At 43.7% G+C, this 1,153,433-nt stretch overlaps 8 protein-coding genes, 9 non-coding genes and 1 gene segment (V, D, J or C); 9 read left to right on the top strand and 9 right to left on the bottom strand.

The window, feature by feature from the left end:
• The first annotated feature begins 11,764 nt into the window (after nucleotides 1-11,764).
• On the top strand, nucleotides 11,765-11,902 carry LOC119927785. Its single transcript, XR_005450756.1, has one exon. It is a non-coding gene; the product is annotated as a small nucleolar RNA SNORA7 (small nucleolar RNA).
• Nucleotides 11,903-139,214: 127,312 nt separating this feature from the next.
• GIPC2 (GIPC PDZ domain containing family member 2) lies at nucleotides 139,215-236,109 on the bottom strand. Its single transcript, XM_038745611.1, has 9 exons — nucleotides 236,046-236,109; nucleotides 235,668-235,693; nucleotides 233,141-233,250; nucleotides 219,790-220,084; nucleotides 193,420-193,605; nucleotides 174,698-174,878; nucleotides 152,460-152,566; nucleotides 151,370-151,451; nucleotides 139,215-139,640 (listed from the first exon to the last, which is right to left on the bottom strand). The coding sequence occupies exons 1-9, from the start codon at nucleotides 236,107-236,109 to the stop codon at nucleotides 139,486-139,488; spliced, it is 1,206 nt and encodes a 401-aa protein (XP_038601539.1). The 3' UTR covers nucleotides 139,215-139,485.
• On the top strand, nucleotides 200,731-200,868 carry LOC119927865. Its single transcript, XR_005450831.1, has one exon. It is a non-coding gene; the product is annotated as a small nucleolar RNA SNORA7 (small nucleolar RNA).
• LOC119927654 lies at nucleotides 234,473-234,610 on the bottom strand. Its single transcript, XR_005450636.1, has one exon. It is a non-coding gene; the product is annotated as a small nucleolar RNA SNORA7 (small nucleolar RNA).
• An 8,687-nt stretch (nucleotides 236,110-244,796) lies between the features above and the next one.
• DNAJB4 (DnaJ heat shock protein family (Hsp40) member B4) lies at nucleotides 244,797-305,355 on the bottom strand. Of its 6 annotated transcripts, XM_038744711.1 has the most exons (7): nucleotides 305,268-305,355; nucleotides 301,026-301,128; nucleotides 274,571-274,690; nucleotides 253,891-254,040; nucleotides 253,157-253,398; nucleotides 247,276-247,847; nucleotides 244,797-246,120 (listed from the first exon to the last, which is right to left on the bottom strand). In XM_038744711.1, the coding sequence occupies exons 5-7, from the start codon at nucleotides 253,365-253,367 to the stop codon at nucleotides 245,887-245,889; spliced, it is 1,017 nt and encodes a 338-aa protein (XP_038600639.1). In that variant the 5' UTR covers nucleotides 253,368-253,398; nucleotides 253,891-254,040; nucleotides 274,571-274,690; nucleotides 301,026-301,128; nucleotides 305,268-305,355; the 3' UTR covers nucleotides 244,797-245,886. The 6 variants fall into 6 exon arrangements, with proteins under 6 accessions (XP_038600639.1, XP_038600638.1, XP_038600640.1 ...); XM_038744710.1 differs by lacking the exon at nucleotides 253,891-254,040; XM_038744712.1 differs by lacking the exons at nucleotides 253,891-254,040; nucleotides 274,571-274,690.
• Nucleotides 299,022-299,392, top strand: LOC119927068. The segment is given in 1 exon segment: nucleotides 299,022-299,392. A coding segment is annotated over 1 exon segment (366 nt).
• On the top strand, nucleotides 305,254-343,871 carry FUBP1 (far upstream element binding protein 1). 6 transcript variants are annotated; one of them, XM_038744709.1, is made up of 23 exons: nucleotides 305,254-305,308; nucleotides 305,515-305,680; nucleotides 322,536-322,626; nucleotides 324,400-324,438; nucleotides 325,425-325,467; nucleotides 326,011-326,060; nucleotides 326,143-326,214; nucleotides 326,751-326,808; nucleotides 327,133-327,295; nucleotides 327,378-327,476; nucleotides 327,779-327,880; nucleotides 328,659-328,761; nucleotides 328,857-328,957; nucleotides 330,253-330,394; nucleotides 332,459-332,619; nucleotides 332,916-333,067; nucleotides 333,163-333,242; nucleotides 334,626-334,754; nucleotides 335,280-335,354; nucleotides 338,612-338,671; nucleotides 338,757-338,902; nucleotides 341,477-341,523; nucleotides 342,433-343,871. In XM_038744709.1, the coding sequence occupies exons 2-23, from the start codon at nucleotides 305,552-305,554 to the stop codon at nucleotides 342,461-342,463; spliced, it is 2,073 nt and encodes a 690-aa protein (XP_038600637.1). In that variant the 5' UTR covers nucleotides 305,254-305,308; nucleotides 305,515-305,551; the 3' UTR covers nucleotides 342,464-343,871. The 6 variants fall into 6 exon arrangements, with proteins under 6 accessions (XP_038600637.1, XP_038600631.1, XP_038600634.1 ...); XM_038744703.1 differs by lacking the exons at nucleotides 341,477-341,523; nucleotides 342,433-343,871 and adding exons at nucleotides 323,493-323,555; nucleotides 339,285-339,400 and having other exon boundaries at nucleotides 305,256-305,308; nucleotides 332,459-332,634; XM_038744704.1 differs by lacking the exons at nucleotides 341,477-341,523; nucleotides 342,433-343,871 and adding exons at nucleotides 323,493-323,555; nucleotides 339,285-339,400 and having other exon boundaries at nucleotides 305,257-305,308.
• Nucleotides 343,872-344,173: 302 nt separating this feature from the next.
• Nucleotides 344,174-418,019, bottom strand: NEXN (nexilin F-actin binding protein). 5 transcript variants are annotated; one of them, XM_038745517.1, is made up of 14 exons: nucleotides 417,935-418,019; nucleotides 375,809-375,878; nucleotides 371,683-371,874; nucleotides 371,395-371,473; nucleotides 371,164-371,312; nucleotides 366,575-366,616; nucleotides 365,145-365,339; nucleotides 364,866-365,042; nucleotides 358,103-358,291; nucleotides 353,961-354,158; nucleotides 351,176-351,397; nucleotides 346,441-346,626; nucleotides 345,297-345,654; nucleotides 344,174-345,205 (listed from the first exon to the last, which is right to left on the bottom strand). In XM_038745517.1, the coding sequence occupies exons 2-14, from the start codon at nucleotides 375,833-375,835 to the stop codon at nucleotides 345,192-345,194; spliced, it is 2,028 nt and encodes a 675-aa protein (XP_038601445.1). In that variant the 5' UTR covers nucleotides 375,836-375,878; nucleotides 417,935-418,019; the 3' UTR covers nucleotides 344,174-345,191. The 5 variants fall into 5 exon arrangements, with proteins under 5 accessions (XP_038601445.1, XP_038601447.1, XP_038601448.1 ...); XM_038745519.1 differs by lacking the exon at nucleotides 366,575-366,616; XM_038745520.1 differs by lacking the exon at nucleotides 371,683-371,874.
• Nucleotides 418,020-424,728: 6,709 nt separating this feature from the next.
• On the bottom strand, nucleotides 424,729-511,105 carry MIGA1 (mitoguardin 1). Of its 3 annotated transcripts, none has more exons than XM_038745512.1 (16): nucleotides 511,048-511,105; nucleotides 496,712-496,835; nucleotides 496,065-496,242; nucleotides 495,367-495,503; nucleotides 490,364-490,490; nucleotides 484,114-484,250; nucleotides 482,948-483,071; nucleotides 447,888-447,988; nucleotides 440,320-440,438; nucleotides 439,998-440,070; nucleotides 438,931-439,017; nucleotides 436,698-436,796; nucleotides 436,219-436,353; nucleotides 433,975-434,028; nucleotides 428,080-428,196; nucleotides 424,729-426,283 (listed from the first exon to the last, which is right to left on the bottom strand). In XM_038745512.1, the coding sequence occupies exons 2-16, from the start codon at nucleotides 496,808-496,810 to the stop codon at nucleotides 426,065-426,067; spliced, it is 1,806 nt and encodes a 601-aa protein (XP_038601440.1). In that variant the 5' UTR covers nucleotides 496,811-496,835; nucleotides 511,048-511,105; the 3' UTR covers nucleotides 424,729-426,064. The 3 variants fall into 3 exon arrangements, with proteins under 3 accessions (XP_038601440.1, XP_038601441.1, XP_038601442.1); XM_038745513.1 differs by lacking the exon at nucleotides 511,048-511,105 and adding an exon at nucleotides 499,036-499,123; XM_038745514.1 differs by lacking the exon at nucleotides 511,048-511,105 and having other exon boundaries at nucleotides 496,731-496,836.
• Nucleotides 511,106-525,904: 14,799 nt separating this feature from the next.
• USP33 (ubiquitin specific peptidase 33) lies at nucleotides 525,905-623,381 on the top strand. Of its 2 annotated transcripts, none has more exons than XM_038745200.1 (24): nucleotides 525,905-526,056; nucleotides 556,603-556,734; nucleotides 557,725-557,778; nucleotides 560,635-560,697; nucleotides 561,967-562,116; nucleotides 568,210-568,312; nucleotides 572,689-572,758; nucleotides 578,273-578,386; nucleotides 582,823-582,901; nucleotides 586,721-587,141; nucleotides 588,182-588,322; nucleotides 589,424-589,536; nucleotides 593,915-594,087; nucleotides 594,184-594,278; nucleotides 594,848-594,881; nucleotides 598,852-598,897; nucleotides 600,268-600,448; nucleotides 607,364-607,490; nucleotides 609,792-609,961; nucleotides 610,726-610,807; nucleotides 614,130-614,238; nucleotides 616,629-616,731; nucleotides 619,831-619,899; nucleotides 623,037-623,381. In XM_038745200.1, the coding sequence occupies exons 2-24, from the start codon at nucleotides 556,654-556,656 to the stop codon at nucleotides 623,192-623,194; spliced, it is 2,736 nt and encodes a 911-aa protein (XP_038601128.1). In that variant the 5' UTR covers nucleotides 525,905-526,056; nucleotides 556,603-556,653; the 3' UTR covers nucleotides 623,195-623,381. The 2 variants fall into 2 exon arrangements, with proteins under 2 accessions (XP_038601128.1, XP_038601129.1); XM_038745201.1 differs by having other exon boundaries at nucleotides 525,906-526,056; nucleotides 594,208-594,278.
• Nucleotides 623,382-633,811: 10,430 nt separating this feature from the next.
• Nucleotides 633,812-759,773, top strand: ZZZ3 (zinc finger ZZ-type containing 3). Its single transcript, XM_038744960.1, is given in 13 exon segments — nucleotides 633,812-633,889; nucleotides 702,348-703,562; nucleotides 703,564-703,916; nucleotides 728,841-728,979; nucleotides 735,495-735,642; nucleotides 735,736-735,848; nucleotides 736,899-736,970; nucleotides 737,813-737,914; nucleotides 739,821-739,916; nucleotides 745,577-745,729; nucleotides 752,455-752,589; nucleotides 756,277-756,377; nucleotides 758,473-759,773. Coding segments are annotated over 12 exon segments (2,721 nt in total). The 5' UTR covers nucleotides 633,812-633,889; nucleotides 702,348-702,398; the 3' UTR covers nucleotides 758,618-759,773.
• A 5,764-nt stretch (nucleotides 759,774-765,537) lies between these two features.
• On the bottom strand, nucleotides 765,538-1,101,890 carry AK5 (adenylate kinase 5). The gene is made up of 14 exons (XM_038745100.1): nucleotides 1,101,729-1,101,890; nucleotides 1,095,626-1,095,812; nucleotides 1,086,012-1,086,179; nucleotides 1,066,410-1,066,579; nucleotides 1,066,193-1,066,306; nucleotides 1,021,552-1,021,743; nucleotides 905,218-905,308; nucleotides 880,660-880,736; nucleotides 825,662-825,704; nucleotides 822,358-822,402; nucleotides 799,358-799,515; nucleotides 790,466-790,582; nucleotides 779,786-779,977; nucleotides 765,538-766,867 (listed from the first exon to the last, which is right to left on the bottom strand). Exons 1-14 carry the CDS (start codon nucleotides 1,101,786-1,101,788, stop codon nucleotides 766,799-766,801), a joined length of 1,683 nt encoding a protein of 560 aa, XP_038601028.1. The 5' UTR covers nucleotides 1,101,789-1,101,890; the 3' UTR covers nucleotides 765,538-766,798.
• On the top strand, nucleotides 774,771-774,908 carry LOC119927782. The gene has a single exon (XR_005450753.1). It is a non-coding gene; the product is annotated as a small nucleolar RNA SNORA7 (small nucleolar RNA).
• LOC119927650 lies at nucleotides 902,235-902,372 on the bottom strand. Its single transcript, XR_005450632.1, has one exon. It is a non-coding gene; the product is annotated as a small nucleolar RNA SNORA7 (small nucleolar RNA).
• LOC119927851 lies at nucleotides 914,628-914,761 on the top strand. Its single transcript, XR_005450818.1, has one exon. It is a non-coding gene; the product is annotated as a small nucleolar RNA SNORA7 (small nucleolar RNA).
• Nucleotides 1,014,956-1,015,092, bottom strand: LOC119927681. The gene has a single exon (XR_005450661.1). It is a non-coding gene; the product is annotated as a small nucleolar RNA SNORA7 (small nucleolar RNA).
• Nucleotides 1,051,027-1,051,164, top strand: LOC119927732. Its single transcript, XR_005450708.1, has one exon. It is a non-coding gene; the product is annotated as a small nucleolar RNA SNORA7 (small nucleolar RNA).
• Nucleotides 1,101,891-1,130,649: 28,759 nt separating the features above from the next.
• Nucleotides 1,130,650-1,130,787, bottom strand: LOC119927607. The gene has a single exon (XR_005450594.1). It is a non-coding gene; the product is annotated as a small nucleolar RNA SNORA7 (small nucleolar RNA).
• Between the last annotated feature and the right edge of the window lie 22,646 nt (nucleotides 1,130,788-1,153,433).

Genomic DNA, 1,153,433 nt, shown 5'->3' with positions numbered 1-1,153,433 from the left:
ATAATAATAATAATAATAATAATAATAATAATAATAATAATAATAATAATAATAGCATTTGTTAAGTGCTTACTATGTGTGAAGCACTGTTCTAAGCACTGGGTGGATACAGGTGATCAGGTTGTCCCACATGGGGCTCACAGTCTTAATCCCCATTTTACAGATGAGGCAAAAAGGCCCAGAGAAGTTAAGTGACTTGACCAAAGTAACACAGCTGACAAATGGCAGAGCCGGGATTAGAAACCATGACCTCTGGCTCCCAAGCCCGTGCTCTTTCCACTGACCCATACTGCTTAAATCTAAGTAGGAGGGAGAACAGGTATTTAACCCCATTTTACAGATGAGGAAATTGAGGCCCAGAGAAGTTAAGTGACTTGCCCAAGGTCACACAGTGAGGAAGTGGCAGACCCAGGATAAGAACCAGGTCTTCTGACTCTGAGGTCTGTGCTCTTCAATTAATCCATGCTGCTTCAATTAATCCACAATATCCCAGTCATGTCAACTCAACACCCACACTAGTACTGATTCACTCCATTGAATCCCGCAGTTAGAAAAGAAGAAAAAGAGGAGGAGGAAGAGGATCCGAGTCACTCAGCTCTCTCCCCATTACTTATCTTCTCTCCTTTCCCACTACGAGCCAGATTTTGCTCCTCTATTTCCCACCTACACATTGTCCTTTGATCTATCATCACCCACTATTGACCCCTTACTCACACCCTCCCACCTGCCTGGACTCTCTAATAATAATAATAATTGTAGTATTTGTTAAGTGCTTACTTTGTGCCAGGCACAGTACTAAGCACTGTGGCGGATACAACCACATCAGGTTGGACACAGTCCCTGTCCCACATGGGGCTCACAGTCACAATCCACATTTCACAAATGAGGTAAGTAAAGCACAGAGAAGTGAAATGACTTTCCCAAGGTCACACAGTAGCCAAGTGGCAGAGCTGGGATTAGAACCCATGACCTTCTGACTCCCAGGCCAGGGGGAGTCCATTAGACGACACTGCTTCTCTCTCCTCCTAGACATCCGAAAGACCAGGATTCTTCCTATCTTCTAAGCCTGACCATAAAATGATACCTTCCATGATTAGGCTTTCATCCTCCTACCCTGTTTCACCTCCCTATGGCCTCAACATTGCACTTAGTCCCACCCCAACCTCTTAGGTACTCATCAAACCTCCAAGGCACTTCTGTGTAAGTATCCTTATTATCAGTTGCTTCCCCAACCTGCGATTTCTTTTAATGTCTGTCTCCCCATTTAGACTGTAAACTCCTTGAGGGCAGAGATCGTGTCTACCATCCATATTGCACTCTCCTAAGAGTTTAGCACAGCGCTCTGCAGAAAGTAATCAATAAATACCACTGATTATTTGTAAACTCAGTTATTTATTTAGCTCTCCTGATATATCTGCCCTACTCCCTGCTACAATTTTGTTCTTCCTCCTGCTCCTTTTTGAAAATACTGTTTTGCTTTTGACACCCTATTATACTGTCAGCTCCTTGCGGAGAGCAAACTGTATGTCCGCCTAACGAATTGTCCCAAATGCTGAGTATTTTTTAATAGTATTTATTAAGCACTTAGTATGTTCCAGGCACTGTACTAAGCACTGGGGAGATTCAAGGTAATCAAGTTGGACATACTCCCTGTCCCACATGGGTCTCATGGTCTTAATCCCCATTTGACAGATCGGGTAACTGAGGCCACAGAGAAGTGAAATGACTTGCACAAGGTCATACAACAGACAAGTGGCAGAGCTGGGATTAGAACCCAGGTCCTTCTGACTCTCAGGCCTGTGCTGTATCCACTAGGCCGAGCTGAGTAACCATAGAGAAACCATGTACCCTTCCCATCATGACATTTCAGGATTGGGAGCAGGATTAGAGGGATGTGGGGGTGAAGGTGGGGGGCTGACACTCCAGAGTGGTTAGTCCTTTAGTATGTAAGATCACTGTGGGCAGGGAACCTGTCATCAACCTTTTTCAATTTGTCCTCTCCAAGCACTTAGCGTAGTGCTGTGCAGCAGTAGTGCTCAATAAATACAACTGAAATGTTTAGTCTAGCTTTATTTCTATTTATTCTGATGACTTGACACCTGTCCACATGTTTTGTTTTGTTGTCTGTCTCCCCCTTCTAGATTGTGAGCCTGTTGTTGGGTAGGGACCGTCTCTATATGTTGCCGACTTGTACTTCCCAAGTGCTTAGTACAGTTCTCTGCACACAGTAAGCGCTCAATACGATTGAATGAATGAATGAATATGGTGCTCTGCAAACAGTAAGAGCACAATAAATGCAATTGAGTGATTGACCAGATTTGTTCTAGTGTACTCTCCCAAGCGCTTAGTACAGTGCTCTGCACATAGTAAGCACTCAATAACTACCACTGATTAATGGATTGTTAGATTGTGCTCTCCCAAATGGTTAGTTCAGGGCTCCGCACACAGTAAGTGCATAATAAATATCATTCATCAACATTCAGGCCCCCTGCTCATGACATGCTCTGTCCGGGGGGCCTCAAGGCACTTCAACTCCAAAAGCGTCCAGCCTGGCATATTTGAGAAGAACCCTATGGTCCCTTTGACCACTGGACTTGTTGGATTCAGTGGGAGGCAGAGGAAGATCCCAAAAAAGAGTCTGAGAATGAGAAGCCACAGAGATTGCAGGAGAACCAGGAGTCAGTGAAGCTGAGGTTGGATAGTGTTTCCAGGAGAAGGGGGTGGTAGGGGCCTCCTCCAGGAGGCCTTCCCAGATTGAGCCCCCTCCTTCCTCTCCCCCTCGTCCCCCTCTCCATCCCCCCGTCTTACCTCCTTCCCTTCCCCACAGCACCTTTATATATGTATATATGTTTGTACATATTTATTACTCTATTTATTTATTTATTTTACTTGTACCTATCTATTCTATTTATTTTATTTTGTTAATATGTTTGGCTTTGTTCTCTGTCTCCCCCTTCTAGACTGTGAGCCCACCGTTGGGTAGGGACTGTCTCTATATGTTGCCAACTTGTACTTCCCAAGCGCTTGGTACAGTGCTCTGCACACAGTAAGCGCTCAATAAATACGATTGATTGATTGGTAGACAGTATCGAAGGCAGCTGAGAGATCGAGGAGGGTTAGGATGGAGTAGAGGCAGTTGGATTTGGCAAAAAAGAGATCATTTGTGACATTTGAGAGGGTGGTTTCTGTGAAGTAAAGGGGACAGGATGGAAATCTGATTGGAGGGAGTCAAGGAGAGAATTGGAGGAGAGGCATCTCAAAAACATTTGGTACAGTGCTCTGCACATTGTAAATGCCTAATAAATGCTATTGATGATGATGATGAAGATGTAGTTTTGTATCAGTACAATTTCATCTTCCCTACCCAGTCTAACTCTTGTGTTCTTTTTTACCAAATGCTTAGTGCATTGCTCAGTGCACAGTAAAGTGTTTAATAAATCCTACTATTACCATTACAGTGATTACTCAAAAGATTAGGGCTCAAAAGACTCCCAATATACCCCATTGCTTGATTGTGCCAAAAGTGTTTGTAGGGGAAAAGAAAAGGGAGTGAGGGGAGAGAAGTGAATTATTTCTCCTAGATAAAAAAATGAAGCTTACTTAGTTTCTGGGCAATAATGATCACTATAGTGGCCCCTGATATTCTCTCCCCAGTAAATATCTACCCTCAAATAAAATTAGTAAAATTGTCCCTAGTAATCTTCAATAGGAATAAAAACGAGATTTATATTTATGCACCATTTCTGAACTCCACAGTGCAATTTTCATGCACTCACCTTCGTTGCTGCCTAGGATGGCATAAAGAGTCTGAAAGATAGCATGTTCTGTTGAGTCACTCTTACTCCAGATGTCTTTCTCCCTCACTAGCTCCATAGTGCTACTCTGTGACAACAGAAGGCTGTGCTTGCCCAGCAGTAATAAATACTCTGAAACAGAGTGGGCAGGATGAGCATTGGGACCGTAGAATGTTTTCAATTATTGTTCATTCCATTTGAATGTGCTTAACTCCTGGACTACGTTAAAACGTTTATATATAGACATATACTATGGGAACACACCTATTCAGTTTTTCCTGTACAGTACATCAGTGTGCAGGAAATGAGACTTACTGTAACAGTCTCCTGCAGCCCCAGCCCACTCCCCTTTCCCTGATTTTGATAGGTACCTCCTCTCCCCGGTCAACGGAAATGTGGGGGAAGACGGAAAGCCACCTCCACTCCTCCATCTCAGATTATCTCACAGTCAAGGTGTTAATAATCTGATTTACAACCTCTCCTGCTGTTTGTCTGTAATAATAATAATAATCATGTTATTTGTGAACAGATTTAGATTTTTGGAACAGTGCTAGGGTAGATACCAGTAAATCATGTTGGAGTGCTCTGCACACAGTAAGCGCTCAATAAATACAATTGATGATGATGATGATGAAGATAAGTGACTTATCCAAGGTGCCGCAGCAAGCAAGTGACAGAGCCTGGATTAGAGCTCCAGGTTATGAGATCCCCATCGCTGCAATAATTATAGAAGTGTGGAACCTAGAAGGATCTCAGAGAAGACCATAGAAGCCAATATTCCTTTTGAAGCAGAGGCCGATGAGGGAGTTTTTAGGGAATTAGAGAAAAAGGTGAGGAAAAGAGAGAGACTGCCAGAGGGGGAAAGCCACAAATTGCAGAGGGGCAGACAGGAGGGACTGTCAGTTTAACCTTCACAGCATTGCTTAAATCTGCCCTTTCTTCAAGAAGCAGCGTGGCTCAGTGGAAAGAGCACGGGCTTTGGAGTCAGAGATCATGGGCTCAAATCCCAGCTTGGCCAATTGTCAGATGTGTGACTTTGGGCAAGTCACTTAATAATAATAATGATGATGATGGTATTTGTTAAGCGCTTACTACATGACAAGTACTGTTCTGAGCCTCATCTGGAAAATGGGGATGAAGACTGTGAGCCCCCCGTGGGACAACCTGATCACCTTGTAACCTCCCCAGCGCTTAGAACAGTGCTTTGCACGTAGTAAGCACTTAATAAATGACATCATCATCATCATCACCCAGTTAATTCCATTGACTGATGGATTGATTGAATTTATTTTCCCTTTTAAACTGCGAGCCCACTGTTGGGTAGGGACTGTCTCTATATGTTGTCAACTTGTACTTCCCAAGCACTTAGTACAATGCTCTGCACACAGTATGCGCTCAATAAATACGATTGATTGATTGATTGATTGATTGGGGCTCACAATCTTAATCCTCATTTTGCAGATGAAGTGACTGAAGTACAGAGAAGTGACTGAGGTCCAGAGAAGTGAAGTGACTTGTTCAGGGTCCCAGAACAGACAAGTGGTGGAGCTAGGATTAGAACCTAGGTCCTCTGGCTCCCAGACCAGTGCTCTATCAACCAGGCAATGCCGCTTAAGAATTAGAAATTCAACTTCTAACTGCTGTTGCTTCATCAGTCAGTAAATGGCATTCATTCAGTGCTTACTGTGTGCAGAGCACTGCACTAAGCACATGGGACAGCACAATACAATAACATTGTAGACACTATACATACCCCAAGGAGAGACAGTCAAGAGGAGTAGCTTACATAATTTAACTGACCAATTAATCAATCAGTCAACAGTATCTAAGTGCTTACTCTATGCAGAGCAGCATGACCAACTAGAAAGAGCACAGACCTGGTAATAAGAGGACCTGTGCTCTAATCCTGACTCCACCAATTTTCTGCTGTGTGTTCTTGGGCAAGTTACTTAACTTCTCTGTGTCTTAGTTTCCTCTTCTGTAAAATGGGCATCAAATCCTTGTTCTCCCCTCTACGAGCCCCATCAATCAATCAATCATATTTATTGAGCACTTACTGTGTGCAGAGCACTGTACTAAGCGCTTGGGAAGTACAAGTTGGCAACATATAGAGACGGTCACTACCCAACAGTGGGCTCACAGTCTAGAAGGGGGAGACAGAGAACAAAACCAAACATATTAACAAAATAAAATAAATAGAATAGATATGTACAAGTAAAATCAATAAATAAATAAATAAATAGAGTAATAAATATGTTCAAACATATATACATATATACAGGTGCTCTGGGGAAGGGAAGGAGGTAAGATGGGGGCATGGAGGGGGCAAGGGGGAGAGAAAGGAGGGGGCTCAGTCTGGGAAGGCCTCCTGGAGGAGGTGAGCTCTCAGTAGGGCCTTGAAGGGAGGAAGAGAGCTAACTTGGCCGATGTGCGGAGGGAGGGCATTCCAGGCCAGGGGGATGACGTGGGCCGGGGGTCAACGGCGGGACAGGCGAGAACGAGGGACGGTGAGGAGTTTAGCAGCAGAGGAGGGGAGGGTGCGGGCTGGGCTGTAGAAGGAGAGAAGGGAGGTGAGGTAGGAGGGGGAGAGGTGATGGACAGCCTTGAAGCCCAGGGTGAGAAGTTTCTGCCTGATGCACAGATTGATTGGTAGCCACTGGAGAGTTTTGAGGAGGGGAGTAACATGCCCAGAGCGTTTCTGGACAAAGACAATCCGGGCAGCAGCATGAAGTATGGATTGAAGTGGGGAGAGACACGAGGATGGGAGATCAGAGAGAAGGCTGATGCAGTAGTCCAAACGGGATAGGATGAGAGCTTGAACGAGCAGGGTAGTGGTTTGCATGGAGAGGAAAGGGCGGATCTTGGCAGTGTTGTGGAGCTGAGACCGGCAGGTTTTGGTGACGGCTTGGATGTGAGGGGTGAATGAGAGACTGTGTTCAACATGATTGTCTTGTAGCTACCCCAGTGTTTTGCATAGTACTTGTTGCATAGTAAGTGCTTAATAAATACCATTCATTCATTCAATCGTATTTATTGAGCACTTACTGTGTGCAGAGCACTAATTATTATTATTATTATTATCACTTCTACTAGCACAGTGTTAAGCATTTTGGGAACTCCAAATTAAAAATCACCCATGCCCTTAAGCAGCTTACAGTCTAGTTCTTTACAGTCTATACAGATTCTAAAATAAATTACAAGTAGGCAGAAGCTTCTGAGTTAAAGATACCTAAGTTTGTTGCGGTCAGGGAATGTGTCTACCAATTCTGTTGTATTGTACCCTCCCAAGTCCTCGGTACAGTGCTCTGCACACAGTAAGTGTTCATCGATTGACTGATGTACAGATGTTGCAGGGATGGGGTGGAATGAGTATCTAAGTATTTAGGGATGGGGCCTCAAGTGCAGAGATAGAGAATGTATTGAGTATTTTCAATAACTTATCTGAACTTATCTGGGCGTATTCTGTCATTCATAGTACCAAAGGATTTATACTTGCTTTGGATACTACATCAGGACCCTCAGAGAGAAGCCTTTATATAAACTAAATCGATTGTGGGTGTGGGTGTGTATAGCAATCAACCAATCAGTGGGGGGTTTTTGAACTACTGAATGCAAAATGTGATACAAATGCTCAGTAGAGGACAGCAGAACCAAGATACCCATTCTATGCCCCTTCCAGTCTGTAAGCTCCTTGTGAGCAGGGATCATGTCTACCTACTCTAACGCATTGTATTTGCTCTTCTCAGCACTTACTACAGCATTCTGAACTCAGTAAGTGCTCAAGAAATTCCACTGATTAATTGACTGATTGTCCTCAAAAGGTTTACAATTTAATTGGAGAGACAGGGAAGAAGAATTTACAAAAGCTGAGAGCAGAACAAAGAATAAGGACAACAGAAAGCAGAATAACTACATCAGGTTGAAATACCTGAATAAATAATTGGGTATACAATTAAGTATTTGCATAAAAGTTGAGGATGGGAATACATTACACATGTGCCAAAGATGCCTGTTGAGTTAATGAACTAACGGAATATGAATTAATTTGGAGTGACTCTTTTGGAAGAGGTAGGATTTTATCAATCCCTCGATGATATTTATTGAGTCTGTGTTGAACACTGTACTGGATGGTTAGGAGGGCTTTAAGATGAGGAGAGCTCAGCATGTGTAACGAAGACATAAGTATTAAAAATTAACCAGCCTAAGGAGTTCTGGGGATTTTTTTAAAGTCATTCATTGCTGAATTTTCCAAGTAATGCAGTCAACACTGTTAACTACTACTCTTCTCAGGTACAGTCAGGTGAATTTCTGCAAACATATGCAGTATCATGTGTTCACATATGGCTAGTCTGCCCACAAAATATTGCTTAAAGCCCATCCCAGTAGCTTTCAAATGTTCATGGAGTCTACACGGGGTTTGCCTCATAACTCAAAAGTGAATATATGTTCTTCCCAAAAACAATCAGAAAATGCCATGACTCATCCATCTACATGAAAATACTGGAAATATAAAAATTAAAAAACACCCTGCATCACTGATGAAATAGTCATACTAAGAGGAAAAGAAGGAGTGCACCGCTCTTAAAAACATTAGCCAACTAAACGGTTTCAATTTCTCCCCAACATCGGAAAGTTATAATGCTTTTAAAATTGTGAAATTGTACTAGCAAACACACTGGGCGTTGTTCTTCACTTTTAAAGAGTTAGGGTTCACAAGAGTTTTCACCGGAAGGAAATGATTAAGGATTTAATCCAATTTCAGTGCTTACACATCACTCATGGAACTTAGATTTACAAGAATAGGCTATTCCCTCTCACTGCTTTTGTTCTATTAAAAAGAGCCTGCAATTGTCACCTTTTAGGCCTGAGCCTGGTGGTTAGCCCAGATGTGAAGGAAGGGCTGTACTATGATCCTCAACAATGATGGGACCATACTAAGATGTGAAGCAGTATGCCCTAGTGGATAGACCATAAGCCTGAGAGTCAGAAGAACCTGGGTTCTAATACTGGCTCCACTCCTTGTTTGCTGTGTGGCCTTGGGCAAGTCACTTTACTGCTCAGTGCCTCATCTGCAAAAAAAAGATTAATACTGTGGGCCCCATATGGGACATAAACTGTGTCCAACATGATAAGCTTGCATTCATTCAGTCAGTCATTCATTCAATCGCATTTATTGAGCGCTTACTGTGTGCAGAGCACTGTACTAAGCATTTGGGAAGTACAAGTCGGCAACATATAGAGACGGTCCCTACCCAACAACGGGCTCACAGTCTAGATGGGGGAGACAGACAAGAAAACAAAACATGTAGGCAGGTGTCAAAATCGTCAGACCAAATAGAATTAGACTGTGAGCCCGCTGTTGGGTAGGGCCCGTCTCTACATGTTGCCAACTTGTACTTCCCAAGCGCTTCGTACAGTGCTCTGCATACAGTAAGTGCTCAATAAATATGATTGAATTAAAGCTATATGCACATCATTAACAAAATAAATAGAACAGTAAATATGTGCAAGTAAAATAGAGTAATAAATCTGTACAAATATATATACAGGTGCTGTAGGGAGGGGAAGGAGGTAGGGAAGGGGGGATGGAGAGGAGGATTGGAAAAAGGGGGCTCAGTCTGGGAAGGCCTCCTGGAGGAGGTGAGCTCTCAGTAGGGCCTCAGCGCTTAGTACAGTGGCTGGCATACAGTAAGGGCTTACCAAATACCATAAAAAAAAGTGATCAGAAGTTTCAAAAGTGGTAGGTGGTCACACTTTTGGGAGAGTGCTGGCTGATATCTGAGAAACCAGTTCTTTCTTTGGGCTAGGGGTGACACAGCAGAAAAAATGGGGAAGAAATGGAGAAGAACATCTGTCCTCCTTTTCAGGGTCCCGTACAGGCGATGTCATCATCACTGCTGCTGCTTCTGCTGCTGTTGGTCCAATTACCTGCATCAACACAGGGGCAGCACTGGTCCATGACCGTGTAAGATGAGCTTCCTAGCTCCCGAATCCCCCGGGTGCTTAGTGGCAAAAGCAAGGCCTTGGGAGACAGAGGATATAGGTTCAAATCCCGAATCCTCACTTGTCTGCTGTGTGAGCTTGGGCAAGTCACCTAACTTCTCTGTGCCTCAGTTCCCTCATCTGTAAAATTGGACGTTAAGACTGTGAGCCCCATGTGGAACAACCTGATTACCTTGTATCTACCCCAGCGCTTAGAACAGTGGTTCATTCATTCATTCATTCAATCGCATTTACTGAGCGCTTACTGTGTGCAGAGCACTGTACTAAGCGCTTGGGATGTACAAGTTGGCAACATTTAGAGACGGTCCCTACCCAACAGTGGGCTCACAGTCTAGAACGGGGAGACAGAGAACAAAACATATTAACAGAATAAAATAAATAGAATAAATATGTACAAGTAAAATAAATAAATAAATAGAGTAACAAATACATACAAACATATATACATATACACAGGTGCTGTGGGGAAGGGAAGGAGGTAAGGCGGGGGGGAAGGAGAGGGGGAGGAGGGGGATAGGAAGGAGGGGGCTCAGTCTGGGAAAGCCTCCTGGAGGAGGTGTGCTCTCAGTAGGGTCTTGAAGGGAGGAAGAGAGCTAGCTTGGCGGATGTGGGGAGGGAGGGCATTCCAGGCCAGGGGGATGATGTGGGCTGGGGGTCGACAGCGGGAAAGGCGAGAACGAGGCACGGTGAGGAGATTATCATCATCATCAATCGTATTTATTGAGCGCTTACTATGTGCAGAGCACTGTACTAAGCGCTTGGGAAGTACAAATTGGCAACATATAGAGACAGTCCCTACCCAACAGTGGGCTCACAGTCTAAAAGTCTAAAAGATTAGCGGCAGAGGAGCAGAGGGTACAGGCTGGGCTGGAGAAAGAGAGAAGGGAGGTGAGATAGGAGAGGGCGAGGTGATGGACAGCCTTGAAGCCGAGGGTGAGGAGTTTCTGCCTGATGCGTAGGTTGATTGGTAGCCACTGGAGATTTTTGAGGAGGGGAGTAACATGCCCAGAGCATTTCTGGACAAAGACAATCCGGGCAGCGGCCTGAAGTATGGATTGAAGTTGATAGAGACAGGAGGATGGGAGATCAGAGAGGAGGCTGATACAGTAGTTCGCTGATAGTGAATAATAATAATAATAATTGCATTTATTAAGCACTTACTATGTGCAAAGCACTGTTCTAAGCACTGGGGAGGTTACAAGGTGATCAGGTTGTCCCACGGGGGGCTCACAGTCTTAATCCCCATTTTACAGATGAGGTAACTGAGGCCCAGAGAAGTTAAGTGACTTGCCCAAAGTCACGCAGCTGACAGTTGGTGGAGTCAGAATTTGAACCCATGACCTCTGACTCCAAAGCCCATGCTCATTCCACTGAGCGATGCTGCTTCAGAACTACTAACATTAGACAGCCAGCACGGACCATGGTGGTTGGTAACTGCTGTCTCCCCGGACCCTCCATAATCTATACCCTGGCCCCATCTGCCAGCAATCTGATTGTTCTATTTGTCTTTGCTCAAAAAATACCTTATGCTCTACCCCCACCCACTCTGGAAGAACTACTACTGAGAATGGCCCACGGTTCAATAATTACAATGGACATCAGGGAGGGTTGGAAAATGATGGTTTGCTTCGCTCTACCCCCATTGCCCTTCTCCTTCCTCATCCCTATCTTTCCCCTTTCCTCTTTTTCCTTCTCCCTCTTCTTCATTTTCCCTTCCTCTCCCTTTCTTTCCCATTCTTCTCTCTCTCTTCCTCTTTATTTCCCTCTCTCCAAGCTTCCCTTTCTGCAACTTTCCCTGTTGTTTCCTCCTTCCAACCCTCCAACAGCACACATGTCTCTCTTTCTCTCTGTGTCTTTCTGTACTATACAGCTCTTTTCTTTTGTCCTGGTCCTTTAGAGGCCAGGCCTCCATCCCTCTGGAACGCCCGAGAATCCAATCATCATATTCTGGAGAGTAGAAGTAGGAGCTCCTCTCAGGGTCACATTTGGGGAGTTTCCAGTACTCTACCAGTCTCAGCTATGGGAGGGAGAGTCAAGCAGAGGCATACCCATTCCATTCCTAGCTTGGGAAGTGGCTAGAGAGTGGAAGGAAATCTGCTACAAGTCAAAACTCACCCATGCTGGGCAGCAGCGGCATGGGAGAGAATTGAAGGCGGAGACTCGAGTTTACTGTGCAGAAGGTGGCAATGGTAAACAACTGCTGCATTTTTACCAAGAAAACTCTATGGATACACTACCAGAATGATTGAAGATGGAAAGCGAGGCATTCTAGGAGAGATGTGTCTGTGTTGTCTCCATGGGTCAGAGACAACTCGACGGCATAAGACAAGACAAGAATTAGGAACAGCATTGCCTGCTAGTTAAAGGACAGGCCTGGGAGTCAGAGGACCTGGGATCTAATTCATTCATTCAATCGTATTTATTGAGCGCTTACTGTGTGCAGAGCACTGTACTAAGCACTTGGGAAGTACAAGTTGGCAACATATAGAGACGGTCCCTACCCAACAGCGGGCTCACAGTCTAGAAGGGGGAGACAGACAACAAAACAAAACATATTAACAAAATAAAATCAATAGAATAGTAAATATGTACAAGTAGAATAAATAGAGTAATAAATATGTACAAACATATACAGGTGCTGTGGGGAGGGGAAGGAGGTAAGGCGGGAGGGATGGGGAGGGGGAGGAGGGGGAGAGGAAGAAGGGGGCTAATCTACTTGTCCGCTGTGTCTGCACCACTTGTCTGCAAGCAAGTCACTTAACTTCTCTGCACCTCAATTACTTCATCTATAAAATAGTGATTAAGATTGTTGTGAGCCCCATGTGGGACATGGGCTGTCCCCAACCGGATTATTTTGTATCTACCCCAGCACTCAGTACAGTGTCTGGCACATAGAAAGCACTCAACGAATATCATTTTTTTTTTAAAAAAAGGAGCGAGTGAACAGCCCTGAAGCAGAATGGTTGTTTACAAAACCTTTTCCCTTGGCTTATCTCTACCCAGACTAGGTGTCAGGACTGTTAATATTTTGAGCATCTCTTACTTTCATTTTTTATCCTCAAATGACAGAGATTTGGGATTCTTATGGAATGAAATACTCTTGTTGTTGTTGCACATGTGATTTAGACTCTATGTCTATGTCTGTTTGTATCTACCCCAGGACTTAGTACAGTGCCTTGCACATAGTAAGCTCTTTAATACCATAATAATAATCATAACAATGTCCTCCAGGCTGTAAACTCACTGTGGGCAGGGAACAGGTCTATCAACTCTGGTATGCTGTACTCTCCCAAGCGCTTAATATAGTGCTCTGCACACAGTAAGCACTCAATAAATACTGCTGAATGAGTGATCTATGTGTCCCTTTCCTCACTCATAGTTACTGCCATCAGATTCCTATTTCATCATCCACATATTCTCAATGAGGAGAAAAGGAAACTTGAAATCACTTGGAGATTATTAGATTGCTTATCTGAGCAAATGTAGAACAAGTCAATTTTAAAATGAGGACAAAGTACTTTCAGACTTTCCCCAAGTTTTTAAAAAACGTTTTCACATAATTAACAATAGCCACTCTCCTTACGTGTTAAAGAGGCAATGGGATCCATTGGCACTCATGACATGACATCTTTACATTAGAAAAAAGGATTTTGTTGCATATACACATTCAAAAACGAAATCCAATTTTTAGGAATGACTTTAGAGACAGCTGAACATTTTGATTCAAGAAGTCCCACTCACTAAATACCTTTAGCGTCTGTTAGGGTCACTAATGCCAAAAACCTTTCAACCAAGATCACCAAGACCTAACAGCCATCACAGACTCTTGAAGAATCTCGGCTTATCCCTGAAGCATAGATAGTGTTGATACAATTATAACTACTCAACCGAATAATACTCTTAGGAGCACCTAGGCCTCCTGCATCCTGCGTTAACCACTGCATCAGCTTCCTTGATGATCTCGCTACCCACTGCTTCTCCTCTTTCCAGTGCATTCTTCATTCTGCTGCCCATATTATTTTTCTGAAAAGAACCCTCAGTTCATGTCTCCTCTCTCCTCAAAAGCCTCCAGTGGTCACTCATCTCCATAAATAGACACTCCTTGGCATCAGCTTTAAGGCCCAAAATCAGCTTTCATCACCCTATCTCACCTCATTGATTTCTTACTACAAGTGCAGTCCACAAACTCCACTCCTCTAACATTGAGCTACTCGTTGTAATTCGATCTCAAATAGCTTGCCGCCGACCCCTTTCCCACATCCTCCTTCAGGCCTGAAACTCCCTCCCTGTTCACAGCTGACCATCCGTCACTCTCCCCATCTTCACAGCCAATCAGTTGTACCTATAGAGCACTTCCTGTGTGCAGAGCACTGTACTAAGGGCTTGGGACTATACGATATAACAGAGTTGATAGACACTTTCCCTGCCCATGATGAGACTTACTAAAATCACAACTTCTCCAAAGAGATCTTCTCCAAATAACACCTCACTTCCCCTATTTACCCTGCCCACTGAGTAACCCTTGCCCTTGGATTTGTACACTTAAAGCACTTGATATTCACCCACTCCCAGCACCTCAACACTTAAGTACAAATCCTTATTCTCTCCCATTTCTCCTGTCTGAACATTTTTTTAATGTCTCTCTCCCCATCTTTACTGTAATCACCTTCTGGATAGGGTTCATATTTATCAACTCTATTGGATTGTATTCTCCCAAGCACTTAGTAGAGTGGTCTGCACACAGCGAGAGCTCAATAAAGACCACTGACAGATTGATCAATTGATTGACTAAATCTAAATTCAGGGAAGTCTCCTATATTGTCAGGAGTTGCATTTAAGAAGGAACTCATGTTATGAGAAATCACATAATAGTAACCATTGATCCAATGGGAACGTATAGCTTCTGGGGCAGATGGTTTGGAAAGATGACCATGACTGACATTTTTCAATATAAACTTCTATATTATTGTAATGTCCACCACTATTACAGTGTTTGCATCCATTGTTGCTTTACTGTATTAGATACTGTAAAGTTGCAAACATGATGAAACATGGATTATAAGCAGCGTAATCTAGTGGAAAGAGCACAGGCCTGAGAGGCGGAAGGATCTGGGTTCTAATACTGGCTCTGCCATGGGCCTGTTGACTTGGGCAAGTCACTTCACTTCTCTGTGCCTCGTTACCTCATCTGTAAAATGGGAATTAAGTCTGTGGGCCCAATGTGGGACAGGGACTGTGTCCAATCCAATTACCTTGGATCTACCCCCAGAGCTTAGTACAGTGCCTGGCATACAGCAAGCACTTAAATACCACAATTATTATTATAAATTCCTTATTATGGTACTTGTTAAGCATTTACTCTGTGCCAAGTACTGTACTAAATTGTGGGGTAGATATAAGATATTTAGATTGAACACAGCCTGTGTCCCACTTAGGGGTTGGAGGTCACGTCTACCAACCATATTGCATTGTACTCACCCGAGCATTTTGTACAACACTTTGCACACAGTAAGCACTCAATAAACACCATTAATTTATTGAATGATTGCTGCAGTGCCGGCCTAGGAGTCAGGAGAGCTGGGTTCTAATCCTGGCTCAACCCCTCCTCTGCTGTGTGACCTTGAGCAAGTCATTTGACTTTTCTAAGCCTCAGGAACTCCATCTATAAAATGGGGATTAAGACTGTGAATCCTATGTGGGACAGGGACTGTGTCCAAGCCATTTATCTTTAATCTACCTCAGCCCTTAATAGAGTGCTTGGCACATAGTAAGTACTTAATAAGTGCCATTAAAAAAAGAAGTTGAGGCAGAGGCATCACACCTTGGCTGATGCCATGAGTGAAGCAACATGGCTCAGTGGAAAAAGCCCAGGCTTGGGAGTCAGAGGTCATGGGTTCAAATCCTGGCTCCACCACTTGTCAGCTGTGTGACCTAGGGCAAGCCACTTAACTTCTCCGTGCCTCAGTTACCTCATCTGTAAAATGGGGATTAAGGCTGTGAGCCCTACGTGGGACAAACTGATCACCTTGTATCCCCCCAGTGCTTAGAACAGTGCTTCACACGTAGTAAGCGCTTAACAAATAGCATTATTATTATTATTATTATTATTATTATTATTATTATGAGTGTGCACTGTTTCTTCCTACACTGCTGTATGTGCACCAACTTGTTGGTCATGTAATACCAGACTCGTGTTGTGGGAAGAATGCACTTTGATACTTCCATTGCATTACATCCAAATTGTGTAATGAGTGTATTATCCACTACATAACCTCTCCTGGTAATCAGGAGAGTAAATTCCAACACCTTTGAAACCCAGATTAAAAAAAAACTCCAACTTAAGAAAATTTAGGCTTCACTACTACTGCCCATCAATAGAGAATAAAATCAATATTTAAAAGAATTTTCCAAAGACTGTAAAGTAAACCAGCAGCTGCTCTATTGCATAACAAGACAATGTTCATGTGGAAAACACAGGTGAAAGTTCACAAAGCAACCAGAATGATTGTCCTTGTGAAGCAAACATCTGTGTTGATGGAAAATAAAGACATGCACAAAAAAACTTCATTTAATCCAGAATTCAAAAATAGTTCCCAAGACAAGATTTTTTTCCCCTGAAGGAGAGCTCTGAGGCTTTCCGTAAATTACTTTTGCATGACAACTGCCAACTGCAACAGTGGAATGAAACATCATTTCATAGATCCAGGGACTGTTGAGAAAATAAAAATTGAACTTTCCTTGGCTTTTATGATTAACTCAAGCATTTTCAAAAGTTGCAAAGGAGCCTAATTCACAAAGCCCATGACCTTTGTCTCCAACCAATGCCAATAATCAGTTGTTTTTATTGCCATAGTTTTGGAAGATGATAATGGCTTCATTCCCAGTACAGTCACTGGTTTTTCCATCAACTACTGAATGCCATGCTTAGCTGAGAATGAAATGTCCACCTGCTCCATAATAAGACATTACTTCTACACAATGCAGGGGCAGAGTTGCTGTACCTCTCTTCCCAATATGTCTGCACTCCCTACTCCTCCTCCCTTCTCTCCCACTACAAACTTTTCTCCTCTGATAACAACCTTCTCACTGTGCTTCATTCACATCTCTCTTGCCCTCAACCTCTTGCTCAAAACTTTTCTCCTGCCTGGAACTCCCTCCCCAGTCACATAATAATAATAATAATATTTGTTAACCACTTTCTATGTGTCAGGCACTGTACCAAGCGCTAATAATAATGGTATTTGTTAAGCACTTACTATGTATCAGGTACTGTACATAAGCAACGGGGTGGATACAAGCAAATCGAGTTGGACACAGTCATTGTCCCACTTTGGGCTCACACTCTTAATCCCCATTGTACAGATGAGGTAACCGAGGCAAAGAGAAGTTAAGTGACTTGCCCAAGGTCACAGAGTAGACAAGTGGCAGAGCTGGAATTAGAATCCATGACCTTCTGACTCCCAGGACCATGCTCTATCCACTATGCCATACTGTTTCTCATCTGACAGACCTCTATTCTCCCCATCTTTAAAGCCCTTCCTTAACTAATCTCTCATTTTCCCAACCTATTTTCCCACCTATGCACATTAAGTCAGTATCCCTTAATAATAACAATGAATCAATCAATCGTATTTATTGAGTGCTTACTGTGTGCAGAGCATTGTACTAAGCGCTTGGCAAGTACAAGTTGGCAACATATAGAGACAGTCCCTACCCAACAGTGGGCTCACAGTCTAAAAGAAATGAAGGCATTTGTTAATTATAATAATAATAATAATAATGGCATTTATTAAGCACTTACTATGTGCAAAGCACTGTTATAAGCGCTGGGGAGGTTACAAGCTGATCAGGTCGTCCCACGTGGGGAATCACAGTTTTAATCCCCATTTGACAGATGAGGTAACTGAGGTCCAGAGAAGTTAAGTGACTTGCCCAAAGTCACTCAGCAGACAAGTGGAGGAGCTGGGATTTGAACCCATGACCTCTGACTCCAAAGCCCGTGCTCTTTCCAGTGAGCCACGCTGCTTCTCTATCATCTACCCAGCTCCACTGCCAGGGAGGCAGGGGCAGGATATCCTCCCCCAACACCACCAACCTCCCCACTCTATCCACTACACCATGCTGTGCCTCATGTGCCAAGAACTATTCTAAGCACTGGGGGTAGAAAGAAGTTAAACAGGTTGGGCACAGTCCTTGTTCCACATGGGCTTCACAGTATTAATCCTCATTTTACAGATGATGTAACTGAGGCACAGAGAAGTAAAAAAAAAAGAATTATGGTATTTGTTAAGCACTTACTATGTTCCAAGCACTGTGCTAAGCTCTGGGGCAGAAATAAATTGATCAGGTTATACCCACTCCCTGTCCCCCATGGGGCTCACAATCTACATAGAAGGGCGTAGGACTTCTTTTTAGGATATTTGTTATGTGCTTACTATGTGCCAGACACTTTACTAAGCACTGGGGTAGATCCAAGTCAATAAGGTTAAGCACTTAATATGTGCCAGGCACTGTACTAAGAGCTTGGGTGGATACAAGCAAATCAAATAGGGCACAATCCTTGTCCCATGTGAGACCTGAAGTTTCAATTTCCATTTTACAGATGAGGTAACTGAGGCATAGAGAAGCAAAATGACTTGCTCAAGGTCACACAGCAGACAAGTGGAGGAGCCAGGATTAGAACCCATGACCTTCTGACTCCCAGGACCATGCTCTATCTCCTACACCATTAAGTACTTAGGTAGTCACTCCACCTCCCCTGCCCCAACAACACTTATATTCATACCTTTATAATAATAATGATGCTATTTGTTAAGTGCTTACTTGTGCAAAGCACTGTTCTAAGCACTGGGAAGATACAAGGTGATCAGGTTGTCCCATGTGGGGCTCACAGTTTTAATCCCCATTTTACAGATGAGGGAACTGAGGCCCAGAGAAGTTAAGTTACTTGCCCAAAGTCACACAGCTGACATTTGGCAGAGCCAGGATTTGAACCCATGACCTCAGACTCCAAAGCCCGTACTCTTTCCACTGAGCCACACTGCTTCTCAAAATAATGGCATTTGTTAAGCACTTACTGTGTGCAAAGCACTGTTCTAAGCGCTGGGGGAGATACAAGGTGATCAGGTTGTCCCATGTGGGGCTCACAGTCAATCCTCATTTTACAGATGAGGTAACTGAGGCACAGAGAAGTTAAGTGACTTGCCCAAAGTCACACAGCTGACCAGTGGCAGGGTCAGGATTAGAACCCATGGCCTCTGACTCCAAAGCCCAGGCTCTTTCCACTGAGCCACACTGCTTATCTATTATTTACGCTCAATTGCTTCTCCTACCTGAAACTTCTTTCAATATTATCCCCCCGGCCAGGTTGTAAACCCCTTTAGGGGCAGGGATCATGCCTATTTATTTACTCTGTTGTGTTATTATTATTTTATTATTAAGCAATACTGTATTATGATAACATAATAATAATATTGTTCTGTGCAGTGGGAGATATACAGCTAAATCTACTTCCTCAAGGACCTTATAATAATAATAATAATAATGGTTTTTGTTAAGCACTTACTATGTGCCAAGCACTGTTCTAATCTCTGGGGTAGATACAAGGTAATCAGGTACAAGGTAATCAGGTTGTCCCACATGGGACTCACAGTCTTCATCCCCATTTTACAGATGAGGGAACTGAGGCACAGAAAAGTGAAGTGACTTGCCCAAAGTCACACAGCTGACAAGTGGCAGAGCCGGGATTAGAACCCACGACCTCTGACCCCAAAGCCCGTGCTCTTTCCATTAAGCCACGTTGCTATACTCTGGGGTAGATACAAGTTAAGTTGTACACAGCGGCTGTTCCAAATGGGGCTTATAGCCTAAGTGCTTAGTACAGTGATCTGCACACAGCAAATCCTCAATAAATACCTCTGATTGATTGATGTCTCATTACAACAGGACCCTCTCACTAAGCCCCATTCATCAGAGTTCCTAATAAGAACTTCCAACCACATCCTGATGGTTTTCTGTGAAAACTCTGTGGGAATATAACATGTTAGATTTTAGGTTCATATGTCTGTACTCTCCCTTGTTATGTCTCTATGATTGTATCACTGTGTTTTATATCTAGCTGGATGTTCATGAATTTGTGTTTAGCCTTTTCCCCTTCCCTCAAGGGATGAGATTTCTTTTTGTCTCTCTGAGCACAAAGAACACTTCTCTGACCAGAGTGGATTTTTTTTCTAAAAACCATTAAATGATTTAATGAAAAAGAGGAAAAATTAAAACTTCCATGACCACATATTGATATCATTGTACAATTACCTTCCACCAAAATATCTAAAGCAGATTGAATCTTTTCCACCAAAAGATGAAGGGGAGTTCAAAATAGAATAAATCTCTCTCAGCCCCACCTTGGGTCTCCTTCCTAGAAAATCAGTTCCTCTGCTCAGCACTCAGCTCACCTTCTCAAACCTTTCCAGGGTCTTCTATTAATCTCCACATGAATTGGCTACGAGCAACACAAGCTTTTGCTTGCAACAGATCGATGGCAACTCAAACCACTCAGGCAGAGTAAAGAAGAATATTATCCTCTTTGGGCCTGAATCCAAAAATGGAATACAATAATTATTTTCACTTCAGTTTATGTGGTTTCAAATACATAACAGAGTGTTACAAACACAGGGTTTCCTCATGGCAATTCCTTTTCCTTTCTCTCACCATGCTTGGGTCTTCTACTGACTTCCAAGCTAAAAAATAAAGAAATAGAATTTTTTCACAATTTCTCTGCTCCATTGTCTAAATCCACAGAGCCTTCTTGGAGGCAGAAAGTGATTCTGAAGAAATGGTGTGATCAAATGTACCTCGGGGCATTCTCAGTCCTGCTTTAGATTGCTCATCTAAGGATTGTACATTATTCAGCCATCAGGCTATTTATCCATCTCCTCTACTCACAGTGCCTGTTTTGAATTCCATACCAAGGCACAGTCAAAATTCACTGTCCCTGAGGTAGCCTCAAGCCAACAATCAGTTTTCCACTTAATTTTCTTGAAAATACAGGGGAGACACTGCTCTGTACTGAGAAAACTCACTCACCTTCATAGCTGTGTTGTGAAGCACAGACAACCCCAATGAGCCCAAAGGAGATAAAACACACAGCTAAGAGGGCATTCCCCCACTCTGATCCTGCATTGATTGGGAACTAATACACATGCAATGCATCACTTTTTCTCTATGTTTCCCCACTCCTCAAGTACCTCAGCATCAAACAGGAACTCCTTACCATATACTTTAAAACACTCAGTTACCCTGCCCCTTCCTACCTTTACCTCCCTGATTTCCTTCTACAATCCAGCACACACATTTCACTCCTTTAATGCCAACTTGTGAGCCTGTTGTTGGGTGGGGATTATCTCTATCTGTTGCCGAAGTGTACTTTCCAAGCCCTTAGCACAGTGCTCTGCACACAGTAAGCTCTCAATAAATATGACTGAATGAATGAAACTATTCACCTCAATCTTGCCGATCTTGCTGCCAGCCTCTCACCCACATCCTACTTCTGGTCTGTAATGTCCTCCCTCTTCATAATAATAATAATAATAATGATGGTATTCATTAATCGCTTACTATGTGCCAAGCACTGTTCTAAGCACTGGGGTAGATACAAGGTAATCACGTTGTCCCACATGGGGCTCACAAACTGAATCCCCATTTTACAGATGAGGTAACTGAAGCACAGAGACGTTAAGTGACTGGCCCAAAGTCACACAGCTGATAAGTGGTGCAGCTGAGATTAGAACCCATGACCTCTGACTCCCAAATCCATGCTCTTTCCACTAAGCCACGCTGCTTTTTGTCTCTTACAGATGATCATTCTCCCCACTTTCAAAATCTTATTGAAAGCACATCTCCTCCAAGAGACCTCCCTCAACTAAACCCTCATTTCTTCTTCTCCCACTTCCTTCTTCATCCCTCATGTACTTGGATTTTCACTCTTCATTCACCCATCCCTCAGCACCTCTGTACATATCTGTATTTTATTTATTTATATTAATGCCTCTCTCCCCCTCTAGAATGTAAGCTCACTGTGGGCAAGGAATGTGCCTACCAACTCAGTTATATTGTATTCCACAAGTGCTTAGTAGAGTGCTCTGCACACAGTGATCACTAAATAAATGCAATCGATTGATTGATCTACACTCCACAAGCAACTCAGATGGAAACAGAATCACTCACTCCAAATGGTTGCTGAATGATGATAGAGTCTCTCCTCAGGAACAACTTCATCCTCCCCACTTCTGTGTCTCCCTGACTTGCTTCCTTTATTCATCTTCCTTTATTCATCCCCTTCCCCAGCCCCACAGCACTTATGTACCCATCTGTAATTTATTTATATGAATGTCTGCCTCCCCTTCTAGACTGTAAGCTCACTGTGGGCAGGGAACGTGCCTGTTAAATCATTACAATGTACTCTCCTAGGCACTTAGTACAGTGCTCTCTGCATACAGTAAATGCTCAATAAATAAGACTGACTGACATGAACAGGAACAGTAGAAGAGGAACAGGAAAGAGTTCTGGCTACAGGGAGCCAAAGCCCTTTAGAAATGGACAAGTGTCTTAAAGAGATGTGTCTCAATAACTATAGTGCAGCCGTAGAGAGTCTGGAAAAATACAGAACGTGATCCTTCTGCCTGGGATGGCTCTCAGCTCTGTACGTCTGGTCTCAATACCAGCCAACTGGTTTGCTCCTCTGCTGCTACTCTTCTGGGTGAAAGTCAGTTGAACTGCCAAAATAATGGCAAAAGAACCAAATGATTCAATAGGGTTTAGCAGGCTACTGGATGACAAGAGAGATAAAAAAAAAAAAAGGAAATGTTGTTTTCTGAATAACCCCTGTAATTTACTTCCTCTGGATGACAACCTTACTCCTCTGTTCATCTTAACTCAACGTGTAATACCACTGCAAGGAAAAGGACTCGGATGAAAGCTAAAAAATTTTAATGCTCCCCAAACTGATTGCATTTGATTAAAAAACTGAATTTTATTGTCATTAAGGAGGTTAGCAGAAAAGAAGGATGAAATCGATCAATCAGTGGTATGTATTACTGCCTGCAGAGCACTGTACTATGTGCTTGGAAGAGCATAAATCAACAGTGTTAGTACATATGTTCCCTGCCCACAGTGCCTTAACTCTCAATATTTTAGCAAAATATTTTTGCACAAATCACATCCAATGGACCCTATTTTTATTTCTTCTCCTGTTTTGGGAAGTGAAACTTTTTGAAATTGTTCTCAGGGAGAAAGGACAAGTGATAATTGGAGCCAACTTCTATTAATTTAATAACTATTTAGGGGTGGGAGATCATTTAAGAGCCTCATTTGAAGGGATTTCTTTTTTCACTCCTACCTAATTAGGAGCTTAGAACATTGCTAAGAGGATTAAGTTGCAATTTCTGGTTCTTTGAAAAACTCCTCCCAAGCCTCATAGGGTTAGCACCAGCTATCTGAAACTAAAAATTATTTTGGGGAGCCCTTCTGGTTCCTTCCAGCATTGTTAGTGCTGGGAGCAATCCTTTAATTAATGCAGCCTGGTTGGTTTACACCTCCTGGAGGAAAATATTTGACATTTCTCATTTCGTAATCTTCCCCTCATCATCTACCATTCTAAAGAAATCATGTGATTTTCATTTTAGAAAGCTTCTAAGCCATAAGTTTGAAAACTGGGGAAGCACTGACCTAGTGGAAAGAGCACAGGCTTGGGAGTCAGAGGTCAGGGGTTCAAATCCCGGCTCTGCCAATTGTCAGCTGTGTGACCCTGGGCAAGTTACTTAAGTTCTCTGTGCTTCAGTTACCTCATCTGTAAAATGGGGATTAAGACTGTGAGCCCCACGTGGGACAACCTGATCACCGTGTATCTGCCCCAGCGCTTAGAACAGTGTTTTGCACATAGTAAGCACTTAAATTCATTCATTCATTCAATCATATTTATTGAGTGCTTACTGTGTGCAGAGCACTGTACCAAGTGCTTGGGAAGTTCAAGTTGGCAACATATAGAGATGGTCCCTACCCAACAACAGACTCATCATTATTATTATTATCTGGATTCTAATCTTGATTCCGCCACATACTTGCTGTGTCACCTTGGACAAGTCACTTAATTTCTCTGTACCTCAGTTACCTGAGTTGTAAAATGAGGTTTAAATCCTCCTCCCTCCTAGTTAGACTGAGAGCCCCAAGAGGGACTGATGGAATCCAAATCAGAGCGCCTGGTACATGGTGAACACTTAAAGAGCACCATAAATTAAAATTAAAATCATTGCTCAAGGACGAGAAGAGAAGCAACTTAGTTATGGTGCTTACTGAGTACTTACTAAGTCCTCTAGACTGTGAGCTCACTGTGGGCAGGGAATGTGTCTATTCTATTGTTGTGTTGTATACTCTCAAGTGCTTAGTTAAGTGTTCTGCACACAGTAAGTGTTCAATAAATAGGATTGATTGATCAGTTACTGAGCACAGAAATGAATACAAAATAAAAAATTGAGAAATACAGTCCTTGAAACCCACAAGGGGTTTACTGTCTAGATGGGAGAAGACAGACATTAAAATTGAATAAATGATAAGTCTCATATGATCGTTGGGAGAGCCGACTGATGAAACACAATTCATTCAATCACATATGGTAGAGTTGAGGATTTCTGGGGATGTATTGAATGCAAGAAAGTATTCCTACATTTCTAGATTCTAGGATCCTGATCCTTTGATCAGTAAACTGTTCCATGGAAAGCACTCTCTCATCAACGTGAGCCAAATTAACTTTTCAGTAGAATAAATTACAGATAAGTAATGACAGAAATGGGAGCATTCAAATTATGAAATAATTTGAACACCAAGGGCAAAAGTAGGTGAGTGGAACAAAAATGCCTAGAGGTGGGGAATACACACTACCACCCTTGGTCCCAGGCTGCTGCAGTTTCCCCACTGTTCTAGCAGTTGTCAGAGCCTGCTGCCGACTCCCAGATTCTGGCAGGGGCCAGGCCTGCATTTCCCAAGTGTCAGGTGGAATTGGGGAGGTTGCTGAGGAGAACACGCATTCCCATGAGACAACAGAGACCAGTCACTCTAAGGGATTCTCCTTAGAGACTGGAAAGCAATGGAGGCAAGCAGTTTCCTCCGATGAAACAAGGCAAGCCCAGCCTGACAGTCCATGTGGAAAGAAATCATTTTGACACAGCAGGTGGCTGGCAGGTGGAAGCATTTCCCCCAGGAAGTTGCACGGCAGAAAACATCAGCAAGTTCAACAGGGATCTGCATCCATTTATGGCAAGACCTCTCAGAATGGATAGCTGGAGCAAGAGTTGGGGATGATAAATGGCTCATTCAACCCTAGCCACTAGATGAGGGTAACCATCACATGGTTCATCTCCACATCCTATTCCCACTGTCAGAGACAAGCTAAAGACAGGATCATTGTTGGCATTTTTCATGAGAAGCAGTGTGGCCTAGTGGAAAGAGTACAGGACAGAGTCTGGATACCTGTGCCCTAATCCTGACTCACCACCTGCCCGCATGGCCTTGGACAAGTCACCTAATTTCTCCTTGCATCCGTTTCTTCATCTGTAAAATGGGGATTCAATACCTGTTCCTCCTATTATTTAGATGGAGAGCCCTCTGTGGAGCAGGTACTAAGTCTGATCTGATTATATATTGTTACCTATCCCAGTGCTTAGTGTAAATTGCTTAAAAATATCACTATTGTTACTATTATTTCTTAGGTACATGGTATAAGTAAAATCTAACCGGGGGGAATTTTCAGAATAATTCAGAAGCTCTAGACAAAGCTCTTTAGAAGTAATCTTTGCAGGTTACTAATTAGTTCTATTGGTGTATACTTAGTACAGTCATTTTGCTTTGTTCGAACATGGTTCCATTTTTTAGAGAAAAAGATGACTAATTGAAAAAAACTGACTTTCATACACAGATCTGTTGTTTCTATTAAGAACTGAACATGTTTACTCTTAGTGTAGCTTTCTTTTATATAACTCCTCCGTTTTCTTGTCTTTTGAGTAGACATGCCACAACTGCCTCCTCAGCGAGGATCATCATCATCAATCGTATTTATTGAGCGCTTACTATGTGCAGAGCACTGTACTAAGCGCTTGGGAAGTACAAATTGGCAACATATAGAGACAGTCCCTACCCAACAGTGGGCTCACAGTCTAAAAGGGGGAGACAGAGAACAAAACCAAACATACTAACAAAATAAAATAGGATAGCTATGTACAAGTAAAATAAATAAATAAATAAACAAATAGAGTAATAAATATGTACAAACAGTGGACAGAGCACGGGCTTTGGAGTCAGAGGTCATGGGTTCAAATCCCAGCTCTGCCAACTGTCAGCTGTGTGACTTTGGGCAAGTCACTTAACTTCTCTCGGCCTCAGGATCAGAGACAAAACAGAAAGAGCAGCAAAACGGGTTTGGCTGGGACAGGTTATTTTCCTGTTGTTGCTTTTGTATGTCTGTGTCAAAAAGCTGGCACATGTGGAGAAGAGGAAAGCAAGAACTGTTAATTGACTAAATGAGTTCAGGACGGATACAATAGCCACCATTTTAAAAGGTTGTTGTTTTTTTCTGGCCCAGATTTTTATCCCATTTCATGGGTCTGGCTGATATTTTCACATTTTGTTTCTTTCCGTAGCAGAACTCTTTAAAGTTATGGGAAGTTAAAACAGAGAGTGAGCGTCATCTTTCACAAAATGTAAGCTCTTGGTGGGCTGACACCCTGTCCACTCTGTTTATTCTAATATTATTCCAAGATAACACATGAATGAACAGAACACAGCTTGATGGGCAGAAATTTTCTGATCCGCCCTCACGTAAGAACACACAGAACTAGAAATACTGTGTGCAAAGCTGGGGAAAAAAAAACATGAAAGAGAATTAAACAGGATTCTGGCTCTTCAGGGCCTCACAATCTGGGAATAAACATCTGGACTCTTCTCCCACTCCAGAGGTATTTTCTAACCTAAAATTTTAGAAGAACCTATGAAGGAATTATTTGTGAAGGACTGATTAAAATGAGCAGCTAGTTAGGAACAAAACTGCAGTATAATTTGGCAGCAAAGAGCGACATGGAAAGGATCTAGCACCTGTAAGCAAAGACAAGGAGTAATCGTCTGTCGGGATGACAGGCAAATCTATAGTTGATTTGTAAACTGGTCAGAGGTAGAAGTGAGGAAGAAAAAGAATAAGACAAGGAAGGAATCAATTTAATGGGAAAAGCAGAGTTATTGGGCTAAGCTGAAGCACCATCACCAACCAGTATTTTCACATTTAAGAATAAACAGACTAGGTTGCAAAGACTCCTTGTAGGCAAGGAGTGTGTCTCCTAAGTTTATTTCATTGTACTCTATTCCAAGTGGTTAGTACAGGTCTCTGAACACAGTAAGGGCTCAATAAATACCACTAGTTGATTGATTATTTGGCTTACCAGGCCACTCAGAGTTGGAGAAAAGGGATGAAAAGATCAGGAGGAAACTGGAGAGAAACTCCTCGACCCCCTCCAGTCTGGCTTCCGTCCCCTTCATTCCACGGAAACTGCGCTCTCAAAGGTCACCAATGACCTCCTGCTTGCCAAATCCAACGGCTCATACTCTGTCCTAATCCTCCTCGACCTCTCAGCTGCCTTTGACACTGTGGACCACCCCCTTCTCCTCAACACGCTATCTGACCTTGGCTTCACAGACTCCGTCCTCTCCTGGTTCTCCTCTTATCTCTCCGGTCGTTCTTTCTCAGTCTCTTTTGCAGGCTCCTCCTCCCCCTCCCATCCTCTTACTGTGGGAGTTCCCCAAGGTTCAGTGCTTGGTCCCCTTCTGTTCTCAATCTACACTCACTCCCTTGGTGACCTCATTCGCTCCCACGGCTTCAACTATCACCTCTACGCTGATGACACCCAGATCTACATCTCTGCCCCTGCTCTCTCCCCCTCCCTCCAGGCTCGCATCTCCTCCTGCCTTCAGGACATCTCCATCTGGATGTCCGCCCGCCACCTAAAGCTCAACATGTCGAAGACTGAGCTCCTTGTCTTCCCTCCCAAACCTTGTCCTCTCCCTGACTTTCCCATCTCTGTTGACGGCACTACCATCCTTCCCGTCTCACAAGCCCGCAACCTTGGTGTCATCCTCGACTCCGCTCTCTCATTCACCCCTCACATCCAAGCCGTCACCAAAACCTGCCGGTCTCAGCTCCACAACATTGCCAAGATCCGCCCTTTCCTCTCCATCCAAACCGCTACCCTGCTAATTCAAGCTCTCATCCTATCCCGTCTGGACTACTGCACTAGCCTTCTCTCTGATCTCCCATCCTCGTGTCTCTCTCCACTTCAATCCATACTTCATGCTGCTGCCCGGATTATCTTTGTCCAGAAACGCTCTGGACATATCACTCCCCTCCTCAAAAACCTCCAATGGCTACCGATCAATCTGCGCATCAGGCAGAAACTCCTCACCCTGGGCTTCAAGGCTCTCCATCACCTCGCCCCCTCCTACCTCACCTCCCTTCTCTCCTTCTACTGCCCAGCCCGCACCCTCCGCTCCTCCACCACTAATCTCCTCACTGTACCTCGCTCTCGCCTGTCCCGCCATCGACCCCCGGCCCACGTCCTCCCCCGGGCCTGGAATGCCCTCCCTCTGCCCATCCGCCAAGCTAGCTCTCTTCCTCCCTTCAAGGCCCTGCTGAGAGCTCACCTCCTCCAGGAGGCCTTCCCAGACTGAGCCCCTTCTTTCCTCTCCCCCTCGTCCCCCTCTCCATCCCCGTCTTACCTCCTTCCCTTCCCCACAGCACCTGTATATATGTATATATGGTTGTACATATTTATTACTCTGTTTATTTATTTATTTATTTATTTTACTTGTACATTTCTATCCTACTTATTTTATTTTGTTGGTATGTTTGGTTCTGTTCTCTGTCTCCCCCTTTTAGACTGTGAGCCCACTATCGGGTAGGGACTGTCTCTATGTGATGCCAATTTGTACTTCCCAAGCGCTTAGTACAGTGCTCTGCACATAGTAAGCGCTCAATAAATACGATTGATTGATTGATTGATTGATTGATTGAAAAGAGGGCTTGGGAGAAAAGGAACAAGGGCTGAAGATTTTCTGTAAATTAAGATGGCCAATGAATAAAGGGCAAGAAATGCAAAATGGCATGAAAGTTCACATGTATTATTTTGGAAAGAGTAGCTCAAGCACTTTAATAAGAATGCATCATTGAACAGGATTATAGACAACAAAATTAAAATGCCAAAAGAAGGGGAGAGATTTATTAGTCTAATTACTCAGGGACACATATTGCAAATTGGATTAAATAAAAATAAAGGTGAATATCAAGAAAACTTTCTCAACTGTAAGACTGAACAGAATACAAACTACTGGGGTCTCATCATTCGTATTTATTGAGCACTTAGTATGTGCAGAGCACTGTACTAAGCACTTGGGAGAGTATGATACAACAGAATTAGAGGACATGATCCCAGCCCATAACAAGCTTACAGTCTAGAGGACACGATCCCAGCCCATAACAAGCTTACAGTCTAGAGGGGGAGACAGATGTTAATACGAATTAACAATAAGCCTCATATGATCGTTGGGAGAGCCAATCAATGGAACACAATTCATTTAATCATGTATGGTAGAGTTGAGGATCTCTGGGGATATGCACTGAGTGCAAGAAAGCATTCCTACATTTCTAGATTCTAGGATCCTGATCCTTGGATCAGCAAGCTGTTCCATGGAAAGCACTTGCTCAATGTGAGCCAAATTAATTTTTCAATCAATCAATTGCATTTATTGAGCACTTACTATGTGCAGAGCACTGTACTAAACACTTCAGAGAGTACAACAGAATTAGCAGACACAGTCCCTGCCCATAATGTCCTTATAGTCTAGAGGGGAAGACAGACATTTTCCAGGACAGCAGGGTGTCTTCTGGCAAGTAATGTCTTTTCGTGGACTAAATGTTGCTCGGAAGAGTTCATTCACCACACACAGGGAAGCAAGCCTCTCCCAGAAAATGCCTTACTCACCCAAGCAAATGATTCAAATGATTCATTTCATTTCTATCATTTTCCATGCTTCACTGGTGGTGGGGGGCAGGGGGGTGGGGGGATTCCAAATGAAGAAAGAAGATGCAATTGGAAAACTAGGAGGTAGGAAGCTTTTTAGAGTTTTTATTAAACCTTAGACTCAGGGTTATGGTACTTAGACCTGGAGAAAGATGATACTGCTCCAGGCTTTGTCAGTTACCATTTATTCTGGACAACAAGCTATTAAACCTAGTATATCTGCATAATTCTATAATGGACTGAAATGAAACAGGAATGGTTTTCAAAGAAATGAAATACAAGATGAGGCAAATGACCTCTTTCAGAGTGGTTTTAGCTTAAAAACTTAATGTATTAGATTATTCTTTTTTTCACCAATTAGTTTTCTTTTCTCCCCTTATTATTAACTTTGCAGATTCATCATTCCTTGCTTCTGTTCCAGTAAGCTGCTATGCTTCCTTATCTATACATCAGCAGTGTATAGATGTATCCGAGTATCTCTGTAGAGGAAAAATGAAACTTATCTGGGTTATTCTGCAAAATTAGTGTGTACCTGTGCAGATTCCATTGTTATGAGTAATTTATATAAATGTCCATCTCCCTTGGTAGACTTTAAACTCACTGCGGGCAGGGAATATGTCTACCAACTCTGTTGTGTTGTACTCTCCCAAGCCCTTAGTAAACTACTCTGCAGAGTAAGAACTCAATAAATATCACTGATTGATTGAGGGAGCTGGGATGAGTGCAGTAATAATAATAATAATAATAATTGTGGTATTTTTTAAGCACTATGTACCAGGCACTGTACCAAACACTGGGGTAGATACAAGAAAATTGTGTTGGACTCAGTCTCTGTCCCACATAGGGCTCACGGTCTTAATTTTACAAATGAGGAAGCTGAGGCACAGAGAAGTTAAGTGACTTGCCCAAGGTCACACGACAGACAAGTGGCAGAGCCAGGATTAGAACCCACATACTCTGACTCCCAAGCCCAGGCTCTTTCCACTGGGCCATGCTGCTGGAATCAATCTCCATGATCACTGCCTTCAAAGACCTTAAAATCTAGCAGGAGAGACACAAACATATTACATAATAGAAGTTATAGAGTTCTTGAGATATATACATACAAACTAAAAGGGTTAGGAGTATGTCAGAGGCTGCCTCCTGTCGGAAAGCGTGATTTTGTAAGAGCTCTGAAATTGGGGAGAGCTGCGGTCTGTTAAATATGGAGGGAGGAAGTTCTAGAGAGAAAAAGGGTCATGAAGAATGAATAAATGAGAAAGTGATCAACTGCAGGACAGGTGAGCATGAGACTCAGGGATTAGGATAGTTTGACAGGGATGAAGTGAGAGAGCTGAGGTGACGTGGGAGAAGGAAGAAGATAAACATAAGGGAAAGAACAGTTGAGTGCTTTAAAGCTAGTAGTCAAGAGATTCTACTTGGAATGGAGAGTAATTAGCAACCATTGTAGATGCGAGTAGAGAGAGATCTGTCTACTCAAGCATTAGTCACCTAAAACAAGTGTACTGTCAAATTACACGCATACTTCAAGTTACAATCACCCCACAGTGCTGAAAAAAGTCTTGCATTATTTGATGATTTATCCCAGCATATACTAAGCCCTGCCCCTAACATTATCAAATTCACTGTACGTTGTGAAATCTCCCTCTCTTCCCTGATCTCCCCTATCCCCTGCTCCCTCCCCAACTACCACCACGATTTTCTCAGGTACCCTGCCTCACTTCAACATTTTTTTTTCCAAAAAGTAACCATGCCTCCCAGCCCCACCAAAGCCGAAAGAGACAGGGATGGACCAGTCTAGAATAGGACAGAGCTGCCCCCTCCCACTCTGTTGCTACCAGTCCCTCCTCTCTTTGCCACCCCTTTCCCTTTTCCCACCTAACCACCCCAGGCCAAGCCACAGGAATGGGAACATGAGTTGAAACCGAACAGGGTGGGGTGGAATGGGATTGAGAGGGGGAGGGGGAAAGAGTCTGTCTCTTCCCAAATCATGGCTGCCACCCCTGCCATCCCCACCATCAGTTCCACTGCCATCGTCCCCATCCCCAGGGCTCTGGCATCAAGCAAGAAAGAATTAGGGAAGGTGTGGGAGTAGTGACTGTGTTCATAGCACCAATGGACACTATTAGTGTAAGGAGGGCTACTTTCAAAAAATAAAATAAATGCATACTGAAACTCAAGGGGAATGAGAATCCCTGGGAGACAGGAGAAAGGGGGCCAAGTTTGGGGGAGTAGGGAGAGAGGGCAGACAAGCCACTGTGAACTGGAAAGGGAGGGAAGGGGAGTGATAAAGGGAGGAATATATAAGGAAGGATTCAGAATGCATTTTTACCTCTCTGTTGGGATGGTTCTCAAATGGAACATATGTGCACATAAGTCTACGGACATACAACAGCCACATTTTCAAGGACCATAATCTCTATCTTACTGAGTGTGTTCACTGGTTTTCACACATGTGATATAAATGAGATCAATTCAAATATTTTGATGTGTTTCCACCTCTTTGGAGAATTTGAGTTCAGTTTTTAAAATAGATCAATGGAGTAATGTAAGCATTTACCGCAAGGCAGTGGTTTGGGGTTTTAAATTTTGTAGGCTTAGCATTTTCAGCCTGAAGACTCTATTGCCAACACTCCTGGAAGAGTTCTCAGGGTAACTTCTTAGAGTCCACTCACATAACTTTCCTGGATAACAAGGATGAATTAACTGACGTCACTGAGAGTTAAATGTCTGATTTGAGCAGCAAGGGATGGATGGAGTCTCCATTCAAGAATAAGTGAGTGTTAGCTTTAAAAAAAAATGGTACCACACAAATGGTACTTATGTGCCATGCATCATAGTAAGTGCTGGGGTAAATATAAATTAATCAGGTTGGACACAGTCCATTTCCTACATGGGGGTCACAGTCTTCATCTCCATTTGACAGGTAGGCTGTAAGCTCATTGTGAGCAGGGAACGTGTATACCAACTCTATTATACTATACTTTCCCAAACACTTAGTATAGTACTCTGCACCCAGTAAGTGCTCAATAAATGCAACTGATGAAGTCACTGAGGCACAGAAAAATCAAGTGGCTTGCCCAAGGTTACACAGCAGACAAATGGAGGAGACAGAATTAGAATTTAGGTCCTTCTGACTTCCAGGCACTTGATCTATCCAATAGGCCGTGCTGTTTCTCAAGCTTGTAATTACTGAATTCAGACCCTGCATGAAGGAGTTGATTCTCGTGCTAGTGATTCACTCATTGCCAATCACACCCTCCCGACCCGGGCATATTACCACTGGGATACAGAGAGCAATGACCAAGGAAGTCAGTAGGACTACAGGAAAATATGAAGTGAACACAGAGGTCTTTTATAGGCAGGATCTGTTGATAACAAAACCGATCAAGTCATCGTGCCAAAGCTGTGCCCCAATGCTGTAATCCAGCAGATAACTGCTGCCGTCTTTGTTAGTCATCTATTTTTCAGGATTAATGCTTGTGCACCTTCCAGAATGTTTTAGGTAATTGTTCGATCAGAGGCTTTCAACATTGATAGAATAGCCCCAGAAAGCATTCTCCTATTTTCAGGACTGGGACTAGAACCCAGGTAATAATAAAAATTATAATAATAACAATTGTGGCATTTGTTAAATGCTTACTGTGTGCCCAGCACTGTGGCTCAGTGGAAAGAGCATGGGCTTTGGAGTCAGAGGTCATGGGTTCAAATCCCGGCTCTGCCAATTGTCAGCTGTGTGACTCTGGGCAAGTCACTTAACTTCTCTGGGCCTCAGTTACCTCATCTATAAAATGGGGATGAAGACTGTGAGCCCCCTGTGGGACAACCTGATCACCGTGTAACCCCCCCCAGTGCTTAAAACAGTGCTTCGCACATAGTAAGCACTTAACAAATGTCATCATTATTATTATTATTATTACTAAGCACTGGGGTTGACACAAGATAATCGGTTTTCCTCATTCCAAGAATTATGGGGCTTCCATTGAACCAATATCAGGGCTGAAGCAATAAATACATTAAATGCAATCATAAAAAATAAAGATCCAAGTTAATTAAATTATCATGCTGATGTATATATTTAAGTCTAACGACACCTGATTACTATGCTACTGATTTATTTTATATCTAGTGTTTTATACCTGGAACTTAAACTCAATTACTTCGTCCATCTTTTCAAAATCAATCTCTATTATACTTTCCAAACCCTGCAGTCAGTCAATAGGTGTGCAATTAAATGTAAAATAATAATAATAATAATGGCATTTCTTAAGCACTTACTATGTACAAAGCACTGTTCTAAGCGCTGGGGAGGTTACAAGGTGATGAGGTTGTCCAACGAGGGGCTCACAGTCTTCATCCCCATTTTGTAGATGAAGTAACTGAGGTCCAGAGAAGTTAAGTGACTTGTCCAAAGTCACACAGCTGACAAGTAGAGGAGCTGGGATTTGAACCCATGACCTCTGACTCCAAAGCCCAGGTTCTTTCCACTGAGCCACGCTGCTTCTCCACTAGAAAACTGGTAGAAAAATGGTAAAACTGCCATCATGTTTTTGTAAATCTAAAAGACAAATTTGTAATTGCTTAAAGGTTGTCCAATACCTTTGTCCAATACCTCCCATGGAAACAAACTGATGAGTGTCAGATCTGCAGAAAGTAAAAGCCTTGTTATCTGGCATGCCTGGGGCTATGTGAGGTACCTAGTAAAAAATGCTGCTTATTTAAACATCAGGCTTGGTCAGCAGAAGCTTGACATTACTACAAAGAGGCTAAAGTAAAACCTTCCAGACATCCCAGAAACGTCTAGGGCAATGTATTCTAATGGAAAGAGTTTGGGTCTGGGATTTGGGCCAATTTGGGTTGTAATTGCCCCCAGCTCTACCCCAGGCTGCTTCATGCCCTTTGAAAAGTCAATTAGCCTGTCTTTGCCTCAGTTTCCTCACCTGTAAAATGGAGATACCTGCTCTCTCCAAGTCTGCAAACCCAAGGTGGGATAAGGTCTGTGTCTAATCTGATTATCTTGTATCTACTCATCTATCTATGTATCTATCTTCTCTACTTGTATCTACTCATCTATCTGTGTATCTATCTTCTCTACTCTAGAGAAGCAGCGTGGCTCAGTGGAAACAGCATGGGCTTTGGAGTCAGAGGTTATGGGTTCAAATCCTGGCTCCACCAATTGTCAGCTGTGTGACTTTGGGCAAGTCACTTAACTTCTTTGGGCCTCAGTTCCCTCATCTGTAAAATGGGGATGAAGACTGTGAGCCCCTTGTGGGACAACCTGATCACCTTGTATCCTCCCAGAACATAGAACAGTGCTTCACACATAGTAAGCACTTAACAAATGCCATCATTATTATTATTATTACTCCAGAACTTACAGCAGTACTTGGCACCTGGCAAGGACTGAAATAATATTTTTATCTCAGAGGGAAAGAGAGAGAGAGAGAGAGAGAGAGAGAGAGAGAGAGAGAGAGAGGAGATAGATTACTTGTTAATCACATTAGCAGAAAAGCAAAGCTTGCAAAGACTTAGGGGACTCTGCTATCTCACAAAGAGAGCTCAAACCCCAGGAAAGGGCATCACTAAACATCGCCAAGATCTGCCCTTTCCTCTCCATCCAAACCACTACCTTGTTAATACAATCACTCACCCTATCCTGACTGGATTACTGCATCAGCATCCTTTCTGATCTCCCAACCTCCTGTCTCTCCCCACTTCAGTCTATACTTCACTCTGCTGCCCAGATAATATTTCTACAGAAATGATCTGGGCACATCACCCCCCTTCTCAGAAATCTCCAGTGATTGCCTATCAACCTTTGTATCAAGCAAAAACTTCTCATTATTGGCTTCAGAGCTCTCCATCACCTTGCCCCCTCCTACCTCACCTCCCTTCTCTCCTTCTCCAGCCCAGCCCGCACACTCCACTTCTCTGCTGCTAACCTCCTCACTGTGTCTCCATCTCACCTGTCCCGCCATCGACCCCTGGCCCACGTCCTACCTCTGGCCTGAAATGCCCTCCTTCTTCACATATGCCAAACTAGCACACTTCCCCCCCTCAAAACACTACTGAAAGCTCACCTCCTCCAGGAGGCCTTCCCAGATTAAGCCCCCCTTTTCCTCTCATCCTCCTCCCCATCGCCCCGACTCCCTCCTTCTGCTCTACCCGCGTCCCGGCCCCACAGCACTTGTGTATATATGTGCATATTTATTGTTCTATCTATTTTATTACTGATGTGTATATATCTATAATTCTATTTGTATTGATGCTATTGATGCCTGTCTACCTTTTTTGTTTTGTTTTGTTGTCTGTCTCCCCCTTTCTAGATTGTGAGCCCATTGTTGGATAGGGATTGTCTCTGCTTGGAAAGTTCAATTCAGGAACAAATACTTAGCACAGTGGTCTGCACATATTAAGTGCTCAAAAAATGTGATTGAATGAATGAATGAACTAAACCCCTGGCCATGCTTCCATTCAGATCCCCTCAACTCAGTTACAACAGCTCTACAATGTTTGTTCTATTCGTTTTGGGAGTAATTGAAGAACTAGAGAAAGTTCATCCACGCCTGCTTGGATAGATCATAACAAGGAGTCAGAAGAAATTTTCTTTTCTGTAAGGGGAGTGGCCAGGTAGACACCTGCACATATGCACATACACAAGGCAACAAATACATGGGAAGTACTACAAAGTGATCATTCCTACACATGGAAGTAGTTCAAGAACAAAACCCCATATTATAGGAGAGCTGGATGTATTATGCTAGAAATATTTATTGATCATTTATAATTGCTGAAACTCTTATAGAGAAAGCCCTACCTGCTAGTTCACAGAACTGTAATCCCAGGATCACAAAAATGGATGCCAGAGAAACAAACATCTGCTAGGAGAAGGAGCTCACTGACTGAGTAAACTAAAGCGGATTGCTAATTAGATTAAGGGAGAGTTTATGCAAGAGCAAAGAGAACTGTATACCTGCAGGGAGGACTTAGACAAAGTGACTTCCTTCTCCAAAACTGACCAATTAGCCAGGTATGCCCTGATAGGGGAATGTTGCTCTTCAAAGAGTCAATAGAGCTATTCTCTGGTAAGACTTACAACATTCTCAGAACCCAACAAAGAAGTTAGACCTAAAGCAGGGAATTCTGTAAGAAATGTCATCTTTTATAGCTACACCAAGTTGCTTCCTGTAAAGACCAATAGAACAGGATATTCAGAAGGAACTAAGGATTGTCCCTACCAACTCTAGTGTACTGTACTTTCCCACATGTTTAGTACAGTGCTCTGCATACAGTATGCACTCAATAAATACCATTGATTAATTGAAGGAAGCACAGTTTGCTACTTAAGGCTCTGCTTCCAGTATCTCAGAAGTTAAAGTGGGTCTCAGGGAAAAGCAAGAAGTCACCATCACTGACACTCCACCCCTCACTGCTTCATCCTAATGAGACTATGTGACATGAAGATGAGATCAGAAGGAGGGAGGTGGGGAATTCATTGTGTCTTGAGCACAAAAATAATTCAGAAGTTTTAAAACTACTTCTGCTACTGAAAAGCACAACACCACCTACACAATGGCATCAGCTGTTAACATAAGGAAATCATTTATCCATGTTCCACTTTGCCAATTCCAAGAGATTTGATGCTTTATTGGAAAAACAGCTACTAAAAAATGGAGGGGTAATTTAACTTAGAAGAAGGCTAAATTGAAAGGAGAAACAAGGAAGTGCTTCATTCAGTCATATTTACTGAGTACTTTTTGTGTGGTAAGTGCTTGGGAAAGTACAATATGACAGTAACATTCCCTGCCCACAACGAGCTTACACTGCCTAACAATCCACATTAATCACTCAGTTGACTAAACATTATCATCACTATCCCCAATAAAAAAAATTTGTTGACATCCAGAGCAAAGTACTAGGAGTTTTAGGAGATATACAGAAGAATTTTAAGACCCAGACTTTGCTGCCAAGGGCCTCCCAAGGTAGTAATTCTGAGGTTTAACACCAAGATAGGCAGATGACTACAAAACATACAGGAACATCATTGGAAGAGTAGGCAGCAGGGAGGAAGCAGAGAAGGAAACATAAGGAGAATTTAACTAATGGGAAAAAGAGAAAACAGCTCATTTTATGTCGAAGATTGAACACACTTCAGAGAAAGGAAGTTCTGTTCCTTTTGTGTGTTTTCATTTTTAGTTGAAACAAATGTCTCACTATGGGAATAAATTGGATGCATGTTACAATATTTACAAAATCAACAGTGACATTAGCCATACTGATAATAAAAATTATCCCAACTGACTCAGACAATTAGCTCAGATTTTGACTCTACATGAACACTTGGCTGGAAGCTTTTGTAATTTTTGAGAAATTAATTACTACGGTCTGGCTTCCTCCTGAGGGAGGTGACTTCATCATCACCAACAGGACGGATTGACTTGCCCGCTTTCTGCAGAGCACTGTACTAGGGGCTCTGGGCAACTACAAGATGAAAAGAACCCAAGGTGCCTGTCCTACAGCCTACTAAGGGATACACAACAAATACACAAACCAACCATTAGAATCCAAGTGCTAGAGGCTAAAACCATCCACCCTTGTCACTGCCAGTGTGTAACCCAGCCCAATAATAATCCCTGTTGTTGCTGGCCCAATCTGTGACAGATGTGCTTTGGAAACAAGGGCTGCTGCTGAACCATCGTTCTACTACCCAGAAGCATTCGGGACGACTACTACAGAGTAGACGTAAATTTCAGGCCTCTCATTTTGGGGACACCCGCTTCCTGTTCAATGACTTCTGCATGGCCTGAACTCAGTCAAGTTGGGCTCTGTGTCCCTGACCCAGACACAGAGCTTGGGTCAACCCAAGCCTAAATACAAATAGGTGTGTATGCCCCAGTTCATATAAGTGATGCTCAAATGATTGAGTTGAAAGAGTTTTCCAATGGAGCAGAGTGTATTCTGACATGAAATTCCAAGTCACTTGGCAAATCCACCAGCATGGTAGCATAGAAGAGATCAAATTGTACTGGGCCTAATTTATAGCCCTCTTAATCAGCAGAGTCTTCTTTGATTACAAATAGTGATGGACAGATTGATTGATTTACACACACACACAAATTTGGATCATATAGCTAATGAGTAGTCAATGTATTTATTCACTTGTGTTTCATTTTATGTCTATTAGTCTTCTCCATTACCTTATAAACATCATGTGGGCAGGAAATCCCATCTTATTCTTCTGTCTGTACCTTAAACTCATAGTTCAGTGTAATGGACATGCAGGTGCTCACTTAATACTGTTGACACTCGGCACCTCATGTGGATTCAATGATTTTTACATTTTTCAGTTCCTACAGCCAGACAGTGATATAATCAGTCAGGTACCACTGTTAACAGTCTGGGTCCATTTGTGATGTCTTTCTCTTCTTACAGGGGAAATGGGAGATAAAAGTTTGGTACATTCACTGAGCTGGGGATCAGTTTGGTTGATAAATTCCATATACTTCATGTTTTCCAAATTAACTTCTATCCATCAATTTATACAAACACTCCAGGTTGACAAACAATAGAATTGGGTCCGGCTAAAACAAAACTGTCTAGATCCCTCTAGAGCCTCATAGATCTAGCTCCACCTTGAGCCTGTCTAGAAACTCCTTTATCTATGTCAGCATTTGTCACAATTTGGAGCATTTGCTCTGTTGATGATGCTCAAGTCCTTTCATTCTTGAGACAGCAGAGGGTCATTAATCAATCACTGAGGCCTCTCGAAAATCTAGGAGGCCCAAAGGCACAAGCTCTCTAATTTCAAATCTAATGTCCAAAAGATGACACAATGAAGCAGGATTGGCTTCAGACATTTTGCCCCTCCCATTCGAACTTCCAAACCCAGATCCCCTCTCTGGAAAAAACCCACTCTGCCCCCACATTAAAGAATCACTGCAGGCACTTTAAATCAATCAACCCTATTTACTGATCACTTACGGTGTGCAGAGCACTGTATTAAGCTCTTGGGAGAGAATAACACAAACAATATAGCAGATGCATTCCCTGCCCATAACAAGCTTATCATGTAGGGGGGGAGACAGACATTAATATAAATAAATTACAGAGCTGTACATAAGTGCTGTTTATCTGGCACCACTGACCACTACCCAACTTGACAATGCATCCTCAGGCACTTACTATCGGCACTGGAGCGGAGAAACTTCTTTAGAAGAAGAAGATATATGAGTTCTCATCTCCCAAGTTATCCATCTGGGAGTCTGGTTTCATTCAAGACACATTCTGTCCATTCCTGTCAAACAAGTGCATTTGTACAACTGCTGTTCTCATCATCACATAGCTTCCTAATGTTCCCCAGTACAGTATTTCTTTTGTTCGTAATTGTTTTCTCTTGACTATGATGGTTCAGGGTGGAAGTCCAGCTGATTCAGTTTTGAATATCAATTGTATGCAAAGTAATTCATTCGTTCAATCGTATTTATTGAGCGCTTACTGTGTGCAGTGCACTGTACTAAGAGCTTGGGAAGTACAAGCTGGCAACATATACAGTCCCTACCCAACAACAGGCTTACAGTCTAGAAGGGGGAGACAGACAACAAAACAAAACATGTGGACAGGTGTCAAGTCATCAGAACAAATAGAAATAAAGCTAGATGCATATCATCAACAAAATAAATAGAATAGTAAATATGTACAGCTAAAATAAATAGAGTAATAAATCTGTACAAACTTATACACAAGTGCCTTGAGGAGGGGAATGAAAACTGCGAAAGAAAAAAAGAATCAGGGAAAGAGAGTTGCACCAAAACAATTTGGTGCAGCAGGCTGCCCAGTCTACTAACAATTCTATGCATTTGACCACTTTGAAATTCAAGGAAGAATTGCTTTAGTTCTAAATTTCGGGCAGAGTTTAACTCTAGCCCCCACCTCCCCAATTACCAGATTCTTCTGCCCTTGGTCATCTTTGAATAGTTTTCTACCCCTTCTACATATACCCAGCAAGATCCCTGGTTAAAACCAAACCAAGATAGATCGATTTCAAAATACCTTTTGATAAAATAGTACTACATTTTTTATTTCAACTGAATATCAGCTTTTAGTGTTCTCAACAGAAGGGTCTGGAATGTGTTTCACTTCCAACTGTCTGGAAAATCAACTTTAGAGTCTACTGGGAGAATTTAAGAACAATTGATTTTTTTTTCCTTAAGAGTCTCCCAGGATTTGGGTTTAGTGCTTTTTCCTAATTTATTTATGTGCTGCCACTGGGTTTTATTTTTCACAACTAAGACTCAAAATTTCCAGATTAGGCAGTAATACATTGATGTATTGAAGATTTTCCTAGTGTGCCTCCAATGGTACAAGAGTGATTGATTGCTTATGTGATATTCAGACCTATGGGGATTTGATGAAATTATCTTAATACAGCTGAAATGCTGGTGAACACTGACTTTTTTGGATACGGTGTCATTTTACCATCTGATTTTGATTAGAGCTGGGCTCAGACATCCATAAGTTTAAAAGCTGCATTGGCTCTAACTCCATGTCCCTTGAAAATGTGTTTAATTTGAAACAGAAATAATATTTTCTTTTCTTTATAATACTGTCAAACTAAACCTTCATCATAGCAAGTGGAAACTAAATGAATGGTTTTGTCATTTCTAGGGTTATTTTAATTTGCTTCTCCCTTGTGTGTCTACTTTGAGCAGAAAGATACCCAAAAGCAAAAATGCTGAGGATAATATTAGCGTATTAGAAATAAATTCACAAAAAGTTCAAAGAATTCTCAGACCTCGCTTTATGTCATAGTAGTATACCTGCAGTTTTCTAATTATCTTACACTTGTTTAAATATAGATGGTATTTACCTTCAATCGTACCTCAAAACTTTTCAGAAGCCCAGTGACTCAGAGTGTTTTCAGGGACCAGATCGGGGGCAGTTGGAGCCAGTTTACTTCTATTAACATAGACACCACTGCTCTCTTTACTAGTATTCACTGATGATGATGATGATGGTATTTAAGTGTTTACTATGTGCAAAGCACTGTTCTAAGCACTGAGAGGTTACAAGGTGATCAGGTTGTCCCATGTGAGGCTCACAGTCTTCATCCCCATTTTACAGATGAGGGAACTGAGGCACAGAGAAGTTAAGTGATTCGCCCAAAGTCACATAGCTGACAATTGGCAGAGTCGGGATTTGAACCCATGACCTCTGACTCCAAAGCCCGTACTCTTTCCACTGAGCCATGCTGCTTCTCAAAAAATGGTATTTTTTGCTTACTAAGTGCAAAGCACTGTTCTAAGCACTGGGGTGGATACAAGGTGATCAGGTTGCCCCACGTGGGGCTCACAGTCTTCATCCCCATTTTACAGATGAGGGAACTGAGGCACAGAGAAGTTAAGTGACTTGCCGAAAGTCACACAGCTGACAATTGATGGAGTCAGGATTCGAACCTGTGACCTCTGACTCCCAAGCCCGAACTCTTTCCACTGAGCCACAGTGTGTGACTAGTACTATACTATAAACACTGTGACATTAGAGAAGCAGCATGGCTCAGTGGAAAGAGCCCGGGCTTTGGAATCAGAGGTCATAGGTTCGAATCCCTGCTCTGCCAATTGTCAGCTGGGTGACTTTGGGCAAGTCATTTAACTTCTCTGTGCCTCAGTTACCTCACCTGTAAAATGGGGATTAAGACCGTGGGGCCCCCACGGGATAACCTGATCACCTTGTAACCTCCCCAGCACTTAGAACAGTGCTTTGCACATAGTAAGCGCTTAATAAATGTCATTATTATTATTATTGTTATTGTTATTATCTCCTCAGAACAGCATGTAGAACCACAATAGAGAGTAGGAGAGTATGACAGCACTTCCTGCTTGAAATAGGTGCCTCTTGAAATAGCTGTGTACACACCAGCTTCAAACTCAGCATGAGAGTGAGCTCAGGGAGGATTTCCATTTTTTCCCCCTGCAAATCCAACTGTGATTGGCTGCACCCTCTGGAGTTCCTGCTGAGAGAAAAGCTCAGTAGCCCAAATAATAATAATAATTAGGGTATTTGTTAAGTGCTTACTATGTGCCAGGCACTCTTCTAAGCACTAGAGTAGGTACAAGATAATTGGGTTGGACACAGTCCCTGTCCCACATTGGGCTCACAGTCTTAATCCCCATTTTACAGATGAGGGAATTGAGCCACAGAGAAGTTAAGTGACTTGCCCAAGGTCACACAACAGACAAGTGGTGCAGTGGGGATTAGAACCCTTGACCTTGGTTCAAGTCCCTGTTTTCATCTTGAACTGTTTTTCCCTTATACTTACCTTCTTTCATGAGATAATATGCCTCTTTCTGATCAGAGCCTTGCTTCATGAGGAAAAAAAAAAAGGGGGGCTTTCCATATTGTCACTCTGGCTGCAATTTTTTTATTAGATTTATTCTACTAAATCTTAAAATTGGGCAACATACTTATATCCACAACTTATTAACCTTCTTTAGAGAAGCAGCATGGCCTAGTGGATAGAGTATGGCCTTGGGAGACAGAAGGACCTGGGTTCTAATCCCAACTCCGCCACTTGTCTGTTGCGGGATCTTGTAGGTTCATCTTCCAGACTGAAGCTTGTTTTGGGCAGAGAATGTGTCTGTTTATTGTTGTATAATAATGATGGCATTTATTAAGTGTTTACTATGTGCAAAGCACTGTTCTAAGCACTGGGGAAGTTACAAGGTGATCAGGTTGTCCCATGGGGAGCTCACAGTCTTAATCCCCATTTTACAGATGAGGTAACTGAGGCCCAGAGAAGTAAAGTGACTTGCCCAAAGTCACACAGCTGACAATTGGTGGAGCTGGGATTTGAACTCAAGACCTCTGAATCTTTCCACTGAGCCACATATACTCTCCCATGCACTTAGTACAGTTCCTGCACACAGTAAGCTCTCAAAAAATATGATTTTATTTTTTTTTAATTTTATTTTTGTTTTTATTTTATTTATTTTATTTTGTTAGTATGTTTGGTTTTGTTCTCTGTCTCCCCCTTTTAGACTGTGAGCCCACTGTTGGGTAGGGACTGTCTCTATATGCTGCCAATTTGTACTTCCCAAGCGCTTAGTACAGTGCTCTGCACATAGTAAGCGCTCAATAAATATGATTGATGATGATGATGATGATGATTGAATGAATCTTGGCAAGTCACTTCATTTCTCTGTGCCTCAGTTACCTCAGCTGTAAAATGGGGATAAAGACTGTGAGCCCCATGGGTTCAGGGATTGTATCCAACTCCATTAGCTTGTAACAGCGCCCGTGCTTAGTACAGTGCCTGGCACATCCTAAGTGCCATAATGCCATTAAAAATGTTTAAGAATAATTAATGTATTAAGAATAATAATGTTTAAGAATTATTATTAGCTCTAAGTAGAGTAAAAACCAATTAATTCAAACCAAAAGGAAGGAAAGTCAGACTGAATTAGTAAAACATTTGTCTGATAAAAGTGGTTTGTAAAAAAGCTCTCTTACACTGATCTTATTGAGTCATTTCTCTTTCCCTACTAGTCAGGGTATTTCTGTAGTCTGAAAGAAAGGCTTAATCACTAAAGTCCTTCATTTCAAACCAGTTCTGACATTCAAGGAATAGTGCAATTAATATTGCTTTAGCCGAGTGTGTCTTCTTTCCTACTCTGGGACCAGCTGTTGGCATTTAGGTGATTTATCAGTTTGCCACTGGGCATTCCTCTGGAAGAAAGGAGAGGCCAGGATAACTCCAACAGCTAAGGGTTTTCAGCAGGAGGAAGTAATAAGTCAGTGACAATAAGAGTTCCCCTGTGACTATGGGGGAGGAAGGGAAAGGTGTTATCTCCCCCCATCCCATTCCAATACAAAAAGTGTTTCTAAATCCCAACAGGATCAATCTCGGTCACCATCTGGGCAAGAAAAAAAAGAATCCAGGTGGAGTGGAAAGGGAAACTGACAGCAGGAGAACCTTTCTCATCCTCCTCTTCCCCTTGCTCCAGATTATAAGATCTATGTGGTCAGGGAACGTATCTGCCAACTCTGTCACTTTGCACTCTCCAAGGATTTAGTACAGTTCTCTGCACACAGTGAGTGCTCAGTAAAATCAGCATGGCTCAGTGGAAAGATCACAGGCTTGGGAGTCAGAGGTTGTGGGTTCTAAACCTGGCTCTGCCACTTATCAGCTGTGTGACTCTGGACAAGTCACTTAACTTCTCTGTGCTTCAGTTATCTTATCTGGAAAATGGAGATTAAGACTGTGAGCCCCACATGGGACAAGCTGATTACCTTGTATCTCCCCCAGCGCTTAGAACAGTGCTTGGCACATAGTAAGTGTTTCACAAATACCATAATTATGATTATTAAACATGATTGATTGGATTTGGAGGAGGAAAAGTTGTTGTTCTAAACTTTACCTACTACTGCCAGAATCGTCCCTCCGAGGCAAACACACCATCTGCAATCTTCCCCACATCTCCCCACCCCCTACCTCAGAGCTGATTGATGAAAATTTGAAAATTCCGAATACGAGCATCTGATTAAGGGTTGCGGATGATCAGAATGAAACCACTGCTTTTTCTTCCTCCTTTTCTTCCTCTCCGTCTCCCCTCTTGCAGACTTTTCCTCCATAGTGATCCTGCCTCCACCACCTGTCTGCTGTGTGACCTTAGGTAAGTCACTTCACTTCTCCATGCCTCAGTGACCTCATCTGTAAAATGGGGATTGAAACAGTGAGCTCCACATGGGACAGGGACTGTGTCCAACTCGATTTGCTCGTATCCATCCCAGCACTCAGTACAATGCCTGCACATAGTAAATGCATAACACGTACCAAAGTTACTATTATTATTATTATTACATGAGCATCCATGACATTGTATCAAAAGTAGTTCTAGACTCTCTCTCCCAGAACCAAATGATGAAAAGTCCACCTGCCGCCTTCTGCCTTTCTTTCTGATTTGTTGATTCATCTAAAACTACTCCCTGGCTCTTTCCCCTTGGCTGCCATTTTCTCTGACCTCCCTGTAAATATATTTATAGTAGTGTAGAACGCTACATAGAACTGCCTCAAATCAGCAGTTATGATCTGTTTTTCATTAATACTCCATTCATTTCAGATTTTCATAGAAATATAATCACAGGCATAGTAGTGAAAAGCCAGAATGACACAATAAACTAGATCTATAAATCATGGCAAATTATGACACTTCATCTGTACATGGAAATCTAAAGCAAGAGAGTCATGATTGGAAGAGAGAGCAGAGTTGAAGGCATGTTTTTTCACCTTTAGGAAGGGGTGGGGCAGGGAATTCATAGTAATAATAATAACAACAGTAATAATAACTATAATAGCAATAATGCTATTCGTAAGAGGTTACTAATTTTTAATATTTGTTAAGGGCTTACTATGTTCCAGGCACCGTACTAAGCACTGGGGTAGACACACGATAATCAGGTTGGACACCGTCCATGTTCCACAAGGGGCTCACAGTCTTAATCTCCATTTTACAGATAAGGTAACTAAGGCACAGAGAAATTAAGTGACTTGTCCAAGGTCCCACACAGATAAGTGCCAGAGCAGTATTAGAATCCAGGTCCTCTGATTCCCAGGCATGTTATCTTTCGACTAGATAACCCATGTCTTCTTTCCACTTCAATCCATACTTCATGCTGCTGCCCGGATTATCTTTGTCCAGAAACGCTCTGGACATATTACTCCCCTCCTCAAAAACCTCCAATGGCTACCGATCAATCTGCGCATCAGGCAGAAACTCCTCACCCTGGGCTTCAAGGCTGTCCATCACCTCGCCCCCTCCTACCTCACCTCCCTTCTCTCCTTCTACTGCCCAGCCCGCACCCTCCGCTCCTCCACCACTAATCTCCTCACTGTACCTCGCTCTCGCCTGTCCCGCCATCGACCCCCGGCCCACGTCATCCCCCGGGCCTGGAATGCCCTCCCTCTGCCCATCCGCCAAGCTAGCTCTCTTCCTCCCTTCAAGGCCCTGCTGAGAGCTCACCTCCTCCAGGAGGCCTTCCCAGACTGAGCCCCTTCTTTCCTCTCCCCCCTCGTCCCCCCTCTCCATCCCCCCGTCTTACCTCCTTCCCTTCCCCACAGCACCTGTATATATGTATATATGGTTGTACATATTTATTACTCTATTTATTTATTTATTTTACTTGTACATTTCTATCCTACTTATTTTATTTTGTTGGTATGTTTGGTTCTGTTCTCTGTCTCCCCCTTTTAGACTGTGAGCCCACTGTTGGGTAGGGACTGTCTCTATGTGATGCCAATTTGTACTTCCCAAGCGCTTAGTACAGTGCTCTGCACATAGTAAGCGCTCAATAAATACGATTGATTGATTGATTGATTTCCACTAGAACCCATGTTTTCTCCCACAAAGCAGAATCTTGTATCTTGTATCTTTCCTACACAACTCTATTATATTGCACTCCCCCAAGCATTTTGTAAAATGCTTTGTACACAGGAAGTTACTTAGATTGTGAAAACTGTGTGGAGTAGGGACTGTATCCAACCTGAACAGTGCCCAGCATTTAGAACAGTGCTTTGCACATCATAAGTGCTTCATAAATGCCATCATTATTATCATTACCCCAATGCTTAGAAAAGTGCTTGATATATAGTAAGTGTTAACCAAATATAGTAATAATAATGATATTATCTCCCTCCCCCATTGACTTGTACATTTCTTGAGAGTAAGGAATGAGTTTTTTGCTTCTGTTGTACTCCCCAAGTCCTCAATGCAATGCTTTGCACTTAATCGGCACTCAGTAAATACAATTGATTGACTGACCAATTCCTTTCCCTTGGTGGTGCATGTTTTGAAGCTGGAGTCAATCAATATTTTAGGTGATCCGGGGTCCCCACTTTATGCAGGGGGTTATCCTCTCTCATCTCTCACTGAGATTATTTGGGATGCTTCTGTGTGCAAGAAATAAAGAAAAAAACACATACTAAGACGCATGCATATCTCAAGAAATAGGAAGGAAGGAGAAGCCTGTGATGGAGGTGAAGGAGCGTGGCCCTGACCAGACTGCAGCCTGCCCTGCACCTGCCCACCGCCCACCAGAGAGACAGCGTCACCGACAGGCCAGTTCATCCAGATCCAACACTACCACTACTCAGGTAAAAGCAGTGAACTGGAACCACTGGAATCACTGGGTGGAGTCAGAACGAGAAGCAGCATGGCTTAGTGGATAGAGCATGGGCCTAAGAGTCAGAAGGACCTGGGTTCTAATCCTGGATCCGCCACATATCTGCTGTGTGACCTTCACGACTTGGGGGCCTCAGTTACCTCATTGGTAAAATGGGGATAAGAGGATGAGCCCCTCATGGGACGGACTGTGTCCAACTTAGAACAGTGCTTGGCACATAGTAAGCACTTAGGAAGAAGAGCCAACCATAGTGGTGGAAGCGAATGAGTGCTTCCCTTACCCACTGCCCCTTGCTTCCCTCTTCCTTTTTCTATTCTTTGCCATCTCTATCCACTTGTTTTCCTCCTCCTCTCCTTCCCTCTGACCCATGCCCTTCTAGCCCTGTTTCCCTCTCACCAAAATAACGAGGTTTCAGGCCTCCTTACACTGTTTGCAAAACCTAAACATGCACAGTCTGTGAGTCTCCATTTCCTTCCTTAGATTATTTTGACTTTAAAAAAATTATTCTGTTCCAGAGGAAGTGAGTACAACAATTCCTATAAGGTAACTTACTTAGTAGTCTTCTGCTGTTGAGTCGTCTCTGACCCCTAGTTACACCATTGACACATCTCTCCCAGAACACCCCACCTCCATCTGCAATCATTCCAGTAGTGTGTCCATAGTTTTCTTGGTAAAAATACAGAAGTGGTTTGCCATTGTCTTCTTCCACACAGTAAACATGAGCCTCCATCCTCGACATTTTCTTATGCTGCTGTTGCCCAGCACAGTTGAGTTTTGAGTTGTCGCAGATTGCCTTCCACCAACTAGACACTGGCCAAGCTAGGAATGGAGTGGGTATGCCTCTGCATGACTCTCCCTCCCGTTGCCGAGAATCAATCAGTCAATCAATCGTATTTATTGAGCGCTTACTGTGTGCAGAGCACTGTACTAAGCGCTTGGGAAGTACAAGTTGGCAACATATAGAGACAGTCCTTACCCAACAGTGGGCTCACAGTCTAAAAGGGGGAGACAGGGAACAAAACCAAACATACTAACAAAATAAAATAAATAGAATAGATATGTACAAGTAAAATAAATAAATAAATAAATAAATAAACAGAATAATAAATATGTACATACATATATACAGGTGCTGTGGGGAAGGGAAGGAGGTAAGATGGGGGATGGAGGGCGGACGAGGGGGAGGAGAGGGGAACGGAGGGGACAAGTATGTTAGAATATTGGAAACTCTCCAGGTGCGATCCTGGGAGGGCTATTTATTAGTGGTAATAATGTTTATTAAGTGCTTCCTGTGTACAGAGAACTGTGGGAGAGAATACACAGATGGGCAGTCGACATGATCCCTGCCCCTTGAGGGACATACAATCTAATAGCTAGCTCCTCCCTTTGTCTTTCCCATCACTGTGGACAACACCACTATCCTACCTCCTCACAGGCCTCTAACCTTGGTGCTATCCTTGACTCATCTCTCTCATTCAACCCACATATTAAAGCTGCCAACAAATCCTGTGAATTCTACCTTTACAACATCACTAAATCCACCCTTTCCTCTCCATTTATACTGCTATCATATCCTGCTTTGATCTGTGCATCAGCCTCTTCCCTGACCTCCTGGACTCCTGTCTCTCCCCACACGAGTCCTTACGTCTCTCTGATGCTTGGATCATTTTTCTAAAAACACAATGAATCTGTCTTGTCACTCCTCAAGGACCCTGTTATTGCCCAAACCACCTCCTCATCAAACAGAAACCCCTTACTATTGGTTTTAAATAATTCAGTGTGGGCAGGGGATGTGTTTACCAACTCTGTTGTACTGTACTCTTCCTAGAGCTTAATATATGAAATATTTAATAAATGCCATTGTTTTCAATAAATGGCAGTATTTAGCAGCTACTTAAATGTGAGCGCTGAAAGGTTAAGTACTACAATCAGCACTGTGGCTCAGTGGAAAGAACATGGGTTTTGGAGTCAGAGGTCATGGGTTCGAATCCCAGCCCCGCCACATGTCTGCTGTGTGACCTTGGGTTAGTCATTTAACTTCTCTGAGCCTCCGTTACCTCATCTGTAAAATGGGGATTAAGACCGTGAGCCCCATGTGGGACAACCTGAGCACCTTGTATCCCACCAGTGCTTATAACAGTGCTTTGCACATAGTGAGTGCTTAACAAATGCCATCATTATTATTTTACAATCCAGCCTGTACACTTCTACTCACTGTAATTTGATGCTGTCTGTATCACCTTCGAACCATTTGCCTACATCCTCCCTTTAGTATGGAACTCCTTCACCCTACATATATGGCAGACCACTACTCTGCACACCTTCAAAGCCTTATTAAAATTACATCTCACCCAAGAAGCCTTCCCCACTAACCTCTCATTTGCCCTACTCCCTTCTCCATCAACCTTGCACTTGTATTTGTACCCCTTAAGCACTGGATATAATAATAATAATAATAATAATTTTGGTATTTGTTAAGTGTTTACTATGTGCCAAGCACTGTTCTTATTGTTGGGGGTGATACAAGGTAATCAGGTTGTCCCATGTGGGGCTCACAGTTTTCATTTCTGTTTTACAGATGAGGTAACTGAAGCACAGAGAAGTTAAGTGGCTTGCCCATGGTCACACAGCTGATCAGTGGTGGAGCCGGGATTAGAACCCGTGTCCTCTGACTCCCAAGTCCGCGCTTTTTCCATTGAGCCAGAATCCCACAGCATTTGCTGTTGAGAGGAGCCTATAAATGATGCTGATGGAACTGCTCAAAGAGTTAGATGTGGCCTCTGTTTGGGATTCAGATTTTAGTCATTGGAGAGGTTGGACAGCACTAGTTCAGTCTGGGACGGAGAATTCATTCATTCATTAATTCAATCATATTTACTGAGCACTTACTGTGTGCAGAGCACTGTACTGAGCGCTTGGGAAGTACACATTGACAACATATAGAGACGATTCCTACCCAACAGCGGACTCACAGTCTAGAAGGGGGAGACAGACAACAAAACATATTAACAAAATAAAATAGAGTATGTAAATATGTACAAGTAAAATAGAGTAATAAATCTGTACAAGCATATATACAGGTGCTGTGGGGAGGGGAAGGAGGTAGGGTGGGGGGGGATGGGGAGGGGGAGAGGAAGGAGGGGGCTCAGTCTGGGAAGGCCTCCTGGAGGAAGTGAGCTCTCAGTAGGACTGTGAAGAGAGGAAGAGAGCTAACTTGGCAGATGAGCAGAGGGAGGGCATTCAAGGCCAGGGGGAGGATATGGGCCGGGGGTCGACAGCGGGACAGGCGAGAACGAGGCACAGTGAGGAGGTTAGCGGCAGAGGAGCGGAGGGTGCAGGCTGGGCTGTAGAAGAAAAGAAGGGAGGTGAAGTAGGAGGGGACTAGGTGATGGACAGCCTTGAAGCCGAGAGTGAGGAGTTTTTGCCTGATGCGTAGGTTGGCTGGTAGCCACTGGAGATTTTTGAGGAGGGGAGTAACATGCCCAGAGCATTTCAGCACAAAGATGCTCCCGCAGCAGCATGAAGTATAGATTGAAGTGGGGAGAGACAGGAGGATGGGAGATCAGAGAGGAGGCTGAAGCAGTAATCCAGTAGGGATAGGATGAGAGATTGAACCAGCAGGGTAGCAGTTTGGATGGAGAGGAAAGGGAGGATCTTGGGAATGTTGCGGAGGTGAGACTGGCAGGTTTTGGTGACGGATTGGATGTGAGGGGTGAACGAGAGTAGAGTCGAGGATGACACAAAGGTTGCAGGCTTGTGAGATGGGAAGGATGGTAGTGCCATCAACAGTGATGGGAAAGTCAGGGAGAGGGCAGGGTTTGGGAGAGAAGATAAGGAGTTCAGTCTTGGACATCTTGTGACACCCTAGAAACATGGAATGAAAAACATTTTTACCAACAAATTATCGGTTAATCAATAGTACTTATCGAGCACCTACTATATGCAAAGCACTGTGCTAAGCAGTCATATGAGCATATTGTTAGAAGACCCATACCTGTCCTCAAGGAGCATACAGTTTAGTTGGGAAGATGAACACAAAACACTTTCAAGACTGGAAGAGAAAAGGAAAAGGGATATGTATTTGAATAAATACTTAATAGTTTAGATATGTTGATAATGAACAAAAATGCTACAGGTGGGTGTGAGTGCATAAGAGCATAGTAGATAAAAAGTGGTGAGGTGATGACTGTGGGAATATGACCTAGAAAGAAGAAAAATTCGTTGGGGCAGGCTTCCTGAGTAGAGAAAATTTCAGGTGGGATTTCAGAAGGGTTTTGAAGATGGGGTAGGAATTCCAGCAGGGAGAAGGCCATGGGAAGGTGTTGGAGGACTGACTATTCTTCCCAGGAGGAATAGGTGGAGGACTATTTCTTCCTAGCAGTGACAGACTGCTGTTCTCCTTGCTGTTGCTTTTGCTTAATTCACTCTTCTATTCAATCCTTAGGGCCTTTCCTTCCTCTCCACTAGATTTATTAAGGTATTTGTTAAACACTTACTATGTGTCAAGCCCCTGAAGCCACTTGGCTCAGTGGAAAGAGCATGGGCTTTGGAGTTAGTGGTTATGGGTTCAAATCCCGGCTCCACCAATTGTCAGCTGTGTGACTTTGGGCTGGTCACTTAACTCCTCGGGGCCTCAGTTACCCCATCTGTAAAATTGGGATGAAGACTGTGAGCCCCCCGGGGGACAACCTGATCACCTTGTAACCTCCCCAGCGCTTAGAACAGTGCTTTGCACATAGTAAGAGCTTAACAAATGCCATCATTATTATTATTTAGAGAAGCAACGTGGCTTATTGGAAAGAGCACGGGCTTGGGAGTCAGAGGTCATGGGTTCTAATCCCGACTCCCCCACTTGACACCTGTGTGACGCTGGGCAAGTCACTTAACTTCTCTGTGCCTCAGTTACCTCATTTGTAAAATGGGGATTAAAACTGTGAGCCCCATGTGGGACAACCTGATTACCTTGTATCTACCCCAGCACTTAGAACAGTGCTTTGCACATAGTAAGTGCTTAACAAATACAACCATCATTATTATTATTACTGTTCTAAGCACTGGGATAGATTCAAGTCAATCAGGTTGGACACAGTCTGTCTCCTAAATTAGACTCCCAGTCTAGGGTATTGAATTACAGTTGAGGAATATGAGGCACAGAGAAGTGAAGCAACTTGCCTAAGGTCACATAGCATACAACTGGAAGATCTGGGATTAGAACCCAGGTTCCTTGATACCCAGCCCCAGGCTTTTTCCACTAGGACAAGTTGCTTCCCCACGTGGGCTCTCTGTGGGTCAAGAATGTGTCAGTGTCCTGGTAGTAACCCCAGGGCTAGTACAGTGTCCTGTACATTGTCTGTGCTTAATAAATGTCAGCATCACTCTTGGCATCTGGGGGAAACTAAACAGATTCTTGGACCAGGAGAATTTGGCGGTGGGGAAGGACTAAGAGAGGGACAAGGATAGGTTTCTCTGTTCCATAAAGATAAACTGTAAGAATATGAGTGAATTAAGGGATTATGTCCAGCCTGATTATCTTGTATCTTGCCCAGTGTTTAGTACAGTGCTTGGCTTAACAAATACCATTATTATTATAACTAATAATAATAATGATGATAAGGTGAGAATGTCAAACAAAAGAGGAATCAAGGCAGCCCTAGACAAGGGTCACTGTAAGAGGCTACCTTCCCACCATTCATTCATTCAGTCGTATTTATTGAGCACTTACTGTGTGCAGAGCACTGTACTAAGTGCTTGAGAAGTACAAGTTGGCAACATATAGAGACGGTCCCTACCCAACAACGGGCTCACAGTCTAGAAGGGGGAGACAGACAACAAAACAAAACATGTGAACAGGTGTCAAGTCATCAGAACAAATAGAAATAAAGCTAGATGCACATCATTAACAAAATAAATAGAATAGTAAATATGTACAAGTAAAATAAATAGAGTAATAAATCTGTACAAACATATATACAGGTGCTGTGGGGAGGGGAAGGAGGTAGGGTGGGGGGGTGGGGAAAAGGAGAGAAAAAAAGAGGGTTCAGTCTGGGAAGGCCTCCTGGAGGAGGTGAGCTCTCAGTAGGGCTTTGAAGGGAGGAAGAGAGCTAGCTTGGCGGATGTGCGGAGGGAGGGCATTCCAGGCCAGGGGGAGGACGTGGGCCAGGGGTTGACGGCGGGATAGGCAAGAATGAGGGACAGGGAGGAGGTTAGCGGCAGAGGAGAGGAGGGTACGGGCTGGGCTGGAGAAGGAGAGAAGGGAGGTGAGGTAAAAGGGGGCGAGGTGATGGACAGCCTTGAAGCCAAGAGTGAGGTTGCTTGACTGGCAGCCACTGGAGATTTTTGAGAAGGGGAGTAACATGCCCAGAGCGTTTCTGCACAAACATGATCCGGGCAGCAGCGTGAAGTATAGACTGAAGTGGGGAGAGACAGGAGGATAGGAGATCAGAGAGGAGGCTGATGCAGTAAACCATTTGGGATAGGATGAGAGATTGAACCAGCACACAGAGGGAGGGAGAATAATAATAATAGTTATGGTATTTGTTAAGCACTTACTACGTGCCAAGCATTGTTCTAGGAGAACTCAGGAGGTGACCGGAGGGTTTCCTGGAGAAAGGAGTCTAGGTGCTAAGGCTAAGGAGTCTAGAGAAGCAACATGGCCTGGAGGATAGAGCATTGACCTGGCAGTTAGAAGGACATGCATTCTAATCCTGACTCCTCCACTTGTCTGCTGTGCAACCTTGAACAAGTCACTTCACTTCTCTATGCCTCTGTTACCTCATTTGCAAAATGGAGATTAAGCTTGTGAGCCCCATGCGGGACATGGATTGTGTCCAACCTCACAACCTCGTGTCTACTCCAGTGTTTAGTGCAGTGCTTGGCACATAGTAAGCGCTTAACAAATACCATAAAAAATGGCCAGCAGGAGAGATGGAGTAGACGTGGTTGAAGGATGGTGATTGGCCCAGATCTGAAGGAATAAGCGTGCTGGGTTTTTGCTGGTTTTGAAGAGTCACTCTAGGGTAGGGCAGTTTTTCTCCATGCTTTTTAGAAAACTATAACCAACAGAGAACTTAACACATGAGGCTAGCCCCTTCCCTGGGACACTGAACAAGTTGCAGGTCTGCTGGGGCTGGCACCCAAAACCTTGCACAGAGTTCCTTCCTGCACCCCTATCCTAAGCCTGATTTGCTAATTCCCCATGGTTTTCCCTTTCCAATCTGAGAATACCATGTTGGAAAAGAGTCAGTTAAATTAAGGATTTATGGATTAAGGATTTAAGGATTTATATTTGCTAGGGGGCAGACATGGAACTTTAGCCCTCCTAAAAACACATCTCATTATTATTATTAATAATAATAATGGCATTTATTAAGCACTTACTATATGCAAAGCACTGTTCTATGCGTTGGGGAGTTACAAGGTTATCAAGTTGTCCCACAGGGGGCTCACATTCTTCATCCCCGTTTTCCAGATGAGGGAACTGAGGCACAGAGAAGTCAAGGGACTTGCCAAAAGTCACACAGCTGACAATTGGTGGAGCCAGGATTTGAACCCATGACCTCTGACTCCAAAGCCCAGGCTCTTTCCACTGAGCCATGCTGCTTCTCTGATATCCTTCTAACTAAGCCCTCAGTTTCCCTACTCCCTCTTGTGGAAAGAGCCTGGTCTTTGGAGTCAGAGATCATGGGTTCAAATTCCAGGTCCGCCAACTGTCAGCTGTGTGACTTTGGGCAAGTGACTTCACTTATCTGTGCCTCAGTTACCTCATCTGGAAAATGGGGATTGATACTGTGAGCCCTCCGTGGGACAACCTGATCACCTTGTAACCTCCCCAGCATTTAGAACAGTGCTTTGCACATAGTAAGTGCTTAATAAATGCCATTATTATTATTATTCTCTCTGCATCGTCTAGCCACTTGGATCTGTACCCTTTTTTCACCCCAACTTCAAAGCCCTATTAAAAGTACATCTAATACTAATAATAATGATAGTATTTGTTAAGCGCTCACTTTTAGACTGTGAGCCCGCGGTTGGGTAGGGACCGTCTCTATATGTTGCCAACTTGTACTTCCCAAGTGCTTAGTACAGTGCTCTGCACACAGTAAGCGCTCAATAAATACGATTGAATGAATGAATTTGGATTTGCACCCTTTATTCATTCCTCCCTCAGCTCCAAAGCATTTACGTACATATCCGTAATTTATTTATATCAATGTCTGCCTCCCCCTCTACTAGATGGTAAACTCTTGTGAGCAGAGAATATGTCTGTCAACTCCATTATATTTAATTACTATTCACCCCACTTTTAATGGCAGAACAGAGCAATCACTCAATAAAGAGCACTGATTGATTAATAATAATAATAATAATAATAATAATGGCATTTGTTAAGTGCTTACTATGTCCAAAGCACTGTTCTAAGTGCTGGGGAGGATACAAGGTGATCTGGTTTTCCCATGTGGGGCTCACAGTCTTAACACCTATTTTACAGAGGAGGGAACTGAGGCTCAGAGAAGTTAAGTGACTTGCCCAAAGTCACACAGCTGACAAGTGGTGAAGCTGGGATTTGAACCCATGACCTCTGACTCCCAAGCCTGTGCTCCTTCCACTGAGCCACGCTGCTTGCTACTCACCCCACCCTTGACCGCACAATACTTATATAATAATAATAACTGTGGTATTTGTTAAGTGCTTACTATATGTCCAACACTATACTAAGAGCTGTGGTAGATACAAGATAATCAGGTCCCACATGGAGCTCACATTCCCATTTTGCAGATGACAGACCTGAGGCACAGAAAAGTGAAGTGACTTGCCCAAGGTCACACAGCAGGTAGGTAGCACATCTGGGATTAGAACCAGGTCCTCTGACTCTCAAACCAGTTCTCTTTCCACTAGGCCACACTAATTCTCTGCTTCACTTGACTATACAACCTTATTGTCTCCCATTATCCCCTATCCGCAGTTTATTTTAATGTCTGTCTCCCTCTTTAGACTGTGGCAGAGATCACGTATACTAATTCTATTGTAGTGTACTCTCCTAGGTGCTTAGTATAGTGCACTGCCCACAGTAAGCATTCAACAAATACCACTGATTGATTGATTGACTGAAAACCTAAATGAGCCCAGAACACCCTCTTCCCAGTGAAAAGTTCCACAGCAAGGGCAAGAGGGGATTGTACATTCAAATCCGAATTAGCGACCACTATGTAAACCAATCAGTGGTATTCAAGCACTTACTACAGCACTCTGCACACTCTAAGTGCTCAATAAACACCATTTATTAAGCCAGAAAAATGCAAAATGTGAACAGAAGTATTAGTCTGTGCTAAATCAATGTCAAATATTGACATCATATTTGAGTGTTTATCATATGCAGAGCACTGTACTAAGCACTTGGGAGTACAATAAATCCATAATACTTATTGAGCACTTACTGTATGCAAAACACTGGCTTAAGTGATTGGGAGAGTGCAAAACAGGTAGAAGACTCGATCCCTGCCATGAAGGAGCTTAATAGTTAATCACGAAGACTTTATTCCTGCCTTGCTTGGTTAATCATACAAACTATCTCGCGATGTTGGAAATAGTCAATGTTTGAAGACAGAAATGACAAGCTGTGCAAATAAATGTGCAACACAAAATGTCCTTCTGGAGTTGGATAGGCGAGCAAAGTTAATCAGAGGAGGCATTTTGTTTTAAAATAATTATTCCAGTGATTGTCTAGAGGAAAGTATTCCTGTGATTTCTTGAGTAAATGAGGACTGTGAGTTTGAACAGTTACACAATGAAAACTGCAATTTAAGTACAGCGTTTCAACCATCAGAGCTGAAATTTCCTAACAAGTTATCAATCGAATGTGAAATGAAATTACCCGGAGTAAGCAAGCTTAAGTTTCATCAGTACAGTCCAAAAGTACATTACTGACTAGTCAACAACAACTTCAGGGTTTAAGGATTCTGAACTAAAGTGCTGAAGCAACAAATTTGAAAGACAAATAAAATAACCTTAAATTACCAATCTGCGCAGGGATCTCGTCCAAGACACAACATAATTGAAGCCTCTTTGTGTTACAGAAAGAAAACACAGTCATTGTAGTATCATATTCCAAACTTCTTCCCAATAGAAACCTCTATTTAAGAGAAAAATAAATGAGAAGATGGAAAATTCTTCTACTTGGAGAGTGCAGAATAAAATCTTGACCATCGCTTTGGGACTCTTTGCCAATTGGCTCCTCCTTTCTATCTGCTCTCTTCTCGCTCTAAACCTCAGCTCATACTCTTCACTCCTCCTAGCAAGTCTCCTAACCCTCCATCTCAACTCTTCCACTTATGACCCATTGATAGCTGGAGCTCCTGTTCCCGAACATGCCTCCTTCCCTTCCTTCAAAGCATTCCTCCAGAAGCCTTTCCTGAGTAACCTCCCTTCTTCCTAGTCGTGAAATCAGTCAATATATCAATGGCATTTATTGAGCACTTTCTGTGTGAAGAGCACTGGCATGGTGTAGTGGATAGAGCCTGGGTCTGGGAACCAGAAGTTCATGGGTTCTAATTCCAGCTCCATCCCTTGTCTGCTGTGTGACCTTGGGCAAGTCATTTCACTTCTCTGTGCCTCAGTGACCTCATCTGTAAAATGGGGACTGAGACTGTGAGCACCACATGGGACAGTGACTGTTTCTATCTCGATTTGCTTGCATTCATTCAATCGTATTTATTGAGCACTTACTGTGTGCAGAGCACTGTACTAAGCGCTTGGAAAGTACAAGTAGGCAACATATAGAGATGGTCCTTACCCAACAACGGGCTCACAGTCTAGAAGGGGGATTTGCTTGTATCCATCCCAGAGCTTAGTACAGTGCTTGGCACATAGTAAGCATTTAAGACTGTGAGCCCACTGTTGGGTAGGGACTGTCTCTATGTGATGCCAATTTGTACTTCCCAAGCGCTTAGTACAGTGCTCTGCACATAGTAAGCGCTCAATAAATACGATTGATTGATTGATTGATTTAACAAATATCATCATCATTATTAGTAAGTGCTTGGGAGAGTACTATACAATGGAGCTGGGAGATGTGTGCCCTGCCCCCAAGGAGCTTACAGTCTATAGGAGGAGATATACATTAATACAAATTACAGTATTGGAAAATGGCCAACTGTAAGGATACATACGTAAGTGCTGTTGGTCTGGGGATGGAGTGACTAGCCCACTGTTGGGTAGGGACTGTATCTATATGTTGCCGACTTGTACTTCCCAAGTGCTTAGTACAGTGCTCTGCACACAGTAAGCACTCAATAAATACGATTGAATGAATGAATGGTACATATTTATTACTCTATTTATTTTACTTGTACATATTTATTTTATTTATTTTATTTTGTTAATATGTTTTGTTTTGTTGTCTGTCACCCCCTTCTAGACTGTGAGCCCGCTGTTGAGTAGGGACCGTCTCTATATGTTGCCAACTTGTACTTCCCAAGCGCTTAGTACAGTGCTCTGCACACAGTAAGCGCTCAATAAATACGATTGAATGAATGAATGAATGACTATCACGTGTTTAAGGAGTACAGATCCAAGTGCAGAGTTGACACACACAGGAATGAGAATATGGGAAATGAAGACTGAGCCCGTGAAGTCCTCTTGGAGGAGATATGCATCCCATCAGCCACCTGAGCACTGATTTATTTTATTTGTGTTTTATTCACTGTCTTGCCTCTTCCCCCACGGTTTCCCAACCCTCCACTGTGACTCTATGTCTTGAATGTGGTGGCCAGCACTCTGAGTGCCCTGTCCTTATTAGATAGTGAGCTTCCCAAGGGGCAGCGTACATGTCAAATTCCCACCTGTGGATTCTTTTCCAGACATTAGTACAATGCTCTGTATAAAGTGCTTAGTAAATATTATTTTAACTACTACTCCTTCACTCATCCATCTACCTGCCATCCTCTTTCTCACAGCACAGCCCTTTGCTCCCACATAATTTTCATCTAAGCCTATTTGGGGAAGCCAGTCTGCCCAATTTCCATCAGTAACAAAAGTCAACATTTTGACTTGAGCAACGATCGCATTTCTCACCCATTTGACTCTCTGCCTGCAGAAAAAATCTTCACCAATAATCCCGTATTTTCAAATGAAGTACAATGTATCTTTCCAGTCAAGATCTACTCGAAAACTCAAAATGAATTCAGGCTGCTTTTCACCTGGCATACCCATTACCCACAGGAGACTTTGTTTTGCTCGCATCCCAAGTGTGATGAGCACATGATTTTCCCAGAAATGAGCAGAAAGGTTCCTTGTGGTCCCCCACTTAGGACTGGGTTCCCTCCCAGTATTGTCCTGTCCAGCTGTGGTAAGCCCAGCTGGCCACAGGCCAAACACCAGCCCGGAAATCTGCCTTCCAGAACTGTTGCGCAGAAAATTTACGAAAAAGAGAATCGACCCAAAGCCAGAACAGACAGTTCTTGCCATTCACAGCTCTCCTGGGTGTTGAAAACGGAGTGAAGTGTGACGCTCCGCTGCTTCAGATAGTTTCACAAAACATTTCTAATTCAAAATTCCCCTCCCAGGCCAAAACAGAATCCACTTGAGTTTCAACGTGTATGTTTCATAGTGTCTTAGCTTGTGTTAGACTTACTTACAGGTTCTGCTTGAGAAAATGACCTTTAGCAAATTTCCAGAGAAATTCCTTTATTTTGATTATAGCGAATCTTTTTTTTTACATTGTATTTGTTCAAGTACTTACTATGTGCCAGGCACTGTATTAAGCACTGGGGTAGATGCAAGATAGCAGGTTGGACACAGTCCATGTCACACATGGGGCTCACAGTCTTAATCCTCATTTTACAGATGAGATAACTGAGGCTCAGAGAAGTGACATGACTTGCCCACTTAACGTTGGATCCTACATCCTCTGAATCCCAGGCCTGTGCTCTTTCCATTAGGTGACACTGCTCCTCTGCACTTGGAAGAGTACAATACAACAGAGTTGATGGACACATTCCCTGTCCAAAATGAGCTTACAGTCTAGAGGATACGTATATAACTGTTATGGAGCTGAGGATGGGGTGAAATAAGGGGACAAATCCAAGTGCAAGGGCAACACAGAAGGTAGAGGGAATAGGGGAAATGAGGGCTTAGGCAGGGAAGGCCTCTAGGAGGAGATGTGATTTAAATAAGGTTTTGAAAGTGGACAGAGCGATGGTCTGTTGCATATCAAGGTGGAAGGAGTTCCAAGCCTGAGTTACTCCATCCTAATCCTCCTCAACCTCTCAGCTGCCTTCGACACTGTCAATGATCCCCTTCTCCTGGAAACAGTATCCAACTTCGGCTTCGCTGACACTGTCCTCTCCTGATTCTCCTCCTATCTCTCTGGCCACTTATTCTCAGTCTCGTTCACAGGCTCCTCCTCTGCCTCCCAACCGCTAACTGTGAGTGTCCCTCAAGGTTCAGTTCTAGGTCCCCTTCTATTCTCCATCTACACCCACTCTCTTGGAGAACTCATTCACTTATGTGGCTTCAACTACCACCTTCATGCAGATGACACCCAAATCTACATTTCCAGCCCTGCTCGCTCTCTCTCTCTCTCTCTCTCTCTCTCTCTCTCTCATCTCACATTTCCTCCTCCTTCAAGACATCTCTACTTGGATGTCTTACCAACACCTCAAATTTAACATTCAAAAACAGAAGTCTTTATCTTCCCACCCAAACCCTGTCCTTACTCTGATTTTCCCTTCACTGTAGACAGCACCACCATCCCTTCCTATCTCACAAGTCCATAACCTTGGTGTTATCCTTGACTCCTCTCTCTCATTCAACCCATATATTCAATCCATCACTAAATCCTGTCAGTTCAACTTTCACAACATCACTAAAATCTGTCCTTCCCTCTCTGTCCAAACTGCTATCATGTTAATCCAAGCATTTATCCTATCCTGCCTTGATTACTGTATCAGCTTCCTTGCTGACCTCCCTGCCTTCTCTCTCCCCCAACTCCAGTCCATACTTCACACTGCTGCCCAGATCCTTTTTCTACAAAAACGTTCAGTCCATGTTTCCCTACTCCTCAAGAACTTCCAATGGTTGCCCATCCACTTCTGCATCAAATAATTCCTTATCATTGGCTTTAAAGGACTCAATAACCTTGCCCCTTCCTTCCTCACCTCCTACTCTCCTACTAAAATCCAGCCCACATATTTTGCTCCTCTAACACTAACCTGCTCACTGTACCTCAATCTCATCTATCTCATTGCTGACCTCTCTCCCACATCCCATCTCTGGCCTGGGACACCCTTCCTCCTCATATCCGAAAGACAATTACTCTCCCTCACTTCAAAGACTTAGTAAAGGCACATCTCCTCCAAGAAGCCTTCCCTGACTAATCCCTTCCTTCCTCTTCTTCCACTCCCTTCTGCATCATCCTGAATGCTCCTTTTATTCATCCACCCTCCTTAGTCCCACAGCACTTATGTACATATCCTGAATTTATTTATATTACTGTCTGGGTCCCTTTCTAGACTGTAAGCTCATTGTGGGCAGGGAATGTGTTACATTACCAAGCATTTAGTTCAGTGCTCTATACACAGTAATCACTCAATAAATACAATTGATTGACAAGGACAAGGGGTGTCTCTCATGAGACACATGAGACTGAGGTACAGTGAGTAGGTTAGTGTTAAAGGAGGGAAGTGAATGTGTTCAATTGTATATTAGGAAATCAGCAAGGTATTATAGGTGTGGGGACAAGGTGATTGAGTTCTTTAAAGTCAATAGTAATGAGTTTGATGTGGAGGTGGATGGGCATTCATTCATTTATTCAATCATATTTATTGAGCACTTACTGTTTGCAGAGCACTGTACTAAGCACTTGGAAATAGAAATAGAAACAATCCCTACCCATAATGGGCTCTCAGTCTAGAAAGGGGGAGACAGACATCAAAACAAGAAAACAGGCATCAATATAAATAGGATTATAGCTATATACATATCATTAATAAAATTAATAGAATTATAAATATGTACATATATACAAACAAGTGCCATGGTGTTGGGGGTGGAGCAGAGGAAGGAAGTGGGATCGATGGGGAGGGAAGGGGGAGCAGAGGAAAAAGGGGGCTTAGTCTGGGAAGGCCTCCTGGAGGAAGTGAGCTTTTAGTAATAATAACAATGATGGTATTTGTTAAGGGCTTACTATGTGCAAAGCACTGTTCTAAGCACTGGGGAGGTTACAAGGTGATCAGGTTGTCCCACGGGGGGCTCACAGTTTAAATCCCCATTTTACAGATGAGGTAACTGAGGCACGGAGAACTTAAGTGACCTGCCCAAAATCACAGAGCTGACATTTGGCAGAGTCAGGATTTGAACCCATGACCTCTGACTCCAAAGCCCATGCTCTTTCCACTGAGCCATGCTGCTTCTCATAGTAGGGCTTGGAAGGGGGGGGGAAAGTGGGGTAGTTTGGCAGATTTGAGGAGGACAGGGATTCCAGGGCATCCACTGGAGGTTCTTGAGGAGTGGGGAAACATGAACTGAACTTTTTTTTTTAGAAAAGTTACCGAGGTGGCAGACAGAAATATGGACTGGAATGGGGAAGAGAAAAGAGACATGTAGGTCAGCAAAGAGGCTGATGTAGTAGTCAAAGTGGGATAGGATGAGTGCTTGGATTTGGATGGAGACGCTGAACTAGGAGCTCAGGAAAGTCCAATACAATATAGTTGGTACACAGTACCTGCCCATAAGGAGCTTCATTAAGGGCTAATAATTGAATGACAACAAAAAAATGGGACCTTTCATCTTTTGTCCCTCTGCACCTTCTTCCATCCACTGAATGCCTACTGAATGTGATGCACTGTAATAAACACAACAGAAACAAAAGACACACATTTGCCCATGATCAATCCTCCAACTTGGACCCCAGTCGGTTCCTGAAATCTGCCAGAACCAATTTTCCTCACAGAAAAATGTTATCAATGGTAATATTTTTCCTAAATAAAATAATAATCATGATGATAATGAAAATAAATACTTGTGGTATTTAAGCTCTGTTTTAAAAAATTGTCCTTGTTCAGCACTTCCTATGTGCCAAACACTGTACTAAGTGCTGGGAAAGATATAAGGCAATCAGGTTGGACATAGGCCCTGCCCCACCCATTTTCACAGTCTAAGTAGAAGGGAGTAGGATTTAATTAGTTCTCTTACTATGTGCCTAGCACTGTGCTGAGTGCTGGGATAGATACAACTTAGGTTGGACACAGTCACATGGGACTCACATTCTAAATAAAAAGGTGAACGGGGATTGAATTCCCATTTTACAAATGCAGAAACTGAGACTCTGAGAAGTTAAATGATTTGACCAAGGCTTGCTGTGTGATGTGTGGCAGAACCAGGATTAGAACCCAGACCCTCTGACTCCCAGGCCTATATTCTTTTCACTAGGAGATGCTGATTGTCAAGGTAAAATACCATATTTTTTACCAAAAGTAGTCAGAATTGTGTGTACTGTGCTACATACAAAATAAGCAAGAGACACCTTCCTGTCCAAAAGGAGTTACACTCTATTGGAAAAGAGAGGCATAAAAGTATTTTAAAGGTAACCAAAATAAAGAATTGAATGTGCAATCATATGCAGTGCTGAGGAAAAGTAGTAGGCCACTTATCTATAAGAAACAGGGATAGGAATAAACTACTCACCACCCTGTGTTCCATGAGATCCAGGGAAGAGCCAGGATTAAAATCTCTAGCCAGGATCCAGCTGAGAGCTTTGTGAAGGCCCCAGTATTCACAGCCTAACAAGATTCTTAAACCAGATAATTAGCAAAGTGAGGATTTAATCAGCCCTAAGAACTGGAAAGAATAGCCACAGGAAGTGCCAGTTGAGATTGAAAAGATAATATTTACAGCCACTGAGGTTCAAAGCTGCAAGGACCAAACTTGATGATTTGATTACCTGAAATCAATTACCAAATGACTTGCCAAATGGCTTTGCTTGGGGAAGAGACTGGACAAAAGAGTTAAGTCTAAAAATGCATCCAAATTAACTCACTTCAGCTTCCACCTCAGGTATAGCTCAAGTAGAAATATTTTACCACAAATAAATTTTTCTGGCTTGGTCTCACTCTCAGCTTCAAGGCTGCCCATCCCCTCGCCCCCTCTTATCTCACCTCCCTTCTTTCCTTCTACAGCCCAGCCCGCACCCTCCGCTCCTCTGCCGCTAACCTCCTCAGTGGGCCTCGTTCTTGCCTGTCCCACCGTCGACCCCCAGCCCAAGTCCTCTCCCTGGCCTGGAATGCCCTCCCTCCAAACATCCACCAAGTTAGCTCTCTTCCTCCCTTCACAGCCCTACTGAGAGCTCACCTCCTCCAGGAGGCCTAACCAGACTGAGTCCCCTCCTTCCTTTCCCCCTCCTCCCCCTCCCCATCCCTCCCGCCTTACCTCCTTCCCCTCCCCACAGCACCTGCATATGTTTGTACATATTTATTACTCTATTTTACTTGTACGACTTTACTATTCTATTTATTTTGTTAATGTTTTGTTTTGTTGTCTGTCTCCCCCTTCTAGACTGTGAGCCCACTGTTGGGTAGGGACCGTCTCTATATGTTGCCAACTTGTACTTCCCAAGTGCTTAGTACAGTGCTCTGCACACAGTAAGCGCTCAATAAATATGATTGAATGAATGAATGAAAACAGTCACCCCATTTCCAAAGGAAGTTCAAACATGAATTTCTAGACTAGACTGTGAGCCCGTTGTTGGGTAGGGACCGTCTCTGTATGTTGCCAACTTGTACTTCCCAAGTGCTTAGTACAGTGCTCTGCACACAGTAAGCGTTCAATAAATACAATTGAATGAATGAATGAAAACAGACAGTCACCCCATTTCCAAAGGAAGTTCAAATATGAATTTCTAGACTAGACTGTGAGCCCACTGTTGGGTAGGGACTGTCTCTATATGTTGCCAATTTGTACTTCCCAAGCGCTTAGTACAGTGCTCTGCACACAGTAAGCACTCAATAAATACGATTGATGATGATGATGATGATGGAGTGGACTTTTCCCACTGCTAGCAGAGGAGTCAGTCTCCTCCCAGAGAATGCCCCAAGAGCTTCTGGGAAGTATATGTCAGTCAGTCAGTTGTATTTATTGAGCGTTTACTATGTGCACAACACTGTACCAAGCACTTGGGAGAATACAATATAACAATATAACAGACACATTTATTGCCCAGAATGAGTTTACAGTCTAGAGGGGAAGATGGACATTAATATAAATAAATAAAATTACAGATATTCAATCAGTTGCATTTATTTAGCGCTGACTGTGTGCAAAGCACCATACTAAGCACTTGGGAGAGTACATATACGTAAGTGCTGTGGGGCTGGGAGGGGGAATGAATAAAGGGAGCAAGTCAAGGTGATACAGAAGAGAGCAGGAGAAGAGGAAAGGAGGGCTTAGTCAAGGAAGGCCCCCTGGAAGAGATGTGCCTTCAGTAAGACTTTGAAGCCAGTCCCTCTACATTGTGGGATTTATAATTAATGCTCCCTTCCCTACATTATTCCTCCCCACCCAACTTGGAAAGGATTTTAAAGCCCCCTGCTCTGGTTGTGGTTTTACATATTCAATTATTGCGTCCTCATAACCCTTGTACTACTTTTTGTTATACCCTTGTTCTTCCTCCTCTTTCCACCCTCCTCTAGACTGTACAGTCCTTGCCAGAAGGGTTCATGTCTACAACTCTATTGTATTATACCCCCTCAAGTACTTTCTACTGCATTATTCCCTCTCAAGTGCTTCATTACAGTGCTCTGCACAGAGTAGTTGCTCAATAATACTATTGTTTGAATGATTCATTGATCCTGCTCCCACTATCAATCAATAGCTTCTGCTGAGTGCTACTATGCATAGAGCACTGTATTGTTTAGGAGAATATAAATAGGAAAACAGGATCCCTGCCCTCATGTACCTTAGTGAGGGAGAGAGACACTAAAATAAATTACAGACAAGAGAAAGCAATAGAATGTGTAAGATATGTAGACAAGTGATATGGGACTTCTGGTAGCTCACATTCTTAAATAGCACAGAAAGGTTCAAGGGGTAGTCTGGAAATATAAATTGGTGAGATTAGAGATTATTTAGGGAAAATATGGTCCCAGAGGGTTTTGAAGCCAGGAAGAGCTATGGTCAATCAGATTTGAAGCAGGAGGAATTTCCAGGTAGGGGAAGGAGGTGAGCAACAGTTCAGCAGTGGGAAAGATGGGAACAAGGTACAGTGAGTAGGTTAGTGTAAGAGGAACAATGATTTCAAGCTGGGACGCAGTGGGGGAAGAGAGAGGCACAATAGGCGAGAGAAAGCCGAGTACTTTCAACTCAGTAATCAAAAGTTTCTACTTGCTGTGACAAAGAATGGGCAATCATTGGATGTTTTTGAGGAGGCATGCAGTATGAGCTTCAGAAAACTGACCTGGGCAGCAGAGTGAAGTATACTGGAGAGGGGAGAGGTTGGAGGAAGGAAGATCAGCAGGAAGCCGATGCAAGTAGTCAAGTGCCTGGCCATTTAGTTGGAGAGAAAGGGATGGATCCTAGAAATGTCATGGAGGGAAAGCTGACAGGATTTGTAAACAGACAATGTGGGAGTTGGAAGCAAGGAAGATGTTTTGGATTTTGCCCAAGTTTGGATTTTGGATTTTTCCCTCTGAGATAGGGTAGGTAGTGGTGTTGTCAACTGAGATGGGGAAGTGAACGGAGGAGTGGAGTTGACCTGGATTCAGGTGCAAATATGAGATTAAAGATGAGGAGAGAAGCCAGGGCTAGGCTTCAAGGCATCAAGGTAATAATCGAAGCTGTGGCAGCGGATGAGATCCCCAAAGGGAGTGAGCAAAAATTGAGAAGAGATGGAAACCCAAATCAGAAGCTTGAAGGACATCCACTGATAGGGGCTGGGTTGAAAAGAAAGATCTGGTGAAGGAGATTTATAATTGATAATTACAGAACTTGTTAAGTGCTTACTATGTGCCAAGCACTCTTCTAGACACTGAGGTAGATACAAGTTAATCAGGTTGGACATAGTTCCTATCTCACATTGGGAACACACTCTTAATCCCCATTTTATAGGTGAGAGAAATGAGGCCCAGAGACGTGAAATGACTTACCCAAGGTCACGCAGTGTACAAGTTGCAGAGCTGGTATTAGACGGTAGGTTCTTCTAAGTCCCAGGCTCATACTCTAGCCATTAGACCATGCTGCTTTTCATTAAGAAGGATCACCAGAAACATAAGAGAACCAAGCGCTTAGTACAGTGCTCTGCATACAGAAAGCGCTCAATAAATACAATTGATTGATTGATTGAGAAAACTGTCTCAGACAAATCAAGGTTAGATAAAGTTTCCAGAAGAAGAAGGTGATCCACAGTCTTGAAAGCAGCTGTGAGATTAAGGAGGAGTAGGTAGAATAAAGTAGATTCTGTTAGTTTTGGCAAGAAGGAGGTTATTGGAGACCTGGGAAAGAGGATTCTCTGTGCTATAAAGATTCTCTGTGCCATGAAAGGGAAACCAGATTGTAGAGGGTCAAGCAGCATGGCATTCATTCAATCATATTTATTGAGCGCTTACTGTGTGCAGAGCACTGTACTAAGCGCTTGGGAAGTACAAGCTGGCAACATATAGAGATGGTCCCTACCCAACAGTGGGCTCACAGTCTAGAAGGGGGAGACAGAGAACAAAACAAAACATATCAACAAAATAAAATAAATAGAATAAATATGTACAAATAAAATAGAGTAATAAATATGTACAAACATATATACATATATACAGTTTTGAGCATGGGCCTGGGAGTCAGAAGGTCATGGATTCTAATCCTGCCTCCATCACTTGTCTTCTGAGGGACCTTGTGCAAGTCACTTCCCTTCTCTGTGCCTCCGTTTCCTCATCTGTAAAATGGGGATTGATACTGTGAGCTCCACCAGTCCAATCCGATTTGCTTGTATCCACCCTAGTACTTAGTAAAGTGCCTGACACATAGTAAACTCTTAACAAATACCACAAATATTAATTATTATTAAGGAGGGAGCTTGAGGAGTAAAGTGGAAGCTCACGTCTCATTGCAGATAAGAACAGAATCAAAAAAGATGAAGGAAGAAGGAAGACAGCCAACACTTCCTTTGGAAACTTGCCAGAGTGTGGCATCAGTAAGGCATTAAACCTCAGACAAAACAAAGCTCAGTCAGACAATCATATTCATTGAGCACTTACTCTGTGCAGAGCACTGTATTAAGCACTGGAGTGAGTACAATATAACAATATAATAATTATAATAATTATAATAATGGCATTTATTAAGTGTTTACTATGTGCAAAGCACTGTTCCAAGAGCTGGGGAGGTTACAAGGTGATTAGGTTGTCCCACGGGGGGCTCACTGTCTTAATCACCATTTTACAGATGAGGTAACAGGCCCAGAGAAGTTAAGTGACTTGCCCAAAGTCACACAGCTGACAACTGGTGGAGCCAGGATTTGAACCCCTGACCTCTGACTCCAAAGCCCGGGCTCTTTCCACTGAACCACGCGGATGCTTTCTCTGCCCAATATTCATTCATTCATTCAATCATATTTATTGAGCGCTTACTGTGTGCAGAGCACTGTACTAAGCGCTTGGGAAGTACAAGTTGGCAACATATAGAGACAGTCCCTACCCAACAGTGGGCTCACAGTCTAGAATGGGGAGACAAACAAAACAAAACATATTAACAAAATAAAATAAATAGAATAGTAAATATGTACAAGTAAAATAGAGTAATAAATATGTACAAACATATATACACATGTATATGTGTATAGAGAGAGAGAGAATAGAGAAGAGAGAAGCAGCACGGCTCAGTAGGAAAGAGCCCGGGCTTTGGAGTCAGAGGTCGTGGATTCAAATCCCGGCTCCGCCAATTGTCAGCTGTGTGACTTTGGGCAAGTCACTTCACTTCTCTGTGCCTCAGTTACCTCATCTGTAAAATGGGGACTGAGACTGTGAGCCCCATGAGGGACAACCTGATAATCTTGTAGCCTCTCCAGCGCTTAGAACAGTGCTTTGCACATAGTAAGCGCTTAATAAATGCCATTATTATTATTATTATATATAGGTGCTGTGGGGAGGGGAAGGAGGTAAGGCGGGGGGGATGGGGAGGGGGATGAGAGGGAGAGGAAGGAGGGGGCTCAGTCTGGAAAGGCCTCCTGGAGGAGGTGAGCTCTCAGTAGGGCTTTGAAGGGAGGAAGAGAGCTAGGTTGGCAGATGTGCGGAGGGAGGGCATCCCAGGCCAGGGGGAGGACGTGGTCCGGGGGCCAACAGTGGAACAGGCGAGAACGAGGCACAGTGAGGAGCTTAGCGGCAGAGGAGCGGAGGGTGCAGGCTGGGCTGGAGAAAGAAAGAAGGGAGGTGAGGTAGGAGGGGTCGAGGTGATGGACAGCCTTGAAGCCGAGAGTGAGGATTTTTTGCCTGATGCCTAGGTTGATTGGTAGCCACTGGAGTTTATGGTCTAGAGGGGGAGACAGATGTTAATATAAATAACAAATAACGAATAAATAATAAATGTCTCTCCCATCCTAAAAAAACCCTCTCTTGACCCCACCTCACCTTCTAGTTATCGCCCCATATCCCTCCTACCATTCCTTTCCAAACTCCTTGAACGAGTTGTCTACACGCGCTGCCCCGAATTCCTCAACACCAACTCTCTCCTCTACCCCCTCCAATCTGGCTTCCGTCCCCTACATTCCATGGAAACTGCCCTCTCAAAGGTCACCAATAACCTCCTGCTTGCCTAATCCAACAGCTCCTACTCTATCCTAATCCTCCTCGACCTCTCAGCTGCCTTCGACACTGTGGACCACCCCCTTCTCCTCAACACGCTATCCAACCTCGGCTTCACAGACTCCGTCCTCTCCTGGTTCTCCTCTCATCTCTCCGGTCGTTCATTCTCAGTCTCTTTTGCAGGCTCCTCCTCCCCCTCCCATCCCCTTACTGTGGGGGTTCTCCAAGGTTCAGTTCTTGGTCCCCTTCTGTTCTCAATCTACACTCACTCCCTTGGTGACCACGGCTTCAACTATCATCTCTATGCTGATGACACCCAAATCTGCGTATCTCTGCCCCTGCTCTCTCCCCCTCCCTCCAGGCTCGCATCTCCTCCTGCCTTCAGGACATCTCCATCTGGATGTCTGCCCGCCACCTAAAACTCAACATGTCCAAGACTGAACTCCTTGTCTTCCCTCCCAAACCCTGCCCTCTCCCTGACTTTCCCATCACTGTTGACGGCACTACCATTCTTCCCGTCTCACAAGCCTGCAACCTTGGTGTCATCCTCGACTCCGCTCTCTCATTCACCCCTCACATCCAAGCCGTCACCAAAACCTGCCGGTCTCAGCTCCGCAACATTGCCAAGATCTGCCCTTTCCTCTCCATCCAAACCGCTACCCTGCTCGTTCAAGCTCTCATCCTATCCTGTCTGGACTACTGCATCAGCCTTTTCTCTCATCTCCCATCCTCGTGTCTCTCCCCACTTCAATCCATACTTCATGCTGCTGCCCGGATTGTCTTCGTCCAGAAATGCTCTGGGCATGTTACTCCCCTCCTCAAAAACCTCCAGTGGCTACCAATCAATCTGCGCATCAGGCAGAAACTCCTCACCCTTGGCTTCAAGGCTGTCCATCACCTCGCCCCCTCCTACCTTACCTCCCTTCTCTCCTTCTCCAGCCCAGCCCGCACCCTCCCCTCCTCTGCCGCTAAACTCCTCACCGTGCCTCGTTCTCACCTGTCCCGGCATTGACCCCTGGCCCATGTCATCCCCCTGGCCTGGAATGCCCTCCCTCCCAACATCTGCCAAGCTAGCTCTCTTCCTCCCTTCAAGGCCCCACTGAGAGCTCACCTCCTCCAGGAGGGCTTCCCAGACTGAGCCCCCTCCTTCCTCTCCCCCTCGCCCCCCCTCTACGTCCCCCATCTTACCTCCTTCCCTTCCCCACAGCACCTGTATATATGTACATATGTTTGAACATATTTATTACTCTATTTATTCATTTATTTTACTTGTACATATCTATTCTATTTATTTTATTTTGTTAATATGTTTGGTTTTGTTCTCTGTCTCCCCCTTCTAGACTGTGAGCCCACTGTTGGGTAGGGACTGTCTCTATATGTTGCCAACTTGTACTTCCCAAGCGCTTGGTACAGTGCTCTGCACACAGTAAGTGCTCAATAAATATGATTGATTGATAAATAAAATTTCAGATATTATAATAATCATAATAGTATTTGTTAAATGCTTACTATGTGCCAAGCACTGTTCTGAACACTGGGGTCTTGTCTTATACTGTCGAGTCGTCTCCAACCCATAGCGACACCATGGACACATCTCTCCCAGAACGCCCCACCTCCATCTGCAATCATTCTGGTAGCATATCCCATAGCATTTTCTTGGTAAAAATATGGAAGTGGTTTACCATTGCCTCCTTTAGCTCAATAAACTTGAATGGCTTCCCTCGACTCTCTCCCATGCCACTGCTGCCCAGCACAGGTGGGTTTTGACTTGTAGCAGATTGCCTGCCACTCATTAACCACTGCCCAAGCTAGTAATGGAATAGGCATGCCTCTGCTTGATTCTCCATCCCATAGTTGAGATTGGGAGAGTACCGACAACTCTCCACATGCAACCCTAAGAGGGGAAGCACTGGGGTAGATATAAGGTAACCAGGTTGGGCACAGTCACTGGCCCACAGTGACAGAAGATGGAACAGCTCTTTTTAAGCAAAAGCTTGGTAAGGTACAGAAGACAAGGAAACAAAAGAGGAGAACAGTGTCAGGTACTGCAAATATCAAACATGACAACACAATAAGGGACAGCCTTTTCAGGCACATTTGCACTCACTGATAAATTTCACCATCAATGGTGCTTGAATAGCAATCAATCAGTAGTATTTACTGAGCCCTCACTGTATGCAGAGCACTGTACTAAGGGCGTGGGAGAGCAAAATACAATAGAGATGATAGACATATTCACTGCCCACTATGCCCTTTCAGACTATAGGATAACTATAAGAATAATAATAATGGCATTTATTAGGTGCTTACTATGTGCAAAGCACTGTTCTTAGCGCTGGGTATGTTACAAGGTGATCAGGTTACCACGGGGGGCTCATAGTCTTAATCCCCATTTTACAGATGAGGGAACTGAGGCACAGAGAAGTTGAGTGACTTGACATAGTCACACAGTTGACAGTTGGCAGAGCGGGGATTTGAACCCATGACCTCTGACTTCAAAGCCCGTGCTCTTTCCATTGAGCCACGGTATCTTTACTTAATACCAAGAAATGTTGAACAGCCAATTCAATCAGTAGTTTCTGCATTCAAAACACTCTCTGAATTAACTATTTCTATCAATCAACTGATTTTATTGAGTACTTAACTGTGCAGAGTACTGTACTTAAGTGCTTGGGAAAATACTATACAGTGGAGTTGGTGGACATGTTCCCTGCCAAAATACAAACTTACAGTCTAGAGGATTAATTTTACTGAATGCCAAGGAATACTAAACATAATTATAATGATAATTATCATTATTATTCATTCATTCATATGTATTGATGGCATTTATTAAGCACTTACTATGTGCCAAGCACTGTTCTTAATGCTGGGGTAGATACAAGGTAATCAGGTTGTCCCATGTGGGGCTCGCAGTCTTAAGCCCCATTTTACATATGAGGTAACTGAGGCACAGAGAAGTTAAATGACTTGCCCAAGGTCACAGCAGACAAGTGGCAGAGCTGGGATTACAGCCCATGACTTTCTTAATCCCAGTCCCATGCTGCTTCTCAAGCCAAATCTATCAGTTTTATTAAACAAGCTCTATAGGATTTTATTTTTGCATCCATCATATTTATTAAGTACTTATTGTCTGCAGGGCACTGCACTAAGCGCTTGGGAGAGTACAGTAGACATGTTCCCTGCCCACAGTAAATTTGCAGTCAAGAGGATTACAGAATGTGTCTTTACTGAATGCCAAGAAACACTACACATGCTAAATCCATCAACAGCTTCTATGCTCAAAATACTCTCTGCAAGCATCCAGCCCAGTTTAATAAAACAAGTTCAACAAGATTTTATTTTCCCATGAAATTGGAGAAGCCCAAATCCTGACCAGATTGTACAAGTTATTTGTCCTGCGTGCCATTCTAGTCACACTGAGGTACAATGAGCCTGGAAAGTTTATTTTTTTTAAAAAAGGTCCCACCCAACCCTAGGATCAAGAAGCAGAAATGATAAAATATAAAACTGCTATGTCATGACTCTCCCCATTATTTTTAATCCTAAAGTCCTGGAGACAATAAACATTCTAGAGTAGCAATCTCAAATTATGCTGGAGGGTCAGTCAATTGTATTTACTGAGTGCTTACCATGTGCAGACAACCATACTAAGCCCTTGGGAGAGTTCAATAAAACAATAAACAGACACACTGCCTGCCCACAATGAGCCTACAGTCTAGAGGGACAGACATTAATATAAATAAATAAATTAAAGCTATGTACATCAGTGTTTTGGGGCTGGGAGGTGGGAATAAATGAAGGGAGCAGGTCAGGGTGATGCAGAAGGGAGTGGAAGAAGAGGGAAAGAAGGTTTAGTCAGGGAAGGCCTCTTGGAGGAGAAGTATCTTCAATAAAGCTTTGAAGAGGGGGAGAGTAATTGTCTGTCAGATGTGAAAAGGATGGGTGGGCTTTCCAGTGAATACCCAAAGGGATTAATCACCCCATGGGGAGGCATTGCCTTTACAAAGCTCTGACTTTGGAGAGAGAATCCCACCCTCAACAAAACTGCCCAAGGCTGAGTACTGGTCCTGTATGATGGCAAAGTCATATTGTGAGCCACTTGGTTGCTACTGATTCTGTGTAATTCTTTCACTATCAATTTAACCCAAAATTCAAAAAAATATATCTATTATATTCTCAAATTCAATACAGCCTCCAGTTAATAAGGTACAAGCTATTTGACCTATATTAGCAAATGAAGTAGAATTGGTTAATTGGCTTGGCTACAGTCCCCCAGTCTCATTAGGAACGTTCATTAAAATAGCTGAATGCATTTTATCATAGTTAATACATCATTGCACATAATCTAGTAGAATGCTAGGAGAATTAAATGAAAGCAAGACTTCCTTATTTCAAGAAAGTTAAAACTGATCTGGGTTTTCAACATAATTGGCTTAAAGGAACCCTAGGAGGAAATGGAGAATGAAGTTTGTACTCTTTCCTGACTTCAAAGCCTTATTGAAGGCACATCTCCTCCAAGAAGCCTGACTAAGTCCTCCTCTCCTTTTTTCCCTCTCCCTTCTGCATCATCCTGACTTGCTCCCTTCATTCATCCTTCCTCCCATTCCCATAGCACATATGTATATATGTATATTTATGTATGTATGTATATATGTATGTATCTGGATATATCTACAATTGATGTATATCAATGTCTGGCTCCCCCTCTAGACTGTAAGCTCATTGTATGTGTTTGTTGTTATATTGTACTCTCCCAAGCACTTAGTACAGTGCTTTGCACACAGAAAGTACTCAATATATATGATTGAATGAATGAGCTCTGATAAAAGCTGTTGATTGATATCATGCCTTTATACAGGGGATTTAAAATTCAGCTCTTCCACATACTTTTATCATAAGGTTATCATGTACCAGTTATCACCTGATGCAAGCCCTGAACCAGGGCTGCATCAACTGAAGTCCAGGCCCAGATTTGAACTGTCCAGTGGGGCCCCTCACCTGACATGAGATTTCAATGATGTCAGGTGAATCATGATGACATTGAAGCCCCAACCACCAGAATGGCAGCTGAGTCGGAAGGTCACTGTGGGAGGCCTGGTGGCTGTCCAGCCAGGATGACAGGGTTGGACAGATAAAGCTGGGGGCAGGAAGGCCTCCATTGGGAGCGGATGGCATTTATTAACACGCCTCACCTGACCGTTCCTTAGCCTTCTGTCACCTGGTGGCTTGCCCCCCAAAAGCAAAACTGACTGTGGGTTGTGGGAGTCAGGGAGTAAGAGGGGCAACAGAGAGACCCTCCCATTTCTCCCAAGTCATACTGTCACCCTGCAACCTAGTGGGAGTGCACTCCAATTCATTCATTCATTCATTCAACTGTATTTATTGAGAGCTTACTGTGTGCAGAGCACTGCACTAAGCACTTGGGAAGTACAAGTTGACAACATATAGAGACAGTCCCTACCCAACAACGGGCTCACAGTCTAGAAGGGGGAGACAGACAACAAAACAAAACATGTGGACAGGTGTCAAGTCTCAGAACAAATAGAATTAAAGCTAAATGCACATCATTAGTAAAATAAATAGAATAGTAAATATGTACAAGTAAAATAGAGTAATAAATCTGTGCAAACATATACACAGGTGTTGTGGGGAGGGGAAGGAGGTAGGGTGGGGGGATGGGGAGGAGGACAGGAAAAAGGGGGCTCAGTCTGGGAAGGCCTCTTGGAGGAGGTGGGCTCTCAGTAGGGCTTTGAAGGGAGGAAGAGAGCTAGCTGAGGAAACACACAAACACACACAGATACAGGCACATAAAATATCTCTCCCAGCAGAGACACAAACCTCTGCTCCATGAAGTTTTCTGACTTTCCATTTCACCTAATCCCCAAACTGTCTCTTTTCTCCTCTATTATTGTCTGCTTAAAGACTACCACCAACCAAGCAATCAACAAGATTCCTCCTGGGGGCTCTGAGATTAAAAAGGTAGCGAATGGAGGCAGTGATTAACATCTATTTGTGTTAGCCGCTCTCTGTCCACCCACAGGGAGTCTAACTGAGAAGGAAGAGGAGGCTGAGGCAGAAGCAGCTGATACTTATTACATAACTCCAGAACATCCAGGCTTCTCTCTTGTACTGCCCATTCCCTGCAATCTGTAAAATGGGGGTTAGGATTGTGAGCCATATGTGAGACAGGGACTGTTTTCAAGCAGATTAATTTTGATTTACCTCAGCGCTTAGTACAGTGCCTGGGTACTATGGGGCCCTATCTTCAAAACTGCATTTATGTTGATAAGGTCCAAAGGGGGCCTGATTATGGAGGTTGTCAGAGAGCCTCTCACCACCAGTATCACCTAAGCCAAGTACCTTGGGTTGAAGCCCTGCATAACCCTTGTATTCATTCGATGCTACCCTACAAAGAACCAAGGATCTCCATAAGTAACATAGCCTCTCTGAATTGTGCGACCCCTGCACCACAATGCCCATTGGTGCAAGGAGAAATCCGGAAATCCTTTAGGCATTTAGGGAAGACTGACAACAGGTTTCACACTAAACTCAAGGAATCCAGGATTTCTTTGGAAAATACATTCTACTTTCTCCAGACCTCCACAAAGATTTTTTTGTGGGTTCTTACGACCATGTATTATGTGATCATTACATTATGTAATGTGCTTCTGTTGCTTCTGGGTTGGCAAAGGGGTGTTTTGATATTTTGCAAGTGCTGTCAGTGTCCACCCTACTCTAAGCCCCTAATCTTTTTATCTTTGATGCATAGACTTTGCTTTAAAATCAAATTTCTACGGTTTCTCAGTTACCTCTTCCTGTTGGTATCTGGTTTTCAGAAGGTTTACAAAGGCGAGAAGGGTGTGGACCTTATTTTGTCTGGCATTTGGTTTGAGATTTATATGTAAAAGATGTTAGCACTTGGGGTTTTCTGACCGCTCCTTTCACTAGGCACGATAGAGGAAAGATGTCTGCAGAAACTCAAACAGGATCGGGGACAACCAATCAGTGAACTCCAGAATGGACTGGTTTCCTGCATGAAGAGGGACAGGGATAACCTGCCATTGTCATAAAAGAAGGGGGAGTAAAAATAAATAGGGGAGGATTGTTCATTCGGGAGGATCAAGAGTGGAGTTAAGGTGAATGGTTGGAGAAATCGTACCATGGTTCCCCTAAGCATCACCCTATTGCCGCTACCAGAAGTAGGATACTAAGTCTGAAGTCCCTATAATAATAATTATGGTATTTGTTAAGCACTATGTGCCAGGAACTGAACTAAGCACTGGGGTAGATACAAACTAATCAGATTGGACAGAGTCCATGTCTCCCTTGGGGTCACAGTCTTAATTCCCATTTTAAAGATGAAGTAATTGAGGCACAGAGAAGTGAAATGACTTGCCCAAGGTCACACAGCAGACAAGTGGCGGAGGTGGGATTAGAACCCATGCCCTTCTAATGATAATAAGCAGAAAAAGAATTATGGTATTTGTTAAGCACTTACTATGTGCCAAGCCCTGTTGTAAGTGCTGGGGCAGATATATGGTAATCAGATTGTCCCACGTAGGGCTCACAGTCTTTATCCCCATTTTACAGGTGAGATAAATGAGGCAAAAGGAAGTTAAGTGGCTTACCCAAGATCACACAGCAGACAAGTGGCAAAGCCAGGATTAGAACCCACAACCTCTGACCTCCAGGGCTATGCTCTGTCCACTAGGCCATACTGCTTCTCTTAGTTGTTGTCTTGTCTTATGCTGTCGATCCATAACAACACCATGGACACATCTCTTCCAGAATGCCCCACCTCCATCTGCAATCGTTCTGGTTGTTTATCAATGGAGTTTACTTGATAAAAATAAGGAAGTGGTTTACCATTGCCTCCTTCCGCGCAGTAAATTTGAATCTCTGCTCGACTGTCTCCCATGCCACTGCTGCCCAGCACAGGCGAGTTTTGCCTTGTAGCAGATTGCTTTCCACTCTCTAGCCACTGGCCAAGCTAGGAATGGAATGGGTATTATAATAATTATAATAATAATAATAATGGCATTTAAGCGCTTACTATGTGCAAAGCACTGTTCTAAGCGCTGGGGAGGTTACAAGGTGATCAGGTTGTATCACGGGGGGCTCACAGCCTTAATACCCATTTTACAGATGAGGTAACTGAGGCACAGAGAAGTTAAGTGACTTGCCCAAAGTCACACAGCTGACAACTGGCGGAGCAGGGATTTGAACCCGTGACCTCTCTGCTTGACTCTCCCTTCCATAGTTGTGACTGGTAGAGTACTAGAAATTCTCCAGGTGCAGCCCTGAGAAGGGACTCTTAGGTGTTATGAAATGGAAATCGGTTGAAAAAGTATGCTTATTTCAGACTGAATGAGAAATGGAATTATGTTTGGCCTCAGCGATGGCAAGTAATCCATCACACTAGATGGGAGACATGAAACAAACCATCAGCTTGTGATGGACAAATGAGAGAGATGTCAGCACCACCTGAGTTCTTTGCAATTAGGAAAGATGCCCCCGTTACTTTGTCCTTCTGGCACAAAGCCAAAATTGGCTTCAGATGCTGGCCTCCCCGCCACATGTGACACCATGCTGACTATTCAGCCTGATGCTTAGTACAGTGCTCTGCACATAGTAAGCGCTCAATAAATACGATTGATTGATTGACATAATGAGGTCCCACAGAAGATTGTACCAAAATCTGCCCAAGTCAACCCAAACCTACATCAAAGTCCAACCCACACTTCACACATCCCTATGCAGAGGTAAAACAGCCAGAAGTAGGGGAATGCCTCCGGAAACTCTGCCATCAATCAATCAGTGCTATTTACTGAGCATAGAAGAGTAGGAAAACTCAATCTCTGCCCTCCAGGAGTTTACAGTCTAGCAGGAGTGGTGAAGTTTTCTGAAGAAAGAACCACCTGGGATGTCTCACAGACTCAGCAGGAATCCTGAAAATAACTGGCTAATGTGGACTTCAAAGACCCCATGGGCTACCAAGGCAATCACCTGATGATCTTTGTTGCTACTGTACAGGTAGGGGTATTATTCTGGGGTCAATTTGCAGTTAAGGGGGTTTTGTGTGTAAAATTCTTGGAAGTGCTTTTGCAAGGTGCTGCACTCCTTCCTTTTCATTTATTTTTTTGCATTCATTACCTCAAAAGGAGCATGACTGGAAGAGATGAGAGTGTGCAAGGGGCACCAACACGCAGCACTCTAACCAATGATTTTATTAATCAATCAATCAGTGGTGTTCATTGAGCACTTACCATGTGCAGAGTACTATACTATGAACTTAGAAAAGTACAGTATAATAGCTGGTAGATATGATCCCTGCCCTCAAGGAGCCTGTATTCTACAAGGGTCAGGGAGAGACAGACATTAAAATTAAGGACAGACAGGGGAAATAGAGTATGAGGGTGTGAAGAAAAGATTGGTGGGCCTGGGGTGAGTATCAAAGTGCTTAAAGTGTACACAGCCCTGATGGTGACTGAAGGGCAGCTAGGGTAATTGAGGCTTAATCAGGGAAGACCTCTTGGAGGAGACATGAGTTTTAGGAGAGCATTGAAAATTCACAGGAAATCTTGGACAGAGACTCTTCCATTGTTTATATTAGGACACTCTATTATCACAATCAATTGCATTCATTGAGCATTTACTGTGTGCAGAGCACTGTACTAAGCACTTGGAAGAATCATCATCATCATCAATCGTATTTATTGAGCACTTACTATGTGCAGAGCACTGTACTAAGCGCTTGGGAAGTACAAATTGGCAACATATAGAGACAGTCCCTACCCAACAGTGGGCTCACAGTCTAAAAGGAGGAGACAGAGAACAAAACCAAACATATTAACAAAATAAAATAAATAGAATAGATATGTACAAATAAAATAAATAAATAGAGTAATAAATATGTACAAACATATATACATATATACAGGTGCTGTGGGGAAGGGAAGGAGGTAAGATGGGGGGATGGAGAGGGGGACGAGGGGGAGAGGAAGGAAGGGGCTCAGTCTGGGAAGGCCTCCTGGAGGAGGTGAGCTCTCAGCAGGGCCTTGAAGGGAGGAAGAGAGCTAGCTTGGCGGATGGGCAGAGGGAGGGCATTCCAGGCCCGGGGGAGGACGTGGGCCGGGGGTCAATGGCGGGACAAGCGAGAGCGAGGTACGGTGAGGAAATCAGCGGTGGAGGAGCGGAGGGTGCGGACTGGGCAGTAGAAGGAGAGAAGGGAGGTGAGGTAGGAGGGGGCGAGGGGATGGACAGCCTTGAAGCCCAGGGTGAGGAGTTTCTGCCTGATGCGCAGATTGATTGGTAGCCACTGGAGATTTTTGAGGAGGGGAGTGATATGGCCAGAGCATTTCTGGACAAAGATAATCCGGGCAGCAGCATGAAGTATGGATTGAAGTGGAGAGAGACACGAGGATGGGAGATCAGAGAGAAGGCTGATGCAGTAGTCCAGACGGGATAGGATGAGAGCTTGAATGAGCAGGGTAGCGGTTGGGATGGAGAGGAAAGGGCGGATCTTGGCAATGTTGTGGAGCTGAGACTGGCAGGTTTTGGTGACGGCTTGGATGGGAGGGGTGAATGAGAGAGCGGAGTCGAGGATGACACCAAGGTTGCAGGCTTGTGAGACGGGAAGGATGGTAGTGCCGTCAACAGAGATGGGAAAGTCAGGGAGAGGACAAGGTTTGGGAGGGAAGACAAGGAGTTCAGTCTTCGACATGTTGAGCTTTAGGTGGCGGGCAGACATCCAAATGGAGATGTCCTGAAGGCAGGAGGAGATGCGAGCCTGGAGAGAGGGGGAGAGAGCAGGGGCAGAGATGTAGATCTGGGTGTCATCAGCGTAGAGATGATAGTGGAAGCCGTGGGAGCGAATGAGGTCACCAAGGGAGTGCGTGTAGATCGAGAACAGAAGGGGACCAAGCACTGAACCTTGGGGAACCCCCACAGTGAGAGAATGGGAGGGGGAGGAGGAGCCTGCAAAAGAGACTGAGAAAGAACGACCGGAGAGGTAAGAGGAGAACCAGGAAAGGACGGAGTCTGTGAAGCCAAGGTCAGATAGTGTGTTGAGGAGAAGGGGGTGGTCCGCAGTGTCAAAGGCAGCTGAGAGGTCGAGGAGGATTAGGACAGAGTAGGAGCCGTTGTATTTGGCAAGCAGGAGGTCATTGGTGACCTTTGAGAGGGCAGTTTCCGTGGAATGTAGGGGACGGAAGCCAGACTGGAGGGTGTCGAGGAGAGAGTTGTTGTTGAGGAATTCTAGGCAGCGAGTGTAGACAACTCGTTCAAGGAGTTTGGAAAGGAATGGTAAGAGGGATATGGGACGATAACTAGAAGGTGAGGTGGGGTCAAGAGAGGGGTTTTTTAGGATGGGAGAGACATGGGCATGTTTGAAGGCAGAGGGGAAGGAACCAGTGGAGAGTGAGCGGTTGAAGATGGAAGTTAAGGAGGGGAGAAGGGATGGAACGAGAGATTTCATGAGATGAGAGGGAATGGGGTCAGAAGCACAGGTGGCCGGAGTGGCACTTGAGAGGAGGGAGGAGAGCTCCTCTGAGGACACTGCTGGGAAGGATGGGAGAGTAGCAGAGAGTGTTGAGAGCCGGGGGGATGGAGAAAGCGGGGAAGAGACTTTGGGGAGGTTGGACCTGATGGATTGAATCTTGTTAATGAAGTAGGAGGCCAGATCGGAGGAAGAATATACTATAGCAATATAACAGACACATTCTCTGTCCACAATGAGGTTACAGTATAGAGGGGCAGAAAGATTAATATAAATAAATTACAGGTGTTTACATAAGTGCTGTGGGAATGGGAAGGGGGTTGAATAAAGGGAGCAGGTCAGGGTGATACAGAAGGGAGTGGAAGAAAAGGAAAAGAGGGCTTTTAGTCAGGGAAGGCCTAATGGAGGAGATGTTGCCTTCACTAAGGTTTTAAAGGCGGGGAGGGTAATTGTCTGTCATATATGAAGAGGGAGAGCTTTCCAGGCCAGAGGCAGGACATGGGCAAGAGGCTGGTGGTGAGAGTGATGAGACTGAGGTTGAGTAGGTTAGCATTAGAGGAATAAAGTATGTGGGCTAAACTGTAATAGGAAAGTAGCGAAGTGAGGTAGGAGGGGGCAAGGTGATTGAGTGCTTTAGAGCCCAATGGTAAGGAGTTTCTGTTGAAGTGGAGGTGGATGGGCCACTACTGGAGGTGTTTGAGGAGTGGGGAAACATGGCCTGAATGAGTTTTTGTAGAAAAATGATCCGGTCATCTGAGTGAAGTATGGACTGGAGTGGGGAGAGATAGAAGACAGGGAGGTCAGCAAGGAGGCTGATACAGTAATCCAGGTGGGATAGGATAAATTGCTTAATTAACTTGGTAGCAGTTTACAGGGAGGGGAAAGGACGGAGTTTAGCAATGTTGTGAAGGTTGAACAGATAGGATTTAGTGATAGAAAGCACCTTAGCCTAGTGGATAAAGACTGAGCCTGGCAGTCTGCTGAGTGACCTTGGGTAAGTAACTTCTCTGTGCCTCAGTTACCTCAGATGTAAAATGAGGATTAAGATTGAGAGCTCTGTATGGGAAAGGGACTGTGTCCAACCCAATTTGCTTGTATCCACACAAGCACTTAGAACAGTACCTGGCACATTCTAAGAGCTTAATAAATGCCACAATTATTATTATTATCATTGTGTTTATATGTGGGTTAAGTGAGAAGGATGATTGAAGCTTAATGCCAAGGTAATGGGCCTGTGAGATAGGAAGGTTGGTGGTGCTGTCTTCAGTGATGGGGAAAGTCAGGGGAAGGACAGGGTTTGGGTCAGAAGATAAGGAGTTCTGTTTTGGACACGTTAAGTTTGAGGTGATGGGAGGACATCCAAGTAGAGATTTCTTGAAGGCAAGAGGAAATGCTAAAGTGCAGATAGGGAAAGAGATCAGGGTTGGAGATATAGATTTGGGAATCATCCACATAGAGATGGTAGTTGAAGCCATGGGAGCGAATGAATTCTCCTAGGGAGTGGCTGTAGATGGAAAATAGAAGGGGACCCAGAACTGAATCTTGAGGGACATCCACAGTTAGGGGGTGGGAGGCAGAGGAGGAGGCTTGGAAAGGAGTCCAGCATGAGTGGACAGAGTGATAGGAGGAGAAACAAGAGAAGATAGTGTTTGTGAAGCTGAGGTTGGATGATTTTCCAGAAGGGAATGGCCGACAGTGTTGAAGGCAGCTGAGAGCTTGAGGAGGATTAGAATGGAGTAGAGGCCATTGGATTTGGCAGGAAGGAGGTCATTTGTGACTTTTGAGAGGGCAGTTTCTGTGGAATGAAGGGGACAGAAGCTATATTGGAGGAGGTCAAGGAGAGAATTATAGGAGAGGAAACAGACAACAGATGTAGACAACTCGCTTAAAAGGTTTGGAGGGAAATGGTAGGACAGAGATGGGGTGATAACTGGAGAGCGTTATGGGGTCGAAGAAAGGTTTTTCTAGGATAGGGTAGGCATGGGCAAATTTTAAAACAGTGGGAAAGAAGCCATTGGAGAGCAAACAGTTGAAGACAGCGGTTAAGGAGGGCAGAAGGGAGGGGGCAAGCATTTTGATAAGGTGCAAAGGGATGCGGTTGGATGCACAGGTGTCGGGGGGTGGATTTTCAGAGAAGGCAGGAGATCTCCTCTTGAGATGCTGCTGGGAATGATGGGAAAGTTGAGAAGGGGCATGAGGTGGGTGGGAGGGGAGGGAAGATTTTAGGGAGATTTGAGAAACAGCATAATCTAGTGGATAGAGTCAGAAGGACTTGGGTTCTAATCCTGACTCCATCACATCTGCTGAGGGACCTTGGGCAAGTAACTTCACTTCTCTGTGCCTCACCTCATCTGTAAGATGGGGATTGAGACTGAGAGACCCATGTGGGACAGTGACTGTGTCCAACACTATATGCTTGTATCCACCCCAGTGCTTAGGAAAGTGCCTGGCACAAAGTAAGTGCTTAACAAATACCACTATTATTATCACCACACCTGATAGTTTTAATTTTCTCAATAAAGTAGGTGACCGGGTCATTAGGGGCAAGAAATGGAGGAGGGGGGAAACGGGGTTCAAGGAGGGAGTTAAACATCTGGAACAAAGGATGAGGCCAATGGGCATGGGTGTCAATAAGGATGGAGAAATAATTTTATCAGGAGAAGGAGAGAGCAGAGTTAAAGCCCGTAATCAACACTGCCACATCATCTATCATCCTCATCATCATGTCATTTATTCCTTTTGTGTTTATTTTTGTTTAAAGCAGCGTGGCCTAATGGAAAGAGAGTGGGCCAGGGAGTCAGAGGGCCTGGTTTCTAATCTCTGCTCTGCCCTGCCAACTGCTTGCTGTGTGACCTTGGGCAAGGCACTTAACTTCTCTGTGCCTCAGTTCTCCTTTTCTCCCTCCTACTGAGACAATGAGCCCCATGGGACAGGGACTATGTCCAACCTAATTAATTTGTATCTACCCCAGCACTTAGAACAGTGTTTGCACAGAATAAGTGCTTAACAAATACCCTTAATAAAAAATCCGTATGTCATCTGCCTATTTTATGGTTGCTTCTGCATGTTAATTGTTAACTGCCCTCTATGATGTCATCATCCGCTTATTTTATTATTGCTATCGCATGTTAATTGTTAATTTCTCTATGTGATGTCATAATAATAATAATAGCACTTATTAAGTGCTTACTATGTGCAAAGCACTGTTCTAAGTGCTGGGGAGGTTACAAGGTGATCAGTCTTAATCCCCATTTTACAGATGAGGTAACTGAGGCCTAGAGAAGTTAAGTGACTTGCCCAAAGTCACACACACAGCTGACAACTGGCCAAACCATGACCCCTGACTCCAAAGCCCGTGCTGTTTCCACTGAGCCATGCTGCTTCTCCAAATAAGTCATCATCTGCTTATTTTATTATTGTCATTGCATGTTTGGGCAAGTCACAACTTCTCTGAGCCTCAGTTACCTCATCTGTAAAAATGGGGATTAAGACTGAGCCCCACGTGGGACAACTTGATCACATTGTATCCCCCCCAGCACTTAGAACAGTGCTTTTTGTACTTCCCAAGTGCTTAGTACAGTGCTCTGCACACAGTAAGCACTCAATAAATACGATTGATTATGTTAACTGTTAACTGCTCTCTGTGGTGTCATCATCTGCTTGTTTTATTATTGCTGCTGCAAGTTGTTAACTGCTCGCTGTGCTGTCCTTGCTGACCTCACCAACATCTGCTCCCATCTGCACAAAGTAAATGCTTAACAACTACTATGGAAATAGCAGTGGTAGCAACTGAATGTTCCCAATTGTCTGATACAGTGTTCTGCACACAACCTGAGTTCAGTAAGTCCTGATGGGAGAGCTGTGACCTCATTATCAGCTTCAAAGCCCTGGTGCAATCACATCTCCTTCAGGAGGCCTTCCCTAATGAATTCCTCATTTCCCACTTTATCTCCCCCCACATCTCCCCCAACTGCCACTTTGGATTTTTGTGCCACCCAACCACTCACAACCCTCGCCACCCACCAGCCCCCAAGAACGCATTTGTAGATCTGATAATTCAATCGTATTTATTGAGCGCTTACTGTGTGCAGAGCACTGTACTAAGCACTTGATCTATTACTTCCTCCTGGCTGTAATTTACTTTACTGTCTCTCTCCTTCACTAGACTTCAAACTCCTCGAAGGCAGAGATCATGTCAACTTGTGCTTAGTATAGTGCTAGAGAATATTGTGGGCACTCAATAAATAATTTGATTGATTGCTCTTTGGAGGTGGCGGGGCAGAACTACTGCACCCATTTGCGAAGCAGCGTGGCCTAGTGAACAGAGCACAGGCCTGGGAGTCAGATGACGTGGATTCTAATCCTGCTCTGTCACATATTCATTCAATAGTATTCATTGAGCGCTTACTGTATGCAGAGCACTGTACTAAGCGCTTGGGAAGTAAAAGTTGGCAACATATAGAGATGGTCCCTACCCAACAATGGGCTCACAGTCTAGAAGGGGGAGACAGACAACAAAACATATCTGCTCTGTGACCTGGGCAAGTCATTTAATAAATAATATTGATGATGGTATTTGTTAAGTGCTTACTATGTGCCAGGCACTGTACTAACTGGGGTGGATACAAGCAAATCAAGTTGGCCACAGTCCCTGTCCCATGTGGGGATCACAATCTCGATCCCCATTTTACAGATGAGGTAACTGAGGCACAGAGAAATGAAGTGACTTGCCCAAGGTCACAGGGCAGACGAGTGGCAGAGTCAGCATTAGAACCCATGATCTTCTGACTCCCAAGCCAGTGCTCTGGCCACTATTCATTCATTCAATTGTATTTATTGAGCGCTTACTGTGTGCCGAGCACTGTACTAAGCGCTTGGGAAGTACAAGTTGGAAACATATAGAGACAGTCCCTACCCAACAGCGGGCTCACAGTCTAGAAAGGGGAGACAGATACAAAACAAAATATACTAACAAAATAAAATAGAATAGTAAATATGTACAAGTAAAATAAATAGAGTAATAAATCTGTACAAACATATATACAGGTGCTGTGGGAAGGGGAAGGAGGTAGGGCAGGGGGGATGGGGAGGCAGAGAGGAAAGAGGGGGCTCAATCTGGGAAGGCTTCCTGGAGGAGGTGAGCTCTCAGTGGGGCTTTGAATGGAGGAAGAGAGCTAGCTTGGCGGATGGGTAGAGGGAGGGCATTCCAGGCCAGGGGGAGGACGTGGGCCGGGGGTCGACGGCGGGACGGGCGAGAACGAGGCCTAACGGTGAGGAGATTAGTGGCAGAGGAGTGGAGGGTGCGGGCTGGGCACTACACCATGCCACTTCACTTCTCTAGACTGCAGCTAACAATCTGTAAAATGGGAATTAAGACTGTGAGCCCTATGTGGGACAGGGACTCTGTCTGACCCAAATACCTTGTATCTACCCCAGTGCTTAGAACCGAGCTATGCACGTAGTCAAGCACTCAATACAGTGCTTTGCTCCACAGTGAGCGCTCAATAAATATGACAGTGAATAATAAGCACTTACAACACCAAATTATTATTATTGTCATTATTATTATTACATTGCTGCCTGATTAATAAATCCCCTTAACAGCGGGTGTTAAAGTAGATGAGATTAGGATATAATGCATAACATATGCATCAATTTTCTTGCAAAAGAAGGAAATGTTCCAGCCTCCCTCAGGCTTAAACTTGAGTGGTAAATCAGGCACTTTTGGATGTTGCAAAATCATTTCTAGCCAAGAAGATAACCATCAGGAGGTGATTGTGTCAGATACTAAATGGAATCCTGGGGCCTGACAGAAGTTATGGGTCTTCCAAGAGGGTTTGCTTTACAACCAGAAAATAGCATAGGCATCAACAGATTCTGGCTCCTTATTATTATTTTCCCAGTATTATTGCTCCCACCCCAGTAATCCACCTAACAAATATCCCCTGGTAGTCGTTCAGCTTGAACCAGGGCATGACCATTTTATTCTACTTTCAGGAATATGAAAAAATGACTAAATTAAAGAGTAAATCAGTTTATGGTCTCTGCTGCTATACATTACAAAGATCTCTGTCTTTCCACAGTTACTCACCACTCAGGAAGCTCATTTGTTGCTTTCCTAGAAAACGCCTCCATGAAAATTTCAAATCAAAATCCCTCTTACGGGTAGGAATTACGCTCTACAGGTTTGTATGCTGTTCTTTATTAGACTGAATTTTTTTCCCTACACAACTAGATTTTGTTCACAAACCTACCTCATCCCTAATTGCACCCTTGTTATAGCCTCCTCCATCAAATAGGCTTTGCACAGAAAAATGCGGGCTTCTAATACTACGAATTATGTATGAGACATCTGTGGCAGCAGTGCCAGGGGTCTAAGGTGGGGCAGCCCACCAATGCTCCCAACCCCGTCCCCACACCAAGGGACTGGAACTGTGCCAGGAGAAGGAACACCGACACCCACAGCTCCCCACCCCTCTGCACCCAAGAGGCCGGAGACCATGCCAGGGGAACTCCCAACTCCCTCTCCATGCACCAGGGGCTTGAGACTGTGCAGGAGGAATAATAATAATAATAATAATTGCGGTATCTGTTAAGTGCTTACTAGGTACCAGGCACTGTACTAAGCGCTGGGGTAGATACAAGCAAATAGGGTTGGACACAGTCCCTGTTCCATGTGGGGATCACAGTCTCTATCCCCATTTAACAGATGTGGTAACTGAGGCACAGAGAAGTGAAATGACTTGCCCAGGATCAAGCAACAGATAAGTGGCAGAGTGGGGATTAGAACCCATGACCTTCTGACACCCAGGCCCATGCTCTATCCACCATGCCATGTTGCTTCTCCCCCACAGCCAACCCCCGCAGCCCCTCCTCAACAAACTAGGGACTTGGGACTGTGCCAGGGGGAATAATGATGATAATAATAATGGCATTTAATAATAATAATGATGGCACTTATTAAGCACTTACTATGTGCAAAGCACTGTTCTAAGCGCTGAGGAGGTTACAAGGTGATCAGGTTGTCCCACGGGGGGCTCACAGTCTTAATCCCCATTTTACAGATGAGGGAACTGAGGCCCAGAGAAGTGAAGTGACTTGCCCAAAGTCACACAGCTGACAATTGGTGGAGTCGGGATTTGAACTCATGACCTCTGACTCCAAAGACCATGCTCTTTCCACTGAGCCACGCTGCTTCTCTTATTAAGTGCTTACTGTGTGCAAGCACTGTTCTAAGCGCTGGGGAGGTTACAAGGTGATCGAGTTGGCCCTCAGGGGGCTCACAGTCTTCATCCCCATTTTACAGATGAGGTAACTGAGGCACAGAGAAGTTAAGTGACTTTGGGTTTGGTTTGAACCCATGACCTCTGACTCCAAAGCCCGTGCTTTTTCCACTGAGCCACGACGTTTCTCTTAAGGGGAAGGAACGACAACCTTGCCGCCGCCCCCCCCTCCCCACCCCCAATCAATCAATCGTATTTATTGAGCGCTTACTGTGTGCAGAGCACTGTACTAAGTGCTTGGGAAGTACAAGTTGGCAACATATAGAGACAGTCCCTACCCAACAATGGGCTCACAGTCACCCCCAACCCAGCCCCTCCTCCACACAATGGGAGCCTGAGTTTTGTTGTTGTTTTTTTATATTTTTTTATGGTATTTGTTAAGTGCTTCCTATGTGTCAGGCACTGCTCTAAGCGCTGGGGTAGATACAAGGTAATCCGGTTAGGAACAGTCCCTGTTCTACATGGGGCTACAGTCTCAATCCCCATTTTACAGATGAGGTAAGTGAGGCCCAGAAAAGTGAAGATTTGTCCAAGGTTCCACAGCAGATTAGTGACAAAGCTGGGATCAGAACCCAAATCCTTCTGACTCCCAGTCCATAGGGCTAAGTACCTTTTTTGAGGTCACACCATAGGGAGGGGATGCCAGACCTCGCCACCCTGCCTCCAGTCCTTCCTCCGCAACTGAGAGCCTGGGATGCAGACCCCACAGCCCCCCTCCCACAAGTTGGGGGCCTGGAACCCACCCAAAGGGCAGGATGATGAGCCCCCTCCCTCCTTCCGACACACATACACCCTGGTGGTGGGGGGGGGGGGTGGGGGGTCTGGGACCATGCCAAGAGGATAAAGACACCAACCCTCCCTCCGCTGTTGGGTGGGGACCGTCTCTATATGTTGCCAACTTGTACTTCCCAAGCGCTTAGTCCAGTGCTCTGCACACAGTAAGCGCTCAATAAATACGAATGAATGAATGAATGAACGAGTCCCCTCCTTCCTCTCCCCCTCCTCCCCCTTCCCATCCCCCGCCTTACCTCCTTCCCCTCCCCACAGCACCTGTATATATGTATATATGTTTGTACGTATTTATTACTCTATTTTATTTGTACATATTTGTTCTATTTATTTTATTTTGTTAATATGTTTTGTTTTGTTGTCTGTCTCCCCCTTCTAGACTGTGAGCCCCCTGTTGGGCAGGGACCGTCTCTATATGTTGCCAATTTGTACTTCCCAAGCACTTAGTCCAGTGCTCTGCACACAGTAAGCGCTCAATAAATACGATTGAATGAATGAATGAATGCCCAGCCCAGCCCTCTTCCCCACACTCAGGATAGAGAAGCAGCATGGCCTAGTGGCAAGAGCACAGACTTGGGGGGTCAGAGAACATAGGTTCTAATCCTGCCTCTGCCTCTTGCCTCCTGTGTGACCTTGGGCAAGTCACTTAACTTCTCTGTGCCTCGGTTACCTCATCCGTAAAATGGGGATTAAGACTGTGAGCCTCAAGTGGGACAACCTAATAATAATAATAATGGTGCTTGTTAAGTGCTTACTATGTGCCAGGCACTGTACTAAGCACTGGGGTGGAACCAGCAAATAGGGTTGGACACAGTCCCTGTCCCGCATGGGGCTCACAATCTTAATCCTGATTACTTTGTATCTACCCAAGTACTTAGAACAGTGCTTAGCACATAGTTAACACTTACGTGGCACAGTGGAATGAACACTGGACTTTGGAGTCAGAGGTCATGGGTTCAAATCCCGATTCTGCCAATTGTCAGCTCTGTGACTTTGGGCAAGTCACTTAATTTCTCTGTACCTCTGTTACCTCATCTGTAAAATGGGGATTAAGACTGTGAGCCGCCCGCGGGACAACCCGACCACCTTGTATCCTCCCCAGCACTTAGAACAATGCTTTGCCCATAGTAAGCGCTTAATAAATGCCATTATTATTAACAAATACCATTATTATTATTATTATTGTCATTATTATTATTCTGGAACAGTCCGGGGGGAAGGAGATGTTGACCTCCCCACCCCTGACCCCAGCCTCCCCCTCTCCACACGCCCAGAGCCTGAGAGCTTGCCAAGAGGAAGAAGCAGTGTGGCTTAGTGGAAAGAGCCCGGGCTTGGGTGTCAGAGGTCGTGGGTTCTAATCCCGGCTCTGCCACTTATCAACTGTGTGACTTGGGGCAAGTCACTTAACTTTTCTGGGCCTCAGGTACCTCATCTGTAAAATGCGGATTATGACTGTGAGCCCTATGTAGGACACCCTGATTACCTTGTACCTACCCCAGCGCTTAGAACAGTGCTTGGCACATAGTAAGCACTTAATACCACCATTTTTATTATTAATGTAAGCTTCCTCAATCAATCAGTGGTATTTTTTGAACATTTACTATTTGCAGAGCTCTGTTCTAAATGCTTGGGAGGGTACAATAGAACAGAATTAGCAGACACGCTACCTGCCCATAATGAGCTGACATTCTGGAGGGGGTGACAGACATTAATATGAAGAGAGTATCACCATAAATCAAGTACAAAAGAGCATGATTTGCCTTGGGATTTATTTTCCTGCGTTAGAAGGATTCTATGGGAAAGCAAGTTTCTTTACTATCTGAATGAGGTCAGATCATTGATAATTAGAGGAAAAAGAATGTCATAGAAAAGGATGATTTGGTAAGACTTGCTTTCCTGCTAATTCTCCTTTAAGGCATACCAGGAAGAAAAATGTATTTGAGAACTGTGATTCATAACTTATTTAGAATTTCAGCACAAGTTGACTAACTCTCCCATACCAATTAAAGAGAAATCCTGTTTCTTGCCTATTCCCCTTCTTGTTTTTTTTGTCACAGATTTATGACAACTGTACCTACCCTGATATCTTTAAGTAGGATTCAAGAGATAATTTGAGTGAATTCAAAAAAGATTGCAAAGTAAGTTACCTTACCCAACATACGAGGAGTTGCATTTTCAAGATAATGCCAGTTCTTTTGTGGTTAATCATCTTTAAAATTCTTTTTTTTGAAAGAAAAAAGAACCATTCCATCATCTTCAGCTCCAAATGAACACAGGATCGGGATTGCTCTTGTGTAACATTATGGGAATTCTGTGCAATGAAAACTGAGAGTTTCTCCAAAGCCAAGAGATGTCTCCCAGAGGGCCAATATTTTGACTTTTTCCAACGTCTGGAGAGAACCATAATTACTTCACCAATTAACGAAGTTCACTTCCTCAGGGAGTTTCAAGGAGAGGACAAATTTTGGTCAAGGACAAAGGCTGAGGCCTTAGAATTTATGAAAGGATCGTTAGGGTCGTCTTTATCTAAGTATAAGATGGTAGTTCTAAGATCTCATCTGAATAAATGCAGCATAACTAATTGCATAATACTCCAGCTAACAGACTAAATATGAAAGATTTCATTAGGCTTCTTTGGATCTGAAGTAGTTCTTTTCCAGCAAGTTTAGTGAATCAAACCCCTTGACCAAGTCCTTCCAATCTCCACCAGGCAACAGTAGCAACAAGTTATTTGTCAGGCTAGTCCTACTTAAAGTGAAACACGGAACAAGCAAGTCCTAGAGTAAAGAGATTCATTACAGCAAGAGGCCATGACGGCACCACTGGAACAAAACACAAGGTCATTCTGATGATTCTCAGGTAGATCAAGCATATAAGGAGTATTTCTTTAACTCTCATTACCTTGATCAGTCATATTTATTGAGTGCTTACTATGTGCAGAACACTGTACTAAGTGCTTGGGAGAGTACAATACAACATTCATTCATTCAATAGTATTTATTGATCCTTTACTGTGTGCACAGCACTGTACTAAGCACTTGGGAGAGAACAACATAACAGTAAGCAGATACATTCCCTGCCCACAACGAGCTTACAGCCTAGAGGGGAGACAGACATTAGTATAAATAATTACAGATATGTACATGAGTGCTGTGTGGCTGGGAGGGGGTGGTGAATAAAGGGAGCAAGTCAGGGCGACCCAGAAGAGAGTGGGAGATGAGGAAAGGGGTTTAGTCAGGGAAGGCCTGTTGGAGGAGATGTGCCTTCAAAAAGACTTTGACGGGGAGGAGAGTAATTGTCTGCCAGATTTGAGAAGGAAGGGTAATCCAGACCAGAGAGAACATGGGCAAGGGGTCGACGGAGAATTAGCAGTCATGTTCCCTGCCCATAATGACCTGCCTTGTGCTGATTTATTATTTAAGGAAAGTACATTTACAGTTTTCATTACTGAGATTGGAAGATTTTCCTTTCCCGCTGGGAGTTGAAATTGGTCAAATTTCTGTGAAGTTACATAGGAACCATAGAGAGTAAGGGAAAGGGTCAGGAATCCTGTGTCATGATAGGTGGGTCCTTGTAGCAGCTGAGATCACCAGTAGCACAAGAGATGCTGTTTCATTATAAGATAATTATTTGATTATAATATAATAGTGATTATAATAATTGTACTTAATAAGCACCTACTACTATCTTCTCCTCCTCCCCATCCCCCCGCCTACCTCCTTCCCCTCCCCACAGCACTTGTATATATGCTTGTACAGATTTATTACTCTATTTTACTTGTACGTATTTACTATTCTATTTTATTAATGATGTGCATCTAGCTTTATTTCTATTTATTCTGAAGACTTGACACCTGTCCACATGTTTTGTTTTGTTGTCTGTCTCCCCCTTCTAGACTCTGAGCCCGTTGTTGGATAGGGACCGTCTCTATACGTTGCCGACTTGTACTTCCCAAGCACTTAGTACAGTGCTCTGCACACAGTAAGTGCTCAATAAATGCAATTGAATGAATGAATGAATGAATGTTCCATGCACTGAAGTAACAGCTGGGGGAGATTCCAGATACTCAGGTTGGACGCAGTCCACATAGGACTCACAGTCATAAAGTAGAAGGGAGAACAGGAATTGAATCCCCATTTTAGAGATGAAGGAATTGAGGCACAGAGAACTCAAGTGATTTGCCCAAGGGCACACAGCAGACAAGTGGTAGAGTCAGGATTAGAACCCAGGTCCTCTGACTCCTAGGCCCAAGCTCTTTCCACTAGACCACACATGGGACTGTCCCACATGGGGCTCGCAGTCTAAGTAGGAGAGAGGACAGCTATTGAATCCCCGTTTTGCAAATGAGGAAACAGGCACAGAGAAGTTATGGGATTTTCCTAAGGTCACACAGCAGAGAATTGGCAGAGATGGGATTAGAACCCAGATCCTCTGACTCCCAGGCCTGCATGCTTTCCACCAGGTGAAGCCACTTCTCTGTTGAACAATATTCATGTATATATGCTTCCTTGGTTGGGTTAGTTGGGGAATTTTTTTGAGGATTGCTATGAAACCCGATTGTAGGAGTGGAGTACCTATGAGGAATGAATGGCAGGTGGGTGTGAAGGTGGCGGGAAACGGGATGAAGATTAGGGCTTTTCAGTAAAGTGCTGCCCACCTGCCACCTAGAGAGGCCTAAAATGGCACCTGGTTCTAAGTGAGTTGGGTGGGAAAATATGTGGGAGAGAATTAAGAAGTTCATCTCTGGAATAAAGGCACAAGATCCAGATCCAGTTAAGAAATTATGGTGTTTATTAACCTCTATGAATTAGCAGAAAGCAGTGTGGCTCAGTGGAAAGAGCAAGGGCTGGGGAATCAGAGGTCATGGGTTCAAATTCCAGCTCCACCGCTTGCCAGCCATGTGACTTTGGGCAAGTCACTTAACTTCTCTGGGCCTCAGTTACCTCATCTGTAAAATGTGGATTAAGACTGTGAGCCCCACGTGGGACAACCTGATCACCTTGTATCCTCTCCAGTGCTTAGAACAGTGCTTTTCACATAGTAAGCGCTTAACAAATGCCATCAATATTATTATTAGGAAGAGCATGGGCCTGGGTGTCGGAGGACCTGGCTTCTGATTCCAGCTCTGCCTTGTACTTGCTGTGTGAACTTGGACAAGTCTCATAACTCCTCTTTGCCTCAGTTCCCTCATCTGTAAAATGGGGATTCAGTAGCTGTTTTCCCTCCTACTTGGACAGTGAACCTCATTTGGGGCCTGATTATCTTGTCTCTATCCCAGTGCTTTCCCCATAGTAAGCACCTCCTTGAGGGCAGGGAACACATCTGTCAACCCTGTCGCATTCTCCCAAGTGCTTAGTACAGTGATCAGCACTGAGTAGACTCTCAATAAATACCTGTGACAATGAACGATTACTGTGCTAAGCACTTCCCTTCCTATCCTACTGCCTCCTTCCTGGTTTTCATTGCCTTTGTCCCCTCAATTTCCCCTTAAGAACCAAATCCAGCACCCTATTATGTGTTCCCAGCTTGTTACCCTCCTCATTCCTTGCCATCTTTTCTCTATCAGGCCTGATTATAATTATTTTAATCATCGTACTTGTTATAAACCTATAACAAGGTTTCTATCAGGGGGCTGCCACCCCCCTACTCATTCCATGTTCTTGCCCAGTCCCTGCCAACCTGCCTCCCCCCAGGCAACACCAGACCTAAAATTCCCCTACCCCTCCAACCCCATTCTCCTTCACCTCCTCAACCAGCTTTACTCTGGCCCTCTTTCTTGCTTGCTTCTCTTCTCTCCTGTTGCCCCTACTTCCTGCTTACACTCCTCTCCTGTCGGATGAATCCACCATTCATGGCTCCCCCTCTACTTTCCTCACTAACTCAGCTACAACAGATCATCCAAACTGCAGGCTAGTTAATGAACTAAGCAAGTGCCTTGGAGTTGGTGATGCTGTATGGCAGCTAATGGGTCAGGCTGCGACAAAGAACTTTTTCTTCAAGAGGGCTCTTGCTTCTGGCAAAATGGCTGGCTCTACATTTTATTTAGAACAGCAGCCAGACAGGACTGCCAATCTAGAGGGATGTCTAGCCCAAATTAATAATAACCATTATAGTATTTGTTAAGTGCTTACTATGTGTAAGCACTGTTCTAAGAACTGTATCCACATTGGACACAGTCCCTGTCCCACATGGGGCTCACAGTCTTAATCCCTATTTTACAGATGAAGTAACTGAGGTGCAGGGAAGTTAAAGATTTGTCCAAGGTCACACAGCAGACAAGTGGCGGAGCCAGGATTAAAACTCACGTCCTCTGACTCCCAAAACTGTGCTCTTGCCACTAGGACACCTGTTTGCACAAGGTGGCTCTCTTCAATCAGAGATATTTATGGAGCCCCACTTGGACACTTGGGTGCTTTCATACAACAGAATCAAGACCCATGAACCCCACTGACCAGAATCTTACAGTCTAATGACTTTTCATCAGGCAGTATGAGGCTGTAACCTACAGGAAGGGATGGAGGAGGGGAAGGGTCATGTGTAATGCTCGTCCAATCAGGCTGCTCTCCCGAGGAAGCAGCTTCCGCACTTCCACCTGGACAATTTGGGGTTTTCCAGTCCTGCCTTCCTGAATTGGGCAACCACTACTCTGTCACAACTGCCTCTTGTTTCCTGGCAAGCAAGTTGGGTCCTATGAGGGCCATTAAGGGGCTGGTGGAATGGATGAACTTTTTCCATTTACCCCAAGATTTCCGTGATTAACTGCTCTTCTCCCCAGACCAAAGCTTCCCAGATATGACCACATAATTAATGTCTCCACAGCTATCCTTGGCACATCAGTTTAGGTTCTGTGTAAGCCCTATTTCTTCACCTCTCCATTTTACCATTCTCTTTTTTTGATAATCTGTAAATCTTGTGAATAGACTCCCTCAAGCCCAATTGTAAGCTTCTTGAGCTGAGGGAGCATGTCTACTAACTTTACTGTAACTCAGTACAGCCTCTGCACATGGTAGGTGTTCAATGAGGGCCCATTAATTGATTGAACAGGCCTCTCCTGACATACATGCCTCTGGTTCTGAGTAAAGCCAAAGTGATGTCAGTCCTCAGAATTCTATAGAAGCAGAGGCTGGCCACATCCCTGTTGACTGCCTAACCAGAAATAACAAAGGTTCATTGGAATTAATTAAATGTAATTTGCTATACCTGGCAAAGAGCAAGGGTCTCAGAGTTGAAATGCTGAAAGCTAAAACAGGGACAAGTGACCTGGCCAAAAATCATGTTGGAGCAATCCAGATTATTTATCATTTTCTAACAAGTCCTGAGTGAAGCTGCTTCAGAAGGTGGGGAGAGTCACATCTACTCAATAGCCACGCTTGGAACTTAGGTATTTTATTCCTATCCTCATCACCCTTCTCTCCTTCCACATCCCAGCCTGCACACTCCACTCCTGTGGTGCTAACCTTCTCACTGTGCTTCCAACTCTTCTGTCTCGCCGCCAACCTCTGGCCAACATCCTACCTCTGACCTGGAACGCCTTCCCTCCTTAAATCTGCCAAGCAATTACTCTTCCCCCCTTCAAAGTCCTACTGAAGGCACACCTCCTCCAAGAGGCCTTCCCAGACTAAGACCTCTTTTCCTCCTCTTTTCCCCCTTCTAGACTGTGAGCCCACTGTATATGTATAACTCTATATGTTGCCAACTTGTACTTCCCAAGCACTTAGCACAGTGCTCTGCACACAGTAAGTGCTCAATAAATACGACTGATTGATTGATTCCTCACCTCCCCCTCCCTCATGTATCACCTCGACTCACTCCCTTTGCTGTTCCCCCCACTGTCCCACAGCCCAGATATATATGTTTTTATATAAATAATTCTATTTATTTATACTGATGCCTGTTTACTTGTTTTGAAATCTGTCTCCCCCATCAGACTGTAAGCCCACTGTGGGCAAGGATTGTCTCTATTGTTGATTTGTACTTTCCAAGCACTTGGTACAATGTTCTGCACACAGTAAGTGCTCAATACGATTGAATGAATGTATGTATGTTTTTAGGTTTATAACAAGTACGATGATTAAAATAATTATAATCAGCTAATTCATTCTGATATAGTTGTACTACTTCCTGTTTCTTTCTTATGCTCCCTCTATTTGCAAAAATCACTTTGCAAGCCTGTCTCTCCCAGTAGATTATAAGAGCCTTTACGAAAAGCTTCTGTTATACTCTCCCAAGTGCTTAGTAAAGTGGTTTGCACTCAATAAACAACGGATAAATATCATTAATTGATTGACTGATTGGGAGGTGTGGTTCTCCAAGTAAAAAAGTTACAGGAAGACAAAACTGCAAACACCACCATACACTGTAAGAAACAATCACAACAGTGCCACAAAAGCTAATCTTGTTGTGTGTTAGGGACTGTCCATCATCCACCTGTGTACAGAATGAAGTTTATCTCCAAAATCCTGTCACCTGTGTATTCTTTGGCATAGCTGAGTACAATGTTCCACACATAGTAAGGACATAAATATTATTACTACTACACCTACTCAGTGCTCATTAGATCATTTCATCTCTGATTATTTGGCCATTATTTTTGTAACCAGCAAACATGTCAAAACAGGTAAGAAAGAAATTTTGAGAAACAGCATGGCCTAGTGGAAACAACAAAGGGCTGGGAGCCAGAGGACCCGGGTTCTAGTCCCAGCTCTTCTACTTGTCTGCTACGTGACGTTGGGCAAGTCGCTTAACTTATCTGAGAAGCAGCGTGGCTCAGTGAAAAAAGCCCGGGCTTGGGAGTCAGAGGTCATGGGTTCGAATCCCAGCTCTGCCACTTGTCAGCTGTGTGACCTTGGGCAAGCCACTTAACTTCTCTGTGCCTCAGTGACCTCATCTGTAAAATGGGGATTAAGACTGTGAGCCCCCCGAGGGACAACCTGATCATCTTGTAACCTCCCCAGCGCTTACAACAGTGCTTTGCACATAGTAAGCACTTAATAAATGCCATCATTATTATTATTATCTGTGCCTCAGTTCCCTCCTCTATAAAATGGGGACAGGGGCTGTGTCATCATCATCATCAATCGTATTTATTGAGCGCTTACTGTGTGCAGAGCATTGTACTAAGCGCTCTGTGTCCATCCTCATTACCCTGTTTCTAACTCAGACCTTAGTAGAGTGCCTGGCACATAGTAAGCACCTAAAGAATATCATTTTTTAAAAATTCATCTGAAATTAGCAAGAGTTTCAAGTTTTTAACAAGACTGAACAATATAGGAAACCAAGTCATCCGCTGAAAATAAAGAGGAAATCTTCACCAGATCCGTAGAGACCAATCACTATCAAAACATGGAAAGTATGGGCTAGTGTAGCCCAAAGAAAAGGAAAGAAACTAAAGGGAAGCTAGGAAAATTTTGAAATAAACTGGAATTTTAAGGGACAGGCTCACGTATGAAATGTGTAAAATGAGCTAGTAAAGGGAGTTTCTTCTGCCGCCCAGTGGAGGACGTAGAGAAAGCAAATAAGGTGACCCGCTGGAACCAAGAGAACTTGCCTTGCACATAGTAAGCGCTTAACAAATGCCATCATCATCAAATTGTTTCATACAACCACCACGAAGTCTTGGGAGGGAAACTGGAAGAGCCACCTGCTCCCTCTGGGATGGCCAAGCACGGCTAGAATAGGTTAGCTCTCCCTCCTCCTCAATTCCTGCCAGTATGAAGAGCTAAAGGGTGATGGTCCCAGAAGGCTGTGAGAAAGTTAACCCAAACAAATAATAATAATAGTAGTAATAATAATGGCATTTATTAATCAATCAATAATATTTATTGAGTGCTTACTGTGTGCAGAGCACTGTACTAAGCGCTTGGGAAGTACAAGTTGGCAACACATAGAGACGGTCCCTACCCAACAGTGGGACAGTCTAGAAGGGGGAGAAAGAGAACAAAACAAAACATATTAACAAAATAAAATAGAATAGATATGTACAAGTAAAATAAATAAAAAGAGTAATAAATACGTACAAACATATATACAGGTGCTGTGGGGAAGGGAAGGAGGTAAGACAGGGGATGGAGAGGGGGAGGAAGGGGAGAGGAAGGAGGGGACTCAGTCTGGGAAGGCCTCCTGGAGGAGGTGAGCTCTCAGTAGGGCCTTGAAGGGAGGAAGAGAGCTAGCTTGGCGGATGGGCAGAGGGAGGGCATTCCAGGCCCGGGGGATGACATGGGCCGGGGGTCGATGGCGGGACAGGCGAGAACGAGGCCTAACGGTGAGGAGATTAGCGGCAGAGGAACGGAGGGTGCGGGCTGGGCTGGAGAAGGAGAGAAGGGAGGTGAGGTAGGAGGGGATGAGGTGATGGACAGCCTTGAAGCCCGGGGTGAGGAGTTTCTGCCTGATGCACTTATGTGCAAAGCACTATTCTAAGTGCTGGGGGATGCAAGGTGATCAGGTTGTCCTACGTGGGGCTCACAGTCTTAATCCTCGTTTTACAGATGAGGTAACTGAGGCACAGAGAAGTGACTTCCCCAAGGTCACAGCTGACAAGTATCAGAGCCGGGATTAGAACCCATGACCCCTGGCTCCAAAGCCCGGGTGAAGAGCTGGCTTGAAGGGACCTACATGAAAAACCAAGGACTTGCACCTGAGGCAGCAGTGACTACTCTAGAAAAGCAACATGGCCTAGAGGATTCTTTCATTCAAACGTATTGAGCGCTTACTGTGTGCAGAGCACTCTACTAAGCGCTTGGGAAGTATAAATCAGCAACATATAGAGGTGATCCTTACCCAACAATGGCCTTACAGTCTAGAAGCAGCATGGCTCAGTGGAGAAGCAGCGTGGCTCAGTGGAAGGAGCACGGGCTTTGGAGTCAGAGGTCACAGGTTCAAATCCCAGCTCCACCAATTGTCAGCTGTGTGACTTTGGGCAAGTCCCTTAACTTCTCTGTGTCTCAGTACCCTCATCTGTAAAATGGGGATTAAGACTGTGAGCCCCACGTGGGACAACCTGATCACCTTGTATTCCCCCCAGCGCTTAGAACAGTGCTTTGCACATACTAAGCACTTAACAAATATCATCATCATTATTATTATTATTAGAAGGATAGAGGATAGACTTAAGTCTAGAGGATAGAGTACAGGCCTGGGAGTCAGAAGGACCTGGGTTCTAATCCCTCCTCTGCTACTTGTCTGTGTGACCTTGGGCAAGTCACTTCACTCTTCTATGCCTCAGTTAACTCATCTGTAAAATGGGAACTAAGACTGTGAGCCCCAAGGGGGGCAGGCCTGTGCCCCACCCAATTTGCTTGTTATCAATCCCAGTGCTGGACATTTAGTAAGCACTTCAATTCCAGAATTATTTTATTTTTTTTCTTTTAAGGCAGTAGGGACAGTTTTCAGACCTAGCAAGGGCTAGCCAGGACCTGGCTAAGCAGAATGAGTAAATACAAGAGGAACAGCTTCTGGCCCCTCATTTCAGTAAAGTCACTGAGCCCTGGGGGGAGAAATCCTTGCGGTCCTCAAAGAGCTTTCAGAGATACCTTGTCCCAGTATGTGCCAGTGTCACTACAGCCTTTCTGGAACTGTCAGAAGCCACAGAAGAACCAGTGATCAATGGCACCAGGTACTAGGCCAGCTAGAACATAGGGCAACAGTTTTCAATCAATCAATGGAATTTATTGATCAGTACCTGTGTCCAGAGCACTGTATTAAGTGCTTGGGAGAAGATAATACATCAGAGCTGGTAGAAAAATTCCCTAACCACCATAAGCTTACAGTCTAGGGGGCAGATAGACATTAATATAAATAAATTAATTGCAGGTATCTACATAAGTGCCATGGGGCTGAGGGTGGAGTGAATATCAAATATCCAAATGGTGCAGATCCGTTCCTCTGCCGCTAACCTCCTCACTGTGCCTCGTTCTCGCCTGTCCTGCCGTCGACCCCCAGCCCACATCCTCCCCCAGGCCTGGAATGCCCTCCTTCTGCACATCCACCAAGCTAGCTCTCTTCCTCTCTTCACAGCCCTACTAAGAGCTCACCTCCTCCAGGAGGCCTTCCCAGACTGAGCCCCCTCCTTCCTCTCCCCCTCCTCCCCCTCCCCATCCCCCTGCCTTACCTTCTTCCCCTCCCCACAGTACCTGTATATATGTTTGTACAGATTTATTACTCTATTTCACTTGTACATATTTACTATTCTATTTATTTTATTTTGTTAATATGTTTTGTTTTGATGTCTGTCTCACCCTTCTAGACTGTGAGCCCATTGCTGGGTAGGAGACTGTCCCTATATGGTGCCAACTTGTACTTCCCAAGCGCTTAGTACAGTGCTCTGCTGCACACAGTAAGCGCTCAATAAATACAATTGAATGAATGAATGAATGCAGATACAATGCATAAGGAAGAGAGAGTTGCCGGGGAGGGGGGAAGTACTTAATCAAGAAGACCTCTTGGAGGAGATGTGACTTTTCACTGGCCGAGTGTGGGGAACAGATTTACAGAGGAGCCAGGCATATCTCAGCCCCTGGTTGACAGAGCTCTATTATCTTTTCTGGGTGAGAGACTGAAGGAATGTGCAATTCTTCCAACATCTGTTGCAGATTATTGTCTTTATTGGGATTTCTTCATCTCTGCATTGCAGATGTAACATGTCAGAAAAATTACAGAATATAATATTATTATATCCAACTGGGAAGATCCTTTCCCTATCTTCTCCTACAGCTGATGTTTCAAAATTTTCAGCCACCAGTCCCCTGTACTTCCTGCTTTCTGAAAATTAAAGTCTACATCAGTAAATCTGTAAAACTCTTCGGGTTTATCAGTCCCAAATGTGCCTCTCCCCAGCCCAGGCCTGACTTTAAGGCATTTACACTAGTAGGAGAACTGGATGTTAAAATAAATTACAGATAGAAGAAGTAGCAGAGTATAAGCATATTTACATAAGTGCTACGGGAGTACAGAACCAAGTTTTTAGGAGATGCGAAAGGGAGGGAGAATATGGGGTGGGGGGAAGATGAGAGGTTAGCCAGGAAGACTTCTTGGAGGGGATGTAGTCTTAGTAGTAATAATAATGGCATTTATTAAGCACTTACTATGTGCAAAGCACTATTCTAAGCACTGGGGAAGCTACAAAGTGATCAAGTTGTCCCACTCAATCCCCATTTTACAGATGAGGTAACAGGCACAGAGAAGTTAAGTGACTTGCCCAAAATCACACAGCTGACAAGCAGCAGAGCCAGGATTAGAACCTATGAGCTTACAGTCTAAAGGGGGATTTAGACATTAAAACAAATAAACATTTTACAGATATGTAGATATGTGCTGTGGGTCTGAAGATGAAATACTGACTCAAGAATTACTTTATCAGTCTCATTCTATTGTCTAAGGACAATTTTCACCACACCATTCTTTGACCTCTTTTTCTTCTCCTAGTTTTGATCTCCAAATCTCCAAACTCCTTCCTATGTCCAAATGGTCATCACCTGCTCTAGGGACTTTTCATCTCAAGGCTTGACTACTGCAATATGCCTTTTCACTGACATGTCTGCCTTCTCCAGTCCATACTTCACTCTTCATTTTGCTAAAACATCCTAGGCATGTCTCTCCACTCCTCCCGCACTTTTAATGTTTACCCATTCCTCCCTGAGTCAAGCACAAACTCTTCCCTTATTTACTTAGTCACCTTAGACACTTTTGTACATATCTTACAAACCTGATTATTGAAGTACTTATCTGCTTATCCACTTTTCGTTCTTCCTCTCCATTAATTTTATGTCTCTCCTGCTAAATTGTAAACTCCTTCAAGGCAGGGATTATCTTCTAACTATTATGTACCAGAGGTTAGTATATAGCCTATAAGCAGCCCTCAAATACTTTTGATTGATTGCCCCCCCCCAATGAAAGCCCTAATAATTTGATTTGTTCTTGTTTCTATTCCAATAGTTTCTTTTTTCACCTCCCTTGACTGACTCTCCTACACACCGTGAGCTCATTGTGGGCAGGGACAGTGTCTGTTTATTGTTGTATTATACTCTCCCAAGTGCTTAGTAAAGTGTTTTGCACAAAGTGCTCAATAAATATGATTGAATGAATTTCTTCAATAATCTCTGCATCTACTATAAATGTATATGTACAGTCTGTAGGTTGTAAGCTTCTTTGTAAACTGTGGGCAGGGATCACATCTACCAACTCTATTATACTGTACTTTCCCAAGCATTAATACAGTGCTCTGCTTACAGTAAGTACTCAAATATCACTGATTGATGGATTGAGATGTTTCCCTAATATCTGAAAGCAAATTCAACTTCTTCCTCTTCAGCCAGTAGTGTGAAGTCATTTTACCTAAACCACAACTGGCTCCAAATTCCACTTTGCCTTCCCACCCCTGCCCAGGAATGTCACTGGGCATAGGGGGAACCCATTTTCCAAGCAAGTGTAGAGGGCTATAGAAACTCTAGATAGGCTTGGCACACCCTACCAAGAAGTCTTCTCCCAATCCCCTTTTCACTGCATGTGAGTTTTCAGTAAATGACTTCATGTGCTTTAGCATCCCATCAAAGATTCTGTTCACTTCCAGCAACTTCATCAAAAAGTCAAGGCTCACCCTATCAGAGACCTTCTCCAGTTTATTATCATTATTATTATTCATTCAATCGTATTTATTGACTGCTTACTGTGTGCAGAGCACTGTACTAAGCACTTGGGAAGTACAAGTTGGCAACATATAGAGACGGTCCCTACCCAACAACGGGCTCACAGTCTAGAAGAGGGAGACAGACAACAAAACAAGACATATTAACAAAATAAAATAAAATAAATAGAATAGTCAATATGTACAAGTAAAATAAATAGAGTAATAAATCTGTACAAACATATATACAGGTGCTGTGGGGAGGGGAAGGAGGTAGGGCGGGGAGATGGGAAGGGGGAGAGGAAGGAGGGGGCTCAGTGTGGGAAGGTCTCCAGGAGGAGGTGAGCTCTCAGTAGGGCTTTGAAGTGAGGAAGAGAGCTAGCTTGGCAGATGTGTAGAGGGAGGGCATTCCAGGCCAGGGGAAGGATGTGGGCCGGGGGTCGATGGCAGGACAGGTGAGAACGAGGTACAGTAAGGAGGTTAGCAGCAGATGAGCAGAGGGTGCGGGCTGGGCCATTGAAGGAAAGAAGGGAGGTGAGGTAAGAGGGGGTGAGGTGATGGAGAGCCTTGAAGCCAAGAGTGAGGAGTTTTTGCCTGATGCATAGGTTGACTGGTGGCCACTGGAGATTTTTGAGGAGAGGAGTAACATGCCCTGAATGTTTCTGCACAGAGATGATCCAGGCAGCAGTGTGAAGTATAGACTGAAGTGGGGAGAGACAGGAGGATGGGAGGTCAGAGAGGAGGCCGATGCAGTAATTCAGTAGGGATAGGATGAGAGCTTGAACCGGAAAGGGAGCAGTTTGGATGGAGAAAAAAGGGTGGATCTTGGTGATGTTGCAGAGGTGAGACCGGCAGGTTTTGGTGACAGATTGGATACGAGGGGTGAACGAGAGAGCAGAGTCAAGGATGACACCAAGGTTGCGGGCTTGTGAGACGGGAAGGATGGTAGTGCCATCTACAGTGATGGGAAAGTCAGGGAGAGGGCGGGGTTTGGGAGGGAAGATAAGGAGTTCGGTCTTGGACATATTGAGTTTTAGAAGGCAGGCAGACATCCAGATGGAGATGTCTTGAAGGCAGGAGGACTTCCCAAGTACTTTCCAAGCGCTTAGTACAGTGCTCTGCACACAGTAAGTGCTCAATAAATATGACTGATGATGATGAGGAAACATGAGCCTGAAGGGAGGGAGAGAGAGCAGGGGCAGAAATGTAGATTTGAGTGTCATCAGCGTAGAGATGATAGTTTATATTTATTTATTTCTTACTAAACACCCACTCCTCCATTCTTAAGCATTCTTAAAATGCTTACTATTTGCCAAACACTGTACTAAGCACTAGGATAAACACAAGATAGTTAATTTATATTTATTTATTTCTTACTAAATATCCACTCCTCCATTCTTTCTTCCCCTGGATATAAAAGTCTCTTAAAAGTTCTTAGTAGGCCACAATACTTCTACCCTTTAATAACTCTGCATTCTATAAATTTCAACTATATTCCTGCAGGAGTATCCCTCAAGTCTACATGTCTTCCATTATTCTTTATTCATAATGTCTGTGGATAGGCTTGGGATTCATTAACTTTTCCACCCAGCCCTATCTCTCTCTTCATCGCAAACTTTAAATTGTAAGAGCTCACTAAGCACATCTGTGAATCCTTGGAAACTTCCACTCTCACTTCATCTGGACCTGGGGCATTCCATTTATTTAAAGAATTTATAATGGTATCCACCTCTTCCTCCATAATGTCTCCTAAGTCCTCCATCTGTTCATCCATCATTCTTATTTTAGGCCCATGTCTTCCCACAGATCACCCCCTGGCACTTCTCCTTCCTAAATAACAATCTGGTTCATTTCTTTCCCTTCAGACTTGCACATCCTTGCCCTTTAGCACCAACTCCACCTTCTCCTCTTTCCTCCTCCCTGCACAATCTAAAATGGCTATGGGCAAGTCTTTAACCTCACCTGCCCTGTTCTCTATGTTCTTAACCTCCTCTTTCTCCCCTTCTTTTCTCATTTGTCTCCCAAATCCTCCATTCATTATTATCTGAAACTTTCTTCAACAAGTCATATTTGTTCTGTCCCCTGAAATTATTTGCTTCATTCCTCTCCCTCCTTATCTTGCTAATATCTTTCTTTAGAATCTTCCTCTGCTCTGCAGTCTTCTGCTACTTAACAAAAATCTCCTGCCCTCTTATCAAGTCCTTTATCTTACCTTTTTTCCAGCAGGCGGTCCTCTCACACCCCCTCTCCCAAATATTTCCACCCAGGCTGACGTTCAAGGCTGCTTTCATCAATCAATGGTCTAAGAAGCACATTCTATTCAAGTGACATTGCCACCTCCCCAGTCTCCTGCACCTCTTCTCTATTTCTTGTTAATTTCAGCCTCTTAAAATGCGCTCATTGTTTTTCTGACCAACTTCTTTAAAAACATCCTCCAGATCAGAGGATTTTTTTCCCCCAGGCACTTGGAGAGGTTTTATTTTGCTTTTACAAAATATGCCTAGGTGTTTCTTTACATACCATCCTACCTTCAGTAACCACAACAGTTAAAAAATTCCCACGAAGATGACTTGTTATCATCAGTTTATTATTATTAATAGTAGCAATAATAATAGTGATATTTGTTAAATGCTTACTATTTACCAAACACTGTACTAAGTGCTAGGATAAACACAAGATCATTCATTCATTCATTCATTGAATAGTATTTATTGAGCACTCACTGTGTGCAGAGCACTGTACTAAGCGCTTGGGAAGTACAACATAATCAGATTGGACACAATCTATGTCTCTCATGGGGCTCATAGCCCTGCTCTTACTCTCATTCTGAGTTTGTGAGGTTTTCATGTTTATTATTATGACCACCACCTTTCTCTAGACTATATCCACCTTCCTATCTCCAACCACACCGCGATCTTATTCTGTATTTCCTAGTGACTCTGACTCAACCCCTATCTTCTTCTCCACAAGACCCTCACCCAATCCACTTTGACTTCTCGCAGCTTTAGTTCCCCATTTGGTTTCTTGTGTCTACATTATGTACTGATCACTTGTAAATTTAGGCTCTGGATTTTTTCCTCACCCAGTAATTCAGCCTGCAGCAAGGGGGAAAATACAGCATTATTACCATTATATGATTATCATTATTATTTTTATTATATTTGTTAAGCATTTACTGTGTGTCAAGCATGGTTCAAAGTGCTGGGGTAGATACAAGTTAGGCTGGACAGAGTCCCTGTCCCACAAAGGGCTAACAATCTGAGTAGGAGCAAGAACAGGTATTTCATCCCCATTTTACAGATGAGGAATTTGAGGTTCAGAGAAGTGTCCTTTTCCCTCTACAGAGTGTAAACTCCTTGTGGGCAAGGATTGCATCTATGAACTCTATCATATTGTATTTTCTCAAGCACTTAACACAGTGCACTGAACACAATATCATTGACTGAGGTCCCCATCGTGGACTATTGTGTGTATGTGTATTGTGTTCATTTGAATGAACTATGGATGATCAATATATAAAATATGTAGTGGTAACTATTTTCTCACTGCCAGGTAAGAGATATTTCCTAATTTAAAATGCTCAGTGAATTAATATGTATGACTTTTTCATTTGAAAAATCACCAAGGTGGTAACAAAAGATGACCTGCAAATTTAAATATGATCAAAATTACATATCATCTGAAGAGTTTGTTTCCTATTCCCTTTTCTGTCCTTAAAATTTTTCAAATAAAAAACCCTTATCTTACCAAACTTGGTCCAATATTTTTTATTTGCCTGAACCAAGACATTTTACCTCCTTCTTACCAACAGCACGGTTGTTTTCCCAAATGGGAAGTGGGCTGCATAGACATAAAGCAGATTCAGTAATGTGCAGAAAACAATGAAAACTGCTTCCTGATAAACTCAAGGAATGACTGTGCCTCGAAGCAGCTAGCAGCTTACTGAGATGGGAACAAGTTCAAAGGGAGATAAGTATGATCACCACAAACCTCCTCAGGCTTTCAATCAAGATTTAGGAGAAGAAACCTAACTTCCAAACAGAACAAGTCAAAGGAATGGCATAATCAACTGAAGTATGCACAGGATTGCATCTCCATTGTGCAAAGGTTTTTCTGTTTTGTTTTTCTTCCTCCCAAGGTGTACCATTCCCACATAGAACTGGAAGTAAAATATAAAGAAGAGTAGCATTAAATGTAAAATAACTGGCATTAAATAATTGCAAAATAAGTGGCCTGAAATGTAAAATAAGCTAAAGTCACAGGAATGTACTCAATTCTAGGAGAGCAAGTAGTTCCAATTAAGTATTTGGCACAAGCCTTCTCTGATTAAGCCCTCCTCTCCTCTTCTCCCACTCCTTTCTGTACTGCCCTGACTTGCTCCCTTCATTCATCCTCCCTCCCATCCCCACAACACACATGTATACCTGTAATTTATTTATGCATATTAATGTCTGTTCCCCCAGACTGCAAGCTTGTAATATTGTACTCTCCCAAGCACTTAGTACAGTGCTTTGCACACAGCAAAGTGCTCAATAAATATGATTGAGTAATGAATGAAGACTCACTTAATGACTTTCAAATCAGATACAAGATTTTTTAAAGATTTTTAAACCTTGGTGTCATCCTTGACTCAGCTCTCTCATTCACCTCACACATCCAATCCATCACCAAAACCTGCCAGTCTCACCTTCACAACATCACCAAGATCCGCCCTTGAACCTTACTGGTTCAATCTCTCATCCTATCCCAACTGAATTACTGCATCAGCCTCCTCTCTGATCTCCCATCCTCCTTTCTCTCCCTGTTTCAGTCTATACTTCACTCTGCTGCCCGGATTATCTTTGTACAAAAATGCTCTGGGCATGTCACTCCCCTCCTCAAAAATCTCCAGCGGTTGCCTGTCAACCTTTGAATCAAGTAAAAACTCCACACTCAGCTTCAAGGCTCTCCCTCACCTCCCCCACTCCTACCTCATCTCCCTTCTCTTCTTCTACAGCCCAGCCCGCACCCTCCACTCTTCTGCCACTAGCTTCCTCATGGGGCCTCATTCTCACCTGTCCCGCCATCGACTTAGACTGTGAGCCCACTGTTGGGTAGGGACTGTCTCTATACGTTGCCAATTTGTACTTCCCAAGCGCTTAGTACAGTGCTCTGCACATAGTAAGTGCTCAATAAATACGATTGATGATGATGACACCTGGCCCACATCCTTCCTCTGACCTGGAATGCCCTCCCTTCACACAACCGCCAAACTAGCTCTCTACCTCCCTTCAAAGAGCTCACCTCCCTCAGAAGGCCTTCCCAGACTGAGCCCCGTCTTCTCACCTCTCCATCGTCCCCCCCACCCTATCCCTTTCCCCTCCCCAAAGCACTCGTATATATTTCTACATATTTATTACTCTTATTTGTACATATTTACTATAATTAATGATGTGTATATGGATGCAATTCTATTTATTCTGATAGTATTGACACCTGTCTACTTGTTTTGTTCTGTTGTCTGTCTCCCCCTTCTAGACTGTGAGCCCGTTGTTGGGTAGGGACCGTTTCTATATGCTGCCAATTTGTACTTCCCAAGAGCTTAGTACAGTGCTCTGCATACAGTAAGCACTCAAATATGATTGAATGAATAAATACAATTGAATGAGTGACTGAATAAAGGGATTTCATCTAGTTATTCAATTTCATGCCTATAGCTTTCTCAGGATATTAACTACAATCATGTCAGAAGCACCTCTGTGACTCAATTCCTCTCTAGAAGACCTTTAGATTTGTTCTAACTGGAGTCCTTTAAGATCACAGAATTTGTTCCCAAGGCTGTTTTCAGTGGTGACTGGGGGAGTATTGTCTAGCAGGATATTATAGCTTAGTGGATAGAGCACAGGCCTAGGACTCAGAAGGTCATGGGTTCTAATCCCAGCTCTGCCACTTATCTGCTGTGTGACCTTGGGCAAGTCACTTCTCTGGGTCTCAGTTACCTCATCTGTAAAATGGGGATTAAGACTGAACCCCATGTGGGACAGTGTCCAACCTGATTACTTTGTAGCTACCTCCATGCCTAAAACAGTGCTTAGCACATAGTAGGTGCTTAATACCATTATTTTTATATAATTAAACCACAATTTTACAGCCAAGAGACACCCATCCACTGCACACTAGTGGCACCAGTACACTCACTAAGGATATATTAAAGTGAGGAATATGAATGAGAATGAAATGTTTGCAGATCTATTTGGTTCCAAAAAAAAAATTGGAATGTTAAAATGGCTTCCCAACCATCTCTACCCTAGGTTCCCCATGCCCTCTCGTCACCCCACACATACCCCTCTTGTCCAGCAGCCCCCTCCCAAATCAGCTAGCTCCTATCCAAACCCTCCCCATCCTTCACACCATCCCCTACTCCACAATCTTCAGCCACAAGCGTGGCCTGAGGAACCCCCACTCCATTATGGGAAAACTTCCCTTCATCCTTGATCTGTTCGTGACCCACTCACTGCTCTTCTTCACCATTACTGAAACGTGGCTCACCCCAGATGACAAAGTCTCATCTGCTGCTCTCTACAGAGGGGGCCTTTTCTTCCACTCCCCAAGACTCACTGGGAAAGGGGGAGGTATCAATTTTCTTCTTGCTCCCCAAGGCCCCTTTTGCACCAACCAAACCCTCTCTTTCCCTTCCCTTGAAACCCATATTATTCACCTCCACCTATTCCAGTTACTAGTCATCTACCACCCCCAAACCTCTTTCTCCATCCCCACGTGGATCCTTGGGAACTTTAATATCCATGTGGATGTCCCTAACAACTCTTCCACTAACTCCTTCCTTTCATTCCTCAACTCCACTGACCATTTTAGTCCCTCCTCAAGCCCCTTCTCTCTCCTGCCTCGCCCATATCTCTCCCCTAATGAAATGGCCACTGACTTGATTTTAATTGAAGCCATCAGGAATGATCTCCCTAAAAATCTCACCTGCTTCTCTCTAGTCATTCCTTCCTAGGCTCTGACATGAGCTGGTGGTATAAACATTGAAGGCTCACTTTTTATACCATATCATTACACAAAAACAGGAAATGTCAGATGCAACAGGTAAATAATTGTTCAGTCATTGATCTCTGCAAAAGTGAATGAAGTACTTAGATGGTGCTCTAGAACATTTGTGAGTTTATTAATTTCATGGAAGACAGTTTATTTTGTTTGTTTTATGGTACTTCAAATGCTTTTTATATGTCAAACACTGTTCCAAGCACTGAAGTAGGTACATACAAATCAATTTACGTCAGATGCAGTCCCTGTCCCACATGGAGGCTCACAGACTTAAGTAGGAGGTGTTGAATCCCCATTTTTCAGTTGAGGAAACTGAGGCACAGAGAAGTTAAGTGACTTGCCCAGGGTCACAGAGCAGATAAGTGGCAGAGTCAGGATTAGAACCCAGGTCCTCGGACTCCCAGGCCTGTGCTCTTTCCACTAGACCATGCTGCATTATATAAAGGGGTCCATTAAGGAAATAATAGTAGCCTAAGGCGAATAACAGCCTCAAGTGAAGCAGAGTGGCTTAATGGAAAAAGCATGGGCCTGGAAATCAGAAGACCTGGATTCTAATCCCAGTTCTGCCAGTTGCCTGCTTTGTGATCTTGGGCAAGTCACTTCACTTCTCTGTGTCTCCATTACCTCATCTGTAAAATAGGGATTGAGATTTGAGGCCCATATGGGAAGGGACTGTGTTGAAAACAATTTGCTTGTACCTACCCCAGCGCTTAGTACAATGCCTGGCACATAGTAAGCAGTTAATGAATACCATAATTATTATTTTCTGTGCCTCAGTATCCTCAACAGCAAAATGGAGATTCAATACCTGTTTTCCCTCCTAGACTGTGTCTGACCTATTTTATTATTATCTACCCCTGCACTTAGAGCAGTGCTTTACACATAGTAAGTGCTTAAAAAAATACCATTAAAAAACTTTATACCTTGGTAATTAAGGAGAATGTTGCCACTTGGTCATCTGAAGAAAAACAGGCTGGTTAAAAACAAATGTGGACTGTTTACATTTAAGGCAGAACTAAATTCAGATCAAAATTCCAGAAAAATTGAGAGAACGTCTAAAAAAATCTTAAAATTCTGCTTCAAGAGCTGAAGACTCAAAGACACCTGATCTTTCTCCATGGAATAGATCTTTTGAATAATGGCACTTGATGGTAGTGTTCCTCAAAATGAAAGTTGGGATACTTGTGGAGGGGGCGGGGCGGGGGGGGTCTTGAGAGTTGTAAGGAGATAGTATTTGCAGGGACACTCAGTAGTATCAATCGATTAATGGTATTCATTGAATTCTTACTGTGTGCAGAGCACTGAACTTGGGACAGTACAACAGAGCTGGTAGACACACTCCCTCACCATGAAAAGCTTATAGTCTAGAGGGACATTTATATTGGCAGGACGGCTTCCCTACCTAAATTCTCATTCCTCCCACCCTTCTTCTTTCTCCTCCCTTTTCCTTACCCCACACACTTAGTCTTACCCTCTAAACACTTATGTAATCTCCCCCCACCACCCCACACACAGCATATATGGATGTATCCTTATCCTGGTTGCTTCCTTTATTCTATTGTCTGTCTCCCTCACTAGACTGTAAGCTCCTTCAGGGCAGAAATTGTGTCCAACTACACTGTACCCTCTCAAGCACTTAGTTCAGTGCTCTGCACAAAGTAAACACTCAAATACCACTGACTGATTTTTGCTGTGAAATGTTTAATCAAAGTACAAAAAGTGAAGAAAAACAATCAGCCAATATACGGGTTTGGGCAGAAAGCCAAAAGGTACAATTTTTCAAGAGCGATCTCATAGTTACAAAGAGCTCTCCCAAGAAATATACCCAGTTCACATTTCATACAGGACTAATTTATCCCCATCCACATTACTCTAGATTTAATACTGGGTCTAGTCAGAGATTTTTTTCATGGTGTTAAGTACTTAATATGTGCCAGGCACTGTACTAAACACTGGAGTAGATACAAAAGTTGTTGGGTTGGACAGTCCCTGTCCCATATGGAGCTCACAGCCTTAATCCCCATTTTACAGATAAGGTAACTGAGGCAGAGAGAAGTGACTTGCCCAAGATCATACAGCAGGCAAGTGGCAGAAAAGAATTAGAACCCAGGTCCTTCTGACCCCCAGCCCTGAGCTCTATCCTCCAGGCCATGCTGCTAACTGGATTTAACCCATTTCCTCATGATTAACACATGAACATTTTACCCCTCTGCAAGAAAACTTGATTGATTCCATTTTCAGTGCCACTCTGGTTAGAAATGAGGCACAGTAATCATGCATTTAGTATTAGAGAAGCTCTCCACTGGCACAAATATTCCCTCTTCATTCCCTCACAAGTTAATCTATTGAAATCGATCATCTTTATGAGTAGGAATAGAATGGGAAATAATCATTTCAAATCAACACACTCCATGGGTGTGCAAGCAGAGCTTTAGCCCTGAGAGGTCTTTCTGAGCCATATAATTTTACAATTAAAGTTTCTTGGAAACTCAAGCATCTTATTTTTTTAAAGGAGTTCATTATTGCAAACCATGCTACACACAATCTCTATATTAATATAATTTTCAACCATGGCTTGCTGTCACAAGAAGACTGCATGCCAATAAGACCCACTGTACTTAACTGCAAAAAGAAAATAATTCATTTCAAATGCAAGAATTAAAATAGCAGGCCTATTGAAAAGAGCACAAGCCTGGGAGTCAGAGACCTAGGTGCTAACCCTAGCTTTAGTACTTGCCTTCTCTGTAACCTTGGGGAAGTCATTAAACTTCTCTGTTCCTCAGTTTCCCCATTTATAAAATGGGAATTCAATACCTCCCTCTCCTCAGTACTTCTCCTCCAAGAAGTCTTCCCTGACTAAGCCCTCCTCTCCTCCCACTCCCCTCTCTGCCACTCTTACTTGCTCCTTCATTCATCCTCCCTCCGATCCCCATAGTACATATGTATATATCTGTAATTTATTTGTATTAATATCTATCTCCCCTGTAGACAGTGAGCTCATTGTGGGGAGGATTGTGTCAGTTTGTTATATTGCATTCTCCCAAGTGCTTAGTGTAGTGCTCTGCACACAGTCAGTGCTTAATAAATACGCTTGAATGACCTCCCACTTCGACTGTGATTACCACGTGGGACAGGAATTGTTATCCAGCCTGATAACCTTGCAGCTCCCCAGTACTTAGTGTATAGTAGGTGTGTGCCACTTATTATAAAAATGAACACAAACTCCAGAAGACCTGGAACTCCCTCTGTTAAAATTCAGGCACTTTTTTTAAATAACAATCACTAAAGAAAACCCAAAGAAAATACCCAACCTTTGATTCACTGTACAGTTTAAAGTTTTAACTTCAGTTTGTTCCATCATGAATAGATTCTAAATGACTTCACCAGCATCGAGTCCCAAATTATGAGCCTAGAAGGACTCCAGAGTCCATCCACACATATGGCTTTTACAGAGGGCCAAATTTACCTAATCCAAAACAGGTGAGGAAGCATATTTTGCTGGTTAATTGATCTGGGAGTCAGAAGGACCTGGGTTCTAATCCCAGCTTTGCCACTTGTCTGCTATGTGAGTTTGGTCAAGTCACTTCACTGGGTGTCAGTTACCTCATATGTAAAATGGGGATTGAGTGGGAGCCCCATTTGGGACAGGGACCATAACCAACCTGATTAGCTTGTTTCTACCCCAGCATTTAGAACATTGCTTGGCATATAGTAAACACTTAAGTACAATTATTACTGTCCAATCAGCAAAGTCCTAACTTGTCAATGTTATAACTCTATCCAGTCACTCTAAGGCAGGTTGAAGGTCATTTTTGTGGCTTCAGTCGAGGAGGGGAACCAGCCACTAAGCCACCTGCCCCAACTCTAGCCCCTGGTTTCCTAGCTCCTCATTTTGGGCAACCAGAGAAGTGAGTTCCCTGATCAAAGAAGGTGTCTGGAGCCTCAATAATCTGTTTCCTCCCCTGACTGTTCCTGAACCCAACATGTGCTGGGGGTGGGAGGGAGATAGGAGGGGGGTGGGAGGAACCCTCATACATGGGCTGGACATTTGTTCAGCCCCTTTGGGGTTTGGCAGTAAGGAGATTACAGGAGGGATCAGAGTCCTGGTTCCTTCCCCTGAGCCTGGTTCCATTTCTTCTTCCAAAACCCAGATGGAGAATGGGTCTGGGCTGCCAGAATAGGACAGCTTGGCCTATTGGATAGAGAATGAAGCAGTGTGGCTCAGTGGAAAGAACACAGGCTTTGGAATCAGAGGTCATGGGTTCAAATCCCAGCTCTGCCAATTGTCAGCTGTGTGACTTTGATCAAGTCACTTCACTTCTCTGGGCCTAAGTTACCTCATCTGTAAAATGGGGATGAAGAGTGTAAGTCCCCCATGGGACAACCTGATCACCTTGTAACCTCCCCAGTGCTTAGAACAGTGCTTTGCACATAGTAAGTGCTTAATAAGTGTCATTATTCTTATTATTGTTATTATTATTAGAATGGGTCTGGAAGTCAGAAGGACCTGTGTTCTAATGCCAGTTCCATCACATGTCTGCTGTGTGACCTTGGGCAAATCACTTCACTTCTCTGTGCCTCAGTTCCCCCATCTGTAAAATGGGGATTAAGACTGTAAGTCTCATGTGGAACAGAGACTGTGTCCCGACTGATTAGCTTTACCTACCCCAGAGTTTAGAACAGCATTCAACACACAGTAAACACTTAAATGCCATCAGTGCCTCAAGCCCCCGGTTCATATCAACCAGGACTCTCCTGGACCAGGGGAGCCTCGGTGACATGTAGTAGAAGTCAAACCACACTTCTGATCACCAAGGTTACTGTGGGAAGTTTTTTACTTAGTTTTAGCAATGCACAAGATAGTGACACATAAACATACTCACTCTATCACCCAAAGGTCCACCAGTTTGTGGTCAAAAGAGCCTGCTCTGCCAATGTTTCTTCTTTCTGCTTCCAAGTACTGCTCTTCTACTACTTCTGCTGCCCTTTCCGTGCCTCTGTGGGTATTTCTTACATTCTGCTTACCCTCGGTGTACTTTCTTCTTGCTTCCCTGGATCAATCAATCAAATTTATTGAGCACTTACTGTGTGCAGAGCACTGTACTAAGCGCTTGGGAAGTACAAGTTGGCAACATATAGAGATGGTCCCTACCCAACAGTGGGCTCACAGTCTAGAATGTTTCTACTCCTCTTCTGCATACCTCCTTGAGGTTCAAAACAAACGCATTTTATCTGCTTAGGCATGGCAACTGTGGCCCTACTTGGCAATCACTGACTGGTCCAGGACTGTTACTAGGTAGAACAAGGAGAGAATGCCGTCCTTTCCTTTATGCTCCACCCCCACAGGGAAGCAATCACCTGTCTCAGGTAGAAGCCCATCAGTGGCTTCGCAAAATCTGTTCCTTGTTGTTTTTTTTACTGGATCACAAACAGTCTCGAACAAGGCAGCTTTTTGTGGGCTCACCACAATCAGCATTATTATTCTTATTAGGAACATTCTGTTCTCTGCCTGCTGATTTTCCTTGCAGCTGAGGAGGTTCCGAGGGGTAAAGGAAGTTCGTCCAGTAGCATTAGGGATGGGAGAAAACCTAAATCCTCAGCTTTCCCCTACTCCCTGTGGAGCCTGTGGGGAGTTGAATGGAGTCAACATGGAGTTATGTTGCCAACTTGTACTTTCCAAGCGATTAGTATAGTGCTCTGCACACAGTAACCACTCAATAAATATGATTGAATGAATGAATGTCTAAAATCCAGCAGCACCAGGATCAAGAAACTGCATGGAGTTCAGGTTACTTCTTCCCATACCCCATTGTTAGAAGATTTAGTTCCTGGCAGGAAGGCACCTAAGGAGGAGAAGTGGAAGGCCGGATCCAATGCTCCATGCCCAGCCCTCTATCTCAGACCCAATCGGTAACCCCCCGCCCCAACTTGAGGGACTCCTCCTCAGGGAAACTGGGAACGATAAATTCAAACCGGGGTGGGGAGTAAAGAAAAGTTTCAGGGAGAGGGGCCGGGGAAGAGGGAGGGGGGAGGCCTAGCCTGTGTCCTGCCTCGCTATTCCTCTCCACCCCTCATCTGTACAACTACCCACATACAGCTCCTGCCATTCAATCAATCAGTCATTTATTTTATGGTCTTGGTTAAGCACTTTTTGTGTGCCAGACACTGTACTACGCTCTGGGATAGATACAAGCTAATCAGGTTGAACACAGTCCCTTTCCCACATGGGGTTCAGAGTCCTGATCCTCATTTTACAGATCAAGTAACTGAGGTACAGAGAAAGGAAGTGACTTGCCCAGGATCACACAGCAGACAAGTGGTGGAGTAGGGATTGGAGCCCAGGTCTTTCTCATTAGCCAGGCCCATGCTCTGTCTGCTGGGCCACGCAGCTTCTCACATTTATTAGGGGACATGTGCTCCCAAAGGGTCTTCACTATTGGAGGCTCCTCAATCTATTTCTGTAACACTGACGGAAATCCCTTTCATACCTAACCTCCATCCCTTCTACTGCAATTTAAAACCTCTTCCCTTTTTTCTGGTTTCTTGAAGAAGGAGTTCAACTGGTCATCACCTATTATGCAATAACTTTTCCTTTGAGTCAAAGACGAAAATGCTGACCATCACACCTCATCACTGACTGTGAGAGTCATTAACAATCAATCATTTATTGAGCACTTACTGTGTGCAGAGCACTGTGCCAAGCACTAGGGAGCATGCAATATATCAGCGCTGATAGACATGTCAAGAGAAGAAGCGTGGCTCAGTGGAAAATGCACGGGCTTGGGAGTCAGAGGTCATGGGTTCTAATCCCAGCTCCGCCACTTATCAGCTGTATGACTTTGGGCAAGTCACTTAACTTCTCTGTGCCTCATTTCCCTCATCTGTAAAATGGGGATTAAGACTGTGAGCCCCATGTGGGACAATCTGATTACCTTGTTTCTCCCTCAGCATTTAGAACAGTGCTTGGCACATAGTAAGTGCTTAACAAATATCAAAATTATTAATTATTATTATTATGTTCTCCACCTACAATAAATTTTCAGTTTAGAGGGGGAGACTGACATTAATATAAATTACAGACAAGTGCATAAATGCCATGGGGCTGAGGGTGAGGTGAATAAAGGGTATAAATCCCAGTGCAAGGGTGAGAGAGAAGGGAGAGGGAGAAGGGGAAATGAGGGCTTAGTCGGGAAGAGCCTCTTGGGGGAGATGTGTTTTTAACAAGGCTTTGAATGTGGAGAGAGTGTGGGTTAGTGGAAGGAGTACAAGCTTGGGAATCAGAGGATGTGGGTTCTAATCCTGGCTCAACCACTTGTCTGCTGTGTGACCTTGGGCAAGTCATTTCACTTCTCTGTGTCTGTTACCTCATCTGTAAAATAGGGATTAATAATAATAATAATAATGAGGGCATTTATTAAGCGCTTACTATGTGCAAAGCACTGTTCTAAGCACTGGGGAGATACAAGGTGATGAGGTTGTCCCCCAGTCTTAATCCCCATTTTGTAGATGAGGTAACTGAGGCCCAGAGAAGTTAAGTGACTTGCCCAAATTAACACAGCTGACAAGTGGTGGAGCTGAGATTTGAACCCATGACCTCTGACTCCAAAGCCTGTGCTCTTTCCACTGAGCCACGCTGATTAAGACTGTGAGCCCCATGTGGGACAACCTGATTACCCTGTTATCTACCTCAGAACTTAGAACAGTGCTTGGCACATAGTAAGCATTGAACAAATACCATAATTATTATTACTATCATCTATCAGATGGGATCAAAATGAGAGGGAGTTCCAGGCCAGAGGCAGGATGTGGGCGAGGGGTCAGCAGTGAGATAGACGAGATCGAGGTACATTGAGTAAGTTGATGTTGAGGAGCAAAGTGAGTATGCTGGGCTGTAGAAGGAAATCAGTGAAGAAAGGTTGGAGGAGGGAAACTGATCGAGTGCTTTAAAGCCATTGGTAAGGAGTTTCTCTTTGATGCGGAGGTGAATGGGCAAACACTGGAGGTTTTTGAGGAGTGAGGAGGCAAGGGACCATCTCTATATGTTGAATGAATGAACTAGTATTTCCCAAGTGCTCAGTACAATGCTCTGCACAAAGTAAGCGCTCAATAAATACGATTGAATGAATGAATGAATGAATGTGGTAGCTGGTAAAATTGCTCCTCGGTCTTCTCTAGCCAAGTTTGTACAGTCCCTCTTCCTTCAAACTACTTCCCAATCTTTGGGTCAGATTTTTGCTGTGTCATGAACCTACCCAAGTTTTTTACATTCTTTGCTAGTTGTAGACCCCAGATTTAGAATAATAATAGTGTTAAGCACTTATTATGTGCAAAGCACTGTACTAAGCACTGGAGCAGATACAGTATAAGAAAATCAGATTCAGTCCCTGTCCCATATGAGGCTCTCAGTGTAAAAGGAAGGGAAAACAGGTACATAATCCCCATTTGATGAAGAAACTGAGGCACAGAGAAGTGAAATGACTTGCCCAAGGTCACCCAGCAGGCAAGTAGCGGAGCCAGAATTAGAACTCAGGTCTCCTGACTCTCAGCCCTGTGTTTCTTCCACTAGATCATGCTGTTTCTCAGAATCACACGCTGCAACCTGAAGAAAACATTAAAAAGACCACTTTCTTGTAAATATCCCACACCACATTTCTCCCTCTTTGATTTGTATTCAGAGGGTTTTTCACCAAAAAATTCAGATACTTTAAAAATGCTGCAAGAGTGCAGTGAACCTTCAAATAAAGGTATGGATTCCCTCAAGAAACTGGCAGATTAAGGAATTATCACCCAGATGCCAGAGAAACTGTATGACCGAGTGGATAGAGCATGAGACTGGGAGTCCGAAGGATTTAGGTTCTAATCCCAGCTCTGCCACTTGTCTCCTGTGTGACCAAGAGCAAGTCACCTAACTTCTCTGTGCTTCAGTTACCTCATCTGTAAAATGGCTATTCAATATCAGTCCTCTTTTAGGAGTGCTTTTAGGGGAAAAGAGTGCGGCCTAGTTAAAAGACCTCTGACCTGGGAGTCAAAGGACCTGGATGCTAATCCTGGATGTGCTATTTACTGCTGTGTGACCTTAGGCAAGTCACTTCACTTCTCTGTACCTCAGTCATCTCATCTGTTAGAAAAGCAGTGTGGCTTAGTGGGAAAGTTCACGGTCTTGGGAGCCAGAGGTCCTTAGGAGCCAGAGGGGTTCTAATTCTGGCTCCGCCACTTGCCAGCTGTGTGACTTTGGGCAAGTCATTTAACTTCTCTGTGCCTTAGTGACCTCATCTGTAAAATGGGGGTGAAGACTGTGCACCCCATGTGGAACAACCTGAATACCTTGTATCTACCCCAGTGCTTAGAACAGTACTTGGCACATAGTAAGCGCTTAACAAAACCATCATTATTATTATCCGTAAAATGGAGATTAAGACTGTGAAGCAGATGAGGAACATGGACTATGTCCATCCTGATTAGCTTGTATCTTCCCCAGCACTTAATACAGGACCTGGCACATAGTAGGCACTTATCAAATACCACAAAAAAGTATAAATCCCCCAGAAATTATCCCACACCTTCACCCCCACAAAGTTCAGTGCAGTAGGTGGCTTCCTGTTTGAAGTAGAAAAGCAGGAGGGGGATGGTGAAACTATGTCGGTCATCCAGGATTCCAAATCAATCAATCAGTGGTTTGTATGGAGTGCTTACTGCTTGCCGAGCACTGTCCTAAGTGCTTGGGAGAATACAGTACAACAGAGGTGGTAGACACATTCCCTTAAATCAGTAGAAGGATAGCAACATCACCACAGATAATGGTGTAAAATACTGTACCCAGAAGATCATTGAGATTGTGATTGAAACTTGTGGGATGTGGATTTGAAATTTAGTAGTAGTAGTAATAGTAATAGTACTTATTAAGGACTTACTGTGTGAAGAACATTATATTAAGCACTGGTAAAGAGTAGGAATTAAACACTAACCCTGCCCCTCAAGGGACTCATAATTTAATATAGGTGGTTGGTGGAGAGAGGACTGGAGATATATATATATATATAGCTGGAGCTATGAAATAATAAAACACTAAAACAGCCTAAGGGACATTGCCTTTAGTATAGAGATCCAAGATGAATTATATTCAGAAATACAGATATACCACATTTAATTCTCTGCTATTTAAGCAGTTACTCACATGTGAGCTGCCGCAGAAACTGACTAAAAGGAATTCAAAGGATCAATAACCCAACCATTTGTTGTTACATAAAATCTGCAATGCCGGCTAAGTAATAATAATAATATGGCATTTATTAAGTGCTTACTATGTGCAAAACACTGTTCTAAGTGCTGGGGAGGTTACAAGGTGATCAGGTTGTCCCACAGGGGGCTCACAGTCTAATTCTCATTTTACAGATGAGGGAACTGAGGCACAAAGAAGTTAAGTGACTTGCCCAAAGTCACACAGCTGACAATTGTCAGAGCCAGGATTTGAACCCATGACCTCTGACTCCAAAGCCCGTGCTCTTTCCACCGAGCCACGTAAATGCAATAGCTATTTCCCCAAGTTAGTATTTTTTAAAGAGCTATCATTTACTTATCTGACAGTTCAAACATGCTAAATTAATTTTTATTCCAATACTTAACAATTATGGTACTTGTTAAGCACTTAGTAGTTAAGCACTTAGTATGTGCCAAGCACTGTTCTAAACACTGGGGGTAGATACAAATTGATCAGGTTAGATACAGTCCCTGTCCCACTTGGGACTCAATGTGTTAATAATCCCCATGAGGTAAATGAGGCAGAGAAATGAAGTGACTTATCCAAGATCACCCAGCAGACATGTGGCAGAGTTGCGATTAGAACTCAGGCACCCAAGCCTGTGTCCTATTTTCAATCAATCAATGGCATTTACTGAATGCTTATTACTTACAGAGCTCTATATTAAGGCTGGCTAGGGAGAATAACAATAATAGTAATAATAATAATGGCATTTGTCAAGCATTTACTATGTGCAAAGCACTGTTCTAAGCGCTGGGGTGGATACAAGGTGATCAGGTTGTCCCACGTGGGGCTCACAGTCTTAATCCGCATTTTACAGATCATTCATTCAATTGTATTTATTGAGCGCTTACTGTGTGCAGAGCACTGTACTAAGCGCTTGGGAAGTACAAGTCGGCAACATACATAGAGACGGTCCCTACCCAACAACGGGCTCACAGTCTAGAAGGAAGAGACGGACCACAAAACAAAACATGTCAGAACAAAAAATCGTCAGAACAAATAAAATTAAAGCTATTTGCACGTAATTAACAAAATAAATAGAATAGTAAATATGTACAATTAAAATAAGTAGAGTAATAAATCGGTACAAATATATACAAGTGCTGTGGGGAGGGGAAGAGGATAAAGGGGGCTCAGTCTGGGAAGGCCTTCTGGAGGAGGTGAGCTCTCAGTAAGGCTTTGAAGGGAAGATTAGGTAACTGAGGCACAGAGAAGTTAAGTGATGTGCCCAAAGTCACACAGCTGACAAACGGCGGAGCTGGGGTTAGAACCCATGACCTCTGATCCCAAGCCCATGCTCTTTCCACTGAGCCACACTGTTTGTAGAAGACAACAGAGTTGGTAGTCACATTCCTTGCCCACAACAAACTTGTCATTCTACTTAGACTGTAAGCCCTGGGTGGGACAGGGGCTGTGTCCAACCTGATTAACTCATATGTACCCCAGCACTTAGAACAGTGCTTGGCACATAGTAAGTGCTTAATAAGTACCAAAATATTATTATTTTTGAATTTTAAACCGGAATTCTGCAAAGTGTTCAACAACCTGGTTAGATAGAAAATAATGACGAATGACACAGCACGGCCTAGTGTCTCTACAGCAGGGTCTGGGAGTTAGGGGAAATGGGTTCTAACGCCAGCTCATTGTGGGCAGGGAATGTGTCTGTTGCTTAATAAATGCCATCATTTTTATTATTGTTATTATTACAGAGCACTGTACTAAGCACTTGGCAGAGTACGGTAGAGTTAATAGAGATGGTATCTGCCCTTCGGGATCTCACTGCCTAGGGGAGAGTCTACAGTAGAGCGAATGTAGTTACAAGTCTTCAAACGAACAAATACAGGTTTAGAATGTGATGAGGGGAGGGCTACCCCAGATTCGGGGACGGGTTACTTATTGCACTTAGTACAGTGTTCTACACGCGGTAAACATTCGACTGAGCCCCCTCTTTCCCAGACTGAGCCCCCTCCTTCCTCTCCCCCTCCTCTCCCTCTCCATCCCCCCACCTTACCTCCTTCAATCAATCAATCAATCAATCAATCGTATTTATTGAGTGCTTACTGTGTGCAGAGCACTGTACTAAGCGCTTGGGAAGTACAAGTTGGGAACATATAGAGACAGTCCCTACCCAACAGTGGGCTCACAGTCTAAAAGGGGGAGATATCCCTTCACCTTCCTATCCCTTCCCCACAGCACCCGTATATATGTATGTATGTTTGTACATATTTATTACTCTATTTATTTACTTTACTTTTACATATTTATTCAACTTATTTTATTTTGTTAATATGTTTTGTTGTCTGTCTCCCTCTTCTAGACTGTGAACCCGCTGTGGGGTAGGGATCGTCTCTAGATGTTGCCAACTTGTACTTCCCAAGAGCTTAGTACAGTGCTCTGCATACAGTAAGTGCTCAATAAATACGATTGGATGAATGAATGTTGCTGTATTGTACTCTCCCAAGCACTTAGTTCAGTTCTCTGCACACGGTAAGCACTCAATAAATACAACTGACTGACAAGTTCCGCCATTTGCCTGTAGCGTAACCTAATTAACCTCTCTGGGCCTCAGCTTTCTCGTTGGCTCATTCCTGACAGGGAACATGTCTGCTAATCCTGTTATCTTGTACTCTCCCCAGCATTTAGTACAGTGCTGTGCACATAGTAAGTGCTCAATAAGTGTCGTTGATTCATTGATTGTAAAATGGGGATTGAATACCTGTTCTCCCTTCATCTTATATCATTCATTCAATCGTATTTATTGAGTACCTACTGTGTGCAGAGCCCTGTACTAAGCACTTGGGAAGTACAAATTGACAACATATAGAGATGGTCCCTACCCAACAATGGGCTCACAGTCTGGAACGGGGAGAATACTACGAGACCCATATGGAAAAGGGACAATTCACCTATTTTGTATGTACCTCGGCATTAAATACAGTGCTTGGCACATAGTAGGTGCTTTTGCTTTGCACACAGTATGCACTTAATAAATGCCATTATTAATAATAATAATAATAATAATAATAATAATAATAATAATTACCACAATTGTTATTATTATCATTATTATTAAAGAAAACATCAATAAATTGTTATTTAAAATTAGCATCCAAGTACTGTAGAGACAGCATAGCCTAATGGAAAGAGCGTGGGACTGAGGATCACAAAAACCAGGTTCTAATGCTGGCTCTCACACTTGCCGGCCATGTGAATTTGGACAAATCACTTAGTTTCTCTGTTCCCCAGCTTCCTCGTCTGTTCAATTAAGACAAGGTGCCTGTTCTCCTTTCCTCTTGAACTGTAAGTCCCATGATCCATATTAATGATCTTCTGTCTCCCCCAGCCCTGATCAGAGTGTTTCACTAGTAGTAGTAATAATAATAATAACAATGGCATTTATTAAGCGCTTACTATGTGCAAAGCACTGTTCTAAGTGCTGGGGAGGTTACGAGGTGATCAGGTTGTCCCACGGGGGGCTCACAGTCTTAATCCCCATTTTACAGATGAGGTAACTGAGACCCAGAGAAGTTAAGTGACTTGCCCAAAGTCACACAGCTGACAATTGGCAGAGTCAGGATTTGAACCCATGATCTCTGACTCCAAAGCCCGTGCTCTTTCCGTTCATTCATTTATTCAATCGTATTTATTGAGCGCTTACTGTGTGCAGAGCACTGTACTAAGCACTTGGGAAGTACAAGTTGGCAACATATAGAGATGGTCCCTACCCAACAGTGGGTTCACAGTCTAGAAGGGGGAGACGGACAACAAAACAAAACATATTAACAAAATAAAATAAATAGAATAAATAGAGTATTACTACTACTAATAATGGTAAAGGTATTTGTTTAGCACTTATGTGCCAAGCACTATTTACCATGTGCCAAGCACTATACTAAGCACTGGGGTTGATACAATATAAGCAGATTGGACTAGGCCTTGACACACAATGCTTCTCACATGATGAGCACTTAAGAAATATTAACATTATTTTTCCTTCCCTTTTGGCTTCATGTTTGCTCTGGAGCCAATCAATCAGTTAATCAATAATATTTGTTGACCCTCTCTACTGTGTAGAGGTACAAAGCACTCAGAAGACTGCAAGACCGGTGTGGGAAGAAACTGTCTCTCTTTATTGCTGAATTGTACTTTCTAAGTGCTTAGTACAGTGCTCTGCACACAGTAAGCGCTCAGTAAATATGATTGAATGAATGAATGAAGAGTACGACTGAGGTAAAATTCACAATCTCTTTCCTCAAGGAGTTTACAATCTAACAGATTTGAAGGGAAATGGCATATATTAGAGTCAACAACTTGGATTAAAAATATATAATTGTTGGCTCCCTCGAATTAAAGCTCCAACTCTTTTGCAACCAAAGTCCAATATAACTTAATTAGCCTTATTCAAGAAATTATTTCACTCTGGAAACCTTTAAAAAGCTATTTTAACTCTAAAATGCATATTTGAAATTCTTAAATCTGCTTTCATAGTAAACATATTTCATGCAATCAGGAGCCCTCAACCTTCATAATTTTTGATATGCTTTCACCTGCATACATTTGCAAGGGGGAACTTGAGTGTACATTGAATTGCAAGAAATTCACAAGGGTTAAGACATTGAATTTTCTGTCTGCCTTTAGAGGTACATTAGAAGAATGAACATAAATAAGCTATTTGGGCAACACGATAAAAACTATGCTTTTCGATGCATATAATGCTGTCAATTTGAAGATCATATATAAAGTCAAACACCAAATTGATATTGCCTATTTGCCAAGCCATAACGCACTTGTTTTTCAGCTCATGATATTTTAAAATTGGAAAGATTCAGGGAGAATGGTTCTAGGGTATGTATATTTAGAGAAACAGTTAATTCAGCACTTTTCCTATCTACCCTGAGTTCCTCAATCATTTTTATTGATGTTTACTCTTTATATTTTCACATGACAATGGATTGCTTTCAGAAATTGGCTCCCGACTCCCAAATAATAAATCCTCATATGCTTACCGAATGATAAATTTCATAAAATCACCATGTTGGCTCTTGAAATGATTGTGGAATATTAAAAATGCAGTTCAAATGTCCAAATCATTCTAGCTAGTTCTTTAATGCAAATTAAGCATTTTTAAATGGGAAAACATATTTTGTCTTGCTGGGTTTTACATGGCATATAAAATCAGGAAGAATTTATCATTTTAGTAGTAGAGAAATTCAAAGGCCACACTATCAATCAATCAATCAATCAATCGTATTTATTGAGCGCTTACTATGTGCAGAGCACTGTACTAAGCGCTTGGGAAGTACAAATTGGCATCACATAGAGACAGTCCCTACTCAACAGTGGGCTCACAGTCTAAAAGGGGGAGACAGAGAACAGAACCAAACATACCAACAAAATAAAATAAGTACGATAGAAATGTACAAGTAAAATAAATAAATAAATAAATAAATAAATAGAGTAATAAATATGTACAACCATATATACATATATACAGGTGCTGTGGGGAAGGGAAGGAGGTAAGACGGGGGGATGGAGAGGGGGACGAGGGGGAGAGGAAAGAAGGGGCTCAGTCTGGGAAGGCCTCCTGGAGGAGGTGATTTAGTAATACTAAATGTTAATAGACATTTTCTTTTGGAATAAACACTTTCCTAGTGGCCTAGTGACCAGGACTTTCATTGCCTGAGTAGTTAAGCCATTTCTAGGCCTGGATTCAGGGTTAGCTCAGCCATGGTGGTGGGTGGAAGGGAGGTTATGAAAGTGTGTATTGGTCTCTCCAGGTACTGCTTCAGATGAAGTACTAGTAATATCATTCATTTTTAATGGTATTTATTAAGTGTTTATTATGTGCCAGGCATTATACTAAGCACTGAGGGAAATTCAAGTTAATCAGGTTAGACAAGTCCACGTCCCACATGGGGCTCACAGTCTTAATCCCCATTTTACAGACGAGGTAACTGAGGAACAGAAAAGTGAAGTGATTTGTCCAAGATCACACAGCAGACGTGATGGAGTCGAGATTGGAATCCAGGTCCTTCAGACTGCCGGGCCCATCTCTATCCCCTAGGCTATGCTGCTTATCCATTCATGTATACTTCAATTTCTTCAGTCGTCGGAAATTGGGCTAAAAGAAAAAAGGAGGTCCTTCCTTTGCTTGAAGGAGTCCAGAGCAGTGTGGTCTAATGGAAAGAGCACATGCCTGGGAGTCAAAGGACCTGTGTTCTAATCCTGGCTCTGCCACTCGCCTGCTGTGGGACTTGGGCAAATCTCTTAACTATTTTTTGCCTCAGTTTCCTCATCTGAATAATGGGGATTCACTCCTTACTCTCCCTACTATTTAGACTCTGAGTTCACTGTGGAGTAGGGACTGAGTCTGACTTGATGATCTTATATCTACCCCAGTGCTTTGTAAAGTGCTTGGCACATAGAAAGTGCTTAACAAATCTCACAATTATTATTATTATCTTACTGTCCTGGAACCAGCATCCCCTGCTCTCTGTACCACAACACAGAAAGGCTGTTGCTTTAAAGTAAAATGCTGTAAAATGACTAAGCCCTCATTTTATTTCATTACAGATGTTACCTCATCTGTAAAATGAGGATTAAAACTGTGAGCCCCATGTGGGACAACCTAATTGCCTTGTACCTACCTCAGCACTTAGAACAGTGCTTGGCACATAGTAAGCGCTTAACAAATACCATTATCATTATTATTTCATTTTCCTAAAACCACTCCCTTCTGTGTTGCCCTGATTTGCTTGCTTTACTCACTCTGCCTGACCCACCGACTCAGCCCTGCAGCATTTATGTATATATCCATAAGTTATTTATTTATATTAATGTCTACCTCCCCCTCTAGACTGTAAGTTCATTGTGGGCAGGGAATGTGTCCATTATATTGGCATATTGTGCTCTCCCAAGCACTTAATACAGTGTTCTGTACACAGAAAGTGCTCAACAAATGTGATTGATTGCTGTTATATCGCCCCATGAGGGTCAGGGATATGTTTGGTCAGATTCAGAGCTTAGAACAGTGCTTTGCACATAGTAAGCGCTTAATAAATGCCATTATTATTATTATCATTACTATATAGAATCCCCTAGCTGATCATCAGGTTTTAACTGCAAAACCTATTATTTCAAGTTAACAAACCCAGAGGCAGAAAAATCAAATTTACTTACCTCGGTAAGGAGTTGTTGTTTTTTTTCCCTAAATCTGAAGCAAAGAATATCTCCCAAGCTCCCTTCATGGTTGTGGAGAATTGTGGCCATTTAAGCCAATGGCTACAGAAAGGGTGTGGGAACGCTACAACTAGGGCTACCTTTGGTCCAGTTTTAGATCAGTCAGTCCAGTTTTCAGTTGGCCTGTCCCTCAGTAAAGAGCTTCAACTCGGGATCCATCCCTTAATTCCTAAGGGATCATGAGGTAGTGATTTATTGCCTGGAATTTTTCAGGGAATTTCCAGGTAGGAAATCCCTCAGGTCAGGCTGGGACAATTACACACCAAGTAGAACCAGGACCCAGAGAACCACCCTAAACTCACCCCAGAAATGGAAGGACTAGCTGTAGCTGGGGGTCATTTGACAGTTTGCCCAGTGAGGCGAATAAATATGATTAATTGATTGATTGAGGGGCAGGCAGATTGAATTAATATATGCCCTCAACTTCTCAAGAGGGGACAGGCCACCCCAAATGAGACTACCAACCTATGAAATTGGCACAATGCCCCAGTGACCAACAGGCCAACAGCATGCAGTGGTCCAGTAATTATCACTGTGGTACTTGTTCAGTGCTTACTGTGACATTTTGGGGGACTTTCAACCCTAAATCCCAACTGAAATAGCCCTGGAGTCCCGGCTGAAATAGTCCAGGAGCCACTTTAGGATCACCTGAGCTCCTGCTAGCTTCTGCTGATTCTAAAGCCCTTCAGTTCTTCCCTTCTCTGGACTGCTGGATTTCGGGATCTCTGCCTAATGAACCCCAAATCCCTGCATCGCCATCATTCATTCATTCATTCATTCAATTGTATTTATTGAGCGCTTACTGTGTGCAGAGCACTGTACTAAGCACTTGGGGAGTACAAGTCGGCAACATATAGAGACGGTCCCTACCCAACAATGGGCTCACAGTCTAGAAGAGGGAGACAGACAACAAAACAAAACATGTAGACAGATGTCAAAACTGTCAGAATAAATAGAATTATAGCTATATGCACATCATTAACAAAATAAGTAGAGTAGTAAGTACAAGTAAAATAGAGTACTAAATCTGTATAAATATATTCAAGTGCTGTGGAGAGGGGAAGGGAGGAGGAGAGGAAAAAGGGGGCTTAGTCTGGGAAGGCCTCCTGGAGGAGGTGAGCTCTCAGTAGGGCTTTGAAGAGAGGAAGAGAGCTAGTTTGGCAGATGTGTAGAGGGAGGGCATTCCAGGCCAAGGGAAGGATGTGGGCCGGGGGTCGACGGTGGGACAGGCGAGAACAAGGCACAGTGAGGAGGTTAGTGGCAGAAGAGCGGAGGGTGCGGGCTGGGCTGTAGAAGGAGGGTTATCATTGCGAGTCTAGCCTACCATTCGGAGGCTGGCTACAGGAAACTCACAGAAAGGTTTCAAATTTCCTGCTTCCAAAATGGTAAAAGATCTTCTTCCTCCCACGTCGACTACCTGGCCCTGCTGTGCTTTTCCCAATCCTTCCCCAAGGTCGGCTTGTTTACAAGGTAATGTCATATAAGGCACTAAATAGAATTCTCTTGGGGAGGAAGCACTTGAGTGAATCAGCGAAAGAAGCAGTGTGGAAATGAGAGAAGCAGTTTGGCCTAGAGAATGGGCCTGGAAGTCAGAGGATCCGGGTCCTAATCCTGGCTCTGCCACTTACCTAGAGTGTGACCTTGGTCAAGTCACCTCACTTCTCTGTGCCTCAGTTTCCTCATCTGTAAAATGGGGAATCAATACCTGTTCTCCCTCCTACTTCGACTGTGAGCCCCACATCTGACCTGATTATCTTCTGCCTACCACAGTGCTTGGCAGATACCATAATTATTATTCTTTCCTGTGTTCCTTTCCCTCTTCTGAGTGTGAGGGCTAGTAGGAGTGACTCTGGCACTTAATAAGCGCTGGGGTAAATACAATATAACCATGTCAGATACAGTTTCTGCCCCACATGGGGTTTACAGGTTAACCATCAGTTAGTCATTCATATTTATTAAGTGCTTACTGTGTGCAGAGCACAGTAACAAGCACTTGGGAGAGTACAATACAACAATAAACAGACCCATTCCCTGCCTACAACAAGCTTACAGTCTACAGGAAGGAGAACAACTATCTTAACTCTACTTTAAGGGTGGGTGGAAGCAATGAAACCAGGGAGGGGACCCAAATCCCCACATACACTGTGCATACACTGTTGCGCTGTCATGACCATACTATAACACAGAAATTATGGAGCCATACTTGCTTTAAATGCTGTATATATTTGTAAAGATTTATTACTCCATTTTACTTGTACATATTTACTATTCTATTTGTTAATGACGTGCATGTAGCTATAATTCTAATTATTCTAATGATTTTGACACCTGTCTACATGTTTTGTTTTGTTGTGTGTCACCCCTTCTAGACTGTGAGCCCGTTGTTGGGTAGGGACTGCCTCTATATGTCGCCAACTTGTACTTCCCAAGCGCTTAATACAGTGCTCTACACACAGTAAGTGCTCAATAAATACAACTGAATGAATGAAAAGGCTCAAAAATAAATGAAGCAGGTTTGTATTCTGACCCAACAGGCAAACAGAGCTCTCTCACTGGCTAGATCAGCCTGCTAAGAGGAATAAATGCCTTCACTGCAAGAAATCATGTTCAATAATCACTACCTATCTTAGGTAACCCATAGATAATAAAGCTTGAATTACAGGATGATATACCCCTAAAGATGCTAGAAGAAGAACAAATAGAGTAAATAGGAATATCTTACAAAGAAAACTCAAAAGGAGCAGGTGGCTAAAATATGATTTCTTTTCAGTAGATACAGTTAGAGTATTTTAACTTTCTTATTCCCAAAGCAAACAATTATATCTGCAGAAAAACAGTTAGAAGCCAATTTCCCTGCAAGCCTGTCAATTTTGCCCTAAGACAGAATATGCCTTTGAAGGATACTGTTCCTGAGAATTATTGTCTGTAAATGCAGGATAAATACTCAGGAATGAGCTGCTGGAGAACACAAAACCTGTGTCCATTTGTTGTCAGGCACTGCCTTCACTTCAATGCGAAATCTACGGGCAATAAAGTTCTCCGTAGGAAAATGAAATCTCCCTTGGGGCCAGTCAATTCATAATATCACAATGCACTTCTCTTAAGTAAACTATCACCTCTCTGAGGGAATAATCACCCCCTAGAGCCACTAGAGTACTTTTTTTCATTTTGAAAAGGTGAATGATAATAATAGTAACGATGGCATTTGTTAAGCGCTTACTATGTGCAAAGCACTGTTCTAAGCGTTGGGAAGGATACAAGGTGATGAGGTGAGGTTGTCCCATGTGGGATTCACAGTCTTAATCCCCATTTTACAGATGAGGGAACTGAGGCACAGAGAAGTGAAGTGACTTGGCCAAAGTCACACAGCTGACAAGTGGCGGAGCCGGGATTTGAACCCATGACCTTTGACTCCCAAGCCCGGGCTCTTTTCCATTGAGCCACGCTGCTTCTCATCGCTTGAACTCTCCAGAGATCCAGCAATGCCTCTCAGTTCAGAGCCTGAAAGCAGCAGGAAGAGCAGAACAGAAGATGGGTGAGTGTTACCTAACGCTCACCCAGTGATGCCCAGGAAACTCAATCTATTGGCCCCATCATCATCATCATCAATCGCATTTATTGAGCGCTTACTATGTGCAGAGTACTGTACTAAGCGCTTGGGAGGTACAAATTGGCAACATATACAGTCCCTACCCAACAGTGGGCTCACAGTCTAAAACGGGGAGACAGAGAACAAAACCAAACATACTAAGAAAATAAAATAAATAGAATAGATATGTACAAGTAAAATAGAGTAATAAATATGTACAAACATATATGCATATATACAGGTGCTGTGGGGAAGGGGCAATGGAGCAGAGCCTCTCATAATTGCCTCACCTTGCTTTGTAGTAAAACCTACTTTATTTTCTGGCTCATTTTTGTAAACAAAACCAAATGTACTCAAATCCAAGATCATATTTATAAAAAGATGTTGAGACATAATTATGGAATTTATTAAGTGCCTACTACACCCAGCGCTTAGAACAGTAAGCACTTAATAAATGCCATCATCATTATTATTATTACATTTTTTTATAATAATGGCATTTATTAAGCGCTATGTGCAAAGCACTGTTCTAAGCTCTGGGGAGGTTACAAGGTGATCAGGTTGTCCCACGGGGGGCTCACAATCACATGCTAGATCCGGGGTTAGACATAAGTTTAGGAGAACGGAGATAGTCCGTCTCACACAGGACTCACAATCTAAGACTTAGGCATCTACCTATATTTATTTTCAATTGTGTATTCAATTGTTTATCTTGATTAGTCAGAAAATACTTTTATGTCTTCTCCCTTATTAAAGTACAATCTCCTTGTGGGCACGGAATGTGTCATTTGCGTTTTTTGAACTTCCCAAGAGCTCAGAATGGTACATTACACCCAGTGGATGTTCAGCGAATATGACCATCAAATTCACCAAGGAATTCACGAACATAAAATATCTCATTTTAATCATTTCCTTTAATTTTGAGAAAAGTTAAAGAAACACCAAGTTCAAAAATTGAAAGTACTTCCACGCAATTTCAAATACACTTTACAGGTGTGATTTTGCCATTTAAAGAACATACATTTCCATATTATTTTCTCTGAATGCATTTAAACATGGCACAAAATAGAGTACCTCTATTTAGACAGATAGAAAGATCATCATCAATCGTATTTATTGAGCGCTTACTATGTGCAGAGCACTGTACTAAGCGCTTAATACAGTACTGATTTTAGCTTATAATAAAATTAACCACTTTAAAAATATTTAAGCAAATACATTTTCTAAAATATATATATTTAAAATATATTCAAAATAAGGTTTCCTTCTTTAACAGCAAGGTGGAATGTGTTCATTCAAGGTCTCAAGTCATCTGAACAGTGGTTTCTGTGGATAAAAAAAGTACTTTTTTTCCTTACATAGTATTCTTCAAGTCTGTGTGTGTGTGTGTGTGTGTGTACACATATATATATACACACCCCACCCCCAACCAGTAACACACACACAAGGGCCCAGTCACTCCTTCTGTAGAAGTAAAATTGAAAGTACAAAAATTCAACCTAAAACTACATTTAGGAACATTTATTTCCTCCACCTTTAAAAAGCTTTTGGCTTACTACAGATCGCTTCTGATTCAGAGTCTAGCTATGGAAAGGAAATGTAGCTTTCACTGAAAACCCAAATACAACCCTGCACACACACTTCTTCAACTTTCTTCTTCTTAACAAATGAGCCACAGATGATTTCCCAGAATTAGATTTTCAGTGTCTAGAACAGGCTGTACCGCTTGGTACCCTTCAGATTTTTAGACACATTTTGTTAAGATGATATGAAGAAGGACTTGTGAAACTTCGGACAACTTTCGACCTGTGTCAAGCTTATAATGAAGCTACATTTTTCACAGGGTTTTAACTTGATGCTTAGCACTCTGAGTGGGGAATGAAGAACCTTGGTTTTTGCCTTCCCTCATTTGGGACAAGTCAGGGAATAATCTTAATAAACCAGCAACGCCAGAGGTGTATCACAAAGGGTAGACAATATAGGTGTGAACTGCCTAAACTACATCTGATGGGATAACAGCATCCCTAGGGACCCCATTTGACCTTCCTTCACTCAGTTGAAAGGGTTAATTTATGACATCCTCTGATTGTTTCCTGCCGACATGAGCTGCATCCTCGGATTTTTTTTTATGGTACTTGTTAAGTGCTTACTATGTGCCAGGCACTGTGCGAAGCACTGAGGAAGATACCAGGTTGGACCCAGTCTCTGTCCCACATGCGGCTTCCAGTCTAAATAGGAGGGAGGACAATTTAATCTCCATTTTATAGATGACATTACTGAGGCACAGAAAAGGTAAGTGACTTGCTCAAGGCCAAACAGTACACCAAGGCATAGGTGAGATTAGAACCCAGGTCGTCTCACTCCCACACCCATGCTCTTCCCACTAGGCCACACAGATAGTTTCTGTTGACAAGATAATAATAATAAATAAAAATAATGGCATTTATTAAGTGCTTACTATGTGCAAAGCACTGTTCTAAGCGCTGGGGAGGTTACAAGGTGATCAGGTTGTCCCTCTTGGGGCTCACAGTCTTAATCCCCATTTTACAATGAGGTAACTGAGGCACAGAGAAGTGAAGTGACTTGCCCAAACTCATACGGCTGACAATTGGCAGAGCCGGCATTTGAACCTCTGAATCCAAAGCCCGTGCTCTTTTCCACTGAGCCACACTGCTTCTCTAATTGATTGGAAGATGGTGGGTGGGGGTGGGGGGTGGGGGGGGGGAAATGATGCTGAAGCTTGATTACAATCCATCCAAGAGACGGAGAGAATGTTTCTGGGAAATCCAAGTACCCTTCCTTCTCCCCAGCCTCACTGCCCCTTGCTGCGGGATGGGTTTGGAGCCACGACAGCAGCATTTCAGCAGATGGTGCAGAGGGGCTCTGATGCTTTATTAAAATCCCCTCATTCCCAGGTAATAGTGAGATAATAGTGAGCCCGTTGTGGGCAGGGACTGTCTCTCTTTGTTGTTGAATTGTACTTTCCAAGCGCTTAGTACAGTGCTCTGCATACAGTAAGCGCTCAATAAATATGACTGAATGAATAATAATGAATAAATGCCAAGATCCGCCCTTTCCTCTCCATCCAAACCGCTACCCTGCTAATTCAAGCTCTCATCCTATCCCGTCTGGACTACTGCACTAGCCTTCTCTCTGATCTCCCATCCTCGTGTCTCTCTCCACTTCAATCCATACTTCATGCTGCTGCCCGGATTATCTTTGTCCAGAAACGCTCTGGACATATCACTCCCCTCCTCAAAAACCTCCAATGGCTACCGATCAATCTGCGCATCAGGCAGAAACTCCTCACCCTGGGCTTCAAGGCTGTCCATCACCTCGCCCCCTCCTACCTCACCTCCCTTCTCTCCTTCTACTGCCCAGCCCGCACCCTCCGCTCCTCCACCACTAATCTCCTCACTGTACCTCGCTCTCGCCTGTCCCGCCATCGACCCCCGGCCCACGTCATCCCCCGGGCCTGGAATGCCCTCCCTCTGCCCATCCGCCAAGCTAGCTCTCTTCCTCCCTTCAAGGCCCTGCTGAGAGCTCACCTCCTCCAGGAGGCCTTCCCAGATTGAGCCCCTTCTTTCCTCTCCCCCTCGTCCCCCTCTCCATCCCCCCGCCTTACCGCCTTCCCCTCCCCACAGCACCTGTATATATGTATATATGGTTGTACATATTTATTACTCTGTTTATTTATTTATTTATTTATTTTACTTGTACATTTCTATCCTACTTATTTTATTTTGTTGGTATGTTTGGTTCTGTTCTCTGTCTCCCCCTTTTAGACTGTGAGCCCACTATCGGGTAGGGACTGTCTCTATGTGATGCCAATTTGTACTTCCCAAGCGCTTAGTACAGTGCTCTGCACATAGTAAGCGCTCAATAAATACGATTGATTGATTGATTGATTGATAGTACGACACAATGTGGCCTAGTGGATAAACCACTGGCCTGGGAGTCATTAGGACCTGGGTAATAAACGTGGCTCTGCCTCTTGTCTGCCGTGTAGGCTTGGGCAAGCCACTTCACTATGTGCCTCAGTTACCTCATCTATAAAATGAGGATTGAACCCCCTCCTTCCTCTCCGCCTCCTCCCCCTCCCCGTCCCCCTGCCTTACCTCCTTCCCCTCCCCACAGCACCTGTATATATGTTTGCACGTATTTATTACTCTATCTTATTTGTACATATTTATTCTATTTACTTTATTTTGTTAATATGTTCTGTTTTGTTGTCTGTCTCCCCCTTCTAGACTATGAGCCCACCGTTGGGTAGGGACCATCTCTATATGTTGCCAACTTGCACTTCCCAAGTGCTTAGTACAGTGCTCTGCACACAGTAAGCACTCAATAAATACGATTGAATAATTAAGACCGTGAGCCCCATGTGGGACAGGGACTGTACCCAACCCGATTAGCTTGTATCTACTCCAGCGCTTATACAATGCCTAGCATAATAGTAAGTGCTTAACAAATACTATTTTTTAAAAAAAGGACAAAGAGACTGAGAGAGTGTTTCTGAAAAATTGAAATCAGTATCCTTGCCCATCCCCAGCCCCACTGCCTCTGCTGTGGGAGGGGAGGGAACTGAGGCTGCTGCACCTCTGTGCCCCTGGCCACCCTGGCTCTTTGGGGTGCAGTCATGGAGGGGGACAGAGAGTGGGTAGAGGAGGGGGCCAGAAAGAGCATAGAGCCACAGAGGGGGACAGAGGAAGGCCCCAGGAAGGGCACATAACCATGAAGGAGAAAAGAGAGAGGGTGGAGGGGGTTCCCAGAGTCACAGAGGGGGACAGGGAGGGAGTAGAGTTGGGGGGCCAGAAAGGGCACAGAGCCATGGACGGGGATAGAGAAGGGGTAGAGTGGGAAGCCAGAAGTGATAAAAGCCAGGCTCATCAAATGTCCCACCACCCTCTTTCCTGCTTCTGCCCCCTTGTCGCTAGGCCAGGGACTAAGATCATTTAAACCACAACTGCAAAGCTTATCCAATCACCAAGCAGGACTTAGCCAGATTTGGGTCATAGTTCAAAAGGATGATAATCCTTCATGGAACCAATCACATTCTGAAGTTCCGAAAGTAAATTAATTACCACTTACATGATGCGTTGCAAGTTTTCCTTTTGCAGGTATGCTCAAGAAATAAAACGTAAGTGTGATGATACCACTTTTAATTATCATCATGACTGTATGATTTATTGAGTATGGAGTCTACCACCCTGGAAGTCTGGAAGATATCAAATTAATTACCAAGCATCACTTCCATTCCTTGCGAAAGGGGAAGGAAAGTAACTTTTTTATTTCCAGATATCAATCCAAGAGTTATAAGGCAGACCCCACTGTCAATACTGGCCATAAACAAAAGGAAACTAAAATTTTCTTGCTGCATCAACTGTTGGCTAAGTTTTAAATAGGGAGATGATTCAAAACACACAAAAATCATGACTGTTCTTTGAGAATGCTGCCCACAGGCTTCAAGGAAGTTTAAGGATGAATAATTAAATAATAATAATAAAAATAATAGTAGTAATGATAATTATGGTCATTGATAATCGCTTACTACATACCAAACATACTAATTGCTGGGTTTAGTCAAGCCTGGCACAGTTCCTCATTCACGTAGGGCTCACAGACTAAGACAGACGGAGAACAGGAACTGAATCCCTATTTGGCAGATGAGAAAACTGAGGCACAGAGCAGTTAAGTGACTTGCCCAAGGTCATACAGCAGGAAAGTGGCAGAGTCAGGATTAGAACCCAGGACCTCAGACTCCCAGACCCATACTCTTCAATGCTGGAAAAGTTCGTATTTATTCAACTTTGTCAGAGAAATATGGCTACTGTGATAAGGCAGGGAACTGAATGTAGACATTTTAAAATGAGAGGGCTCTCCTCCCTGCCCATTCAAACACCAAGATAATTAGTTTGAAGCTGCAATCTTCACATATTCCCAGATAACCCAATCACATAAGAAGCAGTTTTTGTAAGCAATAAAAAAGTGCTAAACAAGTGTAAACTAACAGTCAAAATGTATTCACAAAGTTGTAATCTGCCTAAAATGCTCCCTAATGTTTACAACAATCAATGACTTTTTGGAAGAGATTTGTGCTTGATTTTCAGCTCCACTGTGCAACTTAAACAAGGTCTTTAGAAAATTTTCCCAGAACAATTGAGGGGCACATTTTCAACGGGAAATTTTTTTGCACATTATCAAAAGCAAACCAGATTTCAGACCTAATGGCAATTAAAATCTGATGCCATAGCTTGAAAAACAAAAGACGGTGTTTCCTCCAACATCCATTACCCATAGTGCTACCATTCGTCACTGCAATCGTCCTTGCTTGGCATCCCCTATCACTCCCCACACATCAAAGACAAATTCATCAGGGAATGCGAAGTCCCCAACGACTTCATCAAGTGCTACTGCAAACTCATCTGGATTTTTTTTGCCTTTTCCAGCTTCAAACATTGTAGCAGCTACAAAGAAGTAAAAAAAGAAAAAAGAAAATTAGTGATCTGCAAGAAAATTTGCATATATGATTAAAAGTGAAAAATAAATCCATTCAAATAAAGAGGTTACAAAAAACAAGAAGAAACTAAGCAGAATGATGAATATTTATAAGTACAGAACCGTTCATTGGCAGACTGTAGCCCTCCTATTACGTGCACATTTGATGGCTCAATAAGTCTTAGCAGCATTAGAAAGGGTACCTCACTAACTGCTTTCAAGTGTATAAAGAGTTTTGTAGCATCATCATGATCATCAATGGTATTTACTGATCGCTTCATTCATTCACTCAATCGTATTTATTGAGTGCTTACTGTGTGCAGAGCACTGTACTAAGCGCTTGGGAAGTACAAGTTGGCAACATACAGGGAAGGTCCCTACCCAACAGCGGGTTCACAGTCTAGAAGGGGCAGACAACAAAACAAAACATATTAACAAAATAAAGTAAATAGGATAAATAAGTACAAGTAAAATAAATAGAGTAATAAATATGTACAAACATATATACATATATACAGGTGCTGTGGGGAGGAGAAGGAGGTAAGGCGGTGGGATGGGGAGGGGGGAAGAGGGAGAGGAAGGAGGGGGCTCAGTCTGGGAAGGCCTCCTGGAGGAGGTGAGCTCTCACTAGGGCTTTGAAGGGAGGAAGAGAGCTAGCTTGGCGGATGTGTGAAGTGAGGGCATTCCAGGCCAGGGGGAGGACATGGGCTGGGGGTTGACGGCGGGACAGGCGAGAATGAGGCAGAGTGAGGAGGTTAGTGGCAGAGGAGTGGAGGGTGCAGGCTGGGCTGTAGAAGGAAAGAAGGGAGGTGAGGTAGGAGGGGGCGAGGTGATGGACAGCCTTGAAGTCGAGAGTGAGGAGTTTTCGCCTGATGCATAGGTTGATTGGTAACCACTGGGGATTTTTGAGGCGAGGAGAAACATGCCCAGAGCATTTCTGCACAAAGACGACCCAGGCAGCAGCGTGAAGTATAGATTGAAGTGGGGAGAGGCAGGAGGATGGGAGATCAGAGAGGAGGCTGATGCAGGAGGCTGTGTGCAGAGCACCGTACTAAGTGCTTGGGAGAGTACAATACAACAGAGTTGGTAATCATGTTGCCTGCTCACAACAAGCTTACATCTAGAAGGGGAGACAGACATTAATAAAATCTATAATATATAATTTATAGGTATGTACATAATTGCTGTGGGGCTGAGGATGGGGTGAATATCAAATATCAAATCTCAAATATCAAACAAAAACTCCTCACTTTTGGCTTTAAAGCTCCCCATCACCTTGCCCCTGCCTACCTCACCTCCCTTCTCTCTTTCTACATCTCAGCCCCACACACTCCTCTCCTCTGGTGCTAACCTTCTCACTGTGCCTCAATCTTGTCTGTCTCGCCACTGACCCTTGGACCACACCCTCCCTCCTCAAATCCACCAAACCATCACTCTTCCCCCTTTCAAAGCCCTACTGAAGGCACATCTTCTCCAAGAGGCCTTCCCAGACTAAGCCCCCTTTTCCTCAGCTCGCCTTCCCTTCCGCGTCACTTCGACTCACTCTCCCGCTCCCCGCCCTACACTACTTAGGTATATATGTATACATCTATACTTCTATTTATTTATATTGATACCTGATTACCTGTTTTGATGTTTGTCTCCCCACCCAGACTGTAAACCTGTTATGGGCAGGGATTGTCCCTACCACTGTACTGTACTTTCCAAGCACTTGGTACAGTGCTCTGCACATAGCAAGTACGACTGATTGAATGAATGAATGAAACGCCCAAGAGTCACAGATCCAAGGGCCTATAGATGATGCAGCAGGGAAAAGGAGCCAAGGGAAAGAGAGCTTAATCAGGGAAGGCTTCGTGAAGGAGATTTGACCTCAATAAGGCTTTGAAGGTGGGGAGAGTGGTGGTCTGGAGAGAGTTACAGGCCAAAAGGAGAATGTGGGAAAGAGGTTGCTGGTGAGACAGATGAGATAGAGGCACAGTAAGTAAGGTGGTATAGGGAAGAAGAATGTGTGGGATGGGTTGTAATAGGAGATCAGCAAGGTAAGTTAGGAGGGGGCGGGCTGATTGAGTGCTTTAAAATTGGTGGTAAGGTGTTTCTGTTCAATGCGGAGGTGGATGGGCAACCACTGGAGATTTCTGAAGAGTGGGGAGACACAGACTGAACGGTTTTTTAGAAAAATGATCCAGACAGCATAATGAAGTATGGACTGGAGTGGGAAGAGATAAGAAGGAGGGATGTCAGTGAGGAGGCTGATGTAGTAATCAAGACAGGATAGGATAATTGCTTGGATCAACATAATAGCAGATCGAATGGATAGGAAAGGACAGATTTTAGCCAATATTGTGAAGGTAGAATTAACAGGACTTGGTGACTGATGAACATTACTGCCAATTACTGGTCCTCCCTGTCCACCGAGAACTGAATCTAAATAAATTTCTTTAAATTAAAGTGCAACATATTTCAGTTGGATTTCAAGGAAGAACTTCTTAACTGGGGGCAATGAGACATTAGAATGGGCTATATACATAGTTGTTCTTCGTATTTGAATTATTATTATGGTATTTGTTAAGTGCTTACTATGTGCCAAGCCCTGTTCTAAGCACTGGGGTAGATACATGGGATTCAGATTGTCCCACGTGGGGCTCACAGTCCTAATCCCCATTTTATAGATAAGGTAGCTGAGAGCACAGAGAAGTTAAGTGGCTTGCCCAGGATCAAACAGAAGGCAAGTGGCAGAGCCAGGATGAGGAAGATTCACCTGTGAGTGTTAGGTGGCCAAAAAGGCTAATGGATCCATAAGCCAGGCTGTGCATCACTATGCACACTAGCTCTCACTGTGTCTCATTTACCATTTGCAGAACCTGGCTCTGTTTTCTCTTTAGCCTCCTTGTCCCTCTTTCCTTAAAAAGAAACTAACAAGGGAGGTTCAATCCATGGTACTTCCTGAGCTCAAAGCACTGTACAAAACTCCTGGGAAAGTAAAACAAAAGCAAAACATGCATTCACTACCCAGAAGGAACTTCAATCAATTCATTCATTCATTCATTCATTCAATCGTATTTATTAAGCGCTTACTGTGTGCAGAGCAAAACTTACTAAGCGCTTGGGAAGTACAAGTTGGCAACATACAGAAACAGTCCCTACCCAACAGGGCAGCTCACAGTCTAAAAGGGGGAGACAGACAACAAAACATATTAACAAAATAAAGTAAACAGGATAAATAAGTACAAGTAAAATAGAGTAATAAATATGTACAAACATATATACATATATACAGGTGCTGTGGGGAGGGGAAGGAGGTAAGGTTGGGGGGATGGGGAGCCGGAGGAGGGGGAGAGGAAGGATGGAGCTCAGTCTGGGAAGGCCTACTGGAGGAGGTGAGCTCTCAGTAGGGCTTTGAATCAATCAATCAATTCGTATTTATTGAGCGCTTACTGTGTGCAGAGCACTGTACTAAGCGTTTGGGAAGTACAAGTTGGCAACAAATAGAGACAGTCCCTACCCAACAGTGGGCTCACAGTCTTAAAGGAGGAGACACAGAACAAAACCAAACATACTAACAAAATAAAATAAATAGAATAGATATGTACAAGTAAAATAAATAAATAAATAGAGTAATAAATATGTACAAACATATATACATATATACAGGTGCTGTGGGGAAGGGAAGGGAGGAAGAGAGCTAGCTTGGTGGATGTGCGGAGGGAGGGCATTCCAGGCCAGGGGAAGGATGTGGGCCGGGGGTCGACGGCGGGACAGGAGAGAACAAGGCACAGTGAGGAGGTTAGCAGCACAGGAGCAGAGGGTGCAGGCTGGGCTGTAGAAGGAGAGAAGGGAGGTGAGGTAGGAGGGGCGAAGTGGTGGAGAGCCTTGAAGCTGAGGGTGAGGAGTTTTTGCCTGATATGTACGTTGGCTGGTAGCCACTGGAGATTTTTGAGGAGGGGAGTAACATGCCCAGAGCATTTCTGCACAAAGATGATCCTGCAGCAGCATGAAGTATAGGTTGATTGGTAGCTACTGGAGATTTTCGAGGAGGGGAGTAACATGCCCAGAGCGTTTCTGCACAAAGACGAGCCGGGCAGTGGCATGAAGTAAGGATTGAAGAGGGGGAGAGAGAGGAGGATGGGAGATCGGAGAGGAGGCTGATGCAGTAATCCAGTCGGGATAGGATGAGAGATTGAATGAGCAGGGTAGCAGTTTGGATGGAGAGGAAAGGGCAGATCTTGGCGATGTTGCAGAGGTGATACCGGCAGGTTTTGGTGACGGCTTGGATGTGAGGGGTGAACGAGAGAGCGGAGTCGAGGATGACACCAAGGTTGCGGGCCTGTGAGACGGGAAGGATGGTAGTGCCGTCTACAGTGATGGGAAAGTCAGGGAGAGGGCAGGGTTTGGGAGGGAAGATGAGGAGTTCAGTCTTGGACATGTTGAGTTTTAGATGGTGGGCAGACAACCAGATGGAGATGTCCTGAAGGCAGGAGGAGATACGAGCCTGGAGGGAGGGAGAGAGAGCAGGGGCAGAGATGTAGATTTGGGTATCATCAGCGTAGAGATGATAGTTGAAGCCATGGGAGCAAATGAGTTCACCAAGGGAGTGAGTGTAGATAGAGAACAGAAGGGGACCAAGAATTGACCCTTGAGGAACCCCTACAGTAAGGGGATGGGAGGAGGAGGAGAAGCCTGCAAAAGAGATTGAGAATGAACGGCCGGAGAGATAAGAGGAGGACCAGGGGAGAACAGTCTGTGAAGCCAAGGTTGGATCTCTACTGGGTTGTTCATTCATTAATTTATTCAATCATATTTATTGAGCGCTTACTGTGTGCAGAGCACTGTATGAAGCTCTTGGGAAAGTACAACAGTAAAACAGTTAATCACATTTATTGAGTATTTACTGTGTGCAGAGTACAATATAACAAAGTTGGTAGACACAATCCCAGCCCACAGCAAGCTTACACTTCACAATCTAATCAGTTGTGGAGTCTCCACAGCAGGAGATCTTTAGGATCCCAGATTGTTCGGCTACTGTCCTGCTTGAAGGCAGCAGACTAATAATAATAGTAATAATAATAATAGTAATGGCATTTGTTCATTCATTCATTCATTCATTCAATCATATTTATTGAGCGCTTACTGTGTGCAGAGCACTGTACTAAGCACTTTCAGCACTTACTATGTGCCAGGCACTGTACTAAGCGCTGGGGTGGATACAGGCAAATTGAGTTGGACACTGTCCCTATCCTACTTGGGGCTCACAGCCTCAATCCCCATTTTACAGATGAGGTAACTGAGGCACAGAGCAGTGAAGTGACTTGTCCAAGATCACACAGCAGACAAGTGGTGGAGTGCGATTAGAACCCATGACCTTCTGACTCCCAGTCCCATGCTTTATCCACTATACCAGTCAAACAGTCAATCATTTTCTGAGTGCCTATTGTGTGTAGAGCACTGACCTAAGTGTTTGGAAGAATAAAATAATGTTAGAATACATAATCCATGTCAGATGCTCTCTAGGTCCCTTCCAATGTTGAGATTCCATGATTAAAGTTGAAATACAATATTTAATCAACTATAGCAGAAGGTTTCACCACATGAAATATACATTTTTTTCTGGCTTCAAAGCTCGCTGTGGGCAGGGAATAAATCTGTTATATTGCTATGCTGTACTCTCCCCAAGTGCTTTTTACAGTGCTCTGCACACAGCAAGCACTCAATAAATACGATTGACTGACTGACTGACTTGGCAATGTAAGAGAACGTGTCTGCTAATTCTGTTACATTGTACTCACCCAAGTGCTTAGTACAGTGTTCTGCACCTTGTAAGCGCTCAATAAATACCACTGATTGATTGATTCAAGTGATTTCAAATGAAGATATTAATTTTTATTATAACAAACAAGCAAAATTGTTAAGTGCTGACCTCTACTGGTTATTTAGGTGAATTTGTTTTTGTGTAACATTTCTAGTTCTGCTAATCATAATTACAGTATTACCTCAAATCTGGATTTTAAAAATTCCGGAGTCCTCAAGTCCAGAAGTATTACATTACTATACATGTTTTAGACAATAGTAGAGAAAATAAAAATACGATTTACACTAAAATCACCTCTGATTTCAAATAAATGAAGCACTGTCATGGCACAAACACAATGTGTACACTGATACCACATTAACTAGCACTTGAATGAGCCGGCACCTGTTAGGACTGGTTCGGTCAATCAATTGTATTTATTGAGCATTTATTGTGTGCAGAGCACTGTACTAAGCATTTGGGAGAGTACAATATAACAGATGCATTCCCTACTCATTCATTCATTCATTCAATTGCATTTACTGAGAGCTTTCTGTGTGCAGAGCACTGTACTTAAGAACTTAGGAGAGTGCAACACAACAATAAACAGACACTTCCTTGTCCAGAATAAGCTTACAGTCTAGAGGGGGGTAGAGAAACATTAATATGATAAAATAAATTACAAGTTGTACATCAGTGATGTGGGGCTGGAATGAGGATGAATAAAGGGAGAAAGTCAGAGCGACACACAAGGGAGTGGAAGAAAAGGAAAAGAGGGTTTAGTCGAGGGTTTAGTCAGGGAAGGCCTCTTGGAGGAGATGTGCCTCTTGGAGGAGTCAATAAGACTTTGAAGGCGGGGAGAGTAAGTGTCTGTCATATTTGAGGACGGAGGGCATTCCAAGACAGAGGCAGGACATGGACAAGGTGTAGGCGGCAAGTTAGATGAGATCAAGCCACAGTGAGAAGGTTAGCATTAGAGGGAGGGAAATGTACAGGTTGGGTTGTAGTAGGAAAGTAGTGAAGTGAGGTAGAAAGAGACAAGGTGACTGAGTGTTCTAAAGCCAATGATAAGGAATTTTTGTTTGATGTGAAGGTGGATGGGCAACCACTGGAGTTTTGTGAGGACTAGGGAAATATGTCTAGAATGTTTTTGTAGAAAAATGATCCAGGCAGAAGAGTGAAGTATGGACTGGAATAGGGAGAGACAGGAGGCTGGGAGGTTAGCAAGGAGGCTGATACAGTAATCAGGGCAGGGTAAGCGCTTGCTTGGATTAACAAGTTATCAGTTCAGATGAAGAGGAAAGGGCAGATTTTAGTGATGTCATGAAGGTCAAATTGACAGGATTTAATGACGGATTGAATATGTGGGTTGAATGAGAGAGAGGATCAAGGATAACGCCAAGGTTATGAGCCTGTGAGACAGAAAGGATGGTGGTGCCATCTACAGTGTTAGGAAAGTCAGGGAAAGGGCAGGGTTTGGGTGGAAAGATAAGGAGTTCTGTTTTAGACATGTTAAATTTGAGGTGATGGCAGGACATCCAAGTAGAGCTGTCTTGAAGGCAGGAGGAAATGTGAAACTGCAGAGAGGGAGAGAGTTCAAGGCTGGAAATTTAGATTTGGGAATCATCTGCATAGAGGAGGAAGTTGAAGCCGTAATAATAAGAGCATTTGTTAAGCGCTTACTATGTGCGAAGCCATGTGAGCAAATGAATTCTCCAAGAGAGTGGGTGTAGATGGAGAATAGAAGGGTGCCCAGAATTGAACTTTGAGGGACCCCCACAGTTAGGGGATGGGAGGCAGAGAAGGAACCCACAAAAGAGACTGAGACTGAGGGGCAAGAAAGATAAGAGGAGAACCAGGAGAGGACAGTATCATTGAAGACAAAGTTGGATGGTGTTTCCAGAAGAAGGGGATAGTCAACAGTGCTGATGGCAGCTCAGAGGTCGAGGAAGATTAGGATGGAGTAGAGGCCATTGGATTTTGAAAGAAGGAGATCATTGGTGACCTTCGAGAAAGTGGTTTCTGTGGAGTGAAGGGGATAGAAACCAGACTGGAGAGAGCTGGAGGAGAGAAATTCGAGACAGTGGGGGTAGAACACTCGCTCAAGGAGTTTAGAGAGGAATGGTGGCAGTGAGATGGGGCGATAACTGGAGGGAGCCGTGGGGTCAAGAAAGGACTTTCTTTAGGATAGAGGAGACACAGTTTTAAAGCGGGGGGAAGAAGTCACTGGAGAGCGAAGAGTTGAAGATGGCGGTTAAGTCCAGAAAACGTGGGAGGCTAAATGGGGCATGATGACTTGAGAAAATTGGATGGCACCAAAAGATTGGAGGTCTCTGTGGGGAAACAGCATAGATTTGTGAGGCGAAGGTGTGTGAGAGAGAAGGCAGGTGAGAAGGTTGTGGTCAGATAGAGGGATCTTAGAGTTGGTGAGTGTAGAGACTGTGCAGTGGCTAGAGATGATAAGATTGAGTAGGTGTCCAATTTGGTGAGTGGGCAATCTGGGGTGGAACTGGGGGTCAGTGGAATTGAGGAATGATAGAAGGCAGGCAGCGGAAGGGTCATCAGGAAAATCCTTGTGAATACTGAAGTCCCTAAGGACCAATGAAAGGATGGAGAAAGATAGAAAAAATGTGAGAAAGGGATAAAAATAGTTAAAAATAGTTAGAAGTGGAGATTAGGGGGGAGGTAGATGACCATTACTAGAATCTTGAGTGGGTGGTAGAGGAGGATGACATGGGTTTTGAAAGAAGGGAAAGAAAGGGATGGGGTACATGGGGGACATGTGAAAGCAGCACTGGGGCAAGAGAAGAAAGCCAACACCTCCCCCTTTCCCAGTGAGTCTTGGGGAGTGGAAAAAGATGAGGCCCCCTCTGGAGAGAGCAGCAGGGGAGAACGTGTCATCTGGGGAAACCCAGGTTACAGTGATGGTGAGGAGGAGCAGTGATTGGGTCAGGAACAGTTCAGGGATGAAGGGAAGCTTCTCCATGATGGAGGGGGTATTCCACTGGTCACACTTTGCTGAAGCTATGGCAGGGAGGGAGAGTTTTGGAGGAGGTAGGCCTGGGATGGGCTGGCCTGTTTGGGGTTGAGGGACAGGCTAGGGTTAGGTCATTTGAGGCCAGGGATAATAATGATAGTATTTATTAAGCGCTTACTATGTGCAAAGCACTGTTCTAAGCGCTGGGGATGTTACAAGGTGATCAGGTTGTCCCACAGGGGGCTCACAGTTTTAATCCTCATTTTCCAGATGAGGGAACTGAGGCCCAGAGAAGTTAAATGACTTGCCCAAAGTCACACAGCTGACAAGTGGCAGAGCCGGTATTTGAACCCATGACCTCTGACTCCAAAGCCCAGGCTCTTTCCACTGAGCCACGCTGCTTCTCTGATGAGGGAGGTGGGAGGACAGAATCCACATACTGTAAACTCTTTTCAAGATGAAGCATTCAAGAGAAACTTGCAATACCCACAAGAGTGCCATTGGGGAAATGGTCCCTCTAACAATGTCCACCATAAATCAATCAACCAATCAGTGGTATTTATTGAGTGCTTACTGTGTGCAGAGCACTGTACCAAGCGCCAAAAGAGTTGGTAGACACATTCCCTGCCCACAACTACCTTTCAGTCTAGAGGGCGAGACAGACATTAATGTAAATAACATAATGTATAATTTAAAGATATGCATATAATCAACAAACATCCAGGAACTCCCAGAGCCCGACCTCTTTCCAGTGAAACTTGTAAGTCCATCCAGGGAAAGTCTCTGCAATCACCTTCATGCAGTGATAAAGTGTTCAGGAATAATTTTTAATGGAGCAACCCATAATAAGCATAGGTTTAATCCAGAATCACAACTCAAAAATGTTCCATCATGTAGAATAATTAGTTATACATACCCTAAATTCTCCAGGATGATTGAAGTATTTTCAAAATATGCCCAAAACACATAAGACTGACAACTAATTGATTAAATTGATTAAATTGTGTAGTTAAGACTTACTTAACTAATTGAATGAATGAGTAGTAAAGAACAATCATATATTTTCACAGTTTGATGACCTATTGTAAAAATGCTTAGGAGAAAATTGTGTTTCCATACTTGGACATAGTAGCATAATAATAATTAGAACCTCTGAAAGTCCAGAATGGTTACCAGTACTGCAAAAGCGTGTATATATAATAATAGCATTTATTAAGCACTATGTGCAAAGCACTGTTCTAAGCACTGGAGAAGTTACAAGGTGATCAGATTGTCCCACGGGGGGCTCACAGTCTTAATCACCATTTTACAGATGCTGTAACTGAGGCACAGAGAAGTTAAGTGACTTACCCAAAGTCACACAGCTGAAAATTGGCAGAGCCGGGATTTGAACCCATGACCTCTGACTCCAAAGCCCGTGCTATTTCCACTGAGCCACGCTGCTTCTCTACATGTGTCCTTTACTATACTGCACTGGTCTTGATATATTGTTCTCACAAACCTGTTATGAATACTACGACAAAATTCTTAATTTTATGATGTCTGACATTTTTAAAGATAATTACTTCCCTACAATTTACCTCCAAGGATGGCTGGTCATATTTCTAATTGGTGTGAAATGATAATTGGCATTTCACATCAGCAGGAGCGATTGACTAGGGATGATGAATTCACTTGACAAGGACATTTTTAATTTACAAGAAGAGTCCTGTGAGAATTGTTTTGTGTCATAAACGTGCTAGACAGAATGAAGACATCAGGTCAATTCACTGCACCGATAACTACTCTCCCACACTTCTTAAATGTCTTATGCTTGTCAGAATGGATGATATTGCCCAGGCTCCTGCCGAAAGGAATGAAGGTGAAGGCAGCAGGGGCCAAGTTAATATTTTCATTCGTCTTTTCACAGGATCCAATTTAATATTTTCATCAATCTCTTGAATTAAAACAGCAGATTCCTTCAAGAACAGATATACTGGAAGCAGTGTGACCTAATGGAGACAGCACTGGCTTGGGAGTCAGAGGACTCCAATTCTGGATCTGCCTCTTGTCTGCTGTGTGACCTTGGGTAAGTCACTTCACTTCTCTGTACCTCAGTTGCCTCATCTGTAAAATTGGGATTAAGATTGTGAGGGCAATGTGGGACAGAGACTGCATCCAAACTGATTACTCTGTATCTACCTCAGTACTCCAGTGGCACATACTAAGCGCTTGACAAATATTACTATTATTATTATTACTGTTGTTGTTATTAACTAGGGACAGTGATGATGGTAATAATAATAATAAAAATTGTGGTATTTGTTAAGCGCTTACAGTGTTCCAGGCACTGTTCTAAATGCTGGGGTAGGTACAAGATAATTGGGTTGGAGATAGTCCCTGTCCCACTTAGGGCTCACTGTCTTAATCCCCATTTTATGTATGAGGGAACTGAGGCACAGAGAAGTTAAGTAACTTGCCCAAGATCACACAGCACAAAAGCGGCTGAGCCGAGATTTGAATCCAGGTCCTTCTGACGTCTAGGCCCATGCTTTATCAATCAATCAATCAATCAATCAATCGTATTTACTGAGCACTTACTGTGTGCAGAGCACTGTACTAAGCGCTTGGGGAGTACAAGTTGGCAACATATAGAGACAGTCCCTACCCAACAGTGGGCTCACAGTCCAGAAGACTCTATCCACTAGGCCATGCTGCTTCTCTTTCTCAATTTTATTTTTCATTATTTTGGGAAAATATTTTAATACATTCCGTAAATTTGTATAAAAATTGCAGTTTCTGAATGAGTTGTGTTTTGCTAAATTAACAAGGCTTTCCTCTTTACCTTGAATACCAGAATTGCCTGAACAGTATTATGAGGAAGAGAAAAATAGAGAAAAAGAAGAAATGTAACCCCATGTGTTAAACATCCCCTCCCAGAAGTAGTCAATTCTTACCTAGTTCAATATCCCTGATCCCCAAGTAGATTTCAAGAAGATCATCTAGTTTCTTAATTGCTTTTTCTTCAGTTTCAGAGAGCTTTAAACAGAAATAAGAACAAAACGAGATGTTACTTAGAGTGTGACAGTGCAAGTGCCTTGGTTTTCTTTCCTCTTAGACTCAAATTTGTGGGAGACTAACTTTCTTCTAGCACACAAATGCCCAAATCACCTTATACCTTGGAGAGTGCTTAGTGATACACCCTGGCTTGGAAACAAACAAATATAAGTCTCTTCTAACCCTTTCCTAATTCTCCAAATGAATCCGACACGGGAGCTGGCCACCGCCTCACTGTGTGGTAAAAATCAGATGAGGAGTCAGCTCTGCACACAAATGAAGGGAAGGGCTGGATTGGCAGAGGAAAATGTGCAGGACACTGGATACATATGCATCTTTCAACGCCACTCTGACCTCTTTCCAGCTGAGGTTCATTCTTCTTCCTCTGCCCCATCTCTCATCACAATAAGCACTCATAAAAACACCAACCATAAAAGCCAGGAACATTCCGGCACTCTATTATCCAGCAACTTCTGGGAATCAGTGAGGAGTTATCCCAAAGGATATATGGGTTTACCTGTCTGAGACAGCCTGTATTAGTTCCTTTTTGATCTACAGTTGAAAGCAAACCATAATGTATTATTTCGGAGCACCCTCATTTGCTTGTTAATCACCTTTCTGCCTCTTCTGAAGGACATACTAGCAATTATTCATTCATTCAATCATATTTATTGAGCACTTACTGTGTGCAAAGCACTGTACGAAGCACTTGGAAGAGTACACTATAACAACAGACACATTCCCTGCCCACAGTGAGCTCACAGTTAGCGAATTTAAACTAAATCTAAAATAACAATTTCTCCATCTCATGGAATGGGTCATATTTTTGAGAAAGCACTTCAGTGTTGCCAAAAGACCGTATACATTCCCACTTCACTAGATAGACACCGACATCTGCCCATTTTTCCTAGACCATATACATTCCCACTTCACTAGATAGACACCGACATCTGCCCATTTTTCCTAACCACCCCACCAGCATGAACATACCAGTTCTTCCACCGTGGCAGGTCCTTTAGATCTCAGGCGAAGAGTTCCCCTTCCATTAGAAATTTTTCCTCCTGAAGAATTTCCATCCATTGCTCTTGGTTCTATTTCTAGAAACAAGGATACAGAGAATAGTACATGCAATATGCTTTCAGCCTACAGTTTCCTGAAATTGGCACCTGCTGGAAAAAGATGTTCCTACAAGAAATTTGCATAGAAAGTGCCCCAAATTAATGCATAATTCTAAAGAGTTGTATTCTTCTGCACTGTTTTCCATGGCTCTCAAGAGTGGGCCGCACTGTGGTTGTGAGGTGAAAGGAAGCTGGCAGGGAGATGTGAAGAATGAAGGGGGATATTCAGAAAAACCCCTCATCTCTCTTCTTCTGGAGCAGGTCTACCAACTCTGTTTCTTTGTGGCATTTTTTAAGAGCTCACTGTGTGCCAGGCACTGTTGTAAACACTGGGGTAGATACAAAGTAATCACGTTGGGCACAGTCCATGTCTCTCATGGGGCTCACAGTCTTAATCCCCATTTTACAGATGAAGTAACTGGGACACAGAGAAGTGAAGTGACTTGCCCAAGGTCACACAGAAGACAAGTGGCGAGGCTAGGATTAGAGCCAGGTCCTTCTGAATCCCAAGCCTGTGCTCTATCCACTAGGTTATGCTGCTTCTAAATCTTCTAATTCTGTTGTACTGGAATCATTGTACTGGGATATATATGAGATAATCAGGTCTCAGACACAGTCCAGTCCCACATGGGACAGTTCACAGTTTAAAAGGGAGAGCGACAAAGTATTTAATTCTCATTTTACAATCAGTAAATCAATCCCTGTGGCCTTCTTCCCATGTCACCCAGGACCTTCACCCTAAAATTCCCTGTGAAGTCCAGCCCACGAGGGATCTAAGCAGCAGCAGCAGAGCACAGCCTTGGGAGAATACAATGTAAGAGTTGGCAGACATGTTCCCTGCCCAAAAAGGACTAGATGAGGACACGGAGGCACCAAGGACCTGTGACTTGTCCAAGGTCACACAGTGGGCAAGTGGTGGCACCAGGATTAGAACCCAGGTCCTCTGACTCCCAAGCCCAAGCTCTTTCCACTAGGCCACACTGCTTTCATATACTTTCCCAAGCACTTAGTACAGTGCATATATTAAGCATTCAATAAATATCACTGATTGATTGATAGGACAGCTAGTAGATAATAATGATAATAATAATTGTGGCATTTGTTAAGCACTTACTATATACTAAGTGCAATGCTAAACATTAGGTGAGGCACAAATTAATCAGGGAAGACACAGTCCCTGCATGACTCAATGGAAAGAGCACGGGCTTTGGAGTCAAAGGTCGTGGGTTCAAATCCCGGCTCTGCCAGTTGTCAGCTGTGTGACTTTGGGCAAGTCACTTAACTTCTCTGGGCCTCAGTTCCCTCATCTGTAAAATGGGAATTAAGACTGTGAGCCCCCTGTGGGACAACCTGATCACCTTGTTACCTCCCCAGTGCTTAGAACAGTGCTGCGCTTAACAAATGCCATCATTATTACTATTTACATGGGGTTTCCAGTCTAAGTGGGAGAGAAAATGGATATTGAATCCATCCTTTACAGATGAGGCAACTGAGGAAGAGAGAAATTTAGTGATCGCCTAAGGTCAAACAGCAGGGAAGTGGCAGAGCCTAAGTCCTCTGGCCCTAGCCCCATTCTCTTTCCACTAGGCCACAAGACCCTGAAACCATTATAATGGTCATAAAGCACAGATGGGAAAGGACATTCTCAAGCCAGTTAAAGGAGGAAGGATTTAGCATCCCTGAGGCAAAACAACCTTCAAATAAAATGTTCAGAGTCAATATTTACTAACTAAGCAGCAGCGGTGAATTCTCTCCCTTTTTTTTCATTTAAATATTATTTGTTAAGCAATTACTGTGTGCCAGGCATTGTACTAAACTCTGAGGTAGATACAAGCTAATTCAGTTGGACACTTCCCTGTCCCACCTTGGGCTCATAACTTTAATCTCCATTTTACACATGAGATATCTGAGGCCCAGAGAAGTGAAGTGTGAGATAACTGAGGCCCAGAGAAGTGAAGTGACTTGCCCAAGGTCACACAGCAGACAAACGCTGGAACCGGGAATAGAACCCAGGGCCTTCTGACTCCCAAGCCCATGCTCTTTCCCTAGGCCACGCTGCTTCTCTCTGGTTTTCCCACTAGTCTTCCGAGAGAAACCCCCAGGAATCCCAGCGGCCTTCTTCCCAAGTCATCCAAGGTCCCGGCTCCAATATTAGGGGTCTAAACAACAGCAGCAGCAGCGCGCAGCCTCTACACACTTTACAACTTGGAAAAGCTTCGGCTGGGACTGGACTGTGTGGGTGGTCGTGGTAGCAGCAGAGCAGGCAAGTAGCAGAGCCGGGACTAGAACCAAATTTCTAATAATAATAATTGTAGAATTTGTTAAGTGCTTACTATATGCCAAGCACAGTGCTAAGCGCTGGGTTAGTAGATACAAGATAACCAGATTTCACATAGGGTTCGCAGCCTAAGGGGGAGGGAAAATGAGTAATTAATCCCCATTTTACAGTTGAGGAAACTGAGGCACAGTATATTCATTCTTTCATTCAATTGTATTTACTGAGTGCTTACTGGGTGCAGAGCACTATACTAAGTGCTTAGAATAATTAATTAAGTTGCCCAAGGTCACACAGCAGCCAAGATTGACTCCACGGCGTTTGACTCCCCAGCCTGTGCTCCTTCGGTGAGATTTTAGGAGAAGCAGTGTGGCTCAGTGGAAAGAACACGGGCTTTGGAGTCAGTGGTCATGGGTTCAAATCCCGGCTCCGCCACTTGTCAGCTGTGTGACTTTGGGGAAGTCACAACTTCTCTGTGCTTCAGTTACCTCATCTGTCATATGGGGATGAAGACTGTGTGCCCCCCGTGGGACAAGCTGATCACGTTGTAACCTCCCCAGCGCTTAGAACAGTACTTTGCACATAGTAAGTGCTTAATAAATGCCATCATTATTATTCTTATTATTACTTTACATCCCTAACCGGTAAGATGGATGCTACATGGTTTCTCAAAGTACTGGTCAAAGCTCAAAGCGCTTAGTACAGTGCTCTGCACACAGTAAGCACTCAATAAATACGATTGATTGATTGATTGGTCTGAATATGGACATGGTCAGAATATTGGGCTGGATGGCCCTGATATGATCTAGCAATGATGTTTCTTAGGTCCTTAGAACCTTTTGCTTTTTATTCCACACCCACTCTTAAATCTCTTGTTCCTTTCTGCCTCCTGATTCTCTGATGCCTCCTCTCCTCAACCTTTCTTTAATCAGTTGATCAATCATTGATGTTTATTGGAGACTTAGCGCAGAGCACTGTACTAAGAGCTCGGGCGAGAGCAATACAACAGAGTTGGTAGACATGTTCCCTGCCCACAGGGAGTTTACAGTCTAGAGGGGGAGTTAGACACTAAAATAAATTATGGATATGTACATAAGTGCTTTGGGTCTGAGGGTGGGGTAAATATCAAGTGCATAAAAGGTAGAAATCCAATCGCATAGGTGATGCAGATGGAAGAGGGAGTAGAGGAAATGAGGAAATGAGGGTTTAGTCGGGGAGGGCCTAGTCAGTTCCCAGGTCCCAGAACCCAGGTGGGTCCCAGAGGAACAGTGTGGCCTAGTGGAAAGAGCACGGGATCGAGAGAGCCAGAGGACGTGGGCTCTAGTCCTGGCTCAGCCAGTTGCCTGCTATGTGACCTTGGGCAAGTCACTTAACTTCTCCTTTGCCTCTGTTTCCTCATCTGTAAAATAGAGATTCAGTGTCAGTTCTCCCTCCCATGTGAGTCCCATGCGAAAGAGGGACTGTGTCCCCCCGATAAGGCCTCTTGGAGGGGAGATGTGATTTTAGTAAGGCTTTGGAGGTGGGGAGAGTAGTGGTCTGTGGAATATGAAGGAGGAGGGAGTTTTGAGGCAGAGAGAGGACATGGGAAAGCGGTCTGCAGCAAGATAGTTGAGATTGAAGCAAGGTTAGCAAGCAAGCACTGTAAGAGCTAAGTGTGCAGGTTGGGTTGTAGTAGGAAATTAGTAAAGTAAGTTAGGAGAAGGTGAGCTTATTGAGTCCTTTAAATCCAATGGTAAGGAGTTTGTATTCAGTGGAGACTATTGGATTTTAAGCCCCATGTGGGACTGGGCTGTGTCCAACTCAGTTAATTTGTATCTGTAAAGTGCTTAATTCATTCAATCGTATTTATTGAGTGCCTACTGTGTGCAGAGCACTGTACTAAGTGCTTAATATAACAATAATGACACAGAGGTGGGTGGGAAACCACTAGAGGTTCTTGAAGAGTGGAGGGACACAGACTGAACTTTTTTAGACAAAAGATTCAGGCAGCAGAATGAATTAAGGACTAGAATCTATCAACTCTGCAGTATTGTACTCTCCCAAGCACTTAGTACCGTGCTCCACACACAGTAAGCACTCAATAAATATGACTGAATGAATGAACAAATGATCCAAGATTGGATCCTGGGAACTAGGCTTATATGGGAATCAGCAGTACTTGGAGATTGCCTACAGGTGACTTTTACAGGTGGACTGTACCCAAATTGTTCTAGTCCTTCTCAAAAGTCAGACCAGATGTGAACCTGATATGAGGGAGCCTGAACACAAGAATTCCATTCCCTTTATGTCCTCACTGAATCTCAATGCAGGATACATCCTTAGTCTCTAGGGGACTTGGGGGAGTGATTTATTTCCCGGATTTTTTCAAGAAATTTCCAAGAAGGAAATCTCTCTGGACAGGATGGGGCAGGGATTACAACCCCTAATTAATTACTAATTATTATGGTACTTGTGAAGCGCTTACTATGTGCCAAGCAGTGTTCTAAGCGCTGGCGTAGGTACAAAGTAAGCAAGTTGTCCCATGTGGGGCTCACAGTCTTCATTCCCATTTGACAGATGAGGGAACTGAGGCCCAGAGAAATGAAGTGGCTTGCCCAAAGTCACATAGCTGACAAGTGGTGAGGCTTGGATTAGAACCCATGACTTCTGACTCCCAAGCCTAGGCTCTTTCCACTGAGCCACGCTGCTTCTCACCCGTAAGGGGTTGTACTCATCCTAGATATCTAATCCAAGGACCAGCCTTGTCTGGGGACCATTTCCCATCCCTGTGAGTGACAGTCAGACAGACTGAATTGTTACTAGTCATAGTAGTAACAGTGATAATAGTAAAGATTATGATAATAATATTAATAATTGTGGTAGTTTTTAACCGCTTACTTCCTATTTCCCAAGCACTGTACTAAGCACTGAGGTAGATACAAGATAATCAAGTCCCACACGGGACTCAAAGTCTGAGGAGGAAAACGTACTTTATCCAGGAAGAACAGTTACTGAATCTCGATTTTGCAGATGAGGGAATGAGGCACAGAGAAGCGAAGCGACTTGCCCAAGGTCACAGAGCCGGGCTTAGAGCCCCAGGTCCTCCGATTCCCAGGCCCATGCTCTTTCAGTTAGGCCACACTGCTTTTCAATTAATATTCATGAATATTCATTAATATTAGCCTCTCTACTCCTCTTTTAAGGAGTGAACCTATCAACCTACCAGAATGTCAGGGTTTCCTTGACCAACTGGCCAACACGAGGCAGTCGGCCAAAGCCAACGGAAGGCAATTCATAGGATGTGGAGTACTTACGTTCCAGGCCCTAACCTTCTGTTTGATAAGGCAGGTCTTTTAACTTTAATAAAAACCCGGGGAAAATCTGCAGTCCTGGACTGTGACTAGAAGCAGTGACGTGGAGAAAGATTTTTCATGACTTACTAACCACTTGGTGGCACCAACATGACAATAAAACCCTTTTAAATTCAGTGCAGTAGAATCAGCCGAAGTATTGCAACTCGGGGTTCACAATGTGAGACTGGGGTAAGAATAACTACGAAAATAAAATTATATGAGCTGGTCGATGGCTACACTTCGTTTACCCTGATGGGAAGTGCTTACGTATTTTTTTTTTTCCAAAATGACAGTTTTTGAGTACTCCGATCAATCATTCCCTCTATACTGTAAGCTCGTTGGGGGCAGAGAATATGTCTGTTTATTGTTACAATAATAATAATAGTATTTGTTAAGCACTTACTATGTGCCAAGCACCATTCTAAGCACTGGGGTAGAAACAAGGTAATCAGGTTGTCCCACATGGGGCTCACTGACTTAATCACCCTTTTACAGATGAGGGAATTGAGGCACAGAGAAATTAAGTGATTTGCCCAAAGTCACACAGCTGATACGTGGCAGAGCAGGATTAGAACCCAGGATCTCTGACTCCCAAGCCCGTGCTCTTTCCACTAAGCCACAACGTTTCTCTATACTGTATTCTCCCAAGCACTTAGTACAGTACTTTGCACACGGTAAGCACTCAATAAATACAACTGAACGAATGAATCATTCATTCAATCATATTTATTGAGCACTTACTGTGTGCAATCAATCAGCGGTATTTATTGAGCGTTTAATGTGTCCTATAGGGTCATGTTATGAAAGCGAAGCAACAAATGTAATTGTTACGTGGAAGTTTGCCTTTCTTATCTGCTTCTTTTAGATCAATTAGTCTCTAGAACAAAGTCTAATTCCTGCAGCACTGTCCAACCTACTTCTTACTGTACTATGAATGCTTCATTATCCAGCATGCATGCAGGAATGGGAGGGGCTGGGCAGTTAGGCAGAAAGTTTACACTCCATGATAGCAGCACTTTACCTAAAGAGGACTCCCTTTCTCCAAGGACTCCAAGATTGTCTTCATATGGAGGATAAAAGCGCCAAATAAAGCGTTTACTATATTATACTTTTCTCCTTAAGATGTTGAAAGATGTAGGGAAGGTGTATGGAAGCAGTGTGGCCTAGTGGAACGAGCACGGGCCTGAAAATTCAAGGCCCTGGGTTCTAATCACTCATTCAGTTGTATTTATTGAGTGCTTACTGTGTGCCCAGCACTGTACTAGGAGCTTGGGAAGTACAAATCGGTTCTAATCCCAGCTCTACCACTTGTCAGCTGTGTGATCGGGGGCACACCACTTCACTTCTAGGTGCCTCAGTTTTCTCATTTGTAAAGTGGGGATTTCTAATTAGGCTGTGAGCCCCAGGTAGGACAGGGACTGCGCCCAATGTGACTATCTTGTATCTCCCCCAGTGCTTAGTGCAGTGTTTGACACATAGCGCTTTACAAGTACCATAATTATAATGCTGAAGCCATCCTTTTTTAAAAAATACACTTCACTTGAAACATTCAATATAATCAGATTTTACTTTCAAACTAATTTTATTTAAAGTTTTATGTACATTGCCCTTTTCAGTTAAATAGGGTCAAAAATTATTTTCAAAACCTAAGATTTCTTCTCTATTCAAGTAAACATAAATTTTAAAATTTCATCAGAGTGAAAAAAATCATGGGGCTAAAATTTGCCAATGGACTTTTTCCAAACTCGATTTCTAAAATGTTTTCGTATAACATTTAGCCCACTGTCCACAAATGTGCCTGCAAAGCAGAAACAAATGAAAGATTAACATTATGAAATTAAAATTCCTGTTGCTAGAACATTCAAACAACTCTCGTGTAAGTTGATTTATCAGATGAGAAGGCAAAATATTTAAATTACAGACAGACAAAAAGTTTCTACTTCTGTTTTCTTGTTTGCTACATTCACCATCTATGGCCCCTGCAGGGACCTCACCTCGCAACTCTCCTACTACAACCCTGCCCACAATCTTCAGTCCTCTAATGCTAGCTTTTTCACTGTACCTCGATCTCGTCTATATCGCCGCCAACCTCTCGCCCACATTCTCCCTCTGGCCTGGAACGCCCTCCTTCCTCATATCATCATCAATCGTATTTATTGAGCGCTTACTGTGTGCAGAGCACTGTACTAGGCGCTTGGGAAGTACAAGTTGGCAACATATAGAGACAGTCCCTACCCAACAGTGGGCTCACAGTCTAAAAGGGGGAGACAGAGAACAAAACCAAACATACTAACAAAATAAAATAAATATCATATCCAACAGGCAATGACTCTCCCCAGATTCAAAACCTTACTGAAGGCACATCTCCCCCAAGAGGCCTTCCCAGACTAAGCCCTCTTTTCCTTTTCTTCAACTCCCTTCTGTGTCGCCCTGATTTGTTCCCTTTATTCATCCCCTCCCTAGCCCCACAGCACTTATGTAAATATCTGAAATTGTATTTATTTAACATCTGTCTCCCCCCTGGACGGTAAGCTCACTGTGGTCAGGGGATGTGTCTGTTTATTGTTATATTGTACTCTCCCAAGAGCTTAGTACAGTGATCTGCACACAGTAAATGCTCAACAGAGTTGGCTGACATATATAAATATTTGATGAGGACCAGGACTTGACTGACTAATAAAATACCTGGGGTGCAGCCCATGGTTTATAATCTCCCCGGGGTAGACCACCACTGACTTAATAAGTAATGGTCTTGTGGTATTGGTTAAATACTTACTATATACCATGCGCTGTACTCAACTCAGGGATAGATACTGATAATCAGAATAAACACAGACCCTAGGATTCACAGTCTCTGGGGAATGGAGAACTGCCATTTAATCCTCATTTACAATCTGTAAATTCATTGATGATGATGATGATGATGATGATGATGGCATTTATTAAGCGCTTACTATGTGCAAAGCACTGTTCTAAGCGCTGGGGAGGTTACAAGGTGATCAGGTTGTCCCACGGGGGGCTCACAGTCTTAATCCCCATTTTAAAGATGAGGCAACTGAGGCCCAGAGAAGTTAAGTGATTTGCCCAAAGTCACACAGCTGACATTTGGCGGAGCCGGAATTTGAACCCATGACCTCTGACTCCAAAGCCCGACCTCTTTCCACTGAACCACGGCTGCTTCTCTTCACTGTGGGCAGGGACCATACCTACCAATTCCGTGATGTTGTACTCTCCCAAGTGCCTGGTACAGTACTCTGCACACAGCAAGCACTCAATAAATATAATTGATTGATTGATAGATGAGGAAAATGAGGCACACAGAAGTTACGTGATTTACCCAAGGTCGCACAGCAGACAAGTGGCAGAGTTGTCTCCTGATTCCTACACCCATGCTCCTTCTGCTAGGCCATGGTGCCACTCCAACAGATTTCTTCCCAACTAACCCTATTCTCCCCGCTTCCAGAGCCACTACTCTGACGCTTCCTCAGTTCCTCAATATCCATTTTCTCTCCCACTTAGACTGGAAACCCCATGTAAATAATAATAATGATGGCATTTGTTAAGCACAGCACTGTTCTAAGCGCTGGGGAGGTAACAAGGTGATCAGGTTGTCCCACATGGGGCTCACAGTCTTAATCCTCATTTTCCAGATGAGGGAACTGAGGCCCAGAGAAGTGAAGTGACTTGCCCAAAGTCACACAGCTGACAAGTGGCGGAGCTGGGATTTGAACCCATGACCTGGCACATATAAAGAACACAGGCCTGGGAATCAAGGCACCTGGGTTCTAGTCTCAGCCTCTCCATTTGTCTGTTGCCTGAGCAGCCCTTGCCTGGGCACTGTAGAGCACTGTACTAAGCGCTTGGGAGAGTACAATACAACAGAGTTTGTGGACACGTTCTCTGCCCACAAGGAGCTTAAATGATTGTACTTCTCTGTGCCTCAGTTTCCTCATCTGTAAAATGGGGAGGAAATACTTATTCTCCTTCCCCCTTAGACTGTGTGGTACAGGGACTATGCCTGATCTGCTTATCTTGTATCTTTCCCAGAGTCTGACATGTAGCAGGTGATTAATAAATATCATCTTCCTTAACTTCTCTGGGCCTCAGTTACCTCATCTGTAAAATAGGGGTGAAGACTGTGACCCCCACGTGAGACAATCTGACCACCTTGTATCCTCCCCAGCGCTTAGAACAGTGCATATAGAAAGCACTTAACAAATGCCATTATTATTATGATGATTATTATTACTTTGGCCTAGGAAGCGGAATCAACTGGCCTAGTGGAAAGAAGGCCTCGAAGTCAGAGGGCTTGGGTTCTAATCCTGACTCCATCACTTTATCATCATCAATGGTATTTATTGAGTGCTTACTATGTGCCCAGCACTATACTAGGCACTGGAGTGTACTAAGCACTTGGGAGTTGGCAGGCAAGTTCCATGTCCACAATGAGCTTACAGTCTAGAGGAGAAGACATACATTAGTATAAATAAATAATTTATAATACATCATTTAAAAATATGTGCATAGGTACTGAAGGTTTGAGGGTGGGGTCACTTAACTGCTGTGCGATCTTGGGCAAGTCACTTTACTTCTCTATGCCTCAGTTCCCTCATCCAAGCGCTTAGTACAGTGCTCTGCACACAGTAAGCGCTCAATAAATACGATTGATTGATTGATTGACCTACAAAATAGGGATTCAAACTTATTCTCCCTCCTACTTAAACTGTGAGCTCCATGTGTGACCTGATTATCTTGTATCTACCCCAGTAATTACTACATAACTTGGAACATAGTAAGTGCTTAACAAATACTATTATTAGTAGTAATAACAGTCATAATAATCAATCTATATGTATTAAGCACTTACCGGGGCAGAGCACTGTACTAAGTGTTTGAGAGAGTACAGTACAGCAGAGTTGGTAGACATGTTCCCTGCCCACAACTTCTCTTCCCAATAATGGCCCCAGAAAGGCCAAAGGAGCCACTGCAATTGCATAACAACAACAGTAATAATAATAATAATAATGATAATAATAACTTTAAGCACTATGAGCCAAGTACTTTTTAATGGTATTTGTTAAGTGCTTACTTTATGTCTGGTTGGACACAGTCCCTGTCCCACACGAGGCTCACAGTCTTAATTCCCACTTTACAGATGAAGTAACTGAAGAACAGAGAAGTAAAGTGACTTGCTCAAGGTCACGCAGCAGACAAGTGGCGGAGCTGGGATTCTATCTACTGCTGGAGTAAGTACAAGATAAACAGTTCGGACAGAGTCCTTCTCCCACATGGAACTCACAATCTAAGGGGAATAATAATAACAATAATAATAATAATAACAGTAATAATAACAATAATAATAATGGTATTTGTTTAGCAGCTACTGTGTGCCAGGCACTGTAATAAGCACTGGGGTGGATACAAGGAAACCGGGTTGGACACAGTCCCTATCCCACATGGGGCTCACAGTCTCAATCCCCATTTCAAAGATGAGGTAACTGAGGCTCAGAGAAGTGAAGTGACCTACCCAAGGTCACGCAGCAGACAAGTGGCGGAGCTGGGATTCTATCTACTGCTGGAGTAAGATAAACAGTTCGGACAGAGTCCTTCTCCCACATGGAACTCACAATCTAAGGGGAATAATAATAACAATAATAATAATAATAATAGTAATAATAATAATAATGGTATTTGTTTAGCAGCTACTGTGTGCCAGGCACTGTAATAAGCACTGGGGTGGATACAAGCAAACCGGGTTGGACACACTCCCTATCCCACATGGGGCTCACAGTCTCAATCCCCATTTCAAAGATGAGGTAACTGAGGCTCAGAGAAGTGAAGTGACCTACCCAAGGTCGCGCAGGAGACAGGTGGCTGAGCCGGAATTAGAACCCATGACCTTTTCACTCCCAGGCTCATGCTCTAACCAGCAGCATATTAGGCCAAGGGAGAAGAGGTATTGAATCCCCATTTTCCAGATGAGGAAACTGAGGAACAGAGTAGTGAAGTGATTTGCCCAAGGTTACCCAACAAGCAATTGGTGAAGTGGGGATTAGAACCCAGGTCTTCTGACTCCCAAGGCCAGGTTGTTTTCACTCAATCACACTGCTTCTCAGTCTCAGAAAGGCCCCACACAGATTTCCATGTCCCTTTCCCTTCCTAAGATAGCCCCTGATTGCAACTGTCTCTTCTACTGTGGCCCCAAAGCACCTCTACTCCCCCCTTTAAACACAGAAGTTACTCTGAGGACTTTTTCCCCTTAAGATGTATTAGGCTCTCAGTAAACCTGTCAAAATTAAAACACTATTTAAATTATAGAGCTTCCAGCACTTTTCCAGAGCTGATCAATTTAAATATTTATACGCAAAAAGAATCCAAAATAATATACTTCTTACTGAATTCCAACTCCCGTTGATTACATTTTTTTTAGGCAGAAAAAGATAATCATGTTTTGGAATTGGAAATCTAAAAATAGTATAATTTAAAAACTTAGAAGGGTTGGCTCAATCCTTGCACTACGATTCCCGGCAAAACAAATTCCTCAGCTAAACTATATACTGGCCAAGCCTTCTCTGAGCCCCAAGAGAAACTGCCTGCTCCTCTCTAGTTTATCATAAAGTCTTTATAATAAATTCAAAAACAATGCATTTGAAAGGCATAGCAGCACTAAAATGAATGACATTACATTCAGGATGAGCAATTTATCCTACCCAATATACTCCTAAATTTGACCCAAATTTGGCACAAGTGATCACTCTTCATCCTCCCTGGGAGCACGGTGAAATCCACCAAAGCATTATATGTTACATAGTATTATGTGTAATATGGAGGTTTTTCCGTGTGTGTGTGTGTGTGTGTGTGTGTGCGCGCGTGCGTATGTGATATATGTATAGTTTTTTTAATTCAGAAAAATAATTGGATTTTTTAATATTTTGAATAACTCCCCTCAGCATCAACTATGCACTTGGCTGTCTACCCCTTAAGCAATTTGATAGTCACTCTAGCCTCACAGTACTTATGCAGGCATTCTTATACTCTACTATTTCCCCTACCCCTAATCTACTTTAATGTATGTCTCCCCCTTTAGACTGTAAACTCCCTGAGGGCCAGGATTGTGCCTACCACTGGTTGCTTGGCCTTAGAATCTGAAATTAGTAGGCTAGGTTCCTAAGGAAAGCTCCAGGGTTTCCCAGCTGTGATTGGCTGAAACAACCAAGTTGTTAACATGCTTGGGATTCTGCTTCTAGGATTTCAATGCTACAGCAGAGTCATGTATTGTTGAGATAAAAATCTCGTGGTTATGAAGCAGGTATTCAGCATTCGGTGAATTAAAGCCAGAATACCATGAATTCCCAAGTCACAGGCTTACCTAGTGATTTGGGATTTTGGCACCACCCTATTGGTTGAGATAGTAATTGGCTTTACTTCACCATACTTCACTCTCCACATTTATTTCAGACTTTCTACTGCACTCATGGGTTTCCTAATCTTCTGGTTACAAAATATAACAAGAGTATATGCAGGGAAAAATTTATCAAATTTACTTAAAGCAAAAAGGTTGGCCTATTGGCCAACGAATGTGCAACTCCACCCCAAGACTGTCTTGTGTTATTCTGTCGAGTCATTTCCGACCCATAGTGACTCCATGGACACAGCTCTCCTAGAATGCCCCACCTCCATCTGCAATCGTTCTGGTAGTGTATCCATAGAGTTTTCTTGGTAACTATAAAGAAGTGGTTTTCCATTGCCTTCTTCCACGCAGTAAAATTGAGACACCACCTTCGACTCTCTCCCTTTTCACTACTGCCCAGCATGGGTGAGTTTTAACTTGCAGCAGATTGCCTTCCAATCCCTAGCCACTGCCCAATCTAGGAATGGAATGGGTATGTCTCTGCTTGACTCTCCCTCCCTTAACCGAGACTGTTAGATTACTGGATACTCCCCAAGTGTGATCCTAAGAGGGGCCCTCAGGATTAAAGTAGCTATTTTCCAGTACATTCTAAAGTTCATTCTTCCCACATGGAGTTATTCATTTACTACCTTATGATCAAAGATTAGCTGGGTGGAGGGGGGGAAGTGTTGAATTTTTAACAACACTACTGTGTTCGTCAGCAGCATCCTGCAACTGCAATAGTAATAATAATCATAGAGAAGGAGCGTGGCTTAGCGGGAAGAGCACGGGCTTGGGAGTCAGAGGTCGTGGGTTCTAATCCCGACTCTGCCACTTGTCAGCTGTATGACCTTGGGCAAGTTACTTAACTTCTCTGTGCCTTGGTTACCTCATCTGTAAAATGGGGATGAAGACTGTGAGCCCTACGTGGGACAACTGATTACCTTGTATGTACCCCAGCGCTTAGAACAGTGCTTGGCACACAGTAAGCGCTTAGCAAATACCAACATTATTATTATTATTAATAACAATCTTCCTTATCCTCTTTTTCCTTCATTCATTCAATCATTTATTGAACATTTACTGTGTGCAGAGCACTGTAGTAAGTGCTTGGGAGAGTACAATACAACAATAAACTGACACATCTACAGTTTCTGCCCATGAAAAGCAGCGTGGCTCAGTGGAAAGAGCCCAGGCTTTGGAGTCAGAGGTCAGGGGTTCAAATCCCGGCTCTGCCAACTGTCAGCTGTGTGACTTTCGGGAAATCACTTAACTTCTTTGTGTCTCAGTGACCTCATCTGTAAAATGGGGATTAAGACTGTAAGCCCCCCGTGGGATAACCTGATCACCTTGTAACCTCCCTAGTGCTTAGAACAGTGCTTTGCACATAGTAAGCGCTTAATAAATGCTATCATCATCATCATCATCATCATCACAATGAGCTTACAGTCTAGATAGGGAGAGACAGACATTAATACAAATTACATTTGTGTACATAAGTGCTGGGGTGCTGGGAGCAAGAGGAAAGGGGGGCTTAGTCAGGGAAGGCCTCTTGGAGGAGATGTGACTTCAATAATACTTTGAAGGTGGGAAGAATAAGTTTCTATTGGATTCGAGGAGGGAGAGGCAGGATGCGGGTGAGGGGTTGGCGGCAAGATAGATGAGATCAAGGCACAGTGAGAAGGTTAGCATTAGAGGAGGGAAGTGTTCAGGCTGGGCTGTAGTAGGAGAGTAGTGAGGTGAGGTAGGAAGGGACAAGGTGATTGAATGCTTTAAATCCAATGATAAGGAGTCTTTTGTTTGATGTAAAGGTGGATGGGCAACCACTAGAGTTTTTGAGAACTGGGGAAACATGTCCTGAATGTTTTTGTAGAAAAATAATAATAATAATAATGATGATGGAATTTATTAAGTGCTTACTATGTGCAAAGCACTGTTCTAAAAATGAACCGAGAAGCAGAGTACTGGAGTGGGGAGAGACTGGAGGCTCGGAGGTCAGCAAGGAAGTTGATGCAGTAGTCCAAGCGGGATAGGATGAGTGATTGTATTAACATGGTAGCAGTTTGGATGGAGAGGAAAGGGAGGATTTTATCGATGTTTTGAAGGAGGAACTGATGGGATTTAAAAACAATAATAATAATAATAGTAATAATAATGGTATTTGTTAAGCACTTACTATGTGCAAGGCACTGTTCTAAGCGCTGGCATTGTTAGTGATGGATTGAATATGTGGGTTGAGTGAGAGAGATGAGTCAAGGATAACATCAAGGTTACAGGATTGTGAGACAGGAAGGATGGTGGTGCCTTCTACGGTGATGGGAGAGTAAGGGGAGGACAGGGTGTGGGACAGAAGATAAGGAGTTCTGTTTTGGACACGTTAATCTTGATGTGATGGAAGGGCATCCAAGAAGAGATGTCTTGAAGGCAGGAGGAAATTCGAGACTGCGGAGAGGGAGAGAGATCAGGAGTGGAGATGTAGATTTGGGCGTTATATGTATCGAGGTGGTAGTTGAAGCCCTGGGAGCAAATGAATTCTCCAAAGGAGTGAGTGTAGATGGAGAATAGAAGGGGACCCAGAAATGAACCTTGAGGAGCCCCCACAGTTAGGGGGTGGGAAGCAGAGGAGGAGCCCATGAAAGAGACTGAGAATGTGAGGTCAGAGAGATAAGAGGAGAACCAGGAGAGGACTGTGTCAGTGAAGCCAGGGTGGGATAATGTTTCCAGGAGAAGGGGGTGGTCCACAGTGTCAAAGGCAGCTGAGAGGTCAAGGGGGATTAGGATGGAGTAGAGGCCATTTGATTTGGCAAGAAGGAGATCATTGGTGACCTTCGAGAGGGTGGTTTCTGTGCAGTGAAGGGGACAGAAACCAGATTGAAGGGGGTCAAGGAAAAAATTGGAGGAGAGGAATTTGAGACAGCAGGTGTAGACAACTCGCTCAAGGAGTTTGGAGAGGAATGGTATGGTAGGAAGCAGATGGAGCGATTAACTCAAGGGAGCTGTGGGGTCAAGGGAGGGGTTCTTTTAGGATACAAAAGACATGGACATGTTTGAAGGCAGTGGAAAAGAAGACACTGGAGAGTGAACAGTTGAAGATGGCTTTTAGGTAGGGAAGAAGGAAGGGAGCAAGTGTTTTGTTAAGGTGCGAAGGAATGGAGTCAGATGTGCGCAGGTGCTGGGGGTGGATTTTGAGAGGAATCAGGAAAGATGGGAGAATTGAATCAATCAATCATATTTATTGAGCGCTTACTGTATGCAGAGCCCTGTACTAAGCGCTTGGGAAGTACAAATTGACAACACATAGAGAGGGAACAGGACGGGGGGAAGGACTGAGATGGGGCCGGGGAGCTTTTAGGGAGCTCACATCTGATAATGTCAATTCTGTTGATGAAATAGGTGGCCAGGTCACTGGGGGCAAGAGATTGGGGAGGCAGGGGGACAGGGGGTCTGAGGAGGGAGTTAAATATCTGGAACAACTGGCGAGGGCAATGGGCATTTGTGTCAATAAGGGTGGAGAAATAATTTTGCCGGGAAGACGAGAGGGCAGAGTTAAAGCACTCAAGGATAAACTTCCAGTGGATGAAGTTGGCCTGGTAGACATAAAGAAAAGAAATGGGGAAAACAAATTCCCAGTCTATTCTAAATCTTCAGAGTCCATTTTGAAAATCAATCTTTCCTTTCTGTGGCTTGCCTGACTTTTGAAAAGTAAACATATCTGGCTTGCACCTTTACTTCTTAAAACCTGGGTGGGTTTAATGATATTTCAAAAATGAAAACAGGAGCCTATAACTTGAAAGCATTCAGGAAAGAATAAGTATCTAGGCTCCTTATAGAAGCTTTACCAAATCCTTAAGGATCTCAAGCTGAGTTAATGGTTTTCTGCTAACAAATGGCCTGCTGGGAAACCAAGCCATTAAAGCCAGCATAGTAAGAGACCTTAAAAAAGGGTGCAATAGGCAGGATTAATACACCAGCTTTGCAGAACTTATCTAGCAACCTTCGCATGAAGCAAAAACTCCTATCAGCTTCAGAGCTCTCCATCACCTGGCCCCCTTTTACCTCACCTCCCTTCTCTCCTTCTACAGCCCAGCCCGCACACTCCATTACTCTGCCGCTAACCTCCTCCTTGTGCCTCATTCTCGCCTATCCCACCGTCAACCCCTGGCCCATGTCCTACCCCTGGCCTGGAATGCCCTCCCTCCACACATCTGGCAAACTAACTCTCTTACTCCCCTCAAAGCCCTACTAAGAGCTCTCTTCCAGGAGACCTTCCCAGACTAGCCCCCCCTTTTCTTCTGCTCCTCCTCCCCTCCCCATTGCCTCTACTCCCTCCCTCTGCTCTACCTCCTTCCCCTGCCCACAGCACTTGTACATACTTGTACATATTTATTACTCTATTTTATGAATGATGTGTATATAGCTATAATTCTATTTATCTATTCTGATGGTATTGACGCCTGTCTTCTTGTTTTGTTTCATTGTCTGTCTCCCCCTTCTAGACTGTGAGCCCATTGTTGGGTAGGGACTGCCTCTATACGTTGCCGATTTGTACTTCCCAAGCGCTTAGTACAGTGATCTGCACACAGTAAGCGTTCGATAAATATGATTGATTGATTGAATGAATGAATGTTTCAAGAAGTGGCCTCACTTATCAGCAACGGCAGGAGGGAGAAAGGAAGTGTGCTATACCCTTCAGAATAATCTCAGAGAAATTCCACTGCTAATTTGATAAGGACTGGGAAGTTGGCCATTTGCTCATGGCTAGGAGTAGGAAAATATCACATCAGAATGCAGCTGACTAGAACTGACCCAGATGGAGAATAAGCCATTTAAAACATGCATAAAATAATCCATTAAGTGGAAATGTTTCCCACAAAAAGTGTCAGTAGAATTTCAGCCAACACAGGATATCCTGAGAACATGTTTGGCAGGACCCTTTTCCCGCCTGCCTGAAATGAACTGTGGCCACCCAGATGCGACACCGATAAAACACGGTCTGGGGACCTCGAACAGATTCCCGCCTCCACTCTCATCAGCCATGCTGCCCTCACCATTGGCCTTCAACCGGTGCGAGTCATGAGTGTGGTCACTCCAAGCTCTGCTCACCTTTCCATCTGATTTCGATCCCTCAGAATCAAATCAGTCAGCACATAAACCCCAGAAACAAGCAGTGCTGCATCACCTTACTGGAGACACAATAGCAACGCTGAGTCCAGGTTAGGATTGTTCCACAGGTGGAGGAGGGAGCAATGAATCTAGTCAATCTCTCAGTGCTGTCTTAGAACAGATCTTCCAGGACTGGTTCTTTTTATAGTATTTGTTAAGTGCTTACTATGTGCCAGTCACTGTTCTAATTGCTGGGGTAGATACCTTGGGTAAGCCACTTAACTTCTCTGTGCCTTAGTTCCCTCATCTGTAAAATGGGGATTAAGACTGTGAGCCCCACGTGGGACAGGGACTATGTCCAACCTGATTATCTATCCCAGCACTAAGAATAGTGCCTGACACATAGAAAGCGCTTAACAAATACTATTGTTATTCTTATTGTTATATTATATTATATTATTATATTATTATTATGGACACAGTCCATGTCCCACAGATGGCTCACAATTGTTAATCCCCATTTTACAGATGAGGTGACTGAAGCACAAAGATGTTAAGTGACTTGCCCAAGGTCACACGCCAGACAAGTGGCAGAGCCAGAACTAGAACCTACATCCTCCCAGGCCTGTGCTCTATTCACTAGGCCATACTGCTCCCCAACCACCCCAACACTTGGCCATCTTCAGGTCCCACAACATCAGCCATCAAAGGTCATAAAGAAACACAATGTCTTTACCACTATCCCCCTGGAACCCATGGAGAAAATGACCTGAACAAGCTAGAGAGAAGAGAGAATCATCATCCGGCCTTGTGATAAGCTGACATCATGGAAAGTATTTGCCTTATAAGGTCAGGTTGACAGCAACTTTCCTTTAAACAAGAGGGTCCATGAGGAATCAGGGGGATGGGGGGGGGGGGGGGGAGGAAACAGACATAATAAAGGTATAAAAAAAATTTTAAATGAAAGCATGGGAAACAGCAGTGGTTGAGGCAAGTGAAGGAAACACAGAAATGGCTCGCTATTGGTTTTGCTGAGATTATGTACAAAACAGAGGCGACTAAAAGGACAATAGATCACCCTAGCTCTCTGACCCTATCCTCATCCCTACTTATCCAATCTACAGTGATAATTACACCTTGCTATTTCATAAAGAGGCACTGAGACAGACACCTGTGCTGTCTGTCTCCCTGGGGGCTCTCTAAGGGACTTGATCCTCTGCACAACTACTAAGCTAGCAGCCCCAGCTCCTTTCAGAGACAAATTTAACCAGGTTCAAGTTCTGTGCTACGCAATAGCAGCTGGAGTATCTCCAACAGCAGCCCCTGTTGTGATGTACGGTACAGTGCTCTGCACATACTAAGCACTCAATAAATACAATTGATTGATTGATTGATCCGGTCTTCACAAAGCTCTCCCTCCCACAGGCTACCCACATTGACTGCGGTATTTCTGCCCAATAGCAGAAAATCTGGAATAGCAGGTAAAAAGTTTTCAGGCCAGAAAAATGTTGATCTTTCCAATGTCTCTAAACCCGGCTAACATTCCAGGGTAGAATGGTCAAACCTCCGACCTTCTCAGCGATGAGGAACCAGGCTGAAAGATGGCACACAAATAAAGTATTTTTAACCGGTGATCGGTGGTGGGGAGGGAGGGAGAGTTAGGAATATAAGCCATAGGGATCCCTCCCTGATGGGCTACCATTGGCCATGATGTCCACCCTAAGAAAATACAGGCCAAAATCAGTGTCCTTCCACACAAACACTGTTGGGGAGAGAGGGGACGGGGAGGGGGCAGCTGTCAAAGCTCGGCTAGAAAGTTTCCCTTCATGAGGAGGCCTCTCGGGGTTTGAAAAACAGATGGATTCCAACTGCCCTGCCAAGCAGAGTAAGCACAGCTGCCGTCCCAAAGTGGAAGCTCTCATTTTCCCTCATTCCACACTACTGTATTCTAACTGCCAGTCCGAGCTCCAGTCAGACTGGAGCCAGCATTTAGGACCAGGAAAAATAAGCAGTTACCTAGGACCAGTACATTTTTTAAAGGGACTCAAATTTGCGGGGAGGGCGATCATTTATCCTCTTAAAACCATGTGTCACCACCCTATCCAGGGGCTGCCTCTAAAATAGTTGTGGGCAGGGAGTGTGTCTGTTTAATGTTATAGTGCATTCTCCCAAGCACTTGGTACAGTGCTCTGCACACAGTAAGGGCTTGCTCAATAAGTACGACTGAATGAATAAAATTGCCTCAGCGTGGCAGGGGCTAACAAAGCAGCACCAGGCAAACACCATTTCCCAGCCCCAGGCTGTCAGAGTGGGTAAGAAGCAGCATGGCTCAGTGGAAAGAGCAAGGGCTTGGGAGTCAGAGGTCATGGGTTCTAATCCCAGCTCTGCCACTTATCTGTTGTGTGACTTTGGGCAAGTCACTTAACTTCTCTGTGCCTCAGTTACCTCCTCTGTAAAATGAGGATGAAGACTGTGAGCTCCACGTGGGACAACCTGATTACCTTGTATCTCCCCCAGTGCTTAGAAGAGTGCTTTGCACATAGCGCTTAACGGATACCATCATTATTATTATTTTAATTGTTAATGACAAATAATTGATTTGTAAGTGCTTATTTTGTGTCAAAACACTGGCCTTAGACTAGTGTAGTTTGTGAGCCTCTCAGAGTGTTCACAATAATAATAATAATAACGGTGGTTTTTGTTAAGCAATTACTATGTGCCCAGCACTGTTCTAAGTGCTGGGTAAATACAAGGTTATCGGGTTGTCCCACATGGGGCACACAGTCTTAATCCCCATTTTACAGATGAGGTAATTGAAGGACAGAGAAGTTAAGTGACTTCTTGGAGAAGCAGCGTGGCTCAGTGGAAAGAGCACGGGCTTTGGAGTCAGAGGTCAGGGGTTCGAATCCCGGCTCTGCCAAATGTCTGCTGTGTGACCTTGGGCAAGTCACTTAACTTCTCTGAGCTTCAGTTACCTCATCTGTAAAATGGGGATTGACTGTGAGCCCCACATGGGACAACTTAATCACCTTGTATCCTCCCCAGCGCTTAGAACTGTGCTTTGCACATAGTAAGCACTTAACAAATGCCATAAAAAAGTGACTTGTCCAAGGTCACACAGCAGACAATGGCAGAGCCAGGATTAGAACCCATGACCTCTGACTTCCAAACCAGTGCACTCTCCGCTAGGCCACGCTGCTTCTCAACCTAATAAGGGAGAGCACATATATTATGTTCATTTTACAAATATGTAAACTGAGACCCAGAGACGTTAAGTGACTTGGCCATGGTCACCCAGCAGGCCAGTGACTGAACTGGGACCTGAGCCAAGATGTCCCAGCCAGCACCCTGTGTTCTTTCCATTGGGCCACACCACGGAGTAGGGAGGAGGGAGAAGAGATACTCTTTTTTGGTACACTCCCAACAGCCTAGTACAGTGCTCTGCACAAAGTAAATGGTCAATAAGCACTATTCATTGTCTGATACAGTAGAACTACTAGTTATGTCAGTTTACACTACTTTACACCACTTTACACCAATTCCTCTCCCCAGAGAAATGCAGGTTTAACTAGCTCCACTTCTGATGCCAGGGCAGAAACAGGCATGAAGAAGGACAAACAATAATTACCATATTGGGAGCTATCTGCAACTGGGTTGGGAGTTTGTTTGCAATGGAATATTCACACTTATCCAGGTCCTTGGAAGTTATTAGAAAAGAGTCAAGTCCAATCAAAAACATTCCTTCTCAGGGGAACAAAAATGAATGGCATATTCCCTTTTTGGGCTGAATCAATTTATCATATTTAGAACAATGTGAACTCCTCAATTCCCTGATCCCTTTCAGCAGTATAATTTTTATAGGGGACATCTACCACACCTCTTTTCATTCCGCTGAGTCTTCTACCACCTATGTGGAATTTGGTTGACTATGGCTGATTTATTTGATAAAAAAGTTCATAATACTATCAAACTTATTTGAATAATTATTGTTAATAAGGTAAGAAACTTACCAAATGCCTTCTTTGGTTCTATCAGCTTCAGGGTAAACGTCTGATCCTTTTCCAGTTCCTTTAAAATCTTAGCAACTTCAAAATGCCGAAGCCCCACAATACTTTTTCCATTAATCGAATCTATGTGATCCCCCTCACAGATTGTTTTGGTAGCATCAACAAGGCTACCCTCTCTAATTCTCTGTCAAAAAAAAAAAGTAACAGAATTGGATAATATGATTTCTCATACATATGTGCCACAATACACAAGCAAAAAGTCAAGGTAGTCAAAGATGCATTTGTTCATCTACTGTAATTAAAAATAGGACTTATAATAATAATAATGGCATTTATTAAGTGCTTACTATGTGCAAAGCACTGTTCTAAGCGCTGGGGAAGCTACAAGGTGATCAGTTTGTCTCACGTGGGGCTCACAGTCTTAATCCCCATTTTACAGATGAGGTAACTGAGGCTCAGAGAAGTGAAGTGACTTGCCCAAGGTCACACAGCAGACATGTGGTGGAGTCGGGATTCAAACCCATGACCTCTGACTCCAAAGCCCGTGCTCTTTCCACTGAGCCATGCTGCTTTTCATTCAGCAAGGGAGTAACTGAAATCCTAAAGTGCTATTGTCTTACTAATCTAAAAAGTATCTAAACCATTATACTTCATGCTAAATGATAAGAAGCAAATAGTCTAAAACTATGCATTCAAATATGGGTTAATTTATGCATGTACACACACACACACACACACACACACATATTTCTTATCCTCCTTCCTCTCCTACTTACTGCAGAATGAGTTTAGGAGGGTAACATCAAGATGACGGCTTCAACTATCACCTCTATGCAGAAGATACCCAAATCTACACCTCCTCCCCTGTTCTCTCTCCCGCCCTCCAGGCTCGTTATCTCCTCCTGCCTTCAGGACATCTCCACCTGGATGTCCTCCCACCACCTAAAACTCAACATGTCCAAGACTGAGCTCCTTATCCTCCCTCCCAAACCCTGTCCTCTCCCTGACTTTCCCGTCACTGTGGTCGACACTACCACCCTTCCTGTCTCAAAAACCCACAACCTTGGTGTAACCCTTGACTCCATTTTTCATTCACCCCACTTCTTCAATCCGTCACCAAAACCTGCCGGTCTCACCTTCACAACATCACCAAAATCTGCCCTTTCCTCTCCATCCAAACCGCTACCTTGTTAGTACAATCACTTGACCTATCCCGTCTGGATTACTGTGTCAGCATCCTTTCTGATCTCCCAACCTCCCGTCTCTCCCCGCTTCAGTGTATACTTCACCCTGCTGCTCGAATTATCTTTCTACAGAACCGCTGTGGGCAAGTCACCCCCTCCTCAAAAATCTCCAGTGGGCCTATCAACCTTCGTATCAAGCAAAAATTCCTCACTATTGGCTTCAAAGCTCCCCATCACTTTGCCCCCTCATACCTCACCTCCCTTCTCTCCTCCTACAGCCCGGCCCACACACTCCACTCCTCTGGTGCTAACCTCCTCACTGTGCCTCCTTCTCGCCTGTCCTGCTGTCGACCCCTGGCCCACGTCCTACCTCTGGCCTGGAATGCCCTCCCTCCTCACATCCACCAAACTAGCACACTTCCCCCCTTCAAAGCCTTACTGAAAGCTCACCACCTCCAAGAATCCTTTCCAGACTGAGTCCCCCATTTCCTCTGCTCCTCCTCTCCTCCCCATCACCCCTACTCCCTCCCTCTACTCTACCCCCCACCCCACAACACTTGTGTGTATATGTACATATTCATTATTCTATTTATTTTATTAATGATGTGTATATAACTATAATTCTATTTATTTATATTGATGCTATTGATGCCTTTCTACTTGTTTTGTTGCCTGCCTCCCCACTTCTAGACTGTGAGCCCGTTGTTACAGTGCTCTGCACACAGTAAGCGCTCAATAAATACGATTGAATGAATGAATAAATGTTGGGTAAGGATTGTCTCTGTTGCTGAACTGTACTTTTCAAGCGCTTAGTACAGTGCTCTGCACACAGTACATGGTCAATAAATCTGACTGACTGAATGAATGAATAATCTGATTCAATTCATTCATTTATTCAATCGTATTTGTTGAGAGCTTACTGTGTGCAGAGCACTGTACTAAGCGCTTGGGAAGTACAAGTTGGCAACATATAGAGATGGTCCTCGTATTTGGTGAATTCTCCAAGATTGATCATTTAGAGATGGCTTTACAAAGCAATTATTCCCTTCTCAAGTCTACAAAGGCTTGATTTCAGCATTCTTAATGAAGGGGGGAAGAAAAGGTGGGAGAGGGTTCTGCTCCCTCCATCCCAGGGCCCTCTCCCATCACCTGGCCTCCTCAAAGACCAACCATTTGCCCGCAATTTTCCTGGAGCTGGAAGCCCCCCACCTACCCACCATGCCCACAGCAAGGAAGAGGCCCATGGGGTTTTGCAGGAAAGCGAGGGAAAAGACACCAAGCAGACTCTCCCAACTCCCCCACACCCACTACCACCACTACCTCCCTGGAGACCACTCACTTATCTCCAATTTTCCTGAAGCTGGAAGCTTGGGTCCTGAACGAGTGGGACTCAGCTCAAACTCAACCATCATTACTATTATTATTATTATATATCAGAAATTACTTAACTCTTGGCTTCAGTGCTTTCCATCAGTTGACTCCCTCTTTCCTGTTTGCCCTCTTCTCTGCCCAACTGGTATTCTTTGCTCTTCTAACAACAATAATAATAATAATAATAATAATGGTATTTGTTAAGTGCTTACTATGTGCCAAGCACTATTCTATGCGCTGAGGTAGATCCAAAGTAATCAGGTTGGACACAGCCCCTGTCCCACATGGGGCTCACAGTCGCAATTCCCGTTTTACAGATAAGGTAACTGAGGCACAGAGGAGTTAAGTGACTTGCCCAAGGTCACACAGCAGACAAGTTGTAGAGTCTGCATTAGAACCCACAACCTCTGACTCCCTCTTGTCACACAACCTTTTGTCACTAGGAGATGTAGCTCTTCTCAAGCTAACCAGCTAATTTTACCTTGCTCTAGACTCTCCTGCCTCTGACTCACTGATCTGATTTTTTCCATCTTCCTCAGCTTAACCAGACCACATTTTTCTCCTCTTTCTCCCCTCTCCTAAAATGTCACCACCTCCAGGAGACATTTCTGATTAGTCACCCATTAGCCTCCTCAGCACTCACAGTAGTTTTCTATCTCTTCACTCTTAATTATGGTATTTTTGCCACTTTCTTTCCACTGTCTCCCTCATTAGATTTTAAGGTCCTTGAGAACAGGGATTCATATGTTTTGCTTTTTTTGTAGGTTCTCCATGAGACTAGAAAAATGCTCTGCCTACAGTAAGTCCTCAGCAACTATTAAAGAGGCCCTTCAGATTGTCAAGAAGAGACACAATTACATGGGCCTAGAGTATAACAGTGCTTACTTGGGAAACTAACTAGCTAGAGTAGCCTTGCGCCTAACAGGCTGGATTAGATGATAACAGACTACCCCCATTTTGCTGTTGAGGAAGCTGAGGTGCAGAAAGGTCAAGTGACTTGTCCAAGGTCACACAGCAGGCTGGTGGCCGACCTCAGACTTGAGCCTAGGTTCTCTGGCATCCAGACCAACACTCTTCCACTATATCAGACGTTCCACAATTGTAAATACTCCAAGACAAAAATGTGTGAACTTTACTTACTATTCTTTAATGTACTTTACAGTTGTAGAAAGTTTAGAGGACCTAGCTGAAATCAACATTACACCTGAGCCGTACTGTTTTCTTATCTTTCCTAGAGGGGTTTGTATGATGTCATGTACCAGCAAGGTACATTTTACATATGTCCTCCATGTTACTGTCCCCAAAATGCTCTTTGAACAAAAACCTATCCTTTAAATACTGTAAAAATGTTTTTTCCGTCAGTCATTCTTTCCAAATCCCTAATCATTATAGCATTTTTCCATGACACTATTAAAATCTTGGAAATGGAGCTTTGTAATGACTGTGAAAACAGCTTGATGGGTATTTATTATTTACACTGGTTCTAAAGCTAAGAAAACCAGAACAATGCCTAGAACACTAAAATCAAATTATAAACCTAGAGAAGCCCTATTTAATAAATCATAACATGGGCTATGTGCCTCTGTCAACAGGCTCTTGAGTTACATTTGGTTACTAATAACAATAATAATAATAATGGCATTTGTTAAGCACTTATGTGCAAAGTACTCTTCTAAGTGCTGGGGGGACACAAGGTGATCAGGCTGTCCCACATGGTGCTCACAGTCTTAATCGCCATTTTACAGATGAGGTAACTGAGGCCCAGAGAAGTTAAGTGACATGCCCAAAGTCACACAGCTGACAATTGGCGGAGCCGGCATTTGAACCCATGACCTCTGACTACCAATCCCGTGCTCTTTCCACTGAGTCATGCTACTTAATGACTCATAGAAAAATAAACAAAGCCAAATGATGCAAAGGTTCAGACAGAAGGAAAAATGACTGATGAAATATAAGTTTTATCCAAATTACCACTTGGTTGCTGAGATAATGCCTTATTTTTTAAAAAATTGGCTTTAGGGTACTATAGGTAAATGGAAAAACGGCAGAAAACTAAGTCAAAATTAGTGGCACCTGCCTACCAAAGTGGTCATTCATCTTAAGCTTTGAAAAAGATGTTTTCTTCTTCCTTCAAGCCTTCAAGTGTGATGCTCGAAAGGGAGATGGTAATGAGAGAAAGGAGAATAAACCTTCTCTCTCCATGTCTTGGACTGTGAGCACCATGTGGGACAGGAACTGTGTTCGTTGGGATTATTTAGTATACACCCCAGTGCTTAACACAATGCTTGGCAAACAGTAGGCATAATTTCTGTAATTCAGCTAAACAGTATTCACTCACATGCACAAGAACAAACTGGAAGGAATATTTGTATTCATGAAATGAGCGGTGTGTAATCAAAGAAATGAACCACGTATAATCAATTGGTCAATGGTATTTAATGAGCGCTTGTGTACGTATATGTATTCATGAAATGAGTGGTGTGTAAATCAAAGAAATGAGCCAAGTATAATCAATTGGTCAATGGTATTTAATGAGCGTTTGTGTACAAAGCACTGTACTAAGTGCTTGGAAAAGCACAATACAATTGGGCTGGTAGACATGATCCATACCCATAAGGATTTTACAGTCTAGAGGGGGAGTCAGAAATGAAAATAAATTACTGATATGGGAAATGGCAGAGTGTAGGAATATGTACACAAGGGCTGTGGGACTGAGGGTGGGATGTTTAGTGGGTGGCATTCATTCATTCATTCAATCATATTTATTGAGCACTTACTGTGTGCAGAGCACTGTATGAACCGCTTGGGAGGTACAAGTTGACAACATATAGAGATGGTCCCTACCCAACAGTGGGCTCACAGTCTAAAAGGGGGAGACAGACAACAAAACAAAACATGTGGACAGGTGTCAAGTTGTCAGAACAAATAGAAATAAAGCTAGCTGCACATCATTAACAAAATAAATAGAATAGTAAATATGTACATGTAAAATTAGCTAATAAATCTGTACAAACATATAAACAGGTGCTATGGGCAGGGGAAGGAGGTAGGGCAGGGGGATGGGGAGGAGGAGAGGAAAAAGGGGGCTCAGTCTGGGAAGGCCTCTTGGAGGAGGTGAGCTCTCAGGAGGGCTTTGAAGGGAAGAAGATGTGTGGAGGGAGGGTCAGGGGGAGGACGTGGGCCGGGGGTCGATGTGAGATGAATATCGAGTGCTTACATGGCCAAGTGCATAGGCAATGCAGAGAGAAGGGTGAAGAGGGGAAATGAGGGCTTAGTCAGGAGACGTGACTTTATGAAGGCCTTGAAAATGGGAAGAGTACTGGTCTGTTGTATATAATAATTTTGGTATTTGTTAAGCACTTACTATGTGCCAAGCACTGTTCTAAGCGCTGGGGTAGATACAAGGTAATCACGTTGTCCCACGTGGGGCTCACAGTCTTAATCCCCATTTTACAGATAACTGAGGCCCAGAGAAGTGAAGTGATTTGCCCAAGGTAACACAGCAGAGAAGTGGCGGAGTTGGGATTAGAACCCATGACCATCAGAACTCCTCACCCTGGGCTTCAAGGCTGTCCATCACCTCGCCCCCTCCTACCTCACCTCCCTTCTCTCCTTCTCCAGCCCACCCCGCACCCTCAGCTCCTCCACCGCTAATCTCCTCACCGTACCTCGTTCTTGCCTGTCCCGCCATCGACCCCCGGCCCACGTCATCCCCCGGGCCTGGAATGCCCTCCCTCTGCCCATCTGCCAAGCTAGATCTCTTCCTCCCTTCAAGGCCCTACTGAGAGCTCACCTCCTCCAGGAGGCCTTCCCAGACTGAGCCCCTTCCTTCCCCTCCCCCTCGTCCCCCTCTCCCTTCCCCACAGCACCTGTATATATGTATAAATGTTTGTACATATTTATTACTCTATTTATTTTACTTGTACATATCTATTCTATTTATTTTATTTTGTTAATATGTTTGGTTTTGTTCTCTGTCTCCCCCTTTTAGACTGTGAGCCCACTGCTGGGTAGGGACTGTCTCTATATGTTACCAACTTGTACTTCCCAAGCGCTTAGTACAGTGCTCTGCACACAGTAAGTGCTCAATAAATACAATTGACGATGATGATGATCAGATTCCCAGGCCCGTGCTCTATCCACTACACCGAAGCGGGAAAGAGTTTTAGGACCGAGCGGGGAACATAGGCAAAGCATCGATGGCAAGAAAGACAAGATCAGTGAGTAGATGGCACATTGCTATTCAAACTGGTGCAGCTACACTGGCCCAGCAGAGGCTCCTGGAGTCATGCAGTCGACCAAGGACTTGGGACAGTGAGTACAAAAGTGTGACTCAATCAATCAATTGTATTTATTGAGCGCTTAGAGAGTACGATATAAGCAGTGTGGCCTTGAGGATAGAGCACGGGCCTAGGAGCCAGAAAGATCTGGGTCCTAATCCCGGCTCCACCCTTGTCTTCTGTGTGACCTTGGGCAAGTCACTTAACTCCTCTGTGCCTCAGTTCCCTCATCTGTAAAATGGGGATTAGAACTGTAAGCCCTATGTGGGACAGGGAATATGTCCAACCTGATTAGTTTAGTGCTTAGAAGAATTCCTGGCACATAGAAAGTGCTTAACAAAGACCATAATTATCATTATTATTATTATTGACATATTCCCTTCCCACAACAGTTTATGGACACGATCACTTCCCTCAAGCAACATCCTGACATGCAGGAGAGACTCAAAAAGAATTTATGGTTAGGAGGGAGGAAAAGAGAAATGCACATGACCAAATGCTAAAATAATGGCGTGGGTAAGATATGGACAGAAATGCCAAGGAAGGTTGAGGGTATTTAAGTGCTGTGGGATGCTAAAGTGCTGAAGTGACAGTTGGTATATTAACTGGGGCCTCCTGAAAGAGTTTTGAAGATGGGGACTGCAGTGGGCGGGACGAGAACAAGGGGTTGGTGGTGGGAATCACCCGAACAAGCTACAATCAGTAGTTATCTTGAGTGTTGTTGTATTCATTCATTCATTCAATCATAATTACTGAGCACTTATTCATTTGTTCATTCAATCGTATTTACTGAGTGCTTACTGTGTGCAGAGCACTGTATTAACCACTTGGGAAGTACAAGTTGGCAACATATAGAGACAGTCCCTATCCAACAACAGGCTCACTTATTATGTGCACAGCACTATACTAAGCCCTTGGGAGAGTACAATATAACAACAAATAGATTCATTCATTCAGTTGTATTTATGGAGCACTTACTGTGTGCAGAGCACTGTACTAAGCGCTTGGGAAGTACAAATTGGCAACATAAAGATATGGTCCCTGCCCAACAATGGGCTCACAGTCTAGAAGGGGGAGACAGACAACAAAACAAAACAAGTAGACAGGTAAATAGATACATTCCTGCCCAAAACAAGTTTACAATCTAGAGACTGTCTAAAGTTGTACTGTACTCTCTCAAGTGCTTAGTACAGTGCTCTGCATACAGTAATACAATCACTCATCCTAACCCACCTGGATTACTGGATCAGCCTCCTTGCTGACCTCGCAGCCTACTCCAGTCCATGCGTCACTCTGCTGCCCAGATCATTTTTTACAAAAACATTCAGAACATGTCACTCCACTCCTCAAAAAACTCCAGTGGTTACCCATCCACTTCATCATCATCAATCGTATTTATTGAGCGCTTACTGTGTGCAGAGCACTGTACTAAGCGCTTGGAAAGTACAAGTTGGCAACATTATAGAGACAGTCCCTACCCAACAGTGGGCTCACAGTCTAAAAGGGGGAGACAGAGAACAAAACCAAACATACTAACAAAATAAAATAAATAGAATAGATATGTACAAGTAAAATAAATAAATAAATAAATAAATAAATAAATAGAGTAACAAATACGTACAAACATATGTACATATATACAGGTGCTGTGGGGAAGGGAAGGAGGTAAGATGGGGGGGATGGGGGGGTTGGAGAGGGGGACAAGGGGGAGAGGAAGGAAGGGGCTCAGTCTGGGAAGGCCTCCTGCATCAAACAAAAATTCTTCACCATTGGCTGTAAAGCACTCCACCACCATGCCCCCTCCTACCTCACCTCACTACTCTCCTTCTACAACCCAGCTGCATACACTTTGCTCCTCTAATACTAATCTTCTCATTGTGCCTCATTCTCCCTTAATTAGCTACAGACCCTTAGCCCACGACCTGCCTTTGGCTTGGAACGCCCTCCCTCCTCAAATGTGACAGACAAATATTCTCCCCACCTTCAAAGCCTTATTGAAGACATATCTCCTCCAAGATGCCTTCCCAGGCTAAGGCCCACCTGCCTTTCCTCTTCTCCCACTCCCCTCTGTGTCGCCCTGATTTGCTCTTTTTGCTCTTTCCACCCCTCACCCCCAGCCCCATAGCACTTTCGCACATATCTGTAATATATTTAATTGTATTCATGTCTGTCTCCCCACTCTAGACTGTAAACTCGTTGTGGGCAGGGAATGTGTACATTTATTGTTGTATTATACTCTCCCGAGCACTTAGTACAATGTTCTGCACACAGTAAGCACTCAGTACCTATAACTGAATGAATTAAAAACCACAGTAGCAAGCTAGGATGTAGTGGAAAAAGAGGGGGGATAAGTAGGAGACAGTTGATTGAGTGTTTTAAAGTCAGTTGTCAAGAGTTTCTGCTTTATGCAGAGGAAGGGGACCCACTGGCGATTTTTGAGGAGTGGGGAGATGAATGCAGAAGCAGATTTTAGAAAAACGATCCTGAAAATGGAGGGAAGTATGGAATGGAAGAGGATGGGACTGGAAAGGAGTGAGACTGGAAACAGGGAGAGCAGTGAGAAGGCTGATGGAGCAAGTACCTGCATTAATGGGAATGTGTCTGTTTATTGTCATATTATACTCTCCCAAGCACTTAGTACAGTGATCTGTACGTGGAAAGCCCTCAGTAAATACTAATGAATTGAAGTGAACTAATGTGGTGGGCGTTTGGCTGGAAAGGAAGAGGAGACTCTTGGAAATGAATTACAGGACAAAAAGACAGGATTTTTTAAATGGTATTTGTTAAGTGCTTAACATGTGACAGTCACTGTACTAAGCACTGGGATAGATACAAGCTAATTAGGTTGGACTCAGTCCATGTCCTGTATTATTACTATTATTATTATTATTATTATTGGGCCTCCAGTCTTAATCCCCATTTTACAGATGAAGTAACTGAGGCACAAAGAAGTTAAGTGACTTGCCCAAGGTCGCACAACAGAAAAGTGTCAGAGAGGGGATTGGAACACAAGTCCTCTCACTCCCAGGCGTATACTCTATCCACTAGGCCACACTGCTTCTCTATTTGGCATTTGGCAACAGACAGAATAGAGAGATTGAAAGAGAGGAAGGAGACAATCAATCAATGGTATTTATTGAGTGTTTACTGTGTGCAGAGCACTGTACTAAATGCTTGGGAGAGTACAATACAACACAGTTGGTAGAAATGTTCCCTGCCCAGAATAAGTTTATATTCTAGAGGACAAGCTTATAGCCCAGAGGATAATAAAGATAAGGAAAATAACCATGTTGTGGGTTTGAGAGGTTGTGGGGGGATCGTGATGTGCCAACTGTGATATAGGCAAATTAGTTGGAGAAAAGGATTTGGGAGCAGAGTTCATTCATCCATTCATTCAATCGTATTTATTGAGCGCTTACTGTGTGCAGAGCACTGTACTAAGTGCTTGGGAAGTACAAGTTGGCAACATATAGAGACGGTCCCTACCCAAAATCGGGCTCACAGTCTAGAATGGGGAGACAGACAACAAAACAAAACATATTAATAAAATAGAGTAAATATGTACAAATAAAATAGAGTAATCTATACATACAAACATATATACATATATACAGGTGTTGTGGGGAGGGGAAGGAGGTAAGGCGAGTGGGATGGGGAGGGGGAGGTGGGGGAGAGGAAGGAGGGGGCTCAGTCTGGGAAGGCCTCCTGGAGGAGGTGAGCTCTCAGTAGGGCTTTGAAGGGAGGAAGAGAGCTAGCTTGGTGGATGTGCAGAGGGAGGGCATTCCAGGCCAGGGGGAGAAAGTGGGCAGGGGGTTGATGGGGGGACGGGCAAGAACGAGGCACAGTGAGGAGATTAGCGGCAGAGGAGCGGAGGGTGCAGGCTGGGCTGAGTTGAGAAGGAGTCTGAGAAAGATTGGCCACAGAGTGAGAGAAGCAAAGGTAATTTTGCCTGTAAAATCAAGGGTATATAGAACTTCCAGGAGAAGAGAATGATTTACAGTGTCAAAGGCAGCTGAGAGGAGAATTAGGGCACAGTTAAGTTCATTAGGTGATCTTGGGGACTGAATTCTCAATGGCGAGCAAGGGGGAGGAATTCAAATGGTAGAGGGTCAAAAAGGTAGTTAGAAGAGAGTAAGTGAAGGTACGCAACTCTTTAAAGGAGTCTGGACAGGAATGGAAAAAAAGAGGGTGGGCCAAAATGTGGATAGGCTGTGGGATCCAGAGAAAATAATTTTAGGAAAGTGAGATGTGGGAAAGTTTGAAAAGAGCCTTTGCAAGGGGAAGGAACTGTGAGCTCATCAGGGGCAGGGGATGTGTCTACCAACTCTGTTGTATTGTATTCGGTCAGTCAGTCAGTCAGTCATATTTACTGAGCCCTTACTATGTGTGGAGCACTGTACTAAGTGCTTGGGCGAGTACAATATAACAATATAACAGAAACATTCCCTGCCCACGAGTTTACAGTCTAGAGGGGGAGCAGACATTAGTATAAATAAATAAAATTGCAAATACGTACTCTCCCAAGCGTTTCGTAGAATGCTCTGCACACAACAAATAGCTCTGCACACAGTAAGCGCTCCATAAATATGATTGACTGACTGACTCAGCCATTCCCAGGCAGGCCACGTAATGCCTCTTTGACTATGTTCCTTCTCAATTGTGCAGTGACATTTTGGGAGTAGCAGAGCAGCTACTGGGAAAGTACAGCAATCCTCCTCCTCAGCCTACCCTAGTCCCAGCAGCAATAAGGCTTCCATGAGAGTGTATGCTTCTTACAAACAGTGAACATATCCCGTACTTCTATTACACTTCCCAAACATTTAGTTCAGTGCATTCAATTCAAAGAACTAATGGCTTTTGTTGAGCAACTGTTGTGTGCAGCATACTATTCTAGCACTTAGGAGAGTACAATAGAGTTGGAAGACATGATTCTTGCCTTCGAGGAGCTGACAATCCCTGCTCGGCTACTTGTCTGCTGTGTAACCTTGGGCAAGTCACTTCACTTCTCTGGGCCTCAGTTAGCTTATCTGGAAAATGGGGACTGTGAGCCCCATGTGGGACAGGGACTGTGTCCACCCTGATTAGCTTGTCTCTACCCCATCGTTTAAAACAGTGCTTGACAGCGCTTCACAAATACCGTTATTATCAGGGGCTCACTGACAATAACACCATTATTTTGGTGTTTCCTGTTTCCTGTTTCAGCAACCCAGCAGGGGGTTGGAGACAGCACTGCAGCACCAGGCCTCCAAAGCAGTGAACCTATTATACCGGTTAGACCCCCGACCTTCCCACTCCCAAAGCCACCACAAAGGTCAACAGACTCAGGATACCCAAGTTAGGGTGGGCTGCTGAGTCAGTCAGTTAATCGTCAGTTGCATTTATTGGGCGTTTCCTGTGTGCTTGAATGATTCTGTTCAGCCACTGACCAGGCTGTACAATGAATGATCTCAGGACACTGGACACCCTTAGCTGGAGGAATAGAAATGGAGAGGCAACATGGCATAGTGCATAGAGCATGGGCCTGGGAGTTCAAAGGTCATGACTTGTCTGCTGTGTGACCTTGGGCAAGTCACCTCACTTCTCTGGGCCTCAGTTCCCTCATCTATAAAATGGGGATTAAGACTGTGAGTCCCATGTGGGACAGGGACTGTCCAACCAAAGTTTGCCTGTCTCCACCCCAACGCTTAGTATGGTGCCTGGCATGTAAGCATGTAACAAATTATTATTAGTAGTAGTATATTTAAATTAGTAAAAAAAGTAAATTTTAATTTAATTAGTAAATTAGTAAGTTTTCTGCCAGATTTGAGATCCTCTTAGAGAAATGAAAAGGGGACACTGCCAAGTTGCACATCTCCATGTGAACTGGTTAACCATGAACTCAGGGAATTCCAGAGAATCATACCCACCGTTCCCCTGAATCACAACATCTGTGCCTAACCTCACACTCTTGAGTACGGTAAAATGTCATTTTTTTTCCCTTATTCTTATGGAACTTGTTCGAGGGCTGTACTAAGGGGTGGGTTATCTAGTAGATCATTAAATTGGACACAGTCCCTGTCCCACATGGGGCTCACAGTCTAAGTAGCCTAAGTAGAAGAGAGTAGGAGTTAATCCCCATTTTGCAGATGAAGGATCTCAGCCAGAGAGAAGTTAAGTGGTCTGCCCAAGGTCACACAGCTGACAAGTGGCAGAGCCGGAATTAGAACCCAGGTCCTCTGACTCCTGGGCCTGTACTCTTTCCACTAGGCCTCGCTGCTTCTCCTAGCAAGAAGACAAAGCATTAGGGAGGTTAATACACAGACTGAAATCCAAGAGGGCAACCACCCCTGTTTCTTCCAAACAATGTCATCTCTGCCAAGGGATAAAATCCTGGCACGGTTGGACTACTGATGTGATTCACTAAAGCCATTTTTTATGTTCTGGCAATGAGTTCTCTAAATCTTTGTTTTCATTTGTCAGCTCCCAAAAATGACTGTCTCTTCTTATTCTTGGAATTTGCAGATTCCCTTTCAGGGATTTGAATTTGCTGTCTGGGCTCTTTACACTGCCCACTTTGTTCCAGAGAGGCAGGAAAGATATTGTTATTTTACTGAGATCATTCCATTTTTTTAAAGTTCACATTTCTTTGTTCTCGCATGTGAAAGCTCGTCGACTTGGGTGAACCAAATCAGTTGCAGTGCTTTCCCCTTTGCTGGGCCAGGCTTCCTTCCCTCCCCCAGTCTATTTAGAGCTCAACTATTGAACTGCTCTCTGCCCTCATGAGTGGCTCCTTTCTTCCCTTTCCTCCAGTCTTTGCTTCACTTCTCCGCCTCTCCCTATAGCTCTGCCAAGCAAATTTAAAGGCAAATAACCTCTGAGCCTACTGTGTGTTCCCAGGCAACTTTGAGCCTGGTTTTCACTCAATCCTACCCACAGGTGGAAAAAAAATCACAACTCATGCTCCCCTTTCCTCCTCCACTGCGACTTCCTCCTAGCTGCACGGGAGAGAATCCAAGGAGGGAAAGATGAGATACTTCTGGGACGGGGCTTTGAGACAGGCACATACTTTACAGGGCATAAAAAAAATCAAGAATGAAGCATTCACTTCCGGCAGCTCCCCAAGCCCTTTAAAGGCAACGTCCACAAACGTTAATGAATGTTTGCATCCATGACACCATTTTCAAGCCCCCTCCTTCTGGCACTTTTAAGGAGACATTGCTGCTTGACTCGTGTCCTGCCCTGGATTATCCCACATGACTTTCGGACCACAAGGATTTTCCATTTGATCAACAACTCTTAATTCAGCCAACAGTCATCTCTGCTTTTGTGTGTGCTATCAATAGGAATTATGCCAGCTGGAAGCTTTTTGATAAAAATTTAGCTCTCATAGTCAATTAGTCTATTATTACTTTTGTTGCACTTAGGTATTGGTATGCTGGGGCCTTATTTAAAAAAAAACTAGTTTCCAACTATAACAGGACTACAAAATTGAGCAAAATTCCACATGACACAACAAAAACACAAGCCAGGAACGTGGTCAATGCATGGTCATCGCACACTACTTCACTTCACCATCCATACAATATGAAGTTCTTATTCAAGACCTTTCTCCTTTGCTCCAGGAACAGAGACTCATCCATGAAAGTGAGACTCATCCATGAAAGTTTTCACGGAAGAGGAGATCTTTGCAGACAGATAAAAAAAAAAACAAAGGAAAGAAAGGCTCTGCTAAACAGATGACAGACAACAGGGAAAAAATCCAACAAGAATAAAGCAGAAAGATATGAAGTGAGCAGCTAGAGATACAGGAAAAGCAATAAGGCAAATGGAAGAAATTACTGGAAGAATAATCGAGAGTTGGAATGGAACTTGGGTAAGCTCCTTATGGGCAGGAAATGTGTCTGTTATACTGTTATACTCTACTCTCCCAAGTGCTTTGTATAGTGCTCTGCACTCAGTAAGTGCTCAATAAATTTGATTGATTGATTATTCAAGTGGTCCAACCCCCTGCTTCCAGAAAGGTAAACCATCTAAAACAGAAGGATATTTGTTATTTTCTTAAATATCCCCAGGGTATCTGTCTGCTCCATAGTCTCCCAATGGAATATCAATAAACTCAAAAAGGGTTGGATAAATTAATGGATAAGAAGTTCCTCTAGACTGTAAACTCCTTGTGGGGAGGGACTGTATCTAATCTTCTCTAGGCTAAACAGCCCTAATTCCCCCTTTTCATAGGGCCTATTTTCCACCCTTAGATTATTTTAGTCTCTCTTTCCTGAGCCTTCAGCTTTTTAAATATCTGCCTTGTATTAAACTCCCTTATGTCATATTGCCAACTTCAATTTCAATCTTTTCTTATCTTGTTTTTGTAGAGGGCTTTAAATGTATTGTTTGCATCTGCCCCTATTCAATTTTATGGTATCTTTGAAGGATTGGTTTTTGGAAAATTTGTCTAATTTTTTTTAAATTCAACTCCTGCTTTCCAAAGTTTTAGGTACCCCATCCAATTCAGTGGCAACTGCATATCTGTTGAGCATCATCTTGCATTCTTCATCTATGGCATCAATTCAGTTTTGAATAAAATCCTGTAAACCAACACTAAATACACGTCTCCAGTTTGATATCAGTCCACTTAAGGCTTCACTTTGCTTGTGACCTTCAAGCCAGCTATGCATCTAATAGTAACATGGTCAAAGTCACCCTTTGTTAATTTGTAAATGAAACTATCATTACTATCAGGATGTAAGGTTATCATGATAGCCTTTCAAAGTTGTAGGCTGATTGAACTATTTCTTTTTCTTGGTCTATATGATCTGCCACTTCCAGAAGGAGACCAGAAGTTTGACCTGCAAAATTTAACCTGGTGGTTTCTTTCTGGTGTTCACCCCACCCTCCGCCCCAAAGCACTTACACACATACCCATAATTTATTGTACTATCAGCCTCCTCCTGTAGACTGTAAGCTCCTTGCGGACAGGGAACTCTGTTGTATTGCACTCTCCCAAGCACACAGTAGGAACTCAGTAAATTCCACTGATTGATTTATTGATTGATAGTATTTGACATTCTTCAAGGTAACCTCAAACTTCATCCTTTTTTAAGATATTTGTTATGCCTTTACTCTGTGCCAGGCACTGTACTAAGTGCTGGGGTAGATACAAGCTAATCAGGTTGGACACAGTCCATCCCCATTTTACAGATGAGGTAACTGAGGCACAGAAAAGTTAAGTTCATTCATTCATTCATTCAAATAATCGCATTTACTGAGAACTTACTATGTGCAGAGTATTGTACTAAGCGCTTGGAAAGTACAATGCAGCAACAGAGACAATCCCTACCCAACAACGGGCTCACATTCTAGAAGGGGGAGACAACAAAACAAAACAAGTAGACAGACATCAATAGCATCAGAATAGATAAATAGTATTATAGATATATAAGCATCATTAATAAAATAAATCGAATAATAATTATGTACAAATATACACAAGTGCTGTGAGGCAGAGAAGGGGGTAGAGCAGAGGGAAGGGGTAGGGGCGATGGGAGGGGAGGAAGAGCAGAGGAAAAGGGGGGCTCAGTCTGGGAAGGCCTCCTGGAGGAGGAGGTCTCTGAGAAGGGCTTTGAAGCGGGGAAGAGAGATGGTTTGGTAGATGTGAGGAGGAAGGGAATTCCAGGCCAGAGGTAGGATGTGGGCCAGGGTTCAACGGCGGGACAGACGAGACAGTGAGGAGGTTAGCAGCAGAGGAGCAGAGTGTGTAGGCTGGGCTGTAGAGGGAGAGAAGGGAGGTGAGGTAGGAGGGGGCAAGGTGATGGAGAGTTGAAGCCAATAGTGAGGAGTTTTTGCTTCATGAGAAGGCTGATTGGCAACCATTGGAGACTTTTGAGGAGGGGGGTGACATGCCCAGAGCGTTTCTATAGAAAGATAATCTGGGCAGCAGAATGAAATATAGACTGAAGCGGGGAGAGACAGGAGGATGGGAGATCAGAAAGAAAGTTGATGCAGTAATCCAGTCGGGATATGATGAGAGATTTTACCAACAAGGTAGCAGTTTGGATGGAGAGGAAAGGGCGGATCTTGGTGATGTTGTGAAGGCGAGACCACCAGGTTTTGGTGACGGACTGGACAGTGGGGTGAATGAGAGAGCGGAGTCAAGGATGACACCAAGATTGCAGGCCTGTGAGATGGGAAGGATGGTAGTTCCATCCACAGTGATGGGAAAGTCAGGGAGAGGACAAGGTTTGGGAGGGAAGATAAGGAGCTCAGTCTTGGACATGTTGAGTTTTAGGTGGAGGGCGGACAACCAGGTGGAGATGTCCTGAAGGCAGGAGGAAATACGAGCCTGGAGGGAGGGAGAGAGAACAGGGGTGGAGATGTAGATTTGGGTGTCATCTGCGTAGAGATGAAATCTGAAGCCATGGAAGCGAATGAGTTCACCAAGGGAGTTAGTGTAGATGGAGAACAGAAGGGAACCAAGAACTGACCCCTGAGGGACCCCTGAGGAACCCCTACAGTTATGGGATGGGAGGGGGAGGAGAAGCCCACGAAGGAGACTGAGAATGAATGGCCAGAGGGATAAGAGGAGAACCAGGAGAGCATGGAGTCCGTGAAGCCAAGGTTGGATCACGTAATGAGGAGAAGAGGATGGTCGACAGTGTCAGAGGCAGCTGAGAGGTTGAGGAGGATTAGGATAGAGTAGGAGCCATTGGATTTGGCAAGAAGGAGGTCACTGGTGACCTTGGAGAGGGCAGTTTCAGTGGAGTGGAGGAGACAGAAGCCAGATTGGAGGGTGTCCAGGAGAGAGTTGGAGGTGAGGAATTCAAGGCAGTGAGTGCAGACGACTTGCTCTAGGAGTTTGTAAAGGAAAGGTAGGAGGGAGAGAGGGCAATAACTGGAGGGGACAGTGGGGTCAAGGTAGAGTGTTTTTTAGGATGGGGGAGACGTGTGACTTGTCCAAGGTCACAGAACAGACAAGTGGTGGAGCTGGAATTAGAACCCAGATCCTTCTGACTCCCAGACTGTGCTCTTTCCACTAGGCCATGCTGCTTCTCTTTCTTCTAATATCTTCCATGAAATCTGTGTTTAACTGCCTAGTCAGTAACCCTAGGGCTTTCCTTTTTCTACTTTTTAAATATATGACCAGAATTTGCCCTTTTCCTTTCAGAGACTTCTCCCACCTTTCAGGAGTGATCAAAAATGAATAGGCAGTCATCCTGCAGTAGCCATCGCTAATACCGTAAAAAATCCTTGAACTTCTGATTTAAATATATCTGGATTTAGACATCTGGAAAGAAGGCCCTTTTTAGGCCTTCCCAACTTGGCCTGATCACCTGTTCATCTTCGATCTTTCTTGTACAGTCAGAAGTTTAAAAAAGTAGAGTCATCAGCTTTCCCTTTCTGAATTTCAGAGGGGGTGACATTTTCCCCTGATCTTTCAATATTGGAAAAAAAATGCTGTCATCCTGTATGATTTGTGTTAGCTATACCTCCTTTAAGGAGCTTCCTTTTCTCATCTCATCCCCATATAATTGGGCTATTTTTCTACACTCTGCTTTAATGACCCGACCCAATTTCCCCTTTTTGTCATTTTTCCCTTTGCCCTTCAGGTCCCTCAAGAGTTCTTGTTTTCACCATCTAGCTACTTCATTACCTTCCCGATCCCAGAGAACTGTCCTTTTGATCAAGAGAGTTAAGACTTGATGAGATTCGAATGGGGGAGTTAGAAAAGAAAGAGTTTCAACCATGTTTCTAAAAAGAAGAAATATTACCCATCTAGCCACTGCTCTTGAGTTTTAATGTTTTTTTTTAATGTCCCACTTTTCATTTTAGAGGTAATTGTCAAGGAGCTACAGGTTTCAAAGCACTCTTTGCTAAAGCATCAAACTGTATTTTGAAAGCATAGTTGAAAACTCACCTTTATGAAAGCGCAGCCAACTCCGTTGTCTGTAATGGTGCAACCAAGTGAACCTTCACTTTTATAAATGCTTACTTCTTTCTTTAGTCCTTTCACATGGGCAAATATGAAATCTTCAAGACCAATTTGACTTCCCAGTAGCTTTTCCATATTAATTTTGGGAGTATTTAAAGTGCAAAACAAGATCTACACGGGAGGGGGAAAAAAAAGACAAACATTCTGTAAGAGAAAACAAATCTAGGTCAAGGATTAAAGGAAAAAATGGAAAAACACAGAAATTATTTGAAACAGTTATAAAATTTATTATCTATTGTTCTTTAAATATTTTCACATTTCAATTTTAAATAAAGATTCAGCTTGGAAGTTATTCATGCAGGACAGTATACTGCGCTACCAAAGGAAAAGAAAACCAAAAAACAAATTTCACACCAGCAGTTGGCTCATCAACATTAACAAAAATTCATGAAAAAGGAAAGGAAGCAGCAGTTAAGTGCATTTATGTCTTATGATGATGGCATCACCCATAGTAAATGCACAAAGACATCAGGACCAGAATTTGCTCCAAGTCGTATTAAAATCACATCTCCATTAAAACCACAGTCCATTTCTCCCCACTCCGCAAAATCCCCCAGTGGCTTCCCATCCACCTCCTCATCAGATACTCCTTACCAACAAACGGCTTTAAAGCATCATTCAGCTCTGCCCCTCCTACCTTTCATTCATTCATTCATTCGTATTTATTGAGCGCTACTGTGTGCAGAGCACTGTACTAAGCACTTGGAAATTACAATTCGGCAACAGATAGAGACAGTCCCTATCCAAAAATGGGCTCACAGTCTAGAAGGGGGAGACAGACAACAAAACAAAACAAGTAGACAGGTGTCAATACCATCAGAACAGATAAATAGAATTATAGCTGCCTTACCTCACTGATCTCCTACTACAACCTAGGCTGAACACTTCACTCTTCTAATGACATCCTACTTACCATACCTCAATCAATCAATCAATCAATCATATTTCTTGAGCGCTTACTCTGTGCAGAGCACTGTACTAAGCGCTTTGGAAGTACAAGTTGGCAACATATAGAGACGGTCCCTACTCAATCTCACCTATCTTACCGTAAACCCCTTGCCCTATGTCCTCCCTCTGGCCTGGAATTTCCTCCCCCTTCATATACCACAGACCACTACTCTCCCCACCTTCAAAGTCGTATTAGAGAAGCAGCGTGGCTCAGTGGAAAAGAGTACGGCTTTGGAGTCAGAGGTCATGGGTTCAAATCCCGCTCTGCCAACTGTCAGCTGCGTGACTTTGGGCAAGTCACTTCACTTTTCTGGGCCTCAGTTACCTCATCTGTAAAATGGGGATTAAGACTGAGAGCCCCCCATGGGACAACCTGATCACCTTGTAACGTCCCCAGCGCTTAGAACAGTGCTTTGCACATAGTAAGCGCTTAATAAATATCATCATTATTATTTAAATCACATTTCCTCCAAGAGGCCTCCCCCAACTAAGCCCACATTTCCCTTATTTGCTTTCCTTTCTGCAATTGATAGTCACCCCATTCTTAGCTCCACAGCTCCAAAATGTCTGTCTCCCTCTCTAGACTATAAGCTCTTTGTGAGTAGGGAACTGTCTACTAACTCTGCTTGTTGTATTGGACTCTCCCGCATGCTTATTAAGGTTCTCTAGACTGTCAGCTCCTTGGGTGCAGGGAATATGCCTGCCACCTCTGTTATATTGTACTCTCCCGAGCACTCAGTACAGTGCTCTGCACACAGTTAGTGCTCAATAAATACCATTGATTGATTGACTGATGGACTGATTGATCTCTCCCAGAAGTCCTTCCCCGACTATTCTCTCATCCCTCCCATCATCACCGCTGTGGTGGCACTAATGCACATGAGTCCTCAAACCCTCAGCACGTAGAGAAGCAGCGTGGCCTAGTAGGATAGACCACAGACCTGGGAGTCGGAAGGACCCGGGTTCTAATCGCAGCTCTGCCACTTGACTGCTGTGTAACCCTGGGCAAGTCACTTCACTTCTCTCTTCCTCAGCTACCACATTTGTAAAATAATAATGATGACATTTATTAAGCCCTTACTATGCGCAGAGCACTGTTCTAAGCGCTGGGGAGGTACAAGGTGATCAGGTTGTCCCACGTGGGGCTCACAGTCATAATCCCCATTTTACAAATGAGGTAACTGAGACACAGAGAAGTTAAGTGACTTGCCCAAAGTCACACAGTTGACAATTGGTAGAGCTGGGATTTGAACCCATGACCTCTGACTCCAAAGCCCGGGCTCTTTCCATTGAGCCACGCTGCTTCTCTATGAGGATTAAGACTGTGAGCCCCATGTGGGACAGGGACTCCCTCCAACTGGCTTAGCTTGTATCTACCCCAGTGCTTACAACAGTGCTGGACACATAGTAAGCACCTAACAAATGCCATCATTATTATTATTATTAGTCCCTCCCCGCCACAGCACGCACGGATATATCCTTAAACTCACTGCATCCCCCAACCAGTGATTTATTTTGTGTCTGTCTCCCCTTTTAGATTGTAAGATCCTTGAGGGCAGGGATCAAGTCCACTAAGCAATCAATCACTGGTATTTACTGAGCACCTACTATGTGCAGAGCACTGCACTAAGTGTTTGGAAGAGTACAATACAACAGAATCAGCAGACACGTTCCCTGACCATAATGAGCTTACAGTCTAGAGGACTAACTCTAATGTACTTTCCAAAGCGCTTAGTATTCATTTGATTCAATCATATTTATGGAATGCTCACTGAGTGCAGAGTACTGTAATAATAATAATAATAATAATGCTGGTATTTGTTAAGCACTTACCATGTGCCGAGCACGTCCTAAGCGCTGGGTTAGATACAAGGTTATCAGATTGTCCCACGTGGGGCTCACAGTCGTAATCCCCATTTGACAGACGAGGGAACTGAGGCACAGAGAAGTGAAGTGACTTGTCCAAATTCACACAGCTGACAGTGGCAGAGCCAGGATTAGAACCCACGACCTCTGACTCCCAGGACCGTGGTCTACCCACTACGCCACGCCTCTTCTCCATGTACTAAGCGTTGGGGAGAAAAAATAGATAAACCCATTCCCTGCCCACAATGAGCTCACAATCTAGTGTCCTGCATAGAAGCACTCAATAAATACTATTTTTTGATTGACTGATTGAACATAATCGAATTAGAAATTGCCTTTTGTATACCCTGTGTATCAAAGTAGGGGAAAAAATAAAATAGAGCTCAAAAGACAGAAATTAAAAATAGCCACCTTAATCCCACGTAAGTACTCATGGAAGTAGATGCCGCTCAGCTGCTTTGAGTGCTTGGAAGAAGTGGCAGGGAGAAGTGGTCAGCAGGGTAAGAGTTGGCTACAATTTCAGATGATTCAGAACTTGGTCTGACACACAGATGTGGGCATTTGGGGTGGGGTTTTTGGAGAGATACAAGTACAACTACCCCTACCTTCCAAGGTTCACAGACAGCTTCCACAGGCTTCTCAGCTCTAATCAATGTATCACTACCAAGATGACTCCTTGGGGCGTGAGCATTTGGCTAATGCCACTTCCAGTTACTAGGGTTACACAGCAGAGGCATGAAAATGTAGACTGTCTCCAAGGTGAGAAGTCCTTGGGGTGGTCTCAGCAAGAAGAAGCGTGGCCTAGTGAAAAGAACACCATCTCTCTGGACTGTAAACTCACTGGGGGCAGAGATCGTTTCTACCAACTCTCCCCCAGTGCTCTACACACAGCAAATGCTCAATGTTCCTGCCTTAACTCTGCCCTCTCCTCTGCCAGGCAAAACTATTTCTCCTCCCTTACTGACACCCATGCCCATCATCTCCGTCAGCTCTTCTGTACGTTTAACTCCCTTCTCAGGCCCCCTGTTCCTCCCCCTCCTCCTTCCCTCACCCCAAATGATCAGGCCTCCTACTTCCTTAGTAAAATTAACTCCATCAGGTCTGAGCTCCCCAAAGTCACTCCCCCACTTCTCCAACCCCCCTCCACTCTCAACCCTCTCCGCTACTCTCCCATCCTTCCCAGCAGTATCTTCAGATGAGATCTCCTCCCTCCTCTCAAGTGCTATTCCATCCACCTATGTTTCAGACCCCATTCCCTCTCATCTTATGAAATCTCTCACCACTTCCCTCCTCCCCTCCTTAACCTCCATCGTCAACCGCTCACTCTCCACTGGCTACTTTCCCTCTGCCTTCAAACATGCCCATGTCTCCCCCATCCTAAAAAAACCCTCCCTTGACCCCACCTCCCCTTCTAGTTATTGCCCTATCTCCCTCCTACCCTTCCTTTCCAAACTCCTAGAACGAGTCATCTACACCCGCTGCCTCGATTTCCTCAACGCCAACTCTCTCCTTGAACCCCTCCAATCTGGCTTCCGTCCCCTACACTTCACCAAAATGCCCTCTCAAAGGTCACCAATGACCTCCTTCTTGCCAAATCCAATGGCTGCTACCCTATCCTAATCCTCCTCGACCGCTCAGCTGCCTTCGACACTGTGGACCAGCCCCTTCTCCTCAACACACTATCCAACCTTGGCTTCACAAACTCCGTCCTCTCCTGGTTCTCCTCGTATCTCTCCAGCCGGTCATTCTCAGTCTCCTTTGTGGACTCCTTCTCCCTCTCCCATCCCCTTACTGTAGGGGTTCCTCAAAGGTCAGTTCTTGGTCCCCTTCTGTTCTCTATCTACACTCACTCCCTTGGTGAACTCATTCGCTTCCACCGCTTCAATTATCATCTCTGGCTGATGACACTCAAATCTGCATCTCTGCCCCACCCGCTCTCTCTCCCTCCAGGCTTGTATTTCCTCCTGCCTTCAGGACATCTCCATCTGGATGTCTGCCCGCCACCTAAAACTTAACATGTCCAAGACTGAACTCCTTATCTTCCCTCCCAAACCCTGCCCTCTCCCGGACTTTCCCGTCACTGTAGACGGCACTACCATCCTTCCCATCTCACAAGCCCACAACCTTGGTGTCATTCTCAAACCGCTCTCTCGTTCACCCCACATATCCAATCCGTCACCAAAACCTGCTTGTCTCACCTCCACAACATCACCAAGATCCGCCCTTTCCTCTCCATCCAAATCGCTACCTTGCTGGTTCAATCTCTCATCTTATCCCGACTGGATTACTGCATCAGGCCCCTCTCTGATCTCCCATCCTCCTGTCTCTCCCTGCTTCAGTCTATACTTCACTCTGCTGCCCATACTATCTTTGTACAGAAACGCTCTGGGCATGTTACTCCCCTCCTCAAAAATCTCCAGTGGCTGCCTGTCAACCTATGAATCAAGCAAAACTCCTCAATCTCAGCTTCAAGACTCTCCATCACCTCTCCCCCTCCTACCTCACCTCCCTTCTCTCCTTCTACAGCCCAGCCCGCACTCTCCACTCCTCTGACGCTAACTTCTTCACTGTACCTCGTTCTCACCTGTCCCACAGTCGACCTCCGGCCCACGTCCATCCCCTGGCCTGGAATGCCCTCCCTCCACACATCCGCTAGCTCTCTTCCTCCCTTCAAAGCCCTACTGAGAGCTCACCTCCTCCAAGAGGCCTTCCCAGACTGAGCCCCCTTTTTCCTCTCCTCCTCCACACAGGACTTGTACATATATTTGTGCAGGTTTATTACTCTATTTATTTCACTTGTACATATTTACTATTCTATTTATTTTGTTAATGATGTGCATATAGCTTTAATTCTATTTGTTCTGACGACTTTGCCACCTGTCTATATGTTTTGTTTTGTTGTCTGTCTCCCCCTTCTAGACTGTGAGCCTGTTTTCGGGTAGGGACCGTCTTTATATGTTGCCAACTTGTACTACCCAAGCGCTTAGTACAGTGCTCTGCACACAGTAAGTGCTCAATAAATACGATTGAATGAATGAATGGGAGTCAGGGGGCCTGGATTCTAAACCCAGCTCCTCCTCTTTCCTGCTGTGTGACATGGGGCAAGTCGCTAAACTTCTGTGCTCCTCATTGATAAAAGAGGGATTATCTGCTCTCCCTCCTTAGACTGTGGTGACTCAAGAGGGGCAGGGTTGGTTTCTGACCCTTATTTGTTTTCTTCTTAAAAAAAACAACACTTCTTACTATGTGCCAATTACTTAACTATGCGCTGAGGTAGAGATAAAACAATAGGATTGGGCACAGTCTCTATCCCTCTTAGGGCTCACAGTCCTAATCCCCATTTTACAGATAACTAAGGCACAGAGAAGTGAAGTGACTAGTAAGTTACTAAGAAACTACAGAAATTTCATATATATTTAAGTAGTTTTCTCATTTTTATAGCTGAATAATAATTCAGACGTTTGCAAATGAATGCCTACTACTTTTTCAGGGCAATTTAATAACAAAGCTATTTAAAAAAATAACTGTCTTTGCCTTCACCTTCAGCTTCCTATTGTTAGTTGTTGACAAGTTTAACACCTTTGAAAAAAATTAAGTTGGCAACAGGTCAGAAATGTGATATTTAGAAATATGATGCACCACTACTTCATTTAGACCTTTGTGAGGATAGTGTACAAACTCCAGTCCATATCTACATAGAACTTTCTACAAATGAATCACTTCTAAATTAGCTATCCTGGGTCAGAGTTGGTGAGCCAGAAATAAAATATGACTCACCCTTTGTACTTTTTCTTTTCCTGGGGAACAACTGTTTTGATTCAGCACTTTGGAATAGAGCGAAATAACCAAGACAAATACACAAATTTGCCTCTTTATAAATTCATTCATTCATTCATATTTATTGAGCGCTTACTGTGTGCAGAGCACTGTACTAAGTGCTTGGGAAGTACAAGTTGGCAACATATAGAGACGGTCCCTACGCAACAGTGGGCTCACAGTCTAAAAGTCTAAAGTAGTCTAAAGAAGTATAAATCTCAGGTGACTGTGCAACATAATCAAATGTGAAAGTGAACTAAATTTGCTCCCAAAATACATTTCAGGATTCTAATCAAAATTCAACTTCTTGCAACAAGAAAAGCAAATCAAAGAAATACAATGTTGAACTATTAGCTCGGAGGAAAAGAGTGGTGGTGTTTCAACAACAAATGAGGACTAAAACACCCAGTACAATAAATTAAAAGGGCATATTTCTAGCATCCCTCCCCCTCCCAGACTCTTTCTCTCAGCCAAAGAGAAGCCATCTGAACCTTATCCCAGTCTAATAATACTGTAAGCTTATGTGCCAACTCTCCAGGCTGTTTAAATCACTGCCACTTCTCGGGTGAGGCACAGTCCTGAATTTTCCAGCAGTATAAAGCACTATCCCTCTCAGGATCGCACCTGGAGAGTTTCTAGTACTCTACCAATATCGGCTAAGGCAGGGAGAGTCAAGCAGAGGCCTACCCATTCCATTCCTAGCTTAGCCAGTGGCTACCGAGTGGAAGGCAATCTGCTACAAGTCATAACTCACCTGTGCTGGGCAGCAAACAGTGGCGTGGGTGAGAGTCAAGGGTGGAGACTCAAGTTGACTGTGCAGAAGAAGGCAGTGGTAACCACTTCTGTATTTTTACCAATAAAACTCCATGGATACACTACCAGAACGATCGCAGATGGAGGTAGGGTATTCTGGGAAAGATGTGTCCATGGAGTTGTTACAGGTCGGAAACAGCCCGAAAGCATAGGATGAGATAAAGCATTATCCTGCTCAAAGCACAGAACATCTTCTTGTTCATGTTTGAAGGGGAAACTAATAATAGTGGTTGGATTTGTTAAGCACTTACTATAATAATAATAATAATGGCATTTTATAAAGTGCTTACTATGTGCAAAGCACTATTCTAAGCACTGGGGAGGTTACAAGGTGAACAGGTTGTCCCACGGGGGGCTCACAGTCTTCATCCCCATTTTACAGATGAGGTCACTGAGGCACAGAGAAATGAAGTGACTTGCCCAAAGTCACACAGCTGACAAGTGGCGGAGCTGGGATTTGAACCCATGACCTCTAACTCCAAAGCCCGGGCTCTTTCCACTAGGCCATGCTGATTCTACTTGACTGGTTCTTGTGTAAAACAAACTAGGTTCCACTATGAATATGGGCATAATTTGTCTACAGCGCGACAAATGTTACAATCACTTAAAAAGATGCAGAACAATTAGAAAATGAGAGATTACAAACAATAAATGTACAACCATATCATGCATAAAAATGTGGAGCCGCATGAAATTGAGTTCCACTGTAAGGCTGCAGTTCTAACCCAAGGCATCTCTTGGCAGATCGAGAGTGGTCATGAGGATGCTAAATTCCCCAAAGGTGCAGGGTCCCTGCAGCCCCCTCCCTTGCTTGAAGGGGAAGCAACAGGGCTGGATCGGATCGGGGAGCTTAGCTGCTCCTTTCCACATTGCTGGCCTCTGGGATGTCAGGCAGAAGGCCCTCCCAGAAGTAAACCAGAAGCGGAGATGCACGACTTTCAAGTAATCAGTTCTCTCCCTCCTACTCTTCTCCCACTCCAATCCGGCTAGCACTCCTCATTCCTCTCCATTCCTCCTCACACCTCCTCCTCCTCTTTATGACAAACTCGCTGCCTGATTGCTTCTAGGAGAAGTGGCATGGTCCAGTGGAAAGAACACAGGCCTGGAAGACATAGGATTTGGGTTCCAATACTGGCTCTGACGTTTGTCTTCTGTGTGACTTTGAGCAAATAACTTCATTTCTCTGGGCCTGTTTCCTCATGTGCAAAATGGGGATATAATGCTTGTTCTCCCTCCTACTTAGACTACTGGGTAGGACCCCTGTGGAACAGGGACTGCATCTGACCTGATTAGCTTGTATCTACCCCACTGCTTAGAAAGTGCTTGACATATAATAATAATAATAATTATGGTATTTGTTAAGCACTTACTATGTGCCAAGCACTGTTCAAAGTGTTGGGGTAGATACAAGGTAATCAGGTTGTCCCACGTGGGGCTCACAGTCTTAATCCCCATTTTACAGATGAGGTAACTGAGGCACAGAGAAGTTAAGTGGCTTGCCCAAGGTCACACAGCAGACAAGTGGGAACCCGTGTCCTCTGACTCCCAAACCCATGCTCTTTCCACTAAGCCACACTGCTTCTCTAGTAAGTGCTTAACAAATACCACAATTATTTTTCCCTCCACCCAGAATTTATTTTAATGTCTGCCTTCCCATGGAGGTTGGAAACTCAATGAGTACTGTGATTGTGTCAACCTGCTCTATGGTACTTTCTCAAAGTGCTCAGTACAGTGTTCTACACAGTCTGTGCTCAAAAAATACCAATGATTGAAGCTCGTAAGAACAATAACATGATCATTTTTTATACTTTGCAACCCTCCAAAGGTTCATTCTCTAAGTTTTCAACAGTGGAAAAGTATATTTAAAGTTGATAGCAAAATGAAAGGTAGGACTTCATTCATTGGAATTTTTTGTCTACTTGGGGCAATGCATACTAAGCAATGGGAAGAATACAATAAAGGATAACTAAAATTCAGTCCAGTTCTCAATGGGCTCATAATCTAAAGGCCACTTAACTCTAAACAGTTCTGTCTTAGAACAGAATATGAAAAGGTGAATCATGTTACATAGTGTTTGAGCAGCATATATTTGTTCTGGAGTTTTATAATTATGGATGAAGAGCTGCATATTTGAAATATCTGCTATTTTCATATTATAAGTTTTATCTTTACTGCAGATCATTAATAATAATTATATTAATGACAATTGTGGTATTTAATCAATTAATCAATGGCATTTAATGAGCACTTACATTGTGCAAAGCACTGTACTAAGCACTTGGGAGAATACAGTACAATAATACAATATGTTCCCTACCCACAACGAGCTTACAATGCTTAGTAATAATAATTAATTACAGTATTTATTAAGCGCTTACTATGTGTCAAGCACTGTTCAGAAATAAGATAATCAGGTCTCTCGCGGGGCTCACAGCCTAAGTAGAAAGGAGAACAGGTACTGAATCCCCATTTTGTAGATGAGGGAACTGAGACACAGAGAAGTTATGTGACTTGCCCGAAGTTAAACAGCAGGTAAGTGGTGGACCCAGGAATAGAACCCAGGTCCTCTGACTCTCAGGTCTGTGCTCTTTTCATCTTTTCACTAGGCCACACTACTTTTCATTGCCTGTTCATCTTTGTCCTCCTGCACCACAAGACTAGAGGAAAAAAAGGAAAAAAAATATACAAAAGGAAATTTGTAGGTTTGAGGGTTTTTTTTTTTTTCTTGACAACACCAATAGAAACTGAGGGGAAACTCAAGGAGTGTGCTACTCAGGGAAAGGGCACAGGACTGGTAGTCAAAAAAACCCAGGTTCAAGTCCCAGCTCTGCCACTGGTCTGACATGTGACCTTGGGCAAGTCACTTAAACTCTCTGGGCCCCGGTTTCCTCATCACTAAAATGGGGAATACCTCATCTCCCTCCCCATTAGGTTGTGGGCACGAAATGTGTCTGTTTACTGTTATATTGTACTCTCCCAAGCGCTTAGTACAGTGCTCTTCACTCAGTAACTGCTCAATAAATGTGACTGAATGATTGAATGAAAGGCCTCCTCCAGGAGGCCTTTCCAGACTGAGCCCCTTCCTTCCTCGCCCCCTCGTCCCCCTCTCCATCCCCCCATCTTGCCTCCTTCCCTTCCCCAAAGCACCTGTATATATGTACATATGTTTGTACATATTTATTACTCTATTTATTTATTTATTTATTTATCTTACTTGTACATATCTGTTCTATTTATTTTATTTTGTTAGTATGTTTGGTTTTGTTGTCTGTCTCCCCCTTCTAGACTGTGAGCCCGCTGTTGGGTAGGGACTGTCTCTATATGTTGCCGACTTGTACTTTCCAAGCGCTTAGTACAGTGCTAGGCACACAGTCAGCGCTCAATAAATACAATTGAATGAATGAATAATTATTATTATTAGTGAAGCCACTTGCCAGGAAAACATGCAGGGAGAGTGAAACTCCCCTTTAAAGAAGGGGAAGGAATGGAAACTGCATTAGCTCACAACAGAGCAGAAAGCCCAAGGCAGGCAGGGTCTGGAGTTACACCTGCAGTGCAAATCCTGTTTGGTGGCTGTATTTCACCCAGGGAACAGTCAGTCACATGGCATAGGGGATACAGCAGGGTCAGAAGGCCGTAGGGAAGCAGCATGGTGTAACGGGTAGACCACAACCCTGGGAGTCAGAAGGACCTGGGTTCTAGTCCCAGCTCTGCCACTTGTTTGCTCTATGACCTTAGGCAAGTCACTTCACTTCTCTGTGCCTCAGTTACCTCAGCTGCTAAATGGGGAATAAGACTGCAAGACCCACACATGTGGCAGGGATTGCATCTAACCCAATTTGCTTGTATAATGATAATAATGACAGAATTTGTTAAACGCTTTCTATGTGCCAGGCACTGTACTAAGCGCTGGGACAGATACAAGATAATCAGGTTGGTCACAGTGGGGCTCACAGTCTTAATCCCCATTTTACAAATGAGGCATTTGAGGCCCAGAGAAGTGAAGTGGCTTGCCCAAGGTCACACAGCAGACAAGTGGCAGACCCGGAATTAGAACCCACGACCTTCTGACTTGGCCCATGCTCTATCCACTATGCCATGTTGCTTCTCACCCCAGCGCTTAGTACAGTGCCTGGCACAAAGTAAGTACTTAATACCATCCTTATTATTATTATTTTCCATAAGGGTCTAGATAGGACTGAAGGGAGGGCAAAAGAGGGCCTACCCAGAGGCTATTCAGGGGAGAAACTGCAGGGCCATGGAGGTTTTGACAACTTACGGAAGCAGCATGGCTCAGTGGAAAGAGCACTGGCTTTGGAACCAGAGGTCATGGGTTCAAATCCCGGCTCCGCCACTTGTCACCTGTGTGACTTTGGGCAAGTCACTTAACTTCTCTGGACCTCAGTTCCCTCATCTGTAACATGGAGATTAAGACTGTGAGCCCCCCGTGGGACAACCTGATCACCTTGTAAACTTCCCAGCGCTTAGAACAGTGCTTTGCACATAGTAAGCGCTTAATAAATGCCATTATTATTAACTTGCTAGGGTCAACTGCCACTGTTTGCAACCTGAGAGCAGGAGACTAAACAAGCAAAGACCAAAGAGTGTTGGAGCCCGGGACTCCAGAGACATGGCCCAGTTCAAAAAGTGGTACAGAATCCAGGCAACCCAAGGCCGCACCAGGCTACAGGCTGGCCTGTTTCATCAGCGACTGCACCCTAGGGCACCCATGTTGGTGACTGCGGACTTCTGGAATAGTTTAACTGGGAGCACTTGAAAGTCACTGAAAAACTCACCAAAGGATTATACAGGTCAGAAGTTTCAAAGGCCCCCAAGTAGAGGAAAAATCAAGGGTACTGGATTATGTCTTTCTAGGCAGTTGATATACATTTTTTATGCTATTTGTTAAATGCTTACTATATGCCAGGCATTTTACTAAGTGCTGGCATAGATACAAGCTAATCAGGTTGGAAACAATCCACGTCCCACATGGGGCTCACGGCCTTAATCCCCATTTAACAGGTGAGGTAACTGAGGCACAGAAAAGCTAAGTGACTTGCCCAAGATCATACAGCAGAAAAGTGTTGGAGTTGGGATTAGAACCCAGGTCCTTCAGACTCCCCTGTCCATTCTCCATTCACTAGCCCAAGTTGCTTCTCTTTCAGAGAGCCCAAAAGATATTTTCGCCCACTCTGGCAGACTAATACACTGGGACAAAGTAATACCACAGGTCAATTTCATTCCGTGCACAGATATAGAACTGAACATTGAGTCACTGTTCTTGGACATAGCCGGAAATTGCATCCCTAATGTCTCCTAAGCAGCAGTGATTCCAAGTATAACGGCTGTCATTAAGCAACTAAAATTTTCATCAGTAGTAGCAATCCAACGGCCTCGGGGGAACACACTTCCTGGTTTTCCCAGAACAATCCCAGGTTCTGTATCTTTGTCCCAGAATCCTAAGAAAACTGAGTAGCAGAGCCAAGCAACAAATAATCTTTTTGTTTGTTTGTTTAATCAGAGTGTTCAGGAAGGAGAAGCACTTCTGAGGGGCATTGTCATGGTGTGCGTGTTTGTGTGGGGTGGAATGTATCACTGATCACAAGTCCTCATTTCCTGCTCCCTGTCTCCAGCTCTTCCTTCCAGCCGTGATTGCTGCCCCAAATCCACAATACTGCAAAGGGGAGAGAGTGGGGAGGGGAAGGGAATCCCGACTGAAGAAGCCAGGTGGAAGCTTGGCCAAGAGGAAGCACAACTGAGAATCTCTGGGGCTTACAACTGCTGCTGCAGGAGTCCAAAGGCCTAACCCCAAACTTACCCCCAGGGGATCGCCCACGACGAGGGGGGTGAGGTGCGTGAGCGGCTCATCATCATCAATCGTATTTATTGAGTGCTTACTGTGTGCAGAGCACTGTACTAAGCGCTTGGGAAGTACAAGTTGGTAACATATAGAGACAGTCCATACCCAAGCAGTGGGCTCACAGTCTAAATCCTCATGGGCCTCCAGGTTGGAGGTGAGAGAAGCCTCCACATGGTCCTGAACCCTGGTGAGGGCAGGAGAAACCCCTTCAACAGCTCTGGCAGCAACAGAGATGATAAAGCAGGGAGAGTAAAAGCCTCTTCATTCCTTTTCTTCCTCTTTCCCCCCATCTTCTCCTCCCCACCTCATCCCTCTGCTAGTTCTGCTCCTTTTTCTCCATTTTCCTCCATCTTGCTCCCTTCCAGGGCTCAAAGTGACCAAGAATAGGATGGACTCCTATTTTACTATTAACTATTTCTGTTGAAAATAGAAGTCTCATAAGGGCCACTGTGGCATGAAAATGATTGTACCATAGTGGCAGCAGCATGGGTGGTGGCCAAGGACATAATAATGATGGCATTTGTTAAGTGCTTACTATGTGCAAAGCACTGTTCTAGGGGCAGCAGTACCAGGACTCACCCCCAGACCCTGCTGTAAAGACCAAATTCCCACAGCCTGGAGGCACTGGGCTATATGCCCAGTATGCCCTCTTCCCCCACGCCACCCACTAAACACCCACTCCCCCCTCCTTTCCTCTTCTCCCACTCCCTTCTGAGTCACCGAGATTTGCTCCCTTTGTTCACGCCCCTCCGAGCCCCACAGCACTCATGTATATATCTGTAATTTCTTGATTTATATTAATGTCTGTGTCCCCCTCTAGACTGTAAACTCTTTGTGAGCCGGGAATGTGTCTGTTTATTGTTATATTGTACTCTTCCAAGTGCTTACTACAGTGCTCTGCACACAGTAAGTGTTCAATAAATACAACTGAATGAATGAATGAACAGTGGAGCATTGGGGTTAGATATTTTTACTTCCACCCCTACTCCCTTTCCTTGTCTTTTCCTTTCCCTTTTACCTTCCTTCCCCCATTTTTTCCTCCTTCTCCCAGTCAGAGTCCCACCACCATGTCCCCTCCTAAAGCCAAGCCCACCCCAAGTTTTCCGTGGTGTTCAAAAACAAAAAAGTCAGCACCTCTGTTATGAAGACATTCATGTACCAAAAGTTTGGTTCTGACACTGAGTGACAAGGATTTATACCTCCACTCCTCGGGACTGTCTCCTGAAGTTAAAAATCAAAGGGGTCCACACCACATCCCAGTAATAGAAAAGCAGCGTGGCTCAGTTGAAAGAGCACGGGCTTTGGAGTCAGAGATCATGGGTTCAAATCCCGGCTCCGCCACTTGCCAGATGTGTGACTTTGGGCAAGTCACTTAATTTCTCTGTGCCTCAGTTACTTCATCTGTAAAATGGGGATTGAGACTGTGAGCCCCACGTGGGACAACCTCATCAACTTGTAACCTTCCCAGCGCTTAGAACAGTGTTTTCAACATAGTAAGCGCTCAATAAATTCCATTATTAAATTCCATTATTAATAGAAATGGAGTGTGCAAATCCAGAAGATCTTGTGCCGAACAGGCATTTCCTGTTGAATTTCCTCCTTGTGTCTGTTTCAGGACAATTGAAAACTGTAACCCTAGAACTTCAGGCAGTAGCACATAGACTTTTACAGGACAAACCACAGATTACTGTATTTATGCCACATACCCCAAAAGAAGTTGGAACTGCTTCTATGCATGTGTCTTGATTTATCTCTTGAAACGGTGGGTTTTTGTTTTGTTGGTTATTTTGCTTACCACATAGCAAATATATTCTCGGGCTGCTCGACCTCTTCCATCCACTTTTTATCCTTCCCAGTACAGCTCAGGTCTCTTTCCAGGTTTTCTAAATGATTTTATCAATGATCACCAGTTCTAAAACACCTTCCCAGATTTTTGATCCATGATAAATCAGTGGCAGATCCTCCTTTAATCATTAGCAGTCCTACCTCTTTACTTTCCAAAATACCACATCCACAAGAATGTAACAACCATGTCAACCGGATTAAAAGTAAGCAAGCAATGCTTGGCAGTGCAGAGTTCCTTACCACGATGCTAATGGCAACAGTAACAGGTATCAAGACCTATCAACAAATGATACTTATTGAGAGCTTACTGTGTGCACAGAACTTACTAAATTGACCATCACTCAACAGTATTTATTGAGGGCTACACTGTGCAGAATGCTGTACTAAAAGCTTGAGAACCTACAAAAATGTTATTAGGGATCATGTCTACTAACTTTATTAACTTTAACTTAAAAGTTTATTAACTTGAAGAAGCAGTATGGTCTAGTGGACAGAGCACGGGCTTGGGAGTCAAAAGGACCTGGGTTCTAATCCCAGCTCTGCCACTTTTCAACTGTGTGACCTTGGGCTCTTTACTTTGTACCTCAATTCCCTCATCTGGAAAATAGGGATTAAGACTGAGCCCCATGTGAGACAGGGACTCTGTACAACCTGATTACCTTGTATCAATCCCAGATCTTAGAACAGTGCCTGACACGTAGTAAGCGCCTAAGAAATACCGCCATATTATTATTTATTGTACTTTCCCATGTTTTCAGACATGATCCCTGCCTTCAGGGAGCCTACAAACTAGTGGGGGACACAGACTCTAAAATAATTACAGGTAGGGCAAAGCAATAGAGTATAAGGATTCTTTATGTGACATAAATGCTGTAGGGTGTTGGGGGGAGGTGGTGAGTTCCCAAGTGCTTAGGTGACGCAAAAGTGGTTAAGTAGCAAAAGAAGGGAAATAGGGTGGAAAAAGAGAGCTCAATCATGGGAGGCTTCCTGAAAGAGATGTGATTTCAGAAGGGCCTCGATGATAAAGAGAGCAGTCACCTGCTGGAAGTGAAGCGGAAAGGAACTACGGCCAGACTGGAGGATGGGAGCCAGAGGTCGCGGGGAGACATGAAAATAAGGCACAGTGTGTAGAGTGGCTTGACAGGGCAAAGGGTGAGAACTGGGATGTAGTGCTAGAGAAGAGAGAAAGCTCGTTAAGGTGGAGGAGAAATGAGTGTGCCACCATGACCTTTATGGTCACCAGAGAGTTTCTATTTGGGCATGAGGGCCGCCCATATGGCTGAAGGGAGGAAGAGAAGAGGGGTACCAAGAGGGGGAAAGGAGGGAAGAACAACCAAAGAAAGGGCGTGATTGCTGCCAAGCTCCTCCTGTTTGGACATCCAGTTAGCACGACTGAAAGAGGAGTTTGGGGGAAGTGCATCAAAGACAGCAGTGTTGCTACTGCCTTCCGGAAACGATTTTCCACTTGAATCAGGCAGATACTTCAAGAGGAGAAAAAGGAAAGATTCAGAGAAAAGCTGTTCTCCTCTCTGCAGCTCCCACACTGTCTTATAGCCTCCTCAAGATTCTAGGCAAGAATGCTGGGCTCAGGGCAACACATTTTAAATAAATCTGATTGTTAAAGGTTCATGTAGAAACAAGATTTATGATTGCTTACATGCATTTTCAAGAACATGAAAATACCAAAATTATATCCAAAATTATTACTTTAAAAATTGAGACATGATAAAGTCCATATTCTGAGATTGATGAGAAGTTTCCTCAACTTTTGGATCTGCCTTACTTCAACATAAGAAATTAAGGCGATTTATAGTTCTACTGAGTCAAAATCATTCTCATGCACTGGACTGCATGCTCCTTATGGGTGGGACAGGATCTTCCACTTTTATTGCACTCCCCAAACACTTTGCACATAGTAGGAACTTAATGAAAGAGAAAAAAATATATAGTAAAAATATAGTTCCCTCATATCCAGGCCAAATAACAAAATCAATTTCAATTTAATAAAGTTTAAGAAAACAGTTTTTAAATTTTCCCCCCAAAGAGAATTGAACTGGGTTTTCCATTTATGAAAACAGAAGACTTCCAAAAAAAAATGATAAAAAATGAAAAAAAAAACCCTTTTTTCAACCCACCCAATTCACTCTTCAGGATCTGAAATTCAAACAATGCTTTACACGAAAAAAATGTTCAGGCACCTGCATTTTGCAATTGTCCCACATGAAAAGGGGGAAGCTTTGGTTTCCCAGTCAAAGCCTGCACTGATCACCGCGGGTGTGATTGTGGACCCTGAAATGGTCCCAGTGCTCAGCTTAATCTCAGGAATGCCAGCCTACGTGGCTTAATGGAAAGAGCACAAGTATATGAGTCAGAGGTCATGGGTTCTAATTCTGGCTCCATCACTTAGCTGTGTGACTGAGAGTGGCAAGTCACTTACTTCTCTGTGCTTCAGTTACCTCATCTGTAAAATGGGGATTAAGGCTGTGAGCCCCATATGGGACAACCTGATTACTTTGTATCTACCCCAGTGCTTAGAACAGCGCTTGGCACATAGTAAGTGCTTAACAAATACCATCATCATTATTATTATTAAACCTAGTAGCAACTCTCACAGGTAGGGGTGAGTGAGAGGGTTAAGGGTCAAAAAATGGGAGGAGAAAAGTGTCTTGAACCTAAATAAAGCTTTCATCTTCCAAAACACATTCTCATCAATTTTCATTCTCCTCATTTTGGCCTAAAATTTCTGTGAAGTAGAGACCAGCAGGTATTATATTCCAGTATTTATTAATCACCTACTTTAGGTTAAGGGCTGAGGAAGATAAAAGATTTAGAGTCTAGGTAGGTGGGAGAACAGATATTTTATTCCCATTTTACAGAGGAGGAAACTGAGGCATTTAAAGGTTAGAGTAAGTTGCCCAAATTCATACAACAGGCAGGTGAAATGGCAGAAACAGGATTAGAACCCAGGTCCCCTAACTCCTAAACTCATACTCTCTCCACTAAGCCACACTGCAGAAGCATCTTTTTGAAAAAAAAAAAGTTTTGCCCTTACCATGTCTTCTTGAAAGACACAAGAATGTTTACCAGTAGGGCTTTGGAGTCAGAGGTCATGGGTTCAAATCCCAGCTCTGCCAATTGTCAGCTGTGTGACTTTGGGCAAGTCACTTAACTACTCTGTGCCTCAGTTACCTCATCTGTAAAATGGGGATTAAGATTGTGAGCCCCCAGGGGACAACTTGATCACCTTGTAACCTCCCCAGCGCTTAGAACAGTGCTTAGCACATAGTAAGCACTTACTAAATGCCATGATTATTATTATTATTATTATTATTACAGATGATATCAAGATTCTGACTCTATAGAGTTGGATTACCTATAGCCCCCATGTGCTGGCATACTTCCTTTCAAACTGTATATGCCAGCATAAACACTGAGCAAAACTAGCATGGGGTAAGGAGGAAAATCGGGAGGAAATTAGGAGAAAAAGATGGGTATGATTTTCCAGTTCCCTTCCTTGCTATGTTGGCTTAATGTAAATACCAGGTGCGACAGAAAGGAAGTTAATAAGCTTAGTGCCTTCAGGTGGCACAAGAATAATTCCATCCCTAGGACTAAAAGAAGAATTTAAACTGAATGTTACTGGTAAACTTCATTAATTTTACCCCCCATGTCACCTCCCTCACTAGCATGTCCCCCCCATGTGACACCCCCCCCCCCCCCCGCCCCATGTCAGAGAAGCAGCATGGCTCAGTGGAAAGATCCCGGGCTTTGAAGTCTGAAGTCATGGGTTCAAATCCCAGCTCTGCCAATTGTCAGCTGTGTGACTTTGGGCAAGTCACTTCACTTCTCTGGGCCTCAGTGACCTCATCTGTAAAATGGGGATTAAGACTGTGAGCCCCCCGTGGGACAACCTGATCACCTTGTAACGTCCCCAGCGCTTAGAACAGTGCTTTGCACATACTAAGCACTTAATAAATGTCATTATTAGTATTACTACTAGCATTTCACCCCCCCCCAAAAAAATCTTCAGTGGTTGCCTATCAACCTCCATATCAAGCAAAAACTCACTATTGGCTTCAAAGCTCTCCATCACCTTTCCCCTTCTTATCTCACCTCCCTTCTCTCCTACATCCAGGCCGCACACTCCGCTCCTCTCCTGCTAACCTTCTCACTGTGCCTCGTTCTCACCTGTCCCGCCATCGACCCCTGCCCTACGTCCTACCTCTGGCCTGGAATGCCCTCCCTCTTCAAATCCGCCAAATAATCATACTTCCTCCCTTCAAAGCCCTACTGAAGGCTTACCTCCTCCAGTAGGCCTTCCCAGACTAAGTCCCCATTTTCCTCTGCTTCCCCCTCCCCTCCCTATCGCCCCTACTCCTTCCCTCTGCTCTACCCTCCACCCCACAGCACTTGTGTATATTTGTACATATTTATAATTCTATTTATGTATATTAATGATGTGCATATATCTACATTTCTGTTTACTTATAATGATGCTACTGCTGCCTGTTTACTTGTTTTGATGTCTGCCTCCCCCCTTCTAGACTGTGAGCCCGTTGTGGGCAGGGATTATCTCTATTTGTTGCTGAATTGTACTTCCCAAGCACTCAGTGCAGTGCTCTGCATACAGTAAGCGCTCAATAAATATGATTGAATGAATGTATTAAAAGCCAGAAGAACAGAGAAGCAGTGTGGCTCAGTGGTAAGAGCACAGGCTTGGGAGTCAGAGGTCGTGGGTTCTAATCCCATCCACCACTTATCAGCTGTGTGACTTTGGGCAAGTCACTTCACTTCTCTGTGCCTCAGTTACCTCATCTGGAAAATGGGGATTAAGACTGTGAGCCCCATGTGGGACAACCTGATTACCTTGTACCTACACAGTGCTTGGCACATAGTAAGCGTTTAACAAATACCAAAATTATTATTATTATTATTAAGAACATGGGCCCAAGTCAAAAAAGGACAAGTGTGCAAAGCACAGAGGATATGGGGAGAGGTATCGATCAATCAGTCATATTTATGGAGCACTTATTGTGTGCAGAGCACTATACTGAGTGCTTGGGAGAGTACAACACAACAAGAGAATAGACACATTCCCTGTCCACAAGGAACTTACACTCTAAAGGTAAAAGAGGATGGGAAAATAGCAGGCACAGGGGACACCAGGAGACAGGGCTGGTCGGTTCAGTGGGAAGAGGGTGCAGTTTGTATCAAGAGAACTGGCCAACTGTGTTACTTCACGAAGGTCACATCTTTTCTGGACCTCGATTTCTTGATCTGTAAAATGGGGACCAATGGAATATGAACTAGTGATTTATCTTGTATCTACCCCAGCGTTTAGTACGGTGCTTGGCATACGGTAAGCACTTCAGAAATGTCATCATCATTATTATTATGTTCCCATTTTAAATATTCCTTACAAGGGAAAATTTGGTAAAAGGTCTAAACTATAATATTAAATCACTGATGGATTCATTCATTCAATCATATGTACTGAGTGCTTATTGTGTATGAAGTATTCATTCATTCAATCATATTTATGGAGCGCTTACTGTGTGCAGAGCACTGTACTAAGCGCTTGGGAAGTACAAGTTGGCAACATGTAGGGTAGGGACTGTCTCTGTATGTTGCCAATTAGTACTTCCCAAGCGCTTAGTACAGTGCTCTGCACATAGTAAGCGCTCAATAAATACGATTGATGATGATGATGATGATGTAGAGACAGTCCCTACCCAACAACGGGCTTTCAGTCTAGAAGGGGGAAACAGACAACAAAACAAAACAAATGTACTATACTAAGTGCTTGGGAGAGTACAATATAACAATAAACAGACACACTCCCTGCCCACAGAGAGCTTACAATCGAGATAGATTTATTTGCACTTAGAGACAAACACCCTGGGGAGAAAAGCTAGGCCTCCTCTTGAACAACTGATTGTATAATCCCAAGACTAAGGCTTCATCTCCAGTGCAATTCCTGAATTCTCTCAGGGGAGGAAGATGAGAGGCGGGACCCTGCGCATTCCTTAAATAAATGAGAATTTGAGAAGCAGCATGGCCAACGAGAAGCAGAAGGGCCTGGCAGAAAGAGCTCTGCCAGTTGCTTGCTGTGTGACCTTGGGCAAGTCACTTTATGTGCCTCAGTTCTCCTGTTTATTCATTCAATCATATAGATTGAGCGCTTACTGTGTGCAGAGCACTGTACTAAGCACTTGCGAAAGTAAAATACAATAATAACAGTGACATTCCCAGCCCTCAGGGAGATTACAGTTCTCCCTCCTTCTTAGACTGTGAGCCCCATGTGGGACAGGGACTGTGACCACCTGAGTCGCATCTACCCCAGAGCTTAAGGGCATTTATTAAGCGCTTACTATGTGCAAAGCACTGTTCTAAGTGCTGAGAAGGTTACAAGGTGATCAGGTTGTCCCACATGGGGTTCACAGTCTTCATCCCCATTTTACAGATGAGGGAACTGAGGCCCAGAGAAGTGAAGTGACTTGCCCAAAGTCACCCAGCTGACAATTGGCGGAGCTGGGATTTGAACCCATGACCTCAGACTCCAAAGTCCGCGCTCTTTCCACTGAGCCACGCTGATGAAGACAGTGTTGGACACATAATAAGCCCTTAACAAATGCCATAAAACAAGCACAACAAATACCCCATGTTTTTAAATTATGCAGTTACTTATTAAGCACTAAAATTTCCAGCTGCTTCCTTAAACATAAAGTATCTTTGTTTTAGAAAAAATAGAAATTACATCCATTAAAGTTACTTTACAACGGACGGCTAAACAAAACCGGAGGGATACCAGTTTATGTCGATAACGTAATTACAAAACTATGGTGCTGCACTCAATCAGATCGTAGAGTTAGCAATTCGGAATATATAAACTTAAAAATTATTTTTTAAAACAAACCCTGAGGCTTGTCGTTCTTTGATTCCTTCTTTTTGGTTGACCTTGGTTGAACAAAAGTATTAAACAAAGGGACAGAAGGGATGTGGGTATTAGAGTTGTGACCTAGATCTCTCCTACCCTGGTTCAATGAAACTTGGAATACGGGCAAACTTTCTTTCAGTAGGTCTCCTATTTTCCGAAAGAACCAGGAGCTGGGTTTCTAAGTCAATGTTAAAGCCTCTCTGATTTTTCAAGTAATGGACTGGTGATTCGATTTCCAGTTGGCCTGTTCTGTACTCCAACAAATGCATCGACCACTCTGTCGTGGCACTGAAGCTAAGCACTCTACCCAAACAAGTGTGTCAACCTCAATGCCAAGGACTCATTTTGCCAACCTAATTACTGCCACTTTTCGCTGAAAATATCGGCCTCCTTTCCTTCAATACTCCACAATTTGGAGCAAGCTGTCCCTGTGCATCTATACGTTGCTAATAACCGGGACACTTGCTGCTAACTTTCACTTCCCTGAGTTCCCACTCCCTGGGCATCAGGAACTTCCTGGAACCACTCGGGCTGCCCAGTGCGCGGGCACGGGGGACAGGGGAAGAGGGACATGGAGGGAAGAGGGGTGCGGGGAGAGGGGAGGGACGTGCAAGGAGCTGGTGGGGGGAGACTCCTCTCCACAGGCCCCGGCCCGAACCCACGGAGGAGCTAGAAAGCGCTTAGTACAGTGCCTCAGCGCTTAGTGCAGTGCCTGGCACATGCGCTGAGAACAGTGCTCAGCGCTTAGAACAGTGGTTGGCACATAGTAAGCGCTTAACCAATCAATCAATCATATTTATTGAGCGCTTACTGAGTGCAGAGCACTGTATTAAGCGCTTGGGAAGTACAAGTTGGCAACATATAGAGACAGTCCCTACCCAACAGTGGGCTCACAGTCTAGAAGGGGGTTATGGTTAACCAATACCATCCTCACATATCCCTCAGACACCCACTGTCTACTTGTTTTGTTGTCTGTCTCCCCCCCTACTTCTAGACTGGAGCCCGCTGTTGGGTAGGGACCGTCTCTATATGCTGCCGACTTGTACTTCCCAAGCTCTTAGTCCAGTGCTCTGCACACAGTAAGCGCTCAATAAATACGATTGAATGAATGAATGAATGAATGAGGCCTTCCCAGACTGAGCCCCCTCCTTCCTCTCTCCCTCCTTCCCCTCCCCATCCCCCAGCCTTACCTCCTTCCCCTCCCCACAGCACCTGTATATATGTATATATGTTTGTACGTTATTTATCACTCTATTTATTTTACTTGGACATATTCATTCTATTTATTTTTTGTTAATGTGTTTTGTTTTGTTGTCTGTCTCCCCCTTTTAGACTGTGAGCCCGCTGTTGGGTAGGGACCGTCTCTATATGTTGCCAACTTGTACTTCCCAAGTGCTTAGTACAGTGCTCTGCACACAGTAAGCGCTCAATAAATATGAATGAATGAATGTTGCCAACTTGTACTTCCCAAGCGCTTAGTACAGTGCTCTGCACACAGTAAGCGCTCAATAAATACGACTGAATGAATGAATGAATGTTGCCAGCTTGTACTTCCCAAGCGCTTAGTCCAGCGCTCTGCACACAGTAAGCACTCAATAAATACAATTGAATGAATGAATGTTGCCAACTTAATAATAATAATAATAATGATGATGGCATTTGTTAAGCACTTACTATATGCAAAGCACTGTTCTAAGTGCTGGGGAGGATACAAGGTGATCAGGTTGTCCCACTTGGGGCTCACAGTCTTAATCCCCATTTTACAGATGAGGTCACGGAGGCCCAGAGAAGTGAAGTGACTTGCCCAAAGTCACCCAGCTGACAATTGGCGGAGCCGGAATTTGAACCCATGACGTCTGACTCCAAAGCCCATGCTCCTTCCAGTGAGCCACGCAACTTGTCCTTCCCAAGCGCTTAGTCCAGCGCTCTGCACACAGTAAGCACTCAATAAATACGATTGAATGAATGAATGTTGCCAACTTGTACTTCCCAAGTGCTTAGTACAGCACTCTGCACACGGTAAGTGCTCAATAAATACGACTGAATGAATGACTGTTGCCAACTTAATAATAATAATAATAATAATGATGATGGCACTTCTAGACCATGAGCCCACTGTTGGGTAGGGACCGTCTCTATATGTTGCCAACTTGTACTTCCCAAGCACTTAATACAGTGCTCTGCACACAGTAAGCGCTCAATAAATACGATTGATTGGTTGATTGATTAAGCACTTACTATATGCAAAGCACTGTTCTAAGCGCTGGGAAGAATACAAGGTGATCAGGTTGTCCCACTTGGGGCTCACAGTCCCAATCCCCATTTTACAGATGAGGTCACTGAGGCCCAGAGAAGTGAAGTGGCTTGCCCAAAGTCACCTAGCTGACCGCTGGTGGGCCAGGATTTGAACCCATGACATCTGACTCCAACTTGTCAATCAATCAATCAATTGTATTTATTGAGCGCTTACTGTGTGCAGAGTACTGTACTAAGTGCTTGGGAAGTACAAGTTGGCAACATATAGAGACGGTCCCTACCCAACAGTGGGCTCACAGTCTGAAAGGGGGAGACAGAGAACAAAACCAAACATACTAACAAAATAAAATGAATAGAATAGATATGCACAAGTAAAATAAAGAGTAATAAATATGTAATAATAATAATAATACTGGCATTTGTTAAGTGCTTACTATGTGCAAAGCACTGTTCTAAGCGCTGGGGAGGGGAAACAAGGTAATGAGGTTGTCCCATGTGGGGCTCACAGTCTTAATCCCCATTTTACAGATGAGGGAACAGAGGCTCAGAGAAGTGAAGTGACTTACCCAAGGTCACACAGCAGACATGTACAAACATATGCATCTATACAGGAGCTGTGGGGAAGGGATGGAGAGGGGGACGAGGGGGAGAGGAAGGAAGGGGCTCAGTCTGGGAAGGCCTCGAGCTCTCAGTAGGGCCTTGAAGGGAGGAAGAGAGTCCTTCCCAAGCGCTTAGTCCAGCACCCTGCACACAGGGTGGGCGCTGAAGAAATAGGATGGAGTGAATGACTGAATCCTCAAAAATCTCCAGTGGCTACCAATCAATCTGCGCATCAGGCAGAAATTCCTCACCCTGGGCTTCAAGGCTGTCCATCACCTTGCCCCCTTTTGCCTCACCTCCCTTCTCTCCTTCTCCAGCCCAGCCCGCACCCTCCACTCCTCTGCCGCTAATCTCCTCACCGTTAGGCCTCGTTCTCGCCTGTCCCGCCATCGACCCCCAGCCCACGTCCTCCCCCTGGCCTGGAATGCCCTCCCTCTGCCCCTCCGCCAAGCTAGCTCTCTTCCTCCCATCAAGGCCCTACTGAGAGCTCACCTCCTCCAGGAGGCCTTCCCACACTGAGCCCCTTCCTTCCTCTCCCGCTCGCCCCCCTCTCCATCCCCCCATCAATCAATCAATCAATCCATCAATCGTATTTATTGAGCGCTTACTATGTGCAGAGCACTGTACTGAGCGCTTGGGAAGTACAAATTGGCAACACATAGAGACAGCCCCTACCCAACAGTGGGCTCACAGTCTAAAAGGGGGAGACAGAGAACAGAACCAAACATACCAACAAAATACAATAAATAGGATAGAAATGTACAAGTAAAATAAATAAATAAATAAATAGAGTAATAAATATGTACAAACATATATACATATATACAGGTGCTGTGGGGAGGGGAAGGAGGTAGGATGGGGGGGATGGAGACGGGGACGAGTCTTCCTCAGCCCTTAACCTAAAGTAGGTGATTAATAAATATTGGAATATAATGCCTGCTGGTCTCTACTTCACAGAAATTTTAGGCCAAAATGAGGAGAATGAAAATAAATAAATAAATAGAGTAATAAATATGTACAACCATATATACATATATACAGGTGCTGTGGGGAAGGGCACATATGTATATATGTATATATGTCTGTACATATTTATTACTCTATTTTATTTGTACACATCTATTCTATTTTATTTTGTTAGTATGTTTGGTTTTGTTGTCTGTCTCCCGCTTTTAGACTGCGAGCCCACTGTCGGGTAGGGACCGTCTCTGTACGTTGCCAACTTGGACTTCCCAAGCGCTCAGTCCAGTGCTCTGCACGCAGTAAGCGCTCAATAAATACGATTGATGATGATGATGAATGAAGGGGCAAGGGGGGCGCTGGGCTTGGTCGCCCTTGGGTGCTCGGGTCTTACCTGGGAGGGGTGGATGTGGAAGGCCCGGGCGATGTTGGCATAGAGCTGCTGGATGGTGGCGAAGGGGTCGAGGCGGGCGGTGGCACTGCCGTGGGCCAGCTGGGCCTGAAACACCAAAGGGCGACGGAGGGCCGGGCTCGGTGCGCAACCCTGTGCGGTGCCCTCCTCTGCAGACCCCGCCAACAGCCGCGACAAGGCCCCGGCCTTGCCCTTCTTCTTGGCCGCCAGCAGCCCCCCCCAGCGGCATCCTGCCTGCCAACGGCCCCCGGGCACGCCGCCACCGGCCCACCGCTCCCTCCACGCTCAGTACACTCCCTGCCCTGACCCAGAGGAGGAGCGGGAAGGGGAGGGGGAGGGAAGCGAGTAGTACGGTGCCAGGCGCACAGTAAGCGCCCAATACAGGGACTCGATTGATCAGGAGGGGGAGGAGGAGGGGAAGAAAGAGGGAAGCGCTTAGTACGGTGCCAGGCGCACACCAAGCGCTCAATACATACACCCGATTGATCAGGAGGGGAAGAAGGAGGGAAGCTCTTAGTACGGTGCCAGGCGCACACTAAGCGCTCAATACATGCACTCGATTGATCAGGAGGAGGAGGAGGAGGAGGGAAGCGCTTAGTACGGTGCCAGGCGCACACTAAGCGCTCAATACATGCACGCGATTGATCAGGAGGAGGACGAGGGGGGAGAAGGGGAGGAGGAGGGAAGCGCTTAGTACGGTGCCAGGCGCACAGTAAGCGCTCACTACATGCACTCGATTGACCAGGAGGAGGAGGGAAGCGCTTAGTACGGTGCCAGGCGCACAGTAAGCGCCCAATACATGCACTCGATTGATCAGGAGGGGGAGGAGGAGGGGAAGGAAGAGGGAAGCGCTTTGTACGGTGCCAGGCGCACACCAAGCGCTCAATACATGCACTCGATTGATCAGGAGGAGGAGGAGGGGGAGAGGAGGGGGAAAGCGCTTAGTACGGTGCCAGGCGCACAGTAAGCGCTCAATACATACACCCGATTGATCAAGAGGAGGAGGAGGGGAAGAAGGGGAGGAGGAGGGAAGCGCTTAGTACGGTGTCAGGCGCACAGTAAGCGCTCAATACATACACCCGATTGATCAAGAGGAGGAGGAGGGGAAAAAGGGGAGGAGGAGGGAAGCGCTTAGTACGGTGCCAGGCGCACAGTAAGCGCTCAATACATGCACTCGATCAGGAGGAGGAGGGGAGAAGAAGGGGAGGAGGAGGGAAGCGCTTAGTACGGTGCCAGGCGCACAGTAAGCGCTCAATACATACACCCGATTGATCAAGAGGAGGAGGAGGAAGGGGAGAGGAGGAAGCGACAAAGGAGAGGAGGGGGAGGAGGAAAGCGCTTAATACGGTGCCAGGCGCCCACTAAACGCTCAATACAGACACTCGATTGATCAAGAGGAGGAGGAAGGGGGGAGGAGGAGGAAAGCGCTTAGTACGGTGCCAGGCGCACACGAAACGCTCAATACGTACACTCGATTGATCAAGAGGAGGAAGAAGGGGGGAGGAGGAGGGGGAGGAGGAAAGCGCTTAGTACGGTGCCAGGCGCACACTAAACGCTCAATACATACACTCGATTGATCAAGAGGAAGAAGGGGGGAGGAGGAGGAAGCGACGAAGGGGGGGAGGGGAGGAGGAAAGCGCTTAGTACGGTGCCAGGCGCACACTAAACGCTCAATACATGCACTCGATTGATCAAGAGGAGGAGGAGGAAGGGGGAGGAGGAGGAAGTGATGAAGGGGAGGAGGGGGAGAAGGGGAGGGCGAGGAGGAGGGAAGAGCTTAGTAAGGTGCCAGGCGCACAGTAAGCGCTCAGTACATGCACTCGATTGATCAAGAGGAGGAGGAGGAGGAGGAGGGCGACGAAGAGGAGGGAGGAAGAAGTGGAGGGGGTGGTTGAGGACGACGAGGAGGGAAGCGCTTAATACAGTATTTTGCGCACAGTAAACGCTCAATAAATACAGTTGACTGAGAGGAGCGGGTGGAGGACGAGGAGGAGACAAGCGCCTAATACTGTGCTCTGCGCACAGTAAGCGCTCAGTACATACACTTGATTGAGAGGAGGAAGACGACGAGGAGAAGGGGGAGAAGTGGAGGAGGTGGAGGACGAGGAAAAGGGAAGCGCTTAGTACGGTGCTCTGCGCACAGTAAGCGCTCAGTACATACACTTGAGAAGAGGAGGAGGAGGGAAGCGCTTACTACGGTATCTGCGCACAGTACAAGCTCAAGAAGTACAGTTGATTGACAGGAGGAGGGGGAGGACAAGGAGGAGGAAAGCGCTTAGTACGGTGCTCTGCGCACAGTAAGCGCTCAGTACATACACTTGATTGAGAGGAGGAGGAGGAGGAGGAGGGAAGCGCTTAGTACGCTACTCTGCGCACAGTACAGCTTCAAGAAGTACAGTTGATTGAGAGGAGGAGGGGGAGGACAAGGAGGAGGAAAGCGCTTAGTACGGCGCTCTACGCACAGTGACCGCTCTCTACATAGTTGACTGAGAGGAAGACGACGAAGAGGAGGAGGGAAGCGGTTAGTACGGCGCTCTGCGCACAGTAAGCGCTCACTACATAGAGTTGATCGATTGAGAGGAGGGGGGGAAAGGGAGAAGTGGGGGAGGAGGAGGCGGTGGCTGAGTAGAGGAGAAACCTTTGCTCCCCACCAGGTTCCGGCCCGACCGGCTGGCTGCTCTCCTGGGGCCCCACAGACCGACCGACAGGCCGCCCCGCCCCGCCGGACTCTCTTCCCCCTTCCTGATCCCTGCCCCTGGCCTCCTGCTCCTGACCTCCAGCTCCCTGCCCCTACTCCTGCTCCCTTACCTTGCTTCCGCCTTCCTGATCCCTGCCCCTGTCCTCCTGCTCCTGCTTCCCCGTCCTCCTGCCCCCTGCTCCTGGCCTCCTGCTCCCTGCCCTTGCTTCCCCCTTCCTGCTCCCTACTCCTGTCCTCCTGCTCCTGCTTCCCTGTCCTCCTGCTCCCTGCTCCTGGCCTCCTGCTCCCTGCCCCTGCCCCTGCCCTCCTGCTCCTGTCCTCCAGCTCCCTGCCCCTGCCCCTGCTCCGTGCTCCCGCTTCCCCCTTCCTGCTCCCTACTCCTGTCCTCCTGCTCCTGCTTCCCCATCCTCCTGCTCCCTGCTCCTGTCCTCCTGCTCCCTGCCCCTGCTCCTGCTCCTTGTTCCTGCTTCCTCTTCCTGCTCCCTGCTCCTGCTTCCCCCTTCCTGATCCCTGCCCCTGTCCTCCTGCTCCTGTCTTCCAGCTCCCTGCCCCTGCCTCCTGCCCCAGTTCCTGCTCCCTGCCCCTGTCCTCCTGCTCCTGTCCTCCAGCTCCCTGCCCCTGCTTCCCCCTTCCTGATCCCTGCCCCTGTCCTCCTGCTCCTGTCCTCCAGCTCCCTGCCCTGTCCCCCTGCCCCAGTTCCTGCTCCCTGCTCCTGCTTCCCCCTTCCTGATCCCTGCCCCTGTCCTCCTGCTCCTGTCCTCCAGCTCCCTGCCCCTGCCCCTGCTCCCTGCTCCTGCTTCCCCCCTTCCTGATCCCTGCCCCTGTCCTCCTGCTCCTGTCTTCCAGCTCCCTGCCCCTGCCCCCTGCCCCAGTTCCTGCTCCCTGCTCCTGCTTCCCCCTTCCTGATCCCTGCCCCTGTCCTCCTGCTCCTGTCCTCCAGCTCCCTGCCCCTGCCCCTGCTCCCTGCTCCCGCTTCCCCCTTCCTGCTCCCTACTCCTGTCCTCCTGCTCCTGCTTCCCCATCCTCCTGCTACCTGCCCCTGCCCCTGCCCCTGCCCCTGCTCCTGCTCCTTGTTCCTGCTTCCCCCTTCCTGCTCTCTGCTCCTGCTTCCCCCTTCCTGCTCCTGCTTCCCCCTTCCTGCTCCCTGCTCTTGTCTTCCTGCTCCCTGCTCCTGCTCCTGCTTCCCCCTTTCTGCTCCCTACTCCTTATCCCCTGCTCCTGTCCTCCTGCTCCTGTCCTCCTGCTCCCTGCTCCTGATCCCTGCTCCTGATCTCTACATCTGTCCTCCTGCTCCTGTCCCCTGCTTCCCTGTCCTGCCCCCTGCTTCCCTGTTCCTGCTCCCTGCTCCTGCTCCTTGCTCCCTGCACCCCCCCCCCCCCCCATTAATGGGATGTGTGGAGCATTTACTCTGGACAGAGCAGTGTACTAAGTGATCAGCAAGAACAATAGAGTAGAGGACCAAAGAAGCAGCATGGTCTAGTGGCTAGTGCAGTGTGGCTTAGTGGCAGGAGCCCAGGCTTGGGAGTCAGAAGGTCATGGGTTCTGATCCTGGCTCCACCACTTGTCAGCTGTGCAACCGTGGGCAAGTCACTTAACTTCTCTGTGCCTCAGTTACCTCATCTGTAAAATAGGGATTAAGACCGTGAACCCCATGTGGGGCAATCTGATTACCTTGTATCTACCCCAGAGCTTAGAACAGAGCTTGGCACATAGTAAGCACTCAACAAATACCATCATCATCATTATTATTATTAGAACACAGGCCTGGGAGTCAGAAGGCCATGGGTTCTAATTCCAACTCTTGCCACATGACTGCTGTGTGACCTTGGGCAAGTCACTTCACTTTTCTGGCCCTCAGTTCCCTCATCTGTCAAATGGGATTGAGACTGTGAGCCTTGCATGGGACAAGGACTGTGTCCAACCCGATTTGCTTGTATCCACCCCAGCTCTTAGAACAGTGCTTGGCACATAGTAAGCGCTTAACAAGTACTATTATTATTATTATTATTATTATTATTATTATTATTAGGAGGTAGACACGATCCCTGCTCTTGTGGAGTTGACAATCTAGCCGAGACAAATATTAAAATAAATTACAGGTCAAGAAAATCACCAAGCAAAAGCATGTGTATATAAGTGCTGTGCCCCCTTATTATTATTATTATTATATTATTATTAGGAGGTAGACACGATCCCTGCTCTTGTGGAGTTGACAATCTAGCCGAGACAAATATTAAAATAAATTACAGGTCAAGAAAATCACCAAGCAAAAGCATGTGTATATAAGTGCTGTGCCCCCTCCCCCACACCGCCCCTCTTCCTCCTCCCTTCCCCTCAAGACTGTAAGCTTGTTGTGGGTAAGGAATATGTCTACCAACTCTGTTGCATTGTACTCTCCCAATCGCTTAGTATAGTATACAGCACAGGGTAAGTGATCAGTAAATGTCCTTGCTTGATTGATTACTTGATTGTTTGAGTGGTGGGAAGAGTGGCACCAAAGGGCTGGAAAGGGCCAAGAAGGAGGGTTTGAGCGGAGGGGCCACAGAATGGCCAGGAGAGACCGGGTTCAGCGAAAGATGGAAGTTTAGGGGAAGAGGAGGGGTATGGGAGGAAGAAAGGCGAAGTTCTCCAGTTTCCCAGACTAGCAGAAGTTAGGGGCCCTAAGGCCGGAAATGTCTGACATTTTTCTCTTCATTTAACGGTTTCCATGCCAGAAAAGTCAATTAGCTGTTAAGGAGTCCCTGGCGTTGGAGTCCTCTACTCTAGTTAGAATGAATAGTTTGCGGCTTCACTTGCCTGGAGCATTAGGGATGGAGACAGGATCAGGACTTTGGCTAGGAATGTCTGTTTTGAAGTATGGAGCCCCACCCCATCAAGATAATATCACAATGACGACTTTTTCCCCCACAGCTTTCTAACTTGCTCATGTCTCCCCTATCCTAAAAAAAAAAACCTTCCGTTGACCCCACGGCTCCCTCCAGTTATTGCCCATCTCCCTTCTACCATCCCTCTCCAAACTCCTTGAGTGTGTCATCTAATCCCATTGCCTCTGGTTCCTCTCCTCAAATTCTTTCCTTGACCCCTTCCCATCTGGCTTCCACCCCCTTCATTCCACAGAAACTGACCTCTCCAAGATCACAAATGGTCTCCTTTTTGCAAATCCAAAGGCCTCCACTCCATTCTAATCCTCCTTGACTTCTCAGCTACTCCCTCCTGATCCTCCTTGATCTCTCAGCTGCCTTTGACACTGTCGCCACCCCCTTCTCCTGGAAAAATTATCCAATTTTGGCTTCACTGACACTGTCTTCTCCTGGTTCTCCTCCTGCCTCTCTGGTCACTCATTCTCCATCTCTTTCAAGGGCTCCTTCTCTGCCTCCAGCCCCCTAACTGTGGGTGTCCCTCAAGGTTTAGTTTTGGGTCTTCTTCTATTCTCCACACCCACTCCTTTGGAGAATTCCTTCACTCCTATGGCTTCAACTACCAAGCAGCATGGCTCAGTGGAAAGAGCATGGGCTTGGGAGACAGAGGTCATGACTTCTAATTCCAACTCCACCACATGTCTGCTGTGTGACCTTGGGCAAGTCACTTAACTTATCTGAGCTTCAGTTACCTCATTTGTAAACTGGGGATTAAGACTGTGAGCCCACATGGGACAACCTGATCACCTTGTATCCCCCCATTGCTTAGAAAAGTGCTTTGCACATAGTAAGCGCTTAATAAATGCCATCATTATTACTATTATTTATGCAGATGATCCTCAAATCTACATTTCCAGCCCTGATTTCTCTCCTTCTTTGCAGTCTCACATTTTCTCCTGCCTTCAAGACATCTCTACTTGGACGTCCTGCTGACACCTCAAACTTAACAAAATTCATTCATTTAAATGCATTTATTGAGTGCTTACTGTGTGCAGAGCACTGTACTAAGCACTTGAGAAAGTATAATACAACAATAAACGGTGGCATTCTCTGCCCAAAACAAGCTCACAGTCTACAGTGGAGTAGACAGAAATCTAAACAAGTAAATAAAATTACAGATATGTACATAAGTACTTTGGGGCTGGGAGGGGGGAAAGAGCAAAGGGAACAAGTCAGGGTGACGCAGAAGGGAGTGGGAGATGAGGAATAGCGGGGCTTAATCTGGGAAGGCCTCTTGGAAGTGATGTGCCTTCAATTAGGCTTTGAAACTGAGCAAGAGTGGTTGTCTGTTGGATTAGAGGAGGCAGGGTGTTTCAGGCCAGAGGAAGGATGTGGGCTAGGGGTCAGCCACAAGACAGGCAAATTCGAGGCACAGTAAGAAGGGTAGTATTAGAGGAGCACAGTGTGTTTAGGCTGGTTTGTAGAAGGAGAGACGTGTGGTGAGGTAGGAGGGGACAAAGTGATGGAGTGCTCTAAAAGCCAATGGAGAGGAGTTTTTGTCTGATACAGAGGTAGATGAGTAACCACTGGAGTTTTCTGAGGAGTGGGGTGACACGTCCAGAACATTTTTGCAGAAAAGTTATCCGGGCAGCATAGTGAAGTATGGACTGGTGTGGGGAGAGACAGGAGGCTGGGATGTCAGGAAGGTGACTGATACAGTAATCAAGGCAGGATAGGATAAGTGATTGGTTTAATGTAGGCCCTTCAAATTTCCATTCTCCAAGCCTCTCACTCTCTTCCCCTTCTCATTTCTGAGAAAATATTCCTCAATTATATTTATTGAGTGCTTAGTGCATGCAGAGCACTTCATTAAGTGCTTAGAAGAGTACAATGAAATAGTTACAATTCTAATATATTAGAATTCATAATAATTAATAATAGTAACAATGATAAAATGGTATTCCTTAATGTACTATGTATGAAGCACTGTTCTAAGTGCTGGGGTAGATACAAGTTATTCAGGTTAGACACAGTCCCTGTCCCACCCAGGGCTCATAGTAGAAGCAGCATTGCTTAATGGAAAGAGCATGGGCTTGTGAGTCAGAGGTCGTGGGTTCTAATGCCGGCTCTGCCACTTATCAGCTGTGTGGCTTTGGGCAAGATGCTTAGCTTAACTGTGCCTCAGTTACCTCATCTGCAAATGGGAATTAAGACTGTAAGCCCCATGTGGGACAATCTGATTACCTTGTATCTACCCTAGTGCTTAGAACAGTGCTTGGCACATAGTAAGCATTTAACAAAAACCATCATTATCAGCACTTAGTACAGTGCCTGGCACATAGTAAGCACTTTTTTATGGCATTTATTAAGCACTTACTATGTGCAAAGCACTGTTCTAAGTGCTGGGGAGGTTACAAGGTGATCAGGTTGTTCCACGGGGGGCTCACAGTCTTAATCCCCATTTTACAGATGAGGTAACTGAGGCACAGAGGAGTTAAGTAACTTGCCCAAAGTCACACAGCTGACAATTGGCAGAGCCAGGATTTGAACCCCTGACCTCTGACTCCAAAGCCCGTGCTCTTTCCACTGAGCCACGCTGCTTCCCCAAGCGCTTAACAAATACTACAATAATAATAATACTAAGTAGGTGGGAAAACAGTATTAAATCCCCATTTTACAGTTGAGGAACCTGAGGCACAGAAAAGTTAAATGACTTGTCCAAGGTCACAGCAGGCAAGTGGCAGAGCCAGAATTAGAAGCCAGGTCCTCTCAGAGGCCTGTGTTCTTTCCAGTAGGCCATGCTCTTCTTTTGGTAGACTCGATCCCTTCTTTAATGAAGTGATTACTGTAGAAGTTTTATATAACTTTTCCAAAGTGGTTAGCTCATTTGACTTTTTTTTGTCCCAAGGTTTTTAATAGTATTTGAATATTTCCATCACAGTACACCTCTTATGAGAGGAATAGAGATTGTATTCAGTTAATAATAAAAGTGTCATCATTTTCAAGGATTCCTTCACATGAATTGGCAGTTTAAAGTTTTCTTCAACAACGAAAACCACAGACCTCACACAACCCAGGGTCTAGTTCACAGGTACAGTCCCTCTAGACTGTAAGCTCATTGCGGGCAGAGAATGTGTCTGTTTATTGTTATATTGTACTCTCCCAAGTACTTAATACGGTGCTCTGCATACAGTAAGTGTTCAATAAATACAACTGAAGGAATGAGATCCCAGTTTCTATTTTGAAACTTTTTTTATGATATTTGTTAAGAGCTTACTATGTGTCCAACACTGTTCTAAGTGCCAGGGTAGATACAAGTTAATTAAATTGAACATAGTTCCTGTCCCAGTGGGGCTCACAGTCTAAGTAGGAGGGAGAATCGGAGAACTGAGGCACAGAGAAGTTAAGTGACTTGCCCAAAGTCATACAGCAAGCAATTGGCAGAGCTAGAAGCAGATGTTCCTTCCATTAGGCTACGCTGCTTTTCTGTGGCTACTTTTGATTGTATGTCCTTTGAGATGCTGCCCCTCAGATTTTGTTACCAATGTTGAACAAAGTGCCCTGGCTCTTTCCATCCAGTGCTCCTTCCGTCCAATTTTATTCTTTTCACCTTCTTGGCCCTTGGTTTCCTAATCATCCTTGCCTGCTCCTGTCCGCGTGTCACCACAGTGCAGGATTACCCTTGCCATTACTCTAGAAGAGTGTCATCCCACCCGCCAAAGCTGGCCACTTTTAAAAAGTACAGTATAAGGAACCTAAAGGACTTATAGACATGGCCATACTATTGAAAAGTATATGCTCTCATTTCACTGGAAGGAAGTTGGCACCAGAAACAGAAACACACTCAATTTTTCCTTAATGTGTTTTTTAACTATGTCTTTTGGGCAGAATGCTACTAGGGAATTAATTAATCAGTAGTATTTATTGAACTCTTTGTTCAGAGGGTCCCACGATGGGTTGCCACATTTTTGCATTGTGAAACGTTGATCAGACTAAATCCTTCAAGATGACGTGACCAGCAAGCGGTTTCTAATGGCCAAATCAATCAATCATCTCATAGTTTCAATTACTAGTTTGAGCAATTTTCCGAGCAGGGGACAGTTCCGAGGAAAAGGGGGATGGGATTTTCCATGAAGCTTTGTAGGAGGAAGGACTCGTGAATGGTGTCGTGATTTTGAAACCTGTCTACATGTTTTGTTTTGTTGTCTGTCTCCCCCTTCTAGACTGTGAGCCCGTTGTTGGGTAGGGACCGTCTCTACATGTTGCCAACTTGTACTTCCCAAGTGCTTAGTACAGTGCTCTGCACACAGTAAGAGTGCTCAATAAATACGATTGAATGAATGAATGAATGAATGAATGGGGAGCAAATTGTCCACCAGGGCCACGCGCAAGGGCTCAGTTTCCACTGCAGCAGCCGCTGGAGTGGAGAAAGCAAGAAAGCACCATGCAAGTCCTTGCCAAACCTTGGGCCTTTTTTTTTTTATGCCAGTGAAAAATAAATTTGGAGTTGACTTTTCTTTCCTTTTCCCGAATGGGCCCACGACTAACCACCCCACTTCCCGATACCACACTAGACTTGTGCCAGGGCAGGTGCCAAGCCTGGGTCAGATTGCACCATGTTACTGGATGGTGGAGGTGGCACCATGTGGATCATAGTTCAACCCCGTCACTTCAGGATTGGTAAAACTGACAGGACTCCCAGACAAATTAGTAAGCCAACCAAATGCCTCATGCAAATCGTACCCCTATCGTGGACCCTATACACAATTAGACTTATAGAACTTTCTTTTTTTATTCTGTGGTGTTTGTTAAGCACTTCTTATTCTGTGCCAAGCACTGTTCTAAGAGCTGGGGTAGATACAAGTGAATTAGGTTGGACACAGTCTCTGTCCCACATAGGGCTCACAGGGATGACAGGTATTGAATCCCCAATTTAAAGATGAGGGAATTGAGGCACAGAGAAGTTGTGAGGCACAGGGAAATTCAGTGACTTGCCCAAGTTTACACAGCAGACAAGTGGCAAAACCAGGATTAGAACCCAGGTCCTCTGACTATCAGACTAGTGGTCTTTCCACTAAACCATGCGGCTTCTCTGGCATCTGGGTATCTAGATAGAATGTGAGGCCATGCTGGAATGTTTGGTTGTGTGCATGCAGTCGGTCAAGGTTTATGAACATAGTGCAGGATTTATCAACCCTTTCCCTAGTGGAAAGATAACTGGAAAACCACGAGCATAAGATACAGTTTCTTCCAATACGTTCTCAGTCCTGATGATGATGATGATGATGATGGTATTTGTTAAGCGCTTACTATGTGCCAAACACTGTTCTAAGTGCTGGGGAGGATACAAAGTAATCAGGGTGTCCCATGTAGGGCTCAGTCTTAATTCCCATTTTACAGATGAGGCAACTGAGGCACAGAGAAGTTAAGTGACTTGCCCAAAGTCACACAGCTGACAAGTGGCAAAGCCAGGATTAGAACCCATGACCTCTGACTCCCAAGCCCATGCTCTTTCCACTGAGCCATGCTGCATGGCTCATCTGTCATTTTTGCTGGCAGACTCTATCCACTGTAAACATTACCTCTGTGTTATAGAACTGGCTCAAAACAGTAGGTTCTCCTGGTTCTCGTCTTATTTCTCTGGCCATTCATTCTCAGTCTCCTTTGTGGGAGACTCCTCCTCCCCTTCCCATCCCCTTACTGGAGGGGTTCCTCAAGAGTCAGTTCTTGGTCCCCTTCTGTTCTCTATCTACACTCACTCCCTTTGTGAACTCATTCGCTCCCACGGCTTCAACTATCATCTCTACACTGATGACATCCAAATCTACATCTCCACTCCTGCTCTCTCTCCCTCCCTTCAGGCTCGTATCTCCTCCTGCCTTCAGGACATCTCCATCTGGATGTCTGCTCACCATCTAAAACTCAATATGTCCAAAACTGAACTCCTTATCTTCCCTCCCAAACCCTGTCCTCTCTCTGACTTTCCTGTCACTGTAGATGGCACTACCATCCTTCCCGTCTCACAAGCCCGCAACCTTGGTGTCATCCTCGACTCTGCTCTCTTGTTCACCCCACACATCCAATCCACACCAAACCTACCGGTCTCACCTCCACAACATCTCCAAGATCCGCCCTTTCCTCTCCATCCAAATTGCTACCTTGCTGGTTCAATCTCTCATCCTATCCTGACTGGATTACTGCATCAGCCTTTAATATGTGTTGTTTTGTTGTCTGTCTCCCCCTTCTAGACTGTGAGCTCGCTATTGGGTATGGACCGTCTCTATATGTTACCAACTTGTACTTCCCAATGCTTAGTACAGTGCTCTGCACACAGTAAGCGCTCAATAAATACGATTGAATGAATGAATGAATGAATGATCTCCCATCCTCCTGTCTCTCCCCACTTTAGTCTATACTTCACTCTGCTGCCTGGATCATCTTTGTGCAGAAACGCTCTGGGCATGTTACTCCCCTCCTCTAAAATCTCCAGTGGCTGCCTGTCAACCTGCGAATCAAGCAAAATGCCTCACTCTCGGCTTCAAGGCTGTCCATCACCTCACCCCCTCCTACCTCACCTCCCTTCTCTCATTCTCCAGCCCAGCCCACACTCTCCGCTCCTCTGCCACTAACCTCCTCAGTGGGCCTCGTTCTCATCTGTCCCGCCATCGACCTCCGGCCCACGTCCTTCCCCTGGCCCGGAATGCCCTCTCTCCACACATCCACCAAGCTAGCTCTCTTCCTCCCTTCAAAGCCCTACTGAGAGCTCACCTCCTCTAGGAGGTCTTCCCAGACTGTGCCCCCATTTTCCTCTCCTCCTCCCATCCCCCTGCCCTACTTCCTTGCCCACCCCACAGCACTTGTATATATTTGTACAGATTTATTACTCTATTTATTTTACTTGTACATATTTGAGAAGCAGCGTGGCTCAGTAGAAAGAGCCCGGGTTTTGGAGTCAGAGGTCATGGGTTCAAATCCCTGCTCTGCCAACTGTCAGTTGTGTGACTTTGGGCAAGTCACTTCTCTGTGCCTCAGTTACCCCATCTGTGAAATGGGGACTAAGACTGGGAGCCCCAAGTGGGACAACATGCTCACCTTGTAACCTCCCCAGTGCTTAGAACAGTGCTTTGCACATATTAAGCGCTTAATAAATACCATCATTATTATTATTATATTTACTATTCTATTTATTTTGTTAATGATGTGCATGTAGCTATCATTCTATTTGTTCTGATTATTTTGACACCTGTCTACATGTTTTGTTTTGTTGTCTGTCTCCCCCTTCTAGACTGTGAGCCCGTTGTTGGGTAGGGACCGTCTCTATATGTTGCTGACTTGTACTTCCCAAGCACTTAGTACAGTGCTCTACACACAGTAAGCGCTCAATAAATACGATTGAATGAATGAATAGGCATACAAATACAGAGGCTCTTTCATATGGCCAAACTAGACAATCACCTTGGAAGTTGTTTGACGAGGGATGCCTCTTTATTCTTTCCGATGTGCACTTCTCACTCTGTGGTTCACCTGCCTTGGGCATTATTTGGTTTAGTCTTGGAGTCCAAAATGTCTTGAGCCCGTCATTCATATAAATAAAATAACACCTATTCGGAAGTGGACTCTTAATTCTGTCAGTTGCTAAATGCTGTCAGGTTTTCATCTTAATACTTCCTGGATCCACCACACCTTCTTCGACATCCAAAGAGCCACCATGCTAGGCCACTGAATCGGCCTCCTCACTGTCTCCCTTCCTCCAGTGTCTCCCCTCTCCCGTTCATACTGCACTGTGTCATCCAAAGCATCGCTGTTTCTCCGCTTCTCAGAAACCTCCAATGGTTTTCCATTTTGGTAAAAGTCAGAAAAAATATTTGACCATTCCGGCAAGCGGCACTGTGGTGGGGAGTGGGGAAGCATTGAAAACCGTTCCTGCAGCAATGGCAGCTTTGATGTGTTGCCGACTTGTACTTTCCAAGCGCTTAGTACAGTGCTCTGCACACAGTAAGCGCTCAATAAATACGATTGATTGATTGACTGGCATGAACAGGTGTTGTGTTGAGGGAAGGGGAAGAGCTGAAATATTTCAAACCACAGTGGGGAGCAGATGGTCCAACCTTGCTTGCATGGGGGGCAGAGGGAGGAAAGCACTGTCCTGACTCATCCTGCAGCCTGGTAAGAACAAAGGCAATTAAGCTGGGCCAGTGGATAGAGTATGCATCTGGGAGTCTGAAGGACCTGGGTTCTCATCCCAGATCTTCCATTGTCTGCTGTGTGACCTTGGGCAACTCACTTAACTTCTATCTGCCTCAGTTTCCTCATCTGTAAAATGAGGACTGAGACTGGGAGCCCTATGTGGGACGAGGACTGTGTACAACCCCATTATCTTGTATCTACCCCAGCACTTATTATTATTAATAATAATAATGGTATTTGTTAAGCATTTACTCTGTGCCAAGCACTGTTCAAAGCTCTGGGGTAGATACTTAGTACAGCTCTTATGTATATACCTGTAATTTTGTATTGATGTCTGTCTCCCTCATCTAGACTGTGAGTTTGTTGTGGGGATTGTCACTGTTTAGTGTTGCATTGTTCTTTCCCAAGACCTTAGTACAATGCTCTGAATACAGTCAGTGCTTAATAAATACGATTGAATGAATGAATGCCTCTGTGCCTCAGTTGTCCTCATCTGTAAATCAGTCATTTAAATTCCTGTTCTTCCTCCCCCTTAGACTGTGAACCCCATGTGGAACAGGAACTGTGTCCAAACTATCTTGCATCTACCCCAGCACTTAGTAGAGAATTTGGCAAATAACAAATACTTTGGCATGTAACAAATACCACAACTACCAACAAAGATTGCAGTGTTTTGTGTTTTCCAGCAACATCACATTGTATTGTCATGACGTTGATCATTTCCAACCCATAGCGACACCACAGACAGATCTCTCCCAGAATGCCCAACTCTCCATCTGCAATCGTTTTGGTAGTGTATCCCTAGAGCTTTCTAGGTAAAGATATGGAAGTGGTTTACCATTGCCTCCTTCCACGCAGTAAACTTGAGTCTCCGCCCTTGATTCTCTCCCGTGCTGCTGCTGCCTAGGACATGTGAGTTTTGACTTGTAGCAGATTGTCTTCCACTCACTAGCCACTACCCAAGCTAGGAATGGAATGGGTATGCCTCCGCTTGATTCTCCCTCCCATAGCTGAGACTGGTAGAGTACTGGAAACTCTTCAGGTGCAACCCTGAGAGGGGTAACATCACATTACTTCACATAATTTCATCTTAGAGATACCTAAAACAAAACCAAGGATCTGGTTCCCAACTAGAGGGATTTTTTTTTGGACCAATTTGCAAATTGCAGTGGTTTTGCCACATGTGGCGATTAAAAATGTGATTATAACTGGAACTCCAATGTTGAAACATTATAAATGGAGGTAGAAAATGAGTACTCTATTATAGTCAAATATTGCAGAAACATTTTTCATATATAAATTCTTGAGAATTGAGTATCTACCTTTTTTAATGGCTAGACAGTCTGAATAATTGCATAGACAAAGTATACTGCAGTTAAACTTCAATTAAACACAGCCACTGGCTATTAAAAAAACCCATAGGGATTTCATATCCCCATTCTCTCCTATCTTCCCATCATGTCTCTCCCATCTTTCCCTTCCTTTCCCTTAACCCACTCTTCATTACTTGTCCTCTCCTTCCCCTACCATCTCCTAATTGTTTTCTTGTCTTGTCTACCACTGCTCATATACTCCATCACCCCTGCCTCCCACCAAATCTAATCTCTCTCTCTCTCTGTCTCTCTCTGTCTCTCTCTCTCTCTCTGCCTCTCTCTCTGTCTCTCTCTCTCTCTGTCTCTCTCTCTCTCTCTGTCTCTCTCTCTCTCTCTCTCTCTCTCTCTCTCTCTTCAGTTAAAACTAGAGCCGGACTTTTAAAATTTTCTTTGGAAGGGACACTCCTATTGGGTAGTTGGCATTCCAGCAGTATGGATTCTCAAGTTTTCTTTTTTAGGAATTAAAGTAATGACAATAGCCCCCATTTCTTCTCAATCCACTTCATCCTCGACCATTTAAGCTCCAATCTATCAATTGATCAATGATATTAATTGAGAGCTTACTATGTGCAGAGCACTGAACTAAGCACTTGGGTGAGTACAATACAACACAGTTAGCACCTAATGGGCAGGAAACATGTCTACCAAATCTGTTATATTGTACTCTTCCAAGTGCTTAGTACAGTGCTCTGCACACAGTGAGTGCTCAATAAATATGACTGATTGATTTATTCACTGACTGACCTTCTCCCTTCCCTTGGCCTGATGCCCTAGAAAGCAGAGCTGCGAGACCAGTCAGCACAAAAGCACAGAAACTGAAGCTTAGTCTGCACACAGTAAGTGCTCAATAAATACAATTGAATAAATAATCTCTCTCTTGGAAATCAAAAGAAAACTACTAAAAGTAGTTAGTGATGTTTGTTCCTTACACTGTGTAAGCCTTAAGTGTATGGACTAGAGTTCTTTTCCTGATATCTGGGAGGAAGACTGGACTCCTCTGCTCCCAATTTATGAAACTAGCATAAGTTTCTCCCCTTCTATCATCTTGGCTCTGATGTCTATCATGACCCTTACTCCAAAACACACTTTCCTTCCTTTACTCCCCCACATTCCTGTACTGACCCTCAGAGGTGTCCGGGGAAATGAAGGCTCTGAGATCAGCCAACTTTTCAGCTGGGACCGTCATGCTACCAATCATGTTATACGTTGCCAACTTGTACTTCCCAAGCGCTTAGTACAGTGCTCTGCACACAGTAAGCGCTCAATAAATACGATTGATGATGATGATGATGATGAATCACACCAGCAGCTCACACACAAGTCAAGGGTCAAGATGGTTATTGATACATATTGCTATTAGAATATAGATTCTTCAACTTAGAAAAAAATGGAACTATTCCTATTCCCTCTCAATTAGAATAGTAATCTTGAGTCTAGCAGATGTAATGTTCAGGCAAGAAATCAATGGCATTTACTGAGCACTTATGGGGTGCAGAACACTGTACTAAGCACTTGGGAGAGTACAATAAAGTTGATAGACATGATCACTGCCCACAAGGAGCTTACAATCTAGTTTCAAAGATATATATTTTTTATTTTGGAAGAAATCTAATGGATAACTTACTCATGGGTAGGGACCGTCTCTATATGTTGCCGACTTATACTTTCCAAGCACTTAGTACAGTGCTCTGCACACTGTAAGCGCTCAACAAATATGATTGAATGAATGAATGAATAAAAAGAAGAAATTCCACCCATTACCAATATCAATCACTAAAGAAAAAAAAAAAGAAACTCTCAACTCCCAGGGATAAAATGGTACTATGCTAGGTATGTTTTCTTGATCCCAAGACAAAGAAAATCCAATTTATCATGACTTATGAAGTTGTTGGAAGGACTAAGGTTTACACAAAAAAAACATAAGATTTTTAAACAAAATAAACGTTTCATTCTAGAGCTTGGGTTTGTGCTTAACCTGAGAGGAAAAACTTACTGCAATTTTTTCATTCTGGCTCTAGCAGTTCTCTAGCATCTTGGCCCTATATCCCTGAGCTTATTGCAGGAAAAGGAGGTTTTAAAATTCAGTCTGAACCTGGGGGATGGCCAGGGATCAATATGGCTCTTCCTAGAGTGGAAGCCATGCTGGTCAGAGGGTCATTCCCCTTCACAGTGTATCTAGATTTCACTACAGAGTCTAATATTTCACAAACACACAATCACAGAGTTAGTCAAAGACAGCTCCTGACCCTTTCCTATAGTGAAAGATAGTTCTGTTCAGTTTGTAAATACATACACTATACATTATTCTTTCATTTACTGTTCTCAGTGCTAGCCGTACTTGGCCAAACAATACATTTTCATTTCTATTGACTTCAGACTGTTTTTTCTTTGTCATTTATATCTTTTTGATCATTTTATAGATTGTGCTAAAATTTTTCAGCTCCTGAAGTACTGATCCTCTAGGGCTAAATGTACGTGGCCCATTTTCTTATCCCAAAATTGTACCTCAGGCTGAAAATAGCACGAATAAAAGAGAACACTAATCTAAAAGTCTATGAATTCCACCAGGACACACCCACACAAATGCACTATTCAGTTACAATACCATTGAAAAATTAAATTGCTTCAGCAATAGAAAAGTTTCATACACAATCCAAAATCATACTTTCCTAGTTCATTCACCATTGATTTTGTTTGGCAGTTTATACTTTCCTCAAGAAGCCTTGGAAAAGGAAACAATGGATGAGAATCGGCAAATAGCTGCATAGGTAGGTGTACATTTAGCTGCATAGTCAATGTGTTCATCCTTACTATTATTATTATTGTTATTGCCAACAGCAATATTGCTAATAACAATAATAATATTTGTTAAGTGTTTGCTATGTGTCCAACACTGTTCCAAATTCTGGGGTAGATACAAGTTAATCAGGGTAGATGCAGTCCCTGTCCCACGGTCTAAGCAGAAGGGAGAAGAACAGGCTCACAGTCTTAATACCCATTTTACAGATGAGGAAACAGGCACAGAGAAGTCAAGTTACTTGCCCAAAGTCAAGCAGCAGGTGAGGGGTAGAGAAAATTGAATAAAAAATTTTTCTATTGTAGGTGATTTAATATCTTCGGACAGTAAGCGGCAAGGCACGGTGACTAGAAGACGGTCCTGGGAGTCAGAAGGTAACGGGTTCTAATTCTAGCTCTGCTGCTTGTCTTCTTTGTGGCCTTGGGCAAGTCACTTCACTTCTCTTGCCTCAGTTATCTTATCTGTAAAATGGGGATTAAGACTGTGAGCCCCATGTGAGACAGGGACTATGTCCAGCCTGATCTCCTTGTATCCAGCCAGTGCTTAGTGCCTGGCATATAAAAAGCACTTAACAAATACCAGGATTATTATTATTATTGTTCACATTAGGCATTTCTGTGGCTCCAAAATAAATAAGTGGAATGTGCTGATCTGTTTTTCCAAGGTAAATATAAGTTGGCCCATTTAAAAGTCAAGCTATAACAGGTCTTGTTAAAAATGGGCCACTTTTTAAGTAGGTTACCCTTTATTATTGAACTTTTATACTTTGCATAACTACTTCTCCTCAGTAGAACCCCCATAGAAGGCTCACACAAATATGGGAGAGAAGAGTAGTAACAGTTCTATTTCTCGGGGAAATGCGAGATATCATCTGATGGCTTTTCAGCTGCAGCATACCACTACCAGCTTAGGGCATCTAACTGCTGCATGGTATGCGAACAACCAAAAAAGCCAGCACGTGACATGCCTTCCATGTCTCTGAGAAGCATATGACCCACCACAAAATACTTCAGTCCTTATTCATGATTCGTACTGAGCCCAATTTACTAAGTGTATTACTGATTGGTAGTTTGTGATTTTTGTTTTAAATAAGACGGATTGGTGAGAAATCATTAAATTGCACTTCTTTGGTCGGGGAGGGAGAAATTCATCTCTAAATCATATAATCAAGATTGTGAAAGCAGTGTGGCCTAGTGGAAAAAGTACAGTGGAAAGAGCTTGGGCTTTGGAGTCAGAGGCCATAGGTTCAAATCGCGACTCTGACACGTCAGCTGTGTGACTTTGGGCAAGTCACTTAACATCTCTGTACCTCAGTTACCTCATCTGTAAAATGGGGATTTAGACTGTGAGTCCCCCATGGGACAACCTGATTGCCTTGTACCTCCCCAGCACTGAGAACAGTGCTTTGCACATAGTAAGCGCTTAATAAATGCCATCATTATTATTATTATTACAAGCCTGGGAGTCAGAGGACCGGGTTCTAATCCTAGCTCCACCACGTGTCCGCTCTGTGACCTTGGGCAAGTCACCTCAGCTGAAAAATGAGGATTAAATCCTCCTTCCTCCGACTTAGACTGTGAGCCGCATATGGAGCAGAAATTTTGTCCACCCTGATTATCTTTTATCCTCTGCACTCTAAGCTCATTGTGGGCAGGGAACATGTCTACTAACTCTTGTATTGTATTCTCCCAAGCACTTAGTGCAGTGCTCTGCACACAGTCAGCACTCAATAAATATGATTGATTCATCTACTCCAGTGCTTAGTAGAGTGCCAAGCACATAGTGAGCCCTTAACAAGTACCATATATTAAAAAAAATGGACATAAATTCTAAGCCTAGCTCTGATTTCATATAGTCTCTAGGGCAGGGTATGTCGATTGGCAGAAAATTGTGTTTTAGTATTGCAGGGACCACCAGAGGAAGCCCCAAGTCTTGGTATTCCTAGGTTCCCAGTATCCAGATGTATTAAAGGTGAGACGGGCAGACCAATGCAATAATATCATGAGCACCACATCAATGTCAACCTTCAGCTCTATGCTGTTCTTCTTCCAACTCAGATCTGCCCAGGCAGGACTTAATTTGTGCCCCTAATCTAAGCAAGTCACAATATCGTTACTTAGTTTCTCTACCTGGAATAAACAAGTGGATATGATAATTCTCCACCTCATTGGAGTACTGTGATGACTAGCTGGTTAATTTTGTGAAAGCACTTTAAAAATAAATGCACTGAAGCCTTAGATAGCCTTTGCAGCCAATGAGACCACTGCGCTAGAAACAAATATCAGGTAGCATTAATTTCTGATTAAAATGGTCATATTTGTTAAGCACTGTCTTTGAGCCAAGCATTGTACTAAGCACTGGAATAGATTTGAGATAATCAGGTCAGACACAGTCCCTGTCCCAAATGGGACAGGTCTAGAGAAGAGGAAGAACATGTATTTCATCACCATTTTACAGATGAGGAAACTGTCACAGAGAGGGTAAGTGACTTGCACAAGGTAAGTGACACAGCCAGAATTAGGAGCCAGGCCTGTGCTCTTCCTAGTAGGCATGGTGCTTGCCTAATTTTCTGTTTCTTGGCTTCAGTGTCACCAAAGCCCCTCCAAGCATTCCTTGGGGCCTCTACGGGAGACAGAATATTGGACTGGGTGAACCACTGAAACAGTGACCATTAGATTCCTATGCTGTATTATATCCTCAACTATTTTTGAGTAGTAATACTATAAAAAATGTCGACAATACCACACTATAAAAATAAGGATATATTTATACTAATCTTTAGTTGACAAGATCACTTTTTCACAGCACCAAGACTACGTTTACCAAATTCTTCTGTGTTAAAAATATTAAATCTACTTTATTTGTATTGTTTCAGTATAATATCAGATTTATGTTCACAATTTGCCTATTCTTTTCTCCTAGAAACCACAAACCCTAACACAGTGTTAACCATTGTTGGGTAGGGATTGTCTCTGTTGCAGAATTGTACTTTCCAAGCACTTATTAATCAATCAATCAATCAATCGTATTTATTGAGCACTTACTGTGTGCAGAGCGCTGTACTAAGCGCTTGGGAAGTACAAGTTGGCAACATATAGAGACAGTCCCTACCCAACAGTGGGCTCACAGTCTAAAAGGGGGAGATGGAGAACAAAACCAAACGTACCAACAAAATGAAATAAATAGAATAGATACGTACAAGTAAAATAGAGTAATAAATATGTACAAACATATATACATATATACAATGCTCTGGCACACAGTAAGCGCTCAATAAATATGAGTGAATGAATGAATGAACAAAAAATGACATATTTGTATGCCTTTTTGGAAAACCAGCTAGAGCTTAACAAATTCTGAAAACAATGACGTCCATTCCAATCCCTGAGGCTCATTTGAAGTCGGAAGATCACCAATAGGGCCCAATTCTCCAGGACGCCACCCCTGAAGTACAGAATCTCACCCTGTGGCTGGCAATCCTGAGGCACATTTATAACAACTTAGTTCATCAAAAATAAAAAAAGAAGAAGAGCAGCCTTGCTGTACCATTTCCTCAATTTTCCAAACTAAGCAGCCTTATTTGGGCAGTGTCCTCTCTAGAGACAAGCAGTGCTGACCTCCTTTGCCACGGTTAAAAACGCAGCTGCCCGGGCTGCATTTCTAACAACTACAGTGATTCAGCTGGAGTCTCCATGCCTTGGTGGCAGAGAGGAGCCTTGTAGCGCTCTGAGTGACCTCTGCTGTTGGTGTGGACTTGGGAAAATCATCATCATCATCATCAATCGTATTTATTGAGCGCTTACTATGTGCAGAGCACTGTACTAAGCGCTTGGGAAGTACAAATTGGCAACATATAGAGACAGTCCCTACCCAACAGTGGGCTCACAGTCTAAAAGGGGGAGACAGAGAACAAAACCAAACATACTAACAAAATAAAATAAATAGAATAGATATGTACAAATAAATTAAATAAATAGAGTAAAAAAAAAAAGAATGCTCTCCCCCGGCCCCTGGCAGATACGATTGAATGAATGAATGAAAATACACCCCTAAAAAGATCGTAAGGTGGCCTAATGGATAGAGCACAGAACTGGGAATGAGGATCCCAACCCCACCACTAGTCTTTTAGACTGTGAGCCCACTGTTGGGTAGGGACTGTCTCTATATGTTGCCAACTTGTACTTCCCAAGTGCTTAGTACAGTGCTCTGCACACAGTAAGTGCTCAATAAATACAATTGATTGATTGATTGATTGACCTTGGGCAAATCACTTCACGTCTCTGTGCCTCAGTTACCTCATCTGTACCATGAGGATTAAGACTGTGAGACCCAAGTGGCACATGAACTGTGTCCAACCTGATTAGGTTGTATCTACCCCAGTGCTTAGTACAGTGCCTGGTACATAGTAAGTGCTTAACAAATACCGTAAAAAATAAGAACCACGCCAGTGTAGTGGTGAGGGTGTGAGTTGTTTGGGGGAATCATTCTGCAACCTAGACTTATGCTCCTCAGCGCAGCCTCCCCACATGCACTGTCACGGCCTGGGATACTCCAAGCCAACTTGAGATTTGGGGGTTCCACCCTGGGCAGCTTTCTAGCGTGCTTTGGCAAGTCATGCTGGAAGGAGCACCTGTATATATGTATATATGTTTGTACGTATTTATTACTCTATTTTTTATTTTACTTGTACATATTTATTCTATTTTATTTTGTTAATATGTTTTGTTTTGTTGCCTGTCTCCCCCTTCTAAACTGTGAGCCTGTTGTTGGGTAGGGACCGTCTCTATGTGTTGCCAACTTGTACTTCCCAAGTGCTTAGTACAGTGCTTTGCACACAGTGAGCACTCAATTAATACGATTGAATGAATGAATGAATGAATGAATGAATGAATGAATCTAGGGTCTTCCCCTGACTCTGGCTACTGCAGCACGGTCTGACCTCAAAATGGAGATGTGTAGTGGCCAGGCACTAAGTCTCTTCTCCCAGTCACTCCCTATGTAAGGGGTAAGAGTACAATTTGTCAGTATTCATATATACAAATCACTATCAAAGGGTGTAAAAAAAAAGTAGCAGGCATAACTCTTCCCTTTGCCCCACAAAGACTCTAGTGACCTCATTCCTCAATTTAGAGGAAGAAAATATTTTCCACAGAAGCAATGTATATTAATAAAAAGAGCACGGGGGTTTGAGTCAGAAGACCCAGGCTCTGCCATAGACCGGCTGGGTGGCCTTGGGTGAGTCATTTCATCTATTTGGCCCTCTGTTTTCTTATCTGTAAAATGGGGATAAAACAGTTGTTCTTACATCTCGGATTGGGTACCTTCCGTGGGTTAGGGATTGGGTCTACCACGTTTTATCCTGTATATTTTCCCATGCAAGGACCATCTTCGGAAGACATTAAATGTTTAAAATAAATGGCATTATTATTATTTTTACTACATTGGACTCATGCACTTTGGCCTAGCTGTTTCCTAGCTGAAGATAAGTACCATTCCCTAGTCCCTGGCAGTCTACCTATATGATGGCTGAGCAGCAATGTTATACTGGTTATAAGTGAAATAACTAATCCCCATCTGAGGAACAGGGCAGCAGGTGCTCACAAGTCAGTCAGTCAATAGTATTTATTGAGCACATACTGAGTGCAGAGCACTGTACTAAGCGCAGAGCACTGTACTAAGCTCATGGGAAAGTACAATATAACAACAAACAGACTGTAACTGGCAAGCCTGCAGCTGTCAACTCTACTACCTTAAGCAATCTCCAACAATACTTGCGCGTGGCTCAGGGTGGTGGAATAAAATTTCTGCCCCCTTGCCTTAAGCTTTGTTACAGCTTTCTTTACTTTTCCAAGAGGAGAGTTTGATGTCAAGGAGGGGACGCATCAATCAGTTCCTCCAAACAGCATGAGGCTTCAGTCAGGGATGCAACACTGCACTGGAAAGTGATTGTGAGCCCCTCGAAGGACAGGGCCTGTGTCTAATTCCCACCTGTATCCTCTTTCCCAGCACTTAGTACAGTGGTCTGCCCAAAGTAAGTGCTTAATAAATACTGGGTGGACTATTAGTCTGACCCAGTAAGGTTCTGTGTAATATAGTGTGAGCCCGTTGTTGGGTAGGCACCGTCTCTAAATGTTGCCAACTTGTACTTCCCAAGCACTTAGTACAGTGCTCTGCACACACTAAGTGCTCAATAAATACGATTGAATGAATGAATAATTATTAGCATATTACCAGCACAGTCTGGCAAAGATTGGACGTTCTGGAGAAAATATGTCCATAAAGTCGCTATGAATCACAAACAACTCAATGGCATTTGGTAATAATTAGCACGTTATTTCAGCTACTAATCAGAAGTCTATTTTACCACATTAACATTACATTAAATTAGAGAAGCAGCAGCATGGCTCAGTGGATAGACCTTGGGCCTTAAAGTAAGAAGGACTTGGGTTCTAATCCCCTCTCTGCTACTTGTCTCCTGTGTGACTTTGGGCAAGTCACTTCACTTTTCTGTGCCTCAGTTACCTCATCTGTAAAATGGGGATTAGGACAGTGAGCCCCATGTGAGACAGGGACTGCGTCCAACACAATTTGCTTGTGTACCCCAGTACATAGTGCAATGCCTGGCACATAGCACTTAACAAATATCATTATTATTATTATTGTTATTAAATGATAAGGCCTACAAATAATCAGGTAGAGAACTGCTTTAGTTCAAAAGCCTGTTTACATTTACCCCTTGAAACCAAGGTGGGCCAACAACGACACTGGGGGAGGGCAGGGGGAAGTTTTCATAGGAAGTCTGCTAACATGAGTCAGTTGAAGGATTGTTCTGCGGCTGGGTCATAATTAATATTTTTAAAATTATCTTCCTGCTGCCTGCCATAAAATATTGACTTTGATAATACTGAAAACTGAGTTCTCATAAATGCTAAAAGAATAAGAATTTTTACATCTTGTATTTTATTACTAAAATCTTTCACAGGGAATATCAGAGTCTACATTACCTCTGTATTTTCAAATACCTAAGGACGCTGATTTCAAAGAACAGCCACTCCACAATAAAAGAACAGAAAAGGTTAAAAACAATTTTATATTTTTAATTAAAAACACAGAATACAACAATGTACTTAGGGAAACAAAATATTTTAAATGAATAAACAATATATAGCAGAACAATATCCATAAGCAGCAGTTAGTTTTTCTCCTTTCCTGTATTTTGGTTGTAATACAATAGCAGTTACTGTTCATTCTCCTTTTTGGAACTACATAAGAAGACATACAGTATGTGATGGATACATAATAACAAAGATTATGTGATTAGAAAATGGACTCCATATAACAGCATCTTCTAAGAACACCTTTGTTGAAAGATGTTATTATTTAATGTTCTGTCAAGTGAGGCTATCATTCAGTAAGACCTATATATAGGAATCCATTTTCACATATAAAACCAAACATAAAATTACTTTAAACAGCCTGACATTTCTAAAATACCCAGTAATTCAGGCAACTGAAAGTCCCACAGGTGAAAGAGTGGCATGAAACCAGATTCACATTTTCTTCTTATAAAGAAAAAAAAACTTACCTTAAGAATGTTATTACTGTTTGTTGTTAATAAAGCGCCATAGCACGATTTAAAACCAAAGCAATGGAAATATATCTGCCAGGCATTTACCAGGGTACCAGCCCTACAGCGGTGTTATAGAAGCAGATTTAAATTTAGTTACTGTATTTCTACATAGTTTACTCTTTAGTCTCTTAAAATGCATAACACAGGTATATTTCTGCTATGACCTCTGATTTCAATATCAGTGGCAACATCTTATATTGCTAATCCAGAGACATAAGAAGTACTTAGATATTTGAGTACCTTATTAGCAATATATACAATCACTTGGCAAAACAACTACATTTTACATGTAAGCAAAATGCTGGATGAAATTTCTGTTCAGGAAGAAATGAAATACAGTGAATGGTTTACTCTTCATTTTTTAATGGCACAAGTCCCTTTTGCTCATTTATTTGCTCTTTCTATAGTCATGCAGTAATACTAAACCCTTCAAAAACTTTACACAGCTTAGAATAGATTTTGTTTCCACATCAGGACTCGTCAGTCTTCTGTATTTTCAGTGCCTTGCTAAAACATTGCTAAGAAAGTTTTTCAGTCTATGAGATGGGAAGGTGTCTCTTGAGTACTTCTTTTGATGCTGGAGGTATACTATCTGGAAAATTCACCTCAAACTCAATAATGAGGTCACCACGTTGGTCGGGGTTTTTTGGAAAGGGCAACCCATAACCTATAATTCTTCTTCTCATTCCTGGTTTCACCACTTCATTTATTGTCATAGGTATGTTTCTTCCTTCTATTGTTGGCACATTGATTGAGCAGCCACACAAAGCCTAAGAGAAGATCAATAACTTAATATCAAACAGTTGCAACGTTGTTTAGCTATCAGTTTAAAGAAAAACATTACATTGCCAACGGTGATGCAATGACAAAAGCAGCAAATTTGTTTAAGCTAAGAAATAGCCAAACCTAGAATTTGGTTCATCCTAAGGTACAACTATTGTTAACCATGTGAATGCATCCATTTACTAATGCCTGAATTGCCTTGCAAGCTCACGGTTAAAAAAGGGGCCTATTCCCACAGACTTGTAGTTTGTCTGGGGTGTACAGGTTTTCTCTGTGCTCTAGGTGTCTAGCACAGTAAGGCTTGTGTTTCATCCATAAAAATAATTCTTGAAAAACCATCTGGACACTGCTTTCAGGAACATGTACTATAAGTTTGTTTGGACCCTTTGTGACAGGAGAAAGGGGCACTCCAACAAAGTAACACTTGAAAAATATATTTCAGATCCCTGGAATCTTTAAAATACAAGAATTTCTTAAAATGTCTTCTTATTTATACTAGGGAAATGATTCAATTAGGGATACCAGATAAGGGAACAATTAAAATATGAATTTTCTAAACTATACCTTGCAAACACTGACATTAGTGTATAAAATACTCTTTCAGGGTACTAGCATACATTTATTACAATACAGACAATGTTCAGTGGCACCCTTGAGAATGGAAAGAGTCAAACTGACCACCACACTGCATAGCTTACTCCCATGGAATACTTTACACATTGGCAGGCTCAGGCTGAGTACAAACTGAGCCCAGTTAAAACTTCATCTTAAATGGATTTAAACAGAAATGCCCCAAATTCCCAAAGGTTCAAAAATCCAGGCACCCCAAATATGCATAATCCATGGGTAGGCAAAGCCCACCATTAGCCATATCTGGAAAAGATAAATTTTGTGCATCCCGAACGCATGGACTTTGACCCCAAGAAATGCAGGTTTCTGTGCACACTGTTACAAAAACAACAGAATAATATATATCAAAATACTTAATCAACTACCTCTGAGATTGCATTTATATAGATGCATTAGTGGTATCCTATAATTGATTAAAGGAACATATATTTTGAAATATAATGCCTCAAAAAGACACCACATGATTCTAGTTATCAAATAACAGTTCTTCGAACTGCATATTAGAAACTTACCTCCCGCAGACTGATCTGCACAGCATAGATGATATTTGACCCATCCCTCTTGAATTGTGTATGAGCTTTATCTTTAATGATAAAAACAATGTCTGCTGGGATGGTATTAGGTGTTTCATCTCCTTCTCTCGGAAAAGTGATTTTGGTGCCTTCCTTCCACCCTTTCTTGATCTCGATGGTGAGAATCTTATCCTCCGTTCTCACACTTCTTCCATCAGGATTCAGCCTTTTTCGGGAAATTTTCATCCGTTTGGTACAACCGGTATAAATTTCTTCAAGTGATACTTTGAGTTCATGGATAACTGGAGGGTCTTGCTTGCAGCGGGGCTGACTCACTGAATTCCTTTCCCGTGGAAATCCATTCATGCTGAAACCAGGAAAGGAGCCAAAAGGGTCCCCGTCTACTTCCATGTCTTCATTATCTCTACCCGTAGGCATTCTTCTACCAAAGAAAATCTCAAATGGATTGGCACCTCCAAAAAACGCTGCAAATGTGGCATGAGGATCACCATGGAAGGAATATCGGAAAGTGCCTCCTTGTCCATCAGAGCCACCAGCTCCTCCTTTCAGCCCTGAAAGGAAGTGATCAGATGGATTAGTAAAGTACTAATCAATTCCCCAAATCCTTATATTCTGATACTAATAACCTGGGATTCATTTCTATCTTCTTGAACTGGAGCTCAAAAATCCAAAGTGATTAAAATATGAAAAATGTTCACAGACTAAAATGTCCATTTTTAAAACCTCTCTCCAAAGACTAGTTTTTGGATATTTAACTAACCACCCCTAAAAAGGGAAGAAGAGGAAATGATTCCAAGATCCTCTCACTTTTAGACTCTCTATCAACCCACCAAAAACCCCTAAAAATAAGATACCATTTTTATTGCTTATGTCCTTGAACCCTTAGAAAATACCAGTGGATCTACCAATCTTCAACCAAGGCACAGATACAAGGACGTTCTCAGTCTCTCTTATTTCCTCTGCTCTTGTTTTCCTTCTAGCTTTCCTTTTCTACTATTTTCTCTCCCTTTAGCCTTGTATAGCTTTGCAACTCTATCACCTGCTCTTTGTCTACGTACACGTGTGCTTCCCTACTTACATACTTCAGATTGAGTCTCTACTAGTGTTCAAATAAATGGGTGACTCTGTGTATGTGGGGCTGCGTATGTCTCCATATAAATTTACGCGGGTGCGGACGGAGAGGAACATAGATTGGTGAGTGTTATTCAGAGTGAATATGGGTATTTGAGGATAATAATAATGGCATTTATTAAGCGCTTACTATGTGCAAAGCACTGTTCTAAGCGCTGGGGAGGTTACAAGGTGATCAGGTTGTCCCACGGGGGGCTCACAGTCTTCATCCCCATTTTACAGATGAGGTAACTGAGGCACAGAGAAGTTAAGTGACTTGCCCAAAGTCACACAGCTGACAATTGGCGGAGCCGGGATTTGAACCCATGGCCTCTGACTCCAAAGCCCGGGCTCTTTCCACTGAGCCACGCTGAGAAAGTGTTTCTCCATCTCTGCAAGCCAGCCAGAAGGATCGAGTGGCACAATGGATTTTAGAGAAGCAGCGTGGCTCAGTGGCAAGAGCACAGGCTTGGGAGTCAGAGGTCATGGGTTCTAATCCCGGCTCTGCCACTTCTCAGCTGTGTGACTTTGGGCAAATCACTTCACTTCTCTGTTGCCACGCTTGTAAAATGGGGATTAAGACTGAGCCCCGCGTGGGACAATCTGATTACCTTGTATCTCCTCCAGCACTTAGAGGAGTGCTTGGCACATAGTAAGCGCTTAACAAATACCATCAGCATTATTATTACTATCATTTTAGGAAGGCAGAGGTTGAAGGAGGCAGTAAGAACTCAACTTTGGCAATGAAATTTGGGCAGTCATGGTGTCATGACTTGCCATGAGAAGAACCAAGGACTGGCAGAACACTTGAGTCCAGCTAATTCTCCAGTGCCTGGGTTCTCTTCTCCAAGCCACCTCCCTGCAGAATCCAGATGGCTCCTGTGACAGGTGAGCACTTGGAATCACTACTTACACCCTTTCCTTAAGCAGTCCCTAGCATACTTCTTCACTGCTCCAGGATCCTGGGGCAGGCAGGTCCTGGCCTGTAGCAGAGATGAAACGAGGTTCTAACTGTGGCTACCAGGGCTTCTTCTGACAGGGTGGGGAAATGGCAGGTATGATAGGGACAGGGAAAGGAAGAGGGAGAGAGGGAGAAAGAGAGAGAGGGAGAAAGAGAGAGAGAGAGAAGATTCCCTAGCCATGGCTTGAGCCACAGTTCTGGTTGATTGGAACAATGGCACTCTGGAGTAGTAGGTGGCAAAGTTCACATGGGATGGATGTGGGGCGACAGAGAGGAACTGAGTCTTGGGACAAATCAAGGTGACTGGCTGACTAACTTGGCTCGATGTCTAGCTGAGTACAGCCTCCACTGTAGTGAGGAAGAAGAAGGGGAAATGAGCTATTAGATCCTCCCCAACACCGTCTAGCCAGGGTAATGAAACACCGAGATGGGATCCCGCTTCTTCCCTTTGCCTGCTACTGACCTTGGGCAGGACTTCCAAGCAGTGAGGATGGAGAGGATAATGGGGGCGGGGGGTAGAGGAAGTATTTTAAGAAAAAAATACTTGTTATGGCAATCGGCCCCTGAGATTTTCTACCCGAGTTGTCAGTTACCATATCATAAGCCCCCGTTACCTATAGAAATGGAAAGCATACTCCAAAGCTTCACAGAACATCTGAGAAACTTGGAGCAAAGAGATACTGGCAAAGCTCCATGGAAAATGTTTATTGGAAAAACACAAACTTAGCATTTCACTAGAAGAGACTGGAATAAGAGTTATTTCATCTCTATACATTCCCTAACAGCATCCCCGCCAGCTTGTATGAGTTACCTATGTCTAGATCTGCACTTATAGCCATGATTCGAAATGCTCCCTTGTCAGAATGAGAAGAGCAAGAGATCCAAAACTCTTAAGAGAATTGACTGAATTGCATTTGCCAGTACAGTATAAGGTCATGTCTATACTAGGAACTTGTATTGTTTCCAACTGGGATTTACCAAGAGACTTTTTCATTTGAGCAACTAGCCCCCTCGGGGCAACAACGACTTTGAGATACAAACTCCAAACCTCAGTCTTTGGGTTGTGCAATAACAGTTATCTGATGGGGAGAGGCTTATGCCCCTTGTCCCACCTCCCAGCCAGCTTCAGGAACCTTGGCCGACATGCTGCCCTACGTGATAGAACATTTTGGTTTTTAGGCTCTTCTCCCGCCACCCAAACTCCACATTCAATTCCTGGTCTCCCACCCCTCACCCTGTTGCCTGGATTACCGCAGAAATCAAACAATCATATTTATTGAGTGCTCACTGTGTGCAGAGCACTGCACTAAACACTTCAAGGCAAGCAATAGGATGCGGGGGGGGGGAAATGAAGAGAAAGAGAAGAAACTGGATTTCCTAATGTTCTGTCAGAAACTGAAAAAGTACAAGTTGCCAGTTATTCTCCTACACAAGTTAACCCAGCCAACGTTTGCCACAGGAAAAACTGTGGCAACAACTCCAGGCTTCAAAGCAAGAGAAAAAAAATCTAAATAAATAAGGGGAGATATTTACCAACTTTTAGAGAACTATCACTACCCAAACTGTATACTTTAAAAAGCTCAACTACTTTGATCTGTTTAGGAAGAGAAATTCTAGGAGCCAGAACTGATTCTTAGTAACATCCACCATTTTCTTCTCTTAAAATAGAGGCTTCAGTCAGGTAGAGTTAGAAAAGAAAGTTTTGTCAAATATAATTCAGGAGAAGTTTGACCATCTGATTCTTGCAAAGAGAGGGACTAACTGTTGATCAATTAGGGCCTTCAAAGTAATACACGGAAAGCTTAATAATCAATTGGAAGCAGAATGGCCTAGTGGAAAGACCTTGGGCCTGGGAGTCAGAGGACCTGGGTTCTAATCCTGGCTCTGCCAACTGCTTGCTGTGTAACCTTGGGAAATTCACTTAACTTCTCTGTGCCTCAATTTCATCAACTGTAAAATGGGGATTAAATACCTGTTCTCTCTCTTAGACTGTGAGCCCCATGTGGGACAGGGACTTTGTCATACCAATCAACTTGTACCTACCCCAGCACTTATAACAGTGTTTGACACATAGTAAGCACTTAACAAATTCCATAAAAATGGTATTTATAGAGCGCTTACTATGTGCAGAGCATAGTACTAAGTGCTTAATATACCAAAACTCATTAAAAGGTGAACTATATATGCCCACCATGCTTCTCTAAACCCTAATTATCACCCCTAAACAATTTTGTTTAGTGTTTCTCAGTGCCAAAAATGGAGATGAACTAGAAGGATTTTGTTGGTATGATGAGTTTTCATTAAAAGAACAAAAAACAGGAGTACTTAAGGGGGAAAAGGTGAACTAAACATTTATCTCCCTAATGGAACCTACAATCATTTCTTAAGTATTTGGGTGGATACCATCAAGACAAGGATTAAATTATTTAGAATAATATGAAGGCTGAAGGTTAAAATATGATGAACAAAATTAAGAACGTATTAGATGAATAGCAGTAAAAATACTTAGTATAAAAATATAATATTTACTTTAATTATAAGTGTTGTCTCTTGTCAAATACCTTCTTTAGAAAGTCAATTTGACATGATCAAAGACTAAAGAATAAAGTATATTCACTTTTGCCTTAAGTCCTTTCTAGGAAAACAACAAAAATAGCTTATGACCACAGAATCAAAAATGAAAATAATACTCAAGTGAAACGTAATGAATGACAGAAAGTGTTACATGTTGGGGGAAAAAGCTGTAGCTGAGGAAAAAAACCTTATAATGCCTAATGATGCAAACTAATCTCTGATTCATGAAGAAAAACAAAGTCAAGTTAAAGTTCTTGTAAAAGTACCTCAACCTGTAGAAACCACAGTAAAACCATCTGAGCAGTGTCAAATATTCCTCCTTTCATAGTTCAACAAGAGAGCTCTCTGGAGAATTTTCCTCTCCAAAATTATTAAGAAAAAAGAACAATCTTGAAGCAAATTCGAGAATGGTAAAAGAAGGCCCCCAGATCATCTTAGCCTAATGTCAGTGCTTGTATATCGTATATATATATAAACAAGATAACTTTCCCCTATAGTTCAACCTTAAAAATTCCAGAGAATACTTTCAATTATAAGTAAAACAATGCTGCTTTATGCAAGTAACCATTTTAGGTTAAAAATTACATTTCGGAAGCCTCACTCCTTTGGCACGTTATTACTGTTTACAATTAAGCTAAAAACTTGCCCTGGTATTTTATGACATCAGGCAAATTCTTTCCTTTCCAGGCAAAAAGCCAAAAACAACTAGAGACTAAATGCCTGGACTCCTAGGGACTGTCCTGTCTTGTTCAGTCTAAACTGGCTTTTCATAGGAAAACAGTTACTTTGTTTCTTTAAATAGAAGTTGAACAACTCCTTGTTCTAATAGTGAATACCCAGGCAAAACGTACCAAGAGATACTAATCGACTCTGTGGTAAAACCAAATTGAAAGTAAAACAGAAAGGATTTTGTTTCTGGAACTTGTTTTCTTAATGCGTCAACTATACTTTTAAAAACAGGACTTACAGCATTAACTTATTACAATGTACTATTAAAACTGAACTACTAGGAAGCAGTAAAATCCAAAGTAAACCAAATAAGTGCCCCTAATTAAAATACTCCTACAAAACCCAGCAGGAATTTCCTATAATAAAATTTTCCCGGTAACGTGCATGCAGTATATTAAAAAGGGCCCAACTTAGGACAATGATAGAGAAAAGGAAGGCGGAGAGAGTGACAGAGAAATAGTGAAACTGTAATAGGAAAATACATACCTTCCTCTCCAAACTGATCATAAATTTCTCTTTTTTTAGGGTCACTCAACACTTCATAGGCTTCCGCTATCTCTTTAAATTTTTCCTCGGCATGAGGAGATTTGTTCTTGTCGGGATGAAATTTAAGGGCTTGTTTTCTGTATGCTTTCTTAATATCTTCATCAGATGCTCCTTTTTCAATTCCCAAAATTGAATAATAGTCTTTCCCCATTCCGAATGCCTTGGAATGAATTTAAAGTCCCCTTGGAAAGAAAAAACAGCGACTAAAGTCTCAGCAAAGCAGTTATTCCAAATAAAGACAGCCAAGTGTGATATTTTAAAAGTTACCACACACCAGAAAGCAGCTAATCCTCCGGGCAGTGAGTAGGCAGCTTTCCCGATTTCATTCGCCCACTCCTGCTGCTCATTTATAGATAAATATACACACTGGTAGAAACATAGCCACCTCCTAGGTCCTCCCATTTACACTACGTGTCTCTGTTCTTTCTAGAACAGCAAATGCTTCAGGACGTCACTTCCCAAGCTGCCTTCAGCCAAGGTTCTGTGCCTGCTTTCCTCTTTCCTTCCCAATTAACTGTTCCCTTTCCTTCTCATTTCACCAGTCCTTTCCTTGTCGAAGAGAGGCACAGTTTAGGAAACCCACAGTAATCCCGAGGTTTTTGCCACTACTTTACAAGCTTGAAATTCATTACAGACTATCGCCGAGGAGGCCGAGGACAAGCTGATGATTCTACCTTAGGTGCAGGCGTTCGGGTCGTTTCCAGAAATGGCAAAAGCAGTCAAGTTCATTTGAGGAAATTTACACTAATGCTTCTTAATTTAGTTGCAGTTCTCTCACGGTGGTTCTGAGTACTATGTAATGTTTTAGAACTAGTTTTTGGTTCCTACCAAAGAAATGGTAAGATAGTTATACGGGGCACATTTAGACAAATAAAACATTTCATCTATTCATTCACAAATGCCAAAAGCAATCACTGCAACTAAAAATATAGACATGCTGAAAGCTACAGTAGAGAATGTAACATAGATTTTTAGATTGTGAGCCCTTCAAGGGACAGGTACGATGCTTAATTCCTACCCGTGTATTTTCTCCCAGCACTTAGTTCAGTGCTTTGCACACAGACAGTGTTTAATACTATTACTGTTATGTATATTAGTTTTATATACATAATTCAAATATGCAAGCACTGTGCAGTGATATTCAGATCTAAAAAAGCAAATGTTTGATTTTGAGTAGGAATTTTGAACTTGGTTATTAACTAAATTATTATGCTATCTCCTCAAATGTCCACTGGGTAATGCTTTAAACAATAAAATTCTCTGGTCTGAATCAATGTTCACAGAATATGGGGTATCAAATTAGTCCCAATTCCATTCTATGAAGCTTTAGTACATCATTGAAACTTGTGTTTGTCAAAGAGGTACACAAAGGGGAACTATGGAAAATAATTCTAAAGTACATAATATAAACTGATATTTACCTTGCACTATAATCTCCTCTTCTTACCCACCTCTCTTCCCCACACCCCCACAAAAAAAATTATTATTAGAGGTAAGAGGAGAGTGGAGCAGGATAAAAAGGGAAGGATGAAGAAACTCTGAGTTTCATAGAGACCTTCATTTTAGTAATAATAGTGGTGTTTGTTAAGTGCTTACTATGTACACCAAGCATTGTCCTAAGCTCTCGGGTACCTAAAATTGGCCTTCAGGAGCATCATATTTACTTAGGAGCAATCTTGCTTTTGAAAATTCCTTTAGCTTTAAAAACCTCACAGATGAAGCATAACATTATAATTCTTCCCATGCTACTTCCAATATGCTTACCAGGATTCAATTCCAAGGATTCCACCCTCTGATAGGGCTACAATATGCCCACTGTACCCAATGCCAGGTGTGGGAGGAAAAAGGCCCTCTCTCCTCCCCCCCGGCTTCTTTCTGTATTTTTCCTTTAAATTAGGTCTTCTCCATTAGGCTCTGCTAACATGCCCTGGTCATGTCCCCTTTTTTAGGGCTATAGAAATGGAACTTTATACCTGCTATCAACTATTAATATGCTGAGCACTTACTGTGTGCAGAGCATTTGGGAAAGTACAATTCGGTATGCGACCTTGGGCAAGTCACTTAATTTCTAAACAACGGGAATGAAATCCCTATCCTCCTTCCCCTTCATACTGTGAGTCCCACATAGGAGTAGGATGCATCTGACCTGACTGTGTTGTTTCTACCCCAGCCCTCAGCACAGTGCTGTGCACAGAGTAAACAATCAACTCATTCATGGTGAAAGGGAGTGTGATACTACCCTTTCCTGTAAACTGAAAGAAGCCCAGGTAACCTTCCAAGGGTTCCAAGTAGCCCGCTGAGTGCTTCTTCAACCTTTAGGGATGAGGGTGGAAAGGCAAGAAGTAAAGTTTAGAGGGTTTTTCTATTTTGTCTTATCTCATGCTATCGAGTTGTTCCTGACCTTAAGTACTTTACTATTCTCTAAAGAATACTTTTTAAGAAATTTGAGAAAGACCATTTTTTTCTTTCCTCTATCTATGCAAGGAAGTGAAATTAGCTTCCCTTTGCCTCTAATTTTCCTTCATAATGAAAATTGTCTATTTCTTTTAAGTACCAGGCTGGGTGAACTGTTTCTTTATAGTTTGTCAGTGCAGTATTTGCTGTGAAATATATAATCCTCCAGCACCAAGGTATATATAGAAGCAGCGTGAGAAGCAGCGTGGCTCAGTGGAAAGAGTACAGGCTTTGGAGTCTGAGGTCATGGGTTCATATTCCGGCTCCGCACTTGTCAGCTGTGTGACTTCGGGCAAGTCACTTAACTTCTCTGTGCCCCAGTTACCTCTTCTGTAAAATGGGGAGTAAGACTGTGAGCCCCCCGTGGGACAACCTGATCACCTTGTATCCCCCCCTCAGCGCTTAGAACAGTGCTTTGCACATAGTAAGCGCTTAATAAATGCCATTATTATTATTATATACACAATGTATACAGGTATATATTCTAGGATAAATTACAAGAAAGCTAGTCAAAAAGAAGCAGTTGGTTCTTAGTTACTGAACTCCTTAGGTGAAATAATAATTTCACAAAAGCACTGTTATAAGTGCTTTTTATATGTCGAGCATTGTTCTAAGGGCGTAAGCCTCCTCACTGGCGTTTGGCAGATGGACAGGAGGAGGAATTTCCAGACAGGAGGGAGGGCATGAGCCCGGGGGTGGGAGAGACTTGAGAACAAGGCAGAGTGAAAATGTGAAGTAGAGAAGAATGGAGAATGAGCTCAAGTCCATTCATTGATAGCAAACTGGCCATTCTCCCAGACTAAGCACCCCTTTTCCTCAGCTCCCTCCCCGGCATTGTCCCGACTCGCTCCCTTTGCTCCCCTTTTCCCTGCCCCACATCACTTGTGTATGTACATATCTATAATTCTATTTATTTATATTGATGCCTTTTTACTTGTTTTGATGTGTATATATCTATAAGTCTATTTATTTATTCTAATGCCTATTTACTTGTTTTGATGTCTGTCTCTCCCCTTCTAGACTGTAAGCCCGGTGTGGGCAAGGATTGTCTCTCTGAACTGTACTATGTACAATTGTACTGAATTGAGAAGCAGCGTGGTTCAGTGGAAAGAGGCTGGGCTTTGGAGTCAGAGGTCATGGGTTCAAACCCCGGCTCCGCCAATTGTCAGCTGTGTGACTTTGGGCAAGTCATTTCACTTCTCTGTGCCTCAGTTCCCTCATCTGTAAAATGGGGATTAAGACTGTGAGCCCCCCGAGGGACAACCTGATCACCTTGTAACCTCCCCTGCACTTAGAACAGTGCTTTGCACATAGTAAGTGCTTAATAAATGCCATTATTATTATTATTATTTTCCAAGTGCTTAGTACAGTGCTCTGCACACAGTAAGCGCTCAATAAATACGACTGAATGAATGAATCAGTGAATCAACATAATAACAGTAACAATAATAATATTCGTCATATTTGTTAAATGCTTACTATGTGCCAGGCACTGCACTAAGCACGGGGCGAATATGAGTAAATTGGGTTGGACACAATCCCTGTCCCACATGGGGCTCACAGTCTTAATTCCCATTTTACAGATGAGGTAACTGAAGCACAGAGAAGTTAAGTGATTCGTCTAAAGGTCACTCAGCAGGCAAGTGGCGGAGCCAGGATTAGAACCCAGGGCCTTCTGACTCCCAGATCTGTGCTCTATCCACTAGGCTGAGCTGCTTCTCGGTTAACTGAATTTACTACACAGTAATTATGTTAAAGATAAATGTTTTCTACAGTCAGAACCCAGAGCTTTCTCCTGGAGAGTCAAAGTTCAAAAACATCCAGTCCCATGAACCTGCACTGGGTTGGATCAGCTTGGCTCTGGAATAACAGGGCCATTTTCTAAGAGGCTAGTGCCATGTGACCTCACACCGAACCCAAATATCTCATCAAGGAACATTTCGGAGGCCTAGGCTGCAGCTTCTCTGGCTCCGGGCAAGGACAGATGACACTAGCAGAAACGGTGAGAAGATAAAGCAGCAGCCATATAAACAATGTAGATGGAGGACAGTTAATATTTACCGCACGACAGAATTCTGGGCACTGTAAAGAACACATATATAGCATTACTGATTGTGTTACCAAGAACTAGACAGTGGTTGTAATAAATTAAAAATGTGGTACTTACTAGGTGCTTATTACGTGCCAAGTACCGCACTAAGCATGGGGAAAGATACAAGATTTTTTAAATGATACTTGTTAAGCATTTACTATGTGTCACAAACTGTACTAAGCACTGGGGTCGATACAAGCTAATAATAATAATAATAGTAATAATAATGGCATTTGTTAAGCGCTTACTATGTGCAAAGCAGTATTCTAAGCACTGGGGAGGATACAAGGTGATCAGGTTGTCCCACGTGGGGCTCACAATCCCAATTCCCATCTTCCAGATGAGGCAACTGAGGCACAGAGAAGGTAAGTGACTTGCCCAAGGTCACACAGCTGACAATTGGCGGGGATGGGATTTAAACCCCAAGCCCGTGCTCTTTCCATTGTGCCACACTGCTTCTTGTACTTCCCAAGGGCTTAGTCCAGTGTTCTGCACACAGCAAGTGCTCAATCAATACAACTGAATCATGCTGGACACAGTCCATGTCCCATATGGTACTCACAGTCTTAATCCCCATTTCGCAGATGGGGTCCCGGAGGCACAGAGAAGTTAAGTGACTTGCCCAAAGTCACAAAGCAGACAAGTGATGGAGTTGGGATTAGAACCCAGGTCCTCTTACTCCCAGGCCCAGGATCTTTCCACTAGGCCACACAAATTAGATCAGACACTGTCCCTTTCCCACATGGGGACTCACAGTGTAACTGGGAGGGAGAACAGGTAATTTATGAGGAAATTAAGACATGGAAAAGTTAAGTGACTTGACCTAGGTTACATAGCGGGTAAGTGACAAACCTGGGATTAGAATACAGGTTGATACTTGTTCCACTAGGCCCTTCTGCTTCGTAATCAATCAATCACATTTATTGAGCATTTACTGTGTGCAGAGCACTGTAGTAAGCACTTGGGAGAAATACTTTGTTATTTATACTAACGTCTCTCCAGAAACATCAAGTATCTCCACATTCTCAGACCTAGATGGTGCAGAAATTCAATAGATCCTAAATTAGGGACTCAGATAGAGTCAATCCAGGTGACTTGAATATCTTTTGCTATGAAATAGCACGTCATAGGTAGTAGAACTGTCTATAAACCGTGAAATACCAGGCTGTTCTTACCATTGCCCAGGCCCCGAATGGCATTTCTTATATTCTTAAAGCATGGAAACAGACACAGGCTGAGAGAGACAGGAGGGAAGTATACCAAATCATGAAGTGGATGGGTGATGAGGCCAAAGAATCAGAATTCATCAAATTCTAGAACAGGTTGAGGGATGTCCATTGACACTTGCAAGTGGTAGGTTCAAAACATCAGGTAATGATCAAATTTGTTGCCACAAGTTGTACATGTAGAAATGAGATTTAGATAAATTGATGGATGAGAAATCCATAATAGATCACTGTAGGGAAAACTAGGGCCTTTGAGAGGAAAAGTCAGGACTGCAAGATGACATTACCTACATATTAGGTACATGTCAAGGATAGCATCTCAAGCATCTTGTGACCACTATTGATACAGGTTACTGCACTGGAAAGATGCCCCAAAATGGCACGTCTCATCCTCCAGAATAACTATTTTAAGACAGTTTCACTGTAATCGATTCGACGGTTGGCAACAATTGGGAAAGTGACCCACCAAAACACTATCAGGAGAAAACTCATACCCCATCACTACTGGATAATAGTGATAGTAGTAATAATAGTAGCTTGGCTTAGTGAAAAGCAGCGTGATTTAGTGAGAAGCAGCATGGCTTAGTGGATAGAGCACAGGCCTCGGAGTCAGAAGGACCTGGGTTCTAATCCCGCTGTGCCACCTATCTGCTGTGTGACCTTGGGCAAGTCACTTCACTTCTTTGTGCCTCAGTTCCCTCATCTATAAAAATGGGGATTAAGAGTGTGAGCTCCATGTGGGACAGGGACTGTGTCCCACCTGATTAACTTGTATCTACCCCAGAGATTAGAACAGTGCTTGGCACATAGTGAGTGCTTAACAAGTATCATAATTATTATTATTCAGCATGGTCAATTTAGCAAATCCTTTGGTAACGAAGTCACTTGAGATAAAGATCATATCAATCAATGGTATTTACTGAGCGCTTACTGTGTGCACAGCACTGTACTAAGCGCTTGGGAGAGTACAGGACAACAGAGTTGGTAAACACATTCCTGGCTTACAAGGAGCTTAGCATATAGAAGGGGAGATAGGCAAAATAAATTATGGCTAGGTACACAAATGCTGCGGGGCTAAGGGTGGGGTGGATATCTAGTGCTTAAAGCGTACAGATTCAAATGTGTACGCAACACAGAGGAAAGAGGGAATTGGGTAGAAAAGGACTTAACAGGAGAGGTCTCTTGGAGAAGATGTGACCTTAACAGGGCTTTGAAGTGGGGAGAGTTGTGGTCTAGCGAATACACATTGGAAGGAAGTCCCAGGAAAGAGGGAGGACGAGGAAAGGGGTTGGCGGTGAGATCATATTTGACATTTTCCTTAGAAAACATTTTCCCCCACAAAGTAACTACTGGTCATATTGGATATGCTTACTGTCTTGCTGGGATTAAGAGTGAAATGACAACTAAATCACATGCAGTTATTCCGAGAAAATGTGACAGACCACACCTCTACAGCCGAGAGGTAGTGAATTCGGTCAGTTTGTTGCGGGAAAATCCATCTAGATTTCCTAACACTAACAAAAACTCTAGGTGCAAGTACACTGAGGATTAAGATATTGCACAGGAACTTTAGGTAAATGAAGATGTCGGGGTCAGATTATATCATGATGATTAGCGTACACAATAGAATAATGATAAATTAGGTGTCAAATAACATATCGATTAATCAATGGTATTTAAGATGTTAGAAAAAACACAATATCAATCAATCAATCAATCGTATTTATTGAGCGCTTACTATGTGCAGAGCACTGTACTAAGCGCTTGGGAAGTACAAATTGGCAACACATAGAGACAGTCCCTACCCAACAGTGGGCTCACAGTCTAAAAGGGGGAGACAGAGAACAGAACCAAACATACCAACAAAATAAAATAAATAGGATAGAAATGTACAAGTAAAATAAATAAATAAATAAATAGAGTAAAAAATATGTACAACCATATATACATATATACAGGTGCTGTGGGGAAGGGAAGGAGGTAAGACGGGGGGATGGAGGGGGGACGAGGGGGAGAGGAAAGAAGGGGCTCAGTCTGGGAAGGCCTCCTGGAGGAGGTGAGCTCTCAGTAGGGCCTTGAAGGGAGGAAGACAGCTAGCTTGGCGGAGGGGCAGAGGCAGGGCATTCTAGGCCCGGGGGATGACGTGGGCCGGGGGTCGATGGCGGGACAGGCGAGAACGAGGTACGGTGAGGAGATTAGCGGTGGAGGAGCGGAGGGTGAGGGCTGGGCAGTAGAAGGAGAGAAGGGAGGTGAGGTAGGAGGGGGCGAGGTGATGGACAGCCTTGAAGCCCAGGGTGAGGAGTTTCTGCCTGATGCGCAGATTGATCGGTAGCCATTGGAGGTTTTTGAGGAGGGGAGTAATATGCCCAGAGCGTTTCTGGACAAAGATAATCCGGGCAGCAGCATGAAGTATGGATTGAAGTGGAGAGAGACACGAGGATGGGAGATCAGAGAGAAGGCTGGTGCAGTAGTCCAGACGGGATAGGATGAGAGCTTGAATGAGCAGGGTAGCAGTTTGGATGGAGAGGAAAGGGCGGATCTTGGCAATGTTGCGGAGCTGAGACCGGCAGGTTTTGGTGACGGCTTGGATGTGAGGGGTGAATGAGAGAGCGGAGTCGAGGATGACACCAAGGTTGCGGGCTTGTGAGACGGGAAGGATGGTAGTGCCGTCAACAGAGATGGGAAAGTCAGGAAACTCCAGCTGTAAATCTGAGATTCAACAAATATGATTCCTGTCTGTCATAATAATAAAATCTCACAATCACTCTCCCCTGCCTCAAAGCCTTACTGCAGGTGCAACTCCTCTCAGAGGCCTTCCCTAAGCCCTCCTTTTCCGCTTCTCCCACTCCCTTGTGCATCCCTTTATTCATCTCCCTCCCAGCCCCACAGCACTTATGTACATATCTGTATTTTCTTGATTTATATTGTCTTTCTTCTTCTCTAGACTGTAAGCTCGTTGTGGATGGGGAATGTGTCTATTTAGTGTTATACTGTACTCTCCCCAAGCACTTAGTCCAGTGCTCTGCACAAGGTAAGCACTCAATCTATATGACTGGGGAAGCAGCATGGCTCAGTGGAAAGAGCCTGGGCTTTGGAGTCAGAGGTCATGGATTCGAATACTTGCTCCGCCACATGTCTGCTGGGTGACCTTGGGCAAGTCATTTAACTTCTCTGAGCCTCAGTTACCTCATCTGTAAAATGGGGATTAAGACTGTGAGTCCCACGTGGGACAACTTGATCACCTTGTATCTCCCCCAGCGCTTAGAACAGTGCTCTGCATATAGTAAGCGCTTAACAAATGCCATCATTATTATTATTATTACTATGACTGACCGAATGACTGAATGAATGAATGAACGAATGAATGAATAGTGGAAGGAGTACAGGCCTGGGAGACAGGAGACCTGGGTTCTAATTCCAGTTCCACCACTTACCTGCTGTGACCTTGAACAATCTGTTACCTTCTCTGTGCCCCAGTTTCTTCATTTATTAAATGGGAATTCAGTATCTGTTCTCTTTCCCTACTTAGACTGTGAGCTTCATGTGGGACAGAGATTGTGTCCAACCCGATTTTCTTGCATCCACCCTGGTGCTTAGTACAGTGTTTGGCACATAGTGCTTAAATGCCACAGTTACTAATCATTTAGCAATTAATGGGTACAGAGCACTGTACTTGAGAAGCAGCATGGCTCAGTGGAAAGAGCACGGGCTTTGGAGTCAGTGGTCATGGGTTCAAATCCCAGCTCTTCCAATTGTCAGCTGTGTGACTTTGGGCAAGTCACTTAACTTCTCTGGGCCTCAGTTACCTCTTCTGTAAAATGGGGATGAAGACTGTAAGCCCCCTGTGGGACAACCTGATCACTTTGTAACCTCCCCAGCGCTTAGAACAGTGCTTGGCACATAGTAAGCGCTTAATAAATGCCATTATTATTATTATTATTATTATTATTATTAACAGCTCTAATACAATTTTCTAAGACTGGAATAGATTTCTTAAACATGATCCTTGCTCTCAAGAAGCTTACAGTCTAGCACAGGAGACAGGCATTAAAATATATTACAGATAGGAGAAATGGCAGAGTATAAAGATATGAACATGAGTGACATGGAGCTGGAGTTGGGTATCAGAGTGCTCAGGGAGTACAGTCCTAAGTGCATAGGTAATGCAGAAGGGAGGGTAAATAGCGTGGGGAGATGAGGGGTGAGTCAAGGAAGGCCTCTTGGAGGAGACGTGATTTTAACAGGGCTTGGACGATGAGGAGAGTGGTGGTTTGTCGGACAAGAAAAGGGAGGGAGTTCCAGACCAGAGAGATGTGGGCAAGGTGTCATCGGGGAGACAGATGAGACTGAGATATGGAGAGTAGGTTGGTGTTAGAGGAGTGAAATGTGCAAGGTAGTTTATTGTGGGAGTTTAGCATGGTTAAACAGGGAGCAGAGAGCTGACTGAGTGCCATAAAGGCAATGGCAGTGAGTTTCTGTTTGATGTGGAGATTCATTTAATCGTATTTATTGAGCACTTACTGTGTGCAGAGCACTGTACTAAGTGCTTGGAAGTACAAGTCCGCAACATATAGAGAAGGTCCCTACCCAACAACGGGCGAGATGGATGGGCAACCACTGAATTTTTTGAGTGGGGAGATGTGGACTGAAGAGTTTTACGGAAAAATGATCCCGGCAGCAGAGTGAACTATGAACTGGAGCAGAGAGGCCCATGAGAAGGCTGATGCAGTAGCAGTAATAGAGATAGGATATTGGCGTTTGGACCAGTGTAGATGCAGTTTGAATGGAGAGGAAGGAGCAGATTCTATAGATGTGGAGAAAAAAATTTACAGATTTGGTGATGGACTGAATACGGGAGTTGAAGGACAGAGATGAGTCAAGGATAAAGCCAAGGTGGTGGGCTTGTAAAACTGGGAGGATGGTAGTGATGTCTACAGTGATGGAAAAGTCAGTAGGACTTTCTGTGGCATCATGCTGATTAAATAAAATTCCACATGGTGCCTGTTCAGCACGACAGGATAAGCTTACTTACCCTGAGGGGCCAACTGTTTTCTCAGGCAACTGAAAAGAAGGAAAGCGGCAAAATTCCTCACTTGACACAGAGCTGGGGGCCTGCCAAATGGTTAAGTCATCTATTTAGATTAAAACCTCATGCTATTGAGTTGCTGGCACCTTCCCTATCATTTAAGGACAAATTCTACTGATTATTTTAGTCTGGAAGTAAAATTTTCCCAACGGTTTTTTATGGGAGCTAGCTTAATTTTCTAAGGCACTATCAAAGGGATGTTTAGGGTCAGTAATGGAGATGACAACTATCTTGAGTTTGTGAAGTGATCCCTTGAATGCAATGATCAAGTCTTTTTGGAATCTGAGTAATGTCTAGCACTAGTACAAAAGTTTTTATCTAGTGAATTGTGTGATGCATTCCCAAGGTCTATTTTATGAACACTCAGTGAGACCACTGTTGGGTAGGGACTGTCTCTATATGTTGCCAACTTGTACTTCCCAAGCGCTTAGTACAGTGCTCTGCACACAGTAAGTGCTCAATAAATACGATTGATTGATCATCTGACCATAATGGGCTCATATCAATCACTGACTTGGGTAACTTTCACTAGTTCTCCAAACCCATAAATATCACTTCTCTGCATCTCTCACAGAGACTTCTGGAATGGTTCATTCATTCAATCGTATTTATTGAGTGCTTACTCTGTGCAAAGCACTGTACTAAGCACCTAGGAGAGTACAATATAGCAAGAGACAGATATATTCCCTGCCCACAATGAGCTTACAGTCTAGACAGGGAGACAAAATCGTCTATCGGGAAGGAGTATCAGGGAAGAGGGACACCCTAGGTATTCCACTTGGGGGAAGCAGGGGTGCAGGAAAATGGTCCTGAAGAAGACCAATAGGTGGGATGAAGAACATTGAGTCAGTCGTCCAATGGTATTTACTGGGTGCTTACTGCGTACAGAGCACTGTACTAAGCACTTGGGAGAGTACAATACAACAATATAACAGATACATTCCCTGCCCAAAAAGAACTTACAGTCTAGACTGAGGTGAGCTAAACCAACTTTTGGAAGATGCCAAGGAAGCATGGTGGCCATATCAATTTGGAGTCCTGCACAAGTACACTATACCTTCGGTTTCCACAGCAATTAATGTGTGCACAGCATTGTACCATGTCTTTGGGAGACTTCAAAAGAGGCAGAAAGCACAATCCCTGACAAAAAGAGGCATAAATCAAGAGGGAATAGCCATCCCCAACCCTCTCCTGTCCCAATCTTGAAAAACACTTTTTAAAAAAAAATATGGTATCTGTTAAGCGCTTATGATGTGTAAAGCACTGTACTAAGCACTGGGACAGATACAAGCTAGTCAGATTGAACACGGTATATGTCCCACATGGGGCTCACAGTCTTAATCCCCATTTTACAGATGAGGTAACTGAGGCATGGAAAAATGAAGTGATTTGTCCTTGGTCACACAGCAGACAAGTGTCAGAGCTGGAATTAGAACCCAGATCCTTCTGACTCCCAGGTTTGCATTCTGTCCCGCTTAGGGAAGCAGCATGGTTTAGTGGAAAGAGCACGGGCTTGGGAGTCAGAGGACGAGGGTTCTAATCCCGGCTTTGTGACCCCGGACAAGTCACTTAACTTCTCTGTGCCTCAGTTACCTCATCTGGAAAATGGGGATTAAGACTGTGGGCCCCACATGGGGCAATCTGAGTACCTCGTAACTACCCCAGGGCTGAGAACAGTGCTAGGCACATAGTAAGCGCTTAACTAATATCATAACAATCATCATTATGATCACTAGGCCACTCTGCTTCTCCCCACAGTTGAAGACGACAATCAGTGGTTTTTATTTAGTGCCTTCTGTGTACAGAGCATTGTTCTAAGCACTTGGGAGAGTAAAATATGATAGAGTTGGTAGACATGATCCCTGACCACAAAGAGCTTAAAGGCTACCAGGAGAACAGGAGAAAAAATTTTCCTTGAATTAGTTTGTACACTATGAACTCATCCCTTAGTACAGTGCTCTGCACATAGTAAGCGCTCAATAAATACAATTGATGATGATCCCTTTAGACTAATAGCTCCTTGTGGGCAGGGAACATGTCTACCAACTCTGTTATATTATATGCTCCCAAACAGTACTGTGTTCTGCAAACAATAAGTGCTCAATAAATATGATTGATTGATTGATATGAGGGATTTGAACATTTGACACTTCAGGACCGCAAGTATCTTCCTTCCTATTTAGAAGGCTAGTGAGGACTGTTAGGGTGTGGGAAAACACCTGGAAGCTTCTTCTCTTGTTACTGTACTCTTTTGGGCTTTTCCACAACTATTTCCTCCCATAGCCCCATAATATTTATGTACGTATCCATAATTTACTTATATTAATGCCTGTCTCTTCCTCTAGACTGTAAGCTCATTGTGGGCAGCAAACATGCCTACCAACTCTGTTATACTGTGCTTTGCACATAGTAAGCGCTTAATACATGCCATTATTGTTATTATTATTATTACTCTCCCAAGCACTTAGTACAGTGACTTGCACACAGTAAGCAGCTTAATAAGTACAGTTGATTTGATTGACTGAACTTTTTCCAGGCATTTTCTATGAGAAATGATACTCTGACCCCTGGGCTGGGATCCATGGAGAACGGTAGCCCAGACACTCTCTCTATCCCACCCCAGTGATGGGTTAAATAGACTTGCGAATGGACCTGGTGCCAAAGGCTAGACAGGAATAAATCCCCAAGGCAGGGTTGGCCTCCTCTCATGGCAGGGTATTGTGCCCGACGGAAATAGTACGACAATGATGGAAACTATGAGCTCAGTTCTGCGAGAGCATTTTTCACTATAATCTACATGCGGGAAGATTGGGTTCAACAATCTTGTGATCTACCATATGTGCAGTCACCAGAGATGAATCATTCAGTGGGAGAGGGAGCTCAACTTTGGAATAAAGTGCCAAGGATGAGGTAATAATAATAATGTTGGTATTTGTTATGCACTTACTATGTACAAAGCACTGCTCTAAGGCGCTGGGGAGGTTACAAGGTGATCAGGTTGTCCCACGGGGGGGCTTACAGTTCTAATCCCCATTTTACAGATGAGGTAACAGGCACAGAGAAGTTAAGTGATTGGCCCAAAGTCACACAGCTGACAGTTAGCGGAGCCGGGATTTGAACCCATGACCTCTGACTCCAAAGCCTGTGCTCTTTCCACTGAGCCACACAATATTAAGATTAATGCTCAATCACTAGCATTTATTGAGCATTTGTTCTGTGCAGAGTATTGTGCTAAGTGTTTAGGGGAGTACAACAGACTGCGTTAATACAATCCCTGCCCTAAAGAAGCTTTCAATCTACAAGGGGAGACAGACATTAACATGAATTACTATGCAGGGGAAAGCAAGAGTTTACAGGTCTGTCCCTAAGTGCAATGGGGGGGAATCCCCAAGACCCAGCTCTGCCAACTGACAGGAGCAGCTTTGCCCAGGGTGAGGGAGGAGAGGCTAAATCCTGGCATTAAAACTCTTACCTGGCAGGTGAGTAGCAGGGGAGGGGTGGAGGAGGAGCCAACGAAGAATTTGCCCATGACAAATCCCAGTCAGTCAACTTCATTTATTGAATAGTTACTGCTTGCAGAGCACCGTACTAAGTACTTGGGAAGCAGCATGTCTTAGTGGAGAGTGCACAGGCCTGGGAGCCAGAAGGACCTGAGTTCTAATCCCAGCTCCACCACGTCATCTACACCCACTGCCTCAAATTCCTCAATGCCAACTCTCTCCTTGACCCCCTCCAATCTGGCTTCCGTCCCCTACGCTCAACCAAAACTGCCCTTTCAAAGGTCACCAATGACCTCCTGCTTGCCAAATCCAACGGCTCCTACTCTATCCTAATTCTCCTCGACCTCTCAGCTGCCTTCGACACGGTGGACCACCCCCTTCTCCTCAACATGCTATCCAACCTTGGCTTCACAGACTCTGTCCACTCCTGGTTCTCCTCATCTCTCCGGTTGCTCATTCTCAGTGTCCTTTGCGGGCTCCTCTTCCCCCTCCCATCCCCTTACTGTAGGGGTTCCTCAAGGGTCAGTTCTTGGTCCCCTTCTGTTCTTTATCTACACTCACTCCCTTGGTGAACTCATTCGCTCCCACGGCTTCAACTATCATCTCTATGCTGATGACACCCAAATCTACATCTCCGCCCCTGCTCTCTCTCCCTCCCTTCAGGCTCAGGTCTCCTCCTGCCTTCAGGACATCTCCATCTGGATGTCTGCCCGCCATCTAAAACTCAATATGTCCAAGACTGAACCCCTTATCTTCCCTCCCAAACCCTGCCCTCTCCTTGACTTTCTTGTCACTGTAGTCGGCACTACCAACTTTCCCATCTCACAAGCCCACAACCTTGGTGTCATCCTGGACTCTGCTCCCTCGTTCACCCCTCACATCCAATCCGTCACCAAAACTTGCCGGTCTCACCTCCACAACATCACCAAGATCCGCCCTTTCCTCTCCATCCAAACTGCTATCTTGCTGGTTCAATCTCTCATCCTATCCCAACTGGATTACTGCATCAGCCTCCTCTCTGATCTCCCATCCTCCTGTCTCTCCCCACTTCAGTCTATACTTCACGCTGCTGCCCAGATCATCTCTGTGCAGAAACGCTCTGGGCATGCTACTCCCCTCCTCAAAAATCTCCAGTGGCTACCAGTCAACCTACACATCAAGGAAAAACTCCTCACTCTCGGCTTCAAGGCTGTCCATCACCTCACCCCCTCCTACCTCACCTCCCTTCTCTCCTTCTACAGCCCAGCCCGCACCCTCCGTTCCTCTGCCGCTAACCTCCTCACCGTACCTCGTTCTCGCCTGTCCCGCCATCGACCCCCGGCCCACATCCTCCCCCTGTCCTGGAATGCCCTCCCTCCGCACACCCACCAAGCTAGCTCTCTTCCTCCCTTCAAAGTCCTACTGAGAGCTCACCTCCTCCTGGAGGCCTTCCCAGACTGAGCCCCCTTTTTCCTCTCCTCCTCCCCATCCCCCACACCCTACCACCTTCCCCTTCCCACAGCACCTGTACATATGTTTGTACAGATTTATTACTCTATTTTACTTATACATATTTGCTATTCTATTTATTTTGTTAATGATGTGCATCTAGCTTTATTTCTATTTATTCTGATGACATCTGTCCACATGCTTTGTTTTGTTGTCCGTCTCCCCCTTCTAATAATAATAATAATAATGTTGGCATTTGTTAAGCGCTTACTATGTGCAGAGCACTGTTCTAAGCACTGGGGGGGGGGGGGATACAAGCTGATCAAGTTGTCCCATGTGGGGCTCACAGTCTTAATTCCCATTTTACAGATGAGGGAACTGAGGCACAGAGAAGTGAAGTGACTTGCCCAAGGTCACACAGCAGACAGGTGGTGGAGCCGGGATTCAAACCCACGACCTCTGACTCCAAAGCCCGGGCTCTTTCCACTGAGCCACGCTGCTTCTAGATTGTAAGCCCGTTGTTGGGTGGTGACCGTCTCTATATGTTGCCGACTTGTACTTCCCAAGCACTTAGTACATTGCACTGCACACAGTAAGCACTCAATACATACGACTGAATGAATGAATGAATGTCTGCTGTTTGACCTTGGGCAAGTCACTTAACTTCTCTGGGCCTCAGTTACCTTATCTGTAAAAGGGGGATTAAAAGTGTGAGCCCCATGGGGGATATGGACTTTGTCCAATCTGAATAACTTGTATCTACCCCAGCTCTTAGCACATAGTAAGTGCTTAAGAAGTACCATCGTTATTACAATATAAAAGACACATTCCCTGCCCACGTTTCTCCCCACTCTTCCACTGGTCTCTCCATTATTCATTCATTTGTATTTACTGAGTGCTTACTGTGTGCAAAGCACTGTACTAGGCGCTTGGGAGAGTACAATATAACGACAAACAGACACATTCCCTGCCCACAAGGAGCTCACAAGTCAAGAGGGGGAGACATTAAATTGAGGACTAGAGATTGTGTCTAATTCCCTTCTGTGTATTGCCGCTCATTGGAAACTACAGAGAAGCAGCGTGGCTCAGTGGAAAGAGCCCGGGCTTTGGAGTCGGAGGTCATGGGTTCAAATCCTGGCTCCGCCAACTGTCAGCTGTGTGACTTTGGGCAAGTCACTTAACTTCTCTGGGCCTCAGTTACCTCATCTGTAAAATGGGGATGAAGACTGTGAGCCCCCCGTGGGACAACGTGATCACCTTGTAACCTCCCCAATGCTTAGAACAGTTTTTGGCACACAGTAAGTGCTTAATAAACGACATTATTATTATTATTATTATTATTATTATTATTATTATTATTACAGCAGTGGCTTGGTCACAGGGAGTACATGTACAAGGGGAAAGTTGCAAAAATGGACACTCCCATTTGCATTCTCCTAACCAGTTTATTTGCTCGCAGGGAGTAGCTCAGGAAGAGCGGTGAGATCGAGTTCAAAAGGTGGAAAGGGGATTTTACAAAACAGATATGGCCTGAACATGTTCTGCTAAAACCTTTTCTGTTTGTTCTTTAAAAGTCAATAATTCACTGGATTATCTTTAAAGAGGAAGGGACAGTATTTTCCCTGGATTAAAAATCCTCCTTAATTCTCTAAAACACACCTTATAACTTGACCACCGTAACAGATTTAAAGGGTTGGGCCATTCCCTTCCCAGAGTGCATGTGGTTGGCAGTTGTGTTCACAGTCACAGCTGGAGAGACACAAATTTAATCTTGGTAACAGTTTCTAATTGCTTTCAAGCAGTTTGCTCAACCCCACTAGTAGAGGCAATAGTTTACATAGCATGCTAAAATGGGGTTAATTTCATGCCTGGCATTTTGGAAACACCCCAAACTTCTAGCAATGCACAGTACCCACTTTAAAGTGTGTTACTTTTCTGGAGTGAATGCGAGGCATGGATAAAAGGGCATAATTCCTGCACATGCCCTCTCTGGATTCCTTGCACTCTCTATCTGCAGCACCCTGTAGAAGGTACTTTCTTTCTATTTATTACATTTCTCTTTACTTCTATCTATTAATTTATATTAATATCTGTCTTCCCCGCTACACTGTAAGCTCGTTGTGAGCCGAGGAATGTGTTTGTTATATTGTTGTGTTGTACTCTCCCAACTGCTTACTAGAGTAAGCACGCTAGAAGCAGCGTGGCTCAGTGGAAAGAGCCCGGGCTTTGGAGTCAGAGGTCATGGGTTCGAATCCCGGCTCCACCACAAGTCTGCTGTGTGACCTTGGGCAAGTCACTTAACCTCTCTGAGCCTCAGTTACCTCATCTGTAAAAATGGGGATTAAGACTGTGAGCCCCACGTGGGACAACTTGATCACATTGTATCCCCCCAGCACTTAGAACAGTGCTTTGCACATAGTAAGCGCTTAACAAATGCCATTATTATTATTATTAGAGTGCTCTTCACATACTAAGCGCTAAGTTCATTCAATCTTATTTATTGAGCGCTTACTGTGTGCAGAGCACTGTACTAAGCGCTTGATAATTATGGTATTTGTTAAGCACTTACTACATGCCAAACACTGTTCTAAGCATTGGGGTAGATACAAAGTAATCAGGTTGTCCCACGCGCAGGGGTGGATTACGAAGGTAATCAGGCTGTCCCATGTGGGGCTCACAGTCGTAATCCCCATTTTACAGATGAGGAAACTGAGGCACAGAGAAGTGAAGTGACTTCCCCAAAGTCATACAGCAGACAAGTGGCAGAGCCGGGATTAGAACCCATTACCATCTGACACCCAGGCCCGTGCTCTATCCACTATGCAATGCTGCTAAATAAATATGATTGAATGAATGAGAGAACACACAGGGGGTTATTTTGTATCTACCCCAGTACTTGGCACATAGTAAGCATTTAACAAATACCACCATTATTACATATAATGGTCATTGGCTCTTACCTCAAAGGTGTTTGGTGAGCTTATTTGACTGTAAGCTTTTGTAGTAGAAATAGTATTTAAATGCTAGCTGTGTGCCACGCACTGGTCTAAGCACTGGGAGAGAATACACAGAAGGGAATTTGACACAGTTTCTATCCCTCGGTGGACTCACGATCTAATGGATTAAGGGTTGGTGAGCAAGTCACTTCCTTATTCTGTACTACTTCAGTGCCCGGTATTGTGAGCTGCATGAAGTGGGCACTGAGTAAATAATAATAATAATAATAATAATAATAATAATAATGGCATGTATATATGTTTGTACATATTTATTACTGTATTTGTTTATTTATTTTACTTGTACATATTTATTCTATTTATTTTATTTTGTTGTCTGTCTCCCCCTTCGAGACTGTGAGACTGCTGTTGGGTGGGGACCATCTCTATATGTTGCTAACTTGTACTTCCCAAGCGCTTACTACAGTGCTCTGCACACAGTAAGCGCTCAATAAATACGATTGAATGAATGAATGAATGAAGCGCTTTCTATGTGCAAAGCACTGTTCTAAGCACTGGGAAGGTTACAGGTGATGAGGTTGTCCCACTTGGGGCTCATAGTCTTAATCCCCATTTTACAGATGAGATAACTGAAGCACAGAGAAGTTAAGTGACTTGCCCAAAGTCACTCAGCTGACAAGTGGCAGAGCCGGGATTTGAACCCATGACCTCTGACTCCAAAGCCCGGGCTCTTTCCACTGATACCATTACAGCATCATGCCAGCCCGATTCAGTTTCCTTGTGATACTGTGACAGGTGATACTGATGAATGATAAGTAACAGACGTAACATCAAAAATAAGCTTTTGCTTCAGACCATGTGGAATTCTTGTGACCAATCTGGGAAGATATGTCTAATAGAGCACTTCACACTATTTTTTTTCTCTATCCCAGGACATCCCTGAATACAGGAAGTGTGGTCTGTGAGGACACAATAATAATAATAATAATGGCATTTATTAAGTGCTTACTAAGTGCTGGGGAGGTTACAAGGTGATCAGGTTGTCCCACGGGGGGGCTCACAGTCTTAATCCCCATTTTACAGATGAGGTAACTGAGGCACAGAGAAGTGAAGTGACTTGCCCAAAGTCACACAGCTGACAATTAGCGGAGCCGGGATTTGAACCCATGACCTCTGACTCCAAAGCCCGGGCTCTTTTCCAGTGAGCCACGCTGCTTCTCTTCTCTTGGGCCCGCCGCTAGCTCACAGGCTAATGAGCACAGGGGAGTTCAGGAAACTTGGAAAATTGTTCCTTAGGGTCTCTGGGGACCTTAGAACTAACAGGTCTCAGCTTCCACTGCAGCTGTGAATAGCCAAAGTTGGTAAGAAAGCAGGGCACATTGGAGAGCTTAGTACGTTTAAGCGCTTAGTACAGTGCTCTCCACACAGTAAGCGCTCAATAAATACGATTGATTGATTGATTGAGAGGGGTTCACCCTGGCACAATGAATGGAAGCTGTGGTTTGATCAGTGGCGTGGTTGGTGGGGAGGGAGGGACAGGGGCAAGGTTTCACTCAAGAAGGGCCATTTAATGGATAAAACACGGAGGGACATGGGAAGCCAGGTGGGTATAAAATTCACCTTTGATAAGACAGCAGTGAATACTAAATAAAATTCACCTCTAATAAGACAGTGCTGAATACTAAAATGCATCTCCTTCTATACTCTCAAAACACTGCAACTGCCAAAATTTCACCTCTAATAAAGTAGCAGTAAGCAATAAATGGTAAATACCTTTGTATATACTTCCCAAACACTTCAACCTACTTTCAAGGTTGAATTAATATTATTATTGATAACATTATGTGAATGGCACTAATTATAAATGGCAATTTATGTGGTGGTATGTGCATATTTAATTCATCCTTCAAATTCATTATAAAATGACATTTGGGCTTCTGAATTAATTACAAAACCCCAATGCCAAATAATAAAATAACGTTTGTGATGCTCCCATCTTTAATCTGGTAAAAAGGCACTTGATTAATTTTAAGCCTGTAGTGAGAATTGTTACGCTTGATCTCTGTGACTGCTTTCATGCCGTGGTCTTCAATAAACTTGCTCTGATTAAACAATTCCATGAGCCAAGATGCAACTATTCAATTTGGACATTTCATTTGTTCAAACAACCTTCTTGGAAACAAAATGAAGAAGTGCAAGGTCTTTGCAGAGCAGGGTTTTTGTTTTCAATGATAACCATAACTTGCATGGGGTTATGTTTCATCATAATATTTGATGGGGGACACTTCATTCATTCATTCAATTGTATTTATTGAGCACTTACTATATGCAAAGCACTGTACTAAGCGCTTGGGAAAATATAATACAGCAATAAACAGTCACATTCCCTGCCCACAATGAGCTTACAGTCTAGAGGATGTTCTAGACTGTGAACCCACTGGGTAGGGACCGTCTCTAAATGTTACCGAACTTGTACTTCCCAAGCGCTTAGTACTCACAGTAAGCACTCAAAAAATATGATTGAATGAATGAATAGAGGAGCTTACAGTATCTACATCAAGCATATGACTTTTTCATCATTTTGGAAATGATACAGAATCATCCCACTTACCTTGAAATGTCCTTGTAACAATCAAGAAAGCAATGCTTTTCCTTTGCAGAGTCCATGAGTAAGCACAAGTAAAATTTGGGATGAAGAGGGGTGATAATAGCTGAGATTGTTGTTCTGAGGCTGCAAAATAGGCAGTCTTTTTTTAAAAAAAACATACAGATCTTCATGTCAAGGCATAAGAAATTAATAAGAATGCGCGGGTGTAAAACTGAATATATCTAACAACAGCAGGGATTCAACTGTTGCCACACCTCCTCGTTTTCAAAGGCCTTGTGCCTTAAAAATTTCAGCAGCATCTCGTTCAGTCTTTTCTGCTCTGAGTGTTTCCATTACAAGTAGCAGAGTAAGAGTATTTATTATTGAGCATCCATTAGATGCAAGGCATTGTGCTAAGTGCTCAGGATGGGACGTGTTTCTAAGCTCGTTGTGGGCAGGGAATGTGTCTGTTTATTGTTATATTGTACTCTCCCAAGGGTTTAGTACATTGCTCTGCACACAGTAAGCAATCAATAAATACAACTGACTGATTGCCCACAAGGAGCATACACTTTAATGGGGGAGACATATAAAATTATTTGCAAATTGAGAAGTCAAAATAATTGAATTTATGACTGAATAAACATATCTACAAAATTGCTGACGATGGGAATGCCGAGAAGTCCAGAAGGATGGAGGCAGTTGAAGGGTTTATGCAATTTAGAGTATATTTAGACTGTGAGCCCACTGTTGGGTAGGGACTGTCTCTATATGTTGCCAACTTGTACTTCCCAAGCGCTTAGTACAGTGCTCTGCACACAGTAAGCACTCAATAAATACGATTGATTGATTGATTGATTGGGAACAAACCAAGGGAAGGCTCGCTGGAGGAGGTGGGTTTCCAGGAGGAATTTAAATATGAAAGGAGTTGAGGTTTAGCGAAGCAGTGGGGCATAGTGGAAAGAGCGCATGGGTTTGGGACTCAGAGGTCGTGGGTTCTAATCCCAGCTCCTCCATTAATAAGCTGTGTGACTTTGGGCAAGTCAATTCACTTTTCTGTGCCTCAGTTTCCTCATCTATAAAATGGGGATTAAGTCTGTGCGCCCCATGTGGGACAACCTGATTACCTTGTATCTGCCCCATCACTTAGAACAGTGCTTGACACATAGTAAGTGCTTAACAAATACCATCATCATTATTATTATTATTTCCCCCAAGCAACAGGGACAGCATGAGTGACGGGCTGGAGACAAGAGAGGTGTCTAGACATTATGCTCTTTGTGGGCAGGGAGAGCATCAGAGGAGCAGCATGGCCTAGTGGATAGAGCACGGGAGTCAGAAGGTCACGGGTTCTAATCCTGGCTCTGCTACTTGCCTGCTGTGTGACCTTGGGCAAGTCACTTAACTTCTCTTGACCTCAGTTATCTCATCTGTAAAATGGGGATTAAGACTGTGAGCCCTATGTGGGACAGGGACTGTGTCCAACCCGATTACCTTGTATCCACCACAACGCTTAGACAGTGCCTGGAACATAGTAAATGCTTAACAAATACCAAATAATATTAACGAATAATTATTATTATTATTATCTGCCAACTCTATTGCATTCTCCTCTCCCAAGTGCCCGGTACAGTGCTCAGCAAACAGTAAGCAGTCGATAAATGCCATTGCTTGACTGAGTGAAGAGAGGTATAGCTAGTAGGTTGGCTTGGGAGGAAAGAAGAGAGAAAGTTGGGTGAGGCAAGTAAAGAAGGGAAGTAGGGTACGTTGGTGAGCACCCTTGAAGCCAAAGAAGAAGAATTTTTGTTCAGTGTGGAGGGACGTCAGAAGCCAATGGGGAGTTTTTGAGAGGAGGAGCTTTGTGTCCAGTGATGCTTCAAGAAAATAACCTGTGCAACAGTGTGTAGTCTAGATTGTGGGGGGAGAGAGGGGCTGGAGAGAGGAAACTGGGGAGGAGGTTAAGAAAATAATTTAGCCACACTATGACAAAGAGAGTTTAGCAAGTCATAGCAATACTTCATCAAATACAGAATGAAAGACAGTACTTGGGTAAGACAGTACACTTAAGAATGGAAAAAAAACCAAATGCAACTACAGGATGGGTAAAGTCTAGATAGAGCATGTTGAGAAAAAACGAGTAGGGCAGAGTGGAACCCAAGCTTAATACCAGCAATGCAGTGCTGTTAGTAAAAATCTTAACACGATATGGAGCTGTGTTAACAGCAGTAAGACAAAAGGGAGGAAAAGACATATAAGGATCTTCTGCTATACTCTGTTGTACTAGCTCCTATTAAATAATGGTACTGTTTTGCTCTCCCAGAAACTAGGGATTCCAGAAAATAATAAGATTTTTGAAAGACGGAAAACAATAACTATAAGGAAATGTTCCAGGCGTGGGAGTTGTTTAGTATGACAGGTTAAAGCCAGGGTTGGCTATCTATGGCTCACCAACCGCTGCTGGCTCTTCTTGGATCTAAATGTGGCTCTTGAGCCAACACACCGCGAAAAGCTACACCGCGAAAGGCTGTGCAGGGAGATAGGTGGGAAGAAGCTGGGCCAGAAAGGGGCTGACGGACAACCAAGACGGTGACGCCGTGTCTCACCGAAAGGTAGGGTGAGCTCCAACTACTTCTTCTAGCCACCTTCCCTATCCTTCCCCAAAGCCCCCCATCCACAACAAGCAGCAGTGGAGCTGAGACAGGACAGCCACGCTAGGCAGGAAAGGAGAAGGCCCACCCCCAGGATTGTCGGGGGCAGGAGCAGTCCCTGGGCTGGGTTCCACTAAAACTATTTCTGGGCCCCCATATGGGCCAGATTCCAGAGCAGCCAAGTGAAGCAGCGGCATCAATGTCGGCAGCGACTGGAGTAGGGGAGCGGGAAGAAAATAACCGAGGCAAGTTTGGTTCTCTTTCCTCTCATTCATTCAACTGTATTTATTGAGCACTTACCGTGTGCAGAGAAGTGTACTAAGCACTTAGAAGTACAATTCGGCAACAGGTAGAGACAATCCCCACCCAACAATCCTCTCCTTCTCTCCCCACTTCTCCTCTGCCCCATCATTACCAGAATAAGACAATGGCGGGTTTACCTGGTCTTCCGTGGCTCAGCAATTTTTTTTGGAGCCAGCGGAGCAGATGGGAATGAGGAGGGGGAAACCAGGGGTCTGCGGAGTGGAGGGATAGGAGCAAGGCAGGCTCCAAAAACTGATCAAGAGCAGCATGAGAAGCAGCGTGGCTCAGTGGAAAAGAGCATGGGTTTTGGAGTCAGAGGACACGGGTTCAAATTCCGGCTCTGCCGATTGTCAGCTGTGTGACTTAGGGCAAGTCGCTTCACTTCTCTGTGCCTCAGCTCCCTCATCTGTAAAATGGGGATGAAGACTGTGAGCCCCCCGTGGGACAACCTGATCACCTTGTAACCTCCCCAGCGCTTAGAACAGTGCTTTGCACATAGTAAGCGCTTAATAAATGCCATTATTATTATTATTAAGAGCATGGGACCACCCAGGGTCAGAAGGGGTGGGGAAAGGAGTGATTCCCTCCCTCCGGCTGATGTGAGGAGTAGAAACTGCCTCCTTGGGAGGATTTGGGTAACAGGATTCTCTGGTTACAGTGGTGTGAGTCTGGGCCCCAGGACTCCCCGAAGTCGCACCTCTCCACCCCAAAAGAGGGACCACCCCCACGGCCTTCTGGGGGTCAGCGCCCACCCATGCTACCTTGTGGAGGCTCTTCTTTTAGACTGTGAGCCCACTGTTGGGTAGGGACTGTCTCTATATGTTGCCAACTTGTACTTCCCAAGCGCTTAATATAGTGCTCTGCACACAGTAAGCGCTCAATAAATACGATTGATGATGACATTCTCTCCCTCTGTCCCACCTTTCTCTGCCCCTCTTCCCTTTGCCTTCTCTCTCCTGTCCCTAACCATGTCTAATAGGGGACTAGAAATCTTATGGCTCCTTGCACACTGACTGCTCCAAGGTTCCATTTTCATACATATTTTTATTAAGCGCTATGTGCAAAACACTGTTCTAAGCGCTGGGAAGGCTACAAGGTGATCAGGTTGTCCCATGGGGGGCTAACAGTCTTAATCCCCATTGTACAAGTGAGGTAACTGAGGCACAGAGAAGTTAAGTGACTTGCCCAAAGTCACACAGCTGACAAGTGGGCAGAGACAGGATTTGAACCCATGACCTCTGACTCCAAAGCCCGTGCCCCTTCCACTGAGCCACGCTGCTTCTTCATTTTGTTTTGACCTGCCAAATGGAGAAAAAAAAAGGATTCCCAACCCCTAGGCTACTGGATAATTACTGTCTCCAATAAAGCATTATTACAAAGAGGAGGCTGGAGGCAGTTGCCCTTTTTTTATGGTATTTGTTAAGCGCTTACTATGTGCCAGGCACTGTTCTAAACACTGAGGTAGACACAAGGTAATCAGGTTGGACACAGTCCCTGTCTCACATGGGGTTCACACTCTAAATCCCCATTTTACAGATGAGGTAACTGAGGCGCAGAGAAGTTAAGTGACTTGCCCAAGGTCACAGAGTAGACAAGTGGTGGAGCTGGGGTTGGAACCCAAGTCTTTCTGGGCTTTCTGGGCTATAGAGGCAGCGTGGTTCAGTGGAAAGGGCCCAGGCTTTGGAGTCAGAGGTCATGGGTTCAAATCCCGGTTCTGCTAATCATCAGCTGTGTGACTTTGGGCAAGTCACTTAACTTCTCTGTGCCTTAGTTACCTCATCTGAAATGGGGGATTAAGACTGTGAGCCCCCCGTGGGACAACTTAATCACCTTTTAACCTCCCCAGAACTTAGAACAGTGCTTTGCACATAGTAAGCGCTTAATAAAGGCTATTATTATTATTATTATTATTATTATTATTATTTCTGTCTCCCAGGCCCATACTCTAACCACTAGGCCATGCTGCTTCTCAGCTCCTGCCTACACAGAGGAAAAAACCAGATTAAATAGTCTTAAAAAGAGAGTTCAGTTAGACAGAAAGAACTTCATAATCACAGGTGATTCAAAGCTGGAACAGGCAAAGGAGAGAAGTTATGGGAACATCAAGAACTACAATTATTTATCTTGACTTGCTAGGTAGGGAACTGGTCCTCATTAATTCAATGTTTTATCTGTTTTTTGTATCTTTTCCTTCTCTTTTCCATTCTTTCTATAATCTAGACAGATGAACCGTGAATTTAGCGCTGGAAGGGACTTCATGAAATAAATACAAACATTGAACCTGGGGAAGGAAGGATGAAACACAAACATAGTACTGCAAATTTAGGCAGATAATTGACTACACCTATCTGGTATTATTTACATATCTCATTGGGACTTTTCAGGTTCAGTTTCTGGTTAGAACTAAACATTTTGACTGCCTGATCTCGCCTTCTGCTAACAGAGAAAATATCCATTTCAGAAGGCATAACAAATGTTACCCTTTAAATTAATTCATTCTGTATCATATAATGGGTAACTACAGACTTGTTCTTTGATTTTGAAGAACACGTCACCGATAGTGAGAATCATCAACCTGAAAAGAATTACTTAGTAACAAATGTTACTCTCTGAGGCACAATTATTACCCAAATATTGACTGCCCAAACTGACATCTATAATAATAATAATAATAACAATAATAATAATAATAATAATGGCATTTATTAAGCGCTTACTATGTGCAAAGCACTGTTCTAAGCAGTGGGGAGGTTACAAGGTTATCAGGTTGTCCCACGGGGGGCTCACAGTCTTAATCCCCATTTTACAGATGAGGTAACTGAGACACACAGAGTAGTTAAGTGACTTGCCCAAAGTCACACAGCTGACAGTTGGCAGAGCCGGGATTTGAACCCATGATCTCTGACTCCAAAGCCCGGGCTCTTTCCACTGAGCCATGCTGCTTCTCTATCACAATTCAATTTCACTCTGTTATTATTTCAATTACCAACACAAGCCACAGTTCCACTTAGTTTGGATGATCACCATTTTTACTGAAGTTGTTTCTGATTTTTTTTGCTTGAGTAACTTTGAAACAAGCATGCTTTTGTACTTTCAAATTATAAACAAGAAAAACACCTTCTAATAACTAAGACATTGCTCTTTTTAAGTTTAGAATAATTTTAAATTCTTACATTCATTCAATGGTATTTATTGAGCGCTTACTGCGTGAAGAGCACTGGACTAAGCGCTTGGGAAGTACAAGTCGGCAACATATAATGTCCCTACCCAACAACGGGCTCACTGGGAGGTTCCTTATTTGCTATTAATAGATGTATTTTAAAACCACAAACAGTTGTACATTTAGACATGGTCATTGCAAATGTTTCTAGCTCTAGACTGTGAGCCCATTGTTGGGTAGGCACCGTCTCTATATGTTGCCAACTTGTACTTCCCAAGTGCTTAGTACAGTGCTCTGCACACATTAAGCGCTCAATAAATACGATTGAATGAATGAATGTTTATTTCTCTTATAATTAGAAACAAATGTTTTTATCATGAAAATGCTTGAGAAATCCAGAAAACTCTGTCCATTCCTCCTCCAAAAATCCCCCGTAGATGCATCAAAATGAAGTGAGAATAGACTTTAACACAGTGAAAGACAAGAGCACAAAACCACAAGGCAAATTCCAAAGAGATCACTACTATAAATATACAGAGGCATGGAAATGTCAAGGCAGAGAAGCCAAATTCCTATTCCAAAAAAGAACTATATCCCAACTGAGTTGTTTGGTTTAACAAGTTTGAAGAAAGGGCCTCCAAGAATGGTAAAATCCCCAAAGTATCCAATTCCAGGTGCCAAAGATCCTATTCCAGAGGAATAGTTGTTGAAAAAAGGTGGGTTTACAGGGTCAATGACTCCTTTAAGGTAGCAAAATAGAGCATACCAGGAAACAAATTCCTCCTCCTCTTCATCATCATCATAATAATTATGGCATTTATTACACGCTTACTATGTGCCAAACAGTATTCTAAGTGCTGAAGTAGATACAAAGCAGTCGGGTTCATTCACTCAATCGTATTTATTGAGCGCTTACTGTGTGCCGAGCACTGTACTAAGCGCTTGGGAAGTACAAGTTGGCAACATATAGAGACGGTCCGTACCCAACAACAGGCGGGTTGGTTATAGTCCCTGTTCCATAGCCTAGTGGAAAGAGCACGGGCTCGGGAGTCAGAGGGTGTGGGGTCTAATTTGGACTCTGCCTCATGTTTGCTGTGTGACACTGGGCAGGTCATTTCGCTTCTCTGGGCCTCAGTTACCGCACCTGTAAAACGTGGATTAAGACTGTGAGTCCCAACTGGGACATCAATGATATATATCGAGTGCTTGCCATGTAGAGAGCACTGTACTAACCATTTGGGAGCGTACAAAACAAAAGAGTTGGCAGGAATGTTCCATGCCCCAACGAGCTCACCGTCTAGACGGGGAGACCCACAATCCTGGGATTAATACTCGCTCTACCAACTGAGCTAGCCGGGCAATTCCTCTGAGAGGAACTTTCTCTCTCAAACATTAAGATCCATGGAAAGAATTCAGTATTTAGACAGAAATTTCAGCAGTCAAACCACCAGAAAATGACATTCAGGCATCTAAATATGAGCCCTCAATGTAATCATGTATTTCTCCAGGGCATTTAAGACTCACTACATACCAATCATCCCCATTCTCCGACTAGGCGCAAGTAGTGGGGGTATGGATTCATTCAATCGTATGTATTGAGCGCTTACTGTGTGCAGAGCACTGTACTAAGCGCTTGGGAAGTACAAGTTGGCAACTAGTTGGTATGGACGTAGGAAGAATACATCTGTTCCATAAAAGGCATTTTTGTCAGGAATTCCAGAGTAGAAAACCTTCATCCAGCACACTCCACTACAACACAGACATGCGGAGGATGTTGTTTTGCAGAGTGGGGTGAGAGGGTTCTACTACCATTTAATAATAATAATAATGGCATTTATTAAGCGCTTACTATGTGCAAAGCACTGTTCTAAGCGCTGGGGAGGTTACAAGGTGATCAGGTTATCCCACGGGGGACTCACAGTCTTAACCCCCATTTTACAGATGAAGGAACTGAGGCACAGAGAAGTTAAGTGGCTTGCCCAAGGTCACACAGCAGGCAACTGGCGGAGCCAGGATTTGAACCCATGACCTCTGACTACAAAGCCTGGACTCTTTCCACTGAGCCATGCTGCTTCACTGAGCCACGCTGCAATACTGAGTTAACCCTCCCTAACATCTTCATAAATTTGGATGATCCCTACTGAAAACTCACCTCCTCCAGGAGGCCTTCCCAGACTGAGCCCCCCTTTTCCTCTGCTCCTCCTCCCCTCCCCATTGCCCCGACTCCCTCCCTCTGCTCTACCCCCACGCCCCGCTCCACAGCACTCAAGTATATATGTACATATTTATTATTCTATTTATTTTATTAATGATATGTATATATCTGTAATTCTCTTTATTTATATTGATGCTATTGATGCCTGTCTACTTGTTTTGTTTTGTTGTCTGTCTCCCCACTTCTAGACTGTGAGCCCGTTGTTGGGTCTGGATTATCTCTATCTGTTGCCGAATTGTACTTTCCAAGTGCTTAGTACAGTGCTCAGCACACAATAAGTGCTCAATAAGTACGATTGAATGAATGAATTAATGATCCAGAAGTGGGAAAAATGCTTCTGTAACAACTACTCCTCTTCTTCCCTTTTCCAGGTTCAGGATATATCTTCAGAACCAAAGTTAAATGGGATATAATTTAGTTAGAACAAAGAGCTGCAGGCATTCCACTGCTTGATCACAAATATATCATGACTGCACCTAGCAGTGGCTTGCCACACCACTATATGGCATTATTTCCAGGAGTCAAAAACTGTCAAAGAACCACATAAAAAATACTTGTCCTATCTTCTTAACTCATCACAAAGCATGTGACCAAGTAAACTAATAATAATGATAATAATAATGGCATTTATTAAGCTCTTACTATGTGCAAAGCACTGTTCTAAGCACTGGGGAGGTTACAAGGTGATCAGGCTGTCCCACGGGGGGCTCACGGTCTTAATCCCCACTTTACAGATGAGGTAACTGAGGCCCAGGGAAGTGAAGTGACTTGCCCAAAGTCACATAGCAGACAATTGGCGGAGCCGGGATTCAAACCCATAGCCTCTGACTCCAAAACCTGTGCTCTTTCCACTGAGCCATGCTGCTTCACCACCTCTAATCAGAAGCTGTCTTTGCCAGTCAGTCATTATTACTTATTGAGTACCTAATCGCCCCATTTTGCATTACTACCTGTACGTGCACAGTCTTTAGCTCATCTTTTTGTTCATTTCATGTCTTATATTACATCTTCTCAGCCTCTCCTGATGTTCTTACAAATTACCCATAGAATTACTCACTTATCAACTTTGCTTTTTTTCATTCATCACTGGGAGTGTATTTGTTGAGCTATGCAAATAGCATGTATACGTTTATAAATAAGTATACTGGAGGTCAAGGGAAGGTTGAGAGTTATGTTTAGATAATTCATGGAGTTTAGATTATTGAAATGCTGGGCACAATTGGCCAACGGCACAGCTGGGCTTAGAGCAGACTAGGCCTTTGGCAGTTTCCTCAGACACGTTTCGTTGAGAGGGAGAAAAGGAGTTGTTAGGAGAGTTCAGCATTGGACATGTGGACTCACTGTTTAGTAAAAGCAAAATGGGGGAGTCTGCATATAAAAATTTGTACATTTTCTTCACAGGAAATTACCCAGCCGCATGTTCTTCTCCTTATGACTCATGCATCACTGGAAATCTGTGTCCATACAGAGCCAGATGCCTGTGACGTACACTCTAACCAAGTAAATTGCATAATGCTTTATACGTGATAATAAGAACAACAATAATAATAATTGTGGTATTTGTTAAGCACTTTCTATGTGCCATGCACTGAACTAAGCGCTGGGGTAGATGCAAGATAATCAGGTCCCACATGGGGCTCACAGTCTAAGTAGGAGACAGACGAGGTTCTGAATCCCCATTTTGCAGAAGAGACCAAGGCATCGAGAAGTGACTTACCCAAGATCACAGAGCAGACAAGTGGCAGAGTCAGGATTAGAACCCAGTTCTCTGATTCTCAGGCCCATGTTCCTTCCACTATGTACAGTGCTTCAGTGCAAATAGAGGCTTTCAGCATTTTGATTTTCTTTGGAGATTCTCTAAATTTTAACCTTGATCAGAGGTAGATTGTTCCCTCCTCAGGTCAAGTGTCCACGAAGGAAAACCCGTAGTTTTAAATAGTCCTATCACTCTTATTAGTTGGTTTACTGTTATTGGTCCTTTCTAAAAATAACCGAAGTATACGGACACATTACTCTGTGAGAACTAATTTGAAAAAACAAATTCATGTTTTTCTCCTTTTAATAGGACTGGAATCCTTACTGGAACCAATGACTTACATCTTTTTATCACATTTAGGCTGAAGAGTTCGTGACTAAAAAGTTTACACATGCTGGTTTGGATTTACATAGACATTTATGCAATTTGCATTATTGACTCTCACTATAATTTCAGTTTTGAAATTTCATAAATTTAGAGAAGGCCTGAACCTTTAGTCTAGGATTTGTATGCTTCAAAGGCTAACTGAACACACTGTCAGATATATTTTTCTCTGGACTAAGCAGTCAAACCCTGAAAAGCTGTGAGTTCTAACACCTTTAGAAGTTATTTAACTTGCTACGTAATCTCGGCAAAATTACTCATCACTCTGGCCATATCTGTATAGGGCAGGCAGCTTTTGAAAATACTTTTCCCAAAGAAAGCTCATTTGGGCCTAAATCTGTACAACTTGCTGAAGGGAGGCCTGTTGAGACCATTAGACAGGAGCATTTTGAAGTAGGCCAGCCCCATTCATCAGTAAAAGGACTTTTCACTGGAGTGGTAGTGGTAAGGAGAGAGAGAGGAGAAATTTGGGTTTAAACATATGATCTTGAATTTAAACCTAATTGTTATGCTCATTGTAATTTCTCACGAAGGCAAAAGAAACATAAAATATAAAATACAAACATAACCAGTTTGTAATTCTGAAATTACTCACATGCTATTTAACATACGCTCCCCAAATTCTCTGCCTCTAAGGAAAACTATGGCTGATCCTTTAGATTGGGGTTTCTGAGATAATTCCCAGTGAGTACAGCAACTGGGCCATTCTTCAAGACCCTTTCTCTTGGGCACCATGAACAGCACGGGCACCAGGAGCCAAATCAGTGGGTCTGGTTTCAGAAGAGCTCATTCATTACGGATGCCTGTGGTTTCACCAGATCCCGGCCCCTAAAGAGGTCCAGGCAAAAAGAAGACTGTGTGCAGAGCACTGTACTAGGCGCTTGGGAAGTACAGGTTGGCAACATATAGAGACAGTCCCTACCCAACTGATTGACTGACTGACTAGGATGCACTTGGGTAAGTTCAATACAAGTTAAAAATACCCAATCCTGCCTTCAAGGACTCGACAATCAAATGAAGATAGGGTGCAAATACTGCAGATGTGATGTGGTAGCAGTCCCACAATTTTCCTCAATACATTTCCACCATCATGAAGGAGGTAATACTATGAGAAGCAGCGTGGCTCAGTGGAAAGAGCACAGGCTTTGGAGTCAGAGGTCAGGGGTTCAAATCCTGGCTCCGCCAATTGTCAGCTGTGTGACTCTGGGCAAGTCTTTTAACTTCTCTGTGCCTCAGTTACCTCATCTGTAAAATGGGGATTAAGATTACGAGCCCCCTGTGGGACAACCTGATCACCTTGTAACGTCCCCAGCGCTTAGAACAGTGCTTTGCACATAGTAAGCGCTTTATAAAATGCCATCATTATTATTATTATGATGATCAATAAAATGGGTGTGAGTCTTGAAACAGTTTGGTGTCTGATGTGAGCCAAGACATGAGTACTTTAACATGTGTTTCCTAGAACATGAGGTGTTTCCTAGAACTAAAAGCAGTGTGGCCTAGTGGAAAGAGAAGGAGCCTGAGAGTTCCACTGGCCCGCTAGGTGACCAAAGATAAGTCACTGAGCCTAACTGGGCCTTATTCTGTAAAATGGAAATAAGATAACTGTTCTCCCTTTTAAATCTTAGCCCAGTGAGAAAGAGGGACTGTGTCAAATCTTTTTTTATGGCATTTGTTAAGCGCTTTCTAGTGCCGGGCACTGTTCTAAGTGCTGGGGTAAATACAAGGTAATCAGATTGGACACGATTCATGTCCCACATGGGGCTCAGAGTCTTCATCCCCATTTTACAGATGAGGGAAGTGAAGTGACTTAGACTTAGCTCTCTTCCTCCCTTCAAGGCCCTACTGAGAGCTCACCTACTCCAGGAGGCCTTCCCAGACTGAGCCCCTTCCTTCCTCTCCCCCTCGCCCCCCCTCCATCCCCCCCATCTTACCTCCTTCCCTTCCCCACAGCACCTGTATATATGTATACATGTTTGTACATATTTGTTACTCTATTTATTTGACTTGTACATATCTATTCTATTTATTTTATTTTGTTAGTATGTTTGGTTTTGTTCTCTGTCTCCCCCTTTTAAACTGTGAGCCCACTGCTGGGTAGGGACTGTCTCTATATGTTGCCAACTTGTACTTCCCAAGCACTTAGTACAGTGCTCTGCACACAGTAAGCGCTCAATAAATACGATTGATGATGATGATGATGATGATGACTTGCCCCAGGTCACACAGCAGACAAATGGCAGAGTCAGGATTAAAGCCCAAGTCCTCTAACTCCCATGCTCATGCTCTATCCAGCAGGCCATGCAAATGGGGGTGAAGACTGTGAGCCCCCCGTGGGACAACCTGATCACCTTGTAAACCCCCCAGTGCTTAGAACAGTGCTTTGCACACAGTAAGAGCTTAATAAATGCTATCATTATTATTCTGTGACTCTTTATTGTTATATTGTACTCTCCTATGCGCTTGATACAGTGCCCTGCACACGGTAAGTGCTCAATAAATACAATTGAATGAACTTCCCTATCTTTTTTACCCAGCGCTTAGCACATTGATTAATTGATTGATTCATTCAATCAATCATATTTATTGAGTGCTTACTGTGTGCAGAGCACTGTGCTAAGCGCTTGGGAGAGTACAATATCACAATAAGCACTCAATGAATACCATAATTACAGTACATTTTACCAGAGCTATTATATTCTCAAAAGTCTTCCTCTATGAAATCTTAACATATAGTGCCATCAACAAGAAGCACACAAGATGACTGGAAGCTGCACCCACGTATTTTAAAAATACATAAGTGCTGGGGCAATCCAAGGTTATGAGATTGGACACAGTCCCTGGCCCACACAGCCCATGATCTAGCTTAGCCCTATTTTAAAGATGAGGAAACTGAGGCCAAAGAGGTTAAGTGACATGCCCAAGCTCACACAGTAAGCCAGTGGTAGAGCTAGGACTCAAAACCAGATCTCCTATCCCTAAGTCTTATACTTTTTCCATGAAGCTACACTACTTCCCCTGAATTCCGAAGTGAAAGGCTGCGACTGGAAGCTCGCTGTGGGCAGGGAACATGTCTACCAACTCTGTTATACTGTATTCATTCATTCAATTGTATTTATTGAGTGCTTACTTGTGCAGAGCACTGTACTAAGCGCTTGGGAAGTTCAAGTTGGCAACATTATAGAGACGGTCCCTACCCAACAGTGGGCTCACAGTCTAGAAGGTGGGCTCACAGTGTACTCTCCCAAGCACTTCTGCATACAGGAAGTGCTCAATAAATACGATTGATTGATAAAAAAGATTTTTCCTTTTGCAATGGGGTTCATCTCCTTTCTCCAATCAATCAATGGTATTTATTGAGTGCGTACTATGAGTGGTGCACTGTACTAAACACATGGGAGAGTTCAACAGAATTGGCAGATGTTCCCTGCCAATAACGAGCTTACAGTCTAGAGGGGGAGATGAACATTAATATGAATAATTTTATAATATAAAATTTAAAGTTATGTACATAAGTGCTGTGGGATTGGGAGTGGGGAAAATATCAAGTGTCCAAAGGTCACAAATCCAAGTGTATAGATGACACTCGTCCCCCTTCTAGCCTGTGAGCCCATTGTTGGGCAGGAACTGTCTTTATATGTTGCTGAATTGTACTTTCCAAGTGCATAGTACAGTGCTCTGCACACAATAAGCACTCAATAAATACAATTTAATGAATGAATGAATGAGAACGAGTGGGAAAATGGAGGCTTAATAGGGGAAGGCCTCTTGGAGGAGGTGGGACCTTAATAATGCTTTGAAGGTGGAGAAAGTGGTAGCCTGGGACATATGAAGATTAAAAATATCATCATCATGTCGCTTGTTGAGAAAAGCAATTCCCATTCTGGAAGCATCAAATTCTGGTTCTTTGACCAATCAGCAAACCAGGCATTTCCTTTAAATTCAGGAGGGAAAGGAGTTTGTTTTTTCTCTCTCCTCTCCCTCTCCTGTTTTTCCTCCATATTCCGCAGGACTGCTCCTGTCATGAACTCAACTCTGAATCATATTTCAGGGCCAAGAAATCTTGGCGTTTCTGGAACTCTGCATATTTATGGAAGTTTATGTGTGCGTTTACACTTTCCCTCTTTTCTCTACCAATGCTTTAATACTAAATTCTTGTATCTGAGACTGTGAGACACGCCACCCCTTCTCCCTGGCCTCATTTGGGTCCTGCAGAACTGGTGCTTCCCAAGCGCTTAGTACAGTGCTCAATAAATACGATTAAATGAATGAATGGTGGCCTCCAGGCACTTCATTCATTCATTCATTCAATCGTATTTATTGAGCGCTTACTGTGTGCAGAGCACTGTACTAAGCACTTGGGAAGTACAAGTCAGCAGCATATAGAGACGGTCCCTACTCAACAACGGGCTCAGGAAACCTGGGTTCTAATCCTAGTTCTGCCACTTATCTGCTGTGTGACCATGGACAATTAATTTACCTTCTCTGTGTCTCAGTTTCCTCAACTGTAAAATGAGGACTCATTACCTATTCTCTTCTGCAAAGCCTTTTCTGGGGACCACTGTCTTGCCCCCTTTCCTCCTGGGAGTTGGGGAGGAGAGTGGGAGAGAGTATCTGCAGTTCAACCATGGCACGATTCCCTAGAGCCTCTGCAAATAATAATGGTATTCATTCATTCATTCAATCGTATTTATTAAGCGCTTACTGTGTGCACAGCACTGTACTAAGCGCTTGGGAAGTACAAGTTGGCAACATATAGAGATGGTCCCTACCTAACAACAGGCTCACAGTCTAGAAGGGGGAGACAGACAACAAAACAAAACATGTGGACAGGTGTCAAGTTATCAGAATAAATAGAAGTAAAGCTTGTTAAGTGTTATCATAAGCGGAGCACTGTTCTAAGCATTGGTACTGGGATGGATACAAGATAACAGGTAGGACGGTCTTTGTCCCACATGGGACTCACAGTCTAAGTAGGAAAGAGAATAGGTAATGAATCCTCATTTTACAGTTGAGGAAACTGAGACACTGAGAGGGTAAATGAATTGTCCATGGTCACACAGCAGGTAAGTGGCAGAAGTAGGATTAAAACCTAGGTTTCCTGACTCCGAGGCCCATGCTCCTTCCTCTGGACCACAGTGCTTCTCCACCACAGAGGCGGTTGCGGTAAGGAAGTGGGTTGCGGAGGCCTGAAGCAGATAATAATAATAATAATAATAATAATAATAATAATAATAATAATAATAATAATGGTATTTATTAAGCGCTTACTATGTGCAGAGCACTGTTCTAAGCGCTGGGGATATACAAGGTGATCAAGTTGTCCCACGTGGGGCTCACAGTCTTAATCCCCATTTTACAGATGAGGTAACTGAGGCTCAGAGAAGTTAAGTGACTTGCCCAAGGTCACACAGCAGACATGTGGTGGAGTCGGGATTCGAACCCGATAAGTTACAGAGACCCAAAGGCAATAAATACGATTGAATGAATGAATGAATGAATGACTCTACTTTTTTATTTTACTTGTCCATATTTATTCTGTTCATTTTATTTTGTTAATATGTTTTGTTTTGTTGCCTGTCTCCCCCTTTTAAACTGTGAGCCCGCTGTTGGGTAGGACCATCTCTATACGTTGCCAACTTGTACTTCCCAAGTGCTTAGTACAATGCTCTGCACACAGTAAGTGCTCAATAAATATGATTGAATGAATGAATGAATTACTCTATTTTTTATTTTACTTGTACATATTTATTCTGTTTATTTTATTTTGTTAATATGTTTTGTTTTGTTGCCTGTCTCCCACTTCTAAACTGTGAGCCTGCTGTTGGGTAGGGACCGTCACTAAGTGTTGCCAACTTGTACTTCCCAAGCGCTTAGTACAGTGCTCTGCACACAGTAAGCGCTCAATAAATATGATTGATTGAATGAATGAATGACTCCCACCCCATTCTAGACACTGCCCCCTTAGCATTCACTCCTGCCTATGCCACCAGGATAAATTTCCTGCAAAAGTTTGGAGTGGATTATAACAGAGAGGAATCACGTTTGCTGAATCTCAAAGTTACAACTGGAGTTTACATGTGGTTTTCCCAAACATCTTAGCCAAAAAGTCAAAAGGTGTTTTCATATTTTAAAAAGACCCCATCATATAGGTAGCACACAATCCCCAAATCCAATTTTTAAATCCAGAGCATAGGATTACTTCTACATTGGCATGGCGGAATTTTTTGGAACACATATAAAATGCTGCATTTGTCATTTATTTTGGGAAACAGTGAATCACATCAATCAATTAAATTAGAGCAGCAGTGTGGCTCAGTGGAAAGAGCACGGGTTTGGGAGTCAGAGGTCGTGGGTTCAAATCTCTGCTCTGCCAATTGTCTGCCCTGTGACTTTGGGCAAGTCACTTAACTTCTCTGTACCTCAGTTACCTCATCTGTCAAATGGGGACTAAGGCTGTGAGCCCCACGTGGGACAACCTGATCACCTTGTATCCCCCCCAGCGCTTAGAACAGTGTTTTGCACATAGTAAGCACTTAATAAATACTATTATGGAAGCAGCGTGGCTCAATGGAAAGAGTGTGGGCTTGGGAGTCAGAGGTCATGGGTTTGAATCTCGGCTCAGCCACTTGTCAGCTGTGTGACCTTGGGCAAGTCACTTAGCTTCTCTGTGCCTCAGTTCCCTCATCTGTAAAAGGGGGATTAATACTGTGAGCCCCACGTGGGACAAGCTGATCACCTTGTATCCCCACAGTGCTTAGAACAGCGCTTTGCACATAGTAAGCGCTTAACAAACACCACCATTATTATTATTATTATGAGCACCTGAGTGCCAGACAGTATACTAATCACTTGGAAAGGTGTGATAGTAACAAGATACATGCTACTTACCCTTAAGGAGCTCACAGTTTAATTGGGAGCATGGGGTGGGGGGGCGGTGGTGGCGGGAAAAGATGAACAAAGAATGTCTACAGAAACTGAGAGTGAGAGGAAGTATAAAGTTGGAATCAAATCAAGCATATCACAATGGAAAAGCCAAACAAACAATCGCACTTGGACCAGTAACCTCTGTGCACTTGGTATTCACTCCACCCTCAGTCCCACAGCACTTATGTACAAATCCATAATTATTTATATTAACTAACGTCTGTCTCGCCCTCTGGCCATTCATTCATTACGGGCAGGGAATGTGTCTACCAGTTCTTATATTGTACTCTCCCAAGTGTTTAGTACAGTGTTCTGGACACGGCAAGTACTCAATACCACCGTCTAACTGAATGTACATATAGAAGTGTAAAACTAGACATAATTAAGCTTTGTCAAAATGGCGTTGAAACAACTCAAGTGAGAATCCATAGTGTTTTGGGAACCAGTGAATCAGAATGTAAAGGGAAGAAAGTAGTCACCACAACATTTGGAAAGGTGAGCATACATTTACCCTTTAACTCGATACCCCTTCTTTTATTACTGCTATAGGAGGCTCGAGATCATCCTACTCCTATGCCGTTTGGCAAGCTTTCAAAATTGCTTTTTTCTGTGACTCCGCTTTGGTTCAGAAATTCCTGCTTCATAAACTTCATCCTCATCAAAATCATCATCGGAAGCCAATACAGAAATTCTCTGTAGAAAAGCTGGACTGCACTGTTTTGAAAACCAATGATTTAAAGAACAATTAGAGTAAGGCCTAATTGTAGTTGTAGCAGGAGCAGTAGTAGCAGCGACATTCACTGTGTGCCAGTTTGGCTCAATGCCACTGTATCAGGTGCTTGGGAAGTGCAGAAGAACATGGTGGCACGTTCTTTGCCCCAGACCAGCTGATATTCTTACAGGGGACACAACATAAAAATATTTACAGCTAGAGTGATCAAAATAAATAAACTGTGCAGATATAAAGATATGTGCAAAAGGGGTGATATGGCTCAGGGGTCTGGGAAATTAATCAGAGAAAACATGTTGGAGGTGGTGACATTTTAGGAGGCATCGGAAAGTGAGGAAAAGCTGTGGTCTGACGTGTGGAGGGAGAGAGGGATTAGAACAAAAACCTCATAATATGGGAAGAAAACAAAAGCACTAGTATACACTCATTCAATTGATCGGTAGTATTTACTGAATGCTTACTGTGTGCAGAGCACTGTACTAAGCGCTTGGGAAAGTACAACAGCAAATTATCACTGCAGGGAGAGAAAAATTGTGGTTACAGTGACACTGTTTAGAGAAGCAGTGTGGCTCAGTGGAAAGAGCACGGGCTTGGGAGTCAGAGGTCATGGGTTCTAATCCCGACTCCGCCACTGGTCAACTGTGTGACTTTGGGCAAGTCACTTCACTTCTCTGGGCCTCAGTTACCACATCTGTAAAATGGGGATGAAGACCGTGAGCCCCATGTGGGACAACTTGGTTACCCTGAATCTACCCCAGAGCTTAGAACAGTGCTTGGCACATAGTTAGCGCTTAACAAATGCCATCATTATTATTAAAATTCACTATAACACAACAATCACCTCCTACCTCCTGTTATCGTCTAGTTTGCTGCTACCAATCAATTGTATTTACTGAGCACTTACTGGGTGTCAAGCACTGTACTAAGCACTTGGGAGAGTATAACACATTATAACAGATACATTCCCTTCCCATAATAAGTTTATAATCTAGAGGGGGAGATAGATATTAATACAAATAAATTACGGATAGATACATAAGTGCTGTGGGGCTGAGCAAGGGGTGAATAAGGGGAACAAATCCAAATGCAAATAAGGGGGTTGGAGAAGATGAAATGAGGGTTGGGTTGGGGAAGGACTTTTGGAGGTGTGCTCTTAAAAAGGCTTTGAAGATGGAGAGGGTGATCGCCTGTCAGATGTGAAAAGGAAGGGCATTCCATTCATTCATTCATTCAATCGTATTTATTGAGTGTTTACTGTGTGCAGAGCACTGTACTAAGCGCTTGGGAAGTACAAGTTGGCAACATATAGAGACGGTCCCTACCCAACAGTGGGCTCACAGTCCAGATGGCACTGGAGGAGCACAGGGTGAGGGCAGGCTTGTGGTAGGAGAGTGGCACGGTGAAGAAGGAGGGGACGAGGTGACTGACTGCTTCAAAGCCGAGGGTAAGGAGTTTCTGTTTGATGCGTAGGTGGACGGGCACCTCCACCTCACTTCTTGAGGAGTGGGGAAACATAGACGGAACATTTCTGTAGAAAAATGATCCAGGCAACAGAGTGACGTATGGACTGGAATGGGGAGAGACAGAAGGCAGGGAGGTCAGCAAGAAGGCTAATACGGTAATCAAAGCAGGACAGGATAAGCATTTGGATTAATATGGTAGCAGTTTGGATGGAGAGGAAAAGGTGGATTTTAGCAATGTTGTGAGGGTTGAACTGACAGGATCCCTGGGACACTATTCCTGCAATTGCCATTTCCCCTCTACTCCCAAAGAAGCTTTGTCTGTCCTAGTTACCATATAGAGGCACACATCTGATACCACTTATTATGAATATTTTTATTGTTTGCAATGATTTCCTAATTTTTCGGCTCTCTGCCTTGAGAAGTAAAATCCCTCTCACAAACAGGTCTGGACTCAGAGTTGGAATTATTTCCTGCCTTTGTCCTTTTATGTTACTTTTCTGTTTTTTCTTGTTTCACCTTTTCGTGTGTACCTGTGGCCAACCTCTTCCTTTCCACTTATTGTGGGCCCCTTGAGGGTCAGGGCAAGACCATGCACTTTTTCCCCAAGTAATAATAATAATTATTATTATGACATTTACTAAATGCTTACTATGTGCAAAGCACTGTTCTAAGTGCTGGGGAGGTGACTAGGTGATGAGGTTGCCCCACGGGGGGCTCACAGTCTTCATCCCCATTTTACAGATGAGGGAACTGAGAGGCACAGAGAAGTTAAGTGACTTGCCCAAAGTCACACAGCTGACAATTGGCAGAGCCGGGGTTTGAACCCATGACCTCTGACTCCATAGCCCGTGCTCTTTCCACTGAGCCACGCTGCTTCTCAAGTGTAAGTGCTCTGCACATAATGGACATGTAATAAATGCTATTACTACTACTACTACTACTACTACTACTACTACTACAATTACTAGGAGGAATAGCTAAAAATAGCTTAGTGCTCCTGTAAGAGAGGAGAGTCTTAGGTTCCTCTTTCTGGCCCCAGGGAGTGTCTAGAGAATCTCTCCAAATCCCCTCCTGGCTCAGAAAGCTTTTCTTGCTCTCACTATCAACTCCAGATTTAGTCACGAGCAAGCTTGAAATACACCCGGCTATTTACCTAAAAGGATCACAGAGCTCTTTGCCACTGATTTTCATGCATTTTTATTGTAGTAGGATGTAGAAAATAAAGGACTCTAGGCATGGTCCATAATGAGAGTGTTAATTTAAGTGCCAATCATGATTGCTTCAGGGCAAAGAGGTAATAATTACTGCAAAGTAACAAATTATTAGTCTGCCAGAGACACTTTACTATCACAGTCACCCTCCCAAAATCTTGTGGGTTCATCGATCGGTACAGTGGTAAGGAAAAATAATAAATAATAACTGTGGTATTTGTTAAGTGATTACTATGAGCCAGGTACTGTAATAATAATAATAATGGTGGCATTTGTTAAGCGCTTACTATGTGCAAAGCACTGTTCTAAGTGCTGGGGGGGATACAAGGTGATCAGGTTGTCCTGTGTGGGGCTCACAGTCATCATCCCCATTTTACAGATGAGGGAACTGAGGCTCCGAGAAGTGAAGTGGCTTGCCCAAGGTCACACAGCAGACATGTGGGGGAGTCGGGATTCGAACCCATGACCTCTGACTCCAAAGCCCGGGCTCTTTCCACTGAGCCACGCTGCTTCTATGTACTATGCACTGGCACAGATACAAAGAAATCGGGTCTCAATCCTCATTTTACAGAAGAGGTAACTGAGGCCCAGAGAAGTTAAGTGACTTGCCCAAGGTCATACTGCAGCCAGTGCAGAGCCAGGATTAGAACCCATTACCTTTTGAGTCCCAGGCCTATGCGCTACCCATTACACCATCCTGCTAGGCAGAAACAGAAAAAGCAGTTAAGTGGAAAACACACAGTTGAGAAGCAGCGTGGCTCAGTGGGAAGAGCACGGGCTTTGGAGTCAGAGGTCATGGGTTCAAATCCCGGCTCTGCCAATTGTCAGCTGTGTGACTTTGGGCAAGTCACTTAACTTCTCTGGCCCTCAGTTCCCTCATCTGTAAAATGGGGATTAAGACTGTGAGCCCCCCGTGGGACAACCTGATCACCTTGTAACCTCCCCAGCGCTTAGAACAGTGCTTTGCATATAGTAAGCGCTTAACAAATGTCATTATTATTATTATTGTTATTATTATAGAGAGTGAGACAAGTCCCAAGTGGCAAAGAGAAGCAGAGGTCCTGAACATCCCAAAAATGTTGGGTCTACTGGAGATTAAGGACCGTCACTTATACAACATCACTTGGACCCTCTCTTTGCCACCCTCTTTTAAAATACAATGTTGCTTGTTTGTTTCTTTTGGAACCACTTCCATGTGACTACGAGGAAGAAGCTAACCAGGAAATCTAGAAGTACAATAGAGGACTTGGTACAGCAGGAATATCATGATCTCTTTGAGCGGAAGACCTAAGCATTCAAGTTCCCAGAATTATAAGAAGTCTAAAATAATGGTCATCCAGTAAGCTGTGGTAGATTTCACTGCTCAAATGGAGGGGTGCCTTACCTTACCTTTCCTTACCACTCCTTATCAGCCTGTGATAATTTCCAGGCACAGAGGTATTATAAGGCATCATGTGGAGAATCTCGATAGAGAAGGAGACTAGAGGGAGGGGTGAGAAGAGGGAGAGAGTGCCCAGGGGGTGATGTATGAAACTGTTGCTCCGTCAGGAGTCTCTAGAAAATAAGTAGCTCCTTCAAACAAGGATTACAACCTATAACCAGCTCAACCATGGTCCCTTAAGTTATAAGCAAGTCACTGAGGCTTGAGAACAGGTCTCTGATATCTCTTTGGGAAATAGCACATTTAATTGACCAAATTACCCCAAACTGCATCTTTTATGGAACACTAAAACGGGGTGGGGATACTACACAGGTACATAAGAAGTCTGTCTTGCAATAAAGGTAGATTTAAAAAGTGAAGGAAAAAGAGGAAGAAAGGAGGAGAGAATAATAATGATGGCATTTGTTAAGCGCTTAACTCTATACAAAACACTGTTCAAAGCGCTGGGGGGAATACGAGGTGATCACGTTGACACATGTGGGGCTCACAGTCTTAATCCCCATTTTACAGATGAGGTAACTGAGGCTCAGAGAAGTTAAGTGACTTGCCCAAGGTCACACGGCAGACATGTGACAGAGCCAGGATTAGAACCCATGACCTCTGACTCCCAAGCCTGTGCTCTTTCCACTGAGCCACGCTGCTTCTCTTGGCAGGAAGGAAGAGAAAGGTAGGAGGGCACTAAAGGCTGTTTCTCTCACTTCCATTGCACTCTCCCAAGTGCTTCTAGACTGTGAGCCCACTGTTGGGTAGGGACTGTCTCTATGTGTTGCCAACTTGTGCTTCCCAAGCGCTTAGTACAGTGCTCTGCACACAGTAAGCGCTCAATAAATACGATTGATTGATTGATTGATTGCTGCATACAAGGGACACACAACGAATTCATTCCCTCTCCCTTCTCCTCTTCCTCCTCTGGAACCCTCCCAACTCCCCTCTCCTAGCACCACCCACCTTCTGCTGCTGTCAAATTCTGGCCCTTCAACTCTTCCTGCCTGGGTGTCACTGCTTAGAATTAAGCAGTACAGGAAATCATCTTTTATCTCCTCAAAAAGCATGTCGGTGATATTATGTGGTGATGGCAATTACATGAGTAAACATGGTAGACGATTTGCACGAAGCCCACCCGAGGACATAACTGATGCCTCCGAGTCTCCAGTTGGAAAGGATGGGGGACGATTGTAAAAATTAATACACAGATCCTCGAAAAGTGATGGTCCCTGTGACTCTACAAGTGACATCTGAAGCAAGCCCCCCCCCGCCCCTTCCTCTTCTCCCTCTCCCTATGCATCACCTTAACTTGCTCCCTTTGTTCTTCCCCTTTCCCAGCCCCACAGCACTTCTGTACATATCTGTAATTTATTTATTTATTTATAGTAATGTCTGTCTCCCTCCCCTCTAGACTGTAAGCTTGTTGTGGGCAGGGAACTTGTCTACCGACTCTGTGGTATTGTATTCCCCCAAGAGCTTATTTCAGTGCTCTGCGCGTAGTAAGCACTCAATAATTATAACCGAAGGAATATATAAGTACTGTGGAGGTGAGGTTGGGGTGAATAAAGGGTACAAATCCTTTCAGTCAATCACAGGAGTCACCCCTTCCTGTCCATCCACGCTAGGCCACAAACTTGTCATATTCTGGCCAGGCTCCCCACCCCTCCATAAACACCCCGTCCACACATCTGCCAAGCTAGCTCTCTTCCTCCCTTCAAAGCCCTACTGAGAGCTCACCTCCTCCAAGAGGCCTTCCCTGAGCCCCCATTTTTCTTCTCCTCCTCTCCTCAATCAATCAATCAATAGTATTTATTGAGCACTTACTGTGTGCAGAGCACTGTACTAAGCGCTTGGGAAGTACAAGTTGGCAACACATAGAGACAGTCCCTACCCAACAGTGGGCTCACAGTCTAAAAGGATCCTCCTCCCGGTCCCCTCCACCCCCCCACCCTACCTCCTTCCCATCCCCACAGCACCTGTACATATGTTTGTACGGATTTATTACTCTATTTATTTTCCTTGTACATATTTACTAATCTATTTATTTTGTTAATGATGTGCATTTAGCTTTAATTCTATTCGTTCTGACGACTTGACACCTAACCTGCCCACGTGTTTTGTTTTGTTGTCTGTCTCCCCCTTCTAGACTGGGAGCCCGTTGTTGGGTAGGGACCGTTTCTATATGTTGCCAGCTTGTACTTCCCAAGCGCTCAGTACAATGCTCTGCACACAGTAAGCGCTCAATAAATACGAACGAATGAACGATCTCTGGATCCCAGACGACAGTGGAGAGAAGGTGCTGACTCAGACTCCAGAATTCCTGTCCAAGTCTCCAGGAGAGAAAGCCATCATCAACTGCAAAGCCAGTAGTAGTACGGCTTTACAGTGGCACCAGCAGAAACCCGGACAAGCCCCTAAGCTGATCATTAAGCAGGCCACCACCCTGAAGCCCGGGGTCCCAGCCCGGTTCAGCGGCAGTGGGTCTGGGACAGATTTCACCCCGACCATCGGCGGTGCGGAAACTATCGATGCTGCGGACTATTACCGCCAGCCAGCAGAGCTACACCCCTCCCACAGTGATTCAGCCCCACACCAAAACCTCCCCAGGCTGGCGGATCGGTGACAGCTCGGCTGTCCCAGCTGCTCTCCCTCCCCACTCAGTCTGTGGAAGGGAATGGTGTGCATCCTTATGGGGAATCCTCTTCATGGCAGGATAGCACACTCAGCCCTGCCCTGGAGGGACCAGCCATTTCTAGACTGTGAACCCGTTGCTGGGTAGGGACCGTCTCTATATGTTGCCGATTTGTAATAATAATAATAACGATGGCATTTATGATGGCACTGTTCTAAGCGCTGGGGAGATTACAAGGTGATCAGGTTGTCCCACCAGGGGCTCACAGTCTTCATCTTCATCATGTATATATTGTTGTACATATTTATTACTCTATTTATTTATTTATTTTACTTGTACATTTCTATCCTATTTATTTTATTTTGTTGGTATGTTTGGTTCTGCTCTCTGTCTCCCCCTTTTAGACTGTGAGCCCACTGTTGGGTAGGGACTGTCTCTATGTGTTGCCAATTTGTACTTCCCAAGCGCTTAGTACAGTGCTCTGCACATAGTAAGCGCTCAATAAATACGATTGATTGATTGATTGATCTCCTTGTAACCTCCCCAGCGTTTAGAACAGTGCTTTGCACATTGTAAGTGCTTAATAAATGCCATTATTATTATTATTAATCCCAGTTCCACCACTTATAGGCTGTGTGACCGTGGGCAAGTCACTTCCCTTCTCTGGGCCTCAGTTCCCTCATCTGTCAAATGGGGATGAAGACTGTGAGCCCCCCCGTGGGACAACCTGATCTCCTTGTAACCTCCCCAGCGCTTAGAACAGTGCTTTGCACATAGTAAGCACTTAATAAATGCCATCAATATTATTATATAATTATTCTCTGGGCCTCAGTTCCCTCATCTGTCAAATGGGGATGAAGACTGTGAGCCCCCCGTGGGACAACCTGATCTCCTTGTAACCTCCCCAGCGCTTAGAACCGTGCTTTGCACATAGTAAGCGCTTAATAAATGCCATTATTATTATTATTATTATTATTATCCCCATTTTACAGATGACGGAACTGAGGCCCAGAGAAGTTAAGTGACTTGCTCAAAGTCACACAGCTGACAATTGGCGGAGCCGGGATTTGAACCCATGACCTCTGACTCCAAAGCCCGTGCTTTTTCCACTGAGCCACGCTGCTTCTCTGCTTGTACTTCCCAAGCGCTTAGTCCAGTGCTCTGCACACAGTATGTGCTCAATAAATACGATTGAATGAATGAATGAGTCTCTCTGCCCCCTCTTCTATCTCCCCTCTCAAGTGCATACTTAACTATCCTGCCTGGATGATTTTTCTAAAATGCCATTCTGTATGTCTCCCCGCAATGCAGAAGGAAGAGCAGGGAGGAGAGTTGAGGGCTTAGGCAGGGCTGGCCAACTTGTACTTCCCAAGCGCTTAGTACAGTGCTCTGCACACAGTAAGCGCTCAATAAATGCGATTGATTGATTGATTGATTGATTGAGGAGAGGAGGAGAGGAAAAATGGGGGCTCAGTCAGGGAAGGCCTCTTGGAGGAGGTGAGCTCTCAGTAGGGCTTTGAAGGGAGGAAGAGAGCTATATGTACGGAAGTGATGCGAGAGGGGTTGAGTACCTGCTCAGGGGGTGCAGAAGGACTAAAGGGTCAATTGATGGGTAAAAGCTTACTCGGGGAAGGTGTCCTGGAAAAGATGTGATTTCAGGAAGGCTCGGGGATGAGATCAGTAGTCTTCCAGGAATAAAAGAGGGAGTTCCAGGTAGGGCGTCAGGCCTGAGCGAGATGTCAGAGGTGGGAGAGAAAAGGCCAAGTAAGTAGGTTTATTTAATAATAATAATAATAATAATAATAATGGTATTTGTTAAGTGCTTACTATGTGCAAAGCACCGTTCTAAGCTCTGGGGGGGATACAAGGTGATCAGGTTGTCCCACGTGGGGCTCACAGGGTTAATCCCCATTTTACAGATGAGGGAACTGAGGCACAGAGAAGTGAAGTGACTTGCCCAAAGTCACACAGCTGACAATTGGCGGAGTCGGCATTTGAACCCATGACCTCTGACTCCAAAGCCCGGGCTCTTTCCACTGAGCCACGCTGCTTGGGGTTTAATGATAAAGGACTGTAAATTAAGTAGAGGAGAGAGAGCTTTAAATTGAATTGAATGCCTTAAAGCCAATGGTTAGGAGGAAACAAGAACAACCTTTTGAAAATTTTGAGGCCTTTCCTGATTACGTCCTCTTTTCTCTGCCTCCTGCTCACCTCTGCATATCTATGCACTTGGATAATAATAATAATAATAATTTTGGTATTTGTTAAGTGCTTACTATGTGCCAAGCACTGTTCTAAGCACTGGGGAGGATACAGGGTGATCAGGTTGTCCCATGTGGGGCTCACAAACTTAATCCCCATTTTACAGATGAGGTAACTGAGGCCCAGAGAAGTTAAGTGACTTGCCCAAAGTCAAACAGCAGACAAGCGGTGGAGCCGGGATTTGAACCCATGACCTCTGACTCCCAAGCCCAGGCTCTTTCCACTGAGCCACGCTGGATCTGTACCCTTCGGTCATTTAGTATTCACCCCATCCTCAGTCCCACAGAACATATGTACAAATCTACAAATTATTGATTTATATTAATGTCTGTCTCCACCTCTAGACTGTAAGTTCATTATGGACATGGAATTTGTCTACCAACTCTGTGGTACTGTATTCCCCGAAGAGCTTAGTACGGTGTTCTGCACATATTAAATTAATCAGAGATACCACTGATCGATTGAATTTTGATTAGTGGGGAGACATACAGAATGACACGGTAGAAAAATCACCTGGACAGGAGAGTTAACTATAGGCTGGAGAGGGGAAATGAAGTGTGGCCTATCAGATAGAAAATGGATCTAGGAGTCAGAAGGACCTGGGTTCTAATCCCAGCGCTGCCACTTGCCTGCTGTACGTGGGCAAGTCGTTCACTGTGCCTCAGTTACCTCATCTGTAAAATGGGGATTAAGATGGTGAGTCCCACTTGTCCACCTCTTTAGCTTGTATCAACCCCCAGCGCTTAGTACAGTGCCTGGCACATACATAGTAAGTGCTATCGAGAGAGGGAGAGAGATCAGTGAAGAGCCTGGACAGGATATGACAAGTAGAGAAGCAGTGTGGCTCAGTGGGAAGAGCCCGGGCTTGGGAGTCAGAGGTCATGGGTTCTAATCCCGGCTCCGCCACTTGTCAGCTGTGTGTGACTTTGGGTAAGTCACTTCACTGGGCCTCAGTTTCCTCATCTGTAAACGGGGACTAAGACTGTGAGCCCCACGTGGGACAACCTTGATTACCTTGTATCCCCCCCAGCGCTTAGAACATAGTAAGCGCTTAACAAATACCAACATTATTAAGTACCTGGGCCAGCCTGGCTGGAAAGGAAGGAGCAAACCCCTTGGCAGCCTTAACATAGGGGTTGGACGAGATAGTAGATGGTGAGGCCAGGCAACCTCCCTCGACAAACGCTGGCTTTGGGTAGGGAGCGTCTCTATATTCATTCATTCAGTCACATTTATTGAGCGCTTACTGTGTGCAGAGCGCTGTACTAAGCGCTTGGGAAGTACAAGTCGGCAACATGTAGAAGCAGTCCCTACCCAGCAATGGGCTCACAGTCTAGAAGGGGGGAGGCAGACAACAAAACAAAACATGTGGTCAGGTGTCATCAGAATAAATAGAAGTAAAGCTAAATGCACATCACTGACAAAATAAACAGTAAATATGTACAAGTAGAATAAATGAGGTAAAAAATCTGTACAAACATATATACAGGTGCTGTGGGGAGGGGAAGGAGGTAGGGCGGGGGGATGGGGAGGGGGAGAGGAAAAAGGGGGCTCAGTCTGGGAAGACCTCCTGGAGGAGGTGGGCTCTCACTACATGTCGCCGACTTGCACTTCCCGAGCGGTCAGGACAGTGCTCTGCACACAGGAAGCGCTCAATAAATACGACTGAATGAATGAATGAGTGGCGGGGCTAGACCTGACCCAAAACTCGTCCCCCATCCCCACTTACCTGAGTGTCTCAAGCGGGCTCCCACCACCCGACAAAACTCCAAATGGGGTAGGAGGTTAAATGGGCGACATTTAAATGGGCAGCCGAGGACAACATGTTGAGGCCTCCCAGGCCGCGCCCCTCCAACCGCTGGGACAGTGCTTTGCACACAGTAAGTGCTCAATAAATACGATTGAATACGATTGAACTCAATAAATACGACTGGCGGGCGGGCGCGAGGACATAACCTCCTTCCCCTCCCCACAGCACTTATATATATATATATATTTGTACAGATTTATCACTCTTACTTGTACATATTTACTATCCTATTTATTTTGTTAATGATGTGCATATAGCTCTAACTCTATTTGTCCTGACGATTTTAACACCTGTCTCCCTGTTTGGTTTTGTTGTCTGTCTCCCCCTTCTAGACTGTGAGCCCGTTGTTGGGTAGGGACCGTCTCTACCTGTTGCCGACTTGTACTTGCCAAACGCTTAGTCCAGTGCTCTGCACACAGTAAGCGCTCAATAAATACGATTGAATGAATGAATGAGCCCATTGTTGGGTAGGGACCGTCTCTATCTGTTGCCGACTTGTACTTCCCAAGCGTTTAGTACAGTGCTCTGCACACAGTAAGCCCTCAATAAATACGATTGAATGAATGGATGAATGAATGACTTGGCCTTCCCAAGCGCTCAGGCCAGCGCTCTGCACCCGGTAAGCGCTCAATGAATGAATGAATCAATCAATCAATACGATTGAATGAATGAATGACTTGGCCTTCCCAAGCGCTCAGGCCAGTGCTCTGCACCCGGTAAGCGCTCAATGAATGAATGAATCATCATCATCAATCGTATTTATTGAGCGCTTACTGTGTGCAGAGCACCGTACTGAGCGCTTGGGAAGTACAAGTCGGCAACATATAGAGACGGTCCCTACCCAACAGTGGGCTCACAGTCTAAAAGGGGGAGACAGAGAACAAAAGCAAACATACTAACAAAATAAAATAAATAGAATAGATATGTACAAGTCAAATAAATAGAGTAACAAATATGGCTCAGTGGAAAGAGCTTTGGAGTCAGAGGTCATGGGTTCGAATCCCGGCTACACCACAAGTCTGCTGTGTGACCTTGGGCAAGTCACTTCACTTCTCTGAGCCTCAGTTCCCTTATCTGTAAAAATGGGGATTAAGACTGTGAGCCCCACGTGGGACAACTTGATCACACTGTATCCCCCCCCAAGCGCTTAGAACAGTGCTTTGCACATAGCGCTTAACAAATGCCATCATTATTATTATTATTATATACACATTTATGTACACACTATGTGTACACATTATGTACACATTATATACATTTTAGACTGTGAGCCCACTGTTGGGTAGGGACTGTCTCTATATGTTGCCAATTTGTACTTCCCAAGCGCTTACTACAGTGCTCTGCACATAGTAAGCGCTCAATAAATACGATTGATTGATTGGGTAGGGACTGTCTCTATATGTTGCCAATTTGTGCTTCCCAAGCGCTTAGTACAGTGCTCTGCACATAGTAGGCGCTCAATAAATACGATTGATGATGATATACACATATACAGGTGCTGTGGGGAAGGGAAGGAGGTAAGAAGGGGGGGATGGAGAGGGGGACGAGGGGGAGAGGAATGAATGAATGCGGTTGAATGAATGAATGAATCAATAAATACTAATGAATGAATGAATCCATCCATACGAGTGGATGAATGAATGAGTAACGGCCCCCTCGGGGGCGGGGCCGCCTCTCCCGTTATGACGTCACCGATCCGGGTGACGTCATCGGCGGCCCCCGGCGCTTTAGCGCTCCTGGCGGCCGGCGCCGGCCCCTGCACCCCCCCTCCCTCCCCCGCTCGGGAAGACTTACCGGTGCCGTTTCCAAGGGAGCCCCGCGCGCCGGGAAAAGAGGCACGGGAAAAAGGGAAAGGGAAAGGGAAAAGGATGGGATGGGACGGGGACGGCCGGGGAGGGGAGGGGCTGGAGGGCGCCCGCTCTCGCGAGAAGACCCGAGAGGCCGGGCCGGGCCGACGTCTCGCGAGACCCGTCCCCGCACGCTGGTCGCGCAAGAATGTGAGCGGGCCGCGGCGGCCGCCATTTTCTCCCTTTCTTCATAGCGGCGGCGGCGGCGGCGGCGGGCTGGGCACCGTGGCCATGGCGGACTATTCCACCGTTCCCCCTCCCTCCTCGGGCCCGGCCGGCGGCGGAGGAGGCGGAGGAGGAGGAGGAGGAGGCGGCGGGGTCAACGACGCCTTCAAAGACGCGCTGCAGAGAGCACGACAGGTAGGGAGGGCCCCGCGCCGACACCACACGGCCCGGCCCGGCCCCGGCGCCTCACAGCCCGGGGAGGGCCGCCTCACGCAGTAATCACGACAGTCGTGACATTGAGTAGGCGCTTACTATGTGCACAGCACCGTGCTAAACCTTCATTCGTTCATTCGGCCCCATTTACTGAGCGCTTACTGTGTGCGGAGCACTGGACTAAGCGCTTCAACGCTGAGGAGGTTGCACGGTAATAATGGCATTTATTAAGCGCTTACTATGCGCACGGCGCCGTTCTAAACGCTGAGGAGGTTCTGAGGTAATAATAGCATTTACTCCATTCAATCGTATTTATTTATTAAGCGCTCACTATGTGCGAAGCACATACATTACAATAATAATAATGGCATTTATTAAGCGCTCACTATGTGCAAAGCACCGTTCTAAACGCTGAGGAGGTTTCATGGTAATAATACCATTTACTTCATTTAGTCGTATTTATTAAGCGCTCACTATGTGCGAAGCACATACATTACAGTAATAATAATGGCATTATTAAGCGCTTACTGTGTGCACAGCACCGTGCTAAACCATTCATTCATTCGGCCCTATTTACTGAGCGCTTACTGTGTGCGGAGCACTGGACTAAGCGCTTCAACGCTGAGGAGGTTGCGAGGTAATAATGGCATTTATTAAGCGCTTACTATGCGCACGGCGCCGTTCTAAACGCTGAGGAGGTTCTGAGGTAATAATAGCATTTACTCCATTCAATCGTATTTATTTATGAAGCGCTCACTATGTGCGAAGCACATACATTACAATAATAATAATGGCATTGATTAAGCGCTTACTATGCGCACGGCGCCGTTCTAAACGCTGAGGAGGTTCTGAGGTAATAATAGCATTTACTCCATTCCATCGTATTTATTTATTTGTTAAACGCTCACTATGCAAAGCACCGTTCTAAACGCTGAGGAGGTTTCATGGTAATAATACCATTTACTTCATTTAGTCGTATTTATTAAGCGCTTACTATGTGCACAGCACCGTGCTAAACCTTCATTCGTTCATTCGGCCCTATTTACTGAGCGCTTACTGTGTGCGGAGCACTGGACTAAGCGCTTCAACGCTGAGGAGGTCGCGAGGTAATAATGGCATTTATTAAGCGCTTACTATGCGCACGGCGCCGTTCTAAACGCTGAGGAGGTTCTGAGGTAATAATAGCATTTACTCCATTCAATCGTATTTATTTATGAAGCGCTCACTATGTGCGAAGCACATACATTACAATAATAATAATGGCATTGATTAAGCGCTTACTATGCGCACGGCGCCGTTCTAAACGCTGAGGAGGTTACGAGGCAATAATAATATTTACTCCAATCGTATTTATTTATTAAGCGCTCACTATGTGCGAAGCACGTACATTGCAATAATAATAATGGCATTAAGTGCTCACTATGTGCAAAGCACCGTTCTAAACGCTGAGGAGGTTTCATGGTAATATTACCATTTACTTCATTCAGTCGTATTTATTAAGCGCTCACTATGTGCGAAGCACATACATTACAATAGTAATAATGGCATTTATTAAGCGCTTACTATGTGCACAGCACCGTGCTAAACCTTCATTCATTCATTCGGCCCTATTTACTGAGCGCTTACTGTGTGCGGAGCACTGGACTAAGCGCTTCAACGCTGAGGAGGTCGCGAGGTAATAATGGCATTTATTAAGCGCTTACTATGCGCACGGCGCCGTTCTAAACGCTGAGGAGGTTCTGAGGTAATAATAGCATTTACTCCATTCAATCGTATTTATTTATTAAGCGCTCACTATGTGCGAAGCACATACATTACAATAATAATAATGGCATTTATTAAGCGCTCACTATGTGCAAAGCACCGTTCTAAACGCTGAGGAGGTTTCATGGTAATAATACCATTTACTTCATTTAGTCGTATTTATTAAGCGCTCACTATGTGCGAAGCACATACATTACAGTAATAATAATGGCATTATTAAGCGCTTACTGTGTGCACAGCACCGTGCTAAACCATTCATTCATTCGGCCCTATTTACTGAGCGCTTACTGTGTGCGGAGCACTGGACTAAGCGCTTCAACGCTGAGGAGGTTGCGAGGTAATAATGGCATTTATTAAGCGCTTACTATGCGCACGGCGCCGTTCTAAACGCTGAGGAGGTTCTGAGGTAATAATAGCATTTACTCCATTCAATCGTATTTATTTATGAAGCGCTCACTATGTGCGAAGCACATACATTACAATAATAATAATGGCATTGATTAAGCGCTTACTATGCGCACGGCGCCGTTCTAAACGCTGAGGAGGTTCTGAGGTAATAATAGCATTTACTCCATTCCATCGTATTTATTTATTTGTTAAACGCTCACTATGCAAAGCACCGTTCTAAACGCTGAGGAGGTTTCATGGTAATAATACCATTTACTTCATTTAGTCGTATTTATTAAGCGCTTACTATGTGCACAGCACCGTGCTAAACCTTCATTCGTTCATTCGGCCCTATTTACTGAGCGCTTACTGTGTGCGGAGCACTGGACTAAGCGCTTCAACGCTGAGGAGGTCGCGAGGTAATAATGGCATTTATTAAGCGCTTACTATGCGCACGGCGCCGTTCTAAACGCTGAGGAGGTTCTGAGGTAATAATAGCATTTACTCCATTCAATCGTATTTATTTATTAAGCGCTCACTATGTGCGAAGCACATACATTACAATAATAATAATGGCATTGATTAAGCGCTTACTATGTGCAAAGCACCGTTCTAAACGCTGAGGAGGTTTCATGGTAATATTACCATTTACTTCATTCAGTCGTATTTATTAAGCGCTCACTATGTGCGAAGCACATACATTACAATAGTAATAATGGCATTTATTAAGCGCTTACTATGTGCACAGCACCGTGCTAAACCTTCATTCATTCATTCGGCCCTATTTACTGAGCGCTTACTGTGTGCGGAGCACTGGACTAAGCGCTTCAACGCTGAGGAGGTCGCGAGGTAATAATGGCATTTATTAAGCGCTTACTATGCGCACGGCGCCGTTCTAAACGCTGAGGAGGTTCTGAGGTAATAATAGCATTTACTCCATTCAATCGTATTTATTTATTAAGCGCTCACTATGTGCGAAGCACATACATTACAATAATAATAATGGCATTTATTAAGCGCTTACTATGCGCACAGCGCCGTTCTAAACGCTGAGGAGGTTACGAGGCAATAATAATATTTACTCCAATCGTATTTATTAAGCGCTCACTATGTGCGAAGCACATACATTGCAATAATAATAATGGCATTTATTAAGTGCTCACTATGTGCAAAGCACCGTTCTAAACGCTGAGGAGGTTTCATGGTAATAATACCATTTACTTCATTTAGTCGTATTTATTAAGCGCTCACTATGTGCAAAGCACATACATTACAATAATAATAATGGCATTTATTAAGCGCTATGTGCACAGCACCGTTCTAAACCTTCACTCATTCATTCAGTCGTATTTGTTGAGCGCTTACTGTGTGTGGAGCACTGGACTAAGCGCTTGAACCCTGAGGAGGTCGTGGGGTAATAATAATAATGGCATTTATTAAGCGCTTACTATGCGCACAGCGCCGTTCTAAACGCTGAGGAGGTTACGAGGCAATAATAATACTTACTCCATTCAATCGTATTTATTTATTAAGCGCTCACTATGTGCGAAGCACATACATTACAATAATAATGGCATTGAATAAGCGCTTACTATGTGCACAGCGCCGTTCTAAACCTTCATTCATTCATTCGGCCCTATTTACTGGGTGCTTACTGTGTGCAGAGCACTGGACTAACCTTTGAACCCTGAGGAGGTCGCGAGGTAATAATAATGCATTTATTAAGCGCTTACCATGCGCACAGCGCTGTTCTAAACGCTGAGGAGGTTACGAGGTAATAATAATAGTAATGACGTTGATTAAGCGCTTGCTGTGTGCACAGCACCGTTCTAAACCTCCATTCATTCAGTCGTATTTACTGAGCGCTTACTGTGTGCAGAGCACTGGACTAAGCGCTTGAACCCTGAGGAGGTCGCGGGGTAATAATAATAATAATGGCATTTATTAAGTGCTTACTATGCGCACAGCGCCGTTCTAAACGCTGAGGAGGTTATGAGGTAATAATAATAGTAATGGCATTGATTAAGCGCTTCCTATATGCACAACACCGTTCTAAACGTTCATTCATTCATTCGGCCAGATTTACTGAGCGCTTACTGTGTGCAGAGCACTGGACTAACCTTTGAACCCTGAGGAGGTCACAAGGTAATAATAATAATAATGGCATTTATTAAGCGCTTACTCTGCACACAGCGCCATTCTAAACGCTGAGGAGGTTGCAAGGTAATAATAATAGTAATGGCATTGATTAAGCGCTTACTATGTGCACAGCGCCGTTCTAAACCTTCATTCATTCGGTCCGATTTACTGGGCGCTTACTGTGTGCAGAGCACTGGACTAACCTTTGAACCCTGAGTAGGTCGCAAGGTAATAATAATGGCATTGATTAAGCGCTTACTATGCGCACAGCTATAACGCTGGGGAGGTTACAAGGTAATAATAATAGCATCTACTCCATTCAATCGTGTTTATTTATTAAGCGCTCACTATGTGCAAAGCACCGTTCTAAATGCTGAGGAGGTTACAAGGTAATAATACCATTTACTCCATTCAATCGTATTTATTTATTTAACTACCCACTATGTGCAAAGCACATACATTACAATAATAATATTGGCATTTATTAAGCGCTTACTATGTGCACAGCACCATTCTAAACCTTCATTCATTCATTCAGTCGTATTTACTGAGCGCTTACTGTGTGCAGAGCACTGGACTAACCTTTGAACCCTGAGGAGGTCGCAAGGTAATAATAATGGCATTTATTAAGTGCTTACTATGTGCACAGCACCGTTCTAAACCTTCTTCCATTCATTCGGCCGTATTTACTGAGCGCTTACTGTGTGCAGAGCAGCGCTTACTGTGTGCAGAGCACTGGACTAAGCGCTTGAACGCTGAGGAGGTTGCAAGGTAATAATGGCATTTATTAAGCGCTTACTATGCGCACAGCGCCGTTCTAAACGCTGAGGAGGTTACAAGGTAATAATAGCATTTACTCCATCCAATCTTATTTATTTATGTATTAAACGCTTACTGTGTGCAAAGCACCGTTCCAAATGCTGAGGAGGTTACAAGGTAATAATAATAGTAATGGCATTGGTTAAGCGCTTACTGTGTGCACAGCGCCGTTCTAAACCTTCATTCATTCATTCGGCCCTATTTACTGAGCGCTTACTGTGTGCAGAGCACTGGACTAAGCACTTGAACGCTGAGGAGGTTGCAAGGTAATAATAATGGCATTTATTAAGCGCTTACTATGCGCACGGCGCCATTCTAAACGCTGAGGAGGTTACGAGATAATAAAAATAGCATTTACTCCATTCAATCGTATTTATTTATTTATTAAGCACTTACTATGTGCAAAGCGCCGTTCTAAACGCTGAGGAGGTTACAAGGTAATAATAGTAATGGCATTGATTAAGCACTTACTATGTGCACAGCACCGTTCTAAACTTTCATTCGGCCGTATTTACTGAGCGCTTACTGTGTGCAGAGCACTGGACTAACTATTGAACCCTGAGGAGGTTGCAAGGTAATAATAATGGCATTTATTAAGCACTTACTATGCGCACAGCGCCGTTCTAAATGCTGAGGAGGTTACAAGGTAATAATAATAGCATTTACTCCATTCAATCGTATTTACTTATTTGTTAAGCGCTTACTATGTGCAAAGCACCGTTCTAAATGCTGAGGAGGTTATAAGGTTAAAATACTAATAATAATGGCATTTATTAAGCGCTTACTATGTGCAGAACACCGTTCTAAACGCTGAGGAGGTTACAAGGTAATAATAATCATAATGGCATTTATTAAGTGCTTACTATGTACAAGGCACCATTCTAAGCGCTGGGGAGGATACAAGGTGATCAGATTGTCCCACGTGGGGCTCAGTCTTCATCCCCATTTTCCAGATGAGGGAACTGAGGCCCAGAGAAGTGACTTGCCCAAAGTCCCCCAGCTGACAGTTGGCGGAGCCGGGGTTTGAACCGATGACCTCTGACTCCAAAGCCCGGGCTCTTTCCACTGAGCCACGCTGCTTCTCAGGTGATCCTAAGCATTGTGGCTTCAGTGGAAAGAGTCAGAGGTCGTGAGTTCAAATCCCGGCCCCGCCAATTGTCGGCTGGGTGACTTTGGGCAAGTCACTTAACTTCTCTTGGCCTCAGTTCCCTCATCTGTAAAATGGGACAACCTGATCACCTTGTAATCTCCCCTAGCGCTTAGAACGGTGCTTTGCACATAGTAAGCGCTTAATGAATGCCATTATTATTATTATTATTACTATTATGGCTCTACCAATTGCCAGCTGTATGACTTTGAGGAAGTCACTTCTCTAGGCCTCAGTTCCCTCATCTGGAAAATGGGGATGAAGACTGGGAGCCCCCCGGGGGACAACCTGATCACCTTGTAACCTCCCCAGTGCTTAGAACAGTGCTTGGCATATAGTAAGCGCTTAATGAATGCCATCATTATTATTAGAGAAGCAGCGTGGCTCAGTGGAAAGAGCCCGGGCTTGGGAGCCAGAGGTCATGGGTTCTAATCCCAGCTCTGCCACATGTCTGCTGTGTGACCTTGGGCAAGCACTTAACTTCTCTGAGCCTCAGTTACCTCATCTGTAAAACGGGGATGAAGACTGTGACACCTCCCCCCCCGGGGGGGGGGGAGAACCTGATCACCTTGTATTTGAACCCACGACCTCTGACTCCAAAGCCCGGTCATTTTACACTAAGCCACGCTGCTTCGTTCTTAAGCGCTCAGAACAGTTCTTGGCGTGTATTAGGCGCTTAACAAATAGTCATTATCATTCTTCCTCATTCGATCGTGTCCTCATCAGGTCGTTGCCCTCACTGTATTAATGATGTGCATAGAGCTCTAATTCTATTTATTCTGAGGGTTTTGACACCTGTCTGTTTTGTTTTGTTGTCTGTCTCTCCCTTCTAGACTGTGAGCCCCTTGTTGGGTAGGGACCGTCACTAGACTTGTACTCTCCCAAGCGCTTAGCACAGGGCTCCGTGCACTGTAAGTGCTCAATAAATACGAATGAATGGAAATTGGACACCCCCCTCCCCCCCAGTCTATTTCCCGAGGACGGATGCCTTCTTTTTACCTCAGCGCGGAGATTCTTTGGAGAATTATTCATTCATTCAGTCGTATTTATTGAGCGCTTACTGTGTGCAGAGCACTGGAATCCCGGCTCCACCACATGTCTGACACAACTTCTCTGAGCCTCAGTTCCCTCATCTGTAAAATGGGGATTACGACTGTGAGCCCCACGTGGGACAACCTGATCACCTTGTATTTCCCCCCCCCAGCACTTAGAACAGTGCTTTGCACATAGTAAGGGCCTAACAAATGCCATCATTATTCTGTGTATATATGCTTGTACGTATTTATTACCCTATTTCACTTGCACATATTCTGTTTATTTTATTTTGTTAATATGTTTTGTTGTCTGTCTCCCCCTTCTACACTGTGAGCCTGTTGATGGTGGGTAGGGACCTTCTCTATATGTTGCCGACTTGTACTTCCCAAGCGCTTAGTGCTTTGCACATAGTAAGCGCTTAACAAATGCCATCATTATTCTGTGTATATGCGTTTGTACGTATTTATTACTCTATTTCACTTGTACATATTTACTCTATTTTCTTTTGTTAATGTTTTGTTGTCTGTCTCCCCCTTCTAGACTGTGAGCCCGCTGTCGGTGGGTAGGGACTGTCTCTATATGTGCCGACTTAGAAGCGCTTAGTACAGTGCTCTGCACACAGTAAGCGCTCAGTAAATACGATTGATTGATGACTTGTACTTCCCAAGCGCTTAGTCCAGTGCTCTGCACACAGTAAGCGCTCAATAAATACGATTGAATGAATGAATGAATGACTAAGCGCTTGGGAAGTCCAAGTCAGCAACAGATAGAGACGGTCCCTACCCAACGACGGGCCCACAGCCTAGAAGGGGGAGACAGACAACAAAACAGGGAGGCACCCCCCGAAGTCCCCCGGAGGGGTCTGCTGCCGGCAGGCAGGCGGCCCCCCCCCCCCAATAGTCCAACTCCGTCCCTGCCCCCCCCCCCCCCCCCCCAAATCCCGGTTTGGGGGCTCCCCGGGGACGAGGCAGGCCGCAGCACTTGTTGGGGCGGGGGGCTTTTCCCGCGCCGGCACTTAGACAAAGGTTCCTATATATATATATATATATATATATATATATATATATATATACATAAAGGTTCCTATATATATATATATATGTGTGTGTGTGTGTGTCCTCTCTCTCTCTCTCTCTCTCTCTCTCTCTCTCTCTCTCTCTCACACAATCACAATGGGAGGTTCGCCTCCTGCTGTGTGTCGAGGCAGTAGCCAACCAAGCGGCACTTGGACAAAAGGGGTGTGTGTGTGTGTGTGTCTCTGTCTCTCTCTGTCTCTCTCTTTCTGTCTCTCTCTCTCTCTCTCACACACACACACACAAAATCACAATGGGAGGTTCGCCTCCTGCTGTGTGTCGAGGCAGTAGCCAACCAAGCGGCACTTGGACAAAAGGGGTGTGTGTGTGTGTGTGTGTCTCTGTCTCTCTCTCTCTCACACACACACACACACTCACAATGCGAGGTTCACCTCCTGCTGTGTGTCGAGGCAGTAGCCCTTCAGTCGTCCCCCAACCACCGTGCATCCCGCTAAATCCACAAAATGGCCTCAGCCCTCCCCACCCACGGTCCCATTCGAGCCTGCCTTTTCTTTCGCCACCGTAAGCCACCCGTAAACCGCCGACATTCCCCCCCCAGGCCCCATCTGGACGCCACCTTTCCCCTTCAGGGCACCTATTTCCCCACTAAACGGAGCAGCTGAGATTACGTGTCTCCTTGTCTGCAGGCGACTGTTGTTTGGGGGGGGGGGGGGGGTGTTTAGTGATGCTACGAATTCATTCATTCATCCAATCGTATTCATTCATTCAATCGTATTTATTGAGCGCTTACTGTGTGCAGAGCACTGGACTAAGCGCTTGGGAAGTACAAGTCGGCAACATATAGAGACGGTCCCTACCCAACAGCGGGCTCACAGTCTAGAAGAGACAGAACAAAACATATTAACAATATGTACAAGTAAAGTAGAGTAATAAATACATGCAAACATAAAGGTGCTGTGGGGAAGGGAAGGAGGTAAGGCGGGGGGATGGAGAGGGGAAGGAAGGGGAGAGGAAGGAGGGGGCTCAGTCTGGGAAGGCCTCCTGGAGGAGGTGAGCTCTCAGTATGATCTCGAAGCCCTTTCAGAACCTCGTGGAGCGCTTCGAACAATGCTTGGCACGTGGGAAGCGCTTAACAAATGCCATCATTAGGATTACTTATTATTTCACTGTTTGGTGAATGTAGTTTTAATGCGATAGCCCTACAGTCTAGAGTTTTGACATTACAATCGATCTGAAAAGAGTGGGGAACTTCCCAGACTGTGCTTTTTATTTTATTTTATTTTGTTAATATGTTTTGTTTTGTTGCCTGTGTTCCCCCTCCTAAACTGTGAACCCGCTGTTGGGTAGGGACCATCTCTATGTGTTGCCAACTTGTACTTCCCAAGTGCTTAGTACAGTGCTCTGCACACAGTAAGCGCTCAATAAATACGATTGAATGAATGAATGAATTACTCTATTTTTTATTTTACTTGTACATATTCTGCTTATTTTATTTTAATATGTTTTGTTTTGTTGCCTGTCTCCCCCTTCTAAACTGTGAGCCCGCTGTTGGGTAGGGACCATCTCTATGTGTTGCCAACTTGTACTTCCCAAGTGCTTAGGTACAGTGCTTTGCACACAGCGCTCAATAAATACATTTGAATGAATGAGCTCCCTCCTTCCTCTCCCCCCGCCTTACCTCCTTCCCCTCCCCACAGCACCTGTATATATGTATATATGTTTGTATGTATTTATTACTCTATTTTTTATTTTACTTGTGCATATTTATTCTATTTATTTTATTTTGTTAATATGTTTTGTTTTGTTGCTGGTCTCCCCCTTCTAAACTGTGAGCCTGTTGTTGGGTAGGGACCATCTCTATGTGTTGCCAGCTTGTACTTCCCAAGCGCTTAGTCCAGTGCTCTGCACACAGTAAATGCTCTGCACATAGTAAGCGCTCAATAAATACGATTGATGATGAATAAATACGATTGAATGAATAATACTGGACAGACAGAACTTGGCTGAGTGTTTTGTGTCGTACCAAGATTAATTTTTTGTACTAATTCTTATTACTCCCATCCTCAAAGTTAGGAAAATTGGCACAGCCTCAGCCATCCATCACCAGCTAAAAGTTATCAGAAATACCGAAGGGGAAGAAAGAGCAGTAAGGTGGCTACTGTGTTGTATTCAAGCAATTCTTTTGCTTTCATAAGTTTAATGTATCTGCGGTCCGAAGTATCCTGTGAGGGAATGGGACTTGAGTCTTAAGGCTAATTCCCCGGACCCCAATAAATTACATTTTTATAACACTGACCCGTTAAACAAATGTTACTTAAACTAGGTGAAATCTTGTTACAGTGACTAGATTTCTCCTGCTAAATTAGTATCAGAGAGTTGATGATAGTTATTGTATTTTCTAAACTCTCACTATGTGCCAAGCACCACTCTAAGCATTGGGGTAGATACAAAGTAATCAGGTTGGACACAGTCCCTATCCCATATGGGGCTCTCAGTCTTAATCCCCCTTTTTACAGTTGAGGGAACTGAGACAGAGAGAAGCAAAGTGACTTGCCCAGGGTCACACAACAGACAAGTGACAGAGCGGGAATTAAAATCCATGTCCTCTGACTCCCAAGCCTGTGCTTTGGTCACTAGGTCAAGCCGCCTTACGAGTTGGATCTGACATCAACCCGTTCCCATCAAAGTGCATTAGTGTTTCATTTTAGGAGTGGGTCATTTAGGATATCTGTGATATTTGGCTTTGACTTGTTCTTCCAAGTGTGGGAATAATCTCCATTATCTAGGTATATGGAGATTTTGGGGAAAGTTACTGGCTAAATTTTGATATCCTGGCATCCTAAAAAGAATATCGTTAATTATAAGGATTCAGCCCTCATTTTTTTTTTCAGTCTTAAGTTTGGCACTAGGTAAATTGCTACACTAGCCTTAAATAATAATAATTATGGTATTAAGCACTTACTATGTGCCAAGTACTGTTCTAAGCACTGGGGCACATAAAAGGAAATCAGGTTATCCCACATGGGGCTCACAATTTGGTTTTATAAATAAGCCTCGAACTGAAAGTTTTTGCCTTTTGTGACTTCAAGTTTAATTATTGTTGTTTTTTGAACTTGGAAATGCAATTTAACCAGGTTTCTTAGCAGTCCTTCCACTATTCAACCAAGGATGTTATTCTGAAAAGCCTCAGAGCCAGGAATACAACCCAGATCCTCGGACTTCATTAAGAGAAGTAACACTCTCTGCCCTCAGAACAGGTACATATAATCACATTCAGAACAGATTAGAGGGCCAGGAATTTCTCCTCACCAAGCAAAATAAATCAGAGTCATTCTGTTTCCCTATGCCCTGCTGCAGTAATGAAGCTGAAGATTGCATCCTGCCTTATGCTGCCTTCGTGGCCTAGGAAAAATGATAATTGGATTCATTTCGGTAATGGTATAAGCCCATCATCAACTCCAAACGGCTGAAGGATGTATTCATTTAGTAGCCAATTTGGATTATTGGCAGTATTTTGTTTCTAAATATTTCTGTGTTTTTGAAACTGTGTTAAAAGCCCCATATTCCTGAGACTAAAAGCATAGTTTCTTTAGCAAAGCAAAATGTGCTTTTAGTACTGTTTTCCTTTTGTTCAGCAGATGGACTGTTTTCCTATAATTCTTTGAAAGGACCCTGCCATGAAAATTTCATCTAGCTAGAGCACACCAGAAGCAGCGTGGCTTAGTGGAAGGAGCACAGGCTTGGGAGTCAGAGGTCATGGGTCCAAATCCCTGCTCCACCAGTTGTCAGCTGTGTGACTTTGGGCAAGTCACATCACTTCTCTGTGCCTCAGTTACCTCATCTGTAAAATGGGGATTAAGACTGTGAGCCCCAGGTGGGACAACTTGATTGCCTTGTATTCCCCCCCTCCCCGCCCCCAGCGCTTAGAACACTGCTTTGTCATCATCATCATTATTATTTCCAAGTTATAGGTGTCATGATATTTAAGTTCCTTTAGCACTAATAAGCACAAATGTTGAATACTGTAACAAGTCATAATTCCAAAAAGCTTGATCACAGTGTGACACTGGATAAACTGGCATTCCATACACTGCGTTCTTTTTTTTAAAAAAAAGTAGTATATGATAAACAATAATATAGAAGGATTTGGAATTCCGTGGATTATTTAGTTTTTCAAAATACTTCCAACACTGAATTCTTCTAACAGTTGGGGATTGGTTTGGAAAACTGAATAACTAAGAACGTATGAGCTGTGCACCAATGGAACTAAATACAATCAACTTATCAATAGTATCTGTTGAGGTCTTAAGGTGTGCAGAGCACTGTACTAAGTACTTGGGGTGTATGGTAAAACAAGGGTAATCCTTAAACTCAACGAGCTTAGTGGGAGAGAGATATTTTAAAATATAGGTGAGGTGAGCAACCCAGTATAAGGCCGTGTACATTAGTGCATTGTAGGTGGAGTGAGTGTCTAAAATGCTTGAGGGATTTGATGATTATGATGATGGGGTCAAGTGCCTTGGTGACAGTAGGGAAAGAAAATGGGGTGGGAAATGAGTGGTTAGTCAGGAAAGGATTCTTGGAGATGTGATTTTAGTGTGGCTTTGAAGATAATGGTGGGGCGTGAATTCCATGTCGACAGTGAGAGGGGCACAGTTAGTAGGTTGGTATTAAAGGAGCGAAGTGAAGGGGCTGGTTTGTAGTTAAAAAAAAAGAAAAGAGGATAAGTAAGGGAGAAGAAGCTGGTTGAGTACCTGGAAGGCGATGATCAAGAAGTTTTTGCTCAATGTGGAGACAAATAGGCAGCTACTAAAGGTTTTTGAGGAGTGGGGACATAGGCACAGAATAATGTTTTAGAAAATCTTTACGAGCAGAAAAATCAAGTGTGGACTCCAGCCTGTAAGCTCACTGTGGGCAGAGAATGTGACTGTCCTATTGTATTCTCTCAAGCACTTAGTAAGTGCTCTATAAATATCAGAAGCAGCTTGCGTAGTGGCTAGAGCACAGGCGTGGAATTCAGAAGGTCATGAGTTTTGATCCCGGCTCTGCCACTTGTCTGCTGTGTGACCTTGGGCAAATCACTTCGCTTCTGTGCCTCAGTTCCCTCATCTGTAAAACAGGGGTGGGGACTGAGGCCACATGTGGGACAGGGACTGTGTCCAACCCGATTTGCTTGTATCCACCCCAGCACTTAGTACAGTGCCTGACACGCAGTAAGCATGGAACAAATGCCACTATTATTATGGTTATTAGTATGATTGATTGAAGAGGCTTGGAGGCAGGGTGTAGTCAGCAAAGAGATTGATGCACTGGTGGGGTTGGGGTAAGACAAATGCTTTGATCAGTATGGAAGCAGCCTGGATAGAGAGGAAGAGACAGATTGTGGAGATATTGCAGATAAAGAACCAACATCGAATATGAGAGTTGAAAGAGAGGGAGAAGTCGAGGATAGTCCCAGGATTGTGGGCTTGTGATGCGGAGAGAGTGGTGGCGATGTCAATAGATGGAAAAGTTGTCGGAAAGAGAAGCATGGCCTCCAGGACAGAACATGGGCCTGGGGTTCAGAGGGTCTGCTTGCGATCTTGGGCAAGTCACTTAACTTCTCTATGCCTGTTACCTCATATGTAAAATTGGGAATAAGAATGTGAATCTCATGTGGGACATGGACTGTGTCCAACCCGATTAGCTTGTATCTACCTCCAGTCCTTAGAACAGTGCCTGGCACGTACTAAGCACTTAACTAACAAGTATGCTTTGGGTGAGAAAATTAGCTTTTGAAATGCTGAGTTTGCAGTGTTGGTGGGACATCCAAGTAGAGATGCCCTGAAGGCATTAGGACTAGCCAGATTTGCAGTGGAGATTTGGGAGTCATCCCTGTTGGATGGTAGTTGAAACTCTGGGAGGGGAGGAGCTCCTTGAGAGAGTGAGTGTAAATAGAGAGTAAAAAGGGACAGGAGTGAGCCTTGAGGAGCTGATAAGGAATCAGAGAGAGACCCAGGAGTGGCCAGACTGGTAGGAGGAGAGGATTGGTGTAGGACTGTGTTAGTGAAGGTATGGCTTATGCGCTTTGAAGTGTATCCCATTAAAGCCCTTGATATTCAGTCGACCCTCAGTTCTGCTGCGCTGGGCTATAATCCATAATTTATTTCAATATGTTTCCTCCTACAGACTGTAGGCTTCTTGTGGGCAAGCAGTGTGTTAGGAGATGGGAGTGGTCCAGCATGTCAAAGTCAGCTGAGAGGGGTAGGAAAAGAGTCCATTAGGTTTGGCAAGGTGAAGTCACCTTTGTGAGTGTAGTTTCAGTGGAGTAGAAGGAGCAGGAGCTGGATTGTGTGGGGTTGAAGAGAGGAAGTGGGGCATCAGTTTTAAACTCAGTTCGAGTTTAGAAAGGAATGGAAGAGAGGTGGGGCAGTAGCTGGAGGGTGCGATGGAATTGAGGGAAGGTTTTATTAGGGTAGAAGATATGTGAGTGAAAGCAGAGGCAAGCTGCCATTGGCCGAGTGGATGATTAAAAATAGCAATTGAGGGAAGAAAGGAGGGGGGACATGTTTTAAATTGTGGGTTGGGGTCCCTTGCGGTAAGCGCATTTTAGCATAAATGTTAGCCTCTATTCCTGAAGAGACCTCAGTAAAAATAGCTCGGTTGGATAGTTTGTGTGCATGTGAAGTATTTCTTGACCGGTTGCTGTTTTATGATAGCCGCTCCTTATCTCTGCATCCTTTTCAGCTAATTCATGTCCTTCTATAGAAAATTCTTTATTGTTTTGATGCTGTGTCGTGATGCCTAATCTCACGTTTGTATTAAGGGCTTTACCTCGAATTACTGATTTGATGCTACATTTAGAAAGCCAAATGTACCTGAGGAATGGACAAAATCCTTGCTTGGGCCTGCTCCCTACCCATCTGCCCGGTTGTTGCAATGATGATGTTGCAGGAACGGGGGTTGGGTGGGATGCGGGGGCTGGAAAGAGTTGGGACAGGAGGAATTCTTAAACATCAGTAACAAGTGTGGTAGAAGCAAAATCTTCAATCGGATCTGTCCTCTGATTCCAAGAAAGGAGACTTGAATATGTTGTGGTAAGTCTGTTGGAGCACTGTTTGAAATAGGGCTAGAGGTTTGGAGTCAGTAAAGATGCTTTTAATGTTAATTGTCACATAAATGAGTGATTTCGGCACTAGGCAAAGTATTTTAGGCAATTGGAAATGACAACCCAAAATAGGCACATTCCTAGGCTCCTTGTGGCAGTCATGCATCAATACTGTAACAACACCATGTGTTAGGGATACTAATTAAAATGATCTGAAAGGTGGCATTGTCCAACAGTGAAACAGCTTAGTTCCTGTTTCCCTCTCAAGTCACTGTTTGCCAGCCAATTTGGAGTTACCTGGATGTAGCATTCTGGTGTCATTTCTCCTTCTCTGGTTGTGGGATCACAAACTTGCCCAAGGGAAATTATTATAGGTGGAAGAAGTGATTTCAGAGGCCCTACAGCTTCATTTAAAGTAATTCCTGACAGAAAGCATACAAGAAACTGGAAGAAACATTTCGCACTCCTATCTACAGTTTAGTGCAGAATTTGAGTTCGATCTCTCATATGACGTGTAACAAATTCACTACTGCCAGAACATGGGAGAATTCTTCTGATTATGCAAGATATGTATACAGCATGATATGCAGTGTCAGAAGAACTGGTAGTGTATATTTGGAAAACTTTGGACTTAAAGAACTAAGTTTTCTTTATGAGGGATTCTGAAAAAACTAAGTCATTATAGGAAATCAAAGTATCTTCTAATGTACAGGAACCAAAAAATGCATCAGCCAGGGGCTCATGAGCTATCCTGAAGATGAACAAAATAAAGTTATTGGGCTGCCTGGATAGAAATAGGCAAGAACATTTCTTTATTGAAGGTCCCCCCGCCCCCAATTACTGAATCCAGCATATCCAACCTGGCCAGGAGGAGGGAATCCGATTTGAATTGTGTTCTGAGAAACACCAATTTTTGCATGGGGGGGGAGGTCTTTGAGCTTTAAAAATGGAAAATGATTTTTTATGTAATAGATTCAATTTCAAGCACATAGCCGCCTTTGCATTTCCCATTTGGATTGGGGTTAGGAAACACCGTAGTAGTAGTGTTTACTGAGTGCCCATGGGGTACAGCGTCTTGTACTAAGCACTAAAAAGTGGGTATGCTGGCTTCAGAAGGTACATAGATAAGAACTTTGCTCCGTGCAGCCGGGCTGTCTCATTGTCACTGCCTTAACCTGTTCATGCTACTTTGATCATGAAATACGGATTGCATCAAAACAGGTAGTTATTTTAATTCTGTTTTTGGAAACTTTTGTGTTATGGTTTTTAACTTGACAGTACACTCTCACTCAATACAAGCACTTACATTTTTGTTGTAGAAAAAGATAAATTGTCAAGCCTAATAATGACTACCTTCTGTAATAATTTCATTATCTGTAGTTAGACTGTTTTCTTGAATCAAAATTTTTTTTCTCTCCCCTGTAGATTGCAGCCAAAATTGGTGGTGATGCAGGGACATCACTGAATTCAAATGACTATGGTTATGGAGGACAAAAGAGACCTTTAGAGGATGGAGGTACGCTGTCATCTTAAAACATTTGTGCATTTTGTCTAGTGTTCCAGTGGTATGCTTCAGAACTGCAGCACAAACATGTGTTCATAAATTCAAAGAAGTCCTGAAAAAAATTTAGGTTTACATTAGCCTCCTGGGAGAAAAGAATCATAACTCTTTTGTACTGAGTTGTACGCCTAGGCAAGGTAGGTGGAACGAACATGTCAACTAGAAAGTTCACCATCATACATGAATAATAGTTGTCCATAAATCAGCGATCCCCTATCACACTACAGTAGTATGTTCATTTTGCAGCACTGATTATCGCTTTAGTGTGCCTTTGAAACAAATGTTAAAAGGTAACATTTCTTTCTAGAAATCTAGAGAAAGCTTTTACTAATTTTGCCCATTGTGATAAATAAAACCAAATGAGCATGTTACCATTCATTATCTCCTTGCTGTTGAATATTCCAGTTTAAAACTTGATGTTGCTGTAGTTTGCTGCAGCAGTGTGTAGCAGGATGTGCAATTTTTTTTGGTGTCTTTTTGGTTTGTTTAATTAGTGTGGACTCACAGGCTTTTGTACTTTACAGAGTCTTTACTAAATTGGCAAGAAACTTCTAAACTTAGAGGTGCGGGAATGTTTTTTTTTCTGCTAGGTTTGTTGTGTGAGGTTGACACTTTTTTCTTTTTGCATTTTTCTTTTTTTTTCTTTTTTTAAAGAGGATTATGACAGCCTTCAAAATGTAACGCTAGCCTTGACCAGGATACTGTTTCCTATTAATAAAAGTGTTTTTTTCCTATTTAATAGTGAGGTTTTTAATATACAGAAATGAGCTAATGATGCTTCAGATGATGTATGTAATGTATTCTTTTTATTTTATGTGTAGATGGCTCTTGGACAAGTCCGAGCAGTACAACACACTGGGAGGGAATGCCCTCTCCTTTTAAAGGCAGGAATTTTTATTTATTACCTGTGTTTAGTATGTAAACGTGAAATAAACTAGTGGATCCTTGAAATGGACACAGATATTTCTTGGATTATGTGTCTGAATTTTTGCTGCACATCATTATGGTGTTTCATCCTATGAACTTGAATTTGGGGTGGGAAAGAAGCATCTGAAGTATTCTTTTTGTCTCTTCTAAAGTATGCATTGCATTCATTCATTTGTATAAAGATTTGGATGAAGTTAGCAATAGTTGTTTTTGCTGAAGTTTATGCTGTGAAATGTTTTAATAGTTGATTAGGAGCATTCTAACAGTTTAGGTTGAGATTGCATTGCAATATGATTATTCTTGCAGTTTTGTGGTTACTGTCAGATTCATTCAACTATTGGTATGTCCATTTTTCATATTGATAGTCTTTTTTATCTTCGGTTCCTACAATGGAAGCATCATTAGCCATTAGCACCTGATATTTTGCTAGCTGTGGAGTTAAATACTTCGTCTTTTATCATTCTTAAAGCACTTAGCGTACTTTAAGGTCAGTGATTGAATATCCATCAATAAAAGTGATTTTAAAAAATGTCTGTGCCTCTTTAAAAACATGACCAGATAATAAAAATATCGAATTTTTCTTTCTAGAATAAATGGCAGGTTTTGGGGTTTTTTTTGTTGTTGTTGTTGTTGGTTTTGGTTTTCGAATGACAAACTAAACTACATCCCCTGAAATTTCAATAAAAGGCATACATTGGGTTTCATTGAGAAAAAATTGCTACAGTTCACACCCGGGACAGCCATTAGTTTAAAAAGTCATGTCCTTTCTGGCAAAAAATTAAACAGCTCTTAATTTTGCAGATCAACCAGATGCTAAGAAAGTTGCACCTCAGAATGACTGTAAGTATACTTTATTAATTTGGCAATCTTAATTAACCAGGTGCTAATAGTCACATCAAGAATCTGGCACTGACACTTGGTGGGTATTATTTAGATTGCTATAATCAATGTTAGGTTCCCCCTCTTTTCTTCCCTATGCCCAAGTGAGGAGTTCAATTGCTTTCTTCACATGATAGAATATGAATTTTTTTTGCAAATTTTTCTCTTGAAACCTTGATTTTTGCATCAGTGGTATTTAGTCATTTTAATTAATTGGGAGCCTTAAAACATCCCTATTTTTGTGAAAAGCAATATGTGGACTGGCTATTTTAGCCAAATGAATTATCTGATGGAAACAGCTATTGCTTCTACATTGATTTTTGTGCACACCTTGAAAAATTTCTACCATTGTATACATGCCAAATTTCACTGCTTTTAAGTCTCTAAAACCACCAATATTGAGAGAATCCCAGGGAAGAGAACTGAAGATGATTAATCTTGAATTTTTCTTCCTCCCCACACCATTCCAGCCATGACTCCTGGCTGCTCCTTTCAGACACCCAACACCTGTCCTTAATTACATTGTAGTTTCATTCACCTATTGATTATTATAAATCTTAGTTCATTTTAGGAATAGAGTAAGAGAGTGTAATAATAATTATAATAATAATGGTACTTGTTAAGCACTTACTCTGTGCCAAGCACTGTCCTAAGCACTGGGGTTGATACAGCTTAATTAGGTCGGACACAGTCCCTGTCCCACATTAGAGCTCACACTCTTAATCCCCATTTTACAGATGAGGGAACTGAGGCCCAGAGAAGTGAAGTGACTTGCCCAAGGTCACACAGCCGACATGTGGCGGAGCCGGGATTAGAACCATGACCTTATGACTCCCAAACCCGCACTCTATCCATTAAGCCACACTGCCTCTCAACCCTGCAGACACAAAAAATAAAAACCTTAAATAGTGAACTCAATTTTTAAAATATTCCTTGGTTCTTTGTAGCCTTTGGATCACAGCTACCACCACCAATGCACCAGCAACAAAGGTAGAGTTACATTGTGTTTTTTTTTTTTAAATTTTGTCTGTCATCAGTAGAAATGTGTATAGATACGAGGGACTAAAGTTTGGTTGAATGTTGTTTCATTTTCCTTTTCATAGCTAGTTTGGAGATCTCGTTTGCTGAAAAACTGAGGCAAACTTTAGCAAATTTTGTAACTTTATGTGATCATTTAGCAGGTGTGAATATGAAGTGTGTTTCCTGTGTTTTCTTAGGTTAAGTGGGCAGCAGAGAAATTGGGCATAGTGTGAGTTTTATAAAATTGGAAAGATAAAGCCCATTAACCTTATTAGGATTCACATTTGTTTGTGCCTTACAAGATTTTTCTGTGAGCTGAAATAAAGTTCTAGAATCTTAATTTTGTCACAGTGTATGGAATCAGTAAAACATGGCACCGATATTAAGGCTCCCTCCTGTAGAAGTACGGAAGGGTTTGACTAAGCTTTATTTTACCTTTCTTTAAAAAAAATTGTATTAAAGTTTCCATTTAGGGAAATATTGGCTCATTTGTTGTATTTCACTCCTTTTTAGATCAGTAATGACAGAAGAGTATAAAGTTCCAGATGGAATGGTGGGATTTAGTAAGTAATATAGGAAATATACTTTAATGCATTTATCAACCTTTTCATGCCATTAGTTCAATTATTATTTTCTTTTTAATAGTAATTGGCAGAGGAGGTGAACAGATCTCACGTATACAGCAAGAATCTGGATGCAAAATACAGATAGCTCCTGGTAACAGATTGTTCTCTGATATTTTACTTTGTGGTCATTGTATTTGTAGTTCAGAAATACAGTGCACTTTGAGTGTGTCGTGGTTTTTTGTGATGTAATTTTCTCTGCATTGTCATATAATTTAGGATTCTATTTCCTACCCAAACAGTGTAGCTGTTGAAGGCTAGCACTTGCAGCCTTTTCTCGGTAAAGATAGTTTTCTAAGCTGTATAGGGGCTGGAATAAAAGTGCGCTCTTAGAGCAAGTTCAGTCAGATGTGCTGGGGAAGGAGGTGTTGGTTTCAAGGGGCTTTGTTCACCTTTCTGACCCAGCTGAGGGGTCCAGGACACAGGCATACATCACTCCTACGTTTATACCTCCACTCTCCTGAATTGTGGGAGGGTTCTCATTTCCTAAAATCACTCTGCTTAAACTGTTTTCTAATGTTACTAGTTAGCACAAAGCATTTCATCTTGGAAATTGTAGTAAATTGGCATAACAATTGTCCTGTGCCATTTTTCTTGTCCTAACTTCCACCTGCACTTTTTGTGTTTTAGATAGTGGAGGACTACCTGAAAGATCTTGCATGTTAACTGGAACACCTGAATCTGTACAGTAAGTAGAAAGCCCAAATCAGTGTATTTATATGAAAGTGCATATCAGTTTGAATTTTAGGGCCTAGTCGCCTACAATTTTAATTCTACCAGGCTGCTGTACAAACTATATATGTTATTCAGGTTTATTAAAGTAGTGAATCGAGAGCTAAGAAATCTGGTTTCTAATCCTAGCTCTACCCTAAGTAGGGAATAAAGAAGCTTGTGTCTTGAAGACAAGAACAGAAATAGCATTTTATGAGGGGCGAGCGGGGGAGGGGGGTATTTTGAGTTCTTTGTGTTGTTTTTGTTTCGTGAGGGCCAACTCATGTTTTACTTTTAATAGATCGGCAAAACGGTTACTCGACCAGATTGTTGAAAAAGGAAGACCTGCGCCTGGTTTTCATCATGGAGATGGACCGGGAAATTCAGTCCAAGAAATCATGATTCCTGCTAGTAAGGCTGGATTAGTTATTGGAAAGGGTGGCGAGACTATTAAACAACTTCAGGTACAAGCCCATTTTCATAGGCCATCTGTATTTCCGTGTCAGAGTACGGTTTGTGGTGTATATGATTACATTTTTCAAACAGGAACGAGCCGGAGTCAAGATGGTCATGATTCAGGATGGACCACAGAACACTGGTGCAGACAAGCCTCTTCGGATTACAGGAGACCCTTATAAAGTTCAGGTAAAGTTTGCTGTACTTCAGAGAGTTGTGGAGCGTGTTTTGTTGTTTTAATGCTTTTTAAATTGGTGGTTTAGTAGTTTTGGAGGCTGGGGGCGGGATGGAGGCCTTGAAGGGCTTTGGTGTTCTCTTATGATATAATTGATGTGCAGGTTCCAGCCATTTCAACAAGAGTATTAACTGTTATGGTCCATTTTAAAGAACGTCTCGGAGGAGAAAAGCGTTGTCTGTCACTTTCTCGTGGTTATTTTAAAGTCAATTATAATTCTGCTCTAAACCTAAACTAGTGTTTAATATCCCAACAGCAAGCCAAGGAAATGGTATTGGAGTTAATCCGTGATCAAGGTGGTTTTAGGGAAGTGCGAAATGAATATGGATCAAGAATAGGAGGAAACGAAGGCATAGATGTAAGTATTACAATAGCAATATTTTTCCTAGCGATAACTTGTCACTTCTCATTTGTGTGGGGGGGTGTTATTTGCCAATTAAAAAGATAGAACTTGGAATTCATTTCATCCAAAGTCACCTATTTAAAGACATTCATAACGGTTGCTTTTTTTCAATACCGTGACTTTGTGTATAATGCAGAACTCAACCCCGTTCCCTGAAGGTGAAAGGGGCTCCCTAAAGTGCACATTTCCCTACCTGCTCTCTCTCGTAGTGCTTGTTTCTGATGCTCCATTTGTTAATCCCAACCTGAAATTAAACTGGGAGCTAAAGTGACATTGCCAGTATTCTTGGTACCACTTTGGTTTCTCTCAGGGCAGGCAGCACACTTTTGCAATCCTGCTATTGTGGGTTTCTCCACTTCCCGTGATACCATGGAGGTAGCATGAAATGAAGAAGGGAGAGCACTTCTGGGTCCTTACCTATTTTAATATGAATGTCGATAGGTTAACCCTTGTCCATTCTTTGTGTTAGAATAACACGAATTTCCTGGATTTTTATGAGTCATCTTTTTATTCAGATTCTGTTCTCCTGTTTCACAAATAGGATGATAAAATACACTTTGGCCCCATGCTATTGTTCATTAATATGCTATCCTGTCTTCTTTTGAGTTTGGCTCCTTTTAACTTTGGAGAGTCATACTGTGGAAGTTAGCATGTACTCTTACTATTCTAAATGTCCCCTGTGGGGTCTGGATATCAGGGCTCTGTAACATTTCTTTTTCATTTATTGTTTAAGGTCCCCATTCCACGATTTGCTGTTGGCATTGTAATAGGAAGAAATGGGGAGATGATCAAGAAAATACAGAATGATGCTGGTGTAAGAATTCAGTTTAAGCCAGGTGTGTAATTATATATGTAATATGTGGAGTAAATATTGTATTGTACACTCCTAAATTCTGAGTGTATTTAAATTACCATTCTCAATTTATTTCAGATGATGGAACAACTCCAGATAGAATAGCACAAATTACAGGACCGCCAGACAGATGTCAACATGCCGCAGAGATTATCACAGACCTGCTTCGAAGTGTTCAGGTTCGATAATACTCCTTCGGTTATTTTATTTGAAGCTTGAGTTCCCCATTTCATAGTACCGGTATTTATCAATCATATTGAGTGCTTACTGTGTGCTCCGTACTAAGCGCTTGGGAGAGTACAGTGTAACAGAGGGGATAGACACCTTCCTTGACCACGATGATATTTATTGAGGACAATCTGTGTAGAGCACTATACTCTGTCACCCTCGGGGCTCACAATCTAAAACGAGAGAGAGAGAGGTGGGAGATTGGTGACAGAAACCTGAAACTGAACAAAATGCTGAAACAACGGTGAAGACGAAGAACAACAGATCTGTAGGAAACTTTGTGGTTAGAGGAGCGGGATTTTAAGTCTCGTTCTAGCTCGGAATCCTCAACAACTGCTCTAAAGCTTGCTCCTCGTGGCTTGCTTTCCCCAGTGCCGCCAGGGTGGTGCCGGGTGGGTGGAGGTGATGAGGAGAACTGGTGTGGGTTTCTAGAGGAAAAAGCCTGGCAGTTGGAGGAAGATGCCAAGGGCCCTGGGTGTCACGGTGGGAGCGGATTTACTTACCTTGTCTGGTAGAGACCTCTGCAGCACCTTAAGTTTCCACATTCTGTTGTGCATAGGGCATGATGGGAGCGGGGACTCGAGTGGTGATGAGAGGGTGGCAGGCTTTTGGACAACACCCTTGGACATCTGGTGGAGATAAATCTTCCCTCTTAAAAGTTTGCATTGAGGTTTTGGCTTGAAATTATGTACTAAGCAGGAAAGTGTAAAGTGTAATATACTCTGTGGTCCTGAAACAAAATAAAAAGCTTTGTTAGACATAGTGGGGGAATAGGGTGGGCTTTTAACTACACGTCAAAGTTGTCCAGGGTGGACTTGAGATAGTTCAAATGGAGATCTAGTGAGAATTGCATAATTAAGAATGAAGTCCCTACAACAGTCACATTCATTAATTAGTTGAGTCCTACCTGTGCTTAATTCCATTCCACCTGTGGGCCGTATAATCACACTTCAGATAGGGTGGCTTGTGCTGTAGTTAGGCAGTTTAGAACAAAAAAAATCAGTACTGAATGTTATAAAATCAGTTTGTTCCACAGATTAGTTACCTGCCTCAAGTTGTGTAGGCAGTACCCTCGCCACTCTGTTCCTAGCTGTGCAGATAGTAACTGTCAAGAGGGCTTTTATGTAAGCAGTCGTTGGAAATTCACTCAGTACCAGCGATTAGGCCCTTCTTATTTACAGGGAAGTGGGTAAATCGGATCTTCCATTCAATTCTGCTACCGTTTCTCTGTTCTTCCTCCTTGCAGGCTGGTAATCCTGGTGGACCAGGACCCGGTGGTCGAGGACGAGGTAGAGGTCAAGGCAACTGGAACATGGGACCACCTGGTGGACTACAGGAATTTAATTTTATTGTACCAACTGGAAAAACTGGATTGATAATAGGAAAAGGTAATACATTTTTAAACTGACTATTGTAGCAAATTTGTATTGAGCCTCTCCCCAACCTTTCTATTTCTTCCATCTCCACACTTCACTGTACCAAGAGAATATGGGCATCTAACCACAGCAGAAAGGTGGGTTCTAATAAAATCATAGCACAAATCTTGAGTAGAGTCTAGTCAGTACTTTGATTTCTTTTGGCTCTGAGTACTTATTCCTGGAGGTAAAATGAAGGTGAAAAATGAAATGCTATAAGCATGTTATTGTGTTTTCATATTTTGTCTTCAATCCATGGTGCTTATGCTCCGGTTTCAGCTCCGCAACATTGCCAAGATCCGCCCTTTCCTCTCCATCCATACCGCTACCCTGCTCATTCAAGCTCTCATCCTATCCCGTCTGGACTACTGCATCAGCCTTCTCTCTGATCTCCCATCCTCGTGTCTCTCCCCACTTCAATCCCTACTTCATGCTGCTGCCCGGATTATCTTTGTCCAGAAATGCTCTGGGCATATTACTCCCCTCCTCAAAAATCTCCAGTGGCTACCAATCAATCTGCGCATCAGGCAGAAACTCCTCACCCTGGGCTTCAAGGCTGTCCATCACCTTGCCCCCTCCTACCTCACCTCCCTTCTCTCCTTCTACAGCCCACCCTACACCCTCCGCTCCTCTGCCGCTAATCTCCTCACCGTACCTCGTTCTCGCCTGTCCCGCCATCGACCCCCGGCCCACGTCATCCCTCGGGCCTGGAATGCCCTCCCACTGCCCATCCGCCAAGCTAGCTCTCTTCCTCCCTTCAAGGCCCTACTGAGAGCTCATCTCCTCCAGGAGGCCTTCCCAGACTGAGCCCCTTCCTTCCTCTCCCCCTCGACCCCCTCTCTATCCCCCCATCTTACCTCCTTCCCATCCCCACAGCACCTGTATATATGTATATATGCTTGTACATATTTATTACTCTATTTATTTATTTATTTTATTTGTACATATTTATTTTATTTTGTTAGTATGTTTGGTTTTGTTCTCTGTCTCCACCTTTTAGACTGTGAGCCCACTGTTGGGTAGGGACTGTCTCTCTATGTTGCCAACTTGTACTTCCCAAGTGCTTAGTACAGTGCTCTGCACACAGTAAACGCTCAATAAATTCGATTGATGATGATGGTTATGAAGCCCTTTTCGTGTGCTAAGCGCTTGGGTAAGCACAATACAGCGGTATTGGTAGACAGACATTAAAATAAATGACTGATCTGTACGCGCAAGTGCTATGGGGCTGGGGTTGGGTGAATAAATAACTCTTAAAGGGTACATATCCAAGTGCATAGTTGATTTGGATTGAGCCACTGTAGCCTGCATTCCTCTCGCCTTCACTGCACTGAGCCTGCCCTCTCCGACTTCCCCAGTGATCACAACCTGGATTCTAATCCTGGGCCTTGCCACTTGTCTGCTGTTTGGCCATGGGCAAGTCACTTAACTGCCCTGTCCCTCAGTTACCTCATCTGTAAAATGGGGGTTAAGACTATGTGAGACAGGGGCTTTGTCCAACCCGATTGTCCTCTCTACCTCAGTACTTAGAACAGTTTTTGATACATAGTAAACACTTACCAAATGCCATTAAAACATGGGCACTTAGTCGGGGAGGCCTCTTGGAGGAGATGTGATTTTATTAAGACTTTAAGGGCAAGGTGTTAGCAGACACAGATGAGAGCATTCCTGGCCAAAAAAGCGGACAACTCTGGTTCTATTTTCGGCTCCCCTTAGCGCTCTTTCCATGGAGGAATAGATTGTGTCTTGTACTTGGGGGGCCTTTTCTTATTCTACGGTGGTGCTGTAAAGCAGCACTTTTCTGTCCCTGAAATGGGAGAGTTAATTCTACTGCAGGGCTTTGGAGGTAGGAAGGAAGGCTTAAACTTTACTCACGAATATTTTTTCATTAGGTTATGAACTAGTGGGCTGGACATGCGTTTGCTACTGCTGTACTGCCCCAAGCACTTAGCTTCTGAGTCCAGTCTTGAGACCTTTCATTTGGTACCACTTTTCAGTCTTTTCAACCTTTAGATCAAACACTTTTCTGTTTTTCAGGTGGTGAAACTATAAAGAGCATAAGCCAACAGTCTGGTGCTCGAATAGAGCTACAGAGAAATCCTCCTCCAAATGCAGATCCTAATATGAAGCTATTTACCATCCGCGGAACACCCCAACAGATTGACTATGCTCGGCAGCTCATAGAAGAAAAGATTGGTGTGAGTATACAAAAGGTGCACTTTGAATTTTTAATTCCAATTAGATGATTTTTAAAATGCCATTGCGGACATATTGAGGGTGAATTGTCACAATTAGAAGACCTTGCTTTTTCCATGTATTCATTTCCTCTAGAGGATTTATGTGTGATTGGGAGGTTGGGTTTGAAATATTTCTGGTGGTGTTTTTGCTTTATCTAAAATTTCTCTTTGGTGTACAATTATATTGATTCGGTACTGCCTTCTGTGACATTAAGAACCTGTGATGAACATCCTCTCCATTGTTCTGTTGTTTTCAGGGTCCAGTCAACCCTCTGGGCCCACCTGTTCCCCATGGACCCCATGGTGTTCCAGGACCTCATGGACCCCCAGGCCCCCCTGGCCCGGGAAATCCAATGGGCCCCTACAATCCTGCTCCTTACAACCCCGGCCCTCCTGGGCCTGCTCCTCAGTAAGTAGTATCATTGAAGCGTTTAGTGGGACTTTTTTAATTTTGTGTCTTGGACGAGATTCTCATTTTTGTCCCACTTCACTTTTTCGGCACAGTGGTCCTCCAGCTCCCTATGCCCCACAAGGGTGGGGAAATGCTTATCCACACTGGCAGCAGCAGAATCCTCCTGATCCAGGTAAGCTGTGTGCCTGTCTTCTACAGCCACCACCAGGTGAATGGAAGGGTAAGAGGGATAGAAGCAACATGAAGGAGGGGGGAAAAATAAGAGAAAGAAATGTTTAGAGTAGCTTCTACTCTGAAGAATAGTGAAATGGCATTGGTTGATCTTGTATAAGACGGGTTATTCTGACATTGTCTAGCAGCATCCCTCTTCATTGTTGAACCATTCTCACTGTCAGAAAAGTATATTTTTAGGTAGGGACAATAATCCCGGACTCTTCTGTTTAAGTTTTTTTCCTTTCATCTTATCCTCAGTGACCATGGGGAAGAGCTGATCACCATCAGCCATAAAATAACCTTCATATATGTCATAGATCAGGAAGGGACCTGAAAATACTCTGGTCCGACCCCTAAGCATGTGCATGATTAAAACACCCAAGGATGCCGGTTGAATATGATTATGAAGTCTTCCCTTCGAAATAACTTAATTTACTTAGACTACTCTTAGCCTTCTTTTTTCCTTTCCTTGAAATCACTTTGGCACCCTCTATGAGGTTCCAGAACCTGGAATATTGGAATCTGAAACTATGAGGAAAAATATCTACCAGAATTTGTAATTTTCAGGGTGCCCTTTGTTTTCAATCTGGTCATTATATTTGCTTCTTCATCAATTTTGTCAATTCTCAAAAAAAAAAAAAAAAGCTAGGATGCAGCTCAAGCGTTACTGTAGTCCAGATTAAGCTAGTGAGACGCTTTTCACCTTTTACTGTAATTTGACTCCTTCCTCCTTTCAGTGTGTTCCCCATTTAAGTTTTTAGTATACAGTTGACTTGGACAGTAAAAGGGGGAAGAGAAAATCTCATCCCTCTGCAATTTGGGGATCCTACACTAGTTTTCACATGCCGTCTACAAAAGCGGGTAGCATTTTACATGATATTTTCCTAATTCTTGTTTAAACGTATTGCAAGGTGACCCTCATTTGTTGCTTTGGCTAATTCTTGATTATTTCCCGGAAGATTAACCATTTGGCTGTTATCCGTACTTGAGCTCCTTTCCCCCTACTGCCGCCTCCCTTTTGAGGCCCACTCATCTTAATGGAGGGGAGGTTCCATGCAAAGCCTGGTGAGTTATATGAATACTTTTAGAATAGGCTTTGGAAACCTTATACTTTGAATAGGCTGCCAAATGAAGTATTCAGCACTGTTATACCTCCGAATCTTTAGTGCCTGGTATCAAACGTTTTCAGAAGTGAGTCAAGCTTTAAAGGTTTAGAGGATATTGATCATTCTTTTTGTCATTTTTTTTTGTTTCCTCAAATGACTTTACGTCTATCGATCTGTTGGTCAAAATGCTGTTTTGTGATAGTCTTCTTATGCTGTGAATCTGGTTTAATTTCTAGCAAAACCAGGAACCGACCCAAATTCAGCAGCATGGGCAGCTTATTATGCTCACTATTATCAGCAGCAAGCACAGCCACCACCTGCAGCACCAACTGGTGCCCCAAATACAGCTCAAACTAATGGACAAGGTAACTAAATATGTACTAAAAGGTGGCTGTAGTCTCATTGTGAACTGAACCCAACCGTAACACAAGTTTAATATTTCCTACTGTTTGTGGAAATATAAAATGGTATCATCAGTCTGATGCTGGTACAGAATTTCTATCCATGGAGTAATACTCCTTCTGTCTTTGGGCCTTTTTGGGGGAGTGTCATATGCCAATTGGTAGCTTGGTTGCCACTTCTTTTGTAAGCTGTCCTCTACTTCATGTTGCAAAGCTGATGTTTTATGTGATTAGAAATAATGCCATTTCCCCTCATTTGTACTGTATCTGAAGTGGGCCATGAATCTATATCAAGTTTTTTTTGTAATGTTTAGTTTATTCATTCATTCAGTTGTATTTATTGAGTGCTTACTATGTGCAGAGCACTGTACTAAGCACTTAGGAAGTACAAATCGGCAACATAAAGAGACGGTCACTACCCAACAACGGGCTCACAGTCTAGAAAGTGTAGTTATTTTGAGAGATTTCATGTTTGTTTTTTATATAAAGGAGACCAGCAAAATCCCGCTCCAACTGGACAGGTTGATTATACCAAGGCTTGGGAAGAATACTACAAAAAAATGGGTATGTTACATGTTCCATTATTAAAATGCTTCTATTCATGTCTACATTACATTGGCAACTCGAAACTGAAAGAAAAGTTTTGCCCAATGGTGATAGTTATGCCATAAATGACAGCAACACATGTATAGTGTACACTTGGAAGTAAAAGAGTATTACCCAGGTCTTATTCAGTTTACAGTTACTAACCCCTGGTCCAGTCTAGTTTTTGAGTCCTTGATTTAAAAAGAAAAACAATCTCTTGAAAATCCTTAAACTCTGTAAAGTCTTGGTAGGTGGTTTCAAACAGTTCTAGAGTGAGTGTCCTGAAAGCAAAAGGAAGTATTGGTAAACAGTGCAGGGAAGAGTATTCTGAAATGGGGTCATGAAAATGGTGTAATTTGCTAGTTGGTAACTGTTGACTTCACAGTTCTGTATTAGAGCATTGTAATCTAAAAATAATTGAATAGCTTGGCCAATGAGCCCCACCAGTCGTCTTGTTAAACGGGTGATGGACCAATTCATTTCATCTTTTTCTTTCAGCACTATCTGAAAACATTTTCTATGACCATTGTCTCTCTCATAGAGCTGTTTTATGCCCCCTCAATCTGCCTTGTCCAGCTCTCTGTCCATCAATGAATGCTCGGTTGAGTATATTGGGACCTCTGTTTAAGGCAGGATTCCTAGCCAGGATTGTATTCCAAAGAAAATACATATCTTCCTACCTGATAAGAATGTTGCTGTGGCAGCACTTAACCTAAATTCTGAAAACATCGGTTAAAACATTTTTTGTCTTATATTTTACACCTTCATCAGAGCTATTTCTGTAAACCATTTTCTTGCTGGAATTTTTTTAATCTGAAACTGCTATGTAATTAATCTGGATTTAGATTAACTTGCCTCCCTGTTCCTGAACTGTTTCCTGAAGAGTATTAACATGCCCTGTTAGAATTGCAGTGCAGTTTCAGACAGTACAAGGGCAGTATTGCACTAGTGTTGTCATAGACCTGAACTCTGGCAGAAATTAAAGTGCAATTCACTACTTTGAGTTGCTTATCTGCAAAACAGTGGGTCGTGCCCCACATTAAAATCACTAGAGGCAGAATTTACTTTTATATTCACCCAAAAAGTGGTAGCTCATTCAACTGTCAAATGCTAGTGTCAGGTGCTCTCTGCCTTTGTGTGGGCCCTCTTTTGACTTAATCATATAGAGATACTTGCCCATCCTTGATTTTGTTTGTTTTTTGGGTTTTTTCTAGAGTATTCCTTAAACCATATATGTAGACCATGGAGTTTGGTGTTTCAGGATTACAGCTCAGTAATGTGCTTGAAAACATAAAAATGAACAAAAAGTTGCTCCCTGACTTGCACTTTCTCTGCCCCTGCTAAACCCAATATCCAGGCTTTTGTTCAAGTCAGTGCCCCGGCTGTCCCCTTCCCTCAATCACCTATAAACTAGATGGAGTAGCATATGTTTCAGTATTGGTAAAGCTGGGCCTGTGGAGTGGTTCCGTGACCATATTTAAAGCAGCGGCTGTTTACCTGCACCTCCAGTCTCTGAACCACAAAACTGAACTCATAGGACAATAAGGATCAAGCAACCAAAGGTATTGACTATTCTCATTAGTTCGCAGCCTTAATCACAAACCTAAAGGTATGCCAAGAAACATAACTTCCCATTAAGCTGATTGGTTCGTGGCAAGCCATTTTTAACCATATTTCCAAATTTTATGGAAAAGCAAACAATGAGTCAAAATGCATACACCATTATTTGGTTGGATGGGTAGGTGCCGTGAGAACAGCAGGATCTAGCAGCCTGGCTGACTGTCAGTTCATCAGTTATTTAAGAAGGGATTTCTGTTGGATTGGCCATTCGCCTGAGAGGTTGAGATTTTTCAATTTACATTCAGGCTCTGCTTACCATTGCAGCTGAAAACCGTGCAGCAGAGAAAGGCCTAATCCTTATGGAAAATTATTTGGCAGTTGGGAGGGTGATCATCATATTCACTCGAGCACTTCTGTGCTTCCCTGTGCACTAGTAAGCTCTGTTTCTCAGAGCACTTGTGTAACACTTGTCTGCTGTGTGACCTTGGACAAGTCATTTCACTTTGTGCCTCATGGCATAATGGGTAGAGCATGGGCCTGGGAGCCAGCAGGTCATGGGTTCTAATCCCGGCTCCACCACTCGCCTGATGTGTGACCTTGGGCATGTCACTTCAATTCTCTGGGCCACAGTTCTCTGGTCCCACACAGGTTGCTTGTATTCATCCCTTAGTGCAGTGCCTGGCACACGTTAAGTTCTTACCAGATACCACAATTATTTTTATTATCTGTAAAGTAGGGGTTGAGGCTGAGCCCCACAGGGGATAGGGACTGTGCCCAACCCAATTTGCTTGTATCTATCCCAGCGCTTAGTAGAGTGCCCAGCACATAGTAGGTGCTTAGCAAATACCGACATTGTTACATATCCTACATACCCTGTTATTTAAAGCACAACTCAAGTACGTATTACCATTTTCTGCTTCCTTCTTTCAGCAAATGACTTTGGTGTCTTGTCTTCCTTACTAGATTTTTTAACTCCCTGAAGATAGGAATCGTGTCTACTGACTTTATTGTACCTCTTGTACCTATTGTACTGAACACAGTAGATGCTTAAATACAGTTGACTCAACATTTCTCAACTCCAGTGTACTTTGTCATTTGGGGTTTTTCTTTCCTTTTGTAACCTGGATTGTCTAATAATAAGTATCTTTGACCTTGAGGTGTTTCTCTGCATTAAACTTGGCTGTTAATATTAGAAAGTGTTGGAAAAGGTAGGGGATCTTTCTTCTTCTTTTGGCTCCACCCCATCACCCCCCAGCACATACATATAAATAGGTTTGTGGAGCCCTTAATTGAAGCATTGCCCCTTCTTTTTGGAAGGTCATCTTTCTATATACGGTTCCTTGAAATTTAGGTGGCAAAAATGTAGCCAGCCCTATTTTCTCAGAATTGTGAAATGGATGTGCCCAAATTGTCCTTGTTGCCTACCAATTTGTAAAAATCATTCATCTGAGTTCTTCTTTTATTGGTGGCATTCCAGAACTAAAATGTGGTATCGTAGTGCATAAAGAAAATAGCATTGTATAAATAACCGTATATTTGCTTGCAAGCTAGTTTTTCAGCACTAATGAGCATTTTAAAGTAAACCAGGAGTATTTCCCCGTGTGGTTTTTGTCTTGCAGTGGGTACAATTTTGCATTAAGATGTAGGGTTTTTTTGCTTTGTTTCTGTTTTTTTAGGTCAACAGGGGCAAACACAGGATTATTCAAAGGCTTGGGAGGAATATTACAAGAAGCAAGGTATTGGTTTTTATGAGAAATTAGATTGTTTGGAGCTCTCAGTTTTGGTTAGAGCAACAGAGTGGTCCTTTTTGTTTCCTCCCAGGGCAAGCAGTTCCGGCTCCCGCCGGGGCACCTCCGGGAGGCCAGCCAGATTACAGTGCGGCCTGGGCCGAGTACTATCGACAGCAGGCAGCCTACTATGCCCAGACAAGTCCACAAGGAATGCCACAGCACCCTCCGGCACCCCAGGTATAAAGTCACTCTGGTTTCTTGTCACTTCGGTCATAATATCTGCATGTCCGTTTACTGTCACTATGGGAGTGTGTGCCTTTCTTCCCTTTTTCTTTCTTTTTTTTTTTTTTCCTTTCCTTCTCCTGACAAGACATTACTATTTTAAAATAGTACCGTGATGTTTTTGAGTGCTCTGTGGAAATCTGCTGAATCTCTCCGTGGTGCTTTTGATTAAAAAAAAACAAATTTCTCCCCCCAGGGTTTTGAAAATCATGCCAGAAGCCACCACCATTTGTATTAACCAGTTTTTCTTCCTTAAAAGGATTCACTCCTGAGTTAGATCAGTTTAAAGGATTTTCTTTAACTTTCTGTGTATCTCTTATGTATTTCTTCTGCACAGGGCCAATAATAAGAAGTGGACAATACAGTATTTGCTTCATTGTGTGGGGGAAAAAAACCTTTGTTAAATGTATGGATGCAGACGCCTTGATGAAGATCTTAATTTTTGTTTTGGTTTAAAAAAAAAATAGTGGTTTTTTTTTTTTTGAAAATGTACAAAATATCTATCACTACTGATAGGAGGTAATATTTCTGTGTAGAAATGAAAATTGGTTTGTTTTTAGTATCTTAGTGTAGATGTACACATTCCAGCAAATGTATTTGCAACTATTATGTGGTCAATGCTTTGTGATATAAATGTACTTTTTCAATGTATACTTTATCACTTTTAAAATGCCTGTTTTGTGCTTTACAATAAATAATATGAAACCTCCTGTGTCGGTAAGTTGGATATGTGGGTATTTAAAGGAATCAAAAATGTATTAGCCGTAATGAGTTATGGTACATATACACAAGTAGATTTCCCCTTGAAATAATAATCTTTTAAAACTTAAAATCACTGGCATGTTTTTTCCCCCCTTGCAGTATAGTGGTAGATGGCGAGGATCTTTTCCATTTATTGTTTTTGGCTGACCAGCACAAGTAATCTTGATATCTTTATTTTCCTTCAGTTTGATTAAAAAGCTGCATGTGTGTACGGTGAACTTTTGGCATACTTCCATTTGCATTAACAGTGAAATTTCCTTTTGAACATGACCACTGTTTCAGACCTGTACAGCTGCTATAACAGTTAACCTTTCTGTTCTTAATTTGATCATTACTTGACTTCCAAGACTGTTTCAGCATAACTGACTTGAAAGATTTTTCAGATAGTACAATCTGAGTAGCTAATCAGAACAGCTTTCAGTTTTTTAAAGCAAAGCTTTTAAGTCTGCCATGTGCAAGTAGAGTGTTTCCGAATTGAGTGTAGGCAGGTGAGTGGTGTGCTTTTTAGTTAGAAAAATTGCATCTGTCATTGAAACATTTTGTTGGGATATCGGGATGGGTTGGAGCAAAGTTTTTTTTTTGCAGTACAGTTAAGCTGTGTCTTGAAAATGCACAAGTCCAAGCATTGATTCAGTTACTTTTTTGATGTACTTGAAGTCATTTTATTATTCTAACACTTCATGCTGAAATTCTGGTATTTTGTTGAAATCCATTGTTCTTTGCATATTTGTTGGCTTTTTGCATATATTCTAGTAGATCACATGCAAATACAGTCTGTCTTGCCATTGTCTGTTGGAGTGCAGGTTTGATCCAGCCAGTATAGAACTAGCTCTGTAGGGGTGAGGAGGACTGTGCTGTGTATCATCCTTGAATGTGTTCCTTCAAGGAGCATTGCACTGTAAGTACATCAGAATGACAAATTGATGAACTGCAACAGTATCTTTTTGTCAATGTTCCACATAATGCAAATGCCATACCTTGTGTGAATATTATGTTGGAATACAGTGCTGATAACTTTGGGAAATTATAACTGCTTCTTAATTTAACATAGGTAACGTAGGTGTGACTATCTAAAATATGTGAGCTTTACTGGGTAAGTATTTTTGAAATGCTTAGCTATAGCTAAAGAAAACATATCTTTTCAAAAGCTATGTAGTATGTGCATTGGTGCTCCTAGGAAAGGTCATGTCTTTTTCAGTGTGAAGTATGATATCTTGTGTTAACATGAAAGTCTTGGGAACTGTTTTGTCAGACAGTTGTTTTCTGCTTGCAGACCTTATGCAATGTAGGTATTTCATTTTTCAAACCTGTATTAGCCCTTCTGGCGGGAAAGCGCCCTTTGAGCGTATTAAGGAGTTTAGACAGGGAAACGATGTTTTAAGAGGGTCCCCTTCAGGCTGGAAGATAGTATAGTGGATTTCTTGGTATATTAGAAATGTATCTATCCGATTGTATAGTAGAAGAGTAAATTCACTCCCTTTAGTCTGGGATCTAGAATGCTAGTTTGAAACTGAAGTAGCTAGGAGGATACTTAATTTCGTTAGGGTAGGCTATTAAGGTAAACAGTTCAGATATTTTGCATGACACTGTTTTATAGATAATCTTATAGAAAATCTTTTAGGAGAGTGCTGCATTTAATTACTCTGAAAAACATAAATTCAGTTGAATTCTCTTTCATAATTCACAAAATGGAGGCTGTTGATTTTATTCGTTTGAAGTTTAAAATCTTTATTAATTGCAAACAGTGCAATTATTTATACTTCACAGTGCCTTCCCAGATCTTCCACCTTAGGTTCTGCTGCAAAAAGCAACAGGTAAGCACAACCTAAGGAAGTATATAAATACATATTTCAGTACATTAATGTTGTCCCTGTGAGGTTTCTGTGGTTGTGTATTCAAGAGCAATCTGCTTACTGCTTCCCAAAATGTATTGTTCTCTTATGGTTCCATTTCAGTGGAAAGTTTGTAAGTTGTTTATACAACTGTTTACATTTCTGGGTAAATGTTTTCATTTATTTTTTTTATTTAAAAAAAAAAGATGAGTGGATTGTTGCAGTAAGTGAATTCTGTCCAAATCTTTTTTGTTAGATTTTTCTCAAAATGGCAGAATTGTTACATTTAAGAATGGACAATTAAAATTTTTCAGCTGCAGGAAATACTTGTTTAGAAACTTCAACAGCCTTCACAAAACGTTTTTATAATAGGACATTTCTCCTCTCCTTTCCCCCAAGAACTATTATGGATTCTGCATATTGCTTATTCTTGAACTATAGTAATTCAGTAAGAAGTTAATTAACAGTTTTAGTATGGTTTATAAGTTTAGCATGCATATCCATTTGATATGGCAGGGGAAAAACTTCAGCTACAGGCTATTGGTAGTATGGTTTTAATGGAAAGCATGTGTACCAGCGAAATGTTAACTGTATAGCAATCAGTGGGGTTTTGGGGTGTTGTTTTTTTTTTTTTTTTTTGGTTTTTGGGTGTTTTTTTTTTATCTGTGATATTTTAACTGACTTGCTGCATTTAAATTTTTTGGTTTTGGATTTTTGCTAGTTTATAATGTTTGTGTGTTTTAGTTTTTTAACTGATATAGCCTTTCAATTAAGTACTAAAGCAGCATCAATATCAGTTTCTGTTTATTCAGTTTATATATGTGCTGATCCTTTTCAAAAGTTCTGCTTAAAGAAAAAATTCAAAAATACTGCCTTCATTTTCATACACAGTGCTGAAGATGCTGCAAGCACCAAATCATAGCTCATAGAATCAGGTCCTGAGATAGTTACTGCCCATAAAGAGGAATCCTTTGAGTGTATGCCATTGGTGAGCCGATGAGCATGGACCATAGAAGGGCTCCATGTAGAAGGTAAAATTGGCAAAACGTAATGGAGAAATGAAATGTATTCCCATACGTAATGAACATAATGATATAGGGTATATGTTCCTGTCTGATCACTTTTCATTTTTAAAGTGCTATTCACTTGATCATAAATGTTCTGTGAACTGTTCAATTTCTTAAGTTATGTAGCTGCTACTCCACCACCTGTCTTCACCTCTATTTTCTAAAAGACAAGCATAGATATACGCTTACATGTTTTTTAAAGCTACGAAGCTCTTTAAAATCCTTGAGCCAAAATATTTTGATGAGTTGTAGTTTGTCTTTTTTTAAACAGAAGAAAATATAGATATGTGCTCGTAGGTATGACATTCAAAAGCTTGTTTTGGGGGGGTTGGGATTGTTTCTCTCTTTCTTGTTTTTTTTGTGTTTTTTAAAAATCATAAGCATAAACTGATACCGGCATTTTTGGCACTGACTTTACAGTGAAATAAATGGAAAACAGAAAAGGTGAGCCAGTTCATTTGACTGCAATGGATGCTAGGAGTGTTGGGAAGAGATGCTTAGACTAGTTTGTGACATTACATTGATTTATGCAGTCTTGAAAGAATTCAGGGAATGCTTGTTTTTCTCTCAGCCCTCTTCGGTATAGATGACGGCAGTAAATCCCTTGGTTCTTAATTTTTAATTAAAATAGTACTTGTGACTTGTGAACCTCTGTCTTTTGAATTGGTGGGTTAAGTAGAAAATGTTCAGACAGAACTCTAGTTGAAGCATATAGAACTTTTCATTTATGTAGGGTATGGGAGATGTCTAACCTAGAATGACTGTAGAATTTGAAGTTTAGGGAGTAATTTCATGACTAGGTAGGTACACATCCGTGGAAAAGATAAAAATTTTGCTTTTCCAAGTCAAGTGGCTTTTATTGTCGCACTAATTTGAGGGAGGGTGGAGAGAAGAGGTTTTATAAATCGGAACTTGGCAAAAGCAACACTAGCTAGGGTTTGACTTGCTTTAGTGATACACCTATAAAACTCTTAAATGTGTTTGCACATATATATATATATTTTTCTTATGTGTGCTCGATGCATTTTCGTCCTGAGAAAAGTGTTCTCTACAGAAACTACCCGTGTGTAAAAAGAAGATTGGCTTTAAAAGGCTACTGTGATGGAAACAGTGTCTTAGGGAGATGCAGCTTGGACTTGAGGTAAATTGAATGTTTTACAAACCGTGGCTTAGAGCTTGCTAAAGTGACATTATAATAAGGGTACCCATTACTGTAGTTTTGTATTGTTCATGGTTTTCTCAATAAATGTAAGCTAATGCATACCATATTTGTTTTGTCTTTTCTTTTCGTGCACCCATTACTTGAAATTTTGAGGCGACAGTCATTCTAGGGCATAAAATAATCATTTTCATTTCCCACCTCTGGGGATAGAAAATTTTAGGAAAAAAACTTCCAAAATTATTGCCCATTGCTATGAATATATATATATATATGCCCTTTGTTATGAACACCGATAGACAGCGCTTAGAACAGTGCTTTGCACATAAGTGCTTAATGCCATCATTATTATTGTAGTTAAAATCATATGAAGTTATATAAATTTAAATGAAACCAGGAGCCATGCTTCCAGTCATTTCCCTTTATTAAAAAAACCCTTTAAGAAGGATGACAGAAGAAATTTTGTAACAGAATGCAGTTATTTATTATACTCATTAAAAATAAAGTCCTGCGCCAGCATCTTGAGAAAACAGACAACGACTTTAGGTTGAACATGGGAGTCAAATGTCTATCAGCTCATTTCAGAAGAGCTACAGTCTGAGGAAAATTGTCTTAGTGTTTCCTTCCCAATCCACCCTTCTGTTTTTATCAGACCAGAAGACTTGGACTACATTTGTCTGTTCTAATCAATCATTACTATTCAAGCCCCTTCTGCGTGACAAACTCCTTACTGTTTAAAGTGAGCCTTGAACATAGAAAATTATAAATCTTTTAAAATCATTTTGCATCAGTGAAAATGGTCAGAAATGATAGAAAATTGTAGAGGAGTGCACTCTTCATATCCACTCATCGCACTGTAACTACTCAAGCTTTTAAAATGAGTTTTTAAAGTCTGGTAAGACTCTGGCGACTTATTCACCAGTGGTTTCAAAATAGCCACTTTCCAGCCAACATTTTATTTCAATCATATTCAATCTATTGAGTGCTGACTGTGTTCAGAACACTATAACTAAGCACTTGGGAGAGTATAGTATAACAATAACCATTTTCATTTTAAAGCGTTTGCCATAATGTAACAGGTGTAGTCTTGGTTAGAAGAAAGCTATTGTGCAATTGCAGGATTTGGCTTAATCTGCTACCTTATGAAAAATGGTTTCGGGAACATGGGAATATAGGAATTGGAACCTCCAATTAGATGGACTTTATTTTCCATGTATTTTGGTGCTAAACTAATCACCACAGCAGGCGAGGAGGCATTGAAAACAAGAAGGCTCATGCAACTTGAGGTGACTTTCAACATCTAGTGTAGGAATGGCAAGTCGCCGTGGCCCAGCTTCTGGTTTCCTTTGTGACCCCCGTCAGAAAGATGGATGCCGAGAGAAAGTTGAGAAGGAAGGCGGGGTGCCAGCATAAAAAATAGCACATTAGTAGTCATCAGCTAGAAAAGAAAAGCAAGAAGGAAATAGTTTAAAAGAGGTGGTGAATTAAGTAGAGGAGTTAAGGAGAAAGGATGAGTAACTAACTCTTACTTTCAATGGTGAGAATACAGGTGCTAGCGGCCGTGCCTCTACTGTTGACTGCTTTGCACATATACTCCCCTTCATCTTCTGGGAAAGTTTCTGGTAAATAGAGGCAGTAAGTTTCTCCTCTCTCGATATACTGGTAGTCTTCTCCGTCTTGCAACATTTCTCCCTCAAACCACCATGTAACTTCGGGTTTGGGCTCTCCTGTAACTCTAACAGTGAACCGGACCGGCTCACTGTCTACAACAGATGTATTTTTTAGAGGTTTCTTGAACCAGGGAGCCCCTGATCGAGCTTGTTCCTCTTCGTCTTCTCTAGTTGACCCGTTAATGACCCCCTCTTCTTCCTCCTCTGCTTCTCTTTTCTGCAAGGACAGATTCAGGTAGGCCTATTAAATTTCCAACAAGGGACATTTTTTTTTTCTAATTTGCCGGGGAAACGAAAAAATGTTACACAATTTGAAAGAAAAACCAGCAACGGATTATCCCTAGGTACTTTAAAGCACTCAATCTTCTTGCCCTCCTACTTCATCTCACTACTACAATCCAGCTGTCACTTTGTTCCTCTACTGCCAACCTACTCACTACCTTGAGCTCATCTATCTTGCCGTCGACCTCGCCCAAATCCTGTATCTGGCTTGGAACGACCAACAGTCCAAATCCAACATCTCCAAGAGGCCTTCCTTGATTAAGCCTTCATTTCCTCTTTTTCCACTCACTTTACTCACCCACACCACTTATGTACATACCCGTGATTTATTTATATTGTCTGTGTCCCCCTCTAGACTAAGCTTGTTGTGGACAGGAAATGTGTCTGTTAAGATGATGTACTCTCCCAAGCGCTCAGTACAGTGCCCTGCACACAGTAAGCCCTCAAATTGACAAATTAAGGCAAGATCCTGAGGTAAGGAGTTGAAGTAAAAAGAACTAGAAGTCAAAGTATGCCTATTTGAGTGGTTTTGTTCACTATTTGTCTTGAAGATTCTTACTTTGTAAGTACGATGCATACAAAAGTTTGCACTTTGTGAAATCTTCCCCATATATATCTTGCTCTCCTCGCTTCTGGTTGTAGTTACTGCCTTCGTAAAACAATTGCAAGCATTCTCACCTGATACAAAATGGCCATAAGAAGAAAAGGGACCCTTTAATACCTTTTGTAATGCAGCATCAATTTCCTTCTGTTCAAACTGCATGCGTAGTAATTTTTGTTCCTCAATTCTTCTTTGTTCTTCTTCTGCCCTGGCTCTTGCCATTTGTTCAAACCTCGCCTTCATATTCATCTTGTGCGTAAAAGGAGCTTCACATCTTTTGGCAGGTTTCACGTCAACATCATCGTCCTTTAAGGTTCGATGTTTTTGGTTGTATAAAGAGGGGGGAGAAAGTAGAAATAACCCTAAACTGATGCATTTATTTTAAGATTTCTAGAAAAGCAAATCTACGGACTTGAGATTGACAAATTTATTAGTTATGGCTCAAAGAAGGATGGTGAATTCTGCTGACCAAGGCAAGGATATAGGAGTTAATTGTAGTCATGCACTTCTACAATTATTCTGCCCCTGTATGGAGAACAGCTGCGCCTGGACCCGAGCTGGAGGCAGTTGGTCCCTTCAATTCCACCAACTTCGTACTCCCCAGCCAGAGTTAGGCATTTATCCTTTTGGCCAGCTGCAGCACCCAGAAGCATCTCCAGAACAATTTTTACAGCCATCGAGAGACTAAATTTGATCAAATGGTGACTTGTGGGAGCATGTACTCCCAGCTCTGATGTTTATCTGCTCTGACCTTGGACGAGTCACTTCACTTCTCTGTGCCTGAGTACTTCACCTGTAAAATGAGGATGTGAGAGCCCCATGTGGGTCTTGGACTGTGTCTAACCTGATTAGCTTGTAATAATAATAATAGTGTTTAAGTGCTTATTACGTGCCTAACACTGTCCTGTTAAGCGCTTATTATGTGCCTAGCGCTGTTTTAAGTGCTGGAGTAGATACAATAATAATAATAATGGCATTTGTTAAGCGCTTACTATGTGCAGAGCGCTGTTCTAAGCGCTGGGGGGGGATACAAGGTGATCAAGTTGCCCTACGTGGGGCTCACAATCTTAATCCCCATTTTGCAGATGAGGTAACTGAGGCTCAGAGAAGTAAAGTGACTTGCCCAAGGCCACACAGCAGACATGTTACAAGGTAATCAGGTTGTCCCAAGTGAGGCTCACAGTCTTAATCCACATTTTTACAGATGAGGTAACTGAGGCACGAAGAAAAGTGACTTGCCCAAGATCCCACAGCAGACAAGTGGCGGAGCCGGGATTAGAATCCACATCTTCTGACTCCCAAACTCTTTCCACTGAGCCACACTGCATTTCCTCCAGTGCTTAGTGCTGTGTCTGACACATTAAGTGCTTAAATACCATAAAAAAAAGTGTGCCACAGGCTGCATAGACCAGTGTCATCGAGGGTACATGAGAATAACAGGAATCTTCCAGTTTTATAATGACACTTTGCTGGTGGGAGGCCATATATATAAAAGATTGTATTTACTGTTCTGTGTTCCAATAAAGATTTGATTCATCACACAAACCTCTTGATTTTATTTACGAGTTTTCCATCCTAGACAAATCCCTAGTCCAGGCCTCTCCTTTTCAACATATTCTTGTAATTACTGTTCTTGTACATCTGAAGTTGTATATAAATATACACATGCTACCAAAATGTTTTTAATTGATGGAGCCATTTTTATAAGCACTTGGCTATATGGAAATTACATGGTAATCTAATAAGAGTGGGTTGCCAGGAAAATTTGGTTATTCAGAAATTTAGTATTTAAGCACCTGTGTATGAAGCATATTACTTATGTGCTTATTACACATTATTACTATTCATTATATGATTATTAAATATATTATCTAAGTATAATGATGTGCAATAAGCACATATGTATTTAAAATAATATGATTATAATATAAAAAATACATTGTTAGTATTACACATACATCTGTGTATATAGAAACCTGTGTATGAAGCACATTACTATTCATTATATGATTATTAAATATATTATCTAAGTATAATAATGATGTGTAATAAGCACATATGTATTTAAAATAATATGATTATAATATAAAAAAATACATTGTTAATATTACACATACATACATCTGTGTATATAGATATACTATTCTGATGGTATTGACGCCTGTACTTGTTTTGTTGTCTATCTCCCCCTTCTAGACTGAGCCCGTTGTTGGGTAGGGACTGTCTCTATGTTGCCGATTTGTACTTCCCAAGCTCTTAGTACAGTGCTCAGCATTCAGTAAGTGCTCAATAAATATGAGTGAATAAATGAAACACTGGGAAAAATATATAGGTGAGGATGACACAGTCCTGGGGTTCACAGACACATAATGAAAGAAGAAACAGACAAGATGAATGGTAAATAAAAGAGCAGTAAAAGGAGGAGGGATAAAGGAGCAGGGTTTCAGGTTCTTCGCAACTCAGTACAATAATCACAGCAATAACCTTTCCCTTAGTTATAAGGGAATTTGTCATATTTAACCAAGAAGCAGTGTGGCTTAGTGGAAAGAGCTTGGGGGTCAAGAGGTCATGGGTTCTAATCCCAGCTCTGCCACTTAGCTGTGTGACCTTGGGTAAGTCACTTAACTTCTCTGTGCCTTACCTCATCTGGAAAATGGGGATTAAGACAGCCCCATTTGGGACAGCCTGATTACTTCGTATCTACCCCAGCACTTAGAACAGTGCTTGGCACATAGTAAGTGCTTAACAAATGCCATCATTATTAATGTTTATTAATAGCTTCCTAAAATCAAACAATCGTATTTATTGAGCGCTTACTATGTACAGAGTACTGTACTAAGCGCTTGGGAAGTACAAATTGGCAACATATAGAGACAGTCCCTACCCAACAGTGGGCTCACAGTCTAAAAGGGGGAGACAGAGAACAAAACCAAACATACTAACAAAATAAAATAAATAGAATAGATATGTACTAGTGAAATAGAGTAATATGTACAAACATATATACAGGTGCTGTGGGGAAGGGAAGGAGGTGGGATGGAGAGGGGGAGAGGAAGGAAGGGGCTCAGTCTGGGAAGGCCTGGAGGAGGTGAGCTCTCAGTAGGGCCTTGAAGGGAAAAACTTACTGAAAGTAAAATTAATATACACACAGTGGGTGCTTGTGTCACTTGAATTTGGTGAAGTGTGATGGAATGAATGGCTGTTCAAGTGCTTGCTATGTGCTACCCTCTGGGGTAGATTTAGTACAGTCAGACCTGACAAACCACACCCACATTCTTTGGAATTTGTTGGGAAATTTTTTTAACATAGGTGTCAGAATGGCTGACAATTTAATCCTCGTCTATTTTCCTCTTCCCTAAAGTTAAAGAAAAAAGCTACAGCGTTCCACATCCTTAGCTATTTAGCATTTGTCAAGGCACCCAATGTGTCCAGAAAGAGGAAGCAATTGTTTTTTCTCCCTCCGACCCCCCCCCCCCCGAAATTCAGACATCTGGTTTAGGTTCTGAAACTAGAAAAACGGAAAATCCAGATTTGATCGAGAAGGCCCCAACAGCCGGAATGTTGGTATTGTGTGCCAACCTGTTTTATAAGGAGCTTCCCTGCGTCTTCCCCTCTGAATCACCCTGCTGCATTCTCTCTGACTTCTTGAAGAAGCATTAGTGCAGCCCTGCTGAATGTGCATTATATACTGTATTTATACACATATATGTATGTATGGATTTTGACCCCAGAAGTTTGCTTGGCTTCAGACAGCTGTATTCCTGGCAGCACAGGGTTAATGGAATCGTTCCCAATCCAAAATTTACATTCTCATTACAATACAAAGGTTCAGCTGTAGTCAGAACTGATCACAAGTCTCAATAGTATGGCATTCTCCTTTCTCAATTCCACCTGAGAACTAAGGACAGGAGTGGAAAATATCCCCAAAGAGGGGTTGGGAAGGGAGCATTAGCTCCCAGACTTTACCCAATCTCCCAAAAAGGAGAAAATGGGTTTAGTTTGTGTTCTTGACTATCAATCAATCAATCGTATTTATTGAGCGCTTACTGTGTGCAGGGCACTGGACTAAGCGCTTGGGAAGTACAAGTTGGCAACATACAGAGACAGTCCCTACCCAACAGTGGGCTCACAGTATAAAAGACTTCCCAGGTAATGACTCATTTGTGAATTATCCGGGGATTTTTGCATTTTCTGTGTGGCAGTTTACCTTCTATTTCACGTTAGGTTTTCCAACAGTAGGGGGGAAAGAACATAAGGCATAGTCATTCCAAGAGTTTGCCTTGCTAAAGTGATCCTATTCAGAGGGTTAGTAGTAGTCTTTAAATGTAGGTTAAAATGACCTGTCGTGAGATACAAGTGTATGAATTTGTTGTGCTTTTCTTGCCCTCCCGTTTTCCTCTAGACTAAGCTCATTGTGGACAGGGAATGTGTCTACCAACTCTGTTATATTGGTGCATTATACTCTCCCAAGTGCATTGCACAGTACTCTGCACACAGTAAGCACTCAGTAAATCAATCAATCAATCAATTGTATTTATTGAGCGCTTACTGTGTGCAGAGCACTGGACTAAGTGCTTGGGAAGTACATGTTGGCAACATATAGAGACAGTCCCTACCCAATAGTGGGCTCACAGTCTAAAAGGGGGAGACAGAGAACAAAACCAAACATAATATGATTGATAACCGAGAATTGGTTGAAATGTGCATTTGCGGAGATGTATTCTAGAGGGTACCGTGAAGACTTAATAAACTGAAATCCAACAAACCAATCTCATGATTAGAAAGCTAACTGGGAACAAAGTGCTGCGTGCTTAAGGGTAAATATATTTTAATATTAAATAGGAAATGAACTCACCTCATGAAAATGTTCTGCCTCTCGTTCCTTGATTTCGAGATCAACTGCCCTTCTCCGAGCTCGTTCTTCTTCAATCTTTTTCTGAATTTCTTCTTCAGAGAGTTGACCGATTTTTTCAAATTTGCTTTTTAAGTTCTTAGCTTGAATGGAGCCGCTTCTTTTTAATTTGATTAATTCTTCGTACTCCCTGCTTAGTTCATACGTTTCACTCTCTTCCTTCTCCTTCAAAAATTAAGATCTTGTGTAAAAACACCTGGAGACTGATTTGTGCAATATTACAACTTTAAATGCCACTCGGCAAAGAAAGAGTACTAGTTATGAATCAATGACATTTGTCAAGTGGTTAGTATGATCAGAGCACAGTACTAAGCACTAACAAGACAAAGGCTGCTTATTTTCATAAAATTGAAAGTTTTCCGTGGGACTCCGGTGCTTGAAGCTACGTAGTTGATCGCGAAAATGTATATTCAGTCAAGCAAGCAGCATGGCTCAGGGGAAAGAGCCCGGGCTTGGGAGTCAGAGGTCGTGGGTTCAAATCCCGCTTCCGCCACATGTCAGCTGTGTGACCATGGGCAAGTCACTTAACTTCTCTGTGCTTCAGTTACCTCATCTGTATAATGGGGATAAAGACTGAGAGCCCCCCTGGGGACAACCTGATCACCTTGTATCCTCCCCAGCGCTTAGAACAGTGCTTTGCACATAGTAAGCGCTTAACAAATACCAAAATTATTATTATTATTTATTGAATCCTACAGCCTGGATTGCAACAGAGTCAACAGACACATTCCCCGATTTTCTGTTGGAACCAGGGAGAGTGTTTTTAAGTGAACCCTATTTCTATCCTGTTCTATCCCAATTTCTATCCCAAATTGATCTACTCCATTTGGCGTTTTTCCCCACACCATTCTTAAGAATTTTACTGAAATTAACTTGGCTCTAATTGCTAAAGGGAATGAGCTAAGTTTAAAAGTTTTCTAGACTGTGAGCCCACTGTTGGGTAGGGACCGTCTCTATATGTTGCCAACTTGTACTTCCCAAGTGCTTAGTACAGTGCTCTGCACGCAGTAAGCGCTCAATAAATATGATTGATTGATTTAAAAATACATCATCATCATCATCATCATCAATCATATTTATTGAGTGCTTACTATGTGCAGAGCATTGTACTAAGCGCTTGGGAAGTACAAATTGGCAACATATAGAGACAGTCCCTACCCAACAGCGGGCTCACAGTCTAAAAGGGGGAGACAGAGAACAAAACCAAACATACTAACAAAATAAAATAAATAGAATAAATATGTACAAGTAAAATAAATAAATAAATGAATGAATAAATAAATAAATAAATAAATGAATAAATAGAGTAATAATACATCCTACATCCTAATGGTAATCCCATGTGTGGTCTATGCTTGTGTAAATGCTCGGAGAATAAAGGCCTGGTAACCATTCAAGGTTAGATCCCATCAGACAGAGTTTGGGGTCTCTTCACCTTCTGCTCCCATTCTGCTGCCAACTTCATTTGCTATCAGCGTGGGTCAGTGGAAAGAGCCCGGGCTTTGGAGTCAGAGGTCATGGGTTCAAATCCTGCCTCTGCCACTTGTCAGCTGTGTGACTTTGGGCAAGTCACTTAACTACTGTGGGCCTCAGTTCCCTTACCTGTAAAATGGGGATTAAGACTGTGAGCCCCACGTGGGACAGCCTGATCACCTTGTAACCTCCCCAGCGCTTAGAACAGTGATTTGCACATAGCGCTTAATAAATGCCATCATTATTATTATTATTATCACATGGGAGAAGCAGCAGGTATTTTGCTAGTTTACTACCACTACTAGTCGATCAACTGATCTTTATTAAGCCTTGCGTGAAAGGTATGAATGGATCCTAGAATATAATAATAATAATGATGGTATTTGTTAAGCGCTTACTATGTGCCAAGCGCTGTTCTAAGCGCTGAATATCAAGATGTGATTGTATTTTGTGGTACAATAGTTTTTCTGGACAATTTTAAATACAGAGTTCAAAAGAAATTAGGGGGAGTATGTATGAAATGGAAAATCTATAAAGCATTTGCCATTACTATAAGTTTCACTTTTTCTACATTTTTCAAACTTCCTCTAAAGAGCAGTGTTATTGAAAATTTATAAAGTAGTTTAGCAAAGAATAAAAAAAACGTTCAGAAGCTGTGTGGTCTAGTGGAAAGACACAGGACTGGAATTCAGAATACCTCAGTTCTGATTCCAACTCTGTCTCTTGCCTTTTGTGCCTCAGTGTCCTCATCTATAAAATGGAGATGAACTATTTGTTCTCCCTCCCCCTTGGACTGTGAATCCTTCCTGGAACAGAGACTGTGCGGGGCCTGATTATTTTGCATCTATAGCAGTGCTTAGTGCTGTGCTTCTCACCCTGTAAGTACTTCATAAATCCCTGGGTGCACAGTACTATTCTAAAGTGCTTGGGAAATACAAAAACAACAGCCTTTCCACATGACTGTCAATCAGTGGTATTTAAAGGGCTCTGTTTTTCACTTTAAAGTAACAGATAAAGTTCTTTTACTATTCAGTGGAATAAAGGAAAATGAAACTAAAAATATGTCGAGTTTGGTCACTTCCAGTGTTCCAGTTAGCTAGCATGTAATTAACCTTATGTACTTCAAAGCCCTATTAGTTTGTAGTATTTTTCATTGTTACTACAACTCTCATCAGGAACCAGAAAATGAAACTGAGAAATTTGGCTATCCAGGTTTCAGAATGACAACTTTTTCTTTCAACATTAACTCCCTTACCTCTCCCATTTCTTTTCTCTGCTGTTCAAATTCCTGTTTTTCCATTTCTAGTTTTTGCTTCCGTTCCTCTTCAGTTCGTTTCCTTTCTTCTTCCATTTTTTGTTTCAGTAAAGCCTCAAAATTAATTTCTAGCTTTCCTGGAGTTAGGGACTCTTGCGAGACTGTTTTATACATCTCTGGCACATCATCCTCCAAAACCTGTTGAAAGTAATCCTCATCACTTTTGTAGCAAAGTTCAAATTCTACTGTTTATTCAGTGATGACATCTTGCATTCTAAAGTAGATAAACGTTCATTAAAGGAGCTGAGGTGGTTTTGCCCAGAAAAGATAAGGAGAGATTTCAATAATAATTTTCAACGATCATAAAGGATTTTATTTAATAGAGGACTTCATTCATTCATTCATTCATTCAATCATATTTCTTAGAACAGTGCTGTGCACATAGTAAGCGCTTAATAAATGCCATCATATATATATTGAGCGCTTACTGTGTGCAGAGCACTGTACTAAGCACTTGGGAAGTACAAGTTGGCAACACATAGAGACGGTCCCTACCCAACAACAGGCTCACAGTTTAGAAGGGGGAGACGGGCAACAAAACAAAACATATTAACAAAATAAAATAAACAGAATAAATATGTACAAGTAAAATAAAAAATAGAGTCATTCATTCATTCATTCAATCGTATTCTAGCTCTGTTCCCAATGCAGTGGGACGGGGGTTCAGTGGCTCAGTGGAAAGAGCGAGGGCTTTGGAGTCAGAGGTCATGGGTTCAAATCCCGGCTCCGCCAATTGTCAGCTGTGTGACTTTGGGCAAGTCACTTAACTTCTCTGGGCCTCAGTTCCCTCATCTGTAAAATGGGGATTAAGACTGTGAGCCCCCCGTGGGACAACCGGATCACTTTGTAACCTCCCCAGCACATAGAACAGTGCTTTGTACATAGTAAGCGCTTAATAAGTGCCATTATTATTATTATTATCATCTAAGTATGAGCTTCCTGATGGGGTGATGCATTAAAATAAATTACCAAGGAAGGGTTACCATTGAATAGGTTTCCCATCATTCTGGGGTGGCTTGAGTGTGGTTCTGTTTGAAGGCTGAAGGGTTAAAAAAATAAAATAGATCAATTGCTCCCAGCTAAAAGCTGCTGTACTATGGCATGCTCTGTGATTCGGTGACCTCCTAGGTTGCCCTGTAGTTTTATGCTTTTTCATGATCGGATTGGTATCAATCAATCAGTCATATTTATTGAGCACTTACTGGGTAAGTACAATATAATGGTACAGTATTCAGTTGGTAAACATGTTCTCTGCCCACAATGAGCTTACAGTGGTGGGGGTGGGATTGGGGGGGCAGAGTGGAGAGCAATTCATATAAATCGATGAATAAATTACAGATATGTACCTAAATGCTATGGGGCTGAGGAAGTGAGGGTGGAAATCCTAGTGCCAGAGAATAGGAGAGGAGGAAATGAAAGCTTAGTTGGGGAAGGCCTTTTGGAGATGTGCTTCTAATCAATCAATCAATCGTATTTATTGAGCGCTTACTGTGTGCAGAGCACTGTACTAAGCGCTTGGGAAGTACAAGTTGGCAACATATAGACAGTCCCTACCCAACAGTGGGCTCACAGTCTAAAAGACTATTATTCTAATAAATATTAGTACCTCAGGATGGGTTCCACGGCATGTGGATAGTCTAGCAACTTGTCCCCGCAGTTTGGTGACAGATGAAGTGAGTTAGACACCCGCCCCAACCATTGCATACTGTGAAAAGCACTCTATTAAATGATCTCTCAAGTTCCCTCTTAGACATGGAACATATTCTTCAACATCAGAAAATTAAATGACAGTAGATTAACAGGTAGCCTAACAAACATTTGTACTGATCTGGCTGAGGGAACTTGGCAAACAAGGGTAAACTGTAGAAGATACACTAGCCGGGCAGCAGATAATTTAAGGGACAGGGTGCTACTTTTCCAACTTTTGGTGTTGGGCTTGGTGAAGAACTCATTTGTCTCTGAAGTTCCTAGTCTGGGGACTGTGAGCCCACTGTTGTGTAGGGACCGTCTCTATATGTTGCCAACTTGTACTTCCCAAGCGCTTAGTACAGTGCTCTGCACACAGTAAGCGCTCAATAAATACGAATGATTGATTGATTGGGGACTTCTTCCCATGGAGCTGCTGCCTCCCTGCTGGAGGGAGCAACTCCATTACATGGAGGGGGAGGAGGGTGTCTGAAAACCAATTTTAAATTTCAGAGAACATAGCAAAGAACTCCTAACGAAGTGTACTATCCTGTAGGCATGGAGAACAATAAGCTACTGCTTCCAATTAGCACATATAACAATGTTTTCCTGGTATCGGTCTTTCAGAATTGAAGTGAGGTTTTGGAACAAACTTTACTCCCCAAGGCAGTCCCTAGGTTTAGTGGTGGAGAGAAATCCGCTTGCTGGCTTAGTGGAAGAGCACAGGCCGTGGGTTGTAATCCTGGCTCTGCCCCTAATCAGCTGTGTGACTTGGGGCAAGTCACTTAACTTCTCTGTGCCTGTTACCTCATCTGTAAAATGGGGATTAAGACTGGGAGCCCCACATGGGACAATCTGATTACCTTGTATCTACCCCAGTGTGTAGAACAGTGCTTGGCACCTAGTAAGCGCTTAACAAATACCATCATTATTATTTTATTTCCCTATTCTTTTGGATGGGTGCCACCTGCTCTAGATTGTCATTCACCTGTTTTTGCTGGTGCTATTCTCCGGCACGTGAGCAAAAAGTCCAAGGTAGGTTTTGAAAGCCAGGACGATGAGAGGTGTGTGGACAAAAACTGCCCCAGAGTTTGAAGATGGCTATTGGCACGCAGCATTCCCGACCTGCCGAAGGGGTAATTTTGGCCCTACTTATTCCATGATGCTGTGGTGTTCAAAACGCAACCCCAAGGTTTTCACTTCCTGGGCTGTTGCTACATTAGTAGTTGTAGTAGTAGTAATAATAATAATGATGGCATTTATTAAGCGCTTAGTATGTGCAAAGCACTGCTCTAAGCGCTAGGGAGGTTACAAGGTGATCAGGTTGTCCCACTGGGGGTTCACCGTCTTCATCCCTATTTTACAGATGAGGTAACTGAGGCACAGAGAAGTTAAATGACTTGCCCAAAGCCACCCAGCTGACAATTGGCCGAGCCGGGATTAGAACCCATGACCTCTGACTCCAAAGCCCGTGCTCTTTCCACTGGGCCACGCTGTACTACTACTATTAGAGAAGCAGCGTGGCTCAGTGGAAAGAGCCCGGGCTTGGGAGTCAGAGGTCATGGGTTCTAATCCCGGCTCTGCCACTTGTCTGCTGGGTGACTTTGGGCAAGTCACTTCACTTCTCTGGGTCTCAGTTCCCTCATCTGTAAAATGGGGATGAAGACTGTGAGCCCCATGTGGGACAAGCTGATGGCCTTGTATCCCCCCAGCACTTAGAACAGCGCTTGGCACATAGTAAGCACTTAACAAATGCCGCCATTAGTCATAGTAATAACAGCATTTTAAGCAAATCCACTTAAATAATGATGGCATTTATTAAGCGCTTACTATGTGCAAAGCTCTGTTCTAAGCACTGGGGAGGTTACAAGGTGATCAGGTAGTCCCACAGGGGGCTCACAGTCTTAATCCCCATTTTATAGATGAGGGAACTGAGGCACAGAGAAGTTAAGTGACTTGCCCAAAGTCACACGGCTGACAATTGGCGGAGCCGGGATTTGAACCCATGACCTCTGACTCCAAAGCCCGGGCTCTTTCCACTGAGCCACGCTGCTTCTCACTTAAAGCAGTCAATACGCTGAACTAGGTGTTTGGAACAGGCAGAATAACAAAGATATTACAGCAACCATTAGCCAGTCAGCAAACAAAGGACATGTGGATTCCAGATAAAGAGAAGCAAGAAAAATAGGTTAGGTACTGGGAGGGTGGTGTGTGGGGTTGTGGGGAGGGGAGAGATGTTTGCAAGAACAAGAGTGAGTGACCAGGAGTGGGGAAAAGAGGAAGCATTTACTGTGAAATTCAGTAATTTCAATCAACATTGCTACTTTTCCAATAGGTGGACCCCGAGGCTAAAGTCAGCAACTAACCCCTTGATATTTTTAAGAGATTTCTCTCACCATGCTCTTCCTGGCTTCAGCAAAAGCCTTCTTTTCTTCTTCTATTCGCCTCCTGGCTTCTTCCTCTGCTTTTCTTTTTTCTTCTTCTCTCCGTTGTCTTTCTATTTCTTCAAAGCTGAGTTTGAGTTTCCCTGGGCGGTATTCTTTAAAAGAATATTCCGTTTCTTGGTTTTCTTCCTCTTCATTGGCCTAGCAAAAATAACCACTTTAAAGTACGTCCCTCTGGATTGAATTAAGATCCGTGGACGCCAGGAAAAAAATGAAATCAAAAGGCTGAAACCTCTCTTTGGCCAACCAATTTGTCCATGAAATTTTAGGCACAATCGATTTTACTTTGCAATCCCTGAAGAATATTATTCATTTTGAGGCTGAAAGCTGTCCTTCCAAACCTTTCTACGCTAACACTGTGTTAATAGAGATCAAAGTGAAAAACCCAGCTGATTTGCTGTGACTATCCACAGTTACCCACCAGGGCAACTGTGCACAAAGTGTTTTTCATTACTCATAGAGATTGTAAATGTAGCCGGGCAGTACTTTCATATCCTGATAAAATTACTTTCCCTGAAAATAAAGCCCCAAAGACATTTAAAATTAAATCAAATGGATCATTTGGGAGCTGCTCTGCTAACATTAATGAAAGGAGGAAAAGTCAACCAGTCATTTTTGGGGGGAGAACTTTACAAACACAAATAGTAAATATTCAGGAAAACTGGAGACAGTTTTAGAACTATGACTACAGTAAACTACATTGAGTATTATCCTTTGATTAAAATCAATCTTTTATTCAATAACAGCATATGGTAAGTGTCTATGTATATCTAGGTTCTCAGATTCCATTTCCACGCATGAAGTAGAGCAGACTTTCACCAGGTCTGCAATTTCAGTCGGCACAGAGAGCCGCGGGTATTGACTTGATCAGAACGGTCACCTGAACGGATGGAATGGGGGACGTGCTCATGATCAATCAATCAATCAATCGTATTTATTGAGCGCTTACTGTGTGCAGAGCACTGTACTAAGCACTTGAAGTACAAGTTGGCAACAGATAGAGACAGTCCCTACCCAACAGTGGGCTCACAGTGGGCTCATGATACATAGATGTTACTGTGGACACTGCACGCTGCCATGTAACTCTTTCTATATTTAGATGGCAATGTTCACTTTTATTCAGCGCACAATTCTGGGCACTTGGGAAAGTATATTAAAAGACAAAGTCCCCATCTTCATGAAGTTTACAGTCTACCAGGAGAAACGCAGAACAGGAGAAACATTGGTAACAGCCCGAGGCGAGCCAAAATAAACCAGTGTAAATATGGATGCTACGGGTGGTCAATGGGTTGGTATGATGAGGAAAGGTTAGGGAATGCCTCCGGAGAGTACAACGGATTTAGCAGACACAGTGCCTGCCCACAATGAGCTAGAAGGGGGTGGGATAAGCCACTAGTGGAGCGGCCAGCAAGATGTCAGCTACGACGGTGGACCCTGGACGGGATTGGGTCCTCCCTTCAAAGCCCTACTGAGAAATCACCTCCTCCAAGAGGCCTTCCTAGACTGAGCCCCCTTTTTCCTCTCCTCCTCCCCATCCCCCCCGCCTTACCTCCTTCCCCTCCCCACAGCACTTGTATCTATATTTGTACAGATTTATTACACTGTTTTACTAGTACATATTTACTATTTAATTAATGACGTGCATAGAGCTTTAATTCTATTTGTTCTGATGACTCTGACACCTGTCTCCATGTTCTGTTTTGTTGTCTGTCTCCCCCTTCTAGACTGTGGGCCCGTTTTTGGGTAGGGGCCATCTTTCTATGTTGCCAACTTGTACTTCCCAAGTGCTCTGCACACAGTTAAGCGCTCAATACAATTGAATAAAAGAAAGAAAAGAAAGAAAAAGAAAGAAAGAAAGAAAGAAAGAAAGAAAGAAAGAAAGAAAGGAAGGAAGAAAGAAAGAAAGAAAGAAAAAGAAAAGAGAAAGAAGAGAAAGAAAGAAAAAGGAAGGAAAGAAAGGAAGAAAGAAAGAAAGAAAGAAAGAAAGAAAGAAAGAAAGAAAGAAAGAAAGAAAGGAAGGAAGAAAAAGAAAAGAAAGAGAGAAAGAAAGAAAAAGAAAGAAAAAGAAAGAAAGAAAGGAAAGAAAGAAAGAAAAGAAAGAGAAAGAAAGAAAGAGAGAAAGAAAGAAAGAAAGAAAGAAAAAGAAAGAAAGAGAAGGAAGGAAGGAAGGAAGGAAGGAAGGAAAGAAAAGAAAGAAAGACAGAGAAATAAAGAGAAAGTAAAGAAAGAAAGAAAGGAAAGAAAGAAAAAGGAAGGAAGGAAAGAAACAAAACAAAGAAAAGAAAGAGAAAGAAAGAAAGAAAGAGAAAGAGAGAAAGAAAGAAAGAAAAGGAAAGAAAGAAAAGAGAAAGAAAGAAAGAGAGAAAGAAGAAAGAAAGAAAGAAAGAAAGAAAAGAAAGAGAAGGAAGGAAGGAAGGAAGGAAGGAAGGAAAGAAAGAAAGAGAAAGAAAGAAAGAGAAAGAAAGAAAGAGAGGGAGGGAGGGAGGGAGGGAGAGAGAAAGAGAGAGAGAGGGAGGGAGGGAGAGAGAGAGAGAGAGAGAGAGAAAGAAAAGAAAGAAAGAAAGAAAGGGAGGGAGAGAGGGAGGAAGAAAGGAAGAGAGAGAGAGAGAGAGAGAGGGAGGGAAGGAGGGAAGGAAGGAAGGAAGAAAAGAAAAGAAAGAGACACCCCAGCCGGCCCCAGAGGGCAGGCAGGGAGAGTAAGTGCCAGTGAGGCCGGTGGCCCAGGAACTAGCCCCCTGAGGGCCACCGGGGAGGGCCACGGCGAGCCGGCCGGGTGGAGCGTCCCCGCGGAGTGGGATGCCAGCGGGCAGCGCCAAGGCTGCCAGGAGGAGTCGGCAGGCGCTAGTGCTGGAGCTTGGCCCCCACCCCTTGGGCACGATGACCATCGCCAACAGCCTCAGCATCACCGTCTTTGATGCTCCTTATACCATCTTATCCCAGACTATCCCGTCCCTTATCCCAGACTATCACGTCCCATCTGGCCTAACTACCTAAAACGTCCTCTCTCTGGTGAGCCCACTGTTGGGTAGGGACCGTCTCTATATGTTGCCAACTTGTACTTCCAAAGCGCTTAGTACAGTGCTCTGCACACAGTAAGCGCTCAATAAATACGATTGATTGATTGATTGCACAAAAATCTACATCCTCCACTCTGCCCTCTCTACTGAAGTCCACCCTAAGGTGTCCCTCCATCCATCTTGCAGCACCAACCCCCGGCCCTGGTCACTCCCACAGTACAGCTCCTTCACAAGGGCTTAGAAGCAGCGTGGCTTCATGGAAAGAGCATGGGCTCGGGAGTCAGAGGATGTGGGTTCTAATCCTGACTCGGCCACTTGTCTCCTTCCTCTCCCCCTCATCCCCCTCTCCATCCCCCCCATCTAACCTCCTTCCCTTCCCCACAGCACCTGTATATATGTATATATGTTTGTACATATTTATTACTCTATTTATTTATTTATCTTACTTGTACATATCTATTCTATTTATTTTATTTTGTTAGTATGTTTGGTTTTGTTCTCTGTCTCCCCCTTCCAGACAGGGATCCCACTGTTGGGTAGGGACTGTCTCTATATGTTGCCAACTTGTACTTCTCAAGCGCTTAGTACAGTGCTCTGCACACAGTAAGTGCTCAATAAATACAATTGATTGATTGATTGCCGTGAGACCTTGGGCAAGCCACTTACTTCTCTGTGCTTCAGTTACCTCATCTGTAAAATGAGAATTGAGACTGTGAGCTCCACATGGGACAACCTGATTACCTTGTATCTACCCCAGCGCTTAGAACAGTGCTTTGCACATTGTAAGCACTTAACACAAACCATAATTAATTATTAATGGATTAATTAGCCATAATTATTATCATTACAATGCTGTGCACACAGTAAGCACTCAATAAATATGACTAACTGGCACTCACTTGTGTGCAAGGTGAACTGTTGCGGGTAAGTCATGCACCAGGCCAGCAAATTCATCTTCACCTACTCTAGCTCTGCCCTCTCATTCATTCATTTATTCATTCAAAAGTATTTATTGAGCGCTTACTGTGTGCAGAGCACTGTACTAAGCGCTTGGGAAGTACAAGTCGGCAACATATAGAGACGATCCCTACCCAACAACGGGCTCACAGTCTAGAAGGGGGAGACAGACGACAAAACAAAACATGTAGACAGGTGTCAAAATTGTCAGAACAAATAGAATTAAAGCTATATGCACATCATTAACAAAATTAATAGAATAGTAAATATGTACAAATATAATGAATAGAGTAATAAATCTGTACAAATATATACAAGTGCTGTGGGAGGGGAAGGAGGTAGGGCGGGGCTGATGGGGAGGAGAAGAGGAAAAGGGGGGCTCAGTCTGGGAAGGCCTCCTGGAGGAGGTGAGCTCTCAGTAGGGCTTTGAAGGGAAGAAGAGAGCTAGCTTGGCGGATGGGCAGAGGGAGGGCATTCCAGGCCCGGGGATGGATGTGGGCCAGGGGTCAATCAATCAATCAATCAATCGTATTTATTGAGCGCTTACTGTGTGCACAGCACTGTACTAAGCGCTTGGGAAGTACAAGCTGGCAACATATAGAGACAGTCCCTACCCAACAGTGGGCTCACAGTCTAAAAGGGGGAGACAGAGAACAAAACCAAACATACTAACAAAATAAAATAAATAGAATCGATATGTACAAGTAAAATAAATAAATAGAGTAATAAATATGTACAAACATATATACATATATACAGGTGCTGTGGGGAAGGGAAGGAGGTAAGATGAGGGTCGACCTCAGGTCAGGCGAGAACGAGGCACGATGAGGAGATTAGCGGCAGAGGAGCGGAGGGTGCGGGCTGGGCTGGAGAAGGAGAGAAGGGAGGTGAGGTAGGAGGGGGTGAGGTGATGGACAGCCTTGAAGCCCAGAGTAAGGAGTTTTTGCTTGATTTGTAGGTTGACAGGCAGCCACGAGATTTTTGAGGAGGGGAGTAACATGCCCAGCAACACTATGATTCCTCCATCCCACTGTCCCCACCCAGTCTTCCAGATTTGTAGACTATAAGCACACTGTGGGCAGGGAATATGTCTAGCAGCTTTCGAGAAGTAGCAGAACGTTGTGAATAGAGCACAGGCCTGGTTGTCAGGAGATCAATCAATCGTGTTTATTGAGCGCTTATTGTGTGCACAGCACTGTACTAAGCGCTTGGGAAGTACAAGTTGGCAACATATAGAGACGGTCCCTACCCAACAGTGGGCTCACAGTCTGGGTTTTAAGCCCGGCTCTGCTACTTGTCTGCTTTGTGACCTTGGGCAAGTCACCTCCGCCTTCTCTTGCTCCTGATGATCTTGCCAATTACTTTGTTGACAAAATTGGAACCATCGGGGGGTGAACTCTTCTAAACCTTCCCCTCCCATCACCAGTTCCCTCCTACCCCCACGTCGACTCATGCATCTCAGCTATTTCTTCAGAGAGCTCCTGCCTTTTTTCTAAATAGACCTGCATCTCCAGCCCCATCCCTTCTTAGCTCCTACTGACCACACCTTTCAACCACTCCTTCCCTCTGCCTTCAAATATGCCTTCATTTCCCACTCCTAAAATAATCCTTCTCGTGATTTAGTTTGTGTACACCAGTGTTTTCAGGAGAAGGAAAGAGGTGTTTCCATCTCTTCGTGCCTCCCATTTCATTCTCCTCTACCCTTCACCCACCACCATTGCAGTTTCTTGAAAGATTGTGATTACCGGCCCCCGCCCAACACACACACTCTCTCTCTCTCTCTTTCTCTCTCTCTCTCTCTCCCCCCACCCCCAAGGGTTCAGAATCATCAGTGATTCCTTTTTTCCTTTGGAAGGGAATTCCAAAGTGGGCTCCCTGGGCTCCCTGGGGCCCAGTGACTTTTGGTGTCTCTCAGCTTTAGAGCTTTTATAATAATAATAATAATAATAATAATAATAATGACATTTGTTAAGCACTTACTATGTGCAGAGCACTGTTCTAAGCACGGGAGGGGATACAGTATAATAATAATAATATGATGGTATTTGTTAAGCGCGTACTATGTGCAAAGCACTGTTCTAAGCGCTGGGGGGATACAAGGTGATCAAGTTATCCCACGTGGGGCTCACAGTCTTAGTCCCCATTTTACAGATGAGGTAACTGAGGCTCAGAGAAGTTAAGTGACTTGCCCAAGGTCACACAGCAGACATGTGGCAGAGTTGGGATAATACTATTAATAATAATGGTATTTGTTAAGCACTTACTAGGTGCCAGGCACTGTACTAAATGCTGGGGTGGATCCAAGAAAATTGAGTTGGGGACAGTCCCTCTTCCACTTGGGGCTCACAGTCTCAACCCCCACTTTACAGATGAGGTAACTGAAGCCCAGAGAAGTGAAGTGACATGTCCAAGGGTGCACAGCAGACAAGTAGCCGAGCTAGGATTAGAACCCGTGATCTTCTGAGTCTCAGGCCCGTGCTCTATCCACCAGGCCGTGTTTCCTGCCCTCACCACGAATATTGTAAGACTTTTACAACAGGGCTGCCGATTCGGCTCTAAAATGGTAGGCTCAGAAGCGGAGGGGGCCCCCTCCTCTTCCATTGCCTTTCTGGAGTGATGCTCAGGAGCTTATTCATTCATGCTACTGCTCCAGGGGTCTTCTGAAAAGGTGGGAGAAGATGGTCATAAGCACTGCGATCCCTTCATCGAAGGACCAAAGCCCGGCTGGGATCCTTACTTACCATCTGCTGCCTTGCTTCCTCAAAGGCCCGTTTCTCCTCTTCCAGACGTTGCCTTGCTTCCTCCTCAGCTTGCTTCTTGCGATTTTCTTGTCTTTGTTTTTCCAGTTCTTCGAAAGTTAATTTCAGCTTTCCAGGAGAAAGAGATTCCTTTGTTCCCTGGTTCTCCATTTCATCATCCTAAAAAAAAAAAAAGTTATGGTGAAAACTGCTAATTGGATAAAGAAAAACAACACGGTTATTTTAAAATAATTTTTCCTCTTTCTTTCCATGATCATTTACCATGAGAAATGAAAGGCATTTGGCTTCCTTTAGGGAACATCTTTGTTCTTCATTTCTTCCTCTTTCTTCTTCATACATGCGAATTTTCTGTTCCTCTCGTTCATTTTCCAGGTCCTCAAAACTCTTTCTCATTTTTCCAGATGTTTTGGATGATTTTACAGGCACTACTGTTACAAGCAATGAATCATCACCTTCCTGTTTTTTAAAAATAGATCATTAGTAAATTTCTAGCAACTCTGAGGATTATGCCCTGGAACATGGATTTCAAGGGGTTTACCACTATTGCTGCGTATCCCATCATAGTGCTATCAAACAGTTAGTTGAATGAAGAGAAAAAAATGTATTTTTTCAAAGGAATTAATGGCAAACAGTAAGGGAGGATGGGAGGAGAGAGAGAGAGAAAGAGAGAATATGAATATATGGTTGAAATCGAATTGCTGGCAATTGTTCCCCAAACTCATACTTGTTCCTGGAATACTGTTTTAAATCCAGCTGTTCAGAAGAAGGTGGTCGAAGCAGTAAAATCAGAATAATTACACGTGCATTAATCCCACAAAATATTACGTGCTTTGTAGAGTATGTGTTTTAAATGTTATGGTGAACTGAGTATGGCTTAAAGAAAAGTTTCTCCATTAAAAACATATATATACATATACCATTGTCCGGAAGGCAAGAACTTGCAAATATTTTGCAAACTAAGTCATTTTAACTAGGAAAAACATGTTTAATTCCCAAATGATTGCTTATCAATATATGCTTGACATTTTTGAATGCATGTGGGTTTTTTCATTTTAAAAACCCTTTAGTGTTCTTTTTTGATTCATTATGTTAGTTTCTCAAAATCCATTTGTCACTTTAGTACAGAATATACAATTCTGATAATATGCTTTCTTCCTTCTTCGGTTCTTTTAGAAAAACATTGCCAAGTCACTAAGTCCACAGTCTGTGTCTTGACAAATTTTGTATGAGAAGAAATGGTTCGGTTGGTACTAGGCATATGAGAATGAACATGTTTAAATAACTTAATTTCTCTGTCAAAGGAATCAAATTGTGATAGGCAGGTTGCTTTTTTAAAATGTTACCTTTGAATAATCTAATCATCGGTTTAGGCCAAGGCTTTGTATGCTGGCACAATCCCTCTAAATTTGAAATGTGTATCAGTCCCAATGTCTGTCATTTGCATCAATGTATTTTATAACTTCAGCCAGGAAATGGCATATACTTTATTTTTCCCAATTAGTATCATTTTTGGTTGTAGATTCAAGTGAGAAAATATGATCTTGTTTGCAAAATATTTTAGGGGTTTTTTTTAGCTCTTGCTGACAAAAAAAAAAATTCCCTCCTTACCCAATGTCTTATTTAAGAAAGAAAGAAAATTTGTGAATAAAATAAATTTAGGTGAATGCTTCATTGAAAGAAAGGTCTTTTACCTCTGATGCTGATTCAGTTCCCGAATTGTTTATGTCCTCAATCTAGTGAATGAGAATTTCATATGGTTACATTTCATTAGCTCTTTGCCTTCTATTGTCAGACATAAAATTGAAAAGAAACTATTCACAGTGGTCATGAATTGTGACAAATATAGATTTTGGTATTGTTTTTGGTCACCTGATAGTTGTTAGTTTGAAAAGGCAATTTGAACATTGTGTTACACTTTTGTATTGAAATCAGGAACATTATTCTTTTATTTTGTTTTGCATCAAATTCTAAAACTCAAGATGATCTTTATAATTCTGGAAATAGAATTCCCAACACTGGATGAAAACCAGGCATGGGAAGAAGCTGGAACGATCGTAAGTGGGACACCAGTAAAACAGTAAGTACTGATGAAGCAGTTCCTGGTTGAATTATTTCACAACAGACACGTTTTATTTTTTCGGTGCTGAGCCGAGACTCAGACCAGGGGTTCCACAGCGGTGCCCTTCTGCTGTTCTGACAAAAGTAATCTTTTCTTTACTTTCACCCCTCGGTAAAATAGTAGTTTATGTAAAAGGCATGTTCAGAATTTTATATTCTGTGGGACTCATGTTGGTATCTTCAGTCCTACAGGTGGGGATTTAAGGGAAATTGAATTACGAGAAATTTGGGGGGAATATCTTATAGTTTTATGGGTGGAGGCAAAGAGCTGATGGGATTTAACATTCGGCGAGGTCAGAATGGGAAACCTAGAATGAAGCCGCCGTCTTCGAGTTTAGGTATTCTCTCTCAGGACCAAATACTCCAGGTGTTCAGAAAGCACCTTCCCTGGCTGACACCAAAGCTCACAGAGGAGCAGTTGTGGTGGCAACCGGTAAGGGAGGAGGTTTCATGTTGCTATGGATGCCAGTCCCACGGGCGACGATGAGTGCATTCTGCTATCAGTGGCCATGCCCATGAAGATGCAGGGGGAGGCTGCCTTTCAAAATCCTGGGAAGTGGACACACCAGGCACGGCCCCTAATTTCATCCTCCTGGATCTTAGGAAGCTCAGCTTAAAAAATTCTCTATCATGGAGTGGGCAGCAGGATGGCCTAATAGATAAAGTATGGGCCTGGGAGCCAGAGGATCTGGGTTCTAGTCCCAGCCCACCACTTGCCTGTTGGCATGTCCCAACTTCTCTGTCTCAGTTTCCTCAACTGCAAAATGGGGATTCAATATCCATTCTCCCTCCTACTTGACTGTGAACCCCATGTGGGACGGGGACTGTATCTGTCCTGACTAACTTGCATTTACCTTAGCACACAGAACAGGGCTGGATACATAGTAAGCTCTTAACGAATACCATTGGAAAAAAAAAATCACAGTTTCAAAAACTTAATTGCCACAAAGCTGCCTTTGTGGTGATTTCAAATTTGAATGCTTCTGCAACCCTGCTTAGCCACTGAAACCTGACTTGGGGTGCGGGGAGGGGCAGGGCAGCCTGAGATTTTTTTTGACAGTGAAATGGGGCAGTCAGTCAGGCCTAGGCACTGCCATCAGGCAGCCACAGGACCCCAGATAGCCGACAAGACACATTTAGACCACCTGCTGAAGGAGATTATCCTTGACTCTTCTCTCCTTCCACCACATGTTTACTCATTTCATAAATCCTGGTGGTTCTACCTTCACCACATCTCTAGAATCCCCCCCTTTCTCTCCATTAAAACTCCCACCATATTGGTTCAAGCACTTGAAGACCCACTGCATCAACCTCCTCATGAACCTTCTTCCTACCTCCAGTCTCTCTCCATTCCAAACCATTCACTCTGCTGCCTGGATCATTTTTCTAAAACATAATGGTTCTGCACACATCTCCCCAGTGGTTGCTCATCCCTCTCCACATCGAACAGAAACTCCTTACCATCAGCTTTAAGACACTTAATAGGCTCTCCCCACTCCTATCCATCCTTGCTCCTCTCCCATTTCAACTCAGCCCACACACTTCATGCTCTAATACCAATCTACTTAATATTGCCTCCAACTCATCTCTCTCATCATTCACACCCTTCCACCTGCCTGGAACTCACTTCCCTTTCATATTTCACAGATCAGTCTTCTTTCCGTCTTCAAAACCTTACTAAAACATACCTTCAGGACTGACTAACCTCTATATCCCCACCTTTTTCCCTCCCTTCTGTGTTACCTCTGCACTTTGGTCCATTCCCCCTTAACACTTTGATATGCATCCCCACTTCCATCTCCAACCCCTATGTATATTCCCTTTATACTCTGTTGCTTCCTCAACCCGTAATTTATTTTAAGATTTGCCTCTAAACTATCAACTCCTTGTGAACAGGGAACCTGTCTACCAAGTCTTACTGTACTGTCCCAAGAATTTAGGGCTTACAGTGCTCACAGTAAGCACTGTAAATACTATTGATTGATGGAGACTCCCAACCCAATTAGCATATGAGGGGTCATCGTCAAGGTGACTTGAGGGGATGAGACCCAATTACTCATGTCATAGGACAAAGTTACTCAGTCTTGAGAAGGAAGAGCTGGATTAAGGAGAATGAAGTCCAGAAAATAGAACGCACAGTTAAGCTCTTCATCACCTTGCCCCGCTCCTACCTCACCTCCCTTCTCTCCTTCTACAGCCCAGCCCACACCCTCCGCTCCTCTGCTGCTAATTCTATATATAATTCTATTTATTTTGATGGTTATTGACACCTATCTACTTGTTCTGTTTTGCTGCCTGTCTCCCCCTTCTACAATGAGCCCATTGTAGGAACTATCTCTCTATGTTGCCTAATTGTACTTTCCAAGCGCCTAGTACAGTGCTCTGCACACAGTAAGCACTCAATAAATATGACTGACTGAATGAATGACTAAATCTCTGGGAAATCGAGTACTTGAAATGAAAGGAGGGATACGATTAGACCAAGCTTATTGTGGGCAGGGAACAGCTCTGTTATACACTAACAAGGGCTTAGTACAGTGCTCTACACTTAGGGAGCGCTCAATAAATTCCATTGAGTGACTGATACAGATTAAAGGGGCTTTCCAGGATCTGGTGGTGGAGCAGCACGAACTCTTTCTTTGTGTGTGGATAGTAAATCAGGTACCCGGGGAAGAACATAAATTCTTTTACACTATTAGGGTTCTGCTAGGTCTTCTTGCACAATGGTTCCCTTGTGAAAATAACCTTACACGTTTAGCCAGTGAAAGAATTGGACTCATTTTCTACAGTCTTTAGGGCTACTGCTTTCAGTTGTTTAAATTTCTGTGAAGCCAATTATTTTATTTGTATAAAAATAATCGGCGGTCACCTAATTTTGAATCTTGCGGAATCAGTAGGAGCAAAAAGAAATATGGCGTTGCTTGCTATTTTCTTTTTTTAAAAATCAGATTTTGCAGAGAGTTTGCCCAATCGCGAGCGTATTTAGAAGTCAGCAGGGCTGTCCTCCTTGGACTGCCTGAGAGGAAAGCCACGATGGAGAAGTTTCAGCTCTCTGGGCTGAGTGGAGTGTTGGGGCAGCTCCTGCAGCTCCAAATGCTACCTCCAAGGGGTATCACAGGGTGTGCAGGATGCTTTTAGTGGCAGGGGGAGGCTGCTGCTATTAATAATAATAATAATAATAATAATAATAACAATAATAATGGCATTTGTTAAGTGCTTACTATGTGCAAAGCACTGTTCTAAGCCCTGGTGAGGATACAAGGTGATCAGGTTGTCCCACGTGGGGCTCACAGTCTTAATCCCCACTTTACAGATGAGGTAACTGAGGCACAGAGTTGAGAAGTTAAGAGAAGCAGCGTGGCTTAGTGGAAAGAGCATGGGCTTTGGAGTCAGAGGTCGTGGGTTCAAATTCCGGCTCCGCCACTTGTCAGCTGTGTGACTTTGGGCAAGCCACTTCACTTCTCTGGGCCTCAGTTACCTCATCTGTAAAATGGGGATTAAGACTGTGAGCCCCCCATGGGACAACCTGATCACCTTGTAACCTCCCCAGTGCTTAGAGCAGTGTTTTGCACATAGTAAGCGCTTAATAAATGCCATTATTATTATTATTAAGTGACTTGCCCAAAGTCACACAGCTGACAAGCGGCGGAGCCAGGATTTGAACCCATGTCCTCTGACTCCCAAGCCCGTGCTCTTTCCACTGAGCCACGCTGCTTCCCCTGCTGGTGCAGACTCTCGACCCCTACCACTATCAATGAAGGCAGAGCATGGAGAGGGGAAGGAGCACTTGGCGGTTTGGGTGAATTCCTCCTCAGCATCCTCTCCTTTCTCTCCAAGGTTATTTTACTTGTACATATCTATTCTATTTATTCTATTTTGTTAGTATGTTTGGTTTTGCTCTCTGTCTCCCCCTTTTAGACTGTGAGCCCACTGTTGGGCAGGGACTGTCTCTATATGTTGCCAATTTGTACTTCCCAAGCGCTTAGTACAGTGCTCTGCACACAGTAAGCGCTCAATAAATATGATTGATGATGATGATGATGCTCCCTCTCTGAGCTTGCCCCGGTGCTCAAAAGGACAAGACATCCCCCACGCCCCCATCATCCAGGAATGCCAGGGGGGAAGCCAACGCCAGTCATCCGATGAAATGTTTAAAACATACCTGCTCTGCTTTCTTGGCCAGCTCACGCTGAATTTTCCTCTTTTCTAACATGTCTTGCTCAATTCTGCGCTTTCTTTCCTCCTCGGTTCTTTTCCTTTGTTCCTCTTCTCTTTGTTTTTCCATCTCAGCAAATTTGCCCTTAACAGTTCCTGGGAAGAAATTGAGTTCATCAATCTGAGCTACTTCCTTCCTTTACAGTTTCATTGATGGTTTCATCTTTAAGCCTCATACCTGTTAGTTTAGGGACATAAGCCTTTTCTATTTTAGATGTCGTCTCCTCCTCATCGTCGGAAGCAAGCATTTCTTTCATCTAGATGATAAAATGCACAGTTTGAACTATTCACCTTTCAACATTCGACAGCTACAAAGGTAAAGAGAAGCTAATAAAGCAAAGGAGTGAGAAATTTTAGTACAGTAGTTGCAGTTAATATAATTACATAATTCAAATATGAGTGGTGTTGAGTGAAAATATGTAGTAAGTTGGTTAAGATCATTCATAAGCATGGCAAAGAAAATAACCTCCTGCTTTCTCCTGTTCCATTCTTTCTCTCTAATATATTGTTCTTTTCTTCTTTGCTTTTCATCTCTAGATCGCCTTTGGTTTCTTTCTTCCCTTGCTTTCTGCATGGCTTCAAATTTATCCTTTACATCGCCCTTGCCAAGTTTTGGCACATAGGATTTTGGGACAGGTTTAGATGAAGAAAGTAGAATCTTTGTTAGGTAAAGATAAAGAAAAGAAGGTTGAAAAAAAAGAAATAATTTGGATAAGAAGAGATTGAATAGACAGGATGTACTAAACAAAAGAAGTACGATGGGACTTTATGAGTTGACAAGAATATTTCTAAAAATATATATTTCTACGAAGAACAGTAGCACAAAATAACTAAATTCTCATAAGTGCATAACGTTGTAGGAATTCCATTTACTCCAGTCGAATCTGTCCAAGTGAAACGCAGTAGCAGGTAGAAATTAAACACTCTAAGAAACTAATGGAAGTACATGACATGTTGTACTAGGAGTAAGCAATATAACCCTTTACCATAGAAGCCCATAATGTTTAAAATGCGTTTTTTGTTTTATTTTGTTTTTAATGGTATCTCTTAAGTGCTTACTATGGGCCAGGCAGTGTATTAATCAATCAATCAATCGTATTTATTGAGCGCTTACTGTGTGCAGAGCACTGTACTAAGCTCTTGGGAAGCACAAGTTGGAAACATATAGAGACAGTCCCTACCCAACAGTGGGCTCACAGTCTAAAACTGCTGGAGATTAATATAGTAGGTGGAAGAAACGCAGAAAGCATCATTACTAGACTGTTCGAGATGGAGAATAAAGTTTCATTAAACCCTCTCAAAATAATTTATAAATGTGTTTAAAATAATGTGTACCTACAAAGAGCCTCCATTCCATACTGTGTGCCTCCGGCCAACGCCATGGGAGATTTAAGAAAGGAGTGCTCAGCTTTCTGTGCCTCAGGACATTCCTCAGGATGGTCTCTAGATCATTTTCTGCCACTCTATGTATAACTTGTACTTCAATAGTTAGTTTTTCCTGAGAATACCACCCTACGTTTGTTTTATTTAAATTAAGACAATTTATTTAAATTGTTTCTGATCTCTTCAATTGGAAAACGTCCACTGTAATTTTTTTTAATATGGTATTTGTTAAGTGCTTACTGTGTGCCAGGTGCTGTTCTAAGCACTGGGGTAGTTACAAGCAAATCAGGTTGGACAATAGTCCCTTTCCTACATGAATAGTTATCTCATTCCTACAGATGAGATAACTGAGGCACAGAGAAGGGAAGTGACTTGCCTGAGGTCACACAGCAAACAAGGGGTGGAGCCAGGATTAGAACCCAGGTCCTTCTGACTCCCAAGCCGTTGCTGTATCCACTAACCATGCCCACGAATCCCTGCCACCCTATAACCTAGCATTTATGTATCTGTTTTAAATTATTTTGCTTCCCTATCCCTAGGTATTGTAAATTCCTTGAAGGCAGGGATCCTGTCTATTAACTCTGTTGTACGCTTCTGTAGAGCCTGGCACAGAGTAAGCCTTCAATAAATGCTACTGACTGAATGATTGATAGATAAACTAGCCCGTTTCCAAGGCACTAGCCACACTACCCATTTGGTGAGCAGTTTTGCTAGTCCCTCCTCCCAAACACAGATGAAGATGTGAGCAAGGAGAGACTGTGAGCCCCCCATGGGACAACCTGATCACCTTGTATCCCCCCCAGCGCTTAGAACAGTGCTTTGCACATAGTAAGCACTTAATAAATGCCATTATTATTATTATTATTGTTATTATTATTATTATTATTGCAGGGAGCAGGGCCATGATTTTCCAGGATGTGGCTGGGGGTTTTGACCCGGCAGGCCAGGAAAGGCCTCCCATCACCTCCCAGCCCCAGCTGGGCCTCTCCCTGTCAACACCTGAGCCCACTGTTGGGTAGGGACTGTCTCTATATGTTGCCAACTTGTACTTCCCAAGTGTTTAGTACAGTGCTCTGCACACAGTAAGTGCTCAATAAATACGATTGATTGATTGATTAAAACTTTAGAATTGAGGGAAGTTTCCTCTTCCTGGAATGAGATAGGGCAGGGGGTGAGGCAGAGAGAAGCAGTGTAACCCCCTTCTAGACTGTGAGCCCGCTGTTGGGTAGGGACCGTCTCTATATGTTGCCAACTTGTACTTCCCAAGCGCTTAGTACAGTACTCTGCACACAGTAAGGGCTCAATAAATACGATTGAATGAATGAACACCTGACCCTTAAAACTTTAGAATTGAGGGAAGTTTCCTCTTCCTGGAATGAGATAGGGAGGGGGTGAGGCAGAGAGAAGCAATGTAACCCCCTCCTAGACTGTGAGCCCACTGTTGGGTAGGGACCGTCTCTATATGTTGCCAACTTGTACTTCCCAAGCGCTTAGTACAGTGCTCTGCACACAGTAAGCGCTCAATAAATACGATTGAATGAATGAATGAATGAATGAGTGGCTAGAACACAGGCCCGGAAGTAAGAAGGATCTGCATTCTAATGCTGGCTCTGTCACTCGTCTGCTGTGCAAGCTCAGGCACGTCACTTCACTTCTCTGTGCCTCAGTTACCTCATCTGTAAAATGGGGATTGAGACCGTGAGCCCCATGTGAGATAATAATATAATTATAATGATAGAATTTATTAAGCGCTTACTATGTGCAAAGCACTGTTCTAAGCGCTGGGGAGGTTACAAAGGTGATCAGGTTGTCCCACGGGGGGCTCGCAGTCTTCATCCCCATTTTACAGATGAGGTCACTGAGGCACAGAGAAGTGAAGTGACTTGCCCAAAGTCACACAGCTGGCAGTTGGCGGAGCCAGGATTTGAACCCGTGACCTCTGACTCCGAAGCCCAGGCTCCTTCCACTGAGCCACGCTGCACAGTGTCCAACAATAATAATGATGATGTTGGTATTTGTTAAGCACTTACTATGTGGTAGGCACTGTTCCAAGCGCTGAGGTGGATAGAAGCAAATCGGGTTGGACACAGTCCCTGTCCCACATGGGACTCACAGTCTCAATCCCCATTTTACAGATGAGGTAACTGAGGCCTAGAGAAGTGAAGTGACTTGTCTAAGGTCACAGAGCAGACAAGTGGCGGAGTTGGGATTAGAACCCAGGACCTTCTGACCTCCATGCCCGTGCTCTAGCCACTATGCCATGCTACTTCTAAAATAAAGATATCAGGGATCAAACCTGGGTCCTCAGGCATACAAAGCACGAACTTTCCCACTGAGCCATATCCCAGCTTGTATCTACCCTAGTGTTTAGTCCAATGCCTGGCACAAAATAAATGCCATACTGTGAGAGAGAAGGAAAAAAATCATCAAGATGCTGTCCTGGTACATTTATCTTGATATTTAGGTAGTGGTTTGTGTCTTCTTCCCCACTCCCCAATCTGTTTCAAGAGGACTGTAAACTTCCTGTGGTCAGAGACTCACCAGTGTTTACTAATAATAAGGATAACTGTGGTATTTGTACTTACTACGTGTCTAGCACTGTGACTCTGACCACTAAGCACTGTGGTAAGTTCAAAATAATCACATCCCACATGGTGCCCACAGTCTAAGTAGGAGGAAGGACAGGTATTGTATCCCCATTCTGTAGATGAGGGAACCGAGACACAAAGGAGTTAAGTGACTCGCCCAAGGTCACACAGCAGATAAGTGGCAGAGGTCCTCTAACTCCCAGGTCTGTGCTCTTTCCACTAGGCCATGCTACTTCTACTGCTACTACTGCACTAAACTCACTAAATTACAAGTAATAAATGAACAGTACTAGGTCCCGGATCAATCTCTGCATAGAATATCATCAAATATTGGCAGTTGATATCATTATGCTGATAATTACTTTTCAAACAGGATCATCCAACCATGTAAGCACCCACCTACCAGTATTACAGTCCCTTTTTCTGACTTGTTGATAAATCATATCATTGACTACTGCATTTGGTTTTGGGGTCAGTGACTTATTTCCCTGTGGAATATTGTATCCTCCTTACCTGTATTACAACTTGACTTGTTTTCTTAAACATCCCCAAGATGCGATGTATCACTAACGCCATTTTAAAATGGTAATTTAGTAACAAATTTTCAGACTTGGGACTTACCTCCGCCTTTTGGGAAACGTCATTCATGATTGCTTTGGTTGGATCTAGCAGTTATTCTCCTATGTTGCACCTGAAAAAAAATTTCAAGGATTTTTAGGATCAACTCCTCAAAACTTCTAATCTCTGATAGCAATTCATAATTCAGTACCTAGTGTTTCATTAATCAGTGATATTTATTGAGCACTTACTGTGTGCAGCGCATTGTACTAAGCGCTTGGGAGAATATAAGAGTTGGTAGACATGATCCATGCCCAGAGGGGGTTTACAGACTATAGGGATGCATACAAATATCGTATAGTAAGTGCTCAATAAATACGATTGAATGAATGAATATAATTTCACACACATAGTCATTCATACACCACCTAAAGTGAGTAGTAATTTATGTTGAGAAGAAAAGAATAATTGACTTTATTATATTTCTTCTTCAAATGCTGTCAAGTCATTTCGGACCCAAAGCGACTCCATGGACGTAACCTCTTCAGAACGTCCCATAGTTACTCCCTGCATAAACTTTGCAGGGAGTCCAGCGAGTTTAAAAATTTTTTCACAGGTTTGTGTATTGGTGGTCCTTATTCAACCCACTCTCTGTCTCTCTCACAATTTGGGGAAGATGTGGGGTTTTCCTCAAAGTGTGGTTCACCAGCCATAAGAGACCTGCAGAGGGTCCTTGCGCCACTGAGTCTTGGAAACAAAAAACCCATGGAAAAAAACCCAAGGAATATAATGTTGCTAGTATAGCAGGGAAGCAGAATGGCCTGATTCAAATCCCGGTTCAGCCACTTGTCTGCTGTGTGACCTTGGGCAAGTCACTTAACTTCTCTATGCCTCAGTTCCCTCTTCTGTAAAATGGGGATTAAGACTGTGAGCCCCATAAGGGACAAGGACCATGTCCAACCTGATTAGGTTGTATCTACCCCAGCACTTAGAATGGTGCTTGACGCATAGTAAGTGCTTAACAAATACCATTGTTATTATTATAGCATCTATAAACTCTTTATTAAAGATCAAGCTGGGATCCTAGGCAGGAATTTGGCCCTGCCAATCAAGCAGTCAATCAATAATATTTACTGAGCACTTACTGTGTGCAGAGCACCGTACTAAGCGCTTGGGAGAGCAAAGTACAAAAAATAGGTAAAAGTAATCCCTGCCCATAAGAAGTTACCGACCAGAAGACGAGACAGATATTGAAATCTTAGACTGTGAGCCCACTGTCTTTTAGACTGTGAGCCCACTGTTGGGTAGGGACTGTCTCTATATGTTGCCAACTTGTACTTCCCAAGCGCTTAGTACAGTGCTCTGCACACAGTAAGCCCTCAATAAATAAGATTGATGATGATGATGATTAAAATAGATTACCGATATGAGACATCATAAAACAGTGATAATCTAAAAATATATCAAGTATGAGTAATAACATGAGCCCCTTTCGGATTAAAATGCAAACTTGATATGATCATAGAGCAAGGTGAGTATTAACCAGGATGAGGTCATTTTTTTTATAAATTTATTTATTTATTTATTTATTATTTTTATTTTTTAAATTTATTTATATTTTTTAATTTATTTTATTATAATTTATTAAATTATAAGTTCATTTATTTATTTTACTTGTACATATCTATTCTATTTATTTTATTTTGTTAGTATGTTTGGTTTTGTTCTCTGTCTACCCCTTTTAGACTGTGAGCCCACTGTTGGGTAGAGACTGTCTCTATATGTTGCCAACTTGTACTTCCCAAGCGCTTAGTACAGTGCTCTGCGCACAGTAAGTGCTGAATAAATACGATTGATTGATTGATTGAGGAAAATTTTCGGGAAATGTTAAATAAGATTGGGTGGGGTGGGCGGTTCTGTAAAACCAAAACTGAGAGAGACCTGTTTTTTGGATAATTGACTTTTTGAAAACAACCAGTCCTGCAATCTCTAAAGATAGCTAAGACACCCAGTTCTCTTATAACATGAGGGGCATCAAAGTCCACTTTAAGGAAAACTCATAATCCACTGCCACCCTGCACACTGTATCCACCCAGACTTTTGTCAGAAGAATGTTTCCTCATTCCCTAATGGGGTCCGGACACACATAAGTAGCGAAAACAACACCTTATGGCAGAACAGAGAGTGGACTGCATGAATAGTGGATGAGGCCTAGATTGGGAGAGTTTCTCCTCCCCAAAAATCCGGTCACCTCAGGAAACAGGGATCGGCTTAATCAGATCCAATCATCATCATCATCATCAATCGTATTTATTGAGCACTTACTATGTGCAGAGCACTGTACTAAGTGCTTGGGAAGTACAAATTGGCAACATATAGAGACAGTCCCTACCCAACAGTGGGCTCACAGTCTAAAAGGGGGAGACAGAGAACAAAACCAAACATACTAACAAAATAAAATAAATAGAATAGATATATACAAGTAAAATAAATAAATAAATAAATAGAGTAATAAATATGTGCAAACATATATACATATATACAGGTGCTGTGGGGAAGAGAAGGAGGTAAGAAGGGGGGGATGGAGAGGGGAATGAGGGGGAGAGGAAGGAAGGGGCTCAGTCTGGGAAGGCCTCCTGGAGGAGGTGAGCTCTCAATAGGGCCTTGAAGGGAGGAAGAGAGCTAGCTTGGCGGATGGGCAGAGGGAGGGCATTCCAGGCCCGGGGGAGGACATGGGCCGGGGGTCGACGGCGGGACAGGCGAGAACGAGGCCTAACGGTGAGGAGATTAGCGGCAGAGGAGCGGAGGGTGCGGGCTGGGCTGGAGAAGGAGAGAAGGGAGGTGAGGTGGGAGGGGGCGAGGTGATGGACAGCCTTGAAGCCCAGGGTGAGGAGTTTCTGCCTGATGCGCAGATTGATTGGTAGCCACTGGAGACTTTTGAGGAGGGGAGTAATATGCCCAGAGCGTTTCTGGACAAAGATAATCCGGACAGCAGCATGAAGTACGGATTGAAGTGGAGAGAGACATGAGGATGGGACATCAGAGAGAAGGCTGATGCAGTAGTCCAGACGGGATAGGATGAGAGCTTGAATGAGCAGGGTAGCGGTATGGATGGAGAGGAAAGGGCAGATCTTGGCAATACCCAATCCAATGATTGGGTAACAGTGGTACGCTACCCATCCAACCACTACCTCCTCCCACATCATCTCAGCAAAGAGAATTGGTTCTTTGCAATGTGGCAGATGAAGCTCTCAGAATAACAACACAGAGAGGATTCCACCTGCCTCACTTTCTAGAGAGGATACCGCTGCCCCAAATCTTCCATCTGCCTCTGCCAGCTAGATTATAAAACAGTTCGACTGCATTTGTTCACTGTTCTAATCGCTGGGGTGGATACAGAGTGATCAGGTTGTCTCACGTGGGGCTCACACTTTTAATCCCCATTTTACAGGTGAGGTAACTGAGGCCCAGAGAAGTGAAGCAACTTGCCCAGGGTCACACAGCAGACAAGTGACAGAGCCGGGATTGGAACCCATGTTTCTGACTCCCAAGCCCAGACTCTTTCCACTAAGCCACGCTGATTAAGAGTGTGAGCCCCATCCTGGACAAAGACTGGGTCCAACGCGATTACTTTGTATGTACCCTAGCTCTTAGAACAGTGCCTAGCACATAGTAAATACTTAACAAACACCATGATGATGACGATGAAACCCATCCCTAGGGTCCTGGCCCAAGTGGCTGAGAGGCTCCGCCGGGAAGCAGGGGAGGGTCGAAGGTGGGTCTGGAGGGCTGCAGGGTGGAGGCAGTCATCGACGGGAGAGCGCGCTGCCGTCTGGGGCCCGTTTTCATTCATTCATTCACTTGTATTTATTGAGCGCTTACTGTGTGCAGAGCACTGTACTAAGCGCTTGGAAAGTACAATTCGTCAACAGATAGAGACAGTCCCTACCCAACAATGGGCTCACAGTCTAGAAGGGGGAGCGAAGCCTGGGGCCTTAAGGGCCTTAGGGGCAAGAGAACGGAGGGCGGGGTGGAAAGAGCCTGGGTTCGAATCCCGGCTCCACCACTTGTCAGCGCTGTGACCTTGGGCAAGTCACTTAACTTCTCTGAGCCTCAGTTCCCTCATCTGTAAAATGGGGATTAAGACTGTGAGCCCCACGTGGGACATCCTGATCACCTTGTATCCCCCTCAGCGCTTAGAACAGTGTTTTGCACATAGTAAACGCTTAACAAATGCCATCATTTGTTATATGTTATATGCCATGCCATCATACACATATATATATATATATATATGTATATAGGTTTGTACATATTTATTACTCTATTTTACTTGTACATATCTATTCTATTTATTTTATTTTTGTTAATATGTTTTGTTTTGTTCTCTGTCTCCCCCTTCTAGACTGTGAGCCCACTGTTGGGTAGGGACTGTCTCTATGTGTTGCCAACTTGTACTTCCCAAGCGCTTAGTACAGTGCTCTGCACACAGTAAGCACTCAATAAATACGACTGATTGATTGATTGATTTGTATCTTAGATGGAGATCCCCTTGTGGGTAGGGACTGTGTCTCATCTGATTCTCTTTTATCTACCCCAGTACTTTTTTTTATGGCATTTATTAAGTGCTTACTATGTGAAAGCACTGTTCTAAGTGCTGGGGAGGTTAGAAGGCAATCAGATTGTCCCACAAGGGGCTCACAATCTTAATCCCCATTTCACAGATGAGGTAACTGAGGCACAGAGAAGTTAAGTGACTTGCCCAAAGTCACACAGCTGACAATTGGCAGAGCCAATTAGCACAGGGCTTCCCAAATAATAAGCCTTTAATAAATACCATCGTTATTGTTTTTCAGTGTTGGAAATTTGGATGGGTATGCAGTATTTCAGGGAAATAAAAACATTTTTCTTTAAACTTGAAATCTCAGAAATTACTGGTGAGAAGTGGTCATCTTTCAATATGTGAAACCACCCTCTTCATTCTTCTGTTAGCACTTTAAGCCACTTAGAGCTGATGCAATAGATGGTGATGTGTGTGCATGCGTGTGTGTGTGTTTGTGTATATATGCACATGCACACACACTTCCCCAGAACTCTTTCCATTTCCCACTCCGCTCTCTGCCTACAGGCTTCACTCTAACTTGTGTTCCCATTTTCAGCTTTGGCAGGTAAAAATGGCTTGATCCCTGTAGAGCTGCCTTAAACAAAAAGGGGTGTATGGGGTTCCTGCTTTTAGATAGGGAGTTTTTGAACACACACCGTTCTGTGCCTGGGAAACAGACAGCAAACACCCAGGAAAGAAGCAAAAAAAATATATATATAAGGATGGGATTCCAGTAACCAACACGTTCAGTTCACTTTAAATGCAGAAAAGCCAGTGCTGTTCCATTTTCAATGCTGCAGATTCTAAAAATTGGTATTAAGTCTCCTAATCAATCAATCAATCATATTTATTGAACACTTCCTGTGTGCAGAGCACTGTACTAAGCGCTTGAGAAGAACAAGTCGGCAATACATAGGGACAGTCCCTACCCAACAGCGGGCTCACAGTCTAGAAGGGGGAGACAGAGAAAAAAACCAAACATACTAACAAAATAAAATAAATAGAATAGATATGTACAAGTAAGATAAATAGAGTAATAAATATGTACAAACATATATACATATATACAGGTGCTGTGGGGAAGGGAAGGAGGTAAGATGAGGGGGATGGAGAGGGGGACGAGGGGGAGAGGAAGGAAGGGGCTCAGTCTGGAAAGGCTAATCAATCAATCAGTGATATTTATTGAATGCGGGCAGAATGTTCAATCCAGATCCACATCCAGATCCAGATCCAAAACTAAATAATTGGTTACAAAAGGCCAGATCAGCCCCCTGGATATCAGGATCATGAGGTGAAAGGGAAGGGGTTGTTGATCCCCGCTCCACCTTCAATGTAAGACCACCCAAGCCAAACTACCCTCAGGAAAATGAGTGTCTGGATTTTTTTTCAAAATCAACAGAGATAGAGGTCCCCAAACTTCACTCAGTAGCGCATTCCAATGTCAAGCAACCCACTCTGTCACACGGATTCTGTTCCAACGTAGATTTCCTTCAGCCACTAAAATGTTCCAGTTGTGGCTGCTAGGATTTCAGTTAGAATATGGCAAGGCTTGATGTTTATGCGATGGTCTCAGCCTGGCCTCATTTCAACAAGGATAGTGTTCTGGAGACTTTTTAAACACTACCCTCCACCACCTTCCAAAGGAACACACAAGAGGAGCTGTTGCTACTAGGCCTGAAAAATTCATCTGTATAGTGGGAATAAAATACCTGTTCTTCCTCCCACTTAGATTGGGTGCCCCATGAGGGACAGGGACTGTGTCTGACCTGCTTATTTGTATCTACCTCAGGGCTTAGTACAGTGCTCGGTGAATAGTAAGTACTTAACAAATACCATTATCATTATATTATATATAATATATATTATAATATATAATTATCTATTATTATTATGGAGAAGCAGTGTGGCTCAGTGGAAAGAGCACGGGCTTTGGAGTCAGAGGTCATGGGTTCAAATCCCGGCTCCGCCAATTGTCAGCTGTGTGACTTTGGGCAAGTCACTTAACTTCTCTGTGCCTCAGTCACCTCATCTGTAAAATGGGGATTAAGACTGTGAGCCCCCAGTGGGACAACCTGATCATCTTGTAACCTCCCCAGCACTTAGAACAGTGCTTTGCACATAGTAAGCACTTAATAAATGCCATCATTATTATTATTATTATCAGGCCTGATGTGATGCTACAATACAGTAGCATGCAGTACAACAGAGTAAAATAGAGTTGGTAGACCTGATTCCTGCTTTCAAGTATCTCACAATCTTACAATTCTACTCATGCTAGCTAGGGATTCCTTAATCATTAAGCCTTAGTGAAACCAGAACCTTGCCCCAGTTTCTGGATGGGACAAGTGTACCTGTAGAGAACACTGCAGAATTGAAGCTTGTTTAATAATAATAATAAATATAATTATCCTAATTATGCTACTCTATCCTAATCCTCCTCAACCTCTCAGCTGCCTTCGTCACCACCCCGTGGACCACCCTGTTCTCAACACACTATCCAACCTTGGCTTCACAGACTCTGTCCTCTCCTGGTTCTCATCTCTCTGGCCATTCATTCTCAGTCTCTTTTGTGGGCTCCTCCTCCCCCTCCTATTCCCTTACTGTAGGGGTTCCTCAAGGGTCAGTTCTTGGTCCCCTTCTGCTCTCTATCTACACTCACTCCCTTGGTGAACTCATTCGCTCTCACGGCTTCAACTATCATCTCTATGCTGATGACACCAAATCTACATCTCTGCCCCTGCTCTCTCTCCCTCCCTTCAGGCTCGTGTCTCCTCCTGCCTTCAAGACATCTCCATCTGGATGTCTGCCCGCCATCTAAAACTCAATATGTCCAAGACTGAACTCCTTATCTTCCCTCCCAAACCCTGCCTCTCCCTGACTTTCCCATCACGGTTGACAGCACTACCATCCTTTCCGTCTCACAAGCCCGCAACCTTGGTGTCATCCTCGACTCTGCTCTCTCGTTCACCCCTCACATCCAATCCGTCACCAAAACTGCCAGTCTCACCTCTGCAACATCACCAAGATCCGCCCTTTCCTCTCCATCCAAACTGTTACCCTGCTGGTTCAATCATCCCATCCCGACTGGATTACTGCATCAGCCTCCTCTCTGATCTCCCATCCTCCTGTCTCTCCCCACTTCAATCTATACTTCACACTGCTGCCCGGATCATCTTTGTGCAGAAACACTCTGGGCATGTTACTCCCCTCCTCAAAAATCTCCAGTGGCTACAAATAAACCTACAAATCGGGCAAAAACTCCTCACTCTCGGCTTCAAGGCTGTCCATCACCTTGCCCCCTCCTACCTCACCTCCCTTCTCTCCTTCTCCAGCCCAGCCCGCACCCTCCGCTCCTCTGCTGCTAACCTCCTCACTGTGTCTTGTTCTCGCCTGTCCCGCCATCGACCCCCGGCCCACGTCCTCCCCCTGGCCTGGAATGCCCTCCCACCGCACATCCACAAAGCTAGCTCTCTCCTCCCTTCAAAGCCCTATGGAGAGCTCACCTCCTCCAGGAGGCCTTCCCAGACTGAGCCCCCTCCTTCTTTTCCCCCTCCTCCTCCCTCCATCGCCCCCGCCCTACCTCCTTCCCCTCCCTACAGCACCTGTATATATGTTTGTACAGATTTATTGCTCTATTTATTTTACTTGTACATATTTACTATTCTATTTATTTTGTTGATATGTTTTGTTTTGTTGTCCGTCTCCCCATTCTAGACTGTGACCCCGCTGTTGGGTAGGGACCGTCTCTATATGATGCCAACTTGTACTTCCCAAGCGCTCAGTACAGTGCTCTGCACACAGTAAGCGCTCAATAAATATGATTGAATGAATGAATGAATATAAGCCATTTTTGCCTCAATCTCTACTACAAGATGTTTATTAGAAAATAGGTTCCACTGGATAACTACTACTAGGTTTCTCCATTTTCCTCCAATGCACCAACATCCCCATGGTGGTTCTTGTTGGTTTAAATGTAAGTTGCCATACTGGCCCTATTTACTATAAAGCAATTAATGGAAAGTGAGTTATCTCTTTTAGGCTGTTAATTCCTGAGCTGGAATCTGTAGAGAGCCACAGTCTGCCAAAGTAGCATCCTGTTTAGATGTGACAATGACCAGGGCTACAGCAGTGTCTGAATAAGGTGAGGTACAGCTCTCCTGCTCTGGGATCAAGCAGTTGGTTTTCAAATTCCTTTATCTCAGGCTGTTAACCTAGAGACTGCTGCTTGCTCTTCTCAGCCTCCCTTCTCGCCCTGCCTAGGTGACGGCCTCCTACCCACCCAGATAAGGCTTTCTGTTTTTAGCTTCTGTCTTGCTTCTGGAAGTGTTCACCCTCAGTTGACAGCAGTTGGGATACTCTCCCTCCCCCTCTCAGCTGAAAATGGTGATTAAGACTGTGAGCTCTACGTGGGGCAGGACCGTGTCCAACCCGATTAGCTTGTATCTACCTCAGTGCTGTGTGTAGTGCCTGGCACACAGTAAGCACTTCACAAAATACAAAAGTATTCCATTCATTAGATGAAAAATTAGGGGAAGGGGAGGAAAAGTGGGAAAAGAGGGGAAGGAATGAAGGACAAAATAAAAAGAAGTATTCAACTCATTAGATGAAAGATTAGGGGAAGGGGAGGAAAAGTGGGAAAAGAGGTGAAGGAATGAAGGACAAAATAAAAAATATTCAACTCATTAGATGAAAGATTAGGGGAAGGGAAGGAAAAGTGGGAAAAGAGGTGAAGGAATGAAGGAGTAAGAGAGGGGAATTCACTCCCCTGGCCCCTCACCAGCTTTGGTCCCTGAAACCCAGCTTACTCTACCCTGGCTAAGGACTCAGGTTAACAAAGGTCAATCTGCCTGTCCCTCGCCTGCTTCTTCTCCCATTCGTTAACTTCCCTCTTCCATCTTGAGAGAGAGGGTCTAGAGTTGGGATAATTGAGGCTCAGAGAAGTGAAGTGACTTGCCCAAGGTCACACACCAGACAAGTGGCGGAGCTGGAATTAGAACCCAGGTCCTTCTGATACTCAGGCCCAATCTCTATCCACTGGGCCTCACTGCTTCTCTTCTTTGTTGCCCAAACCTACTTCCTCCCTCCACTGTTGCTGTATCTTCTCTAGAGCATCCTCATCCCCAAGAATTCTGCCAATTGAGCCTAAATTGTCGCTTTTGACAAGGAGGTGACATCAAAATGAATCACTCTGGGATGTGCAGACGTTCCCTGGGCCAAACAATTCTGCCGCTTCTAGACTGTGAGTCCACTGTTGGGTAGGGACCGTCTCTATATGTTGCCAACTTGTACTTACCAAGCGCTTAGTACAGTGCTCTGCACACAGTAAACGCTCAATAAATACGATTGATTGCCGCAACCCAAACTGTCGAGATCAGATTCTGTTGTCCTTATCTCCCTCATGGTCTTATGAACTGTAAGCCTGCTGTGGGCAGGGATTGTCTCTATTGCTGAACTGTACTTTCCAAGCTCTTAGTACACAGTTTTGCACACAGTAAGCACTCAATAAATACGATTGAATGAATGAATGAATGAATGCTCCACCTGTCAATAGCTCTGCTGTTTGTTCAGTGGAAAGGCCGCTTCTCTGGGACTCAGGAGACCTGTGTTCTAGTTACCTACTCGGTGAAGTCTTCTGACCAAAGAATCACTTAGAGCCTTCCGCGAGGTGGACGGGCCCAGTAGAAATCCTGAAAAGTTGCTGGCATCGGTCAATCAACAGTATTTACTGAAAGCTTACTGTGTGCAGAGCACTGTACTAAGTGCTTATCATGGGAAACAGAGGCTGCAGTTACTGTCAAAGCAGTGTGGACTGAGGGAAAGAACATGGGCCCAGGAATCAGGGAATCTGGGTTCTGATCCTGGCTCCGTCACTCGTCTGCTGTGTGACCTCGGGCAAGTCACTTAACTTCTCTGGGTCTTAGTTACCTCATCTGTAAAATGGGGATAAAGACTGTGGCTCCCATGTGGGTCGTGAACTGTGTCCAACCTGATTAGCTTGTATCTATCCCAGTGCTTAGGACAGTACCTGGCACATAGTAAGTGCTCAACAAATACAATTTTAAGAAAAAAAAAAAGAAAAAGAAGGCCACTGCCTTCTGATCACGCCTCCCAAATCCAGGACCAGCACGATTCTGCAGTCACTTCAGCCATAAATGAGTCCTGCATGTAAAATGAAACCAAAAAATCAAAAACTAACTTTCGTGTTGTCAGTAATATGCCGCACCCCTGGGTTTCTACTCAGAATGGTATTTGTTAATAATAATAATAATTATGGTGGTATTTGTTAAGTGCTTACTATGTGCAAAGCACTGTTCTAAGCGCTGGATAAGCGCTTACTATGTGCCAGGCACTGTACTAAGCGCTGGGGCGGATCACAGCCAATCGGGTTGGACACAGTCCCCGTCTCGTGTGGGGCTCACGGTCCCCATTTTACAGACGAGATAACTGAGTGCCAGAGAAGTGAAGAAGAATGGTATTTGTTAAGCGCTTAGTATGTGCCAGGCACCGTACTAAGCGCTGGGGCGGATCCCAGCCAAGCCAGCTGGACACAGTCCCCGTCCCGTGTGGGGCTCACGGTCTCGCTCCCCATTTTGCAGACGAGATAACTGAGGCCCAGAGAAGTGAAGAAGAAGAATAACGGTATTTGCTAAGCGCTTACTAGGTGCCAAGCACTCTTCTAAGCGCTGGGATAGACACGAGGTAATCGGGTTGTCCCACGCGTTACTCTATTTATTTTACTTGTACATGTCTATTCTATTTATTTTATTTTGTTAGTACGTTTGGTTTTGTTCTCTGTCTCCCCCTTTTAGACTGTGAGCCCACTGTTGGGTAGGGACTGTCTCTATATGTTGCCAACTTGGACTTCCCAAGCGCTTAGTACAGTGCTCTGCACACAGTAAGCGCTCAATAAATACGATTGATTGATTGATTGATTGGTTGCCCTCCATACCCCAGAGGGAACCTGAGTTCTTTCGTGCAGGTGTTTGATTCTGAAGTCTCAGGGCGGGACATCATCCGTCTTTCTCGATGGAAGACTCCACCATATATACCGGCTTTTAGCGGGCCAGTCAATACGAATGGCTGACTTGAGAGACGCTCCAAGGATCATGGAAGTGGAAATATTTTCCACTTCCTCGATTTTCCGTTACAGCCCCCAAACCAGCCGGGCAAAAGAGATAAGGAAAAGCTCTGGACGTGATCCACAGCCCTTCATTCGGCTCAGCTGGGAATGGATCAGACGGAACTGTCTGCGCTTAATACAAACAGGCCGTGACAGAATGATCTGGGTAAACCTCTCTGGGCAGCCAAATCTTCTGAATAATAGCAAAAATCCAAGTCTTTCAAGGATGGGGATTGGGGAAATTCTGTGATATCTTGAGGTTGGGGGTTAGGAATGGGGTGCATGGTCCAACTGTGGTGTTTCTTAAACTCTTACTATGTGCCAGGCACTGTACTAAACGCTGGGGTGGATTCAAGCGAATTGGGTTGGACACAGTCCCTGTCCTACATGGGGCTCACAGTCTTAATCCCCATTTTACAGATGAGGGAACTGAGGCCCAGAGAAGTAAATGGACTTGCCCAAGGACACACAGCAGATCAGTGGTGGAATGGGGATGTTTAGAACAGTGCTTTGCACATAGTAAGCGCTTAATACACAGCACCTGTATATATGTATATGTTTGTACATATTTATTACTCTATTTATTTTACTTGTACATATCTATCCTATTTATTTTATTTTGTTAATATGTTTGGTTTTGTTCTCTCTCTCCCCCTTCTAGACTGTGAGCCCACTGTTGGGTAGGGACTGTCTCTATATGTTGCCAACTTGTACTTCCCAAGCGCTTAGTACAGTGCTCTGCACACAGTAAGTGCTCAATAAATACGATTGATCGATTGATTGATAATAAATGCCATTTTTTAAAAAAAACCCAGGTCCTTCTGATTCCCAGGCCCGAATTCTGTCCAGTAATAATAATAATAATAATAATAATAATAATAATAATAATAATAATAATAATAATGGCATTTGTTAAGCGCTTACTATGTGCAAAGCACTGTTCTAAGCGCTGGGGGGGATACAAGGTGATCAGGTTGTCCCACGTGGGGCTCACAGCCTTCATCCCCATTTTCCAGATGAGGTAACTGAGGCTCCGAGAAGTTAAGTGACTTGCCCAAGGTGACACAGCAGACGTGTGGTGGAGCCGGGATTCGAAGCCATGACCTCTGACTCCAAAGCCCGGGCTCTTTCCACTAGGCCATGCACTGCTTCCCTTCCAAGAAGGCCCCACCCCTGTCTGGCTTTTAGCGTGGTCCCTTCATTTCTCCTGGATCCATCACGTGTGCTGTCACTCAAAGACCCCCATGGCACCTCAAAATGGTAGCCTCTCAAAGTGACCTCTGATGAAGACCTGTTTCTTCCCCAGCAATTCATTCATTCCTTCATATTTACTGAGCGCTTACTGTGTGCAGAGCACTGTACTAAGCGCTTGGGAAGTACAAGTTGGCAACATATAGAGACGGGCCCTACCCAACAGCAGGATCTGCTTTAGCCACCTAACCTTGCAGCTGGCAATTTCAACTCTCCCCCACCGTCCTTTCCCAGTTGCTCCTCACTGCTTCTGCCAAATTTGTCATCTTTCTGGTTGAGTAACTATGGAACCATGCCGCCACTTTCCCCGCCTCGCCTCTTCTCCAGGGCATCTGTAGTAGCACTGTTGTGCCCAGTTACATTAAAACCACCCTCACACTCGTGGAATTCCTGATTCTTCAGGACCACTCAAGAGCAAACCCACTGGGTCTTAGGGGGGTTCCAGAAGCCGTGTTTCAGGATGGAGAGGCTTGGTCCCTCACATAAATGTGAAGTCAATCAATCAATCGTATTTATTGAGCGCTTACATTGTGCAGAGCACTGTACTAAGCGCTTGGGAGGTACAAGTTGGCAACATATAGAGACGGTCCCTACCCAACAGCGGGGTCACAGTCTAGAAGGGGGAGACGGACAACAAAACAAAGCATATTAGCAAAATAAATAGAATGGTAAATATGTACAAGTAAAATAGAGTAATAAATCTGTACAAACATATATACAGGTGCTGTAGGGAGGGGAAGGCGGTAGGGCGGGGGCGATGGAGGGAGGAGGAGGGGGAAAAGAAGGAGGGGGCTCAGTCTGGGAAGGCCTCCTGGAGGAGATGAGCTCTCAGTAGGGCTTTGAAGGGAGGAGAGCTCTCAGGATTTTACTTCCTAATCCTTTATTAACTGCTTCCCCTTCCCCTAAAGACATTGAGCCCACTGTTGGGTAGGGACCGTCTCTATATGTTGCCAACTTGTACTTCCCAAGCACTTAGTACAGTGCTCTGCACACAGTAAGTGCTCAATAAATACGATTGATTGATTAGCTCATTTGTTTAATGGTACTTGTTAAGCGCTAAATCAGATAAAGGTAATGGTTAGACACAGTTCCAGGCTCACATGGAGTGCACAGTCTTAAGTAGGAAGGAGTAGGATTTAATCCCCATTTTACAGATGAGGTAACAAGCATAGGGACGTTAAGTGACACGCCCACAGTCACAGAGCAGATAAGTGGAAAAGCCAGGATTAGAACCCAGGTCTTCTGACTCCCAGGACTGTGTTCTTTCTACTAAGCCACTGGGCTTCCTTCTCACATGCTTCTCATTATGTTAAAAAATAATCACTGTGTAATTTGCCACGGATTAAGTGGCTGCAACTGTGAGCCCACTGTTGGGTAGGGACTGTCTCTATATGTTGCCAACTTGTACTTCCCAGGTGCTCTGCACACAGTAAGTGCTCAATAAATACTATTGATTGATTGATTGATTGCAACATTACTACGGGGTATCTTTTTAGATACATAGTCTTCAACTAAAGCTCTCCCAAGTGGATTTCACTCTTGTTGAACATTTTTTCCTAAAAAAGCAATTGACAAAAAGGGAAACAGGTAAAAGCATTAAAGAGAAAAGAGCTTCCACGCATTGAAAGTTTTCCCCTGAGTAGTTGGATTTAATTAAAACAAATTTGATGTTTGAGATCGGTATCCTGGTGGTACGGCTTGGGGAGGGCTAGCCGTTTAGGAACTGTCTAATCTGTTCCCAACGTTAAAATGCTGCTTGACACAGAAAGACGTAAATTCAGAGCTGGGACGAGAGGGATCAAACAGATCACTGGTGGAATTCACTTTCTATCATTTATTTCCAGCATAAGGAAAACACCCCCTTCTTCACTACTAATTCCATTTCCTCAGCCCCTAACAGTACACTTTCTTAGTGAAAACAGGATGAAAAGTTCAGGTCATTAATTTGTCTAAAGAAAATTAAGGGGGGAAAAAGTCCATGCACCCAGTTCTAACTATTATACTGGGGCTCCGTGTTTGCAGAACCCGCCATTATGGAAAACTGGTGTTCTAACAATCAATCAATGATATTGAGTGCTTAGTGAGTGTAGAGTACTGTACTAAGCGCTTGGGAGAGTACAGTGTACCCCAGCACTTAGAACAACAGTGCTTGACACATAGTAAGCACTGAAAAATTCCCGTAATTATTAATTATCATAATACAATGGAGTTGTATATGTTCGCTTACAGTCTAGAGTCCTCACTCTGTGGCTGACAACTGTGCACAGCTACACACTGGTTTCTTCCAAACCCACATCCCAAACCACAGACACACGCTGTCAGAACATTTCCTAACCTACCATCATTTTCTGTCCCAAAAGCACAGGGCAAACACGAACTGAGTGCATTTATTTTTTGCACTGCTGTTAGAGTCAAACGTACTGGATTCCACTGTAAGCTACACAACAAGACACAACAGCACCAAACAAAAACGCCCGGCATGAGAGCCTCTTCAGCCAAGTAAAGTTGAACCTAAGCAATGGCTTTATTGGGTAAGACCAATTTTGGGTCCATCCAACTCAGGGCCCTTTCTCTGATCGAGCAACAAAGATGCTCCATTTCCCCATCAAAAAAGATACACTGGAAGGCATTAGATAAGGGTTTGTGATCATTTTAGTCAGAGGGGCAGCGCTTAGAACAGTGCTTAGCACTTAGTAAGCACTTAAATACCATAATTATTATTACCACGGCATATGTGGCTCAGTGGGAAGAGCCCGGGCTTTGGAGTCAGAGGTCATGGGTTCAAATCCCGGCTCCGCCATCTGTCAGCTGTGTGACTTTGGGCAAGTCACTTAACTTCTCTGGGCCTCAGTTCCCTCATCTGTAAAACGGGGATGCGGACTGTGAGCCCCCCGTGGGACAACCTGATCAACTTGTAACCTCCCCTGCGCTTAGAACAGTGCTTTGCACATAGTAAGCGCTTAATAAATGTCATTATTATTATGTCATTGGGCTCTTTTAGACTGTGAGCCCGCTGTTGGGTAGGGACTGTCTCTATATGTTGCCAGTTTGTACTTCCCAAGCGCTTCGTACAGTGCTCTGCACATAGTAAGCGCTCAATAAATACGATTGATGATGATTATTATTATATACCAAGGAAAAGGGCAAGAGCAGAGGGGAGAGGGTGTTTAAATGGCAAAAGGGCAGCATTCACACCCAAGACAGCTCTGGGCCTGGACCCTGGAACCCCGCAGTGCAGATGAGAAGCGACTTCGACTTCATCCACAGCTGAGCTGGAAGTGTGTAAGAGTACAGAAGGGACTGTGCTTTCCTGAATAGCTGATGGTGACAATCTGAATCCGGGAGCCATGGAGCGGGCCGTTTCAGTGGGTTGGCTGATGGGCGATAACCAATCTTCGGGAAGAATTGTACCCACCCCTGTGCATCAGGAGCCCTGGGTTCGAATTCCAGCTTAACCACTGGCTTGCTGTCAAGTCCAGACCCAGGGAATGTGGCTCAATGGAAAGAGCGTGGGCTTTGAAGTCAGAGGTCATGGGTTCAAATCCCGACTTTGCCAATTGTGAGCTGTGTGACTTTGGGCAAGTCACTTAACTTCTCTGGGCCTCAGTTACCTCATCTGAAAAATGGGGATTAAGACTGTGAGTCCCATGCCTGATTACCTTGTATCTATCCCAGCACTCAGATCAGTGTTTGGCACATAGTAAGTGCTTAACAAATACCATTATTCACCTCCTCCAGGAGGCCTTCCCAGACTGAGCCCCCTCCTTCCTCTCCCCCTCCTCCCCATCTCCATCCCCCCCGCCTTACCTCCTTCCCTTCCCCACAGCACCTGTATATATGTATATATGTTTGTACGTATTTATTACTCTAATCATTTTACTTGTACATATCTATTCTATTTATTTTATTTTGTTAATATGTTTTGTTTTGTTCCCTTCTAGACTGTGAGCCCACTGTTGGGTAGGGACCATCTCTATATGTTGCCAACTTGTACTTCCCAAGTGCTTAGTACAGTGCTTAGTGCTTAGTACAGCACACAGTAAGCGCTCAATAAATACGATTGAATAAATGAATGAAGTCACAACCTCTAGGTTTCAGTTTTTTCCTCTGTAAAAGGGAAATCAAATATCTGCCTTCCCTACTGCATTATTTTGAGCCTCATGTGAGAGATACATTGATCCTGTATCTACTCCAAGCACTAGCCACAGTGCTCAGCACAGTGCTCAGTAAATTATCATTATTAGTTACATGCTCAAGTTCCATTGACCTAGTTACTAGGAAAATAAGTAGCACAAACTTTAAAAAAAATATCAGGGATGTAGGCTAGCATAAATTACCCTTGTGATAACTTCTTATGAGCTAGTTTCTTGACTAGGTAGAGATCAAAAAGATGAAAGTTCTTTTTGAAAAGGAGAAACTATTAAAGAAGTTTCTAGTCCTGGCACAGTCGCCCTGGTCTTTGATGGACCATTCCCACGTGGGATGAGGTTGGAAAAAGCTGGGCAAATTTGAGTTATGGGGCACAGGACCAAACCAGGGACAGGAGAGACAGGAGGATTAGGAGTTGTGAAGTACAGGGAAGGGAGTAGTGGGTAGGCAAGTTTTAAAAATGAAAGGGGTGAAGTGAGCAGGGAAAGGAAGTAAAGAAAATGAAAGCCTGAGCTAGGTGAGAGATGGGACTTTATAAAAATAAAAATACGTCTTAAAAATGTATTTTCAAATAATACTTTTCAATTACTTAATTTCGAAGCTTATAAAGCCCCAGAAATTTTTCAATTTTCAAAGGATCAGAGGTGGTCATTCTTAACCCGGTCCAGGAAATGCTTTAATTACTCTATTGAAGACTTGATGTGCTTGTATCTGTCACCCCACGCCCAACCTTACAGCACTTACCGATAATAATAATAATAATAGCATTTATTAAGTGCTTACTATATGCAAAGCACGGTTCTAAGCGCTGGGGAGGTTACAAGGTGATCAGGTTGTCTCACGGGGGACTCACAGTCTTAATCCCCATTTTACAGATGAGGTAACTGAGGCCCAGAGAAGTGAAGTGACTTGCCCAAAGTCAAACAGCTGACAAGTGGTGGAGCCGGGATTTGAACCCATGATCTCTGACTCCAAAGCCCGTGCTCTTTCCACTGAGCCATGCTTACATATTTTTAAATTATGTATTATAAATTATTTATTCATATGAATTCCTGTTTCCCCCTCTAGACTGTAAACTCCTTGTGGGCAGGGAGTATGTCTACCAACACTGTTGTATTGTACTCTCTGCACATAGTATTCACTCAATAAATACTATTGATTCATTGATTGATGCGGACGCTAAAGGAACTCATGACTGCCGAATTTTAAATCGCAATCATAAAATCTGGGTTGTGCTTGTATTTGCTAGTTGTGGGGTGCCAGGCACTGTACTAAGTGCTGGGGTAAGATACAAGCTAATCAGACTGGAGAGACTTTGTGTCGCATGTGGAGCTCACAGTCTTAATTCCCATTTTACAGATGAGGTAACTGAGGCACAAAGAAGTGAAGTGACTTCCCCAGGGTCACATACAGTAGACGTGCGCTCTGCACATAGTAAATGCTCAATAAATACAATTGATTGATTGATGTGGTGGAGCTGGAACTAGAACCCAGGTTCTCCGACTCCCAAGCCCGTGCTCTTTCCACTAGGCCACCCTGCCTCCCCAGTTCTTCCACACTTCCTGTTTTCACTGGGTGTGTTCGATAGGATGCTATTAGGAAACGGGAAGACGTTCTCCTGATGATGTAAGAATATCTAGATAGAATGCGATGCAATATCGGAAGAAAGGTTGTGTGGCTGTGCAATGGTACCGGTCGATACGCATCTTTGATAATAGGGGTTTTCCTTGGTTGGGGGCGTTCAATCAATCAATCAATCATATTTATTGAGCGCTTACTGTGTGCAGAGCACTGTACTAAGCACTTGGGAAGTACAAATTGGCAACATATAGAGACGGTCCCCACCTAACAGTGGGCTTACAGTCTAAAAGGGGGAGACAGAGAACAAAACATATTAACAAAACAAAATAAATAGAATAGATATGCACAAGTAAAATAAATAGAGTAATAAATACATACAAACATTCCAGTCATTCATTCAGTGGTATTTATTGAGTGCTTACTGTGTGCAGACCACTGTACTAAGCGCTTGGGAAGTACAAGTTGGCAACATATACAGACGGTCCCTACCCAACAAAGGGTTCACAGTCTAGAATATATATATGTGTATGTATATATGTATGTACAGAGAAGCAGCGTGGCTCAGTGGAAAGAGCCTGGGCTTTGGAGTCAGAGGTCATGGGTTCAAATCCCCACTCCACCAATTGTCAGCTGTGTGACCTTGGGAAAGTCACTTAACTTCTCTGTGCCTCAGTTCCCTCATGAGGAAAATGGGGATTAAGACTGTGAGCCCCCCGTGGGACAATCTGATCACCTTGTAACCTCCCCAGTGCCTAGAACAGTGGTTTGCACATAGTAAGTGCCTAACAAATGCCATCATTATTATTATTATTATATGTATATATATACATATATACAGGTGCTGTGGGGAAGGGAAGGAGGTAAGGCGGGGGGGGATGGAGAGTGGGAGGAGGGGGAGAACTCATGACCTCTGACTCCCAAGCCCAGGCTCTGTCCACTAAACCACGCTCATAATAAGTGCTTAACAGATACCGCAGTTATTACACGGTCTTGACTGCTAAAGAGACGAACTAGCAATCAAGAGGCTCAGAATAAATAAATTAAAAAAAAAATCCATACTGACTGGGAAGTCGGGTGTTCCCACCCATCTGAACAATGTCCCTGAAATTCTGCTGATTCACTGAATGTTATTTAAAATGAGGAAAGAGAAACTGCGGGGGCTGCATGGCCAAATCTTCTTCCCCAACTGTGCCCGGGCTAGAATCAGCACTGACATCCATAAAGTAACTCCTACATTATTGGAGAACTGAGTGTATTGGAGAATTGAGTGCGTATTCCCACTGGATTGTCTTTTTTGTTAACTATTCAACTGATTCCCTCCCAGTCCATTATCCATCAGGGAGCTTACAGGTGTTTGCCAGTGGTGGCATTCAGCTTCCAGGCAACATTTTTCATCTCCAGCTGAGTTTATGCCTAGATAACATTATTATTATCATCATCATCATCATCATCATCCTTATTATTATGGTGCTAAGCGCTAAGAGAGCTACAAGATAATCAGATTGGTTACAGTCACCATTCCACATGGGCTCACAATCTACTTTATTCTTTCCGCTCGAAGCCTTGCCCAATGTCACACATAATAATTATGGTATTTGTTAAGCGCTTACTATGTGCAAGACACCTTAAAAGTAGTGGCAAAGCCAAGACTAGAGTCTCCTGACTTCCCTTCCCAGGCTCTTTCCATGCAGGGTAGCGAATGGAGCAAGGGTCTGAGAAAGCTTGTATCCTTTAAAATGGAAAGGAGCAAATTCAGCTCGGTGTCTGTTTACCATTTATTTTAATATTCCATGGTGAAGATGACCATTGTGATTCACCGGGACTTTCCTTAAGTTATTCTATTCCTGAGGTCCTTCTCCAGCTGCGTCTCATATTATTATCAATCAATCATATTTACTGAGCGCTTACTGTGTGCAGAGCACTGAACCAAGAGCTTGAGAGAGCGTACGGCATAACAATATAGCAGGCGCATTCCTGCCCACAGCGAGTTTACAGTCTAGAGGACTTCTTATAACTTCTTGTTCTTATGTTCAGCGCTTAGAACAGTGCTTGGCACATAGTAAGCGCTTAACAAATACCATCACTAGTATTATATTCAGGGCTCTGCATCTGTCACCCTGCATTTGTTTTGTTCTCCTCAGCTTCTGTTGGGCAGGGAACGTGTCTACCAACTTTGTTGCATTACACTTTCCCAAGAGCTTAGTACTGTCATCTGCACATAGTAGGCACTCAATAAATACCACTGATTGATTGATATTGATTCCCTACTGCTGCACCAAGTTCCATCCATGCTCGTTTTTCCTTCTGTGAAACTGGTCTTTCGTCCTGGGATGATGCTCCCTTCTCTCAGAGCCCTCTAAAATGACTTTGAGATTTCCCAGCTATCACATTAATGAAGTCATGTGTATTTAAATAAAACTAGACTATAAGCTCACTATGGGGCAGGGAACGTTTCTACCAACTTTGTTGTATTGGACTTTCCCAAGTGCTTAGTAGAGTGCTCTGTGCACAGTAAGTGCTCAATAAATGCCATTGATTGATTGATTCATAATGATCGATTGCTTAAAAAAGGCCATTGTTTCCAGCCCAAGAGACTCCTCACTGAAATAATCTACATGCCTCAAATGGAAATCTAAATACAAGAGCTTTCTTTTTTTATTAACATCCAAAATAAACAGTGTTCAAAGATGAAAGATAAAGGTGCTCTATTTGGTCCAGTATTTTAGAGCATTTACTTTTTCACATGGTCCTAGAAGACCTGCATTAATGACTGCAACCTTTAGTTTAACTGAAGCTTGTAGTTATACCCCTGTACGGACTCTCTGGTCCGGTTACAAGATTAACGTGAATAAAGTAATCTTTCATTTTAGAAAACTATGTCCCACTGCCATTTGGAGAGTCCTGTGTGCCACAGTTAAAAATAGCAGGCATCCAAGCCTGGTATGTAGTTTAGGCGGGGACATGTCTGCCCAATTCGATTATCTTGTATCTGCCCCAGGGATTAATATTAGGGCTTTAAAAAGTCAAAATTAGTGTTATTATTTATGCTATTATTTGCCATTTCCCCAAATATAAGGGATATTTCTCAGGAAAAATGAAAAAAAAAGTTTGCAAGAAGGGAATGAAAGAGGCTTCCTTCCTCTCCCCCTCTTCCCCATCTCCATCCCCCCCATCTTACCTCCTTCCCTTCCCCACAGCACCTGTATATATGTTTGTACATATTTATTACTCTATTTATTTATTTTATTTGTACATATCTATTCTATTTATTTTATTTTGTTAGTATGTTTGGTTTTGTTCTCTGTCTCCCCCTTTTAGACTGTGAGCCCACTGTTGGGTAGGGACTGTCTCTATGTGTTGCCAATTTGTACTTCCCAAGTGCTTAGTACAGTGCTCTGCACATAGTAAGCGCTCAATAAATACGATTGATGATGATGATGATCACCCAGCAGGTAAAGTGGCAGAGCCGAAATTAGAACCCAGGGCCTTTTACTTCCAGGCCCGTGCTTCATCCATTAGGCCACGCTGCTTCCCTATTATATCCGTAGCCCTGTTTCACTGCAGTTTAACTTGGTAATTTACCCACGACTCTGCATGTCGGTAATGGGTAGTTTAACGGATGTTTCAGCAATTAAATTCCAAACTACATTCATTCTGATGGTGGTTTAAAGCGTGGTTGATTTGCCAGATTAGGCTTGCTTGTGCAATAGGACATCTGCTCCAGGAATAGAGCTACTCCACAGAAGAGAAGTGTGGCTAGTGGAAAGAGTCTGGGTCAAGAATTCATAACACCCACATTCTAGCAATCAGTGGCATTTATTGAGCACTTACTATGTGTAGAGAGAGCAATCGGTACGATTGATTCCCTTGGGAAAGTACAATACAGTAGAGTTAGTAGATGTGATCCAAGTCCACAAGTATTCAGATAGTCCCAGTTTTGCCACTGTCCTGCTGTGTGACTTCAAGCAAGTCAAAACCTCTCCGTGCCCCCAGTTTCCTCTTCTGGAAAATATGGATTCATTCATTCATTCAATCAATCATATTTATTGAGCGCTACTGTGTGCAGAGCACTGTACTAAGTGCTTGGAAAGTACAATTTGGTAACAAATAGAGACAATCCCTACCCAAAAACAGGTTCACATCTGCCAAGCTAGCTCTCTTCCTCCCTTCATAGCCCTACTGAGAGCTCACCTCCTCCAGGAGGCCTTCCCAGACTGAGCCCCCTTTTTCCTCTCCTCCTCCCCATCCCCCTGGCCCTACCTCCTTCCCCTCCCCACAGCACCTATACATATGTTTGTACAGACTTATTACTCTATTTATCTTACTTGTACATATTTACTATTCTATTTTGTTAATGATGTGCATCCAGCTTTATTTCTATTTATTCTGATGACTTGACACCTGTCCACATGTTTTGTTTTGTTGCCTGTCTCCCCCTTCGAGACTTTGAGCCCGCTGTTGGGTAGGGACAACATGTTATATGTTGCCAACTTGTACTTCCCAAGCGCTTAGTACAGTGGTCTGCACACAGTAAGCGCTCAATAAATACGATTGAATGAATGAATGAATAACATCAACCACGCAGAGCAAATGAAATTGCTGGGGTGAAAGTCTTTGGAATAAAAAGGTACTTTACAAGTTGAAGGTATTATTATTGGGAAGCAGTATGGCCTAGAAGAAAAAGTGTAGTCCTGGAAGTCAGAGGACCAGAGTTCTAAACCCAGCTCTGAACCTTCCCCTGCTGCAAGACTTGGGCAAGTCATTAATGTCTCTGTGGCTCCATTTCCTCAACGGTAAAATAGCTGCCTGAAACTCATTCAAATGCTGCTGACAGTAAAAGAGGCTGAATTCAACGAACAGGGTTTTAAAGGCTTGTAGATATGTGTCTTTAGTCACCTTGGTGCTCTGGGCACAATCAATCAACTGTATTTTTTTGAGAGTTTTCTGTGTGCTGAACACTGCACCAAAAGCTTGGGCAAGCTCATCCCTAAGACTTGTGGATGGATTCTGGTAAAGTTAATCAATCAGTTGTATTTTATCTAGTGCTTCCTGTGGGCAGAGCACTGTACTAAGTGCTTGGGAGAGTACAATACAACAATTTAACAGGCACATTCCCTGCCCACAATGAGTTTATAATCTAAAGGAGGAGATAGACATTAATATGAATAAATTACAGATGTGTACAAAAGTGCTGTGGGGCTGGGAAGGGGGGATGAATAAAGGGAGCAAGTCTGGGCGAAGCAGAAGGAAGTGGGAGAAAAGGAAATGAGGGCTTAGTCAGGGAAGACCACTTGGAGGAGATGTGTCTTCAATAAGGCTTTGAAGGTAGGGAGACTAATCACCTGTTAGATATAGAAAGGGAGGGCATTCCAGGCCAGATGCAGGATTTGGGCAAGTTAAGTTAATAAGTGGATCATAGATCCCTCTTAAAATTTTCAAAATTGCCTTACTGCTTAATACACAAGATGCCAACCCTGGAAAGTCTCAGATGAAGGAAAAATATCCTGAAATATCTGGGTGCTAGTGAGTTTTAGTGCACATGAGTTAATAATGCCTGTATATTAGGTTTTTGACCTTTATGCCAAAATCTACCTGTCCTCCCTCCTACTTAGACTGTGAGCCCTATTTGGGACAAGTACCGTGTCCAAACCGATTAACTTGTATCTCCACCAGTGCTTAGAACAGTGCTTGACACATGGTAAGCACTTAGCAAACATGATTACTGTAATTATTATTATAATCTTCAGGAAATGGCCCTAGAAATGTGCATTTTCCCTCAAAATAAGGGAAACGGAAGATGACAGAAACCCATTCAGAGGATTCCACAGAAAGGAGAATATGACGGAGGTAGGGAGAGTGGAAAAAACCCACGGGAGGGAAAAGAAAGGAAAAATCAATCAATGAAATTAACTAAGCGCTTACTCTATGTGGCGCACCATACTAAGTGCTTGGGAGAGTACAGTTGGTAGATATGATCCCTGCTCTTAAGGAGCCTACAAGAGAAGGAGAAAACATTTGACACTCTGAGGTTGTCTGTGAGCCCTTGTGACTGGGTTAGCCCAGGGGCTTTAGAGGTTGCAACGTTGGTCTGAGGGGAGGTGATGGAGGGAAGGTCCAAAACAGGTGACTCAAGCCAACACCACTTCAGACGGCGATTAGGGGGCTTCCTGCCCCTACTAATATGGTCACCTCTTGGGTTATCATGAAAGTGGCTCCCAAACCAGGCCTGGCCACACTGGCTGCCTCACGTGTGCCATATTGGGGGAGCGGAGTGGTGAAAGAGCCGACCTGCCGTCCTCAGTGCTGGACCCCCAGCTCCCTCTGACTTTCCCGTTAAATATCTCTGTGAAGGGAAGGGCAGCTGATGGGATAACGGAGGGGAGATCGCATTGGGCCACCAGCTCACCGGTCCTGGTGTGGCTCTGGCTTGACTGACGCCTCCCACAACCGACCACAGTCTCCAGGAACAAGGCAGCCTGGGGGGGTCTGAGCAGGAGGCCTGTGTCGTTGCCGCATAAAGAGAGGCTCCAGCTTCTAAGGGGCTCAGCTGGGGCTGGGGGCAGGCCGTTGGGGCAGAGAAGAGACCCCAGATGTCTAACCTGGATCCAGCCAACAATTATGGTGGAGGGGCTCCCTGTTCCTCACTTCACACCCTGGTATGATGGTACCAGGTGTGTGGGGGTGAGAGATAAAGGGGGAAGGGATCCTGGATGGATGAAGAGTGGGGCAGTGCTTAGTATAGTGTTTTGCACACAGTAAGAGCTCAATAAATATGATTGAATGAATGAATGGGGCACCCAGGGTGGTTTTGGCTTCTTCCAATAGGGCTCACCACTTGATGGGGGGCAGGCCAGAGGTATGGAGTGGGGGACAATGTCTGGCCCATTTCCTGGAGGTGGTGGGAGTTCAGTTGAGTCCATGGGAGTGAGGTAGGGCTTTCATATGGCAAATATGAAGAAGTCTATGGCCTATGGTGGGGGGTAGGAGGGGGGTCTTAATCCCTTCCCATTCAGCAGTAAAAGGAATCCATCACAGTTATTTTTTAATGGCATTTGTTAAGCACTCACTATGTGCCAGGCACCCTACTAAGCTCTGCGGTAGATATAAGCTAATCAGGTTGGACACAGTCCATGTCCCACACGGGGCTCACAGCCTTAATTCCCATTTTATGGATGAGGAAACAAGCACAGAGATGTGAAGTGACTTGTCCAAGGTCACACAGAAGGCAAGTGGTGGTGCCGGGATTAGAACCCAGCTCCTTCTGACTACCAGGACAGTGCTCTACCCGCTAGACTACACTGCTTCTTAATGCGTGGTAAAAACTATCCCAAAGGCTGAGCATGATTGGGCAAGGAAAACAGCCCCATAGAACTATTTCATTTCAGGCTTCATGTCGAAAATGTGATTAAAGAAAATCATAATAAGGCTAGGACACAGACAGTGCATCTACCAATGACTGTCAGTTAATAAGTGACCCCAGAGGTTTTGAAAATTATTTGAAATATTGGAAAAGTCATGTGAACTTTACAATTGTTAACCTTAATACTGTGAAGACATTCCCAAGTTGAGGTTTAAGCTGCCAGGAAACATTAGATTCAGAATAAAATACTGTGCAAATGACGTAGATATTTTGCCCAGGAACAGTTTTAAAACACTCATGCCAGGTCTCTATAATGGAAAACAGACCTGGATTATGTCTCTAGTACAAATTCTATTTTAATTTTCCCCAAAGTTACTCTATGACTTATCTGTCATATGATTAAACTGTACCAATGTAGCGAACGCAGGAAATACTAAAAGTTGGCTCTCCAATTCACAGCTCAAACCCAACATTTTGTTCTGCACTCTCCACGGAGTGTTGCTGATTTTGCAAGAGCCTCTTGGGGGAACAGAATGCCCAAGTCACTGCTAGCTTTAAGTCGGCATTCCACTAAATTGAAGTGAATCCTTTGTTGCTGAGTTTTCAAGTTCTATTTGGACTATTTGACCTAGCCGTTTTTTATTTCCCGCTATAAATTCTACCCGGAGAAAGCTACCTGGATTCCTGCGTCAGAACCCAGTTTGTATGGACTCGCCCCAAGTGGTCTGCGCCTCCCCTTCCCCCCACCAAGGGCTGTTCTTTGTCATATTATTGGGAAAGAGATGGAAGGGGGAGAGAAGAGGGTGGAGAGGGAGGGACGGAGGGATGGATGATGACTATGAGGGGCCACCACAGGGAGGGAAACGGTAGCCATGAGTAGAGAGAGGGAACAGGAGAAGTGACAGGCAGAAGGGTGTGAGACAGTGAACAGAACAAAAGGCTAGTCACTGCGGATTAACAGGGGAGTAGCAGGGAGAAGAGCCGTCTTTCCATCTGTAGATTATTGCAGCGTCCGTCTCCCCCACTAGATTGTCAGCTTCTCGAGGGCAGGGGCAGCACTCCTAACTCCATGATATTTTCCCAAGTACTTGGTAGAGAGCTCTGCACACAGTAAAGAATAAACAATTACGGTGTTTCTTAAGCGCTTGCTATGTGCCAGGCATTGTGAAGCAGCGTGGCTCAGTGGAAAGAGCCCGGGGTTTGGAGTCAGAGGTCATGGTTCAAATCCCAGCTCTGCCAATTGCCAGCTTTGTAACTTTGGGCAAGTCGCTTAACTTCTCTGTGCCTCAGTTACATCAACTGTAAAATGGGGATTAACACCGGGGACAACCTGATCACCTTGTAACCTCCCCAGCGCTTAGAACAGTGCTTTGTGCATAGTAAGCACTTAATAAATGCCTTCATTATTATTATTATTACTAAGCGCTGGGGTGGATGCCAGCAAATCGGGTTGGACACAGTCCCTGTCCCACATAGGGCTCACAGTCTTCATCCCCATTTTAGAGATGAGGGAACAGGCACAGAGAAGTGAAGTGACCTGCCCAAGGCCACACAGCAGACAAGCGGCGGAGATGGAATTAGAACCCATGACCTTCTGACTCTAGGCCCGTGCTCTATCCACTACGCCGTGCTGCTCCTCTACAGTTGGCACCCAGTAAATTCTACTGATTGATTGACAGGGTTCGGAAAAAAGTGGAGAAAAGGAAATAAGGAAGGGAAAAGGAGGAAAAGTTTAACAGCAATCTGGCCTGGTTAAAAAAGCCCCACTAAATCTAAAATTCAGTGAGAAATAACTTATTGGGGACCCACTGTTTGTTATACTTTTCATTCAGCACTGAGAAGGGTTGACTTTTCAAAATGAGTAAAAGACTTTTTCCTAAGATACAAACTTGAACCCTTAACAATCTGTTCCAGCAATGCAATAGACATCTCTACTTTGGAGACCATTTCCTTCTGCAGGCTCTTCAGATAGTGCCAAAAGGTGGCCTCCTGCAACACTCCAGGGTAAGCAGACCCCCTTCCTGCCCCCTCATTTTGCCATTAAATAAGGGACCTCAATCAATCAGTCTTATTTATTGAGCACTTTTGTGTGCAGAGCACTGTACTAAGCGCTTGGGAGAGAACAGAGCCCATGGAAAATGCACAGGCTTTGGAGTCAGAGGTCATGGATTCAAATCTCTGCTCCGCCAATTGTCAGCTGTGTGACTTTGGGCAAGTCACTTAACTTCTCTGTGCCTGTTACCTCATCTGTAAAATGGGGATTAAGACTGTGAGCCCCCTGTGGGACAACCTGATCACCTTGTAACCTTCCCAGGGCTTAGAACAGTGCTTTGCACATAGTAAGCGCTTAATAAATGCCATCATTATTATTATTATTATTATTCACAGCATAACACATTCGCCTCTTGCTTAGCACACTCTGTCCACGAGAAGGCTACTCATAGTTCAATCCCTTGATTATAATTGCGACATATTACGCATTTACTATGTGCTAACTGCTGAGATCAATGGAAGGTTATGAGATTGGACCCAGTCCTTGTCCCATCTGGGACTATCATCCCCACTTTGCAGATAAGAAAGTAGAGGTCCAGAGAGGTAAAAAATAAATAACGGTATTTGTTAAACACTATCAAGCACTGTTCTAAGCACTAGGGAAGATACATGATAATCGGATCGGACAGTCTCTGTTCCACATGGGGTTTACAGTGAAAGTTGGAGGGAGAACAGGTATTGAATCCCCATTTTACAGTTGAGGAAACCGAAGCACAGAGAAGGGAAGCAACTTGACCCAGGTCACACAGCAGGCAAGTGGCAGGGCTGGAATTAGAACTCAGGTCCTTAGAGTCTCAGGCTTGTGCTTCTTCCTCGAGGCCACGTTGCTTCCCATATTTGCCCACAGTCTCACTCCGGTCAGTAGCAGTAGGACTAGGACATGGGTCTTGGGACTCACAGAATGGCTACAGGGGAGAGTGGGATTCCTCCCCCACGTTTACAACTGTTGGGGACAGCCTCTGTAGCTTTCAGGTGCCTTCCACTGCCCTTTACACAGGGGCTCATAGCATCTCCCTGTTGAAGTAACAGAAGAGTCCCCAAAATCTCAAGAATCACATACAAGCTGACTTTTATCATCTAATGAGAAGCTAATTGAATTTTTAAATTTTACGCAGATTTCTTCTTTCTCATCATTGCCAAATACATCTGCAACCAATAAAACCCCTATCCTAAAAAAACCCTCCCTTGACCCACAGTTCCCTCTCTCCAGTTATCACCACATCTCCCTCCTACCATTCCTCTCCAAACTACTTGTGTGAGTTGTTTATACCCTCTGCCTCCACTTCCTCCCCCCTCAAGTCTCTCCTTGACCCCCTCCAATCTGGCTTCCATCTCCTTCACTCCAATAAAACTGCCTCTCAAAGGTCACCGATGATCTCCTTCTGGCAAATACAATGGCCTCTATACCATCCTTATCCTCTTCGACCTCTCAGCTGCCTTTGACACTTCTTTTTTCTGGAAACATTATGCGGCCTTGGCTTCACTGACTCTGTCCTCCCCTAAATCTCCTCCTACCTCTCTGATCGCTCATTTTCAGCCTCTTTCACAGGCTCCTCCACTGCCTCTGACCCCTAACTGTGGGAGACCCTCAAGACTCAGTTCTGGGTCCCCTTCTACTCTACATCTACACCAAATCTCCTGGAGAACTCATCTTTTAGACTGTGAGCCCACTGTTGGGTAGGGACTGTCTCTATCTGTTGCCAACTTGTACTTCCCAAGTGCTTAGTACAGTGCTCTGCACACAGTAAGCGCTCAATAAATACGATTGATGATGATGATGATTCGCTCCCATGGCTTCAACTGCCATGTGCTTTGCAGTCTCACTTTTCCTTCTGCCTTCAGAACATCTCTACTTGGATGTCCCATGGTCACCTCAAACTTAACATGTCCAAAACTGAACTCCTTATCTTCCCACCCAAACCCTGTCCTCCCCCTGACTTTCCCATCACTGTAAACAGCACCACCATCTTCTTGGCCTCACAAGCCCATAACCTTGATGGTATCCTTGACCTGTCTCTCTCATTCAACCCACATATTCAATCTGTCACCTAATCCTTTCATTTCAACCTTCAAAACATCACTAAATTCCACCCTTTCCTCTCTATCCAAACTGCTACACATGTTAATCAATCAATCATATTTATGGAGGGCTTACTGTGTGCAGGGCACTGTACTAACTGCTTGGGAGAGTACAACACAACAATATAACGGATACATTAATTCAAGTACTTATCCTATCCCTCCTTGATTACTGTACCAGCTTCCTTGCTGACCTCCTTGCCTCCTGTCTCTTCCCCATTTCAGTCCATACTTCACTTTGCTGATCAGATCATTTTTCTACAAAACCATTCTGTCCATGTTCCCCACTCCTCAAAGACCTCCAGTGGTTGTCCATCCACCTCGGCTTCAAACAGAAACTACTTCCCAGTCACCTTGCTCCCTCCTACCTTACCTCCCTGATTTCCTTCTACAACCCAGCCCGCTCACATTGCTCCTCCAATGCCACCCTACTCACTGTAACTCAATCTCATCTATCTCATCGCCAACCTCTCACTCATGTCCTGCCTCTGGTCTGGAACGCCCTCCTCTTCATACCTGACAATTACTCTCCTAACCTTCAAAGCCTTATTGACAGCGCATTTCCTCCAAGAGGCCTTCCTTGACTAATCCCTCTCTTCCTTTTTTCCATCCCCTTCTGTGTCACTCTGATTTCCTCCCATTATTCATTCATCCCTCATCCCCCTAGCGCTTATGTACATATCTGTAATTTACTTATTTACTTTAACGTCCATCTCCCCCCTAAACTGTAAGGTTGTTGTGGAAGGGATTGCTTTGCACAAAGTAAGCGCTTAATAAATGCCAGTATTATTATTATTATGTCCGTTTTATTGTACTCTCCCAAGCACTTAATACAGTGCTCTGCAAATGATAAGTGCTCAATAAATAAAATTTATTGATTAAGAGTTAGCATGGATGGCAGCTTTCAGTCCAACAGGTCTGTGAGATTAATTTCCCTCAGGGTATCTGTATAACCTTAACACCCAGAGAAAGCTGAATGAACGAAACGACAGAACATTTCTGCCCCTAATCCCACATTTCCCTTATTTCTCTGTGGGTAACGCCATCCTTTTTGCACAGCAGCTGTAACCATGGCTGCAATGGATAAACCAAATTGCCGTTGGAGTGATTTCCCCGGTTCTACTCTTGCCTTAATGGTTGACGCCAACAGCAGCTGACTAATTAGCCCTCTGGAAGTGAGGGCCGATTTGCTAACTGTTCTCTTTTTTTCCACCTATTAAGCACAGGAAGACTAAAAAGCAGCAAGTCATTCTCCAATGCTAACAGGACATTTTTTCCGCATCCCCGTGTAGGCCGCCAAATTCACCTGGGAATCTGCCCATTTGACCACCACTGCCTGGCTGCCAGTCATCCTGAAGCTCCCTTTCTCTCCCCTCCCTCTCCCTAACCTGCTTAGACTCTCGCAGTGAAAAGGAAGTGAGTTAAAGTCTGAGATATCTCCACTGCTGGGATATTGGCCCGTAAAACTGTTGCTCCTGTCTGCAACGTGGCCTTGTGAAAAGAGCACACGACTGGGACTTAGTCAGTCATTCCTGTTAATTGAGTGCTTACTATGCGCAGAGCACTGTACTAAGCACTTGGGAGAGTACAATACAACAATAAGCAGACACATTCCCTGCCCACAACAAGCTTATGGTCTAGAGGAGAGACATGGTATCTGCCACTTGCTGGGTGACTTTGGGCTGCTCATTTAATTTCTGTGACTCAGTTCCCTCACCTGTAAAATACGAGTTAAATAACTGCTCTCCCTGTCCCCTAGACTGTCAGCTCATGTGGGGCAGGTGCTGTGTCTGATCTGACTGCATGTACTCCAGCATTTAGCACAGTGCTTGTTTCATAATAAGCAAGGCAAGCCCTGGGGAGGGAGGTAATCTAGGAAGGCTTCCTACAAGAAACGAGTTTTAAACCTTTCAGTGGTTTGAAGGGAGGGTGGTTGGCCGGGCAGGCGAGGCGGGGTGGTGGATAGCATATTCCAGAAGGACAAAGTAGCACATCCAGGGGCTTGCAAACTGTTGAGCAGTTTCCTTGGGCGGGCTGTGCTTCAGCCACCCCGCCATCTCCTCCCATCACGCGTGTCATGAAGCAGCATGGCCTAGTGGTTAGAGCCCAGGACCGGGAGTCAGAAGGACCTGGGTTCTAATCCTGCCTGTTGTGTGACCTTGGGCAAGTCACTTCATTTCTCTGTACTTCAGTTACCTCAGCTGTAAAATGGGGATTAAAGAATGTGAGCCCCAAGTGGGACATAGACTGTGTCCAACCCCATTTGCTTGTATCTACCCCAATGCTTAGTAAAGTGCCTGGCACATAGCAAGTGTTTAACAAATACCACAGTTATTATTGTTATTATTATTATGTCATCTCACTGCCCCATGCGCACACTTAGCACAACCTCGTGTCATCCAACAGAAATCCATTCGTACCCCGGAACGTCCAGGAGAAGCTCTCACAGCCAGGTGGGGAGAGGATAGAGTGGGAGGTCCCAGACAGGAGGGAGGAATGAGCCAGGGGTCACAGGCAGGACCAGAGGGCAAAGATGAGATGCAGTGAGGAGGTAAATTAGGGAGGAATGGCAAGTTTAAGCTGCTGAGCAGGTGAATAGGTAAGAAGGAGAAAGATGTTAGAGTGATTTAAAGTCGTTGGTCAGGAATTTCCATTGGATGTGAAGACGAATGGAAAACTATTGGCGGCTTCTGAGTGGCAGAAAGAGATTTTAGAAACACGGTCCAAACAGCAGATTGGGACCATGTGAGTAGATGTGACAAAATACAGAGCACAACGAGAGCAAAGTTTCCAGAACTGAGCCTTGAGGATATCCACAGTTTGCAGGGAAGAAGAAGAAGAGGGAGGAGGTGGAGGAGGAGGAGGAGGACATATACTAGAGCAATCAGCAGGCCTCTGGCTGGTTCCCAGGGCCGGTCCCTCACACACCTTAGCCGCAGAGCCAGGCCCCGGAGCCTACCCTGTCCAGCTCCTGGTCTGAGGGAAGGAAGAAGGAAGGGGAAGTGGAGAGGGAGTGAGGAAGAGCAGAGATAGGGAAGTTCCTTCTTGGGCTGGTATCCCTAACCCTGATTCCTGATCTTCCCAGGCTGCATTCAGAAGGCAAATTCCTCAAGGCCAGGGACCAGGGATTTGACTTTTACTGGGTACTCTCAAGGGGCCTGTTTAGGTCTCTGCTCACAGTTAGGGCTCTAATTTAACGTAGAATGACTGAATGGGTGAATGAACGGTTTGAGGGTGGAAATGAGGGAGAGTGCCTCTTCCCACGCCCAGTCCATACATCACTCTGCTTCCTGGATCATTTTTCTACAGAAACGTTCAGGACACGTCACCCCCTCTTCAAAAAAACTCCAGTGGGTGCCCATTCACCTCCTCATAGTATAAAAACCCCTCACCATTGGCTTTAAGGCACTCCACCACCTTGCCCCCTCTTTCTTCATCTCGCTTCTCTCCTATTACCACCCAGCCCACACACTTCGCTCCTCTAATGCTAACCTCGATCTCACCTATCTCGCCGCCGACCTCTGGCCCAAGTCCTGCCTGGCCTGGAATGACCTCTCTCTTCAAATCCGAAAGACAATTACCCTCCCTCCCCTTCAAAGCCTTACTGAAGGCACATCTCCTCCAGGAGGCCTTCCCAGACTAAGCCCCACCTTTCCTCTTCTCCCACTTCCTTCTGGGTCACCCTGATTTTCTCCCTTTGTTCTTCCCCTCTTCCAGCCCCAGAGCACTTATGTACATATCTGTAACTTACTTCTTTATATTAATGTCTGTCTCCCCCACCTCTAGACTCTGAGCTCATTGTGGGCAGGGAATGTGGCTGTTAATTTTTGTATTGTACTCTCCCACGCACTTAGTACAGTGCTCTGCACACAGTAAGCACTTAATACAGTTGAATTAATGAATGAAAGAAAGGGAGGGAGGGAGAAGCCAGAAAAGAACCTTCCCCACAAGTGCCCAGAGCTTAGAACAGTGCTTTGCACATAGTAAGCACTTAATAAATACCATTATTAAAAAAAAAAGTGGGCAACCATGAGTGGAGGGCTCTCCAGGGGCCACTCCTGGATCCAAGGTTCTCTTGCCTCACTTGAGCATTGGCCTGATACTGAGATAGCAGGCCAAGGAAGTAGCCTGCTCCGGACAGCCCATAGCCAAGGAGGATAGGAAGAGGAAAGTCAAGGGTGTGCAGGGTGGTGGCAGGGAGCCCAGAGGCTTTGAGAAACATTAGAAAAAGGTGTCAGTACCTTTTTCCTCCCATCAGTCAATTGTATTTACTCAGTGCCTATTCTGTGCAGACCATTCATTCAATCATATTTATTGAGCGCTTAACTGTGCAGAGCACTGAACTAAGCACTTGGGAAAGTACTACAGCAATAGAGACAATCCTTGCCCATGATGAGCTCAGAGTCTAGACGGGACGAGCGTAGTATTAAGCGCCTAGGACAGCACAATACAACAGAGTTGGTAAACACGCTCTCTGCCCTCGGAAGCTTACAGTTTAGTGGGGGATACAGAAATTAAAATAAATTACTGATAGGGGAAATGTACGGTCCTTTATTCACCCCCCAGATGCATCTGTATTTTAATAATATTGTAAAACCTCATGAATTTGGACCCCATTCATTCAAAAGTTCCCGTTGATTTGGATTAAGGCGGTACTGCCTCTCGATACTGAATTTACTATGAACGTCAGCCAGAGAAAATGACTGCCACAGGGAGAGATTTCCTGGCACAAAAGGGGAGGCGAAGTGGCATAAGGAAAGAGTGGGTGGAAAGCAAGGTAAGAATTGTGGAGCAGAGCAAATCCTGACTGGGAGCCGTCAGCTCTCAGGCAACTCCTGGCAGGCTCAGATCTAGTCTAAAAATAAAGCCAGGAATGCCATGATAGGGTTTGCACCCTCTCCTCTCTTCCTGCCCTGGGGAGGAGGGGCTGTCAACCCAAGAGTTATGCAGGGAACGTGTCTACCAACACTGTTACAGTGTACTCTCCCAAGTGCTTAGTACAGTGCTCTGCACACAGTAAGCGCTCAATAAATCCAATAAATTGATTCATTTCATTCCCTCCCTCTCAGGAGCATTTCCTTCCCACCTCAAAGAGGAATCCTGCTTCTCCTCTCCACTGCAGTGGGAAAGATGCCCTTGGAGGCTCCCGTGGGCTGGCACCATGTCCACTCCAAATGACTTAGGTGCAATGATCTCAGACTGACTGAGGATGTGGATAGAAAGTGTCCTTGAAATCGAGGCAGGAGAGAGTGGCCATCGGTGGAAAGGGCAACAGAGAAAGATCACAACACAGAAGAGGCCATTGGATGTGAAATCTGGACATCACTGGTCACCTAGCTTCAGCAGCTTCAACACAGGAAAAAAAGAGGGAAAGGTACGTGTTACAGGCCAAGTTGATGGATCGGGGAAAGATAGACAGTGGTTAGAAATTGTTCTTTTGAGATATTTGGTCATGGAAGGATAATAGGATGATTATTTTATTTTCCAAACCAGGGGGAGACTTGAAAATGTTTAACTACAGAAGGAATCTGTTGCTTTTTTCCATGAATTCTCTTAGTAGTTTCAAACGGGAGAAGTGGGAATAAACTGGGAAGGATGGGAATTCGGTTGTTGCAGAAAAAAAGTTTGCGGGCCACAACTCCAGCCTTCTCTATCTGGGGCAGAGACGGCTGCCCTGCCCAAGGCAGAGGGGATGGCTGGGGTGAGGGGGCTGTGGCGCCCATCCCCACCCTCAGCTCCTGCCTCAGCTGTCTCTAAATGTCCACTTGCTACCTCCTCCCCCACCCCCCTCCAGCCCTCAGGGAGGCCTGCTCTCCATCTCCCCCCTCCCTCAGGGACACCTGCTCTCTACCCTTCCCCCTGCTCTCCATCTCCTCCCCACCCCCGGAGACACCTGTTCTCCACCCCCAACTAGATCTCTCTGCCCCTCAAGCACCCCCGCCCCCCCATCACACACACCCAACTTCTGCCCGGCATTCCAGTGAAAGGAATTTTTAACATTTTTTATCCTTGATTTTAAGGGAAGTGTAAGTCAAAAAAATTGATTTCCCCAAAATAGAAATACTTCTTTCTCATCTGTGCACCAGGGAAAGTTTTCAGAGGACCCTCACCAAGCCACTCTCTTTAATTTCCCTTCTTAAGAGTATAGATGTGTCTGTGCTCAAGAAGACCATTATGCGAGTGGGGTGACAATACTATACTACTAATAATAATAGCATTTGTTAAGCTCTTACTATGAACTGAGCACGGTACTAAGTGTTGGGGTAGAGACAAGATAATCAGGTCCCACATGGGACTCACAAGCTAAGTAGGGGGGAGAATAAGTATTGGCTCCCCATTTTGCAAATGAGGGAATTGAGGTACAGGGAAGTTAAGTGACTTGCCCAAGTTCAAGCAACGCGTAAGTGACGAGCTGGGATTAGAACCCAGGACTTCTGGCTGCCAGGCCGATGTGAAATCAAAGATGACGGCAAGTCTAATTGAGCCTGTTGAAGTAAGGCTCCTTGCTGGTGAAAGAAAGGATATATGTGCCTGTCTACAGTCTGCTGACCTTGCCTTGCCTGTGCTTCACTAATAGTGTCTGAGCAACACAGTCCTCTATTTGCCATCTCTCTAAGTGCCTCTGGGGTGACCTCATGAAAACCAACTGCTTCCAAGCTTCAAAAAACTCAAATCATATGCTAGAAATCATGTTATTTTCCTCTTTTCTAGCTGGGAGGATGGAGGGGTGGGGAAGATGCAATTCATTTGTTATTTAAATATCTATTAAAATTTTTAATTGGTGCATACCTAAAAGGATTTTTACTATTAAATATTTACTATCCGAATTCTGCTCAACCCCAAGGTGTCTGTTTAGCCAAATGGAAACCAAACTCACTAGCACCTCAAAATGCATTTCTAGTGAAAACTGCTGCGAGCACTTCCTTCAATTCATTCAATTATATTTATTGAGCGCTTACTGTGTCCAGAGCACTGTACTAAGCACTTTGCACCGTTCACTTGGACAGTGAATGGGTTATGAAACAACTCGGATGACTTACACTGTTGATATGAAGGAAGACCCTCCACAAGTAGCTTTCTGAGGGTTGAAATTAGTATTTAGAGATACAGGAATTAATCATTTTTGAAGGATCAGAATCACGTGATCCTGATGAACAGGATCATCATAGGTATTTAATAGAGATACCTATTTCAGTATCCAAAATTCTTTTTAAAAATTCAAAATTGAAATAGATCTATTTTAGACTATTGAATTCCCACTCTGATGAAATACAATTAGGTTTAAAAATGAATGACTCAAACAGGATGTAAAAACAAATCATGGGTTTTGATATGAACCAAAACATTGAAGTCCATGTAGTTTGGGATTCTTTTTAAGCTATGTGAAATAAAAAAGAATATTAAAATGTTATTTCAAGAAACAGATATATAATAATAATAATAATGGCATTTATTAGGCGCTTACTACATGAAAAGCACTATGGCTCAGAGGATGGGATTCTCCTGGGGCTCCTACCGAATTGGCTTTCAGGACACACTTCCCCTTTTAATAAACATTCAGCCATCCTACAATTAGGGAAACGTACCACAACGGATTAAGTCAGAGGAGCAGTGCATTTGATATTCAAATGGAAAAGAAAGGTTTCTTTCAACTATATATATAAGCAGGACCTAATGTTCCTCCTGTCCAATAGGTTTTCAATAGTATGCATTAAAAACAAGAGGAAAAAAAGCATCAGTGATATTATAGAGATTGTCCCAAAGGAGATTGGCTAAAGACAAAGCTTTGTATTTTTTTCATTTCAATTAATAAAGCTGATCCAGGGGGGTCTGCTTTGTAGTGGTTGATGTTCCATAACTTTTCCAAAGTCTGTCCCATCCCTCACTGCAAAAAGTGTTTGCACCACCTGCGCTTCTCGAAATTCACTGCTCTATCGCTAAGTTTCCGGATATGGTATTTTAATGTAATGCACTGAGACTCGTTTGGTCACTTGCCTCATTTAGGTTGGCCCTTAGTCGTAAATGGATGCTAAACTTCTGGAACAGTCTTTAAGGCCATTTGGTTTTTAAGGCCTCTCTATATTCTAAACGTTTATGTTACTTCACTATTTTAAAAGTAATACTGCCAAATGTACTGTGTATTCAACTTCCATTCTGTGAGCATATTAAAGCCCAAAGCATATACTTTAAGTACAATTTCAAGAAAGGTTGGTCTTGCAAAATCTACACAGTACCTTCTTGAACTACAGCTGATATATCTCTAGATGACATACATTTTTTACTGTGCTCAGCTTTAGATATCACACACATTTTCAAAAGCACATGTTCCATTTAAAGAAAAGCCCAAAAGAATGCTCCCCATTCATTAAATTAAACTGAACTTTGGAACAAAATTGATCAGCTGTTTGGGGTGGGGAGGTATCCTGCTCCCTTCAGCAATATAAGACTAAACTCAAATGATATAAACACCTGAGAAGGAAAAGAAAATTTTTCTTTTTTTTCTGGAAAACAAAACAAAATAAAACTTTCATTCATTCAGTCGTACTTGTCGAGCACTTAACTTTGTGTACAGCACTGTACTAAATGCTTGGGAGAGAACAGTACCACTTTCTTTAAAGTTATTCCTGGCCAATATAGTATCTTAATTAAAATTTAGCGTATTTTGAATGGACAGAACTATCAAAGGGAACCAGGTGTAAATAGACACCAATCTGATTTCATTCAGGTGAGTCCCAGTTTGGCCATTTTTCGTCCCTCATCTGAAAAATTGTTTTCTCTACTATATTAAGTCTGTAGGTGAACTGTGAAATCTCTTGTTTACTGATTTTCCTATAGCAACAGATAATCCGATTAACAAGCAAAAAGAAATAGAAAAGAAAGGTGTTTAATGCTGTGCAAAGAGAAAGAGGAAGCAGCGTGGCTCAGTGGAAAGAGCACGGGCTTGGGAGTCAGAGATCATGGGTTCTAATCCTGACTCTGCCGCTTGTCAGCTGTGACTTTGGGCAAGTCACTTAACTTCTTTGTGCCTCAGTTATAAAATGGGGATTAAGACTGTGAGCCCCCCATGGGACAACCTGATCACCTTGTATTTTCCCCAGTGCTTAGAACAGTGCCTTGCACATAGTAAATGCTTAACAAATGTCATTATTATTATTAGAAATTGTGACTAAAGCGATGAGAAGATTTCAGCTGAGGAGTTCAGGACAGCACTCTGCCCAGGACATGCTTTTGTTATGACTGTAGCCAACCATTCCACCTTGGCTGGCTCCATTAAATTTAGGAAGGACATTGCGCGGGGAAGTCAGCCAAAGTCTTTGGTTCAGACAGAGTGAGAGGAGAGGGAGCCCACTTTGATAGAACTGCTTGGCCTTTAGAATTAATTTCTTAATTGCAGCCATCTCTTCTTTCTCCCCTCATTTCTTCCCCAAGGCATTTAGTCTGGCCGGAACCTGAAGCTGTTTTTAACCCCTTATCTTCCTCAGGCTAACTCCTTTCTCCACAAGACTGCAGTAGTTGCTCCCCGCACCCCCCACACCCACTCTTTGGTTCTTTCTACAAAAGGATCAAAAAGAAGCAGTGTGACCTTGTGGAAAGAGCCCAGGCCCTAGAGTCATAAAACCTAGGTTCTAATCCCGGCTCTTCTAAGTCTACTGTGTGACCTTGGACAAGTCGCTTCACTTTTCGGTGCCCCAATCACTTCATCTGAAAATGGGGATTAAGACTGAGAGCCCTATGTGGGGCAGGGGTTATGTCCAACCCGATTATTGTGTATTTATCCCAGTGCTTCGTACAATGCCTGGCACGTAGAAAGCGCTTAAATAACATAAAAAAAGATGGGGCTCAAAATATCCAAAGTCTCAGGTCCCAAGGGGTTCCGGCCTCCGAGCCCCCCACCCCAACCCCTCTTAATAATGATGGTATTTGTTTAGAGCTTACTATGTGCTGTTCTAAGCACTGGGGTAGATACAAGGTGATCAGGTTGCCCCACGTGGGGCTCACATTTTACAGATGAGGTCACTGAGGTACAGAGAAGTTAAGAGGCTTGTCCAAAGTCACAGAGCAGACAAGTGGCAGAGGCAGGATTAGAACCCAGGTCCTCTAACTCCGAGGCCCAGGCTCTTGCCACTAAGCCACACTGCTTTCTCTTGGGGTTCCAGGCCCAAATGCCAGGCCCCAGGCTCATCCTCTCTCAAAGAACTCCACCCAAAAGAAGGGTAGGAGGGGGAAGAAGCAAAAGAGCCAGAGATGAAGACAATACTACCACTACTACTACTACTAATAATAATGGCATTTGTTAAGTACTCACTATGTGCAAAGTGCTGTTCTAAGCGCTGAGGGGGATACCAGGTAATCAGGTTGTCCCACGTGGGGCTCACAGTCGTAATCCCCATTTTACAGATGATGTAACTGAGGCTCAGAGAAGTTAAGTGACTTGCCCAAGGTCACACGGCAGACAGGTGGCAGAGCTGGGGTTCGAACCCTTGACTTCTGACTCCAAACCCCTTGCTCTTTCCACTGAGCCACGCTGTTTCTACAATAACAATCACCATGATAATACCTTGGGGTTTTTTCTTTAATAGCGCTTTTATTCCCACAGCGCCCTCGCCTTACGTATTTCATTTTTGCCCTCGAGAAAACTCTCAGTTCGGGAGGATGGAAAGGGAGACATTATTATGCCCACTTTGCAGCCGAGGAAACGGAGGTGCAGAGAGGCCGAGCGGCTTGGCCAAGGTCACGCAGCGGGCTGAGGGCGGGGCTGGGGCTAAAGCCGGGGTCAATCAATCAATCAATCGCATTTATTGAGCGCTTACTGCGTGCAGGGCACTGTACTAAGCGCTTGGGAAGTCCAAGTTGGCAACATACAGAGACGGTCCCTACCCAACAGTGGGCTCCCGGACAGGCCTCTTCTCCGGAGTCCCCCGCCCCCCCAAAACACAGACACACCCACACACAGACACACACACACCCGTCCCCGGAGCCGTGTGTGTGTGTGTGTGTGTGTGTGTGTGTGTGTGTGTGTTGGGGGGGAGGGGAGGGGAATGTGACGGGGCCAGGGACAGACACTGCTGAGCGCTGGGGCTGAAGCTGGGGGGCCAGGGAAGGGGCTGGGGGGCTATGGATGGGGAGCTCTGGGAGGGGAGGCTATAGGAGGGAGAACTATGGGAGGGGAGCTCTTGATGGGGGGGCTCTGGGCGAGGGGCTATGGATGGGGGGCTCTGGGGTGGGGGGTTATGGATGGGGGGCTCTGGGCTAGAGGCTATGGATGGGGGCTCTGGGCGGGGGGCTCTGGGCGAGGGGCTATGGATGGGGAGCTCTGGGCGAGGGGCTATGGATGGGGGCTCTGTGCGGGGGGCTATGGGAGGGGGGCTCTGGGCGAGGGGCTATGGATGGGGAGCTCTGGACAGGGGGGCTCTGGGCGGGGAGGCTATAGGAGGCAGAGCTATTGGAGGGGAGCTCTGGGCGAGGGGCTATGGCTGGGGAGCTCCGGGCTAGAGGCTATGGATGGGGGCTCTGGGCGGGGGGCTATGGATGGGGAGCTCTGAGCGGGGGGTTATAGATGGGGGGCTCTGGGCGAGGGGCTATGGATGGGGGGCTCTGGGCGAGGGGCTATGGATGGGGGCTCTGGGCAGGGGGGCTCTGGGAGGGGGGCTCTGGGCTAGAGGCTATGGATGGGGCTCTGGGCGGGGGCTATGGATGGGGGCTCTGGGCGGGGGGGCTCTGGGAGGGGGGCTCTGGGCTAGAGGCTATGGATGGGGGCTCTGGATGGGGAGCTCTGGTCAGGGGGGCTCTGGATGGGGAGCTGTGGCTGGGCCTCTGGGCGGGGAGGCTATAGGAGGGAGAGCTATGGGAGGGGAGGGCCGGGCGAGGGGCTCTGGGAGGGGGGTGAGGGGCTGGGGGGGTCCCGCGCCCCTAACCCCGCGCCCATGGCCAGGGGAGGGGATGGGAGGGTCTGGGGGCGCCCACCCCCGGCCGGGCATCCCGGTGGCCGTGTACCTGTGGGGTCCGTCCGGCTCCGGGGGCCGGGCGCAGGGGAGGGCCGCACCGCACAGCCTGCAGCACAGCACCGCACAGCACCGCACCGCACAGAACAGCCCAGCCCCGCCTGCAGCCCGAGCTCTCCGGCTCCTCCCGCTCCCCCCGCTCCCCGCCTGCAACTTTCCATAAAAGTCCGGCTCGGAGGGCCGGCCCTGCCCGCGTTCCGGGCGGGACCCCCGACTCACTCAGTCCCGCCCCCCGAGTCCTCAGTCCCGCCCCCGCTCCCCCCTCCAGCTTGATCTATTCGATTTATTTCATTTGGTGAACATGTTTGGTTGTTGTCTCCCCCTTCTAGCCTGTGAGCCCGTTGTTGGGTAGGGACCGTCTCTACAGGTTGCCAACTTGGACTTCCCAAGCGCTTGGTCCAGTGCTCTGCACACAGTAAGCGCTCAATAAATACGATTGAATGAATGAACCGCTTTGGTAGCCTAGGCACTCATCTGTTCATTCATTCAATCGTATTTATTGAGCGCTTACTGTGTTCAGAGCACTGGACTAGCCACTTGGAAAGTGCAATTTGGCGACAGACAGAGACAATCCTTACCCGACAACAGACTCCTTCCCAGACTGAGCCCCTTCCTTCCTCTCCCCCTCGTCCCCCTCTCCATCCCCCGTCTTACCTCATTCCCTTCCCCACAGCACCTGTATATATGTATATATGTTTGTACGTATTTATTACTCTATTTTATTTGTACATATTTATTCTATTTATTTTATTAATATGTTTTGTTCTGTTGTCTGTCTCCCCCTTCTAGACTGTGAGCCCACTGTTGGGTAGGGACTGTCTCTATATGTTGCCAACTTATACTTCCCAAACGCTTAGGACAGTGCTCCGCACACAGTAAGTGCTCAATAAATACGATTGATTGACTGATTGATTCTGTGCACCTCAGTTCCCTCATCTGCAAAATCTGCAATGCCTGTTTTCCATTCCACTTACTCTGTGCCCCATGTGCGACCTGATTATCCTTGTACCTTCCCCAGGTCTTAGTATTGTGCTTGGCATATAGTAAGTGATTAACAAGTACTACCACTGTTGTTAAGTGGTGGAGACAGGATTGGAACCCAGGTCCTTCTGATTCCCAGGCCCGTGCTCTATCCACCAGGCCACACTGCTTCTCACTGTTGTTAATGTCGAGTAACCAAAATTGCCTATTTTAATATGTAGACTGCTATGAAGTTAGCATAAATTAGGCAAATAATTTGCAAGTTTACTTCTTTGACAAAAAAGGCAAATTTAAGCAGAGCAAATAGCCTAGTTATTGCACCGTACTCAAATATTGCAAAGCGTGCTTTTAATATGCTGCCTCGTGTTCAAATGGACTATACAGAACTGAATTGCCCAGTGGACTATGTTTCTTGAAAAGGCATGATTACTGCTATTCCTTCGTTAGCCCTTTTGGCTGCACAGACTGTCATAAGGCTGTATCCTGAGGGCACAGTGGAGAACGCAGAGCAGGTGTGGCTGTCTGACACCCTGCTGACAAAGGCTAGGTTTTATGCACATCGACAGCTGCCTTGCCTTCACATCACCTCAGCCTCCGGTTTATTCCTGAGCATCCGCCCCTTTGCTCTCAGGGAGCCAGGGACCTGCACTCAATTCAGCCAACGGAACCACCATATGGGGCGGTTATTGGGTGGTTATTGGTGCCGACAACCTCTAGTATAACCCTCAACTGCTCTGACCTCATCACATCCCCTCAGGTCCCTCCCGCAAGCCATCCCTGTTCTGCCCCAGTGCTGCTCCTCAACCCCCTTCCCCCAATTCCCTCCCCCCACCTCAGGTAATTCCCATCCAACCCCTCCCCACCACCTGCACCCCCTCCACCCTGCGTCCTCCACACAGCCTCGGTCCTGGGGAACCCCGGCTCCATCATGGGGAAGCTTCCCTGCGCCTTGACGTGTTCCTGACCCAGTCACTGCTCCTCCTCATCACTTCTGTAACCTGGTTCACCCAGATGACATTGTCTCCCCTGCCGCTGTCTCCAGAGAGGGCCTAATCCCCCAGTCTCACTGGTAAAGGGGAAGGAATGCGCTTCCTTCTTGTTCCCCCATGCTGATTTCACACCATGCCACCTCCCCATCACCCCCTTTCCCTTCATTTGAAGCCCATATCCTTCACCTCTATCACCCAGCTCCAGTTACTAGCCATGGTCATCTACTGCCTCCGAGGCCCCTCCTCCAACTTTCTGAACCATTTTGATTCCTTTTTCACATTCCTTCTTTCTCCATCCCTACATTGATTCCTGAGGACTTCAATAGCCACACGGAAATTCCCAAACACCCTTCCACTACCCGCTACCTCTTGTCCCTCAACTCCAGTGACCTCCTGCCCCATCCCATCTCATGGCCCTCTCTCTCCTCAACTCCAGTAACCTCTTGCTCCATCTTTCACCCACTCACCAACCTGCCCGCAGGCTATATCTCATCATCTCTAGTTACTGTACCATCTCTACCCTCACCAACTCTAAAATTCCTCTATCTGATCAATCTCATGCTTGCTGGGAGCTCCAGTCTCTCGACTCCCATTTTAGTTTCTGCGGTAATCCCGAGCCTTAGCCTGAGGCCCCATCCCCATCCTCCAGTCCAGAGCCCCCAGTCCCACAACTCCTGGGCCAGACTTGCCAGCTACCCTGAGCTGGGGTGCCCAACGTTCAATCCATCACCAAAACCTGCCGGTCTCACCTTCACAACATCTCCGAGATCCACCCTTTCCTATTGCTCTGCACAAATTAAGTGCTCAATAAATACGATTGAATGAATGAATGAATGAACACCAAGACAGGTGTTCATTTTCAAATAATTCACAGCGACCATTCTGATACTCACCGCTTTACCAGAACTGCACTCTGGACGGTTGCTATTTACTTAGAGTTCTGAGTTTTCTCTAGGAAATCATGTAAAGCGCATTCACGTGTTCTTACATTCCAAAATATCGACTGAAACAAAATATATTTAAAAACAGATAGAGAAAAAACTGTAAGTGCTTAGTACGTACTATTACTACTAGGCAGGGATAAAAATTTCTGAATTGAATGTTTTTTTTTTAACGTGCACACATGTCAATATTTAATTTTCAAAGTGCTGCCAGACTGCTGGGGATAGTTGCACGGGAGAGGCTGCCGGCCTTCCCCGCATGCCATCGGCGGGCCCGTTGGCCCCTGCCCCAGCCTGGGAAATACTCAAGTGCCCACGGCATAAGCCCTTAGCAACTTTTAAAACACTTGGGAAAGCCACAGTCATGGCTGCAACTGTGACTTTGTTGACCGCTGGACATTAAAACCCTGCCCTGCTGTTCTTGTCATATTTATTGACCTTGATGTCTTATCATTTCCCCTTTCTGTAATCTATTTGAATGTCTGTTCCACCCCCTGCCCCGATGAAGTACTGTGAGATCCTTGTGGGTAGGGGGTTCACACCTACCAATTCTCTTGAACTTTTCCAAGAGCTTAGTATAGTACTCTTCAGACAGTAAACTCTGGAATAGCAGCGAGGTTATCGCACAAAGGGTTAGGGGTCAGGGTCACCTGGGTTCTCAAAGGAAGATAACATCAAGTTATTTGGAGGTGAGCGAGCTATAAATAATAGCGGCATAAAAATGCAATAGCCTAATCCTAAAGAGCACAAAGAGGTTTTTCACCTTGGATGGATGAGAAGCAGCATGGCGTAGTGGACAGAACATGGGCTTGGAAGTCCGCCACTTGTGTGCTGTGTGACCTTGGGCAAGTCACTTCACTTCTCTGGGCCTCAGTTACCTCATCTGTAAAACGGGGACTGAGACTGTGAGCCCCAAATGGGAAAGGGACTGTGTCCAATCCAGTTTGCTTATATCCACCCAAGCGCTTAGTATCGTGCCTGGAACATAGTAAGCACTTAACAAATATCGTCATTATTACTATTATTCCTGGAATTAATGGTTAGACTATCTCTACTAAGGATGTTAAACTACTGTTAGAGGTTACAAAGACTTTGAAGCAATTGTTTTTAAAGATACTGGTATCACTATTATCAGAAAAGGCAAAGTAAAGCACACCTACATAAGTCATTATTATGTTGCTGACTGTAAATAACATATGTTATTTATAAATTAATTTCCAGAGTATTTTTCCTTTATAGAAGTACATTCACTATTACATAAAATATATTAATGGTCTATTGCTGAGAGGTATTCATGTACACTGTACTTCCCAAGCGCTTAGTACAGTACTCTGCACACAGTAAGTGCTCAATAAATACAATCAAATGACTGAATGAATATGAAATATGATTATTAAAAATGACATTTATCAAGCACCTACCCTGAGATAGATACATGATCAGATCAGACTGTGACCCTGACCCCCATGGGGTTTACCGTCTAATAGGAAGGGCAATACGGGTACAGTGCTCTGCACACAGTAAGCGCTCAATAAATACGACTAAATGAATATGGTTAGCACAGATTTGACATTGAAACATTTCTTTCAAAATTCAAAAACACTTGCATTATAAAAGTGACAGTCTTTTATTTGGCAATAATAGAAATACATCCAAGTCTATTACAGTGCCTTTAGGGCATACCAGCCAATATTATTTTTCTCACACTGTAAGTTTCATTTAATAGTGTTTTAACATTAAACACAATCAATGATTGCAGTACTGCACATTTAGGCAATAGCAAGAATGATTGTCAACCAAATATAACAAATATATAAAGGTCCCATCAAATGAAATCAAAATGATGCGTAGAATAATTACTGAGTAATTCACACCATCAATAGAACCCAATCCTCTCATACAAGGAGTTTCTAAATGTTATTGCCTAAAGCAATACATGAAAAACCTGGATTTTCTGAATACAACAATCTTGACCAGTATACAGTCTGATTCCAAACCATTTTCTGACAGGCTTACCTAATTAAAGCAGCTAAAGACCGAATGGACACTGCTTTGATGCTTCAATTTCCCCGGCTTGAAGACCTGTTCTTCGAAAGGGCTCTTAAAGGAAGTTCACTAGTGCCATTGTGTGCTTTCTTTCCTCCGAGACCCTGACCAAGCAAAATTAGTTATCTAGATGAAAAGAAACAGTTGGCTTCTCAAGCTTGTGTACATAATTACACTTGTAGACAATGGGAAAACATTTTGATTTGAATTCAAGTTTTGAAGTGGATTAAAAATCGGTCTGTAGCATTCCCAAATCACACCAGTCACTTTCCCAGAATAAGATTCCTCCCAACAGAAGGCTCTTATTTTCCAAACCCAGAAAAGTGGCAGCGGATTTTATTTCTACTTTCATCCCTGAAATTTGTTTTGGTATCATTAGCCCTTTTTCTTCGAGGCTCAAGCAAAACTGGAGAAGCAGCTCATGAACGGATGGTTCTCTTCGACATTCGCAAGAACTAATCTAAAGCAACACATCTCACTATTTTAAATGGTGCATTTTTCCAGCACGTTCATGGAATTAGAATTTTTGGTTCAACATACTGAGAGGAATGGGTGCACTTCCTTTTAAGTGAAAAGTAGGTGTGGGAAAATAATTTGACACCAAGAATGTCTCCTGGCATAAGAGTGGAGAGACTAAGATATTTTCTAAAAATAGTAGCAGCTTAACGTTAAATAGTGCAATTCTTCAAAATGTGCCATTTCAGACACCACCACTCACAACTAACACAGTGCAATAATCTTACTCCCAAAATATGTGTTTACAAAGTGCTTAGGACATGCAATAACAGTTCAAAATGTTTGGGCTGACAACAGAGAAAAAACTTCAGCTACAATGATAGTAATTTACCAAACAGAAAATAAAAACGTTCATGTATAAATAGGGCAGGAACTGATTCAGAGGCTCCCCAAATGGAGATATAACAAAAAAAAAGAAAAAAGTCACTGTTAACTGTCATTTACAGTTAATGCGAGGGGTGACAGGGAGGGAGACAGTACGTCAAGGAGTTAATACCTAATTTCCAGGAGAGTTCCTCTGCCTTACATGATAAATGGCTTGTGAATATGCACAAGAATAAATAGTTCTAAATACTCGATATTTTGTCACCAACTCAAGCTACTTTGGGCTTCAAAAATCCAAAACCAGACCCTACAATTGAACACGTTTTTTTTTTAAACGCTATTTGATTAGATCCTGCTGGGTGAGTAAATGACTTCTGAGGTGTACATAAGGCACTTTTAGAGGAGAATTAACTCATTCACTCAGGTAAAACTACCCCCGTGCCCCAGGATATGGCACCACACACAAGTCTGAGAGATGGTGCTAGTTGGTCCTTCTCTGAAAGTAGTGTGAAGTAGTGAGAAGGAGCATAGCTTAAAGGATAGAGCAGGAGCCTGAAAGTCAGAAAAACCCCAGTTCTAATCCCTGGTCTGTCACTTGTCTGCTGTGACCTTGGGCAAGTCACTTGACTTTTCCGTGCCTCATCCATAAAATGGGGAATTAAGATTGTGAGCCCCATGTGGGACATGGACTGTGTCCAACCTGATTAATAATAATAATAATGATGGCATTTGTTAAGCGCTTATTATGTGCAAAGCACTATTCTAAGCGCTGGGGGGGGGGGGGGATACAAGGTGATCAGGTTGTCCCACGTGGGGCTCACAGTCTTAGTCCCCATTTTACAGATGAGGTAACTGAGGTTCAGAGAAGTGATGTGACTTGCCCAAGGTCACTCAGCAGACGTGTGGCTGCGCTGGGATTAGAACCCGTGACCTCTGACTCCCAAGCCCGTGCTCTTTCCACTGAGCCACGCTGCTTTGTATGTACCTCAGTGCCTAGTAATTGTGCCCGGCACATAGTCAGCTCTTAAGAAATACCATATTGAAAAAAAAAAAGGGTTTGCATATGTGAAAAAAGTAGTTTGCCAAATCTGGCATATTTGATCTAACCTATATGGTTATATTCTTGTGATCGAGGGCTGGAATGATCTCTTTAGGAAAACTTTCCCGGCTTAATTACAAGATCCAAGGTGGGGGGAAAAAACACCACACCAAATACAATATAGAAATGACGACTACTAAAACTATTTTTCAAGTGAACTAGCTTATCCCTTGAGGCAACTGGAAGCTGACTTTGTGGGAGATGAAATGGGAGGAGTGAGTCTCACTGGGGGTAAGGGCACATCTTTAGATGCTGAGTAATTTCAACGCTACTTTGGGTAACTACATACAGTTCACCATTGTCATCATCAACAATATTTACTGAGCGCTTTCTGTGTGCAGAGCACTGTACTAAGCGCTTGGTTAAACTGTCTTTATAGCTAATTTGCGCTGTACCCTCAAACCAATTTGAAATTCAGTAGTTTAAAAGACGGTGTGCTCTAAAGCCCTCAGAAGATAAACAGTCTCTACAGTGCTAGGAAAAAAGAGCAGGGCTGGAACTGGAATGTCTTCAATTGTAAAACCCTCCATGGTGAGTCATTTAGGCGGTTTAAAATTACCACCCGCTAGCCTTTATAATTTTCTAAATTAAGTTACAAAAGCAATTACTTCAGCAATGATATAAATAGAATATTAAAAGTAATTATTGCCTAAATGATCGTGTCTACTGCATCATTTAAATTGTGCTTTCGTACAAAAACAGCTACACATACAAATGCAAGTTCAAGGCAAAGGTAAATACATTATCATTACAGGAGTAACATTGGATTGTACAAGGGTGCCTTAGAGTACATCAAGTGTGTCGAGACGGTATATAACCTTGGCTGAAGCATCAAATTTCTAGGCACAAAGCATAAAGTCAAATGAGACGTTACATTCACATTTCATACAACAGCCTTCAAGAAGACAAATCAGTTGACTTCACTGATCCAGTACTGACTTCAATCACAAGCAGTATTGTGGAAAATGAAAAACATTTCAAAGTGGATTTTGGTTTGCTCTGTTGTTGTTTTTTTTAAACACAATGACTACGGAAATCGCTTTGGATTCATTATTTATCAGTGATAGAGTGACAGCTTTTTTTTGGACATGTATATACAGTGTGATCACGTGTTCTTTCCCTTGATGTTTTCTTAAAACCTCCCTGAGTCCACATTCACCAACATAGATGGTTTAATGATCCTTTTTCAAAAATGTGTGATTTTCGTTACATATACTTCATGGTACTTATTGAGCTTTTGCTTCCAGGAGTCCGCTAGACACCACAGGCCTGTGGCCACTGACACAGCTGCTAGCATGTCTCAGTGAATCTGCACCAAGGTAGGCTGTTAAAAGTTCAGTGCGACGAATGAGCAGTTGCATAAGATCTTCAGCCAAAGTCTCCATACTGGAATAGCGGACCTTCTCGAAGTCAAAAATATCTTTGAGAAAGTAAAGGACTTGATCCTGGTACAGAAGCATAAGATGCATTTATTTGTGAGACCACAGTGAAGCAAGAGATTTCATATTTGACAAGAGGCTAACAGACACAACAGTGATCTTTATTTGGGGTGTGAATTCGGCCCCAAACAGTAGTACCACCCCAAAACTGAAATGTAAACTCCAGCCCAACAATCTGACAGACACTGAATGAAGGCTTAAATAAAATGGCAAGCTTTGTGAAACAGAGATTGCTAACATTCATTCATTCATTCAGTCGTATTTATTGAGTGCTTACTGTGTGCAGAGCACTGTACTAAGCACTTGGGAAGTACAAATCGGCAACATATAGAGGAGCCCAACAATGGGCTCACAGTCTGGAAGGGGGAACAACAGATTTGAGCTCCACCTTTGCTGTGAACTGAAATTTGAGGAACCTCTAAAAATGAATATTTTAATAGGTCGAGTATGTCAGACCACAAACAAAAGTGCTTTGAATGACACCAAATGACCGGCATCTAAGTTTTACTTCAATGTTTTACGGACAACTATGGAACAAATAAGGTATTTGAACACTGAACATACTAGATGCTGCTAATATAAAGGATCTATTTATAACTTCTTTTAATTCAAAATGTGATTTTCTTTCATTAACTCAGCATCTTTGAACAACTTGTTAGTGAAATGATTCTCTCCATGTTGTCAAATTCATATAATCCCAAACTATTCAGTCTAATAGTTTCTGGCTAACTCAAAATGGGATACGCCTAACAGACAGAGCACAGGCCTGAGATTTAGAAGGATCTGGGTTCTAGTCCTGGCTCCACCACTTGACTGCTGTGTGACCTTGGGCAAGTCACTTAACTTCTCTGTGCCTCAATTACCATCTGTGAAATGGGGATTAAGACTGTGATCCCACGTAGGACTGGGACTGTGTCCAACCTGATTATCTTGTCTCTACCCCAGTGTTTAATACCTAGTACATAGTAAAGAGAAGCAGCGTGGCTCACTGGAAAGAGCATGGGCTTTGGAGTCAGAATTCATGGGTTCAAATCCCGGCTCCGCCGGTTGTCAGCTGTGTGACTTTGGGCAAGTCACTTAACTTCTCTGTGCCTCAGTTACCTCATCTGTAAAATGGGGATTAGGACTGTGAGCCCCACATGGGACAACCTGATCACCTTGTAACCTTCCCAGTGCTTAGAACCGTGCTTTGCACATAGTAAGTGCTTAATAAATGCCATCATTATTATTATTATTATTATTAAACATTTAACAAATACCATTAAAAAACAAAAAACAAAACACCATCCCACCCACTGAGCTTTGAGGAGGCCAATATTCCAGCTTGATAATAAATGGTGCAACCACCTATACCAACTTGAGATACAAGGTCTGTTTCAATACTTTACTCTCTATTTGAAGCTGAAAGCACTTTAGTTTACAACTTGCAACAATGTACTACTGTGAAGACAAAATCTATCTAATGCTTATGGCCACCGGCTTTCTCACTTAGGAAAGAAATGCAAGAATGCATTAAAATTACAAAAGAAGTGGAAAAAACAAACAACAACAACAACAACCCCCCACCCCCCAAAAAAACCTAAGCAGCTACAGTCAAACTATGTGAAAAACTAACAGTATTCAAATAGAACCAGTGATTTCTATGTTGGTTAAATTTTCAAAATCTCATCTCAAGTAGGTTCTTTCCCCTCTCAAAATTTACCTGGACTATGCTGCCTTAAAAATTAAAGTTTTCATTAAAACAAGTTTCATATGCTTCCCAGGTTGCAAGGGTTCTAGTACAAAGATTACTAAAAACCTACCTTGAAGAAACAACATAAATCATAGAGAGAGTTTCTAGGACCTAAAAATCCCCAGGCCAGAACAGGGCTGATGTGCTCGCAAATAGCGTAAAAGTGAGCAAAAAATCCATCCGGCACCTATTGAGAAACACAGGACAGTTACTTTTAAAAAACAAACTGAAATTGCCAGCCCCAATCATGAAGAGTGAAATTTTATCCATCAGATAGCCCTCGCTGACTGACTGAGGAAAAACAAAAAGTCAATGATAGTGGCTCAGTCTTAACAATAATAATTGTGGCATTGTCTGCTGTGTGACCTTGGCCAAGTCACTTCTCTGTGCCTCATTTACTTCATCTGTAAAAAGTGATTAAGACTGTGAGCCCTATCTGGGGCAGAGATTGTGTCTTTTTTTTTATGGCATTTATTAAGCGCTTACTATGTGCAAGCACTGTTCTAAGAGCTGGGGAGGTTACAAGGTGATCAGGTTGTCCCACGGGGGGCTCCCAGTCTTAATCCCCATTTTACAGGTGAGATAACTGAGGTACAGAGAAGTTAAGTGACTTGCCCAAAGTCACACAGCTGACAATTGGCAGAGCAGGGATTTGAACCCATGACCTCTGACTCCAAAGCCTGTGCTCTTTCCACTGAGCCACGCTGCTTCTCTACCCCAGCACTATATGCAGTGCCTAATACATATTAAGCACTTACCACATACCACAAGTATTATTAATAGTAGGAAACGCTGACTACACATATTTAATGCTGGGGTAGGTAGAAGTTTATGAATGGCTACAGTCAGAGTCTCACATGGGCTCACGATGTATTTTACCTCCATTTTACAGATGAGAAAACTGAGATCAAGTACTTTATTCAGAAATCATGAGACCTCCCTACTGCCTACTGTGTACAGTTACAAGGGAGAGTGGAATTCCTCCCCTCTGTTTAGAACTGCTGGGGACGGCCTCTGTGGTTTTTAGGTGCTTTCACTGCCCTTTATCCAGCGCTCAGCAACCTTAAATGGCTAAGTTAGTGTACCTGCTAAAGTGCAGTGCACAAAGACCTAAATACTGCATGCAGGTGGCCTTTTTTAGTCTAACAAGCAGAAAATTCTAACCAATTCCACTTCAGATTTTGAAAGATTTTATTTTCTCTCTCTTCCAGTCCCATGCTCATTTTACTAGACCACCAAAAACCATGACAACCTGAAAAACAGGCCACCAAATATTTATGGACGTCAATTTCAACCCTGCTTCCTGAGCACTGTTGTTTCTAAAAAGGAAGTTTTTGCTTTGCCAAGGAATGTATAAAACAGACACCGTAAGATTATAAAAGTGAAAAATCCTTGGGGTCAGGGAATATGTCTTCCCTGTCTTCTAGACTGTGGGCCCGCTGTTGGGTAGGGACCGTCTCTATAGGTTGCCAACTTGTACTTCCCAAGTGCTTAGTACAGTGCTCTGCACATAGTAAGTGCTCAATAAATACGATTGAATGAATGTCACGCCTTTCGACTATACTTTTCCAGGTATTTAGTAAAGTGTGTTGCACCAACTGGATGCTCAATAAATACTATTATTATCACTAGGAAGTTAATGAGTTATTTTATGAAAGAAAGTTTAGGCACAAAGTTTTAAAATCTTCCCATTTCCCTCCCATCCTCATATCCACTCTCTTATCCTTTTTGTCAGGCTCTCAAGAGGAGATCGCCCACCTGCTTAAAAAACTCACCCTTATCACCCGTGCCTCCGATCCTATAAAAACACTTGCTCCTACTCTTCTTCCCTCCTTGACAGATGTATTTTCAGCCACTCACTCTCTGAAGGCTCATTTCCCTCTTCCTTCAAACACACTCATGTCTCTCCTATCCTAAAAAACAACCACCAAAAAAACCCAAACCCACCCTCTCTGGATCTCTTTACTATCGCCCCTGTCTCCCAACTCCCATTCCTATCCAAAATGCTTGAACAACCGCTGTCTCCACTTCCTCTCCTCCAACCCCCTTTCTAATCCCTACGATCTAGCTTCTGCCCCCTTCAATCCTCTGAGACTGTTCTCTCTCGGAGTCCAACAATGACTAGGCACAGATCCACCTCTCAGGGTCACACCTGAAGAGTTGAGTTTCCAGTACTCTACCAGTCTCAACTATGGGAGGGAGAGTCAAGCAGGGGCATATCCATTCCATTCTCTGCTTGGGCAGTGGCTAGCGAGTGGCAGGCAATCTGCTACAAGTCAAAACTCACCTGTACTGGGCAGCAGCGGCATGGGAGAGAGTTGAGGGAGGAGACACAGGTTTACTTTGCGGAAGGAGGCAATGGTAAACTGCTTCAGTATTTTTACCCAGAAAATTCCATGGATACACTGCCAGAACGATTGCAGATGGAGGTGGGGCGTCCATGCCAAGGACATGACTTGATGGCATAAGATAACAACAAGGCAAGACCCCCAAATCCTGCCTGTGTCAGGAAGAGAAGGCCCAGAAGGCTTTAGAACCTAGTGGAGGCTAACCGGGGTCACAGGGTGCTCCTAAAGTGACACTGGGGGATCTTTTGGCCAGGATTTTAGGGTAGAGAACGTCCCAAAATAATCCTCTCTTCCCTGCCAATTTCTCTCCTCCACCTATCCTTCCCAACACAGTTGACACCACCACCATTCTCCCCATGTCTAAAGCCCACAGCCCGTACATTATGCTCAACTTCTACTCTTTCAATCCCCATATTTTGTCTGTTGCTAAATCCAACTGGTTTTTCTTTGACAATATTTCCCCTTTCTCTTCATCCGAATGGTCACCATGTTGCTCCTGGCACTTGCTGTTTCCCAGCTTGCCTCAGCTTCCTTGCTAATTTTCCTGCTCCGTTCTCTCCATTCTTCAGTTCTTACTTCACTTTACTGCCGAGACCATTATTAATAATAATAATAATAATAATGGCACTTGTTAAGCACTTACTATGTGCAAAGCACTGTTCTAAGCGCTGGGGGGGGATACAAGGTGATCAGGTTGTCCCATATGGGGCTCACAGGCTTCATCCCCATTTTACAGATGAGGTAACTGAAGCTCCGAGAAGTTAAGTGACTTGCCCAAGGTCACACAGCAGACACGTGGTGGAGCCGGGGTTCGAACCCATGACCTCTGACTCCAAAGCCCGGGCTCTTTCCACTGAGCCACGCTGCTTCCATATTATACTATTAATATAATAGTGATGGCATTTGTTAAATGCATATTCTCCACTCTTCAGTTCATACCCCACTTTACAGTAAATGTCTCTATGTGTCTTCCCACTCAAATTGTTTTTTTATTCCTCCCCTCAGCACACAGAAATTTTTGACCATCATTTTACGGCACTGAAATAATAATAAATAATAATGATGACATTTATTATGTGCTTACTATGTGCAAAGCACTGTTCTAAGTGCTGGGGAGGTTACGAGGTGATCAGGTTGTCCCATGGGGGGCTCACAGTCTTAATCCCCATTTAAGAGATGAGGTAACTGAGGTCCAGAGAAGTGAAGTGACTTGCCCAAAGTCACACAGCTGAGAATTGGTGGAGCCAGGATTTGAACCCATGACCTCTGACTCCAAAGCCCATGCTCTTTCCACTAAGCCACACTGCTTCTCTCCACTGAAGCAATTCTTCCTCTTCTCCTTATCCACTCTTTTCTCCCTCTAAACCCAGCCCACACTTTTCACTCCTCTCAAGCAAACCTATTTATTAGTTAATAAATCAATAAACTATTTATTTTTTATTTATTCATTCTCATTTCTCCCACTGCAGACCTTTTGCCCAGACCTTCCTCCTTGTCAGAAACATCCTCCCTTGTCATACTGGACAGTCCTCAGCAGTCCCCAGCTTCAAAGTCCTTCTAAAATCACATCTTCTCCAGAGGCCTCCCCTGGTTAATTTCTAATCTCCCCATCTTTTATTCCCTTCAAATGCCGCTTAATCATTCATTCATTCATTCATTCAATCGTATTTATTGAGCGCTTACTGTGTGCAGAGCACTGTACTAAGCGCTTGGGAAGTACAAGTTGGCAACACACAGAGACGGTCCCTACCCAACAACAGGCTCACAGTTTAGAAGGGGGAGACAGGCAACAAAACAAAACATATTAACAAAATAAAATAATAGAATAATCCCTTCTGTGAACCTCATCACTTAAGTACTTTCAGCTTCAGGTAGAATTTATTTTGTATACCCTGTTACTCCTTTTACTGTGGTATGTTCTGTGCTTACTACGTGCCAGGTGCTGCAGTAAGCGCTGGGGTAGAGACGAGCTATTCAGGTCGGACACAGTCCATGTCCCACGTGGGGCTCACAGTCTTAGTTCCCCACTTTACAGATGAGGTAACTGAGCCACAGAGAAGTGAAGCGACTTGCCCAAGGTCACAAAGCAGACAAGCAGTGGCGCTGGGATTAGAACACAGAGTCTTTTAACTCCCAGGCCCATGCTCTATCCACTAGGCCATACTGCTTCTCCCATTAAGCAGTAACTCATGAAATAGTAACAATAATAATGATAATAATAATAGCATTTATTAAGCGCTTACTGTGTGCAAAGCACTGTTCTAAGCGCTGGGGAAGTTACAAGGTGATCAGGTTGGCCCATGGGGGGCTCACAGTCTTAATCCCCATTTTACAGATGAGGTAACTGAGGCCCAGAGAAGTCAAGTGATTTGCCCAAAGTCACACAGCTGGCAATTGGCAGAACCGGGATTTGAACCCATGACCTCTGACTCCAAAGCCCGGGCTCTTTCCACTGAGCCATGCTGCTTCTCTGATAACAGTAATGATAACAGTAATGATAACAGTGCTTCTCTAATAACAGTAGTGATACTTAAGTGCTTATGTCCTGAGCACTGTAATAAGTGCCGGAGCAGATACAAAATAAGTAGGTGGGACATAGTTCCTGACCCATGTACATAATCCTCCTTTTTTCTCTTCCCTGATCTATAATTTATTTAAATGCCTGTCTCCACTTCTGGACTCCTCTAAGATTCTTGGTGGCAGTGATCATATCTACTAATTCTATTGTACTCACCTAAGTGCTCAATACAGTGCTTTGTGTACATTAGGCACTCAAATACTATTGACTGGGGACAATTAAAAGTCAGCATGCTACACAGTCAATTAATTATATTTATTAATTAATTAATTCATTCAATCGTATTTATTGAGCGCTTACTGTGTGCAGAGCACTGTACTAAGCGCTTGGGAAGTACAAGTTGGCAACATAGAGAGACGGTCCCTACCCAACAGCGGGCTCACAGTCTAGACGGATGAGACATCATTCTAACTTCTAAAAAGTGGATGCATCAAATACGAATATGATCTCAGTAAGTCTTATGAAAGGCTCACCTAAACACTTGGGATAGTACAACAGAGACTAGTCAAAAAGTCAGAAGCGGGATTTTTCAAAAAGAACATTTCTAGAATATAATAATGATGGTATTTATTAAGTGCTTACTACATGCCAAGCACTGTACTAAGCACTGGGGCACATACAGGCAAATCAAAATGGACACAGTCTGTGTCCCTCCATGGGGCTCACGGTCTCAATCCCAATTTTACAGATGAGGTAACCGAGGCCCAGAGAAGTGAAGTTCCTTGCCCAAGGTCACACAGCAGACAACTGGTGGAGCCGGGATTAGAACCCATGACCTTCTGATGCCCAGGCCAGTGTTCTATCCACTAAGCCATGTTGCTTCTCACTCTGCCATGCTACTTCATACCAAAATGCTATGCCATCCCAAAATGTTTAATGACACCAATAATAAGAACTGAAAAGATTTTCTTTCCTCTGGTAAATGGCACAGCCCTTCGAACTCTTACTGCACTGACTGAGCCCTGAGGTTTTTGCTTCCAGTTGGTGACTCATACGACATAACGACGTCCAAAACATTTCAGAGTTTCATGAAGTTTACCTTCATCTGCTGTCTTTTCTGTTTCAGCACTGACCAGCAGCTTGATGCTACTGCCTAAAGACACACGGGAGTTGGGGGAGAGGGAGGGAAGTAAGATTTAAATCAAGTTATCTTAAAATCACTTTTAAACACCGACTTTTCCACTTAGAAAATACCCTAAGAAGCTTATATGAGGATCATTGCTTTCCTTCTTTTAGTATTAAGGCTAGGTAATCAAAAGGTATTAGTTGCTAATAAGAAATAGCTTATGCTCCTACAAGTTCTTTCTAAATAATATTGAAAATGGCATTTTATTACATTTTAGAAGGTCAAGTCACCGAGGCAGAATGAATTGATACTGACCCTCAACTTGTTTCCGAGATTCAACTGTTAACAGCTCTCAAATTCAGCTCTTCATGCCAGGAATAAATTTTAGCATTCCAAAACCAGAATTTTTTTTTTTATTATTGTTATTACAAAGTGAATACAATGTAATGGTGGGACTTTTACCCGACAACCAGCATACTTGAAATAACTTTGGGCAGAGCTGAGTAGTTTCATCCAAATAAGGATGAAAAAAATACAGCAGAAAAAGAAAAACAGACTGTCGGCGGGGCAAGCTTCAATATCACATAACTTTCACCAGGGTCCCTTTGCCATTTTGGCTACAAAAATGACTAGTACCTCATAGTAATAATAATAATAATAATGATAATAATAGAATTTTTTAAGCACTTACTACGTGCCAGGCGCTGTATTAAGCGCTGGGGTAGATACAAGATGTTTGGACTGGACACAGTCTGTCCCACATAGGGCTCCCAGTCTTAATCCCCGTTTTACAGATGAGGTGACTGAGGAACAGAAAAGTGAAGTGACTTGCCCAAGGCCACTTCACAGACAAGTGGCGGAGCCAGAATCAGAACCGCCCATGCTCTACCCACTAGGCCACAATGCTTTTTGGTGTGTTGATTTTAAAAAGTTAAAATGCAATATTCCAAAACTATATTTTTGAAGTGCCCATTTGTAAAACTTGTAAAACAGCACTCCTTTGGGCCTAAAAACATCTACGCTTGGGCATGAAAATAAGAAGTTGTGACACTGGAACCTCGATTAAAAAATACAGAGTACAGAATTTGATTTCAATCGTCTTGTTTTGCACACGTGAGCGCTTTTCACATGTTCCCATCACACCGACTAGTATCTCAGGCCTTGAGCAGGCATCTTCTTTTTGGAAATGTAGCACTCCATAAAAGGACAATTTGTTGGCATCGGATATTGGACTGGAGACCGAATTTCTGCTACACACAGACAGTACACAATCTCCCCAGGTCAGGATTGAGGCTCCTGACAGAATAATATGGGGAATCTCCCATTTTGGTTGCTTACATCTTAGGGACCTAGCCCCTAGATAAAAATATTAATTCTGCTTCCAGCTAGTCCTTAAGTTTTATAGAGGAGATGCATGGCATAGTGGATAGAGCCTGGGCCTGGGAGCTGGGTTCTAATCCTGACTCCACCACTTGTCTGCTGTCTGATCTTGGTCAAGTCACTTCACTTCAAGGCCCTACTGAGAGCTCACCTCCTCCCGGAGGCCTTCCCAGACTGAGCCCCCTCCTTCCTCTCCCCCTTGTCCACCTCTCCATTCCCCCGTCTTACCTCCTTCCCTTCCCCACAGCACATGTATATATGTTTGTACATATTTATTACTCTATATTTATTTATTTTACTTGTACATATCTATTCTATTTATTTTATTTTGTTAATATGTTCGGTTTTGTTCTCTGTCTCCCCCTTCTAGACTGTGAGCCCACTGTTGGGTAGGGACTGTCTCTATATGTTGCCAACTTGTACTTCCCAAGTGCTTAGTACAGTGCTCTGCACACAGTAAGCGCTCAATAAATACGATTGATTGATTCACTTCACTGTGCCTCAGTTACCTCATTTGTAAAATGGGGACTAAGACTGTGAGCCTCTTGTGGGACAGGGACTGTGTACAACCTATTACCTTGTACCTACCCCAGAACTTAGTACAGTGCCTGGCACATAGTAAGTGCTTAACAAGTATTATAAAAAAAACAAACATATTCACCCACCAAACCATGTTCTTTTGAAATAAAATTTTCTTTAAAGAGGAGTTGAAAAGGAGACCTCACTTTCTGACACATTCCCAAGTGCTCAGTGCAGTGCTTTGCACACAGAAAGCGCTCAGTAAATACCACTGATTGATCTACAAGTACATAAAAATAAAAGGGAATGACCACTTACCGTCTCTTTAAAGGAAGAGTTTAGCCAACGGTTGTTTACCACATTCTGTATAGATGTGGGTGGATTTTCTAAATCTTCAAAGGAATCCATTAAAATAAAGTCCAGGACAATGTCATAAAAATTCAGATTTTTCACCTGTAGTAGGAGAGATCCATGTACCTGTCTAAATGAGCTGACAAAATACTTATCTTTAGGGAACTATAAATTATGAGCTAAGACTCCACTCATTATAAGGGTGGGGGTCTTTAGGTGAGTGAGGAAATTAAATGAAACCACTGGTGAAAATATAGGCCAACATGGTGTACAACAATTCATCCACTAAGGAGAAAATATTGAAGCAATGCACTAGTTCTCACACCAAACTATCAATGCCTGAGACACTCTGCACGCAGCGGCAAAGAAAAATGAATTCCAACATCCCCAGCTTTTTGAGAGCGAGAGGAGAAAGAATGGGAACTCCTATAAAACTTTGAACTCACTCCTCTAGCCGCAAGTTCCATTTCAGTACAATCCCAATGGTCTGTTTCCTCTAGAAAATAGATCATTTCATCGAAGACATCTTCAAATTTCTTTGGATTCTGTGGGGTGAAAAATTAGCAAAGCAGAAGTAAACTTAAGAAAATGGGGACAGGCTTTTAATTCCTGGCCAGGCCACTTGAACAAATACAAAGCCAGATTCCGTCAAATGAATAAACCGCTCTGCAGGGACCTATTAAATCGGATCACAATGTTTTGATCGGTTCAGCTTGCCAGGTTGCATGCTGTTTATTTCATCTACTGTTCTGGAGGATCCTGAAGAAGAACGGCAGAAATGTCAAGGAAGCAACTCACCTCTTCTAGTCAGATCACTCAGACCTCTGAAGATGAAAAATGGGAAAACAATTAATATGACAATATTGCTGGGGCTGGGGAGGAAGGGAGAATCGTAGTCCAGAATTCCACGCTGCCCTTTGGGTTTTAGGTTTGGGTTTTAGCAGGGCATTGACTCTTGCAGAGCACACAACTCTTCTGGAATTGCAAAATGGTCAGAAGCAGTAATTTGCTACGGGCGAAAGGGAGCATTTCTAGTGTTTCAACCATCTAGCACACCTTCATTCATTCATTCAATTATATTTATTGAGCACTGACTGGGTACAGAGCACTGTACTATGCGCTTGAGAGAGGACGATGTAACAATAAAGAGACACATTCCCTGCCCACAACATGGTGCTTCTGCCAGGTTCTTGTGGCTCTTGTGCCACACAGCAATCAATCAATCAATCAATCAATCAATCGTATTTATTGAGCGCTTACTATGTGCAGAGCACTGTACTAAGCTCTTGGGAAGTACAAATTGGCATCACATAGAGACAGTCCCTACCCAACAGTGGGCTCACAGTCTAAAAGGGGGAGACAGAGAACAGAACCAAACATACCAACAAAATAAAATAAGTAGGATAGAAATGTACAAGTAAAATAAATAAATAAATAAATGAACAGAGTAATAAATATGCAATAAACTCACAGCAATGCCCCTGTGAGTTGCCCAGAATCTGGAGGGACAATGGAGGAGGTGTCAAAGTGGTTCTGATTTGGGCAGTATTTCCAAATCATTGGTATTTACTGAGCGATGTGTTCAGAGCACTGAATTAAAGCACTTGGGAGAGTACAATAAAAGCAGCGTGGCTTAGTGGAAAGAGCACGGGCTTGGGAGTCAGATGTCGAGGGTTCTAATCCCGGCTCCATGATTTATCAGCTGTGTGACTTTGGGCAGGTCACTTAACTTCTCTGTGCCTCACTTACCTCATCTGTAAATTCTGATGGTATTTGTTAAGTGCTTACTACATGCCAAGCACTGTTCTAAGCGCTGGGGTAGAAACAAGGTAATCGGGCTGTCCCAAGTGGGCCTCACAGTCTTAATCCCCATTTTAGAGATGAGGTAACTGAGGTACAGAGAAGTTAAGTGGCTTGCCCACGGTCACAGGGCAGACAGGTGGTGGAGCAGGGATTAGAACTCATGTTTTCTGACTCCCAAGCCCGTGCTATTTCCACTAATATACACATAGATTTTATAATGCATAATTAGAAATTATAATGTATAATTCATAGATGTGCTATGCTGTGGGGCTAATCCCAAATGCCCAAAGGTCACAGATGTAAGTGCAAAGTGTATGTAGCGTGGCTCAGTGGAAAGAGCATGGGCTTTGGAGTCAGAGGTCATGGGTTCAAATCCCACCTCTGTCAACTGTGTGACTCTGGGCAAGTCACTTACCTTCTCTGGGCCTCAGTTACCTCATCTGTAAAATGGGGATTAAAATTTGTGAGCCCCCCATGGGACAACCTGATCACCTTGTAGCCTCCCCAGCGCTTAGAACAGTGCTTTGTACATAGTAAGTGCTTAACAAATACCATCATTATTATTATTATTATTATTATTATTATTGTCTTTAGTACCCAGTCTTGTCTTAGCAACTGGAAAAGGTCAATGCCCCAGCTTGGACATGACCAAACAATAACCTGATAAACACCTGATAAATTAGACCTAGGGCAGTCTAATTTGCAGATGGGGAATAAATAGTCCCTGTACAAGAAGCTTGCCCTTAAGTAATTCTGTTAGGAATCTGTGAGTTACTGTAACCCACCAGGCAACTTCTACCTCATTCAAATCAAAATTTTACGGTTGTTGAATCTGTATTCGAACAAAGTGCCTCGCTGAGAAAAAGAGAGCCTTACCTTTCGTGCCTTCACAATTATAGCTGACAAAATTTTCCTTCCACTTTCAGCAAGAAATATCCTGTTCTCTGTTTCTGAAAGAATTACCTGTAACAGAATACCAAAATGAAATCCAAATAATTTGCTCCCTAAAAAATAACATAAACTCTTCTGAGACACAGCCAAGATCCCTGAGTTTAATTCTAACTACAGATCTCCCTGCAGAAGTGGCTGGTGCTACTACCAGAACATCTTAAACTAATTTATTTGGTGGTTAAGCAGGAAAACTGGAAAAAAAAATAGCATTCATAAATCTCAAGTATACTGCAAAAAGTCTTAAACTTTTAGAAGCTCAAAACATAGGAAAACAAAGAATAGCAGCCATTAAACCATCTGAAGTAAACTGGACAATTCAAAAATGTTTTGTAACTTGGGGGTAAATTTCAGAAAAGACTGCACCAATTAATTTTAAAAAAAAGAAACAAGAAATTAATCGACAGTATTTATTAGGCGCTTTACCCTTCACACTCGTTGTGAGCTCACTGTAGGCTCGTTGTGGGCAGGGAATATATCTGTTTATTGTTATACAGTACTCTCCCAAGGGCTTAGTACAGTGCTCTGCACACGTAAGCGCTCAATAATAATAAATAATAATAATATTGGCATTTGTTCAGCACTTACTATGTGCCAAGCACTGTTCTAAGCACTGGGGTAGATACAAGGTCATCAGGTTGTCCCACGTGGGGCTCACAGTCTTCATTCATGAGGCATAGCGAAGTTAAGTGACTTGCCCAAGGTCACACAGCCGGCAATTGGCAGAGGCGGGATTTGAACCCATGTCGTATGACTCCCATTCCATTAGCCACGCTCCTTCAATAAAGATGACTGAATGAAGTAAGCACTTGAACCAAGCAAATCCTCAAAGTAAGAATCCTCACCCGAGGCATCATTAAGAATATTTTTATGGGGATTTTTCTTTAAAGGTATCAGGTTCAGGAAACTGTATGTAATGTGGATGTAATGTTAAAGCAAGCCAAGAGTCTGAGTATTAGACTCAAAGCTAAGACAAAGCTGGTAAAGCAATTTACCTGAAAAGCCAGTCGAATACAATGAAGTTTAGCAAGGAAATCACTGTCTCCCAGGCATTCCAACATCTCAGTCCTTTGGAAATGAAGAGAGGACAATTTAAACTCTTTTAACAAATGTGTTCACTACACATTTACAATGAAACAACATCCCGGTTAGTTCCTTAATGAGAAACCCATGTCTCCTCCTTACTGGCAGAGGTCAGAAAATTAGGTTTGGCAAAACATCAGTCTTCTCGTGCTTTTTATACATCTGTTTCTGAGGACTTACATAAGCAGTACATTAATATTTGTAGTAAACAACCCATGAAAATGAAAATATTACCTAAGTACTCTCGAGTAGATCTTTCCCTCTTCAACTAGATGCATGGCTTCTTCATAGAATGGACAGTGGCAAAGAGAATCTAGACTGAATGTATGCCGCACCACTCTGTGTTCTGTAAGCTAAGCAGACGTACTCCATGAGTTCAAAACCTAGTTACTGATGAAAAGAGGCAGAATTTGCAAATGTTTGGAGGAGGTGTCAAAATATCTGTTGCAGCCATCTACATACTTTGAACATTCAGGATTGCTCCTGGTTTTAGAATAACTGAAACAACCTATGACTTTCACACCACGTTTCCAAGATGGCTTCGGAGGAGTTAAATTTTACGCAGACTTTTGGTTGGCATACCTTAAATCTGAGTTCTTAAATCCACAGAGTACACGGAAAGAAAATGTCAGTTTTCCACAAAGAATACTGAATTGGGAATGAGGCCCTAGAGAGGGTAATAAACATTATGAGAGCTTTAAATTGCTCCTTTTCTAACCAGACATCTATGTTAATTAAACCACACTCCCTACTAAGACATCTCTACTTAATTTGAATGTGGCCTTCGAAAGGTAGTTTTGGTTACCTCTGTTTAATTCCCTTGCAAATATAACTACAGGAACACACTTTGGGTCTTATCTTAAGGCAACTTATTTTAAAACTACTTGAAAACAGGAGTAGAGCAGCCAGGACTAAAACTAAACATGAAAGAAAGAGTAGTTCCACTTTATCTTGCAGTTCCATATGGCCCAGGAATACAGAGCCCATTTAAGAGGCCCCTCTAGTTCCAAACTTTTCCCTTGCCCTGTTTCTAAAGTTGCCAAAATTGTTCCTAAGCGTTCAGTCAGTCTCATTATCTAACAGCTCACCAAACAACCTGTTTTGATTCTAATGGACAAAAAGCTTAAATATCAAAATGCTACACATTGTATTTGTTTTCTTGAATAGGTACATTCAATGCGGGTCAAAAATAAAATGAATCAGATGATGGCAATGGTCCAAGGTACTGCTTTTTCAGCAGGCAGGAATTGTTCTTCAATAAAAATATCACGGTATGCAAAGTTGCATCAGAATATTCCTTTTAAAATTTACAAATTTTATAGCTGAATGACGTTTTCCTTAAGGAATTAAAAGCTTCTCCTGCCCTTTCCCCAGGTCAGGCAATGTGAACACGGTGAAAAGGCTACTTGTTTATAGACATTAGTTACCATCCCCACCAACTAGACTTAGAAAGGCCTACGAACAGGGGAAAATGATGATGATGGCATTTGTTAAGTGCTTACTATGTGCAAAGCCCTGTTCTAAGCGCTGGGGAGGAAACAAGGTGATCAGGTTGTCCCATGAGGGGCTCACAGTCTTAATCCCCATTTTGCAGATGGGGTAACTGAGGCCCAGAGAAGTGAAGTGACTTTACCAAGGTCACACAGCTGACAACTGGCAGAGCTGGGATGTGAACCCATGACCTCTGACTCCCAAGCCCGTGCTCTTTCCATTGAGCCACGCTGCTTCACTATGACGGCAACCAATTTCAGTTTGGCTAGAAATGGGAATAGGGAGAAAGAGCTTTTTTGGGAAGGGGGACAAAGAATAAAAGTACTGGAGCCGCAGTCTTATGATGTGTGCTCCCCTTAGTTCTGGCTCACTTTAAAAATGAATTTCACGGTGGAAGACAGACTACAGATGGCCATGGTTGATCAGATGCTTCCCAAACAGTAGGAAGAGTTTGGATCTAGAAATTATGAAACACCGAAACCCAGAAGTCAGGCTACTTTAAAATACTCCAGAAAACTCCTGCAAATGCCCTGTGATCAAACCCTGGTTTAGGATCTTAGACTGTGAGCCCACTATCGGGTAGGGACTGTCTCTACATGTTGCCAACTTGTACTTCCCAAGCGCTTAGTACAGTGCTCTGCACACAGTAAGCGCTCAATAAATACGATTGATGATGATGATGATTTACTGATCTGTCTTTCTTAATTGATGTGGTTTGGTTGAAACGATTTGGTTAAACAGGACCCTGAAAAGGAGCCCGAGGCTGTGAAACAGTGTTTGGGGGACAGAGAAAATTTGAAATTCATCTGTTTTAGCTACAACTTTTCTTAGTAAAACAAAACAAAAACATGTTACTGAAAATATTTTTCAATGTTTAGTTCATTTAAAAAAATGAATCCACTTTATTTAGCTTTGATTAGGATTTTGGTAATAATACTTATGGTATTTGTTAAGTGCTTACTATGTGCTTGGCACTGTACTAAGTGCTGAAGAGTGGTAGTTCAGCATCCACTGGATGCAAACCCCTGAACCAAGCCCTTGGAAAACAGAAAAGAATGACATGCTCCCTGCCCACAAACAGCATACATCCTAATGGGGGAGACAAATAAAAATATTTACAGAAAGAGCAAGCATAATAAGTTCAATGTACAAATAAAGAAATACACAAATTCTGAGTTTGGGTAAAATAAACACTTAAGGCTGGTGGGCTGATACTGTTTGGGTGTTGGGAATTAGTTGGAGATGGTCTGTTGGAGTACTGGGGATTTCGAGAGGCTTTGAGGCTGTTTCTGCTGAATTTGGGGAGAGTGGAAATTACAAAGTAGAACAGCGTGCGTGAGGCAATGTGAGCCCTCTGTTGGGTAGGGACCATCTCTATTTGTTGCCAACTTGTACTTCCCAAGAGCTTAGTACGGTGCTCTGCACACAGTAAGCGCTCAATAAATACGATTGATTGAATGAATGAATGAAAGACGGGGGCAGGGGAGTCATAAAGCGAGGTACAGTTTGAAGGCTGCTTAGAAGGAAGGGAGAGAGAGAGCTGGGGAGTATTAAGTGAGGACAGCGGATATTGGAATGAGAGTTGGTCCGGCGCCGTGAAGCTGACTTGAGTTCGCCCTTGATGAGGAGAAAAATGGGAATCCAATGGAGGTTTCTGAGGAGTGGAGAGATGAGTGCCAACTAATGCCTCAGGAAAATTCATTCATTCATTCAATCGTATTTATTGAGCGCTTACTGTGTGCAGAGCACTGGACTAAGCGCTTGGGAAGTACAAGTTGGCAACATATAGAGACGGTCCCTACCCAACAGTGGGCTCACAGTCTAGAAGGGGGAGACAGACAACAAAACAAAACATATTAACAAAGTAAAATAAATAGATTAAGTATGTACAAATAAAATAAATAAATAGAGTAATAAATACATACAGACATATATACATATATACAGGTGCTGTGGGGAGGGGAAGGAGGTAAGGCGGCGGGGGTAGAGAGGGGGAGGAGGGGGCTCAGTCTGGGAAGGCCTCCTGGAGGAGGTGAGCTCTCAGTAGGGCCTTGAAGGGAGGAAGAGAGAAAATGAGCCATGCAGTGGTGTCTAGTACAGATTTGAGGGGAGAGTGGAGAGAGGGACACCAATGAAGAAGGTGATAAAACAGTCTATAATAATAATAATAGCATTTATTAAGTGCTTACTGTGTGCAAAGCACTGTTCTAAGCGCTGAGGTAGATACAAGGTAATCAAGTTGTCCCAAGTGGGGCTCACAGACTTAATCCCCATTTTAGTGATGAGGTAACTGAGGCCCAGAGAAGTGAAGTGACTTGCCCAAAGTCACACAGCTGACAAGCAGCGGAGCTGGGATTCGAACCCGTGACCTCTGACTCCAAAGCCCGGGCTCTTTCCACTGAGCCACGACCAGCTCTGGACCAGGGTGATGGCTGTTTGGGTGGAGAGAAAGGAGTGGATCAAAGAAATGACTTTAGGGAAATCTGGTAGGATTCAACAGGAGATAAGCATGAAATACAGTGCTCTGCACACAGTGAGCGCGCAATAAATATGATTGATTGATTGATTGATTGAGACTGAAGGTGAGAGTTGAAAGAGAGCAAGGAGCTGAGGATGACCCATGGTTGTGGGCTTTTGGAACGGGGACTGTAATGGTATTATCAAAGAGATGGGAAAATTCGGAGGAATAAAAATGGGTGGAAGAGAGAGGAGGAGGAGTTCTATTTTGGACATGTTGAGTTTGAGGTACCAGTAGAACATTCAAGTGGGGATGGAGGCTTGGAGGTCAGATGAGAAGCCAAGGCGCGTGGCTCAGAAGCAGCGTGGCTCAGTGGAAAGAGCACGGGCTCTGGAGTCAGAGGTCATGGGTTCAAATCCCGGCTCCGTCAATTGTCAGCTGTGTGACTTTGGGCAAGTCACTTAACTTCTCTGGGCTTCAGTTACCTCATCTGTAAAATGGGGATGAAGACTGTGAGGCCCCGCCCCGCCACTGTGGGACAACCTGATCACCCTGTAACCTCCCCAGTGCTTAGAATAGTGCTTTGCACATAGTAAGTGCTTAATAAATGCCATTATTATTATTATTATTATTAATCAATCAATCAATCGTATTTATTGAGCGCTTACTGTGTGCAGAGCACTGTACTAAGCGCTTGGGAAGTACAAGTTGGCAACATATAGAGACAGTCCCTACCCAACAGTGGGCTCACAGTCTAAAAGACTAGAGAGCACAGGCTAGGGATCCAGTGATCCAGGTTCTAAAACAGTTCCAGCTCTGCTACAGGTCTGCAGTGTGACTCTAAGCAAGTCACTTCACCTCTCTCGGCCTCAGTTTCCTCATCTTTAAAATGGGGATAAGACACCTGCTTTTCTCAACCCCTAGATTGCGGGACAGGGACCATGTGTCTGGATCAGATTATCTGTATCTACCTTAGTGTAGTGTTCGTCAGATATGAGACGTTTAATAAATACCGCTCCATCGTCCGCGTAGAGATGGTGGTGGCTGAAGCTGAAGCCGGGAGCACCCCAGAAAGTGAGTGCAGAGCACAAAAAGTAGGGGTCCCAAAACTGAGTCATGCAGGACGCCCAAAGTTAGGAGAAGACACAGAAAGGGAACGAGCAAACTAAACTGAGAAGAAGTGGTCCAAGAGGCAAGGAGAACCAGGCGAGTACTGGGCCAGGAAAACAGGGGCCTGATAATGTTATAAGGAGGAGGGCACGGTCTACAGTGCCAAACTTCAAGGAGAGGCCGAGGAGGATTACAATAGTGGAGCTCCTGGGACCTGGTTTATAAGGAGATCATCGCTGACTTTAGAAAGTGCAGTCTTAGTAGTGTGAAGGGTGGAAAGCCTGACTGCAGTGGGTCAAAAGAGAGCTGGTGAAAAGGAAATGGTGACAGCTGATGATGATGACATTTGTTAAGCGCTTACTATGTGCAAAGCACTGTTCTAAGCATTGGGGAGGAAACAAGGTGATCAGGTTGTCCCACGGGGGGCTCACAGTCTTAATCCCCGTTTTACAGATGGGGTAACTGAGGCCTAGAGAAGCCTGAGGCCTCACCGTACCTCGTTCTCGCCTGTCCCGCCATCGACCCCCGGCCCACGTCATCCCCCGGGCCTGGAATGCCCTCCCTCTGCCCATCCGCCAAGCTCGCTCTTTTCCTCTCTTCAAGGCCCTATTGAGAGCTCACTTCCTCCAGGAGGCCTTCCCAGACTGAGCCCCTTCCTTCCTCTCCCCCTCGTCCCCCTCTCCATCCCCCCATCTTACCTCCTTCCCTTCCCCACAGCACCTGTATACCTGTATATATGTTTGTACATATTTATTACTCTATTTATTTATTTATTTATTTTACCTGTACATATCTATTTTATTTATTTTATTCTGTTAGTATGTTTGGTTTTGTTCTCTGTCTCCCCCTTTTAGACTGTGAGCCCACTGTTGGGTAGGGACTGTCTCTATATGTTGCCAACTTGAACTTCCCAAGCGCTTAGTACAGTGCTCTGCACACAGTAAGCGCTCAATAAATATGATTGATTGATTAAGTGACTTGCCCAAGGTCACACAGCTGACAATTGGCAGAGCTGGGATTTGAACCCATGACCTCTGACTCCAAAGCCCGTGCTCTTTCCATTGAGCCACGCTGCTTCACTATGACGGCAACCCGTTTCAGTTTGGCTAGAAATGGGAATAGGGAGAAGGAGCTTTTTCGGGAAGGGGGATAAAGAATAAAAGAACTGGAGCCACATTCTTATGATGTGTGCTCCCCTTAGTTCTGGCTCACTTCAAAAATGAGTTTCAGGGCGGAAGATGGACTACAGATGGCCGTGGTTGATCAGATGCTTCCCAAAGAGTAGGAAGGGTTTTCTGTGCCAGACTGTAATCTTGAAACAAAGTCTCTTCTAAAATAGTTTGAGCTTTCTAAAAAGATGTCACTCTTTTTAAACCTAATCCTCCAAAGGAATGTGACAATGAATTGGAAAAGAAAGACACAGTAAAAACTTGGATCAGTAGGTTAGACCTCATCCAACAGGAGTTTACTTAATCGCCAATTTGCTTTTATATAGAACCTTCCATGCGTACCCACCCATGATTCACGGCACAGTGCCTTGCTCGCATTTAGCTCTGCAAAAACACCATTTTCTCCAGGGTTGCTCATAACATCAGTATTCCACTACAGCACTAGTCTATCACAAAGCCAATTTTTCCAAACAACATCACTCAAAACGCTAGTTTGCAAAAATCCGTTCCTCCATACAAAACCAGTTCTTTAACCGCAAGACAACTCTAGTTCCACAAAGAAGTTATTTCTGTACATATTAATTCCTGCATGATTTTTCACTGGTGTGAGAACACACCTTATTATTTCCAATTACGCTGATTGCCAACCACAAATTCACAATACCCCCCACAATTAATGAGGTCTGATCGTATTGTTAAAGAGAAAAATAAAGGGGTATGCTGAATTACACATTACCGGCATCTCATAAAAACCAAAAAGGAGTTGTTCGGGAGCACCTTGTGAACAGGGATCATGTCTACCATTGCCTTGTACTTTCCCAAGTGCTTAATGCAGTGCTCTGCACACAGTAAGCACTCAATACCATTGATTGATTGACGGTACTAAGTGCATTACAACTGACTTCCATAACAAAGGTAAATGTTTTTCTCTACATTTCAGCAGAGTCAAAGCAGGTGGGTAAAGGTGACACCACTAATATCCATGAACTGAGGAATAGGGATAATGTCTATAACTGAAACCAACAGATTTCTACAAATCCCATTTTAGCCTTTGTCTCGCTCTTCTCCTGAACCAAAACTCTGAGCTGCTTTTCCATCCCCCACCCTAAACCCCACCCAGGTAGTGAAACTGGTGTTATTTTGTAGGCAAGTAGGAGAAGGTGGCATCATGGAATAAAACACTTGTCTGGCGACTTGCACCAGATGAAGCACTCAATAAGGACTTGCCACTAGTGGTGACTAAAAGGGAAGGAATCCATAATTTGTCCCATTCCGAATGCAATCCTCTAGATTTAGTCCACAATACCTCCTGGTCCGTGAAGTAGGAAACTGCATAAGAGGAAAAGACAAAACACCTTATGCAGTTTAGTATTCAAGACATAAGCTGGGAATTACGGCAAATCATTTTCAAAGGATGCGGGAGTTGTCCCTAATTGAGAAAAGATAACTTTGTACAAAACTAGAACAGGGGAGGCGTGATTCTAATACAGTTGACACGGACTGCCAGTCACAGACTGGACTCTGAAGTTGAAAAGAATAAATCATTTTTTTGTTAAGAACAAAAACTTTCTTACCTCAGCTGTTGAAACAAAGGAATCCGTTGATGTGACGCTCAATGTGTCTCGCGGGAGAAAATCATCAGCATTCCCCTTGACGGTTATATCCGTGTCTTTATCTTAAGAGTGTGGAAAAGAGAGCTTAATGATTAATATGCTTTCTTCAATCTCAAAATTCATCTACGTTGATTGTACAAGAGTCTTTAACAGCTTTGCTACTGGCAGCACTTACTATGTGCCACACATTATGCTAAACATGGAAATAGATAAAGGTTAATCAGACTGGACACCGTCCACACGGACTCCCACAGTCCAAGGTGAAGGGAGAATAAGTACTCAATCCCCATTTTACAGATGAAGAAACTGAGGCACGGAGAAGTTTAGTGACTTGGCCAAGGTCACCAGCAGGCCAGGTGGGGCCAGGATTAGAACCCAGGTTTCTTGACTCCAAGTTCCGTGCTCTATTAGGCCACTAGCATTTAAGAGTCTCTTTAATTTCAACGAGAACATAATTGAAATTCAACATAAACATGCCCTTCCAAGCTAAAAAAAAGGACCAGTTATACATTAAAAATCCCTATAGTTTCAAAGACAAAAATGATCACTTTAGTTATGATTATTAAAAAACAGTTAACCTTTTTGGGGTTTGTTTCTAGTTTGATGAAACTTTTTCATCTTAAAAAAAACCCATACATTATTTAAGGCTTTCATTCATCCAATTTTCCAATTTTCCCAATATTTAACTTTACAAACATCACAAATATTCTCTGGTACCAGAAAACTTGTACTTTTGGCACTCTCACTGTGGCTATGGGTGGTTTTTGAACAGAACAACTCACTGAAACTCTGCATTTTTAATATACTTTCCTTAGAGGTCTTTTACAGTATAAGAACTTGGTTCAGTTAGGATAGAATTTTCTGTAAATTAATAAATAACCACACAAGATGCATGCTTATGAAACTTTTGGTTGTTTAGCAGTCCAGTTTTCAAGTTGAGCTTTTACGTTTAGGTGGCTTTTGCATGATTTCAAAATGAAACACCCGATCCACGATCCAAGTGATCATTGATCAGGACCAAAGTGATAACCTGATCACTGCACCAATTGAGCTAATTGAAAAAAAAATCTTACTCGGAAGGCATCTATCCAGTACTCATATGCCTAGTAGGAGGAACAGAGGACTCGCTCGTATCCTTCCTTAGGTCTGAAACTCCCTCCTGCTTCATATCTGACAGTCTACCCTTCTCTTCATCTTCAAAGTCCTACGGAAATCACACATTTTCCAGAAAGTCTTCCCTGACTAACGTCTCATCTCCCCATCCTGTTCTCTCTCCCTATGTTGCCTATGCACTTGGGTCCCTACTCGCTGAGCATTTTGATATCCTATTCCAGCCCCTCAGCACTTATTCACATATCATCATCATCATCAATCGTATTTATTGAGCGCTTACTATGTGCAGAGCACTGTACTAAGCGCTTGGGAAGTACAAATTGGCAACATATAGAGACAGTCCCTACCCAACAGTGAGCTCACAGTCTAAAAGGGGGAGACAGAGAACAAAACCAAACATATTAACAAAATAAAATAAATAGAATAGATATGTACAAATAAAATAAATAGAGTAAAAAATATGTACAAACATATATACATATATACAGGTGCTGTGGGGAAGGGAAGGAGGTAAGATGGGGGGGATGGAGAGGGGGACTAGGGGGAGAGGAAGGAAGGGGCTTCCTATTCAGATAAATATCTGGATCTATTTTAAAATCTGTTTACCCCCCTTTTGATTGTTAGCTCCTTGAGGGCACGGATTAGTGTTTGGCACAAAATAAGTGCTCAACAGATACTACTGACTGAGTCAGGAGACCCCGACTCAAGACCTAGCTCTTCTTTCAGCCTACTGTGTGATCTTGGGCAAGTCACAACCTCTCTGGGCCTCAGTTTCCTCATTCATCCGTATAACGAGAAAGATAGACTGTGAACCCAGGATAGGACTGGCATTCTGGGATAGATTATAGAGTTATGAGATGGAACTGAGTTTAGTCATAGAGAGTGAATAATAATAATAATAACGCCATGCAATCTGAACAGTGAAATTAAAGTCATTACTTCTTCTTCCTAGTTTTCACTGCTGCTGTGTTTGGATGGTAGCAATTCATGTATACCACAAGCCTATTTTAATGGCAGTTTTAATCCTGTAAGAAGCAGCATGGCCCGGGAGTCAGAGGATCTGAATTCTAATCCCAGCTTTGCCACCTGCTTGCTGAGTGGCCTTGAGCGAGTCACTTAACTTCTCTATGCCTCAGTTTCCTCATCTGTAAAATGGGGGTTCAATTCTTATTATCCCTCAGTCAACTGTACTTATTGAGCACTTCCTATGCTTTAAGTGCTTGGGAGGTTACAATACAACAGAATTAGCAAACACATCCCCTACCCATAACGAACTTATAGTCTAGAGGACTATCAATATAAACAAATAAGTAATTTTTACCATAAAATTTAAAGATATGTACCTAAGTGTTGTAGGTCACAGATCCAAGTGCACAGTCGACTCCAAAAGGAGAGCGAACTGGGGAAAAGAGGACTTAATCAGGGAAGGCCTCTTGGAGGAGATGTGACCTTAAGCTTTGAAGGTGGGGAGAGTGGTGGTCTGGCATATATGGAGCGGGAGGGAGTTCCACGCTAAGGGGAGGATGTGGGAAAGGGGTCCACGGCATTATAAATGAGCTCGTGGCACAGTGAGTTAATTGGGGCTAGAAGAGCTCAATGGACTAGTTGGGCCTTAATAGGAGATTGGTGAGGGGGAGGTAGAATAGGGTGAGCTGGTTGAGAGCTTTAAAGCTGATGGTAAGGAGTTCCCACAGCCATCGGAGGTTCTTGAGGAGTAGCGAGACATGGACTGAACATTTTTGTTGAAAAATGATCTGTACAGTAGAGGGATGTATGGACTGGAGTGGAGAGAGACAGAAGTAACAGGAGGTCAGCGAGGAGACAGATGCACTAGTTGAGATGGGACAGGATAAGTGACTGGTTTATTATAGTAGCAGTTTGGATGAAGAGGAAAGGGGGGATTTCAGCAATGTTGTGAAGGTAGAACTGACAGGATTTGGAGACAGACTGAATATGTGGGTGGAATGAGAGAAATGAGTCGAGGACAACACCAAGGTTATGGCTTGTGAGACAGGGAGGATGGTGGCATTGACCACAGTGATGGGAAAGGCAAGGGGAGGACAAGTTTGGGCGGGAAGATAAGGAGAGTTCAGATTTGGATGTTTTTAGTTTGAAGTGTCGGCAGGACACCCAGGTAGAGATGTCTTGAAGGCAGGAGGAAATATGAGATTACAGAGGAGACAGGTTGGGGCTGGAGATTTAGATTTGGGAATCACCTGAATAGAGATGGTAGCCAAAGCCATAGAAGCAAGTGAGTTCTCCAAGGGAGTGGGGGTAGATGGAGAATAGAAGTGGACCCGAAACTGAGCTTTCAGGGGCTCCCACTGTCAGAGAGTGTGAGACAGAGGAGGAGTCGGCAAAAAAAACCAAAACTGAGAAGGAGCAGTTAGAAAGGAAGATAGAGGTACTTCTGCTTAGACTGTGAGCCCCACATGGGACGGGGACTGTGTCCTACCTGATTAACTTGTATCTACCCTAGTGCTTAGAACAGTGCTTGACACATATCGTAATTATTTTTACTAAGCACTTGGGAAGTACAATATTCATTCATTCATTCAATTGTATTTATTGAGCACTTACTGTGTGCAGAGCACTGTACTAAGCGCTTGGGAAGTACAAGTCGGCAACATATAGAGACGGTTCCTACCCAACAACGGGCTCACAGTCTAGAAGGGGGAGATAGACAACAAAACAAAACATGTAGACAGGTGTCAAAATTGTCAGAACAAACAGAATTATAGCTATATGCACATCATTAACAAAATAAATAGACTAGTAAATATGTACAAGTAAAATAAATAGGGTAGTAAGTCTGTACAAATACATACAAGTGCTGTGGGGAGGGGAAGGAGGTAGGGCCGGGGTGGGGGGACAGGGAGGAGGACAGGAAAAAGGGGGCTTTTAGAAGCACAAGGAACTTACACTCCACAGGAATATCATGCACAGAAATATTCACAATCCATGGAATCAGAATAAATAAAAAGAAATGTTGCATCGCACATTCAATCAACTACCCTCCAGGAATTTTTTAATGGTATTTGTTAGGCGCTAACTAAGAGGTGCTAACCATGAGAAGCGGCGTGGTTCAGTGGAAAGAGCCCGGGCTTTGGAGTCAGAGATCATGGGTTCAAATCCCAGCTCCGCCAATTGTCAGCTGTGTGACTTTGGGCAAGTTCACTTAACTTCTCTGTGCCTCAATTACCTCATCTGTAAAATGAAGATTAAGACTGTGAGCCCCCCGTGGGACAACCTGATCACCTTGGAACCTCCCCAGCGCTTAGAACAGTGCTTTGCACATAGTAAGCACTTAATAAATTCCATCATCATCATGTGCCAGGCATTTTACTAAGCACTGGGGTAGACACAAGCTAATCGAGTTGGACACAGTTCATCGCCATAATGGGGCTCAGAGTCTTAATCCCCATTTTACAGATGAGGTAACTGAAGCCCAGATAAGTGAAGTGATTTTCCCAAGGTCACACAGCAGACCGGTGGCAGAGCTGGGATTAGAACCCAGAGCCTTCGGATTGCCAGGCCTGTGCTCTATCCACTAGGCCAGACTGCTTCAATAGATGAATTTGAAAGAGGAAAGTTACATTACCCCAAATTTCAGAACTGTCTCTCAGGAAGGTTTAGACAGATCAATTTTTTTTTGAGGGGGGGGGGTTTATAATATTTGTTTAGCACTTACTACGTATCAAGCACTGTTCTAAGAGCTAGGGAAGACACAAGTTAATCAGGTCAGATATAGTCCCTGTCCTACATGAAGCTCACAGTCTAAGTAGGAGGGAGAACAGGTATTGAATCTCCATTTTGCAGTCAAGGAAACTGAGGCACAGAGAGGGGAAGTGACATGCCCAAAGTCACACAGCAGGCACAGCAGGATTAGAACCCAGGTCCTCTGGCTCCCAGGCCCATGCTTGTAGACTGTAGACTTTTATCCTCTAGACTGCAAGCTTGTTGTTGGCAGGGAATCTGTCTGTTTATGGTTGCACTGTACTCTCCCAAGTACTCAGTACAGTGCTCTGCATGTGGTAAGTGCTCAACAAATACGACTGAATGAATAGGCCACCCCTAAATGAGCAGCATATTAGTTGTTGCCTGGGTTCAAAACAAAACATATTTTAGGGTTGCTTTCCAAGCCTCATAAACTTCACTCTCGACAGCCCAATCTTATTTGGAACTGAAAACTATAAACACCACAAATTACTTTAAGCCCCCAAATGAACTGCTGTCTGACAGGAGCCTTCTGAGTTCCTGAAGGAAGTTTTCCATGATGCCGGCTGACGTGAAAGCAGGCAATGCACCATAAATTAATTTAGTCATCTAAACAAGACAACTCGTATTTTTCTCTTTGCTGCCTTTAAATGGCATTTTGTGTGTGTGTGTGTGTGCGCGCACGCGCACGTGTACGCACACGCACAGCTTCAAGGAAGTCAGTGAAAAAATTTTCTAGTTCATCAGTACCAATTACCTAGGCTTGTAAAACATTTATTTATGCCTTAGGGTAAATGATCTTAATCCCTGAAGACATAGTGAAACCTTCCATGTCTGTTTTTATACCAGCATTCTTACACCCGAAGTCAAAATCTTGACTGGGTTTTCGACTATTTAAACTTCTGACTTATCTCACAGCCCAGAATTCATAATTTGTTCTTTCCTCAGTTGGAGAGCCGAAAGAGCAGGGGATAGACCCATTTTATATACTCTGAATTTGTTTTTCCAGGTCAATTTAAGTAGGTTTTCGGCACCACAGTGTCTCACTTCAGTCTCCTTTAGGCACATTCTGTTTCCATTCCTGTCACAGAAGAAGAGATCATGTCTATTTTAGCCTTAGCAGCGTCTAGTTGAGATTCCAGGGATGCCACTTAAAAGGGGAAAAAAAAAAAGTCAAGTGGATTTTGTAACAGCAGCAAAATAGGAAGCCCTGCCAAATGTTTCAGTGTCATCTGACGGCAATGTCGGGGAGAGCTACCCAAATAATTTTTAGCAGTTTGAGTACAATTTGAGGCCTTGTTCTTCTTTCCCTAGTCTAATAACAAATGGCTAGAAACTCCTGCTGATTACAGAGCAAGCTAAAGTTTGTAGAATCCCATTTTATCACTGGGAAACTGCTGTGTTCCCCAAAGTTATTTTACCCAAGTGCCTGTCCCCTGTGTCATCATTATTAAGTGAAAAGAGGCATATAAATTCATTATTCAAAATGGTTTCACCTTGAAATTTTTCATTAGAAATGTTATGGCTTAGTGTGGGAGGAGAATGTAAATTCTCATCAGAGTAAGCGGTGGTTTTACCTTACAAAATGGAAAACCCAGATTACAAACCTCCTGGAAGGCTGAACCAGAATCTATTTTTAGATTGTCTCCTTTTTTAGATCAACATCAATTGTGAGAACAGGGGTAATGACTCCGCTTGAATAAGGGAAAGGTTCACCGGTCATATTTACCAATCAATCAATCACATTTTTTGAATACCTACTGTGCACAGAGCACTGTACTAAGCACTTGGGAGAAAATAATAGAGTTAGTAGATGTGATCCCTGCCCTTGTGGATCTTACAATCCGGAGGGGGAGAGGAGCAAGAAATAAATAACAGCTAGGAGGGAAACAACTGAACTGGGGCAGGGAACCATGTAAAATGGGGATGAAACACCTGCTTGCCCCATTACTTACACTACGAGCTCCACGTGGGACAAGGACTGCGTCAAAGCTTATCTTGTAGCGCTTAGTACATCAGAAAGTCATGGGCTCTAATCCCGTTTCTGCCACTTGTTTGCTGTGTGATCTTGGGCAAGTCACTTCTCTTCTCTGTGCCTCAGTTACCTCATCCGAAAAATGGGGATTGAGACTGTGAGCCCCACGTAGGACAGGGACTGTGTCCAACCCGATTTGTAATAATGATGGTATCTGTTAAGCGCTTTTATCCACCCCAACGCTTAGTACAGTGCCTGCCATATAGTAAGTGCTTAAGAAATACCATTATTTATTATTACATAATAATAATGATTGTATTTGCTAAGCGCATACTATGTGCCAAGCACTGTCCTAAGCGCTGGGGTAGAAACAGGGTAAGCAGGTTGTCCCATGTGGGGCTCACAATCTTCATCCTCATTTTACAGATGAGGTAACTGAGGTACAGATCATTTAAGTGGCTTGCCCAAGGTCACACAGCAGATAAGTGGCAGGGCTGAGATTAGAACCCATGTCTTCAGCCTCTCAAGCCCAGGCTCTTTCCACTAAGTCATACAGTAAATCAATCAATCAATCAATCGTATTTATTGAGCGCTTACTATGTGCAGAGCACTGTACTAAGCGCTTGGGAAGTACAAATTGGCATCACATAGAGACAGTCCCTACCCGATAGTGGGCTCACAGTCTAAAAGGGGGAGACAGAGAACAGAACCAAACATACCAACAAAATAAAATAAGTAGGATAGAAATGTACAAGTAAAATAAATAAATAAATAAATAAACAGAGTAATAAATATGTACAATAAATACTTGCCAAGGAGAAGGAAGAAGGAAGAAGAAGGAAGGAGGAAGAAGACTGTGAGCCCGTTGTGAGGTAGGGATTGTCTCTGTTGCTGAATTGTACATTCCAAGTGCTTAGTACAGTGCTCTGCACACAGTAAGCGCTCAATAAATATTGAATGAATGAAAGAAGGAAGAAGAAGGAAGGAGGAAGAAGACTGTGAGCCTGTTGTGAGGTGGGGATTGTCTCTGTTGCTGAATTGTACATTCCAAGTGCTTAGTACGGTGTTCTGCGCACAGTAAGAGCTCAATAAATATTGAATGAATGAAAGAAGGAAGAAGAAGGAAGAAGAAGAACCACCTATGACTCATGAGCCACATAGGGCTTCCCTCGGCATCAAAAAAGGGCTCTCTACCATAAGGGGCCTTGCACAGACATGGCATAGTGACTGTGAGCCCACTGTTGGGTAGGGACTGTCTCTATATGTTGACAATTTGTACTTCCCAAGCGCTTAGTACAGTGCTCTGCACATAGTAAGCGCTCAATAAATACGATTGATGATGATAGTGACAGTGATGCCATTATTTTAGCCTCCAGAGCGAAACATTACACAGGAAATTGGGCAGGAAATAGCTGTGTTGTCCAGCCCCTTTGAGTCAGGAAAGGACCTGGAACTGGAGGCCGGGGGGAAACAAGTGAGTGGCTCCATGTCTCACCAGACGGCAAGGTGAATTTCAGGTCTTCTCATCCTCCCACCAGCTCTATTCCAGTGCTTGGCATATAGTAAGAGCTTAACAAATATTATTATCATTGTTCTTAATTCCCTAGGGTAGTAGGAGTCAGGGCCCTAAGAACGCTGGGCCTCTCCAGGCTCCTGGGAACTTTTTTTTTTTTTAATGGTATTTCATTCATTCATTCAATCGTATTTACTGAGTGCTTACTGAGTGCAGAGCACTGTACTAAGTGCTTGGGAAGTCCAAGTTGGCAACGTATAGAGACGGTCCCCACCCAACAGCAGGCTCACAGTCTAGAAGGGGGAGACAGACAATAAAACAAAACATGTGGATGGGTGTCAAGTCATCAGAACAAATAAAATTAAAGCTAAATGCACATCATTAACAAAATAAATAGAATAGTAAATACGGACAAGTAAAATAGAGTAATAAATCTGTACAAACATATATATAGGTGCTGTGGGGAGGGGAAGGAGGTAGGGCGGGGGGATGGGGAGGAGGAGAGGAAAAAGGGGGCTCAGTCTGGGAAGGCCTCTTGGAGGAGGTGAGCTCTCAGTAGGGCTTTGAAGGGGGGAAGAGAGCGAGCTTGGCGGATGTATTTGTTAAGTGCTTACTATGTGCCAGGCACCTTTCTGAGCACTGGGGTAGATACAAGGCAATCATGTTGGACACAGCCATATCCCACATGGGGCTTATGGTCTTCGCCCCCATTTTACAGAGGAGGTCACTGAGGCACAGAGAAGTCAAGTGACCTGCCCAAGGTCACACAGCCGACAAGTGGGATAGCTGGGACTAAAACCCAGGTCCTTCTGAGTACCAGGCCCACCAAGGGAGAGGACCAGGAATGTGGCTCTTTAGGAGTCAGGGTTCACTGGCCAGTGTGGCTCAATGGAAAGAGCACGGGCTTGGGAGTCAGAGGTCATGGGTTCAAATCCCGGTTCCGCCAACTGTCAGCTGTGTGACTTTGGACAAGTCACTTAAATCTCTGGGCCCCAGTTACCTCATCTGTAAAATGGGGATTAAGACTGTGAGCCCCATGTGGGACAACCTGGTCAAGCGCTTAGTACAGTTCTCTGCACACAGTAAGCGCTCAATAAATATGATTGAATGAATGAATGAATCACCTTGTATCCTCCCCAGTGCTTAGAACAGTGCTTTGCACACAGGAAGCGCTTAACAAATGCCATCATCATCATCATCATTATCACTGGCCCTTCCTGGTAGAGTTTCCCAAGTGAGCTGCCTGTTGCCAATTTGTACTTCCCAAGCGCTTAGTACAGTGCTCTGCACATAGTAAGCGCTCAATAAATACGATTGATGATGATGATGACGAATTACTGATTCCATGCCCCCACCCTTCTCTTCCTCTTTTCCATTCCCCTTCTCCCCACTTCACCTTCTCTTTCCTATCCTGTCCTCACTAGCAGCACCCGTGTTTCCATGAAGCCATTCATTCATTCAATCGTATTTATTGAGCACTTACACAGCTTGGCTCAGTGGAAAGAGCCCAGGCTTGGGAGTCACAGGTCATGGGTTCTAATCCCGACTCCACCACTTGTCAGCTGTATGCCTTTGGGCAAGTCACTTTACCTCTCTGTGCCTCAGTTACCTCATCCGTCAAACAGGGATTAAGACTGTGAGCCCCACGTGGGACAACCTGATTACCTTGTATCTCCCCCAGTGCTTAGAACAGTGCTTGGCACATAGTAAGCGCTCAACAAATACCATCATTATTATTGTTACATTATTACTTACAGTGTGCAGAGCCGCTGCCTAACACAATGACATCACACTGTGCTTGCATGATGTCACATGGGGGGAAAGATATACAATGGATGGCTCTATACACACCAAATTTCATTCTGTTTCTTCTGCAAAAAAAGATGGTTGGCCTTCGGACAGTACGATAACACACTTCAGTGCTTCGGAAGGTGATGAGTACATAAGTGCAGGTGGTGCAGAAGGGCTTAAGTGGCAGTTGGGGGATAGGGAAGAATCAGGGAAGGCCTCCTTGAGATGTGATTTCAGCAGGGTTTGGAAGATGGAGAGAGCTGCGGTCTGTCAGGGATGAAGGTAGGGAGCTCCGCACAGCACGGGCGCCGGGGAGTCAGAAGGACCCGGGTTCTAGTCCCGGCTCTGCCACTCGTCTGTTGTGTGACCTTGTCCAAGTCACTTCACTTCTCTGGGCCTCCGTTCCCTCATCTGTAAAATGGGGATGAAGACTGTGAGCCCATGTGGGATAAACTGATCGTCTTGTATCCCCCCGTGCTTAACAAATGCCATTATTATTATTATTATTATTATTATTATTATTATTATTATTATTAATTGGAGCCAGTGTCTTCAAGTATTTTTAGATGGTTCAAAGCCCTTCAAAGCCCTACTGAGGGCTCACCTCCTCCAGGAGGCCTTCCCAGACTGAGCCCCCTCCTTCTTCTCCCCCTCCTTGCCTCCCCACAGCACCTGTAATAATACTAATCATAATTGGCATTTGTTAAGCGCTTACCATGTACAAAGCACTGTTCTAAGCACTGGGGAGGATACAGGGTGATCAGGTTGTCCCACGTGGGGCTCACAGTCTTAATCCCCATTTTACAGATGAGGGAACTGAGGCCCAGAGAAGTTAAGTGACTTGCCCAAGATCACCCAGCAGACATGTGGCGGAGGCGGGATTCAAACCCATGACCTCTGGCTCCCAAGCCCGTGCTCTTTCCACTGAGCCACGCTGCTTCTCCGTATATATGTATATATGTTTGTACATATTTATTACTCTATTTATTTATTTTATCTGTACATATTTATTCTATTTATTTTATTTTGTTAGTATGTTTGGTTTTGTTCTCTGTCTCCCCTTCTAGACTGTGAGCCCACTGTTGGGTACGGACCGTCTCTATATGTTGCCAACTTGTACTTCCCAAGCGCTTAGTCCAGTGCTCTGCACACAGTAAGCGCTCAATAAATATGACAATGAAAGAATGGTGAGAAGGGATGGGATCTTAGAGGCAGGTGGAGGGGGTTGATTTGGAAAACAGGTGGGAGAACTCCTGAGAGATGGCCCAGAAGGGTGCGAGGGTGGCTATGGGAAGCGGGAGGGAGCTGGAGAGGGTGGGATGGCCACATACTAGAAAGGAGCCACAAACCCGGCCAGGGAGAAAAATTTAATCTCGGAGCCAGGTTTTCCGGAACAATGTCAATATTATTATGTTTATGGGCCTTGGCTACACTGCACCGCGACAAGGATTCCCATCTAGGGACCACAACCACAAACCCCAGGGACGGGACCTCTGCCTGACTGCAAATCGGCCATGAGGTGGAATGTGGTGAGGGAAAAGAGACTGGAAAAATCCAACTCCCTTTGGGAGAAATAAGAGAAAGCTGGGCTGAACCAAGTTGGAACCAACCGGAGTTGTGCTGCCAGGTTCGAAGCTGCAGTTAGAACCTGAGGGTCCTGGACGGTAGGTTTAAGTTCTGTGAGTGATCCTCTAAGAACTTTCTACTATACAGGCTATCGCAGCCACCGTATCCTTTTTGTAGCTGCACTTTTTTAATATCAGACTAATAACGATACTTGATTCAAATCGACAGTTTCTACAAAGTCTGAATTGTCCGCTGTGTGACTTTGGGCCAGTCACTTCACTTCTCTGGGCCTCAGTTACCTCATCTGTAAAATGAGGATTAAGATGGTGAGCCCCCTGTGGGACAACCTGATCACCTTGCAACCTTCCCAGCGCTCAGAACAGTGCTTTGCACATAGTAAGCGCTTAATAAATGCCATCATTATTATTTTTAAAAACCATGGAAACGCACATTTTCAATGAGAACCTTTATTTTGATTGCTGAGTCTGTTGGCGCCCTAACTTGGCTTTTTTGTGGGGACTGCACGTAGTGCCATGGCTTGGGAATTACTGTCTTTGGTCGTATAAATAAAGAATAACAGATGTTCCAACAACAAAAGAATCTCTCTTGCTGCTAGGGGCCCCCGGCATGCTTTGGTCTCCCTGCTGCCATACCCAGTGCACATTTACTGAACATATATCAAATTTTTCCTCACGATTTATGTCTCTATCCCATAGAGTTGGCAGCCACCAGGGACTGCCAACAATTCAAGGCCCTATTGAGAGCTCACCTCCTCCAGGAGGCCTTCCCAGACTGAGCCCCTTCCTTCCTCTCCCCCTCGTCCCCCTCTCCATCCCCCCTTCTTACCTCCTTCCCTTCCCCACAGCACCTGTATATATGTATATATGTTTGTGCATATTTATTACTCTATTTATTTATTTATTTTACTTGTACATATCTATTCTATTTTATTTTGTTAGTATGTTTGGTTTTGTTCTCTGTCGTCCCCTTTTAGACTGTGAGCCCACTGTTGGGTAGGGACTGTCTCTATATGTTGCCAATTTGTACTTCCCAAGCGCTTAGTACAGTGTTCTGCACATAGTAAGCGCTCAATAAATACGATTGATGATGATGATGAATTCAACGGGAATTGCCAGAGAAACTCGCCATTTCGGTCGACGCTTTGTCTTTCCGTCCCCATCTCTGGCCATCGTTTATCGCCTCGCCCCTGGCACTGGTGGGAAAAACCAGAAGAGGGCTGCTCTGGCCCTCCCCATCATCACCCTGAGAGAGTACTTTGGGGCAGCATTGATTCATTCACCACAGCTGAAATGATTTGAGCCACAAACTGAGGAAGATGCAAACGGCTGGTTTGGGCAGACACAGCCGTCTCCCCAACCAAATCCTTATAGTCCAGGAGGGCCAAGTTCTCTGGCCTAGGATCCCTGCCAGGATGCAGGCTTCAGGACTGCGCCCAGAGATGAGGGGTTTGGGGGAGCCCACCGGTCCCTACTCCATACAACTCTGAGAGCGTGCCTTTGAGCTGGGGTCACCGGGGCAAGAGAGATATGGAGGCAAAGAAATCCAGCGTTTAAAACAGTGATGAACCCATTCTTAAACTCTATAATCATCAGTCTTGCCACCACTTTGAATCCTTGATCATGGCATGCATAACAGGTATAGCAAGCCCTTCCAACTTAATTCATATTAACCCTAGGCAAGTGAGCTAGTGATTATTTTTATGGCCAGAATAGTCTAAAAGCCTTGAAGCCTCCCTTGGTTGGTTCCTCCATTCTTTAAGTTCGTTATGGGCAGGGAACGTGTCTGCTAATTCTGTTGTACTGTAATCTCCGAAATGCACAGTACAGTGCACTACCAATAGGAAGAACTCAATAAATACCACTGATTGATTGATTATTTCTTAACAGACAGTATATTCCAACAGAGAACCAGCTTTGATCTCGCTCCTTCTCTGCAATCGCACATTTCCTCCTGCCTTCAAGGACATCTCTACTTGAATGTCCAAACCAGAACTCCTCATCTTCTCACCCAAACCCTGTCCTCTCTGTGACTCTCCCATCGCTCAAATAGCACCATCATCCTTCCTGTCTCAAAAGCCCGTAACTTTGGCATTACCCTCAGCTCATCTCTTTCGTTCCACCCACATATTCACTGTCACCAAATCCTGCCAGTTCAACCTTCACAACATCACTAAAATCTGCCCTTTCCTTGCCATCTAAACTGCTATTACGCTCATCCAAGTACTTATTCTACCCAGCCTTGATTATTGCATCACCCTCCTCGCTGACCTCCCTGCCTCCTGACTCTCCCCACTTCAGTTCGTAATCCACTATGCTGCTGGGATTATTTTTCTTAAAAACAAAACACACACACACACACACACACAAAAAAAAAAAAACCATTCAGTTCACATCTTTCCATTCTTCAGAAACCTTCAAAGTTGCCCATCCACCTCTGAATCATCCTTATCAATGGTTTTAAAGCACTCAACTTGTCCGTTTCCATCTTACCTCACCTATTTCTTACTACAACCCAGCCCACAGGCTTCACTCCCCTAACACCAACCAATTCGCTGTACCTCGAGCTCATCTGTCTCACTGTCGATCCCCTGCCCAAGTCCTCCCTCTGGCCTGAACTTCCTCTTCCTCCATATCTGACAGACCACCCGCTCCCCACCTTCAAAGCCTCATTAGAATCAACTTGTACTTCCCAAGCGCTTAGTACAGTGCTCTGCACACAGTAAGCGCTCAATAAATACGTTTGAATGAATTAGAATCCCATCTCCTCCAAGAGGCCTTCCCCGACTCTCTCTTCTCTGTTGCCTGTGCACCTGGATCTGTAATCTATAAGCACTTGATATTCACCCTACTCTCTGCCCCAAAGCACTAACGTACACATAATAATAATTACAATAATAATAATAATAATTGTGGCATTTGCTAAGCTTGTACTATGTGCAAAGCACTGTTTTAAGCACTGGGGAGGATACAAGGTGATCAGATTGTCTCACGTGGGGCCCACAGTCTTCATTTCCATTTTACAGATGAGGTAACTGAGGCACAGAGAAGTTAAGTGACTTGTCCAAAGTCACACAGCTGACAAGCGGCTGAGCCGGGATTAGAACCCATGACCTTTGACTCCCAAGCCCAGGCTCTTTCCACTGAGCTACGCTGCTACACTTAATGTCTCTCTCCCGTGTCTACAGCCTCTGTTGCATTGTGCTCTCCCAAGCACTTAGTACAATGCTCTGCACTCGACAAGTGCTCAAAAATTACCACTGATTGACTGAGTGAAGTACCCTTTTTTATGAATTTACAGCATGGCCTAGTGGAAAGAGCCAGTTCTGGAAGTCAGAGGACCTCGGTCCTACTCTGTGCCTCAGTTCCCTCTATAAAATGGGCATTTGATACCTTTTCTTCCTTCTATTGAGACAGTGACCCTCGTGTGCAACAGGAACTGTGTCCAATCTGTTTATTTGTAGCTCCTGCAGTGCTTTGGATTTTTTCTTTTCACGGCACTTGTTAAGCGCTTACCCTAGTAAGCCAGGCACTGTACTAGGCGCGGGGGTAGAAACAAGCTATTCAGGTTGGACGCAGTCCGTGTCCCACATGCAGCTCACACCCTCAATCCCCATTTTACAGATGAATTAACTGAGGCACAGAGAAGCGAAGTGACTTGCCCAAGGTCACAATGCAGACAAATGGCAGAGCCGGTATCAGAACCCAGGTCTTTCTGACTCCCAGGACCATTTATTTATGGTATTTATTACTCTATTTATGTATTTATTTTACTTGTACATATTCTATTTATTTTATTAATATGTTTTGTTTTGTTCTCTGTCAATCAACCAATCGTATTTATTGAGCGCTACTGTGTGCAGAGCACTGTACTAAGCGCTTGGGAAGTACAAGTTGTCTCCCCCTTCTAGACTGTGAGCCCACTGTTGGGTAGGGACCGTCTCTATATGTTGCCAACTCGTACTTCCCAAGCGCTTAGTACAGTGCTCTGCCCACAGTAAGCACTCAGTAAATACGATTGAATGAACGAATGAATGAATGAAAGCTCTATCCACTAGGCCATGTTACTCGCTCTAGTGCTTAGTACAGTGCTTGACACATGGTAAGTGCTTAGAACAGTGCTTTGCACATAGTAAGCGCTTAATAAATAGAGAAGCAGCGTGGCTCAGTGGAAAAGAGTGCGGGCTTTGGAGTCAGAGGTCATTGGTTCAAATCCCGGCTCCGCCAATTGTCAGCTGTGTGACTTTGGGCAAGTCACTTAACTTCTCTGTGCCTCAGTTACCTCATCTGTAAAATGGGGATGAAGACTGTGAGCCCCCTGTGGGACAACCTGATTACCTTGTAACCCCCTCAGCGCTTAGAACAGTGCTTTGCACATAGTAAGTGCTTAATAAATACCAAAAAAAATAATAAATGCCATCATTATTATAAGTGCTTAACAAATACTGCTTTTTAAAAATTATTATTATTACTATCACAGCAAATGAATACCCTGAGGACAAAGATGAGATGAGGAATGGGAACACCGAGAGGTACAACAGGAAAAAAGAGATGGAGAGATAGAAACAGAAGCAATCTAAGGTGGGACTACCAGATCAAAGGATTGAAGACTTTGCCTCCCAAAGTCACTGCAGAAAACAAAAGCCCTCCATCCAGCTTCCGACCCACAGCTCCTCCGGAGGGGTGAGATCACTGCAGGGCGACGAGGAGCGGATTTTTGAGGCTTCAACCCACGACGGATTTTTGTGGCTCAAAATCTAGGCAGTTCAAGCCAATGACTGATTTATCGGTAGTCCGTCTGACCTCAATCCTCGGAAATGAAAAAGCACATTCCCAGCGGTCGAGAGGTCCCTCAGCAGCGTCTGTCGCTCTTCTCTTCTCTTCTGATCACCTTGTATCTACCCCAGCGCTTAGAACAGTGCTTTGCACATAGTAAGCGCTTAACAAATGCCATTATTATTATTATTATTATTATTATTATTATTATTATTCTCGGAGCCGAGGTCAGACCTGGTGCCATGAGAGCTGTCTGGGTGGTGAGTGGAGCGGGGAAAAGGACATGGAAGCAGAATGGCCATTTCAAATTCTACCAAACCTAGAAAGCTTGGCCAAAACTGAAGTAAAATATGGTGTGAACTAAGCCTTATTAAAATCCCATCTCCTCCAAGGGGTTTTCCGCGACAAAGTCCTCATTTCCCCTACTCCCTCTCCCTTCTCCATCGTCCCTACACTTAGATCTGCGCCCCTTAAGAACTTGATATTCACTTCACCCTCATATGTGCACATCTGTAATTTACTTTAATATCTGTCACTCCTCTCGAACCTAAGCCCCTTGTTGGCAGGGAACATCTACCAACTCTTATACTGCGCTTTTCCAAGTGCTTAGTTCAGTGCTCTGCACATTGTAAGCACCCAAAACGATTATTTTTTTTAAGAAGGTCTTTGTACAGCACTGCAATAAATTAACCGAGACCCAAAATTACCAATCTCTTCCAAGGTGAATTTTGCTTTTTAGCTAATGTTCTGTTGGCATGAGAGAGGACAACTTTTGAAAAGGTTTCCTAAAACACATCCACAGAATGGACGATGCTGCTCTCTGGAAAAGTCCAGGTTTGTCTTCATTGACTACATTTATTTTGAGCGTCAGCATTAAAGAATCTCAGATTGAGCAGTCCAGCCAAGACCCGACATTTATCACCCTGCAGTGACTTAAGCCGTCTGCTATTACTGCTGCAGTCTCCGCTGACACAGTTATGTTGCAACACTGGGCGTAAAACATGACGCACAATTAATAAAGGAAACAGCGAGGCTTGTGGAATAAGTTTAACTTCACTGATTAAAATTGGCCACATTGTCAATAATGCCCTTATGAAACCTGATGGTCATTTATTCTTCAATCTTCCTGATCGTTTACATTTTAAAACGGCCTTTAAATTTACTTTTTGGTCCTGGGGAAAATATGGTAACTGACATACTTTGAAGAATTTTTGCTTCCTTCACCTCTCTTTTACAGCTATCAATTACTACAAGGCTTACAAAGAATAGATTCCATGGGCATTAGAAATATTCAATTGAGAAGCAATCTAGTGGATAGAGCACGGGTCTGGGATTCAGAAGGACCTGAGTTCAAATTTTGGCTGTACAATTTGTCTGCTCTGTGACCTCGGGCAAGTCACTTCACTTCACTGTGCCTCAGTTACCTCATCTGTAAAATTGAGTTTAAGACTGTGAACCCCATTTGGGACACGGACTGTGAATAACCTGATTAGTTTGTATTTAACCCAGCACTTAATATAGTGCCTGGCACGTAGTAGGCACCCCTCTTCCAAGCCTTATTGAAGGCATACTTCCTCCAAGAAGCCTTCCCTGACTTAAGCCCTCCTTTCCTCTTCTCTCACTCCCTTCCGCGTTACCCTGACTTGTTACCTTTATCATCCTCTCCCAGTCCCACAGCACTTATGTACATATCTGTCACATTTATTATATTAATGTCTGTCTCCCTTTCTAGGCTGTAAGCTCACTGTGGGCAGGAAATGTGTCTGTTTTTGCATTGTATCTCCCAAGTACTTAGTACAGTGTTCTGTACACAGTAAGCACTCAAAAAATATGACTGAATGAATGAACTTAAATACTACCAAAAAAATGAAAATAAGTGTCAGTATCAAGAGTCAGTATTTACTGAGCACCTACTGTGTGCAGAACACTATACTCTGAGTGTGGTAGAATTAGTCGGTGTGATCCTTAGCCCAGGGAATCTTAGTATGGAGATAAATTACAGATAGGAAGGGGAAGGAAAAAGGGATACGAATATGAGTTGGTATTTAAATTTAGGATATGGTATATACACATACGTGCTATAGGAGGTTATGAGTACATAATTGCTGACCAGGAAGAAGGGGGAAGAAGAGATATAAACTGGAGAGTTGAGAACAGAACTATGTGCTTAATACAATGCTTGGCACTCAGTATAGCATGGTCTAGTGGATAAAGCACATGTCTGAGAGTCAGAAGGATCTGGGTTCTAATTCTGACTCTGCCACGGTACTGCTGTGTGACCTTCAGCAAGTCACTTCTCTTCTCTGTGCCTTAGTTACCTCATCTATAAAATGGGGATTAAGATTATGAGCCCCATTTGGGACATGGACAGTGTCCAACCTAATTTGCTCGTAACCACCCCAGTGCTTACAACAGTGCCTGGCACATACTAAGTGCTTAACAAATACCACAATTTTACTATTATTATCATGCATATAGTTAGTGATTAATATGTCCCATTGATTGAGCGATTAGAGATTACTTGAGGAAGGCTTCCAGTGGGCGGGGAACATTTCTACCACCTCTGTTGTACTTTACTCCCCCAAGAGCTTAGTACAGTAAACAAATGCACTCAATAAATGCCACTGACATTGATTAAAAGTGATGTGATTTCAAAAGGGCTTCCCTAATACGTTCAGTTTAATAGGAGAAGGAAGGTCAGCAGTAGGAGAGATGAGAAAAAGGCACAGTAAGTAGGTTAACTTAAAAGGGATGAAGAGGGTAAGCTGGGATGTAGTGGGAGAAGAGAGTGGATAAACAGGAGTTGAACGAGTGCCTTAAAGCCAACTGATTGCCATTTGAGGTTTTTGAGGAGTGGCCAGAAGTTTGGAGAATAAAGTTTAGAAACTGGATCTGATTACTGGATGAGGCATGGACTGGAAAAGGAAGAGGTTGGAGGCAAGGAGACCAGGGAGGAGGAGGATGAAGTCGTGAAACACTTATACTTATAGGGGGAAAAAAATGGAGCTACAATATGTAGTCATTTGTGTCAAATATTTTAATGGTCAAAGTTCCAAAGAAGAAAGATTTGTTCTTTGGAAAAATGACACCTTGGCAGAAAAGGAATGGGAGTATAAAGATTTCGATGGAGGATTCATAACATACAGTCTCATTTTATACAATCTGAGTACAGAGAATTAGTCTGTGTTAAATTTCTCTTGAATGCAATTATCTGCAAAAACTAAGCTAACAAGAAACCCCAGCCCGATTCATGTAATACTAGGTTATTCTAATAATAACTTGCTGCCTGCCAACATTCTCAGAGATGGATGGCCAAGTGAAAGTTCCCCATGAGAGTCCAGCAAATCACATCTCTTCCATACCACCGGTCTCAGATTTACCAATTTTTTTATGGTATTAGTTAAGTGCTTACTATGTTCTGTGACTTTAGGCAAGTCACTTGACTTCTCTGTGCCTCAGTTACCTCATCTGTAAAATGGGGATTGTGAGCCCCACATGGGACAACCTGATTGCCTTGTATCTACCCCAGTGCTTCAAACAGTGCTTGGCACATAGTAAGCGCTTAACAAATACCACTATTATTATTATTTACTACTCTAAGCACCGGGGTGGATACAACCAAATTGGGTTGGACACAGTCCCGGTCCCACTTGGTGCTCACAATCGTAATCCCCATTTTACAGATGAGGTAACTGAGGCCCAGAGAAGTGAAGTGACTTGCCCAAGGTCACCCGGCAGGCAAGTGGTAGAGCTGGGATTAGAACCCAGGTCCTTCTGGCTCCCAGGCTTGTGTTCTATCCACTGGGCCACCCTGCTTCTAATTTCTCTTTATTCTCCCAATTCTACGTATGGGGAGACTCACTGTGTTGTCTGGTTTCTATTAAGACGGCACATCCCCTCGCAGTGGGTCCCACCAGAAACCATCTCAACCAGCCCTGGAATATATGATTCTGCAATCCCTTTCAGGCAACATTTTGTCTTTTGTTATTCCATTAGAGAGTTTTTCAAACATTTAATACTCTGGGCAAATAAACCATCTTAACAGTCCGATTTACTGGGCTTTGTCTCCGCCAAAATAAAAACCTATTTAATAATTTGACTCACACGAATCTGACATATCCCCAGAGAAAGGGTGAACAATGTCCAGAAACCACGTTCAGGAAAGGAATGTAAGCTGCTTGGATTACAATCACGCTAAACAATTCAAGAGAAGCAGCGTGGCTCGGTGGAAAAGAGCCCGGGCTTTGGAGTCAGAGGTCATGGGTTCAAATCCCGGCTCTGCCAATTGTCAGCTGTGTGACTCTGGGCAAGTCACTTCACTTCTCTGGGCCTCAGTTCCCTCATTTGTAAAACGGGGATGAAGACTGTGAGCCCCCCGCGGGATAACCTGATCACCTTGTAACCTCCCCAGTGCTTAGAACAGTGCTTTGCACATAGTAAGCGCTTAATAAATGCCATTATTATTACTAGTATTATTATTAAGAGTATTCGGTATCCACTGTATATGTAGCAGTTTAAAACGTATATGTTTCATGATCACTTTAACGTTGAAGTAGCTGAATACGATTAGCCTTATGAGACTTGGGGAAATGTCAGCTAGCGTAAAAATGCCACTAACTCTTTTGATTAAAAAAAGTACTTATACAACAAAATGACCGTCATCCACTAACACCTACGGTGAATCTCTTACATTAAGGGAAATTTCAAGTTTCAGAGTACGTCCCAAGCGCTTAGTACAGTGATCTGCACACAGTAAGCGCTCAATAAATACGATTGAATGAATGAATGGATACCCAAGCCCTTTTCACTCTCTGAGTTAATAGGGCAGGTGTATGAAAACCACACCAGAAAACAAATGCGGACCTAAAATTAACTCCCTTTTACTATTAACAACAGGCATACAGTATTTGAGTCTCAGTCTAAGACAGCGGGGATAAATTATACTGCTCTCTAGTGACTTCTGTGCTTCACACTAGACATACTATCTGGTTTCTCCATCCTTGTCTATCAATCAGTCAATCAATCGTATTTATTGAGCGCTTACTGTGTGCAGAGTACTGTACTAAGCGCTTGGGAAATCCAAGTTGGCAACATATAGAGACGGTCCCTACCCAACAGTGGGCTCACAGTCTAGAAGGGGGAGACAGAGAACAAAACAAAACATATTAACAAAATAAAATAAATAGAATAGATATGTACATATAAAATAGAGTAATAAATGTGTAAAAACATATATACAGGATTGGTTCTATCAATCAATCATATTTGTTGAGTGCTTACAGAGTGCAGGGCATTGTACTAAGCACTTGGGAAAGTACGACACAAACACAACAATGTAATAGACATATTCCCTGCCCAAAATGAGATTACAATCTTGAGGGGGAGACAGGCATAATAATAATAAAAATGATGATGATGGTATTTGTTAAGCGCTTACTATGTGCAAAGCACTGTTCTAAGCACTGGGGGGATACAAGGTGATCAGGTTGTCCCATGTGGGGCTCACAGTCTTAATCCCCATTTTCCAGATGAGGTAACTGAGGCACAGAGAAGTTAAGGGACTTGCCCAAAGTCACACACCTAATTGGTGGAGCCGGAATTTGAACCCATGACCTCTGACTCCCAAGCCTGGGCTCTTGCCACTGAGCCACGCTGCTTCTCTAACATACTTAACATAATTAATATGTTATGTTATTGTTACGTTATTGATATGTTGTTACATTAATATGTTAACGTAGCATAATTATGCTAATTAGGCATTAACATAATTAAGTAAATTACAGATCCGGACATAAGTGTTGTGGGACCGGGCCACGCAGAAGGGAGTGGGGGAAAAAGGAAATGAGGGCTTAGTAGGGGAAGGCCTCTTGGAGGGGATGGGCCTTCAATAAGGCTTTGAAGGAGGGGAGAGTATTTGTCTGTCAGATAACAATAATTGTGGTATTTGTTAAGCGCTTACTATGTGCCAAGCACTGGGAAAGATACAAGCTAATCGGGTTGGACACAGTCCAAATCCCAAACAGGGCTCACAGTCTTAAATTCCGTTTTACAGATAATAATAATAATAATGGCATTTATTAAGCGCTTACTATGTGCAAAGCACTGTTCTAAGCGCTGAATAATGGTATTTGTTAAGCGCTTACTATGTGCAAAGCACTGTTCTAAGCGCTGGGGTGGCTAGAAGGTGATCAGGTTGTCCCACCGGGGAACTGAAGCTTGGAGAAGTGAAGGCACTTGCCCAAGCTCACACAGCAGATAAATTCTGACTGTGAGCCCGCTGTTGGGTAGGGACCGTTTCTCTATGTTGCCAACTTGGGGACTTCCCAAGCGCTTAGTACAGTGTTCTGCGCACAGTAAGCCCTCAATAAATGCGACTGAATGAAAGTGGTGGACCCGGGATTAGAACCCAGGTCCTTCTGACTCCCAGACTCAAGCTCTATCCACTAGGCCACGCTGAGGGAGGGCATTCCAAGCCAGAGGCAGGTTATGGGTGGGAGGTACCAGCGGCGAGATGGGTGAGATCGAGATACAATAAGTAGGTTGGCATTTGAGGAGCGAAATGTGCGGGCTGCGTTGTAGAAGGAGAAGAGTAAGGTGAGGTAGAAGGGGACGAGATGATTAAGTGCTTTAAAGCCAACGGTAACGAGTTTCTGTTTGATGCAGAGGTGGATGGGCAACCAACGGAGGACCTCGAGGAGTCGGGAAACCAGGACTGAACATTTTCGTAGAAAAATAATAATAATAATAATAATAATGGCATTTTATTAAGCGCTTACTATGTGCAAAGCACTGTTCTAAGAGCTGGGGAGGTTACAAGGTGATCTCACGGGGGACTCACAGTCTTAACCCCCATTTTACAGATGAAGGAACTGAGGCCCAGAGCAGTTAAGTGACTTGCCCAAGGTCACACAGCAGGCAACTGGCGGAGCCAGGATTTGAACCCGTGACCTCTGACTCCAAAGCCCGGGCTCTTTCCACTGAGCCGCGCTGCTTCTCAGGGCAGCAGAGTGAAGTATCGTCTGGAGTGGGGAAAGACAGGAGGTAGGAAGGTCAACAAGGAGACTGATACAGTAATCAAGGCAGGGTAGGATAACCAATCAATCATTTATTGAGCGCTTACTGTGTGCAGAGCACAGTACTAAGCGCTTGGGAAGTACAAGTTGGCAACATATCAATCAATCGTATTTATTGAGCGCTTACTGTGTGCAGAGCACTGTACTAAGCCCTTGGGAAGTACAAGTTGGCAACATATAGAGACAGTCCCTACCCAACAGCGGGCTCACAGTCTAAACGGGGGAGACAGAGAACAAAACCAAACATATTAACAAAATAAAATAGAATAGATATGTACAAGTAAAATAAATAGAGTAATAAATCTGTACAAACATATATACAGGTGCTGTGGGGAAGGGAAGGAGGTAAGGCTGGGGGGATGGAGAGGGAGAGGAAGGAGGGGGCTCAGTCTGGGAAGGCTAGACTGAGGATAGATGAGTGCTTGGATTAACGTGATCGTAGTTTAGCGATGTCATGGCGGTTGAGCCAACAGGATTCAGTAATAGATCGACTATGAAGGTTAAATGAGAGAGAGGAGTCAAGGATAACCTCAGGCTACGGGCTTGTGAGATAGGAAGAATGGTGGTGCTGTCTACAGTGATGGGAAAGTCAGGGTGTGGACAGGGTTTGGGTGGGAAGATAAGGTGTTCTGTTTGGGACATGTTAAGTTTGAGATGACGGCAGGACATCCAAGTAGAGATGTGTTGCAGGCAGGAGGAAATGTGAGACGGCAGAGAGGAAGAGAGATCTGGGCTGGAGATGCAGATTTGAGTTTCATCCACATAGACTTGGTCGTTGAAGCCACGGGAGTGAATGAGTTCTCCAAGGGGGTGGCTGTACATCATCATCATCATCATCATCAATCGTATTTACTGAGCGCTATGTGCAGAGCACTGTACCAAGCGCTTGGGAAGTACAAATTGGCAACATATAGAGACAGTCCCTACCCAACAGTGGGCTCACAGTCTAAAAGGGGGAGACAGAGAACAAAACCAAACATACTAACAAAATAAAATAAATAGAATAGATATGTACAAATAAAATAAATATATAAATAGAGTAAAAAAAATATGTACCAACATATATACATATATACAGGTGCTGTGGGGAAGGGAAGGAGGTAAGATGGGGGGGATGGAGAGGGGGATGAGGGGGAGAGGAAGGAAGGGGCTCAGTCTGGGAAGGCCTCCTGGAGGAGGTACATGAGAATAGAAGGGGACTCAGAACTGAAACGTGAGGGACCCCCACAGTTAGGGGGTGGGAGGCAATGGAGGAGCTCGTCAGAGACTGAGAAGGAGTGGCCAGCGAGATAGGAGAACTAGGAGAGGGCAGTGTCCGTGAACCCGAGACAGAATAACGTTTTCAGAAGGGGGTGGTCGACAGTATCGAGGGCAGCTGAGAGGTCAAGGAGGATTAAGATGGAGTAGAGGTCACTGGATATGGCAAGAAGGAGATCAATTGTGACCTCTGAGAAGGCGGGTCCTGTGGAGTGCAAGGGATGGAAACCACATTGGAGGGGGTCAAAGAAAGAATTCTAGTGGTCTGTTAGGGATTCTAATAGTGACCACTAATTCTAGTGGTCTGAAGCAGCGTGGCTCAGTGGAAAGAGTACAGGCTTTGGAATCAGTGTTCATGGGTTCAAATCCCAGCTCTGCCAATTGTCAGCTGTGTGACTTTGGGCAAGTCACTTCACTTCTCTGCGCCTCAGTTCCCTCGTCTGTAAAATGGGGATTAAGACTGTGAGCCCCCCGTGGGACAACCTGATCACCTTGTAACCTCCCCAGTGCTTAGAACAGTGCTTTGCAGATAGTAAGTGCTTAATAAATGCCATTATTATTATTAATAAGGATAAACTTTTTTTTTTTAGAAGAGCCACATTTGACTCTAAGAAGAACCACATGGTTCTGACCTCTGGTCTGTTATTTCCTCTTATGTGTAAATGTCTGTCTCCCCCTATGGACTGTGAGCTCCTTCAGAGCCAGAATCACACCACCTGATTTTATGTTAGCCTCCCAAGCACTTAGTACAGTGCTCTGCACACAGAAGGCACTCAGTAAATACAAGGGAAGGGATGTGTCTTTCACACTTTTTTTCCAATTGCAACTGTTCCCACCCTCTTGCAAAAAGAGTAGAGCTGCTTGCTTTCCCACTACAGGGAACAGTAAGAGTTTAGCAGCAAGTCCTCAGCAAGAGAAGCACTGCGGCCTAATGGAAAGAGCATGGGCCTTGGAATCAGAGGTTCTAGGTTCTAATCCTGACTCTGTGCTCTGCTGTGTGACCTTAGACAACTCACTTAACTCCTCTGTGCCACAGTTATCTCATCTGTAAAATGGGGACTGAGACAGCGAGCCCCACGTGGGACATGGACTGTGTCTGACCTGATTAGCTTGGCTGTACAACAGCACTTAGTACAGTGTCTGGCACACAGTAAGTGCTTAATAAATACCATTAAAAAAAAAAAACAACTAAAAACTTGAAGCCAATTTTATTGTAGCTTGGCCTAGTAGAAAGAGCACAGGACTGGGAGTCAGATGGCTCAGGGTTCTAGTCCTAGCTCTGTCACTGATTTGCTGTGTGATCTTGAAAAAATGATTTAACATCTCTGAGCCTCTGTTTCCTCACGTGTAAGATAATCAATCAATTGTATTTATTGAGCACTTACTGCATTCAGTAAGATAAGATGGGTAAGATAATCAATAATAATAATATTCATAACAATAATGGTATTTGTTAAGCACTTACTATGTGCCAAGCACTGTTCTAAGTGCTGGGGTAATAATAATAATGACATTTGTTAAGCGCTTACTATATGCCAAGAACTGTTCTAAGCACTGGGAGGGATACAAGGTAATCAGGTTGTCCCATGTGGGGCTCACAGTCTTAATCCCCATTTGAAAGATGAGGTAACTGAGGCACAGAGAAGTGAAGTGACTTGCCCCAAGTCACACAGCAGACAAGTGGTGGAGCCGGGATTAGAACCCACGACCTCTGACTCCCAAGCCCGTGCTCTTTCCACTGAGCCACGCTGCTTCTCTCATACAAGGTAATCAGGTTGTCCCACAAGGGGTTCACAGTCTTAATCCCCATTTTACAGATGAGGGAACTGAGGCACAGAGAAGTTAAGTGACTTGCCCCAAGTCACACAGTTGATAAGTGGTGGAGCCAGGATTAGAACCCACGACCTCTGACTCCCAAGCCCGGGCTCTTTCCACTAAGCCACGCTGCTTCTCAATCAATCAATTATATTTATTGAGCACTTACTGCATTCAGAGCACTGTACTGAGTGCTTGGAAGAGTACACTATAACAGAGTTGGTAGACATGTTCCCTGCTCACAGGGGGCTTACAGTCTAGCGGGGGAGGCAGAAATGAAAATAAATTTCAGAGATGTATCCCCAAGTGCTTTGAAGCTGATGGTAGGGTAAATAAAGGCTACAAATCTAAGTACAAGGACAATGCAGAAGGGAGAAGGAGAAGGGGAAATGATGGCTCAGTCAGGGAAGGCCTCTGGGAGGACAAGTAATTTTAATAAGCCTTTGAAGGTGAGGAGAGCGGTGGTCTGTCAGATCTGAAAGAGGAGGGAGTTTCAGGCCAGAAAAAGATGGGTAAGAGGTTGGTGGCAAGATAAATGAGCTTGAGGTACAGTGTGTAGGTAGGTAGGTGTTCGGGGAGTGAAGTGAGCATGCTAGGATGTAGAAGGAAATTAGAGAGGTAAGATAAGAGGGGGCAAGGTGATTGAATCCTTTAAAGTCAATGGTAAGGAGTAGCTATTTGATGTGGAGGTAACTGGGCCACCACTGTTCATTCATTCATTCAATCGTATTTATTGAGCGCTTAGCACTAGAGGTTCCTGAGTGGGGAAAAATGGACTGAGCAGCTTTGTAGAAAAATAATCCTGGTGGCAGAGTGACGTGTGAAATGGAGTGGGGAGAGATGGGAGGCCTCTGGGAGGACAAGTAATTTTAATAAGCCTTTGAAGGTGAGGAGAGCGGTGGTCTGTCAGATCTGAAAGAGGAGGGAGTTTCAGGCCAGAAAAAGGAGATGGGTAAGAGGTTGGTGGCAAGATAAATGAGCTTGAGGTACAGTGTGTAGGGAGGGTTAGGGGAGTGAAGTGAGCATGCTAGGATGTAGAAGGAAATCAGAGAGGTAAGATAAGAAGGGGCAAGGTGATTGAATGCTTTAAAGTCAATGGTAAGGAGTAGCTATTTGATGTGGAGGTAATTGGGCCACCGCTATTCATTCACTCATTCAATCGTATTTATTGAACGCTTAGCACTAGAGGTTCCTGAGTGGGGAAAAATGGACTGAGCAGCTTTGTAGAAAAATAATCCTGGCAGCAGAGTGACGTGTGAAATGAAGTGGGGAGAGACGGGAGGCGGGGAGGTCAGCAAGGAGGCTGATGCAGTAATCAAGGAGGGGTAGGATAAGTGCTCGGATTAATGTGGCAGTAGTTTGGATTTAGAGGAAAGGATGGATTTTAGCAACGCTGTCAAGCTTAAACCATCAAGATGTGGTGACAGATTGAATATTTGGGTTCAAAGAGAGACAAGTTCAAGGTTATGGATTTGGGGGACAGGGAAGATGGAGGTGCTGTCTATATGTTGCCAACTTGTACTTCCCAAGCACTTAGTACAGCGCTCTGCACACAATTGAATGAATGAATGAATGATGGAAAAATCGGGGGAGGACAGGGTTCGGGTGGGAAGAGGAGGCATTCTGTTTTGGACACGTTATGTTAAGCTTGAGGTACTGGCAGGATGTTCATTCATTCATTCATTCAATCGTATTTATTGAGCGCTTACTGTGTGCAGAGCACTGTACTAAGCGCTTGGGAAGTACAAGTTGGCAACATATAGAGACGGTCCCTACCCAACAGTGAGCTCACAGTCTAGAAGGGGGAGACAGAATACAGAACAGGTAAGATGCCCAACCTCAGATGTCCTGGAGGCAGAAGGAAATATGAGACTGCAGAGAAGATGAAAGATCGTGGCTGGAGATGTAGACTGGGGAATCACCTGCACAGAGATGGTAGCTGAAACCATGGGAGTTAATAAGTTTTCCAAGGGAGTGGGTGTCGATAGAGAATAATTAATAATAATAATTATGGCATTTGTTAAGTGCTTACTATGTGCCAGAGAAGTCACAGACTTCTATGTGCCAGACTCGCCCGAGGTCACAGAGCGGAAAAGTGGGGGAGGCGGGATTAGAACCCGTGCCCTTCTGATTCCCAGGCCGGTGCTCTATCCACTACACCAAGCTGCTTCTCACTTAAATATCACAATTATTCTGATGAAGGAAGTGAAGCCGGGCCAGCAGGGCCAAGCAGCACTAGTCAGAAGTGGAGAAGCAGCGTGGCTCAGTGGCAGGAGCCGGGGCTTGGGAGTCAGAGGTCGTGAGTTCTAATCCCGACTCCGCCACTTGTCAGCTTTGTGACTTTGGGCAAGTCACTTCACTTCTCTGGGCCTCAGTTCCCTCATCTTTAAAATGGGGATGAAGACTGTGAGCCCCATGTGGGACAACCTGATGACCTTGTATCCCCCTCCCCCAGCACTCAGAACATAGTAAGCACTTAACAAATGCTATCATTATTATTATTATTATTATTATTATTAGTCATGGGCTGATCAGCCTAGAGAAGCACTACTCCAGCCAACAGACCCAGTACGGAGTCTTGAGGGTTCCCCACTGTCAGAGGGAGGGAGAGAGACTGAGGAGGAATCTGTGAAAGAGAGTGAGAATGAGCAGCGATAGGATATGATACCCATTCTCTCTACCTCTTAAGATAGTGCATCTTGTGTGGGATGGAGGCTGTGGCTGATATGATTACCTTTATCCTACGTCAGTGCTTAGCACAGTGCTCTGGAATGCAGTGTTTAAAACGTAGCAAAATAAAGTGATGCCCATTAGAGCGCAAATCCCGATCCTGCCTCCCTGCCATTTCCCTTATCTGTACTTTATTTAATGTCTGTCTCCCCCTCTAGACTATAACTCCTTGAGGGCAAGAATCATCTTCCGACCTTATTTTATTACACTCTCACAAGCGCTTACAACTGTGCTCAATCAATAGCACGCTGACTGACTTGAACAAACTGCAAATCTCAACTCTACAGGTATGCTAGGTTGACAGCTTTTAATCATTTATAAACAAAACTAAGCACTACAGAGTAAAGATGACCCTTATACAGTGTAAGCTCATTGTGTCTACCAACTCTGTTGTACCGTACTCTCCCTGGAGCTTAGTACAGTGCTCTGTGCACAGTAAATGCTACATACATACATAAATAAATAAATGATGGAGTCACAATTTCAAGTAACATTATGTCCCCAACATGGCTTGGCTTACTCTTTACCATGGCAGGTAAAGATCAGGGTAGAACTTCTGACTGATTGTGAAGGGCCCCCAGAACTAATCTTAAAACATCAGATCTAACATCCTGGGGAGAGACTGGGTCAGCACAGTGATGTCTACAAGCCTTCAGCCACTTAGACATAGACTAACTACTTTTCGGAGCCACTTTCTCCCACTAGCTGCTTTCTTCTGCCAATTCCTCTACCTCTTTCACTTCCCCTCCACCCACCTCTCCATGTCCCCTAATCTTGATTTCACCCCCGATTCCCAAAGCCAGTTTTAGGTACAGGTAAAGTGGGTGATCATTTGTGGTGCCAACGTCAAGAGACCACCAGTCAGGGAAAAAAAATCCAGTACAAGACCCCAGGAAACAAGAGAGCCCAGGGTCAGACAGGGAGAAGGGGGAGGACAGTTTAAGGAGCAGAAATAGCATAAATACAAATTTCTACCTAATATGGTATTTGTTAAGCAATTACTATGTGCCAGGCATTGTATTAAGCGCTAGGGTGGATACAAGCAAATCAGATTGGATACAGTCCTTGCCCGTGTGGGGCTCACAGTCTTAATCCCCATTTTACAGATGAATTATCTGAAGCACAGAGAAGTGAAGTGACTTGCCCAAGGTCACCCAGCTCCCCAGCCCGTGGGAGTGAGTTCATCCGATCCTGGGACTGTGGACATGATCCCAGGTGATCTTTCTAGAGCTACCAAATGTCTCACTGCCACATAATAATAATAATTGTGGTATTTGTTAAGCGCTTACTATGTGCCAAGCACTGTACTAAGCGCTGGGGTGGATATCTTCTGCGCTCTTAGTGTTTCTCCAAGTTTTCACTCTTCTCCAATTTCTAATGCTCTCTTCTCTTCAAATGCTAGTATTATAAGACACATAAAAAACCCACGATTAGCAGATATTTTATCCTTTTCTTTACAAGGCCAGTTTCTACGAGGCTGTTAGCCATCTTAAACATCTCAACCTAACGTTGGACTTGAAATAAACACTTTTTGGTGTCGACGATGACATTAAAGGATGAAATAAGGGTACGTAAAATAGGACTCATCTATGGCTACCAGACATGGCATTTGACCCACAATCTATGCCCAAAATATAAATATTTAGCCACATCCCACAGTGAGACCAGGTCCACGGTGAGCAATCGAAGTCAGCGCTTAGAACAGTGCTTTGCACATAGTAAGCGCTTAACAAATGGCATTATTATTATTAAGAAGCCTAAGAATGACAGAGAGACTCCGCATAACCTGTTTGCAAAGGCATTTGGAAATGTATTCACCACTTGAAAGAAACTTTGCCTCCCTCTGAAAGGGCACGCATCGCTTTCATCCAAGGGAATATAATTGAGCTCAATTTACCCTTTGGCTACCAGAGTTCCATACAGACATCCATAAAGATGATGCAATCCAAAGTATGTCCTGCTCATCCACCACTCCCAAGGCATGAATGTAACACCTACAGGCATTCTTTCTCCGTGCTCCTCCGTCATAAATAGGAAACCAATGAACTGGAATGAAATCACGGTGTCATGTACATATTCTGGTGCAAGCCAGCAATTAGCATTAAGGTAGAGTGAAGGAGGGGAGTGTAGCTATTGTGAAAAAGAAAGGCACACAAATTAGTGCCAGTCTCACCCTCAAACTACCCCCATTCCTTCTTTCACACTGGCTTTTGTGGGCAGACTGCAAATGCCCTGGGCAGTGTTGCCCCGTCGCCTGGGCCACTCATGTTCTGGGTCCCGGGGGCGAGGACCGTGACCGTCTTGGGACAGAAGAATGAGGAGCACTGCACAAACCTGCCATCAGCTTGAAAGAACTCAATCACCTTGCCCCCTCCTGCCTCACCTCACTACTCTCCTACCACAACCCAGCCCAATCAATCAATCAATCGTATTTATTGAGTGCTTACTGTGTGCAGAGCACTGTACTAAGCGCTTGGGAAGTACAAGTTGGCAACATATAGAGACAGTCCCTACCCAACAGTGGGCTCACAGTCTAAAAGGGGGAGCCCACACACTTCACTCCTCTAATTCTCTAACCTACTCACTGTACCCTGATCTCGTCTATCTCATCTCCGACCTCTCACCCATGTCATTCATTCAATCGTATTAATTGAGCACTGTGTGCAGAGCACTGTACTAAGCACTTGGGAAGTGCAAGTCGGCAACATATAGAGACGGCCCCTACCCAACAACGGGCTCACACCTGCTTCTGCTGTGGAACACCCTCCCTCTTCATATCTGACCGGCAATTACTCCCCTTACCTTAAAAGCCTTATTGAAGGCACATCTTCTTCAAGAGGCCTTCCCTGACTAAGCCCACCTTTCTTCTTCTAATGACAATAATAATAATTATGGTATTTGTTAAGCGCTTACTGTGTGCCAGGCACTGTACTAAGCACTGGGGTGGATGCAAGGTAACCAGGTTGGACACAGTCCCTGTCCCATGTGGGGCTCACAGTCTCAATCCTCATTTTACAGATGAGGTAACTGAGGCACAGAGAACTTAAGTGACTTGTCCAAGGTCAGACAGCGGACAGCGGTGGAGCTGGGATTAGAACCCATGACCTCCTGACTCCCACCCTGTGCTCTATCCACTATGCTATGCTGCTTCTCCCACTCCTGTCTTGCTCCCTTTATTTAACCCTGCTCCCAGCCCCACAGTACTTATGCACATATCTCTAATTTATTTATATTAATGTCTCTCTCCCTTTAGACTGTAAATTCACTGTGGGCAGGGAACGTGTCTGTTATATTATATTCTCCCAAGCACTCAGTACAGTGCTCTGCACACAGTAAGCAGTCAATAAATACAACTGACTGACTGACAAGCCACTAGCCCTAAAACCAATCTTTCTGTGCACATTCTCAGACCTGAGGTCTCCATAGCTCGGACCTTTATACCTCAGGACCAAGGCTCAGTCATCATCCCTGATGGGGAACTATCATCCAATTCTTCACCATCATGACTACGCTTCAGATTTTGATTTCCATCTGGTAGCACTTTGGACTGCAAGCTGGTACTCATCTCACTTCTGCTGAGCAGTGGAAGTATGCTGGGATGGATCGGAACTCGGATCCATTTTTAAATTTTAATTTAATTTTCATTAAGTTAATTCAATTTTAATTAAATTTTAAATTTTAAAATTTTAGGTGGGAGATCATTGTTGACTAATTTTAAACAGAAATTAGAGATTAGAATTTAGAAATTAGAAATTAAAAGAGCTGGAATCCAATCGGAGAACTGTTCCCCTTTGGCAGCGGCCCGGGGACGGACAGATCCACGCTTTGAGTCAGTGCTGCTACGAGTGCGGTCTCCCCGGCATGGCCCAGTCCGGCCAGCATGGTCTACCCGAAGTCAGTCAGTCAACCTTAATTATTGAGCGCTCACTATGTGCAGAGCACTGTACTAAGCACTTGAGAGAGCACGATACAACAATCAACGGACACATTTCCTGCCCACAGTGATCTTACAGTCTAAGCAGCGTGGCTCATTGGAAAGAGCACGGGCTTTGGAGTCAGAGGTCATGGGTTCAAATCCCAGCTCCGCCAATTGTCAGCTGTGTGACTTTGGGCAGGTCACTTAACTTCTCTGGGCCTCAGTTACCTCATCTGTAAAATGGGGATTAAGACTGTGAGCCCCAAGTGGGATAACCTGATCACCTTGTATCCTCCCCAGCGCTTAGAACAGTGCTTTGCACATAGTAAGCGCTTAACAAATGCCATCATTATTATTATTATAGAGACTGTAAGATCCGCTTTCCGCTCCTCTGCCGCTAATCTCCTCACCATGCCTCATTCTCACCTGTCCCACCGTCGACCCCCGGCAACCCCCTGGCCTGGAATGCCCTCCCTCTGCCCACCCGCCAAGCTAGCTCTCTTCCTCCCTTCAAGGCCCTACTGAGAGCTCACCTCCTCCAGGAGGCCTTCCCAGCCTGAGCCCCCTCCTTCCTCTTCCTCTCCTCCCCATCCTCCCCGCCTTACCTCCTTCCCCTCCCTACAGCACCTGTATACATGTATATGTTTGTATCAATTTATTACTCTATTTTATTTGTGCATATTTATTCTGTTTATTTTATTTTGTTAATATGTTTTGTTTTGTTCTCTGTCTCCCCTTTCTAGACTGTGAGCCCACTGCTGGATAGGGACTGTCTCTATATGTTGCCAACTTGTACTTCCCAAGCGCTTAGTACAGGGCTCTGCACACAGTAAGCGAATACGACTGAATGAATGAATGGAGGGAGAGACAGACATTAACATAAATAAATTACTTATGGCTTCCTCTCCATCATTCACAGCCGCTCCTTGACCTCTAACCTTAATCCGAGCCCGGTTTCTGAGCAGAAGAGATGGCAGTGGCCCACTCGCTCCCACTGAGATCCCTGGGAGGCTTGGGGCCAGAGCCTGGGGTGGAAGGTGGTTCCAGAGAGGAGGAGGATGGGGACCGCAAGTCCAAATGGAAGGGGCCAGTCCGGCCCCTCGGTGGCCCCACCGGGCTATGGGGTGAACGCTTCTAGGTACGGGGGGCCAGGGGAGGGAAGAGGAGGCAAGGGGGAGAAGGATAACGGCCATTCCTAGGGGTTTCTGTCCCCCTTCATGACAGGTGGAGGTGTTGTCTGTCTCCCCCTTCTAGACTGTGAGCCCACTGTTGGGTAGAGACCGTCTCTATACGTTGCCAACTTGTACTTCCCAAGCGCTTAGTACAGTGGTTTGCACACAGTAAGCGCTCAATAAATACAATTGAATGAATGAATGAATGAATGAAGGGTAGGGGGTAAGGTAGAAGAAGGCTGGGGTGCCCCTGCTGAGGCTCTGACATCATCACGTTCTGCTGCGGGCCTGGCATAACGTGTGTGACATCACGAGGGTTTCAGTGAGATTTTTAAAATTCCTCTCCTGAATACACTTCATATATTTATCCTAATGACTAATTTTAAACAGAAATTAGAGATAAAAGATACCTCGTCTCGTGTTGCTTGTGTGATATTTTCCCCCCTACCATTTTGCCCTTCCAATTTATTATGTCTTCTATTAATTGACACACGGGTTGCTCCTGATAATCAACATAAAATCCTTCCCCGTGAAGTTTTTCAAGAGCACGCTTTTTTCCCTTGGAAAAAACCTGTAAATGAGCACTTTACCAATGTCGTTAGCCAAGGAATTAGGATCGGATGCCCCTAGTGTGACTTCAAACTCCTCCTGGAGGCAATAAGCTCGCTGCAGGAGAGCTTCGAGCTTACGGATGAATTCAGCACTAATGATGTCCTGCAGTGGGATAGAAAAAGGGATAGCAAATATCAGACTTTAACTTTTAGTTAAGGGAATACTTTGTGTTCAAATGAATTACAAGTCTGCCCCGCTTACCGCGAGTATCGTATATAGCGGCATTCTTTAAAATACAACTGGAATTGGTTAGGCCTACTCTAGATTCCCAAATACACACTATTGGAAAGCATCAGGGCATCTTTCCCACTATCAAACCTCGTCTCCAAAACTTTAGGGACCAGATTTCAGCCCCTCAAAATAAGTGTGTGATCTGTCCCAGGGATATAAACCAGCAGTGTGAAAACAGCACAGCCGAGTGGAAACAGCACAGGCCTGGCAGAGAACCCTCTAACTGTAAGCTCCTTAAGGGCAGGGAATGTGTCTGTTTTCTTGTTATATTGTACTCTCCCAAGAGCTTAGTACAGTGCTCTGCCCACAGTAAGCCCTAAATAAATTCGATTGACTATGTTCTCCTCATCCCGGCTGCGCCACTTGTCTGCTGTGTGATCTTGGGCAAGTCCCTTAACATTTCTGTGCCTTGGCTGCTTCATCTGTAGTAAAATGGGGACTAAGACTGTGAGTTCGATGAAGGACGTGGACTGGGTCCAACCTGACTGTCTCGTATTATAATAATAATAATATTTTTTAAGCTCTTACTCTGTGCCAAGCACTGTTCTAAGCACCGGGGTAGATACAAGGTGATCAGGTTGTCCCACTTGAGGCTCACAGCCTTAATCCTCATTTTACAGATGAGGTAACTGAGGCACAGAGAAGTTAAGTGACTTGCACAAAGTCACAGAGCTGAAAAGTGGCAGATTAGAACCCACGGCCTCTGAGTCCCAAGCCCATGCTCTTTCCACTAAGCCACGCTGCTTTTGTATCTACCCCAGTGCTTAGTACAGCACCTGGTGCAGTGTGAGCACTTAACAAATACTATTTCAAGAAAAGTTTTCAGAAGTGTCGGAAGCCCCCAGGAGTCTCCCCCTCAAAATCATTTGTCCCTGCGGCTAAGCCAAATACACGACTTCGAGATCTGGCTCACCTCTACGCTCTCCTCGGCAATGGCATCTCCCGCCCCTAGCTTAATAGAACTGCAGCTCGCTTCATCTTCGGCTTGTCTGCTCCGAAACGTCAATGCCTGCTCCCATCGACGCAATGCTTCCTCAAATAGCTCCATACCTATAAATCGAAACAGAACAGTTCTAGATAAAATCACTCCACTAGCACGAGAAACGCGTTAACCGCTTGAAAGTTCAGGCGGTGATTGCCCCCGAAGCAGCCCGCAGCATGGTAACAAATGACCTGATTGTTTTATGCCCGGGTGGCATTACTATTCTATTTATTTTGTTAAGGATGTGCATCTAGCTTTACTTCTATTTATTCTGATGACTTGACACCTGTCCACATGTTTTGTTTCGTTGTCTGTCTGCCCCTTCTAGACTGTGAGCCCGCTGTTGGGTAGGGACCGTCTCTATATGTTGCCAACTTGTACTTCCCAAGCCTTTAATACAGTGCTCTGCACACAGTAAGTGCTCAATAAATACGATTAAGTGAATGAATGAATGCATATATTGTATTCTCCCAAGTGCTTAGTACAGTGCTCTGCACATAGCAAGTGCTCAATAAATACCCGATGATTACTGAAGATTTCCTCTACAGTCGCTGGGTCTCTACATACATGGCACTGTCAGCTCCTCAGGGGTTCCACCAGACTGTAAGCTCCGAGGGTAGGGATCGTGTCTATCGATTCTTAGACTTTACTTTCCCAAGTGCTTAGTACAATGCTCTGCACCCCGAAAGCCCTCAGTAAATACCACTGATTGATTTTCACTTGTGAGGAATGCTTCCAAGTGATAAGAACTGTTGGAGGGTAAACTTCATTTGTTCAGCCATCTTGTGCTTCTCTTTTACCTTCCTGTGTGCTTAGCACAGTGTACTGCACCCAGTAGGTGCTCAATAAAACCATTACTATTGCAGTCAACTAAAAGCTAGAGTCTAGTATGTATTAAACCAGTGTTTTCTCCAAGTTGCTCTAGTGCATACACATTTGACTAGATTGTACTCCAAAAGGTCTAAAGCAAGGTGAGGGGAGGGCCAATCGCACCAACTAGCCCTTTAGAAGCAGCCTGGCGTACTGGATAGAGCAAGGGCCTGGGACTCAGATGGTCATCATCATCATCAATTGTATTTATTGAGCGCTTACTGTGTGCAGAGCACCGTACTAAGCGCTTGGGAAGTACAAATTGGCAACATATAGAGACAGTCCCTACCCAACAGTGGGCTCACAGACTAAAAGGGGGAGACAAAACCATACTACAAAATAAAATAGAATAGATATGTACAAGTAAAATAAATAGAGTAATAAATATGTACAAACATATATACATATGTCATGGGTTCTAATTCCAGCTATGCCACTTGTCTGTCGTGTCGCCTTGGGCAAGTCATTTTACTTCTCTGGGCTTCAGTTACCTCATGTGTAAAATGGGGATTAAAACTGTGAGCCTTATGTGGGAGGGGGACTGTGTCCAACCTGATTTGCTTGTATCCACCCCAGTGCTTCGTACAATGCCTGGCACACAGTAAGTGCTTAACAAATACTATAATTATTATTATTGTTATTAAGGGGCTTCACCCCCAAGTGGGTCTCCAGAGAGCTGCTGCCACAGAGGAGGGAGAGTTGCCTGGCGAGTGGCTGGCTCCCCTCTGCTTCTGTACAACAGTGACCCAAGGGTCGGAGTGCACACAGCCTAATGAAGAGAGCGTGGATCTGGCAATCAGAAGGTCCAGGGTTTGATCCTACCTCTGCCACTGGTCTGCGGTGTGACCTCTGAACCTCAGTTTCATTTCCTGGCAAATAGGGATAAGACAGCGGCTTTCCCCGCCTCTTAAAAATAATGATAATGATGGCATTTATTAAGCGCTTACTATGTGCAAAGCACTGCTCTAAGCGCTGGGGAGGTTACAAGGTGATCGGGTTGCCCCACAGGGAGCTCACAGCCTTAATCTCCATTTTACATATGAGGTGACTGAGGCACAGAGAAGTTAAGTGACTCGCCCGAAGTCAACACAGCTGACAATTGGCAGAGCCGGGATTTGAACCCCTGACCTCTGACTCCAAAGCCCGGGCTCTTTCCACTGAGGCCTCTTGGATTGTGGACCCCATGTGGGATAAGGACAGTGCCAATACAACTGTCCCTGTATCTATTCCAGAGCTTAGCACAGTGCTTGGCACACAGGCAGCAATTCATAAATAACAGAACATAAATAACAGAACAGCAATTCAGAGAAGCAGCATGGCTCGGTGGAAAGAGCACGGGCTTTGGAGTCAGTGGTCCTGGGTACAAACCCCGGCTCCGCCAGTTGTCAGCTGTGAGACTTTGGGCAAGTCACTTAACTTCTCTATGTCTCAGTTACCTCATCTGTAAAATGGATGGACTTTGAGCCCCCCGTGGGACAACCTGATCACTATGTAGCCTCCCCAGCACTTAGAACACGTCCAAGACTGAACTCCTTGTCTTCCCACCCAAACCCTGCCCTCTCCCTGACTTTCCCATCTCTGTTGACGGCACTACCATCCTTCCCGTCTCACAGGCCCGCAATCTTGGTGCCATCCTCGACTCCGCTCTCTCATTCACCCCTCACATCCAAGCCGTCACCAAAACCTGCCGGTCTCAGCTCGCAACATTTCCAAGATCCGCCCTTTCCCCTCCATCCATACCGCTCCCCTGCTCATTCAAGCTCTCATCCTCTCCGGTCTGGACTACTGCATCAGCCTTCTCTCTGATCTTCCATCCTCTTGTCTCTCCCCACTTCAATCCATACTTCATGCTGCTGCCCGGATTGTCTTTGTCCAGAAACGCTCTGGGCATGTTACTCCCCTCCTCAAAAATCTCCAGTGACTACCAGTCAATCTGCGCATCAGGCAGAAACTCCTCACCCTGGGCTTCAAGGCTGTCCATCCCCTCGCCCCCTCCTACCTCACCTCCCTTCTCTCCTTCTGCAGCCCACCCCGCACCCTCTGCTCCTCTGCCGCTAATCTCCTCACCGTACCTCGTTCTCGCCTGTCCCGCCAACGACCCCCGGCCCACATCATCCCCCGGGCCTGGAATGCCCTCCTTCTGCCCATCCGCCAAGCTAGCTCTCGTCCTCCCTTCAAGGCCCTACTGAGAGCTCACCTCCTCCAGGAGGCCTTCCCAGACTGAGCCCCTTCCTTCCTCTCCCCCTCGTCCCCCTCTCCATCCCCCACATCTTACCACCTTCCCTTCCCACAACACCTGTATATATGTTTATATGTTTGTACATGTTTATTACTCTATTTACTTATTTATTTTACTTGTACATATCTATTCTATTTATTTTATTTTGTTAGTATGTTTGGTTTCGTTCTCTGTCTCCCCCTTTTAGACTGTAAGCCCACTGTTGGGTAGGGACTGTCCCTATATGTTGCCAACTTGTACTTCCCAAGCGCTTAGTACACTGCTCTGCACACAGTAAGCGCTCAATAAATACGATTGATTGATCGATTAGAACAGTGCTTTGAACTTAGTAAGCACTTAATAAATGCCATCATTAACATTGTTATTGTTGTTGTGTACAGGAGCAAGACGGTGTGCATAAGTGAAGCTCTTCCCTTCTCCCCAGTCAGTGGGGCAGAGATCCCTCTAGGGCAGGGTCTGGGAAGAAAGGGGAAAGATGATCAAAGGATGGAGCTTCTACCTTTTAAATATTGCCCAACTCCACTGCCCCTGCTCAGATTCCCCTTTCCCTAGAGGATCCCTGCAATAAGTACATGCTCAGCTGCCTTCGACCCTCTTCTCCCGGAAACGTTATCCAACCTTGGCTTTGCTGACACTCTCCTCTCCTGGGCCTTCTCCTATCCCTCCGGCTCCTCCTCTACCTCCCACCCTCTAACTGTGGGAATCCCTCAATGATCCCCTTCTATTGTACCCCTCCACCTCCCTGGCCTGGATGGCCTTAGAGGAAGAAAGCACCAGGCAGTGAGCACCCTGCAAAATAGCTGTCCATTAGGCAGCTCTGTGAGAAGCTGCATGATAGAGCACAGGCCTGGGGATCAGAAGAATCTGCATTTTAATCCCAGTTCTGCCACTTAATAATAATAATAATAATGGCATTTGTTAAGCGCTTACTATGTGCAAAGCACTGTTCTAAGCGCTGGGGGGGATACAAGGTGATCAGGTTGTCCCACGTGGGGCTCACAGTCTTAACCCCCATTTGACAGATGAGGTAACTGAGGCTCAGAGAAGTGAAGTGACTTGCCCAAGGTCACACAGCAGACACGTGGTGGAGCCGGGATTAGAACCTATGACCTCTGACTCCCAAGCCCGGGCTCTTTCCACTGAGCCACGCTGCTTCACTTGTCTGCTGTGTGTCCTTGGGCACGTCATTTCACTTCTCTGGGCCTCAGTTACCTCATTTGTAAAATGGGGATTAATACTGTAAGCCCCATGTGGGACAGGGACTGAGTCCCAGACTGAGCCCCTTTTTTCCTCTCCTCCTCCCCATCCCCCCCGTCCTACTTCCTTCCCCTTCCCACAGCACCTGTATATATGTTTGTACAGATCTCTTACTCTATTTATTTTACTTGTACATATTAACTATGCTATTTATTTGGTTAATGATGTGCATTTAGCTTTAATTCTATTTGTTCTGACGATTCGACACCTGTCCACATGTTTTGTTTTGTTCTCTGTCTCCCCCTTCTAGACTGTGAGCCCATTGTTGGGTAGGGACTGTCTCTATATGTTGCCAACTTGTGCTTCCCAAGTGCATAGTACAGTGCTCTGCACACAGTAAGCACTCAATAAATACGATTGAATGAATGAATGAATGAGTCCAATCTGATTAGTTTGTATTCATTCATTCAATCATATTTATTGAGCACTTAGTGTGTGCACAGCACTGTACTAAGCACTTGGGAGAGTACAATACAACAATAAACAGACACGGTCCCTGCCCGCAACGAGCTTACTGTCTTGGAGAAGGGGGAGAGGCAGACACTAATATAAATGTACATAAGTGCTGTGGGGCTGGGATGGGATGGGGACGGGATGGGATTCTGTATCTGTTCCACGCTTAGTACAGTGCTTGGCACAAAGGAACTACTTAATACCAGAAAAAAAAATATTGGATGGACTTGGGTAAGTCAGAAAGCACACTTAGGATAAAGTCCAATGACAAACAGAGTTTTCTGGACTGATCTGCAATAAAAAGTGTACTTATGAGTAGATTTTCTTTTGGGTCAGTAAACACTTCAGGTCCTTTTCACGGCATTTGTTAAGTGCTTTCTACGTATCAAACACTGTTCTAAGCGCTGGGAGAGATACAAGTTAATTAGGTTGGACACAGTCGCTGTCCCACATGGGCCTCACAGTCTAAAAAAGAGGGAAAAGAAGAGAACTGAGGCACAGAGTTGTTAAGTGACTTGCCCAAAGTCACACAGCAAGGAACTGGGAGAGCCTGGATTTCAACCCAGGTCCTCTGATTCCCAGGCACATGCTCTTTCCACTAGACCAAGCTGCTTCTCGACAGCATACAATTAAGAACTGGTAGATTTCACAAACTTTTTTTATCAACCATGACATCAGTTTCACCCAGTGGGTACACAAGCATGAACTAAAATCTAGAAGGCAAATGGCTTGAATTCTGAACAATAATATTACGTTGACTCCAGATGCTTTCCTGCCATCCAGTCTTTTGTCTATCATCTTTCCCATCTTGCTGTGGCTTTATATTCCAAATGAACATATATTTTGTTTTGTAGTATATTATTTCCACAATGTGTACTTCACTTTGAACTTTCTTCCTATCATCAGTACATCCAATCAACTTGATTTGATATGCTAATATAGGGAACATGCTCCCCAATTCCTTCATTCAGGTCAGACTGAAAAATATTTTATAATTTAGCCCCCCTGCACTGACACTGAACTCCTGATAACACACTTTTTTGTGTAATCCTTCCTTCCTTTTAAGGTGCCGTCCACCTTAAAAGACGCTACTGCCCTTCTGAATTTCAAAGGGAGAATCAAGCATGGTTTTCATGTGAAATAAGATCAAATGCTTTGTGCTAAAATCGGGGTTTTTCCTAAAACTCTTCTAAGGATTAAAAAACGTAAAGCCAAATTTACCAAAAGTCTAACCGCAGTCCAGTAGATTGTAAATTCCTTGTTAGCAGGATATGTATTTTACTCTCCCAAGTGCTTAGTAGAGTACACACAGTACTATAGTCCACTGATTGACTGATTGATATCATATTGTCTATTTCTTACCCATCAGATACAAGTTCTCAGGAGTGGTCACAGGAATATTGACGAGTTTGACATCATCTTCGTCTGTTTTGCCCCAAGAACTAGAATTGGCACAGGCACAACTGTGGCAAGAATTAGCGCTCTGGACCTAAAATTGGGATCAGGAAAAAAAAAACTGGCTCAAAATATTTTCTGGGAGGCAAAGTTTTGTTACTTTTTTTACTGGCTCTTTTGCAGAAATTGTAATTCTGGAAGAGTCAATCAATTGCTTTCGGTTGAAAAAATAATTCAGATTATGTTTAGGCAAATCTATCAAGCAGTTGTAGTTCTTTCGGTAAAGTCTCACACTCACTGGTTGCTCAACATAGAAATCAATACTAAATTATTCTAACCAGCACTTTCCAATGTGCCCTTGCCAGCCTACCTGTTATTTGCAACCACTGCTCTAGCAGGAAAGACTGGCAGGATAAGTGGCACTGAACAAACCACCAACTGTAGAACCAATTGCTTCATGCAAGTTTTTGGTCCCACAGTTTCATAACTGGATTAAGGCTCATCTATTGTTCTTGACCAGACTTTACCTTCATCCTGAACAAAAGCCTGGGGCTTCCGATGAAAGAAAAATTCCTAAAACGGCCCATACTGAGTCAAGTTCCTGTGGATGTCATTTCCGGCCATAAACGCAAACTGTCAGTCGGCATGGGTGCTGGAAAAATACTCTTTTGAATGAAAATTCAAATGCAACTATGGAACAAATCTTTCAGTATTTCAATTATCATACTGAGTCTTTTTCAATGGGATCGTAATGAGAGTAAATGAACGGGACATTGACAATTTCTGAGAAAATCGGACCGTAGATTCAGCATCACTTTATGATATTAGTACAAGTATTTAGCATTCATCTCTTCATTATAAACCACACAGAGTGAAAACAAAAAATTAAAATACAAAGTACACTTAATTATATTTCATTCAGTAAGAAAGAGTTGGAATTATGTAACTGTCTGCATTGAAAATAAAATTTAATTAATTAAAAAGAAGAATGAAAAACCCTACCACTCTTAACTATGGGGTGAGTTTCCAGGTGGTACTTTGTTCTTCCCTGGAGTTTACTCTACTAGTTGTTTATACCTTTTTTTGTTTTGCCTTTGTTTATGGCTTGTAATTTAAGACATTCAAAGGGAACTAAGAATCAAAAGAAATTCTGACAGGATGTTCTCCCTCCCTCCTAAGCTACGAGTCCTATGTAGGACAGAACTGTGTCCAATCTGATTATCTTGCCTCTCCTTTCAGCGCTTTGCACAGTGCTAGGGACAGAGTTAACACTGGAGTCACGTCACCATCACTTTATACTGTTTAATAGACTTGAAACATATTTCCTAATGCCACTTATAGACTATTATAGATATATATAGGTATATATTATATTATTCATTCATTCATTCATTCAATCGTATTTATTGAGCACTTATTGTGTACAGAGCACTGTTCTAGGCGCTTGGGAAGTACAAGTTGGCAACATATAGAGACGGTCCCTACCCAACAGCGGGCTCACAGTCTAGAAGTGGGAGACAGAGAACAAAACAAAACATATTAACAAAGTAAAATAAATAGAATAAGTATGTACAAATAAAATAAATAAATAAATAGAATAATAAATACATACAGACATATATACATATATACAGGTGCTGTGGGGAGGGGAAGGAGGTAAGGCGGTGGGGGTAGAGGGGGGAGGAGGGGGAGAGGAAGGAGGGGGCTCAGTCTGGGAAGGCCTCCTGGAGGAGGTGAGCTCTCAGTAGGGCCTTGAAGGGAGGAAGAGGGCTAGCTTGGCAGATGTGCGGAGGGAGGGCATTCCAATCAATCAATTAATCAATTGTATTTATTGAGCGCTTACTGTGTGCAGAGCACTGTACTAACAAGTTGGGAAGTACAAGCTGGCAACATATAGAGACGGCCCCTACCCAACTGTGGGCTCACAGTCTAGAAGGGGGAGACAAAGAACAAAACCAAACATACTAACAAAATAAAATAAATAGAATAGATAGGTACAAGTAAAATAAATAAATAAATAGAGTAATAAATATGTACAAACGTATATACATATATACAGGTGCTGTGGGGAAGGGAAGGAGGTAAGATGGGGGGGATGGAGAGGGGGACGAGGGGGAGAGGAAGGAAGGGGCTCAGTCTGGGAAGGCCTCCGGGAGGAGGTGAGCTCTCAGTAGGGCCTTGAAGGGAGGAAGAGAACTAGCTTGGCAGAGGGACAGAGGGAGGGCATTCCAGGCCCGGGGGATGACGTGGGCCAGGGGTCGATGGCGGGACAGGCGAGAACGAGGCCTAACGGTGAGGAGATTAGCAGCGGAGGAGTGGAGGGTGCGGGCTGGGCTGGAGAAGGAGAGAAGGGAGGTGAGGTAGGAGGGGGCGAGGTGATGGACAGCCTTGAAGCCCAGGGTGAGGAGTTTCTGCCTGATGCGTAGGTTGATTGGTAGCCACTGGAGATTTTTGAGGCATATATATAGGCATATATATCTATAAAGTCATAATAAATATCTAAAATAGTCTATAAATATATATACATATATGTTTAAAAACCAGGCCTAATTCAAATCATTTTATTATTATTGTCCTTACTGACAATGTTAGAAATGTTATCTAATACTTGTCATCTGAGATACTGACGGGACTTGAAAAAGCATCTCATTGGATTCAGTGCTTTGCACACAATAAGCACTCAGTAAATACGACTGATTGAATTCAACCTTTTAGACTGTGAGCCCACTGTTGGGTAGGGACTGTCTCTATGTGATGCCAATTTGTACTTCCCAAGCGCTTAGTACAGTGCTCTGCACATAGTAAGCGCTCAATAAATACGATTGATTGATTGATTGATTGAAGAAGGCAACATTATCACTACCATGTTACCAGTGCATAGGCAAGGAGAACTCTTCTATAGACTGTGAGCTCCCTGTGGGTGGAGATTGTGTTTACCGACTCCGTAAGTATTGTACTTCCCCAACCACGTAGTACAGTGCACTGTACATAGTAAGCGCTCAATAATTACCCCTGATTGAGAAGTAAAGTGCAGTCACTTCTCCTATAACATGGGGGTCATATTCTTGACAAACTCTATGGAAAACTCACATTACACTTATGCCTTGGCCAACACTGCAAGCACGAATATAATGTTTCTTCTTCCGACATCATCCGGCATCATACAGGGAAGCAGCGTGGCTCAGTGGAAAGAGCCCGGGCTTTGGAGTCACAGGTCATGGGTTCAAATCCCGGCTCTGCCAACTGTCAGCTGTGTGACTTTGGGCAAGTCACTTAACTTTTCTGGGCCTCAGTTACCTCATCTGTAAAATGGGGATTAAGACCGTGAGCCCCCGTGGGACAACCTGATCACCTTGTAACCTCCCCAGCGCTTAGAACAGTGCTTTGCACATAGTAAGCACTTAATAAATGCCATTATTATTATTATTATTATACCATTTCTATCCATATTCATTTATTCAATTCGTATTTATTGAGTGCTTACTGTGTTTAGAGTACACAGTATATACGTAGATGCGCAGCGTTCTGTGGACAGCCCAACACAAACCATCACCACCGCGGCAAAAAAAGAAGCTCAGGTGCATGTCCACTGGTGATTGAGTAGTGGTCACTTGAATGGTGAGAGTTCAGCACAGCATTTTCATGGGCAGAGTGTGCAAGAGTGTAAGCTCATTATGGGCAGAGAATGTGTCTGCTAATTCTGTTGTATTGTACTCTCCTAAGAGCTCAGTAGAGAGCTCTGCACATAGAAAGTGCTCAATAAATACCATTGATTGATTGATTATCGTGCAGGAGATTGTCTCTCGCACTCAGGGATCCAGTCTGTCGGTAACATCATCTTTGTACTGAAGGAGAACTCTATTATTACTGCACCTTTCTTTTTAAATTCAGATAAATCAAGGACATGCTTGTCTGAGACTACTGGACCTAATTACGTGTGTATATCCAAAATTTTGATTAGCTTTAGTCCCAATTGAGTCACTTTTCTATTATGATGTGGCAAATTCCTGATTTATATTTGTGTGTGTGTGTGTCTGTGTGTGTGTGTGTGTGTGTGTACATGCGCACATGCATGCATAGAGGAAGAAAAACCAAGAGGAAGACAGGACTTTAATCGAAGCTTAGACTTTCTATTTTCTGGCCTTTAAATATAATTTATTATTATTATTACTACTAATAATAATTGCGGTATTTAAGTGCTTACTATGTGCTACGCAGGACTTTAATCGAAGATTAGACTATTTTCTGGCCTTTAAATATAATTTATTATTATTATTACTAATAATAATAATTGTGGTATTTAAGTGCTTACTATGTGCTAAGCAGGACTTTAATCGAAGATCAGACTTTCTATTTTCTGGCCTTTAAATATAATTTATTATTATTATTACTACTAATAATAATTGCGGTATTTAAGTGCTTACTATGTACTGAGCACTGTTCTAAGCGCTGGGGAAGATACAAGGTAATCAGGCTGGACACAATCCCTTTCCCACATGGGGCTCACAGTCTTAATCCCCATTTTACAGATGAGGTAACTGAGGCTCAGAGATGCTAAGTGACTTGCCCAAGGTCACACAGCTGACAAGGGGCAGAGCTACGACCTCTGATTCCCAAGCCCGTGCCGGTGCCACTATGCCATGCTGCTTACCTTAATGAAGTTTTCTATAATCCGTTCACTTCTTGGAACTCATTTTATAATGACACTGCTGAGAAAACTCTCACTTGCACTCTCACATCATCAGAAGTAGAGTATAAGCAAAATTTCAGGCAACTATTTTACACAACATACTACTTTATTATCAAAACACCCCCCAAAATCCTAAAAGTGGCACAGTAATCACAGGAAAGAGAGAACGTGAGCATTTTCTACCAGATAGAGCCAAAAATTCAAGCCAGGGTGTCGGATACCTTTTCCCAGAAGATTCCACAACAATCGCGTGAAATATGGAACCATTAGCTTTACTTACGGAGCCCAAACTTTGTGCTGAACCAGAGTATTTACTGAAAAGTCCTCCGTTTGCATAGACACAAGATTGCGATCCTTTATCTTTGGCTGAACTCAAAGAAAGTGTTAAATTTTGTCTGCTACTTGAACAACTGGAACCTATAAAATAAAATGAGTATTCTGCATCAGGTGAAACCTATGCAGCCATAAACATCACAGAGTCTTTCAGAATACGTATGAAATCATTCCCAAAAAGTTCTGATATTTTTACTCACTTCATAACACTGAAAAGCTACACATATTCCACAGAAAATTACATGTAAATGTTTTAATACATTAGATTCTAAAATTAAAAGACATTTCATTATCAATTCAATTCTCAAATTGTGAATTTAGCAAAAAGGTATCATAAAAAATATTTCAAAATGTGTTTCATCCAAACGTAGTGCAATCTGTCAAAATGATTAAGAAACAAATCCAGCATGTTACTCCCTCTAGACTGTAAACTCATTGTGGGCAGGGTATATGTCTGTTTACCGTTATATTGAATTCTCCCAAGCACTTAGTACAGTGCTCTGAACACAATAAGCACTCAGCAAATATAACTGAATGAATGAATGAGAAATTATTTTCCTGCACAGCACTAAAATTTATGCTCCTTATTTTTGGTTTCTTTATGGCAACATCACCTCGTATTTTAATTCAACGTTCTTTACACACCTTTTTCAGACACCGCTGTTTTCATGCATCCTAATGCAAGATGCCCCGGTTCCCACGGTAATGTTTTCTTATTTTTCTTTTTACGTTTTCTTTTAAAGTGACGGGCTAGAAAAATTACAGACACAACACTAACTGCAGTGACTGCAAACAGCTTTTTAAAACCAGGAGACAATTTTATCTGAAAGAAAACAAATGACAACATGAGAAAGGTATTTTGCTTCTTGCCCACACACAGTAATTGAGTTCATTTATCAGTAGCTCTATAATCACCGTCCCCAAAACTAAGATTCCGGCCCCTTAAATTGCAACATCTAGATCAATCATCATCATCATCAATTGTATTCATTGAGCGCTTACTGTGTGCAGAGCAATGAGTATTAATAGTAAAAATAAAAAGAATTTGTACAGCATACTTTTGATGCATATCATTACATACTGTTTTCTCCAATGAAGTAAAATAGAAGAGGAGATAGGGAAGCTGCATAACACAGAAAAGCAGATGATGAAACTGAGGCCCAGAGAGGTTAAGCGAGTTGCCTGAAGTCACCCAGCGGGCCATTAACTGAGCTGGGATGAGAATCGCTGACTGCTGACGAGATCTCAGTTTAAAACACACGACTTTGATTATTGAAAGGTTTGGCATTTACCCGGGTAAGAGAATAGTACCAAGATAGAGGCAGATCAAAGACACGTAGCGTAGCAGACTTCAAAGAAAACTGGGGCTCGTTAATTGTTTTCTCTGCCATGGCTTCTCAGGCAGAACCTCATTAACTGAAACACAAAAGAAATAAGCGGCAAATGTTGCTGACAGACCTTGTCATACAAAAACACATATGCAAATCTTTTGTTGTAAGCATGCGGTTACTTATTCAGGAATTCAAGAGCTAAATCTCAACTCGATAGGACATCTTATGCTTTTCATGAAATGAAATTCATCATCACCAAACCACCTAACTGAAGCTGAACAATAAGTTTCGTCAACCAGAGGAAAATCGTTTCTCTTGGCCTTGAAGTTCTCCTTTTCGGGTTCATCTGGAGGCAAGTTTATCGAGAATTTTCATGGCAAACGCATACTGCAAGACTACCTCTTTTCCGTTCACCTCTTTAGGATAAATGGAATAAAGGGGTCAGGGAACCTCAAGAGATCCTCTAGTCATCTACTGTCATTATCATTGGTATTTACTGAGCACTTACTCTATGCAGAGCACCGTACTAAGCGCTTGGAAGAGTACACTACAGCAGAATTGGCAGGCAAGGTCCCTACCCACAACAAACTAATCAGTGAAAGATTGTTGTAGGAGTCGATCGATGATACCTATTGAGTGCCTACTGGGTGCAGCGCACTGTACTAAGCAGTTGGAAGAATACAACAGAGTTGTTGGGCACATTCCTTGTCTTCAACGAGCTTACAGTCTAGAGATGAGATTTTAAGAAGGCTTTGAATCTAGGGAAAGCTGAGGTCCATGGGAATAAGAGAGGATAAATGCCATCATCATCATTATTATTATTATTATTAATAAGGGAGCTCTAGGACAGGGGAACAGTGTGAGAGGATGAAGATGAGACAGGTGAGGATAATAATAATAATAAGTAGGGCATTTATTAAGCGCTTACTATGTGCAAAGAGTTACAAGGTGATCAGGTTGTCCCATGGGGGGCTCACAGTCTTCATCCCCATTTTACAGATGAGGTAACTGAGGCCCAGAGAAGTGAAGTGACTTGCCCAAAGTCACACAGCTGACAATCGGCAGAGCTGGGATTTGAACCCATGACCTCTGACTCCAAAGCCCGGGCTCCTTCCACTGAGCCACGCTGCTTCTCAAGGATGAGGTGGGGTTGGAAGGTGAGCTTGAAAGGAACTAAGAAAACAAGCTGGGAAGTAATGAGTGAAGAGAACAGATGTGTAAGATGGAGGGAGTTGGAGTAGAGCCTTGAAGCCAGATGGAGTAGAGAAGCAGCGTGGCTCAAGGGAAAGAGCAGAGGCTGGGGAGCCAGAGATCATGGGTTCTAATCCCGACTCCTCCACTTGTCAGCTGTGTGACCTTGGGCAAGTCACTTCACTTCTCTGGGCCTCAGTTCTCTCATCTGTAAAATGGGGATGAAGACTGTTAGCCCCAGGTGGGACAACTTGATCAATCATATTTATTGAGCGCTTACTGTGTGCAGAGCACTGTACTAAGCACTTGGGAAGTACAAGTTGGCAACATATACAGTCCCTACCCAACAGTGGGATCACAGTCTAGAAGAGGGAGACAGAGAACAAAACCAAACACATTAACAAAATAAAATAGACTAGATATGTACAAGTAAAATAAATAGAGTAATAAATATGTACAAACATATATACATATATACAGGTGCTGTGGGGAAGAGAAGGAGGTTAGATGGGGGGATGGGGGGGTGAGGGGGAGAGGAAGGAGGGGGCTCAGTCTGGGAAGGCCTCCTGGAGGAGGTGAGGTCTCAGTAGGGCCTTGAAGGGAGGCTTGATAACCTTGTATCTACCCCAGCGCTTCGAACAGTGCTTTGCACATAGTAAGCGCTTAATAAATGTCATTATTATTACTATTATTGTTATGTGAGGAACTTCACTTTGATTCAGAGGGCTACGGTTAGAGTGTGAAGGGCTTTGGGAGGTGGAGAGCTATGGAAGCCAAGCAATGCTCCAGGAAGATGATCCATCATCATCAATCGTATTTATTGAGCGCTCACTATGTGCAGAGCACTGTACTAAGCGCTTGGGAAGTACAACTTGGCAATGATCCACACAGCAGGGTGACTACCACAGAGGTTGGAAGGGAAAGGGGGTAGAGATAGGGAGACTAGAAGCATTCAGACATTCTGCAGCCCTCAGGTGGGGCCAAACCATTGCCCCTCACTCACTTTCTGCCGTGCATGCACACAATGTAACAATGTCATACGCAACATTTTGCGAGATGGCGTTTCATTGCCACCCCTCAACCATCCTGAGCACCTCGGTTCTGACTTTCAGCTTGCCAACAGGTCACCTCGGCCCCACCAGCAGCTTGGAGAAGGACGGAAGGGCAGCCACCTTTGAGGGAAGATGTGCACTGGCCATAATAATTGTGGTACTTGCTACGCGCTTACGATGTGCCAAGAGCTCTACTAAGCATTGGGGGGTATATGCAAGAAGATCAGATCCCACATGGGGCTCCCACTCTAAGTAGAATGGAGAGGAGGCATTCATTCATTCATTCAATCGTATTTACTGAGCGTCTACTGTGTGCAGAGCACTGTACTAAGCGCTTGGAAAGTACAATTTAGCAACAGATAGAGACAATCCCTACTCAAAAACAGGCTCACAGTCTCGAAGCGGGAGACTATATGTATATATGTTTGTACATATTTATTACTCCATTTATTTATTTTACTTGTACATATCTATTCTATTTATTTTATTTTGTTAGTATGTTTGGTTTTGTTCTCTGTCTCCCCCTTTTAGACTGTGAGCCCACTGTTGGGTAGGGACTGTCTCTATATGTTGCCAATTTGTACTTCCCAAGCGCTTAGTACAGTGCTCTGCACACAGTAAGCGCTCAATAAATACGATTGATGATGATGATGATGATGATGAGGGAACTGAGGGATCGACTTGCCCAGTCACCCAGTGAGTCCTTAGAATCAGAAAGACGTGGGTTGTAATCCAAGCCCCGCCACTTGTCTGCTGTGTGAACTTGGGCAAATCACTTAACTTTTCTGTGCCTCTGTTACCTCATCTGGAAACTGGGGATGAAGACCGTGAGCCCCACGTGGGACATGGACTGTGTCCAACCTGATTACCTTGGATCTGCTCCAGCATTCAGACACTACCGGGCACACAGTAAGCCCTTAACTACCATTAAATAAATAAAAAAAATAACCCAGGCCCTCTGACTCTCAGGGCTGTGCTCTTTCCACAAGGCCACACTGCTTTTCGCATCAGCATGGGCACTGCTGTTGTCATCGCTGGCAACCACTTTGTAATGCCACACAGTGCCCATCTTTGAAAAGGGCAGTGACACAGCCACTTTTCAGAGAAGCCGTCACACCTCTTTCATAATAATGGCATTTATTAAGCACTTATTATGTGCAAAGCACCGTAGTCCCACTGGCTACCCTCAGCCCCGCAGTTCCCTGAGGCCATGGCTCACCTCACAGACTGTCTGAAGCCAATCCTGCTCCAGTGCTCACACTGTTGTAGACTGTGAGCCCACTGCTGGGTAGGGACTGTCTCCATATGTTGCCAATTTGTACTTCCCAAGCGCTTAGTACAGTGCTCTGCACACAGTAAGCGCTCAATAAATACGATTGATGATGATGATCACGAATGGCCAGGGTCACTTGGGTGACTGCTGCTGAGGCCCGCTGGTTTGCCACAAACACAAGATGGAAACCGCCAATCGAGCCCCACTGTCTTCATGAAAAACTCGACTGTGTTTGATCTGATTATCTTGGATCTAGCCCAGTGGTCAGCAGAGTGCTTGGCACCCAGTGAGGGCTTAATAAACACCGTAACTCATCAAGAACTCCACCTTTTTTGGAACCTAAAGAATAAAATAACCACTGAAACTCACGGTCACGGCATCTCTGCGAGGAAAATTACACCCTGAAGTTCATTTCTGGGATTTTGTTTTTACACGGCAATGACTTTCTGTTCCTCTCTTATTAGAAGATTGCTATGAATTGGAAATGTGATTTTGAAAGCAAAAGAGACCGTATGTAAAAATAACTTCAGCCACCTATTCAATCCAACTCTTTTCATCTAGGGCTGCTTACGACAGTAAATGGAAAAATCAAATTTGATTACTTCTTGAAAGAAAGCTAACAACTGCATCTTCCCCACCCTCAAAAACCCCCATTGGCATTCCATTTCCCTCTGCATCAAGCAAAAACCCCTCCCAATCAGCTTCAAGGCTCTCCACCAACTTTTCCCATTTTATATACGTGCTCCTCGCCAGCTCAGTTCCTTCCAAGCAAACTCTAAACCTGCTTTGCTTCTGGCTCCCACCCCCATCTCAGCATTCTCGTTAATCCTCTGGTCCAGCACTCTTTCCCATCTCCCCACTAATTCTGACAGATCATAGCCCTCCCTACGATCAAAGCTCTCCTTAAGTCCCACTTCCTCCCAAAAGCCTTCCCCGATTAATTCCCCAAACACCAAGATGTTTACTTTATTTATTTATTTATTCATTTATTTTATTTATACATATCTATTCTATTTATTTTATTTTGTTAGTATGTTTGGTTTTGTTCTCTGTCTCCCCCTTTTAGACTGTGTGCCCACTGTTGGGTAGGGACTGTCTCTATATGTTGCCAATTTGTACTTCCCAAGCGCTTAGTACAGTGCTCTGCACATAGTAAGCGCTCAATAAATACGATTGATGATGATGATGATGATGATGTATCATCTCACCAGCCTTTGCTAGCATTTTTGTATTTATGCTCATCATCAGCACTCGTGCTATTCAATTGTACATTCAGTTATTTATACAGATACGTTTATGTCTATCTCTGCTTTGGAATATGAACTCCTTGAGCGGTAGGGATCATGTCTCTTCTTCTGTTGCACCTTCCTAGTAGTACTGTACACTGTATCAAGTGAGCACTCAATAAGTATCATTATTACTTCTAGTAAAAAAAAAATCCTTTGAACAATGTTGGAAAACATGATTGACTCCCACATTTAAATGGCAGGTTTCGGCTTAAAAGCTATACAGTATAAGGTCTATAAATGAATCTACAAGGGCATTGCTGAGATTTTCTGAGATTTCAGAGAATTGCAAGAGGTTGGTTCACCCTCTAAAAAGGATTGGCAAGTTTCTAAATTTAGGCTATCCGGAAGACAGTGAACTATTACCAACTAGACCAGAGATGGATGATGATTTGGGCTAGAGGGCTGCTTACTGAGTTTGAGTAAATTATTGAGAACACTCAGATAAACATAATATTGGGTGTTCACAATAATAATAATGTTGGTATTTGTTAAGCGCTTACCATGTGCAAAGCACTGTTCTAAGTGCTGGGGTAGATACAAGGTAATCAGGTTGTCCCATGAGGGGCTCACAGTCTTCATCCCCATTTTTTACAGATGAGGGAACTGAGGCCCAGAGAAGTGAAGTGACTTGCCCAAAGTCACACAGCTGACAAGTGGCAGAGCCAGGATTTGAACCCATGACCTCTGACTCCAAAGCCTGTGCTCTTTCCACTGAGCCACATTGCTTCCCCTAACGCTGTGACATATACTGGGTGAAGAATACTTTCTGTAATTTATACAAATTTACAACACATAAATATATAACAAGTAAACAGTAGTCACTACAGTGTGAGCTCCCTATGAGCATTCATTCATTCATCTTTATTGAGCGCTTACTGTGCACAGAGTATTGATTGATTGATTGCCAACTTGTACTTCCCAAGCGCTTAGTACAGTGCTCTGCACACAGTAAGCGCTCAATAAATATGATTGATTGATTGATACTGTACTAAGTGCTTAAGCAGGAACTGTGCCCTGTACTTCTGTTTTACAGTACGGTGCATTGCTCTCTGTAGGTGCTCAATATATACCATTACTACTACTACTGTAGTTACAGGGTGAATCAACTCAATAAAATATTCTCATTGGCAACTACAGTACGAAAAACATTTTTTCTTTGGCTGGAGAGTAGCGGTACATCACCCTCAGCTGTAACTCTGACCACCCCTGAATCCGCCCATGCCTGACAAAATTATCTGGCTTTATTTTATGATCCTCTCAGGCAGCCCTTTCCAATTGAAATCCTGCATATATTTAAGAACCATCAACTAATTCTGCACTGGGCACATTCTGACTCCACCAACACTCAAGGATTTCAATCATTCAGTCGTATTTATTGAGCGCTTACTGTGTGCAGAGCACTGTACTGGGCGCTTGGGAAGTACAAGCTGGCAACAAAAGGATGCTTTTCATTATGTCCTTGAGGGCAGGAATCATGTCTACTCACTCTACCGTATTCTTCCAAGCATTTAGTACAGTTCCCTGAGCTCAGAAAGCACTCAATAATCAATCAATCAATCGTATTTATTGAGCGCTTACTATGTGCAGAGCACTGTACTAAGCGCTTGGGAAGTACAAATTGGCATCACATAGAGACAGTCCCTACCCAACAGTGGGCTCACAGTCTAAAAGGGGGAGACAGAGAACAGAACCAAACACACCAACAAAATAAAATAAGTAGGATAGAAATGTACAGGTAAAATAAATAAATAAATAAATAGAGTAATAAATATGTACAACCATATATACATATATACAGGTGCTGTGGGGAAGGGAAGGAGGTAAGACGGGGGGATGGAGAGGGGGACGAGGGGGAGAGTCAATAAGTACCAGTGAATTGGTACTTATACTGGTACTGGTACTCAATAAGTACCAGTGAATTGCTGTGAACCGCCACCCCAAACCCCACAGACTGAGGGGTGTGTGTGTGAGCCCGCTGTTGGGTAGGGATTGTCTCTATATGTTGCCAACTTGTACTTCCCAAGCGCTTAGTACAGTGCTCTGCACACAGTAAGCGTTCAATAAATATGAATGATGATGATGATGATGATGAGGGTTCCCGGATCAGTCGTGACATCCTCTTCCAGTCAACCAAAAGAAACCTCCACCGGAGAGAGCCCCTAATCAATGGTGTTTACTGAGCGCCTATTTTTATTTTCCATGGTTATGTGTTAAGCACTTTATATGTTCCAAGCGCTCTACTAGGCCCTGGGGTAGTTACAAGCTAATCAGGTTGGACACAGTCCAGATCTCACATTTGGGTTCACAATCCCCATTTTCCGGATGAGGTGCAGGGAAATCACTTGCCCAAGGTCACACAGGAGAGACACACGGGCTCTTTCCACTGAGCCACGCCATATATCGTCATCAATCGTATTTACTGAGCGCTTACTGTGTGCAGAGCACTGTACTAAGCGCTTGGGAAGTACAAATTGGCAACATATAGAGACAGTCCCTACCCAACAGTGGGCTCACAGTCTAAAAGATATATCTACGCCATATATCTAACTTATTCCCTTCCCCACAGCACCTGTATATATGTATATATGCTTGTACGCATTTATTACTCTATTTATTTATTTTACTTGTACATATCTATTCTATTTATTTTATTTTGTTAATTTGTTTTGTTTTGTTCCCTGTCTCCCCCTTCTAGACGGCGAGCCCACTGTTGGGTAGGGACCGTCTCTATATGTTGCCAACTTGGACTTCCCAAGCGCTTAGTACAGTGCTCTGCACACAGTAAGCGCTCAATAAATAAATACGATTGATTGATTGACTGAGTACAAGGCGACAGAGTTGGTAGAAAAGTTCTCTGCCCACAGTGAGTTTACAGTCTATTGGGGAACCACCCGCCTCCCCACCCTCCGGCTGCACCTTCATGGCTAGAGCACAGGCCTGGGAGTTGGAAGGTCATGGGTTCTAATTCCGGCCCCGCTACCTGTCTGCCGTGTGACCTTGGGTAAGTCACTTCTCTTCTCTGTGCCTCAGTTCCTTCATCCGTAAAGTGGAGGTTAAGACCGTGTGCCCCTTCTACAACATGGGCAATGTCCAACCTGATTACCTTGCATCTACCCCCAGTTCTTGGTACAAGGCCTGCAGGAAATGTGTCTGAATACTGTACTCTCCCAGGCGTTTACTACAGCGCTCGCACACGGTAAGTGCTCAACATGGACAGTGTCCAAACGTTATCTTGCACCTACCCTCAGTGCTTAGGACAGCGCCTGCAGGAAATGTGTGCACTGTTGGGTAGGGACCGTCTCTATATGTTGCCAACTTGTACTTCCCAAGCGCTTAGTACAGTGCTCTGCACACAGTAAGCGCTCAATAAATACGACTGATGATGATGACTCCCAAGCGTTTAGCACAGTGCACTGCACACAGAAAGTGCTCAACAGAGACAGTGTCCAACCTGATTATCTTGTCAGCTGTGTGACCTTGGGCAAGTCACTTCACTTCTCTGGGCCTCAGTTCCCTCATCTGTAAAATGGGGATGAAGACTGTGAGCCCCACGTGGGACAACCTGATTACCTTGTCTCTACCCCAGTGCTTAGAAAAGTGTCTGGCACATAGTAAGCGCTTAACAAATACCAACATTATTATTATTATTATTATCTACCCCCAATGCTTAGTACAATGCCAGCAGGAAATGTGTCTATTCAGTGTACTCTCCCGAGCGCTTAGTACAGTGCACCGCTCACAGTAAGCACTCAATCAAGACGACAGTTTGACTGACATAGTAAGTGCTTAATCTGGAGAAAGAAGAGAGGAAAGACAGTATTCCCGACAATAATAATAATGATGATGGCACTGTTCTAAGCGCTGGGGGGGATACAAGGTGATCAGCTTGTCATCATCAATCGTATTTATTGAGCACTTACTGTGTGCAGAGCACTGTACTAAGCGCTTGGGAAGTACAAGTTGGCAACATATAGAGACAGTCCCTACCCAACAGTGGGCTCACAGTCTAAAAGGGGGAGACAGAGAACAAAACCAAACATACTAACAAAACAAAATAAATAGAATAGATATGGACAAGTAAAATGAATAAATAAATAGAGTAATAATAGGTACAAACAAATATACATATATACAGGTGCTGTGGGGAAGGGAAAGAGGTAAGGGGGGGGATGGAAAGGGGGACGAGGGGGAGAGGAAGGAAGGGGCTCAGTCTGGGAAGGCCTCCTGGAGGAGGTGTCCCACGTGGGGCTCACAGTCTTAATCCCCATTTTACAGATGCGGTAACTGAGGCACAGAGAAGTGAAGTGACTTGCCCAAGGTCACGCAGCAGACATGCAACGGAGCCGGAATTAGAACCCATGACCTCTGATTCCCAAGCCTGTGGTCTCTCCACTGAGCCACGCTGCTCCTATCCACTCAGCCCTCAGTCTTCACACCTCCTTGTGTACATATGTACAAATTTATAATTCTATTTATTTTATTAATGATGTTGATATTGATATTGACGCTACCGATGCCTGTTTACTTGTTTTGATGTCTGTTTCCCTCCCTTCTGGTCTGTGAGCCCATTGTGGGCAGGGACTGTCTCTACATGTTGCCAAACTGTACTTTCCAAGCGCTTAGTCCAGTGCTCTGCACAAAGAAAGCGGCTGGACATAGGAGTCGGAGGTCATAGGCTCTAATCCCAGCTTCGCCACGTGTCAGCTGTGTGACTTTGGGCAAGCCACTTCACTTCTCTGGGCCTCAGTTCCCTCATCTGTAAAATGGGGATAAAGACTGAGAGTCCCACATGGAAAAACCTTGTATCTCCCCCAGAGCTTAGAACAGTGCTTGGCACATAGTAAGCGCTTAACCAATACCAACATTATTATTATTAATAAAGAGGACTGGGAGTCAGAGGTCATGGGTTCTAATCCCGGCTCCGCTATGTGTCAGCTGTGTGACTTTGGGCAAGTCACTTGACTTCTCTGGGCCTCAGTTCCCTCATCTGGAAAATGGGGATGAAGACTGTGAGCTCCTTGTGGATCTCCTGATCACCTTGTATCTCCCCCAGCGCTTAGAACAGTGCTTGGCACATAGTAAGCGCTTAACAAATACCAACATTATTATTATTAATAAAGATGATTGGGAGTCAGAGGTCATAGGTTCTAATCCCAGCTCTGCCACTTGTCAGCTGTGTGACTTTGGGAAAGTCACTTCACTTCTCTGGGCCTCAGTGACTTTCTCTGTAAAATGAGAATGAAGACTGTGAGCCCCATGCAGGACAACCTGATCACCTTGTAATAATAATAATAATGATTGGCATTTATTAAGTGCTTACTATGTGCAAAGCACTGTCCTAAGTGATGTGGGGGATACAGGTGATCAGGCTGTCCCACCTGGGGCTCACAGTCTTCATCCCCATTTGACAGATGAGGGAACTGAGGCCCAGAGAAGTGAAGTGACTTGCCCAAAGTCACACAGCTGGCAAGTGGCGGAGCCGGGTTTAGAACCCAGGACCTCTGGCTCCCAAGCCCGGGCTCTTTCCACTGAGCCATGCTGCTTCTCTTGTATCTCCCCTAGCGCTCAGAACAGTGCTTGGCACATAGTAAGCACTTAACAAATGCCATCGTTATTACCATTATTCAGTGGAAAGAGCCCGGGCTTTGGAGTCAGAGGTCATGGGTTCAAATTCCGACTCCGCCAATTATCAGCTGGGTGACTTTGGACAAGTCACTTTACTTCTCTGGGCCTCAGTTTCCTCATCTGTGAAATGGGGATTATGACTGTGAGCCCCCTGTGGGACAACCTGATCACCTTGTAACCTCCCCAGCGCTTAGAACAGTGCTTGGCACACAGTAAGCGCTTAACAAATGCCATCATCATCATTATTATTATTATGAATGACTGACTGACTGAAGCGAACCCAAGGATGTCGCCAGCCACACCCTCCCCCTCCCCCTCCCATTCATTCATTCAACTGTATTTATGTACAGTGCTCTGCACACAGTAAGCGCTCAATAAATACGATTGATGATGATTGAGCACTTACTGTGTGCACAACACTGTACTAAGCACTTGGAAACTACAATTCAGCAATTGAGAGAGACAATCTCTGCCCACACAGGGCTTACAGTCTAGAAGCGGGAAGACAGACATAAAACAAGTAAACAGGCATCAATATAGATCAATAAAATTATAGATACATACACATCAAAACACATACACAGGCATCATGTAGACTGCGCCTTAGTTCCCTCATCTGTAAAATGGGGATGAAGACTGTGAGCCCTCCGGGGGACAACCAGATCACCCTGTAACCTCCCCATTGCTTAGAACAGTACTTTGTACATCATCATCATCATCATCATAATAATAATAATAACAATGGCATTTATTAAGTGCTTACTATGTGCAAAGCACTGTTCTAAGTGCTGAATAGTAAGTGCTTAACAAATTTGTTTTGTTTTGTTGTCCCCCTTCTAGACTGTGAGCCTGCTGTTGGGTACGGACCGTCTCTGGATGTTGCCGACTTGTGCTTCCCAAGCGCTTAGTCCAGTGCTCTGCACACAGCAAGCGCTCAATCAATACGATTGCATGAATGAAATGCCATGATTATTATGATTATTATCGATATAAATAGAATTATAAATATATAAATACATAAGTGCTGTGTGGTGGGGGGGGGGGAGAGCAAAGGGAAGGGAAGCTGAGGAAAAGGGGGGCTGAGTCTGGGAAGGAAGGCCTCTTCTGTGAGCCCGCTGTTGGGTAGGGACCGTCTCTAGATGTTGCCGACTTGTACTTCCCAAGTGCTTAGTACAGTGCTCGGCACGCAGTAAGCGCTCAATCAATACGATTGAATGAATGAAATGCCATGAGGATGATTATTATCGATATAAACAAATAGAATTATACATATATAGATAAATACATAAGTGCTGTGTGGTAGGGAGAGAGTGGGGAAGAGCAGAGGGAAGGGGAGCTGAGGAAAAGGGGGGCTGAGTCTGGGCAGGAAGGCCTCTTCTGTGAGCCTGCTGTTGGGTAGGGACCGTCCCTCCATGTTGCCGACTTGGACTTCCCAAGCGCTTAGTCCAGTGCTCTGCACACAGTAAGCGCTCAATCAATACGACGGAATGAACAAAATACCATCATTATCATTATTATCGATATAAATACATGGAATTATACACATATACATAAATACATAAGTGCTGTGTGGTAGGGAGAGGGGGGAAGAGCAAAGGGAAGGGGAGCTGAGGAAAAGGGGGGCTGAGTCTGGGCAGGAAGGCCTCTTGTGTGAGCCCGCTGTTGGGTAGGGACCGTCTCTAGATGTTGCCGACTTGTCCTTCCCAAGTGCTTTAGTCCAGTGCTCTGCACACAGTAAGCGCTCAATCAATACGACTGAATGAATGAATGAAATGCCATGATGATGATGATGATTATTATCGATATAAACAAACAGAATTATACATGTATAGATAAGTACATAAGTGCTGTGTGGGAGGGAGAGGGGGGAAGAGCAAAGGGAAGGGGAGCTGAGGAAAAGGGGGGCTGAGTCTGGGCAGGAAGGCCTGTTCTGTGAGCCCGCTGTTGGGTAGGGACCGTCCCTCTATGTTGCCGACTTGTGCTTCCCAAGCGCTTAGTCCAGTGCTCGGCACACAGTAAGCGCTCAATCAATAGGACTGAATGAGTGAAATGCCATTATTATTATTATCGATATAAATAGAATTATACATAAATACATAAGTGCTGTGTGGAAGGGAGAGAGGGGGAAGAGCAGAGGGAAGGGGAGCTGAGGAAAAGGGGGGCTGAGTCTGGGAAGGAAGGCCTCTTCTGGGAGCCCGCTGTTGGGTAGGGGCCGTCTCTAGATGTTGCCGACTTGGACTTCCCAAGCGCTTAGTCCAGTGCTCTGCACACAGTAAGCGCTCAATAAATACGACTGAAAGAACGAAGTAGCATCATCATTATTATTATTATCGATATAAATACATAGAATTATACGTATATAGCTAAATACATAAGTGCTGTGTGGTAGGGAGAGGGGGGAAGAGAAAAGGGAAGGGGAGCTGAGGAAAAGGGGGGCTGAGTCTGGGAAGGAAGGCCTCTTCTGGGAGCCCGCTGTTGGGTAGGGACCGTCTCTAGATGTTGCCGACTTGGACTTCCCAAGCGCTTAGTACAGTGCTCGGCATGCAGTAAGCGCTCAATCAATACGATTGAATGAATGAAATGCCATGATGATGACTATTATCGATATAAACAAATAGAATTATACATAGATATATAAATACATAAGTGCTGTGTGGTAGGGAGAGAGGGGGAAGAGCAAAGGGAAGGGGAGCTGAGGAAAACGGGGGGCTGAGTCTGGGAAGGAAGGCCTCTTGTGTGAGCCCGCTGTTGGGTAGGGACCGTCTCTAGATGTTGCCGACTTGTACTTCCCAAGCGCTTAGCCCAGTGCTCTGCACACAGTAAGCGCTCAATAAATACGACTGAAAGAACGAAGTACCATCATCATTATTATTATTATCGATATAAATACATAGAATTATACATATATAGCTAAATACATAAGTGCTGTGTGGTAGGGAGAGGGGGGAAGAGAAAAGGGAAGGGGAGCTGAGGAAAAGGGGGGCTGAGTCTGGGAAGGAAGGCCTCTTCTGGGAGCCCGCTGTTGGGTAGGGACCGTCTCTAGATGTTGCCAACTTGGACTTCCCAAGCGCTTAGTACAGTGCTCGGCCCACAGTAAGCGCTCAATAAATACGACTGAATGAACGAAATGCCATCATCATTATGATTATCAATATAAATAAATAAAATTATAGATAAATACATAAGTGCTGTGTGGCAGAGGGAAGGGGAGCTGAGGAAAAGGGGGGCTGAGTCTGGGCAGGAAGGCCTCTTCTGTGGGCCCGCTGTCGGGTAGGGGCCGTCCCTCTATCATCAATCATCAATCGTATTTATTGAGCGCTTACTATGTGCAGAGCACTGTACTAAGCGCTTGGGAACTTACAGTCTTGAGGGGGAGACAGACATCAAAACAAGTTTTGATGTCTGTCTCCCCCTTTTAGACTGTGAGTTCCCAAGCGCTTAGTACAGTGCTCGGCCCACAGTAAGAGCTCAATAAATACGACTAAATGAACGAAATGCCATCATCATTATTATTATTATCAATATAAATAAATAAAATTATAGCTAAATACATAAGTGCTGTGTGGTAGGGAGAGAGGGGGGAAGAGCAGAGGGAAGGGGAGCTGAGGAAAACGGGGGGCTGAGTCTGGGCAGGAAGGCCTCTTCTGGGAGCCCGCTGTTGGGTAGGGGCCGTCCCTCCATGTTGCCGACTTGTCCTTCCCAAGCGCTTAGTCCAGTGCTGTGCACACAGTAAGCGCTCAATCAATACGATCGAATGAATGAATGAAAGGAGGTGAGCCTCTAGTAGGCCGGTGAGGCAGGCGGCCCCCCCCCCCCCCCGTGGTCCGTCCCCCCCTGCCCCCCCGTCCCCCTCCCCCCCGTCCTTACGGTCCCCGGGGTGGCGGCGGCGGAGGGTCGGCGTGTCCGCGTGTCCGCGCGCCCGCTGTCGGTGGGGGGCGGTGAGGGGAGAGGGCCGCCTCCTCAGGCCGCCGCCTCCTCAGGCCGCCGCCTCCTCAGGCCGCCGCCTCCTCAGGCCGCCGCCACCGCCCCGTCCGCCCAGGCGCACAGCGCGCGGGGCGGGGCCGCCGCCGCCGCCGCCGCCGCCTCCTGACGGGCCGGGCGGGGCCGCGGGGCCTTGCCGTTGCCCGGCTACGGGAGGCGGGCCCCCGCCGCGCCGCGCCGCGCCGTCCGAGGAGGAGGAGGAGGAGGAAGGGAGAGGGGCGGGGCGGGGCCGGGCCGGGCCGGGCCGGGTGAGGTGAGCGGAGCGGACGGAGGCCTGGCTTGCGGGGTCAGGCCGGCGAGGCCCCCGCCGGCCCAGCCGCTGCCCTCGGCCCGCACGGCTCACCAGGTCCTCTGACGGCCTCCAGCCTGACCCCCCCCCGTCCTCCTCCCTCCTTCCCCTCCTTCCTCCTCCCCGCCCTCCTCCTCCTGCTTCCCCCTCAGCCCTCCTTCCTTCCTCCGACCTGCTGCATCCTCCTCCCTCCTCTCCCGTCTTCCTTCCTCAGCCCTCCTTCCTCCCTCCCTCTTTCCTCCGCAGTCCTCCTCCCCTTCCCCCTCAGCCCTCCTTCCCCCTCAGCTCTCCTTCCTCCCTCTTCCGACCTCCTCAGCCCTCCTCCCTTCCTCCCCCCTCCCTCTTCCCTCCCTCCTCCCTTCCTCCCCCCTCCCTCTTCCCTCCCTCCTCCCTCCCTCCCTCCTCCCTCCCTCCCCCCTCCCTCTTCCCTCCCTCCTCCCTTCCTCCCCCCTCCCGCTTCCCTCCCCCCTCCCGCTTCCCTCCCCCCTCCCTCCCTCTTCCCTCCCCCCTCCCTCCCTCTTCCCTCCCCCTCCTCCCTCCCTCTTCCCTCCCCCTCCTCCCTCCCTCTTCCCTCCCCCTCCCTCCTCCCTCCCTCCCTCTTCCCTCCCCGTCTTCCTCCCCCCTCCTCAGCCCTCCTTCCCCCTCACCCCTCCTACTTCCTCCCTCCCTCTTCCCTCCTCCGTCCCCCTCCTTCCCCCGTCCTCCTCCTCCCTCCTCAGCCCTCCTTCCCGCTCAGCCCTCTTCCCTCCTCCGCCCTCCTCCTTCCCCCTCAGCCCTCCTTCCTTCCTCCCTCTTCAGTCCTCCTCCCGCCGTTCTCCTTCCCCATCCTCCGCCTCCTCTCTCATTCATTCATTCCTTCATTCAATCGTATCTATTGAGCGCTTACTATGTGCAAAGCGCTGTTCTAAGAGTTGGGGAGGATACAAGGTGATCAGGTTGTCCCACGTGGGGCTCACCGTCTTAATCCCCATTTTACAGATGAGGAAACTGAGGCACAGTGAAGTGACTTGCCCAAAGTCACCCAACTGACAATTGGCAGAGCAGGGATTTGAACCCATGACCTCTGACCCCAAAGCCCGGGCTCTTTCCACTGAGCCACGCTGCTTCCTTCGGTCCGCAGGGCTGCCCAGACTCTGCGTCGGCCTCCCGCCCGCCCTCTTCCCTCCTCCTCAGTCCTCCTCCCTTCCTTCTCAGCCCTCCTCCTTCCTCCCTCCTACTCCTTCCCTCTCTTCCGCCCTCATTCATTCATTCATTCATTCCTTCCTTCAATTGTATTTATTGAGCACTTACTGTGTGCAGAGCACTGGACTAAGCGCTTGGGAAGTACAAGTCGGCAACAGAGACGGTCCCTACCCAACAACGGGCTCACCCTCCTCTTCAGTCCTCAGCCCTCCTTCCTCCCTCCTCCTCAGTCTTTATCTCTCTTCCCTCCCTTCTTCCTCAGTCTTTATCCCTCCTCCCTATCCTCCCCCTTCCTCCCTACCTCTCCTCCCTCCTCAGTCCTCATCCTTCCTCCCCCCTCCTCAGCCTTAATAATAATAATAATAATAATAATGGTATTAAGCTCTTACTATGTGCCGAGCACTGTTTTAAGCGCTGGGATAGATACAAGGTTAACAGTTTGTCCCACGTGGGGCTCACGGTCTTAATCCCCATTTTACAGATGAGGGAACTGAGGCCCAGAGAAATGACGTGACTTGCCCAAAGTCACACAGCTGACAAGTGGCGGAGTCGGCATTCGAACCCATGACCTCTGACTCCCAAGCCCTTGCTCTTTCCACTAAGCCACAATGCCTTCATCCCTCCTTCCCCTCCTTCCTCCTCCCCCTTTTCCCCCTCCTCTACTCCCCTTTCCTTCCTCCCCCTGCTCCTCCCTCCTCAGTCCTCATCCTTCCTTCCTCATCCGCCCTCCTCCTCAGTCTTCATCCCTCCCTCCGCCCCGTCGCCCTTGTGGCCCGGATGTTGACTCCATTGTGGCTAAAAAGGTGACCCCGATCCTTGCCCCTGAGCCCCTTGCCTTAATATATATTTACCGGGCCGACGCTTCACACTCTACCCAGTTTAGCTTCTTAGTTTCCCGGACCAGGCCGTGTGACCTTGGGTGAGTCACAATCTCTGTTTCCCCATCTGTAAAATGGGCATCAGCTCTCTCCCCCTTAGACTGCAAACCCTCCGTGAGACACCAATCGCGGCCAAATTATCTTGCCTGCTGGAGGCATATAGTAATTTAAATATATGCCACGGTTATTATTATTATTATTATTATAGCCTCCCGTTTCCTGATTGCAACATTCCCAGTTAGGCTACTTGCTCTCGCCACATTATCCTACGTTTAGTCACTCATTTCTCTTCATCATACAGCAATGTTCCGGGTATCCTGGAGCCATCAAGATTGAGATGTGGGACATTCCTTGAGTAAGACATTACTAAGACTCTTTGGAATCCTGTGCTACCCAATTATAGAACAATAATAATTATGGTTTTTGGTAAGGGCTTGATATGTGTGGGGTGCTGTACTAAGCCCTGGGGTGGAAACAAGCAAACCAGGATGGACACAGTCACTGCCCCACATAGAGTTCAAAGTCTCAGTCCCCATTTTACGGATGAGATAATTGAAGCACAGAGAGGTGAAATGACTTGCCCAAGGACAAACAGCAGACAGTGGCAGAGCCTAAATTCGAACCACGACCTTCTGACTCCCAGGCTTTTGCCCCCTCCAATCTGGCTTCCATCCCCTATACTCCACTGAAACTGCCCTCTCAAAGGTCACCGACGACCTCCTTCTTGCCAAATCCAATGGCACCTACTCTATCCTAATCCTTCTCGACCTCTTAACTGACTTTGACACTGTGGACCATCCCCTTCTCCTCAACACGCTATCCAACCTTGGCTTCACAGTTTCCGTCCTCTCTTGGCTCTCCAGCCGTTCATTCTCAGTCTCCTTTGTGGGCTCCTCCTCCCCCTCCCATCCCCTTACTGTAGGGGTGCCTCAAGGGTCAGTTCTTGGTCCCTTTCTGTCCTCTATCTACACTCACTTCCTTGGTGAACTCATTCGCTCCCACGGCTTCAACTACCATCTCTATGTTGATGACACCCAAATCTACATCTCTACCCAAGCGCTTAGTACAGTGCTCTGCACACAGTAAGTGCTCAATAAATACGATTGATTGATTGATTCCACCTCCCTCCCTCCTGGCTCGTATCTCCTCCTGCCTTCAGGGCACCACCACCTGGGTGTCTGCCCGCCATCTAAAACTCAACATGTCCAAGACTGAGCTCCTTATCTTTGCTCCCAAACCCTGTCCTCTCCCCGATTTTCCCATCACCGTGGACCATCCTTCCCGTTTCACAAGCCTGCAACCTTGGTGTCATCCTTGACTCTGCTCTCTGATTCACCCCACACATCCAGTCCATCACCAGAACCTGCCGGTCTCACCTCCACAACATCGCCAAGATCCGCCCTTTCCTCTCCATCCAAACTGCTACCTTGCTGGTTCAATCTCCCATCCAATCCCAACTGGATTACTGCATCAGACTCCTTTCTGATCTCCCATCTTCCTGTCTCTCCCCGCTTCGGTCTATACTTCAGTCTGCTGCCCCGATTATCTTTCCACAGAAACGTTCTGGGCATGTCACTCAAAAATCCCCAGTGGTTGCCCATCAACCTTCGCATGAAGCAAAGACTCACTTTTGGCTTCAAAGCTCTCCATCACCTTGCCTCCTCCTACCTCACCTCCCTTCTCCAGCCCATCCTGCACACTCTGCTCCTCTGCCGCTAACCTCCTCACTGGGCCTCATTCTCACCTGTCCCACCATCGACCCCCCTGGCCCACATCCTACCTCTTGCCTGGAATGCCCTCCCTCCACACATCCACCAAATTAGCTCTCTTCCTCCCTTCAAAGCCCTACTGAGAGCTCACCTACACCAGGAGGCCTTCCCAGACTGAGCCCCCCATCCTCCTCCCCTCCCCATCGCCCCCACTCTCTCCCTTTGCCCTACCCCCTTCCCCTCCCCAAAGCACTTGTATATATTTGTACATATTTATTACTCTATTTTATTAATGATGTGTATATATCTATAATTCTATTTATTTTGATGGTATCGACACTTGTCTACTTGTTCTGTTTTGCTGTCTGTCTCCCCCTTCTAGATTGTGAGCCCGTCGTTGGGTCGGGACCATCTCTATATGTTGCCGAATTGTACTTTCCAAGTGCTGAGTCCAGTGCTCTGCTCACAGTAAGTGCTCAAGAAATATGATTGAATGAATGAATGAATGAACTACACCCTGCTGCTTCTCAGTTTTACATGTTTACATGCTACCAATGCTAGCACCAAAATATTGAATAACATCAGGTCTACAGATGTTGTTCTCTCTGCTATGGGTCCAGTCAGATCTTTGTTAATGTTTTCAATGTCTAAATCAAATCATTCTTGTGGGGGCATATGTGTTTGTTTATCATATTTAATGAGTTGCTACGGTGTACAGAGCACTACACTAAGTATTTAGGAAAGTACAGTAGAATTATTAGACATGATCCCAGTCCTTAAGGACTTTTCAGTCTAGTGGAAGCAGAGAAGCAGCATGGCATAGTGGTTAGAGCACAGGCCTGGAAATCAAAAAGTCATGGGTTCTAATCCCAGCTCTGCCACTTGTTTGCTGTGTGATCTTGGGCAAGTCACTTAATTTCTCTTGGCGTCAGTTACCTTGATCTGTAAAATGGGGATCAAGACTGAGCCCCATGCGGGACAGGGACTGTGTTCAACCTGATTAACTTGTATCTACTCCAGCACTTAGAACAGTGCTTGGCACATAGTAAGCACTTAACAAGTACCATAATTATTTCTTATGAAATCTCTCGCTCCGTCCCTTCTCCCCTCCTTAACTTCCATCTTCAACCGCTCACTCTCCACTGGTTCCTTCCCCTCTGCCTTCAAACATGCCCATGTCTCTCCCATCCAAAAAAAACCCCTCTCTTGACCCCACCTCACCTTCTGGTTATCGCCCTATCTCCCTCCTACCGATCCTTTCCAGACTCCTTGAACGAGTCGTCTACACGCGCTGCCTCGAATTCCTCAACGCCAACTCTCTCCTCGACCCCCTCCAATCTGGCTTCCAACCCCTACATTCCACGGAAACTGCCCTCTCAAAGTTCACCAGTGACCTCCTGCTTGCCAAATCCAATGGCTCCTACTCTATCCTAATCCTCCTTGACCTCCCAGCTGCCTTCAAAACTGTGGACCACCCCCTTCTCCTCAACACACTATCCAACCTTGGCTTCACAGACTCTGTCCTCTCCTGGTTCTCCTCTTATCTCTCCGGCCATTCATTCTCAGTCTCTTTTGCGGGCTCCTCCTCCCCTCCCATCCCCTTACTGTAGGGGTTCCTCAAGGGTCAGTTCTTGGTCCCCTTCTGTTCTCTATCTACACTCACTCCCTTGGTGAACTCATTCACTCCCACGGCTTCAACCATCATCTCTATGCTGATGACACCCAAATCTACATCTCTGCCCCTGCTCTCTCTCCATCCCTCCAGGCTCGTATCTCCTGCTGCCTTCAGGACATCTCCATCTGGATGTCTGCCCGCCATCTAAAACTCAACATGTCCAAGACTGAACTCCTTATCTTCCCTCCCAAACCCTGCCCTCTCTCTGACTTTCCCATCACTGTTGACAGCACTACCATCCTTCCCGTCTCACAAGCCCGCAACCTCAGTGTCATCCTCGACTCCGCTCTCTCGTTCACCCCTCACATCCAATCCGTCACCAAAACCAGCCGGTCTCACCTCCGCAATGTCGCCAAGATCCGCCTTTTCCTCTCCATCCAAACCGCTACCCTGCTGGTTCAGTCTCTCATCCTGTCCCGACTGGATTACTGCATCAGCCTCATTTCTGATCTCCCATCCTCCTGTCTCTCCCCACTTCAATCCATACTTCATGCTGCTGCCCGGATCGTCTTTGTGCAGAAACGCTCTGGGCATGTTACTCCCCTCCTCAAAAATCTCCAGTGCTACCAATCAATCTACACATTAGGCAAAAACTCCTCACCCTGGGCTTCAAGGCTGTCCATCACCTCGCCCCCTCCTACCTCACCTCCCTTCTCTCCTTCTCCAGCCCAGCCCGCACCCTCCGCTCCTCTGCCGCTAACCTCCTCACCGTGCCTCGTTCTCGCCTATCCCGCCGTCGACCCCTGGCCCACATCATCCCCCGGGCCTGGAATGCCCTCCCTCCGCACATCCGCCAAGCTAGCTCTCTTTCTCCCTTCAAGGCCCTACTGAGAGCTCACCTCCTCCAGGAGGCCTTCCCAGACTGAGCCCCCTCCTTCCTTTCCCCCTCCTCCCCCTCTCTACCCCCGCCGCCTTACCTCCTTCCCCTCCCCACAACACCTGTATATATGTATATATGTCTGTACATATTTATTACTCTATTTATTTTACTTGTACTTATTTATCCTATTTGTTTTATTTTGTTAATATGTTTTGTTTTGTTGTCTGTCTCCCCCTTCTGGACTGTGAGCCCGCTGTTGGATAGGGACCGTCTGTATATGTTGCCAACTTGTACTTCCCAAGAGTTTAGTCCAGTGCTCTGCACACAGTAAGCGCTCAATAAGTACGATTGAATGAATGAATAAATGAATTAGTGGAGGAGACAGGCCTAAAATCATTTACAAATAGGAGGAAGAAAAAAGACAGGTGTACAAGCATTTTTGCTTAGTAGGAAATTAATCATATTTATTGAATGCTTACTTGGTGCCAAGCACTTTATTAAGTGCTTGGGAAAGTACAATACAACAGAATTAGCATTAATTCTAGCATTAATTAATCAATTAGCATTAATTAATAACAGAATTAGGATGATATTTAAGCATTTCCTACGTGTCAAGCACTGTTCTGAGCAGTGCAGTAGATACAAGTTTCTCAGGTTGGACACAGTCCCTGTTCCACAAGGGGCTTTGTCTAAATCAGAGGGAGGAGGATTTCAGTCCAGTTTTAAAGATGAGGTAGCCGGGGCACAGAGAAAATATGAGTTGCCCAAGGTCACATACCCCAGGTCCTCTGTCTCCCAGACTCACGCTCTTTCCACTAGGCCATGCTGCTTTACTGACTTACTTGTCAGCCTATTGACAGGGAACAAGATGCAGATTCAGTATTCACTTGGTTAAAATGTTGGTTTTGGTTTGCCTATTAGGCTGTATGATTTGGGAGAGATAACAGGTGCTACAGCACAGATATCACAGAGTTGCAAAAGACAGCTACTGCAGCTGAAGGAATGGTCTTTCGAGTCCTGAAGTTAAAGAATAACTGGTACTTTCTTTCCCCTTCCATGAAGCTTCATCTCTCATTTTCTTTCTCTCCTCTTCTCCCTCCACTTTCTCAGAAGCAGCAGGATTTGTGCTAATCTCCCCAGTTCACCATATGGTGTTGAATATAAAGCCCGATGTGGGCAGGGATTGTGTTTATTGCTGAATTGTACTTTCCACGTACAGTGCTCTGCACACAGTAAGAGCTCAATAAATGCGATTGAATTAGCAGACTCATTCCCTGACCATAATGAGCTTACAGTCTAGAGCTGGGGAGATGTAAGGTATGGACAAAAGTATCGCAGATGTGAGTTCCCAGTGTTCAGGTGGCTCAGATGATGGTGGCCAAACATTTTTGCTTCATCAGTCAAGTCACCTGCCTCTGCTCAAACTTGATGGCCAATTTGATAACTAAAGTCCCTCTAAACTGTAATCTCCTTGTGGGTAGGGAATCAATCAATCATATTTGTTGAGTACATACCGTATGCAGAACACTGTACTGGGCACTTGGGAGAGTACACTATAACAAAGGTGTTAGACACCTTCCCAGCCCACAGTGTGTCTCCTAATTCTGTTGTACTCTCCCAAATGCTTAGTGCAATGCTTTGCACTTAGTAAGTGCTCAGTAAATAGCAGTGATTGTCTTGAAGAAGGAAGATCAATTGATCAGTAATATGTATTGAAATCCACCTGTGGGCAGAGCACATTACCAAATGCTTGAGAGAGTCCTAGTTTGTAACTAGCACCTGTGGTGGTGAGTGAAACTTCTGTGAGTGCTGTGAAGCTAACATCGCATGCAGTAAAGAGCATTTCTCTTTCTGGCAACTGTCAGACTCTGCTATGGATCCCCTCTCTCTATCTGGGAAAATGTACATTGGAGAAAGAAGTGTAGACATGGCCAGTTACTTTTTCTGGAAGTAGCTGCTAGCCCCAACAAACAAAAAGTGCCACAGGCCCTGTGACAGGTGGGAGGAGTATTGGGCAAGAAGTCTGGATTTATGTCTTGGCTCTTCCCTGAACTGTGTGAACGAGCCATGTGAGTTTAGTAGGCTAAAAGTTCCCTGAGAGCAAGGATTGTGTCTACCAACCCATAGTAATGTGTTCTCCCAAGCACTTAATACAATGCTCTGCACACAGAAAGTGCTCAGTAAATACCACTGATTAACTGTCGTAATTCTTTTATGGTAGCGTTTCCCCATATATAAAGAGTGTATCAAGTCTCATACCCTACCTAGCCTGTATGAATGGATTATGTTTGTGATTATGTCAGATTATGTACTAAGTAAATCATACCTGAATAAACATAGCCCATTTTGATTTCGGACAGGTTCATTAGAAGAAGATATCCCTCCCTTCAAGGATCTTACAGTTTAGTTAAGGAAACAGACACAAAATAGTTTACAGAGAGGTGGAAGAAGTGTCCGAAAGAGCACTCTTGTGCATATTGTCTTACATGCTACTCAATGTGGAATGAGAAGTAGTAAATGCAAAAGTGCTGAGATTATAGGAGTCATCTCTCCTGGGATGAGGCAAAATGGTTCCGGAAAAGTCTCTTGACGGTGGGATTTCAGAAGAGTTTTTGAAGATGAGCAGAGCTGTGGTCCGGCAAGGCCGAGGCGGTGCCCGGCAAGAGGAAGGATTTACGCCAGGGGTCACAGATGGGAGAATTGAGAACAGGGAGCAAGGAGAATTTGGATAGGGATGTTGGATGCAAGGAGCTGAGCAGAATAATAATAATAATGTTGGTATTTGTTAAGCGCTTACTATGTGCAAAGCACTGTTCTAAGCGCTGGGGTAGATACAAGGTAATCTGGTTGTCCCATGAGGGGCTCACAGTCTTCATCCCCATTTTACAGATGAGGGAACTGAGGCCAGCAGAAGCAACCCGAGGAGGAAGTTGCCGCCGAAGGTCAACTCTGGATCGTAGCTGCCGGCTCCCTGGAGTTTCTGTCGTCCTCGGCTGTCTTTGGCCCCAGAGATCAGCTCGCCCAGAGACTGCATCAGGCAACCGTGTGAAGCAGTATGGTCTCGTGGACAGAACACATGGCTAGGAGCCAGAGGACCTTTGTTTTAAATTTGTTTGCTGTGTGACCTTGGGCAAGTCAATTCATTTCTCTGTGTGTCAGTTTCCTCAACTGTAAAATGGGGATTCAGTACTCTTTCTTGCTCCTACTTAGACTGAGCCCCATTTGGGACAACCCCAGTGCTTGGAACTTTGCTTGATGCAAAATAAGTGCTTTACAAATACTATAATAATAATAGTGGTGATGGAAATTCTGGGAAATTTGTAGCTGGGGCAGCTGTGTGCACCTGCTGCTGTTTATGGCTTCCATCTGCACTTCTGCTCAGCTGTGCATCTAACATATCTGTAAATAGAACTGTAGGATTGCACATTTGTGTATACATCTGAATAGGTGCAAATGTGTTTCTATGTTCCCCTGTGCATACATCTACCATTCATGCCTGTGCCAGCATCTATCTCCATGTCTCTCTCTCTCTCCAAGTGTCTTATCCACTTTTTCTTTTGTCTCCTTATTTTCCTTTCCACACTTGCTTGGATCACTGACTTCTTCCAGTGGCACCGGGCTCCCTGAGCTGCTTCTATAAAGGCCAGTCGAGTCCCCACCCATTGTCCCACCCCAATCCTGCTTGCCTCCAAACACCAGAAGTAGGGAGCACGTGAGAGCCATATGTACCCCTCTGGAGCCTCTCGTTGGGTTGCTGAGGGAATAGAGTGCAATAATCGAAAATCATCAGTCCTGTCCCTCAGTAATATGAAATAAAAATACTAATTATGAAAGGTAAATATGAACATAAATGAGCTGATCATCCGCTTGTGACTTTCTCATCTATGTGCTTACACAGTGCCTATGTCTCAACCCTTCGTTAGGGTTATAAAATCACAGGCTTTGTTTGAAGGCACTCCATTGCTCAGAATAGGTGAAGGAAATAAATGTTCATTATAAAAATTTGGAGTAAAAGGGATCATATTTTTATAGGTCTCAGGGGGATGCCTTATTTCTAAGGGGTTGGGAGTTTCAAGGAATGGAGCGAATAGTCCTAAAATGGGGAAGAAGGAGAAAAAAATAAGGAAGAGTTGGAAAGACAATGATTAAAGAAGAAGGGAAGGGTGACAGATGTAGAGGGAGACAAAAAATACAGAATGTGGGGAAGATGGAGGATGAAGGGCAGACAGAGACTGTTGGGGGATGGGGAAGAGCACCGCAATCACGGTCTCCACGATGGATCCTGAAGGGGAAAAGTGGCTGGAAGGAATCATCTACACTGAAGTTCCTGGGTGAGTGCAACCAAGAGGCTGCCTCTGGAAGTGTGCATTTTACAAGTCAGCTGCCTTCTTTCCTATCCTCCTTTTTCCACTGCAACATCCCAGTTCCACGCTTACTTTCCAAGTATACCTCCTTCATGACCCTCCTGACTCTGACTTATTGCTCAGATATTTCTCCCTGGCTGGACAGGGACCCATGCACTCTCAGAGGGGAGCTTCACGGTCAGTGGGATCTTTCATTCATTCAGTTCATTCAGTCGTATTTATTGAGCCCTTACTGTGTACAGAGAGTACAACAATAAACACACATTCCCTGCCCACAACGAGCTTAGGGTCTAGAGAGGGGGAGACACAGACATCGATACAAATAAATGTTACAGATCTGTACTTAAGTGCTGTGGGGCTGGGAGGGGAAGGAAGAACTTGCACATAGTAAGTGCTCAGTAAATACCTCTGATTGGTACAAGAGACAACTAGATGTAGACGGCTCTGTGCATATTAGGTGTCTAATAAGCACTATTGATTGATTGATTAATGCCTTACAGTGTAGCCCAGCCTGGCCCCAGTGGATTCAGTTCTTTGCTAATCTGATCTAGACAGCAGGGCACAAAGGGATGTGCTAGCCCGGCCATGCTGGGCCAGGCCAATGCAAGGCAATTCTCCAATTCATTCATTCAATCGTATTTATTGAGCGCTTACTGTGTGCAGAGCACTGTACTAAGCGCTTGGGAAGTACAAGTTGGCAACATATAGAGACGGTCCCTACCCAACAGTGGGCTCACAGTCTGGAAGGGGGAGACAGAGAACAAAACAAAACATATTAACAAAATAAAATAAATAGAATAAATATGTACAAATAAATAAATAGAGTAATAAATATGTACAAACATATATACATATATACAGGTGCTGTGGGGAGGGGAAGGAGGTAAGGCTGGGGCGATGGGGAGGGGGACAAGGGGGAGAGGAAGGAGGGGGCTCAATCTGGGTGGTATTTGTTAAGCGCTTATTTTACAGATGAGGTAACTGAGGCTCAGACAAGTGAAGTGACTTGCCCAAGGTCACACAGCAGACATGTGGCGGAGCTGGGATTAGAACCCATGACCTCTGACCCCCAAGCCCGGGCTCTTTCCATTGAGCCATGCTGGTTTTCTAACCAGCTTCCAAGTGATAAGAACTGTTGGATGGTAAACTTCATTTGTTCAGCCATCTTGTGCTTCTCTTTTACCTTCCTGTGTGCTTAGCACAGTGTACTGCGCCCAGTAGGTGCTCAATAAAGCCGTCGCTGAATGAATGACTCGGGACTGGTTCCGAGGGTAGGGATCGTGTCTATCGACTCTTAAACTTTACTCTCCCAAGTGCTTAGTACAATGCTCTGCACCCCGAAAGCCCTCAGTAAATACCAGTGATGGATTTTCACTTGTGAGGAATGCTTCCAAGTGGTAAGAACTGTTGGAGGGTAAACTTCATTTGTTCAGCCGTCTTGTGCTTCTCTTTTACCTTCCTGTGTGCTTAGCACAATAGGTGATCAGTGAAACCGTTACTGAATGAAGGAATGACTCGGGACCGGTTCCGAGGGTAGGGATCCTGTCTATGGACTCTTAGACTTTACTCTCCCAAGTGCTTAGTACAATGCTCTGCACCCCGAAAGCCCTCAGTAAATACCAGTGATTGATTTTCACTTTTGAGGAATGCTTCCAAGTGATAAGAACTGTTGGAGGGTAAACTTCATTTGTTCAGCCGTCTTCAAGGCCTTCCGAAACTGAGCCCCCTCCTTCCTCTCCCCCTCCTCCCCCTCTTCACCCCCTGCCTTACCTCCTTCCCTTCCCCACAGCACCTGTATACATGTTTGTACGTATTTATTACTCTATTTTACTTGTACATATCTATTCTATTTGTTTTATTTTGTTAATATGTTTGGTTTTGTTCTCTGCCTCCCCCTTCTAGATTGTGAGCCCGCTGTTGGGTAGGGACCGTCTCTCTATGTTGCCAACTTGTACTTCCCAAGCGCTTAGTACAGGGCTCTGCACACAGTAAGTGCTCAATAAATACGATTGAATGATTCATTGACTGGTTCTGAGGGTAGGGATCGTGTCTATGGACTCTTAGAACAGCGCTTAGAACAGTGCTTGGCACATAGTAAGCCCTTAGCAAATATCTTACTATTATTAATATTGTATCTCGATCTCATCCATCTCACCACTGAGCCCTCGCCCACGTCCTGCCTCTGGCCTAGAATGCCCCCCACCCCACTCTTCATATCTGACAGACTACCCCTGTTGGTTGGTAAACTTCATTTGTTCAGCCATCTTGTGCTTCTCTTTTTACCTTCCTGTGTGCCTAGCACAGTGTACTGCGACCAGTAGATGCTCAATAAAACCATTGCTGAATGAAGGAATGACTCGGGACCGGTTCCGAGGGTAGGGATCGTGTCTATCGACTCCTAGACTTCACTCTCCCAAGTGCTTAGTACAGTGCTCTGCCCCCCCGAAAGCCCTCAGTAAATACCAGTGATTGATTTTCACTTGTGAGGAATGCTTCCAAGTGATAAGAACTGTTGGAGGGTAAACTTCATTTATTCAGCCGTCTTCAAGGCCCTACTGAGAGCTCACCTCTTCCAGGAGGCCTACCCAGACTGAGCCCCCTCCTTCCTCTCCCCCTCCTCCCCCTCTCCATCCCCCCCTTACCTCCTTCCCTTCCCCACAACACCTGTATATATGTTTGTACGTATTTATTACTCTATTTATTTTACTTGTACATGTCTATTCTATTTATTTTATTCTGTTAATAAGTTTGGTTTTGTTCTCTGCCTCCCCCTTCTAGATTGTGAGCCCGCTGTTGGGTAGGGACTGTCTCTACATGTTGCCGACTTGTACTTCCCAAGCGCTTACTACAGTGCTCTGCACACAGTAAGCGCTCAATAAATACGATTGATTGATTCATTGGTTCTGAGGGTAGGGATCGTGTCTATCGACTCTTAGGCTTCACTCTCCCAAGTGCTTAGCACAATGCTCTGCCCCCCGAAACCCCTCAGTAAATACCAGTGATTGATTCTCACTTTTAGACTGTGAGCCCACTGTTGGGTAGGGACTGTCTCTATATGTTGCCAACTTGTACTTCCCAAGCGCTTAGGACAGTGCTCTGCACATAGTAAGCGCTCAATAAATACGATTGATGATGATGATTCTCACTCGTGAGGAATGCTTCCAAGTGATAAGAACTGCTGGAGGGTGAACTTCATTCGTTCAGCAGTCTTGAGGGTCTCTTTCACCTTCTTGTGTGCTTCCAAGTGATAACTGTCTCCCCCTTTTAGACTGTGTTGGGTAGGGACTGTCTCTCTGTGTTGCCAACTTGTACTTCCCAAGCGCTTAGTCCAGTGCTCTGCACACAGTAAGCGCTCAATAAATACGATTGATTGATTGATTGATTGATTGGTTAGCGCAGTAGGTGCCCAATGAAACCGTTAGTGAATGAAGGAATGGCTCGGGACCGGTTCGCTTCGGGGCGGGTCTCCGGGCGCTCCGCCCCAAGCAGGGCACAAAGGCCCGGAGCTCGGCTCGGCTCTGTACAGGACTCCTCCCTCCCCTCGTCCGTCCATCGGTCCGTCGGTCCCCGCCTCCGTTGCCCCGGAAGAACAGCGGTTTCCCCCGCAGGCCGCAGCCGGAGGAGGCGGAGCCGGACGAAGACAAGAGAAGAGAAGACAAGGGCAGGACCAGTCCCAGTCCCCTCCTTCTAGACTGTGAGCCTGCTGTTGGGTAGGGACCGCCTCTCTACGTTGCCGACTTGGCCTTCCCAAGCGCTCAGCACAGTGCTCTGCACACAGTCAGCGCCCAATCAACAGGATTGAATGAATGAACGACGGCGCCCAGGCCTCTGCTCCTCTGGGCCCGTGTGGAGCCCGCTGTTGGGTAGGGACCGGCTCTATCCGCCGACACCTCGTCCTTCCCATGCCCTGCACGCAGTAAGCGCTCAATAAATAGGCCTGGATGAATACGACTGGTGCCTCCTGGATGAATAAGACCGGTGAGAACGGGCGGGGCGCGGGGTTGGACTTCTAGACAGCAGGGCCCGTCTCTCTGTGTTGCCAATTTGGACTTCCCAAGCGCTTAGTACACACGGTGAGCGCTCAATAAATACGATTGAATGGGTGGATGAATGTTGTCTGCCTCCTCCATGCATTCATTCAATCGTATTTATTGAGCGCTTACTGTGTGCAGAGCACTGGACTAAGCGCTTGGGAAGTACAAGTCGGCAACATGTAGAGGCGGTTCCTACCCGACAGTGGGCTCATAGTCTAGGAGGGGGAGACAGAGAACAAAACTAAAATAAAATAAATGAATAGGTACAAGTAAAATAAATAGAGTGATAAATATGTATAAACATATACACAGGTACTGTTTTTGGTAGTATGTTTGGTTTTGTTCTCTGTCTCCCCCTTTTAGACTGTGAGCCCACTGTTGGGTAGGGACTGGCTCTATATGTTGCCAACTTGTACTTCCCAAGCGCTTAGTACAGTGCTCTGCACACAGTAAGCGCTCAATAAATACGATTGATTGATTGATTGAATGGAAGGAGGTAAGGTGGGGGGGATGGAGGGGGGGAGGGAGGGAGGCTAGTGGCTAGTTGACTACTTTCCCAGGAATGGCATTAAATTGGCCTTTTAAGAAGGGCTTTGAAGATGAGTCGGGCTCCCCTTCTAGACTGTGAGCCCGCTGTTGGGTAGGGACCGTCTCTATATGTTGCCAACTTGGACTTCCCAAGCGCCTAGTACACACGGTAAGCGCTCAGTAAATACAATTGAATGAATGAATGAATGTTGTCTGTCTCCCCCTTCTAGACTGTGAGCCCACTGTTGGGTAGGGACCGTCTCTATATGTTGCCAACTTGGACTTCCCAATCGCTTAGTACACACAGTAAGCGCTCAGTAAATACAATTGAATGAATGAATGAATGCTTTGTTAATATGTTTTGTTGTGTCATCTGTCTCCCCCTTCTAGACGGTGAGCCCGCTGTTGGGTAGGGAGCTTCCCAGACTGAGCCTCCTCCTTCCTCTCATTCATTCATTCAATCGTATTTATTGAGCGCTTACTGTGTGCAGAGCACTGTACTAAGCACTTGGGAAGTACAAGTTGGCAACATGCTCTGCACACAGTAAGTGTTCAATAAATACAATTGATTGATATAGAGACGGTCCCTACTCAACAGTGGGCTCACAGTCTAGAAGGGGGGATGCTCCCCCTCCTCCCCCTCCCCATCCCCCCCGGCTTTACCTCCTTATCCTCCCCACAGCACCTGTATATATGTATATGTTTGTACGTATTTATTACTCTATTTTATTTGTACATATTTATTCTATTTATTTTATTTTGATAATATGTTTTGTCCTCTGTCTCCCCCTTCTAGACTGTGAGCCCGCTGTTGGGTAGGGCCTGTCTCTATATGTTGCCAGCTTGTACTTCCCAAGCGCTTAGTACAGTGCTCTGCACACAGTAAGCGCTTAAGAAATACGATTGAATGAATGAATGACCGTCTCTATATGTTGCCAACTTGTACTTCCCAAGTGCTTAGTACAGTGCTCTGCACACAGTAAGCGCTCAATAAATACGATTGAATGAATGAATTAAATGCCATCATTATTATTATCGATATAAATAAATAGAATTATACACATGCATAAATACATAAGTGCTGTGTGGTAGGGAGATGGGGGAAGAGCAAAGGGAAGGGGAGCTGAGGAAAAGGGGGGCTGAGTCTGGGAAGGAAGGCCTCTTCTGTGAGCCCGCTGTTGGGTAGGGACCGTCCCTCTATGTTGCCGACTTGTACTTCCCAAGCGCTTAGTACAGTGCTCTGCACACAGTAAGCGCTCAATCAATACGATTGAATGAATGAATGAAATGCCATGATTATTATTATTATCGATATAAACAAATAGAATTATGCATAGATGCATAAATACATAAGTGCTATGTGGTAGGGAGAGAGGGGGAAGAACAAAGGGAAGGGGAGCTGAGGAAAAGGGGGGCTGAGTCTGGGAAGGAAGGCCTCTTCCATGAGCCCGCTTTTGTGTAGGGACTGTCTCTATCTGGTGCCGACTTGGACTTCCCAAGTGTTTAGTACAGTGCTCTGCACACAGTAAACGCTCAATAAATATGATTGAATGAATGAAATGCCTGTCTGCGTGTGTGTATGTGTGTGTGTGTGTGTTTGTGTGGGTAGGGGTGTGTGGGGGGAGGCTCTGCCTGCCCTGCTGGGGAAGGCAGCCCGACCGGTCCTGTCCAGTCATTCATTCATTCAGTCGTATTTATTGAGCGCTTACTGTGTGCAGAGCACTGGACTAAGCGCTTGGGAAGTACAAGTTGGCAGCGTATAGAGACGGTCCCTACCCAACAGTGGGCTCACAGTCTAGAAGGGGGAAACAGACAAAAAAAACCATATTAACAAAATAAATAGAATAAATACGTACAAGTAAAATAAGTAAATAGAGAAATATGTACAAACATATATCCATATAGACAGGTGCTGTGGGGAGGGGAAGGAGGTAAGGCGGGGGGATGGGGAGGAAGGGGGAGAGGAAGGAGGGGGCTCAGTCTGGGAAGGCCTGTAATAATAATAATGATGACATTTGTTAAGCACTGTTCTAAGCACTGGGGAGGTTACAAGGTGATCAGGCTGTCCCATGGGGGGCTCACAGTTTTAATCCCCATTTTACAGATGAGGGAACTGAGGCCCAGAGAAGTGAAGTGACTTGCCCAAAGTCACCCAGCTGACGGTTGGCGGAGCTGGGATGAACCCATGACCTCTGACTCCTAAGCCCGGGCTCTTTCCACTGAGTCATACTGCTTCTCATACCCCTTCTAGACTGTGAGCCCATTGTTGGGTAGGGACTGTCTATCTGGTGCCGACTTGGCCTTCCCAATCGTTTAGCACAGTGCTCCGCACACAGTAAGCGCTCAATAAATACGATTGAATGAATGAAATGCCTCTGTGTGTGTGTGTGTGTGTGTGTGCGTGTGTGTGTGTGTGCAGGGGGGGTCCTGCCCGATCATTCATTCATTCATTCAATCGTATTTATTGAGTGCTTACTGTGTGCAGAGCACTGTACTAAGCGCTTGGGAAGTACAAGTTGGCAACATATAGAGACAGTCCCTACCCAACAGCGGGCTCATTCATTCATTCAATCGTATTTAGTGAGCGCTTACTGTGTGCAGAGCACTGTACTAAACACTTGGGTAGGCCAAGTCGGCAACAGATAGAGACGGTCCCTACCCAACAACGGGCTCATTTATTCATTCAATCGTATTCATTCATTCATTCAATCGTATTTCTTGAGCGCTTACTGTGTGCAGAGCACTGTACTAAGCGCTTGGGAAATACAAGTTGGCAACATATAGAGACGGTCCCTACCCAACAGCGGGCTCATTCATTCATTCAATTGTATTTAGTGAGCACTTACTGTGTGCAGAGCACTGTACTAAGCGCTTGGGAAGGCCAAGTCGGCAACATATAGAGACAGTCCCTACCCAACAGCGGGCTCACAGTCTAGAAGGTCCTATGCGGCCTGGGCCCAGGGGAAGCCGGGAGGTGCCTGTGGTGGGCAGGGATCGTCTCTATTTGGTGCCGAATTGTCCTCTCCTAACCGCTTAGTCTGGTGCTGTGCACACGGTAAGCGCTCAGTAAGTACGACCGAATGGAGGAATGAAGGCGGGACGGGCCTGCTGCTTGGTCGCCGCTTCCTGCGTGCCAAGCGCTGCCCTAAGCGCGGGAGGCAGGGGATGGTCGGTCCTTTCTCCCAGATGGCTGTCCTCCCCCGAGCGGAGAGCCTCTCCCAAAGGGTGGGAAGCAGGCCAGGCCGCAGCGGGCAGGGGGGCCACGGCTTCTCCAGAAGCAGCGTGGCTCAGTGGAAAGAGCCCGGGCTTTGGAGTCAGAGGTCATGGGTTCAAATCCCGGCTCTACCACTCGTCAGCTGTGTGACTTTGGACAAGTCACTTCTATGGGCCTCAGTTCCCTCATCTGTAAAATGGGGATGAAGACTGTGAGCCCCACGTGGGACTACCTCATCACCTTGTAACCTCCGCAGCGCTTAGAACGGTGCTTTACACATAGTAAGCGCTTAATAAATGTCATTATTGTTATTATTATTATTCTCCACGGTGCCAGTCGCAGCGTGGGCCCGACCCACAGACAGGGCACGGCATGCCCCACCTCACCCCCCCTCTGCAGGGCAAGGGGCACACCGGGACCGGGGGTAAGGCCAAGGGGACGGCCGGAGGGACGAAGTGGGCACACAATCACCTTGTAACCTCCCCAGCGCTTAGAACAGTGCTTTGCACATAGTAAGTGCTTAATAAATGCCATCATATATGATATTATTGTAACCTCCCCAGCGCTTAGAACAGTGCTTTGCACGTAGTAATTGATCCTCCAGGAGGCCTTCCCAGACTGCCCTCCTCCCCCTCCCCATCCCCCCGCCTTACCTCCTTCCCCTCCCCACAGCACCTGTATATATGTATATGTTTGTGCGTATTTATTACTCTATTATTTTACTTGTCCATATTTATTCTATTCATTTTATTTTATTAATACATTTTGTTTTGTTGCCTGTCTCCCCCTTCTAGACTGTGAGCCTGCTGTTGGGTAGGGACCGTCTCTATATGTTGCCAACTTGGACTTCCCAAGCGCTTAGCACAGTGCTCTGCACAAAGTAAGCGCTCAATAAATATGATTGAATGAATGAGTGAATATACTGTAATATATATGCTATATATGTAGTCTGTATATATATATATATACTGTATATATATACTCTATAGTACACGTGTGTGTGTGTTTGTGTGTATATATATGTTCTATATATATTCTCTCTCTATATATATTCTATATATATATACACACAAGCACACGCACACACGTATATTATAGAGTATATAGTATATACCTACAGTATAGGTAGAGGTATAGTCTATACGAGAGAGGGACCCTTGGAAAACCGGAATGGAATGAGGACGAAGGAGAAATTGGGCTGTTTTGTTTTCCCTGGCCCCAGAATGCTAGCGAGTTGTAGAAACGTGTGGGTAAATGTGAAAACTCAGATGTACCTGTCAGTGTGTGAGGAGAAAGCCGCTGATGTAGGAACCCATCTGTGTTTGGCGAAGGGTGGTCTGTGTGCACATAAAATCTAGTAGGGCGCATCTTCCGGCATCCTACGTTGCATCCCTTCCCTGGGCTGCTCAGACACCAAGGGTGTGGATGATCCGTGTGCACAAAAATCTAGTAGGGTGCCTCTTCCGTCATCCTACACTGCGTCCCTTCCCTGGGCTGCTCAGACACCAGGGTGTCGAATGTCTGCGAACAGAAAATGCCTAAATCAATCCAAGCTTCAGAAAAGCTAATACAGCCGTAACATGATTGGCTTCACAGACTCCGTCTTCTCCTGGTTCTCCTCTTATCTCTCCGGTCGTTCTTTCTCAGTCTCTTTTGCAGGCTCCTCCTCCCCCTCCCATCCTCTTACTGTGGGGGTTCCCCAAGGTTCAGTGCTTGGTCCCCTTCTGTTCTCAATCTACACTCACTCCCTTGGTGACCTCATTCGCTCCCACGGCTTCAACTATCATCTCTACGCTGATGACACCCAGATCTACATCTCTGCCCCTGCTCTCTCCCCCTCCCTCCAGGCTCGCATCTCCTCCTGCCTTCAGGACATCTCCATCTGGATGTCCGCCCGCCACCTAAAGCTCAACATGTCGAAGACTGAGCTCCTTGTCTTCCTTCCCAAACCTTGTCCTCTCCCTGACTTTCCCATCTCTGTTGACGGCACTACCATCCTTCCCGTCTCACAAGCCCGCAACCTTGGTGTCATCCTCGACCCCGCTCTCTCATTCACCCCTCACATCCAAGCCGTCACCAAAACCTGCCGGTCTCAGCCCCGCAACATTGCCAAGATCCGCCCTTTCCTCTCCATCCAAACCGCTACCCTGCTCATTCAAGCTCTCATCCTATCCCGTCTGGACTACTGCACTAGCCTTCTCTCTGATCTCCCATCCTCGTGTCTCTCTCCACTTCAATCCATACTTCATGCTGCTGCCCGGATTATCTTTGTCCAGAAACGCTCTGGACATATTACTCCCCTCCTCAAAAACCTCCAATGGCTACCGATCAATCTGCGCATCAGGCAGAAACTCCTCACCCTGGGCTTCAAGGCTGTCCATCCCCTCGCCCCCTCCTACCTCACCTCCCTTCTCTCCTTCTCCAGCCCAGCCCAAACCTTCCACTCCTCTGCCGCTAATCTCCTCACTGTGCCTCGTTCTCGCCTGTCCCGCCGTCGACCCCCGGGCCTGGAATACCCTCCCTCTGCCTATCCGCCAAGCTGGCTCTCTTCCTCCCTTCAAGGCCCTGCTGAGAGCTCACCTCCTCCAGGAGGCCTTCCCAGACTGAGCCCCTTCTTTCCTCTCCCCCTTGTCCCCCTCTCCATCCCCCGTCTTACCTCCTTCCCTTCCCCACAGCACCTGTATATATGTATATACGGTTGCACATATTTATTACTCTATTTATTTATTTATTTATTTATTTATTTTACTTGTACATTTCTATCCTACTTATTTTATTTTGTTGGTATGTTTGGTTCTGTTCTCTGTCTCCCCCTTTTAGACTGTGAGCCCACTGTTGGGTAGGGACTGTCTCTATGTGATGCCAATTTGTACTTCCCAAGCGCTTAGTACAGTGCTCTGCACATAGTAAGCGCTCAATAAATGCGATTGATTGATTGATTGATTGGGGCAGAGCCCAGGGCAGGTTTAAAAGCTATTTGCAGAATTTACAGGACACCTGGTAATTCACAAAAACAAAAAACCCTGACATTATAGTGCTGTACGTTAGACCCCATCGGTGGCATTTTTTGGGTATTCATTCATTCATTCAATCAATCATATTGAGCACTTACTGTGTGCAGAGCACTGTACTAAGAGCTTGGGAAGTACAAGTTGGCAACATATAGAGACGGTCCCTATCCAACAATGGGCTCCCAGTCTAGAAGGGAGAGACAGGCAACAAAACAAAACATATTAACAAAGTAAAATAAATAGAATAGTAAATATGTACAAGTAAAAGAGTAATAAATCTGTACAAACGTATGTACAGGTGCTGTGGGGCGGGGAAGGAGGTAGGGCGGGGGGATGGGGAGGGGAAGGGGAAGGAAGGGGCTCAGTCTGGGAAGGCCTCCTGGAGGAGGTGAGCTCTCAGTAGGGCCTTGAAAGGAGGAAGAGAGCTAGCTTGGCGGATGTGTGGAGGGAGGGCATTCCAGGCCAGGGGGAGGACGTGGGCCGGGGGTCGACGGCGAGACAGGCGAGAACGGGACACAGTGAGGAGGTTAGCGGCAGAGGAGCGGAGAGTGCGGGCTGGGCTGGAGAAGGAAAGGCGGGAGGTGAGGTAGGAGGGGGCGAGGTGATGGACAGCCTTGAAGCCGACAGTGAGGAGTTTTTGCCTGACGCGTAGGTTGACTGGAAGCCACTGGAGATTTTTGAGGAGTGAAGTAACATGCCCAGAGCGTTTGTGCACAAAGATGATCCGGGCAGCTGCGTGAAGTATAGACTGAAGTGGGGAGAGACAGGAGGATGGGAGATCAGAGGGGAGGCTGATGCATTAATCCAGTCGGGATAGGATTAGGGATTGAGCCAGCAGGGTAGCAGTTTGGATGGAGAGGAAAGGACGGATCTTGGCGATGTTGCGGAGGTGAGACTTGCATTTTTTGGTGATGGATTGGATGTGAGGGGTGAATGAGAGAGCAGAGTCGAGGATGACACCAAGGTTGCGGGCTTGTGAGACGGGAGGATGGTAGTGCTGTGTACAGTGATGGGAAAGGCAGGGAGAGGGCAGGGTTTTGGAGGGAAGATAAGGAGTACAGTGTTGGATATATTGAGTTTTAGATGGCGGGCGGACGACATCCAGATGAAGATGTCTTGAAAGCAGGAGGAGACAAGAGGCCTGAAGGGATGGAGAGAGAGCAGGGGCAGAGATGTAGATTTAGGTGTCATCGGCGTAGATAATTTACTGTACTGAGCACTTGGAAGAGTCCAGTACCATAGAATTGGTAGATACGATCCCTGCCCACTAGGAGAGCCAAGATCCAGATTACAGATGCAGGTGATAGCTTCACTTCTTGGCAGTCTATCAGTGGTACTTATGGGGTGCTTACTTTGTGCAGGGGAATGTAAGCAGAGCATATCCTGTTCATCTTCTGTTAAGGCGTTATTGGGTGGGGGCAGGGAAAAGGTTGGGGGAGGGGGAGCACCGCAGGACTGAAAAAAGAGGCAGTCTGCTCCCAACAGTTCCCAAGTGCTGGTTATCCATCCCCTGAGACTGACTCTTTACCAATATATTCTGGAGTCTAGGTGCCACTTCCTTCCACTCTCTAGCCGAGAAGGCCTCAAGGTGTAAGCTCCTTGTGGGCAGGGATTTTGCCTACCACCTCTGTCATACTGTACATTCACCAGTGCACTTAAAAATTGCTCTAGTAAACCCTCAGATACTATTGAATGATTGCTAATAGTCTTTGAGCCCCGCCTTCCTCTCATCATCCCTCTTACCCTTCCCCGCACCCAAGATATTATTAAACCCTTGCCTCCTTTTTGTCCCTATACTGAAATTGAAAAGTTAGCACCTCTGGCAAGAAATTGAGGTACGAAGCTCATATATGGTCAAAGTGCAGCGGCTGTGTGTGTGTGTGTGTGTGTGTGTGTGTGTGTGTGTGTGTGTGTGTGTGTGTGTTAGCAGGCTGTGTTCGGAATTCCTCCCTAGGCGATTCTTTGGTCAAAGTGAGCCCACTGTTTGGTAGGGACTGTCTGTATATGTTGCCAACTTGTACTTCCCAAGCGCTTAGTACAGTGCTCTGCACACAGTAAGCACTCAATAAATACGATTGACGATGATGATGAAAAACCCCAGCACTGATGCACGGCCCCAGCAGACCGTCTGCTCTCGAGCCACTTCTCACCCTACTCCCAACTGCCCTGAGGTGTGAGGCAGATTTTTGCGGGGAGGAATTAGATCCCGAACGCCGTCCAGAAAGGGTAGGCTTGGTTTGGATCATCTCCCAGGGGAAAGAGCTTGGGCCTGGGAATCAGAGGACCTGGTTTCTAATCCTGACATTGCCGCTTGTCTGCCGTGTGACTTTGGGCAAGTCACTTCATTTCCCTGCGCCTCAGTTTCCTCATCTGCAAAATGGGGATTCGATACCTGCTTTCACTCCTACTTAAACTGCGAGCTCCAAGTAGGACCTTATTCTCTTGTATTGACCCTAGTGCATGATACAGTACTTGGCACATAGTAAGCGCTTAGCAAAAACCTTAATTATTTTAAGAGTGATGCCGAAGAGGTTTCTCTTGAAGTGGGCAGGCATCGGGGCAGACTGAGATTCATCACTGATCAGTCAGTTCCCTGGCTGGCTCGTCTTCTCCCACCTCCGGTTCACTTGGGTTCCAGGATCTCCGGCCCTCTTACCTCTCACCTGCGTTAAGGTAGGCCTGTCTTTTGAGGATGTGGGTTCTAATCCCGGCCACTTGTCTGCTGTGTGACCTTGGGCAAGTCACTTCTCTGTGCCTCAGTTACCTCAGCTGTAAAATGGGGATTAAGACTGTGAGCCCCACGTGGGACAACCTGAGTAACTTATATCTACCACAGTGCTTAGAACAGTGCTTGGCACATAGTAAGCCCTTAACAAATACCATCATCATCAACTTTTCTATTCTCTCTTGTTCTTCCCTTACTACTTGTACTTCTCAAGCGCTTAGTACAGTGCTCTGCACACAGTAAGCGCTCAATAAATAAGATTGAATGAATGAATAGGAGGAAAGGTTATTGTACTTGAAAGTTTTTTCACTTCTTTCTGACAACTTGGTTTCTGTTTCTTGTCCAGACAATGGAGAGCAATTTTCAGCTGAGCACTTAACTGGTAGAACTGCACTTTGCTGTACAGTGTGCCCCTGTGATTCTCTATCTCTCTAAAAGGTTCACCTCCATATAATTTTAGACATAATTGTGAGCTCCCTCTAGACTGTAAGCTTTTCATAGGCAGGGAATGTATCTGCTAATTCTTTTGTATTGTACTCTTCCAAGCGCTTAATACAGAGCTGTGCAAAAAGTAAGCACTCAGTGTATACCAACGGATTGATTGATAACTGTTAAATCAACGCTCTATCTCTTTGTCTTCTCCTATTCCCTTGGAGGCCTGCAAAATTGGAAGTACTCTACAGCACTGCTTATTTACAGAATTACTCTACTAGCCTAGGAATATGTAAGGAAGTTGTCTCCCTTTCCCATTTCAGGGGAAGTTTAGTCTGTATCTTATCTAATAAATATGCTGACAACTCTCAGCAAACTGAATGAGAATACAGTTCAGAAATCCATGGACAAAGAAGAACTCATCAGACTTGCCAGAAAGGAAATGAGCAAGGATTTCTGGGTTTGATTAAAGTGAAATAGCACAGAATGACAAATATCTCTCCCAATCCATGTTGGCCGTAGGTAAAGAAGCAGACTTTCCACATCTCTGGTGGTTTGCTGCCTTCCTGCCCTGAGAGGCGTCTATTTTGCCTGCCCCTGGGCCTGCCACTCCCTATGCGAGCTGAGTGAGAATTCTTTACCATGTAGTTGGCAGATAGGATTAGTTGCTATACAGCTGGATTCAAGTATATATGTTTGTACATATTTTTTCTTTTACTTGTACATATCTATTCTATTTATTTTATTTTGTTAGTATGTTTGGTTTTGTTCTCTGTCTCCCCCTTTTAGACTGTGAGCCCACTGTTGGGTAGGGACTGTCTCTATATGTTGCCAACTTGTGCTTCCCAAGCGCTTAGTACAGTGCTCTGCACACAGTAAGGGCTCAATAAATGCGATTGATGATGATGATGTCCTTTTTGGCCTAAATTATGGCGGTAGACCTCACTCTACCCGAGCCCAAATGGATTGAGGCCTGCAATATATTGTTTTACTTGTGGCTGAGCTTCAAACTGACACCCAGAGGTTAGAGGCCTAAGGAGGGAGTCCTTGAAGGTATGTTGGGGGGTGGGGGGGACCGGGGAGGGCCTGTACACAGCTGGGTTGGTAACCCCAGTGCTCACACAGAAATTGAATGTGTGCCTGAGGAATGTGGCCCTTGCTTAACTTCAGTTCAGCACTCAGAGGTCCAGACAAGAGAATACAATATAATCGACACTTTAGTACAGTGCTCTGCATACAGTAAGCTCATAATCGTTTTGGGGTGGGGAACTGATCTGCTAGTTCTGTTGTATTGTCCTCTCCTAAGCACTTAGTTCAGTGCTCTGCACGTAGTAAGTGCTCAGTAAATACGATTGATTGAGTGGCAAGCTGGTGACAATGCCATATTTTTCAGGCTCCGTGGGCCACCAAGTTTTAGCCTTGTAGGACAGCTCTAGCTGGAGAAGTGAGAAGCTTGAGGACGCTCCGGTTTGGGTTGTGCACCCCCTGGGAAGCTACTGGGAGTCAGAAGGTCATGGGTTCTAATCTCTGTGCCGCCACTTGTCTGCTGTGTGACCTTGGGCAACTCACTTCACTTCTCCTTGTGTTCATTACCTCGTCTGTAAAATGGGGTTTAAGAACGTGAGCCCCACATGAGACAGGGACTGTGTCCAACTCGATTTGCTGGTATCCACCCCTGCACTTAGTACAGTGCCCGGCACATAGTAAGCACTTAACAAATACCACCATTATTATTATTATTGGAGTCAGTTTCCTTTTTCTCTCCCCAATGCTTAGCTGAGAGCTCTACACAACATAAGAGCTGAACCAGTGACAGAATAGTAGTAGTAATAGTTTATGGGATATAAGTGCCCTCTGGGTGTGGTGCACTGTATTAGTAGTAATAGTATTTGTTAAGCACTTAGCTTAGTACAGTGCTGTGTACACAGTATTTAGGAGTGCAGAGGTGGCAATTAGACATGGTCCCTATTCATTCATTTCATTCATCCAGTGGCATTTATTGAACGCTGACTGTGCAGAGCACGGTACTGAACGATTGAAAAATACAATTCGCGATTCCTTCTGGGGCTCACAATCCAAGAGGCACTGAAGCACTTTTCAGACAAAGTGATACGTGCTCTGACACAGGCTTGCAGTATAATGAAGGAGAAAAACATAAAAATGTAAAACTATAGAGTGTTCAAAATAAATAACTGAATACACACAGTCCTCGTAAACAAGTGCATTAGTGCTAGAGTTGGCTGAAAGGATGGTAATAGTGGCATTAAGGGCTTATTATGTACTAAGCACTGAGTTAGATAGAATATAATCAATATATATAATCTTAGGGCTCACAGTGTAGGAGGGAGTACAGGTATTGAATTCCCAATTTGCAGATGACGCAGAGAGGATAAGCGGCTTGCCCAAGGTCACACTGCAGGTACTTGGTGGAGCCGGGATTAGATCCCAGGTCCTCTCACTCCCAACCTGTGCTCTTTGCGCTAGGCCACACTGCTCAGGGTGCTGGGAAGTTAATTAGGGAAAGCTTGTTGGAGGAAAGGGATTTTAGGAGGGCTTTGGATATGGGGGCAGCTCTGGTCCGCCTAGTGTGGGGAGGGAGGGAGTTCCCAGCGGGGGGAACAGTGTGAGTGAGGAGATGGAAGTGGGAGAGTCAAGTGAGGTTCCGTAATAACACATGATCAATTTAAAGATTATTGTTCACTAGTTTTAATTACATGTTTACCTCTGAGACAGGGATAGTGGTTGACCTTCCACTCCCCCACTCTTTCCCATCCTCTTACTTGTACTTCCCAAGCGCTTAGTACAGTGCTCTGCACACAGTAAGTGCTCAATAAATACGATTGAGCCCACTGTTGGGTAGGGACTGTCTCTATATGTTGCCAACTTGTACTTCCCAAGCGCTTAGTACAGTGTTCTGCACACAGTAAGCGCTCAATAAACACGATTGATTGATTGATTATGTTTCCGCCTAGAAACTGCAGTCACTCAGTCGATGGTATTTGAGTGCTTGTTGTGGGCAGAGCATTGTACTAAGTGCTCAAGAAAGAAAGTACTAGAGCTGGTAGACATGATCCCTACCCACCAGGAGCTTACAGCCTAGAGGCTTTCTCTGCTAGAGGGTGGAAGGAAATGGCAGTGAGACTGCAGATATCCGGTAGAGTGTCAGCCTGGGTCTTAGGGGATGGATATACAGCATGGTTAGGAACTCTGTCAGAACAGCCAGCCCCTTTAGCAGTCCTGGGGTGGCCCCTGACTCCAAAACCTTTTCATTCATTCAGTCGTATTTACTGAGCGCTTACTGTGTGCAGAGCACTGTACTAATCACTTGGGAAGTACAAGTTGGCAACATATAACCTTGGCCTTCATACTGCCTTAGTGGAAGATGAGGCATTTATTTATTTATATTAATGTCTGTCTCCCCCTCTAGACTCTAGTTCATTGTGGGCAGGGAATGTGTCCACTGGTTAGTGTACTCTCCCAAGCGCTTAGTACAGCACACAGTAAGCGCTCAGTAAAAGCGATTGAATGAATGAATGAAAAAGATGATGAAAAGTGGGAGTACCAACTGCACCTTAAATTTGGAGGAGGATCTTCTGTCCAGACTCTAGTTGTCCCTGCAAAGCAGGGAGTAGGAGGTGGCAGAAAACAATGGGAACATCTTTAGCCAAAAGATGACGGGGCTCTGAATTCTGTTCATCCATTCACACATTCATTCAGTCGTTCTATTGGGTTTCTATTGGGCAAGCTGCTTTGTAATAATAATAATAATAATGATAATAATAATAATGGTATTTGTTAAGCTCTTACAATGTGCCAGGCACTGTTCTAAGTTCTGGGGTAGGTACAAGGTAATTGGGTTGGACATAGTCCTTGTTCCACATAGGGCTCACAGTCTTAATCCCCATTTTACAGATGAGGGAACTGAGGCACAGAGAATTTGTGAAGTGCCCAAGGTCACACAGCAGACAAGTGGCCGAGCCGGGATTGGAACCCATGGCCTTCTGACTCCCAGGCTGATGCTCTATCCACTAGGCCATGCTGCTTTTCTTGTAGCCTCATGAAAGCTCTCCGTTGTTCACTCATTGTACCTGGCACCATTTAAGAGAAGTCACCGAACAGGGGACACGATTTCTGTTCGTAGTAGGTTACCTGCACAGCGTGTCTGTTAATGTAGAAGGCGAACGTTCAGTTTACCGTCACCTTCAACAATGAATCTCTGAGTGCCTTTGCAGTAGCTCTAGAGTGGGTAATATGGTACAGTGGAGGCAGTTGGAAATTGAACACTAACAAAATACAGTAGAAACTAAATTATCTAAATCAACTGGGACTAAAGTTAGTTAATATAAAGGAAAGAGGAACAATTACATTTGTCATTTTGGATAGATGAAGATCCCATTGGGTTGATATCTGAAATTGGCATAATCTTCTCTCCCACACCCCCCACAATCTAGAAGAAGGGAAGACAGACACTTGAAGAAATGTGTGTGGATAAAAAACAGTGTAATTATCAACCACATTTCTAAGGCAAAAATATGTCAAAATAGGCATTACCGAAAACATTGATTTTCTTTAGATACTGATTTTTTTTATTCAAGCCCTTTAAAATGTGCTTTAGTAAATTGATGACTTGTTTCCCTGATTAACTGAAAAACCTTCAATAGCTAACTTTTCTCCACTAGAAAAGGTACTAAACGTTGCTTTTCCAGTATACTGTGGAAGAAGGGCAGGGTGCTGAGGTTCATGTCTTGTTAAAGAATTTTTTTTTTAATCTCCTTTGTTTTATTTGGGCAAAGAAGAGTATGAACTAAAGTGATATAACTGTCATTTAAGGTACTTTAAATATGAAGTAGTTGAAATGGCCATGGTTATGCATATTGATCACTGTAATCATTAGTGAACAAAGTTCATTATAGTTATTCTAGTTTACTAGAAAATGTTAATGATTAACATTCTTTGAACACAGTATCCAATTGAATTATCCTGACCAAGGTACTTAAAAACAATCACCAGTGAGTGAAAATTTGCATGTATGTAAAGCAGTGATGGTTTTCCCTGTTTGATTTCATCATCACCAGTGGTATTTATTGAGTGTTTACTATGTGCGGAGCACTGTAATAATAATAATGATGGCTTTTTTAAAGCGCTTACTATGTGCAAAGCAGTCTTTTTAGCTCTGGGGTGGATACAAGGTGATCAGGTTGTCCCACATGGGGCTCACAGTCTTAATCCCCATTTTCCAGATGAGGTAACTGAGGCACTGAAAAGTTAAGGGACTTGCCCAAAGTCACACATCTGACAAGTGGCGGAGCAGGATTAGAACCCATTCATTGATTCATTCAATCATGACCTCTGACTCCCAAGCCCGTGCTCTTTCCACTGGGCCACACTGCTTCTCTACCAAACACTTGGGAGAGTACAGTTCAGCACAGTTGGTAGGCACGTTCCCTGCCCCCAGTGAGTTTACAGTCTTGCCCCTGTCTAATTCTGTTGTATTGTACTCTCCCAAGAGCTTAGTACAGTGTTCTGCACATATTATTATTATTATCAGATGCAATCGAGTTGTTTCTGATTCATAGCGACTCTATGGATATATTTTCTCCAGAACGTCTTATTTTCTGCCATAATCCATATTCGTGCTTACGGTTCTTCTGTTGTTGTTGTTGTGGTTTCTGTCCATCCAGCTGCTGCTCTGCCTCTTCCGTGTTTTCCTTAGACTTTTCCTAGCATTAGTGTCTTCCCCAGAGAATTAGTCACCCTGATGCACATAGTGATCTCTCAATAAATACCAATAAATTGGTAGAAGGGGAGGCAGACATCACCTTGCCCCTTCCTACCTCACCTCCCTTCTCTCCTTCTATATCCCAGCCTGCACACTTCACTCCTCTGGTGCTAACCTTCTCACTATGCCTTGATCTCATCTGTCTCCCTGCCTACCCCTGGCCCACATCCTACCTCTGGTCTGGAGTGCCCTCCCTCCTCAAGTTGGCCAGACAATCATTCTCTCCCCATGCCTTTCAAAGCACTGTTGAAGGCTCACCTCCCCCAAGAGGCCTTCCCAGACTAAGCCCCGCTTTTCCTCTGCTCCTCCTCCCTTCCGCATCACCACGACTCGCTTCCCTTTGCTCTCCCCCTCTCCCTCCCCACAGCACTTCTATAATTCTATTTATTTATATTGATGCCTGTTTACTTGTATTTATGTCTGTCTCCCTCCCACTCTAGACTGTGAGCCTGTTGTGGGCAGGGATTGTCTCTATTTCTGTATTGTATTTTCCAAGCACTTAGTACTGTGCTCTGCACACAATAAGGCACGATAAATACGATTGAATGAATGAATGAATGCAATTAAAGTATCAGAGTAGTTGACTTAGGTTATTATAATAACCTTTGTAACTATTTCACATACCAAACTGGGCGGATGGGCTCTTTATTATGCTTTTTGAAGCCAGAGTTGTTTGGCCAAGTGAAACAGCTGACAAAATGTGCTTTTGGTAGTTGAATAGAGCTAACTGTGTTTATTCATATTAATATCTGTCTCCCCTTCTAGACTGTAAGCTTGCTATGGGCAGGGAACATGTCTGCTTATTCTGTAGTGTTGTACTCTCCCAGACATTTAATATAATAATGATGATGGTATTTGTTAAGCACTTACTATGTGCCAAGTGCTCTGCGTATAGTAAGTGCTCAATAGATACCATTGATGGATTGATTAAGGAGAGAACTGTTCAGTGGTATCCGTTATTGAAAGGAGATGTGTGAAAATGAGAAAAATAAACAACATTAGTCTTCTGCTATGTTAATGTGGTCTTAGGCTAGTGGAATGGTAGTACGTAAATGTTTTCTGTTAGTAGTTATTACCGGTGAGTCGTTTAAGACTGGTTATACGAGTTTGTGTTGGAAGATTTTGTACTTGCCACTGAGCCTCTTGCCTCCTGTTTTCGGTAGAGAAAAGGAAAAAGTTCACGTGGTTCTTTAAACTGCTTTGTCAGCAGGTTTCACAGCTTCAGAAATTGCCACAGACCACTCAGTGGGGACTGTTCTGAAATAATACAAAATGTTCTAAGCTTGTTTATGCACTCTGCACAGAGTTTCAGTAGTCACTTAGATTACAAGGATTTTATGATTTGTGGGATTTTTTTTTTTTTGTCCTTTTTGTGAGGGAGTAAGGGAGTAGCTTTCCTTTCTTCCATTGTATTCGTTAAGTGCTTACTAGGTGCCAGGCACTGTACTAAGCACTGGGGTAGATCCAAGCAAATCAGGTAGGACACAGTCCATATCCCAGATGGGGCCCACAGTCTTAGTCCCCATTTTACAGATGAGCTATCTGAGGCACAGAGTAGTGAAGTGACTTGCCCAAGGTCACACAGCAGACAAATGGCAAAGCTGGGATTAAGACCTAAATTCTTCTGACTCCCATGCCCCTGCTCTAGTCTATAGACTGTAAGCTTGTCGTGGGCGGGCATTTTGTCCATTTACTGGTATATTATACAGGGCTCTGCCCACAGTAAGAGCTGAATAAATTCATCTGACTCTATTCACTAAGCCACGTTGCTTCTCTGATAAAGACAGGTCTTTAGTTGATCACAATATATTTTGTCCATTTATTGGGGAAAAAGGTTCAGTATTTAAAATGTCTGTGGGGATGGGAGATAGGCATTCGTCTGTTTTCTGAACCATGAAACTAGTATCAGCACACCTCCTTTAGTGGGAGATGTATTTTCTCTCCTTTTGTTCTTTCCTGTAAAAGAAGATGGAAATCAGACAATTACTGAGGCTCTTCAACATGAGAGTAATGTATCCTCAGGAGTCCACCAGCTGCACACTGGAGCAGATGTTCGCACTTAATCACATACCTAATGAACTGAGCTGTCCACTATTATGAGCGCCTGCTTTCTTAGGCAAGACCAGAATCAGAATTTTTATAGAACCTATCCCGAAGATGGTGCCACATGAAGTCCACGGAGGAAATTACTTCTTAGAGGTAGAGTTCAACAGAAAAAAAAATTCAGCGGGCATAGTCGATAACAACTTTGTATCATTAGTTAGGGCTGTTATTAAAAAGCCTAGGACTGGATCGTATGGTGGGTGTTAACAGGCGTGACATCTGCAAGAGCTAGTGAGTTACCCTTTTCATTGTTTGCGTCCTTATTAGGCTGTGAAAAGACTGGCAAGAGTCCAGAGAAATGATAAAATTAAGGATGGAAAATAGGTTCTTTGGAGGAAAGTTAAAGCCGGCTTGTTTAGTTTGCAAAAAGTTAATGTCATCCTATAGCTATTGTCAAGAACATCACAGGTTCCTTAACCCTTTGTACCCACAGAAAACTGAGAGAAAAGATGATAAAACACAAGAGAGGTTCCTACACTCTTACAATGTGGATTAAAAAATCAGGATATTATAAAGGATAAAAACACCCAAGCTAAATTTAAGAGAACTCAAAAGAGGCCAGGAAAAAATGACTTTAAGAATGAATGTGCCACTAGTGGAAGGGTGAGTGTTTTGGGACTGTTGTATGTTCTTCCAAAAAAGATAAATGCAACATTTGTTAAGCACTTATTTGCCAAGCATTGCACTGAGCGCTGAGGTAGGTACAAAATAATTAGGTTGGGGACTATTTCTGTCTTGTATCGAACTCACGTGTAAAGGAGAGGGAGAAAAAGGTATTAAATCCCCATTGTGCAGGTGAGGAAATTGAAGCACAGAGAAGTGATCTGCCAGTCATACAGCAGACAAATGGCAGAGCTGGGATTAGAACCCAGATCCCTACTCCCAGGTATGTGCTCTTTTCGCTGGGCCAGATATATTTCTGAGATAGCCTTAGAAGTGTCTGGAGTCTTCAGAGTGCATCATGAGATTTAAAAGATCAGTCTTCCCTGTAAGCAAATGACTGTTTTAAATAAAATGATCAGCTAGGTTGCCCCATTGTGAAAGCCAGTACGAAAGCAAAGAAAGGTAGCCGTGAGAAAGCGATTTCATACGTGTCAAAAGTTATCCTAAATGCAATTGTCATCAGGACAAGGTATGTGTAACCATATATTCTATTGTGTTCTAAAGGTACTGAATCAAGCATTACTTGGGAAGAATAAGGAAAATGTGTTACTCTAGGAATCAAAATAAGAATATCCAAAAGTAAAACTAGCCCCCAAATTAGGTAAATATTTTGAAACGGGGTACCTCTGGATAAAGGTGGGAAGATTTGAAAAAGGGGAAAAGTAATGGTTTTCGTTTGTTATAAAAGAATCTTAGAAATCTTGTGGGAAAAGTTATTTAAAAATCAGATTCAATCGGAGGACAAAAATACATTTTAAAGCTTTGGATTTTTACTGGCTTAATTTTTAGGGATGACAGAGTAAAGTCTTATCTGAGGTTTTTGGGGAACAGTGTGACCCGGATTGAACTCTCCAGCTATTGCCCCATCTCCCTCCTACCATTCTTCTCCAAACTCCTTGAGCAAGTTTTCTACAACCGCTGCCTTCGCTTTCTCTTCTCCAATTCTCTTCCTGACCCCCTGCAATGTGGCTTCCATTGCCTTTACTCCAGCAAAACTGCCCTCTCAGAGGTCACCAATAATCTCTTGACAGATCCAGCGGCCTCAATTTCATTGTAATCCTCCTCAGCCTCTCGGCTGCCTTTGACACTGTCAACCACCTGTTTCTCCTGGAAATATTATCCAAACTTGGCTTCACTGACACTGTCCTCTCCTAGTTATCCTCCTATCTCTCTGACCACTCATTTCCAGTCTCTTTCGCAGGCTTCCTCCTCTGCCTCTTACCTCCTAACTGTGGGAGTCCCTCGAGGCCCATTCTGGGTCTACTTTTATTTTCCATCTACACTCCCTTGGAGAACTTATTTGCTTTCATTGCTTCAACTACCATCTCTATGCAGGTGATTCCCAAATCTACATCTTTACCCTGGATCTTTCTCCTTCTCTGCAGTCTCATATTTCCTCCTACCTTCAGGACTTCTCTACTTGGATGTCCTGCTGCCATCTCAAACTTAATATGTCCAAAACAGAACTCCTCATCTTCCCGCCCAAATTCTTTCCCTCCCTCCGACTTTCCCATCCCATCCGACAGCACCATCAGCCTCCCAACCTCACAAGCCAATAACCTTGGCATTATCCTCGACTCATCTTACTCATTTGACCAAATATTCAAAATCACCAAATCCTGTCAGTTCTACCTTTCACAGCTTCGCTAAGATCCACCCTTTCTTCTGCTTCTAAACTGCTACCATGTTGATCCAAGCACTTATCCTCTCTCGCCTTAACTACTGCATCAGCTTCCTTGCTACTCTTCCTGCCTCCCATCTCTCCCCACTCTGGCCCAAACCTCCCTCTGCTGCCTGGATCATTTTTGTAAAAAAAAAAGTTCAATCCAATCAATCAAGGGCATTTATTGAGTGCTTACTATGTTCAGAGCACTGAACTAGGCATTTGGGAGAGTACGGTACAACAGTAGATAGGATTCCTGCCTTCAAGGAATTTACAGTCTACCGGGGGATTAGTCTGTGGCCTCCACTAGATTGTAATCTTGAAGGTGGGAATTACATATACTAATTCTCTTTTGTTCCCTCAATCTCTCACAGTAGGCCCTCAATAAATGCTGTTGATTGAATGAAATGGATAGATGTAAAAAAAAAAAAATTCCCTAAGGACCATGGTTGGTCAGTCACTGTTAGTCCTTTCATTGATGGGCTTCGGGCTTTTGGTAGGGTTGCCAGAATTCTGCCCTGATCAGTAATTTTCAAAACGTCCTAACTGTATCTTGGTCCAGTTCTCTCTCTTCACCTTGCTCTGTTCTATAGGCTCCAGGCATTTGTAAAATCTACTTGGCCATTTCTCTATCTAGAATTGTTTCAGGTCTCTGAAATTTTGTTGTCGACAGCCCCTCTCCTCCAACTGACTGTAGATCCCTTTCAAACACACAAGCCCACTCTCTTACGTATGCGTCTTTGTTTTTCATCTTCAGAGTGGCACTGTGGTCTCCTGTACCAGATAGGTGCTACTGCATTGGCCTCATCCATAACACAGATGATTCTCTTCTACATGGTAGTTGTTGATACTATTCAGTGCACTGCATATTTAAGTATTTCTCATTTGGAACAGTTGGGAATGTTCGATCTCATCTATCTTGGCACCAACCTCTCATCCACGTCCTGACTTTGGCATGGTACACCCTCCTTCTTCATATTGATGGACAGTTAGTTTTCCCCCACCTTCAGAGCCTTATTGAAGGCACATCTCCTCCAAGAAGCCTTCCCTGTCTAAGCCCGCACTTCCTTTTTTCCGCACTCCCTTCTGCCTCACCCTGATCTGCTCCCTTTATTCATCCCCCCCAGCATCTGCCCCACAGCACTCATGTATGCACTTGTAACTTCTTTATATTAATGTCTGCCTCCCATTCTAGACTGTAAGCTCACTGTGGGCAGGGAATGTGTCTGTTATATCGCTCCCTTCCAAGCACTTAGTACAATGTTCTGCACACAGTATGCGCTGAATAAATATGATTGATTGAGAGGTCAGCGGCGAGTCAGACAAGATCAGTGCTCTGCACACAGTAAGCGCTCAATAAATACGATTGATGATGATGATGATTGATGATCAAGGTACAGTGAGAAGGTGAGCAGTGAAGTGTGTGGCCTGGGTGGCAGTAGGAGAGTGTCGAAGTGACATAAGAGGGGGCAAGGTGATTGAGTACTTTAAAGCCAATGGTAAAGAGTTTCTGTTTGATGCAGAGGTGGATGGGCAACCACTGGAGGATCTTGAGGAGTGGGGAAACATGGCCTGAATGCGTTTTTGTTAAAAAAAAAAAAATGATCCGGTCAATAGAGTGAAGTATGGATTGGAGTCGGGAGAGACAGGAGGCTGGGAGGTCAGCAAGGTGGCTGATATAATAACCAAAATGAGATACGATAAGTGCTTGAATCAGCATGGGTAATCACTAGAACCCAGGTCTCCTGCTTCCCAGTCCCTCCCCTTTCTACTAGACCATACTGCCTCTCATCTGAGCCAAAACCCCACTTTTTCTCCCTTGCACACGTTGATAACAATTATAATAATAATTATGGTATAGAAGTGCTTACTATGCGTCAAGCAGTATACTAAGTGCTGGGATCGATAGAAGATTATCAAGTCGGACACAGTCCCTGTCCTATGGGGGTTCATGGTGTAAGTAGGTGAGCGTAGTACTTAATCCCCATTTTACACTTGAGGGAACTGAGGCTCAGAGAAATTAGGTGACTTGCCCAAAGTCATACAGCAGGCGTGTAGCAGAACTGGAATTCGAACCCACATCCTCTGACTCCCAGGCCTGTGCGTTTCACTAGGGCACACTGCTTCCTGGCAGTTGACGTCTGACTCCAAATTGTTGTAAACAATCTTAGTGCCAATCCCTTCTTTTTAGTTCACCTAAGACACTGTAGTTATCGCCCTTGGACGTGATAGTTGGTTTGCCGAGCTTTAGATGAAAATACTCGTCATCACACATTCAGAACCTGTCTTCTTGTCCCAGAATGTCTGCTGTGTGACCTTGGGCAAGTCACTTAACTTCTCTGAACCTCAGTTACCTCATCTGTAAAATGGAGATTAAGACTGTGAACCCCACATGGGACAACCTGATCACTTTGTATCCCCCCTAGCACTTAGAACAGTGCTTTGCACATAGTAAGCGCTTAACAAATGCCAACATTATTATTATTATTATTAGAACACCCATCAGTTCTGATAGATCACATCGTTCTGGTATACTGTACCTTCCGTAGTGCTTGAACTCCATACATATGGAGCAGTTACTAATTTGGAGAAAAAGAAAAGTAGCAGCCTAATGAAATCATTCAGCTAGCAGAATATCTCTGAGTTTTCAAAGCAGATAAAAATTTTGAAATTTCGAATTCATATGTTTTAACTTCATATTGATGCTTTGCTTTCTTTCTCTCCCATTTTCTTCAATATGTTAATTACATTTATTAAACACTTGTAGTATGCTAAACTATGGAGTAAGTCCAAGTTCATGAGATTAGACACAGTTCCTCTCAAAACCCATCTCATCCCCACTTTCCAGGTGAGGAAACTGAGCCCCAGCGAGGTTAAGGGACTTGGCCAGGGTCAGGCAGTGAGTCAGTGGCAGACTGGTACTAGCTTATATTGCAAGGCTTGTGCTGGGGACTGAAAATAATATGAAACATTATTGTCTGTACATACTTAGGGGCGACTAGCTTGCCAACCATTACTCTGTTGTTGAGAGTTCTCCACAGACTTTCTAAAACTCTGAAGAAACTCGGGAAAAAGCATAGCATGGTGGATAGAGCACTTGCCTGGGAGTCGGAAGGTCATGAGTTCTAATCCGTCATGGGTTCTTATCCTGGCTCTGCTACTTGTCTGCTGTGTGACCTAGGGCAAGTCACTTCACTTCTCTGGTCCTCAGTTACCTCATCTGTAAAAGGGATTGAGACTGTGAGCCCCATGTGGGACAGGGACTGTGTCCAACCCGATTTGCTTGTGCACTCCCCAGCACTTAGTACAGTGCCTGGCACTTAGTAAGCGCTTTACAAATACCATTATTATAACTATTATATTTTCAAAATATAGTATTGTAAAGCTTGGTCAGAAGCAAGACTAACAGGAAGTTAGTTTCTGGAAGTCCTGGTAGAATGGGGGCAGCAGTACTAGTGGAAAATAAAAATTCAAAAAGCTCTTCACAGGAAAGCAAGCAATGGATCACCAACTCCTGCAGTTTCTTGTAATTATTACTAAAAGGAGGGGGTCAGAAGCCTGCCCCATGATATCTAGGTCAAGTTAAAGGAAAATGCACTACTAGATTCTAGACTGAGAAGGAGCATGGCATAGTGGATAGAGCCCCGGCTCTGGAGTCAGAAGGTCATGAGTTCTAATCCCCCCTTTGCCACTTGTCTGCTGTGTGACCTTGGGTAGTCAATTAACTTCTCTATTCCTCAATTACCTCATCTGTATAATGGGGATTAAGACTGCGACCCCTACATAGGACAACCTGATTACCTTGTATCTTCCCCAGCGCTTAGAACATGGTTGGCACATAGTAAGTGCTTAACAAATACCATTATTATTACTGCTGTAAATTCACTGGGGGCAGGGAACATGTCTACCAACTCTTATTTTGTACTCTCTATGTTGTAGCATTTAGTACAGTGCACTATACACAGTAAGCACTCAGGATGGTTGCTTGATTGGTAGAGGGGTTACTACAGTTGAAGAGCTAACTGCCCCCAAATAATAATAATAATGATGGCATTTATTAAGTGCTTACTATGTGCAAATCTCTGTTCTAAGTGCTGGGGAGGTTACAAGGCTATCAGGTTGTCCCATGGGGGGCTCACAGTCTTCATCCCCATTTTACAGATGAGGTAACTGAGTCCCAGAGAAGTGAAGTGACTTGCCCAAAGTCACACAGCTGACAATTGGGGGAGCCGGGATTTGAACCCATGACCTCTGCCTCCAAAGCCCGGGCTCTTTCCACTGAGCCACGCTGCTTCTCTGCTTCTCCCAAATCAAAGACCCATCATTAAAGCAACATATGGCTAAAGCAAATCATAGGTCTGCTGGAGACTGCAGATGGTTTCATCCCCATCACAGCCAAAAAGGGAACCAGCAGAGGGGCCGGAGGGAAATAGTGATCATCTAAGCATTCTTTTACCAATGAGGATGAGACTCTCGGAAGCCGAAGAAACTTAAACCAAAATGGATAGGTGTGGTCTTAGTCCCACCTTTTGAGGCAGTCAAATCTCAATCCCTTGCAGTCATCCACAAAAAAGGACCCAGTGAAGTTCCTGTAAATATTTAGGTACAAAAGAGCAGTGCGGCCTAATGGAACGAGCCCGGGCCTGGGAGTTAAAATCCCAGCTCCACCACTAGCCTGCTGTGTGACTTTGGGCAAGTCACTTCACTTCTCTGTGCCTCAGATTCCTCATCTACAAAATGGGAGTTAAGACTGTGAGCCCTATATGGGGCTGGGACTGATTATCTTGTATCTACCCCAGCACTAAATACAGGGCCTGGCATAGAATAAACAATAGATACCATTGATTGGTGCCAAATGCCAATTAAAAAAAAAAAGGAAAAATTTAAGCTTGGATTTCTCTTAAGGGATTTTCCTTAACAAATGGAACCTTGAGAAGATGCTACGGACACCACCCATAACCAGCTTCTTGAGGAAAAAAGGCAAAAAGGGAGAGGGAGAACTTTACCGCTTTCTACTGCTGGCAGTATCCTAGCCAAGCTCCTGAAGAATTGTGTTAATCACGCAATCCCTAAATCGAAACTTGGATTTGAACCAGGCCCAGGAGAGCCAGTATGATTTCTAAGGAGACAAGGAACACTGACCTTTATACAATACTGTATTTGTACCAAGTGCTTAATAAATACTATTATTTCACGAAAACATGTGGCACCATCATCAGACCAGAACTCTGGCAACAAAGGAAGTTTTGCTTCTCAGAAAAAACCAAATCCCAAAGCTACTCTCCAGTAACTGGTTGTCAGTTGAATGTACTCTTCCTGTACCTCTTCTGTCAGTGTCAAAGTAGCTCTCTGTACTTTGATTTTCCTCTAGGCCACCTACTTGATATGGGGTGTGGCGACTTAAATGCTGCTCTCAGAATGTTTGCGGTTCATGAGGAAACCTAAAATTCAACAGGCCGTAACTACCACTAAAAGTCTTTGACACAGTCTTCCAAGAGCAGCTGGGTACTTTGAAAGTATCTGCCTCCATATTTACCAGAAAAGCTGCAGGTGATTGCTAACAGATATGTTAATACAAATGTTTATTCCATTTGGAGGCATAAGTCTCCAGGTGGGCGTGGCCCAACGTGCTTCTTATTTTTGGATTGCAAGAGTGAACCAGAATTTTAACTTCGAGAAAAAAATTAAAAAAAAATTAATTGAGAAAAGTAAAAATAAATCTGCTGTCATTATTTGTCCTAATTAAGGGAAGATCTTGCATGAAACAAAAACATCAGGAAAACTCCATTGCCACACTATAGCCATTTATTTAAAGGAACTGCTGGGTTGTTTTTGGTCTGCGCTGCATTTAGTCTGAAATTTTATTCCGTTCTTATTCCTGTTCTGTCTTGCTGCCTAGGGGAGTTTGTGTATTGACAGACCTTCAATTCAGAGGAGTCCAGTGAGGAAAAGAGGCAGCAGAAATGTACGGATAAGGAGAAATCAATAGACCCTTGTTCTTTGACTTGTCTCGTTTCTATGCCGCCTACTTCTGCCTGATATCTGACCCGGAAAACTCTTATGTAACTTGGCCCAACAGCTACTTTGTGGGGAAGAGGGAGAAAGAGCCCCTGGTTCTGAGATGGCAGTCTCCAGGGCGACCTGTTGGCCCTTCCTCTCCTGGGGGTAAGGTAAACTGATCCTGGTGAGGGCGGAGGAGCCGAGCTGCAGCTACAACGGTGGCATAATGGATTTGAATTTTCTGTCTGTTTTCTTTATGCAACACTACTCCCCTCCTGCCTTTTGCCTAACTTTTCTCAGGGTCAGTAATAATAATGGCATTTATTAAGCGCTTACTATGTGCAAAGCACTGTTCTAAGCACTGGGGAGGTTACAAGGTGATCAGGTTGACCCACGGGGGGGCTCACAGTCTTCATCCCCATTTTACAGATGAGGAAACTGAGGCACAGAGAAGTCAAGTGACTTGCCCAAAGTCACACAGCTGACAATTGGCAGAGCCGGGATTTGAACCCATGACCTCTGACTCCAAAGCCCAGGCTCTTTTCCATTGAGCCACACTGTAATAATGAGCTCAACTCCCTCCGCCGATCTCGTACCACCAATGTTACCTAGTGGAAAAGCATGGGCCAGGGAATCAGAGGACCTGGTTCTAATTCTGACTCTGCCACTCTTCTGCTATTGACCTTGGACAAGTCACTTCACTTCTCTGTGCCTCAGTTGCGTGATGTTCATTCATTCATTCATTCATTCATTCAATCATATTTACTGAGCACTTAGTATGAGTAGAGCACTGTACTAAGCGCTCGACTAAGGTCCATTGAGTGGTCACCCCATCTCTAAGGCCCCTGGAAGGCAATTTCTATCAAGCCCAGCCTCCTTTAATGATCAGGGCCTCAGGGATCCATCAAAGAACTTATTGCCTTCGCTCCACCTTTTCTGCAACAGGGCAGTTTTTTGTTTTTAAAATAAGGTTATTTGTTAAGCGCTTACAGCATGGCTCAGTGGGAAGAGACTGGGCTTTGGAGTCAGAGGTCATGGGTTCAAATCCCGGCTCTGACAATTGTCAGCTGTGTGACTTTGAGCAAGTCACTTAACTTCTCTGTGCCTGTTACCTCATCTGTAAAAATGGGGATGAAGACTGTGAGCCCCCCCGTGGGACAACCTGATCACCTTGTAACCTCCCCAGTGCTTAGAACAGTGCTTTGCACATAGTAAGCGCTTAATAAATGCCATTATTATTATTATCTTTAAAAGGGGGATTAAATCCTCCTCCCTCCAGGGTAGACTGGGAGCCCTGGGAACAGTGACTGTGTTCAAACTGGTTATCTGGTATCTATCCAAGCACTTCATTCATTCATTCATCACTTATTGAGCACTTAGTGTGTGCAGAGCACTGTACTAAGCGCTTGGGAGAGTACAGTACAACGATAAACAGGCACATTCCCTGCCCATGATGAGCTTACAGTCTAGAGGACGATCTTACAGTCTTAGTACAGAACACTCAATAAATAACAATTGATTGTCCCAGCACTTTGTATAGTGTCCGGTGCATAGTAAGGGCTTAACAAGTAACCATTTTTAAAAAAGAAAACCCAAACCACGGATCACCTCCTCAGTATGCTTCCTCTACTATTGCACACGAGCTGCAGAGCATTGCTGGCAGGAATCCAGACACCAGGCTGACCTCATTCATCTAAAATTCATCCTTACCTGCTCTCCATCCTTAACTCTCAAGTTAATTGCCAGCAATAGACATTTCAGACTTAACTCCCTCCTTAAACCCAGTCACCCCACTCCCCCACTCCCTAGTAACCTGGCCATATACTTTGTTAGTAAAATTGAAACTACTAGATGTGGTCTCCCTAAAATCTCCCTTGACCTTCTACTGTCATTTCCTCCTCCATCCCCCTCAGACTCGTCCACCATTTCCAACGGTATCTCGAGATCTGCCTCCTCTCAAATGGTACCCCATCCCTTCCCCCCTCAACAAACCATTGGCCCTTTCCCTGACCTACATCTTCAACCTCTCTCTTTCCAATGGCTCCTTCTCCACTGACTTCGAGCATGCCCCCGTATATCCTCTATCCTACAGCACCTTCCAGTTGTTGCCCCATTTCTCTCCTCCATTCCTCTCAAAATTTCTTGAGCGAGTTGTTTACACTAGCTGCCTGCACTTCCTCTCATCCAACTCTGCCCTTGACCCTCTGCAGTTTGGCTTCTGCCTGTACCACTCCATGGAAAGGGCCTTCTTCAAGGTCACCAGTGACCTCCTTCTTGCTAAATCCAGTAGCCACTACTCCATCCTAATCCTCTATCCTTTTTGCTGCCTTTGGCTCTGTGAACCACCCCCTTCTCCTAGAAACATTATCTGACCTTGGCTTCACCGACACCGTCGTTTCCTAGTTTTTCTCTATTTTCTCTCACTGCTCCTCTGTCTGTTTCACTGGCTCTTCCTCTCGCCCTTCTACTTTCTTACTGTGGTGGTGTCTCACGGTTCAGTTCTAGGTCCCTTTCTATTCTCCACCTACACCCACTCCCTTGGAAAACTCATTCGTTCCCACAGCTTCAACTAACATCCCTACGTCGATGCTTCCTTAATGGAGTCTCCTGTCCTGACCTCTCTCCTCCTCGGCAGTCTCACATTTTCTCCTGCCTTCAGGACCTCTCTACTTGGATGTCCTGGCGACACCTCTAACTAAACATGTCCATAGCAGAACTCCCCCCACCTGGGAGTTAGAAGGTCATGGGTTCTAATTCCGGCTCCTCCATTTGTCTGCTGTGTGACCTTGGCACTTCTCTGTGCCAGTTACCTCATCCGTAAAATGGGGATCGAAGCAACCTACCTCAGTGGAAAGAGCATGGGCTTTGGAGTCAGAGGTCACGGGTTCAAATCCCAACTGTCAGCTCTGTGACTTTGGACAAGTCACTTCACTTCTCTGGGCCTCAGTTACCTCATCCGTAAAATGGGAATTAAAACTGTGAACCCCCCGTGGGACAACCTCATCACCTTGTAACCTCCCCAGCGTTTAGAACAGTGCTTTGCACACAGTAAGCGCTGTACAAATACCATCGTTATAGAGAAGCAGCGTGGCTCAGTGGAAAGAGCATGGGCTTTGGAGTCAGAGGTCATGGGTTTAAATCCCGGCTCCGCCAATTGTCAGCTGTGTGACTTTGGGCAAGTCACTTAACTTCTCTGGGCCTCAGTTCCCTCATCTGTAAAATGGGGATTAAGACTGTGAACCTCCCGTAGGACAATCTGATCACCTTGTAACCTCCCCAGCGCTTAGAACAGTGCTTTGCACATAGTAAGCGCTTAATAAATGCCATCATTATGATTATTATGAGCCCCACGTTGAACAATGACTGCATCCCACCCGATTGATTGGTTTTTTAGCTCTGAAAGGTGAAATGATTGAGAGTTGGTAATAGAATTATTTTGCTTGTGTTTTTATTTGCAGTAGTCAGTCTAGTCTTTCTAAGTGGGACATGTCTAGGTATACTGAGTTTTTATTCTTATGGCCACGCTGAGAAGCACCATGGCCAAGTGGAAAGAGAATGGGCTTGGGAGTCGGAGGACCTGGGTTCTAATCCTAGCTCTACCACTTGCCTGTTGTTTGACCTTGGGCAAGTTACCTAACTTCTCTAGGCCTCAGTTTCCTTATCCACACAATGGGGATTAAATCCTTCTCCCCCTCTTTAGACCGAGTGTCCCTTGTCGGGCATGGATTGTGTCCAATCTACTTAATCTACATCTACCCTAGTGGGCTTAACACTACTTGATGGCTAAATGGATAGAGTACATCCTGGGAGTCAGAGGGACCTGAGTTCTAATCCCAGCTCTGTCATATGTCTTCACTTCCATGTGCCTTGGTTACCTTATTTATAAAATGGGGATGAGTGTGAACCTCATTTAAGGTAGGGACTGTGTCCAACCTGATTAACTTGTATCTACCCCAGCACTTAGAAAAGTGCTTGGCGCGTAGTAAGCGTTTTTACTTGTAAATGTTTACTATTCTATTTATTTTATTTTGTTAATATGTTTTGTTTTGTTGTCTGTCTCCCCCTTCTAGACTGTGAGCCCACTGTTGGGTAGGGACCGTCTCTATATGTTGGCAACGTGTACTTCCAAGTGCTTAGTCCTGTGCTCTGCACACTGTAAGCGCTCAATAAATACAATTGAATGAATGAATGAACAAGTACCATAATTATTATTCTAATGCTAGATAATGAGCACTTAACGACTACAGTTGTTATTAAGGGGTATACACAGCTAAATTTTGGTTGTTTGGTAAATAGCGTTTAAAATTGCCAACTTTGGCAGCTAGCTAATTCCTCATTTCTGTATTTGATATGTATTTTTTTTGTCATGTAGATAACTCCTGATCTTGAAAGCCTCGAGACCTAGGAAACTACTGCTGTTAAGATGTCTGCCCTCAGCAGTTACTGTCCTCATTTGGAATCGGTTGGCGAAATAACAAAGGAAGAGTTGATACAGAAATCTCACGTGAGCACTCTAGTTTTTTTTCCTTTCTGCCATAAAATAAGCTGTTTATTTTCTTGAAAGGGTTTTTAATCAATGACCAGATATTTAGATTGAAAGTCACCTACACAAATTATTCAGCTGACTAGACAAATATAATTCTTAAGCAAGACAGAAATTAATCTAAATGTATAAAATTTGTGATTTATTGTATACATTTGTCAGATTTATTTCAACATCTGACTGGCTGTCTTTAGTCAAATAAAATTTTCAGTGTTAACTTTAGTGAACCAATTTGTTTTAATTAGCTCTCTGAAGTGATCATTTTTGAAAAGGCCCCCAAGTCCTTTCAAGAAAACATCTGATCTTAATTAGCAGCTTGGATTAAGATAATCATTAGTAGGATTAAAGTTCATGCTTTTCAAAGAGTAATTTTATTTAAAACACAAATGAAAAATATAGGGTTGGTTTCCATGAATCCCTTGAAAAGTTGTCACAGTACATTGGAGAGGTTCCAACTTCCAGGAGGCTAAAGGTTAATTCATACATTTTCAAGGTTAAAAAACCACAACTTCTGTTCTTGTTCCGTTCACGACTCCCATACTGCTCTGTGTTTTATATTGCAATCTGTTTTTGGTAATCTGCTGCTGAATTAAACATCTGGAGGAATAAAACACCAAGCCCTTAGGCGGTATTAGGCTGCCAGTTTCTATATTCTCTGTCTTTTAAACCCCAAACTAACACTGTGACAGTTTTGTCCTTGTTTCCTTGGATTTACTCTATTGTAATGTAATTAAGAGATTTAGAACATGTGAAATTTCAAAGGAGACCACATAAACAGGAAACAAAATATGAGGGAAATCTTAAATCCACATTGTATTAGCCCTATCCACCCTGTAACCTAATTAGGCTTAATTTTGACATTTTATTTCTTGTGTTTTGTGAGGTAGTGTCCCTCTACCTTCATGAAGGAATTTCTTAAATTTCCAATCAACTTGATATATTCTATTCCAGGGTACTTGCCAGGACTGTAAAGTCAGAGGACCAAATCTTTGGGCTTGTCTGGAGGTACGTGAATGACATCGCACTGTCATGGTGGTTTTTAAAGTCTATGGCTCCTGGAATAGTTTTTAATTTTTAAAATAATATAATTCTATTTATTTGTATTGATATCTATTTACTTGTTTTGATGTGTATATATCTACAATTCTATTGCTTTATATTAATGCCTGTTTACTTGTTTTGATGTTTGTCTCCCCCCTGCTAGACTGTAAGCCCAGTGTGGGCAGGGATTGTCTCTATTATTGAATTGTACTTTCCAAGTGCTTAGTACAGTGCTCTGCACACAGTAAGCGCTCAGTAAATACGGTTGAATGAATGGACTATTTCTAATGTTACTTGTTTTCAGTGGTTTTAAAACCTAGCAAAGTAAATCACTGGAGAGTAAAATTTGACAAACGAGATTATGACCAGGAGGTACTTTTCTTCTACCCTGCCTGAAATTTCTGAATCTAGGTGAATGATGCTACACATTATGAGCTCTGCTACCTCAGTGCTCTAGTTTACTTCCTGATGATGTTAGTCCCTTTGGGAATAGCAATAACCCTTTCATACCATGGACCATTGAGTACATTGCAGATATACGTATGTGTGTGTATGTGTATATGAATATATACGTGTGTGTCTGTGTGTGTATAGATTTGTGCCATTGAGGACTTATCATGGCATTCAAGTGTGACTGGTAATACCTTCCACTCTGAGTGACTTTAAAGAATATCCCTTGAAGCGCTCTTCCCCTAGGGTGTCAAGATCTCTTGAAGCCTTTACTTTGAGAGTCACCCCACTTCTAGTTGCTGAATGTTGCCAACTTGTACTTCCCAAGCGCTTAGTACAGTGCTCTGCACACAGCAAGCGCTCAATAAATACGATTGAATGAATGAATGAATGAATGTCAGGTTGCTCCTCTTGGGCCTCTCCCTGTTCGCTCCTTCACAATCTGTGCTCAGACGTAGGCCAGTCTGTTCCCAATTTGGTTTGGGTCCTCCTAATTTAGGGACAGGATTAGGAAAGGTAATTTAAAATGAGTTTAAATAATATTAGTTTAAATAACGGCTATTTTAAAAAAGTGATACTTTATCATGGATCTGGATGGTATAATAGAATGTTCATAAAGTTTGCAGATGACTACTGTGGATATCACCAGAATTCAAAATAACCCCTGTAAATGGAAAATGGTGGGAAACAGAGAATGAAGTTCAATGTAAGTGCAACTGGAGAGAAAGAACTAACTGATCAAATAAGTGATAGATGTGTAGAAAAACTATAAAAACAAATTAGAGGCTGGAGTAGATGAGTATTTTGTATATTAAGTAAAAAAAAAAATCCACAAGCAACTTGATGCTGCAGAAAGGTGTCAAAAGTGGTATTCATTCATTCAATCATATTTATTGTGTGCAGAGCACTATACTAAGTGCTTGGAAAGTACAAATTGGCACAATATAGAGATGGTCCCGCTCCCGCTGATGGCAATCCCTTAATGGCTTGGAGCCTATTGTAGATAGTCAGAAATCATAGAAAGCTGTAGTCCCCCCGAGTTTCTGGACATCCTGGGGGAGCGGTGGGAGAGGGATGGGTCTTGAAATGCAGTGATTGTGAATTGTGTCTTTGGTCAACTTGGAATGGATTAGGAACCACCATTGGTGGAAATGTAGCCGTTTTTGCCGAGCGCTTCTCCGGTTCTTCCCACTCCCCTGCTGTTTCTTGCCATTCCCCAAGGCAGCTGGGAGAAGGGCAGTCTGACAAGATTTATAAATCTTGGGAAGTGGTGCAGCAGGCACAGTAACAGAGATAGGGCATATCTGACACCTTCTAAAGGATGCCCTGTCTATTTATGGACTCTGAAACTATAACAGGAAAGGGTTCAGGGAAGAGCCAGAAAGATGAGTAAAAGAAAATAATATGAATTTAGAAAGGTGTCAAATGCAAGCATTACACATTTATCTTAAGAGAACAGTAAGGGGCGGAATGATGAGGCTGAAAGAAGGACCTTTACAAAGTGTATTAAATTGCTGCATGAGAGATTTTAATTAAATCTGAGCAGCTTTCCTGAGCATGAGCGTTGTTGGTCACTTTCAGGACTCACCCTAGCCTGACAACCCCAACGGGCATTCAGTTTTGAGGTTTGGGACCTCCTGAACCCATGTTACCTGCATGGCAGAGCTGACTTGTCAAAGGGGATGACAAAAGCCTTTTAAAGAGCTACTTTGGGGGCTAATCCTCAGGACCAGCCCATGCAGGGCTCTACACTGAAAGTATTTAAGCGGATTAGATTCTCATAAATCGAGGCTATTTTGGGTCTGGTCCTGCCTGAAGGTAGGCAGACTATCTGAGTAACATGTCAGTGTTTCTTCATTATACCTTGCCATGGGTACAGGAGTGCCTTTAGATCAGGATGCTTTATCTTTTTTCATAGCTTTGACTGCAGTAGTGACCCAAAATATGCCCTAGTTGATGAAATACAAACCCTAAAAAGTGACATTGCTGCTGCTGAATTACTTGGTTCCTGAATACTGCATGCAATGGCAAGATTTCTTAAAGTTGACTCATTGATAGAGGTGTTTAGGGTATGGTGGATAAACTCTTTTGATTATTTTGCCTAAAATGTCAATTATTCTTATTCTAAATAGTATCTGCAAAATGAAATAATTTCTCCATTAAAGTAATCTTAAAAGATGCTTCATTTGTTCAATGTTCCTGTTTTTTGAAGTGCTCATCATACCTTTTAAGTCTAGTGAGGTAAGTGAACAGTGGATTTGAAAAACTGATTAAGTTCTGAATCACTTTCTGTCCCGTAAAATAAGTGGGCATTTAAGATTGTGAAATGTCCTCTACTTGAAATTTGCCTGTCTGTGTTCTTACTTACAGGATGGGTGTTCATATGTTGGCTGTGGAGAATCATATGTAGATCACAGTACCATACATTCTCAGGTATGAGTGCACATTTTTTAGTGTTGTGTTTGGATTTTTCAATGAGGGAAGGTGGCAAGGTAGGGATCGTGTCACTTATAAGCTTCTTGATGGCAGGGATCAAGTTTTCTTACTATACCTCAGCCTCCCAAGCGCTTAATACAGGGGTCTGCAATCAGTCAGTCAATTAGTAGTACTTATTGAGTGCTTACTGTGTACAGGGCACTGTACTAAGCGCTTGGGAAAGTACCACACAACGGTAAAACAGACGTATTATCTGCCTACAACAATTGTACAGTCTAGAGGTGGACAGACATTAATATAAGTAAACAAATTATGGATATGTACATAAGTCCTGTTGGGTTTTGGTAGTGAATAAAGGGAGCAAATCAGGGTGACACAGAAGATAGTGGGAAAAGAGGAAATGAGGGCTTAATCAGGGAAGACCTCTTGGAGGAGATGTGCCTTTAATAAGGCGTTGAAGGTGGGGAGAGTAGTTGTCTGTCGGTTATGAGGAAGGAAGGCATTCCAGGCCAGAAGCAGGATGTGAGAGATGGTCTGTGGCAAGATAGATGAGATCAAGGTAAAGTGAGTAGGTTGGCATTAGAGGAGTGAAGTGTGAAAGCTTGATTGCTTTCAAGCTGGTGGTAAGGCGTTTCCGCTTGATAAAGAGGTGGATGGGCAACCACTGGAGGTTCTTGAGGAGTGGGGAAACATGGATTGAATGTTTTTGTAGGAAAATTATCTGGGCATCAGAATGAAGTATGAGACAGGTGGAAGGGAGGTCATCAAGGAGGCTGGGTAATCAAGGCAGGATTAAGTGCTTGGATTAACCTGGTGGCAGTTTGGATGGAGAGGAAAGGGCAGATTTTAATGATGCTGTGAAGGTTGAACCAACAGGATTTAATGATGGATTGAACATGTGGGTTGAATGCTAAAGAGGGATCAAGGATAATGCCAAAGTTATGGGCTTCCTTGTGAGGAAGGATGGTAGTGCCATCTACAGTGATGGGAAAGTCATGGGGAGGACAGGGTTTGGTTGGGAAGATAAGGAGTTCTGTTTTGGACATGTTTGGGGTGATCTACTGCCTTCTCTCAAAATCCACTCCCTCCACTTGCACATCTGACCCCATTCTTTCACACCTTATCAAAACACTTCCCTTTCCCCCTCCCCAACTGCCATCTTCAACTATATCCAAAGCAGTCATTTTTTTTTTCCAAAAATTTGGTGTTTTTGAATAAAGTATTTTAAGTCTGAGGGTTTTTTTTTTTCATTTTGCAACTCTTTAGGACACAAAGCACTGTCTAACTGTGAACCTTACCACTCTACGTGTTTGGTGTTATGCTTGCAGCAAAGAAGTGTTTTTAGATAGAAAATTGGGAACTCAGTCTCCATTACCAAGTGCAAGACAACTTCAGCAAGTACAAGAAAATGTGCAGGTAATTGGAGTAATCATTCCAACATTGGTCTTTTCAGGCTTATCCATATCATTTTCAGGAAATGAATTATCAATATAAATATATGCTAATGAGTGACTATGTAGATGTTTGGTAATTTTGGTTTGCTTTGATAATCTGGTGATTGCATATACAAGAATGTTTTGCTCTTAGTTTCTCCACTCTAAATGTTATTTCACATATATGCTCTAGTCCTGTTGGAATGGCGAACTGCTGAACCTTTTGTCTCATGACTGGTGGACAAGGGACCCTTCCCCCTTTATTAGCAGTAAAAAACAAACAGGATTTTGCCACGAAAGGCTTCCAAATGAAAATCCTCCCAGATGATATTGCAACTAGCTGGTCAGTAAAACAGCCAGTTAGACCAAAAAAAGCTGGGTGGGGGGAAGTGACCTGGTGTGGGCAGGTGGACAGCCACTCAACAAGTGAGCATGGCTCAGTGAAAAGAGCACGGGCTTTGGAGTTAGAGGTCATGGGTTCAAATCCTGACTCTGCCACTTGCCAGCTGTGTGACTTTGGGCAAGTCACTTAACTTCTCTGTGCTTGTTACCTCATCTGTAAAATGGGGATTAAGACTGTGAGCCCCCCGTGGGACAATCTGATCACCTTGTAACCTCCCCAGCACTTTGAAGAGTGCTTTGCACATAGTAAGCACTTAATGAATGCTATCATTATTGTTATTATTAGTCATCCAAAATAGGAGACCAGTTAGTGGCGCAAGTAGCAGATGATCTTAGGTTATGATTGGCACCCAAAAAATGCTCCTACAGTCTGTGTGTTCTCCATCATGAAAGACAGTTGTTTGTCCATTGTTGAGAAATCTGGAGTGGTTATCTAATGAATCTGGAGGAAATTCATTTAGACTATCATCTTTAACACTTTTGAAGAATAATAATAATGGTGGTATTTAAGTGCTTACTGTGTGCCAAGCATTGTACTGCTAAGTGCTGGGGTCATAGTAGGTACAAGATAATCAGGTTGGATACAGTCTCTTATGGGTCTTATTCATCTCTAATTTATAGCATGAATTTGGGTGTGTGTGCTCATGAGTATCTGCATATGGTGTAATTATGCTTTGCATTGTCTGAACAACCATAAACTTGTTAATTGTCTTTTCTTTATTTTTAAATTTTCATGTTGCTGCTGAACCTTTTGTCTCACGACTGGTGGACAAGGGACCCTTCCCCCTTTATTAACAGTAAAAAACAAACAGGATTTTTTGGGGAGTTGGGGGATGTGGAAAGAATGCTGGCCACTTTCCTTGGAAGATACATGTCTTCATTTGCTTTGCAGTTGATATGAAGTTTTTAAGCTTCTTAAGAAAATTCACATAAAAATATATTTTCAAGAGCCCAAAATGCTTTCACATTATTACCATTTGTCATGATATCCTGGTGAAGTAGGAGAAAATGAGGTACCGAGGAGGTAAATGACTTCTAAAGGTCACACGGTTGCAGAGATGGGACGCAAAATGAAATTTGATTTGCAGGTTAATAGTCATTCATTTGAACTGTGCTTCCCTACCTCCCCCTCTCCGCAGAACCCTACGATGGGGCTGCTGTTTCAATTGAAAGTTACATCTTAAAAGGGAAATCAGTGGATCAGTCCATTAGTTTCAGTAGCATTTAACAGCGTGAGATTTAAGCATTCATAGGAGATGAAATTGAAGTGAATAGTAGAATAGTAGAATAGAGCAGGTTCCTAAAATAATCACCTTCTAAACCTAAGGGGGTAATTTATAATCCCATACATTGAAATACTTTCTCTAAGAACCTGTTATTCTTATAACAAAATGAATTTAAGTATTCCCTGATGGAGAAAAGAACATGCATTTGGATTTATGAAAAAAAAATTGCTTAGTAGGAGATTGTTAGGCCCAGAATTCAAGTTATAGAAGCTGCTCACCCTGGAAGAAATTCTTGCTGGCACTGAAGCCTAGAGCAAAGATTATTAACTAAAATGATAGATAATCAAGCAGTGTTGATTATGATGGTAATAACCAATCATTGTAGATGTTTAAGTATTCCTGAAACTAAATCCTTCAACTTTAAAAGGTGCTATTTTGATTGAGAACACTTTATTTTTTATTTTTTCCCGAAATATAGAAAAATTATTTCAGGTGCATATTTGAGGTTTACTTAATGAGCACCATAGAAATAGTTCCTGCCATGTGTTTTTTTTTAATTTTGAGAATTTAAAGAGGATTTTTGTGCTAAAAGACCAGAACTGTCAACATGATCATGGCACTTTGCTAATTATTTATGCTCATTCATTCATTCATTCAATCGTATTTATTGAGCGCTTACTGTGTGCAGAGCACTGTACTAAGCGCTTGGGAAGTGCAAGTTGGCAACATATAAAGACGGTCTCTACCCAACAGTGGGCTCACAGTCTAGAAGGGGGAGACAGAACAAAACAAAACATTAATAAAATAAAGTAAATAGAATAAATATGTACAAATACAATAGAGTAATAAATACATACAGACATATATACATATATACAGGTGCTGTGGGGAGGGGAAGGAGGTAAGGCAGAGGGGATGAAGAGGGGGAGGAGGGGGAAAGGAAGGAGGGGAGTTATGTCTTACGAAGTGTGCTAGGTTGCTTTTCAGGGAGTAGACAAGCAAAGGAAACAGTCGGTACACAATGCTTCTCCATTTGAGATTCATTCATTCATTCATTCATTCATTCAATCGTATTTATTGAGCTCATACATACTGTGTGCATAGCACTGGACTAAGCGCTTGGGAAGTACACGTTGGCAACATATAGAGATGGTCCCTACCCAGCAGTGGGCTCCCAGTCTAGAAGGGGGAGACAGACAACAAAACAAAACACATTAACAAAGTAAAATATATAGAATAGTAAACATTTACAAGTAAAAGTAAAAACACTTACTATGTGTCAAACACTCTTCTTAGTGCTGGGGTAGATACACGTTAATCAGGTTGGACACAGTCCCTACCTCAAATGAGGTTCGCACTCATCCCCATTTTATAGATAAGGTAACCGAGGCACATGGAAGTGAAGACATACGACAGAGCTTGGATTAGGACCCAGGTCCCTCTGACTCCCAGTGGGCCTTAACTCTAGAGAAAGAAAAAAAAAATATTTTCTGTCATTTCAAAATTCCTGTAGTTTGTGTTCTGGATATGAATGCCTTCATCTTCGGTGAAAAACTGTACAGATTTTGTCTCAATCTGAGACTCCTACACAAAGCATATGTAAGCTTGCAAAGATTGATTGATAAAATTACACCATTCTTTCCTTGCATGGAAAAAGTAATAAAAGAGAAATGAAGGAATCATTAAGGGGAAATGCTTGTGGCATGTTAAGAGTACCACATAGAGTTAATTCTCCTCGAATGCATGAGTTGCACAAAGAAGCAGTGTGACCTAATGGGAAGCGCCTGGGCATCCACACCTGGGTTCTAATCCTGGCTCTGCCATGTGTGTCATGTATCCTTGAAGTCATTTAACTTCTCTGTGCCTCAGTTATCTCATCTGTAAAATGGGGGTTCAGTTCTATTCCCTCCCACTTAGCCTGTGAGCCCCTTGTAGAATCGGAACTGTGTCCAACTTGATGAACTTGTGTCTACCCCCATGCTTAGAACAGTGCTTGACATATAGTAAGTGCTTAAAATGTACCATAGTAACAATAACTGTAATAATAACCTCGTGTTAAGGAGAAATTGCACTGTAGCACAGGCACATCCCTGGTTCTGTACCATAGTTACAATAACTGTAATAATAACCTCGTGTTAAGGAGAAATTGCACTGTAGCACAGGCACATCCCCGGTTCTGTACCATAGTTACAATAACTGTAATAATAACCTCGTGTTAAGGAGCAATTGCACTGTAGCACAGGCACATCCCCGGTTCTGTACCATAGTTACAATAACTGTAATAATAACCTCGTGTTAAGGAGAAATTGCACTGTAGCACAGGCACATCCCCGGTTCTGTACCATAGTTACAATAACTGTAATAATAACCTCGTGTTAAGGAGAAATTGCTCTGTAGCACAGGCACATCCCCGGTTCTGACCACAGTGTGTAAAATCCAGGGTTATGCCCTGCACTGATTGCTAACATAGCCCAGAATCCCAAAGCGCTATCGGAATGTACATCCAAGTACTGCAAGGAATTCAATCAATCAATCAATCGTATTTATTGAGCGCTTACTGTGTGCAGAGCACTTTACTAAGCGCTTGGGAAATACAAGTTGGCAACGTATAGAGACAGTCCCTACCCAACAGTGGGCTCACAGTCTAAAAGGGGGAGACAGAGAACAAAACCAAACATACTAACAAAATAAAATAGATAGAATAGATATGTACAAGTAAAATAAATAAATAAATAGAGTTCAGTCCCCTTTCTCACCCTTCTGTGCTTCTTCCGACCTTCTCCAAACACAGGCTGACCCAGCTTCTGTGCTTTGACCACGGGGCTTAGGAGCATGGTAAAAGTCGGGGTTGGGTAGAAGGTGACCCCGCCTCTCCTGCCCCAAATCTGTGCTGCTTGTAGCTGAAATAAAGTTTCGTCCCATCTTCCTTCCTACCCCTGAACCCAAACTGGACTTGGCTTCTCTGCTTCATCTGGAAATAGCACGGAATCACAGTGAGGCAGAAGAGGCTAGCTGAAACTACCTACATTTCTTCCCCTCGACCGTGCCATGATTCTGTGCTGCTTTGGGGTGAAGTTGAGAAACTTTCACTTCCCAGATGTAGAGAAGGATGTTGTCTGTCATGACTGTCGCTGATTTTTTAGATTAAAAAAGTCTTGCTGCATCAGTTTTCAAGAAAACGGATGAACATTTACAAAAGGATTGAAAACCATGATTTGGAAAGTAGTTTAAAATTATGCAGAAATTCATTGTGTATCCAGATAGGAAATAAAGTAACTTGTTTGTGGTTCTCTCCGATTCTCCCTTTTCTTTTCACTTACTCTTTTAAGCACTTAGCGTTTTACCCAGTGCACCATCATGAAATAACACTATTACCTCTTACCGTCAATGGAGAGGGCAATTACAAATTTCATGCTTTGTCCATCAAATGATCAAATGAATACCTACATGTCGTCTATCTTGCCGCCTACCCCTCATTCATATTCTGCCTCTGGTCTAGAATACCCTCCCCCTTCATATTTAACAGATGGTCACTCTCCTCACCTTCAAAGCCTTATTAAAATCACATCTCACCTTATTAAAGTCTAATCTCCTTCAAGAGACCTTCCCTAACTAAACCCTCTTTTCCCCTTCTCCCTCTCGCTTCTGCATTGCCCTTGCACTTGGTGTTGAACCTTTATTTGCCCCACAACAGTTAGGATGTACATAGCTGTAATTTTTATTAATGTCTGTCTCGCCCTGTAGACTGTAAGCTCCTTGTGGGCAAGGAACGTGCCTATCAGATCTCTCCCAAGAGCTTAGTACAATGCTCTTTACACAGTAATTGCTCTGTAAATATGATTGGGTTATTAACATAAAAGAACAAGTACGTTTTAGCCTCCCATTTTCCAGTTCCTTGAAACAACAATAGTGATACGTCCTTGGCCTCATCAGTTTTGTCTTGATTTAACTTTTATCAAACCATTAGCTGTATAACCTGATGGAAAAGAGCATTGGCTTGAGAATCAGTTAAACTTAGCTTGTACTCCTGGGTCTTCCAGTGACTTGACTGTGTAATTTCAGCCTTTAAATAAGCATAATAATCTTTTAAGAATAAATATTCCTTTGGTAAATAAGGTAAGATGGATGTTAAAATTGTAATCATAGTTGCCATGAATTTGGATTTAATGATTACACATTATTCAATCTGAACCGAACTGGTGGATGCCATGAAATGTTTACAAGCCTTACTCTAGGCAGATAGCCAAGGTACTGGCCTTAGGAAGATATCTTCTCAGGAAGATATTTAGCTCTGGCCTTAGCCAAGCACCCATAAGCTACATCTTTTAACTTGAATATGCTTTATCTTCATCCCAACAACACGTGTTCTTCACTTCAGCAAAAATTATCCTTTTTTTTTTGACTCATGATTTGCTTGACGACTTTGACTTTTGGTTTTCTTGATCTAGGATTTTAAAATATCTGGGACCCCAACTCTAAAGATGCCACTTGCAGCTGTATTTGATGATCTGGATATAGAAGTGGAAGAAGAAGATGAACTTAAAACAAGAGGTAGGGAAAGCCTATATTATGTCAATGGAATTTCTGCCTAGAAATTTAGTAATTCGTCTCATTCTGTATAAAAGTGGTTCTCGCTTTTGAGATTTACCACCCAGGGTTGCCATGATTCAGGCATTCTTTAGGCCCCTTTGCCACACTAATATAGATTTGAGGAGATGCTATAATTTAGATTGCGGTTGTATCCAGGATGTGTGGCTTGAAGCAGCATGGCTTTGTGGATAGGGCATTGACCTGGGAATCAGAAAAACCTGAGTTCTAAATCTCGGCTCTGAGACTTGTCTGCTGTGTGACCTTGAACAAGGCACTTAACTTCTCTGTGCCTGTTACCTCATCAGTGAAATGGGAATTGAGATTGTGAGCCCCATGTGGGACAGGGACTGTCCCACCCTATTTTCTATAGTGCCGGGTATGTAGTAAGTGCTTAACAAATACCATCATCATCATCATTATTCAATAATCACAAGGCAATGTTTGCATATTTCCCGTCTAAAAGTAGATCTTTGTTGTCTTGTTTACCAGTCCAGTGTGGTCGTAGCAGCAATTTGAAGGCTCGAGTTGGTGGCTGTCCCTGGTCAGCATGCTGGATGTTTGTATTGTTATGATCTGTCCATCCAAATCTAGACAGAAGCCTCTTTTTTTTAAAAAAAATCCTATTCATGGTGGCAAAGAATTTTAGTTTCATTCATTAATCATATTTATTGAGTGCTTACTGTGTGCAGAGCACTGTGCTAAGTGCTTGGGAAGTACAAGTTGGAGGCACAGATATGACAGAAGATTTAAGTATTGGGAATATCAGTGAATTAATGGTACTTATTGAGAGCTTATTGGGTGCATATCACTGTGCTAAGTGCTTGGGAGAGTACAATACCGAGGAGTTGGTAGTGCTTACCGGGAGTTTACAGTCGAAAAGGGGAGACATATTAAAACAAATCACAGATAGGGGAAGAGGCAGAGAAGCAGTAGAGAAGCAGCATGGTGTAGTGGATGCTACACGCCCGGGAGTCAGAAGGTCATGGGTTCTTATCCCAGTTCCACCACATGCCTACTCTGTGACCTTGGGCAAGTCACTTCACTTCTCTGTGCCTCAGTTACCTCATCTGTAAAATGAGGATTGAGACTGTGAGCCCCATGTAGACTGTGTCTGACCTGATTTGCTTGTACCCAGCCCAGTGCTTAATACAGTGCCTGGCATATAGTAAGTGCTTAATAAATATCACAGTTATTATTATTAGCATAGAAGGATATCTATATGCATGCACTGGGGTTGGGAGTGGGTTGAGTATGAAAGTGCTTAAAAAATATAAACCCAAAAGCATTAGGTGAATGGGGTGGAGAAATGAGAGGTCAGTCATGGCCTCTTGGAGGAGATATGGGTTTACTAGGGCTTAAGGTTACTCGAGGTCTCTTGGAGGAGTTGTGGGTTTACTAGGGCTTTGAAGGTGGGAAGAGTGATGATTTGTTGGCTGTGAATCGGGAGGGAGAATGTGGGCAAGGGGTCAGCAGTGAGACAGACAATTTGAGGTACAGCAAGTAGGTTGGCATAAAAGGGGCAAAGTGTGCCAACTGGATTATATTAGGAGATTAGTGAAGTAAAGTAGGAATTGAGGGGATCACTGAGGGCCTTAAAATGTATGATGTGGAGATGGATGGGAAACTATTTGAGGCTTTTGAGGAGTAAGAGATATGGGCTCAACAGTTTTCTTTAGAAAAATGATCTGGAGAGCAATGTGAAGTGTGGATTGGAGAGGGGAGAGACAGGAGGCAGGGAGGTCAGGGAGGAGGCCTGAGATTAGCAATTGCTCTATCACAAATCCAACCCTTGATAGTCCCCCTCTGAAGAGGTAATTCCTATTCGGAAGGTGAGCCCAGGCCCTGTCCCTGAGCTGACCTTCTTTAGGAAGTTGTGAGAATTGATTCCTTAGTTGACCAAATCCCATGTGTCGAATGGGGTGTGTCTTTCTGGATGATAATGTGATTTTCCTTAGAGTCACATTACAGTACACTGGTCTGGGTGAGATGGGCATTTTTCTAGTTTACTTGCCTACTCAAGGTGAGAGTGTGGTTTCAAAGATAATTCAGTCACACAGGTTGCTGGCAAACCTAGAAGCTGCTGTTCACACAGATATCCTGAGCCATCTACATATATAAGATTTTTGTGTGGGATTCTGGTGATTTTCCCCCTTCATGGTGCACTCTAGAATTTGGTCTAGTGACCAAAGCATGGGCTTGGGAGTCAGAGGACGTGGATTCTAATTGGTTCTGCCACTTGTCTTCTGTTACCTTGGGCAAGTCACTTAACTTCTCTGTTCCTCAGTTTCCTCATCTGTAAAATGGGGATTAAGACTGTGAGCCCCATGTGGGACAGGGACTGTGTCCAACCTAATTTGCACATAATAAGCACATAAAAATACAATTATTATTATTATTATTATGTTATTTTGTAGTAGTGAGGATGTATTGCACTTAGCCATTCACACTTCTTTTTTTTTCCTCTTAATGGTATTTAAGTGCTTACTATTTGCTAGGCACTGTACTAAGCGCTGGGGTAGCTAATCAGGTTGGACACAGTCCCTGTCCCATAAGGGGCTCACAGTATTAACCCCCACTTTACTGGTGAGGTAACTGAGGCACAGAGAAGTGAAGTGACTTGCCCAAGGTCATGCAGCAGAAAAGGAGCAGAGCTGGGATTAGCACCCAGGTCTTTCCAACTCCCAGGCCCATGCTTTATCCATTAGGCGATGCTGCTTCCTTTTCCAAAGCCCCTGTGATCAGCAACATGCTGGGAGCTGGTTGGTTGGGGTGAGGGGTCAGTCTCTGTTCACGAAACCCCAGTCTCCACAGTAGCAGATGTTGCTGGTCCCTCATCTGTATATATGGCATTGTCGAGTGAGACGCAACAACTTTTTTTTTATAGTATTTGTTGAGAGCTTACTAAATGCCAGGCACTGTCCTAAGCACTGGGGTAGGTACAAGCTAATTAGCATGGACAAGGGGCTCACAGTCTTAATCTCCATTTTTGCAGATGAGGTAACAGTCTTCTAGACTGTGAGCCCACTGTTGGGTAGGGACTGTCTCTGTATGTTGCCAATTTGTACTTCCCAAGCGCTTAGTACAGTGCTCTGCACACAGTAAGTGCTCAATAAATACGATTGATGATGATGATGACCGTCTGTATATGTTGCCAACTTGTACTTCCCAAGCACTTAGTACAGTGCTCTGCACACAGCAAGCGCTCAATAAATATGATTGAACGAATGCCATAACTATTTGTTATTTTCATCCACTCACTCTTCATTTCTCCTGTGGTAACCTTCTAATGGTATCTCACTCTCAGCTCTTCCGTTTCCATCCTTTCATTCACACTGTTCCTGCTGACCTTCTTCCCTAGATCCAGCAGACCTTCCCATAGTCAAAGCCCTCCTGAAATTCTACCTCCTTCAAGAAGCCTGCCCGGATTCATTCCCAGTATCCTAAGTCTTATAAACCCAGCAGCTATCCGTAGCACTTATGAACTTATAAAAAATGTTTATTCTATAATTTACTTTGATTAGTTTAGGAATATTTTTATACTTGTCTACCCTTTTAGAGTGGGCAGGAAATATGACCCTTCGTTGTGGGTTTTCCAAGTGCTAAGTTAAGTGCATGGTATCCATTGGGGATTCAATAAATGCTCTTACTGCTGGACCCTGAAAAATTCCCAATGGGCCCGTGCTTCCCATCTTGGCCACACAGAAATCAGCCTATTATCATCCTTACTGCTAGCCATTCTCCTTCCTCCTTTCTGATGTCCTCTGCCCTCCATCCCCTGAGAGTCCAACGTCTTTTGTACTTGAGATACCTGCTGGACTGCTAGGCCTTCCACTCTTCTGGGAGCAAGAAGTGACTGGTGGATAGCTTTGGGTTCAGATAGGAGAAAAATTCATCTTTAAAAAAAACAAACTTTCAGTGAGTGGGTTTTCTTGAGGAACTGTACTTTTGAAAAACCTGTTTCCTTCCATTATGAGAGTGATACTATTTATATTATAAAATTGATGAAAAATAACATATATTTGGAACTTTCACTCTCTCTCATGCATTTATTCCTTATTAACTTGATTGTGGGAGTAGTTTTTGCGAATATCCGGTTTCCTTATGAAATCTCCTGCCACTTAAAATCGATCCAACTGCCTTAAACTATAAATAATTTTGGGCAAAACTGGATCAGCGCTAGTTCACAATGATGAGTGAAGTATGGCCCTGCTGACAAGGGACATTCTCATTTGCCTATTGAATTCAATCAATTATGCTGCAAGGTTATTCAGACAACCTTTTGTAAATCAGAAAATGTATATTCAGCCTTTGTTAAATCTGCTGCTGTTTTTCAACAGGCCTTACAGGTTTGAAAAACATTGGCAACACATGCTACATGAATGCAGCTTTGCAAGCTCTTTCCAATTGGTGAGTACAATGATTGAAAACTGTAATTGCAGAAATGTGTAGGGGTTGCCACATATCTCACCACCTGAAAAGACCATAGTATAGACAGGAAGATTACTTTTATTATTAGCAGTAATTTATATGGCACACTCAAAAAAGCATAAAGTACTTGCTTAGAACAGTGCCCAGCACTTAGAACAGTGCTTTGCACATAGTAAGCACTTAACAAATACCATCATTGTTATTATATTAAATTTACTCTTGTGACACAGCCCGACCTAAGGTGGATAGATATTATTTGTGGTTTGTAGTTGGGAACTGGGAAGGGCCAAAGGAAGAAATGATTTGCTCAAGATCATTCAGTTTGTGGTCTGGCCCAGCCTGGTGGCCAGATTCTTAGTGCAGTATTTTTTCCACCCATAGGATATGCTTCATTAAATTGCAAAAATCCTCCTTCACATTGAAAGGGAGGTGAGGTCTCATGGTTGTAGAGAATTGAGCCCAGGCTAAAAGGGAAAAAGGGGCCAAGTCGAAAGAGTTGGGAGACAATAGGAGGAAAGGGGCTAGAACTGGATTTTGGATTGTACTTTATTGACAAATAAGTCAGAGATGTTGATGGAGACGTGTGTGTATTGTAGGTATAAAGATATTCATTCAGTCGTATTTATTGAGTGCTTACTGTGTGCAGAGCAATGTAGTTCTGGTGATGGTCGGAGATTAAATGTCTACTTTGTACACATTAGGGTCAGTCTGTCTATTATCTCAGGAGCCCACTCTAATCATCGGTTACATTTATTAAGACTTTGAGGCACTTAGTACTGTATGGGGAATAGGGGCCCCAATTCCAAGGGGTCAGTGGCCCCCTTCAACCTCAATCCAAATCAATATGGGCAGAGCCATTAGTTTGGACAGGGTGGGCAGCCAGACTTTTTTTTTGCCAGTTGGAATAATAATATTAAAAATTATGGTGTTTGTAAAGTGCTTACTACGTGCCAGGCACTCTACTAAACGCTGGTGTGGTTACAAGCAAATTGGGTTGGATACAGTCCCTGTCCCACGTGGGGCTCAGTCTCAATCCCCATTTAACAAATGAGGTAACTGAGGCACTGAGAAGTGAAGTGACTTGCCCAAGGTCACAAAGCAGGCAAGTGATGGAGTCGGAATTAGAACCCATGACCTTCTGATTGCCAGGCCAGAGCTCTAACCACTGCACCACGAAATAGGATGGGGACCATCAGGAAGTTAGAATCCATCCCCAGGGAAAGAACTCGTACCTCAACTGGGAATAGGGACTTTGGCTTGGGATTAATAATAATGGCATTTATTATTAACTATCGCTCTGGTCCTGGCTCATCAGGGAAAGGGAGTTTCCAGTTCCAGGCTGCATCCAGAAATGGGTGTTTGGCACCCCACCCAATCTTAGCCATGAATTGGCCCTCTGCCCTGTCCCATCCCATCCTCTTCCTGTGTTTGTCTCCCAGTCCAGCCTGTGTGGGACACACACCCTCCCCCCCAACCCCACCAAGTCTGCACCTGCACTTAAAAGGTGGCACCCTCTTAGGAGGTAGATTCATTCATTCATTGTCATATTTATTGAGCGCTTACTGTGTGCAGAGCACTGTACTAAGCGCTTGGGAAGTACAAGTCGGCAACATATAGAGATGGTCCCTACCCAACAACCGGCTCATAGTCTAGAAGGGGGAGACAGACAACAAAACATGTAGACAGATGTCAAAACTGTCAGAATAAATAGAATTATAGCTATATGCACATCATTAACAAAATAGAGTAGTAAATATGTACAAATAAAATAGAGTAATAAATCTGTACAAATATATACAAGTGCTGTGGGGAGGGGAAGGAGGTAGGGTGGGGGGGCTGGGGAGGAGGAGAGGAAAAAGGGGGCTCAGTCTGGGAAGGCCTACTGGAGGAGGTGAGCTCTCAGTAGGGTTTTGAAGGGAGGAAGAAAGCTAGTTTGGCAGATGTGTGGAGGGAGTGCATTCCAGGCCAGGGGAAAGACGTGGGCCAGGGGTCAAAAGGAACAGTAGGGTCGGCCCTCAGACAGAGGCTTGTAGTCTTTATTTATTTTTAAGAATGCTGTGCCGCACAATCTCTTGGTTTCAGACACAAACCGGAGTGTCCACCACAACTGTCCCTCTGGGGAAGGAAAGAGCAGCAGGAGCAGACTGCCTTGCTTAAATAGCTTAGGGCTCTACCACCTGTGCCTGCTGCTGAGCCCTGAATTCCCTGTCTCTTTTGTTTGCTATAATCACTCTACCCTCTCCAGTGGTTTGAAGTGCCCTTAAGGGGTACATGGAAATCTCTTGATAACCTTTCTTCAAAAAGAAAACAGACCTGGGTTGGCAGGAATCAAAATTAACCACGGTTTTGAAAAGTGTCCTTTGAATTGTGGCTTGTTTTTTGGTGTTTTTTTTATAATGCCTTTTCCATTGTTTTTTTTTTTTTTTTTAATGGCATTTATTAAGCGCTTACTATGTGCAAAGCACTGTTCTAAGCGCTGGGGGGATACAAGGTCAGGAGGTTGTCCCACGTGGGGCTCACAATCTTCATCCCCATTTTACAGATGAGGGAACTGAGGCCCAGAGAAGTGAAGTGACTTGCCCAAAGTCACACAGCTGACAAGTGGCGGAGCCGGGATTTGAACCCATGACCTCTGACTCCAAAGCCCGGGCTCTTTTCCACTGAGCCACGCTGCTTCTCCATTTATTAACTGTGATGCAATTTGGAGGTGAAAGGGGAGTGGAGAAGGCCTGCCAAAGCAGAAAGGGGGAAACGGGGGAAAATAAAGAGTAAGGGTGCTGAAAAAGAAGGGTCGGTGGAAAGAACAATTAAGGGGTAAGAAAGGAAGAAATCCCCTACTGAGTCAGTGACCAATTCTGGAACACCGTAGTGCCAAGAAACAGATTGTTCCCATTGAAATTGATTGAATAGACCAGGTGACTACAATTGGGAGTCCAAGGCATAGCTCAGCCCAGTTCTCAGGGATGGAGGCATCTGAAGTCCTATTCTCAAGGGGAGGGGCACCCGAAGAAGTGAGGCAGGAGAACCGGTGAGAAGCAACATGGCTTAGGAATCAGAAGATTCGAATTCAGGTTCTGCTACATGTCTGACGTTATGACCTTGGTCAAGTCACTTAACTTCTCTGTGCCTGTTACCTCATTTGGAAAATGGGGATTAAGACTGTGAGCCCATGTGGGACATGGACTGTGTCCAACCTGATTAGCTTGTATCTACCACAGCAGTTAGAACAGTGCCTGGCAAATAGTAATAACAATAATAATAATGGTATTTGTTAAGCGCTTACTATGTACAAAGCACTGTTCTAAGCGCTGGGGGGATACAAGATGATCAGATTGTCCCACGGGGGGCTCACAGTCTTAATCCCCATTTTACAGATGAGGGAATTGAGGCCTAGAGAAGTAAAGTGACTTGCCCCAAGTCACACAGCTGACAATTGGCAGAGCCAGGATTTGAACCCCTGACCTCTGACTCTAAAGCCTGTGCTCTTTCCACCGAGCCACGCTCCTTCTCAGTGACTCTGCCATTTCTATGTGATCTTGGACAAATCACTTTTATTATTATTATTATTATTATTATTATCATCATCATAACAAATACTTTAAAAATCCAGGACATTCCAAACAGGAAAGTGCTGCTTCCAGGTGTTACACCGGTTCTAGGCTTTGGCAACTTTACGACGCATTCTGAGATGCAGCGTGGCTTGGTGCTTTCCAGAGCACAAGCGTGGGAGTCAGAGGACCTGGATTCTAATCTACCACTTGCCTGCTGTGTGACCCTGGGCAAATCACTTAATTTATCTGGGCCTCAGTTTCCTCACCTATAAGATGGGGATTAACTAACTTGTCCCTCCCCACTCCAGACTGTGAACGCTATATGGGACAAAGGACTGTGTCAGACCTGATTATGTTGTATCTACCTCTCTGCTTAGCACATAGTAAGCACTTGGCAAATATCAAAAGTAATATTATTCTGAAGTTTCAGATAAGGCAGGTTTGCCTTTTCCAAGCACTGGGGTAGATAGAAGGTTGAAGCTAATCCCTCTTCTGAAGCAGTGTGGCCTAATGGAAAGATCATGGCCTTGAAAGTCAGAGGACCTGACTCTGCCAATTACCTGCTATGTGATTTTTGGGGAAGTCACTTTTCTGTGCCTCAGTTCCCTCATCTGCATAATGGGGGGTCAGTACCTCCTCTCCCTCCTACTTAGACTTTGAGCCCCATGTGGGACTTAATGATCTTGTATCTACCCCAGTGCTTAGTACAGTGCTTGGCACATAGTAAGCGCTTAACAAGCACCACAATTATTATTATTATTTTTGTAAGTGCTCCCCTTCTCTCTCCCGCCCCACCTTAGCTGAGGTGAATGAGGAAGAGAGAAACTCAGAAGTTTCTGGGAAAGAAAGCCATCAGTTTATTAGAATATTAATCTTAAATTAGTCCCACGAACACAATAGTCAGGAAGCTACTTGTTTACTCGGCCAATCCCTCCCAGAGGGAAACCTCACTAACCAAGGAAGCCGCTTAATCCTGAGCAACCTGATTCCTAAGGGAAAGTTAATCTGCATAAAAGTGCCAGGCATTGATTCCGAGTAGATCATGGGACTGGGGAAGGAGAGGGGATTGAGGAAAACGGGAGCGTAAGCAGAAAGTACAGTGCTAAGCGCTTAGTACAGTGCTCTGCACATAGTAAGCGCTCAATAAATATGATTGAATGAATGAATGAATGAATGAAAGGAGAATAGCCTTGCTTTAAAATGGAAGAGGAGCCTTTTGGGGAGGGAGTGGTGTGTAGAGGAAATGGATGCATGGAGAATTTGTCCTCCCTATGGGGATCCTGAGGGAAGGCCCTAAAGAACTGGCGAGAAAAGCGGAAAGTCACCAGGGCAGCAATAAACAGCTGGTGAACTAACTACCCTGCTAGGTTTTAGGATGTGGCAGACGCCAGGATAGCTGCTTTCAGGGAGGTGCAGGGATTTTCTGGGGTGTGGATAATTATCCTAAGTGGAAATAATTATTTCAGGGATCAGTGGTTAGGATTCTGGATTTTGTTTCTTTTGCTACCTGATTGTGAACTCTTATCAGCTAGGTGCATCCCCTTATTAAAACTGACTTAATGTTTCTAATCTTGGTGTCTGGGGTGAGCAGAGAGGGTGCATGTCTTGTACTTGCTGGAGAAGGTGCAAGTCAGCCTCTTGAAACAGGATGGGCTTGTTGTTTTGTGGTGCGTAACTAGTGGCAGTGAGTAGAGGCATGCATTTTTAGGAGGACTCTTTTGGAGACTTTAATAAAACATCAGTATACTAAAAAGAAAACCTGAAGTGGGTTAGGACCCTGGGGATACCTTTCAGTGATTTAAATTAATGAATTGTGGAATAATTAGTATTAGTAGTTGTATTCTGAACTTTCACATCCTACACAGTGTGATGATCAGTCTTATTCGGTGATTACACTCCATTACTTTTCAAAACAATTTTTTATTTTATTTCCTCAAATTAGCCCGCCTCTGACACAGTTTTTCCTTGACTGTGGAGGTTTAGTCCGAACAGATAAGAAGCCAGCAATTTGCAAAAGTTATCTGAAACTCATGACAGAAGTTTGGCATAAGAGCAGGTATGTACTTCATGTTTATTCAGAGTTTGCTTAATTTAATGCATCGTTTGGACCAAGCATATACATTTATCTACTCTGGGTTTGGGGCGGGGAGGGATGTGGGGGCTTAGTCCTAAAGGTACTTTGCCCCTTTAAATTCAGAAACGGCTGATTTGCTGCTTTTACTGGAATTGATTAGTTCCCTGAAGGTCACATCAAGCGAAAACACTAAATGAAGTTGTTTCCCAAAGGAAATGTGAAGTGCCTTAAAGTGTTTCCAGGATGCTAAACAAGGCAAATATACTGTAAAAGAGTGATGATGAAATGCAGTGTAGTTACATAATGAAACAGCAGTGTAAACACTCACCAACGATAGATTTAGAAGTTTCATTTGTATGTGAATGTAATAATTTTGAGTGTCATCTGTCACCTATTAGCAAGAGCATTGGTGTTTAACACACTAGATGTCTATTCTGATCTATGCTAAATATATCTGCCATTACCTAATGCTAAATTGAAATGGAGGCCCATTGATTGACTTGAAGGTACTCTTCATGTCAATCAGAATTCTTTGAGGTCCCCTTTATAATGTAAGCTCATTGTAGGCAGGGAACATGACTGCCAACTTGGTTATATTGTACTCTCCCAAGCGCTTAGTACAGTGCTCTTCACACAGTAGATACAATACAATTGTATTTCAATAAATACAATTGAAAGAAATATGATTTATTGATAGGAGAACAGGGGACTGTTCATTCAGTTGTATTGAGCGCTTACTGTGTGCAAAGCACTGTACTAAGCACTTGGGAGAATACATTACGATAAACACATTCCCCACCCATGAGTTTACATTCTAGAGGGGGAGACAGACATTAATATGAACAAATAAAGAAATACATTAATACTCTGTTTAAGTCAGAGTAATGTTTTGGTGTTATCTAAAAGTGAGAGCTCTGTGTAGTACTATCTTGAAAGAGCTCTAAAGGATTGGTATTATGAATTAGCTGTAATTAGAAGTTACAGTTTTCAAAGAATAAATGTGATACTTTAATATACCTGTTTTAATTGACAATACTAGGCTCAACAGGAAGACTCTTCCTCATGCGAAAAATGTTAGTCCTTCAGAAAGCTCAGAACCAGGGTTATTCTGAGTAGGCATGTTCTCACTTCTCTCAAAATATAGTAGGCTGGATTTATTGTATATATATCACCTATAAATTAGAAGCTAACATTCCAAATTAGGACTAGGAAGGACCATGTATGGGATTCAATAACTTGTGCACTTCATTTCCAAGTGAAGTAATTGTATATTCAGTAGTGTTCATTTTGTGTCTTTACTGAACTCCACAGTGGAGTGTTAGTACTCTACACTGTCTTTTATGTTTTCTGCTAGGATGTGAGTTACCTAAGGGCAGGTATCATATGCTCTAACTCTACGATACTTTCCCAAGCACTCAGTAAATACAGTTGATCCTCTCTGTGTTACCCTGATGGACTTATTAAATCATGTTTGCCCTCTAGAGTATATTTCCTTCCATTAGATTGTATGTTCCTTTTTGGAAGGGAGTGTATGTTTGGCTTCTGTTGTACTTTCCCAAGGACTTAGAATAGTACATTACTTACAATAAGAGCTCAGTAAATACCATTATGAATCCCTTTACTTTATATAGCGATCACGGGTCAATGCTAAGTCAGCTCCACCAACTAAGGACATACATCCTACAAAGCCTGGATAACTTTGTTTTCCAGATTTGAGCAATTTTACTGCAGTTAAATGTGGTCTCATGTGCCATGAAAGAAACTTTTTCCAAAAACTCTTAATGTCAGACCTAGATTCATATGATATCCGTGGATGGGGATGTTCCTCAAGTTAGGAAGCAGTGTGGGGGGATTAGAATTGTGTCCTTAGTAGTGATTACAGTTGATAACATAATCCAGTTTTCCTTCTTCATTACTATCTTTTTCCCAGATCAAACTGAATTTTTTCGTGACTTCCAGTTTATCGTATTGGTGGTTGAAAGTTTATCTCTCTTGTCAGCTCAAACTGGGAAAGAAAGTAGAAACTTTCAAGTGTCGCACCGAATGGGATTCTAAATTCAAGCTATTGCTTCAGTGAACTGAGTGCTGTCTTCCTGTACAATCCCAGAAAGGAAGATTGGAGAGAGCACCTAGGGATAGATATGACACAAAGTTCTCCCTGAAAGAACACTTCATTTATTTCATTGAGAGTCCCCACTTAACAATCTCCTCAGTACATCCACCTCCTCATTCGTTCTCCCCTCTCCTCTTTCATTATGTGTAAAGATAAAATCAAAAAGCATTCTGGATCACACAGTGAATATTTGCCACCTTGTACATTCTGTTCAGTATAATTTCTCTTCATCCTAAATTCATTCAGTTGTATTTATTAAGCACTTACCACGTGCAGAGCACTGTACTAAACACTAAGCACTGCTCTAGGTAGAACTTCAGTTAACTTTGGATGCCATTTAATATTTTATGTATACATTTTTAACTATATTGTGCTGACAGTATTAGAGCTGTATTTACAATTAGTTCCGAGAAATTGGCCTTTGTGCGTACTCTTAAAACAAAAAATCTCTTAGCCCTTTCGAGCTTAAAAAATGGACCACACTGTTGACCTTTATTTAAATCCTTAGACATGTAATCCTAGCATGAGTTACTGCTTATCTGGATTTGGTTCAGATTTAGGACACAGTCAGTTGCTAAAGTTTACATTGTTTTTAGCATTACTCAAATGGCTTAGAAACATTCTTTCAAAGATTTTATTTCTCCAGTGCTCTGAGCAAAAGAAAATTTCAGATGCTCAAATGTTAGTAAAATCACTTGACCCCTTTGAAGACGTTGGAAATCAAGAATATAATGTAAATATTTTTCTTGCCCTTGGGAGCGGCAGTATTTTGTGTTGAAATGGTTTTTCAGTTCTATTTGGGGGTATGAGAAGGATTGCCATTCATGCCCTTAAACATGTAGGGTTGGATGATGCAGAAGGGAAGGGAAAGGAGCAGGAGTTGCCCTTGACGGGCTTTCACGGCTGCCCAGCGACCTCGACTTGAGCATTTTTAACAGGCCTAGGAGTACTCGACCTGGTCTCCATGAATGTTCGCCCTATAGGACTGAGCTTGCCATTATTTCCAGGCCTCCTTTGAAAATCTCAGCTAAGGAGATTTTTTTTCACTTCATAACTACTCTGAATAGCACAGAATTCTTTCCACAGGTGTAGTGGCTAGAAGCTGTTTTGCAAGGCTGGTTGAGCATCTGCATATTTGTTTTGTTAAGTAAGCTTTTGTTCATGGGCGTTTCAGGAAACAGTCTTCCCTAGAGTGTAGGTACAAAGTAAAAGTATTACCCCATTGTGGACTGGGAAAGTGTCTGTTCTGTTGTTATATTGTTCTCTCCCAAGCAACTAGTACAGTGCTCTGCACCAAGTAAGTGCTCAATAAATACAATTGACTTACTGACTATTTTGTGGATAGAAGTTTACTTCTGTGTCAGTGTGTGACCTTGAGGTAGGAAACTCTCCCAGAGTAAGAAACCAATCCAGGTGCATCCATTGTCTCAGGCAGCTCTGTCCCCTGAATGGGAAGGGACTATTTTTAACCTGCCTTCCACCCTATGCCTGGGGATGCAGAGGGAAGAGAGGATGATGCTTTGGTCCTTAATGACTCTGGAGCTATCCTGAAGGTAGCCTGGTTTCTGAGATTGTGGCAGTTCAAAATATCTCCATCCAGCTTGGATATGGAGCTCCTGTGAAGGGAGGTGTGCCTGGGACACATGATCTTATCCATGGCATATCTAAATCATCAGTCATCATCAGTGGTATTTATTGACCACTCACGCTGTGCAGAGCACTATACTAACAAGTTGGAAGAGGGCAATATAACTGAGTTGGCAGAGGCATTCTTACAGTCTAGAGGGGGAGACAGACATTGCTATAAGTAATTTATAATATATAATTATAGCTGTGTACATAAGTGTCGTGGGGGGGAGGGTGGAGCAAATTTCAAATGCCCAAAGGGGAGCCAGGGAAAAGAGGACTTGATTAGGGAAGGCCTCTTGGAGGAGATGGGGCCTTAATAAGCAGCATTTTTGAGATTGAGATGATGGAAGTTTTCTAATGCCATTTTGAAGTCTTCATTAATATTCAGAACCATTGTTTGAATTTTAGAAAGATTTTCACATTAGGACATTGTTACCATTTAAAAAATAAAGTGGGAAAATTAGTTTATTCGCAGTAGATTTAGGGTACATGGATAGGAGTCTCTGAGCCCAGGTAAGGCAAATTGAGGCAGAATCTGTAACAAATTTCAGATATGCACATAGATTTCAGATGTGCACCACATGTTTCTCTGTAATGCTTTCAATGTTCAATAACATGGACTGTCAAAAACTGCAACTTAAATCCATTTTTAAAAAAAAAATATTTTTTCCCCTAGGCCAGGATCTGTTGTTCCTACTAATCTGTTTCAGGGAATTAAAACCGTAAATCCAGCATTCCGGGGCTATTCCCAGCAGGTAAGCCTTTGTTACTGCTTTTATATTGTATTAGAGCAGTATTGTTTTTCATTATACTCATCTCCTTAAATCCTTCACTTTCCAAGGAGTGTTTAGCAATGAATTTCTGAAGTCGTCTTTGATTTGACTAAACCAATTCTGTTGTGACCCTAGTTCTTCTAGCACTGTGCCCAGGAGTTACCAAAACGGAATCAGTTTAGCAGTACACAGGCGACCATAAAATTCCATTTTGCTCTATATTTTTCTCCTGACACACATTTTGTCAGACAGGGGTAGTATGTGCTGAAAACATTGGAGAGCTACTCCGAGGCAGGGACCTGGTGACAGGTACACAGAATTTTTCTTGACTCCTCCAGCCTTGTTCTTCCCTTCCCCACAGTACCTGTATATATGTCTATATGTTTGTACATATTTATTACTCTATTTTACTTGTACATATCTATTCTATTTATTTTATTTTGTTAGTATGTTTGGTTTTGTTCTCCGTCTCCCCCTTTTAGACTGTGAGCCCACAGTTGGGTAGGGACTGTCTCTATATGTTGCCAACTTGTACTTCCCAATTGCTTAGTACAGTGCTCTGCACACAGTAAGCGCTCAATAAATACGATTGATTGATTAATAAGTGTTCTGCAGAATTTGGTAGTAGTAATTGTATTTATTAAGTGCTCACCATGTGCAGAGCACTGTACTAAGTGCTGGGAAAGAGTATACAGGTGGGAATTAGACAGGAGCCCTGTCCCTCAAGGGGCCCACCATCTATAACTGTAGATGGCGGGGTGGGCAGAGGACTGGAGACAGACACTTTGGGAGGAAGGAAGCACTAAAACACAAACAGCAAAAGGGTCGAGGACAAATGAAGAATGCACACAAAAGAAAATATGTCCCATCCCTAGTGAGCTGGATAGGGATAGAGGGGCAGAATTTCTTTTTGTGACAGGGTTTGCAGCAGTGGTTACTGCAGCCATTGGCTTTCTGTGAGGCTTCACTCTACCAGGGTGGTGGAATGGGCAGGATGGGATGGGGTCTTCTCAGTGATGCACTAGGGAGCTTGTGGGGAGAGAAGCGGTGAGAGAAGGCTGCAGTGAGAGGGGCAGACAGCACGCAAGGAGACAAAGCTACGAATTCTGGCTGTTGTGTTTGACGCTGGAGGTGAAGAGGGCTGAGGAGGCGCAGCAGTGGCTCTTACGCCCGGCCCGGCTCCACCCGAGCGTTTGCTCGGCTGCGTCGTCGTAGGAGGCCGAGAGCCAGATGTTTTGTTAGGCACCAGGGTGAAGAGGAATGAATAATTCCACCTTGTATTTCTTTATCAGCGAACTCTAGGTCACCGCATGTATCCTTCAGGGGTATCAAACCCTAAAAATAGTCTTGGACCGAGTTTCTTCCCCTTACTAGTGAGTATTGGAAGAGAAGAAAGTTTTGTTCCTCTAGGACTAACCTTCTCTTTTGCTCTTCCCCACTCCCAACCCCTCAGTACTTATGTACATATCTGTAATTTTATTTAATTTATTTGTATTGATGACTGTCTGTCCCTCGACTCCCCCCAGCCCCCTAGACTATAACTGTAAGTTCATTGTAGGCAGGGAATGTGACTGTTGATTGTTGTATTGTACTCTCCCAAGCACTTAGTAATAATAATAATAATAATGGCATTTATTAAGCTCTTACTATGTGCAAAGCACTGTTCTAAGCACTGGAGAGGCTACAAGATGATCAGGTTGTCCCAAGGGGGCTCACAGTCTTAATCCCCATTTTACAGATGAGGTAACTGAGGCCCAGAGAAGTTAAGTGACTTGGCCAAAGTCACACAGCTGACAAGTGGTGGAGCCGGGATTTGAACCCATGACCTCTGACTCCAAAGCCCGTGCTCTTTCCATTGAGCCACGCTGCTCCCCAGTGCTTTGCAGACAGTAAGCCCTCAATAAATACGATTGAATGAATGAATGGTCTTGATGTACTGTCGAGATATTGGCAGTGATAGAACTGCAACTTGGAGCTTTTTAACTTCAAAATATGTGAACCCGAGGCTTTTGACACTCTTTGTTCCCATCTATACGTAGGGGAAAAAAGAGTGCCAAAAGCATGTGTGTGTGTGTGTGTGTCTTCCCCCCTGTGTCTCAGTCTCAAACACACAACACACATACACACACACTCCTCCCCCGTATTTTTAAAGTACTGGAAGTATCTGAGATAATGGCTAATGGCTCGTGAAATCAATGACACATGGGCTCGGGACAAGAAGTTTAAAAATCACCTTAAATTGCCTGATAAAACAATTTGTGGGTTGCCTAGCAACTCTCCTTAAGCCCTATGAAGACATTGCCCCCTGGGTGTTTGTCATTAATTAAAATTTACATTGCAAAGACAATTTCCATTGAAACATTTTCTCTATCTATTTCCTTTAAGTAGTACAGCTACCAGTTTTAGTTCAACCGCCAGTTTTAGTACAACAGTGAGCTAATTTTATTCCTTTATACCCCTTGACTTTGGTTGCCGAAAGCGATGCTTTCTCCTAACCGTATCTTTCAGAACTGCCCTTGTCTTTTTGTGAACCCACCCATAGCTCTGCTCCACATCCTGTCTCCAGAACCTGCTCATTTCTCCTTTACATCACTTATCCTTCTGCCTCCCACCGCTTCTTTACTTCCAACTTTTCTCTCCTTCCATCTGCTTTAAAGGGGCCACCAGCCATCTCATTTTCAGGACTTTGACCACCTTGTTCCACTTCTAAGATCTCCCCAGGGATTTCACTTCAAACTTGTCACGCCTTATCTAGCCATCTCATTCCTCTACTTTGCTGCATAACCTTCTCAACCACTCCATTCTTCTCTGAGTTTGCTCTTCTGTCAAATCTTTAAATTGTCACCGCATTTGGAGCATCTTTCTCCTTTAGCACCAGCATGCAATCTATGCCCCTTAGAAGGAAATTCTAGAATAGGATGTTCTGAACCATTTTATACCCACAGCCCTGCTCCAAATCCTCTTCTTTGTTAAAAGCAAAGACATTTTAGGGTAAAACAGAAAGCTTTCTCCTCTCACTGTGGTTAACAAGCCCTCAGTTCTCCTGCACGGGTAGCAGGACAATATATGGATACGGGAAGAAAAAAACATACCGGGGTACTTGCTGTTCCTGTGTACTTTAGATACCCAGAAAGAACAGAGAAATTTTCTCAGATCTACAGATACATGCTTATTAAAGGCCCAATACCAAATAGAGATGATAATCTACCAATCATACTTACTGGTCAAAATCATTTTTAATGGTGAAAAATGAGATGTTGAGGACCAAACCACCTATTTCCTATGGACTCCTGAACTAATTTCAGGGAGACAGTTATAATATTGAATCTAATTTCAACAGTAAGTCCCAAGTACAGGGGTAGGCACTCAACTATTATTCATTTATAGAATAATAAGAATATATATATATATAAATATATTTATTCATATATATAGATAAATATAGAATTTATAGAATGAGAAGCAGCATGGATCAGTGGAAAGAGCCCGGGCTTTAGAGTCAGAGGTCATGGGTTCAAATCCTGGCTCCCTACTTGTCAGCTGTGTGACTTTGGACAAGTCACTTCACTTCTCTGGGCCTCAGTTACCTCATCTGTAAAATGGGGGTTAAGACTGTGAGCCCCCCCCAGTGGGACAACCTGATCACTTTGTAACCTCCCCAGCGCTTAGAACAGTGCTTTGCACATAGTGAGCACTCAATAAATGCCATTATTATTATTATTATTTATGAAAATTAGTATGAGATAAATTCACTACTTAAATGTGTGTTCTGAGTGGAGCATCGTTGCACTGCCCCTCCAGGATGCCCAAGAATTTTTGCGCTGTCTAATGGATCTGCTTCATGAAGAACTGAAAGAACAGGTCATGGAGTTGGAGGAAAATGTTCCAACTGTCACTCCAGAAGAGAGCATGGAGGAAGACAAGAGCCAGTCAGATGCGGATTTCCAGTCCTGCGAGTCATGTAGTAGCAGTGACAAAGCGGAAAATGAAACCGGTTCCAGAGGCTTTACCGAAGACCATGCTGAAACCACGATGTTAATACAGGATGAGGAAAATAACCCAGTACTTTCCAAAGATTGGCAGAAAGAAAAGATATGCAATAAGCTGAACCAAATTAATTCTGAAGAGGATATGGAGAAAGATATAGACACTATGTCAGACCCAGCTGAATTTTCAAATAACCAGGAGACTGTCAAGGTGCAAATACACAGTAGATTTTCAGGTAAGATATTGCACGGTAAATTTTCTTGTGCAGTTATACCAGGTCTTTCTTTAGTATTCTTAAGTGGACAACATTATATTGTTCATAAGATATGTAATTGGTTATTTTCTTTAAGATCAGAGGATAGTAAAATTTATCATGGTGTTTGGTCATGATTGCAGTATTTGAAACCCTTACTATGTGCTCAGCTCTGGGGTAAGTACAAGGTAATCATGTCGGATACAGTCCCTGTCCCTCGTAGGGCTTACGATATAAATAGGAGGAAGAACAGGCCTTGCACCCTCATTTTGCAGATGAATCAATCAGTCAATCAGTCGTATTTATTGAGCGCTTACTGTGTGCAGAGCACTGTACTAAGCGCTTGGGAAGTACAAGTTGGCAACATATGGAGACAGTCCCTACCCAACAGTGGGCTCACAGTCTAAAAGGGGGAGACAGGGAACAAAACCAAACATACCAACAAAATAAAATAAATAGAACAGATATGTACAAGTAAAATAATAGAGTAATAAATATGTACAAACATATATACATATATACAGGTGCTGTGGGGAAGGGAAGGAGGTAAGATGGGGGGGATGGAGAGGGGGGTGAGGGGGAGAGGAAGGAAGGGGCTCAGTCTGGGAAGGCCTCCTGGAGGAGGTGAGCTCTCAGTAGGGCCCTGAAGGGAGGAAGAGAGCTAGCTTGGCAGATGGACAGAGAAGTACCTGAGGCGCAGAGAAGTGGAGTGACTTACCTAAGGTCACACTGCAGGCAAGTGGCAGAGCTAGGATTAGAACCCGGGACCTTCTGATTCCCAGGTCTGTGGTCTTTCCATTAGGCCATGCTGTTTCTCTGGTAAAACCAGATATTTAAAACTTTTAACACAGGTATATGAACTGTGGAATGTTTGGATTTTGAGTACAGCTAATACAGGGATGAATACTTTGATAAAATTAATAAAAAGTTATCTTATTCTTGGTGAATTGGAAAAGCAGCTTGAATCAGAGATTTGTATTGCTGTGTACTAAACTTTAACACCTAAATACTTTCTATCGTAGAATATATCACTGATGCCCATTTGAATGAGCCATCAACCCCACAAGCCCCTCCATCAAATGAAGGTGTCAATCTCCGTTTGTCAACTAGCCCCCCCAAATCGGGCTCTTTGTGGTCAGGATTGGCACCTTCACACAAAAAAGGTAAAGTTGTGCCCCTTTATTTTCTCTTTTTTCTCTCCACGTTTCAGATATTAATTATTTAAATAATGCACCAATATAGTTCAGGCTACTGTTGCCATCGGTCCCTATCTCAAAAAAATAAACTATTTTTCCTATATTCATTCATTCATTCAATCGTATTTATTGAGCACTTACTGTGTGCAGAGCACTGTACTAAGCACTTGGGAAGTACAAGTTGGCAACATAAAGAGACAGTCCCTACCCAACAACGGGCTCACATTCTAGAAGGGGGAGACAGACAACAAAACAAAACATGTGAACAGGTGTCAAGTCATCAGAATAAATAGAAGTAAAACTAGATGCACATCAATAAGAAAATAAATAGAATAGTAAATATGTTCAAGTAAAATAAATAGAGTAATAAATCTGTACAAACATATATACAAGTGCTGTGGGGAGGAGAAGGAGGTACGGCGGGGGAGAGGAAGGGGGGGGCTCAGTCTGGGAAGGCCTCCTGGAGGAGGTGAGCTCTCAGTAGGGCTTTGAAGGGAGGAAGAGAGCGAGCTTGGTGGATGGGCAGAGGGAGGGCATTCCAGGACAGGGGGAGGACGTGGGCCGGGGGTCAACGGCGGGACAGGGGAGAACGAGGCACGGTGAGGAGATTAGCGGCAGAGGAGCGGAGGGTGCGGGCTGGGCTGGAGAAGGAGAGAAGGGAGGTGAGGTAGGAGGGGGCGAGGTGAGGGAGAGCCTTGAAGCAGAGAATGAGGAGTTTTTGCTTGATTCGTAGGTTAACAGGCAGCCGCTGGAGATTTTTGAGGAGGGGAGTAACATCCCCAAAGCGTTTCTGCACAAAGATGATCCGTGCAGCAGTGTGAAGTATAGACTGAAGTGGCTGATGTGGGCCAATGAAATAGACGGTCGCAAAGACTTAGCTTATTTTCGCATTTCCAGCTTGTCCAATTATCTCACAAAATTTGAAGATTTAGTTGTTATCAGCCCTGATACTGTACTGTACACACTGTACATACAATTTCATGAGGCGTTGGTCATAATTAGACGTAAATGAAATTTTTGAAACAGGACTGCAATGAATGATTTGTTTACTTTGCCTTTACATACTAGCTCCACCTGCACCCTCTCCAAAGAAAAAGAAGCACAAGAAATATAGGAGTGTCATATCGGATGTATTTGATGGGACAATCGTTAGCTCAGTGCAGTGTTTGACTTGTGACAGGGTAAGTATTGGGAAAAAAAAGTCTTCAAAATGTTGATAGTGCCATTCGGTGGGCAGCGTAAAGTCACTCTGTCACCCTCTCTTTCCTGTGGGTTTTCACCTAAAAATTATTTCATATTCAACTGATATGTTTGGATTGAGGAAGTAGAATTTTTTTATTCCTTGTTAGCAGTGTTATGATTCATCGAACATTGTGTTAGATAAAAGCACTTATCACAATAATTTTTCCTCAGTTCAGCCTTTATTAAATCACTGAACTGGACAAAGAACATGTTTTTTTATTTCCTTCTAAAATATTGAATGTTATGCTCTATGCTCTTCATAAAACCTGCTTTGAAAACAAGTAAATTTGTTTTTGAACGTGGTGTAATAGAAAAAACCAACATTAGGCCTGCAAATTGTTGACCCTCAAGACCGTTCTCCAGAATCCTGTGGCACTTTCAGGATTCATTCTCCAGGATCATTTCAGGGGTACAGGGTATTACATGGGTGATGATAATAATAATAATAGCAATAATAATAATGATAATGGCATTTATTAAGCGCCCACGATGTGCAAAGCACTGTTCTAAACGCTGGGGAGGCTACAAGGTGATCAGGTTGTCCCATGGGGGGGCTCACAGTCTTAATCTCAATTTTACAGATTGAGGTGACTGAGGCACAGAGAAGTTAAGTGACTTGCCCAAAGTCACACAGCTGACAGTTGGCGGAGCGGGGATTTGAACCCATGACCTCTTACTCCAAAGCCCCTGCTCTTTTCCACTGAGCCATGCTGCTTCCTGAGCCGGGACAATATTTAGGCTTGAAAACGTTTTGATTCATGAAATTGAGTGTGAGACCAATTTCTGGATTGCTGGATAACACCAAACTAAGACTCTTGGGGCAGATTCCGTGAAAGCCCTATTAATCATGACCAAACAAGATTCCCAAACAGAATAGTAGCCAGAGTCAAAGTGGAAAAAATACAACAGAGGGTACCAAAACTGAGGTTTACAGAATGATACTTAAAGCAGTGGAGGTTTAAGGCTTCAATTACCAGTCTTGATTGTCTGATCAGAAATCACTCCTCAAATGTTTAGTCACTTGGGCACCCAAGAGCTTTGCTTTGGGGAAGTGCATTGAAAATATTTAAACTAAACCCCAAATCATTTCATCCTAGCTTTCTTTATGCCCCAGGTTTAGTTTAGGTAGGAAAGAAATATGCTACCATTTGGAACTCTTTAAAAAAATAAAGGCATTTAAGTGCATACTGCATGCCAAGCACTGTACTAAGTACCAGGGTGAAAAGCAGCATGGCTCAGTGAAAAGAGCACGGGCTTGGGAGTCAGGAGTTGTGGGTTCTAATCCTGACTCCGCCACTTGTCTGCTGTGTGACCTTGGGCAAGTCACTTAACTTCTCTGTGCCTCAGTTCCCTCATCTGTAAAATGGTGATTGACTGTGAGCCCCACGTGGGACAAACTGATTACCTTGTATCTACCCCAGTGCTTAGAACAGTGCTTGGCACATAGTAAGCGCTTAACAAATACCACCATTATTATTATATACAGATTAATCAGGGTAGGCACAGTCCCTGTCCCACTGAGAACTCACCATCCTAATCCCCATTTTATAGATGAGGTAACTGAAGCCCAGAGAAGTGAAGCGACTTGCCCAAGGTCGCACAGCAGACAAGAGGTGGAGCTGGGATTAGAACCCAGGTCCTTCTGACTCTCCTGCCAGTGCTGTATCCACCAGGCTATGCTGCTTCTCTTCTGGCTGGGCCCCAGGACAGGTGCTCATTCAAAATACCACATTAAGCAAGGTTTGGCATTCTTTCCAAGCTCCATCTAAGGAAAACGCAACCCGGCTCAAGGGAGATTGTAGGTTTTCCATCATTGAGTGACAAACTCAATTCCTCCCCTAATTCCCCCAGCCCCTTCCAGGTAGTGTAGGTGAAACCAGCCCTTGCACAACATGAGTATTGTAGTTTTACTGGTCTTTCCTTCCCTGCAATTCTCCTACCAGCCTTTTGACCCGATCTGTTGGGAGGACTTTCAAGACGATTGTCTTGGCTATGGCCACACTGCCTAACAGATGGGAACTTTTGGAGGGGATTCTCTGGGAGTTAAAGTAATTGTGCAACGTCTCTGGGGGCCTAAAGGAGTTCCACCTACGAGTCTTCAAGATCTCCTATTGAGACCCCCTCCATAGTCTCCTCAAGTTCTGAGTCCAACCCAAGACTCCTTTTCCCTCTCCCCTAACGGTCAATGGGACTCTGAAACCCTCAAGAAAGGGGGAAGTACTCTTTTGGTGTCTTGGTAAGCAGCAGTCCACACATCCACCAACCTAGCTCTCTTCCTCCCTTCAAAGCCCTACTTAGAGCTCACCTCCTCCAGGAGGCCTTCCCAGACTGAGCCCCCTTTTTCCTCTCCTCCTCCCCATCCCCCCCACCGTACCTCTTTCCCCTCCCCACAGCACTTGTATATATTCATACAGATTTTTACTCTATTTATTTTACTTGTCCGTATTTACTATTCTATTTATTTTGTTAATGATGTGCATCTAGCTATAATTCTATTCTGACTATTTTGACACCTGTCTACATGTTTTGTTGTCTGTCTCCCCCTTCTAGACTGTGAGCCCGTTGTTGGATAGGGACCGTCTCTATATATGCTCTGCACACAATAAGCGCTCAATAAATACAATTGATGATGTTACCGACTTATTCTTCCCAAGCACTTAGTACAGTGCTCTGCACACAGTAAGGGCTCAATAAATGCGATTGAATGAATGACCAGTCGGTTAGCTGTATTAATAGTAGTGCTTTCTTTGTGCAGAGCCCTGCACCAAGTGCTTAGGAGAGTATAGTAGAGTATAATTGGTAGACAGTTGGTGTCCTCAAAGAGTTTACAAGGTAGAATGACATTCATTCATTCAATCGTATTTATTGAGCGCTTACTGTGTGCAGAGCACTGTACTAAGCGCTTGGGAAGTACAAGTTGGCAACATATAGAGATGGTCCCTACCCAACAGTGGGTAGACAGTTGGTGTCCTCAAAGAGTTTACAAGGTAGAATGACATTCATTCATTCATTCATTCATTCATTCATTCATTAAATAGTATTTATTGAGCACTTACTGTGTGCAGAGAATGTCGAAAATGTGCTGCCATTTCCTTCAGGGTTGTAGCAGCCACAACTATTGCAGGCCCCCTTGGTGTGATGGCCTTTATTAGACACTTTTATGGCTTAGTTGAAAGAACACAGGCCTCAGAGTCAGAGGAGCTGGGTTCTAATCCCGGCTCTACCAGTTGCATGCTGTGTGACCTTGGGCAAATCTCTTAACTTCTTTGTGCAAGTCTCTTAACTTCTTTGTGCCTCAGTTCCCTCAATTCTTCTCCCTTCCACTTAGATTGTGAGCCCCATCTGGGACAGGTGCTGTGTCCGATCTGATGAACTTGTACCTACCCCAGAGCTGAGAACAGTGCTTGGCACATAGTAAGGCCTTTAACAAATACTGTAATTATTAAGGAGCTTACCCTGTAATGGAGGAAATAAAAATATTTACAACTAGAGTGGTCAAAATAAATAATTTAGAACACATGTGTCATGAGTGCTGAGGGTAGTATAAGTCCAAATGTTCTAGAGTTGGCTGAAGGGATTATAGGGCTCAGGTGCTGGTCAACTAATTTTGGGAAGGCTTGTTGTAAGAGGAGGACTTTGAGTTCATTCATTCAATTGTATGTATTGAGCGCTTACTGTGTGCAGAGCACTGTACTAAGCGCTTGGGAAGTACAAGTTGGCAACATATAGAGACGGTCCCTACCCAACAACGGGCTCACAGTCTAGAAGGGGAGGGCTGTGGTCTGAACCTGACTCTCTGTACCTAATCTGTTTTTCTGAAGACAAAGTAAATGATCTACCCGCTGGTGATGCTTTAAGTAGAATATTCCTACCTCTTGAATACAGGTTTTTCATTTTACGGTATTGGAGTGCACCATTTAAATTGGGTTGTACTTTGGCTTTATGGTAGTATCTCTATATGTCAGCACAAAAATATATCAAACTCTACGGCCATACTACTTGATGAGCATAAAACCAATTACATTTCAAGGCAGCTGAAAATGGTTTACCACGTTTTCTCTGAGAATATTGTTTTGAAGCCTTAAAACCATATTGAAGCTTAGAAAGATATTGATGTCTCTGCCCCACTCCAAAAAAAAAACCCATCTATTGTAATTAAGGTTTGACATTCTTGTCTGATATTCTGCTTTTGCCTTGTTAGCACTGGGTCTCCTTTTTTAGTGTAGTTTGGAAACTCTTCAGTCACTTCTCTCGGCATTGAAAATTTACGAGTGAAGATTATTTCCCTTTCAAAGCTTTCGGTTTAAATTGTTTAAGGTGTCTGTAACCTTGGAGACTTTTCAAGATCTATCTTTACCAATTCCCGGGAAGGAAGACCTGGCTAAGCTACATTCTTCGAGTCACCCGACTTCCATAGTCAAGGCAGGATCATGTGGAGAAGCCTATGCCCCCCAAGGGTGGATTGCATTTTTCATGGAGTACTTTAAAAGGTAGGCATATTTCTTCAGGTTGCGTTGGAATTGATGTTTCTGCTTTTCTGGCAGAGCACTTGCTGTTTTTTTTTTTCTTTGTCGATGACATTTCAGGTTTGTTGTCTCATGTGTTCCTAGCTGGTTTTGGGGTCCAGTAGTAACCTTGCAAGATTGTCTTGCTGCCTTTTTCGCCAGAGACGAACTCAAAGGTAAGAGAAAACGTCCAGTATTTTACTGTACAGGGAAAATGACCAAAGAATCAAAAGTAAACATAACTACTATAGGTGGATCCTTGTTAACGTTCATTGGTACCAGTAAATATCTACCAATGTGATTAGTCTGACTTGAAAGTTCAATTGAAGAAATAATCCCATAAGAGAATACATGAATGGTGTCCGAATTTTAAGTGAAAAGAATTTGTATTTTTTTCCAACTTCCATGTTCTCCCTCCCATTTGTTAGAACAGTGCCCAGTGCTTAGAACAGTGCTTTGCACATAGTAAGCACTTAACAAATACCAAAATTATTATTATTATTATTATTATTTGTTCCAGAGTATTTTTGTGTGGTTTATTGACTCAGTGTTTAAAGAGTGAAAATCAAGTAATTAAATTAATTGCTACGTTGGATAATTAACAGATAGAAAAGGATACCTTTCAGGATCTTACAAATTTAAATACAGATTTCCTTTATGAAGTTGATTCTTAACCCAGCAGAAGTTAGGTATTAAGTGTATCTGCTTTAGTTTAGGAATAATAAATGTTCTCTGATGTCTACAGGTGACAATATGTACAGTTGTGAAAAGTGCAAAAAGTAAGTGAAAATCAGCCTTAATGTTTTTCCTCCTGTAAGCATTATTGCCCTGAGAACTGTAGTTCATTCACTGGAAAGGCTATGCCTATCAGTTTTCAAGAAAATTAGAATTAAAAATTGGGGCTAATTTGTCAATTAAATTGTGAGAGAAAATTTGGGTCATAATATAAGCTTAAACTTTATATAAAAGATAAAAAACAAAGTGATTTTTGGCAAGTCTGGCTAATGAATTTGGGTTAAAGGAGATGTGTATCATTTGACTTGACGAAGACTTGAATAAGACTTGTAAGTGGAGTATCCTGCTCTGCCAGCTGTCAGCTGTGTGACTTTGGGAAAGTCACTTAACTTCTCTGTGCCCCGGTTACCTCATCTTTAAAATGGGGATTAAGGCTGTGAGCCCCACAAGGGAGAACCTGATCACCTTGTAACCTCCCCAGCGCTTAGAACAGTGCTTTGCACATAGTAAGCGGTTAATAAATGCCTTTATTATTATTATTAATGAACATTTTGTTATACAATTGGAAAATCTAAAGACCTGATCCTAATAGAGCATAGGTATACATCTGTATGTGTGCAAGTGTGTGTATATACATACGTGCAGATACACATACACACACACACAATTTTTGTGGTGCAGCGTGACGTGATTAATATGATTGAATGAATGAATGAATGAATGCTCCACACGGTCAATAAAGATGTCTCTGTCTCTTTTGCCGAATTGTACTTTCCAAGCGCTTAGTACAGTGCCCTGCACACAGTAAGCGCTCAATAAATACAATTGAATGAATGAAATACAATTGAATGAATGAAATACAATTGAATGAATGATTCTTATTTATTTTTGAAGGTTTCAGAATACCTTAAATCTCATTTGGTGTGAAGTGAGCCTGTCTGTGTAAAACTGGACAGGCTAGTGCCAGTCCCAGACCTCATGGAAAGCACGCGGGAGTCCCCTGCACCCAACACACGCCCTGCTCCTTCCCTGCCCCTGCAGTGGTAGAATTAAAAACCAATCGATGGAATTTATCGAGCACTGGAATGGCAACGGCTTTGAGGGTGAGCCAAAGAGCAGCCACCGCCACAGCCTCGCTTCCCTCAGGGCTGGCTCGGCAGGCTCGGTCCCAGGGCAAGGGAATGCCGAACAACCACCTTCCCGCCGTCCTTCTTTCCACTCTATCCCCGCTGCAGCTGCCCTGGTCCCACATTGATAACACCAAAGTGTCAGCCAAAGTTTGAGGAAACGGTCCAGCGATGCTCTCTGACCACGCAGCACAGCAGCCGTGGCGGCCTCCAGCCACTCAGAAGGCGCCGGCCTTCGTGGGCTTTAACTCCAAACGGCCACGGGAGAAACACCGGGTAGCTAGCAACTGAGGCAGCTCTGGTTTCTTGTACCCCCTGCCACTGCCCATTCCACTCTGCACAGGAGGCACAATAGCAACAAGTAGAGCGTGAACTAGAGAAGCAGCGTGGCTCAGTGGAAATAGCCCGGGCTTCATCATCATCATCATCATCAATCGTATTCATTGAGCGTTTACTGTGTGTAGAGCACTGTACTAAGCGCTTGGGAAGTTACAAATTGGCAACATATAGAGACAGTCCCTACCCAACAGTGGGCTCACAGTCTAAAATGGGGAGACAAAACCAAACATACTAACAAAATAAAATAAATAGAATAGATATGTACAGGTAAAATAAATAAATAAATAGAGTAATAAATATGTACAAACATATATACATATATACAGGTGCTGTGGGGAAGGGAAGGAGGTAAGGTGGGGGGGATGGAGAGGGGGACGAGGGGGAGAGGAAGGAAGGGGCTCAGTCTGGGAAGGCCTCCTGGAGGAGGTGAGCTCTCAGCAGGGCCTTGAAGGGAGGAAGAGAGCGAGCTTGGCGGATGGGCAGAGGGAGGGCATTCCAGGCCCGGGGGATGACGTGGGCCGGGGGTCGATGGCGGGACAGGTGAGAATGAGGTACGGTGAGGAGATTAGCGGCGGAGGAGCGGAGGGTGTGGGGTGGGCTGTAGAAGGAGAGAAAGGAGGTGAGGTAGGAGGGGGCGAGGTGATGGGCAGCCTTGAAGCCCAGGGTGAGGAGTCAGAGGTCATGGGTTCTAATCCCGGCTCCACCACACGCCTGCTGTGTGCCCTTGGGCAAGTCGCTTAACTTCCCTGAGCCTCAGTTACCTCATCTGTAAAATGGAGATTAAGACTATGAGCCCCACGTGGGACAACCTGATCACCTTGTATCTCCCCCAGCGCTTAGAACAGTGCTTCGCACATAGTAAGTGCTTAACAAATGCCATCATTATTATTATTATTATTATTAACTAAAATGTTATGCTAATTGGCAGGCTAGGAGACAGGATAACCTTGAATAGTCATTCTCATCTTCCCTCCTTTCCCTTTCCTTCCCCTCCCTCTCCAAGAGAAATAAAAAGAAGGAAAAAGATTAATCCTTATCTCCAGCCAGGTCTCCCCTACACATGCACACACATGTCCCTGTGCGGACATACAGCATGCACACACATGTCCCTGTGTGGACATACAGCATGCACACACATGCTTTACCTCAAAGCCTTGTGAATATCCTCAATCTGCCTCCCAGTAGTTTAGCTAAGTTAACATGTCATTTTTCTCAAGTCATTCAGCTTCTAATTGCCGCTGTTCTTACCCTGATTCAGAAGCTGAGTTGAAAAATAAATGTTAAACTGGCTGAATGTTAAAATTGATTTAGAGAAGCGGCGTGGCTCAGTGGAAAGAGCCCGGGCTTTGGAGTCAGAGGTCATGGGTTCAAATCCCAGCTCCACCAATTGTCAGCTGGGTGACGTTGGGCAAGTCACTTAACTTCTCTGAGCCTCAGTTACCTCATCTGTAAAATGGGGATTAAGACTGTGAGCCCCATGTGGGACAACCCGATCACCTCGTAACCCCCTCCCCAGCGCTTAGTGCTTTGCACATAGTAAGCTCTTAATAAAAACCATCATTATTATTATTATTATTTACTGAATTTACCCAGACCTTGCCCACCGTTAGGAAGAAATATGCAGGGGGAGGGGTATGTATAGGCCAGTGGAGCTGATCCCCTGTCCTTAGCCAGTCCTGTGGGACCCTGGCTCAGCTGCTGCAAATGGAAGCAGAGGCCCCTTACCCAGCCACACCCCCACCGACCTCTCGTTGGAGCTGAAGCTTTCTCCGAGAGTGAAGTTGCAATGGTAGAATAAAAAACCAATCGATGGTATTTATTAAACAGGTTGTCCTGAGAAATAAATAAAATTAGAGCCATGATAGCCACCACTGTTGCAGCTGCTGCTTCCTGCCCTGATTGCCAGGGAGGTTGAACCCAGGAGTCGGTGGAGGCAAGAAATCCTGGGAGCTGGGGGCTGAAGGGGGAAGGCAGGGGGTTTGATTTCCCTTCTTTACTTTCTTGCATGGTTATGCATCTCTTTGGGCTGCCTACATGTCACCACACCACCATGGCTACTGCCGCTAAGAGTGGTGCTGGAGCGCAGACGTGGGATGGCCCATAGTCGGCTTTATGCCTGGGATGTGGACGGGCTTTTTGCCAAAGAGGTATTCTATTCCGAGAGCAAGAGCCGAAGTTGCCCTTCCGTGTCCGGCCCTTCCAGAGCGTATACATCACTCCACTGAGGGGGAGTCCGGAGAGTCAGCAACGCCCTTTCTGAAGGTGTAGATTTTAGGACTTCAAGCAGGAGGCTTTTGTCAGAAAGTCTCCAGGAAGAACCTAGCATGTTAAAGACCTCAGGGTCTCACTCTAGATGGGTTCTACTGTATTGGTTAATTGTGCTGCCTTTGTCTGTTTTGACTCATCTTGGGAACTTCGCAAGGCCATTGTTCTCTCTCAATGCTTAGTACAGTGCTCTGCACATAGTTGTCACCCGGTAAAAATTATTTTTTGTGGTGTTACATGTCAAGCAACCTGTTTAGAACTAAATTGTTTCTTTTTTGCTTAGGTTGAGGAATGGAGTTAAATTCTGTAAAGTGCAAAAGTTTCCTGAGGTATTGACTTTATTACTCAATTTATTTTTATAGGGCTGGTCAATTGTGGTATTACGGAAAGGAGCATTTGGACCTCTTGATGTGGGCCTTCTCTCCTTTAATGGGTTTGTGGGGAACAGTTGGTCGTTGGCAATGTCACTTGTACTCATCCAGGAGACTGTGAACCCCCAATCCTCTTTCCTGCTCTCCCACCCTAATACAGCTGGGGCTTTATCTCTCGTCACCCCAAGTCAGCGGGGAGGGAGAGAGCTCCAAACATTGACCACCTCATGCCACCATTTCCCCATAGGACTTGGAGAAATACAGTGAAAATTAACAGGGCATGGGGCTCTAAAATCTAAGGTTGAGGGAAGACAGCACATACTTTGCGGAAGTTAGTCTTTCTCTAATTCAGAGTCTGAAATAGCTCAGTAAGGGCGCATATGGCAGGCACGCTAAAAGCTATGCTGTCCACCCTGTTCCATCATTGTAAACTAATATGAAGAGTGTGAGACCGGCTCCTCTTCTCATTCCGCGCAAGTGTGAGGCTCCCTTCTCCTCTCCCAAGTGGTACTGAGCGGGTTGGAGTGGGAGGGTCTGAAGTTCGCTTCACTCTTCACATGGCCCAGAGCCTCAGGTGTCAGAGTTAGCAGTAAGGTGTTATGAATGGTGGACCGAGTCTCTGGTCGGCTCTTCATTCTCTCTGGCCAATGTGTGTTATTTTGTGAAGATAGGTGTCAGTAGGCCAGGCTTCCGTTGGGTGTTACCAGTTCCTGGGACTCCTTTCCTGGAGGTTAGTGACTGTTAATGGAAAGTTATTCATTCATTCAGTCGTATTTATTGAGCACTAACTGTGTGCAGAGCACTGTTATGCACTGAAACTAGGGTTTTCCTAGATTTGGGTGGACCAAGTGAAATGAGTTGTATTCCCCATTGTAAAACCAAAAAAAAAAAAGGATAGAAGCATGTGATCTAGGGAACTAATTGAAGCTTGAATAGTTAATGGACTCTTGGAACAAAAAAGAGAGATCTTGCCCATCAAAGCAATGAACTAAACTGGAAATCTGGATGTTAATCCTCCTCGCTCAGTTGACTTTTGAAAAACTCTGCTTCAGATTTCCTGTAGAGAAATAAAGAGCTTTTGTTAGGGATACCTTTAGAGTCTTTGTAGCAAGTGGCTTATGAAAGTGAGTTCCAATTGTGGTTAACCTGTAAAACTCATTGTTGTAGGAGAAGACAGTGCAGCACTTTAACCAGCCTTTTAAAACAAGGGTAATTTTAAAGGAACCAAAATATGCACGTTTTATTAGGATTCAGCACATTGGCTAACCCCAAGTTTCTCACTGCAGAATAAGTTGATTTTTCTTTCATTTTTTTTGTTTGCTTTTAAGATTCTATGCATTCATCTAAAAAGATTCAGACACGAACTGATGTTTTCCACCAAAATCAGTACCCATGTATCTTTTCCACTGGAAGGCCTGGATCTTCAATCGTTTCTTGCTAAGGACAGCCCGGCGCAAATTGTGACATATGATCTTTTGTCTGTCATTTGTCATCATGGGACTGCAAGTAGTAAGTACCAATTTAACCAGTCAGTGTATAGACATGACATTTGTTCTCAGCATCTTTTAAATGTTCAGACTAACTAAGGTGTATTCTAACAAAAAATGAATATCACATATATTTATGATGTGAATGGATCACCTCTACATTCAGCCTCCTTCACTCCTGTCATGAGCCACAGAGCATTGCTGGCAGAAATCTAGATATCAGGCCGATTTTGTCCACTTCAGGTTTGTCCTTGAATGCTTCAACTCTGCCCTCTCCTCTCCCTGGCAAAACTATCTCTCCACCGTTATTGACACCATGCCCATCGCTCTCGCCAGTTGTTCCAGACATTTAACTCCCTCTTCAGGCCCCCTGTCTCCCCGCCTTCCCCATCTCTTGCCCCCAGTGACCTGATCACCAACTTCATTAACAAAATTCACACTATCGGGTGTGATCTCCTGAAAATCTCCCCCTGCCCCTCTCCAGGCCTTCCCCTTTCCTTCCCCTTCTTCAACTCTACCATTTTTCCCATCACTATTTCTAGAGGAAATCTCCTGTCTTCTCTCAAAACCCACCCCCTCCACCTGTGCATCCGATCCATTCCTTCTCACCTCATCAAAATATTTTCCCCCTCCCTTCTTCCCTCACTAACTGCCATCTTCAACTGGTCACTCTTCAGTGGCTTCTTCCCCGCTGCTTTTAAACATGCCCATATCTCCTCTATCCTAAAAAAAAAAATTACTTGACCATACGGCTTCCTCCAATTACTGCCTCATCTCCCTCCTGCCATTCCTCTCCAAAGTCCTTGAGTATTCATTCATTCATTCAGTCTTATTTATTGAACACTTACTGTGCAGAGCACTGTACTGAGCACTTGGAAAGTACAAGTCGGCAACATAATAATAATAATGATGGCATATGTTAAGTGCTTACTGTGTGCGAAGCACTGTTCTAAGCACTGGGGGAATACAAGGTGATTACTTTGTCCCACATGAGGCTCACAGTCTTAATCCCCATTTTACAGATGAGGTAACTGAGGCTCAGAGGAGTTAAGTGACTTGCCCAAGGTCACACAGCAGACGTGGGGGAGCCAGGATTAGAACCCATGACCTCTGACTCCCAAGCCTGTGCTTTTTCCACTGAGCCACGCTGCTTCTCTAGACATATAGAGACAGTCCCTACCCAACAACTGGCTTACAGTCTAGAAGGTGGAGACAGACAAAAAAAACCCCCAAAAAACAAGTAGACAGGTGTCAATGCCAACAGAATAAATAGAATTATAGCTATATACACATCATTAATAAAATAGAATAATAAATATATACAAATATACACAAGTGCTGTGGGGAGGGGAAGGGAAAAGGGCAGCAAGGGAAGGGAGATGAACTCTCAGTAGGGCTTTGAAGGGAGGAACAGAGCTAGTTTGGCGGATGTGTAGAAGGAGGGCATTCCAGGCCAGAGGTAGGACATGAGCCAGGGGTTGATGGCAGGACAGGCAAGAACGAGGCCCAGTGAGGAGGTTAGCGGCAAAGGAGCGGAGTGTGCGGGCTGGGCTGGAGAAGGAGAGAAGGGAGGTGAGGTAGGAGGGGGCAAAGTGATGGAGAGCCAGCCTTGAAGCAGAGAGTGAGGAGTTTTTGCTTGATTCGAAGGTTGATAGGCAACCACTGGAGATTTTTGAGAAGGGGAGTAACATGCCCAGAAAGTTTCTCTACAAAGATAATCCAGGCAGCAGAGTGAAGTATAGACTGGAGCTATAGACTGGAGCTGGGAGAGACAGGAGGATGGAAGAGCAGAAAGGAGGCTGATGCAGTAATCCAGTCGGGATAGGATGAGAGATTGAACCAGCGAGGTCGTGGTTTGGATGGAGAGGAAAGGATGGATCTTGGTGATGCTGTGGAGGTGAGACTCGCAGGTTTTGGTGATTGGATTGGTTGTGTGGGATGAATGAGAGAGTGGAGAGAAGGGTGACACCCTTCTCCTGTTTGTGAGACAGGAAGGATGGTAGTGCTGTCTACAGTGACGGGAAAGTCAGAGAGAGGACAGGTTTTGGGAGGGATGATAAGGAGCTCAGTCTTGGACATGTTGAGTGTTAGATAGCAGGCAGACATCCAGATGGGGATGTCCTGAAGGCAGGAGAAGATACGAGCCTGGAGGGAGGGAGAGAGAACAGGGGTGGAGATGTAGATTTGGGTGTCATCAGTGTAGAGATGATAGTTGAATCCGTGGGAGTGATATTTAGATCCAGGGAAGTGGTCTCAAATAACTCTACTCTAATTCTCTTCTTGTTCCCCTCCAATCTGGCTCTGTCCCCTTCACTCCACAGAAACTACCCTCTCAGAGGTCACCAGTGATCTCCCTTCCAAATCCAACGGCCTCTACTCCATCCTAATCCTCTTCGACCTTTCTGCTGCCTTTGACAGTATTGATCACTCCCTTCTCCTGGAAACGTTATACAAACTCAGCTTCACTGACACTGTCCTCTCCTGGTTCCCCTCCTGTGTCTCTGGATGCTCATTCTCAGTCTCTTTTGTGGGCTCCTCCTCTGCTTCCTATTCCTTAACTGTGGGTGTCCCTCAAGGTTCAGTTCTGGGTCCCTTCTTTTCTCCATCTACACCCACTCCCTTGGAAAACTCATTAACTCACACGGCTTCAACTCTCACCTGTATGCTGATGACACCCAAATCCATATCTCCAGCCCTCATCTCTTGCCCTCTCTGCAGTCTTGCATTGCCTCCTTCCTTCAAGACATCTCTACTTGGATGTCCTCCCATCACCTCAAACTTAATATGGCTAAAGTTGAACTTCTTATCTTTCTACCCAAATCCTATCCTCCCCTTCACTTTCCCATCACTGTTGACGGTACTACCACCTTTCTTGTCTCACAAGCTCGTAACCTTGGCATTATCCTTGACTCCTCTCTCGTTCCACGCACATATTCAACCCATCACTAAATCCTGTCAGTTCTACCTTCAAAACATTGCCAAAATCCATGCCTTCCTCACCTTTCAAACTGCTGCCACATTAATTTGAAGCACTTGTCCTATGCCGCCTTGATTATTGTATCTTCCTCCTTGCTGGCCTCCCTGCCTCTTGTTTCTCCCCAGTCTATACCCCATTCTGCTGCCCTAATCATTTTCCTTCAAAAACGCTCAGACCATGTTTCCCCACTCCTCAGGATACACCAGTGGTTGTCCGTCCACCTCCACATCAGACTAAAACTCCTCACCATTGACTTTAAACCACTAAATCACCTTGCCTCTTCTTATCTCACCTCACATCTCTTCTGTTACAACCCAGCCTGCACATTTCGTTCCTCTAACGTTAACCTTCTCACTGTACCTCAGTCTCGTCGATCTTGCCACCAGCCTCTTGCCCACATCCTCCCTCTGGCCTGGAATTCCCTCCCTCCTCATATCAGACCGATAATTGTTCTTCCCGACTTCAAAGCCTTATTGAAGGCACATCTCCAAGAAACATTCCCTGACTAAGCCCTCCTCTCCTTCCACTCCCTTCTGTGTCGCCCTTACTTGCTCCTTCATTCATCCTCCCTCTAATCCTCACAGCACATATGTATATATCTGTAATTTGTCTATTTATTTATGTATATTAATGTCTGTCTCTCCTTCTAGACTGTGAGTTCATTGTGGGCAGGGAATGTGTCTGTTGTTATATTGTACTCCCCCAAGCACTTAGTACAGTAAGGAGCAGTATGGCCTAATGGATAGAGCACAGGCCTGGGAGTTAGAAGGTCATGGGTTCTAATCCCAGCTCCACCATTTGTCTGCTCTGTGACTTTGGGCAAGTCACTTAACTTCTCTGTGCCTCAGTTCCTTCATCTGTAAAATAGGGATTAAGACTGTGAACCCTATGTAGGACAGGGACTGTGTCCAACCCGAATATCTTGTATCTACCCCAGCGCTTAGAACAATGCCTGGCACATAGTAAGTACTTAACAAATGCCATAATTATCATTGTTATTTGTAAACGCTCAATAAATACTATTGAATGAATGAATGAATTGTGGCAAACAGGCCCAAAACTGAGTTTCAGGCTGAGAGGAAGGAGTGTGATTTTTTTTTTTTTTTAGTTTAGTTTTTTCCATCACTCTTTAAAGTTGAACACCCAGTTTCTAGCACCAGGGTCCTAGCACCCGTGGCAATTTACAGCCAGGATAGGAACTCAAATGGGGCTCCTCTCTAGTGTGCCCCAAACTTACCTTAATAGTTTGCTTCTGCCATCATTTAAATGTAGAATCCTCAAAAGGCAGGGAAGCATTTTGACTAACCAGTCCTGCACCTTAAAGGCAGTCTGAGGTTTGGAGGAATACCAAATGCCCCACTCTTTCCCCCAGCAGAAAGCAGTTTCTCTTATTGCAGGCTCCATACACTCAGACACATATTTTGAGTGTAACAGTTTTACGTTGTTCAAGCTTGTAGCAGCAAAGTCAAGTAGATAGATCCAGAAGTTATCTGGTTGGAAGTTGTTACTAATTTAAATTCAGCGATTACCAGCTCCATTGCTATAATTCCCTGAGTTGCTCTTTTGTTGGCCTCATGCCCACCCAGACTTCCCGGCTAATTCATCCTGCTGGCCCTCAGCCTTACTAGTGAGCCCCAGTTCCTTATGCCTTTTCCCTCCAGTCTTCTACAATGATCTCTCACCTTTCTCCTTGTGACTTTCCTTGCTTCCTCCTAAGTTGCCTAAATCCTCCCATGAAATTGACTGAGCTCTTGCTGATGTCACCAGGTGAGAAATTGTTATCCTATGCGAAATAACTTTTCTTCAGGGCAGGGTCTGAGTGAGCAGATGCCCTGTTCAAGGAATTGCTGTGCTTCTCCCCCAGCCCATTTTTTTTAATGGTATTTAAGTGCTTACTATGTGCCAGGCACTGTACTAAGCAGTGGGGTAGATCAAGCTAATCAGGTTGGACACAGGCCATGGTCCCCCATGGGGCTCCCAATCGTAATCCCCATTTACACAGATGAGGTAACTGAGGCACAGAGAAGTAAAGTACCCTGCCCAAAGTCACAGAGCAGACAAGTGGCGGAGCAGGGATTAGAACCCAGGTTCTTTCGACTCCGAGGCCCGTGCTCTATCCACTCATGCTGCTTCCTATGTGGGCTTCATGCTTTTCTGTGTGTAGGCTAAACTGTTGAAGAAAGGAGGTGTCAACAATTTGGTGTATTTTAAACTTTTTAAAAATTGACGTAATTGCACACCCACCCAAAATTCACAAAAGGGCGAGGCCTGCATTGGCTTAAGTTTTAATAACATTAGCCATTTGGTTTATTAACCAGATAGACACAGGAAAATTGGTTAGTATTTTTTGTCACAATTCAGAACAGTAGGCCTAAGAACTAGAACAGTTTTGGTAGCGAGTGTTCTGGTCACACCTTCTAATTTTCTAATCTGCCCATTTTCCAGCTGCTGCGTGGTGTCCCCGATTGAGTTCCCCCTTGTGCCCCTGCAAACCTGCTAGACACTGGGACTACATTGGAGGCCTTCAAACTGGCAGCCCCATGTGGGAACAGGGTTGAAGGTGGTGTAAGATCCTGAGATTCAGTCTGTCAGGTGTTGCTGGGAGACGTGCGGGCGGGAGAGTATCCATAGATGCTGATGGACGTGGACCTGAAGGGAGCTCTGAATACGTAGCTCTAAAAACACTGATCTTAAAGGTGCTCCTTGGTCTGCTAATGTTAGGTTATCGCTTAGCGTAAAGTGTGCTCCAGGTAGAGTAAAACAAAAGCACATTTTCTTCCAAATTCACCCTGAGCAGACTCAACTTCAGCTTCTGTCACTGGCACGAAAACCCCATTTACTTTTGCAAAAATTGGATTTGTAGCTGTAGTGGGAGACGCTGTAACTTGCCTCCTACACATTTTAAATGTGGGGCCACCATTAGAGAGGGCCACCTGACATGTGAGGTGCTTGTACTTCCCAAGTGCTTAGTACAGTGCTCTGCACACAGTAAGCGCTCAATAAATACGACTGATTGATTGATTGTATCCACCCCGGAGCTTAGAACAGAGCCTGGCACATAGCAAGCGCTTAACAAATACCATATTATACCAAGTTACTATAATTATTACTACTCCTTATCCAGTCTTTTCCAGATGGAGTTGGAATGGGTCCTCTGATCAGAAGTTTTAGAATGAAAGTAGTGTTTGGTACAGTATGGCCTCGTGGCCGACTTTGTGTTCTTAGTAGGTTCAAGAAAAGAGAGTGTAGCACCTCTTGCTAGAGTCCTTTTAAGTACCTTCTTGTCCATTGTGAGGGTAAGGGGAGTGGGGAATCAAGGCTCGGTCCCTGCTACCCAGAAGCTTGAGGGCTCTTGAAGTCGTAAGTGCATCTCTGCTTGCCCTTGATCTGGGCCTGATTTCTGCTGCCACGACACAACTGTAGTGGGTTGGCTGAAGTGTAGGAGCAAATGGAAAACTCTTCTGCTCCGGAACAGCTGCCTGGACACTCTCTACACTCCATTCCCCAGGTCAGATGTGGCTCAGCCCTGATCAATAGCAAGAGATCCTCTGTAAAATGCCCTGGCTCCCTTTCAGGCAGTCGTTCTTGTTGCCTGAGGGAGTCCATTGTCAAGGTCTGTGGGAAGAATAGAACCTTTGTCTGTTGAAATAGAGTAGAACGACATAATAAACATGTTCAAGGGACCAAGAAATGAATGGTGCTGAAGCTGATTAATAGTGCTCCATAGCTTCTTTCCCGAGGGTAATTCTCCGATGCCAAATTTTCCATGCCATAAGAGTGTTTTAACAGGTGACATTAAACCGGGTTCTACTGAAATGTTTCTCCACCATTCACCCGGGGGGAGATTTAATATATGACTTGAAAACGGCTCATGTTCTTTGAAGATTTATCCATTTTTCTTCGTCCTGCATTTATTTGTTACCGTCCTTGTACGATACCAATTTTTTTTTCCAAACTCAGGTGGACACTACATAGCCTACTGCCGAAATAATTTAAATAATCTGTGGTATGAATTTGATGACCAGAGTGTCACAGAAGTATCTGAATCTACTGTACAGAATGCAGAAGCTTATGTACTCTTTTACAGGTGAGGAAATACTTTGAGTCAAAATTATATGATGGTAACGGATTAGTTTGCAGGTTCCTCATGACTCTGAAGCTTTCGAAATAACTACTCTCATTAGAGGTAACAATAATGATGACTTGTTTTTCTTTCTAATGTAATGACTTCGTGGCTTAGTGGAAGGGTCACGGGCTTGGGATTCAGGATGTGGGTTCTAACCCCGGCTCCGCCACTTGTCTGCTGTGTGACCTTGGGCAAGCCACTTCTTTGTGCTTCAGTTGCTTCATCTGTAAAGTGGGGATTGACTGTGAGTCCCATGTGGGACCACCTGATTACCTTGTATCTACTCCAGTGCTTAGATCAGTGCTTGGCACATAGTAAGCGCTTAAAACCATAAATAATATTATTATTAAAAGAAGATGAGTAAGAGGGTTAGATTTTTATCGTGTTGCTTATGGATATTTTGATTAAGAGCTCTTGTGCACATATATTGTTTTAGCTTCTGAGCATTCATCACAGACACTTCAGCAGTTATATGTATTCATTAGTTTTTTTTACCGTATTTAAGTGCTTACTTTGTGCTAGACAGTGTATTAAGTGCTGGGGTAGCTACAAGGTAATCAGGTTGTACACAGTCCCTGTCCCACATATGGCTCACAGTCTTACTCTACATTTTACAGATGAGGTAACTGAAGCCCAGAAAAGTGACTTTCCCAAGGTCACACGGCAGACAAGTGGTAGAGTCATGATTAGAACCCAAGTCCTCTTGCTCCCAGGCCTGAGCTCTTTCCACTAGGCCACGCTGCTTTTATTGAGCCTTTTCTCTGTGCAGAGTGCCAAACTGAGCACTTGGGAGAGTTCAGTAGAGCTGGTGGACATGATTTCCTTCCTGCAAGGAGTTTACAAACTAGCAGGGGCACTTCTGCACCACTGAAACTTGAGCACTCACCACTGATGATGATAATAATAACAATAATGACAGTAATTGTGGTATTTAAGGGCTTACTATGTGCCAAGCTCAGTATTAAGCCCTGGGCTAGATGCAGGATAATCAAGTTGGGACCCAGTCTCCATCTCACGTGGGGCTCACAGTAGGAGAAAGAACAAGCATTGAGTCCCCATTTTACAGATGAGAAAATAAGCAGAGAGAATTTGTGAGTTACCCAAGATCAAAAAGCAGGAAAGTGGAAAAGCCGGGATTAAAACTCAGGATGATGACGATGACATTTGTTAAGCGTTTACTATGTGAAAAGCACTGTTCTAAGTGCCAGGGGGGATACAAGGTGATCAGGTTGTCCCTCGTGGGGCTCACAGTCTTAATCCCCATTTTATAGATGAGGTAACTGAGGCCCAGAGAAGTGAAGTGACTTGCCTAAAGTCACACAGCTGACAAGTGGCAGAGCCGGGATTAGAACCCACGACCTCTGGCTCCCAGGCCCCTGCTCTTTCCACTGGGCTATGCTGCTTCTTTAATTCTCCCCATTATTCTCCCCTTCCTCCTCCTATCTGTAACTTATTTTAGTGTCTGTTTTTCCCACTAAAGTGTAAGCTTTTTGAGGGCAGAGAATCATGCCTATAATTCTGTTGTACACTCCCAAGCACTTAGCACCCAGTAGGTGCACAATACATACTGATGATTGATAGCCAATATGTCTAAAGAGACATAAAACACAATAAGTATTTTAAGTACAATAACTACAATACCATAATAGAAAGGGATTTTAGAAGACTAAAGATGAAAGCAGCAGAGTAATAATAATAATAATAATTGTGGTATTTAAGCACATACTATGTGCCAAGCACTGTACTAAGCACTGGGATAGAGGCAGATAATCACCTGGAGCATATAGTTCAAGTAGGATGGAGAAGAGAAATATTCAACTAGTGAAAGAACTGGTGTATGTTTTGATCTTTCCAAGTATCAAACTGAGAATGGTTTCTTTTTTCAGCAGCTCTCATCTGGTAATTGGGCACAATTCACCTTTCTAGAATAGGGCTTAATTTTTGTGCAGCTCTGAAACAGAGAAATTGAATTATTATGTGATGCATTTGTGTAGCTTAAAATGTCTTCACATAGAGCTGTCTCTTCATTTTCTAAAGTGATGTGACTAGCTGTGAGGTAGCCACGGAAACAACCAGAATTCAGTAGGCTACTGATCTAGCCAACTGGACTCATTTTAGGGCTAAATGGATAGTGGGTCAGAATTTGCAAGCTAAAATCAGACCAGCCATTTATCTTTCCAAAATTGCATTATTTGAGAACGATTTAAACTGCTTTAATGTCTCTGGTACCTTCTGTTCAACGAGACCCTTGATTTTTAACAGAAAAAGTTCTGAGGATGCACAGAAAGAGAGACGACGGGTGTCCAATTTGTTGAATATGATGGAACCAAGTCTTCTCCAGTTTTATATTTCTCGACAGTGGCTGAATAAATTCAAGACTTTTGCTGAGCCAGGTCCAATTTCAAATAATGACTTCCTTTGTGTTCATGGAGGTAAGAAATCCCATGATGGGGAACGATGGGAGGAATGGAAATCCATTACTATAATAGCTGTTAAGTCTCGTGTGATTTGCATATTGTGACTTGACGGTCTAGTTGCAGATCAGTCAATCAATCAATCGTATTTATTGAGCGCTTACTGTCTGCAGAGCACTGTACTAAGCGCTTGGGAAGTACAAGTTGGCAACATATAGAGACAGGCCCTACCCAACAGTGGGCTCACAGTCTAAAAGGGAACAAGGAACAGATGATGTTCCTTGTCCCATAGTTTCTCCCGCCGGCAGAGACACTGTTGTGAACAAGATGTTCTAAAGTCCTGCAGTGACTCTGGAGGGCTCGAGGCTTGATTTTAGTTATAAATTTCCAATTTATTCCTCTCCTCTCCCTCCCCCCCATCCTTTTTCCTAATTCACCCGTTTTCTCAACTTCATTGGAATTAGAAAATACCATTGATTTCCCCTAATAATCAGTTATTTAATCATGCATTTGCCAAAATTGCTCACGTTCATAACATTGGACGTGTATCTAAGGGAAACAAATGGTAAACACCAAAAGTTTTTTAAAAAATCATTTTATATCACCTGTAGAATTTTTTTTAATTTTGTACATTCTGGAAATAGTTAAATGAGAGTTTCATGCGACCTTTTTAGTTGGGGAAGCTGTTGCAAAAGAAACAGCGAAGTGAGTTGAGAAACTTGAGAATGAAGGAATATTTTTGTGACCCCAAAAAAAATTTCTTCCAAATTAATTTTTCTTAGGTGTTCCTCCATGCAAAGCTGGGTATATAGAAGACCTTGTTGTAATGCTGCCTCAGAACATTTGGGATAACTTATATAGCAGGTATAATTTTAAATACTACTATTTCTACAACTGTCTGTAAATAATTCTATGTCTGTCTCATCCATTAGACTATAAACCCTTTTTAGGGGGGTATGTGTCACTTGATGATTTTATGCATCCCAAATACGTGGTACAGTGCATTATACCGTGGGCACCCAATAAATGCTGCTGCAATGATCTCATCCTATTAAAAATCAATGATTCATTTTCCCTCTTATTAGTTTTAGGGGAAGAAAAACAGGTGTACTAGAAGTCAGAATTTAAAATATGCATAAACGAGGCCATCCTGTCTTACGGATTTTCCCAGACAGTACTAAAAGTTGGCATTAAGCCTTGAAGGCTTGGTGTGGGAAAGGGTCCCCTGAGGTTTCTGAAATGGAGATGGGAAAGTCTTTGGCCCATGAGCATTTCTTCCTCTTCCTCTGTCATCTCCCAACCTCCTTAAAAGCAAGCAATCAGTGGTAGTTACTGAAAACATACCGTCTGCAGAGCGCATGACAAAGTTCTTGAAACAGTGAGAACAGCATGAGCAAAAAGAAAAGTTCCTTGCCCTCAAGAAACATATTCCGTTGTTGATAGGATGGGAAATGGGCACCTCTCCTTCCCACCCTGGCCAAGAGGTCTTGGAGGCTGAGGACAGGGGAGGATTGGGAGAGAAAAAAGTGTTGGAGGGAACTATTTTGATTCTGAACATGTTAGTTTTCCCTACTGGAACCTTGAGTCAGAGAGGAGAAGCCTCTACCTAGAAAAAAAAAAATCTTTTCATGGAGTTCCTGCCAGCAGAAAGACTGGTACTGATCCACAGGTGTAATTTTTTCCACGATCAGGTCCAGTGGCTATGCTCTTTTAGAGAACTTGACATTAATTAGTTCCATTTTTCATGCATAGTACTCACATGATTGAGGCCCTCACGTGGTCTGTGAGGACCATTAATAATGTATTGCAGATAGCAGTTAAATTCCTTTTATTATGTAGGTAACTTTGTGTTCAGGTAGGACGCTGATGACTTTATGTATTTGCAGAACTGAAATACATTTTGATAAAATCTTATTACCCTTTTTCACTCTTAACATTAGCCTTATGTGGTATTTAACATATAAATTTATGTACCACATATAGGAAACACCAAAGATTTGTGTGTCTGTCAGGACCATTAATAATGTATTCCAGATAGCAGTTAAATTCCTTTTATTATGTGGGTAAATTTATGTTCAGATAGGGTGCTGATGACTTTATGTATTTGCAGAACTGAAATACATTTTGATAAAATCTTATTACCCTTTTTCGCTCTTAACATTAACCATATGTGGTTTTTAACATATAAATTTATGTACCACATATAGGAAACACCAAAGATTTGTGTGTCCAAAAAAAAAACCTGAAAAAAACTAATTTTGTGTTTTGCCTCTTGAAATGGAAAAGGTTAAGGGTTTTTGCCGTATGCAAAGAAGATTTGAGGGTGGGAATTTGAGTCTTTTTCTAAAACAAAGTTCCACAGATCTAGAATCGATTAGCGTCTTCAAGGAAGCTTGGGCATGGAGGGTTAAGGCAAGAAGAACCAAATAGGAGAGGCTCTGACCTACAGAAGGAAAGCTTGAGGTAGTACTGAGTTGGTAAAGAGTGTCTACCAGTGTGTAATAGAGGGCTACTATCTGAGTGTCAGTGAAGGAGATTTTGAAGGAAAGTGTGTCTTGAACCTGGGTCAGAAAGGGCAGTAAAGGGGTGCTGCGGACTAGGAATTGTGAAATGGATACATCTTCGGCTCTCTAAATTCCATGAGTGCAAAAAAAAATTGAATGTATAGGAATTGATACATTTTTTTTCCCCACATTTTACCTATACAGCCTGCTACACTAATAGGGTGGCATGTTCTATAACATGCTACACTAACAGGGTGGCATGTTTTATAAGCTGGTCTGTGTTCAAACTGATCCTCATCGTTGTAGATAAATTCCAAATTAGGTGGTTGAAACTGATCTTTTGTTAACATTCTGTTGACCAGGTAGACTTCAGTATCTGTATGTGATGTACTGAGCAGTATACTTTTCCATTTGTTACATTCTTTTCTGGCTTTGATTCAGAAGGTAAGTTAACTAGCAGAAAGGGAATAGTTGTCATTGCGTTCAAAGCACTCAGTTGGCTTCAAAGCACTCTCACCTTGCCCCCTCCTACCTCGCCTCCCCACTCTCCTACTCCAACCCAGCCCATTTTGCTCCTCTAATGCCATCCTTCTCACTGTGCCTCTGTCTCATCTGTCTAGCTGCTGACCCCTTGCCCATGTCCTGCCTCTAGCCTGGAATGTCCTCCATCCTCAAATCTGACAGACAATTGCTCTTCCCCACTTGAAAACCCTCTTGAAGGCGCATCTCCTTCAGGAGACCTTCCCTGATTAAGCAAGCCCCCTTTCCTCTTCTCCCACTCCCCTCTGCATCACCCTGACTTGCTCCCTTTGTTCTTCCTCCCTCCCAGCTCCACAGCACTTATGTACCTATCTGTAATTTCTCGATTTATATTAATGTTTGTCTCCCCCCACCCTCTAGACTGTAAACTCGTTGTGGGCAGGGAATGTCAGTTTATTTTTGTACTGTACTCTCCCAAGAATGCAACAAATGGAAAAGTAGTCTACCCTGCACATCCCATACAGATACTGAAGTCTATCTGGTCAACAGAATTTTAACAAAAGATCAGTTTCAACCACCTAATTCGGAATTTATCTACAACAATGAGGGTCAGTTTGTACACAGACCAGCTTATAAAACATGCCACCCTGTTAATGTAACATCTTATAAAACATGCCACCCTATTAGTGTAGCAGGCTGTAAAGGTAAAATGTGGGAAAAAAATGTATCAATTCCTATACATTCAATTTTTTTTTTACAGTGCTCTGCAAATAGTAAGCACTCAATAAGTACTATTGACTGATTGAGGTGTGGTTAGTAATTAAGAAATAAAGGACAGAAATAATTCTGATGCTTTTTTTTTCTTTGTAAAACAAATTGTGGTTCATTGGTAAGAGCTAATGCTGAGGTAAACCGTAGCTAGAGTGGAACAAATCTCTTAGCCCCTGAGGGACTTTTGTTTACCTGCAGAAATAACTCTGTGGCCATGACCAGATCTGGTCTTGAATGTGCATGAAAAAATTTAGGAAAGGATAATAGTATCTGGTGACACTAAGCATAGAATTTGACATGTAATTAAAATGTAAGAAATGTGCAAGAGCATAGTAGAGTGATTTGAAGGTGGAAAGCTTGCCAGTAAGAATATCAGTGCCAATTCTAAGTGATGTTTAATGTGATTTTAATGAAATTTACTCAATTTGTAGGTATGGAGGAGGACCAGCTGTCAACCATCTGTATGTTTGCCATACCTGCCAAATAGAGGTGGAAAAAATTGAAAAAAGAAGAAAAACGGAATTGGAAATGTTTATTCGGGTAAAAAAAAGTTGTGTAGTGTTCGTTTTCCAATCAAAATGATTTTTCCTATAGAAACTGTGCCTTCCTAGCTTGTATCCAGATGTAGGGATGTTTTCGTTTTTCCAGTGACCATTCACTTATGTGAGATTAATTTTGAAAGAAATATATGCCTGAGCCCAAGGTAATTGAAAAAGTGAAAACGAGTACATCTGAAATTTCTAAATTAATGGACAAAAGAGCAGTTCCTTAGCAAAATGAACTGCAGGGGCTTAAAACGCTCCAGTTAGAGGCTGCCATAGGCCAAAACGCTAGGGCTCAAACAGATGGTGTGGTGACCGTAAAACTGGCCTGGCATCTGTGGGAAGAAGGGACTTAGAGGACTTATGTGACTTTACTCATCCTTCCACCGTAAAGAAGCTTCAGAGCAGGGGTGCACATTTGGTCTTGGAACTATGTATCTATTACAAATTCCATGGAATTCTTTTCCCTTGCACAAAGCCTTTAAAGAGCCCCTTACCTCACCAAGACTGGCCAGTAGACAGATGTAGTATTTCCTTCTCTGTCATATTTACCTTTATAGGTCAGTGTCAATGAAACATATCATCAACTTCCCTTTGCAGTTTGAGATGTAAGTTTCCGTAGAAGGAGTTGCTGGGGCAGTCCATTCCTGTACGCGTGTGCTGGCTTATTCCTTCTCTAAATGGAAGGTTGCCTCAATAATGATGGCATTTGTTAAGCGCTTACTATGTGCACAGCACTGTTCTAAGCCCTGGGGAGGATACAAGGTGATCAGGTTGTCCCACAGGGGGCTCACAGTGTTAATCCCCATTTTACAGATGAGGTAACTGAGGTGCAGAGAAGTGAAGTGACTTGCCCAAAGTCACACAGCTGACAAGTGGTGGAGCCGGGATTTGAACCCATTACCTCCGACTCCAAAGCCTGGGCTCTTTGCACTGAGCCACGCTGCTTCCCTTTGAATAGTCATCAGCTTACGTTTCCTGTGAATACATATACATCACAGCATACTTTGAGTGCCACAAATAACTCAAACCATCTTTAATGCAGAATGCATTTAATGCAGAATCTCTGACCTAATGCAAAAGATTTGCCTTTGCTATCATATTCTTTCCTTGTATTTAATTTCTTTGGCACAGCATGCTTGAATCCCAGCTTATTTTTGGAGTGCATCTTTAGCTCTCCATTCAATCAACAGAATCTTACTGTAATTTCAATGTAGACTACAATAGTCTACGACTGCTCTCCTGCAACATGTAACCAACTGTATGTCATTGATATTTACAAGAAAAGCAACAGCTCAGAAACATGAAGCATATGGTATTATAAGAGGCCTCCCCTCCCCTAGTTTCTAAAGACCAATGAAAAACCTAATTTTTTTTCCCCCAGGGGTCAGGATTTCTTAACCCAAATCATGTTATATCATTGTGAAATGGTAGAAGAAAAGGGAGTATTTATACTTTTTCAATATCGGGAAATGGAATAAGGATTTTTGCTTGTCCTTAGAAGAAATTGACTGGAAAGATTCATAGCTTGGGAAGTGGAGTGGGATGATTGTCCTTTCCAGTTATTCAATTTACGTATAAGGGTAATGAAGAAATAAGAGAAAACTTCCAAAGGACTTAAAATCCTAAGCTAGTAATAGGCAATAACTGCCATGTAATAGGCAGTTTTTTTCTCCAAAGTGCATACACACTGTCAGAGTAGGTGGACAGTTGGCTTCAAGGCACCTAAAGGCAGGCGGGAAAAAATTTGGCTTTCACCTGTCTTAACTGTATTGATATGTGACTTATTAGATAGCTAATGGAAGTGGGAGTTGCTAGAAATATCTTCATATCAATAAGCTCTGAAGCATTGAAAAGTGATCGGTTGTATGTGTGTGGACAGCACCTTAACCAAGAGATTGCATGTTTATTGGTCCAGGATTCCCCCAAATTGACAGTTGCTTCTCACTCCCCTATGATCCCTTCTCTTTTTCCCACTCTGCCACTAGCCTGTTTGTTGGTGGGGAAAGTCTGAAATTCTATTAATCACATAGGCCTGGAACTCAGGATTTCCAGGGCAACATGGGGGAGGATGTTAATCTTGTCCATTGGTCCCTGTTAATGTTAGGTTGGTGCTTAATGTTCAATATTGGGAGATTCTGCCTCAGAAAGAGTTGAACCAAAAACTTTTAAAACAAACAGTGATCTTCCTTCTTGTAGATGCTGTGACTATCTCAGATAGATTAATATTGACTCAATTCAGCATCCATATTCTTTGAGATTTTCAGTCATACCATTCTTCGAGCATTGAGAGTATTTAAAATTAGCCTCAGTAGAAGCCGGGGAAAAGAATAGAAAATTCAGAGTAGAGAACCTCGTGAGGTGCATACTAATTCCTTTTTTCCTCAGCTCAACAGGGCATTCCAAGAAGAGGAATCGCCAGCCATTTTTTATTGCATCAGTATGCAGTGGTTTAGAGAGTGGGAAGGTTTTGTGAAGGGCAAAGATGGAGGTAAGTGACTCTTGGGTGGGGAATAGAATAATTATTTTACCTTCATTTTTGAAGACAGTCGGTCATGACGTCTTTCCTGAATTGTCCCGCGCTCCCTTCTGATATTACATTGTAGAGATAAAGAAGCTGTTGAAGAACATATTAGAGTTAAATATTGAAAAGAGTCAATATTTGTAAATCCAACAATGATCTGCTCTTATTAATAATAATAATAATAATAATGATGGCATTTATTAAGTGCTTACTATGTGCAAAGTACTGTTCTAAGCGCTGGGGAGGTTACAAGGTAAAAAAGTCAATATTTGTATATCCAACAATTATCTGCTCTTATTATTAATAACTGTTGTATTTAAGCACTTGCTATGTGCCAAGTACCATACTAAGCACTGGTGTACTTAGATAATCAGGTCAGACAAAGTCCCTGTCCCGCCTGTGGCTCCCAGTAGTGAGACCAGGGAATTAATCCCCATTATACAGGTGAAGAAACTGAGGTGCAGAGAAGTTGTGACTTGCCCTAGCAGGTAGCGCAGCTGGGTTTAGAATCAAGGTTCCCTGACTCATTCATTCATTCATTCATTCAATCATATTTATTGAGTGCTTACTGTGTGCAGAGCACTGTACTAAGCGCTTGGGAAGTACAAGTTGGCAACTTATAGAGATGGTTCCTACCCAACAGTGGGCTCACAGTCTAGAAGGGGGAGACAGCCAGGCTCTTGCTCTTTGCACTAGGCCACACTGCTTCTAGAGTCCCAGAATCCTAATGAGTCACAAGGAGAAGGCTTTCACATTCCCGGCCCACGTCATCCCCTGGGCCTGGAATGCCCTCCCTCTGCCCATCCGCCAAGCTAGCTCTCTTCCTCCCTTCAAGGCCTTACTGAGAGCTCACCTCCTCCAGGAGGCCTTCCCAGACTGAGCCCCCTCCTTCCTCTCCCCCTCGTCCCCCTCTCCATCCGGCCCCATCTTACCTCCTTCCCTTCCCCACAGCACATGTATATATGTTTGTACATATTTGTTACTCTATTTTACTTGTACATATCTATTCTATTTATTTTATTTTGTTAGTATGGTTTTGTTCTCTGTCTCCCCCTTTTAGACTGTGAGCCCGCTGTTGGGTAGGGACTGTCTCTATATGTTGCCAACTTGTACTTCCCAAGCACTTAGTACAGTGCTCTGCACACAGTAAGCGCTCAATAAATACGATTGATGATGATGATGATTCCTTTGGCACCTCCCTGCTCACCCTCTCCTCTCCCCACTACCCTCCAACAGAGTCCCAGAGGGAAGAAGATGAACCACTAATCCGAAATTCAGTCAATCAGTAGTCTTTATTGAGTGCTTACTGTGTACAGAGCACTGTACTAAGCGCTTGGGAGAGTACAGTACAACAGAGTTGGTAGACATTCATTCATTCATTCAATCGTATGTATTGAGTGCTTACTGTGTGCAGAGCACTGTACTAAGCGCCTGGGAAGTACAAGTTGGCAACGTATAGAGACAGTCCCTACCCAACAGCGGGCTCACAGTCTAGAAGAAAAGTGGACTCTTCTTTTGAAAAACCCTCTTTAAAACGTACTGGCCACTGACGTAGAATAACTTTGCCTGCAACTGTTCCCTCTTAAACCATCTATCAAGAATGGTATTTATTGAGTGCTTACTGTGTACAGAGCAGTGTACTAAGCGCTTGGGAGAGTACAGTACAGCGGAGTTGGTAGACATTCATTCATTCATTCAATCGTATTTATTGAGCGCTTACTGTGTGCAGAGCACTGTACTAAGCGCTTGGGAAGTACAAGTTGGCAACATATAGAGACGGTCCCTACCCAACAGCGGGCTCACAGTCTAGAAGAAAAGTGGATTCTTCTTTTGAAAAACCCTCTTTAAAACGTACTGGCCTCTGACATGAAATAACTGCCTGCAACTGTTCCCTCTTAAACCATCTATCAAGAATGGTATTTATTGAGTGCTTACTGTGTGCAGAGCACTGTACTAAGCGCTTAGGAGATACAATACAACAGAGTTGGGTAGACACATTTCCATTTCCTATGTTCCTGGCCCAGAACGAGCTTACAGTCTGGAGGTCTGTCCGCAAAAGAAACTGTGAAATGACCGAGTATCTCCTTTAGAGTGATCATATTTTAGGGTTCCATCCTGCTTATGTAAACTTTCCACTCTGTCCCGCTTTCAGCGTTTTGGCAGACGGGACCCATCATCCATAGTGCCCTCCAATTCCCTATTGCTTTTGATCTCAGATGCTTAGTACAGTGCTCTGTACCAGTGAGCGCTCAATCTGATTGATAGATCCGCTTCTTCTTCGCTAGTTCCTGCTTAAATGGCCACTTCTGAGGCAACCAGTAAGAGGTGGCGGTGTCACCCCAGAAATCTCCAAGACAGTCGTGGTATTAACTGAACAACTGCTAGGTGCTAGGCATTGGAGGAGATCACGGGATAATGGGATCAGACACAGTCTGATAGTAGCTGCGTCTGAGGGCTCAGCGAGCGGGCCCGTGGACTTGTGCTGCCCAGACAGCAATGAAGGGTGATGGTGACAACTAGCAGCAAGAGCTATTACCTCTCTCTTCCCCACTCCTGTCACCTGTCTCCCCTTAAGACACCACTTCCATCCCTGGACTTCCCCCTGACACCATGTCTGGCCCCGGTATCCCCCACCCTCTCCCCCCACCCACACCACTGGTCATCACGTCCGTTCCTGGTCTCCTGTCTTCTCTGACACCACTCTTGTCCTCCCCCCATTCTTCTTTACTTTCTAGTTTTGTCCCTTCCTCAGCCTCATCACACCTAAGAGTGACCAGATTTTCCTTACAAGCTGTCACTGTCTCCCTTTGTTGGGAGAGGGAGAGTAGGGAAACCATTGAGCTATTCCAATCCATTTAGCTTCCTGGAGTGTGCTGTGTGAGCATCAGCCGCTTCCACTCGCTTCTTCCTCCTATCTTGTTTGGGGCTGGAGTGAAAGTGAGCATTAGGCTGACTTGGTGCCTAAGTTGAGACATTTTGAGCTCAAAACTCAATTTCATAAATTCGTTTAAAAACGTGTACTTTTCAAAAGTCATGCTATCCTTTTTGTTTCCCTTGTTGCCCCAGATCCTCCGGGCCCTATCGATAATTCCAAGATTGCAGCCACAAAATGTGGGAGCGTTGTACTCAAACAAGGTAAGTGTCTAGACTGGGTATTAAAAATGCATTTGAATTTGCGTGTTTTAAAAATGCACAGTGTGTAAAAAAATTTGTCAGTGGTGAAGCTAATGCGAATCCTCTTTGACCTCTCAGTCGCCTTTGACAGGGTGGACCACCCCTTAATGCCATCTGATCTCGGTTTCGCTGGCAGAGTTTGTTTCTGGTTTTCCTCCTACCTCACTAGGTGCTCTTTCCTCATCTCCTTCGCTGAGTCTATTTTCTTTCCTCTCACTTTCTTCCTGTGGCTGTCCCTCAAGGGTCTATTCTGGGTCCCCTACTCTTCTCACTCTATAGAGTAATAATAATAATAATAATAATAATGGCATTTATTAAGCGCTTACTATGTGCAAAGCACTCTTCTAAGCTCTGGGGGGATACAAGGTGATGAGGTTGTCCCACTTGGGGCTCATAGTCTTAATCCCCATTTTACAGATGAGATTAACTGAAGCACAGAGAAGTGAAGTGACTTGCCCAAAGTCACACAGCTGACAAGTGGCGGAGCCGGGATTTGAACCCATGACCTCTGACTCCAAAGCCCGTGCTGTTTCCCACTGAGCCACGCTGCTTCAGAGTAGTCAATCAAATGGTATTTATTAAGTGTTTACTATGTGCAGAGCACTGTACCAAGCACTTGGGAGAGGACAATAGGTAGCAGATACATTCCCTGCCTATGACAAGCTTACAGTTTAGATGGGTAGTCAGCCATTAATATGAATAAATATAATTTAAAGATTATATGTCTGTATTGGTATTCACTGCGGATTGGTTAAAGGAAACCCTCGGGAATGAAGTGAAACAACAAAGACCGTCTGCGTCTGGCAGCTACACTTAAAGCATTAGAAAATTTATCCAACATGGTGTCTTTTAGACTGTGAGCCCACTGTTGGGTAGGAACTGTCTCTATATGTTGCCAACTTGTACTTCCCAAGCGCTTAGTACAGTGCTCTGCACACAGTAAGCGCTCAATAAATACGATTGATTGATTGATTAGGCTTTCGGGAGAGAGTCGGGGTGGCCCGTCAGCTCTGAAAAGGCTGCTAGTGGTCAAAGTGGCTGCTAGTGGACAGCCACCACTGTCGTCTTGAGGCTCTAGTATAAATCCCACCAACCGAGAACAAAAAACATGCAAATGTCAAGGGATTATTGCCCTACTCTGTTGGGTAGCACATCCCCTCCCATAGTTTACGCTACCCCTTCATGTGTTGTCGAGATCAAGACCCCCAAACTGACCTTGCTAGTCCCAACCTCTCTCCCTACCTGGAATCTTGCATTTCCCCTTGCCCGCAGGACATCCAACTTGTACTTCCCAAGCGCTTAGTACAGTGCTCTGCACACAGTAAGTGCTCAATAAATACGATTGTGTGTCTAGACTGTGAGCCCACTGTTGGGTAGGGACCGTCCCTGTATGTTGCCAACTTGTACTTCCCAAGCGCTTAGTACAGTGCTCTACACACAGTAAGTGCTCAATAAATATGATTGAGTTTCTAAACTGTGAGCCCACTGTTGGGTAGGGACCGTCTCTATATGTTGCCAACTTGTACTTCCCAAGCGCTTAGTACAGTGCTCTGCACACAGTAAGTGCTCAATAAATATGATTGAATGAATGAATCTCCCCATGGATGTCCCACAGGCACTTCCAGCTCAGTAATGTCGGACCGAACTCCTCCCCTTCCCTCTTAAACCTTTTCCTCATAGTTCCTCATATGACTTTCCCCTCATAGTTGACATTACCAGTTTTCTGTGTCCCTGAAGGCTAAAACATTGCATTGTCCTTGACTTCTTACTCGTTCAAACTCATATTCATTCATTCCTTGAGTGCTTACTTTGTGCAGAGCACTGTAATAAGTGCTTGGAAGAGAACAGTATAACAGTAAACCGACACATTCCCTGCCTATAACGAGCTTACACAAGTCCCTTTTAGACTGTGAGCCCACTGTTGGGTAGGGACTGTCTCTATATGTTGCCAACTTGTACTTCCCAAGCGCTTAGTACAGTGCTCTGCACACAGTAAGCGCTCAATAAATACGATTGATGATGATGATGATGAGCTTACATTCTATTCACTGTGGTTTTTGTAGCGTGTTTTTATTTTCCAAGGGCTCGCCTTTGTTTTTTTCCCTCACAATAACCGTATGAGGGAAGAAGGTAGAAGGGCAGGTGTTATCATCCCCATTTTAGAGTTGAGGAGACTGAGGTACAGAGAAGGTAAGTGACTTACCCACACACACAACAGGCCAATGGTAGAGCTGGGATTCAAACCCTGGTCTTGCAGCTTCCAGACTGGTGCTGTTCCACTACATCATACAACTCAAGGTGTTTTAATAATAATAATGGCATTTATTAAGCGCTTACTATGTGCAAAGCACTGTTCTAAGCACTGGGGAGGTTACAAGGTGATCAGGTTGTCCCACAGGGGGCTCACAGTCTTAATCCCCATTTTACAGATGAGGTAACTGAGGCCCAGAGAAGTGAAGTGACTTGCCCAAAGTCACACAGCTGACAATTGGCAGAGTCGGGATTTGAACCCATGACCTCTGACTCCAAAGCCCATGCTCTTTCCACTGAGCCACACTGCTTCTCTAAGGATGATGATGTCTCTAAGGAGGGATGAAGGGGCAGGAGTGGTGAGAGGGTGGGGTGTGGGCTGCAGAGGAAGAGAAAACCTCTCCTACTATCAGCTGTTGCCAACTTGTACTTCCCAAGCACTTAGTACAGTGCTCTGCACATAGTAAGCGCTCAATAAATACGATTGATGATGATGAAGTGGCGGAGCCGGGATTTGAACCCATGACCTCTGACTCCAAAGTCCGTGCTCTTTCCATTGAGCCACGCGGCTTCCCAGATGGAGAGCCATGAAACAGTCCTATTTATTGAGCACCTACTGTGTGCAGAACCCTTTACTAAGTGGGCAGTAGAGTTCACCGGAGGAAGAAGACACGATCCCTTCCCACCAGGGAACATTGTTCAGGGCTGGTTCCTCAATAACAGATGATAGAAGCATCAGGCTCCCACGGCTTGAGATCGTCTGCAAAGATCGTCATAACGCACTTTATTACACCAGATATTCCCAAGCCGGCAGTCAACCACCTCTTTGGTTTATTTTCCCCCGTCAGGAGCTGATTCTGGGCAGATTTCCGAAGAAACGTGGAATTTTCTGCAGTCCATATACGGAGGAGGACCAGAAGTGATCCTACGGCCTCCCGTTGCCCCCGTAGAAGCAGAAATGCTCCAGACAGAGGAGAAGATTGAAGTAGAAACTCGGGCTCTATAGGGATCAAGACAAAGTCCAAATGGGAACTTCTTTCCTCTTGCACAAAGAAAAACATTCCTGGATGCATGTTTTTTGTCTTTTTTGTTGTTGTTGCTGCCCCGCTTTCTTCTCTTCCCCTCCTCAATATGCACGCATGCACATGTGTGCACGCATACACGTGCATCATCATCAATCGTATTTATTGAGCGCTTACTGTGTGCAGAGCACTGTACTAAGCGCTTGGGAAGTACAAGTTGGCAACATATAGAGACAGTCCCTACCCAATAGCGGGCTCACAGTCTAAAAGGGGGAGACAGAGAAAAAAACCAAACCTACTAACAAAATAAAATAAATAGAATAGTAAAATAAATGCACACACATGGACCCCCCCACCCCTTGCTCCCTTTTGATCTTTTTTCCTCCCTCCCTGGGCATTATGGTTACAGAAGAATGTGATACCATGTAATATAAGCTGTTATGTTAAACTAAATAAGCCACAAAATATTTCAAACTTAATATTTTTCAAAAGGACATGGTCTATATTATATATCTTGGATAGCCCAATACGTGGACCCCGTGTCGGCGTCGATCTTTTTACTATACGTAAACCCGTGTAGCCTTTGTAGAACTGTAAGATGAACTGAGTGACTTTAAATTACTTTTACAAATCTCCGCTCGCTACCTGACAATTTCTTCTCTACAAACTGCAGCCTATTTTAATTGTACAGTTTTGACGAGTCTAAGTGTAAAAGGAGCCTATTTTAAATTGCTGAAAGTGATAGAAAATTGATACTGATTTCCTACAACTCAGGAAAAGTTAGGGTGTCACTTTTTTGCACTGCAATGTAAAAAGCTAGCCTATTAAAAACGTCCTAGACGTTTTTTTAATTCGAAGGTTTCATGTGTGTAATTAGTCTCGGTGGAACGCATCAGCAAATGTCAGTAATTTATTGCCTTCTAAACTGTAAATCTTAAACTTCAATTCCTATAGTCCTCGATAGTGTTTATTAGTGTCAGTGGCTAAGAAACCCGTTATCTTTAGGTACTTTTTATTTTGAGAGCATGAAGTGTGGAATGTGCTAATAAATGACTTGGTGAAACTGAAGAGCACTTGAGAAATGAAATTGTCTAGCCTCTAATGAAATGCGTAAAGAATTTCTTTTGAATGATCTTAGTTTTGCAGAACTCATTGGCATGATTGTATGATATCAAATGTTGTCAGATGTATTACAGTGCAGATTGCTAATTTGGGAATGTTGAATGGTATTATGCAATTTGGGGGCCGTTATTGTTATCAGCTGAAGCAACAGCTCAAGGCTATTTCAATAAAAATGATCGTAAACTCACTTGAATTTGTGCAGTTTACTCTTGCTATAAATGAAAGATGAAGGATTTTAAATTGCGATCAATTTTCTCAGGACTCAATCTTCTACAATATTAATCAATCAATCAATCAATCGTATTTATTGAGCACTTACTGTGTGCAGAGCACTGTACTAAGCGCTTGGGAAGTACAAGTTGGCAACATATAGAGACGGTCCCTACCCAACAGTGGGCTCACAGTCTAAAAGGGGGAGACAGAGAACAAAACCAAACATACTAACAAAATAAAATAAATAGAACAGATATGCACAATTAAGATAAATAGAGTAATAAATACGTATAAACATATATACATATATACAGGTGCTGTAGGGAAGGGAAGGAGGTAAGATGGGGGGATGGAGAGGGGGACGAGGGGGAGAGGAAGGAAGGGGCTCAGTCTGGGAAGGCCTCCTGGAGGAGGTGAGCTCTCATCATCATCATCAATCATATTTATTGAGCACTTACTGTGTGCAGAGCACTGTACTAAGCACTTGGGAAGTATAAATTGGCAATATATAGAGACAGTCCCTGCCCAACATTGGGCTCACAGTCTAAAAGGGGGAGACAGAGAACAAAACCAAACATACCAACAAAATAAAATAAATAGAATAGATAGGTACAAGTAAAATAAATAATAGAGTAATAAATATGTACAAACATATATACGTATATACAGGTGTTGTGGGGAAGGGAAGGAGGTAAGATGTGGGGGATGGAGAGGGGGATGAGGGGGAGAGGAAGGAAGGGGCTCAGTCTGGGAAGGCCTCCTGGAGGAGGTGAGCTCTCAGCAGGGCCTTGAAGGGAGGAAGAGAGCGAGCTTGGCGGATGGGCAGAGGGAGGGCATTCCAGGCCCGGGGGAGGACGTGGGCCGGGGGTCGATGGTGGGACAGGCGAGAGCAAGGTACGGTGAGGAGATCAGCGGCAGAGGAGCGGCGGGTGCGGGCTATTTGGGCTGGAGAAGGAGAGAAGGGAGGTGAGGTAGGAGGGGGCGAGGGGATGGACAGCCTTGGAGCCCAGGGTGAGGAGTTTCTGCCTGATGCGCAGATTGACTGGTAGCCACTGGAGATTTTTGAGGAGGGGAGTAATATGCTCAGAGCGTTTCTGGACAAAGATAATCCGGGCAGCAGCATGAAGTATGGGGCAGCAGCATGAAGTATGGATTTGATCAAATATTAGATTTGACTTTCATTATTAGGCACGTTTTGTATCATTCATTCACTCAATCGTATTTATTGAGCACTTACTGTGTGCAGAGCACTGTACTAAGCGCTTGGGAAGTACAAGTTGGCAACATACAGAGACAGTACCTACCCCCCAGCGGGCTTACAGTCTAGAAGGGGGAGACAGATAACAAAACATTAATAAAGTAAGTAGAATATCGTTCAGAAACCCAGAGAATGAGTTTTAAACGAAACTGTAACCGGCAATATTACTCTTGCTTTCCATCACCGCTTAGCGTTTCATTTTAGCAAGCAATGTCCATACTGGTACTCTCTTAATTGATGAGCATTTTAGGATATTCATAAAGGATGCAACAAACTGCACAAGGAGTTACTAGGTGCAGTCACTGCCTTCAAGGAGTTTACAATCCAGAAAGGGTTATATGACACATCCATAAATGAGCAATTAAATGTAAAACAAAATTAGTTTCGGTCTCCGCCTTCTAGACCGTGAGCCCACTGTTGGGTAGGGACTGTCTCTATATGTTGCTAAATTGTACTTTCCAAGTGCTTAGTTCAGTGCTCTGCACACAGTAAGCGCTCAATAAATACGATTTGATTGATTGGGAGGAAGCCATCCCTTCTATTTGGAGTTGTGTGCATCAGGACCTTATGTTTGGGCAGGAAAAGTTTCATCTAAGACAATATTTCCTTGACTGGTGTGTGCCCTGAAGTTTTCCCGTCCAACCGTCTTGAACTTTTAGCCCAGTATGTGGTGAAAATCCAAAATGGTGACACCCACAACTAGCCTGCTCCCCACCTAAAAAGAATATGTGTTCTGGATTAGGCAGAGGGTTTAAAACTAACTTTGAGGCAGAGAATAATAAATTGGGAAGGGCAAGGGAGGTGTATATATGTATATATGTTTGTACATATTAATTACTCTTATTTGTACATGTTTATTCTATTTATTTTGTTAATATGTTCTGTTTCGTTCTCTGTCTCCCCCTTCTAGACTGTGAGCCCACTGTTGGGTAGGGACTGTCTGTATATGTTGCCAACTTGTACTTCCCAAGCGCTTAGTACAGTGCTCTGCGCACAGTAAGCGCTCAATAAATACGATTGAATGAATGGCCTCATCGCTGTGCTAGCTTAAGTGGAGTCGAAAAGCGAGGTAAGGTGGGCCATTTGACTCCGTGAGGGGGGTGAGATGGAGGATGATGATGCTGGAGTCTCTCATCAGGAATCATCATCAATCGTATTTATTGAGCGCTGACTATGTGCAGAGCACTGTACTAAGCGCTTGGGAAGTACAAATTGGCAACATATAGAGACGGTCCCTACCCAACAGTGGGGTGGATGAGCCTCAATTCTGATCCTCCAGGACCACAAAAACACCCACCTTTTAGACTGTGAGCCCGCTGTTGGGTAGGGACCGTCTCTATATGTTGCCAACTTGTACTTCCCAAGCGCTTAGTCCAGTGCTCTGCACCCAGTAAGCACTCAAATACGATTGAATGAATGAATGAACAGCAGGTCTCACCTTCTCATCTCTGGCTGCCGTGTTCCCACTGGGCACGGAGTTCAAATAGCAAGTAATAATAACAATAATAATAATTGGCATTTGTTAATAATAATAATAATAATAATGGCATTTGTTAAGCGCTTACTATGTGCAAAGCACTGTTCTAAGCACTGGGGGGGGGGAGACAAGGTGATCAGGTTGTCCCACGTGGGGCTCACAGTCTTAATCCCCATTTTACAGATGAGGGAACTGAGGCTCAGAGAAGTGACTTGCCCAAGGTCACACAGCTGACAAGTGGCGGAGGCGGGATTCGAACCCATGACCTCTGGCTCCCAAGCCCGGGCTCTTTCCACTGAGCCACGCTGCTTCTCTAAGTGCTTACTATGTGCAAAGCACCATTCTAAGCGCTGGGGAGGATACAGGGTGATCAGGTTGTCCCCTGTGGGGCTCACAGTCTTAATCCCCGTTTTACAGATGAGGTAACTGAGGCCCAGGGAAGTTAAGGGACTTGCCCAAGATCACACAGCAGACATGTGGCAGAGTCGGGATTCGAACCCATGACCTCTGACTCCAAAGCCCGGGCTCTTTCCACTGAGCCACGCTGCTTCTCTGGAGGCAGGAATACGGCACGTTGCGAAGCGCATATGCAGTCTGGACCCCCATTGTTAGCCAGCTACGGGCAGAACTGGGACGCGGACCCACCGGTTCTCCTGATTCTAGCTCTCTTCCTCCCTTCAAGGCCCTACTGAGAGCTCACCTCTTCCAGGAGGCCTTCCCAGACTGAGCCCCTTCCTTCCTCTCCCCCTCGTCCCCCTCTCCATCCCCCCATCTTACCTCCTTCCCTTCCCCACAGCACCTGTATATATGTATATATGGTTGTACATATTTATTACTCTATTTTACATGTACATATCTATTCTATTTTATTTTGTTAGTATGTTTGGTTTTGTTCTCTGTCTCCCCCTTTTAGACTGTGAGCCCACTGTTGGGTAGGGACTGTCTCTATATGTTGCCAACTTGTACTTCCCAAGCGCTTAGTACAGTGCTCTACACATAGTAAGTGCTCAATAAATACAATTGATGATGATGATGATGATGATTACTCTATTTTACTTGTACATATCTATTCTATTTATTTTATTTTGTTAGTATGTTTGGTTTTGTTCTCTGTCTCCCCCCTTTTAGACTGTGAGCCCACTGTTGGGTAGGGACTGTCTCTATATGTTGCCAGCTTGTACTTCCCAAGCGCTTAGTACAGTGCTCTGCACACAGTAAGCGCTCAATAAATACGATTGGTGATGATGATGATGATTCCCGGAATGGTATTTCCGCTACACCGGCAGTGGGGCCAACTTGGAGAGAAGTGAATTGGAGAAGACAGTCGGAAGACTGAAAGAGAACCTAGAAGGCTCTGAAAATTTGGATCGGCGTTCTCATGCAGTGAAGGGATCACGGTGGCAAGAGGGAACGGTGGTTTTAACGGTTAAATTCGATGGGCAAAAGACAGGGAAGCCAACAGAAGGGACCGAATGGGAACAGCGAATTCAGGGAATGTTGGATCTATGATCAATCAATCAATCGTATTTATTGAGTGCTTACTGTGTGCAGAGCACTGTGCTAAGCGCTTGGGAAGTACAAGTTGGCAACATATAGAGACAGTCCCTACCCAACAGTAATGGCCTTTAGTAGATGACTAGACTAGTAGTCTAGATGACTAGTAGAGCTTACTCTCTGGGGGCAGGGAATGTGTCTACCAACTTAATCTTGTACTCCCAAGTGCTTAGTACAGTGCTCTGCCCACAGCACTCAATAAATGCGATTGAATGAGGGGACGAGTGTAAATGGTACTTGAGTGAAATAGTGGTATTTGAGCACCCCCTACACCCCCTCTAGACTAAGCTCATTGTGGGCAGGGAATGTCTTTATTGTTATAGTGTACTCTCCCAGGTGCCCAACAGTGGGCTCACGGTCTAAAAGGGGGAGACAGAAAACAAAACCGAACGTATTAACAAAATAAAATAAATAGAATAGATATGTACAAGTAAAATAAATAAATAAATAAAATCAATAGAATCAACTGGGTACTGTTGGATATCCTAGGCTGGATAATGTTTTCAGGAGAAAGGGGTTGTCCATAGTGTGGAAGGCAGCTAAGAGGTCTAGGAAGGTTAGGATGGAATAGGGGCCATTGGATTTGTCAAAAAAAAAAAAGGTTATCAGTGACCTTAGGGCGGTTTCTGTGGAACAATAGTGGTGGGAAGAAAGGAAAGAAAATACCTTTTAAAGTTTGATACTATTGCTTTTTCTTAAGATATTTTATTGTCATTAAGATACTTGTATTGAAAATGAAAGTGTACCTAGAACAGATTAGCGTGTTCAAAGAAAAGAACCGAGCATCAGATACAGAGCTCAGAATGCTTTTTTGTAATAGATTTTTTTAAAGAATCCGAATTACACAGCTATTAGCAGAATTTAGAGTCCCTACCTATAATAATTCTTGGAACTTCATCAGAAATCTATTCATTGTTTTTAGAAAACAGGTACCAGGGTAACTTTCTAAAATACGTTAACCCTGATTCCAATCAATCAATCAGTCAATCAGAGCACTGTACTAAGCGCTTGGGAAGTACAAGTTGGCAACATATAGAGACGGTCCCTACCCAACAGTGGGCTCACAGTGTAGAAGGGGGAGACAGAGAACAAAACAAAACATATTAACAAAATAAAATAAATAGAATAGATATGTACAAGTAAAATAAATAGAGTAATAAATACATACAAACATGTATACATATATACAGGTGCTGTGGGGAAGGGAAGGAGGTAAGGCGGGGGGATGGACAGGGGGAGGAGATATGAGTCCAGATATGAGAAATAAAAATATCTGAGAAAAGTTCAATCCAAAACAGTTTCTTTTTCACCTTCCTATGTGGCTCAGGAGGCATTTAAAGTTGGCAACATATAGAGACGGTCCCTACCCAACAGTGGGCTCACAGTCTAGAAGGGGGAGACAGAGAACAAAACAAAACATATTAACAAAATAAAATAAATACAATAGATATGTACAAGTAAAATAAATAGAGTAATAAATACGTACAAACATATATACATATATACAGGTGCTGTGAGGAAGGGAAGGTGGGGGGGGATGGAGAGGGGGAGGAGATATGATTCCAATCAATCAATCGTATTTATTGAGCACTTACTGTGTGCAGAGCACACAGTATTTTGTTACCGTGTGCTGCCACTTGTCAGCTGTGTGACTTTGGGCAAATCACTTCTCTGTGGGGAAGAAAGGAAGAAAGAGAAAAAAGACAGAAAGAGAGAAAGGGAGTGAAAAAGAGAAAAAGAAAGAGAGAAAAAAGAGAAAAAGGAGAGAGAAAAAAGAGAGAGAAAAAGAAAAGAGAAAGAAAAAGAGAGAAAAAAAGAAAAAAGAAAGAGAAAGAAATAAAGAGAAAGAGCAAAACAGAGAGAGAAATGAGAAAGAGAAAAAGGGAAAGAAAAAGAGAAATAAAGAGAAGAGAGCAAGAGAGAAAGAGAAATAAAGAGAGAAACAGAAAGAGAGAAATAGAGAAGAGAAAAAAGAGAGAAAAAGAAAGAGAAAAAGGTGATAGAGAGAAAGGAAAAGGGAGACAGAAATAATAATAATAATAATGGCATTTATTGAGCGCTTACTATGTGCAAAGCACTGTTCTGAGTGCTGAAAGAGAGAGTGAGAAAGAGAAATAAAGAGAAAAAGAGAAAGAGAAATAAAGAGAGAAAGAAAAAGCAGCGTGAAGCAGCGTGGCTCAGTGGAAAGAGCCCGGGCTTTGGAGTCAGAGGTCACGGGTTCAAATCCCCGCTCCACCACTTGTCAGCTGTGTGACTTTGGGCAAGTCACTTCACTTCTCTGGGCCTCAGTTCCCTCATCTGTAAAATGGGGATGAAGACTGTGAGCCCCATGTGGGACAACCCGATCACCTTGTATCTCCCCAGCGCTTAGAACAGTGCTTTGCACATAGTAAGCGCTTAACAAATGCCATCCAAAAAAAAGAGAAATAAAGAGAAAAAGAGAGCAAGAGAAAGAGAAATAAAAAGAAAAAGAGAGAAACAGAGAGAGAGAGAAGTAGAGGGAGAAAGAGAAGAGAAAAAAGAAAAAGAGAAAAAGGAGATAGAGAAAGAAAAAGAAGAGGGAGACAGAAATAATAATAATAATGGCATTTATTGAGTGCTTACTATGTGCCCAGCACTGTTCTAAGCGCTGAACGAGCGAGAAAGAGAAATAAAGAGAAAAAGAGAAAGAGAAGGAAAGAGAAAGAGAAATAAAGAGAGAAAGAAAAAGCAGCGTGAAGCAGCATGGCTCAGTGGAAAGAGCCCGGGCTTTGGAGTCAGAGGTCACGGGTTCAAATCCCCGCTCCGCCACTTGTCAGCTGTGTGACTTTGGGCAAGTCACTTCACTTCTCTGGGCCTCAGTTCCCTCATCTGTAAAATGGGGATTAAGACTATGAGCCCCCCGTGGGACAACCTGATCACCTTGTATCTCCCCAGTGCTTAGAACAGTGCTTTGCACATAGTAAGCGCTTAACAAATGCCATAAAAAAAAGAGAAATAAAGAGAAAAAGAGAGGAAGAGAAAGAGAAATAAAAAGAAAAAGAGAGAAACAGAGAGAGAGAGAAGTAGAGGGAGAAAGAGAAGAGAAAAAGGAAAAAGAAAAAGGAGAAAGAGAAGAGAAAAAAGAAAAAGGAGAAAGATAAAAAGATTAAGAAAAAGAGGGAGAGACAGAAAAAATAATAATAATGGTATTTATTGAGTGCTTACTATGTGCAAAGCACTGTTCTAAGCGCTGAGAGCGAGAAAGAGAAATAAAGAGAAAAAGAGAAAGAGAAAGAAAGAGAAGGAAAGAGAAAGAGAAATAAAGAGAGAAAGAAAAAGCAGTGTGAAGTGGCGTGGCTCGGTGGAAAGAGCCTGGGCTTTGGAGTCAGAGAAAAAGAGTAAAAGGAGAAAGAGAAGAGAAAAAAGAAAAAGAAAGAGAAAAAGGAGAAAGATAAAAAGAGAAAGAAAAAGAGGGAGAGAGACAGAAATAATAATAATAATGGCATTTATTGAGCGCTTACTATGCGCCAAGCACTGTTCTAAGCGCTGAGAGAAAGCGAGAAAGAGAAAGAGAAAAAGAGAAAGAGAAAGAGAAATAAAGAAAGAAAAAGCAGCGTGAAGCAGTGTGGTCCAGTGGAAAGAGCCCGGGCTTTGGAGTCAGAGGAAAAGGAGAAAGAGAAGAGAAAAAAGAAAAAGAAAGAGGAAAAAGGAGAAAGATAAAAAGAGAAAGAAAAAGAGGGAGACAGAAATAATAATAATAATGGCATTTATTGAGCACTTACTATGTGCAAAACACTGTTCTAAGCGCTGAAAGAGCGAGAAAGAAATAAAGAGAGAAAGAGAAAGAGAAGGAAAGAGAAATAAAGAGAGAAACAGCAGCGTGAAGTGGCGTGGCTCAGTGGAAAGAGCCCGGGTTTTGGAGTCAGAGAAAAAGAGAAAAAGGAGACAGAGAAGAGAAAAAAGAAAAAGACAGAGAAAAAAGGAGAAAGATAAAAAGAGAAAGAAAAAGAGGGAGAGAGACAGAAATAATAATAATAATAATGGCATTTATTGAAGGTTTACTATGTGCCAAGCACTGTTCTAAGCGCTGAAAGAGAGCGAGAAAGAGAAATAAAGAGAAAAAGAGAAAGAGAAGGAAAGAGAGACAGAAAAAGCAGTGTGAAGCAGCGTGGCTCAGTGGAAAGAGCCCGGGCTTTGGAGTCAGAGAAAAGGGGAAAAAGGAGAAAGAGAAGAGAAAAAAGAAAAAGAAAGAGAAAAAGAGAAAGAAAAAGAGGGAGAGAGACAGAAATAATAATAATAATGGCATTTATTGAAGGTTTACTATGTGCCAAGCACTGTTCTAAGCGCTGAAAGAGAGAGCGAGAAAGAGAAATAAAGAGAAAAAGAGAAAGAGAAAGAGAGACAGAAAAAGCAGTGTGAAGCAGCGTGGCTCAGTGGAAAGAGCCCGGGCTTTGGAGTCAGAGAAAAGGGGAAAAAGGAGAAAGAGAAGAGAAAAAAGAAAAAGAAAGAGAAAAAGAGAAAGAAAGATAAAGAAAAAGAGGGAGGGAGGCAGATATAATAATAATAGTGGCATTTATTGAGCGCTTACTACGTGCCAAGCACTGTTCTGAGCGCTGAAAGAGCGAGCGAGAAAGAGAAATAGAGACAGAGGGCGAGAGAGCGTGTGCGCAGGCGCACTGTCCGCCGGCGGCCCGGGCTGCTGGGCGCCGCCGCCGGGGGGCGCTGTCCCCGCCGCCGCCCCGGGCCCGTTGGCCAAGGGCGCCCCTGCCGGCCGGCCGGCACACTGCGCGGGAAGCCGCCGCCACCGCCCCGTCGGACGGCCGCCCGGCCGGCAGGCTGCAGCGCCCCCCGCTGCCCAGTAGGCGGTGTAGTGAGCGGGGCCCGGCCGGGCGCGGGAGGGGAGGGGAGGGGAGGGGAGGGGAGGGGAAGGGAAAGGAAGGGAGGAGAAGGGAGGGGAGGGAGCGACACGACCGGAAGGAGCCGCCGGGGCTGCGGGAAGTGTCGGCGGCAGCGGCAGGAGCGGGAGGAGGCGGGGACCCCGCTGGAACCGACGCCGACCCGCTCTGGGGCCGCCTGACGCCGCCGGATCACCAAGTACGGGGCGCGGGGGTTGGGGGGCGGACGGACGGACGGACGGCGCGGGAGGTGCGGGGGATTGAGCGGCGAGACGAGACCCCCGGGCCGGGGGGAAGGAGGGGGGGGGCGCGGAGGGGCCCCACGTGGGGGGGGGGGAGGCTGCGTGCGCGCGGGAAGGGGAGTTCCAGACACGTGACGGGCGCGCGCGCGCGCGCTCCGGAACGGCGCACGTGACGGGCAGGGGGCGCCCCGGGGGCCACGTGACAGCCGGGGGGACAACGGCGGCCGGGGCGGGGGGCGGGGGGGGGGCGCCGTGCGCCAATGGACCAATGGGGAGCGCCCGGGCTCGGGGGTCAGAGGTCAGCGCTTCGAGCCCCGGCCCGCCCCACTCGCCTCCTCCAGGCGGCCTTCCCTCTCCTCCTCCTCCTCCCCACACCACTTAATAAACGACGATGGCGTTCGTGAAGCGCTTGCTATGCGCAAAGCACCCTTCTAAACGCCGGGGTAGGGGGGCTCACGGTATTAATTAATCCCCGTTTTACAGAGGAGGGAACTGAGGCCTAGAGAATAATCATAATAATAATGATAGCATGTGTTAATCCCCGTTTTACAGATGAGGGGGCCGAGGCCTAGAGAGTAATGATAATAATAATGATAGCATGTAGTAAGCGCTTGCTATGTGCAAAGCACTGCTCTAAACGCCGGGGAAGTGACCCTCCCCCACCACCCCCGGGGGGGCTCACAGTATTAATCCCCGTTTTACAGATGAGGGAACTTAGGCCTAGAGAATAACAACAATAATAATAATAATTATTATAGCATGTATTGAGCTCTTACTATGGGCAAAGCACTGTTCCAAACGCCGGGGAAGTTTATCCCCCCCCCCGGGGGGGGGCTCAGTATTAATCCCCGTTTTACAGATGAGGGAACCGAGGCCTAGAGAATAATGATAATAATAATAATAATAGCATGTGTTAAGCTCTTGCTATGGGCAAAGCACTGTTCTAAACGCCGGGGAAGTTTACTCCCCCCCCGGGGGAGGGGGGGCTCAGTATTAATCCCCGTTTTACAGATGAGGGAACTGAGGCCTAGAGAATAATAATAATAATGGTAGCATTCATTAATCCCCGTTTTACAGATGAGGGAACTGAGGCCTAGAGAATAGTAATAATAATAGTGATAGCATGCATTAAACGCTTACCATGTGCAAAGCACTGTTCTAAACGCCGGGGAAGTTACCCTCCCCCACCACCCCCGGGGGGCTCACAGTATTAATCCCCGTTTTACAGATGAGGGAACTGAGGCCAAGAGAATAATAATGATAATAATAATGATAGCATTCATTAATCCCCGTTTTACAGATGAGGGAACTGAGGCCTAGAGAATAAATAGTAATAATAATGATAGCATGTATTAAGCACTTACTATGCGCAAAGCACTGTTCTAAACGCCAGGGAAGTGACCCTCCCCCACCACCCCCGGGGGGCTCACAGTATTAATCCCCGTTTTACAGATGAGGGAACTGAGGTCTAGAGAATGATGATAATGATAGCATGTATTGAGCGCTTGCTATGTGCAAAGCACCGTTCTAAACGCCGGGGAAGTTACCCCCACAGGGTGGGCTCACAGTATTAATCCCCGTTTTACAGATGAGGGAACTGAGGCCTAGAGAATAACAATAATAATAATAATAATAATGATAGCATTCATTAATCCCCGTTTTACAGATGAGGGAACTAAGGACTAGAGAATAATAATAATAATAATAATGATAGCATGTATTAAACGCTTACTATGTGCAAAGCACCGTTCTAAACGCCGGGTAAGTTACCCCCCCCTGGGTGCTCACAGTATTAATCTCCATTTTACAGATGAGGGAACTGAGGCCTAGAGAATAGTAATAATAGTAATGATAGCATTTATCAAGCGCTTGCTATGTACAAGCACCGTTCTAAACGTCGGGGAAGTTACCCCCCCCCCCCCCCCCCCCCCGGGGGGCTCACAGTATTAATCCCCATTTTACAGATGAGGGTACTGAGGCCTAGATAATAATAATAATGATAGCATTTATTAAGCACTAACTATGTGCAAAGTACTGTTCTAAGCGTTGAGGAGGATACAAGGTGATCAGGTTGTCCCACGGGGGGCTCACAGTCAATCCCCATTTTACAGATGAGGGAACTGAGGCACAGAGATTGGCCAGAGTCACCCAGCTGACAGTTGGCGGAGCAGGGATTTGAGCCCATGACCTCTGACTCCAAAGCCCGGGCTCTTTCCAGTGAGCCACGCTGCTTCAGAGAAGTGAAGGGACTTGACCAAAGTCACCCAGTTGACAAGTGGCGGAGCAGGGATTTGAACCCACGACCTCTGACTGCAAAGCCCGGGCTCTTTGCCCTGAACTACGCTGCTTCTCTATTTGTACAGATTTATTACCCCATTTTACTTGTACATATTTACTATTCTATTTGTTCATTCATTCAATCGTATTTATTGAGCACTTACTGTGTGCAGAGCACTGTACTAAGTGCTTGTTAATGATGTGCATATAGCTCTAATTCTATTGGTTCTGACGATTTTGACACCCGTCTCCATGTTTTGTTTTGTTGTCTGTCTCCCCCTTCTAGACTGTGAGCCCATTGTTGGGTAGGGACCGTCTCTATCTGTACTTCCCAAGCGCTTAGTCGAGTGCTCTGCACACAGTAAGGGCTCAATAAATAATAGTAATAATAATAATGGTATTTGTTAAGCGCTTACTCTGTGCAAAGCACTGTTAAATACGATTGAATGAATTGAATGAATGAATTAACTGTGTGACCTTGGGTAAGTCACTTCACTTCTCTGTGCCCCATCTGTCAAATGGGGATGAAGACTGTGAACCCCATTTGGGACAACCTGATCACCTTGTATCCTTCCCAGCGCTTAGAACAGTGCTTTGCACATAGTAAGTGCTTTAACAAATGCCATCATCATCATTATTATTATTCTCTGGGCCTCAGTTCCCTCGTCTGTAAAATGGGGATTAAGACTGTGAGCCCGTTGTTGGGTGGGGACCGTCTCTATATGTTGCCGACTTGTACTTTCCAAGCGCTTAGTCCAGTGCTCTGCACACAGTAAGCACTCAATAAATACAACTGAATGAATGGATTGTTTGCTGTGTGACCTTGGGCAAGTCACTTCACTTCTCTGTGCCCCATTTGTCAAATGGGGATGAAGACTGTGAGCCCCATAAGGGACAACCTGGTCACCTTGTATCCTTCGCAGCGCTTAGAACAGTCTTTGCACGTAGTGCTTTAACAAATGCCATCATCATCATCATTATTATTATTATTATTCTCTGGGCCTCAGTTCCCTCGTCCGTAAAATGGGGATTAAGACCGTGAGCCCCATGTGGGACAACCTGATCACCTTGTCGTCTAGACTGTGAGCCCGTTGTTGGGTAGGGACCGTCTCTATATGTTGCCAACTTGTACTTCCCAAGCGCTTAGTACAGTGCTCTGCACACAGTAAGCGCTCAGTAAATATGATTGAATGAATGAATGAATCCTCCCCAGCGCTTAGAACAGTGCTTTGCACAAAGTAAGTGCTTAACAAATGCCATCATTATTATTATTCTCTGGGCCTCAGTTCCCTTGTCCGTCAAATGAGGATGAAGACTGTGAGCCCCATGTGGGACAACCTGATCACCCTGTATCCTCCCCAGCGCTTAGAACGGTGCTTTGCCCATAGGAAGCGCTTAACAAATGCCATCATTACTATTATTAATCTCTGGGCCTCAGTCCCCTCGCCTGTCAAATGGGGATGGAGACTGTGAGCCCCATGTGCGACAACCTGATCACCCTGTATCCTCCCCAGCGCTTAGAACGGTGCCTTGTCCGTAGGAAGTGCTTAACAAATGCCATCATTACTATTATTATTCTCTGGGCCTCAGTTCCCTCGTCTGTCAGATGGGGAGGAAGACTGTGAGCCCCATGTGGGACAACCTGATCACCCTGTATCCTCCCCAGCGCTTAGAACGGTGCTTTGCCCGTAGGAAGCGCTTACCAAATGCCATCATTACTATTATTAATCTCTGGGCCTCAGTTCCCTCGTCTGTCAAATGGGGATGAAGAGTGTGAGCCCCATGTGGGACAGCCTGATCACCCTGTATCCTCCCCAGCGCTTAGAACGGTGCTTTGCCCGTAGGAAGCGCTTAACAAATGCCATCGTTACTATTATTATTCTCTGGGCCTCAGTTCCCTCGCCTGTCAAATGGGGAGGAAGACTGTGAGCCCCATGTGGGACAACCTGATCACCCTGTATCCTCCCCAGCGCTTAGAACGGTGCTTTGCCCATAAGAAGCGCTTAACAAATGCTATCATTATTATTCTTCTCTGGGCCTCAGTTCCCTCGTCTGTCAAATGGGGGTGAAGACTGTGAGCCCCCCGTGGGACAACCTGATCACCCTGTATCCTCCCCAGCGCTTAGAACAGGGCTTTGCCCGTAGGAAGCGCTTAACAAATGCCATCGTTACTATTATTAATCTCTGGGCCTCAGTTCCCTCGTCTGTCAAATGGGGGTGAAGACTGTGAGCCCCATGTGGGACAGCCTGATCCCCCTGTATCCTCCCCAGCGCTTTGAACGGTGCTTTGACCGTAGTAAGCGTTTAATTATTATTATGATTATTATGATTATTATGATTCTAGAGTGCGCCCTTAGGCCTGTGAAGGGAGTGGGCCTGAGGCGCCCGAGCGCGTGGCCGTTGGCCCGGCCGTTTGGAGAGGCCCAACTGGGGCTCGAGCGGCCATCTTGGCGTCGCGCGGCGGCGCGATGGGAGAGTCTCGCGAGAGCGGGGGCGCGCGCGTGCGCACACCGTCGCGCGGCCGTGCGCGCGGGCGTCTCGGGGCCCAGTGGGCTCCCGCCCTCCCTCTCTCTCCCCTCAGACTCGCAGCCCCCGTCCCCCCTTCTCCTGCCCTCCCCCAAAAATAACAATAATCATAATCAATCAATCAATCGCCTACTGTGTGCAGAGCAATCAATCAATCGTATTTATTGAGCGCTTACTGTGTGCAGAGCACTGTATTAAGCGCTTGGGAAGTACAAATTGGCAACATCTAGAGCCCAACAGTGGGCTCACAGTCTAAAAGGGGGAGACAAGAGAACAAAACCAAACATACTAACAAAATAAAATAAATAGATATGGACAAGTAAAATAAATAAATAAAGGAATAGAGTAATAAATATGTACAAACATAGATACAGGTGCTGTGGGGAAGGGAAGGAGGGAAGATGGGGGGATGGAGAGGGGGACGAGGGGGAGAGGAAGGAAGGGGCTCAGTCTGGGAAGGCCTCTTGGAGGAGCACTGGACTAAGCGCTTGGGAAGTCCAAGTTGGCAACATCTAGAGACAGTCCCTACCCAACAGTGGGCTCACAGTCTTAAAGATATAATAATCTAAAAGATTATAATGATAATGCCGTTTATTAAGCGCTTACGATGCACAAAGCACTGAGGCGGTGTTGGTTACAAGGTGACCAGGTTGTCCCCCAGGGGGGTCACTGTCTTCATCCCCGTTTTACAGAGGAGGGAACTGAGGCCCAGAGAATAATAATAAGGATGGCATTAGCGCTTAACATGTGCAAAGTGCTGTTCCTAGCGCTGGGGAGGTTACAAGGTGACCACGTTGTCAATCAATCAATCAGTCATATTTATTGAGCTCGTGCTGTGTGCAGAGCACTGGACTAAGTGCTTGGGAAGTCCAAGTTGGCAACATCTAGAGACAGTTCCTACCCAACAGTGGGCTCACAGTCTAAAAGATATAATAATCTAAAAGATTATAAAGATAATGCCATTTATTAAGCACTTACAATGTGCAAAGCACTGAGGCGGTGTTGGTTACAAGGTGATCAGGTTGTCCCCCGGGGGGGGGTCACTGTCTTCACCCCCGTTTTACAGAGGAGGGAAATGAGGCCCAGAGAATAGTAATAATAATGATGGCATTTGTTTAGCGCTTACCAGGTGCAAAGCGCTGTTCCTAGCGCTGGGGAGGTTACAAGGTGACCAGGTTGTCAATCAATCAATCAGTCGTATATATTGAGCGCTTGCTGTGTGCAGAGCACTGGACTAAGCGCTTGGGAAGTCCAAGTTGGCAACATCTAGAGACGGTCCCTACCCAACAGCGGGCTCACAGTCTAGAAGATGTAATAATAATCTAAAAGATTATAATGATAATGCCGTTTATTAAGCGCTTACGATGTGCAAAGCACTGAGGCGGTGTTGGTTACAAGGTGATCAGGTTGTCCCCCAGGGGGGTCACTGTCTTCACCCCCGTTTGACAGAGGAGGGAACTGAGGCCCAGAGAATAATAATAATGATGGCATTTATTTAGCGCTTACCATGTGCAAAGCGCTGTTCTAAGCGCTGGGGAGGTTACAAGGTGACCAGGTTGTCAATCAATCAATCAGTCGTATTTATTGAGCGCTTACTGTGTGCAGAGCACTGGACTAAGCGCTTGGGAAGTCCAAGTTGGCAACATCTAGAGACAGTTCCTACCCAACAGTGGGCTCACAGTCTAAAAGATATAATAATCTAAAAGATTATAATGATAATGCCATTTATTAAGCGCTTACAATGTACAAAGCACTGAGGCGGTGTTGGTTACAAGGTGATCAGGTTGTCCCCCAGGGGGGTCACTGTCTTCACCCCCGTTTGACAGAGGAGGGAACTGAGGCCCAGAGAATAATAATAATGATGGCATTTGTTTAGCGCTTAACATGTGCAAAGCGCTGTTCCTAGCGCTGGGGAGGTTACAAGGTGACCACGTTGTCAATCAATCAATCAATCGTATATATTGAGCGCTTGCTGTGTGCAGAGCACTGGACTAAGCGCTTGGGAAGTCCAAGTTGGCAACATCTAGAGACAGTCCCTACCCAACAGTGGGCTCACAGTCTAAAAGATATAATAATCTAAAAGATTATAATGATAATGCATTTATTAATCAATCAATCAATCAATCAATCGTATTTATTGAGCGCTTACTATGTGCAGAGCACTGTACTAAGCGCTTGGGAAGTACAAATTGGCATCACATAGAGACAGTCCCTACCCGATAGTGGGCTCACAGTCTAAAAGGGGGAGACAGAGAACAGAACCAAACATACCAACAAAATAAAATAAGTAGGATAGAAATGTACAAGTAAAATAAATAAATAAATAAATAAACAGAGTAATAAATATGTACAACCATATATACATATATACAGGTGCTGTGGGGAAGGGAAGGAGGTAAGACAGGGGGATGGAGAGGGGGACGAGGGGGAGAGGAAAGAAGGGGCTCAGTCTGGGAAGGCCTCCTGGAGGAGGTGAGCTCTCAGCAGGGCCTTGAAGGGAGGAAGAGAGCTAGCTTGGCGGAGGGGCAGAGGGAGGCCATTCCAGGCCAGGGAGAGGACGTGGGCCGGGGGTCGATGGCGGGACAGGCGAGAGCGAGGTACGGTGAGGAGATTAGTGGTGGAGGAGCGGAGGGTGCGGGCTGGGCTGGAGAAGGAGAGAAGGGAGGTGAGGTAGGAGGGGGCGAGGGGATGGACAGCCTTGAAGCCGACAGTGAGGAGTTTTTGCCTGATGCGCAGATTGATCGGTAGCCATTGGAGGTTTTTGAGGAGGGGAGTGATATGCCCAGAGCGTTTCTGGACAAAGATAATCTGGGCAGCAGCATGAAGTATGGATTGTAGTGGAGAGAGACACGAGGATGGGAGATCAGAGAGATGGGTGATGCAGTAGTCCAGACGGGATAGGATGAGAGCTTGAATGAGCAGGGTAGCAGTTTGGATGGAGAGGAAAGGGCGGATCTTGGCAATGTTGCGGAGCTGAGACCGGCAGGTTTTGGTGACGGCTCTTACAATGTGCAAAGCACTGAGGCGGTGTTGGTTACGAGGTGATCAGGTTGTCCCCCAGGGGGGTCACTGTCTTCACCCCCGTTTGACAGAGGAGGGAACTGAGGCCCAGAGAATAATAATAAGGATGGCATTTGTTTAGCGCTTACCATGTGCAAAGCGCTGTTCTAAGCGCTGGGGAGGTTACAAGGTGACCAGGTTGTCAATCAATCAATCAGTCGTATTTATTGAGCGCTTACTGTGTGCAGAGCACTGTACTAAGCGCTTGGGAAGTCCAAGTTGGCAACATCTAGAGACAGTTCCTACCCAACAGTGGGCTTACAGTCTAAAAGATATAATAATCTAAAAGATTATAATGATGATGCCATTTATTAAGCGCTTACAATGTACAAAGCACTGAGGCGGTGTTGGTTACAAGGTGACCAGGTTGTCCCCCGGGGGGGGTCACTGTCTTTACCCCCCTTTGACAGAGGAGGGAACTGAGGCCCAGAGAATAATAATAAGGATGGCATTTGTTTAGCGCTTACCAGGTGTAAAGCACTGTTCTAAGTGCTGGGGAGGTTACAAGGTGACCAGGTTGTCAATCAATCAATCAGTCGTATTTATTGAGCGCTTGCTGTGTGCAGAGCACTGGACTAAGCGCTTGGGAAGTCCAGGTTGGCAACATCTAGAGACAGTCCCTACCCAACAGTGGGCTCACAGTCTAGAAGATGTAATAATAATCTAAAAGATTATAATGATAATGCCATTTATTAAGCGCTTACAATGTGCAAAGCACTGAGGCGGTGTTGGTTACAAGGTGATCAGGTTGTCCCCCAGGGGGGTCACTGTCTTCACCCCCGTTTGACAGAGGAGGGAACTGAGGCCCAGAGAATAGTAATAATAAGGATGGCATTTGTTTAGCGCTTACCAGGTGCAAAGCACTGTTCCTAGCGCTGGGGAGGTTACAAGGTGACCAGGTTGTCCCCCGGGGGGCTCACAGTCTTCACCCCCATTTTATAGAGGAGGGTACTGAGGCCCAGAGAATAATAATGATGGCATTTGTTTAGCGCTTACCATGTGCAAAGCACTGTTCTAAGCGCTGGGGAGGTTACAAGGTGATCAGGTTGTCCCCCAAGGGGCTCACAGTCTTCATCCCCATTTTACAGAGGAGGGAACTGAGGCCCAGAGATTAATCATAAGGATGGTATTTATTAAGCACTCACTATGGGCAAAGCACTGTTCTAAGCACTGGGGAGGTTACAAGGTGATCAGGTTGTCCCCCAGGGGGGTCACAGTCTTCATCCCCATTTTACAGAGGAGAGAACTGAGGCCCAGAGAATAATAATAATGATGGCATTTGTTTAGCGCTTACCATGTGCAAAGCACTGTTCTAAGCACTGGGGAGGTTACAAGGTGATCAGGTTGTCCCCCAAGGGGCTCACAGTCTTCATCCCCATTTTACAGAGGAGGGAACTGAGGCCCAGAGAATAATCATAAGGATGGTATTTATTAAGCGCACACTATGGGCAAAGCACTGTTCTAAGCACTGGGGAGGTTACAAGGTGATCAGGTTGTCCCCCAGGGGGGTCACAGTCTTCATCCCCATTTTACAGAGGAGGGAACTGAGGCCCAGAGAATAATAATAACAATAATAATGGCATTTGTTTAGTGCTTAACCATGTGCAAAGCACTGTTCTAAGCACTGGGGAGGTTACAAGATGACCAGGTTGTCCCCCGGGGGGGGGGTGGTGTCACAGTCTTCATCCCCATTTTACAGAGGAAGGAACGGAGGCCCAGAGAATAATAATAATAATAATGATGGCATTTGTTTAGCACTTACCATGTGCAAAGCACTGTTCTAAGCGCTGGGGAGGTTACAAGGTGATCAGGTTGTCCCCCGGTGGGGGGCTCACAGTCCTCATTTGACAGAGGAGGGAACTGAGGCCCATAGAATAATAATAATAATAATGATGGCATTTGTTTAGCACTTACCATGTGCAAAGCACTGTTCTAAGCACTGGGGAGGTTACAAGGTGACCAGGTTGTCCCCCGGCGGGGGTGGGGGGGGCTCACAGTCTTCATCCCCATTTTACAGAGGAGGGAACTGAGGCCCAGAGAAGAAGAATAATGATGGCATTTGTTGAGTGCTTACTATGTGCAAAGCACTGGTCTAAGTGCTAATAATAATAATAACAATAATGGCATTTGTTTAGCGCTTACCATGTGCAAAGCAACTGTTCTGAGCACTGGGGAGGTTACAAGGTGATCAGGTTGTCCCTCGGGATGGGGGGGGGGGGGGCGGTCACAGTCTTCTCCCCCATTTTATAGGGGAGGGAACTGAGGCCCAGAGAATAATAATAATAATGATGGCATTTGTTAAGCGCTTACTATGTGCGAAGCACTGCTCTAAGCGCTGGGGAGGTTACAAGGTGATCAGGTTGTCCCCTGGGGGGGGGGGTGGGGGGGCTCACAGTCTTCATTTGACAGACAAGGGAATTGAGGCCCAGAGAATAATAATAATGATGGCATTTGTTAAGCACTGACTATGGGCAAAGCCCTGTTCTAAGCGCTGGGGAGGATACAAGGTGTTCAGGTTGTCCCACATGGGGCTCACAGTCTTCATCCCCATTTTACAGAAGAGGGAACTAAAGCCCAGAGAATAATAATAATAATAGTAATAATAATAATAGCATTTGTTTAGTGCTTACTATGTGCAAAGCACTGTTCTAAGCACTGGGGAGGTTTCAAGGTGATCAGGTTGTCCCCCGGGGGGTCACAGTCTTCATCCCCATTTTACAGAGGAGGGAATTGAGGCCCAGAGAATAATAATAATATTCATTCCTTCATTCAATCTTATTTATTAAGCGCTTACTGTGTGCAGAGCACTGTACTAAGCGCTTGGGAGGTACAAGTTGGCAACGTAATAATAATAACGGCATTTGTTTAGCGCTTACTATGTGCAAAGCACTGTTCTAAGTGCTGGAGAGGTTACAAGGTGACCAGGTTGTCCCCCGGGGGGGGCTCACAGTCTTCATCCCCATTTTACAGAGGAAGGAACTGAGGCCCAGAGAATAGTAATAATAATGATGGCATTTGTTAAGCGCTTGCTATGTGCAAAGCACTGTTCTAAGCGCTGGGGAGATTACAAGGTGATCAGGTTGTCCCCCAGGAGGGGTCACAGTCTTCATCCTCATTTGACAGAGGAGGGAACTGAGGCCCAGAGAATAATAATAATAATAATGACGGCATTTGTTTAGCGCTTACCATGTGCAAAGCACAGTTCTAAGCGCTGGGGAGGTTACAAGGTGATCAGGTTGTCCCCCGGGGGGGACTCCCAGTCTCACCCCCATTTTACAGAGGAGAGAACTGAGGCCCAGAGAGTAGTAATAATAATAATAATGGCATTTGTTTAGCGCTTACTGTGTGCAAAGCACTGTTCTAAGCGCTGGGGAGGTTACAAGGTGATCAGGTTGTCCCCCTGGGGGCTCACAGTCTTCATCCCCATTTTCCAGATGAGGTCACTGAGGCACAGAGAAGTGAAGTGAGTTGCCCAAAGTCACCCAGATGACAAGTGGCGGACCTCTGATTCCAAAGCCCGGGCTCCTTCCACTGAGCCACGCTGCTTCTCTGTATGCTTGTGGGTTTGGGTTTGTTTTAAAAAAAACAAACAAAAAAACTAAATTAGACTTCGGGTAAACCCAAAAGCTTTCCACCAAGTATTTCAATCATAGAATTCCAGAAGTAGCTTTAGTCAGGATTAGTTTAACAGAGGACTGGAATAACTTCACCTCATTTCAAAAAGTGCATATATCAAAATTCCCTAATTCCCCCACTTTGGGCGTAATTTTCGCAACCCCCAAAGAAGGGAGAAGCTGTTATGTGAGGAATTGTGTGTAGCAGTAAGGGGAGCCGGAGCAAAAAGGAGATGTAAAGGAGGGGAGAAGGAAGAGAAAGGTAAGAGGGCACCAGGGGCTGCCTCTTACTTCACTTGTGCCTTCCCAAGTAGGGCATGCAAGGAAATCCTGCACTCGAGGAGGAATTATGCTAACCTCTCCTTCCTTCTTCCTAATCCTGGCTCCCCCACTTGTCTTCTCTGTGACCTTGGGCAAGTCACTTCACTTCTTTGCCTCAGTTCCCTCATCTTAAAATGGGGATGGACTGAAACCTACGTGGGACAGTGCCTGTGTCCAACCTGATTAGCATGTGTCTACCCGAGCGCTTGGAACAGTGGTTGACCCATAGTAAAATCTTAACAAACATCATCATTTTTACTATCGTGTTCTCCTCTTCCTATCCCGGAGTGTTTCCCAAACTCCCATGGCATGAACCTTTCTTCTTGGCCTGATGAAAAGTTGGGAGCCGCGAGTCAGAGACAGAATATGAAATTGAGAGCCTAATGGAAAGAACACAGAACCCATGTCCGAATCCCAGCTCTTCCACTTGCTTTGTGACCTTGGGCAAGTCACCTAAGTTCTCTTTGCCTGTTTCCCCATCTGTAAAATTTGTCTTCCAGACAGACCATCTGTCTTCCCAGGTGGAACAGGGAATGTGTCTGACCTGATTACCGCGTGTCTTCCCCGGCACTTAGTATAACGCTTAGCAAAGAGGAAGCGTTTAAACAAAAGCCACAGGTATTATTTGGGGCTACCCACCCATCTCCTCTACCTACCCCAGAGCGTGCTGGTATCACCACTTAAAATTACTGGTTCACCCCCACTCACATCTTTTATTTCAAAAAGTCACTCTCGGGGGTTGGGATTATTTGGAGGCAGTTCCGAAAGGAATACCTGAATGCAGATTGGATTGACGTCCTAGTAAGAGGCAGTGTGGCGTACTGGGTGGCGCACGGGCCTGGAGTCAGAAGGTCATGGGTTCTAATCCCAGCTCTGCCACTTGGCTGCTGTGTGACCTTGGACGAGTCACTTCACTTCTGTGGGCCTCAGTTACCTCATCTGTAAAATGGGGGTTGAGACCGTTGAGACCGTGAGCCCCATGTGGGACAGGGGCTATGTCTGACCTGATGAACTTCTTATCTGCCGTGGTTCTTAGAACGGAGCTTGGGACGTAGTAAGCGCTTAACAAGTTCCATAATTATTGTTGTTATTTTATTATCATTATTAAAGAGTTATTGTTTCACTATAAAAGTGTGATTAGACTAAGCTAGTTATGGGCAAGTGCTTAGTAAAGTGCTCGGCACATAGTAAGCATTCGGTAAATACGATTGATGGACTATATCTGACAGTGTTCAAATGGCAGCTCTTGTCTCAATCCTCTCTAGATTAGTAATCACTAGTTATTGCTAGGACAGCTTTCTAGAAATGAAAATTTAAACAGTGCAGTTTGACCTTGCATTTTTCCTTCTGATTTACACATGGTTTTCGATCCATGGTCGCTGGTTGCAGTGTAGAGCAATTCTTATGTGTAATATTAGGCTAGTAAACTGAACGATACCTGCAGAAAGCGTCATTCCGTGACTTAAGTCTGTGAGCCTCAAATTTCATCAAGCAATTTAGCAAGAGTATAGAAGTCAGGCAATTATTTAGAATAGTTGTCTTTGAGTACTGTGTTCACCTGTGTAAAATGAGGAGTGTCACAGGAGCATTGTGGGGAAAAAGGTCACGTGTCGGGTGTTTTTTTTCTCCCAACTTGTGCTTTCTTTGACTTTTTTCTTCTTTCGTCATCATCTTTCCCATTCCTCCCATTATTATTTCCCCGTGGGAGGGGCACATGTCTATTAGGGGAGGAATTTGGAAAAGTGGGGAGGGCATGGCGCAAGCCTCGGCAGGACGGTGGGTGATGGTGTGAACTGGAGAAAGGGATGTGGTGGGACTGTGGAGGAAGAAGGGGGAGCGGAAGCGAGAAAGGAGGGAAATGAGCCCGAGCAACGGAAAAAAACGTAGAAAGGTAATCCTGGGTGGGTGCTGAGTTGGGCCCCGGGAGAGGAGGTTCAGAATAATCAGAAGGCGTAGCCACGGCGAAGCAGGTGATTTTGAAGGACCACTTCCAGAATCACCCGGTCTCCAAAGGCCACTTTCTGATAAAGAATCAGGCCCAAAGAACACTGTTGCAAATCTGTGGCACGATGTACTGTGTTTGTCTTGCCGCAACCTCGTTAAATAGCTGTTCGATATAATGTTGCAAACTCCTTTTGGACGGATGATGGGGAACGCAAGTAGGGCTTGAAATTCAGTGTACGGTTTCCAGGTTACTGCCGAGGGCGACAAGATTTGGGCCGGCAGTTGGGCTGTTTTGGCAGCCCGGCCGTGTATTTGGGCAGGCCTCAAACCCCTAATCTGATGTGTGCATGGAAATGTATCCCCCCCGTCCTTGTTCCTTTGAAGGACGCCGGCATCCTGCCGGCTGATGGTTGGACTCTGCTAGTGGAGTTGGGGAAGGGGATTAGGAAAGGAAATTCCTCTGCAAGGGATGAGAAAATGTGGGGAAGGCGGTGTGTTCCAGAGGCCTGCAGAAATATACTCCCAGTGCTGTTGTTTACTTTCATGTACGTTTTCTCCTCCCTCTAGCCTAATAATAATAATAATGTTGGTATTGGTTAAGCGCTTACTATGTGCAAAGCACTGTTCTAAGCGCTGGGGGGAATACAAGGAGATGAGGTGGTCCCATGTGGGGCTCACAGTCTCAATCCCCATTTTACAGATGAGGGAACTGAGGCACAGAGAAGTGAAGCGACTTGCCCAAGGTCACACAGCAGACATGTGGGGGAGGCGGGACTCGAACCCATGGCCTGTGACTCCCAAGCCCGCGCTCTTTCCACTGAGCCACGCTGCTTAGAACCCTGAACCTCAGTGCCTGTGTTAATGTTTGTTGCTTGTAACTTTTTTGGTCCTAGAGATCTTATTGCTTTATATATATATGTGTATATATATATATATATATATATATATATATATATATATATATATAATCAGCTACTTTATAGCTGATTCTTATCAAAAATTTTTAAGTCATCGTTAGGTATTTTTTCAAATGTTGAGTGTATTCATGAGTCTGAGTTTAGTTATTACTGATTACTTAGAAAAATATCTCCTCCTTCTCCCCCCTCAGAGCCCCACAGCAATTATGGATGTATCCATAGTTTATTTATATTCGTGTCTGTCTAGACTGTAGACTGTAAACTCCTTATGGGCAGGGAATGTGTTTGTTTTATTGTTGTATTCTCCCAAGCACTTATTTCGGTGCTCTGCATACAGTGAGGGCCCAAAAGTTATAATTGATTCAGTTTTAACCAGTTGCTTGAAGTGGTTTGTTTTTTAAAACTTAACTCTCAGAGATGTTACCAGTCACCTGAAAATTAAATTCTACAGCATCTGCTTTAAATTACTGTAGGATCTACTAATTCTCTCTTGAAAGATATGAAGTATTTTGTGTAAGAATGAAAAATCCTACAGAGAATACATGTTAAATAAAACTATTAAATTTAATACGAGTCTAGGTAGAAAATCTGCTAGGAAGCCATCTCATCTACTAATGAAAAGATTCAGATTAGGTTTATCTAGAGGAATTCCAGATTTTATTGAACTTTTGGGGAGGTTCTTAAGATTTTTTTAAAAGGTGATAGCTTTTTTTTGTCAGTTGCATAAGCTTTTAGTGAAGTTCTGAGAAATCACCATTTTTGTTGAACGCATCACAAATCTGGCATGTTTCCCACCACATTAGGTTCATAAAATTGGCATGTGTTTTCTTCCAGAGTTAAATGAATTCATGACTGAACTTGGATTGTTTGGTAACCCATCATTTGGCTGGAACCTGCCCATCTGCGTGGGTTTTCCTGTTCCTCCCGACTTTTCTTTTAACACTTTCTGCCATCTCTAAGTGTTGTGAACCAGTCATTTGTTGAACTATCAAATTTATTATTTTTGAACTTTCGTGAGTAAAAATTCATTTAAATTCAGCTTTTGAATTTTTTTTTTGGTCACCTGAATTAATATGTAGAAAACCCTTTTTTTTACTTGTTACTCTGTATCCCATAAAACACAGACTAAACTACTGAACTGGGTCAGATCAAGGGTATATCCAGCCCACACATATCCAGCCTATGCCGCCCTGGACAGTCCCTCCAAAGGATGCACAAAGGAACAGTGTGTTTGCCTCTAGACTGGAAGTTCCCTGTGGACAAGGGAACAGGGCTATCGACTCTATTGTATCGTATTTTTCCAGTTGCTTAGTTCAGCACCCTGCACAAAGTGAGCACTCGATCAGTACTGTCGACTGATTGGTGAATCGCCCTCTCTATTAACCATCCTCATGTTTAGGGATGTTATTTTCAACATTCCTGACTTTTTCCGTGCTAACATCTCATTTATGGTTCTATTTTCCTTGACTTTGTCATCTTCTCTGTGAACTGTTGCTACTTCTCCAAACGTGACTAGCCACCCAGCTCTTGCTGTCGGTTTCAGAGCCAACTGAACCCTGCTCGGGATCATTCAATCAATCAATCAATCAAGTTTATTGAGCACTTACTGTGTGCAGAGCACTGTACTAAGCGCTTGGGAAGTACAAGTTGGCAACATATAGAGATGGTCCCTACCCAACAGTGGGCTCACAGTCTAGAAGGGAGAGACAGAGAACAAAACCAAACATATTAACAAAATAAAATAAATAGAATAGATATGTACAAGTAAAATGAATAGAGTAATAAATACGTACAAACATATATACATATATACAGGTGCTGTGGGGAAGGGAAGGAGGTAAGGCGGGGGGGGGTGGAGAGGGGAAGGAGGGGGAGAGGAAGGAGGGGGCTCAGTCTGGGAAGGCCTCCTGGAGGAGGTGAGCTCTCAGTAGGGCCTTGAAGGGAGGAAGCGAGCCAGCTTGGCGGATAGGCAGAGGGAGGGCATTCCAGGCCCGGGGGTCGACGGCGGGACAGGCGAGAACGAGGCACAGTGAGGAGATTAGCGGCAGAGGAGTGGAAGGTTTGGGCTGGGCTGGAGAAGGAGAGAAGGGAGGTGAGGTAGGAGGGGGCGAGGGGATGGACAGCCTTGAAGCCCAGGGTGAGGAGTTTCTGCCTGATGCGCAGATTGATTGGTAGCCACTGGAGATTTTTGAGGAGGGGAGTAACATGCCCAGAGCGTTTCTGGACAAAGACAATCCGGGCAGCAGCGTGAAGTATGGATTGAAGTGGGGAGAGACAAGAGGATGGGAGATCGGAGAGGAGGTTGATACAGTAATCCAGATGGGATAGGATGAGAGCTTGAACGAGCAGGGTAGCAGTTTGGATGGAGAGGAAAGGACAGATCTTGGCAATGTTGCGGAGCTGAGACCGGCAGGTTTTGGTGACGGCTTGGATGTGAGGGGTGAACGAGAGAGCGGAGTTGCGGATGACACCAAGGTTGCGGGCTTGTGAGACGGGAAGGATGGTAGTGCCGTCAACAGTGATGGGAAAGTCAGGGAGAGGGCAGGGTTTGGGAGGGAAGACAGGGAGTTCAGTCTTGGACATGTTAAGTTTTAGGTGGCGGGCAGACCTCCAGATGGAGATGTCCTGAAGGCAGGAGGAGATGCGAGCCTGGAGGGAGGGGGAGAGCAGGGGCAGAGATGTAGATCTGGCTGTCATCCGCATAGAGATGATAGTTGAAGCTGTGGGAGCGAATGAGGTCACCAACCCTACTTGCAGGGATCGTGCCTATCAACTACCTTGAATATACCCCGGCCCTTAGAAAAGTGCTTGATACATGGTAAGTGCTTAACAAATGTGATGATGATTATTATTGTATTGTACTCTCCCAAGCACTTAATACGGTGCCCTGTGTAAAAGGATGCGCTCAGTAAATGCCAGTCAATCAATGGTAGTTAATAATAATAAAAATAATAATTGTAGTATTTAAGCAAATCAGGTTGGACACAGTCCCTGTCCCCTATTGGGCTCACAGTCTTCATCATCATCATCATCATCAATCGTATTTATTGAGCGCTTACTGTGTGCAGAGCACTGTGCTAAGCGCTTGGAAAGTACAAGTTGGCAACATAATCCCCAAGATGAGGTAACTGAGGCACAGAGTAGTGAAGTGACTTGCCCAAGGTCACACAAGCAGACAAGTGGCAGAGTCAGGATTAAAACCAATGACCTGATTCCCAGCCCCGTGCCCTAGCCACTAAACCGTGGTGCAGTGACTGCAGAGCACTGTAGTAAATGCTTGGGAGAGTACAATACAAGAGAGCTGGTGGGCACATTCCCTGCCTGTAAGGAGCTTTCAGTCTAAAAGGGGAGGCAGACATAGAAATTAGTTACGGACATGTCCTTAAGTGCTGTGGGACTGATGGTGTGATGACTGCCAAGTGCTGAAAGGGTACAGATCTGAGTGCAGAGGCAATTTTAGAAAGGTGAGGGAGGAGGGGGAAATGAGGGCTTAGCTGGGGAAGGCTTCTTGGGGGAAGTGTGATTTTTTTTGGGGGGGGGTAAGGCTTTAAAGATGGGGAGAGTGTTGAACTGTTGGATATGAATGAGGAGGACGTTGACAAGGAGTTGGCATAGAGGCTGATGAGATTGAAGTATAGTGAGTAGGTGGGGTTAGAGGAGCAAAGTGTGCAGTCTGGGCTGTAGTGGAAGTCAGTGAGGTGAAGCAGAGGGGAAGAGCCGATTGAGTACTTTAAAGCAGGTAAAGAATTTGTATTTGACACCATTGATTCATTGACCCCACTTTCACTGCACTCTCTCTTCTAGACTGTTGATAAATATGCTAAATAAAACCTGTCTTTGCACCAGTTCCTGGATGACCCCCATCTTTTGGAATTTTCCAACCCGGAAAGTTGGCCACTATCTCTACCCTCTGTTGCCATTATTTTATCTAATCTTCATGCTAGAATGGTCCTTCTGAGTCCTTGATAATATAAACTTTATAGTAAATTTAATCTTTCCGCCAAGAATAGAAGTGACCCTGGTGATAGCTTGCAGGCGGGGATGCATTTGCTGAAGTTTGGGCCCAGAGTTGAATCAGGTGGTCGGAGGGTGGGGGCGAAGGGGGCCTGCCATTGGACTCTCGTGGTGTCATTACAGTACCACCAGTCTGAATGGTGGCAGATATCGGGGACCCATGGGTGGCCTTGACCTTTGGTGGGGGGGTGAGGGGGTGCGGGAACGGGGAGCAGGAGCCAGCAGGACTTCTGCTGTAACCAAGTGGCATTTCCTGAAGTGCTTTACCTTCCCCCGTGCTTACCACACTTAGCCCTTGGCCTGCTCTTCTGACAGACAGCAAAGGTGGTGTTGGGTGAGGGTGGAGGGCAGGGAACATGTCTGGGTTTTTTTTTTTTTTTTTAAAAGAAACCTTTTTCCCTTTTTCCCTTATGACCCTTTCCCCCAAAATGCTCCTGTGACACTCCTCATTTTACGCAGATGAACATAGTAGTCAAAGACAACTATTCTAAATAATTGCCTGACTTCTGTACTCTTGTTAAATTACTTGATGGAAGGTCCGTCTGTAGTGACACCCTGGATTATGGGACACCCCATGAGTAAACATACACACGCGCACAAGGGCTGCTTCCCTCACCGATCCTTGGCGGCTTTGACTCCACCATTGTCTGCCGTGTGACCTTGGGCAGGTTACTTCACTTCTCTGGGCCTGTTAGCTCATCTGGAAAATGGGAATTGAGACCGTGAGCCCCACTGTGTCCAACCCGATTTGCTTGTATCCACCCCAGTGCTTAGTACAGTGCCCGGCATATAATAAGCACTTAACAAGTACCACAGTTATTATCATTGTTATTACAGGGTCTGGCACATAGGGCTGAGCAAATGCCTTTATTATTATTATTATTATTCACTTAGTCTCATCTCCAAATAGCCTTTTAAACCCCAAGCGTGTTGCCCATTCTCATTCAGTCATTCAGTTGTCTCTATTGAGTGCTTACTATGTGTGAAGCACTGTACTCCACAGTGTAAAGGGGAGTGACCCCTTAAGAGCCAGACACGCTGGCACAGGCTCCCTTCCATGAGAAGCAGTGTGGCTCAGGGGGAAGAGCACGGGCTTGGGAGTCAGGGGTCATGGGTTCTAATCCTGGCTCCTCCACTTGTCAGCTGTGTGACTTTGGGCAAGTCGCTTAACTTCTCTGGGCCTCAGTTACCTTGGGGACTAAGACTGTGAGCCCCATGTGGGACAACCTGATTACCTTGTATCCCCTCCAGTGCTTAGAACAGTGCTGGGCACATAGTAAGCGCTTACCAAATACCATCATCATCATTATTATTATTCCAATGACTGTTTTGGGAAGAGTACCCTTTTTTTCCACAATGCCTTAAGCAGTGACTAGGGAGCTAAGGTCAAGAGGGGGTGTGATTTTGGGAATCAGTCGATGCTCTCCTATTGCCCTGGATTGAAGCCTTGGGAGCCCCTGCGTTAAGCTGGCCCGGTTTCCAGTGTAACTTTGGGGGGCACGTCTTTTAGATGGGCCTTTACATTGGCAAATGCCAATTCTGCAGAGCAGTGCCTATTTGAAATAATTTCACCTCCTTTCTAGCATTTATGCAGCTTCCCCATTGATATACCACCCAATCCTCGTGATCTGTTCACCTAGGTCATCCATTTGTTCTTGAATATCCTGTGGATTTGCATCAGTTTAATAATAATAATAATAATAATAATAGTGATGGCATTTGTTAAGTGCTTACTATGTGCAAAGCAATGTTCTAAGCGCTGGGGGGGATACAAGATGATCAGGTTGCCCCACACGGGGCTCACAGTCTTAATCCCCATTTTACTGACGAGGGAACTGAGGCTCAGAGAAGTTAAGTGACTTGCCCAAGGTCACACAGTAGACATGTGGCAGAGCTGGGTTTATTCGTTCATTCAATCGTATTTATTGAGCGCTTACTGTGTGCAGAGCTTGGGAAGTACAAGTTGGCAACATATAGAGGTGGTCCCTACCCAACAGTGGGCTCACAGTCTAGAAGGGAGAGACAGACAACAAAACAAAACATATTAACAAAATAAAATAAATAGAATAGTAAATATGTACAAGTAAAATAGAGTAATAAATATGTACAAACATATATACAGGTGCCGTGGGGAGGGGAAGGAGGTAAGGCGGGGGGGGAAGGGGGAGCTCAGTCTGGGAAGGCCTCCTGGAGGAGGTGAGCTCTCAGCAGGGCCTTGAAGGGAGGAAGAGAGCTAGCTTGGTGGATGTGTGGAGGGAGGACATTCCAGGCCAGGGGGAGGACGTGGGCCAGGGGTCGACGGCGGGACAGGCGAGAACGAGGCACAGTGAGGAGGTTAGTGGCAGAGGAGCGGAGGGTGCGGGCTGGGCTGTAAGGGAGGCTGTAAAGAAGGGAGGTGAGGTTGGAGCGGGTGAGGTGATGGAGAGCCTTGAAGCCGAGAGTGAGGAGTTTTTGCCGATGCGGAGGTTGATTGGTAGCCACTGGAGATTTTTGAGGAGGGGAGTAACATGCCCAGAGCGTTTCTGCACAAAGATGATCTGGGCAGCAGCTTGAAGTGTAGATTGAAGTGGGGTGATACAGGAGGATGGGAAATCAGAGAGGAGGCTGATGCAGTAATCCAGTTGGGATAGGATGAGAGATTGAACCAGCAGGGTAGCGGTTTGGATAGAGAGGAAAGGGTGGATCTTGGCGATGTTGTGGAGGTGAGACCGGCAGGTTTTGGTGACGGATTGGATTTGAGGGGTGAGCGAGAGAGCGGAGTCAAGGATGACACCAAGGTCACGGGCTTGTGTGGTGGGAAGGATGGTAGTGCCATCAACAGTGCTGGGAAAGTCAGGGAGAGGGTAGGATTTGGGAGGGAAGATAAGGAGTTCAGTCTTGGACATATTGAGTTTTAGATGGCGGGCAGACATCCAGATGGAGATGTCTGAAGGCAGAAGGAGACCTGAGCCTGAAGGGAGGGGGAGAGAGCAGGGGCAGAGATGTAGATTTGGGTGTCATCAGTGTAGAGATGAAAGTTGAAGCCGTGGGAGCGAATGAGTTCCCCAAGGGAGTGAGTGTAGCTAGGGAACAGAAGGGGACCAAGAACCGACCCTTGAGGAACCCTTATAGTAGGGATGGGAGGGGGAGGAGGAGCCCGCAAAAGAGACTGAGAATGAACGGCCGGAGAGATAAGAGGAGAACCAGGAGAGGACGGAGTCTGTGAAGCCAAGGTTGGATAGCGTGTTGAGGAGAAGGGGGTGGTCCACAGTGTCGAAGGCAGCTGGGAGGTCGAGGAGGATTAGGATAGAGTAGGAGTCGTTTGATTTGGCAAGCAGGAGCTTATTGGTGACCTTTGAGAGGGCAGTTTCTGTGGAATGTAGGGGACAGAAGCCAGATTGGAGGGGGTCGAGGAGAGAGTTGGCGTTGAGGAATTCGAGGCAGCGCGTGTAGACGACTCGTTCAAGGAGTTTGGAAAGGAATGGTAGGAGGGAGATGGGGCGATAACTAGAAGGTGAGGTGGGGTCAAGAGAGGGTTTTTTTAGGATGGGAGAGACGTGGGCATGTTTGAAGGCAGAGGGGAAGGAACCAGTGGAGAGTGAACGGTTGAAGATGGAAGTTAAGGGGAGGAGGGACAGAGCGAGAGATTTCATAAGATGAGAGGGAATGGGGTCAGAAGCACAGGTGACCTCTGATTCCCAAGCCTGGGCTCTTTCCACTGAGCCATGCTTTCTGACTTGTCTGCTACAGAAAGCAATTTGGGTCTGGGGACTTAATTTTCCTTAGTAAGAGTTGAGTTAAGAAATTAATCAAGCCTCTTGGTTATCCTTTTCATTTTTGAATTAACTTTTAACATCATAGTCATGTGGCTTGACTGTTTTCCTGGCTGTATTTCAGCTTTTGATATTTAACAAAATCTTTTTAATAGTTTTTTTATGTGGGAGTAGCTTAACCACAGTGCAAGGCTGACACACTCATTAATTACTGATAGTCGTAAGCTCATAACTTGTTTAAATTAGTTAAGCCCAGAGCACTAATAGGACAAAGTAGGGGACGCAGATTCTTTTTTTTTAATCTTTTAAAATCCATAGGTGCTGATTTTAAAAGAAATACTCCGTTCATTGTGTCTTAAAGCAGGTGATTTCTGAGTCATGGATCCAAAGTTATTTCAGGGTGTTTCAGCAGCTGAGTCCCTCCTGAAGTTGGATCGCTGATTTTCCTGGTTGATTTTATTTCCTTTTTTCTTTTCTTTGACCCAACCGCCATTCACTCAGTTTGTTCGTCTATGAGGTTTCGAAGAGAAAGGAAGAGTAGGCTGCCATACTAATCATCCTTACTAAAATTTTTCCCACAGTAATAATTATGGCATTTGTTAAGCACTTAACAAGTTCAAAGCACTGTCCTAAGCGCTCTGACCAATCCTCTATTTCCATTTGGGATAATGGGACTTATAAAATCGAAGTCTTTTTAAAATTATTGCCTTTGAGAAATGGATGATGTTTCCTAGTTTTGAAACAGTTTTTTCACTCTTTCCAGACACACATTGCAGTGGTAGCTAGCTTCTTTGGACTCCGAGGAACAGAGTGCTTGGCTGTTCATCAGACATTTTTAGATGGGGCCAGGGGGTTGTTGTAAGAGGGGAAAATAGCAGAATTAAGTCCTTTAGCTATCTTAAGGGGAAAAACATTCAGAAAATCGAAATGATTTTGTTTTTATAGTAGAAGAGCAGAACTGTTGAGGTGCAGCTCCAGCCGAGAAGGTGGTGAGGCCGGGAGTAAGATTTGACCCAATAGATAATGGCCTTCAAAATCATTTTTGGGGTTGGTGTAAAGAAATTAAAAAAACAGAAAATATGAAACGGAGTCCTGGCCCTCTGCAGCCTGCAAATAGCACTCTTTCCCTCAACCTCTCCGTTCTGAAGGAGAGGCTTCCTGCAGAGTTTGTCTAGCCAAATGCGGCCCAGGTGTTTAGCTGTTCTGCGGCCTGTTTTGGTATTCCGTAGCATGAACCAGACTGAACAAGTTGTTGGTAATTCATTTGGTGCCACCTCCTTACCTCCCTGGAATGCCTGCTCGCCTATCAGGTCAAAGGAATTTTTTTTTTCCTCTGCGATCCGTGGACGTTGGACATATTCTCTTCTCGATTTGCTCCTCCTCGGTCAGTGGGGCTTGGCCACCCTTATTCTAGGAGGGAGGGCCCTGGGAAAAGTACAGTGAAAGTGTAAAACACAGCCCCCTGCCCTTGATAATTTGTATTCAAATGGCAGAGCCCAGGAGACCCAGATTGAATTCTAAGAGCAGGGAGAAAAACCTAGGCGCAGCTGGTATGGCAAAAGAATGGAAAAATGGAATAAATGCAGTAAATTAATGTAAGTGCTGAGTGGGAGAAAAGCCAGTTGCCGGGTAGGGATGTCAGTTGTGGCCCCTTGATTAAATTGTTATAGGATCAAGTGGATTGTTACGGCATTTTGCATCTCCTCGGCGTCTTACCCTCTGTCTTGGTCATTAGCACCTGGAAGCTCGGCAGAGAACCGGAAAAGTGACGGTACAGTCGATTAGCGTTGCTGTTTGTTAGCCGTTCTGGTATGAAGGTTAGGTGGAACTGGAGAAAGAGGTCGAATTGGCCGAAATGGGATTATGGTTTTTGATTTCGATGAACCTGGCTCTTGCTGCCTCCTGTAGCTTTGGGTAATTGAGCATGGACGGCGATAATGACCATAGATTTAGTTGAAATTTGAAATTAGAAATTGAGTTGCCCTATGACGGTCCGAGGAGGAGGAGGGAGGCGGGAGATGAGAGAGATTGTCCCCGGCTCTGGCGGCTCTAGCTCTCAACTGCGGAGGGCTGATGGAATGATTCATTCACTCATTCAGTCGTATTTATTGAGCACTTACTGTGTGCAGAGCACTGTACTAAGCGCTTGGGAAGTACAAGTTGGCAACATATAGAGACGGTCCCTACCCAACAGTGGGCTCAGTCTAGAAGGGGGAGGCGGACAACAAAACAAAACATATTAACAAAATAAAATAAATAAAGACTAATAAATACATACAAACATATATACAGGTAAATGAATCCGTCGGCCCCAGAGGTGGGGGACGGGACCTGGGATTATCTAGCGAAGGGGGGGGGACCAGAGGGGAATCAACTGCTGGCCATCACAATGATGCTACCTCGTTGACAGTTGATATGGTTGTAACTAATCTGTGCCAACTGAAAATGTGGAGACTACTGAGCACTTGGGATGTACTTTAAATTATGGAATTTTTTAACCTTGATGAGTAGAGTGAATAGCCTGCAGTTAGAAACAGGGAGTGGCCGAAGCAAGGTGGGGCACACCCCTTATTCCCGACCCAGTGAGGGGCTGGTTTAGACCCGTTTACACTCCCCCCTCCCACCCACCCCCATGCCTCCAATTGCAGTAATTTAAGCATCGTTGGGATTTGAAATGACACCTCTCTCGTTAAATTATGTGACTACAGTGGTAACAGTAACTATGGTATTTGTTAAGCACTTCTTATGTGCCAGGCACTGTATTAAGCGCTGAGGTGGATGCAAGCAAATTGGATTGGATACAGTCCTTGTCCCACGAGGGGCTCCGGGCTGGATTCCCTCATTTTACAGATGAGGTAACTGAGGCATAGAGAAGTTAAGTGACCTGCCCAAGGTCACACAGCAGTGACAGCGACAGTCAGTCATTGGTATTTATTGAGTGCCTACTGCGTGCAGAGTACCATACTATGTGCTTGGCAGAAACATTCCCTGCCCCCAACGGCCTTACAGTCTAGAGTGGGAGACGGACGTTAATTAAAAAATATAAAAGCGTTATACAGTTACTAGCCTAAAGCTCCCATCAAGGTTCCTGGAAGTGCAGCAGCCTGTCCATGGTCCTCCCATCCTCTTCCTGATTTTTCCCTTGGAAATCTGGTCAGTCTGCTGCAGAGGATTGCTGGAACGGGCACCCTCCCAAGGAGATGAAGGGGGCTGGCAGCTAGTCCTCCTACCCCAGTCACCCCACCGTGATCCTGTTCTGGCCACGTCTCCAATCAATCAATCAATCAATCAATCATATTTATTGAGCGCTAGACTTGGGGTCTCTTCCCATTGCTGCCATCAGCCTGCTGGGTTCACTTGAGCAAGCCACTGAACCTCTCTGGGCCTGTTCCCTCCTCAGTTGATGATTTTGTATTTGCCCCAGTGCTTGACACGGTGTCTGGGGCATCGTAGCTGCTGAATAAATGTGGAACTAAACGTGGATGTGAGTGGGCATCCTGGCCAGGGGGAGTGGTAATCAGTAAGCAGCCGTGGGAGACCTGGCCCTTGGAGGAGGGGGGATGAGGAAGGGTTGTGCCCTTGCATGCTGAAAAGGAGGGGAGCTTTAGCCCCCTCCCTGGACTCTCGTTTGTTTACGTCCCTTCTATTTGAATTAAGTCAAATAAATAAAACACACCAATTATAGGACCCCCGGTACAGACTTTGCCGGGTAGCAAGAAAGAATTCTAGTTCTTAATCAACTTATAATTTTATTGAATAAAAGCATTGCTACATAATAGCTTAAAAGCCTATGAAAGAGAATGCAAGCCAAGGGGAAAGCTTTCCCATTCCACATATTAAATTCCGATATAAGGAAAACTGTGTTCCTCTTCGCTGTACAGAATAATATATTAGAAGAGAAGCAGCGTGAGCTAGTGGAAAGAGCGCGGGCCTGAATGTCAGAGGACCTGGGTTTTAATCCTGGTCCTGCCATGTGACCGTGGGCAAGTCACTTCTCTCTGCCTCATCCATCAAATGGGGATTAAATCCTACTCCTTCCTAACTAGACTGTGAGCCCCATGCGGGACAGGGACTGTGTCCAGCCTGATTAACTTGTTCCTACCCCAGGGCTGAGAACAGTGCTTAGAACAGTGCTTGGCACATAGCTTGACCAGTTCCCTAATTGAAGGTACATCCTAAGTGCTCAAGAGCCTTCCCACTTGTAGGTTTGCATAGGCTAGTTATAGCTATGTCAATTCTGGAAATGAGGTAGCTTCCTAAACATTTCAGTTCCTTTTTAAGAGTAGTCTTGGTATGAAAGCAGCTGAGACCAGGGATTTGATCCTCAGCCTTTTCCCTTTTCTAACGTGGAATTTGGAGTGGGAACTAATTGCTGGCTATGATGTCCCCAGCTCCCTATCGGTCCACTTGATGCCAGTGTCCTACCCCATCATCAGTCGTATTTATTGAGCGCTTACTGTGTGCAGGGCACTGTACTAAGCGCTGGTACTGCACTGCCACTGGACACCACTGCTCCAGGGAGAGGGCAGTGACAGGGTGAGAAGCAGCATGGACTAGTGGATAGAGCACAGGCCTGGGAATGAGAAGGACCTGGGTTCTAATCCCAGTTTCGCCACTTTTCTGGTCAGTGACCTTGGTCAAGTCACTTCATTTCTCTCTGCCTCAGTTACCTCATCTGTAAAATGGGGATTAAGACTCTGAGCCTCCTGCGAGCCAGGGACTATGTCCTACCTGATTAGCCTGTGTCTACCCCAGTGCTTGACCGCACAGTAAGCACTTAACAAATACCATTAAAAAAACAAATGAAAAATGGCAAGGAGGGCGGTGCAAAGGGAGTGGGAGAAGCTTTATGTAACATGGTGTCACTTGACACTCGCTGCCACCACACTTCTGTACCGATCCATAATTTATTCAAGGTTTTATCTTCCCTCTAGACTAAGCTTCGTGTGGGCAGGGAATGTCCATCCATGCTGTTGTAGTGTATTTTCCCAAGCACTTAGTACAGTGTGCTTTACACAGTAAGCACTCAAAAAATCCCCCTGATTGATTGATTCTCCACATGCCTGCAGTGGGTTTCTGTTCAATCGGGTTTACGTGGCTTTCTGTTTTTTTTTTTTCCCCTTTGACCGGATTTAAGTCTAGTATTCCCAGCACCAGCCCTTTCTCGGCAGTTTCCCCAGGACGAGAACTCAGATGCTTATTTCAGACACGGAGCGCGGTTCGTTGTCGGCGAGACTTGCCAACTTGAGGCAGTGCGCTCGATGTGTCTAGTCAGCAGAGACAGACAAGGGTGGAAGAGGAAGTAATTCACTAGATGGGGATGAAACTGCAGAATAAGTCATTGGGTATGCAAATGCAAATTCAGATGAAAATATATGTATGCGCATAAGTGCCGAGTCTAGGAATAAAACGCAGAAGTTCTAAGGGTGCCAGCTGCTGGGTTGTCGCACGACCAGAGTGGTATGAATTATTCGGGAAGGCTTCCTGAAAGAGGAGGGATTCTAGGAGGGCTTTGAAGATGGGAAAAGGGGTGTGGGTCTCTGTCCCTGTAGACGGTAAGCTCACTGTGGGCAGGAAATGTGACTCTTTTTATTGTTGTATTGTACTCTCCCAAGTTCTTAGTACAGTGCTCTGCACACAGTAAGCACTCAATAAATGATAATAATAATTATGGTATTAAGCGCTTACTATGTGCAGGCACTGTACTAAGTGCCGGGATCGATCCATGAAGCAGCGTGGTTCAGTGGAAAGAGCACCGCTTTCGAGTCAGAGGTCATAGGTTCGAATTCCGCTCCACCACGTGTGTGCTGTGGTCAAGTCACTTAACTTCTCTGAGCCTCAGTTCCCTCATCTGTCAAATGGGGATTAAGACTGTGAGCCCCATGTGGGACAACCTGATCAACTTGTATCCCCCCAGTGCTTAGAACAGTGCTTTGCACATAGTAAGCGCTTAACAAATGCCATCATTATTATTGTTATTATACAAGGTAATCAGGTTGGACACGGTCCCTGTTTCACGTGGGGCTCACGGTCTCAGTCCCCATTTTGCAGATGCCGCCGTAACTGAGGGCCAGAGAAGTGAAATGACTTGCCCGAGGTCACAGCGGACAAGTGGCGGAGCTGGGATGAGAACCCATGACCTTCAGTCCCAGGCCCGTGCTCTAGCCACTACGCCATGCTGCTTCTCAAAGAAATACGATGGAATGAACGAATGCAACGCCTTACTCTTTCATGCACTCAATCAGCTGACTCCCTTCTATTAGACTGTGAGCCCACTGTTGGGTAGGGACTGTCTCTATATGTTGCCAACTTGTACTTTCCAAGTGCTTAGTACAGTGCTCTGCACACAGTAAGCGCTCAATAAATACGATTGATGATGATGATGATCTTCCTTCACTGTTCTCCCGTTTCTCCCGCTACAGCCCAGTGTGCACACTGCTCCTCTACTGCCATCCTACTCTCTGTACCTCAGTCTCATCTCTCCTGCCTCCGTCCCCTTGCCCACTCATTCAGTCGTATTTATTGAGCGCTTACTGTGAGCAGAGCACTGTACTAAGCGCTGGGGAAGTACAAGTCGGCGACATATAGAGACGGTCCCTACCCAACAGCGGGCTCACAGTCTAGAAGGGGGAGACAGACGACAAAACAGAACTGTGAGCCCACTGTTGGGTAGGGACTGTCTCTATATGTTGCCAATTTGTACTTCCCAAGCACTTAGTACAGTGCTCTGCACATAGTAAGCGCTCAATAAATGCGATTGATGATGATGATGATGATGATGTGGACAGGTGCCCAAGTCCTCCCTTGTGCTTGGACCTCTGGCCCCCTTCATATCCGACAGCCCACCGCTCTCCCCGTCTTCAAAACCCTCCTCCAGTCCCATCTTCAAGAGGCCTTCTCCGACTAAGCCCTCATTTCCCCTACCCGCCCTTCCGTTTGTGTTGATTGTGCACTTGGTTTTTGGACCATCCCAGCCCCACAACACTTACATACACATCCTTATACTCCACTATTTCCCCATCTGAATCGCACTTTACTATCTGTGTCTCCCTGTAGCCTGGAAGCTCCCTGTGAGCAGGGATTGTTTCTACCAACTTGATTGTACTTTCCCAAGCACTTTAGTCCAGTGATCTGCACACAGAGAGAGCTCGGTAAATATCATCGATTGATTGCGATCTTCACCCCTCCGGCTGGAATGAACCCGTGACTCATTAATTTTGGAATGGTTTCTGTCTCCCCAAATTTGGGAAAACTTTTTTCACATTATTAAAACTCTTTCCCCCAAGTTCCTCTCTTAATCATACTTAGAAATCCCCGGATTTTGGATCTGAACTTATTTGAACTCTCATGAAAACAGCCTTTTATAACACAAAGAGAAAGTAGCAGAGAGATTAGCTTGTTAGGGACAGGGAATGTGTCCACTAATTGTTTTGTACTCTCCCAAGCGCCTAGGATAGTGCTCTGCACAAAGTAAGTGCTCAATATATATCAGAATGACATCCACTTTCAAAACTACCCACACCCTGTGGTGTTGAAATAGAAGCCCAAGAAAAGCTGTTAATTGCTGCATGTTTGTCATCCGGGATAAGCGGATAACAGCTCTGCTGTGCTCAGTGGCTTTTACTGCTGCCTCTCTTAAATCCTGATAATGGTCTTTATTGAGCACTAATGTACTAATCGCTTGGGAGAATACAGTACAACAGAGTTGGCAGATGCATTCCCCGCCCACAACGAGCTTACAGTCCAAAGGGGGAGGCAGGCATTAATATAAATAAATGATTGGTAATATGTAATTTAAAGATCTGTGCATAAGGGCTGTGGAGTTGAGTATCAAATGCCCAAAAGTCACAGTTCCAAGCTCATAGAGGATGCAGAAGGGAAAGGGAGCTGGGGAAAAGAGGGCTTAATTAGGGAAGGCCTCTTGGAGAAGATGTGACTGTAAGGCTTTGAAGGTGGAGAGAGTGGTGGTCCAGCATACATGGAGAGGGAGGGCAGTCCAGGCTAGGGAACTTACACTTATGTTGTCGATTTGTACTTCCCAAGTGCTTAGTACAGTGCTCTGCACACAGTAAGCGCTCAAAAGTCACAGTTCCAAGCTCATAGAGGACGCAGAAGGGAGAGGGAGCTGGGGAAAAGGGGGCTTAATTAGGGAAGGCCTCTTGGAGAAGCTGTGACCATAAGGCTTTGAAGGTGGAGAGAGTGGTGGTCCAGCATATATGGAGAGGGAGGGCATTCCAGCCCAGGGAACTTAGTTATGCTGCCGATTTGTACTTCCCAAGTGCTTAGTACAGTGCTCTGCACACAGTAAGCACTCAAAAGTCACAGTTCCAAGCTCATAGAGGATGCAGAAGGGAGAGGGCGCTGGGGAAAAGAGGGCTTAATTAGGGAAGGCCTCTTGGAGAAGATGTGACCGTAAGAATTTGAAGGTGGAGAGAGTGGTGGTCCGGCATATGTGGAGAGGGAGGGCATTCCAGCCTAGGGAACTTAGGTTGCCGATTTGTACTTCCCAAGTGCTTAGTACAGTGCTGTACACACAGAAAGTGCTCAATAAATACGATGGAATGAATGAATGAATACACCAAGTACCTGTTTGATATATTGGATTGATATTTGCTTCCAGCTTTACAAAGTTTCTTGTTTCTTTTATATCACTACCGCTTTTATATCACTTTTTTTTTTTTACTACTGAGTGATCTTTATTCCTGTGGAACATGTTCTTGTTGCAGAACCCTTTTTCAAGTGCATACAGTTCTGTCTATAAGTGACTGACGAATGGGTTTTAAATGGTATGAAGCTCAGGATTCATTCTATTTTCCAAGTCCTGGAAATATTATATGGTAGAGATATTGGCTCTGAAAAGTTAAGCCAACAAAGACATTAAAATTACAGTATCGAGTGAGCCGTGGCTGTTGTAAAATTAGGATCTTAGTTGCTGAAGAAAAAACTTTTAAAATAACACTGACACAGCTGGGGTGGCAGTTTCATTTGCCGAGCACTTAGGGAAAATTTAATGATTGCAAACTCTTTTGTCTGGTTTCTAAGAAACATTGCCTGTACTGTTTTAAAATTTAATGTATACCAATGGGGAACATCTGACTGTACAAGACCATTAGTCTTGATGGTAATATTTTAAAAGTAACCTGTTTTTGTAGGAGGAGGACCATTTTCCAATGTATTTCTAATGATCTACTTTATTTTAGAGTTTTGTCGTATTTTTTCCAGGTGATATTTTGTTATAGTGGTATAAGTTTTGGGAAGTAGTATGATCTAGTGGGAAAACAGAGGACCTGGGCTCTAAACCTGGCTTTGCCATTGGCCTGCTTGATTGCACAGGGCATGTCACTAACTTCTCCGTCTCCGTTGCCTCATTTGTAAAATAAGGATTCAGTTCCTTTTGTTCCCCTTCCTTAGACCGAGCCTCATGGGGGACAGGGACTGTCTGTCCCAAATATCTTGTATTGGCCCTAGCGCTTAGTACAGTGCTTGGTACACAATAAGTGCATACTGAATAGCCCAACTGGGTTGTTGTTGATGATGATGATGATGAAAATTAAAATATTTCCTGTTGAATAGCCCTAACTTGACAAGCTGTTCAGTTTTCACATTGCTCAAAGGAAACTTGTCCCACTTAATTGTGGCATAGAGGAAAAGGGAGCATTCCAGGTGCAGTTTTTTTTTCCCTTCCCTCCCCCCACCTTTCTTACACAGATCTTGGGAAAGAGGAGAAGAAAGGATTGGCTTCTCTGGGCCAAGGAGGAATCTTGGATAAGATTAGGGTTTCCCGAATCGTGGGGAAACACATAAATAGGGAGACCATGGCCTAGTGACTAGAGAACGGGACTGGGAGTCAGAAAGACCTGGGGTCAAATCCCGGCTCTGCCACTTGTCTGCTGCTTGGGCAAGTCACTTCACTTCTCTGTGCCTCAATTACCCCACCTCTTAAGTGGGTATTAAGACTGTGAGCCCCATGTGGGACAGAGACTGTGTCCAACCCGATTAGCTTGTTTCTGCCCCAGCACTTAGAACAGTGTCTGGCACATAGCACTTAAAAATCAAAGGGAAAAAAAAAGCTGTCCATGGAGACAAGTATTCGATAAAACCTGGTGGCAGAGTCCTGGTCAGGAGACCAGCCACCTCACTCTTCATGCAGCCTATCATACTGGTCCACCTTGACAAAAACAAGGTCATATACTAGCTCACACTAGCTCACACGGTTCAAGAAAATGCACAGACAGAAAAGGGCTCGGGGCAGCACAAACCCAACCAAGCATCCTGGACCTCTTTTCCCATTCATTTCCCCTCTGCTGGCAGTTGGGGCACCAGGTGCAAGGACAGTGGTGTGGGTGCCTGGGTCAGCGGGTCTCTGGAGCCCCCTTGGCCTTGAAAGAAATCAACTAATCAGTGGTTTTATTTTGTTAGTATGTTTGGTTTTGTTCTCTGTCTCCCCCTTTTAGACTGTGAGCCCACTGTTGGGTAGGGACTGTCTCTATATGTTGCCAATTTGTACTTCCCAAGTGCTTAGTACAGTGCTCTGCACATAGTAAGCGCTCAATAAATATGATTGATGATGATGATGGTATTGAGTGCTTAAGCAGAGCACTGGGAGAGTACAATACAAGAATTGGTAGGCACGTTCCTTGTTGAGGGGAATCAGTAGGCCCTAAAACAGTGCTTCAGAAGCTCCCAGTGTCTCCCTCCTCCCCAGCAATCGATTACTGAACTAGCACTGTACTACAAAAGAGTGTCCTCAAAAGCCCCCAGTCTCACTTTTCACTTCCAGTTGTAGAAGTCAAGGCTTTCTGTGTCTCTGCCATTCTAGTTTCTCTGCCTGCAAAACTCCAGTGTCCACTCCTGTCACCCAACTTCTTAACTCATCTCCTTCCAACCGATTGCTCACGCTCTTGCCCCAGATGAAAACTTTTCCATCCTAAAACCTGCTAATCCAGGCCATTCCCACCTTCCAAGCCCTCCCTTCCCCCAAACCCTCTAGGATATATTATTTTGCCAGGTCCGCCTTCCTGATCAGGTCGTTCCCAGCAGACACCCCCAGCCCTTGTGGAGCTACAGAGATTGAATTATTATGCATTTTTACTTCCGTGGTTTTCTGTAGTCATTGTTTCCATTCTGTCTTTAGGCTTCTTGACGTGTAGGACGGGATGCAGATCAAGGAGGGCAGCCATCAGTTGGTTCCTCATATCGTAGCACCATTGGGGTCAGACAACGAGGCTAGAAGGATTCTTGGCAGGGCTGCCAACTTCTCATTTTGGGTATGGGCTTGGAGCTCTGAGGTGGAGAGATTAAAAGGAGGGGAAGAGTGGTGGGCTGAAGGGGGAGAGGTGGAGTGGGGGGCGAAAGGAGAGTGGGAGAGGAAGGGAGGGGGGTACAAGCCCTCCGCCTTCTCCAAGCGCGAGCCCAGCTTGCCCCTGACTGGGGGCCGAAGAGTGAGGTGACCATCCCTCTGGTTGGGGCTGATCTAGGGCAAGCTGTGGGCGGTGGTGGGCCAGCAGAACACAAGAGGCAGCTGGCATCTTGGCTCAACTTCCAGCTCTTTTCTGGTCCCAAGGGGCAGGGCAATTAGTTACGGCTGCCCACCCTGCCCAAAAGCTGTGGAGGTAAATCGTGTTGACGGTGTTATGGAGTGTATAGCCCCCACTTCAGCTCCACATATAGGTAGTGCCCCTTTTAGACTGTGAGCCCACTGTTGGGTAGGGACTGTCTCTATGTGTTGCCAATTTGTACTTCCCAAGTGCTTAGTACAGTGCTCTGCACATAGTAAGCGCTCAATAAATACGATTGATGATGATGATGATGATGATGATAGTGCCCCAATCACTGGTCTGACCCCTAGAGATGGCGATGGTATTTGTTAAGCGCTTACTATGTGCCAAGCACTGTTCTAAGCACTGGGATAGATACAAGGTTATCAGGCTGTCCCACGTGGGGCTCACAGTCTTAGCCTCCATTTTACAGATGAGGTAACTGAGGCCCAGGGAATTTAAGTGCTATGCTCAAAGTCACACAGCTGACAGGTGGTGGGACCTGGATTAGGACCCACAACCTCCGACTCCCAAGCCCACGCTCTTTCCACTAAGCCACCGGAAATATGGTAGGTTCTCTGGCCGTTGACAACTTGACATGGTTTGTCCAGTCATCCGTCAGTTCTGAAGTTAGTTCTTCCTGAGCCTGAATCTCCCAGAACATAGACATCCTTAGTAAAAGCATGCTTCACAGCTGCCTCTGCCTTCTCTGAAGGTCACTATGGACTTTCAACTTCAACCAAAAAAGGCTTTTCTGAGCCTGAAGCCAGTAGAAAAATGAATCTCCACACCCAGAACATCAAGAAAACTATTTGGAAAGATTAAAGGGCCTGTGGTCTTCTAAGCAATATGAAATTGTGTTTCTGTGAATAAATCATAACGAAGCCCAGCTTTGTATTTAAGAATGACTCTGACCTACTTTTAGCTTATGCAGTTACTTCTCCTGTGACAATGACTTACACTAAGCAGAAAGATAGGTGGGGTAAAGAAGTGAGCCCAAGCCTCAGTTATAGAAGGGAATGTCATTTAGATACCTCAGTCTTATTTCTATGTAAGAACTGATATATAAACCAAAATGCAGTTATTTCTTTTAGCAGATGTGCCTCCGTGGTAAAATATTCTGCTGAGCATATTTTTCCAAGTTGGAAATTATTTTTTTCTGTTTTAGCATTTGAATGGTTCTTTCCAGGTTAGCAAAATTTGGAAGGTTATAATAATAATAATAATGATGGCATTTATTAAGCACTTACTATGTGCAAAGCATTGTTCTAAGAGCTGGGGAGGTTACAAGGTGATCAGGTTGTCCCACGGGGGTGCTCACAGTCTTAATCCCCATTTTACAGATGAGGTCACTGAGGCACAGAGAAATTAAGTGATTTGCCCAAAGTCACATCTGACAAGTGGCGGAGCCATGACCTCTGACTCTTTCCACTGAGCCACGCTGCTTCTCTAAGCAGCGATGGGAGCAGTTATAGGAGTGATCTCTAAGCAGTTATGAGAGATTGGGCTTAGATCAGAAACATCTGATTCAATTGATGTTTAGGTAAGTGTCCAAAGTTTAATTAGAGAAGCAATTTATCACAAAGAAAACCAAATTTGGCAGTCATTTTAAAGTGACGTAGTCTGCCTCTCTAGCCCCAGTCCCTCCCCTGTTATTCAGTCTCACATTTCCTGTTGCCTCTAGGACATGTCCACCTGGGTGGCCTGCCAGAACCACAAACTCAACGGCTAGAAAACTGACCTTCTTGCTTTCCCTCTGAACACTGCCCTCTTCCCAGCTTTCCCATCTGCTTCGATAACAGCACCATCCTTCCGTTGCAGAAGCCTGAAACCTTGGTGCTGTCCTTGATTCTAACGGTCCTTTTGCGCTCTCCCCCTGCCAACTTTGAAATCCTGTTAGTTCTGCCTCCACAACATTTCCCACATCCCTTTATCTTCACCCAGCCAACAGCCTGGTACAAACTTTTGTCATTATCTTGGTTAGACAGTGAATGGGCCCGCCTGTTGGCCTCCCAGCCCCCACCTCCCCCTCCTTCAGTCCGTAGACCTCTCTGCAGCCCTGATCGTCTTCCTGGAGGTTCACTTGGACATTCATCTCTCCACTCCAGCAATCCCCAGTGGCTACTTTCCTTTCTCTTTGTCAAAATTCCTCATTTGGCTTCAAGGCCCTCTGCTACCTCTCTCATTACATTTCAGTTCTTTTCTACTTGCCAGTGCATTTTTCTCCACTGCTCACTGTCTACTCTTCCCTTCATTCAGGCTGTTTCTCCCCCTCTTCAAATCCCTCCTAAAATTCCACCTCATTCAGGACACCTTTTCCTGTTGATTCACAGCACCCCAGGTTAAACCAGCACAACAGCCACCGGTAGTGCCCATGTATGCCTACACATCCAATTATTTTGATATTTCATCCTGATACAACCACTCTCCTTCCTTTCTCATCCTTTTTCCTACCCCTCCCACTATTTGTAAATCATTTTAGAAGTCTGTCTCCCTCAGTTATAATTTAATTTGCTTCTGTTGTTCTTTCCCAACCATTTGTAGGGCATTGTGTTTAATAAATAGTACTACAGTCAATCGTATTTATTGAGTGCATACTGTGTGCAGAGCACCGTACTAAGCTCTTGGGAGAGTACAGTAAAACAGAGTTGGGAGACATGTTCCCTGCCCACAAGGAGCTTGTCGTCTGAAGGGGGAGATGGGCATTAAAATCAATTATGAATATCAATCAGTCAGTCGTATTGAGCACTTATTACTATGTGCAGAACACTGTACCGAGCACTTGAGTGAGTACAATACAATAGAATTAGTGGACATATTCCCTGCCCACAGTGCACTTACGGTCTAGAGGGGATATGTTCATGGATGTTATAGGGTTGAGGGTGTGATGAATGAGTACAAATCCAAAGGGCAAGGGCAACACAGAAGGGAGAGGGAGAAGACAAAATGAGGGTTTAGTTGGGGAAGGCGTCTTAATGACTCAGTCACTCATAAATGAACACTCATGAAAGGAAAAGTCTTCAGAAAACATATGAACTTCAGTCAAAAAGAAGCAGTTGGGGTTGCTAGTTCTTAATTACTGAATTCCTTAGGTGAAATAAAAATTTTACAAAAGCATTGTTATAAGAAGTGCTTTCTGTATGTCGAGCACTGTTCTAAGGGCATAAGTCTCCTCACTGGTGTCTGGCGGATGGGCAGGAGGAGGAATTTCCAAGCAGGGGGCATGAGCCCAGGGGTGGGAGAGTTGAGAACAAGAGTGAAAAGGTGAAGTAGGGAGGAATGAAGAATGAGCTCTGAGTCCATTCATTGATAGCAAAGTATCTATTCTAAAAGGGGCTTTGTCATTCTAGTTTGGTCCATTTGGTCTTTTCATACTTGCCTACTATCTCCATTTAGGCACAGCTTCGAAGTTCAAATATATTTAGACCTTTCCCACTTTAGCATTCTTTCCTAAAAATCCTGAGTAGCTTCTATTAACTCCAGCACTTAGTATTGTTCCTGGCACGGAGTAAATGCTTAAGTAATACCATAAAAAAAAAAAAGACCGGGATTCAATCTTTTAGGTTAGTTAGTTTTAGGTTGGTCTTTTAGTTGGACACAGTCAGATGAGGTAACTGAGGCCCAGAGAAGTGAAGTTACTTGCCCATGGACAGACATCTGGAGGAGCCAGAATTAGAACTCAGGTCCTGCCAACTCCTAGGCTCCCTCATCGGTCTACTAGACCACACTGCCTATTACGGTTGCTATCACAGGTACATGGTTTGCTCACAATGCATGATTGAGCTTGATATTTATATTTTGAGGCGCACAAGTGACTCACCTATAATAAATGTTCTTCCAAGGAGTGTAGCCATTTATTTAGATAATGACTTACTACCCAGCTACCCCATAGCTCTGAGGGAACTGGCATGGTTATGTATTACTCTTGAGTTGGTTCCCCTGGGATGTTTCCTTGGTGAATTGGACATTATGTACCGGATCAAGGGCCGGGAAACAGGAAAGGACCTGAACAGTAGAGCTGTCCTGTCTTTTGAGCATTATCTAGCTAAAGTGTCCTAGAAAACTCCCATCTAGAAGTTGACTCGAAGGTTAGTCCACTTTCCGGTTCGTTAACTTTGTCGGATTTTCTTTACTGTGGGTGAGTAACCTGTGCCTTACCCAATCTGGTTAATCTTTGCCGAGTTAAATTCCATTAATACAAGAGCAAACTCTTATAACCATACCAAAATGAGAGAAGTAAAAATTGTTGCAGTGCTAGACTGTTCCATCACACTTGTGATAACCTTAGACGGGAGCTGCCATTATTAGAATCATTCTTTATCTACTCCAGTTCTCTTTTTCAACCCTTTAAGTATCCCAGCCCATTTTGGCTTATACTTCTATTTTCACCATTTCTCCTTTTGATTGTCTTTCTATCTCTTTGATTGTTTATCTCCTCTCACTTTATAATTAGAATCCAGCAAGCTATTTCATCAACATTTGAGCCTCTACTCATTGGGCAGCCCCAGATGACTGTTATGCTCCACAGTTTGAAGTTTGAGTGCTGCCCTCCTCCCCGCCCATCACCCGCTTGCCAATAAGTCCAGCCTAGTTTCTTGACTTGTTAAAAGACAATGACTGGTTGTTTCTGGTCAGAGTCCCATGCCTGGGGAGAGGGCAGGCCCTTCGAGTATCTTATTAAAGTAAGTGAAATCTGATCTGTCTTCAAGAGGGCTTCAGGGGCTGGGAAGAAATGAGAGGCAGGGATCCATTATAGAAGGGGCGTCTACTTCAGAGGAGGCCGAGGAGGGTCAGGTGAAAGCCAGCTCCTTCAGCAGGAATTCTGGTTTACCGTGGTCTTTGCAGTGTGACTCTCTGGGTCTCTCTAGACTGGAAGCTCATTATGGGCAGGGAATGTGTCTGCTTATTCTCTCTCAAGTGCTTAGTTCAGTGTTTGCACATAGCACTCAATACATGCCCCTGAATGACGGAAGACAGGGCAGCTGGGTGAGAGTCTTGTGGGCGGGCTGTGGGGGGAAGGCTTGAAGTCCAATAGTGCTACAGAGTTATTCTTGGTTGTTGGAGGGAGGGCATACATATTTTAGTTTAGAGTCGACTGAATTCAAGTGCAGAAAGATGGTTTGTAGCAAGTAGCAAAATTTGGCTACTGTCCAGATGAGAGTATCAGGGCTTCTGTGAACTATTTAGTAAAGGATCTTGAATTCTTTTAATGTGTTCATTTTCACCATTTGTCTCAAGTGCCTTCATACAGGTTTATTTTTCTTATAAGGCATGCTGTTAGGAGTCACTGGGGAGTACTGGGGCCATAGATTGAAATGGTGTCCGACCTTTAGGAAGTTTGCAATCTATAGGTGTGCAGTGTGGGATTGGGATAGTGCCACAGGCAAAGGATAACAGTCACCAGTATCATCGTCATCATCAATCGTATTTATTGAGCGCTTACTGTGTGCAGAGCACTGTACTAAGCGCTTGGGAAGTAAAAGTTGGCAACATATAGAGAGAGACAGTCCCTACCCAACAGTGGGCTCACAGTCTAAAAGGGGGAGACAGAGAACAAAACCAAACATACTAACAAAATAAAATAAATAGAACGGATATGTACAAGTAAAATAAATAGAGTAACAAATATGTACAAACATATATACATATATACAGGTGCTGTGGGGAAGGGAAGGAGGTAAGATGCGGGGGATGGAGAGAGGGACAAGGGGGAGAGGAAGGAAGGGGCTCAGTCTGGAAAGGCCTCCTGGAGGAGGTGAGCTCTCAGTAGGGCCTTGAAGGGAGGAAGAGAGCTAGCTTGGCGGATGGGCAGAGGGAGGGCATTCCAGGCCTGGGGGATGACGTGGGCCGGGGGTCGATGGCGGGACAGGCGAGAACGAGGTACGGTGAGGAGATTAGCGGCAGAGGAGTGGAGGGTGCGGGCTGGGCTGTAGAAAGAGAGAAGGGAGGTGAGGTAGGAGTAGGCGAGGTGATGGACAGCCTTGAAGCTCAGGGTGAGGAGTTTCTGCCTGATGCGCAGATTGATTGGTAGCCACTGGAGATTTTTGAGGAGGGGAGTAACATGCCCAGAGCGTTTCTGGACAAAGACAATCTGGGCAGCAGCATGAAGTATGGATTGAAGTGGGGAGAGACACGAGGATGGGAGATCAGAGAGAAGGCTGATGCAGTAGTCCGGACGGGATAGGATGAGAGCTTGAATGAGCAGGGTAGCGGTGTGGATGGAGAGGAAAGGGCGGATCTTGGGAATGTTGCAGAGCTGATACCGGCAGGTTTTGGTGATGGCTTGGATGTGAGGGGTGAACGAGAGAGCGGAGTCGAGGATGACACCAAGGTTGCGGGCTTGTGAGACGGGAAGGATGGTAGTGCCGTCAACAGAGATGGGAAAGTCAGGGCAATACATGACAAGACAATACATTGCTCCGTGCTCCGGCCAGTGCCATACTGCCACAGTCTTCCCAACATTGGAAAACTGTACACAAACTGTAATAGATTGGAAGAAGACACCATCGCTGGGTACCTATCAGTCAGTCAGTGGTATTTATTGAGCGCTTACTGTGTGCAAGGCACTGTACTAAGTCTTGGGAGAGTCGAGTATAATAGAATTGGTAGGCCAGTTTCCTGCCCACAAGGAGCCGACAGCCTGGAGGGTAAAGCAGTTTAATTTCTGAGGGAGGGCATGTGTGGGGGTGAAAAGGCCACTGGGGGATTCACAATCCTGGCTGCATTGGGCACGCACAAATTTGGTCTGGTGTTACGGTGGTATCCTTAATGCGTGTCGTGTCTGGTGCTGTTTTCTGTCTTCATCATCATCAATCGTATTTATTGAGCACTTACTATGTGCAGAGTCTTGCCTCCTTTTCTTTCTTTCCATACAAACTTTAGCTCAGTGAGCCACTCCCTTCTTCGAAGTACTTGACTCTCCCAACAGCTGTTGTCATGCCTTCTCCCATCTCCCTTCTCTCCATCCCTATGTTGCTCGCTCATAGTTCACCGGAAAGCCATAATCAATCAATCAATCAATCAATCGTATTTATTGAGCGCTTACTGTGTGCAGAGCACTGTACTAAGCGCTTGGGCAGTACAAGTTGGCAACATATAGAGACAGTCCCTACCCAACAGTGGGCTCACAGTCTAGAAGGGGGAGGCAGAGAACAAAACCAAACATTAACAAAATAAAATAAATAGAATAGATATGTACAAGTAAAATAAATAGAGTAATAAATATATACAAACATATATACATATATACGTGAGGGTGCTTGGCCCGTGTATTTTCCAAAGTGCTTTCATATCGGCTAGTTTTTATCCTCAGGGCAGCTCTTTAAGGTAAATGTGGTATTATTATTCCCATTTTACAGATGAGGAAGCTGAGGCACAAGAGAGTTTAAATGACTTGCCCAAGGCACACAAGCCAGTGGGAGAGACAGGACTAAAACCCAGATCTCTGCTCTTTCCGGTAAATCAGTTGATCAGTCCAGTAGTGCTACAAGTAGTGTTTATTGTGCTTCCACCTAGTAAGGTGCACCATACCATGTGGTTAGGAAGAACAGATTAAGTGGCATATGTTCCCTGCCCACATGAAGCTTACACTCTAATGGAGGAGACAGGCACAGAAATATTTACCACTGTAAATCAGTTCATAAGTGCTAGAGTTGGCTGAGGGGATGATATGGCTCAGGGTGTAGGGAAATTGATTGAGGGAAGCTTGTTGGAGATGGAGTGATTTTAAACGTGGGAGAGCCGTGGTCTGTCTTATGTGGGGAAGGAATTCCAGATTGGAACAGTGTATAGTGAGAGGATGGAGGGGAAGAGGAGAGTGAGGTATAGCTAGAAACTTGGCTTGGAAGGAAGGGAGCTATTTGGGGAATAATAGTTTTGGTGTTAAGCACTTGCTGTGCGCCATGCACTGTTCTAAGGCTCCAGGGTAGATACAAGATGATGAGATCAGAACCGGTCCCTGTCCCACATGAGGCTCACAGTCTAGGAAACTGCTCATCCATTTAATTAGGTTCCAAGGAGCGAGAAGCAGTGTGGCTCAGTGGAAAGAGCACGGGTTTGGGAGTCGGAGGTCATGGGTTCTAATCCCGGCTCCGCCACTTGTCAGCTGTGTGACTTTGGGCAAGTCACTTAACGTTTCTGGGCCTCAGATCCCTCATCTGTAAAATGGGGATTAAGACTGTGAGCCACATGTGGGGCAACCTGATGACCTTGTCTTCCCCCAGTGCTTAGAACAGTGCTTGGCATATAGTAAGCGCTTAACAAATGCCATCAGTATTATTATCATAATACTCAAAAATCCTCAAAAATCTCCAGTGGCTACCAATCAATCTGCGCATCAGGCAGAAACTCCTTACCCTCGGCTTCAAGGCTGTCCATCACCTTGCCCCCTCCTACCTCACCTCCCTTCTCTCCTTCTCCAGCCCAGCCCGCACCCTCCGCTCCTCCGCCGCTAATCTCCTCACCGTGCCTCGTTCTCGCCTGTCCCACCGTCGACCCCCGGCCCATGTCCTCCCCCTGGCCTGGAATGCCCTCCCTCCGCACAGCCACCAAGCTAGCTCTCTTCCTCCCTTCAAGGCCCTACTGAGAGCTCACCTCCTCCAGGAGGCCTTCCCAAACTAAGCCCCCTCCTTCCTCTCCCCCTCGTCCCCCTCTCCATCCCCTGGTCTTACCTCCTTCCCTTCCCCACATCACCTGTATATATGTATATATGTTTGTACATATTTATTACTCTATTTATTTATTTATTTTACTTGTACATATCTATTCTATTTATTTTATTTTGTTAATATGTTTGGTTTTGTTCTCTGTCTCCCCCTTCTAGACTGTGAGCCCACTGTTGGGTAGGGACTGTCTCTATATGTTGCCAACGTGTACTTCCCAAGCACTTAGTACAGTGCTGTGCACACAGTAAGCGCTCAATAAATACGATTGATTGATTTATTATTATTATTGAGTGCCAAATGAATGTCAGTCAGTCGTATTAGTGAGCGCTTACTATGTGCAGAGCACTGTGCTAAGCGCTTGGGAGAGTACAGTACAGGAGAAGTAGCACACCCCTTTCCTACCCATAATGAGCTCCGATCATGGTAATAGTGGTATTTATGTGCTTACTATATGCCTGGTGCTTACACCTATTCACTTGGGCAGCAAAATTATCTCAATTGGTAACTATTACCCAAGCGGCCACACACAAGGATCATAATAATGATGGTATTTGTTAAGTGCTTACTATGTGCAAAGCACTGTTCTAAGTGCTCGGGAGGATACAAAATGATCAGGTTGTCCCAGGTGGGGCTCACAGTCTTAATCCCCATTTTACAGATGAGATCACTGAGGCACAGAGAAGTTAAGTGACTTGCCCAAAGTCACACAGCTGACAAGTGGCGGAGCCAGGATTTGAAGCCACGACCTCCAACTCCCGAGCCCGGGCTCTTTCCACTGAGCCACGCTGCTTCAGGATCATGGCTTACGACAGATCCTGTGTCTACATTTAAGTGCCTATATTCAGCTGCCTTATGTCCTGATTATCATTTTGTATTGTTCTGTCTAATTTGGGATGATTTACCACATGAAAGCCCTCTTCCCTTTAACTCAGTTTAGTTTATGCCTAAATGTAATGGAGCACAAATATTTCACTTCCGTAGGACTTAGACTTTGCGTTTTGCACCTCCGTTTAGACAAGCAGAAATATTTCACTTTTTCCTGTCTTAGCTGGCATATCCTTTTACGTCAGTTTGTAGTCCAAATCCATTCATTTTCTTGCCTATAAATGAAAATCTCATTTTGGCTATATATCCGTCCCCAAATTTAGTGCTGTTCAAACATTTCCAGTGAAATATGCTTTGTGATTGGTCTGCGTGTTCTTTCTAGATGTTACCAGGCAATCAAGTGCTCTGTACTTTTTTACTAGCCCCTCATGTCCATAGTACTGAGAAACCTCTTCCTGGGGTTTTCCCACTTGGTCGTTTCCCCGATCCAGCAGGATAATTTTCCACCCATCATCCCAGGAACAGTAAACAGAGGTCGGCTTTGGGTCGAACCGTTTCTATTTTGGGACTCTTGTCTGTGTCCCCGTAGGCCTAAAGCAAAATTAATTGAGCTGTATCGTGCCTTGAGTCAGAATAATGGACCTGTGCCTTTACTGCTGCCCCGATTGCCGCTCTGGGAAAATTGGCATTCACGGGCGTGACTCAGGCGCTCAGGAGCAGCCAGATGATTTACAGTCACTTCCGCCAGAACACATGTTTTCACTTTTCATATGCCAGAATTCGGGCAGTTTCATCCAAAAAGTTGCCTATCTAGACACGGGGCACACAGTATCAGAAGAAACATAGCATGGTCGAACAAGGGAAGCAGCGTGGCTCAGTGGAAAGAGCCCGGGCTTTGGAGTCAGAGGCCATGGGTCAAATCCCTGCTCCGCCAATTGTCAGCTGTGTGGCTTCGGGCAAGTCACTTAACTTCTCTGCGCCTCAGTGACCTCATCTGTAAAATGGGGATTAAGACTGTGAGCCCCCCATGGGACAACCTGATCACCTTGTAGCCTCCTCAGTGCTTAGAACAGTGCTTTGCACATAGTAAGTGCTTAATAAATGCCGTTATTACTATTACTGTTACCACGTCCCAGGTCTTTTCACGACGCAGGGTTCTGCAAGGACGTTTATTTCCAAGCAAAACTCCTGTTCACAGCCCTGAGGGCTACTACTACACTAGTAGTACTCACCTCCTCCAGGAGGCCTTCCCAGACTGAGCCCCCTCCTTCCCTCTCCCCCTCCCCCGCCTTACCTCCTTCCCCTCCCCACAGCACCTGTATACATGTATATATGTTTGTACGTATTTATTACTCTATTTTATTTGTACATATTTATTCCATTTTATTTTGTTAATATGTTTTGTTGTCTGTCTCCCCGTTCTAGACTGTGAGCCCGCTGTTGGGTAGGGACCGTCTCTATATGTTGCCGACTTGTACTTCCCAAGCGTTTAGTACAGTGCCCTGCACACAGTAAGCACTTAATAAATACAATTGAATGAATGAATGACTTGGGAGTTCCAAGTGGCTGTGATTACGAACAGTCCCATGGCACCCCTGCCCCCAACCCTGCTTCAGCCCCACTTGCTGCCTTTGTCAGTCCGATAAGATAAGCCAAGGAATCATCATCATCATCATCAATCGTATTTATTGAGCGCTTACTATGTGCAGAGCACTGTACTAAGCGCTTGGGAAGTACAAATTGGCAACATATAGAGACGGTCCCTACCCAACAGTGGGCTCAGTCTAAAAGGGGGGAGGTGGGCAGAGCCAACCGATTGACTTTCCCACCTCTTCCCTTGGTCCCAGCTTTCCCTTCTCTCCACCCCTCTCCTTTTCCTTCCTCCCATTCCACTTTGAGAACTCACTCCTGGTGGGCCATCCCGTTGCATTTTTCAAATGTGATTTGCATCGCCGTTTAATGGGAGCACCTGAGGCACTAAGCATCTCTACCACAAAGAACCTTGGAATTGGAGCAATTAGGTTAGGAGAAGGTTTCAATCGTCAAGCTCATTTTCTAGTTTCAAGCCCGTTTGGTTCTTAGTTTCTCTATTGAAGAATCAACTGATTTTTTTTTCATTTTTGAAATATTTGTTCCAATGTGTTTTCAGTGCCTTGTTAATCCCATTCTTTTAAGCAGTTAATACAGGATTACGTTACCTAAGAAAATTAGTGAAATTTTTTTCCTCGGTTATTATGTTAATGTGGGTGCAGTTCTGTACATTAAAATACAGAATGAATCAGAACGTAAAACCTCTTTAAAATGTCTTTAATGTTTGAAGGCTTTATCCATCTGGACTTTTAGTTGAGGCTTTTGAAGAGTCTTGATTTTACTGAAATGTCAACGCGTTTGGATGACCGTGAGTCTTAGTGTTTTTCTTCGTGTTTTTAAGGTGGTGATTTCTACCATTATTGGTTCCCTTTAATGTTAGACTGATGTGAAGCGGGGATTGAAGCTCTTGCAGTCTTCTTAACCCAGCAGTGCCAGTACTAGAATGCAAGTCATAAGAAAAGTGATTCTTTCAGTGTAGAATGGCTCTTGGATTAGCCTCTGGAATGTTTGAATAGTCAATGACTTATATTAGTACTTGGAAACAAGCAAAGCTCTGTGGCAGAAACAAGCAGGAAAGCTACTAGGGGCAGAATTTTTATGGCTTGGCTTTTTCAGTTTATCCAATACCAGAAAACAGTAAAAAGTAATTTTGAAACATTTTTAGAAAGGTAGTCAATTTTTAGAAGTAAAGTCCTTAATATTAAAGTCACATCTCTTGTCAAACCACATCTGAATATCTTTTATGGGCTTGAATGCTTTATATTTGAGACGCACAGTGAATGGATTCCGATCCAATCTCGGACTTTTGAGAATTTTGGCTTCTTGGGCTGTGCTGCTGTTGGAGGAACCAGGGTAGCCCTCCTTATTAATTTAGGTATATCTAAAATGATGTAAAACAGTGGTTTTAGGACTTTTTTTGTGTTCATGCTTTGTAGATACCGTAGAGGTACAGAAAGTTTCGAAATACACTGGCCATGAAATGGGGTCCGTGTATCAATGTGTAAATCAGTTAAAAAATATAGACTGTTCATAGGCTTTCAATCAGGGTGTGGTACTCTGAAAATCTACATAATCAGGTCTCCTCAGTTGTACAAACAAATGTGGTTAACCCATTTAAGGTTAATTGAAGAAACGCTCAGATTATTGAACAGAATTGGGGACCTGGTTGTCCGAGACGGCTTAGACCCAATTATGTTTTGTTTCCCCAATTTCTGATTATTTGAATTTTTGAATTAGTAACTTCACTTCCAACTTAACTTTCTGTTAATCTAAGGTTACCTGCCTGTCTCTCTGACAGCCACCTTAAACCTTAATCTTTGTAACTGCAGCACTTGAAGCAGTGTTGCCTGGTAGATAGAGCATGGCCCTGGGAGTGAGAAGACTTGACTACTTACCTGTTGTGTGACCCTGAGCAAATCACTTTACTTTCTGTGCCTCAAATGACCTCATCTGTAAAATGGGGATTAAAGACTATGGACTATATCCAACTTGATTAGCTTGTATCTACCCCAGCGCTTAGTACAGTCCCTGGCACATAGTAAGTGCATAACAAGCGTCATAAAAAACACACATGCGCGCGCACACACACAAACCTATTCTTAAAAATATATTGCCTTACAATTATTTATCAATTTCTCCTTTCATATCGTTTTGTGAATGGCGTTTACCGGTCATCTTGTTTAGATTGCAAGCTTTTTGAGGGTAGGGACTGTGTCATCTTCAGTGTTTAGTACAAGTGCTCTGTACAAATACAGTCAGTACTCTGGAGTAAATACAATAGCTGTGTTTGTTTTCTTTTCGTTTTTACATATGATGGCTTCAATATTTCTGTTAAATGGGTGTGGGAGCAGCCGGGGAAGAGCTATGGGGGTTTGGGATTGCAACAGAAGCTTTGAGTTATAATGTAGGCGGCAGCAAAGTGATTCAGGAGTCTGGAATGGTGTTGGGGTGTATAAACTATGCTCAGGGGCTGGCATTCCAGTCAAGGACGCCCTGGCATGCCCCTTTGAGTAAGAATGTTGCCAGTTCTCTACTTTTGCATCGGGCACAAAAAGTGGACAGTTTGAGAGATTGAGGTTTGGTCAAACAAGTGTCTTGACAACTTTTCACCCCCTTTCTTGGAAGTTCTGAAGGCTTCAGTATAACCTAAGCTACGTGGTTTGTAACTTTTAACTGATAATGTTCAGAATATTGACAGTCCTGTTGGTTCCTCCTCCACAACATTTCCAGAACTCATCGCTTCCTTTCCATCCGATTGGCCACCATGGGAATCTTGGCACTTGTCTGTTCTCATCCGCTGGCCTCCTTGCCTCCAGTTTCTCCTCCCTCCAGTCCACACTTAACTCTGCTGCCAGGACCATTTCTGAAAAATGTTGCTATACGCACCCATCCCCGCTCTTCAGAAACCTCCAGTGGTTGTCTCTCCCTCCCCACATGAAGCAGAAACTATTGACCATCAGCTTTAAGGACTCAATCAGCTCTTCCTCTCCCACTTCAATCAATCAGTCGTATTTATTGAGCGCTTACTGTGTGCAGAGCACTGTACTAAGCGCTTGGGAAGTACAAGTTGGCAACATATAGAGACGGTCCCTACCCAACAGAGGGCTTACAGTCTAGAAGACTTATCCGTTCTTATCCGTTATTACTTATCTGTTCTCTTTGCCTACTCTACTCCAGTTCACAAGGTTCATTCTTATCAAACCAACCCACTCATTATGTCTTGTCCTCCAATCTCCAGACTCTGGTTTTTTCATTCACACCCTCCCCCTTGCCTGGGATTTCTTCCCTCTTCAACTAATTCATTCATTCAGATGTACTTATTGAGCACCTACTGTGTGCAGAGCACTGTACTAAGCGCTTGGAAAGTACAGTTCGGCAACATATATAGTCCCTACCCAACAACGGGCTCACAGTTTACAAGGGGAGACAGACAGAAATACAGATATGTACATCAGTGCTGTGGGGCTGGGAGGGAGGAAGAACAAAGGGAGCAAGTCAGGGTGATGCAGAAGGGAGTTGAAGAAGAGGAAAGGAGGGGATTGGCCTGGGAAGGCCTCTTGGAGGAGGTGTGCCCTCAATAAGGCTTTGAAGTGGGGGAGACTAATTGTCTGTCAGATTTGAGGAGCGGGGGGCGTTCCAGGCCAGAGGTGGGATCATCATCATCATCATCAATCGTATTTATTGAGCGCTTACTATGTGCAGAGCACTGTACTAAGCGCTTGGGAAGTACAAATTGGCTACATATAGAGACAGTCCCTACCCAACATTGGGCTCACAGTCTAAAAGGGGGAGACAGAGAACAAAACCAAACATACTAACAAAATAAAATAAATAGAATAGATATATACAAGTAAAATAAATAAATAAATAAATAGAGTAATAAATATGTACAAACATATATACATATATACAGGTGGGATGTGGACTAGAGGTCAGCAGGGAGATAGGTGAGATGGAGGCACAGTGAGAAGGTTAGCATCATCATCATCATCAATCGTATTTATTGAGCGCTTACTATGTGCAGAGCACTGTACTAAGCGCTTGGGAAGTACAAATTGGCAACATATACAGTCCCTACCCAACAGTGGGTTCACAGTCTAAAAGGGGGAGACAGAGAACAAAACCAAACATACTAACAAAATAAAATAAATAGAATAAATATGTACAAATAAAATAAATAAATAAATAAATAGAGTAATAAATATGTACAAACATATATACATATATACAGGTGCTGTGGGGAAGGGAAGGGAAGGAGGTAAGATGGGGCGGTTGGAGAGGGGGACGATAGGAGTGAAGTGTGCGGGCTGGGTTGTAGAAGGAGAGTAGTGAGGTGAAGTAGGAGGAGGCAAGGTGGTAGAGTGCTTTGTATTAATGCCTGTCTCCCCCTCTATGCTGTAAGCTCGTTGTGGACAGGGAATGTGCCTGTTTATTGTCATACTCTCCCAAGCGCTTAGTACAGTGCTTCACACACAGTAAGTGCTCAGTAAATATTGATTGAATGAATTAGTGACTCTAGACTGTAAGCTCCGAACAGGCAGGTACTCTCCCAAGCGCTTAGTTTTTTTTTATGGCATTTATTAAGCGCTTACCATGTGCAAAGCACTGTTCTAAGCTCTGGGGAGGTTACAAGGAGATCAGGTTGTCCCACGTTGGGCTGACAGTCTTAATTGCCATTTTACAGATGAGGGAACTGAGGCTCAGAGAAGTTAAGTGACTTGCCCAAGGTCACACAGCAGACACGTGGCGGAGCCGGGATTCGAACCCATGACCTGACTCCAAAGCCCAGGCTCTTCTCCACTGAGCCACGCTGCTCCTCTATAATAATGTTGGTATTTGTTAAGCACTTACTATGTGCCAAGCACTGTTCTAAGCGCTGGAGGGGATACAAGGTAATCAAGTTTGTCCCACGTGGGGCTCACAGTCTTCATCCCCATTTTACAGATGAGGAAACTGAGACACAGAGAAGTTAAGTGACTTGTCCAAAGTCACACAGCTGACAAGTGGAGGAGCTGGGATTTGAACCCATGATCTCTTACTCCCAAGCCCGGGCTCTTTCCACTGAGCCACGCTGCTTCCCTCCTTTTTTGCTTCCCACGCTGCTGCTTTTTTGTTTTTTTAAAATTTTTTACGGTATTTATAAAGCACTTACTGTGTGCCAGACACTATTCTAAGCACTGAGGTGGACACAAGGCAATCAGGTTGGACCCAGTCCTTGTCCCCCCATGGGACTCAAAGTCTTAATTCCCATTTTGCAGGTGAGGTAACTGAGGCACAGAGAAGTGAAGTGACACGCTCAAGGTCGCGCCACTCACAAGTGGCGGAGCTGGAATTAGAATTTAGGTCCTACTGATTCCCAGGCCTTTGTTCTAGCCATTAGGCCGCACTGCAGTAAACGCTCAATAAATACCATTGATTGATTGATTTTAGAGTCCAGCAAGTCACTGCTGTCCCCATGTTCACAGCCCTTCAGAAATCACATCTTGTCCTGGAGGCTTTCCTCTATCAATCAATCAATCAATCGTATTTATTGAGCACTTACTGTGTGCAGAGCACTGTACTAAGCGCTTGGGAAGTACAAATTGGCAACATATAGAGACGGTCCCTACCCAACAGTGGGCTTACAGTCTAGAAGGGGGAGACAGAACAAAACCAAACATATTAACAAAATAAAATAAATAGAAATGGAGAGAGAGAAACAGAGAGGGAGCAGAGAAACAGAGACAGAGAAAGAGAGGAAGAAATAGAGAAATGGAGAGAGAGAGAGAAATAGAGAGGGGGCAGAGAAACAGAGGCATAGAAAGAGAGAAAGAAATAGAGAAATGGAGAGAGGGCAGAGAAGCAGACAGAGAGAGACAAACAGGCAGAGACAGAAAGAGAAACAGAGATAAACAGGGAAACAGAGACAGAGAAACAGAGAGAGAGAGGCAGAGACAGAGAGAGAGAGTTAATACAAGTTAATCAGGTTGGACACAGTCCCATAATCCCCATTTTACAGATGAGGTAACCGGGTCACGGAGAAGTTAAGGGACTTGCCCAAGGTCACATAGAGACAGGATCTGTTCAGGCTCAGATCCTTCTGATTTCCAGGCCCGTGTTCTTTCCAGTAATTCAATCAATCGTATTTATTGAGTGCTTACTGTGTGCAGAGCATTGTACTCAAGAGTCTTTCCTCTCTCCACCCTGTATTTCACTTCAGCACTTCCATGCCACCTAGGCACTTGGGGAGGCCCCCTCTTCCCCGCCCCCTCCCAACATTCATGTCCTTATTTTTAAACTCCATTACCACCTCCTCTCTCTAATTTATTTTAGTGTCTGTGTCCTCTGCTAAATTGTAAACGCCTTAAGGTCAGGGATCCTGTCTGTTCATTCCATTATACTCTCCCAAGAGCTTAGTATGCTGTTGTGCCTGCAGTTGACACTCAGTGACTACAACCGTACCTGAGATTTTAGTATTTCTGCAGTCCTCTGTGTGGTATTTTATTTTATTTTGCTGTCGCCTATTCTGGGTAGGGTGAGGGCAACTTGTACTTCCCAAGCCAACTTGTACTTCCCAAGTGCTTAGTACAGTGCTCTGCACACAATAAGCACTCAATAAATACGATTGATGATGATGAGGAGGAGGGGAAGGTGAGGACAGGGCTTCCTCCCCTCCAGTAGGCAGACGGGTTCTCAAAGATTTGTTTCTTCACCTTTTCCACCACCCACTGTTGGCAGATCCCTCGGTCAACCGTTTTCCTTGAGTATAGACCCCGTGAGCAGCCAGGGCTGTCTTGTGTATATGTTCTATTTGACTAAAAGTAGAAAGTTCGCCCATTTAGTCCATACTGATTAAAATTCCTGCGTAACGTGTAGAATTTTCAAACCAGTTCCGTATATTATCTATAGAACTGTGCAGCTGGTCTTTTCTATGCAGTAATGCGATGCCCAATACTGGATTCTCCATTGGCAAATCAAGAAGCGTGTATTTATATAATCCACTGTGACAATATCCCTAGTCTTGAAAAACCCGTGACTGGGTGTCTCAAAGGTCTCTGCCCAGAACGAGCTTACAGTCTATAGGTGAATTATCTAGAGGTGAATAGCCTATAGTGCTCTCTACATGGGCCATTCTAATACCGAGTGATGATACCGATGCCGAACGGAATATCAGTCAATCAGTGGTATTTATTGAGGGCTTACTTTGTGAAGAGCACTGCACTAAGTGCTTGGGAGACACATTCCCTGCCCATAATGAGCTTACAGTCTAGAGGCAATTTGTGCTTGTTCCAAGTGAGTAGGCTTCATTCGTTACCTCTTCTCCAGGCTTTGCTGTGGAGGGGTTAAAATACAGTGAAACAGATTTGCATTTAGGAGGAAGGGGAAGCAAATTGAATGATTTTCTCCTGAATATTGAGAGGCTATTTACAGGGAGAGTTATTGTTGAGAAAACAAGGTTTAGAGGATTGTGGCTTCTAATCGACCATGAGCCTGTGACCTTGGTTATGTAGCCCCGCTGTGCTCATTTTTCTCATCGTTCAAGTGAGATTTTGCCTTTAAAAATAGTGCCCACTTTATATATGGGGCTGTAGTAAGAGCTAACGAAAAATGTTACTTGTCATATTTCAACGAGCTGGTCTTCTAAAATGGGATGTGCTAATTTGGATCTACAGTTGAAAGAAAATGAGAATTTTTTTCTATCCTGCTATCGCCGCCCCTTGCGTAAGTTGTGTTGCATTTAATGCAGAAGGAGAAAAGGATACTTTAAGGGTTTAAGTACTTGTTAGTGGATAAATGTGTTGTTGATAATGTTTTTTCTAAGACCGGCCACTTCAGACCTGCCTCTTGCATCATTTTGGGCCACACTATGGTAGACCTTTTGGCTGTCCCATGTGCCTAGAGCACTGTGGATAGTTAGTATGCCTGCTGATTAATCAGCTCCACTGCTACTGCCCAGCACCTGATTGATCAATCAATCATATTTATAAAGAGCTTACTCTGTGTAGAACACTATACAAAGCGCCTGGAAGAGTACAGTGCAATAGAATTGGTATGATCATCATCAGTGGTATTCATTGAGTGCTTATGTACAGAGCACTGTCATATGCGATTGGGAGAGTACTGTACAACAGAGTTGGCAGACATGTTCCCTCCCCACAATGAGCTTACAGTCTAGAGGTGGTGACAGACATTAATATAAATACATTGTGGTTATGTACCTAAATGCTGGGGGGACTCAGGGTGGGGCGAATAGAGGGTACAAATCCAAATGCTTCGTTTCTGTTTGTGTCTCTCCCTTTCTCTATCCCCTCTGTCCCTCGCTGGCCAATCTCATTCTTTCGGTTTCCTGTTTCGGTGTTTCTCTGAGTCTATGTCTTTATGTCTCTGTGTATCTGAGCCTTTGACTGTGTTCCCCTTTCCATCTTTGTGGCTCTGCTTGTTCATATTAACGTAAGAACATCAGTTGCTGAAATGTTGAAAATCAATCAGTCAGTGGTATTTATTAAGGGCGTACTGTGTTCAGAGAACTACTGAATGCTTGGGAAAGTTCAACAGAGTTGTCGGACGCTATCCGTGCCCCTGAGGAGCTTACAGTCTACAGGGGAGACAGATATTGAAATAAGAATAGGGGAAATAGTTGAATATAAGAATATTTGCGTAAGTATTGTGGGGCTGGGTTGAGTTATCTAAGTGAGGAAGTCAAGTTCATAATTGATACAGAGGAGCGGGCAGATAGATGTGATTTATAGGAGGATTTTGAAAGTGGGAGAGTGGTGATTGTTGGATGTGGAGGGGGATGGAGTTCCAGGTTTGAGGTAGAACAAGGGCTTGGGGTCGGAGTTAGGAAAGGCAAAATTGAGGTATAGTGAGTATATTGGTTTAGGGGCGCAGAGTATGTTAGTTCAGAGGCGCAGAGTGTGCAGGTTGGGTTTTAGTAGATCAGCAAGGTTAGGTAAGAGGGAAGAGCTGATCAAGTACTTTAAACCCGATGGGGAGGAGTTTCTGTTTAATGTGGAGGCAGTTGGGCAACCATTGGAGGTATTTGAGGAGTGGGAAGATGTGGGCTGAGTAGTTTTTCAGAAAAATGATCTGGAAAGCAAGATGAATTGTTGCCTGGAGCGGGCAGAGAGGGGGCAGGGAGGTCAGTCAAGAGGCTGATGTGATAGTCACGATGGGAAATGAGTGCTCAGATCAACATGGGAGCAGTTTGGGTGAAGAGAAATGGGCAGGTTACAGAGCTGTTGTAAAGGTAGTACAAATAGAATTTTGTGACCGATTAATTGTGGGCTGAATGAGAGAGATGAGTTGAGGATAATGCAAAGTTACTGGCTTGTGAGGTGGGAAGGATGTTAAAGGTGGCTACAATGGTTGGAAAGTTAGGAGTTGGAAAGGATTTGGGTGGGAAGATGAGTTCTGTTTTGGATGTGTTTGAGATGTGAGCCTGACATCCTAGTAGAGATGCCCTGGAGTCAAGAGGAAATGCAAGACCGTAGAGAAGGAGAGAGGTCAGGGCTGGAGAGGTATAGGTGGGAATCGTCTGAGTAGCGATGGTAGTTGAAGCCACGTGAGGCTGGGAGTGAGAATAGAAGACGACCCAGAACCCGGTCCTGAGGCTCCCCCGCGGTTAGAAGGTGGGAGGCAGAGGAGAACCCTGCAATAGGCAGAGAAGGAGAGGTGAGAGAGGAGAGAACGAGGAGAGGACAGTTTTGGTGAAGCTAAATTTAGATGATGTTTCCAGGAGAAGGGGGGTCCACAGGCTTAAGGCTGAGGAGGGTTGGCTGGAGTAGTGGCATTGGGGAAGCAGCCTTTGAAAAGTGAGTGGTTGAAGATAGGAAGGGAAGAAGCAAGAGGACACGTGGTTTGCGGTCAGAACCATAGGTGGAGGGGGTAAGATTTGTGAGAAGGCAGGAGGTCTCTTTGTGATGCCACTGGGAAGGATGGGAGAGTCCAGTAGGGGACACTGGAGAAGAATGGGATTGTAGAGCAGCAGGGAAGATTGTAGGGGGACCACGTCTAATTTTATGGACAAAGTATAGGGCCAGGTCATTAGGCACAAGAGATATGTGGGGAGGAGGAGAGGCCGGGCATGCCAGTGACAAGGGGTTTGCAGAGGGAGTAAAAACTCTGAAGCAGTTGTGGACAGGAGTATGGAGGTGAATAAGGATGGAGAAGTATTGTTGCTGGGTGGATGGCAGAACAGAATTAAAGCAGATGAAGATGAACTTGAGATCGAGGTCGGCCTGGTGTCCAGATTTCCACCAGTAGCGCACTGCAGCTTGGGCGCACGAGCAGAGGATTCAAACTTTGGAGGGGATCCATGGCTGTATGTTTGTGGTATGAGATTGGCATAGGTACAGGGGAGCGAGACAATTAAATTCAGTTAAGAGGGTGGTGTTGAGGGGGGAGGGAGTTCCAGCTCAGAGGCAGGATGTGGGTGAAAGGTCGACGGGAAGAAAGGTGAAATTGAGGTACAGGAAGGAGGTTGGCATTACAGGAGCTGAGTGAGTATGCTGGGTTGTGAGAAATCTGTGAGATAAGGTAGGAGCAGGCAAAGTGATGGAGTACTTTGAGGTCTGTGGTAAGGAGTTTCTGTTTTGGAGGTGGATGGAGAACCACTGGTGGTTCTTGAGGAGTGGGGAAACCTGGACTGAATCGCTCTTTAGTAAAATTATTCAGGCAGCAGGGTGAAGTATGGACTGGATTAGGGAGAGACAGGTAGGGAGTTCAGCAAGGAGGCTGATGCAGTAATCAAGGCGGGGTACGATATGTGTGTGGAACAATATAGAAGCAATTTGGGTGACGAGAAATGGAGGGTTTTAGTGCTGTTGTGAAGGTAGAACCGACAGGATTTGGTGACAGGTTGAATATGTGGGTTGATGAGAGAGATGAGTCGAGGATAATGCCAAGGTTATGGGTTTGTGAGACAGGGAGGATAGCAGTGCTGTCTACAATCTCCGGGGTTGTCTATCAACCTTCGTATGAAGCAAAAAAACTCCTCACTGTTGGCTTCAAAGCTGTCCATCACCTTGCCCCCTCCTATCTCACCTCCCTTCTGTCCTTTTCATTCAGTGGTATTTATTGAGCACTTACTGTGTGCAGAGTACTGTACTAATCCTTGTACAGCCCAGCCCGCACACTCCGCTCCTCTGCCGCTAACGTCCTCACTGTGCCTCATTCTCATCTGTCCCACTGTCAACCCCTGGCCCACGTCCTACCTCTGGCCTGGAGTGCCCTCCCTCCTCACATCCACCAAACTAGTACAGTTCCCCCCCACTTCAAAGCCCTACTGAAAGCTCACCTCCTCCAAGAGGCCTTCCCAGACTGAGCCCCCCTTTTCCTCTGTTCCTTTTCCCCGCCCATCACCCCTGCTCCCTCCCTCTTCCCTGCCCCACAGCACTTGTGTATAGTTGTACATATTTATTATTCTATTTATTTTATTAGTGATGTGTATATAATCTATAATTCTGTTTATTTACTTTAATGCTATGGATGCCTGTCTACTTGTTTTGTTTTATCGTGTGTCTCCCTCTTCTAGACTGTGAGCCCGTTGTTGAGTAGGGATTGTCTCTGTTGCCAAATTGTACTTTCCAAGCACTTAGCACGGTGCTCTTCACACAGTAAGCGCTCAGTAAATACGATTGAATGAATGACTACAATGATGGGAAAGCTGGGCAAGGACAGATTTTGGGTGGGAAGATGAGTTCTTTTTTGGATACATTAAGTTTAAGGTATCAGCTTGTCATCCAAGTAGAGATGTCCTGAAGGCGGGAGGAAATTCGAAACTGCAGAGAAGGAGAGAGATCAGGGCTGGTGATGTAGATTTGGGAGTCATCCACATAAAAATGATGTTGAAACAGAGCGAGTGATTTCTCCAAAGGGGCGAGCTCTCCAGAGGAATGCGTATCGATGGGGAATAGAAGGGGCTCCAGAACCAAGCCTCGAGGGTCTCCCATAGTTCAGGAATTTCGTCACCCACGAAAGAGAATGAGCAGCCAGAGAGATAGGAGAACCAGGAGAGGACCGTGTCATTGAAGCCAAGGTTGGGTAACCTTTCCAGGAGGAGATGGTCCACAGGGCCAGAGGCAGCTGAGAGGTTGAGGAGGATTAGGTTGGAGTAGAGGTTGTTGGATTTGCCAAGAAGGAGATCATTGGTGACCTCTGGAGTGACTGGAGCCGAAGCCAGATTGGAGGGGGCCAAGGAAAGAATTGGAGAGGGTGTAAACAAATCTTTCAACTGTCTTTTGATCTCGCCTCCCACACCGCAGACCCGTCACCCACATCCTGACTCCATCCTGGAATACCCTCCCCCTTCATTTCTGACACAATGACTTGGAACGCCCTGCCTCTTCATGTCCAACAGACGAATACTCTCCCCACCGTCAAACCTTTGTTAAAATGGCACATCTCTTCTAAGAGACCTTCCCCTACTCTGTGCCCTCATTTCCCCTGCTCCTTCTCCCTTCTGCATTGCCCTTGTTTTTTTTGATAGCATTTACTAAGCGCTTACTATGTGCAAAGCACTGTTCTAAGCACTGGGGAGGTTACAAGGTGATCAGTTTGTCCCACAGGGAACTCACAGTCAATCCCCATTTTCCAGATGAGGGAACTGAGGCGCAGAGAAGTGAAGTGACTTGCCCAAAGTCACACAGCTGACAGTCGGCGGAGGTGGGATTTGAACCCATGACCTCTGACTCCAAAGCCCGGGCTCTTTCCAGTGAGCCTTGATATTCATCCCATCCTCAGCCCAAAAGTACTCATATACCTATCTGTAATTTATTTTAATGTCCGTTTCCTCCCTCTAGACTAGACCGTGTGGCCAGGGAACTAGTCTACCAGCTCTGTTACATTGTGCTCTCCCAAGTGCTTAGTACAGTGCTCTGCACACAGTAGGAACTCAGTAAATGAGAAGCAGCGTGGCTTAGTGGAAAGAGCCCGGGCTTGGGAGTCAGAGGTCATGGGTTCTAATCCCAGCTCCGCTACTTGTCCCTTGTGTGACTTTGGGCAAGTCACTTCACTTCTCTGTGCCTGTTACCTCATCTGTAAAATGGGGATTAAAGCTGTGATTTCCACGTGGGACAACCTGATCACCTTGTATCTACCCCAGCACTTAGAACAGTGCTTAGAACATAATAAGCACTTAACAGATATTATTATTAATAAATGTAATTGAGCGATTGAGTTTGGAGAGGAGTGGGAGGTGGGGCAATAACCAGAGGTCAAGGGAAGATAGGGGATACAACAGTATGTTTGACGGCAGTGGGTAAGAAGTCATTGGAAAGTGAACTATTGAAGTAGTCAGAGATGGGACAAGTGTTTTGATCAGGTGTGAAGGGATGGTTTAGAGGTGCAGGTGAAGGCGGTAGATTTTTGAAGGGAAGCAGGAGATCCCTTGATGTTCCTTGGAAAGATGGGAGAGTTGAAGAAGGGGCAGGATGAAAGAGGAACAGGAGAGATTTTAGGGAAATCATGCCTGATGTTTTCAGTTTCATCAAAGTGTATGTACTCACCTTGCCCTCAGCACCACAACATTTCCGAATGTATTTTTATACTCTGCCATTTCCCTTACCTATAACTTATTTTGATGCCTGGCTCCTTCTTTAGATCACTTGCGGACAGGGATCCTGTCTAACAAACGTATTGTATTCTCAGTAAGCACTCAGTGCCTACCATTGATTGATATAGCCCGTCCTGATTACTGCGTAATGATTGTGATATTTGTTAAGCCTTTACTAGGTGCCAGGTGAACTAAGCGCTGGGGTGGGTACAAGGTAATTGAGATGATCACAGGCCCTGTCCCACATTGGGCTCCCAGTCTCGATCACCATTTTACCGATGAGGCAGCTGAGGCAGAGAAGCTAAGTGACTTGCCTAAGGTCGTGCAGCAGACAATTGGCAGAGCTGGAATTAGAACCCACGTCCTTCTGACTCCTATGCCTGTGCTCTATTCACTAGGCTACATTGCTTCTTGCTGTAGCTTTTTATCTTACATGTGTAATCCAGATGAGGAGGTACCATATGCCTTCTATAAGGGCAAACTTGGTGTCTTGCTTTGCTTTTGTGTTTCTGGCTCTGCCACCTTTGCCATTCAGGTGCCTTCCTTTCAGGCCTATTTTATAGCATTTGTTCTTTGTTTTTGCTTGCTTATGCATGCCTCTTTTGCTGACCTTTTGTTTTGCTTCAGCCTCCTGCTTTTACTGTCATATAGTTAGTTGGATACTTGGCTTCCCCATTTCTATCTCTGTCCACATTTCTACCCCCCCACCCCCCCTGCTATTTTTATTTTCTTGCTTTGTTATTGTAACACGTGGAAAATGCTTGCAAATCTATTGAGACTTCGTGGGAAATTATGCAAGACGAAGCACTTTTACACACAGCACATTGCATACTAATAATTGATTGAACTTTGCTGAGAAAGACATCAGAGGGCTGAGTCACTGATCTGCCTGCCAGATAATTTGGAAATTGTTTTATAACATCTCTACGGTGGTGAGAAAAAAAGAAAACCAACTGGTGGAACTGAAATCATGCTAGGTAGTGTAAGTGTGAAATTGATTTTTTATGGGTTCTTATTTCTACATCCTTTTCATCACTTTTGGTCATGTCACGACCAAAACACGTGCTGGTTTCTCCCTTTGGGAATAATAGATGAGCCTCAGTTTTGAGACTTTCTGAGAACCCATATGAAGGAATTGATTATAGTGATATTGGGAAACAGTGTGGCCAAGTAGAGATTGCAGAGGTCTGGGGGTCAGTGGACTTGGCTTCTTAAGCCCAGCTATGCCACTTGCCCGCTCTGTGACCTTGGGTAAGTCACTTACATTTTCAGGGCCTCAGTTTCCTCATCTGTATAATGGCGATTAAGATTAAGACTAAGTCTTCCTCCGACTTAGACGGTGAGCCTCATCCGTGGCTCAGTGGAAAGAGCACGGGCTTTGGAGTCACAGGTCATGGGTTCAAGTCCCGGCTCCACCGCTTGTCAGCTGTGTGATTTTGGGCAAGTCACTTAACTTCTCTGTGCCTCAGTTCCCTCATCTGTAAAATGGGGATTAAGACTGTGAGCCCCCCGTGGGACAACCTGATCACCTTGTAACCTCTTCAGCATTTAGAACAGTGCTTTGCACATAGTAAACACTTAATAAATGCCATCATCATCATCATATGGGACAAGGACTAGATCTGACCCAATTGTTTTGTATCTACCCCAGTGTTTAGTTCAGTGCTTGCCACATACTAAGCATTTAACAGATAGAATAATGAATAGTTATGCACATAGACTGTGAGCCTGATGTTGGGTAGGGACTGTCTCTGTTGCCGAATTGTACTTTCCAAGTGCTTAGTACAGTGCTCTGCACGCTGTAAGTGCTCAATAAATGTGATTGAATGAATGAATGAATAATTATTGTTTATTCATGGCTTATGCAAATTACTTAAACTGTCTTATCCCTGCCAGTCATATTTCTTCTGGGGCACAGAGGGCAACAAATGTGAGTCGTTGGACATGGGTCCAGCACATTGCAAAGTACCCCCACAGTAGGTGTTTTGTTTGTTTTAGAAAACATTGTTTGTTTTAGAAAACACACGCAGGACCCATTTGTGGCCCAAGTAACCACAGCGTGGTGACTTGACTTGGCAAGTGGTTGGCACAGTGCCTGGGCATTGTAAGTGCTTAACAAATACCATCATTATTATTATTATTATTACCGTAGAAGGGATGATAGTCTTGGTTTTCTCTGCCCACGCTAGCCAGCTCTTTGTCCGGATTCTGCAGGGCCTGCCCATCTCGTGGTGTGCCCAACAAGGTTCTTTGGTCAGAAGACTTCACCACTGATAATAGCTCAGCTCTGGAGGCAGAACTAGGTCTCCAGCTCAGGTCTCTTTATTCCCCAGAGCAGTGCTCGTTCTACAGGACCAGTAGCAGGATTTCCAAAACTCAGTCCAGCACATTTATGTACACAGGTCAAATCAGGTTGTGATGTGACGTGACAGCCTCTTGCGGAACCTGGTGTTGTTTTCAGCAGTTTTTGAGCAAAGGTTTCAGCTGAAAACAGAACTAAATCGAGAAGCAGCAGCAACCAAAGGGGCAGTGTTTTCTGAAGAGCAGTGTGTGGAAGTCACTTATTTGTCACTCAGTTTTCACTTCTTTCATATCAGAGCACAAAAGTAATTATCAACTAAGCAGCAGCGTCTTTTGAAATAGGACAATTACAGTGGAAGGAACACAGGACCGGGAGTCAAGAAGCCTGGGCTCTAATCCCAGCTCTGCTACTGGCCATGTAACCTTGGACAAGTAGTTTCCTCCTGTGTAAGATGGGGATAAGGTACCTCGCTCTCCCACCCTCTTAGATTGTGATCCCAGAGTGGGACAGGGCTGGGCCTGATCGTCTTGTGTCTACCTTAGGGCTTAGGACGTAGTAATAAATACCTTAAAAAAGTCTATGTTCTGTACTACAAGTTCATATAAATTATATAAACCTCATTCTCTTTCTGGAATTGCTGTTATTAGGGATAACGTAAAATGACTTGAGCTTGTATGTCAGTCATTTTTATGTTGGAAATATTGTTCTCATGAAATATGAATTAATATCTGGTGTTGAAGCACTGATACATTGTGGCGCGATTTGATTATCGGGGGGCTGAAGTGTTGCATTTGAGAAACCTTCAAACAGCACTGATCTTCAAAAATAGGCTTTTTTTGTTGTTTTTTGTATAGATATTTGCAGTGAGAAAACTTGGGTGTGGGTTACATGGGCTTGAAATTTTTGCCTTTTCAAACCACTCTTACTCTTTTGGACCAATCCTAACCGAAAATGACACCCTTTGCATTGTATTTTAGGGTAAAATTTTAATTACCAGATTTTAATTAATTACAAGAGGGTGGATGTTCCCCTCCCCCAGGATCTGAATTATATTATCTAATTCATTAGTATGGGCACTTACTAGTTAGAGCCCTAAGATGGGAAAGTTAACCCAGTCTGTGTTAACTAGCGCGGTGCTTCTCTCTTACCTAGTAAAGTCTTGCCTAGGCTGGGGACTTTGAGATCCCAACGAGGCTCAGCAGGTCAGCGCCTGTGGCCGGCTAAGCCCGGGACTCAGTAGCTCCTTGGCAGCGCCTGGTAACTCGGAAGCTGTCGGAGGGCACCTAGTAGACCCAGCCATCAGGGACCAAGAGCCCATTCCCTTGTGTGGGCATCGTTGCTGATTCACAGGTGCCCCAAGGGACTCCTAGGGAGGGATGGAGGATTTGTCCCAGATATCAGCTGGCTCAGCAACAACATTGTGAGGCCCCAAGGGGTAATGATAATAATAATAATAATAATAATGATAGCATTGATTAAGCGCTTACTATGTGCAAAGCACTGTTCTAAGCTCTGGGGCTGTTACAAGGTGATCAGGTTGTCCCACGGGGGGCTCACAGTCTTCATCCCCATTTTACAGATGAGGTCACTGAGGCCCAGAGAAGTTAAGTGACTTGCCCAAGGTCACGCAGCAGACATGTGGCGGAGCCGGGATTCGAACCCACGACCTCCGACTCCAAAGCCCGTGCTCTTTCCACTTGAGCCACGCTGCTTCTCAGGAGCCTGCCGCCCGCCCATCACCTTCAGGGGGCTTTGGCTTTGTACTGACCCAGGCTGGGGTATTCTGGCCCCTTGGGACTAGCAGTTGCCCCCCCAGCCCGTGGGGAGCTCCATTCCCTAGTGTCAGGAGGGTGGTGGTGTTAGAGAGATGCTTGAGTAGAAGAAGAAGAAGCAGCGTGGCTCAGTGGAAAGAGCCCGGGCTTTGGAGTCAGAGGTCATGGATTCAAATCCCAGCTCCTCCAATTGTCAGCTGTGTGACTTGGGGTAAGTCACGTCTCTGTGCCTCAATTCCCTCATCTGTAAAAATGGGGATTAAAACTGTGAGCCCCCCGTGGGGGCAACCTGATCACCTTGTAACCTCCCCAGCACTTAGAACAGTGCTTTGCACATAGTAAGTGCTTAATAAATGTCATTATTATTATTGTTGTTGTTATTATTATTATTATTATTATTGTTATGTGTTCTGAGTAATGTATAAAAGGAGCTTTAACTGAGGGGAGGAGGGCGGGTGAGGGGCAAGTTCCAAAGGACCAGGCTTTCTGTAATCCTGTTGCAAGAGGTTCGTTTAGTTGGAAAAATTGTTTTTCAGGATTAGCCCATTTTCCTGATAGTGTTTTTAGCATTCTGCTCACAGTTAGTCGTAAGTGTCTTAGGTTTATTTATCTATGTTCTTCTTTGGCCTGCCATCGTGGGTACGCATGGTGGGCCAGTTTAGAGGTTTGTAGGAGGTTAGAACCAAAGGTTCCAGTCCTCATTTATTTCTGGAAGTGAAAGCACCAAGAGTCAAGAGAATCGGAGTCCTTACCTGGCTCACTGCCACCTATTATTCCGGGTATATATGTTGTTTGGCATAGAAAAGAGAACGGGATTTGGCAAAGCCATGCATTATGGTAAGGTAAGCACTGGAAAGTGAAGTGCCAGCTCAGAGGGAGGAGAAGGTCAATCCATGGTTAGTCTAATGGTATTTGAGTGCCATATATTATAACCTCATAAATCTCTTTTAGAATTCTAGAATTATACAAAGTATTCAATAAAAAATAGTCTTCCCATCTAAAATTTCAATGTCAAAGGTGGTTAGTCACTTTACTCGCATGTTGCATCTTAGTGATGGGTTATAATTTTTAGTTTTGCAATGATAGAGGATGGAATCCGATGAGAAAATAATTTGGTTCATGGAACTACCATTTTCATTGAAAGTTAATAGGTTAAATTATAATATTTGTGAAGCACTTATACATGCCAAACACTGTTCTAAGCTTTGGGGTAGATAGACTATAATGCTCTTTGTGGGCCAGGAATGTGCCTACCAACTCTGTTGGATTGTATTCTTCCAAGTGCGGTGCTCTGCACACTCAGTGCTCAATAAATGCCACTGATTGATTGATACAAGTTAATCAAGTTGGACACTGTCCCTGTCCCATATTGGGCTCCAGTTCTAAGTAGGAGGGAGAATGGGTATTGAATCCCCATTTTAGGAATGAAGAAATTGAGGCATTGAGGAATGGTTCCAAAGGTAGATTTCTTGGGTGATCTTAACCTTTGGCTTTATTAAATTAAAGGTAGACCAGCGCTTAGAACAGTGCTTTGCACATAGTAAGCACTTAACAAATGCCATCATTATTATTATTGAGGAACAGCATGGCCTAGAAGAAAGAACACAGGCTTGGGAGTCCGAGGACCTGGATTCTAATTCTTGCTCTGCCACTTAACTGCTCTGTGACTGTGAGCAAGTCACTTAACTTCTCTGTGCCTCATTTTCCTCACCTGTAAAATGGGGACTCAATACCTGTTCTCCCTCCTACCTAGATTTTGAGCCTGAGGTCTTAGTAAGTACTTAAACACTATTATCATATCATCATCATTACTATAATTATTTTGGCTCTGATGTAGAAAATATTTTTGCCCTCGAGAATTAACATCTTTAAAAAGGCAAAAAAAGCCCTCCTTGTTTGGGGTTAAGACGGTTCTAGATAGTGTCTTAAGCAGCCTGCTCTTTGCTGATTCTCCCCTCTCTATTTCTCGGTTATAAAGACTGCCGTTGGAGTCATGTTTCCATAGATAAGCATTCCTAGTGGCCTAAGAGTTATTTTTGGCCTTGTTCCTATTCCCTGGACTAATACCTACCAGCTTAGTGTTTGCAGAGCTTGCTGAAATGCCTGCATTAAGGATGGAAACATGTAATCAGTTCTGCTGTCCCCCCATCTCTCTAGAATATTGTCCCAGTCTGGAAAGAGGTAGAGATAAAATTGGGAAAGAAGAAATTAGAGGCAGTTAGATGATTTTCAAGGAATTATGGGGGTGAGATATAAAGTAGAGGTGAAAGGCATTGGAGGAGCAAATAGAAGGATGTGGTGAGTAGCACAGGGGGGAATGAAGAAAGTTGAGCTTAAAATTGAGGTCAGTTGGGGTAAGGTTCCAACTTGTTTGACTGAGCTAAACTTCCAGTTTTCCTCCCCTCCGTGGGCAGCTAATGGATGCCTCATGGGGAGAGTGCATCCCTCAGGAGCCCTCCCAACGGGCTCCACATGAAGCCATGGAATCGGTGAGCACTTTTGGGCCTGGCTCGACTTCTCTGTTCATGCCTCCCATCAGCTGATATGGAGAGGTGTGGCTGAAAAGAGTTGGAGGACTATCTTCTGTGCGCTGGCAGACACTCTTACACCAGCAAATCAGAAACTTCATTGGAAAGTAGGCAGAAACTTTTCCATGCCCCCTCCACGTCCCTTCTCTCCGCTGGAATCCCAGAACCTTCTTTAAGGTGTCCGAAAATGTTTTCTGTCTTTCATCCCAGGTGTTGGGCAGTTGACACCATTATCCTCAGAACCATAAAATAGAATATTGGGCAAAGGCATGTGAATATGTTTCCATTTTTGAATTTTGCCTTCTGTTACACCAAGAATACAGGATGACAGGCAGCAAAGCTCACATCCACTTAGGTAATTTGGTAATTGAGTTGGTAAGAAGTCATTGGTATTTTGGATATTATAGTGGATATTATATGTCTGTGTATTCTTTTCCATCCCCCCCCAAGTCTATGGGATTTAAAGAAAATTATCAAGCACTGATTGCTTGATCACTTACTGTGCGCAGAGTACTGTGCTGTGGCTTGGGAGAGTACAAAACAGAATCGGTAGACGCATTCCCTGCCCACAATGAGGTTACAGTCTCGGGGGGCATAGACAACATAAAAAATAAATTAGATATGTACATAAGTGCCATGGGGCTGAGGGTTGGGTGAATATCAAGTGATTAAAAGGAAAAGATCCAAGTTCAAAGGTGTTGCAGCAGGCAGAGGGAATTGGGGAAAAGAGGGCTTAATCAGGGAAGGCCTTTTGGAGGTGATATGACCTTAATAAGGCTTTGAAGGTGAGGAGAGTGGTGGTCTGGCATATACGGAGCGGGACGGAGTTCCAGGCTAGAAGTAGGACATGGGAAAGTGGTCAGGGGGTGAGAAAGATTGAGAAACAGCATGGTCTAGTGGGAGCAAGATAACCTGGGTTCTAATCCTGGCTCTGCCACTTGCCTGCTTGTGGGATGTTGGCCAAAATGAGAATTCAGTATCTGTTCTCCCTCCTACATAGAATGTGAGCAGCCCCATATAGGACAGGCACTGAATCCGGCCTAGTCTACCCTAATGTGTAGAAAAGTGCTTGACACATAGTAAGCACTTAATAAATACCGTAAAAAATTTTTTTAAAATTGAGTCATAGTAAGCTGACTCTTGAGCAAAGTATGAGGGCTGGGCACTAATAGACTAGTGAGGTAAGGTGGGAGTGAGTGAGTTGATTGAGCGTTTTAAAGCTGATGGTAAGGAGTTTTTGTTTGCTGCGGGGGTGGATGGGCAACACACTGGAGATTCTTGAGGAGCGGGGAGACATGGACCGAACGGTTTCTTGGAAAAATTATTTGAACAGCAGAATGAAGTATGGCCTCTAAGACTAAGCTTGTCATAAGCAGGGAATATGTCTGTTATATTGTTCTAGTATATTCTCCCAAATGCTTAGTACAGTGCTCTGCACACAGAAAGCACTCAGATACGATTCTTGGATTGATTGGCCTGGAATGGGGAGAAACGGGGGGCAGAGTGGTCAGCAAGGAGGCAGATGCAGTGATTAAGGTGGGATAGGAATAAGTGCTTGGATTAATGTGGTAGTAATTTGGATGGAGAGGAAAGAGTGGATCTTAGTGATGCTGTGAAGGTAGAACCACTAAGGTTTGCAGACAGATTGACTGTGGGTTTTCCAGAGATGAGTTGAGGATAATCCAAGGTTATGGGTTTGTGAGTTAAGGAGGAGAGTGAAGACAGGGGTAAGACAGGATTTGAGTGGGAAGATAAGGAGTTCTGTTTTGGACACGTTTAGTTTGAGCATTATGAAAGCTTCAGGTCATAACTTCCTTCATAGCCTTAAACATGAAAAGAAATAAATATGTATTTAAGGTAGGCCATTAAGTCTGTGTTTAATAGGCCCTTGCCCAGTTGTGGGGTGTCATTACTCCTTAGCCGTTCAGAGAACAGAAGCAGAATGCACTATTTGATTTAATCACACCTTCCTGTCTAGTAGCATCATTTCATAGTTATTGATCATTGTCAAAGCTTGGGAAAGGGATCTGTGGAGAATACTTCGTGCACTGTTTTGATCCTGCCATTTCTAGAGTGGAATTTAGCTGTTTTAATGTTTGCCGTGAGTGGTACGCAGACTGTCAGAGATGGTTGGGGAATGTAAGGGATCCTACACCGAGTGGAGTGGAATATTTGAATAATTTATATAGAATTGCTTTAGTAGCATAACTTTGGAGGGATCTGCTGGCTTTTGGTACATAAGTGTATTTCTCCTGATTTTACCTTTTATATAAAGATTGCGAGTCCAGGAGCCTAATACCCCATTGAAAACGTGGGCAGAATTTTGGTTCCCTTCGACGAAGACTGGGAGGGGACAGTGGGGAGGAATGCCAACGGCCAAATTCTACAGCCCGCTTTGGAGCTGAGATAATCGACTATTGATGAGTCCTTCATTAGTCTTGATATTTAAAATTCGTCCTCGGTGGAGCTAATACCTTGTTAATTTGATGAGAAATGATTGAATTACAAACCTTAGTGGTACATAATCAGATTGCCATGAGTATGATCTCGATGTGCATTTACGCATATTTGCTTTTGGTAGTGCAGATTCCATGAGCAAAACCTTGCCCAAATGCAACTTGGTTTCCTTGAACATTTGCCCTTTTTATATTTTTCTGTTCTTATGGAATTCAGATTTTAAAGTCGAACCAAGGGGCGCATGAAGACTTTTATTTTAATTATTGTTACTGTGTTTCAGTGCTTGCTTTATGTCAAGCACTGTTCCAAGTGTTGAGGTAGATGCAAATTAATCAGGTTGGACATGGTCCCTGTCCCACTTGGGGTTCACGTCTAAGCTGTTTTCCTGCCTAGGTTTGTGGGTTTTTTAATTAAAAAGTTTTAACTCTATTTGGTCCCTTGCTCATTGAATTGTGCATACCTTAAGGCTGGGTTGCAAAACAGTTTTGATTATAATCTTGTCTTTATATAATGTATTTTGTAAAAACAAACCCAGAGGAAATGATACGGAGGAGTGTTTTATTAACCTTGATTGGTATGTGAAATTCTGCCGTAGAGATAAAGAAAAGGGGAAGAGAAAGTACATTTTTGGTGGTTGGAATCCATTTAGTTATGCCTAGTTGGAAACATGAATAATTAAAACTAGTATCCTGTAGCCTCTGGCTTTGTGTTAAAGTTATACCTATAATTTTTGTTGCAGGTATATTAACTATTACTTTTTCTCATTGTTTACATTTTTGAAGGTTTCCCAATGAGTGGATCATGATGAACATATTTTAGGGACTTGCCATAGTATGGCTGCTTCTCGATCTACTCGTGTTACAAGATCAACAGTGGGGTTAAATGGCTTGGATGAAAACTTTTGTGGTAGAACCTTAAGGAATCGTAGCATTGCTCATCCCGAAGAAGTCTCTCCGCATTCTCAAGTGCGATCAAGATCACCAAAGAAGAGACCGGAGTCTGTGCAAGCGCCGAAAGGAAATAACAGCGGACGGACCACCGAGCTCAAACAGCAGGGTACTCGGGAATCGTGGGTAAGCCCTAGGAAAAGAGGACTGTCCTCTTCCGAGAAGGATAACGCGGAAAAGCAGAGCGTAGAGTGTTGTGACAAGAGGCCAACGGAACCCGTCTCCCCAGTCTTCAAGCGCATCAAGCGCTGCCTACGTTCTGAGCCGCCCAACAGCTCCGAAGAAGAGTCGCCTGTGAAGGCAGACAGAGAGTCAGAGCAGAAAAGCTCAGGATTGGACAATGATGCCGAACCCCGGGGGACTAAAAGAGCTTGCCGATGTCTTATACTGGATGATTGTGACAAAAGGGAAATTAAAAAGACCGACACCTGTGAGGAAGGGCTGCCCAACTCGGCCAGAGTGGTGGAAGACGTCGCCGGCCGCCCGGCTGTCAACGGCGTCGAGGACGACGGTTCCGCCGTCCTGAACCGCGACGGCGGTCAGCCGGAGGGGAACGCCGATCGAGATCACGCCGACCCCCGTGTCCCGCAGGGCAAGCCGGTGGCGGAAAATGGGGATCCGGGTGGCCGTTCCTCACCGTTGCCCGAAAACAGGAAGGAGGACGGTGTCGTAGACCACAGTGTGCCTTGCACGGATTCACAAGTGCAGGTCAAGTTAGAGGACCATAAAGTAGTAGTAGTAGCTGACTGCCTGCCCGAGGAAGCTTCCAGTCTGCCGGCAGCCGTGCCGGCAGCAGTGCCCCTGGCTGAAACTCAGTCAGCCGTACGGGATTCTGAGGAGGAAGTAGACGTGGTGGGAGACAGCGGTGCCTCCAAGGACCCGTGTGCTGGAAACCCCAGCAGCACCCCGAACGCCAGCCACCGCGCTAGTAGTAGCAGCCCCATCTCAGGAGAACCGGAATCCCCTTGTGTCCTGGACGGCGGCGGTTCGGCTCCCGTGGCGTCTCTGGCAGAACCTCCAGAGCCCCACCGCTACACCCTGAGAACTTCCCCCCCGCAGGGCCGCCCCGACCAGGGGCAGCCCCACGAAAACCAACTCTCCCTGTAGAGAAAATGGACAGATCGAGGAGGCGCCCCCTCCTCCCACTGAAAAGAACGTAAGTGTTACTGTCAATGGGTCTCCTTTAGGCTCTGCGGAAGTGCGGACTGAAAAGGGGATGTGTTGTGACTCTGGAAATTATGCAAGCGATGGACTTACTAAGCCACCCTCGGAGGCAAGGCTCAATACTGGATATTTGCCATCTGCCAAAGAGAGTGCCAACCTGCAAATTGCAGAAGAGGAGGATGATGATCCTGATGTGTATTACTTTGAATCAGATCATGTGGCATTGAAACACAACAAAGAGTATGTGTAACCATGGTAACCATGAATTCTGCTTTTGATTTCTTTTCGCGCAGTGAGTTTTCAGAAGTTTAGCTGTGTTCTGTTAAAGCCCAAGGCAGTGGCACCATAATCCAAATTAAGATTTAACTCTAAGTCCTCAGAGTGTAGCAGTAACCTCAAGTTTCTCAATTCTAAACTCCCGGAAAATAAATCTCGTCTACACATGAGCAATGTTGTAAAGTAATGTGGTTTATCTAGTCCTGCCAATATAATTCAGTTTAAAGTAGAAAGTTATTTAAACACACTCTAGGGTGTGCGTGTGTGTGTGGGTGTGTGCATGCATGTGTTTGGAGCATATTTGTTAAATCGCATTCTTCATTTTTTTTTTCAAGACCTGCTGGCTCGGCAGTTAGTAACTCCCCGCTAGTTAAAATTTCTGGAGTTTTCTGAATTGTCCATGCCCATAGAGAATGCACAAAGAATGCAAGGTGCTTTGTTCATCAGTTTTGGAGGGTTTCCAAAAGGCATACCGTGATTTAGGTTCGTTAACCCCATTGGGCTCATTATTCAGAGCCCGTATCCAGTTTGTGGATTACTAAACGTTGGGTTTCTCCTCTTCCTCCCTTATTGGTGCCAGGCATTTGCCTATTTTCCTTCCTCCGAAAGGCAGAAAGAAGAAGAAAGGAGGAAAGGGAAATCTGAGATTTCTCCAGTGTTGCTAATTAGCAGGCAGAATTAAAGTTTTGATGGAGTAGGAGGTTGAAATTTTGATAAAACAAAGCTGTTGATTGTATTAATCAGAAGTGGAAGATTAACCAGAAGAGACTTTTAACCCAGCTACTTGGAATTTAACTCTTAGATAAAATGTTCCTGTTAACTCTGTAATGGATGGCAGTGGGAGGTAAAAGTAGCGTAAAATCAGAAATAATCCAAAAGATGTTTTTCACGTAATTAGCTGTATTTACACATTTCGTGACTTTGTATATTAGATTTCCACATGTCTTCATAACTAATATCCAGATTTCCCCTAAGCTAAAATACCCCAGATATTACCCAATTGAGTTTTGAATTTGTAAATGGTACAAGCAGCGGTTGTAGATAATCATGCCCAAGATCAGTATAATATAACTAAATTTAGGTAATTGCTTCTAATCCCTCATATTCTGACTGTTTTTTATGTCTTTCAAGTTAATGTCACAGCGAAATTTTCCTCAGGGTTGTGTAGTTTAGTTTTTATATCTAGATTTGTAGACATTACAAATTGCCCAAATTTGTATTTATGGAAAGATGATCTTAAAATTGATACTTTTTTTTTTTTAAAGAAACCTCTTTTTGGTTATTTCAGTATTGGGTTAAAAGTGAAAGATGACTTTGTTTTTCCTTACCGTAAATTGTATCTTGAGAAGTGGAAATATTTGTTTTTCTTCATGTTTGTTTTGTGTATGATTGAATTTTTAAATCCCAGGTTGGGATGGCAACAGCAAGGAAGCATTTCAATTTAGTTTCTTTTGTTGAATGAGAAGGTTATCACACAATACTTTATAGGGAAAAGGAACCACCCCTTTAGAATCCTTTGGGTTTCAAGAAAATAATCTCCACTTGCTTTTCAGAGGAGCAAGTTTCCCACTGAAATCCTCTCTTTCAGTAGGTATGTTCACCGTATCTAGAAGAGTTGCTTGTTTTGGAGGCCAGAAATTTGGGGGAGTTAGTGTAGTCTGTAGGAGTGATATCATTTAATAAGAATTTGCGCCTCATATTGCTCCCTCGGATTTCGATTTACCCAGGGTGTTGTGTTGGCCGTATCTGTGGTGTCCTGTTCACTCTTAGAGGATTGGGACTAGAGCACAGAGGCTACTCAGGCTAGAGAGACCGTAAGAATTTGAACCCTCAGGACTCCTGCTTCTTCACCCTTTAGTGATTTAACCCTGTAGTCCCAGCAGCCCAGCCTCAGTTCCCTCCAATCCCTGGAGTTACTGGTGCTGAAGAGAGATTCACCACTACTCCATGCTGGTCGCCAGACCAACTGCAGGCCTTTTCCACTGCCTCTCTGGACCCAAGACAGTCGTTCTGGAGCTTCCCTTCGAGAGGCAGGGGTAAGTACCATCCTTTCCAAAATGTATACTAGGAGCAGTGCAGCTGGGGAAGAAAGAGAATTGACTCCCTCATTTTAGGGCGTGTTTAGCAAGGGAGGAATCTCCCCGCGCTCCTCTTGAGGAAAATTGTTGCAGGTCCTAAGAGAGGTTGAAGTTTTTATGGAGACAGAAACTGGAAAGCCAGCTCCTATTTATTAGCTCAACCTCCTCTATCGCCTTGTGCTTTCTTCTTCCATCTGCTTCCTTGGAAATCCTCGTTTCCTTCTTTCACCACTTCACCTTATTGTTGTAATTAATATTATCGTTTCATCATTAATACCTCCCTGGCTTTTTGCTTTCTTTGTAGCCCCAACTCTAGATTCAGAGACGGTAGCTCAGGTGGGACCCATCCCCCTTCCTTTCTCAATTTATGCCTGTGTGTCAGCTCTTGAAATGCTTTTTTTTTTTGTTTTCTCTGGAGGAGCAACGTTTCCCAGGGTCATCGCCAGAGTCTTTAAGTAGATTATGGAATTGTGGGGGATGGGGGAGAGGAGGGTGATGGAGGGAAGAATTGCTTTAGGGAACACCCTTCCCTCTTTTCCATCCTCCTGGACCCCTTGGCTGCTATGGGGTTATTTTTACACAGGGTATAATCACTATAGTACGATTAGGCAAGACATGAGTAGTTATGGTACTTTAGTTCTTCCTACCATGTCAAGGCAATGTAGCTTAGTTTAAAAAAACATAAGGGCGGGAATCTGGAGGCCCAGGTTCTGCCGCTGGCCTGCCATGTGACCATATGCTATTCACAACCTCTCTGCATCACAGAATTGTCTTATGCCGTCGAGTCGTTTCCGACCCATAGCGACTCCATGGCCACATCTCCCCCAGAACGCCCCCCCTTCCTTCTGAGATTGTTCCGGTAGGGTATCAGTAGAGTTTTCTTCATGAGAATATGGAAATGGTTTACAGTTGCCTCCTTCCGTGCACTTAACTTGAGTCTCCGCCCTCTACTCTCTCCCACGCTGCTGCTGCCCAGCACAGGTGAGTTTTTGACTTGTAGCGGATTGCCTTCCGCTCACTGGCCACTGGCCAAGCTGGGAATGGAATGGGTATGCCTCTCTTGACTTTCCCTCCAGTAGCCGAGACTGGTAGAATACTGGAAGGTGAGGTGTCATAGTATATTCATCTGTGAAAAGGGGATTAAATTTCTGCTTTCCCTTGCCCATATACCGTGAGCCTCATATGGGACAGGGCCTATGTCTGATAAACTTGTGTTTGCATGAGCACTTAACATGGAAGACTTCAGATATACGGTGGTGATTTTACTATCTGTTTTGGTAGGGTGATGGTTAGGGAATGTGAAGGATGGTCCTTGGGACAGCACGTGTGTAGTACTGGATAGCCTGTGATGTGATGGCAGAAGAAACCGATCGGCGTGGCACCGGTTTGAAGGCGCTCGGTAGTGCAAGTCCTCCCTAATACGGGGTTGGTTTGGGATGTCAGTCCTGCACTGTAAGCTGTGTGACTTTGGGCAAGTCACTTCTCTGGGCCTCAGTGACCTCATCTGTAAAATGGGGATGAAGACTGTGAGCCCCCCGTGGGACAACCTGATCACCTTGTAACCTCCTAAGCGCTTAGAACAGTGCTTTGCACGTAGTAAGCACTTAATAAATGCCATCATCATTATTATTATTATTAGAAAAGCTGAGCTTACTTATTGAGTGCTTACTCCGTGCTGAACATTGTGCTAAGTGATGAGGTGAGTTTGAAAAAAAAAAAGGCAATTTACACACAGTCTGTCCCACAAGGGGATCATAACCTAGGTAATTCATGGGCCCAGCTGGAAAAAATTCAAATAGCGTAATTTGTTCCTTTGTGGTGCTGGGGAATTTCCAAGAAAAATAGCTTAGACATAAATGGCCCCGTCCCATTTGAGGGTCAAGAGCTAAAAGGCGACCTATATCCATATATAGAGATGTAGATATTTTGAAAATATTGGTAATTTTTCTGTTTTCTGTTTCTGTTTCTGTATCGCTGTACAGAAACGCTGCAGAGAAGCAGCGTGGCTCAGTGGAAAGAGCATGGGCTTGGGAGTCAGAGGTCATGGGTTCAAATCCCAGCCCCGCCACTTGTCAGCTGTGTGACTTTGGGCAAGTCACTTCACTTCTCTGGGCCTCAGTTACCTCACCTGTCAAATGGGGATGAAGGCTGTGAGCCCCCCGAGGGACAACCTGATCACCTTGTAACCTCCCCAGCGCTTAGAACAGTGCTTTGCACATAGTAAGCGCTTAATAAATGCCATCATTATACAAAATGAATACCAGTAGGGGACAATGATCTACTCCTAGTCCCTCCTACTCTTTTTTTTTCCTGTGATATTTGTTGAGTGCTTACGATGTGCCAGGCACTGTTGTAAGCGCTTGGGTTAGACACAGAGTAATCAGGTTGGATCCAATCCATGTCCCCCATGGGGTTCACAGTCTCAGTCCCCATTTTACAGATGAGGGAACTGAGGCCCAGAGAAGTGACTTGCCCAAGTCATACAGCAGATAAGTGGTAGAGCTGGATTAGAACCCAAGCCCTTCTGGCTCCCAGGCCTGTGCTCTGTCCGCTAAGCCCCGCTGCTTCGACTGTGAGCCCCCTGTAAGATAAGGGACGGTGTCCAACCCGATTAACTTGAATTTTCCCCAGGGCTTAAAACAGTGTTTGGCACATAGAAAAGCGCTTAACAAGTACCATCATAATAACTTTCATTATGAGGGCATATATGACCGTAAAGATCAGTGTAGGCTCCACTGGCCACATTGTGTGTACAAAAGGGCTGTCTCTTGTGGTTGTCGTGTTTGGCTGTTCTCATAATAATAGTAATACTAATAATAATGATAATTTATTGCTCCCCATGTCACTTGTTCTTTATGAAGTTTTTGCTCAAAAAGAACCTCTCCTTTGTTGATAGCAGTTTGCTATGCTGCTGTATCCTCGGTAACCGACTCCCAGAGTCGTTAGGACTTGGTTTTATTGTGTCCGTGAAGTGTTGCCTTTGTCTCCCTTGCTTTTTGTTAACCAAGTTTAGCTTTCCATACAGCAATTGTTTGGGTATCCTGCTGCCATTCATTCTTCTCATTATACCCCACCCACTGTGGCTCTGTTGAGGTGAGCATAACTCCTTAGTGCGAGGAGCCTGACTTAACAGCACAGTAACAGTGAGAAACAATGCAACAGTAAGTTACAAAACCAACAATGTATGATCACAGTGTAAATCCAAGTTGCTTGACACAGTTCTTGGAAAGGGAAGTCCGCCCACTCAAGCTCTAGGCACCGTCTTGGCTGAACAGATCTGTCATCATCTACTGCTAAATCGAAATCCCAAATCATATTATTCCAGTCGAATGCCACAAAGGGTTTGAGAGTTTCCAAGAGTGTGAGAGAAGCAGTGTGGCTCGGTGGAAAGAGCCCGGGCTTGGGAGTCAGAGGTCATGGGTTCTAATCCCAGATCTGCCACTTGTCAGCTGTGTGACTTTGGGCAAGTCACTTGACTTGTCTGTGCCAGTTACCTCATCTGTAAATTGGGGATAAAGAGTGTGATCCCCATGTGGGACAACCTCATTGCGTTGTATCCCCCCAGGCATTTAGAACAGGCTTGGCGCATAGTAAGTGCTTAACAAACGCCATCATTATCGTCAATATTATTATTATTTTCAGACTCACATAGCTCATCATGAAGACTGTGCCCATTTTTTGTGCCCCAGACCTGGCCCTACAGAGTCTAACGTCCCGTATGGTGGATCAGAACCTGTGAAATGTCAATTTCTGCATCATAATGATCTCCCAAGCAGGATGGCTACCATTGAAAAATTTACTGGAAGGTCTGTGGGCAAGCTCAGGGAGATCCACCTAAGACAGTTTTGGAAATCTCCTGTCAGAATAATAATAATAATAACAATAATAATAATAATAATAATAATAATAATAAGAAGAATAATAATAACAACAGCATTTCTTAAGCGCTTACTATGTGCAAAGCACTGTTCTAAGTGCCGGGGAGGATGATCAGGTTGTCCCACATGGGGCTCACAGTCTTAGTACCCATTTTAGAGATGAGGTAACTGAGGCACAGAGAAGTCAAGTGACTTGCCCAAAGTCACACAGCTGACAATTGGCAGAACCGGAATTTGAACCCATGACCTCCGACCACCAAGCCAGAATGACTACAGAGACACTGCAAGACTTAAACAGGACCAGATGCAGAAACCAGCTTTTAATCCCAGCTCTGCCACTTGTCTACCACGTGACCTTGGGCATGTCACTTACCTTTTCTGTGCCCTAGTTTCCTGATCTGTAAAATGGGGATTAAGACTGAGCCCCTTGTGGGAAAGGGACTGTGTCCAACCTAATTAGCTTAGTACAGTGCCTAGCACATAGTAAGCGCTAAACAAATGCCATTAAAAAAAAAACCCAACCGAAGGACCCTGCTCTGGATTTATCCACCACTTCAGTCTTAGGACCCCTCCAATTTAACAAGAAAGAACCCAGACAGACTCCAACTAATTCCTCGCTATCTGTAACAACAGTTGGCACTTCCCCCCCCAACCCATCCTCAAATGGATTTCCTTCGATCCTGAATCCCCGGCGGTGCGTGATCCTGGGTCCACAGAATCCAGAAGGTACAAATTGGGTTTTTGGAAGAATGAAGTGGATAGCCACATTACGCAACCTGATCAAGGACCTGGTAGGGGGAAGGCTATAGGGCCTGTGTTCACAGCTGGCCCTGACTGCTCATGTCAAGGTGAAGGAGTGTGTTTTGTGGGGAAATCCAGTAGCCTTAGAGATATTGAGAAATCCTTCTGCAAGGAGCCTTAGTGTAGAATATTACCTGGGCCAAAATTTAGTCCAGACCTGACTCAGTCTAGGCTGGGCCAACAGATAAGGTAGCCTGAACTCTGCTGGGCCCTGGCTGACTTCTGAATTTAAGATTGTATCCATATGGGTGATTGCCCCATTAGTTAGGTTTTATAGTCCCAGAAGCCATGCATGCCCTCCTGCATAAGCAGTGGTCATTGCATTCGTGCGGGAGTGCCCGGTTACTGCACTTGGCAAAGGACTTGCTCATCCCCGGCTTGTGGAGGCAGGATTTAAGGATATTCACCTTGCCTTCCAATTGATCTGAATTGGTCCAAGCCCACTGGAGAAAAGAATTCTACTCATATGAATTTGTAACTAGAGAAATTTTGAAGACTGTTGTGACTTTATGGTCAAGATTTGGAAGACGCCTGTTTGAACACACTGTCCACTTCGTAACACTGGGCTTATGGCAGAGGAACTGGCCAGCTTTCAGAACTGTGGTTTTTCTCAAAATATTTAGTTGCACCAGCTGGGTTTGGATGAAGGGACTGCCGAAGCTTCTTTACCTGGACAACTGCCTCATAAAGAACAACTTGCAGGTAAGGGTCAGAGTTGGAGAAAATGATGGTGAGACCAAAGCCATATCCCAGTTTCAAGACACCCCCTCAAAAGTCCAAACAAACCTAAACACAGCAGATGGCTTGAATGCTATCCCCTTCCCTGATGGATGTTGGGCCAACTGTCTTCTATTTTCCACGAAGAAAACCCACCAGTCTGGTAATTAGGAAAATCAGGAGTGGGACTATCCACCATAATCATCGTAATAAGAACTATATTCCAGATAGGGAGCCTAATGGAGATAAACGTTATTTTACATAAACCCATGGAAGCTTGATGCCTGTTCAAAAGACCCTGGAGGATAATTCATGGACCTAACTCGCAACAACTTCTTGAGCCGGGAAAATTTGTAGATGGCCTCAGATACTTCATTTCTTGACTTTCACGAATGGACCCATAATCCAGTTTCCAGACAGCCTCTTTGTCCAGTGGGGCCCTCTCACATGACAGGACTGTCTGCTTCCACCGAGTATCATGCTGTTCTGATTTGGGATTTGATATAAGTTCCTCCCCTCTCCTCCCTTTATGGCTTTCTCCTCCGTGGTGGGGGGAATGGCGATTCCTCCTGATGCTGTCTTGTCTCGTCTTATTGCTGACGAGTCATCACTGACCCATAGCGAATCCCTGGACGCATCTCCCACTCTCCGTCTGTAACCATTCTGATAGTGCATCCATAGAATTTTCTTGGTAAAAATACAGAAGTGGTTTACCGTCACCCTCTTCCGCGCAGTCGGTTTGAGTCTCCGCCCTCAACTCTCTCCATGCCACTGCTACCCAGCACAGGTGAGCATTGACTTGTAGCAAATTGCCTTTCACTCACTGGCCAAGCTAGGAATGGGTATGCCTCTGCTCGACTCTCCCTCCCGTAGCCGGTACTGGAAACCCTCCAGGTGCGATCCCGAGGGGGGCCTGATGCTGCAGATCTCCAGAATAATCGCAGTGAAGCACAGAGAGAGCATGCAATCCTGCTGGCCCCTACTGTGGGCCCAGGCATTGGTGGCTTCCTCCTCTTAAACATGGATTCTATGGATCTTCCAGGGAGCTAATCTCTCCTTGCCCATTTAGGACCTAGTGTACCTGCTCTCTCCTTATCTTGAACCCTCTTTTGGAGAGGGCAAAAATGGATGGGTAAAGGGTTCCCTTTTTTTCCAAAATCATCTTGGCAAGGGGGGGGTTGGACTGCATTAGAGAAGTAGCATGGTCTAGCAGAAAGAGCACAGGCCAGCAAGTCAGAGGATGTACATTTAAGTCCTCTGCCACGTATGCTGGGTGACCGTGGGCAAGTCATTTCACTTCTGTGCCTCAGTTACCTCATCTGTTAATGAGCTTTAAGACTGTGAGCCCCATGTGGGGCATAGAGTGTGTCCAGCCCGATTCCCTAGTATCTACCCCAGTGCTAAGAGCAGTGTTTGGCACATAAAAAGCACTCAATAAATACCACAATTACTCAGTACTGTTTAGATACCAAGACTGGGAATCTATTTGATATGGGCCCCAGATTGGCATTAACTGAATTATGGCCCTGGCTGCAGGGAAGGATTGCCCACTCCCTCACTTCCGTGGTTTCCTTCCATTAGATTCCCAATTGTTGGACCAGATATACAATTGCCATCTGATCTCCCTCCTACTTAAATAGTTATCCACCCTGGACCTAGTTCACTTGTATCTGCCATTATGTAAATACTGATTTTTGTTAAGCACTCACTATGTGAAAGGTACTGTGCTAAGTGCCGCGGTAGGTACAAGCCAATCAGGTTGGACACGGTCCATGTCTCATATGGGGCTCGCAGTCTTAATCCTGTGCGTCTGTCTGCCTCACATTTTAGGAATCCAGCTGTTATGCAGTAATCTCAACAAAGCCTCCACCTCTTAGTTTCTTTTTTCTTGCATCTACTGGGGGCCTCACTTTGCTACCCCATCTCACTTTTAAATCCTGCAGGGTGGTGGCACTTCAAATATTTTGGTCTATGGACCAAAGAACTAGTAGGTCATTTGGCCCCATCTCCAGATTAGGGGATTCCATCTCCCCTCCCCATGAAACCCCTTTCCTACCTATCCTTCTCCTTTCCTTCCCATCACCATCCCTTAAATCGTCCTCTCCGGGAGAAATGAAAGGGGCCAAGCTGCCCGGGAGCTGACTAGAATGCCTTGGGGGAGGGAAGGGTGAATCACCATACAGTGACAGATGCAGAAGTCAATCTCCTGGGGTTGTTAGCTCCTTGTGGGCAGGGGATGTATGATGTACTTCCCCAAGCGCTCAGTACAATGCTTTGCGAACAGTAAGAGCTTAATACATACCACTGATTATTGGTTGATTGGGTGGTGGAGATGTGGCCACGGATCATCCGGAGGTTCCGTCTTGGAGTACGCCTCGTGAAACCCTGCTCTAAGGAGTGATAGGACACCACACAAAAACGATGACCATCCACGTACACCTTTGGAGGAGCGCAGCCAAGGTAAACCATCCCTCTTTTTCGGTTCAGGTTATCCATAAGACTCGCCAGAAAACCACATCCTGGAGTAGCGACTCTTCCATATGGTAAAACACAGTACTGAAAACTGTCTAGCTTTGCTTCTAACCAGACCATTCAGATCATTTTTAACATTTGATCTCACCCCGAGGCGCTGGACTGAAATTGTGGGAGTTTTAAGTGTAAGGGAGAAAACAGTGCTGTTCTGGATCTGCTCCAACTTCTTGGAATCAGTGGAAGTGTTAGCAATGACACTGGCCTCTCAGAGATGTGAGGACAAATGAGGTAGTGGATGGGAAAATGCCCTAAGCTTTTAGGGAGGAAGTTATTCTAGAAATCCAAGATAGAACTATCATTTTATTTTAACACAATGGTAAGTTTTTCAGAGTAATTATACGTTCTGCGAAATTCCCACCCCACTGTTCTATTTTTCTCTCCCTTTCCCTTCCCACCCCCATATAAATGATATACACATTTGAGAACTTAGTGATGAGGGCGCGGGAGAGGCAGATTGATGATCATCTTGTGAGTTGTTATAAGAGCAATCTCTACTACTACTAAAAATCAGTCTGAATAAGGTCAATACCTTATCTTGTATTAAAAGACTCACTGTATATGATTTTCTTTTTACAGGCTTAAACATTTAACCCCATTTCCCCTTACTGTGGGATTTTTTTGGCGAGGCGGGGAATGTTCCTGCTTTGCCTTTTCCCTTAATTAAGAATGACATTTTGAAGTCCTGCTTTCTCCAGTTTTGTAATTTTTACCCTTTAGAAGTTACTGTCTCAGCCCTTTGGTTTTCTTTCTGTTGTAAAAGTCACATTTAACAGAAACTTAAAAAACTGTACTTCCATATTTTCTTATTGTTTTTTTTTTTTTCCTATTTCAATGTCCCTTCAGTTTGGGCTTATTACGGTAGAATCTTTAGTTGGAGAAGTTTAATACCTTTCCTAGTTGAAACTCTTTCGGTTCATAACCACTGTTGAAAAACCATGGCTAGAGTGGTTCGTTCAGAAATAATGAAGCAGTTCGGTACTTCGTGCATCATTTCATCATTGTTTATGAATCTTTAATATAACGAGTAATTTTTTTCAGTGGCAGCTCGTTTTAGTTATGAGATATATTTTCTGTGACTTTCGAATTAAAGAGTATTGCATCTAAATAGCCTCTGAGGATTCTGGTCAAAGTGTTAGAATCTATATAAAGCAGTATTGTGTGTACTTAATTTTTTTTTTTTTTTTAGCAAATGATGCAATAGGCTTATTGTAGCCTATAAGCCAACAAAGAATCCATGATTTTGATACACATGCTTGTCCCTGTGATTTGGTTTCCATTTAATTGTCCGTGATCTTTCACAGCTATTCATGGAAATCCTACTGTTTTCATGTCAGCACATAACTTCAGGAGGAAATTCAACCCAATTAAAGTTGCTTTCTTGAAAACTTTGGACAAGTTAGCCTACAACACAGCTGTCTTTTCAGGAGTTGTCAATTCGTTGAATCAGGAAGTCATTGAATATATGATTAGAGAAGTTACAAGTGACCTCCTGAGGAGGTCATCTGTTTTCACCTCCCTAGAGATGATTTTGGCAATTTTTACTGATACACTCTTTGTTCTTAGGCATACAGTTTGTTTGACAGCTGCATTTAACATAATGTTGTGTTTGTGGTGCATTGAGGGAGAACATTTAACTCTCAGGGTACAAATGGGGTTTAAATGTGTACGTTTTTAGACTCACTAAGATGGTGACCTTGCGTGTCAGGTTATAAAGCAAGTTTTTTTTTTCTGTCTTGTTTACAATTCCCTTTCTCCCTGAGAACACCTAACAACCCCTCTTCATGTTCTTTTTCTCCGTCATGGGCTATTGCGATTAAGCAGGTAAGCTCCTGCTGCTAAATCTAGCTTTCACATAAGAAAGCTCGTACTGCATATTGCCAGATGGGCAGTCTCCCTCGGCACTGAGCTGGCGTTACCAGTGAATCCTAATTACTGAGACATACTCTCACCATCCAAACCAATTGCCACCTCTGTTCAAACTCATGCTTCTTGAAGTATAAATTGGGGGAAGGTCGGCTTAATGTAGAAAATATAGACATGAGAGCTACTCTTCCACAAATCACTTTTTTGAAGTCCATATTTTTCTCATGTGCTTTAAAGCCAAAGCTTACTTGCTGATCAGTTTTAAAAATTTGAGTATCAAAAGCAATGGCATTTTTGGGGTAATTTTTTATGTTTTCTAGAACTCTGGGTCCTAATTGCTTTCCAAATCAATAATTATTAATATAGCAGAATTTGTCAGGAGTTATAAGGTCACCTGAGAGACTGAATTTTTACACAGTCAGTGGTATTTATTGAGCACTTACTGTGTGCATAGCCTTGTACTGTTTGGAAGAGTACAGTGTAACAGTTGGAAGACATGCCCTATGCCCACAGTGAGCTTACAGTCTAGAGGGGGAGAACATGGCTAACAAGAAGTAGGATGGACTAGTGAATAGAACATGGGCTCGGGAGTCAGAAGGACCTGGGTTCTAATCCTGACTCCACCACTTGTCTGCTGTGTGATCGTGGGCAAGTCACTTAAATGTGTCTGTTACCTAATTTGCAAAGTGTGAGACCGGGCCTGAGAAGCAGCTTGGCTCAGTGCAAAGAGCATGGGCTTTGGAGTCTGAGGTCATGGGTTCAAACCCCATGAGACACAAAGTAAGCGTTTAACAAATGCCATAAAAACAAATTACCAGAGGTTTGGGAGTCACAGCCCCTGGTTTGGTACTTTTAAATTCAACATTTAATCATAACCAAAGCAAATTAACCAAGTGTGCTTGGGCATTTGGGAAGGCTGGGGTATGCATATGGAGGAAGAGGAAAAAAAGAGGGGATTTATTTTGTTTTGCCTTAATTTCACATGTATGTAAAAAACACAGGGGCTACGGTGATTTTGATATGACGAAAGAAAAGAGCGCAGTACACATTTCGAAAGTTTGTACAGAATATCTATCTGAATGTGCCAAAATGAAGGGCTGGGGGTCAGGCACCACAGAAAAAATCTAAGCAATTTAAGTTCAGTGGACATATGTCTTACTTTTAGATGGTCTTTTGAAGTCTATGCTAAAAATCTGAATGTGCTTTATTTAACTGAAATCTTATTAGTGAGCAGTTTGGAAGTACCTTGTCTAATCTTAATTTTTTTGGCAGTGTAGATTTCAGCTGTATTTTGTTATCATTTCGACTGAGATCAGAGGCTGTGGAAAACATAGAGGAGATTTTATATCCCCTTGGTGCCAAGCCTGGTCGCCTCTTTGTGGCTCGTCTACCAAAAGAGGAGGAGATGTTTTATCAATAATGGAATGATTATTGGTAAATGATGAATGATAGCCCAGGTGGGAGCGGAGCTGCACCCAACCCATCCTAGGTGTGTGGCTTTTTACCAGTGTCCCTTAAAAATTCCAGGTAAAAGGGATTCTGTGGCTTCCCCAGTTCAGGCAAGCGTGGAAGTTGTCCGTGAAGAAGTGGTTTGCTTTTAATCATACATTTAAGCAACCATAGGTATTACTAAATAAGACATTGAGCTCGTCTCAAGAGTTGAAAGCCCTAATTGTTCGGGTTGGATTACGGATAAAATGGTTGACAGTAGCAGGTCAAAGACTTTTACCTCTGCTGTAGGTAAAAGTAAAAAGGATTGGTTAAATAATAACACACTTATCTGCTTTGTGACCTTGGGCAAGTCGCTTCACTTCCCTGTGCCTCAGTTACCACATCTATAAAATGGGAATTGACTATGAGCCTCATGTGGGAGACTCATATAGTGAGTTCTACTGTAAAACCATGTTCTTTTTGCCTGTGTTACGGGAGAGCCTACTCTTTGATTTTTGGACCAGTAGATCTTTACTGTTGACTCATTGTAGTATTTTTACTAGACTAGTGGAAATTTTCATCCGTATGATTTATGGCTTTGTTTCTTTAGCATTCCCCAGCTACCAGCACAGTCATTAGAACTTAGTTCTATGGCAACATGGAATTTATAAGCAAACAAGATATTGTAATTGGATCTCTTACGTGAGGCAATAGGCACATTTCATAAAAATAAGCAGGCAAATAACCACCTGCAAGTGGAAAATAGGGCAACAGCAATGGATGGTGTATTTTTATGTAAGAAAGCAGGTCGCTATGGAATCTTGAATAACTGAGGACAGAATAATGTTGTCAGCTTCCCCTCGCCCTCATAGAAGTGCCGGTCCTCAGAAACTAGACTCTGTTTCTCACTGACAGTGATTCAGAAGAAGTCTTTTGGAAGGGATGGCACTTTCCAAAAGCACAACAGTAGCGCTGCATTTATTGTACAACTGTTCCGTTGCATTTCTCTTTCAGGCCTTAAATAGCCTGCTGCCAGCCAAATATCGCTCAGCTGAAAATAGCACAACTACTATGATGGAAGGGTGTTCAGATTGATAATTCTGTTTACAGTGTCTTTTGGAGTCACATTTTTATCAAGTACCTAAAAGGCAAGCATTGAATTTGGCCTGCATTGCTTTTCACATGTATTAATTTACAACCACATTAATGGAATAATTCTGTTCACTAATCCTTGAAATTTAATGAGGCTTCTACTTAATCCTTTTCCTAAACAAGTGAAAATATAATAATTCACAATAATGGATGATTCTTCCTGTGATACTTGCGAGCCATTAGATGGCAGTCAAGCAAAAGTTTAAAAGATTAGTTTCAAAATGTGGCTTTGGAGGCAGTTTCAAAAATTATTATACTTTTTAAGATAATTTAAGCAGTATGCTCAATAAATCAATTATCAAAATTTTTCTTCATATTAAATTTGAAGTGGTAGGACCCAGAAACTATTATTCATTTCAATTCTTCTTCCACAAAGTATACCATTTCACCGGTGCCTTAAATAATCTTGAAATTTCTAACGATTCCATACCTCCTGAAGCCCTCAGTACCCCTACCGCTCTGCTTCCATTCCTCCTGGTGCGCTATTGCCGGCTACTTCGTTGGGAAAGCAGAAATACTCAGGTATGGATTTCCTGTCCTTTCCTCATTTTCTTTCTCACTGCTCTACTCTGCTCTTCTTTTTTTTTCTTTTCAGCTTTTTCTCAGATCACTGTCCCATCCTAACCCAATCTCAAACTCTACTCCCTTAGCCTGGGCTTCTGATCCCATTCATGCTCATCTCTTAAAACATTTACTCCCTCTCTTCCTTTAGCACTTCCTTTCTCTCTCTCACTCTCTCTCATCCTCGCCCTCCCTCCCCACCTCTTTCTGTCTTCCAACATACTCAAGTCTCCCAACTACTAGAAAACATTTCCCTGGATTCCACAGCCTCCTCTAGCTATCACTTCCTCCCCCTCCTTCCTTTCCTGCCCAAACTCTGAAAAGGTATTGTACCCCTGTTGTCTTCTCTCCCTTTCCACCTCCCTTTTGGGCTCAGTTAATAATAATAATGATGGCATTTGTTAAGCACTTACTATGTGCCAAGCACCGTTCTAAGCGCTGGGGGAGATACAAGGTAATCAGGTTGTCCCATGTGGGGCTCATAGTCTTAATCCCCACTTTACAGATGAGGGAACTGAGGCCCAGAGAAGTCAAGTGACTTGCCCAAAGTCACAGAGCTGACAAGTGACGGAGCCGGGATTATAACCAACGACCTCTGACTCCCAAGGCCAGGCTCTTTCCACTGAGCCGTGCTGCTTTTCTAATAATAATAATGATGATGGTATTTAAGCGCTTAATATGTGCCAAGCATTGTTCTAAACACTGGGGTAGATACAAGGTTATCAGGTTGTCCCACATGGGGCTCCCAGTCTTAATCCCCATTTTACAGATGAGATAACTGAGGCACAGAGAAATTAAGTGACTTGCCTAAAGTCACACAGCTGACGAGTGGAAAAGCCAGGAAATGAGTCAGATTTTTTTTGCCCCTTTTACTCCACTGAGGTCATACTTTTCAGACTAATCAAAGATTGGTTCATAACCAAGCTTATTGTTTTCATAGGTTTTTAAAAATATATTTTCTGCCCTCCTTGTTTTTGCTTCCCAGTTCCAACTTTCTGTTCAGCAGTTAAGGAATCCTGCTGTCTTTCATTCTCCACAACACATAAAACACAGAAGCTGAGTGTGGGCATTGTATACATGACCACATAGAATGTTCTAAAATCTAGCTAACATTTACTCATTGGGAATATACGTTTGCATCTTCAGAGACATCATAAATTTGAAATGAGATCAACTGAAACATATGTAGCTAAAGTGTAGAAATCACCTGGAGTTCAAAGATTATGAAATAAATGTATATTTGGACTTTTATAATGCTTGCCATTTTAGTGCCCATCGACTCAAAAGTTGAAAACAAAATCTGTAATCCGGGTATGTTGCAACCAAACATTTTTGGTTCATCCGTGATCTTAAAGCTTAGCATTTGGAAAAATAATTTTAGCAGAACATAAAATATTTTCCAGCCCACTTCTTCATTGCCTTGGAGACGTATATTTGCAAGCAAGTATTACTGCTATTACTGTTACAGGTGTCTTCGTTTTGTGATTTGGATTGAATGTGATAGAAGGGAAGGCAAGTGAGATTCCATGATGCTCCCTGTGGGCAGGGATTGTGTCTACCCACTCTTTTTTGTATTGTACTCTCCCAAGGGCTTAGTGCAGTGCTCTGCCCATAGTAAAGTGCTCAATAAATGCCATTGATTGAATTGGCCATAATGCCGATGAAGCCCTGTCTAGGATGCCACAAGCCCAATTGTGGTTCATTTCCAATGTGTAGGGAATTCATTATGTGGCAATTCCCTACTACCTTTGATTTATTTGACCTTTAAACAGTTACATCTTTGATAGCTCAATGAACTGATACGGCGTTCTAGACTCAGAAACACAATGCAGGCTGCTCCAATTAGCCTTATTATTAATATTGGGATTTTCACAAATACAACTACTGTGTTCTAGCAGGAATCACTTGATCATTTGAGAGCTGTTACCTGGGATCTTCAGCTAATTTTAATAATTGGTGGATTTTTTTAAGCAGGTTACTTTAGTCTCCCAAGGGCTCACTAGCGTGCTCTGCCCACCCTAGGTTATTCATAGACACCGGACCCGGAGGGTTGAAGGGTGGAGGGTGATGGTGATGTGAAACTCTGTCCTTAACCCTTGCCCTTCTAGCTCCCGCCCCCCCTGATTAATCAATCAATCAATCGTATTTATTCAGCACTTACTGTGTGCAGAGCACTGTACTAAGCGCGTGATCCTTGCTGGCTCACAGCCTTTCCTGCTGCTGGATTGTTTCAGAGTTTCGTTGGGCAGATTCCTCTCCAGTCTTCCTGTTCTGCTTCAGAAACTACCAGAGGGATGGGATACTTTGTACAGCGTGATGTGAATTTCATCAGTGGCCAAATGGGAGTTCTGAGGAATGACTGGTTCTGAGTCAGCAGCTGGATTCAAAAAACGGTTTCCACAGGGCGCCAAGCGAGTGCAATGGCTGCACTTTGCTAGGCATTCAACCAAACCGTAGTTCATACTTGTGTGTGTGTCAGTGTCAACTGGAGTCAATATAAGTTAATTCCAAGATGTGATTTAAAAAAAAAATGTATCAATAAATCATATGCACATATAAATCATATCTTGATGTTGAAATATGAGCAGTGAAAGGACCCCAAAAGTGATGGCAGGAAAGTGGTGCAGAAAATGTAGAAGGGGCAGGTACAACAGCAGTAGAGGAGTTTAGGGAAGGGGAAGAAGGAAGTGCTAACGGCCCTTAAGGCGTTAGGAGGCTTTAGGAGCTTCTCTCTGCTTTCCCCAGCTGGGCCTCTCCCAGGCCACTTCCCTGCTACTATTCCCCCAAAGCTACTCCAGGCGGGCTCTTTCCATGGTCCTTCTGTTGGCTCCTTCGGGATGGGAGCAGGACGAATGTCTGTAGTTAAAATATCCTGGCTCACATTGGTCCGGTTTCTGAGAAGCCACTGAAGTTGTTAACACAGAAGGTGAATTTAGCAGATATAGGAGTTTAAATGCCACACTAATTGCCCCAGTTTTGGCCCATCTTTCCAGGCTGATAGCCATTTGAGAAGAGAACGCATAAGGGCCCGGGGAAATTCAGTTCTGGCCAATATGTCTTCAAGCCAGCAGCAGAAGGAGAGGCATTCTGTACCCAGGCCTACACCTAGTCCAGGATTGCTTTTCCCTCCCAGCCCTGACTTCATCTGGACAGAGATACCAGATGGTGGTTGTTGAGAGGCAAGAAGAAAACAGGTCTCCTCTTGGAACCAATGGACACAATTTCCAATCGACAGAAATTGCCATTTGGAACAAACTATCAAACATACCACTTTGAGCGGAGCATCTGTAGAAAATATGTAATATCCCGTAGAAAATAGGAAAATAATTCATATATAAGCATTTCGAGATGTAAAATGCTTATTTTATACCCAATTTTAAAATTGACGTAACCTGCATTCCCCCCCAGACATCTCAGTGGGACATTACAATTAGGTCAATTGTAATGGGCTGTAGCATGCTCTAATTTAATTAATTTTTGTCTACATAAGGCAGCTTCAGGAAAGTCTTTCCAGTGCAGGATAAAGAGAGGGATAGCATCATTCCCTCAACCCTTCCTAAGCAGCATTACCTGGGTTACCTCCACCTCATCCTCCCTAAGTGGGCCTCGCCAGCCCTGTAAGAGCGTGACTCTAATGGAGAGAGCTGAGTTCCAATCCCAGCTCTGCTGCTCGGCAGCATCCAACCCTATTTTCCAGCGCCCGGCACTGGTTCAACAAATACCAATTATTGTTTGCTGTGTGTCCTTGGGCAAGTCACTTCTCTGTTCCTTGGTTACCTCATCTGTGAAATGGGGATTAAGACTGTGAGCCCCATGTGGCACGTGGACTGTGTCCAACCTGATTAGCTTGTATCTACCCTAGCAGTTAGAACAGTGCCTGGCACATAGTAGGCACTTAAAAATGCTATTAAAAAAAAAGGGGGGGGTGAGAGAATGTGGGTGTTCTAATAGAATCAAAATAGGCTCCAAAAGAATGGATAAGGTCTACATTCCTTCTAATGGTCAGATTCCTCAAACCCAGTTAAACTAATGCAGAATGCAGGATGGAGGGCATTACCACCCTTTCCAACTAAGGCCTTGTGGTCGTAACTCAGTGCTTAGAACAGTACTTAGCACATAAGTGCTTAATAAATACCATTGCTATTATTATTATTAACATCATCATCATCATCAACAAAATATGAGCCTGAGAGAGTAGCCTGTTCCCAAATAGGGTAGGCCATCTCTTGGGAAGCAGCCTCAATGGCAAGAGCCAGAGGTCATTGGTTCTAATCCCGGCTCCACCACTTGTCAACTGTGTGACTTCAGTCAAGTCACTTAACTTCTCTGTGCCTGTTACCTCATCTGTAAAATGGGGATGAAGACTGTGAGCCCCACATGGGACAACCTGATCACCATGTATCCCCCCACCCCGGTGCTTAGAACAGTGCTTTTCACATAGTAAGCGCTTAACAAATGCCATTATTATTATTATTATCTCTTTGGAGAACCGTTTTCCCTAATAACACGGAACACGGGTGCTCCCCCGCAAAGTTGGGTAGCCCATGCCATTAGCGGAGGAAAAAAGTCACAGGTGCTTTTGTCTCAGAAAGAAACCAAGATTCACATGAAAGCCTTCTGGAAAGCAGGGCTATTTCCATTCCTCTTGGAACCTCCGGGCATTTTAAAAGCAAATGCATCCAAATGCATACAGTCAACTCCTTCACTCATGCTCCATCCCATTTCTGAGCACTTTGGAGATAACTCCAAACAAACTGAACAAGCCAAAATGAGAATTGGAATCTTTAACTCGAGGTCCAGGATCGGTAAGTGCATCGGCTCCACCAAGTGCACTTAAAATGACAATTTGGCTTCTGAGAAAGAAGACGTTGCCAGATATGAAGCTTTTTCTCATCTAGAAAGCAGTCAACCAGAAGCAAGGAAACACAAATGGAATCAATTCTTCACATGCGCTCCAGGTCAGATCAATTTATCTCTGGGCCGGGACACGTCCTTGACAAAGTCTTCATCTGAGGTAGGCAGACTTGAAGACGTGACTGGAATACATTTTGCAGCCATCACAACCTTTCACGCCCCAGGGAATGTGACTCAATACGCTGACTGCAGACTTGTTTCCAGACCCCCCAAAGGTAGATCTCTTTGACTAAGCCCTGTCTGAAGCCTACTTTATGGACATTGCTCTGTTCACAGTGAGCAGTCAAATGTGATTGATTGATTGATATGGCCCCCCAAATGGTGGTGATAGAATTAATTTGAGAAGACTTCTAGCTAGTGGCAATCCTCTCATAACTTTCTCATCAGGTTGACACCACTATTACCTTCCCATCAGGCCCAAAACCATGACATTAACCTGGGTTGCTTTCTCTATTGCAACCCTTGTTTTCCATCAATCTTCAGATCTTGTTGACTCTTCCCAGCACCTTTAGAATTTTCCGCTTTCTTTCCATCCAAAGTGCCACCCGGCTCGTACTTGCGCTCGTCTGTCAACTGCTGCATCAGCCTCCACGTTCCTCAGGTTCTTCTGGTACTCATCTGTCCCTCTCCGTCTCACTCAGAAACTCCCGACGGTCGGCCATAAGGCACTCGAGCCACTCCGTCCTACCTGACGTTGCTCCTCTCCCACTAAAACCTGGACCGCACATTTAGCCTTTGGAAAACCAGCATCCCCCTTGTTCTTATTCAATCAATCAATCAATCATATTTATTGAGCACTAACTGTGTGCAGAGCACTGTACTAAGCACTTGGGAAGTACAAGTTGGCAACATATAATATATTCAGCACTTGGGAAGTACAAGTTGGCAGCATATAAAGTCGGTCCCTACCCAACAACGGGCTCACCTCATCTCCCCGCTCCCCACAACCTCCCGAGGCAGCGCGCAGGAAGGGTGGGAAGGGGGAATTAGAGAAATGGAGATGATGGGGTACAGGTAGAGGGGCTTGAGGACGAATAAAGGGAAACAATTGGCAGGAGAATGGGAGAGCCGGGGGTCAGGGAGAGGATGGGGTTACCTGGTGGCCGGATGGAGGCCCAAGGGAATTGTCTCGTTCGTCTTCCCTCTGATGAGACTTCGGTCCCGTAGGACGTAACTGTGTCTAGCGTTGTAGGTCGACACCGATGTTTTGTAAAGTTGAAGTGGTGTAAATTTAGAAACGTCCCAAGTGCCAACCTCATCATTTGAAATGTCAGAAGTCAGACTACCTTAAATGGTTTGTCACTTTTCTTGCAGTTCACAGTTGCATGAAAATCCTGGTAAGTAATGAAAGCTCTGAACGGTGGCCGTGGGACTTATTAAATCACCGTTTTAGGATTGTCTGCAGAAACATTACATCATGATAAAAAAGAATTAGTAGTTGAAAGGAACAACTACTAATGCACTTAAAAGAATGTTATTTGATTGTAGAATGGGTTAAGTTTTCTAATAAAAACTTATTTCCTTTATTGAACCCAATCAACCGTATTTGTGGTTTCAGTGGTAGAGTACTGATTTAAGGGTATAGTGAATGAATATAAGGTTTTGCTTCTTGAATTTAGATTGGCAAATTAGAGGTGTTCATATTTGAAAACACTGTATAGGCTTCCATTTTATCCTGCAAACATCAGGGTGAAGGTTGATTTAGATCCAGGGGAAAGAGACAATGAGTCTATGTTTGACATCTTAATTCTTTGGATCTGCAGTTTTCATTCAAGGACAAAATTAAAACCGTGGCACAGGTTGGACTATTTTGGAAACAGTTGCCTTTATTTGTCAATGTGGATCCTGAAAACCTAGAATAATCCAGGTTTATAAAGTATAATATCTGTTTATAAAAACAGGGAAATGACCTTAATTAACATATGGAACTTTGAATTTAGGAATTTGGAGCTTTGGGATTCTTTGTGGCCAAATTCACCACTGGTCCATAGATTTTGTGATTATTTTAAATCCTAGCTGTATGCATATTGCTCATCTTTTGCCTGTCCTGTGTTTTCAAAATCATAAAGCAGTAATAATTGCAGAAAAATGTCAGTTAAGTCGGAAGATCATCTATGGGCTGCTTAGCTTCCAGTTCCTTCTTATTTGCTTTTTCTTAAAATGGGGTAAATGACAAACCTTTGACCTCCCCAATTTTTTTTATGGTATTTGTTAAGCTCTTACAGTATGTTAAATATTGCTGTAAGCACTGGGGTAGATTCAAGTTAATCAGACTGGATGTAGTACCTCTCCCACATGGGACCCTGAGTCTAAGTAGAAGGGAGAGCACGTGTTGAATCCCCATTTTACCCAGCGCTTAGAACAGTGCTTTGCACACAGTAAGTGCTTAATAAATGCCCTCATTATTATTTTGCAGTTGAGGAAAACTGAGGCACAGTGAAGTGACTTCCCTAAGGTAACTAGTGGAGCCAGGATTAGGCCCCAGGTCTTCTGGCTCCTAGGGCCGTGATTTATCCACTAGGCCACCCTGATTCCCATGATTATGTTATTTGATTCCCATTGAGTACATATTTTCTCCAACTTTCATTTTGTAATACAAGTAATGATATTTCATTTGTTGGGTCCAAAATAAAGCAGACACTTTTCTGTAATTTATGCCTTTACTCAATCTTCTTTAACTTCTTATGGGGGTGAAATGTCAGTTTTATTGGTCCACTCAATTCTCCTAAAATGCGAGGAACATTGACAAATCCCACATTAATCCCATATATATGTATATATGTTTGTACATATTTATTACTCTATTTATTTATTTATTTTACTTGTACATATCTATTCTATTTATTTTATTTTGTTAGTATGTTTGGTTTTGTTCTCTGTCTCCCCCTTTTAGACTGTAAGCCCACTGTTGGGTAGGGACTGTCTCTATATGTTGCCAATCTGTACTTCCCAAGCGCTTAGTACAGTGATCTGCACACAGTAAGCGCTCAATAAATACGATTGATGATGATGATTAAGGCGGGCTTGTGTTATGGTATGTGAGCCTGGATGGAAGCTGTTCGGATGCAAGCAAGCACGCTTCTGTCACATCATATTCGGGCCAGACAGACAGTCTGTGTTCTTAATAACTTAAAAATACTCTTTGAAGTAATTTTAAAAACTGTTCATTTCTGCCATGTTAGCTCATCTTGAAAACCTGATATTCGGAGTTTGTAATTCATGTTTTAAGGTGTATTCTTCTAATGAAACCTCTTTTTTTTTTTAAAGTATTGTCATCAAACTGAAGGCTTTGGTAGTGATAAGAGAGGTAGGTAGATAGGTGGATAGCTGATTTGATCAGTCTGAGCACCTCTTCTGAGTACTCTAGCCCGGAGAATATGTACTATGATGGGAGTTGGACAAGTTATATTGGGTTTCAGTTTAATTGAATGACATTTTCTTTGAACCACTAATCAGGAAGACTCAGTGGAATCCTCATCTTGGACAAGATGCGTTTTTCTAGTTGGACAAAGCACATATTGACAAATGAATGTTAAGTGTAGGTTTCATCTGAAGAAGGTTTTTAAAGAGCACGGTCTGGGGTGGACTGCGCTTGAACCTGCAAGCTTCTCTCAAGTTGACAGATCCCGGAGCTGGGGGTGCCTGGGCTATGGGAGAGGAGTAACAAAGCTGTCTTTCCTGTAGCTGCCCCTAACTGTGTCATCCGTGGCATTTCAAGGGGCACCCAGAGTTGTGGCACCGTCTGATTCCAGTTACTCTGTTCCCAGGACCCCAGAAAAGCCAGCCATCAATCCCTAAGTGGTATTTATTGAGTGCTTACCATGTGCAGAGCACTATGCAAAGTACTTGGGAGAGAACATTCCAACAAAGTTGGTAGACTTGGTTGCAGACTGTAAGCTTGTAGTGGGCAGGGAATGTGACTGTTATATTGTACTCTCCCAAGTGCTTAGTACAGTGCTCTGCACACAGCAAGCACTCAATAAATACGATTGATTGATTGATTGATTGATTGATTAGGCATGTCCTTTGCCCTTAAGGAATTTGAAGACTTTCCCTGTGTGGAGAGGAACTTTCCATGTGTGGTGAGGCGCTTAGGACGGTGGTCTGCCCACGGTGAGCGCTCAGTGAATATAATTAATTGGAGAGGCGCTTTCCGTGTGTGGAGGACATAAAGTGCAGATACCATGATCTTTTTTCCATCAAAAACCATACTTCTATCTTAATAACAGCAGCCCTCAGAACCATTAGGGTTAGCATCGTGTTTCCCTTGACTTTTCCTATTTATTCCTTGTACATGCATACTCGCATTTCCTTTTTGATTGCCCTGTGTCTGTGTATCATTAGCAGCGAATCCAAGAGGGAAAAAGAGAACAGATTAACAGTAGGTAGGAGTTAGGGAGGGATGGTGCAAGAAAGCATAAAGCAGCAGATGTGAGTGGGTGAAGAGGGCTTTTACTCTGCAGCTGAAATATTGTAAAGCCCAAATGGCCCAGAAAAAAGGTACTTCTGTGTTCATCAGTCTAGGCAAGCAGATGCATGAAAATGTGCTAGGGAGATCTGGCCACAAGAATTTTAAGCATCTATTCTGTTGGAAATAATTTACCTGATGTGGAAAATAGTTTATAAGGCATGTAATCCATTCTTTTGGTCAATTTTCCTTTTCTCGGTGGTTTCAGGTGTTGGAAATCGAAGATGCTCTCCTTGCCATGTGTATCTGACTTATTAAAACGAAAAAGCTGTTGGAATTTAAAAGCGGGGAAAGAATGTTCCCTAACTGGTGTTTCTGGAGTACAAACGCCACATATCCGTGAATAACTCCTTCATTTCCAGTGAATTGTTTTGCTAAAGTTTCAAGGAGCTTTTAAGAGGCTGTGGCTTTATTGTAGGTTCTGGCTTGATTCAGTTCTTGTTTGTGGTCGTTACTAGAAAATTTAGTGAGCTATTTCCCTTTGTCTCTGTAGTTACCAGAGACTGTTACAGACGATCGCTGTACTCGAGGCTCAGCGTACTCAAGCAGTCCAAGACCTTGAAAGCTTAGGCAGACACCAGAGAGAAGCACTGAAAAACCCCATTGGATTTGTGGAAAAACTCCAAAAGAAGGTATGCGGTGAGCCTTTCATAAGACTTACTGAGATGGTATTCGTATTTGACGCATCCACTTTTTAGAAGTTAGAATGATGTCTCATCCGTCTAGGCTGTGAGCCCGCTGTTGGGTAGGGACCGTCTCTATCTGTTGCCAACTTGTACTTCCCAAGCGCTCAGTACAGTGCTCTGCACACAGTAAGCGCTCAATAAATACGATTGAATGAATGAATGAATGAATGTACAGCTGTCTACTGTTCAGCAATCGCCGGTAGTCAATAGGTATAAGAAGAAATGTGCAAAAGAGGATTTTTTCAGCAGCTATTGTTGGGGATTGACTTTGGATAGGAGTGTCAGATCTATTTTCCAGTGACCTTTTTCCTGTCGTTAGTATATCCCTTTCTGTCTTCAGTATTTTCCCTCTTTTGCTCTCAGGACTACTGAATGAGACAGAAGTAGTTGTACGTTAGTATCCTAACAAGAAGTCCAGACTCTCGTCACCAGAGAGCTTAAATGTTGTGTTGTGGTGGTCACTGTGCAAGTACGGGATCTTTCTACCTTTGTGTGTCCTTGGGCAAGTCACTTTACTTCTGTGCCTCAGTTTCCTCATCTGTAAAATGGGGATTAAGACTGTCAGCCCCATGGACTGGGTCCTATATGATTATCTTGAATGCACCCCTGCGCTTAGAACAGTGTCTGGCACATAGTAAATGCTTAACAAATACCATAAATAAAAGAGAGACTGCCATTAATAAATGTAGTTTATAATGCTGAAAGGGGAAGGTGCCTTAGGGGGATACAGGTTCTTGCTTTTGTAGCTGTGTTTTTTTAAGCAATGTGAAGAGACCAGAAACCAATTAAAAAAAGCAGGCAGAAATCTGTGTCAGGTTTCTTAAAGATAGTAACAGAGCATCTAGAGGAAATGTAATTTTATTTTAATGCCATAGAAGGTCTCTTCCATTCGTGGAGTTTTAGTGGATTTTTTGTTTTGCTTTTTAGGGGTGTTTTCCATTTTAAAAAAAGCTTCTGGCGCTGAGCCTGGACATGAAAGAATGTAGTGCTTCTCTGAAGACTTTCCACCTGCTTATATCCTAAGTGGTTTCTGTGGGCAGATAAAAGGGGGGGAAAAAAATAGATGGTAACTTTTGGCATCTAGATGAGGAGATGGCTGCCAAACAGACATCTGCTCTCAAATCCATGCAAGACCAGAGGCAGATCAGTGCTGCAGCCATGGGACACTCTGGGCTTTTCTTCCTGAGGCCAGGATACGGCGCTTCGTAGTAGACAGGAGTTTGGGTCAGAGCACCGATCCCCGATTAAGGTGCCGAGCACTTGCTGGGACTTGAGTTCTGATGAAGCAAGCTGCAGGGAAGAACTGGCCTTAGTCTCTGCTCTGCCTCGGACTGTGTGCGCTCAAACCAAATCTTTCACCTTTCGGCTCTCCCGTCTTTAAATGAGAAGAACAGTCCTAACCTTTCCTAGCTAAGAAAGTCAACGGGAGGATGAAAATGAGGCCCGAAAGGGCTTTGGGATCTTTGCTGGCAAGATGCTCTAGAAATGCAGGGTGGTGCTCTGCTAGTAAATCTGGCTCCTTACTTCAAATGGACAAGGAAATTCCTGACAGGAGTTGGTGTTATTCGGTGACAACGAGGGCCGTGCTGGCGCCTCTACTATCATCAGCTGCCTCGGGTTTTGCCTTGCTCCCATTTGAGGATGCAGTGCTGTAGATTTTGCCTAACGGGGCGATTTGAGGCTGCAGTGTGATAGCTGTCTATACAATTGGCAGTAAGATTCAACACTGGCTCTGTCTGATGCTCAGATCCTATATTATAGGCACCTAGCCATTTGTGTGCCCTGGATTTCTACAGTTTTGGAATTGGCCGTCCGGAGAGCAGCATGGCAGCAACCTGAGAAGGAGCGTGGCAGAGTGGGTAGATAACAGGCCCGGGAGTCGGGAAGACTTGGGTTCTAATTCCGGCTCTGCCACTTGTCAATTTGTACTTCCCAAGCGCTTAGTACAGTACTCTGCACACAGTAAACACTCAAATACGATTGATTGATTGATTGTCTGCTTTGTGATCATGGGCAAGTCACTTCACTTCTCTGGGCTTCCCTCACCTGTAAAATGGGATTGAGACTATCAGTCCCATGTGCGACAAGGGACTGTGTCCATCCCGATTAGCTTGTATCCACCCCAGCACTTAGTACAGTGCCTGGCACATAGTAAGCACTTAACAAATACCACAATTATTATTATTGGAAGGAGCCGGAAAGAGAGAGCTAGCCTTAATCTGGTGCTTGTATTTTTGTCAGCATTCGCACTCCGCATAGGGAGCAGACAGGTTTATTTCTTTGTCTAGAGCTAGGATGTTTGCCGTTTCCCCCTTTTCAGATTGAGTTTCTGGATTGAGCCGGATGGTAGTCTCGTGACTACTCCTTGAGTTTCCCTTCCCCAAAACATGGGTAAACATGAGAAGCAGCGTGGCTCAGTGGAAAAAGCATGGGCTTTGGAGTCAGAGGTCATGGGTTCAAATCCGAGCTCCGCTAATTGTCACCTGTGTGACTTTGGGCAAGTCACTTCACTTCTCTGGGCCTCAGTTCCCTCATCTGTAAAATGGGGATTAAGACTGTGAGCCCCCCATGGGACAACCTTATCACCTTGTAACCTCCCCAGCGCTTAGAACAGTGCTTTGCACATAGTAAGCACTTAATAAATGCCATTATTATTATTATTATAAAGTGGAATTTTCATGTTGAACATACAGACCGTTTTCAAACACTTGACTACCAAACTGGATACTTGCCGCAGTATGGGGCAAGAGACCGGACGACTGTCCGCAGCAATGGGAGATATGATTCATGGGAAGGAAGTGATTTTCCTGAAAGTTCACTTATATGTACACAGTGGGATTATTTCCTTGAGTTGTGCTTTGTTGGTTATGAGACTGGAACAGGTAATCCATTCCTTGCAAAGTCTAAGATGTGGTAGTGACTGACCAGAGAGTTATTGAGGAGGTCTACAGCACTTATGTATATGTCTGTAATTACATATTTATTTATATTAATGTCTGTCTCTCCCACTAGACTGTAAGCTCACTGTGGGCAGGGAATGTGGCTGTTCATTGTTTTATCGCACTCTCCCAAACGCTTAGTATAGTGCTTTGCACACAGTAAGTGCTCAATAAATATGGTTGAGTGAATGACCAAAAGGAATTTTTTATATGGCATTAAATGCTTACTATGCTCCAGGCATTTGTACTAACCTCTGGGGTAGATAGAAGCTAATCAGGTTGGATGTAGTCCATATCCCACATGGAATTCAGAGTCTTAACCCCCATTTTGCAGATGAAGTAACTGAGGCTCAGAGAAGTTAAGTGACCTGTCCATGAATTTTATGGGTTAGCCAGGACCTTAACATTGGGTGCATTTGTGAATAGGATACAAGGAATACTTATTCTCTGAAATGTCAATAATAATAATAATAATAATAATGGCATGTATTAAGCACTTACTATGTGCAAAGCACTATGCTAAGCACTGGGGAGGTTACATGGTGATCAGGTTGCCCTACAGGGGGCTCACAGTCTTAATCCCCATTTTACGGATGAGGTAACTGAGGCACAGAGAAGTTAAGTGACTTGCCCAGCGTCACACAGCTGACAATTTGCGGAGCCAAGATTTGAACCCATGACCTCTGACTCCAAAGCCCATGCTCTTCCCACTGAGCCACGAAGACCTAAGCATTTAATTGATTTCTAGATATCAAGGTTAGGTGTAAACACCAAAAGAAAAAGAATTGAGAATCTGAGACTCTAAAATGCACCATTCTAATTTGTATGAAATCATCCTATAGCATGATTTAATATTTGATTGCAACAGAAACTTCATAGGAGTTTTTCCTTGTGGGGTCTGTTTCTCTGTCATCAATAATAGTAATAATAATGATTATGGTATTTACTGTGTACCAGATACTGTACTAAAAGCTGGGGTAGATACAAGATAATCAGGTTGGGCTCAGTCCCTGTCTCATGTGGGGCTCCCACTCCTAATCCCCATTTTACAGATGAGGAAACTGGGGCACAGAGAAGTTAAGTGACTTGCTCCGGATCACACAGCAGATAAGTGGCCGAGCCAGGGTTACATCCCAGGTCCTCTGCCTCGCAGGCCTGTGCTGTTTCCACTAGGCCTCGCTGCTTCTTGTATTTCTCTCATTATCCAGCATTCTTTCCCTTCTCCTACTTTTCTCCTTTGCCTCTGTCTTAAGTATTTCTCATCGTCCTCTTTGCCTGTCGAGCACTTCGCCTGCACTTTGTCACCTGTGCACAATAATTAGTCACATGCATGCCGACTTTTGGACTCACACCCACTCACAGACATTACCCATCCACATGTGCCCCATGTGTATGTTGTCTGCTGAAGACTGGACTTGGGGGGTGGGGGGGGTGAGCATGTATGCGTGATGCGTGTCATGTGTCTGGGTTTGTGGACACACCATGGGCTTTTTATATGTTTATTTGCACCCAGTTCCCTTCAGCCCTTTCCCCACAATGTCCCCAATGCGGCTGTCACCCTCAGAGGGGAGCCAGGGGTGATGTTCGCTTAGATCCGAGGAGGGAAGAAGGTGATTTAAAAACCACAGACACCCAAGTCACTAGCAGCAGCATTGTTCCAGACCAGGCACTCTAATCATTACTCAGGTTAGTTTCATTAGCGTAACTGCTCACACGCCTAAGGGAAAGTGGTCACTTAAGTCCGATTCTAGTGGGCCCTGGTTCATTTCCCCTGAGAGTCATGGTGCAGGAGTCCCCATCACACCCGAAGGACTTCTCTGCCATGTGACCTTGGGCGAGTCACTTAAAAGCTGTGTCTCAGTCACCTCATCTGTAACATGGGGATTCCCCCTTTTAGACTGTGAGCCCACTGCTGGGTAGGGACTGTCTCTATATGTTACCAACTTGTACTTCCCAAGCGCTTAGTACAGTGCTCTGCACACAGTAAGCGCTCAATAAATACGATTGATGATGATGATTAACACTGGGTGCCCCATGTGGGACATGGACTATGTCCAACTTGAGGAACTTTTATCTATTATCTATCCCAGTGCTTAGTACAGTTAAGTCCATAGTAAGTGCTTAACAAATAGCACGAAAAATTCAATAAAATAATGTGCAGGTCCAGACCAATGGGTGTTGGGCACAAACTGCCCCAAGCCATTTTTAACCTGGCCTTTTTGTTCATTCAGTCAGTCATATTTATTGAGCTCTTACTGTGTGCAGAGCACTATATTAAGCGCTTGGGAGAGTACCATACAACAACAAACATAGACCCTGCCTCTAACGAGCTCTCAGTCTAGAGGGGGAGACAGATATTAATATACATAAATAAATAACAGTATATATACGTATGCGCTGGGGGAGAATGAATGGAGTAAATTAGGGTGATCAAAAGGGAGTGGGAGGAGAGGAGGGCTTAGAGAAGGCCTCTTGGAGCAGGTGTGCCTTCAGTAAAGGCTTTGAAGTGGGGGAGAGCATTTATTTGTTTGATATGAGGAGGGAGGGCATTCCAGGCTCTCCCTAGTATTGATTGTTAATGGGCTGAGCCCTCCTTTCCTGCTTTAGTGTGCTTGACTGTTGACTGGTCGGGGCTTTTCTGTCCACAAGGAGAGAGCACAGGCCTAGGCACAAAGGTGGGGAGAACATACACTTTCATCATCATCATCAATCGTATTTATTGAGCGCTTACTGTGTGCAGAGCACTGTACTAAGCGCTTGGGAAGTACAGATTGGCAACATATAGAGACAGTCCCTACCCAACAGTGGGCTCACAGTCTAAAAGGGGGAGACAGAGAACAAAACCAAACATACTAACAAAATAAAATGAATAGAATAGATATGTACAAGTAAAATAAATAGAGTAATAAATATGTACAAACATATATACATATATACAGGTGCTGTGGGGAAGGGAAGGAGGTAAGATGGGGGGATGGAGAGGGGGACGAGGGGGAGAGGAAGGAAGGGGCTCAGTCTGGGAAGGCCTCCTGGAGGAGGTGAGCTCTCAGTAGGGCCTTGAAGGGAGGAAGAGAGCTAGCTTGGCGGATGGGCAGAGGGAGGGCATTCCAGGCCCGGGGGAGGACGTGGGCCGGGGGTCACCCTTCCTCCATGCCCCCTGCCCATATGTCTACCGCATCAAAACACCTCGCTTGTTCATCTTGGTCCCGGACAAAGTGGTTCCTCTCTTATCCAGGGTCAAGGAGCTTTTATCAGCTCAGGGGAGGGGCTGAGGGTTGGCTGTCACAGGGGCTCACTGAGGGAGGGATGATAGATACTGAATCCCCATTTTGCAGATAAGGAAACTGAAGCACAAAGAAGTTAAGTGCCCTGCCCAAGGTCATATAGGCATGTGGCGAAGCCAGGATTAGAATCCAGGTCCCTGGTTTGTGCTCTTTCCATAAGGCCAATCACTGGCTGGTTTTCAGGAATGTATCATATTAAAATGTACCTGTTGTGTTTTTTTTTTTTTTAACCTTCCAGGCCGACGTAGGGCTTCCATATCCGCAGAGAGTTGTCCAGTTGCCCGAAATTACATGGGACCAGTATACGAGCAGCCTGGGAAACTTTGAAAGAGAATTTAGAAACCGGAAACGAAATACGAGGAGGTTGAAGCTGATTTTTGATAAAGGTAAGGATTAGTGGCGTTTTAAACCTTGAGATGGAAAAACTGTAGTGCAGTGCTTTGATTTACTAACATTGTATGTGCTGTTGTTTTTAGTAGGTTTACCTGCCAGACCAAAAAGTCCTTTAGATCCTAAAAAGGATGGGGAATCCCTTTCATACTCTGTGTTGCCTTTAAGTGATGGTCCAGAAGGTTCAAGCAGTCGCCCTCAGGTAAGTAACTGCACCTGGAAATTTAGGAAGTACGATAGAGAATCAGTGATGTCCAGATTCATAACTGTTTTGTTGACTTTAATTCATTCATTCATTCAGTCGTATTTATTGAGCGCTTACTGTGTGCAGAGCACTGTACTAAGCGCTTGGGAAGTCCAAGTTGGCAACATATATAGACGGTCCCTACCCAACAGTGGGCTCACAGTCTAGAAGGGGGAGACAGAGAACAAAACAAAGCATACTAACAAAATAAAATAAATAAATACGTACAAATAAAATAAATAATAAATAAGTAATAAAAAATTAAAAATAAAATAATAAAAATAATTAATAGAGTAATAAATCTGTACAAACATATATACATATACACAGGTGCTGTGGGGAGGGGAAGGAGGTAAGGCGGGGGGGATGGGGAGGGGCCACTTATCAGCTGTGTGACTTTGGGCAAGTCACTCCACTTCTCTGTGCCTCAGTGACCCCATCTGGTGCTTAGTAGAGTGCTCGGCACACAGTAAGCGCTCAATAAATACGATTGTAATGTCTGTCTTGCCCTCTCTAGACTGTAAGCTCCTTGTAGGCAGGGAATGTATCTACCAACTCGGTTGTATTGGGCTCTCCCAAGCTCTAAATACGGGGCTCTGCACACAGTAAACACTCAGTAAGTACGAGCGATTGATGGATTGAAAGACATTTTTCCTTTCTAGATTTTTGTTTTTAAAATTTGGGTACTTCTTTATTTGGTCCCCGTCTCCAGGTTCACTCACTTGAATCTCTAACATTCATTCAATTCATTCATTCAATCAATCGTATTTATTGATCACTTACTGTGTGCAGAGCACTGTACTGAGTGCTTGGGAAGTACAAGTTGGCAACATATAGAGACGGTCCCTACCCAACAGCGGGCTCACAGTCTAGAAGACCTTTTTAACACCTTTTTAACTTGACCAATTCCACCCTGAAAAGGTTAATGTTAAATGTTTTGTCTACGTTGGATTAAAGTTTTTGATACCATTATTTTTCAAATCTTGTTTTAATGTTGCTTTTAAGCAGATGATAAGAGGGCGACTTTGTGATGAGACCAAGCCTGAGACTTTCAACCAGCTGTGGACTGTAGATGAGCAGGTAATTATGCTTCCTGTCATAACTGTGGTCTGTTTTAAGTCCTTCAATTTTAAGAAATTACGTAACTGTGAAAGTAAACACCGGTTTTATGCTTCTATTTCTTTTGAGGATGTGGATTTCGGATTTTTTTTCCCCATCTCAGAATGCCAGCATTTTGGATGGTTTTATCTGCCGAAAGCCTATAAAGAGGACAGTCCCACAGAGTCCTATCCAGACCCACGCAGCACTTTGGGCTTCCTCTCACTTTCCTGCAGAATTATCCCTGTAGCCCCCAACCACCAAAGAGGTTTTAACCATGAGGGCAGCATGCTGAAGAATAAAGAGCAAAGCTGCCGGGGCCCCCAAACTTTTCTTCCCCAACTTAGTGATGGATGTGGCTTCTCTCCAGCCAGCCAGAGGATCTGCAGGGTTCACTAGGCTCATCCTCCTTTGTCTGCCACCTCTCCAAGTGCTCTGGTGGCTCAGTGGAAAGAAAAAAGAGCGGACGCTGTCAGGTGGCAGGTTACATTGGGGTTATGCATTCTCTCTCGCACAGACAACCCCATTTTACTTTGCCCCCAGTGACCTTAATGGGGTTAAGATCACTAGAATCGAGGGAAACGGAGTAGCATCCGCTGTAGTCAGAGATCTTAGATCTCAATTCTGCCTTTGGAGTTCGGGGGGTGGGGTTTAAAAGGTTTTCAGCCTTGCAACAGCAAGACTTTTTTAGGAATAATTCTTGCTCTAAAATCTTTGATGTGGTCAGGTGAGTGATGCCTTGGTTTGCACTCACTGTCCTTGTTGGGGTTTCGCCTGGCTCCATTGTGGCATAGCTTGTATTTTTGTCTTGTGTTTGGATTTAGAAAAAGCTGGAGCAGTTACTCTTAAAGTACCCTCCCGAGGAGGTTGAATCTCGGCGTTGGCAGAAGATAGCAGACGAACTGGGCAATAGGACTGCAAAGCAGGTAATTTAGAAGATTGCCTTGGCTTCCTCTTCTCTGTCTTTTTTTCCCTGGAAGGAGGTGGAGGCTCATGTCAGCCCCTCTCCCGTATTGAGCTTTGCCTTATTAACAGAACTCAGTATCTGCTTCAGGTTTTCCCCGCCCCAGAAATGAATAGGAGTCTTCTTGCTCTGAACCATTAGCTGACACTGTAATAAAAATAACAGGCTCAAGAGCTGTTGCATGAACAAGTCTGTATTTCCAATGCCTATCTGTTCATTCATTCAGTTGTATTTCTCGAGCACTTACTGTGTGCAAAGCACTGCGGGAGAAGCAGCGTGGATATAGCACGGGCCTGGGAGTTGGAAGGATCTGGTTCTAATCCCGCCTCTGCCACTTTTCGCTGTGTGACATTGGGAAAGTCACTCTATGTCTCTGCACCTCAGTTACCTCATCTGTAAAATGGGGATTAAGACTGTGAGCCCCATGTGGGGCAGGGACTGTGGACAACCTGATTTATTTGTATCTGCTCCAGCACGAAGTAATAATAATAATAATAATAATGGTGATGGTATTTGTTAAGTGCTTACTATGTGCAAAGCACTGTTCTAAGCACTGGGGGGATACACGGTGATCAGGTTGTCCCACGTGGGGCTCACAGTCTTAATCCCCATTTTACAGATTAGGGAATTGAGGCACAGAGAAGTTAAGTGACTTGTGCAAAGTCACACAGCTGACAATTGGCGGAGTCAGGATTTGAACCCATGACCTCTGACTCCAAAGCCCGTGCTCTTTCCACTGAGCCACGCTGCTTCTCTAGTATTTATTTACTAGTATTCATTAGTACAGAATACTAGTATTCATTAGTATTCATTTCCAATTTAGTATTCATTCACTCAATTACATTGAGCACTTATTGTGTGCAGAGCACTGTACTAAGCGCTTGGAAAGTACAATTCAGCAACAGAGAGAGACAATCCCTGCCCAAAACGGGTTCACAGTCTAGAAGAGGGGAGACAGACATCAAAACAAGTTAACAGGAATCAATAGCATCAATATATAAAATTATAGCTATGTGCATATATACACAATTGCCTGGCATGTAGTAAGTGCTTAACAAATACCGCAGTTATTCCTATTAGCACTGTACTGAGTGCTTGGGAGAGTACAATATAACAAACACACAATCCCTGCCCACATGAGCTTATAGTCTAGAGGTCGAGTTTACTTGTAGCATAAAACAGGAGTTTGTAATGCTGCGAGCTGTAGCATTTGGGTCTGTACTCCCTAAGTCCACTGATACCCCATCAATCAATCAATCAATTGTATTTATTGAACGCTTACTGTGTGCAGAGCACTGTACTAAGCGCTTGGGAAGTACAAGTTCCCCACAGCACTTATTTACCTAGCCTGATAATCCGTTGCTTCCCCTGTCTGTATCCCCGACTTGACTGTAAGCTCTTCGAATGTAGAGATTGTAGCTGCCAACCCTATTGTATTGTCCTCTCCCAAGCACTTAGTACAGTGCTCTGTTAGCAGTGAGTGCTCAGACAGTACCATTTGATTGATTAATTGATTCCTGCATTTCACATCCTTCTAACTGAAAATATGAGTGGAGGAAGGTTTCCCTATTTCAGTTCCGTAGCCAGTACTAAAAGATGAGCTTCTTGGAAGTGCTGGTCATGGGTTCAACAGTCCAGTCAGACTAAGAAATGCAATTTTAAAAAATTCTATTTGGCCGAGTTTTTACCTGTAATCGTCACAGATGTCATTTTATGTCCACTTCCAGCATTGTTTGTAGTTAAGGCAATTGTAACATTCCTAAGGGCTCTCCAGCTGTGTTAGTCGTGGAACTTTTTACATCTAAAAGCCATCCAGTACATACGGGTCACTTGTAATATTTTACCATCTCTTCTCTTGTTTCCTTCAGGTTGCTAGCCGGGTGCAGAAATATTTTATTAAGCTAACTAAAGCTGGCATTCCAGTCCCAGGCAGGACGCCAAACCTGTATATGTACTCCAAAAAGGTAAAAATGAGTAGATCCACTTGAACACTGCTATCCTAATTGAAATGTACAAATGTGGACATGGATAATAATATAATAATAATTGTTGTTATAATGCATTTATTAAGCACTTACTGTGTGCAAAGCACTGTTCTTAGTGCTGGGGAGGATACAGAGTGATCAGGTTTTCCCACGTGGGGCTCACAGTCGTAATTTCCATTTTACAGATGAGGTAACTGAGGCACAGAGAGGTGAAGTGCCTTGCCCAAGGTCACACAGCTGACAAGTGGCAGAGCCGGTATTAGAACCCATGACCTCTGACTCCCAACCCGGGCTCTCTCCACTAAGCCACACTGCTTCTGTAAATCCACAATTTACTTTGGAGACCCTGGGCAAGCCACTTAACTTCTCTGTGCCTCAGTTACCTCATCTGTATAATGAGGATTAAGACTGTGAGCCCCATGTGGGACAACCTGATTACCTTGTATCTACCTTGTTTCTACCTTGTATTACCTTGTATCGGAGAAGTAGCGTGGCTCAGTGGAAAGAGCCCGGGCTTTGGAGTCAGAGGTAATGGGTTCAAATCCCGGCTCTACCGCTTATCAGTTGTGTGACTCTGGGCAAGTCACTTAACTTCTCTGGGCCTCAGTTACCTCAGCTGTAAAATGGGGATGAAGACTGTGAGCCCCCCGTGGGACAACCTGATCACCTTGTTAACCTCCCCAGCGCTTAGAACAGTGCTATCATTCTAGACTGTGAGCCCGCTGTTGGGTAGGGACCGTCTCTATATGTTGCAAACTTGTACTTCCCAAGCGCGTAGTACAGTGCTCTGCACACAGTAAGCACTCAATAAATATGATTGAATGAATGAATGAATTATTATTATTACCCTAGCACTTAGAACAATGCTTGGCACATAGTGATTGCATAACAAATACCATCATCATTATCATCCTGTGACCCTGACTTAGCACTTGGGGGGGATTTAGTAGGTAGACACGTGGTTAAAAGAAAGACCCATGGGAGGGTTTTGGAGGAAGAAAATGAGTTGGTTCAGTTCAATTCAATTCAGTAGTATTTATTGAGTGCTTACTGTGTGCAGAGCACTGTACTAAGCGCTTGGAAAGTACAGTCCAGCAACAAATAGAGACAATCTGTGCCCAACAGTGGGCTCAGCAGGAGGGGGGCTGCCAGCATGGTAACCAGCACGCTCTGACTCTGAGGACCGTTGTCACCTGCAGAGATTGAGTGCTGGACGGGGCTGACCCAACAATTTCCTCTGTTTCACAAATTCAGTGTGTCATCATTCCCCAGGTTGTCACTGGAAAGAAAAATGTAATTCTCCTTTTTAGAATGTATGCTTGCTCTTGAGCCCTATTATCACGTGAGAATGTAGCAGCAGTGTTTTTAAAGTTGAGAGAATTACTTTGCACTGGATATTTGTGACCGGGTCTTTGGTAAATTAGTACCTGCATAACCAGGGAGTAACCGGAACACGCGATACAAAGTTAACCCCTGTATGTAACCCCTGTTTTATATGCCTTATAATCCCCTTGTATCCCGAAATGTCCTTTGTCTTATCTCCTGATGGATCAGATGAATCCCAGTCTGTGGAAGGCTGGGCCCTTTCCCTGAAGAGAAGGGAGGCTCATTGCTTCCTTCAGGCTGGTGGCTTCTGCTGTAGCGCCAGAATTAGCTAAGAAGCGAGAAATCAAGTCCTGTATTTGCATTTCTCACAAAAGTCACCAGAGGAGTTATTCACAGTGCAGTGCAATCTCTTGCCTTATGGTTGGCATGGGGTTAGCTCTAATGCTAATACATTGCACATTAACAGGGTGTTAATTATTAAGTAGCTGCAGTTGTAAATTTAGTAATAGTAATATAGAATCTGTTCCTTTTGAGCATTTGATATTCAACCCACCCTCAGATCCACAGCACTTTGTTACATACTAAGCACAAAGCTCTGCACACAGGAAACACTTATTAAGTACCATTGTTTGACTGAGAACAATATAGTTTTTCCTGCAAGCATCAAACCTTCCTCATTTGGCTTTCCTTTCTGAATTGGTGCTGCCTTCATTACGTGGCTGCAGTTTTTCCTGCAGCTTTGTCATTTGGTAGCTTATGTACTTCACTCCAATACCAGCCTGTTAAATGAAAAGCAGCATGGCCTAGGGGATAGAGCAAGGGCATGTGAGTCAGAAGGACCACAGAAGGCCACACAGTAGAACTCCACCACATGGCTTCTGTGTGACCTTGGACAAGTCACTTCACTTCTCTGTGCCTGTTACCTCATCTGTAAAATGGGGATTTTAAACTGTTTCCCCCACATGGGACAGGGACTTTGTCCAACCCGATTGGCTAGTATCCACCCCAGCGCTTAGTACAGTGCCTGACACTAAAATACCATCAAGAATATCATCATCATTACAGACAGTAAATCCATCCAGTTGATCTCGCTGCCGACCCCTTGCCCATGTCCTCTCTCTGGCCTGGAACTCCCTCTGCTTCATATTTTCTACTTCATATCTACTTAATATAGAGAAGCAGCGTGGCTCAGTGGAAAGAGCACGGGCTTTGGAGTCAGGGGTCATGGGTTCGAATCCCACTCTGTCAATTGTCAGCTGTGTGACTTTGGGCAGGTCACTTCACTTCCCTGGGCCTCAGTTCCCTCATCTGTGAAATGGGGATTAAGATTGTGAGCACCCCATGGGACAACCTGATCTCCTTGTAACCTCCCCAGCGCTTAGAACAGTGCTTTGCACATAGTAAGCGTTAAATAAATGCCATCATTGTTGTTGTTATATCCAACAGACCACAGCTCTCCTCATCTTCAAAGTCTTCCTAAAATCACATCTCCTTCCATGAGTCTCTCCCGACTAGCTCTCATTTCCGCTACCTACCCCATCTCCCTTCTGCATCAACTATTCACTTGAATCTGTTCCCTTTCAACACTTAATATTCATCCCTCCCTCAGTCCCGCAGCCCAAACGTACACAACCGTAATTCCATGTCTGTCTCCGTCTCTAGATTGTAAGCTCAGTGTGGGCAGAGAACATGTCTACACGTGCTCTGAACACAGTAAATGCTAAAATCCTATTGATTTCGCACAGCCATTAATAATCAGCCTTCAAGTAGATCATTTTTTCCTGTTTAGAATTTTTTTCTGGTGGACTCAGATCTACCAAATTCCTGGGTAATAGGTCATACTGTTGAAGCCAACCCCCAAGGATGAAACGGCACTATAGCCCAGGTTCCTGAGCAGAGTTGGACACACCACGGCAGTACTCTGGATTCTGTCTTTAGGGTGCAAGTAGGGAAGTGTGTATGGATTCCGTGTTGTCGTGACCGTGATGATGAGAATAACCATTAAGGTATTTGTTAAGCACTTTCTGTGTGTCAAGCACTGTACTAAGTGCTGGGGTAAGTTCAAGTTAATCATGTCCCACATGGGGCTCACACTAAGTAGAAGGGAGAACAAGTATTGAATCCCCATTTTGCAGATGAGGGAACTGAGGCCCACAGAAGTTAAGTGACCTGCCTAAGGTCACACAGCAGGTACGTTGCCGAGGCAGATTAGAATTCAGATCCTTTGGCTCCCAGACCTACTGTCTTTCTTCTGGGCCGCACGGCTTCTCATACAGGCAGCGTGAAACCCTCTCACCTTAATGGCCATAAATGTTCAGCTCCACACAGCCAGTTTGAATGGTAAAGTTGGCTATTAACGCTAAAAGGAAAACCAATAAAAAACGGCAGGGTGAACAAGAAGAAATACATTTATGTTGTCGGACATTTTTGGTTTAGTAGACTGTTAATGGTGCCTCCAGTCAGTTGAACTTTATACCTCCCTATAAATTTCTCTAAAGTCAGAGTGCGAGACAAACTTATCTTAGGTAACCAATAGTATTTCTATAATGCTCTCCAATATTGTCAAGGATCATGGCCTTTCATACGTTTATCCCTCTCGCAACAGACGAAATGAGTTGTCTGCAACATCGTTCATAGCCATGAATGTGATATCTTCAATTGCAAAAGAATTACCGTTAACAATTTTTTTAACCGTTTCTTTTGAGGAAACTTCTTTCCTTTTGCTCCGGCCTGCTTTGTGTGACTTCAGGCTAATGAAAGCCTCTATTCTAATTCTGGAAATTTTATTGATCACAGTATTTATCAAGTGCTTAAGTAGGGGCTAAGCGGTGGAGTAGTTACAACATAATCCTCTGTAGCAGAGTCCTGTCTGGGAGAAAAGGAAAATGGGAGAAAAGACTTCATTCATTCATTCAGTCGTATTTATAGAGTGCTTACTGTGTGCAGGGCACTGTACTAATTTGTTTGGTCATAGCCACATGTAATAAGATTGAGTGGTTGGAACATCAATAATATCTTGGATCTAGTTAGTATCTTTTCTCCTGCAAGCTCAACATGATTTCAGATGGTGGTGGTGATGATGATGGCATTTGTTAAGCGCTTGCTATGTGCAAAGTACTGTTCTAAGCGCTAGAGAGAATATAAGGTGATCAGGTTGTCCCACGTGGGGCTCACAGTCTTAATCCCCATTTTACAGATGAGGGAACTGAGGCACAGAGAAGTTAACTGACTTGCTCAAAGTCACACAGCTGACAGTTGGCGGAGCCGGGATTTGAACCCATGACCCCCGACTCCCAAGCCCCTGCTCTTTCCACTGAGCCATGCTGCTTCATTAGCTCAGTTATTATCTCTGTCAATCAGTCATATGTATTGAGCATTTATCGTGTGCAGAGCACTGTACTAAGCATCTGGGAGGGTACAGTATAGCAGAGTTGGCAGTCATGTTCGCTGCCTACAGTGAGCTTACAGCCTAGAGGGATAGACAGACATTTCTGATGAAAGAGAACTTATTAGGTAGACAAAAGTTATGAAAGTACGTACTGTCTTGAGCCCTGAGATGAACTAATGACCCGAAGAAAGGAGCTGTACCTCTGACTTTTTTTAGGGCGCTGTGTGTGCCAACAGGGATATGTCCTCACTAGTAGTAATAATAATAATAATGGTGGTATTTGTAACATGCTTACTATGTGCTAGGTACTATACTAAGCGCTGGGGTGGATATAAGCCAATTGGGTTGGACAGAGTCCCTGTCCCAGCTCGGGTTCAGTCTCAATCCCCATTTTATAATTATAATAATAATTATGTTACTTGTTGAGCACTTACTATGTGCTAAGCATAATAAGATATGCTGGGGTAGATACAAGGTAATTGTTTCTGTTGCCAAATTGTACTTTCCAAGCACTTAGTACAGTGCTCTGCACACAGTAAGTGCTCAGTAAAAACAGTTGAATGACTGAATGATCAGATTGCCCCATGTGGGGCTCACAGTCATAATCCCCATTTTACAGATGAGGTAACTGAGGTGCAGAGAAGTGAAGTGACTTGCCCAGGGCCAACCAGCCAAGTGGCGGGATTAGTACCCAGGTCCTTCTGACTCCCAGGTTCATGGTCCATCCACTTCACGATACTGCTTCTCACTAATAGGAATCATTCACTTGGAGGATGAGTTGAGAGTAAACGAAGAGGGGGACGTGGGAAAGCACGATACTCTGGAATCCAGACCAACAATTTTGAGTAGTTTTCAAGCATAATCCTTAGTTTAAAGGCTTGGTTACTTCATTGTCTGATTTTGAAAATGTACTCTCTCCTTCCAGTCTTCAACAAGCAGGCGGCAACATCCCTTAAACAAACATCTCTTTAAGCCTTCCACTTTCATGACGTCCCACGAGCCTCCGGTGTATATGGATGAGGACGACGACAGATCGAGTTTTCATAGCCACATGGATGCCACTGCGGAGGAAGCGTCGGTATGTCGCTTACACTAGTCCCAGCACAAGTACCCTGCTCTCAAATCTGGTAGCCACCCACCTCTTATGTTCAAAAACTCTTCCCCTCTCAAATTGCTGAGGTTTTCTTCTCTCGAAACCGTCAAGTCTGTTTCAGAAATTTCTCATTAAGTGTCTTCTGCCTTTACTATTTTGGAGATTAGAGCTTGCTTGCTTTTTCTCATTCATTCCTTAAAATGCACATTTGCACAGCTTTGAGGGGTTCACTCGGGAGGTGGGTTTAAAGAATTAGGGGATAGGCCAAGGATCCTCATTGCCTCAAAAGGCAGAACGTAAAAGGATCATCGAGAAGCAGAAAGTATCAGAAGGGAAGTTCCCTTGTGGCAGGGGAATGTGCCTACCAATTCCGCTATATAGTAATAATAATAATAACGGTAGTTGTTAAGTGCTTACTGTGTGCCAAGCACTGTTCTTAGTGCTGGGTAGATGCAAGTTAATGAAGTTGAACACAGTCCCAGTCCCACAAGGGGCTCACAGTCTTAATCCCCATTTTACAGGTGAGGGAACTGAGGCACAGAGAAGTTAAGTGACTTGCCCAAGGTCACACAGCAGATGTGGTGGAGCCAGAATTAGAACCCAGGTCCTTCTGGCTCTCAGGCCCGTGCTCTATCCACTAAGCCATGTTCCCAAGCATTTAGTACAGTGTTTTGCACACTGTAGGGGCTCAATAATACCACTGATTGAGAACCATGAGGGCTCCAAGCAGCAAACTGGCACTCAGAGATCAGAACCTGAACTTCTTCCCCTTCCTCCCCACCTGGGACCATGTCTTAAAATTGCTCTTCATCCTCCCCTTCTAGACTGTAAGCTCGTTGTGGGCAGGGAATGCCTCTACCAACTGTGTTATAGTTAATTCTCCCAAATGCCCGGTATATGACTCTGCACACAGTAAGTACTCAATAAATACGAATGACTGATTGATTGATTCATAGCACTAAGTGCTGTGTGGCCCTGTGCACAGGAGGGTCCCAGTACTGTCGGTGACAAATTTCTTCTTCCCGTTAAAATTTAAAGGTGTTTCTCCAAAGGCAGTGGTTGCCTAAATCAGCCCCTTGGTGGGCTCTTGGGGAGGTCTTTCCACTATGTCACTTGCAAGTTTTGCACTTGTCGGATCCGTAGGGCAACGATTTAGGGCTAAAGATGATTCCTGCATCAGCTTTGTTGCTGACATCCTTGCCTCCTGGCTCTCCCCACTCCAGTCCATACTTCCCTCGGCTGCCGACTCCTCAAGGACCTCCGGTCGTTGCTCACCCACCTTCCCACCAAACAGAAACTCCTTACCATCGGCTTTAAAGCACTCAGTCACCTTGCCCCCCCTCCTATCTCACCGTGCTTCTCTCCTACTGAAACACTTCACTCTTCTAATTCATTCATTCAGTCGTATTTACTGAGCACTTCCTATGTGCAGAGCATCATCATCATCAATCGTATTTATTGAGCGCTTACTGTGTGCAGAGCATTGTACCAAGTGCTTGGGAGAGTGCACTACAGCAATAAACAGCCACTTTCCCTGCCCATAACGGTCTAGAGTAGGGGTGACAGACACCAATACAAATAAATAAAGTTACAGATATGTACATAAGTGCTGTGGGCCTGGGAGTGGGAGGGAGGGATGAGAAGAGCAAAGGGAGCAAGTCTAATGCCAACGAACTCCCTGCACCTTGGTCTCTTATATCTCGCCTCCAACCTCTCACCTACGTTCTGCCTTTGGCCTGGAACCCCCTGCCTCTTCACATCCGACAGACGATCCGAGAGACGATCCGACAGAGGATCACTCTCCCCACCTTCAAAGCCTTATTAAAAGCGCATTTCCTCCAAGAGGCCTTCCCCCCTAAGCCATCACTGCCCCTTCTCCCACTCCCTTCTATGTCACACTTGCAACTTCTATCCACCCCCTCCCTCAGGCTTACAACACTTAGGTACATATCTGTAACTTATTTGTGTATATTAATATTTGTCTTCCGCTTTAATCAATCAATCAATCAATCAGTCGTATTTATTGAGCGCTTACTGTGTGCAGAGCACTGTACTAAGCGCTTGGGAAGTACAAGTTGGCAACATATAGAGACAGTCCCTACCCAACAGTGGGCTCACAGTCTAAAAGGGGGAGACAGAGAACAAAACCAAACATACTAACAAAATAAAATAAATAGAATAGATATGTACAAGCAAAATAAATAAATAGAGTAATAAATAAATAAATAGAGAAATAAATAAATAAATAGAGTAGTAGACTGCTTTAGACTGTAAGTTCATTGTGGGCAGTCATTGTATGTGCCTACTCTATTATACTGTACTCTCCCAAGCCCTTAGTACAGTGCTCTGTCCACAGTAAGCACTCAATAAATACTCTTGATTGATTAAGTGGGCATTAATTGCCCCACTTTCTGTGGTGCAATAAATGTTGCATTTTCAGGCCCTAGTTTGACTTGCACATACCTACAGGGTTATCTGAGCATCTCTTAAGAGTTGCTACCTTGAGCCCAGCCTTTATACAGCCCGGATGTTTCCCTAATCAACTTCATGTCATTTTATTGAGAGGCAGTGTGGTCTAATGTAAAGAGCATGGGACTAGGTGGTAGGGAAGCAGCGTGGTGTAGTGGCTAGAGCACAGGCTTTGGGGTCAGAAGGTCATGGGTTCTAATCCCAGCTCCGCCACTTGTCTGCTGTGAGACCTTGGGCAAGTCACTTCACTTCACTGTGGCTGTTACCTCATCCGTAAAATGGGGATTGAGACTGCGCCCCACTTGGGGCAGGGACTGTGTCAAACCCAATTTGCTTGTATCCACCCCAGCGCTTAGTACAGTACTTGGCACATAGTAAGCACTCAACAAATACCATAATTAGTATTATTAGGGGAGCGGGTTCTAAAACCAGCTTTCGCCTGCTGTGGGTCCATAGGCAAGAAGCAGCATGGTGTAGTGGCTAGAGCAAGGGCCTGGGAATCAGAATCATGTGTTCTAATCCCGTCTCCTCCACTTGTCTTCTGTGTGTCCTTGGGCAAGACACTTTATTTCTCTATGGCTCAGTTACCTCATCTGCAAAATGGGGGTTGAGATTGTGAGCCCCACTTGGGACGGGGACTGTGTCCAACCCAATTTGCTTGTATTCACCCCAGTGCCCAATACAATACTTGACACATAGCGCTTAATAAATATCACAATTATGATCATTTTTATTATTATTAAGTCACTCAATTTCTCTGGGCCTCAATTTCCTCATCTGCAAATGGGAATATGATATCTCCCTCCCTCTTAGACTGTGTCTAATCTGCTTATCCTCTGTTTATACAAGCATTCAGCAAAGTGCTTGGCACCTAGTGTTTAATAAACACCATCAAAAAATCCTTTCATGGCCTTACAAAAGCTGTTTAGAATCGTTTTTGAGGGACAACTCTGGAAGTGCCCTGTAGATTACTTTCCAGATCACTTGGCTCCACTCTGTGTTTCACTGATAAAACATAGGCAGCCATTGTAGTGTCCGCGACTCCCCAGTGTTGCCCAGTGAATACTGTGGAAAGTATCTATGACAGATGAGCAGCATTCCTGGAGCATCCGAAGCTGGAAAGCCCAGCTTCCTGGGGGATTGGGACCTGGTGGGGTGACGAAGGGAATAGGAGTGTTTGAGGGAACAGCATCACTGCTGAGAACACTCCCCCTCTTTTAGGTGTAGAAGCCAAGGCTTTGTCTTATTGTGCACCCAGGCACGAAAACTGTCACACCTCCACACAGCACCCCCTCCCCAACCAGGGTCCCTCATCTTGGGACGATGATATGTCACGTCATCCTGCTGTTTGGGCATGTTCTGAAGTAAAGAAACGGGTCCTTCAGGCTGCTTCTGCTTGCCATTTTTACTTCGCTTTATAGCAATGGCAATGTTTCTCCTGCCCATACTGGATTTTCGAAGCCATGTATCTCAGGACCTAAGAATCCGTTAGGGAGGAACATGTTTTAGCCTGTCCTCCGGTTATTAGATGTTGCTCTGTTGAGAGGGAGTTGAACACCCACCTTTTAAAAAACTGCTTTGAAATAGGTCATAGCACTTGGTGCTTAGGTAAGTGCATAATGAGGCGTAGGCATCTATTACTTTGAACAAGGAAATCCAAGCTTTTGTCTAAAAAGAAAATAAATATGTAACCTAAGTTGTTTTCTATTCCCTTCTGCAGTGTAACCATGTCTCCCCTTTCTGGGCTAGTGGATTAGCTTCACTGCATCAGTAAATGCAAACCAGAAATAATCCAAAATGTCATTTCCACAATTGGTGCCAATCTAATTCCTCAAAGCCCCGCCCAAACTCTCAGTACTGTCTAGCAGCAGCACTGCCTAGCTGTTTATACCTCTCTCTTTTTTTCTCATTTGCTCTTTGGGACAACCAATAAGTAGTCAGGTGACCATAACACTTGCAAACAGAGAGAAAAAATAAGAGGTATGGGTAACAGTTATGATTGCTACTTATTAAGTGCTTACTTTGTGCCAGAGCATTGTGCTGAGCGCTGGGGTAGATACAAGATAATCAGATCGGCATAATCCTTAACCCACACAGAAGGGAGAGCAGGGGTCATCACCCCGTTTCATGGCTGAGGATGCGGAAGTGACTCGCCCATGGTCATGCTGCGGGCCAGTATCAGAAATGGGCTTAGATTTGGGTCAGCTGGCTCACAGACCTCCCCCCTGCTCCTTCCACTAGGCCACCCTACCTTCCCCAAGCAGGGTAACCCACCCCATGGATGACTGGAAAACAGCTGGATATAAAATGACAAGTTTTCACATCAGAGATTGTGAACATGAGTCAGGCCGGAATTGAAGGAGCATTTTGGCCTGGAGCCTTAGGCTGCTTGGCCCTTTTTGATGGAAAATGGCTGGTTAGGCTGGTTTGGACAGTACCCTGGGATTGAGAGAAAATTCAATTTTCCATCTTCTCATGGCCTAGCCTGTGAATCTGTAGGAAGTAGACGTGGGCCGATTTTTCGGCAGAAGCACGTTTGTCTTAACTGAAGCAACTATTTGATCATTTTTGTCAAAATGATTTTGTCATCCAAGTATTCTTTAGAGCTATGGCCGCGCTTTATAGACATTTCCTCTTAAGCCATGAATAATTTTCCCCTCCTTGAATCGCAGGAGGAGCAGTATTGATTTTGGCTGCTTGGAGATGCTTTTTCTTTATTGTTACTGGAAGCTCAAGGGTGGAGGGGAGCAAAGATTTAGAATTTCGACTGACTGTTGTGGAGTATTCTGCCATGCTTCCAGCCATATACTTGCTCCCTCCCAACACTTATTCTTGTTTTTTACAGCATGGAGTTCTGTGTCCTAACACCCGCTGTGAGGTGGCTGATGGATAACAGGCATCTTCCTTTGGGAACAAATAGGCCACAGTGTGCACTGTGGCTCCCAGCCTATCAATCAGTCGTATTTAATGAGTGCCTACTATAATAATAATGATGGTATTTGCTAAGCGCTATGTGCAGAGCACTGTATTAAGCGCTTGGAAGAGTAGCTTAGTGGATAGACCAAGGGCCTGTGAATCAGAAGGAGCTGGCTTCTGATCCCGGCTCCTCCACGTGTCCGCTTTGTGACCTTGGACAAGTCACTTAACTTTTCTGTGCCTGTTACCTGGGCAGAAGTGGGTTTGCCTTAACTGAATTTTTTCGCAATGATTTTGTCATCCAAGTATTCTTTAGAGCTATGGCCACATTTTATAGACATTTCCTTTTAAGGCATGAATAATTTTCCCGCCTCGAATTGCTGGAGGAGAAGGAGGAGGGAGAACCTCAGTTACCTCATTTGGAAAATGGGGATTAAGGCTGTAAACCCCATGTGGGATAGGGACAGTGTCCAACCCAGTTACCTTGTATTTATACCAGTGCTTAGTACAGTGCCTGGCACAAAGTAAGCGCTTAATAAATGCCATTGTTTTGATTATTATTATTATTACATAGCAGAAATTGCAGATACGGTCCCTGTCCCTAATGCAATTACAGACTAGAGGAGGAGGCAGGCAGGCCTAAAATCAATCAGTGGTATTTATTGAGCACTTACTGGGGACAGAGCACTGTACTAAGCTTTCGGGAGAGTGCAGTACTATTGAGTTGGTAGACCTGAACCCTGCCCTCAAGGAGCTTACTGTCCGAAGGAGGAGTTTCCAGGCTAGAGTCAAATGCCCCTTAGCATTTGGAGTCCGATCATCTTCTTAAAAACAGACCTTGGGCTTCTGAATGTAGAATGATTTTTTTTTGTTTTTGTTTTTTTATTTGAACATGAATGAACTACTTCACCTTAAGGCACTCACACAGATCGCCAGTGTACCTTTCTTTATTCAGGGGTATTCCCATAATTTCCTGTCTGTGCTACACAAAGGTTATATTGAAATTGAACCAAATTGGAATGTTATGCGGCCCTTGCCAGGCTTTATGTAATTCTTCAGTTTTCTTTGGTAAATGAAATGGAAATCATTGTAGTATCAACAATAAGTTGGATATTTCTAAAGGTGATAAAGTAGAACTCTTAATTCATGTGAATTTATATCACAATTTTTTTGTGGTATTTTTTAAGTGCTTACGATATACCAAGTACTGTTTTGAGCGATGAAAATGAAAATTTCTTCTACAATAATAACCTACCTAAGCATTTTCTTGAAGGTGTTACTGTTGAGCAGGCAGTTTTTAGTTTTGCCTCTGAATTTCTGAGCAGGATGAAGAAAGTATTCCAATAGTCTATCGGGATTTGCCTGAATACAAAGAGCTGCTAGAATTAAAGAAGTTGAAGAAGCAGAAACTCCAAAAAATGCATGCCGAAAGTGGATTTGTGCAGCACGTGGGCTTCAAGGTAACTCTCTCTTTGGTGCTTTATTTCATTTTCATTTTAAAAGAGAAATGAAGAAGATTTTGGAGGTACCTACTTGAAGGACATTTAATTCTACAACTTTAATGGGTGAGACACTCCTCTCTCTTATGCACAAATATACCCACCTAGTTTTATAAGAAACAGAGTGTGATTAACATAGTTATTTTGGTTCAAGAAACTCAGCTCCTGGTGTCTATCGAGAGGACATCTTCACTCGTCAGGGTTAGCATGAGACCTTCAAGTGAACTTGAGTAACAGAGTTTTCATAGCATTGTGTTAATGACCGGCTCTGTCTGATCTGAGGGGATAGTGGTTTCGTATCAGGAGAAAAGCTTGAATCATTGAGTCAAAAACTTAGAGTCCAGCAGCTAAATTGGCAACTGTACAGACTGTACAGATTTATTGCTCTATTTATTTTACTTGTACATATTTACTATTCTATTTATTTTGCTAATGATGTGCATCTAGCTTTATTTCTAGATTTTTATTCTGGTGACTTGACACCTGTCCACATGTTCTGTTTTGTTGTCTGTCTTCCTCCTTCTAGACTGTGAGCCCGTTGTTGGGTAGGGACCGTCTCTATATGTTGCCAACTTGTACTTCCCAAGCGCTTAGTACAGTGCTCTGCACACAGTAAGCGCTCAATAAATACGATTGAATGAATAAATGAATGAATGAACTGAGGAATGAGAAAAGTCAACTCTCTGGTGATTGTCTTGAAGTGTCTTGGAAGAGTCTTCCACACAACTTTAAGAAGGGTGCTGGGGAAATGGACTCCCATCTAGCCCTTCCTCTCCATCCAAGTGTCCCCCAACTTGGTCCAAACACTCTTTACAGCCTAATTAGGCTGCTGTAATTAATCAGCCTTCTTACTGGTCTCCCGCTTCCTGAATCAGGTTTTAAAGCACCATTTTCCACAGGTCTCCATTAGCTCTCCTCTCCTACCACACCCCCGGCTCACAGACTTGATTCTTTCCCCAATAATCTTCCCTCTCTGACTTGTTCTTGTCTCTCCCACCTCTGACCCCTCAATCTTTGCTCTTCCCCATACCTGGATGCTCTTTCCCCTTCAACTCTACTCGGACCACATCTTTCTCCATTTTCAAAGTCCTCTTCCCACCTCCTCCAGGGATTTTTCCATAAATATCTTCGTTCTCCCAGGGCATATTCTCTCAATTACCACCTTAGGACTTTTGGTTTCACAGCCACCTATAGCAAAATTTATGGTTTCTACTGTGTAAGTATTCTTTTACTCACATAGCCATTTTCCTGCTCACTTTCTTTTTCCCTGTGAGAGTGTAAACTCCTTGTGAACCAAGAGCATGTCATTTTTTTCAATCAATTGTATTTGAGCGCTTACTGTGTGCAGAGCACTGTACTAAGCGCTTGGGACGTACAAGTCGGCAACACATAGAGACGGTCCCTACCCACCAATGGGCTCACATTTTGCACTTCCCAAGTGCTTAGTGTAGTGCATTGCACCCAGTGAGCACTCAATAAATATAATTACCTCTGTTCATCCGTAAATGATTTTATAACTTTTGCCCACCCCCATTAGACTTTAAACTTCTTGAAGACAGGCTTTGTCTTCTGGTGTTTTCTTTTAAAGGCGTAGTTCAGTGCTCCGCATGCCCTAGTTGCTCAGAAAACACTATTAATTCAGTAAACAAAGGGGTTGAGGACGTCATTTTCTAATGGGAACATGGGTTTCAGGTTTGGAAGAATAACTGTTTGCAAGTGCTAAATGTAAATATATAAAGGGACGTATTTAGAGGGAGTGGTTTTGAAAGCACTGTATTCTATATCATTTCAAAGAGCTGTCATTTCAAAGAGCCACGTAGCCATTAGTTAGACTCTGTCAAGTCCATCCCAGGTGGTGGAGTGGGGAGAGTTTTTCATTTCCCCCCCCTCCCTCCCCCGCATCTTACCTCCTTCCCTTCCCCACAGCACCTGTATATATGTATTTATGTGTGTACATATTTATTACTCTATTTATTTATTTATTTATTTTACTTGTACATATCTATTCTATTTATTTTATTTTGTTAGTATGTTTGGTTTTGTTCTCTGCCTCCCCCTTTAAGACTGTGAGCCCACTGTTGGGTAGGGACTGTATATGTTGCCAACTTGTACTTCCCAAGTGCTTAGTACAGTGCTCTGCACACAGTAAGCGCTCAATAAATACGATTGATTGATTTTCCCCATGACTGATCTGCAGAGGTTTCCTTGGGGCTCTTTATTTTATTTTGGCGATCGGGGTGACACCTAGAAAATGTGCTTTTGGTAATGATTTCAGGGTGAGAAATATCCATTTTTAACAAGAGGCTGCAAGTCTAACCCTAGCAGATACACTTGTAATTTTGGAAACGATTCCATGGTGGGGATTGACCATCTCCGACGAGAGTCTCTGAGCCGAACCCCGAAGGCCAGGTGCACACACAAGCACCCTCCCTGCCTCCCTCCTTTCCTCCCTCCCTCTAAAGGCACCCTGAGGGAGCAGGACTCTGCGGAGGAGCCAGCCACCCTTGGGGTGCCCCAGAGGCCAGTCTCTCTGATGTACTGACAGACGGCCGTTGGGCTTCTTGGGCTCAAACCCTATCCCCCACGCTGGTCTGCCAGCCCGGGTGGAGGGGGAGAGCCCAGCGAGGTTGGCAGGGGATGGGTTCCCATGGCTCCCATTCATCAGAATGGCCCTCCCATCAGGTAGGGGCTCCCACCGTCACGCCGTCTTTCGGCCAGGAGCGCCAGCTCGGCCCAGCCAGACCAGCTGTCAGAGGTCCTGAATTATTCTAACGACGATCTTTGCCAGTAGAGTGAAAATAGAGTGAAAGGTTCCCCCAAGCGCTTAGTACAGTGCTCTGCACCTAGTAAGCGTTCAGTAAGTACGATTGATTGATGGAGTGGAAAGGGAGCCAGTTGCATTTCTTTGGTTAATGCACGAGACTGTTGTGCGAACTGAGCATTGTTTTTTCTCTGGAAAGGACTCAGCCAGGACTACCCTGGTTTTGAGGAGGTCCGTAGTGTCCAACATTTCGGAGGAGCCCACCTCGAGGCTTCAGCTTTGTCCTTTGCGGTGTGAGAGCTTTCCCAGGAGAAAGGAGGAGATAAATAGGCAAGGTGGGGCCGGGCCTGCTCTGCAGGGTGCCCTCGGCCAAGCTGGAAGGGGTGGGTGGACTGAGAAAGGGGATTCAAATTTAGATATCAAATTGGTCCACGACCTGGTTGAGATGTATTCTCTCGCTCCTATTTTTCGTACACTCCCTTCTGCTGTAACACTGAAATAAGTTCTCTTATTCTCCCCCTCTCGATGTGCCTGTTCTCCTGGGCTGAAACCTGGGGTGGCCTCTGTATCCTTCGGTCGTAGGAGAGCCGGGCTCTTGTTAAAGGATTCAGCCTGTGACGGGAGTGTGTCCGTTCAAGAGTCCTGGGGATTTATAGGCTAGCTCTGGAAAGAGGTGGAGAAACGAGGAAACCAAGGAGAAACGAGAAGCCAAGGAGATCATTGGCTTGTCGGGGAGGTTGGTAGTGAACTTTGGGGTGGATTTGAATGTTAAAGAAGCTCGTTTTTTTCTGGACATAAATTTAATTGCTAGACCAGGTGAAACCAACTTTAATCTCTCTCTGTCTCTGTCTCTCTCTCTCCTCCCATCCCCCCCGCCCGAATTCCAGTGTGACAACTGTGGCACGGAACCCATTCAGGGCATTCGGTGGCATTGCCAGGATTGTCCACCAGAAATGTCTTTGGATTTCTGTGATTCCTGTTCGGACTGGTAAGTGACAGCGCGCGGAACCCTTTCTCAGTTTCAAGCCGCGCATCTCTTTCGCTCTCCACATGTGACCGACCCCAAAGCGGGAATTAGGGCACCTGAAGAGTGCACTGGGAATAGCGGAAATGTGCAGAAGCAACCTCCCCTCCCCAGCACAGCTCAGGTGCATATCCCCTTTACTTTCTGTCTCCTCCCTGTTAGTTATTTTAGCATTTGCCCCTGCCGCTAGATTGTAAGCTCCAGAAGACAAGGACCCTGAGTACATACTCGATTGTACTGTCCCCAAGTGTTTTTTGTACAGTGTTGTATACACACTAGGTGCTCTCTAAATACCACTGATTGAGTATGCATCGAGTTGTCAGCTCTGCTGTAATGGGCAAATTTAGATGTCAAATTGGTCCAAGACCTGGTTGAGATGTCTTCTCTCGCTCCTATTTTTCGTACACTCCCTTCTGCTGTAACGCTGGAATTCACTGTGTGCTTTAGCTAGAAATGTGCTGGAGAATTGCAAGGTTTTGTCAGCAGAGTCAGCCTCATTTGATCTCAATATGCCACAGTATCTTATGTCGACTCAGAACGGGCGGGTCCCGCGGCGTGACTTAACACGGTCTTGAACGAAAACACAATCCCCGGTGTTCAGTATGGGCCTCTGCACACAGTAAGCACTCTGTTGACGGATTGATTGGTTATAGAAGGATTGGGTGTACTAAGAAACAAAGCCGTTTTGGTTTCTACAAACCTTTTTTAACAACTAGTCCTGGGAAGTGGGGGATTTCACTGTCTTCTCCTCCTTGCCCATCTCTGGTTTTGTGTCAGGGGCGGAGGTGGAGCTAAGCATTGGGAGGTATTTTCATGCCAAAAAGAGACAACATTAGGGGTTTTCTTTCCCTTCGTGCAGAGGAATATGTGGTTCTGCCGCCCACATCTCTTAGTTCTCTTATTTTCCCTGTCTCGATGTGCCTGTTCTCCTGGGCTGACGCTGGGGTGGCCTCTGTATCCTTCAGAGTTGGATCACTCGTGACAAATCTCTGGCAGCCCAGTCCCAACCGTGGGGCAACCACCCCAGAGGAAACAGGCGGGCTGGGGAGGATGAAAAGAACAGAGGAATAACAGATAGAGGGGTGATTTAAAAGCCCCGAGGCAAGTGGCAGTCACATCCAAGGTGGGGCAAAGGTGAATGGATGGTTGGGTTATTTGAAGGGTCGGATTTAAGACTGCCATAAAATCCAGGAGCGATCTGTCTTGGGAGCCGTAGACAGGTGTTCCTGGCGTCAGTGGGCATTCTTTATCCAGTCCCAGTTTTTCTTATTGAAGGTACATTTCCATTCATTCATTCATTCATTCAATCGTATTTATTGAGCGCTTACTGTGTGCAGAGCACTGTACTAAGCGCTTGGGAAGTACAAGTCGGCAACATATAGAGACGGTCCCTACGCAACAGCGGGCTCACAGTGTAGAAGGGGGAGACAGACAACAAAACATATTAACAAAATAAAATGAATAGAATAAATATGTACAAATAAAATAGAGTAATGAATACGTACAAACAAAAATACATATATATAGGTGCTGTGAGGAGGGGAAGGAGGTAAGGCGGGGGGGATGGGGAGGGGGAGGAGGGGAAGAGGAAGGAGGGGGCTCAGTCTGGGAAGACTTCCTGGAGGAGGTGAGCTCTCAGTAAGGCTTTGATGGGAGGAAGAGAGCTAGCTTGGCGGATGTGCAGAGGGAGGACATTCCAGGCCAGGGGGATGACTAAACCTTCCTTTACTCTTCTCTCACTCCTTCTGCATTGCCCTGATTTGCTCCCTTTATTCATCCCATCCCAGCCCCACAGCACCTGTGTACATACCTGTAATTTATTGATTTATTTACGTTAATGTCTGTCTCCCTCTCTAGACTGTAAGCTCATTGTGGGCAGGGAATGTGCCTGTCTATTGTACTGTATGCTCCCAAGTGCTTAGTACAGTGCTCTGCAGACCGCAAGCTCTCAAACGCGATTGAACGAATGTACGAACTCGACACGCTGAATGAAGAGCTAGCGAGGGAGTCGTCACGTAACTCGTTTCCTTTTTTTTTTTCTGTCTGTTCACTTGTGCAGTCTGCATGAAACGGAACTTCACAAGGAGGATCATCAATTAGAGCCTATTTACAGAGCAGAGACCTTCTTAGACAGAGACTACTGTGTGTCCCAAGGCACCAGTTACAATTACCTTGACCCTAACTACTTTCCAGCGAACAGATGACATGGGAGAGACCCCGGGCTACCGACCTTTGACCCACAGCCATGGTACCATTGTCCATCCTGTGCCCAGCGTGGAAAGATCCTCTGCTTTCCCTGAAATGACAGACCCAGGGTGACAGCTCTCCGAGCGTCCTCGTCCCAACCACAACCCCGTACCGTTGTGGTTCCTGATCCCCGGCCGCGGCCCGGCATTCCCGGGCCACGGCAGGGTTCACCGTCGGATTCTCCTTTCACCACACGGGTGGCATTTTAGGTGGTGAATGGAAGCGGGCGAACCGGAGAATAAGAGCACACACTGAAGAGAGAGTAAATTCCAAAGGCTTCGAGGGAACTCGGTCGCAGATGCGGTATCGAGAAGACAGAGTATTTATATCCAAAACGAAACAAAAGAACAAGTTTAGTAGCTCGCGGTTTGTTGTGAAATAGAGTTCAGCACAGAAACTGACTTCTTTAGACAAGGTTTAACCAATCATGGTGTTTGCTTCTAGGAGCTCCCCTTTAAGACAACTTCCCCAGCGGTTGGTCCGCTGAAGGCCTTTACTAGATTGGAGCTGCTTAACTCTTATTGACTTCTAATTTTTTTTTCTACCACAATGAACTATCCCTAATTACCAACAGTGAAGCACTACAGGAGGCAAACTGTGGCATTGCTTCTTAACCAGCTCATGGTGTGTGAATGCTATCAAATTGTCACTCAAGATATATTTTTTAAATGTAATGTTATATAAGATGATCATGTGATGTGTACAAAATATGGTGAAAAGTGCCAGTGGTAGTAACTGTGTAAAGTCTCTAATACTCAACATTAACTCCTTTAAAATACACAGCCTTCTGCCTCTGTATTTGGAGTTGTCAGTGCAACTCATCAAAGAAAACTGCCTAATATAAAAAAATAAAATCATATATATGGTAATAATTTCCCTCTTTTGTAGTCTGCACAAGATCCATGAAAGATTGTATTTTTATTACTATTTAAACAAGTGATTAAATTTAGTCTGCGCGGTGAGCAAGGGTTCACATGCATTCTTTTATACTGCTGGATTTTGTCGTGCATCATTTAAAACATTTTGTATGTTTCTTCTTATCTGTGTATACAGTATGTTCTTAAATAATGTTCATTTGTCAGGAGAACTGTGAGAAATAAACTATGTGGATACTGTCTGTTTATATATAGAATGTTTTTCGTGACTTCCTTTCTGTGTTGCCCTCAAATTTCTTTCTGTGCTGCTCTCAAACTCCTGTACCAGCATTAGAGAGAGACATTGGGTTTCCTTATAGTCCGGTGAACATAGTACAGTGCTCTGCACACAGTAAGCGCTCAATAAATACGATTGATGATGATGATGATGAACACCTCCGCCGCTCCTCGAAAAGCAGCGTGGTTTAGCGGGAAGAGCACAGACTTGGGAGTCAGAGGTCATGGGTTCTAATCCTGACTCCGCCACTTGTCAGCTGGGTGACTTTGGACAGATCACTTAACTTCTCTGTGCCCTCAGTTACCTCATCTGTAGAATGGGGACTAAGACTTGGAGCCCCACGTGGAACAACCTGATAACCGTGTACTTTAGCGCTTAGGACAGTGCCTGGCACATAGCGCTTAACAAATATCATAATCATCACCATCAAAAGGATACACTTCTTTATGGGGCCCAAGGAATGACTTTCAGAAGCTGGGCGCGAGCAACTCTTTTAAGCATCAGCTTATCGCGAGGTGATGAAGTCAGCATTTGATCGGCCACTGAATTCGAATAGCTGGCGACGCAGATTCCAATATGCTCTTTTCATCATCAATTGTATTTATTGAGCGCTTACTGTGTGCAGAGCACTGTACTAAGCGCTTGGGAAGTACAAGTTGGCAACATATAGAGACAGTCCCTACCCAATAGTGGGCTTACAGTCTAAAAGAGTGGGCTCACAGTCTCTTTTCAGAATTTTCTAAAGTATCATTGCTGAAATTCTTCTAAATATCCCTTGACTGTTTGGCAGCAACCGAGTTTTATCCCAATCTGAGGGAGATAAAACTTGTTTTTACCCTGAGGAAATGCCGAGTCAGTGCTTTAGCCGATTTGTTTTATGATAATAATAATAATAATGGCATTTATTAAGTGCTTACTATGTGCAAAGCACTGTTCTAAGCGCTGGAGAGGTTACAAGGTGATTCAGAGGTGATCGGGTATATATACGGGTGATCGGGTAAATAAACGATATTTGTCTGCCATATGTCAAACACTATTCTTAGATCTGGGACAGGTACAAGTGAATTAGGTCGGACGCAGTTCCTGCCACGCGTGGAGCTCACGAAGTAGGTGGGAGAACAGATATTTAATCCCCATTTTACAGCTGAGGAAACAAGTGACTTGCCCAAGGTCACACAGCCAGCAATTGGCAGAGCCGGGATTATAACCCGGGTCCTTTCGACTTCCAGGCCTGGTCTCTTTCCACTAGGCCAAGCTGCTTCTCTCACAAACTATTCCACTTAGAAATTGATTTGGGTGGTGCAGCCATTCCGGTGTTAGATGGATCGCTTTCCTCTGAGAAATCAAAAGCTAAACAAACAGTGCCCTCATTATAATTATCATTATTACAACACATGCCTATCTGGAGACGGCATACAGCGGGGTCAGAAAAAAGGGCATCAGAACAGGTGATTATTTCAGTGCTTGCAAGAAGACAGCCCCCATGTTAGAGAACTGGATAAATACACTGCACCCCTCATTTTTAAAATTATATTTTAGCACTTTTTATGTGCCAGGCACTGTACTAAGCGCTGGGGTAGATACAAACTAATCAGGTTGGACACAGTCCATGTCCCACGTGGGCTCAGTCTGACTTTCCATTTCACAGATGAGGTAGCTTAAGGCACGGTGAAGTGACTTGCCCAAGATCACACAGCAGGCACATGGCAGAGCCAATGTGGAAGCCAGGCCCATGCTCTTTCCACAAGGCCACGCTGCTTCTTTAATTGAGATTGTCGGCCCCGAGTGACAAGTAACTGTTGCTATTGAAAATTAAAGTGATTCCATTGTAATGAAATAATATTTAATATGTTGATGGAGGACTTGCCAAAAAAGGGAGTAGAAGCAGCTGGACTTTAACCGTCATTCAGTGCAGTTGTATTTTGGGGGGTTAATGAGCTCATTAGATCTTAAGTGGGAAACAACAACCCATGAGGCCCAGTTAGGTGGACTAAAGGAGACATCTGATGACAGATGTCTACACTGTGAGCCCACTGTTGGGTAGGGACCGCCTCTATATGTTGCCAACTTGTACTGCCCAAGTGCTTAGTACAGTGCTCTGCACACAGTAATAATAATAATAATGATGGCATTTATTAAGCACTTACTATGTGCAAAGCACTGTTCTAAGCGCTGGGGAGGTTACAAGGTGATCAGGTTGTCCCACGGGGGGCTCACAGTCTCAATCCCCATTCTACAGATGAGGTAACTGAGGCCCAGAGAAGTTAAGTGACTTGCCCAAAGTCACACAGCTGACAATTGGCGGAGCCGGGGTTTGAACCCATGACCTCTGACTCCAAAGCCCGTACTCTTCTCCACTGAGCCACGCTGCTTCTCTAATTTTCTAATTCTCATTTTCTAATTCTCATTTTCCAGATGAGGTAACTGAGGCCCAGAGAAGTTAAGTGACTTGGCCAAAGTCACACAGCTGACAATTGGCGGAGCCGGGGTTTGAACCCATGACCTCTGACTCCAAAGCCCGTGCTCTTCTCCACTGAGCCACGCTGCTTCTCTAATTTTCCAATTCTCATTTTCTAATTCTCATTTTCCAGATGAGGTAACTGAGGCCCAGAGAAGTTAAGTGACTTGGCCAAAGCCACACAGCTGACAGTTGGTGGAGCTGGGATTTGAACCCATGACCTCAGACTCCACAAAGCCCGGGCTCTTTCCACAGATACGATTGAACGAATGAAATGAATGAATGACAGTGTGTAATAACGTGTTTTTTTTTCTTTTGCAAAGCAAACAGCGCATATAAGCAGTGTGGCTCAGTGGAAAGAGCACAGGCTTCGGAGTCAGAAGTCGGGTTCAAATCCCGGCTCCACCAATTGTCAGCTGTGTGACTGGCAAGTCACTTAATAATAATGATGGCATTTATTTAGCGCTTACTATGTGCAAAGCACTGTTCTAAGCGCTGGGGAGGTAACTTCTCTGGGCCTCAGTTACCTCATCTGTAAAATGGGGATTAAGACTGTGAGCCCCCCGTGGGACAACCTGATCACCTTGTAACCTCCCCAACGCTTAGAACAGTGCTTTGCACGTAGTAAGTGCTTAATAAATGCCATCATTATTATTATAAGTAATCTGGGAGGTTTTTTAAAGGGATTATTATTATTATTATTGTATTAGACACTTACTAAATAGGTCAAGCACTGTTGCCTAGTGGTTAGAGCCATAGGCCTGGAGGTCAGAAGGACCTGGGTTCTAATCCTGGCTCTGCCACTTGTCTCTTATCTGCTGTGTGATCCAGGCACTGGGGTTGATATAAACTAATCAGGTTAAACACAGTAAACGTCCCACATGGGGCTCACAGACTTAATCCCCATTTTAGAGATGAGGTAACTGCGTCTGTAAAATGCAAACGGTGAAGAGTTGCATCCATCTACCTCCAAACTGGTTCTGAGTAGTAATAATAGAAGCGGCAGCAGTAGCAGTTGTTGGTCACCCACTTGGTGCAATGTGTTGTATTAGGCATTTATTTGTTCAGTCGTATTTATTAGGCGCTTACTGTGTGCAGAGCACTGTACTAAGCGCTTGGGAAGTACAAGCCGGCAACATATAGAGACGGTCCCTACCCAACAACGGGCTCAGTCGGAAATAGAGTATAAAGAAGGGAAGTAGTGTAGCCTAGTGGAAAGAGCTTGGACCTGGGAACTGGGTTTATTACTCTATTTATTTATTTATTTATTTACTTTACTTGTACATTTCTATCCTATTTATTTTATTTTGTTGGTATGTTTGGTTCTGTTCTCTGTCTCCCCCTTTTAGACTATGACCCCACTGTTGGGTAGGGACTGTCTCTATGTGTTGCCAATTTGTACTTCCCAAGCGCTTAGTACAGTGCTCTGCACATAGTAAGTGCTCAATAAATACAATTGATTGATTGATTGATTGATTAATCCTGGCTCCATTACTTGCCTGCTGAGTGTCTTTGGGCAAGTCACACAGTTACTCTGTGTCTCCATCTGTATATGTTCTCCCTCCTACTTTTACCGTGTGCCTCATGTGGGGCAGAGACCGTGTCCAACCTGCTTACCTTATATCTACCTCAGTGCTTAAAACATCCATTCACTCATTCATTCAATCGTATTTATTGAATGCTTACTGTGTGCAGAGCACTGTACTAAGCGCTTGGGAAGTACAAGTTGGCAACATGTAGAGACAGTCCCTACCCAACAGCGGCTCACAGTCTAGAAGGATAATGGTATTTGTTTAGTACTTACTATTCATTCATTCAATCGTATTTATTGTGTGCTTACTGTGTGCAGAGCACTGTACTAAGCGCTTGGGAAGTACAAGTTGCCAACATATAGAGATGGTCCCTACCCAACAGCAGGCTCACGGTCTAGAAGGGGGAGACAGAACAAAATAAAACGTATTAACAAAATAAAATAGAATAAATATGTACAAATAAAATAGAGTAATAAGTACATACCAACATATATACATATATACAGGTGCTGTGGGGAGGGGAAGGAGGTAAGGCGGGGGAATGGGGAGAGGGAGTAGGAGAGGAAGGAGGGGGCTCAGTGTGGGAAGGCCTCCTGGAGTGGGTGAGCTCTCAGTAGGGCCTTGAAGGGATGAAGAGAGCTAGCTTGGCGGATGGGCGGAGGGAGGGCCTTCCAGGCCAGGGGGGGGACGTGGGCCGGGGGTCAACGGCGGGACAGGCGAGAAATGAGGTACGGTGAGGAGATTAGCAGCAGAGGAGCGGAGGGTGCGGGCTGGGCTGGAGAAGGAGAGAAGGGAGGTGAGGTGGGAGGGGGCGAGGTGATGGACAGCCTTGAAGCCCAGGGTGAGGAGTTTCTGCCTGATGCGTAGGTTGATTGGTAGCCACTGGAGATTTTTGAGGAGGGGAGTAACATGCCCAGAGCGTTTCTGCACAAAGACGATCCAGGCAGCAGCGTGAAGTATAGATTGAAGTGGGGAGAGTCAGGAGGATGGGAGATCAGGGAGGAGGCTGATGCAGTAATCCAGTCAGGGTAGGAAGAGCAATTGAATGAGCAGGGTAGCGGTTTGGATGGAGAGGAAAGGGCGGATTTTGACAATGTTGCGGAGGTGAGACTAGCAGGTTTTGGTGACGGCTTGGATGTGAGGGGTGAAGGAGAGAGCGGAGTCGAGGATGACACCAAGTTTGCAGGCTTGTGAGATGGGAAGGATGGTAGTGCCGTCAACACTATGCGCAAAGCACTGTTCTAAGCCGGGGGGGATACAAGGTGATTAGGTTGTCCCACGTGGGGCTCACAGTTTCAATCCCTCTTCTATAGATGAGGTAACAGGCCCAGAGAAGTGAAGTGACCTGCCCAAAGTCACACAGCTGACAAGTAGCGGAGTCGGGATTAGAACCCACAGCCTCCGCCTCCCAAGCCCGGCCTCTTGCCACTGAGTCACACTGAGTGCTTGACACATGGGTAAACACAACAAATATCCTTAAAAAAAATGGCCCATTCTTTGCCCACAAGGAGCTTACACTCTTAGGGGGGAGACAAATATAAACCTAGTTACAACTAGAGTGGTCAGAGTAAATTAAGTGAGGTAAATTTTGGATCACTTTTAATGGAGCATAAATCCTCCAGGACAAGTAAATGTAGATGACACATCATACCTCTTTGTGAGCATGAAGCGTTTGTCTAGTGGCTGAACTTCTGGTGTCCATTAGACCCACGTAATGCAAATTAAAATAAATGGATAACATGTAGTAAGAGTTTTATTAGTCGAATATAGTCATTACAAGAAAGGTAAATTTAAAAATACAAATCTTAGTTCAACTTGATCCTTATTAGTTCAACTTTGGACAAAAAGATAAATCATGCAAAAAGAAATGCTGGACTTTTGGGGTCTGGGAGAAGTTGCAGTTGGATGTCAAGCTTTATTCAACTACAAGTAAACACACAAGAAAGAAGAGTTCTGGCCACCAATGCAAGGAAAACGTGTTTTTACATATTTGTGTGCAAGCACTTGGAAAGGGGGTCGTTAAGTACAACTCAGTTAAGCTCTTTTCCCTCTTCCCCCTCTCTTTTGCTTCATAAATTTTGGTATCTAAGTGTTTCCTTGTGATAGAACATAATGATTTAAATTTCAGATGATAAATTGAAGTATGGCCAATGTACTTTGCTGCTTCCTCATTTTTATAGTCTGTATTCTTTTCTAACGGGCAAACAGTTATCTCCAAGAGAGAGAAATTGCGGTATGAGTCTAACCCCATTCATCTCTTCGTAGGCAGCAGGACCGAACGAAACCCCATGCCAATTCCCGACAAATGCACTGGTAGGCATATTCACGAAAGCAGTGGAAAAGGACGTCTTCCACAATTACCATGTTCTCTCTCTGCAAAAACTGGATCACCCTTTCCATTCCTCTGTGTATTTGCATTTGTGTTTCTGTCAGGCCTTGTGGTTGTGTTCTGCTGCTTCCCGGAGGTACAGAAGTTCAAGGGTGGGATCTGACCCGAAACCAAAGGCCGCAGAACGGGTCCGGCCATTCTAAAGGATGGCTAAAGATTTGCCCGCAAATGACCGGTAGAAACTAATGAAAGCTTAAGTGAGACTTGAGTTTGCAGCCTCAGTGGATACAGTGTCAACGAGGAAGTCCCTTAGTGCATTCTGTGCTCTGTGACTACAGTTCACTTGAATAAGCTGAAGGAGGTGACGGCTGACTGTGACACATCTGAAAACAAGGGCTGGAATTGCTGCTCGGCATGCTGGCTTTAAATCTCTGACGTGAAAACTAAGTGATCAACGAGATACGATTGTATTTCTGTGTGAGTGTGCGGGTGAAGAAAGTTTTAGAACACCAAATTCAACATGCACAAATTCCTTTCAATACAGCACTGTTATCAGGACAGTCATGGCCACGTGAATGATTTAACTTCTTAATACATACATTATTTTCATAGAAGGCTGAATAAAATCCAGAGTCTCCCATCTTCCTTTAGCCCCCCTTTTTTTCCTTCAGAAAACGGAGTCGATAGCTGAACAGACTTGAAGAAAGATATCTTCTGGAGTTCCTTCTGTATTTATCTAGGAAATAGAAAAGGAGGAATTTTATGCGGTGCAGAAATACAGGCCCTCGAGCGAGTGACGGAAATGGATTAGCTCCAGGAGCGGGGCTGGCCGTGGCCACGCCAGCTGTTGCGGACTTGTGCTCCCTTGGTTTCCGCAGCAAACCATGCCGGCCTTCTCACCCGACTTTCACTGGTTTCTACTGGTCATGCTGGAATGGTTTGGGATTGGGAATCGGGAGACCAAGGATGCTACTAAAAAGTATGTGCAGAGGGCTCAAGAGAAACCCAAGGTAAAAGTAGGCATTGAGGTGCTGTTGGAAGGGTGTAGGGGAAAGAAGTAAAAATGAGAATTATTATTCTCATGTATATATATATATTATTATACAAGGTAATCAGGTTGGGCACACTCCCTGTCCCACATGGGGCTTACAGTCTTGATCTTCATTTTAAAGATGAGGTCACAGGCACATATAAGTGACTTTCCCAAGGTCACGCAGCAGACGTGTGGCAGAGCTGGGATTAGAACCCAAGTCTTCTGACTCAGGCCCACTGTCTTTCATGGGAGTAGTTTGGGAACTGTATATATAAAAGGGAGATCGTTTTGAAAGGAATCAGGGTGAGGATGCATTTTGAAATAATCACAGTGCAATTTTGAACTCTAGGGTATCAATCAGAAAAAGATTTTCAGCAAAAGACTAGAAAGGATAAATGAGATAACTGCTTTCAGCTCTAAAAGCAAGTATTTTATCAAGGAGTGCCATAAAAGGTTTGCATTTTATGTCAGGGCTCCTGGGATGCTCACATTTTGAACTCCAAGGGCTGGTACAGGATGAGGCAGTTCCATTATTGCAGCCCAAAAAGTCACATTGGATGCTGAACAATACGAAGTCACACCACTGGGTTCTCTGCCCTTCGTTAAGGAGAGAAGTGCTTCACTTTATCCAACAGTCTCAGGATAAAAGACCTCTCCGTTTAACTCTTCTGAGTTCCATTTTCCTATTTCTAGCCTTACTAATGTGTCCCAATCCTCTTAGGATTGCTAGATGGAGTGTCACCTGTAGTTTCTGCTTTCCTTCACTTATTTTAGAAGTATTGGTAGGAAAGCTGGGTTTATTCCTGTCAGATTTCCTGCTCCCCTGATACTCCTTTAGCTAATCAATCAATCAGCGGTATTTATGGAGTGCTTACTGTGTATGGAGCACCTGTCCTAAGCGCTTGAGAAAGAACAATATAATAGAGTTGGAAGGCATAATCCTGCCATTCATTCATTCAATTGTATTTATTGAGCGCTTACTGTGTGCAGAGCACTGTACTAAGCGCTTGGGTAGTATGAGTCGGCAACATATAGAGACGGTTCCTACCCAACAACGGGCTCACAGTCTAGAAGGGGGAGACAGACAACAAAAACAAAACATGTAGACAGGCGTCAAAATCGTCAGAACAAGTAGAATTAAAGCTAGATGCACATCATTAACAAAATAAAAAGAATAGTGAATATGTACTAAACGTTTTCCGATCGCTGTTAACACTGTCCAAATATTTCCTAACATAGTGTTGTGATGACCCAGCCAAGAGGAAAAAGTCTCAATGGTATTTTCAACACAGCCTTATAGATGGCTCTTAAATATCTGATGCAGAAAGAAATATTTGATACCACCAGCATCTTCCTTGTCCCATAGCAGGGCATTGGAGAATTTCATTGTTTGGAGAAAGTCTTGTAGACAGATAACCTCTACCTAGTCAATGGGTAACAAATATTCTATGAATTGTCCATACCAGTGTAAAAAAACAAACAAGCAAACAAACACTCCAGGGGGAGGGGCAGGGGGTTGATAGATCAGACTCAAACCTCCCCATTAATCGAAACTTCCCGATTGCTGCTCCTGCATATTCCCCTCGGAGCCAGGATGCCAGCAATCCCCGCTACAGTCTTCCCCTGCCAAGAGCTGATAAGTCTACATAGGGAGACAGATATTAAAATAAATGATGGATAGGCAAAATAATAGATATAAGGATATGCGCACAAGGTCTATGGGGCTCAGGACATCAAAATTAAGGGGTAGTCAGTCAGGCAATCTTGTTTATTGAGCACTTCCTGTGTGCACAGCATTGTACTAAGCACTTGGGAGAGTACAGTACAACAGTATAATAGACACATTCCCTGCCCACAGTGAATTTACAGTCTAGCGGGGGAGACAGACATTAATATAAATAAATAAATTACAGATATGAGCATAAGTTCTGTGGGGCAGGGAGGGGAAGAATAAAGGGAGCAAGTCAGGGTGATGCAAAGAGAGTGGGGGAAGAGGAAAGGAAGGTTTAGTTAGGGATGGCCTCTTGCAGAAGATGTGCCTTCAATACAGCTTTGAAGGCAGGGAGAGTAATTGTCTGTCAGCCAAGTTCAAAGGGTGATGGGAGGGTGGATGGGGAAATGAGGAATTAGGGAAGGCCCTTTAGAGGAGGTGTGATTTTAGGAAGGCTTTGAAGCTGGGGAGAGTGGCAGGGAGGGAGTGGGTGGCAAGATAGATGAGATAGAGGTGCAGAGAGTAGGTTGGAGTTAGAGGAGCTAGAGGAGCGGAGTGTGCTGATTAGGTTGAAGTTGGAGATTGGGAAGGTAAAGTTAATCCAAGGCTTCCCAACAGTCTTCAAGGGGGGCCACGGCCTTGAGCCCGAATTCCAGGGGTCTGTTGTGTCTACAAAATATGTAGCCTGCTTTTTGTGAAGTTTCTCTTCCTTTGGTGTAGTGGATAGAGCACGGGCCTAGGAGACCGAAGGTCATGGGCTTTAATCCCGGCTCCGCCACTTGTCTGCTGTGTGACCTTGGGCAAGTCACTTCACTTCTCTGGGCCTCAGTTACCTCATCTGTAAAGTGGGATTGAGACTGTGAGCCCCACATGGGACCAACCCAATTTGCTTGTATCCACCCTAGCACTGAATCCAGTGCCTGGCATAAAGTAAATGCTTAACAAATACCATAGTTATCATTATTACTCTTCTTATTCCCCTTTGTTGCCCTAATTATTCGAGGTCAGACATTCTTGGTTTCGCTTTCCAAACAGACAGATCTACAATGTGGGCGACTGAGTTTCCTTTCGAGCTCTGGTCCTGATTCATCACTAAAAATTGTTGTATCTGTTCAGCCCTTACTATGTGCCAATCAGTGTGTACTAAATGCTGGGGTAGATACAAGACAATCTAGTCAGCCACGGTTCCTGTCTCAAATGGGGGTCAACATTGTAAGTAGGAGGGAGAACAGGTATTGAATCCCCATTTTACTGATGGAGAAACTGAGGCACAGAGAAGTTAAGTGACTTGTCCAAGGTCGCACAGTAGACAAGTGATAGAGTCCGAGGCCCGTGCCATTTCCACAAGGCCACACTCCTTCTCTGTGTTGCCTTTACTAAGCGATGAGCCCTGGGTCTGTGTCAGGCACTGACACCCAATCTCTAAAGGTCTTCCATGTTCGAGTTGGCTGTTGACAGCGTGGCTCAGTGGAAAGAGCACGGGCTTTGGAGTCAAGGGTCATGGGTTCAAATCCCGGCTCCTCCAACTGTCAGCTGTGTGACTTTGCGCAAGTCACTTAACTTCTCTGTGCTTCAGTTCCCTCATCTGTAAAATGGGGATTAAAACTGTGAGCCCCCTGTGGGACAACCTGATCACCTTGTAACCTCCCCAGCGCTTAGAACAGTGCTTTGCACATAGTAAGCGCTTATTATTATTATTATTATTATTATCTCCAAAGAGACTGCTGGCATTTTGATTTAAGCTTGAGATGCCCCCGTGATTGCCAATCATGCCATATACTGATATAACCTGGTTAGCACTCTGATTTGGTTCCAGAAATCAATTGTTAGTATTTACTGAGGGCTTACTGAGGGCAGAACAGCGTAACAAGCAATCAGTCAGGGGTATTTATTGAGCACTACCGTGTGCAGGAGGGAGGAGACTCAAGTTTATTGCGTGGAAGAAGGCAGTGAAAACCACTGCCGTAGTTTTACCAAGAAAACTCCGTGGCTACACTACCAGAAAGATTGCAGATGGAGAGCGGCGCGTTCTGGGAGAGATGTATCCCTGGTGTCACTATGAGTTGGAGATGATGGACTGTGTGTAGAGTCCTGTATTTGAAAAGCAGCATGGCCTAGTGGTAAGAGCATGGGTTTGGGAGTCAGAAGACGTGGGTTCTAATCTCGTCTCAACTGCATGTCTGCTGTGTGACCTTGGGCAAGTCACTTCACTTCTCTGTGCCACAGTCATCTCATCTGTAAAATGGGAATTAAGACTGTGAGCCCCATGTGGGACAACCTGATTACCTTGTATCTGCCCCAGTGCTTAGAACATCATCAATCGTATTTATTGAGCGCTTACTATGTGCAGAGCACTGTACTAAGCGCTTGGGAAGTACAAATTGGCAACATATAGAGACAGTCCCTACCCAACAGTGAGCTCACAGTCTAAAAGGGGGAGACAGAGAACAAAACCAAACGTACTAACAAAATAAAATAAATAGGATAGATATGTACAAGTAAAATAAATAAATAAATAAATAGAGTAATAGAGTAATAAATATGTACAACCATATATACATATATAGAACAGTGCTTAGCACATAGTAAGCACTAAAAAAATACCATTATTATTATCATTTATTACTTATTATTATTACTTATTATTATTAATTATTTATTACTAAGTGCACAGTATAACAGAGTTGATGGATACAGTTCCTACCCACAAGGAGCTTGTAGCCTAGAGCACATGGGAAGAATATCGTAGAGCTAGTAGACAAAATCTCTGACCTCAAGGAGCTCACACTCATGTAAAGTGCATCCGTATTTTACCAAGATCCAAAAGTGATTACGAATGATAATGATGGATGGTGAATTCAATTTTCTAGGTTATCGTTCCATAAAAATGCAACTGGTGCTAACACAGGGGATATCTGCCATTATCTAATGATAAATGGAAATGGATGCTCCCTTTGTTCTTCCCCTCCCACCCCCCATCAGCCCCACAGCACTTCTGTATCTACCTGTTATTTTATTTATTTGTATTGATGTCTCTTTCCTCCCCCTCTAGACTGTGAGCCTGTGGTGGGCAGGGAATGTCACTGTTTATTTTTGTATTGTACTTTCCCAAGCCCTTGGTAAAGTGCTCTGCACACAGTAAGTGCTTAATAAACACGATTAAATGAATGAATGAATGAATAAAGCCAGGCAAAATTCATTCATTCATTCAATCGTATTTATTGAGTGCTTACTGTGTGCAGAGCACTGTACTAAGTGCTTGGGAAGTACAAGTTGGCAACATATAGAGACGGTCCCTACCCAACAACAGGCTCACAGTCTAGAAGGGGGAGACAGACAACAAAACAAAACATGTGAACAGGTGTCGAGTCATCAGAATAAATAGAAGTAAAGCTGGATGCAAATCATTAACAAACTAAAATAGAATAGAAAATATGTACAAGTAAAATAAATAGAGTAATAAATCTGTACAAACATATATACAGGTGCTGTGGGGAGGGGAAGGAGGTAGGGCAGGGGGATGGGGAGGGGGAGAGGAAGGAGGGGGGTCAGTTTGGGAAGGCCTCCTGGAAGAGGTGAGCTCTCAGTAGGCCTTTGAAGGGAGGAAGAGAGCTAGCTTGGCGGATGTGCGGAGGGAGGGAATTCCAGGCCAGGGGGAGGAGGTGGGCTGGGGGTCGATGGCGGGACAGGTGAGAAGGAGGCACAGTGAGGAGGTTAGCGGCAGAGGAGCGGAGGGTGCGGGCTGGGCTGGTGAAGGAGAGAAGGGAGGTGAGGTAGGAGGGGGCGAGTTGATGGACAGCCTGGAAGCCGAGTGAGGAGTTTTTGCCTGATGCGTATGTTGACTGGTAGCCACTGGAGATTTTTGAGGAGGGGAGTAACATGCCCAGAGTGATAAGGTTGAGAAGAAGAGGAAATGAGGTGTTGCATTTAAGCTAAACTCAATTTTGCAGCCTTACCTCTAAAGAAGAGTGCTATAGGAAATACTGGCATTAAAGTACAATACTGCTCTGTAAAAGAGTGCTAATAAAAGAGCTGAATTACTGTATGCACCAAATTGGTTTTGGTGGCTGTTTAAGGGTGAGGAGGAGGAATAGAGGAAGGTGTAGCAAAGTCATTAAGTATGCAACTTGTCGAACATATTTTCTATTACAGCTTCGGGGTTTTTCCAAGACCTCTCTGCTCTAATCCCTTTTTTAAAAAATGGTATTTGTTCAGCGCTTACTATGAGCCAGGCACTGTACAAAATAATCAAGTTGTATACAGTCCATGTCCCATATGGGGCTCACAATCTTACTCCCCATTTTACAGATAACTGAGGCACAGAGAAGTTAAGTACTCTCCCTGCCTTCAAAGCCTTATTGAAGGCACATCCCTTCCAAGAGGCCTTCCCTGACTAAGCCCTCCTTTCCTCTTCTCCCACTCCCTTCTGTGTTGCCCCAACTTGCTCCCTTTCTTCATCCCTCTGTCCCAGCCCCTCCGCACTTATGCACATATCTCTAATTTATTTATTTATATTAATGTCTGTCTCCCTCTCTAGACTATAAGCTAATCTTGGGCAGGGAATGTTAATTCTTACATTGTACTCGCCCAAGCGCTTAATACAGTGCTTTGCACACAGTAAGCACTCAATAAATGCAACTGAATGAATGAATGAAAGTAACTTGCCCAAAGTCACCTGAGAATCCATTCTTCTATTTAGCTGCCTAATGGAACATGAAGTTTCCTATTAGCCCACCTGTTCCTTTGATATAGACATGTCAGAATCCCCGTTAACTTGGTTCTTTGCCTCTGTGTTTGTGATGAATATTATTCATTCATTCACTCGTATTTATTGAGCGCTTACTGGGTGCAGAGCACTGTACTAAGCGCTTGGGAAGTACAAGTCAGCAACATATAGTGATGGTCCCTACCCAACTAACCACACTCCTATCAGCTGTCGGCCAAGACGTTTAAGATGTGAGTCATTAACCAAGACCAGTCGGGACTAGGGGGAACTCCCAATCGATCAGTCATAGTTATTGAGTATTTACTGTGTGCAGAGCACTGTACTAAGTGCTTGGGAGAGTACAACACAACAATATAAGGGCCACATTCCCTGGCCACAATTTACAGTCTAGAGCTCACCCCCGAGCGAAACCTCCCAATGACATGGCCAGCATTCAGCGTCCCGTCTCCTGGCCGGGTGAGTCATCAGCTTGGGGACGATGTAAACAGCAGAAGATTGAACACTGTGGTCTCTCGGAGAGAGTGGAGGCCATGTTCATGTTCTGGCTTCTTTCTTTTGCTTTGGTACCCTGATCCACTTATTGACTTATGAGTAATTGTATTTAGAAATGTGTTTGGATATTTGAGCGTTTTTTTGGACCTTGAAGGTAGTTTGTGTGTGAATACCAGCCTACGTATTTAGATAGGTGCAAACATACTTTGCACATAGTAAGTGCTTAACAAATGCCATCATTATTATTTGTGTTTGCTAATCCCTTTATCCTCTCTCTGTGTATATTACTGAGACTGACCCAGACTGAGCCCCCTTTTTCCTCTCCTCCTCCCCATCCCCCCTGCCCTACCTCCTTCCCCTCCCCACAACACCTGTATATATGTTTGTACAGATTTATTACTCTATTTATTTTACTTGTACATATTTACTATTCTATTTATTTTGTTAATGATGTGTATCTAGCTTTATTCTTATTTATTCTGGTGACCTGACACCTGTCCACATGTTTTGTTTTGTTGTCTGTCTCCCCCTTCTAGACTGTGAGCCCGTTGTTGGGTAGGGACCGTCTCTATATGTTGCCAACTTGTACTTCCCAAGCACTTAGTACAGTGCTCTGCGCACAGTAAGCGTTTAATAAATACGATTGAATGAATGAATTAGACGAAATCCCTGTGTCTTCCCTCTTATGATGACATCTGGAGAGTTTCCAGTACTCTACCAGTCTCGACTATGGGAGGGAGAGTCAAGCAGAGGCCTACCCATTCCATTCCTAGCTTGGCCAGTGGTTAGCAGGTGGAAGGCAATCTGCTACAAGTCAAAACTCACCTATCCTGGGCAGCAGCAGCATGGGAGGGAGTCAGGGTTAGAGACTCAAATTTATTGCACGGAAGAAGGCGATGGTAAACCAATTCCAAATTTTTACCAAGAAAGCTCTAAAGATACACGACCCGAATGATTACAGAAGGATGTGGGGCATTCTGGAAGAGCTGTGTCAATGGAGTCAATACAGGTAAGATACATGGTGACTCAACAGTATAAAAAAGACCAGACCCCAGTGCTTAATAGAGTTCCTGGCACATAGTAAGTGCTTATAAAATGCCATTAAAAAAACAAAGCAAAACAAAAAACTGGTACTCATACAGTGTGAGAAGTGGGTAGAACAAGGACCTGGGAATCAGAAGGATTTTGGTTCTAATTCCAGCTATGCCACTTCCCTGCTTTCTGACCTTGGGCAAGTCACTTCATTTTTCTGTGCCTCAGATACCTCGTCTGCATAATAGGGATTAAAACTGTGAGCCCCGTGTGGGACATCGACTGTGTTCAACCTGATTGTCTTATGTATACCCCAGAGCTTCGTACAGTGCCTGGCACATAGTTAGTGCTTAGCAAATACCATGAAGAAAGCAAGCTGCTAAATTTAAAGGGAGGCTCTTTTGCCCAGAAATTCAGAAGAATATTGAAAAGTTGGTGAAGCGCTGTGCAGAAAACCTTAGAGGATCACAGAACCATTAAGAAAACCATGGTAGAGAAGCAGCGTGGCCTAGCAGAGGGAGGAGAGGCCTGGGAATCAGAAGACCTGGGTTTTAATGCCGGTCCTACCACTTGACTGCTGTGTGACCTTGGGCAAGTCTCGTCACTTCTCCATGCTACTCATCTGTAAAATGGGGATTCAATACCTGCTCTCCCATCTACTTAAAAACGTAAGCCCCATGAGGGACAGGGACTGTGTCCGATCTGATTACCTGGCTTCCATTCTGATGTTTTGTAGTGTGTTTCACAGATAGTAAGTCTTAACAAATGCTACGATTATCATTATTATCATGGCAAAATACACTTTTGAGGCCCACCGCCCTGATAGGTCTAGGAAAAGGGGTAAGCTGGATTATTGTATCTGGGTGACGTCAATCACTCAATAGTATTTATTGAACACTTACTCTAGGCAGAACATTGTAATAAGTGCTGGGGAGAGTTTAAAAGAGTTAGTATACATGCTTCCTGCCTTTGAGGATCTTACAGTCCAGCAAACATCCAGATAAAGAAGCCTGCTATGGATAGCTATTCCTGTTCACAAGACAGTTCATCCTTTCACATCAATCAACCAATTGTATTTTTTGAGAGTTTACGGTATGCAGAGCACTGTACTAATTACTTGGGAGAGTACAATATAACATGAGGACTAATATCAAAGAGGAAATAGCTTACTATTCTTCCTTGCCTCAATGAGTGCCAATGCTAGGTGCCATTTTAGGGCATTTACTATGATCTTAAAGCGAGTAGAGGAGACATAGAGCACGAGCCTGGGAGGTAGAAAGACCTGGGTTCTAATCCCGGCTCCACCACTTGTCTGCTATGTGACCCTGGGCAATGCCCTGGAAGCCTGCACCCAAGACTATCAACCCACCAATTAGTACTATTCACTGCCCACTTCCTGAGGGCTTGGGAGAGTACAATACAGTAGAATTGATAGTCAAGGTCCCTGTTCACGAGGAGCTTACAGGCTAGTAGGGAGACAGTAAAATAAATTACAAGTAAATGGGAATAATGTTGTTTGAAGATAGGTAAGAGTGCTACCATGGTAGGGATGGGGAGGGGAGAGGAGAGGGAGGAGCAAATAGCCAAGTGTTTAGGTGATGGGGATGGGTAAAGTGGTAATAGGAGGGAGTATAGGACAGGGCATTGTTCAGTTAATCAGAAAGGTCTTCCTTGAGGAGATGTGAATTCAGAAGGGTTTTGAAGTTGGGGAGAGTAGTGGTTTGCCACTTGAGAAGGGAAGAGGATTCCAGACAGGAGGAAGGGAGTTAGCAAGAGGTCAGCTGAGAGAGAGGTGAAAATGAAGCAGAGATCTTTAGAGGCTCTGACGTGATTCCAGGAGCCTTGAGGAAGGGAGAAATGGCTGCTAATCCAAATCTGAAGCCAGAGCTGCTTCAGAGAAACCTGTGGTGATAAATCCTTTCAAGGAGTTCAGGTGAATGGTATTAAACCTAACAGGGAAAGCCACTTCTCTCAACTAAAATCAACCACATTTATTCTCTTTGCCCCTGTACAGAAAGTAGATTAAACCAACTGCAGATACAGGAGGGGTCCCAGTAAATAATTCTCTCCTTCCTACTGGTCTCATCCTGCAATCTCTCTGGTACATTGGGGAGGAAAGTTGTTTATCTTGTTGACTACTATTTCTGGCTTGCAGCTTTCCTCCCAGCTGCTTGGGCAGGAGGATTATGTTCATGGAGATGAGGCTTCTCTAAGCCAGCTGCAGTGAGCTCCGTGTACTGCAGCGTGAACAAAAAGCACAACTTCATTACTCACGCTTGTCTGTTGGCAAACATTTAAAAAATACTTAGACTGTGAACCCCAAGTGGGGCACGGACTGTACCCAACCTGATGATCTTCTATCTACCCAGCACTTACTACAGTGCCTGGCACATAGTAAGCACTTAACAGGTACCATTTTAAAAAATGGGACAACCTCTAGGTTTTGAAGCAAATTAGTTTTCTGAATGGACAAGGAGAAAGAATTTTAGATAAGCAAAATTTGGATGTTCTATTTTGGAAAGGTATCATGTAATCGGGAGGATTTTTAGTAGTGTATTTCAGGGACAGAAAATTGTGGATTGATGAGAAGGATGTGAGAAAGAGCATTCCAGGTAGGCTGAATGGGATTGGTGTCTATGTCAGTGCTCTGCACACAATAAGGCACTCAATCGATAGTATTTATTGAGTGCCTTCTTGGTGATAAACACTGTTCTAAGCACTTGGAAGAGTATAATGGAGTACATAGATGTGATCCCAACCCTCAAGGAGCTTACAATCTAGCAGGGGAGGTAAGACACATGCAAAATTAGCAGGAGAAAGAAGGGTATACATCTGTTGTACTCTTTCAAGTGCTTAATACAGTGCTCAGCTCAGTAAAACCTTTGATGATGATAATGGTACATGACTGAATGCACAAGTGATAGGATATGTAAGATACTTATATAAGTGAAATCACCAGGGGTTAGGTGGTACAGAAGAAATGAAGAAATACACTTAGTACAGTGCTCTGAACAAAGTAAACACTAAATATCACCGATTGATTGATGTGGAGAGATATAGCCTGGAGAGATTAGCTATTGATTGGGGAAGTAATTAATTGGATTGGATGTGATTTCAGAAGGACTTTGAAGATGAACTTAAAATGAGAAAAGGACCCAGACTTGAACCTTAATGTACCTCGGTGGTGTCTAAAGCAACAGAGAAAACAAGAAAGGTCAGGCCAGAGAAACATGACCATTGAATTGGGCCAGAACCAGGTCAAAGGAAACTATAGCAAGAGTAGTTTCAAGGGGAAAAGAATGTAAAGTTCAGATTTGATGAAGTTGAGGAAAGTCTGGAGGAAGCAACTGAAGATGAGGAACAGAGGAGCATGTTAAAATTAAGACATGAAAAGGAGAAGGAATTGACCAGTGAGTGTCTTGAAGGGGATGGAGCCAAGAGAGGTATTTCAGAAAGGAAGGATTTTTATCTCAATCAATGATTCAGGAGATGGAGAAGAGGGCAGGGGCGAAGACGTTCTTCTGATAAATGGTGATTCAGTCGATTCTGAAATCCAAGTAGAAGGGTTAGCCTTCTGAAGCAGAAGGGATACTGGGAAGGAAGCAGTATGTGGAAGAAAGAAGAATAAAATGGGAAGAGGACACTTTGGGGAGTTAGTACCTGAGGGTTTTGATCTTCTTAGAAAAATAGGTTGCTGGATCTTGGATGGAATGGGAGGAAATCATCGGGGAGACAGCAGGATTTAGGAGCGGGGCTAATGGTTTCAAAACAGGGAATGAGGATTCTAGAAAAGCTTATCAAGGGCAGGGGATTTCTGAAGTCTTAAATATTGGACAAAAGGCCATCGATGGAGGGGCGAGGGCTAGACAACCTCTCTAACCTCTCCATCTTCTCTGTAACCTTCCCCATCTAGACTGTAAGCTTATAGTGGGCAGGCAGTGTGTCTGTTATATTGTTATATTGTACTTTCCCAAGTGCATAGTACAGTGCTCTGCATACAAGTGCTCGATAAGTACAAATGACTAACTAATGTATGCTATACTCCAGTCACGAGTCCCATATTTTCTCCAGGAACAACGAGAGCAGACATTAAGGGGCAATCTCACCAGAGTGCTCTGTTTTTAAAGGTTTGGGCAGACTGAAAGAGGACTAGAGATCTATTTTTACCATTGAACTCAGCCTGGTCACCCGGCACCAACTTGAGCAGTTAATTGTTGAGGTTTCAATTTACTCTTTGGCAGAAGAGGCATCAAAAGTCGCTAATGCAGAGTGATAAGTGTGACCCCCCAATGACAGAGCGGGGGGCTGCCACTCGTAGGCCCTCTGAGCCAAGCCACTCTCCCTGGGAAAGTAGCTTCTCTCCTCTGTCTTTTTGCTAGGTAAGCTTGCCTCTGGGGAAACTGAGGAAAGGAGGCCAAATATCACTAACACCTCCTTGGAGTTAGAAGGAGCGGTTTCCAGTAGACCCATGAACAGTCACTTTGGAAAAGGTAAAGAGAAAGAAAGGAGAGAGAGGGGATCTAATTTAGATTTGACTCAGTGGCAGTCTGCAGTTTTGTCCCAGAGTCTCTTGCTGGACTTTGTTAGAATGTCCTTTCCCCACTTGGGAAGAAACAACTTATAGCATATTCAAAGGAAAGAAAGAAGGCGAGCCATTTACCTTGCATAATTGTGTTTTCTTTTCATAATAAGCAAGCAAAGGTTCTGACACTTGGTAGGAAGTTTCTATTTGCTCGGCAGTAGTCTCACTGGGGTCATCGTCATGGTGGCCGCTTTGACTCTTCTGGAAAAAGTGACCGGTGATGGTGTCTACAGAACAGTCCATGCAGATCACGAGGTGTGGCTCTCCAATCTAAGCAAACAGAAACCGGACACTCATCAATATACTGTCCAAGGCAAAACCATCAGCTGTTTGGAGGATTTTATGGGCGGAGCCCGAGTATGGGTAGCCCCAGTGGGGACATGTGTTTGGACTAGAGCTCATTTCACTTTGCAAAACAGATACCCACTGATTTGAAACTCTGAAGCTTTGTTTAGGCTCATGAACAAGGAAGTTTCTAGGGGTAAGCAACCTGATTTATTTTTGTTTCTTGAGCACCAGAGCGCTCCACCTAAAATTTCTGCTCAGATTAGTCAGTCAATTGTATTTATAGAGCACTCACTGTATGCAGAGCACTGTACTAAGAGCTTGGGAGAGTATAATCTAACAATCAATCGTATTTATAGAGTACTCACTGTATGCAGAGCACTGTACTAAGAACTTGGGAGAGTATGATCTAACAATAACCTGACACATTCCCTGCCCACAACAGAGGGAGAGGGCATAGGGAGAGAAGAAGCATGGCTCAGTGGAAAGAGCACGGGCTTGAGAGTCAGAAGTTGTGGGTTCTAATCCCGGCTCCACCACTTATCAACTGTGTGACTTTGGGCAAGTCACTTAACGTCTCTGTGCTTCAGTTACCTCATCTGTGAAATGGGGATTAAGTCTGTGAGCCCCATGTGGGACAACCTGATTACCTCGGCTCTACCCCAGTGCCTAGAACAGTGCTTGGCACATAGTAAGCACTTAACAAACACCATCGTTATTATTATTATTATTATCATTATTATTATTATTATTATTATTACTATTCTTAGAAGAAAGGAGAGAGTGAATGAGAGAGAATGGAGAGAGAGGATGGATGTCCCTCTGGTACCTCTAGATTAACACCCATTTTCTCTCCCAAATGTCCTCCTCCACCTGACTTCCCATTACAGTTGATAATGTTACCATCCTCCAGGCCCCTGAAGCCAAAACCCTGACATTTTCCTTGACTTCTCTTTCCATTTCAATACCCGTATTCAGTCTATTGCCAAATCTTGTCTGCAATCTCACATTTCCTCCTCCCTCTAGAACTACTCTCTCTCTCCTCTCTCTCTCTCTCCCTATTTATATATCTGTATATCTCATCTTTCAAGTCCGCAACATAAGCATTATCCTTGACTCTTCCATCTGGTTCACATCCCTGTTGCCAAATCCTGTTGGTTTTTCCTCCACAATATTTCTAGGATTTTGCTCTTCCTCTTTATCCAAATGGCCACCTCTATGATCCAGGCACTTGTCATATGCCGGCTTGACTACTGCATCTGCTCATAGGTCTCCGAGACTCTATGAAGTATGAACCCTCCTGCAGTTCGTACTTCAATCTGCTGGCAGATCATTTCTCTAAAAAGTTGTTCTGCTCATTCCTCAAAAACCTCTCTGCATCAAGCAGAAACTTCTGACCATTGGCTTTAAGGAAAACAATCAGGTCTCTACCCTCTAGTTATTCAATCTCTTTCCCCACTGCAACTTAACTTACAATCTTCTCTACTGCTAAATGTGCACATTCTCATCTCTCCAGCCGCCAACTCCTAGCCCATGCCCTTCCTTTTGACTTTTTTTATGGTGTATGTTAATTGCTTACTATGTGCCAGGCACCGTACTAAGCCCTGGGCTAGACAGAAGATAGTCAGATTGGATACAGTCCATGTTCCACGTGAGGCATGCAGTCTTAATCCTCATTTTACAGTTGAGGTAACTGAGGCACAAAGAAGTTAAGTGATTAGCTCACAGTCCCATAGCGGACAAGGGGCAGAACCTGGATTCATATTTTGGTGTCTTTTTCTTATGGCCCTTATTTCTTATTCTCCTGAAGGGTTCACTGCCAGGACACCTGGTTCTTCTATAACCTGAGTTTCACTCTGTGTTTTGTTGAAAGTTGACAGGGAAATAGGGAGTGTACATCTGACAGCATGGATCTCTCTGGGCGGAAGAAAAATGGTTGTGTGTGTGCGGCAGACACTAATCAAGGAACACATACTGCAAGACAAATTTTCCTTAATGAGGGGTTCCTCAGGAACATAACCCCCCGGGTCTGGGTGTCACAGGACCTGTGTTCTAATCTTAGCTCTGCCACCTGCCTGCAGTGTCACCTTGGGTGGGATATTGAACTATTCTGAGCCTCAATTACCTTATCTGTAAAGTGGGGATTCAATACCTGTTAATAATAATAATAAATAATGATGGCGTTTGTTAAGCGCTTACTATGTGCAGAGCACTGTTTTAAGCACTGGGGGGAGATACAAGGTGATCAAGTTGTCCCACGTGGGGCTCACAGTCTTAACCCCCATTTTACAGATGAGGTAACTGAGTCTCAGAGAAGTTAAGTGACTTGCCCAAGGTCACACAGCAGACATGTGGCGAAGCCGGGATTCGAACCCATGACTGTTTTCCCCTCCTACTTCAGACTGAGTCCTTTGCAAGATAGGGACTGTGTCCAACCTAATTATTTTATATGTAGCCCAGCATTTAGTACAGGGCTTGGCACATAGTAAAGCACTTAAATACTACAGTTATTTTTTATTGTTGCTATCATTATTACTATTACAGTTATTATTAAGAGCACAGGGTGTGGACTTGAAGAGAATAATCCTCATGGTGTACTGTAGATATTAGTCTGTGGCCAGTATATAATTCTCCTCCTCCCTGCCACAGCATGATTTCTCTTTATCTGGGGGTGCTTTTTGCTACTATCTGAGAGAAGATCTGGTGATACCACCCTGGAAAATTGCTCTGGAACTAGAACATACTTGAAGGAACAGGATCTCTTTTACACCAATGCAACCTATAGACTCAAAAATTTTCATCATTCTTTATATTCGCATAGCACTCAACTCCGCAGAGCTCTAAATCTGTAATGGGCATCTGCTCATTAACTTTACACCCCAGCAGGTAACTGATCTGCTCAGAAAGAAACTGTACCACTGCGAAGAAAAGTGCCTGTCAAAGCAAACCCTAGGATGCAGTGACGGGGCCAAAGTTAGAAGGCGTTTTCTGAGCAGCAGCATGGAGTAGTGGATAGAGCATGGGTCTGGGATTCAGAAGGTCATGGGTTCTAATCTCCTCCACTTGTCTTCTGTGTGACCTTGGGCAAGTCACTTCACTTCTCTGTGGCTCAGTTACCTCATCTGTAAAATGGGGATTGAGACCGTAAGACTCAGTGCTCTGCACACAGTAAGTAAATACGATTGAATGAATGAATGAATGATAGGGACTGTTTCTAATCCAATTTGCTTGTATCCACCCCAGTGCTTAGTACAGTGCCTGGCACATAGCAAGCACTTAACAAATATCACAATTATTATTATTATTACTGATGGCTCAGTCTTCAGGATCCATTTTTTTTTTTTGCCAGGTTGTGAGGATTTGGGGGATTCAGGAGAGAGCAGACCATTTCTTTACCCAGAGAAATTGAATCGACAGCCTTTATCCTCCTTTTCTTCTCTCATAGAAGATGCTTCTGGTTTTCAGTTAAAGTGCAGGAATTTCTGTTCCTGCCTCCAAACTATTCCTGACTCTACACCATCTGTCTGTCTCTGGCAGTCTAAGCTAGCTAAGTAAGCCACACGCATCAGACCCATGATTTCTTTCTGCTGCATGGGTTCACTGGACTATAGATCTTAGGCTTGTTCCCAAATGCATTCATTTAGAAGAGGGTGGAAAGGTACCAGGAACTTGTCTGAATGAGACTGGTTCACCTGAGTCACGAATGTTGGTGATTTTAGCTTAAATATTTCTGTGGAAAAATACATCTTTATGGGTTTTTTTAGCAGTAAGAAGGCTATGGTTATGCAGAAGGCTGTCAATTTTATGAGTTTACACATAACAACCTTTGGAAGGCATGGAAACTGTGGGCAAAGGACTACCTTAGAGGTGTACAGAAAGCTGGCGGAGTCAGATTTAGGACTCTTGAGCTTCCTGTGAATGATACAACCCCCTGTTCGCCACAGAAGGAAGCCTACCAGTTGGACCACATTACTCTCTAAAGTCCCAGGGTCAAATGCCCAAAGAAATCCAAAGAACATGGAATCTATCCTGATTGATAGTCTATCCTGATAGTCTGGGAGTCAGAAGGACCTGGGTTCTAATTCGGGTTCTGCCACCTGTCTGCTGTGTGACCTTGGACAAGTCACTTCACTTCTCCTCAGTTACTTCATCCGTAAAATGGATATTAAGTCCGTGAGCCCCATGTGGGAAGGGAACTGTGTCCAACCTGAATAACTTGTATCTTCCCCCATGCTTAGAACAGTGCCTGACACACAGTAGTTGCTTAACAAATGCAATTAAAGCAAACAAACAAAAAAACCTTGCCACCTCCCTGTTGTGTGATCTTGGGTAAGTCACTTCCCTGTGTTTCAGTTTTCTCATATGAAAATGGGGGTTAAATCCTGTTCTCCCTCCACCTTATATTATCCCCCATAGGGGACAGGGACTGATACACTGCATCTAATCCAGTTCTTAGTACAGTGCTTGGCACATAGTACATAATAAGTTCCACTGTTCTTCTTCAACTTCTTCTTCTTCTTGTTCTTCTTGGTAGTAGGAGGATTATCTGCTCCTTCCCAGCTCTGGAACTTGCAGCTGCCCAGCTGAAAGGTCCATGAGGACTGTTCCATCTCTCTTGGCATTTCATAGTTGCACCACTGACTTTTAGCTAGCAAAGGCCGTAGGAGATCGTATATTCTATCCAATGATGCCCAGCCTCTCCCTCTACAGAGGCAGAGTCTCTGACCCTCCCAACATCCCTTCCACCCTCAATCTCTTGGGCAGCGTTGAGTTCTGAGAAAGCAATGCAACTGGGCCAAGGCCATGCCTGAGGATGTACATAATAATAATAATAATAATAATAATAATAGCAATAGTTGTTAAGCCAGTCAGTCAATTGTATTTATTGAGCACTTTCTGTGTGCAGGGCACTGTAATAATAATAATGATAATAATATTGAGGGCATTTATTAAGCACTTACTATGTGCAAAGCACTGTTCTAAACACTGGGGAGGTTACAAGGTGATCAGGTTGTCCCATGGGGGGCTCACAGTCTTCATCTCCATTTTACAGATGAGGTAACTGAGGCCCAGAGAAGTGAAGTGACTTGCCCAAAGTCACACAGCTGATAACTGGCAGAGCCGGAATTTGAATCCATGACCTCTGACTCCAAAGCCTGTGCTCTTTCCACTGAGCCATGTTGCTTCTCTTGGGAGAGTACAATAAACAGATATATTCCCTCCCACAGTGAGCTTACAGTCTACAGTCTATTATGTTTCAAGCACTACACTAAATGTTGGGGTAGGTACCATAATAATAATAATTGTGGTACTTGCTAAGTACTTACTGTGTTCCAAGCTTTGTATTAAGTTCTAGACTGTGAGCCCACTGTTGGGTAGGGACTGTCTCTATGTGTTGCCGACTTGTACTTCCCAAGTGCTTAGTACAGTGCTCTGCATACAGTAAGTGCTCAATAAATACGATTGATTGATTGATTAGGTTCTGAGGTGGATACAAGCAAATCAAGTTGGACACAGTCCCGGTCCCATATGGGGCTCACAGTCTCAATCCCTGTTTTACAGATGAGGGTACTGAGGCACAGAGAAGTGAAGTGATTTGCCCAAGGTCACACAGCAGTCAAGTAGCAGTGCTGGGATTAGAACCCATGACCTTCTGACTCCTGGGTATGTGTGCTATCCCCTACTGCATGCTGCTTCTCAAAGATAACTAGGTCAGGCCCAGTCCCTGTTCCTCACTGGACTTTCAGTCTAAGTAGGAGGGCTAAGATATTGTTGGTGACCTCCTCTCTGGGTGACAGTCAACTGAGGAAATGCCCTACTTAGTGAAGAAGCAGCATGGCTCTGTGGAAAGAGCATGGGCTTTGGAGTCAGAGGTCATGGATTCTAATCCCGGCTCCACCAACTGTCAGCTGTGTGACTGTGGGCAAGCCACTTCACTTCTCTGTGCCTCAGTTACCTCATATGAAAAATGGGGATTAAAAAAAAAACTGTGAGCCCCCCGTGGGACAAACTGATCACCTTGTAACCTCCTCAGCACTTAGAACAGTGCTTTGCACATAGTAAGCACTTAACAAATGCCATCATTATTATTTTTATTAGTGACCTGTGGGGAGCTGAATATTTCAGTTTTCAAAGGAAGAGGATTTTCCAGACTGAGAGATGGGCTGACATCAAGAGGCACCTGGCAGTAGTTCCTTCATTAGGGCTGGCTTTGGGGTGGACCAGACCTGCAGCCAGGCCCTGGACAGGATGGCTGCCCTGGACAGGGTGGCATGAAGCAAAGACCATCTTGACCATTGACCATTTGCCCGGCCATCATTTCTTTACCCTCTGCATTAATGGAGCTGGGCAAGCAAGCTGCATCCTTGACCATATTGACGGTCACTAAAGGTGGCAGTCATGGCTTTTGAAGTAAAGGTCATTCCAGGGCAAAGATCACGTGGATCACATTCGCATGAGCAGCAGCACACTGTGCTCAGCCACTGAGACAAAGGAATACCATCGTAATAGTACAGAAGCAGCACGGTCTTGTGGAAAGAGCATGGACCTGGGAATCAGAGGACCTGAGTTCTAATCCTCACTCTGCAAATTGGTTGCTGTTTGACCTTTCGACAAGACTCTTAATTTTTCTGTGCTTCAGTTCCCTCAGTTATAAAATGGGGACTAAATACCTGTTCTCCCTCCTGTTTAGACTGCCAACCCCCTGAGGGACAGGGACTACGTCTGACCTAGTAAACTTACACCTACCCCAGTGCTTCGATCAGTGTTTGACACATAGTAAGTGTTTAATAAATATCACAAAAAAATTAATAGTAATTTTACAATAGTAATTGTCTTTACTGAGAGCCCACTGGGTGCTAGACAGTGTACTAAACACTTGAAAACTGCAAAACAAAGCAGGAGCAGGTTTCCTGTCCACAAGAAGCTTGCATTCTAACAGGAGAGTCAGGTAGTTTCCCTTGGGCCAAGCGTTTGCAGAATGGAGGAACAAATCCTGGGAACCATCACTCCCTTCCTGGCAGAAACCCCACAGTGAGGTCTAAGAGGAATTAGGTGTAGCTTGAAAAAGCAAACAGTTAAATAAAAACAGAAAACACGAGCATCGTATCTCTTAGTTCCCTGGCAGCAGAGACATCGTCTCTACAACCCTGGTGAAAGAATAGTTGGCGAAAGCCTGGCAGGCCAGAAAAAACTGGTGGTCTGAGAATTGCTTTAAGACAAGCAGCGTGGCCTAGTGGGCCTGGAGTCAGAGGACTTGGGTTTTAATCCTGGCTCCGTCTCTTGCCTGCCGTGTGACCTAGAACGAGTCACTTTACTTCTCTGCCTCAGTTCCCTCCTCTGTAAAATGGGGATTAAGACTGTGAACCCCATGTGGGACAGAGACTGTGTCTGGATCTAATTATCTTCTATCTACCCCAGGGCTTAGTACAGTGTCTGGCATGTAGAAAGTGCTTAACAAATGCCATTAAGAATAGCTTCAAGTGATCTTCAGTATCATGTGGTTGGGGTTGCCAGCAGCACAGTCTCTCAGATACAGGTGAAAATGCAGCTACTCTAAGGAGCCAGCTAGCTCCATAGGTCTTTGTGGCATTTCTTGTTGGTCACTGGCTAGATCTTGGTGGATGGTGTGATGGAAAGAAGGAGATTTCAGTATATTGAAAATGAGTCTAATAATAATAATAGTAGTATTTGTTAAGTGCTTACTATGTGCAAGACACTGTACTAAGTGCTGGGATGAATAGAAGCAAATCAGGTTGGACAGAGTCCCTGTCCTGCATGGGGCTCGGTCTCGTTCTTCATTTTACTGTAAGGTAACTGAGACACAGAGAAGTGAAGTGACTTACCCAAGGTCACACAGCAGACAAGTGGAGGAGCCGGGGTGGTTTGTTCTACTTCTGCAACCTCTTGTCATCCTGGCCAGAGTTCATGCACTCATTTTAGAGTGAATGGAAAAAATCAGTAATTGAACATTTGGAGGCAAAATTGCCACATAATAGTGTGTAAAATACCCTTTTGTGGGTATTTTAATTTGTTCACCTCCTACAAATTTGGGTCTTGCTGTTGGGGAATTGAAGCAGGGACTGTGTGTATTCTGATTTTCTCATTAATAAACTGGGTGTTCTGGGAAATGAGCACTTCCAGGTGATAGCGGCCCACTCTGTCCATACTTTGCCTCCTTCTTCCTTCTTACCATCTGTCCAAAGGGCTCCATTCCCCACCATCCACCAGTTCACGATGGCCTTTGTGTAGGCAGGAGGGTATATTGAATGTAGCACTAGGCACTGTGAACCCAAGCACGGCAGCCCAGCAAGGGACAACCTCCGTGGGGGCACCGTGGTTGTCTGCTGTGTGACCTTGGGCAAGTCACTTAACTTCTCTGTGCCTCAGTTCCCTCACCTGTAAAATGGGGATTAAGAATGTGAGCCCCATGTGGGACAGGGACTGTGTCCAACTTCATTAACTTGTATCTGCCCTAGCACTTAGAAAAGTGTTCTGCACATCCTAAGTGCTTAACAAGTCCAATTATTATTATTATTATTATTTTTAGGACAATTTATTGGTCCTCCTGCATTGGCCTTTACAGTCATACACAAACTCGTAGGTGAAATTTCACTGTCAGTTGTGTCTCCTTCCAGCCCAAAATACAAATACGTAGATTCAGGTGAGGTGGGAACATCATTGATTGTTTCCCAAATAGGCAGCATTCTCTCTGGGGTAGTTTGACTTCAAGCCCATTTAGAGACATGGAGATTAGAAGATCTTTGGAAGTCATCCATCTCTCTGATTCTAGGATACCAACGGGAGTAGAGAAGACCCAGGCTTATGGTGGTTCTTAATCTCTGACAGAAACTCTTCATCTCTTCCTTGAAACTGCTTAGAGCCTATTCCAAGGCACAAATGCTCATGACAGCAGCTGGGATCCCTGCCCTCACACTGGGGCGGGATTTTTAAAGTAAAAAAAAATAGCCATAGGGCTATTTCTAAAAATCAAAGAAATGGCTTGGGTAGGGGACTCAAGAATCCATTTAGGCACATTGGAAGCCATTTTCCCTGGAGGAGGAGCTCTTTAAAATCCTCATGGCTGAACCACCTGCCACCTTTGCAGAGAGATGAAAGAACTGGATGCAATCAAAAAGCATCAGCTACAAAAGTACACTTGTTCCCGCTGAGTTACAGTCACCCAGGCGCAGACAGAAGCCATGAAAGCACAGGGGGATTGATCTGACCATTTCTTTCTGATTGCATTCAGGCGTGAGCAGGAATTGGGTCTACTAGCTCTGTTGTACTGGCCCAAGTGTCTAGGACAGTGTGGTGCACACACGAGGTGGTCATTAATATTAGTGACTGATTGATCAATTTTGTCTGAAGTAGGGCACACTAGATGGGAAAGGCACTAGACTAGATGTGTCAAGTTGGAAAAGGAGGAACTGAGTGGAAAATGGTCCATTTGACAAGAAGCAAGGAACAAAAGAGACACACTGTGGCCTAGTCCGGGAGACAGGGTACCGGGTTCTAGTCCAGCTCTGCCACTGGCCTGCTCCGTGTCTGCTTAACTTCTCTGTGCCTCAGTTTCCTCATCTGTAAAATGGGGATTAAAAATACTTCTTCTCCCTCCCCCTTAGACTGTGAGTCCCATGTTGGACAGAGATTGTGTCCAACCTGATTATTTTGTATCTTCCCCAGTGCTTGCCCCTCTCAGGGTCGCACCTGGAGGGTTTCCAGTACTCTACCAGTCTTGGTTATGGAGGGAGAGTCAAGCAGGGGCTTACCCATTCCATTCCTGTATTGGGCAGTGGCTAGCGAGTGGAAGGCAATCTGCTAAAAGTCAAAACTCACCTATGGTGGGCAGCAGCGGCATGGGAGAGAGCCGAGGACGGAGACTCGAGTTTACTGCATGGAAGGCAGCAATGGTAAACCATTTCTGTATTTTTACCAAGAAAACCCTATGGCTACACTACCAGAACGATTGCAGATGGAGAGCTGGGTGTTCTAGGAGAGATGTGACCCTGGTGTTGCTATGGGTCGGAAATGACTGGACAGCATAAGACAAGACCCCAGTGCTTAGTTCAGGGATTGGCACATGCTAAGCATTTAACGACCTTCAGCAAATCAATTAAATTTCACTGTCCCTGAGTTTCCTCATCTGTAAAATGGGGATTAAATACCTCTTCTGCTTCCCCCCTGGACTGGGAGCCCCATGTGGGAAAGAAACTGTATCTGATTATCTTGTATCTCCCCAGCACTAAACACAGTCCTTTGCACATAAGCACTTAATAGATATCATCAGCTTCATCATCACCACCATCAACGTCATCATCAACAACAAAAAAAGAGAGATAAGAGGAAGGGTGTGAGAAGGAGAGAAGCAAGGAATAGAAATAAATTTGGGTCTCTGAAGAGGGACTAGAGGTCAGGCCTTCAAGATATCATTGGGCTTTTCTCTGGGCCACTGCCAGGTTTCAGAAAACTCACCTTGCGTTCAAACTCTTCTCCCTGTGTCACATCCTGAGGGAAGCCATCAATCAGGAATCCTTTAGTGCCCCCAAAGCTGGCAGCCATGGCTTCTTTCAGAAGTTCCAGAACAGTACCCTTGGGCAGAGAAAGGGCAGACATTCAGTCAGGAGGAACAATTCTGGAAACGACAGATATTTACACACAGTAATGGAGGGTGGCCACTGAAAATTGTCATACTAGAAAAAGCCTTTCCTAAAGTATCTTTATTAATCACTTCAGAGTGTCAAATTATTGACCTGCCTTTGGGGATTTAGCGGCCATGGTTTAGCGGCCATGGCTTAGCATCTGAATTGCCAGACTAAAAAGTTCTCCCATGATTGTTCTTAGCTTAGAATCAATCGATCAATCAATCAATCAATCATATTTATTGAGCACTTACTATGTGCAGAGCACTGTACTAAGCGCTTGGGAAGTACAAATTGGCAACATATAGAGACAGTCCCTACCCAACATTGGGCTCACAGTCTCAAAGGGGGAGACAGAGAAAAAAAAACCAAACATACTAACAAAATAAAATAAATAGAATAGATATGTACAAGTAAAATAAATAAATAAATAGAGTAATAAATATGTACAAACATATATACATATATACAGGTGCTGTGGGGAAGGGAAGGAGGTAAGATGGGGGGGATGGAGAGGGGGACCAGGGGGAGAGGAAGGAAGGGGCTCAGTCTGGGAAGGCCTCCTGGAGGAGGTGAGCTCTCAGCAGGGCCTTGAAGGGAGGAAGAGAGCTAGCTTGGCGGATGGGCAGAGGGAGGGCATTCCAGGCCCGGGGGATGACGTGGGCCGGGGGTCGATGGCGGGACAGGCGAGAACGAGGTACGGTGAGGAGATCAGCGGTGGAGGAGCGGAGGGTGCGGGCTGGGCTGGAGAAGGAGAGAAGGGAGGGGAGGTAGGAGGGGGCGAGGGGATGGACAGCCTTGAAGCCCAGGGTGAGGAGTTTCTGCCTGATGCGCAGATTGATTGGTAGCCACTGGAGATTATTGAGGAGGGGAGTAATATGCCCAGAGCGTTTCTGGACAAAGATAATCCGGGCAGCAGCATGAAGTATGGATTGAAGTGGAGAGAGACACGAGGATGGGAGATCAGAGAGAAGGCTGATGCAGTAGTCCAGACGGGATAGGATGAGAGCTTGAACGAACAGGGTAGCGGTTTGGATGGAGAGGAAAGGGCGGATCTTGGCAATGTTGCGGAGCTGAGACCGGCAGGTTTTGGTGACGCCTGGATGTGAGGGGTGAATGAGAGAGCGGAGTCGAGGATGACACCAAGATTGCGGGCTTGTGAGACGGGAAGGATGGTAGTGCCGTCAACAGAGATGGGAAAGTCAGGGAGAGGGCAAGGTTTGGGAGGGAAGACAAGGAGTTCGGTCTTCGACATGTTGAGCTTTAGGTGGCGGGCAGACATCCAGATGGAGATGTCCTGAAGGCAGGAGGAGATGCGAGCCTGGAGGGAGGGGGAGAGAGCAGGGCAGAGATGTAGATCTGGGTGTCATCAGCGTAGAGATGATAGTGGAAGCCGTGGGAGCGAATGAGGTCACTAAGGGAGTGCGTGTAGATTGAGAACAGAAGGGGACCAAGTACTGAACCTTGGGGAACCCCCACAGTAAGAGGATGGGAGGGGGAGGAGGAGCCTGCAAAAGAGACTGAGAAAGAGTGATCGGAGAGATAAGAGGAGAACCAGGAGAGGACGGAGTCTGTGGAGCCAAGGTCAGATAGCGTGTTGAGGAGAAGGGGGTGGTTCACAGTGTCGAAGGCAGCTGAGAGGTCGAGGAGGATTAGGACAGAGTAGGAGCCGTTGAATAAATTTACTAGAACCTGTTTTGGAGGCAGAAGAGGGGACAAGGTGCATGAAGGCCTGGTAACACTGGGTTCCAGCCAAACCGGTGCGCTGTTCACAGCAATCAGTGGTATTTAATGGGCGCATTTCAATCTGTGACCTTTGGACATTTGATATTTGCCCCGCTCCCAACCCTACAGCATTTATGTACCTATATTTAAATTATATATTACAGATGACCTATTTATTCATATTAATGTCTACCTTCCCTCTAGCCTTTAATCTTATTCATTCATTCATTCATATTTATTGAGAGCTTACTGCGTGAAGAGCACTGTAGTAAGCATTTGGAAGAGTGCAATGTAACAACAAGCAGACACATTCCCTGCCCACAACATTAATTTAAATATATAAATAAATAAATTACAGATATATGTTATGTTCAGGGAACATGTTTGCTAATTCTGTTGTACTCTCCCAAGCGCTTAGTACAGTGCTCTGCACATAGTAAACGCTCAATAAATACAACTGATTGATTGATATTTGTTAAGCACTTACTACATGCCAGGCACTGCTCTGAGCACTGGAGTAGATAATCAGTTTGACACAGTCCATGTCCACGTGTACAAAGCACTGTACTAAGCGCTTGGGAGAGTACAATATAATAGAGTTCGTTGGTAGACATGGAACTTATAGTCTAGAGTGATAAAATCAATTAGAGCTCTCAAACACTGTAGATCCTGCCTGCTTCAATTTCAGCAGACCTTTTTTACGTATCTTTAAAGCCCTTCTAAAATGATCTCTCCAGGAGATTATCTGCCCACCGTCACTTCAACATGTCAGTATTTGGGCATTCACACCTTGCCAAAACATTTATATGCATATAGTTATCATCATAATAATAATAACAATAACTGTGGCATTTGTTAAGTGCTTACTATGGGCCAAGCACTCTCCTAAACACTGAGGTACATTCAAAATAATCAGGTTGGACAGAGTCCCTGTCCCACTTAGGGCTGCCAATCTGTGAGGGAGGCTTTCTCATTCATTCATTCATTCATTCATTCATTCATTCATTCAATCGTATTTATTGAGTGCTTACTGTGTGCAGAGCACTGTATTAAGCGCTTGGGAAGTACAAGTTGGCAACATATTCTCAATCACCCTGCCTCCTCCTAGCTTACCTCGCTACTCCCCTACTATAACTCAGCCCACATACTTTGCTCCTCTAATACCATCCTTCTCACTGTACCTTAAGCTCATTTAATAATAATAATCTGTGGTATTTGTTAAGAGCCTACTATAAACCAGGGACTGTTCTAAGGACTGATGTGGATACAAGCTAATTAGTTTGAACACAGTCCATGTCCCACATGGGGCTCACAGTTTGAATCCCTACTGTGCAGATGAGGTAACTGATGCACAGAGAAATTAAATGATTGCCCAAGGTCACACAGCAGACAAGTGGAGGGTCTGGGACTAGAACCCAGAACCTTCTTACTCCCAGGCCTGTGTTTTATCCACTAGGACATGCTACTTCTCCATCCTCTTGACCTTGCCATGTCCTGCCTCTGGCCTGGAATGCCCTCCCTCTTCATACCCGACAATTACTCTCCCTTGCTTCAAATAATAATATTAATAATGGCATTTATTAAATGCTCACTATGTGCAAAGCATTGTTCTAAGCACTGGGGAGATTGCAAGGTGATCAGGTTGTCCCACATGGGGCTCACAGTCTTTATCCCCATTTTACAGATGAGGTCACTGAGGCACAGAGAAGTGAAGTGACTTGCCCAGAGTCACCCAGCTGACAGTTGGCAGAGCCGGGATTTGAACCCATGATCTCTGACTCCAAAGCCCGGGCTCTTTCCACTGAGCCATGCTGATTCTCCAAAGACCTACTGAAGGCCTCCAGGAAGCCTTTTCTGACTAAGCTCCCTTTTCCTCTTCTTCCACTCCCTTCTGCATCGCCTTGACTTGCTCCCTTTATTCATCCCCCCTCCCAGCCCCACAGCACTTATGTACATTTCTGTAATTTTATTTACTTATATTAATGTCTGTCTCTTCCTCTAGACTGTAAGCTCATTGTGGGCAGGGAATGTATCAGTTATATTGCCATATTGTACGCTCCAGAGTATGTAGTACAAGTGCTCTGCATAGAGTAAGAGCTCAATAAATACGATTGACTGATACTGAATCCCCATTTTACAGATATTGAATCCCCATTTTACAGATATTGAAACCCCATTTTACAGATGAGAAAATTGAAAAACAGAGGAGTGAAGTGACTTGCCCGTGGCCACACAACAGGCAAGTGACAGAGCCAGGATTAGAACTCAGGTCCTCTGATTCCCAGATCCGCGTTCTTTCTGCTAGGCCAAATCGCTTTCTTCTTCTCTTTCTTCATTCTCTATCTGTAGTGTGTTTTAATGTCTGTCACAGTGGCTAGACTGACACTTCCTTGAAGGCAGAGATCGTGTCTGCTAACTGTACTGTACTCTCTCAAGTGCCAAGTACAGTGCTCTCCAAGCAACCTTTCAATAAATACCACTGATTAACCTACTTATCAGGTAAAATGATCAGATATGCTTGAATTCAGAATGGTATATAACCCTATATTGCCCCTTAGTACAGTGCTCTGCACACGGTGAGTGCTCAATAAATATGATTGAATGAATATTGTACTCTCCAAAGTACTTTGTACAGTTCTGGGCACAGAATAAGCGCTCAATAAATACAATTGTCTGACTGACTGACTGAGTGGTGGCCTTGGAACTCCTATTCTGAGCGGCTGGTGTTTCTGGTATCACTGTTCCCCTATTCCAAGGTGTCTGCCCCATGGGGCCTGATTCTTCTGCCACGACCTTCCCTTGTCTGGGTACAATGGACCTGACAAGCCGCTAAGATCTCTGTAACCTCGTGTTTGTATTATTTGATCTGGAAAAGGGAAGATGGAAGGATAATTTGATAATGGTTTCCAAATACTTGCAGGGCTGGAACAAAGAGGAGGATAATAAATTCTCTGAGGGCAGGGATCATAGCTACTTCACTACTGTACTATATCAAGTGCTTAGTACAGTGCTCTGAACACAGTAGCGCTCACAGAATATTATGTGTCGTACACTAAGTGCTGGGGTAGATGCAACCTAATCAGGTGAGGTTGGACACAGCCCCTGTCCCACATGGGGATCACAGTTTAAGTAGGAGGCAGAACAGGCATTGAATCCCCATTCTACAGATGGGGAAATTGAGGCAGAGAGAAATTAAGTGACTTGCCCAAGATCACACAGTAGGCAACTGTCAGAGCTGGGATTAGAACCCAGGTCAAACAATTAATCAATCGATCAAGCAATCATATTTATTAAACACTTCCTGTGCATGGAGCACCGTACTCAGCACGTGGGAGAGTAGAATATGACAGAGTTGGTAGACACATTCCCTATTAACAATGAGCTTACAGGCTAGATGGAGAGACAAATATTAATATAAATAAATTATAGATATGTATATAATTGCTGTGGGGCTGAGGTTGGGGGGAATAAAGTGTACAAATCCAAGTGCAAGGGAGATGTAACGGCGTGGGAGAAGAGAAAATAAGGGCTTAGTTCGGGAAGGCTTCTTGGAGAAGATGGTCTTTTAATCAGGCTTTGAAGGTGGGGAGAGTGACCCCTAGGCCCATGCTCTTCCCATAGGCCACACTGCTCCTTCCTTAATGGGTTATTAGAGAGAAATTCAGGAGTGCATAGGAAAAGTTAGAGCAACAGACAGAAACTCCTTTAAAGCAATCACCTTGCCCTCTCCTATCTCATCCCAGTACTCTCCTACTTCAACCCAGCCTGTATAGTTTGCTCCTCTAATGCCAACCTACTCACTGTACCTCGAGCTCAACTACCTCACTGCTGTCCTCTCACCCACATCCTGCCTCTGGCCTGGAATGCCCTTTCTCTTCATATCCGACAGATGATCATTTTCCCCACCTTCAAAGCCTTACTGAAGGCATATCTCCTCCAAAAGGTCTTCCCTGACTAAGCCCTCATTTTCTCTTCTCCCAGGCCCTTCTGCATTGCTCTGACTTGCTCCCTTTATTCACCCCAGCCCCACGGCACTTATGTACATACCTGTAACTTATTTATTTATGTGAATATCTGTCTCTCCCTCTTGACTGTAAGCTCACCTTGGTCAGAGAATGTGACAGGAAGCCTTCCCCACACTATTTTCCCTCCTACTGTCACAGTTTTGCACTTGAGTCCTCAGCCACCAAGCACTTAGGACCTCCCCCTCCCCCACGGCATATATGTTCAAGTCTTTAAACTCTGTTGCTGACCCCTATCTTTATTTTAGTGTCCGTCTTCCCAGGCGGAGATCAACCAATCAATGATATTTATTGAGCATTTATGTATGCAGAGCTTGGGATGCATGGTACAACAATACATGGCCCACAAGGAACTTATGGTCTACAGGGATGATGTCCATCTCCATACAGTTACTCTCCCCTGCTTCAAAGCCTTACTGAAGACACATCTTCTTCAAGAGACCTTTCCAGGCTTAGCCTCACTTTTCCTCATCTCCCACTCATTCACTCATTCATTCATTCATTCATTCAATCGTATTTATTGAGCGCTTACTGTGTGCAGAGCACTGTACTAAGTGCTTGGGAAATACAAGTTGGCAACACATAGAGACGGTCCCTACCCAACAGTGGGCTCACAGTCTAGAAGGGGGAGACAGAGAACAAAACAAAACATATTAACAAAATAAAATAAGTAGAATAAATATGCACAAATAAAATAAACACCCTGACTCTCTCTCTTTGCTCTTCCCCCTTGTCAGGGCCTCACAGCACTTATGTATGTATCTGTAATTTTATTTATATTGTTGTCTGATTATCTCGTATAGATGTCTGTCTCCCTCCTCTAGACTGTGAGCTCACTGTGGGCAGGGATTGTCTCTATTGCTGTATTGTACTTTCCCAAGCCCTTAGTATGGTGTTCTGCACATAGTAAGTGCTCGATAAATGCGACTGAATGAATGAATGAAGCAACTCTATTGTATTTTCCCATGTAGTGCAATGTTCTGCACAGAGTAAGCATTCAGTAAATACTATAGTTTGATTAATTGATCATTAGAATGGGGTCCAGCTAAGTGCCTTGTGATGACAGAGCCCAGGTGTGGAAATATTCAGGTCCCTGTGGGAGGCAGAGCTGATGTCAAGTGTCCTATGGGAAAGTGATTGACACGTTGTTGCAGCACCTGCTGCCTGGGAAATTCTCTAGGAGAGTCAGTTAGCAAGCTGCGAGGAAATTCTTGACTTCTCTGTCTCAGTCTTCAGGGCCTTGGTTTGGTAATCTTGCCAGATCTCCCGTTCTACTTCCTGACTGGGGGAGTACCCTCCGTCAGACCTCTGGCTATCTGTAAGAGTTTGCTTGCCAATCAGTCAATAGTACTGAGCACTTTTGGTAGTTTGTGCGCACATTAAAGCTTAGATCTAGTGGTGTGTAAGCATTTTGATCTGATTTAAGTTTCCCCTGTTCATTAAACTAAGCACTGTGCCTGATTTCTGAGTGCTCAAGAAGGAGTCTGGAGATATCACAAACATTTCATTCATTCATTCGTTCAATCATATTTATTGAGCGCTTACTGTGTGCAGAGCACTGTACTAAGCGCTTGGGAAGTACAAGTTGGCAACATATAGAGACGGCCCCTACCCAACAACGGGCTCACAGTCTAGAAGTGGGAGACAGACAACGAAACAAAACATGTGGACAGGTGTCAAGTCATCAGAATAAATAGAAGTAAAGCTAGATGCACATCATTATCATTAACATTTCTCTGTTCTCTGTCTCCCCCTTTTAGACTGTGAGCCCACTGTTGGGTAGGGACTCCCTCTATATGTAGCCAACTTGTACTTCCCAAGTGCTTAGTACAGTGCTCTGCACACAGTAAGCGCTCAATAAATATGATTGATTGATTGATTGATTTCCCTGGGTTCCTCTGCCCCAGACCGTGGCAGACTAGCTTTCACCAAATCATATACAGAGGGCAAGTTTTGTGGACTGGAACTTGGATCTGAGGCATCCCTAAGAACTCGGGGACACAAAACCTTGGCAAAAGGGGTCCTGTATCCTTCCCCATTCCTCCCTAACAGCCCCTCCCCAACACACACACACACCCCTGCCCTGAAACCAGTTTTTGGTCCTTGACCAGCTCCAAAGAATGTCAGGCCAGGGGAGTGCTGATCAATCAATCAATCAATTGTATTTATTGAGCGCTTACTGTGTGCAGAGCACTGTACTAAGCACTTGATCCAGTCCTTGCCCTGTAGCCCTGTCCCGAGAAGCCTAAACAGGGGATTGGGGCACTTGGGTTCACTAGCTGGGCCTGCCATGCCCTTCTAGAGCTTCTCCTGCCCAGATAGGTAAATTGGCAACTTTGTCTAATGTCACAGGTGCTGGGAGTTGGAGAAGCACAGCTTCTTGTAATCAGCCATTCTCTCCCCTCGGCTTCTGACTCTGCAGCTCAGATGAGAGCAGAGAAAAATGGCTAATGGAGGAGGGTCACAAAATTAACATCATGCTAATGTCAAAAATAGTCTAGGCTCGGTATTGCTGGATTAAGACCCTATGGGTGGCAATCTCTCCAACCAAGGAGGTGGAAAAGAAAAACAAGTTTTGTTGTGCCAGATTCACAAGCTTCTCCAGAAGATGGCAAGCCCCCTGCAGAGAAAGTGGTCTTGTTTCTATCCTACTCTACAGGAACATATGGTAGGCACTCAAAAAATACGTTTGATTTTTGTTGGTGGTTTGGAGGCCAAGAAGGCTGACTTGATTACAGGGAAAAGGCTTATCTCCTATGTAACTATTCAAAGGAGGATTTAAGTTTCTTATTACGGAATTCATTTCAGCAGACTTTTCTGTAAGGGCAATGGGTTCTGAAGTGACCAAAACCAAACTATTCACTTCTGCCTTGGCAGAAAGAGTCTCCCAGCTGAGACGCATCTGAAGGTCCCTTCCCACCTCCCACTTCCCACCTGAAACCGTCGCCCCAGTCTACAGGGCTTTAACATCTCTGTACCATGGACACCGGCTCCGCGATGTTTCTGTTCTGACTTCCGTCTCTCCCGGATGCTGATGATCTCTCGCTTTGGAGGAGTTCATCCACAGACAGGTGAGTAAATCCATATTTCTGCACCAGTTTTTCACATTGGACTCCTCTGCAAGAGTTAGGACCTCCTTAAAGACAAAAAAAAAAGAAACTTAAGTAATTCTTTGTTCATTCTACCTCACAGTTTTGGGCCTAGTGGGTAGAACACAGGATTCGGGTCAAGATATCTAGGTTCTAATCCTTGCTCTGTCACTTGGCTACTGGTGACCCCGGGTAAGTCACTTAACTTCTTAGGCCTCAGTTTTTCTCATCTGTAATATCTGTCCTCCCTCCCCTTCAGATAGTGAATCCCATGAAGGACAGGGACTATATCCAACCCGATTATCCTGATCTACCATAGACCTTAGCATGGTGCTCAGTACATAGCACTTAATGACTACCACAATTTTTATTACTGTTTAAGAATCAGGATTTTGAGCTGCTTTATTTTTCCCTTGAACTGTTTTATTTTTCCCTTCATCCTTTGAAGTTACTCCTGCTCTTATACATTCAGGACACTTCCTTATTCCAGGCTAAGTTTCTCTTTCACTGAAAGGTTTGGATAAGGCTTTTTCTGAAGCACAGGTTAACTTCAGTAAGATAATTTAGCACCCTTTTAACAGGGGCATGGCAATTTTCCCAATTTTCCCCTTGTTAACATAGTTTAAGAACAGCTAAGAGATTTTTATCATGCCTTCTAAAAGGATTTCACCTTGAAGTAGAGATCAAAAGAGGTGCTCTGCAGCCCATTAGAAAGATTTTTCTCAGAAAAGCAGACAACTAAGCCCTCGAACCTGATGATTCTGAATTGAAAATGATTTTATTTTGGAGACTTTCTGTGAAATGACAGATAAATTAGAGAACAGTGAACATTTTCTATGTTCTGCTACTCTGCATACTGCTCCTCTAGCAGAATCTAGGAAGGCCTGGGCTCTGTTAGTGTGGATGGATAAAATTAAATTAAAAACCAATAATTGTGGCTGCTCCCAAGAACAAGGAAGACCACTTGGAAGGAGATTGTCACCTATTGTTTCAGTTGCTCTTAGCAGTGGCTCTGTCTACTGTGAACTCTTGTGATGGAACTGAGAACCTGATAATCAGGGAATGACATCCTGTGGTTGTGTGGTTTTTTTTCTTAAAGATGACCAAGGGAATAAAGCAGAATAGCCTTGTTGCAAGGACCTTTGGTTGCCTAGTTTTTCCATTTTAATTGTATGTCTGAGCTATCTTATTATTATTATTATTGTATCTGTTAAGCAATTACTATGTGCCGAGCACTGTTCTAAGTGCTGGGGTAGATACAAGGTAATTACGTTGTCCCATATGGGGCTCACAGTTTTAATTACCTTTTTACAGATGAGGTAACTGAGGCACAGAGAAGTTAAGCTGCTTGCCCAAGGTCACACAGCAGACAAGTGGTGGAGCCAGGATTAGAACCCAAGTCCTCTGACTCCTCAGTCTGTGCTCTAGTCACTAGGCAACACTGCTTCTCACAGGATATTTTACAGTAGTGTTTTAAGTGACAATACTGAAAAATCTTTTGTCAGAAATGAACATTAAAGAAGAGTTTTATTAATAAGGAGACTTCAGTGGGATCACTAACTGAAACTACTTGGCATTATTTGGTGAAAGCTACTGAGAGCTCACCTCCTCCAGGAGGCCTTCCCAGACTAAGCCCCCTTATCCCTCCTCCTCTCCATCCCCCTGCACCCTACCTCCTTCCCCTCCCCACAGCACCTGTATATATGTTTGTACAGATTTATTACTCTATTTTACTTGTACATATTTACTATTCTATTTATTTTGTTAATGACATGCATCTAGCTTTATTTCTGTTTATTCTGATGACACCTGTCCACATGTTTTGTTTTGTTGTCTGTCTCCCCCTTCTAGACTGTGAACCCGTTGTTGGGTAGGGACCATCTCTATATGTTGCCAACTTGTACTTCCCAAGTGCTTAGTACGGTGCTCTGCACACAGTAAGCGCTCAATAAATACGATTGAATGAATGAATGAACATTTGAATATTTGGAAAAATCTGGAAAATATTTTGAACATGATCCCTTGTTCTAAACTACAATAGTGTTGTTCCTATCACATAATAGTAGGTATTGAGCACAGGCCATGGGCAATGTAATACAATAGAGTCAGAAGATACGATCCCTGCCATTAGGAAGCTTTCGATTTAAATGGAAAGGCAGGCACTTAATCATTTACAGATGGGAGGAAGAAGAGAGTGGAGTGGCAGATATGTGGACGAGGGGGTGCTTAAAGTAATAGTGGATGCAAGTCCAGAAGTGATTGTGAATGCATAAGTGCTGAGCTGGGAGTTGGGAGGATGTCAGCTGGGGAGAAGAAAAGTGAACTGGGGAAAGCCTCCTGAAGGAGATGGGCTTTCCAAAGGGCTTTAAAGATGGAAGACCTGTGGACTGGTGAATTTGAATGGAATGGAGTTTAAAGTAGGAGGAAGGAGGCTGAGCATAAGGGTCAGAAGTGGTGGAGATGGGGAAAATGATCTAGTGAATAGGTTAGTTTGCTAGGGAAGGAGAATGAGCTAGTTGGAGTGCAGTGGAGAAGGTGGAAAAGAAAGAAAGGTGGTGGAGTCTTTAAATATCTCTGATTGGTAATTTCTTTTTGATGTGTGTTAGGGAGAATGGATAATCACTGAAGATCCTTGAGGAGTGGGTTGATCTGTGTACGAAATGACATTTAAGAAAAATGATCCTAAAAGAAGAGGTGAGAGGCTGATGGCACGGAGAACAATGATTGTTAACTTATCTTGTACCCTATTATTTCCCCTATCCCTAATCTATTTTAATTTTTGGCTCCTCCTGTAGAATGTAAGCTTCTTGTGAGTAGAGATTGTATCTACCAACTCATTTCCCAAGTATGTACAGTACTCTGCACACTTTAGGTGCCCAATAAATATTATTGATCGACTGAATTGTATCTACCTCTTGTTATCTTCTGGTCATCTTGTTTCAACCTTAGTGCTCATTACAGTGCATGGCACATAGCACGCGCATAGCAAATACCACAATTATTATTATTATTACTAATAATAAAGCTTACAGAGTATTTTAGTCTGAATATGATAAGAAGCTGGTCCTGGTTGGTGGGAGTTTGGAGAAAGGGGTGGATCATCATCAATCGTATTTATTGAGCGCTTACTATGTGCAGAGCACTGTACTAAGCGCTTGGATCAGGAAATGTCATGGATATGAAACAGAGTAGTTAGGGATTGCCTTAATGTGAGAGGTGAAAGAGAGTAAGGAGTTAAGGATAATTCTTCCTTTGAGTGGTAATTCGTGTAGGGACCGTCTCTATATGTTGCCAACTTGTACTTCCCAAGCACTTAGTACAGTGCTCTGCATACAGTAAGTGCTCAATAAATATGACTGAATGAATGAATAATGTGAGCTTTTGAATAATATGAATTTTTATACACTGTAACCTACATGTGTCCTCAACGTTTAATGTATGACATTCAGTGAAGACAAATCTGGAGCATTAAAAATATAGTTTGTCCTCTTCCCCCAACATTAACTTGTTCTACAGCATAAAAGCTTTTGAGGAACAGAAGCTGGAGGCAGAAGAGAGGGCTTTATATTATCTAGTGACAAGATGATTGATACTAAATGAGGAACTGTCAGATAAATCTAATTGCTGATATTTAAATGTATACTGAACAAAAGTCTTAAGCCCTATGCAAATTCATATTCATACTGAATGTGATTGATACGTCACAGAGAGAACTTGGAGTTCAACTTGAAATTTTTAAGGCGCGTGTCAACAGCTGGGTGTGAAGAGAAAGCAATTTCTGGAAAATACCATATGATCAACTCTGAAAGAGCTAAAGATCTTTTGAGGCCATGAAATGTTCGCAACTGTAATACTCAGGATCTTTGCTCATTGTCTGCCTCATGGCTCCTGTCTGGGGACTTCGCCCAGGGCCCAGTAGCTGCTGGAAACTTGTGCTGTTAGAAAAAAAGGGTGTCAGGAGGACAGCTGGGGGTCCAGGGAGGTAGAAGTATGTCCTTCTGATTGTTGTCTGACCTGCTTTGTTTTTAGGTACATTTTTCAAACTAAACTCTCCTTTAAACTGTAAAGTATATTGATTTTATTTATTGATATTTGTTAGGCACTTACTATGCTCCTTGTGGGCAGGGAATGTGTCTGTTTTGTTATACTACTCTTCCAAATGCTTAGTATGGTGCTCTGCACACAGTAAGCACTCAATAGATACAATTGACTGAACTAATCACTGGTGGAGATGTAAATTAATCCCCCCCGAAACATCATGCCATGATGAATTCCTAGTTAGGCAAAGATTATGGGAAGCAGCAGGGCCTAGTGGAAAGAGCACAGACCTGGAAATCAGAGGGCTGGGTTCTAATCTGGGCTTTGCCACTTGCTTGCTGGGTGATCTAGGGCAAGTTGCTTACCGTCTCTGTGCCTGTTTCCTCATTTGTAAAAAGGGGATCCAATAGCTGTTCTCCTTCCTCCTTAGAATGTGAGCCCCATATGGGACAAGGACTGTGTCCCACCTGGTTCATTCATTCATTCATTCATTCATTCATTCATTCAATTATATTTATTGAGCGCTCACTGTGTGCAGAGCACTGTACTAAGGGCTTGGGAAGTACAAGTTGGTGACGTATGGAGACGGTCCCTACCCAACAACGGGCTCACAGTCTAGAAGGGGGAAACAGACAACCTAACAAAACATGTGGACAGGTGTCAAGTCATCAGAATAAATAGAAGGAAAGCTAAATGCACATCATTAACAAATATGAAGGGGGAGAGAGTTCCAGGCCCAAGGAAGAATGTGGACAAGGCGTCCGTGGTGGGATAAATGATAGTGAGGTACAGTGACTAGGTTGGCGTTAGAGGAACGTAGAATGTACTGCATGGGTTGGGTTGTAGGAGATCAGTGAGGTTAATTAATTAATTAATGATGGCATTTATTAAGTGCTTACTATGTGCAAAGCACTGTTCTAAGCTCTGGGGAGGTACAAGGTGATCAGGTTGTCCCACATGAGGCTCACAGTCTTCATCCTCATTTTACAGATGAGGTAACTGAGGCACAGAGAAGTGAAGTGACTTGCCCAAAGTCACACAGCTGACAATTGGCAGAGCCGGGATTTGAACCCAAGACCTTTGACTCCAACGCCCGTGCTCTTTCCACTGAGCCAGACTGCTTCTCGAAGGGAAGTTCGGTAGAAGGGAGAGAGCTGACTGTCTTCAAGCCGAAGGTAAAGAGTTTCTGTTAGGACACTGGACAGAAAACCACTTGGGGTTTTTGAGGAGTGGGGAGACATGGACGGAAAGGCTTTTCAGAAAAAAAATGATCCATGCAGCAGAGTGAAGTATGGACTGGAGAAGAGAGAGACAGGCTGCAGGGAAATCAGCAAGAAGGCTGATGCAGTAGTCAAGGTGTAAAATAAGAGCTTGGATCTGTGTGGTAGCCATTTGGATGGGGAGGAAAGGGCAGATTCTAGGGACGTATATGATTTTATGTCTATACCTTACATACACCATTAATTAACCACTAACTTATATACATATCCCCCTTTCCTTCTTCCTCCTGTTTGTAATTTATTTGAAAGTCTATTCTCCAGCCATATAGTCAGGTCCTTAAGGGTAGAGATCATGATGATTAATTTCATTGTACTTTCCCAGGCACTTGTTACTGTGTTCTGCACACAGCAGGCATGCAATAAATAATATTTTAATGGTATTAAATACTTGCATCTAACTCAGTGCTTAGCACCAAGTAAACACTTAAATAATAATAATTATTATTAATTATTATTTTTAGGACTGTGAAAAAGCTGTCAGACTACCCACCTGTGCTTCGGACTCCATTCCCTCTCTCATGAAAACTCTTGTCCCTTCCCTCCTCCCCTCCTTAACTTTCATCTTCAACCGCTCACTCTCCACTGGTTCCTTCCCCTCTGCCTTCAAACGTGCCCATGTCTCCCCCATCCTAAAAAAACCCTCTCTTGACCCCATTGCCCCTTCTAGTTATCATCGTATCTCCCTCCTACCCTTCCTTTCCAAACTCTTAGAACGAGTCATCTACACTAGCTGCCTCGAATTTCTCAACTCCAACTCTCTCCTAGACCCCCTCCGATCTGGCTTCCGTCCTCTACACCTCACTGAAACTGCCCTCTCAGAGGTCACGAATGACTTCCTTCTTGCCAAATCCAATAGCTCCTACTCTGTCCTAATCCTCCTCGACCTCTCAGCTGCCTTTGACACTGTGGACCATCCCCTTCTCCTCAACATGCTATCCAATCTTGGCTTCACAGACTCCGTCCTCTCCTGGTTCTCCTCTTATCTCTCTGGCTGTTCATTCTCAGTCTCTTTCATGGGCTCCTCCTCCCGCTCCCATCCCCTTACTGTAGGTGTTCCTCAAGGGTCAGTTCTTGGTCCCCTTCTGTTCTCCATCTACACTCATTCCCTTGGTGAACTCATTTGCTCCCACGGCTTCAACTGTCATCTCTACGCTGATGACACCCAAATTTCTAGACTGTGAGCCCACTGTTGGGTAGGGACTGTCTCTATATGTTGCCAACTTGTACTTCCCAAGCGCTTAGTACAGTGATCTGCACACAGTAAGCGCTCAATAAATACGATTTGATTGACTGATTGATCTACATCTCCGTCCCCGTTCTCTCTCTCTCTCCCTCCGGGCTCGTATCTCCTCCTGCCTTCAGGACACCTCCATCTGGATGTCTGTCCACCATCTAAAACTCAATATGTCCAAGATTGAGCTCCTGATCTTCCCTCCCAAACCCTGTCTTCTCCCTGACTTTCCCATCACTGTAGACACCACTACCATCCTTCCCGTCTCACAAGCCCACAACCTTGGTGTCATCCTTGACTCTGCTCTCACCCACTTCATATATCCAATCCATCATCAAAACCTGCCGATCTCACCTCCACAGCATCACCAAGATCCACCCTTTCCTTCATCCAAACTGCTAACTCGCTGGTTCAGTCTCTCATCCTATCCCAACTGGGTTACTGCATCAGCCTCCTTTCTGATCCCCCATCCTCCTGTCTCTCCCAGCTTCAGTCTATACTTCACTCTGCTGCCTGGATTATCTTGGTATGTCATGTCATTCCCATCCTCAAAAATCTCCAGTGGTTGCCTATCAACCTTTAAATCAAGCAAAAACTCCTCACTCTCTGCTTCAGGGCCCTCCATCACCTCACCCCCTCCTACCTCACCTCGCTTCTCTCTTTCTATAGTCAAGCCCACACACTCTGCTCCTCTGCTGCTAACCTCCTCACTGTGCCTTGTCCTCGCCTGTTCTGCCGTCAACCCCTGGCCCATGTCCTACCTCTGTCCTGGAATACCCTCCCTCCACACATCTGCCTAACTAGCTCTCTTCCTCCCTTCAAAGCCCTACTGAGAGCTCACCTTCTCCAGAAGGCATTTCCAGACTCAGCACCCCCCTTTTCCCTCCCCTCCTCCCCTCCCCATCGCCCCCCTGCCCTACCCCATTCCCCTCCCCACAGCACTTATGTTTATTTGTACATATTTATTACTGTATTTTATTTGAATATATTTATTACTCTAATGATATGTGTATAGCTGTAATTCTATTTATTCTGATGGTATTGATACCTGTCTACTTTTGTTTTGTTGTCTGTCTCCCCCTTCTAGACTGTGAGCCCATTATTGGGTAGGGACCGTTTCTATATGTTGTTGATTTGTACTTCCCATGTGCTTAGTACAGTGCTCTGTACACAGTAAGCACTCAATAAATGCAATTGAGTGAATGAATGAATATCAAAATAACTGTGTGCTTAACATCTAGAAATGATCCTATCTTTCATTTGCCTGTGAGCAAATGTAAACATTTAGCATAGAGATAAGCCACTTGCTCAGAAAGACTCAAATTTAAGAATGATGATGAAGATGGTATTTGTTAAGCGCTTACTATGTGCCAAGCACTGTTCTAAGCGCTGGATGATAACCACTCTCAGTGCATTTCAGAAGGAGGAATTCTGTCCCAAAAGGCTATTACAATAGTGCACTTATGTGAATAGCTAGACCGATTCAGGTATGTGGCAATTTAATGCTGAAACATCTAAGAGATAGGATTTGGCTGACTGCAGCAGGCACTGTTGAAACAACAGGCCACAAAAAAAAGAATTTGCAATTAACATGCAGTTTATGAGTGTCAACCTGAGGATCTCTGCTCCAGAAGCAATTAGATTCATGAAGGTGCCTGCTTTTAAGGAAATCAGTTGGCTTGATCTTTTGGCTTAGAAAGTGAACCGACCATTGGAAATGCCATCTTGTCTCCCTAGAAACCAGGTTTAACTGTTGTGGAGAAATACACCTTGTGCAATCTGCGCTCTGTCTGAGCTGCCAAAGCTCTGTGGATCAAAGGGGCAGCCACAGTGCCAAATTGGAAATGCCAGGGGAAGGCAAGGATTGTAGGACTTTGTGTTTTTCCCACGTTGAATGTGACCGCACAGACGGCGTACCAAGCTTTGAATAAAAGAGGCTAAAGATCAAGGATAATTTCAGAATGTTGGCTCTAGATGAGTTAATCATCGACTGGTATCATCTGCTCAGATAGTTCTAATCCTGGGAAAGTTTAATCGTGGCCAACTCGCTCCACTTCTCTGGACCTCAGGTACCTCATCTTTAAAAATGTACCTCCCAAGTGCTTAGTACGGTGCTCAGCACACAGTAAGCACTCAATAAATACAATTGCATGAATGAATGAAAATGGGGATTATGACTCTGAGACCTCTGTGGGGCAGGGAATGTGTCCAACCCGAGTAAACTTGTATCTACCCAGTGCTTAATACAGTCCCTGGTACATAATAAGCATTTAACGAATACTATTACAAAAAACCCAAGCCATTAAAAAAAAAAGAAGTTGGACACAGTCCCTGTCTTGCAAGGGACTGTGATACCCACAGTCAAGTGGGAGGAAGAAGTATTTAAATCCCATTTTAGAGTTGAGGAAAATGAGGGACAGAGAAGTTATGTAATTTGGCCAGGGTCACTCAGTAAGCAATTAGCAGCGTCAGGATTAGAACCTGGGCCCTCTGAGTCCCAGGCCTGTGCTCTTTCCACTACACCACACTGCTTATCGGTGTTCTCAGATTTAGGCAGCCAGGCAACTGGAGGATGCACTGAAGGGAGAAGCGTTTCTCCTTCTATTTGACCTTCCCAGACCGCCAATCAAACAATCAATGGTATTTATTGAGCCCTTACTATGTGCAGAGCACTGTACTAAGCACCTGGGAGTGTACACGACAACAGAATTAGTAGGCACCTTCCCTGCCCATAACAGGTTCATAGTCTAGAGGGGGAAAAGGTCACCGTCCCATATTCATTCATTCATTCAATTGTATTTATTGAGCACTGTGTGCAGAGCACTGTACTAAGCACTTGGAAAGTACATGTTGGCAATATATAGAGACGGTCCCTACCCAACAGTGGGTTCACAGTCTAGAAGGGGGAGACAGACAACAAAACAAAACTTATTAACAAAATAAATAGAATAGTAAATATGTACAAGTAAAATAGAGTAATAAATGTGTACAAACATATATACAGGTGCTGTGGGGGGGGGGAAGGAGGTAAGGCGGGGGGATGGGGGGGGAGAGAGGAGGGGACTCAATCTGGGAAGGCCTCCTGGAGAAGGTGAGCTCTCAGTAGGGCTTTGAAGGGAGGAAGAGAGCTGGCTTGGTGGATGTGCGGAGGGAGGGCATTCCAGGCCAGGGGAAGGACGTGGGCCGGGGGTCGACGGCGGGACAGGCGAGAAGGAGGCACAGTGAGGAGGTTAGCGGCAGAGGAGCGGAGGGTGCGGGCTGGGCTGGAGAAGGAAAGAAGGGAGGTGAGGTAGAAGGGGGTGAGGTGATGGACAGCCATATTTAAGCACTCTTTTCCCCTACTCCCTCTCTCTTTTGCGTTTTCCATGCGTTTGGATCTGTGACCTTTGGACATCCTCGGCCCCATTGTACTTATGTACATATCTGTAAATTACGCTCATTGCGGGCAGGGAATATGTCTACCTAATGCTTTGCTGTGTAAATAGTAAGCTCTCAATGAATGCCATTGATTGACTAGAGGCTCACTATCTTCAACCCATTCAACTCTGTCAACAAAATTGAAAACAGAAGCACCATGGCCTACTGGAAAGAGCATGGGCCTTGAAGTCAGAGGACCTGAGTTCTAATCCTGGCTCTGCCAATTGCTTTCTGTGTGACCTTGACTAAGTCACTTTACTTCTCCCTGGACCCAGTTTCTGCAACTGTAAAATGGGGATTAAATCCTACTCCTTCCTACTTAGACTGTAAGCTCCATGTGGGACAGGGACTGTGTCTACGCTGATAAACTTGTATCTACCCCAGAGCTTAGAACGGTGCTTGGCACTTAGTAAGCACTTATCATAAATGAGAATTCCTCCTCAAGGACATACTTCTCCAAGACTTCACTGGGGCTACGTTTCAGTTGCCATTTTTACTTTTCGCTCTAAGAAAATTCCAACTTCACGGATGTTCAGCCTCAGAAGACTCAAAAGAGTGGCGACGCCATTAACGCATAACAAAAGTGTAGGTAAATAATAATAATGGCATTTATTAAGTGCTTACTATGTGCAAAGCACTGTTCTAAGTGCTGGGGAGTTTACAAGGTAATCAGGTTGTCCCATGGGGGGGCTCACAGTCTTAATCCCCATTTTACAGATGAGGGAACTGAGGCCCAGGGAAGTGAAGTGACTTGCCCAAAGTCACACAGCTGACAATTGGCAGAGCCGGGATTTGAACCCATGAACTCTGACTCCAAAGCCCGTGCTCTTTCCAGTGAGCCACGCTGCTTCTCCAATAAGTGCTGTGAGGTAAACGGATAGAAAAGCCACAAAATTGTTTCCACCAAACAAATTTTCCACCTCACTACCTAGTTCTTTCCAGCAGAGCAATGCTACTTACTCATTAAGGCAAATGTGGGAAATGATCAGCAGGGGGAAGCACAGAATTCCTGTTTGGATAAAGCCATCACATTCTTGGCTGCCTTTGCTATCTGATGGTCCGTTTATCTGTGAGCTCCTTACGACCAAATACTCTCTGGCACTTCCTCACTTCAGAACGGCTTGAAGAAAAATGGAAAGCAAAGAATTCTTCTCCGATTCATTCTGCAGTTTGAAATAGTCATTTCAACCTCAACCCCCTAGTTTAATCACTCAAGACTGTGAGGCAGGCACTTTAACCAACCTGATTGACTGCTATCTACCCCAGTATTTAGAACAGTGCTTGACACGTAGTAAGCACTTAACAAATGTAATATAATAATAGTAACAAAAGGAAGGAAGATAATTTCACATTTAAACCTGACTAGAGTAAGACACCACTCCGTGGAAAGGGGCCAACAGACTTAAACTGAGAAGATTTGTACTCTCCCAAGTGCTTAGTAGAGTGCTCTCTGCCCACAGTAAAGTGCTCAATAAATACCACTGGTTGATCTGATTGGCCCCCTCTCCATCCCCCCCATTTTACCTCCTTCCCTTCCCCACAGCACCTGTATATATGTATATATGTTTGTACATATTTATTACTCTATTTATTTTACTTGTACATATCTATTCTATTTATTTTATTTTGTTAGTATGTTTGGTATTGTTCTCTGTCTCCCCCTTTTAGACTGTGAGCCCACTGTTGGGTAGGGACTGTCTCTATATGTTGCCAATTTGTACTTCCCAAGCGCTTAGTACAGTGCTCTGCACATAGTAAGCGCTCAATAAATACAATTGATGATGATGATGAAAACATAAGAAATAGGTATATATGTTAGGGTGAAACCATTAGCCAAAATCAATCAGGATTTGAGGTTCTCACTAAACCTCCAGAGGAGAACCTTAGAGTCCCCTTGAGTGTGTCTACCAACTCTGTATGTAAAGTAGCGTGGCTTAGTGGAAAGAGCACGGGCTTGTGAATCAGAGGTCATGGGTTCTAATCCCGGCTCTGTCAATTATCAGCTGTGTGACTTTGGACAAATCACTTCACTTCTCTGTGCCTCAATTACCTCATCTGTAAAATGGGGATTAAGACTGTAAGCCCCACGTGGGACAACCTGATTACCTTGTATCTACCTCAGCGCTTAGAACAGTGCTTGGCACATAATAAGCGCTTAACAAATACCATCATTATCATCAGTGCTTAGAACTGTGCTCGGAACATAGTAAGCGCTTAACGAATAACATCATTAATATACTGTACTCTCTCAAGTGTTCAGTACAGTGCTCTACACACAGTAAGTACTCAATAAATATGACTCATACCCCCGATCCACCTGATATCACCGTAGCAAGCCCTGTATTCAGAGGCATTTGCTGCATTAAATGCTTTTTTTTAACCTCCCCTCCCTGGTGAAAAGGGCACTAATGAAGTTACAGTAGTGTAAGACTTTGTGCTAGTGAGATGAGGCCAAAGCTAGGGAATTCATCTGGGGCCTGAGGACTTGGCAATAATCCCAAAATGTTTCTGGATTCTTTTTTGAAGTCAGTCTCAAAGGGTAGATTGCATCTCCTTTCAAGGCTATTCGTGTAACTCTATCTCTCCTCCCTTCCCTACTCTCTTCCCAGACCCACTTCACCGTTCATTAGTTGTCTTCGTTTCTTGTTCTTTTTCGCCCCTTTTCCAGGACAAATTCCCTCAGCAGCTGAATCAAGTTCGCGAGTGTTTACTGTTGATTTCTAGAGTGAACAGGCTGAGTCACTGATAGAGTTTTAATCTTGTGCTTGACCCAAGTTCTGATGAACAGAATATTAAATGGGGAAGGCTGCTGTTCTGGAAGATTCAGAAATGCTGAATTCTTGCTACGTCACAGGATGACTCAATCTGAAAGTGAATTAGATTTCACAGATTGGTCCACAATTCTTTCATAGGGTTGAGGTCTGGACAAGTTGTAAAAGTGATCCTTTTTCTTCTGCTCTTGAGCAACTTCTTTCCCTTCCTACATTTATTTTGCCTTTATTTGAATTCTTCCTAGTGAAAACTACAAAGAAAGCAGTACTAGTAGTAGAGAAAGTAGTAGAAAGAAGCAGAAAGAGAAGCAGCATGGCTCAGTGGAGAAAGCACGGGCTTTGAAGTCAGAGGTCATGGGTTCAAATCCCGGCTCCACCACTTGTCAACTGTGTGACTTTGGGCAAGTCACTTAACTTCTCTGGGCCTCAGTTCCCTCATCTGTAAAATGGGGATGAAGACTGTGAGCCCCACGTGGGACAACCTGATCACCTTGTAAATTATCCAGCGCTTAGAACAGTGCTCTGCACATAGTAAGTGCTTAATAAATGCCATTAAAAAAAAAGCAGTGTTGTCTAGTGGCTAGATTCTGGGGCTGGGAGTCAAAGGACCAGGGTTCTAATCCTGGCTCTGCCACTTGTCTGTTGTGTGACTTTGGGCCAGTCACTTCCCTTCTCTATGCTTCAGTTACCTTACCTGTAAAATGGGGATTAAGATTGTGAGTCCCATGTGGTACATGGACTGTGTCCAACCTGATCCCATGTGGTACATGGACTGTGTCCAACCTGATTAGCTTGTATCTACCCCAGAATGTAGTACAGTGCCTGGCATATAATAAGCTCTTAACAAGTACCATTAAAAAAACCCCCAAAAAACACAAAGATTTCTGCCTGCCATAGTGTTTCAATGGGATAAGCTAATAAAGTTGAGCATGCTGGAGAAGCAGCGTGGCTCAGTGGAAAGAATACAGGCTTGGGAGTCAGAGATCATGATTCTGACTCACCCGGCTCCGCCGCTTGTCAGCTGTGTGACTTTGGGCAAGTCACTTAACTTCTCTGTGCCTCAGTTACCTCATCTGTAAAATGGGGATTAAAGTTGTGAGCCCCACATGGGACAACCTGATCACCTTGTATCCTCCCCAGCACTTAGAACAGTGCATTGCACATAATAAGCGCTTAACAAACACTAAAATTATTATTATTATTATTATAAAGTACAAAATTCCAGTGAGAGCTTGCCTAGAGTCTCTCTTCATGGTTCCACTGATGCCTCGTGCATTTCTTCCTCACGTAGTAAGAAGAGGTTTATTTAGAAGTTTATTCAGAATCCTTACATTTTTCAAAGAGGTTGAACATTTCTTAAAATGTACTCATTCTCAGTAATATCCTTGAGGAAGAGGGCCGATTTTTGAGAATATAAGGTCTTCAGTGGGGAGATGGCGATTTTGATGAGGAGCTGCTGCTGCCAGCAGGCAATCAGTCAATCATATTTATTGAGTGCTTACCTTGTACAGAAAATTGCAATAATAAGAATAGTAATAATTGTGGTATATGTTAAGCTCTTACTATGCATCGGGCGCTTTTCTAAATGTTGGGGTGAATACAAGCAAATCAGATTGGACACAGTTCCCACCCCACGAGGGGCTCACAGATTTAATCGCCATTTTACAGATGAGGTAACTGAGACACAGAGAAGCTATGTGACTTGCCCAGGGTCACACAGCAGACAAACAGCAGAGTTGGGGTTAGAACGCAGGTGCTTCTGACTCCCGAGCCCGTACTCTATCCGCAAGGCCACACTGCTTCTCTAAGCAGTTGGAAGAGTAATAATAATAATAACAATAATAATAATAATGGCATTTGTTAAGTGCTTACTATGTGCAAAACACTGTTCTAAGCGCTGAGGGGGGATACAAGGTGATCAAGTTGTCCCACGTGGGGCTCACAGTCTTAATCCCCATTTTACAGATGAGGGAACTGAGGCTCAGAGAAGTTAAGTGACTTGCCCAAGGTCACACAGCAGACATGTGGCAGAGTGGGATTCGAACCCATGACCTCTGACTCCAAAGCCCGGGCTCTTTCCACTGAGCCACGCTGTTAGACCCTTTCCCTGCCTTCAAGGAGCTTACAGCCTGGAGGAGGAGCTGTGACTAGTCTGCCATTCCGGGGCTTTGAGGTTTTTCCAAGGACCCTGTCCATCCTGCATCTCCTCTTACCTTGCCATTGAGCCCTACTCAACTTCTGGAGAAATGAGCCCTATTGGAAAACTAGCAATTCCTGATGATAGGTTTAAGGATTTTTGGATTTCTTGTCTCTCCCCAGTCTGACTGACTAGTCTCCTTTCTAGACTGTGAGCCCACTGTTGGGAAGGGACAGTCTCTATATGTTGCCAACTTGTACTTCCCAAGAGCTTAGTACAGTGCTCTGCACACAGTAAGTGCTCAGTAAATAGTACTGAATGAATGACAGACTATTTTTTAGTCTTTAGGCTTTGTCTGGCATCGGGGCACCATCTGGAGGAGAGTTTTCAGTTCCTTCCAATTATGTGCCAGACACTTCTTGCGTGAGAGTGTCATGATTTCTGAGTTGAAGTAGAGGGTCGGGGGAGAGGGTACACTTAAAACAGTCTCTTATCGGGCTGGGATCGGGCCTGGATTTTTGGCTAATTGAATCTCTGCCTCCCCTGGCTTTTTCAGGCAGGTAGAGGTAGGCTGGTCTGCAGTGAAGTGGCTTTTCCTGGAGTAAGGCCTCCAAATCCCTCACTGGCAAGATAAAAGCTCCCCAAGGAGATTCTGTCGCTATTCCCCTGAGGCTCCTCAAGGTGAATAATGTGGCCGAGAGGTTGCTTTTGGCTGCTTGCATCTGTGGCCTATGGTTTGCGACAATACTGCCCACCCCTAGTCTCCTCTTTTTTGAAAATGGTATTTGTTAAGCCCTTACTATGTGCCGGGCACTTTACTAAACTCTGGGGTTGATAAAAGCTAGTCAGGCTGGACACAGTCCATGTCCCAAATGGAGCTCCGGTCCTAATCCCCGTTTTGCAGATGAGGGAACTGAAGTTCAGAGAAGTGAAGTGACTTGCCCAAGTTTGCACAGCAGACAAGTGGCAGAGCTGGGATTAGAACCCAGGTCCTTATGGCTCCCAGGCCCATGCTCTATCCACTAGGCCACACTGCTTGGCCAATAACAGTGGTGGCCACATATTCCAGACTATTGGGCTTTAGACAGGCCCACCACAGCAATGAGGTGCCTGAAAATTGTGGCTATTTTTTTTTACTATCGTCCTTTATTCCTTCCATTGTTGGCAAAACTTTTATCATTGACTTCTTTATTTGGGTGTCCCTTGCCACTCTTTTTTCCCTTTATTCTTTAGATTGCAAACCCTCTGTGGGCCAAGAACTGGGTCTGTTTTGTCACTTTTTAAAGTGTTTTGCGAGCTGTAGGTGTTCAATAAATACTTAAAAAAGAACGAATCTTTGCTCAGGTAACTGAAGGTCTAAAGCCAGGGTGACCCCCAGGAAAAGAAACACTGCATTTCTCAAAACCAAGCAGAGGATATTTAGGGACAACTACAGCCCATTCTTCTAGACTGTGAGCCCACTGTTGGGTAGGGACCGTCTCTATATGTTTCCAAGAGCTTAGTACAGTGCTCTGCACACAATAAGCACTCAATAAATACGATTGATTGATTGATTGAATAGCTGGATAGGTCTAAAGCCAGGGTGACCTCCAGGAAAAGAAACACTGCATTTCGCAAAACTAAGCAGAGGATATTTAGGGACAACTACAGCCATAATTTGAATAGCCTCATGGTGACAGATGGCAGGAACTAGTTGGCCTGACAATCAATCACCATAGTCAGACTTCACAGTGAGGCTGCTTAATTGTACTTTAGAAAAGACATTTGTAGTGTCGGCTAGTGGTTAAGCTGACTTGTGGTTGGCGAAGCAGCATAGCCTGGTGGAAAGAACATGGCCTGGAAATCAGAGGGCCTGGGTTTTAATCCCGGCTCTGCCACTTGCTTGCCGTGTGACCTTGGGCAAGTCACTTCAGTTTTCTGTGTGCCAGTTTCCTCAACTGTAAAGTGGGATTCAATACCTGTTCTCCTTCCTGAGCTCCACGTGGGGCAGGGACTGCATCCAACCTGATTAAATTGTGTCTACCCTGATGTTTAGAACAATGCTTAATAATAGTAATGGCATTTATTAAGCACTTGCTATATGCAAAACACTGTTCTAAGCGCTGGGGTGATCAGGTTGTCCCACTGGGGGCTCACAGTCTTAATCCCCATTTTACAGATGAGGTAACTGAGGCACAGAGCAGTTAAGTGACTTGCCCAAAGCCACACAGCTGACAATTGGCGGAGCCGGGATTTGAACCCATGACCTCTGACTCCAAAGCCCTTGCTCTTTCCACTGAGCCATGCTGCTTTTCATAGCCACGCTGCTTCTCATGTGTCAATGCTTGACACATAGTAAGTGCTTAGCCAATACCATAATAATGGCTATTATTCTTATGATCATCATCATCACGATTTCATCTGTCTCACCAGTAACCCCTTGTCTGCCCTCCCTCTGGCCTGGAACTTCCTCTCTCAAACATAGGACTCTCTGAGTCAGGACCTGGGTTCTAATGTTGGCTCTGTCACTTTATCATCAGTGGGATTTATTGAGCATTTATTGTGTGCAGAGCGCTGTAGTAAGCACTTGGGATGACTAGAAAGCAATGTGGTCCAGCTTTACCATGGTCAGAATACAAATCAATCAATCAATCAATCATTCAATCGTATTTATTGAGCGCTTACTGTGTGCAGAGCACTGTACTAAGCTCTTGGGAAATACAAGTTGGCAACATATAGAGACAGTCCCTACCCAACACTGAGCTCACAGTCTAAAAATGGGACTTCGAGTCTACCAGCTACAGCCCAAGTCCTCTCTTCTGGGCAGCTTCTCAGGGGAGATAATGGTCTAATACGGACACTACTTGTCAATTATTGAAAACAGTGTTTTCATTTTATAGTCTTTGAAATTTCAGTAAAGAATCGGTCACCTCCAACCTCCCAAGAGGTGTCACTGGCAGCAAATTGAAGGGCTTCCTCTGAGGGTTTAATAAAAGTTATTTGGTGGCTCAGGTAAATTGGATTAGAGAGGCATGGATGTCAGAACTTCTCTACAGTCAAGTAAAATGCAGAAGAACAAAACTTAAGAGCTATGTACATTCCTCTTATTTGTTCAGTCGTATTTATTGAGCACTTACTGTGTGCAGAGCACTGTACTAAATGCTTGGAAAGTACAATTAGGTAACAGATAGAGACAATCCCTAACCAACAAATGATGCTCCAAAGTGCCTCCCAACCACCTGCAGATGCACTTTACCTTCCTGTGGTACCTCTTCATTCCCCTTCACCCATCTCCCCTTCCCCTCCGCCCCCCAACTGCCCACTGTTGGGTAGGGACTGTCTCTATATGTTGCCAACTTGTACTTCCCAAGCGCTTAGTACAGTGCTCTGCACACAGTAAGCGCTCAATAAATACGATTGATTGATTGACCAGGACTATGGTGATTATCAACTCTCTCACATTCTCACAGGGCTGCCCATCACCACTGACCAACTCCTGTACAAGTGAGAGGCACTAAATCAATCAATCAATCAACTGGATTTATCATCGGTGGTATTTACTGAGCACTTACCATGTACAGAGCGCTGTACTAAGCACTTGGGAGAGTACAACAGAGTTTGTAATAATAATAATAATAATAATGATGGTATTTATTATTATTACAAACTCTGTTGTACTCTCCCAAGTGCTTAGTACAGCGCTCTAGTAATGATGGTATTTGTTAAACGCTTACTATATGCAAAGCACTGTTCTAAGCACTGGGGCGGTTACAAGGTGAACAGATTGTCCCACGGGGGGCTCACAGTTTTAATCCCCATTTTACAGATGAGGTAACTGAGGCACAGAGAAGTTAAGTGACCTGCCCAAAGTCACACGGCTGACAGTTGGCGGAGCCGGGATTTGAACCCATGACCTCTGACTCCAAAGCCCGGGCTCTTTCCACTGAGCCAAACTTCCCTGCCCACAATGAGTTTACAGATTACAGATTATAGACAAGATTACAGATTAGAGACTGCAGCTGCTTACCTGCAGTGTGACCTTGGACAAGTCACTGCATATTTCAGTGCCTCAGTTTCTTCATTGAATAATTATGTTATTCGTTAAATTTTGGTATTTGTTAAATACTATGTGTCAAGCACTGTTTTAAGGCCTGCTAGATACAAGATTATCTGGTTTTACATGGGGCTCACAGTCTAAATAGGAGGGAGAACAATTATTGAATTCCCGTTTTTCAGATGAGGAAACTGAGGCTCGGAGAAGTTAAGTGACTTGCCCAAGGTCACACAGCAGGCAAGTGATGGAGCTTGGATTTGATCACAGGTCCTCTGATTCCCAGGCCCATGCTCTTTCCACTAGGCTATGGGGATAAACTACCCATTCTCCCTACCTCCTAGACTGTGACACTGTGTGTGTCATAGGGAAGCAGCGTGGCTCAGTGGAAAGAACCCGGGCGTCAGAGGTCATGTGTTCAAATCCCGGCTTCGCCACTTGTCAGCTGTGTGACTTTGGGCAAGCCACTTAACTTCTCTGCACCTCAGTTACCTCATCTGTAAAATGGGGATTAAGACTGTGAGCCCCCTATGAGACAACCTGATTACCTTGTATCCTCCCCAGCGCTTATAACAGTGCTTTGCACATAGTAAGCACTTTAACAAATACCATTATCATCATCATCATAGGAATTGTCTGATGTAGGACACTTCAGCACAGTGCTTGACAAATGTCCAAAACAAAACTCCTCATCTTCCACCCAACCTCTGTCCTCCCCAATCTTTCCCATCAATGTAGACAACATCACTATCTTCCCTACCTTACAAACCTGTAACCTTGGCATTACCCTTGACTCCTCTCTCTCTCATTCAGCCCATGTAGTCAATCTGTCACTAAATCCTGCCAGTTGAGCCTTCCAAATAGCACTAAAATCTACCCTTTCCTTTCCATCCGAACTGCTACAATGCTGATCCCATCCCTCCGTGACTATTGCATCAGCCTCCTCACTGACCTCTCTGACACCTTTCTCACCCCGCTCCAGTCCATTTTTCACTCTGAAGTTTGTTTTTCTGAAATAATATTCAGTCCACATCTCACCATTCCTTAAGAACCACCAGTTGCCCATCTACCTCCACATCAACCACTGGCTTTAAAGCACTCCATCAGCTCATCCCCTCCTACTTTCCCTCACTGATCTCCTACTACAGGCGAACCCACTCCCCACTGACGCTTAACCCCTATCTGCCCTCTGGCCTGGAACTCCCTCCCCGTCCACATGACAGCCACCACCTCACCACTTTTAAAGCCTTATTAAAATCACATTTCCTCCAAGAGGCCTTCCTTCATTAAGCCCTCTTTTTCCTTACTCCCTCTCTATTCTGCATCACCTATGCACTTAAAACTGCACCCTTTATGCACTTGATATACCCTCAGCCCCACAGCATTTATGTACGTATCCATAATTATTGATATTAATATTGGTCTACCTCTCTAGACAGTAAACTCCTTGTGGGCGGGGAACATGTCACTCATTCTCTTCAGTCAGTCAATCATGTATATTGTACTATACTAAGTACTAAGTGTTTAGGAGAGTACAATATCCTGCCCACAACAAGCTTACAGTCTAGAGGGGGAGACAGACAATAAAATCAATAATTACAGATACGTACGTACGTGGTGTGGGTTTAGAAGGGGGGATGGATAAAGGGAGCAAATCAGTGCAACGCAGAAGGGAGTGGAAGAGGAGGAAAGGAAGCCTTAGTCAAGGAAGGCCTCTATTGTATTGTACTCCCCCAAGATCTTAGTACAGTGTTCTGCATACTGTAAGCGATAATAAATACTATTGATTGGTAAGATCATGCCTTGGATTTACCCACTGCCATAGAGATTGCCATTAACTGAGGAAGTCCCGGAGGAGGTGAGCTGCAGAACTTTATATTTTTATTTTAAAGTCACGGAGCCTCTTCTGGGATGGGCACATGACTTTTGATGGTATCGGCAGGCAGGACCCTATCACAAAAGATGTTGTAAGTAAGGTCAAATAATTTGTTTTTACAGGGAATTTGCCAGGGAAAAACTGTGAACGATGACAGTTCAGCCATGGTTGTGCCTCGTGCACAGGCAGTCTAAAATCAATATATTTTGCTCTAAATATATGGAAATCAATTTCATATTGATTGATATTTAGAGATTGCGCTAAAATGGGTGACAGAAAGAGAAATAAATGAAGTTTGCTGTTTTCAGTGTTTTTTCTACCATGTTATCAGGAACAGGTTTTGATGGAAAAATCTTCATTTAGACCTGGGTCTCAAAGTTAAGGCCAATACCTTTAAAGGGCTCTCCCACCACCCGGTTGACCTCCATTAAAATATTGAGGACTTTTTGAGAGTGGAATGTAAATTCCTCAGGTAAACAGATGTTTTCTGGGTATTTCTATAATACAGGGTAATTAGTGATGCTGCCTTTTGTTGCAATGATGATTTTTCAATGAAAGAACAATATTTTTCTTTGGGAAGAAAAGTATGCTCAAGTCAGGAAAGAGACTCCATTAAACTGTAAACTCCTTGTGGGCAGAGAATGTGTCTACCTTGTCTATCAAATCTGTTATATTGTACTCTCCCAAGCACTTCATACAGTGTTGTGCACACAGTAAACACTCAATAAATACAATAGATTGACATAGGGAAAGAAATGAACAAAAGGGAGAGTCTGGAACAGGCTAACAAATGAGATGCTTCACTCTCCCTTGAAGGATTAATACTAGAGTAGACGTTTATTCATCCGGGCTTGTTTAGGGTAATGTTATGTACTAGCCTGTGGAAGGCATTACAGTAGAGAAAATGATTCTTCATCATCATCATCAATCGTATTTATTGAGCGCTTACTGTGTGCAGAGCACTGTACTAAGTGCTTGGGAAGTACAAGTTGGCAACATATAGAGTCAGTCCCTACCCAACAGTGGGCTCACAGTCTAAAAGGGGGAGACAGAGAACAAAACCAAACATATTAACAAAATAAAATAAATAGAATAGATATGTACAAGTAAAATAAAATAAATAAATAGAGTAATAAATATGTACAAGCATATATACAGGTGCTGTGGGGAAGGAAAGGAGGTAAGATGGAGGGATGGAGAGGGTAATGGTCGAGGCACTCTGACACCTTTCATTAACTCTCTGCGTGAACTAGGCATTTGGAGAAGTGTTTAGCTCTTAGATTGTGCGCCCCAGGTAGAACGAAGACTTGTCTGATTTGACCGTCTTCTATCCACCTCAGCTCTAGGAATAAGATTATCAATCAATCAATCGTATTTATTGAGTGCTTACTGTGTGCAGAGCACAGATTATATGTTTGATTCCATAACTCCCTCCAGACTGTAAATTCCTCGTGGACAATGCCAACTCTATTGTATAGTACTGTCCCAAGGGCTCAATACTTGAGCGCTCACACATTAAGTCCTCAATAATTACTATTCGTTGACTATATTTGCTTTTAAAAAGTGAATGGTGGTACTCGTGACTGGGATAGGCCCATGAAATTTTAGACTGTAGGAACAGCAAATCAGTTATATTCATGTTAACCAGTCAAAGAGCGTGTACACAAGCAATAGTAATAGTTTCAAACTAAAAACCTAGTACCACTTGAGTTACTTGATTAAACTAGATTGTATTACTGGCTATAAAAATATTAAATTCAAATGGCTTAAGGGCTTAAATTTGTTACAATGGACAAGAGAAGTTTTAAAATTAGATCGTTGCCATCTTGACCATAAAATGTTTATTTATTTATTTTATTTGTACATGTTTGTTCTATTGATTTTATTTTGTTAATATGTTTTGTTTTGTTCTCTGCCTCCCCCTTCTAGACTGTGAGCCCACTGTTGGGTAGGGACCATCTCTATATGTTGCCAACTTGTACTTCCCAAGCGCTTAGTACAGTGCTCTGCACACAGTAAGCGCTCAATAAATACGATTGAATGAATGAATGAAAATGTTGAAATCTGCTTTTATTTTAGTTATTTGACCCATTTATCAGTTATACTCACCGATCACAAAAATGATCTTGGATTTCTTCAAATCTTCCATAAAATCTGTTAAATTAAAATTAAAATTTTATTGGTCATAAATATGAATTTCAAAACCAGGTATTTTACTTGAATATTACAATTTCAGGGCATTTTGTCTTCATTTCTTATTCATTCTTTTTTATCCACAAAATGTTCTTTTATCTTGGTTTTTTTTTATGCCTCAGTTCCATAGTAGCCACTGTGAATTAAGGTGGTTTTTACAAAGGGTCGACAAATGATTGCCAGATTAGACTAACTCAGAATATCCTACACACAAAAAAAGATAAAAATAGAAAATGATTAAAAAATGACTTCTTATAATTCAGGAAATTCATTTTTATTTGAAATTTAGACCATATGAAGTATTTGGAAAACCATTTTAGGAAACGTTTTTGTAACAATATAGTATTTTTTCATTTCAAATTTTTTAGACAATCTGCTAGTTTTTTTTAGAAACCTGAGGGATAGCCTCCAGTAGAGGACTACTTGCAATTAACTGCTAAATTTTTGAATCTTCACCAATGTAAGTGCTGCAACTTTATGGACTCTGTTTCTTCTCCAGTTCTTAAAATAGTTATTCTCATGAAAGTTGTGATGCACTTACCTGAAGTACAATTAGCTGCAGCCCATTACACTAAGCTCTCTTGGGTAAACTCACTGACATGACTCAATGATTGTTACTCAGATATCGCTCTGTCATCACTATTGTAATCAACTAATACTCATTTAGTATGGTTCTCTGCTAAGGGATTTATATAACTGCATTGACATTCGTAAGGCATTTTCCTGCAGGCATATTGGGCTGTCCATTCTCCCCCTCCTCCCTCGCATTCCTCCATCCATTCCCCCAAATCCTCTCCCAAAGCATCTAGCAGATACACTAATTAATTACTTATTTTCAATTGTGTCTGGCTTGTTACCAATTTTAACCACCTTTAGTTTACATTCAAAGAACTCACTCCCAGAGAAGCAGCATGGCTTAGTAGAAAGAGCACGGGCTTGTGAGTCGGAGGGCAGGGGTTCTAATCCCGGCTCTGCCACTTATCAGTTGTGTCACTTTGGGCACGTCACTTTACTTTTCTGTGCCTCAGTTACCTCATCTGTGAAATGGTGATAAAGATTGTGAGCCCCACGTGGGACAACCTGATTACCTTGTATATATCCCAGCGCTTAGAACAGCACATAGTAAGCATTTAACAAATACCAACACTAGTAACTTCTTCAACTCCCCGGCTCTCAATCCTCTCCACTTCTCTCCCATTCTTCCCAGCAGTATCCTCAGATGAGCTCTCCTCCCTCCTCTCAAGTGCTACTCTGGCCACCTGTGCTTCTGACCCAATTCCCTCTCATCTTATGAAATCTCTCACCCCTTCCCTCCTCCCCTCCTAAACTTTCATCTTCAACCGCTCACTCTCCAGTGGTTCCTTCCCCTCTGCCTTCAAACATCCCCACGTCTCCCCCATCCTAAAAAACCCCCTCTTGACCCCACCTCCCCTTCTAGTTGTCACCCTATCTCCCTCCTACCATTCCTTTCCAAACTCCTTGAACGAGTTGTCTACACCCGCTGCTTCGAATTCCTCAACGCCAACTCTCTCCTCGACCCCCTCCAATCTGGCTTCCGTCCCCTACATTCCACTGAAACTGCCCTCTCAAAGGTCACCAATGACCTCCTGCATGCCAAACCCAATGGCTCCTACTCTATCCTAATCCTCCTCGACCTCCCAGCTGCCTTTGACTGTGGACCACCCCCTTCTCCTCAACACGCTATCCAACCTTGGCTTCACAGACTCCGTCCTCTCCTGGTTCTCCTCTTATCTCTCTGGCCACTCATTCTCAGTCTCCTTTGCGGGCTCCTCCTCCCCCTCCCATCCCCTTACTGTAGGGGTTTCTCAAGGGTCAGTTCTTGGTCCCCTTCTGTTCTCTATCTACACTCATTCCCTTGGCGAACTCATTTGCTCCCACGGCTTCAACTATCATCTCTACGCCGATGACACCCAAATCTACAACTCTGCCCCTGCTCTCTCTCCCTCCCTTCAGGCTCGTGTCTCCTCCTGCCTTCAGGACATCTCCATCTGGATGTCTGCCCACCACCTAAAACTCGATATGTCCAAGACTGAATTCCTTATCTTCCCTCCCAAACCCTGCCCTCTCCCTGACTTTCCCATCACTGTAGATGACACTACCATCCTTCCCATCTCACAAGCCCGCAACTTTGGTGTCATCCTCGACTCTGCTCTCTCGGTCACCCCTCACATCGAATCTGTCACCAAAACCTGCCAGTCTCACCTCCGCAACATCGCCAAAATCTGCACTTTCCTCTCCATCCAAACAGCTACCCTGATGGTTCAATCTCTCATCCTGTCCCGACTGGATTACTGCATCAGCCTCCTCTGATCTCTCATCCTCCTGTCTCGCCCCCCTTCAGTCTATACTTCACGCTGCTGCCCGGATCATCTTTGTGCAGAAATGCTCTGGGCATGTTACTCCCCTTCTCAAAAATCTCCAGTGGCTACCAGTCAACCTACGCATCAGGCAAAAACTCCTCACTGTTGGCTTCAAGGCTGTCCATCACCTCTCCCCCTCCTACCTCACCTCCCTTCCTTCCTTCTGTAGTCCAGCCTGTACCCTCCGCTCCTCTGCCACTAACCTCCTCACTGTGCCTCAATCTTGCCTGTCCCGCCATCGACCCTCAGCCCATGTCCTCCCCCTGGCATGGAATGATCTCCCTCTGCGCATCCGCCAAGCTAGCTCTCTTCCTCCCTTCAAAGTCCTACTGAGAGCTCACCTCCTCCAGGAGGCCTTCCCAGACTGAGCCCCCTCTTTCCTCTCCCCTTCCCCATCCCCCACCTACCTCCTTCCCCTCCCCACAGCACCTGTATATATGCTTGTACAGATTTATTACTCTATTTATTTTACTTGTACATATTTACTATTCTATTTATTTTGTTAATGATGTGCATCTAGCTTTACTTCTATTTATTCTGATGACTTGGCACCTGTCCACATGCTTTGTTTTGTTGTCTGTCTCCCCCCTCTAGACTGTGAGCCCGTTGTTGGTTAGGGACCGTCTCTATATGTTGCCAACTTGTACTTCCCAAGTGTTTAGTACAGTGCTCTGCACACACTAAGTGCTCAATAAATCTGATTGAATGAATTAATGAATATGTGGTTCCAACCTTAAATTTGTGTCCTGATTTTGTGTGTTTTAGAATCAGAACAGGATTTACAGAGCTACTATGTAGCCTATGCACCTCAATCTGTTTGAGTAAAGTCAATATCTCACCTCCCATGCTCTCCTCTCCAAATACGTCAGATGAGTCGTCTCCCTGCAAATTAAACAATTAACAAGTTGAAGCCGAGATATTACATAATGTATTTTTTCTTCGTACATGAAGTATCCATGGACAAGAAATCTGACAGTGAAAAACTAATTCTCTGATGCTCATATAAAGGTTTAGTGACAGCCGCTTTAAAATAACTCCATATTGTGGATTTCTATTTTGCTATGAAGCAGGAAGAAAGAGAAGCTGGGGGTGGCCACTCTTTGATCTATGACTACCTGAAGTTGAATTGGTTGCGATGTTGGCTTATTATGTTGTTTAGCAACATGATGACTCTGTTTTATACAAATTCCTAGCACGAAGTCTAAAACAGTTAGCTTTCCCAACTTCAGCATGACCTACTGAATAAAGCTTTTACTAGAATTTCTGGGGCAAGAGCTGAGTGAAACATTAAAGAAAGCCATGAGGGGGATGAATCTGCCTCTGGATAACCCTTAATAGAAATCATCATCCTCATCAAGGATATTTGCATGCTTACTGTGTGCAGAGCACTGTACAAAGCAGCTGGGAGAGTACAATACAACTGAGTGGGTAATACATTCCCTGTCAACAATGAGCTTACAGTCCAGAGGAGGAGTATAAAGAAATAATTGATATTTTATAAATTTCTAGATACGTACATAACAGATCTGATGGCTTGAATGCATACTCAATTGAAAACTGAAAGGGAATAATAATAATAATAATGATAATAATGGCATTTATTAAGTGCTTACTATTTGCAAAGCACTGTTCTAAGCGCTGGGGAAGTTACAAGGTGATCAGGTTGCCCCACCGGGGGCTCACAGTCTTTAATCCCCATTTTACAGATGAGGGAACTGAGGCCCAGAGAAGCTAAACGACTTGCCCAAAGTCACACGGCTGACAATTGGCGGAGTTGGGATTTGAACCCATGACGTCTGACTCCAAAGCCCGTGCTCTTTCCACTGAGCCACGCTGCTTCACAGACTGTATGTGGTTGACAAGCAGGCAGTTTTGAATACATTTTAACTTTCTTTTTTAATCTGTAGTGAAATGTAATAAAATTCAGAAGCTCTTATTGTGTTTGATTTTGAAAGTGCTTAGAATGTATAACAATCAATGGTATTTTTTGAGCGTTTACCGAGTGTGGAGAACTGTATTAAACTCTGTACTGTTATCATTACGCCAACTCTCGGCATTTCCCACAATATATATGGGTTACATTTCTTGAAAATATGGTTGTGTCATAATTAGCTGTATTGTGGTATAGGTTTTCCCAGACACCTGCATTAGTTAGGACTGTTCCAGCATCAACCCTGATGTGATGGCCAAGTATTGCTGATAAGTCAAACTGACCCTGAAATTCCCTCTCTGCCTTTTTTGTCCTTCCTGGACAACTTCCCACAAACTGAACTCAGTTTCATCGCCTAGCAGCTTGGCCTAGTGGAAAGTGGCCTTCCCCAATTAAGCCATAATTTCCCCAGCTCCCTCTCCCTTCTACATTGTCCATGCACTTGAATCCATGACCTTTGGGAATTTGATATTTGCTCCACTCTCAGCCCCACGGCACTTACATAAAGTCACTAATCTTCTCTGTGCCTCAGTTACCTCATCAGTAAAATGGGGATAGGTGTGTGAGCCCCATGTGGGACAGGAACTATGTCCAACCTGATTAATTTGTTTCTACCCTAGTGCTTGGCATATAGTAAGTGCTTAACAAGTACCATAATAATAATTATTATTATCTATAAATTATATTTTATATTTATATTATTTATATTATATTTATATTAATGTCTGACTCTCCCTCTAGATTGTAAACTCATGTTGGCAGTGAATGTTGGTTCAAGCTTTCATCCTATCCCTACTGGATTACTGCATCAGCCTCCTCTCTGATCTCCCATCCTCCTGTCTCTCCCCACTTCAATCTATACTTCACGCTGCTGCCCGGATCATCTTTGTGCAGAAATGCTTTGGGCATGTTACCGCCTCAAAAATCTCCAGTGGCTACCAATCAACTTACACATATATGTACACATATATGTACATATTTATTACTCTATTTTACTTGTTCATATTTACTATTCTATTCATTTTATTTTGTTAATATGTTTTGTTTTGTTGTCTCCCCCTTCTAGACTGTGAGCCCGCTGTTGGGAAGGGACCGTCTCTATATGTTGCCAGCTTGTACTTCCCAAGTGCTTAGTACAGTGCTCTGCACACAGTAAGCGCTCAATAAATACGATTGAGTGAATGAATGAATGAATGTGTCTAACAGCTCTGTTGTACTGTACACTCCCAAGTTCTTAGTACAATTCTCTGCACACAGGAAGTGCTCGATAAATGCCAATGATGATGATAGAGCATGGGTTTAGGAGTCATAGATCCTGGGTTCTAATCCTGTCTCTGCCACCTGCTTGCTGTGTGACCTTGGGCAAGCCAGTTAACTTCTCTGTACCTCAGTTTCCTTGTCTGCAAAATGAGGATTCAATACCTGTTCTCTTCTTCTTAAACTGTGAGCCCCATGAGGGACATATCTATTCTATTTTGTTAGTATGTTTGGTTTTGTTCTCTGTTTCCCCCTTTTAGACTGTGAGCCCACTGTTGGGTGGGGACTGTCTCTATATGTTGCCAATTTGTACTTCCCAAGCGCTTAGTACAGTGCTCTGCACACAGTAAGCGCTCAATAAGTACAATTGATGATGATGATGATGATGACAGGGATTGTATCCAGCTTGATTATCTTTAATCTATCTTGGCCCTTGGCTTATAGTAAGCACTTAACACATTTTTATTATTGCAATTTTAATGATCATCCCCCCTCCCCCCCTCCCCCATCCTGTGCTCGTATATTTTACTTTTTTTAAGGCTTTAGCCATGTTGATGTTGCTGTGATAGATGTGGTGGCCCCGGCCTCTTCTCAGCTAAGACTGCAGAAGCAGGGATTGACATGGGCAGGATGGGATGGAGGCAGTGGCAGCCCCTTCCCCACAGCTTCCATCATCGGAGTCCCCTACGCTGCCTCTCCCATCCCACCCAAGTCCTTTCTTGTCCCCATTTCTGTGACTTCGGCCATAGCAGGGTTACAAAATGGGAAGGGAGAAGGGGTTGTGACAGAGGTGGATGTGCCCTGGGGTAAGAGAGAAGAGGCTGGGGAGACAGCAGCGTGTGAGTCAAGTTTGGGGTGTGGGAAGGGGCACCAGGAAAGTCACCGAGGACAGAGGAGGGAGGGAAACAGCAAGGGGGAAGGAAGAGTTCGGAGGGAATTGATTCATCTGCAGAGATTGGACTAAATGTCGGGGCTGGCTATTTGCATGCTGAGGAAAGTCTGCAAATACTGATGTCAGGGTATGTGCTCTGTGAGCTAATCATCACTACAGTATACTTTGTGTCTGCAACAAGCTGACAGATACTCTGTGTTGGGGGCAGCATTTATGACCAACATAGAAAGGGAGCCAAAATGGCCAATCAAATTATGAGCATCATAAGGAAGAGGATATACAAGAAAAGCAAAGACACAACTTTACCACCTTATAAAAACCATAGTACACTGGCAACTGAAATACTGCATGCACTTCTGGTTGCTGCATTTTAAAAATGACATAATTGAACTGAAGCAGATACAGAGAAAGGCAACCAAGATGATCAAGGGGTTCTTGTCTCATGCTGTCGCGTCGTCTCCGACCCAAAGCGACTTCAAGGACACATCCCTCCCAGAACGCCCCATCTCTGTCTGCAGTCGTTCTGGAAGTGTATCCGTAGAGTTTTCTTGGTAAAAATACAGAAGTGGTTTACCACTGCCTCCTTCCACGCCTCAAACTTGAGTCTCCGCTCTCGAACTCTGTCCCATGCCACTGCTGCCCGGCACAGGTGGGAACACAGGTTGTAGCACACTGCCTTCCACTTGCTAGTCTCTGCCTAAGCTAGGAATGGGATGGACAGGCCTCTGCTTAACTCTCCCTCCCATAGCTGAGACTGGTAGAGTACTGGAAGCTCTCCAGGTGTGGTCCTGGGAGAGGGAATCAAGAGGGCGGAGGCCCTTTAAAGCCCTCAATCACCTTGCCACCTCCTATCCTACCTCACTGATTTCCTACTACAACCCAGCACGGTAACTACACTCCTCTAAAGCCAACCTGTTCTCTGTATCTCAGTCTCACCTATCTCATTTCTGACCCTCGACCTATGTCCTGCCTCTGTCCTGAAACTCCCTCCACCTTCATATCTGACAGACTATCACTCTCCATATCTTCAAAATGTTTTAAAATTACATCTCCTTATTACATCAATAAATACGATTGATGATCTCCTCCAAGAGGTTTTCACCAACTAAGCCCACATTTTCCCTACTCCTGCTCCCTTCTGGGCTGCCCTTGCACTTGGATATAATAATAATGGCATTTATTAAGTGCTTACTATGTGCAAAGCACTGTTCTAAGTGCTGGGGAGTTTACAATGTGATCAGGTTGTCCCACGGGGGGCTCACAGTCTTAATCCCCATTTTACAGATGAGGTAACTGAGGCACAGAGAAGTTAAGTGACTTGCCCAAAGTCACACAGCTAAGTGGCAGAGCCAGGATTTGAACCCATGACCTCTGACTCCAAAGCCCGTGCTCTTTCCACTGAGCCACGCTGCTTCCCCAAGGATTTGTACCCTTTTACTCACCCCTCCCCTCAGCCCCTCCACACTATGTGCATATCTGTAATTTATTTTTATGTCTGTCTCCCCGTCTAGACTGTACGCTCCTTGTGGGCAGGGGACATATCAAACAATCAAGTGTTTAGTACAGTGCTCTGCGCACAGTATGCGCTCAATCAATCAATCAATCATATTTATTGAGTGCTTACTGTGTGCAGAGCACTGTACTAAGCTCTTAGGAAGTACAAGTTGGCAACATATAGAGACAGTCCCTACCCAACAGTGGGCTCACAGTCTAAAAGACTCAATAAATACGCTCAATAAATGCGATTGAATGAACTCTGCCAAAGTGTACTCTCCCAAGCACTTAGTACAGTGCTCTGCACTGATTGGTGGAAAAGTTTCCCTATGAAAATAGACTAAAAATTTTAGGGCTCTTCATTCTGAAATAATGAAGGTACCAAAAACACCCTTTGGAATCCTAAAAGATCATGAAGGGTGGATAGAATGAACCCAGATTTTTTGTTCTGCCAATCCCATACCCCCAGGATGAGCAGATCTCTTTTAAATTTTGGAGTTCAGAACAAGCAATGGGTAACAATTTCTCATACAGGAGTTGGTAAGCATATGGAAGACATAGTGAATAGGATTACTGAGCACGTTAGTTTGTGAAGACCATTGAACTAGGCCCTTAGAGAGTGTCCAATCCCTTCAAACTGCTAAATTAATCCAAGCACTTAACCTATCCTGCACTAATTACTGTGTCCGTCTCCTTGCTGACCTCCCTGCCTCCTCTCTCTCCCCAATCCAGTCCATACTTCTCTCTGCTGCCCAGATAATTTTTCTACAAAAACGTTCTGGACACGTCACATGGAAGAGTACAATAAAATGGAGTTGGTAGACTTGTTCCCTGCCCACAATGAGGTTATAGTCTGAAGATGGAGATTAATATCAATAATTTACAGATATGTACAAAAGTGTTGTGGGGCTGAGGGTGTTCAAACGTCACAGATCTAAGCACATGGAAGATGCAGAAGGGAAAGGGAGTAGGGGAAAAGAGGGCTTAAATAGGGGAAGACAACCTCTTCCCCCCTCTAGACTATAAACTCGTTATGGGCAGGGAAGGAGTCTGATCATTCTGTTGTATTGTACTCTCCCAGGTGCTTAGTACAGTGCTTTGCACACAGTAAGTGCTCAACAAATACCAGTGATTGGAAGTCTGGGAAGGTCAAATAGGAGCAGGTTGACATGTCTTGAGTTCTAAGTGCTTCTCCCTTCTGCACATCCTCCAGTTGCCCAGCTGCCTAAATCTGAGAACACAGAGAAGCAGTGTAGTCTTGGGAGTCAGAGGACCTGGGTTCATTCATTCAATCATTCATTTATATTTATCAAGTGCTTACTGAGTGCAGAGCACTGTACTAAGTGCTTGGGAGAGTACAACAATAAACAGACACATTCCCTGCCCACAATGAGCTTACAGTCTAGAGGGGGGAGACAGACATCAATACAAATAAATAAATTACAGATATGAACATATGTGCTGTGGGGCTGGGGGGGGGGAAGAGCAAAAGGAACAAGTCAGGGCGATGCAGAAGGGAGTGGGAGATAAGGAGAAGCAGCGAGGCTCAGTGGAAAGAGCCCGGGCTTTGGAGTCAGAGGTCATGGGTTCAAATCCTGGCTCTGCCACTTAGCTGTGTGACTTTGGGCAAGTCACTTAACTTCTCTGTGCCTCAGTTACCTCATCTGTAAAATGGGGATTAAGACTGTGAGCCCCCCTTGGGATAACATGATCACCTTGTACCCTCCCCAGTGCTTAGAACAGTGCTTTGCACATAGTAAGTGCTTAATAAATAATAATAACAATAATAATAATGGTATTTGCTAAGCGCTTACTATGTGCCAAGCACTGTTCTAAGCGCTGGGGTAGATACAAGGTAATCAAGTTGTCCCACGTGGGGCTCACAGTCTTAATCCCCATTTTACAGATGAGATAACTGAGGCCCAGAGAAGTGAAGTGACTTGCCCAAGGTCACACAGCAGACAAGTGGCAGAGCTGTAATTAGAACCCACTACCTTCCAACTCCCAGGCCCGTGGTCTAGCCACTACATCACGCTGTTTCTCACACGCCACGCTGCTTCTCATAAATGCCATCATTATTATTATAAGGAAAGGTGGGGCTTAGACTGGAAAGGCCTCTTGGAGGAGATGTGCCCTCAATAAGGCTTTGAAGATGTGGGGGGAGAGTAATTGTCAATTGGATTTGAGGAGGGAGGGCAGGTCAGGTCAAAATCATAATGTGGGTGAGTGGTTGGCAGCGAGACCGAAGCACAGTGAGGAGGTTAGCACTAGAGGAGCAAAGTGTGCGAGCTGGGTTGTAGAAGGAGAGAAATGAGGTGAGGTAGGAGGTGGGCAGCGTGGTGGAGTGCTTTAAAGTTAAAGGTACGGAGTTTTTTTTTTTGATGCGGAGGTGGATGGGCAACCCCTGGAGTTTTTTTGAGGAGCGTGGTGACACATCCTGAACATTTTTGTAGAAAAAATGATCCAGGCAGCAGAATGAAGTAAGGACTGGAGTGGGGAGAAACAGGAGGCTGGGAGTTGAGCAAGGAGGCTGATGCAGTAATCAAGTTGGGATTGTATTAACGTGGTAGCAGTTTGGATGGAGAGGAAAGGGTGGATTTTAGCTATGTTGTGAAGGTAGGACCGACAGAATTTAGTGATGGGTTGAGTATATGGGTTGAATGACAGAAAGAAGTCAAGGATAATGCAAGGCAACTCCCTACTCTAGTCCATACTGCACTCTGCGGCCAGATTATTCTACAAAAGCATTCAGGCCATAATAATGATGGTATTTGCTAAGTGCTTACTATATGCCAAACACGGTTCTAAGTGCTGGACCATGTCTCCCTACTCCTCAAGAACGTCCAGTGGATGCCCATCCACCTCTGCATCAAACAGAAACTCCTTACCATAGCCTTTAAAACAACCAATCACCATGTCCCCTCTTACATCACCTTGCTACTCTCCTTCTACAACCCAGCCCGCACACTTTGCTCCTCTAACGTCAACCTATTTACTTTACCTCGATCTCATCTATCTTGCTGCCGACCCCTGGCCCACGTCCTGCCTCTGGCCTAAAACTCCTTCCATCATCAAATTTGACAGTTACTCTCCCCCTCTTCCATTCCTTATTGAAAGCTCATCTCTCTCAAGAGGCCTTCCCTGACAAAGCCCTCCTTTCCTCTTTTCCCACTCCCTTCTGTGTCAGCCCTTTATTCAGAACACCCCACAGCACTTATGCACAGATCTGTAATTTATTTGTATCGACGTCTGTCTCCCTGCCTCTAGACTGTAAACTCATTGTGTGCCGGGACTGTGTCCATTTACTCTAATATTGTACTCTCCCAAGCTCTTAGTACAGTGCTCTGCACACAGTAAGAGCTCAATAAATGTGATTGGCTTACTGAGAACAATAGAGTTAGTGATCCCTGCCCTCAAGAAGCTTACATTCTAGAAGGGGAGATAATATAATATAAAACTATAAAGCTAAACCTAAATTCTACAGGGGAGGGAGAGTTCCCACGTACTTAGGTGATGCCGAAGTGAGGACGTGAGAGATGAATCGGGGAAGCCTTCCTGGAAAAGATGTGACTTCCAAAGGGTATTGTTATAGGAAGTTAGTTGCGTAGGCTGACCATATCAGTAGGTTAAAGACTGATTTAAATAAACTAATGCTTCTTAGATAAATAAACTAATATCTTGTTAGAAAGAAGTTCTGGACAAAAAGGGAAAAGTTAGGGATTTTTAGATTAGCAAATGCCCAAATCAAGAAGCAGCTTTGATATTAGGAAGCAGTGTGGCCTAGCAAAAATAGCACGAGCCCGGGAGTCAGAGCACCTGGGTTCTAATTAATCCTGACTCTGCCACTGGTCTGCTCTGTGACCTTGGGCAAGTCACTTAACTTTTCTGTGCCTCATTTCCCCCGGGGCTTAGTGGAAAGAGCCCGGGCTTGGGAACCAGAGGTTGTGGGGTTTGATCCCGGCTCCGCCACTTGTCTGCTGCGTGACTTTGGGCAAGTCACTTAAATTCTCTGTGCCTCAGTTACCTCATCTGTAAAATGGGGATTAAGTTTTTGCGTCCCGCGAGGGACAACCTGATTACCTTGTATCTACCCCAGTGCTTAGAACAGTGCTTGGCACACAATAAGTGCTTAACAAGTACTATTATTATTACTAAAATGGGGATTAATCAATCAATCAATAAATAGTATTGAGTGCTTACTGTGTGCAAAGCACTGTACCAAGCGCTTGGGAAGTACAAGTTGGCAACATATAGAGACAGTCCCTACCCAAAAGTGGGCTCACAGTCTAGAAGGAGGAGACAGAGAACAAAACAAAACATATTAACAAAATTAAATAGAATAGCTATGTACAAGCAAATAAATAAATAAATAAATACATAAATAAATAAATAGAGTAATAAGTAATCTTAATAATAGATTAAGACCGTGAGCCCCTTATGGGACATAGACTGTGTCCAAAATGATTAGTTTGTATCTACCCCAGCACTTACCACAGTGCCTGGCATATAGTAAGCACTTAACAAATGCCACATATGTGTATATATATATTTGTACATATTTATTACTCTATTTATTTTACTTGTAAATATCTATTTATTTGATTTTGTTAGTATGTTTGGTTTTGTTCTCTGTCTCCCCCTTCTAGACTGTGAGCCCACTGTTGGGTAGGGACTGTCTCTATATGTTGCCAGCTTGTACTTCCCAAGTGCTTAGTACAGTGCTCTGCACACAGTAAGCGCTCAATAAATATGATTGATTGATTGATTAAAAACAAACAAAAACTTGCCCTCACACATTTCCTCCAAGCATCTCATTGCTGCAGGTGGGAACCAGATGGGTGGATTTCCAGTCCACTGATGCAGAAATGGAATTTCCTGTTTGCCTGTTCAGTAGCTGGTGAAATTGCTTACCTACATCTTTTCAGAAAACACCCTGCACAAAGAGAGCATTTAATTTTCCAACAAGATATTGTTTGAATATGCGATCTTGGAAATAAAGCGACTCCCATCATTTTTACCCTGAAATAGTATATTCAACTACTGAGCTGCTTTTTGAGTGTCAAACTGTTCAGGCGATGCCAAGCAACTATGGATGACTCCATTTCCCTTCTTTCAAATGTCAATTATACTCCGCTTTTCTGGGATGAAGTGAAAGGTATTAATTTCAGTATCCCAATTATAATTATACAAAGTATAAAGGGTGCTGGTAGGAAACGTATGAATAAGGCAGCTGTCTTAAACAGTGCTGCTTCTTGGTCTCCAGTGAGTCAGAACATAGAAACAACTCATTAATATCCAGAGTTCAACTCTGAGGTTATGTCTTCAGGAGGCAAATTACACAGTCACAGGGGGTTAAAAAAAAAATCAGAATCGTCAGAGGTGCACAATAATCCTGGCAACTGTGACCATTTGTAGTATTGAGATTGGTTTGAGAGAATCTTAAGATGCTAGACTGTGAGCCCGCTGTTGGGTAGAGACCGTCTCTATAATGTTGCCAACTTGTACTTCCCAAGCATTTAGTACAGTGCAGTGTGGCTCAGTGGAAAGAGCACAGGCTTTAGAGTCAGAGATCATGGGTTCAAATCCCGGCTCTGCCAATCGTCAGCTGTGTGACTTTGGGCATGTCACTTAACTTCTCTGTGCCTCAGTTGCCTCAACTGTAAAATGGGGATTAAGACTGTGAGCCCCCCGTGGGACAACCTGATCACCTTGTAACCTCCCCAGTGCTTAGAACAGTGCTTTGCACATAGTAAGCACTTAATAAATGCCATTATTATTATTATTACAGTGTTCTGCACACAGTACGTGCTCAATAAATACGATTGAATGAATGAATGAATGAATGCTTATGAGAATTTTCCACATCCTCAGTCAGTCAAGCAAATTTGAGTGCTTACTGTTTGCAGAGCACTATACTGAGATGCCTCAGTGGAGGTCCTCCTATTTGTCACCCGATTGGCTGACTTCTAAATTGTGATGCCTAGGAACTAGGATTTGAGTCTGGCCACTCATCCTGTGTTTTAGTGCATGGGCCTGGGAATTGAAAAGACCAAAGGTCTAATCTGAGCTCCATCACATGCTATGTCACCTTGGGAAAGTCACTTCACTTCCCTGGGCCTCAGTTACCTCATCTGTAAAAGGGGGTTTAAGAGTGTGAACCCCATGTTAATAATAATAATAATGGCATTTATTAAGCACTTTCTATGTGCAAAGCACTGTTCTAAGCACTGGGGAGGTTACAAGGTGATCAGGTTGTCCCACAGGGGGCTCACAGTCCTCATCCCCATTTTACAGATAACTGAGGCACATAGAAGTGAAGTGACTTGCCCAAAGTCACCCAGCTGACAACTGGCAGAGCCGGGATATGAACCCATGACCTCTGCCTCCCAAGCCCGGGCTCTTTCCACTGAGCCACGCTGCTTCTCATTCAGCCCGGCTGTATCCTGAGTGCTTCTTGGTGTTATCCTTGACTCATCTCTGTCATTCAACCCACATGTTCAAGCCATCATTAAATCCTGTCAGTTCTACCTTCGCAACATCGCTAAAATCTGCCCCTTCCTCTCCATCCAAACTGCTGTTAATGGAAGCGCTTATCCTATCCCACCTTGATTATTGGTTATTATTATTATTGCATAGTAGATAGAGAATAAGTTTAGGAGTCAGAAGGTCAGGGGTTCTAACCATGGCTCTCCCCCTCCTCCCCCTCCCCCTCCCCCCCGCCTTACGTCCTTCCCCGCCCCACAGCACCTGTATATATGTTTGTACAGATTTATTACTCTATTTATTTTACTTGTACATATTTACTATTTTATTTATTTTATTTTGTGAATATGTTTTGTTTTGTTGTCTGTCTTCCCCTTCTAGACTGTGAGCCCGCTTTTGGGTAGGGACCGTCTCTATATGTTGCCAACTTGTACTTCCCAAGCACTTAGTACAGTACTCTGCACACAGTAAGCGCTCAATAAGTACGATTGAATGAATGAATGAATGAATGGTCTGCTCTGTGGCCCTGGGCAAGTCACTTCAATTCTCTGGACCTCAGTTATCTCTGTAAAATGTGGACTGAGACTGTGAGCCCCATGTGGGAGAGGGACTGTGTCCAACCTGATCTGCTTGTATCCACCCCAGCGCTTAGTACAGTGTCTGGCACATAGTTAAGTGCTTAACAAATACCATTATTATTACTATTATTATTGTATCAGCCTCCTTGCTGACCTCTCTGTCTCCTGTCTCTCCCCACTCCAGTCCATACTCCACTCTGCTGCCTGGATCCCATCCTCCCCCTCCCCATTCCCCCAACCTTACCTCTTTCCCCTCCCCACAGCACCTGTATATATGTATATATGTTTGTACTTATTTATTACTCTATTTTATTTGTACATGTTAATTCTATTTATTTTATTTTGTTAATATGTTCTGTTTTGTTCTCTGTCTCCCCCTTCTAGACTGTGAGCCCGCTGTTGGGTAGGGACCGTCTCTATATGTTGCCGACTTGTACTTCCCAAGCGCTTAGTACAGTGCTCTGCACACAGTAAGTGCTCAATAAATATGATTGAATGAATGAATGGATCATTTTCCTAGAAAATCATTCAGACCATGCTTCCCTCAATAAATATGATTGAATGACAGGGACTGTGTCCAACCTGATTAACTCTTAGCACATAGTTTGGCACATAGTAAGTGCTTCACAAGTACCATTATTATTCCTATTTTTATTGTTATTATTATTATCCAGTTTTCAGCTGGTTTTCCTCATGTCTGGTAGTGATTTAGCCCAGGGTACCTTTGTTGGGCATTTTTTTTTTTCAGTGTTTAGCTTCTCTGTCTGTGATTACTTTTATTGTCTGTCTCCCCTCTAGTCTGAAAGCTCCTTGTGGGCAGGGATTGTCTCCACCTACTCTTTGGTAGCATTCCCCCTCCTGAGCATTCAGTACAGTGCTCTGCACCCTCTATGTGTTCAATAAATGCCACTGATTGAGTAATCCCTTGGATCCTACCATTGGGTTCCATAGCCTGGCTGCGGAAGCCATGTGCCCAGGGATTGGGAGGGGAATGCAATGGCTCTGGAAAAATTGGTTGGGGAAAAGAAACCAGATAATTGGAAACAGAGTGGGTTTGGTGAATTAGGGCAGAATCAGGTGTGGCTTGGATAGAGCATGGGCCCGGGAGACAGAAGGACCTGGGTTCTAATTCCGGCTCCACCACGTTTCTGCTGTGTCACCTTGGGCAAGTCACTTAATTTCTCTGAGCCTTTGTTACCTCATCTGTAAAATGGGGATGAGTGTGAGCCCCATTGATGTCTGTCTCCCCCCTTCTAGACTGTAAACCCATTGTGGGCAGGGATTGTCTCTGTTGCTGAACTGTACTTTCCAAGCGCATAGTACAGTGCTCTGCGCACAGTAAACACAGAGAAGCAGCGTGGCTTAGTGGAAAGAGCACAGGCTTTGGAGTCAGAGGTCATAGGTTCAAATTCTGACTCCGCCAATTGCCAGCTGTGTGACTCTGGGCAAGTCACTTCACTTCTCTGCTTTGCACATAGTAAGTACTTAATAAATGCCATTATTATTATTACTATTAATAATAATAATGATAGCAATAGCTATCATTGCTAATTGCTAGCAATAGCTAATTGCTAATAATGACAGCAATATTATTATTATTATTATTATTTTCTGTGCCTCAGTTACCTCATCTGTAAAATGGGGATTAAGAGCTCCCCTTGGACAACCTGATAACCTTGTAACCTCCCCAGCCTTTAGAGCAGTACTTTGCACATAGTAAGTGCTTAATAAATGCTATTATTATTATTAATAATAATAAATACGATTGATTGAATGAAGGAATGCATGACAAGGACTGTGTCCAACTTAATTTGTACATACCCTACCGCTTAGAACAGTTCTTGGCACATAGTAAGCGCTTAACAAGTACCATCATTATTATTATTATTGTTACCTCTGCAAAAATGGCATTAATAAAATAATAATAATGATGCTATTTGTTAAGCTCTTACTATGTGCCAAGCACTGTTCTAAGCGCTGGGGTAGATACAAGGTCATCAGGTTGTCGCACGTGGGGCTCACAGTCTTCATCCCCATTTTACAGATGAGCTAAATGAGGCACATCATCAATCGTATTTATTGAGCTAAGCTTACTATGTGCAGAGCAGGCACAGAGAAGTTGTGACATGCCCAAAGTCACACAGCTGATAAGTGGCGGAGCCAGGATTAGAACCCAAGCCCGGGCTCCTTCCACTAAGCCACACTGCTTCTTCATCAATATGAAGTCATTGCTTTATGCTGTGGTCCAGGGTAACAAATACTTTCATGTGACAGCTCCTGGGTTCTCACCCCAATTCTTCCTGTTGGGGCTATTGCCATCTCTTGTGATGGTCTCTTAATCAGTCAATCAATGGCAATAAGAAGCAGCATGGTCTAGTGGAGAGAGTACAGGCCTGGGAATCAGAAGGACATGGATTCTAATCCCGGCTCCACCATTTGTCTGCTTTGTGAGCTTGGGCAAGTCAGTTCGCTTATCTGAGCCTCAATTACCTCATCTATAAAATGGAGATTGAGACTGTGAGCCCCAAGTGGGACAGGGATTGTGTCCAATCATCATCATCACCATCAATCGTATTTATTGAGCGCTTACTGTGTGCAATCCAATCATTCAATCAATCAATCAATCAATTGTATTTATTGAGCGCTTACTGTGTGCAGAGCACTGTACTAAGCGCTTGGGAAGTACAAGTTGGCAACATATAGAGACGGTCCCTACCCAACAATGGGCTCACAGTATCTACCCCAGTGCTTAGTGCAGTGCCTGGCAACTAGAAAGCACTGAACTTCTAGACTGTGAGCCCACTGTTGGGTAGGGACTGTCTCTATATGTTGCCAACTTGTACTTCCCAAGCGCTCAGTACAGTGCTCTGCACACAGTAAGTGCTCAATAAATATGATTGATTGATTAACAAATAATACCATTATTATTATTATTATTAATAAAGTGCTTACTGTGTTCAGAGCTCGAGTCTAACACTTGGGAAAGTATGATAGTGTCGGTTGACATTGTCGCTGCCCTCAAGGAGCTTTTATTTAACATGAAACTCATCTAAAGTATAATGTGAAGAATCCTAATGATAATAATAATAATTGTGGTTTTTGTTAAGCGCTTACTATGTGACAAGCACTGTAGTAAGCCCTGGGGTGAATACAAGCAAATTGGGTTGGGTGTAGTCCCTGTCCCACATGAGGCTCACAGTCTCGCTCCCCATTATACAGATGAGGGAACTGAGGCACAGAGAAGTGAAGTGAGTTGCCCAAGGTCACACAGCAGCTCTCTTCCTCCCTTCAAGGCCATACTGAGAGCTCATCTCCTCCAGGAGGCCTTCCCAGACTGAGCCCCCTCCTTGCTCTCCCCCTCCTCCCCATCCCCCCCCACTTTACCTCCTTCCCCTCCCCACAGCACCTGTATATATGTATATATGTTGGTACATATTTATTACTCTATTTTATTTGTACATATTTATTCTATTTATTTTATTTTGTTAATACGTTTTGTTTTGTTCTCTGTCTCCCCCTTCTAGACTGTGAGCCCACTGTTGGGTAGGGACCGTCTCTATATGTTGCCAACTTGTACTTCCCAAGCGCTTAGTACAGTGCTCTGCATACAGTAAGCGCTCAATAAATACGATTGAATGAACGATTGAATGAATGAATGTGGCAGAGCCAGGATTAGAACTCACGACCTTCTGAATCCCAGCCCATGCTTTATTCACTGAGCCCCGCTGCTTCTCTAAATCGGCTAAGATGGGTGGTGAAGGACCCGCAGCAGTTGCCAAGGCAACAGCCAGCTTGCTGACCCAAAGTGTTGTACGTGTGCCGTTTCAGCACAATGCTATGGTCACTTGAGCAGTATAAGGGTCTTGTATTTAAAAGGCTTCAAGTACATTTTGTAATGTGTTGCATCCTAGCCTGTCTACCCGTTCACTGCGTGCCTTACCCCGGCAGGAATACAACTGACAGGGACACAGCGATTGGCGCATGCACGAGCTGTTATCGCCAGGATTTTCATTCATTCATTCAGTCGTATTTGTTGAACGCTTACTGTGTGCAGAGCACTGTACTAAGCGCTTGGGAAGTACAAGTTGGCAACATATAGAGACAGTCCCTATCCAACAACAGGCTCACAGTCTAGAAGGGGGAGACAGAGAACAAAACAAAACATGTAGACAGGAGTCAAGTTGTCAGAACAAATAGAATTAAAGCTAAATGCACACCATTAACAAAATAAATAGAATAGTAAATATGTACAAGTAAAACAGAGTGATTAATCTGTACAAACATATATACTTTCACAGTCCAAAAGTCTCAGAATTGTAGCTCGCTCACTGTTATCAACAGAACATCCCACCATTACCTCGATGATGATGGTGATGATGGTATTTTTTAACCACTTACTATTTGTCAAGTACTGTTCTACGCACTGGGGTAGATACAAGCTAAACAGGTTGGACAAAGTCCCTGTTCCACATGGGGCTCGCCGTCTTAATCCCCATTTTACAGATGAGGTAACTGAGGCACAGAGAAGTGAAGTGACTTGCCCAGGGTCACACAGTAGACAGGTGGCAGAGTTGGAAATATAGAACCCAGGTCCTTCTGACTCCCAGGCAGGTTCTCTAACGAACAGACCATGCTGGCAGTAAGCCGAATGCCACCAGGACCTCATTGTTGATATCCTTGTCCCTCCATTTGTTGCTGCAAATGGCTGGTGAAACTGCTTGAGAGAGTTTATGTGTCTGGACAGATCAGGATTCTTATTCATATGGAAGGTTGGACATCATTTCAGCTCTAGAGGCTTTCAATTTGGTTTGAAGTCCAGTGCCCGCTTAGTGTCAGATTCCATCTCCAAAAGCCCTGTTGACCTTTCTGATTGTTTTAGACTTTATTTTCTGCATCTTCCCTGACAGAAATGGTTACCAACCCTGGTTGAGAGGACTAGTAACTATTTTCAAGGCCGGGTTATAAATTGTAATCTACAACAAGGGTAGCTAAGATAGAGCTGTGCAGGAACTGAAAATTTTAATCCCAATTGGCTCTATGGATTCTGACCTAGAGCAACAGCGCATGTGTGTGTGTGTGTGTGTGTGTGTGTGTGTGAGAGAGAGAGAGAGGGAGAGGGAAAGGGAGAGGGACCAGGGGGCTGGGAATGAGACAGGGGAAAAAGCCTCTAAAAACTCTCCTATGAATAATACAAAGTATCTGTAATCAATGAATCAATTGTATTTATTGAGCGCTTACTGTGTGCAGAGCACTGTACTAAGCCCTTGGGAAGTACTAATGCTATATTGTGAATTACAATTTGTGCCCTATAAACTTCAAGGACATATTGCAATTCAGTAAGCAGTGCTGTGGGATTTCTTGTGTGCCTGCGGCAATGTGGGAGCGAGCTAGGAGGGAACGGTACAGTTGTGTACGTGAACCAAGACTTAAAAAAATTAGCTGAGGCACAGTAAGACCCACCACTGGTGGGAAATCTAGGCCTGGCCCACCTCTGTCCTCTCTGGCCGGGGGCTGGGTCAGACCTGGCCTCAGCTCGGAGTCACAGCATCTGGATCCCCGACAAGAACGTGAGGGATCTCAGGCCAAGCTGCTGACTCTGGTGTTTGCTCCCCTGGGCTGCTGGGAGTTGTAATACTGGCTGCTAAGGTGACAAACCACATGTATGGATGGGCCTTGTGTCCCAAGAGTGAAGTTTTAGCCACTTCCCTTATGTCAACAAAAGCATTCATTTTGTGTCTTCCCACTCCTCAAGAACTTCCAATTGTTGCCGATCCACCTCTGCATCAGAAACTCCTGATCACTGGCTTTAAAGCACTCAATCAACTCGCCTCACCCTACTTCACCTCACTGATCTACTACAACCCTGCCTACACACTCCAGAACCAGCTTATTCACTGTGCCCCAATCACATCTGTTTTGCCGCCGACCCTTTACCCGCATCACCCCCTAGCTTGGAACTCTTTCCCCCTTCCCAGACTGAGCCCCTTCCTTCCTCTCCCCCTCGTCCCCCTCTCCATCCCCCCCCACCTTACTTCCTTCCCTTCCCCACAGCACCTGTATATATATATATATATATATATATATATATATATATATATATATATGTTTGTACATATTTATTACTCTATTTATTTTAATTGTACATATCTATTCTATTTATTTTATTTTGTTAGTATGTTTGGTTTTGTTCTCTGTCTCCCCCTTTTAGACTGTGAGCCCACTGTTGGGTAGGGACTGTCTCTATATGTTGCCAACTTGTACTTCCCAAGCGCTTAGTACAGTGCTCTGCACACAGTAAGTGCTCAATAAATACGATGGATTGATTGATTGATTGATTGATTGATATATGCAAGACCACCATTCTCTCCCTCACCTTCAAAGCATTACTAAGGTCACATCTCCTCCAAGAGGCCTTACCCGATTAAGCCCTGGCTTGCTCTCCCTTCTGCATCATCTATGCACTTCAATCTATGACTTTTGGACACTTGATATTCTCCCCACTCCATAAACCCCACAGCACTTACGTACATATCTTTAAATTACACACTATAAATTACTTCTTTATTCATATTAATGTCTGTCTCCCCATCTAGACTGTAAGCTCATTATGGGCAGGTAACGTGTCTGCTAATTCTGTTGTGTTGTACTCTCCCAAGCGCTTGGTACAGTGCTCTGCACATAGTAAGTGCTCAATAAATACGCCTGAATGATTGATTCCCTTTGGTCCATACTACCATCTTGTATGACTAAACCTGGATGTTCCAGCCCCCTTTCCATCAACTCCCTCAAAGCTGCATGGTTAGGTTCTTTACGATTAGGTTCAGCCCTAAGGCAGCTGAGATCTGTAGACTCAGGATCTATAGGATGCCACAAGTCTTGGAATCAGTATGCTTAGGAGAAGGGGATAGGCTAAAATCATTCATGGGGTCAATTATCTACTTTTAAAATTACCTGTGGCCCACTCCTTCAAAGGAGGTTTACTTTTGTTACGGTACCCTGTAGTCTTGGAACTGTACTAGGAAGTTGGAAAAGGGAAAATGTAATCCTGAGTTTTACAGAATAAAAAGGGAGAACAGTGGTCCCTGAGAAATGCTTTGAGTGTTGGTTGTTGTTTTCTGAAGCAGAATTCCATTAAGGTTATCAACAATTACTTTAATATGTAGTAAGTAGTAGGTAACTGTTAGACCCCAGCATTTACTCCAAGTGAATCCTATTTCTCCTACACAGAGGCATTCACAATTAGAGGTCTGTGTACCATGAAAGTACAAGTGTAATTGGGTAAACATGGATTAAAAAATATAGGGAACGGTAGGTTAACATTTTTTCAATCTTTGATTGCAGGTTCCTAAAGTGAACAGCTTTCAGTTACAGTTTCCCCATCGACCTCCAGGCTGAGTGCTTCTGGTATCTGCAACAATGCTAGGGTCTAACTGAGTAGGGGAAAAAAAGAAACAGAAAAACCATTTCTTTTTGTTTAACTAATTTATTTTCATCTTTTTAGACTGTAAACTCTTGGGTAGTGATTTTGCATCTTGCTTTTTTCGTATTCTCCTGAGAGTATAGTACAGTGCTCAGTGGGGCCTCAGTACGTACCTTTGATGATCTTCCCGAATGCTTAGTTCAGTGCTCTGCACATAGAAAGCACTCAATAAATAACACTGATTTTCTCAAAAATATTCATCCAAAGATATTGAACAAAATATTTCACCACTTTGGGGACTGGATTTTATTCTTTCAATGTGTATTCCCAGGGGTCGAGTTCAACACATCATCAGTGGTGTTTATGGAGTGCTTACTTTGAGAAGAGCACTGTACTGAGCTTGTTGATACCAATACAGCTCATGTCAATCTCTGTCAGAGAGAAGGACTAAACAGGGAGGCTTGAAACTCCAGCTCTATTTTCCTCTCTTTAAGCCTAAGAGAATGGACAGCAGTGTCAGGTTGGTGTGGATGCAGAGTTCAATGGAAGGTATTTATGGAATGCTTACTAACGGCTAAACACTCCACTAAGCACTTCAGAGAGCACAATACAACAGTGTACGTAGACACATTTCCTGCTATCAAGGAACTGACAATCTAGAGGGGGAGATAGATGTCATAATGAGCAAATAAATAATGGCTATGCACAGCAGTGCTGTGGGGCTGAATTGAAAATTGAAAACGTTAAATTGCAAGTGTTTGCACTACTGAAGCTACTCTATTTATTCTATTTTACTATTCTATTTGTTAATGATGTCCATATAGCTTTAATTCCATTTGTTCTGATGACTTGACACCTGTCCACATGTTTTGTTTTGTTGTCTGTCTCCCCCTTCTAGACTGTGAGCCCGTTGTTGGGTAGGGACCATCTCTGTATGTTGCCGACTTGTACTTCCCAAGCACTTAGTACAGTGCTCTGCACACAGTAAGTGCTCAATAAATACCATTGAATGAATTGAATGAATGAACGAATGAAACATGTTGACTTAAACTGTGAGTCCCATGTTAGATAGGGACTGTGTACAGCCTGATTATCTTGTATCTACCCCAGCATTTAGTATAGAGCCTGGCACATAGTAAGCACTTAACAATTGCCATGACGCAACAACAACACCACCACTCAAGCACTCCCCCCCGCCAGAAAACACCAGAGATGTAGCTTTGAGCTCTCCATAGAGCTGTTTTTGAGCTGTATGACTGAGTTCATTTGGATGGCAAGGCCTATTTTTTCACAGGGATGGCGAGAGGATAAAATAAAAAATAAGATAATTTTCTAAAGTGCTTTCTTGGAAGCAAAGCGATCTATAAACTCTTCGGTTCATTTAGCAGGCCAAAAATGGAGCACAATTGGTCACTGCTCCCACCAGCCTTTTCACAAAAAATGATTATTATTGACGATGATGATGACACCTAATGTTACTGGCACGTTGTTATACCAAAATAGACTCTAACAGCTTTAAAAAGCTTTGGATCTCTTGCCTAAATGGTGTTGCTGGAACACCAAAACAGGAAACTGTTAACAGGGAGGTTTTGGCGTGTGGCCGAGTTCACCGTATCCTGTAATTTGCTCTCTGGAAAAGGAAGCACTGAAGGGATGATGGCAGCAGTGGAAAAGTGGTGGCAGGAAGGCTCTGGTGGCCATCGCAGGCTCCTCATTTACCTCAGCCTCTTGAGCTAGTGTGGGGCTCTGCCCACACCCTTTCTCCCCTGGAAGTGTGGCAGGGTCAGGTGAGAGGGAAGCTCTTCTATCTCATTCTCCTCCTCCCCTTCACACTGCTGGAGGGGAGAATCAGAGAGCTTCCTGTCTCTCCCCTCTCCAGTCCATACTTCACTCTGCTGCCTGGATGATTTTTCTAACAAGCTGTTCAGTTCTTGTCTTCCCACTCCTCAAGAACCTCCAGTGATTGCCCATTCACCTGCACATCATACAAACTCCTTACTATTGGTTTTAAAACACTCCATTACCTTGGCTACCAATCAATCTATGCATCAGGCAGAAACTCCTCACCCTGGGCTTCAAGGCTGTCCATCACCTCGCCCCCTCCTACCTCACCTCCCTTCTCTCCTTCTCCAGCCCACCCCGCACCCTCCGCTCCTCTGCCTCTAATCTCACCGTACCTCGTTCTCGCCTGTCCCGCCATCGACCCCCGGACCACGTCATCCCCCGGGCCTGGAATGCCCTCCCTCCCAACATCTGCCAAGCTAGCTCTCTTCTCCCCTTCAAGGTCCTACTGAGAGCTCACCTCCTCCAGGAGGCCTTCCCAGACTGAGCCCCTTCCTTCCTCTCCCCCTCGTCCCCCTCTCCATCTCCCCATCTTACCTCCTTCCCTTCCCCACAGCACCTGTATATATGTATATATGTTTGTACATATTTATTACTCTATTTATTTATTTATTTATTTTACTTTTACACATCTATTCTATTTATTTTATTTTGTTGGTATGTTTGGTTTTGTTCTCTGTCTCCCCCTTTTAGACTGTGAGCCCACTGTTGGGTAGGGACTGTCTCTATATGTTGCCAACTTGTGCTTCCCAAGCACTTAGTACAGTGCTCTGCACACAGTAAGCGCTCAATAAATACGATTGATTGATTGCCCCCTCTTACTTCACCTTGCTGATTTCCTTCTACCACCCAGCCCAAGACTTCGCTCCTCTAACGCCAACCCACTCACTGTACCTCAGTCTCACCTATTTGGCCACCAACCCCTCGCCCATGTTCTCTCTCTAGCCTGGAATTCCTCCCTGCTTCATATCCATAACTCTCCTCACATTTCAAGTCTTATGAAAATCACATCTGTAAGAGGTCTTCTCTGACTAAGCCCTCATTTTCCCTATTCCCTTTTCCATTTGCATTGGCCTTGCACTTGGATTTGTGCCCTTTGTTCACCTTTAAATTACCGCCTCCCACCCCCAAGACTTATGTAAATATCCATAATTTAGATTGTCTGTCTTCCATTCTAGACTGAAAGCTCCTTGTGGGCAGGGAACATGTCTACCAATTCTATTATATTCCGTACTCTCCCAAGGGCTTAGAATAATAATGGTAATAATAAGAATAATAGTGGTATTTTTTAAGGACCCACTTATGCACCAAGCACTATATAAGTGCTGGGGTAGATATGAGATAGTCGGGTTGGGCACAGTCCATTTCCCACATGGGGCTCACAATCGTAACCCCCATTTTACAGGTGAAGTAACTGAGGTTCAGAAAACTCCACCATTAACCTGCTCTATGACCTTGACCAAATCACTTAACCTCTTTCTGCTTCAGTTTCCTCATCTGTAAAATGGGGATAAAATACCTAACTGTTCTCAGTCCCTTGGCCTGTGAGAGCCATGAAGGACTGGGACTAATCTGCTTATATTGTATCCATCCCAGCACTTAGCATGGTGCTGGGCACATAGTACATTTACCTAATGTAGTCTGAAGGCAACTTGCTCCCCGCTATTGGGAGAAAGGAATTCAGGAAGAAGAAATATCTTCAAATTATATATTGTAAATTATTTATGAATATCATTGTCTGTCTCCTGCTCTAGACTGTAAACTTATTGTGGGCAGGGAACATGTCTACTAACTCTGCTGCACTCTCCTGAGCGCCTAGTGCAGTGGTGTGCATACAGTAAGCACTCACCATTGATTGATCGAGATAGGGAAGCAGCGTGGTTTGGTAGAAAGAGCATTGGCCTGGGGGTCAGAGGACCTGGGTTCTAATCCTGACACCACCACTTGTCTGCTGTGTGACCTTGGGCAAGTCATTTAACTTCTCTGGGCCTCAGTTACTTTATCTATAAAATAGGGATTAAGACTGTGAGCCCCATGTAGGACAGAGATTGTATCCAACTGATTAGCTTGTATCTACCCCAGTGCTTAGTACAGTAAGTGCTTAACAAATACCATTAAAAAGAAAATAAAAGGAGAACAGCTTCAGGAGAAGTTTTCTTTTAAAATCCAGTGGGACTTATCTCTCCTACCTATTTTTAAAACCAGTAGCAGAACTATGCAAGAGTACAGACTGTAGTCTTGTTGTCTCTTTTCTTTTAAACCCGTTTCATAAATGAGGACAATTTAAAGGGTACAGTGACATCCAGTTGAAAATAAAATGGGCCAAAAGGGAATAGAAGCAGGACCAAAAGAAACTGACGGCTTCTTTCTAAGTTCCTCAGTGTTCCTCTTAAGTGTTTCCACTTCAAGAATGAAAGTACAAAAATAAAAAAGAGCAAAATCAAAAGAAGCCCAAGCACCACTTGTATTTCTTCACTCAAGAGGACAAACTGATTTTCTGTGGGGGGAAAGATGAGATGAACCTTGGTGGTGTTTCCTCACAAAGCCAGGAAACTCAAGGGAAGCCTAAAGTAATGCATTTTCAAAAATAAAATAGCTCTGTCAGTGACAAAAGCCACAAAGAATGTACACTCTTCCATAGGGTTTTGCTTTAGTTTTATAGCCTTAATGAGATTTTTTTTAGAATTTGTAAAAGATCTTTTTTTAAAAGAAATTTTGAAGATAAAAAGCATTTGGAGTATCATGGTAATAAGGGTATAAAATATCCTCTTAAGATTCTAAAATAGCACCACTTCATGGATAGACAAAATTTATTCTTTTCAAATGCCCCCATCATTCCCCCTCAAATCATCCAACTCTATTCAACTCGCACATAAATGATATAAAAAGTAAATCTGGTTTCCATAAACGGACATTTTTCTCTATTCTGTGAATGCAACAAATATATTTATGTCTGGAAAAAAAGGGAAAGATTTATATCCTTAAATATTTAGTATTGATTTCTCCCAATAATAAATGAGAGTTTTGGATTACCATGGATAGATCAAGTGATTGCCAAATGATTAATTGAACAGGAGAAAATTTTGAGTTCTACCCATCAAACTGACCTTTAAAACTTGCCCAACAATTAGCCAGCCAAGAAATGATTCCCTCTCTAGACTGTAAGCTCTCAGTCTAGACATGTTCTACCAATTCTGTTATATTATACTCTCCCAAGCACTTAGTACAGTGCCCTGCACACAGTGAGTACTCAATAAATATCACTGATTGATTGATTGACTAGTAGTAGTATTGGTATAGAACTAACGACCACTTGGTGCAGTAACCTAAAGCATTTGAAAAGTACAAAACAAAGTAGTGATATATTCCTTGCACTTGAATCAATCATATTTACTGGGTGCTCACTGTGTGCAGAGCACTGTATTTTGAGAGAGTACAATAATACAGAGTTGCTAGAGACATTCCCTGACAAGTTTGCAGTCTAGAGGGGGAGACAGACATTAAAATAAATGAGTAAATGATGGATATGTACATAAGTGCTGTGGGGCTGAGGGAGGGGTGAATAAACGGTGCAAATCCAAGTAAATCCAAATCCAAATCCAAGTCCCACGATCCTTTTACACCCCAAATATGGCCAACACAAAGGAATTGGGAAGTAGCAAGGTATATCTGGGGAGGGGTTTCCATGACCTCTTTGTAGTAGGTTGGAACTCTGTCACGCCGATGTGGTGAGTCTCCTCTACCCAAGAGTCGGGGACACCCACTATGTCAGACCTGGGGTACCGTGCTGACCAGTGTACTTATTGCTTATTAGCTTAGGAATAACTTTGCTCCTGAAGGTTACCTGTCACGGGTTCTTTGTGCTATCGTCTTAATAAACCTGCTTCCATCACCTATAACTCTTGAGTCTGTGAATCCACTTCCAACTGATTCTGCCTGGTGACTAGGCCTTTTTGTGCCTTCAATAAGGTTTTGAAGGTGGGGAGAGAGACAGCCTGTTGAATAAGAAGAGGGAGGGCATTCCAGGCCAGAGACAGGATGGGGGTGAGAGGTTGACAAAGAGATAGATGAGATCGAGGAACAGTTAGTAGTTTGGCATTAGAGGAGCAAAGTATATGGGTTGGGTTGTAGTAGGAATCCAGGGAGGTAAAGTAGGAGGGGGCAAGGTCATTGAGGGCTTTAAAGCTGATGTTAAGGAGATCCTTTTTGATGCAGAGGTGGATTGGCAGCCATCGGATGTTCTTGAGGAGTGGGGAAATATGGACTGAGCATTTTTGCAGAAAAATGAACCAGGTACCGAAGTGAAGTATGGACTCTCTCTAGACTATAAGCTCAGTGTGGGCAGGGAATGTGTCTGTTTATTGTTATACTGAACTCTCCCAGCACTTAGTACAGTGCTCTGCACACTAAGTGCTCAATAAATATGATTGAATGAATGAATGAATAATTGAAGTGGGGAGAGACTGAGCCCCCTTTTTCCTCTCCTCCTCCCCATCCCCCCGCCCTACCTCCTTCCCCTCCCTACAGCACCTGTATATATGTTTGTACAGATTTATTACTCTATTTATTTTACTTGTACATATTTACTATTCTATTTATTTTGTTAATGATGTGTATCTAGCTTTGTTTTTATTTATTCGGGTGACTTGACACCTGTCCACGTGTTTTGTTTTGTGGTCTGTCTCCCCCTTCTAGACTGTGAGCCCGTTGTTGGTTAGGGACAGTCTCTATATGTTGCCAACTTGTACTTCCCAAGTGCTTAGTACAGCGCTCTGCACACAGTAAGCACTCAATAAATACGATTGAATGAATGAATGAGAGACAGGAGGCTGATGCAGTATTCAAGGCATGTTAGGATAAGTGCTTGCATTAACATGGTAGCAGTTTGGATGAAGAGGAACGAGCAGATTGTAGTGATGTTGTGAAGGTTGAACTGACAGGATTTGGTGACTGATTGAAGATATGGGTTGAATGAGAGAGATGAGACATCTACCAACTCTATTGTTTTGTACTTTCCCAAGTGCTGAGTACAACACTCTGCACGCAGTAAGTATTTAATAAATATCACTGACCGATAATCTACTTATGGACAATGGGCCTGGGTAAAGTTTTCACCTTAGGTCATTCTGTGCCCTGCTCAGCAGATCCATCAATCGGTACTTGTGTGTAGACATGAACAGACTCCTCATTACACGAGCAGCAACGTTATTTGAAGATTGGTGTACACCGTTCTGGATTTTGTCTAAGTTAAATGTTCTCACACTTCAGAGCAACATTTTAAAATGAAACAAATGCACTGAAATGTATTAGGCATTTTGAGACTGTAAAGTCGGGGCTTTGCTTAAGGCAAACTACAGAACTGTACTTTTGTTTTTCAATCTCGATTATTTTCCCTTAGCATTTGATAGGCAAATCTCCATGGCAACTCAGGATGAATGTTGTCCTCAATAAATTTCACTTAAACGATGTCCACCTGCAGTCATGTGCAGTACAGTTTATGGAAAGGAATCTTGCCTGGAGTGAATAACATCAAACTCTACCCAAGAGACAGCCTGGATGAGTAACCTAGAGTGGCATTGTGTCATCTCAATGAGAGAGAAAAATATGTTTAAATGCAAGAGGAGTATTTGGAATCCCCAGCTGCGTTTCTTTTCATAAGCCTGGTGATGCTTGTAAAGTCTGATTTCTCACAAGTAGTCAGAGAATCACATAGCTAGAAGGCACCCACAGACTGATCAATCAATCATTGTATTTACTGGGAAGCAGCGTGGCTCAGTGGAAAAGAACACAGGCTTTGGAGTCAGAGGTCATGGGTTCAAATCCCGGCTCCACCAATTGCCAGCTGTGTGACTTTGGGCAAGTCGCTTAACTTCTCTGGGCCTCAGTGACCTCATCTGTAAAATGGGGATTAAAACTGTGAGCCCCCCGTGGGACAACCTGATCACTTTGTAACCTTCCCAGCGCTTAGAACAGTGCTTTGCACATAGTAAGCACTTAATAAATGCCAATATTATTATTATTATTATTATTATTATTTCTGAGTGCACAGCAGCATGGCATAGTGGGTAGACCCCCAGCCTGGGAGTCAAAAGGTCATGGGTTCTAACTGTGGCTCTGCCACTTGTCTGCTTTGTGACCCTGGGCAAGTCACTTCACTTCTCTGTACCTCAGTGACCTCATCTGTAAAATGGGGATTGAGACTGTGAGCCCCACATGGGACTAGGGACTGTGTCCAACTCGATTTGCTTGAATCCAGCGCATAGCACAGTGTATTTCACATAGTAAGTACATTCATTCATTCAATCGCATTTATTGAGTGCTTACTGTGTGCAGAGCACTGTACAATTTGGCAACACATGGAGACGGTCCCTACCCAACAGTGGGCTCACAGTCTGGAAGAGGGAGACAGAGAACAAAAAAAAACCATATTAACAGAATAAAATAAATAGAATAAATATGTACAAGTAAAATAAATAAATAGAGTAATAAATACGTACAACCATATATACATATATACAGGTGCTGTGGGGAGGGGAAGGAGGTAAGGCGGGGGGATGAAGAGGGGGAGGAGGGGGAGAGGAAGGAGGGGGCTCAGTCTGGGAAGGCCTCCTGGAGGAGGTGAGCTCTCAGGACAAAACAAATACCATCTTTATTATTACATTACAGTCACACCATCATTATTATTATTGTTCCTAAACCCTTAGAAGGGTACAGTATAACAGAGTTAGTAGAAAAAATAATAATAATAATGGCATTTATTAAGTGCTTACTATGTGCAAAGCACTGTTCTAAGCGCTGGGGAGGTTACAAGTTGACCAGGTTGTCCCACATGGGGCTCACAGTCTTAATCCCCACTTTCCAGATGAAGTAACTGAGGCAAAGAGAAGTGACGTGCCTTGCCCAAAGTCACACAGCAGACAAGTGCCGGAGCCGGAATTTGAACCCATGACCTCTGACTCCAAAGCCCGTGCTCTTTCCACTGAGCCACGTTGCTTCTCTACCTTATGGAAAGAGCATAGGATTGGGAATCGAGACCTGAGTTTTACTTCTGGTTCCACAGCTCACCTGCTTGTGTGAGCTTGGGGAGGTCACTTAACCTGATCACAACCTGATCACCTTGTAACCTCCCTGGCGCTTAGAACAGTGCTTTGCACATAGTAAGTGCTTAATAAATGCCATTATTAATTAATTAATTAACCACTCTGTTCCTCAGTTTCCTCATCCATAAAATGTTGATTAAAACATCCATTCTCCCTCCCTCTCAGAGTATCACAATTGGATCTAATTTCACTGCATCTACTCCAGCACTAATAATAATAATAATAATAATAGTATTTGTTAAGTGCTTATTATGTGCCAAACACTGTTCTAAGCACTGGGGTAAATACAAGGTAATCAGGTTTTCCCACGTGAGGCTCACACTCTAAATCCCCATTTTACAGATGAGGTAACTGAGGCCCAGAGAAGTTAAGTGATTTGCCCAAGGTCACACAGCAGACAAGTGGTGGAGCCGGGATTAGAACCCATGACCTCTGACTCACAAGCCTGTGCTCTTGCCACTAGGCCATGCTGCTCCTCTGCTCCAAGCACTAAGATTCAAACTCCAAGTACTAAGCACGATGCTTAGTACTATCTTTTAGACTGTGAGCCCACTGTTGGGTAGGGACTGTCTCTATATGTTGCCAACTTGTACTTCCCAAGTGCTTAGTACAGTACTCTGCACGCAGTAAGCGCTCAATAAATATGATTGATGATGATGCTTGGCACATAGTAAGTGCTTAATAAGCCTCACCATCCGTTGATCAATCAGTGGTATTTACTGGGTGCCTACTGTGGGCAGAGCACTATACAAGCACTTGGGGAAAGTACAATGCAGAAGAGTTAGTAGATTTAATCCCTAACCTTAAGGAGTTTTCAGTCATAATCATCATTATTATTATGACAAAATGTTTATGAAGCAAGCCAAAACAGTTACATTTCTAGCCATCTCATTCCTGGAGCAAGTAGCCAGAACCCAAATCGTCAATCAAGAATTTCTAGACTGTGAGCCCGTTGTTGGGTAGGGACCGTCTCTATATGTTGCCAACTTGTACTTCCCAAGCGCTTAGTACAGTGCTCTGCACACCGTAAGCGCTCAATATATATGATTGAATGAATGAATGAATCAATCCTACTCTTCCTCAGAACTTTAAACAATTCCATTAATAATCAAGGCACCTCATAGACAGATGAAAGTAAAGTGTGTGTCACTGGAGAAAGATTCTGGGAAGAAAAAAATTAAGCACCTGACTGTTTCTTTTAATGATATTTCTTAAGTGCTTACTATTTGCCAAGCATTGTACTAGGACAAACAGATAGATACTAGCTAATCAGGCTGGACATAGTCCCTGTCCTACATGGGGCTCACAGTCTAAATCTCCATTTTACAGATTCATTCATTCATTCAATTGTATTTATTGAGCGTTTACTGTGTGCAGAGCACTGTACTAAGTGCTTGGGAATCAATCAATCAATCAATCGTATTTATTGAGCGCTTACTGTGTGCAGAGCACTGTACTAAGTGCTTGGGAAGTAAAAGTTGGCAACATATAGAGATGGTCCTTACCCAACAGCGGGCTCACAGTCTAGAAGGGGGAGACAGACAACAAAACAAAACATGTAAACCAAATAAAATAAATAGAATAAATATGTACAAGTAAAATAAATAAATAGAGTAATGAATATGTACAAACATATATACATATATACAGGTATGGTGGGGAGGGGAAGGAGACAAGGTGGGGAGGATGGGGAGGGGGAGGAGGGGGAGAGGAAGGAGGGGACTCAGTCTGGGAAGGCCTTCTGGAGGAGGTGAGCTCTCAGTAGGGCTTTGAAGAGAGGAAGAGAGCTAGCTTGGTGGATGAATGTGCGGAGGGAGGGCATTCCAGGCCAGGAGGGGGATGTGGGCCAGGGGTCGATGGCGGGACAGGTGAGAATGAGGCACGGTGAGGAGGTTAGTGGCAGGGGAGTGGAGGGGGTGGGCTGGGCTGGAGAAGGAGAGAAGGGAGGTGAGGTAGGAGGGGGCGAGGTGATGGACAGCCTTGAAGCCCAGGGTGAGGAGTTTGTGCCTGATACGTAGGTTGATTGGTAGCCAGATGAGGTTCCTGAGGCACTGAGAAGTAAAGTAACTTGCCCAACATTACAGAGCAGACAAGTGGCGGAGTCAGGATTAGAACCCAGGTCCTTCTGACACCCAGGCTTGTGCTCTGTCCTCTAGTCATGCAGTTTCTCTAAAGCTAAGGTCTTAGGGTATGAGTTAAGTGGAAGCCAGGAGCCTCTGTCCGTCAGAGCTGCAGTGGGCTTCTCTGGGGCCTGGGAGGGGAACTGAAAGGTTGTGGCAGGAATAACTCACGCAGAGGGGGTTTGCTGGGGCTGCAGCATTTCAGTAGCACCATCGGCTCCCGAATCAAGACTGGCATGGCTCATGGTAACTGTCATCTTTAAGGGCTCACTACAATAATGATGGCATTTGTTAAGCGCTTACTATGTGCAAAGCACTGTTCTAAGTGCTGGGGAGGATACAAGGTGATCAGGTTGTCCCACGTGGGGCTCACAGTCTTAATCCCCATTTTACAGATGAGGTCACTGAGACACAGAGAAGTTAAGTGACTTGCCCAAGATTACACAGCTGACAATTGGTGGAGTCGGAATTTGAACCCATGACCTCTGACTCCCAAGTCTGTGTTCTTTCCATTGAGCCACGCTGCCCGTACACCATCATAAGAGCTGGAGACAAGATAATCAGATCAGATGCAGATGCAGATCAGATTAATTGTAATTAATAATAAATTGTTATTATTAATAATAATGGCATTTATTAAGCACTTACTATGTGCAAAGCGCTGTTCTAAGTGCTGGGGAGGTTACAAGGTGATCAGGTTGTCCCACGGGGGGCTCACAGTCTTAATCCCCATTTTACAGATGAGATAACTGAGGCACAGAGAAGTTAAGTGACTTGCCCAGAGTCACACAGCTGACAATCGGCAGAGCCGGGATTTGAACCCATGACCTCTGACTCCAAAGCCTGTGCTCTTTCCACTGAGCCACACTGCTTCTCTATTATATTATGCTTTCCCAAGGGCTTAGTACAGTGTCCTGTATGTAGCAAACACTCAATACATATCACTGACTGATTGACTGATCCTAACTCCCAGTTCTGCGTTCTCGAAATAGGGAAGCAGTGTGGCCTAGTGGATAGAATACGGGCCTGGGAGTCAGAAGGACCTGGGTTCTAATCCTGGCTCCAGCACTTGTATGCTGTGTGACCTTGGGCAAGTCACTTCACTTTTCTGGGCCTCAGTTACCTCATCTGTAAAATGGGGATTAAGAGTGTGAGCCCCACGTGGGACAACCTGATTACTTTGTATCTACCCCAGCGCTTAGAACAGTACTTGGCACAGAGTAACTGCTTAATAAATGACTTTATTATTATTATTCAAAGCCTTATCAAGGTCACATCTCCTCCAAGGGGCCTTGCCCAATTAATCCTTCTTTTCCCTGGCTCCCTCTCCCTTCTGTACCATATATTGATTGATTGATATATGATCTTGGCTCTGTGGCCTTTGGGCAATTAATCTTCAGCCCACAGCATGTATTTTTATATCTATAAACTGTACATTCATTCATTCATTCAATTGTATTTATTGAGAGCTTGCTGTGTGCAGAGCACTGTACTAAGTGCTTGGGAAGTACAAGTTGGCAACATATAGAGATGGTCCCTACCCAACAATGGGCTCACAGTCTAGAAGAGGGAGGGAGAAAACAAAACAAAACATATAGACAGGTGTCAAAATCGTCAGAACAAATAGAATTATAGCTATATGCACATCATTAACAAAATAAATAGAATCGTAAATATGTACAAGTAAAATAAATAGAGTAATAAATCTGAACAAACTGATATACAGGTGCTGTGGGGAGGGGAAGGAGGTAGGGCTGGGGGGATGGGGAGGGGAGAGGAAAAAGGGGCTCAGTCTGGGAAGGCCTCCTGGAGGAGGTGTGCTCTCAGTAGGGCTTTGAAGGGAGGACGAGAGCTAGCTTGGCAGATGTGCAGAGGGAGGGCATTCCAGGCCAGGGGAAGGACGTGGGCTGGGGGTCAACAGTGGGACAGGTGAGAATGAGGCCCAGTGAGGAGGTTAGTGGCAGCAGAGGAGCAGAGGATGTGGGCTTGGCTGGAGAAGGAGAGAAGGGAGGTGAGGTAGGAGGGGGCGAGGTGATGGACAGCCTTGAAGCCCAGGGTGAGGAGTTTTTGCTTGATTCGTTGGCTGACAGGCAGCCACTGGAGATTTTTGAGGAGGGGAGTAACATGCCCAGAGCATTTCTGTTCAGAGATAATCTGGACAGCAGAGTGAAGTATAGGCTGAAGTGGGGAGAGACAGGAGGATGGGAGATCAGAGAGGAGGCTGATGCAGTAATCCAGCCAGGATAGGATGAGAGATTGAACCAGCAGCATAGTGGTTTGGATGGAGAGGAAAGGGAGGATCTTGGTGATGTTGTGGAGTATACATCTGTCTTTCCCTCTAGGCTGTAAGTTCCTTTCATTCATTCATTCATTCATTCATTCAATTCTATTTATTAAGCACTTATTGTGTACAGACCACTGTACTAAGTGCTTGGGAAAGTACAATACAACAATAAAGAGTGACAATCCCTGCCCACAACTAGCTCAGGGAATGTATTTTACAACTCCGTTGTAGTGTACTCTCCCAAGTGCTTGGTACAGTGCTCTGCAAACGGTAAATGTTCAAAAATACCATTGATTGATGATTGCTCCATCACACAAAAACAGCATTTACTGCTCTTAGACAACTTGGCTTCTCACCTAAAGGCAGAGTGTCCATTTCCTTACTATTTGTGCATGACTCTGAAGCATAGAAGTGTGGAGAAAATTTCTGAGATTTCTTTAAAATTGTGCCGGTAAACCCAATGTCATCCCCATCTTTTCTAGGATAAACCTAGTTCTAAAAACCAAACTGGGCCAACCCAGGTCCTCCTCAACCCTGGTAAATTGCTCTTTCATACAAGTAAAATCATAGCAAAATACCGGAGGAGAGAGAAGGAAGAGTCTATGCCTGTACCTGTAAGACTACCTGGAGAGAGGAAAAATACGAATGCTTCGATTAAGCAGAAGCAGCAGCGTGGCTTACTGGAAAGAGTACGGGCTTGGGAGTAGGGGGTTGTTGGTTCTAATCCCGGCTCTGCCACTAACCAGCTGTGTGATTTTGGGCAAGTCACTTAATTTCTCTGGACCTCAGTTACTTCAACTGTAAAATGGGGATTAAGACTGTGAGTCCCATGTGAGACAATCTGTTTACCTTGTATCTAGCCCAGGGTTTAGGACAGTGTTTGGCACATAGTAAGTACTTAACAAATACCATCACTATCATTATTATTATTGAGCATCTCCCTAAGGTTACCCAATGGAGTGCAATGACCAAATGGGAGGACGTCCCCTTCATGCACACCCACCTTCCAACCCAGTTACACCCCTGGTACATGCTCTGCCCTCTTTCTGGATACAAATCCTGCAGATTCACAGGGCTCTGCTGGACATCTACTCCCTGTGTGAGCAGGGGGGCAGAAGGAAAGGGGAAGGGGACTATTCTCAGCCCTTTAGAGCAAACAACAGCCAGAAGAAATCCTGAAAAATGTTTTGTAGTTTTCAAGAATTTCAGCCTGAATTCGGGAGTGGAGTCTTCATTGTAATGCCAAGTGCATTCAAGCTGAAAGGAAATCTAGACAGAATGAGGGAAATATGTCAAAGCCTTCTGGAAGAAAGTTGTATCACTTGATTCTCCTACAACAGGCAAAGGCTTTAGTCAACTTCCGTGATTATATGTAGAAAGGATGAGAAAACACCCAATGGAATAATAAATACACTGTTAAAAGAGAGAACAAACAAAAACCACGATTGGGGGAAACATGTCTCACAAAAAGCCATGAAGAAACTGAAGAAATACAGACTCCACCCCAATAGATGACAAATTAGTTGAAGATTTACTTTGTAGGTTACTAGAATGAACCAAATTGCTAGTTTCCATTTTTGCAAAATGAAAATGAAATAGTAGAATGCCTTAAAATAATCATATTGATAATTACAGTAATAATAGATGTGGTTTTTGTTTAGTGCTTACTATGTGCCAAACCCTATACTAAGCACTGGGGCAGATACAAGATAATCCGGTCCCACATTCTAAGAAGAGAGCACAGATAGTGAATCCCCATTTTGCAGAAGAGGGAACTGAGGCCAGACACAGTTCCTGTTCCACACGGGGCTCACAGGCTGCATAGGAGGGAGAATCCCCATTTTTCTGAGTCTGTCCAACACACTTAGTGACCTATGAGGTTTTTCAGTCAGAACCCTTCCCCAGTGATGGCCCATCCCAAGCAGTCAGAATATATAGGAAGAATTATATTTGTATACTGGCAATAAAAAAAAAATTAAATGCTTTGTATCACTGAAGCACCCAATATCTTTAAATCTACCAAACCTCACTATTAGATTTGCTCTCCAAATATTTAGTACAGTGCTTTGCACATAGTAAGTGCACAATAAATGCCATTCATTCTCCATTCTAATAATATCAAAATCAATAAATGAAAATGTTTGAGAGAGATAGTCTTTTCATTTAGATGGTAACCTAGTAACATTCATGATAGCTGCTCCTTCTTTCATGCTATGATTAATTATGCCAAGATTAAGTTTGTCACGTCTCCCACTGACAAATGGAATAGATAACTTTCCACATTGAGGAGGCTGGAGTATGGGTATAAATCAATTTGATTTGAAAACTTTTCATTTTTGTCTATTCCAAATCTTACAGATGTTCTTCTTGTGCATTTCCTCTAGAAAATCAAGGAAAGCTTAAATATAAAAATCAGTAGGAGCATATAGAAGATGAAGTTTTGAGAGATGAAAATAGAAAAAAGTTTGATTAAAATAGCTGTAAAATATTCAGCTGATTGTTTAAATTAAGTTGATATTGGGTATTTGAGTTGCTTTTCAGCTGACATTGGATATTTGCGTTGTAAATCATTTCTATAACTGAGAATTGTGAATTCATAGTTAAGAAGTGCTGCCACTGTACCCCTTTCAGTTGAATTTCTTAGACTCAATTTTACAAATTCCATGTGGTGTTGTGACAACTATTTTTATGTTAGTTTTCTTCTAAGTATAAGATCCCTGTGGGCAGGGAAAGTGTCACTTCTTTCTTCAGTACTTCCCAAGTGGGCATCCAATAAGTGCTTTTACTGCTGTGGCTGCTATTTTTGATTATTCATAGGTAAGGTAAGGAGATGGCCCTGTGGGGGCCTTAGAACACTTAAGAAAAAATTTAAATTTAAATTTAATTTAAACAACTGTAATGTGTCTGGACATTGAAGAGAAGTAGATGTTTCTGTGAGTAATACTTTCAGATGTAATGTTTGGGATCTATTCTGGACTATATATTATGAGATGACTTCAATATCAGTAATCTCTTTAGGAAGTTAACTTTTTGCATTTTGGTCCAGTGAGTTTGTTGGATATTTAACTTTGCAGGTGTTCTATAATTTCATCACTAATTACTCTGCATATTATGTCTGGTAATTTACCCTAATGACACATGGTGACTTTTTTTGAATATAGCATTTTAATTTAACCTATTATAATAATTATCCTCTGACTTGCTACATGACAGTATTATTATGATATAATTTAAGAAGGAAAATGGAACAATGGTGTTAACCTTAAAGGAGAATGTCTCATTGACTTAGCATTTCTTAATTAATCAATCAATCAGTGGCATTTATTCAATCATATTTATTGAGCACTTACTGTGTGCAGGACACTCTACTGAGCATTTGGGAAAGTACAATGCAACATTAAACAGTGACATTCCCTGCCCACAATGAGCTCACAGTCTAGAGTGGGGGTGACAGACATCAATACAAATAAATAAAATTACTGATGTGTACTTAAGTGTTTTGAGTCTGGGAGAGAAGGAGAACAAAGGGATAAATTAAATTACAGATATGTATATAAGTGCTTTAGGGCTGGGGGGGGGGGGGACGAGCAAAGGAAGCAAGTCAGGCTAATGAAGAAAGGAGTGGGAGATGATTAAAAGTGGGTTTTAGTCTGGGAAGACCTCTTTAAAGCCAATGGAGAGGAGTTTTTGTTTGATATGGAAGTGGATGGGCAACCACTGGAGATTTTTTGAGGAGCAGGTGATTTGTCCAGAATGTTTTTGTAGAAAAATGATCCGGGCAGCAGAGTGAAGTATGGACTGGAGTGGGGAGAGACAGAAGATTGGAAGGTCAGCAAGGAGGCTGATGCAATAATTCAGGAGGATAGGATGAGTGATTGTATTAACATGGAAGCAGTATGGATGGAGAGGAAAGGGAGGATTTTAGTGATGTTGTGAAGGTGAGACCAACAGGATTTGGTGATGGATTGAATATGTGGGTCGAACGAGAGAGAGGAGTAAAGGAGAACGCCAAGATTACGGGCTTGTGAGACAGGAATAATGATGGTGCCATCTACAGTGATGAGAAAGTCAGGGTTACTATGTGCAGAGCATTGTACTAAGCGCTTGGGAGAGTACAATACAGCAGAATTAGCAGAGACATTCTCAGCCCATAGGCTATACATGTGTTCCTATAAATAGCAGATTGTTGGAGCTTATTGGAAGAAGGATTAGTTCACCTGCTTGAGGTTAGAATAAAAGCCAGAAGTAGAGTGGCTCAGTGGAAAGAGCACAGGCTTAGGAGTCAGAGGTCATGGGTTCAAATCTCCGCTCTGCCGCTTGTCAGCTGTGTGGCTTTGGGGAAGTCACGTAAATCCTCTGGGCCTCAGTTACCTCATCTGTAAAATGGGGATTAAGACTGTGCGCCCCACGTGGGACAACCTGATCACCTTGTGTCCCCGCAGCACTTAGAACAGTGATCCGCACATAGTAAGCACCTAACAAATGTCATTATTATTATTATTTTTAAGGACTTACACTAGTCATGGGGCTGAGGGTATTAGTTATAATTTGGGAAGTTTGTTTTTTCTTATGCAACGTGAATTGTGATGAAATGGCTTTAAAAGAAGTAAATTCGTTTCTTATATAGGCTAAAATGTGTTCTTCATGATCTTTTGTTACCCCTGCATCAGTTTTCAAAAAAGAAGACCTACGGCTAAATGCTTAGTACAGTGCTCTTCATGCAATAAGCACTCAGTAAGTAACATTGATTGAGATAGAATATGTCTAAAAATGCTACCAGTTACATCATCAATAGGATAAAATACTGTGGTAGAGGCTGAATGGGACTTCATGATTACTTAGAAATAGGTCTCTGCCCCTTGAGTTTTCCCTGGAAAAGAGAAAAGAGGGGAGAGAAGAAATCTACTTAGATTGGGAGTCCATGTAGAAGGGACTTTATTCAATTTGATCTGAGCCCAACCTTTCCAACAAGCTTGTATCTATTCCAGCGCTTAGTACAGTGTCTGCCTCATAGTGAATGCTTAACAAATACCATATGTTATTATTATTACCTCAGTATTTAGTGCAGTGCTTAATGATGATGATAGCATTTGGTAAGCTCTTACTATGTGCCAAGCACTGTTCTAAGTATTGGGGGGATATAAGGTAATCAGGTTGTCCCACATGGGGCTCTCAGTCTTAATCCCCATTTTCCAGATGAAGGAACTGAGGCACAGAGAAGTTAAGTGACTTGTCCAAAGTCACACAGCTGACAAGAGGCAGAGCCAGGATTAGAACCCATGACCTCTGACTCCCAAGCACGGGCTCTTTCCACTGAGCCATGCTGTTTCTCTGCTTCTTCTTCTTCTTCTTCTTAACATATAGTAAGCACTTGAGAGACACCAGGAAAAAGGAAACAATCAAAATAACACCCTGAAAGTGGACTTTACCAGTGGGAATGAATGCAACTGAAAGGGCCAAAACAGGACAGACAGTACTAACTGTACCATGTATCCCCAGAGATTGTTCCTCTTAGTGCTCACATGTTTACCGTGCTAGGGGCTGGTTCAGTTCTTGCCCTTTTTTTTTTCAAGCCCCTATAGTACACTCTGACTTGTCTTATGGCGCAGAGCTGTTTCCAACCCATAGTGACTCCATGGACACCTCTCTCCCAGAAAGCCCCACCTCCAACTGCAATCATTCTGGTAAACACAGAGTTTTCTTGGTAAAAATACGGAAGTGGTTTACTGTTACCTCCATCCATACAGTCAACTTGAGTCTGACTCTCCCATGCCGCTGCTGCCCAGCATGGGTGAGTTTTGAAATGTAGTAGACTGCCTTCTAATTGCTAACCACTGGCCAAGCTAGGAATGGAATGGATATGCCTCTGCTTTACTCTCCCTCCCATAGTTGAGACTGGTAGAGTACTGGAAACTCTCCAGGTATGATCCCGACAGTGGACACTGACTATAAGCCTGGTTATTAGACTATAGGTAGCTGAGTTCTCCCTGCTCTCAGAGTCACACCTGGAGAATTCCTGGTACCAGTCATGACTAATCAATCAATCAATCAATTGTATTTATTGAGTGCTTACTGTGTGCAGAGCACTGTACTAAGCACTTGGGAAGTACAAGGTGGCAACATATAGAGACAGTTCCTACCCAACAGTGGGCTCACAGTCTAACAGGGGGAGACAGAGAACAAAACCAAACATACTAACAAAATAAAATAAATAGAATAGATATGTATAAGTAAAATATATAAATAAATAGAGTAATAAATATGTACAGACATATATACATATATACAGGTGCTGTGGGGAAGGGAAGGAGGTAAGATGGGGGAGAGTCAAGCAGAGGCCTACCCATTCCATTTCTAGCTTGGGCAGTGGCTAGTGAGTGGAAGGCACTCTGCTACAAGTCAAACGTCCCCTGTGCTGGGCAGCAGCGGCATGGAAGAGAGTCGAGGGCAGAGGCTCGTTTACTGCACGGAAGGAGGCAACGGTAAACCACTTTTGCATTTTTACCAAGAAAGCTCTATGGATACGCTACCAGAACAATAGAAGATGAAAAGTGCAGATAGAAATGGGGCGTTCTTGGAGAGGTGTGTCTATGGCGTTACTATGGGTTGCACATGACTCGACAGCATAAGACAACAACAGCTGAGTTCTCCCCCTCTAGGATGTAAGCTCCTGGTGGATAAGGATCATGTCTACCAACTCTGTTGTAATGTAATAATAATAAAAAATTATGGCATTTATTAAGCACTTATGTGCCAAGCACTGTACTAAATGCTGAAGTTAATACAAGAGAATCAGGTCCCACGTGAGATTCACAGTTTAAGTAGGAGAGAACACTTGCCCAAGGTCACACAGCAGGTTAGTGACTTTACTCTCCCAAGTGCTTAATACAGTGCTCTGCACACTGTGAGCCCACTGTTTTTAGACTGTGAGCCCACTGCTGGGTAGGGACTTTCTCTATATGTTGCCAATTTGTACTTCCCAAGCGCTTAGTACAGTGCTCTGCACACAGTAAGCGCTCAATAAATACGATTGATGATGATGCACACAGTAAGCACTTTAAGTATTCAATAAATACCACTGATTGATTGACTGAATGCACCAATATTGTAATTAATACTTCTGCAGACTTTGAAGAAGGATGAATCGGAAGGCAAGGGAAATAAAAGAATCAAAAAGAACTGCCCCGAACATATTTATCTTTATTTCATTATGGATTTAACCTTTCTATAACTCAGTTTCTTCATCTGTAAAATCCAAGGTAAATAATGCCTGCCTCTAACTCATAGTGATGCTTTGAGGATGAAATGAGATTTGAAAGCAGTTTGGAAAAATAAAAGCACTGTACAAAAAAAAATGTGATGGTGATTTTAGCCATTCCTGCCATTTTCCTTCCTAAAATATCCTTCACCATCTCCATCAATCCCTTTCACATCCTACTCCTTCTTTTACTCCTCATAACTCTGGAGCTCCTGGAAAAGCCCTTCCGGTGGGAAGAAGCATGAGACAACTAATTTAAGTAATGCATCAACAGAAAAATGAGCCAAATTGAGTTTAATGGTCATGACTAGTCTGTGGCTAGAAAATGCTCCTGGGAGTCAGAAGGTCATGGGTTCTAACTACAACTCTGCCACTTGTTTGCTGTGTGATCTTGGGCAAGTCACTTCACTTCTCTGTGCCTCAGTTACCTCATCTGTAAAATGGGGTTTGAAACCGTGAGCTCCATTTGGGACAGGGACTGTGTCCAACCTGATTTGCTTGCATCTACCTCAGCACTTAGTACAGTGCCTGGCACATAGTAAGCACTTAACAAATACCATAATTATTATTATTGCCTGCAACTAAGGGGAAGTGAAATAGCAGCGTGGCTCAGTGGAAAGAGCCCGGGCTTTGGAGTCAGAGGTCATGGGTTCAAATCCTGGCTCCGAGAATTGTCAGCTGTGTGACTTTGGGCAAGTCACTTCACGTCTCTGTGCCTCAGTTACCTCATCTGTAAAATGGGGATTAAAACTGTGAGCCCCCCGTGGGACAACCTGATTGCCTTGTAACCTTCCCCACGCTTAGAGCAGTGCTTTGCACATAGTAAGCAAATAAGCTTAGTAAGCTTAGCACATAGTAAGCATAGTAAGTAAGCACTTAAGAAATGCCATCATCAAATAGCCTGGTGGAAATAGCATAGGTTTAGGAATCAGAAGTTCTAATCCTAGCTCTGCCACTTGCCTGTCGTGTGATTTTTTTTGACAAATCACTTCATTTCTTTGTCTTGGCTGCTTCATTTGTAACCTTTTTTATGGTACCTTTTAAGCACTTACTCTATTCCAGACATTGTACTAAGTGCTGGAGTTGATACAAGCACAGTACATGTCCCATTTTACAGATGAGATAACTAAGGCACAGAGAAGTTAAGTGACTTGCCCAAGACCACACAGCAGACAAGTGGCAGAGCCAGGGTTAGAACCTAGGTCCTCCTGACTCCCAGTCCTCTGGTCTTATCCATTAGGCCACACTGCTTCTCTAAAATGTAGATTAAATACCTCTTCTTCCTTCCCCTTAGTCTGTGAACCCCATGTCGAACAGGGACTGGATCTACCACAGGGCTTGGCAGGGAGTCAGCACCTACCAAATACTATTCTTATCATTATTAATATTAATACTGATTATTATTGGAGTTATTGTTAATGCCATCACGGTGCAGTAGCAGATTCTGGTTCTGGCAGGTATCATCGACTTGTAGTCATGAGGTAGATATACGGTCCTTTACTCCCATTCCCACGCAGGGCCGGCTCCAACCTGCCCAAGAGATGCAGACAACAAAGGAAGCATTGTTCTAATCCCACCTATCCTGCATCCCTTGCTTTCTACGAATTCACCATATTTCTCCCAGTATAATCAGGAGAATTCCAGCCTTCCTAAATAGGTGCAGTAGACCCCTACTCCTGTTTTGCCTTTTGTGCTCTCTGAATCAATCGATCATTCAGTCATATTTATCGAGGGCTTACTGGCTGCAGAACGCTGTACTAAGCACTTGGGAGAGTAGACTGTAAGCTCATTATGGGCAGGGACTGTGTTGTTAATTCTGTTATATTGTACTCTCCCAAGTGTTTAGTACAGTGCTCTACACATAGTAAAGCACTCAATAAATGCAAATGATTTATTATAATACCACAGAGTTGGTAGACATGTTTTCTGCCCACAAGGAATTTAGAGTCTGGAGGGGGCAGACAGACAGTAATATAAATTAATAAATTAAGGATATGTACATAAGTGTTATGGGGCAGAGGGTCAGGTGAACATCATGTGCTTGAAAGGTACAGATTTGTTCTCCCCCTCCAGACTGTAAGCTCCTTGTGGGCAGGGAATGTGTCTACTAACTCTGTTATACTGAACTCTCCCAAGCACTTAATATGCTCTGCATACAAAAAGTGCTCAATAAATACAATTGATTGATTGAACTAAATGCATAAATGACACAGAAAGAAGAGAGAGTGTGGGAAAAGAGGGCTGAATCATGAAGGCCTCCCTATTCTTTCTCCTGTTTCAATCATTCATTCTGGGGACTTCTTGCCTCCAAGCCTTCATTCTAACCTTTCCAATTTTCCCAACTGACACTCCAAAGGAATATTATCAATTGTCAAAATGATGCAGAGAAAGGCAACTCAAATGACCAGGGGGTTGGAATAGCCTCTAAACTAAGACTGAAAAGGTTAGTAATGTTAGTAAGGAAAGATGAAGAGGAAGAAGTGAATTACTGAATTCTGCAATGTCACAGAGTGATGTGGGGTGAATACAGAATTGTTGTTCATTATATCCCAGAACACTGAGGAAGTCTGGCCAGTAGCAGCATTTCTTGTAGTCCTATGAGAGTGTATTCTCCTTTGTAGCTTCAGTGCTTCCACTGTCACACTGGGGAAATTTCTGTCAAAGGACACGGAATGTTTGAGTATTTTCATGGATGAAAGGTCAATAGTGGATTATTATAGGGAAAAGTAAGGAATTTTAATAGAACATCCTTTATTATGAGGATGGAGGTCACGCATCCTGTGGTCATTGTCAGAGGGAGAATTTTGGACTGACAGTCGTTTCTTAAGTTATTATGTTTCTAAAGATTGAAGTGAGGCTGATAGAGCAAGGAAGTCATCTCCAACACTTGCAGCAGGGACTTTAAACTCACAAACAGGGTACTTTCTCTTTATCGTTCTTTTCTTTCTTCTTCTCTCTCCTCTTGGGATTTTATTTATTCCTCCCACTTCGGGTTCCTAGGAATGTCTGTTGTTCCTAGAGACTCGTGTTGAGACTCAGAGTACATACAGTGTGACTACGGCTTTTCTTCACTTCCTTTCCAACCATTAATTCTCCCAGTACTCTAAAACTGTGGACAACCCAAGGCTCTTGTTGGATTTTTGTTTTCCCCCTTTGTTATTGCTGATGTAGGACAGTGAGTCTGGAAGGTGATTTATTTTACAATTTAATAGCACTCTGCTATCCTTTAATCTCTAAAAAGTATCTGGTGAAACTGTCCAGTTCTGTTTCTTTTATCTTTATTATACAGTACTGACACCTTGAATATTTTTAACCTGTGAAGGAATGAGACAAAGCAAATTTGTAGGAGAAAAGCATTTTGGAGTCTAGGAAACTAATGAAAAATACTTGGTGACAAGAATAATAAGGTTTCCAAAAGAAGTCTCGCCAGGGAAGTAAATTAGGCAGTGATTCCATTACCGGCGATCAATGTCTCCTTTCCTTTGCACACATGGGATGTTTCCAACATAGGGCTTGAAACAAATGAGCATTCTAGCTTTTCTCTCTGTGAAAATACTTACTTTATTCAAACTAAGAATTTCTCTCTGACAGGAACTGATCTGCTTGAGCTGTCACTGTGCATTTGCTGTAATGCCTCAAGATATTCTGAAGTAATATTGAATTCCTGCTTCAAAATTGGTACTATAAGCAATACAGTTTCACCATTATTTAAAATCCCTTCTGAAAATGATGGACAAGAGTTTGTGAAGTTCAAAAACTAGAAAATATCCTCCTGTTCTTTCGATGATGATGGCATTTGTTAAGTGCTTACTATGTGGCAAGCAGTGTTCTAAGCGCTGGGGTAGATACTAGGAAATCAGGTTGTCTCAGCTGGGGCTCACAGGTTTAATCCTCATTTTACAGATGAGGTAACCGAGGCACAGAGAAGTTAAGTGACTTGCCCAAAGTCATACAAGGGACAAGTGGTGGAGCTGGGATTAGAACCCATGACCTCTGACTCCCAAGCCCGGGTTCATTCCACTAAGCCACACTGCTTCTCCCATCCAAATCCCAATAAACCATGAAGGCCCAAGTGATGATTCAGCTCTTGCCCTACAAAATGACAGCAGATAATTTGGTTTTTGATACTTGTTTGTTTTTTAGCTTCAGTGTGCTGTGGCTTCTATTGCCCTCTCCTACTCCACTTCCTCACCCTTACTTACCTTTCCTGCTAGCAAATTTCATAGTTGTCAGACCAGTGGTTCCTCCATCCCAGGCTTCTGACTCAGACTATGGCACCCAACTGATGCTCAGAGAAACAGGTGTCATGGTTGTTCTCCATGACAAATTACACCTGTCACAAAACTGTGCTGCTCCACGTAGGGCGCAGAGATAAATGTGGCCATTACAGCTGGTCCACTCCATCTGGCTCATGCAGCTCTCACAATGGAAGTGAGATTTATCTATCCGATAAATCCACAGCCCAGTTTACTCCTCAAATTGATTATCTCTATAGAAAGGAATGAAATATGCTACCTCTGGGAATGATGCCATTTTTCCACTTCCTATGCACACGTGTAAAAATTCTCCAATATTTGTTTTCAAAAGCTTTCCCCCAAATTTTGGAGCCAAGAGCCACAATGGAAATTGATTTTAAAGAACAAATGTACTAAGGAACAGATGGGAGGCTTCAGGTTTGTTCTGCCTAGGTCACCTCAAGCTGATCACACTGTCAGCTGCCTCAGTGCCCTTCCCTTGTCTGTAAAATGGGCTAAGGTGGGCTCAATTTGCATTTCAGAAGCCAATCAGTCAGTGATATTTACTGAGCACTTACTGTGTACAGAGCACTGTACTAAGTGCATGGGAAAATACAGTATAATAGAATTGGTAGACATGATTACTGACCTCAAGGAGTCTACAGGGGAAGAAAGACAAAATAAATGACATATTCAGGAAATAGTGGAGCATAAGGATGTATGTATGTGTAGTGGGACTGAGGCAAGTATCAAAGTGCTTAATAATAATAATAATAATGATGACATTTGTTAAGCGTTTACTATGTGCGAAGCTGGAGTGGATACAAGGTGATCAGTTTGTCCCATATGGGGCTCACAGTCTTAATGCCCATTTTACAGATGAGGTAACTGAGGCACAGAGAAGTGAAGTGACTTGCCCAAAGTCACACAGCTGACAAGTGGTGGAGCTGGGATTAGAAACCGTGATCTCTGACTCCCAAGCCCGTTCTCTTTCCACTGAGCCACGCTGCTTCTTAAGGGATACAAAACTGAATCCGTAGGTGATGTCGAAAATGAAGGCTTAATCAGGAAAGGTTACTTGGAGGAGGTGTGCTTTTAGAAAGGTTTTGAAGATGGGGAGACTGGCTGTCGGATTGGAAGTGGGAGGGAGTTCCAGGCCAGAGGGAAGTGGTGGTTGAGGGGTCAAAGATGGGCTAGAGGAGATCATCTAAGGAGGGACGTTTGGACAGCAAAACACAGGAGAAATCACCAAGGGAAATTTGGCTATATTTTAGGAGGTTGAGAACCCTGGGCCAAAGGAAAGCAAGCATGTTAAAGTATCTAAATGTGGTATTTGTTAAGCACTTATTATGTGCCAGACACTGTACTAACTGCTGGGGTGGATAAAAACAAATCAGACTGGACACAGTCCCTGTCTCACGAGGGACTCACAGTTTTAATCCCCATTTTATAGACGAGGTAACTGAAGCCCAGAGACGTGAAGTGACTAGCCCAAGGTCACACAGTAGACAAGTGGCAGAGGCAGGATTACTCCCAGGCACTTGCTCACTCCACTACACCATGCAGCTCTGTTTCTATTCCAGGATCTGGTTTCTGATTCCATCTTGGTGATACCTTCCTAAATCAAGTAAATATAAGGTACTATTAATACTTAAAGATAGTGTGAGGGTAATTTGTATGCTGTCGATTATTGAAGCAGCATGGCTCAGTGGAAAGAGCATAGACTTTGGAGTCAGAGGTCAGGGGTTCAAATCCCCGCTCAGCCACTTGTCAGCTGTGTGACCTTGGGCAAGTCACTTAACTTCTCTGTGCCTCTGTTACCTCATCTGTAAAATGGGGATCAAGACTGTGAGCCCCCCGTGGGACAACCTGATCATCTTGTATCCTCCCCAGCGTTTAGAACAGTGCTTTGCACATAGTAAGCACTTAACAAGTACCAACATTATTATTATTATTATTGTAACCTCCCCAGCGATTAGAACAGTGCTTTGCACATAGTAAGTGCTTAATAAATGCCATTAAAAAGAACTTGTTGCTTTGAGAGGCTCACCATTATCGGGGAGTGGGGGGCAGCACTAGACCTTAGCCCTGCCCCACAGCACTTGTGTATATATGTACATATTTGTTATTCTATTTATTAATGATGTGTATATATCTACAATTCTATTTATTTATATTGATGCTATTGATGCCTGTCCACTTGTTTTGTTTTGTTGTCTGTCTCCCCTCTTCCAGACTGTAAGCCCATTGGGTAGGGACTGTCTCTATTTGTTGTTAAATTATACTTTCCAAACGCTTAGTATGGTACGCTGCACACAGTAAGCGCTCAATAAATACGCTTGAATGAATGAATGAATTAGCCATTCCTTCCCATCTTTAGCAGCCAGCACATGGGATCTTGGGCCATTCATTCAATTAATTGATCCACCAGTGGTATTTGATGACTTACTGTGTGCTTGGCGCTCTACTAAAGTTTCCCATGACTTTCGGGGGGGTAAAATGTAAAATGTCATGGAATATAAGCAGCAATCTTCCAACATAATTTTGGGGTGCACTAACTGCAAGCCCCATATGTGTCCCACAGTGGCTGTAGAAGGCTGTTTGCAGCAGGAGCTTGGTGAAAACCTGGAAATCTGCCCTCAAAAAGGGGAGCAGCACATAATTCATTCATTTAATCATAATTACTGAGTGCTTACTGTATGGAAAGCACTGTATTAAGTCCTTGGAAAGTACAATTCAGCAATTAAAACAGACAATCCCTATCCACACATAATCTTTATTCTCCCCATTTCTTCCTCTGTATTAGCTTCCTTGTGGGTAGATTAATATTTTATTATTATTAATACTAATAATAATAATATTTTTTCGGTGCTTACTATGTGTCAAACACCGTTCTAAGCAATGGGGAAGATACAAGTTAATCAGTTTGGATACAGTCCATGTTCCATGTGGGTCTCACAGCATTAAACCCCATTTTACAGTTGAGGTAACTGAGGCACAGAGAAGTTAAGTGCCTTGCCCAAGGTCACACAGCAGATAAGTGGTGGAGCTGGGATTCCATGAGCCCCATGTTGGAGAGGGACTGTGTAGCCATCCCAGTGCTTAGTACAGTGTCTGACACATAGTAAGTGTGGTAAGCATAGAAGCAGCATGGTGTAGTGGATAGAGCATGGGCCTCAGAGTCAGAAGATCATGGGTTCTAATCCCGAATCTGCCCCTTACCTGCTGTGTGACCTTGGGCAAGTCACTTTACTTCTCTGGGCCTCAGTTACCTCATCTGTAAAATGGGGGTTGAGACTGTGAGCCCCACGTGGGACAGGGATTGTGTCCAACCCAGTTTGCTTGTATCTACCCCAGCGCTTAGTACAGTGCCTTGCACATAGTAAGCACTTAGCCAGTACCATTATTATTATTAAGCACTTAAAAATACAATTAAAAAAAAACTAAAATAAATTCAGAAGTGTTTTGAAGATAGGACGAGCTGAGACCTGGCAGATTTGAAGAGGGATGGACTTCCAGACAGCAGTAAGGGGGGCCCAGAAGCAGCATGTTTTAATGGAAAGAGCACAGGGTTCGGAGTCAGAGGACTTGGGTTCTAATCTCAGCTCTGCTGAATGCTTGCTGTGTGACCTTGGGGAAGGCACTTAACTTCTCTGTGCCTCAGTGATCCTGGTCTTCCTCTTATTTAGACTGTGAGCCCCATGTGGGACAGGGACTGTGTCCAACCTAATTAACTTGTACTGACCCCAGCACTTAAAATGGTGTTTAGCACATAGTAAGTACCTAAGATGTGCCATAAAGAAATGGTTGTGAGTCAGGGGGCGGATGTGGGAGAGTACAGTGTAAGGGACAGTGGGTAGGTTGGAATTAGGGTTGGAATAATTAATAATAATAATTATTATTATTATTATGGTATTCATTAAGGGCTTACTATGTGCCAAGCATTGTTCTAAACACTGGGGTAGATAAGAGGTAATTAGGTTGTCCCACTTGGGGCTCACAGTCTTAATACCCATTTTACAGCTGAGGTAATTGAGGCACAGAGAAGTGAAGTGACTTGCCCACGGTCACACAGCAGACAAGTGGTGGAGTCGGGATTAGAACCCATGTCCTCTGACACCCAAGCCCGTGCTCTTTCCACTAAGCCATGCTGCTTCTCCACCATGAAGGCTGGGGAGGTGGTGGGAGGGGTGAGGATAAGTAGGGGAGATAGCTGATGGAGTGTCTTAAAGCCAATGGTCAGGAGTTTATGCTTGATGCAGAAATAAACTGGCGACTATTGGAAGTTTTTGTGTACATAATGACACTTTAGAAAAATTTCTTGGGCAGCAGAGTGAATTATGAGCTGGAGGCACAAAGACCAAGGAGGAGAATGACCCAGTAATCCCAAACTGTTAAAGAGGGAAGAGCTGTTTCTCACCCCCTCACTGCAGCTCCGTCAACTTGGGAAGCAGGAGGGCCTAGTGGATAAAACACGAATCTGGGAGTCAGAACACTTGGGTTCTAATAATAATAATTATTATTAATGTATTTGTTAAGCACTTCCTATATGCCAGGCATTGTTCTGGGATGCAAGCAAATCGAGTTGGACACAGTCCCTGTCCCACTTCGGGCTCACAGTCTCAATCCCCATTTTCTAGATGAGGTAACTGAGGTAGTGATTTGCCCACACACAGCAGACGAGTGGAGCGCGTGCTCTATCCTCTACGCCAGTTTGCTTCTCCTCTTCTTCTAATTCCAGCTCCACCATTATGCCTGCAGTGTGACCTTAGGCAAGTTACTTAACTTCTCTGGGCCCCAGTTTCCTCAACTTCAAGTGGAGATTTGTTATCTGTTCTCCCTCCTATTTAGATTGTGAGCCCCATTAGGGACCTAATTATCTTGTACCTTCAGCACTTAGTACAGTACTTGGTAAATAGTGAGAATTTAACAAATGCCACAATTATTATTATTATTATGTGCTTAGAATGGTATTCTGCCCACAATAAGCACTCAGTAAATACCACTGATGGATTGCCTGATTGAGGAGATGTGCAGAGGCGATGACAGCCTGTTCCAGGAAAGCAGCAACAGCAGGCATTGATTTACTTTGACCTTTATCAAACTGGCATCAATTTTCAGAGCCAGTGTGTGGAATCTACAGCTCTTGGACTGTTCACAGAGACACCATCCTTTTGCCTTATGCTTCACTGCCTGGTTTTTCTGATTCAGTGGCAGACAGTGTCTCCTTCAACTCTAATAGTTGTTAGCTCATTCAAGACGGGTCCTGGGGGAGCAGACGGAATGAAAATTTGGAATCTCCTCTCAGTCCGTCTCCCCCAGACAAAAACCACCAGGATTGTCCTGTTTCACTGGAAGACTGCAAAAACTGGCTGCCATCACTAATTCTTGCACCAGTTCTTTCCACTGTCTTCTTCATCTTGCTGAGGCGAGAACTGATTGAAGGAAGAGTTTCACCTTATCCCAAAAGCTTAGCAATTAGTTACTTAAGGCATCCAAACTCTTAAAGCACTAGTATGGCTAGTTGTTTTTTTTAAAATACCACATGCGATTCCTTCGATTTAATCTTTTTCTGGTATTTCGAGGTGTCCTTAGGGGATCAATTAATCAGTAGTATTTACTGAGCGCTTACATACGCAGCACACTCTACTAAGCGCCTGGGAAGCACACTACAAGAGAGTTGGTCGACACGGTCAATGGCCACAAGGAGCTTGCAGTCTAGATGGGGAGACTAATATTAACATAAATAAATTACAGATATGTACATAAATGCCATGGGGTTGAGGGTAGGGTAATAATAATGATGGCATTTATTAAGCGCTTACTATGTGCAAAGCACTGTTCTAAGCGCTGGGGAGGTTAAAAGGTCATCAGGTTGTTCCACAGGGGGCTCACAGTCTTAATCCCCATTTTACAGATGAGGTAACTGAAGCACAGAGAAGCTAAGTGACTTGCCCAAAGTCACCCAGCTGACAATTGGCAGAGCTGGGATTTGAACCCATGACCTCTGACTCCAAAGCCCGTGCTCTTTCCACTGAGCCATGCTGCGTCTCATGATGATATAGTACTAGGTAAAGAATGTATACAGTCATTATTTCTTTATTGAGGTGACACTAAGCACTAATACTGACATTACAAAAAGTCCAAGAGGCAGACCAGTATAAATCACAGCTCTAATTTTGGGTCAGTTAATAAAAATGAGGTTAAAGTATTCAGAAAAGCTCTATCCCCCCAAATTAGGCAGAATCTAGCTTCTTCCCTAAGTAAGTTTTTAACATTCAGTATCTTTAAAATTTTCCTTGTGTAAACTCATTTTCCTAATATTTAAACTTATTTTTCCCATGATTTATAAGGACTTAAAGTTACCATATCCTTCTCCCACATTTTAGAGTAGCCTATTCAATCGATCAATCAATCGCATTTATTGAGCGCTTACTATGTGCAGAGCACTGTACTAAGCGCTTGGGAAGTACAAATTGGCAACACATAGAGACAGTCCCTACCCAACAGTGGGCTCACAGTCTAAAAGGGGGAGACAGAGAACAGAACCAAACATACCAACAAAATAAAATAGGATAGAAATGTACAAGTAAAATAAATAAATAAATAAATAAATAGAGTAATAAATATGTACAACCATATATACATATATATAGGTGCTATGGGGAAGGGAAGGAGGTAAGACGGGGGGATGGAGAGGGGGACGAGGGGGAGAGGAAGGAAGGGGCTCAGTCTGGGAAGGCCTCCTGGAGGAGGTGAGCTCTCAGCAGGGCCTTGAAGGGAGGAAGAGAGCTAGCTTGGCGGAGGGGCAGAGGGAGGGCATTCCAGGCCCGGGGGATGACGTGGGCCGGGGGTCGACGGCGGGACAGGCGAGAACGAGGTACAGTGAGGAGATTAGCGGTGGAGGAGCGGAGGTTGCGGGCTGGGCTGGAGAAGGAGAGAAGGGAGGTGAGGTAGGAGGGGGCGAGGGGATGGAGAGCCTTGAAGCCCAGGGGGAGGAGTTTCTGCCTGATGCGCAGATTGATTGGTAGCCACTGGAGATTTTTGAGGAGGGGAGTAATATGCCCAGAGCGTTTCTGGACAAAGATAATCCGGGCAGCAGCATGAAGTATGGATTGAAGTGGAGAGAGACACGAGGATGGGAGATCAGAGAGAAGGCTGGTGCAGTAGTCCAGACGGGATAGGATGAGAGCTTGAACGAGCAGGGTAGCAGTTTGGATGGAGAGGAAAGGGCGGATCTTGGCAATGTTGCGGAGCTGAGACCGGCAGGTTTTGGTGACGGCTTGGATGTGAGGGGTGAATGAGAGAGCGGAGTCGAGGATGACACCAAGGTTGCGGGCTTGTGAGACGGGAAGGATGGTAGTGCCGTCAACAGAGATGGGAAAGTCAGGGAGAGGACAAGGTTTGGGAGGGAAGACAAGGAGCTCAGTCTTCGACATGTTGAGCTTTAGGTGGCGGGCAGACATCCAGATGGAGATGTCCTGAAGGCAGGAGGAGATGCGAGCCTGGAGGGAGGGGGAGAGAGCAGGGGCAGAGATGTAGATCTGGGTGTCATCAGCGTAGAGATGATAGTTGAAGCCGTGGGAGCGAATGAGGTCACCAAGGGAGTGAGTGTAGATTGAGAACAGAAGGGGACCAAGCACTGAACCTTGGGGAACCCCCACAGTAAGGGGATGGGAGGGGGAGGAGGAGCCTGCAAAAGAGACTGAGAAAGAACGACCGGAGAGATAAGATATTTGTTTATCAAAGACCATGCCATCCCAACCCAAGTTTCCTTTGGCTTTTAAATGCTTGCATCATAAAAATGTTGAATACCATAGTCATTCCTGGTTTGGTCCTTGTCACTTCCTTCTGAGACACTAGAAGGAGGGTAAAAACTTCAAGAAGAAATGACGTTTTTCCAGAATAGAGCTTTAGTCCCAGCAAAGAGGGTTTCAATCAATCACTCAGTCATTGGTATTTAAGTGCTCACTGTGTGCAAAGCACTGCACTAAGCACTTGGCAGAGTACAATATAACAGAGTTAGTAGCTGTGGTCCCTACCCACAAGGAGTGTAGCCTAGTGAATAGGGCCTAGACAAGTGAGTTAGAAGGAGCTGGGTTCTAATCTCAGCTCTGACACTCTTTTATGGTAATTGTTAAGCACTTAATAATAATAATAATAATAATGGTATTTGTTAAGTGCTTACTATGTGCTGAGCACTGTTCTAAGTGCTGGGATAGATACAAGGCTATCAGGTTGTCCCACGTAGGGCTCACATTCTTAACCCCCCTTTTACAGATGAGGTAACTGAGGCCCAGAGAAGTTAAGTGACTTGCCCAAAGTTACACAGCTGACAAGTGGCAGAGCTGGGATTTGAACCCATGACCTCTGAATCCCAAGCCCGGGCTGTTTCCACTCAGCCACGTGTCAAACACTGTTCTAAAACCTGAGGTATGTACAGGTTATTTAGGTCACACACACTCCTGTGCATCATGGAGCTCACAGTCTTATCAGGTTGGGAGAACAGATATTTAATCCCCATTTTACAGTAGAGGAAATTGAGGCACAGAGAAGATAAGTGACTTACCCAGGTTATACACAAAGCAATTGGCAGAGCTGGGTTGAAAACCCTGGTCCTGTTGACTTCTGCTACTGTTTGAACTTGGGCAAGTCGCTTAACTTCTTTGGGCTTCAGTTACTTCATTGATAAAATGGAGATGAAGACCGTGAGCCCTGTGTGGGACATGGACTGTGTCTAACCTGATTAGCTTGTAATAATAGTAATAATACTAATGATAATGACAATGCCATTTGTTAAGCACTTTTTATCTGTCAAGCACTTTTCTAAACATTAGAGTCGATACAAGGTAATCAGGTTGGACACAGTCCCTGTCCCACATGGGGCTTCTGTCTTAATCACCATTTTAGATGAGGTAACTGAGGCCCAGTGAAGTGACTTGCCCATAGTCACACAACAGATAAGTGGCAGAGCTGGAATTAGAAGGCAAGTCCTTCTGACTCTCAAGCACATCCTCTACCCACTAGGCCATGCTGTATCTACCCCAGTGTTTAGTACAGTGTCTGGTACATAGTAAGTGCTTAATACCATTAAAAAAGTAGCTTACACTCTACAGAGGAACACAGACATTCAAATAAGTTCGAGATACAAATAAATTACATGCAACTCTCTTCAAGGGAAATATGATGATTTGTAACAGGCCTAATCTAACCTCTTTCTGAACTGGAGTCCACAACTCTCCTGCCTCCAGTGAAACAAACAAGTCCTTTCACTGGAAAAAGGAAATCAAATTGTTCTTTTGGGTGCTTTAAAGATATACATTTCCTACAGCAAACACATTTTAAGCCCCTAAATAGACCAGGACTGAAGATAGAACGGCTGATAAGTTGTAGAGTGAACAATGACAATGCCATATGGTGTTTGTTAATGTCAAATATTTGCTAATGTCAAATGTCTATTTAGATTTTGTAATTACCTAAAATCCTGTGCTGGGCAGCAGCGGCAGTGGGAGAGAGTTGAGGGCAGAGACTCATTTACTGTGCTGAAGGAGGCAATGGTAAACCACTTCCATATTTTTACCAAGAAAACTCTATGGATACACTAGCAGAACGATTGCAGATGAAAAAGGGGCATTCTTTTCAATAACAAGGTAAAATGTACTTGCACTGACATTCCTTCTGTTTCCTTAAATATATACATCCCTGAGAGTAGAGCTATTTAGCTTGTACCTTGAGTTTAGAATTAGTAATGAAAATGCTCATTTTCTATTGGACTTTCCTTGTCATGATTTCCCATAATCATTATTCTGAATCTAAGCACTTAGATAAAGAATAATGTGAGCTGTTCCCTCCATTAACTTTCACTAGTTCTGAAATGAAGTGATGAGAGACGTGAGAGGATTTCTAAAGTTGTTTTCGGAGAGCTCACACCAGTAGAAGCAGCATTAGATAGTCAAAGAGACCCCTTCATCAGTTTGTTCTGGATCAAGTTCATTTTAAGGCTGCATCAAAAATTTGATTTCTCAAGATGAAATTGTTTGCATTTGTGTGCAGAATGTTTTTAGTTTTAGAAGGAGGGAGTTACTGAAATGTTTCATTGGTTTTTCTCAAATAGAAAATGTACTCCACTTGGCGACATCTCTCTTTGAAAGATGAGCATAGTAAAGGGAAATGATGCAGAAAAATATGCAAATTCTTAGACAAAGAATTTCATTTTCATCTAGGAAAACCATACATCTAGGACATGTGTGGCAACTAGCTCCAAATGAATACTGATAAATGACTGCAAAGACGAGGGAAATGTAGAGCCCCAGACAACAACAGTGATGATATTCTCATTGTCTTCCTGACTATACAGTTGCCTGATATGTTTTTCAGGAAAAAGGTTTTTAAAAAGTCACTTGATGGACACCTGTTTCACCGAGACTCCCTTGATATTTCACAAGTTCAATTCTCTCTCCGAGATTGGGAAATGCAGGGTTCCTAGAATAGGAGGGGAGAAAACTCAGCCCATCCTAGATTATCTTCATTGCCTGGGCCAAGGAGAAATTGTGGCTTTACAGCTGCCAAAAGACGGTAGCTCCTGGGAGTATTTCTATAGAAGATGTCTCGGGGAAAGTACGGAGTTAGGTGCTAGCTGGTCTGGGAGCCTCCAGAGAGGTACAAGAGGATTTGCTCCAACCTACTTCATGGCAGAGAAATAGTGCCATTGACACTTAGTGACAGTGACTATCAGTCAGTGGCATTTTTGGAGCACTTACTGTGTGCAAAGCGCTGTACTAAGTGTTTGGGAGAGGGCAATATAACAGAGTTGGTAGACAAACTCCCTGCCCACAGCGAGTTAACAGTCTAGGATTTGGAAGGGGAGGTGAACTGAGCTGCAAATGACTAAAATAAAAACCACTGGAAGCAAAATGAGATCACGTATGACTTTAAAGCTCTTACCTGGTCTTCAAAGTAATACTCTGAGTCGATCGTATCTGCAGAGTACATGGTCATACAGGGGTCGAGTTCACTTTGGCCTAAAACAGAAGACATTTAATTGAACTCCAACTGAATATGCTTTATTGAAACATCACAGTCTAGTTGGAAGCAACATGGCATAGAGGAAAGAGTCACTTAACTTCTCTGTGCCTCAGTTACCTCATCATGTAAAATGGGAATTAATAATAATAATGGCATTTACTAAGCGCTTACTATGTGCAAAGCACTGTTCTAAGCGCTGGGGAGGTTACAAGGTGATCAGGTTGTCCCACAGGGGGCTCACAGTCTTCATCCCCATTTTACAGATGAGGGAACTGAGGCACAGAGAAGTTAAGTGACTTCTCCAAAGTCACACAGCTGTCAATTGGCGGAGCTGGGATTTGAACCCATGAACTGTGATTCCAAAGCCCGTGCTCTTTTCCACTGAGCCACACTGCTTCTCTAAGTAAGAGTATTCCAGGTAGAGGAAAGATATAGTGTCATGTCTGTCATCTCTAGGGAAGCATAAGCAAGTTAGTCCTTGAGTTGAGGCAAAGGAAGAAATACAAGCGGATTATGGATATCAAGAAGATGCATTGTCCCATCACTCCTCCAGATAACCTGTAGCCACTGTTGGAAGCTGAAAGGACCGCTAGTCCAGCAATGACATTTCTTCTGTTCTTGTTTTCTTTGGTCAGAAAGGGGAGGAAGAGAAGGGGATCAGTTGGCAGAAAGTCTTAAAGTCAAAGGTCAGAGGTTTTCATTTGTTCCAAGTGATAATTGGAAACAACTGAAAGCTTCTGTGTGACCTTGGGCAAGCCACTTAACTTCTCTATGCCTCAGGTACCTCATCTGTAAAATGGGGCTTCAGACTGTGAGACAGTCTGATTGTATTTATCCCAGTGCTTAGAACAGTGCTTGGCACATAGTAAGTGCTTAACAAATACCATCATCATTATTATTATTATTCTGGAAGTGGACTAGCAAAGGGGAGAGATAAGCAGTGTCTGAAATCAGAAGATGGACAGTGCTAATTCTAGGTTTATAAACTTTGTATACGTTTTATAAGAAAGCAAAACTGTGTGCTAAGGACATCAAAAATGAAAAATCCTGATGCAATCTATAATAATAATTATGGTATCTGTTAAGCACTCATTATGTGCCAACCACTGTACTAAGCACTAGGGTGGATACAGCAAATCGGGTTAAGACTGTGAGCCCCATGTGGGACAGGGCTGTGTCCAACCCGATTTGTTTGTATCCACCCCAGCGCTTAGTAGAGTGCCTGGCACATAGTAAACTCTTAACAAATACCATAATTAAATTGTTTTTATTATTATTATATTCTGAAATTCGGACAATTAGCTATATAGGTAAGTACAAGAACAGGCAGAGATCTCATGAGAAAATGATTGTAGAAGAAAGGTTTGCTGCCGTGATGAAAACCATTTAACTCTGAATTTAATTCTTCTGTTCCAGTCCCTTCTGTAAATTGTGGGTTTGCATTTTTTCATTAAAAAAGAGAAAATTGAAATGCTGCTTTGAGATCATCTGCCCATCATTTTTCTACTTCATTTTTGTCTTGTAGAGAGTGTATCAAATAGCAATCCTATCCAGTTAATTGACATATTACTAAAAATTATACATTTTCAAATGTTAAATGGTAAAAGCTAGGTAAAACATATAAAAGACCAGGTTTTGGGATAATTATCCTCTTAGACACTCCAGGCAACCCACTGAGTGATCAAGTAATGACAGTCTATACAATATGCATATCTCAGGGATTCCAATTCATTGATCACATTTATTGGATGAACGTCCTTCTTCTTTTAGTTAGAGAAGCAGCGTGGCTCAGTGGAAAGAGCCCGGGCTTTGGAGTCAGAGGTCATGGGTTCAAATCCTGGCTCCACCACTTGTCAGCTGTGTGACTTTGGGCAAGTCAATTAACTTCTCTGTGCCTCAGTTACCTAATCCGTAAAATGAGGATTAAGACTGTGAGCGCCCCGTGGGACAACCTGATCACCTTGTAACCTCCCCAGCACTTAGAACAGTGCTTTGCACATAGTAAGTGCTTAATAAATGCCATCATTATTATTATTATTATTTTGTGACCTTCGCTGTCCTTATAAATGTTATAAAAATATTCTTAAATGTTCTTAGAGACAACAAGAAAACAAAGCCACCCAAATCAGAGTGGTAATACCGGTTCAAGCAAAAGAGGATTTAGCTCTCCAAATTTCCTAATTCCAGGGTAACCGAGCTACCCACAATTTACTACTTTTTTTTCTTCACAAAGAATATGTAGCATTTCAGATTTCATTAGGCTCCTCACTCCTCATCTCCTAACCTCCAAAGACCAAACATAAATGACTAATTTTCATAACTGGACTTCTGAAGTACAGCTGATTAATGCTCATTAAAAATCCTTCCCACTGGGAGCAAAGCATTACGTTTTGTAGTTAGGCAGGAAGAGCACATTGTGTTGCTTTTAAAAACTGCCACACAGGAGGGTCACAAACCACTGACACTTCACTGTAAGGGTAAGATTCCTAGCAGATTCTTCCCTAGAGTAGGCTGAAGGCCAACATATATCTCTGTAATGATGATATATTTTTAAACAAGATTAGGTTCCCAAATCATTTTGTAAAATTATGGTACTTTTCATGGTATTTATTAAGCACTCACTGTGTGGCAAGCACCTTTCTAAACTCTAGGTTAGATCAAAATTAATCAGGTTGGAAACAGCCCATGCCCCATACCAATCTTAATCCCTATTTTGCGGATGAGGTAACTGAGGCTCAGGGAAGTGAAGTGATTGGCCCAAGGTCACAGCAGACAAGTGGCTGAGTCAGGATTAGAACTCAGGTCCTTCTGATTCTCAGGCCTGTGCTCTTTCCACTAGGCCTGACTGCCTTCCCAGAGGATGCTGATTTCACAGTCCTTCTCTCTCCTTCTAAATTTTGCTTATTACAGAAGTTGGGTTAACAATAATGCTGCATCTGTGATTTGTACAGAAAAAGTAAGTATAAGTAACAATTCTCTTCTTCAACACTTTTAGCAAATAGATTCCACAAATTCCACCTGTAGCATTCCAGTATTCAATAAGCCTCCTCAGGAAGTGCCTGTCTTATTCTAACTTAAATCTTTCATGATGCAAATTGTACCATTTCCTCTGGTCCTCTTCACCTGGATGGAGCCTTCTCTTCTTCTCCCCACTTCCAGAACCTTCAGCCTTTCCACATGAGGATGCTATTTCCCAAATCTTTAATCATCTACGCTCATGTCTATCAACCTTCAGGAGCTTCACATTATTCTGAGGCTTTGGAGGCTGCAAATGAACACTCCCACAAGAGTCATCTGAGAGCTAGATGGGAAGGGGGTAATGGATTGTAGCTCCTTGGTGTTCCACTCCTATTTCTGCACCACAGGATCATGTTGGCTTTTTTCACACAAAAAAGGGCTGTGGAGCCTGTGGAGGATCCTCTGACCCCCAGGTCTTAGAGAAGCAGCGTTGCTCAGTGGAAAGAGCATGGGCTTGAGAGTCAGAGGCCATGGGTTCTGATCCCAGCTCCGCCACTTGTCAGCTGCGTGACTTTGGGCAAGTCACTTCACTTCTCTGTGCCTCAGTTACCTCATCTGCAAAATGGGGATTAAGACTGTGAGCCCCATGTGAAACGACCTGATTACCTTGTACCCCCACAGTGCTTGGCACATAGTAAGCGCTTAACAAATGCCATCATCATTATTATTTTTCGACTGCACTTATGCAGAGCTAGTTATTTCCCATTTTCGTTGCCAAGTAGAAAAGTGTTTAACAAAAGAATTAGTGTTTACCCCAAGCATAAACAAAATAGCAAGTCAGCATTTTAATAATAATAACAATAATAATAATGTTGATGATGATATTTGTTAAGTGCTTACTGTGTGCCAAGCACTGTTCTAAGCAGTGGGGTAGATACAAGGTTATCAGGTTGGATGCAGTCTCTGTCCCTCTTGGGGCTCAAAGTCTTAATCCCCGTTTTCCAGATGAGGTAACAAGCCCAGAGAAGGGAAGTGACTTGCCCAAGTTCACATAGCAGACAGGCGATGGAGCCAGATTTAGAACCCAGGTCCTTCTGACTCCCAAGCCTGTGCTCTATTCACTATGCCATGCTGCTTTTCAATCCCTCGGCCTGCACCAAATTTTAAGGTACTCAGTGACATTTTAAAATATGCTGGTCATGAGAGATATAAATGACATTCTGTTGAATAGCTACTGAGTGCAGACACTGTATGAAACACTTGGGAGAGAACAACAGAAGCAAGTTCTCTGTCCTTAAGTGGTTTTCAGCTTCATGGGGAAGGCCAACAGACCAAGAGCATTTACCAATAGTGGGACTAGGAGGATGAGTAAGGATAAAGTTAGAAAAAAGAGTACAAATACATGAGGATGAAATAGCCTAACAAATAACTATACAAATAAATATCCAAATGTACATAAGTGATGAAAATAGGAATAAGTGAACGAATATTATTTACTGAGTGCTTGCTGAGCGTACAGCTCTGTACTAAAAGCATAAAAACAGTCTGTAAGATCATCATGGACAGGAAATGTGTCTCCCAACCTGGTTATATTGTACTCTTCCAAGTGCCTGGTATAGTGTTCTGCACAAAGTTAGTACTCAATAAATGTGATTGATTAAGTGCTGATGCCACTAAGGCACTGGGAGACTCATCAGAAATGCTTAAGGGAGGAGGTGGGATTTTAAGAGGGTTTTGAAGATTAGGAGAGTTATGATTTAGAGAACTTGGAGGGGAAAGGAATTAGTTTCTGACCAGGAGAAGGATGCGAGCAAGGATACAGAGGCAGGAATATCAGGAGCAAGGCAGGATAGACGATGAGCCTAGGAGAGGTGAAGATTGCAAGCTAGAGCAGAGCAGGTGAAGAGAGATGATATATGAAGTGATGTGAGTTTTTATCGATGCGGAGGGAAATGGGCAGTAGCTTTTGGGGGTTTTCAAGGAGCGGAAAGATGCTTGTCGAGTACTGCTTCAGAAAGATGATCTGGGCAGCAGTATGGACTGAAGTGGGGCCTGACTGAAAGCAGAGACTCCTGTGAGAAGGCTGATACAATTGTCTAACTGCAATTTGACAAGAGCTTTGACTAACTGGTAGTTGTCTGGAGTGAGAGGAAGGGAGTGGATCTGGAAACCATCATGGAGAAAAAACCATTAGGGTTTAACACTTCATCAAACGCGTAATGCCGAAAGACATTGAAGAGTCGAGGATGACACCAAGGTTGAAGGCTTCTGGACAGGGGATGGCGTTATTGACAGAGATGGGTATTTAGGGAGGAAGTGAAGGTTTTGGATGGAAGTTGATATGTTCAGTTTCGGTCACCTGACCCTCCAAGTGGAGATGTCCTTGAGACAAGAGGTACATTCATGTCTGTCTCCCCTCTAAACTGTAAGCTCTTTGTGGGCAAGGGAAGTGTCCGTCATATTGTTATCGTACTCTCCCATATGCTTAGTTCGGTGCTCTACACACAGTAAGAGCTCAATAAATGTGATGGCTGACTGACTAATGAGAGATGAATAGTGGGAGAAAGGTTGGGGATAGAGAGGTAGACTTCTGATGCATATATATAATTATATATTCTATTATTATATATGAATATATTATATTATATATTCTAATTATAGTTATTTATACTGATGCTATTGATGCCTATTCATTTGTTTCAATGCCTGTCTCCCTCCTTCTAAACTGTAAGCGTGTTGTGGGCCGGGATTCATTCATTCGTTCAATCGTATTTATTGAGCACTTACTGTGAGCAGAGCACTGTACTAAGAGCTTGGGAAGTACAAGTTGGCAACATATAGAGACAGTCCCTACCCAACAACGGGCTCACAGTCTAGAAGGGGGAATTGTCTCTGTTGCTGAATTGTAATAATAATAATGGCATTTATTAAGCGCTTACTATGTGTAAAGCACTGTACTAAGCACTGGGGAGATTACAAGGAGGTCAGGTTGTCCCACGGTGGGCTCACAGTCTTAATCCCCATTTTACAGATGAGGGAACTGATTCACAGAGAAGTTAAGTGACTTGCCCAAAGTCACACAGCTGACAATTGGCAGAGCAATTGTACTTTCCAAGCACTTAGTAAAATGCTCTGCACGCAGTAAGCAAGCCCTCAATAGACTGTGAGCCCGTTTTGGGTAGGGATTATCTCTATTTGTTGCTGAATTGTGCTTCCCAAGTGCTTAGAACAGTGCTCTGCACACAGCAAGTGCTCCATAAGTATGATTGATTGAATGAATGAATGAGTCCCTTGAATGGAGGTGGGAGCTCTGAAGCCTCGCTAGCAGATGAACCCCAGGACGTAGTGGAATGAGAAGAGTAGTGGTGCAGTACACCCCCAGTTAAGGGTTGAGAGGTAGAAGTAGAACCAGCAAACGACACTGAGAAGGAGCAGTTGAAGAACTAAGAGGAGAATTGATCAATAGTACTTATTGAGCACTTAATATAATAATTTTGGCATTTATTAAGCACTTACTATGTGCCAGGCACTGTAATAATAATAATAATGATGGCATTTGTTAAGCGCTTACTATGTGCAAAGCACTGTCCTAAGCACTTGGGAGGATACAAGGTGATCACGTTGTCCCACGTAGGGCTCACAGTTTTAATCCCCATTTTACAGATGAGGTAACAGGCTCAGAGAAGTTAAGTGACTTGCCCAAGATCACAGAGCAGACATGTGGGGGAGCCGGGATTAGAACCCATGACCTCTGAATCCCAAGCCCGTGCTCTTTCCACTGAGCCACGCTGCTTCTAAGTGCTGGGGTGGATACAAGGCAATCAGGTTGGACACGGTCCCTGTCCCATGTGGGGCTCACAGTCTCAATCCCCATTTTACAGATAAGGTGACTGAGGCCCAGAGAAGTGAAGTGACTTGCCCAAGGTCACACAGAGTACAAGTGGCAGAACTGGGATTAGAACTCCTGACCTTCTGATTCCCAGCCCAGTGCTCTATCCACTACGCCATGCTGCCTCTACTATGTGCAGAGCACTGTACTAAACGTGTGGGAGAGTACAATACAACAGAAGTAGCGAACATGTTCCCTTCCCATAATGAGCTTACTTTCTGGAGGGGGAGACAGGCATTAATACAAATAAATGATTTGTAATATATAATTTAAAGATATGTACGTAAGTGCTGTGGGGTTCGGGTTGGGGCAAATATCAAATGTCAAAGGGTCACAGATCCGAGTGCGCAGACGACGCAGAAGGGAGAGTGAGCCAGGGAAAAGAGGGCTTAATCAGGGAAGGCCTCTAATTACGTGAATATGATGTTGGAAAAAGCAAAATGTGAAAGTGTTTTGAGAAGGAAATGGTCCACAGTGTCTAAGATGGCCCAAAGATCAAGGATTAAGACAAAATGGAGTCCATAAGACCTTGGCTTTGAGGACTTTATTGGTGACTTTGAGGACATTTGCCTCATTGGAATGGAGACAAAAAGCTGACAAGAGGGTCAAGAAGAGAGGGCTGGTGGAGAGGAAGTGTAGGGAGCTGGGAGACTTGGAGAAATCTGTAGTGCTAGAAAAGAAATGGGCACAAATGAACCTTTAGCAGCAATAGAATGAGTAGGTACAATCAGTTCTGCTATAACATGTTTTCTATATTCATTTTGGATAGAATGCAGTGACAGAATGAGAAAAACGTCTTCTGTCAGTGTGCATCTGTCTAAGACCCAGCGCAGCATCTGAAAAAACATGGTGTCAGAGGGTGGAACTAAAATGAGACTTAATTTGGGGTTCTTCAAGAATGTAGCCCCTTGTTTTATGGGAGAATGGATTTGGTAGAAAGGTGGTTAGTTTAAGAGGTAAAAATTATATTTTTCTCTCAAAAGACTGTTAACACACATTGCAGTTCTACACCACATAATGTCTTGGCAAGTCGTTGCTCTTGGCAACATTCTTAATATATCACAGAAGGCAACAGCCAAAGAATATCATTATTGGTTAGGAAGGCATGAATAGCTTTCCTTTTCTCCAAATATTTCCTACCTAGTTGGTTGCAAATGATTTTTTTAACAGCAGTTCAGGGTCTGACATGCCTGATGGGAGGAGAATGCAGTGATTCTACGAAGAATAGATCTCCCTTTGGTAAGTGGTATGTAACACCAGTTAACATCTATGATGACCTTCTTGTTTATAAGATAGTAAATTACTTCTAAAAACAGAGCTGAAAGAAAATAAACAACCCACCTACACTTAGACTCTTTTTTGTTTCCGTTTCTAATTCAATCTTTCCTTTCCAAATTTAGGCTATGTCCTTATAGTTGACAGACAGTGAAATTAAGGGTAAATTACAAGGTTTAGTTATAGGAAGCACTTTTGACAATTTTCAGCTCTTCTCGCATTTAACGTTGAGCATAAAAGAAATCAGAGGGCCCGGCTTTTGGGAGACTAATAAAAATTGTTTCCAAAAGACTGATCATTTATTTTAAATAATTAATTTTTTTCAGGATTAGACCTTTTTTTCCTTTTGTTTTTCTGCCACTCTTTCACTGCCACTCTTTCACTGTATATTGGGAGTGTAACCTGGATACTCTGTTCCCTCATGATAATAATAATAGTATTTGTTAAGTGCTTACTATGTGCCAAGCACTGTTCTAAGGACTGGGGTAGATACAAGGTAATCAGGGTATCCCACGTGGGGCTCACAGACATAATCCCCATTTTACAGATGAGGTAGCTGAGGCACAGAGAAGTTAAGTGACTTGCCCAAAGTCACACAACTGATAACTGGAGGAGCAGGGATTAGAACTCATGACCTCTGACTCCCAAGCCTGGGCTCTTTCCACTAAGCCATGCTGCTTCTCCTAGATTAGATTGTAAATTTCTGAGGGCGGTGAACATTTTGTTCAGCTTCTATCTCACTTTCCCGAGAGCTTAGTACAGTGATTCGCACTCAGTAGACAATTGTATTTCATGAGCACCTACTATGTGCAGACCCTTGAACTCAGTACTTGTGAGAAAATGCAACAGTTAGTTGATACGATGCCCAATGATTTAGAAAAATGATATGGGAAGCAGAGTGAAGTAAAAACTGGAGATGGGAGAGACTAGAGGTCTGGAGAGAAGCGAAGAAGCCCATTGTTGGGTAGGGACCGTCTCTATATGTTGCTGACTTGTACTTCCCAAGTGCTTAGTACAGTGCTCTGCACACAGTAAGCGCTCAATAAATACGATTGAATGAATGAATGACTGCGGTAGTTATGTTGAAGTGTGACAAGTGCCAAATCAGTGTGGTGGCCATTTGGATGGAGAGAAAAAGGACGATCCATAAACTATTGTGGTGATAAACTAATAATATATTAAATATATAAATATTTGGTGTCAGACTAATTATGGTGATTGAAAGAGAGGAAGAAATTGAGGATAATGCCAAGGTTTGGGGCTTGAGAAATGAGGAGGATGGTGCTGTTTTCAGCCCTGCTGGGAAATTTAGGTGAAGGAGAAGTTTTGGGGTGGAGGATGAAGAGTTGAGTTTGGAAAAAACTGAGCTTCTGGTACCAGTGGGACACTCAAGTAGATATGACTGGGAGGCAGGAGGAAATGCAACTTGCAGAGAAGGAAAAAAGATCAAGGCTAGCAAAATAGATTGGTAGTCATCCACATAAAAGTGGTATTTAAAAACCTGGGAGTAGATGGCCTCCCCAAGCTGTCCCCAAATCCTATCGGTTCTACTTTCACATCTCTAGAATCCACCCTTTCCCTTTCATCTAAACTGCTACTGTGCTGATCCAAGCTTTTATCCTATTCCACCTTGGCCACTGCATCTGCCTCCTCACTGACTTCCCTGCTTTTTTTTTTTAATAGCATTTATTAAGCACTATGTGCAAAGCATTGTTCTAAGCGCTGGGGAGGTTACAAGATGACCAGGTTGTCCCACAGTCTTAATCCCCATTTTACAGATAAGGTAACTGAGGCACGGAGAAGTTAAGTGACTTGTCCAAAGTCACACAGCTGACAATTGGCAGAGTTGGGATTTGAACCTCTGACTCCAAAGCTCGTGCTCTTTCCACTGAGCCACGCTCCTTCTCTTGCTTTCTGTCTCTTCACCTTTCCAGTCCAAACTTCACTGCGCTGCCCGATTCATTTTCTTAAAAAAAGTTCAGTCCATTCTCCTCACGCCTCAAAAACCTCCAGCGGTTGCCCACCCACCACTGCATCAAACAAAAACTCCTAACCATTGACATTAAGGCACTCAATCAGCTGTCCTTCTATGTTAGCTCTCTGATCTCCTACTATTCACTCACTCATTCATTCAATCATATTTATTGAGCACTTACTGTGTGCAGAGCACTGTACTAAGCACCTGGGAAGTACAAGTTGGCAACAGATAGAGACGGTCCCTACCCAACAACGGGCTGACAGTCTAGAAGGGGGAGACAGAGAACAAAACAAAACATGTGGACAGGTGTCAAGTGATCAGAATAGAAGTACAGCTAGATGCACACCATTAACAAATAAATAGAATAGTAAATATGTACAAGTAAAATAGAGTAATAAATCTGTACAAACATATATACAGGTGCTGTGGGGAGGGGAAGGAGGTAGGGTGAGGGAGATGGGGAGGAGGAGAGGAAAAAGGGGGCTCAGTCTGGGAAGGCCTCCTGGAGGAGGTGAGCTCTCAGCCTGCACATTTTACTCTTCTAACATCAATTTATGCTCTTGTGCCTTGAGCTCATCTATCTCTCTGCCAATTCCTTACCCACATTCTTTCTTGGGCCTGAAACTCTATCTCTGACAGACCACCACTCTCCCTACTTTCAAAACGCATTTAAAAGCACATCTCCAAAAAGAGGCCTGTCCTTACTAGGCCCTTATGTCTGTTATTTGCCCTCCCTTCAACATTGTCTGCACATAATCATAATTAAAATAATATTAATAATGGTCTTTGTTGAGCACTTACTATGTGCCAGACACTGTACTAAGTGTTGGGGTGGATACAAGCAAATCAGATTGGACACAGTCCCTGCCCAGTGTGGGGCTCCCTGTCTCAATCACCATTTTACAGATGAGGAAACGGAGGCACAGAGAAGTGAAGTGCCTTGCTCAAGGTAGCACAGCAGACAAAGTGGCAGAGCCAGGATTAGAACCCATTACCTCCTGAGTCCCAGGCCCGTGCACTTATCTACATATTCTTATACTCTGCCATTTCCCCTCTTGGTAATTTATTTTAACGTCTGTTTCCCCACTTTAGAGTGTAAATTATTTGGGGGCGGGGACTAAGTCTATTAACTCTATTGCATTGTTCTCTTCCAAGTGCCTAGTATACTGCTTTGCACAGGGAAAGTCCCAACAAATACCACTGATTGATTGACAGGACCTATCAACCTCCTCCTCAAAAAACTCCAGTGGTTGCACATCCACCTCCATATCAAACAAAACTCCTCACCATTGAGTCCATCACCTTGCCCCCTCCTACCTCACCTCGCTTCTCTCCTTCTACAACCCAGCCCTCACACTTTGCTCCTCTAGTGTTAACCTTCTCACTGTACTTCAGTCTCTCCTGTCTCACCCCCGACCCCTGGAACACATCCTGCCTCTCGCCTGGAACACCCTCCATCCTCAAATCTGCCAGGCAATTACTCTCCCCCAATTGAAGCCTTATTGAAGACACATCTCCTCCAAGCGGCCTTCCCAGACTAAGCCCCACTTTTCCTCATCTCCCACTCCCTTCTGCATCGCCCTGACTTGCTCCCTTTCCTCTGTCCCCCTCCCAGCCCCTCAGCACTTATGTACATATATGAATTTTTTTTTATTGATGTCTGTCTTCCCCCTGCCTAATCTGTAAGCTCATTGTAGGCAGGGAATGGCACTGTTTATTGTTGTGTTGTACTTTCCTAATGCTTAACACGGTGCTCTGCACATGGTAAACACATAATAAATGCGATTGAATGAATGAATGAGCTGATTGAGTGCAAATTTATCAATTAACAGTATTTATTGAGTGCTTAGTATGTGCATAGACCTGTACTAAGTGCTTGGGGGAGTACAATAAGCAGACAAATTTCTTGCCCAAAACGAGTTTTCAGTGTAGAGGATGCTCATAAAAGTTGGGAGGCAGAGTGATAGTCTGGGAAAGAGACTGTGAGAGTGGACAGAGAGGTAGAGGAGAAGCAAATGTGAACTGTTCTGGTAAACTCGAGGGGGAAAAGTTTTCATGAGAAGGAAGTGGTTCATAGGGTTGAAGGTAGTCTACCCTTTCAATGGAGGGTGAGGTGGTGATTGCACAGATTGAACTACTGCTTTAATTTAATCATTCACTTTCTCCCCACTCCCAACCCCACAGCACTTATAATAAATATATTATAAATTATTTATTCATATTAACGTCTCTCTCTTCTAGAGTTCCAGCTTGTTATGAGCAGGGTTTGGTTCTGCTAATTCTGTTGTACTGTATTCTCCCAAGCACTCCCAGTACAGTCCCCTGCACATAGTAAGCGCTCAATAAATGCAATTGACTGTTACAAAATCCTCATATTTTTTCAACAGTGCCCAGATACTGACTTTTCATTCATTCATTCAATTGTATTTATTGAGAGCTAACTATGTGCAGAGCACTTTACTAAGTGCTCGGGAAGTACAAGTCGGCAACATATAGACAGTCCCTACCCAACAAGGGGCTCACAGTCTAGAAGGGGGAGACAGACGACAAAACAAAACAAGTAGACCGGTGTCAATACCATCAGAATGAATAGAATTGTAGCTATATACATATCATTAATAAAATATAGTAAATATGTACAAATAAAATAGAGTAATAAATATAAATAAAACAAGTGCTGTGAGGAGGGGAAGGGAATAGGGTGGGGGGGCAATGGGGAGGCAAGGAGGAGGAGAGAAAAAGGGGGGGCTCAGTCAGGGAAGACCTCTTGGAGGTGGTGAGCTCTCAGTAGAGCTTTGAAGAGAGGAAGAGAGCTAGTTTGGCAGATGTGTGGATGGAGGGCATTCCAGGCCAGAGGAAGGGCATGGGCCAGAGGTTGGCAATGGGACAGGCAAGAACGAGGCACAGTGAGGAGGTTAGTGGCAGAGGAACGTAGTGTATGGTCTGGGCTGTAGATGGAAAGAAGGGAGGTGAGGTAGGAGGGGGCGAGGTGATGGGCAGCCTTGAAGCTGAGAGTGAGGAGTTTTTGCTTGATACGAAGGTTGACAGGCAACCACTGGAAATTTTTGAGGAGGGGAGTGACATGCCCAGAGCGTTTCTGTACAAAGATAATCCAGGTAGCAGAGTGAATTATAGACTGAAGCAAGGAGAGACAGGAGGATGGGAGATCAGAAAGGATAAATACAAGGCAATCAAGTTGTCTCACATGAGGTTCACAGTCTTAATCCCCGTTTGAAGATGAGGGAACTGAGGCCCAGAGAAGCGAAGTGACTTGCCCAAGGCTTTAGAGATGTTGTTGTGCTGTGTGACAGGATTTAGTGATGAATGGAATATATGGGTTGAATGAGAGAGATGAGTCAAGAATAATACCAAGGAAGGCTTGTGAGACAGGAAGGATGGTGGTGCTGTCTACAGTGATGTACTTCCCAAGCGCTTAGTACAGTGCTCCACACACAGTAAGCACTCAATAAATACGATTGAATGAATGAATGAATGAATGTGGAAGTGAGAGGGAGTACAGGGTTTGGGAGGGAAGATAAGGAGTTCTGTTTTGGACATGTTAAGCTTGAGGTGATGGGAGGAAATCCACTTTGCTCATAGTAAGCACTTAATAAATGCCATTATTATTATTATTATTATTATTATTATTATCCAAGTAGAAATACCTTGAAGGCAGAAGGAAATGCAAGACTGCAGAGAGATGAGCGCTGGAGATATAGATTTGGGTATCATCCACATAGAGGTGGTAGTTGAAGCCATGGGAATGAATGAGTTCTCCTGGGTTCTAATACCTCTCCGCCACTTTGCCGTGTGACCTTGGGCAAGTCATTTAACTTCTTTGTGCCCTCAGATGTGCCCTCATCTGATAAATGGGGTTTCAATACCTGTCCTCCCATCTACTAAGGCTGTAAAATAATTTTGGACAGGGAACATGTCTGCTAACTCTATACTGTACTCTCCCAAGTGCTTAGTACTGTGCTCTGCACATAGTAAGCACTCAATAAATACCATTGATTGATTGGTCAGACTGTGAGCCCCAGGTAGGACCTGATTTATCTTTTATCTCATAAAAGGGCTTCATACAGTGCTTGACATATAGTAAGTGCTTAACAAACACCGCAGTTATTTTTATTACTGCATCAAAAGACAGGCATAAATAAGAAAGATACTTGAAATATAGTATGGACAATTTTTATCCACTCTCTCCAGTAACATAACCTGCCTTGAAGTTTCTTTTTGGGGTTTTGTTTTGTTTTTTAATGGTTATCATTTGAGGTCTGATCCTCACAAAGGGCTTGTGTTTTCAGAGGGAAACTCTCATTTGAATAAGGAAAAACTTCTGGATTTTTGCATGTGTCCGCAGATAAAGCAGATTTTTCTTCTTTGCCAAGATATGAGTTTTGTAGTCTTTTCTTTGCTTAGAATTGTCTGAAATTGTTAATAAATTGGAGTTGAAAGTGTACATACACTCTTCTCTCAGTGTGTGGGACTTAAAACTAAGAGGGAAAAGTTATTTATTCAGTCTTTTGAGTAGTATAAATTCCGGGTCTCTCTGGGCCAAGTGCAGGGAGACTCCTGTTACTGTACAAACACTTCAGTTCAAATAGAAAATTTATAAGCTAATAGTCTACATAAAAGTGAAGTGCCACTTAAGAATTTCAGGTAGACTGAACAGTTTACATTTAAGAATCACATAGCGTTTCAAAAGCATTAATCATTCCCACGAGGGGATAATCTGCAGATGGCAAAACAGAAACATTAAGAGATCAAGAGACTAGTTGGAGAACCAGAGAGAAGTTGGAGTTCAAGTGTTATGTCGACAAGTCTCTACTGAGCAAGCTTTAAATCTGGATTCTGTTTTCATGTACGTATCGTTGTACTCTGTTATTTCCCTTATCTGGAATTTATTTTAATGTTCGGCACCCCCATTAAATTGTAATCTCCTGGAGGGCAGGGTTCGAATCTAAACCTGCAATGTTTTATACTCTCCCAGTGTTTAGTGCAGCATTCTATAGTGAGTGCTCAATAAGTATTACTGATGGACCGATTGACTTGATGATCTAATTACTGAGCATCTGCTTCCTTATAAATGCCTTCAGGCAGGCCATTCAACATAATAATGATAATAACGATGGTATTTGTTAAGCATTTACTATGTGCAAAGCACTGTTCTAAGCACTGGGGAGGTTACATGGTGATCAAGTTGTCCCATGGGGGGCTTACAGTTTTAATCCCCGTTCAACATAATAATGATAATAATGATGGTATTTGTTAAGCATTTATTATGGGCAAAGCACTGTTCTAAGCGCTGGGGAGGTTACAATATGATCAGGTTGTCCCATGGGGGGCTCACAGTTTTAATACCCGTTCAACATAATAATGATAATAATGATGGTATTTGTTAAGCATTTACTATGTGCAAAGCGCTGTTCTAAGCGCTGGGGAGGTTACAAGGTGATCATGTTGTCCCACGGGGGGCTCACAGTTTTAATCCCCATTTTACAGATGAGGTAACTGAGGCACAGAGAAGTTAAGTAACTTGCCCAAAGTCATACGGCTGACAGCTGGCGGAGCCGGGATTTGAACCCATGACCTCTGACTCCAAAGCCCGTGCTCTTTCCACTGAGCCACGCTGCTTCTTCAATATGGCTTGACCCTTCAATCAATCAATAAGTGGTATTCATTGAGCACTTACTGTGTCCAGAGAATTCTACCGAGAACTTGGAAAAGTCCAATACAACTGAGTAGGCAGACACAATCCATGCCAAAAAGGAGTTTACAGGCTGTAATCTCCAGTCCTTTAATCGTAAATGTGGTATTTAGTAAGATCTTCCTATGCCCTAAGCCCTGGATGTCAACACACGACAATCTGAGGGAACCCAGCCCAATCTTTAAACTCAATGGTTGTGCTGGGCCTCTTCTTCCCAACCAAACTGCCTCACTTTGTTCCTGGGCATGGGTGCACCTGACCCCCACACTGGGTTTCCAGTAAGAGGAGTGGGAATCAATAGGGAGGTAAGTGGGTAGGTCCAATGTAGACTCTGCATTATACTAGACGCTTGGGAGTGTACAGTACAATGGCTGGTAATAATAATAATAATCATCATCATCATCATCAATCGTATTTATTGAGCGCTTACTGTGTGCAGAGCACTGTACTAAGCACTTGGAAAGTACAAATTGGCAACGTATGGAGACAGTCCCTACCCAACAGTGGGCTCACAGTCTAAAAGGGGGAGACAAAACCAAACATACTACAAAATAAAATAGAATAGATATGTACAAGTAGAATAAATAAATAAATAGAGTAATAAATACGTACAAACATATATACATATATACAGGTGCTGTGGGGAAGGGAAGGAGGTAAGGTGGGGGTGATGCAGAGGGAGACGAGGGGCAGAGGAAGGAAGGGGCTCAGTCTGGGAAGGCCTCCTGGAGGAGGTGAGCTCTCAGTAGGGCCTTGAAGGGAAGTAGGGCCTTGAAGGGATAAATTAATAAATGATAATCATGGAATTTATTAAGCGCTTACTATGTGCAAAGCACTGTTCTAAGTGCTAGAGCACTGTTCTAGAAACGTTCCCTGCTCACAATGAGGTAGAAATGTCAAATGGTGGCAAAACTACTCTTGGACAGATTTTTATATTGTATGTAATAATAATAATAATAATGATGGCATTTGTTAAGCGCTTACTATGTGCAAAGCACTGTTCTAAGCGCTAGGGTGGATACAAGGTGGTCAGGTTGTCCCACGTGGGGTGCACAGTCTTCATCCTCATTTTACAGATGAGGTAACTGAGGCTCAGAGAAGTGAAGTGACTCGCCCAAGGCCACACAGCAGACATGTGGCAGAGCCGGGATTAGAACCCATGACCTCTGACGCCCAAGCCCGGGCTCTTTCCACTGAGCCACGCTGCTTCTGTACATGTTCTGTACATGCTGTTCAACTTCTTCCTTGCCACAAAATAATCAAGCTTTCATTTGCATTCCTCAGGAAAATTAGGTTTTATTGCTCATCATTTCATTTAGGTGATTTTGAGGAAGCAGCAACATGTGGAAAAAAACACACGCCTGGGAGTTGCAGCGTGGCTCAGTGGAAAGAGCTCGGGCTTTGGAGTCAGAGGTCATGGGTTCAAATCCCGGCTCTGCCAACTGTCAGCTGTGTGACTTTGGGTAAGTCACTTAACTTCTCCGTGCCTCAGTTACCTCATCTGTAAAATGGGGATGAAGACTGTGAGCCCCCCGTGGGACAACCTGATCACCTTGTATCCTCCCCAGCACTTAGAACAGTGCTTTGCACATAGTAAGCGCTTAATAAATGTCACTATTATTATTATTGTTATTATTATTATTAATCCCGGCTGTGCCAATTGCTTGTTGTGTGATCATGGGCAAGTCACTTAACTTCTCCGTGCCTCAGTTCTCCTACTTAGACTGTGAGCTGTATGTGGGACAGGGACCGTGTCCAACATAATTAACTTGTACCTACCCTGGCACTTAGAACAGTGTTTGACACATGGTAGGTATAATTCTATTTATTCTGATGTTTTTGACACCCTTCTACATGTTTTGTTTTGTTGTGTGTCTCCCCTTTCTAGACTGTGAGCCTGTGGTTGGGTAGGGACCATCTCTGTATGTTGCCGACTTGTACTTCCCAAGCGCTTAGTACAGTACTCTGCACACAGTATGCACCCAATAAATGCGATTGAATGAATGAATGAAATACCACAAAATAAATAAAATAAATGTCACAGGCCAGGTTGGGCTTGGCTCAGCCTGGGGCAGGATAGGCAATGCTTTCTGACCCTGTGCTCCTGGCAAACAGACCACAGTGGCCCTGCTTCAGAGTTCCACATGGGCATGGTTATTGTTATTATTATTATTATTTATTATTATTATTAATATTAACAATTCTGGTATTTGTTGTGTGCTTTCTATTCATTTATTCAATCGTATCTATTGAATGCTTACTGTAAGGGCTTGGAAGTACAATTAGAGAAGCAGCGTGGCTCAATGGAAAGAGCACGGGCTTTGGAGTCAGAGGTCATGAGTTCAACTCCCGGCTCTGCCAATTGTCAGCTGTGTGACTTTGGGCAAGTCACTTAACTTCTCTGGGCCTCAGTGACCTCATCTGTGAAATGGGGATGAAGACTATGAGCCCCCCGTGGGGCAACCTGATCACCTTGTAACCTCCCCAGCACTCAGAACAGTGCTTTGCACGTAGTAAGCGCTTAATAAATGCCATTATTATTATTATTATTATTACAATTCAGCAACAAATAGAGACAATTCCTACCCAACACAGGCACTGTACTAAGCCCTGGGGTAGGCACAAGCAAATTGGGTTGATCACAGTCTCTGTTCCATATAATAATAATAATAATGTTGGTATTTGTTAAGTGCTTATTATGTGCAAAGCACTGTTCTAAGTTCCGGGGTAGATACAAAGTAATCAGGTTGTCCCATGTGGGGCTCACAGTCTTCATCCCCATTTTACAAATGAGGGAACTGAGGCCCAGAGAAGTTAAGTGACTTGCCCAAAGTCACACAGCTGACAAGTGGCGGGCCGGGATTTGAACCCATGACCTCTGACTCCAAAGCCCATGGTCTTTCCACTGAGCCATGTCACAGTCTTAACCCCCATTTTATAGATGAGGTGATTGAGGCCCAGAGAAGTGAAGTGACTTGCCCAAGGTCACACATCAGACAAGTGGTGGAGCCAGGTTTAGAACCTCTTAGCTTCTGTCTCCTCGACCTGTGTTCTATCCACTATGTCATCCTGCTTAGGTGCTTACTGTGTGCTGGGGTAAATTAGACAGTTCTGTATTTGCTGACATAATTGGCTCACTTTTTTGTATAATTTTTGGAAACCCAAAACAGAGGAAGATCTATTGTACCTAGAAGGGAATAAAGTCTAATAACCAAGGGGCAGGGAAAAAAAATGGAGAAGAATAGAAAGGAAGACGGAGGCAGGGGATCAGTGTCCTATCATAGCTTCACCACTTGCCTGTGTGAAGTAGGGCAAGCTGTTTACATTTTCTGGGCCTAAATTTCCTCATCTGTGAAATGGGGATTAAATACCTTCTCCTTAGATTGGGACAGGGACTGTGCCTGACCTGGTTATCTGGTTATCAGGGTTTAGTAATAATAATAATGATGATGGTATTTGTTAATAATAATAGTAACAATAATAATTATAGCATTTGTTAAGCACTTACTATGTGCCGAGCACTGTTCTAAGCTCTGGGGTGGATATAAGCTAGTCAGGTTGTCTCATGTGGGGCTCACAGTCTTCATCCCCATTTTAAAGACTGTGAAAGGACAGTCTAGTCCTTCTAGACTGTGAGCCCACTGTTGGGTAGGGACCGTCTCTATATGTTGCCAACTTGTACTTCCCAAGCGCTTAGTACAGTGCTCTGCACACAGTAAGTGCTCAATAAATACGATTGATTGATTGATTTAAAGATGAGGTAACTGAGGCCCAGAGAAGTGACGTGACTTGGCCAAAGTCACACAGTTGACAAGCGGCAGAGCCGGGATTAGAACCCATGACCTCTGACTCCCAAGCCTGTGCTGTTTCTGCTAAACCACACTGTTTCTATACATAGTTAATACTTAATGAATGCCACAATAATTGTTAAGAGGAAAATAGGAGGACATGCCTCGCTTTCTCTAGATGGGCCTTCATCTTCACCCACTCCGCCAGACTCACTGGGAAATTGGGAGGAGTCAGCTTCCTTCTCACTCCCTAATTTTGCTTCTGCACCATTCCACCTCCCCCATCCCTTTCTTTCCCTTTCATCTGTCTTTACCACCCGCTCCAGATACTAGTCATGGTCATCTTCCACCCACAAAACCCTATCTCCATCTTTCTGAACCATTTTGATCCCTTTCTGACATTCCTTTTCTCTTTCTCCATTCCTACATAGATCCATGGGGACTTCAATACCCATGTACATACTCCTGACAACTCTTCCGCTGCCCACTTTCCATCACTCCTCTACTCTGCTGAACTTCTGCTCCACTCCATCACACCCACTCGTCAACTTGGGCACACACCCGATCTCATACATCTAGTCACTGTACAATCGCTACCCTCACCAACTCTGAAATTTTTCTGCCTGACCACAACCGTCTCACTTGTCTTCTCTCCCCTTCACCCCCTCCCTGCAAATCTGTACTGTCCCCCCACAGAGACCTCTGATCTTTTGACTCCATCCAATTTTCTCAGGTCATCATTCCCCATTTAGCCTCCATACCCAAACTACCTTTCCTTGATGACCAAATTGACACATCCGACACCATCCTTTCTACTAAACTCAGTTCACTCACTGACTTAACCATTCACTGATCTCGTACCACTTCCCCACAGCCCTGGATCCTCTCCACAGTTCTCTTTCTTCACTCCTGTGTCCGAGCATTGCTGGCAGAAATCCAGATATCAGTCCGACCCCGTCCACAAAGTTCAACCTTGCATGCTTTAACTCTGTTCTCTCCTTTGCCCAGCAAAATGATTTCTCCATCCTTGCCACTTGTTTCAGTTGTTTAACTCTCTCCTCAAACCCTGTGTCTCTCTCTGCTCATGACCAGGCCACGTACTTCATTGAGAAAATTGAAACCATAAGCGTGATCTTCCTAAAATCTCCCCTCCTCTACATTCCCTTCCTCCTCCTGACCCTTTTCAACTTTCCCATCCTTCCCAGCAGGATCTCTAGAGGAGTTCTCCCACCTTCTCTCAAAATCCTCTTCTCTACCTGCACACCCAGCCCCATCTCTTTACACCTTATCAAAGTACTTGCTCACTCCCTCTTCCCTCCCAAACCACCATCTTCAACTGTTTGCTCTCCAATGGCTTTTTTACTCACTGCTTTCAAGCATGCTCATGTCTCCCCTGTTCCTTCAGTTATCAATCACTCAATCAATCAATCGTATTTATTGAGTGCTTACTGTGTGCAGAGCACTGTACTAAGCACTTGGGAAGTACAAGTTATCACATCATTACCCTCCTTCCAGTCCTCTCAAAACTCCTTGAGCCAGTTGTCTACACACACTGCCTCCAGTTCCTCTCCTCCAAACTTGACCCCCTCCAATTTGGATTCTGTCCCCTTCATTCCACAGAAACCATCCTCTCAAAGGTCACAAATGACCTTCTTGCCAAACCCAGTGGCCTCTTGTCTTATACCATCGAGTTGTTTCCTACCCATAGTGACATCACAGACACATTTCTCCAGAACACCCCACTCTCCATCTGCAACCGTTCTGGTAGTATATCCATAGAGTTTTCTTGGTAAAAATATGGATTTGGTTTGCCACTGCCTCCTTTCGCGCAGTAAACCTGAGTCTCTGCCCTCAAATCTCTCCCCTGCCACTGCTGGCCAGCATGGGTGAGTTTTGACTTGTAGCAGATTGCCTTCCACTCGCCAGCCATTGGCCAAGCTAGCAATGGAATGGGTAAGCCTCTGCTTGACTCTCCCTCTCATATCCAAGGATGGTAGAGTACTGGAAACTCTCCAAGTGTGACCCTGAGAGGAACAATGGCCTCTACACAATCCTAATCTCCTCAACCTCTCAGCTGCCTTTGACACTGTAGATCATCCCCTTTTCCAGGAAACATTATCCAACCTTGGCTTCACTGACACTGTTCTCTCCTAGTTCTCCTCCCATTTCTGTGGTCGTTGAGTCTCAGTCTCTTTCAGGGGTTCCTCCTCTGCCTTTCACTCCCTAACTGTGGGAGTCCCTCAGGGTTCAATTCTGGGCCCCATTCTATTCTCCATCGGCACCCGTTCTCTTGGAGAACTCAGTCATTCCCATGCCTTCAACTACAATCTCTATGCAGTTCATTCCCAAATCTACATCTCCAGCCCTGATCTCTCTCCCTCTCTGCAGTCTTGCACTTCCCCCTGCCTTCAAGATATGACTATTTGGATGTCCAGCTGACACCTCAGGCTTATCATATACAAAACAGAACTAGTTATCTTCCCACCCAAAACCTGTCTACCTGTTGACTTTCCCATCAATGAAGAAAGCACCACCATCCTCACTGTCTTGCAAGCCTGTAACCTTGATATTACCCTCAACTCACCTCTCTCATTCTACCCACATATTCAATCTGTTAACAAATCCTACGGTTTCAACCTTCACGACATCACTAAAATCTGCCCTTTCCTCTCCATCCAAACTACTACCATGTTAATCTAATCACTTATCCTACCTTGTCTTGATTACTGCATAAGCCTCCTTTGCTGACCTCCCTGCCTCCTGTCCCTCCCAAATCCAGTCCGTACTTCATTCTGCTGCCCAGATCAATTATCTAAAAAAATTTCGTCGATGTTTCCCCACTCCTCAAGAACCTCCAATGGTTGCCCAACCACCTCCGTATCAAATAGAAACTCCATACCAACATTCATTCATTCATTCATTCAATCATATTTATTGAGCACTTACTGTGTGCAGAGCACTGTACTAAGCACTTGGGAAGTACAAGTTGGCAACATATAGAGACGGTCCCTACCCAACAGTGGGCTCACAGTCTAGAACAGCTTTAAAGCACTCAATCACCTTGCCCCCTCCTACCTCATCGTGCTACTTTCCTACTTCAACCCAGCCTGCACACTCAGCTCCTTTAATGTTAACATTCTGTAATAATAATAATAATAGTAATAATAACAATGGCATTTATTAAGTGCTTACTATGTGCAAAGCACTGTTCTAAGCACTGGGGAGGTTACAAGGTGATCAAGTTGTCCCACTGGGGGCTCACAGTCTTCATCCCCATTTTACAGATGAGGGAACTGAGGCACAGAGAAGTGAAGTGACTTGCCTAAAGTCACACAGCTGACAACTGGCGGAGCTGGGATTTGAACCCATGACCTCTGACTCCAAAGCCTGAGCTCTTTCCACTGAGCCACGCTGCTTCTCTTCTGTACCTCAATCTCATCTATCTCACCACCAACCTCTCACCCACATCCTGCCTCTGACCCGGAATGCCTTCCCCTTTCATATTCCACAACCACTCTCCCCATCTTCAAATCTTTATTGAAAGCACATCTCCTCCAAGAGGCCTTTCCTGACTAAACCCTGATCTTGTCTTCTCCCACTCCCTTCTGCCTTGCCCTTGCACATGGATTTGCTCCACAGCCCCATAGCACTTACATACTTATCCATAATTTATTTATATTAATGCCTTTCTACCCCACTAGACTGTAAGCTTGTTGGAGGCAGGGAATGTGTCTACCAACCCTCTTTTACTGTAGTCTCCCAAGTGCTCAGTACAGGGCTCTCCATTCAATAAGCTCTCAATAAACATGATTGATTAGATCGCCCAGCCCTTATCTGCAACACACATTACATTGGCCATGCAGCAGAATATGATATCTGTGTTCTAATCCTGACTCTGCCACTTGTCTGCTGTGTGATTTTGGTCAAGTCACTTAACTTCTCTAGGCCTCAGTTACCTTATCTGTAAAATGGGTATTAAGCCTGTGAGCCCCACGTGGAACATGGACAATGACCATCCTGATTAACTTGTACTGAACCCAGTGCCTGGCATTTAGCACTTAATAGTGCTTGGTACATAGTAAGCGCTTAACAAATACCATCATCATCATCATCATTTACAAATTCCATGAAAAAAAAATGATGACATAATGGGCAGAACTGGACTGGACTGAATGCCTCAACTCCTCTGTGGCCTTCACTTTTCTCACAGTGGACAGAAGCCCCCTAGAAGGGGAACCCTGTTCTCTCCACTTATCTCCCACTCCCCCTTCCCGACACATCATGAGGCAGTTCTTCCCCAGCCTGGGGGATCAAATGGGACTCAGGGCTGGGCTGCTCCTTCCCCTTTGGCCTGCTCCCTTCCTCCTCCTCAACCCACTTCCACTTCTGCTCCAACTCCTGCTTCCCCTCCTTTTCTTCCTCCTTTTCTTCCTCCCCCTACCCTCTCTCCCTCATAGGGGCACAGTAACAGTGCAGAGCAGTTGGCCATACTAAGTGAAGCCACTCGGGACAAGGATTCTTGGTAGAGACTCAGGAAGCGGTGGAAGAGGTGAGCGTATGGTCTGCATCCTTGAGTCTCAGAAGTTGGAACCTCAGGCTCACTTTTCTAGACCTTTCTCTTACATTACCTTTCATTTTTCCTTTTCCTCTGTAAAGTGGAAAAAGGTACTGAGGAGGGGAAATACCAAAAGTTTCTAGAGCAGAGGGAAAACGATGAAGGCTTAACAAAGCTCTCAAAGGTATACAGTGCTTTCAATGTGATAAAACCAGGAGCTGGTTGAGTTTTATCTAACTGTGCACTGTACTTTTTTTAGAGGAGAAGTAAAATATATGCAACAGGTTACTTGAAATATATTTTGTTTCTTATATAGCTACTCACCTGCTACAGCCTCTTTTGAAGGAAATAGTTTGTTGTCAACTGCCATGTTTATATCATAGAATACTTCATCTTCCTCTCTGTCTGCATCAAACTGGAAAAAAAAAAAATCCATGGTCAGTTAAGTGATTTTTTAAAATGTCTGATGAATTAGTGCAATGAAAATTAAGGAGCTATGAATTAAAACTAATAAGAGTATTTTTAAGTGCATATTATGTGCTAAGCACGGAGTGGATATAAAACAGTCGAATGGGACAGTCCCTGTCACACTTGGGGCTCAATGGGTAAGGGGGTGGGGGAGAGAACAAGTAATGAATCCCCAGTCAATCAATCAGTGGTTTTTATTGAGCACTTACTGTGTGCAAAGTACCATAATAAGTGCTTGGGAGAGTACCATATAACTGAATCGGTAGACATATTCTCCGACCACAAGGAGCCCCATTTTGCAGATGAGGAAACTAATGTCAAGTACAGTTAAGTGACTTGTCCAAGGTCACAGACTAGGCAAATGGCAGAGCCGGGATTAGAACTCAGCTCTCCGGACTCCAATCTTGTGCTCTTTCTACTTGGCCTCACTACTATAAACTACAAGCTAGACAAGCACTTTGATCATTGTGATAATAGCTGGTTTAAATAGTATTTTGCAGTTTTTAATCAATTATGTTGTAAATGATTTTTCTAGCCCCAAATCATTATTTGAGACAATGTTTGAATGCCAGCTGGTTGCAGAGCCCTATGCACTTCGGGGTCCTGCCCTGGAGGAGTTTGCAATACAAAAAGAACTGGATGGAAGTTGGTAAATATACAAAAGATGAAAAAGCAAGAGCACTGAAATGAATGATAAAACAAAAGGAAGTGATTACATAACCAGCAGATATAATGAAAAATAATGGTATTTGTTAAGCACTTAATGATGTGCCAGGCACTTTACTAAACGCTGGAGTGGATACCAGCAGATCAGGTTGTTCCACGTGGGTCTCACAGTCTCAATCCCCATTTTCCAGATGAGGTCACTGAGGCCCAGAGAAGTGACTTGCCCAAGGTCACACAGCAGACAAATGGCGGGGCTGGTATTACAACCCATGACCTTCTGGCTCCCAGGCACTTGCCCTATCCTCTATGCTATGTTGCTCCTTGATGGTTAAGTTACCTGCTGGGATGGCATGGCAATGTGGAGAATTAGTCAGAGAATGCCACTGACATGGGGTGACTTTTTAGGACTCCTTTGAAGAGGGGATGGGGTAGATGACAAATGTGGTTTTTGCATTGAAGGGGGTGGAACCCCTCATATCCAAGGCTGCTGATGGCCAGAGCCCCAGCAGGCATTCTCTTACATACAGCGTAGCTTAATAGAAAGAGAGCAGGCCTGAGAATCAGAGGAGCTGGGTTCTAGTCCCATTGCCACCACTTGTCTCCGGTGTGACCTTTGTCAAATCACTTCACTTCGCTGTGCCTCAATTCCCTCAGCTGCAAAATCAGTCAATCGTATTTATTGAGGGATTATTGTGTGCATTTAGCGCTTGGGAGAGTATGTTATAACAGACACATTACCTTCCCACAGTGAATTTACAGTCTAGAGGAGGAAAAAGACATTAATATGAATAAATACAATTACAGATATGTACCTAAGTGCTGTGGGGGTGGTAGAGGGGATGAATAAAGGGTGACGCAGAAGGGAATGGGAGAATAGGAAAGGAGGGCTTAGTCAGGAAAGGCCTCTTGGAGGAGATGTGCCTTCGATAAGGTTTTGAAGGAGGGGGGAGTAATTGCCTGTCTGATATGATGAGGGAGGGTGTTCCAGAACTGAGGCGGGACGTGGGCAAGACGTCAGCGGCGAGGTAGACGAGATCGAGATACAGTGAGAAAGTTGGCATTACAGGAGGGAAATGTGTGGGTTGTAGTAAGGGAGTAGTGAAATGAGATAGGAGGGGCAAGGTGATTAAGTGCTTTGAAGCTGATGGTAAGGAGTTAGTACAGTGCCAAGCGCTTAGTACAGTGCTCTGCACACAATACATGCTCAATAAATACGATTGATGATGAGTTTCCGTTTGTTGCAGAGGTGGATGGACAGCTATTGGAGTTTCTTGAGGAGTGGGGAAACGTGGCTTGAGTGTTTTTGCAGAAAAATGATCCAGGCAGCAGAGTGAAATATGCACTGGATTGGGGAGAGACAGGAGGCAGGGAGGTCAGCAAGGAGGCTGATACAGTAATCAAGGCGAGATAGGATGAGTGCTTGGATTAAAATGGTAGCAGTTTGGTTGGAGAGGAAAAGGTGGAATTTAGCGATGTTTTGAAGGGCAAACCATCAGGATTTAGTGATGATTCAATCGCTGTTCTCCATTCTAATAAGGATAATTGTAGTATTAATTAAGTTTTTACTATGTGCCAGACATTGTACTAAGCTCTGGGATGGACAGAAGCAAATTGGGTTGGACATAGTCCCTGTCCCACGTAGGGCTCACATTCTCAATCCCCATTTTCCAGATGAGGCACAGAGAAGTGAAGTGACTTGCCTAAGATCACACAGCAGACAAGAGATGGAGCAGGATTAGAACCCACAGCCTTCTGACGCCCAGGCCCATGTTCTATCCACTACAACATGCTGCTCCTACTTGGACTGTGAGGTCCATGTGGGACCTAATTATGTTGTATTTTCCCCAACTCTCAGTAGGTGCTTGGCACATAGTACGTGCTTAACAAATGCTATTATTGTTATTACTGTTATTATTATTATTGTCATTCAGAGCCAGAACTAGAACCCAGCTCTCACAATCCTCCAATGTGTGATCTTTCTACTGGACCACAGACAGCACTCTAATTCCGAAAAGCAGAATAAGCAGAAAAATAAAAAAGGAGATCTATGGGAGCTATGTGAAAATTAAAAATTTAGTGTATTTAATTGAATCTTTTAAAAAATTATAAATCCAATTTAGTAGAGGTAATGAAAGAACTCTACCCCTGCTCTTGTTTTTTTTCTAATAAGAAAAACAAATGTGATAAATGGCTGCAGAAAATTTCCCAGGATTTTTAAGCAAATAGTGATAAAGGAAGTAAAAAAAAACAAAAGTAAGAAGTAAAAAAATCCTTCAAACAAAAGAAATCCTTTGAAGTACAGACTTCAAACTCCTCATTTTACTTCGTTAATATAAAAATTGCTTTTTTTACACTTGTGTGACTGATTAATTTTTCGCTCTTTCTAAATTCCATCTTCTTTCCTTGGTTATCTTGCTCTTTGGTCTAACGGTTGGAATATTTATGAGTGCCATTTTACGGTAACACTTTAACATTCTTCCTAATGAATTATTGGTTTCTAGAAGATAGCTTTCCTTTTTTTAATAAGATCTTTTGCACTCTCTGACTACTTAGAAATGGAAAGCAACCCTCTCCTTAGTAAATTTGGGCTACTCACTCATCTGAAATTAGTTTTTCTGTCTTGACTCACCTAAGGTTGCATTCTAGAATGTGTCTGAGAACTAGGGAATTGGGTTTTACTCTGGTTTCCGCTGCAGGTTTCTGGCTGAGACCACCATGGCATTTTGCAATGTGGACAAGGTCAGCGAGAACCCTGAAAAAGAGTCGGTCAGCCTGGGCAAAGACGGCAGCGACTTGTGGGTCATGGCTTTACCTCCCAGATTTGGAACTCTGTTGTGGTCACTTGAGATGTAAATTATGGCTGCACGGAAAAACAAAACAAAAAAACCCAAACCTTTATGTGCACATCACATTCACAATGGATAGGCATAGGACCATTCTTTTCATTCATTCAATCAATCGTATTTATTGAGCTCTTACTGTGGGCACAACACTGTACTAAGCACTTGGGAAGTACAAGTTGGCAACATCTAGAGACGGTCCCTACCCAACAGCGGGCTCACAGTCTAGAAGGGGGAGACAGACAACAAAACAAAACGTATTAACAAAATAAAATAAATAGAATATGTAAATATGTACAAGTAAAATAAATAGAGTACTAAATCTGTACAAACATATATACAGGTGCTGTGGGGAGGGGAAGGAGGTAGGGCTGGGGGGATGGGGAGGGGGAGAGGAAGGAGGGGACTCAGTCTGGGACCAGATATCAGTCAGTCAGTCAATTGTATTTATTGAGTGCTTACTGTGTGCAGAGTATTGAGAAGCAGTGTGGCTCAGTGGAAAGAGCATGGGCTTTGGAGTCAGAGTTCATGGGTTCAAATCCCGGCTCCGCCAACTGTCAGCTGTGTGACTTTGGATAAGTCACTTAACTTCTCTGTGCCTCAGTGACCTCATCTGCAAAATGGGGATGAAGACTGTGAGCCCCCCGTGGGACAATCTGATCACCTTGTAACCTCCCCAGCACTTAGAACAGTGCTTTGCACATAGTAAGTGCTTCATAAATGCCATCATTATTATTATTATTGTTACTGTACTAAGCACGTGGGAGAGCACAATATGAAAATAAACAGACACATTCCCTGCCCACAATGAGCTTAAGGTCAAGAGATCTTACGCCTCGCACATACGCTATCCTGCAAAAGCCACATAACCTAGTGGAAAGAACATGGATGGCAAGGCCTAACAGATGGAGTCTGGGAATCTGAAAGGCATGGGTTCTAATCCTGGCTCCACCACTTCTTTGCTACGTGACCTTGGGCAAGTCCCTTAACTTCTCTGTGCCTCAGTTCCCTCATCTGCAAAATGGAAATTATGACTGTGAGTCCTATGTGGGACAGGGACTGTGTCTAATCTTGTATCTACCCCAGCATTTAGAACAGTGCCCAGCACATAGTAAGTGCTTAACAAATACCATTAGTAGTAGTAGTAGTCAGGAGGCATGAGTTCTAATCCTTGTTCTGCCACTGACTTGATGTGTGATCTTGGGCAAGTCACTTAGCTTCCCTTGACCTCAGTTTTCTCATTGGTAAAATGGGGACTAAATACTTATTTGCCCTTCCCCTAAAACTGTGAACCTCTGAGGGACAGGGACTGTAGCTAATCTGATTATTTTTTATCTTCCCCAGCATTTAGCACAGTGTTTGGCAAATAGTAATGATGATGGCAATAATAATAATAATGATAATAATAATAATCATGGTATTTGTTAAGCACTTATAATGTGCTAGGCACTTGTACTAAGCACTGGGGTGGTTACCAGCAAATCAGATTGGACACAATCCCTGTCCCACATGGGGCTCACAGCCTTAATCCCCATTTTGCAGATGAGGTAACTGAGGCACAGAGAAGTGAAGTGACATGCTTGAGGTCACAAAGCAGACAAGTGGCAAAGTCGGCATTAGAATTCAGATCCTTCTAACTTCCAGGCCTATCCACTAGGAAACACTGTTTCTCATTGTAAACAGAGTAAACAACTAATGAGCACCATGTGTATTATCACTGTGAGAGGGAAATGTTATGTAAACTCAACATTTAAGCTAAGATTGAAGCTATTTTGTTAACCGATTTCTAAACAGTGATATTGTAATATTTGCATTTGCTCTGCCTGGGAATTTATAATCAAACCTAGATTTTAAAGGGAGAAAGAAGCAAAACAACAGGCAAAACAAAAACTGGGAGAAGACTTAAGTATGAATAGGAAATAGGAAAGGAAACCATATGCTAAAACAAAGGGTGAGGAAAGAGAGAGGGGGCTGGAATCTGGGAAACCAAGAAGAAAACATTGAAAGGAAATCACCACTGCTTACCAGTATTTCTTCATCAATCTTTTCATCTAATAATAAGAAGAATAATGGTAACTGGGGTAACTGTTAAGTGCTTAACATGTGCCAAGCACTGAACTAAGCATTGGGGTGCAATCAAGATAATCAGGTCCCACATAAGGCTCACAGTCTAGGAAGGATGGAGAACAGCCCCATTGTTCAAATGAGGGAACTGAGACACAGAGAAGTTAAGTGACCTGCCAAAGATCACACAGCAGGCAAGTGGCAGAGCTCTGATTCCAAAGCCTGGGCTCTTTCCATTAGGCCCTACTGCTCTTTCAGGGCAGCAACTGCTTCTAACAAGTAATCAATCAACCAATGGTATTTATTGAGCTCTTACAGTGTGCAAAGCACTGTGCTAAACATGCTAAACATTGATAACTCTAGTGACTGTAATTTGTTTGTAAGGTGATTCAATACCATATAATTAAAGCTGGATTACTATTTAGGAACACCCTGTCTTAGTGGAGTTTTTGAAACCACCTTTAGAATGAAAATTCCCTTGCAGAATAAAGAGAGGAGTGGTCACCAGCACAAACTAGATCTGAATTCAGTGTTTTAACCTGGTTATAGTTAGATTCTGTCTAAAATAATAGTCAGAGTTGAAGGGGTTTTTTTTTTAAACCAAGTTGGAACCCACAGCTAGATAGTATCTTTATGTAAGCCTCCTTTTTCCTCCAAATCCAGGCTTGTTTTAATGCAGTATCTAAAGATGCCATGTCTTTAAAGGGAAGCAGCATGGCTCAGTGGAAAGAGCACGGGCTTTGGAGTCAGAGATCATGGGTTCAAAACCCAGCTCCGCCAGTTTTCAGCTGTGTGACTTTGGGCAAGTTACTTAACTTCTCTGTGCCTCAGTTCCCTCATTTCTAAAATGGGGATTAAGACTGTGAGCCCCACGTGGGACAATCTGATCACCTTGTAACCTCCCCAGTGCTTAGAACAGTGCTTGCACATAGTAAGTGCTTAATAAATGCCATTATTATTATCATTATTATTATTATGTGAGGGCATGCAATACGACTGAGTTGGTAAACACGTTCCCTGCCCACAAAAAGTATACTGTCTGGAGAGGGAAACAGATATTAATATAAATAAATAAATTACAGATACGTAGACACGTGCTGGAGCTGGGGGTAGGTTGAATATCGAGTGCTGAAAGTAAAATTTTGTGTGCACCAAGGAGTGTAGCATCAACACTAAATGTTATTCTAATGAGAAAGAATTCCCTCAGATAAAATCCTGTCTGTCTAATCTGTTTGTTCCTTTCTTTTTGCAGGAGAAATGTGGAGGCCAATTAGACTTTTAAAATTGAAAGTTTACAAAATTCCCCTGTGCATCCAAAACACATGTTTTAATTTGAATACCAAATGTTCAAACAGCTTTCATAATTGTGCAGTATATAAAGCCTATCCAGACTAGGGAAGGAAACCGGAGTAGAGGGAAGAAATCAGCATCATCCGAGCCGAAACATTGTAGTGATGGTTTGCATGCTTAATTGCAGAAACATTTTCTTTGGCTTTGGTTATTCACTGAGTTACAACCTCAAGAAACCTCTTCAGAACGGCAGCAATTTCTATCACTCTAAATATTACTGTTTCCTTAAAACATCCTAAAGAGATTGGGGATAAAACAGGAGAAGCTGCAATTAATTTTGTTCAGATCGATTCTTCTAAACTGCACTATAATTTGGTTTCCTTTTCCCTTTCTTGTTAGGAATTTACAAAGTTGATACTGTTTTCAATTTAGCTTGAGAGCCTCTCACTGAATAGTTATCAGAAGTTAGTTCACTTGGCTTCTTGTTCTTTCTCTTGTTATTTTCTTCTTCTTTCTCTTCCTTCTCACCCTCCCTTTCCTCCTCTCCTTTCTCCTCTCCCTCTTCTCCTCCCCTGCTTTCTCCTCTTTTTCTTGTCCTGGGAGTCAGAAAGACCAGGGTTCTAATCCCGGCACTGTCACTTGTCTGCTGTGTGACCTTGGGCAAGTCACTTTGCTTCCTCTGTGCCTCAGAGTCCTCATCTGTAAAATGGGGATTAAGACTGTGAGCCCCATGTGGGACAGGGACTGTGTCCAACCTGATTTGCTATATTCACCCCAGCGATTAGTACAGTGCCTAGCACACAGTAAATGCTTAACAAATACAACCTTTTTAAACTACTATTAATAATTTTTATTCTTTTTGCTCTTTTTCCTCCTCCTCTTCCCCTTCCTCTCACGTCTTCTTTCCTTCATAGGGAAGGTTTTATCAAGTAAGCAACCAAAACACTCCTCACTTTTCCCTTTTCCAACCTATGATCACAGCATGTGAGGACCCTCCTTTTTCAAATGTTTTCTTTCCTTGATTCAAGAAGACTTCACTCTAATTACCAACCACTTTGCCATGCCTTTGTTTTTCTCTGACTAAAATTAGAAACAATAATAATAGTAATCATTTCCAAACTGCAGGACACCCAGGAAGAGCCGTTGCCTTCAGACCACTAGCCCAGTCCTTTGGCCTGGAAGCTAAAGAATGATTTTTCTAAAACTTTAGCGCTTCATCTTAAAAGAATATGATTTTAGGAACTAAACGTTTAAGTGAATGTTGATCCAAAAGAGAGAGAATCTTTGGTTTTGCATGACAGAGTTCTCTCAAATATCATTTCTGTCTGAGCAACCCAGTACAGACTTTCTTATTAGCCTGCCATAGAACAATTTGGAATAGTAGACTTAGAACTAGAGGAACAATACATGGGGCAATGAACCTAAAAATCAGAAGTGAAAAAAGAGAAAATGAGGCCTCCACTCATGGAAATCTGGAGCAGATTGTGCACTGGTTTTTCAGCTCAGCCATTTGAAATTCACTTTTAAAAACTTCACTGGCACATTAAAAAAATACAGGAATGATATTTGGAATGTTTCAAGTGCTGCATAAAGCAGCACTTGAAGCAGCATGGTGTAGTGGTCAGAGCATGGTCTTGGAAGTCAGGTCAGGGTTTCTTAACCTGACTTCATCACTTGTCTGCTGTGTGACCTTGGGTGAGTCACTTCACTTCTCTGTGCCTCAGTTCCCTCATCTGCAAAATGGGGATGAAGACTGTGAGCATCATGCAGGACAAGGATTGTGTTCAACCTGATTACCTTGTATCTACCCCAGTGCTTAAAACAGCGCTTGACACATAGTGATTAAAAAGTACTGTAATTGGGAGAATACAAAAGATATGAGACACGCATTCCCTGCCTTTTTTTTTTTGTTAAGAGCTTACCATGTGCCAGGCACTGTACTAAATGCTGGGATAGATACAAGCTTATCAACTTGGACGCATTTCATGTCCTACACAGGACTCACAGTCTTAATCCTCCTTTTGCAGATGAGGTAACTGAGGAACAGAGAAGTGACTTGCCCAAGGTCACACGGCAGAAAAGTGAAGAGTCAAGATTAGAACCCAGTTTCTTCAGGCTCCCAGGCCCGGGCTCTTCCACTAGGTCATGCTGCTTCTCAAGAAGTTTACGGTCATTCAAGAACGTGCTCTTTGACTCCTCTTCTCCCTCTCACCTTTGAGCATGACTCTAGGGGACAGGGTTCTGCATAGTTTCAGGAACTTTTTCCTCTTTTGCCAGTTTCTCTTCATCCCCAGGGTGAATATGGACATCTTGCTTGGAGCTTTATGAGTCAAAAGGCAATAGGCCAGGTGTTAAGTGGATGAGGGAAAGAATACTTGGAAATTCAGTCTGTCTAGCACAAATAAGTCCCTCCCAGGGTTGCACCTGGAGAGTTTCCAGTACTCTACCAGTCTCGGCTATGGGAGGGAGAGTCAGAGGCTTACCCATTCCATTCCTAGGTTGGGCAGTGGCTAGCGAGTGGAAGGCCATCTGCTACAAGTCAAAACTCACCCATGCCGGGCAGCAGCAGCACGGGAGAGAGTCGAGGCCGGAGACTCGAGTTTACTGTGCGGAAGGTGGCAATGGTAAACCACACCTGTATTTTTACCAAGAAAACTCTAGGATACATTACCAGAATGATTACAGGTGGAGAACGGGGTGTTCTGGGAGAGATGTGTCCGTGATGTCATAAATGGGTCGGAAACGTCTCAACAGCATAAGACAAAACCACAAATAATGTCCCTGGGGAAAGCCTAGTTTCTGACTACTAATAGGCTCTCTCTAATTACTAGATATGAAATAATTAGTCCTAGGAAGTACTCTCTCAAAGGATTCTATGGAGCAGGAGATAGTATCGAGGAATGATTACAGGACAAAATGATGGAACCTTCCGTCAGGAGCAAGGGCAGCTTCAGATGACATGTGAGGTTGGCCTGTTGTGGGCTGGAGGAGTGGGAAGCTGTTGGGTAGGGACTGTCTCTATATGTTGCCAACTTGTACTTCCCAAGTGCTTAGTACAGTGCTCTGCACACAGTAAGTGCTCAATAAATATGATTGATTGATTGATTGATTGAAGCCATGGCAGTATGGGCACCGGGCCAGAGGAGTGGCAAAGCTGGCATGGTGGGTAGCTGCCCTCTAGACCGTAATTTGTCCTCTATATCATGAGCTCATAATGGGCAAGGACCACGTTGACCAATTTTGTTGTACCGTACTCCCCCAAGCATGGTATACTACAGTGTGTTTTTTCTTTTGTTCTTTATGGTTTTTGATTAGGACTTACTATGTGCTTTCTAGACTGTGAGCCCGCTGTTGGGTAGGGACTGTCTCTATATGTTGCAAACTTGTACTTCCAAGCGCTAGTACAGTGCTCTGCAGTGTAAGCGCTCAATTAATATGATTGAATGAATGTGCCAGACACTGCACTAAGTGTTGGGGTAGATTGCTATTCAATCCAAACTGGACAAATTCTTCACTAAAGTTGAAAAATCACAAGCAAAATTAGCAGAAACACGCTTCTGCAATCAAATCAATCAATGGTATTTATTGAGCGGCTACTATGTGCATTTACTCATTCAATCATATTTATTCATTCATTCAATAGTATTTATTGAGCGCTTACTGTGTGCAAAGCACTGTACTAAGCGCTTGGGAGAGAACACTGTAATAGAGTTGGTAGACACTTTTCCCTGCCCACAACGAGCTGATTGCAGTCTCCTGGAAAGGGCAGCAGAGTGAAGTATGGACTGGAGAGGGGAGAGGCTGATGCAGTATTAAGGCCAGGATAGTGTCCCAGTCTCATCTATCTTGCTGCCAACCCTTTTCCCACGTCCTCACTCTAGCCTGGAACTCCCTCCCCTTCCATATATGCCAGGCCACACTGTTTCCCCCTTCAAAGCATTATTAAGATCACATCTTATTTTGCCAACTTGTACTTCCCAAGTGCTTAGTACAGTGCTCTGCACACAGTAAGTGCTCAATAAATACGATTGAATAAATGAATTCTCTCCAGGAAGTCTTCCCTCTTTTTACCCAGCTTGCTCTCCCTTCTGTTTCATCTATTCACTTGGATCTGTGGCTTTGGACATTTGATAATTTGACAATAATAATAACAATAATTGTATTTGTTAAGTGCTTCCTATGTGCCAAGCACTGTTCTAAGCACTTGGGGGATACAAGGTAATCAGGTTGTCCCACATGGGGCTCACTGTCTTCATCCCCATTCTACAGATGAGGTAACTGAGGCACAGAGAAGTTAAGTGACTTGCCCAGAGTCTCGCAGCTGACAAGTGGTGGAGCCAGGATTAGAACCCATGACCTCTGACTCCCAAGCCCGGGCTCTTTCCCTTGAGCCACGCTGCTTCTCTGATATTTGATATTCACCTTACCCCAACCCTACAGCACTTATGTACAGATCTTTTAATTATATTTTATAAATTACCTTTTCATATTAACGTCTGTCTCCCCCTCTAGACTGTAAGCTCGTTATGGGCAAGGAATGTGTCTACTAATTCTGTTGTATTATACTCTCCCAAACTCTGAGTAAAGTGCTCTGCGCATAGTAAGTGCTCAATCGTCTTGTTTTATGCTGTTTAGTCATCTCCGACCCATACAGACATCATGGACACATCTCTCTCAGAACACCCCATCACCATCTGCAATCGTTCCAGTAGCGAGTCCATAGAGTTTGCTTGGCAAAAATATGGAAGTGGTTTACCATTGCCTCCTTCCACGCAGTAAACTTAAGTCTCCACCCTCACCTCTCTTCCATGCTGCTGCTGCCCATCACAGGTGAGTTTTGACTTATAGCAGATTGCCTTCCACTCGCTAGCCACTGTTCAAACTAGGAATGAAATGGATATTCCTCTGCTTGACTCTCCCTCCCATAATCGAGACTGACATAGTACGAGAAAGTCTCCAGTGCATTCCTGAGAGAACCAAAGTGCTCAATAAATAAGATTAATTGATTTCAGAAATAACATATAGGAAACCAAAGTCAAATATTTTTTGAAAAAAGACATTTAATTCAGCAGCAGTAATAATCTCAGGGATGAATCTGCAAATAGGGAAGAAATTTCAGTATAAGAGGAGATTCTGACTTAAGGGAAAGACTGAAAAGAACTTCAACGTATGCCTGTCTAGGACTCCATCTCCCTTCAAATTCAACAGACTAGATGTCTCCCCATTTTCAAAGCCCTGTTGAAATCACATCTGCACCAAGAGACCTTTCCTGATTAATTTTTCAGTGGGACTTGTTAGAGCTTACTAGGTGTCAAACACTGTACTAAGCACTGGGGTAGAAACAAAATAATCTAGTTGGGCCCAGTCCTTGTTCTACATGGGGCTCACAGTCTAAATAGGAGGGAGTAGGATTTACTCCTCATTTTACAGTTGAGAAAACTGCAGCACCGAGCAAGCAGTGCCCCAGGTCACACCGCAGACGAGAGGCAGAGCCAGGATTAGAAGTGCTTAACAAATATCACAATTATTAACTCGATGACATGCTAGCCCTATTACTTAAATATGAAGTCATGCATATGTCTTTTTTTTCTCCCATCTGTAAATTTTAAATTTCTGTCTCACCTGCTGGATTGTACGTTGCTTGAAGGCTGGGAAAATATCTATCAATTCCTGCAGAACTCTCCCTAGCACTTAGAACAGTGCTCTGTACACAGTAGGTGCTGAGTATAAGTAATGGTTACTAACGGGAAAGTTAGACGCTAGGCAGAAAAAGTTAAGGATGTTTGAAGACTGTCAAAGAAGACAACCAGCGGCCTTTTTCCGGGCATCTTGTGATCACTGTCGGAAGCGTAAAGCCGGGCTGGATTGACCACTGGACTGACCGAGTGATTGCAGTTCTTATTCTTAAATACTGCAAATGAAAGTGACATTAACACATTGAAAGTGTTCTAATGAGCTATTCAGTTCTTCAGTTTAATTTCTGGTTTGCCCTTTGCTGTCGATGTGATAAGAAATTGAAAGTTTGGTCCAAACTCCCCAGGCAATTAGTGTTCTGCATAGGGTGTTAAAAAAGCACAGAAATTATAAATGACTACAATGTTATTAAAAAGTGATATGATGATCCAGTCACTTTCAGGTCACATAAAAATGAGCATCTGAAAATATAATGAAATGAGCTCTTATTTTGCCTTTCATGTAGCATATTCCTCTGTCTGGGTTTAGAATACTGTCTTCCATTTCTCTAGTTATTACATAACATCATATCTAAGAGACTAGTAAGTCACTCAATTGTATTTAATCTCAGTCAGAGAAGCAGCGTGGCTTAGTGGAAAGAGCCCAGGTTTGGGAGTCAGAGGTCATGGGTTCTAATCCCAGCTCTGTCACTTATTAGCTGTGTGACTTTGGGCAAATCACTTCTCTGTGCCTCAGTTACCTCATCTGTAAAATGGGGATTAAGACTGTGAGCCCCACGTGGGACAACCTGATAACCTTGTATCTACCCCAGCTTTTAGAACAGTGTTTGGCACATAGTAAGTGCTTAAATGTCATCATTATTATTATTATTGTTATTATTATTTATTGAGTGCTTAGTGTGTGCAGCGCACTTTACTAAGTGCTTGGGAGAGTACAACAATGAACGGGCACATTCCCTGCCCACAACAAGCTAATAGCCTAGAGGGATGAGACTACGCACTAACACACACTTAACTCTTGTTTAATCTCTATAAAGCACTTCAGAATTTACACATCACAGTGTTAAATATGAGGAGGCACTTACACTGGTCCAGGCACTGATCCTATAATAATAATAATAATGGTATTTGTTAAGCGCTTACTATGTGCCAAACACTGTTCTAAGTGCTGGAGCACTGTTTGAAGCTCAATCAATGGTTACTGAGCACTTACTATGTGCAGATCACTGCACTAAGTGCTCGGGAGAGTACAATACAACAGAATTAGCAAACATGTTCCCTGCCACTGAAACAGATGTTATGAGAATGGAGCATACAACATATTTGTCTGGATTGGGCTATCTTCTTTGTTGACCATATATTTAATGCAGCTTTTATTTTAATATAACTTTCCTTTATTCTCTGTGTGTTTAAGCAATGTGCATAATATTTTACTTCGTTATTTCCCTGAACAATTCACTAAAGTAGATGACTCTTCCTGCTCTCACCCCAGTACAAATAAAAAAACTGATGACACAAGTTATCAGTTAAATCAACTGATGGTATGTATTGAGTGCTAGGAGTGTACAATATAACAAAATTGGCAGGCACATTCCTTGTCCACAATGAGCATACAGTCTAGAGGGGAAGTCAGGCATTTATATAAATAAATACTTGATAATGTATACTTTTCCCCTCTCAGGGTCACACCTGGAGAGTTTCCAGTACTCTACCAGCACTGTCTATGGGAGGGAGAGTCAAGCAGAGGCATACCTACTCCATTCCTAGCTTGGGCAGTGGCTAGCGAGGGGAAGGCAATCTCTTGCAGCATGAGAAAGAGTCAAACGGTGGAGACTCAAGTTTACTGCGTGGAAGGCAGCAATGGTAAACCAATTCCATATTGTTACCAAGAAAACTCTACGGCTACACTACCAGAACGATTGCAGATGGAGAGCGGGGCGTTCTGAAAGAGATGTGTCCATGGTGTCACTATGGGTTGGAAATGACTCGACAGCATAAGACAAGACGATGTATAATTTTAAAACTTACCCAGACCAACATAGTTTGAAAGAAAGAAAAAAAATCTGGGTAACCAAAGGAAACTGAAAATGTGCATATCCAAGATACTGTAAGCCCCATGTGGAACAGGGACTGTGGCCAACCTGATTAATGTGTAAAACAGTGATTGACACATAGTAAATGTTTAATGAATACCATCATTATATTGTTATTAAGATAGCATACTCAAATTTCTTTGAATATTCAAATGTTTGGTTAACTGAACTAACTTCAACTCCTTTATTTGACTATTAGGATTTCTGATATAGCTAGTATAACATGTATTCTCTATTTAAATAATTCTGGTAATGGGAATCTTTCCAGATAAAATATCTAAAACAAACTGGTACAAAGCAAAATATAATCTTCACAATATGAAACAAAAATCTATTTGGTCAAAGATTTCAAAGGTCTGTTTTATAAACCCATGACAAAAACTGTAATTACAACTAATGGTAGCTGTGAAGGCAATTTAGAAATTTCACACATAAAATGTCATACAGTTCAACACAGAGTTGTTCTACAGTCTACCTCAAACTAAATGGGATATCAATAATCAATCGTGATTATTGGATGCTTACTGTGTGCAGAGCACTGTGCTAAATGATTGGGGAAGGATAACATAGCAGATTTGGCAGACACGTTCCCTGCCCACAGTGAGCTTACAGTCTAGAGGGGGGAGACTGACATTACTACATTAAGACATTAACATGAATAACAAATATGTGTCATGGGGTTGAGGGAGGGGAGAATAAAAGGGGCAAATATGAGTGCAAGGGCAACACGGAAGGGAATGGGAGAAGAGTAAACAAAGTCTGGGTAAGGGAAGGCTTTTTGGAGGAGATGTGCTTTTAATAAGACTTTGAAGGTGGGGAGAGCAATCGTCTGACATATGGAAGGGGATGATATTCCAGGCCAGAAGGAGGATATAGGCAAGGGTCAGAGGAGAGTTAGACAAGATCGAGATACAGTGAGTTGATATTAAAGGAGCAAAATCTGTGAGCTGTGCTGTAGTAGAAAATCAGAGAGGTAAGGTGGGTGGGGGCAAAACAGTTGAGTGCTTTATAGACTGTGGAAAGGTGTTTGATGCAGAGGTGGTTGGACAAACACTGGAGGTTCTTGAGGAGTGGGGAAAGATGGACTGTACGGTTTTATAGAAAAATGATCTCAGCAGCAGGGTGAAGTATGGATTGGAATAGGGAGCAACAGGAGGCAAGGAGATCAACGAGGAGGTTGATGCAGTAATCAAGGTGAGCTAGGATGAGTACTTGGATTAATGTGGTAGCAGTCTGTACGGAGAGAAAAGGGCAGGGTTTAGCAATGTTGCGAAGGTTGAAGGGACAGGATTTGATGACAGACTGAATACGTGCATTGAGTGAGACATGATTTGAGAATAATGTTGTTTATGGGCTTGTGAGACAGGGACGTTGGTGGTACTGTCTACAGTGATGGGAAAATCAGGAGCAGAACAGGATTTGGCTGGGAATATAAGGAGTTCTGTTTAGGAAGTGTTAAATTTGAGGTGACGGCAGGACATCCAAGTCTTAAAGGCAGGAGGGATCATGAGCCTGTAGAGGAGGACTGGAGATGTAGATTTGGGAATCATTCCCATAGAGATTGTAGTTGAAGCCACAGGAACAAATGAGTTCTCCATGAGAGTGGGTGTAGATGGAGAATAGAAGGGGATCCAGGACTGAGCCTTGAGGGACTCCCACAGTTAGTGGGTGGGAGGCAGAGGAGGAGCCCACAAAAGGGACTGAAAATGAGCAGCTAGAGACATAGGAGTCTAGCGACATGAGTGGGAAAATATTCTTAATTATAAATCCATATTTCCAGAATCGTGGGCTTGAAGGAGATTTTGAGGTCCCTCTCTGTTTTCACACACAGCTGTCTACCTACCTCATGACCACTCTTGACATGTGAAAAACTCTTACCAATAAAAATTCCATTACTTCCTTCGGAAATCTATTCCAAAGCTTTAAAACCTCAGTGTAAGGAAGTTTCTTCCTCATACTTAATTTAAATCTCCCATCCTGGGGCTAAAGTACGTTGGCCTCCTGCTCCATCCTTGCTGGCATTCATTATAATGATAATAATAGTAATAATAATAATAACACCCCTCTAGACTGTAAGCTCCTCGTGGGTAGAGAACTTGCTTACCATTTCTGTTGTATTCTGCCAAGCACATAGTACAGTGCTCTGCACACAGTAAATGTTCAATAAATATGATTTATTAATTGAATATTAAGCACTTACTATGTGTCTAGCACTTGCTAAGAGAACTGGGGCAGAAGCAAAGTAATCAGATTAAACCCAGTCCATCCCTTGGGGCTCACAGTCTCAGATGGAAGGAAAACAACAAATAATCCCATTTTATAGATGAGGGAACTGAGCCACAAAGAATTGAGTGGTCCAAGATAATATAATAATAATACTAATAATGGCATTTGTTAAGTGCTTACCATGTGCCAAGCACTGTTCTAAGTGCTGGGGGGGAATACAAGGTAATCAGGTTGTCCCACATGGGGCTCACAGTCTTAATCCCCATTTTATTTATTCATTCATTCAATCGTATTTATTGAGTGCTTACTGTGTGCAGAGCACTGTGCTTGGGAAGTACAAGTTGGCAACATATAGAGACAGTCCCTACCCAACAGCGGGCTCACTGAGGCACAGAGAAGTTAAGTGACTTCCCCAAAGTCACACAGCTGACAAGTGGCAGATCTGGGATTAGAACCCATGACCAAACTCCCAAACCTGTGCTCTTTCCACTGAGCTACGCTGCTTCTCGTAGATCACATAAAAGGTGGAGCTGGGATTAGAACCCAGGTCTCCTGGCTCCTAGCCCATTTTCTTTCCACTTTGCCTATGCTCCCTCTCCGTGCTTAAGACATTTTTTGTTTTTGAAAGCTGTTATTAAATTGCCCCTCAGATTTCTCTCCTCCAGGCTGAGTAATTCTAGTTCTTTTAGCCTTTTCTCAGAAGTTTTCCCCACAATCCTTTTACCTCTCCAAAATCTTCAAGATCTTTTTAGACTTCTGCATTTGTTTTCTCCTGTGGCAAATCTACCAGTCTAATATATATTCTCCAATGTCAAAATGATATAAACTAGGTTTGATTTCCTTCTAACCAACAAAGGAAAACTCTAGGTTCTGCAAAATGTTTTTTAAGAATACATTATGTCATCATTTGCAGTAATGGGTAGTGATTCTTCTAAATGTCATGCTTTATGCAGCTGACAAGCTTTTAAAAATTACTACCCCCACATTTCATTCCAAATTACTGTACTTTCCCATATGTGAGGTGTGTTATTTACCAAAATCCTATAGGAAACACTGCTGCTCTATTAGCAAGGCAATTTAAAGTGACCATGTTATATGTGGTGGGTATGCTTATTTTGACAAACGTTATTCATGCTTAAATGCTGTAAAACCATGGTATTTAATTTTGTAACAAGTCACTTATGAAATGCGTAGATATCTCTATGCATATTTCTAGTTCCTTTAGCCTTTTCTTTTTCCTGCCTTTTAATATTAAACACATGCTAACAGCATCTCAACTCACAGCTTGCAATGTTTATTCCTCTAGGAAATAGCGAGACTAGTCTGAATAAAGAATTAATGCTCCACAGCAGTGATCTTCTGTGTTGCGGGGTTATGGAATTGCACCTTGCCACAGCTAAGAAAAAGGCTCAGAATTTAATGTGTGATATTTGTTAAGTGTTTACAGTACAGTACTATAAGCCCTGTACTGAGTGCTGGGGTGGATATTAGATAATCAGGTCACACATGAGGTTCGCAATGTAAGTAAGAGGGAGAACAGGTCTATTAAATCCACATTTTGCAGATGAGGGAACTGAGGTAAAGAGAAATGAAATGATTTGCCCAAGGTCACATAACTGGTATATAGCAGAGCCAGGACTGAGAACCAGGACCTCTTACACCCAGGCCTTTGCTCTTTCCACTAGGTCATACCACTTCCTGTACATTGAGCAACATTTAGAATATTGATTATTATCAATCACTGTGTTTCTCATATATTAATAATGACATTTATTAAGCACTTACTATGTGCAAAGTACTGTTCTAAACACTGGGGAAGTTACAAGGTGCTCAGGTTGTCCCACGGGAGGCTTACAAATCTTAATCCCCATTTTACAGATGAGGGAACTGAGACACAGAGAAGTTAAGTGACCTGCCCAAAGTCACACAGCAGACAATTGGCAGAGCCGGGATTTGAACCCATGACCTCTGACTCCATAGCCCATGTTCTTTCCACTGAGCCGTGCTCTTCTCAATCAATATTAATCAACAAATCTCCAGCTCTGATCTCTCTCCTCTGCAGTTTCACATTTCCTCCTGTTTTCAGGACATCTCTACTTGGATGTCCAGCCAACCCCCCAAACATAACATGCCCAAAACAGAACTCCTTATCTTCCCACTCAAACCCTGTCCTCTTCTGACCTTTCCATCATGGTAGAGAGGACCATCATCCTTCCTGTCTCAAAAACCTGTTATAATTGACTCATGTCTCTCATTCAGGTCATATATTCAATGTCACCAAATCCTATCATTTCAACCTTCACGACATCACTAGAATCCACTCTTTCCTTTCTATTCAAACTGCTACCACATGAATCCAAGCACTTATTCTTATATCCCACATTGATTACTGCATCAGCCTCCCTGCTGACCTCCCTGCCGACCTCCCTGCCTCCTGTCTCTCCCTACTTCAGTCCATAATTCACTCTGCTGCTTATTTCATTTTTCTACCAAACCATTCAGTCCATGTTTCCCTATTCCTCAAGAACACTAAGTGGTTGCCCATCCATCTCCTCATCAAACAGAAACTCCTTAACATAGGCTTTAAAGTACTCAGTCACCACCCCACCTCCTACCTTACCTCAATAATAATAATAATGATTATATTTCTTAAGCACTTACAATGTGCCAAGCACTCTTCCAAGTGCTGGGATAGACACCAGGTAATCAGGTTGTCCCACATGGGGTTCATGGTCTTTATCTCCATTTTACAGATGGAGGTAACTGAGGCACGGAGAAGTTAAGTGACTTGCCCAAAGTCACACAGCTGATAAGTGGCAGAGCCAGGATTAAAACGAACGACCTTACCTTGCTACTTCCCTGCTACAACCCAGACTGCACACTTCACTCCTCTAATACCAAACTCCTCATTGCACCTCTCTCTCCTCTCTCTTGATGATGACCACTGCCCATGTCTTCTCTCTTGCCTGGGCTCCCTCTCTCTTCATGTACAACAAACGACCACCCTCCCCACTTTCAAAGCCTTATTAAAATCTCATCCCCTCCAAGAGGCCTTCCCTGACTAAGCCTTCATTTCCTCTTTTCCCACTCCCTTCTGCATAACACTTGCACTTGGATTTGAACCATTTATTCACCCATCTCTCAGCCCACAGCACTTATATGTACATAGCTGTAAATTATATTAATATTTGTCTCCCCCTCTAGACCATAAGCTTGTTGTGGATAGGCAACACATTTACCAACTCTGTTATATTGTACTCTCCCAGGGACTAAGTACAGTGCTTTGCACACAACACAACACTCAGGGCATATGATTGAATGAGTGCTTACTGTGTTAGAGCACTATACTAAGCATTTTGGAGAGTACAATGTAACAGGGAGATGTAATTCCTGCCCTCAAGTATCTTACAACCAAGTGAGTAAACACTCATTTAAATACATTATAGTTCGAGGGAAACAACAGAATATAAAGATGTGTACATAAAAGCTATGAGGGTAAGGTGAGTATCACAACGCTTAGAGGGTATGGATATAGAGAAGCAGCGTGACTCAGTGGAAAGAGCCTGGTCTTTGGAGTCAGAGGTCATGGGCTCAAATCCCGGCTCCGATTGTCAGCTGTGTGACTTTGGGCAAGTCACTTAACTTCTCTGGGCCTCAGTTGCCTCATCTGTAAAATGGGGATTAAGACTGTGAGCTCCCTGTGGGACAACCTGATCACCTTGTAACCTCTCCAGCACTTAGAACAGTGCTTTGCACATAGTATGTGCTTAATAAATGACATCATTATTATTATATAGTTGCATAGGAAATGCAGAATCAATCAGTCGTATTTATTGAACACTTTCTGCATGAAGAGCACTGTACTAAATGTTTTTTAGAGTACAATATAAGAGTTGGTAAACACAGTCCCTGACCACAAACAGCGTATAGTACAGAGGTGAGGGATAGAAATGAAAATCACTTACAGTGGCATACATACGTCCTGTGGGGCTGACGGGAGGTAAATAAAGGGAACAAATCCAACAGCAAGGTGATGCAAGAGGAGGAGGGATTAGGGGAAATGAAGGCTTAGTCGGAGAAGGACTCTTGGAGGAGATGTGATTTTAATAAGACTTTGAAGGTGAGGGGAGTAATGGCCTGTCTGATACAAAGAAAGAGGGGGTTTCAGGCCTGAGGCAGGGGATGGGCAAGGAGTCAGCGGTGAGATAGATGAGTTCAAGGTACCGTGATTAGGTTGGTGTCAGTGGAGCGAAGTGAATGTGCTAGATTTAGTAGGAAATTGCAAGCTAAGTAAATTTAGGTGGTGGAGAAGTGATTGAGTGCTTTAAAACCAATGTTATGAAGTTTCTTTTAGATGCAGAGGTGGATGGGCAACCACTGGAGGTTCTTGAGGAGTGGGGAGACATGTAAAATGATCAGGGCAGCAGAGCAAAGTAATGACTGGAGTGGGGAGAGACGGGAGACAAGGAGATCAGCAATAGTCAAGGTGGGCTAGAATAAGTGATTGGATCAATATGCAGCAGTTTGGATAGGGAGGAAAGGGCAGACTTTAGTACAGTTGTGAAGGTAGAACTGCCCTGATTTGGTGATAGATTGAAGATGTGGGTTGAAAGAGCATTAAGTCCAGAATAATGCCAAGATTGTAGACCTGTGAGAGGGAGGATGGTGGGATATTTACTATCTTGTACATATTTACTATTCTATTTATTTTGTCAACGATGTGCACCTCACTCTACTTCTATTTATTCTGATGACTTGACCCCTGACCGCATGTTTTGTTTTGTTGTCTGTCTCCCCCTTCTAGACTGTGAGCCCGTTGTTGGGTAGGGACCGTCTTTATATGTTGCCAACTTGTACTTTCCAAGCGCTTAGTACAGTGCTCTGCACACAGTAAGTGCTCAATAAATATGATTGAATGAATGAATGAAAAGTTGGAGGGAGAATAGGGCTGGGTGGGGAAAATGAGGAGTTTGGTTTTGGGCATGCCATTTTCAATAAGACATTCCTGAAGGCATGAGGGAATCTAAGGTTGTAGAGAAGAGAGGGGTCAGGGCTGGAGAGGTAGATCAGGGAATGATCCATGAAGAAATGGTTCTTGAAGCCGTGGGAAAAGATGAGTTCTTTGAGGAATTGAAATTAGGCAGAGAATAGAAGGGGACCCAGAACTAAACCCTGAAGACCTCCACAATTAGGGGTGAGAAGTGGAGAAGGAACCAGTGAAAAAAAGTGAGGATTGGCCAGAGAGGTAGGAGGAGAACCAGGAGAGGACATTGTTAGAGAAACCAAGGTTAGATAGCATTTCCAGGATACTGGAGGAGGTCCATGTGATTCATTAATTCAATCAGTAACAATAGTTTGAGCTTTACCATATACACTATAATAGTGAAATGTTGATATTCACTCTGATTTTGAAATTAAGTAATCAGTGTTGTAGGCTACTATTTGTAAGCCAAATCTTAATTTCAAAACAATTAATATTTCCAATTTTCTCTAAGCCTTTTCAATACTAGCCAATACTATACTCAGAACTGTAGTCATGTCTCATTAGAAAATAGTAAAAAGTCACTGTCCAATTAAGTAGTAAAAACCAGGTGAATACAATCATGAAATTCCCTTTTGTTCATTACCAATGCATCGCAAGATTCTCCAGTTTTATTTACCTCTTCTCTGTTTATCCTTAAGAATAACTGTGGGTATTTGGGATTTTTTTCAAAAGGATATTACAGTTCAGGCACTGTGGAAATGTGAAATGCATCTGTTTTACTTTGACGATGATGATGGATTCTCTAACACGACAGGAAGCAGTGTGGACTAGTGGAAAGAGCACGGGCCAGGGAATCATGAAATATGAAGTCTAGCTTAGATCTGCCATTTGCCTGCTGTGAGTCCTAAGGCAAATCACTTCATTTCTCTAGGCCTCAATTTCCTCATCTGTAAAATGGGGATTAGATACTTACTCTCTCTCCCACTTGGGCTGTGAGTGCCAAGTGTCATAAAGACTGTATCCAACCTGATCATCTGTATCTACACCAGTGCTTTATTTATTTATTTTTTACTGCACTAAGCACTGGGATAGACAAATTAATTAGGGTGGACACAGTCCATGTTCCCCATGGGGCTCACAGTCAGTCCCCACTTTACCGGTGAGATAACTGAGGCACACAGAAATGAAGTGTCTTGCCCATGGTCACACAGCAGACAAGTGGTAGAGCTAGGATTAGAACCCCAATCCTTCTGATTCCCAGGCCCGTGCTCTATCCACTAGGCCATGTTGCTTCCTCTGTTTACTGCAGTGTTTGGCATATATTAAAAGTTTAACCAGTACCACAATTGCTACGCTTATTAAAGTCATATGGCCATGAAAGAAACAATTACAATGAGAGTTTTTTTGTGTGAGCCTGTTGCACACACTCTTCCCTGCCAGCTGTAGTCTTATTAGTGCATTTAATGCAATTGCAAGTGGTGGATAGGGGTGCACACATTGCAAAATCCATGAAAAACTGTTTTTGGTACATGCGAGATTCATTTATAGCCTACGGGACCACAGCCTGGTGCCAATTCTGTGCCATATTGCCAAAATCCAGGAGATATTTACCTTGCTAGCTGCTGTGGTCTTCCTTCTCCACCCACTTTAGCCAGCTATTTTTCAGGATTCCTGGTGGATATACCTGCCCTCCCTCCGTGCTTGTATCTCCTCCTGCCTTCAGGACATGTCAATCTGGATGTCTGCCCACCATCTAAAACTCAATATGTCCAAGACTGAGCTCCTTATCTTCCCTCCCAAACCCATTCCTCTCCCTGACGTTCCTGTCACTGTGGACGGCACTACCATTCTTCCCGACTCACAAGCCCACAAACCTGGTGTCATCCTCGACTCCGCTCTCTCATTTGCCCCACACATCCAATCCATCACCAAAACGTGCCGGTCTCATCTTCACAACATCACCAAGATCCTCCCTTTCCTCTCCATCCAAACCACTACCTTGTTGGTTCAAGCTCTCATCCTATCCCGACTGGATTACTGCATCAGTCTTCTCTCTGATCTCCCATCCTGCTGTCTCTCCCCACTTCAGGATATACTTCACTCTGCTGCCTGGGTTATCTATGTACAGAAACACTCCGGGCATGTCACTCCCATCCTCAAAAATCTCTAGTGGTTGCTTGTCAACGATGAATCAAACAAAAACTCCTCACTCTCGGCTTCAAGGCTGTCCATTACCTCAGCCCCTCCTACCTCACTTCCCTTCGCTCCTTCTACAGCCCAGTCCGCACCCTCCGTTCCTCTGCCCCAACCTCCTCACTGGGTCTCATTCTTGCCTGTCCCACCATCGATCCCTGGCCTACGTCCCTCCCCTAGCCTGGAATGCCGTCACTCCACACATCCGCCAAATTAGCTCTCTTCCTCCCTTCAAAGCCCTACTGAGAGCTCACCTCCTCCAGGAGGCCCTCCCAGACTGAGCCCCTTTTTTCCTCTCCTCCTCTTCATCGCGCCCCCCCTGGGCTCTGCCCTACCTCCTTCCCCTCCCCACAGTACTTGTATATATTTGTACATATTTATTACCCTATTTATTTTACTTGTACATATTTACTACTCTATTTTATTAATGACATGCATATAGCTGTAATTCTATTTATTCTGATGGTTTTGACACCTGTCTACATGTTTTGTTTTGTTGCCTGTCTCCCCCTTCTAGACTATGAGCCTGTTGTTGGGTAGGGACCATCGACTTGTACTTCCCAAGCGCTTAGTACAGTGCTCTGCACACAGTAAGTGCTCAATAAATACGACTGAATTGAATATACCCACTTTGTGGAGGGCCTAGGTGGTTTTCCAGTCAGAAACCATCAACACTGAAAGCGTAGCTGTAGCAAGCAATACCCTAGAGCTTGGCTCATTCCACTAAACCAGAAGGAGAGCTTCTTCAGAGATTTAAGAAATAACATGTAAATTGGTATAGATGTCACTGTCTCTCAAAAACAAAGTGACTGGGCTACGAGCATTGGATTTGTATTAGTGAGAGTAAAGAAAATAACTTCTAAAACCGCAGTACTGTTTGTATTAGCTGAGAGTTCTATACTTAGTAAACCAAAAAACCAAGCTATTTTAAAAATAATGGTATTTGTTGAGCACTTACTTTGTACCAGGCTCTGTACTAAGCTCTGGGGTAGACACACTATAATCAGGTTGGACGCAGTCCCTGTTCTACATGGTGCTCACAGTCTAAATCAGAGGGAGGATAATCCAAGCGCTTAGTACAGTGCTCTGCACACAATAAGTGCTCAATGAATACAATTGAATTAATGAATTCAATCCCCATTTTATAGATGATGTAACTGAGGCATAGAGAAGTTAAGTGACTTGCCCAAGGTCACACAGCAGACAAATTCTGGCTCAACCACTTGTCTGTTGTGTGATCTTGGGCGAGTCACTTAATTTCTCTGGGCCTCAGTTACCTCATCTGTAAAATGGGGATTAAGACAGTGAGCCCCATGAGGGACATGGACTGTGTCCAATCTGATTACTTTGAATTTATCCCAGAGCTTAAAACAATGCCTGAAACATAGTAAGCCCTTAACAAATGCCATTAAAAAAAAAGGAAGGTATGGTATTAGAATGCAGCTTCTCTGATTCTCATTCCAGTGTTCTTTCCACTAAGCCACAGTATTCTACCTCAACAACCCTTCTCAGACTAAACCCCCCTTTTCTTCAGCTCTCGTTCCCCCAACCTCGCCCCAACTCGCTCCCTTTGCTCTACCCCCTTCCCCTCCCCTGTAGGTACATATCTGTAATTCTATTTATTTGTATTAATGCCTGTTTTGTTCCGATGTGTACACATATATTTCTAATTCTGTCTATTTTTATTGATGCTATTGTTGCCTGTTTACTTGTTTTGATGTCTGTCTCCTTCCTTTAGACTGTGAGCCCATTGCGGGCAGGGATTGACTCTCTTTGTTGCTGAATTGCACTTTCCAAGTGCTTAGAATGGTGCTCTGCATATAATAAGCATTCAATAAATACAATTGAATGAATGAATGAATGATTGAACCCCATTTTACATATGAGGGCAACTGGGGCATGTAGTTGTGAAGCTATGTGCTCAGGAGCACACGGCAAATCTCAGACTTCAAATCTTTGGGAAATTCCTGAATCATATAGCAGCAGCATGGCTTAATTAATACAGCACAGTCCTGGGAGTCAAAAGCACTTGGATTCCAATTCCAGCTCCACCCCTTATCTGCTGTGTGACCTTGGGCAACTAAATTAACTTCTCTGTGCCTCAGTTCCCTTATCTGTAAAATGGGGATTAAGACTGTGAGCCCTATGTGGGACAGGGCTGTGTGCAACCCAGTTATCTTGTATCTACCCCAGTGCTTAGAACAGTGCTTGGTACATAGCAAGCACTTAAATACTATTATTTTTATTGCTATTATTATTATTTATCCCTTAGGGTTACTGGTATTCTTGAGTGTCTGAATGATCATCTGTTGGAAAATTGCCTGGGAGGATACTGCCACAATAACCAGTGCTTAGAACAGTACTTTGCACATAGTAAGCGCTTAACAAATACCATCATTATTATAATGTGCAAATTTGGATGCAAATTCACCTGTGGTTCTCCTAACAATTTCTTTCGCTGAGAAAATGCTTGTGAACACCTCCAGTTTAGTTTACCTGGTAACACAAATCATGGGAGTGCAAATTACCTTATCACGGCAGTCTGTGGGCACACATTTCCCTCACTGTTGATGTAATCAGTACAGTTAACTCAATTCCATGGGTCTAGGCTGTATTCCAACCCATGAAGGGTATGGAAGACTGTCCTTTTTCAAACACTCGAGAGATGTTTAGTGCTCAAAAAACACAGAAGCTTCAATAGAAAATCAAAATTAATCACCAGTAGTACTAAATGGAAATATGCCACTGACTGAAGGTATATGTTTGTACAGATTTATTACTCTATTTATTTTACTTGTACACATTTACTATTCTATTTATTTTGTTAATAATGTGCATCTAGCTTTATTTTTATTTATTCTGATGACCTGACACTGAAGGTATATGTTTGTACAGATTTATTACTCTATTTATTTTACTTGTACATATTTTCTATTCCGTTTATTTTGTTAATAATGTGCATCTAGCTTTATTTTTATTTATTCTGATGACCTGACACCTGTCCACATGTTTTGTTTTGTTGTCTGTCTCCCCCTTCTAGACTGTGAGCCTGTTGTTGGGTAGGGACCATCTCTATATGTTGCCAACTTGTACTTCCCAAGCACTTAATACAATGCTCTGCACACCGTAAGTGCTCAATAAATATGATTGAATGAATAAATTAATTTGGTAAGCAATTAATAATAATAATAATGGTATAATTACTATTTGTCAAGCACTGTTCTAAGCTCTGGAGAAGATTACAAGATAATCAGATCACAGTCCCTGTTCCATGGAGGGCTCAGAGTCTAAGTAGGAGGGAAAGCAAGTACTGAATTCCCATTTTACACCAGGAAGTAAAATGACTTGCCCAAGATCACACAGCAGACAAGTGGCAGAGCTGGGATTAGAATTTAGGTCCTCTGATTCCCAGGCCTGTGCTCTTTCCATTAAGCCATGCTGCACCCTCATACTCTTGTTGAATAAATTCTCAGAAGCTGTTGGTACCTGGGCAAAAACTCTCTACCCAATAAAGCAATTGTATTTACTGAATGCTTACTGTGCGCAGGGTACTGTACTAAGCGCTTGGGAGAGTACAGCATAACAGACTCATTCCCTGTCCACAGTGAGCTTACAATCTAGAAGGAGACTGAGCCCCTTCCTTCCTCTCCCCCTCGCCCCCCTCTCCATCCCCCCCATTTTACCTCCTTCCCTTCCCCACAGCACCTGCATATATGTATATATGTTTGTACATATTTTTTACTCTTTATTTATTTATTTATTTATTTTATTTGTACATATCTATTCTATTTATTTTATTTTGTTAGTATGTTTGGTTTTGTTCTCTGTCTCCCCCTTGTAGACTGTGAGCCCACTGTCGGGTAGGGACTGTCTCTATTTGTTGCCAATTTGTATTTCCCAAGTGCTTAATACAGTGCTCTGCACATAGTAAGTGCTCAATAAATACGACTGCTGATGATCAGTCAATCAATCAATCAATCAATCGTATTTATTGAGCGCTTACTATGTGCAGAGCACTGTACTAAGCGCTTGGGAAGTACAAATTGGCATCACATAGAGACAGTCCCTACCCAACAGTGGGCTCACAGTCTAAAAGGGGGAGACAGAGAACAGAACCAAACATACCAACAAAATAAAATAAGTAGGATAGAAATGTACAAGTAAAATAAATAAATAAATAAATAAATAAATAGAGTAATAAATATGTACAACCATATATACATATATACAGGTGCTGTGGGGAAGGGAAGGAGGTAAGACGGGGGGATGGAGAGGGGGACGAGGGGAGAGGAAAGAAGGGGCTCAGTCTGGGAAGGCCTCCTGGAGGAGGTGAGCTCTCAGCAGGGCCTTGAAGGGAGGAAGAGAGCTAGCTTGGCGGATGGGCAGAGGGAGGGCATTCCAGGCCCGGGGGATGACGTGGGCCGGGGGTCGATGGCGGGACAGGCGAGAGCGAGGTACAGTGAGGAGATTAGTGGTGGAGGAGCGGAGGGTGCGGGCTGGGCAGTAGAAGGAGAGAAGGGCGGTGAGGTAGGAGGGGGCGAGGTGATGGAGAGCCTTGAAGCCCAGGGTGAGGAGTTTCTGCTTGATGCGCAGATTGATCGGTAGCCATTGGAGGTTTTTGAGGAGGGGAGTAATATGTCCAGAGCGTTTCTGGACAAAGATAATCCGGGCAGCAGCATGAAGTATGGATTGAAGTGGAGAGAGACACGAGGATGGGAGATCAGAGAGAAGGCTAGTGCAGTAGTCCAGACGGGATAGGATGAGAGCTTGAATGAGCAGGGTAGCAGTTTGGATGGAGAGGAAAGGGCGGATCTTGGAAATGTTGCGGAGCTGAGACCGGCAGGTTTTGGTGACGGCTTGGATGTGAGGGGTGAATGAGAGAGCGGAGTCGAGGATGATGACACCGAGGTTGCGGGCTTGTGAGACGGGAAGGATGGTAGTGCCGTCAACAGAGATGGGAAAGTTAGGGAGAGGACAAGGTTTGGGAGGGAAGACAAGGAGCTCAGTCTTCGACATGTTGAGCTTTAGGTGGCGGGCGGACATCCAGATGGAGATGTCCTGAAGGCAGGAGGAGATGCGAGCCTGGAGGGAGGGGGAGAGAGCAGGGGCAGAGATGTAGATCTGGGTGTCATCAGCGTAGAGATGATAGTTGAAGCCGTGGGAGCGAATGAGGTCACCAAGGGAGTGAGTGTAGATTGAGAACAGAAGGGGACCAAGCACTGAACCTTGGGGAACCCCCACAGTAAGAGGATGGGAGGGGGAGGAGGAGCCTGCAAAAGAGACTGAGAAAGAACGACCATCATGATGATGATGATGATGAGAGGCAGACATTAATATAAATATATGAATTATGGACAGATACGTAAGTCCTGTGGGGTTGGGGGCGGGTGTGGTGAATAAAGAGAGTGGGAAAAGGGGAAATGAGGGCTTAGTCAGGGAAGGCCTCTTCGAGGAGTTAGTGCCTTCAATAAGACTTGGAAGGTCGGGAGCGTAATTACCTTTCAGATATGAGAGAGCAGGGCATTTCAGGCCAGAGACAGGAAGTGGGTGACAGGTAGACAGTGAGATAGATGACACTGAGATACAGTGAGGAGGTTAGTACACTCAAGAACTATATTTGTAGAGGAGGGAAGTGTGCAGGCTAGGTTGCAGTAGGAGAGTAAGGAGGTGAGGTAGGAGGGGGCAAAGTGATTGAATATTTTAAAGCTGATTGATGTGAGGTGGATGGACAACCACTGGAAATTCCTGAGGACTGAGGAAACATGGCTTTAAAGTTTTAGTAGAAAAATGATCCGGGCAGCAGAGTGAAGCGTGGACTGGAGTGGAGAGAGACAGATGGCAGGGAGGTCAGCATAGAGGCTGATACAGTAATCAAGGCAGGAAAGGACAAGTGCTTGGATGAATGTGGTATCAGTTTGGATGGAGAGGAAAGGACCTATTTTAGCGATACTGTAAAGGTTAAACCGACAAGATTTAGTGATAGATTGAATATGTATTTAGTGATAGATCAAATATGTATTCTCACCCATGAAATTAGCTCTATCCAGGGCAGTTCTCCTCAAACTGGAAATACGTGTAATGGACACTGTGGTCCCTGGAACTCCTGGGTTGGGAGCCAAGATCTGTCTGCCCTGCTGAAAACCAACTCAATTTTTAATAATGACTGTGGTATTTGTTAAGCTTTAGGGTAGATCCAGGACAATCTAACCCCAGATGGGGCTCACAATCTAAGCATGAGAGAGAAGAGGTGTTGAATCCCCATTTTGCGGATGAGAGAACTGAAGCACAGAGAAGTTAAGTGACTTGCCACATATCACCCAGCCGATATGTGGCAGAGCCAACCCCAGGCCTCTGACTTACAGTCCCCTGCTTTTTCCATTGGGCAACAGCACTTTATTTTCCCAAGTAACCTGAATAGAGCTTGTTCTCCTGAGCCGAAAACTCCTGATACTGCTATGGTTAATTTTCAGATGTCTAGGGCTATATAAAATGATAAAAAACAAAATCTTTTCTCCTTGCAGTTCTTGAATATACTAAATTCTTCATTTCTCCCCAAACTGTGGAAATATGATAGCAGCCATTTTGAAATGCATCCTTAAAGCTCATTCACTTTTAACTTGCTGGGAATAGATTATGAACTTATTTACAGCCTCCTCTTTAGACTCACAGTCTATTCAATTTCATTCATTCATTCATTCAATAGTATTTATTGAGCATTTACTGTGTGCAGAGCACTGTACTAAGTGCTTGGGAAGTACAAGTTGGCAACATAGAGACGGACCTTACCCAACAATGGGTTTATTTTGACCACCCTACAGAGAAGCAGCGTGGCTCAGTGGAAAGAGCACAGACTTTGGAGTCAGAGGTCATGGGTTCAAATCCCGCCTCCACCAATTATCAGTTGTGTGACTTTGGGCAAGTCACTTAACTTTTCTGAGCCTCAGTTACCTCATCTGTAAAATGGGGATGAAGACTGTGAGCCCCCCGTGGAACAATTTGATTACCTTGTAACTTCCCCAGTGCTTAGAACAGTGCTTTGCACATAGTAAGCGCTTAATAAATGCCATTATTATTATTATTATTATTATTAAAGTGTTTGAATTTTGTGTCCACCATTAGGATGTAGGCTTCCTAGGGGCTGGGAATGTGTCATTTCATTATTCTGCACTTTCCAAGTTCCTAGTACGGTGTAACTCCCCCTCCTCCCCCTCTGCATCCCCACAGCCTTACCTCTTTCCCCTCCCCACAGCACCTGTATATATGTATATATGTTTGTACGTATTTATTACTCTATTTATTTTATTTGTACATATTTATTCTATTTATTTTATTTTATTAATATGTTTTGTTCTGTTGTCTGTCTCCCCCTTCTAGACTGTGAGCCCGCTGTTGGATATGGACCGTCTCTGTATGTTGCCAACTTGTACTTCCCAAGTGCTTAGTACAGTGCTCTGCACACAGTAAGCGCTCAATAAATACGATTGAATGAATGAATGAATGAACTTACCAAGTAAAGAAGCAGCATGGCCTAGTGGAAAGAGCAAGGGCCTGGGAATCAGAGGACCTGGCTTCTAATCCCGGCTCTGCTACTTACTTCTTGTTTGATCTTGGTTATGTCACTTTAGTGCTGTTTGCTTCAGCTCCTCATCTAAGAAATGGGGATTAAACCCTCCTCCCTCCAACTGTAAACCCCATGTGGGACAGGGACTGTGCCCAACCTGATAAACTTGTATCTATCCCAGCTCTAAGAGCAGGGTAGGGATTGTCTCTATTTGTTGCCAAATTGTATTTTCCAAGTGCTTAGTACAGTGCGCTGCACATAGTAAGCGCTCAATAAATATGAATGAACAAATGAATAGTAAGCACTTAGCAAATACCATTAAAAAAGTGAGTGTTCAGTAACCACTGCCACTACAACTAAATCTCTCTCTCTCTCTCTCTCTCTCTCTCTCTCTCTCTCTCTCTCTCTCTCGAAATTGAAAGCCTGGGTATTGAATTCCCTACTTTGCAGATGAGGGAACTAAGGCACAGAGAAGTTAAGTGACTTGCCCAAGGTCACACAGCAGGGAAGTGGCAGAGTCCAGACTCTAATTCATTTTTTGCCTTATAAGTGTAGATACTCAGAACTGTGGTTGGGAAATGAAAAACCTGTAATGTGTAGCTTAAAAGTCAAGTCATATATCTTATATGAGCTATTGTAAAGACACACTAGGTTGTAGTTTTTTCCCCATTGATTTGAAAATAGGTTCATCTCTGTGGCCAAATCTCCCAGGTGAGAATATAATTGGTTCATAAATTGCTAATCACTTTCATCCACTTCAAAACCCTGCAGGATTTAACTGCTGGAAAAAATGGACTGCTGTGTCCTCTAAGGTTCTAGAAGCTGAAGTAAGATGAGTCTCTCTCTTCCCCACTTGGAGTCAACACATCCCAAGAACACTGTGGGAGGAATGGGACAGCATGACTGATGTTTCAGGAATACTTTGAAACTCTCAATTTCAAAATAAAACACTTTAGAGGTGAAAAAGTATTAAGTTATCTCCAAGTTTCCTTGCAAAAATCACTCAGAACTGGAGTGTTTTCCTTAATGCACTGGAGAGACGCTTCTAGAAAATTATTTATGGTATTGTGAAAAACTGCCCAGGAAGCAATTAATAATGAAAATGAAATATCTTTTGTCATGCCTTCATAATACACAAATGTGACACATTCAATAGTCATGCCAAAGACCTAGTGTACTGAAAAAAAAAGATAATTACAAGTATTGGGACCACTCATTTATTTATTTTTTCTATCTTTTAATTTATCAGTGATCACATGAACTTTAGCATTTCATGTTTTGTGGCTGCCCATGTGTGTTGACTGCCCATTCGGTTCTGCTGAAACTCATTTTCAGTATGCATTTTGGCATGTGAGGGGATTAAGTGCTTTTTCCACAACAAAAGCCAATTCAGACCCCGTGTGCCAGGTTTTCAGACATTGCTTGTGTGCACGGGCGATACATCAGAATGACTGGGCACCAACAGCACAAGTGTTCCTAAAAGCGAGATTTCCCAAGAATACCACCATGGTCATGTAGGATAACAGGGCTGACTTTTCATCCCATCAGTTGGTTCAACAGGGTTTGTATAAATTTCCGGATGAGCAGGTGTTAGAGGCAAAGTTTGTTTTTTTTAATGGTATTCGTTAAGTACTTACTATGTGTCATGCACTGTATTAAGTGCTGGGGTAGAGACAAGCTATTCAGGTTGGACACCGTCCATGTTCCACAGGGGCTCACAGCTTTAGTCCTCATTACCTTCTCTGAGGCCCAGAGAAGTTAATGATTTGTCCAAGGTCACCCAGCAGGCAAGTGGTGGAGTCTTAACCAACTCTTAATAGTTCTAGGCACAGGCCATGCCAGCCTCCCCTAGACTCCAAATTTGATTCTGAGCTTTCTGTCATCACCTGTGATAGCAGGAAAAGCACTGACTGTCTCTCCCCACTCCAGTCCTTCCTTCACTCTGTTCCATGGATTGTTCTTCTACAATAACATTCAGACCATTTTTTCCCCACTCCTCAAGAACCTCCAGTAATTGCTCATCCACCTCAGCATCAAACAGAAACACCTTAGCATCGGCTTTAAAGGACTCATCATCATCATCACCATCAATCATTCAGTTATTCATATTTATTGAGTGTTTACTGTGTGCAGAGCATTGTACTAAGCACTTGGGAGAGTTCAGCACAATATAACAGAACATTCCCTGCCCACAGTGAGTTTACAGTCTAGAGGCAGGTACAGGCATTAATATAAATAAATTAATTACAGATATGTACATAAGTGCTGTGGGGCTGGGCGATGCGGAAGGGAGTGGGAAAAGAGGAAATGAGGGCTTAGTCAGGGAAGACCTCTTGGAGGCAATGTGCCTTCAATAAGGGCTGAAGATGGGGAGTGTAATTGTCGGGTATTCATTCCTTCATTCAATCATTTAGTCGTATTTATTGAGCACTTACTGTGTGCAGAGCACTGTACTAAGCACTTGGGAAGTACAAGTCGGCAACATATAGAGACGGATATGAAAAAGGAGGGTGTTCTGGGCCAGTGGCAGAGGTTGGTAGCGAGATAGACGAGATCAAGGTTTAGTGAGTAGGCTGATGTTTGAGGAGCGAAGCGTGTGGGCTGGGTTGTAGTTTATTGAGTGCTTACTATGTGCAGAACACTGTACTAAGTACTGGGGAGAGTACAATCCAACAGTCAGCAGTCATATTCCTTGCCCACAAAGATCTTACAGTCTAGAGGGGAGGATAGACATTAATATAAATAAATGATTTATAACATAATTTAAAGATGTGCCCCTACGTGCTGTGGGGAACTCATTCACCTCTCCCCCTCCTATCTTACCTCCCCGATTTCCTACAACAACTAGACGGCACAGTTTACTCACTTAACGCCAACCTTCTCATTGTGCCTCCGTCTCATCTTTCTCACCAACTCCTGGCCCACTTCCCTACTCTGGCCTGGAACTTTCTCCCCCTTCATATATGACAGACCACCACACTCCCCATCTTCAAAGCAGTATTAAGGACACACTTCCTCCTAGAAGCCTTCCCTAATTAAGCCCTCATTGACTCCATTATTCACCTTCTCTTCTGCATTCAGTGTGGCTCAGTGGAAAGAGCCCGGGCTTTAGACTGTGAGCCCACTGTTGGGTAGGGACCGTCTCTATGTGTTGCCAACTTGTACTTCCCAAGTGCTTAGTACAGTGCTCTGCACACAGTCAGCGCTCAATAAATACGATTGATTGATTGATTGGAGTCAGAGGTCATGGGTTCAAATCCTGGCTCCACCAATTGTCAGCTGTGTGACTTTGGGCAAGTCACTTGACTTCTCTGTGCCTCAGTTACCTCATCTGTAAAATGGGGATAAAGACTGTGAACCCCCCGTCGGATAATCTGATCCCCTTGTAACCTCCCCAGTGCTTAGAACAGTGCTTTGCACATAGTAAGTGCTTAATAAATGCTATTATTATTATTATTATTATTATTATTATTATTATTATTATTATTATTACTACTTGGGTCTCTACCCCTTAGTCACTTTGATTCCCTCCCCATCCCAGTCCCAAATCACCCTTAAACACTATGATACTTAACTCACTCCAGCCTACACTTTATTTATTTTAAGGTTTGTCTCTCCCCACTAGACTGAAAACTCCTTGGGGGTGGGAATCATATCTACCAACTCTATTGTTCATTCATTCAATCATATTTATTGAGCACTCACTACGTGTAGAGCACAGTACTAAGTGCTTGGAAAGTACAATTTGGCAACAAATAGAGACAATCTCTACCCAACAATTGGCTTGTACTTCCCCAAATGCTTAGTCTCTCCTATGAGTCGACATCTTATCATGTCAGGAGCGTTTTTGTACACTGAGGAAGCTTGGAGCTGTTCCATAGAGGACTACCCACAATGGAAAGGTCTAAGCCGAAATGTCAGACCAAGTCGATTCACCTGTGCTGGGCGGCAGCAGCACTGGAGAGAGTCAAAGGCAGATGATCAAGTGATTGAAACATTGATCAATAACGCCAGAAACTCAAGTTTTTACTGTCAGGAAGAAGGCAATGGCAAACCACTTCCCATATCTTTACCAAGAAAACTCTATGGCTAATAATGATAATGATAGTAATAATAATAATGATGGTATTTGTTAATACCACCAAGAACTGTTCTAAGCACCAGGGTAGATACAAGGTTATCAGGTTGTCCCACGTGGGACTCCCAGTCTTAATCCCCATTTTACAGATGAGGTAACTGAGGTGCAGAGAAGTTAGGTGACTCACCCAAAGTCACATAGCTGAGAAGTGGTGGACTCCTAAGCCCGTGTGTCCATGGAGTCACTATGGGTCAAAAACTCCTCGACAGCATCAGAAGAAGTGCTTAGCACAGTGCTCTACACACAGTAAGTGCTTGATAAATACCAATGACTCACTGATCCATTGCTTAAGAGGAAGAATTTTTCTTAGCCTGCGTATGACCAGAATTTTGACCTCAATTCTCTTCATTGCCAATTTAAGCCTCATATCCACTTTGGACATTATTCCTCCAAGCATATAATATAATTTTCTGTGTAGAGTCAGTTCTCAGTAAATACTAGTGATGCTATTAGATAGCTATTCTTTGTGCTCAAGGATGTCAGTGATGGCAAAATAAGAAGCAGCGTGGCTTTGTGGAAAGAGCACTGGCTTGGGACTCAGGAATTGTGGGTTCTAATCCCTGGCTTCGCTACTTCTCAGCTGTGTGACTTTGGGAAAGTCACTTAACTTCTTTGTGCCTCAGTTACCACATCTGTAAAATGGAGATTAAGACTGTGAGCCCCATGTGGGACAATCTGATTACCTTGTATCTAACCCAGCACTTAGAACGGTGCTTGACACATAGTAAGTACTGAACAAATACCTCATTATCATCAAAATTCAACACTGGTTGCTCGTGGGTAGAGAAGACCAACATGAGACTCATACTGTTCACCCTCAAAAAGTATCCTTTGTTTTAATAAACACAAGCGCTTAGTACAGTGTTCTGCACACAGTAAGCACTCAATAAATACGATTGAACGGAATTACAATGCAGGGCACTCTTTATGGGTACACAGTGTGGTTGAAGCAGTGGATCCCAAATTGGCTTTTTCAGAGGCCCTGTGGTTTACAGTGCCTGGCATTACTGTTGTTTTTGCTCATTCAGTCATTCATTCAATTGTATTTATTGAGCACTTACTGTGTGCAGAGCACTGTACTAAGCACTTAGGAAGTACAGGTCGGCAACGTATAGAGACGGTCCCTACCCAACAGTGGGCTCACAGTCTACCTGTTGCACTGATTAAACACCTACTGTATGCAGAGCACTCTACTATATACCCGGGAGAATACAACAGAATTTCTGCATATCTAAGCTCACTGTGGGCAGGGAACCCGTCTACAAACTCTGCTGTACTGTCTTCTCCCAATTGCTTAGTACAGGGCTCTGCACACAGTAAGCACTCATAAATGCCATTGATGATGATATGAATTTACTCAAGGTATTTACAACCTGGCTGGGGGAAACACTCCTTGAATTTACAACCTGGCTGGGGGAAACACTTCTTCTATTATTAGTATTATTGTTGTTGTTATTGCATTTGTTTTAATTATGGTATTTTTTAAGTGCTTTCAATTTGTTAAGCACTGCTCTAAGCACTGGTTAGATCTAGATCACAGTGTGCCATACTGGTCTGTCTGCCACAATTTTCAGCCAAAGTGGCACCACTTTTGCCCTGTTCCCATCTTCCTAAATAAAGTTCCATGGAAAGTACGGAAAGCAGTTGGGGGTGGGCGGGGGGATATGAGGGTAGAGAGAAGAAATAGCAGCAGCTGAAACAGCCCTTTGGCTTTGCCCTTGCCCTTCCTTTTGTTGCCCGAGAATCAAGAATCAACTTCAGGGTCCTGGGGGAAAAGACTTGCATTCCTAGCCCCTTAAGCCAGCTGAACAAGATCAAGGACATTTCTGACACTAATTGCTGGTGTGGTGCTTGGCACCCAAGGGAGAGAAAACAGGGCTGCCTCCAGAGTGATACCAAGGTCTGGGAAGAAAAAAAGCAGAAAACCAGCAGCCTCCTTTTGTCGATCCTTAGCTTTACGATTTCCCTCTCAGGGTCACATCTGGAGCGTTTCCAGTTCTCTATCAGTCTCAACTACAGGAGGGAGAGTCAAGCAGAGGCATTCCCATTCCATTGCAAGTGCTTAGTACAGTGCTCTGCACACAGTAAGCGCTCAATAAATACGATTGATGATGATTCTTAGCTTGGGCAGTGGCTAGCGAGTGGAAGGTAATCTGCTACAAGTCAAAACTCACCTGTGCTGGGCAGCGGCAGCATGGGAGAGAGTCGAGGGCGGAGACTGAAGTTTACTGCACAGAAGGAGGCAAGGTAAACCACTTCTGGATTTTTACCAAGGAAATTATATGGCTACACTATCAGAACGATTGCAGATGGAGGTGGGATGTTCTGGGAGAGATGTGTCCATGGTGTCGCTATGGGTCAGAGATGAACCGACAGCTCAAGACAGGTCAAGCTTTATGATTATTATATAACTCTGCTGAAAACCCACAGCGTTTTTGTTAGGCTCTAAGGTGCTGAGAGACGGTGGGAGGAATTTGTTGAGAGGGCAGGGCACCAGAGCACTGTACTAAGCACCTGAGAGAGTACAAAATAACAGAGTTGGTAACCACATTCCCTGAAGCTTCACTTAACTGCGGAGAACTTGCAAAAATTCGCCCCTAGAGAGTCCACGAACTGGAGCCTTTGAAGGCATATGGTGATTTTCTTGCCGAAGTAGAGGTCATAGCCTGTTAAAGCCTCTATTCAAACTTCTAGTCCAACCACCCTCATTGACCCATACTTAACTACAATAATAATAGTAATGATGGCATTTATTAAGCGCTTATTATGTGCAAAGCACTGTTCTAAGTGCTGGGGAGGTTACAAAGTGATCAGGTAGTTCCACAGGGGACTCACAGTCTTAATCCCTATTTACAGATAGGGTAACTGAGGCACAGAGAAGTTAAGTGACTTTCCCAAAGTTGCACAGCTGACAATTGGCAGAGTCAGGATTTGAGCCCATGACCTCTGACTCCAAAGCCCGTGCTCTTTCCACTGAGCCATGCTGCTTCTCGTAACTGTCCCATACTCAAAGAAAACACCCACTGACAGTGGTGTGTGAATTAGAAGGCCCATATGGGACCCATAATCCAAATTGCATTGTGCATCCACCAAGGTGACCTCGTGCTATGCTGTTACGATTGTTGTTTATTGTTTGCAGTGCGTGGTGCTGTTTTTGCTTTTTTCTCCTGTCTCACAATCATTACAAAGCTCTGTGAGAGGCAGAGTAGCCTAGTGGAAAGAGCACGGGCTTTGGAGTCAGAGGTCATGGGTTTGAATTCCGGCTCTGCCAATTGTCAGCTGTGTGACTTTGGGCAGGTCACTTAACCTCTCTGTGCCTCAGTTCCCTCAACTGTAAAATGGGGATTAAGATTGTGAGCCCCCTGTGGGACAACCTGATCACTTTGTAACCTCCCCAGTGCTTAGACCAGTGCTTTGCACACAGTAAGCACTTAATAATAAATGCCATTAAAAAAAAACCCTCCCTATTTTTTGTTTCCTAATTTCCGCTCTCTATACAGCAGCCGTTTGGTGATCCTGCTGCTGCACATTCTCCTCCTTTGTCCCCATCCAGCATTGCTGTGTAAACTGAGCATAATACACTTAATAAATATCATAATTATGCAAAGTGACACTCCTTAGTTGTATTGTGCCCCGCTGGTCTGCTTGAAATAGACCTATACATAAGTCATTAAAACCAAGGGCCTTGGTTTTGATGTGGGATGGAGTCCATCAGAAAGCCTCAGACTGGAAACAAAGTGGAACCAACTGGAAAATGTTGTGGTAACATCTAGAAGCAGCGTGGCTCAGTGGAAAGAGCCCGGGCTTTGGAGTCAGAGGTCATGGGTTCAAATCCCAGCTCTGCCAGTTGTCAGCTGTGTGACTTTGGGCAAATCACTTAACTTCTCTGTGCCTCAGTTCCCTCATCTGTAAAATGGGGATTAAGACTGTGAGCCCCCTGTGGGACAACCTGATCACCTTGTAACCTCCCCAGTGCTTAGAACAGTGCTTTGCTCATAGTTAGCACTTAATAAATGCCACCATCATCATCTTGAAATTAATTTAATGCCCAAATATCAGATCTTCAGAAAGGATTCTGGATGTTTGAAAATGTTCTTGCACAAGAGCGGTCTTTACTACGTCTCTTTTGCAGTGTGATAGTGGGTTCTGTTTCTTTCTACCAATTTTTTTCTGGCTGTCTCTCAGGTTGTGACTACTGAGAATTTACAGAAAACCTCGGATAAGTTAGTGGGCACAAGTATTACATTTCATTCATTCATTCATTCAACCATATTTACTGAGCACTTACCGTGTGCAGAGCATTGTACTAAGCGTTTGGAGAGTACAGTTCAGCAGTAAAGAGAGACAATACCTGCCCACATTGAGCTTACAGTCTATAAGGGGGAGACAAACATCAAAACAAGTAGAATTATAGATATATATATACACATCAAAACAAGTAAACAGGTATCAGTAACAATAAATAGAATTATAGATATGTCTATATACACACAAGTGCTGTGGGGTGGGAAGAGTGGAGTAAAGCAAAGGGGGCGAGTCGGGGCGACTGAGAGGGGAGGGGTAGCTGAGGAAAAGGGGGGCTTAGTATGGGAAGGCCTCTTGGAGGAGGTGAGCCTTCAGTAGGACTTTGAAGTGGGGAAGTGTCACTGGCGGAATTGAGGAGGGAGGGTGTTCCAGGCCAGAGGTAGGATGTGGACCAGCGGTTGATGGCAGGACAGCAAGAACGAGGCACAGTGAGAAGGTTATTTATTTTTATTAATATCTCTCTCCTCGTCTACACTGTAAGGTCATTGTGGACAGGGAATGTGTCTCTTTATTGTTGTACTCCCCCAAGCGCTTAGTACAGTGTTCTGGACCCAATAAGTGCACAATAAATGTGATTGGCTGACTGACTGACATACCAGGCAGCAGTCCTGGGAACTCTGGGAAGATGGCGCGGGAGCCTGACCCCAGTGACATGAATTTGTTCTCAAGTATCACCCACGCTCACGACTTCATCCCATCTTTTGTATCTTTCAGGTGACTGTTTTTCTACCCAACTGTGTGCCTGTGTGTGTGTGTGTGTGTGTGTGTGTGTGTATGAGTCTGCCACCCCTGCTTACTTTTCTGCCTCAGCTTTTTGTCTCTGACTCTTTCTGTTTCTCGTCCTGCTCTGTCCATGCTGACTTCCACTGACCCTGGTCCATGGGAGCCCCGCTGCCCATCCGACTGTGAACCAAAGGAAATCTGGTCCCTTTAGGTGTTGATTTCCAATCAATTAATGATAGTTATTGAGTGCTTCCTGTATGCAGAGCATTGTACTCCCCCTCTAGACTGCAAGCTACTGTGGGCAGAGCAAGTCTCCCAATTGTTTTATTGTACTCTCCCAAGCAGTTAGTACAGTGCTCTGCATGCAGGAAGCACTCAATAAATACAATTGCTTGACTTTACTAAGTGCTTGGGCAAGCACAATATAACAGAGATGGTAGACACGTACCCTGTCCAACAGTAGCTGACACTCTAGGGGAAGCGCTCATCTTCTGCTATTGAAGAACAGGCCCTCCAACAGTGAAATTTAAAGCTATGGCACTCATCCCAGCGGCAGTAGAACCACAAAAAAATCACAAAGCTCCTTGACCTGAGGACAATCCCCTGGAGATCTCCAAGCATAGGGGGCCCACTCTGCATTCTCACAAGTTTTTCCTCAACATATGGAACACAGAGGCAATGCCACATCATTTCACAGATGCCACCACCATCACCACCTTCAAAAAGAAGCCCAAAAGATCAGATTGTGGCTATGACTGAAGCATCTCATTATTCTCCACCGTGGGCAAGGTTCTAGCGGGAGAACGCTCGGATGGATGCCTGTGGAATATCATTGAGTGAAGGCTTCAGAGCATGGCATGGCATACCAGACATGAACTCTGACCCATGTCTGATACAAGAAATGTGTGGATAGACTTGAATCCTCCTCACGGTTTTCACTGACCTGACAAAAACATTTGACACCAACAGTATGAGTGGAAACTGGAAATGAGTTAGCCTTTTCGTCTGCCCTGCAAAGTGCATTGAGGTTCTGAGACTACTTCTCTATAGCCTTGCTGCCTCGGTCAGAGCTCGGGGTGTCTTGTCCAAACCATTCCCTATCTCTAAGAGGACCTGGAACCGTTCAGTATAGTCCAAGCCTCCATGCTGGAAAGACGCAACAAGAAAATCAAAAGCGGTTCTGAGGTGTAGCTATCTGAGTTGTCGTGGGCATGGAGTGGATCTATCAACTCTTTGGTAATATACTCTTCCAAGTGCTTAGAACAGTGCTCTGCTCACAATAAGGGCTGAAAAAATACCAACGATTGATCAATTGATGACATTACTTCCCCCTTGCCTGAATGGACTGACACAATTCTAAAAGGCAGTTCAATTGATTGAGAAAAATTGCCTCATCAGGAACCCGTGTTGGCTGTCTCAATACTTTATGATCTACGGATTCGCAAATTGATTATTTGGTGATTTATCTTAGAATCCTCCCAGGTGCGAATGTTCACCTGACTGATGCTTGAAACAGGAAGCAAAGCAAGAACACATGAGTACTGCAGTAATGCATTAATTTCAAATCTAAAAACTATACCACAATTATTTTTTCCTCAGATAAGTCTTACTTCCTTTCTGACTTTTTTTTAAGCAGCTTCCATCTTGCCTCTTAAATGAGAACTTTGGAGAAAATGTGGTTATGAATGGCAATTCACATTACTGCCCCCAAAGAGGGGAATAAATGGTCATTTCAATATGATTATAACCGAACACAATTTTTAATGGTTCATCTTTTTTCATGCTCCTTCAATTTGGGTGCCCTTGGACAATTCAATTCACCCTGTTTGCAAAAATCAAATCACAGTTAGTGCTTCCAAGAGCAAAATATCCTCACACTTAGGCTTATCTGATTATTACAGGCCCAACTATGATTTTAGCCTCAGACACTGCTGCATCGTGGCTGAAAACTGGGACTCAATTGCCAGAGATAAACCTGAATGACGCACTGCTATGGAGAAACGAGTTGCTCATTTTGAGCAAAACCTTTGTAAGGAGCAAGAAATGAGGAGGCAAAAGTGAAAATAGCACCCAGTTCTGCAGTAATCAACCATGAAAACACAAGAGGCAGCCTTTTGGTGCCTAAAATGTACCATACTCTGGATCCTGCATTGGTCTTTTCAAACCCACTCAACTGTGAATTTTATTGTCAGTGGAGTTTTCTTCAATAATGGACAAATTATATATAATGATAGTATTGATTAATTGCTTACTATGGGCTAGGCTCTAGGGTAGGTACTAGATAATCAGAGACACAGTTGCTTGTCCCACATGAAGCTCACAGTCTAAGAAGGGGGAGAACAGGTATTTTATCCCCATAACACAGATGGGAAAAAACAAGGCCTAGAGATGTTCAGTGATTTCTTTTTATGGCATTTATTAAGTGCTTACTATGTGCAAAGCACTGTTCTAAGTGCTAGGGAGGTTACAAGGTGATCAGGTTGTCCCACAGAGGGGGCTCACAATCTTAATCCCCATTTTACAGATGGGGTAACTGAGGCACAGAGAAGTTAAGTGGCTTGCCCTAAGTTGCACAGCTGACAGTTGATGGAGCTGGGATTTGAACCCATGACCTCTGACTCCAAAGCCCGTGCTCTTTCCACTGAGCCACGCTGCTTCTCTAACTTCTCTGACATCCCATGTCACAGAACAATTAAATGGTACAGGTGAAATTAGAACCCAGTTCTCTGGCTATATATTTTATATTATATTATTAAATAATAATATAATATATTTTATCATATATTATAATATATTAAAATATATTTTATATGTTATTTCTATATCTGGAGAAATGCTCCAGTTCCCAACTTCCTTATTAAAATTTATTTTCATTGATAAATATAACCTGAGGCTTACTGGGATAGTTAGAATAACAAAGTCATACAGGCTTTATCAGGGAAGACTTCCTAGGGGAGTGAGTTAGGTGGGAAAAGGCACAATACAGCAAAGGTAAGATCAATTGGTGGTATTTATTGAGTATTTACTGTAAACAGAGCACTACACAAGTATAGTATATGCTATACTATACAAGAGCTGGTAAACATATTCCCTGCCTACAAGAAGTTTACAGTCTAGAGGGGGAGGCAGATATTAAAATATGGATATGTACATGTGTGCTATAGGACTGAGGGTGGGGTGAATGTGTAATGCTCTGGATTTTGAATAAAAGGTATAACTTTTTTGTGGTATTATTTAGCACTTACTTTGTGCCAGGCACTGTACTAAGTGCTGGGGTAGATACAAATTGATCCAGTTGGGAACAGTCCCTATCCCACAAAGGGCTCACAATCTTTACCCCTGTTTTATAGATGAGGTAACTGAGGCACAGAGGAAGTGAAATCATCATCAATCGTATTTATTGAGTGCTTACTGTGTGCAGAGCACTGTACTAAGCGCTTGGGAAGTACAGACTTGCCCAAGGTCACACAGCAGACAAGTGGCAGAGCCGGGATTGGAATCCAAGTCCTTCAGAGTCTCAGGCCTGTGCTTTATCCACTAACCTATGCTGCAAAGGGGAGGGAGGGAGTAGGAGAAATGAGCGCTTAACTGGGGAACTCCTCTTGGAGGAGATCTGGTTTAAATAAGACGTTGAAGGTGGGGAGGGTGGTGATCTTTTAGGTATCAAGCGGGGTTGGGGGGTTCCAGGCCAGAGGGAGGATGTGGGTGAGGGGGTCGCAGTGAGACAGAAGAGAGCAAGCTACAGAAAATAGATGGTGTTAGGGGGGCAAAGTGAGCCTGCTGGATTGCAGTTGGAAACTAGTGAGATGAGATAGGAGGGGACGAGCTGACTGAAGGTCTTAAAGCCCATGGTAAGGAGTTTCTGTTTGATGTGGAAGTTCTTGAGGAGTGGGGAAACATGGACTGAACTTGTTTTTATAAAAATGATCCAGGCAGCAGAATGCAGTATGGACTGGAATAGGGGAGAGGCAGGAAGCAGGGAGGTCAGCCAAAAGGCTGATGCGGTAGTGGAGGCAGATTAGGGTAAGGGCTTGGAAGAGCAATAATAATAATACTAATAATAATAATGGCATTTATTAAGCACTTACTAAGTGCAAAGCACTGTTCTAAGTGCTGGGGAGGTTACAAGGTGATCAGGTTGCCCCACAGGGGGCTCACAGTCTTCATCCCCATTTTACAGATGAGGTAAATGAGGCACAGAGAAGTTAAGTGACTTGCCCAAAGTCACACAGCTGTCAATTGGCAGAGTCGGGATCTGAACCCATGACCTATGACTCCAAAGTCCGTGCTCTTTTCCACTGAGCCACACTGCTTCTCTAAGTAAGAGTATTCCAGGTAGAGGAAAGATATAGTGTCATGTCTGTCATCTCTAGGGAAGCATAAGCAAGTTAGTCCTTGAGTTGAGGCAAAGGAAGAAATACAAGCGGATTATGGATATCAAGAAGATGCATTGTCCCATCACTCCTCCAGACAACCTGTAGCCACTGTTGGAAGCTGAAAGGACCGCTAGTCCAGCAATGACATTTCTTCTGTTCTTGTTTTCTTTGGTCAGAAAGGAGAGGAAGAGAAGGGGATCAGTTGGCAGAAAGTCTTAAAGTCAAAGGTCGGAGGTTTTCATTTGTTCCAAGTGATAATTGGAAGTAACTGAAACCTTCTGTGTGACTTTGGGCAAAGCACTTAACTTCTCTATACGTCAGTTATCTCATCTGTAAAATGAAGCTTCAGACTGTGAGCCCCACGTGAGACAATTCGATTACCTTGTATTTATACCAGCGCTTAGAACAGTGCTTGGCACATTGTAAGTGTTTAACAAATACCATTATTATTATTATTATTATTATTCTGGAAGTGGACTAGCAAAGGGGCAAGGTAAGCAGTGTCTGAAGTCAGAAGACGAACAGTGCTAATTCTAGGGTTATAAACTTCATATACATTTTATAAGAAAGCAAAACTGTGTGCTAAGGACATCAAAAATGAAAAATCCTGATGCAATCTATAATAATAATTATGGTATCTGTTAAGCACTCATTATGTTCTGAGCACTGTACTAAGCACTAGGGTGGATACAGCAAATCGGGTTGGGCACAGTCCCTTGTCCTATGTGGGGCTCACAGTCTCAATCCCCATTTCACAGATGAGGTAACTGAGGCCCAGAGAAGTGGAGCGTCTTGCCCAAGGTCACACAGCAGACAAGCGGTGGAGCTGGGATTAGAACCCCTGACCTTCTGATTCCCAGGCCTGTGCTGTAAACGTTAACATTTATTTCAATATAAAGCATTTATATGCTCTTTCCTTGCAAGCAACGTAAGCTAGAGGAAACAGCATGGGCCTGGAAACAGAAGACCTGTGTTCTGATCCTGGCTCCTCCCCTTATGTGCTCTGTGACCTTGGGAAAGTCACTTCACTTCTCTGGGCCTCAGTTCCCTCAACTGTAAAATGGGGATTCAAAACCTGTCCTCCATCCTACTTATACTGTGAGCCTCATGTGGGACCCTGTATCTACTCCAGTGCTTAGTACAGTACTTGGCATACAGTAGGTGCTTAAATGCCACCATTACTTTTATTATTACAGTGTCACTTTCTTTTCAAAGTGAAGAAATATTGCTAATTTACTATGCTCATGCTTTCTGAGTGTTTTAGAGATTCTGCTAGAATTAGAAAGATGAACTGAAGATAGAACTTCAATTTTGGAATCGGCAACAGTGGAATTTATTTTGGAATGGTCTCATGTTTAATAATAATGGTGGCGTTTGTTAAGCGCTTACTATGTGCGAAGCACTGTTCTAAGCGCTGGAGGAGGAATACAAGGTGAGCAACTGGTTTAAGGTTTAAGCAACTGAACAACAACTCGGTGATTTTCCTAGCAAGTTATTTAAAACAGGTATTTAAAAAAAATCATACAAGCCTCAGGGCATTCTTCTGATTGAAAGAAAAAAATCACAAATACTTTACAGACAAGTTCTTATCAGCAATTGAAATAATCACTTCAGGGTTCAAATAACTCTTTCATTGGTTGGATAGGCTATTCATTCTGTAGGGAAAAAAACAGCCATAATATGGAGGGGTTTAGATTTGTGGACAAACGTAATTGAGATGTCAGTCTGCAGTGTAAATTATCAGTGGTATTGATTGAGTACTTACCTTGTATAGAGCACTGTACTAAGTGCTTGGGAGAGTACAGTACAACAGAGTTGGTAGAAACATTCCCTGCACTCAAGGTGCTTACAGTCTTGAGACTGTAAATTGTTAAAAATAGGTAGTCCCTTCCTTGAGCTAGAATTCCCTCATCTAGAAACACCAGGTTTCAAACAGCCTTGGGGGCCAATTTAATTCCCCTCCCTTTAGTGGGGAAGAAGCAACAACTAAGATTTGGCATCTGTAGCTGCCTTCTTTTTAAATGGATGACTCCTCAATAGAGATGGTGATTTAGATATTGTAAGCCATAAGTTCGACTTTCATTTTTTCTGGAAAAAGTAGAAAGGAAATCTGTTGCAAAATGATGGCCTTGAGAGGTGAAATTTAACAATAAAAAGTTCAAACCATGAAAACATGGATAAGAAGGGGGTGATGTGTAGGAAGTCTTCACATGTCTACGAATTAGTAGTATAGTGGTTACAAACCACGTATTACTGTGATTTCACGTAGTTGTTTTTCACACAGTTGTTTCTGTGGAGGAGGAAATGGTATAATTTCTTACTGCCTTTTCCTGAATATGGCAGAAAATTCAGGAATTCAAAAAGTCACTCTTTTCAAAGGAAATTAACTCCTTTTGTTTTTGTTCTGAGTGGTTGTACTCAATGCCACTTAACTATTATTTATTCATTCATTCATTCAATCGTATTTATTGAGCGCTTACTGTGTGCGCAGCACTGTACTAAGCGCTTGGGAAGTGCAAGTCAGCAACATATAGAGGCGGTCCCTACCCAACACCGGGCTCACAGTCTAGAAGGGGGAGACAAACAACAAAACAAAACATATTAACAAAATAAAATAAATAGGATAAATATGTACAAATAAAATAAATAAGTAAAGAGTAAAAAGTAAAGAGTAATAGTGATTAAACATTCATACGAGGTAAGGATAAATGTCTGAGGGAAATTATTGAAGAGGAAACACAGCAATAACCTTCTGAGAAAACTATTGGAAAGGAGGCAAATAAAACCCTGTGATGAAAAATCAGAAGTTGATAGAATTATAATACAATTGATATACATCACTACGAAGGGCTCTCAGCTCATTCTCAATGACAGCACAAATAAAATGCACACACAATCCAAGATCATGGATTCATTTGTGAGACTGTGAACCCGTTGTTGGGTAGGGACTGTCTCTATATCTTGCCGACTTGTAGTTCCCAAGCGCTGAGTACAGTGCTCTGCACACAGTAAGCACTCAATAAATACGATGGAATGAATGAATGAATGAAATTCAAGCAGGGCAGGGAACGTGTGTCTGACTTTTGGATTTTCGCACTTCCTCAGGACAGTGCTAAGCAGCATGGCCTAGTGGGAAGATCGTGAATCTGGGAGCCAGAAGGACCTAGATTCTAATCTGGGCTCTGCCACATGTCTGCTGCGTGAGCTTTGGGTAAATCACTTCACTTCTTTGTGCCTCAGTTACCTCATCTGTAAAATGGGGATTAAGACTGTGAGCCCAGTGTGGGACAGAGACTGAGACCATTCTAATCATCTTGTATCTACCCAGCATTGAATACAGTGCCGGCATATAGTAAGTGCTTAAAAATACCATTATTATTATTATTAATAATGTCTCATTACTCCCCTCCTCAAAAATCTCCAGTGGCTACCAATCAATCTGAGCATCACGCAGAAACTCCTTACCCTCGACTTCAAGGCTGTCCATCACCTCGCCCCCTTTTACCTCACCTCCCTTCTCTCCTTCTTCCGCCCAGCCCGCACCCTCTGCTCCTCTGCTGCCGCTAATCTCCTCACCGTGCCTCGTTCTCGCCTGTCCCGCCATCGACCCCCGGCCCATGTCATCCTCCGGGCCTGGAATGCCCTCCCTCTGCCCATCCACCAAGCTAGCTCTCTTCCTCCCTTCAAGGCCCTACTGAGAGCTCACCTCCTCCAGGAGGCCTTCCCAGACTGAGCCCCTTCCTTCCTCTCCCCCTTGTCCCCCTCTCCATCCCCTCATCTTACCTCCTTCCGTTCCCCACAGCACCTGTATATATGTATATATGTTTGTACATATTTATTACTCTATTTATTTATTTTACTTGTACATATCTATTCTATTTATTTTATTTTGTTAGTATGTTTGGTTTTGTTCTCTGTCTCCCCTTTTAAGACTGTGAGCCCACTGTTGGGTAGGGACTGTCTCTATATGTTGCCAACTTGTACTTCCCAAGCGCTTAGTACAGTGTTCTGCACACAGTAAGCGCTCAATAAATACGATTGATTGATTAATTGGCATTCCATATTTTTAGCCATTGCCAAGATTGTTTATTATGGAATGTGTTAAGCACTTACTGTGTGTCAAGCACAAGCCTCCTCCAGGAGGTCTTCCCAGACTGAGCCCCCTCCTTCCTCTCCCCCTCCTCCCCTCCTCATCCCGCCCGCCTTACCTCCTTCCCCTCCCCACAGCACCTGTATATATGTTTGTATGTATTTATTACTCTATTTATTTTATTTGTACATATTTATTCTGTTTATTTTATTTTGTTAATGTTTTGTTTTGTTGTCTGTCTCCCCCTTCTAGACTGTGAGCCCGCTGTTGGGTAGGGACCATCTCTATATGGCGAAAGTCTAAACACCATGCCAACCTCGTTCACTTCAAGTTTATCCTTTCCTGCCTTAACTCAGCTCTCTCTTCTGCCAGACAAAACTATTTCTTCTCCCTTATTGACACCCATGCCCATCACCCCTGCCAGCTCTTCCATACATTCAACTCCCTTCTCAGGGCCCCGGTTCCTCCCCCTCCTCCTTCCCTCACCCACAACGATTTGGCCTCCTACTTCATTAACAAAATTAAATCCGTCAGGTCCGACCTCCCCAAAGTCACTTCCCCCGCTTCTCCAACCCCCCGGCTCTCAACATTCTCTGCTACTCTCCCATCCTTCCCAGCGGTATCCTCAGAGGAGCTCTCCTCCCTCCTCTTAAGTGCTACTCTGGCCACCTGTGCTTCTGACCCCATTCCCTCTCATCTCATGAAATCTCTTCCTCCATCCCTTCTCCCCTCCTTAACTTCCATCTTCAACTGCTCACTCTCCACTGGTTCCTTCCCCTCTGCCTTCAAACATGCCATGTCTCTCCCATCATCAAGAAACCCTCTCTTGACCCCACCTCACCTTCTAGTTATCGCCCCCTATCCCTCCTACCATTCCTTTCCAAACTCCTTGAACGAGTGTCTACACGCGCTGCCTCGAATTCCTCAACAACAACTCTCTCCTCGGCCCCCTTCCGTCTGGCTTCCGTCCCCTACGTTCCACGGAAACTGCCCTCTCAAAGGTCACCAATGACCTCCTGCTTGCCAAATCCAACGGCTCATACTCTGTCCTAATCCTCCTCGACCTCTCAGCTGCCTTCGACACTGTGGACCACCCCCTTCTCCTCAACACGCTATCTGACCTTGGCTTCACAGACTCCGTCCTCTCCTGGTTCTCCTCTTATCTCTCTGATCGCTCTTTCTCAGTCTCTTTTGCAGGCTCCTCCTTCCCCTTCTATCCCCTTACTGTGGGGGTTCCTCAAGGTTCAGTGCTTGGTCCCCTTCTGTTCTCGATCTACACGCACTCCCTTGGTGACCTCGTTCACTCCCACGGCTTCAACTATCATCTCTACGCTGATGACACCCAGATCTACATCTCTGCCCCTGCTCTCTCCCCCTCTCTCCAGGCTTGCATCTCCTCCTGCCTTCAGGATATCTCCATTTGGATGTCTGCCCACCACCTAAAGCTTAACATGTCGAAGACTGAACTCCTTGTCTTCCCTCCCAAACCTTGTCCTCTCCGACTTTCCCATCTCTGTTGACGGCACTACCATCCTTCCCGTCTCACAAGCCCGCAACCTTGGTGTCATCCTCGACCCCGCTCTCTCATTGACCCCTCACATCCAAGCCGTCACCAAAACCTGCCAGTTTCAGCTCCGCAACATTGCCAAGATCCGCCCTTTCCTCTCCATCCGTACCGCTACCCTGCTCATTCAAGCTCTCATCCTATCCCGTCTGGACTACTGCATCAGCCTTCTCTCTGATCTCCCATCCTCGTGTCTCTCCCCACTTCAATCCATACTTCATGCTGCTACCCGGATTATCTTTGTCCAGAAACACTCTGGGCATGTTACTCCCCTCCTCAAAAATCTCCAGTGGCTACCAATCAATCTGCACATCAGGCAGAAACTCCTCACCCTGAGCTTCAAGGCTGTCCATCACCTCGCCCCCTCCTACCTCACCTCCCTTCTCTCCTTCTCCTGTAGACACCTGAATCATGCAACAGCTAGAATTCAGACGCAAGCAAGTGAAGCTGAGTATGAGGGGGATTATGAGGGAGAAACCACTCCTGTGAGGTAAGACTGCTGAACTGGAGATATTTATAGCATTCACGTGCTCTTTCCTGTCTCAAGTACACTGTGGGATTCTCAAGAAGTGGTGAAATGTGTGAATCATTTAAACCCAGATCATAGAAAATCAAAACAATTCATTAAAGAAAATTCAGGAAAGGGAATGCAGAGTTTGTTTTTCATTTCCCGACGGAAGTCATTTTAGTATGATTGAATCTAGAAGTTATGTGACAGTGAAGTCTTGATAATGAATAACTTGGATAAAGCCTAGAAAAAAGTTAGGGGACTAAAAACAGAAAATATATTATTTTAAAAAAACAAAACATAGGGTGAAATCAGAAGAGAGATTTGCCATAAAACAAAGAAGAGCTTTCTCTCCTTTCAAGCGCTAAATCACATACATTTCATCAGTGAATTATGTATTTTCACCCAGAAATATGTCTGAAGTATGATAAAAATCCATCTGGAGCAATTTAATGGTAGAATCTACAGTATCCATTTCTATGTAGCTCATTAACCACAAGTCTTTCCAGACTAAGCCCCCTTTTCCTCAGCTTCTCCTCCCCTCCACATCACCTCAACTAGCTCCCTTTGCTCTCCCCTCCCGCCCCCTATAAATAATTCTATTTATTTATACTGATGCCCGTTAACTTGTTTTGATGTCTGTCTTCCCACTCTCTCCCCTCCTCTAGACTGTAAGCCCATTGTGGGCAAGGATGGTCTCTCTTTATTGCTGTATTGTACTTTCCAAGCACTTAGTACAGTGCTCTGTGAACAGTAAGTGCTCAATAAATATGATTGAATGAATGAATGAAAGGAGAGCAGATAGAGGTTTCTTGTGGGGTACTTCCTCTGAGGCAGTCCTCTAGATTGTAAGCTCCCTGGGGGCAGGGAATGTTTCTGCTAACTCTGTTGGACTGCGCTCTCCCAAGAGCTTAGTACAGTGCTCTGCACATAATAAGCGCTCAATAAATATCATTGATTGACTGAAGGGGTGGGGGCCATTGCTTATGTTTGTTCATATTTATTACTCTATTTATTTATTTATTTTACTTGTACATATCTATTCTATTTATTTCATTTTGTTAGTATGTTTGGTTTTGTTCTCTGTCTCCCCCTTTTAGACTGTGAGCCCACTGTTGGGTAGGGACTGTCTCTATATGTTGCCAACTTGTACTTCCCAAGTGCTTAGTACAGTGCTCTGCACACAGTAAGCACTCAATAAATACAATTGATTGATTGGGGGAGAAGCTAGTAGCTTAATGGTCTCAGCTGCCTGTATTGGTCACCCTGCCCTTCTCAATCTGAAGGAGACTGGCCACAATCAATCAATCAATCAATTGTATTTATTGAGCACTTACTGTGTGCAGAGCACTGTACTAAGTGCTTGGGAAGTACAAGTTGGCAACACATAGAGACGGTCCCTACTCAACAGTGGGCTCACAGTCTAGAAGATGGCTCCTGGCTCTTGGCCTTTCCTCTTCCATCCCCTCCTTAGCAGCTCTAGACTTGAATGGAAAATCCGTTCATTAATGCAACCGTAGTTATTGAGCACTTACTGTGTGCAAAGCACATGCAATGGTCTGTCTCACCATTGACCTCGAGTTGGCTCTCGACCTTGGCCTGCTCCAGCCTTGAATAAGACCCGGATGGCTCAGCCCCAACTTGACTCCCAACCTTCCTACCGAGTTCTGAATGATTTTGTCGTGAGTTTCCCTAGTCCTCTGTGTGGGTCTGCATTTCCTCCTCCCCACCCGGTGGGTGTCTGTGCAGCCATTTCACTGCTACGTTGTGTGTATGTGTGTGTGTGTGTGTGTGTGTGTGTGTGTGTGTGTGTGTGTGTGTGTGTGTGTGACTAACTCTCTGGTCTTATGGGTGTGTGTATGCGTGACTGAATATGTGCTCAGCTCTTTGATCCTATGTGTGTATGTGTGTGTATGACTATGTGCCCACTTCTCTATCTCTATATATGTGTGTGAGAGAGAGAGAGAGAGAAAAGGGGGTGTGCCCAATTCTCTATATGTGTATATGTGTGCCCAACTCTCTGACCCTATGTGTGTGTGTGTGTGTGTGTGTGTGTGTGTGTGTGTGTGTTTGTGTGTGTGTGTGTGTGTGTATATGCATGCCCAACTCTCTGGCCCTATATGCATATATAGGAGGCCTTCCCAGACTGAGCCCCCTCCTTCCTCTCCCCCTCCTCCCCCTCCCCAACCCTCCCACCTTACCTCTTTCCCCTCCCCACAGCACCTGTATATATGTATATATGTTTGTATGCATTTATTACTCTATTTTATTTGTACATATTCTATTTATTTTATTTTGTTAATATGTTTTGTTTTGTTGTCTGTCTCCCCCTTCTAGACTGTGATCCCGCTGTTGGGTAGGGACTGTCTCTATATGTTGCCAAGTTGTACTTCCCAAGCACTTAGTACAGTGCTCTGCACACAGTAAGAGCTCAGTAAATACGATTGAATGAATGAATGAATGTCTATAATTCTATTTATTTATATTGATGCTGCTGATGCCTGTTTAGTTGTTTCGATGCCTGTCTTCCCCCTTCTAGACTGTGAGCCCGTTGTGGGCAGGGATTGTCTCTATTTGTTGCTGAATTGTACTGTTCAAGCACTTAGTTCAGGGCTCTGCATACAGTAAGCGCTCAATAAATATGATTGAATGAATGAATGAATGTGTGTGAGACTGAGTGTGTGCCTGATTCTCTGGCCCTGTGGGTGTGCTGCATGCCCACCATCCCTGCTGTGCATGTGTCCACCTTCCTGATTGTGTGTACGTGCATATCATAGACTGTGAGCCCACTGTTGGGTAGGGACTGTCTCTATATGTTGCCAACTTGTACTTCCCAAGCGCTTAGTACAGTGCTCTGCACACAGTAAGCGCTCAATAAATGTGATTGATGATGATGATGATCCCTCTCACTTTATCTTTAATCTCACCACATGAGAGCACTCGCCCATCTTTCCTCCTGGGCTCAAAATGAAAACCTGGCATTTCTGGTTTGTGGTTGTTAAAGATGTTATTAAAAATGAACTGTATTTCACAGGATTGTACATTTCACACATTTGCCTGGTCACTGGAATCCCTCTCACTCCTAAATCAGCAAACCTCAGCCAGATGTTAGCACCTTCTCAAATTACTGTCAGCCCTTACAAGTAAAAGCATTTCTTCAGCCAAATTTGACACTCAATTTCAATGGACGTGCTACTATTACTACTTCTACTAATTGTTGGGATTATCTTTAGACAAGCCATTTGTTTCAATCACATCCTAATTCATTCAATTCCAAGTCTGTAGATTTTGAAACCAAAAATCACCTCTCAACCTTCCTTGTCATCTATCTCAACTCTTGTCTCTGGTTTGTAAGCTCGTTATGGACAGGGAACATGTCTGCTAACTGTTGTATTTAATGCTTCCTAGTGATTAGTTCAGTGTTCTGCACATACAAATGATGTGTATATATCTATAATTCCATCTATATTGATGCCTGTCTATTTGTTTTGTTTAGTTGTCTATCTCACCCTTTCTAGGCTGTGAGCCCATTGTTGGATAGGGATTGTCTCTATTTGTTGCTGAATTGTACTTTCCAAGCACTTAGTACAGTGCTCTGCACACAGTAAGTGCTCAATAAATACGATTAAATGAATGAATGATAGGAGAGATTTGCTTTTAAATTGCTGTCTAGATATAATGTAAAAATCAATCAATCAATGATATTTACTGAGTGTTTACTCTCTAAAGAACACTGAAATCAATCAATGGTACTTATTAGGCCTTACTATGTGCAGAGCACTGTATTAAATTCTGGAGAGAGTACAATAGAGTAAGGAGACACAATTCTTGCTTTCAAGGACTTTACAGTTCAGAGGTGATTACAGCCTGGCAAAGGAGAGCTGTATATACTAAGAACTTGGATGAGCACAATAGAGTTGATAGACATAATTCCTGCCCTCAAGGATCTTATTTTCTAGTGTGGGAGATCGACATGAAAATAAATTTTGGGTACGGGGAAGCGCTAGTGTATAAAGATAGTATTAAGCAGGTTGTCCCATGTGGGGCTTACAGTCTGAATCTCCATTTTACAGATGAGGTAACTGAGGCACAGAGAAGTTAAGTGACTTGCCCAAAGTCACACAGCAGACAAGTGGTGGAGCTGGAATTGGAAACCACGACCTCTGACTCCCAAGCCCGTGCTCTTTCCACTAAGCCACGCTGCTTCCCAAGATCTGTATGTACGTTTTAGGGGATGGGACAGAAGTAGCCAAGTATTTGGATGCTGTGGCAGTGCTAAAGTGGCAGTGCAGGAAATACATTGGAGAGATAAGAGATTTGTCTTTAAACTCCTTGTGGGCAGGGCTTATCTATAGCAGCTCTTTTGTATTCAATCAATCAATTAATTGTATTTATTGAGCGCTTACTGTGTGCAGAGCACTGTACTAAGCGTTTGGGAAGTACAAGTTGGCAACATAAAGAGACAGTCCCTACCCAACAGTGGGCTCACAGTCTAAAGTGTATTGTATCCCCCCAAGCACTTACTACAGTGTGAACACTCAATAAATAGAACTGATTGATTGGATAACTAGGTAGAGCCTTTCTGGAGGAGATGTGATTTTAGAAGAGCTTTGAAGATGAGGAAAGTAGTGGACTGCTAAATCCATTCAATATTCAATCATATTTATTGAGCACTTACTGTGTGCAGAGCACTGTATTATGTGCTGGGGAAGTAAATGTAAAGGCACCATGAGTAATTAGCTTGAGAGAAGCAAAGTATACAAGTTGGAATGTAGTGGGAGAGGAGTCAGGATAATTATGGGAACAGAACTGATTGAGTGCCTTAAAGCCAGTGAAAGATGACATTAATATCAGAAAACGTAGATGAAAACATTTAATTACCATATTCTTATGTAAGAAAAAATAACACCCTGAAATCTGCTTCACAAGCCCTGAGAATGAATAATGGAGCCCCAAACTAACAACAATCTACCTACGTCGGCAGTCAGCACAAGGAAAATACATTTACAGCAAGAATAAGTTGGGCCAAATGCTTTTCAAATATTATTAATCAGCCACAATAAATGCACATAGAGTAGAGAAAAAAACATAGAATAGCATCTCCATGTTGAGAAGCCTATGAACTAAAGACAGAATATTTGACTGAGTCATTGGAAGGGTGTCTCAAGACACCACAAGGATTAAGACATGATTAGAACCTATTACAGTCCAGAATAAAGAGCGAACACAGCTTTAATCAGTCTGCAAATTAGAAGCTACAATTTGTCCCACCTTAATAATACAGTATTGAATTTTTAGCCCCATGGCACATATTAAATAGAAGTTGTGTTGTTGAAAAGAAGAAATTTTAAATATAAAACAATCAGCAGAGGACAGTTATACATTCATTCATTCATTCGTATTTATTGAGCGCTTACTGTATGCAGAGCACTGTACTAAGCACTTGGAAAGTACGATTTGTCATCAGAGAGAGACAGTCTCCACCCAACAACGGGCTCACAATCTAGAAGGGGGAGACGGACAACAAAACAAAACAAGTAGATAGGTGTCAATACCATCAGAATAAAAAGAATTATAGATGTATACACATCATTAATAAAATAGAGTAATAAATATATACAAATGCACACAAGTGCTGTGGGGAGGGGAAGGGGGTAGGGCAGAGGGAGGGAGTGGAGGCGATGGGGAGGGGAGGAGGAGCAGAGGAAAAGGTGGTTGGGGGGAGGCTCAGTCTGGGACGGTCTCCTGGAGGAGGTGAGCTCTCAGTAGGGCTTTGAAGGGAGGAAGAGAGCTAGTTTGGTGGAAGTGTGGAGGGAGGGCATTCCAGGCCAGAGGTAGGATGTGGGCCAGGGGTCGATGATGAGAACGAGGCTCAGTGAGGAATTAAGTGGCAGAGGAGCAGAGGGTGCAGGCTGGGCTGTGGAAGGAGAGAAGGGAGGTGAGGTAGGAGGGGATGAGGTGATGGAGAGCTTTGAAGCCAATAATGAAGAGTTTCTGCTTCATGCAAAGGTTGATAGGCAATCACTGGAGATTTTTGAGGAGGGGAGTGACATTTCCAGAGGGTTTCTGCGTGAAGATAATCTGGGCAGCAGAGTGAAGTATAGACTAAGGTGGGGAGAGACAGGAGGATGGGAGATCAGAAAGGAGGCTGATGCAGTAATCCAGTTGGGATAGGATGAGAGACAGAACCAACAAGGTAGTTGTTAGGATGGAGAGGAAAGGGAGGATCTTGGCGATGTTGTGAAGGTGAGACCGGCAGGTTTTGGTAACAGATTGGATGTGAGGGGTGAGTGAGAGAGCGGAATTGAGGATGACACCAAGGTTGCAGGCTTCTGAGATGGGAAGGATGGTAGTGCCATCCACAGTGACAGGAAAGTCAGGGAGAGTTGAGTTTTAGGTGGTGGGCGGACATCCAGGTGGACATGTCCTAAAAGCAGGAGGAGATACAAGCCTGGAGGGAGGGAGAGAGAACAGGGGAGGAGATGTAGATTTGGGTGTCATCTGCATAGAGATGATAGTTGAAGCCGTGGGAGCAAATGAGTTTACCAAGGGAGTGAGTGTAGATAGAGAACAGAAGGGGACTAAGAACTGACCCTTGAGGAACCCCTACAGTAAGGGGATGGCAGGGGGAGGAGGAGCCCGCAAAGGAGACTGAGAATGAATGGCTGGAGAGGTAAGAGGAAAGCCAGGAGAGGACGGAATCCATGAAGCCAAGGTTGGATAACATGTTGAGGAGAAGGGGATGGTCCACAGTGTGAAAGGCATCTGAGAGGTCGAGGAGGATTAGGATAGAGCCATTGGATTTGGTAAGAAGGAGGTGACCTTTGAGAGGGTAGTTTCGGTGGAGTGGAGGGGATGGAAGCCAGATTGGAGGGGGTCTAGGAGTTGGAGTTGTGGTATTCGAGGCAGTGGGTGTAAATGACCCATTCTAGGAGTTTTGAAAGGAAGGGTAGGAGGGAGATAGGGTGATAACTGGAAGGGGCAGTGGGCGTCGAGAGGGTTTTTTTTTAGGATGGGGGAGACGTGGGCATGTTTGAAAGCAGAGGGGAAGAAACCATTGGAGAATAAGCAGTTGAAGATGGAAGTTAAGGAGGGGAGGAGAGAAGGGGTAAGACTTTCTATAAGATGAGAGGTAATGGGGTCTGAAGAACAGGTGGATGGAGTGGCACTTGAGAGGAGGGAGAAGATTTCATCTGAAGATACTGCTGGAGAGGATGGGAAAGTAGAGGAGTGGGTTGAGAGTGGAGGGGATGGAGAAGGGGGAGGGGTGACTTTGGGGAGCTCAAACCTGATGGTGTTAATTTTCCTAATGAAGTAGGTGGCCAGATTGTTGGGCATGAGGGATGGAGGAGGGGGAGGAATCGGGGGCCTGAGGAGGGATTAAATATCTGGAACAGTTGATGGGGGTGGTGGGCATGGGTATCAATTAGGGAAGAAAAATAGTTTTGCCTGGCAGAGGAGAGGGTAGAAATAAGGCAGGAAAGGATAAATTTAAAGTGAATAAGGTTGGCTTGGTGTTGGTCCGAAGTGAGCATTCACTGAAAACTATGACGTTCATGAGAGATGTTCCATAATACAGGTCTGCATGCTAGAAAGTATGCCAAACTAGCATGCCAAACTAAAGAACATTAGTCGGTGACTGAGAGAAGTAAAATGACCCACACTTCTCACAATGCTACTGAATGCTACTGAATGATACTGCAATGACATTCCAAGTGTGGTCTGAGCTGGTGAAAAAAATGCAGGTTTACAGGTGGCAGATAGCTTTGTTCCTGTTTGCTGCCTTCTTCCTGCTGTGGTACTAGCAAATCTGTCGCTTAAACTATAACCAAGCATTTCAAGTCTTATTATTCGATAGTCTTAAACATCTTTGCACCCCCTATTTATAAAAATATAATTGGTGAAACATACTTATCCTATTTTTAAACAAAACACTCTGCTAATTCTTATTTAGTGCATAGTCAGTGCTGTGCATACAGTAAGCACTCAGTGAATACTATTTTTAAGACCTCTATGCATATGGAACATTGACATATAAGAATGGGAATACATTGTCAACTTGGGTGAGCTGAATCCTAAAAAAAATTCCTCATCACCTTACCCTCAAGTGGTGACCCTGTCAGCCACTGGAAACAATCTTTTGAAATAAAGAAATGTCATATAAAAGAATACATCCGAACCAATGCCCCTCATAGCCTCCATGTAGGCTGGACTAAGCAATCAGTCAAGCAATGGTAATTATTGAGCACTTACTGTGAGCAGAGCACTGTACTAAGCTCCTGAGAGAGTGCAATACAACAGAGTTGGTAGACATGTTCCCTGCCCACAACGAGTTTACAATCTAGAGATGAGTTTACAATCCTATCAATTAGGAATCAGCTACCAGTAGTATGGAGAAGCAGAGTGGCTAGGTGGAAAGAGCACTGCTTGGGAGTCAGAGGTCATGGGTTCTAATCCCTGATCTGCCACTTTTCAGCTGTGTGACTTTGGGTAAGTCACTTAACTTCTCTGTGCCTCAGTTACCTCATCTGTAAAATGGAGATTAAGACTGTGAACCTCACTTGGGACAACCTGATTACCTTGTATCTACCCCAGTGCTTAGAACAGTGCTTAGCACATATTAAGTGTTTAGTAAATACCATTATTATTATTATTATTTACTGAGCGCTTATTCTGGACTGAGCACTCCACTAGGCACTCAGGAGAGTACAATAGAATTAACGGACACAATCTCTGTCCTACAGGAGTTTACAATCCATTGTAAAGATGGATGAACACTAAAATAAATTACATCTAGGGGGAAGGAACAAAGTTTAAAAATGTATCTAAAGTGCTTTAAGGGCGAATGCCTAGTGAATAGGTGATGTGGAAGTTCATTCATTCATTCAGTTGTATTTATTGAGCACTTACTGTGTGCAGAGCACTGTACTAAGCGCTTGGGAAGTACAAATCGGCTACATATAGAGACGGTCCCTACCCAACAACAGGCTTACAGTCTAGAAGGGGAAGGCAGATAACACAACAAAACAAGTAGACAGGTGTAGACAGGTAACCCTGAAATAGCATTAGGGAATGGGAAAATGAAAGTTAATCGGGGAAGGCCTTTTGAAGGAGATGTGATATTTGAAACGTTTTGAATATGGGGAGAGTGGCAGACTGCCGGATATGAAGCGGGGAGGGAGTTCTAGGGTGAAGGGACAGTGGGAGCAAGAGGCTAGTGGTGAGAGAGAAGAAAATAAGGTACGGTGAGTAGGTTTGGCTTGAGAGGAGTGAAGTGTGAGAGCTGAGTTGTAGTGTGAGAGAAGTGTGGATAAGGTTTGGGAAGAGAGCTGACTGAATGCTCTAAGACTAATGGTCAGGAATTTCAGCATGGCTCAGTGGAAAGAGCACAGGCTTTCGAATCAGAGGTCATGGGTTCAAATCCCGGCTCCGCAGCTTGTCAGCTGTGTGACTCTGGGCAAGTCACTTAACTTCTCTGTGCCTCAGTTACCTCATCTATAAAAGGGGGATTAAAACAGTGAGCCCCTTGTGGGACAACCTGATCAACTTGTATCCTCCTCAGTGCTTAGAACAGTGCTTTGCACACAGTAAGCACTTAATAAATGCCATTATTATTATTATTATTATAGAGGAATAAGAAATCTCTGAAGGATTTTGCAGGGGGACATGTGTGCAAAATAATGTTTTAGAAAACCAAGTGAGGCAGTAGAGTGAAGATTGGACAGTGGATGGGAGGGATGGACAGAAGGAAGGTCCGAGAGAGGGTTGAAACAGGAGACAAGTTGGGGTATGACAAGTGTTTGGACTAGTATGATCACAGTTTAGAAGGAGAGGAAGGGGTGGATTCTGAAGATGTGAAGAATGAACTCTTAGGATCTGATAACTGACTGAATGTGTGGGTTGAAAGGGAAAGAGGAATCTACGATAATGCCAAGGTTGTGGGTTTGTGAGAAAGGGAGGATCGTGGTGTTGTTAATAGTAATGGGAAAGTTTCGGGGAGGGGAGATGAAGAGGTCAGTTTTGGACATGTTCAGCTTGAAATGTCAGTGGGATTCCATGTAGAAATAGGACATAGGAGGGAGGCAAGATTCAGAGAAGGAGAGAGGTTGGGTTAGTGAGGTCATACTCTGGACTGCAACTGGGGATTACAGCTGAAGGTTCTATCTAAAACCATCCACCTGCTCTGTCTATCTTATATATCTATCAATCAATTAATCCATAGATCAATGGTATTTATAGAGCGCTAACTGTGTAGGAAGACCCTAATAAGCGCTTGGGAAAGTAGAATGCAACAGAGACGGTGGACACATTCCCTGCCAAAGGGAGCTTACTGTCTAAAGGGGAGGACAAACATAAAATAAATAATGGATATATATATTGGCTCTCTTCACCTGCTACTCCCCAGAGCACACTTTTGTCTCCTCCCAAAGTCCCCATCTTTCAACTCTTATCATGGGCAGGAAATGTATCTATTTATTGCTATACTGTACTCTCTCAAGAGCTTAGTACAGTGCTTTGCACACAGTAAGCTCTCAATAAATACAATTGAATGAACAAATGAATGAATGTATGTCCCACTCCAACCTCTAGTTCATGCTATTTCCCCACCTTGCACTTCTTCCCCTCAAAATCCATGAGATCACATTTCTACTGACCTAAAATCTCACCTCCTCCATTAAGTCTTCTCCAATTAATTCCCTACACCTTAGTTGTGTGAGACTAACACCCATTTTTGGTACTTAACATACCTCAAGTTTATCCTCGACACGTTGGTACATAGTGTTGTATTTATGGATTCACAAGAGTGTGGACTTTCAAAATCACCCTCTTTGACCTGCAGTTTTTAATGTGTCTGGAGTATTTAAAATGATAAGAAAAATTCCAAGTGTGATTTAATTGGCCAGAGAATCGAGGGTAAAATCTTGTTCATATCAAAGCTATGAGAAATTCATCATCTGAGCAGCCTATAGTTATTGGGGGCCCGTTTCCTAGGTCTATTTTCCGCTGTCTAATTAAAGGGACAGCTCTGAGAGCTGTAAAAGAGTGACTAAATTAAGCATAGACTGTTTCTCAGCATCATTTTGTTTGGAACTTCTAAATAAATAGAAAAACCTCCCATGAATAAAGTGGAGAATGACAAAATTGTAGATTCCATTCCTAGAATGGAAACCAAATAACTCAGTGCGATAATATCAACGCGTCACCTTTAATTCTTACGAATTTATGTATTTCCATCCTTCAGCACTTGTGCATATATGTTTGTTCCATTGTATACATACAACTCTTAATTCCGATTTCACTGTTTATAAATGTTTTGAAGCACCATGGCCTAGTGGATAGATCACAGGCCTGGGAGTTGGAAGGACCTGGGTTCTAAAACCCCGCTCTGCCGCTTGTCTGCTGTGTGACCCTGGGCAAGTCACTTCGCTTCTCTGTGCCTCAGTTACCTCATCTGTAAAATGGGGATTAAGACTGAGCCCTATATGGGACAGGGACTGAGTCCAACCCAACTACATTGTATCTACCTCAGTGCTTAGTACAGTGCCCGGTACAGTAGTGCTTAACAAATATCACAATTATTAATATTATTATTATTATGATTGTCTTAGTACAGTGCTCTGCACACAGTAAGCACTTAATAAATATGTTTGAATGAATGAATGATTATCTCCTCTATTCGAGTGCAAACTCCTTGAGTGCTGGGAACATGGCCTGTGCTTCTATTGTACTTTCCCAAGAGTTTAGTGTAGTGCATGGCACTCAGCGGGTGCTCAGTAAATACCATTACTACTACAAATACTGTGATGACTACTATTTAGAGTAATCAAGAATAATGGATGAGCCTTGGTCCTGTGACTCCAGACCATTGCATGAAGGCTTTGACTAGGAGATACTAATGGTTTGCACAGAGCCAACTCACATTCCCTTGTCCCTGCCTCCCAAATCCCCCTGGGCCACGACAGGCAATAAGCAAAGTGCACAGTATGATTGTTTTGGGGGCGAGGGATCCATTTCTGGCTATCGATGCTGCGTCCTGGCTCTCTGACTCTGAAGGTAGTGGTGTAGATAAGCTGCGACAGTCTTTGCTGCCTACGTTACTTTATTCACACATATTATGCAATATATATATTTTTAAATGACTAACTTGACAGATAAGAATAATAATGGTGTATGTTTAGCACTCACTATGTGCCAAGCATTGTGCAGAGCTCTGGAGTAGAAACAATAGAAGGGATTAGACTCAGTTCCTGTGTCATTTTGGACTCACAGTACAAAGGGGGTGCCTAACCCATATATGGGGTTTTGTGTATAATAATAATAATAATTATGGCATTTGTTAAGCACTTACTATATGCCAAACACTGTTCTAAGTGCTAGGGTAGATTCAAGGTAATCAGGTTTTCCCACGTGGGGCTCACAGTCTTAATCCCTATTTTACAGATGAGGTAACTGAGGCACAGAGAAGTTAAGCAGCTTGCCCAAGGTCACAAAACAGACAAGTGGAAGAGCCGGGATTAGAACCCACATCCTCTAACTCCCAAGACCGTGCTCTTTCCAATATGCCATAGCTGCATCTGTGATGGGGAGGAGGAGTTACCTGTAGACTTAATCATTTGGAAGGGAGAGACACAGAACTTTTCCCTTCTGGCACAGCTGCAGATGGCTAAACTCGGCCCTTCTCCCGAGGGTCCTGAAAATCCCTAGGGCAGGGTGGGGGGCTTCCTCAACTGCAGCCCCACAGAACGTGAATAGCTCTTGAACCCGGATTTTAGATTCTGTGGCTGTTTCCCAGTCTCCCAGCGCAGCCAAATGAAACATTCTGCTGGGCCCAGGACCACAGCATTGGCAAATGTTCCTATTTGGTATCGGGTTAGTGTTCACAAAGCATCTGGAGCATCAGTTTTAGACTTGCATAAGCAGCAGTGGGAGAAAAGAGACAAAGAAGGAAGGCAAGATCTTGTGGAGTGGATTCCCGAGGATGTTCAAGTCTCATTTTTTTTTTGGCAAAGCTGTTTTCTCAAGCTGTGAGATTGTACCCAATATTCTCATCTTTTCAGAGAAGAAGCATTCATTTCCATGATAGAGAGAAGAGAGTAACTGGAACATAGAGGTTGACTTAAAGGGTGGCCTGATTTAATAGTGCATTTAAAAGAGAATCAGGTTGAAAACAAAATAAAAAGCTAAAGGGTCTGAGGAGTGAAAATCGACTATGGATAGGTTTTTTTATGCTAATTTTTAAGTGCTTATTTTGTGCCAGACACTGGGGTGGTAAAAGTTAATCAGTTTGGACAAGGTCCAAGTCCCTTATGGGGCTCACATTTAACAGATGAGGTAACTGAGGCACAGAGAAGTTTAAGTGACTTGCACAAGGTCATACAGCAAAGTGGTGGAGCTGGGATTAGAACCCAGGCCTTCTCACTCCCAGATATGTGCTCTTTCCATTAGGCTACTGGCTTCTCAAAGTTGGCCAAACATCGTTCATTCAAAGGAAACAAAGGGAGCTGCCCTTCCTCTCCCACAGCTATGGATCCATCACTTTTTGTGTTTTTCCCGTCTGCCTCGCCTATTCTGCGATGTGGCCAAGGTGCTGGGTTTAAAAAAACCTATTTTGGATTTTTCATGGCCATGTCCTGAACACCACAGAGCACTATCTCTATATTCCATAGTCAGGGTAAGGAAGTGTTGGACCCAATAGGACAGTGTACACTGAGAAATAGACAGATTACGTTTCTCCTTTTGAGTCAAGAAGGCTGGCACTTTAAAAAAACCAGGATACTGATTGTTTAACTGTGAAGAATTGAGAACAGAAAAGCGTCACTTATCCTTCTCCCAAGTCCATGAGGCATCAGAGCATTTTTATTAACATCTAACAAGAGTATTAACTACCGCAGAGTGAAATATGGCACAATAACCGCTTCCCCTGCAGTGGAGGCTTCCTATTACTTTTCGTTTTAATTTTCTGTCTTCCAGTTCAGACTGGGATTAATCAGCTATTTGTCTTAGAGAGCCACAGCAATTGCCCATTTAGGCAGCATAAATCGATGCTTGGATTTAGAAATTAATTTGATACTAATGAGGTATCCCGTGTTTCCTCCCATCTTTCAGGATTGATAAGCAGAATGGACACATTCAATTCTTGAAAACAATTTGAAGTTGCCTATTGAAGTTGAGAAGCAGCGTGGCTCAGTGGAAAAAGCATGGGCTTTGGAGTCAGAGGTCATGGGTTCAAATCCCAGCTCTGCCAACTGTCAGCTGTGCGACTTTAGGCAAGTCACTTAACTTCTCTGTGCCTCAGTTACCTCATCTGTAAAATGGGGATTAAAACTGTGAGCCCCCAGTGGGACAACCTGATCACCTTGTATCCTCCCCAGCGCTTAGAACAGTGCTTTGCACATAGGAAGCGCTTAACTTAATAATGGCTTAATAATGCCATCATTATTATTATTATTATTATTATTCAGGGAGATAATTCATTTATTTTTCACCAATAACCAATTTCTATGTCAGGAATTCAAACCAAACGGATGCAGTGAATAAGAAAGCAGTAAGGGGTGGTTGTTCCACACAGGTAAGTAAGACCCACTGCATATCAGCTCAGGGTTCAAAAGGAACTCAATTTGAAAAGAACTCAATTTGAAAATCCAGTGATGTTATTCATTGACTGTAGGAATCTATATCATTTGTTTGGGCTTCTGGTTTCCGGACAAGAAATCTCCAGAAGTGACTCAATCAATAGATCCATGGTATTTACTAAGTCCTCTCTCTGTTCGGAGTGCTGTATTAAGTGCTGTGGAGTAGTACAATTGGCCTCCTGCAGGCCTGTAGTGATTGCTGGATTTGGCTCTGTTAAATAATATCCTCTTGGCCATGTTCCTATGAAGGAAACATATTCCTTTCTCAACATCAGATGGATTTGTGATTGAGTGAAAATATTGCCACGTCAATAGAATAAGTAGACATGATGACTGTCCTCAAGGAATTTGCAGTCTATCAGGGGAAACAAACATTCAAATTAATTCCACACTGGGGAAGCAACTAAATAAAAAGATACATGGAAGTGCTTGGTAAATGGGTGTTAATGAATAAAAGTGCTTGGTGAATGCCCCCAGTGACCTGACTGCTTATTTTATTGAAAAATTGAAAGTATTATGATCTCCCTAAAATCTCCCCTACTCTTCTCCAGTCCCTTCCACCTCTTGCCCTTCTTCAATGCTCCAATTCTTCCCAGCAGTATCTCGAGGAGATCTGTCCTCTCTCAAAAATCTACCCACTCCACCTGTGCATCCAATCCCATCCCTTAGCACCTTATCAAAACACTTACTCCTTCCCTTCTTCCCTCCCTGACCACCATCTTCAACTGCTGACTCTCCAATGGCTTCATACCCATTGCTTTCAAACATGTCCATGTCTCGCCTATGTTACCAAAAAAAGCCCTCCCTTAACCCCACAGCTCCCTCCAGTTATTGCCCCATCTCCCTCCTACCATTCCTCTTCAAACTCCTTGAGCAAGTTGTCTACACTTGCTGCCTCAAGTTCCTCTCCTCCAATTCTCTCCTTGTCCCCCCGCCCCAATCTAGTTTCCGTTCTCTTTGCTCCATAGAAACCTCCCTCTCAAAGGTCACCATTCATTCATTCATTCATTCATTCATTCATTCATTCAATCGTATTTATTGAGCACTTACTGTGTGCAGAGCACTGTACTAAGCGCTTGGGAAGTACAAGTTGGCAACATATTATTCGTCACATGACCACCAATGATCTCCTTCTTGTCAAATCCAACGAACTCTCCTCCATCCTAATCCTCCTCGACCTCTCAGCTGCCTTCAACACTGTTGACCATTCCCTTCTCCCCAACACGTTATTCAACCTTGGCTTCACTAACTGTCCTCTCCTGGTTCTCCTTTTATCTCACTGGCTGCTTATTCTCAGTCTCCTTTGCAGGCTCCCCCTCCCCCTCCCACCCCTAACTATGGGAAGTCCCTCAAGGTTCAGTTCTGGATCCCTTTCTGTTCTCCATCTAAACCCACTTCCTTGGAGAACTCATTTGCTTCCATGGCTTTAACTACCACCTCTATATGGATGATTCCCAAATCTACATCTCCAGCCCTGATCTCCCTCCCTCTCTGCAGTTTGGCATTTCCTCCTGCTTTCAAAACACCTCAAACTTAGTAAGTCCAAACAGACCTCCTTATTTTCCCACCCAAACCCTGTCCTCCCTGTGACTTTCCCATCATTAAGGAGAGCACCACTATCGTTCCTGTCTCACAAGCCCATAGCCTTGGCTTTATCCTTGACCACCCTCTCTCATTTAACCCACATACTCAATCTATCACTAAATCCTGTCAGTTCAAACTTCACAAATCACTAAAATCTTCGCTTTTCTTCTCCATCCAAATAGCTACTATGCTGATCTAAGCACTTCCCCATCCTGCTTTGATTACTGTATCAGCCTCCTTGCTGATCTCCCTGCCTCCTGTGTCCCCTCACTCCAGTCCATACTTCACTCTGCTTCCCAGATCATATTTCTACAAAACCATTAAGTCTATGTTTCCCCATTCCTCAAGAACCTCCAGTGGCTGCCCATCCACCTTCACATCAAACAGAAACTCTTTTTCATCGGCTTTAAAGCACCTTCTAGACTGTGAGCCCACTGTTGGGTAGGGACCATCTCTATATGTTGCCAATTTGTACTTCCCAAGTACTTAGTACAGTGCTCTGAACATAGTAAGCACTCAATAAATACGATTGAATGAATGAATGAACTTAAGCACCTTGCTACTCTCCTACTATAACCCAACCTACACACTTTGCTCCATAGTGCCAACCTATTCACTGTACCTCATTCTCTTCTATCTCACTGCTGACCTTTCTCCCACATCTTGACTCTGGCTTGGAACACCCTTCCTTTCCAAATCCGACAGACAATTACTCTCCCTGACTTCAAAGCCATATTGAAGGCACATCTCCTCCAAGATACCTTTCCTGACTAAGCCCTCATTTCCTTTTCTCCCTCTCCCTTTTGTGTAACCCTTATTTACCCCCTTTATTCATTCCCCCTCCCAGCCCCACAACACTTAGGGACATACATGTAATGGATTTATTTATATTAATGTCTGTCCCCCCCACTAGACTGTAAAGATCATTGTGGGTATGAGAATGTGTCCATTATATTCTTGTGTTGTACCTTCCCAAGTGTTTAGTACAGTGTTCTGCATGTAATAAGTACTCAATAAATACGATTGATTGATCGATAGGGTGAGTACCATAAGGGCTTAATGGGTATGGACTCAAGTCTTGGATGATAAAGTAGGGTGGGAAGTAAGATGGGGAGATGAACAATCATCCAGGAAAGTCTTCCTCAAAGTGATTAAATAACTGTTCTCCCTTTCCCTTAGACCATGAACCCTATTTATCAATTATTTAATCATTTTTATTGAGTGCTAACTGTGTGTAGAGCACTGTACTTAAGCGCTTGGGAGAGTACAATATAACAGAGTTATATTCCCTGCCCACAATTAACTTATAATCTAGAGGGGAAGATTGTCCCTGTGGGACAGGGACTGTGTCTGACCTAATCATCTTGTATTTCTTCCAGTGGTTAGCACAGTATTGGTCATATAGCCCTTAACAAATGCCACAATCATTCATTATTGTGGAGTTGATGTGACTTAAATAGGCCTTTGAAGATGGGGAGAGTAGCTGTCTAACATACTGAAGGGGAAGACAGCTCCAGGAAGGAGGGAATGCATGAACAAGCAGTTGGCAGCGAGAGATTCATTCATTAATTCATTCAATCATATTTATTGAGCGCTTACTGTGTACAGAGCACTGTACTAAGCGCTTGGAAAGTACAAGATGGCAACATAGAGATGGTCCCTACCCAACAATGGGCTCACAGTCTAAAAGGGGGAGACAGACAACAAAACAAGTGGCCAGGTGTCAAGTCAGAACAAATAGAATTAAAGCTAGATGCACATCATTAACAAAATGAATAGAATAGTAAATTTGTACAAGTAAAATAAATAGAGTAATAAATCTATACAAACATATATACAGGTGCTGTGGGGAGGGGAAGTGGAGGTGGGGAGGAGGAGAGGAAAAAGGGGGCTCAGTCTAGGAAGACCTCTTGGAGGAGGTGAGCTTTCAGCAGGGCTTTGAAGGGAGGAAGAGAGCTAGCTTGGTGGATATGTGGAGGGAGGGCATTCCAGACCAGGGGGATGACGTGGGCCGGGGGTCGATGGCAGGACAGATGACAATGAGGTACAGTGAGGAGGTTAGTGGCAGAGGAGTGGAAGGTGCGGGCTGGGCTGTGGAAGGAGAGAAAAGAGGTGAGGTAAGAGGGGACGAGGTGATTGAGAGCCTTGAAGCCGAGAGTGAGGGGTTTTTGCTTGATGCGTAGGTTGACAGGCAGCCACTGGAGATTTTTGAGGAGGGGAGTAACATGCCCAGAGCATTTCTGCACAGAGTTGATCTGGGCAGCAGTGTGAAGTATAGACTGAAGTGGGGAGAGACAGCAGGATGAGAGATCAGAGAGGAGGCTGATGCAGTAATCCATAATTATTATTATAGGGTTTACAAGCCATTCTGTTTTAATAGGGTCTGATCGTCTTGTGAAATTTGAGTAAACAGCTTACCTTCTGGAGAGGTGTTAACTCTAATATTATGATATATTGAGTATATATGTACATATGTTTGTACATATTACTCTATTTATTTTACTTGTACATATCTATTCTATTTATTTTATTTTGTTAATATGTTTGGTTTTGTTCTCTGTCTCCCCCTTCTAGACTGTGAGCACACTGTTGGGTAGGGACTGTCTCTATATGCTGCCAACTTGTACTTCCCAAGCACGTAGTACAGTGCTCTGCACACAGTAAGTGCTCAATAAATAAGATTGATTGATTGATATGTTTGTACATATTTATTACTCTATTTATTTTACTTGTACATATCTATTCTATTTATTTTATTTTGTTAATATGTTTGGTTTTGTTCTCTGTCTCTCCCTTCTACACTGTGAGCCCGTTGTTGGGTAGGGACCGTCTCTGTATGTTGCCAACTTGCGCTTCCCAAGCACTTAGTGCAGTGCTCTGCACACAGTAAGCACTCAATAAATACAATTGATTGATTGATTGATTGATGATAATGTCCTATTTGACCTCCCACAACTATTTTTTCTTTGTTCTCAATTGTTTGACATTGTTTTAGTCTCATCTAATTTAGCAATTCCTGTTGCTCAGAAAACAACAAGAAAGAGAAATAAAGCATGCATACCTTAACACGAAAATATAAAGATGCATTTCCCCCATTTATGAAATGCCATATAATTAATGTAATTGTATCAAACTGCTTAGTTAGTCATAACATGATTTGCAACAGGAAGATTTCACTTTGCTTGTTGCAGATCCTTACTGTTTATGCTAATGTTCTTAGACTGTTCTGTGCTGGAAATTAAAGTGCATCACAATAGACCTATTCAGACTTTAAAAATTATACACATAAATATAGGGTGAATATGGAATTATAACTATCTTGTCCCAACGAAAACAAATGCTATTGCACAGTGTGTTTTAGTGGAAAGAGCTGGGGGTTAGAGGACCTGGGTTCTAATCCTAGCTCTGCACCATGCCTGCTGTGTGACCTTGGGCAAATCATTAAACTTCTCTGTGCCTCAGTTACCTCATTTGTAAAACAGGGATTTAATACCTAACAATAATAATTAAGGTGTTTGTTAACGTTTACTACATGCCAAGCTCGGTTCTAAACACTGGGGTAGAAATAATAATAATAAGAATGATGGCATTTGTTAAGCGCTTACTATGTGCAAAGCACTGTTCTAAGTGCTGGGGAGGATACAAGGTGAACAGGTTGTCCCACGTGGGGCTCACAGTCTTAATCCCCATTTTACAGATGAGGTAACTGAGGCACAGAGAAGTTAAGTGACTTGCCCAAAGTCACACAGCTGACAATTGGCAGAGCCAGGATTTGAACCCATCACCTCTGACTCCCAAGCCCATGCTCTTTCCACTAAGCCACACTGCTTCCACAAACAGGTTTAGTCAGGTCCCTGTCCCACATGGGGCTCACAGTCTCAATCCTCATTTTACAGATGAGATAACTGAGGCCCAGAGAAGTGCCTTGCCCAAGGTCACACAACAGACATGGCGAAGTCAGGATTGGAACCCAAGTCCTACTTTCTCCCAGACCAGTGATTTACCACAAAGCCACACTGCTTCCCTGTTCTCCCTCCTACTTAGATTGTGAGCTCTGTGGGAACAGGGACTGTGTCTCACCTGGTCATGCTATATCTTCCTCAGTGTTTAGAACAGGGCTTGACCCATTGCAAACACTTAACAAATTTTTTAATTATTATTATTTCCTCCTAGAAACATGTGTCAATTATCTAGGGAGTCATAATACTGAAATAACTTAATGTAATTTTCTGAACTCCATCTTATCTGCAAATAGAACCCTAACCACCATATAAGGGACTTTGGCCAACTAGTCTAGCGGATAGAGCACTGGCTTGAGAGTCAGATGGTCCTGGATTCTAATCCTGGCTCCACCACTTGTCTGCGGTGTGACCTAGGGCAAGTCACTTACCTTCTTTGTGCCTCAGTTACCTCATCTGTAAAATGGGGATGAAAACGGTGAGCCCAATGTGGGATAGGCACTGTGTACCTTGTATCTACCCCTGTGCTTAGTACAATGCTTGATATATACTAAGCGCTTAACAAATACCATTATCATCATCACAGCACCTGTACATATGTATATATGTTTGTACATATTTATTACTCTATTTATTTATTTATTTATTTTACCTGTACATATCTATTCTATTTATTTTATTTTGTTGTATGTTTGGTTTTGTTCTCTGTCTCCCCCTTTTAGACTGTGAGCCCACTGTCGGGTAGGGACTGTCTCTATATGTTGCCAACTTGTACTTCCCAAGTGCTTAGTACAGTGCTCTGTATACAGTAACCGCTCAATAAATATGATTGATTGATTGATCATCATCATTACTATTATTATTGTTATTGTTATTATTATTATCATCATCATCTTGCTCCTCCTCCTGAGGAGTACAGAAGGACCAGGAAAGAATCAAAGTTCTTGCTTCCTCAGAGATAAAGGGGAGATGGTAGCAGAGTTGAGCTCTCCATGGCCAGCTCTCTCACCAGCTTTCTCATTGCTCCTTTCCAAATTTTTCCTGGGCCAGTTCTTTCTGACCACCTTTCCTGCCATCCTTCCCAAGGCTCCCCACTATCCACTGCCCTCTGCAATATCTGATAGAGCCCCTAGTTTGGTTTGACTGAATTAGGAAGGATACAGAGCACGATACACCTTCCTACCTAACAAGTAAAACTACTCCATTTAGCCAGAAATTCAAACTTAGTGGAAAACAAGAGTCATCAGCTCTGCCTTTGACACTGTTGAGACCTTTCTGGTCCCCAAAACTCTCCCCTTGGTTGTATTGATATGGTCCTCTCCTGGTTTTCTTTCTAATAATAATAATGATGATGGCGTTTCTTAAGTGCTTACTATGCGTGAAACACAGTTCTGAGCGCTGGGGAGGATACAGGGTGATCATGTTGTCCCACGTGGGGCTCACAGTCTTAATCCCCACTTTACAGATGAGGAAACTGAGGCCCAGAGAAGTTAAGTGACTTGCCCAAGGTCACACAGCTGACAAGCGCCGGAGCCAGGATTAGAACCCATGACCTCTGACTCCCAAGCCCTTGCTCTTTCCACTGAGCCATGCTGCTTCTCTGAGCCACTGCTCCTTCTGTCTCCTTTGCTGGCTCTACTTCCTTCTACCATCTTTTAACTGTGGGTACCCCACAGGGTCCGGTTCTGAGCTGCCAATCTCTCTCGCTCTATCGAATCAAATGAGAAGCAGTGTGGCCTAGTGGACAGAGCATGGGCCTAGGAGTCTAAAGAACCTGGGTTCTACTCCCGGCTCTGCCACCTGTCTACCGTGTGACCCTGGGCAAGTCGCTTCATTTCTCACTACCTCAGTTCCGTCATCTGTAAAGTGGGGATTGAACATCTCTTTTCCTTCCTTCTTAGTCTGTAAGTCTCATATGAGACCTGATTATCTTGTATCTACCCCAGCACTTAATAGAGCACCTGATACATAATGTGTCCAACAAGTACATTTTTTTAAAAATTCTGCTTATCTATGAATACCCCCATCTTACCGCCTTCCCTTCCCCACAGCACCTGTATATATGTGTATATGTTTGTACATATTTATTACTCTATTTATTTATTTATTTTACTTGTACATATCTATTCTATTTATTTTATTTTGTTAGTATGTTTGGTTTTGTTCTCTGTCTCCCCCTTTTAGACTGTGAGCCCACTGTTGGGTAGGGACTGTCTCTATATGTTGCCAACTTGTACTTCCCTAGTGCTTAGTACACTGCACACAGTAAGTGCTCAATAAATACAATTGATTGATTGATTGATTGATTTCAGCTACCACTTTTTCTTGAATGACCTCAAATCTACCTTTCTGGACCATATTTGTCACCTTCCTTAAAATCCTTTGTTTTCTCTTGCCTCCAGAGTGTCCCTATACAGCGCAGTCTTATAATTATTATTATTATTATTATTAAAAGGAATAATAATAATTTAACAATAATAATATTGCAGTATATGTTAAGCACTTACCATGTTCCAAGCACTGTAACCAATCAAATCAGCCACAGTCCCTGTCCCACTTAGGGTTTCACAATCTATGGAGATGGGAGAACATTTTCCATTTTACAGCTGAAGGAACTGAAGCTTGGAGAAATTAAGTGATCTGCCCAGGTTCATACAGCATAAGAGAAGCAGCGTGGCTCAGTGGAAAGAGCACCGGCTTTGGAGTCAGAGGTCGTGGGTTCGAATCCCGGCTCCACTAATTGTCAGCTGTGTGATTTTGGGCAAGTCACTTAACTTCTCTGTGCCTCAGTTCCCTCATCTGTAAAATGGGGATTAAGACTGTAAGCCCCCTGTGGGACACCTTTATCACCTTGTAACCTCCCCAGTGCTTAGAACAGTGCTTTGCACATAGTAAGCGCTTAATAAATGCCATTATTATTATTAAAAGAGAGCAGAGCTGGGATTAGAACCCAGGTCGCTTGACTACAAGTCCTGTGCTAGTTTAGACTCAATATGGCAATCAATCAATCAGTGGTATTGATTGAGCATTTACTGTTCAATTCAATTCAATCATATTTGAGTGCTTACTGTATGCAGAGCACTCTACTAAACTGTACTTAGGAGAGTACAATATAACAGGAAACAGACATATTCCCTGCCCACAACAAGCTTACAGTCTACAGACGAGCTTCAGGTCAGTCCAGCAGAACACTGTGCTAAGCACTTGGGAGACTACACCACAATAGAGTGGTAAACAAATTTCTTTATTTTACTTGTACATATCTACTGTATTTATTTTATTTTGTTAGTATGTTTGGTTTTGTTCTCTGTCTCCCCCTTCTAGACTGTGAGCCCACTGTTGGGTAGGGACTGTCTCTATATGTTGCCAACTTGTACTTCCCAAGCGCTTAGTACAGTGCTCTGCACACAGTAAGCGCTCAATAAATACGATTGATTGATTGATTGATTGCCCACGAGGAATTTATTGTCTAGAGGATGAGATTACAGTTTAGAGGCAAAAACCGAACTGCTCAGTGTGGCCTAATGAAAAGCGCATGGGACTGGAAGTCAGAGGACTTAGGTTCTAATATATGTTTGTACATATTTATTACTCTATTTATTTATTTATTTTACTTGTACATATCTATTCTATTTATTTTATTTTGTTAATATGTTTGGTTTTGTTCTCTGTCTCCCCCTTCTAGACTGTGAGCCCACTGTTGAGTAGGGACTGTCTCTATATGTTGCCAACTTGTACTTCCCAAGCGCTTAGTACAGTGCTCTGCACACAGTAAGCGCTCAACAAATATGATTGATTGATTGATTGATTAATATTTGTTCCACTACTGGCCTGCGTATGACCTTAGGCAAGTCACTTCACTTCTCTGTGCCTCAGTTTCTTCATCCATAAATGTGGGACAGGGAGTGTGTCCAACTTGATTATCTGTGTCTGCCCTAATGCTTTCATGCATTCATTCATTCATTCAATCGTATTTATTGAGCACTTACTGTGTGCAGAGCACTGTACTAAGCGCTTAGGAAGTGCTTGGAGAAGCAGCGTGGCTCAGTGGAAAGAGCACGGGCTTTGGAGTCAGAGGTCACGGGTTCAAATCCCGGCTCCACCAATTGCTGGCTGTGTGACTTTGGGCAAATCACTTAAGTTCTCTGTGCCTCGGTTACCTCAACTGTAAAAATGGGGATTAATACTGTGAGCCCCCCATGGGACAACCTGATCACCTTGTAACCTCCCCAGCACTTAGAACAGTGCTTTGCATATAATAAGCACTTAATAAACGCCATCATTATTATTATTCTTATTATTATTATTACAAGTTGGCAACATATAGAGACGGTCCCTATCCAACAATGGGCTCACAGTCTAGAAGGGGGAGACAGACAACAAAACAAAACATATTAACAAAATAAAATAAATGTACTAATGCTTAGTACAGTGCTTGGCACATAGTAGTAGTGCTTAACAAATACCACTTATTATTCTTATATTATTATCATCTTCCCTCATAAAACTACTCTTCCCAATTTTCCACCCCATGCCATTCTCCCTGCTCCAAAAGCACACAATTTTGGGGTCATCATTGGTTTTCACCTCGTGTGATGGCTCCACCAGTCAGTCAGTCAGTCAGTCAGTCAATTCTATTTATTGAGTGCTTATTGTGTGCAGAGCACTGTACTAAGCACTTAGGAGAGTACAATATAACAGTCACAGTGAGGCTCAATGGAAAGGGCATGAAGCTGGGAGCCAGGATACCCAGATTCTAGTCCCAGCTCTGCCACTGACATGCTGTGAAATCGAAGACAAGTTACCTAGCCTCTCTACCTCAGTTTATTCATCTGTAAAACGGGGGCTAACTCCTTGCACTACCTTTCATTCATTCATTCATTCATTCAATCGTATTTATTCAGCGCTTACTGTGTGCAGAGCACTGTACTAAGCGCTTGGGAAGTACAAGTTGGCAACATATAGAGACGGTCCCTACCCAACCGTGGGCTCACAGTCTAGAAGGGGGAGACAGAGAACAAAACCAAACATATTAACAAAATAAAATAGAATAGTATAAATATGTACAAATAAAATAGACTAATAAATACGTACAAACATATATACATATATACAGGTGCTGTGGGGAGGGGAAGGAGGTAAGGCAGAGGGGATGGAGAGGGGGAGGAGGGGGAGAGGAAGGAGGGGGCTTAGTCTGGGAAGGCCTCCTGGAGGAGGTGAGCTCTCAGTAGGGCCTTGAAGGGAGGAAGAGAGCTAGCTTGGCGGATGGGCAGAGGGAGGGCATTCCAGGCCAAGGGGAGGACGTGGGCCGGGGGTCGAAGGCGGGAAAGGCGAGAACGAGGCCCGGTGAGGAGATTAACAGCAGAGGAGCGGAGGGTGCGGGCTGGGCTGGAGAAGGAAAGAAGGGAGGTGAGGTAGGAGGGGGCGAGGTGATGGACAGCCTTGAAGTTGAGAGTGAGGAGTTTTTGCCTGATGTGTAGGTTGATTGGTAGCCACTGGAGATTTTTGAGAATACCTACCTCTTAGACCATGAGCCCTGCATGGGAGATGGATTGAAACTGATGTGGGTACCTTTTATATACTGCAGCGTTTATCATAAGATAAACAGCATGGCCTAGTGGCAAGAGCACGGGCTTGGGAGTCAGAGGTCATGGGTTCTAATCACACTCCTGCCACTTGTGTGATCCTGGGCAAGTCACTTAACTTCTCTGTGCCTCAGTTACCTCATCTGTAAAATGAGGATTGAGACTGTGAGCCCCACAGGGACTAACCTGATCACCTTTTATCTACCCCAGTGCTTAGAACAGTGCCTGGCACATAGTAAGTGCTTAACAAATACCATAATTATTAGAAGATGCGTAGTGATTAATGATGGAGAAAATAGATGATGCTTAGACCTGAGATTTTAGAATTGAAATCCTGCATGAAGAAATTGATTACAGTGCTAGTGGTTTGCACAGTATCGCTCACACTCTTCCCTGTCAATCATGTTTCTTCTGGAGCAACATGCATGTAATAATAATAATGATGGCATTTGTTAAGTGATTACTGTGTGCAAAGCACTGTTCTAAGTGCTGGGGAGGTTACAAGGTGATCAGGTTGTCCCACGGGGGGCTCACAGTCTTAATACCCATTTTACAGATGAGGGAACTAAGGCACAGAGAAGTTAAGTGACTTGCTCAAAGTCACACAGCTGACAATTGGCAGAGCCAGGATTTGAACTCATGATCTCTGACTCCCAAACCCATGCTCTTTCCATTAAGCCACACTGCTTCTCAGGTGCAGGGCACTATGACATGAATGCAAACAGTTTTCACCTTCAGGACCCATTGGTTACTGATTGCTTGTGTCTACCTCAGCACTTAGTAATAATAATAATAATAATGATGGTATTTGTTAAGCGCTTACTATGTGCAAAGCACTGTTCTAAGCCCTGGGGGGATACAAGGTGATCAGGTTGTCCCATGTGGGGCCTACAATCTTAATCCCCATTTTACAGATGAGGTAACTGAGGCACAGAGAAGTTAAGTGACTTGCCCAAAGTCACACAGCTGATAAGTGGTGGAGCCGGGATTAGAACCCATGACCTCTGACTCCCAAGCCCGTGTTCTTTCCTCTGAGCCACGCTGCTTCTCTACAGTGCTTGGCACATAGTATTCATTCAATTGTATTTATTGAGTGCTTACTGTGTGCAGAGCACAGTACTAAGCCTTTGGAAAGTACAATTCAGCAAAAAATAGAGACAATCCCTACGTAACAACAGTCTCACAGTCTGAAAGGGGGGTTAAAGCACTTACTACGTGCCTGATGCTGTACTAAGCACTGGTGTAGATATTTTTTTTACCAAGAAAACTCTATGGATACGCTACCAGAACGATTGCAGATGGAAGTGGGGTGTTCTGGGAGAGATCAATCAATCAATCAATCGTATTTATTGAGCACTTACAGTGTGCAGAGCACTGTACTAAGCCCTTGGGAAGTACAAGTTGGCAACATATAGAGACAGTCCCTACCCAACAGTGGGCTCACAGTCTGGAAGGGGGAGACAGAGAGCAAAACCAAACATATTAACAAAATAAAATAAACAGAATAGATATGTACAAGTGAAATAAATAAATAAATAGAGTTATAAATATGTACAAACATATATACATATATACATACATATGGCATCGCTATGGGTCAGACACGACAGTGTAAGACAACAAAAACAGGCACTTAATAAATCCAATAATAATGATAATAATAATAATAACAATCCCATAATGAAAAACAAATTAATTTAATTAATGATGACACACGCATGATGTCTTGTTGCATAGTGATGTTCTGGCCCCATCTATCCTATGCATCTTGGAAAGTTCTCCAAACACTTAATCTTGTCTTCCCACTCTCTCCTCTCACAATACTCCAGCTCACCGTCTTCTCTCCTGCCAAATGAATCTGCTAACTCTACTCCTTTTTTGACTCCCCCGTTTCCAACTCATTACTCATGAAGGAACATCAAACCATTTTGTGGTAATTACACGTCCCAATAGACTGCACTGGATAAATTGTTGCTAATCACAGAGAGAACTGCTTTCACAGTGGCATCCTTGCTTTGCTTTCCCCTTTCAAGTATCCCTGAGCTAAGCAATGAAGTGGCCATTAGAACTCCCAAGGCCCTCTTTCCCATTCTTCCCACAAGAGTAGTCAGGAGGGCACACCTTCGTCACATTCTCATCGGCAAAATCATTAAAATCCACTTGATCCCCATGGAGATAAACAAAATAATAAGGAAAATTACTCAGTACTGTTGTAAAATGGAGCCTCTTCTAGGTAAGGTAAGGCCTCTGTGTACATATTTCATATTTCTAGGCTGTAAGCCCCTTGTTTGCAGAGATTGGCTCTGCTTACTATTGTATCGTTCTCTCCAAAGCTTCTGGTTCAGTGCTCTGCAAACAGTAAGTGCTCAATAAATACCATTGATTGATTGGATCCTTGTCATTAAAGGAAATTAGTTTCAAAGCTTCTCCCCTAATGAGAATCAAGCAGAGCTAAAGGGTGGGAAAACTTTCATAGCTTCCAATATTTGGTGAATTTTCTCAGTTTTCCATATTTGGATAATTTTGGGGGGAATCAATAAATTTCTCTATTTACCTCCACTGCTCTTTCCATTTTTTTGTGATTTCCTGTACATTAACTGTAGCAACTGTAATATATAGAGTTTATGGTAAGAAAAATACATATATTTCAATCCCCTGAAATGTGCTGGACCTGAGATCTTGTGCATTTAACATCATACTAAACTGAAATCTGCTTTGATGCTAAAAGCCATTTTAGAAGGCAATATTTTTGCAGGCCATTTCCAAGGCTCTGGTGTTATCCCCAGTACTTTATTTGAAACCACTTATATTTTATTTTCTGGTTTCCAATAACTGTCTTCAGTGTTTGGTAAAATAATATGGTATGATAAAAAATTAAAAAATGCATATACATATCTAAGCAGGGTAAAGGAAAAAGAGATGGATTATCAAATGCACAATGCTCCTGATCTTAAATGAATAGGAAGAAAAATCAGTCACTTTTTGGAAGATAACACTTTTTGAACAGCCTCCATTTCTCCATTTAGTAAATTACTTCTTCCAGAGGCCTAAAGAATGAACTGTTAGTTTAAAGAGTTTATTTTCTTTTAAGGCGGGTAGTCTGTGTAATCATTTGCTCACATTTACTCAGTGGAAATCAATCTCAAATGCCTGCTTTTGCATTTTTTGGAATTGAATTTCTAGCATCGCAGCATTTTTCTTAAACTGTATTGTATGTTTTTAATATTTTGACATGACTATATACACAAGTCAGAACCTTCTATTTTCCCAGAATATTCGCGTAAAGGATGGTTTCCAAAAAAATCAATAAAGCTCCCTTGAAGGGAACTCTGGTTTCTGTTTGAGAAATGTCAAAGTAAAGAGACTGTACATAAACACTTTTGAATGAAAAGTTAGTGCCATGTAGGATGGTGACTATGTGAAATTAGTTAATTCTTTTTGCAGTGCAGACCAACAACCTTCTCTGATGTTCTGGGTTAAATTCAAGATAATCAGGTTGGGCACAGTTCCTGTCCTCTAAGGTGCTTACAGTCTAAGTCAGGGAGAATATGACATTATGACTATCGTAGTCCCCTTCCAGCATGGTCGCCCACTTGCAAGCAGCATGACATAGTGGATAGAGCACATGTCTGGGAGTCAGAAGGTCATGGGTTCTAAACCCAGCTCCACCACTTGTCTGCTGGGTGACCTTGGGCAAGTCACCTCACTTCTCTGGGCCTCGTTACCTCATCTGTAAAATGGCGATTGAGACTGTGACCCCCATATGGGACAGGGACTGTGTCCAACCCAATTTGCTTGTAACCACCTCAGTTACAAGTACAGTACCTGGTATGTAATAAACACTTAACAAATGCCACAATTATTATTATTTTCAGAGAAAGAGTAGAGAATAAAAGGGTATTTCTCTCCTCCCAAATTAACATCTTTCAGGAAGTCTGAAAATCAGGATCCTTAATGGAATGAGTTGATTGGGTGGTAACCATTCATTCAGTCATATTTATTGAGCACTTACTGTGTGCAGAGCACACACTCTGCACTCACTCTCTTGTACTGGGCCACTTCTGTTGTATGAATCCTTCAATTTAACACCTCACTGAGACCAGGGGAAGTCCTGGGGTGGACCAGTTAGCGTCCTCAGTTAATAATAATAATTTTAATAATAATGCTATTAATAATAATACTATTTGTTAACCACTTACTATGTGCCAAGCACTCTACTAAGAACTGGGGTCTTGTCTTATGCCACCGAGTCATCTTCGACCCATAGCGACGCCATGGACACATCTCTCCCAGAACGCCCCACCTCCATCCTCAGTCATTCTGGTAGTGTATCCATAGAGGTTTCTTGGTAAAAATATGGAAGTGGTTTACCACTGCCTCCTTCCGCGCAGTAAATTCGAGTCTGTGCCCTCGATTCTCTCCCATGACGCTGCTGCTCAGCACAGATGAGTTTTGACATGTAGCAGTTTGCCTTCCACTCACTATCCACTGCCCAATAGGCCTCTGCCTGCCTCTGCCTCCTGTAGTCGAGATTGGTAGAGTAGTGGGAACTCTCCAGGTGTGATCCTGAGAGGGGGGTGCTAGGGTATTTCATTCATTCATCCAATCATATTTATTGAGCGCTTTCTGTGTGCAGAGCACTGTACTAAGCGCTTGGGAAGTACAAGTTAGGGTAGATACAAGATGATCAGTTCTAGCATGAGGCTCATAGTTTAAGTAGGAGGGACAAGAGAGAAGCAGCATGACCTAGTGGATAAAACACAGGCATGTGAGCCCACTGCTTCTAGACTGTGAGCCCACTGTTGGGTTGGGACTCTCTCTATATGTTGCCAACTTGTAATAATAATAATAATAATGGCATTTATTAAGCGCTTACTATGTGCAAAGCACTGTTCTAAGCGCTGGGGAGGTTACAAGGTGATCAGGTTGTCCCACGGGGGGCTCACAGTCTTAATCCCCATTTTACAGATGAGGTAACTGAGGCACAGAGAAGTTAAGTGACTTGCCCAAAGTCACACAGCTGACAATTGGCGGAGCAGGGATTTGAACCCATGACCTCTGACTCCAAAGCTCGGGCTCTTTCCACTGAGCCACGCTGCTTCTCTAACTTGTACTTCCCAAGTGCTTAGTACAGTGCTCTGCACACAGTAAGCGCTCAGTAAATATGATTGATTGATTGATGGGAGTCAGGAGGATCAGGGTTCTAATCCTGACTCCACTACTTGTTTGCTGTGTGACCTTGGGCAAATCACTTTACTTCTCTGTGCCTCAATTATCTTATCTGTAAAATGGGGATTAAAGCCGTGAGTCCCAAGTGGGTCATGGACTGTGTCCAACCTGATTATGTTGTGTCTATTCCAGCGCTTTGTACAGCTCAGGGCACATAGTAATCACTTAATAAATGCCATAAAAAAAGAAAAAAAAAGATAGATCAGATCCAGTCTCTGTCCCCACACAGAGTTTACAGTCTAAGGGAGAGGAAGAACAGATATTTTACTGCCATTTAACCAGTGAGAGAATTGAAGCGTAAGAAGCTAAGTGACTTGAACAAGGTCACACCACAGGCAAGTGAGAAAGATAGGATGAGAACACAATGTCTCATGACTCCCAGTCTTAGGTTCTTTCCACCAGGTCACACTGGCCCTCATGTAGCTCCTGAGAACAAAGAGAGAATTGACCAAGAAGCATTTGGACTGGACATTTATTGGATTCAGTTTCTCTTCTGGCCCATAGTTGCTTGTTTTGGGGAATGAGATTACTTTGGAGAAGCTAATGGCACCTTGACTTTGGGGGACTAAAAACAATCATTCAATCAGTCACTGGTATTTACTGAACACTTGGTGCAGAACATTAAATATGAAGGTTATGTGCTGGAATTTGGGTCATTTGGCTGTTTATCAACCGACTGAATTTAACTGCCAACCTACTCACTGTATCTCGTCTATCTTGCTGCCAACCTCTGGCCCACATCCTGCCTCTGGCCTGGAACTCTCTCGCTCTTCACATCTTATAAACAGTTATTCTTCCCTGCTTTCAAAGCCTTACTGAAGGCACAACTCCTCCAAGCTGCTTTCCCTGACTAAGCCCTCTTTTCCTTTTCTTCCACTCCCTTCTTTGTCGTGCTGACTTGCTCCCTCAATTCCTCTCTCCTCCCAGCCCCACAGCACTTATGTACATATGTAATTTATTTACTTATATTAATATCTGACCCCGCCTCTAGACTGTACACTAACTGTAAGCAGGGAATGTGTCCGTTTATTATTATATTTTACTCTCCCAAGGGCTCAGTTCAGTGCTCTGCACACAGTTAGTGCTCAATAAATTTGATTGATTGATTGATAACCCTTTCTTTTAGACTGTGAGCCCACTGTTGGGTAGGGACTGTCTCTGTATGTTGCCAACTTGTACTTCCCAAGCGCTTAGTACAGTGCTCTGCACACAGTAAGCGCTCAATAAATACGATTGATTGGTTGATTTCATGTGGAGATCTCAGGTTACTCTGCTAAACATAACTCCAGTATTTTAAAAAAGATTTTAGATTTGACCTCTTCAGATGGCTGAGTTGTAGTTCTAAATCTGAATCCTATTCTGAGGCATTCTGGAATAAGAATGCTGCTAGTCTTTCCCTCTAGACTGTTTTTCCCCTCCTTACTGTCAGCTCTTTGTGAGCAACCAACTCTTTTGTATAGTACTCTCCCAAGTGCTTGGTATAGTACTCTGCACATAGTAAGTGCTTAATAAATATCACTGATTTGTTGATCATCATCATCATCAATCGTATTTATTGAGCACTTACTATGTGCAGAGCACTGTACTAAGCGCTTGGGAAGTACAAATTGGCAACACATAGAGACAGTCCCTACCCAACAGTGGGCTCACAGTCTAAAAGGGGGAGACAGAGAACAAAACCAAACATACCAACAAAATAAAATAAATAGGATAGATATGTACAAGTAAAATAAATAAATAAATAAATAGAGTAATAAATATGTACAACCATATATACATATATACAGGTGCTGTGGGGAAGGGAAGGAGGTAATATTTTGTTCTTACAGACTAGGAAAATCAATCATCTGACCTTTTATAACATTACATCCCCCAGCTTCTTTTTGGCATTAAGTCACCACTCCAATAGAGAGAAGAAGGAAAGACTTCAAAATGTTAAACCTTGCAGAGCTTAGACATGCTGAGCATTTTGAGTTTCATGTGAGTTAATCATCTGCACAATTCTATATACTTTACATGGAAGACATTATTTTAATTCAAGATTCAGGTACCTATGGCTCAGGAGCTACATGTGGCTGGCTGTTGCTCTTGGGCCTAGCCACCCACTCATGGACTTGGCAAGGTGAGGGTAAAGCCATTAGCCTCGCCTTGACAGCAAACAGGAAGCTGCTCAAGAATTACCATGCTACTTGGTATTTAACAATGAACATTTACATTTGCAGGAAGCTGGGCAGGGAGTAGCAGGCTGCCCTGCCCCTTAGAGCTAGAAGGGGGCTGAGGGGAGAGCCAAGATGTTGGCTCAATGACTCACCATATAGCAGGTGAGCTCAAGCAGCTCTGGCCTCTCCTCATCTCCTCCCCTTGCACATTGCCCTTCCATAGCAAGTGAGGGTAGTGCCAGGGAGGGCCAGAGAATGAGACTGCTTTCTCCGTTTCATGCTGGGAAGCTCTAGACGAGGATTCCCTAGTCAGAGCAGTGTGAATCTGTGCCCAGAAGTTTCTCAGGGTCACTCTCACTCCCAAAGGGGACAGGGACCAAATCCATGGCCTTCTTTTAGACTGTGAGCCCATTGTTGGGTAGAGACTGTCTCTATATGTTGCCAACTTGTACTTCCCAAGCGCTTAGTACAGTGCTCTGCACACAGTAAGCGCTCAGTAAATATGATTGATTGATTGATTGATTCTAGGGGTGGATGCCCACCTGCCCCTCCTGGAAGAAATGCCCAAGCATTCTGCCTGTTGCTGTCCTGCCCCTGCTGATCTTCCTTCTTTCCCTCATATTTCTCTTTCACTTCTGCCCTCTTCCCTTCTTCTCCCACCCCTTTTCTCACCTCTCCTTAATGGCATCATGTATCGCGTAGGGGGGACCACAAATAATATGGCTCTTTGCCCACCTACTGCTCAGAGGTTTCATTTTGTTCGACTCTCCTGCAAAAAAATGGTGACTGGCTCCTTTTAGACTGGGAGCCCACTGTTGGGTAGGGACTGTCTCTATCTGTTGCCAACTTGTACTTCCCAAGTGCTTAGTACAGTTCTCTGCACACAGTAAGTGCTCAATAAATACGATTGATTGATTGATTGATCCTGTTCCAAGGACTACCATGCTGCTAGAGGAGCAGCATGGCGTAGTGGATAGAGCACAGGGTTAGGAGTCAGAAGGTCATGGATTCTACTTCTGGCTCTGCCTCTTGTGTGCTGTGTGGCCTTGGGCAAATCATTTCATTTCTCTGTGCTTGTTATGTCATCTGTAAAATGGGGATGAAGACTGAGCCCTATGTGGGACGGGGACTATATCCAACCTGATTTGCTTGTATCCACCCTAGCACTTAGCACAGTGCCTGGCATACAGTAAGCACTTAACAAATACCATAATGATAATCGTAATTATTATTATTACTTAATATTTAACTATGAACATTTATATTGTGTTAAAGCTATCTGTCCTCTCAACCAATCAATGGTATTTATTAAGTATTTACTTTGTGGAAAACACTGAACTAAGCACACAGGGAAGTACAGTACAACAGAATTGGTAGACACATTCCCTGCCCTTAGGAGTTTACAGTCTAGAGGGCAAGACATACATTAAAAATATATGGATATGTACATAAGTGCTGTGGGGCTGAGGATGGCGTGAATATCAAGTGCTTAAAGGTTAAAGATTCAAGTGGGTTAGTTGCAAAAGGAGAGGAAATAGGGGAAATGAGGATTTAGTTGTGTGTGGGTGAGATGCTCTCAGAGGAGATGTGATGACTTTAATAAGCTTTGGAGGTGAGGGCGTTCCAGACCAGAGGCAGGATGTGAGCAAGGGGGTCAGTGGTGAGATAGACGAGATTGAGGTACAGTGAGTTCGTTGGCATCAAAGAATTGAAGCATACAAACTGTGTTATAGTAGGAAATCAGCAAAGTGAGATAGAAGTGGGCAAGCTGATTGAGTGTTTTAGAGACCTTGGTATGGAGTTCCTAGTAAGCTCCTAGTAAGCAGGGAACATAGCTACCAACTCAGTTGCATTGTACTCTCCCAAGTGCTTGGTACAGTGCTCTGTACACAGTAAGTGCTTAATAAATATCACCGATTTGTTGATTGCAAAGTATTTTGTACTTGCAGACAAGGAAAATCAGTCATCTGAACTTTTATAACACCATATCCCCTGGCTTCTTTTTGGCATAAAGTCACCACTCCAACACAGAGAAGAAGGAAAAGCTTCAAAAGGTTAAGCCTTGCTTAAAGCGACACCAGAGTTGTGGATATTTTAGACAGACTGAGCTTTTAAAGTTTCATGTGAGTTAATCATCTGCACAATTCTATATACTTTAGATGGCAGATACTATTTTAATTCAAGATTCAGGTACCTATGGCTAAGGAGCTACATATGGCAACTCTAATAATAATAATAATAATGATGATGACATTTATTAAGCACTTACTATGTGCAAAGCACTGTTCTAAGCTCTGGTGAGGTTACAAGGTGATCAGGTTGTCCCACGGGAGGCTCACAGTCATAATCCCCATTTTACAGATGAGGTAACTGAGGCACAGAGAAGTTAAGTGACTTACCCAAAGTCACACAGCTGACAATTGGTGGAGCTGGGATTTGAACCATTTGAGTACAGTATGGGATTTGAATACAGTACTTTAATGTATTGTACTCTCTCAGATGCTCAGTACAGTGTTCTGCATACAGTAAGTGCTCAACAAATGCCATTGATTGATTGTTCTCATATTTTCCCTTCATACTGCCATATTTCCTAGACCTTTGAACTTCTTTTTCCCATTAATTCTCCCTTAAACCTTAATCCACTTAATGCTGATATCTCTCTCTTTTCTCCCCATTCTGTAGTTTTCCCTGTGCAGCACACTCTTGGTAAAAGGTAAATGGCATTATAAATTGCTGATGTTGGTGATATGATTCTGGAACCCAAGATCAAAATTCAATCATTTGTAGGGTAGAAACAGAAGTTCATATAAAGCCATTTGCATGAAAGGGATTTTTACTTAGCCACTGACTATTTGCCAAATGGTTTCTTTCTTTCTCTGAAAATGCACAAAAAGAGATTTTTGGAGACAATATTGACGAAGTGTCATAGCAGCAGGAGACTCTGAAATGATTATGACCTCAGTTAAAGCAAGCTAAGCTTGACTTGGTGTCGATAACTCTCCATGACACTGGAAGTTGTCAATACATATCTTTTAGCCTTTTGGTAGGGACCTTTTCTTCTTGTTTGTCTTTCTCAAGTGTGAGTGATCTTCCTCACAAATAAGATCAAGACAGCAATGAAGATAATGAGAAACAAGGTTGTTGTGGGAATGCTGATGTTGGATTATTGAGTACATTTCACCTAGATGTGGACTAAAGTCAACAGAAAGATGAAAAAAATAAATTCTTCTGTTTCCTAAGGAGGAAGTGTGTTCATTCATTCAACCATTCCTTTCTGCTCTCGTTGTAAATTCCTATATTCATTCAGTCACATTTATTGAGCACTTACTGTGTACAGAGCACTGTACTAAGTGCTTGGAAAGTACAATTTGGCAGCAGATAGAGACAATCCCCTATATGAAGCATCACAACAGTAGTATTGCTTATGGTAGGTCTGGCTCCTTATCACTAGGTAACACTGGAATACTACAGTGCTCTGCACATAGTAAGCGCTTAATAAATGCCATTATTATTATTATTATTACTATTATGAAATCAGCCAGCAGTGAGTCAGCCCACTTCCTGTTGGGTGAGAACACCCCTGCCACTAAGTGAGGTGTGTGTTTGCAGAACTTGTTTGCCAACAGAGATTTATTGACTAGGGCCAGAAATAGAAAGTAAGAATTTATTACATATAAGGGATGACCTTGTTATTTTTCCGATATTGCCTTGTGTTCTATTAAAGACTGATGTGATTTGCATCTGCGATTGTAAATAGAGCGGGACCAAATCAGATGCTGCATCGCTTAAAGTGTTCAATTTTCGATGTTTCAGTTTTCTTATCTTTAATACTGGAAATGCTTCAAGCTAATGCTTGCTATTGAGTGCTTCGAGTTCTTTGAGATCTTCTTGCCAAATCTGCTCCATCCTAGTCCTCTTTGATCTCTCAGCTGCTTTAGATATTATTGACCCCCCACCTTCTCCTGGAAACATTATCCAACCTTGGCTTCTCTGACACCATCCTCTCCTTGTTCTCCGCCTATATCCCTGGTTACTCATTCTCAGTCTGTTTCACGACTTCCTCCTCTGACTCCCATCTCCTAATTGTACGAGCCCCTCATGGCTCAGTTCTTGGTCCCCTTCTATTCTCCATCTACAGCCACTCCCTTGGAGAACTAATTCACTCCTTTGGCTTCAGTTACAATCTCCAATTGAATGATTCCCAAATCTACATCTCCAGGTCCAATCTCTCTCCTTTTCTGCAGTCTCATATTTCTTCCTACCTTCAGGACACCTCTGCTTGTGTAACCCACCAACACCTCAACCTTCACATGTCCAAAACAGAATTCATCCAAATCCTTTACTACTCCTGACTTTCCCATCACTGTAGATGGCACCACCATCCTCCGTCTCACAAGCCCATAACCTTGGCATTATCCTCAACTAATCTCATTCAATCCAGATATTCAATCTGTCACCAAATCCTGTCAGTTCAACCGTCGTTGTTATTATTATTATTATTTGCCATCAAGTTGTTTCTGATTCATAGAGACACCTTGGATATACTTTCTCCAGAACAACCTGTCCTCTGTCATAATCTGCAAACTTTCTATTTATTCCGCAAACTTTCTGTTGGTTTTTTCGTTATTGTTGTTATGGTCTCTATCCATCTAGTCGCTGGTCTGCCTCTTCCAAGTTTTCCCTGGACTTTTCCTAGCATAAGTGTCTTCTGAGAATTGGTCCTCCTGATTATGTGTACAAAATATACTAATCTAAGTCGAGTCATTTGGCCTTCTGAAGACCACTTTGGTTTAATTTGTTCCAAAATCCATTTGTTTATTTTTCTGGCAGTCTGTGATATTTGCAAAAATCGTCCCCAACACCACATTTCAAAAGAATCGATGTTCTTTCTATCCTGCTGCTTCACTGTCCAGCTTTCAGATCCATACATTGTCACTGGAAACACCAAAGAGTTGGCAATTAGTATTTTTGGTAATTGTTATATCAGCACATTTCATGACTTTTTCCAGGCTCTTCATAGCAAGTCTTCTTAACATTAATCTTTGGCATATTTCTTGTCTACTCGTTCCTTTATTATTGATTATCGATCCCAGGAGAGAAAAATTGTCAACTATTTCAATCTTCTCTCCATCCACTATAAATGTGTTAAAACTTCCAGTTGTCATGGTCTTTATTTTCTTTACATTCAAATATAGGCCTACCTTTTTGCTCTGTTCCTTAACTTTTAATAGTAAGCCCTTCAAGTCTTCTTGGCTGCTAGTAGGGTTGTATCATCAGCATAATGAAGGTTGTTTATATTCCTTCCTCCAATCTTTACTCCCCATTTGTCTTCATCCGATCTTTCTTCTCGCATTAGGCATTTGGCATAAAGGATGAACAGATAAGGCGATAAGATATATCCTTGTCTTACACCCTTACTAATGGGAAACCAATCTGTTTTCCATATTCTGTTCTTGTTGTAGCTTCCTGTTTGTCATACAGGTTCCTTATTAATGCAATTAAATGGTCTGATATATCCGTTTTCTTTATGTGCTCCAGAGTTTCTCATGATCCATGCAGTCAAAGGCCTTACTATAATCAATAAAGCACATGCTGACTTCCTTTTGATATTCTCTTGTCCTTTCAATCATCCAGCAGACATTAGTAATAATATCTCATATCCCTCATCCTTTCTGGAATCATGCTTGAACATCTGGCAATTTGTGTTATATGTAGACTTCCATTCGATGCTGTATAACTTACATGTGAGATCAAGGAAACTGTATGATAATTGTTGCATTTAGTTGTATCTCCTTTCTTCAGTAGTGGGGCATAAACTGATCTCTTCCAATCATATGGCCATTGAGTGGTTACCTGTTAACATAATTTGGTAAGGACTTTAACCGATTCCTCTTCAGCCACCTGAAACACCTCAATAGGAAGCTTACCAAAGCCAGGTGCCTTATTTATGGCGAGGCAGTGTAAAGCTGATCTAACTTCACTTTCCATGATGACTGGCTCTGATTCCTAAGGAGCTTCCTCATATACTTCTTGTATATTGCTATCTTTCTGGTATAGTTCCTGTGTGTATTATTTCCATCTCTGCTTCATTCCACTGGTATTATTTATTATCGGTCATCTTGGCTTTTAACAGAGCCAATCCGAGGACAAAATGTTCCCTTAATTTCCTTAATCTTCTGAAATAGTGATCTTGTCCGCCCACATTTGTTATTGACTTCCATTTCTTTACATATGCTGTTATAATATTCCTGTTTGTCCTTCCTGGCAGAGTGCTGGAATTCTCGGTTCGGTTCATTAACAAGGTTCTTTTGACCTCTGATTTTTGCTTCCTTCCTTGGCTACTTCCAGAGTTATGTTTGACATCCATTTTGGATTTTTCTTCTTTCAGACCTTTTGCAGCACTGTGTCACTTTCTTTCTTGATTACATTTTTAATCTCTGTCCACATTTCCTCTGGTTCCTTGTTTGTGAGATTAAGTGCCTCAAATCTGTTTTTTACATGATCCTTAAATACAGGGGGAATATTCATCAGGTCATATTTGGGCAGCTGTAAGGCATGATTGATCTTTCTAAGTTTTAGCCTGAGTTTACACATTAACAGCTCAGGATCTGTTCCACAATCAATCAATCAATCAATCGTATTTATTGAGTGCTTACTGTGTGCAGAGCACTGTACTAAGCGCTTGGGAAGTACAAGTTGGCAACATATAGAGATGATCCCTACCCAACAGTGGGCTCACAGTCTAGAAGGTGGGCTCACAGTCTAGAATAAGCTCCAGACCATGTTTTGGGGGCTAAGATAGAACTCTTCCATCTCTTTCTACAATTAAGAGAGTCTATTTGATTTCTATAGAGTCCATCTGGTGAAGTCCATGTGTACAGTTGTCATTTAGGTTGGATAATAATGATGGCATTTATTAAGCACTTACGATGTGCAAAGCACTGTTCTAAGCACTGGGGAAGTTACAAGGTGATTAGGTTGTCCTAGGGGAGTTTACAGTCTTAATCCCCATTTTACAGATGAGGTAACTGAAGCACAGAGAAGTTAAGTGATTTGCCTAAAGTCACACATCTGACAATTGGCAGAACCAGGATTTGAACCCATGACCTCTGACTCCAAAGCCTGTGCACTTTCCACTGAGCCGCACTGCTTCTCTAAAGAAGGTGTAGGCAATAAAAAAGTCATTTGATTCACAGAAATCAATAAGTCGGTTCCCAGCTTGATTCAGATTTCCAAGGCCATATTTCCAACAACCTTCATTTCTATTCCATTACCAACTTTTCCATTCCAATTCCCAGTGATAATCAGCACATATTGCTTGCAGCTTTTATCAATCTCTCTCTGTACTTCATCATAAAACCTATTTCTTATAGCTCTGCATGTGTTGTTGGGGCGTACACCTGAAGTATTGTCATATTGAATCGTTTTCCTCAACCTTCATAACATCTTTAAAATCCCCCTTTCCTCTCCATCCAAATGGTCATGACATCTATCTAAGCACATAGCCTATCCCATCTTGATTACCGCATCAACCTCTTTGCTGACCTCCCTTGTCTCCTGTCTCTCCCCACTCCAGTCCCTACTTCACTCTGCTGCCCAGATCATTTTTGTTGAAGTTCAGTACATGTTTCCCCCCTCTTCAAGAACTCCAGTGGTTGTCTTTCCACCTCTGCATCAGACACTTATTCTCCATCAGTTTGTCCCTTCCTATCTTACTTATTTCCTACTACAGCCCAGCACTCTCGCTTCACTTCTGTAATTTCAGCCTACTCACTGTACTTCGATTTCACCTTTCTCACAGTTGATGCTTCCTCTGGCCTCAAATGCCCTTCCCCTTCATGTCTGCCAGACCATCATTCGGCCCACCTTCAAAGTCTTAGTAAAATCACCATCACCAAGAAGCCTCGCCCTGCTCTGAGCCCTCATTTCCCCTCCTCTCTCTCTCCCTCTCCAGCACCCTTACACTTGGATTTGTACCCATTATTCACTCCATCCTCAGGTCCACAGCACTTATATATTTATCCATAATTTAGTTTAATGTCTGTCTCCCCCTTAAGACTATAAGCTCCGTGTGGACAGGGAGCATGTCTACCCACTGTGTTGTACTAGAGAAGCAGCATGGCTTAGTGGAAAGGTTTGGGAGTCACAGAATGTGGATTCTAATCCAGGCTCTACCAGTTGTCCACTATGTGACCTTGGGCAAGCCACTTAACTTCTCTGTGCCTCAGTTACCTCATCTGTAAAATGGGGATTAAGACTGTGAGCCCCACTTGGAGCAACCTGATTACCTTGTATTTATCCCAGCGCTTAGAACAGTGCTTGGCACATAGTAATAGTATGAGCATAACAAATACCATAATTATTATTATTATTACTACTCTCCAAAGCACTTAATATGGTACTCGGCACACATTAAATGCTCAATAAACATGACTGATAGATTGATCAGTAAGCATTCAGTAGCATTTTTCTAGTCACAGAAATATTTTTGCACACACACACTGTAGTGTGGGCAAAGAATGATGATTCTTCTTGGACAGAGACTCCAGATATTCATTCATTCATTCATTCAATCGTATTTATTGAGCGCTTACTGTGTGCAGAGCACTGTACTAAGTGCTTGGGAAGTACAAGTTAGCAACATATAGAGACGGTCCCTACCCAACAGCGGGCTCACAGTCTAGAAGGGGGAAACAGACAACAAAACAAAACATATAAACCAAATAAAATAAATAGAATAAATATGTACAAGTAAAAAAGAGTAATATGTACAAATATATATACATATATACAGGTATCTACTTATCCTAGCCTATCTAGCCCCTACAGCGCCTGGCATGTAGTAAATACACCTCAAAATCATCATCAGATGATGATGATGGCATTTGTTAAACTGTACACTGTACTAAGCACTTGGGAGATGTTCACTGACCTCCACCTTAGCCCGGCGGATCAGATAAGGAGGCTCAGAACACCCCTAGTTGGCAAGATTAATATTTTCCTTCTGTTATTTGCCAAAAAGCCCGCTGTTGGGTAGATATAGCAGGAGACTAAAAAGAAAACCTTAAAAAACTGTCAGATGCTGCAACCTGAAAATATACCAGAATATATCAGAATACCAGAGGATGATCTTTACATATATGCACTGGATATATGCAAAGGCAGCAGCGTGGCTCAGTGGAAAGAGCCTGGGCTTGGGGGTCAGAGGTAATGGGTTCTAATCCCGACTCTGCCACTTAACAGCTGTGTGACTTTGGGCAAGTCACTTAACTGTGCCTCAGTTACCTCACCTGGAAAATGGGGATTAAGACTGTGAGCCCCACGTGGGACAACCTGATTACCTAGTATCTCCCCCAGCACTTAGAATAGTGCTTGGCACATAGTAAGCACTTAACAAATACCAAAATTATTATTATTATTATAACTGAATGTCAACTGCGCATAGATGATTTAAAGTACACCCACAAGTAACATCTCCCCATCTTTTTTGAATAAGTGTGTGTGTGTGTGTGTGTCTGTGTGTGTACTCTTCCACTAGTTTTATAGGAACTTGTTACAGGTCAGTTTGGTATCATACTCCACCAAAGGACTAGCATCAAATTTCCCAGCACCGTGCTCTCTCTGTTACTCCCTATGCAGTGCTCTCACTCTAATGTGAGTTAGACTGGCAAGGGGAAGGTCTGGAGGCAAGGGGATTAACAAGGACGAATCAAGCTGGGATATAAGAAGTGTCAAGACAAGCATGGTGGTCATTTGGATGGAGAGGAAGTGTGGATCCTGGAATGGGTAGAGGAACAATTGGCAAGATTTAATGGCAGACTGAATACAGGCATTGAAAGATGGGGAGGAGTAGAGGAAAATGCTGAGGTTGCAGGTGTGGGAGACGGGGAGGGTGGTAGTGATGTCCAAAGTGATAGGAAAAGTAGTTGGAGGGTGGTATTTGGGAGGGAAGATAGGTCCCATTTTGGACTTGTTCAGCTGGAGGTGCTGGTATGGAATTCTTGTAGAGATGTCTTGAAGGCAGGAGACAATGTACCTATCTATTCTATTTATTTTATTTTGTTAGTATGTTTGGTTTTGTTCTCTGTCTCCCCCTTCTAGACTGTGAGCCCACTGTTGGGTAGAGACTGTCTCTATATGTTGCCAGCTTGTACTTCCCAAGAGCTTAGTACAGTGCTCTGCACACAGTAAGCGCTCAATAAATACGATTGATTGATTGATTGATTGATTGATTTCAGAAGAGAGAGGCCAGTACTAGCAAGAGAGATTTGGGAGTAATGTGCATAGATGCAGTTGCCACATAAGCAGACAATAATAATAATAATGGTATTTGTTAAGTGCTTACTATGTGCCAAACACTGTTCTAAGCGCTGGGGTAGATACAGGGTAATGAGGTTGCCCCACACAGGGCTCACAGTCTTAATCTCCATTTTACAGATGAGGTAACTGAGGCACAGAGAAGTTAAGTGATTTGCCCTAAGTCACACAGCTGACAAGTGGTGGAGTCGGGACTAGAACCCTCGACCTCTGACTCCAAAGCCCGTACTCTTTCTACTAAGCCATACTGCTTCTCTATTTCTCAGGTTTATTTATCAGATAAATTCCCTAGGGAGCTGAGTGTAAACTGAGATGACATTTTGTAATAATGATAATAATTTTGGTATTTGTTTAGCTCTCACTCTGGGTCAAGCACTGCAGTAGGTGTGCGATAATTTGGCCAGACTCTGTTCAGACTAGAGTAATTTTTCTTTCTGGCTTTATCTGTTACAATATTTGTTGATTAATCACTATGCGCAGGACTCCATTCATTTTTAAGCTACTCGAGGGCAGGGAATACTTTGCTTCTGGGATAATAATAATAATAATAATAACAACGGTATTTGTTAAGTGCTTACTGCATGCCAAGCACTGTTCTAAGCAGTGGGGTAAATACAAGGTAATGAGGTTGTCCCAAACGGGGCTCACATTCTTAATCCCCATTTTACAGATGAGGTACTGAGGCCCAGAGAAGTTAAGTGACTTGCCCAAAGTCACACAGCTGTCAAGTGACGGAGCTGGGATTAGAACCCACAACCTCTGGCTTCCAAGCCTGTGCTCTTTCCACTGAGCCACGCTGCCTCTCGGGTACTCTTGCTGCTGCTTCGGGCACTTCTTGTTGCTTCTTGGGTACTCTCCCAAGCATTTAGTACAGTGTCTAACAGTCAAATAATAATAATAATAATAATAATGGCATTTATTAAGTGCTTACTATGTGCAAAGCACTGTTCTAATACCACTGATGATGACGATGGTGATGGCGTGGGGTATTCATTTCCCTTTGTCTCCACTACATATGTGGGCTAGTCACAGTGGTACAATTTTAACACTCTAAACTGCATCTGGGTGCTTTAGAATTGAGTGAGCTCTATTTTATGAACTCCTATGAACTATCGAGTTTAACTGAAACAGTTGATTCATCAGTCGCCTTTTGGGATGTTCTTTGATTTATTTTCCTTTCACACAGTCTCTTAGATGAGTTAGTGCCAGTGACAGGTCTGAAGTCCTGGGATTTGCAGCCAGGATAAGAGGTTAAATTGAACTGTGAAACTGTGAAATAGTGAGGATAGGATTGTTTGGGGGATGTTTGATTTAGAACAGGCATTCAGTTCTGGCTGGAATTTTGCCTCCTCTTTATCACACATGATGGAGATGCACTTTGGATGAAATACAGTACAGAGGAGCAACGAAGACTTGTCCTTTAGTTTAAGATGGCGTGAGGAGGGCTGGGAGGAGAGACTGCACCGCACAAATCTAATCCCAGCTCTTTCACTAGACTGCCGTGTATCCTTAGGCAAGCCACTTAACTTCTCTGTGCCTCAGTTACCTCATGTATAAGGTGGGATTTAAGACTGTGAACCCCTGGCTAAGCCCTCTTTTCCTTTTCTTCCAACCCCTTATGTGTCACCCTGACTTGCTCCCTTTATTCATCCCCCATCCCAGCCCTACAGCACTTATGTACATACCTGAAATTTCTTTATATCAGTGTCTGTCTCCCCATCTAAACTGTAAGCATGTTGTGGGAAGGGAATGTATCCATCATATCGTTCTGTTGTACTCTTCCAAGAGCTGAGTACAATGCTCTGCACACAGTAAGTGCTCAATAAACATGACTGACTGACATGTACTGACATGGACCCGATTAGCTTGGATCTACCTCAGCACTTAGTACAGTGCTTAACAAACACTATTTTTTTTTAAAAAAAAAACAACCCAACACACCCACAAATGACAGTAGCCCAGCAAAATATGAGACACTTTTTTAGATTGTGAGCCTTCCCTAGGAGCAGGCACTGTGTCTAATTCCTACCTGTGTACTTTTTCCCAGTGCTTAGTACAGTGCTCTGCCTGTAATAAGTGCTAAACTAATACTACTACTGCTACTTTAATAGACTGTGCCCACTCAGTTTCTTCAGCTTCACATCCTGTCCATCAAGTAGCGGGTCAAATGAGATTGGGGAAAGGAGTCTAGAAGTGTTTAAAAAGGGAAAGTCCCTGGTTGCTCGAGTCAAGCCAGAGAGCTCACTGAGGAATCGTGATTGGCATCGATGTTTTCCTTTACACCAATCAATGGCATTTATTGAGTGCTTACTCAGGATTAGGCACTGTTGTTTGCAACATTTCCATTGTTTCACGACAAAGAAAATACTTGAGAAAACTACACTGAGGCCACTTTAATAACATGAAGTTTAATCAAGGCCTGAAGATCATGGAAATGAATGTTAAATGGGTGGAACTTCTGTAAAGTTATGACAACAACGTCCAGGGAAACAAGACTTCAGCTTAAAGAGATAGCAGAGAAAAAGGGATATAAAGAGAAATGCAGAGTAAAACGTTAGACTGAAAAATGAGGAAGAAGATGGGTTCTTATAAACAGTTGAAAATCAGACCACAGGCTTGTTAATTCCAGTCAGGAGAAAGGCAGGCCCAGGTATGAAGCACGATCAAAGGAGAGATGATGGGCTTGTATTGAGATAAAAAATAGACTTAAGATATTTCTGGATAAATATCTAGCAAGCCTTCATATGTAAAGGCGATGCTACCAGTGGTAAGATCATATTCATGATCGTTTCTGTAAAGGCTAAGAATTCATTCTTTCCACAGTGCATGTACAAATTGTCCTTTGCAGCATTGATGGTCTGCTATTTTCAGCTCTTGCCGTATCTGAACCTGTCTTTTGGTATCCCAATTTTCGCAACAGCAGAAGTACTGATTGGTCCTTGACAGACTGGTTTTTCTTCTGTCATTGTCTTCCGACAGTGCATTGCTTTGCTTCATCTTTAACTGGGTGCACTGAGGCACTTTTCCATGTTTTCAAGTTCCCAAGAGAACTGTGGAGTCATAGGGCCAAAGATCACCTTATCTGACCCACATCTCCAGGGAGGACTGAATCTAAGACATCAAGAGCTGTCAATTATCTACTTCATTAATTTCTAGGCAAGAAAATTTCAAAGTTTCCCTGATGCACCCAATTCAGGAACTTAGTATTACACCCCAACCAGGGAAAATTGGTATTTTTCTCATGCGGCTGACATTACTGATCCCTCATTGAGGTTGCCTGGCTATTGTCATCACCCCAGGCAGGCTCACCAACCTTTCCTCTCCCTCAACCTTCTCTCACTTCTACAGTACACTCCTTTCTTCCACTACAATCTGACTCACACTCTTCATTCCTCTCCATTCCTCCTCACTCCTCATTCTCCGTCTCCTCCTCCTCCCAACAATCTGGCTGCCTGGTTGCTTTCAGGAGAAGCAGCATGGTCTAGTGGGAAGAGCATGGATCTGGGAATCAGAGGACCTAGTTTCTAATTGGCATGGCATAGTGGATAGAGCATCAGCCCGGGAGTTAGGAGGTTGTGGGTTGTAATCCCAGCTCCACCACATGTCTGCTGAGAGAACTTGGGCAAGTCACTTCTCAGTACCTCTTACCTCTCTGTAAAATGGGGATTGAGGTTGCAAGCCCCACGTGGGACAGAGATTAGGTCCCAACCAATTTGCTTGTATCCACCCCGGTGCTTAATAATAAGAATAATAATAATGATGGCATTTGTTAAGTGCTTACTATGTGTGAGCACTGTTCTAGGCACTGGGGAGGATACAAGGAGATCAGGTTGTCCCACGTGGGGCTCACCATCTTAATCCCCATTTTACAGATGAGGGAATTGAGGCACAGAGAAGATAAGTGATTTGACCAAAGTCACACGCTGACAAGTGGCGGAGGCAGGATTAGAACCCATGACCTCTGACTCCCAAGCCCGTGTTCTTTCCACTGAGCCATACTGCTTCTCTTGGCCCATAGTACAGTCCTTGGCACATAGTAAGCATTTAATAAATACCACAGTTATTATTAATCCTACTTCATTTTTTTAGAGACATGAGATGTTCTCATATTAAACAGTTTTCAGTTAACTCGGACCTCACCCGTCTCTATAGTACTAAAATAAGTGTTCAAAAGGATATTTCACTTAAATCCACTAAATCCTGCAATTTAATTAGCAGTATTCAAAGTATCAGTCGATCAATCAATCAATCACATTTATTGAGCGCTTACTGTGTGCAGAGCACTGTACTAAGTACTTGGGAGAGTACAGTACAACAGAGTTGGGAGACACATTCTCTGCTCACATCGAGCTCACAGTCTAGAAGGGGAGACAGAAATTAATATAAATTAATGAATTATGGATATGTACATAATCAGTCAATCAATAGCATTTACTGAGCACTTGTGTGGTAGTTGAAGGAGGGATGACTAAAGAAGTAAATCAGGGAGCAGCATAAGGGAGTGGGAAAGAGGAAATAAGAAGTAAGAAGAAAACCATGTCTTAACAAGATAAGTATGTTGTGTCGGTATTTAGTCTTTGATAAATGGATTTGATAATAGCAACTGATATTATTTGACTGCAGTGATTTGACTTTTTACACACTTTGAAATTTATGATGGAGAAGCAACTTCGGGTGTCTGATATTATGAATGTGTTTACATAAGGAAAATGTAGTGCAGATTTGAGGCAATTTTCCAAATCATTCAACCAAAAGAACTTGTTATTGAATTTAAAATGGGTGATCTGGGAGTCTGAGCTTTCCAGATTGGAGAATGTGTTCGATAAACCTTGCCAGATGGGCAACTGATCAATTCTTGACTCCTCTTAGCCAATGTAGGCACAGCCTTAGAGCCCTCCAAATATGACTGAGGGGCTGTTTATCATTTAAAATCATATTACATTTTTTTTTTTGCCTTTTCCCGCTCCTAATCCTTGCTGATGGTGTCCCCTGGCCTGGGACTTCCCCCCCGCTTACCAGATCCACCAGACTACAGTTCTCCCCAACTTCAAAGACCTTCTAAGGTACTTGAGGGCATGGGCGACATGGACATGAGAAGCACGTCTGTAGGGCTCTCTGTAGGGCTTTGAAGGGAGGAAGAGAGCTAGCTTGGTGGATGTGTGGAGGGAGGGCATTCCAATCAATCAGTCAATCAATCAATTGTATTTATTGAGCACTTACTGTGTGCAGAGCACTGTACTAAGCACTTGGGAAGTACAAGTTGGCAACATATAGAGAAAGTCCCTACCCAACAGTGGGCTCACAGTCTTAAAGGGGAAGGGAAAGGACGTGGGCCGGGGGTCGATGGTGGGACAGGCGAGAACGAGGTACAGTGAGGAGGTTAACGGCAGAGCCATCTATACCCACTCCCTTGGAGAACCCATTCTCTCCCATGGCTTCAACTACCATCTCTGTGGAGATGATTTCCAAATAATAATAATACCATTTAATAATAATAATAATGATGATGGTATTTGTTAAACACTTACTATGTGCCAAGCACTGCTCTAAGTACTGGGGTAGGTACAAGGTAATAAGGTTGTCCCACATGGGGCTCACAGTCTTAATCCATAGTTCACAGATGAGGCCCAGAGAAGTGAAGTGACTTGTCCAAGGTCACACAGCAGACAAGTAGAGGAGCCAGGATTAGAACCCACATCCTCTGACTCCCAAGCCTGAACTCTTGCCACTAGGCTTCACTGCTTCTCATAATCCTCTCCAACTCTACCTCTCTCCTTCTCTTCAGTCTCATATTTCATAAGAAATTTCATATCTCATAAGAAATATTCATTCATTCATTCAACAAATACGATTGAATGAATGAATGACTATTTCTTCCTGCCTTCAGGACTTCTCTACTTGGATATCCCATTGAAACCTCAAATTAAAATGTCCAAAACAGAATTCATCTTCCCACCCAAACCCTGTCCAACCACTGACTTTACCATCACTGTAGACAACACCACCAACCTTTTTGACTCACTAGCTCGTAACCTTGCCACTATAATCGACTCACTTCTTGTTCAACTCATACAGTCAGTCACCAAATCCTGTCAGTTCTACCTTACAACTTAGAATTTGCCTTTCCACTCCATCCAAACTGCTACCATGCTGATCCAAACACTTATTCTACCCGACCTTGTGAAGCAGCGTGGCTCAGTGGAAAGAGCCCGGCTTGGAAGTCAGATGTCATGGGTTCGAATCCTGGCTCCGCCACTTGTCAGCTGTGTGACTTTGGGCAAGTCACTTCACTTCTCTGTACCTCAGTTCCCTCATCTGTAAAATGGGGATTAAGACTGTGAGCCCCACGTGGGACAACCTGATCACCTTGTATCCCCCCCAGTGCTTAGAACAGTGCTTCGCACATAGTGTTTAACAAATGCCATCATTATTATTATTACAGTGCTCTGCACACAGAAAGCACACAACATTAGGCGTTCAATAAATGTGATTGAATAAATCTCCCTACATGATTTACCCCTACGGCCACTCCAGCACTTTTTTTAATGGTATCTGTTAAGTTCTTACTATGTGCCAGCACTGTACTAAGCACTGGGGTAGATCTAAAATAATCAGATTGAACACAGTCAATGGGAAGTCTTAATCCCCATTTTACAGAGGGGTAACTGAGGCACAGAGAAGTTAGGTGACTTGCCCAAGGTCAAACAGCAGACAAGTGCTCTGCAGACAGTAAGCACTCAATAAATATGATTGATTGATTGATTGATTGTATATATATTTGTACGTATTTATTACTCCATTTTTTATTTTACTTGTACATATTTATTCTATTTTATTTTGTTAATATGTTCTGTTTTGTTGTCTGTCTCCCCCTTCTAAACTGTGAGCCCGCTGTTGGGTAGGGACTGTCTCTATATGTTGCCAACTTGTACTTCCCAAGCACTTAGTACAGTGCTCTGCACACAGTAAGCGCTCAATAAATACGATTGAATGAATGAATGAATGATTGAAGTGGTGAAGTCAGGATTAGAACCCAGGTCCTCTGACTCCCAAGCCCAACTCTTTCAATTAGGCCACACTGCTTCTCAGACCTTCCCAGATGGAGCCCCCTTTTTCCTCACCTCCTCCCCATCCCCCCGGCCCTACCTTCTTCCCCTTCCCACATCACCTGTATATATATTTGTACAGATTTATTACACTATTTATTTTACTTGTACATATTTACATGTCTATTTATTTTGTTAATGATGTGTATATAGCTTTACTTCTATTTGTTCTGATGATTTTGACACTTGTCTACATGTTTTGTTTTGTTGTCTGTCTCCCCCTTCTAGACTGTGAGCCCGTTGTTGGGTAGGGACCGTCTCTATGTGTTGCTGACTTGTACTTCCCAAGTGCTTAGTACAGTGCTCTGCACACAGTAAGCGCTCCATAAATATGATTGAATGAATGAATGAGAATAGAAGGGGACCCAAACCCGAACCTTGAGGGACTCCCACAGTTAGATGGTGGAAGGCAGAAGAGAAGCCCACGAAAGAGACGGAGAATGAATGCCCAGAGAGATAGGAGGAGAACAAGGAGAGGACAGTGTCAGTGAAGCCAAGGTCAGACGCAGTTTCCAGGAGAATGGGGTGAACCATATTGTTGAAGCCAGCAGAAATGTCAGTCAATGAATCAATCACTAGTATCTTTGAACCACTACTGTGTTCAGAACACTGTTCTAAGCACTTGGGAGAGTACAATATAAAAGAGTTGGTAGACACATTCCCTGCCCACAAGCAGATTAGACTGAGGAGGATTAGGTAGGATGGTAGTTGTGTCCACAGTATTGACAAAGGTAGAGGGAGGAGAACATTTGGAAGGGATTATGAGTTCAGTTTTGGACATGTTGATCTTGAGGTGCTGGTGGAATGGATGAGATATTCATTCGATTGTATTTATTGAGCGCTTACTGTGTGCAGAGCACTGGACTAAGCGCTTGGGAAGAACAAGTTGGCATCATATAGAGATGGTCCCTAACCAACAACGGGCTCACAGTCTAGAAGCAGCATGGCTCAGTGGAAAGAGCATGGGCTTTGGAGTCAGAGGTCATGGGTTCAAATCCCAGCTCCGCCAACTATCAGCTGTGTGACTTTGGGCAAGTCACTCCACTTCTCTGTGCCCCAGTTCCCTCATCCGGAAAATGGGGATGAAGACCGCGAACCCCCCGGGGGACAACCCGATCACCCTGCAACCTCCCCAGCACCCAGAACAGCACCCTGAACACAGTAAGCGCCCAACAAATGCCATCATCACTATCTTTATTATTATTATTAGAGAAGCAGCATGGCTCAGTGGAAAGGGCACGGGCTTTGGAGTCAGAGGTCAAGGGTTCGAATTCCGGCTCCGCCACACGTCTGCTGTGTGACCTTGGGCAAGTCACTTAACTTCTCTGAGCTTCAGTTACCTCATCTGTAAAATGGGGATTAAGACTGTGAGCCCCACATGGGACAACTTGATCACCTTGTAACCCCCCCAGAGCTTAGAACAGTGCTTTGCACATAGTAAGCGTTAACAAATGCCATTGTCATTATTATTATTATTATTAGAAGGGGGAGACAGACAACAAAACAAAACATGCGGGCAGGTGTCATCAGAACAAATCGAACCAAAGCCAAATGCACATCATTAACAAAACAGAATAGCAAATATGTACAAGTAAAACAAATAGAGCAACAAATCTGTACAAACATATATACAGGTGCTCCTGGGACTCCATCTCCGAGAGAGATTTTCTTAGAACCCCAATACTCGTGGTCTGAGCCCCATTCCTGAAAGACCGACCACTCCGCGGGCAACCTCACACCCCACTCATTTCCAAACGGAGTCCACTCACCTCCTTTCGAGAGATGTGGGCTCCAAAGAGCAGTCCCCAAACCTCCAACCACAAACCTCTGGGCAGGGAGTGTGTGCTGAGGGAAGGGAGGCAACAGCACGGACCCTACGTCAATCTCTCTACGTTCATTCATTCATTCAATCAATCGTATTTACTGAGCGCTTACTGTGTGCAGAGCACTGCACCAAGTGCTTGGGAAGTACAGGTTGCCAACATACAGAGACGGCCCCTACCCAACGACGGGCTCACAGTCTAGAAGGGGGAGACAGACAACAAAATAAAACATGTAGACTGGTGTCAAGTCATCAGAACAAATGGAAGTAAAGCTAGATGCACATCATTAACAAAATAAATAGATTTTCAGCCATGGACAGGTGTCTGAGCCAATGAGGTTGATTTGGGGTCATCTGTGTATAGGTGGTATTTGAAACTGTGAGAGAGTTTGAGCTCCCCAAATTAGTGGAGAACAGAACTGATCTTTGAGGGTCTCACAGAGTAAGAGGGTGGGAGTCAGAAAGGGGAGCCAGAGAACGAGACCAAGAAAGAGAGGCCAGACAGGTAGGAGGAGAACCAGAAGAGGCTGTTGTCAGAGAAATCAAGATTACATAGTGTTTCCAGGAGATGGGGTGGTCCACAGGGTCAAAGGCTGCTGAGAGGTCAAGAAGGATTAGGGCAGAGTATTATTATTATAATTATTAAGTGCCATTGTGTCATTTCCCATTCATAGCGATTCCATAGATATACTTTCTCCAGATTGTCCTTTCCTCTGGCATAATCCGCAAGCTTTCTAATGGTTCTTCCATAATCGTCGTTACGGTCTCTATCCAACTACCTGCTGGTCTGCCTCTTTCTCATTTTCCCTGGAGTTTTTCTAGCATTAGTGTCTTATCCAGAAAATTAGTCCTCCTGATTATGCATCTAAAATATACTAATCTAAGTTGAGTTATTTGGCCTTTCAAAGACCATTTTGGCTTAATTTGCTCTAAAATCCATTTGTTTGTCTTTTGGGCAGCCCATGGTATTCGCAAAAGCCTTCTCCAGCACCACATTTCAAAAGAATCGATGTTCTTTCTATCCTGATTTTTTCACCATCCCGCTTTCGGATCCACACTTTGTCACTGGAAACACCACAGAATTGACAGTTTGTATTTTTGTGGCAATTGTTACATCAGCACATTCCGTGACATTTTCGAGGCTCTTCATAACAAATCTTCCTAACGTTTATTGAGGAGGTGGCCATTAATGACCTTGGAGCGAGCAGTTTCAATAGGCTGGTGACAGTGGAAGCATGATTGTATAGGGTCCAGGTGGGAGTTGGAGGAGAGGGAAGTGGAAGCAGTGGGAATAAACAACCCATTCGAGTACCATAGGACATGACTGGTGGTTGGGAAGGTTTTTAAGGATTAGAAACACATAGTTGTGTTAGAAAGCAGAGGGAAGGAACCTTTGGAGAGTGAGTGTTTTGAAGACGATGGTCAGGGAGGGAAGAAGGGTAGGTGTTAGGGGATGGTGTGCAAGGCGAAAGTGGAGGGTGCAAATTTTGATAGCAGAAAGTCTATCTAATAATAATAATAATCATGGCATTTATTAAGTGCTTACTATGTGCAAAGCACTGTTCTAAGCGCTGGGGAAGTTACAAGGTGATCAGGTTGTCCCACAGGGGGCTCACAGTCTTAATCCCTGTTTTACAAATGAGGTAACTGAGGCCCAGAGAAGTTAAGTGACCTGCCCAAAGTCACATAGCTGACAATTGGCGGAGCCAGGATTTGAACCCATGGCCACTGACTCCAAAGCCCGGGCTCTTTCCACTGAGCCACGCTTCTTCTCTAGATGAGGTGCTATCTCATCTTGAGAGCCAGCCAGGAAAAAATGAGAGAATAGTTAGGTGGGTAAGAGGGAGTTGGTGAGGTTTTGGGGGATTTGGGGATATTAATTAATTCATTCAATCATATTTATTGAGCGCTTACTGTGTGCAGAGCACTGTACTAAGTGCTTGGGAAGTACAAGTTGGCAACATATAGCTATAGACGGTCCCTACCCAACAGTTTAGAAGGGGGAGACAGACAACATGTGGACAGGTGTCAAGTCATCAGAAAAAATAGAAATAAAGCTAGATGCCCAGCATTAACAAAATAAATAGAATAGTAAATATGTACAAGTAAAATAAATAGAGTAATAAATCTGTACAAACATATACACAGGTGCTGTGGGGAGGGGAAGGAGTTAGGGCTGGGGGGATGGGGAGGACGAGAGGAAAAAGGGGGCTTAGTCTGGGAAGGCCTTCTGGAGGAGGTGAGCTCTCAGTAGCTTTGAAGGGAGGAAGAGAGCTAGCTTGACGGATGTGCGGAGGGAGGGCATTCCAGGCCAGGGGCAGCAGTGTTGCTGGGCAGAGAAGGCGGAGGTCTAACGGGTGAGGATGAATTTTAGGTGGATGAGGTCAACTGGATGCCTATGCCACAGTGCTCCATGCCTCTAGCACATGAGCAAAGAAATTGCACTAGAGAGGTGACATAAGACTAAGTGTTGATGGTGCAAGATTGATTGGTTAGACAGGGATGCAAGGGAGTTGAGGTAATAATATAATTGTGGTATTTGTTAAGCACTTACTGTAGTCAATCAGTCAATTGTATTTATTGAGTGCTTATGGTTTGCAGAGGTACTTTACTAAGCATTGGGAGAGTACAATATAACAGACACATTCCCTCCCACAATGAATTTACAGTCTAGAGGGGGAGATGGATAGTAATATAAATGAATAAAATTAAAGGATATATACATAAGTACTGTGGGGTCGGGAGTGGGGCTGGAAATAAAAGGAGCAAGTCAAAATGATGCAGAAGGTATAGGGAGAAAAGGAATTGAAGGCTTAGGCAGGGAAGACTTCTGGAGGAGATGTACCTCCAATAAGGTTTCGAAGGTTCAAAAAGGTTTTGAAGGTGGGGTGAATAATTGTCTGTTGGATATGAAGATGGAGGGTGTTCCAGGCCAGAGGTAGGATGTGGGCGAGAGGTCAGTGGTTAGATAGACGAGATCGAGGTACAATAAAAAGGCTGGCAAAAGCAGAGTGAAATTTGTGGGCTGGGTTGTAGTAGGAGACAAGATGAGGTGGGTGAGGGCAAGGTGATTGAGTGCTCTAAAGCTGATGGTAAGGAGTTTCTGTATGATTTGGAGGTGGATGGGCAATCACTGGAGGTTCTTGAAGAGCGGGGTAACATGGCCTGATGTTTTTGTAGAAAAATGATTTGGGCAGCACAGTGAAATGTAGACTGGAGTGGGGAGAGACAAGAGGCTGAGCGGTCAGCAAAGATGCAGGTGCAAAAATCAAAATGGGATAGGAGCAGCATGGCTCAATGGAAAGAGCACGGGCTTTGGAGTCGGAGGTCATGGGTTCAAATCCCAGCTCCGTGACTTGTCAGCTGTGTGACTTTGGGGAAGTCATTTAACTTCTCTTGGCCTCAGTTCCCTCATCTGGAAAATGGGGATGAAGACTGTGAACCCCCCCCCCGGAACAACCTGATCACCTTGTAACCTTCCCAGTGCTTAGAACAGTGCTTTGCACATAATAAGTGCTTAGTAAATGCTATCGTTATTATCAATGTGGTAGCAATTTGGGATGGAGAAGAAAGGGTAGATTTTACCAATGTGCAGGTCAAACTGACAGGATTTAATGATGGATTTAATATGTGGGTTGAGTAAAAGAAAGGAGTCAAGGACAACACCACAGTTTTGGGCTTGTGAGATGGGGAAGGATGGTGCCATTGTCTACAGTAATGGGAAAGTCAGGGGAAGGGCAGGGTTTGTGTGGGAAGTTAAGCAGTTCAGTTTTTGACATGTTTGAGGTGATGGCAGGATATCCAAGTAGAGATGTCTGAGGGCAGGAAGGAATGTGAGACTGAAGAGAGGAAAAGAGATCAGGGCTGGATGTGTAGATTTGGGAATCATCCGCATAGAGGTAGTAGTTGAAGCCATGTGAGTTAATGAGTTCTCCAAGGGAGTGGGTGTAAATGAAGACTAGATAGGGACCCAGAACTGAACGTTCAGGGACCCCTACAGTTAGGGGTTGGGAGGCAGAGGAGGAGACTGTGAAGGAGACTGAGTGGCCAGAGAGTTAGGAGAACCAGGAAAAAGCAGTGTCAGTGAAGCCGAGGTTTGGTAAGATTTCCAAGAGAAGTAGATGGCCTACAGTGTCGAAGCACCTGAGAGGTTAAGGAGGATTATAATGGAGTAGAGGTCATTGGATTTAGCAAGAAGGAGATCATTGGTGACCTTTTAGAGGGCAGTTTTGGTGGACTGTAGGGGATGGAAGCTAGATCGGAGGGGTAAAGAAAAATATTGGAGGAGAGGAACTTGAGACAGCAGGTGTAGACAACTTGCTCAAGGACTTTGGAGAGGAAGGGTAGAAGGGAGATGGGGTGATAACTGGAAGGAGCCATGGGGTCAAAGAAGGGTTTTTTTAGTATAGGAGAGACATGGGCGTGTTAGAAAGCAGTGGGGAAGAAGCCAAACCCTGTACTAAGGGCGTGCGTAGATATGAGATACTCAAGTTGGACACAGTCCCTGTCCCACATAAGGCTCACAGTTTAAGTAGAGAGGAGAACAGGTCTTGACTCCCCTGTTAAGGAAACTGAGGCACAGAAAAGTTAAGTGACTTACCCAAGGTCACAGAACAGGCAGGCGGCAGAGCTGGAATTAGAACACAGGTCCTCTGACTTGCAGGCCCGTGTTCTTATCACTAGGCTATGCCGCTTTTCTGTTTGGCATAGAGGTTGGAACTGAGGGTGTGGGTTTCAGCATCAAGCCAGGGGAGGTTGGGTAGGGAGTACAAAGGAGATGTTATGGTCTGGGATAGGTGGAGGGCGGGAAGGAGGAAGACCTCTGTGTGGGATGAGGCTAGTTTTGCGGGGAGGCTGTGCTTGTGAGAGCACAGGCAAGAATATTGTGGACAGAGAGTGGGGATTTCAAAGTCGTTGAGAAAAATCTCCAACATCCTAAAAATGATTTATTCTTCTTATTGTTATTATTGTTAATTCTTAGTACTTTTGAAACTCCTCACTCTCAGCCTTTATTGTTTTTTTCCATCAGTCTGCAGTATTCACACCGTTACCCATTTTGCTTTTTCTTGTTTCCACTACTTGTCATTCATATTTGTAAGTCTCCCTCATTGCATCTGATGCTCCTTAAGGATGGGGAAGATGTGACTTGCTTCAGCTGAATTCTCCTAAGGGCTTATTATAAGGCCTAGCTCACAGATGCTCAGGAAATATCATTGCTTGATCATTAGCCTGACATAAATTGAGGAAACGCACTTAAATATACACCAGGTAGCATTTGATATAATGGATTTTTCCAAATGTACCATACATAACTTGCTGCAGATAATGGCTTTCCAGTTAGTAGGTGGTAATATTGTCACATGCAGTTAAATTGCAGCCTGTGGCTCTAAGGACTGTCTCTTGTCTTATTTTATGCTGTCAAGTCGTTTCCGATCCATAGCAACTCCAAGGACGCATATCTCCCAAAACACCCCACTTCCATCTGCAATCATGCTGGTAGTGTATCCACAGAGTTTTCTCGGTAAAAGCGTGGCTCAGTGGAAAGAGCACAGGCTTTGGAGTCAGAGGTCAGGGGTTCAAATCCTGGCTCCGCCAATCGTCAGCTGTGTGACTTTGGGCAAGTCACTTACCTTCTCTGTGCCTCAGTTCCCTCATCTGTAAAATGGGGATTAAGACTGTGAGCCCCACGTGGGACAACCTGATCACCTTGTATCCCCCCAGCGCTTAGAACAGTGCTTCGCACATAGTAAGCGCTTAACAAATACCATCATTATTATTATTATTAAATATGGAAATGGTTTACCATTGCCGCCTTCTGTGCAGTAAATTGAGTCTCCACCCTCGCCTCTCTCCCACGCTGCTGCTGCCCAGCAGAGGTGAGTTTTGACTTGTAGCAGATTGCCTTCCACTCGCTAGCCACTGCCCAAGCCAGGAATGGAATGGGTATGCCTCTGCTGCCTCTCCCTCTGATAGCCAAGACTGGTAGAGTCCTGGAAACTCTCCAGGCGCCATCCTGAGAGGGGAAAGGACTGTGTCTAGGATCACTAACACCGCCATTTAACAATAATAATAATAATAAATGGTATTTTGTTAAATGCTTACTATGTGCCAGGAACTGTACTAAGCGCTGGGGTGGATATAAGCAAATCAGCAAATAAGCAAAGGATTGTCCCTGTCCCTGTCTCTGTCCCTGTCCCTGTCTCTGTCCCTGTCCCTGTCTCGTGTGGGGGCTCCTTATCCCTTCCCTCTTTGACAGAAACTGTCCTCCCAGCCTGAATTTAAGCCAGACCTATTTGATCATATGATCCCAGTACAAAAGAGCCTGTCTTCCCAACTAGATTGCAAGATCCTTGAGGGCAGGGACTATGTGTTCCAACTCTATTACACTTTATTCACCAAAGTACTTAATACAGTGCTCTGTACAAAATAAGCACTTAATAAATACCACTGGTTCACTGATTAATTCATCTCTATGCTGATGACACCCAAATCTACATCTCTGCCCCTGCTCTTTCCCCCTCCCTCCAGGCTCGCATCTCCTCCTGCCTTCAGGACATCTCCATCTGGATGTCTGCCTGCCACCTAAAAGGCAACATGTCCAAGACTGAACTCCTTGTCTTCCCTCCCAAACCCTGCCCGCTCCCTGACTTTCCCATCTCTGTTGACGGCACTACCATCCTTCCCATCTCACAAGCCCGCAAACTTGGTGTCATCCTCGACTCAGCTCTCTCATTCACCCCTCACATCCAAGCCATCACCAAAACCTGCTGGTCTCAGCTCCACAACATTGCCAAGATCCACCCTTTCCTCTCCATCCAAACCGCTACCCTGCTCGTTCAAGCTCTCATCCTATCCCATCTGGACTACTGCATCAGTCTTCTCTCAGATCTCCCATCCTCGTGTCTCTCCCCACTTCAATCCATACTTCATGCTGCTGCCCGGATTGTCTTTGTCCAGAAATGCTCTGGGCATGTGACTCCCCTCCTCAAAAATCTCCAGTGGCTACCAATCAATCTGCGCTTCAGGCAGAAACTCCTCACACTGGGCTTCAAGGCTCTCCATCACCTCGCCCCCTCCTACCTCACCTCCCTTTTCTCTTTCTACAGCCCAGCCCGCACCCTCCGCTCCCCTGCCACTAATCTTAATTAGTATTAAGGCTAAGGAGGCCTTCCCAGACTGAGCCCCTTCCTTCCTCTCCCCCTCATCCCCCTCTCCATCCCCACATCTTACCTCCTTCCCTTCCCCACAGCACCTGCATATATGTATATGTTTGTACATATTTATTACTCTATTTATTTATTTATTTATTTTGCCTGTACATATCTATTCTATTTTATTTTGTTAGTATGTTTGGTTTTGTTCTCTGTCACCCTCTTTTAGACTGTGAGCCCACTGTTGGGTAGGGACTGTCTCTATATGTTGCCAACCTGTACTTCCCAAGCGCTTAGTACAGTGCTCTGCACACAGTAAGCGCTCAATAAATACGATTGATTGATAATCTCCTCACCGTGCCTCATTCTCGCCTGTCCCGCCATCGATCCCCGGCCCACATCATCCCCCGGGCCTGGAATGCCCTCCCTCTGCCCATCCGCCAAGCTAGCTTTCTTCCTCCCTTCAAGGCCCTACTGAGACCTCACCTCCTCCAGGAAGCCTTCCCAGACTGAGCCCCTTCCTTCCTCTCCCCCTCGTCCTCCTCTCCATCCCCCTCATCTTACCTCCTTCCCTTCCCCACAGCACCTGTTTAGACTGTGAGCCCACTGTTGGGTAGGGACTGTCTCTATACGTTGCCAACTTGTACTTCCCAAGTGCTTAGTACAGTGCTCTGCACACAGTAAGCGCTCAATAAATACGAATGATTGATTGATTGATTGATCCAATCCATCACCAAAACCTGCCAGTCTTACCTCTGCAACATTGTCAAGATCCGCCCTTTCCTCTCCATCCAAACCGCTACTCTGCTCGTTCAATCTCTCATCCTATCCTGACTGGATTACTGCATCAGCCTCCTCTCTGATCTCCCATCCTCCTGTTTCTCCCCACTTCAATCCATACTTCACGCCGCTGCCTGGATTTTCTTTGTCCAGAAATGCTCTGGGCATGTTACTCCCCTCCTCAAAAATCTCCAGTGGCTACCAATCAACCTACAAATCAGCCAAAAACTCCTCACTCTCGGCTTCAAGGCTGGCTATCACTTCACCCCCAACTACCTCACCTCCCTTCTCTCCTTCTACAGCCCAGCCTGCACCCTCCACTCCTCTGATGCAGCTAACATCCTCACTGGGCCTTGTTCTTGCCTGTCCCACCAGCGACCCCCAGCCCACGTCCTCCCCCTGGCCTGGAATGCCTTCCCTCCACACATCCGCCAAGCTAGCTCTCTTCCTCCCTTCAAAGCCCTACTGAGAGCTCACCTCCTCCAGGAGGCCTTCCCAGATTGAGCCCCCTCCTTCCTCTCCCCCTCTTTCCCCTCCCCATCCCCCCTGCCTTACCTCCTTCCCCTCCCCACAGCACCTGTATATATGTTTGTACGTATTCATTACTCTATTTTATTTGTACATATTTATTCTATTTATTTTATTTTGTTAATATGTTTTGTTTTGTTCTCTGTCTCCCCCTTCTAGACTGTGAGCCCGCTGTTGGGTAGGGACCATCTCTATATGTTGCCAACTTGTACTTCCCAAGTGCTTACTACAGTGCTCTGCACACAGTAAGCACTCAGTAAATATGATTGAATGAATGAATGCTGAGGTAGAGTCAAGGTTTTCAGATCGGACACAATCTGTATCCCACTTCAGGCTCAAAAACTATCTTATCAATCCCCATTTTCAGATAAAGAAACAGAAGCCCTAAGAGTTTAAGTAACTTTCTGTAAGTCAAACAGGAGACCAATAACAGAGCTGGGAAAAGAACCCAGGCCTACAGACGTCCCCTGCCATGCTCTTTTCACTGGGCCATGTTTTATTGTGGGAAGACCTCTTGGATGAGTGGTGATTTCTGAAAGATTGTGAAGATGCGGGGAGCTGTGGTGTGGCGGACAGAAAAGGAGGAGATGGAGTTATTTTACAAGACAGATGGAGAGTTTCACCCCTTGCCTCGATTACATGATTGCAGCAGGCAGGGAACAGGGTGGAACTCATCGTTCTGACCTTAAATTAGTCTGTGTAGTTTCACCATCAGGGTAACTTCCCTGGTGAAGGCCTGGGACTAGCCTTCACCAGGAAAGGAAAGAGGAAAATGCTAGGTGAGTCTTTGGTAATAACAGGGATTTAGTTGGGAAAGTTAGTGGGAGAGTGAATGATTTGACAGGGCCCCTCATGCCTACTTCTTCTTCTACTTAAAATGCAGTAACAGTTTTTCACCCATTAATCAATCAATTGTATTGATTGAGAGCTTACTACGTGCAGAGCACTGTATTCAACTTTTGGAAGAGTACAACAGTACAATATGACAAAGTTGGTAGACAAGTTCCCTTCCCACTCCACAGGTCTACTAAACTACTGATATATTTATCGTGAATAAGACATTGCATTTTCATTATTTAATTCACTTAAAATATGGATGTGGCAGCAAAATAGGTCTAGAAGTGCCAGACCCTGGTGAGTGAAGGCTAAGGCAGGCCTGATGCGGATTCTAAAATAGACTTTGTGGTTTAGCATTCAGGGTGTGCTCTCTACGATCAGCTTATTTTCTGAACCACATTCCCTAGAGCTCATTCAGCGAATGAGTTTTGTACCCGGCAAAGGTTGATTTTCAATGTGCGTATTCTTTAGTCGAGGCATTTTTCTTAAAGCTTGCCTGCGTTTAGCACTCAGGTCACATACTGTTATCTGTGTTGTTATTGACTTCGTTTAGAAATACTGTCATTTCACCTAGACACAAAATATTCATTAATGAAGAGTCCCCACGTTACATTTATTTCTGTAATCTGTTCTGCTTGTGATGACGAAAATGACAAGCAGGGAGTGATCATTGAAGCATATTTGCAATACCTTTAAGCATTGGAATACCAATTAAACCCTTGCTATGTGGGTAGCATATGGATTTGGTCTGTTCTGGGAAAAAGTACTGTCTCTGTTTTTACCAGACATTGGAGAAACCGGTTCACATAATGAAATAAAAACTTGCATTCCCTTCCTTTCATTCACAACCTCTTTCCCCTTAGCTTCTCAAGTCAAAGAAATCACCTTGAAATAGAAAACAAATCTTAATGGAATATTTTCCTTATGAAAAATGGTGTATAAACTCTTCTCCAAATGATACTGCTGGTTGATCTTCCCACACTTGTTGTGGGAGTTTAAAATGGACAGCAGATAAAAAACGCAGATGCTGAAGATTTTCATCTCAAGCCTTTCATATCTTAGAAATATTTCAGAAAATCGACAGAGAAATATCAAAGTAGATGGTCTCAGTTCTCCTCTGCACTTTTCCGTGAAAGGGAATGTGATTGTTTATTGCTGTAATGTCCTCTCCCAAGCACTTGGTTCAGTGCTCTGCATACAGTAAGTGCTCAATAAATATGATCGAATGAATGAATGAATATACCTTTTTGGCTTAGTGACTTTCAATAATATTACTGTATCATGGTGAATTTCTCTTACCATGTCACTGTGTGTGTGTGTGTGTGTGTGTGTGTGTGTGTGTGTGTGTGAGAATGAGTCAGAGATGAAGAGTGACAGGGAGAGAACCAAGTGAGAAAGGATGAAATGAGCTAATAACAGAGAGAAAAAAAAGAAAGAGAAATGGAGGAAAAGGAAGAGGGAAGGCGATGGGGAGAGACAGAAGGAAAGGGGAAAGGATAGGGAGATAGAGAAAGGGAAAAGGAGAGCAGGAGTGAGAGAGAAAAAGAGATGGAGAGCAAGAAAGAGAATGGAGGGGAGAGAGAGAGAGAGAGAGAGAGAGAGAGAGAGAGAGAGAGAGAGAAAGAGAGAAAGAAAGAAAGAAAGAAAGAGAGAGAGAAAGAAAGAGAGAAAGAAAGAAAGAGAAAAAGAAAGAAAGAAAGAAAGAAAGAAAGAAAGAAAGAAAGAAAGAAAGAAAGAAAGAAAGAAAGAAAAAGAAAGAAAGAAAGAAAGAAAGAAAGAAAGAAAGCAGCTTGGCCTGGTGGAAAGACCACAGGCCTGGGAATCAGAGGACATGGATTCTAATCCCAGATCTGCTATTTGCCTGCTGTGTGAACAAGGACTGTGTCCATCCTCATATCAACCGCAGCACTTAGTACAGTGTCTGGCCCATAGTAAGTGCTTCAACAAATATTATTTTAAAAAAGGGAGAGAGGAAGAGAGGGGGAGAAGGAGAGAGAGAGAGAAAGAGAGAATGAGAGAGAATGAGAGAGAATGAACTGTTTTCCTTCCTGGACTCCTGAGGATGCTACTACAAATACTGGAAAAGTGCATGAGAAAGTACATTAGCTTCCCTCTACCTTCTCTACCATCTCCCAGAATCTGTTCCAGGCATCAGTTGCCTGTGCTCGTAACTCTTCTACCCCTCCCCAAGGCCTAGTGGAAAGAACAAGAGTCTGGGAGTCAGAAAACCTGGGTTCTAATCCCAGCTCTGCCACTTCCCCGCTGTGCGAGCCTGGGCAAGTCACTTAACGTCTTGGTGCCTCAGTTCCCTCATCAGTTAAATGAGGATTCTTCTTCTTCAACCTTCAAACATATTTATTGAGCACTTTGTTCAGAGCACTGTACTAAGCACTTAGGAGAGTACAATATACCAATAAACAGACACATTCCTTGCACACAACAAGCGTACAGTCTAGCATTAATACCTGTTCTTCCTCCTATTCAGACTGTGAGCCCTATGTTGGACCTGATGATCTTGGACCCCAGCAATTAGTTCAGTGCTTGGCACATAGTAAGGGCCTAACAAATACTACAATTATTATAAGTCAACCACTGCCCTCCTAGGCCAAGTGTTATCCCTAGAAAAAAGGGTGTGAGGGCCCTGCCTAGCCCTTTTAGCTCCTGGTTTGGGGGAGGGAGCAACTCTCATTCTGATGGGAGCCTGGGGAGAGAAGCCTCAGTCTGAACCTCCCTGCCCCAAGGGCCAGAGAGCACCCAACCTCCAAATGTCAATTTTTAAGGAAAACTACAGAACAGTCTTTTGTAAGCACCACTGATTAAGTTCCCATAAACCGTAGAAGAAGATCTAAGAGATTGTCTGAGGGTGCTTTGGTCTGAATTAGCTTGAACTTTTCCCTCTTTCCCATCCCCTTAGCTCTCTTCTTTCACCCAACACCCCACCACTAGAGCCATGGAATCCTGATTGCTTAATTCAAGTCAACTGAAAAGGAAGGCCATTATTTCAACTTCGTAAAGACAAGATATGCAACCCAATTAGGCTTATCATGCTTCATATAATGCTATATCAACTATCACAGAGACTCGATTTTAAGGAAATAAAAATTAAAACTTGCAGGTAAGGAGGTAACCAGCAATCCTGAATTAAATTGGCAGATGTATACGATGTGAATGATCCGTGGGACTTACTGTCATGATCAGCCCCTTTTCCTGGAAGTATTTGACCAACGGAACAGCATTCTGCTTAAAATTCATTAGCCGTCTTTGGGTGGCTTTGAGGTTGTCGTCGGGTCGACCCTGCTGCTCGGCACGTTTCACCAGTCTTTCTTTCAGCCTCTGGTTAGTGCAAGCCAGGAACACCACCAAATCTGGAGTGCAGATCTGTGGAGAAGTTTATACAACAGGCCAGGATTAGATAAGCCATAGTTGACATAGTTGTCAAGCATATTTCATTTAGTTTAATAGATGCTACAGTATATCTGACCTGTCGAGATCTGACTGAGAGATGTCGTGATGGGATATGGACTCTATAAACAATTTATAAATTCTCAGTGGACCTTTCAGCCTGAATTTACTGACAATGTCCATTTCCTGACAGCCTAGTGGGCTTTTCCCAAAGTGTTCTGAGAGATGTATAGGGAATTTCTGGTCACTAAAGGGCTTCCTGGGAGGGACCTTATTATAAGAATCTCTAACCTTTTATGGATTCTTTCTTCACATATCAAAACTTGGGGACTTTTTGGTCCAAAAATTTCCTTTGAAGGAGTTTTGGGGCAGAGAGGAAAGAGGGAGGCTGAAAGGGAAGAGGTTTCAGGCGTATCTTATTCTTGTCACAGGCAAGAGGGATCTGGACAGATGCAGTTCTGCTGGGGTCAGAATTCAGGTGGTTCAGCAGAGCTACAAGGTGCTGAATGGGTCAGCTTGGCCACAGCTTTTTTTATGGTACTTTTTAAGTGCTTACTATGTACTGGGTACTGTACTAAGCACTGGGGTAGATACAACCTAATCAGGTTGGACACAGTCCATGTCCCACATAGAGCTCACAGTCTCAATCCCCATTTTACAGATGAGGTAACAGAGGCACAGAGAAGTTAAATAATATGCCCAAGGTCACCCAGAAGACCCTGCCCTACTGAGAGCTCACCTCCTCCAGGAGGCCTTGCCAGACTGAGCCCTCTCCTTCTTCTCCCTCTCCTCCCCCTCCCCATCCCCCCATCTTACCTCCTTCCCCTCCCCACAGCACCTGTATATATGTTTGTACGTATTTATTACTCTATTCATTTACTTATTTTATTTGTACATATTTATTCTATTTATTTTATTTTGGTCATATGTTCTGTTTTGTTGTCTGTCTCCCCCGTCTAGACTGTAAGCCCGCTGTTGGGTAGGGACCGTCTCTATATGTTACTGACTTGTACTTCCCAAGTGCTTAGCACAATGCTCTGCACACAGTAAGCGCTCAATAAATACGACTGAATGAATGAATGAATGAAGTGGCAGAGCCGGGATTAGAATTCAGGTAATTCTGACTCTCAGGCCTGTGCTCTAGGTGTAAAGACACTTTAGAGGAATCACCTCAGACTTTAGAAGGCTTGGGTTTCTCCAGTTTCCCCAAACCATGAATGAATATGTTAGACTTATTATAGCTTCTTCAGCACTTATGTATTATCAATCAATCAACCAATCAATCGTATTTATTGAGCACTTACTGTGTGCAGAGCACTGTTTTAAGCGCTTGGGAAGTACAAGTTGGCAACATATAGAGACGGTCCCTACCCAACAGTGGGCTCACAGTCTAGAAGGGGTGATGGAGAACAAAACAAAACATATTAACAAAATAAAATAAATAGAATAGATATGTACAAGTAAAATAAATAAATAAATAGAGTAATAAATACGTACAAACATATATACAGGTGCTGTGGGGAAGGGAAGGAGGTAAGGCAGGGGGTGGAGAAGGGGAGGAGGGGGAGAGAAAGGAGGGGGCTTAGTCTGGGAAGGCCTCCCAATAAATGCTACTACTATTATTAGTACTACTACTATTAGTAGTAGAGAAGCAGCATGGCTCAGTGGAAAGAGCACGGGCTATGGAGTCAGAAGTCATGGGTTCAAATCCCGGCTCTGCCAGTTGTCAGCTGTGTGACTTTGGGCAAGTCACTTCACTTCTCTGGGCCTCAGTTGCCTCATCTGTAAAATGGGGATTAAGACTGTTAGCCCCCTGTGGGACAATCTGATCACCTGAAACCTCCCCAGTGCTTAGAACAGTGCTTTGCACATAGTAAGAGCTTAATAAATGCCATTATTATTATTATTATTATTATTACCACTACTACTATTACTACTAATAATAATCATGGCATTTGTTAAACACTTACTATGTGCCAGGCACTACTAAGCACTAGGATGAAGGCAAATCAGGCTGGACACAGTCTCTGCCCACATGGGGCTCACTGTCTCAATCCCCATTTTGCAGATGGGGTATCTGAGGACCAGAGAAGTGAAGTGACATACCCAAGATCATACAGCAGACAAGTGGCAGAGCCAGGATTAGAACCCATGACCTTTTGGCCCCCAGGCCTGGGCTCTATCCAGTGCGCCATGCTGCTTCACTATTATTACTACTACTACTACTACTACTACTACTACTACTACTACTACTACTACTACTACTAATTTCTTATACAGGGTCAACAGAGGAGAACCATCAACTCATTAGTCCTTTAATCTTAGAGATGGCTGAAAAGAGGATGGGGGAGACTCTACAGAGTGTCTGAAACAAAAGTATCTGGATCCCCCATGACTGAAATCCCAAGTGGGCTCAGACTAGTTCTCCTGGAGCTGGGACCAAGCAGCCTGTGCTTGCGAGGGCTGAGCTGAGCATCATGAAGATATGGACTGGCTCCAAATGGGCTCTGGTTGGGCTCTGGCTTTTAGGAGTCTTAGTCAAATGGGCAATAGTAGTCATAGTGATTATTAATTGCTGTGTGCAGAACACTGTACTCAATACTGGGACTTCATTCAATCGATATTAAGTGCTTATGTGTGCGGAACACTGTAATAAGTACTTGGGAAAGTGCAAGAAAATAGATTTGGTAGCTGCGATCCCTTCCCAGAGGGAGATTGCAGTATATGGAAAGAGTTTACAGTAAGAGGTGGAAATTTGACACTGTCCCTGGCTCTCGAGGGGTTCCATATCTGAGAAAATAAGATGGGAAGAGGGTACTGGCAACAGACACAGAACGAGCGATAAAGCAGTAAAACAGTAAAACAACCCTCAGTGATGGGAAGGGAAGGCTGGAGTGTTCTCTGTTCCTTTGCTCTGCCATGATGGAGAAGAAATAGGAACCTGCAGGAAGACCAGACTGTAAATCTGTGTTGTCTCATGATTGTTGTTTAGGTGTTCCTGCACTGAGCGTGTCAGGAGCAGGTGCCTTCAGTCGTGAGAGGGAAGGCGGAGGTGAGAGAAAACATGTGGCTCCCAGAGATGGCTTCTTAACAGGAGTCAAAGCTACACAGTGGATAGGGTAAACTCGCCCTATGCACCATATGATTTATTTCTTGAATGGCAGATTTGCAACATGGCTTAGTGGATAGCCATGGGAGCCCCGCACCCTCCGCTCCTCCACCGCTAATCTCCTCATCGTGCCTCGTTCTCGCCTGTCCCGCCATCGACCCCCGGCCCACGTCATCCCCCGGGCCTGGAATGCCCTCCCTCTGCCCATCCGCCAAGCTAGCTCTCTTCCTCCCTTCAAGGCCCTACTGAGAGCTCACCTCCTCCAGGAGGCCTACCCAGACTGAGCCCCTTCCTTCCCCTCTCCCTCGTCCCCCTCTCCTTCCCCCTCATCTTACCTCCTTCCCTTCCCCACATCACCTGTATATATGTATATATGTTTGTACATATTTATTACTCTATTTATTTATTTTACTTGTACATATCTATTCTATTTATTTTATTTTGTTAGTATGTTTGGTTTTGTTCTCTGTCTCCCCCTTCTAGACTGTAAGCCCACTGTTGGGTAGGGACTGTCTCTATATGTTGCTAACTTGTACTTCCCAAGCGCTTAGTACAGTGCTCTGCACACAGTAAGCGCTCAATAAATACAATTGATTGATTGATAGAGCGCAGGCCTGGAAAGTCAGAAGGACCTGAGTTCTAATCTTGACTCCGCTACATGTCTGTCATGTGAACTTGGGCAAGTCACTTCACTTCCTCTGTGTCTCAGTTACCTCAACTATCAAGTGGGGATAAGAGTGGGACAGGGACTGTGTCCAACTTGATTAACTTGTATCTAAACCATTGTTTAGAACGGTGCTTGGCACTTGTAAGTGCTTGATAAACACCATAATCATTATTATTATTTTCATTTTTATCACTTGCCTTATGTATAACTGCGGCTAAACTGGACATCTAAACTGGAAAAAAAGTTAGGAAAACTACTATTGCATGGAAAAGTCATGACACGATTCTATGTCTCTCTTCATATGAATATACCTGGATATAGAATACAAATACTTGAAGTTTGTCACAACAAACCTAAATCTAGTTGATTATTTTTATCATAAAGCATTATTCAGGAACGTTATGAAGTGATTTTGGTGTATTTTAAATGTGAGCATTATTTTTATCACTATAATTCATGCTGTAGCAAATATTTTCAGCTAGGCTCTCAGATAAAAAAAAGAAACCCATACAGTGTAAAACTCATTTCCACCCATAGACTCTGAATTATATTATGCCACTTCCAGCTGGGGGTAAATGAGAAACTAAAAATATTTGTGATCGAGTTCTGGCTATGCATGGCAAGAGTTTTTGATGATACTTTATAATTTGACTCACATTTTTCTTTCACCCTTTAGCTAAAGAAGCAGTATGGCCTACTAGATAGACAACAGGCCTGGGAGCCAGAAGGACTCGGGTTCTGATCCTGGCTCCTCCTCGTGTCTGCTATGTGACCTTGAGTAAGTCACTTAACTTCCCTGTGCCTCAGTTACCTTATCTGTAATATGGGGATTAAGACTGTGAGCCCCACATGGGACATGGACTGTGTTCAACCTGACTAGTGCATATATACTCCAGCACTTAGTACAGTGCTTGGTGTATAGTAAGTGCTTAACAAATACCATAAAAAAGATGTTAAAGATAAAGTAGGGTGAGGAAGACACAAATTATCAAGACAATTCTCCTTGCAAGATTATCCAACCTTGGCTTCACCGACACTGTCCTCTCCTGGTCATTCATTCATTCAGTTGTATTTATTGAGTGGTTACTGTGTGCAAAGCACAGTACCAAACTCTTGGGAAAGTACAGTATAACAATAAACAGACACATTCCCTGCCCACAGTGAGCTTATAGTCTAGTTCTACTCCTATCTCTCTGAATGCTCCTTCTCTGTCTCTTTTGCAGGATCCTCCTCTGTCTCCCAGCTCCTGCTTGTGGGAGTCCCTCAAGGCTCAGTTCTGGATCTCCTTTTATTCTCCATCTACACCAATTCCCTTGGAGAACTGGCTTCAACTACTATCTTTAGGAGAATGATTTCCAAATTTATTTCTCCAGCCCTGACCTCTCTCCTTTTCTGCAGTCTCACATTTCCTCCTGCCTTCAGGACATCACTACTTGAAGGTCCCACCAATACCTCACACCAAACATGGTATCCAAAATAGAAATCATCCCAGACTGAGCCCCCTCCTTCCTCTTCCCTTCCTCCCTCTCCCCATCTCCCCTGCCTTACCTCCTTCCCCTCGCCACGGCACCTGTATATATGTATATATGTTTGTATGCATTTATTATTCTATTTATTTATTTTATTTGTACATATTTATTCTATTTATTTTAGTTTGTTAATATGTTTGGTTTTGTTCCCTGTATCCCCCTTCTAGACTGTGAGCCCACTGTTGGGTAGGGACCGTCTCTATATGTTGCCAACTTGTACTTCCCAAGCGCTTAGTACAGTGCTCTGCACACAGTAAGCACTCAATACATGCGACTGAATGAATGAACTCATCTTCCCACCCAAACTCCATCCTCCCCTTATCCTTCCCATCACTGTAGTCAATACCACTATCCTCCCCATCTCACAAAACCATTAACTCTGACATTTTCTTTCACTCATCACTCTCATTCAACCCACATATCCACTCTGTCACCAAATCCTATTAGTTCTAATAATAATAATAATGGCATTTATTAAGCACTTACTATGTGTAAAGCACTGTTCTAAGCACTGGGGGGGATACAAGGTGATCAGGTTATCCCACATGGGGCTCACAGTCTTCATCCCCGTTTTCCAGATGAGGGAACTGAGGCCCAGAGAAGTGAAGTGACTTGCCCAAAGTCACACAGCTGACAGTTGGCAGAGTTGGGATTTGAACCCACAACCTCTGACTCCAAAGCCCGGGCTCTTTCCACTGAGCCACGCTGTTCTACATTCACGACAGTGCTAGAGTCTGCCCTTTCCTCTCTATCCGAACTGCTACTATGCTGATATAAACACTTACACCGTCCCACCTTCATTCATTTGTTCAATCATATTTGTTGAGCGCTTACTGTGTGCAGAGCACTATACTAAGTGCTTGGAGAGTATAATTCAGCAACAGAGACAATCCCTACCCAACAACGGGTTCACAGTCTAGAAGTGGGGAGACAGACATCATTCATTCATTCAATCAATCATCTTTATTGAGCGCTTACTGCATGCAGAGCACTGTACTAAGCGCTTGGAGAGTACAATTCAGCAACAAATAGAGACAATTCCTACCCAACAATGGGCTCACAGTCTAGAAGGGTGGAGACAGGCATCATTTATTCATTGAATCATATTTATTGAGCACTTACTGCTTGCAGAGCACCATACTAAGCACTTGGAGAGTACAATTCAGGAACAAATAGAGACAATCCCTACCCAACAATGGGCTCACAGTCTATAAGGGGGGAGACAGACATCATTTACTCATTCAATCATATTTATTGAGCCCTTTGCCTCGACTGCTACATCAGCCTCCTTGATGTCCTCCCTGCCTCCTGCCTCTACCCCCTCCAGTCCACACTTCACTCTTCTGTCCAGATCATTTTTCCCCCAAATCATTCAGTCCACATCTGCCTACTCCTCCAAAGAATCTTCAGTGGTTGCCCATCCACCTCTGCATCAGACAGGCACTCCCTACTGCCTCTAAAACACTCAATCACCTCATCCCCTCAGGCTACCTTACCTCACTAATTTCCTCCCAGCCCAAGGTGTGCTTCAATCACACCTATCTCATCACCAACCCCTTTCCTACTTCCTCCCTCTAGCCTGGAACTTCTTCTTCCTCCAAATAGGATATACCATCACTCTCCCCATTTTCAAAATCTTATTAAAATCGTATCTTCTCCAAGAGGTCTTCCTTGACTAAGCCCTCATTTCCCCTACTTCGTCTCCCTTCTGTGTCACCTACACACTAAGATCTGTACCCTTTGGACATTTGATCTTCATCCCACCCTCGGCCCCACAGCACTTATATCCATATCTGTATATTACTTATATTAATGTCTGTCTCTGCAGCTAGACTATAAACTTGTTGTGGGCAGGGAACGTTTCTGCAAACTCTGTTGTATTGTACTCTCCAAATGATTAGTACGGGGCTCTGCACAGAGTAAGCACTCAATAGACATCATTAATTGATGGATTGATTGATGCTTTTGTAGACTGTAAACCCTTTGTGAACAGACATCATGTCAACCAATTCTATTGAATTGCACTCTCCCAAGCACAGCACTTAACACAGTGCTCTGAATTATCATCAGTGGTATTTATTTAGTGCTTAATGTATGCAGAACACTGTACTAAGAGCTTGAGAGTATAATATAGCAGAGTTGGTAGTCACATTCCTTACCCACAATGAGCACGCAATAAATACCACTGATCTATTGACTGACTTAATGTTTTTCTCAAAACAGCAAAAATAAAGGCTGGAACAGAGGGCGGATCTTTGTTGAATGTGAATAATAATAATAATGGCATTTATTGAGCACTTACTATGTGCAAAGCACTGTCCTAAGAGCTGGGGAGGTTATAAGGTGATCAGGTGGGACACCACAGGGGGCTCACAGTCTTAATCCCCATTTTCCAGATGAGGTAACTGAAGCCCAGAGAAGTAAAGTGACTTGCCCAAAGTCACACAGCTGACAATTGCTGGAGCCAGGATTTGAACCCATGACCTCTGACTCCAAAGCCCGTGTTCTTTCCACTGAGCCACGTTTCTTCTCTGAGACCTATAATAACCATTCCCACTCTTTTATTCCCTATAGAAGTCAAATTTTCCCAGTGGGTGGTAGGATTGGCTCAGGGACTTCTTCTCTATCCTCTCTTCATGCTTATTAATAATAATAATAATAATAATGGTAGTATTTGTTAAGCACTTACTATGTGCAAAGCACTGTTCTAAGCACTGGGGGATACAAGGTGATCAGGTTGTCTCACTTGGGGCTCACAGTCTTAATCCCCATTTTATAGATGAGGTAACTGAGGCACAGAGAAGTTAAGTGGCTTGCCCAAGGTCACACAGCTTTTTCCATTTCTGGTTGCTCTAAAGCAGTTTTTAGGGAATCCTTGGATCACCCACTCTCATCAGGTGTTCTACCCAGCGAAGATTTGAAGGGATGAGCTTGTCTTTGGCATTGGTGGACTCCCTATATTTCAGAACCTCATTACTGGGGCTTCTGTCTTTGCATTTGAGCATAACAAAATCTAAAATCATTCATTCAATAATATTTATTGAGCGCTTACTGGGTGCAGAGCACTGGACTAAGTGCTTGGGAAGTACAAGTCGGCAACATATAGAGACGGTCCCTTCCCAACAACGGGCTCACAGTCTAGAAGGGGGAGACAGACAACGAAACAAAACATGTAGACAGGTGTCAAAGCTGTCAGAATAAATAGAATTAGAGCTATATGCACATCATTAATAAAATAGAGTAGTAAATATGTACAAATATATACCTGTTCATTCATTCATTCATTCAATCATATTTATTGAGCGCTTACTGTGTGCAGAGCACTGTACTAAACGCTTAAGTACAAGTTGGCAACATATAGAGATGGTCCCTACCCAACAACAGGCTCACAGTCTAAAAGGGGGGGACAGACAATGAAACAAAACATGTAGACATGTGTCAAGTCATCAGAACAAATAGAATTAAAGCTAAATGCCCATCATTAACAAAATAAATAGAATAGTAAATATGTACCTGTTCTGTGGGGAGGGGAAGCCCTTAATAATGAATCAGTCTCTCTTTTCTATTTAAGTCCTTAAGGTCACACTGTGCCTTTTCCTGCTTGTTATCAAGAACTACCCCTCATAAGCAGCATGGCTTAGTGAAAAGAGCTTGGGTTTGGGAGTCAGAGGTTGTGGGTTCTAATCCTTGATCTGCCACTTGTCAGCTGTGTGACTCTGGGTAAGACACTTCTCTGTGCCTCAGCTACCTCATCTGTAAAATGGGGATTAAGATTGCGAGCCCCACATGGGAAAACCTAATTACCTTGTATTCACCCCAGCACTTAAAACAGTGCTTGGCACATAGTAAGCGCTTAACAAATACCATCATTATTATATACCCTGAATGGCCTGGTGACCCAAAAAACTTCTCCCAGTGCTTTGCACATAGTAAGCGCTTAATAAATGCCATCATTATTATTCTCCTGCCACTCAGGGACAGGTATATCCCTGTCCCTGGGAGAGATCTGGGAGAGATGTGTCCATGGCGTCGCTATGGGTCGGAGTTGACTCGACAGCATTAGACAAGCAAGACAAACTGTACTCTACCAGTGATCTGCCCACAGAAAATCCTCAATAAATGCATTGACTGATTGAAGAGAGGTGTGAAAATGGTGATTTGTTGCCTTTCTCTTGGTTAACCATCCTGAAAATTGCCCTGATGCTCTAATGGAGCGTCTCCAACCCTAATTCCCTACCAACACTTAGATCCCCCTCTCCATCCCCCCGGTCTTACCTCCTTCCCTTCCCCACAGCACCTGTATATTTGTATATATGTTTGTACATATTTATTACTCTATTTTACTTGTACATATGTATTCTATTTATTTTATTTTGTTAATATGTTTGGTTCTGTTCTCTGTCTCCCCCTTCTAGACTGTGAGCCCACTGCTGGGTAGGGACTGTCTCTATATGTTGCCAGCTTGTACTTCCCAAACGCTTAGTACAGTGCTCTGCACACAGTAAGCACTCAATAAATATGACTGATTGATTGATTGATGTAGATACATGCTCAGACTCAAGACTGAAAGTGGCTCTTCAGGAGCTAATGCACGTTAGTACAGAAAGTCTTAAAAAGGCCTCTGAGTAAAGTCCATTTATTAAGAAATTTAAATAAGTTGTTCTTAAATTTTTCCTGAGAAGAGAGCATGGACATTCTTCCCTGAGTCAGAGGGTTCTGGAAAATGAAGATTTGAAGGAGGTGATGTGAAAAAAGGCCCAAGGACTTTGGGCAACAAATGCTACAGTACAACATAGAGCAGTGTGCACAATGTTAATATCAGTCTTCCATTGGTTTTACTTGCACTCTCCAATAAAAATGTCATCGTTTAGTACCATTATCTTTAAACTTCATGAACAGCTATAAGGGCTGAATAAAATCTTGGTGTTTATCTAAACACCTTTTTTGGGAGTGAGAAAATACTGGTGGGTTACAATTTCCAACACTAGCCCAGATAAGTTTGACTCTGCCACAAAAACATTTTTATTTTCTCCATTTTAGGGAATCTCAAGACAATCCCTAAGGTGAACTGGACATCATCCACATTCCTAAACTGTAAAGCTGTAAAAAGGAATGGATGCAGGGCAGGGAAGATTGAATTAGAAAAATTCCCAGGGAGAAGTCTTCTTGACACTTTATTAAAATCGATAACCGCTAAAGCAGCACGGCTCAGTGGAAAGAGCACAGGCCTGAGAGTCAGAGGTCATGGGTTCTAATCCCGGCTCCGCCACTTATTGTCTGTGTGACTTTGGGCAAGTCACTTAACTTCTCTGTGCCTCAGTTACCTCATCTGTAAAATGGAGATTAAGATTGTGAGCCCCATGCGGGACAACCTGATCACCCTGTATCCCCCCAGTGCTTAGAACAGTGCTTTGCACATAGTAAGCGCTTAACAAATGCCATCATTATTATTATTATTATTATTATTATTAAACAAGACATTTTTCGGTAGATCTGGGGTACATTTTTTCTCCCACAAATAATCAAAATATGACTAAGAGTTCAAAGGGCATGCTAGATTATTAACATAAAAGGAAGTCATATTGGGAAGCACCATTTAATAATATCAAGCAATCATTCATTCATTCAATCGTATTTATTGAGCGCTTACTGTGCGCAGAGCACTGTACTAAGCGCTTGGGAAGTCCAAGTTGGCAGTATATAGAGACAGTCCCTACCCAACAGTGGAAGCAATTGACAGTAATCGTTGAATGTTTATTGTGTGCATCGCGCTGAACTAAGCGCTTGGGAAATTACAGTGCAACAGAGAGGGTAGGCATGATCTCTTCCCACAAGGAGTCTATTGTCCACAGAGGAGCTTACAATAATACACTGCTAATCTATTCTTTTCTCCCACAGCACTCCACTCATTCTCTTCATTTTGCACACTTCATTCCTCTGTAATTAACTTCGTATCTGTGCCTCATCCCCATCTTTCCCAGCACTGATCTCTTGCTCACACACTCCTTGCTACCTAGTACTGCTTCTCCTTTTGAAGTCAACAAATCACTTCTCTCTCCTTCTTTGAAGTCCATCTGAAATCACATCTCCTTCTTTGAAGTCCATTTGAAATCACATCTCCTCCAGAAGGCCTTCTTGACTAATCTCTCATCTTTCCAATGCATTTCTCCCTTTCTCTCTCTCTCTCTTTTAATGGTATAGGTTAAGTGCTTATTATGTGGCAGTCATTGTACTAAATAAGCACTATATGTGTATATGTTTGTATGTATTTATTACTCTATTTATTTATTTATCTTGTACATATCTATTCTATTTATTTTATTTTGTTAATATGTTTTGTTCATTCTCTGTCTCCCCCTTCTAGACTGTGAGCCCACTGTTGGGTAGGGACCATCTCTATATGTTGCCAACTTGTACTTCCCAAGCGCTTAGTCCAGTGCTCTGCACACAGTAAGCGCTCAATAAATACGATTGATTGATTGATAAGCACTGGGGTAGATACAAGAAATCAGGTTGGACACAGTCCATTTTCCACATAGGTTTCACAACAATAATAATAATAGTAATAATAATAATGGCATTTATTAAGCGCTTGCTATGTGCAAAGCACTGTTCTAAGCGCTGGGGGGGTTACAAGGTGATCAGGTTGTACCACAGGGGGCTCAAAGTCTTAATGCCCATTTTACAGATGAGGTAACTGAGGCCCAGAGAAGTGAAGTGACTTGCCCAAAGTCACACAGCTGATGATTGGCAGAGCCAGGATTTGAACCCATGACCTCTGACTCCAAAGCCTGTGCTCTTTCCACTGAGCCATGCTGCTTCTCAATTTTAGTCCCCATTTTACAGAAGAGGTAACTAAGGCAGAGAGAAGATAATAATGTAATAATTAATTACTGTAGCATTGGTTAAGTGCTTACTATGTGCCAAGCACTGTTCAAAGCACTGGTGTAGTTACAAGGTGATCAGGTTGTCCCACGTGGGGCTCACAGTCTTAATCCTTATTTTAAAGATGAGGTAACTGAGGCACAGAAAAGTTAAGTGATTTGCCCAAGGTCACACAGCAGACAAGTGGTGGAGCGGAATTAGAACCCACATCCTCTGACTCCCAAGCCTGTGCCATTTCCACTAAGCCACGCTGCTTCTCTGCCAGATAAGTGACTTGCCCAAGGTCATACAACAGACAAGTGGTGGAGCCGGATTTAGAACCCAGATCTAACCCAGGACTCTAAGGAGCATACAGTCTACTGAGATTCCTGGGACCACTGTCCTACAGGACCGACCCCTATCCCCCATATTCACCTCTCTAGACATCTCGGGGGAGGGGCGGGATCTAATCCAAACCCAACAGGTCCCTGCTCCCCAGAAGAGCATGGACTTTGGAGTCAGAGGTCAAGGGTTCAAATCCCGGCTCCGCCACTTGTAAGCTGTGTGACTTTGGGCAAGTCACTTAACTGCTCTGGGCCTCAGTTCCCTCATCTGTAAAATGGGAACGAAGACTGGGAGCCCCCTGTGGGACAATCTGATCACTTTGTATCCTCAAAAATCTCCAGTGGCTACCAATTAATCTGCGCATCAGGCAGAAACTCCTCACCCTGGGCTTCAAGGCTGTCCATCACCTCGCCCCCTCCTCCCTCACCTCCCTTCTCTCCTTCTACAGCCCATGCCGCACCCTCCGCTCCTCTGCCACTAACCTCCTCACCGTTAGGCCTCGTTCTCGCCTGTCCCGCCATCGACCCCCGGCCCACGTCCGCCCCCGGGCCTGGAATGCCCTCCCTCTGCCCATCCGCCAAGCTAGCTCTCTTCCTCCCTTCAAGGCCCTACTGAGAGCTCACCCCCTCCAGGAGGCCTTCCCTGACTGAGCCCCTTCCTTCTTCTCCCCCTCGTCCCCCTCTCCATCCCCCCATCTTACCTCCTTCCCTTCCCCACAGCACCTGTATATATGTATATACGTTTGTACATCTTTATTACTCTATTTATTTATTTATTTATTTTACTTGTACATATCTATTCTATTTATTTTATTTTTTTAATATGTTCGGTTTTGTTCTCTGTCTGCCCCTTCTAGACTGTGAGCCCACTGTTGGGTAGGGACTGTCTCTATATGTTGCCAACTTGTACTTCCCAAGCACTTAGTACAGTGCTCTGCACACAGTAAGTGATCAATAAATACGATTGATTGATTGCATCTCCCCCAGCGCTTAGAACAGTGCTTTGCACATAGTAAGCGCTTAATAAATGCAATTATTATTATTATTATTATTTGGGCAAGTCACTTCTCTGGGCCTCAGTTACCTCATCTGTAAAATGGGGATTAAGACTGTGAGCCCCCCGTGGGACAACCTGACCACCTTGTAATCTCCCCAGCACTTAGAACAGGGCTTTGCAAATAGTAAGCGCTTAATAAATGCTATCATCATCATTATTATTATTATTATGGAAAGAGGGGCAACAATACCCAGCTCATCTCTGGCTCTTGGTTACTCAGCCGATATACTAGCTCTTATTTTCATTCATTCATTCAATCGTATTTATTGAGCACTTACTGTGTGCAGAGCACTGTAATAACTGATTGGGAAGTACAAGTTGGCAACATATGGAGACAGTCAATCAATCAATCAATCAATCATATTTATTGAGTGCTTACTGTGTGCAGAGCACTGTACTAAGCGCTTGGGAAGTACAAGTTGGCAACATATAGAGACGGTCTGTCCCTACCCAACAGTGGGCTCACAGTCAATTCTTATGAAAATGTGTTTATTAAGTCCCTCATCTAAATAGTTTTACATTTAGAAACTTGGCATTGTCTCTGGGCAAGATAATACTAATTTATAGCCTCAGGTTGAAAATTCCATTCATTAATATCCTACATGGTGGTCTTGTCTCGTCTTATGCTGTTGAGTCGTCTCCTACCCATAGCGATGCCATGGATGCCTCTCTCCGAGAATACCCCACCTCCATCAGCAATCGTTCTGGTAGTGTAGCCATAGAGTTTTCTTGGTAAAAATATGGAAATGGTTTGCCATTGCCTCCTTCCATGCAGAAAACTTGAGTCTCCACCCTCGACTCTCTCCCATGCAACTGCTGCCCAGCACAGGTGAGTTTTGACTTGTAGCAGATTGCCTTCCGCTCGCTAGCCACTGCCTAAGCTAGGAATGCAATGGATATCATCAATCATCATCAATCGTATTTATTGAGCGCTTACTATGTGCAGAGCACTGTACTAAGTGCTTGGGAAGTACAAATTGGCAACATATAGAGACAGTCCCTACCCAACAGTGGGCTTACAGTCTAAAAGTATGCCTCTGCTTGACTCTCCTGCCCGTAGTCGAGGCTGGTGGAGTACTGGAAACTCTCTAGGTGCGACCCTGAGAAGGGACATGGTGGTCTGCCCAACAGTTTTCCTTACCTTATTCTTTGAGCATCACTCCAAAACAAAACAATTCACTCTGCCCTCATATTCCTCAATCAACCATATTTATTGAGTCCAAACTGTGTGCAGAGCACTGTGCTAAGCACTCGGGAGACTCCATTATAACAGTATAACAAATAGGTAGACTTGTTCCCTGCACATAATAAGCTTACAGTCTAGAGGAGTCTGCAGATTTGGTTTGCAATTTCATACCATTGAGATCACTTTTTTTATTTTTGGCTGAATTTAGACACTGACAGTTTTAATATTTTATTCCAGAATCAATCAATCGTATTTATTGAGCACTTACTGTGTGCAGAGCACTGTACTAAGCGCTTGGGAAGTACAAGTCAGCAACGCATAGAGACAGTCCCTACCCAACAGCGGGCTCACAGTCTAGAAGGGGGAGACAGAGAACAAAACCAAACATGCTAACAAAATAAAATAAATAGAATAGATATGTACAAGTGAGATAAATAAATAAATAGAGTAATAGAGAATCAATCAGTCAGTGGTATTTGTTGAGTGCTTCCTGGGTGCAGAGCACTGTACTAAGAACTTGGGAAGGACTAAGAACTAGTCAAGTAGACAAAAGTATCTAACATGATCATCATTATTTTAGAAAACCAAACCACCCACTTTATGCATGACATTTATGCAGCTTGTTTACAGTCACGGTTAAGTAGTAATAGCATACTACTGATAATGGTGATATAGAGAAGCAGCATGGCTCAGAGGAAAGAGCACGGGCTTGGGAGTCAGAGGTCATGGGTTCTAATCTCGCTCCGCCGCTTGTCTGCTGTGTGACTTTGGACAAGTCACTTAACTTCTCTGGACCTTAGTTACCTCATCTGTAAAATGGAGATTAAGACTGTGAGCCCCATGTGGGATGACCTGATTACCTTGTAACCCCCCCCCCCACTCCCAGAGCTTAGAACAGTGCTTGGCACATAGTAAGCACTTAACAAAAGCCATTATTATTATTATTATTATTATTATTATTATTATTATTATTATTATTATTTGTAAAGCACTCTATACCAAGCACTGTAGTGAACACTTGGTAAATAGAAGGTAATCAGGTTGAACAGAGTTCCTGCCCTTCATCAGGCTTTCAATCTAAGTAGGAGAGAGAACAGATATTTAATACCCATTTAAAGACTAGGAAAATGCTTATGCAAATTTCATCTTCACCTGGTCCCTTCTCCCCTTCTTCAGACCATGTGTGACACCAGTGGCAACAGCTCACCTCTGATCCTTTTAGCCTTCGGAATGATTAAATAAAGACATTACTGTTTCTTTTTCTTTTCCAGTGTGTGTGCAATTAGCTCTGTGCTCTCTCTCTGTGTCTCTGTCGCTCTCTCTCTTTCTGTGTGTGTGTGTGTGTCCTGTGAATAATCCCACCTTATTCATTCATTCAATTTATTGAGCACTTACTGTGTGCAGAGCACTGTACTAAGCACTTGGGAAGTACAAGTTGGCAACATATAGAGATGGTCCCTACCCAACAATGGGCTCAAAGTCTAGAAGGGGGAGACAGACACCAAAACAAAACATGTGGACAGGTGTCAAGTCATCAGAACAAATAGAATTAAAGCTAGATGCACCTCATTAACAAAATAATAGAATAGTAAATATGTACAAGTGAAATAAATAGAGTAATAAATCTGTACAAACATATATACAGGTGATGTGGGGAGGGGAAGGAGGTGGGGCAGAGGTGGGGGGATGGAGAGGAGGAGAGGAAAAAGGGGGCTCAGTCTGGGAAGGCCTCTTGGAGGAGGTGAGCTCTCAGTAGGGCTTTGAAGGGAGGAAGAGAGCTAGCTTGGCAGATAATAATAATGATGGCATTTATTGAGCACTTACTATGTGCAAAGCACTGTTCTAAGTGCTGAGGAGGTGACAAGGTGATCAAGTTGTCCAACGTGGGGCTCACAGTCTTAACCCCCATTTTCCAGATGAGGTCACTGAGGCCCAGAGAAGTGAAGTGACTTGCCCAAAGTCACACAGCTGAAAAGTGGCAGAGCCAGGATTTGAACCCATGACCTCTGACTCCAAAGCCCAGGCTCTTTCCACTGAGCCACGCAGATGTGCAGAGGGAGGGCATTCCAGGTCAGGGGGAGGACGAGGGCTGGGGTCGATGGCGGGACAGGTGAGAACGAGGTACGGTGAAGAGGTTAGTGGCAGAGGAGTGGAGGGTGCAGGCTGGGCTGCAGAAGGAGAGAAGGGAGGTGAGGTAGGAAGGGGCAAGGTGATGGACAGCCTTGAAGCCGAGAGTGAGGAGTTTTTGCTTGATGCGTAGATTGACTGGCAGCCACTCTTTTAGCATGGAGGCTCCTCAAAATTCTGGGCCATCTTTCTAGGCTGTAATTTATTTATTCATTCATTATATCTGTTATTTATTTATTCATTTATTTATTTATGTATATTAATGGTCCCCCCTCTAGACTATGAGCTCACTGTGGGCAGGGAATGTGTCTGTTTGTTCTTGTATTCAACCAATCAATCACATTTATTGAGTGCTTACTGTGTGCAGATCACTGTACTAAGCGCTTAGGAAGTACAAGTTGGCAACATATAGAGACAGTCCCTACCCAACAGTGGGCTCACAGTCTAAAAGAGGGAGACAGAGAACAAAACCAAACATACTAACAAAATAAAATAAATAGAATAGATATGTACTAGTAAAATAAATAAATAAATAGAGTAATAAATATGTACAAACATATATACATATATACAGGTGCTGTGGGGAAGGGAAGGAGGTAAGATGTGGGGGATGGAGAGGGGGACGAGGGGGAGAGGAAGGAAGGGGCTCAGTCTGGGAAGGCCTCCTGGAGGAGGTGAGCTCTCAGTAGGGCCTTGAAGGGAGGAAGAGAGCTAGCTTGGATTGCACTCTTGTATTGTACTCTTCCAGGTGCTTAGCACTGGCCTTGCACACAGTAAGCAGTCAATAAATACAATCGAATGAATGAATGAATAGGCTATACTGCAGCATATGGCTCAGTAAAAGTGACAGAGAAAAATGAGGAATAAGAAACCTATATCCTGCTAGGAATTGCTTAAAAGTATAGTAGTCACGAAGAAAAACAACTTCATCTGCATTGCCATTAATTCTCTAAAACAAGTCTATGATATTTTCCTATTTTTTTAAAACCAGTAATTGAGTAGAGCTGTAGGTGAAGTTTGGAAAGCAAGAACTAGGAATCGATCAATCGTATTTATTGAGCGCTTACTGTGTGCAGAGCACTGTACTAAGCGCTTAAGAAATGTTGGACTGCCCAAAAAGTCTAGAAAGCTGAAATCTGAAAGGGGACGTGATAAGAAACATGAAACAGTATGCAGGGATGGCCGTGATGGTGCAAAACCAGAAATTATTCTCATTAATAAAAGAGATCAGACCAAAGGCTAACGAGGTAAGCTCAGTTTTAATATTCAGGAAAATTTCAGAATGTGATAAAGTTAAAAACCGAGACTTGAAAACAAACCAAGGCAGATTGTGGATATAGAGGGGACTGGGGCTGAGGACCCAGACAGGGAGAGCAGGTCAATGGACATACAGAAGGTTCACACTGGCGCAGAATGGGAGGCAGCCTAGAGGACAGAGTGTGAGACAGGATTCGGGAGTCACCGACTCCCTTGGGTGACAGTGTTCTGTCAACGCTGAGTCACGGAGATATAAGCAGCAGCTGAGCGGTCTACGTCCCTCTGGGTCACAGCCAAATGGAGCCACTGGAAATTACAATCCCGCCTCCCTGGGTATTCTTGGCTCTCCTCCGCTTCAGTAGAGTGAATCAACTGGGAACATTCCTGCCTTCCCTCCCCACCATGGAGGGCCTCTGCTCCCAAAATGCTCTGTGCATTTAGAGAAGCAGCGTGCCTTAGTGGACAGAACGTGGGCATGGGAGTCAGAAGGTAATGGGTTCTAATCCCGTATCTGCCACTTGTCTGCTGTGTGACCTTGGGCAAGTCACACAGCTCTAGACTGTGAGCCCTTCTAGACTGTGAGCCCCCTGTTGGGTAGGGACCATCTCTATATGTTGCCAACTTGTACTTCCCAAGCTCTTGGTACAGTGCTCTGCACACAGTAAGCGCTCAATAAATACGATTGAATGAATGAATGAAGTCACTTCTCTGGGCTTCAGTTCCCTCATCTGTAAAATGGGGACCAAGACTGTCCCCACTGAGCCTCACATGGGACAGAGCCGGTGTCCAATCCGATTAGCTTATATCCCCCCAGTTCCTAGTACAGTGCCTGGCCCCTAGTAAGTGCTTAATAAATACTATTATTATTATTATTACTATGGAACCCAGGTTCCACCAGCAAGGGCCAAGGCAGAGCAGGCTCAAAGGCTAGATGGCAAGAGCAGTGCCCACTTAAATTGCTGAATTGTACTTTCCAAGAATTTAGTATAGTGCTCTGCATGCAGTAAGCACTCAATAAATACAATTGAATGAATGAATGAGTCACAGGCTCTGTGGCAGCTAATCTGCCTAGCATGAGATAGAGGACTCCACAAAGACCTTTTCTACTCAGATGTCACCGCAGCACCATTGAACTACGGTGAATTCGTGTGACTAATTCTAAATATGGCTAGGTAAGAGCTCCTCTTCCATTTAGGGAATCAATTGGGATCCAGACCATTTTACTTATTATCTTTGGCTCTCAGCTGGGGAGTGATTTGTCCACTTCCTGAGCTCCAACCCCAGCCTACTGAATCCACTTCATCCTGATAGGACTCAAAATGCTAAATCGAGTTACTGCAAGCAGGGAATTTGGGGATGAGATGATGGTCTCACATGAGTCCCCCGGTTGTCCCAGGGACCTGGTGCTTCTGGGAAGAAGCGTCAGCTCTGGGCTAGTCCCAACTTGCGGCTCTTAGCTCCCCTGAACAGTACCCAAGGATGCCCACGTCTCCCCCATCCTAAAAAAACCCTCTCTTGACCCCACCTCCCCTTCTAGTTATCGCCCTATCTCCCTCCTACTATTCCTTTCCAAACTCCTTGAAGGCGTTGTCTACACCCGCTGCCTTGAGTTCCTCGATGCCAACTCTCTCCTCGACCCCCTCCAACCTGGCTTCCGTCCCCTACATTCCACCAAAACTGCCCTCTCAAAGGTCACCAATGACCTCCTGTTTGCCAAACCCCATGGCTCCTACTTTATCCTAATCCTCCTCGACCTCTCAGCTGCCTTCGACACTGTGGACCACCCCCTTCTCCTCAATACACTATCCAACCTTGGCTTCACAGACTCTGTTCTCTCCTGGTTCTCCTCTTATCTCTCCGGCCATTCATTCTCAGTCTCTTTTGCGGGCTCCTCCTCCCCCTCCGATCCCCTTACTGTAGGGGTTCCTCAAGGGTCAGTTCTTGGTCCCCTTCTGTTCTCGATCTCCACTCACTCCCTTGGTGAACTCATTCGCTCCCACGGCTTCAACTATCATCTCTACGCTGATGACACCCAAATCTACATCTTTGCTCCTGCTCTCTCTCCCTCCCTTCAGGCTCGTGTCTTCTCCTGCCTTCAAGACATCTCCATCTGGATGTCTGCCCACCATCTAAAACTCAATATGTCCAAGACTAAACTCCTTATCTTCCCTCCCAAACCCTGCCCTCTCCCTGACTTTCCCATCACTGTTGATGGCACTACCATCCTTCCCGTCTCACAAGCCCTCAACCTTGGTATCATCCTCGACTCTGCTCTCTCATTCACCCTTCACATTCAATCCGTCACCAAACACTGCCGGTCTCACCTCTGCAACGTCGCCAAGATCCGCCCTTTCCTCTCCATCTAAACCGCTACCCTGCTGGTTCAATCTCTCATCCTATCCCGACTGGACTACTGCATCAGCCTCCTCTCTGATCTCCCATCCTCCTGTCTCTCCCCACTTCAATCTGTACTTCACGCTGCTGCCCGGATCATCTTTGTGCAGAAATATTCTGGGCATGTTACTCCCCTCCTCAAAAATCTCCAGTGGCTACTAGTCAACCTACGCATCAGGCAAAAACTCCTCACGCTCGGCTTCAAGGCTGTCCATCACCTCACCCCCTCCTACCTCACCTTCCTTCTTTCCTTCTCCAGCCCAGCCCACACCCTCCGATCCTCTGCTGCTAACCTCCTCACCGTGCCTCGTTTTCACCTGCCCCGCCGTCGACCCCCAGCCCACGTTCTCCCCCTGGCCTGGAATACCCTCTCTCTGCACATCCGCCAAGCTAGCTCTCTTGCTCCCTTCAAAGCCCTACTGAGAGCTCACCTCCTCCAGGAGGCATTCCCAGACTGAGCCCCCTCTTTCCTCTCCCCATCCCCATCCCCCCACCCTACCTCCTTCCCCTCCCCACATCACCTGTATATATGTTTGTACAGATTTATTACTCTCTTTATTTTACTTGTACATATTTACTATTCTATTTATTTTATTTTGTTAATATGCTTTGTTTTGTTGTCTGTCTCCCCCTTCTAGACTGTGAGCCCGCTGTTGGGTAGGGACCATCTCTATATGTTGCCAACTTATACTTCCCAAGCGCTTAGTACAATGCTCTGCACACAGTAAGCACTCAATAAATATGATTGAATGAATGAATTTTAGCACCAGGCCCAAAAAGAAAGCTTGTCCCCTGGTGATCCATCACCCACAGGGGCTCTGGTTCCTCTCCTCAAAGCAGAAGAGACCCTGAGGGGATCACCCTGCCTCTCTGCCCGGAAATCCCAACAATGCAAGCAGTTCGATGGCTTCAGGTAATCAGGACTTAGCACAGGAGTAGGATGGGGCGATTGAAGGAGAAGAACATCTGCCCGGAGAGGAGTTCCATTCCTTACACTGTTCCCACTCTTGACTGGGAGTCAGATGGTCCTAACACTGTCTTGGCTATTTGCCTGCTGTGGGACCTTGGGCAAGTCACTTCACTTCTCTGGGCCTCTTTTACCTCAACTATAAGACTATAAGACTGTGAGCCCCACATAGGATAGGGACTGTGTCCAACTCGATTTCCTGGTATCCACCCCAGTGCTCAGTACGGTGCCTGGCACATAGTAATGTGTATATATGTATATGTATATAACCTGTATATATGTATATATGTTTGTACATATTTATTACTCTATTTATTTATTTATTTTACTTGTACATATCTATTCTATTTATTTTATTTTGTTAGGATGTTTGGTTTTGTTCTCTGTCTCCCCCTTTTAGACTGTGAGCCCACTGTTGGGTAGGGACTGTCTCTATATGTTGCCAATTTGTACTTCCCAAGCACTTAGTACAGTGCTCTGCACATAGTAAGAGCTCAATAAATACGATTGATTGATTGATTGATTGATAGTAAGTGCTTAACAAATATCATTACTGAGCTGGGCAGGGTGGGAGGCCCTAATCAAACCTTCTGGGCTTGATCCCAGGTGGAGCAAGTTTGAAGAGCAGAACCACTAGGACAGTGGGTAATCCCTCATTCCTTCCCCTCAAACTTTTTTCTTGTTCCTTTGGTTTTTGGTTTGGGGTGGGGTGGCTTGCCCTTCCATAATTATGGCCCCGAGACCACCTGGGGTGACCAGAGGGTAGAACAGCTGAGACTGAGGGATGGGAAACCCTGAAACAAAGCCAGTTAATCTACACTTTTTATAAAATGGTATTTAAGTGCTTACTATGTACCAGGCACTGTTCTAAGCACTGGGGTAGATACAAGTGAATCAGGTTGGACACAGTCCATGTCCTACTAGGAGCTTATCGTTTTAATCCCCATTATACAGATGAGGGAACTGAAGCACAGAGAAGTGAAGTGATATGCCCAAAATCACACAACAGGCAAGTGGCAGAGTCAGAATTAGAACCCAGGTCCTCCTGACTCTAGGTCCATGCTATCCATTAAGCCACCCTGGTACCCTAAGTGGAACAGGCTTTCCCATGGTGATTGCAGTATTCCCAAAGGGAGCCCAGAGGGGAAATTAGAGAAAGACAAATCCAAAATGGCAGCACTGGGTAATGTAGCCTGCACAGTCACACCAGGTAAGATTAAAGCACAAATTTTCCTACGGGAAATCCCCCTCCCACGGTTCCCCCTGCCTCACACTCGGCCCCATTTATTTAGTTCCCTTGAAATCGTGCGGTTAACTAGGTACTACAGTCGCCAGTCAAATTAATCACTGTTGCTGATTAAATTGCACAGTCCTATTAATGCCCTTATCATTTAGGAGAGTAAAGTTCTGTGGTTGTCATGCTGTGCAACAAATAACCCAACCCAATTAAAATAGTCTTATTAAATTAACTGTCACTAAGTGGAGAGATAATGAAGAATGAAAGATTTGTCATTTATTAAAATGCTGTCAGACCTGAGTTATACATTTGCAACTGATCCTATTGTTATTTGGTCTCCTTGGCTCCCTTTTGTGCAGCTATGAGGCCCCTAATGCAGTGACTGAGAGGACAAGCACATGATATGTTTATTTATCATATGGCTAAGGATTAGAGATTTAAGCAGGAGTGCTCTGACACCGAGAAGCAACGTGACCTAGTGGAAGGGGCCCCGGCCTGGGAATCAGAGGACCTGGATTCTAATCCCAGATCCGCTACTTGTCTGCTGTGTGACCTAGGACCAGTCACTAAACTTCTCTGTGCCTCAGTTCCCTCATCTGCAAAATGAGGATTGAATACCCATTCTCCCTCCTACTTAAATTGGACCTGATGATCTTGTATCGACCCCAGCGCTTGGCACACAGTAAGTGCCTAACGAATGCCATGATAATTATTAACGTTATTACCTGGTGGTAGCCAGTTGTAGGTCAAAAACCTCAAAAGCAAATAAAAAAGTGAGAAAAAGAGAGAAAGGGAAAGAGCAAGAGCCACAAAAGAGTTAGAAAGCCAAAAGAAAGTCAGATTTGGGTCCAAGATGCCTAACTTTCTTTTCTCCTTCCTCACTTCTTTCACTCTTGGCTCTTTTTGGATCGTCACTCTTGTAAAATACCTCATTCCCATCTCTCTTTCCCCTTTTGCTTTTAGGAAGGACAAAAGCTGGGTATATCTAGTAGGCTCTGGACATGCTTTCCCCCTTTCTTGGTGTTTTCATCATTTGTAGGACAGTAAGCCAAGAGATCCATTCTTACTGTAATGTATTGCGAGGATGGCCAAATTCTGCATTTAGGAAAGCAGTGTTGTCTCTCCCTCCCCAAACTGACTTGAAATCTATGTTGGTAATTTTCCCAATAATTTAGGCCCAGCAGGCTACTTTGGTTTCAATTAGCCAGATATTTCAGGCAAAAAAAAAGAGCCATAGTGACACGACACTCCTCTCTCTCTTCAATCCTCGTATTCAGTCTATTGCCAGATTCTGTTGGTTCTTCCTCCATTCCACAAAGGATCTTCCCCTTCAATCAATCAGTCAACCAGTTGTATTTATTGAGTGCTTATTCTGTGCCGAGCACTATACTAAATGCTTGGGAAAGTATGCTAAAATGGCGAGAAGAAGCATGGCCTAGTGGCTAGAGCATGAGCTTGGGAGTCAGAAAGACCTAAATTCTAAACCTGGCTCTGCTCCTTGCCTGCTGTGTGACCTTGGGCAAGTCAATTAACTTCCAGTGCTTAGTACAGCATCTGGCATGTAGTAAGAGCTTAACAAATACCATAATTATTATTCTTGTTCCTCAGGTGCCTCATTTGTAAAATGGGGATTAAGACTGTGAGCCCCATGTGGGACAGGGACTGTGTCCAACCTGATTACTTTGTATCTACCCCAGAGCCTAGAACAGCGCCTGGCACATAGTAAGCGCTTAACAAATAACATTTTCAAAAATTCCTCTCCTAATGACTGCGTCTTCTAGACTGTGAGCCCACTGTTGGGTAGGGACCGTCTCTATATGTTGCCAACTTGGACTTCTCAAGCGCTTAGTACAGTGCTCTGCACCCAGTAAGCGCTCAATAAATATGATTGATTGAATGAATGAATGAATGCCTCGCTGGTTAAGGCCCTTGTTATATCCTGGCTTGACTTCTAAATCATTCTCCTTTCTTATCTCCCTGTCAATCTAGTCTCTCCCCTCTCCAGTCCACGAGTTACACTTCTTCCTGGAATATTTCTCTAAAACGTCATTCTGTACCAGGCTTCCACTACTCAAAATCAATAGTATTTAAATCAGTTAATCAACCAATGATACTTATAGAATGTTTACTCTGTGCAGCACACTGTACTAATCACTTGGGAGAGTATGATCTAACAGAGTTGGTAAGCTATGTGATTTGCTCACAATTTGCTTATTGTCTAAAGGAATGACAGACATTCATATAAAATAAATACTTTTCTGAGCCTTAAAAGCCTCCAGGGGTTACCTATGTACCTGGGAATCAATCAATCATATTTGTTGAGCACTTACTATATGTAGCATGCTGTACTAAGCACTTGGGAGAATACAATATAACAGAGCTGGTAGACACATTCCCTGCCCACAGTGAGTTTACAGTCTAGAAGGGGAGACAGAAATTGATGTGAACAAATTAAGGCTATATACACATAAGTATAAATAATATAAATATACTAAGACTATATGCTGTGGGGCTGAGGGAGGGGTGAATAAAGAGTGAAAATCTAAGTGTAGAGGTAATGCACGTGGGAGTGGGAGAAGAGGAAATGAGGGCTTAGTTGGGGACGGCTTCCTGGGGGAGATGCGCTTTTAATAAAGCTTTGAAGGTGGGGAGAGTGACTGCCTGTCAATTATGAAGGGGAAAGGAGTTTCAGGTTAGAGGCAAGACATAGTTGAGAGGTCAGCGGTGAGATAGACGAGATCAAGGTACAGTGAATAGGTCGGAATTAGAGGAGCAAATTGTTTGGCCTGGATTGTAGTAGGAAATCAGGGAGTCAAGGTAGGAGCGGGCAAGGTGATTTGGTGCTTTAAAACTGATGGTAAGGAGTTTCTGTTCGATGTGAATGTGGGTGGGTAACCACTGGAGGTTCTAGAGGAGTGGGGAAACACTGATTGAATGGTTTTCTAGAAAATGATCCAAACATCAGAGTGAAGTATGAACTGGAGTAGGGAGAAACAGGTGGCAGGGAGGTCAGCTAGGAGGCTGATGCAATAATCAAGATGGGATAGGATAAGTGTTTGGATTAAAGTGGTAGCAGTTTGGATGGAGAGGAAAGGGTGGGTTTTAGCGATGCTGCGAAGGTTGAACCAACAGAATTTGGTGACAGATTGAATATGTGAATTGAATAAGAGAGATGAATAGAGGATAACTCAAAGGTTTGAGCTTGTGAGATAGGGAGGGTGGTGATGCTGTCTACAGTGATGAGACAGTCATGTGGAGGACTGGGTTGGGGTGGGAAGATGAGAAATTCCATTTTGGACATGTTAAGTTTGAGGTGTCAGTGAGACATCCAAGTAGAGATGTCCTGAAGGAAAACAGAAACTCCTTTCTGTGTAATTTTAGACACCCAAACTGCTCTCTCCTATCCGCAAAAATACTGCAATAATTGGATTTTAAGAATACCAGGTCTAAGATGCACTTACGTTTTTCAGTGTGTTTTGTGTGAATATATGAATAGACTGCAAATCTGAATCTCCGATTGTAGTATTAGGAGTTATTTGATTCCACAGATAAGGAGGCAGTACCTAGACCTACGGTTCAATGAATAGGGAAAAATTTGAATAACCAAACCATCCCCCAGTAGTGGGTAGAGTGTGCTGGCTTTGTGTTGAGATTATTTGTCAGTTATAGGTATATTCTTTGAATTATATGAAAAGTTACATGGAGAAATGCATTTCAACCTGACTGCTCTTTGGGGTATTCTCCTCTGATATATGAAACAGATTATTAAAGGAATTTGTGAATTTTCTGTTACATTTTTAAAAATAGGTTTGAAGAAGGGTAAGTAAGGCAACACGTCAGGTCTGAAAGTTCAATTTTCCTAAGGGTCAGATGCCTGCTGCCATGTCCAGTTCAGAATGATCAGTTTTCTAATATTGTGTGTCTTTTAGTTAAGAAAGTGATATTCTGAAGTTTAAGAAATCTTAGTGAAAATTCTAATTGTTTTGGATGTTGCCTCTCCTTGGTTCCAACTGGGATCATTTAGAACCTCCAAACCCATGAGTTTGTTGGTGCTGAAAACATCAAGAAATTATCTCCACCTTTGCCATTCTGGCGGAAAAGGAACCAGCATATTGAAGTGTAATTACAGTTAGCAAGATATTTTTAGATCATTTATTTAGCGCTTCCTTTTCTCCTTACTGCCTGGAGATTTGGTAGAATGATCTGAGTACAAACAGTGTGACACTGTGGAGCAGAAAACCTTTCTTTAATGGTGAAGTTTCTATACAGGGAAAATATCTTTTTTCAAGGGTACAATGCAAGGTAATTTTGACTTTAATACTCTGTGATTCACAAAAATATATTTGGGTGAGCAAATGGAAGCTGAGCGTCAAGCATTGTGAAGGAAGGTTTCCTAGTGGAAACAGCACAAGTCTGGAAGTCAGAGGACCTGGGTTCTAATCCTGAATCTGTGACTTGTCTGCTGGGTGACTTTGGGCAAGTCACTTCTCTTCTCTGTTCCTCAGTTACTGCATGCGTAATGCGTAAATTGAGGTTTAAGACTATGAACCCCAGGTGGGACATGGACTGTGTCCAACCTGATTAGCTTGCATCTACCCCAGCACTTAGTACAGTGACTGGCACATAGTAAGCACTTAACCAATACAATAATAAAAGAGAGTTAAGTGAAATAGTTCAACAAGGGATGTACTTGTAACAGAAACCACAGAAACAATCTCCCACTCTAGACTGTAAGCTCAGGGAACATGTCAATTAACCTGTTTTGAGGGGTCTTTGTGAACTTTTTGAACTGTTCAAGCACTTTGAACAGTCCTCTGCAAACAGTAGGAGCTCAATAAATACCACTGTTTGATCGGTTGATTAAACATTCGACCAGAAAAGATCGAGAGTGTGCATCATCTGGAAAGGGTTCATTCATCAAAGTCATCGAATGTAGGAGGACCACCATACTGAAGAATTCCAAGGGAGGAGATGCCGCTGTCTTCCTTACCATTCTTGTACCAGTGACCCAAATAACCTCACTTTAGGAAATACTTCCTTGTAGCTAATTTTAATCTCTCGCTGTGATACAAAGGCAATTTGTAACAAACCTAGGTAATACCCAACCACTGCATAGAAGAGGCAGTTGAACTGATAGATTATTCGTTCTTCAGGCAGCAGATACAGAGAGATTGATTAGGCCAGAATGAAGGAAAAGAAGGGCGAGGGGAGTGTGGGGGGGGGGGTGGAAGGGCTGAACTAAGGAAGCAGGACAGATCAGCTGTTTGCAATCAAGGCCAGACGGTGTTAGACCATGAGGCTCTAGAGGCCCAAATTTCCTCAGAGAAACTGGAAGGTCCAGAAGAAGGTAACAAAGCTGGCCCTTTGATCTCGTTTCTCTTCCAAGTGTGTGGTTTGTAATGCTTAATTTGGTTATAGTTTTATTTCTTAAATGTTAACCAGGCTAACTTGTTTTTCTATTTCTATTTCTATAAGCTAGCTCTCTTCCTCCCTTCAAGGCCCTACTGAGAGCTCAACTCCTCCAGGAGGCCTTCCCAGACTGAGCCCCTTCCTTCCTTTCCCCCTCGTCCTCCTCTCCATCCCCCCCATCTTACCTCCTTCCCTTCCCCACAGCACCTGTATATATGTTTGTACATATTTATTACTCTATTTATTTATTTATTTATTTTGCTTGTACATATCTATTGTATTTATTTTATTTTGTTAGTGTGTTTGGTTTTGTTCTCTGTCTCCCCCTTTTAGACTGTGAGCCCACTGTTGGGTAGGGACTGTCTCTATATGTTGCCAATTTGTACTTCCCAAGCGCTTAGTACAGTGCTCCGCACATAGTAAGTGCTCAATAAATACGATTGATGATGATGATGATGATGATTAGAATTTTCCAAGTAATAACCCTTCATAAACTTACAAATCATTCAAAATCACCAGTCTTAAAGAGATGAGGTTTCCCTTGGGACATATAATAGGCTGGTGATATGGGGCAACCATGTGGGTTATTATTCATTCATTCATTCAATCAATCAATCAATCAATCGTATTTATTGAGCGCTTACTATGTGCAGAGCACTGTACTAAGCGCTTGGGAAGTACAAATTGGCAACACATAGAGACAGTCCCTACCCAACAGTGGGCTCACAGTCTAAAAGGGGGAGACAGAGAACAGAACCAAACATACCAACAAAATAAAATAAATAGGATAGAAATGTACAAGTAAAATAAATAAATAAATAAATAAATAAATAGAGTAATAAATATGTACAACCATATATACATATATACAGGTGATATACATATATATATGTATATATATACAATCGTATTTACTGAGTGTTTACTGTGTGCAGAGCACTGTACTAAGTGCTTGGGAAGTACAAGTAGGCAGCATATTATTCGCCACATGACTATCAATCAATCAATCAACCAATAAACCAATCCATATTTTTAATGATGGCATTTATTAAGCGCTTACCATGTGCAAAGCACTGTTCTAAGCAGTGACTTAGAGCACTTACTGTGTGCAGCCCCTCTCAGGGTCGCACCCGGAGAGTTTCCAGTACTCTACCAGTCTCGGTTATGGGAGGGAGAGTCAAGCAGAGGCCTATCCATTCCATTCCTAGCTGGGGCAGTGGCTAGGGGATGGAAGGCAATCTGCTTCAAGTCAAAACTCACCCATGCTGGGCAGCAGCGGCATGGGAGAGAATCGAGGGCGGAGACTCGAGTTTACTGCACGGAAGGTAGAAATGGTAAACCACTTCCGTATTTAGCCAAGAAGACTCTAAGGATCCACTACCAGACAATTGCAGATGGAGAGCGGGGCATTCCGGGAGAGAAGTGTCCGTGGTGTCGCTATGGGTCGGAAACAACTTGAGGGCTGTGTTTAGAGTACTGTATTAAGTGCTTGGGAGACTACAATATAACAGAGATGGTAGACACGTTCCCTGCCCACGAGGAGCTGACAGTCTAGAAGGTTAGTAAAATCAATCAATCAATCATATTTATTGAGCACTTACTGTGTGCAGAGCACTGTACTAAGCACTTGGGAAGTACAAGTTGGCAACATAAATGTTTTACTAACCTTTGTCTTCTCTTATGATGTCGAGTTGTCTCCAACCAATAGCGACAACATGGATGCTTTTCTCCCAGAGCGCCCCACCTCCATCTACAATCGTGAGATTGTACATATACATCTACAATGGGGAGAAGCAGTGTGGCTCAGTGGAAAAGAGCCCGGGCTTTGGAGTCAGAGGTCATGGGTTCGAATCCCGGCTCCGCCACATGTCTGCTGTGTGACCTTGGGCAAGTCACTTAACTTCTCTGATCCTCAGTTACCTCATCTGTAAAATGGGGATTAAGACTGTGAGCCCCACGTGGGACAACCTGATCACCTTGTATCCCCCCCAGTGCTTAGAACAGTGCTCTGCACATAGTAAGCGCTTAACAAATGCCATTATTATTATTATTATTATTACAATCATTCTGATAGTGTATTCGTAGAGTTTTTTTGGTAAAAATACGGATGCTGTTTACCATTGCCTCCTTCCATGTAGTATCTTTGAGTCTCCACCCTCGACTCTCTCCCATGCTGCTGCTGCCCAGCACGAGTTAGATATTTAAATATTTTAACGCAAAAGACTAGGGGAGTAGGAAGAGGGCAATGCACATAAGCTGGAAATATTGATCTGATATTTTACCTGAAAATGAAGCAAATATCTTGTGGGTAAATGTAACATATTAAAGGGTGATGAGTTTAGAAACTGTCTGAACACAGCACTCTCTACTCTCACTCTCTGTTCTCTTCCCTGTCTCTTGGCTTCTTCTCTACTCCTTACTCTTATCCCAGGAAAAGAGGCTAACACAGTCCACATCTGGGGGCTTCAGCCATTAAGCTAGTTTTGAGTTCATTCATTCATTCAGTTGTAATTATTGAGCGCTTACTGTGTGCAGAGCACTGTACTAAGCGCTCAGAAAGTACAATTTGGCAACAGACCGAGACAATCCCTACCCAACAACCGGGTCACAGTCTAGAAGGGGGGAAGCCCTCCTATAAATATGGCTGACCTGTGGAACAAAGCCTATTTAAGGAGTCCTCAGGCAGAACATGTCAGAGCCTAGTACTAGTGAAGCTTGGAATGATGAGGCCCTTCAAATGGTAATATTAGGAACCTTATCCTCCCTGCATTAGATGTAGGGTAACATTGCCATTTTAAGGCAAGGCTACATATTTGCGGAGTCAATTCTGCCATAGCTTGTATTTTTATTACACGATTTGGAGAGCATACAATGGAAGAAGTAGGGACCTTCTCACCACAAAATGAATTCTGTTCTGGTTTATTAACATTACCTGGAAGGTGACAGAGGTAGAACTGGTTTAGGAAGGAATAGTTGTGTGGGTTTAGGTAGTGTCGAGCAAGACACGATGCTTCTATCTTTCCCAATCAATTAATAATAATAACAATAATGACAATGGTATTTGTTAAGCACTTACTATGTGCAAAGCACTGTTCTAAATGCTGGGGGGATACAAGGTGATCAGGCTGTCCCAAGTGGGGCCCGCAGTCTTAATCCCCATTTTACAGATGAGGGAACTGTGACACAGAGATGGTAAGTGACTTGCCCAAAGTCACACGGCTGACAATTGGCCGAGTCAGGATTTGAACCCATGACCTCTGACTCCAAAGCCCATACTCTTTCCACTGAGTCATGCTGCTTCTCTAATTAATTAATCAATTGGATTTATTGAACACCTACTCTGTGCACAGTCCTGTACTGAATGTTTGGCAGAGAACAATAGTGTCGGTAGGGACAATACCTAGTATTAGTAGTAGTAGTAGCAACAGCAGCATTTAGTGAGTATCCTCTTGCTCCTTACCTATAACAAACTCACACTCTAATGGGGGAGACAACAATAAAAATGATTTTCTAGAAAAACCCTACCCTAAAGGAGCTTGCAATCCAGTGGGAAATCAGACAGAGAAAAGAGCAGAGACACAGAAGAGAAGCTGAGAAGCAGCATGGCCTAGTGCAAACAGCATGGACCTTCATTCTAGTCCTGGCTCTGCCACTCATCTGCTGGTTGACCTTAGACAAGTCATTTAACTTCTCTGTGCCTCAGTTACCTCATATGTAAAATGGGGATTGAGACTGTGAGCCCTATGGGGGACAGGGACTGTGTCCAACTTGATTACCTTGTATCTACCCCAGTGCTTAAAACAGGGCCTGGCACATTGTAAACGCTTAACAGGACAATTTGAAAATAATAATAATTTGCAGATAGGAGAAGTGGAGCTGTTTATGACTTAGTGCTCAAAAAGTAGTGTAAGTCGATATGTACAGAAGTGTTACAGATGGTTGTGAGTTCACAACCACCAAAAATGCAGCATGGCCTAGTGGGAAAAGCACAAGATTGAGAGTCAAAAGGCCAGGGTTCTAGTGCTATTTCTGTCCCACGCTTGCTCTTTGATAAGCCACTTATCTTTTGAGAAGCAGCATAGCGTAGTGGATAGAGCCCAGGCTTGGGAGTCAGAAGGTCATGGGTTCTAATCCCGACTCTGCCACATGTCTGCTGTGTGACCTTGGGCAAATCACCTCACTTCTCGGGGCCTCAGTTAACTCATTTGTAAAACGGGGATTAAGCCTGTGAGCACCATGTGGGACAACCTGATTACCTCGTACCTACCCCAGCGCTTAGAACAATACTTTGCATATAGTAAGCACTTAACAAATGCCATAATTTTTTTTCTCTTGATCTCAGTTTCCTCAGCTATTAGAGACATAATTCTCTATTCTCCCTCCTGCATTGAATGACCTCTGTGTGGGACGGGGAGCAAGTCCAAGCCAATTATCTTATACTTAACCCAGAACTTTGCACAGGGCTTGTCCATAGTAATTGCTTAATAATCATAATCACGATAATAATCATTATTATTATCATGCAAGTGCCTAGTTAGTGCCGGAGTGCTGAAGTAATAGTTGGAAGACTATAACCTGAGGGAGAAATTAATTGGGTAGGCTTCCTGGACAAGATGTGATTTCAGAAGAGTTTGAAGGTGAGAGAATGGCAATAGGACAGAGTTGAAGGGAGAAGGCATTCTAGCTTGGGAGGAGGGTGTGTGCAAGATGTTGACAGCAGGACGGATGAGAATGAGGCCCAGGAGTGGGTGACCTTGGGCAAGTCACTTCACTTCTCTGTGCTTCGATTCCCTCATCTGTAAAATGGGGATTATGACTGTGAGCCCTATGTGGGACAGGGACTGTGTCCAACCCGATTATCTCGTTTCTACCCCAGCACTTGACAGTGCCTGGCACATAGTAAGCACTTAACAAACCATCATTATCATTATTATTACTATTATTATAAGCTAAGAATAGATCAAATGCCTTAAAACCAAATTCCAGGAGTTTCTGTTTGATGTGGTGAAGAATTGCTAACCACTGAAGAGAATTTGGCTCCACTGGCCTTCGAATTTAAAGACATCACTGAGGGTGATATTGGCCGGTGTGGAATCCAGAATCCAGGCCACGTTTGCACTGGGGAGATGGAAAGCGGGAGGGCAGAAAAGCAGCTGTACACTAGTGAGGGCAAAATGAAGGGGCAGAACCTGGTTTATTTAGTTGGAGAATCGCTTGACATGGAAACCTGAGAAGAAATATCTTTGACAGGAAGTAAATTCCACTGGGCTCATGTGGAAGAGGGATGGCAGTTTGAGAATCAGAAAGTCCATCAGTCCCTCCACTCAGTCACTATCAGAGAACAGTTAAACTAGTTGTGGGCAGGGAGTGTGTCTGCCTCCCCTGTTATACTGTACTCTCCCAAGTGCTTCGGACAGTGCTCTACGCTCAGTAAGTGCTCAATTCGTACGACTGATTGATTCATTTGGTCTTGAGCTTCTTGGGCAGAAGCATATTTTAAAGGGCTTAGAAACTAGTAGAAAGAACAGGAGTCTGAAACAAGGGTTGGGAGGCCAGTATTCTAGACCTAGCTCTACCACAGACCAGTTGTGTAATTAAGGGGGTCCTTTTTTCTTATTGATATTTGTTAAGCGCTTCAAAGAAGCAGTGTCGCCTAGTGGTAAGAGCAAGGGCTTGGGAGTCGGAGGTCGTGGGTTCTAATCCTTGCTCCGCTATTTGTTAGCTGTGTGACTTTGAGCCAGTCACTTAACTTCTCTGTGCCTCAGTTATCTCACCTGTAAAATGAGGATTAAGACTGTGAGCCCGACATGGGACAACCCGATTACCTTGTATCTACCCCAGTGCTTAGAACAGTGCTTGGCACATAGTAAGTGCTGAACAAATACCATCATCATTATCATTATTAAGTGCCAGGTGTAGTAAGAGCTGGCATAAATACAAGCTAATCAGGTTGGACACAGTCCATGTCCCACATGGGGCTAACAGTAACATATTTACTATTCTATTTATTTTGTTAATGATGTGCATCTAGCTTTATTTCTATTTATTCTGATGACTTGACACCTGTCCACATGGTTTGTTTTGTTTGTCTGTCTCCCCCTTCTAGACTGTGATCCCGTTGTTGGGTAGGGACCGTCTCTATATGTTGCCAACTTGTACTTCCCAAGAGGTTAGTACAGTGCTCTGCACACAGGAAGCGCTCAATAAATGTGAATGAATGAATGAATGAATATTAACCCTCATTTTACCAGATGAGAAAAATGAAGCACAGAGAAGTGGCTTGCCGTAGGTCACACAGCAGACAAGTGCTGGAGTCAGAATTAGACCCGAGGTCCTTCTGAGTCTCAGGCCCTTATCCACTATGCAACACCACGTCTCACTTCTTGACTTCTCTGTGCCTCACTTTCCTCATCTGTAAAATGGGGATAATGATCCTTGTTCCTCTCCACTTCCTGGAACGTTGTAAGGACAGAATGAAATAATAATAATAATGATGGCATTTATTAAGCATGTACTATGTGTAAAGCACTGTTCTAAGCGCTGGGGAGGTTACAAGGTGATCAGGTTGCCCCACAGTGGGCTCACAGTCTTAATCTCCATTTTCCAGATGAGGTAACTGAGGCACAGAGAAGTTAAGTGACTTGCCCAAAGTCACACAGCTGACAATTAGCGGAGAAGGGATTTGAACCCATGACCTCTGACTCCAAAGCCTGGGCTCTTTCCACTGAGCCACGCTGCTTCTCTAATCATGAGCTATTCCAATTCAAGGGCATTATTTTTCATGAGGCAAAGTGGTCTAATGGAAAGAGCAAGCATTCAGAAGTCAGAAGGCCACTGGCTTGCTGTGTGCCTTGGTAAATGGTCAACAGTGCACTGTAGAGAAAATCCCCCCAACCCCCTCCCAAGTTTGTCCCTCAATTTCCTCATCTGTGAAATGAAAATAAAACTATCTTTCTTTCCCTGGTTCAGGGGGATCTTGTGAACCCAGTGAGATATGTAGAAGCAGCAAGGTGTGTAGATGTAGAATGGTGTACTGGATAGAGCACCATTCCACATGAGAAGTCATGGTTTCTAATCCCGGCTCTGCCACTTGTCTGCTGTGTGACCTTGGGCAAGCCACTTCACTTCTCTGGGCCTCAGATACCTCATCTGTAAACTGGGGATTGAGACTGTGAGCCCCATGTGGGACAGGGACTGTGTCCAAACTGATTTGCTTGTAGCTACCCCGGTGCTTAGTAGAGTGCTTGGCACATAGTAAATGCTTAATAAAATACCACAATTATTATTATTATTATTAATGCCTTGGTAAAATCAAAGTATATTATTAGAATGAAAATAGTTTCAGCGAAAAAGTTGTGACTACATGAGTTTATTATCTTAAAAATTTTAATATTCAATCCATCACTTTAGCTTGTCAAATCCTACTCCTCCAAAATCATAATTTAAAAAAATCAATCAGCCAATCAACCATATTTAATGAGCACTTACTATGTGCAGAGCACTGTACAAAGCAATTGGGAGAGTACAATACAGCAGAATTGGCATAAACATTCCCTGCCCATAACGAGCTTAAAGTCTAGGGGAAAATGTAAGTTAAAACCTCCAATCTTCTAGCAAGTGTAAGTTAGTAAGAAGCTAGTGGTTTCCAATGACAGCATTTCAAGCTTCCTAAAGAAGGATGGTTAATTCAATTTCAATTTGTATTTTTGGTAATCACTTAGGAGACCCAAATTGCTGTGGGTCTGGGTTTTCTCAAGAACTGGCCTTTTTCTTAAAGGCTTTAAAAGAATTGGGCCTGAAAATTACTGAATTCCAGCAATTTGCCAGAGTGAATCACCACACGGGAAACATGAAAGGATGGAAGGGGAGAAGACTTCTGTCACTCCCACTTAGAAAACACTCTGAGGAAATAAATCAGTGTGTCACCAGCTGAAAAGTCACAATTCACATTTGAAAACTTTGACTATTGGAAGGTTGTGTGGTATTTTGAGGCAGGTGGAAGGTGTTTTATTTTCTCAACAGTTCACTATGGGCCATTTTTAAAAATGCATGATTTTTGAAGTTGTAATGATCCTTTCGTTTTGTGGTGAATACCAACACTTTAAAATCATCATCTGTGTAGCACCTTCATTTTGAGTCACCTAATCAGTTACATTCAGACTCCTAAATAACTCCAGGCTAAAGGATTGGGACATTCCTTACAACTTGGTATCATAAATACCAAGCTCTCACATATTGGATTCACTAAATACAACTCACTATTTCTCTCCCCTGGGGAAGAGCAAATTCTGAGAGGTTTTTTTGGATCAGTTCCAGAGGGCAACCCAAGACTTGATCTCTGAACTAAACTTCCTCTTCTTTTATAATATCTTTAATCTTGTAGTCTCCAAACTCTTTACAGAGCTCATAACATCTCTATGAAACCATGTTTGTCCCTTCTTCAATGGGAAAAGTAAGGCTAGCTGATTAGAAGCACAGTGAGTAAGAAGTCAATATTCTGGTCTGCCTACCTATTAATCTGCAACCCATTCCAAACTCCCATTGCTTTCGCAGAAATACCCCAGGATTTATACTTAATACGTTCCTCAAAATTGTGGGTGTGATGTGAACATGGTGGGATATTTCTTTCCATAGACTAACCTGGAATTAGGTTATTTCTCTGTTCCTGTCATGGTGGTTTAGCCCTACGGCTAATTAAAAAGTACAGTATAGATCTCTCCTTGCTGCTCTTCTCATCACATCCCGGGGTTCTTCCCCTGGTGTTGAGACACTGAGCCCCAGCTCTGACCTCCATCAGGCCTAACTGCCTTGCTGCCCTCTGTCTGGCTTTATCTCTGTATTTCCCTGCTTGCCTCCTCTCCCTGGCTCCCCATTCCTGCAGGTTTCCAAAATTCCAACCCTCTAATGCTGCCACATCTTTCCATAATCTACCCTTTTCTTCACTCCCTCCACCGCCCAGGCTTTGGGGCTCAGTCACGACCCAATCTCTGTGTGCGCCCATTGCTGCTAAAGACCGGCAAGGGCTGGGAACAATCGATTAATCTATCAATTGTATTTATTGAGCACTTACTATATGCAGAGCACTGTACTAAGTGTTTGGGAGAGTACAGTATAACAGAGTCGGTAGACACCGTCCCTGCCCACAACAAACTTGCAGTTTAGAGGGAAGTTTTTCAGCGCGTCATGAATAAGGCATCAGTGTCATGTGGTTTCTTTTTTTGTGGGGGGATAGGGTTAATGGGGGAATTGTAGAGATACAGGTGAGAAGAAGGCTGATTTAGGAGTCTAAAGGGAGAGGAAAGATGCTCAGAGCAGGGCAAGGCAGGAACTCAATGTCCTGAGGAGAAGAGGACTCCAGAAGGGAGTTAATTAATTAATTTATTTATTTATTCAATCGTATTTATTGAGCACTTACTGTGTGCAGAGCACTGTACTAAGTGCTTGGGAGGTACAAGTTGGTAACATATAGAGACGTTCCCAACCCAACAACAGCGTGGCTCAGTAGAAAGAGCAAGGGCTTTGGAGTCAGAGGTCATGGGTTCAAATCCCGGCTCTGCCAGTTGTCAGCTGTGTGACTTTGGGCATGTCACTTAAAGTCTCTGTGCCTCAGTTACCTCATCTGTAAAAATGGGCATTAAGACTGTGAGCCCCACGTGGGACAACCTGATCACCTTGTAATATCTCCAGTGCTTAGAACAGTGCTTTGCACATAGTAAGCGCTTAATAAATGTCATCATTATTATTATAACAACAGGCTCACAGTCTAGAAAGGGGAGACAGACAATAAAACAAGAAGAAATTCCCTGCACCGCTTGGACATAACCATTTCTGCCAGAGATTTCATATTCTCATCTGTGTCAGCAATTAGTGCATGACATATCCTCGGATTTCATGTAATGTGGTTGTTTGGAGCCCAGGGTTTGTTTCTATTACTCAAATCGATGGGTGATTATAAACACTGTGAGCCCTACAGATAGTCAGGGCTCCAAAAATGCTCCTCTTTGTGGGTCCTATTAAATCATTGGTATTTAAACCCCACCTTTTGGCAGGTCAGAGGTAGGTTTCTAACAGTAGTCTCCAGTTGGATGACTGCTTCTCTCCTTTCCATCTGCACCTCTGCTAGCTGTCAGCATTTATTATGTGTTCATTTTCTATAACCAAGGGATTACTGAGATAGAAATAAGACTAGGTCCCTACTCTCAAGTTTACCATATGTATACTTATGTGGTGATTCTAACTAGGGCAGTTTACTACTTCCGGAATTACTACATTTCCTCTTCTTTCAATTTGCAATTGCTCCTTGTAGAGAAACATCTCAGCTTTCTGAACACAAAGTTATTTTTACTAAGTGCCAATGAGTCGTTTCCAATTCATAGCTACTCTACGGATATACTTTCTCTGAAATCATAAAATGGCTATCTACTTGTGTATATTTATCTGTACAGTCGACGATTCCATTATTTCATCCTGATATATTTATACTACTACTTGTTCATTGCATCCTCTTTCTTCCTCCTTCTCCCACTATTTCTAGGTAATTTGCCTGGATGTTTTCCCCAGGGGCTAAATCTCCTTGGGGGCAGAGGATTTGGCTGCTGCTTCTCTGGCCCTCTCGCAAGGGCTCAGTACAATGCTTAGCACTCAGTAGGTGCTCAATAAATATCATTGATCGATTGAGCTGAAAGTGTCCTGGGGAAATCACTTATAATAATAATGATGGCATTTGTTAAGCACTTACTATGTGCAAAGCACTGTTCTAAGCACTGGGGAGGATACAAGGTGATTAGGTTGTCCCATGGGGGGCTCACAGTTTTAATCCCCATTTTACAGATGAGGCAACTGAGGCACAGAGAAGTGAAGTGACTTGCCCAAAGTCACACAGGTGACAATTGCACAATTGAAGCAGCAGGGCTCAGTGGAAAGAGCCTGGGCTTTGGAGTCAGAGGTCATGGGTTCAAATCCCGGCTTCTCCACTTGTCAGCTGAGCCACACTGCTTCTCATGGTCCTTGCTACCAGAGAAGCAGTGTAGTATAATGGAAAGATCATGGGCTTGGGAGTCGGAGGACCTGGGTTCTAATTCTGTCTCTGCCATTCGACTGCTGTGTGACCTTGTGTGTTCCTCATTTTCCTCATCTGTAAAATGGGGGTTAAGACTGTGAGCCCCATGTAGGACAAGAACTGTGTCCAACCCAACTACCTTGTACCTACCCTAGCATTCAGTACGGTGCCCGACACATAGTAAGTGATTAATGAATACCACAGTTATTCAGGCAGTGATTGAGAGGGAACAATCTGTTCTTGGTTTAAAGGTCTCCAGGGATGGGCAAGACATACTTCCCTGGATAGTCTATTCCAGTGTTTTATCCCCCATGGACATTAAGTTCTTCCTCTGGCTTCTGAGGATGGGCCAGAGCAAACCACTACCTATAAAATGGGGATTAAGACTGTGGGATTAAGACTGTGAGCCCCATGTGGAACATGGACTGTGTTCAACTTCAACTTCAGTCCCCCTTCTAGACTGTGAGTCCGTTGTTGGGTAGGGACCATCTCTATATGTTGCTGACTTGTACTTCCTAAGCGCTTAGTACAGTGTTCTGCATACAGTAAGTGCTCAATAAATACAATTGAATGAATGAATGAATGAATGAACATGATTACCTTAAGTCTACCCCAGCATTTAGTGCAGTATCTGACACATAGTAAGCACTTACTTTGTTCTCTGTCTCCCCCTTTTAGACTGTGAACCCAATGTTGGGTAGGGACAGTCTCTATATGTTGCCAACTTGTACTTCCCAAGCGCTTAGTACAGTGCTCTGCACACAGTAAGTGCTCAATAAATATGATTGACTGATTGATTGATTGACTTAGCAAATACCATAAAAATATAGAGACATGGCAGTACCATTCAACAGTGCCTTGGTTTCTAAGCAGCCTTGATTCCAAATAGCACGGAGGTGCAATTGTCCATGTTTTCATGGAAACAGACATTATTTTTTAATGACATCCATGCATGGATGTAATCTCATTGTCAGCAATGTCATCTTTGAATACGGATGAAAGATTATATGTGTGCTTGAGTGCATCCTTATAGACATAGCAGTGTCTCTAAATCCAAATAAAATACTTCTTGCCTTAATTCAATTCTACCTCCATTTATTCAGTCGTCACTGAAAAAAGACAATCTCTGGTCAGAATTCTTCTGCTAAAAACCCTGTATCTACTTGACAATAATAGTAATAATAATTCATTCAATTGCATTTATTGAGCGCTTACTGTGTGCAGAGCACTGTACTAAGAGCTTGGGAAGTACAAGTTGGCAACATATAGAAATGGTCCCTACCCAACAGTGGGCTCACAGTCTAGGAGATGATAGTGGTATTTGTTAAGCACTTACTATGTGCCTAATCATACTTATTGAGCACTTACAATGTGCAGAGCACTGTATTAAGCACTTGGGAGAGTATAATTTAACAATAAACAGACACATTCCCTGCCCACAATGATCTTACAGTCTAGAGTACTGTACTAAGAGCTGGAGTAAGTTCAGTAGAAGCATACTGCATATGGTTTCTGTTTTGCATAGGGCTCATAGTTTAGAGGAGTGGGAGAATAGTTATTAGTCCCCATTTTACAGCTGAGGAACTGAAATATAGAGATGTTAGTTGATTTGCCCAGGGTCACAAAGCAAGCAGGTGGCAAATCAGGATTAGAACCCAGATCTCCTAACTTCCAGGCCAGTGCTCTTTCCACTAATGCGTGCGACCTAAGTAAATGGTACAACATGGGCTTGGAAGTCAAGAGAGCCAGGTTCTAATCCCATTTCTACTGCCTTACAACTGTGTGACTTGGGGCAAATCACTTAGCTTTTCTGTGCCTCGTTTTCCTCAAATGTAAAATGGGGATAAAATACCTGTTCACCTTCCCTTTTAGATTGCATAGGGCAGAGTTTATGGCCTAATATGATTATCTTATGTCTAGTTTAGCATTAGACTAAGCAAAGGGCATTTTTTAAATGGTTCCTTAACACACCTATTTATTTTGCTTTTGCAGGCTCTTTGCTTTTCTCTGAATAGTCTTAGTTTATACAACTGGGCCAAAATTATAATAAGAACCTGAACAATCCAGCATAGAGTGGGAATATCTCAACTCTGTCATGCCATATTCTGGTTAAAAAATCCCAAGGATGCTGCCACTATTTCAACCAAACAAACAGTACAGAAGGCATACAGGGGGGTTACTTACCTTTGGAGCATGTATTCTCCACGTGGGAAGGTAAAGGATTCAATATCGCCATCACTCTGGTTTCCCCAAAGGTATTAATGATCAAGCAACATGGACTAGTGGAAAGAACATGGATCTCGGAGTTTGAGGACCTGGGTTCTAATTTCAGTTCTGCCAATTGCTTGCTGGGTGACTTGGGTAAGTCACTTAACTTCTCTGAGCCTCAGTTCTTCTGTTCTCCTTCCTACTTAGACTACAAGCCCCATGTGGGACAGGGACTCTGTCCAACCTAATTAACTTGTTTCTACCCAAGTGCTTAGAACAGTGTTTGACACATAGTACGCTTTTAGAGAAACAGCATGGCATAATGGATACAGCAGGCGCTTGGGAGTCAGAATATCATGGATTCTAATCCCAGCTCTGCTACCTGTCTGCTGTGTGACCTTGGGCAAGTCACTTCACTTCTCTGGTCCTCAGTTCCTTCATCTGTAAAATGGGGATTGAGACTGTGAGCCCCAAGTGGGACAGGGACTGTGTCCAACCTGCTTTACCTGTATCCACCCCAGCGTTTAGTACAGTGCCTGGAACATAGTAAGCACTTAACAAGTACCATAATTATTAGATACCATAAAAAGATAAGGCAGCCCCTTTTGTTCTTTTTGATACTTCAGTTACACACTCCTGAAAGTGGATTTACTGATAACTCAATAACAGATTAAATCCTGACTGTCTTCTTGTTTGAACAGCGAACAGTGCTCTACACATAACCAAAGCCAGAAGCAAAACTCCATATTGATTAACTGGAAGCTTTGACCAACTGGTCCCTCTCACTCTCTGAAAATGCCATATTACAAAGCTTTCATGGTATGGTATTTTTATGGAACAACTCTAGTGGAGAGTATAATCCATTCAGTCCTTCTGTCCAATCATGTCAATAGTAGGCTTTCTAATCCCTTTTGGTTGAAATGGAAGCCTTGGGCCTCAACTATTTCTTTCTCACTGCTTCCACAGATGAATGGAGAAGCAGCCAAGGCCAGTGGATGTCACATAAACTATTAGGTTTCCAAAGTATCCTATATTTGATAACTGGAACTCAACCTCAAAAGCAATAAAATGTTACTATGCTATATTACTCCCTTATAGAGTGTATTTCCTGAGTGGGACAGGGGCTTTGTTCAATCTAATTATCTGGTAGCAATTCCAGTGTTTAGCACAATACTTGGCATACAGTAAGCACTTCATAAATATAATCATAATAATATGAACATCATTAGGGTTAAATGCAGTGGTATGGACTACCCTCAATTAGTCTTAAAGAACATAATGTTTCTTCTCTCCCTTTTTAAACTAACTTGACTAAGGCTTAGTCTCCTAATAACAATCATAATAGTGATAATAATAATTATGGTATTTGTTAAGCACTTACTATGTGCCAAGCACTGTTCTAAAGACTGAGGTAGATACAAGGTAATCAGGTTGTCCCACGTGGGGCTCACAGTCTTAATCTCCATTTTACTGATGAGGTAACTGAGGCACAGAGAAGTTAAGTAACTTGCCCAAGGTCACACAGCAGACAAGTTGTGGAGCCGGGATTAGAACCCATGTCCCCTGACTCCCAAGCCCGTGCTCTTTCATTCAATCGTATTTATTGAGCACTTACTGTGTGCAGAGCACTGTACTAAGTGCTTGGGAAGTATAAGTTGGCAACATATAGAGACGGTCCCTACCCAACAGCGGGCTCATTAGGCCATGCTGCTTCACCCTGAAACCTTACAAAACACTAAAAGGAACCTCAGAAACTCATCAAATCATGGTCTCCCCATTTCTGTTTCCTCGTATCCACAAGAACTAATGGCATTTCTATAAAGATTTACTTAGACCACAATTTAATGAGGAATTCTGATAACTGAAAAAGTTCCATTGTTGAAACTCAACCAAAAATAAAACCAGCAACATTTTTCATGGTTTTTCATCCCTGGAAACATTTTTACCACTAGTGATCAATACTACCCTCGGATAGCTATTTTATTCCTTTGTTCTCTGAACCATGACCATTTATGACCATTTGATTGCCTTATCCTCGAATAATATTATTCCTGTGGATGTCATTACTTTTATGAATTTACCAGCATTTTTCTAATTATGCAGAAGTGTTTGGAAAATGAAACAAATCAATTCTAAAAAATGCTCTAAATGCTTGTAAAACGCTATGATACTCTTTGCTTGAGGGATAACTGAATAATGCAGTAATGAATTTCTAACTTTTGCTTGAGGCCACAACAGAACATATCACTGCATTTAATCAGATATCAGATTATCATTTTTCACAATGCTCCATTAATGGGAACCACAAACATTTGCTCTACATGTGAAAATATGGATGCTAGATTTTACTACATTTTCATTTTTTATCCAATTAATCTATATCTTTGACTAACTTGGGACTAACTTTGACTAACTTAATATGCCTCCAAAACAGATGTCCATTGCTAAAGGAAGTGGGTTGGTAGAGATTTAATCCTTGGTGCTTCCCAATAATTTGTGAAGCAGATTCATTGGTAGGAACTTATCTGGCAGTGATAAAACTTAAATTATATTGCACCTGATGCAATGCCCTGCACTAAGCCCTTTGGAAGCCCAAAACACGCAGTGACACATTCCCTGCCCATAGGAGCCTCCAGTATAATGGGGAAGACAGACAAAACAAAGTATATATCAAGTAATCAAAATAAAAGATTGAAAATATAATTGAAAAAGCAAATATAGATTAGTAACCAGGCTGAGTATAAATAGGTATGTAAATACTAGAGATGGCTGTGTTGTTTGTAATTACGAGCGGGATTTTTCTTTAGATTCAGCACCAACTGTTCTCAAACACTAAATGCAAAGGATACACCCTTGTTTCAAACTATAATTATGCATGTGCATAGAATTCAAGAATTCTATTCAACCGAGATTAATGGTATATCTTTACCAGAGCACTTCATTTCAAAAGCAAGAGAGTCAATGTTCTTGATACAGAGAATAACAGTTTGAGAATAAAGACACTTTCTTACCTGGTCCTCAAAGGAGATAGCCTGGGCAACATCTCGAGGAAATCCATCAATAACAATGCCCTCTTCATCAGGGATCTGCATCAGTTTCTGCTTTATTTCTGTGATTGTTGTTTCCTTTTGGGGAGAAAAAAATGAAAACCACCACCAATTAGGACATGTACCTTAGCAGCGGGTGTGAAAATTTTTTTATAGAATAAGGCTGAAGATAAAACCATACCTGTGGGGCTAATTCTCCGGTGGTAATTATTTTAGCAATGAGGCTCCATTTCCTATTGCTGCTTGTGTTGTGGATTCTCTTCCTTAACAATTCCCCCACTGAAATGTATTTAAATCCATAGCGTTCTGCTATTTTCAAACTCTGGGTTCCCTTCCCACTTCCGGGACCACCTATTATTAAAAATGGGGAACATTTTTATTGTTGGAAGCAATAGCACAGCTATTTTCCTACCAGGTCAAGACAAGATTTATCATTACTAGTTTCCCAATGGTCAATTGCTCCATTTTCCTTGTTCTCTGGAAGCCACTAAGAACTCTGAGTGCAGATCAAACACAGACCTGTCTGGGCAGACTGTGGGTTGGATGGCTTTGGGGAGAAGTATAATAAGAGAACAGTTTTCTCTGACTTTTCACCTGTGAAATGCCTCTGAAAATAAATCTTCCTGGTTTGCAACTGAAAGCTCTTTTGGATTTAAGAAAGGCAGTGACAGCTGACTGACAACTCTAGTAGTAAAAAAAAACTACAGGTCTCTCCTGGATCATCAATGTGTTGTCAGACAAATTTCCCACTTACATAATCATTTAATTTTAAATAAAACTGGCAGTCGTTAAACTTTTCAGACCCAATTCACTCAGGCTTTTTCTCTGCCTTTGAGCATGTGAGTTCCATTGACTTCAGAGAAAGCATCAGGAGGGCATACAAAGACAGGGTCCTGAGTATAACAGTAACATGCTTCTCGTGCAAATTAGAAAATATCAGCAATAATTAGGCACAGGAAAACACATCTTTTATCATTCAACACGTATTGTTAACATGAATTCATGCATTCAGTCGTATTTATTAAGCACTTAGTGTGTGCACAGCACTGTGCTAAGCACTTGGGAAGTACAATGCATGTACTGAGAAGCAGCATGGCTCAGTGGAAAGAGCATGGGCTTTGATGTCAGAGGTCATAGGTTCAAATCCCAGCTCCGCCAAATTGTCGCTGTGTGACTTGGGCAAGTCACTTAACTTCTCTGTTCCTCGGTTACCTCATCTGTAAACTAGGGATTAAGACTGTGAGCCCCCTTGGGACAATCTGATCACCTTGTAATCTCCCCAGTGCTTAGAACAGTGCTTTGCATATAGTAAGTGCTTAATAAATACTATTATTATTATTATTATGAATAAGAAGCAGTGATCTGATAGATATACAGAGTCGGTAAACTCATTGCGGGTAAGGCATGTGTCTGTTACATTGTTGTATTGTACTCTCCCAAGCACTTAGTACAGTGCTCTACACACAGTAAGTGCTCAATAAATGCAATTGACTGATTACTGAAAAAATGCTCCACAGAATACATTGCAATCAATTGAGCAGTCATATTTATTGAGCATATACTGTATGCAGAACACTGTACTGTGCTTTTGAGGGTTGAACCCAACAAACCTCAATGGCATTTCGACAAAAAACATTCCTCTACCAAAGGCTTCTGCTGTACTGAAGGGCCGATGATCTGTTTGTGATGATCTTAGCAGTAGAGCCTCACTTCCTAGTGCTCAGGGTTCAGGGATCCTCTGTCTGAATTATTTCCTTTCACGAACATACAGCAAGTCGATAACATTCTCCTATTTTCAGATTTTGAACTTTTTCTCACTTCCTGATCCACCTATCATTAAGAATGGGGAACATTTTCATCTCCGCAAAATGTCCCAAATTCATTTTTGGCTGGGGAAAGGCTGGTCTGCACAGCCCAGTCCACACGAGTCTCCTTGGGCTGCAGTTGAATGACCTTTGTTTAGCTCCATCAAGGATCAAGCAGAACAGCTTTTTAGAAGTGGACATACAAACAACTGGGCAGTTTTGGTAAGTGTATTAAAAAGTTCATTTTGGAGTGAAAGTGTAGAATTCTATTTAATATTGCTTGTGTGTGGTGTTCTCATCATCATTCCCATGGGTCACTTGCTGCTTAGTTTATAATTTTGTTAGTTTATTGTTTAGATCAGGTGACACAAACAGAACTTCTCATCTTCCCACCCAAACCCTGTCTTCCCCTGACTCTCCTGTGAGCCCCCTCCTTCCTCTCCCCCTCCTCCCCCCTCCATCCCCTCCACCTTACTTACCTCCTTCCCTTCCCCACAGCACCTGTATATATGTGTATATGTTTGCATATATTTATTATTCTATTAATTTATTTATTTTACTTGTACATATTTATTCTACTTATTTTATTTTGTTAATATGTTTTGTTTTGTTCTCTGTCTCCCCCTTCTAGACTGTGAGCCCACTGTTGGGTAGGGACCATCTCTATATGTTGCCAACTTGTACTTCCCAAGCGCTTAGTACAGTGCTGTGCACACAGTAAGCGCTCAATAAATACGATTGATGATGATGATGATGATGATTGAATGAATGAATGAATCTGTACATAGCTTTGTCAAGCTTAACAAGGATTGAGCACACCCAAGTCTTCCTCAGTCAATCAATGGTACTTATTGAGCACCTACTACGTACAGAACACCTGAACTAAGCACTTAGAAGAGTCCAGTGCAACAGATTTAGGAGACACAGTCCTTGCCCATAATGAGCTTACAGTCTAGAGGGGGATTACAGTCTGGAGGGTTCAACCAAATAAGCAGAGCTTACCCAGTGTACACTGGCTCTCTCTCAACAAGAATTTGTTGGCTATTTGAGCTAAGCTGAAGTCCACTCAGAGCATACAGTATAACCTCACTGTCCCCACCCTCCAGCTGTAGCACTTTGTACAGATTTTCAAACTCTGTTGCTTTCCCCTACTTGTTTGCAGTCTGTCTTCACAGCTAGACAGTAAACTCTTCGAGGGCTGAAAATGTGAATGTTCACAAATTGTTTGACTGACATGGCAGGGAATGAGGGAATTCTTAGTCAAGTGAAAGCTTTGGCTCAAAGACGGGGTGGTCTGTTCAGCTCCTGCCTGTGAGATATTCAGGAGAATTCAGTTCATTCATCCATTTACTCATATTTATTGAGCACTTACTGTGTTCAGAGCACTGTACTAAATGCTTCTCAGAGCCACACTCATGTGCAGTTGGTTTGGGCTCGACTTGAGAGGAATAAGGAGCATTCAGCACAGTCTAACTCCTGAAGTCTGAGTTGAGACTGCCCCAAGACCTCTGCTGACTAGACATTGGCCCTTTTAATAATAATAATAATAATAATAATAACAATAATAATGATGATGATGGTATTTGTTAAGTGCTTACTACGTGCCAAGCACTGTTTCCAAGAGCTTAGTACAGTGCTCTGCATACAGTAAGCGCTCCATAAATACGGTTGAATGAATGTATGAGTGGGGTGGATACTGGTGTAGATACAAGGTAATCAGGTTGTCCCACGTGGGGCTCACAGTCTTAATCCCCATTTTACAGATGAGGTAACTGAGGCCCAGAGAAGTGAAGTGACTTGCCCAAGGTCACACAGCTGACAAGTGGCAGAGATGGGATTAGAACTCATGATCTCTGGCTTCCAAGTCTGTGCTCTTTCCAGTAAAAGCCACACTGCTTCAGGACTACAACCAAAATCAAACACCTCTACGGCTTTGGGGTTCAAAGCAGCTTGTTCTGGGCAGAGAAGGTAACTGTTATATTGTTATGTTGTCATCTCCCAAGTGCTTAGTACACACAAAGTAAATACTCAATAAATATGATTATTTGATTGATTGATAAAGCAAATTTTGCCAGTAGCACTTCAAAACACACTGACTTACATATCCTACTGTTTAAGCACTTAGCCACTTATCCATTTTTCTTTTTTTTCTATTAATTGTTTTATGCCTGTCTCCTCACCCACTAGGCTGTAAGGTCCTTGAGGGCAGGAATTGTGTCTTCTAACTCTAGTAAATTCCCCAGATGCTTAGTTCATTCATTCATTCATTCATTTATTCATTCATTCATACATTCAGTCATATTTATTGAGCGCTTACTGTGTGCAGAACACTATACCAAGCGCTTGAAAAGTACAATTTGGCAACAGAGACAGTCCTTATCCAACAATGGGCTCAGTGATCTGCATACAGTATGTGCTCAGTAAATACCAGTGATCAATTGGTACTAAAGATTACAATGCTCTGCATACAGTAAGCGCTCAATAAATACAATTGAATGAATTGGAGGTCCATACGATTTCTGCATCTGAGAAACAGTCCATGTAAAACTGGGGAGACTCTGTATCTCTCAGAATGTTACAGATTGTATTTATGAAACACATTTGATGAGAATTCTAGTTAAATCTAAATTCCAAGTATATAGAAGGGTTTGCTGGCAAACACAAATAAGATTCAGAATGAATTTCAAATGAACTTTAACGGTTTGATGGATACTTTTTAACATTAAAATACTTTGGAGCCATTTAAGCATGAATTATTGACTATAAGCCTGTAATTTTCTTTAAAATGCTTCTAATAAGTGTACTGGGAATATTTAAATTGCATTGAATGGAACATAATTAGACAACTGAGCTTTATCTAAAATCATAATGAAGTTATTAATTTTAGTATCTCTGCAAATTGAAAATGTAAACTATGTGACAATCACAGGATGTCTAAAATGTTTTTAATGCAATACCTCTAAATGATAAAAGTAATTTTTCATGGATGAAGGATAATGATATAAGAAATTCAAGATGACCGTATTGACGGTGAGATTTTTTTTTTGGATTTGAAACTTTTACATGTGGGTGTAGCTGAAAAGAGACAGGTAAGATCTGGTTAAGTCTCTTCAGCTGTACATATCCATAGCCAACCATCTCTTCTGTACTAACCACAAGAAAGTGTTGTTCTTTGCTATACTGACGCCTCTGACGTATGCACTTTCTGGTTCTTGAAATCCACTTCTTCCATAGGTCTCTGCTGTAAAAATCATCCCATTTCTGAATATGACACAGCAGTCCAGTCTGTCAGTTGCTACTGTTTTCCAGCTGTCCACAGATAGATACATCGCTCTAGTTTGGGCTTCACGAAACCGTATCTCTAAAATGTTGCTTCTGTCATTGCTTGCGTTGTACTCTCCCAAGAGCTTAGTATAATGCTCTGCACAGAGTAAGTGCTCAGTAAATATCATTGATTGATGCATCGATTAGTTGCAGCAGACCCGGGAATCGGGGGACCTGGGTTCTAATCCCACTCTGCAACTTGCCTGCTTTGGGCAAGTCACTTAAATTCTCTGTGCCTCATTTTCCTCATCTGTAAAATGGGAATTAAATACATGTTCTCCCTTAGATTTTGAGGATGGGACAGGGACGGTGTCTAACTTGATTATCAGTGCGGAGCACAGTGTTGTGTATATAGTAAGTGTTTAACAAATACCAACCCCCTCGAACCTCAGCTCTCCGCAACAAATGTTTCAGTATCCCCCTATCACCTATTCCTCTCACATGTTCCCCACACAGAAAGTGGGATGTAATTGGCATAAGTTCAGCAGAGCGACTGGCTGTATTCTGAGACCTCATTTTACTGGCCCATTTTGCCATTTAGAACATTAGGCAGGCTGGTGTTACAGTCAGGATTTTTTTTATATAACAATACTTAGCGATCACTTACTACATGCTTGGCAATGTGCTAGATGCTATTCAAGAAATAATCTGTGTCTGGTCCTTAGTTCTTAGCCATAAGGACATTACAACAGTTTTAGTTCAGTTTCCACTAAAACTCAATGCCTAGTTAATATCATGCTATTGTATGCCCTCCAGAGCGTACATTAGCTTTCTTAATCCAGGACAATATTCTCCTTCTTTGTCTATGCATCATTACATATTGTGTTGCCCAGAGAGTTGAAATTGGTAGTAATTATTCAATTTTGTATCATAATGAAAATCATCAGTTGAGCATAGGGAAAGTTAGGTGTAATTTTGGGGCTTCTTCCAGTTCCATAAAACCAGAGTGTTTTGCTGATTCTGCAGTGCTTTTTAATCAGTTGCATGCTTTCTTGAGTTTTTCTTTCCAGAGCATAATCACCAATGTATGGCAATCCAGTACGGCCGTTTCAAGGGCTGTTGATGGTGCTTATAATCAGTTGAGTTGAAAGAATATCCCAGGGGACATATTCTGAATTCTGGCAGCAGTTTCCAAGTCTTTTGTTGTAAACCCAAGTATGTGAGTAAAATAGGTTAAATATATTACACTACCTTGCATTACTCTATTAGTGAAGAGGAAAGGGGCCAGACGAACCACTTTCAACATCGACATGGTCGGTCAGAGCATCTTAGTATCGAGAAAATTTTCTCAAGGCATTCAAATTTGCTTAGTAACTGCCGTAAAAGACAATATTTGTTTACATGCAATATGGTTGGGATTGTTAATCCCACAGTGTGGTTCAGTGGAAAAAGCACGGGCTTTGGAATCAGAGGTCAAATCCCAGCTCTGCCAATTGTCAGCTGTGTGACACTGGACAAATCACTTAACTTCTCTGGGCTTCAGTTACTTCATCTGTAAAATGGGGATGAAGTCTGTGAGCCCTACGTGGGTCAACCTGATCACCTTGTAACCTCCCCAGTGCTTAGAACAGTGCTTTGCACATAGTTAGTGCTTAATAAATGCCATTATTACTATTATTATTAGTATTCACAAATTCCCATTGGCAAATTTAACCTGTAGGGCAGGGAACGAGTTTACCAACTCTGTTTTATTGTTATATTGTACTCTCCCAAGCACTTGGTACAGTGCTCTGTACCCAGTAAATGTGTAATAAATATGATTGATTGACTGATCAATGACAACTTTGAATGTGAAGGATACACATGTATATCTGTATGTGAATGTGCACGTGGCTGCCGGCATCTAAGCCATCTGCCAGCATCAAACACCTCTGTAAAAGCTATCATCAGATTTACTGAAATTTTGATGACATAATTTTGGTATTGGACAAGCAATAAAGATTACATCTCCTGGGCCACTATGCAACGTAAAGTCACATGGTGATTCTGGAGTGGTAAGTGATCCAGTATGATTCCCCTCGGTGCCAGCCAAGGAGATGCCAAAGTTAATTAACATATTTCTGTGTCTCACCTCTCTTCTTGGATGCGGGGTGGAAACCTTGTGGTTGTAAATTGTTCCTTATGGGGAAGAAGAGACTGTGCAGATATGTCTGAGCATTCTGGCCTATTCTTTTTTTTATGGTATTTGTTAAGCATTTACTGTGTGCCAGGCATTGCTCTTAACACTGGGGTAGATATAAATTAATTAGATTGGACACAGTCCATGTCCCATATGGGGCTCATAGTATTAATTCCCATTTTATGGATGAGGTAACTGAGGCACCGGTAAGTTAAGTGACTTGCCCTCCTTTTTCTTAGATCACACCAGAATACAGGCAGAACAAGGAGTTTCTACTATTTTCCACTCTAACTTCAGCAGGAATTTCTTCAGAAATGGGTTAAGAACCATCTCTTTTAAAGGAGTAAATAGACATTGCATCAGAAGAAAACGTCTTTTCCCATTTTTCTGAAAAGTTCTTAAAGTATATATATACTATATATATACTTATTATATATATATACATATATATATATATATATATATATATATATATATATATATATACATGCGTCAGTCAGTCAATCATCTTTGAGCTCTTACTGCATGCAGAACTTTGTACTAAGCTCCTGGGAGAATACAACACAACAGTAAAAAGACATATTCCCTTCCCACAACAACCTTACAGTCTATGTCTGCATATAAATGAATATAGATACATAGATAGACATCTATATATGCATCTCTATCTTTCCATATGGATAGAGACATGTACACTTTTGTTCTGAACAGATTCAAGTCAGGGCAGGAATATGAAGTTATAAAGTTCCAAGAAGAGCAGAAAGGTCTACAAATGAAAATAGTGAATCTGACAGGGTTTGGTCTCCACTGTGTCACTGATTTAGTTGTGCTCTGAGTTCTGCTTTTTCAAAGATGACACTACTGATAGTAAATACCCCGGAGGAAAGAGCACGGCTCTGGAAATCAGGAGACCTGGGTTCTAGTTTTCCGCTGGGGCTATGTCATCAGTTTTGAAGCTTTTTTTCTGAAGAACTTCTTTACTGTGGAAACCAGAAAGAGTTATGACAGTATAATATAGCATCAGGACTGTTTGCCCCTCTGGACTGTGAGCTCATTGTGGGCAGGGAATGTGTCTGTTTATTGTTGTATTGTACTCTCCCAAGCGCTTAGTACAGTGCTCCACACACAGTATATGCTCAGTAAATGCTACTGAATGAAAGAATGAATGAATGACTCTTCTGCAGTCGATTCAGTTGTAAATGGGTAAGTACACATGAAAACTTTTGTGTACACTTTGGAACACATTGCACTTCTCTCTGCCTGCTAGGCAACAAGATCACTGGTCCATCAGGAGGACAAATTCCCCCACCAGAATTATTGGGAACATTTTGGGGGGAAACTGGCTCCTCTGCCAATAAGTGGGAAAGGTCCACATCCCCTGAGGTTGGAACTATGTTTTCCTGAGGGCAGAGTGAAGTTGTCAGTCTGTTGGAAGCTTCCGACTGGCTGTGAGGTATTGCCTGCCTGTTTCTCTGAGACCCAGCTGGGAGAAATCTTCATCCAACAAATGTATTTCTCCTTACCTAAACTATATCTGGGTAAAAAGGAAGTGAAATTGGCATTATTTGGAATAGTATCTTAATTTAGAAGCTATCTTGGGAAAAACCCCGTTTTTCAGCCTTTTCCCGAAGCAAAGCTCTCAGGCTTCCTTATGGCGTCTGACTATGTGGTGTGGCTTAGTGGATAGAACTTGGGCCTGGGTGTCAGAGGATCTGGGTTTTAATCCCGGCTCTGCCACGTGTCTACTGTATAACCTTAGGCAAGTCATTTAACTTCTCTGGGTCTCAGTTACCTCACCTGTAAAATGGGATTAAAAATGTGAGCTTTATGTGGAACAGGCACTGTGTCCAACCACATTAGCTTGCATATACCCCAGTGCTTAGAACAGTGCTTGGCACATAGTAAGCACTTAACAAGTACCATATTTATTAATCAAATTCTCAACTTGGCCTTGACAGACTTGGACATCAGTGACTTCAACTATTACCTTGCAAACCTTGTCTTTAGTATTTATGGTTTGATGGACTTTTGATTTTTCGTACCAATTAAATTCCAACTTTGATCTTGTTTTGTTTGGGAATTAGGTTCAGCAGTGGTTGCTAGGGGCTATTCAGACCCAATAATTGGATCCCAGATGGAGTTCCTGTTTTTCCATTTCTTCCTTTAGTAGCATTAAATACAGATAGAAGCAGCATGGCTTAGTGGAAAGAGCCCAGGCTTGGGAGTCAGAGGAAGTAGGTTCTAATCCCGGCTCCTCCACTTGTCTGCTGTGTGACCTTGTACAAGTCACTTAACTTCTCTGGGCCTCAGTTACCTTATCTGCAAAATGGGGATTAAAAGTGTGAGCCCCTCGTGGGACAACCTGATTACCTTGTATCTACCCCAGCGCTTAGAACAGTGCTTGCCACATAGTAAGCCCTTGACAAATACCATAGTTATTATTACTATTATTATTAGATAACTGATTTTGATTCTCATATGTGGTTATACAACATGGACGTCCCAATTTCAATCTCCTTGGTGAATCTTAACACTGCCTCCTAATGCACTGCACCCTGAGCCTCATCAGGAACATGACTGGAAGGGATGAAAAAGTGCAAGTGGTGTAGCGCTATTGATATTTTTCTAAATGGCATTTGGTAAGAGCTTACTATATCCCAAGCACTGTTCTAAGTGCTGGGGTAGATGCAAGTCAATCGTATGGGACACACGAGGCTCACAGTCCAAGTAGGAGGGAGAATAGGTATTCAGTCCCCATTTTACAGATGTGGGAACTGAGAAACAGAGAAGTTAATCAACTTGCCCAAGGTCACACCGCAGGTACATGGCAGAACTGGGATTAGAACCCAGGTCCTCCGGCTTCCAGGCCTATGCTCTTTCCACTAGGCCAAGTTGAAATCAACTTCATCACTTAGGCTCTTGGTTTTGAGTCTCAGGGCCAAAAGTTCATCCATCATTCTTGGCAGGAGACTCTCTTATCACTGACAGTGAGGTTTTATCCATGTGGGTTGGTGTGACTGAGAAGTCCAATTTGTGACAGACAGTCCCTTCCTCACTGGGCTCATGAAAAGATTGTTCAGTGCCATGCATGCCAGCCTTGGCCGAAGGAGTGGGCTTGGAATGCTGCCAAGGACCCCTGGATTCAGAGCCCCCCACCAAGCCCCGCTATCAGAATGTTTCACTCAAGCATCAGTCCCTAGAGCACAATACTTTGCTTCTGCCACCTCTTATCACTTGATCATCACGCATTCCCTCTCGATTTCTCCCACACATTTCCCTTCTCAGAAACAAGCTGCTAGTGCAGTTCACAGGATAGCCAAAGCCTACATGCTTTCTGTCTTTAAAAGTGAATTTTAAGCATATTGTGTTCGCTCCATTTTTAAAGAGATGCAGCATTGTCTATTGGCATTTCTGTAAATGTAGTCAGTAATTAGTCTACATTAGTAATTAGTCCTCTCTCTGACTTTCCTGTCACTGTTGACGGCACTAACATCCTTCCCGTCTCACAAGCACGCAACTTTGGTGTCATCCTCGACTCCGCTCTCTCATTTACCCCACACATCCAAACCATCACCAAAACCTGCCAGTCTCACCTCCACAACATCGCCAAGATCCACCCGTTCCTCTCCATCCAAACCGCTACCTTGCTGGTTCAATCTCTCATCTTATCCCATCTGGATTACTATCAGCCTCCTCTCCTATCTCCCATCCTCCTGTCTCTCCCCACTTCAATCCATACTTCACGCCGCTGCCTGGATTATTTTTGTCCAGAAACGCTCTGGGCATGTTACTCCCCTCCTCACAAATCTCCAGTGGCTACCAATCAACCTGCGCATCAGGCAGAAACTCCTCACCCTCGGCTTCAAGGCTGTCCATCACCTCACCCCCTCCTACCTCACCTCCCTTCTCTCCTTCTCCAGCCCAGCTCACACCCTCCACTCCTCTGCCGCTAACCTCTTCACTGGGCCTCATTCTCACCTGTCCCGCGAACCTTCCTAGGAACCTTCCTAGCAAACCTTCCTAGGCCTTCCCAGACTGAGCCCCGTCTTTGCTCTCCCCTCCTCCCCCTCCCCATCCCCCCCGCCTTACCTCCTTCCCCTCCCCACAGCACCTGTATATATGTATATATGTTTGCACATATTTATTACTCTATTTATTTTACTTGTACATATTTATTCTATTTATTTTATTTTGTTAATATGTTTTGTTTTGTTGTCTGTCTCCCCCTTCTAGACTGTGAGCCCGCTGTTGCGTAGGGACTGTCTCTTTATGTTGCCAACTTGTACTTCCCAAGTGCTTAGTACAGTGCTCTGCACACAGTAAGCGCTCAATAAATACGATTGAATGAATGAATGAATGAAATCCAAACCGCTACCCTGCTGGTTCAATCTCTCATCGTATCCCGACTGGACTACTGCAACAGCCTCCTCTCTGATCTCCCATCCGCCTGTCTCTCCCCACTTCAGTCTACACTTCATGCTGCTGCCCGGATCATCTTTGTGCAGAAACACTCTGGGCATGTTACTCCCCTCCTCAAAAATCTCTAGTGGCTACCACTCAACCTATGCATCAGGCAAAAACTCCTCACTCTCAGCTTCAAGGCTGTCCATCACCTCGGTCCCTCCTACCTCACCTCCCTTCTTTCCTTCTCCAGCCCAGCCCACACCCTTTGCTCCTCTGCCACTAACCTCCTCACTGTGCCTCGCTCTCACCTGTCCCGCCGTCGACCCCCGGCCCACATCCTCCCCATGACCTGGAATGCCCTCCCTCCACACATCCACCAAACTAGCTCTCTTCCTCCCTTCAAAGCCCTACTGAGAGCTCACCTCCTCCAGGAGGCCTTCCCAGACTGAGCCCCCTCCTTCCTCTCCCCCTCCCCATGCCCCCCACCCTACCTCCTTCCCCTCCCCACAGCACCTGTATATATTTTTGTACAGATTTATTACTCTATTTATTTTACTTGTACATATTTACTATTCTATTTATTTTATTTTGTTAATATATTTTGTTTTGTTGTCTGTCTCCCCCTTCTAGACTGTGAGCCCGCTGTTGGGTAGGGACTGTCTCCTTATGTTGCCAACTTGTACTTCCCAAGCGCTTAGTACAGTGCTCTGCACACTGTAAGCACTCAATAAATATGATTGAATGAAAGAATGAATAAATATAGCTATAATTCTATTTATTCTGATGGTTTTGACACTTGTCTACGTGCTTTGTTTTGTTGTCTGTCTCCCCCTTCTAGACTGTGAGCCCGTTGTTGGGTAGGGACCGTCTCTATATGTGCCGACTTGTACTTCCTAAGCACTTAGTACAGTGCTCTGCACACAGTAAGCACTCAATAGATATGATTGAATCAATGATTACACATTGGCTCTGTAAACGTAATCAGCAAAGATGTACCCTTTGAAGACCTATTCAATTTTTGTTCATCTCAAAGAAGATGATGTTCCACTAAGATATATCTTTTGGAGGGTTTTTTAAAAAATTGTCGTTCATAACACAGTGTTCTTTGGTAACCTTGAACAGGTGCTCAGATGTCATGTAGGTGAGTACAAAATTGAGGTGCTGTGATAGAAAGTCACTGGAGTCAGTAGCCTAGATCCAGTCTCACCTAGATCTTAAATACTTCATTAGCTCTCCTTGTTCACTTTGAACTTATTATTGGTATGAACTATAGCTGTTTTTCTTTCTTTTCAACACTTCCTATCTCTCTTTTTTTCTCTCTTTTCCCTCAACCCACTGTCTATTAAACATATTCAACCAGGCACTGTCTGTTGCCCTTAACAAAATCATGATTCCACTCTGAGTAAGAAAAGTTGAACTCAAATTGTACCTCAAACACAATGACCTGTTGAATTTGGTGCAGTTGAAAAGAGAAGCCTGGTCTTCCAGACTTAATTCCATTCTGCCATTGTCATTTGCTTAACTGAGCAAAATTCATTTTTAGAGCTCAGACTGTGCCAGAAAAGAGAAATGAACATCTTTTTAATTACTTCTACAAAAGATGTAAAATCCCTGCAAATGCACCAGCCAGATGCTATTGTGAAAAAAGCCAAGATGTGGTATTTAGCTTCATGACCTCTCCACACAATTACTTCAGTCCGGCATAGGTCTTGTAGCACATAGGAAGTTGCATTCCATCTAGTAGCGAAAATCCTATCTTTTAATTAGCTGAATTTAAGGAGACGGCTTTGAGGATGAGCAAGAAAATGGAAAAACTGAAGAATTTTAAAATGGCTGATGTACGGCATTAGTGGTTCACTAAAATACATAGACCACACTTCATGTGACTAAAACAACCCCAGCTATATGCTGCATAAATTCTGGGAGCAATTTACTGCTCGATCACTGACATGGAGAATGAAATGGATAACAGTTACATCAGTTCTCTATTTTTCCAACCTGCCCATGAAGAGCAAAAGAATCAACAGTATGATCATCAATGAAAGAAACGCTCTGGGCCTCTCAACCTCTGAATCAAGCAAAAACTTCTCACTCTCAGCTTCAAGGCTGTCCATCCCCTCGCCCCCTCCTACCTCACCTCCCTTCTCTCCTTCTCCAGCCCAGCCCGCACCCTCCGCTCCTCTGCCGCTAATCTCCTCACCATGTCTCGTTCTCGCCTGTCCCGCCGTCGACCCCCGGCCCACGTCCTTCCCCTAGCCTGGAATGCCATCCCTCCAAACATCCACCAAGCTAGCTCTCTTCCTCCTTTCAAAGCCCAACTAAGAGCTCACCTCCTCCAGGAGGCCTTCCCAGACTGAGCCCCCTTTTTCCTCTCCTCCTCCCCATCCCCCACTCTGCCCTCCCCTCCCCACATCACTTGTATATATTTGTACAGATTTATTAATCTATTTATTTTACTTGTACATATTTACTCCTATTTATTTTATTAATGAGGTACATATAGCTATAATTCTATTTGTTCTGACGATTTTGACACCTGTCTACATGTTTGGTTTTGTTGTCTGTCTCCCCCTTCTAGACTGTGTTGGGTAGGGACCGGCTCTGTATGTTACCGACTTGTACTTCCCAAGCGCTTAGTACTGTGCTGTGCACACAGTAGCGCTCAATAAATACGATTGAATAAATGAATGAAAGCTTCAAAAGGAAAATGTCTATCCTTCTACTACTGATTCTGCTGATTTAGTAAAGTTTTTTTAAACGGAATAAAATAATTAGGTGTGCTGTGCTAACTGTACTAACAATGGGAATTTGAATACATGCTTTCATTTAGTTTAACAGCCCCGCCTGTTAATGAATCATTTTTGTTGTGTCATATTTTAAACCAGCAGCTCACCGACTTCACCACATGGTAAATGCAAATGTATTCTAATTACAAATATCAGAAAACCATGACTGTTAAGGCACTCAGAAATACCTGTGCCTCTTGTTGCAGGACTCTCTTCAATAATCCATTTTGGATATCTCACAATATCAAATTTTAGTTCAGCTTTCAAAATTCAGCTGCCACTTCTCAAAACCTTAGTGGAATTGCGTGTATTTTATTAAGGTTGTTCTCCGTCGTCGTCTTCTTCCCAGAAGGAGCATGCCACAAGGTTACTGTAAATTTCTTACTTTTAACAATTTTCCAACTGAGATACCTCTCAAAAAATTCCTGCCAGACTTTTCTTCTAGTTATCTCCTACCTGGACAAAGTTAAATTAGAAGTCTAAGAAAGCTTTTATGAATGTCACCAAGTCAGAAGCTAGTCACTATTTATAAAAGCATCTTAAAAGACAATCCCAAACTAGGGTAGGCCCCAAAGATCTAAAAGAATTCTGTTCATCCATTAGACTGTAAGCTCGTTGTGGGCAGGTAAGGTGTCTGTTGTTTTATTGTAAGCTCCCAAGTGCTTAATACAGTGTATTGCACACAGTAATAGCTGAATAAATACCACTGCATGAATGAATGACTGTAAACAACTTATAATGGAAGTATTCAATGTTCATCTTTTTTTTCCATTCAAACCATGATTGTGGAAAATATCAAAATGTGTATAAATTCACCAGAAGATTAATTCTAGATTAAGAGAAAACTACCTCATCATCATTAGTTTCCTGATGATTACTTTTCATTTACCAAGTATCAGCGCTGTGATTTGTTCCAGATGAAACAGGGGATAATATTAGGAGTCTGGCATGTGTCAAAATTTCTATTTTAAAAGGAAAGTAGTTGCATAATTTGCCCCAAACATACTTTGTATCAGTCTTTACCAGTCTACAATTATTTCTTACTTTAGAACAAAGTTGTGCATTGAAGTGATGTTGGAGGTTTCAGGGACAATTTTGAGGGATTCATGGCAATAGGCAGAGTCACAGTAGATTATGAGAGGAAGCTTTAGGTATGCCGGAGGGTAACATCTAACTGGGAGGATGGATATCAGGGAAACCAAATGCACTATTGTTGTTACCAATCTCAGATACTAAATATGAGGTATGATAAAACATCAATATTCCCCAGTGTGGGATTTTATTTGTTCTAAAATTCTCTGCACCATTTACTGGTAAGTTTGAAAATCAGTCAACTGATCATATTTATTAAGTGCTTACTGTATGCAGAGTACTGTACTAAGCGCTTTGATGAGTACAATATTCACTGATCTTGCCAATTTTCTCTGTGGCCTGGTTTGCCAAAATCCACACATGTGGAATTACATTATACCAAATGTATTGATTCATCCTTTTAATGAACTATAGTGGATTTTTGTAATTCTGAGCTTCTCTCTTTAGCACTAGATTGCACTCTTAGATCGGGGACATCTGTGTAAAATGATACTTGTTTTAAATTATAAAAACTGGCTCAGGGTCCTGACCTCTAAGGCCATAAAAAACACATACACAAAGCTCACCAGCTCTGGATGTTAATTAAGTATACCGTGGCTGGGAAGCAACTGGCAAAACGATCATAGAGCTGGGAGTTAGAAGGACGCGGGTCTAATCCCAGGTCCACCTCCTGTCTGCTGCGTGACCTTGGACAAGTCACTTAACTTGTCCAAGTTAAGCAGCGGGGAAGTCAGGCTCCAGCTATGCAAAAACACTGTCCTACAGTGCTGAGCATTTATCATGTCACTGTCATCAGCTGGCTCTACCTGTAGTTTCAAGTTATAGATTGCATTCTTAAAAGGTATTCTAAAAAGCCTCTCTCCAGGCTCGCATCTCCTCCTGCCTTCAGGACATCTCCATCTGGATGTCTGCCCGCCACCTAAAACTCAAGGAGTCCAAGACTGAACTCCTTGTCTTCCCTCCCAAACCCTGCCCTCTCCCTGACTTTCCCTTCTTTGTTGACGGCACTACCATCCTTCCCGTCTCACAAGCCCGCAAACTTGGTGTCATCCTCGACTCCGGTCTCTCATTCACCCCTCAAATCCAAGCCGTCACCAAAACCTGCCGGTCTCAGCTCCGCAACATTGCCAAGATCCGCCCTTTCCTCTCCATCCATACCGCTAGCCTGCTCGTTCAAGCTCTCATCCTATCCCGTCAGGACTACTGCATCAGCCTTCTCTCTGATCTCCCATCCTCTTGTCTCTCCCCACTTCAATCCATACTTCATGCTGCTGCCCAGATTGTCTTTGTCCAGAAACGCTCTGGGCATGTTACTCCCCTCCTCAAAAATCTCCAGTGGCTACCAATCAATCTGCGCATCAGGCAGAAACTCCTCACCCTGGGCTTCAAGGCTGTCCATCCCCTCGCCCCCTCCTACCTCACCTCCCTTCTCTCCTTCTACAGCCCATGCCGCACCCTCCGCTCCTCTGCCGCTAATTTCCTCACCGTTAGGCCTCGTTCTCGCCTGTCCCGCCATCGACCCCCGGCCCACGTCATCCCCCGGGCCTGGAATGCCCTCCCTCTACCAATCCGCCAAGCTAGCTCTCTTCCTCCCTTCAAGGCCCTACTGGGAGCTCACCTCCTCCAGGAGGCCTTCCCAGACTGAGCCCCTTCCTTCCTCTCCCCCTCGTCCCCTTCTCCATCCCCCCATCTTACCTCCTTCTCTTCCCCACAGCACCTGTATATATGTATATATGTTTGTACATATTTATTACTCTATTTATCTATATATTTATTTTACTTGTTCATATCTATTCTATTTATTTTATTTTGTTAGTATGTTTGGTTTTGTTCTCTGTCTCCCCCTTTTAGACTGTGAGCCCACTGTTGGGTAGGGACCGTCTCTATATGTTGCCAACTTGTACTTCCCAAGCGCTTAGTACAGTGCTCTGCACACAGTAAGCACTCAATAAATACGATTGATTGATTGATTGATGATAGGAATTAGAACCTCCAATAACGGAGAAGTAGTGTGGCTCAGTGGAAAGAGCAAGGGCTTGGGAGTCAGAGGTCATGGGTTCTAATCCGTGCTCCGCCACTTGTCGGCTGTGTGATTTCGGGCAAGTCACTTCACTTCTCTGGGCCTCAGTTACCTCATCTGTAAAATGGGGATTAAGATTGTGAGCCCCATGTGGGACAACCAGATCACCTTGTATCCCTCCAGTGCTTAGAACAGTGCTTCGCACATAGTAAATACTTAACAAATAACATTATTATTATTAACTTCTCTGTGCTTTAGTTGCCTCATCTGCAAAATGGGGATTAGGACTGTGACTTCCATTTGGGACATGGACTGTGTCCAACCTGATTATCGTGTGTCTAACCCACGGCATAGTGCAGTACAGTGCTTGGTAGATAGTAAGCGCTTAACAAATACCCTTGAAAAAAAAGAAAGCAAGAAAGAAAGGGAGAGTATGCTGACTGGGAAATAATAATGATGATATTTGTTAAGTGCATATTATGTGCCAAGCACTGTTCTAAGTGCCGAGTACCGTTCTAAGCGCCAACGACTGTTGACTTCTCATGGGGAAGTCAGGCTGTCATTCAATCATATTTATTGAGTGCTTATTGTGTGCAGAGCACTGTGCTAAGCACTTGGGAATCAATCAATCAATCATATTTATTGAGCACTTACTTTGTGCAGAGCACTGTACTAAGCGCTTGGGAAGTACAAGTTGGCAACATATAGAGTCTTCAGCTGTGCAAAAGCACTGTTCAACAGTGCTGAGTGCTGATCATGTCACTGTCATCAGCTGGCTCTACCTGTAGTTTCAAGTTATAGATCGCATTCTTCAATGGCGAGGAAAGGAATTAGAACCTCCAATAATTTGCTGTCATCCTGCAATTTGTCTTTCTGGCACCTGGTTTGAATTTGAATTTTTAGTCGTTGGTATTATAGAATAAAAATGTACTATCTACATATTTACGGCTGTATAAATCACACTTCAGAAGACTGGCATCGATAGAGCAGCAGCTTGGCCTAGTAGCAAGAGCATGGGCTTGGGAATCAGAGGACGTGGGATCTAACCCCGGCTCTGCCACTTGTCTGCTGGGTGATCTTGGGCAAGTTACTTTACTTCTCTGGGCCTCATTGACCTCATCTGTAAAATGGGGATTGAGACTGAGCCCCATGTGGGACAACGTGATTACCTTGTATCTACCCCAGTGCTTAGAACAGTGCTTAGCACCTAGTAAGCACTTAACAAATACCATAATAATAATAATTACAATTGTAATAATTGTAATTGTAATTACAATTACAATAAGTACAATTACAATAATAATAATTATTATTAGATATCGGAGTTGGAAAATCTTTAAAATGGCATTTTCTTTCTAAACAGATCATGGGGAAGAAGACTGCTGATCACAGTAACTATACTGTTGTGGCATTTGTTAAGCACTTACTATGTGCCAGGCACTGTACTAAGTACTTAGGTGGATATAAGCAAATCGGGTTGGACACAGCCCCTGTCCCAAATGGGACTCATAGTTTCAATCCCCATTTTGCATTTCAATCCCCTTTTAGACTGTGAGCCCACTGTTGGGCAGGGACTGTCTCCATATGTTGCCAATTTGTACTTCCCAAGCGCTTAGTACAGTGCTCTGCACACAGTAAGCGCTCAATAAATATGATTGATGATGACGATTTTGCAGATGAGGGAACTGTGGCCCAGAGAAGTGAAGTGACTTGCCCAAGGTCACACAGCAGACATATGGTGAAGGCGGGATTAGAACTCACGACCTCCTGAGTCCCAGGCCTGTGCTCTATCCACTATGCCATGCTGCTTCACTTCCTTTCTCCTATTGGTCCCACGACAAGGGTTGTGCATCACTGTTTGTTTCCTGCGATGCAATAGTAACGCAGAGGGCAGGAGTCTATGAAGTTCATTGTGTGTACTGTGAATTTTAGGTACACAAAAAAACCAAACAAACCCGAAACTGTGCAAACAAGTAAAAAGAACCTATGTAAAATGAAAAAGACTGCTAAGGTGTTGGTCAGAAACAAACTTTAGATTTTATGCAATTGTGAAATTTTTTTTTTTTGGTAATTTTGCTGAAAATGACTTCCACCTATAGTCCTTTAGTATTTTTTTTTGTTTTTTGTCATCTTTTTCCTAAAAGAACAAACTAGGAATTTTGCAGTTAAACTTGTACATTGATTTTTAAATCCTACCGTAGAAAGGATTTTACTCTAAGGTCTGCCTTCATACCTATGACAAGAATGATTTTCGGTCGTGGCCTCGTAGGATCAAACACTTCATACTCCTCGATGAGCTCGGCAGTTTCGGAGAGATCCGTGTCGCTTTCTATAGAAAACTGATGAATGGGAGAGAGGCGGTCATATCGCCGATAAGGAAAGTTAAGGTTGTCCGGCATCACTGCAAAAGAGTAAAGGCATCCTTGAAACAGGAAAACGAACAGCAAGATTAGCATTTTTTTTGCACCCACCAAATTGAGAAAACAGCAGAGACAACTACATGGCCAAAATCAGCAGTGTGGTCTAGTGAATGAATACCGAACGAGGCTTGGGAGTCAGAAGGACCTGGATTCTAATTCCGACTCCATCACTTGTCCACTGTGTAACCTTTATCTGGTCACTTAACTTTTCTGCACCTCAATTACCTCATCTGCAAAATGGGAACTAAGACTGTGAGCCCCATGTGGGACATGAACTGTGTCCTACCTGATTAGCTCGTAGCCATGAGAAGCAGCATGGCTCAGTGGAAAGAGCACGGTCTTTGGAGTCAGAGGTCATGGGTTCAAAGCCCGGCTCTGCCAATTGTCAGCTGTGTGACTTTGGGCAAGTCACTTAACTTCTCTGTGCCTCAGTTCCCTCATCTGTAAAGTGGGGATTGAGACTGTGAGCCCCCCGTGGGACAACCTGATCACCTTGTAACCTCCCCAGCACTTAGAACAGTGCTTTGCACATAGTTAGCGCTTAATAAATGCCATCATTATTATTATTACTACCCCAGTGCTTAGTACAGTGCCTGGCACATAGTGCTTAACAAACACCATTTAAATTTAAAAAAAAAAATCTGGTTGGGCTGGGTATGCCTGTGGGAACATCCCTCCCAGTCTGCAAACCTAGGCGGCTGCTATATTGACCTAGTGGCAGGATTCATTCATTCATTCAATCATATTTATTGAGTGCTTACTATGTGCAGAGCACTGTACTAAGTGCTTGGAAAGTACAATTCAGCAATAGACAATCCCTGCCCACGCGGATCATCTGCCACAGTTACCGCAGCTTCACCGCTGCCTCATTTAAAGCCACGGGTGTCTGGATAAGGAGTTTAATGTGACTGCATCGTGCTCTAGCCAAAGAAACACCCACAACTTCCTGTCCCTAGAAACGCCTTCTCTCTACTGCTTTTGCTCTGCCAGTAGAAAAATGTTTAAAAGTCAATCATTTTTAATCTTATGCTCTGGAAACAATCTTCTCAACAGCTGGCAACCCTGCTTCCATCTCAAGTAAAAATAATAATAATGAAATGTCTTAAGCGCTTACTATGTTCAGAGCACTGAACTAAGCGCTGGGATTGATACGACAAAAAGAGGTCAGACAAAGTCTCTGCCCCACACACGGCTCACAGTTTAAGGAGGAGGGAGTAGGATTTGGAGTCAGAGGTCATGGGTTCAAACCCCGGCTCCGCCACATGTCAGCTGTGTGACTTTGGGCAAGTCACTTCACTTCTCTGGGCCTCAGTGACCTCATCTGGAAAATGGGGATTAAGACTGTGAGCCCCCCGTGGGACAACCTGATCTCCTTGTAACCTCCCCAGAGCTTAGAACAGTGCTTTGCACATAGTCAGCGCTTAATAAATGCTGTCATTATTACAGGATTTAATTCCCATTTTACAGGTGAGGAAACTAAGGCTTAGAAAAGCTAAGTGGCTTGATAAATGCCATAATTAGTATTAAAATTATTGAACATTATTAATTATTATTAAAAAGGAAAGAGAAATTTGCTCATCAATCAATCAATCAATCAATCGTATTTATTGAGTGCTTACTATGTGCAGAGCACTGTACTAAGCGCTTGGGAAGTACAAATTGGCATCACATAGAGACAGTCCCTACCCAACAGTGGGCTCACAGTGTAAAAGGGGGAGACAGAGAACAGAACCAAACATACCAACAAAATAAAATAAGTAGGATAGAAATGTACAAGTAAAATAAATAAATAAATAAATAAATAAATAGAGTAATAAATATGTACAACCATATATACATATATACAGGTGCTGTGGGGAAGGGAAGGAGGTAAGACGGGGGGATGGAGAGGGGGACGAGGGGGAGAGGAAAGAAGGGGCTCAGTCTGGGAAGGCCTCCTGGAGGAGGTGAAGGCAGGAGGAGTCATCATGCAGGACTCTGTTGGACCGAGAACTAAGGCGGGGGGAGAAGTCAGGGAAGCATTTGAGAGTTTGAATTTCTTCAGCTACAAAAGGCACAATCCTTTGCTGTGAAGATGTGCCCTTACCAGGTTATGCTGGGAAGGTGCCCCCTGGCATGTGGAGTCAGTGTGTGGCTACCAGATGATGCTGGGGTGGTGCATCCTGGCATATACAGCCAATGTGTGTCTACCAGATTATGCTGGGATGGTGCCCTCGGCATGTGGAGCTAGTAGGTGGCTACCAGATTGTGTTGGGAAGATGCACTCTGGCATATGGGGCTAGTGTGTGTCTACCAGATGATTCTGGATACTACATCCCGGCATGTGTGAATCCCAGATGATTCTGGGATGGTGCCTCCTGCCATGTGGGACCAGTGGATTGGTTTAATAAAGAGGATCTGTCTTAAACCACGATGCAAATGTGTGACCTCTTCAGTAACGGAACAGTCCCGTTACCCGAGTGAGTCAGTTGTAATACACACATATATATATATTTTAAGATTTGCTCATAATAATAATGATGATATTTGTTAAGCACTTACTATGTGCCAGACACTGTTCTAAGCACTGAACACTGCTCTAAGATTTGTTGATAGTCAACAATTTATGCAACTGTTTTCATCCTGATACATTTGTATTACGTGTGATTTTCTCTTTGACCTTCCTCATGCTTCCACTATTTGCAAATAATGGTTGTTTTCCTGTCCACCCGATTATATTGTAAACCAGTTTTATTGTAAACTCCTGGAGAGCAGTGAGTACGTGTTTTGCTCCTTTTGACACTTTCCAAAGATTTTAGCGTAGTGGTTTTTACTCACTAGATGCTGAATGCATCTTACTGATGAGGATGACAAGAAATCAATCAAGCAATCGTATTTATTGAGCGCTGACTGTGTGCAGAGCACTGTACTAAGCGCTTGGGAAGTACAAGTTGGCAACATATAGAGACAGTCCCTACCCAACAGTGGGCTCACAGTCTAAACAGGAATGAAAACTCTTTAATGGTCAGGTAGTCGTTTAGTTGTTTTGAATTTCCAGCATCCAACACATTCACACTAAAATCTAAAACCACAAATGCCCAAGAGTTTAATAAAATTGGCTCTTATTATTATAGGGCAGATGGAACATTTTTTAATAACAACTGTCTGAAGGCACACTTTTAGATACAGAACAGTTTGACAGCTAATTAACTAAACCATGCGGCATCCTGTAAGCACACTAATATGAAAGGGATGGAATTGTTAAATTCTTTTGATGCAAAAGAAAAACAATCAAGAAATTAAAGGCATCGGAAAGAGCAAGCAATTTCAATTTTATCCCACAATTCACCCAAATTCTCAGATGATTTTCTCTGTCTAGTTTAGCCTTTTTTGTATGGAGAAGCATAATCAGTACCTTTACAGATTTAACAGTCTTTAGAATGCCAGTGTTGTTCAATGAGAACTGTGTTTTATTTGTTATCTAGCAAACCTATCATGATTGCTGGGATGGCATGAACTAGGGTAATTAGTCATGGAATTCCTTAAGGAGGAGGGAATGTGTGTATTTATTGTTATAGTGTACTCTCCCAAGCACTTAGTACAGTGCTTTGCACACAGTTAGTCTCAATAAATACGATTGAATTGAATTGAGGAGGTGGATTTTCAGGAAGGCTTTGAAAATGAGAAAGGGACATGGTGTGGCAGATAAAAAGGGAAGAAAGTTCCAGGTAGGTAAGGGAAGAAGTGAGAAGGAGGGAAATAAAGATGGTTAGTTGGAGAGGAGAGAAGAAGCAGCATGGCTTAGTGGATGGACCACGGGCCTTGGTGTGAGAAGGACCTGGATTCTAATCCCAGCTCCACCACATGTCTGCTGTGTGACTTTGGACAAGTCACTTAACTTCTCTGTGCCTCGGTTACCTCACCTGTAAAATGGGGATTAAAAGTGTGAGCCCCTTGTCAGAGAGGTACTGCGTCCAATCTGATTAACTCGTATCTACCTCAGCGCTTAGAACCGTGCTTGGCACATAGTAAGCGCTTAAGTAGTACTATAATTAGTATTAGAAGAGCAAGATGGGATGTTGTGGGAAAGAGACTGTCAAGGTAAGCAGGATACACTTGGTGAAGAGTCTTGAAGCCATTGGTCAGGTGGCAAGAGCCCGGGCTTGGGAGTCAAAGGTCATGGGTTCTAATCCCGGCTCCACCACTTGTCAGCTGTGTGACTTTGGGCAAGTCACTTAACTTCTCTGTGCCTCAGTTACCTCATTTGTAAAAGGGGGATTAATACTGTGAGCCTCAAGTGGGACAACCTGATCACCTTGTATCCCCCTAGCGCTTAGAACAGTGCTTTGCACATAGTAAGCGCTTAACAAATACTGTCATTATTATTATTTGATGAAGAACAAAACTGTGTGTACACTAGAGATTTTTGAAGAGTAGAGTGATGCATTCCATTTGACATTTTAGGAAGATGGTCAGGTTGAAGAGGAGAGAGCCCGGAATCAGGGAGAACAAGGAGGCTGAGGCAATATTCCATCTGGGAGATGATAGCTTCAATCAGTGTGGTGGCGATAAGTACTGACATGAAAAGGGGGACCAAGAAAATATTGTGCAAGAAAAATGGCAGGTTTTGAGGCAGATTGAAAGTTGGAGGGAAAAGAGAGGATTCAAAGGGATCACCAAGGTTGTGAGCTGCTGGAGGTGGGAGATGGTAGTGTTGTCAACCATGATGCTGAAGTTAGGAAGAGGAGTGGGTATAAGAGGAAAAAGGAAAGGAAACATTTAATGTTCTGAAGCCGTAACTTAATAAATGGTGCAGTAAAGCAATAGTCAATCACCTAGTCAATCACTTATTGTCAATCACTCAATTATCTTGCTCCCTCCTATCTTACCTCTCTGATTTCTTACTAGAGGCCAGCCCACATAAGTCAGTCTTCTAATGCCAACCTACTCACTGAACCTCAATCTTGCATAATCCGCTGCTGATCTCTCTCCCACATCCTGCGTCTGGCCAGGAACATTTGCCATCTGCCTTCTTCCCTCCCTAACTTCCATCTTCAACAGTTTGTGCTCAAACGGTTTCTTCCCGACTGATTTCAAACATGCCCACGTCTCTCCTGTCTTAAAAAAAAACCCAACTCTCTCTTGCCCCCACGGCTCTTTCCAGTTATCTCCCTATCTCTCTCAAACCATTCCTCTCCAAACTCCTTGAGCGAGTCATCTACACCTGCTGTCTCAAGTTCTTTCCTCCAATTCTCTCCTTGACCCCCTCCAATCTGGCTTCCATCCCCGTCTCTCCACAGAAACTGCCCTCTTAAAGGCCACAAATGACCTCCTTCTTGCCAAATCCAATGGCATCCACTCCATCCTAATCCTCCTTGACCTCACAGTTACCTTTGACACTGTGGACCACCCGCTGTTCCTGGAAAACTTAACCAACCTCAGCTTCACTGACATTGTCCTCTCCTGGTTCTCCTCCTACCTCTCTGGTAGCTAATCCTCAATCTCTTTCATGGGCTTCTCTTATGCCTCCCACCCCCTATCTATGGGTGTCCCTCAAGGTTCAGTTCTGGGTCCCCTTTTATTCTCCATCTACACCCACTCCCTCAGAGAACTCACTTAGTCGTGTGGCTTCAACTACTACTTTATGTGGATGATTCACAAATCTACATCTCCAGCCCTGATCTTTCTCCCTCTCTGCATCCTTACATTTCCTCCTGCCTTCAAGACATCTCTACTTGGAGAGGTCAGGGGTTCTAATCCCGGCTCCACCACTTGCCAGCTGTGTGAATTTGGGCAAGTCACTTAACTTCTCTGTGCCTCAGTTTCTCATTTGTAAAATGGGGATTAAGATTGGGAGCCCCATGTGGGACAACCTGATTACCTTGTATCTCCCCCAGTGCTTAGAACAGTGCTTGGCACATAGTAAGTGCTTAACAAATACCATCATCATTATTATTATGTCTTGCCATCACCTCTAGCTTAGCGTGTCAAAAGCAGACCACCTTATCTTCCTACCCAAACCCTGTTCTTCTCCTGACTTTCCCATCATTCTAGACAGCACCACCATCCATCCTGTCCCACAAGCCCACAACTTTGGCATTATCCTATACTTCTCTCTTTCATTCAACCCACATATTCAATCTATAACTAAGTCCTGTCAGTTCAATCTCCACAACATCGTTTAAAATCTGTCCTCTTTTCTCCATCCAAACCATTAACACGTTAATTCAAGTGGTTATCCTATCACCCCTCGCTGATCTTCCTGCCTTCTGTCTCTTGTCCATACTTCACTCTGCTGCCTGGATCATTTTTCCACAAGGACATTCAGTCCAAGTTTCTCCACTCCTCAAGAGCCGCCAGTGGTTGCCCATTCACCTCCGCATCTGACAGAAACTCCTTACCATCAGCTTTAAAGCACTCAGCCACCTTGCCCCCTCCTACCTCACCCCTACTCTCCGACTACAACCCAGCCCACACATTCACTCCTCTAATGCCAACCTACTCACTCCAACTTGATCTCGTCTATCTTACTGCCAACTTCTCGCCTACAACCTGTTTCTGAACCGGAATGCCCTCCCTCTTCCTATTCGATAGACAATCGCTCTCCCCTCTTTCAAAGCCTTTGTGAAGGCACGTCTCCTCCAAAAGGTCTTCCCTGACTAAGCCCTCACTTCCTCTTCTCCCACTCCCTTCTGCCCTTCTGAGTTGCTCTGACTTGTTCCCTTTATTCACCCCCGCTTCCAGTCCTGCAGCACTTGTATACACATCCATAATTTACTTATTTCTATTAATGTCTGTCTCCCCCTCTAGACTGTAAGTTCATTGTGGGCAGGGAATGTGTCTGTTATATTTTTATATTGCACTCTCCCAAGTACTTAGTTCAGTGTTTTCCCCCCCATAAGCACTCAATAAATAGGACTGACTGAATGAATGACATACTCTCTCTCTTCATATCCATTAGACAATCACCTCACCTTCAAAGCCTTAATGAAGGCACATCTCCTCCAAGAGGCTTTCCAAGATTAGGTGCTCATTTCTTCTTCTCCCACTCACTTCTACTTCACCCTTGCACTTGGATTGGCACCCTTTATTCACCCCTCCCTCAACCCCACAACATTCACATACATATCCATAATTTATTTATTTATATTAATATCTGTCTCCCCCTCTAGACTGTAAGCTCACTGTGGTCAGGGAACAGGTCTACCAACTCTGGTATATTGTACTATCCCAAGTACTTAGTAGAGTGCTCTGCACACAGTAAGTGCTCAATAAATATGATTGAATGATGGATTGATAGTACGCTAAATTGTGCCCCAGAGATTTGAAAGAGTTAAACTTAAAAGAACGGGAAAATTGCATATATTGTATTGCAAGGGGAAATCTGATTATCTTGATATTCATTGTCCAATCAACCAATCAATCAACCAATGGTATTTACTGAGTGCTTACTGTGTGCAAAACACTGTACTGAGCTGTACTAAGCATTGCACAAGAAGCAATGGCTGGTTAGCTGAACTGTTCCTAATAAAGGTAACCAGAAAACAAAATTTGGGAGGCAGCAGGCTGTATTTGAAAGACTGTGGGCCTTGGACTCAGGATTCCTGGGTTTGAATCCCAACTCTGTCCCTGACCTATTGTGTGATCTTGGGCAAGTCACTTAACTGCTATGAATCTCAGTTTACTCACTTGTAAAGTGGGGATAAACTAGACTGTGTGCCCACTCTGGGACAAGGATTGTGTCCAATTTCATAATATCAGTGTTTAGCACATAGTGCTTAATTAATGTTATGACTGTCATTACTGAATAATACTGTATTCATGTACATGCGTGATAAGCAAGCCCAATTTTGTAGCTTTCCTACCTTATTCATTCCAATTAATTAGTCCTGGTTTAGATAATCAATTATTTGGGTCAATCAGTCAATTTAATCACTAGAATTTATTGCACCCGTTGTTGGATAGGGACCTTCTCTATATGTTGTCAACTTGTACTTCCCAAGCACTTAATACAGTGCTCTGCACATAGTAAGCGCTCGATAAATACGACTGAATGAATGAATTGAGCATCTATTCTACACAATGCTCTGTAAAAAGCACTTGGGAGAGCACAGTAGAATTAGTAGGCCTGATCCATCAAAGATCTTGTAGTCTACCACAGGAGGCAAGCACTAAAATAAAATATGGATAGAAGGAAATGATAGAGGATGAAAGATGTGAACATATGTTTCGAGGGAGACTGTGAGTGCTTAAGTGCTTACGTTTGACAGAAGTGCTAAAATGGCATTTGGGGGCATGTAAATTTGGGAGATTAGAAATTAATGGGGAAAGGCCTCCTGGAGGAGATTTGATTTCAGAATGATTATAATGCTAACTGCGGTATTGGTTAAATGCTTCCTAAAAGGAACAGTATTGTCTGGAGGAAAGAACAAGGGCCTGTGAGTCAGATGACCTGGGTTCTAATCACAGCTCCTCCACATTCCTGCTGTGTGGCCTTGGGCAAGTCACCCAACTTCTCTGTGCCTCAGTTTTATCATCTGTAAAATGGGATGTTGCCCCTCCTACTTGGACTGTGAGCCCTATGCAAGACCTGATTTTCTTGTATCTACCCCAGCTCTTTGCACAGTGCTTGGCGTACAGTAAGCACTTAACAAATACCACAGTTATTATGTACTATTATGTCCCAGTGCTGTACTAAACACGGTAGATATAATACAACCCTATCAGGCACGATCTGTGTCCCTCATGGGACTCACAATCAGAAGAGGAGGGAGAAGACGTACTTAATCCCCATTTTGCTGAAGAGGAAACTGAGGCACAGAGAAGTAATCCAAGGTTACACAGCAGGCAAGTGGCAGAGCTAGTATTAGAATCCATGTCCACTGACTCCTGGTTTTTTATTCTTTCCACTAGACCTCGTTGCTTCTCACGGAGGCTTTGGATTATAGTTTCTGGCGTTAAAGAAAAACAAACCCCATTTTGTTCCATTATCCAAATAAGGACAGAGTAAAATGAAGCCTCAGATAATTCTGCATCCCAGCTGAAAATTGGGAGTAAACTGCTGAGGAGAGACCTGCTTGGCATGCTAACGTGAAGAAGGGAATGACTCTTTTTGAACAAAACCTTCGTAAGAAATGCTAGACAAGGGGGCAAAAGAGAAAACTATGCCATGCACTGGAAATATCAAACATCCCGCAACCAGGAGCGGCTTTCCTGTGGTACAGTGCAGCCGCGACAATAGGTCTCGCCTTTTCAGCCAGACTTTACATTCACGAGTGAACTTCACTGTCGGTAGTTTCTTCTTTGAATACACAGGCTAACTATGTAGGGCTATATATTAGGAGCAATTTAGATTTGCAAAATTAGCCAATTTAAATGATCTGAAAGAGTTGCCTTTTCACTGTCGTATTTGATACAACTATATTTTAAAATTGTGCTTATACATTACCATTTCTGAAAAATGATCTCTTGGATTGACCTCCATTGAGGTGAGGCAATGTCTTCTTCTCTTGACTGACAAAAGTATCCCATTTCACCTTTTCTGATCCTCCCAGTTCCTTTACTTTCTGCAAGCAACCTTCCAGATATTCGATTGGGTCGTCAGGCTTATAGCACATCAATCCATTCAACAGACTCTGAAACACAACATTGGAACACAATGGAATACAATTTATGAATCACATAGAACTTTAATGTGCGCCCGTAGTTCACTACATGCAAATAGAATTGGTATTTCTGATTAGAGAAGGAACACGGTCCAAAGATAAAAGCATGACACTCTAAACTTGTTGTTTTAACATTTAGTAAGGACATAGCGGAAGCCCAGTGAATTCCCAAAAAGTCACAATAACTGTTCATTCTGCCACTGATGTCCTGGGTGATTGTATTTACTATTTGGTTTAATTTCAATTATTCTAGCTATCATGACTTCCAGATGAAAGGAAATCCGATTCATATGTAAAACATTTTTTCATTCATCATTTCAGGAAATGAAAAGGATCTGTACTGTAAATTGCTCTCAGATCCCCTAAACGTACTGTCATGGAACTGTTCCCATGTTAGAATGTTGTAATTTAAAAAAAAAAAAGGATTTCGAGTTATTTTATTTTTGTCAGTTATTTCCCAGTAAAGAAAAGCTTAGAACAGTGTTTGAAACATAGTAAGTGCTTAACAAATACCATAGAACAAACAATACTAAGCACTGGAGTAGGTACAAGTCAATTTGGTTGGACAGAGTCCCTGTCCTGCATGGGTCTCATAGTCTTAAGTAGGAGGGACAACAGGTTTTTTGATTGGTTTTTTCTTTATGGTATTTCTTAGCACTTACTGTGTGCCAGGGGTAGATACAAGGTAACCAAGTTGAGTTCAGTACATATCCCATATGGGGTTCACAGTCATAATCCCCATTTTACAGTTGAAGAAACTGAGGCACGGAAAGTGAAGTGACTTGGCCAAGGTCACACGGCAAGTATTTGGCAGAGCCGGAATTAAAACCCAGGTCCTCTGTCCCCCAGGCCTGTGTTCTTTCCTAGGCTACGCTGCTCCCTCAAACACCAACCTAGAGTTCCTTTCAATTTCCCACATCTTGAAAAAAAAAAGGGTTTTAATGTAAAAATGGGGTTCTGGACCTCAGATTCTGTTCCATTTAAGGTGTGTATGTGTTTGTTGACCCCAAAACATCATGTTGGTAGCACAAAAATATTAAATAATTACAATAGCTGTTGGCAAAGCCTCAGGCTTTTTTATTTAGATTTTTTAGCCTAGCCAATATATGGATGAAGAAGAAAACTGTCTGGTGAAATAATAATGTCACTCATGCAATTTGGAGGTTTGGTAGGTTACTCTGAAGCATTTGTCAGTGAGAAAGACAGGAAAGTAGACTAAACAACTGACAAGGTAGACCCCTATTAACATGTTGTTATAATTTTAGATGTAATGCTTGTTTTTTTCTTTTTTGCTTTTTTTATTTTGAAACGATACCATGGCTAGATCTGCTAGAGAAGCAACGTGGCTTCGTGGAAGGAGCATGGACTTGAGAGTCAGAGGTCATGGGTTCAAATCCCGACTCCACCACTTGTCAGCTGTGTGAATTTGGGCAAGTCACTTAACTTCTCTGTGCCTCCTCTGTAAAATGGGGGTTAAGACTGTGATCCCCACAGGGGACAACCTGATTATCAAGTGCTTAGTACAATGCTCTGCACAGAGTAAGCGCTCAATAAATACAAATGAATGAATTACCTTTAATCTGCCCCAGTGCTTAGAACAGTGCTTGTCACACAGTAAGCGCTTAACAAATACCATCATCATCATCATCATCATCATCACCTGCCATGGAATCATGGCTCTAGAGAGGCCTCAAGAATTCTCCTAATTTTAGGTAGGGTTGCAGCCAAATGCTCCTAGTATCTCACATCAATAATTTTGAATTTTCTGGTGTAGTATTTTTAAAACTTCAGTTTGTATGCAAAATAAAACCCTACCCTAAAGCAAAATGTTAAATCTACTTTGAAAGAAAATCCATGTAAAATATTTATATTTCATGCAATATTAAATATTCTGCATGTATCCAGTGCACCTGCTTGTTACCTTGTTGTTACAAGGTACAAGATTTGTCATCATACTATTCAGAAAAAGGTCCTTCATTAGCAAAGAAACAGTTGTACTCTATCAGCCCTCTGTTTATTTGATCAAGAATAATACAGAAATAAAATATCTTTCTCAGGCCCATTTTGCAAATTATATTTTACAACTAAAAATAATAATAAATAATAGATTAATTGATTATGTTATTTACCAAGCACTTAATATGTGTTGAGCACTTTTCCAAGCACTGGGGTAGATCATAATAATTACGTTGGACAGAGTCCCCGTCCCTTATGGGGCTCACAGTCTGAGGAGGAGGGAGAACTGGTATCGAACGCCCATTTTAAAGTTGAGGAAACTGAGGCACAGAGAAGTGAAGTGACTTACCCGAGGGCAGGTGACCGGGCCGAGATTAGAACCCAGGTCCTCTGACTCCCAGCCCTATGCTCTTTCTACTTGGCCACACTATGTCCCAATATTCACAGAAGTATTCATGCCTTTTACTGAAGTGTTCAGAACTGCAAGTCCAATAATTTGGGATGTATAATTTTTGAAACTGGGAACTTTTAATTACGAACAGCAATTCTGTTAATGTCCAAGAAGAACTGCCTTTACTATAGCCAAGCCTGAGCGCTTAGTACAGTGCTAAGTGCTTAGTAAAGTGCTAAGCACTTAGTACAGTGCTCTGCACACAGTAAGCGCTCAATAAATACAATTGATTGATTGATTGACTTTCAAAACACAGGAATAGGAAACTGTATAGTTCTTATCTGGCATTTTCTTTTCAATCATTTTAGGAGTGCTTTGGTTTCAGAGATGACCTCAAAAGGATAGTGGGCATAGGTGAATGAAAAAAGAAGTCTGTTATTATGATTCCCTGTTTTAAAAATATATTAGAACAAACTCATGTATCAAGTATCCTGCTGAGTGATCTAAAGCAGATTTTTGAACATCTGTTATCCAAACTGATGCTCCAAAATCTATCATTTGTAAATCTATAATTTGTCTGGTCAAAATGCTTAGGTAACCATACAAAATCTGTCAAATGTCTCATGAACATAACCTAACAAAATTGGGTCTGGCTATATGAATTTTCGATTTTTTGAACTAGTCTCAGCCCCTATTAGTTCGGGAATCATAGTCTGCTTCCTCTTATGGGAAAATATTTTAACGGTGAAAATACTCATAACCTACTGTAGCTTTTAGGGAACCAGCTACCTGCCCCAAATAAATGAATGGATGCTTATGCCCAAATTCACAGTGACTAGGTAGGTTCCCCCTACTTCAGTCTTATGGTATGGAAAATGGCTATCTTCTATTTTTCCCTAAACAAAAGCTGGGAGGTGGAATCACCAATTGGTTTTACTTCAAATATGGAGAGGAAGGAAACAAAATAATCTGTGATGGACTGAGAACGGTGGACTGACAAATCCCTCTCTCTTTCTCGTATTCGAAAAGTGACTCCACTCCCACCCACCAGTGAAAAAGATGTTCTAAAGCTACCGAAGTCAGAGGAAGGGGGTTTGTGGAGATAGATGGATTGCGGAGTGTGGAGGGAGAATACACACACACACACACACACACACCGCACACACATCCACACGTACGCACCAATGCCATTACAGACGGATAGAAAACGTGCTCAAGAGTTCATTCACCAAAAGCTTGTAAGAGAGGGAGCTATCCTCCAAAGGAGAGCTAGGTTACATTGCACCCGGGAACAACTAGAACGATGGTTTCGGGGAATTTTGTTTTGGCTTTCCCATTTGCCACCCCCATCCACTCTCATCATAATAATGATGGCTTGTGTTGAGCGCTTACTATGTGCCAGGCACTGTGCTAAGCGCTGGGGTGGATGCAACCAAACCCGGTTGGACACAGTCCCCTGTATGACATGGGGCTCTCATCTACCATGGTTTGCTTCTTCCCACCCTCCTCTTCCCCACCCGCCTCTCGGTTGAAGCAGCTCGGCTTTAGTGGAAAGAGCATGGGCCTGGGCATCAATCAGAGGTCGTGGGTTCTAATCCCGGCTCTGCCACATATCAGCTGTGCGACTTTGGGCAAGTCACTCAACATCCAGCGCTTAGAACAGTGCCCAGCGCTTAGAACAGTGCTTCGCACATAGTAATCGCTTAACAAATGCCATTATTAGTATTATTATCTCTGTGCCTCAGTTACCTCACCTGTAAAATGAGGGGATTAAGACTGTGAGCCCCACATGGGACAACCTGCTGACCTTGTATCTACCCCAGCAATTAGAACAGTGCTTGGCACATAGTAAGTGCTAACCCTACCATCATCATTATCATCCTTCTGTTCTTGCTCCTTCTGCCTGGGCTTGGATGCCCTTCCCTTCCTCTCTTGTCCCCGGGGACAGCTCGGGATGGGGAAGTGGGGGAACAGGTGGGAAGGAAGACCCCGATGGACGTTGCTTCCCAGCCCGGGCTGGGAACTGAAACTTGATCGTCTGCTTTCCCGACTGTGTACACACATATCTATTCTATTTATTTTATTAGTATGTTTGGTTTTGTTCTCTGTCTCCCCCTTTTAGACTGTGAGCCCACTGTTGGGTAGGGACTGTCTCTATATGTTGCCAACTTGGACTTCCCAAGCGCATAGTACAGTGCTCTGCACACAGCAAGCGCTCAATAAATACGATTGATGATGATGATGATGATGATGATCCTGATTACCTTGTATCTATCCCAGCGCTTGGCACCTCGTAAGCGCATAACCAATACGATAAATATTATTAGGACGATTGTTAAATTATTATGATTATGACGACAGGGGTGCGGAGCGCAGGGTGCCTGGAGCTTGCCGTTAGGTGCAGGGCACAGGGTGCAGCGCGCCGGGAGCTGGCTGGAAGGGGCAGGGCGCGCGGCCCACAGCGCAGGGTGCAGGGCGCAGAGCGCAGAGCGCAGGGTGCAGGTCGCTGGGCTCAGGGGGCAGGGCGCGGAGAGCCGGCTGCAAGGGGCAGGGGACAGGGCGCGGGGCACGGCGAGGGGCGCAGGGTGCAGAGCGCAGGGCACAGGGTTCAAGGTGCAGGGCGTGGGGCACAGCTAAGGGCGCAGAGCTCAAGGTGCAGGGCGCGGGGCACAGCTCTGCAGGGCGCAGGGCTCAAGGTGCAGGGCGCGGGGCACAGCTCTGCAGGGCGCAGGGCTCAAGGTGCAGGGCGCGGGGCACAGCTCTGCAGGGCGCAGGGCTCAAGGTGCAGGGCGCGGGGCACAGCTCTGCAGGGCGCAGGGCTCAAGGTGCAGGGCGCGGGGCACAGCTCTGCAGGGCGCAGGGCTCAAGGTGCAGGGCGCGAGGCACAGCTCTGCAGGGCGCAGAGCGCAGAGCTCAGGGCTCAAGGTGCAGGGCGCAGGGCTCAAGGTGCAGGGCACAGGGCTCAAGGTGCAAGGCGCGGGGCCCAGCTCAGGGCGCAGGGCTCAAGGTGCAGGGCGCACAGCTCAGGGCGCAGAGCGCAGAGCGCAGAGCGCAGAGGGCGCGAGGCACAGCAGAAGGGAGCACAGAGAAGGGCTAACTCTCCATCCAGCCGTGAGCGAGGGTATGGCATCTCCCTTGGGGCCCCTCTCCTCCTCCTCCTCCTCCTCCTCTTCCTCCTCTTCTCCTCCTTGTCTTCCTCCTCCTCTCCTCCTCTATTCCTCCTCCTCCTCCTTTTCCTCCTCCTCTATTCCTCCTCCTCCTCCTCCTCTATTCAATCAATCAATCAATCAATCAATCGTATTTATTGAGCGCTTACTATGCGCAGAGCACTGTACTAAGCGCTTGGGAAGTACAAATTGGCTCCTCTTCACCTCCTCCATTCCTCCTCCTCCTCTTCACCTCCTCCATTCCTCCTCCTCCTCTTCCTCCTCTCCTCCTCCTCCTCCCCATCTTCTCCTCCTCCTCTTTCTCCTCCTCTTCACCTCCTCTATTCCCCCTCTGTCCTCCTCCTGTCCCCCTCCTCCTCCCCTGTTACTTACCTCGAAGAGCTGCGGGATTTCTCTGCGGGCCAGGTACTCCTTGGCGTCTCCGGGGTTCATGCCTCCGGGCGGGCTGGGGCCAGCAAGAAGAAGAAGAAGAAGAAGAAGGGCCGGGGGTCGGGCCGGAGCTGGAGCTGGAGCTGGGGACGTGGGGAGAGAGCGCCCTGTCTCCCTCCTGCCTCCGGCTCTCCTCTCTCCTTCTCTCTCTCTGTCTGTCTCTGTCTCGTCCTCCGGCTGGCTCTCTCTCTCTCGCCGTTCCGCCCTCGGCGGCCGTGTGTCCGATTGTCCGTGGCCCCCCTGCGCGGTCCCGCGCGCCCGTCCGTGGCCCGCCCGGCTCCGCGGGCCCAGCCTGTGTCCGTCCCCCCCCCCCGCCCGCCGCCCGCCGCCCGCCCGCTGCCTGCCTTTCCGCCCCTCTCCCGGCTGGGCCTGGCGGGGTCCCCTGGCGGGCTGAGGTCCGACGGCCGGGCGGAGCGGACAGACAGACAGACGGACGGACAGACGGACGGACGGACGGACGGCCGGTGCCCTGCCCTGCGCGGCCCCGCCGCTTCCCCCAGGACCCACCGGCAGCGGGCCGGAGGGGGGGCAGACACTACACACAGACAGCCTGGGTCCCTCCTCCTCCTCCTCCTCCTCCTCCTCCTCTTCTTCCTCCTCTCCTCCCCAACTGCAGTTCGCCTTCGCCCTCCACCGGGAGCTCGCTCTCTCTCTCTCTCTCTCTCTCTCTCCCTCTCCTCCTACTCTTCCTCTGTCTCCCTCTCCCTCTCCTCCTCCCCCCCTTCTCCTTCTCCCCTCTCTCCCCCTCTTCCTTCTCCTCTCCTCCTCTCCTCCCCAACTGCAGTTCACCCTCGCCCCCCTCTTTTTCTGTGTCTCTCCTCCTCCTTTCTCTTTCTCCCTCTCCCCTCTCCCCCCTTCTTCTCACCTCTCTCCCCACTTCCTCTCCCTCTCTCTTCTGCCCTCTCTCTTCCTCTCCCCCTCCCCCTTTCTTTCCTTCTCCCCCGTCTCCCTCTCCCTCTCCTTGTTCTCTCTCTCTCCCCCCCTTCCTCTCCCTCTCTCTCTTCCTCTCTCTCCTCTCTTCCTCTCCCCCTTTCTCTTCTTCTTTCCCCCTCTTCTCTCCCTCTCCTCTCCCACACACTCTCTTCCCCCTTCTCCTCTCCCTCTCTTCTTCGTCTCTCTCTCCCCTTTCCTCTTCCTCCTCCTCCTCCTCCTCCTCTCTCTCCCCCTCCTCTCTCTCCCTCCTCCTCCTCTCTCTCCTCTCTTCCTTTCCCTCTCCCCTTTCTCTCCTTCTCTCTCCTTCTTCCTCTCTCTCTCCCTTTCCCTGGCACCCTCTCTCCCTCCTTCACTGGCCCTGGCCACCTCCCAAGTCTGCTGTGGGCCGCAGGCTGTCAGGCTCAGGGCAGTCCTGAATTCATAGGGGCTAGCAATACAGAGGAGGAGGAGGTGGAGGAGGAGGAGGAGGATTGACAGTGCCACCCTCCCAAGGACACAGCTGTCAAAGGGCTCACATCTTTGGGGTCCCAGGCTCGGGGTGGTGGTGGGGGGTGGTCACAGATCAGAGTCAAAGGTCTAATAGCCACGTGCAAGAAGGGGCCAGTTGTTCCCTCCAGGAATCCCTGACGTGTCAATCTGCCCCCACTCCTAGACTGTAAGCTCCTTGTGGGGAAGGAATGCGTCTGCAAACCATGCAGCACTCTGCACAGAGTAAGCACTCAATAAATACCTTCCATAGATTGATTCTCCTTCTCCTCTTTCTCCTTCTCCACCTTCTTCTTCTCCTTCTGCTCCTTCCCATCCTCCTCCTCCTCCTCCACCTCCTCCTCCCTTTCCTACCCACCACTCTTCTGCAAACTCTGTGCAGTGCTCTGCATTCATTCAATTGTATTTATTGAATGCTAACTGTGTGCAGAGCACTGTACTAAGCGCTTGGGAAGTACAAATCGGCAACATATAGCGATGGTCCCTACCCAACAATGGGCTCACAGTCTAGAAGAATGTGCACATAGTAAGCACTCAATAAATGCCATCTGTAGATTGATTCTCCTTCTCTTCCTTCTCCTTCTTTTCCTCTCTGCTCTTTCTCCTCCTCCTTTTCTTCCCTTTCCTACACATCACTCCTCCACCTCTACATCTCTTACCCCAGTCAACATGTCTTCCTCTTCCTCACTGCCCCTCCCACCTCCTTTGGAAATACCGAGGTCTGCCTGAAATGATCCTACGGGGGATGGGATAAACCTTCTAGTTTTACAATGATTTACCCCCCTCGCCCCCCACAAGTTGTTTAATGTCCCCAAAAGGAAATTCTGATGGACCCCTATGGAAGCCAGAGTGATTTCCAGGGTCCATTCCCAACCTCTGGAAAAGTTTGCTGTTTGAATTGGGTTTTCCTCACACAACCCCCGTGACCTCCTCCCCACCCAACTCCATCTTGCTTTTTGAGCCGTTGCAAATTGGAGCCACTGCATCCCTCTAAGTGCCCCACGGGAGAGGTGGGGAGGGGCAAGCAGGAGGAAGGACATGAAGGGGAGAAGGAGAAGGAGAAGGGTGGGAGGGAGAAGGTGGAGAGGGAGAGTTACATCTGCCTACGGAGGGTTGTTCTAACAAAATTCCGAACTCTAGACTGTAAGTTCGTCATGAGCAGGAAATGTAGCTGTTTATTATTGCATTGTACTCTCCCAAGTGCTTCTTACAGTGCTCTGCACACAGTAAGTGCTCAATAAATATGACTGAATGGCTGACATTGTAGGTCTTCACTCCAATTCCCATAATGGCTCTTTCTGTTACCTCACAAGCCATTTCTGTATCACAGCACACCTTCCCTTAAAATACTAAAAGTAGTGCTCAGCTCCCAGCAGTGCTTCTCTCTATTTCTTGGTCTAATCCTTGGGCGTTCATCAGTCAAAATGTCCATGTAAATGCAAGAATCCAAAGTGTACAAAGTGTACAAAGAATCCAAAGAATCCAAAACCAAGTGTATTTGGTCTATTTGGGTGTTGGTTGAGAACTGAGTCCAGTTGATATTTGGGGCTGGGATTGAGTAGCTCATCATTCACATGAAGATGTAATCATCTTCGTTCAGTTTGTCTTCACTGAGTTCAGCTTCCCTAAAGATTTGAGTCTTAATGGTAATGATGATACTGGCATTTATGAAGCTCCTTCTATGTGCTAAGCACTTTGCTGAGCATAGGGATGAGACAAGATAATCAGGTCAAACACGATCCCTGCCCCAAGTGAAGTTCCCAATCTAAGAGGGAGGAAGATCAATTAATTGATGATATAGATTTAGCACTTACTGTGTGCAGAGCACTGTACTAAGTGCTTGGGAGAGTACGGTAGAACAGAGTTGGAAGACATGTTTGCTGTCCAGAGTGAGTTTACAGCCTAGAAGGGGAAAACAGGTATGTACTTTATCCTCATTTTTCAGGTTATGAACCTGAAGCACAGAGAAATTAAGGGTTTGCCACCTTAGGCAACTGGGGAGTCAAGGCTGGAACCTGTGTTTCCCGACTGAATCCTAGGCTCTTTCCAGCAGGTCAACTGTCTCCCGACAGAGCTAGCCTCTAACCTTTTCTGTAAGCAGCGTGGCTTAATGGAAAAAAGCGTGGTCTTGGGAGTCAGAGGCATGGACTCTAATCCCAGCTTTGCCACTTATCAGCTGTATGACTTTGGGCAAGTCACTTAACTTCTCTGGGCCTTAGTTACCTCATCTGTAAAATGAGGATTAAGACTATGAGTCCCATGTGGGACAATCTGATTACCTTGTATCTACCCCAGCGCTTAGAACAATCAATCAATCATATTTATTGAGCTCTTACTGTGTGCAGAACACTGTACTAAGCACTTGGGAAGTACAAGTTGGCAACATATAGAGACAGTCCCTACCCAACAGTGGGCTCACAGCCTGGCACAAAGTAAGCACTTAACAAATACCGCCATCATTAAAGCAGTGTGGCTCAGTGGAAAGAGCTCAGGCTTTGGAGTCAGAGGTCATGGGTTCAAATCCCAGCTCTGCCAATTGTCAGCTGTGTGACTTTGGGCAAGTCACTTAACTTCTCTGTGCCTCAGTTACTGCATCTGTAAAATGGGGATTAAGACTGTGAGTCCCCCGTGGGACACACAGATAACCTTGTAACCTCCTCAGCTCTTAGAACAGTGCTCTGCACATAGTAAGCACTTAATGAATGCTATTATTATTATTATTAAGGAGCAGAACCCAGGAACTGAATATTCTGGAGGATACACATCATTGAGGAACCACATGATCCTGGACAATTGTGTTACAATATCTCTGCAATATTGTTCTCCTCCATAATCAAAGAAGTAACCACTGATGGTGAAACTCACATTTGAGTTTGTGTGTATGTGTGTGTGTGTATGTGTGTGTTTGTATGTGTGCATGCATGTGTGTGCATATGCGTAGCTGAAAAAACCAAAACAGGGCCTACAGTCCCAGTCACATTGTGAGCTCAGGAAGGCTGTCGTTGTATGTTTCATGTTTGAAGAGTCAAGTGTTCTTTTCTCCTTTGCCTCTTTGTCTCATTTTTTGATTAAAAATAGTCACTCCTTTTAAAAAAATACCATTTTGATCTTTTTCTCACATGTCTGTTCTCTCCGCCTCTAGACTGTAAACTCTGTCTTTTTTCAAAGTATTTCTTAAGCGCTCACTATGTGCCAGGCACTGTACTAAGCACTGGGGTAGATACATGTTAATCAGGTCTTAGATGCCATCCATTTCCCAAACAGGGTTCACAGTCTTAAGATCCGTTTTACAGAAGAGGAAGCTGAGGCACAAAGAAGGAAAGTGACTTGCCCAAGGTTGAGACAATCAACTGACGGAGCTGGGATTTGAATCCAGGTCCTCTGACTCCCACCAGCTCTGTTGTATGGTACTCTTCTAAATACTTAGTACAGTGCTTTTCACATAGTAAGCACTCAATAAATGTCATTGATTGATTATTATTATTATAACCTTGTACTTCCCAAGTGCATAGTACAGTGCTCTGCACATAGTAAGTGCTCAATAAATACGATTGAATGAATAACCTGATTACTTTGTATCAACTCCAGCACTTAGAACAGTGCTTGGCACATAGTAAGTGCTTAACAAATGCCATCATTATCCTCTCCCCATCCCCCCAGCCTTACCTCCTTCCCCTCCCCACAGCACCTGTATATATGTTTGTACATATTTATTACTCTATTTATTTATTTTACTTGTACATATTTATTCTATGTATTTTATTTTGTTAATATGTTTTTTGTTGTCTGTCTCCCCCTTGTAGACTGTGAGCCCCCTGTTGGGTAGGGACCATCTCTATATGTTGCAAAGTTGTACTTCCCAAGCGCTTAGTACAGTGCTCTGCACACAGTAAGCACTCAATAAATACTATTGAATGAATGAATGAATTGATCAATTGATTCTCTGTCCTTCTACTAATCCTCCAGGACTTCAACTCCTTCAGTCTCCAGCCCCACAGCACTAATCTGTTCATACATTCATTCATTCATATGTAATGAGTGCTTAGTGTTTACTAAGCATTTGGGAGAGTACACTATAATAATAAACAGACATATTCCCTGCCCATATCCTTATACCCTCTCACTTCCCCTAGCTGTAATTTATTTTCAGGTTTGTCCATCCAAGTAGATTGTAATCTCCTTGAGAGCAGGAATTATGTCTAACAACTCTAACTGTAGTCTCCCACACAACTAGTACAGTGTTCTGCACACTGTAGGAGCTCAAGAAATGACATCAATTTATTGATTGATTGGATAGCCCGACGGCTCCGTAGACCTTTAGTTTAGCCTAGAAGCTGACACCAAACTGTCACCACATGCTGTTTGACAACCTCCCAAAGAATATGCTGGCCCTCTTCGTTTGATTTTCTACTTCTATGTCTATCATTACAGCATTGGTCAGCGTGCTGCCTAGGTAACAGAATCCTTTGACAGCATTTAGTTTTGTTTCCGTACAATTTTTTGTTTTGTGTCTGACTTCTCTAGTGCATCACCTTTGCTTTCTTTCCACTAACCTTCATCCCGAATGCCTGGCTGATTTGATGAAGTGGTTTACAATCCACTTGGGTGAGAGCCTTTAGTCATCTGCATACAACAATTTTTGGGTGACTGTCCAGAACTTTAGATGATGCTATGGTAACCATTAACTCAATGGTTACTAATGGGTTAGGGACACGATGGTTCAAAGATGTTATCATGACTATATTATTGCTATGCCCACCACTGGCAAAATGCCTTAAAGTCTTACTATCCAGTGGTACTTTATTGTACCAAATACTGTACATTGGCCGAGTAAGGCTGAAACAGAGGTAGGGAAGTGTAGTAATATCACAGCCCAACCTGATTAGCTTATATCTACCCCAGCATTTAGAACAGTACTTGCCACATAGTAAGCATTTAACAAATACCATCATCACCATCATTATTATTATCTCTACCAATTCTAGGGAGTCGTGTACAACCCCTTTTTCCTATACCAAATTGACTTGCTCAAATTTTTAGATCGTATTAGTTACAGAAGAGAGTTGTGTTGTAAGGAAAAAATTTTCCTTAATTCTTCTACCGTGCAATAACCAAATCTTGTAATGTAGACGTGTGTTATAGCTGAATGAACTGTGCTATCAAATGCACAAATGCTAAACTGTATCATTTATGGTCTGAAAATCTTCCCCAAATGATTATCTTCTGTAGACCATCAACTCATTTAATGTGGTTAGAGTAGTGGAACACCAAATGTTTTCTCTTATTATTTAAAGGTCACCTTAGTAATGGACAGTAGGACACATATGCCTGACTAAAGTTTCATGTACTGACTTTACTTCGACACCTACGATGGTTATTTTTTACTTACTATTTTTGAGCACCAAGCCGGCATGCAATCCTGACCCATTTAATTGGAAAAGATAGACCAAAAAAACAACAACTAAGCAAACATTGCTTTGAAAAGCAGTAAGCAATAATAATGACAGTGCTAATGAGCTAATATCAATGACATAGTAAATTGATGCTCAACTAGTGCCCTAGCCCATGACCACCGATCTTCTCTCAAACAATCAATCATAACATTTGCTAAACTCTCACAATATGTAAAGGACTTTTAAAGCACTCGTATAGATAAATGGGTATGAATTCTGAGGTTGGAGAGGAGGTGAAACCAGACATCCAGGGAAAGATGAAAAAAAAAGCAGTGTGGCTTAGAGGAAAGAGCAGAGGCTTGGGTATCAGAGGTCGTGGGTTCGAATTCTGACTCTGCCACTTATCAGCTGTGTGACTTTGGGCAAGTCACTTAACTTCTCTGTGCTTCAGTTACCTCATCTGTAAATGGGGATGAAGACCTTGAGCCCACATGAAACAACGTGCTTGCCTTATATCTACCCCAGCTCTTAGAATAGTGCTTGGAACATAGTAAGTGCTTAACGAATACCGTTATTATTAGAGAAGCAGCCTGGCTTAGTGGAAAGAGCACGGACTTGGGAGTCGTGGGTTCTAGTCCCGGCTTTGCCACTTGTCAGCTGGGTAACTTTGGGCAAGTCACTTAATTTTTCTGTGCCTCAGTTACTTCATCTGTAAATGGGTATAAAGACTGTGAGCCTACACGGGACAACCTGGTTACCTTGTACCTACCCCAGTACTTAGAACAGTGATTGGCACAAAGGAAGTGTTTAACAAATACCATCATTTATGGAAAGAGCACTGGCCTGAGAGTCAGAGGACCTGAGTTCTAGTCAGATACACCACCTGTCTGCTGTGTGATTTGGGGCAAGTCGCTTAACTTCTCTGTGTCTCAGTTACCTCATCTGTAAAATAGGAATTCACACTAAGAGACACATGTGGGACATTTATTCATTCATTCATTCTATCGAATTTGTTGAGTGCTTACTGTGTGCAGAGTGCTGTACTGAGCACTTGGGAGAGTACAGTATAACAAACCAACAGATTTCCTGCCCACAATGAGCTTACAGTGTAGAGGGGGAGACAGACATTAATATTAATAAACAAACTACTGATATACAAATAAGTGCTACGGAGCTGGAGGAGGGGATGAACAAAGAAAGCAAGTCAGGGTGATACAGAAGGGAGTTGGGGAAGAGGAAAAGGAGGGCTTAGTGAGGGAAGGCCTCTTGGAGGAGATGTGCCTTCGGCTTCGCACAGAGTAAGCGTTTAACAAATACCATCATTATTATTATTATTACAAGTCTGTGGACATGGACTGTGTGCAACCTGATTATCTTGTATCTACTCTTGCACTTATTTAAGTGCCTGGCACACAGTAAGTGCTTAACAAATAACGTTTGAGAAGCAGCGTGGCTCAGTGACAAGAGCCCGGGCTTGGGAGCCAGAGGTCATGGGTTCTAATCCCTACTCCGCCATTTGTCTGCTGTGTGACCTTGGGCAAGTCACTTCACTTCTCTGAGCCTCAGTTCCCTCATCTGTCAAATGGGGATTAAGACTGTGAGCCCCATGTGGGACAACCTCAATACCTTGTATCTCTCCCAGCACTTACAACAGTGCGTGGCATATAGTAAGCGCTTAACAAATACCACCATTGTTATTAAATACCATTTAAAAAGAGAAAACCGATTAAAATAAATTGGAAAAAAAATTTAAATAGGTGATTATTGTTTAGATTTGACAGTCCTCCCTAGAGGCACACTTCTGATGCAGGCCACAGGGGCTCTGGCCCTTGGCATTGCCAATCGCTTTGCCCCACAGCTTCTAGAGTGGGGTGGGCAGCCTTAGCTAGCTTGCCCCACATTTTGGAGTTGGAACAGGACCAGAGGAGAAGCCAAGTTGGTGGCTCCTCCTCTTGCTCCATGGCAGCATGAGGAGAGGAAGAGGGTGAGAATCCCACAGCCATGTGGCTGGTTCTCACAGGGCATCGGGCCTGAATGCCAATGGGGTTGGGGAGGAGGGGGCGGTTCAGGAGACGAGTGAGTGAGATTATGCAGGCATTGCCAAATTCAGACCAGGGACTGCAGCCACGACAACAAAGCTGGATGGTTTCTGGGGCAGCAGCAGCTGTGGCCATATCTGACAATGATAATAATAATTCATTCATTCAATCCTATTTATTGAGCACTTACTGTGTGCAGAGCACTGTACTAAGGGCTTGGGAAGTACAAGTTGGCAACATATAGAGATGGTCCCTACCCAACAGCGGGCTCACAGTCTATAAGACATTAAGCGCTGGGGAGGTTACAAGGTGATCAGGTTGTCCCATGGGGGGGGGCTCACAGTCTTAAGCCACATTTTACAGATACGGTAACTGAGGCCCAGAGAAGTGAAGTGACTTGCCCAAAGTCACACAGCTGACAATTGGTGGAGCCGGGATTTGAACCCATGACCTCTGACTCCAAAGCCCGAGAATAATGGTATTTCTTAAGCACTTACTATGTGCCAAGCACTGTTCTAAGCACTGGGGGAGATACAAGGTCATCAGGTTGTCCCACATGGGGCTCACAGTCTTAATCCCTATTTTACAGATGAGATAACTGAGGGACAGAGAAGTTAAGTGTCTTGTCATAGGTCACACAGCAGACAAGTGGCGGAGCTGGGATTAGAACCATATCCTCTGACTCCCAGGGTGGCCTTTCCACTAAGCCATGCTGACAAACCCTGATCAATAGTGCTCATGTGGTCCTGAGGACCACAAACGACCCAGTGTTTGGACAGTGGTGAGGCAAACACAGAGGGACAACTCTAGGACAAAGGTGAGGGAATCCTCTTGCGCCTGGCCCCAGTACCAGATGAGGACCAGAAGGGCCACAGTAGAAAGTACATTTTTTAACTCCTCTTTTCTCCCCTCCTTCTATAATGATAATAATAATAGTAATAATGGAATTTGTTCTGTGCCAAGCATTGTACTTAGTGCTGGGGTAGATATAAGATCTTTCTTTTTCCCTTCTTCCCCTCTCCTCTGTTCCCTTCCTGTTTCCTCCCTTCCCTCCTTTCTACCTACACTGTTCCCTCAGAGCCCCACCCTTTGTTCATTCATTCATTCAATTATATTTATTGAGCACTTACCGTATGCAGGGCACTGTACTAAATGCTTGGGAAGTACAATTCGGCAACAGAGAGAGGCAATCCCTTCCCAACAATGGGTTCTCCTCTCCCTCAAAGACCGGCCCTCAAGTTCACCATCCCTATGCTTGAACTCAAAATAAATATTTGTTTTCCATGGTTTTCAGGCTCCTCACTGCTCCAATTAAGGCTATTTTTGTCAGGGAGCTTTTCATGGACCTTGAAGCTCTGGTGGGCTGGAGGCTCTGGGCATTGTTGTTTTTCTTCCCTCTCACTCTTTCTCATCTACCCACACATCCCTTCATCTCTTAATAATAATAATAACAATAATAATTGCGGTATTTATTAAGCACTTTCTATGTGCTAGGCGTTTTATTAAGCTTTGGGGTGGATACAAGCAAATTGAGTTTGACAAGTCCCTGTCCCACATGGGGCTCACAGTCTCCCCCTTTTACAGATGAGGTAACTGAGACAAAGAGAAGTTAAATAATAACAATAATTATGGCATTGTCTTGCCCAAGGTCACAGAGCAGACAAATGGCAGAGCAGGATTAGAACCCAGGCCCTTCTGACTCTCAGGCCTATGCTGTATCCACTAGGCCATGCATCCCACCCCTTCTCCCACACAGCCATGCAGGCATCTTCTCTCCTCCACCAAACCATCATTCATTCAATAGTATTTATTGAGCACTTACTGTGTGCAGAGCACTGTTTTAAGCGCTTGAAAAGTTTAATTTGGCAACAGATAGAGACAATCCCTGCCCAACAACGGTCTCACAGTCCAGAAGGGGGAAGACAGACACCTAGCCACACAGCTAGACACTTGTCCTTCTCCTTTCCCACCTTCTTGATCCAGTTGCCCTCCACAGCCAAAGCCTTCATCTTGGAGAAGTAGTCGTAGAAGAAGACCACATAGGTGATGATGGATTTCTCATCTGCCATCTCTATTTTCACATCTGTGGGGGTTGGGACAGGATGGGAAACATTAGGAGGAGGGCTTCTCCTAGAAGATAAGCTTCTGGTGGGCAGGGAATGTGTCTACCAACTCTGCTATATTTGTACCCTCCCAAGCGCTTAGTATGGTGCTCTGCACACAGTAAACACTCAATAAATATGGCTCATTGATCGATAAGTGTGACTCTCCGTGCCCAGGGATGTGGGAATGCATACGTGTTGAATGGGCATATTTTGTGTATTTATGTGTAGATGTGATTGTGGAACTGGATTTAGGCATTTGAGTATATATGCTTCTCACACTGGCATGAAGCCTGCTGGAAAGCTGTGTATCTGACTGCTAATGCGATGTGATCACGAGACTGTATGAGATTTGATTAGGTCTCTTTTTACAGGGTGGTATGATCCAGGGTGGTGAAACGGGGGTTGGGACTGTGGATGAAGGGGGAAATACTCCAAGGGAAGAAAATCTGATTTTATAAGGACCAAGGGGAATGAATCCAGTTATCATAATAATAATAATATTAATAATGAGCATTTATTAAGTGCTTATTGTGTGCAACGCACTGTTCTAAGTGCTGGGGAGTTTACAAGGTGATCAGGTTGTTCCACAGGGGGCTCACAGTCTTCATCCCCATCTTACAGATGAGGTAACTGAGGCCCAGAGAAGTGACTTGCCCAAAGTCACACAGCTGGCAATTGGCAGAGCCGGAATTTGAACCCACGACCTCTGACCCCAAAGCCCGGGCTCTTTCCACCGAGCCACGCTGCTTCTCATCATCCTCCCCATTCATAGTTAATAAGCCCCTACTTTATACAGAGTACTTTATGTTGCTGATTTGTACTTCCCAAGAGCTTAGTACAGTGCTGTCCACACATAAGCATTCAATAAATACAATTGAATGAATGAATGAATGAGTGAATGAATGAATGAGTATGGTAGAATCTTACTAGGTGCCGTGGGATAACTACACAAGGGAATAAAACATGGCCCGTAGAGGAGAGAGGATAATGCCAACACAGTGTGATGGAGCTTTGGGCTGGAAGGGGATGGGCACAGAAATAGGGCAGGTGATATATCTCTTGAAAGAAGGGAAGCAGTGTGGCCTAGTGGATAGAACATCGGTCCCCCTCCTACCTCACCTCCCTTCTCTCCTTCTACAGCCCACCCTGTACCCTCCACTCCTCTGCCGGTAATCTCCTCACCGTACCTCGTTCTCGCCTGTCCCACCATCGACCCCAGGCCCACGTCTTTCCCCGGGCCTGGAATGCCCTCCCTCTGCCCATCCACCAAGCTAGCTCTCTTCCTCCCTTCAAGACCCTACTGAGAGCTCACCTCCTCCAGGAGGCCTTCCCAGACTGAGCCCCTTCCTTCCTCTCCCCCTCGTCCCCCTCTCCATCCCCCGCATCTTACCTCCTTCCCTTCCCCACAGCACCTGTTTATATGGGTAATATTTGTACATATTTGTTACTCTATTTATTTATTTATTTATTTTACTTGTACATAGCTATTCTATTTATTTTATTTTGTTAGTATGCTTGGTTTTGTTCTCTGTCTCCCCCTTTTAGACTGTGAGCCCACTGTTGGGTAGGGACTGTCTCTATATGTTGCCAACTTGGACTTCCCAAGCGCTTAGTACAGTGCTCTGCACACAGTAAGCACTCAATAAATGCGATTGATGATGATGATGATGATGGGTCTGAGAGTCAGAAAGACCTGGGTTCTAATTTGTCTGCTTTGTGACCTTGGGAAAGTCATTTCACTTCTCTGTGCCTCACTTACCTGAAAACTGGGGAGTGAGACTACGGGACATGGACTGTGTCCAGCCTGATTAGCTTGTATGTACCCTAGCGCTTAGTACAGCACCTGGCACATCGTATGCACTTAACAAACACCATAAACAAATAAATGGGTGATTGGCTCCTTTCAGTCTTAGGGCCTGAAGCAAGACTGTGCTAGGTCCCCTTAAGAGAGGCCTGAGGTGGACCAAAGGGAATCCCCCTCTACCTCTGTATGGTTGTGTGTGTGTATGTACGTGTGTGTTTACATTTCTTTGTGTTCCTACATATAATACATATTGCGCTTTCACATCATTACTTCCCTACAGTAATGGTCCCCAAACATGGCAGTATTATAAGAGGGAATAGCAGAAAGCATTTTTAAAATATAACTTTACGAAAGAAGCTCTGTTGAATTATAGTCATCTCTGAGTTGTGTATTTTTAAAATTATGGTTGTGCTCTCCAACCTCTGCTGAGGGATAAAAAAAGGCTAAGTGCATCAGTAAAATACAGCTCAGAGTTTCTAGATGCATTATGCCGCACATCCAAGATTGTCCATAAAAATGAACTACTTCAGGCACTAAGCTGGAGCTTCTGCTTTTTTCCTACTCACATGGAAAGTTTTCATCTCTGGTCCTGACAGCGGTAACCTCTACTGTCCTAAGCCAGGTCAAAATTTCCAGCTCTCGTGAATGCAGTTTCCAAGAGTCACAGTTGGGATGGCTTTGGTCCTTGTGGGAACAAACTGGTAATGTTTCCAAACCACCAGTGGTCAGGAGTGTTTGACAGATCTCACCACTGAAAGATCTGAAATATTATCAGTACAAAGGGATTACAAGTGGAGAAGGCCATTCCATCTCACGAAAGTCAACAGTCCATTTTGTAAGTATGAAGGAGAGAAGGTAGAGTTTATTCAGAAATAGAGGTGCTCTTTCTTACAATGATAGGTTAAAGGAGAATGATTTTAATTTCTACCATAGCTTGCTTCCATTCTACTGTACAGAGGATGTTTCACAACCACCATTCTTGTATTATTTGACTCAGCTTTTTATTCTACTAAAAGTATGTCCATTTTAAATATCCGTCATGCAGGAGCATTTTCCTTCTCAGGGATGTGAAAATCTTGTATTTAAAGACTTAGATTCATTTTCACCAATTTGAATGATAGCAGGGTTAAACCTTCCAGTTTAAGGAATGCAAATCGAACAGTTAGGGTCATTCCTGATCATCATGTCAAGTGGCTGTTACCACTGTTCCTTTTTCTTATCATTGGAATGAACTGGACATCCTTTTTTTTTTCTTGCATTGAATCATATGAAAAGCACTGTATTTGCTTGGGAAATTTGCTACCTCCTTGAAAGATGACCAAATCCCAGGAGTTCCTGCCAATACCGAAATGAATACCATCACAGAATTCTGTCAGCTATTATTCTGTCCAATAATGCAGTGGTAAAGAAATAGAAAGTCAAATGAAGATCAAAATATCATTTGGAAGACTGGCAGATGAACTGTGGGGGTGAACCTGATAACAGGTTTCAGACCAATGTATCTGAGTTTACAAAGCTGAAGTGGTGGTGAAGATCTGACCTAGCACAATTGCTACTTTAGATTCCTTGAGCAGTTCAATCAGCCTCATTACAGGGCACATTCAATATCAATTAGCAAGACTGGATCTCAAATGACAAAGGCTTGAAATGAAGACAATTTACAAGTACTGAAGGGATACTCGTCTTAACACAATTTCAAGGGTATGGACTAACGCTTCAATTTCAAGGGTTTGGTAGAATAACCAAACAGCTGCTGAATGATGAGACGGAATGAGGTAACCAGAAACAAGGAGGTCAGAGTAAACACTTCAAGGAAATGATGCAGCATCATAGCTGAAAGCTAAACTGGATGGATAGATGGGTGGAAAGATGGAAGGATGGAGGTCGAATGCAACATGACCTAGTGGAAAGAAAATGAGCCTGTAAGTCAGAGGACCTGTGTTCTAATCCCAGCTCTGCCACTTCTCTGTTGTCCGATCTTGGGCTTCTCTGTGCCTCAGTTCCTCATCTGTAAAATGGGAATTAAATCCTACTCCCTCCTACCTAGATTGCGAGTCACGGACTGCGTCCAATCTGATTATCTTGTACCTATCCCAGCATTTAGTACAGTGCTTGGCACATAGTGCTTAAGAGATACTATTGTTATTATTACTATTATTGTTATTATTACATGCGTGGATGGATGGAGTCTTCTACAATTGATTGGCTATTAAGAACAATAGATAGGTCTGAGTTCTGGGACTCATGGACTGTGAACCTGCACTAAGGATTGATTAGAGTGATAGTAAGCACTTTAATAAATGATAAAATTAATAACTATTATTATGATTACTATATGTTGTTGTTGTCTTATGCTGTCGAGTCATGTCCGACCCTTAGCGACAAAATGGGCACATCTCTCCCAGAACGTCTCACTTCCAACTGCAATCGTGCTGGTAGTGTATCCATGGAGTTTTCTTGTTAAAAATATGGAATTGGTTTACCAACGCCTCCTTCTGTGCAGTAAAATGAGTCTCTACCCTCAACTCACTCCCATGCTGCTGCTGCCCAGCACAGGGGAGATTTGACTTGTAGGAGATTGCCTTCCACTCACTAGCCACTGTCCAAGCTAGGAACGGACTGGGTAGGTCTCTACTTATTCTCCCTCCTGTAGTCGAGACTGGTAGAGGACTGGACACCCTCCAGGTGTGCCCTGAGAGGGGTATGATTACTATATATAATATATTATATCAAATCCCAGTTGCATTCTCCTTAGCATTTAACAGCTTTCAAACTAACTAGTATGGCCTCTCTCCCTTGATATAATTTACAGTTGTTTTAATTGAAAGAAATCTGATTCTAAAATAAGATTTTATTTTAGAGAAGCAGCGTGACCCAGTGGAAAGAACACATGCCTGGAAGTCAGAGAACCTGGGTTCAAATCCCCGATCTGACACTTGTCTGCTGTGTGAATTTGGTCGTGTCGCTTAACTTTTTAGTGCCCAGTTACCCCCTTTGTAAAATTGGGATTAAATCCTCCTTCCTCTGACTTAGACTGTGAGTCCTAAGTGGGCGAGGGATTGAGTTCAGCTTGATTATCTGTACCCTCCCCAGTACTTAGAACGGTACTTGATACAGAGTAAATGCTTAATAAATGCCATCAAAAATACATGTGAACTCTTGGAGACATCAATCGGAGACATTTTCAAAGGTGGAAACACCGATCTGTGGAATAATAGTCATGCCTGAACTGAACCTTCTGGGATGCTTATTTCTTAAATATATTCACACAGCTTTTCACACTCATGCTCTTCTGTCTGTGCATCAAAAGATACAACAGGAGCAGACAGCTCTCCTTAATTGGGAGAGAGACCAGGATCTATTCTTGTAAATGGGTTATCGCCCATGAAACATTCAGCAGCTTTGCCAGAAGAGAATTTAAATAGCAGTTATAAAAAATGTCAGAATAATAAAATATTTTATTGGATGGGAGTGGCTTGTGAGCAGTTGAATTTAAGACGTTTATAGACTTCGCAAAAGTAACAGAGGGCCTGTCCTCTGGGTGCTTATATCAAACAAAGACTATTTACAGAAATGGATCCAAATTATAGATTGTATATGCAAATGTAAATTATCTTGAAAATCCAAACACAAAAAATATACTTAGACGTGAATGATTTACATGTTTTAAGAGGTATTTTTGGCTTCAAACATATGGATGTTAGACTCTGTAGCCCAACTGATTTATGAGTTAAAACGTGCTTATGAAGTTGCAGTTTTCACTCCCTTACTTTGTTGGCTCCTTCTCCTCTGCCCCCCAATCCAAAAAAGTACTCTCTCAATCCCATGCCCCCCTAAAGTAGCTCCCCTCTCCCTGTTCCCATTTCCTATCGAAATTCCTTGAATCAATCAATCAGTGGTATTTATTGAGCACTTAATGTGTACAAAGCTCTGAATTAAGCACTTGAGAAAGTGTAATAATAATAATAATAATGTTTGTGATATTTGCTAAGCACTTACTATGTTCCAAGCACTGTGCCAAGTAGGTACAAGATCATCAGGTCTCACATGGGACAGTCTAAGTAGGAGGGAAAACAGGTATTCTTTCCCTCCCTAGACTGTAAGTTCGTTGTGGGCAGGGAATATGTCTGTTAATTGTTGTATTGCATAATACTCTGTACTCAGTAAGGATTCCATGAATATGATTGAATGAACTGAATGAATGAATGAATTAATGAATCCTCATTTTACAGGTGAGGGAGCTAAATTAAATGATTTGACAAGTCGCACAGCACATACTTAGTGGAGTCAGGATTACTCTTTCCACTGGGCGATACTGCTTCTCAATGCAACAGAGTTGGTAGACATGTTCCTTGCCCTCAAGGAGCTTACAAAGGGGGAAACAAACATTTATATAAACACAATAATTATGGATATGTACACAAGTGCTGTGGGGCTGAGGGTAAAGTGACTATCAAGTGATTAAAGGGATCAGATTCAATTGCCTAGATATTGCAGAAGGGAGAGGGAGGAGTGGAAAAGAGAGCTCAATTGGTGGTACGCCTTTTCCTCTCTATCCCAACTGCTACCATGCTGATCCAATCATTAGCGTGGGCTTGGAAGTCAGAGGTCATGGGTTCTAATTGTACCTCTGCCACTTGTCTGTTGTGTGACCTTGGGCAAGTCACTTCACTTCTCTGTGACTCATTAACCTCATCTGTAAAACGGGGATTGAGACCGTGATTCCCAGGTGGGACAACCTGATTACCTTGTATCTACCCCAGCGCTTAGAACAGTGCTTGGCACATACTAAGCACTAACCAAATACCATAATCATTATTATTATTATTACTGCTTCTGTCCTCACTGACTTCCCAGCCCCCTGTCTCTCCCCACTCCAGTTTATACTTTGCTTCCTGGATCAGTTTTCAACAAAAACATTCAGTCCGTGTCTCCCCACTCCTTAAGAACCTCCAGTGGCTTCCCATCCACCTCTGCATCAAAGAGAAACTCCTCACCATGGGCTTCAAAGCACTCAATCAGCTCGCCCCATCCTACCTCATCTCACTGATTTCCTATGCAGCTCAGCCCACACACTCTGCTTGGCTAGTTTCAGCTTATTCACTGTGCCCTGATCTCATCTAGCTCATCACCGACCCCTTTCCAACCTGGCTCAGTGGAAAGACCACGGGCTTTGGAGTCAGAGGTCATGGGTTCAAATCCTAGCTCCGCCAAATTTCAGCTGTGTGACTTTGGGCAAGTCACTTAACTTCTCTGTGTCTGAGTAACCTCATCTGTAAAATGGGGATTAAAATTGTGAGCCCCATGTGGGACAATCTGATCACCTTGTAACCTCCCCAGGGCTTAGAACAGTGCTTTGCACAGAGTACGTGCTTAACAAATACCATCATTATTATTAATATTATTTCCCTACCCTGAAAATTCCTCCCTCTCCACATACACCAGACCACCGCTCTCTCCACCTTCAAAGCATTATTAAAGTCACATCTCCTCTAAGAGACCTCCTCTGATTAAGCCCTCTTTTCCCCAATTCCCTCTCCCTGCTCTGTCGTCTACGCACTTGGATCTCTGACCTTTGGGCATTTGATATTTGGCCCACCTCCTCTCCCACAGCAAGCATGTACATGTCTTTAAATTATCTATTATAAATTACTGATTTGTACTAATGACTGTCTTCCTTTCTAGACTGCAAGCTTGTTTTGGGCAGGAAACGTGCCTGTGAATTCTGTTGTATTCTCCCAAATGCTTAACACAGTGCTCTGCACTTAGTAAATACTCAATATCATTGATTGATTGATTGATTGATTGATTGAGATAAGGTAATAATAATAATAATATCAGGAGGGACAACCTGATAATCTTGTATCTACCCCAGTGCTTAGAACAGGGCTTGGCACATAGTATGTGCTTAACAAATACCATTATCATCTTTATTATTATTATTGATTGTGGTATTTGTAAAGTGCTTACTATGTGCCAGACACTGTACTAAGCTCTAGGGTGGATACAAGCAAATTGAGTTGGACACTCCCTGTCCCATGTGGGGCTCACAGTCTTAATCACCATTTTACAGATGAGGTAACTGAGGCACAGAGAAGTGAAGTGATTTGCCCAAGGTCACACAACAGATAAGTGGCAGAGCCCGGTTTAGAACCCATTGCCTTCTCACTCCCAAACCCATGCTCCATCGACTACACCATGAGGATGCGATTTTAATAAGACTTTGAAGGTGGGGAGGGCGGTGGTCTATCATATATGGAGGGGGAGGGAGTTTCAGACCAGAGGAAGGACTTGCGAAAGGGATTTGGTGGCCAGATGGAGGAAATGAGGTACAATGAGTAGGTAGTAATTGTGGGGAGAGAAGCCTTCATGCTGGGTTGGAGTAGAAAGTCAGCAAAGTAAGATAAGAAGGAGGAAGCTAATTGAGTGCTTTAAAACCTATGGTAAAGGAGTTTCTGTGGATGTGAAGGTGGATGGGCAACCACTGGAGATTCTTGAGGAGTAAGGAGAAGTGGACTGAACATATTTTTAGAGAAATGATCCGTGCAGCAAAGTGAAATGTGAACTGGAGTGAGGAGAGAAAGGAGGCAGGGAAATCAGCGAGGGGGCCGATGCAGTAGTCAAGGCTGGATATGATAACTGTTTGAATCAATGTATGAGCAGTTTGGATGGAGAGGAAAGGGTGGATTTTTTGCAGAGTTGTGAAAGTAGAACAGAACCAACAGGATTTGGTGACAGATTGAGTGTGTGGGTTGAATGAGAGAGATGAGTGGAGGATAATGCCACGGTTATGAGCTGGTGAGATAGGGAGGCTGGATTACTGCACCAGCATCCTTTCTGATCTCCCAAGCTCCTGTCTCTCCCCTCTCAATCTATACTTCACTCTGCTGCCTGGATTATCTCTGTACAGAAACACTCTGGGCATGTCACTCCCCTCCTCAAAAATCTCCAGTGGTTGCCTATCAACCTCTGAATCAAGCAAAAACTCCTCACTATTGGCTTCAAAGCTCTCCATAACCTTACTCCCCTCCTACCTCACCTCCCTTTTCACCTTTTACAGCACAGCCCACACACTCTGGTCCTCTGGTGCTAACCTTCTCACTGTGCCTTGTTCTCACCTGTCCCGCCATCGACCCCTGGCCATGTCCTGCCTCTGTCTTGGAATGCCCTCCCTCCTCAAATCTGCCAAACTAGCACACTTCCCCCCTTCAAAGCCCTCTTCAAAGTCCTATTTGGGAACCATCTGCATAGATGAAGCCATGAAAGCACTACAAAGGCCTCCAGGAGGCCTTCCCAGACTAAGCCCCCCTTTTCCTCTGCTTCTCCTCCCCTCCCCATCGCCCCAACTCCCTCCCTCTGCTCTACCCCCTCCCTGCCCCACAGCACTTGTGTATATATGTACATATATATTATTCTATTTATTTTACTAATGATGTGTATATATCCATAATTCTATTTATTTATATTGGTGCTATTGATGCCTGTTTACTTGTTTTGATATCTGTCTCACCCCTTCTAGACTGTGAGCCTGTTGTTGGCAGGGATTTTCTCTGTTGCTGAATTGTACTTTCTAATTACTTAGTTCAGTGCTCTGCACACAGTAAGTGCTCAATAAACACGATTGAATGAATGAATGGCGTTTTCTACAGCAGTGGGAAAGACAGAGCAAGGACAGGGTTTGAGGGGGAAGATGAGGAGTTCTGTTTTGGGCATGTTTAGTTTGAGGAATATCCAGGAAGAGATATCCTGAAGGCAGGAGGAAATGTGACCCTGCAGAGAAGGAAAGAGGTCAGGGCTTTGAGACCTGTCTGCATGTTTTGTTTTGTTGTCTGTCTCCCCCTTCTAGGCCATGAGCCCATTGTTGGGTACAGACCATCTCTATATGTTGCCAACTTGTACTTCCCAAGTGCTTAATACAGTGCTCTGTACACAGTAAGTGCTCAATAAATACGATTGAATGAATGAATGAATGAATGAGTGGTAGATTTGGGAACGATCTGCGTAGATGAAGCCACGGGAGCAAAGGAGTTCTCCAGATGAATGGGTGTAGGTGGAAAATAGAAGGGGGTCTTACTACCGAGCCTTGAGGAACTCCCACTGTTAGAGGGTGGGAGGCAGAGGTGGAGCCCCCAAAAGAGATCGAAAAGGAGTGACCAGATACATAGGCGGAGAACCAGGAGAGGACAGTGTCAGTGAAGCCAGGGTGAGATAATGTTTCCATCAGCTCAGCCCCTCTTACCTCACCTCACTGATCTACTGTAGCCCAGCCGGCACACCACTTCTGTAGTAGCAGATAATTCGCTGTGCCTCCATCTCATCTATCCCACCACCAACCCCCTTCCCAGGTCCTCCCCCTATCCTGGAACTCCCTCCCCCTCCATATACTCCATACCGCAACTCTCCCCACCTTCCAAACATTATTAAGATCACATCTCCTGGGAAGCGGCATGGCTCAGTGGAAAGAGCCTTCCCAGACTGAGCCCCTTCCTCCCTCTCCCCCTCGTCCCCCTCTCCATCCCCCCCATCTTACCTCCTTCCCTTCCCCACAGCACCTGTATATATGTATATATGTTTGTACATATTTATTACTCTATTTATTTATTTATTTATTTTATTTGTACATATCTATTCTATTTATTTTATTTTGTTAGTATGTTTGGTTTTGTTCTCTGTCTCCCCCTTTTAGACTGTGAGCCCACTGTTGGGTAGGGACTGTCTCTATATGTTGCCAATTTGTACTTCCCAAGCACTTAGTACAGTTCTCTGCACATAGTAACTGCTCAATAAATACGATTGATGATGATGATGAAAGAGCACGGGCTTTGGAGTCAGAGGTCATGGGTTCAAATACCGGCTCTGCCAATTGTCAGCTGTGTGACTTTGGGCAAGTCACTTCCCTGGGCCTCAGTTCCCTCATCTGTAAAATGGGGATTAGTACTGTGAGTCCCCCGTGGGGCAACCTGATCACCTTGTAAACTCCCCAATGCTTAGAACAGTGCTTTGCACATAGTAAGCACTTAATAAATGCCATTATTATTATTATTATTATCTCCTCCAAGAAGCCTTCCCCAATTAAGCCCTATTTTCTTTGGCTCCCTCTCCCGTCTGCACTTGGATTTGTGACCTTTAGGCATTTGATATTTGCCCCACCCTTATCCCCACTGCACTTAAGAACATATCTTTATATATCATAACTTGATAATTTAGTCATATTAATGCCTGTTTTGCCCTCTAGATTGTAAGCTCATTCCTGGCAGGGAACATGTCTGCCAACTCTGTTGCATTGTACTCTCCCACATGCTCAGTTTTGTGTTCTGCTCAGAATAAGCACTCAATAAATACCTTTAATTGACTGAGTGATTTCCAGGAGTAGGGGATGGTCTGTAGTGTTGAGGGCAGCCGAGAGGTCGAGGAGGAATAGGATGCTGTTTTGGGCATCACATTTGGCAAGAAGAAGGTCATTGCTGACCAGAGAGGGTAGTTTCTAAGGAGTGAAGGGATTGAAAACTAGATTCAGGGGGAATTAAGGAGAGATTTGGAGGAGAGGAAGTGGAGGCAGTAGGTGTAGACAACTACCTCAAAGAGTTTGGAGAGGAACAATAGGAGGGATATGGGGTGATAACTGGAGGGAACCGTCTTGTCAAATGAGGATGGTGTCCAATGAGCCTTAGCTTCTGCCTCCATTTCACATCTTCCAGACCCCAATATCCTGCCTCCTGGCTAACATAGGAAAAGAATCCTTTCATTGTTGACGAGGCTGTTATTGTTCCTTGTGAGCTTCTTTTGTTCGTTTGGTGTCTCTCATATGTTGGTTCTCCTATGATGTTCACAAAAAGTGGAAAAGACTAACTCAGCCCACACTAAGCCATTCTGAGTATCGGCCTCAATAATAGCTTATCCATGACAGAGGACACAGTCATGTCTGCTGCTCTTGAAGTCTCAGAGGTATAAGGTTTGTGATCATTCATTCATTCGATCGTATTTATTGAGTGCTTACTGTTTGCAGAGCACTCTACTAAGTGCTTGGGAAGTACAATTCAGCAACAGAGGCAATCCCTGCCTATAAAGGGGTTAACAGTCTCGAATGGGGGAGACATTAATACAAGTAAACAGGCATCAGTGGCATCATTATAAGTAAATAGAATTATAGATATATACACATCATTAGTAAAAATAAATATAATTGTAATTATAAATATGTACATTGTTACACAAGTGCTGTCGGGGCCGGGGAAAGGGAGTAGAGCAAAGGGAACGAGTCGGGGCGATGGGGAGGGGAAGGAGAGCAGAGGAAGAGGAGGACTTAGTCTGGGAAGGCCTCCTGGAGGAGGTGAGCTTTCAGTAGGGTTTTGAAGGGGGTAAAATAGGTACACAGATTGCACCCATTGCCCCTGTCAGTCACTCTTTATTGTATTGTTGAACTTTCCCAGGCGCTTAGTACAGTGGTCTGCGCACAGCAAGTGCTTAATAAAAATGACTGAATGAATGAATGAGTGAATGAATGAATATCAGCCATCTTCTCATGAGTGCCGCTAGAGCAAGAGAGCACAAACGATCACTGCTCTTGCAAAAACAAGAAGCAAATGAAAGCAAACCAAGAAACGAAAACACACACGTGAGAAGCAATGTGGCCTAGTGGAAAAAGCACAGGGCTGGGAGCTAAAGGACCTGGGTTCTAATCCCAGCTCTGCCTGTTATAATAATGATGGCATTTATTAAGTGCTTACTATGTGCAAAGCACTGTTCTAAGTGCTGGGGAGGTTACAAGGTGATCAGGTTGTCCCACGGGGGGCTCACAGTCTTAATCCCCATTTTACGGATGAGGTGACTGAGGCACAGAGAAGTTAAGTGACTTGCCCAAAGTCACACAACTGATGGTTGGCAGAGCTGGGACTTGAATCCATGACCTCTGACTCAAAAACCCATGCTCTTTCCGTTGAGCCATGCTGTGTCTCTTGTCAGCCTGTTGTCTGCTCTGTGACCTTGGACAAGTCACTTAGCTTATCTGTGCCTCAGTTGTCTCATCGTAAAATGGGGATTAAGATTGTGAGCCCCACTTGGGACATGGGCTGTATCTAGGCTGATTAATTTTTATTTATCCCAGTGCTTAGTATACTGGCAGGCACATGGTAAGTACTTAACGAATACTATTAAGGAACAAAACAACAATTCCCTCCCTCCCCCCGCCAACTCAAGAGCACACCCTGCTAGCAAGAGGACATACCTTTCCTCTCCTCAGTACAGTGTTCTACACACAGTAAACATTCAATAAATGTGATTGATTGATTGATTGAGCGAATGATTAAGCTTTGGTGCCTGAGCAGTGCTTATCTGAAAGGCAGGGGCCAGAAAAACACAGTGCTGTGTCTTCAAGAACATAGTTTACAATCATTCAATCAATCAATGGTATTTATTGAGTGCTTACTATGTGCAGAGCACTGTACTAAGCACTTGGGAAGGGCCAATGCAATAGTGTATGAGTATTTCTATGATTAAACCCATTCATGGATGTAATTTCACCGTCAATAGTATCATCAACCTTATATGTGGTAAACTTATATGTGGCTTTCAAAATATTTCACCTAAATCTGGGGGAAAACCATAAGATGAATGGATTCTAGAAATTTTCTTTGTTATAAAGCATTTAGATTTGTTGGGTAGGGTGAGAATCATATCTACTAATTCTAGAGAAGTAGCGTGGCTCAGTGGAAAGAGCACGGGCTTTGGAGTCAGAGGTCATGGGTTCAAACCCCGGCTCCGCCAATTGACAGCTGTGTGACTTTGGGCAAGTCACTTAACTTCTCTGGGCCTCAGTTACCTCAACTGTAAAGTGGGGATGAATCAATCAATCAATCAATCAATCAATCGTATTTATTGAGCGCTTACTATGTGCAGAGCACTGTACTAAGCGCTTGGGAAGTACAAATTGGCAACACATAGAGACAGTCCCTACCCAACAGTGGGCTCACAGTCTAAAAGGGGGAGACAGAGAACAAAACCAAACATACCAACAAAATAAAATAAATAGGATAGAAATGTACAAGTAAAATAAATAAATAAATAAATAAATAGAGTAATAAATATGTGCAACCACATATACATATATACAGGTGCTGTGGGGAAGGGAAGGAGGTAAGATGGGGGGATGGAGAGGGGGACGAGGGGGAGAGGAAGGAAGGGGCTCAGTCTGGGAAGGCCTCCTGGAGGAGGTGAGCTCTCAGCAGGGCCTTGAAGGGAGGAAGAGAGCTAGCTTGGCGGATGGGCAGAGGGAGGGCATTCCAGGCCCGGGGGATGACGTGGGCCCCCCGTGGGACAACCTGATCATCTTGTAACCTCCCCAGTGCTTAGAACAGTGCTTTGCACATAGTAAGCGCTTAATAAATGCCTTCATTATTATTATTATTATTATTGTACTCTCCCAAGGGCTTAGTAGAGTGTTCTGCCCACAGTATGATCAATACCTATTGCTGACTGCTTAGTAGTGGTAATGGTAATGTTCCACTCAGGGCTCACTGTCTTGTACTCTCTCCCAACTAATATTAATAATAATGATGATGGCATTTATTAAGTACTTACTATGTGCAAAGCACTGTCCTAAGCACTGGGGAGGTTACAAGATGATCAGGTTGTCCCGGGGGGGGTTCACAGTCTTAATCTCCATTTTGCAGATGAGGTAACTGAGGCCCAGAGAAGTGAAGTGACTTGCCCAAAGTCACACAGCTGACAATTGGCGGAGCCGGGGTTTGAACCCATGACCTCTGACTCCAAAGCAACTACTTAGTACAGAGCTCTGAACACAGTAATCACTCAATAAATGCCGTTGATTGATAGACTGATGGATAGGATAATCAGAATAAATAATAGACTGTGGAATTTATTGCACATCTATACAAAAGAGGAACGGTATTATGTAAAGATGTCAATGCCAGAGAAGTGGCTGATGGGTTGATATCACTTAGGGTGCAGGGAGTTAATTGGTGAAGTCTGGTTGGAGAAGGTGGGATGTCAGGAGGGCTTCGAACACCTCTTGTTATTGCTTTTGTTATTCTGATGATGAGAAATTTTCAGGAATGTGACTTGTGATTCATATTTGTATGTCAAAATGAATCTGGCCTATTGTGAATTTATAGTTTTCTTTTAAAAAATGTAGTCTATGGCTCATGCCTAGACCATTAGTAGTTTATAAGTCAATCAGCCCGGGATGAGTAAGATATAATCTTTCCACCCCGGGAATGAAATGTGCTGTTCTGTACACTCATTCAGCAGTCACATTGCAAATCTTAAAAAACTTTCCAGAATTTACCATCTGCTACTGTTTTTTTATCTTTTCCATTTGGCCAGAGTTTCTTTGGTTAATGTTCCGATAGGATTATTGATAGTCCTGCCATTTATCTAAGTAGATGAAGTTATTTTCCCAAGCTGTGGTAAAGATACATGAGTGTATGTTGACGGCGATGAAAAATCTAGCTTCTAGATGTAGAACCAGTCCATTTCTTAAATTACCTTGGCTTTTTACCGGACATAAAAGAATGTAGTATTGGTAAATACAGCAGACAGAAGAGCAGGATAGCCTAGTGGCAAGAACTCAGGACTAGGATTCAAGAGAACTGTTAGAATGAAAGCCCCCTGAGGGATAGGAACCGGATCTAATTCTCAACTATTTATTCTTTCCCAACGCTTAGTACAGGGCTCCAAACCCAGTAAGCACTTAACAAATACTATTAATAATGATGGCATTTGTTAAGTGCTTACTATGTGCACACCACTGTTCTAAGCGCTGGGGGGGGGGGGGGAAACAAGGTGATCAGGTTGTCCCACGTGGGGCTCACAGTATTAGGGCTTACAGTATTAATTCCCATTTTACAGATGAGGTAACCGAGGCACAGAGAAGTCAAGTGAAAGTCACACAGCTGGCAAGTGGCAGAGCTGGGATTAGAACCCAAGACCTCTGATTCCCAAGCCCGGGCTCTTTCCACTGAGCCACACTGCTTCTCCGCTACTGCCTGGCTTCTAATCTCAACCTGGCTACATATCTGCTAGGTGGCATTAGGCAAGTCACTTAACCTTTCTGTACCTCAGTTTCCTCAACTGTAAAATGGAGATTTAATACTTGTTCTCTCTGCACCTTGGACTGTGAAGCCCTGTCGGGCCGGGACTGTGTCCAGTCTGATTGTAATGAATCTATCCCAACACACGACATCTAGTAATAATAATAATAATAATGATGGCATTTATTAAGCGCTATGTGCAAAGTATTGTTCTAAGTGCTGAGGAGGTTACAAGGTGATCAGGTTGTCCCACAGGGGGCTCACAGTCTTCATCCCCATTTTACAGATGAGGGAACTGAGGCTCAGACTTGCCCAAAGTCAAACAGCTGACAATTGGCGGAGCCGGGATTTGAACCCATGATCTCTGACTCCAAAGCCCGCACTCTTTCCAACTGAGCCATGCTGCTTCTCATATCACACATTAAAATTACTATTAATTTATGATAGAGCTTAACTATTGTTTCATCCTTTCTCGGCAGTCATTTAAAGCACGATTGCCTGGGACTGGTCAACTTATTTTTAATGATGAATTTATCACATGATAAAATGTTTAGTTGTTCAATACGATCACCATTACTATATTGTTCAATCTCTACAAGTAGATCATAGAAAGAAAACATGGTTAAATCTTCAAACAAGCATGCCTTTATACGTCTTTAATTTGGGGCCTACATCTATTTCTGCTAGAACTCGTGTTTTTATCCAACTACTTGGACATCACTCACTGGAAGGATTGGGGGATGTTCTTCGCACAATGTGAGGCAGTTCTTTAGTACAATTTACGAGTTGTCACACTTCGCTTCTCTAATTCTAACCTCTTCACTGTGCCTCTATCTCGCCTATCTCGCCGCTGACCCCCGGCCCGTGTCCTGCCTCTGGCCTGGAATGCCTTCCCTCCTCAAATCTGACAGACAATTACTCTCCCCTCCAAGGGGTCTTCCCAGACTAAGTGTCCCACCTTTCCTCTTCTTGCATTCCTTTTTGCATTGCTCTTATTTGCTCCCTTTGTTCCCCCCCTCGAACCCCACAGCACTTATGTACATATCTTTAAGTTTTTTATATTAATAATAATATTGATAATGATGACATTTATTAAGCGCTTACTAAGTAGCAAGCACTGTTCCAAGTGCTTAGGTAGATACAAGGTAATCAAGTTGTCCTATGTGGGATTCATAGTTTTAATCCTCATTTTGCAGATGAGGTAACTGAGGCACAGAGAATTGAAGTGACTTCCCCCAGGGCCATTCAGCAGACATGTGGCAGAGCCAGGATTAGAACCCACGTCCTCTGACTCCCAAGCCCGTGCTCTTTCCACTAAGCCATGCTGCTTCTCATACCTATCTCCCTACCTCTAGACCGTAAGCTCGTTGGGAGCAGGGAACTTGTCTATTTACTGCTGTATTGTTCTCTCCCCAGCACTCAAATCCCGGCTCTGCCAATTGTCAGCTGTGTGACTTTGGCAAGTCACTTAACTTCTCTATGCCTCAGTTACCTCATCTGTAAAATGGGGATTAAGACTGTGAGCCCCACGAGGGACAACCTGATCACCTTGTAACCTCCCCAGTGCTTAGAACAGAGCTTTGCACACAGTAAGCGCTTAACAAATGCCATTATTATTATTATTATTAATACGGTGCTCTGCACACAGTAAGAGCTCAGGAAATACAACTGAATGAACTGAATGAAAATAGATTTAGTTTAGAAAAAAATGATTATAGATGTGGGGTCAGTCCCACTGTGATCCCACTAAACTTCTCAGCCTCTGTCTACAGTCTTTACATGTCTTTGTAGAATTCTACAGTATTTAGAACAATAAAATGACAATAGTGGTGCTTGTCTTATGCTGTTGGGTCGTTTTCGACCCATAGTGACAGCGTGGACACATCTCTCTCAGAACATCCCACCACCGTCTGCAGTCGTTCCGGTGGCGTATCCGTAGAGTTTTCTTGGTAAAAATAGGGAAGTGGTTTACCATTGCCTCCTTCTGCACAGTAAACTTGATTCTCCACCCTTGACTCTCTCCCAAGCCGCTGCTGCCCAGCATGGGTGAGTTTTGACTTGTAGCAGATTGCCTTCCACTCGCTAGCCGCTGCCCAAGCTAGGAATGGAATGGGTATGCCTCCGCTTGACTCTCCCTCCCATAGCCGAGACTGGTAGAGTACTGGAAACTCTCCAGGTGTGACCCTGAGAGGTTTCTTCTACCTACCTGTAAATTATTTCACTACCTCCTCCACTAGATTGTAAGCTTCTTGAGGGCAAGAATTTCATCTGTTAACCCTATTGATCACTCCCCTGAGCTGACTACAATGTTCAATTAATCAATCAATCAATCAGTGGTATTTACTGAGCCCTTACTTTGGGCAGCGCAATGCACTAAGGGCTTGGGAGAGTTTGATACAACAGGAATGTATGTATATATGTTTGTACATATTTATTACTCTATTTTATTTTATTTGTACATATCTATTCTATTTATTTTATTTTGTTAATATGTTTGGTTTTGTTCTCTGTCTCCCCCTTTTAGACTGTGAGCCCACTGTTGGGTAGGGACTGTCTCTATATGTTGCCAATTTGTACTTCCCAAGCGCTTAGTACAGTGCTCTGCACATAGTAAGCGCTCAATAAATACGATTGATGATGATGATGATGATGAATGGAAGTACTCAGTAAAGTACTCAATAAATAGTACCGCTTGATTGGTGGACTGGCTCTGGTGGTGGTCTGTGGTGGCCGAGGTCCACAGTCCAGTATAACTGGCCTTTCGGTGGTAATAATAATGATGGTATTTGTTAAGCGCTTACTATAGTGTCAGACCCTGTACTAAGTGCTGGGGTGGATACAAGCTGATTGAGTTGGACACAGTCCCTGTCCCTTGTGGGGCTCACAGTCTCGATCCCCATTTTATAGATAATAATGATGGTATTTGTTAAGTGCTTACTATGTGCAAAGCACTGTTCTAAGCGCTGGGGGGATACAAGGCGATCAGGTTGTCCCACGTGGGGCTCACAGCTCTAATCCCCATTTTGCAGTTGAGGTACGTGAGGCACAGAGAAGTGAAGTGACTTGCCCAAAGTCACACAGCCGATAAGTGGTGGAGCCGGGATTAGAACCCATGACCTCTGACTCCCAAGCCCGTGCTCTTTCCACTGAGCCACCCTCCTCCTCTGATAGATGAGGTAACGGAGGCCCAGGGAAGTGAAGTGACTTGCCCAAGGTCACACAGCCAGGATTAGAACCCCTGACTTTCTGACACCCAGGCCCCCATGAGGCTTCTGTTGTCTGGTATTCATTCATTCAATGGTATTTATTGAGCGCTTACTGTGTGCAGAGCACCGTATTAAGCGCTTGATAGTAGTCTGGCAAGGTCAGCCCAAGTCTGTTAAGGTCGGGCCTTAGTGCTGCCCTCCGCTCCCAGTGATGTGACTACCGTTACCTTCATTTTCATTCAATCGTATTTATTGAGCGCTTACTGTGCGCAGAGCGCTGTACTAAGCGCTTTCCCCCACTTCCTGTCCTTTCTCTCTTCTCTCTTTTGCCTTTCCCCCTTTTTGCCCCCCTCTCTTTAACCTTCTCCCCAATCTCTGTTCCCCTGCCCCTCTTTGCCTCTGTGGTCTCCCAACATTTTTTTAGGCCACTCTACTTTTTTATGGTATTTGTTAAGCGCTTGCTAGGCGTCAAGCACTTTTCTAAGCGCTGGGGTAGAAACTAAGAAATCAGGTTGGATACATCCCCTGTTCTACATAGGGCTTACGTTATGTCTAAATCGGACGGAGGAGGTTTTAATCCCTTCTTTACAGATGAGGTAACTAAGACACGGAGAAGTTGAGTGATTTGCCCAAGGTCGCGCGGCAGATGAATGGTGTAGTGGGAATTACATATTGTACATATTTATTGTATATATTGTACATATTTATTACTCTATTTATTTATTTATTTATTTTACTTGTACATATCTATTCTATTTATTTTATTTTGTTAGTATGTTTGGTTTTGTTCTCTGTCTCCCCCTTCTAGACTGTGAGCCCACTGTTGGATAGGGACTGTCTCTATATGTTGCCAATTTGTACTTCCCAAGCGCTTAGTACAGTGCTCTGCACATAGTAAGCGCTCAATAAATACAACTGATGACGATGATGATAATTAGAACCCAGGTCCTCTGACTCCGAGGCCGTGCTGCTTCTCAAACCCAGGCCCGTGCACACTGGTCCCTTTAAACAGAGAACTGTTCCGGATTCTGGTAGGTGTTACAGAAGAAGAAAGTGACACATCTTATCGTCAGAGGAACTGGTAGGAGAATAAATGGAAGCTGTTTTCCCCATCTGTCTCGAAAGGAAGGCCGCAATGCTAATGCTTCCCTTTCCTAATAAAACAAGCTTTCCCTTCGTTAGAATTCAAGGCTGAAATAATGTATTTCCTTTGGATGCTAAAGGTATACTTTTTACCTACAAATTTCAGTCTACTGTACTTCCCAAGCGCTTAGTACAGTGTTCTGCACACAGTAAGCGCTCAATAAATACGATTGATTGATATATTTTAAAACGATTAGAATGAGACCTCTGGTGTCTCCGAATCATCTCTTTCTCTCGAACTTGATTCCAAATCTGGATATTCTCAGCTCCATTAAGGAAACCAATAAACAAAAAACAAAATACTTCAGACTATCATCTCCATGCTTTTAGTTGCCCAAAATTTTTAATGAATTTCTACTTTCTTAACTGACGTCACGTAGGGTACAAATTGATCTTCAGTTAATGCAATTTCAATATTCTTTATTGGCTTTCTCTTAGACGTTTGGTTACTTTCCATATTGGTAGGATGTGAAAAAAATAATATCTGGCTTGCTCAAATGGAACAGATTATATTTGTCATTTTACATGGGTACTTGTAGAAGAGTAATTTCAGAAAACATTGAATTATTCAACACAGAACACTTAATTTTCCTTTTAATTCTCCAGCCATGATCTTTCTCCTTCTCTGCGATCTCGCATTTCTGCTTGCATTCAGGACATCTCTGCTTGAATGTTGCACTGTCACTTCAAACTTCCCCCGTCAAATCCTACTCTCCCCCTGACTTTTCCATCCCTGTAGACAGCACCAACGTTCTCCCTTGTTTCCGAGGCCCATATCCTAAAAATTACCCTCAACTCATCTCTCATTAAACCCACACTGTAAACTCATTTTGGGCAGGGAATGTTTCTGTTTATGGCTGTATTGTATTCTGCCAAGTGCTTAGTACAGTGATCTGCTCATACTAAGTGCTCAATAAATATGATTGATTGAATGAATGAATATTCAATGTCTCCCATTACTGTAGACAATACTACTATCCTTCCTCCCTCACAATCCCTTAACCTTGGTCTTGTCCTTAACTCATCTCTCACTTTCTACCCACATAGTCAATCTGTCACCAAATCCTGTCAGTTCGACCTTCATTCACAACAATGCTAAAATCCACCTTATTTTCTCCGTCCAAACTACTACCACGTTGATCCAAGCACTTATCCAGCACTTAGTACAGTGCTTTGCACATAGTAAGCACTAAATAAATGTCATTATTATTATTATTATTATTATTATTATTATTATTATCCTACCCCACCTGACTACCGCTAAGACTACCTGCCTTAAGGATATGTATATCTTGTACGTACTTACTATTCTATTTATTTTGTTAATTGTTTTGTTTTGTTGTCTGTCTCCCCCCTCTAGACTGTAAGCCCGTTGTTGGGTAGGGGCCATCTCTACATGTTACCAACTTGTACTTCCCAAGCACTTAGTACAGTGCTCTGCACACAGTAAGTGCTCAATAAATACGATTGAATGAATGAATGAATACCGCATCAGACTCCTTTCTCACCTCCTCGTTTAGTTCACGTCTTCCCACTCCTCAACAACCTTCAATGGCTGCCCATCCACCTCTGCGTCAAGAAGAAACTCCTTCCCATCAGCTTTGAAGCTCTCAGTCTGTTTGTCCCATCTATCTCACCTCACTGATCAATCGATTGCTCTTTTGATCAATCGTCGAGGCAGGATATAGGTGAGAAGTTGGTGGCGAGCTGGACGAGATTGAGATACAGTGAGAAGGTTGGCGATAGAGGAGCGAAGTGGGCGGGCTGGTTATAGTAGGAGCACTTTTCTGCTGTGTGACCTTGGGCAAGTCACTTCACTTCTCTGAGCCTCAGTTAACCTCATCTGGAAAATGGGGATTGAGACTGTGAGCCCCACGTGGGACAGGAACTCTGTCCAACCTCATCTGCTTGTATCCACCCCAGCGATTAGTATAGTGCCTGGCACGTAGTTAAGCGCTTAATCCCATTATTATTATTATTATTGATAAGGGTACTTCTTGCTGGTCTACTCTCAGCAGTTATATCCAAGTTTTTGACTGGGAAGCAGTATTGTCTTAAACTTTGTTTTACTTTGTCCTTGCAATGCTTCCTCAGCTTCCAGTTTCCCAACTTCAGCTGGCCATACAACAGCTGTTTGGGCATCCTGCAGTTCTTCATGCTCCTAAAGTGTCCCGCCAGACGTGACTGCGTTAGGGTAAGTATAACTTCAGTGGTAGGAAGGCGTTTCAGAAAGACACCGTTCGTGATCTCGTCTGGCTATTTGACACTTGTGGAATTGCTCAAGAAGCCGGATGCATTGTCCGTGTGTGTCAGGTCTCACAGTTGTAGAGAAGGTCGGATAACACTACAGCTCTGTAGTAGCTGCTGCTTCCCCTGTTGGACAATCTCCCAAAAGATGGACTGGTCTTCTTGATTTAGTCTCCCGCTTTCTTCTCTGTCCCTGGTGGGTCAGTGTGCTGCCTATGTAGCAGAATTTTGTCGCAGCTTTTATCTCTGTGCTGCCAATATGCATTTTTGATTGTGTGTATGATTTACCTGATGCAAAATTCTCATCCTTCTCTTCCTTGGTCTAATTCATGCTACTTGATTTATCAAAGCGAGGGATGATGTTGGGACATTGATAAGTATATTCCTTATTTTCAAAAATCAGCACAAAGTTATACATGATTATAAAATAAGATAAAGTTAAATATACCCAAGAGCATTTGCCTTCATTGTGCTGTCATCATCATCATCAATCGTATTTATTGAGCACTTACTCTGTGCAGAGCACTGTACTAAGCGCTTGGGAAGTACAAGTTGGTAACATATAGAGACAGTCCCTACCCAGCAGTGGGCTCGGGGTCTAAAAGATACAAGTGATAGAAGTACAAAAATAATAATAATGTATGTTAGTTTAACTGAATTTGCTCTGAGACTCAATCATTCAAAGGTACTTATTGAGTATTTACTATATGCAGAGCACTGTACTAAGCATGTGGAAGAGTACAATGCAACAGAATTAGTGGACACAGCCCCTGCACATAATTTGCTTACAGTGTAGAGTGAGCTAAATCAGGTTCTAAATAATCCCATTAAGAACCAAAGTACTTTTTACATTTTTATTTTTGAAAGACCAACTCTACCTAAAGAAGTACGTTAGCTGTAATGACCTATCATGTCATTCACTGATCTGCTGCATAGAAACCAATATATTTATTGCCGATAATGTAGCTTTTGAAATCCTACTTAAGAAGATTAGACTATCCCATCAGATCCAATGGAACTCACATTCTACTAAAAGTAGATTAAATGAATAAGGAAAAAAGGAATTTATTCCTTTCTGTCGGATAGAAGGGGCTACTGGGGATATATGACCCAGAAATGACTTGTCTTTTAACTCTATGGTCTCAATTGCTTTTTTTGGTAGGGAAGCAGCATGGCCAGTGAAAAGAGCACGAACTTTGGAGTCAGAGGCCATGGGTTCAAACCCCGGCTCCACCAATTGTCAGCTGGGTGACTCTGGGCAAGTCACTTAACTTCTCTGTGCCTCAATTACCTCATCTGTAAAATGGGGATGAAAACTGTGAGCCCCCCATGGGACAACCTGATCACCTTGTAACCTCCCCAGCGCTTAGAACAGTGCTTTGCAAATCTTAACAAATACCATCATTATTATTATTATTTTGGTGGTGGCAGAGCACCTGCTTTTCAGAGCCTTCCTGAATTTATTGGAAAGAAATTAACCAAGGTTTTTTTTTTTGTTTTTGTTTATGTTTTTAACCGCTAATATTTGTGGGATTTCTTAAACGCTTATTATGTGCCAAACGCTGTTCTAAGTGACGGGGCAGATACAGGGCTCAGAAACAGTTCTTGTCCCACATGGGGTTCACATTCTCTTAGTCCCCATTCTACATATGAGGTAACTGAGGCCCAGAGAAGTGAAGTTGCTTATCCAAGGTCACACAGCAGATGCGTGGCAGAACGGGGTAGAAAATGCCTCCTCTGACTCCCAAGCCCGTACTCTTTCCACTAGGCCATGCTGCTTCCTTGATCATCATACTTGAAGTTGAGAGGAAACGTCCAGGACACAGTTGCAAGTCAGATAACAAAGTGAAAATGAAAGATCCGAAGAACAGGAGGCAGGACTGAAAGGGAGGAAAAGTCTTTTCTAACCAGAACGCTGGCAGCAAGCAGGGGCAGTGAGGGAGTATTTCATGGGTAGAAAGGGGAAACAGAGTCCTGGATCAGACCGCCATGGGGACAAGTCAGTCGGTCAGTCAATCGTATTTACTGAGAGTTTACAGTGTGCAGAGCACTGTACTAAGTGCTTGGGGGAGTAATAATAATAATAATAATGATGGCATTTATTAAGCGCTTACTATGTGCAAAGCACTGTTCTAAGCCCTGGGGAGTTTACAAGGTGATCAGGTTGTCCCATGGGGGGCTCACAGTCTTAATCCCCATTTTACAGATGAGGGAACTGAGGCCCAGAGAAGTGAAGTGACTTGCCCAAAGTCACACAGCTGACAACTGGCGGAGCCGGGATTTGAACCCATGAACTCTGACTCCAAAGGCCATGCTCTTTCCAGTGAGCCACGCTGCTTCTCTTTCCAGTGAGCCACGAGTACAATATAACAATATAGCAGATACATTCCCTGCCCACATCAAGCTTACAGCCACAGCAAGCTTACAGTCTAGAGGGAGAGAGGAATATAAATAAATAAGTTATAGACATGTAAACAATTAATGTGGGGCTGGGAGTGGGGTCGAATAAAGGGAGCAAGCCAGGGCAACGCAGAAGGGAGTGGGAGAAGAGGAAAGGAGGGCTTAGTCAGGGAAGGCCTCTTGGAGGGAGATGTGCCTTTAATTCATTTATTCATTCAATCAAATTTATTAAGTGCAGAGCACTGTACTAAGTGCTTGGGATAGAGAAGCAGTGTGGCTCAGTGGAAAGAGCCCGGGCTTTGGAGTCAGAGGTCACAGGCTCAAATCCCAGCTCCACCAATTGTCAGCTGTGTGACTTTGGGCAAGTCACTTAACTTCTCTGTGCCTCAGTTACATCATCTGTAAAATGGGGATTAAGACTGTGAGCCCCACGTGAGACAACCTGAACACCTTGTATCCCCCCAGTGCTTAGAGCAGTGCTTTGCACATAGTAAGCACTTAACAAATACTATCATTATTATTATTATTATTACAATACAACAATAAACAGTGATATTCCCTGCCCACAATGAGCTCACAGTCTAGAAAGGAGAAGGCAGACATCAATAAAAATAAATAAGATGACAGAAATATTCATTTATTCATTTATTCATTCAATTGTATTTATTGAGCGCTTACTGTGTGCAGAGCACTGTACTAAGCGCTTGGGAAGTACAAGTTGGCAACATATAGAGACAGTCCCTACCCAACAGTGGGCTCACAGTCTAAAAGGGGGAGACAGAGAACAAAACAAAACATATTAACAAAATAAAATAAATAGAATTAACATATACAAATAAAATAAAGTAGTAAATACATACAAACATATATACATATATACAGGTGCTGTGGGGAGGAGAAGGAGGTAAGGCTGGGGGGATGGGGAGGGGGATATAATAATGATGGCATTTGTTAAGCGCTTACTATGTGCAAAGCACTGTTCTAAGCGTTGGGGGGATACAATGGGATCAAGTTGTCCCATGTGGGGCTCATAGTCTTAATCCTCATTTTACACTGAGGCTTAGAGAATCAATCAGTCATATTTATTGAGCGCTTACTGTGTGCTGAGCACTGTACTGAGCGCTTGGGAAGTACAAGTTGGCAACATATAGAGGCAGTCCCTACCCAACAGTGGGCTCACAGTCTAGAAGACTTCTAGAGAAGTTAAGTGAGTTAAGTGACTTGCCCAAGGTCACACAGCAGACCTGTGGCGGAGCCAGGATTCGAACCCATGACCTCTGACTCCAAAGCCCGGGATATGTAAGTGCTGTGGGGCTGGTGGGGACGGGGCAGTGGGGTGAGCCAAGGGAGCAAGTAAGACGATGCAGAAGGGAGTGGGAGATGAGGAAAAGTGGGGCTTATCCATGAAAGCCTCTTGGAGGAGACGGGCCTTCAATAAGGCTTTGAAGTGGGGGAGAGTAATTGTCTGTAGGATTTGAGGAGGGAGGGCGGTCCAGGCCGGAGGGAGGACGTGGGCCAGGGGTCCGCGGTGAGACGGGCAAGATCGGGGCACAGTGAGAATGGTAGCACTAGAAGAGCGAAGTAGGCGGGCTGGGTTATTGAAGGAGAGAAGCAAGGGGAGGTAGGAGGGGGCAAGGTGATGGACTGCTTTAAAGCCACTGGTGAGGAGCTTTTGTTGGATATGGAGGTGGATGGGCAACCACTGGAGATTTTTGAGGAAGGGGATGACATGTCCTGAACGTTTTTGTAGAAGAGATGATCTGGGCAGCGGAGTGAAGTTTGGACTGGAGTGGAGAGAGATGGGAGGTTGGAAGGTCAGAAAGGAGGTTGACGCAGTAATCTAGGGGCGATAGGGTGAGTGATTTTATCAACGTGGTAGCAGTTTGGTTGGAGAGGAAAGGGTGGATTTGAGTGATGTTGTGAAGGTGGGACTGACAGGATTTGAAGAGCGGGAGAGTAATTGTCTGTCGGATATGAAGACAGCGGGTGTTCCAGGCCAGAGGAGGGATGTGGACAACCTGGGCCTGGAAGTAGGAAGGTCCTACATTCTAATCCCGGGTCGGCCACTTGTAATTCCCCATCCTGTAGGCTCGCGGGCCTTGTCCTGACAGCAGAGGGTAACAGATGGAGCTGCCAACCTACCTCCAGCTCCAGCTTTTCATTCATTCATTCATCCAATCATATTGATTGAGCGCTTACAGTGTGCAGAGCACCGTACTAAGCGCTTGGGAAGTACAAGTCGGCAACATATAGAGACGGTCCCTACCCAACAACGGGCTCACAGTCTGGAAGGGGGGAGACAGCCAACAAAACCAAACACGTGGACGTGTCAAGTCTTCAGAATAAATAGAAATCATCATCATCATCATCAATCGTATTTATTGAGCACTTACTATGTGCAGAGCACTGTACTAAGCGCTTGGGAAGTACAAATTGGCAACATATAGAGACAGTCCCTACCCAACAGTGGGCTCACAGTCTAAAAGGGGGAGACAGAGAACAAAACCAAACATACTAACAAAATAAAATAAATAGAATAGATATGTTCAAATAAAATAAATAAATAAATAGAGTAATAAATATGTACAAATATATATATATATACATATATACAGGTGCTGTGGGGAAGGGAAGGAGGTAAAATGGGGGGGATGGAGAGGGGGACGAGGGGGAGAGGAAGGAAGGGAATAAAGTTAGATGCACATCATCAACAAAAATAGAATAGTAAATATGTACAAGTCAAATAGAGTAATAAACATATATGCAGGTGCTGTGGGGAGGGGAAGGAGGTAGGGTTGGGGGGATGGGGAGGAGGAGAGGACAAAGGGGGCTCAGTGTGGGAAGGCCTCCTGGAGGAGGTGAGCTCTCGGTAGGGCTTTGAAGGGAGGAAGAGAGCTAGCTTGGCGGATGTGTGGAGGGGAAGGAGCTTCTGCCCCTTCCAGCTTCTACCTCAGCTGTGGGCGACCAAGACAGAGCAAGGCCTGGAGGTTTGGCCGGGCCCACGTGGAGGGCGGGTGGCGGCTACTGCTGCTGCTGCCTCCGCCATAGTGACTATAAAACAATGTGCATACTGGAACCATTCAGTCATTCATGTATATATGTTTGTACATTGTATATATGTTTGTACATATTTATTACTCTATTTATTTATTTATTTTAATTGTACATATCTATTCTATTTTATTTTGTAGTATGTTTGGTTTTGTCTCCTCCTTTTAGACTGGGTAGGGACTGTCTCTATATGTTGCCAATTTGTACTTCCCAAGCGCTTAGTACAGTGCTCTGTACACAGTAAGTGCTCAATAAATACGATTGATAATGATGATGATTCACTCAATCATACTTATTGAGCACTCACTGTGTGCAGATTTTATTTGTACATGTTTACTCTAATTATTTTATTTTGTTAATATGTGCTGTTTTGTTCTGTCTCCCCCTTCTAGACTGTGAGCCCACTGTTGGGTAGGGACCGTCTCTATATGTTGCCAACTTGTACTTCCCAAGCGCTTAGTACAGTGCTCTGCACACTGTAAGTGCTCAATAAATACGATTGAATGAATGAATGAATACAGAGCAATATAATAAGTGCTTGGGAGGGAAGCAGCGTGGCTCAGTGGAAAGAGCCCGGGCTTTGGAGTCAGAGGTCATGGCTTTGTATCCCGGCTCTACCACATGTCTGCTGTGTGACCTTGGGCAAGTCACTTAACTTCTAGGAGCCTCAGTTACCTCATCTGTAAAATGGGGATGAAGACTGTGAGCCCCACGTGGGACAACCTGATCACCTTGTAACCTCCCCAGCTCTTAGAACAGTGCTTTGCACATAGTCAGTGCTTAACAAATGCCATTATTATTATTATTATTACAATGTAACAATAAAAGGTCAAGTTCCCTGCCCACAATGAGCTTACAGTCTAGAGGGGGAGACAGAAACTAATATAAATAAATAAATTGGAGCCCACTGTTGGATAGGGACTGTCTCTATATGTTGCCAACTTGTACTGCCCAAGCTCTTTGTACAGTGCTCTGCACACAGTAAGCGCTCAATAAATATGATTGATTGATTGATTGAAATTGTTCTGGGACGTTTCATTCATTCATTAAGTTGTATTTATTGGGTGCTTACTGTGTGCAAAGCACTGTACTAAGTGCTTGGGAGAGTACAATACACAGAGATATTCCCTGCCCAAAATGAGCTTACAGTTCTTTTATTGGAGTTGAATTCCAGCCTGTTCCAGGTTACTTCCAGTAATAATAATTATTATTATGAATAAGGAGAATAATCTGTGACATTTGTTAAGCACTTACTAAGTGCCAGAGTGTTCTAAGCAATGAGGTAAATACAAGCAAATCAGGTTGGACACTGTCCCTGTCCCAGATGGGGCTCACAGTCTTAATCCCCATTTGACAGACGAGGTAACTGAGACACAGAGAAGTGAAGTGATTTGCCCAAGGTCACACAGCAGACAAGTGGTAGAGCTAGGATTAGAACTCGGGTCCTTCCTACTCCCAGGCCTGCGTTCTATCCACTAGGCCATGATTGTGGTATGTGTTGAGCTCATACTATGTGCCAAGCACTGAACTAAGTTCTGGGGCAGATACAAGAGTCATTCATTCATTCATTCAATCGTATTTATTGAGCGCTTACGGTGTGCAGAGCACTGTACTAAGGTCTTGGGAAGATAATCAGGTCGGACACAGTCCCTGGTCTACAGAGGGCTCAAAGTCTAGAAGAAAGCATTACCAGAAAATAATAGAATCCAAACACATAGAAGATAGCTCAAGATATTATATCATCCTCTTTAGCTCTGCCTTCAGAGAGCTCCAGAAAATGATATTCTACACTTCTCCTGTTAAATACTTTTCAGCCCCTAATGTTCACTGAATCTAGATTTAAATTGGTTTAAATCACTTTTCCCCTCTCATTTGTTGATGAATCCCTCAAGTGGAACAGAAATAAAACCTTAACTAAGTTAATTTAGCCAACCATTGATTAGACAATTAAAAAAAAAAATTGGGGGCTCTTTCAACTTTAAGCATCGCCACCTCCGCCATAGAATTTGCAGAAGAGGTGAAACTTTAATTCATCATTTTGCTAATTTTAAAAATATCTCATAGAAGTCTCGGGAAAGGAGAAGTTCATAGGCTTTGGGATTATTTACCGATTCTATTTATGCATGTTTTCTTTCACACCATTAGCACGGTTGGTTAATATACATTAGTTCTCCAGATTTTCTACTTCTCTCTGATAGGGAAAAAACTGGATTAGTCTGACAGAATTTTTTTCTTCACATTGCTATCTTAATTTGTATTCAGCACCCTGTGCTCTTTAGCCTGCAAAGAAAAACAAGGGTCACAACATTTTCATTTTCAATGAGATTCTCATTGATTTTATTATTTGTACTGCTTCTTTTGCTGTTCAGCAGGCTCTGTAACTATGTTAGAAACAGTATAAAATCTTTCAGGTTATAATTATTATTATTATTTCATTCTGCATCATGAAACAGTTTCTGCTAGCCTGAAATAATTTTGCATTAATTATAATAATGATGGCATTTATTGAGCGCTTACTATGTGCAAAGCACTGTTCTAAGTGCTTGGGGAGGTTACAAGGTGATCAGGTTGTCCCACGGGGGGCTCACAGTCTTAATCCCCATTTTCCAGATGAGGTAACTGAAGCCCAGAGAAGTGAAGTGACTTCATCATCATCATCAATCGTATTTATTGAGCGCTTACTGTGTGCAGAGCACTGTACCAAGCGCTTGGGAAATACAAGTTGGCAACATATAGAGACAGTCCCTACCCAACAGTGGGCTCACAGTCTAAAAGTCCAAAGTCACACAGCTGACAATTGGCAGAGTGGGGATTTGAACCCATGACCTCTGACTCCAAAGCCCTTGCTTTTGATTTGCACTGATCGGCATTAAAGGAAATTATAAGGCAAAGCACCTCGGATGTAGATGCTGGTCTTGGAAACCACCAAGCAGATTTTAAAAGAGGATTTAGGAAGTTAGGGAGGCCGGAAGCAGCGTGGTCTAGTGGATAGAGTGTGGGCTTGGGAATCAGAAGGATCTGGGTTCTGATCCTCGGTCCACCACTTGCCTGCTGGGTGACCTTGGGTAAGTCACTCTACCTTTCTGTGCCTCAATTACCTCACCTTTAAAATGGAGATTAAATCCTCCTCCCTCCAAATTAGACTATGACAAGGATTGTGTCTAACTTGATTATCTTCTATTTACCCTACCTCCAATTTAGACTATGACAAGGATTCTGTCTAACTTGATTATCCATCTATTGATTATCTATCTACCTAGACATCTATCTAGGTAGAGAAACAGCGTGGCTCAGGAAAGAGCCCGGGCTTTGGAGTCAGAGGTCATGGGTTCAAATTCTGGCTCTGCCAGTTGTCAGCTGGGTGACTTTGGGCAAGTCACTTCTCTTCTCTGGGCCTCAGTGACCTCGTCAGTAAAATGGGGATTAAGACTGTGAGCCCCCTGTGGGACAAACTGATCACCTTGTAACCTCCCCAGCACTTAGAACAGTGCTTTTAGACTGTGAGCCCACTGTTGGGTAGGGACTGTCTCTATATGTTGCCAATTTGTACTTCCCAAGTGCTTAGTACGGTGCTCTGCACATAGTAAGTGCTCAATAAATACGATTGATGATGATGATGATGCTTTGCACATAGTAAGCGCTTAATAAATGCTATTATTATTATTATTATTATCATTATTATTATTACCCCAGCGCTTCACCTCACAGGGTCACACCTGGGGAGTTTCCAGTGCCCTACCAGTCTCGACTACAAGAGGAAGAGTCAGGGAGAGGCCTACCCATTTCTATTCCTAGCTTGGGCAGTGGCTAGCTAGTGGCAGGCAATATGCTACAAGTCAAAACTCGCCTGTACTGAGCGGCAGTGGCATGGAAGAGAGTCGAGGACAAAGACTCAGGTTCACTACACGGAAGGCGGCGATGATAAACCGCTTCTTTATTTTTACCAAGAAAACTCTATGGATACGCTACCAGAACAATTGCAGATGGAGGTGGGGCGTTCTGGGAGAGATGCGTCCATGGCATCGCTATGGGTCGGACACGACTCAACGGCATAAGACAACAACAACAACCCCAGCGCTTAGAACAGTATTGGATACATAGTAATAACAAATGCCCTAAAAAAACCCAAAACAAAACAGACAGACCATTAATGTCTTGTGCGATTCCCAATCCAGCTGGATTTCACCATTGCCTATGGGCCCCCTGCCACCACTTACACCCATTCACTTCTCAAATGGAAGCTTGAATTGCAGATGGAAAATAACTCCGTTGCTGGGAAATTTTTGTACTGATGAATGGCCTAACTTTTAATATTTCTTACCCGTGCTAAGAGCAACCCTCTGGGATCAGGAGTCCGGGGTTCTAGTTCAGATTCTGCCGGTTGGGGCTACACCATCAGTGGTGAGCGTTCTCTCAAATTCAAAAAAAACCCACCTCTGGTCGAGCAGGAATTCTGAAAAAGTGAGTGGCTAAAAGGGACAGAAAACTTAGCAGCTGTTACCGAGGCAGCTGCCTTCTGGGTCATGGTAGTACGGCCCAGCACCAGTGATTGGCTGTAAATGGATTATGCACATTTATATTTCGCATGATCTCTGCATGATCTCCCTATGCACATACCCTTCTGCTTGCTCGTTGCAGTCTGTGACCCAGGGGAAGGGTCACAAAGAAAAGCAAAAGCAAAGAAAATGGAGTTAGGCAACGCTTTAGGGAAGCAGCCTGGCAACGCGGCTAGAGAACGGGCCCGACGGTCTGAAGACCTGGGTTCTAATCCTGGCTCTGCCACTTGCCTGCTGTATGTAAAATGGGGATTGAATCCAACTCCCTTCCACTTAAACTGAACCCCGTGTGGGACAAGGACTGTGTCCAATCTGATCGTCTTGTTCTCCCCCAGAGCTTAGTACAGGGCTTAATACATAGTAAGCGCTTACCAAGTACAGTTAAAAAAACCCACCAAAACACTAGCTCTACAATCAGGTTCTTAGCATAAGATCAGTCCTGAAGACTTAAGACTTCATCCATCTTTCCTGGTATCTAGTATCATGATCCTTTTAATTTCTGGCTAAAATTCCATCTGAGAAAATTAGAGGACACAAACTCCATTAGAAGTTAATTTTAGGTTAATTATCATTTAGGACTTTTCCTCTACCATCTCCTTCTTTTCTTCCCCGAACCTTCCCACCGCTCGTCTCTTTTAGGGTTGGGGTAGGGGATGTGGAACTAGTCACAAATAGGGCAGAAAAAGTCCTCGGAGTCAGTGTCAACTAGACACTGAAAATGAGCTCCTTGAGGGCAGGAATTGCATCTACTCTATTACATTGTACTTTCCCAAGCACTTAGTACACAGTAAGCACTCAACAATGAATAAGTAGCATGGCTTAGTGGAAAGAGCACAGGCTTGGGTGCCAGAGGTCGTGGGTTCTGATCCCGGCTCCACCACTTATCAGCTGTGTGACTTTGGGCAAGTCACTTCACTTCTCTGGGCCTCAGTTACCTCATCTGTAAAATGGGATTTAAGACTGTGAGCCCCACGTGGGACAACCTGATTACCTTGTATCTACCTCAGCGCTTAGAACAGTGCTTGGCAAATAGTAAGTGCTCAACAAATACCATCATTATTATTATTACTATTATTAGAGAAGCAGTGTGGCCCAGTGGAAAGAGCACGGGCTTTGGAGTCAGAGGTCATGAGTTCAAACCCCGGCTCCGCCAATTGTCAACTGTGTGACTTTGGGCAAGTCACTTAACTTCTCTGGGCCTCAGTTACCTCGTCTGTAAAATGGGGATTAAGACTGTGAGCCCCCAGTGGGACAGCCTGATCACCTTGTAACCTCCCCAGTGCTTAGAACAGTGCTTTGCACATAGTAAGCACTTAATAAATGCCATTATTATTATTATTATTATTCTCTGGGCCTCAGTTACCTCATCTGTAAAATGGAGATTAAGACTGTGAGCCCCCAGTGGGACAACCTGCTCACCTTGTAACCTCCCCAGCGCTTAGAACAGTGCTTTGCACACAGTAAGCACTTAATAAATACCATTATTATTAATAATGGTAAAGATGAGCCAATAATGTAGTGTCTTCGTTAGAAAAATCCAACCGAGTTTGAATATATATGATCCCAAGAGACAGAAATAATCCTTTCATTATTTTCAGGACAGGCAAAATGACCTACAGCTCTCTAGACTGTAAACTCATTGTGGGCAGGGAATGTGTCTGCCAAAGCACTTAGTACAGTGCTCTGCACATAGTAAGCACTCAGTGAATACAACTGACTGACTGACAGTGGAAAAGGGATGGGATGGGGAAATCAAGAGCTGGCCCCTCCTCTACCACTGAAGTTCTGGGTAACCTTGACAAGTCATTTAACCTTCCTAGGACTCAATTTCCTCATCTGTAGAATGGGGATGACAACTTGTGGTTCCCCAGGCGAGTCAGAGACTGTCAATTAAGCTTGGGTGGGCAGGGAATTTGTCTACTAATTCTGTTGTAGTGTACTCCCCCAAGCACTTTATGTACTGCTCTGCACACAATAAGTTCTCAACAAATACCATCACTAATTTATCGAGTGATTGATTGATTCACTGTGGTACCGTGCATTTACCCCAGTACTAAGAACATAGTTAGTGCTATTATTATTCTCTGCTCTGCTGAAGCCCTAATGTTCGGTTTTGGTCCGCAAACTTTGTAAAAAATGGAAAGAAAATGGATCGGGTCCCGAGAAGAGTGACAAATTCTGAAAGGGATGAAAAATAGGTCCTTTTAGAAGAGGCTAAAGGTTAGTGTTTAACCTAGAGGAGAGAAAATAAAGTGAAAGGGAGACAAGAACTTTCTTGAAATATATACAGGGAGACTAGGGAGGGCAAGCTGACTGGTTGGCCTTTATGCTTTCATAAAACCAAACAAGTGAAAATGGATTTAAATTTAAGGTCAGATATTTCACTGGACATACTAAGATAATTTCTTGCTAACAGGGTGACAAAACATAGATTGGGCTACAAGGCCTCTGGAGGCCTTTAGGGAATTGTTTAGTGAGAAGCACTTTGTACATATTTATTACTCTTTATTTATTTTACTTGTACGTATCTATTCTATTTATTTTATTTTGTTAGTATGTTTGGTTTTGTTCTCTGTCTCCCCCTTTTAGACTGTGAGCCCACTGTTGGGTAGGGACTGTCTCTATATGTTGCCAATTTGTACTTCCCAAGCGCTTAGTACAGTGCTCTGCACATAGTAAGCGCTCAATAAATGCGATTGATGATGATGATGATGATGAAGCAGCATGGCATAGTGGCTAGAGCAGGGACCTGAGAGTCAGAGGGTCATGGGTTCTAATCCCAGCTCCACCGCTTATCTGCTGTGTGACCTTGGGCAAGGCATGTCACTTATCTGGACCTCAGTTACCTCGTCTGTAAAATGGGGATTGAAACTGCGAGCCCCGTATGGGACGGGGACTGTCTCCAATCCAATTTGGTTGTATCCAACTTTTAGCCTAGTACAGTGCCTGGCACATAGTAAGCACTTAACAAATACCATTATTATTATTACTGTTACCTGGCTGGTGGATCGGAGGGAGCAGAGCAGGGTTGGATCAGATAATACATTCATTCAATCTTATTTATTGAATGCTTACTGTGTGCAGAGCACTGTACTAAGCGCTTGAGCACTGTACTAAGCGCTTGAGCACTGTATTAAGCGCTCGAGCACTGTACTAAGTGCTTGACAATCTCCCCAGGCCCTTCCAAAATTATGATTCTATAACAGCATCACACCCCGTTGCAGAGAGATTGCATAAGAACAGTAATAATACTAATAATATGTATAATGATATAATATAATATAATAATATATAGTATATATACAGTATATAACTATAATGATAATAATAATAGTAGTAATAATCCCGGCTCCACCAATTGTCAGCTGTGTGACTTTGGGCAAGTCACTTCACTTCTCTGAGCCTCAGTTACCTCATCTGTAAAATTGGGATTAAGACACTTGATGATGTCTCCAGGCCCTTCCAAAATTATGATTCTATAACAGCATCACACCCCGATGCAGAGAGATTGCATAAGAACAGTAATAGTACTAATAATATATATAATATATAATGATATAATATAATAATGCATAGTGTATATATATAATATATCACTATAATAATAATAATAGTAATAATCCTGGCTCTGCCAATTAGTCCCAGCTCCACCAATTGTCAGCTGTGTGACTTTGGGAAAGTCACTTCACTTCTCTGAGCCTCAGTTACCTCATCTGTAAAATGGGGATTAAGACTGTGAGCCCCCTGTGGTACAACCTGATCACCTTGTAACCTCCCCAGTGCTTAGAACAGTGCTTTGCATATAGTAAATGCTTAATAAATACCACCATCATCATTATTATTATTAATACCCATTAATGATAATAATAATGATAGTGGTATCTTTTTAGTGCTCACTATGTGCCTCCTGGGGCACACAATCTAAGTAGAAGGGAGACAGTTAATCAATCAATGAATCAATCAGTCATATTTATTGAGCGGTTATTGTGCACTGAGCACTATACTAAGCTCTTGGGAGAGTATAACAGTGTTGGTAGACACATTCCCTGCTTACATCGAGCTTAAAGTCTGGAGAGGGATGACAGCTACTAATAGAAATAATTTATAATATCATCATCATCATCAATCATATTTATTGAGTGCTTACTGTGTGCAGAGCACTGCACTAAGCGCTTGAGAAGTACAAATTGGCAACATATAGAGACAGTCGCTACCCAACAGTGGGCTCACAGTCTAAAAGGGGGAGACAGAGAACAAAACCAAGCATACTAACAAAATAAAATAAATAGAATAGATATGTATGAGTAAAATAAATAAATAAATAAATAGAGTAATAAATGAATAAATAGAGTAATAAATAAATAGAGTAATGTATATTATATATAGTATATATATATAATATATAATTTATAGATATGTACATGATGACGACGGTATTTGGGAAGCGCTTACTATGTGCCAAAGCACTGTTCTAAGCGCTGGGGTAGATACAAGGTAATCAGGTTGTCCCACGTGGGGCTTGCAGTCTTCACCCCCATTTTACAGATGAGGTAGCTGAGGCACAGAGAAGTTAAGTGACTTGCCCGAGGTCACACAGCTGGCAAGTGGCGGAGCCGGGATTAGAACCCACGACCTCCGACTCCCAAGCCCGGGCTCTTTCCACTAAGCCACGTTGCTTCCCTAAGTGCTCTTACATAAGGGCCGCGGGGCGAGTACCAAATCATCATCATCAATCGTATTTATTGAGCGCTTACTATGTGCAGAGCACTGTACTAAGCGCTTGGGAAGTACAAATTGGCAACATATAGAGACAGTCCCTACCCAACAGTGGGCTCACAGTCTAAAAGGGCCAAGGGCCCCAAGGGCCCAGATCCAAGTGTGTAGATCAATCAATCAATCAATCAATCAATCATATTTATTGAGCACTTACTGTGTGCAGAGCACTGTACTAAGCGCTTGGGAAGTACGGAAGGGAGAGGGAGCTGGGGAAAAGAAGGCTTCACGGCGGAAGACCTCTTGGAGGAGGTGTGACCTTAATAAGGCTTTGAAGATGGGGAGATCGGTGGTCTGGAATACAGCATCACTCAGTGGAATGGAATGTTGCCCCGTGCAAATTAAGGAATAATATTCCTGTGTGCATGTCTCTGATAAAAAAAAAAATCCAAATATGTTCCCTATGGAGTATTATGCAAAACACATCCTTAACAGTTGATAATTTGCATAATAAAAAAAAATCTTGGTCTTCTAGAAAATTTGCTGCTGTGAGAACGACGAGTTGTATTAAATACCAACTCTTTTATATTGTACTCTCCTATTACTGTATTTATTTATTTATTTTATTTGTACATATTCTATTTATTTTGTTAATATGTTTTCTTTTGTTCCCTGTCTCCCCCTTCTAGACTGGGAGCCCACTGTTGGGTAGGGACCGTCTCTAAATGTTGCCAACTTGTACTTCCCAAGCGCTTAGTAATAATAATAATGATGGCATTTAATAAAGCGCTTACTGTGTGCAAAGCACTGTTCTAAGCGCTGGGTACAGTGCTCTGCACACAGTAAGCGCTCAATAAATACAATTGAAAAAAAAAAGAGCATGGGCTTTGGAGTCAGAGGTCATGGGTTCGAATCCCGGCTCCGCCACTTGTCTGCTGTGTGACATTGGGCAAGTCACTTAACTTCTCTGAGCCTCAGTTACCGCATCTGTAAAATGGGGGTGAAGACTGCGAGCCCCACTTGGGCCAACCTGATCACCTTGTATCTCCCCAGCGCTTAGAACAGTGCTTTGCACATAGTAAGCACTCAACAAATGCCATTATTATTATTATTATTATGAGGGGCAGGGAGGTGAGAACTGTGAGCCCACTGTTGGGTAGGGACCGTCTCTATATGTTGCCAACTTGTACTTCCCAAGCGCTTAGTACAGTGCTCTGCACACGGTAAGCACTCAATAAATACGATTGAATGAATGAATGAATGGTGAGACAGAGGAGATCGGGTACAGTGAGTCAGATGGAACTAGAGGAGGGAGGTGTATGGGCTGGACCGTGGTCGGAAATCAGTGAGCTAAGGTAGGAGGGGGTGAGCTGATTGACTCCTTTAAAGTCAATCAATCAATCAATCAATCAATCGTATTTATTGGTCATCATCATCATCATCAATCATATTTATTGAGCGCTTACCGTGTGCAGAGCACTGCACTAAGCGCTTGGGAAGTACAAGTTGGCGACACATAGAGACGGTCCCTACCCAACAACGGGCTCACAGTCTAGAAGGGGGAGACAGAGAACAAAACCAAACATACTAACAACAAAATAAAATAAATAGAATAGATATGTACAAGTAAGATAAATAAATAAATAGAAAAATAAATATGTACAAGCATAAATACATATATACAGGTGCTGTGGGGAAGGGAAGGAGGCACTTCCAATTGTCAGCTGTGTGACTTTGGGCAAGTCACTTAACTTCTCTGTGCCTCAGTTGCCTCATCTGTAAAAAGGGGATGGACTGTGAGCTCCCCTGTGGGACAACCTGATCACCTTGTGTCCTCCCCAGAGCTTAGAACAGTGCTTTGCCCATAGTAAGCGCTGAACGAATGCCATTATTATTATTATTATTATTATCTGTGCCTCAGTTCCCTCATCTGTAAAATGGGGATTAAGACTGTGAGCCCCATGGGGGACAACCTGATCACCTTGTATTCTCCCCAGCGCTTAGAACAGTGCTTTGCACATAGTAAGCGCTTAACAAATGCTATTATTATTATTATTATTATTATTATTATTATTATTATCATTCTCTGTGCCTCAGTTACCTCATCTGTAAAATGGGGTGAAGACTGTGAGCCCCACGTGGGACAACCTGATCACCTTGTATCCTCCCCAGCACTTAGAACCTTGCTTTGCCCATAGTAAGCACTTAACAAATGTTATTATTATTATTATTATTCTCTGTGCCTCCGTCACCTCACCTGTAAAATGGGGATTAAGACTGTGAGCCCCATGGGGGACAACCTGATCACCTTGTATTCTCCCCAGCGCTTAGAACAGTGCTTTGCACATAGTAAGCGCTTAACAAATGCTATTATTATTATTATTATTATCATTCTCTGTGCCTCAGTTCCCTCCTCTGTAAAATGGGGATTAAGACTGTGAGCCCCACGGGGGACAACCTGATCACCTTGTGTCCTCCCCAGAGCTTAGAACAGTGCTTTGCACATAGTAAGCGCCTAACAAATGCTATTATTATTATTATTATTATCATTCTCTGTGCCTCAGTTCCCTCATCTGTAAAATGGGGATGAAGACTGTGAGCCCCACGGGGCACAACCTGATCACCTTGTATCCTCCCCAGCGCTTAGAACAGTACTTTGCCCATAGTAAGCGCTTAACAAATGCTATTATTATTATTATTATTATTATTATTATTGTTATTATCTGTGCCTCAGTTCCCTCATCTGTAAAATGGGGATGAAGACTGTGAGCCCCACGGGGGACAACCTGATCACCTTGTATCCTCCCCAGCACTTAGAACAGTACTTTGCCCATAGTAAGTGCTTAACAAATGCCATTATTATTAGTAGTATTATTCTCTGTGCCTCAGTTCCCTCATCTGTAAAATGGGGATTAAAAGACTGTGAGCCCCATGGGGGACAACCTGATCACCTTGTATCCTCCCCAGCGCTTAGAACAGTGCTTCCCACATAGTAAGCGCTTAACAACTGCCATTATTATTATTATTATTATTATTCTCTGGGCCTCAGTTCCCTCATCTGTAAAATGGGGATTAAGACTGTGAGCACCATGGGAGACAACTTGATCACCTTGTGTCCTCCAGAGCGCTTAGAACAGTGCTTTGCACATAGTAAGCGCTTAACAAATGCCATCATTATTATTCTTATTATTCTCTGTGCCTCAGTTCCCTCATCTGTAAAATGGGGATGAAGACTGTGAGCCCCACGGGGGACAACCTGATCACCTTGTATCCTCCCCAGCGCTTAGAACAGTGCTTTGCCCATAGTAAGCGCTTAACAAACGCTATTATTATTATTATTATTAGTATTATTCTCTGGGCCTCAGTTTCCTCATCTGTAAAATGGGGATGAAGACTGTGAGCCCCACGTGGGACAACCTGATCACCTTGTATCCTCCCCAGCGCTTAGAACGGTGCTTCCCACATAGTAAGTGCTTAACAACTGCCATTATCATTATTATTATTATTATTCTCTGTGCCTCAGT

The sequence above is a fragment of the Tachyglossus aculeatus genome, chromosome 4 (assembly GCF_015852505.1).
Source record: "Tachyglossus aculeatus isolate mTacAcu1 chromosome 4, mTacAcu1.pri, whole genome shotgun sequence".
Lineage (NCBI taxonomy): Eukaryota > Metazoa > Chordata > Mammalia > Monotremata > Tachyglossidae > Tachyglossus > Tachyglossus aculeatus.
Note: the sequence above shows the minus strand (reverse complement) of the source record. Positions and strands in the feature narration are given on the sequence as shown.

What these genes read in the sequence shown, in the direction of transcription:
- USP33 (XM_038745200.1), top strand. Translation starts at nt 556,654, where the DNA reads ATGTCTGCCCTCAGCAGTTACTGTCCTCATTTGGAATCGGTTGGCGAA. An exon ending in TTCATGGAGTACTTTAAAAG is followed by an intron (nt 594,088 to 594,183) that starts GTAGGCATATTT and finishes ATGACATTTCAG; the next exon opens with GTTTGTTGTCTCATGTGTTC. An exon ending in TGTGAAGGGCAAAGATGGAG is followed by an intron (nt 616,732 to 619,830) that starts GTAAGTGACTCT and finishes TTGTTGCCCCAG; the next exon opens with ATCCTCCGGGCCCTATCGAT.
- NEXN (XM_038745517.1), bottom strand. Translation starts at nt 375,835, where the DNA reads ATGAATGACGTTTCCCAAAAGGCGGAG. An exon ending in CTGAAGCCAGGAAGAGCATG is followed by an intron (nt 354,159 to 358,102) that starts GTGAGAGAAATC and finishes TACTTTCAACAG; the next exon opens with GTTTTGGAGGATGATGTGCC. An exon ending in AGGCAGAACATTTTCATGAG is followed by an intron (nt 346,627 to 351,175) that starts GTGAGTTCATTT and finishes CGAACCTTAAAG; the next exon opens with GACGATGATGTTGACGTGAA.
- FUBP1 (XM_038744703.1), top strand. Translation starts at nt 305,552, where the DNA reads ATGGCGGACTATTCCACCGTTCCCCCTCCCTCCTCGGGCCCGGCCGGC. An exon ending in AGACTATTAAACAACTTCAG is followed by an intron (nt 327,296 to 327,377) that starts GTACAAGCCCAT and finishes TTTTTCAAACAG; the next exon opens with GAACGAGCCGGAGTCAAGAT. An exon ending in GAGACCCTTATAAAGTTCAG is followed by an intron (nt 327,477 to 327,778) that starts GTAAAGTTTGCT and finishes ATATCCCAACAG; the next exon opens with CAAGCCAAGGAAATGGTATT.
- MIGA1 (XM_038745512.1), bottom strand. Translation starts at nt 496,810, where the DNA reads ATGGCAGAGAAAACAATTAACGAGCCCCAGTTTTCTTTGAAGTCTGCT. An exon ending in TTGCCGAGGAGAGCGTAGAG is followed by an intron (nt 483,072 to 484,113) that starts GTGAGCCAGATC and finishes ATCCCACTGCAG; the next exon opens with GACATCATTAGTGCTGAATT. An exon ending in TTCCTTGGCTAACGACATTG is followed by an intron (nt 447,989 to 482,947) that starts GTAAAGTGCTCA and finishes CACACTCTTAAG; the next exon opens with ATAAAGACACGGATATAACC.
- AK5 (XM_038745100.1), bottom strand. Translation starts at nt 1,101,788, where the DNA reads ATGAACCCCGGAGACGCCAAGGAGTACCTGGCCCGCAGAGAAATCCCG. An exon ending in CCGGAGAATTAGCCCCACAG is followed by an intron (nt 1,066,307 to 1,066,409) that starts GTATGGTTTTAT and finishes TCTCCCCAAAAG; the next exon opens with GAAACAACAATCACAGAAAT. An exon ending in TCGCGGAGCCGGTGTCCATG is followed by an intron (nt 790,583 to 799,357) that starts GTACAGAGATGT and finishes TCTCTGCCCAAG; the next exon opens with GGTACTGTTCTGGAACTTCT.
- DNAJB4 (XM_038744711.1), bottom strand. Translation starts at nt 253,367, where the DNA reads ATGGGGAAAGACTATTATTCAATTTTGGGAATTGAAAAAGGAGCATCT. An exon ending in TGATCAGTTTGGAGAGGAAG is followed by an intron (nt 247,848 to 253,156) that starts GTATGTATTTTC and finishes ACTTCCTTTCAG; the next exon opens with GGCTGAAAGGAGGAGCTGGT. An exon ending in TGCAGATCAGTCTGCGGGAG is followed by an intron (nt 246,121 to 247,275) that starts GTAAGTTTCTAA and finishes ATCTTCTCTTAG; the next exon opens with GCTTTGTGTGGCTGCTCAAT.
- GIPC2 (XM_038745611.1), bottom strand. Translation starts at nt 236,109, where the DNA reads ATGACGGTCCCAGCTGAAAAGTTGGCTGATCTCAGAGCCTTCATTTCC. An exon ending in GCTTTGGATGACACAGTGCA is followed by an intron (nt 220,085 to 233,140) that starts GTATGAACGGGA and finishes CTGAGCGTGGAG; the next exon opens with GGAGCGGTGGGCCGGTGGCG. An exon ending in CTGCCACGGTGGAAGAACTG is followed by an intron (nt 151,452 to 152,459) that starts GTATGTTCATGC and finishes TTCTGTTTAAAG; the next exon opens with CTCTCTGAAACTGAAGAAAA.